Source organism: Pleurodeles waltl, chromosome 8, assembly GCF_031143425.1.
Source record: "Pleurodeles waltl isolate 20211129_DDA chromosome 8, aPleWal1.hap1.20221129, whole genome shotgun sequence".
NCBI classification, from domain to species: Eukaryota; Metazoa; Chordata; class Amphibia; order Caudata; family Salamandridae; genus Pleurodeles; species Pleurodeles waltl.
This window is the reverse complement of record NC_090447.1, coordinates 823,998,017-825,151,449: the sequence shown is the minus strand read 5'-3', so window position 1 is coordinate 825,151,449 and position 1,153,433 is coordinate 823,998,017. Positions and strand designations below refer to the sequence as shown.

The 1,153,433-nt window shown below is 45.3% G+C and overlaps 1 protein-coding gene across 4 annotated transcripts; it reads right to left on the bottom strand.

The window, feature by feature from the left end:
- Nucleotides 1-354,171: 354,171 nt before the first annotated feature.
- On the bottom strand, nt 354,172-834,927 carry LOC138250333 (acetylserotonin O-methyltransferase-like). 4 transcript variants are annotated; one of them, XM_069205104.1, is made up of 10 exons: nt 834,831-834,910; nt 771,854-771,956; nt 735,295-735,469; nt 691,929-692,058; nt 634,673-634,741; nt 525,369-525,487; nt 477,820-477,981; nt 472,704-472,826; nt 442,013-442,135; nt 354,172-354,787 (listed from the first exon to the last, which is right to left on the bottom strand). In XM_069205104.1, the coding sequence occupies exons 1-10, from the start codon at nt 834,848-834,850 to the stop codon at nt 354,576-354,578; spliced, it is 1,236 nt and encodes a 411-aa protein (XP_069061205.1). In that variant the 5' UTR covers nt 834,851-834,910; the 3' UTR covers nt 354,172-354,575. The 4 variants fall into 4 exon arrangements, with proteins under 4 accessions (XP_069061205.1, XP_069061206.1, XP_069061207.1 ...); XM_069205107.1 differs by lacking the exon at nt 354,172-354,787 and adding an exon at nt 414,145-418,414; XM_069205105.1 differs by lacking the exon at nt 771,854-771,956 and having other exon boundaries at nt 354,174-354,787; nt 834,831-834,927.
- Between the last annotated feature and the right edge of the window lie 318,506 nt (nt 834,928-1,153,433).

Genomic DNA, 1,153,433 nt, shown 5'->3' with positions numbered 1-1,153,433 from the left:
AGAAAAAACGAATACATTCATAAATGAAGATAAGACCTTGCTAATATTTAAACTACTTGAGCAAAAGGAGGGAGGTGGCAGGTGGTGGTGGGGGTGGCAAGATTTGTAAATGTGCCCAACTAATGCAATCAAAAAATGACTTAAATTGTTCCTGTATTTTTTTAAGTAAAAATAATCTTTTTATGTGCAAAATATCAAATACTGGATTTTTTCCATGTAAACATACTTCAAAGACAGTGGCTGGATTCAAACCCCCATCCAGGGGTAGCTTCCTGCACCAAAGGAACTAGACTTTGCCTCAGAGCTATAGGCTTTTGATGGGTTTCTGTTGTGCAAGAGACCCTATCAGTATCTGACAGGCCGTGGTGTCATTGCTAATGGCTGCCACTGCACAGGACACATCATAGCCATGATATAGGGAAGATTTGACAAGCTACATATAGGGAAGCCCGTCTGGTCCAGTGGGTAAGTTCTTGCCTTCCACCCAGACATGCAGGGTTCAATTCCAGTGCCTGACAGATGACACACTAAATCTCTCAGCAAGCATCTGTGCATTAACCACTTATTTTCTTGCAGTTTTCCTTCCAAATCCTGCAACCCCTTCACCACAAATACAGTCCAATCATTCCTCGATACTCATTCACTCAGTCATTCCACTCCGCCATGCTACAGGCTGAACAAAAACCAACAAGAACAAGAGCTAGTTCAGCAAGCAAATTTATAGCCTCTCTTTGGATTTATGTTGATGCTGCTGCCCTCTAGTAATGTTATATGTCAACTGCAGCATAATCAAAGGATTGAGAAAGGGGCAGTCCTATGCAAATAATCTCCTCCCATGATTACTTCTCTGAGCTTCCATAGTGGTACGATGATAGGACCTTCAACAAATGGTCTTCAGCAGATTTCTAAAGTTGCCAAATTGTCTTAGGCTAAGGATTGTTCCAGTCGAAGGCCTTCAGATAAGGACCCCACCCTCACTTAGCAGGGTCCAAAATTACCTGCAGTAATCCTCTATACAGAACATGGGCGTTTGTGGGCCTACTGTTAAAGCTATATGTTAAAACTGGGATGTCTAAAGTCCCAGTCCTGGTTTCACTGTCAGAGGCACAGCATAACACAGCCTGCCAGACATGACCGTGCAATGCCATGCCAAACCAACTGCTCCTTCCCCACACTTGCTGCATCACGCATTTACAAGACATAATTAATCAGAGGCCTGACTTTGTCCTTTCCTACCATTTCAACATTCAACATTCTACCTTCTGACTGCAGCTAGTAAGGACTCTTTCACCTGCACAAAATTTTACCCTGCATTAAGTCAACACCATTCAACCTATTTTATTATCTGTATGGCACCTTCCTCACATAATACAGCTCAATTTTGGCCCCCCTTGGGCCGTATTTGTGCTCTCCAGAACACCAATTTGAAGAAAAAACAAATACATTCATAAATGAAGATAAGACCTTGCTAATATTTAAACTACTTGAGCAAAAGGAGGGAGGTGGCAGGTGGTGGTGGTGGTGGCAAGATTTGTAAATGTGCCCAACTAATGCAATCAAAAAATGACTTAAATTGTTCCTGTATTTTTTTAAGTAAAAATAATCTTTTTATGTGCAAAAAATCAAATCCTGGATTTTTTTTCCATGTAAACATCTTTCAAAGTCAGTGGCTGGATTCAAACCCCCATCCAGGGGTAGCTTCCTGCACCAAAGGCACTAGACTTTGCCTATGCACTATAGGCTTTTGATGGGTTTTAGTTGTGCAAGAGACCCTATCAGCATCTGACAGGCCGTGGTGTCATTGCTAATGGCTGCCACTGCACAGGACACATCATAACCATGATATAGGGAAGATTTCACAAGCTACATAAAAGGAAGCCTGTCTGGTCAGGTGGGTAAGTTCCTGCCTTCCACCCAGACATGCAGGGTTCAATTCCTGGGCCCAACAGATGACACACTGAATCTCTCAGCAAGCATCTGTGCATTAACTACTTATTTTCTTGCAGTTTTCCTTCCAAATCCTGCAACCCCTTCACCACAAATACAGTCCAATCATTCCTCGATACTCATTCACTCAGTCATTCCACTCCGCCATGCTACAGGGTGAACAAAAACCAACAAGAACAAGAGCTAGTTCAGCAAGCACATTTATAGCCTCTCTTTGGATTTATGTTGATGCTGCTGCCCTCTAGTAATGTTATATGTCAACTGCAGCATAATCAAAGGATTGAGAAAGGGGCAGTCCTATGCAAATAATCTCCTCCCATGATTACTTCTCTGAGCTTCCGTAGTGGTACGATGATAGGACCTTCAACAAATGGTCTTCAGCAGATTTCTAAAGATGCCAAATTGTCTTAGGCTAAGGATTGTTCCAGTCGAAGGCCTTCAGATAAGGACCCCACCCTCACTTAGCAGGGTCCAGAATTACCTGCAGTAATCCTCTATAGAGAATATGGGCGTTCGTGGGTGTTTGTGGGCCTACTGTAAAGGCTATATGCTAAAACTGGGATGTCTAAAGTCCCAGTCCTGGTCTCACTGTCAGAGGCACAGCATAACACAGCCTGCCAGACATGGCTTGCAATGCCATGCTAAACCAAAAGCTCCTTCCCCACACTTGCTGCATCATGCATTTTCAAGACATAATCAATCAGAGGTCTGACTTTGTCCTTTCCTACCATTTCAACATTCAACATACTACCTTCTGACTGCAGCTAGTAAGGACTCTTTCACCTGCACAACATTTTACCCTGCATTAAGTCAACACCATTCAACCTATTTTACTGTCTGTATGGCACCTTCCTCACATAATACAGCTCAATTCTGGCCCCCCTTGGGCCATATTTGTGCTCTCCAGAACACCAATTTGAAGAAAAAACAAATACATTCATAAATGAAGATAAGACCTTGCTAATGTTTAAACTACTTGAGCAAAAGGAGGGAGGTGGCAGGTGGTGGTGGGGGTGGCAAGATTTGTAAATGTGCCCAACTAATGCAATCAAAAAATGACTTAAATTGTTCCTGTATTTTTTTAAGTAAAAATAATCTTTTTATGTGCAAAAAATCAAATACTGGATTTTTTTTCCATGTAAACATCCTTCAAAGTCAGTGGCTGGATATAAACCCCCATCCAGGGGTAGCTTCCTGCACCAAAGGCACTAGACTTTGCCTATGCGCTATATGTTTTTGATGGGTTTCAGTTGTGCAAGAGACCCTATCAGCATCTGACAGGCCGTGGTGTCATTGCCAATGGCTGCCACTGCACAGGACACATCATTGCCATGATATAGGGAAGATTTGACAAGCTACATATAGGGAAGCCCGTCTGGTCCAGTGGGTAAGTTCCTGCCTTCCACCAAGACATGCAGGGTTCAATTCCAGGGCCTGACAGATGACACACTAAATCTCTCAGCAAGCATCTGTGCATTAACCACTTAATTTCTTGCAGTTTTCCTTCCAAATCCTGCAACCCCTTCACCACAAATACAGTCCAATCATTCCTCGATACTCATTCACTCAGTCATTCCACTCCGCCATTCTACAGGCTGAACAAAAACCAACAAGAACAAGAGCTAGTTCAGCAAGCAAATTTATAGCCTCTCTTTGGATTTATGTTGATGCTGCTGCCCTCTAGTAATGTTATATGTCAACTGCAGCATAATCAAAGGATTGAGAAAGGGGCAGTCCTATGCAAATAATCTCCTCCCATGATTACTTCTCTGAGCTTCCATAGTGGTACGATGATAGGACCTTCAACAAATGGTCTTCAGCAGATTTCTAAAGTTGCCAAATTGTCTTAGGCTAAGGATTGTTCCAGTCGAAGGCCTTCAGATAAGGACCCCACCCTCACTTAGCAGGGTCCAAAATTACCTGCAGTAATCCTCTATACAGAACATGGGCGTTTGTGGGCCTACTGTAAAGGCTATATGCTAAAACTGGGATGTCTAAAGTCCCAGTCCTGGTCTCACTGTCAGAGGCACAGCATAACACAGCCTGCCAGACATGACCGTGCAATGCCATGCCAAACCAAATGCTCCTTCCCCACACTTGCTGCATCACGCATTTACAAGACATAATTAATCAGAGGCCTGACTTTGTCCTTTCCTACCATTTCAACATTCAACATACTACCTTCTGACTGCAGCTAGTAAGGACTTTTTCACCTGCACAAAATTTTACCCTGCATTAAGTCAACACCATTCAACCTATTTTATTATCTGTATGGCACCTTCCTCACATAATACAGCTCAATTCTGGCCCCCTTGGGCCATATTTGTGCTCTCCAGAACACCAATTTGAAGAAAAAACAAATACATTCATAAATGAAGATAAGACCTTGCTAATATTTAAACTACTTGAGCAAAAGGAGGGAGGTGGCAGGTGGTGGTGGTGGTGGCAAGATTTGTAAATGTGCCCAACTAATGCAATCAAAAAATGACTTAAATTGTTCCTGTATTTTTTTAAGTAAAAATAATCTTTTTATGTGCAAAAAATCAAATACTGGATTTTTTTTCCATGTAAACATCTTTCAAAGTCAGTGGCTGGATTCAAAACCCCATCCAGGGGTAGCTTCCTGCACCAAAGGCACTAGACTTTGCCTATGCACTACAGGCTTTTGATGGGTTTCAGTTGTGCAAGAGACCCTATCAGCATCTGACAGGCCATGGTGTCATTGCTAATGGCTGCCACTGCACAGGACACATCATAGCCATGATATAGGGAAGATTTCACAAGCTACATTAAGGGAAGCCTGTCTGGTCAGGTGGGTAAGTTCCTGCCTTCCACCCAGACATGCAGGGTTCAATTCCTGGGCCCAACAGATGACACATTGAATCTCTCAGCAAGCATCTGTGCATTAACCACTTATTTTCTTGCAGTTTTCCTTCCAAATCCTGCAACCCCTTCACCACAAATACAGTCCAATCATTCCTCGATACTCATTCACTCAGTCATTCCACTCCGCCATGCTACAGGCTGAACAAAAACCAACAAGAACAAGAGCTAGTTCAGCAAGCAAATTTATAGCCTCTCTTTGGATTTATGTTGATGCTGCTGCCCTCTAGTAATGTTATATGTCAACTGCAGCATAATCAAAGGATTGAGAAAGGGGCAGTCCTATGCAAATAATCTCCTCCCATGATTACTTCTCTGAGCTTCCATAGTGGTACGATGATAGGACCTTCAACAAATGGTCTTCAGCAGATTTCTAAAGTTGCCAAATTGTCTTAGGCTAAGGATTGTTCCAGTCGAAGGCCTTCAGATAAGGACCCCACCCTCACTTAGCAGGGTCCAAAATTACCTGCAGTAATCCTCTATACAGAACATGGGCGTTTGTGGTCCTACTGTAAAGGCTATATGCTAAAACTGGGATGTCTAAAGTCCTAGTCCTGGTTTCACTGTCAGAGGCACAGCATAACACAGCCTGCCAGACATGACCGTGCAATGCCATGCCAAACCAAATGCTCCTTCCCCACACTTGCTGCATCACGCATTTACAAGACATAATTAATCAGAGGCCTGACTTTGTCCTTTCCTACCATTTCAACATTCAACATACTACCTTCTGACTGCAGCTAGTAAGGACTCTTTCACCTGCACAAAATTTTACCCTGCATTAAGTCAACACCATTCAACCTATTTTATTATCTGTATGGCACCTTCCTCACATAATACAGCTCAATTCTGGCCCCCCTTGGGCCATATTTGTGCTCTCCAGAACACCAATTTGAAGAAAAAACAAATACATTCATAAATGAAGATAAGACCTTGCTAATATTTAAACTACTTGAGAAAAAGGAGGGAGGTGGTGGTGAGGGTGGCAAGATTTGTAAATGTGCCCAACTAATGCAATCAAAAAATGACTTAAATTGTTGCTGTATTTTTTTAAGTAAAAATAATCTTTTTATGTGCAAAAAATCAAATACTGGATTTTTTTTCCATGTAAACATCCTTCAAAGTCAGTGGCTGGATTTAAACCCCCATCCAGGGGTAGCTTCCTGCACCAAAGGTACCAGACTTTGCCTATGCGCTATAGGTTTTTGATGGGTTTCAGTTGTGCAAGAGACCCTATCAGCATCTGACAGGCCGTGGTGTCATTGCTAATGGCTGCCACTGCACAGGACACATCATAGCCATGATATAGGGAAGATTTGACAAGCTACATATAGGGAAGCCTGTCTGGTCCAGTGGGTAAGTTCCTGCCTTCCACCCAGACATGCAGGGTTCAATTCCAGTGCCTGACAGATGACACACTAAATCTCTCAGCAAGCATCTGTGCATTAACCACTTATTTTCTTGCAGTTTTCCTTCCAAATCCTGCAACCCCTTCACCACAAATACAGTCCAATCATTCCTCGATACTCATTCACTCAGTCATTCCACTCCGCCATGCTACAGGCTGAACAAAAACCAACAAGAACAAGAGCTAGTTCTGCAAGCAAATTTGTAGCCTCTCTTTGGATTTATGTTGATGCTGCTGCCCTCTAGTAATGTTATATGTCAACTGCAGCATAATCAAAGGATTGAGAAAGGGGCAGTCCTATGCAAATAATCTCCTCCCATGATTACTTCTCTGAGCTTCCGTAGTGGTACGATGATAGGACCTTCAACAAATGGTCTTCAGCAGATTTCTAAAGATGCCAAATTGTCTTAGGCTAAGGATTGTTCCAGTCGAAGGCCTTCAGATAAGGACCCCACCCTCACTTAGCAGGGTCCAGAATTACCTGCAGTAATCCTCTATACAGAACATGGGCGTTTGTGGGTGTTTGTGGGCCTACTGTAAAGGCTATATGCTAAAACTGGGATGTCTAAAGTCCCAGTCCTGGTTTCACTGTCAGAGGCACAGCATAACACAGCCTGCCAGACATGGCTTGCAATGCCATGCCAAACCAAACGCTCCTTCCCCACACTTGCCGCATCATGCATTTTCAAGACATAATCAATCAGAGGTCTGACTTTGTCCTTTCCTACCATTTCAACATTCAACATACTACCTTCTGACTGCAGCTAGTAAGGACTCTTTCACCTGCACAACATTTTACCCTGCATTAAGTCAACACCATTCAACCTATTTTACTGTCTGTATGGCACCTTCCTCACATAATACAGCTCAATTCTGGCCCCCGTTGGGCCATATTTGTGCTCTCCAGAACACCAATTTGAAGAAAAAACAAATACATTCATAAATGAAGATAAGACCTTGCTAATGTTTAAACTACTTGAGCAAAAGGAGGGAGGTGGCAGGTGGTGGTGGGGGTGGCAAGATTTGTAAATGTGCCCAACTAATGCAATCAAAAAATGACTTAAATTGTTCCTGTATTTTTTTAAGTAAAAATAATATTTTTATGTGCAAAAAATCAAATACTGGATTTTTTTTCCATGTAAATATCCTTCAAAGTCAGTGGCTGGATTTAAACCCCCATCCAGGGGTAGCTTCCTGCACCAAAGGCACTAGACTTTGCCTATGCACTATATGTTTTTGATGGGTTTCAGTTGTGCAAGAGACCCTATCAGCATCTGACAGGCCGTGGTGTCATTGCTAATGGCTGCCTCTGCACAGGACACATCATTGCCATGATATAGGGAAGATTTGACAAGCTACATATAGGGAAGCCCGTCTGGTCCAGTGGGTGAGTTCCTGCCTTCCACCAAGACATGCAGGGTTCAATTCCAGGGCCTGACAGATGACACACTAAATCTCTCAGCAAGCATCTGTGCATTAACCACTTAATTTCTTGCAGTTTTCCTTCCAAATCCTGCAACCCCTTCACCACAAATACAGTCCAATCATTCCTCTATACTCATTCACTCAGTCATTCCACTCCGCCATGCTACAGGCTGAACAAAAACCAACAAGAACAAGAGCTAGTTCAGCAAGCAAATTTATAGCCTCTCTTTGGATTTATGTTGATGCTGCTGCCCTCTAGTAATGTTATATGTCAACTGCAGCATAATCAAAGGATTGAGAAAGGGGCAGTCCTATGCAAATAATCTCCTCCCATGATTACTTCTCTGAGCTTCCATAGTGGTACGATGATAGGACCTTCAACAAATGGTCTTCAGCAGATTTCTAAAGTTGCCAAATTGTCTTAGGCTAAGGATTGTTCCAGTCGAAGGCCTTCAGATAAGGACCCCACCCTCACTTAGCAGGGTCCAAAATTACCTGCAGTAATCCTCTATACAGAACATGGGCGTTTGTGGGCCTACTGTAAAGGCTATATGCTAAAACTGGGATGTCTAAAGTCCCAGTCCTGGTCTCACTGTCAGAGGCACAGCATAACACAGCCTGCCAGACATGACCGTGCAATGCCATGCCAAACCAAATGTTCCTTCCCCACACTTGCTGCATCACGCATTTACAAGACATAATTAATCAGAGGCCTGACTTTGTCCTTTCCTACCATTTCAACATTCAACATACTACCTTCTGACTGCAGCTAGTAAGGACTCTTTCACCTGCACAAAATTTTACCCTGCATTAAGTCAACACCATTCAACCTATTTTATTATCTGTATGGCACCTTCCTCACATAATACAGCTCAATTCTGGCCCCCCTTGGGCCATATTTGTGCTCTCCAGAACACCAATTTGAAGAAAAAACAAATACATTCATAAATGAAGATAAGACCTTGCTAATATTTAAACTACTTGAGCAAAAGGAGGGAGGTGGCAGGTGGTGGTGGTGGTGGCAAGATTTGTAAATGTGCCCAACTAATGCAATCAAAAAATGACTTAAATTGTTCCTGTATTTTTTTAAGTAAAAATAATCTTTTTATGTGCAAAAAATCAAATACTGGATTTTTTTTCCATGTAAACATCTTTCAAAGTCAGTGGCTGGATTCAAACCCCCATCCAGGGGTAGCTTCCTGCACCAAAGGCACTAGACTTTGCCTATGCACTATAGGCTTTTGATGGGTTTCAGCTGTGCAAGAGACCCTATCAGCATCTGACAGGCCGTGGTGTCATTGCTAATGGCTGCCACTGCACAGGACACATCATAACCATGATATAGGGAAGATTTCACAAGCTTCATAAAGGGAAGCCTGTCTGGTCAGGTGGGTAAGTTCCTGCCTTCCACCAGACATGCAGGGTTCAATTCCTGGGCCCAACAGATGACACACTGAATCTCTCAGCAAGCATCTGTGCATTAACCACTTATTTTCTTGCAGTTTTCCTTCCAAATCCTGCAACCCCTTCACCACAAATACAGTCCAATCATTCCTCGATACTCATTCACTCAGTCATTCCACTCCGCCATGCTACAGGGTGAACAAAAACCAACAAGAACAAGAGCTAGTTCAGCAAGCAAATTTATAGCCTCTCTTTGGATTTATGTTGATGCTGCTGCCCTCTAGTAATGTTATATGTCAACTGCAGCATAATCAAAGGATTGAGAAAGGGGCAGTCCTATGCAAATAATCTCCTCCCATGATTACTTCTCTGAGCTTCCGTAGTGGTACGATGATAGGGCCTTCAACAAATGGTCTTCAGCAGATTTCTAAAGTTGCCAAATTGTCTTAGGCTAAGGATTGTTCCAGTCGAAGGACTTCAGATAAGGACCCCACTCTCACTTAGCAGGGTCCAGAATTACCTGCAGTAATCCTCTATACAGAACATGGGCGTTTGTGGGCCTACTGTAAAGGCTATATGCTAAAACTGGGATGTTTAAAGTCCCAGTCCTGGTCTCACTGTCAGAGGCACAGCATAACACAGCCTGCTAGACATGACCGTGCAATGCCATGCCAAACCAAATGCTCCTTCCCCACACTTGCTGCATCATGCATTTTCAAGACATAATCAATCAGAGGCCTGACTTTGTCCTTTCCTACCATTTCAACATTCAACATACTACCTTCTAACTGCAGCTAGTAAGGGCTCTTTCACCTGCACAAAATTTTACCCTGCATTAAGTCAACACCATTCAACCTATTTTATTATCTGTATGGCACCTTCCTCACATAATACAGCTCAATTCTGGCCCCCCTTGGGCCATATTTGTGCTCTCCAGAACACCAATTTGAAGAAAAAACAAATACATTCATAAATGAAGATAAGACCTTGCTAATATTTAAACTACTTGAGCAAAAGGAGGGAGGTGGCAGGTGGTGGTGGGGGTGGCAAGATTTGTAAATGTGCCCAACTAATGCAATCAAAAAATGACTTAAATTGTTCCTGTATTTTTTTAAGTAAAAATAATCTTTTTATGTGCAAAAAATCAAATACTGGATTTTTTTTCCATGTAAACATCCTTCAAAGTCAGTGGCTGGATTTAAACCCCCATCCAGGGGTAGCTTCCTGCACCAAAGGCACTAGACTTTGCCTATGCGCTATAGGTTTTTGATGGGTTTCAGTTGTGCAAGAGACCCTATCAGCATCTGACAGGCCGTGGTGTCATTGCTAATGGCTGCCACTGCACAGGACACATCATAGCCATGATATAGGGAAGATTTGACAAGCTACAGATAGGGAAACCTGTCTGGTCCAGTGGGTAAGTTCCTGCCTTCCACCCAGACATGCAGGGTTCAATTCCAGGGCCTGACAGATGACACACTAAATCTCTCAGCAAGCCTCTGTGCATTAACCACTTATTTTCTTGCAGTTTTCCTTCCAAATCCTGCAACCCCTTCACCACAAATACAGTCCAATCATTCCTCGATACTCATTCACTCAGTCATTCCACTCCGCCATGCTACATGCTGAACAAAAACCAACAAGAACAAGAGCTAGTTCAGCAAGCAAATTTATAGTCTCTCTTTGGATTTATGTTGATGCTGCTGCCCTCTAGTAATGTTATATGTCAACTGCAGCATAATCAAAGGATTGAGAAAGGGGCAGTCCTATGCAAATAATCTCCTCCCATGATTACTTCTCTGAGCTTCCGTAGTGGTACGATGATAGGACCTTCAACAAATGGTCTTCAGCAGATTTCTAAAGATGCCAAATTGTCTTAGGCTAAGGATTGTTCCAGTCGAAGGCCTTCAGATAAGGACCCCACCCTCACTTAGCAGGGTCCAGAATTACCTGCAGTATACCTCTATACAGAACATGGGCGTTCGTGGTTGTTTGTGGGCCTACTGTAAAGGCTATATGCTAAAACTGGGATGTCTAAAGTCCCAGTCTTGGTCTCACTGTCAGAGGCACAGCATAACACAGCCTGCCAGACATGGCTTGCAATGCCATGCCAAACCAAACGCTCCTTCCCCATAACCACTTGAGCAAAAGGAGGGAGGTGGCAGGTGGTGGTGGGGGTGGCAAGATTTGTAAATGTGCCCAACTAATGCAATCAAAAAATGACTTAAATTGTTCCTGTATTTTTTTAAGTAAAAATAATCTTTTTATGTGCAAAAAATCAAATACTGGATTTTTTTCCATGTAAACATACTTCAAAGTCAGTGGCTGGATTCAAACCCCCAACCAGGGGTAGCTTCCTGCACCAAAGGCACTAGACTTTGCCTCTGAGCTATAGGCTTTTGATGGGTTTCTGTTGTGCAAGAGACCCTATCAGTATCTGACAGGCCGTGGTGTCATTGCTAATGGCTGCCACTGCACAGGACACATCATAGCCATGATATAGGGAAGATTTGACAAGCTACATAAAGGGAAGCCTGTCTGGTCCAGTGGGTAAATTCCTGCCTTCCACCCAGACATGCAGGGTTCAACTCCTGGGCCCGACAGATGACACACTCAATCTCTCAGCAAGCATCTGTGCATTAACCACTTATTTTCTTGCAGTTTTCCTTCCAAATCCTGCAACCCCTTCACCACAAATACAGTCCAATCATTCCTCGATACTCATTCACTCAGTCATTCCACTCCGCCATGCTACAGGCTGAACAAAAACCAACAAGAACAACAGCTAGTTCAGCAAGCAAATTTAAAGCCTCTCTTTGGATTAATGGTGATGCTGCTGCCCTCTAGTAATGTTATATGTCAACTGCAGCATAATCAAAGTATTGAGAAAGGGGCAGTCCTATGCAAATAATCCCCTCCCATGATTACTTCTCTGAGCTTCCGTAGTGGTACGATGATAGGACCTTCAACAAATGGTCTTCAGCAGATTTCTAAAGTTGCCAAATTGTCTTAGGCTAAGGATTGTTCCAGTCGAAGGCCTTCAGATAAGGACCCCACCCTCACTTAGCAGGGTCGAGAATTACCTGCAGTAATCCTCTATACAGAACATGGCCGTTTGTGGGCCTACTGTAAAAGCTATATGCTAAAACTGGGATGTCTAAAGTCCCAGTCCCAGTCCTGGTCTCACTGTCAGAGGCACAGCAGAACACAGCCTGCCAGACATGGCTGTGCAATGCCATGCCAAACCAAATGCTCCTTCCCCACACTTGCTGATTCATGCATTTTCAAGACGTAATCAATCAGAGGCCTGACTTTGTCCTTTCCTATCACTTCAACATTCAACATACTACCTTCTGACTGCAGCTAATAAGGGCTCTTTCACCTGCACAAAATTTTACTCTGCATTAAATCAACAACATTCAACCTATTTTATTATCTGCATGGCACCTTCCTCACATAATACAGCTCAATTCTGGCCCCACTTGGGCCATATTTGTGCTCTCCAGAACACCAATTTGAAATAAAAACGAATACATTCATAAATGAAGATAAGACCTTGCTAATATTTAAACTACTTGAGAAAAAGGAGGGAGGTGGCAGGTGGTGGTGAGGGTGGCAAGATTTGTAAATGTGCCCAACTAATGCAATCAAAAAATGACTTAAATTGTTGCTGTATTTTTTTAAGTAAAAATAATCTTTTTATGTGCAAAAAATCAAATACTAGATTTTTTTTCCATGTAAACATCCTTCAAAGTCAGTGGCTGGATTTAAACCCCCATCCAGGGGTAGCTTCCTGCACCAAAGGTACCAGACTTTGCCTATGCGCTATAGGTTTTTGATGGGTTTCAGTTGTGCAAGAGACCCTATCAGCATCTGACAGGCCGTGGTGTCATTGCTAATGGCTGCCACTGCACAGGACACATCATAGCCATGATATAGGGAAGATTTGACAAGCTACATATAGGGAAGCCCGTCTGGTCCAGTGGGTAAGTTCCTGCCTTCCACCCAGACATGCAGGGTTCAATTCCAGTGCCTGACAGATGACACACTAAATCTCTCAGCAAGCATCTGTGCATTAACCACTTATTTTCTTGCAGTTTTCCTTCCAAATCCTGCAACCCCTTCACCACAAATACAGTCCAATCATTCCTCGATACTCATTCACTCAGTCATTCCACTCCGCCATGCTACAGGCTGAACAAAAACCAACAAGAACAAGAGCTAGTTCTGCAAGCAAATTTGTAGCCTCTCTTTGGATTTATGTTGATGCTGCTGCCCTCTAGTAATGTTATATGTCAACTGCAGCATAATCAAAGGATTGAGAAAGGGGCAGTCCTATGCAAATAATCTCCTCCCATGATTACTTCTCTGAGCTTCCGTAGTGGTACGATGATAGGACCTTCAACAAATGGTCTTCAGCAGATTTCTAAAGTTGCCAAATTGTCTTAGGCTAAGGATTGTTCCAGTCGAAGGCCTTCAGATAAGGACCCCACCCTCACTTAGCAGGGTCCAAAATTACCTGCAGTAATCCTCTATACAGAACATGGGCGTTTGTGGGCCTACTGTAAAGGCTATATGCTAAAACTGGGATGTCTAAAGTCCCAGTCCTGGTCTCACTGTCAGAGGCACAGCATAACACAGCCTGCTAGAAATGACCGTGCAATGCTATGCCAAACCGAATGCTCCTTCCCCACACTTGCTGCATCATGCATTTACAAGACATAATCAATCAGAGGCCTGACTTTGTCCTTTCCGATCACTTCAAAATTCAACATACTACCTTCTGACTGCAGCTAGTAAGGACTCTTTCACCTGCACAAAATTTTACTCTGCATTAAGTCAACACCATTCAACCTATTTTATTATCTGTATGGCACCTTCCTCACATAATACAGCTCAATTCTGGCCCCTCTTGGGCCATATTTGTGCTCTCCAGAACACCAATTTGAAATAAAAACGAATACATTCATAAATGAAGATAAGACCTTGCTAATATTTAAACTACTTGAGCAAAAGGAGGGAGGTGACAGGTGGTGGTGGGGGTGGCAAGATTTGTAAATGTGCCCAACTAATGCAATCAAAAAATGACTTAAATTGTTGCTGTATTTTTTTAAGTAAAAATAATCTTTTTATGTGCAAAAAATCAAATACTGGATTTTTTCCATGTAAACATACTTCAAAGTCAGTGGCTGGATTCAAACCCCCAACCAGGGGTAGCTTCTTGCACCAAAGGCAGTAGACTTTGCCTCTGAGCTATAGGCTATTGATGGGTTTCTGTTGTGCAAGAGACCCTATCAGTATCTGACAGGCCGTGGTGTCATTGCTAATGGCTGCCACTGCACAGGACACATCATAGCCATGATATAGGGAAGATTTGAAACGCTACATAAAGGGAAGCCCGTCTGGTCCGGTGGGTAAGTTCCTGCCTTCCACCCAGACATGCAGGGTTCAATTCCAGGGCCAGACAAATAACACACTCAATCTCTCAGCAAGCATCTGTGCATTAACCACTTATTTTCTTGCATTTTTCCTTCCAAATCCTGCAACCCCTTCACCACAAATACAGTCCAATCATTCCTCGATACTCATTCACTCAGTCATTCCACTCCGCCATGCTACAGGCTGAACAAAAACCAACAAGAACAACAGCTAGTTCAGCAAGCAAATTTAAAGCCTCTCTTTGGATTTATGGTGATGCTGCTGCCCTCTAGTAATGTTATATGTCAACTGCAGCATAATCAAAGTATTGAGAAAGGGGCAGTCCTATGCAAATAATCCCCTCCCATGATTACTTCTCTGAGCTTCCGTAGTGGTACGATGATAGGACCTTCAACAAATGGTCTTCAGCAGATTTCTAAAGTTGCCAAATTGTCTTAGGCTAAGGATTGTTCCAGTCGAAGGCCTTCAGATAAGGACCCCACCCTCACTTAGCAGGGTCGAGAATTACCTGCAGTAATCCTCTATACAGAACATGGGCATTTGTGGGTCTACTGTAAAAGCTATATGATAAAACTGGGATGTCTAAAGTCCCAGTCCTGGTCTCACTGTCAGAGGCACAGCATAACACAGCCTGCCAGACATGGCCGTGCAATGCCATGCCAAACCAAATGCTACTTCCCCACACTTGATGCATCATGCATTTTCAAGACATAATCAATCAGAGGCCTGACTTTGTCCTTTCCTACCATTTCAACATTCAACATACTACCTTCTGACTGCAGCTAGTAAGGACTCTTTCACCTGCACAAAATTTTACTCTGCATTAAATCAACACCATTCAACCTATTTTATTATCTGCATGGCACCTTCCTCACATAATACAGCTGATTTCTGGCCCCCCTTGGGCCATATTTGTGCTCTCCAGAACACCAATTTGAAGAAAAAACAAATACATTCATAAATGAAGATAAGACCTTGCTAATATTTAAACTACTTGAGCAAAAGGAGGGAGGTGGCAGGTGGTGGTGGGGGTGGCAAGATTTGGAAATGTGCACAACTAATGCAATCAAAAAATGACTTAAATTGTTCCTGTTTTTTTTAAAGTAAAAATTATCTTTTTATGTGCAAAAAATCAAATACTGGATTTTTTTTCCATGTAAACATCCTTCAAAGTCAGTGGCTGGATTCAATCCCCCATCCAGGGGTAGCTTCCTGCACCAAAGGCACTAGACTTTGCCTATGAACTATAGGATTTTGATGGGTTTTAGTTGTGCAAGAGACCCTATCAGCATCTGACAGGCCATGGTGTCATTGCTAATGGCTGCCACTGCACAGGACACATCATAGCCATGATATAGGGAAGATTTGACAAGATGCATATAGGGAAGCCTGTCTTTCTAGTGGGTATGTTCCTGCCTTCCACCCAGACATGCAGGGTTCAATTCCAGGGCCTGACAGATGACACACTAAATCTCTCAGCAAGCATCTGTGCATTAACCTCTTATTTTCTTGCAGTTTTCCTTCCAAATCCTGCAACCCCTTCACCACAAATACAGTCCAATCATTCCTCGATACTCATTCACTCAGTCATTCCACTCCGCCATGCTACAGGCTGAACAAAAACCAAGAAGAACAAGAGCTAGTTCAGCAAGCAAATTTATAGCCTCTCTTTGGATTTATGTTGATGCTGCTGCCCTCTAGTAATGTTATATGTCAACTGCAGCAAAATCAAAGGATTGAGAAAGGGGCAGTCCTATGCAAATAATCTCCTCCCATGATTACTTTTCTGAGCTTCCGTAGTGGTACGATGATAGGACCTTCAACAAATGGTCTTCAGCAGATTTCTAAAGTTGCCAAATTGTCTTAGGCTAAGGATTGTTCCAGTCGAAGGCCTTCAGATAAGGACCCCACCCTCACTTAGCAGGGTCCAGAATTACCTGCAGTAATCCTCTATACAGAACATGGGCGTTTGTGGGCCTACTGTAAAGGCTATATGCTAAAAGTGGGATGTCTAAAGTCCGAGTTCTGGTCTCACTGTCAGAGGCACAGCATAAAACAGCCTGCCAGACATGACTGTGCAATGCCGTGCCAAACCAAATGCTCCTTCCCCACACTTGCTGCATCATGCATTTTCAAGACATAATCAATCAGAGGCTTGACTTTGTCTTTTCCTACCATTTCAACATTCAACATACTACCTTCTGACTGCAGCTAGTAAGGACTCTTTCACCTGCACAAAATTTTACACTGCATTAAGTCAACACCATTCAACCTATTTTATTATCTGTATGGCACCTTCCTCACATAATACAGCTCAATTCTGGCCCCCCTTGGGCCATATTTGTGCTCTCCAGAACACCAATTTGAAGAAAAAACAAATACATTCATAAATGAAGATAAGACCTTGCTAATATTTAAACTACTTGAGCAAAAGGAGGGAGGTGGCAGGTGGTGGTGGGGGTGGCAAGATTTGTAAATGTGCCCAACTAATGCAATCAAAAAATGACTTAAATTGTTCCTGTATTTTTTTAAGTAAAAATAATCTTTTTATGTGCAAAAAATCAAATACTGGATTTTTTTTCCATGTAAACATTCTTCAAAGTCAGTGGCTGGATTCAAACCCCCATCCAGGGGTAGCTTCCTGCACCAAAGGCACTAGACTTTGCCTATGCGCTATAGGTTTTTGATGGGTTTCAGTTGTGCAAGAGACGCTATCAGCATCTGACAGGCCGTGGTGTCATTGCTAATGGCTGCCACTGCACAGGACACATCATAGCCATGATATAGGGAAGATTTGACAAGCTGCATATAGGGAAGCCTGTCTGGTCCAGTGGGTATGTTCCTGCCTTCCACCCAGACATGCAGGGTTCAATTCCAGTGCCTGACAGATGACACACTAAATCTCTCAGCAAGCATCTGTGCATTAACCACTTATTTTCTTGCAGTTTTCCTTCCAAATCCTGCAACCCCTTCACCACAAATACAGTCCAATCATTCCTCGATACTCATTCACTCAGTCATTCCACTCCGCCATGCTACAGGCTGAACAAAAACCAACAAGAAATAGAGCTAGTTCAGCAAGCAAATTTGTAGCCTCTCTTTGGATTTATGTTGATGCTGCTGCCCTCTAGTAATGTTATATGTCAACTGCAGCATAATCAAAGGATTGAGAAAGGGGCAGTCCTATGCAAATAATCTCGTCCCATGATTACTTCTCTGAGCTTCCGTAGTGGTACGATGATAGGACCTTCAACAAATGGTCTTCAGCAGATTTCTAAAGTTGCCAAATTGTCTTAGGCTAAGGATTGTTCCAGTCGAAGGCCTTCAGATAAGGACCCCACCCACACTTAGCAGGGTCCAAAATTACCTGCAGTAATCCTCTATACAGAACATGGGCGTTTGTGGGCCTACTGTAAAGGCTATATGCTAAAACTGGGATGTCTAAAGTCCCAGTCCTGGTCTCACTGTCAGAGGCACAGCATAACACAGCCTGCCAGACATGACCGTGCAATGCCATGCCAAACCAAATGCTCCTTCCCCACACTTGCTGCATCATGCATTTTCAAGACATAATCAATCAGAGGCCTGACTTTGTCCTTTCCTACCATTTCAACATTCAACATACTACCTTCTGACTGCAGCTAGTAAGGACTCTTTCACCTGCACAAAATTTTACCCTGCATTAAGTCAACACCATTCAACCTATTTTATTATCTGTATGGCACCTTCCTCACATAATACAGCTCAATTCTGGCCCCCCTTGGCCCATATTTGTGCTCTCCAGAACACCAATTTGAAGAAAAAACAAATACATTCATAAATGAAGATAAGACCTTGCTAATATTTAAACTACTTGAGCAAAAGGAGGGAGGTGGCAGGTGGTGGTGGGGGTGGCAAGATTTGTAAATGTGCCCAACTAATGCAATCAAAAAATGACTTAAATTGTTCCTGTATTTTTTTAAGTAAAAATAATCTTTTTATGTGCAAAAAATCAAATACTGGATTTGTTTTTCCATGTAAACATCCTTCAAAGTCAGTGGCTGGATTCAAACCCCCATCCAGGGGTGGCTTCCTGCACCAAAGGCACTAGACTTTGCCTATGCGCTATAGGCTTTTGATGGGTTTCAGCTGTGCAAGAGACCCTATCAGCATCTGACAGGCCGTGATGTCATTGCTAATGGCTGCCACTGCACAGGACACATCATAGCCATGATATAGGGAAGATTTGACAAGCTACTTATAGGGAAGCCCGTCTGGTCCGGTGGGTAAGTTCCTGCCTTCCACCCAGACAGGCAGGGTTCAATTCCAGGTCCCAACAGATGACTCACTCAATCTCTCAGCAAGCATCTGTGCATTAACCACTTATTTTCTTGCAGTTTTCCTTCCAAATCCTGCAACCCCTTCACCACAAATACAGTCCAATCATTCCTCGATACTCATTCACTCAGTCATTCCACTCCGCCATGCTACAGGCTGAACAAAAACCAACAAGAACAAGAGCTAGTTCAGCAAGCAAATTTATAGCCTCTCTTTGGATTTATGTTGATGCTGCTGCCCTCTAGTAATGTTATATGCCAACTGCAGCATAATCAAAGGATTGAGAAAGGGGCAGTCCTATGCAAATAATCTCCTCCCATGATTACTTCTCTGAGCTTCCGTAGTGGTACGATGATAGGACCTTCAACAAATGGTCTTCAGCAGATTTCTAAAGTTGCCAAATTGTCTTAGGCTAAGGATTGTTCCAGTCGAAGGCCTTCAGATAAGGACCCCACCCTCACTTAGCAGGGTCCAAAATTACCTGCAGTAATCCTCTATACAGAACATGGGCGTTTGTGGGCCTACTGTAAAGGCTATATGCTAAAACTGGGATGTCTAAAGTCCCAGTCCTGGTCTCACTGTCAGAGGCACAGCATAACACAGCCTGCTAGACATGACCGTGCAATGCTATGCCAAACCAAATGCTCCTTCCCCACACTTGCTGCATCATGCATTTACAAGACATAATCAATCAGAGGCCTGACTTTGTCCTTTCCGATCACTTCAAAATTCAACATACTACCTTCTGACTGCAGCTAGTAAGGACTCTTTCACCTGCACAAAATTTTACTCTGCATTAAGTCAACACCATTCAACCTATTTTATTATCTGTATGGCACCTTCCTCACATAATACAGCTCAATTCTGGCCCCTCTTGGGCCATATTTGTGCTCTCCAGAACACCAATTTGAAATAAAAACGAATACATTCATAAATGAAGATAAGACCTTGCTAATATTTAAACTACTTGAGCAAAAGGAGGGAGGTGACAGGTGGTGGTGGGGGTGGCAAGATTTGTAAATGTGCCCAACTAATGCAATCAAAAAATGACTTACATTGTTGCTGTATTTTTTTAAGTAAAAATAATCTTTTTATGTGCAAAAAATCAAATACTGGATTTTTTTCCATGTAAACATACTTCAAAGTCAGGGGCTGGATTCAAACCCCCATCCAGGGGTAGCTTACTGCACCAAAGGCACTAGACTTTGCCTCTGCGCTATAGGCTTTTGACGGGTTTCAGTTGTGCAAGAGACCCTATCAGCATCTGACAGGCCGTGGTGTCATTGCTAATGGCTGCCACTGCACAGGACACATCACAGCCATGAAATAGGGAAGATTTGACAAGCTACATAAAGGGAAGCCCGTCTGGTCCGGTGGGTAAGTTCCTGCCTTCCACCCAGACAGGCAGGGTTCAATTCCTGGTCCCAACAGATGACTCACTCAATCTCTCAGCAAGCATCTGTGCATTAACCACTTATTTTCTTGCAGTTTTCCTTCCAAATCCTGCAACCCCTTCACCACAAATACAGTCCAATCATTCCTCGATACTCATTCACTCAGTCATTCCACTCCGCCATGCTACAGGGTGAACAAAAACCAACAAGAACAAGAGCTAGTTCAGCAAGCAAATTTATAGCCTCTCTTTGGATTTATGTTGATGCTGCTGCCCTCTAGTAATGTTATATGTCAACTGCAGCATAATCAAAGGATTGAGAAAGGGGCAGTCCTATGCAAATAATCTCCTCCCATGATTACTTCTCTGAGCTTCCGTAGTGGTACGATGATAGGACCTTCAACAAATGGTCTTCAGCAGATTTCTAAAGTTGCCAAATTGTCTTAGGCTAAGGATTGTTCCAGTCGAAGGCCTTCAGATAAGGACCCCACCCTCACTTAGCAGGGTCCAGAATTACCTGCAGTAATCCTCTATACAGAACATGGGCGTTTGTGGGCCTACTGTAAAGGCTATATATTAAAACTGGGATGTCGAAAGTCCCAGTCCTGGTCTCACTGTCAGAGGCACAGCATAACACAGCCTGCCAGACCAAATGTTCCTTCCCCACACTTGCTGCATCATGCATTTTCAAGACATAATCAATCAGAGGCCTGACTTTGTCCTTTCCTATCACTTCAACATTCAACATACTACCTTCTGACTGCAGCTAATAAGGGCTCTTTCACCTGCACAAAATTTTACTCTGCATTAAATCAACACCATTCAACCTATTTTATTATCTGCATGGCACCTTCCTCACATAATACAGCTCAATTCTGGCCCCCTTTTGGCCATATTTGTGCTCTCCAGAACACCAATTTGAAGAAAAAACGAATACATTCATAAATGAAGATAAGACCTTGCTAATATTTAAACTACTTGAGCAAAAGGAGGGAGGTGGCAGGTGGTGGTGGGGGTGGCAAGATTTGTAAATGTGCCCAACTAATGCAATCAAAAAATGACTTAAATTGTTCCTGTATTTTTTTAAGTAAAAAGAATCTTTTTATGTGCAAAAAATCAAATACTGGATTTTTTCCATGTAAACATACTTCAAAGTCAGTGGCTGGATTCAAACCCCCAACCAGGGGTAGCTTCTTGCACCAAAGGCAGTAGACTTTGCCTCTGAGCTATAGACTATTGATGGGTTTCTGTTGTGCAAGAGACCCTATCAGTATCTGACAGGCCGTGGTGTCATTGCTAATGGCTGCCACTGCACAGGACACATCATAGCCATGATATAGGGAAGATTTGACAAGCTACATAAAGGGAAGCCGGTCTGGTCCAGTGGGTAAATTCCTGCCTTCCACCCAGACATGCAGGGTTCAACTCCTGGGCCCGACAGATGACACACTCAATCTCTCAGCAAGCATCTGTGCATTAACCACTTATTTTCTTGCAGTTTTCCTTCCAAATCCTGCAACCCCTTCACCACAAATACAGTCCAATCATTCCTCGATACTCATTCACTCAGTCATTCCACTCCGCCATGCTACAGGCTGAACAAAAACCAACAAGAACAAGAGCTAGTTCAGCAAGCAAATTTAAAGCCTCTCTTTGGATTTATGTTGATGCTGCTGCCCTCTAGTAATGTTATATGTCAACTGCAGCATAATCAAAGTATTGAGAAAGGGGCAGTCCTATGCAAATAATCCCCTCCCATGATTACTTCTCTGAGCTTCCGTAGTGGTACGATGATAGGACCTTCAACAAATGGTCTTCAGCAGATTTCTAAAGTTGCCAAATTGTCTTAGGCTAAGGATTGTTCCAGTCGAAGGCCTTCAGATAAGGACCCCACCCTCACTTAGCAGGGTCGAGAATTACCTGCAGTAATCCTCTATACAGAACATGGGCATTTGTGGGTCTACTGTAAAAGCTATATGATAAAACTGGGATGTTTAAAGTCCCAGTCCTGGTCTCACTGTCAGAGGCACAGCATAACACAGCCTGCCAGACATGGCCGTGCAATGCCATGCCAAACCAAATGCTACTTCCCCACACTTGATGCATCATGCATTTTTAAGACATAATCAATCAGAGGCCTGACTTTGTCCTTTCCTACCATTTCAACATTCAACATACTACCTTCTGACTGCAGCTAGTAAGGACTCTTTCACCTGCACCAAATTTTACCCTGCATTAAGTCAACACCATTCAACCTATTTTATTATCTGTATGGCACCTTCCTCACATAATACAGCTCAATTCTGGCCCCCCTTGGGCCATATTTGTGCTCTCCAGAACACCAATTTGAAGAAAAAACAAATACATTCATAAATGAAGATAAGACCTTGCTAATATTTAAACTACTTGAGCAAAAGGAGGGAGGTGGCAGGTGGTGGTGGGGGTGGCAAGATTTGTAAATGTGCCCAACTAATGCAATCAAAAAATGACTTAAATTGTTCCTGTATTTTTTTAAGTAAAAATAATCTTTTTATGTGCAAAAAATCAAATACTGGATTTTTTTTCCATGTAAACATCCTTCAAAGCCAGTCGCTGGATTTAAACCCCCATCCGGGGGTAGCTTCCTGCACCAAAGGTACTAGACTTTGCCTATGCGCTATAGGTTTTTGATGGGTTTCAGTTGTGCAAGAGACCCTATCAGCATCTGATAGGCCGTGGTGTCATTGCTAATGGCTGCCACTGCACAGGACACATCATAGCCATGATATAGGGAAGATTTGACAAGCTACATATAGGGAAGCCTGTCTGGTCCAGTGGGTAAGTTCCTGCCTTCCACCCAGACATGCAGGGTTCAATTCCAGGGCCTGACAGATGACACTCTAAATCTCTCAGCAAGCATCTGTGCATTAACCACTTATTTTCTTGCAGTTTTCCTTCCAAATCCTGCAACCCCTTCACCACAAATACAGTCCAATCATTCCTCGATACTCATTCACTCAGTCATTCCACTCCGCCATGCTACAGGCTGAACAAAAACCAACAAGAACAAGAGCTAGTTCAGCAAGCAAATTTATAGCCTCTCTTTGGATTTATGTTGATGCTGCTGCCCTCTAGTAATGTTATATGTCAACTGCAGCATAATCAAAGGATTGAGAAAGGGGCAGTCCTATGCAAATAATCTCCTCCCATGATTACTTCTCTGAGCTTCCGTAGTGGTACAATGATAGGACCTTCAACAAATGGTCTTCAGCAGATTTCTAAAGTTGCCAAATTGTCTTAGGCTAAGGATTGTTCCAGTCGAAGGCCTTCAGATAAGGACCCCACCCTCACTTAGCAGGGTCCAGAATTACCTGCAGTAATCCTCTATACAGAACATGGGCGTTTGTGGGCCTACTGTAAAGGCTATATGCTAAAACTGGGATGTCTAAAGTCCTAGTTCTGGTCTCACTTTCAGAGGCACAGCATAACACAGCCTGCCAGACATGGCCGTGCAATGCCATGCCAAACCAAATGCTCCTTCCCCACACTTGCTGCATCATGCATTTTCAAGACATAATCAATCAGAGGCCTGACTTTGTACTTTCCTATCACTTCAACATTCAACATACTACCTTCTGACTGCAGCTAATAAGGGCTCTTTCACCTGCACAAAATTTTACTCTGCATTAAATCAACACCATTCAACCTATTTTATTATCTGCATGGCACCTTCCTCACATAATACAGCTGAATTCTGGCCCCCCTTGGGCCATATTTGTGCTCTCCAGAACACCAATTTGAAGAAAAAACAAATACATTCATAAATGAAGATAAGACCTTGCTAATATTTAAACTACTTGAGTGAGCAAAAGGAGGGAGGTGGCAGGTGGTGGTGGGGGTGGCAAGATTTGGAAATGTGCACAACTAATGCAATCAAAAAATGACTTAAATTGTTCCTGTTTTTTTTAAAGTAAAAATTATCTTTTTATGTGCAAAAAATCAAATACTGGATTTTTTTTCCATGTAAACATCCTTCAAAGTCAGTGGCTGGATTCAATCCCCCATCCAGGGGTAGCTTCCTGCACCAAAGGCACTAGACTTTGCCTATGAACTATAGGATTTTGATGGGTTTTAGTTGTGCAAGAGACCCTATCAGCATCTGACAGGCCATGGTGTCATTGCTAATGGCTGCCACTGCACAGGACACATCATAGCCATGATATAGGGAAGATTTGACAAAATGCATATAGGGAAGCCTGTCTGGTCCAGTGGGTATGTTCCTGCCTTCCACCCAGACATGCAGGGTTCAATTCCAGGGCCTGACAGATGACATACTAAATCTCTCAGCAAGCATCTGTGCATTAACCACTTATTTTCTTGCAGTTTTCCTTCTAAATCCTGCAACCCCTTCACCACAAATACAGTCCAATCATTCCTCGATACTCATTCACTCAGTCATTCCACTCCGCCATGCTACAGGCTGAACAAAAACCAACAAGAACAAGAGCTAGTTCAGCAAGCAAATTTATAGCCTCTCTTTGGATTTATGTTGATGCTGCTGCCCTCTAGTAATGTTATATGTCAACTGCAGCAAAATCAAAGGATTGAGAAAGGGGCAGTCCTATGCAAATAATCTCCTCCCATGATTACTTTTCTGAGCTTCCGTAGTGGTACGATGATAGGACCTTCAACAAATGGTCTTCAGCAGATTTCTAAAGTTGCCAAATTGTCTTAGGCTAAGGATTGTTCCAGTCTAAGGCCTTCAGATAAGGACCCCACCCTCACTTAGCAGGGTCCAGAATTACCTGCAGTTATCCTCTATACAGAACATGGGCGTTTGTGGGCTTACTGTAAAGGCTATATGCTAAAAGTGGGATGTCTAAAGTCCCAGTTCTGGTCTCACTGTCAGAGACACAGCATAACACAGCCTGCCAGACATGGCCGTGCAATGCCATGCCAAACCAAATGCTCTTTCCCCACACTTGCTGCATCATGCATTTTCAAGACATAATCAATCAGAGGCCTGACTTTGTCCTTTCCTATCACTTCAACATTCAACATACTACCTTCTGACTGCAGCTAATAAGGACTCTTTCACCTGCACAAAATTTTACTCTGCATTAAATCTACACCATTCAACCTATTTTATTATCTGCATGGCACCTTCCTCACATAATACAGCTCAATTCTGGCCCCCCTTGGGCCATATTTGTGCTCTCCAGAACACCAATTTGAAGAAAAAACGAATACATTCATAAATGAAGATAAGACCTTGCTAATATTTAAACTACTTGAGCAAAAGGAGGGAGGTGGCAGGTGGTGGTGGGGGTGGCAAGATTTGGAAATGTGCACAACTAATGCAATCAAAAAATGACTTAAATTGTTCCTGTATTTTTTTAAGTAAAAATAATCTTTTTATGTGCAAAAAATCAAATACTGGATTTGTTTTTCCATGTAAACATCCTTCAAAGTCAGTGGCTGGATTCAAACCCCCATCCAGGGGTGGCTTCCTGCACCAAAGGCACTAGACTTTGCCTATGCGCTATAGGCTTTTGATGGGTTTCAGCTGTGCAAGAGACCCTATCAGCATCTGACAGGCCGTGATGTCATTGCTAATGGCTGCCACTGCACAGGACACATCATAGCCATGATATAGGGAAGATTTGACAAGCTACTTATAGGGAAGCCCGTCTGGTCCGGTGGGTAAGTTCCTGCCTTCCACCCAGACAGGCAGGGTTCAATTCCAGGTCCCAACAGATGACTCACTCAATCTCTCAGCAAGCATCTGTGCATTAACCACTTATTTTCTTGCAGTTTTCCTTCCAAATCCTGCAACCCCTTCACCACAAATACAGTCCAATCATTCCTCGATACTCATTCACTCAGTCATTCCACTCCGCCATGCTACAGGCTGAACAAAAACCAACAAGAACAAGAGCTAGTTCAGCAAGCAAATTTATAGCCTCTCTTTGGATTTATGTTGATGCTGCTGCCCTCTAGTAATGTTATATGCCAACTGCAGCATAATCAAAGGATTGAGAAAGGGGCAGTCCTATGCAAATAATCTCCTCCCATGATTACTTCTCTGAGCTTCCGTAGTGGTACGATGATAGGACCTTCAACAAATGGTCTTCAGCAGATTTCTAAAGTTGCCAAATTGTCTTAGGCTAAGGATTGTTCCAGTCGAAGGCCTTCTGATAAGGACCCCACCCTCACTTAGCAGGGTCCAAAATTACCTGCAGTAATCCTCTATACAGAACATGGGCGTTTGTGGGCCTACTGTAAAGGCTATATGCTAAAACTGGGATGTCTAAAGTCCCAGTCCCAGTCCTGGTCTCACTGTCAGAGGCACAGCATAACACAGCCTGCTAGACATGACCGTGCAATGCTATGCCAAACCAAATGCTCCTTCCCCACACTTGCTGCATCATGCATTTACAAGACATAATCAATCAGAGGCCTGACTTTGTCCTTTCCGATCACTTCAAAATTCAACATACTACCTTCTGACTGCAGCTAGTAAGGACTCTTTCACCTGCACAAAATTTTACTCTGCATTAAGTCAACACCATTCAACCTATTTTATTATCTGTATGGCACCTTCCTCACATAATACAGCTCAATTCTGGCCCCTCTTGGGCCATATTTGTGCTCTCCAGAACACCAATTTGAAATAAAAACGAATACATTCATAAATGAAGATAAGACCTTGCTAATATTTAAACTACTTGAGCAAAAGGAGGGAGGTGACAGGTGGTGGTGGCAAGATTTGTAAATGTGCCCAACTAATGCAATCAAAAAATGACTTAAATTGTTGCTGTATTTTTTTAAGTAAAAATAATCTTTTTATGTGCAAAAAATCAAATACTGGATTTTTTTCCATGTAAACATACTTCAAAGTCAGGGGCTGGATTCAAACCCCCATCCAGGGGTAGCTTACTGCACCAAAGGCACTAGACTTTGCCTCTGCGCTATAGGCTTTTGACGGGTTTCAGTTGTGCAGGAGACCCTATCAGCATCTGACAGGCCGTGGTGTCATTGCTAATGGCTGCCACTGCACAGGACACATCACAGCCATGATATAGGGAAGATTTGACAAGCTACATAAAGGGAAGCCCGTCTGGTCCGGTGGGTAAGTTCCTGCCTTCCACCCAGACAGGCAGGGTTCAATTCCTGGTCCCAACAGATGACTCACTCAATCTCTCAGCAAGCATCTGTGCATTAACCACTTATTTTCTTGCAGTTTTCCTTCCAAATCCTGCAACCCCTTCACCACAAATACAGTCCAATCATTCCTCGATACTCATTCACTCAGTCATTCCACTCCGCCATGCTACAGGGTGAACAAAAACCAACAAGAACAAGAGCTAGTTCAGCAAGCAAATTTATAGCCTCTCTTTGGATTTATGTTGATGCTGCTGCCCTCTAGTAATGTTATATGTCAACTGCAGCATAATCAAAGGATTGAGAAAGGGGCAGTCCTATGCAAATAATCTCCTCCCATGATTACTTCTCTGAGCTTCCGTAGTGGTACGATGATAGGACCTTCAACAAATGGTCTTCAGCAGATTTCTAAAGTTGCCAAATTGTCTTAGGCTAAGGATTGTTCCAGTCGAAGGCCTTCAGATAAGGACCCCACCCTCACTTAGCAGGGTCCAGAATTACCTGCAGTAATCCTCTATACAGAACATGGGCGTTTGTGGGCCTACTGTAAAGGCTATATATTAAAACTGGGATGTCGAAAGTCCCAGTCCTGGTCTCACTGTCAGAGACACAGCATAACACAGCCTGCCAGACCAAATGTTCCTTCCCCACACTTGCTGCATCATGCATTTTCAAGACATAATCAATCAGAGGCCTGACTTTGTCCTTTCCTATCACTTCAACATTCAACATACTACCTTCTGACTGCAGCTAATAAGGGCTCTTTCACCTGCACAAAATTTTACTCTGCATTAAATCAACACCATTCAACCTATTTTATTATCTGCATGGCACCTTCCTCACATAATACAGCTCAATTCTGGCCCCCTTTTGGCCATATTTGTGCTCTCCAGAACACCAATTTGAAGAAAAAACGAATACATTCATAAATGAAGATAAGACCTTGCTAATATTTAAACTACTTGAGCAAAAGGAGGGAGGTGGCAGGTGGTGGTGGGGGTGGCAAGATTTGTAAATGTGCCCAACTAATGCAATCAAAAAATGACTTAAATTGTTCCTGTATTTTTTTAAGTAAAAAGAATCTTTTTATGTGCAAAAAATCAAATACTGGATTTTTTCCATGTAAACATACTTCAAAGTCAGTGGCTGGATTCAAACCCCCAACCAGGGGTAGCTTCTTGCACCAAAGGCAGTAGACTTTGCCTCTGAGCTATAGGCTATTGATGGGTTTCTGTTCTGCAAGAGACCCTATCAGTATCTGACAGGCCGTGGTGTCATTGCTAATGGCTGCCACTGCACAGGACACATCATAGCCATGATAGAGGGAAGATTTGACAAGCTACATAAAGGGAAGCCGGTCTGGTCCAGTGGGTAAATTCCTGCCTTCCACCCAGACATGCAGGGTTCAACTCCTGGGCCCGACAGATGACACACTCAATCTCTCAGCAAGCATCTGTGCATTAACCACTTATTTTCTTGCAGTTTTCCTTCCAAATCCTGCAACCCCTTCACCACAAATACAGTCCAATCATTCCTCGATACTCATTCACTCAGTCATTCCACTCCGCCATGCTACAGGCTGAACAAAAACCAACAAGAACAAGAGCTAGTTCAGCAAGCAAATTTAAAGCCTCTCTTTGGATTTATGTTGATGCTGCTGCCCTCTAGTAATGTTATATGTCAACTGCAGCATAATCAAAGTATTGAGAAAGGGGCAGTCCTATGCAAATAATCCCCTCCCATGATTACTTCTCTGAGCTTCCGTAGTGGTACGATGATAGGACCTTCAACAAATGGTCTTCAGCAGATTTCTAAAGTTGCCAAATTGTCTTAGGCTAAGGATTGTTCCAGTCGAAGGCCTTCAGATAAGGACCCCACCCTCACTTAGCAGGGTCGAGAATTACCTGCAGTAATCCTCTATACAGAACATGGGCATTTGTGGGTCTACTGTAAAAGCTATATGATAAAACTGGGATGTTTAAAGTCCCAGTCCTGGTCTCACTGTCAGAGGCACAGCATAACACAGCCTGCCAGACATGGCCGTGCAATGCCATGCCAAACCAAATGCTACTTCCCCACACTTGATGCATCATGCATTTTTAAGACATAATCAATCAGAGGCCTGACTTTGTCCTTTCCTACCATTTCAACATTCAACATACTACCTTCTGACTGCAGCTAGTAAGGACTCTTTCACCTGCACCAAATTTTACCCTGCATTAAGTCAACACCATTCAACCTATTTTATTATCTGTATGGCACCTTCCTCACATAATACAGCTCAATTCTGGCCCCCCTTGGGCCATATTTGTGCTCTCCAGAACACCAATTTGAAGAAAAAACAAATACATTCATAAATGAAGATAAGACCTTGCTAATATTTAAACTACTTGAGCAAAAGGAGGGAGGTGGCAGGTGGTGGTGGGGGTGGCAAGATTTGTAAATGTGCCCAACTAATGCAATCAAAAAATGACTTAAATTGTTCCTGTATTTTTTTAAGTAAAAATAATCTTTTTATGTGCAAAAAATCAAATACTGGATTTTTTTTCCATGTAAACATCCTTCAAAGCCAGTCGCTGGATTTAAACCCCCATCCGGGGGTAGCTTCCTGCACCAAAGGTACTAGACTTTGCCTATGCGCTATAGGTTTTTGATGGGTTTCAGTTGTGCAAGAGACCCTATCAGCATCTGATAGGCCGTGGTGTCATTGCTAATGGCTGCCACTGCACAGGACACATCATAGCCATGATATAGGGAAGATTTGACAAGCTACATATAGGGAAGCCTGTCTGGTCCAGTGGGTAAGTTCCTGCCTTCCACCCAGACATGCAGGGTTCAATTCCAGGGCCTGACAGATGACACACTAAATCTCTCAGCAAGCATCTGTGCATTAACCACTTATTTTCTTGCAGTTTTCCTTCCAAATCCTGCAACCCCTTCACCACAAATACAGTCCAATCATTCCTCGATACTCATTCACTCAGTCATTCCACTCCGCCATGCTACAGGCTGAACAAAAACCAACAAGAACAAGAGCTAGTTCAGCAAGCAAATTTATAGCCTCTCTTTGGATTTATGTTGATGCTGCTGCCCTCTAGTAATGTTATATGTCAACTGCAGCATAATCAAAGGATTGAGAAAGGGGCAGTCCTATGCAAATAATCTCCTCCCATGATTACTTCTCTGAGCTTCCGTAGTGGTACAATGATAGGACCTTCAACAAATGGTCTTCAGCAGATTTCTAAAGTTGCCAAATTGTCTTAGGCTAAGGATTGTTCCAGTCGAAGGCCTTCAGATAAGGACCCCACCCTCACTTAGCAGGGTCCAGAATTACCTGCAGTAATCCTCTATACAGAACATGGGCGTTTGTGGGCCTACTGTAAAGGCTATATGCTAAAACTGGGATGTCTAAAGTCCTAGTTCTGGTCTCACTTTCAGAGGCACAGCATAACACAGTCTGCCAGACATGGCCGTGCAATGCCATGCCAAACCAAATGCTCCTTCCCCACACTTGCTGCATCATGCATTTTCAAGACATAATCAATCAGAGGCCTGACTTTGTACTTTCCTATCACTTCAACATTCAACATACTACCTTCTGACTGCAGCTAATAAGGGCTCTTTCACCTGCACAAAATTTTACTCTGCATTAAATCAACACCATTCAACCTATTTTATTATCTGCATGGCACCTTCCTCACATAATACAGCTGAATTCTGGCCCCCCTTGGGCCATATTTGTGCTCTCCAGAACACCAATTTGAAGAAAAAACAAATACATTCATAAATGAAGATAAGACCTTGCTAATATTTAAACTACTTGAGTGAGCAAAAGGAGGGAGGTGGCAGGTGGTGGTGGGGGTGGCAAGATTTGGAAATGTGCACAACTAATGCAATCAAAAAATGACTTAAATTGTTCCTGTTTTTTTTAAAGTAAAAATTATCTTTTTATGTGCAAAAAATCAAATACTGGATTTTTTTTCCATGTAAACATCCTTCAAAGTCAGTGGCTGGATTCAATCCCCCATCCAGGGGTAGCTTCCTGCACCAAAGGCACTAGACTTTGCCTATGAACTATAGGATTTTGATGGGTTTTAGTTGTGCAAGAGACCCTATCAGCATCTGACAGGCCATGGTGTCATTGCTAATGGCTGCCACTGCACAGGACACATCATAGCCATGATATAGGGAAGATTTGACAAAATGCATATAGGGAAGCCTGTCTGGTCCAGTGGGTATGTTCCTGCCTTCCACCCAGACATGCAGGGTTCAATTCCAGGGCCTGACAGATGACATACTAAATCTCTCAGCAAGCATCTGTGCATTAACCACTTATTTTCTTGCAGTTTTCCTTCCAAATCCTGCAACCCCTTCACCACAAATACAGTCCAATCATTCCTCGATACTCATTCACTCAGTCATTCCACTCCGCCATGCTACAGGCTGAACAAAAACCAACAAGAACAAGAGCTAGTTCAGCAAGCAAATTTATAGCCTCTCTTTGGATTTATGTTGATGCTGCTGCCCTCTAGTAATGTTATATGTCAACTGCAGCAAAATCAAAGGATTGAGAAAGGGGCAGTCCTATGCAAATAATCTCCTCCCATGATTACTTTTCTGAGCTTCCGTAGTGGTACGATGATAGGACCTTCAACAAATGGTCTTCAGCAGATTTCTAAAGTTGCCAAATTGCCTTAGGCTAAGGATTGTTCCAGTCTAAGGCCTTCAGATAAGGACCCCACCCTCACTTAGCAGGGTCCAGAATTACCTGCAGTTATCCTCTATACAGAACATGGGCGTTTGTGGGCTTACTGTAAAGGCTATATGCTAAAAGTGGGATGTCTAAAGTCCCAGTTCTGGTCTCACTGTCAGAGACACAGCATAACACAGCCTGCCAGACATGGCCGTGCAATGCCATGCCAAACCAAATGCTCTTTCCCCACACTTGCTGCATCATGCATTTTCAAGACATAATCAATCAGAGGCCTGACTTTGTCCTTTCCTATCACTTCAACATTCAACATACTACCTTCTGACTGCAGCTAATAAGGACTCTTTCACCTGCACAAAATTTTACTCTGCATTAAATCTACACCATTCAACCTATTTTATTATCTGCATGGCACCTTCCTCACATAATACAGCTCAATTCTGGCCCCCCTTGGGCCATATTTGTGCTCTCCAGAACACCAATTTGAAGAAAAAACGAATACATTCATAAATGAAGATAAGACCTTGCTAATATTTAAACTACTTGAGCAAAAGGAGGGAGGTGGCAGGTGGTGGTGGGGGTGGCAAGATTTGGAAATGTGCACAACTAATGCAATCAAAAAATGACTTAAATTGTTCCTGTATTTTTTTAAGTAAAAATAATCTTTTTATGTGCAAAAAATCAAATACTGGATTTGTTTTTCCATGTAAACATCCTTCAAAGTCAGTGGCTGGATTCAAACCCCCATCCAGGGGTGGCTTCCTGCACCAAAGGCACTAGACTTTGCCTATGCGCTATAGGCTTTTGATGGGTTTCAGCTGTGCAAGAGACCCTATCAGCATCTGACAGGCCGTGATGTCATTGCTAATGGCTGCCACTGCACAGGACACATCATAGCCATGATATAGGGAAGATTTGACAAGCTACTTATAGGGAAGCCCGTCTGGTCCGGTGGGTAAGTTCCTGCCTTCCACCCAGACAGGCAGGGTTCAATTCCAGGTCCCAACAGATGACTCACTCAATCTCTCAGCAAGCATCTGTGCATTAACCACTTATTTTCTTGCAGTTTTCCTTCCAAATCCTGCAACCCCTTCACCACAAATACAGTCCAATCATTCCTCGATACTCATTCACTCAGTCATTCCACTCCGCCATGCTACAGGCTGAACAAAAACCAACAAGAACAAGAGCTAGTTCAGCAAGCAAATTTATAGCCTCTCTTTGGATTTATGTTGATGCTGCTGCCCTCTAGTAATGTTATATGCCAACTGCAGCATAATCAAAGGATTGAGAAAGGGGCAGTCCTATGCAAATAATCTCCTCCCATGATTACTTCTCTGAGCTTCCGTAGTGGTACGATGATAGGACCTTCAACAAATGGTCTTCAGCAGATTTCTAAAGTTGCCAAATTGTCTTAGGCTAAGGATTGTTCCAGTCGAAGGCCTTCAGATAAGGACCCCACCCTCACTTAGCAGGGTCCAAAATTACCTGCAGTAATCCTCTATACAGAACATGGGCGTTTGTGGGCCTACTGTAAAGGCTATATGCTAAAACTGGGATGTCTAAAGTCCCAGTCCTGGTCTCACTGTCAGAGGCACAGCATAACACAGCCTGCTAGACATGACCGTGCAATGCTATGCCAAACCAAATGCTCCTTCCCCACACTTGCTGCATCATGCATTTACAAGACATAATCAATCAGAGGCCTGACTTTGTCCTTTCCGATCACTTCAAAATTCAACATACTAGTAAGGACTCTTTCACCTGCACAAAATTTTACTCTGCATTAAGTCAACACCATTCAACCTATTTTATTATCTGTATGGCACCTTCCTCACATAATACAGCTTAATTCTGGCCCCTCTTGGGCCATATTTGTGCTCTCCAGAACACCAATTTGAAATAAAAACGAATACATTCATAAATGAAGATAAGACCTTGCTAATATTTAAACTACTTGAGCAAAAGGAGGGAGGTGACAGGTGGTGGTGGGGGTGGCAAGATTTGTAAATGTGCCCAACTAATGCAATCAAAAAATGACTTAAATTGTTGCTGTATTTTTTTAAGTAAAAATAATCTTTTTATGTGCAAAAAATCAAATACTGGATTTTTTTCCATGTAAACATACTTCAAAGTCAGGGGCTGGATTCAAACCCCCATCCAGGGGTAGCTTACTGCACCAAAGGCACTAGACTTTGCCTCTGCGCTATAGGCTTTTGACGGGTTTCAGTTGTGCAAGAGACCCTATCAGCATCTGACAGGCCGTGGTGTCATTGCTAATGGCTGCCACTGCACAGGACACATCACAGCCATGATATAGGGAAGATTTGACAAGCTACATAAAGGGAAGCCCGTCTGGTCCGGTGGGTAAGTTCCTGCCTTCCACCCAGACAGGCAGGGTTCAATTCCTGGTCCCAACAGATGACTCACTCAATCTCTCAGCAAGCATCTGTGCATTAACCACTTATTTTCTTGCAGTTTTCCTTCCAAATCCTGCAACCCCTTCACCACAAATACAGTCCAATCATTCCTCGATACTCATTCACTCAGTCATTCCACTCCGCCATGCTACAGGGTGAACAAAAACCAACAAGAACAAGAGCTAGTTCAGCAAGCAAATTTATAGCCTCTCTTTGGATTTATGTTGATGCTGCTGCCCTCTAGTAATGTTATATGTCAACTGCAGCATAATCAAAGGATTGAGAAAGGGGCAGTCCTATGCAAATAATCTCCTCCCATGATTACTTCTCTGAGCTTCCGTAGTGGTACGATGATAGGACCTTCAACAAATGGTCTTCAGCAGATTTCTAAAGTTGCCAAATTGTCTTAGGCTAAGGATTGTTCCAGTCGAAGGCCTTCAGATAAGGACCCCACCCTCACTTAGCAGGGTCCAGAATTACCTGCAGTAATCCTCTATACAGAACATGGGCGTTTGTGGGCCTACTGTAAAGGCTATATATTAAAACTGGGATGTCGAAAGTCCCAGTCCTGGTCTCACTGTCAGAGGCACAGCATAACACAGCCTGCCAGACCAAATGTTCCTTCCCCACACTTGCTGCATCATGCATTTTCAAGACATAATCTATCAGAGGCCTGACTTTGTCCTTTCCTATCACTTCAACATTCAACATACTACCTTCTGACTGCAGCTAATAAGGGCTCTTTCACCTGCACAAAATTTTACTCTGCATTAAATCAACACCATTCAACCTATTTTATTATCTGCATGGCACCTTCCTCACATAATACAGCTCAATTCTGGCCCCCTTTTGGCCATATTTGTGCTCTCCAGAACACCAATTTGAAGAAAAAACGAATACATTCATAAATGAAGATAAGACCTTGCTAATATTTAAACTACTTGAGCAAAAGGAGGGAGGTGGCAGGTGGTGGTGGGGGTGGCAAGATTTGTAAATGTGCCCAACTAATGCAATCAAAAAATGACTTAAATTGTTCCTGTATTTTTTTAAGTAAAAAGAATCTTTTTATGTGCAAAAAATCAAATACTGGATTTTTTCCATGTAAACATACTTCAAAGTCAGTGGCTGGATTCAAACCCCCAACCAGGGGTAGCTTCTTGCACCAAAGGCAGTAGACTTTGCCTCTGAGCTATAGGCTATTGATGGGTTTCTGTTGTGCAAGAGACCCTATCAGTATCTGACAGGCCGTGGTGTCATTGCTAATGGCTGCCACTGCACAGGACACATCATAGCCATGATATAGGGAAGATTTGACAAGCTACATAAAGGGAAGCCGGTCTGGTCCAGTGGGTAAATTCCTGCCTTCCACCCAGACATGCAGGGTTCAACTCCTGGGCCCGACAGATGACACACTCAATCTCTCAGCAAGCATCTGTCCATTAACCACTTATTTTCTTGCAGTTTTCCTTCCAAATCCTGCAAGCCCTTCACCACAAATACAGTCCAATCATTCCTCGATACTCATTCACTCAGTCATTCCACTCCGCCATGCTACAGGCTGAACAAAAACCAACAAGAACAAGAGCTAGTTCAGCAAGCAAATTTATAGCCTCTCTTTGGATTTATGTTGATGCTGCTGCCCTCTAGTAATGTTATATGACAACTGCAGCAAAATCAAAGGATTGAGAAAGGGGCAGTCCTATGCAAATAATCTCCTCCCATGATTACTTCTCTGAGCTTCCGTAGTGGTACGATGATAGGACCTTCAACAAATGGTCTTCACCAGATTTCTAAAGTTGCCAAATTGTCTTAGGCTAAGGATTGTTCCAGTCAAAGGCCTTCAGATAAGGACCCCACCCTCACTTAGCAGGGTCTAGAATTACCTGCAGTAATCCTCTATATAGAACATGGGCGTTTGTGGGCTTACTGTAAAGGCTATATGCTAAAACTGGGATGTCTAAAGTCCCAGTTCTGGTCTCATTGTCAGAGGCACAGCATAACACAGCCTGCCAGACATGGCCGTGCAATGCCATGCCAAACCAAATGCTCTTTCCCCACACTTGCTGCATCATGCATTTTCAAGACATAATCAATCAGAGGCCTGACTTTGTCCTTTCCCATCACTTCAACATTCAACACACTACCTTCTGACTGCAGCCAATAAGGGCTCTTTCACCTGCACAAAATTTTATTCTGCATTAAATCAACACCATTCAACCTATTTTATTATCTGCATGGCACCTTCCTCACATAATACAGCTCAATTCTGGCCCCCCTTGGGCCATATTTGTGCTCTCCAGAACACCAATTTGAAGAAAAAACAAATACATTCATAAATGAAGATAAGACCTTGCTAATATGTAAACTACTTGAGCAAAAGGAGGGAGGTGGCAGGTGGTGGTGGGGGTGGCAAGATTTCTAAATGTGCCCAACTAATGCAATCAAAAAATGACTTAAATTGTTCCTGTATTTTTTTAAGTAAAAATAATCTTTTTATGTGCAAAAAATCAAATACTGGATTTTTTTTCCATGTAAACATCCTTCAAAGTCAGTGGCTGGATTCAAACCCCCATCCAGGGGTAGCTTCCTGCACCAAAGGCACTAGACTTTGCCTATGCGCTATAGGCTTTTGATGGGTTTTAGTTGTGCAAGAGACCCTATCAGCATCTGACAGGCCATGGTGTCATTGCTAATGGCTGCCACTGCACAGGACACATCATAGCCATGATATAGGGAAGATTTGACAAGCTACATATAGGGAAGCCCGTCTGGTCCAGTGGGTAAGTTCCTGCCTTCCACCCAGACATGCAGGGTTCAACTCCAGGGCCCGACAGATGACACACTAAATCTCTCAGCAAGCATCTGTGCATTAACCACTTATTTTCTTGCAGTTTTCCTTCCAAATCCTGCATCCCCTTCACCACAAATACAGTCCAATCATTCCTCGATACTCATTCACTCAGTCATTCCACTCCGCCATGCTACAGGGTGAACAAAAACCAACAAGAACAAGAGCTAGTTCAGCAAGCAAATTTATAGCCTCTCTTTGGATTTATGTTGATGCTGCTGCCCTCTAGTAATGTTATATGTCAACTGCAGCATAATCAAAGGATTGAGAAAGGGGGGGTCCTATGCAAATAATCTCCTCCCATGATTACTTCTCTGAGCTTCCGTAGTGGTACGATGATAGGACCTTCAACAAATGGTCTTCAGCAGATTTCTAAAGTTGCCAAATTGTCTTAGGCTAAGGATTGTTCCAGTCAAAGGCCGTCAGATAAGGACCCCACCCTCACTTAGCAGGGTCGAGAATTACCTGCAGTAATCCTCTATACAGAACATGGGCGTTTGTGGGCCTATTGTAAAGGCTATGGGGCATATTTATACTCCGTTTGCGCCGAATTTGCGTTGTTTTTTTCGACGCAAAATCAGCGCAAAACTAACGCCATATTTATACTTTGGCGTTAGACGCGTCTAGCGCCAAAGTATGGGCAAATAGCGTCATTTTTGAGCGTGAACGCCTTCCTTGCATTAATGAGATGCAAGGAAGGCGTTCCCGTCTAAAAACAGACGCACATAGCGGTGCGTGGTATTTATGCTCCAGGGCAAAAATCACTCCCGCGCGGCAGGTGGCGCAAAAAAATGGCGCAAAGCACGAATAGCGTGAAATTTTAACGCCTGGGTCAGGGCAGGCGTTAAAATGGGGCAAACACACCTGTACTTAATCAGAACACACAGAACAAACAACAGAGCAGCAGAGCAGCAGAGCAGCAACAGGGATACATGGAGGTGCTTTTTCTTCAACGTGCACGTAGACGCAGAACCCTGCAGCAACAACAGCAGCCACAACAACAACAGCAGGGACCCCAAAGACAGCGCAGAAGGCAGGAGAGGATATTCCGCCCACGAACAACCCTGCATGGCCTCAGGGAACGAGACATCATCCAGAGGTACCGGTTGAACTGGCAGGCCATTCAGCAGCTGCTGACAAATATTGAACAGCAATTGGCCCCCACTTTAGTGACTCCACGCACTATCCCAACCGAAACAAAGCTGCTTGCCGTACTTCACCTGCTGGCAAGTGGCTCCTTTCAGACAACTGGTGCCCTGGTTGGTGGAATCTCACAACCATCTTTCTCCGCATTCCTGCCTAAAGTACTGGATGCCATCATTGGACTGACACCCCGCCACATCTGCTTCCCTAACACAGTGCAGAAGCAGCAGGAAACAAAACAGGGGTTCTACGCCATCAGTGGCTTTCCGCACGTCCTTGGTGCAATCGACTGCACACACGTACGCCTTGTGCCACCTGCTGCGAGTGAACACCTCTACCACAACAGGAAGCACACACATTCCATCAACGTGCAGGCCATAGTCGATCACCAAGGACTGATCAGCAACATTGTGGCTAAATATCCTGGGAGTGTACATGACGCATTCATCTTCCGTCACTCCACCATCAACCAACACTTCCAGGATGGACGGTATGGCAATGGACTACTTGTTGGTAAGGACAAAAATCTACTTATATACTCACTGCACAGAAACCCTCTAGGATAAACAACCCATACACCACAATAGCAACACCAAGACAGGAACACACTGAGGTACTCACATCACTAGCCATGTGTCACAAGTCACCATTGAACCTCTCACACATTAGAATTTACTCCACAGCTTAGTGTGAAGACATTCATGACTGTGGTTGCCTAAATGTCACCTTGCAAATTGGAAGTCTCACAATAACCTGTACACTAATACAATGCATAACTTTTAAGGGATGGGATGGCCTGGCTATGTTCATATGAACGTTTCTAATACCCTTTCATGTTTCAACTCTGCATGGAACTATCATCACACCCCCAGTGAGGACACACGGACACCTGTGTCACAAGTCACAATGCAAGGGAGGGCTCACTGTACTTGAGAAACCAATTCCTCCTGCTGACAAACAGTTAGCCAACATACACTTGCTCAGCCAAGGAAAAAAAACAATGCCAAAGTTTCCACCAACAACCATAGGTTGTCACATTAGTACACAAAATAGTCACAGACAACACAACACAACTACTGCCATCAAAGATACGTACAACAGTACCTCCTACATCTAATTGATACCATTCTGTGTTTCTCTTTCAGCTGATCAGGGGTATGGCATCCAGCCTTGGCTAATGACACCATATGGGAACCCAAATACTGCTGCTGAGCGGGCATACAATGACGCCCACAAGAGGACCCGCAGCATTGTGGAGAGGACCTTTGGGATCCTAAAGTCAAGGTTCCGCTGCCTTGACATCACTGGTGGAAGCCTCCTATACTCCCCAGAGATGGTATGCAAAATCATACTCACTTGTGCCATATTACACAATATTTGTGTACAAAGGAACATTCCCCTCCTTGAACCGGACCCAGACATGCCTGAGGATGATGATGAGGAGGATGCTGGCCTGCAACAGGAGGGGGAACAACCTGACACCGCAGCAGGAGTGCGTAGGCGCCAACAGCTTGTGAACAATTTTTTTACTTAACTTATTATAATCACTTGTATTCCACACTTGTAAATAAACACAGATCACAAACACCACATCATGCTTTGGCCTATTCATTTCTGACCACCTTTAGTTTGAAATAGCTGAACATGAATGTCGTCTCATTGATCAAGAATGCCATTAAAATTCATCACACCAAAAATAAACATCACAACTGTATGCACAGAGGGTAGGATGTGACATGTTACATTACCATACACAGAGCCCAACAAGAGTACAAATGTGACAATTACACATGCCGGATCCAAACAACTGAAACAGTCTCTCATCCAGCCCAAAATTGGAGATCCTTTGAAAGTCACATCACACGTGTTCAGAGACAGGGTGGGACCATCCATGTGTACGTGAACATGTCATCAATGGCTTCTCTCAAGTGTATGATGTGAGCAATACACAATTGCAACAACATCAGCTGCCACTAACTCAGGAGGAGACCTTGAAGTTACAGTGACAACATACACACAGACAGGTCATACTGGATCCACATTCCCACACACATGTACACATATGTCATACAACCAACCTAATATTTGAAAGTAGACCATCACAGTTGTGTCCCAGTTTGAACCTAGCAGGAAGATTGTAACATGACACTAAACCAGTTTATGCAGAAAGGGACACAGACAAGCAAAACAATCTTCGCATTATCACATCGTGAATGCTGAGAGTCTTGCAAACTTAGGGGGTCATTCTGACCCTGGAGGTAATTACCGCCATGGCGGAGGTCGGCGGTAGCACCGCCAACAGGCTGGCGGTGCACCGATGGGCATTCTGACCGCGGCGGTTCAGCCGCGGCCAGAAACGGGAAGTTGGCGGTGTACCGCCGACTTCCCGCTGCCCTTGCGAATCCGCCATGGCGGCGTAGCGCGCTCCGCCGCCATGGGGATTCTGACACCCCCTACCGCCATCCTGTTCCTGGCGGGTCTCCCGCCAGGAACAGGATGGCAGTAGGGGGTACCGCGGGGCCCCTGGGGGCCCCTGCAGTGCCCATGCCAATGGCATGGGCACTGCAGGGGCCCCCGTAAGAGGGCCCCACAAAGCATTTCAGTGTCTGCTTTGCAGACACTGAAATTCGCGACGGGTGCAACTGCACCCGTCGCACCTTCCCACTCCGCCGGCTCCATTCTGAGCCGGCGTCCTCGTGGGAAGGGTGTTTCCCACTGGGCTGGCGGGCAGACTTTTGGCGGTCGCCCGCCAGCCCAGTGGGAAAGCCCGAATGACCGCCGCGGTCTTTCGGCGGGAACCGCTTGGCGGGCGGCGCCCGCCGACCGCCGCTATCAGAATGACCCCCTTAGTCATATGAAAATGGTATGCAACTTAGCTCCAAATCATCATTACTGCAAACGTCAAATGGGCTAATGAGATGAATGAATGGTCAACAGTCATTCATACCATATGGCCTTACATTCGCCCGCTGCTGCAGGTTTGCCAGGATATGATAAAAATACTCCATGGATACAGTAGCTATTCTGGATGGCCAAATCCTAGGGTGCTGGGGGCCTAACCCCACCTCTACCACCCCCAAAACATACAAGAATCATGTACTTGTGAACTAAACACATGCATAAGGCACATGTGTGGCCTCCATGTCACAAGTCCTACACAAATATGAAACTCAAAATCATAATGGGACATGGTCAGCCCCATAAAAACTGAAAGTGACTTTCCCACTCCCTGTTAGGACTACAGATAAAAGCATCCCCATCATAAAGGTGGGGACATTTTGGAGACGGAATACATAATGGTATCAAAAACATCATTTCAAAATAGCCATCAGCAATTACACCAAATATGTTGTCAAATATGGTCAATATATTAGTTAACGTATCCCAAACATCACAGTGTGAAGGCCGTCTATACATAAAAGTACGGACATTTGTCATATACAAACACAAATGTGTCTCACATTGCACCGTTTTACCATGACAAATCACCTTTCAAAAGATAAACACATGAAGACATTTTGATAAATTTGCTCCATATTCTACGCATACAGCATGGCCGTCATAATTTGTTCACGTACATGAGTGCACACAATGCAGAGTCAGATACAAATGTATCCAAAAGTGTCTTGATATTTCACCTTCAAATTATTATTTACATCCACAATATTTTTGACTCTGCATCATGTGCACTACTGTACGTGTAAAAAAAAACACGCCCATGATGTATGCGTGGTGAAATTGACGCTACATGCACAATATATTGGTCATCTCATGTACAATTTGAAATATTAATATTCATATCATATTTTTTCACTCAGCATCATGTGCACCACTGTACGTGTAAAAAAAATGACGCCCATGATGTATGCGTGCTAAAAATGACGCTACATGGACAATATGTTGGTCATTTCATGTACAGTATTAATTATTAATATTCATATCATATTTTTTCACTCAGCATCATGTGCACCACTGTACGTGTAAAAAAAACGACGCCCATGATGTATGCGTGGTGAAATTGACGCTACATGCACAATATATTGGTCATCTCATGTACAATTTGAAATATTAATATTCATATCATATTTTTTCACTCCGCATCATGTGCACTACTGTACATGTAAAAAAAATGACGCCCATGATGTATGCGTGTTAAAAATGACGCTACATGGACAATATGTTGGTCATCTCATGTACAATTTTAAAAAATGATATTCATATCATATTTTTACACTCCGCATCATGTGCACTGTAATGCGTCAAAAAAATATGACGCACATCTGTGTATGCGTGAAAATATGACGCATTACGCGAAAAGAAAAACGGCGGCCATTTTATGCAGGAAGTGATGTAATAGGATATCCTGTTTACCAAATCTGTACTGGGAGTTGACTTTCACTTTCACTTTGCAGTCTCAGAGTTATCTAGACTGTGTGGTTGTGTGAAAGGTGTTGTCCTGTGTTTTACTGCTTTAGTGTCCTGTGTGCCTTGTATTTTGTCTTTGTGTCAATCTTTTATTGTTGTATAACATTGTCTCAGTCTGTTTAGTGTTATTTTGTCTATACCTGTGATAGTTTGTATTGTCTGTGGGAGTCTGTTGTGGGTAGCATAGTTTGGGGGGTTAGTTGGGCTATTTTTCTCCTTCTTCTTTTTCTTTCACACCTCTACCTTTCCCCATTTCCCACTTTTTCTTTCATTTTTCGTTTGTACTTTTTTACACCTCTCATCATGTCAGGTAGGCCTCGCCTGTCCAGGATGGGTGAGGACGAATTGGGGGGCTTCATATGGCTCGTAAGCCATTTCCTCCCACTGATGCTGGAGGCTGGGGGCCGTGTGATACAGGGGTATCACACGGAGGCGAGGAAAATCCGTTGGGAGAAGGTGCGCCATCACCTGGTCCGGGTCTACGGGAGTCTGAGGAATATCCATCAACTCAAGCACCGCTGGGCAGATCTGATCAGCAGGGAACAGGACCTGCTGGACCACCTGGGACTCCGGATTGGTGGCTATGTTGGTGAGTACTAATCAATTACATGGGAATAATAGGAATGTGTGCGTGAACATGTGATGATTGGTAGCCAATCTGCAAAATAAGTAGCTGACTGCGTGTCATGCTAGGGAAACCTAGGCCCATGGGTATACACATAAATCCCCATTTTTGCTACACATGTACACCCAATAACAGCAGTAAAATGCAACATCTATTTGTATTTTGCTAAGTAGCCCCCTCTCTGCGTCACAAAATGATGCAAATGCTGCGCTACAAAGGTATACATATGTGTCCAAATGTGTATTTGTTGCAGGATGTGTATGAAGACCTATGCTACCAGGCCGATCCCTCATTTTTGCAACACATACCAGATGGCTGTAGCTGCATGGAATGTACTGTTGCATTTGTGTCTGAAAAGCAACACATGAACTGCTCTATTTGTACTCTACTGGTCATAATGGCCAGTGAGTACGTCATGTAGAAACAACATACCTACATATGTAGACGCCATAGCTAGACCGAAAATTCCAAACACATGATGATGCTACACATGTGTGTTGCCTTCACGTCACATGAAGTTAGTCATGTTGTCCACACATATGTCACATGTGTGTCTGGTTGCTGTGTGTTGAACCTGTCCACATAGCCTGTTTGATTGTGAGTGGTCATGCAGTTCTCATGGAACCAGTTGTGGAATGTTTCTCTCTGGGATGCACATGCTGAGATGTATGGATCACATGATTGTTGGGGCCTACTAATGGAGGATTAACTTGGACGACACATGACTGTCCTGGCCACTGCATGAGTGTAGTAGGGTGTGTCACTGGAGCAGGAGACTCATCCAATGAGAATCTAGAATACAAAGTCAGCCAGGCAGGATGAGCATGTGTGAAAGTGTATCATTACCATGTAATATTCACACAGTGTCATTGTAACAGAAATTATTTGTCTGTTCACCCAGTCTGAGTATAATCTTCCTTTCATGCTTTACAGGTGGACCAGCCCCGTACACCGTTGGTGAGGTGGCCCATTTTGACGACCCCGATACCTACAGTGAGTGTTGCCTAAGTGCTATTTACATTGTTTGGAAATGAAGCATGATGGATTACTGTGTGTTCAGGATAATTCATGATTTGATGTGCTGGCCGTTCATTGGCTTTGTTGTTTTGGTGTGATATCAAATAGGAATAATGTTTCTGTAAAGCAATACGTAGTCATCTCTCAGATTGAGGGGCAGTAGGTCATTCAATTAGTGCGACAATTGGGAATGGCATGACTCATTTTGAATACACTGGTCAATGTTAGACTTGGTCAGGAACTTGCCATTAACTGAGTCCGCATATCAGACTGACAGTCTCCCAGATAGCTTAGGCACATGGCTTCGATGACAAGTGCTTCTTCCTAGTTGAGGATGGACTGTGTACACTGTAGGTCGGATCTTCCGGGGGCATGTACTTCCACAAGGTGACCTCGAAGTGTGTGTGACTTGAGTGCAATGGCCTAGGTGTTCTGTTGAATCATGTGAATGGGTGTTCTACCTCCTCTGTGTGTGTTGTAAAACATGCCTCACTAATAGTATGTTATGTTGGGCTAAGTCATATCATTTTGACATGTGTGGACCTGGGATGTGACAAGGTTGGGCTGACTCCAACGTGTTGCAAGCCCTTCATAGGTGTTGTGTGTGAAGGCACATGCTTGTTGAACTTTCTGTACACTCCTGGTTGTGCATTGATCATGGGATTGTTGTTTGTTCTTCCCACACCACCCACAAAGACTGGGATGTTACTGTGAAACAGGGTACCTAGGACTGTAGCAACCAGTATGTTACACGTACTTAACACCTTTTGTGACTTGAGTTTGTACCTAGGTCCAGATGTAGCAAAATGTCTACACATTGCAAATAGCATAATATGATGTTAGTGAGTTGCAAACGTCTGTTTCCTAATCCGAAATGTTTTTGGTGGTCATGTACATATTTGCAAAATGCTTTTCTAAATGAAAAAAAAAAAAGAGTTTACCAGCCCTACTTGCAAATCACAGTGGTAGACAATCCCATTTGCTAACGAGTACGTGGTTGCAAAGTGAGTAGCTGTTATCATCCACTTGAAGTGGATGCTAACCAACTTGCTGACTGGAAGGGGTCCTCATTGTGAACCTTCACCTTTGTGAGTGGACCAAAATACTCCTGCACAAAACAGCCAGTGGTCTAGGGGAGCAATAATTATTGTGTAAATTAAGAAAAATCAATTGTTGTGAATTTAAACAAATCGCAGCTCATTTCCCTTTCAGATAAAGGGCCTACACTTGGTGAAAAATAACTTGCTTCATTTAAAAGCAGTCACGTCTATGGAGTTCTGCTGTTCCCAGCAGGCCTCCATCCCCGTGAGTGCCCATAGTTGCTAAGGTGGTGCAAGTTGGAACCCACATCATTGATGTTCATGAGGTGGGATTTAGGGACCCCACAGTGACTCGCAGACGGTGTCAGAGACACCGTTCAGCTTTGCAATTTGCTAGTTGATTTCCCATCAATTCCTACATCTGGCCCATAGTGTCGACATATGATTCATGGCCAGGGGTTCAATCTTAGCACACAACTATTTCGAAATGCCATTGAGTGAGGAGTGTGATTCTTATCACATAGAATGACATATGTAGTGAAGTCAGTATGCGGACGAGCTGGTGCCATAATGTATAATGCCTTAGGTATGAATTGTATGAGTAGTTTAGGGTGATGTCATCCATCATGTAGAGACATGGATATGCTATATGTGATATGCCCTTCAGTATGCATGATTCACATGTACTTCCTCTGAGCCTTCCCGTGAACTATGTTGTAACAATTGCTGCAACCAATACATTGCTAGTAATGGACAAATTACCCATTGTGGTATTCAACCCACTGTAAATTCTATGCTCAATATTTGCCTTTTCTCTTCACAGCTGCAAACCTGAGTGCCGCAGCTCGCAACAAGTTTGAGCGCCGGGCAATGAGGTACAGCCACATCCTGCAGGTGCAGTGTGGGTATCGGAGGATGGCCCGCAGATACAATTCGGAACGGGCCTCCGGGGCGTGGTATGCCACACCACAGGCTCCCCCAACGGTGCCCCCAACAACCCCCGCCACAACATCCACCAGGTCTGGCCAAGTGGACCCAGCAACAGACCAGGCATCCTCATCCAGACCTGGACCCAGCCGTGTGGTGGGAGCAGGGCAGTCCCGTGCCCACACCACTCCACCAACACAATCCACCTCCACCGGCACCCAGACCTGCACTGACCCTCCGATCAACCCAGCGGACTTCCACGCATTGTCAAGGAAATTGGACAGGTTGATTGCAAAAGTTGACACCCTGACGGAGGACATGGCTGGGGTGAAGAGGAAGGTGCGCTCCATCCGGCGAACACTACGGAGGCCAAATCAGTAGACATTTTGCCCTCCAGAACTTTTACCCCTCCCCTCTCACCTCTTTCCTATTTCATACTGTTAGTTGGGTTTGGGGGGTTAGTTATAGGATAAGTGTAGGAAATTAGCTTAGTTAGTGTTAGGTAAGAGGGTGGGGGGTTCTTCTTCTTTATATCTTATCTTTTTGTGTGGGTGGGTGGGTGGGGGGCAATGTTGGGATTCCTGTTTAAAAAAAAAAAAAAAATATCTATTAAAAAAAAAAAATATGTTTGTTTAGGATAGTGTAGTATGTGTGTAGGTTAGTAAGTGTTGTCCTGCATGTGTCTTGTCTCATAATGGTGGGTGGGGGGTTGATGTTTAGATCTTTTCGTTACATGTGTAGAGTAAGTTTAGCTTAGGTTAGTTAGGGACAGTTGTGGGTTAGTAGTAGTCAGGTTAGATTAGTGTAGGTTTATCTTTCCCTTAGTTGCCTCTTTTATTACTTATTGGAAATAAAAAATTTGTTAACCCTTTACCTGATGCGTTAGGTGCTACCTTTTCATGGCCTTGACATCAGTGTAGCAGAAAGTTTTAGTATGACATTTGTGTCCTATGCTCGCTATCCCCAGGCTATTGAGGTTTAACATGCCAGCTACCCGTGTGCTAACTTGGTAAGTATCCACCATGTGGGAGAGCCACCATTGGTAGTGTGCATAGATCATCAAGATTTGGGGTTGGTATGTATCCTACTTCACAAGAGTGCTTCCAGAGTTGATTTTGTAGGTAAATCGATAGGTCGGACAGCATTGTGAAGTTCAGGGAGAGCTTTGTAGATGAGTATTTGTTCACACTCTTGTCTTGTTGCTGTCATTGCTGACCTACATCATGTGTGTACTGCTTGAGCATGACTTTCCTTCATGGTAGTATACGCTGTAAGGGTGATTGATGCAGTGTAATTTGGTTATCATTCCTTTCATTTTACAGCATAATTTCTTGTTTTAGGATTGCAAGGTGCCTACATTTCTCAGCCACCATTAGTTGTCTAGAATAGCTATGGATGGGGCCTCATTCTGTCCAACACAGCATGATTGTGTGTGCTTAGTCCCTACATCAGTTATTTTCCTCAGTCTAGTAAAGCTATGATGCAATCCTGGCCACTGCACAGATGTTTCAGTATACATGAAATCAGGACAGTAGTATAGAGAATCGACATGGTTGCCACACAGCCACTTTGGAGTTATGTACTGCACAGTTGAAGTGTGAAATGACACAGAGACACAATAGGTGTGCAAGTGATATTTATTTTTAGGTGGAGTAGTGCAAAAAGTCCATTAACAATGTTAGGTGAGTCCGTTCTGGTGCATTCTTAAATGGTGATCCTATTTACAGGGTGTGGATGATGCTCCTGACATGCTGGGGTGATGTCACAGACGGTGCAGAGGAACAGGAATTGCCAAATGGTAGGAGAGAAACATTTACAGCCAATGTGGACAAGTTAAACAGTGAATTGCCGAACAGTCATTGAGGGTAGTTGGAGTGAGGCTGGCATGTGTCAAAACGTAGGACCTTGGTCAGAGTAGGGCATGGTGCAGGGACTAGGGCTTCCGGGTACTCTTGCGAGTGAATGTTATCTGTTCCATGTCTTCTTCTTCTGATGTGTGTGTTGCCTGGTGTGTCCTTGTTGTTGTTGGTTGTGAAGGGGCAACACACACCTCAGTATCAGAAGACATGGAGGCAGACATCCCGGGGGCTGATCCCTGTCCAGTTATGAAGGGCAGTACTGCAGCAAGGAGGGCGTGCTGGTTTTTCAGAATGGCAGCCACATCCCGATGGTAGGCAGCCAGGTCGGCCCTGAGGGGTTCGATGTTGCATTCGTGCACACGCTGACTGGCTTGCTGTTGGAGTTGTTTGGTCAACTGGATGACAGCTGTGCAGATTGCCTTCTGTGTTACTAAAAGTTCCTCCAACAGCGATGTTCTGGCTTGCATTGCAGCTGCCTGATCAGCAGTTGACAGCATGCACGAACGCACCCCCTCAAGGCTGGCTGCCATAGTTTGCATCCCCACCCGCACCTCCTTGGCCAGCTCCCGCTGGACCCCAACGACTGTTCTTTCGAAGCTGGTGCCAGTGTCGTCAGAGTCCTCAGCTGTGTTGGAGCTGGCAGGTCTTACAATTGGGGTGGCGGGTGGTTCTACTGTGGTGGCTGCTTCTTCTTAGCTCCTCCTTGTTACTGAAGGGGGGGTTTGGAGGCTTTCGAGGACCATGTCAATGGTCTCTTGTGTGAGGTTGATGGTCTCGTCATCCATGTCATCAGGGAACTCATGGACAGGCATATCGGCAGGAGATCCGTGTTCCTCTGCAAAGAAACAGGGTACAATTAGTGTGTCTGTGTTGAGATCATTTTGCACGAAGATACAAGCCTTTGGATGCCTTAACTTTGTACTCTGATTTTGTCTTGGTATCTGCTGTCCATCATAGGGCATTGTTGTAGGCCTATGGCCCACCTGTGTGTCACATGTATGATATGGAGCTATCAGACATGCCTGCCAGGTCATCTCTAGGTGTTGATTTGTAATTATTTCGGAATATGCATTTTTTTGTCCTACTCCTCCCTCGTTGTTTCACTATTGTTATGGAGGGACATTTGTTTGGGTGGGCTCTCATTATCCTACATGTGATTCTTGGCTTTCTAGGCAGCAGGATAGCTAATGGTGTGGGGGACTAAGTTTGACCCACTTGTAAATAACTCTGTCACCCAGATATTCTATTTAGCTCAAACAGACTAGCAGTGCCTCTGGTCTCCCACAACAGAGGAATGTTTAGAAGTCCAAGGCCATGACATCTTTGGGACTTCTCAGGGAAGTGGTGGTCATTCAGGTCCTACACATTTCTATCTTTTCCGGTATGTTCCCATACACAAATGACACAGACAGTATTTGTTTGATATGAAGTTTCATTGTACAACTGACTTGTAGGAATTTAGGTGTGAGCCCCAATAACCAAAACAATACACACAGTTAGAACTGAAATAGTCCGCAGGAGAGTAATACATTGGTACACAGCTATCATGGTGCCTAACAGTTTCTACTCTCCCTCTGCTTGTTCTATATATAGCACAGCGTGTTAAGTTTGGAGCTTGGCTGTCTGAATCACAGGGGAGACATCATCCCTCATATCAGAGGAATGGGCTGGGATCTGGTTGTGCATCAGCAGCAAGGCAGCCAGCATCTAGATGTGATTTTCTGTTTGTAAACTCCCCCATGCGTGTCTTGGGACGAGGAAGTGAATTTAAAAGACATATGTCATTGTGATGACAAAGTTTCCCTACGCAGGAGTGGCAAACCTTAACCCCTACCACATCTATCATCAACGAACCAGACGGTATCCTTGACTGGGGCACAGAGTGAATATGTTCTGGCAAACTCCAGTGCAGAAGTAGGCAAAACAGGGTGATTTGACTATTTGCCAACACCTTAGGACTGACTATTTGCTACATTAACTGATAGGAAGGGCAATGAGATTCATTTAGTGCAAAGTGCTCTGAGGCACTTAGATGTCAGCAAATGAGTATAAGTACATTCAGGGTAAGATGCACAAAGGCCTCCAGCCTGAGGCTATTGCGCAAAGTATACGTTTCACTTGCCACGCTACACTTTGACTGACTGTGGGTGTTGTGACTGCCCTGCCAGCACACTTGCCTCACAGGCCCTGCACCATACACTTTTTACTCACATTGCATGATCTGTACATGTTAGGTGGCATGACCTATGTATGTCAATGTTAGGATGTGGTATGGATGTAAACATTGTTGATGTTTGTATCTGATGGGGTCTCATGTGTGTCTTACTGGATTGGCCTGTTTATCGTATGAATGTCCTATTTTTTGGTTAGACTGTGCAGATGTGTTTCATTGACCAGTTGCCTGTGTCCCCTCGTCAATGTTGTTGTCTGAGCAGTATGACATTTGTGATGTAGCATTGTTAGGCAGGCACGTGAGGGACCCTGACGTATGCAGCATGTGTGTGTCGTTAGTGCTGTGTGGCTCCTATTGCTGTTTACTTAGGTTTATGTATGTGTCAGTTATGGACATTCGGCATTTAAGTGTACTGGTACCTTTGTCTTATTTCTAGGAGTAGTTGCAGATGTCATCCTCACCCCCTAATTTAGGTATGTATGTTCCAGGGTGGGGTTCCTGCCATTTGGTACTATAGCTGCCCAGAGATGAGAGGTGTTATTGTCAACTGTGGTGGCAGTTAAGTTGCAGTTGGTGTATTTGCTACTGCATTACAGGTAGGGACCTAGTTGATGGGGAATAGTTTGTGCAAAACAAGTGCCTGGATGTGGATTCAGGGTAGTGTCCTTCCCACCTGTCACTGGTTTCCCTTGGCTCTCTTGTTGTAATTACAGGATGTCCCCGTGGGACTGTAGTGGTGGCAGTATTTTGTCGTGCCCCGGCTATGGTCAGTACTGGCCATTCCCCCCTGCCGTGCCCCTTTCCCCATGCCACTTCATATATGTGCTAAGTTACATGCATTGTGTAGTAGGTATCCCCCCCCTGCTTACAGTCCCCATTATTGCATTGTAATTCCCCATGCGACTTACCCTGCATGTGCGTAGTGTCGTGGTAGTCTGCGCTGTCCAGTCCTTGTATCCCTGTGACGATCTCCTCCGGGATGACGGCTGCGACCATCTCCTCCATGTGGTCCAGGGCCTCCTGTTGTGCTGGACTCCCCCCTCCAGTCTGCATTGCTGCCTTCCTGTTCCTGGCCATTTTCTCTTTGGTCCTACGTTTACAGTCATGCCAGCGTTTCTTACACTCGGTGACTGTCCGGCGTTCTTCAGCCACACTGTTTATCTTGTCCACAATTTGTTTCCATATGGCCTCTCTCCTACTGAGTGGCAATTTTGAGGTTATGAAAAGTTGGTGCTGGTGGTCCGTCACCTCTTTCACCAGGATTTCCTGCTCCTCTGCACTGAAGCGACACTTTCTTTTTTTCTTTAACATGTCCTGGTTCCTGTATGCTTCCTCCTGGCTGGTTCCTGGTCTGCTCTCATCCTCCTGGGGTCTGTTGGGGCATCTAGGATCCATTTTGGGTCTCCTCTCCTGTAAGTGCAGTTTTCGCGCAAAAATTTCACGCAATAGCGTGAAAAAAACCGGCGTTTTCACGATGGCGCTGTCGTAAATCGACCCACAGTGATTTGCGTCACTTTTACGTGGGTTTCCCTTACGACAGACCGACGCTGTGTGCGTCACGAAATAATGACTCCCACCTGTTGGTTGCGCCGCCGTACGTCAAAGTATAAATTTGACGCCCGAATGGCGCATCCAAATGGCGGTAGACGGCGCAAATTTTTTTGACGCAAAACTGCGATAGCGCAGTTTTGCTTCAAAAGGTATAAATATGGCGCTATATGCTAAAACTGGGATGGCTAAAGTCCCAGTCCTGGTCTCACTGTCAGAGGCACAGCATAACACAGCCTGCCAGACATGGCCGTGCAATGCCATGCCAAACCAAATGCTCCTTCCCCACACTTGCTGCATCATGCATTTTCAAGACATAATCAATCAGAGGCCTGACTTTGTCCTTTCCTATCACTTCAACATTCAACATACTACCTTCTGACTGCAGCTAATAAGGGCTCTTTCACCTGCACAAAATTTTACTCTGCTTTAAATCAACACCATTCAACCTATTTTATTATCTGCATGGCACCTTCCTCACATAATACAGCTCAATTCTGGCCCCCCTTGGGCCATATTTGTGCTCTCCAGAACACCAATTTGAAGAAAAAACGAATACATTCATAAATGAAGATAAGACCTTGCTAATATTTAAACTACTTGAGCAAAAGGAGGGAGGTGGCAGGTGGTGGTGGCAAGATTTGTAAATGTGCCCAACTAATGCAATCAAAAAATGACTTAAATTGTTGCTGTATTTTTTTAAGTAAAAATAATCTTTTTATGTGCAAAAAATCAAATACTGGATTTTTTTCCATGAAAACATACTTTAAAGTCAGTGGCTGGATTCAAACCCCAATCCAGGGGAAGCTTCCTGCACCAAAGGCACTAGACTTTGCCTCTGCGCTATAGGCTTTTGATGGGTTTCAGTTGTGCAAGAGACCCTATCAGCATCTGAGAGGCCGTGGTGTCATTGCTAATGGCTGCCACTGCACAGAACACATCACAGCCATGATATAGGGAAGATTTGACAAGTTACATAAAGGGAAGCCCGTCTGGTCCGGTGGGTAAGTTCCTACCTTCCAACCAGACATGCAGGGTTCAATTCCAGGGCCCGACTGATGACACACCAAATCTCTCAGCAAGCATCTGTGCATTAACCACTTATTTTCTTGCAGTTTTCCTTCCAAATCCTGCAACCCCTTCACCACAAATACAGTCCAATCATTCCTCGATACTCATTCACTCAGTCATTCCACTCCGCCATGCTACAGGGTGAACAAAAACCAACAAGAACAAGAGCTAGTTCAGCAAGCAAATTTATAGCCATTCTTTGGATTTATGTTGATGCTGCTGCCCTCTAGTAATGTTATATGTCAACTGCAGCATAATCAAAGGATTGAGAAAGGGGCAGTCCTATGCAAATAATCTCCTCCCATGATTACTTCTCTGAGCTTCCGTAGTGGTACGATGATAGGACCTTCAACAAATGGTCTTCAGCAGATTTCTAAAGTTGCCAAATTGTCTTAGGCTAAGGATTGTTCCAGTCGAAGGCCTTCAGATAAGGACCCCACCCTCACTTAGCAGGGTCCAGAATTACCTGCAGTAATCCTCTATACAGAACATGGGCGTTTGTGGGCCTACTGTGAAGGCTATATGCTAAAACTGGGATGTCTAAAGTCCCAGTCCTGGTCTCACTGTCAGAGGCATAGCATAACACAGCCTGCCAGACATGACTGTGCAATGCCATGCCAAACCAAATGCTCCTTCTGCACACTTGCTGCATCATGCATTTTCAAGACATAATCAATCAGAGGCCTGACTTTGTCCTTTCCTACCATTTCAACATTCAACATACTACCTTCTGACTGCAGCTAGTAAGGACTCTTTCACCTGCACAAAATTTTACTCTGCATTAAGTCAACACCATTCAACCTATTTTATTATCTGTATGGCACCTTCCTCACATAATACAGCTCAATTCTGGCCCCCCTTGGGCCATATTTGTGCTCTCCAGAACACCAATTTGAAGAAAAAACAAATACATTCATAAATGAAGATAAGACCTTGATAATATTTAAACTACTTGAGCAAAAGGAGGGAGGTGGCAGGTGGTGGTGGGGGTGCAAGATTTGTAAATGTGCCCAACTAATGCAATCAAAAAATGACTTAAATTGTTCCTGTATTTTTTTAAGTAAAAATAATCTTTTTATGTGCAAAAAATCAAATACTGGATTTTTTTTCCATGTAAACATACTTCAAAGTCAGTGGCTGGATTCAAACCCCCATCCAGGGGTAGCTTCCTGCACCAAAGGCACTAGACTTTGCCTATGCGCTATAGGCTTTTATAAGGTTTCAGTTGTGCAAGAGACCCTATCAGCATCTGATAGGCCGTGGTGGCATTGCTAATGGCTGCCACTGCACAGGACACATCATAGCCATGATATAGGGAAGATTTGACAAGCTACATATAGGGAAGCCCGTCTGGTCCAGTGGGTAAGTTCCTGCCTTCCACCCAGACATGCAGGGTTGAATTCCAGGGCCTGACAGATGACACACTAAATCTCTCAGCAAGCATCTGTGCATTAACCACTTATTTTCTTGCAGTTTTCCTTCCAAATCCTGCAACCCCTTCACCGCAAATACAGTCCAATCATTCCTCGATACTCATTCACTCAGTCATTCCACTCCGCCATGCTACAGGCTGAACAAAAACCAACAAGAACAAGAGCTAGTTCAGCAAGCAAATTTATAGCCTCTCTTTGGATTTATTTTGATGCTGCTGCCCTCTAGTTATGTTATATGTCAACTGCAGCATAATCAAAGGATTGAGAAAGGGGCAGTCCTATGCAAATAATCTCCTCCCATGATTACTTCTCTGAGCTTCCGTAGTGGTACGATGATAGGACCTTCAACAAATGGTCTTCAGCAGATTTCTAAAGTTGCCAAATTGTCTTAGGCTAAGGATTGTTACAGTCGAAGGCCTTCAGATAAGGACCCCACCCTCACTTAGCAGGGTCCAGAATTACCTGCAGTAATCCTCTATACTGAACATGGGCGTTTGTGGGCCTACTGTAAAGGCTATATGCTAAAATTGGGATGTTTAAAGTCTGAGTCCTTGTCTCACTGTCAGAGGCACAGCATAACACAACCTGCCAGACATGACTGTGCAATGCCATGCCAAACCAAATGTTCCTTCCCCACACTTACTGCATCATGCATTTTCAAGACATAATCAATCAGAGGCCTGACTTTGTCCTTTCCTACCATTTCAACATTCAACATACTACCTTCTGACTGCAGCTAGTAAGGACTCTTTCAACTGCTCAAAATTTTACCCTGCATTAAGTCAACACCATTCAACCTATTTTATTATCTGTATGGCACCTTCCTCACATAATACAGCTCAATTCTGGCCCCCCTTGGGCCATATTTGTGCTCTCCAGAACACCAATTTGAAGAAAAAACAAATACATTCATAAATGAAGATAAGACCTTGCTAATATTTAAACTACTTGAGCAAAAGGAGGGAGGTGGCAGGTGGTGGTGGGGGTGCAAGATTTGTAAATGTGCCCAACTAATGCAATCAAAAAATGACTTAAATTGTTCCTGTATTTTTTTAAGTAAAAATAATCTTTTTATGTGCAAAAAATCAAATACTGGATTTTTTTTCCATGTAAACATACTTCAAAGTCAGTGGCTGGATTCAAACCCCCATCCAGGGGTAGCTTCCTGCACCAAAGGCACTAGACTTTGCCTATGCGCTATAGGCTTTTATAAGGTTTCAGTTGTGCAAGAGACCCTATCAGCATCTGATAGGCCGTGGTGGCATTGCTAATGGCTGCCACTGCACAGGACACATCATAGCCATGATATAGGGAAGATTTGACAAGCTACATATAGGGAAGCCCGTCTGGTCCAGTGGGTAAGTTTCTGCCTTCCACCCAGACATGCAGGGTTAAATTCCAGGGCCTAACAGATGACACACTAAATCTCTCAGCAATATCTGTGCATTAACCACTTATTTTCTTGCAGTTTTCCTTCCAAATCCTGCAACCCCTTCACCACAAATACAGTCCAATCATTCCTCGATACTCATTCACTCAGTCATTCCACTCCGCCATGCTACAGGCTGAACAAAAACCAACAAGAACAAGAGCTAGTTCAGCAAGCAAATTTATAGCCTCTCTTTGGATTTATGTTGATGCTGCTGCCCTCTAGTAATGTTATATGTCAACTGCAGCAAAATCAAAGGATTGAGAAAGGGGCAGTCCTATGCAAATAATCTCCTCCCATGATTACTTCTCTGAGCTTCCGTAGTGGTACGATGATAGGACCTTCAACAAATGGTCTTCAGCAGATTTCTAAAGTTGCCAAATTGTCTTAGGCTAAGGATTGTTCCAGTCAAAGGCCTTCAGATAAGGACCCCACACTCACTTAGCAGGGTCCAGAATTACCTGCAGTAATCCTCTATACAGAACATGGGCGTTCGTGGGCCTACTGTAAAAGCTATATGCTAAAACTGGGATGTCTAAAGTCCCAGTTCTAGTCTCACTGTCAGAGGCACAGCATAACACAGCCTGCTAGACATGGCCGTGCAATGCCATGCCAAACCAAATGCTCCTTCCCCACACTTGCTGATTCATGCATTTTCAAGACATAATCAATCAGAGGCCTGACTTTGTCCTTTCCTATCACTTCAACATTCAACATACTACCTTCTGACTGCAGCTAATAAGGGCTTTTTCACCTGCACAAAATTTTACTCTGCATTAAATCAACACCATTCAACCTATTTTATTATCTGCATGGCACCTTCCTCACATAATACAGCTCAATTCTGGCCCCCCTTGGGCCATATTTGTGCTCTCTAGAACACCAATTTGAAATAAAAACGAATACATTCATAAATGAAGATAAGACCTTGCTAATATTTAAACTACTTGAGCAAAAGGAGAGAGGTGGCAGGTGGTGGTGAGGGTGGCAAGATTTGTAAATGTGCCCAACTAATGCAATCAAAAAATGACTTAAATTGTTGCTGTATTTGTTTAAGTAAAAATAATCTTTTTATGTGCAAAAAATCAAATACTGGATTTTTTTCCATGTAAACATACTTCAAAGTCAGTGGCTGGATTCAAACCCCCATCCAGGGTTATCTTGCTGCACCAAAGGCACTAGACTTTGCCTCTGTGCTATAGGCTTTTGATGGGTTTTAGGTGTGCAAGAGACCCTATCAGCATCTGACAGGCCGTGGTGTCATTGCTAATGGCTGCCACTGCACAGGACACATCACAGCCATGATATAGGGAAGATTTGACACGCTACATAAAGGGAAGCCCGTCTGGTCCGGTGGGTAAGTTCCTGCCCTCCACCCAGACATGCAGGGGTCAATTCCTGGGCCCGACAGATGACACACTCAATCTCTCAGCAAGCATCTGTGCATTAACCACTTATTTTCTTGCAGTTTTCCTTCCAAATCCTGCAACCCCTTCACCACAAATACAGTCCAATCATTCCTCGATACTCATTCACTCATTCATTCCACTCCGCCATGCTACAGGGTGAACAAAAACTAACAAGAACAAGAGCTAGTTCAGCAAGCAAATTTATAGCCTCTCTTTGGATTTATGTTGATGCTGCTGCCCTCTAGTAATGTTATATGTCAACTGCAGCATAATCAAAGGATTGAGAAAGGGGCAGTCCTATGCAAATAATCTCCTCCCATGATTACTTCTCTGAGCTTCCGTAGTGGTACGATGATAGGACCTTCAACAAATGGTCTTCAGCAGATTTCTAAAGTTGCCAAATTGTCTTAGGCTAAGGATTGTTCCAGTCGAAGGCCTTCAGATAAGGACCCCACCCTCACTTAGCAGGGTCGAGAATTACCTGCAGTAATCCTCTATACAGAACATGGGCGTTTGTGGGCCTACTGTAAAGGCTATATGCTAAATCTGCGATGTCTAAAGTCCCAGTCCTGGTCTCACTGTCAGAGGCACAGCATAACACAGCCTGCCAGACATGACCGTGCAATGCCGTGCCAAACCAAATGCTTCTTCCCCACACTTGCTGCATCATGCATTTTCAAGACATAATCAATCAGAGGCCTGACTTTGTCCTTTCCTACCATTTCAACATTCAACATACTACCTTCTGACTGCAGCTAGTAAGGACTCTTTCACCTGCACAAAATTTTACCCTGCATTAAGTCAACACCATTCAACCTATTTTATTATCTGTATGGCACCTTCCTCACATAATACAGCTCAATTCTGGCCCCCCTTGGGCCATATTTGCACTCTCCAGAACACCAATTTGAAGAAAAAAAAAATACATTCATAAATGAAGATAAGACCTTGCTAATATTTAAACTACTTGAGCAAAAGGAGGGAGGTGGCAGGTGGTGGTGGGGGTGGCAAGATTTGTAAATGTGCCCAACTAATGCAATCAAAAAATGACTTAAATTGTTCCTGTATTTTTATAAGTAAAAATAATCTTTTTATGTGCAAAAAATCAAATTCTGGATTTTTTTTTCCATGTAAACATCCTTCAAAGTCAGTGGCTGGATTCAAACCCACATCCAAGGGTAGCTTCCTGCACCAAAGGCACTAGACTTTGCCTATGCTCTATAGGCTTTTGATGGGTTTCAGCTGTGCAAGAGACCCTATCAGCATCTGACAGGCCGTGGTGTCATTGCTAATGGCTGCCACTGCACAGGACACATGATAGCCATGATATAGGGAAGATTTGACAAGCTACATATAGGGAAGCCCGTCTGGTCCAGTGGGTAAGTTCCTGCCTTCCACCCAGACATGCAGAGTTCAATTTCAGGTCCCGACAGATGACACACTAAATCTCTCAGCAACATCTGTGCATTAACCACTTATTTTCTTGCAGTTTTACTTCCAAATCCTGCAACCCCTTCACCACAAATACAGTCCAATCATTCCTCGATACTCATTCACTCAGTCATTCCACTCCGCCATGCTACAGGCTGAACAAAAACCAACAAGAACAAGAGCTAGTTCAGCAAGCAAATTTATAGCCTCTCTTTGGATTTATGTTGATGCTGCTGCCCTCTAGTAATGTTATATGTCAACTGCAGCATAATCAAAGGATTGAGAAAGGGGCAGTCCTATGCAAATAATCTCCTCCCATGATTACTTCTCTGAGCTTCCGTAGTGGTACGATGATAGGACCTTCAACAAATGGTCTTCAGCAGATTTCTAAAGTTGCCAAATTGTCTTAGGCTAAGGATTGTTCCAGTCGAAGGCCTTCAGATAAGGACCCCACCCTCACTTAGCAGGGTCCAAAATTACCTGCAGTAATCCTCTATACAGAACATGGGCGTTCGTGGGCCTACTGTATAGGCTATATGCTAAAACTGGGATGTCTAAAGTCCCAGTCCTGGTCTCACTGTCAGAGGCACAGCCTGCCAGACATGACCGTGCAATGCCATGCCAAACCAAATGCTCCTTCCCCACACTTGCTGCATCATGCATTTTCAAGACATAATCAATCAGAAGCCTGACTTTGTCCTTTCCTACCATTTCAACATTCAACATACTACCTTCTGACTGCAGCTAGTAAGGACCCTTTCACCTGCACAAAATTTTACCCTGCATTAAGTCAACACCATTCAACCTATTTTATTATCTGTATGGCACCTTCCTCACATAATACAGCTCAATTCTGGCCCCCCTTGGGCCATATTTGTGCTCTCCAGAACACCAATTTGAAGAAAAAACAAATACATTCATAAGTAAGAACTTGCTAATATTTAAACTACTTGAGCAAAAGGAGGGAGATGGCAGGTGGTGGTGGGGGTGGCAAGATTTGTAAATGTGGCCAACTAATGCAATCAAAAAATGACTTAAATTGTTCCTGTATTTTTTTAAGTAAAAATAATCTTTTTATGTGCAAAAAATCAAATACTGGATTTTTTTTCCATGTAAACATCCGTCAAAGTCAGTGGCTAGATTCAAACCCCCATCCAGGGGTAGCTTCCTGCACCAAAGGCACTAGACTTTGCCTATGCGCTATGGGGTTTTGATGGGTTTCAGTTGTGCAAGAGACCCTATCAGCATCTGACAGGCCGTTGTGTCATTGCTAATGGCTGCCACTGCACAGGACACATCATAGCCATGATATAGGGAAGATTTGACAAGCTACATATAGGGAAGCCTGTCTGGTCCAGTGGGTAAGTTCCTGCCTTCCACCCAGACATGCAGGGTTCAATTCCAGGGCCCAACAGATGACACTCTAAATCTCTCAGCAAGCATCTGTGCATGAACCACTTATTTTCTTGCAGTTTTCCTTCCAAATCCTGCAACCCCTTCACCACAAATACAGTCCAATCATTCCTCGATACTCATTCACTCAGTCATTCCACTCCGCCATCCTACAGGCTGAACAAAAACCAACAAGAACAAGAGCTAGTTCAGCAAGCAAATTTAAAGCCTCTCTTTGGATTTATGTTGATGCTGCTGCCCTCTAGTAATGTTATATGTCAACTGCAGCAAAATCAAAGGATTGAGAAAGGGGCAGTCCTATGCAAATAATCTCCTCCCATGATTACTTCTCTGAGCTTTCGTAGTGGTACGATGATAGGACCTTCAACAAATAGTCTTCAGCAGATTTCTAAAGTTGCCAAATTGTCTCAGGCTAAGGATTGTTCCAGTCAAAGGCCTTCAGATAAGGACCCCACCCTCACTTAGCAGGGTCCAGAATTACCTGCAGTAATCCTCTATACTGAACATGGGCGTTTGTGGGCCTACTGTAAAGGCTATATGCTAGAATTGGGATGTTTAAAGTCTGAGTCCTTGTCTCACTGTCAGAGGCACAGCATAACACAACCTGCCAGACATGACTGTGCAATGCCATGCCAAACCAAATGCTCCTTCCCCACACTTACTGCATCATGCATTTTCAAGACATAATCAATCAGAGGCCTGACTTTGTCCTTTCCTACCATTTCAACATTCAACATACTACCTTCTGACTGCAGCTAGTAAGGACTCTTTCAACTGCTCAAAATTTTACCCTGCATTAAGTCAACACCATTCAACCTATTTTATTATCTGTATGGCACCTTCCTCCCATAATACAGCTCAATTCTGGCCCCCCTTGGGCCATATTTGTGCTCTCCACAACACCAATTTGAAGAAAAAACAAATACATTCATAAATGAAGATAAGACCTTGCTAATATTTAAACTACTTGAGCAAAAGGAGGGAGGTGGCAGGTGGTGGTGGGGGTGCAAGATTTGTAAATGTGCCCAACTAATGCAATCAAAAAATGACTTAAATTGTTCCTGTATTTTTTTAAGTAAAAATAATCTTTTTATGTGCAAAAAATCAAATACTGGATTTTTTTTCCATGTAAACATACTTCAAAGTCAGTGGCTGGATTCAAACCCCCATCCAGGGGTAGCTTCCTGCACCAAAGGCACTAGACTTTGCCTATGCGATATAGGCTTTTATAAGGTTTCAGTTGTGCAAGAGACCCTATCAGCATCTGATAGGCCGTGGTGGCATTGCTAATGGCTGCCACTGCACAGGACACATCACAGCCATGATATAGGGAAGATTTGACACGCTACATAAAGGGAAGCCTGTCTGGTCCGCTGGGTAAGTTCCTGCCTTCCACCCAGACATGCAGGGTTCTATTCCAGGGCCTGACAGATAACACACTCAATCTCTCAGCAAGCATCTGTGCATTAACCACTTATTTTCTTGCAGTTTTCCTTCCAAATCCTGCAACCCCTTCACCACAAATACAGTCCAATCATTCCTCGATACTCATTCACTCAGTCATTCCACTCCGCCATGCTACAGGGTGAACAAAAACTAACAAGAACAAGAGCTAGTTCAGCAAGCAAATTTATAGCCTCTCTTTGGATTTATGTTGATGCTGCTGCCCTCTAGTAATGTTATATGTCAACTGCAGCATAATCAAAGGATTGAGAAAGGGGCAGTCCTATGCAAATAATCTCCTCCCATGATTACTTCTCTGAGCTTCCGTAGTGGTACGATGATAGGACCTTCAACAAATGGTCTTCAGCAGATTTCTAAAGTTGCCAAATTGTCTTAGGCTAAGGATTGTTCCAGTCAAAGGCCTTCAGATAAGGACCCCACCCTCACTTAGCAGGGTCTAGAATTACCTGCAGTGATCCTCTATACAGAACATGGGCGTTTGTGGGCCTACTGTAAAGACTATATGCTAAAACTGGGATGTTTAAAGTCCCAGTCCTGGTCTCACTGTCAGAGGCACAGCATAACACAGCCTGCCAGACATGACTGTGCAATGCCATGCCAAACCAAATGCTCCTTCCCCACACTTGCTGCATCATGCATTTTCAAGACATAATCAATCAGAGGCCTGACTTTGTCCTTTCCTACCATTTCAACATTCAACATACTACCTTCTGACTGCAGCTAATAAGGACTCTTTCACCTGCACAAAATTTTACCCTGCATTAAGTCAACACCATTCAACCTATTTTATTATCTGTATGGCACCTTCCTCACATAATACAGCTCAATTCTGCCCCCCCTTGGGCCATATTTGCACTCTCCAGAACACCAATTTGAAGAAAAAACAAATACATTCATAAATGAAGATAAGACCTTGCTAATATTTAAACTACTTGAGCAAAAGGAGGGAGGTGGCAGGTGGTGGTGGGGGTGGCAAGATTTGTAAATGTGCCCAACTAATGCAATCAAAAAATGACTTAAATTGTTGCTGTATTTTTTTAAGTAAAAATAATCTTTTTATGTGCAAAAAATCAAATACTGGATTTTTTTTTCCATGTAAACATCCTTCAAAGTCAGTGGTTGGATTTAAACCCCCATCCAGTGGTAGCTTCCTGCACCAAAGGCACTAGACTTTGCCTATGCGCTATAGGCTTTTGATGGGTTTTAGCTGTGCAAGAGACCCTATCAGCATCTGACAGGCCGTGGTGTCATGGCTAATGGCTGCCACTGCACAGGACACATCATAGCCATGATATAGGGAAGATTTGACGAGCTACATATAGGGAAGCCCGTCTGGTCCAGTGGGTAAGTTCTTGCCTTCCACCCAGACATGCAGGGTTCAATTTCAGGGCCCGACAGATGACACACTAAATCTCTCAGCAAGCATCTGTGCATAAACCACTTATTTTCTTGCAGTTTTCCTTCCAAATCCTGCAACCCCTTCACCACAAATACAGTCCAATCATTCCTTCGATACTCATTCACTCAGTCATTCCACTCCGCCATGCTACAGGCTGAACAAAAACCAACAAGAACAAGAGCTAGTTCAGCAAGCAAATTTAAAGCCTCTCTTTGGATTTATGTTGATGCTGCTGCCCTCTAGTAATGTTACATGTCAACTGCAGCAAAATCAAAGGATTGAGAAAGGGGCAGTCCTATGCAAATAATCTCCTCCCATGATTACTTCTCTGAGCTTCCGTAGTGGTACGATGATAGGACCTTCAACAAATGGTCTTCAGCAGATTTCTAAAGTTGCCAAATTGTCTTAGGCTAAGGATTGTTCCTGTCAAAGGCCTTCAGATAAGGACCCCACCCTCACTTAGCAGGGTCGAGAATTACCTGCAGTAATCCTCTATACAGAACATCGGCGTTCGTGGGCCTACTGTAAAAGCTATATGCTAAAACTGGGATGTCTAAAGTCCCAGTTCTAGTCTCACTGTCAGAGGCACAGCATAACACAGCCTGCCAGACATGGCCGTGCAATGCCATGCCGAACCAAATGCTTCTTCCCCACACTTGCTGATTCATGCATTTTCAAGACATAATCAATCAGAGGCCTGACTTTGTCCTTTCCTATCACTTCAACATTCAACATACTACCTTCTGACTGCAGCTAATAAGGGCTCTTTCACCTGCAGAAAATTTTACTCTGCATTAAATCAACACCATTCAACCTATTTTATTATCTGCATGGCACCTTCCTCACATAATACAGCTCAATTCTGGCCCCCCTTGGGCCATATTTGTGCTCTCTAGAACACCAATTTGAAATAAAAACGAATACATTCATAAATGAAGATGAGACCTTGCTAATATTTAAACTACTTGAGCAAAAGGAGAGAGGTGGCAGGTGGTGGTGAGGGTGGCAAGATTTGTAAATGTGCCCAACTAATGCAATCAAAAAATGACTTAAATTGTTGCTGTATTTGTTTAAGTAAAAATAATCTTTTTATGTGCAAAAAATCAAATACTGGATTTTTTTCCATGTAAACATACTTCAAAGTCAGTGGCTGGATTCAAACCCCCATCCAGGGGTAGCTTCCTGCACCAAAGGCACTAGACTTTGCCTCTGCGCTAAAACTTTTGATGGGTTTCAGTTGTGCAAGAGACCCTATCAGCATCTGACAGGCCGTGGTGTCATTGCTAATGGCTGCCACTGCACAGGACACATCACAGCCATGACATAGGGAAGATTTGACACGCTACATAAAGGGAAGCCCGTCTGGTCCGGTGGGTAAGTTCCTGCCTTCCACCCAGACATGCAGGGTTCAATTCCAGGGCCTGACAAATAACACACTCAATCTCTCAGCAAGCATCTGTGCATTAACCACTTATTTTCTTGCATTTTTCCTTCCAAATCCTGCAACCCCTTCACCACAAATACAGTCTAATCATTCCTCGATACTCATTCACTCAGTCATTCCACTCCGCCATGCTACAGGGTGAACAAAAACTAACAAGAACAAGAGCTAGTTCAGCAAGCAAATTTATAGCCTCTCTTTGGATTTATGTTGATGCTGCTGCCCTCTAGTAATGTTATATGTCAACTGCAGCATAATCAAAGGATTGAGAAAGGGGCAGTCCTATGCAAATAATCTCCTCCCATGATTACTTCTCTGAGCTTCCGTAGTGGTACGATGATAGGACCTTCAACAAATGGTCTTCAGCAGATTTCTAAAGTTGCCAAATTGTCTTAGGCTAAGGATTGTTCCAGTCGAAGGCCTTCAGATAAGGACCCCACCCTCACTTAGCAGGGTCCAGAATTACCTGCAGTAATCCTCTATACAGAACATGGGCGTTTGTGCGCCTACTGTAAGGGCTATATGCTAAAACTGGGATGTCTAAAGTCCCAGTCCTGGTCTCACTGTCAGAGGCACAGCATAACACAGCCTGCCAGACATGACCGTGCAATGCCATGCCAAACCAAATGCTCCTTCCCCACACTTGCTGCATCATGCATTTTCAAGACATAATCAATCAGAGGCCTGACTTTGTCCTTTCCTACCATTTCAACATTCAACATACTACCTTCTGACTGCAGCTAGTAAGGACTCTTTCACCTGCACAAAATTTTACCCTGCATTAAGTCAACACCATTCAACCTATATTATTATCTGTATGGCACCTTCCTCACATAATACAGCTCAATTCTGGCCCCCTTTGGGCCATATTTGCGCTCTCCAGAACACCAATTTGAAGAAAAAACAAATACATTCATAAATGAAGATAAGACCTTGCTAATATTTAAACTACTTGAGCAAAAGTAGGGAGGTGGTAGGTGGTGGTGGGGGTGGCAAGATTTGTAAATGTGCCCAACTAATGCAATCAAAAAATGACTTAAATTGTTCCTGTATTTTTTTAAGTAAAAATAATCTTTTTATGTGCAAAAAATCAAATACTGGATTTTTTTTTCCATGTAAACATCCTTCAAAGTCAGTGGCTGGATTCAAACCCCCATCCAGGGGTAGCTTCCTGCACCAAAGGCACTAGACTTTGCCTCTGCGCTATAGGCTTTTGATGGGTTTTAGGTGTGCAAGAGACCCTATCAGCATCTGACAGGCCGTGGTGTCATTGCTAATGGCTGCCACTGCACAGGACACATCATAGCCATGATATAGGGAAGATTTGACAAGCTACATATAGGGAAGCCCGTCTGGTCCAGTGGGTAAGTTCCTGCCTTCCACCCAGACATGCAGGGTTCAAATTCAGGGCCTGACAGATGACACACTAAATCTCTCAGCAAGCATCTGTGCATAAACCACTTATTTTCTTGCAGTTTTCCTTCCAAATCCTGCAACCCCTTCACCACAAATACAGTCCAATCATTCCTTCGATACTCATTCACTCATTCCACTCCGCCATGCTACAGGCTGAACAAAAACCAACAAGAGCTAGTTCAGCAAGCAAATTTAAAGCCTCTCTTTGGATTTATGTTGATGCTGCTGCCCTCTAGTAATGTTACATGTCAACTGCAGCAAAATCAAAGGATTGAGAAAGGGGCAGTCCTATGCAAATAATCTCCTCCCATGATTACTTCTCTGAGCTTCCGTAGTGGTACGATGATAGGACCTTCAACAAATGGTCTTCAGCAGATTTCTAAAGTTGCCAAATTGTCTTAGGCTAAGGATTGTTCCTGTCAAAGGCCTTCAGATAAGGACCCCACCCTCACTTAGCAGGGTCGAGAATTACCTGCAGTAATCCTCTATACAGAACATGGGCGTTCGTGGGCCTACTGTAAAATCTATATGCTAAAACTGGGATGTCTAAAGTCCCAGTTCTAGTCTCACTGTCAGAGGCACAGCATAACACAGCCTGCCAGACATGGCCGTGCAATGCCATGCCAAACCAAATGCTCCTTCCTCACACTTGCTGATTCATGCATTTTCAAGACATAATCAATCAGAGGCCTGACTTTGTCCTTTCCTAACACTTCAACATTCAACATACTACCTTCTGACTGCAGCTAATAAGGGCTCTTTCACCTGCACAAAATTTTACTCTGCATTAAATCAACACCATTCAACCTATTTTATTATCTGCATGGCACCTTCCTCACATAATACAGCTCAATTCTGGCCCCCCTTGGGCCATATTTGTGCTCTTTAGAACACCAATTTGAAATAAAAACGAATACATTCATAAATGAAGATGAGACCTTGCTAATATTTAAACTACTTGAGCAAAAGGAGAGAGGTGGCAGGTGGTGGTGAGGGTGGCAAGATTTGTAAATGTGCCCAACTAATGCAATAAAAAAATGACTTAAATTGTTGCTGTATTTGTTTAAGTAAAAATAATCTTTTTATGTGCAAAAAATCAAATACTGGATTTTTTTCCATGTAAACATACTTCAAAGTCAGTGGCTGGATTCAAACCCCCATCCACGGGTAGCTTCCTGCACCAAAGGCACTAGATTTTGCCTCTGCGCTATAGGCTTTTGATGGGTTTTAGTTGTGCAAGAGACCCTATCAGCATCTGACAGGCCGTGGTGTCATTGCTAATGGCTGCCACTGCACAGGACACATCACAGCCATGATATAGGGAAGATTTGACACGCTACATAAAGGGAAGCCCGTCTGGTCCGCTGGGTAAGTTCCTGCCTTCCACCCAGACATGCAGGGCTCTATTCCAGGGCCTGACAGATGACACACTCAATCTCTCAGCAAGCATCTGTGCATTAACCACTTATTTTCTTGCAGTTTTCCTTCCAAATCCTGCAACCCCTTCACCACAAATACAGTCCAATCATTCCTCGATACTCATTCACTCAGTCATTCCACTCCGCCATGCTACAGGGTGAACAAAAACTAACAAGAACAAGAGCTAGTTCAGCAAGCAAATTTATAGCCTCTCTTTGGATTTATGTTGATGCTGCTGCCCTCTAGTAATGTTATATGTCAACTGCAGCATAATCAAAGGATTGAGAAAGGGGCAGTCCTATGCAAATAATCTCCTCCCATGATTACTTCTCTGAGCTTCCGTAGTGGTACGATGATAGGACCTTCAACAAATGGTCTTCAGCAGATTTCTAAAGTTGCCAAATTGTCTTAGGCTAAGGATTGTTCCAGTCGAAGGCCTTCAGATAAGGACCCCACCCTCACTTAGCAGGGTCTAGAATTACCTGCAGTAATCCTCTATACGGAACATGGGCGTTTGTGGGCCTACTGTAAAGGCTATATGCTAAAACTGGGATGTTTAAAGTCCCAGTCCTGGTCTCACTGTCAGAGGCACAGCATAACACAGCCTGCCAGACATGACCGTGCAATGCCATGCCAAACCAAATGCTCCTTCCCCACACTTGCTGCATCATGCATTTTCAAGACATAATCAATCAGAGGCCTGACTTTGTCCTTTCCTACCATTTCAACATTCAACATACTACCTTCTGACTGCAGCTAGTAAGGACTCTTTCACCTGCACAAAATTTTACCCTGCATTAAGTCAACACCATTCAACCTATTTTTTAATCTGTATGGCACCTTCCTCACATAATACAGCTCAATTCTGGCCCCCCTTGGGCCATATTTGCACTCTCCAGAACACTAATTTGAAGAAAAAACAAATACATTCATAAATGAAGATAAGACCTTGCTAATATTTAAACTACTTGAGCAAAAGGAGGGAGGTGGCAGGTGGTGGTGGGGGTGGCAAGATTTGTAAATGTGCCCAACTAATGCAATCAAAAAATGACTTAAATTGTTGCTGTATTTTTTTAAGTAAAAATAATCTTTTTATGTGCAAAAAATCAAATACTGGATTTTTTTTTCCATGTAAACATCCTTCAAAGTCAGTGGTTGGATTGAAACCCCCATCCAGGGGTAGCTTCCTGCACCAAAGGCACTAGACTTTGCCTATGCGCTATAGGCTTTTGATGGGTTTCAGCTGTGCAAGAGACCCTATCAGCATCTGACAGGCCGTGGTGTCATTGCTAATGGCTGCCACTGCACAGGACACATCATAGCCATGATATAGGGAAGATTTGACGAGCTACATATAGGGAAGCCTGTCTGGTCCAGTGGGTAAGTTCTTGCCTTCCACCCAGACATGCAGGGTTCAATTTCAGGGCCCAACAGATGACACACTAAATCTCTCAGCAAGCATCTGTGCATAAACCACTTATTTTCTTGCAGTTTTCCTTCCAAATCCTGCAACCCCTTCACCACAAATACAGTCCAATCATTCCTTCGATACTCATTCACTCAGTCATTCCACTCCGCCATGCTACAGGCTGAACAAAAACCAACAAGAACAAGAGCTAGTTCAGCAAGCAAATTTAAAGCCTCTCTTTGGATTTATGTTGATGCTGCTGCCCTCTAGTAATGTTACATGTCAACTGCAGCAAAATCAAAGGATTGAGAAAGGGGCAGTCCTATGCAAATAATCTCCTCCCATGATTACTTCTCTGAGCTTCCGTAGTGGTACGATGATAGGACCTTCAACAAATGGTCTTCAGCAGATTTCTAAAGTTGCCAAATTGTCTTAGGCTAAGGATTGTTCCTGTCAAAGGCCTTCAGATAAGGACCCCACCCTCACTTAGCAGGGTCGAGAATTACCTGCAGTAATCCTCTATACAGAACATCGGCGTTCGTGGGCCTACTGTAAAAGCTATATGCTAAAACTGGGATGTCTAAAGTCCCAGTTCTAGTCTCACTGTCAGAGGCACAGCATAACACAGCCTGCCAGACATGGCCGTGCAATGCCATGCCGAACCAAATGCTCCTTCCCCACACTTGCTGATTCATGCATTTTCAAGACATAATCAATCAGAGGCCTGACTTTGTCCTTTCCTATCACTTCAACATTCAACATACTACCTTCTGACTGCAGCTAATAAGGGCTCTTTCACCTGCACAAAATTTTACTCTGCATTAAATCAACACCATTCAACCTATTTTATTATCTGCATGGCACCTTCCTCACATAATACAGCTCAATTCTGGCCCCCCTTGGGCCATATTTGTGCTCTCTAGAACACCAATTTGAAATAAAAACGAATACATTCATAAATGAAGATGAGACCTTGCTAATATTTAAACTACTTGAGCAAAAGGAGAGAGGTGGCAGGTGGTGGTGAGGGTGGCAAGATTTGTAAATGTGCCCAACTAATGCAATCAAAAAATGACTTAAATTGTTGCTGTATTTGTTTAAGTAAAAATAATCTTTTTATGTGCAAAAAATCAAATACTGGATTTTTTTCCATGTAAACATACTTCAAAGTCAGTGGCTGGATTCAAACCCCCATCCAGGGGTAGCTTCCTGCACCAAAGGCACTAGACTTTGCCTCTGCGCTAAAACTTTTGATGGGTTTCAGTTGTGCAAGAGACCCTATCAGCATCTGACAGGCCGTGGTGTCATTGCTAATGGCTGCCACTGCACAGGACACATCACAGCCATGATATAGGGAAGATTTGAAACGCTACATAAAGGGAAGCCCGTCTGGTCCGGTGGGTAAGTTCCTGCCTTCCACCCAGACATGCAGGGTTCAATTCCAGGGCCAGACAAATAACACACTCAATCTCTCAGCAAGCATCTGTGCATTAACCACTTATTTTCTTGCATTTTTCCTTCCAAATCCTGCAACCCCTTCACCACAAATACAGTCCAATCATTCCTCGATACTCATTCACTCAGTCATTCCACTCCGCCATGCTACAGGGTGAACAAAAACTAACAAGAACAAGAGCTAGTTCAGCAAGCAAATTTATAGCCTCTCTTTGGATTTATGTTGATGCTGCTGCCCTCTAGTAATGTTATATGTCAACTGCAGCATAATCAAAGGATTGAGAAAGGGGCAGTCCTATGCAAATAATCTCCTCCCATGATTACTTCTCTGAGCTTCCGTAGTGGTACGATGATAGGACCTTCAACAAATGGTCTTCAGCAGATTTCTAAAGTTGCCAAATTGTCTTAGGCTAAGGATTGTTCCAGTCGAAGGCCTTCAGATAAGGACCCCACCCTCATTTAGCAGGGTCCAGAATTACCTGCAGTAATCCTCTATACAGAACATGGGCGTTTGTGGGCCTACTGTAAAGGCTATATGCTAAAACTGGCATGTCTAAAGTCCCAGTCCTGGTCTCACTGTCAGAGGCACAGCATAACACAGCCTGCCAGACATGACCGTGCAATGCCATGCCAAACCAAATGCTCCTTCCCCACACTTGCTGCATCATGCATTTTCAAGACATAATCAATCAGAGGCCTGACTTTGTCCTTTCCTACCATTTCAACATTCAACATACTACCTTCTGACTGCAGCTAGTAAGGACTCTTTCACCTGCACAAAATTTTACCCTGCATTAAGTCAACACCATTCAACCTATTTTATTATCTGTATGGCACCTTCCTCACATAATACAGCTCAATTCTGGCCCCCCTTGGGCCATATTTGCGCTCTCCAGAACACCAATTTGAAGAAAAAACAAATACATTCATAAATGAAGATAAGACCTTGCTAATATTTAAACTACTTGAGCAAAAGGAGGGAGGTGGCAGGTGGTGGTGGGGGTGGCAAGATTTGTAAATGTGCCCAACTAATGCAATCAAAAAATGACTTAAATTGTTCCTGTATTTTTTTAAGTAAAAATTATCTTTTTATGTGCAAAAAATCAAATACTGGTTTTTTTTTTCCATGTAAATATCCTTCAAAGTCAGTGGCTGGATTCAAACCCCCATCCAGGGGTAGCTTCCTGCACCAAAGGCACTAGACTTTGCCTATGCGCTATAGGCTTTTGATGGGTTTCAGCTGTGCAAGAGACCCTATCAGCATCTGACAGGCCGTGGTGTCATTGCTAATGGCTGCCACTGCACAGGACACATCATAGCCATGATAAAGGGAAGATTTGACAAGCTACATATAGGGAAGCCCGTCTGGTCCAGTGGGTAAGTTCCTTCCTTCCACCCAGACATGCAGGGTTCAATTTCAGGGCCCGACGGATGACACACTAAATCTCTCAGCAAGCATCTGTGTATAAACCACTTATTTTCTTGCAGTTTTCCTTCCAAATCCTGCAACCCCTTCACCACAAATACAGTCCAATCATTCCTTCGATACTCATTCACTCAGTCATTCCACTCCGCCATGCTACAGGCTGAACAAAAACCAACAAGAACAAGAGCTAGTTCAGCAAGCAAATTTAAAGCCTCTCTTTGGATTTATGTTGATGCTGCTGCCCTCTAGTAATGTTACATGTCAACTGCAGCAAAATCAAAGGATTGAGAAAGGGGCAGTCCTATGCAAATAATCTCCTCCCATGATTACTTCTCTGAGCTTCCGTAGTGGTACGATGATAGGACCTTCAACAAATGGTCTTCAGCAGATTTCTAAAGTTGCCAAATTGTCTTAGGCTAAGGATTGTTCCTGTCAAAGGCCTTCAGATAAGGACCCCACCCTCACTTAGCAGGGTCGAGAATTACCTGCAGTAATCCTCTATACAGAACATGGGCGTTCGTGGGCCTATTGTAAAAGCTATATGCTAAAACTGGGATGTCTAAAGTCACAGTTCTAGTCTCACTGTCAGAGGCACAGCATAACACAGCCTGCCAGACATGGCCGTGCAATGCCATGCCAAACCAAATGCTCCTTCCCCACACTTGCTGATTCATGCATTTTCAAGACATAATCAATCAGAGGCCTGACTTTGTCCTTTCCTATCACTTCAACATTCAACATACTACCTTCTGACTGCAGCTAATAAGGGCTCTTTCACCTGCAGAAAATTTTACTCTGCATTAAATCAACACCATTCAACCTATTTTATTATCTGCATGGCACCTTCCTCACATAATACAGCTCAATTCTGGCCCCCCTTGGGCCATATTTGTGCTCTTTAGAACACCAATTTGAAATAAAAACGAATACATTCATAAATGAAGATGAGACCTTGCTAATATTTAAACTACTTGAGCAAAAGGAGAGAGGTGGCAGGTGGTGGTGAGGGTGGCAAGCTTTGTAAATGTGCCCAACTAATGCAATAAAAAAATGACTTAAATTGTTGCTGTATTTGTTTAAGTAAAAATAATCTTTTTATGTGCAAAAAATCAAATACTAGATTTTTTTCCATGTAAACATACTTCAAAGTCAGTGGCTGGATTCAAACCCCCATCCAAGGGTAGCTTCCTGCACCAAAGGCACTATATTTTGCCTCTGCGCTATAGGCTTTTGATGGGTTTTAGTTGTGCAAGAGACCCTATCAGCATCTGACAGGCCGTGGTGTCATTGCTAATGGCTGCCACTGCACAGGACACATCACAGCCATGATATAGGGAAGATTTGACACTCTACATAAAGGGAAGCCCGTCTGGTCCGCTGGGTAAGTTCCTGCCTTCCACCCAGACATGCAGGGTTCTATTCCAGGGCCTGACAGATGACACACTCAATCTCTCAGCAAGCATCTGTGCATTAACCACTTATTTTCTTGCAGTTTTCCTTCCAAATCCTGCAACCCCTTCACCACAAATACAGTCCAATCATTCCTCGATACTCATTCACTCAGTCATTCCACTCCGCCATGCTACAGGGTGAACAAAAACTAACAAGAACAAGAGCTAGTTCAGCAAGCAAATTGATAGCCTCTCTTTGGATTTATGTTGATGCTGCTGCCCTCTAGTAATGTTATATGTCAACTGCAGCATAATCAAAGGATTGAGAAAGGGGCAGTCCTATGCAAATAATCTCCTCCCATGATTACTTCTCTGAGCTTCCGTAGTGGTACGATGATAGGACCTTCAACAAATGGTCTTCAGCAGATTTCTAAAGTTGCCAAATTGTCTTAGGCTAAGGATTGTTCCAGTCGAAGGCCTTCAGATAAGGACCCCACCCTCACTTAGCAGGGTCTAGAATTACCTGCAGTAATCCTCTTTACGGAACATGGGCGTTTGTGGGCCTACTGTAAAGGCTATATGCTAAAACTGGGATGTTTAAAGTCCCAGTCCTGGTCTCACTGTCAGAGGCACAGCATAACACAGCCTACCAGACATGACCGTGCAATGCCATGCCAAACCAAATGCTTCTTCCCCACACTTGCTGCATCATGCATTTTCAAGACATAATCAATCAGAGGCCTGACTTTGTCCTTTCCTACCATTTCAACATTCAACATACTACCTTCTGACTGCAGCTAGTAAGGACTCTTTCACCTGCACAAAATTTTACCCTGCATTAAGTCAACACCATTCAACCTATTTTATTATCTGTATGGCACCTTCCTCACATAATACAGCTCAATTCTGGCCCCCCTTGGGCCATATTTGCACTCTCCAGAACACCAATTTGAAGAAAAAACAAATACATTCATAAATGAAGATAAGACCTTGCTAATATTTAAACTACTTGAGCAAAAGGAGGGAGGTGGCAGGTGGTGGTGGGGGTGGCAAGATTTGTAAATGTGCCCAACTAATGCAATCAAAAAATGTCTTAAATTGTTGCTGTATTTTTTTAAGTAAAAATAATCTTTTTATGTGCAAAAAATCAAATACTGGATTTTTTTTTCCATGTAAACATCCTTCAAAGTCAGTGGTTGGATTCAAACCCCCATCCAGGGGTAGCTTCCTGCACCAAAGGCACTAGACTTTGCCTATGCGCTATAGGCTTTTGATGGGTTTTAGCTGTGCAAGAGACCCTATCAGCATCTGCTGACAGGCCGTGGTGTCATTGCTAATGGCTGCCACTGCACAGGACACATCATAGCCATGATATAGGGAAGATTTGACGAGCTACATATAGGGAAGCCCGTCTGGTCCAGTGGGTAAGTTCTTGCCTTCCACCCAGACATGCAGGGTTCAATTTCAGGGCCCGACAGATGACACACTAAATCTCTCAGCAAGCATCTGTGCATAAACCACTTATTTTCTTGCAGTTTTCCTTCCAAATCCTGCAACCCCTTCACCACAAATACAGTCCAATCATTCCTTCGATACTCATTCACTCAGTCATTCCACTCCGCCATGCTACAGGCTGAACAAAAACCAACAAGAACAAGAGCTAGTTCAGCAAGCAAATTTAAAGCCTCTCTTTGGATTTATGTTGATGCTGCTGCCCTCTAGTAATGTTACATGTCAACTGCAGCAAAATCAAAGGATTGAGAAAGGTGCAGTCCTATGCAAATAATCTCCTCCCATGATTACTTCTCTGAGCTTCCGTAGTGGTACGATGATAGGACCTTCAACAAATGGTCTTCAGCAGATTTCTAAAGTTGCCAAATTGTCTTAGGCTAAGGATTGTTCCTGTCAAAGGCCTTCAGATAAGGACCCCACCCTCACTTAGCAGGGTCGAGAATTACCTGCAGTAATCCTCTAAACAGAACATCGGCGTTCGTGGGCCTACTGTAAAAGCTATATGCTAAAACTGGGATGTCTAAAGTCCCAGTTCTAGTCTCACTGTCAGAGGCACAGCATAACACAGCCTGCCAGACATGGCCGTGCAATGCCATGCCGAACCAAATGCTCCTTCCCCACACTTGCTGATTCATGCATTTTCAAGACATAATCAATCAGAGGCCTGACTTTGTCCTTTCCTATCACTTCAACATTCAACATACTACCTTCTGACTGCAGCTAATAAGGGCTCTTTCACCTGCACAAAATTTTACTCTGCATTAAATCAACACCATTCAACCTATTTTATTATCTGCATGGCACCTTCCTCACATAATACAGCTCAATTCTGGCCCCCCTTGGGCCATATTTGTGCTCTCTAGAACACCAATTTGAAATAAAAACGAATACATTCATAAATGAAGATGAGACCTTGCTAATATTTAAACTACTTGAGCAAAAGGAGAGAGGTGGCAGGTGGTGGTGAGGGTGGCAAGATTTGTAAATGTGCCCAACTAATGCAATCAAAAAATGACTTAAATTGTTGCTGTATTTGTTTAAGTAAAAATAATCTTTTTATGTGCAAAAAATCAAATACTGGATTTTTTTCCATGTAAACATACTTCAAAGTCAGTGGCTGGATTCAAACCCCCATCCAGGGGTAGCTTCCTGCACCAAAGGCACTAGACTTTGCCTCTGCGCTAAAACTTTTGATGGGTTTCAGTTGTGCAAGAGACCCTATCAGCATCTGACAGGCCGTGGTGTCATTGCTAATGGCTGCCACTGCACAGGACACATCACAGCCATGATATAGGGAAGATTTGACACGCTACATAAAGGGAAGCCCGTCTGGTCCGGTGGGTAAGTTCCTGCCTTCCACCCAGACATGCAGGGTTCAATTCCAGGGCCCGACAAATAACACACTCAATCTCTCAGCAAGCATCTGTGCATTAACCACTTATTTTCTTGCATTTTTCCTTCCAAATCCTGCAACCCCTTCACCACAAATACAGTCCAATCATTCCTCGATACTCATTCACTCAGTCATTCCACTCCGCCATGCTACAGGGTGAACAAAAACTAACAAGAACAAGAGCTAGTTCAGCAAGCAAATTTATAGCCTCTCTTTGGATTTATGTTGATGCTGCTGCCCTCTAGTAATGTTATATGTCAACTGCAGCATAATCAAAGGATTGAGAAAGGGGCAGTCCTATGCAAATAATCTCCTCCCATGACTACTTCTCTGAGCTTCCGTAGTGGTACGATGAAAGGACCTTCAACAAATGGTCTTCAGCAGATTTCGAAAGTTGCCAAATTGTCTTAGGCTAAGGATTGTTCCAGTCGAAGGCCTTCAGATAAGGACCCCACCCTCACTTAGCAGGGTCCAGAATTACCTGCAGTAATCCTCTATACAGAACATGGGCGTTTGTGGGCCTACTGTAAAGGCTATATGCTAAAACTGGCATGTCTAAAGTCTCAGTCCTGGTCTCACTGTCAGAGGCACAGCATAACACAGCCTGCCAGACATGACCGTGCAATGCCATGCCAAACCAAATGCTCCTTCCCCACACTTGCTGCACCATGCATTTTCAAGACATAATCAATCAGAGGCCTGACTTTGTCCTTTCCTACCATTTCAACATTCAACATACTATCTTCTGACTGCAGCTAGTAAGGACTCTTTCACCTGCACAAAATTTTACCCTACATTAAGTCAACACCATTCAACCTATTTTATTATCTGTATGGCACCTTCCTCACATAATACAGCTCAATTCTGGCCCCCCTTGGGCCATATTTGCGCTCTCCAGAACACCAATTTGAAGAAAAAACAAATACATTCATAAATGAAGATAAGACCTTGCTAATATTTAAACTACTTGAGCAAGAGGAGGGAGGTGGCAGGTGGTGGTGGGGGTGGCAAGATTTGTAAATGTGCCCAACTAATGCAATCAAAAAATGACTTAAATTGTTCCTGGATTTTTTTAAGTAAAAATAATCTTTTTATGTGCAAAAAATCAAATACTGTTTTTTTTTTTCCATGTAAACATCCTTCAAAGTCAGTGGCTGGATTCAAACCCCCATCCAGGGGTAGCTTCCTGCACCAAAGGCACTAGACTTTGCCTATGCGCTATAGGCTTTTGATGGGTTTCAGCTGTGCAAGAGACCCTATCAGCATCTGACAGGCCGTGGTGTCATTGCTAATGGCTGCCACTGCACAGGACACATCATAGCCATGATATAGGGAAGATTTGACAAGCTACATATAGGGAAGCCCGTCTGTTCCAGTGGGTAAGTTCCTGCCTTCCACCCAGACATGCAGGGTTCAATTTCAGGGCCCGACAGATGACACTCTAAATCTCTCAGCAAGCATCTGTGCATAAACTGCTTATTTTCTTGCAGTTTTCCTTCCAAATCCTGCAACCCCTTCACCACAAATACAGTCCAATCATTCCTTCGATACTCATTCACTCAGTCATTCCACTCCGCCATGCTACAGGCTGAACAAAAACCAACAAGAACAAGAGCTAGTTCAGCAAGCAAATTTAAAGCCTCTCTTTGGATTTATGTTGATGCTGCTGCCCTCTAGTAATGTTATATGTCAACTGCAGCAAAATCAAAGGATTGAGAAAGGGGCAGTCCTATGCAAATAATCTCCTCCCATGATTACTTCTCTGAGCTTCCGTAGTGGTACGATGATAGGACCTTCAACAAATGGTCTTCAGCAGATTTCTAAAGTTGCCAAATTGTCTTAGGCTAAGGATTGTTCCAGTCAAAGGCCTTCAGATAAGGACCCCACCCTCACTTAGCAGGGTCGAGAATTACCTGCAGTAATCCTCTATACAGAACATGGGCGTTCGTGGGCTTACTGTAAAAGCTATATGCTAAAACTGGGATGTCTAAAGTCCCAGTTCTAGTCTCACTGTCAGAGGCACAGCATAACACAGCCTGCCAGACATGGCCGTGCAATGCCATGCCAAACCAAATGCTCCTTCCCCACACTTGCTGATTCATGCATTTTCAAGACATAATCAATCAGAGGCCTGACTTTGTCCTTTCCTATCACTTCAACATTCAACATACTACTTTCTGACTGCAGCTAATAAGGGCTTTTTCACCTGCAGAAAATTTTACTCTGCATTAAATCAACACCATTCAACCTATTTTATTATCTGCATGGCACCTTCCTCACATAATACAGCTCAATTCTGGCCCCCCTTGGGCCATATTTGTGCTCTTTAGAACACCAATTTGAAATAAAAACGAATACATTCATAAATGAAGATGAGACCTTGCTAATATTTAAACTACTTGAGCAAAAGGAGAGAGGTGGCAGGTGGTGGTGAGGGTGGCAAGATTTGTAAATGTGCCCAACTAATGCAATAAAAAAATGACTTAAATTGTTGCTGTATTTGTTTAAGTAAAAATAATCTTTTTATGTGCAAAAAATCAAATACTGGATTTTTTTCCATGTAAACATACTTCAAAGTCAGTAGCTGGATTCAAACCCCCATCCAGGGGTAGCTTCCTGCACCAAAGGCACTAGATTTTGCCTCTGCGCTATAGGCTTTTGATGGGTTTTAGTTGTGCAAGAAACCCTATCAGCATCTGACAGGCCGTGGTGTCATTGCTAATGGCTGCCACTGCACAGAACACATCACAGCCATGATATAGGGAAGATTTGACACACTACATAAAGGGAAGCCCGTCTGGTCCGCTGGGTAAGTTCCTGCCTTCCACCCAGACATGCAGGGTTCTATTCCAGGGCCTGACAGATGACACACTCAATCTCTCAGCAAGCATCTGTGCATTAACCACTTATTTTCTTGCAGTTTTCCTTCCAAATCCTGCAACCCCTTCACCACAAATACAGTCCAATCATTCCTCGATACTCATTCACTCAGTCATTCCACTCCGCCATGCTACAGGGTGAACAAAAACTAACAAGAACAAGAGCTAGTTCAGCAAGCAAATTTATAGCCTCTCTTTGGATTTATGTTGATGCTGCTGCCCTCTAGTAATGTTATATGTCAACTGCAGCATAATCAAAGGATTGAGAAAGGGGCAGTCCTATGCAAATAATCTCCTCAAATGATTACTTCTCTGAGCTTCCGTAGTGGTACGATGATAGGACCTTCAACAAATGGTCTTCAGCAGATTTCTAAAGTTGCCAAATTGTCTTAGGCTAAGGATTGTTCCAGTCGAAGGCCTTCAGATAAGGACCCCACCCTCACTTAGCAGGGTCCAGAATTACCTGCAGTAATCCTCTATACAGAACATGGGCGTTTGTGGGCCTACTGTAAAGGCTATATGCTAAAACTGGGATGTCTAAAGTCCCAGTCCTGGTCTCACTGTCAGAGGCACAGCATAACACAGCCTGCCAGACATGACCGTGCAATGCCATGCCAAACCAAATGCTCCTTCCCCACACTTGCTGCATCATGCATTTTCAAGACATAATCAATCAGAGGCCTGACTTTGTCCTTTCCTACCATTTCAACATTCAACATACTACCTTCTGACTGCAGCTAGTAAGGACTCTTTCACCTGCACAAAATTTTACCCTGCATTAAGTCAACACCATTCAACCTATTTTATTATCTGTATGGCACCTTCCTCACATAATACAGCTCAGTTCTGGCCCCCCTTGGGCCATATTTGCGCTCTCCAGAACACCAATTTGAAGAAAAAACAAATACATTCATAAATGAAGATAAGACCTTGCTAATATTTAAACTACTTGAGCAAAAGGAGGGAGGTGGCAGGTGGTGGTGGGGGTGGCAAGATTTGTAAATGTGCCCAACTAATGCAATCAAAAAATGACTTAAATTGTTCCTGTATTTTTTTAAGTAAAAATAATCTTTTTATGTGCAAAAAATCAAATACTGGATTTTTTTTCTCCATGTAAACATCCTTCAGAGTCAGTGGCTGGATTCAAACCCCCATCCAGGGGTAGCTTCCTGCACCAAAGGCACTAGACTTTGCCTATGCGCTATAGGCTTTTGATGGGTTTCAGCTGTGCAAGAGACCCTATCAGCATCTGACAGGCCGTGGTGTCATTGCTAATGGCTGCCACTGCACAGGACACATCATAGCCATGATATAGGGAAGATTTGACAAGCTACATATAGGGAAGCCCGTCTGGTCCAGTGGGTAAGTTCCTGCCTTCCACCCAGACATGCAGGGTTCAATTTCAGGGCCCAACAGATGACACACTAAATCTCTCAGCAAGCATCTGTGCATAAACCACTTATTTTCTTGCAGTTTTCCTTCCAAATCCTGCAACCCCTTCACCACAAATACAGTCCAATCATTCCTTCGATACTCATTCACTCAGTCATTCCACTCCGCCATGCTACAGGCTGAACAAAAACCAACAAGAACAAGAGCTAGTTCAGCAAGCAAATTTAAAGCCTCTCTTTGGATTTATGTTGATGCTGCTGCCCTCTAGTAATGTTATATGTCAACTGCAGCAAAATCAAAGGATTGAGAAAGGGGCAGTCCTATGCAAATAATCTCCTCCCATGATTACTTCTCTGAGCTTCCGTAGTGGTACGATGATAGGACCTTCAACAAATGGTCTTCAGCAGATTTCTAAAGTTGCCAAATTGTCTTAGGCTAAGGATTGTTCCAGTCAAAGGCCTTCAGATAAGGACCCCACCCTCACTTAGCAGGGTCGAGAATTACCTGTAGTAATCCTCTATTCAGAACATGGGCGTTCGTGGGCCTACTGTAAAAGCTATATACTAAAACTGGGATGTCTAAAGTCCCAGTTCTAGTCTCACTGTCAGAGGCACAGCATAACACAGCCTGCCATACATGGCCGTGCAATGCCATGCCGAACCAAATGCTCCTTCCCCACACTTGCTGATTCATGCATTTTCAAGACATAATCAATCAGAGGCCTGACTTTGTCCTTTCCTATCACTTCAACATTCAACATACTACCTTCTGACTGCAGCTAATATGGGCTCTTTCACCTGCACAAAATTTTACTCTGCATTAAATCAACACCATTCAACCTATTTTATTATCTGCATAGCACCTTCCTCACATAATACAGCTCAATTCTGGCCCCCCTTGGGCCATATTTGTGCTCCCTAGAACACCAATTTGAAATAAAAACGAATACATTCATAAATGAAGATGAGACCTTGCTAATATTTAAACTACTTGAGCAAAAGGAGAGAGGTGGCAGGTGGTGGTGAGGGTGGCAAGATTTGTAAATGTGCCCAACTAATGCAATCAAAAAATGACTTAAATTGTTGCTGTATTTGTTTAAGTAAAAATAATCTTTTTATGTGCAAAAAATCAAATACTGGATTTTTTTCCATGTAAACATACTTCAAAGTCAGTGGCTGGATTAAACCCCCATCCAGGAGTAGCTTCCTGCACCAAAGGCACTAGACTTTGCCTCTGCGCTAATACTTTTGATGGGTTTCAGTTGTGCAAGAGACCCTATCAGCATCTGACAGGCCGTGGTGTCATTGCTAATGGCTGCCACTGCACAGGACACATCACAGCCATGATATAGGGAAGATTTGACACGCTACATAAAGGGAAGCCCGTCTGGTCCGGTGGGTAAGTTCCTGCCTTCCACCCAGACATGCAGGGTTCAATTCCAGGGCCCGACAAATGACACACTCAATTTCTCAGCAAGCATCTGTGCATTAACCACTTATTTTCTTGCATTTTTCCTTCCAAATCCTGCAACCCCTTCACCACAAATACAGTCCAATCATTCCTCGATACTCATTCACTCAGTCATTCCACTCCGCCATGCTACAGGGTGAACAAAAACTAACAAGAACAAGAGCTAGTTCAGCAAGCAAATTTATAGCCTCTCTTTGGATTTATGTTGATGCTGCTGCCCTCTAGTAATGTTATATGTCAACTGCAGCATAATCAAAGGATTGAGAAAGGGGCAGTCCTATGCAAATAATCTCCTCCCATGATTACTTCTCTGAGCTTCCGTAGTGGTACGATGATAGGACCTTCAACAAATGGTCTTCAGCAGATTTCTAAAGTTGCCAAATTGTCTTAGGCTAAGGATTGTTCCAGTCGAAGGCCTTCAGATAAGGACCCCACCCTCACTTAGCAGGGTCGAGAATTACCTGCAGTAATCCTCTATACAGAACATGGGCGTTTGTGGGCCTACTGTAAAGGCTATATGCTAAAACTGGGATGTCTAAAGTCCCAGTCCTGGTCTCACTGTCAGAGGCACAGCATAACACAGCCTGCCAGACATGACCGTGCAATGCCATGCCAAACCAAATGCTCCTTCCTCACACTTGCTGCATCATGCATTTTCAAGACATAATCAATCAGAGGCCTGACTTTGTCCTTTCCTACCATTTCAACATTCAACATACTACCTTCTGACTGCAGCTAGTAAGGACTCTTTCACCTGCACAAAATTTTACCCCGCATTAAGTCAACACCATTCAACCTATTTTATTATCTGTATGGCACCTTCCTCACATAATACAGCTCAATTCTGGCCCCCCTTGGGCCATATTTGCGCTCTCCAGAACACCAATTTGAAGAAAAAACAAATACATTCATAAATGAAGATAAGACCTTGCTAATATTTAAACTACTTGAGCAAAAGGAGGGAGGTGGCAGGTGGTGGTGGGGGTGGCAAGATTTGTAAATGTGCCCAACTAATGCAATCAAAAAATGACTTAAATTGTTCCTGTATTTTTTTAAGTAAAAATAATCTTTTTATGAGCAAAAAATCAAATACTGGATTTGTTTTTCCATGTAAACATCCTTCAAAGTCAGTGGCTGGATTCAAACCCCCATCCAGGGGTAGCTTCCTGCACCAAAGGCACTAGACTTTGCCTATGCGCTATAGGCTTTTGATGGGTTTCAGCTGTGCAAGAGACCCTATCAGCATCTGACAGGCCGTGGTGTCATTGCTAATGGCTGCCACTGCACAGGACACATCATAGCCATGATATAGGGAAGATTTGACAAGCTACATATAGGGAAGCACGTCTGGTCCAGTGGGTAAGTTCCTGCCTTCCACCCAGACAAGCAGGGTTCAATTTCAGGGCCCGACAGATGACACACTAAATCTCTCAGCAAGCATCTGTGCATAAACCACTTATTTTCTTGCAGTTTTCCTTCCAAATCCTGCAACCCCTTCACCACAAATACAGTCCAATCATTCCTTCGATACTCATTCACTCAGTCATTCCACTCCGCCATGCTACAGGCTGTACAAAAACCAACAAGAACAAGAGCTAGTTCAGCAAGCAAATTTAAAGCCTCTCTTTGGATTTATGTTGATGCTGCTGCCCTCTAGTAATGTTATATGTCAACTGCAGCAAAATCAAAGGATTGAGATAGGGGCAGTCCTATGCAAATAATCTCCTCCCATGATTACTTCTCTGAGCTTCCGTAGTGGTCCGATGATAGGACCTTCAACAAATGGTCTTCAGCAGATTTCTAAAGTTGCCAAATTGTCTTAGACTAAGGATTGTTCCAGTCAAAGGCCTTCAGATAAGGATCCCACCCTCACTTAGCAGGGTCGAGAATTACCTGCAGTAATCCTCTATACAGAACATGTGAGTTTGTGGGCCTACTGTAAAAGCTATATGTTAAAACTGGGATGTCTAAAGTCCCAGTTCTAGTCTCACTGTCAGAGGCAAAGCATAACACAGCCTGCCAGAGATGGCCGTGCAATGCCATGCCAAACCAAATGCTTCTTTCCCTATCTTGCTGATTCATGCATTTTCAAGACATAATCAATCAGAGGCCTGACTTTGTCCTTTCCTATCACTTCAACATTCAACATACTACCTTCTGACTGCAGCTAATATGGGCTCTTTCACCTGCACAAAATTTTACTCTGCATTAAATCAACACCATTCAACCTATTTTATTATCTGCATGGCGCCTTCCTCACATAATACAGCTCAATTCTGGCCCCCCTTGGGCCATATTTGTGCTCTTTAGAACACCAATTTGAAATATAAATGAATACATTCATAAATGAAGATGAGACCTTGCTAATATTTAAACTACTTGAGCAAAAGGAGAGAGGTTGCAGGTGGTGGTGAGGGTGGCAAGATTTGTAAATGTGCCCAACTAATGCAATCAAAAAATGACTTAAATTGTTGCTGTATTTGTTTAAGTAAAAATAATCTTTTTATGTGCAAAAAATCAAATACTGTATTTTTTTCCATGTAAACATACTTCAAAGTCAGTGGCTGGATTCAAACCCCCATCCAGGTGTAACTTCCTGCACCAAAGGCACTAGACTTTCCCTCTGCGCTATAGGCTTTTGATGGGTTTCAGTTGTGCAAGAGACCCTATCAGCATCTGACAGGCCGTGGTGTCATTGCTAATGGCTGCCACTGCACAGGACACATCACAGCCATGATATAGGGAAGATTTGACACCCTACATAAAGGGAAGCCCGTCTGGTCCGGTGGGTAAGTTCCTGCCTTCCACCCAGAAATGCAGGGTTCAATTCCTGGGCCCGACAGATGACACACTCAATCTCTCAGCAAGCATCTGTGCATTAGCCACTTATTTTCTTGCAGTTTTCCTTCCAAATCCTTGCAACCCCTTCACCACAAATACAGTCCAATCATTCCTCGATACTCATTCACTCAGTCATTCCACTCCGCCATGCTACAGGGTGAACAAAAACTAACAAGAGCTAGTTCAGCAAGCAAATTTATAGCCTCTCTTTGGATTTATGTTGATGCTGCTGCCCTCTAGTAATGTTATATGTCAACTGCAGCATAATCGAAGGATTGAGAAAGGGGCAGTCCTATGCAAATAATCTCCTCCCATGATTACTTCTCTGAGCTTCCGTAGTGGTACGATGATAGGACCTTCAACAAATGGTCTTCAGCAGATTTCTAAAGTTGCCAAATTGTCTTAGGCTAAGGATTGTTCCAGTCGAAGGCCTTCAGATAAGGACCCCACCCTCACTTAGCAGGGTCCAGAATTACCTGCAGTAATCCTCTATACAGAACATGGGCGTTTGTGGGCCTACTGTAAAGGCTATATGCTAAAACTGGGATGTCTAAAGTCCCAGTCCTGGTCTCACTGTCAGAGGCACAGCATAACACAGCCTGCCAGACATGACCGTGCAATGCCATGCCAAACCAAATGCTCCTTCCCCACACTTGCTGCATCATGCATTTTCAAGACATAATCAATCAGAGGCCTGACTTTGTCCTTTCCTACCATTTCAACATTCAACATACTACCTTCTGACTGCAGCTAGTAAGGACTCTTTCACCTGCACAAAATTTTACCCTGCATTAAGTCAACACCATTCAACCTATTTTATTATCTGTATGGCACCTTCCTCACATAATACAGCTCAATTCTGGCCCCCCTTGGGCCATATTTGCGCTCTCCAGAACACCAATTTGAAGAAAAAACAAATACATTCATAAATGAAGATAAGACCTTGCTAATATTTAAACTACTTGAGCAAAAGGAGGGAGGTGGCAGGTGGTGGTGGGGGTGGCAAGATTTGTAAATGTGCCCAACTAATGCAATCAAAAAATGACTTAAATTGTTCCTGTATTTTATTAAGTAAAAATTATCTTTTTATGTGCAAAAAATCCAATACTGGATTTTTTTTTCCATGTAAACATCCTTCAAAGTCAGTGGCTGGATTCAAACCCCCATCCAGGGGTAGCTTCCTGCACCAAAGGCACTAGACTTTGCCTATGCGCTATAGGCTTTTGATGGGTTTCAGCTGTGCAAGAGACCCTATCAGCATCTGACAGGCCGTGGTGTCATTGCTAATGGCTGCCACTGCACAGGACACATCATAGCCATGATATAGGGAAGATTTGACAAGCTACATATAGGGAAGCCCTTCTGGTCCAGTGGGTAAGTTCCTGCCTTCCACCCAGACATGCAGGGTTCAATTTCAGGGCCCGACAGATGACACACTAAATCTCTCAGCAAGCATCTGTGCATAAACCACTTATTTTCTTGCAGTTTTCCTTCCAAATCCTGCAACCCCTTCACCACAAATACAGTCCAATCATTCCTTCGATACTCATTCACTCAGTCATTCCACTCCGCCATGCTACAGGCTGAACAAAAACCAACAAGAACAAGAGCTAGTTCAGCAAGCAAATTTAAAGCCTCTCTTTGGATTTATGTTGATGCTGCTGCCCTCTAGTAATGTTATATGTCAACTGCAGCAAAATCAAAGGATTGAGAAAGGGGCAGTCCTATGCAAATAATCTCCTCCCATGATTACTTCTCTGAGCTTCCGTAGTGGTACGATGATAGGACCTTCAACAAATGGTCTTCAGCAGATTTCTAAAGTTGCCAAATTGTCTTAGGCTAAGGATTGTTCCAGTCAAAGGCCTTCAGATAAGGACCCCACCCTCACTTAGCAGGGTCGAGAATTACCTGCAGTAATCCTCTATACAGAACATGGGCGTTCGTGGGCCTACTGTAAAAGCTATATGCTAAAACTGGGATGTCTAAAGTCCCAGTTCTAGTCTCACTGTCAGAGGCACAGCATAACACAGCCTGCCAGACATGGCCGTGCAATGCCATGCCAAACCAAATGTTCCTTCCCCACACTTGCAGATTCATGCATTTTCAAGACATAATCAATCAGAGGCCTGACTTTGTCCTTTCCTATCACTTCAACATTCAACATACTACCTTCTGACTGCAGCTAATAAGGGCTCTTTCACCTGCACAAAATTTTACTCTGCATTAAATCAACACCATTCAACCTATTTTATTATCTGCATGGCACCTTCCTCACATAATACAGCTCAATTCTGGCCCCCCTTGGGCCATATTTGTGCTCTCTAGAACACCAATTTGAAATAAAAACGAATACATTCATAAATGAAGATGAGACCTTGCTAATATTTAAACTACTTGAGCAAAAGGAGAGAGGTGGCAGGTGGTGGTGAGGGTGGCAAGATTTGTAAATGTGCCCAACTAATGCAATCAAAAAATGACTTAAATTGTTGCTGTATTTTTTTAAATAAAAATAATCTTTTTATGAGCAAAAAATCATATACTGAATTTTTTTCCATGTAAACATAATTCAAAGTCAGTAGCTGGATTCAAACCCCCATCCAGGGGTAGCTTCCTGCACCAAAGGCACTAGACTTTGCCTCTGCACTATAGGCTTTCGATGGGTTTCAGTTGTGCAAGAGACCCTATCAGCATCTGACAGGCCGTGGTGTCATTGCTAATGGCTGCCACTGCACAGGACACATCACAGCCATGATATAGGGAAGATTTGACACACTACATAAAGGGAAGCCCGTCTGGTCCGGTGGGTAAGTTCCCACCTTCCACCCAGACATGCAGGGTTTAATTCCTGGGCCCGACAGATGACACACTCAATCTCTCAGCAAACATCTGTGCATTAACCACTTATTTTCTTGCAGTTTTCCTTCCAAATCCTGCAACCCCTTCACCACAAATACAGTCCAATCATTCCTCGATACTCATTCACTCAGTCATTCCACTCCGCCATGCTAGAGGGTGAACAAAAACTAACAAGAACAAGAGCTAGTTCAGCAAGCAAATTTATAGCCTCTCTTTGGATTTATGTTGATGCTGCTGCCCTCTAGTAATGTTATATGTCAACTGCAGCATAATCAAAGGATTGAGAAAGGGGCAGTCCTATGCAAATAATCTCCTCCCATGATTACTTCTCTGAGCTTCCGTAGTGGTACGATGATAGGACCTTCAACAAATGGTCTTCAGCAGATTTCTAAAGTTGCCAAATTGTCTTAGGCTAAGGATTGTTCCAGTCGAAGGCCTTCAGATAAGGACCCCACCCTCACTTAGCAGGGTCCAGAATTACCTGCAGTAATCCTCTATACAGAACATGGGCATTTGTGGGCCTACTGTAAAGGTTATATGCTAAAACTGGGATGTCTAAAGTCCCAGTCCTGGTCTCACTGTCAGAGGCACAGCATAACACAGCCTGCCAGACATGACCGTGCAATGCCATGCCAAACCAAATGCTCCTTCCCCACACTTGCTGCATCATGCATTTTCAAGACATAATCAATCAGAGGACTGACTTTGTCCTTTCCTACCATTTCAACATTCAACATACTACCTTCTGACTGCAGCTAGTAAGGACTCTTTCACCTGCACAAAATTTTACCCTGCATTAAGTCAACACCATTCAACCTATTTTATTATCTGTATGGCACCTTCCTCACATAATACAGCTCAATTCTGGCCCCCCTTGGGCCATATTTGCGCTCTCCAGAACACCAATTTGAAGAAAAAACAAATACATTCATAAATGAAGATAAGACCTTGCTAATATTTAAACTACTTGAGCAAAAGGAGGGAGGTGGCAGGTGGTGGTGGGGGTGGCAAGATTTGTAAATGTGCCCAACTAATGCAATCAAAAAATGACTTAAATTGTTCCTGTATTTTTTTAAGTAAAAATAATCTTTTTATGTGCAAAAAATCAAATACTGGATTTTTTTTTCCATGTAAACATCCTTCAAAGTCAGTGGCTGGATTCAAACCCCCATCCAGGGGTAGCTTCCTGCACCAAAGGTACTAGACTTTGCCTATGCGCTATAGGCTTTTGATGGGTTTCAGCTGTGCAAGAGACCCTATCAGCATCTGACAGGCCGTGGTGTCATTGCTAATGGCTGCTACTGCACAGGACACATCATAGCCATGATATAGGGAAGATTTGACAAGCTACATATAGGGAAGCCCGTCTGGTCCAGTGGGTAAGTTCCTGCCTTCCACCCAGACATGCAGGGTTCAATTTCAGGGCCCGACAGATGACACACTAAATCTCTCAGCAAGCATCTGTGTATAAACCACTTATTTTCTTGCAGTTTTCCTTCCAAATCCTGCAACCCCTTCACCACAAATACAGTCCAATCATTCCTTCGATACTCATTCACTCAGTCATTCCACTCCGCCATGCTACAGGCTGAACAAAAACCAACAAGAACAAGAGCTAGTTCAGCAAGCAAATTTAAAGCCTCTCTTTGGATTTATGTTGATGCTGCTGCCCTCTAGTAATGTTATATGTCAACTGCAGCAAAATCAAAGGATTGAGAAAGGGGCAGTCCTATGCAAATAATCTCCTCCCATGATTACTTCTCTGAGCTTCCGTAGTGGTACGATGATAAGACCTTCAACAAATGGTCTTCAGCAGATTTCTAAAGTGGCCAAATTGTCTTAGGCTAAGGATTGTTCCAGTCAAAGGCCTTCAGATAAGGACCCCACACTCACTTAGCAGGGTCGAGAATTACCTGCAGTAATCCTCTATACAGAACATGGGTGTTCGTGGGCCTACTGTAAAAGCTATATGCTAAAACTAGGATGTCTAAAGTCCCAGTTCTAGTCTCACTGTCAGAGGCACAGCATAACACAGCCTGCCAGACATGGCCGTGCAATGCCATGCCAAACCAAATGCTCCTTCCCCACACTTGCTGATTCATGCATTTTCAAGACATAATCAATCAGAGGCCTGACTTTGTCCTTTCCTATCACTTCAACATTCAACATACTACCTTCTGACTGCAGCTAATAAGGGCTCTTTCACCTGCACAAAATTTTACTCTGCATTAAATCAACACCATTCAACCTATTTTATTATCTGCATGGCACCTTCCTCACATAATACAGCTCAATTCTGGCCCCCCTTGGGCCATATTTGTGCTCTCTAGAACACCAATTTGAAATAAAAACGAATACATTCATAAATGAAGATGAGACCTTGCTAATATTTAAACTACTTGAGCAAAAGGAGAGAGGTGGCAGGTGGTGGTGAGGGTGGCAAGATTTGTAAATGTGCCCAACTAATGCAATCAAAAAATGACTTAAATTGTTGCTGTATTTTTTTAAGTAAAAATAATCTTTTTATGTGCAAAAAATCAAATACTGGATTTTTTTCCATGTAAACATACTTCAAAGTCAGTGGCTGGATTCAAACCCCCATCCAGGGGTAGCTTCCTGCACCAAAGGCACTAGACTTTGCCTCTGCGCTATAGGCTTTTGATGGGTTTCAGTTGTGCAAGAGACCCTATCAGCATCTGACAGGCCGTGGTGTCAGTGCTAATGGCTGCCACTGCACAGGACACATCACAGCCATGATATAGGGAAGATTTGACACGCTACATAAAGGGAAGCCCGCCTGGTCCGGTGGGTAAGTTCTTGCCTTCCACCCAGACATGCAGGGTTTAATTCCTGGGCCCGACAGATGACACACTCAATCTCTCAGCAAGCATCTGTGCATTAACCACTTATTTTCTTGCAGTTTTCCTTCCAAATCCTGCAACCCCTTCACCACAAATACAGTCCAATCATTCCTCGATACTCATTCACTCAGTCATTCCACTCCGCCATGCTAGAGGGTGAACAAAAACTAACAAGAACAAGAGCTAGTTCAGCAAGCAAATTTATAGCCTCTCTTTGGATTTATGTTGATGCTGCTGCCCTCTAGTAATGTTATATGTCAACTGCAGCATAATCAAAGGATTGAGAAAGGGGCAGTCCTATGCAAATAATCTCCTCCCATGATTACTTCTCTGAGCTTCCGTAGTGGTACGATGATAGGACCTTCAACAAATGGTCTTCAGCAGATTTCTAAAGTTGCCAAATTGTCTTAGGCTAAGGATTGTTCCAGTCGAAGGCCTTCAGATAAGGACCCCACCCTCACTTAGCAGGGTCCAGAATTACCTGCAGTAATCCTCTATACAGAACATGGGCGTTTGTGGGCTTACTGTAAAGGCTATATGTTAAAACTGGGACGTCTAAAGTCCCAGTCCTGGTCTCACTGTCAGAGGCACAGCATAACACAGCCTGCCAGACATGACCGTGCAATGCCATGCCAAACCAAATGCTCCTTCCCCACACTTGCTGCATCATGCATTTTCAAGACATAATCAATCAGAGGCCTGACTTTGTCCTTTCCTACCATTTCAACATTCAACATACTACCTTCTGACTGCAGCTAGTAAGGGCTCTTTCACCTGCACAAAATTTTACCCTGCATTAAGTCAACACCATTCAACCTATTTTATTATCTGTATGGCACCTTCCTCACATAATACAGCTCAATTCTGGCCCCCCTTGGGCCATATTTGCGCTCTCCAGAACACCAATTTGAAGAAAAAACAAATACATTCATAAATGAAGATAAGACCTTGCCAATATTTAAACTACTTGAGCAAAAGGAGGGAGGTGGCAGGTGGTGGTGGGGGTGGCAAGATTTGTAAATGTGCCCAACTAATGCAATCAAAAAATGACTTAAATTGTTCCTGTATTTTTTTAAGTAAAAATAATCTTTTTATGTGCAAAAAATCAAAACTGGATTTTTTTTCCATGTAAACATCCTTCAAAGTCAGTGGCTGGATTCAAACCCCCATCCAGGGGTAGCTTCCTGGACCAAAAGCACTAGACTTTGCCTATGCGCTATAGGCTTTTGATGGGTTTCAGCTGTGCAAGAGACCCTATCAGCATCTCACAGGCCGTGGTGTCATTGCTAATGGCTGCCACTGCACAGGACACATCACAGCCATGATATAGGGAAGATTTGACACGCTACATAAAGGGAAGCCCGTCTGGTCCGGTGGGTAAGTTCCTGCCTTCCACCCAGACATGCAGGGGTCAATTTCAGGGCCCGACAGATGACACACTAAATCTCTCAGCAAGCATCTGTGCATAAACCACTTATTTTCTTGCAGTTTTCCTTCCAAATCCTGCAACCCCTTCACCACAAATACAGTCCAATCATTCCTTCGATACTCATTCACTCAGTCATTCCACTCCACCATGCTACAGGCTGAACAAAAACCAACAAGAACAAGAGCTAGTTCAGCAAGCAAATTTAAAGCCTCTCTTTGGATTTATGTTGATGCTGCTGCCCTCTAGTAATGTAACATGTCAACTGCAGCAAAATCAAAGGATTGAGAAAGGGGCAGTCCTATGCAAATAATCTCCTCCCATGATTACTTCTCTGAGCTTCCGTAGTGGTACGATGATAGGACCTTCAACAAATGGTCTTCAGCAGATTTCTAAAGTTGCCAAATTGTCTTAGGCTAAGGATTTTTCCAGTCGAAGGCCTTTAGATAAGGACCCCACCCTCACTTAGCAGGGTCGAGAATTACCTGCAGTAATCCTCTATACAGAACATGGGCGTTCGTGGGCCTACTGTAAAAGCTATATGCTAAAACTGGGATGTCTAAAGTCCCAGTTCTAGTCTCACTGTCAGAGGCACAGCATAACACAGCCTGCCAGACATGGCCGTGCAATGCCATGCCAAACCAAATGCTCCTTCCCCACACTTGCTGATTCATGCATTTTCAAGACATAATCAATCAGAGGCCTGACTTTGTTCTTTCCTATCACTTCAACATTCAACATACTACTTTCTGACTGCAGCTAATAAGGGCTCTTTCACCTGCACAAAATTTTACTCTGCATTAAATCAACACCATTCAACCTATTTTATTATCTGCATTTCACCTTCCTCACATAATACAGCTCAATTCTGGCCCCCCTTGGGCCATATTTGTGCTCTCTAGAACACCAATTTGAAATAAAAACGAATACATTCATAAATGAAGATGAGACCTTGCTAATATTTAAACTACTTGAGCAAAAGGAGAGAGGTGGCAGGTGGTGGTGAGGGTGGCAAGATTTGTAAATGTGCCCAACTAATGCAATCAAAAAATGACTTAAATTGTTGCTGTATTTGTTTAAGTAAAAATAATCTTTTTATGTGCAAAAAATCAAATACTGGATTTTTTTTTCCATGTAAACATCCTTCAAAGTCAGTGGCTGGATTCAAACCCCCATCCAGGGGTAGCTTCCTGCACCAAAGGCACTAGACTTTGCCTATGCACTATAGGCTTTTGATGGGTTTCAGCTGTGCAAGAGACCCTATCAGCATCTGACAGGCCGTGGTGTCATTGCTAATGGCTGCCACTGCACAGGACACATCACAGCCATGATATAGGGAAGATTTGACAAGCTACATAAAGGGAAGCCCTTTTTGGTCCGGTGGGTAAGTTCCTGCCTTCCACCCAGACATGCAGGGTTCAATTCCTGGGCCCGACAGATGACACACTCAATCTCTCAGCAAGCATCTGTGCATTAACCACTTATTTTCTTGCATTTTTCCTTCCAAATCCTGCAACCCCTTCACCACAAATACAGTCCAATCATTCCTCGATACTCATTCACTCAGTCATTCCACTCCGCCATGCTACAGGGTGAACAAAAACTAACAAGAACAAGAGCTAGTTCAGCAAGCAAATTTATAGCCTCTCTTTGAATTTATGTTGATGCTGCTGCCCTCTAGTAATGTTATATGTCAACTGCAGCATAATCAAAGGATTGAGAAAGGGGCAGTCCTATGCAAATAATCTCCTCCCATGATTACTTCTCTGAGCTTCCGTAGTGGTACGATGATAGGACCTTCAACAAATGGTCTTCAGCAGATTTCTAAAGTTGCCAAATTGTCTTAGGCTAAGGATTGTTCCAGTCGAAGGCCTTCAGATAAGGACCCCACCCTCACTTAGCAGGGTCCAGAATTACCTGCAGTAATCCTCTATACAGAACATGGGCGTTTGTGGGCCTACTGTAAAGGCTATATGCTAAAACTGGGATGTCTAAAGTCCCAGTCCTGGTCTCACTGTCAGAGGCACAGCATAACACAGCCTGCCAGACATGACCGTGCAATGCCATGCCAAACCAAATGCTCCTTCCCCACACTTGCTGCATCATGCATTTTCAAGACATAATCAATCAGAGGACTGACTTTGTCCTTTCCTACCATTTCAACATTCAACATACTACTTTCTGACTGCAGCTAGTAAGGACTCTTTCACCTGCACAAAATTTTACCCTGCATTAAGTCAACACCATTCAACCTATTTTATTATCTGTATGGCACCTTCCTCACATAATACAGCTCAATTCTGGCCCCCCTTGGGCCATATTTGCGCTCTCCAGAACACCAATTTGAAGAAAAAACAAATACATTCATAAATGAAGATAAGACCTTGCTAATATTTAAACTACTTGAGCAAAAGGAGGGAGGTGGCAGGTGGTGGTGGGGGTGGCAAGATTTGTAAATGTGCCCAACTAATGCAATCAAAAAATGACTTAAATTGTTCCTGTATTTTTTTAAGTAAAAATAATCTTTTTATGTGCAAAAAATCAATTACTGGATTTTTTTTTCCATGTAAACATCCTTCAAAGTCAGTGGCTGGATTCAAACCCCCATCCAGGGGTAGCTTCCTGCACCAAAGGCACTAGACTTTGCCTATGCGCTATAGGCTTTTGATGGGTTTCAGCTGTGCAAGAGACCCTATCAGCATCTGACAGGCCGTGGTGTCATTGCTAATGGCTGCCACTGCACAGGACACATCATAGCCATGATATAGGGAAGATTTGACAAGCTACATATAGGGAAGCCCGTCTGGTCCAGTGGGTAAGTTCCTGCCTTCCACCCAGACATGCAGGGTTCAATTTCAGGGCCCGACAGATGACACACTAAATCTCTCAGCAAGCATCTGTGTATAAACCACTTATTTTCTTGCAGTTTTCCTTCCAAATCCTGCAACCCCTTCACCACAAATACAGTCCAATCATTCCTTCGATACTCATTCACTCAGTCATTCCACTCCGCCATGCTACAGGCTGAACAAAAACCAACAAGAACAAGAGCTAGTTCAGCAAGCAAATTTAAAGCCTCTCTTTGGATTTATGTTGATGCTGCTGCCCTCTAGTAATGTTATATGTCAACTGCAGCAAAATCAAAGGATTGAGAAAGGGGCAGTTCTATGCAAATAATCTCCTCCCATGATTACTTCTCTGAGCTTCCGTAGTGGTACGATGATAGGACCTTCAACAAATGGTCTTCAGCAGATTTCTACAGTGGCCAAATTGTCTTAGGCTAAGGATTGTTCCAGTCTAAGGCCTTCAGATAAGGACCCCACACTCACTTAGCAGGGTCGAGAATTACCTGCAGTAATCCTCTATACAGAACATGGGCGTTTGTGGGCCTACTGTAAAAGCTATATGCTAAAACTGGGATGTCTAAAGTCCGAGTTCTAGTCTCACTGTCAGAGGCACAGCATAACACAGCCTGCCAGACATGGCCGTGCAATGCCATGCCAAACCAAATGCTCCTTCCCCACACTTGCTGATTCATGCATTTTCAAGACATAATCAATCAGAGGCCTGACTTTGTCCTTTCCTATCACTTCAACATTCAACATACTACCTTCTGACTGCAGCTAGTAAGGACTCTTTCACCTGCACAAAATTTTACCCTGCATTAAGTCAACACCATTCAACCTATTTTATTATCTGTATGGCACCTTCCTCACATAATATAGCTCAATTCTGGCCCCCCTTGGGCCATATTTGCGCTCTCCAGAACACCAATTTGAAGAAAAAACAAATACATTCATAAATGAAGATAAGACCTTGCTAATATTTAAACTACTTGAGCAAAAGGAGGGAGGTGGCAGGTGGTGGTGGGGGTGGCAAGATTTGTAAATGTGCCCAACTAATGCAATCAAAAAATGACTTAAATTGTTCCTGTATTTTTTTAAGTAAAAATAATCTTTTTATGTGCAAAAAATCCAATACTGGATTTTTTTTTCCATGTAAACATCCTTCAAAGTCAGTGGCTGGATTAAAACCCCCATCCAGGGGTAGCTTCCTGCACCAAAGGCACTAGACTTTGCCTCTGCGCTATAGGCTTTTGATGGGTTTCAGTTGTGCAAGAGACCCTATCAGCATCTGACAGGCCGTGGTGTCATTGCTAATGGCTGCCACTGCACAGGACACATCACAGCCATGATATAGGGAAGATTTGACACGCTACATAAAGGGAAGCCCGTCTGGTCCGGTAGGTAAGTTCCTGCCTTCCACCCAGACATGCAGCGTTCAATTCCTGGGCCCAACAGATGACACACTCAGGCCCGTATTTATACTTTTTTTTGCGCAGCTTTTTGACGCAAAACGACGCAAACCTACAAAATACAATGGCATTTTGCAAGTTTGCGCCATTTTTGCGTCAAAAAAAGTATAAATACGGGCCTCAATCTCTCAGCAAGCATCTGTGCATTAACCACTTATTTTCTTACAGTTTTCCTTCCAAATCCTGCAACCCCTTCACCACAAATACAGTCCAATCATTCCTCGATACTCATTCACTCAGTCATTCCACTCCGCCATGCTACAGGGTGAACAAAAACTAACAAGAACAAGAGCTAGTTCAGCAAGCAAATTTATAGCCTCTCTTTGGATTTATGTTGATGCTGCTGCCCTCTAGTAATGTTATATGTCAACTGCAGCATAATCAAAGGATTGAGAAAGGGGCAGTCCTATGCAAATAATCTCCTCCCATGATTACTTCTCTGAGCTTCCGTAGTGGTACGATGATAGGACCTTCAACAAATGGTCTTCAGCAGATTTCTAAAGTTGCCAAATTGTCTTAGGCTAAGGATTGTTCCAGTCGAAGGCCTTCAGATAAGGACCCCACCCTCACTTAGCAGGGTCCAGAATTACCTGCAGTAATCCTCTATACAGAACATGGGCGTTTGTGGGCCTACTGTAAAGGCTATATGCTAAAACTGGGATGTCTAAAGTCCCAGTCCTGGTCTCACTGTCAGAGGCACAGCATAACACAGCCTGCCAGACATGACCGTGCAATGCCATGCCAAACCAAATGCTCCTTCCCCACACTTGCTGCATCATGCATTTTCAAGACATAATCAATCAGAGGCCTGATTTTGTCCTTTCCTACCATTTCAACATTCAACATACTATCTTCTGACTGCAGCTAGTAAGGACTCTTTCACCTGCACAAAATTTTACCCTGCATTAAGTCAACACCATTCAACCTATTTTATTATCTGTATGGCACCTTCCTCACATAATACAGCTCAATTCTGGCCCCCCTTGGGCCATATTTGCGCTCTCCAGAACACCAATTTGAAGAAAAAACAAATACATTCATAAATGAAGATAAGACCTTGCTAATATTTAAACTACTTGAGCAAAAGGAGGGAGGTGGCAGGTGGTGGTGGGGGTGGCAAGATTTGTAAATGTGCCCAACTAATGCAATCAAAAAATGACTTAAATTGTTCCTGTATTTTTTTAAGTAAAAATAATCTTTTTATGTGCAAAAAATCAAATACTGGATTTTTTTTTCCATGTAAACATCCTTCAAAGTCAGTGGCTGGATTCAAACCCCCATCCAGGGGTAGCTTCCTGCACCAAAGGCACTAGACTTTGCCTATGCGCTATAGGCTTTTGATGGGTTTCAGCTGTGCAAGAGACCCTATCAGCATCCGACAGGCCGTGGTGTCATTGCTAATGGCTGCCACTGCACAGGACACATCATAGCCATGATATAGGGAAGATTTGACAAGCTACATATAGGGAAGCCCGTCTGATCCAGTGGGTAAGTTCCTGCCTTCCACCCAGACATGCAGGGTTCAATTTCAGGGCCCGACAGATGACACACTAAATCTCTCAGCAAGCATCTGTGCATAAACCACTTATTTTCTTGCAGTTTTCCTTCCAAATCCTGCAACCCCTTCACCACAAATACAGTGCAATCATTCCTTCGATACTCATTCACTCAGTCATTCCACTCCGCCATGCTACAGGCTGAACAAAAACCAACAAGAACAAGAGCTAGTTCAGCAAGCAAATTTAAAGCCTCTCTTTGGATTTATGTTGATGCTGCTGCCCTCTAGTAATGTTATATGTCAACTCCAGCAAAATCAAAGGATTGAGAAAGGGGCAGTCCTATGCAAATAATCTCCTCCCATGATTACTTCTCTGAGCTTCCGTAGTGGTACGATGATAGGACCTTCAACAAATGGTCTTCAGCAGATTTCTAAAGTTGCCAAATTGTCTTAGGCTAAGGATTGTTCCAGTCAAAGGCCTTCAGATAAGGACCCCACCCTCACTTAGCAGGGTCGAGAATTACCTGCAGTAATCCTCTATACAGAACATGGGCGTTTGTAGGCCTACTGTAAAAGCTATATGCTAAAACTGCGATGTCTAAAGTCACAGTTCTAGTCTCACTGTCAGAGGCACAGCATAACACAGCCTGCCAGACATGGCCGTGCAATGCCATGCCAAACCAAATGCTCCTTCCCCACACTTGCTGATTCATGCATTTTCAAGACATAATCAATCAGAGGCCTGACTTTGTCCTTTCCTATCACTTCAACATTCAACATACTACCTTCTGACTGCAGCTAATAAGGGCTCTTTCACCTGCACAAAATTTTACTCTGCATTAAATCAACACCATTCAACCTATTTTATTATCTGCATGGCACCTTCCTCACATAATACAGCTCAATTCTGGCCCCCCTTGGGCCATATTTGTGCTCTCTAGAACACCAATTTGAAATAAAAACGAATACATTCATAAATGAAGATGAGACCTTGCTAATATTTAAACTACTTGAGCAAAAGGAGAGAGGTGGCAGGTGGTGGTGAGGGTGGCAAGATTTGTAAATGTGCCCAACTAATGCAATCAAAAAATGACTTAAATTGTTGCTGTATTTTTTTAAGTAAAAATAATCTTTTTATGTGCAAAAAATCAAATACTGGATTTTTTTCCATGTAAACATACTTCAAAGTCAGTGGCTGGATTCAAACCCCCATCCAGGGGTAGCTTCCTGCACCAAAGGCACTAGACTTTGCCTCTGCGCTATAGGCTTTTGATGGGTTTCAGTTGTGCAAGAGACCCTATCAGCATCTGACAGGCCGTGGTGTCATTGCTAATGGCTGCCACTGCACAGGACACATCACAGCCATGATATAGGGAAGATTTGACACGCTACATAAAGGGAAGCCCGTCTGGTCCGGTGGGTAAGTTCTTGCCTTCCACCCAGACATGCAGGGTTTAATTCCTGGGCCCGACAGATGACACACTCAATCTCTCAGCAAGCATCTGTGCATTAACCACTTATTTTCTTGCAGTTTTCCTTCCAAATCCTGCAACCCCTTCACCACAAATACAGTCCAATCATTCCTCGATACTCATTCACTCAGTCATTCCACTCCGCCATGCTAGAGGGTGAACAAAAACTAACAAGAACAAGAGCTAGTTCAGCAAGCAAATTTATAGCCTCTCTTTGGATTTATGTTGATGCTGCTGCCCTCTAGTAATGTTATATGTCAACTGCAGCATAATCAAAGGATTGAGAAAGGGGCAGTCCTATGCAAATAATCTCCTCCCATGATTACTTCTCTGAGCTTCCGTAGTGGTACGATGATAGGACCTTCAACAAATGGTCTTCAGCAGATTTCTAAAGTTGCCAAATTGTCTTAGGCTAAGGATTGTTCCAGTCGAAGGCCTTCAGATAAGGACCCCACCCTCACTTAGCAGGGTCCAGAATTACCTGCAGTAATCCTCTATACAGAACATGGGCGTTTGTGGGCTTACTGTAAAGGCTATATGTTAAAACTGGGACGTCTAAAGTCCCAGTCCTGGTCTCACTGTCAGAGGCACAGCATAACACAGCCTGCCAGACATGACCGTGCAATGCCATGCCAAACCAAATGCTCCTTCCCCACACTTGCTGCATCATGCATTTTCAAGACATAATCAATCAGAGGCCTGACTTTGTCCTTTCCTACCATTTCAACATTCAACATACTACCTTCTGACTGCAGCTAGTAAGGGCTCTTTCACCTGCACAAAATTTTACCCTGCATTAAGTCAACACCATTCAACCTATTTTATTATCTGTATGGCACCTTCCTCACATAATACAGCTCAATTCTGGCCCCCCTTGGGCCATATTTGCGCTCTCCAGAACACCAATTTGAAGAAAAAACAAATACATTCATAAATGAAGATAAGACCTTGCCAATATTTAAACTACTTGAGCAAAAGGAGGGAGGTGGCAGGTGGTGGTGGGGGTGGCAAGATTTGTAAATGTGCCCAACTAATGCAATCAAAAAATGACTTAAATTGTTCCTGTATTTTTTTAAGTAAAAATAATCTTTTTATGTGCAAAAAATCAAAACTGGATTTTTTTTCCATGTAAACATCCTTCAAAGTCAGTGGCTGGATTCAAACCCCCATCCAGGGGTAGCTTCCTGGACCAAAAGCACTAGACTTTGCCTATGCGCTATAGGCTTTTGATGGGTTTCAGCTGTGCAAGAGACCCTATCAGCATCTCACAGGCCGTGGTGTCATTGCTAATGGCTGCCACTGCACAGGACACATCACAGCCATGATATAGGGAAGATTTGACACGCTACATAAAGGGAAGCCCGTCTGGTCCGGTGGGTAAGTTCCTGCCTTCCACCCAGACATGCAGGGGTCAATTTCAGGGCCCGACAGATGACACACTAAATCTCTCAGCAAGCATCTGTGCATAAACCACTTATTTTCTTGCAGTTTTCCTTCCAAATCCTGCAACCCCTTCACCACAAATACAGTCCAATCATTCCTTCGATACTCATTCACTCAGTCATTCCACTCCACCATGCTACAGGCTGAACAAAAACCAACAAGAACAAGAGCTAGTTCAGCAAGCAAATTTAAAGCCTCTCTTTGGATTTATGTTGATGCTGCTGCCCTCTAGTAATGTTACATGTCAACTGCAGCAAAATCAAAGGATTGAGAAAGGGGCAGTCCTATGCAAATAATCTCCTCCCATGATTACTTCTCTGAGCTTCCGTAGTGGTACGATGATAGGACCTTCAACAAATGGTCTTCAGCAGATTTCTAAAGTTGCCAAATTGTCTTAGGCTAAGGATTTTTCCAGTCGAAGGCCTTTAGATAAGGACCCCACCCTCACTTAGCAGGGTCGAGAATTACCTGCAGTAATCCTCTATACAGAACATGGGCGTTCGTGGGCCTACTGTAAAAGCTATATGCTAAAACTGGGATGTCTAAAGTCCCAGTTCTAGTCTCACTGTCAGAGGCACAGCATAACACAGCCTGCCAGACATGGCCGTGCAATGCCATGCCAAACCAAATGCTCCTTCCCCACACTTGCTGATTCATGCATTTTCAAGACATAATCAATCAGAGGCCTGACTTTGTTCTTTCCTATCACTTCAACATTCAACATACTACTTTCTGACTGCAGCTAATAAGGGCTCTTTCACCTGCACAAAATTTTACTCTGCATTAAATCAACACCATTCAACCTATTTTATTATCTGCATGGCACCTTCATCACATAATACAGCTCAATTCTGGCCCCCCTTGGGCCATATTTGTGCTCTCTAGAACACCAATTTGAAATAAAAACGAATACATTCATAAATGAAGATGAGACCTTGCTAATATTTAAACTACTTGAGCAAAAGGAGAGAGGTGGCAGGTGGTGGTGAGGGTGGCAAGATTTGTAAATGTGCCCAACTAATGCAATCAAAAAATGACTTAAATTGTTGCTGTATTTGTTTAAGTAAAAATAATCTTTTTATGTGCAAAAAATCAAATACTGGATTTTTTTTTCCATGTAAACATCCTTCAAAGTCAGTGGCTGGATTCAAACCCCCATCCAGGGGTAGCTTCCTGCACCAAAGGCACTAGACTTTGCCTATGCACTATAGGCTTTTGATGGGTTTCAGCTGTGCAAGAGACCCTATCAGCATCTGACAGGCCGTGGTGTCATTGCTAATGGCTGCCACTGCACAGGACACATCATAGCCATGATATAGGGAAGATTTGACAAGCTACATATAGGGAAGCCCGTCTGGTCCAGTGGGTAAGTTCCTGCCTTCCACCCAGACATGCAGGGTTCAATTTCAGGGCCCGACAGATGACACACTAAATCTCTCAGCAAGCATCTGTGTATAAACCACTTATTTTCTTGCAGTTTTCCTTCCAAATCCTGCAACCCCTTCACCACAAATACAGTCCAATCATTCCTTCGATACTCATTCACTCAGTCATTCCACTCCGCCATGCTACAGGCTGAACAAAAACCAACAAGAACAAGAGCTAGTTCAGCAAGCAAATTTAAAGCCTCTCTTTGGATTTATGTTGATGCTGCTGCCCTCTAGTAATGTTACATGTCAACTGCAGCAAAATCAAAGGATTGAGAAAGGGGCAGTCCTATGCAAATAATCTCCTCCCATGATTACTTCTCTGAGCTTCCGTAGTGGTACGATGATAGGACCTTCAACAAATGGTCTTCAGCAGATTTCTAAAGTTGCCAAATTGTCTTAGGCTAAGGATTGTTCCAGTCAAAGGCCTTCAGATAAGGACCCCACCCTCACTTAGCAGGGTCGAGAATTACCTGCAGTAATCCTCTATACAGAACATGGGCGTTCGTAGGCCTACTGTAAAAGCTATATGCTAAAACTGCGATGTCTAAAGTCACAGTTCTAGTCTCACTGTCAGAGGCACAGCATAACACAGCCTGCCAGACATGGCCGTGCAATGCCATGCCAAACCAAATGCTCCTTCCCCACACTTGCTGATTCATGCATTTTCAAGACATAATCAATCAGAGGCCTGACTTTGTCCTTTCCTATCACTTCAACATTCAACATACTACCTTCTGACGGCAGCTAATAAGGGCTCTTTCACCTGCACAAAATTTTACTCTGCATTAAATCAACACCATTCAACCTATTTTATTATCTGCATGGCACCTTCCTCACATAATACAGCTCAATTCTGGCCCCCCTTGGGCCATATTTGTGCTCTCTAGAACACCAATTTGAAATAAAAACGAATACATTCATAAATGAAGATGAGACCTTGCTAATATTTAAACTACTTGAGCAAAAGGAGAGAGGTGGCAGGTGGTGGTGAGGGTGGCAAGATTTGTAAATGTGCCCAACTAATGCAATCAAAAAATGACTTAAATTGTTGCTGTATTTGTTTAAGTAAAAATAATCTTTTTATGTGCAAAAAATCAAATACTGGACTTTTTTCCATGTAAACATCCTTCAAAGTCATTGGCTGGATTCAAACCCCCATCCAGGGGTAGCTTCCTACACCAAAGGCACTAGACTTTGCCTCTGCGCTATAGGCTTTTGATGGGTCTCAATTGTGCAAGAGACCCTATCAGCATCTGACAGGCCGTGGTGTCATTGCTAATGGCTGCCACTGCACAGGACACATCACAGCCATGATATAGGGAAGATTTGACAAGCTACATAAAGGGAAGCCCTTTTTGGTCCGGTGGGTAAGTTCCTGCCTTCCACCCAGACATGCAGGGTTCAATTCCTGGGCCCGACAGATGACACACTCAATCTCTCAGCAAGCATCTGTGCATTAACCACTTATTTTCTTGCATTTTTCCTTCCAAATCCTGCAACCCCTTCACCACAAATACAGTCCAATCATTCCTCGATACTCATTCACTCAGTCATTCCACTCCGCCATGCTACAGGGTGAACAAAAACTAACAAGAACAAGAGCTAGTTCAGCAAGCAAATTTATAGCCTCTCTTTGAATTTATGTTGATGCTGCTGCCCTCTAGTAATGTTATATGTCAACTGCAGCATAATCAAAGGATTGAGAAAGGGGCAGTCCTATGCAAATAATCTCCTCCCATGATTACTTCTCTGAGCTTCCGTAGTGGTACGATGATAGGACCTTCAACAAATGGTCTTCAGCAGATTTCTAAAGTTGCCAAATTGTCTTAGGCTAAGGATTGTTCCAGTCGAAGGCCTTCAGATAAGGACCCCACCCTCACTTAGCAGGGTCCAGAATTACCTGCAGTAATCCTCTATACAGAACATGGGCGTTTGTGGGCCTACTGTAAAGGCTATATGCTAAAACTGGGATGTCTAAAGTCCCAGTCCTGGTCTCACTGTCAGAGGCACAGCATAACACAGCCTGCCAGACATGACCGTGCAATGCCATGCCAAACCAAATGCTCCTTCCCCACACTTGCTGCATCATGCATTTTCAAGACATAATCAATCAGAGGACTGACTTTGTCCTTTCCTACCATTTCAACATTCAACATACTACTTTCTGACTGCAGCTAGTAAGGACTCTTTCACCTGCACAAAATTTTACCCTGCATTAAGTCAACACCATTCAACCTATTTTATTATCTGTATGGCACCTTCCTCACATAATACAGCTCAATTCTGGCCCCCCTTGGGCCATATTTGCGCTCTCCAGAACACCAATTTGAAGAAAAAACAAATACATTCATAAATGAAGATAAGACCTTGCTAATATTTAAACTACTTGAGCAAAAGGAGGGAGGTGGCAGGTGGTGGTGGGGGTGGCAAGATTTGTAAATGTGCCCAACTAATGCAATCAAAAAATGACTTAAATTGTTCCTGTATTTTTTTAAGTAAAAATAATCTTTTTATGTGCAAAAAATCAATTACTGGATTTTTTTTTCCATGTAAACATCCTTCAAAGTCAGTGGCTGGATTCAAACCCCCATCCAGGGGTAGCTTCCTGCACCAAAGGCACTAGACTTTGCCTATGCACTATAGGCTTTTGATGGGTTTCAGCTGTGCAAGAGACCCTATCAGCATCTGACAGGCCGTGGTGTCATTGCTAATGGCTGCCACTGCACAGGACACATCATAGCCATGATATAGGGAAGATTTGACAAGCTACATATAGGGAAGCCCGTCTGGTCCAGTGGGTAAGTTCCTGCCTTCCACCCAGACATGCAGGGTTCAATTTCAGGGCCCGACAGATGACACACTAAATCTCTCAGCAAGCATCTGTGTATAAACCACTTATTTTCTTGCAGTTTTCCTTCCAAATCCTGCAACCCCTTCACCACAAATACAGTCCAATCATTCCTTCGATACTCATTCACTCAGTCATTCCACTCCGCCATGCTACAGGCTGAACAAAAACCAACAAGAACAAGAGCTAGTTCAGCAAGCAAATTTAAAGCCTCTCTTTGGATTTATGTTGATGCTGCTGCCCTCTAGTAATGTTATATGTCAACTGCAGCAAAATCAAAGGATTGAGAAAGGGGCAGTCCTATGCAAATAATCTCCTCCCATGATTACTTCTCTGAGCTTCCGTAGTGGTACGATGATAGGACCTTCAACAAATGGTCTTCAGCAGATTTCTAAAGTGGCCAAATTGTCTTAGGCTAAGGATTGTTCCAGTCTAAGGCCTTCAGATAAGGACCCCACACTCACTTAGCAGGGTCGAGAATTACCTGCAGTAATCCTCTATACAGAACATGGGCGTTTGTGGGCCTACTGTAAAAGCTATATGCTAAAACTGGGATGTCTAAAGTCCGAGTTCTAGTCTCACTGTCAGAGGCACAGCATAACACAGCCTGCCAGACATGGCCGTGCAATGCCATGCCAAACCAAATGCTCCTTCCCCACACTTGCTGATTCATGCATTTTCAAGACATAATCAATCAGAGGCCTGACTTTGTCCTTTCCTATCACTTCAACATTCAACATACTACCTTCTGACTGCAGCTAGTAAGGACTCTTTCACCTGCACAAAATTTTACCCTGCATTAAGTCAACACCATTCAACCTATTTTATTATCTGTATGGCACCTTCCTCACATAATATAGCTCAATTCTGGCCCCCCTTGGGCCATATTTGCGCTCTCCAGAACACCAATTTGAAGAAAAAACAAATACATTCATAAATGAAGATAAGACCTTGCTAATATTTAAACTACTTGAGCAAAAGGAGGGAGGTGGCAGGTGGTGGTGGGGGTGGCAAGATTTGTAAATGTGCCCAACTAATGCAACCAAAAAATGACTTAAATTGTTCCTGTATTTTTTTAAGTAAAAATAATCTTTTTATGTGCAAAAAATCCAATACTGGATTTTTTTTTCCATGTAAACATCCTTCAAAGTCAGTGGCTGGATTAAAACCCCCATCCAGGGGTAGCTTCCTGCACCAAAGGCACTAGACTTTGCCTCTGCGCTATAGGCTTTTGATGGGTTTCAGTTGTGCAAGAGACCCTATCAGCATCTGACAGGCCGTGGTGTCATTGCTAATGGCTGCCACTGCACAGGACACATCACAGCCATGATATAGGGAAGATTTGACACGCTACATAAAGGGAAGCCCGTCTGGTCCGGTAGGTAAGTTCCTGCCTTCCACCCAGACATGCAGCGTTCAATTCCTGGGCCCAACAGATGACACACTCAGGCCCGTATTTATACTTTTTTTTGCGCAGCTTTTTGACGCAAAACGACGCAAACCTACAAAATACAATGGCATTTTGCAAGTTTGCGCCATTTTTGCGTCAAAAAAAGTATAAATACGGGCCTCAATCTCTCAGCAAGCATCTGTGCATTAACCACTTATTTTCTTACAGTTTTCCTTCCAAATCCTGCAACCCCTTCACCACAAATACAGTCCAATCATTCCTCGATACTCATTCACTCAGTCATTCCACTCCGCCATGCTACAGGGTGAACAAAAACTAACAAGAACAAGAGCTAGTTCAGCAAGCAAATTTATAGCCTCTCTTTGGATTTATGTTGATGCTGCTGCCCTCTAGTAATGTTATATGTCAACTGCAGCATAATCAAAGGATTGAGAAAGGGGCAGTCCTATGCAAATAATCTCCTCCCATGATTACTTCTCTGAGCTTCCGTAGTGGTACGATGATAGGACCTTCAACAAATGGTCTTCAGCAGATTTCTAAAGTTGCCAAATTGTCTTAGGCTAAGGATTGTTCCAGTCGAAGGCCTTCAGATAAGGACCCCACCCTCACTTAGCAGGGTCCAGAATTACCTGCAGTAATCCTCTATACAGAACATGGGCGTTTGTGGGCCTACTGTAAAGGCTATATGCTAAAACTGGGATGTCTAAAGTCCCAGTCCTGGTCTCACTGTCAGAGGCACAGCATAACACAGCCTGCCAGACATGACCGTGCAATGCCATGCCAAACCAAATGCTCCTTCCCCACACTTGCTGCATCATGCATTTTCAAGACATTATCAATCAGAGGCCTGATTTTGTCCTTTCCTACCATTTCAACATTCAACATACTATCTTCTGACTGCAGCTAGTAAGGACTCTTTCACCTGCACAAAATTTTACCCTGCATTAAGTCAACACCATTCAACCTATTTTATTATCTGTATGGCACCTTCCTCACATAATACAGCTCAATTCTGGCCCCCCTTGGGCCATATTTGCGCTCTCCAGAACACCAATTTGAAGAAAAAACAAATACATTCATAAATGAAGATAAGACCTTGCTAATATTTAAACTACTTGAGCAAAAGGAGGGAGGTGGCAGGTGGTGGTGGGGGTGGCAAGATTTGTAAATGTGCCCAACTAATGCAATCAAAAAATGACTTAAATTGTTCCTGTATTTTTTTAAGTAAAAATAATCTTTTTATGTGCAAAAAATCAAATACTGGATTTTTTTTTCCATGTAAACATCCTTCAAAGTCAGTGGCTGGATTCAAACCCCCATCCAGGGGTAGCTTCCTGCACCAAAGGCACTAGACTTTGCCTATGCGCTATAGGCTTTTGATGGGTTTCAGCTGTGCAAGAGACCCTATCAGCATCCGACAGGCAGTGGTGTCATTGCTAATGGCTGCCACTGCACAGGACACATCATAGCCATGATATAGGGAAGATTTGACAAGCTACATATAGGGAAGCCCGTCTGATCCAGTGGGTAAGTTCCTGCCTTCCACCCAGACATGCAGGGTTCAATTTCAGGGCCCGACAGATGACACACTAAATCTCTCAGCAAGCATCTGTGCATAAACCACTTATTTTCTTGCAGTTTTCCTTCCAAATCCTGCAACCCCTTCACCACAAATACAGTGCAATCATTCCTTCGATACTCATTCACTCAGTCATTCCACTCCGCCATGCTACAGGCTGAACAAAAACCAACAAGAACAAGAGCTAGTTCAGCAAGCAAATTTAAAGCCTCTCTTTGGATTTATGTTGATGCTGCTGCCCTCTAGTAATGTTATATGTCAACTCCAGCAAAATCAAAGGATTGAGAAAGGGGCAGTCCTATGCAAATAATCTCCTCCCATGATTACTTCTCTGAGCTTCCGTAGTGGTACGATGATAGGACCTTCAACAAATGGTCTTCAGCAGATTTCTAAAGTTGCCAAATTGTCTTAGGCTAAGGATTGTTCCAGTCAAAGGCCTTCAGATAAGGACCCCACCCTCACTTAGCAGGGTCGAGAATTACCTGCAGTAATCCTCTATACAGAACATGGGCGTTTGTAGGCCTACTGTAAAAGCTATATGCTAAAACTGCGATGTCTAAAGTCACAGTTCTAGTCTCACTGTCAGAGGCACAGCATAACACAGCCTGCCAGACATGGCCGTGCAATGCCATGCCAAACCAAATGCTCCTTCCCCACACTTGCTGATTCATGCATTTTCAAGACATAATCAATCAGAGGCCTGACTTTGTCCTTTCCTATCACTTCAACATTCAACATACTACCTTCTGACTGCAGCTAATAAGGGCTCTTTCACCTGCACAAAATTTTACTCTGCATTAAATCAACACCATTCAACCTATTTTATTATCTGCATGGCACCTTCCTCACATAATACAGCTCAATTCTGGCCCCCCTTGGGCCATATTTGTGCTCTCTAGAACACCAATTTGAAATAAAAACGAATACATTCATAAATGAAGATGAGACCTTGCTAATATTTAAACTACTTGAGCAAAAGGAGAGAGGTGGCAGGTGGTGGTGAGGGTGGCAAGATTTGTAAATGTGCCCAACTAATGCAATCAAAAAATGACTTAAATTGTTGCTGTATTTTTTTAAGTAAAAATAATCTTTTTATGTGCAAAAAATCAAATACTGGATTTTTTTCCATGTAAACATACTTCAAAGTCAGTGGCTGGATTCAAACCCCCATCCAGGGGTAGCTTCCTGCACCAAAGGCACTAGACTTTGCCTCTGCGCTATAGGCTTTTGATGGGTTTCAGTTGTGCAAGAGACCCTATCAGCATCTGACAGGCCGTGGTGTCATTGCTAATGGCTGCCACTGCACAGGACACATCACAGCCATGATATAGGGAAGATTTGACAAGCTACATAAAGGGAAGCCCTTTTTGGTCCGGTGGGTAAGTTCCTGCCTTCCACCCAGACATGCAGGGTTCAATTCCTGGGCCCGACAGATGACACACTCAATCTCTCAGCAAGCATCTGTGCATTAACCACTTATTTTCTTGCATTTTTCCTTCCAAATCCTGCAACCCCTTCACCACAAATACAGTCCAATCATTCCTCGATACTCATTCACTCAGTCATTCCACTCCGCCATGCTACAGGGTGAACAAAAACTAACAAGAACAAGAGCTAGTTCAGCAAGCAAATTTATAGCCTCTCTTTGAATTTATGTTGATGCTGCTGCCCTCTAGTAATGTTATATGTCAACTGCAGCATAATCAAAGGATTGAGAAAGGGGCAGTCCTATGCAAATAATCTCCTCCCATGATTACTTCTCTGAGCTTCCGTAGTGGTACGATGATAGGACCTTCAACAAATGGTCTTCAGCAGATTTCTAAAGTTGCCAAATTGTCTTAGGCTAAGGATTGTTCCAGTCGAAGGCCTTCAGATAAGGACCCCACCCTCACTTAGCAGGGTCCAGAATTACCTGCAGTAATCCTCTATACAGAACATGGGCGTTTGTGGGCCTACTGTAAAGGCTATATGCTAAAACTGGGATGTCTAAAGTCCCAGTCCTGGTCTCACTGTCAGAGGCACAGCATAACACAGCCTGCCAGACATGACCGTGCAATGCCATGCCAAACCAAATGCTCCTTCCCCACACTTGCTGCATCATGCATTTTCAAGACATAATCAATCAGAGGACTGACTTTGTCCTTTCCTACCATTTCAACATTCAACATACTACTTTCTGACTGCAGCTAGTAAGGACTCTTTCACCTGCACAAAATTTTACCCTGCATTAAGTCAACACCATTCAACCTATTTTATTATCTGTATGGCACCTTCCTCACATAATACAGCTCAATTCTGGCCCCCCTTGGGCCATATTTGCGCTCTCCAGAACACCAATTTGAAGAAAAAACAAATACATTCATAAATGAAGATAAGACCTTGCTAATATTTAAACTACTTGAGCAAAAGGAGGGAGGTGGCAGGTGGTGGTGGGGGTGGCAAGATTTGTAAATGTGCCCAACTAATGCAATCAAAAAATGACTTAAATTGTTCCTGTATTTTTTTAAGTAAAAATAATCTTTTTATGTGCAAAAAATCAATTACTGGATTTTTTTTTCCATGTAAACATCCTTCAAAGTCAGTGGCTGGATTCAAACCCCCATCCAGGGGTAGCTTCCTGCACCAAAGGCACTAGACTTTGCCTATGCACTATAGGCTTTTGATGGGTTTCAGCTGTGCAAGAGACCCTATCAGCATCTGACAGGCCGTGGTGTCATTGCTAATGGCTGCCACTGCACAGGACACATCATAGCCATGATATAGGGAAGATTTGACAAGCTACATATAGGGAAGCCCGTCTGGTCCAGTGGGTAAGTTCCTGCCTTCCACCCAGACATGCAGGGTTCAATTTCAGGGCCCGACAGATGACACACTAAATCTCTCAGCAAGCATCTGTGTATAAACCACTTATTTTCTTGCAGTTTTCCTTCCAAATCCTGCAACCCCTTCACCACAAATACAGTCCAATCATTCCTTCGATACTCATTCACTCAGTCATTCCACTCCGCCATGCTACAGGCTGAACAAAAACCAACAAGAACAAGAGCTAGTTCAGCAAGCAAATTTAAAGCCTCTCTTTGGATTTATGTTGATGCTGCTGCCCACTAGTAATGTTATATGTCAACTGCAGCAAAATCAAAGGATTGAGAAAGGGGCAGTCCTATGCAAATAATCTCCTCCCATGATTACTTCTCTGAGCTTCCGTAGTGGTACGATGATAGGACCTTCAACAAATGGTCTTCAGCAGATTTCTAAAGTGGCCAAATTGTCTTAGGCTAAGGATTGTTCCAGTCTAAGGCCTTCAGATAAGGACCCCACACTCACTTAGCAGGGTCGAGAATTACCTGCAGTAATCCTCTATACAGAACATGGGCGTTTGTGGGCCTACTGTAAAAGCTATATGCTAAAACTGGGATGTCTAAAGTCCGAGTTCTAGTCTCACTGTCAGAGGCACAGCATAACACAGCCTGCCAGACATGGCCGTGCAATGCCATGCCAAACCAAATGCTCCTTCCCCACACTTGCTGATTCATGCATTTTCAAGACATAATCAATCAGAGGCCTGACTTTGTCCTTTCCTATCACTTCAACATTCAACATACTACCTTCTGACTGCAGCTAGTAAGGACTCTTTCACCTGCACAAAATTTTACCCTGCATTAAGTCAACACCATTCAACCTATTTTATTATCTGTATGGCACCTTCCTCACATAATATAGCTCAATTCTGGCCCCCCTTGGGCCATATTTGCGCTCTCCAGAACACCAATTTGAAGAAAAAACAAATACATTCATAAATGAAGATAAGACCTTGCTAATATTTAAACTACTTGAGCAAAAGGAGGGAGGTGGCAGGTGGTGGTGGGGGTGGCAAGATTTGTAAATGTGCCCAACTAATGCAATCAAAAAATGACTTAAATTGTTCCTGTATTTTTTTAAGTAAAAATAATCTTTTTATGTGCAAAAAATCCAATACTGGATTTTTTTTTCCATGTAAACATCCTTCAAAGTCAGTGGCTGGATTAAAACCCCCATCCAGGGGTAGCTTCCTGCACCAAAGGCACTAGACTTTGCCTCTGCGCTATAGGCTTTTGATGGGTTTCAGTTGTGCAAGAGACCCTATCAGCATCTGACAGGCCGTGGTGTCATTGCTAATGGCTGCCACTGCACAGGACACATCACAGCCATGATATAGGGAAGATTTGACACGCTACATAAAGGGAAGCCCGTCTGGTCCGGTAGGTAAGTTCCTGCCTTCCACCCAGACATGCAGCGTTCAATTCCTGGGCCCAACAGATGACACACTCAGGCCCGTATTTATACTTTTTTTTGCGCAGCTTTTTGACGCAAAACGACGCAAACCTACAAAATACAATGGCATTTTGCAAGTTTGCGCCATTTTTGCGTCAAAAAAAGTATAAATACGGGCCTCAATCTCTCAGCAAGCATCTGTGCATTAACCACTTATTTTCTTACAGTTTTCCTTCCAAATCCTGCAACCCCTTCACCACAAATACAGTCCAATCATTCCTCGATACTCATTCACTCAGTCATTCCACTCCGCCATGCTACAGGGTGAACAAAAACTAACAAGAACAAGAGCTAGTTCAGCAAGCAAATTTATAGCCTCTCTTTGGATTTATGTTGATGCTGCTGCCCTCTAGTAATGTTATATGTCAACTGCAGCATAATCAAAGGATTGAGAAAGGGGCAGTCCTATGCAAATAATCTCCTCCCATGATTACTTCTCTGAGCTTCCGTAGTGGTACGATGATAGGACCTTCAACAAATGGTCTTCAGCAGATTTCTAAAGTTGCCAAATTGTCTTAGGCTAAGGATTGTTCCAGTCGAAGGCCTTCAGATAAGGACCCCCCCCTCACTTAGCAGGGTCCAGAATTACCTGCAGTAATCCTCTATACAGAACATGGGCGTTTGTGGGCCTACTGTAAAGGCTATATGCTAAAACTGGGATGTCTAAAGTCCCAGTCCTGGTCTCACTGTCAGAGGCACAGCATAACACAGCCTGCCAGACATGACCGTGCAATGCCATGCCAAACCAAATGCTCCTTCCCCACACTTGCTGCATCATGCATTTTCAAGACATAATCAATCAGAGGCCTGATTTTGTCCTTTCCTACCATTTCAACATTCAACATACTATCTTCTGACTGCAGCTAGTAAGGACTCTTTCACCTGCACAAAATTTTACCCTGCATTAAGTCAACACCATTCAACCTATTTTATTATCTGTATGGCACCTTCCTCACATAATACAGCTCAATTCTGGCCCCCCTTGGGCCATATTTGCGCTCTCCAGAACACCAATTTGAAGAAAAAACAAATACATTCATAAATGAAGATAAGACCTTGCTAATATTTAAACTACTTGAGCAAAAGGAGGGAGGTGGCAGGTGGTGGTGGGGGTGGCAAGATTTGTAAATGTGCCCAACTAATGCAATCAAAAAATGACTTAAATTGTTCCTGTATTTTTTTAAGTAAAAATAATCTTTTTATGTGCAAAAAATCAAATACTGGATTTTTTTTTCCATGTAAACATCCTTCAAAGTCAGTGGCTGGATTCAAACCCCCATCCAGGGGTAGCTTCCTGCACCAAAGGCACTAGACTTTGCCTATGCGCTATAGGCTTTTGATGGGTTTCAGCTGTGCAAGAGACCCTATCAGCATCCGACAGGCCGTGGTGTCATTGCTAATGGCTGCCACTGCACAGGACACATCATAGCCATGATATAGGGAAGATTTGACAAGCTACATATAGGGAAGCCCGTCTGATCCAGTGGGTAAGTTCCTGCCTTCCACCCAGACATGCAGGGTTCAATTTCAGGGCCCGACAGATGACACACTAAATCTCTCAGCAAGCATCTGTGCATAAACCACTTATTTTCTTGCAGTTTTCCTTCCAAATCCTGCAACCCCTTCACCACAAATACAGTGCAATCATTCCTTCGATACTCATTCACTCAGTCATTCCACTCCGCCATGCTACAGGCTGAACAAAAACCAACAAGAACAAGAGCTAGTTCAGCAAGCAAATTTAAAGCCTCTCTTTGGATTTATGTTGATGCTGCTGCCCTCTAGTAATGTTATATGTCAACTCCAGCAAAATCAAAGGATTGAGAAAGGGGCAGTCCTATGCAAATAATCTCCTCCCATGATTACTTCTCTGAGCTTCCGTAGTGGTACGATGATAGGACCTTCAACAAATGGTCTTCAGCAGATTTCTAAAGTTGCCAAATTGTCTTAGGCTAAGGATTGTTCCAGTCAAAGGCCTTCAGATAAGGACCCCACCCTCACTTAGCAGGGTCGAGAATTACCTGCAGTAATCCTCTATACAGAACATGGGCGTTTGTAGGCCTACTGTAAAAGCTATATGCTAAAACTGCGATGTCTAAAGTCACAGTTCTAGTCTCACTGTCAGAGGCACAGCATAACACAGCCTGCCAGACATGGCCGTGCAATGCCATGCCAAACCAAATGCTCCTTCCCCACACTTGCTGATTCATGCATTTTCAAGACATAATCAATCAGAGGCCTGACTTTGTCCTTTCCTATCACTTCAACATTCAACATACTACCTTCTGACTGCAGCTAATAAGGGCTCTTTCACCTGCACAAAATTTTACTCTGCATTAAATCAACACCATTCAACCTATTTTATTATCTGCATGGCACCTTCCTCACATAATACAGCTCAATTCTGGCCCCCCTTGGGCCATATTTGTGCTCTCTAGAACACCAATTTGAAATAAAAACGAATACATTCATAAATGAAGATGAGACCTTGCTAATATTTAAACTACTTGAGCAAAAGGAGAGAGGTGGCAGGTGGTGGTGAGGGTGGCAAGATTTGTAAATGTGCCCAACTAATGCAATCAAAAAATGACTTAAATTGTTGCTGTATTTTTTTAAGTAAAAATAATCTTTTTATGTGCAAAAAATCAAATACTGGATTTTTTTCCATGTAAACATACTTCAAAGTCAGTGGCTGGATTCAAACCCCCATCCAGGGGTAGCTTCCTGCACCAAAGGCACTAGACTTTGCCTCTGCGCTATAGGCTTTTGATGGGTTTCAGTTGTGCAAGAGACCCTATCAGCATCTGACAGGCCGTGGTGTCATTGCTAATGGCTGCCACTGCACAGGACACATCACAGCCATGATATAGGGAAGATTTGACAAGCTACATAAAGGGAAGCCCTTTTTGGTCCGGTGGGTAAGTTCCTGCCTTCCACCCAGACATGCAGGGTTCAATTCCTGGGCCCGACAGATGACACACTCAATCTCTCAGCAAGCATCTGTGCATTAACCACTTATTTTCTTGCATTTTTCCTTCCAAATCCTGCAACCCCTTCACCACAAATACAGTCCAATCATTCCTCGATACTCATTCACTCAGTCATTCCACTCCGCCATGCTACAGGGTGAACAAAAACTAACAAGAACAAGAGCTAGTTCAGCAAGCAAATTTATAGCCTCTCTTTGAATTTATGTTGATGCTGCTGCCCTCTAGTAATGTTATATGTCAACTGCAGCATAATCAAAGGATTGAGAAAGGGGCAGTCCTATGCAAATAATCTCCTCCCATGATTACTTCTCTGAGCTTCCGTAGTGGTACGATGATAGGACCTTCAACAAATGGTCTTCAGCAGATTTCTAAAGTTGCCAAATTGTCTTAGGCTAAGGATTGTTCCAGTCGAAGGCCTTCAGATAAGGACCCCACCCTCACTTAGCAGGGTCCAGAATTACCTGCAGTAATCCTCTATACAGAACATGGGCGTTTGTGGGCCTACTGTAAAGGCTATATGCTAAAACTGGGATGTCTAAAGTCCCTGTCCTGGTCTCACTGTCAGAGGCACAGCATAACACAGCCTGCCAGACATGACCGTGCAATGCCATGCCAAACCAAATGCTCCTTCCCCACACTTGCTGCATCATGCATTTTCAAGACATAATCAATCAGAGGACTGACTTTGTCCTTTCCTACCATTTCAACATTCAACATACTACTTTCTGACTGCAGCTAGTAAGGACTCTTTCACCTGCACAAAATTTTACCCTGCATTAAGTCAACACCATTCAACCTATTTTATTATCTGTATGGCACCTTCCTCACATAATACAGCTCAATTCTGGCCCCCCTTGGGCCATATTTGCGCTCTCCAGAACACCAATTTGAAGAAAAAACAAATACATTCATAAATGAAGATAAGACCTTGCTAATATTTAAACTACTTGAGCAAAAGGAGGGAGGTGGCAGGTGGTGGTGGGGGTGGCAAGATTTGTAAATGTGCCCAACTAATGCAATCAAAAAATGACTTAAATTGTTCCTGTATTTTTTTAAGTAAAAATAATCTTTTTATGTGCAAAAAATCAATTACTGGATTTTTTTTTCCATGTAAACATCCTTCAAAGTCAGTGGCTGGATTCAAACCCCCATCCAGGGGTAGCTTCCTGCACCAAAGGCACTAGACTTTGCCTATGCGCTATAGGCTTTTGATGGGTTTCAGCTGTGCAAGAGACCCTATCAGCATCTGACAGGCCGTGGTGTCATTGCTAATGGCTGCCACTGCACAGGACACATCATAGCCATGATATAGGGAAGATTTGACAAGCTACATATAGGGAAGCCCGTCTGGTCCAGTGGGTAAGTTCCTGCCTTCCACCCAGACATGCAGGGTTCAATTTCAGGGCCCGACAGATGACACACTAAATCTCTCAGCAAGCATCTGTGTATAAACCACTTATTTTCTTGCAGTTTTCCTTCCAAATCCTGCAACCCCTTCACCACAAATACAGTCCAATCATTCCTTCGATACTCATTCACTCAGTCATTCCACTCCGCCATGCTACAGGCTGAACAAAAACCAACAAGAACAAGAGTTAGTTCAGCAAGCAAATTTAAAGCCTCTCTTTGGATTTATGTTGATGCTGCTGCCCTCTAGTAATGTTATATGTCAACTGCAGCAAAATCAAAGGATTGAGAAAGGGGCAGTCCTATGCAAATAATCTCCTCCCATGATTACTTCTCTGAGCTTCCGTAGTGGTACGATGATAGGACCTTCAACAAATGGTCTTCAGCAGATTTCTAAAGTGGCCAAATTGTCTTAGGCTAAGGATTGTTCCAGTCTAAGGCCTTCAGATAAGGACCCCACACTCACTTAGCAGGGTCGAGAATTACCTGCAGTAATCCTCTATACAGAACATGGGCGTTTGTGGGCCTACTGTAAAAGCTATATGCTAAAACTGGGATGTCTAAAGTCCGAGTTCTAGTCTCACTGTCAGAGGCACAGCATAACACAGCCTGCCAGACATGGCCGTGCAATGCCATGCCAAACCAAATGCTCCTTCCCCACACTTGCTGATTCATGCATTTTCAAGACATAATCAATCAGAGGCCTGACTTTGTCCTTTCCTATCACTTCAACATTCAACATACTACCTTCTGACTGCAGCTAGTAAGGACTCTTTCACCTGCACAAAATTTTACCCTGCATTAAGTCAACACCATTCAACCTATTTTATTATCTGTATGGCACCTTCCTCACATAATATAGCTCAATTCTGGCCCCCCTTGGGCCATATTTGCGCTCTCCAGAACACCAATTTGAAGAAAAAACAAATACATTCATAAATGAAGATAAGACCTTGCTAATATTTAAACTACTTGAGCAAAAGGAGGGAGGTGGCAGGTGGTGGTGGGGGTGGCAAGATTTGTAAATGTGCCCAACTAATGCAACCAAAAAATGACTTAAATTGTTCCTGTATTTTTTTAAGTAAAAATAATCTTTTTATGTGCAAAAAATCCAATACTGGATTTTTTTTTCCATGTAAACATCCTTCAAAGTCAGTGGCTGGATTAAAACCCCCATCCAGGGGTAGCTTCCTGCACCAAAGGCACTAGACTTTGCCTCTGCGCTATAGGCTTTTGATGGGTTTCAGTTGTGCAAGAGACCCTATCAGCATCTGACAGGCCGTGGTGTCATTGCTAATGGCTGCCACTGCACAGGACACATCACAGCCATGATATAGGGAAGATTTGACACGCTACATAAAGGGAAGCCCGTCTGGTCCGGTAGGTAAGTTCCTGCCTTCCACCCAGACATGCAGCGTTCAATTCCTGGGCCCAACAGATGACACACTCAGGCCCGTATTTATACTTTTTTTTGCGCAGCTTTTTGACGCAAAACGACGCAAACCTACAAAATACAATGGCATTTTGCAAGTTTGCGCCATTTTTGCGTCAAAAAAAGTATAAATACGGGCCTCAATCTCTCAGCAAGCATCTGTGCATTAACCACTTATTTTCTTACAGTTTTCCTTCCAAATCCTGCAACCCCTTCACCACAAATACAGTCCAATCATTCCTCGATACTCATTCACTCAGTCATTCCACTCCGCCATGCTACAGGGTGAACAAAAACTAACAAGAACAAGAGCTAGTTCAGCAAGCAAATTTATAGCCTCTCTTTGGATTTATGTTGATGCTGCTGCCCTCTAGTAATGTTATATGTCAACTGCAGCATAATCAAAGGATTGAGAAAGGGGCAGTCCTATGCAAATAATCTCCTCCCATGATTACTTCTCTGAGCTTCCGTAGTGGTACGATGATAGGACCTTCAACAAATGGTCTTCAGCAGATTTCTAAAGTTGCCAAATTGTCTTAGGCTAAGGATTGTTCCAGTCGAAGGCCTTCAGATAAGGACCCCCCCCTCACTTAGCAGGGTCCAGAATTACCTGCAGTAATCCTCTATACAGAACATGGGCGTTTGTGGGCCTACTGTAAAGGCTATATGCTAAAACTGGGATGTCTAAAGTCCCAGTCCTGGTCTCACTGTCAGAGGCACAGCATAACACAGCCTGCCAGACATGACCGTGCAATGCCATGCCAAACCAAATGCTCCTTCCCCACACTTGCTGCATCATGCATTTTCAAGACATAATCAATCAGAGGCCTGATTTTGTCCTTTCCTACCATTTCAACATTCAACATACTATCTTCTGACTGCAGCTAGTAAGGACTCTTTCACCTGCACAAAATTTTACCCTGCATTAAGTCAACACCATTCAACCTATTTTATTATCTGTATGGCACCTTCCTCACATAATATAGCTCAATTCTGGCCCCCCTTGGGCCATATTTGCGCTCTCCAGAACACCAATTTGAAGAAAAAACAAATACATTCATAAATGAAGATAAGACCTTGCTAATATTTAAACTACTTGAGCAAAAGGAGGGAGGTGGCAGGTGGTGGTGGGGGTGGGAAGATTTGTAAATGTGCCCAACTAATGCAATCAAAAAATGACTTAAATTGTTCCTGTATTTTTTTAAGTAAAAATAATCTTTTTATGTGCAAAAAATCCAATACTGGATTTTTTTTTCCATGTAAACATCCTTCAAAGTCAGTGGCTGGATTAAAACCCCCATCCAGGGGTAGCTTCCTGCACCAAAGGCACTAGACTTTGCCTCTGCGCTATAGGCTTTTGATGGGTTTCAGTTGTGCAAGAGACCCTATCAGCATCTGACAGGCCGTGGTGTCATTGCTAATGGCTGCCACTGCACAGGACACATCACAGCCATGATATAGGGAAGATTTGACACGCTACATAAAGGGAAGCCCGTCTGGTCCGGTAGGTAAGTTCCTGCCTTCCACCCAGACATGCAGCGTTCAATTCCTGGGCCCAACAGATGACACACTCAGGCCCGTATTTATACTTTTTTTTGCGCAGCTTTTTGACGCAAAACGACGCAAACCTACAAAATACAATGGCATTTTGCAAGTTTGCGCCATTTTTGCGTCAAAAAAAGTATAAATACGGGCCTCAATCTCTCAGCAAGCATCTGTGCATTAACCACTTATTTTCTTACAGTTTTCCTTCCAAATCCTGCAACCCCTTCACCACAAATACAGTCCAATCATTCCTCGATACTCATTCACTCAGTCATTCCACTCCGCCATGCTACAGGGTGAACAAAAACTAACAAGAACAAGAGCTAGTTCAGCAAGCAAATTTATAGCCTCTCTTTGGATTTATGTTGATGCTGCTGCCCTCTAGTAATGTTATATGTCAACTGCAGCATAATCAAAGGATTGAGAAAGGGGCAGTCCTATGCAAATAATCTCCTCCCATGATTACTTCTCTGAGCTTCCGTAGTGGTACGATGATAGGACCTTCAACAAATGGTCTTCAGCAGATTTCTAAAGTTGCCAAATTGTCTTAGGCTAAGGATTGTTCCAGTCGAAGGCCTTCAGATAAGGACCCCCCCCTCACTTAGCAGGGTCCAGAATTACCTGCAGTAATCCTCTATACAGAACATGGGCGTTTGTGGGCCTACTGTAAAGGCTATATGCTAAAACTGGGATGTCTAAAGTCCCAGTCCTGGTCTCACTGTCAGAGGCACAGCATAACACAGCCTGCCAGACATGACCGTGCAATGCCATGCCAAACCAAATGCTCCTTCCCCACACTTGCTGCATCATGCATTTTCAAGACATTATCAATCAGAGGCCTGATTTTGTCCTTTCCTACCATTTCAACATTCAACATACTATCTTCTGACTGCAGCTAGTAAGGACTCTTTCACCTGCACAAAATTTTACCCTGCATTAAGTCAACACCATTCAACCTATTTTATTATCTGTATGGCACCTTCCTCACATAATACAGCTCAATTCTGGCCCCCCTTGGGCCATATTTGCGCTCTCCAGAACACCAATTTGAAGAAAAAACAAATACATTCTTAAATGAAGATAAGACCTTGCTAATATTTAAACTACTTGAGCAAAAGGAGGGAGGTGGCAGGTGGTGGTGGGGGTGGCAAGATTTGTAAATGTGCCCAACTAATGCAATCAAAAAATGACTTAAATTGTTCCTGTATTTTTTTAAGTAAAAATAATCTTTTTATGTGCAAAAAATCAAATACTGGATTTTTTTTTCCATGTAAACATCCTTCAAAGTCAGTGGCTGGATTCAAACCCCCATCCAGGGGTAGCTTCCTGCACCAAAGGCACTAGACTTTGCCTATGCGCTATAGGCTTTTGATGGGTTTCAGCTGTGCAAGAGACCCTATCAGCATCCGACAGGCCGTGGTGTCATTGCTAATGGCTGCCACTGCACAGGACACATCATAGCCATGATATAGGGAAGATTTGACAAGCTACATATAGGGAAGCCCGTCTGATCCAGTGGGTAAGTTCCTGCCTTCCACCCAGACATGCAGGGTTCAATTTCAGGGCCCGACAGATGACACACTAAATCTCTCAGCAAGCATCTGTGCATAAACCACTTATTTTCTTGCAGTTTTCCTTCCAAATCCTGCAACCCCTTCACCACAAATACAGTGCAATCATTCCTTCGATACTCATTCACTCAGTCATTCCACTCCGCCATGCTACAGGCTGAACAAAAACCAACAAGAACAAGAGCTAGTTCAGCAAGCAAATTTAAAGCCTCTCTTTGGATTTATGTTGATGCTGCTGCCCTCTAGTAATGTTATATGTCAACTCCAGCAAAATCAAAGGATTGAGAAAGGGGCAGTCCTATGCAAATAATCTCCTCCCATGATTACTTCTCTGAGCTTCCGTAGTGGTACGATGATAGGACCTTCAACAAATGGTCTTCAGCAGATTTCTAAAGTTGCCAAATTGTCTTAGGCTAAGGATTGTTCCAGTCAAAGGCCTTCAGATAAGGACCCCACCCTCACTTAGCAGGGTCGAGAATTACCTGCAGTAATCCTCTATACAGAACATGGGCGTTTGTAGGCCTACTGTAAAAGCTATATGCTAAAACTGCGATGTCTAAAGTCACAGTTCTAGTCTCACTGTCAGAGGCACAGCATAACACAGCCTGCCAGACATGGCCGTGCAATGCCATGCCAAACCAAATGCTCCTTCCCCACACTTGCTGATTCATGCATTTTCAAGACATAATCAATCAGAGGCCTGACTTTGTCCTTTCCTATCACTTCAACATTCAACATACTGCCTTCTGACTGCAGCTAATAAGGGCTCTTTCACCTGCACAAAATTTTACTCTGCATTAAATCAACACCATTCAACCTATTTTATTATCTGCATGGCACCTTCCTCACATAATACAGCTCAATTCTGGCCCCCCTTGGGCCATATTTGTGCTCTCTAGAACACCAATTTGAAATAAAAACGAATACATTCATAAATGAAGATGAGACCTTGCTAATATTTAAACTACTTGAGCAAAAGGAGAGAGGTGGCAGGTGGTGGTGAGGGTGGCAAGATTTGTAAATGTGCCCAACTAATGCAATCAAAAAATGACTTAAATTGTTGCTGTATTTTTTTAAGTAAAAATAATCTTTTTATGTGCAAAAAATCAAATACTGGATTTTTTTCCATGTAAACATACTTCAAAGTCAGTGGCTGGATTCAAACCCCCATCCAGGGGTAGCTTCCTGCACCAAAGGCACTAGACTTTGCCTCTGCGCTATAGGCTTTTGATGGGTTTCAGTTGTGCAAGAGACCCTATCAGCATCTGACAGGCCGTGGTGTCATTGCTAATGGCTGCCACTGCACAGGACACATCACAGCCATGATATAGGGAAGATTTGACAAGCTACATAAAGGGAAGCCCTTTTTGGTCCGGTGGGTAAGTTCCTGCCTTCCACCCAGACATGCAGGGTTCAATTCCTGGGCCCGACAGATGACACACTCAATCTCTCAGCAAGCATCTGTGCATTAACCACTTATTTTCTTGCATTTTTCCTTCCAAATCCTGCAACCCCTTCACCACAAATACAGTCCAATCATTCCTCGATACTCATTCACTCAGTCATTCCACTCCGCCATGCTACAGGGTGAACAAAAACTAACAAGAACAAGAGCTAGTTCAGCAAGCAAATTTATAGCCTCTCTTTGAATTTATGTTGATGCTGCTGCCCTCTAGTAATGTTATATGTCAACTGCAGCATAATCAAAGGATTGAGAAAGGGGCAGTCCTATGCAAATAATCTCCTCCCATGATTACTTCTCTGAGCTTCCGTAGTGGTACGATGATAGGACCTTCAACAAATGGTCTTCAGCAGATTTCTAAAGTTGCCAAATTGTCTTAGGCTAAGGATTGTTCCAGTCGAAGGCCTTCAGATAAGGACCCCACCCTCACTTAGCAGGGTCCAGAATTACCTGCAGTAATCCTCTATACAGAACATGGGCGTTTGTGGGCCTACTGTAAAGGCTATATGCTAAAACTGGGATGTCTAAAGTCCCAGTCCTGGTCTCACTGTCAGAGGCACAGCATAACACAGCCTGCCAGACATGACCGTGCAATGCCATGCCAAACCAAATGCTCCTTCCCCACACTTGCTGCATCATGCATTTTCAAGACATAATCAATCAGAGGACTGACTTTGTCCTTTCCTACCATTTCAACATTCAACATACTACTTTCTGACTGCAGCTAGTAAGGACTCTTTCACCTGCACAAAATTTTACCCTGCATTAAGTCAACACCATTCAACCTATTTTATTATCTGTATGGCACCTTCCTCACATAATACAGCTCAATTCTGGCCCCCCTTGGGCCATATTTGCGCTCTCCAGAACACCAATTTGAAGAAAAAACAAATACATTCATAAATGAAGATAAGACCTTGCTAATATTTAAACTACTTGAGCAAAAGGAGGGAGGTGGCAGGTGGTGGTGGGGGTGGCAAGATTTGTAAATGTGCCCAACTAATGCAATCAAAAAATGACTTAAATTGTTCCTGTATTTTTTTAAGTAAAAATAATCTTTTTATGTGCAAAAAATCAATTACTGGATTTTTTTTTCCATGTAAACATCCTTCAAAGTCAGTGGCTGGATTCAAACCCCCATCCAGGGGTAGCTTCCTGCACCAAAGGCACTAGACTTTGCCTATGCGCTATAGGCTTTTGATGGGTTTCAGCTGTGCAAGAGACCCTATCAGCATCTGACAGGCCGTGGTGTCATTGCTAATGGCTGCCACTGCACAGGACACATCATAGCCATGATATAGGGAAGATTTGACAAGCTACATATAGGGAAGCCCGTCTGGTCCAGTGGGTAAGTTCCTGCCTTCCACCCAGACATGCAGGGTTCAATTTCAGGGCCCGACAGATGACACACTAAATCTCTCAGCAAGCATCTGTGTATAAACCACTTATTTTCTTGCAGTTTTCCTTCCAAATCCTGCAACCCCTTCACCACAAATACAGTCCAATCATTCCTTCGATACTCATTCACTCAGTCATTCCACTCCGCCATGCTACAGGCTGAACAAAAACCAACAAGAACAAGAGTTAGTTCAGCAAGCAAATTTAAAGCCTCTCTTTGGATTTATGTTGATGCTGCTGCCCTCTAGTAATGTTATATGTCAACTGCAGCAAAATCAAAGGATTGAGAAAGGGGCAGTCCTATGCAAATAATCTCCTCCCATGATTACTTCTCTGAGCTTCCGTAGTGGTACGATGATAGGACCTTCAACAAATGGTCTTCAGCAGATTTCTAAAGTGGCCAAATTGTCTTAGGCTAAGGATTGTTCCAGTCTAAGGCCTTCAGATAAGGACCCCACACTCACTTAGCAGGGTCGAGAATTACCTGCAGTAATCCTCTATACAGAACATGGGCGTTTGTGGGCCTACTGTAAAAGCTATATGCTAAAACTGGGATGTCTAAAGTCCGAGTTCTAGTCTCACTGTCAGAGGCACAGCATAACACAGCCTGCCAGACATGGCCGTGCAATGCCATGCCAAACCAAATGCTCCTTCCCCACACTTGCTGATTCATGCATTTTCAAGACATAATCAATCAGAGGCCTGACTTTGTCCTTTCCTATCACTTCAACATTCAACATACTACCTTCTGACTGCAGCTAGTAAGGACTCTTTCACCTGCACAAAATTTTACCCTGCATTAAGTCAACACCATTCAACCTATTTTATTATCTGTATGGCACCTTCCTCACATAATATAGCTCAATTCTGGCCCCCCTTGGGCCATATTTGCGCTCTCCAGAACACCAATTTGAAGAAAAAACAAATACATTCATAAATGAAGATAAGACCTTGCTAATATTTAAACTACTTGAGCAAAAGGAGGGAGGTGGCAGGTGGTGGTGGGGGTGGCAAGATTTGTAAATGTGCCCAACTAATGCAATCAAAAAATGACTTAAATTGTTCCTGTATTTTTTTAAGTAAAAATAATCTTTTTATGTGCAAAAAATCCAATACTGGATTTTTTTTTCCATGTAAACATCCTTCAAAGTCAGTGGCTGGATTAAAACCCCCATCCAGGGGTAGCTTCCTGCACCAAAGGCACTAGACTTTGCCTCTGCGCTATAGGCTTTTGATGGGTTTCAGTTGTGCAAGAGACCCTATCAGCATCTGACAGGCCGTGGTGTCATTGCTAATGGCTGCCACTGCACAGGACACATCACAGCCATGATATAGGGAAGATTTGACACGCTACATAAAGGGAAGCCCGTCTGGTCCGGTAGGTAAGTTCCTGCCTTCCACCCAGACATGCAGCGTTCAATTCCTGGGCCCAACAGATGACACACTCAGGCCCGTATTTATACTTTTTTTTGCGCAGCTTTTTGACGCAAAACGACGCAAACCTACAAAATACAATGGCATTTTGCAAGTTTGCGCCATTTTTGCGTCAAAAAAAGTATAAATACGGGCCTCAATCTCTCAGCAAGCATCTGTGCATTAACCACTTATTTTCTTACAGTTTTCCTTCCAAATCCTGCAACCCCTTCACCACAAATACAGTCCAATCATTCCTCGATACTCATTCACTCAGTCATTCCACTCCGCCATGCTACAGGGTGAACAAAAACTAACAAGAACAAGAGCTAGTTCAGCAAGCAAATTTATAGCCTCTCTTTGGATTTATGTTGATGCTGCTGCCCTCTAGTAATGTTATATGTCAACTGCAGCATAATCAAAGGATTGAGAAAGGGGCAGTCCTATGCAAATAATCTCCTCCCATGATTACTTCTCTGAGCTTCCGTAGTGGTACGATGATAGGACCTTCAACAAATGGTCTTCAGCAGATTTCTAAAGTTGCCAAATTGTCTTAGGCTAAGGATTGTTCCAGTCGAAGGCCTTCAGATAAGGACCCCCCCCTCACTTAGCAGGGTCCAGAATTACCTGCAGTAATCCTCTATACAGAACATGGGCGTTTGTGGGCCTACTGTAAAGGCTATATGCTAAAACTGGGATGTCTAAAGTCCCAGTCCTGGTCTCACTGTCAGAGGCACAGCATAACACAGCCTGCCAGACATGACCGTGCAATGCCATGCCAAACCAAATGCTCCTTCCCCACACTTGCTGCATCATGCATTTTCAAGACATAATCAATCAGAGGCCTGATTTTGTCCTTTCCTACCATTTCAACATTCAACATACTATCTTCTGACTGCAGCTAGTAAGGACTCTTTCACCTGCACAAAATTTTACCCTGCATTAAGTCAACACCATTCAACCTATTTTATTATCTGTATGGCACCTTCCTCACATAATACAGCTCAATTCTGGCCCCCCTTGGGCCATATTTGCGCTCTCCAGAACACCAATTTGAAGAAAAAACAAATACATTCATAAATGAAGATAAGACCTTGCTAATATTTAAACTACTTGAGCAAAAGGAGGGAGGTGGCAGGTGGTGGTGGGGGTGGCAAGATTTGTAAATGTGCCCAACTAATGCAATCAAAAAATGACTTAAATTGTTCCTGTATTTTTTTAAGTAAAAATAATCTTTTTATGTGCAAAAAATCAAATACTGGATTTTTTTTTCCATGTAAACATCCTTCAAAGTCAGTGGCTGGATTCAAACCCCCATCCAGGGGTAGCTTCCTGCACCAAAGGCACTAGACTTTGCCTATGCGCTATAGGCTTTTGATGGGTTTCAGCTGTGCAAGAGACCCTATCAGCATCCGACAGGCCGTGGTGTCATTGCTAATGGCTGCCACTGCACAGGACACATCATAGCCATGATATAGGGAAGATTTGACAAGCTACATATAGGGAAGCCCGTCTGATCCAGTGGGTAAGTTCCTGCCTTCCACCCAGACATGCAGGGTTCAATTTCAGGGCCCGACAGATGACACACTAAATCTCTCAGCAAGCATCTGTGCATAAACCACTTATTTTCTTGCAGTTTTCCTTCCAAATCCTGCAACCCCTTCACCACAAATACAGTGCAATCATTCCTTCGATACTCATTCACTCAGTCATTCCACTCCGCCATGCTACAGGCTGAACAAAAACCAACAAGAACAAGAGCTAGTTCAGCAAGCAAATTTAAAGCCTCTCTTTGGATTTATGTTGATGCTGCTGCCCTCTAGTAATGTTATATGTCAACTCCAGCAAAATCAAAGGATTGAGAAAGGGGCAGTCCTATGCAAATAATCTCCTCCCATGATTACTTCTCTGAGCTTCCGTAGTGGTACGATGATAGGACCTTCAACAAATGGTCTTCAGCAGATTTCTAAAGTTGCCAAATTGTCTTAGGCTAAGGATTGTTCCAGTCAAAGGCCTTCAGATAAGGACCCCACCCTCACTTAGCAGGGTCGAGAATTACCTGCAGTAATCCTCTATACAGAACATGGGCGTTTGTAGGCCTACTGTAAAAGCTATATGCTAAAACTGCGATGTCTAAAGTCACAGTTCTAGTCTCACTGTCAGAGGCACAGCATAACACAGCCTGCCAGACATGGCCGTGCAATGCCATGCCAAACCAAATGCTCCTTCCCCACACTTGCTGATTCATGCATTTTCAAGACATAATCAATCAGAGGCCTGACTTTGTCCTTTCCTATCACTTCAACATTCAACATACTACCTTCTGACTGCAGCTAATAAGGGCTCTTTCACCTGCACAAAATTTTACTCTGCATTAAATCAACACCATTCAACCTATTTTATTATCTGCATGGCACCTTCCTCACATAATACAGCTCAATTCTGGCCCCCCTTGGGCCATATTTGTGCTCTCTAGAACACCAATTTGAAATAAAAACGAATACATTCATAAATGAAGATGAGACCTTGCTAATATTTAAACTACTTGAGCAAAAGGAGAGAGGTGGCAGGTGGTGGTGAGGGTGGCAAGATTTGTAAATGTGCCCAACTAATGCAATCAAAAAATGACTTAAATTGTTGCTGTATTTTTTTAAGTAAAAATAATCTTTTTATGTGCAAAAAATCAAATACTGGATTTTTTTCCATGTAAACATACTTCAAAGTCAGTGGCTGGATTCAAACCCCCATCCAGGGGTAGCTTCCTGCACCAAAGGCACTAGACTTTGCCTCTGCGCTATAGGCTTTTGATGGGTTTCAGTTGTGCAAGAGACCCTATCAGCATCTGACAGGCCGTGGTGTCATTGCTAATGGCTGCCACTGCACAGGACACATCACAGCCATGATATAGGGAAGATTTGACACGCTACATAAAGGGAAGCCCGTCTGGTCCGGTGGGTAAGTTCTTGCCTTCCACCCAGACATGCAGGGTTTAATTCCTGGGCCCGACAGATGACACACTCAATCTCTCAGCAAGCATCTGTGCATTAACCACTTATTTTCTTGCAGTTTTCCTTCCAAATCCTGCAACCCCTTCACCACAAATACAGTCCAATCATTCCTCGATACTCATTCACTCAGTCATTCCACTCCGCCATGCTAGAGGGTGAACAAAAACTAACAAGAACAAGAGCTAGTTCAGCAAGCAAATTTATAGCCTCTCTTTGGATTTATGTTGATGCTGCTGCCCTCTAGTAATGTTATATGTCAACTGCAGCATAATCAAAGGATTGAGAAAGGGGCAGTCCTATGCAAATAATCTCCTCCCATGATTACTTCTCTGAGCTTCCGTAGTGGTACGATGATAGGACCTTCAACAAATGGTCTTCAGCAGATTTCTAAAGTTGCCAAATTGTCTTAGGCTAAGGATTGTTCCAGTCGAAGGCCTTCAGATAAGGACCCCACCCTCACTTAGCAGGGTCCAGAATTACCTGCAGTAATCCTCTATACAGAACATGGGCGTTTGTGGGCTTACTGTAAAGGCTATATGTTAAAACTGGGACGTCTAAAGTCCCAGTCCTGGTCTCACTGTCAGAGGCACAGCATAACACAGCCTGCCAGACATGACCGTGCAATGCCATGCCAAACCAAATGCTCCTTCCCCACACTTGCTGCATCATGCATTTTCAAGACATAATCAATCAGAGGCCTGACTTTGTCCTTTCCTACCATTTCAACATTCAACATACTACCTTCTGACTGCAGCTAGTAAGGGCTCTTTCACCTGCACAAAATTTTACCCTGCATTAAGTCAACACCATTCAACCTATTTTATTATCTGTATGGCACCTTCCTCACATAATACAGCTCAATTCTGGCCCCCCTTGGGCCATATTTGCGCTCTCCAGAACACCAATTTGAAGAAAAAACAAATACATTCATAAATGAAGATAAGACCTTGCCAATATTTAAACTACTTGAGCAAAAGGAGGGAGGTGGCAGGTGGTGGTGGGGGTGGCAAGATTTGTAAATGTGCCCAACTAATGCAATCAAAAAATGACTTAAATTGTTCCTGTATTTTTTTAAGTAAAAATAATCTTTTTATGTGCAAAAAATCAAAACTGGATTTTTTTTCCATGTAAACATCCTTCAAAGTCAGTGGCTGGATTCAAACCCCCATCCAGGGGTAGCTTCCTGGACCAAAAGCACTAGACTTTGCCTATGCGCTATAGGCTTTTGATGGGTTTCAGCTGTGCAAGAGACCCTATCAGCATCTCACAGGCCGTGGTGTCATTGCTAATGGCTGCCACTGCACAGGACACATCACAGCCATGATATAGGGAAGATTTGACACGCTACATAAAGGGAAGCCCGTCTGGTCCGGTGGGTAAGTTCCTGCCTTCCACCCAGACATGCAGGGGTCAATTTCAGGGCCCGACAGATGACACACTAAATCTCTCAGCAAGCATCTGTGCATAAACCACTTATTTTCTTGCAGTTTTCCTTCCAAATCCTGCAACCCCTTCACCACAAATACAGTCCAATCATTCCTTCGATACTCATTCACTCAGTCATTCCACTCCACCATGCTACAGGCTGAACAAAAACCAACAAGAACAAGAGCTAGTTCAGCAAGCAAATTTAAAGCCTCTCTTTGGATTTATGTTGATGCTGCTGCCCTCTAGTAATGTTACATGTCAACTGCAGCAAAATCAAAGGATTGAGAAAGGGGCAGTCCTATGCAAATAATCTCCTCCCATGATTACTTCTCTGAGCTTCCGTAGTGGTACGATGATAGGACCTTCAACAAATGGTCTTCAGCAGATTTCTAAAGTTGCCAAATTGTCTTAGGCTAAGGATTTTTCCAGTCGAAGGCCTTTAGATAAGGACCCCACCCTCACTTAGCAGGGTCGAGAATTACCTGCAGTAATCCTCTATACAGAACATGGGCGTTCGTGGGCCTACTGTAAAAGCTATATGCTAAAACTGGGATGTCTAAAGTCCCAGTTCTAGTCTCACTGTCAGAGGCACAGCATAACACAGCCTGCCAGACATGGCCGTGCAATGCCATGCCAAACCAAATGCTCCTTCCCCACACTTGCTGATTCATGCATTTTCAAGACATAATCAATCAGAGGCCTGACTTTGTCCTTTCCTATCACTTCAACATTCAACATACTACCTTCTGACGGCAGCTAATAAGGGCTCTTTCACCTGCACAAAATTTTACTCTGCATTAAATCAACACCATTCAACCTATTTTATTATCTGCATGGCACCTTCCTCACATAATACAGCTCAATTCTGGCCCCCCTTGGGCCATATTTGTGCTCTCTAGAACACCAATTTGAAATAAAAACGAATACATTCATAAATGAAGATGAGACCTTGCTAATATTTAAACTACTTGAGCAAAAGGAGAGAGGTGGCAGGTGGTGGTGAGGGTGGCAAGATTTGTAAATGTGCCCAACTAATGCAATCAAAAAATGACTTAAATTGTTGCTGTATTTGTTTAAGTAAAAATAATCTTTTTATGTGCAAAAAATCAAATACTGGACTTTTTTCCATGTAAACACCCTTCAAAGTCATTGGCTGGATTCAAACCCCCATCCAGGGGAAGCTTCCTACACCAAAGGCACTAGACTTTGCCTCTGCGCTATAGGCTTTTGATGGGTCTCAATTGTGCAAGAGACCCTATCAGCATCTGACAGGCCGTGGTGTCATTGCTAATGGCTGCCACTGCACAGGACACATCACAGCCATGATATAGGGAAGATTTGACAAGCTACATAAAGGGAAGCCCTTTTTGGTCCGGTGGGTAAGTTCCTGCCTTCCACCCAGACATGCAGGGTTCAATTCCTGGGCCCGACAGATGACACACTCAATCTCTCAGCAAGCATCTGTGCATTAACCACTTATTTTCTTGCATTTTTCCTTCCAAATCCTGCAACCCCTTCACCACAAATACAGTCCAATCATTCCTCGATACTCATTCACTCAGTCATTCCACTCCGCCATGCTACAGGGTGAACAAAAACTAACAAGAACAAGAGCTAGTTCAGCAAGCAAATTTATAGCCTCTCTTTGAATTTATGTTGATGCTGCTGCCCTCTAGTAATGTTATATGTCAACTGCAGCATAATCAAAGGATTGAGAAAGGGGCAGTCCTATGCAAATAATCTCCTCCCATGATTACTTCTCTGAGCTTCCGTAGTGGTACGATGATAGGACCTTCAACAAATGGTCTTCAGCAGATTTCTAAAGTTGCCAAATTGTCTTAGGCTAAGGATTGTTCCAGTCGAAGGCCTTCAGATAAGGACCCCACCCTCACTTAGCAGGGTCCAGAATTACCTGCAGTAATCCTCTATACAGAACATGGGCGTTTGTGGGCCTACTGTAAAGGCTATATGCTAAAACTGGGATGTCTAAAGTCCCAGTCCTGGTCTCACTGTCAGAGGCACAGCATAACACAGCCTGCCAGACATGACCGTGCAATGCCATGCCAAACCAAATGCTCCTTCCCCACACTTGCTGCATCATGCATTTTCAAGACATAATCAATCAGAGGACTGACTTTGTCCTTTCCTACCATTTCAACATTCAACATACTACTTTCTGACTGCAGCTAGTAAGGACTCTTTCACCTGCACAAAATTTTACCCTGCATTAAGTCAACACCATTCAACCTATTTTATTATCTGTATGGCACCTTCCTCACATAATACAGCTCAATTCTGGCCCCCCTTGGGCCATATTTGCGCTCTCCAGAACACCAATTTGAAGAAAAAACAAATACATTCATAAATGAAGATAAGACCTTGCTAATATTTAAACTACTTGAGCAAAAGGAGGGAGGTGGCAGGTGGTGGTGGGGGTGGCAAGATTTGTAAATGTGCCCAACTAATGCAATCAAAAAATGACTTAAATTGTTCCTGTATTTTTTTAAGTAAAAATAATCTTTTTATGTGCAAAAAATCAATTACTGGATTTTTTTTTCCATGTAAACATCCTTCAAAGTCAGTGGCTGGATTCAAACCCCCATCCAGGGGTAGCTTCCTGCACCAAAGGCACTAGACTTTGCCTATGCGCTATAGGCTTTTGATGGGTTTCAGCTGTGCAAGAGACCCTATCAGCATCTGACAGGCCGTGGTGTCATTGCTAATGGCTGCCACTGCACAGGACACATCATAGCCATGATATAGGGAAGATTTGACAAGCTACATATAGGGAAGCCCGTCTGGTCCAGTGGGTAAGTTCCTGCCTTCCACCCAGACATGCAGGGTTCAATTTCAGGGCCCGACAGATGACACACTAAATCTCTCAGCAAGCATCTGTGTATAAACCACTTATTTTCTTGCAGTTTTCCTTCCAAATCCTGCAACCCCTTCACCACAAATACAGTCCAATCATTCCTTCGATACTCATTCACTCAGTCATTCCACTCCGCCATGCTACAGGCTGAACAAAAACCAACAAGAACAAGAGCTAGTTCAGCAAGCAAATTTAAAGCCTCTCTTTGGATTTATGTTGATGCTGCTGCCCTCTAGTAATGTTATATGTCAACTGCAGCAAAATCAAAGGATTGAGAAAGGGGCAGTCCTATGCAAATAATCTCCTCCCATGATTACTTCTCTGAGCTTCCGTAGTGGTACGATGATAGGACCTTCAACAAATGGTCTTCAGCAGATTTCTAAAGTGGCCAAATTGTCTTAGGCTAAGGATTGTTCCAGTCTAAGGCCTTCAGATAAGGACCCCACACTCACTTAGCAGGGTCGAGAATTACCTGCAGTAATCCTCTATACAGAACATGGGCGTTTGTGGGCCTACTGTAAAAGCTATATGCTAAAACTGGGATGTCTAAAGTCCGAGTTCTAGTCTCACTGTCAGAGGCACAGCATAACACAGCCTGCCAGACATGGCCGTGCAATGCCATGCCAAACCAAATGCTCCTTCCCCACACTTGCTGATTCATGCATTTTCAAGACATAATCAATCAGAGGCCTGACTTTGTCCTTTCCTATCACTTCAACATTCAACATACTACCTTCTGACTGCAGCTAGTAAGGACTCTTTCACCTGCACAAAATTTTACCCTGCATTAAGTCAACACCATTCAACCTATTTTATTATCTGTATGGCACCTTCCTCACATAATATAGCTCAATTCTGGCCCCCCTTGGGCCATATTTGCGCTCTCCAGAACACCAATTTGAAGAAAAAACAAATACATTCATAAATGAAGATAAGACCTTGCTAATATTTAAACTACTTGAGCAAAAGGAGGGAGGTGGCAGGTGGTGGTGGGGGTGGCAAGATTTGTAAATGTGCCCAACTAATGCAACCAAAAAATGACTTAAATTGTTCCTGTATTTTTTTAAGTAAAAATAATCTTTTTATGTGCAAAAAATCCAATACTGGATTTTTTTTTCCATGTAAACATCCTTCAAAGTCAGTGGCTGGATTAAAACCCCCATCCAGGGGTAGCTTCCTGCACCAAAGGCACTAGACTTTGCCTCTGCGCTATAGGCTTTTGATGGGTTTCAGTTGTGCAAGAGACCCTATCAGCATCTGACAGGCCGTGGTGTCATTGCTAATGGCTGCCACTGCACAGGACACATCACAGCCATGATATAGGGAAGATTTGACACGCTACATAAAGGGAAGCCCGTCTGGTCCGGTAGGTAAGTTCCTGCCTTCCACCCAGACATGCAGCGTTCAATTCCTGGGCCCAACAGATGACACACTCAGGCCCGTATTTATACTTTTTTTTGCGCAGCTTTTTGACGCAAAACGACGCAAACCTACAAAATACAATGGCATTTTGCAAGTTTGCGCCATTTTTGCGTCAAAAAAAGTATAAATACGGGCCTCAATCTCTCAGCAAGCATCTGTGCATTAACCACTTATTTTCTTACAGTTTTCCTTCCAAATCCTGCAACCCCTTCACCACAAATACAGTCCAATCATTCCTCGATACTCATTCACTCAGTCATTCCACTCCGCCATGCTACAGGGTGAACAAAAACTAACAAGAACAAGAGCTAGTTCAGCAAGCAAATTTATAGCCTCTCTTTGGATTTATGTTGATGCTGCTGCCCTCTAGTAATGTTATATGTCAACTGCAGCATAATCAAAGGATTGAGAAAGGGGCAGTCCTATGCAAATAATCTCCTCCCATGATTACTTCTCTGAGCTTCCGTAGTGGTACGATGATAGGACCTTCAACAAATGGTCTTCAGCAGATTTCTAAAGTTGCCAAATTGTCTTAGGCTAAGGATTGTTCCAGTCGAAGGCCTTCAGATAAGGACCCCACCCTCACTTAGCAGGGTCCAGAATTACCTGCAGTAATCCTCTATACAGAACATGGGCGTTTGTGGGCCTACTGTAAAGGCTATATGCTAAAACTGGGATGTCTAAAGTCCCAGTCCTGGTCTCACTGTCAGAGGCACAGCATAACACAGCCTGCCAGACATGACCGTGCAATGCCATGCCAAACCAAATGCTCCTTCCCCACACTTGCTGCATCATGCATTTTCAAGACATTATCAATCAGAGGCCTGATTTTGTCCTTTCCTACCATTTCAACATTCAACATACTATCTTCTGACTGCAGCTAGTAAGGACTCTTTCACCTGCACAAAATTTTACCCTGCATTAAGTCAACACCATTCAACCTATTTTATTATCTGTATGGCACCTTCCTCACATAATACAGCTCAATTCTGGCCCCCCTTGGGCCATATTTGCGCTCTCCAGAACACCAATTTGAAGAAAAAACAAATACATTCATAAATGAAGATAAGACCTTGCTAATATTTAAACTACTTGAGCAAAAGGAGGGAGGTGGCAGGTGGTGGTGGGGGTGGCAAGATTTGTAAATGTGCCCAACTAATGCAATCAAAAAATGACTTAAATTGTTCCTGTATTTTTTTAAGTAAAAATAATCTTTTTATGTGCAAAAAATCAAATACTGGATTTTTTTTTCCATGTAAACATCCTTCAAAGTCAGTGGCTGGATTCAAACCCCCATCCAGGGGTAGCTTCCTGCACCAAAGGCACTAGACTTTGCCTATGCGCTATAGGCTTTTGATGGGTTTCAGCTGTGCAAGAGACCCTATCAGCATCCGACAGGCCGTGGTGTCATTGCTAATGGCTGCCACTGCACAGGACACATCATAGCCATGATATAGGGAAGATTTGACAAGCTACATATAGGGAAGCCCGTCTGATCCAGTGGGTAAGTTCCTGCCTTCCACCCAGACATGCAGGGTTCAATTTCAGGGCCCGACAGATGACACACTAAATCTCTCAGCAAGCATCTGTGCATAAACCACTTATTTTCTTGCAGTTTTCCTTCCAAATCCTGCAACCCCTTCACCACAAATACAGTGCAATCATTCCTTCGATACTCATTCACTCAGTCATTCCACTCCGCCATGCTACAGGCTGAACAAAAACCAACAAGAACAAGAGCTAGTTCAGCAAGCAAATTTAAAGCCTCTCTTTGGATTTATGTTGATGCTGCTGCCCTCTAGTAATGTTATATGTCAACTCCAGCAAAATCAAAGGATTGAGAAAGGGGCAGTCCTATGCAAATAATCTCCTCCCATGATTACTTCTCTGAGCTTCCGTAGTGGTACGATGATAGGACCTTCAACAAATGGTCTTCAGCAGATTTCTAAAGTTGCCAAATTGTCTTAGGCTAAGGATTGTTCCAGTCAAAGGCCTTCAGATAAGGACCCCACCCTCACTTAGCAGGGTCGAGAATTACCTGCAGTAATCCTCTATACAGAACATGGGCGTTTGTAGGCCTACTGTAAAAGCTATATGCTAAAACTGCGATGTCTAAAGTCACAGTTCTAGTCTCACTGTCAGAGGCACAGCATAACACAGCCTGCCAGACATGGCCGTGCAATGCCATGCCAAACCAAATGCTCCTTCCCCACACTTGCTGATTCATGCATTTTCAAGACATAATCAATCAGAGGCCTGACTTTGTCCTTTCCTATCACTTCAACATTCAACATACTACCTTCTGACTGCAGCTAATAAGGGCTCTTTCACCTGCACAAAATTTTACTCTGCATTAAATCAACACCATTCAACCTATTTTATTATCTGCATGGCACCTTCCTCACATAATACAGCTCAATTCTGGCCCCCCTTGGGCCATATTTGTGCTCTCTAGAACACCAATTTGAAATAAAAACGAATACATTCATAAATGAAGATGAGACCTTGCTAATATTTAAACTACTTGAGCAAAAGGAGAGAGGTGGCAGGTGGTGGTGAGGGTGGCAAGATTTGTAAATGTGCCCAACTAATGCAATCAAAAAATGACTTAAATTGTTGCTGTATTTTTTTAAGTAAAAATAATCTTTTTATGTGCAAAAAATCAAATACTGGATTTTTTTCCATGTAAACATACTTCAAAGTCAGTGGCTGGATTCAAACCCCCATCCAGGGGTAGCTTCCTGCACCAAAGGCACTAGACTTTGCCTCTGCGCTATAGGCTTTTGATGGGTTTCAGTTGTGCAAGAGACCCTATCAGCATCTGACAGGCCGTGGTGTCATTGCTAATGGCTGCCACTGCACAGGACACATCACAGCCATGATATAGGGAAGATTTGACAAGCTACATAAAGGGAAGCCCTTTTTGGTCCGGTGGGTAAGTTCCTGCCTTCCACCCAGACATGCAGGGTTCAATTCCTGGGCCCGACAGATGACACACTCAATCTCTCAGCAAGCATCTGTGCATTAACCACTTATTTTCTTGCATTTTTCCTTCCAAATCCTGCAACCCCTTCACCACAAATACAGTCCAATCATTCCTCGATACTCATTCACTCAGTCATTCCACTCCGCCATGCTACAGGGTGAACAAAAACTAACAAGAACAAGAGCTAGTTCAGCAAGCAAATTTATAGCCTCTCTTTGAATTTATGTTGATGCTGCTGCCCTCTAGTAATGTTATATGTCAACTGCAGCATAATCAAAGGATTGAGAAAGGGGCAGTCCTATGCAAATAATCTCCTCCCATGATTACTTCTCTGAGCTTCCGTAGTGGTACGATGATAGGACCTTCAACAAATGGTCTTCAGCAGATTTCTAAAGTTGCCAAATTGTCTTAGGCTAAGGATTGTTCCAGTCGAAGGCCTTCAGATAAGGACCCCACCCTCACTTAGCAGGGTCCAGAATTACCTGCAGTAATCCTCTATACAGAACATGGGCGTTTGTGGGCCTACTGTAAAGGCTATATGCTAAAACTGGGATGTCTAAAGTCCCTGTCCTGGTCTCACTGTCAGAGGCACAGTATAACACAGCCTGCCAGACATGACCGTGCAATGCCATGCCAAACCAAATGCTCCTTCCCCACACTTGCTGCATCATGCATTTTCAAGACATAATCAATCAGAGGACTGACTTTGTCCTTTCCTACCATTTCAACATTCAACATACTACTTTCTGACTGCAGCTAGTAAGGACTCTTTCACCTGCACAAAATTTTACCCTGCATTAAGTCAACACCATTCAACCTATTTTATTATCTGTATGGCACCTTCCTCACATAATATAGCTCAATTCTGGCCCCCCTTGGGCCATATTTGCGCTCTCCAGAACACCAATTTGAAGAAAAAACAAATACATTCATAAATGAAGATAAGACCTTGCTAATATTTAAACTACTTGAGCAAAAGGAGGGAGGTGGCAGGTGGTGGTGGGGGTGGCAAGATTTGTAAATGTGCCCAACTAATGCAATCAAAAAATGACTTAAATTGTTCCTGTATTTTTTTAAGTAAAAATAATCTTTTTATGTGCAAAAAATCAATTACTGGATTTTTTTTTCCATGTAAACATCCTTCAAAGTCAGTGGCTGGATTCAAACCCCCATCCAGGGGTAGCTTCCTGCACCAAAGGCACTAGACTTTGCCTATGCGCTATAGGCTTTTGATGGGTTTCAGCTGTGCAAGAGACCCTATCAGCATCTGACAGGCCGTGGTGTCATTGCTAATGGCTGCCACTGCACAGGACACATCATAGCCATGATATAGGGAAGATTTGACAAGCTACATATAGGGAAGCCCGTCTGGTCCAGTGGGTAAGTTCCTGCCTTCCACCCAGACATGCAGGGTTCAATTTCAGGGCCCGACAGATGACACACTAAATCTCTCAGCAAGCATCTGTGTATAAACCACTTATTTTCTTGCAGTTTTCCTTCCAAATCCTGCAACCCCTTCACCACAAATACAGTCCAATCATTCCTTCGATACTCATTCACTCAGTCATTCCACTCCGCCATGCTACAGGCTGAACAAAAACCAACAAGAACAAGAGCTAGTTCAGCAAGCAAATTTAAAGCCTCTCTTTGGATTTATGTTGATGCTGCTGCCCTCTAGTAATGTTATATGTCAACTGCAGCAAAATCAAAGGATTGAGAAAGGGGCAGTCCTATGCAAATAATCTCCTCCCATGATTACTTCTCTGAGCTTCCGTAGTGGTACGATGATAGGACCTTCAACAAATGGTCTTCAGCAGATTTCTACAGTGGCCAAATTGTCTTAGGCTAAGGATTGTTCCAGTCTAAGGCCTTCAGATAAGGACCCCACACTCACTTAGCAGGGTCGAGAATTACCTGCAGTAATCCTCTATACAGAACATGGGCGTTTGTGGGCCTAATGTAAAAGCTATATGCTAAAACTGGGATGTCTAAAGTCCGAGTTCTAGTCTCACTGTCAGAGGCACAGCATAACACAGCCTGCCAGACATGGCCGTGCAATGCCATGCCAAACCAAATGCTCCTTCCCCACACTTGCTGATTCATGCATTTTCAAGACATAATCAATCAGAGGCCTGACTTTGTCCTTTCCTATCACTTCAACATTCAACATACTACCTTCTGACTGCAGCTAGTAAGGACTCTTTCACCTGCACAAAATTTTACCCTGCATTAAGTCAACACCATTCAACCTATTTTATTATCTGTATGGCACCTTCCTCACATAATATAGCTCAATTCTGGCCCCCCTTGGGCCATATTTGCGCTCTCCAGAACACCAATTTGAAGAAAAAACAAATACATTCATAAATGAAGATAAGACCTTGCTAATATTTAAACTACTTGAGCAAAAGGAGGGAGGTGGCAGGTGGTGGTGGGGGTGGCAAGATTTGTAAATGTGCCCAACTAATGCAATCAAAAAATGACTTAAATTGTTCCTGTATTTTTTTAAGTAAAAATAATCTTTTTATGTGCAAAAAATCCAATACTGGATTTTTTTTTCCATGTAAACATCCTTCAAAGTCAGTGGCTGGATTAAAACCCCCATCCAGGGGTAGCTTCCTGCACCAAAGGCACTAGACTTTGCCTCTGCGCTATAGGCTTTTGATGGGTTTCAGTTGTGCAAGAGACCCTATCAGCATCTGACAGGCCGTGGTGTCATTGCTAATGGCTGCCACTGCACAGGACACATCACAGCCATGATATAGGGAAGATTTGACACGCTACATAAAGGGAAGCCCGTCTGGTCCGGTAGGTAAGTTCCTGCCTTCCACCCAGACATGCAGCGTTCAATTCCTGGGCCCAACAGATGACACACTCAGGCCCGTATTTATACTTTTTTTTGCGCAGCTTTTTGACGCAAAACGACGCAAACCTACAAAATACAATGGCATTTTGCAAGTTTGCGCCATTTTTGCGTCAAAAAAAGTATAAATACGGGCCTCAATCTCTCAGCAAGCATCTGTGCATTAACCACTTATTTTCTTACAGTTTTCCTTCCAAATCCTGCAACCCCTTCACCACAAATACAGTCCAATCATTCCTCGATACTCATTCACTCAGTCATTCCACTCCGCCATGCTACAGGGTGAACAAAAACTAACAAGAACAAGAGCTAGTTCAGCAAGCAAATTTATAGCCTCTCTTTGGATTTATGTTGATGCTGCTGCCCTCTAGTAATGTTATATGTCAACTGCAGCATAATCAAAGGATTGAGAAAGGGGCAGTCCTATGCAAATAATCTCCTCCCATGATTACTTCTCTGAGCTTCCGTAGTGGTACGATGATAGGACCTTCAACAAATGGTCTTCAGCAGATTTCTAAAGTTGCCAAATTGTCTTAGGCTAAGGATTGTTCCAGTCGAAGGCCTTCAGATAAGGACCCCCCCCTCACTTAGCAGGGTCCAGAATTACCTGCAGTAATCCTCTATACAGAACATGGGCGTTTGTGGGCCTACTGTAAAGGCTATATGCTAAAACTGGGATGTCTAAAGTCCCAGTCCTGGTCTCACTGTCAGAGGCACAGCATAACACAGCCTGCCAGACATGACCGTGCAATGCCATGCCAAACCAAATGCTCCTTCCCCACACTTGCTGCATCATGCATTTTCAAGACATTATCAATCAGAGGCCTGATTTTGTCCTTTCCTACCATTTCAACATTCAACATACTATCTTCTGACTGCAGCTAGTAAGGACTCTTTCACCTGCACAAAATTTTACCCTGCATTAAGTCAACACCATTCAACCTATTTTATTATCTGTATGGCACCTTCCTCACATAATACAGCTCAATTCTGGCCCCCCTTGGGCCATATTTGCGCTCTCCAGAACACCAATTTGAAGAAAAAACAAATACATTCTTAAATGAAGATAAGACCTTGCTAATATTTAAACTACTTGAGCAAAAGGAGGGAGGTGGCAGGTGGTGGTGGGGGTGGCAAGATTTGTAAATGTGCCCAACTAATGCAATCAAAAAATGACTTAAATTGTTCCTGTATTTTTTTAAGTAAAAATAATCTTTTTATGTGCAAAAAATCAAATACTGGATTTTTTTTTCCATGTAAACATCCTTCAAAGTCAGTGGCTGGATTCAAACCCCCATCCAGGGGTAGCTTCCTGCACCAAAGGCACTAGACTTTGCCTATGCGCTATAGGCTTTTGATGGGTTTCAGCTGTGCAAGAGACCCTATCAGCATCCGACAGGCCGTGGTGTCATTGCTAATGGCTGCCACTGCACAGGACACATCATAGCCATGATATAGGGAAGATTTGACAAGCTACATATAGGGAAGCCCGTCTGATCCAGTGGGTAAGTTCCTGCCTTCCACCCAGACATGCAGGGTTCAATTTCAGGGCCCGACAGATGACACACTAAATCTCTCAGCAAGCATCTGTGCATAAACCACTTATTTTCTTGCAGTTTTCCTTCCAAATCCTGCAACCCCTTCACCACAAATACAGTGCAATCATTCCTTCGATACTCATTCACTCAGTCATTCCACTCCGCCATGCTACAGGCTGAACAAAAACCAACAAGAACAAGAGCTAGTTCAGCAAGCAAATTTAAAGCCTCTCTTTGGATTTATGTTGATGCTGCTGCCCTCTAGTAATGTTATATGTCAACTCCAGCAAAATCAAAGGATTGAGAAAGGGGCAGTCCTATGCAAATAATCTCCTCCCATGATTACTTCTCTGAGCTTCCGTAGTGGTACGATGATAGGACCTTCAACAAATGGTCTTCAGCAGATTTCTAAAGTTGCCAAATTGTCTTAGGCTAAGGATTGTTCCAGTCAAAGGCCTTCAGATAAGGACCCCACCCTCACTTAGCAGGGTCGAGAATTACCTGCAGTAATCCTCTATACAGAACATGGGCGTTTGTAGGCCTACTGTAAAAGCTATATGCTAAAACTGCGATGTCTAAAGTCACAGTTCTAGTCTCACTGTCAGAGGCACAGCATAACACAGCCTGCCAGACATGGCCGTGCAATGCCATGCCAAACCAAATGCTCCTTCCCCACACTTGCTGATTCATGCATTTTCAAGACATAATCAATCAGAGGCCTGACTTTGTCCTTTCCTATCACTTCAACATTCAACATACTACCTTCTGACTGCAGCTAATAAGGGCTCTTTCACCTGCACAAAATTTTACTCTGCATTAAATCAACACCATTCAACCTATTTTATTATCTGCATGGCACCTTCCTCACATAATACAGCTCAATTCTGGCCCCCCTTGGGCCATATTTGTGCTCTCTAGAACACCAATTTGAAATAAAAACGAATACATTCATAAATGAAGATGAGACCTTGCTAATATTTAAACTACTTGAGCAAAAGGAGAGAGGTGGCAGGTGGTGGTGAGGGTGGCAAGATTTGTAAATGTGCCCAACTAATGCAATCAAAAAATGACTTAAATTGTTGCTGTATTTTTTTAAGTAAAAATAATCTTTTTATGTGCAAAAAATCAAATACTGGATTTTTTTCCATGTAAACATACTTCAAAGTCAGTGGCTGGATTCAAACCCCCATCCAGGGGTAGCTTCCTGCACCAAAGGCACTAGACTTTGCCTCTGCGCTATAGGCTTTTGATGGGTTTCAGTTGTGCAAGAGACCCTATCAGCATCTGACAGGCCGTGGTGTCATTGCTAATGGCTGCCACTGCACAGGACACATCACAGCCATGATATAGGGAAGATTTGACAAGCTACATAAAGGGAAGCCCTTTTTGGTCCGGTGGGTAAGTTCCTGCCTTCCACCCAGACATGCAGGGTTCAATTCCTGGGCCCGACAGATGACACACTCAATCTCTCAGCAAGCATCTGTGCATTAACCACTTATTTTCTTGCATTTTTCCTTCCAAATCCTGCAACCCCTTCACCACAAATACAGTCCAATCATTCCTCGATACTCATTCACTCAGTCATTCCACTCCGCCATGCTACAGGGTGAACAAAAACTAACAAGAACAAGAGCTAGTTCAGCAAGCAAATTTATAGCCTCTCTTTGAATTTATGTTGATGCTGCTGCCCTCTAGTAATGTTATATGTCAACTGCAGCATAATCAAAGGATTGAGAAAGGGGCAGTCCTATGCAAATAATCTCCTCCCATGATTACTTCTCTGAGCTTCCGTAGTGGTACGATGATAGGACCTTCAACAAATGGTCTTCAGCAGATTTCTAAAGTTGCCAAATTGTCTTAGGCTAAGGATTGTTCCAGTCGAAGGCCTTCAGATAAGGACCCCACCCTCACTTAGCAGGGTCCAGAATTACCTGCAGTAATCCTCTATACAGAACATGGGCGTTTGTGGGCCTACTGTAAAGGCTATATGCTAAAACTGGGATGTCTAAAGTCCCAGTCCTGGTCTCACTGTCAGAGGCACAGCATAACACAGCCTGCCAGACATGACCGTGCAATGCCATGCCAAACCAAATGCTCCTTCCCCACACTTGCTGCATCATGCATTTTCAAGACATAATCAATCAGAGGACTGACTTTGTCCTTTCCTACCATTTCAACATTCAACATACTACTTTCTGACTGCAGCTAGTAAGGACTCTTTCACCTGCACAAAATTTTACCCTGCATTAAGTCAACACCATTCAACCTATTTTATTATCTGTATGGCACCTTCCTCACATAATACAGCTCAATTCTGGCCCCCCTTGGGCCATATTTGCACTCTCCAGAACACCAATTTGAAGAAAAAACAAATACATTCATAAATGAAGATAAGACCTTGCTAATATTTAAACTACTTGAGCAAAAGGAGGGAGGTGGCAGGTGGTGGTGGGGGTGGCAAGATTTGTAAATGTGCCCAACTAATGCAATCAAAAAATGACTTAAATTGTTCCTGTATTTTTTTAAGTAAAAATAATCTTTTTATGTGCAAAAAATCAATTACTGGATTTTTTTTTCCATGTAAACATCCTTCAAAGTCAGTGGCTGGATTCAAACCCCCATCCAGGGGTAGCTTCCTGCACCAAAGGCACTAGACTTTGCCTATGCGCTATAGGCTTTTGATGGGTTTCAGCTGTGCAAGAGACCCTATCAGCATCTGACAGGCCGTGGTGTCATTGCTAATGGCTGCCACTGCACAGGACACATCATAGCCATGATATAGGGAAGATTTGACAAGCTACATATAGGGAAGCCCGTCTGGTCCAGTGGGTAAGTTCCTGACTTCCACCCAGACATGCAGGGTTCAATTTCAGGGCCCGACAGATGACACACTAAATCTCTCAGCAAGCATCTGTGTATAAACCACTTATTTTCTTGCAGTTTTCCTTCCAAATCCTGCAACCCCTTCACCACAAATACAGTCCAATCATTCCTTCGATACTCATTCACTCAGTCATTCCACTCCGCCATGCTACAGGCTGAACAAAAACCAACAAGAACAAGAGTTAGTTCAGCAAGCAAATTTAAAGCCTCTCTTTGGATTTATGTTGATGCTGCTGCCCTCTAGTAATGTTATATGTCAACTGCAGCAAAATCAAAGGATTGAGAAAGGGGCAGTCCTATGCAAATAATCTCCTCCCATGATTACTTCTCTGAGCTTCCGTAGTGGTACGATGATAGGACCTTCAACAAATGGTCTTCAGCAGATTTCTAAAGTGGCCAAATTGTCTTAGGCTAAGGATTGTTCCAGTCTAAGGCCTTCAGATAAGGACCCCACACTCACTTAGCAGGGTCGAGAATTACCTGCAGTAATCCTCTATACAGAACATGGGCGTTTGTGGGCCTACTGTAAAAGCTATATGCTAAAACTGGGATGTCTAAAGTCCGAGTTCTAGTCTCACTGTCAGAGGCACAGCATAACACAGCCTGCCAGACATGGCCGTGCAATGCCATGCCAAACCAAATGCTCCTTCCCCACACTTGCTGATTCATGCATTTTCAAGACATAATCAATCAGAGGCCTGACTTTGTCCTTTCCTATCACTTCAACATTCAACATACTACCTTCTGACTGCAGCTAGTAAGGACTCTTTCACCTGCACAAAATTTTACCCTGCATTAAGTCAACACCATTCAACCTATTTTATTATCTGTATGGCACCTTCCTCACATAATATAGCTCAATTCTGGCCCCCCTTGGGCCATATTTGCGCTCTCCAGAACACCAATTTGAAGAAAAAACAAATACATTCATAAATGAAGATAAGACCTTGCTAATATTTAAACTACTTGAGCAAAAGGAGGGAGGTGGCAGGTGGTGGTGGGGGTGGCAAGATTTGTAAATGTGCCCAACTAATGCAATCAAAAAATGACTTAAATTGTTCCTGTATTTTTTTAAGTAAAAATAATCTTTTTATGTGCAAAAAATCCAATACTGGATTTTTTTTTCCATGTAAACATCCTTCAAAGTCAGTGGCTGGATTAAAACCCCCATCCAGGGGTAGCTTCCTGCACCAAAGGCACTAGACTTTGCCTCTGCGCTATAGGCTTTTGATGGGTTTCAGTTGTGCAAGAGACCCTATCAGCATCTGACAGGCCGTGGTGTCATTGCTAATGGCTGCCACTGCACAGGACACATCACAGCCATGATATAGGGAAGATTTGACACGCTACATAAAGGGAAGCCCGTCTGGTCCGGTAGGTAAGTTCCTGCCTTCCACCCAGACATGCAGCGTTCAATTCCTGGGCCCAACAGATGACACACTCAGGCCCGTATTTATACTTTTTTTTGCGCAGCTTTTTGACGCAAAACGACGCAAACCTACAAAATACAATGGCATTTTGCAAGTTTGCGCCATTTTTGCGTCAAAAAAAGTATAAATACGGGCCTCAATCTCTCAGCAAGCATCTGTGCATTAACCACTTATTTTCTTACAGTTTTCCTTCCAAATCCTGCAACCCCTTCACCACAAATACAGTCCAATCATTCCTCGATACTCATTCACTCAGTCATTCCACTCCGCCATGCTACAGGGTGAACAAAAACTAACAAGAACAAGAGCTAGTTCAGCAAGCAAATTTATAGCCTCTCTTTGGATTTATGTTGATGCTGCTGCCCTCTAGTAATGTTATATGTCAACTGCAGCATAATCAAAGGATTGAGAAAGGGGCAGTCCTATGCAAATAATCTCCTCCCATGATTACTTCTCTGAGCTTCCGTAGTGGTACGATGATAGGACCTTCAACAAATGGTCTTCAGCAGATTTCTAAAGTTGCCAAATTGTCTTAGGCTAAGGATTGTTCCAGTCGAAGGCCTTCAGATAAGGACCCCCCCCTCACTTAGCAGGGTCCAGAATTACCTGCAGTAATCCTCTATACAGAACATGGGCGTTTGTGGGCCTACTGTAAAGGCTATATGCTAAAACTGGGATGTCTAAAGTCCCAGTCCTGGTCTCACTGTCAGAGGCACAGCATAACACAGCCTGCCAGACATGACCGTGCAATGCCATGCCAAACCAAATGCTCCTTCCCCACACTTGCTGCATCATGCATTTTCAAGACATAATCAATCAGAGGCCTGATTTTGTCCTTTCCTACCATTTCAACATTCAACATACTATCTTCTGACTGCAGCTAGTAAGGACTCTTTCACCTGCACAAAATTTTACCCTGCATTAAGTCAACACCATTCAACCTATTTTATTATCTGTATGGCACCTTCCTCACATAATACAGCTCAATTCTGGCCCCCCTTGGGCCATATTTGCGCTCTCCAGAACACCAATTTGAAGAAAAAACAAATACATTCATAAATGAAGATAAGACCTTGCTAATATTTAAACTACTTGAGCAAAAGGAGGGAGGTGGCAGGTGGTGGTGGGGGTGGCAAGATTTGTAAATGTGCCCAACTAATGCAATCAAAAAATGACTTAAATTGTTCCTGTATTTTTTTAAGTAAAAATAATCTTTTTATGTGCAAAAAATCAAATACTGGATTTTTTTTTCCATGTAAACATCCTTCAAAGTCAGTGGCTGGATTCAAACCCCCATCCAGGGGTAGCTTCCTGCACCAAAGGCACTAGACTTTGCCTATGCGCTATAGGCTTTTGATGGGTTTCAGCTGTGCAAGAGACCCTATCAGCATCCGACAGGCCGTGGTGTCATTGCTAATGGCTGCCACTGCACAGGACACATCATAGCCATGATATAGGGAAGATTTGACAAGCTACATATAGGGAAGCCCGTCTGATCCAGTGGGTAAGTTCCTGCCTTCCACCCAGACATGCAGGGTTCAATTTCAGGGCCCGACAGATGACACACTAAATCTCTCAGCAAGCATCTGTGCATAAACCACTTATTTTCTTGCAGTTTTCCTTCCAAATCCTGCAACCCCTTCACCACAAATACAGTGCAATCATTCCTTCGATACTCATTCACTCAGTCATTCCACTCCGCCATGCTACAGGCTGAACAAAAACCAACAAGAACAAGAGCTAGTTCAGCAAGCAAATTTAAAGCCTCTCTTTGGATTTATGTTGATGCTGCTGCCCTCTAGTAATGTTATATGTCAACTCCAGCAAAATCAAAGGATTGAGAAAGGGGCAGTCCTATGCAAATAATCTCCTCCCATGATTACTTCTCTGAGCTTCCGTAGTGGTACGATGATAGGACCTTCAACAAATGGTCTTCAGCAGATTTCTAAAGTTGCCAAATTGTCTTAGGCTAAGGATTGTTCCAGTCAAAGGCCTTCAGATAAGGACCCCACCCTCACTTAGCAGGGTCGAGAATTACCTGCAGTAATCCTCTATACAGAACATGGGCGTTTGTAGGCCTACTGTAAAAGCTATATGCTAAAACTGCGATGTCTAAAGTCACAGTTCTAGTCTCACTGTCAGAGGCACAGCATAACACAGCCTGCCAGACATGGCCGTGCAATGCCATGCCAAACCAAATGCTCCTTCCCCACACTTGCTGATTCATGCATTTTCAAGACATAATCAATCAGAGGCCTGACTTTGTCCTTTCCTATCACTTCAACATTCAACATACTACCTTCTGACTGCAGCTAATAAGGGCTCTTTCACCTGCACAAAATTTTACTCTGCATTAAATCAACACCATTCAACCTATTTTATTATCTGCATGGCACCTTCCTCACATAATACAGCTCAATTCTGGCCCCCCTTGGGCCATATTTGTGCTCTCTAGAACACCAATTTGAAATAAAAACGAATACATTCATAAATGAAGATGAGACCTTGCTAATATTTAAACTACTTGAGCAAAAGGAGAGAGGTGGCAGGTGGTGGTGAGGGTGGCAAGATTTGTAAATGTGCCCAACTAATGCAATCAAAAAATGACTTAAATTGTTGCTGTATTTTTTTAAGTAAAAATAATCTTTTTATGTGCAAAAAATCAAATACTGGATTTTTTTCCATGTAAACATACTTCAAAGTCAGTGGCTGGATTCAAACCCCCATCCAGGGGTAGCTTCCTGCACCAAAGGCACTAGACTTTGCCTCTGCGCTATAGGCTTTTGATGGGTTTCAGTTGTGCAAGAGACCCTATCAGCATCTGACAGGCCGTGGTGTCATTGCTAATGGCTGCCACTGCACAGGACACATCACAGCCATGATATAGGGAAGATTTGACACGCTACATAAAGGGAAGCCCGTCTGGTCCGGTGGGTAAGTTCTTGCCTTCCACCCAGACATGCAGGGTTTAATTCCTGGGCCCGACAGATGACACACTCAATCTCTCAGCAAGCATCTGTGCATTAACCACTTATTTTCTTGCAGTTTTCCTTCCAAATCCTGCAACCCCTTCACCACAAATACAGTCCAATCATTCCTCGATACTCATTCACTCAGTCATTCCACTCCGCCATGCTAGAGGGTGAACAAAAACTAACAAGAACAAGAGCTAGTTCAGCAAGCAAATTTATAGCCTCTCTTTGGATTTATGTTGATGCTGCTGCCCTCTAGTAATGTTATATGTCAACTGCAGCATAATCAAAGGATTGAGAAAGGGGCAGTCCTATGCAAATAATCTCCTCCCATGATTACTTCTCTGAGCTTCCGTAGTGGTACGATGATAGGACCTTCAACAAATGGTCTTCAGCAGATTTCTAAAGTTGCCAAATTGTCTTAGGCTAAGGATTGTTCCAGTCGAAGGCCTTCAGATAAGGACCCCACCCTCACTTAGCAGGGTCCAGAATTACCTGCAGTAATCCTCTATACAGAACATGGGCGTTTGTGGGCTTACTGTAAAGGCTATATGTTAAAACTGGGACGTCTAAAGTCCCAGTCCTGGTCTCACTGTCAGAGGCACAGCATAACACAGCCTGCCAGACATGACCGTGCAATGCCATGCCAAACCAAATGCTCCTTCCCCACACTTGCTGCATCATGCATTTTCAAGACATAATCAATCAGAGGCCTGACTTTGTCCTTTCCTACCATTTCAACATTCAACATACTACCTTCTGACTGCAGCTAGTAAGGGCTCTTTCACCTGCACAAAATTTTACCCTGCATTAAGTCAACACCATTCAACCTATTTTATTATCTGTATGGCACCTTCCTCACATAATACAGCTCAATTCTGGCCCCCCTTGGGCCATATTTGCGCTCTCCAGAACACCAATTTGAAGAAAAAACAAATACATTCATAAATGAAGATAAGACCTTGCCAATATTTAAACTACTTGAGCAAAAGGAGGGAGGTGGCAGGTGGTGGTGGGGGTGGCAAGATTTGTAAATGTGCCCAACTAATGCAATCAAAAAATGACTTAAATTGTTCCTGTATTTTTTTAAGTAAAAATAATCTTTTTATGTGCAAAAAATCAAAACTGGATTTTTTTTCCATGTAAACATCCTTCAAAGTCAGTGGCTGGATTCAAACCCCCATCCAGGGGTAGCTTCCTGGACCAAAAGCACTAGACTTTGCCTATGCGCTATAGGCTTTTGATGGGTTTCAGCTGTGCAAGAGACCCTATCAGCATCTCACAGGCCGTGGTGTCATTGCTAATGGCTGCCACTGCACAGGACACATCACAGCCATGATATAGGGAAGATTTGACACGCTACATAAAGGGAAGCCCGTCTGGTCCGGTGGGTAAGTTCCTGCCTTCCACCCAGACATGCAGGGGTCAATTTCAGGGCCCGACAGATGACACACTAAATCTCTCAGCAAGCATCTGTGCATAAACCACTTATTTTCTTGCAGTTTTCCTTCCAAATCCTGCAACCCCTTCACCACAAATACAGTCCAATCATTCCTTCGATACTCATTCACTCAGTCATTCCACTCCACCATGCTACAGGCTGAACAAAAACCAACAAGAACAAGAGCTAGTTCAGCAAGCAAATTTAAAGCCTCTCTTTGGATTTATGTTGATGCTGCTGCCCTCTAGTAATGTTACATGTCAACTGCAGCAAAATCAAAGGATTGAGAAAGGGGCAGTCCTATGCAAATAATCTCCTCCCATGATTACTTCTCTGAGCTTCCGTAGTGGTACGATGATAGGACCTTCAACAAATGGTCTTCAGCAGATTTCTAAAGTTGCCAAATTGTCTTAGGCTAAGGATTTTTCCAGTCGAAGGCCTTTAGATAAGGACCCCACCCTCACTTAGCAGGGTCGAGAATTACCTGCAGTAATCCTCTATACAGAACATGGGCGTTCGTGGGCCTACTGTAAAAGCTATATGCTAAAACTGGGATGTCTAAAGTCCCAGTTCTAGTCTCACTGTCAGAGGCACAGCATAACACAGCCTGCCAGACATGGCCGTGCAATGCCATGCCAAACCAAATGCTTCTTCCCCACACTTGCTGATTCATGCATTTTCAAGACATAATCAATCAGAGGCCTGACTTTGTTCTTTCCTATCACTTCAACATTCAACATACTACTTTCTGACTGCAGCTAATAAGGGCTCTTTCACCTGCACAAAATTTTACTCTGCATTAAATCAACACCATTCAACCTATTTTATTATCTGCATGGCACCTTCATCACATAATACAGCTCAATTCTGGCCCCCCTTGGGCCATATTTGTGCTCTCTAGAACACCAATTTGAAATAAAAACGAATACATTCATAAATGAAGATGAGACCTTGCTAATATTTAAACTACTTGAGCAAAAGGAGAGAGGTGCAGGTGGTGGTGAGGGTGGCAAGATTTGTAAATGTGCCCAACTAATGCAATCAAAAAATGACTTAAATTGTTGCTGTATTTGTTTAAGTAAAAATAATCTTTTTATGTGCAAAAAATCAAATACTGGATTTTTTTTTCCATGTAAACATCCTTCAAAGTCAGTGGCTGGATTCAAACCCCCATCCAGGGGTAGCTTCCTGCACCAAAGGCACTAGACTTTGCCTATGCACTATAGGCTTTTGATGGGTTTCAGCTGTGCAAGAGACCCTATCAGCATCTGACAGGCCGTGGTGTCATTGCTAATGGCTGCCACTGCACAGGACACATCATAGCCATGATATAGGGAAGATTTGACAAGCTACATATAGGGAAGCCCGTCTGGTCCAGTGGGTAAGTTCCTGCCTTCCACCCAGACATGCAGGGTTCAATTTCAGGGCCCGACAGATGACACACTAAATCTCTCAGCAAGCATCTGTGTATAAACCACTTATTTTCTTGCAGTTTTCCTTCCAAATCCTGCAACCCCTTCACCACAAATACAGTCCAATCATTCCTTCGATACTCATTCACTCAGTCATTCCACTCCGCCATGCTACAGGCTGAACAAAAACCAACAAGAACAAGAGCTAGTTCAGCAAGCAAATTTAAAGCCTCTCTTTGGATTTATGTTGATGCTGCTGCCCTCTAGTAATGTTACATGTCAACTGCAGCAAAATCAAAGGATTGAGAAAGGGGCAGTCCTATGCAAATAATCTCCTCCCATGATTACTTCTCTGAGCTTCCGTAGTGGTATGATGATAGGACCTTCAACAAATGGTCTTCAGCAGATTTCTAAAGTTGCCAAATTGTCTTAGGCTAAGGATTGTTCCAGTCAAAGGCCTTCAGATAAGGACCCCACCCTCACTTAGCAGGGTCGAGAATTACCTGCAGTAATCCTCTATACAGAACATGGGCGTTCGTAGGCCTACTGTAAAAGCTATATGCTAAAACTGCGATGTCTAAAGTCACAGTTCTAGTCTCACTGTCAGAGGCACAGCATAACACAGCCTGCCAGACATGGCCGTGCAATGCCATGCCAAACCAAATGCTCCTTCCCCACACTTGCTGATTCATGCATTTTCAAGACATAATCAATCAGAGGCCTGACTTTGTCCTTTCCTATCACTTCAACATTCAACATACTACCTTCTGACGGCAGCTAATAAGGGCTCTTTCACCTGCACAAAATTTTACTCTGCATTAAATCAACACCATTCAACCTATTTTATTATCTGCATGGCACCTTCCTCACATAATACAGCTCAATTCTGGCCCCCCTTGGGCCATATTTGTGCTCTCTAGAACACCAATTTGAAATAAAAACGAATACATTCATAAATGAAGATGAGACCTTGCTAATATTTAAACTACTTGAGCAAAAGGAGAGAGGTGGCAGGTGGTGGTGAGGGTGGCAAGATTTGTAAATGTGCCCAACTAATGCAATCAAAAAATGACTTAAATTGTTGCTGTATTTGTTTAAGTAAAAATAATCTTTTTATGTGCAAAAAATCAAATACTGGACTTTTTTCCATGTAAACACCCTTCAAAGTCATTGGCTGGATTCAAACCCCCATCCAGGGGTAGCTTCCTACACCAAAGGCACTAGACTTTGCCTCTGCGCTATAGGCTTTTGATGGGTCTCAATTGTGCAAGAGACCCTATCAGCATCTGACAGGCCGTGGTGTCATTGCTAATGGCTGCCACTGCACAGGACACATCACAGCCATGATATAGGGAAGATTTGACAAGCTACATAAAGGGAAGCCCTTTTTGGTCCGGTGGGTAAGTTCCTGCCTTCCACCCAGACATGCAGGGTTCAATTCCTGGGCCCGACAGATGACACACTCAATCTCTCAGCAAGCATCTGTGCATTAACCACTTATTTTCTTGCATTTTTCCTTCCAAATCCTGCAACCCCTTCACCACAAATACAGTCCAATCATTCCTCGATACTCATTCACTCAGTCATTCCACTCCGCCATGCTACAGGGTGAACAAAAACTAACAAGAACAAGAGCTAGTTCAGCAAGCAAATTTATAGCCTCTCTTTGAATTTATGTTGATGCTGCTGCCCTCTAGTAATGTTATATGTCAACTGCAGCATAATCAAAGGATTGAGAAAGGGGCAGTCCTATGCAAATAATCTCCTCCCATGATTACTTCTCTGAGCTTCCGTAGTGGTACGATGATAGGACCTTCAACAAATGGTCTTCAGCAGATTTCTAAAGTTGCCAAATTGTCTTAGGCTAAGGATTGTTCCAGTCGAAGGCCTTCAGATAAGGACCCCACCCTCACTTAGCAGGGTCCAGAATTACCTGCAGTAATCCTCTATACAGAACATGGGCGTTTGTGGGCCTACTGTAAAGGCTATATGCTCAAACTGGGATGTCTAAAGTCCCAGTCCTGGTCTCACTGTCAGAGGCACAGCATAACACAGCCTGCCAGACATGACCGTGCAATGCCATGCCAAACCAAATGCTCCTTCCCCACACTTGCTGCATCATGCATTTTCAAGACATAATCAATCAGAGGACTGACTTTGTCCTTTCCTACCATTTCAACATTCAACATACTACTTTCTGACTGCAGCTAGTAAGGACTCTTTCACCTGCACAAAATTTTACCCTGCATTAAGTCAACACCATTCAACCTATTTTATTATCTGTATGGCACCTTCCTCACATAATACAGCTCAATTCTGGCCCCCCTTGGGCCATATTTGCGCTCTCCAGAACACCAATTTGAAGAAAAAACAAATACATTCATAAATGAAGATAAGACCTTGCTAATATTTAAACTACTTGAGCAAAAGGAGGGAGGTGGCAGGTGGTGGTGGGGGTGGCAAGATTTGTAAATGTGCCCAACTAATGCAATCAAAAAATGACTTAAATTGTTCCTGTATTTTTTTAAGTAAAAATAATCTTTTTATGTGCAAAAAATCAATTACTGGATTTTTTTTTCCATGTAAACATCCTTCAAAGTCAGTGGCTGGATTCAAACCCCCATCCAGGGGTAGCTTCCTGCACCAAAGGCACTAGACTTTGCCTATGCGCTATAGGCTTTTGATGGGTTTCAGCTGTGCAAGAGACCCTATCAGCATCTGACAGGCCGTGGTGTCATTGCTAATGGCTGCCACTGCACAGGACACATCATAGCCATGATATAGGGAAGATTTGACAAGCTACATATAGGGAAGCCCGTCTGGTCCAGTGGGTAAGTTCCTGCCTTCCACCCAGACATGCAGGGTTCAATTTCAGGGCCCGACAGATGACACACTAAATCTCTCAGCAAGCATCTGTGTATAAACCACTTATTTTCTTGCAGTTTTCCTTCCAAATCCTGCAACCCCTTCACCACAAATACAGTCCAATCATTCCTTCGATACTCATTCACTCAGTCATTCCACTCCGCCATGCTACAGGCTGAACAAAAACCAACAAGAACAAGAGCTAGTTCAGCAAGCAAATTTAAAGCCTCTCTTTGGATTTATGTTGATGCTGCTGCCCTCTAGTAATGTTATATGTCAACTGCAGCAAAATCAAAGGATTTAGAAAGGGGCAGTCCTATGCAAATAATCTCCTCCCATGATTACTTCTCTGAGCTTCCGTAGTGGTACGATGATAGGACCTTCAACAAATGGTCTTCAGCAGATTTCTAAAGTGGCCAAATTGTCTTAGGCTAAGGATTGTTCCAGTCTAAGGCCTTCAGATAAGGACCCCACACTCACTTAGCAGGGTCGAGAATTACCTGCAGTAATCCTCTATACAGAACATGGGCGTTTGTGGGCCTACTGTAAAAGCTATATGCTAAAACTGGGATGTCTAAAGTCCGAGTTCTAGTCTCACTGTCAGAGGCACAGCATAACACAGCCTGCCAGACATGGCCGTGCAATGCCATGCCAAACCAAATGCTCCTTCCCCACACTTGCTGATTCATGCATTTTCAAGACATAATCAATCAGAGGCCTGACTTTGTCCTTTCCTATCACTTCAACATTCAACATACTACCTTCTGACTGCAGCTAGTAAGGACTCTTTCACCTGCACAAAATTTTACCCTGCATTAAGTCAACACCATTCAACCTATTTTATTATCTGTATGGCACCTTCCTCACATAATATAGCTCAATTCTGGCCCCCCTTGGGCCATATTTGCGCTCTCCAGAACACTAATTTGAAGAAAAAACAAATACATTCATAAATGAAGATAAGACCTTGCTAATATTTAAACTACTTGAGCAAAAGGAGGGAGGTGGCAGGTGGTGGTGGGGGTGGCAAGATTTGTAAATGTGCCCAACTAATGCAATCAAAAAATGACTTAAATTGTTCCTGTATTTTTTTAAGTAAAAATAATCTTTTTATGTGCAAAAAATCCAATACTGGATTTTTTTTTCCATGTAAACATCCTTCAAAGTCAGTGGCTGGATTAAAACCCCCATCCAGGGGTAGCTTCCTGCACCAAAGGCACTAGACTTTGCCTCTGCGCTATAGGCTTTTGATGGGTTTCAGTTGTGCAAGAGACCCTATCAGCATCTGACAGGCCGTGGTGTCATTGCTAATGGCTGCCACTGCACAGGACACATCACAGCCATGATATAGGGAAGATTTGACACGCTACATAAAGGGAAGCCCGTCTGGTCCGGTAGGTAAGTTCCTGCCTTCCACCCAGACATGCAGCGTTCAATTCCTGGGCCCAACAGATGACACACTCAGGCCCGTATTTATACTTTTTTTTGCGCAGCTTTTTGACGCAAAACGACGCAAACCTACAAAATACAATGGCATTTTGCAAGTTTGCGCCATTTTTGCGTCAAAAAAAGTATAAATACGGGCCTCAATCTCTCAGCAAGCATCTGTGCATTAACCACTTATTTTCTTACAGTTTTCCTTCCAAATCCTGCAACCCCTTCACCACAAATACAGTCCAATCATTCCTCGATACTCATTCACTCAGTCATTCCACTCCGCCATGCTACAGGGTGAACAAAAACTAACAAGAACAAGAGCTAGTTCAGCAAGCAAATTTATAGCCTCTCTTTGGATTTATGTTGATGCTGCTGCCCTCTAGTAATGTTATATGTCAACTGCAGCATAATCAAAGGATTGAGAAAGGGGCAGTCCTATGCAAATAATCTCCTCCCATAATTACTTCTCTGAGCTTCCGTAGTGGTACGATGATAGGACCTTCAACAAATGGTCTTCAGCAGATTTCTAAAGTTGCCAAATTGTCTTAGGCTAAGGATTGTTCCAGTCGAAGGCCTTCAGATAAGGACCCCACCCTCACTTAGCAGGGTCCACAATTACCTGCAGTAATCCTCTATACAGAACATGGGCGTTTGTGGGCCTACTGTAAAGGCTATATGCTAAAACTGGGATGTCTAAAGTCCCAGTCCTGGTCTCACTGTCAGAGGCACAGCATAACACAGCCTGCCAGACATGACCGTGCAATGCCATGCCAAACCAAATGCTCCTTCCCCACACTTGCTGCATCATGCATTTTCAAGACATAATCAATCAGAGGCCTGATTTTGTCCTTTCCTACCATTTCAACATTCAACATACTATCTTCTGACTGCAGCTAGTAAGGACTCTTTCACCTGCACAAAATTTTACCCTGCATTAAGTCAACACCATTCAACCTATTTTATTATCTGTATGGCACCTTCCTCACATAATACAGCTCAATTCTGGCCCCCCTTGGGCCATATTTGCGCTCTCCAGAACACCAATTTGAAGAAAAAACAAATACATTCATAAATGAAGATAAGACCTTGCTAATATTTAAACTACTTGAGCAAAAGGAGGGAGGTGGCAGGTGGTGGTGGGGGTGGCAAGATTTGTAAATGTGCCCAACTAATGCAATCAAAAAATGACTTAAATTGTTCCTGTATTTTTTTAAGTAAAAATAATCTTTTTATGTGCAAAAAATCAAATACTGGATTTTTTTTCCATGTAAACATCCTTCAAAGTCAGTGGCTGGATTCAAACCCCCATCCAGGGGTAGCTTCCTGCACCAAAGGCACTAGACTTTGCCTATGCGCTATAGGCTTTTGATGGGTTTCAGCTGTGCAAGAGACCCTATCAGCATCCGACAGGCCGTGGTGTCATTGCTAATGGCTGCCACTGCACAGGACACATCATAGCCATGATATAGGGAAGATTTGACAAGCTACATATAGGGAAGCCCGTCTGATCCAGTGGGTAAGTTCCTGCCTTCCACCCAGACATGCAGGGTTCAATTTCAGGGCCCGACAGATGACACACTAAATCTCTCAGCAAGCATCTGTGCATAAACCACTTATTTTCTTGCAGTTTTCCTTCCAAATCCTGCAACCCCTTCACCACAAATACAGTGCAATCATTCCTTCGATACTCATTCACTCAGTCATTCCACTCCGCCATGCTACAGGCTGAACAAAAACCAACAAGAACAAGAGCTAGTTCAGCAAGCAAATTTAAAGCCTCTCTTTGGATTTATGTTGATGCTGCTGCCCTCTAGTAATGTTATATGTCAACTCCAGCAAAATCAAAGGATTGAGAAAGGGGCAGTCCTATGCAAATAATCTCCTCCCATGATTACTTCTCTGAGCTTCCGTAGTGGTACGATGATAGGACCTTCAACAAATGGTCTTCAGCAGATTTCTAAAGTTGCCAAATTGTCTTAGGCTAAGGATTGTTCCAGTCAAAGGCCTTCAGATAAGGACCCCACCCTCACTTAGCAGGGTCGAGAATTACCTGCAGTAATCCTCTATACAGAACATGGGCGTTCGTGGGCCTACTGTAAAAGCTATATGCTAAAACTGGGATGTCTATAGTCCCAGTTCTAGTCTCACTGTCAGAGGCACAGCATAACACAGCCTGCCAGACATGGCCGTGCAATGCCATGCCAAACCAAATGCTCCTTCCCCACACTTGCTGCATCATGCATTTTCAAGACATAATCAATCAGAGGCCTGACTTTGTCCTTTCCGATCACTTCAACATTCAACATACTACCTTCTGACTGCAGCTAATAAGGGCTCTTTCACCTGCACAAAATTTTACTCTGCATTAAATCAACACCATTCAACCTATTTTATTATCTGCATGGCACCTTCCTCACATAATACAGCTCAATTCTGGCCCCCCTTGGGCCATATTTGTGCTCTTTAGAATAGCAATTTGAAATAAAAACGAATACATTCATAAATGAAGATGAGACCTTGCTAATATTTAAACTACTTGAGCAAAAGGAGAGAGGTGGCAGGTGGTGGTGAGGGTGGCAAGATTTGTAAATGTGCCCAACTAATGCAATCAAAAAATGACTTAAATTGTTGCTGTATTTGTTTAAGTAAAAATAATCTTTTTATGTGCAAAAAATCAAATACTGGATTTTTTTCCATGTAAACATACTTCAAAGTCAGTGGCTGGATTCAAACCCCCATCCAGGGGTAGCTTCCTGCAACAAAGGCACTAGACTTTGCCTCTGCGCTATAGGCTTTTGATGGGTTTCAGTTGTGCAAGAGACCCTATCAGCATCTGACAGGCCGTGGTGTCATTGCTAATGGCTGCCACTGCACAGGACACATCACAGCCATGATATAGGGAAGATTTGACACGCTACATAAAGGGAAGCCCGTCTGGTCCGGTGTGTAAGTTCCTGCCTTCCACCCAGACATGCAGCGTTCAATTCCTGGGCCCGACAGATGACACACTCAATCTCTCAGCAAGCATCTGTGCATTAACCACTTATTTTCTTGCAGTTTTCCTTCCAAATCCTGCAACCCCTTCACCACAAATACAGTCCAATCATTCCTCGATACTCATTCACTCAGTCATTCCACTCCGCCATGCTACAGGGTGAACAAAAACTAACAAGAACAAGAGCTAGTTCAGCAAGCAAATTTATAGCCTCTCTTTGGATTTATGTTGATGCTGCTGCCCTCTAGTAATGTTATATGTCAACTGCAGCATAATCAAAGGATTGAGAAAGGGGCAGTCCTATACAAATAATCTCCTCCCATGATTACTTCTCTGAGCTTCCGTAGTGGTACGATGATAGGACCTTCAACAAATGGTCTTCAGCAGATTTCTAAAGTTGCCAAATTGTCTTAGGCTAAGGATTGTTCCAGTCGAAGGCCTTCAGATAAGGACCCCACCCTCACTTAGCAGGGTCCAGAATTACCTGCATTAATCCTCTATACAGAACATGGGCGTTTGTGGGCCTACTGTAAAGGCTATATGCTAAAACTGGGATGTTTAAAGTCCCAGTCGTGGTCTCACTGTCAGAGGCACAGCATAACACAGCCTGCCAGACATGACCGTGCAATGCCATGCCAAACCAAATGCTCCTTCCCCACACTTGCTGCATCATGCATTTTCAAGACATAATCAATCAGAAGCCTGACTTTGTCCTTTCCTACCATTTCAACATTCAACATACTACCTTCTGACTGCAGCTAGTAAGGACTCTTTCACCTGCACAAAATTTTACACTGCATTAAGTCAACACCATTCAACCTATTTTATTATCTGTATGGCACCTTCCTCACGTAATACAGCTCAATTCTGGCCCCCCTTGGGCCATATTTGCGCTCTCCAGAACACCAATTTGAAGAAAAAACAAATACATTCATAAATGAAGATAAGACCTTGCTAATATTTAAACTACTTGAGCAAAAGGAGGGAGGTGGCAGGTGATGGTGGGGGTGGCAAGATTTGTAAATGTGCCCAACTAATGCAATCAAAAAATGACTTAAATTGTTCCTGTATTTTTTTAAGTAAAAATAATCTTTTTATGTGCAAAAAATCAAATACTGGATTTTTTTTTCCATGTAAACATCCTTCAAAGTCAGTGGCTGGATTCAAACCCCCATCCAGGGGTAGCTTTCTGCACCAAAAGTTTCAGCAGTGCAAGAGACCCTATCAGCATCTGACAGGCCGTGGTGTCATTGCTAATGGCTGCCACTGCACAGGACACATCATAGCCATGATATAGGGAAGATTTGACAAGCTACATATAGGGAAGCCAGTCTGGTCCAGTGGGTAAGTTCCTGCCTTCCACCCAGACCTGCAGGGTTCAATTTCAGGGCCTGACAGATGACACACTAAATCTCTCAGCAAGCATCTCTGCATAAACCACTTATTTTCTTGCAGTTTTCCTTCCAAATCCTGCAACCCCTTCACCACAAATACAGTCCAATCATTCCTTCGATACTCATTCACTCAGTCATTCCACTCCGCCATGCTACAGGCTGAACAAAAACCAACAAGAACAAGAGCTAGTTCAGCAAGCAAATTTAAAGCCTCTCTTTGGATTTATGTTGATGCTGCTGCCCTCTAGTAATGTTATATGTCAACTGCAGCAAAATCAAAGGATTGAGAAAGGGGCAGTCCTATGCAAATAATCTCCTCCCATGATTACTTCTCTGAGCTTCCGTAGTGGTACGATGATAGGACCTTCAACAAATGGTCTTCAGCAGATTTCTAAAGTTGCCAAATTGTCTTAGACTAAGGATTGTTCCAGTCAAAGGCCTTCAGATAAGGACCCCACCCTCACTTAGCAGGGTCGAGAATTACCTGCAGTAATCCTCTATACAGAACATGGGTGTTCGTGGGCCTACTGTAAAAGCTATATGCTAAAACTGGGATGTCTAAAGTCCCAGTTCTAGTCTCACTGTCAGAGGCACAGCATAACACAGCCTGCCAGACATGGCCGTGCAATGCCATGCCAAACCAAATGCTCCTTCCCCACACTTGCTGATTCATGCATTTTCAAGACATAATCAATCAGAGGTCTGATTTTGTCTTTTCCTATCACTTCAACATTCAACATACTACCTTCTGATTGCAGCTAATAAGGGCTCTTTCACCTGCACAAAATTTTACTCTGCATTAAATCAACACCATTCAACCTATTTTATTATCTGCATGGCACCTTCCTCACATAATACAGCTCAATACTGGCCCCCCTAGGGCCATATTTGTGCTCTTTAGAACACCAATTTGAAATAAAAACGAATACATTCATAAATGAAGATGAGACCTTGCTAATATTTAAACTATTTGAGCAAAAGGAGAGAGGTGGCAGGTGGTGGTGAGGGTGGCAAGATTTGTAAATGTGCCCAACTAATGCAATCAAAAAATGACTTAAATTGTTGCTGTATTTGTTTAAGTAAAAATAATCTTTTTATGTGCAAAAAATCAAATACTGGATTTTTTTCCATGTAAACATACTTCAAAGTCAGTGGCTGGATTCAAACCCCCATCCAGGGGTAGCTTCCTGCACCAAAGGCACTAGACTTTGCCTCTGCGCTATAGGCTTTTGATGGGTTTCAGTTGTGCAAGAGACCCTATCAGCATCTGACAGGCCGTGGTGTCATTGCTAATGGATGCCACTGCACAGGACACATCACAGCCATGATATAGGGAAGATTTGACACACTACATAAAGGGAAGCCCGTCTGGTCCGGTGGGTAAGTTCCTGCCTTCCACCCAGAAATGCAGCGTTCAATTCCTGGGCCCGACAGATGACACACTCAATCTCTCAGCAAGCATCTGTGCATTAACCACTTATTTTCTTGCAGTTTTCCTTCCAAATCCTGCAACCCCTTCACCACAAATACAGTCCAATCATTCCTCGATACTCATTCACTCAGTCATTCCACTCCGCCATGCTACAGGGTGAACAAAAACTAACAAGAACAAGAGCTAGTTCAGCAAGCAAATTTATAGCCTCTCTTTGGATTTATGTTGATGCTGCTGCCCTCTAGTAATGTTATATGTCAACTGCAGCATAATCAAAGGATTGAGAAAGGGGCAGTCCTATGCAAATAATCTCCTCCCATGATTACTTCTCTGAGCTTCCGTAGTGGTACGATGATAGGACCTTCAACAAATGGTCTTCAGCAGATTTCTAAAGTTGCCAAATTGTCTTAGGCTAAGGATTGTTCCAGTCGAAGGCCTTCAGATAAGGACCCCACCCTCACTTAGCAGGGTCCAGAATTACCTGCAGTAATCCTCTATACAGAACATGGGCGTTTGTGGGCCTAATGTAAAGGCTATATGCTAAAACTGGGATGTCTAAAGTCCCAGTACTGGTCTCACTGTCAGAGGCACAGTATAACACAGCCTGTCAGACATGACTGTGCAATGCCATGCCAAACCAAATACTTCTTCCCCACACTTGCTGCATCATGCATTTTCAAGACATAATCAATCAGAGGCCTGACTTTGTCCTTTCCTACCATTTCAACATTCAACATACTACCTTCTGACTGCAGCTAGTAAGGACTCTTTCACCTGCACAAAATTTTACCCTGCATTAAGTCAACACCATTCAACCTATTTTATTATCTGTATGGCACCTTCCTCATATAATACAGCTCAATTCTGGCCCCCCTTGGGCCATATTTGCACTCTCCAGAACACCAATTTGAAGAAAAAACAAATACATTCATAAATGAAGATAAGACCTTGCTAATATTTAAACTACTTGAGCAAAAGGAGGGAGGTGGCAGGTGGTGGTGGGGGTGGCAAGATTTGTAAATGTGCCCAACTAATGCAATCAAAAAATGACTTAAATTGTTGCTGTATTTTTTTAAGTAAAAATAATCTTTTTATGTGCAAAAAATCAAATACTGGATTTTTTTTTCCATGTAAACATCCTTCAAAGTCAGTGGCTGGATTCAAACCCCCATCCAGGGGTAGCTTCCTGCACCAAAGGCACTAGACTTTGCCTATGCGCTATAGGCTTTTGATGGGTTTCAGCTGTGCAAGAGACCCTATCAGCATCTGACAGGCCGTGGTGTCATTGCTAATGGCTGCCACTGCACAGGACACATCATAGCCATGATATAGGGAAGATTTGACAAGCTACATATAGGGAAGCCCGTCTGGTCCAGTGGGTAAGTTCCTGCCTTCCACCCAGACATGCAGGGTTCAATTTCAGGGCCCGACAGATGACACACTAAATCTCTCAGCAAGCATCTGTGCATAAACCACTTATTTTCTTGCAGTTTTCCTTCCAAATCCTGCAACCCCTTCACCACAAATACAGTCCAATCATTCCTTCGATACTCATTCACTCAGTCATTCTACTCCGCCATTCTACAGGCTGAACAAAAACCAACAAGAACAAGAGCTAGTTCAGCAAGCAAATTTAAAGCCTCTCTTTGGATTTATGTTGATGCTGCTGCCCTCTAGTAATGTTATATGTCAACTGCAGCAAAATCAAAGGATTGAGAAAGGGGCAGTCCTATGCAAATAATCTCCTCCCATGATTACTTCTCTGAGCTTCCGTAGTGGTACGATGATAGGACCTTCAACAAATGGTCTTCAGCAGATTTCTAAAGTGGACAAATTGTCTTAGGCTAAGGATTGTTCCAGTCAAAGGCCTTCAGATAAGGACCCCACACTCACTTAGCAGGGTCCAGAATTACCTGCAGTAATCCTCTATACAGAACATGGGCATTTGTGGGCCTACTGTAAAAGCTATATGCTAAAACTGGGATGTCTAAAGTCCCAGTCCCAGTCCCAGTCCCAGTTCTAGTCTCACTGTCAGAGGCACAGCATAACACAGCCTGCCAGACATGGCCGTGTAATGCCATGCCAAACCAAATGCTCCTTCCCCACACTTGCTGATTCATGCATTTTCAAGACATAATCAATCAGAGGCCTGACTTTGTCCTTTCCTATCACTTCAACATTCAACATACTACCTTCTGACTGCAGCTAATAAGGGCTCTTTCACCTGCACAAAATTTTACTCTGCATTGAATCAACACCATTCAACCTATTTTATTATCTGCATGGCACCTTCCTCACATAATACAGCTCAATTCTGGCCCCCCTTGGGCCATATTTGTGCTCTCTAGAACACCAATTTGAAATAAAAACGAATACATTCATAAATGAAGATAAGACCTTGCTAATATTTAAACTACTTGAGCAAAAGGAGAGAGGTGGCAGGTGGTGGTGAGGGTGGCAAGATTTGTAAATGTGCCCAACTAATGCAATCAAAAAATGACTTAAATTGTTCCTGTATTTTTTTAAGTAAAAATAATCTTTTTATGTGCAAAAAATCAAATACTGGATTTTTTTTTCCATGTAAACATCCTTCAAAGTCAGTGGCTGGATTCAAACCCCCATCCAGGGGTAGCTTTCTGCACCAAAAGTTTCAGCAGTGCAAGAGACCCTATCAGCATCTGACAGGCCGTGGTGTCATTGCTAATGGCTGCCACTGCACAGGACACATCATAGCCATGATATAGGGAAGATTTGACAAGCTACATATAGGGAAGCCAGTCTGGTCCAGTGGGTAAGTTCCTGCCTTCCACCCAGACCTGCAGGGTTCAATTTCAGGGCCTGACAGATGACACACTAAATCTCTCAGCAAGCATCTCTGCATAAACCACTTATTTTCTTGCAGTTTTCCTTCCAAATCCTGCAACCCCTTCACCACAAATACAGTCCAATCATTCCTTCGATACTCATTCACTCAGTCATTCCACTCCGCCATGCTACAGGCTGAACAAAAACCAACAAGAACAAGAGCTAGTTCAGCAAGCAAATTTAAAGCCTCTCTTTGGATTTATGTTGATGCTGCTGCCCTCTAGTAATGTTATATGTCAACTGCAGCAAAATCAAAGGATTGAGAAAGGGGCAGTCCTATGCAAATAATCTCCTCCCATGATTACTTCTCTGAGCTTCCGTAGTGGTACGATGATAGGACCTTCAACAAATGGTCTTCAGCAGATTTCTAAAGTTGCCAAATTGTCTTAGACTAAGGATTGTTCCAGTCAAAGGCCTTCAGATAAGGACCCCACCCTCACTTAGCAGGGTCGAGAATTACCTGCAGTAATCCTCTATACAGAACATGGGTGTTCGTGGGCCTACTGTAAAAGCTATATGCTAAAACTGGGATGTCTAAAGTCCCAGTTCTAGTCTCACTGTCAGAGGCACAGCATAACACAGCCTGCCAGACATGGCCGTGCAATGCCATGCCAAACCAAATGCTCCTTCCCCACACTTGCTGATTCATGCATTTTCAAGACATAATCAATCAGAGGTCTGATTTTGTCTTTTCCTATCACTTCAACATTCAACATACTACCTTCTGATTGCAGCTAATAAGGGCTCTTTCACCTGCACAAAATTTTACTCTGCATTAAATCAACACCATTCAACCTATTTTATTATCTGCATGGCACCTTCCTCACATAATACAGCTCAATTCTGGCCCCCCTAGGGCCATATTTGTGCTCTTTAGAACACCAATTTGAAATAAAAACGAATACATTCATAAATGAAGATGAGACCTTGCTAATATTTAAACTATTTGAGCAAAAGGAGAGAGGTGGCAGGTGGTGGTGAGGGTGGCAAGATTTGTAAATGTGCCCAACTAATGCAATCAAAAAATGACTTAAATTGTTGCTGTATTTGTTTAAGTAAAAATAATCTTTTTATGTGCAAAAAATCAAATACTGGATTTTTTTCCATGTAAACATACTTCAAAGTCAGTGGCTGGATTCAAACCCCCATCCAGGGGTAGCTTCCTGCACCAAAGGCACTAGACTTTGCCTCTGCGCTATAGGCTTTTGATGGGTTTCAGTTGTGCAAGAGACCCTATCAGCATCTGACAGGCCGTGGTGTCATTGCTAATGGATGCCACTGCACAGGACACATCACAGCCATGATATAGGGAAGATTTGACACACTACATAAAGGGAAGCCCGTCTGGTCCGGTGGGTAAGTTCCTGCCTTCCACCCAGAAATGCAGCGTTCAATTCCTGGGCCCGACAGATGACACACTCAATCTCTCAGCAAGCATCTGTGCATTAACCACTTATTTTCTTGCAGTTTTCCTTCCAAATCCTGCAACCCCTTCACCACAAATACAGTCCAATCATTCCTCGATACTCATTCACTCAGTCATTCCACTCCGCCATGCTACAGGGTGAACAAAAACTAACAAGAACAAGAGCTAGTTCAGCAAGCAAATTTATAGCCTCTCTTTGGATTTATGTTGATGCTGCTGCCCTCTAGTAATGTTATATGTCAACTGCAGCATAATCAAAGGATTGAGAAAGGGGCAGTCCTATGCAAATAATCTCCTCCCATGATTACTTCTCTGAGCTTCCGTAGTGGTACGATGATAGGACCTTCAACAAATGGTCTTCAGCAGATTTCTAAAGTTGCCAAATTGTCTTAGGCTAAGGATTGTTCCAGTCGAAGGCCTTCAGATAAGGACCCCACCCTCACTTAGCAGGGTCCAGAATTACCTGCAGTAATCCTCTATACAGAACATGGGCGTTTGTGGGCCTAATGTAAAGGCTATATGCTAAAACTGGGATGTCTAAAGTCCCAGTACTGGTCTCACTGTCAGAGGCACAGTATAACACAGCCTGTCAGACATGACTGTGCAATGCCATGCCAAACCAAATACTTCTTCCCCACACTTGCTGCATCATGCATTTTCAAGACATAATCAATCAGAGGCCTGACTTTGTCCTTTCCTACCATTTCAACATTCAACATACTACCTTCTGACTGCAGCTAGTAAGGACTCTTTCACCTGCACAAAATTTTACCCTGCATTAAGTCAACACCATTCAACCTATTTTATTATCTGTATGGCACCTTCCTCATATAATACAGCTCAATTCTGGCCCCCCTTGGGCCATATTTGCACTCTCCAGAACACCAATTTGAAGAAAAAACAAATACATTCATAAATGAAGATAAGACCTTGCTAATATTTAAACTACTTGAGCAAAAGGAGGGAGGTGGCAGGTGGTGGTGGGGGTGGCAAGATTTGTAAATGTGCCCAACTAATGCAATCAAAAAATGACTTAAATTGTTGCTGTATTTTTTTAAGTAAAAATAATCTTTTTATGTGCAAAAAATCAAATACTGGATTTTTTTTTCCATGTAAACATCCTTCAAAGTCAGTGGCTGGATTCAAACCCCCATCCAGGGGTAGCTTCCTGCACCAAAGGCACTAGACTTTGCCTATGCGCTATAGGCTTTTGATGGGTTTCAGCTGTGCAAGAGACCCTATCAGCATCTGACAGGCCGTGGTGTCATTGCTAATGGCTGCCACTGCACAGGACACATCATAGCCATGATATAGGGAAGATTTGACAAGCTACATATAGGGAAGCCCGTCTGGTCCAGTGGGTAAGTTCCTGCCTTCCACCCAGACATGCAGGGTTCAATTTCAGGGCCCGACAGATGACACACTAAATCTCTCAGCAAGCATCTGTGCATAAACCACTTATTTTCTTGCAGTTTTCCTTCCAAATCCTGCAACCCCTTCACCACAAATACAGTCCAATCATTCCTTCGATACTCATTCACTCAGTCATTCTACTCCGCCATTCTACAGGCTGAACAAAAACCAACAAGAACAAGAGCTAGTTCAGCAAGCAAATTTAAAGCCTCTCTTTGGATTTATGTTGATGCTGCTGCCCTCTAGTAATGTTATATGTCAACTGCAGCAAAATCAAAGGATTGAGAAAGGGGCAGTCCTATGCAAATAATCTCCTCCCATGATTACTTCTCTGAGCTTCCGTAGTGGTACGATGATAGGACCTTCAACAAATGGTCTTCAGCAGATTTCTAAAGTGGACAAATTGTCTTAGGCTAAGGATTGTTCCAGTCAAAGGCCTTCAGATAAGGACCCCACACTCACTTAGCAGGGTCCAGAATTACCTGCAGTAATCCTCTATACAGAACATGGGCATTTGTGGGCCTACTGTAAAAGCTATATGCTAAAACTGGGATGTCTAAAGTCCCAGTCCCAGTCCCAGTCCCAGTTCTAGTCTCACTGTCAGAGGCACAGCATAACACAGCCTGCCAGACATGGCCGTGTAATGCCATGCCAAACCAAATGCTCCTTCCCCACACTTGCTGATTCATGCATTTTCAAGACATAATCAATCAGAGGCCTGACTTTGTCCTTTCCTATCACTTCAACATTCAACATACTACCTTCTGACTGCAGCTAATAAGGGCTCTTTCACCTGCACAAAATTTTACTCTGCATTGAATCAACACCATTCAACCTATTTTATTATCTGCATGGCACCTTCCTCACATAATACAGCTCAATTCTGGCCCCCCTTGGGCCATATTTGTGCTCTCTAGAACACCAATTTGAAATAAAAACGAATACATTCATAAATGAAGATAAGACCTTGCTAATATTTAAACTACTTGAGCAAAAGGAGAGAGGTGGCAGGTGGTGGTGAGGGTGGCAAGATTTGTAAATGTGCCCAACTAATGCAATCAAAAAATGACTTAAATTGTTCCTGTATTTTTTTAAGTAAAAATAATCTTTTTATGTGCAAAAAATCAAATACTGGATTTTTTTTTCCATGTAAACATCCTTCAAAGTCAGTGGCTGGATTCAAACCCCCATCCAGGGGTAGCTTTCTGCACCAAAAGTTTCAGCAGTGCAAGAGACCCTATCAGCATCTGACAGGCCGTGGTGTCATTGCTAATGGCTGCCACTGCACAGGACACATCATAGCCATGATATAGGGAAGATTTGACAAGCTACATATAGGGAAGCCAGTCTGGTCCAGTGGGTAAGTTCCTGCCTTCCACCCAGACATGCAGGGTTCAATTTCAGGGCCTGACAGATGACACACTAAATCTCTCAGCAAGCATCTCTGCATAAACCACTTATTTTCTTGCAGTTTTCCTTCCAAATCCTGCAACCCCTTCACCACAAATACAGTCCAATCATTCCTTCGATACTCATTCACTCAGTCATTCCACTCCGCCATGCTACAGGCTGAACAAAAACCAACAAGAACAAGAGCTAGTTCAGCAAGCAAATTTAAAGCCTCTCTTTGGATTTATGTTGATGCTGATGCCCTCTAGTAATGTTATATGTCAACTGCAGCAAAATCAAAGGATTGAGAAAGGGGCAGTCCTATGCAAATAATCTCCTCCCATGATTACTTCTCTGAGCTTCCGTAGTGGTACGATGATAGGACCTTCAACAAATGGTCTTCAGCAGATTTCTAAAGTTGCCAAACTGTCTTAGACTAAGGATTGTTCCAGTCAAAGGCCTTCAGATAAGGACCCCACCCTCACTTAGCAGGGTCGAGAATTACCTGCAGTAATCCTCTATACAGAACATGGGTGTTCGTGGGCCTACTGTAAAAGCTATATGCTAAAACTGGGATGTCTAAAGTCCCAGTTCTAGTCTCACTGTCAGAGGCACAGCATAACACAGCCTGCCAGACATGGCCGTGCAATGCCATGCCAAACCAAATGCTCCTTCCCCACACTTGCTGATTCATGCATTTTCAAGACATAATCAATCAGAGGTCTGATTTTGTCTTTTCCTATCACTTCAACATTCAACATACTACCTTCTGATTGCAGCTAATAAGGGCTCTTTCACCTGCACAAAATTTTACTCTGCATTAAATCAACACCATTCAACCTATTTTATTATCTGCATGGCACCTTCCTCACATAATACAGCTCAATTCTGGCCCCCCTAGGGCCATATTTGTGCTCTTTAGAACACCAATTTGAAATAAAAACGAATACATTCATAAATGAAGATGAGACCTTGCTAATATTTAAACTATTTGAGCAAAAGGAGAGAGGTGGCAGGTGGTGGTGAGGGTGGCAAGATTTGTAAATGTGCCCAACTAATGCAATCAAAAAATGACTTAAATTGTTGCTGTATTTGTTTAAGTAAAAATAATCTTTTTATGTGCAAAAAATCAAATACTGGATTTTTTTCCATGTAAACATACTTCAAAGTCAGTGGCTGGATTCAAACCCCCATCCAGGGGTAGCTTCCTGCACCAAAGGCACTAGACTTTGCCTCTGCGCTATAGGCTTTTGATGGGTTTCAGTTGTGCAAGAGACCCTATCAGCATCTGACAGGCCGTGGTGTCATTGCTAATGGATGCCACTGCACAGGACACATCACAGCCATGATATAGGGAAGATTTGACACACTACATAAAGGGAAGCCCGTCTGGTCCGGTGGGTAAGTTCCTGCCTTCCACCCAGAAATGCAGCGTTCAATTCCTGGGCCCGACAGATGACACACTCAATCTCTCAGCAAGCATCTGTGCATTAACCACTTATTTTCTTGCAGTTTTCCTTCCAAATCCTGCAACCCCTTCACCACAAATACAGTCCAATCATTCCTCGATACTCATTCACTCAGTCATTCCACTCCGCCATGCTACAGGGTGAACAAAAACTAACAAGAACAAGAGCTAGTTCAGCAAGCAAATTTATAGCCTCTCTTTGGATTTATGTTGATGCTGCTGCCCTCTAGTAATGTTATATGTCAACTGCAGCATAATCAAAGGATTGAGAAAGGGGCAGTCCTATGCAAATAATCTCCTCCCATGATTACTTCTCTGAGCTTCCGTAGTGGTACGATGATAGGACCTTCAACAAATGGTCTTCAGCAGATTTCTAAAGTTGCCAAATTGTCTTAGGCTAAGGATTGTTCCAGTCGAAGGCCTTCAGATAAGGACCCCACCCTCACTTAGCAGGGTCCAGAATTACCTGCAGTAATCCTCTATACAGAACATGGGCGTTTGTGGGCCTAATGTAAAGGCTATATGCTAAAACTGGGATGTCTAAAGTCCCAGTACTGGTCTCACTGTCAGAGGCACAGTATAACACAGCCTGTCAGACATGACTGTGCAATGCCATGCCAAACCAAATACTTCTTCCCCACACTTGCTGCATCATGCATTTTCAAGACATAATCAATCAGAGGCCTGACTTTGTCCTTTCCTACCATTTCAACATTCAACATACTACCTTCTGACTGCAGCTAGTAAGGACTCTTTCACCTGCACAAAATTTTACCCTGCATTAAGTCAACACCATTCAACCTATTTTATTATCTGTATGGCACCTTCCTCATATAATACAGCTCAATTCTGGCCCCCCTTGGGCCATATTTGCACTCTCCAGAACACCAATTTGAAGAAAAAACAAATACATTCATAAATGAAGATAAGACCTTGCTAATATTTAAACTACTTGAGCAAAAGGAGGGAGGTGGCAGGTGGTGGTGGGGGTGGCAAGATTTGTAAATGTGCCCAACTAATGCAATCAAAAAATGACTTAAATTGTTGCTGTATTTTTTTAAGTAAAAATAATCTTTTTATGTGCAAAAAATCAAATACTGGATTTTTTTTTCCATGTAAACATCCTTCAAAGTCAGTGGCTGGATTCAAACCCCCATCCAGGGGTAGCTTCCTGCACCAAAGGCACTAGACTTTGCCTATGCGCTATAGGCTTTTGATGGGTTTCAGCTGTGCAATAGACCCTATCAGCATCTGACAGGCCGTGGTGTCATTGCTAATGGCTGCCACTGCACAGGACACATCATAGCCATGATATAGGGAAGATTTGACAAGCTACATATAGGGAAGCCCGTCTGGTCCAGTGGGTAAGTTCCTGCCTTCCACCCAGACATGCAGGGTTCAATTTCAGGGCCCGACAGATGACACACTAAATCTCTCAGCAAGCATCTGTGCATAAACCACTTATTTTCTTGCAGTTTTCCTTCCAAATCCTGCAACCCCTTCACCACAAATACAGTCCAATCATTCCTTCGATACTCATTCACTCAGTCATTCTACTCCGCCATTCTACAGGCTGAACAAAAACCAACAAGAACAAGAGCTAGTTCAGCAAGCAAATTTAAAGCCTCTCTTTGGATTTATGTTGATGCTGCTGCCCTCTAGTAATGTTATATGTCAACTGCAGCAAAATCAAAGGATTGAGAAAGGGGCAGTCCTATGCAAATAATCTCCTCCCATGATTACTTCTCTGAGCTTCCGTAGTGGTACGATGATAGGACCTTCAACAAATGGTCTTCAGCAGATTTCTAAAGTGGACAAATTGTCTTAGGCTAAGGATTGTTCCAGTCAAAGGCCTTCAGATAAGGACCCCACACTCACTTAGCAGGGTCCAGAATTACCTGCAGTAATCCTCTATACAGAACATGGGCATTTGTGGGCCTACTGTAAAAGCTATATGCTAAAACTGGGATGTCTAAAGTCCCAGTCCCAGTCCCAGTTCTAGTCTCACTGTCAGAGGCACAGCATAACACAGCCTGCCAGACATGGCCGTGTAATGCCATGCCAAACCAAATGCTCCTTCCCCACACTTGCTGATTCATGCATTTTCAAGACATAATCAATCAGAGGCCTGACTTTGTCCTTTCCTATCACTTCAACATTCAACATACTACCTTCTGACTGCAGCTAATAAGGGCTCTTTCACCTGCACAAAATTTTACTCTGCATTGAATCAACACCATTCAACCTATTTTATTATCTGCATGGCACCTTCCTCACATAATACAGCTCAATTCTGGCCCCCCTTGGGCCATATTTGTGCTCTCTAGAACACCAATTTGAAATAAAAACGAATACATTCATAAATGAAGATAAGACCTTGCTAATATTTAAACTACTTGAGCAAAAGGAGAGAGGTGGCAGGTGGTGGTGAGGGTGGCAAGATTTGTAAATGTGCCCAACTAATGCAAACAAAAAATGACTTAAATTGTTGCTGTATTTTTTTAAGCCAAAATAATCTTTTTATGTGCAAAAAATCAAATACTGGGTTTTTTTCCATGTAAACTTACTTCAAAGTCAGTGGCTGGATTCAAACCCCCATCCAGGGGTAGCTTCCTGCACCAAATGCACTAGACTTTGCCTCTGCGCTATAGGCTTTTGATGGGTTTCAGTTGTGCAAGAGACCCTATCAGCATCTGACAGGCCGTGGTGTCATTGCTAATGGCTGCCACTGCACAGGACACATCACAGCCATGATATAGGGAAGATTTGACACGCTACATAAAGGGAAGCCTCTGGTCCGGTGGGTAAGTTTCTGCCTTCCACCCAGACATGCAGGGTTCAATTCCTGGGCCCGACAGATGACACACTCAATCTCTCAGCAAGCATCTGTGCATTAACCACTTATTTTCTTGCAGTTTTCCTTCCAAATCCTGCAACCCCTTCACCACAAATACAGTCCAATCATTCCTCGATACTCATTCACTCAGTCATTCCACTCCGCCATGCTACAGGGTGAACAAAAACTAACAAGAACAAGAGCTAGTTCAGCAAGCAAATTTATAGCCTCTCTTTGGATTTATGTTGATGCTGCTGCCCTCTAGTAATGTTATATGTCAACTGCAGCATAATCAAAGGATTGAGAAAGGGGCAGTCCTATGCAAATAATCTCCTCCCATGATTACTTCTCTGAGCTTCCGTAGTGGTACGATGATAGGACCTTCAACAAATGGTCTTCAGCAGATTTCTAAAGTTGCCAAATTGTCTTAGGCTAAGGATTGTTCCAGTCGAAGGCCTTCAGATAAGGACCCCACCCTCACTTAGCAGGGTCCAGAATTACCTGCAGTAATCCTCTATACAGAACATGGGCGTTTGATGGCCTACTGTAAAGGCTATATGCTAAAACTGGGATGTCTAAAGTCCCAGTCCTGGTCTCACTGTCAGAGGCACAGCATAACACAGCCTGCCAGACATGACCGTGAAATGCCATGCCAAACCAAATGCTCCTTCCCCACACTTGCTGCATCATGCATTTTCAAGACATAATCAATCAGAGGCCTGACTTTGTACTTTCCTACCATTTCAACATTCAACATACTACCTTCTGACTGCAGCTAGTAAGGGCTCTTTCACCTGCACAAAATTTTACCCTGCATTAAGTCAACACCATTCAACCTATTTTATTATCTGTATGGCACCTTCCTCACATAATACAGCTCAATTCTGGCCCCCCTTGGGCCATATTTGCGCTCTCCAGAACACCAATTTGAAGAAAAAACAAAAATACATTCATAAATGAAGATAAGACCTTGCTAATATTTAAACTACTTGAGCAAAAGGAGAGAGGTGGCAGGTGGTGGTGAGGGTGGCAAGATTTGTAAATGTGCCCAACTAATGCAATCAAAAAATGACTTAAATTGTTGCTGTATTTTTTTAAGCCAAAATAATCTTTTTATGTGCAAAAAATCAAATACTGGATTTTTTTCCATGTAAACTTACTTCAAAGTCAGTGGCTGGATTCAAACCCCCATCCAGGGGAAGCTTCCTGCACCAAATGCACTAGACTTTGCCTCTGCGCTATAGGCTTTTGATGGGTTTCAGTTGTGCAAGAGACCCTATCAGCATCTGACAGGCCGTGGTGTCATTGCTAATGGCTGCCACTGCACAGGACACATCACAGCCATGATATAGGGAAGATTTGACACACTACATAAAGGGAAGCCTCTGGTCCGGTGGGTAAGTTCCTGCCTTCCACCCAGACATGCAGGGTTAAATTCCTGGGCCCGACAGATGACACACTCAATCTCTCAGCAAGCATCTGTGCATTAACCACTTATTTTCTTGCAGTTTTCCTTCCAAATCCTGCAACCCCTTCACCACAAATACAGTCCAATCATTCCTCGATACTCATTCACTCAGTCATTCCACTCCGCCATGCTACAGGGTGAACAAAAACTAACAAGAACAAGAGCTAGTTCAGCAAGCAAATTTATAGCCTCTCTTTGGATTTATGTTGATGCTGCTGCCCTCTAGTAATGTTATATGTCAACTGCAGCATAATCAAAGGATTGAGAAAGGGGCAGTCCTATGCAAATAATCTCCTCCCATGATTACTTCTCTGAGCTTCCGTAGTGGTACGATGATAGGACCTTCAACAAATGGTCTTCAGCAGATTTCTAAAGTTGCCAAATTGTCTTAGGCTAAGGATTGTTCCAGTCGAAGGCCTTCAGATAAGGACCCCACCCTCACTTAGCAGGGTCCAGAATTACCTGCAGTAATCCTCTATACAGAACATGGGCGTTTGTGGGCCTACTGTAAAGGCTATATGCTAAAACTGGGATGTCTAAAGTCCCAGTCCTGGTCTCACTGTCAGAGACACAGCATAACACAGCCTGCCAGACATGACCGTGCAATGCCATGCCAAACCAAATGCTCCTTCCCCACACTTGCTGCATCATGCATTTTCAAGACATAATCAATCAGAGGCCTGACTTTGTCCTTTCCTACCATTTCAACATTCAACATACTACCTTCTGACTGCAGCTAGTAAGGGCTCTTTCACCTGCACAAAATTTTACCCTGCATTAAGTCAACACCATTCAACCTATTTTATTATCTGTATGGCACCTTCCTCACATAATACAGCTCAATTCTGGCCCCCCTTGGGCCATATTTGCGCTCTCCAGAACACCAATTTGAAGAAAAAACAAATACATTCATAAATGAAGATAAGACCTTGCCAATATTTAAACTACTTGAGCAAAAGGATGGAGGTGGCAGGTGGTGGTGGGGGTGGCAAGATTTGTAAATGAGCCCAACTAATGCAATCAAAAAATGACTTAAATTGTTCCTGTATTTTTTTAAGTAAAAACAATCTTTTTATGTGCAAAAAATCAAAACTGGATTTTTTTTCTCCATGTAAACATCCTTCAAAGTCAGTGGCTGGATTCAAACCCCCATCCAGGGGTAGCTTCCTGCACCAAAGGCACTAGACTTTGCCTATGCGCTATAGGCTTTTGATGGGTTTCAGCTGTGCAAGAGACCCTATCAGCATCTCACAGGCCGTGGTGTCATTGCTAATGGCTGCCACTGCACAGGACACATCATAGCCATGATATAGGGAAGATTTGACAAGCTACATATAGGGAAGCCCGTCTGGTCCAGTGGGTAAGTTCCTGCCTTCCACCCAGACCTGCAGGGTTCAATTTCAGGGCCCGACAGATGACACACTAAATCTCTCAGCAAGCATCTGTGCATAAACCACTTATTTTCTTGCAGTTTTCCTTCCAAATCCTGCAACCCCTTAACCACAAATACAGTCCAATCATTCCTTCGATACTCATTCACTCAGTCATTCCACTCCACCATGCTACAGGCTGAACAAAAACCAACAAGAACAAGAGCTAGTTCAGCAAGCACATTTAAAGCCTCTCTTTGGATTTCTGTTGATGCTGCTGCCCTCTAGTAATGTTACATGTCAACTGCAGCAAAATCAAAGGATTGAGAAAGGGGCAGTCCTATGCAAATAATCTCCTCCCATGATTACTTCTCTGAGCTTCCGTAGTGGTACGATGATAGGACCTTCAACAAATGGTCTTCAGCAGATTTCTAAAGTTGCCAAATTGTCTTAGGCTAAGGATTGTTCCAGTCGAAGGCCTTCAGATAAGGACCCCACCCTCACTTAGCAGGGTCGAGAATTACCTGCAGTAATCCTCTATACAGAACATGGGCGTTCGTGGGCCTACTGTCAAAGCTATATGCTAAAACTGGGATGTCTAAAGTCCCAGTTCTAGTCTCACTGTCAGAGGCACAGCATAACACAGCCTGTCAGACATGGCCGTGCAATGCCATGCCAAACCAAATGCTCCTTCCCCACACTTGCTGATTCATGCATTTTCAAGACATAATCAATCAGAGGCCTGACTTTGTCCTTTCCTATCACTTCAACATTCAACATACTACCTTCTGACTGCAGCTAATAAGGGCTCTTTCACCTGCACAAAATTTTACTCTGCATTAAATCAACACCATTCAACCTATTTTATTATCTGCATGGCACCTTCCTCACATAATACAACTCAATTCTGGCCCCCCTTGGGCCATATTTGTGCTCTCTAGAACACCAATTTGAAATAAAAACGAATACATTCATAAATGAAGATGAGACCTTGCTAATATTTAAACTAATTGAGCAAAAGGAGAGAGGTGGCAGGTGGTGGTGAGGGTGGCAAGATTTGTAAATGTGCCCAACTAATGCAATCAAAAAATGACTTAAATTGTTGCTGTATTTGTTTAAGTAAAAATAATCTTTTTATGTGCAAAAATTCAAATACTGGATTTTTTTCCATGTAAACATACTTCAAAGTCAGTGGCTGGATTCAAACCCCCATCCAGGGGTAGTTTCCTGTACCAAAGGCACTAGACTTTGCCTCTGCGCTATAGGCTTTTGATGGGTTTTAGTTGTGCAAGAGACCCTATCAGCATCTGACAGGCCGTGGTGTCATTGCTAATGGCTGCCACTGCACAGGACACATCACAGCCATGATATAGGGAAGATTTGACACGCTACAGAAAGGGAAGACCGTCTGGTCCGGTGGGTAAGTTCCTGCCCTCCACCCAGACATGCAGGGTTCAATTCCTGGGCCCGACAGATGACACACTCAATCTCTCAGCAAGCATCTGTGCATTAACCACTTATTTTCTTGCAGTTTTCCTTCCAAATCCTGCAACCCTTTCACCACAAATACAGTCCAATCATTCCTCGATACTCATTCACTCAGTCATTCCACTCCGCCATGCTACAGGGTGAACAAAAACTAACAAGAACAAGAGCTAGTTCAGCAAGCAAATTTATAGCCTCTCTTTGGATTTATGTTGATGCTGCTGCCCTCTAGTAATGTTACATGTCAACTGCAGCATAATCAAAGGATTGAGAAAGGGGCAGTCCTATGCAAATAATCTCCTCCCATGATTACTTCTCTGAGCTTCCGTAGTGGTACGATGATAGGACCTTCAACAAATGGTCTTCAGCAGATTTCTAAAGTTGCCAAATTGTCTTAGGCTAAGGATTGTTCCAGTCGAAGGCCTTCAGATAAGGACCCCACCCTCACTTAGCAGGGTCCAGAATTACCTGCAGTAATCCTCTATACAGAACATGGGCGTTTGTGGGCCTACTGTAAAGGCTATATGCTAAAACTGGGATGACTGAAGTCCCAGTCCTGGTCTCACTGTCAGAGGCACAGCATAACACAGCCTGCCAGACATGACCGTGCAATGCCATGCCAAACCAAATGCTCCTTCCCCACACTTGCTGCATCATGCATTTTCAAGACATAATCAATCAGAGGCCTGACTTTGTTCTTTCCTACCATTTCAGCATTCAACATACTACCTTCTGACTGCAGCTAGTAAGGACTCTTTCACCTGCACAAAATTTTACCCTGCATTAAGTCAACACCATTCAACCTATTTTATTATCTGTATGGCACCTTCCTCACATAATACAGCTCAATTCTGGCCCCCTTGGGCCATATTTGCGCTCTCCAGAACACCAATTTGAAGAAAAAACAAATACATTCATAAATGAAGATAAGACCTTGCTAATATTTAAACTACTTGAGCAAAAGGAGGGAGGTGGCAGGTGGTGGTGGGGGTGGCAAGATTTGTAAATGTGCCCAACTAATGCAATCAAAAAATGACTTAAATTGTTCCTGTATTTTTTTAAGTAAAAATAATCTTTTTATGTGCAAAAAATCAAATACTGGATTATTTTTTCCATGTAAACATCCTTCAAAGTCAGTGGCTGGATTCAAACCCCCATCCAGGGGTAGCTTCCTGCACCAAAGGCACTAGACTTTGCCTATGCGCTATAGGCTTTTGATGGGTTTCAGCTGTGCAAGAGACCCTATCAGCATCTGACAGGCCGTGGTGTCATTGCTAATGGCTGCCACTGCACAGGACACATCATAGCCATGATATAGGGAAGATTTGACAAGCTACATATAGGGAAGCCCGTCTGGTCCATTGGGTAAGTTCCTGCCTTCCACCCAGACCTGCAGGGTTCAATTTCAGGGCCCGACAGATGACACACTAAATCTCTCAGCAAGCATCTGTGCATAAACCACTTATTTTCTTGCAGTTTTCCTTCCAAATCCTGCAACCCCTTCACCACAAATACAGTCCAATCATTCCTTCGATACTCATTCACTCAGTCATTCCACTCCGCCATGCTACAGGCTGAACAAAAACCAACAAGAACAAGAGCTAGTTCAGCAAGCAAATTTAAAGCCTCTCTTTGGATTTATGTTGATGCTGCTGCCCTCTAGTAATGTTATATGTCAACTGCAGCAAAATCAAAGGATTGAGAAAGGGGCAGTCCTATGCAAATAATCTCCTCCCATGATTACTTCTCTGAGCTTCCGTAGTGGTACGATGATAGGACCTTCAACAAATGGTCTTCAGCAGATTTCTAAAGTTGCCAAATTGTCTTAGGCTAAGGATTGTTCCAGTCAAAGGCCTTCAGATAAGGACCCCACCCTCACTTAGCAGGGTCGAGAATTACCTGCAGTAATCCTCTATACAGAACATGGGCGTTCGTGGGCCTACTGTAAAAGCTATATGCTAAAACTGGGATGTCTATAGTCCCAGTTCTAGTCTCACTGTCAGAGGCACAGCATAACACAGCCTGCCAGACATGGCCGTGCAATGCCATGCCAAACCAAATGCTCCTTCCCCACACTTGCTGCATCATGCATTTTCAAGACATAATCAATCAGAGGCCTGACTTTGTCCTTTCCGATCACTTCAACATTCAACATACTACCTTCTGACTGCAGCTAATAAGGGCTCTTTCACCTGCACAAAATTTTACTCTGCATTAAATCAACACCATTCAACCTATTTTATTATCTGCATGGCACCTTCCTCACATAATACAGCTCAATTCTGGCCCCCCTTGGGCCATATTTGTGCTCTTTAGAATAGCAATTTGAAATAAAAACGAATACATTCATAAATGAAGATGAGACCTTGCTAATATTTAAACTACTTGAGCAAAAGGAGAGAGGTGGCAGGTGGTGGTGAGGGTGGCAAGATTTGTAAATGTGCCCAACTAATGCAATCAAAAAATGACTTAAATTGTTGCTGTATTTGTTTAAGTAAAAATAATCTTTTTATGTGCAAAAAATCAAATACTGGATTTTTTTCCATGTAAACATACTTCAAAGTCAGTGGCTGGATTCAAACCCCCATCCAGGGGTAGCTTCCTGCAACAAAGGCACTAGACTTTGCCTCTGCGCTATAGGCTTTTGATGGGTTTCAGTTGTGCAAGAGACCCTATCAGCATCTGACAGGCCGTGGTGTCATTGCTAATGGCTGCCACTGCACAGGACACATCACAGCCATGATATAGGGAAGATTTGACACGCTACATAAAGGGAAGCCCGTCTGGTCCGGTGTGTAAGTTCCTGCCTTCCACCCAGACATGCAGCGTTCAATTCCTGGGCCCGACAGATGACACACTCAATCTCTCAGCAAGCATCTGTGCATTAACCACTTATTTTCTTGCAGTTTTCCTTCCAAATCCTGCAACCCCTTCACCACAAATACAGTCCAATCATTCCTCGATACTCATTCACTCAGTCATTCCACTCCGCCATGCTACAGGGTGAACAAAAACTAACAAGAACAAGAGCTAGTTCAGCAAGCAAATTTATAGCCTCTCTTTGGATTTATGTTGATGCTGCTGCCCTCTAGTAATGTTATATGTCAACTGCAGCATAATCAAAGGATTGAGAAAGGGGCAGTCCTATACAAATAATCTCCTCCCATGATTACTTCTCTGAGCTTCCGTAGTGGTACGATGATAGGACCTTCAACAAATGGTCTTCAGCAGATTTCTAAAGTTGCCAAATTGTCTTAGGCTAAGGATTGTTCCAGTCGAAGGCCTTCAGATAAGGACCCCACCCTCACTTAGCAGGGTCCAGAATTACCTGCATTAATCCTCTATACAGAACATGGGCGTTTGTGGGCCTACTGTAAAGGCTATATGCTAAAACTGGGATGTTTAAAGTCCCAGTCGTGGTCTCACTGTCAGAGGCACAGCATAACACAGCCTGCCAGACATGACCGTGCAATGCCATGCCAAACCAAATGCTCCTTCCCCACACTTGCTGCATCATGCATTTTCAAGACATAATCAATCAGAAGCCTGACTTTGTCCTTTCCTACCATTTCAACATTCAACATACTACCTTCTGACTGCAGCTAGTAAGGACTCTTTCACCTGCACAAAATTTTACACTGCATTAAGTCAACACCATTCAACCTATTTTATTATCTGTATGGCACCTTCCTCACGTAATACAGCTCAATTCTGGCCCCCCTTGGGCCATATTTGCGCTCTCCAGAACACCAATTTGAAGAAAAAACAAATACATTCATAAATGAAGATAAGACCTTGCTAATATTTAAACTACTTGAGCAAAAGGAGGGAGGTGGCAGGTGATGGTGGGGGTGGCAAGATTTGTAAATGTGCCCAACTAATGCAATCAAAAAATGACTTAAATTGTTCCTGTATTTTTTTAAGTAAAAATAATCTTTTTATGTGCAAAAAATCAAATACTGGATTTTTTTTTCCATGTAAACATCCTTCAAAGTCAGTGGCTGGATTCAAACCCCCATCCAGGGGTAGCTTCCTGCACCAAAGGCACTAGACTTTGCCTATGCGCTATAGGCTTTTGATGGGTTTCAGCTGTGCAAGAGACCCTATCAGCATCTCACAGGCCGTGGTGTCATTGCTAATGGCTGCCACTGCACAGGACACATCATAGCCATGATATAGGGAAGATTTGACAAGCTACATATAGGGAAGCCCGTCTGGTCCAGTGGGTAAGATCCTGCCTTCCACCCAGACATGCAAGGTTCAATTTCAGGGCCCGACAGATGACACACTCAATCTCTCAGCAAGCATCTGTGCATTAACCACTTATTTTCTTGCAGTTTTCCTTCCAAATCCTGCAACCCCTTCACCACAAATACAGTCCAATCATTCCTCGATACTCATTCACTCAGTCATTCCACTCCGCCATGCTACAGGGTGAACAAAAACTAACAAGAACAAGAGCTAGTTCAGCAAGCAAATTTATAGCCTCTCTTTGGATTTATGTTGATGCTGCTGCCCTCTAGTAATGTTATATGTCAACTGCAGCATAATCAAAGGATTGAGAAAGGGGCAGTCCTATGCAAATAATCTCCTCCCATGATTACTTCTCTGAGCTTCCGTAGTGGTACGATGATAGGACCTTCAACAAATGGTCTTCAGCAGATTTCTAAAGTTGCCAAATTGTCTTAGGCTAAGGATTGTTCCAGTCGAAGGCCTTCAGATAAGGACCCCACCCTCACTTAGCAGGGTCCAGAATTACCTGCAGTAATCCTCTATACAGAACATTGGCGTTTGTGGGCCTACTGTAAAAGCTATATGCTAAAACTGGGATGTCTAAAGTCCCAGTTCTAGTCTCACTGTCAGAGGCACAGCATAACACAGCCTGCCAGACATGGCCGTGCAATGCCATGCCAAACCAAATGCTCCTTCCCCACACTTGCTGATTCATGCATTTTCAAGACATAATCAATCAGAGGCCTGACTTTGTCCTTTCCTATCACTGTAACATTCAACATACTACCTTCTGACTGCAGCTAATAAGGGCTCTTTCACCTGCACACAATTTTACTCTGCATTAAATCAACACCATTCAACCTATTTTATTATCTGCATGGCACCTTCCTCACATAATACAGCTCAATTCTGGCCCCCCTTGGGCCATATTTGTGCTCTTTAGAACAGCAATTTGAAATAAAAACGAATACATTCATAAATGAAGATGAGACCTTGCTAATATTTAAACTACTTGAGCAAAAGGAGAGAGGTGGCAGGTGGTGGTGAGGGTGGCAAGATTTGTAAATGTGCCCAACTAATGCAATCAAAAAATGACTTAAATTGTTGCTGTATTTGTTTAAGTAAAAATAATCTTTTTATGTGCAAAAAATCAAATACTGGATTTTTTTCCATGTAAACATACTTCAAAGTCAGTGGCTGGATTCAAACCCCCATCCAGGGGTAGCTTCCTGCACCAAAGGCACTAGACTTTGCCTCTGCGCTATAGGCTTTTGATGGGTTTTAGTTGTGCAAGAGACCCTATCAGCATCTGACAGGCCGTGGTGTCATTGCTAATGGCTGCCACTGCACAGGACACATCACAGCCATGATATAGGGAAGATTTGACACACTACATAAAGGGAAGCCCGTCTGGTCCGGTGGGTAAGTTCCTGCCATCCACCCAGACATGCAGGGTTCAATTCCTGGGCCCGACAGATGACACACTCAGTCTCTCAGCAAGCATCTGTGCATTAACCACTTATTTTCTTGCAGTTTTCCTTCCAAATCCTGCAACCCCTTCACCACAAATACAGTCCAATCATTCCTCGATACTCATTCACTCAGTCATTCCACTCTGCCATGCTACAGGGTGAACAAAAACTAACAAGAACAAGAGCTAGTTCAGCAAGCAAATTTATAGCCTCTCTTTGGATTTATGTTGATGCTGCTGCCCTCTAGTAATGTTATATGTCAACTGCAGCATAATCAAAGGATTGAGAAAGGGGCAGTCCTATGCAAATAATCTCCTCCCATGATTACTTCTCTGAGCTTCCGTAGTGGTACGATGATAGGACCTTCAACAAATGGTTTTCAGCAGATTTCTAAAGTTGCCAAATTGTCTTAGGCTAAGGACTGTTCCAGTCGAAGGCCTTCAGATAAGGACCCCACCCTCACTTAGCAGGGTCCAGAATTACCTGCAGTAATCCTCTATACAGAACATGGGCGTTTGTGGGCCTACTGTAAAGACTATATGCTAAAACTGGGATGTCTAAAGTCCCAGTCCTGGTCTCACTGTCAGAGGCACAGCATAACACAGCCTGCCAGACATGACCGTGCAATGCCATGCCAAACCAAATGCTCCTTCCCCACACGTGCTGCATCATGCATTTTCAAGACATAATCAATCAGAGGCCTGATTTTGTCCTTTCCTCCCATTTCAACATTCAACATACTACCTTCTGACTGCAGCTAGTAAGGACTCTTTCACCTGCACAAAATTTTACCCTGCATTAAGTCAACACCATTCAACCTATTTTATTATCTGTATGGCACCTTCCTCACATAATACAGCTCAATTCTGGCCCCCCTTGGGCCATATTTGCGCTCTCCAGAACACCAATTTGAAGAAAAAACAAATACATTCATAAATGAAGATAAGACCTTGCCAATATTTAAACTACTTGAGCAAAAGGAGGGAGGTGGCAGGTGGTGGTGGGGGTGGCAAGATTTGTAAATGAGCCCAACTAATGCAATCAAAAAATGACTTAAATTGTTCCTGTATTTTTTTAAGTAAAAACAATCTTTTTATGTGCAAAAAATCAAAACTGGATTTTATTTTCCACGTAAACATCCTTCAAATTCAGTGGCTGGATTCAAACCCCCATACAGGGGTAGCTTTCTGCACCAAAGGCACTAGACTTTGCCTATGCGCTATAGGCTTTTGATGGGTTTCAGCTGTGCAAGAGACCCTATCAGCATCTCACAGGCCGTGGTGTCATTGCTAATGGCTGCCACTGCACAGGACACATCATAGCCATGATATAGGGAAGATTTGACAAGCTACATATAGGGAAGCCCGTCTGGTCCAGTGGGTAAGTTCCTGCCTTCCACCCAGACCTGCAGGGTTCAATTTTAGGGCCCGACAGATGACACACTAAATCTCTCAGCAAGCATCTGTGCATAAACCACTTATTTTCTTGCAGTTTTCCTTCCAAATCCTGCAACCCCTTCACCACAAATACAGTCCAATCATTCCTTCGATACTCATTCACTCAGTCATTCCACACCACCATGCTACAGGCTGAACAAAAACCAACAAGAACAAGAGCTAGTTCAGCAAGCAAATTTAAAGCCTCTCTTTGGATTTATGTTGATGCTGCTGCCCTCTAGTAATGTTACATGTCAACTGCAGCAAAATCAAAGGATTGAGAAAGGGGCAGTCCTATGCAAATAATCTCCTCCCATGATTACTTCTCTGAGCTTCCGTAGTGGTACGATGATAGGACCTTCAACAAATGGTCTTCAGCAGATTTCTAAAGTTGCCAAATTTTCTTAGGCTAAGGATTGTTCCAGTCGAAGGCCTTCAGATAAGGACCCCACCCTCACTTAGCAGGGTCGAGAATTACCTGCAGTAATCCTCTATACAGAACATGGGCGTTCGTGGGCCTACTGTAAAAGCTATATGCTAAAACTGGGATGTCTAAAGTCCCAGTTCTAGTCTCACTGTCAGAGGCACAGCATAACACAGCCTGCCAGACATGGCCGTGCAATGCCATGCCAAACCAAATGCTCCTTCCCCACACTTGCTGATTCATGCATTTTCAAGACATAATCAATCAGAGGCCTGACTTTGTCCTTTCCTATCACTTCAACATTCAACATACTACCTTCTGACTGCAGCTAATAAGGGCTCTTTCACCTGCACAAAATTTTACTCTGCATTAAATCAACACCATTCAACCTATTTTATTATCTGCATGACACCTTCCTCACATAATACAGCTCAATTCTGGCCCCCCTTGGGCCATATTTGTGCTCTCTAGAACACCAATTTGAAATAAAAACGAATACATTCATAAATGAAGATGAGACCTTGCTAATATTTAAACTACTTGAGCAAAAGGAGAGAGGTGGCAGGTGGTGGTGAGGGTGGCAAGATTTGTAAATGTGCCCAACTAATGCAATCAAAAAATGACTTAAATTGTTGCTGTATTTGTTTAAGTAAAAATAATCTTTTTATGTGCAAAAAATCAAATACTGGATTTTTTTCCAAGTAAACATACTTCAAAGTCAGTGGCTGGATTCAAACCCCCATCCAGGGGAAGCTTCCTGCACCAAAGGCACTAGACTTTGCCTCTGCACTATAGGCTTTAGATGGGTTTTAGTTGTGCAAGAGACCCTATCAGCATCTGACAGGCCGTGGTGTCATTGCTAATGGCTGCCACTGCACAGGACACATCACAGCCATGATATAGGGAAGATTTGACACGCTACAGAAAGGGAAGCCCGTCTGGTCCGGTGGGTAAGTTCCTGCCCTCCACCCAGACAAGCAGGGTTCAATTCCTGTGCCCGACAGATGACACACTCAATCTCTCAGCAAGCATCTGTGCATTAACCACTTATTTTCTTGCAGTTTTCCTTCCAAATCCTGCAACCCCTTCACCACAAATACAGTCCAATCATTCCTCGATACTCATTCACTCAGTCATTCCACTCCGCCATGCTACAGGGTGAACAAAAACTAACAAGAACAAGAGCTAGTTCAGCAAGCAAATTTATAGCCTCTCTTTGGATTTATGTTGATGCTGCTGCCCTCTAGTAATGTTATATGTCAACTGCAGCATAATCAAAGGATTGAGAAAGGGGCAGTCCTATGCAAATAATCTCCTCCCATGATTACTTCTCTGAGCTTCCGTAGTGGTACGATGATAGGACCTTCAAGAAATGGTCTTCAGCAGATTTCTAAAGTTGCCAAATTGTCTTAGGCTAAGGATTGTTCCAGTCGAAGGCCTTCAGATAAGGACCCCACCCTCACTTAGCAGGGTCCAGAATTACCTGCAGTAATCCTCTATACAGAACATGGGCGTTTGTGGGCCTACTGTAAAGGCTATATGCTAAAACTGGGATGTCTAAAGTCCCAGTCCTGGTCTCACTGTCAGAGGCACAGCATAACACAGCCTGCCAGACATGACCGTGCAATGCCATGCCAAACCAAATGCTCCTTCCCCACACTTGCTGCATCATGCATTTTCAAGACATAATCAATCAGAGGCCTGACTTTGTCCTTTCCTACCATTTCAACATTCAACATACTACCTTCTGACTGCAGCTAGTAAGGACTCTTTCACCTGCACAAAATTTTACCCTGCATTAAGTCAACACCATTCAACCTATTTTATTATCTGTATGGCACCTTCCTCACATAATACAGCTCAATTCTGGCCCCCCTTGGGCCATATTTGCGCTCTCCAGAACACCAATTTGAAGAAAAAACAAATACATTCATAAATGAAGATAAGACCTTGCTAATATTTAAACTACTTGAGCAAAAGGAGGGAGGTGGCAGGTGGTGGTGGGGGTGGCAAGATTTGTAAATGTGCCCAACTAATGCAATCAAAAAATGACTTAAATTGTTCCTGTATTTTTTTAAGTAAAAATAATCTTTTTATGTGCAAAAAATCAAATACTTGATTTTTTTTTACATGTAAACATTCTTCAAAGTCAGTGGCTGGATTCAAACCCCCATCCAGGGGTATCTTCCTGCACCAAAGGCACTAGACTTTGCCTATGCGCTATAGGCTTTTGATGGGTTTCAGCTGTGCAAGAGACCCTATCAGCATCTGACAGGCCGTGGTGTCATTGCTAATGGCTGCCACTGCACAGGACACATCATAGCCATGATATAGGGAAGATTTGACAAGCTACATATAGGGAAGCCCGTCTGGTCCAGTGGGTAAGTTCCTGCCTTCCACCCAGACGTGCAGGGTTCAATTTCAGGGCCTGACAGATGACACACTAAATCTCTCAGCAAGCATCTGTGCATAAACCACTTATTTTCTTACAGTTTTCCTTCCAAATCCTGCAACCCCTTCACCACAAATACAGTCCAATCATTCCTTCGATACTCATTCACTCAGTCATTCCACTCCGCCATGCTACAGGCTGAACAAAAACCAACAAGAACAAGAGCTAGTTCAGCAAGCAAATTTAAAGCCTCTCTTTGGATTTATGTTGATGCTGCTGCCCTCTAGTAATGTTATATGTCAACTGCAGCAAAATCAAAGGATTGAGAAAGGGGCAGTCCTATGCAAATAATCTCCTCCCATGATTACTTCTCTGAGCTTCCGTAGTGGTACGATGATAGGACCTTCAACAAATGGTCTTCAGCAGATTTCTAAAGTGGCCAAATTGTCTTAGGCTAAGGATTGTTCCAGTCAAAGGCCTTCAGATAAGGACCCCACACTCACTTAGCAGGGTCCAGAATTACCTGCAGTAATCCTCTATACAGAACATGGGCGTGTGTGGGCCTACTGTAAAAGCTATATGCTAAAACTGGGATGTCTAAAGTCCCAGTTCTAGTCTCACTGTCAGAGGCACAGCATAACACAGCCTGCCAGACATGGCCGTGCAATGCCATGCCAAACCAAATGCTCCTTCCCCACACTTGCTGATTCATGCATTTTCAAGACATAATCAATAAGAGGCCTGACTTTGTCCTTTCCTATCACTTCAACATTCAACATACTACCTTCTGACTGCAGCTAATAAGGGCTCTTTCACCTGCACAACATTTTACTCTGCATTAAATCAACACCATTCAACCTATTTTATTATCTGCATGGCACCTTCCTCACATAATACAGCTCAATTCTGGCCCCCCTTGGGCCATATTTGTGCTCTCTAGAACACCAATTTAAAATAAAAACGAATACATTCATAAATGAAGATGAGACCTTGCTAATATTTAAACTACTTGAGCAAAAGGAGAGAGGTGGCAGGTGGTGGTGAGGGTGGCAAGATTTGTAAATGTGCCCAACTAATGCAATCAAAAAATGACTTAAATTGTCGCTGTATTTTTTTAAGTAAAAATAATCTTTTTATGTGCAAAAAATCAAATACTGGATTTTTTTCCATGTAAACATCCTTCAATGTCAGTGGCTGGATTCAAACCCCCATCCAGGGGTAGCTTTCTGCACCAAAGGCACTAGACTTTGCCTCTGCGCTATAGGCTTTTGATGGGTTTCAGTTGTGCAAGAGACCCTATCAGCATCTGACAGGCCGTGGTGTCATTGCTAATGGCTGCCACTGCACAGGACACATCACAGCCATGATATAGGGAAGATTTGACACACTACATAAAGGGAAGCCCGTCTGGTCCAGTGGGTAAGTTCCTGCCTTCCACCCAGACATGCAGGGTTCAATTCCTGGGCCCGACAGATGACACATTCAGCAAGCATCTGTGCATTAACCACTTATTTTCTTGCAGTTTTCCTTCCAAATCCTGCAACCCCTTCACCACAAATACAGTCCAATCATTCCTCGATACTCATTCACTCAGTCATTCCACTCCGCCATGCTACAGGGTGAACAAAAACTAACAAGAATAAGAGCTAGTTCAGCAAGCAAATTTATAGCCTCTCTTTGGATTTATGTTGATGCTGCTGCCCTCTAGTAATGTTATATGTCAACTGCAGCATAATCAAAGGATTGAGAAAGGGGCAGTCCTATGCAAATAATCTCCTCCCATGATTACTTCTCTGAGCTTCCGTAGTGGTACGATGATAGGACCTTCAACAAATAGTCTTCAGCAGATTTCTAAAGTTGCCAAATTGTCTTAGGCTAAGGATTGTTCCAGTCGAAGGCCTTCAGATAAGGACCCCACCCTCACTTAGCAGGGTCCAGAATTACCTGCAGTAATCCTCTATACAGAACATGGGCGTTTGTGGGCCTACTGTAAAGACTATATGCTAAAACTGGGATGTCTAAAGTCCCAGTCCTGGTCTCACTGTCAGAGGCACAGCATAACACAGCCTGCCAGACATGACCGTGCAATGCCATGCCAAACCAAATGCTCCTTCCCCACACTTGCTGCATCATGCATTTTCAAGACATAATCAATCAGAGGCCTGACTTTGTCCTTTCCTACCATTTCAACATTCAACATACTACCTTCTGACTGCAGTTAGTAAGGACTCTTTCACCTGCACAAAATTTTACCCTGCATTAAGTCAACACCATTCAACCTATTTTATTATCTGTATGGCACCTTCCTCACATAATACAGCTCAATTCTGGCCCCCCTTGGGCCATATTTGCGCTCTCCAGAACACCAATTTGAAGAAAAAACAAATACATTCATAAATGAAGATAAGACCTTGCTAATATTTAAACTACTTGAGCAAAAGGAGGGAGGTGGCAGGTGGTGGTGGGGGTGGCAAGATTTGTAAATGTGCCCAACTAATGCAATCAAAAAATGACTTAAATTGTTCCTGTATTTTTTTAAGTAAAAATAATCTTTTTATGTGCAAAAAATCAAATACTGGATTTTTTTTTCCCTGTAAACATCCTTCAAAATCAATGGCTGGATTCAAACCCCCATCCAGGGGTAGCTTCCTGCACCAAAGGCACTAGACTTTGCCTATGCGCTATAGGCTTTTGATGGGTTTCAGCTGTGCAAGAGACCCTATCAGCATCTGACAGGCCGTGGTGTCATTGCTAATGGCTGCCACTGCACAGGACACATCATAGCCATGATATAGGGAAGATTTGACAAGCTACATATAGGGAAGCCCGTCTGGTCCAGTGGGTAAGTTCCTGCCTTCCACCCAGACATGCAGGGTTCAATTTCAGGGCCCGACAGATGACACACTAAATCTCTCAGCAAGCATCTGTGCATAAACCACTTATTTTCTTGCAGTTTTCCTTCCAAATCCTGCAACCCCTTCACCACAAATACAGTCCAATCATTCCTTCGATACTCATTCACTCAGTCATTCCACTCCGCCATGCTACAGGCTGAGCAAAAACCAACAAGAACAAGAGCTAGTTCAGCAAGCAAATTTAAAGCCTCTCTTTGGATTTATGTTGATGCTGCTGCCCTCTAGTAATGTTATATGTCAACTGCAGCAAAATCAAAGGATTGAGAAAGGGGCAGTCCTATGCAAATAATCTCCTCCCATGATTACTTCTCTGAGCTTCCGTAGTGGTACGATGATAGGACCTTCAACAAATGGTCTTCAGCAGATTTCTAAAGTTGCCAAATTGTCTTAGGCTAAGGATTGTTCCAGTCAAAGGCCTTCAGATAAGGACCCCACCCTCACTTAGCAGGGTCGAGAATTACCTGCAGTAATCCTCTATACAGAACATGGGCGTTCGTGGGCCTACTGTAAAAGCTATATGCTAAAACTGGGATGTCTAAAGTTCCAGTTCTAGTCTCACTGTCAGAGGCACAGCATAACACAGCCTGCCAGACATGGCCGTGCAATGCCATGCCAAACCAAATGCTCCTTCTCCACACTTGCTGATTCATGCATTTTCAAGACATAATCAATCAGAGGCCTGACTTTGTCCTTTCCTATCACTTCAACATTCAACATACTACCTTCTGACTGCAGCTAATAAGGGCTCTTTCACCTGCACAAAATTTTACTCTGCATTGAATCAACACCATTCAACCTATTTTATTATCTGCATGGCACCTTCCTCACATAATACAGCTCAATTCTGGCCCCCCTTGGGCCATATTTGTGCTCTCTAGAACACCAATTTGAAATAAAAACGAATACATTCATAAATGAAGATAAGACCTTGCTAATATTTAAACTACTTGAGCAAAAGGAGAGAGGTGGCAGGTGGTGGTGAGGGTGGCAAGATTTGTAAATGTGCCCAACTAATGCAATCAAAAAATGACTTAAATTGTTGCTGTATTTTTTTAAGCCAAAATAATCTTTTTATGTGCAAAAAATCAAATACTGGATTTTTTTCCATGTAAACTTACTTCAAAGTCAGTGGCTGGATTCAAACCCCCATCCAGGGGTAGCTTCCTGCACCAAATGCACTAGACTTTGCCTCTGCGCTATAGGCTTTGGATGGGTTTCAGTTGTGCAAGAGACCCTATCAGCATCTGACAGGCCGTGGTGTCATTGCTAATGGCTGCCACTGCACAGGACACATCACAGCCATGATATAGGGAAGATTTGACATGCTACATAAAGGGAAGCCTCTGGTCCGGTGGGTAAGTTCCTGCCTTCCACCCAGACATGCAGGGTTCAATTCCTGGGCCCGACAGATGACACACTCAATCTCTCAGCAAGCATCTGTGCATTAACCACTTATTTTCTTGCAGTTTTCCTTCCAAATCCTGCAACCCCTTCACCACAAATACAGTCCAATCATTCCTCGATACTCATTCACTCAGTCATTCCACTCCGCCATGCTACAGGGTGAACAAAAACTAACAAGAACAAGAGCTAGTTCAGCAAGCAAATTTATAGCCTCTCTTTGGATTTATGTTGATGCTGCTGCCCTCTAGTAATGTTATATGTCAACTGCAGCATAATCAAAGGATTGAGAAAGGGGCAGTCCTATGCAAATAATCTCCTCCCATGATTACTTCTCTGAGCTTCCGTAGTGGTACGATGATAGGACCTTCAACAAATGGTCTTCAGCAGATTTCTAAAGTTGCCAAATTGTCTTAGGCTAAGGATTGTTCCAGTCGAAGGCCTTCAGATAAGGACCCCACCCTCACTTAGCAGGGTCCAGAATTACCTGCAGTAATCCTCTATACAGAACATGGGCGTTTGTGGGCCTACTGTAAAGGCTATATGCTAAAACTGGGATGTCTAAAGTCCCAGTCCTGGTCTCACTGTCAGAGGCACAGCATAACACAGCCTGCCAGACATGACCGTGCAATGCCATGCCAAACCAAATGCTCCTTCCCCACACTTGCTGCATCATGCATTTTCAAGACATAATCAATCAGAGGCCTGACTTTGTCCTTTCCTACCATTTCAACATTCAACATACTACCTTCTGACTGCAGCTAGTAAGGGCTCTTTCACCTGCACAAAATTTTACCCTGCATTAAGTCAACACCATTCAACCTATTTTATTATCTGTATGGCACCTTCCTCACATAATACAGCTCAATTCTGGCCCCCCTTGGGCCATATTTGCGCTCTCCAGAACACCAATTTGAAGAAAAAACAAATACATTCATAAATGAAGATAAGACCTTGCCAATATTTAAACTACTTGAGCAAAAGGAGGGAGGTGGCAGGTGGTGGTGGGGGTGGCAAGATTTGTAAATGAGCCCAACTAATGCAATCAAAAAATGACTTAAATTGTTCCTGTATTTTTTTAAGTAAAAACAATCTTTTTAAGTGCAAAAAATCAAAACTGGATTTTTTTTCTCCATGTAAACATCCTTCAAAGTCAGTGGCTGGATTCAAACCCCCACCCAGGGGTAGCTTCCTGCACCAAAGGCACTAGACTTTGCCTATGCGCTATAGGCTTTTGATGGGTTTCAGCTGTGCAAGAGACCCTATCAGCATCTGACAGGCCGTGGTGTCATTGCTAATGGCTGCCACTGCACAGGACACATCATAGCCATGATATAGGGAAGATTTGACAAGCTACATATAGGGAAGCCCGTCTGGTCCAGTGGGTAAGTTCCTGCCTTCCACCCAGACCTGCAGGGTTCAATTTCAGGGCCCGACAGATGACACACTAAATCTCTCAGCAAGCATCTGTGCATAAACCACTTATTTTCTTGCAGTTTTCCTTCCAAATCCTGCAACCCCTTCACCACAAATACAGTCCAATCACTCCTTCGATACTCATTCACTCAGTCATTCCACTCCACCATGCTACAGGCTGAACAAAAACCAACAAGAACAAGAGCTAGTTCAGCAAGCAAATTTAAAGCCTCTCTTTGGATTTATGTTGATGCTGCTGCCCTCTAGTAATGTTACATGTCAACTGCAGCAAAATCAAAGGATTGAGAAAGGGGCAGTCCTATGCAAATAATCTCCTCCCATGATTACTTCTCTGAGCTTCCGTAGTGGTACGATGATAGGACCTTCAAAAAATGGTCTTCAGCAGATTTCTAAAGTTGCCAAATTGTCTTAGGCTAAGGATTGTTCCAGTCAAAGGCCTTCAGATAAGGACCCCACCCTCACTTAGCAGGGTCGAGAATTACCTGCAGTAATCCTCTATACAGAACATGGGCGTTCGTGGGCCTACTGTAAAAGCTATATGCTAAAACTGGGATGTCTAAAGTCCCAGTTCTAGTCTCACTGTCAGAGGCACAGCTTAACACAGCCTGCCAGACATGGCTGTGCAATGCCATGCCAAACCAAATGCTCCTTCCCCACACTTGCTGATTCATGCATTTTCAAGACATAATCAATCAGAGGCCTGACTTTGTCCTTTTCTATCACTGTAACATTCAACATACTACCTTCTGACTGCAGCTAATAAGGTCTCTTTCACCTGCACACAATTTTACTCTGCATTAAATCAACACCATTCAACCTATTTTATTATCTGCATGGCACCTTCCTCACATAATACAGCTCAATTCTGGCCCCCCTTGGGCCATATTTGTGCTCTTTAGAACAGCAATTTGAAATAAAAACGAATACATTCATAAATGAAGATGAGACCTTGCTAATATTTAAACTACTTGAGCAAAAGGAGAGAGGTGGCAGGTGGTGGTGAGGGTGGCAAGATTTGTAAATGTGCCCAACTAATGCAATCAAAAAATGACTTAAATTGTTGCTGTATTTGTTTAAGTAAAAATAATCTTTTTATGTGCAAAAAATCCAATACTGGATTTTTTTTTCCATGTAAACATCCTTCAAAGTCAGTGGCTGGATTCAAACCCCCATCCAGGGGTAGCTTCCTGCACCAGAGGCACTAGACTTTGCCTCTGCGCTATAGGCTTTTGATGGGTTTTAGTTGTGCAAGAGACCCTATCAGCATCTGACAGGCCGTGGTGTCATTGCTAATGGCTGCCACTGCACAGGACACATCACAGCCATGATATAGGGAAGATTTGACACGCTACATGAAGGGAAGCCCGTCTGGTCCGGTGGGTAAGTTCCTGCCTTCCACCCAGACATGCAGGGTTCAATTCCTGGGCCCGACAGATGACTCACTCAATCTCTCAGCAAGCATCTGTGCATTAACCACTTATTTTCTTGCAGTTTTCCTTCCAAATCCTGCAACCCCTTCACCACAAATACAGTCCAATCATTCCTCGATACTCATTCACTCAGTCATTCCACTCCGCCATGCTACAGGGTGAACAAAAACTAACAAGAACAAGAGCTAGTTCAGCAAGCAAATTTATAGCCTCTCTTTGGATTTATGTTGATGCTGCTGCCCTCTAGTAATGTTATATGTCAACTGCAGCATAATCAAAGGATTGAGAAAGGGGCAGTCCTATGCAAATAATCTCCTCCCATGATTACTTCTCTGAGCTTCCGTAGTGGTACGATGATAGGACCTTCAACAAATGGTCTTCAGCAGATTTCTAAAGTTGCCAAATTGTCTTAGGCTAAGGACTGTTCCAGTCGAAGGCCTTCAGATAAGGACCCCACCCTCACTTAGCAGGGTCCAGAATTACCTGCAGTAATCCTCTATACAGAACATGGGCGTTTGTGGGCCTACTGTAAAGGCTATATGCTAAAACTGGGATGTCTAAAGTCCCAGTCCTGGTCTCACTGTCAGAGGCACAGCATAACACAGCCTGCCAGACATGACCGTGCAATGCCATGCCAAACCAAATGCTCCTTCCCCACACTTGCTGCATCATGCATTTTCAAGACATAATCAATCAGACGCCTGATTTTGTCATTTCCTACCATTTCAACATTCAACATACTACCTTCTGACTGCAGCTAGTAAGGACTCTTTCACCTGCACAAAATTTTACCCTGCATTAAGTCAACACCATTCAACCTATTTTATTATCTGTATGGCACCTTCCTCACATAATACAGCTCAATTCTGGCCCCCCTTGGGCCATATTTGCGCTCTCCAGAACACCAATTTGAAGAAAAAACAAATACATTCATAAATGAAGATAAGACCTTGCTAATATTTAAACTACTTGAGCAAAAGGAGGGAGGTGGCAGGTGGTGGTGGGGGTGGCAAGATTTGTAAATGTGCCCAACTAATGCAATCAAAAAATGACTTAAATTGTTCCTGTATTTTTTTAAGTAAAAATAATCTTTTTATGAGCAAAAAATCAAATACTGGATTTTTTTTTCCATGTAAACAACCTTCAAAGTCAGTGGCTGGATTCAAACCCCCATCCAGGGGTAGCTTCCTGCACCAAAGGCACTACACTTTGCCTATGCGCTATAGGCTTTTGATGGGTTTCAGCTGTGCAAGAGACCCTATCAGCGTCTGACAGGCCGTGGTGTCATTGCTAATGGCTGCCACTGCACAGGACACATCATAGCCATGATATAGGGAAGATTTGACAAGCTACATATAGGGAAGCCTGTCTGGTCCAGTGGGTAAGTTCCAGCCTTCCACCCAGACATGCAGGGTTCAATTTCAGGGCCCGACAGATGACACACTAAATCTCTCTGCAAGCATCTGTGCATAAACCACTTATTTTCTTGCAGTTTTCCTCCCAAATCCTGCAACCCCTTCACCACAAATACAGTCCAATCATTCCTTCGATACTCATTCACTCAGTCATTCCACTCCGCCATGCTACAGGCTGAACAAAAACCAACAAGAACAAGAGCTAGTTCAGCAAGCAAATTTAAAGCCTCTCTTTGGATTTATGTTGATGCTGCTGCCCTCTAGTAATGTTATATGTCAACTGCAGCAAAATCAAAGGATTGAGAAAGGGGCAGTCCTATGCAAATAATCTCCTCCCATGATTACTTCTCTGAGCTTCCGTAGTGGTACGATGATAGGACCTTCAACAAATGGTCTTCAGCAGATTTCTAAAGTTGCCAAATTGTCTTAGGCTAAGGATTGTTCCAGTCAAAGGCCTTCAGATAAGGACCCCACCCTCACTTAGCAGGGTCGAGAATTACCTGCAGTAATCCTCTATACAGAACATGGGCGTTCGTGGGCCTACTGTAAAAGCTATATGCTAAAACTGGGATGTCTAAAGTCCCAGTTCTAGTCTCTGTTAGAGGCACAGCATAACACAGCCTGCCAGACATGGCCGTGCAATGCCATGCCAAACCAAATGCTCCTTCCCCACACTTGCTGATTCATGCATTTTCAAGACATAATTAATCAGAGGCCTGACTTTGTCCTTTCCTATCACTGTAACATTCAACATACTACCTTCTGACTGCAGCTAATAAGGTCTCTTTCACCTGCACACAATTTTACTCTGCATTAAATCAACACCATTCAACCTATTTTATTATCTGCATGGCACCTTCCTCACATAATACAGCTCAATTCTGGCCCCCCTTGGGCCATATTTGTGCTCTTTAGAACAGCAATTTGAAATAAAAACGAATACATTCATAAATGAAGATGAGACCTTGCTAATATTTAAACTACTTGAGCAAAAGGAGAGAGGTGGCAGGTGGTGGTGAGGGTGGCGAGATTTGTAAATGTGCCCAACTAATGCAATCAAAAAATGACTTAAATTGTTGCTGTATTTGTTTAAGTAAAAATAATCTTTTTATGTGCAAAAAATCAAACACTGGATTTTTTTCCATGTAAACATACTTCAAAGTCAGTGGCTGGATTCAAACCCCCATCCAGGGGTAGCTTCCTGCACCAAAGGCACTAGACTTTGCCTCTGCGCTATAGGCATTTGATGGGTTTTAGTTGTGCAAGAGACCCTATCAGCATCTGACAGGTCGTGGTGTCATTGCTAATGGCTGCCACTGCACAGGACACATCACAGCCATGATATAGGGAAGATTTGACACACTACATAAAGGGAAGCCCGTCTTGTCCGGTGGGTAAGTTCCTGCCTTCCACCCAGACATGCAGGGTTCAATTCCTGGGCCCGACAGATGACACACTCAATCTCTCAGCAAGCATCTGTGCATTAACCACTTATTTTCTTGCAGTTTTCCTTCCAAATCCTGCAACCCCTTCACCACAAATACAGTCCAATCATTCCTCGATACTCATTCACTCAGTCATTCCACTCCGCCATGCTACAGGGTGAACAAAAACTAACAAGAACAAGAGCTAGTTCAGCAAGCAAATTTATAGCCTCTCTTTGGATTTATGTTGATGCTGCTGCCCTCTAGTAATGTTATATGTCAACTGCAGCATAATCAAAGGATTGAGAAAGGGGCAGTCCTATGTAAATAATCTCCTCCCATGATTACTTCTCTGAGCTTCCGTAGTGGTACGATGATAGGACCTTCAACAAATGGTCTTCAGCAGATTTCTAAAGTTGCCAAATTGTCTTAGGCTAAGGATTGTTCCAGTCGAAGGCCTTCAGATAAGGACCCCACCCTCACTTAGCAGGGTCCAGAATTACCTGCAGTAATCCTCTATACAGAACATGTGCGTTTGTGGGCCTACTGTAAAGGCTATATGCTAGAACTGGGATGTCTAAAGTCCCAGTCCTGGTCTCACTGTCAGAGGCACAGCATAACACAGCCTGCCAGACATGACCATGCAATGCCATGCCAAACCAAATGCTCTTTCCCCACACTTGCTGCATCATGCATTTTCAAGACATAATCAATCAGAGGCCTGACTTTGTCCTTTCCTACCATATCAACATTCAACATACTACCTTCTGACTGCAGCTAGTAAGGACTCTTTCACCTGCACAAAATTTTACCCTGCATTAAGTCAACACCATTCAACCTATTTTATTATCTGTATGGCACCTTCCTCACATAATACAGCTCAATTCTGGCCCCCCTTGGGCCATATTTGCGCTCTCCAGAACACCAATTTGAAGAAAAAACTAATACATTCATAAATGAAGATAAGACCTTGCTAATATTTAAACTACTTGAGCAAAAGGAGGGAGGTGGCAGGTGGTGGTGGGGGTGGCAAGATTTGTAAATGTGCCCAACTAATGCAATCAAAAAATGACTTAAATTGTTCCTGTATTTTTTTAAGTAAAAACAATCTTTTTATGTGCAAAAATTCAAATACTTGATTTTTTTTTGTATGTAAACATCCTTCAAAGTCAGTGGCTGGATTCAAACCCCCATCCAGGGGTATCTTCCTGCACCAAAGGCACTAGACTTTGCCTATGCGCTATAGGCTTTTGATGGGTTTCAGCTGTGCAAGAGACCCTATCAGCATCTGACAGGCCGTGGTGTCATTGCTAATGGCTGCCACTGCACAGGACACATCATAGCCATGATATAGGGAAGATTTGACAAGCTACATATAGGGAAGCCCGTCTGGTCCAGTGGGTAAGTTCCTGCCTTCCACCCAGACATGCAGGGTTCAATTTCAGGGCCCAACAGATGACACACTAAATCTCTCAGCAAGCATCTGTGCATAAACCACTTATTTTCTTGCAGTTTTCCTTCCAAATCCTGCAACCCCTTCACCACAAATACAGTCCAATCATTCCTTTGATACTCATTCACTCAGTCATTCCACTCCGCCATGCTACAGGCTGAACAAAAACCAACAAGAACAAGAGCTAGTTCAGCAAGCAAATTTAGAGCCTCTCTTTGGATTTATGTTGATGCTGCTGCCCTCTAGTAATGTTATATGTCAACTGCAGCAAAATCAAAGGATTGAGAAAGGGGCAGTCCTATGCAAATAATCTCCTCCCATGATTACTTCTCTGAGCTTCCGTAGTGGTACGATGATAGGACCTTCAACAAATGGTCTTCAGCAGATTTCTAAAGTTGCCAAATTGTCTTAGGCTAAGGATTGTTCCAGTCAAAGGCCTTCAGATAAGGACCCCACCCTCACTTAGCAGGGTCGAGAATTACCTGCAGTAATCCTCTATACAGAACATGGGCATTCGTGGGCCTACTGTAAAAGCTATATGCTAAAACTGGGATGTCTAAAGTCCCAGTTCTAGTCTCACTGTCAGAGGTACAGCATAACACAGCCTGCCAGACATGGCCGTGCAATGCTATGCCAAACCAAATGCTCCTTCCCCACACTTGCTGATTCATGCATTTTCAAGACATAATCAATCAGAGGCCTGACCTTGTCCTTTCCTATCACTTCAACATACTACCTTCTGACTGCAGCTAATAAGGGCTCTTTCACCTGCACAAAATTTTACTCTGCATTAAATCAACACCATTCAACCTATTTTATTATCTGCATGGCACCTTCCTCACATAATACAGCTCAATTCTGGCCCCCCTTGGGCCATATTTGTGCTCTCTAGAACACCAATTTGAAATAAAAACGAATACATTCATAAATGAAGATAAGACCTTGCTAATATTTAAACTACTTGAGCAAAAGGAGAGAGGTGGCAGGTGGTGGTGAGGGTGGCAAGATTTGTAAATGTGCCCAACTAATGCAATCAAAAAATGACTTAAATTGTTGCTGTATTTTTTTAAGTAAAAATAATCTTTTTATGTGCAAAAAATCAAACACTGGATTTTTTTCCATGTAAACATACTTCAAAGTCAGTGGCTGGATTCAAACCCCCATCCAGGGGTAGCTTCCTGCACCAAAGGCACTGGACTTTGCCTCTGCGCTATAGGCTTTTGATGTGTTTCAGTTGTGCAAGAGACCCTATCAGCATCTGACAGGCAGTGGTGTCATTGCTAATGGCTGCCACTGCACAGGACACATCACAGCCATGATATAGGGAAGATTTGACACACTACATAAAGGGAAGCCCGTCTGGTCCGGTGGGTAAGTTCCTGTCTGACATGCAGGGTTCAATTCCTGGGCCCAACAGATGACACACTCAATCTCTCAGCAAGCATCTGTGCATTAACCACTTATTTTGTTGCAGTTTTCCTTCCAAATCCTGCAACCCCTTCACCACAAATACAGTCCAATCATTCCTCGATACTCATTCACTCAGTCATTCCACTCCGCCATGCTACAGGGTGAACAAAAACTAACAAGAACAAGAGCTAGTTCAGCAAGCAAATTTATAGCCTCTCTTTGGATTTATGTTGATGCTGCTGCCCTCTAGTAATGTTATATGTCAACTGCAGCATAATCAAAGGATTGAGAAAGGGGCAGTCCTATGCAAATAATCTCCTCCCATGATTACTTCTCTGAGCTTCTGTAGTGGTACGATGATAGGACCTTCAACAAATGGTCTTCAGCAGATTTCTAAAGTTGCCAAATTGTCTTAGGCTAAGGATTGTTCCAGTCAAAGGCCTTCAGATAAGGACCCCACCCTCACTTAGCAGGGTCCAGAATTACCTGCAGTAATCCTCTATACAGAACATGGGCGTTCGTGGGCCTACTGTAAAAGCTATATGCTAAAACTGGGATGTCTAAAGTCCCAGTTCTAGTCTCACTGTCAGAGGCACAGCATAACACAGCCTGCCAGACATGGCCGTGCAATGCCATGCCAAACCAAATGCTCCTTCCCCACACTTGCTGATTCATGCATTTTCAAGACATAATCAATCAGAGGCCTGACTTTGTCCTTTCCTATCACTTCAACATTCAACATACTACCTTCTGACTGCAGCTAATAAAGGCTCTTTCACCTGCACAAAATTTTACTCTGCATTAAATCAACACCATTCAACCTATTTTATTATCTGCATGGCACCTTCCTCACATAATACAGCTCAATTCTGGCCCCCCTTGGGCCATATTTGTGCTCTCCAGAACACCAATTTGAAATAAAAACGAATACATTCATAAAAGAAGATGAGACCTTGCTAATATTTAAACTACTTGAGCAAAAGGAGAGAGGTGGCAGGTGGTGGTGAGGGTGGCAAGATTTGTAAATGTGCCCAACTAATGCAATCAAAAAATGACTTAAATTGTTGCTGTATTTGTTTAAGTAAAAATAATCTTTTTATGTGCAAAAAATCAAATACTGGATTTTTTTCCATGTAAACATACTTCAAAGTCAGTGGCTGGATTCAAACCCCCATCCAGGGGTAGCTTCCTGCACCAAAGGCACTAGACTTTGCCTCTGCGCTATAGGCTTTTGATGGGTTTCAGTTGTGCAAGAGACCCTATCAGCATCTGACAGGCCGTGGTGTCATTGCTAATGGCTGCCACTGCACAGGACACATCACAGCCATGATAGAGGGAAGATTTGACACGCTACATAAAGGGAAGCCTGTCTGGTCCGGTGGGTAAGTTCCTGCCTTCCACCCAGACATGCAGGGTTCAATTCCTGGGCCCGACAGATGACACACTCAATCTCTCAGCAAGCATCTGAGCATTAACCACTTATTTTCTTGCAGTTTTCCTTCCAAATCCTGCAACCCCTTCACCACAAATACAGTCCAATCATTCCTCGATACTCATTCACTCAGTCATTCCACTCCGCCATGCTACAGGGTGAACAAAAACTAACAAGAACAAGAGCTAGTTCAGCAAGCAAATTTATAGCCTCTCTTTGGATTTATGTTGATGCTGCTGCCCTCTAGTAATGTTATATGTCAACTGCAGCATAATCAAAGGATTGAGAAAGGGGCAGTCCTATGCAAATAATCTCCTCCCATGATTACTTCTCTGAGCTTCCGTAGTGGTACGATGATAGGACCTTCAACAAATGGTCTTCAGCAGATTTCTAAAGTTGCCAAATTGTCTTAGGCTAAGGATTGTTCCAGTCGAAGGCCTTCAGATAAGGACCCCACCCTCACTTAGCAGGGTCCAGAATTACCTGCAGTAATCCTCTATACAGAACATGGGCGTTTGTGGGCCTACTGTAAAGGATATATGCTAAAACTGGGATGTCTAAAATCCCAGTCCTGGTCTCACTGTCAGAAGCACAGCATAACACAGCCTGCCAGACATGACCGTGCTATGCCATACCAAACCAAATGCTTCTTCCCCACACTTGCTGCATCATGCATTTTCAAGACATAATCAATCAGAGGTCTGACTTTGTCCTTTCCTACCATTTCAACATTCAACATACTACCTTCTGACTGCAGCTAGTAAGGACTCTTTCACCTGCACAAAATTTTACCCTGCATTAAGTCAACACCATTCAACCTATTTTATTATCTGTATGGCACCTTCCTCACATAATACAGCTCAATTCTGGCCCCCCTTGGGCCATATTTGCGCTCTCCAGAACACCAATTTGAAGAAAAAACAAATACATTCATAAATGAAGATAAGACCTTGCTAATATTTAAACTACTTGAGCAAAAGGAGGGAGGTGGCAGGTGGTGGTGGGGGTGGCAAGATTTGTAAATGTGCCCAACTAATGCAATCAAAAAATGACTTAAATTGTTCCTGTATTTTTTTAAGTAAAAATAATCTTTTTATGTGCAAAAAATGAAATACTGGATTTTTTTTTCCATGTAAACATCCTTCAAAGTCAGTGGCTGGATTCAAACCCCCATCCAGGGGTAGCTTTCTGCACCAAAGGAACTAGACTTTGCCTATGCGCTATAGGCTTTTGATGGGTTTCAGCAGTGCAAGAGACCCTATCAGCATCTGACAGGCCGTGGTGTCATTGCTAATGGCTGCCACTGCACAGGACACATCATAGCCATGATATAGGGAAGATTTGACAAACTACATATAGGGAAGCCCGTCTGGTCCAGTGGGTAAGTTCCTGCCTTCCACCCAGACATGCAACGTTCAATTTCAGGGCCCGACAGATGACACACTAAATCTCTCAGCAAGCATCTGTGCATAAACCACTTATTTTCTTGCAGTTTTCCTTCCAAATCCTGCAACCCCTTCACCACAAATACAGTCCAATCATTCCTTCGATACTCATTCACTCAGTCATTCCACTCCGCCATGCTACAGGCTGAACAAAAACCAACAAGAACAAGAGCTAGTTCAGCAAGCAAATTTATAGCCTCTCTTTGGATTTATGTTGATGCTGCTGCCCTCTAGTAATGTTATATGTCAACTGCAGCAAAATCAAAGGATTGAGAAAGGGGCAGTCCTATGCAAATAATCTCCTCCCATGATTACTTCTCTGAGCTTCCGTAGTGGTACGATGATAGGACCTTCAACAAATGGTCTTCAGCAGATTTCTAAAGTTGCCAAATTGTCTTAGGCTAAGGATTGTTCCAGTCAAAGGCCTTCAGATAAGGACCCCACCCTCACTTAGCAGGGTCGAGAATTACCTGCAGTAATCCTCTATACAGAACATGGGCGTTTGTGGGCCTACTGTAAAAGCTATATTCTAAAACTGGGATGTCTAAAGTCCCAGTTCTAGTCTCACTGTCAGAGGCACAGCATAACACAACCTGCCAGACATGGCCGTGCAATGCCATGCCAAACCAAATGCTCCTTCCCCACACTTGCTGATTCATGCATTTTCAAGACATAATCAATCAGAGGCCTGACTTTGTCCTTTCCTACCATTTCAACATTCAACATACTACCTTCTGACTGCAGCTAGTAAGGACTCTTTCACCTGCACAAAATTTTACCCTGCATTAAGTCAACACCATTCAACCTATTTTATTATCTGTATGGCACCTTCCTCACATAATACAGCTCAATTCTGGCCCCCCTTGGGCCATATTTGCGCTCTCCAGAACACCAATTTGAAGAAAAAACAAATACATTCATAAATGAAGATAAGACCTTGCTAATATTTAAACTACTTGAGCAAAAGGAGGGAGGTGGCAGGTGGTGGTGAGGGTGGCAAGATTTGTAAATGTGCCCAACTAATGCAATCAAAAAATGACTTAAATTGTTCCTGTATTTTTTTAAGTAAAAATAATCTTTTTATGTGCAAAAAATCAAATACTGGATTTTTTTCCATGTAAACATACTTCAAAGTCAGGGGCTGGATTCAAACCCCCATCCAGGGGTAGCTTCCTGCACCAAAGGCACTAGACTTTGCCTCTGCACTATAGGCTTTTGATGGGTTTCAGTTGTGCAAGAGACCCTATCAGCATCTGACAGGCCGTGGTGTCATTGCTAATGGCTGCCACTGCACAGGACACATCACAGCCATGATATAGGGAAGATTTGACACACTACATAAAGGGATGCCCGTCTGGTCCGGTGGGTAAGTTCCTGCTTTCCACCCAGACATGCAGGGTTCAATTCCTGGGCCCGACAGATGACACACTCAATCTCTCAGCAAGCATCTGTGCATTAACCACTTATTTTCTTGCAGTTTTCCTTCTAAATCCTGCAACCCATTCACCACAAACACAGTCCAATCATTCCTCAATACTCATTCACTCAGTCATTCCACTCCGCCATGCTACAGGGTGAACAAAAACTAACAAGAACAAGAGCTAGTTCAGCAAGCAAATTTATAGCCTCTCTTTGGATTTATGTTGATGCTGCTGCCCTCTAGTAATGTTATATGTCAACTGCAGCATAATCAAAGGATTGAGAAAGGGGCAGTCCTATGCAAATAATCTCCTCCCATGATTACTTCTCTGAGCTTCCGTAGTGGTACGATGATAGGACCTTCAACAAATGGTCTTCAGCAGATTTCTAAAGTTGCCAAATTGTCTTAGGCTTAGGATTGTTCCAGTCGAAGGCCTTCAGATAAGGACCCCACCCTCACTTAGCAGGGTCCAGAATTACCTGCAGTAATCCTCTATACAGAACATGGGCGTTTGTGGGCCTATTGTAAAGGCTATATGCTAAAACGGGGATGTCTAAAGTCCCAGTCCTGGTCTCACTGTCAGACATGACCGTGCAATGCCATGCCAAACCAAATGCTCCTTCCCCACACTTGCTGCATCATGCATTTTCAAGACATAATCAATCAGAGGCCTGATTTTGTCCTTTCCTACCATTTCAACATTCAACATACTACCTTCTGACTGCAGCTAGTAAGGACTCTTTCACCTGCACAAAATGTTACCCTGCATTAAGTCAACACCATTCAACCTATTTTATTATCTGTATGGCACCTTCCTCAAATAATACAGCTCAATTCTGGCCCCCCTTGGGCCATATTTGCGCTCTCCAGAACACCAATTTGAAGAAAAAACAAATACATTCATAAATGAAGATAAGACCTTGCTAATATTTAAACTACTTGAGCAAAAGGAGGGAGGTGGCAGGTGGTGGTGGGGGTGGCAAGATTTGTAAATGTGCCCAACTAATGCAATCAAAAAATGACAAATTGTTCCTGTATTTTTTTAAGTAAAAATAATCTTTTTATGTGCAAAAATCAAATACTGGATTTTTTTTCTCCATGTAAACATCCTTCAAAGTCAGTGGCTGGATTCAAACCCCCATCCGGGGGTAGCTTCCTGCACCAAAGGCACTAGACTTTGCCTATGCGCTATAGGCTTTTGATGGGTTTCAGCTGTGCAAGAGACCCTATCAGCATCTGACAGGCCGTGGTGTCATTGCTAATGGCTGCCACTGCACAGGACACATCATAGCCATGATATAGGGAAGATTTGACAAGCTACATATAGGGAAGCCCGTCTGGTCCAGTGGGTAAGTTCCTGCATTCCACCCAGACATGCAGGGTTCAATTTCAGGGCCCGACAGATGACACACTAAATCTCTCAGCAAGCATCTCTGCATAAACCACTTATTTTCTTGCAGTTTTCCTTCCAAATCCTGCAACCCCTTCACCACAAATACAGTCCAATCATTCCTTCGATACTCATTCACTCAGTCATTCCACTCCGCCATGCTACAGGCTGAACAAAAACCAACAAGATCAAGAGCTAGTTCAGCAAGCAAATTTAAAGCCTCTCTTTGGATTTATGTTGATGCTGCTGCCCTCTAGTAATGTTATATGTCAACTGCAGCAAAATCAAAGGATTGAGAAAGGGGCAGTCCTATGCAAATAATCTCCTCCCATGATTACTTCTCTGAGCTTCCGTAGTGGTACGATGATAGGACCTTCAACAAATGGTCTTCAGCAGATTTCTAAAGTTGCCAAATTGTCTTAGGCTAAGGATTGTTCCAGTCAAAGGCCTTCAGATAAGGACCCCACCCTCACTTAGCAGGGTCGAGAATTACCTGCAGTAATCCTCTATACAGAACATGGGTGTTCGTGGGCCTACTGTAAAAGCTATATGCTAAAACTGGGATGTCTAAAGTCCCAGTTCTAGTCTCACTGTCAGAGGCACAGCATAACACAGCCTGCCAGACATGGCCGTGCAATGCCATGCCAAACCAAATGCTCCTTCCCCACACTTGCTGATTCATGCATTTTCAAGACATAATCAATCAGAGGGCTGACTTTGTCCTTTCCTATCACTTCAACATTCAACATACTACCTTCTGACTGCAGCTAATAAAGGCTCTTTCACCTGCACAAAATTTTACTCTGCATTAAATCAACAGCATTCAACCTATTTTATTATCTGCATGGCACCTTCCTCACATAATACAGCTCAATTCTGGCCCCCCTTGGGCCATATTTGTGCTCTCCAGAACACCAATTTGAAATAAAAACGAATACATTCATAAAAGAAGATGAGACCTTGCTAATATTTAAACTACTTGAGCAAAAGGAGAGAGGTGGCAGGTGGTGGTGAGGGTGGCAAGATTTGTAAATGTGCCCAACTAATGCAATCAAAAAATGACTTAAATTGTTGCTGTATTTGTTTAATTAAAAATAATCTTTTTATGTGCAAAAAATCAAATACTGGATTTTTTTCCATGTAAACATACTTCAAAGTCAGTGGCTGGATTCAAACCCCCATCCAGGTGTAGCTTCCTGCACCAAAGGCACTAGACTTTGCCTCTGTGCTATAGGCTTTTGATGGGTTTCAGTTGTGCAAGAGACCCTATCAGCATCTGACAGGCCGTGGTGTCATTGCTAATGGCTGCCACTGCACAGGACAAATCATAGCCATGATATAGGGAAGATTTGACAAGCTACATAAAGGGAAGCCCGTCTGGTCTAGTGGGTAAGTTCCTGCCTTCCACCCAGACATGCAGGCTTCAATTCCAGGGCCTGACAGATGACACACTAAATCTCTCAACAAGCATCTGTGCATTAACCACTTATTTTCTTGCAGTTTTCCTTCCAAATCCTGCAACCCCTTCACCACAAATACAGTCCAATCATTCCTCAATACTCATTCACTCAGTCATTCCACTCCGCCATGCTACAGGGTGAACAAAAACTAACAAGAACAAGAGCTAGTTCAGCAAGCAAATTTATAGCCTCTCTTTGGATTTATGTTGATGCTGCTGCCCTCTAGTAATGTTATATGTCAACTGCAGCATAATCAAAGGATTGAGAAAGGGGCAGTCCTATGCAAATAATCTCCTCCCATGATTACTTCTCTGAGCTTCCGTAGTGGTACGATGATAGGACCTTCAACAAATGGTCTTCAGCAGATTTCTAAAGTTGCCAAATTGTCTTAGGCTAAGGATTGTTCCAGTCGAAGGCCTTCAGATAAGGACCCCACCCTCACTTAGCAGGGTCCAGAATTACCTGCAGTAATCCTCTATACAGAACATGGGCGTTTGTGGGCCTACTGTAAAGGATATATGCTAAAACTGGGATGTCTAAAGTCCCAGTCCTGGTCTCACTGTCAGAGGCACAGCATAACACAGCCTGCCAGACATGACCATGCAATGCCATGCCAAACCAAATGCTCTTTCCCCACACTTGCTGCATCATGCTTTTTCAAGACATAATCAATCAGAGGCCTGACTTTGTCCTTTCCTACCATATCAACATTCAACATACTACCTTCTGACTGCAGCTAGTAAGGACTCTTTCACCTGCACAAAATTTTACCCTGCATTAAGTCAACACCATTCAACCTATTTTATTATCTGTATGGCACCTTCCTCACATAATACAGCTCAATTCTGGCCCCCCTTGGGCCATATTTGCGCTCTTCAGAACACCAATTTGAAGAAAAAACTAATACATTCATAAATGAAGATAAGACCTTGCTAATATTTAAACTACTTGAGCAAAAGGAGGGAGGTGGCAGGTGGTGGTGGGGGTGGCAAGATTTGTAAATGTGCCCAACTAATGCAATCAAAAAATGACTTAAATTGTTCCTGTATTTTTTTAAGTAAAAACAATCTTTTTATGTGCAAAAATTCAAATACTTGATTTTTTTTTGTATGTAAACATCCTTCAAAGTCAGTGGCTGGATTCAAACCCCCATCCAGGGGTATCTTCCTGCACCAAAGGCACTAGACTTTGCCTATGCGCTATAGGCTTTTGATGGGTTTCAGCTGTGCAAGAGACCCTATCAGCATCTGACAGGCCGTGGTGTCATTGCTAATGGCTGCCACTGCACAGGACACATCATAGCCATGATATAGGGAAGATTTGACAAGCTACATATAGGGAAGCCCGTCTGGTCCAGTGGGTAAGTTCCTGCCTTCCACCCAGACATGCAGGGTTCAATTTCAGGGCCCAACAGATGACACACTAAATCTCTCAGCAAGCATCTGTGCATAAACCACTTATTTTCTTGCAGTTTTCCTTCCAAATCCTGCAACCCCTTCACCACAAATACAGTCCAATCATTCCTTTGATACTCATTCACTCAGTCATTCCACTCCGCCATGCTACAGGCTGAACAAAAACCAACAAGAACAAGAGCTAGTTCAGCAAGCAAATTTAGAGCCTCTCTTTGGATTTATGTTGATGCTGCTGCCCTCTAGTAATGTTATATGTCAACTGCAGCAAAATCAAAGGATTGAGAAAGGGGCAGTCCTATGCAAATAATCTCCTCCCATGATTACTTCTCTGAGCTTCCGTAGTGGTACGATGATAGGACCTTCAACAAATGGTCTTCAGCAGATTTCTAAAGTTGCCAAATTGTCTTAGGCTAAGGATTGTTCCAGTCAAAGGCCTTCAGATAAGGACCCCACCCTCACTTAGCAGGGTCGAGAATTACCTGCAGTAATCCTCTATACAGAACATGGGCATTCGTGGGCCTACTGTAAAAGCTATATGCTAAAACTGGGATGTCTAAAGTCCCAGTTCTAGTCTCACTGTCAGAGGTACAGCATAACACAGCCTGCCAGACATGGCCGTGCAATGCTATGCCAAACCAAATGCTCCTTCCCCACACTTGCTGATTCATGCATTTTCAAGACATAATCAATCAGAGGCCTGACCTTGTCCTTTCCTATCACTTCAACATTCAACATACTACCTTCTGACTGCAGCTAATAAGGGCTCTTTCACCTGCACAAAATTTTACTCTGCATTAAATCAACACCATTCAACCTATTTTATTATCTGCATGGCACCTTCCTCACATAATACAGCTCAATTCTGGCCCCCCTTGGGCCATATTTGTGCTCTCTAGAACACCAATTTGAAATAAAAACGAATACATTCATAAATGAAGATAAGACCTTGCTAATATTTAAACTACTTGAGCAAAAGGAGAGAGGTGGCAGGTGGTGGTGAGGGTGGCAAGATTTGTAAATGTGCCCAACTAATGCAATCAAAAAATGACTTAAATTGTTGCTGTATTTTTTTAAGTAAAAATAATCTTTTTATGTGCAAAAAATCAAACACTGGATTTTTTTCCATGTAAACATACTTCAAAGTCAGTGGCTGGATTCAAACCCCCATCCAGGGGTAGCTTCCTGCACCAAAGGCACTGGACTTTGCCTCTGCGCTATAGGCTTTTGATGTGTTTCAGTTGTGCAAGAGACCCTATCAGCATCTGACAGGCAGTGGTGTCATTGCTAATGGCTGCCACTGCACAGGACACATCACAGCCATGATATAGGGAAGATTTGACACACTACATAAAGGGAAGCCCGTCTGGTCCGGTGGGTAAGTTCCTGTCTGACATGCAGGGTTCAATTCCTGGGCCCAACAGATGACACACTCAATCTCTCAGCAAGCATCTGTGCATTAACCACTTATTTTGTTGCAGTTTTCCTTCCAAATCCTGCAACCCCTTCACCACAAATACAGTCCAATCATTCCTCGATACTCATTCACTCAGTCATTCCACTCCGCCATGCTACAGGGTGAACAAAAACTAACAAGAACAAGAGCTAGTTCAGCAAGCAAATTTATAGCCTCTCTTTGGATTTATGTTGATGCTGCTGCCCTCTAGTAATGTTATATGTAAACTGCAGCATAATCAAAGGATTGAGAAAGGGGCAGTCCTATGCAAATAATCTCCTCCCATGATTACTTCTCTGAGCTTCTGTAGTGGTACGATGATAGGACCTTCAACAAATGGTCTTCAGCAGATTTCTAAAGTTGCCAAATTGTCTTAGGCTAAGGATTGTTCCAGTCAAAGGCCTTCAGATAAGGACCCCACCCTCACTTAGCAGGGTCCAGAATTACCTGCAGTAATCCTCTATACAGAACATGGGCGTTCGTGGCCTACTGTAAAAGCTAAATGCTAAAACTGGGATGTCTAAAGTCCCAGTTCTAGTCTCACTGTCAGAGGCACAGCATAACACAGCCTGCCAGACATGGCCGTGCAATGCCATGCCAAACCAAATGCTCCTTCCCCACACTTGCTGATTCATGCATTTTCAAGACATAATCAATCAGAGGCCTGACTTTGTCCTTTCCTATCACTTCAACATTCAACATACTACCTTCTGACTGCAGCTAATAAAGGCTCTTTCACCTGCACAAAATTTTACTCTGCATTAAATCAACACCATTCAACCTATTTTATTATCTGCATGGCACCTTCCTCACATAATACAGCTCAATTCTGGCCCCCCTTGGGCCATATTTGTGCTCTCCAGAACACCAATTTGAAATAAAAACGAATACATTCATAAAAGAAGATGAGACCTTGCTAATATTTAAACTACTTGAGCAAAAGGAGAGAGGTGGCAGGTGGTGGTGAGGGTGGCAAGATTTGTAAATGTGCCCAACTAATGCAATCAAAAAATGACTTAAATTGTTGCTGTATTTGTTTAAGTAAAAATAATCTTTTTATGTGCAAAAAATCAAATACTGGATTTTTTTCCATGTAAACATACTTCAAAGTCAGTGGCTGGATTCAAACCCCCATCCAGGGGTAGCTTCCTGCACCAAAGGCACTAGACTTTGCCTCTGCGCTATAGGCCTTTGATGGGTTTCAGTTGTGCAAGAGACCCTATCAGCATCTGACAGGCCGTGGTGTCATTGCTAATGGCTGCCACTGCACAGGACACATCACAGCCATGATAGAGGGAAGATTTGACACGCTACATAAAGGGAAGCCTGTCTGGTCCGGTGGGTAAGTTCCTGCCTTCCACCCAGACATGCAGGGTTCAATTCCTGGGCCCGACAGATGACACACTCAATCTCTCAGCAAGCATCTGAGCATTAACCACTTATTTTCTTGCAGTTTTCCTTCCAAATCCTGCAACCCCTTCACCACAAATACAGTCCAATCATTCCTCGATACTCATTCACTCAGTCATTCCACTCCGCCATGCTACAGGGTGAACAAAAACTAACAAGAACAAGAGCTAGTTCAGCAAGCAAATTTATAGCCTCTCTTTGGATTTATGTTGATGCTGCTGCCCTCTAGTAATGTTATATGTCAACTGCAGCATAATCAAAGGATTGAGAAAGGGGCAGTCCTATGCAAATAATCTCCTCCCATGATTACTTCTCTGAGCTTCCGTAGTGGTACGATGATAGGACCTTCAACAAATGGTCTTCAGCAGATTTCTAAAGTTGCCAAATTGTCTTAGGCTAAGGATTGTTCCAGTCGAAGGCCTTCAGATAAGGACCCCACCCTCACTTAGCAGGGTCCAGAATTACCTGCAGTAATCCTCTATACAGAACATGGGCGTTTGTGGGCCTACTGTAAAGGATATATGCTAAAACTGGGATGTCTAAAGTCCCAGTCCTGGTCTCACTGTCAGAAGCACAGCATAACACAGCCTGCCAGACATGACCGTGCTATGCCATACCAAACCAAATGCTTCTTCCCCACACTTGCTGCATCATGCATTTTCAAGACATAATCAATCAGAGGTCTGACTTTGTCCTTTCCTACCATTTCAACATTCAACATACTACCTTCTGACTGCAGCTAGTAAGGACTCTTTCACCTGCACAAAATTTTACCCTGCATTAAGTCAACACCATTCAACCTATTTTATTATCTGTATGGCACCTTCCTCACATAATACAGCTCAATTCTGGCCCCCCTTGGGCCATATTTGCGCTCTCCAGAACACCAATTTGAAGAAAAAACAAATACATTCATAAATGAAGATAAGACCTTGCTAATATTTAAACTACTTGAGCAAAAGGAGGGAGGTGGCAGGTGGTGGTGGGGGTGGCAAGATTTGTAAATGTGCCCAACTAATGCAATCAAAAAATGACTTAAATTGTTCCTGTATTTTTTTAAGTAAAAATAATCTTTTTATGTGCAAAAAATCAAATACTGGATTTTTTTCCATGTAAACATACTTCAAAGTCAGTGGCTGGATTCAAACCCCCATCCACGGGTAGCTTCCTGCACCAAAGGCACTAGACTTTGCCTCTGCGCTATAAGCTTTTGATGGGTTTCCGTTGTGCAAGAGACCCTATCAGCATCTGACAGGCCGTGGTGTCATTGCTAATGGCTGCCACTGCACAGGACACATCACAGCCATGATATAGGGAAGATTTGACCCGCTAAATTAAAGGAAGCCCGTCTGGTCCGGAGGGTAAGTTCCTGCCTTCCACCCAGACATGCAGGGTTCAATTCCTGGGCCCGACAGATGACACACTCAATCTCTCAGCAAGCATCTGTGCATTAACCACTTATTTTCTTGCAGTTTTCCTTCCAAATCCTGCAACCCCTTCACCACAAATACAGTCCAATCATTCCTCAATACTCATTCACTCAGTCATTCCACTCCGCCATGCTACAGGGTGAACAAAAACTAACAACAACAAGAGCTAGTTCAGCAAGAAAATTTATAGCCTCTCTTTGGATTTATGTTGATGCTGCTTCCCTCTAGTAATGTTATATGTCAACTGCAGCATAATCAAAGGATTGAGAAAGGGGGGGTCCTATGCAAATAATCTCCTCCCATGATTACTTCTCTGAGCTTCCGTAGTGGTACGATGATAGGACCTTCAACAAATGGTCTTCAGCAGATTTCTAAAGTTGCCAAATTGTCTTAGGCTAAGGATTGTTCCAGTCGAAGGCCTTCAGATAAGGACCCCACCCTCACTTAGCAGGGTCCAGAATTACCTGCAGTAATCCTCTATACAGAACATGGGCGTTTGTGGGCCTACTGTAAAGGATATATGCTAAAACTGGGATGTCTAAAGTCCCAGTCCTGGTCTCACTGTCAGAAGCACAGCATAACACAGCCTGCCAGACATGACCGTGCTATGCCATACCAAACCAAATGCTTCTTCCCCACACTTGCTGCATCATGCATTTTCAAGACATAATCAATCAGAGGTCTGACTTTGTCCTTTCCTACCATTTCAACATTCAACATACTACCTTCTGACTGCAGCTAGTAAGGACTCTTTCACCTGCACAAAATTTTACCCTGCATTAAGTCAACACCATTCAACCTATTTTATTATCTGTATGGCACCTTCCTCACATAATACAGCTCAATTCTGGCCCCCCTTGGGCCATATTTGCGCTCTCCAGAACACCAATTTGAAGAAAAAACAAATACATTCATAAATGAAGATAAGACCTTGCTAATATTTAAACTACTTGAGCAAAAGGAGGGAGGTGGCAGGTGGTGGTGGGGGTGGCAAGATTTGTAAATGTGCCCAACTAATGCAATCAAAAAATGACTTAAATTGTTCCTGTATTTTTTTAAGTAAAAATAATCTTTTTATGTGCAAAAAATCAAATACTGGATTTTTTTCCATGTAAACATACTTCAAAGTCAGTGGCTGGATTCAAACCCCCATCCACGGGTAGCTTCCTGCACCAAAGGCACTAGACTTTGCCTCTGCGCTATAAGCTTTTGATGGGTTTCCGTTGTGCAAGAGACCCTATCAGCATCTGACAGGCCGTGGTGTCATTGCTAATGGCTGCCACTGCACAGGACACATCACAGCCATGATATAGGGAAGATTTGACCCACTAAATTAAGGGAAGCCCGTCTGGTCCGGAGGGTAAGTTCCTGCCTTCCACCCAGACATGCAGGGTTCAATTCCTGGGCCCGACAGATGACACACTCAATCTCTCAGCAAGCATCTGTGCATTAACCACTTATTTTCTTGCAGTTTTCCTTCCAAATCCTGCAACCCCTTCACCACAAATACAGTCCAATCATTCCTCAATACTCATTCACTCAGTCATTCCACTCCGCCATGCTACAGGGTGAACAAAAACTAACAACAACAAGAGCTAGTTCAGCAAGAAAATTTATAGCCTCTCTTTGGATTTATGTTGATGCTGCTTCCCTCTAGTAATGTTATATGTCAACTGCAGCATAATCAAAGGATTGAGAAAGGGGGGGTCCTATGCAAATAATCTCCTCCCATGATTACTTCTCTGAGCTTCCGTAGTGGTACGATGATAGGACCTTCAACAAATGGTCTTCAGCAGATTTCTAAAGTTGCCAAATTGTCTTAGGCTAAGGATTGTTCCAGTCGAAGGCCTTCAGATAAGGACCCCACCCTCACTTAGCAGGGTCCAGAATTACCTGCAGTAATCCTCTATACAGAACATGGGCGTTTGTGGGCCTACTGTAAAGGCTATATGCTAAAACTGGGATGTCTAAAGTCCCAGTCCTGGTCTCACTGTCAGAAGCACAGCATAACACAGCCTGCCAGACATGGCCGTGCAATGCCATGCCAAACCAAATGCTCCTTCCCCACACTTGCTGCATCATGCATTTTCAAGACATAATCAATCAGAGGCCTGACTTTGTCCTTTCCTATCACTTCAACATTCAACATACTACCTTCTGACTGCAGCTAATAAGGGTTCTTTCACCCGCACAAAATTTTACTCTGCATTAAATCAACACCATTCAACCTATTTTATTATCTGCATGGCACCTTCCTCACATAATACAGCTCAATTCTGGCACCCCTTGGGCCATATTTGTGCTCTCCAGAACACCAATTTGAAGAAAAAACAAATACATTCATAAATGAAGATAAGACCTTGCTAATATTTAAACTACTTGAGCAAAAGGAGGGAGGTGGCAGGTGGTGGTGGGGGTGGCAAGATTTGTAAATGTGCCCAACTAATGCAATCAAAAAATGACTTAAATTGTTCCTGTATTTTTTTAAGTAAAAATAATCTTTTTATGTGCAAAAAATCAAATACAGGATTTTTTTCCATGTAAACATACTTCAAAGTCAGTGGCTGGATTCAAACCCCCATCCAGGGGAAGCTTCCTGCACCAAAGGCACTAGACTTTGCCTCTGAGCTACAGGCTTTTGATGGGTTTCTGTTGTGCAAGAGACCCTATCAGTATCTGACAGGCCGTGGTGTCAGTGCTAATGGCTGCCACTGCACAGGACACATCATAGCCATGATATAGGGAAGATTTGACAAGCAACATAGAGGAAAGCCCGTCTGGTCCAGTGGGTAAGTTCCTGCCTTCCACCCAGACATGCAGCGTTCAATTCCTGGGCCCGACAGATGACACACTCAATCTCTCAGCAAGCATCTGTGCATTAACCACTTATTTTCTTGCAGTTTTCCTTCCAAATCCTGCAACCCCTTCACCACAAATACAGTCCAATCATTCCTCAATACTCATTCACTCAGTCATTCCACTCTGCCATGCTACAGGCTGAACAAAAACCAACAAGAACAAGAGCTAGTTCAGCAAGCAAATTTAAAGCCTCTCTTTGGATTTATGTTGATGCTGCTGCCCTCTAGTAATGTTATATGTCAACTGCAGCATAATCAAAGTATTGAGAAAGGGGCAGTCCTATGCAAATAATCTCCTCCCATGATTACTTCTCTGAGCTTCCGTAGTGGTACGATGATGGGACCTTCAACAAATGGTCTTCAGCAGATTTCTAAAGTTGCCAAATTGTCTTAGGCTAAGGATTGTTCCAGTCAAAGGCCTTCAGATAAGGACCCCACCCTCACTTAGCAGGGTCGAGAATTACCTGCAGTAATCCTCTATACAGAACATGGGTGTTCGTGGGCCTACTGTAAAAGCTATATGCTAAAACTGGGATGTCTAAAGTCCCAGTCCTGGTCTCACTGTCAGAGGCACAGCATAACACAGCCTGCCAGACATGGCCGTGCAATGCCATGCCAAACCAAATGCTCCTTCCCCACAATTGCTGCATCATGCATTTTCAAGACATAATCAATCAGAGGCCTGACTTTGTCCTTTCTTATCACTTCAACATTCAACATACTACCTTCTGACTGCAGCTAATAAGGGCACTTTCACCTGCACAAAATGTTACTCTGCATTAAATCAACACCATTATACCTATTTTATTATCTGCATGTCACCTTCCTCACATAATACAGTTCAATTCTGGCCCCCCTTGGGCCATATTTGTGCTCTCCAGAACACCAATTTGAAATAAAAACGAATACATTCATAAATGAAGATAAGACCTTGCTAATATTTAAACTACTTGAGCAAAAGGAGGGAGGTGGCAGGTGGTGGTGAGGGTGGCAAGATTTGTAAATGTGCCCAAGTAATGCAATCAAAAAATGACTGAAATTGTTGCTGTATTTGTTTAAGTAAAAATAATCTTTTTATGTGCAAAAAATGAAATACTGGATTTTTTTCCATGTAAACATACTTCAAAGTCAGTGGCTGGATTCAAACCCCCAACCAGGGGTAGCTTCATGCACCAAAGGAACTAGACTTTGCCTCTGAGCTATAGGCTTTTGATGGGTTTCTGTTGTGCAAGAGACCCTATCAGTATCTGACAGGCCGTGGTGTCATTGCTAATGGCTGCCACTGCACAGGACACCTCATAGCCATGATAAAGGGAAGATTTGACAAGATACATAAAGGGAAGCCTGTCAGGACCAGTTGGTAAATTCCTGCCTTCCACCCAGACAGGCAGGGTTCAACTCCTGGGCCCGACAGATGACACACTCAATCTCTCAGCAAGCATCTGTGCATTAACCTCTTATTTTCTTGCAGTTTTCCTTCCAAATCCTGCAACCCCTTCACCACAAATACAGTCCAATCATTCCTCGATACTCATTCACTCAGTCATTCCACTCCGCCATGCTACAGGCTGAACAAAAACCAACAAGAACAAGAGCTAGTTCAGCAAGCAAATTTAAAGCCTCTCTTTGGATTTATGTTGATGCTGCTGCCCTCTAATAATGTTATATGTCAACTGCAGCATAATCAAAGTATTGAGAAAGGGGCAGTCCTATGCAAATAATCTCCTCCCATGATTATTTCTCTGAGCTTCCGTAGTGGTACGATGATAGGACCTTCAACAAATGGTCTTCAGCAGATTTCTAAAGTTGCCAAATTGTCTTAGGCTAAGGATTGTTTCAGTCGAAGGCCTTCAGATAAGGACCCCACCCTCACTTAGCAGGGTCGAGAATTACCTGCAGTAATCCTCTATACAGAACATGGGCGTTCGTGGGCCTACTGTAAAAGCTATATCCTAAAACTGGGATGTCTAAAGTCCCAGTCCTGGTCTCACTGTCAGAGGCACAGCATAACACAGCCTGCCACACATGGCCGTGCAATGCCATGCCAAACCAAATGCTCCTTCCCCACAATTGCTGCATCATGCATTTTCAAGACATAATCAATCAGAGGCCTTACTTTGTCCTTTCTTATCACTTCAACATTCAACATACTACCTTCTGACTGCAGCTAATAAGGGCACTTTCACCTGCACAAAATTTTACTCTGCATTAAATCAACACCATTCAACCTATTTTATTATCTGCATGTCACCTTCCTCACATAATACAGTTCAATTCTGGCCCCCCTTGGGCCATATTTGTGCTCTCCAGAACACCAATTTGAAATAAAAACGAATACATTCATAAATGAAGATAAGACCTTGCTAATATTTAAACTACTTGAGCAAAAGGAGGGAGGTGGCAGGTGGTGGTGAGGGTGGCAAGATTTGTAAATGTGCCCAAGTAATGCAATCAAAAAATGACTTAAATTGTTGCTGTATTTGTTTAAGTAAAAATAATCTTTTTATGTGCAAAAAATGAAATACTGGATTTTTTTCCATGTAAACATACTTCAAAGTCAGTGGCTGGATTCAAACCCCCAACCAGGGGTAGCTTCATGCACCAAATGCACTAGACTTTGCCTCTGAGCTATAGGCTTTTGATGGGTTTCTGTTGTGCAAGAGACCCTATCAGTATCTGACAGGCCGTGGTGTCATTGCTAATGGCTGCCACTGCACAGGACACCTCATAGCCATGATATAGGGAAGATTTCACAAGATACATAAAGGGAAGCCCGTCTGGTCCAGTTGGTAAATTCTTGCCTTCCACCCAGACATGCAGGGTTCAACTCCTGGGCCTGACAGATGACACACTCAATCTCTCAGCAAGCATCTGTGCATTAACCACTTATTTTCTTGCAGTTTTCCTTCCAAATCCAGCAACCCCTTCACCACAAATACAGTCCAATCATTCCTCGATACTCATTCACTCAGTCATTCCACTCCGCCATGCTACAGGCTGAACAAAAACCAACAAGAACAAGAGCTAGTTCAGCAAGCAAATTTAAAGCCTCTCTTTGGATTTATGTTGATGCTGCTGCCCTCTAGTAATGTTATATGTCAACTGCAGCATAATCAAAGTATTGAGAAAGGGGCAGTCCTATGCAAATAATCTCCTCCCATGATTACTTCTCTGAGCTTCCGTAGTGGTAAGATGATAGGACCTTCAACAAATGGTCTTCAGCAGATTTCTAAAGTTGCCAAATTGTCTTAGGCTAAGGATTGTTCCAGTCAAAGGCCTTCAGATAAGGACCCCACCCTCACTTAGCAGGGTCGAGAATTACCTGCAGTAATCCTCTATACAGAACATGGGTGTTCGTGGGCCTACTGTAAAAGCTATATGCTAAAACTGGGATGTCTAAAGTCCCAGTCCTGGTCTCACTGTCAGAGGCACAGCATAACACAGCCTGCCAGACATGGCCGTGCAATGCCATGCCAAACCAAATGCTCCTTCCCCACAATTGCTGCATCATGCATTTTCAAGACATAATCAATCAGAGGCCTGACTTTGTCCTTTCTTATCACTTCAACATTCAACATACTACCTTCTGACTGCAGCTAATAAGGGCACTTTCACCTGCACAAAATGTTACTCTGCATTAAATCAACACCATTCAACCTATTTTATTATCTGCATGTCACCTTCCTCACATAATACAGTTCAATTCTGGCCCCCCTTGGGCCATATTTGTGCTCTCCAGAACACCAATTTGAAATAAAAACGAATACATTCATAAATGAAGATAAGACCTTGCTAATATTTAAACTACTTGAGCAAAAGGAGGGAGGTGGCAGGTGGTGGTGAGGGTGGCAAGATTTGTAAATGTGCCCAAGTAATGCAATCAAAAAATGACTGAAATTGTTGCTGTATTTGTTTAAGTAAAAATAATCTTTTTATGTGCAAAAAATGAAATACTGGATTTTTTTCCATGTAAACATACTTCAAAGTCAGTGGCTGGATTCAAACCCCCAACCAGGGGTAGCTTCATGCACCAAAGGAACTAGACTTTGCCTCTGAGCTATAGGCTTTTGATGGGTTTCTGTTGTGCAAGAGACCCTATCAGTATCTGACAGGCCGTGGTGTCATTGCTAATGGCTGCCACTGCACAGGACACCTCATAGCCATGATAAAGGGAAGATTTGACAAGATACATAAAGGGAAGCCTGTCAGGACCAGTTGGTAAATTCCTGCCTTCCACCCAGACAGGCAGGGTTCAACTCCTTGGCCCGACAGATGACACACTCAATCTCTCAGCAAGCATCTGTGCATTAACCTCTTATTTTCTTGCAGTTTTCCTTCCAAATCCTGCAACCCCTTCACCACAAATACAGTCCAATCATTCCTCGATACTCATTCACTCAGTCATTCCACTCCGCCATGCTACAGGCTGAACAAAAACCAACAAGAACAAGAGCTAGTTCAGCAAGCAAATTTAAAGCCTCTCTTTGGATTTATGTTGATGCTGCTGCCCTCTAATAATGTTATATGTCAACTGCAGCATAATCAAAGTATTGAGAAAGGGGCAGTCCTATGCAAATAATCTCCTCCCATGATTATTTCTCTGAGCTTCCGTAGTGGTACGATGATAGGACCTTCAACAAATGGTCTTCAGCAGATTTCTAAAGTTGCCAAATTGTCTTAGGCTAAGGATTGTTTCAGTCGAAGGCCTTCAGATAAGGACCCCACCCTCACTTAGCAGGGTCGAGAATTACCTGCAGTAATCCTCTATACAGAACATGGGCGTTCGTGGGCCTACTGTAAAAGCTATATCCTAAAACTGGGATGTCTAAAGTCCCAGTCCTGGTCTCACTGTCAGAGGCACAGCATAACACAGCCTGCCACACATGGCCGTGCAATGCCATGCCAAACCAAATGCTCCTTCCCCACAATTGCTGCATCATGCATTTTCAAGACATAATCAATCAGAGGCCTTACTTTGTCCTTTCTTATCACTTCAACATTCAACATACTACCTTCTGACTGCAGCTAATAAGGGCACTTTCACCTGCACAAAATTTTACTCTGCATTAAATCAACACCATTCAACCTATTTTATTATCTGCATGTCACCTTCCTCACATAATACAGTTCAATTCTGGCCCCCCTTGGGCCATATTTGTGCTCTCCAGAACACCAATTTGAAATAAAAACGAATACATTCATAAATGAAGATAAGACCTTGCTAATATTTAAACTACTTGAGCAAAAGGAGGGAGGTGGCAGGTGGTGGTGAGGGTGGCAAGATTTGTAAATGTGCCCAAGTAATGCAATCAAAAAATGACTTAAATTGTTGCTGTATTTGTTTAAGTAAAAATAATCTTTTTATGTGCAAAAAATGAAATACTGGATTTTTTTCCATGTAAACATACTTCAAAGTCAGTGGCTGGATTCAAACCCCCAACCAGGGGTAGCTTCATGCACCAAATGCACTAGACTTTGCCTCTGAGCTATAGGCTTTTGATGGGTTTCTGTTGTGCAAGAGACCCTATCAGTATCTGACAGGCCGTGGTGTCATTGCTAATGGCTGCCACTGCACAGGACACCTCATAGCCATGATATAGGGAAGATTTGACAAGATACATAAAGGGAAGCCCGTCTGGTCCAGTTGGTAAATTCTTGCCTTCCACCCAGACATGCAGGGTTCAACTCCTGGGCCCGACAGATGACACACTCAATCTCTCAGCAAGCATCTGTGCATTAACCACTTATTTTCTTGCAGTTTTCCTTCCAAATCCTGCAACCCCTTCACCACAAATACAGTCCAATCATTCCTCGATACTCATTCACTCAGTCATTCCACTCCGCCATGCTACAGGCTGAACAAAAACCAACAAGAACAAGAGCTAGTTCAGCAAGCAAATTTAAAGCCTCTCTTTGGATTTATGTTGATGCTGCTGCCCTCTAGTAATGTTATATGTCAACTGCAGCATAATCAAAGTATTGAGAAAGGGGCAGTCCTATGCAAATAATCTCCTCCCATGATTACTTCTCTGAGCTTCCGTAGTGGTAAGATGATAGGACCTTCAACAAATGGTCTTCAGCAGATTTCTAAAGTTGCCAAATTGTCTTAGGCTAAGGATTGTTCCAGTCGAAGGCCTTCAGATAAGGACCCCACCCTCACTTAGCAGGGTCGAGAATTACCTGCAGTAATCCTCTATACAGAACATGGGCGTTCGTGGGCCTACTGTAAAAGCTATATGCTAAAACTGGGATGTCTAAAGTCCCAGTCCCAGTCCTAGTCTCACTGTCAGAGGCACAGCATAACACAGCCTGCCAGACATGGCCGTGCAATGCCATGCCAAACCGAATGCTGTTTCCCCACACTTGCTGATTCATGCATTTTCAAGACATAATCAATCAGAGGCCTGACTTTGTCCTTTCCTACCATTTCAATATTCAACATACTACCTTCTGACTGCAGCTAGTAAGGACTCTTTCACCTGCACAAAATTTTACCCTGCATTAAGTCAACACCATTCAACCTATTTTATTATCTGTATGGCACCTTCCTCACATAATACAGCTCAATTCTGGCCCCCCTTGGGCCATATTTGCGCTCTCCAGAACACCAATTTGAAGAAAAAACAAATACATTCATAAATGAAGATAAGACCTTGCTAATATTTAAACTACTTGAGCAAAAGGAGGGAGGTGGCAGGTGGTGGTGGGGGTGGCAAGATTTGTAAATGTGCCCAACTAATGCAATCAAAAAATGACTTAAATTGTTCCTGTATTTTTTTAAGTAAAAATAATCTTTTTATGTGCAAAAAATCAAATACTGGATTTTTTTCCATGTAAACATACTTCAAAGTCAGTGGCTGGATTCAAACCCCCATCCACGGGTAGCTTCCTGCACCAAAGGCACTAGACTTTGCCTCTGCGCTATAAGCTTTTGATGGGTTTCCGTTGTGCAAGAGACCCTATCAGCATCTGACAGGCCGTGGTGTCATTGCTAATGGCTGCCACTGCACAGGACACATCACAGCCATGATATAGGGAAGATTTGACCCACTAAATTAAGGGAAGCCCGTCTGGTCCGGAGGGTAAGTTCCTGCCTTCCACCCAGACATGCAGGGTTCAATTCCTGGGCCCGACAGATGACACACTCAATCTCTCAGCAAGCATCTGTGCATTAACCACTTATTTTCTTGCAGTTTTCCTTCCAAATCCTGCAACCCCTTCACCACAAATACAGTCCAATCATTCCTCAATACTCATTCACTCAGTCATTCCACTCCGCCATGCTACAGGGTGAACAAAAACTAACAACAACAAGAGCTAGTTCAGCAAGAAAATTTATAGCCTCTCTTTGGATTTATGTTGATGCTGCTTCCCTCTAGTAATGTTATATGTCAACTGCAGCATAATCAAAGGATTGAGAAAGGGGGGGTCCTATGCAAATAATCTCCTCCCATGATTACTTCTCTGAGCTTCCGTAGTGGTACGATGATAGGACCTTCAACAAATGGTCTTCAGCAGATTTCTAAAGTTGCCAAATTGTCTTAGGCTAAGGATTGTTCCAGTCGAAGGCCTTCAGATAAGGACCCCACCCTCACTTAGCAGGGTCCAGAATTACCTGCAGTAATCCTCTATACAGAACATGGGCGTTTGTGGGCCTACTGTAAAGGCTATATGCTAAAACTGGGATGTCTAAAGTCCCAGTCCTGGTCTCACTGTCAGAAGCACAGCATAACACAGCCTGCCAGACATGGCCGTGCAATGCCATGCCAAACCAAATGCTCCTTCCCCACACTTGCTGCATCATGCATTTTCAAGACATAATCAATCAGAGGCCTGACTTTGTCCTTTCCTATCACTTCAACATTCAACATACTACCTTCTGACTGCAGCTAATAAGGGTTCTTTCACCCGCACAAAATTTTACTCTGCATTAAATCAACACCATTCAACCTATTTTATTATCTGCATGGCACCTTCCTCACATAATACAGCTCAATTCTGGCACCCCTTGGGCCATATTTGTGCTCTCCAGAACACCAATTTGAAGAAAAAACAAATACATTCATAAATGAAGATAAGACCTTGCTAATATTTAAACTACTTGAGCAAAAGGAGGGAGGTGGCAGGTGGTGGTGGGGGTGGCAAGATTTGTAAATGTGCCCAACTAATGCAATCAAAAAATGACTTAAATTGTTCCTGTATTTTTTTAAGTAAAAATAATCTTTTTATGTGCAAAAAATCAAATACAGGATTTTTTTCCATGTAAACATACTTCAAAGTCAGTGGCTGGATTCAAACCCCCATCCAGGGGAAGCTTCCTGCACCAAAGGCACTAGACTTTGCCTCTGAGCTACAGGCTTTTGATGGGTTTCTGTTGTGCAAGAGACCCTATCAGTATCTGACAGGCCGTGGTGTCAGTGCTAATGGCTGCCACTGCACAGGACACATCATAGCCATGATATAGGGAAGATTTGACAAGCAACATAGAGGAAAGCCCGTCTGGTCCAGTGGGTAAGTTCCTGCCTTCCACCCAGACATGCAGCGTTCAATTCCTGGGCCCGACAGATGACACACTCAATCTCTCAGCAAGCATCTGTGCATTAACCACTTATTTTCTTGCAGTTTTCCTTCCAAATCCTGCAACCCCTTCACCACAAATACAGTCCAATCATTCCTCAATACTCATTCACTCAGTCATTCCACTCTGCCATGCTACAGGCTGAACAAAAACCAACAAGAACAAGAGCTAGTTCAGCAAGCAAATTTAAAGCCTCTCTTTGGATTTATGTTGATGCTGCTGCCCTCTAGTAATGTTATATGTCAACTGCAGCATAATCAAAGTATTGAGAAAGGGGCAGTCCTATGCAAATAATCTCCTCCCATGATTACTTCTCTGAGCTTCCGTAGTGGTACGATGATGGGACCTTCAACAAATGGTCTTCAGCAGATTTCTAAAGTTGCCAAATTGTCTTAGGCTAAGGATTGTTCCAGTCAAAGGCCTTCAGATAAGGACCCCACCCTCACTTAGCAGGGTCGAGAATTACCTGCAGTAATCCTCTATACAGAACATGGGTGTTCGTGGGCCTACTGTAAAAGCTATATGCTAAAACTGGGATGTCTAAAGTCCCAGTCCTGGTCTCACTGTCAGAGGCACAGCATAACACAGCCTGCCAGACATGGCCGTGCAATGCCATGCCAAACCAAATGCTCCTTCCCCACAATTGCTGCATCATGCATTTTCAAGACATAATCAATCAGAGGCCTGACTTTGTCCTTTCTTATCACTTCAACATTCAACATACTACCTTCTGACTGCAGCTAATAAGGGCACTTTCACCTGCACAAAATGTTACTCTGCATTAAATCAACACCATTCAACCTATTTTATTATCTGCATGTCACCTTCCTCACATAATACAGTTCAATTCTGGCCCCCCTTGGGCCATATTTGTGCTCTCCAGAACACCAATTTGAAATAAAAACGAATACATTCATAAATGAAGATAAGACCTTGCTAATATTTAAACTACTTGAGCAAAAGGAGGGAGGTGGCAGGTGGTGGTGAGGGTGGCAAGATTTGTAAATGTGCCCAAGTAATGCAATCAAAAAATGACTGAAATTGTTGCTGTATTTGTTTAAGTAAAAATAATCTTTTTATGTGCAAAAAATGAAATACTGGATTTTTTTCCATGTAAACATACTTCAAAGTCAGTGGCTGGATTCAAACCCCCAACCAGGGGTAGCTTCATGCACCAAAGGAACTAGACTTTGCCTCTGAGCTATAGGCTTTTGATGGGTTTCTGTTGTGCAAGAGACCCTATCAGTATCTGACAGGCCGTGGTGTCATTGCTAATGGCTGCCACTGCACAGGACACCTCATAGCCATGATAAAGGGAAGATTTGACAAGATACATAAAGGGAAGCCTGTCAGGACCAGTTGGTAAATTCCTGCCTTCCACCCAGACAGGCAGGGTTCAACTCCTGGGCCCGACAGATGACACACTCAATCTCTCAGCAAGCATCTGTGCATTAACCTCTTATTTTCTTGCAGTTTTCCTTCCAAATCCTGCAACCCCTTCACCACAAATACAGTCCAATCATTCCTCGATACTCATTCACTCAGTCATTCCACTCCGCCATGCTACAGGCTGAACAAAAACCAACAAGAACAAGAGCTAGTTCAGCAAGCAAATTTAAAGCCTCTCTTTGGATTTATGTTGATGCTGCTGCCCTCTAATAATGTTATATGTCAACTGCAGCATAATCAAAGTATTGAGAAAGGGGCAGTCCTATGCAAATAATCTCCTCCCATGATTATTTCTCTGAGCTTCCGTAGTGGTACGATGATAGGACCTTCAACAAATGGTCTTCAGCAGATTTCTAAAGTTGCCAAATTGTCTTAGGCTAAGGATTGTTTCAGTCGAAGGCCTTCAGATAAGGACCCCACCCTCACTTAGCAGGGTCGAGAATTACCTGCAGTAATCCTCTATACAGAACATGGGCGTTCGTGGGCCTACTGTAAAAGCTATATCCTAAAACTGGGATGTCTAAAGTCCCAGTCCTGGTCTCACTGTCAGAGGCACAGCATAACACAGCCTGCCACACATGGCCGTGCAATGCCATGCCAAACCAAATGCTCCTTCCCCACAATTGCTGCATCATGCATTTTCAAGACATAATCAATCAGAGGCCTTACTTTGTCCTTTCTTATCACTTCAACATTCAACATACTACCTTCTGACTGCAGCTAATAAGGGCACTTTCACCTGCAAGAAATTTTACTCTGCATTAAATCAACACCATTCAACCTATTTTATTATCTGCATGTCACCTTCCTCACATAATACAGTTCAATTCTGGCCCCCCTTGGGCCATATTTGTGCTCTCCAGAACACCAATTTGAAATAAAAACGAATACATTCATAAATGAAGATAAGACCTTGCTAATATTTAAACTACTTGAGCAAAAGGAGGGAGGTGGCAGGTGGTGGTGAGGGTGGCAAGATTTGTAAATGTGCCCAAGTAATGCAATCAAAAAATGACTTAAATTGTTGCTGTATTTGTTTAAGTAAAAATAATCTTTTTATGTGCAAAAAATGAAATACTGGATTTTTTTCCATGTAAACATACTTCAAAGTCAGTGGCTGGATTCAAACCCCCAACCAGGGGTAGCTTCATGCACCAAATGCACTAGACTTTGCCTCTGAGCTATAGGCTTTTGATGGGTTTCTGTTGTGCAAGAGACCCTATCAGTATCTGACAGGCCGTGGTGTCATTGCTAATGGCTGCCACTGCACAGGACACCTCATAGCCATGATATAGGGAAGATTTCACAAGATACATAAAGGGAAGCCCGTCTGGTCCAGTTGGTAAATTCTTGCCTTCCACCCAGACATGCAGGGTTCAACTCCTGGGCCTGACAGATGACACACTCAATCTCTCAGCAAGCATCTGTGCATTAACCACTTATTTTCTTGCAGTTTTCCTTCCAAATCCAGCAACCCCTTCACCACAAATACAGTCCAATCATTCCTCGATACTCATTCACTCAGTCATTCCACTCCGCCATGCTACAGGCTGAACAAAAACCAACAAGAACAAGAGCTAGTTCAGCAAGCAAATTTAAAGCCTCTCTTTGGATTTATGTTGATGCTGCTGCCCTCTAGTAATGTTATATGTCAACTGCAGCATAATCAAAGTATTGAGAAAGGGGCAGTCCTATGCAAATAATCTCCTCCCATGATTACTTCTCTGAGCTTCCGTAGTGGTAAGATGATAGGACCTTCAACAAATGGTCTTCAGCAGATTTCTAAAGTTGCCAAATTGTCTTAGGCTAAGGATTGTTCCAGTCAAAGGCCTTCAGATAAGGACCCCACCCTCACTTAGCAGGGTCGAGAATTACCTGCAGTAATCCTCTATACAGAACATGGGTGTTCGTGGGCCTACTGTAAAAGCTATATGCTAAAACTGGGATGTCTAAAGTCCCAGTCCTGGTCTCACTGTCAGAGGCACAGCATAACACAGCCTGCCAGACATGGCCGTGCAATGCCATGCCAAACCAAATGCTCCTTCCCCACAATTGCTGCATCATGCATTTTCAAGACATAATCAATCAGAGGCCTGACTTTGTCCTTTCTTATCACTTCAACATTCAACATACTACCTTCTGACTGCAGCTAATAAGGGCACTTTCACCTGCACAAAATGTTACTCTGCATTAAATCAACACCATTCAACCTATTTTATTATCTGCATGTCACCTTCCTCACATAATACAGTTCAATTCTGGCCCCCCTTGGGCCATATTTGTGCTCTCCAGAACACCAATTTGAAATAAAAACGAATACATTCATAAATGAAGATAAGACCTTGCTAATATTTAAACTACTTGAGCAAAAGGAGGGAGGTGGCAGGTGGTGGTGAGGGTGGCAAGATTTGTAAATGTGCCCAAGTAATGCAATCAAAAAATGACTGAAATTGTTGCTGTATTTGTTTAAGTAAAAATAATCTTTTTATGTGCAAAAAATGAAATACTGGATTTTTTTCCATGTAAACATACTTCAAAGTCAGTGGCTGGATTCAAACCCCCAACCAGGGGTAGCTTCATGCACCAAAGGAACTAGACTTTGCCTCTGAGCTATAGGCTTTTGATGGGTTTCTGTTGTGCAAGAGACCCTATCAGTATCTGACAGGCCGTGGTGTCATTGCTAATGGCTGCCACTGCACAGGACACCTCATAGCCATGATAAAGGGAAGATTTGACAAGATACATAAAGGGAAGCCTGTCAGGACCAGTTGGTAAATTCCTGCCTTCCACCCAGACAGGCAGGGTTCAACTCCTTGGCCCGACAGATGACACACTCAATCTCTCAGCAAGCATCTGTGCATTAACCTCTTATTTTCTTGCAGTTTTCCTTCCAAATCCTGCAACCCCTTCACCACAAATACAGTCCAATCATTCCTCGATACTCATTCACTCAGTCATTCCACTCCGCCATGCTACAGGCTGAACAAAAACCAACAAGAACAAGAGCTAGTTCAGCAAGCAAATTTAAAGCCTCTCTTTGGATTTATGTTGATGCTGCTGCCCTCTAATAATGTTATATGTCAACTGCAGCATAATCAAAGTATTGAGAAAGGGGCAGTCCTATGCAAATAATCTCCTCCCATGATTATTTCTCTGAGCTTCCGTAGTGGTACGATGATAGGACCTTCAACAAATGGTCTTCAGCAGATTTCTAAAGTTGCCAAATTGTCTTAGGCTAAGGATTGTTTCAGTCGAAGGCCTTCAGATAAGGACCCCACCCTCACTTAGCAGGGTCGAGAATTACCTGCAGTAATCCTCTATACAGAACATGGGCGTTCGTGGGCCTACTGTAAAAGCTATATCCTAAAACTGGGATGTCTAAAGTCCCAGTCCTGGTCTCACTGTCAGAGGCACAGCATAACACAGCCTGCCACACATGGCCGTGCAATGCCATGCCAAACCAAATGCTCCTTCCCCACAATTGCTGCATCATGCATTTTCAAGACATAATCAATCAGAGGCCTTACTTTGTCCTTTCTTATCACTTCAACATTCAACATACTACCTTCTGACTGCAGCTAATAAGGGCACTTTCACCTGCACAAAATTTTACTCTGCATTAAATCAACACCATTCAACCTATTTTATTATCTGCATGTCACCTTCCTCACATAATACAGTTCAATTCTGGCCCCCCTTGGGCCATATTTGTGCTCTCCAGAACACCAATTTGAAATAAAAACGAATACATTCATAAATGAAGATAAGACCTTGCTAATATTTAAACTACTTGAGCAAAAGGAGGGAGGTGGCAGGTGGTGGTGAGGGTGGCAAGATTTGTAAATGTGCCCAAGTAATGCAATCAAAAAATGACTTAAATTGTTGCTGTATTTGTTTAAGTAAAAATAATCTTTTTATGTGCAAAAAATGAAATACTGGATTTTTTTCCATGTAAACATACTTCAAAGTCAGTGGCTGGATTCAAACCCCCAACCAGGGGTAGCTTCATGCACCAAATGCACTAGACTTTGCCTCTGAGCTATAGGCTTTTGATGGGTTTCTGTTGTGCAAGAGACCCTATCAGTATCTGACAGGCCGTGGTGTCATTGCTAATGGCTGCCACTGCACAGGACACCTCATAGCCATGATATAGGGAAGATTTGACAAGATACATAAAGGGAAGCCCGTCTGGTCCAGTTGGTAAATTCTTGCCTTCCACCCAGACATGCAGGGTTCAACTCCTGGGCCCGACAGATGACACACTCAATCTCTCAGCAAGCATCTGTGCATTAACCACTTATTTTCTTGCAGTTTTCCTTCCAAATCCTGCAACCCCTTCACCACAAATACAGTCCAATCATTCCTCGATACTCATTCACTCAGTCATTCCACTCCGCCATGCTACAGGCTGAACAAAAACCAACAAGAACAAGAGCTAGTTCAGCAAGCAAATTTAAAGCCTCTCTTTGGATTTATGTTGATGCTGCTGCCCTCTAGTAATGTTATATGTCAACTGCAGCATAATCAAAGTATTGAGAAAGGGGCAGTCCTATGCAAATAATCTCCTCCCATGATTACTTCTCTGAGCTTCCGTAGTGGTAAGATGATAGGACCTTCAACAAATGGTCTTCAGCAGATTTCTAAAGTTGCCAAATTGTCTTAGGCTAAGGATTGTTCCAGTCGAAGGCCTTCAGATAAGGACCCCACCCTCACTTAGCAGGGTCGAGAATTACCTGCAGTAATCCTCTATACAGAACATGGGCGTTCGTGGGCCTACTGTAAAAGCTATATGCTAAAACTGGGATGTCTAAAGTCCCAGTCCCAGTCCTAGTCTCACTGTCAGAGGCACAGCATAACACAGCCTGCCAGACATGGCCGTGCAATGCCATGCCAAACCGAATGCTGTTTCCCCACACTTGCTGATTCATGCATTTTCAAGACATAATCAATCAGAGGCCTGACTTTGTCCTTTCCTACCATTTCAATATTCAACATACTACCTTCTGACTGCAGCTAGTAAGGACTCTTTCACCTGCACAAAATTTTACCCTGCATTAAGTCAACACCATTCAACCTATTTTATTATCTGTATGGCACCTTCCTCACATAATACAGCTCAATTCTGGCCCCCCTTGGGCCATATTTGTGCTCTCCAGAACACCAATTTGAAGAAAAAACAAATACATTCATAAATGAAGATAAGACCTTGCTAATATTTAAACTACTTGAGCAAAAGGAGGGAGGTGGCAGGTGGTGGTGGGGGTGGCAAGATTTGTAAATGTGCCCAACTAATGGAATCAAAAAATGACTTAAATTGTTCCTGTATTTTTTTAAGTAAAAATTATCTTTTTATGTGCAAAAAATCAAATACTGGATTTTTTTTCCATGTAAACATCCTTCAAAGTCAGTGGCTGGATTCAAACCCCCATCCAGGGGTAGCTTCCTGCACCAAAGGCAGAATACTTTGTCTCTAAGCTATAGGCTCTTGATGGGTTTCAGTTGTGCAAGAGACCCTATCAGCATCTGACAGGCCGTGGTGTCATTGCTAATGGCTGCCACTGCACAGGACACATCATAGCCATGATATAGGGAAGATTTGACAAGCTACATTTAGGGAAGCCCGTCTGGTCCAGTGGGTGCGTTCCTGCCTTCCACCCAGCCATGCAGGGTTCAATTCCAGGGCCCGACAGATGACACACTAAATCTCTCAGCAAGCATCTGTGCATTAACCACTTATTTTCTTGCAGTTTTCCTTCCAAATCCTGCAACCCCTTCACCACAAATACAGTCCAATCATTCCTCGATACTCATTCACTCAGTCATTCCACTCCGCCATGCTACAGGCTGAACAAAAACCAACAAGAACAAGAGCTAGTTCAGCAAGCAAATTTATAGCCTCTCTTTGGATTTATGTTGATGCTGTTGCCCTCTAGTAATGTTATATGTCAACTGCAGCATAATCAAAGGATTGAGAAAGGGGCAGTCCTATGCAAATAATCTCCTCCCATGATTACTTCTCTGAGCTTCCGTAGTGGTACGATGATAGGACCTTCAACAAATGGCCTTCAGCAGATTTCTAAAGTTGCCAAATTGTCTTAGGCTAAGTATTGTTCCAGTCGAAGGCCTTCAGATAAGGACCCCACCCACACTTAGCAGGGTGCAGAATTACCTGCAGTAATCCTCTATACAGAACATGGGCGTTCGTGGGCCTACTGTAAAGGCTATATGCAAAAACTGGGATGTCTAAAGTCCCAGTCCTGGTCTCACTGTCAGAGGCACAGCATAACACAGCCTGCCAGACATGGCCGTGCAATGCCAAACCAAATGCTCCTTCCCCACACTTGCGGCATCATGCATTTTCAAGACATAATCAATCAGAGGCCTGACATTGTCCTTTCCTACCATTTCAACATTCAACATACTACCTTCTGACTGCAGCTAGTAAGGACTCTTTCACCTGCACAAAATTTTAGCCTGCATTAAGTCAACACCATTCAACCTATTTTATTATCTGTATGGCACCTTCCTCACATAATACAGCTCAATTCTGGCCCCCCTTGGGCCATATTTGTGCTCTCCAGAACACCAATTTGAAGAAAAAACAAATACTTTCATAAATGAAGATAAGACCTTGCTAATATTTAAACTCCTTGAGCAAAAGGAGGGAGGTGGCAGGTGGTGGTGGGGGTGGCAAGATTTGTAAATGTGCCCAACTAATGGAATCAAAAAATGATTTAAATTGTTCCTGTATTTTTTTAAGTAAAAATAATCTTTTTATGTGCAAAAAATCAAATACTGGATTTTTTTTCCATGTAAACATCCTTCAAAGTCAGTGGCTGGATTCAAACCCCCATCCAGGGGTTGCTTCCTGCACCAAAGGCACTAGACTTTGCCTATGCACTATAGGCTTTTGATGGGTTTCAGGTGTGCAAGAGACCCTATCAGCATCTGACAGGCCGTGGTGTCATTGCTAATGGCTGCCACTGCACAGGACACATCATAGCCATGATATAGGGAAGATTTGACAAACTACATATAGGGAAGCCCGTCTGGTCCAGTGGGTAAGTTCCTGCCTTCCACCCAGACATGCAGGGTTCAATTCCAGGGCCTGACAGATGACACACTAAATCTCTCAGCAAGCATCTGTGCATTAACCACTTATTTTCTTGCAGTTTTCCTTCCAAATCCTGCAACCCCTTCTCCACAAATACAGTCCAATCATTCCTCGATACTCATTCACTCAGTCATTCCACTCCGCCATGCTACAGGCTGAACAAAAACCAACAAGAACAAGAGCTAGTTCAGCAAGCAAATTTATAGCCTCTCTTTGGATTTATGTTGATGCTGTTGCCCTCTAGTAATGTTATATGTCAACTGCAGCATAATCAAAGGATTGAGAAAGGGGCAGTCCTATGCAAATAATCTCCTCCCATGATTACTTCTCTGAGCTTCCGTAGTGGTACGATGATAGGACCTTCAACAAATGGTCTTCAGCAGATTTCTAAAGTTGCCAAATTGTCTTAGGCTAAGGATTGTTCCAGTCGAAGGCCTTCAGATAAGGACCCCACCCTCACTTAGCAGGGTCCAGAATTACCTGCAGTAATCCTCTATACAGAACATGGGCGTTTGTGGGCCTACTGTAAAGGCTATATGCAAAAACTGGGATGTCTAAAGTCCCAGTCCTGGTCTCACTGTCAGAGGCACAGCATAACACAGCCTGCCAGACATGGTCGTGCAATGCCATGCCAAACCAAATGCACCTTCCCCACACTTGCTGCATCATGCATTTTCAAGACATAATCAATCAGAGGCCTGACTTTGTCCTTTCCTATCACTTCAACATTCAACATACTACCTTCTGACTGCAGCTAATAAGGGCTCTTTCACCCACACAAAATTTTACTCTGCATTAAATCAACACCATTCAACCTATTTTATTATCTGCATGGCACCTTCCTCACATAATACAGCTCAATTCTGGCCCCCCTTGGGCCATATTTGTGCTCTCCAGAACACCAATTTGAAATAAAAACGAATACATTCATAAAAGAAGATGAGACCTTGCTAATATTTAAACTACTTGAGCAAAAGGAGAGAGGTGGCAGGTGGTGGTGAGGGTGGCAAGATTTGTAAATGTGCCCAAGTAATGCAATCAAAAAATGACTTAAATTGTTGCTGTATTTGTTTAAGTAAAAATAATCTTTTTATGTGCAAAAAATGAAATACTGGATTTTTTTCCATGAAACATACTTCAAAGTCAGTGGCTGGATTCAAACCCCCATCCAGGGGTAGCTTCCTGCTCCAAAGGCACTGGACTTTGCCTCTGCGCTATAGGCTTTTGATGGGTTTCAGTTGTGCAAGAGACCCTATCAGCATCTGACAGGCAGTGGTGTCATTGCTAATGGCTGCCACTGCACAGGACACATCACAGCCATGATATAGGGAAGATTTGACACACTACATAAAGGGAAGCCCGTCTGGTCCGGTGGGTAAGTTCCTGCCTCACATGCAGGTTTCAATTCCTGGGCCCAACAGATGACACACTCAATCTCTCAGCAACCATCTGTGCATTAACCACTTATTTTGTTGCAGTTTTCCTTCCAAATCCTGCAACCCCTTCACCACAAATACAGTCCAATCATTCCTCGATACTCATTCACTCAGTCATTCCACTCCGCCATGCTACAGGGTGAACAAAAACTAACAAGAACAAGAGCTAGTTCAGCAAGCAAATTTATAGCCTCTCTTTGGATTTATGTTGATGCTGCTGCCCTCTAGTAATGTTATATGTCAACTGCAGCATAATCAAAGGATTGAGAAAGGGGCAGTCCTATGCAAATAATCTCCTCCCATGATTACTTCTCTGAGCTTCCGTAGTGGTACGATGATAGGACCTTCAACAAATGGTCTTCAGCAGATTTCTAAAGTTGCCAAATTGTCTAAGGCTAAGGATTGTTCCAGTCGAAGGCCTTCAGATAAGGACCCCACCCTCACTTAGCAGGGTCCAGAATTACCTGCAGTAATCCTCTATACAGAACATGGGCGTTTGTGGGCCTACTGTAAAGGCTATATGCTAAAACTGGGATGTCTAAAGTCCCAGTCCTGGTCTCACTGTCAGAGGCACAGCATAACACAGCCTGCCAGACATGACCGTGCAATGCCATGCCAAACCAAATGCTTCTTCCCCGCACTTGCTGCATCATGCATTTTCAAGACATAATCAATCAGAGGCCTGACTTTGTCCTTTCCTACCATTTCAACATTCAACATACTATCTTCTGACTGCAGCTAGTAAGGACTCTTTCACCTGCACAAAATTTTACCCTGCATTAAGTCAACACCATTCAACCTATTTTATTATCTCTATGGCACCTTCCTCACATAATACAGCTCAATTCTGGCCCCCCTTGGGCCATATTTGCGCTCTCCAGAACACCAATTTGAAGAAAAAACAAATACATTCATAAATGAAGATAAGACCTTGCTAATATTTAAACTACTTGAGCAAAAGGAGGGAGGTGGCAGGTGGTGGTGAGGGTGGCAAGATTTGTAAATGTGCCCAACTAATGCAATCAAAAAATGACTTAAATTGTTCCTGTATTTTTTTAAGTAAAAATAATCTTTTTATGTGCAAAAAATCAAATACTGGATTTTTTTCCATGTAAACATCCTTCAAAGTCAGTGGCTGGATTCAAACCCCCATCCAGGGGTAGCTTCCTGCACCAAAGGCACTAGACTTTGCCTCTGCACTATAGGCTTTTGATGGGTTTCAGTTGTGCAAGAGACCCTATCAGCATCTGACAGGCCGTGGTGTCATTGCTAATGGCTGCCACTGCACAGGACACATCACAGCCATGATATAGGGAAGATTTGACACACTACATAAAGGGATGCCCGTCTGGTCCGGTGGGTAAGTTCCTGCCTTCCACCCAGACATGCAGGGTTCAATTCCTGGGCCCGACAGATGACACACTCAATCTCTCAGCAAGCATCTGTGCATTAACCACTTATTTTCTTGCAGTTTTCCTTCCAAATCCTGCAACCCCTTCACCACAAACACAGTCCAATCATTCCTCAATACTCATTCACTCAGTCATTCCACTCCGCCATGCTACAGGGTGAACAAAAACTAACAAGAACAAGAGCTAGTTCAGCAAGCAAATTTATAGCCTCTCTTTGGATTTATGTTGATGCTGCTGCCCTCTAGTAATGTTATATGTCAACTGCAGCATAATCAAAGGATTGAGAAAGGGGCAGTCCTATGCAAATAATCTCCTCCCATGATTACTTCTCTGAGCTTCCGTAGTGGTACGATGATAGGACCTTCAACAAATGGTCTTCAGCAGATTTCTAAAGTTGCCAAATTGTCTTAGGCTAAGGATTGTTCCAGTCAAAGGCCTTCAGATAAGGACCCCACCCTCACTTAGCAGGGTCGAGAATTACCTGCAGTAATCCTCTATACAGAACATGGGCGTTCGTGGGCCTACTGTAAAAGCTATATTCTAAAACTGGGATGTCTAAAGTCCCAGTTCTAGTCTCACTGTCAGAGGCACAGCATAACACAACCTGCCAGACATGGCCGTGCAATGCCATGCCAAACCAAATGCTCCTTCCCCACACTTGCTGATTCATGCATTTTCAAGACATAATCAATCAGAGGCCTGACTTTGTTCTTTCCTATCACTTTAACATTCAACATACTACCTTCTGACTGCAGCTAATAAGGGCTCTTTCACCTGCACAAAATTTTACTCTGCATTAAATCAACACCATTCAACCTATTTTATTATCTGCATGGCACCTTCCTCACATAATACAGCTCAATTCTGGCCCCCCTTGGGCCATATTTGTGCTCTCCAGAACACCAATTTGAAATAAAAACGAATACATTCATAAAAGAAGATGAGACCTTGCTAATATTTAAACTACTTGAGCAAAAGGAGAGAGGTGGCAGGTGGTGGTGAGGGTGGCAAGATTTGTAAATGTGCCCAACTAATGCAATCAAAAAATGACTTAAATTGTTGCTGTATTTGTTTAAGTAAAAATAATCTTTTTATGTGCAAAAAATCAAATACTGGATTTTTTTCCATGTAAACATACTTCAAAGTCAGTGGCTGGATTCAAACCCCCATCCAGGGGTAGCTTCCTGCACCAAAGGCACTGGACTTTGCCTCTGCGCTATAGGCTTTTGATGGGTTTCAGTTGTGCAAGAGACCCTATCAGCATCTGACAGGCAGTGGTGTCATTGCTAATGGCTGCCACTGCACAGGACACATCACAGCCATGATATAGGGAAGATTTGACACACTACATAAAGGGAAGCCCGTCTGGTCCGGTGGGTAAGTTCCTGCCTGACATGCAGGGTTCAATTCCTGGGCCCAACAGATGACACACTCAATCTCTCAGCAAGCATCTGTGCATTAACCACTTATTTTGTTGCAGTTTTCCTTCCAAATCCTGCAACCCCTTCACCACAAATACAGTCCAATCATTCCTCGATACTCATTCACTCAGTCATTCCACTCCGCCATGCTACAGGGTGAACAAAAACTAACAAGAACAAGAGCTAGTTCAGCAAGCAAATTTATAGCCTCTCTTTGGATTTATGTTGATGCTGCTGCCCTCTAGTAATGTTATATGTCAACTGCAGCATAATCAAAGGATTGAGAAAGGGGCAGTCCTATGCAAATAATCTCCTCCCATGATTACTTCTCTGAGCTTCCGTAGTGGTACGATGATAGGACCTTCAACAAATGGTCTTCAGCAGATTTCTAAAGTTGCCAAATTGTCTAAGGCTAAGGATTGTTCCAGTCGAAGGCCTTCAGATAAGGACCCCACCCTCACTTAGCAGGGTCCAGAATTACCTGCAGTAATCCTCTATACAGAAAATGGGCGTTTGTGGGCCTACTGTAAAGGCTATATGCTAAAACTGGGATGTCTAAAGTCCCAGTCCTGGTCTCACTGTCAGAGGCACAGCATAACACAGCCTGCCAGACATGACCGTGCAATGCCATGCCAAACCAAATGCTCCTTCCCCACACTTGCTGCATCATGCATTTTCAAGACATAATCAATCAGAGGCCTGACTTTGTCCTTTCCTACCATTTCAACATTCAACATACTACCTTCTGACTGCAGCTAGTAAGGACTCTTTCACCTGCACAAAATTTTACCCTGCATTAAGTCAACACCATTCAACCTATTTTATTATCTGTATGGCACCTTCCTCACATAATACAGCTCAATTCTGGCCCCCCTTGGGCCATATTTGCGCTCTCCAGAACACCAATTTGAAGAAAAAACAAATACATTCATAAATGAAGATAAGACCTTGCTAATATTTAAACTACTTGAGCAAAAGGAGGGAGGTGGCAGGTGGTGGTGAGGGTGGCAAGATTTGTAAATGTGCCCAACTAATGCAATCAAAAAATGACTTAAATTGTTCCTATATTTTTTTAAGTAAAAATAATCTTTTTATGTGCAAAAAATCAAATACTGGATTTTTTTCCATGTAAACATACTTCAAAGTCAGTGGCTGGATTCAAACCCCCATCCAGGGGTAGCTTCCTGCACCAAAGGCACTAGACTTTGCCTCTGCACTATAGGCTTTTGATGGGTTTCAGTTGTGCAAGAGACCCTATCAGCATCTGACAGGCCGTGGTGTCATTGCTAATGGCTGCCACTGCACAGGACACATCACAGCCATGATATAGGGAAGATTTGACACACTACATAAAGGGATGCCCGTCTGGTCCGGTGGGTAAGTTCCTGCCTTCCACCCAGACATGCAGGGTTCAATTCCTGGGCCCGACAGATGACACACTCAATCTCTCAGCAAGCATCTGTGCATTAACCACTTATTTTCTTGCAGTTTTCCTTCCAAATCCTGCAACCCCTTCACCACAAACACAGTCCAATCATTCCTCAATACTCATTCACTCAGTCATTCCACTCCGCCATGCTACAGGGTGAACAAAAACTAACAAGAACAAGAGCTAGTTCAGCAAGCAAATTTATAGCCTCTCTTTGGATTTATGTTGATGCTGCTGCCCTCTAGTAATGTTATATGTCAACTGCAGCATAATCAAAGGATTGAGAAAGGGGCAGTCCTATGCAAATAATCTCCTCCCATGATTACTTCTCTGAGCTTCCGTAGTGGTACGATGATAGGACCTTCAACAAATGGTCTTCAGCAGATTTCTAAAGTTGCCAAATTGTCTTAGGCTTAGGATTGTTCCAGTCGAAGGCCTTCAGATAAGGACCCCACCCTCACTTAGCAGGGTCCAGAATTACCTGCAGTAATCCTCTATACAGAACATGGGCGTTTGTGGGCCTATTGTAAAGGCTATATGCTAAAACGGGGATGTCTAAAGTCCCAGTCCTGGTCTCACTGTCAGACATGACCGTGCAATGCCATGCCAAACCAAATGCTCCTTCCCCACACTTGCTGCATCATGCATTTTCAAGACATAATCAATCAGAGGCCTGATTTTGTCCTTTCCTACCATTTCAACATTCAACATACTACCTTCTGACTGCAGCTAGTAAGGACTCTTTCACATGCACAAAATGTTACCCTGCATTAAGTCAACACCATTCAACCTATTTTATTATCTGTATGGCACCTTCCTCAAATAATACAGCTCAATTCTGGCCCCCCTTGGGCCATATTTGCGCTCTCCAGAACACCAATTTGAAGAAAAAACAAATACATTCATAAATGAAGATAAGACCTTGCTAATATTTAAACTACTTGAGCAAAAGGAGGGAGGTGGCAGGTGGTGGTGGGGGTGGCAAGATTTGTAAATGTGCCCAACTAATGCAATCAAAAAATGACAAATTGTTCCTGTATTATTTTAAGTAAAAATAATCTTTTTATGTGCAAAAAATCAAATACTGGATTTTTTTTCTCCATGTAAACATCCTTCAAAGTCAGTGGCTGGATTCAAACCCCCATCCGGGGGTAGCTTCCTGCACCAAAGGCACTAGACTTTGCCTTTGCGCTATAGGCTTTTGATGGGTTTCAGCTGTGCAAGAGACCCTATCAGCATCTGACAGGCCGTGGTGTCATTGCTAATGGCTGCCACTGCACAGGACACATCATAGCCATGATATAGGGAAGATTTGACAAGCTACATATAGGGAAGCCCGTCTGGTCCAGTGGGTAAGTTCCTGCCTTCCACCCAGACATGCAGGGTTCAATTTCAGGGCCTGACAGATGACACACTAAATCTCTCAGCAAGCATCTCTGCATAAACCACTTATTTTCTTGCAGTTTTCCTTCCAAATCCTGCAACCCCTTCACCACAAATACAGTCCAATCATTCCTTCGATACTCATTCACTCAGTCATTCCACTCCGCCATGCTACAGGCTGAACAAAAACCAACAAGAACAAGAGCTAGTTCAGCAAGCAAATTTAAAGCCTCTCTTTGGATTTATGTTGATGCTGCTGCCCTCTAGTAATGTTATATGTCAACTGCAGCAAAATCAAAGGATTGAGAAAGGGGCAGTCCTATGCAAATAATCTCCTCCCATGATTACTTCTCTGAGCTTCCGTAGTGGTACGATGATAGGACCTTCAACAAATGGTCTTCAGCAGATTTCTAAAGTTGCCAAATTGTCTTAGGCTAAGGATTGTTCCAGTCAAAGGCCTTCAGATAAGGACCCCACCCTCACTTAGCAGGGTCGAGAATTACCTGCAGTAATCCTCTATACAGAACATGGGCGTTCGTGGGCCTACTGTAAAAGCTATATGCTAAAACTGGGATGTCTAAAGTCCCAGTTCTAGTCTCACTGTCAGAGGCACAGCATAACACAGCCTGCCAGACATGGCCGTGCAATGCCATGCCAAACCAAATGCTCCTTCCCCACACTTGCTGATTCATGCATTTTCAAGACATAATCAATCAGAGGGCTGACTTTGTCCTTTTCTATCACTTCAACATTCAACATACTACCTTCTGACTGCAGCTAATAAAGGCTCTTTCACCTGCACAAAATTTTACTCTGCATTAAATCAACACCATTCAACCTATTTTATTATCTGCATGGCACCTTCCTCACATAATACAGCTCAATTCTGGCCCCCCTTGGGCCATATTTGTGCTCTCCAGAACACCAATTTGAAATAAAAACGAATACATTCATAAAAGAAGATGAGACCTTGCTAATATTTAAACTACTTGAGCAAAAGGAGAGAGGTGGCAGGTGGTGGTGAGGGTGGCAAGATTTGTAAATGTGCCCAACTAATGCAATCAAAAAATGACTTAAATTGTTGCTGTATTTGTTTAAGTAAAAATAATCTTTTTATGTGCAAAAAATCAAATACTGGATTTTTTTCCATGTAAACATACTTGAAAGTCAGTGGCTGGATTCAAACCCCCATCCAGGGGTAGCTTCCTGCACCAAAGGCACTAGACTTTGCCTCTGCGCTATAGGCTTTTGATGGGTTTCAGTTGTGCACGAGACCCTATCAGCATCTGACAGGCCGTGGTGTCATTGCTAATGGCTGCCACTGCACAGGACACATCACAGCCATGATATAGGGAAGATTTGACACGCTACATAAAGGGAAGCCTGTCTGGTCCGGTGGGTAAGTTCCTGCCTTCCACCCAGACATGCAGGGTTCAATTCCTGGGCCCGGCAGATGACACACTCAATCTCTCAGCAAGCATCTGAGCATTAACCACTTATTTTCTTGCAGTTTTCCTTCCAAATCCTGCAACCCCTTCACCACAAATACAGTCCAATCATTCCTCAATACTCATTCACTCAGTCATTCCACTCCGCCATGCTACAGGGTGAACAAAAACCAACAAGAACAAGAGCTAGTTCAGCAAGCAAATTTATAGCCTCTCTTTGGATTTATGTTGATGCTGCTGCCCTCTAGTAATGTTATATGTCAACTGCAGCATAATCAAAGGATTGAGAAAGGGGCAGTCCTATGCAAATAATCTCCTCCCATGATTACTTCTCTGAGCTTCCGTAGTGGTACGATGATAGGACCTTCAACAAATGGTCTTCAGCAGATTTCTAAAGTTGCCAAATTGTCTTAGGCTAAGGATTGTTCCAGTCGAAGGCCTTCAGATAAGGACCCCACCCTCACTTAGCAGGGTCCAGAATTACCTGCAGTAATCCTCTATACAGAACATGGGCGTTTGTGGGCCTACTGTAAAGGATATATGCTAAAACTGGGATGTCTAAAGTCCCAGTCCTGGTCTCACTGTCAGAAGCACAGCATAACACAGCCTGCCAGACATGACCGTGCTATGCCATACCAAACCAAATGCTTCTTCCCCACACTTGCTGCATCATGCATTTTCAAGACATAATCAATCAGAGGTCTGACTTTGTCCTTTCCTACCATTTCAACATTCAACATACTACCTTCTGACTGCAGCTAGTAAGGACTCTTTCACCTGCACAAAATTTTACCCTGCATTAAGTCAACACCATTCAACCTATTTTATTATCTGTATGGCACCTTCCTCACATAATACAGCTCAATTCTGGCCCCCCTTGGGCCATATTTGCGCTCTCCAGAACACCAATTTGAAGAAAAAACAAATACATTCATAAATGAAGATAAGACCTTGCTAATATTTAAACTACTTGAGCAAAAGGAGGGAGGTGGCAGGTGGTGGTGGGGGTGGCAAGATTTGTAAATGTGCCCAACTAATGCAATCAAAAAATGACTTAAATTGTTCCTGTATTTTTTTAAGTAAAAATAATCTTTTTATGTGCAAAAAATCAAATACTGGATTTTTTTTTCCATGTAAACATCCTTCAAAGTCAGTGGCTGGATTCAAACCCCCATCCAGGGGTAGCTTGCTGCACCAAAGGCACTAGACTTTGCCTATGCGCTATAGGCTTTTGATGGGTTTCAGCTGTGCAAGAGACCCTATCAGCATCTGACAGGCCGTGGTGTCATTGCTAATGGCTGCCACTGCACAGGACACATCATAGCCATGATAGGGAAGATTTGACAAGCTACATATAGGGAAGCCCGTCTGGTCCAGTGGGTAAGTTCCTGCCTTCCACCCAGACATGCAGGGTTCAATTTCAGGGCCTGACAGATGACACACTAAATCTCTCAGCAAGCATCTGTGCGTAAAACACTTATTTTCTTGCAGTTTTCCTTCCAAATCCTGCAACCCCTTCACCACAAATACAGTCCAATCATTCCTTCGATACTCATTCACTCAGTCATTCCACTCCGCCATGCTACAGGCCGAACAAAAACCAACAAGAACAAGAGCTAGTTCAGCAAGCAAATTTATAGCCTCTCTTTGGATTTATGTTGATGCTGCTGCCCTCTAGTAATGTTATATGTCAACTGCAGCAAAATCAAAGGATTGAGAAAGGGGCAGTCCTATGCAAATAATCTCCTCCCATGATTACTTCTCTGAGCTTCCGTAGTGGTACGATGATAGGACCTTCAACAAATGGTCTTCAGCAGATTTCTAAAGTTGCCAAATTGTCTTAGGCTAAGGATTGTTCCAGTCAAAGGCCTTCAGATAAGGACCCCACACTCACTTAGCAGGGTCCAGAATTACCTGCAGTAATCCTCTATACAGAACATGGGCGTTTGTGGGCCTACTGTAAAGGCTATATGCAAAAACTGGGATGTCTAAAGTCCCAGTCCTGGTCTCACTGTCAGAGGCACAGCATAACACAGCCTGCCAGACATGGCCGTGCAATGCCATGCCAAACCAAATGCTCCTTCCCCACACTTGCTGCATCATGCATTTTCAAGACATAATCAATCAGAGGCCTGACTTTGTCCTTTCCTATCACTTCAACATTCAACATACTACCTTCTGACTGCAGCTAATAAGGGCTCTTTCACCCGCACAAAATTTTACTCTGCATTAAATCAACACCATTCAACCTATTTTATTATCTGCATGGCACCTTCCTCACATAATACAGCTCAATTCTGGCCCCCCTTGGGCCATATTTGTGCTCTCCAGAACACCAATTTGAAGAAAAAACGAATACATTCATAAATGAAGATAAGACCTTGCTAATATTTAAACTACTTGAGCAAAAGGAGGGAGGTGGCAGGTGGTGGTGGGGGTGGCAAGATTTGTAAATGTGCCCAACTAATGCAATCAAAAAATGACTTAAATTGTTCCTGTATTTTTTTAAGTAAAAATAATATTTTTACTGCAAAAAATAAAATACTGGATTTTTTTCCATGTAAACATACTTCAAAGTCAGTGGCTGTATTTAAACCTTCATCCAGGGGTAGCTTCCTGCACCAAAGGTACTAGACTTTGCCTCTGAGCTATAGGCTTTTGATGGGTGTCTGTTGTGCAAGAGACCCTATCAGTATCTGACAGGCCGTGGTGTCATTGCTAATGGCTTCCACTGCACAGGACACATCATAGCCATGATATAGGGAAGATTTGACAAGCTACATAAAGGGAAGCCTGTCTGGTCCAGTGGGTAAATTCCTGTCTTCCACCCAGACATGCAGAGTTCAACTCCTGGGCCCGACAGATGACACACTCAATCTCTCAGCAAGCATCTGTGCATTAACCACTTATTTTCTTGCAGTTTTCCTTCCAAATCCTGCAACCCCTTCACCACAAATACAGTCCAATCATTCCTCGATACTGATTCACTCAGTCATTCCACTCCGCCATGCTACAGGCTGAACAAAAACCAACAAGAACAAGAGCTAGTTCAGCAAGCAAATTTAAAGCCTCTCTTTGGATTTATGTTGATGCTGCTGCCCTCTAGTAATGTTATATGTCAACTGCAGCATAATCAAAGTATTGAGAAAGGGGCAGTCCTATGCAAATAATCTCCTCCCATGATTACTTCTCTGAGCTTCCGTAGTGGTACGATGATAGGACCTTCAACAAATGGTCTTCAGCAGATTTCTAAAGTTGCCAAATTGTCTTAGGCTAAGCATTGTTCCAGTCGAAGGCCTTCAGATAAGGACCCCACCCTCACTTAGCAGGGTCCAGAATTACCTGCAGTAATCCTCTATACAGAACATGGGCGTTCGTGGGCCTACTGTGAAGGCTATATGCTAAAACTGGGATGTCTAAAGTCCCAGTCCTGGTCTCACTGTCAGAGGTACAGCATAACACAGCCTGCCAGACATGACCGTGCAATGCCATGCCAAACCAAATGCTCCTTCCCCACACTTGCTGCATCATGCATTTTCAAGACATAATCAATCAGAGGCCTGACTTTGTCCTTTCCTACCATTTCAACATTCAACATACTACCTTCTGACTGCAGCTAGTAAGGACTCTTTCACCTGCACAAAATTTTTCCCTGCATTAAGTCAACACCATTCAACCTATTTTATTATCTGTATGGCACCTTCCTCACATAATACAGCTCAATTCTGGCCCCCCTTGGGCCATATTTGTGCTCTCCAGAACACCAATTTGAAGAAAAAACAAAAAACATTCATAAATGAAGATAAGACCTTGCTAATATTTAAACTACTTGAGCAAAAGGAGGGAGGTGGCAGGTGGTGGTGGGGGTGGCAAGATTTGTAAATGTGCCCAACTAATGGAATCAAAAAATGACTTAAATTGTTCCTGTATTTTTTTAAGGAATAATAATATTTTTATGTGCAAAAAATCAAATACTGGATTTTTTTCCATGTAAACATACTTCAAAGTCAGTGGCTGGATTCAAACCCCCATCCAGGGGAAGCTTCGTGCACCAAAGGCACTAGACTTTGCCTCTGAGCTACAGGCTTTTGATGGGTTTCTGTTGTGCAAGAGACCCTATCAGTATCTGACAGGCCGTGGTGTCAGTGCTAATGGCTGCCACTGCACAGGACACATCATAGCCATGATATAGGGAAAATTTGACAAGCAACATAGAGGAAAGCCCGTCTGGTCCAGTGGGTAAGTTCCTGCCTTCCACCCAGACATGCAGCGTTCAATTCCTGGGCCCGACAGATGACACACTCAATCTCTCAGCAAGCATCTGTGCATTAACCACTTATTTTCTTGCAGTTTTCCTTCCAAATCCTGCAACCCCTTCACCACAAATACTGTCCAATCATTCCTCAATACTCATTCACTCAGTCATTCCACTCTGCCATGCTACAGGCTGAACAAAAACCAACAAGAACAAGAGCTAGTTCAGCAAGCAAATTTAAAGCCTCTCTTTGGATTTATGTTGATGCTGCTGCCCTCTAGTAATGTTATATGTCAACTGCAGCATAATCAAAGTATTGAGAACGGGGCAGTCCTATGCAAATAATCTCCTCCCATGATTACTTCTCTGAGCTTCCGTAGTGGTACGATGATAGGACCTTCAACAAATGGTCTTCAGCAGATTTCTAAAGTTGCCAAATTGTCTTAGGCTAAGGATTGTTCCAGTCAAAGGCCTTCAGATAAGGACCCCACCCTCACTTAGCAGGGTCGAGAATTACCTGCAGTAATCCTCTATACAGAACATGGGTGTTCGTGGGCCTACTGTAAAAGCTATATGCTAAAACTGGGATGTCTAAAGTCCCAGTCCTGGTCTCACTGTCAGAGGCACAGCATAACACAGCCTGCCAGACATGGCCGTGCAATGCCATGCCAAACCAAATGCTCCTTCCCCACAATTGCTGCATCATGCATTTTCAAGACATAATCAATCAGAGGCCTGACTTTGTCCTTTCTTATCACTTCAACATTCAACATACTACCTTCTGACTGCAGCTAATAAGGGCACTTTCACCTGCACAAAATGTTACTCTGCATTAAATCAACACCATTCAATCTATTTTATTATCTGCATGTCACCTTCCTCACATAATACAGTTCAATTCTGGCCCCCCTTGGGCCATATTTGTGCTCTCCAGAACACCAATTTGAAATAAAAACGAATACATTCATAAATGAAGATAAGACCTTGCTAATATTTAAACTACTTGAGCAAAAGGAGGGAGGTGGCAGGTGGTGGTGAGGGTGGCAAGATTTGTAAATGTGCCCAAGTAATGCAATCAAAAAATGACTTAAATTGTTGCTGTATTTGTTTAAGTAAAAATAATCTTTTTATGTGCAAAAAATGAAATACTGGATTTTTTTCCATGTAAACATACATCAAAGTCAGTGGCTGGATTCAAACCCCCAACCAGGGGTAGCTTCATGCACCGAAGGAACTAGACTTTGCCTCTGAGCTATAGGCTTTTGATGGGTTTCTGTTGTGCAAGAGACCCTATCAGTATCTGACAGGCCGTGGTGTCATTGCTAATGGCTGCCACTGCACAGGACACCTCATAGCCATGATAAAGGGAAGATTTGACAAGATACATAAAGGGAAGCCCGTCAGGACCAGTTGGTAAATTCCTGCCTTCCACCCAGACAGGCAGGGTTCAACTCCTGGGCCCGACAGATGACACACTCAATCTCTCAGCAAGCATCTGTGCATTAACCTCTTATTTTCTTGCAGTTTTCCTTCCAAATCCTGCAACCCCTTCACCACAAATACAGTCCAATCATTCCTCGATACTCATTCACTCAGTCATTCCACTCCGCCATGCTACAGGCTGAACAAAAACCAACAAGAACAAGAGCTAGTTCAGCAAGCAAATTTAAAGCCTCTCTTTGGATTTATGTTGATGCTGCTGCCCTCTAATAATGTTATATGTCAACTGCAGCATAATCAAAGTATTGAGAAAGGGGCAGTCCTATGCAAATAATCTCCTCCCATGATTACTTCTCTGAGCTTCCGTAGTGGTACGATGATAGGACCTTCAACAAATGGTCTTCAGCAGATTTCTAAAGTTGCCAAATTGTCTTAGGCTAAGGATTGTTTCAGTCGAAGGCCTTCAGATAAGGACCCCACCCTCACTTAGCAGGGTCGAGAATTACCTGCAGTAATCCTCTATACAGAACATGGGCGTTCGTGGGCCTACTGTAAAAGCTATATCCTAAAACTGGGATGTCTAAAGTCCCAGTCCTGGTCTCACTGTCAGAGGCACAGCATAACACAGCCTGCCAGACATGGCCGTGCAATGCCATACCAAACCAAATGCTCCTTCCCCACAATTGCTGCATCATGCATTTTCAAGACATAATCAATCAGAGGCCTTACTTTGTCCTTTCTTATCACTTCAACATTCAACATACTACCTTCTGACTGCAGCTAATAAGGGCTCTTTCACCCACACAAAATTTTACTCTGCATTAAATCAACACCATTCAACCTATTTTATTATCTGTATGGCACCTTCCTCACATAATACAGCTCAATTCTGGCCCCCCTTGGGCCATATTTGTGCTCTCCAGAACACCAATTTGAAATAAAAACGAATACATTCATAAATGAAGATAAGACCTTGCTAATATTTAAACTACTTGAGCAAAAGGAGGGAGGTGGCAGGTGGTGGTGGGGGTGGCAAGATTTGTAAATGTGCCCAACTAATGCAATCAAAAAATGACTTAAATTGTTCCTGTATTTTTTTAAGTAAAAATAATCTTTTTATGTTCAAAAAATCAAATACTGGATTTTTTTTCCATGTAAACATCCTTCAAAGTCAGTGGCTGGATTCAAACCCCCATCCAGGGGTTGCTTCCTGCACCAAAGGCACTAGACTTTGCCTATGCGCTATAAGCTATTGATGGGTTTCAGTTGTGCAAGAGACCCTATCAGCATCTGACAGGCCGTGGTGTCATTGCTAATGGCTGCCACTGCACAGGACACATCATAGCCATGATATAGGGAAGATTTGACAAGCTACATAGAGGGAAGCCTGTCTGGTCCAGTGGGTAAGTTCCTGCCTTCCACCCAGATATGCAGGGTTCAATTCCAGGGCCTGACAGATGACACACTAAATCTCTCAGCAACATCTGTGCATTAACCACTTTTTATCTTGCAGTTTTCCTTCCAAATCCTGCAACCCCTTCACCACAAATACAGTCCAATCATTCCTCGATACTCATTCACTCAGTCATTCCACTCCGCCATGCTACAGGCTGAACAAAAACCAACAAGAACAAGAGCTAGTTCAGCAAGCAAATTTAAAGCCTCTCTTTGGATTTATGTTGATGCTGCTGCCCTCTAGTAATGTTATATGTCAACTGCAGCATAATCAAAGTATTGAGAAAGGGGCAGTCCTATGCAAATAATCTCCTCCCATGATTACTTCTCTGAGCTTCCGTAGTGGTACGATGATAGGACCTTCAACAAATGGTCTTCAGCAGATTTCTAAAGTTGCCAAATTGTCTTAGGCTAAGGATTGTTCCAGTCGAAGGCCTTCAGATAAGGACCCCACCCTCACTTAGCAGGGTCCAAAATAACCTGCAGTAATCCTCTATACAGAACATGGGCGTTCGTGGGCCTTCTGTAAAGGCTATATGCTAAAACTGGGATGTCTAAAGTCCCAGTCCTGGTCTCACTGTCAGAGGCACAGCATAACACAACCTGCCAGACATGGCAGTGCAATGCCATGCCAAACCAAATGCTCCTTCCCCACACTTGCTGCATCATGCATTTTCAAGACATAATCAATCAGAGGCCTGACTTTGTCCTTTCCTATCACTTCAACATTCAACATACTACCTTCTGACTGCAGCTAGTAAGGACTCTTTCACCTGCACAAAATTTTACCCTGCATTAAGTCAACACCATTCAACCTATTTTATTATCTGTATGGCACCTTCCTCACATAATACAGCTCAATTCTGGCCCCCCTTGGGCCATATTTGTGCTCTCCAGAACACCAATTTGAAGAAAAAACAAATACATTCATAAATGAAGATAAGACCTTGCTAATATTTAAACTACTTGAGCAAAAGGAGGGAGGTGGCAGGTGGTGGTGGGGGTGGCAAGATTTGTAAATGTGCCCAACTAATGGAATCAAAAAATGACTTAAATTGTTCCTGTATTTTTTTAAGTAAAAATAATCTTTTTATGTGCAAAAAATCAAATACTGGATTTTTTTTCCCTGTAAACATCCTTCAAAGCCAGTGGCTGGATTCAAACCCCCATCCAGGGGTAGCTTCCTGCACCAAAGGAACTAGACTTTGCCTATGCGCTATAGGCTTTTGATGGGTTTCAGTTGTGCAAGAGACCCTATCAGCATCTGACAGGCCGTGGTGTCATTGCTAATGGCTGCCACTGCACAGGACACATCATAGCCATGATATAGGGAAGATTTGACAAACTACATATAGGGAAGCCTGTCTGGTCCAGTGGGTAAGTTCCTGCCTGACATGCAGGGTTCAATTCCAGGGCCCGACAGATGACACACTAAATCTCTCAGCAAGCACCTGTGCATTAACCACTTATTTTCTTGCAGTTTTCCTTCCAAATCCTGCAACCCCTTCACCACAAATACAGTCCAATCATTCCTCGATACTCATTTACTCAGTCATTCCACTCCGCCATGCTACAGGCTGAACAAAAACCAACAAGAACAAGAGCTAGTTCAGCAAGCAAATTTATAGCCTCTCTTTGGATTTATGTTGATGCTGTTGCCCTCTAGTAATGTTATATGTCAACTGCAGCATAATCAAAGGATTGAGAAAGGGGCAGTCCTATGCAAATAATCTCCTCCCATGATTACTTCTCTGAGCTTCCGTAGTGGTACGATGATAGGACCTTCAACAAATGGTCTTCAGCAGATTTCTAAAGTTGCCAAATTGTCTTAGGCTAAGGATTGTTCCAGTCGAAGGCCTTCAGATAAGGACCCCACCCTCACTTAGCAGGGTCCAGAATTGCCTGCAGTAATCCTCTATACAGAACATGGGCGTTTGTGGGCCTACTGTAAAGGCTATATGCAAAAACTGGGATGTCTAAAGTCCCAGTCCTGGTCTCACTGTCAGAGGCACAGCATTACACAGCCTGCCAGACATGGCCGTGCAATGCCATGCCAAACCAAATGCTCCTTCCCCACATTTCCTGCATCATGCATTTTCAAGACATAATCAATCAGAGGCCTGACTTTGTCCTTTCCTATCACTTCAACATTCAACATACTACCTTCTGACTGCAGCTAATAAGGGCTCTTTTACCCACACAAAGTTTTACTCTGCATTAAATCAACACCATTCAACCTATTTTATTATCTGCATGGCACCTTCCTCACATAATACAGCTCAATTCTGGCCCCCCTTGGGCCATATTTGTGCTCTCCAGAACACCAATTTGAAGAAAAAACAAATACATTCATAAATGAAGATAAGACCTTGCTAATATTTAAACTACTTGAGCAAAAGGAGGGAGGTGGCAGGTGGTGGTGGGGGTGGCAAGATTTGTAAATGTGCCCAACTAATGCAATCAAAAAATGACTTAAATTGTTCCTGTATTTTTTTAAGTAAAAATAATCTTTTTATGTGCAAAAAATCAAATACTGGATTTTTTTCCATGTAAACATACTTCAAAGTCAGTGGCTGGATTCAAACCCCCATCCAGGGGTAGCTTCCTGCACCAAAGGTACTAGACTTTGCCTCTGAGCTATAGGCTTTTGATGGGTGTCTGTTGTGCAAGAGACCCTATCAGTATCTGACAGGCCGTGGTGTCATTGCTAATGGCTTCCACTGCACAGGACAAATCATAGCCATGATATAGGGAAGATTTGACAAGCTACATAAAGGGAAGCCCGTCTGGTCCAGTGGGTAAGTTCCTGCCTTCCACCCAGACATGCAGGCTTCAATTCCAGGGCCTGACAGATGACACACTAAATCTCTCAACAAGCATCTGTGCATTAACCACTTATTTTCTTGCAGTTTTCCTTCCAAATCCTGCAACCCCTTCACCACAAATACAGTCCAATCATTCCTCGATACTCATTCACTCAGTCATTCCACTCCGCCATGCTACAGGCTGAACAAAAACCAACAAGAACAAGAGCTAGTTCAGCAAGCAAATTTATAGCCTCTCTTTGGATTTATGTTGATGCTGTTGCCCTCTAATAATGTTATATGTCAACTGCAGCATAATCAAAGGATTGAGAAAGGGGCAGTCCTATGCAAATAATCTCCTCCCATGATTACTTCTCTGAGCTTCCGTAGTGGTACGATGATAGGACCTTCAACAAATGGTCTTCAGCAGATTTCTAAAGTTGCAAAAACTGTCTTAGGCTAAGGATTGTTGCAGTCGAAGGCCTTAAGATAAGGACCCCACCCTCACTTAGCAGGGTCCAGAATTAGCTGCAGTAATCCTCTACACAAAACATGGGCATTTGTGGGCCTACTGTAAAGGCTATATGCTAAAACTGGGATGTCTAAAGTCCCAGTCCTGGTCTCACTGTCAGAGGCACAGCATAACACAGCCTGCCAGAAATGGCCGTGCAATGCCATGCCAAACCAAATGCTCCTTCCCCACACTTGCTGGATCATGCATTTTCAAGACATAATCAATCAGAGGCTTGACTTTGTCCTTTCCTACCATTTCAACATTCAACATACTACCTTCTGACTACAGCTAGTAAGGACTCTTTCACCTGCACAAAATTTTACCCTGCATTAAGTCAACACCATTCAACCTATTTTATTATCTGTATGGCACCTTTCTCACATAATACAGCTCAATTCTGGCCCCCCCTTGGGCCATATTTGTGCTCTCCAGAACACCAATTTGAAGAAAAAACAAATACATTCATAAATGAAGATAAGACCTTGCTAATATTTAAACTACTTGAGCAAAAGGAGGGAGGTGGCAGGTGGTGGTGGGGGTGGCAAGATTTGTAAATGTGCCCAACTAATGCAATCAAAAAATTACTTAAATTGTTCCTGTATTTTTTTAAGTAAAAATAATCTTTTTATGTGCAAAAAATCAAATACTGGATTTTTTTCCATGTAAACATACTTCAAAGTCAGTGGTTGAATTCAAACCCCCATCCAGGGGTAGCTTCCTGCACCAAAGGTACCAGACTTTGCCTCTGAGATATAGGCTTTTGATGGGTGTTTGTTGTGCAAGAGACCCTATCAGTATCTGACAGGCCGTGGTGTCATTGCTAATGGCTGCCACTGCACAGGACACATCATAGCCATGATATAGGGAAGTTTGACATGCTACATATAGGGAAGCTTGTCTGGTCCAGTGGGTAAGTTCCTGCCTTCCACCCAGACATGCAGGGTTCAATTCCAGGGCCTGACAGATGACACACTAAATCTCTCAGCAAGCATCTGTGCTTTAACCACTTATTTTCTTGCAGTTTTCCTTCCAAATCCTGCAACCCCTTCACCACAAATACAGTCCAATCATTCCTCGATACTCATTCACTCAGTCATTCCACTCCGCCATGCTACAGGCTGAACAAAAACCAACAAGAACAAGAGCTAGTTCAGCAAGCAAATTTATAGCCTCTCTTTGGATTTATGTTGATGCTGCTGCCCTCTAGTAATGTTATATGTCAACTGCAGCATAATAAAAGGATTGAGAAAGGGGCAGTCCTATGTAAATAATCTCCTCCCATGATTACTTCTCTGAGCTTCAGTAGTGGTACGATGATAGGACCTTCAACAAATGGTCTTCAGCAGATTTCTAAAGTTGCCAAATTGTCTTAGGCTAAGGATTGTTCCAGTCGAAGGCTTTCAGATAAGGACCCCACCCTCACTTAGCAGGGTCCAAAATTACCTGCAGTAATCCTCTATACAGAACATTGGCGTTCGTGGGCCTACTGTAAAGGCTATATGGTAAAACTGGGATGTTTAAAGTCCCAGTCCTGATCTCACTGTCAGAGCTACAGCATAACACAGCCTGCCAGACATGACTGTGCAATGCCATGCCAAACCAAATGCTCCTTCCCCACACTTGCTGCATCATGCATTTTCAAGACATAATCAATCAGAGGCCTGACTTTGTCCTTTCCTACCATTTCAACATTCAACATGCTACCTTCTGACTGCAGCTAGTAAGGACTCTTTCACCTGCACAAAATTTTACCCTGCATTAAGTCAACACCATTCAACCTATTTTATTATCTGTATGGCACCTTCCTCACATAATACAGCTCAATTCTGGCCCCCCTTGGGCCATATTTGTGCTCTCCAGAACACCAATTTGAAGAAAAAACAAATACATTCATAAATGAAGATAAGACCTTGCTAATATTTAAACTACTTGAGCAAAAGGAGGGAGGTGGCAGGTGGTGGTGGGGGTGGCAAGATTTGTAAATGTGCCCAACTAATGCAATCAAAAAATGACTTAAATTGTTCCTGTATTTTTTTAAGTAAAAATAATCTTTTTATGTGCAAAAAATCAAATACTGGATTTTTTTTCCATGTAAACATCCTTCAAAGTCAGTGGCTGGATTCAAACCCCCATCCAGGGGTAGCTTCCTGCACCAAAGGCACTAAACTTTGCCTATGCGCTATAGGCTTTTGACGGGTTTCAGTTGTGCAAGAGACCCTATCAGCATCTGACAGGCCGTGGTGTCATTGCAAATGGCTGCCACTGCACAGGACACATCATAGCCATGATATAGGGAAGATTTGACAAGCTACTTATAGGGAAGCCCGTCTGGTCCAGTGGGTAAGTTCCTGCCTTCCACCCAGACATGCAGGGTTCAATTCCAGGGCCTGACAGATGACACACTAAATCTCTCAGCAAGCATCTGTGCATTAACCACTTATTTTCTTGCAGTTTTCCTTCCAAATCCTGCAACCCCTTCACCACAAATACAGTCCAATCATTCCTCGATACTCATTCACTCAGTCATTCCATTCCGCCATGCTACAGGCTGAACAAAAACCAACAAGAACAAGAGCTAGTTCAGCAAGCAAATTTATAGCCTCTCTTTGGATTTATGTTGATGCTGTTGCCCTCTAGTAATGTTATATGTCAACTGCAGCATAATCAAAGGATTGAGAAAGGGGCAGTCCTATGCAAATAATCTCCTCCCATGATTACTTCTCTGAGCTTCCGTAGTGGTACGATGATAGGACCTTCAACAAATGGTCTTCAGCAGATTTCTAAAGTTGCCAAATTGTCTTAGGCTAAGGATTGTTCCAGTCAAAGGCCTTCAGATAAGGACCCCACCCTCACTTAGCAGGGTCCAGAATTACCTGCAGTAATCCTCTATACAGAACATGGGCGTTTGTGGGCCTACTGTAAAGGCTATATGCTAAAACTGGGATGTCTAAAGTCCCAGTCCTGGTCTCACTGTCAGAGGCACAGCATAACGCAGCCTGCCAGACATGGCCGTGCAATGCAATGCCAACCCAAATGCTCCTTCCCCAGACTTGCTGCATCATGCATTTTCAAGACGTAATCAATCAGAGGCCTGACTTTGTCCTTTCCTATCACTTCAACATTCAACATACTACCTTCTGACTGCAGCTAATAAGGGCCCTTTCACCTGCACAAAATTTTACTCTGCATTAAATCAACACCATTCAACCTATTTTATTATCGGCATGGCACCTTCCTCACATAATACAGCTCAATTCTGGCCCCCCTTGGGCCATATTTGTGCTCTCCAGAACACCAATTTGAAGAAAAAACGAATACATTCATAAATGAAGATAAGACCTTGCTAATATTTAAACTACTTGAGCAAAAGGAGGGAGGTGGCAGGTGGTGGTGGGGGTGGCAAGATTTGTAAATGTGCCCAACTAATGCAATCAAACAATGACTTAAATTGTTGCTGTATTTTTTTAAGTAAAAATAATCTTTTTATGTGTAAAAATTCAAATACTGGATTTTTTTCCATGTATACATACTTCAAAGTCAGTGGCTGGATTCAAACCCCCATCCAGGGGTAGCTTCCTGCACCAAAGGCACTAGACTTTGCCTCTGCTCTATAGGCTTTTGATGGGGTTCAGTTGTGCAAGAGGCACTATCAGCATCTGACAGGCCGTGGTGTCATTGCTAATGGCTGCCACTGCACAGGACACATCATAGCCATGATATAGGGAAGTTTGACAAGCTACATATAGGGAAGCTCGTCTGGTCCAGTGGGTAAGTTCCTGCCTTCCACCCAGACATGCAGGGTTCAATTCCAGGGCCTGACAGATGACACACTCAATCTCTCAGCAAGCATCTGTGCATTAACCACTTATTTTCTTGCAGTTTTCCTTCCAAACCCCTTCACCACAAATACAGTCCAATCATTCCTCGATACTCATTCACTCAGTCATTCCACTCCGCCATGCTACAGGCTGAACAAAAACCAACAAGAACAAGAGCTAGTTCAGCAAGCAAATTTAAAGCCTCTCTTTGGATTTATGTTGATGCTGCTGCCCTCTAGTAATGTTATATGTCAACTGCAGCATAATCAAAGTATTGAGAAAGGGGCAGTCCTATGCAAATAATCTCCTCCCGTGATTACTTCTCTGAGCTTCCGTAGTGGTAGGGTGATAGGACCTTCAACAAAGGGTCTTCAGCAGATTTGTAAAGTTGCCAAATTGTCTTAGGCTAAGGATTGTTCCAGTCGAAGGCCTTCAGATAAGGACCCCACCCTCACTTAGCAGGGTCCAGAATTACCTGCAGTAATCCTCTATACAGAACATGGGCGTTCGTGGGCCTACTGTAAAAGCTATATGCTAAAACTGGGATGTCTAAATTCCCAGTCCTGGTCTCACTGTCAGAGGCACAGCATAACACAGCCTGCCAGACATGGCCGTGCAATGCCATGCCAAACCAAATGCTCCTTCCCCACACTTGCTGCATCATGCATTTTCAAGACATAATCAATCAGAGGCCTGACTTTGTCCTTTCCTATCACTTCAACATTCAACATACTATCTTCTGACTGCAGCTAATAAGGGCTCTTTCACCTGCACAAAATTTTACTCTGCATTTAATCAACACCATTCAACCTATTTTATTATCTGCATGGCACCTTCCTCACATAATACAACTCAATTCTGGCAACCTTTGGGCCATATTTGTGCTCTCCAGAACACAAATTTGAAGAAAAAACGAATACATTCATAAATGAAGATAAGACCTTGCTAATATTTAAACTACTTGAGCAAAAGGAGGGAGGTGGCAGGTGGTGGTGGGGGTGGCAAGATTTGTAAATGTGCCCAACTAATGCAATAAAAAAATTACTTAAATTGTTCCTGTATTTTTTTAAGTAAAAATATCTTTTTATGTGCAAAAAATCAAATACTGGATTTTTTTCCATGTAAACATACTTCAAAGTCAGTGGCTGGATTCAAACCCCCATCCAGGGGTAGCTTCCTGCACCAATGGCACTAGACTTTGCCTCTGAGCTATAGACTTTTGATGGGTTTCAGTTGTGCAAGAGACCCTATCAGCATCTGACAGGCCGTGGTGTCATTGATAATGGCTGCCACTGCACAGGACACATCATAGCCATGATATAGGGAAGATTTGACAAGCTACATAAAGGGAATCATGTCTGGTCCAGTGGGTAAGTTCTTGCCTTCCACCCAGACATGCAGGGTTCAATTCCTGGGCCTGACAGATGACACACTCAATCTCCCAGCAAGCATCTGTGCATTAACCACTTATTTTCTTGCAGTTTTCCTTCCAAATCCTGCAACCCCTTCACCACAAATACAGTCCAATCATTCCTCGATACTCATTCACTCAGTCATTCCACTCCGCCATGCGACAGGCTGAACAAAAACCAACAAGAACAAGAGCTAGTTCAGCAAGCAAATTTAAAGCCTCTCTTTGGATTTATGTTGATGCTGCTGCCCTCTAGTAATGTTATATGTCAACTGCAGCATAATCAAAGGATTGAGAAAGGGGCAGTCCTATGCAACTAATCTCCTCCCATGATTACTTCTCTGAGCTTCTGTAGTGGTACGATGATAGGACCTTCAACAAATGGTCTTCAGCAGATTTCTAAAGTTGCCAAATTGTCTTAGGCTAAGGATTGTTCCAGTCGAAGGCCTTCAGATAAGGACCCCACCCTCACTTAGCAGGGTCCAGAATTACCTGCAGTAATCCTCTATACAGAACATGGGCGTTCGTGGGCATACTGTAAAAGCTATATGCTAAAACTGGGATGTCTAAAGTCCCAGTCCTGGTCTCACTGTCAGAGGCACAGCATAACATAGCCTGCCAGACATGGCCGTGCAATGCCATTCCAAACCAAATGCTCCTTCCCCACACTTGCTGCATCATGCATTTTCAAGACATAATCAATCAGAGGCCTGACTTTGTCCTTTCCTATCACTTCAACATTCAACATACTACCTTCTGACTGCAGCTAATAAGGGCTCTTTCACCTGCACAAAATTTTACTCTGCATTAAATCAACACCATTCAACCTATTTTATTATCTGCATGGCACCTTCCTCACATAATACAGCTCAATTCTGGCCCCCCTTGGGCCATATTTGTGCTCTCCAGAACACCAATTTGAAAAAAAAACGAATACATTCATAAATGAAGATAAGACCTTGCTAATATTTAAACTACTTGAGCAAAAGGAGGGAGGTGGCAGGTGGTGGTGGGGGTGGCAAGATTTGTAAATGTGCCCAACTAATGCAATCAAACAATGACTTAAATTGTTGCTGTATTTTTTTAAGTAAAAATAATCTTTTTATGTGTAAAAATTCAAATACTGGATTTTTTTCCAGGTAAACATACTTCAAAGTCAGTGGCTGGATTCAAACCCCCATCCAGGGGTAGCTTCCTGCACCAAAGGCACTAGACTTTGCCTCTGAGCTATAGGCTTCTGATGGGTTTCAGTTGTGCAAGAGACCCTATCAGCATCTGACAGGCCGTGGTGTCAATGCTAATGGGTGCCACTGCACAGGACGCATCATAGCCATGATATAGGGAAGATTTGACAAGCTACATAAAGGGAAGCCCGTCTGGGCCAGTGGGTAAGTTCCTGCCTTCCACCCAGACATGCAGGGTTCAATTCCTGGGCCCGTCAGATGACACACTCAATGTCTCAGCAAGCATCTGTGCATTAAACACTTATTTTCTTGCAGTTTTCCTTCCAAATCCTGCAACCCCTTCACCACAAATACAGTCCAATCATTCCTCGATACTCATTCACTCAGTCATTCCACTCCGCCATGCTGCAGGCTGAACAAAAACCAACAAGAACAAGAGCTAGTTCAGCAAGCAAATTTAAAGCCTCTCTTTGGATTTATGTTGATGCTGCTGCCCTCTAGTAATGTTATATGTCAAGTGCAGCATAATCAAAGGATTGAGAAAGGGGCACTCCTATGCAAATAATCTCCTCCCATGATTACTTCGCTGAGCTTCCGTAGTGGTACGATGATAGGACCTTCAACAAATGGTCTTCAGCAGATTTCTAAAGTTGCCAAATTGTCTTAGGCTAAGGATTGTTCCAGTCGAAGGCCTTCAGATAAGGACCCCACCCTCACTTAGCAAGGTCCAGAATTACCTGCAGTAATCCTCTATACAGAACATGGGCGTTTGTGGGCCTACTGTAAAGGCTATATGCTAAAACTGGGATGTCTAAAGTCCCAATCCTGGTCTTACTGTCAGAAGCAGAGCATAACACAGCCTGCCAGACATGGCCGTGCAATGCCATGCCAAACCAAATGCTCCTTCCCCACACTTGCTGCATCATGCATTTTCAAGATATAATCAATCAGAGACCTGACTTTGTCCTTTCCTATCACTTCAACATTCTACATACTACTTTCTGACTGCAGCTAATAAGGACTCTTTCACCTGCAAAATTTTTTACCCTGCATTAAATCAACACCATTCAACCTATTTTATTATCTGTATGGCACCTTCATCACATAATACAGCTCAATTCTGGCCCCCCTTGGGCCATATTTGTGCTCTCCAGAACACCAATTTGAAGAAAAAACAAATGCATTCATAAATGAAGATAAGACCTTGCTAATATTTAAACTACTTGAGCAAAAGGAGGGAGGTGGCAGGTGGTGGTGGGGGTGGCAAGATTTGTAAATGTGCCCAACTAATGCCATCAAAAAATGACTTAAATTGTTCCTGTGTTTTTTTTAGTAAAAATAATCTTTTTATGTGCAAGAAATCAAATACTGGATTTTTTTCCATGTAAACATACTTCAAAGTCAGTGGCTGGATTCAAACCCCCATCCAGGAGTAGCTTCCTCCACCAAAGACACTAGACTTTGCCTCTGAGCTATAGGCTCCTGAGGGGTTTCAGTTGTGCAAGAGACCCTATCAGCATCTGACAGGCCGTGGTGTCATTGCTAATGGCTGCCACTACACAGGACACATCATAGCCATGATATATGGAAGATTTCACAAATTGTATATAGGGAAGCTGGTCTGGTCCAGTGGGTAAGTTCCTGCTTGCCACCCAGACATGCAGAGTTCAATTCCTGGGCCCGACAGATGACACACTCAATCTCTCAGCAAGCATCTGTGCATTAACCACTTATTTTCTTGCAGTTTTCCTTCCAAATCCTGCCACTCCTTCACCACAAATACAGTCCAATCATTCCTCGATACTCATTCACTCAGTCATTCCACTCCGCCATGCTACAGGCTGAACAAAAACCAACAAGAACAAGAGCTTGTTCAGCAAGCAAATTTAAAGCCTCTCTTTGGATTTATGTTGATGCTGCTGCCCTCTAGTAATGTTATATGTCAACTGCAGCATAATCAAAGTATTGAGAAAGGGGCAGTCCTATGCAAATAATCTCCTCCCGTGATTACTTCTCTGAGCTTCCGTAGTGGTAGGGTGATAGGACCTTCAACAAAGGGTCTTCAGCAGATTTGTAAAGTTGCCAAATTGTCTTAGGCTAAGGATTGTTCCAGTCGAAGGCCTTCAGATAAGGACCCCACCCTCACTTAGCAGGGTCCAGAATTACCTGCAGTAATCCTCTATACAGAACATGGGCGTTCGTGGGCCTACTGTAAAAGCTACATGCTAAAACTGGGATGTCTAAATTCCCAGTCCTGGTCTCACTGTCAGAGGCACAGCATAACACAGCCTGCCAGACATGGCAGTGCAATGCTATGCCAAACCAAATGCTCCTTCCCCACACTTGCTGCATCATGCATTTTCAAGACATAATCAATCAGAGGCCTGACTTTGTCCTTTCCTATCACTTCAACATTCAACATACTACCTTCTGACTGCAGCTAATAAGGACTCTTTCACCTGCACAAAATTTTACCCTGCATTAAATCAACACCATTCAACCTATTTTATTATCTGCATGGCACCTTCCTCACATAATACAGCTCAATTCTGGCCCCCCTTGGGCCATATTTGTGCTCTCCAGAACACCAATTTGAAATAAAAACGAATACATTCATAAATGAAGATAAGACCTTGCTAATATTTAAACTACTTGAGCAAAAGGAGGGAGGTGGCAGGTGGTGGTGAGGGTGGCAAGATTTGTAAATGTGCCCAACTAATGCAATCAAAAAATGACTTAAATTGTTCCTGTATTTTTTTAAGTAAAAATAATCTTTTTATGTGCAAAAAATCAAATACTAGATTTTTGTTCCATGTAAACATACTTCAAAGTCAGTGGCTGGATTCAAACCCCCATCCAGGGGTAGCTTTCTGCACCAATGACACTAGACTTTGCCTCTGAGCTATAGACTTCTGATGGGTTTCAGTTGCGCAAGAGACCCTATCAGCATCTGACAGGCCGTGGTGTCATTGCTAATGGCTGCCACTGCACAGGACACATCATAGCCATGATATAGGGAAGATTTGACAAGCTACATATAGGGAAGCCCGTCTGGTCCAGTGGGTAAGTTCCTGCCTTCCACCCAGACATGCAGGGTTCAATTTCAGGGCCCGACAGATGACACACTAAATCTCTCAGCAAGCATCTGTGCATAAACCACTTATTTTCTTGCAGTTTTCCTTCCAAATCCTGCAACCCCTTCACCACAAATACAGTCCAATCATTCCTCGATACTCATTCACTCAGTCATTCCACTCCGCCATGCGACAGGCTGAACAAAAACCAACAAGAACAAGAGCTAGTTCAGCAAGCAAATTTTAAGCCTCTCTTTGGATTTATGTTGATGCTGCTGCCCTCTAGTAATGTTATATGTCAACTGCAGCATAATCAAAGGATTGAGAAAGGGGCAGTCCTATGCAAATAATCTCCTCCCATGATTACTTCTCTGAGCTTCTGTAGTGGTACGATGATAGGACCTTCAACAAATGGTCTTCTGCAGATTTCTAAAGTTGCCAATTGTCTTAGGCTAAGGATTGTTCCAGTCGAAGGCCTTCAGATAAGGACCCCACCCTCACTTAGCAGGGTCCAGAATTACCTGCAGTAATACTCTATACAGAACATGGGCGTTCGTGGGCATACTGTAAAAGCTATATGCTAAAACTGGGATGTCTAAAGTCCCAGTCCTGGTCTCACTGTCAGAGGCACAGCATAACATAGCCTCCCCAACATGGCTGTGCAATGCCATGCCAAACCAAATGCTCCTTCCCCACACTTGCTGCATCATGCATTTTCAAGACATAATCAATCAGAGGCCTGACTTTGTCCTTTCCTATCACTTCAACATTCTACATACTACTTTCTGACTGCAGCTAATAAGGACTCTTTCAAAAGCACAAAAATTTACCCTGCATTAAATCAACACCATTCAACCTATTTTATTATCTGTATGGCACCTTCCTCACATAATACAGCTCAATTCTGGCCCCCCTTGGGCCATATTTGTGCTCTCCAGAACACCAATTTGAAGAAAAAACGAATACATTCATAAATGAAGATAAGACCTTGCTAATATTTAAACTACTTGAGCAAAAGGAGGGAGGTGGCAGGTGGTGGTGGGGGTGGCAAGATTTGTAAATGTGCCCAACTAATGCCATCAAAAAATGACTTAAATTGTTCCTGTATTTTTTTAAGTAAAAATAATCTTTTTATGTGCAAGAAATCAAATACTGGATTTTTTTCCATGTAAACATACTTCAAAGTCAGTGGCTGGATTCAAACCCCCATCCAGGTGTAGCTTCCTCCACCAAAGGAACTAGATTTTGCCTCTGAGCTATAGGCTCTTGAGGGGTTTCAGGTGTGCAAGAGACCCTATCAGCATCTGACAGGACGTGGTGTCATTGCTAATGACTGCCACTGCACAGGACACATCATAGCCATGAAATAGGGAAGATTTGACAAGCTACATAAAGTGATGCCTGTCTGGTCCAGTGGGTAAATTCCTGCTTTCAACCCACACATGCAGGGTTCTATTCCTGGGCCTGACAGATGACACACTCAATCTCTCAGCAAGCATCTGTGCATTAACCACTTATTTTCTTGCAGTTTTCCTTCCAAACCCCTTCACCACAAATACAGTCCAATCATTCCTCGATACTCATTCACTCAGTCATTCCACTCCGCCATGCTACAGGCTGAACAAAAACCAACAAGAACAAGAGCTAGTTCAGCAAGCAAATTTAAAGCCTCTCTTTGGATTTATGTTGATGCTGCTGCCCTCTAGTAATGTTATATGTCAACTGCAGCATAATCAAAGGATTGAGAAAGGGGCAGTCCTATGCAAATAATCTCCTCCCATGATTACTTCTCTGAGCTTCCGTAGTGGTACGATGATAGGACCTTCAACAAATGGTCTTCAGCAGATTTCTAAAGCTGCCAAATTGTCTTAGGCTAAGGATGGTTCCAGTCGAAGGCCTTCAGATAAGGACCCCACCCTCACTTAGCAGGGTCCAGAATTACCTGCAGTAATCCTCTATACAGAACATGGGCGTTCGTGGGCCTACTGTAAAAGCTATATGCTAAAACTGGGATGTCTAAAGTCCCAGTCCTGGTTTCGCTGTCAGAGGCACAGCATAACACAGCCTGCCAGACATGGCGGTGCAATGCTATGCCAAACCAAATGTTCCTTCCCCACACTTGCTGCATCATGCATTTTCAAGACATAATCAATCAGAGGCCTGACTTTGTCCTTTTCTATCACTTCAACATTCAACATACTACCTTCTGACTGCAACTAATAAGGGCTCTTTCACCTGCACAAAATTTTACTCTGCATTAAATCAACACCATTCAACCTATTTTATTATCTGCATGGCACCTTCCTCACATAATACAGCTCAATTCTGGCAGCCCTTGGGCCATATTTGTGCTCTCCAGAACACCAATTTGAAATAAAAACGAATACATTCATAAATGAAGATAAGACCTTGCTAATATTTAAACTACTTGAGCAAAAGGAGGGAGGTGGCAGGTGGTGGTGAGGGTGGCAAGATTTGTAAATGTGCCCAACTAATGCAATCAAAAAATGACTCAAATTGTTCCTGTATTTTTTTAAGTAAAAATAATCTTTTTATGTGCAAAAAATAAAATACTGGATTTTTTTTCCAAATAAACATACTTCAAAGTCAGTGGCTGGATTCAAACCCCCATCCAGGGGTAGCTTTCTGCACCAATGGCACTAGACTTTGCCTCTGAGCTATAGACTTTTGATGGGTTTCAGTTGCGCAAGAGACCCTATCAGCATCTGACAGACCGTGGTGTCATTGATAATGGCTGCCACTGCACAGGACACATCATAGCCATGATATAGGGAAGATTTGACAAGCTACATAAAGGGAAACCCGTCTGGTCCAGTGGGTAAGTTCTTGCCTTCCACCCAGACATGCAGGGTTCAATTCCTGGGCCTGACAGATGACACTCTCAATCTCCCAGCAAGCATCTGTGCATTAACCACTTATTTTCTTGCAGTTTTCCTTCCAAATCCTGCAACCCCTTCACCACAAATACAGTCCAATCATTCCTCGATACGCATTCACTCAGTCATTCCACTCCGCCATGCGACAGGCTGAACAAAAACCAACAAGAACAAGAGCTAGTTCAGCAAGCAAATTTAAAGCCTCTCTTTGGATTTATGTTGATGCTGCTGCCCTCTAGTAATGTTATATGTCAACTGCAGCATAATCAAAGGATTGAGAAAGGGGCAGTCCTATGCAAATAATCTCCTCCCATGATTACTTCTCTGAGCTTCTGTAGTGGTACGATGATAGGACCTTCAACAAATGGTCTTCAGCAGATTTCTAAAGTTGCCAAATTGTCTTAGGCTAAGGATTGTTCCAGTCGAAGGCCTTCAGATAAGGACCCCACCCTCACTTAGCAGGGTCCAGAATTACCTGCAGTAATCCTCTATACAGAACATGGGCGTTCGTGGGCATACTGTAAAAGCTATATGCTAAAACTGGGATGTCTAAGGTCCCAGTCCTGGTCTCACTGTCAGAGGCAAAGCATAACATAGCCTGCCCGACATGGCCGTGCAATGCCATGCCAAACCAAATGCTCCTTCCCCACACTTGCTGCATCATGCATTTTCAAGACATAATCAATCAGTGGCCTGACTTTGTCATTTCCTATCACTTCAACATTCAACATACTACCTTCTGACTGCAGCTAATAAGGGCTCTTTCACCTGCACAAAATTTTACTCTGCATTAAATCAACACCATTCAACCTATTTTATTATCTGCATGGCACCTTCCTCACATAATACAGCTCAATTCTGGCCCCCCTTGGGCCATATGTGTGCTCTCCAGAACACCAATTTGAAATAAAAACGAATACATTCATAAATGAAGATAAGACCTTGCTAATATTTAAACTACTTGAGCAAAAGGAGGGAGGTGGCAGGTGGTGGTGAGGGTGGCAAGATTTGTAAATGTGCCCAACTAATGCAATCAAAAAATGACTTAAATTGTTGCTGTATTTTTTTAAGTAAAAATAATCTTTTTATGTGCAAAAAATCAAATACTGGATTTTTTTCCATGTAAACATACTTCAAAGTCAGTGGCTGGATTCAAACCCCATCCAGGGGTAGCTTCCTGCACCAAAAGCACTAGACTTTGCCTCTGAGCTATAGGCTTTTGATGGGTATCAGTTGTGCAAGAGACCCTATCAGCATCTGACAGGCCGTGGTGTCAATGCTAATGGCTGCCACTGCACAGGACACGTCATAGCCATGATATAGGGAAGATTTGACAAGCTACATAAAGGGAAGCCCGTCTGGTCCAGTGGGTAAGTTCCTGCCTTCCTCCCAGACATGCAGAGTTCAATTCCTGGGCCCGACAGAAGACACACACAATCTCTCAGCAAGCATCTGTGCATTAACCACTTATTTTCTTGCAGTTTTCCTTCCAAATCCTGCCACTCCTTCACCACAAATACAGTCCAATCATTCCTCGATACTCATTCACTCAGTCATTCCACTCCGCCATGCTACAGGCTGAACAAAAACCAACAAGAACAAGAGCTAGTTCAGCAAGCAAATTTAAAGCCTCTCTTTGGATTTATGTTGATGCTGCTGCCCTCTAGTAATGTTATATGTCAAGTGCAGCATAATCAAAGGATTGAGAAAGGGGCAGTCCTATGCAAATAATCTCCTCCCATGATTACTTCGCTGAGCTTCCGTAGTGGTACGATGATAGGACCTTCAACAAATGGTCTTCAGCAGATTTCTAAAGTTGCCAAATTGTCTTAGGCTAAGGATTGTTCCAGTCAAAGGCCTTCAGATAAGGACCCCACCCTCACTTAGCAAGGTCCAGAATTACCTGCAGTAATCCTCTATACAGAACATGGGCGTTCGTGGGCCTACTGTAAAGGCTATATGCTAAAACTGGGATGTCTAAAGTCCCAATCCTGGTCTTACTGTCAGAAGCAGAGCATACCACAGCCTGCCAGACATGGCCATGCAATGCCATGCCATGCCAAACCAAATGCTCCTTCCCCACACTTGCTGCATCATGCATTTTCAAGACATAATCAATCAGAGGCCTGACTTTGTCCTTTCCTATCACTTCAACATTCTACATATTACTTTCTGACTGCAGCTAATAATGACTCTTTCACCTGCACAAAATTTTACCCTGCATTAAATCAACACCATTCAACCTATTTTATTATCTGTATGGCACCTTCCTCACATAATACAGCTCAATTCTGGCCCCCCTTGGGCCATATTTGTGCTCTCCAGAACACCAATTTGAAGAAAAAACGAATACATTCATAAATGAAGATAAGACCTTGCTAATATTTAAACTACTTGAGCAAAAGGAGGGAGGTGGCAGGTGGTGGTGGGGGTGGCAAGATTTGTAAATGTGCCCAACTAATGCCATCAAAAAATGACTTAAATTGTTCCTGTATTTTTTTAAGTAAAAATAATCTTTTTATGTGCAAGAAATCAAATACTGGATTTTTTTCCATGTAAACATACTTCAAAGTCAGTGGCTGGATTCAAACCCCCATCCAGGAGTACCTTCCTCCACCAAAGACACTAGACTTTGCCTCTGAGCTATCGGCTCCTGAGCTGTTTCACTTGTGCAAGAGACCCTATCAGCATCTGACAGGCCGTGGTGTCAATGCTAATGGCTGACACTACACAGGACACATCATAACCATGATATATGGAAGATTTCACAAGTTGTATATAGGGAAGCCGGTCTGGTCCAGTGGGTAAGTTCCTGCCTGCCACCCAGACATGCTGAGATCAATTCCTGGGCCCGACAGAAGACACACTCAATCTCTCAGCAAGCATCTGTGCATTAACCACTTATTTTCTTGCAGTTTTCCTTCCAAATCCTGCCACTCCTTCACCACAAATACAGTCCAATCATTCCTCGATACTCATTCACTCAGTCATTCCACTCCGCCATGCTACAGGCTGAACAAAAACCAACAAGAACAAGAGCTGGTTCAGCAAGCAAATTTAAAGCCTCTCTTTGGATTTATGTTGATGCTGCTGCCCTCTAGTAATGTTATATGTCAACTGCAGCATAATCAAAGGATTGAGAAAGGGGCAGTCCTATGCAAATAATCTCCTCCCATGATTACTTCTCTGAGCTTCCGTAGTGGTACGATGATAGGACCTTCAACAAATGGTCTTCAGCAGATTTCTAAAGTTGCCAAATTGTCTTAGGCTAAGGATTGTTCCAGTCGAAGGCCTTCAGATAAGGACCCCACCCTCACTTAGCAGGGTCCAGAATTACCTGCAGTAATCCTCTATACAGAACATGGGCGTGCGTGGGCCTACTGTAAAAGCTATATGCTAAAACTGGGATGTCTAAAGTCCCAGTCCTGGTTTCAGTGTCAGAGGCACAGCATAACACAGCCTGCCAGACATGACTGTGCAATGCCATGCCAAACCAAATGCTCCTTCCCCACACTTGCTGCATCATGCATTTTCAAGACATAATCAATCAGAGGCCTGACTTTGTCTTTTCCTATCACTTCAACATTCAACATACTACCTTCTGACTGCAGCTAATAAGGGCTCTTTCACCTGCACAAAATTTTACTCTGCATTAAATCAACACCATTCAACCTATTTTATTATCTGCATGGCACCTTCCTCACATAATACAGCTCAATTCTGGCCCCCCTTGGGCCATATTTGTGCTCTCCAGAACACCAATTTGAAATAAAAATGAATACATTCATAAATGAAGATAAGACCTTGCTAATATTTAAACTACCTGAGCAAAAGGAGGGAGGTGGCAGGTGGTGGTGAGGGTGGCAAGATTTGTAAATGTGCCCAACTAATGCAATCAAAAAATGACTTAAATTGTTCCTGTATTTTTTTTAGTAAAAATAATCTTTTTATGTGCAAAAAATCAAATACTGGATTTTTTTCAATGTAAACATACTACAAAGTCAGTGGCTGGATTCAAACCCCCATCCAGGGGTAGCTTTCTGCACCAAAGGCACTAGACTTTGCCTCTGAGCTATAGGCTTTTGATGAGTTTCAGTTGTGCAAGAGACCCTATCAGCATCTGACAGGCCGTAGTGTCATTGCTAATGGCTGCCACTGCACAGGACACATCATAGCCATGATATAGGGAAGATTTGACAAACTACATAAAGGGAAGCCCGTCTGGTCCAGTGGGTAAGTTCCTACCTTCCACTCAGACATGCAGGGTTCAATTCCTGGGCCCGACAGATGACACACTCAATCTCTCAGCAAGCATCTGTGCATTAACCACTTATTTTCTTGCAGTTTTCCTTCCAAATCCTGCAACCCCTTCACCACAAATACAGTCCAATCATTCCTCGATACTCATTCACTCAGTCATTCCACTCCGCCATGCTACAGGCTGAACAAAAACCAACAAGAACAAGAGCTAGTTCAGCAAGCAAATTTAAAGCCTCTCTTTGGATTTATGTTGATGCTGCTGCCCTCTAGTAATGTTATATGTCAACTGCAGCATAATCAAAGGATTGAGAAAGGGGCAGTCCTATGCAAATAATCTCCTCCCATGATTACTTCTCTGAGCTTCCGTAGTGGTACGATGATAGGACCTTCAACAAATGGTCTTCAGCAGATTTCTAAAGTTGCCAAATAGTCTTAGGCTAAGGATTGTTCCAGTCGAAGGCCTTCAGATAAGGACCCCACCCTCACTTAGCAGGGTCCAGAATTACCTGCAGTAATCCTCTATACAGAACATGGGCGTTCGTGGGTGTTTGTGGGCTTAGTGTAAAGGCTAAGGGCCTTATTTATACTTTTTGGTGCAAAACTGCACTAAGGCAGTTTTGCCCCAAAAAGTTTTGCACCGGCTTGCACCATATTTTAGCACCAGCTGGGCACCATATTTATGGAATGGTGCAAGCCGGTGCAAAGGGTAGGCTAGCTTAAAAAAAAGAATACGTTAGGCAGTTTTGAGTCAAAATAAATGATTCTGACCAGATTAGCATCATTTTTTGACGCTAAGGCCCGTATTTATACTCCGTTTGCGCCGAATTAGCGTCGTTTTTTTCGACGCAAATTCGGCGCAAAACTAACGCCATATTTATACTTTGGCGTTAGACGCGTCTAGCGCCAAAGTATGGGCAAAGAGCGTCATTTTTTTGCGTGAACGCGTTCCTTGCGTTAATGAGATGCAAGGAAGGCGTTCCCGTCTAAAAAAATGACGGCGACGCAAATGCGTCGTATTTATACTCCCGGGCAAAAATCACGCCCGGGAGGTGGCGGGTCAAAAAACCCTGCATTTGCGCCACTTTTTAACGCCTGGGTCAGGGTAGGCGTTAAGGGGCCTGTGGGCTCAAAATGAGCCCACAGGTGCCCTCCCCTGCCCCCAGGGACCCCCCCTGCCACCCCTGCCCACCCCAGGAGGACACCCAAGGATGGAGGGACCCACCCCAGGGACATTCAGGTAAGTTCACGTAAGTATAATTTTTTATATTTTTCAAATGTTTTTGGGTGGCATAGGGGGGCCTTATTTGTGCCCCCCTACATGCCACTATGCCCAATGACCATGCCCAGGGGACATAAGTCCCCTGGGCATTGCCATTGGGCAAGGGGGCATGACTCCTGTCTTTACTAAGACAGGAGTCATTTAAATGGCGTCTGGGCGTCGAAAAAATGGCGCAAATCGGGTTAAGACGATTTTTTAGCGTCAACCCGACTTGCGCCATTTTAAGACGCCCTAGCGCCATTTTCCCCCTACGCCGGCGCTGCCTGGTCTACGTGGTTTTTTTCCACGCACACCAGGCAGCGCCAGTCTGCTTGCGCCGGCTAACGCCATTCCATAAATACGGCGCCCGCATGGCGCTTCGGAATGGCGTTAGACGGCGCTAAATTTTTTGACGCTAAACTGCGTTAGCGCAGTTTAGCGTCAAAAAGTATAAATATGGGCCTAAGTGGCGTATTTATACTCTGGCCCGTATTTATACTCCGTTTGCGCCGAATTAGCGTAGTTTTTTTCGACGCAAATTCGGCGCAAAACCAACGCCATATTTATACTTTGGCGTTAGACGCGTCTAGCGCCAAAGTATGGGCAAAGAGCGTCATTTTTTTGCGTGAACGCCTTCCTTGCGTTAATGAGATGCAAGGAAGGCGTTCCCGTCTAAAAAAATGACGGCGACGCAAATGCGTCGTATTTATACTCCCGGGCAAAAATCACGCCCGGGAGGTGGCGGGTCAAAAAACCCTGCATTTGCGCCACTTTTTAACGCCTGGGTCAGGGTAGGCGTTAAGGGGCCTGTGGGCTCAAAATGAGCCCACAGGTGCCCTCCCCTGCCCCCAGGGACCCCCCCTGCCACCCCTGCCCACCCCAGGAGGACACCCAAGGATGGAGGGACCCACCCCAGGGACATTCAGGTAAGTTCACGTAAGTATAATTTTTTATATTTTTCAAATTTTTTTGGGTGGCATAGGGGGGCCTTATTTGTGCCCCCCTACATGCCACTATGCCCAATGACCATGCCCAGGGGACATAAGTCCCCTGGGCATGGCCATTGGGCAAGGGGGCATGACTCCTGTCTTTACTAAGACAGGAGTCATTTAAATGGCGTCTGGGCGTCGAAAAAATGGCGCAAATCGGGTTAAGACGATTTTTTAGCGTCAACCCGACTTGCGCCATTTTAAGACGCCCTAGCGCCATTTTCCCCCTACGCCGGCGCTGCCTGGTCTACGTGGTTTTTTTCCACGCACACCAGGCAGCGCCGGTCTGCTTGCGCCGGCTAACGCCATTCCATAAATACGGCGCCCGCATGGCGCTTCGGAATGGCGTTAGACGGCGCTAAATTTTTTGACGCTAAACTGCGTTAGCGCAGTTTAGCGTCAAAAAGTATAAATATGGGCCTCTGTTTGCAATGAATTAGCGTCATTTTTTTTTTACTCTAATTCAGTGCAAAACTAACTCCATATTTATACTTTGGTGCTAGACCCGTCTAGCACCAAATTAATGGGGTTAAAGTCATTTTTTGGAAGTGGAAACCTACCTTGCCTTAATGAGATGCAAGGTAGGCGTTCCCGTGCAAAAAAATGACTCTATGGCCTTAACACCATGGCCCGTATTTATACTCCGTTTGCGCCGAATTTGCGTCGTTTTTTTCGACGCAAATTCGGCGCAAAACTAACGCCATATTTATACTTTGGCGTTAGACGCGTCTAGCGCCAAAGTATGAAGAAAGAGCGTCATTTTTTTGCGTGAACGCCTTCCTTGCGTTAATGAGATGGAAGGAAGGCGTTCCCGTCTAAAAAAATGACGGCGACGCAAATGCGTCGTATTTATACTCCCGGGCAAAAATCACGCCCGGGAGGTGGCGGGTCAAAAAAACACGCATTTGCGCCTGAATTTAACGCCTGGGTCAGGGTAGGCGTTAAGGGACCTGTGGGCTCAGAATGAGCCCACAGGTGCCCTCCCCTGCCCCCAGGGACATCCCCTGCCACCCCTGCCCACCCCAGGAGGACACCCAAGGATGGAGGGACCCATCCCAGTGAAGTACAGGTAAGTTCAGGTAAGTATAACTTTTTTATTTTTTTTATTTTTTTTGTGGCATAGGGGGGCCTTATTTGTGCCCCCCTACATGCCACTATGCCCAATGACCATGCCCAGGGGACACAAGTCCCCTGGGCATGGCCATTGGGCAAGGGGGCATGACTCCTGTCTTTACTAAGACAGGAGTCATGAAATGGCGTCTGGGCGTCGAAAAAATGGCGCAAATCGGGTTAAGACGATTTTTTAGCGTCAACCTGACTTGCGCCATTTTAAGACGCCCTAACGTCATTTTTTCCCAACGCCGGCGCTGCCTGGTCTACGTGGTTTTTTTCCACGCACACCAGGCAGCGCCGGTCTGATTGCGCCGTCTAACGCCATTCCATAAATACGGCGCCCGCATGGCGCTTCAGAATGGCGTTAGACGGCGCAAAATTTTTTGACGCTAAACTGCGTTAGCGCAGTTTAGCGTCAAAAAGTATAAATATGGGCCCATATTTATACTCCCATGTAAAAATGGTGCAAGGGAGGGAGGAAGGGTCAAAAAATGGGGCAAAGCTTGCTTTGCCCCATATTTTAAGACCTGGGTCAGGGCAGGTCTTAGGGGACCTGTGGCCCTATTTCCATGGTGGAACACCATGGAATAAGCCCAGAGGTGCCCTCCCTAGGCCCTAGGGGCACCCCCACCCACACTAGAGGGACTGCGAGGATGGGGGACCCCATCCCAGGTAAGTACAGGTAAGTGCATTTTATTTTTGAAAGTGCCATAGGGGGCCCTGAAATGGGCCCCCATATATGGCACCGGGTGCAATGGCCATGCCCAGGGGACCCCTGTCCTCTGTGCTGGCCACTGGGGTGGTGGGCATGACTACTGCCTTTCCTAAGGCAGGAGTCATGTGGCATGGTAGGTTTAGCACCATAAAATGACGCTAATCTGGTTAGAGTCATTTATTTTTACTCTAACCTGCCTAAAGCCATTTTTTGGTGCTAAACCCTCTTCTTCTATACTGCCAGCCCCACCCGACTAAAGTCATTTTTTTAAACTCTAGCCTACCCTTTGCACCGGCTTGCACCATTCCATAAATATGGTGCCCGGCTGGTGCACAGAAATGGTGCAAGCCGGTGCTCAACTTTTTGGTGCAAAACTGAGTTAGTGGAGTTTTGCAGCAAAAAGTATAAATAAGGGCCAATATTTTGTAAGTTTGCGCCACTTTTGGGCCATATTTATACTCCGTTTGCGCCGAAATTGCGTCGTTTTTTTTGACGCAATTTCGACGCAAAACTAACGCCAACTAACGCCATATTTATACTATGGCGTTAGAGGCGAATAGCGCCAAAGTTCCCGGAATGTGCGTCATTTTTTTGCGTGAACCCCTTCCTTGCGTTAATGATATGCAAGGGAGGCGTTCCCGTCTAAAAAATGACTCCCAGGCCTTTACGTGGTATTTATACTCCCGGGCAAAAGAGACGCCCGGGAGTTGGCGTGGCTAAAAACGGCGCATTTGCGCCACTTTTTAACGCCTGCTCAGGGCAGGCGTTAAGGGGCCTGTGGGCTCAAAATGAGCCCACAGGTGCCCTCCCATGCCCCCAGGGACCCCCCCTGCCACCCTTGCCCACCCCAGGAGGACCCCCAAGGATGGAGGGACCCACCCCAGGGACATTCAGGTAAGTTCAGGTAAGTATAATTTTTTATTTTTTATATTTTTTTTTGGTGGCATAGGGGGGCCTTATTTGTGCCCCCCTACATGCCACTATGCCCAATGACCATGCCCAGGGGACAGAAGTCCCCTGGGCATGGCCATTGGGCAAGGGGGCATGACTCCTATCTTTACAATGATAGGAGTCATGTTGATGGGGGATGGGCGTCGTTAAAAAATGGCGCAAGTCGGGTTAAGACGATTTTTTCGACGTAACCTGACTTGCCCCATTTTAAGACGCCCATGCGCCATTTTCCCCCTACGCCGGCGCTGTATGGTCTACGTGGTTTTTTCCCACGCAAACCAGGCAGCGCCGGTCTGATTGCGCCGTCTAACGCCATTCCATAAATACGGCGCCCGCTTGGCGCTTCAGAATGGCGTTACACGGCGCAAAACTTTTTGACGCTAAACTGCGTTAGCGCAGTTTAGCGTCAAAAAGTATAAATATGGGCCTTTGTGTCATAAAATGACGTTAATGCGGTGCAAAAAAAGTTTAAATCAGGGCCTTGGTGCTAGATGGGTCTAGCACCAAAGTATAAATATGGAGTTAGTTTTGCACCGAATTAGAGTAAAAAAAAATGACACTAATTCGGTGCAAACAGAGTATAAATACGCCGCAGAGTATAAATATGCCCCTAAATATGGTGTTAAGGCCATAGAGTCATTTTTTGCACGGGAACGCCTACCTTGCATCTCATTAAGGCAAAGTAGGACTCCACTTTCAAAAAATGACTTTAACTCCATAAATTTGGTGCTAGAGGGGTCTAGCACCAAAGTATAAATATGGAGTTAGTTTTGCACCGAATTAGAGTTTAAAAAAATGACACTAAGGCCCATATTTATACTTTTTGACGCTAAACTGCGCTAACGCAGTTTAGCGTCAAAAAGTTTTGCGCCGTCTAACGCCATTCTGAAGCGCCATGCGGGCGCCGTATTTATGGAATGGCGTTAGACGGCGCAATCAGACCGGCGCTGCCTGGTTTGCGTGGGAAAAAACCACGTAGACCAGACAGCGCCGGCGTAGGGGGAAAATGGCGCATGGGCGTCTTAAAATGGGGCAAGTCAGGTTACGTCGAAAAAATCGTCTTAACCCGACTTGCGCCATTTTTTAACGACGCCCATCCCCCATCAACATGACTCCTATCATTGTAAAGATAGGAGTCATGCCCCCTTGCCCAATGGCCATGCCCAGGGGACTTCTGTCCCCTGGGCATGGTCATTGGGCATAGTGGCATGTAGGGGGGCACAAATCAGGCCCCCCTATGCCACAAAATATTATTAAAAAAAAAAAAAAAAAAACTTACCTGAACTTACCTGAATGTCCCTGGGGTGGGTCCCTCCAGCCTTGGGTGTCCTCCTGGGTTGGGCAAGGGTGGCAGGGGGGGTCCCTGGGGGCAGGGGAGGGCACTCTGGGCTCATTTTGAGCCCACTTGTCCCTTAACGCCATGCCTGACCCAGGCGTTAAAAAGCGGCGCAAATGCGCCGTTTTTAGCCACGCCCACTCCCGGGCGTCACTTTTGCCCGGGAGTATAAATACCACGTAAAGGCCTGGGAGTCATTTTTTAGACGGGAACGCCTCCCTTGCATATCATTAACGCAAGGAAGGGGTTCACGCTAAAAAATGACGCACATTCCGGGAACTTTGGCGCTATTCGCCTCTAACGCCATAGTATAAATATGGCGTTAGTTGGCGTTAGTTTTGCGTCGAAATTGCGTCAAAAAAAACGACGCAATTTCGGCGCAAACGGAGTATAAATAGGCCCCTAAGGCCCATATTTATACTTTTTGACGCTAAACTGCGCTAACGCAGTTTAGCGTCAAAAAATTTAGCGCCGTCTAACGCCATTCTGAAGCGCCATGCGGGCGCCGTATTTATGGAATGGCGTTAGCCGGCGCAAGCAGACCGGCGCTGCCTGGTTTGCGTGGAAAAAAAACACGTACACCAGACAGCGCCGGCGTAGGGGGAAAATGGCGTATGGGCGTCTTAAAATGGGGCAAGTCAGGTTACGTCGAAAAAATCGTCGTAACCCGACTTGCGCCATTTTTTTTCGACGCCCATCCCCCATCAACATGACTCCTATCATTGTAAAGATAGGAGTCATGCCCCCTTGCCCAATGGCCATGCCCAGGGGACTTATGTCCCCTGGGCATGGTCATTGGGCATAGTGGCATGTAGGGGGGCACAAATCAGGCCCCCCTATGCCACAAAAAATAAAAAATAAAATACTTACCTGAACTTACCTTAATGTCCATGGGATGGGTCCCTCCGTCCTTGGGTGTCCTCCTGGGGTGGGCAAGGGTGGCAGAGGGGGTCCCTGGGGGCAGGGGAGGGCACTCTGGGCTCATTTTGAGCCCACTTGTCCCTTAACGCCATGCCTGACCCAGGCGTTAAAAAGCGGCGCAAATGCGCCGTTTTTGGCCACGCCCACTCCCGGGCGTCATTTTTGCCCGGGAGTATAAATACCACGTAAAGGCCTGGGAGTCATTTTTTAAGACGGGAACGCCTCCCTTGCATATCATTAACGCAAGGAAGGGGTTCACGCTAAAAAATGACGCACACTCCGGGCACTTTGGCGCCCGAAGCGTCTAACGCCATAGTATAAATATGGCGTTAGTTGGCGTTAGTTTAGCGTCGAATTTGCGTCGAAAAAAACGACGCAAATTCGGCGCAACCAGAGTATAAATACGGCCCTAATTTGGTGCAAACAGAGTATAAATATGCCCCTAAATGCTAAAACTGGGATGTCTAGGCCCGTATTTATACTTTTTGACGCTAAACTGCGCTAACGCAGTTTAGCGCCAAAAAATTTAGCGCCGTCTAACGCCATTCTGAAGCGCCATGCGGGCGCCGTATTTATGGAATGGCGTTAGCCGGCGCAAGCAGACCGGCGCTGCCTGGTTTGAGTGGAAAAAAACCACGTACACCAGACAGCGCCGGCGTAGGGGGAAAATGGCGTATGGGCGTCTTAAAATGGGGCAAGTCAGGTTACGTCGAAAAAATCGTCGTAACCCGACTTGCGCCATTTTTTTTCGACGCCCATCCCCCATCAACATGACTCCTATCATTGTAAAGATAGGAGTCATGCCCCCTTGCCCAATGGCCATGCCCAGGGGACTTATGTCCCCTGGGCATGGTCATTGGGCATAGTGGCATGTAGGGGGGCACAAATCAGGCCCCCCTATGCCACAAAAAATAAAATAAAAAATACTTACCTGAACTTACCTGAATGTCCATGGGATGGGTCCCTCCATCCTTGGGTGTCCTCCTGGGGTGGGCAAGGGTGGCAGGGGGGGTCCCTGGGGGCAGGGGAGGGCACTCTGGGCTCATTTTGAGCCCACTTGTCCCTTAACGCCATCCCTGACCCAGGCGTTAAAAAGCGGCGCAAATGCGCCGTTTTTGGCCACGCCCACTCCCGGGCGTCTCTTTTGCCCGGGAGTATAAATACCACGTAAAGGCCTGGGAGTCATTTTTTAAGACGGGAATGCCTCCCTTGCATATCATTAACGCAAGGAAGGGGTTCACGCTAAAAAATGACGCACATTCCGGGCACTTTGGCGCCCGAAGCGTCTAACGCCATAGTATAAATATGGCGTTAGTTGGCGTTAGTTTAGCGTCGAATTTGCGTCGAAAAGAACGACGCAAATTCGGCGCAACCAGAGTATAAATATGGCCCCTAAAGTCCCAGTCCTGGTCTCACTGTCAGAGGCACAGCATGCCAGACATGGTCATGCAATGCCATGCCAAACCAAGGCCCATATTTATACTTTTTGACGCTAAACTGCGCTAACGCAGTTTAGCGTCAAAAAATTTAGCGCCGTCTAACGCCATTCTGAAGCGCCATGCGGGCGCCGTATTTATGGAATGGCGTTAGCCGGCGCTAGCAGACCGGCGCTGCCTGGTGTGCGTGGAAAAAAAACACGTAGACCAGGCAGCGCCGGCGTAGGGGGAAAATGGCGTTAGGGCGTCTTAAAATGGGGCAAGTCAGGTTGAGGCAAAAAAATCGCCTCAACCCGATTTGCGCCATTATTTTCGACGCCCAGACGCCATTTAAATGACTCCTGTCTTAGTAAAGACAGGAGTCATGCCCCCTTGCCCAATGGCCATGCCCAGGGGACTTATGTCCCCTGGGCATGGTCATTGGGCATAGTGGCATGTAGGGGGGCACAAATAAGGCCCCCCTATGCCACCCAAAAAAAATAAAAAAATATAAAAAATTATACTTACCTGAACTTACCTGAATGTCCCTGGGGTGGGTCCCTCCATCCTTGGGTGTCCTCCTGGGGTGGGCAGGGGTGGCAGGGGGGGTCCCTGGGGGCAGGGGAGGGCACCTGTGGGCTCATTTTGAGCACACAGGCCCCTTAACGCCTACCCTGACCCAGGCTTTAAATAGTGGCGCAAATGCGGGTTTTTTTGACCCGCCACCTCCCGGGCGTGATTTTTGCCCGGGAGTATAAATACGACGCATTTGCGTCGCCGTCATTTTTTTAGAAGGGAACGCCTACCTTGCATCTCATTAACGCAAGGAAGGCGTTCACGCAAAAAAATTACGCTATTTGCCCATACTTTGGCGCTAGACGCGTCTAACGCCAAAGTATAAATATGGCGTTAGTTTTGCGCCGAATTTGCGTCGAAAAAAACGACGCTAATTCCGCGCAAACGGAGTATAAATACGGGCCCAAATGCCCCTTCCCCACACTTGCTGCATCATGCATTTTCTAGACATAATCAATCAGAGGCCTGATTTTGTCCTTTCCTACCACTTCAACATTCAACATACTACCTTCTGACTGCAGCTAATAAGGGCTCTTTCACCTGCACAAAATTTTACCCTGCATTAAATCAACACCATTCAACCTATTTTATCATCTGCATGGCACCTTCCTCACATAATACAGCTCAATTCTGGCCCCCCTTGGGCCATATTTGTGCTCTCCAGAACAGCAATTTGAAGAAAAAACGAATACATTCATAAATGAAGATAAGACCTTGCTCCTATTTAAACTACTTGAGCAAAAGGAGGGAGGTGGCAGGTGGTGGTGGGGGTGGCAAGATTTGTAAATGTGCCCAACTAATGCAATCAAAAAATGACTTAAATTGTTCCTGTATTATTTTTAAGTAAAAATAATCTTTTTACGTGCAAAAAATCTAAGACTGGATTTGTTTGCATGTAAACATACTTCTATGTTGGTGACAGGATTCAAACCTCTGTCCAGGGATAGCGTCCTGCACCAAAGGCAGAAGACATTGCCTCTGAGCTATAGGCTCTTGATGGGTTTCAGTTGTGCAAGAGACCCTATCAGCATCTGACAGGCCGTGGTGTCATTGCTAATGGCTGCCACTGCACAGGACACATCATAGCCATGATATAGGGAAGATTTGACAAACTACATACAGGGAAGCCTTTCTGGTCCAGTGGGTAAGTTCTTGCCTTCCACCCAGACAAGTATGGTTCACTTCTCAGGCCCGATAGATGACACACTCAATCTCTCAGCAAGCATCTGTGCATTAACCACTTATTTTCTTGCAGTTTTCCTTCCAAATCCTGCAACCCCTTCACCACAAATACAGTCCAATCATTCCTCGATACTCATTCACTCAGTCATTCCACTACTCCATTCTACAGGCTGAACAAACACCAACAAGAACAAGAGCTAGTTCAGCAAGCAAATTTAAAGCCTCTCTTTGGATTTATGTTGATGCTGCTGCCCTCTAGTAATGTTATATGTCAACTGCAGCATAATCACAGGATTGAGAAAGGGGCAGTCCTATGCAAATAATCTCCTCCCATGATTACTTCTCTGAGCTTCCGTAGTGGTACGATGATAGGACCTTCAACAAATGGTCTTCAGCAGATTTCTAAAGTTGCCAAATTGTCTTAGGCTAAGGATTGTTCCAGTCGAAGGCCTTCAGATAAGGACCCCACCCTCACTTAGCAGGGTCCAGAATTACCTGCAGTAATCCTCTATACAGAACATGGGCGTTCGTGGGTGTTTGTGGGCTTAGTGTAAAGTCTAAATGCTAAAACTGGGATGTCTAAAGTCCCATTCCTGGTCTCACTGTCAGAGGCACAGCATGCCAGACATGGCCATGCAATGCCATGCCAAACCAAATGTCCCTTCCCTACACTTGCTGCATCATGCATTTTCAAGACATAATCAATCAGAGGCCTGACTTTGTCCTTTCCTACCACTTCAACATTCAACATACTATCTTCTGACTGCAGCTAATAAGGGCTCTTTCACCTGCACAAAATATTACCCTGCATTAAATCAACACCATTCAACCTATTATATCATCTGCATGTCACCTTCCTCACATAATACAGCTCAATTCTGGCCCCCCTTGGGCCATATTTGTGCTCTCCAGAACACCAATTTGAAGAAAAAACGAATACATTCATAAATGAAGATAAGACCTTGCTCCTATTTAAACTACTTGAGCAAAAGAAGGGAGGTGGCAGGTGGTGGTGAGGGTGGCAAGATTTGTAAATGTGCCCAACTAATGCAATCAAAAAATGACTTAAATTGTTCCTGTATTATTTTTAAGTAAAAATAATCTTTTTACGTACAAAAAATCAAAGACTGGATTTGTTTGCATGTAAACATACTTCTATGTTGGTGGCAGGATTCGAACCTCTGTCCAGGGGTAGCTTTCTGCACCAAAAGCAGAATACTTTGCCTCTGAGCTATAGGCTCCTGATGGGTTTCAGTTGTGCAAGAGACCCTATCAGCATCTGACAGGCCGTGGTGTCATTGCTCATGGCTGCCACTGCACAGGACACATCATAGGCATGATATAGGGAAGATTTGACAGGCTAACTACAGGGAAGCCTGTCTGGTCCAGTGGGTAAGTTCTTGCCTTCCACCCAGACAAGCAGGGTTCAATTCCCACAGATGACACACTCAATCCTTCAGCAAGCATCTGTGCATTAACCACTTATTTTCTTGCAGTTTTCCTTCCAAATCCTGCAACCCCTTCACCACAAATACAGTCCAATCATTCCTCGATACTCATTCACTCAGTCATTCCACTACTCCATTCAACAGGCTGAACAAACACCAACAAGAACAAGAGCTAGTTCAGCAAGCAAATTTAAAGCCTCTCTTTGGATTTATGTTGATGCTGCTGCCCTCTAGTAATGTTATATGTCAACTGCAGCATAATCACAGGATTGAGAAAGGGGCAGTCCTATGCAAATAATCTCCTCCCTTGATTACTTCTCTGAGCTTCAGTAGTGGTACGATGATAGGACCTTCAACAAATGGTCTTCAGCAGATTTCTAAAGTTGCCAAATTGTCTTAGGCTAAGGATTGTTCCAGTCGAAGGCCTTCAGATAAGGACCCCACCCTCACTTAGCAGGGTCCAGAATTACCTGCAGTAATCCTCTATACAGAACATGGGTGTTTGTGGGCCTAGTGTAAAGGCTAAATGCTAAAACTGGGATATTTAAAGTCCCCAGTTCTGGTCTCACTGTCAGAGACACAGCATGCCAGACATGGCCATGCAATGCCATGCCAAACCAAATGCCCCTTCCCCACACTTGCTGCATCATGCATTTTCAAGACATAATCAATCAGAGGCCTGCCTTTGTCCTTTCCTATCATTTCAACATTCAGCATACTACCTTTTGACTGCAGCTAATAAGGGCTCTTTCACCTGCACAAAATTTTAACCTGCATTAAATCAACACCATTCAAACTATTTTATTATCTGCATGGCACCTTCCTCACATAATACAGCTCAATTCTGCCCCCCCCCCCTTGGGCCATATTTGTGCTCTCCAGAACACCAATTTGAAGAAAAAACGAATACATTCATAAATGAAGATAAGACCTTGCTCCTATTTAAACTACTTGAGCAAAAGGAGGGAGGTGGCAGGTGGTGGTGGGGGTGGCAAGATTTATAAATGTGCCCAACTAATGCAATCAAAAAATGACTTAAATTGTTCCTGTATTATTTTTAAGTAAAAATAATCTTTTTACGTGCAAAAAATCAAACACTGGATTTGTTTGCATGTAAGCATACTTCAGTGTTGGGATTCAAACCCCTGTCCAGGGGTAACTTCCTGCACCAAAGGCACAAGACTTTGCCTCTGACCTATAGGCTCTTGATGGGTTTCAGTTGTGCAAGAGACCCTATCAGCATCTGACAGGCCGTGGTGTCATTGCTAATGGCTGCAACTGCACAGCGCACATCATAGGCATGATATAGGGAAGATTTGACAAGCTATATACAGGGAAGCCTGTCAGGTCCAGTGGGTAAGTTCTTGCCTTCCACCCAGACAAGCAGGGTTCTATTCCCAGGCCAGACAGATGACACACTCAATCTCTCAGCAAGCATCTGTGCACTAACCACTTATTTTCTTGCAGTTTTCCTTCCAAATCCTGCAACCCCTTCACCACAAATACAGTCCAATCATTCCTCGATACTCATTCACTCAGTCATTCCACTACTCCATTCTACAGGCTGAACAAACACCAACAAGAACAAGAGCTAGTTCAGCAAGCAAATTTAAAGCCTCTCTTTGGATTTATGTTGATGCTGCTGCCCTCTAGTAATGTTATATGTCAACTGCAGCATAATCACAGGATTGAGAAAGGGGCTGTCCTATGCAAATAATCTCCTCCCATGATTACTTCTCTGAGCTTCCGTAGTGGTACGATGATAGGACCTTCAACAAATGGTCTTCAGCAGATTTCTAAAGTTGCCAAATTGTCTTAGGCTAAGGATTGTTCCAGTCGAAGGCCTTCAGATAAGGACCCCACCCTCACTTAGCAGGGTCCAGAATTACCTGCAGTAATCCTCTATACAGAACATGGGTGTTCGTTGGCCTAATGTCAAGTCTAAGGGGCATATTTATACTGTTTGTGCCAGGTTAGCCTCGTTTTTTTTAATGCAAATCCGACGCAAAACTAACTCCAGGGGGCATATTTATACTCCGTTTGCGCCGGAATTGCGTTGTTTTTTTTGCGCAATTCCGACGCAAAACTAACTTCATATTTATACTTTGGCGTTAGACGCGTCTAGTGCCAAAGTCCATGGAGTTAGCGTCATTTTTTTAGCGTGGACACCTACTTTGCGTTAATTATATGCAAGGTAGGCGTTCCCGTCTTAAAAATCGACTCAGAGGCATGTGTGTCGGATTTATACTCCTGGGCAAAATTCACGCCCGGGAGTGGGTGGGTCAAAAAAAATGACGTACGGCCGCTTTTGCGCCGTTTTTTAGCGCCTGGAAAAGGCAGGCGTTTAGGGACCTGTGGGCTCTGAAGGAGCCCAGAGGTGCCCTCCCATGCCCCCAGGGACCCCCCCTGTCACCCTTGCCCACCCCAGGAGGACACCCAAGGCTGGAGGGACCCATCCCAGGGACATTAAGGTAAGTTCAGGTAAGTTTAAAAAAAAAAAAAAAATGTGGCATGGGGGGCCTGATTTGTGCCCCCCTACATGCCACTATGCCCAATGACCATGCCCAGGGGACAGAAGTCCCCTGGGCATGGCCATTGGGCAAGGGGGCATGACTCCTGTCTTTGCTAAGACAGGGGTCATTTCTATGGAGGTTGGGAGTCGAAAAAAATGGCGCAAATCTGGTTGAGGCGAAAAATTTGCCTCAACCTGACTTGCCACATTTTTTGACGCCCAAGCCCCATATCCCCCTACGCCAGCGCTGCCTGGTGTACGTCGTTTTTTTCCACGCACACCAGGCTGCGCCGCCGGCTAACGTCATTGATTAAATACGGCGCCCGCATGGCGCTTCAGAATGGCGTTAGCCGGTGCTAATTTTTTTGACGCAAAACTGCGTTAGTGCAGTTTTGCGTCAAAAAGTATAAATATGGCCCTTTCTGCACAGTATGGGGAGAGGGAGGGGGCACCTCAGCCTGATGAACGCACAACGCCACTGCTGCACGAGGGGGCTCCATGCCCATTGATGTATCCTGGGCTCAAGTCACTCAAGTCTCTCCAGTGGGTGGTTTGCCCACTGCTTTTTCCTGGGGAGTGCAAAGCCACAGTGTCTCAAGTATCTCCAGTGGGTGGTTTGCCCACTGCTTTATCCTGGGGTTGCAAAGCCACAGTCTCTCAAATGGATGTCATTCTCCAATGGTTCTGGAGGGGGCCTGGTGCCCAGAGTGCTTCATCCTGCCAAGGACAGAGGTAGTGGATGTCAATCCCCACTGGGTCTGGAGGGGGCATGGTGCCCAGAGTGCTTCATCCTGCCAAGGACTGAGGTAGTGGATGTCAATCTACACTGGTTCTGGGGGGGACCTGGTGCCCAGAGTCCTTCATCCTGACAAGGACAGAGGTAGTGGATGTCAATCTCCACTGGTTCTGGAGGGGGCCCAGTGCCCAGAGTGCTTCATCCTGCCAAGGACTGAGGTAGTGGATGTCAATCTCCACTGGTTCTGGAGCGGGCCCGGTGCCCAGAGTGCTTCATCCTGCCAAAGATTGAGGTAGTGGATGACAATCTCCACTGGTTCTGGAGGGGGCCTGGTGCCCAGAGTGCTTCATCCTGCCAAGGACAAATGTAGTGGATGTATCTCTCCACTGGTTCTGGAGGGGGCCTGGTGCCCAGAGTGCTTCATCCTGCCAAGGACTGAGGTAGTGGATGTCAATCTCCACTGGTTCTGGAGGGGGCCTGGTGCCCAGAACGCTTCATCCTGCCAAGGACTGAGGTAGTGGATGTCAATCGCCACTGCTTCTGGAGGGGTCCTGGTGCCCAGAGTGTTTCATCCTGCCAAGGACAGAGGTAGTGGACGTATCTCTCCACTGCTTCTGGAGGGGGCCTGGTGCCCATAGTGCTCCACATGCAGTGTGGCCGGTAAAATTCCCTCACCTGGGTGTGCGTGCCACGAGATTTGCGACGTTCATGTAGCATGATACGCCATGGAGGCAGCAACATACCCCACACTGCTGCGGCTGCACCTTCCACCTGCAGGTGTAAACAGTGATGGAAGAAAAGCCTCATGGAAGCTGCCCAGGGTCCAATGACTCTCCTCTAGCCTCAGACGCTTGACCGGTGGGGATGGTAGCCATGTCAGTGGTGGTGCCTGTGTCCGAGGATGCCGCGGGCCGGTGACGGTGTTTGCAGTGATGTCTGACGCAGCGGTGCTGGCGGTGGTGGATGGGTCAGCACCTGTAGAGTGACACAGCAGGACATTTCCTGCAGCCTCGGACGGCTGCCCACTGGGGAAGATGCTGGGGGCTGTCGCTGAGGCTGTGGACGTGCCGGGGGCGGTGCAGGTGGCGGTGCTTGCGGCGGTGTCTGTCGCGGCGGTGCTTGCGGCGGTGTCTGTTGTGACAGTGCTTGCGGCGGTGCTTGTGGCGGTGCTTGCAGCGGTGCATGGGTCAGCACCTGCAGAGGGACACAGCAGGACGTTTCCTGCAGCCTCAGACGGCTGCCCACTGGGGAAGATGCTGGGGACTGTCGCTGAGGCTGCCGGGGGTGGTGCAGGTGATGGTGCAGGTTGCGTGGTGGTGGCAGTTGTGGTGGCGGGGCAGCTAGCGGTGTTCGCCGCCGTACAGGTTGGCGTGGTCCTGGACAGAAACTGTGACACTGGTCCCTCAGTCGGTGCCACCATGCCCTCTCCTGACCTGCTCTTCTGCTTTTGACCCTTCCCCAACTTTGATGGTGCCGCAGTTGTCTTGCCACTATCCCCTTTGGTTTTTGCAGATCCCATGGTGGCTGGTACTTTCGGCTTCTCCCTCCGGGATGTGGGCACCTTTTTCACCTTGGCAGGTGGCGGAATGTCCTTGCCCTTGCTATGTGGCACACTGGTAGCCCTGATGGGTGGCACATTCCATGACGCCGCAGTTGCTGGCACCACAGTGCCTGGGGATTTGGTGGCTGAGGTGCTGGGCTGGGATCTGGAAAGCCTGGCCCTAGGGGAAGGACGGGGGTGGAGGTGTAGGGAAGAGATCAATGTTAGCCAGGAAGAGTTTCTTAGACACACTTGGATGGGAAGATGGAGGGGGTTTGGGAGTGGAGGTAGAGGTAGTGGTTGTAGGAGGTGTACGTCTACTGAATTTGGATGAAGGTGCATGGGCCAGAGGCTGTTGTGAGGTGAATGGCTGTTGGGTGGGTGTGTGCCTGCGTTTGTGTACTTTGGGAGGAGGGCTCACAGACACACTGGGAGAGGACACTGGGGATGTGTGCACGGTAGTGGGGGTGGTGAGTCCACGTGAGCGGTTTGTGGTGATGGGCGTGCTGGTGATGGAGGCCGTGGCTGAGGATGTGGTGCATGCAGGTGTGAGTGAGACGAGACTGGGAGGGAGGAGGAGGATGTGGAGGAGGGTGACACAGTGGAAGCTGTGGATGTTGCTGTGTCTGCATGGGGATGGTGCTTGTGTGAGTGCCTGTGGGATGTGTGGTGCTTATGTTTGCCTGAGCCAATCTTGTGTGTTGATGAGTGTGCATGCTGGTCTGATGGTCTGCTTGGGATAGGCTGAGGTACAGGGGATTGGGTCTGGGTGGAGGAAGTTGGAGGGGGGAGGCTGGACACAGGGACAATGGCTGCCATCAGTGCTGAGGCTAGAGCCTGAAATGCTCTCTGTTGGGCTGCCTGGCCAGAATGAATGCCCTCCAGGTATGCATCTGTTTGTTGCAAATGCCTCTTGACACCCTGGATGGCATTCACGATGGTAGATTGCCAAACAGTGAGGGATCTCAGGAGGTCAATAGCCTCCTCACTGAGGGCAGCAGGGCTGAATGGGGCAGGGCCTGAGGTGCCTGGGGTCAAGGAGATGCCCACCCTCCTGGGTGAGCGGGCATGGGACATACGCTGAGGGGCTGCTGGGAGGGCGGTGCTGGTAGGGGGGTTGGCGGCTGTAACTGTTGATGCGGTGAGCACAGAGGTGCCCGCCACCGCAAGAGAGCTCCCATCAGAGGAGGAATCACTGTCACTGCTGTCTGCTCCTGTCCCTGCCGCAGAGCTCCCCTCGCCCTCCGTCCCACTGGTGGCTTCAGACTCCGTTGTTTCGCCCTCCAGGGCCAAGTGGGTTGCAGCTCCCTCCTGCTCCGGTGCCAATGATCCTCCGCCTCCAACACACATGGAGCAGCCCTCTGCACTACGCCATACACTGACAGGTCCTAGAAATTTCAGCTGCCATGGGGTACAAGGCCTAACACCAATTGCTGCACATCTGGAAGTCACAGGAGCCTGACTAGGTGTAGATGGCGCTTACCACTGGTGGGGTTGGGGTGCCACATAGCCTGCCTCACAAGGGACCTTGCCTTCCAAGTTCGCCCTGACCTAGGGACCCACTGCCCACCTCCCCCACCCAGACACCTCGTAATGCGCGCAGAGTCAGCTGAATGAGAGTGTACTCACCCCCTTGTGGCTGCTGTGATGCCCTCAAGCGCCCATCCGACTCCGGATAGGCAACGGCCAGGATACAGAACATCAGGGGGGTCATGGAGCGACGGGCACCCCTTCCACATTGGGAGGCCCAGCTGGGCCTCCGCCGTCTTCTTGCTCCAGCGGCGCAGGTCCTCCCATCTTTTACGGCAGTGGGTGCTCCGTCTGTGGCAGACCCCCAGGGTCCAGACGTCCTTGGCGATGGCACGCCAAATACCCTTCTTTTGGTGGGCGCTGACCTAGAGGAATGGTACGGGGGAAAGGAAATTACTTACCCGTCCGGACCGTCATATAGATTGCCCACCAGTTTCCACCCATGTCCTGACGCACATACATTCACCATCCGCACATGCAGGCCTCAGCCCTCCCCATGTATCTTCCATCCACCACACTCTAAACATGCATTGCCCATGCAACATGCTCACAGTGTACTCAGCTGTTTGTCTGGAGGACCGTACAGTTGCGTGTACTGGGGGAGGACCCCATCCACTAGTTTTTGAAACTCCTCAGAAGTGAAGGCAGGGGCCCTTTCCCCAGACACATGAGCCATTGTCGCTTCCAGACACAGGTCACAGCAACACTTGCAGTGTAGGTCCTCTCCTGTTGAAGGTCAGGTATCAAGTGAGGGAACAGATAGAAATTGGCGGTTACGTCCGCGGCGGTGTGTCCCGTCACCGCCGGTGTACATCAACATTGGCTCCTGGGACCCATAGGGCCCAATGTGAAAAAATGCAGAATTGCACCGCGGTCTTCTACCGCCCACCGCAACGGTGTTCAGCGCCTGCGCAGTTACCTCATATCCTCTTGTCCCACCTTACAGGTCAGGCATCTGCCATTTCAGGAGGCCACAAGGGATGAATGTTAACTGCGTCACACCTATCTGGGCCGGGAATAGAGACAGATACCGGCGCATTGCGGATTAATAACGTTTCTGCAAATAACCAATTGTGATACCTCAGTGTTTGATGACTCTCTGCTCGCTGTTCTCCTCCATAGGGCATGTCTGCTGAGGCAGGTGATGAGATGGTAGCATCCTCCGGTGTACAGACCCCTGGTGGACCTGTCGACAATGGAAGAGAGACACATCCTAGTCACATACAGGCTTGATCGTGCAGCAATCCAGTAACTGTGTGCCCAGTTGGAGCCAGACCTGATTTCATCTATCCACCATCCCACAGGAATCCCCCCTCTAGTGCAGTGTACTCCATTTCCTGGCCAGTGGGTCTTTTCAAAACAACAGTGGCCATGGCATCAGGGATGTCCCAGCCAATGTTCTCTAACGTGTTGTCCAGAGTGATATCTGCCCTGCTGAAACACATGTGCAGCTACATCATTTTCCCTCAGGTGGAGGATTTGCCCACAGTGAAAGATGACTTCTATGCCCTGGGACATATCCCCAACATCATTGGTGCAATTGATGGGACACATGTGGCATTTGTCTCCCCCTCCTCGCAGGAATGAACAGGTGTATAGAAATTGGAAGAGCTACCATTGGATGAATGTGCAGATGGTGTGTTTGGCAGACCAGTATATCTCCCATGTCAATGCCAAGTATCCTGGCTCTGTGCATGACGCTTACATTTTGAGAAATAGCAGCATCCCTTATGTAATGGGGCAACTCCAGAGGCACCGTGTGTGGCTAATAGGTGAGCCCAAGGTCCCAATACAGTTGACATAGGTGTATGGGTATGGGGCTGTCCCTAAGGGTTAGTGTGTGTCTAACCGATATCCATCGACATTTGCAGGTGACTCTGGTTACCCCAACCTGTCATGGCTACTGACCCCAGTGAGGAATCCCAGGACAAGGGCAGAGGAACGCTACAATGAGGCACATGTCCGAACTAGGAGGGTGATCGAATGCACCTTCGGCCTCCTGAAGACCAGATTCCAGTGCCTCCATTTGCCAGGTGGCTCCCTATACTACTCACTGAAGAAGGTGTGCCAGATAATCGTGGCCCGCTGTATGCTGCACAACCTGGCTTTGCGACGGCAGGTGCCTTTTCTGCAGGAGGATGGGCCAGATGGTGGTCTTGTGGCAGCTGTGGAGCCTATGGACAGTGAAGAAGAGGAGGCAGAAGAAGAGTATATCGACAACCGAAACAGCATCATTATGCAATACTTCCAGTGAGACACAGGTAAGAAGATGTAACTGCTTCCCACATATCATACTGTTGTTTGAGATAGCATAAGTCTGTCATTTTCACTCAGTGTATGGACCCTGACTTGTCACTTTGACTTTCCATTTCACAGATCTGGGCCCCACTTTGTGCCCTCCGCTCTGTTTACTCCTGGCCTACAGCTGTGTTACATTGGTATGTGAACAAGTACATTGATATTGCTATATTCCATAGTTGTTGCAATTACACATTTTTGAAAGCACAGACTGACTCCAGATTGTTTTGTGATTGAAGTGTGTTTATTCCTGTGCAAATAAGTGGAGGTGGGTTGTAAAATGGGCTGGGGTGATGGTGGAGGAATGTCCATGGCAGAGTCCAGTTTATTTGTTTCACCTCAGGGGGCGGGGTGCTGGTGTCCTGTTGTTCCTGTGGCAGTGCCTCCTGTCCACTAGCGCTGGCGGGGATGGAGGGCTGTTCATCGTCCCAGCTAGTGTCAGGGGCCCCTTGTTGTGCCACTGGGTCCCTCCTGATGTTGAGAAGGTCTGCCAGCACCCCTGCAATGGTGACCAGGGTGGTGTTAATGGACTTCAAGTCCTCCCTGATCCCAAGGTATTGTTCCTCCTGCAGCCACTGGTCTCCTGAAACTTGGCCAGTACCGTTGCCATGGTCTCCTGGGAATGATGGTGTGCTCCCATGATGTTGGAGAGTGCCTTGTGGAGTGTCGGTTCCCTGGGCCTGTCCCCCTGTCGCACAGCAGTCCTCCCAGTTCCCCTGTTATCCTGTGCCTCTCTGTCCCCTGAACCGTGTGCCCACTGCCACTGCCCCCAGGTCCCTGGTCGTCCTGTCTTAGTGGGTTTGCCTGGGTTCCCTGTAGTGATGGACACACTGCTGATTGACGTGTCCTGGGGACAGAGGGATGGGCCCGCAGGGTGGGTGCTGTGCTCGTGTTTCCTGAGGGGGGAGGCCCTGTGGTGGCTTGTGACAGTGGCAGGGGAACCGACTGTCCCGAGGTCCCAGATGGGCCGGGCTGGTCATCTTGATCCAGGTATTCAGAGCTGCTGTCATCACTGTGGGCCTCTTCTGTGGGGGGACTGGATATGTCTGGCACCTCCTGTCCGGAGACGTTGGGTAGGGGTCCTGTTGGGGTGTAAATGCATAGTTATTGTATATGTGTGTGCTATCGTGTGCAATGGATGAGTGACCCTCTACTCCAGTGCTTGCATTATTGGCTTGGCCCTTGTGTGACTGGTGATTTTGGGGCATGAGTGAGTCTCTGTACTGGACATGCTTGGGTGATGGGTGTCCATGCATTGGTGTTACATGCAGGGCTTGGTTTTGGGATGTGTGGGTTGTGTTGGTGGGGTATCTGTGGGTTATTGGGGTGATGGGTGTGAGGGTAAAGGTGGGAGTATGTGATGGCACGCAGGTGGGGTGGGGGGGATAAGGTAGTAAAGATTTGCCTTACCAGAGTCTAGTTCTCCTGCTACTCCTGTGATGCCCTCAGTATGCAGTATTGCCAAGACTTGTCCTCCCATGTTGTTAGTTGTGGGGGAGGAGGTGGGGGTCCACCGCCAGTCCTCTGTACAGCAATCTGGTGTCTTGAGACCATGGAACACACCTTCCCCCGTAGGTCGTTCCACCTCTTCCTGATGTCATCCCATGTTCTTGGATGCTGTCCCCCTGCGTTTACCCTGTCGACAATTCTTCGCCATAGCTCCATCTTCCTTGCAACGGAAGTCTGCTGCTCCTGTGATCCGAATAGCTGTGTCTCTACTCGGATGATTTACTCCACCATGACCCTGAGCTCCCCCTCAGAGAACCTGGGGTGTCTTTGAGGTGCCATGATGTGGTGTGGGTGATGTGTGAGGTGGTGTCTGTTGTGATGTGTGAGGGGATGTGTTGGTGTATTTTGTTTGAGGTGCGTGGATGTTTTGCAAGTGATGGTGTTGTGTGTCTGTGGATGCTGGTGTTGTTTTTGGTAGTGTCTCTCTCTGGCCTGCTTTCAAATTTCTGGTAGTAAGGGGTAATGTGGGTGTGTGTTTTATATTGGATTGGGTGTGTGGGAGTGGTTTGTATATGTGTATCAGGTGTGTGTATTTTGAATTGTCCAATGTGGTTGTGTTTTGTAAGTGTGTGTGTATTTTGAGCACGGCAGTGTGTACTGCCAATGGTTTACCGTGGTTGAAAGACCGCTGTGTTGATTCGTGGGTTGTGTTAAAGTAGGCATATTCTTGTTGGCGTGACAGTATTGGTTTTGTTATCGCCAGTTTATCACTGACCTTTGGTGTGGCGGACTTGTGTGGGTGTCTGTATTGTGGGGGATTCCAAGCTGGGGGTCGTAATACCTGTAGCGGAATTTCGCAGCCGCAGCGGTATGTTTGCGGTCTTCTGCATGGCGGTAAGCGGGATTTACCACCAGGGTTGTAATGAAGGCCAAAATCATGATTAGAATAGAAGTATTGGATCTCCATCTGGTTATAAAATCTTGTTAGTAGCAGACCACAACTTATCCCATGGGTTAACGGCAAGCTATGATAGGTAACCGCCTCTTGTACCGAAACAGGAATCTGTGTGCACACAAAGCAATCCTTCGCTTCCATTGTCTCAACATACTCACTCAACAAGCGATAGAAAACGTTAGTAGAAAGTTCCCCTTTTGCATAAGTTCCCTCATGCAAATATCTCTTATCCAGCTCAAACCTCTACCAAACTGTTAGTTCAGTGGTAATCTCAGGAACTGTAGCATTGTTAGTCCCACTCTTATCCATTAGTTTCATACCCACAATCACAACCACAATGTATATCACAAACACAATACTTAAACCAACACACAAATATTTACAACGCCTACTTCCTCCAATCTCCTGCCTAGTGTTAGCCATGATTTGTAAAGAATCAGAAAGTGAAGGATAGTTAATTCAAAACAACAACAACAGAGGATGGTTAATAATTCTCTCCTGCAGCAAAAGTCAGAATAAGCAAAATCTTCTTTCAGCGATTATTTACAGCTTTCAGTTTCACTCCTAGGATCCCTTTCACTTCAAGTTAGCAGCTTGTCAAAATCGTTTTTCAAAAGTCAACTCATGTTTTCAAAGTCTCATCCGGTAATTTCTCAGTCTCTTTTTATCAAGTTCGACCTTAGCTCAAATCTTTACACCCTTTCAGATCCTTCTACCAGGCTCGGATGCCAAAGTACTGACCTGGGATCTCTCGATCAAAACAGAACGCCAGGAACTCCTGTTGCCATTCAGCTGTCGTTGCATACGCCCATTAAGGACCTGCGTACCTTCTATTTGCTACTCTCTCCTTTTTCAATTTGTGATCACCTTGCAACTCTCCTTCACTTAGATCTTCTTTCCTTGTTGTGTCTATTTCTTCCTCTATTGCATCTTCGACAACCACTTCTCCCCTTTTCACTTGTAATTCTGGCCACTTTTCTCCTTTCTGTATTTTCTTAGTCTTTGATTTTTCCTGTGGCAACCCTTCTTCCTCTCTTTGCTCTAGGGTGTTTTCACTTGATGGACCTGCCAACTGCTCAGGATGAGTCTGGACCCTCTGACTCTCCTCCACCTCAGCTCCTTTGCCTTCTGGGCCTGTCAAGTGCTTTGGCTCATTCTCATAAACGTCTACTTCTGAGAGACCCTCACTTTGACTAGTCTCTCCTGTTGCCTCAGTTGAGATAGGCTCACCATCACCCCTCTGGATCTCTTCTCCTTCGTCTCTTACTGGAGTGACCAAGCCATCCTTAACGGGCTCTCCTTCTGTCTCAGTTCCCCTTCAATTACTCTTCGGCCCTGAGACTTCCTTTTCTGTTGTTGGTACTTTCAACAACTCACCTTCCTCATCAGTTGGACACGTCACCTTTTTTGTGTGACTGGCATGGATCCAGTTTGGAACTCCTGAACACTTCACAGCAGTGGTAGTCGTTAGTATCACTTGGTAGGGTCCCTTCCAACGCTGCTTCAAGCACGTCTTCCTTACGTGTTTCTTGATGACAACCCAGTCACCAGCTTTCAAATTGTGTCCTGGATCTCGAATCGGTGGCAGAGTGGTAGCTTCCACCTGGTGAGAAAAAGAGCGGACCACATCAGCCAGGCCCATGCAGTAGTCCAACACCATATCATCTGTGATATTCACAAGAGCATTTGCAGGCACTGCGGGCAGTCCCATAGCTCGACCCATGAGAATCTCATGCGGAGACAGTCCCGTCTTCTTGTTAGGGGTATTTCTCATTGACATTAACACTAAAGGTAATGCGTCGGGCCATTTCAAATTTGTGGCTGCACACATTTTTGCCATTCTCGATTTCAGGGTACCATTCATCTTATCCACTAGTCCTGATGCTTCAGGGCGGTAGCTACCATGCAACTTCTGCTCAATGTTCAATGCTGCACACAGTATCCTAACCACCTCATTGTTGAAGTGACTTCCCCTATATGATTCTAAAGAGATCGGAAAACCGAAACGTGGTATCAATTCACTAAGCAGCAGCTTCACAACTGTGAGGCTGTCATTTCTGCGTGTAGGATACGCTTCAATCCAATGACTAAAGATATACACAATCACCAACACATATCTCAAACCTCCACACACAGGCATCTGAATGAAATCCAATTGCATTCTGCTAAATGGACCTCCGGCTCTCCCAATGTGGCTCAAATTCACCACTGTCCCTTTCCCTGCGTTCATCTGTTGGCAGATGATACAACAATGGCATATCACCTCTGCAGCTTGTCTAAATTTTGGATTAAACCAGTCAATCTCGAACAACCTGATCATGGCATCCCTCCCAATGTGTGCTTGGCCATGGTAAAACCTTGCAAATTGTCACAAGACAGTTCGGCAAGACCATTTTCCCTTCGTCTGAAACCCACAAATCATCTGGTCTTTGTACGCATTGCATCCTAATCCAAGAACGCTTCTCATCTTTTCTGGCACAACCCTGCAACAATTTCAGCTCTTCTAACGTGTCAATCACCCTCAATGCATAACCTGTGCATGTCTCATTTTCTTTTTCAGGGAACAATTCCCATTGATCCCTAAATGAGAAACACTTCAATGCGCAAAACCTTGCGACTTGATCCGCATATCCATTTCCCAATGAAACAAAGTCTTGTGACTTCAGGTGTGCAATGCATTTCACCACGGCAATTTCGTGAGGTAACTGAATCGCATGCAACAACTCCTTAATTCTTTCACCATTTTTCACTGGCGAACCAGAAGAGGTCAAATAACTCCTCTGTGACCATAGTTGACAAAAATAATGAACAATTCCAAATCCATATCGACTATCAGTATAGATAGTCACTCTCATTTGAGCAGAGACATGGCAAGCTCTGGTAAGAGCTACCAGTTCAGCTACCTGAGCGGAATACACTCCTTGAAGCCAGGATGCTTCCAGGATACCAGAAATTGTGCATACAGCATATCCAGCTCTCAGCACGCCTACTGAGTCTCTCAAACATGAGCAATTGACAAAGATAATTTAGGGCCAGATGTATGAATCTGGCCCATTGCGATTCGGTAATCGTGATTTTTAAGAAATTGCAATTACCGACTCGCAAAGGGCCATGTATCACATTTGCGAGTCGGTAATTGTGATTTCTTAAAAATCGCAAATGCAATTACCGAATCGCAAATTGCGATACTGGCCCCATTCGCAGCTATGGGCCTATTGGCCCATAGCTGCAAATTTTTTGCATTTCGCAAATTGCGATTTCTGAAACAGAAATCGCAATTTGGGTAAAGCAAAGGGCCAGGGTGCTGGGGGCCTAAGGCCCCCTCTCCTGCACCCCATTTTTTTTTTTTTACACATGTAAAGTACACACACGCCAAAAGGGCATGTGTGCTTTACATTTCAAATTTAAAAATGCAGTTTTACTGCATTTTTAATTTTGCACCAGGTTACCACCTGGTTGCAGGTCATGGTATTTTGCACTTGCAAAATACCATTCTGCGAAAAATCGCAATATGCGATTTTTTGCAGAATTGCTTTACGACCTGGATTTTGCGAATCGCAAATTGCGATTTGCAAAATCCAGGTTGCAATGCAGAAAATCGCAATTTTTGCGATTTTCGGTTTTTGGTCTGCAAATGCAGTTGATGCATTGCAGACCCCGATTTTGCACTCGCAAACAGCCGATTTCGCTGTTTGCGAGTGCAAAATCAGATGATACATCTGGCCCTTGGTCATTTTCCTCTAATTGGGTATCTTTATTATCAGGTCTTGGTTTGGTGCACATTTCTGTTACCTCAAGACAATCATGTTCTACAACTTCCACATTTTCAACCTCTGTATTTTCACTTGGAAGCAAAGTTGCCGGGTTCAACACTGTACATCTCTTTAACGGTACACTTGGTGACTCCAATAAAATCGTTTCATATTTGGTCAGTCTTGCATTTGTCATGTGCTGCGTTTTCATTTGTGTTAGAAGGATCTCAATGCAGTGAGGGATCATGACTGTTAGAGGATGTCCCATCACTATGCCTTCACACTGTGTGAGGCTTTGTCCAACTGCTGCTACGGCACGCAGACAACCCGGTAAAGCTGCTGCAACTGGGTCCAAAGTAGCTGAAAAATATGCTACTGGTCGGTTTACACCTCCATGGACCTGTGTCAAGACAGACAAAGAACATGCATCACAGTCATGACAAAACAGAACAAAAGACTTTGGGGCATATTTATACTCCGTTTGCGCCGAATTTGCGTCGTTTTTTTCGACGCAAATTCAACGCAAAACTAACTCCATATTTATACTTTGGCGTTAGACGCGTCTAGCGCCAAAGTTCATGGAGTTAGCGTCATTTTTTGGCGTGAACACCTTTCTTGCGTTAATGAGATGCAAGGTAGGCGTTCCCGTCTTAAAAAATGACTCCCAGGCATGTGCGTGGTATTTATACTCCCGGGCAAAAATGACGCCCGGGAGTGGGCGGGGCAAAAAACCCCACATTTGCGCCTCTTTTTAATGCCTGGGTCAGGGCAGGCGTTAAGGGACCTGTGGGCTCAGAATGAGCCCAGAGGTGCCCACCCCTGCCCCCAGAGACACCCCCTGCCACCCTTGCTCACCCCAGGAGGACACCCAAGGATGGAGGGACCCATCCCAGGGAAGAAAAGGTAAGTTGTGGTAAGTATTTTTTTTTAATTTTTTTTGTGGCATAGGGGGGCCTGATTTGTGCCCCCCTACATGCCACTATGCCCAATGACCATGCCCAGGGGACATAAGTCCCCTGGGCATGGCCATTGGGCAAGGGGGCATGACTCCTGTCTTTGCTAAGACAGGAGTCATGTTAATGGCATCTGGGCGCCAAAAAAAAATGGCGCAATTCGGGTTAAGACAATTTTTTTTGCCTCAGCCTGACTTGCCCCATTTTTGGTCGCCCAAACGCCATTTTTCCCTACGCCGGCGCTGCCTGGTGTACGTGGTTTTTTTTCACGCACACCAGGCAGCGCCGGTCGGCTAACGCCGGCTAACGCCATTCAATAAATACGGCGCCCGCATGGTGCTTCAGAATGGCGTTAGCCGGCGCTAATTTTTTTGGCGCAAAACTGCGTTGGCGCAGTTTTGCATCAAAAAGTATAAATATGGCCCTTTGTGTAATCAGGCATACCTAAAGCTGGAGCCCTACACATGTTCTCCCTTAACTCAGTAAATGCTCTCATTTCCTTCTCTCCCAAAACTATGGCATCCTGATTCTCCTTGACCATCAGCCTCTGCAATGCCTTAGAAATGACTGACAAATTTGGGATCCACTGGCGACAGTAACCCACCACTCCCAGAAACATCCTAACATCGCTCCATGTCGTTGGGGGATTAATCTATAACACTGCTTTTATTCTCTCTCTGGACAACTTCCTTGACCGTTTCTCGATCTGATGACCCAAATACTTCACCTCTTTCTGACAATATTGCAATTTCTTTGGGGACACCTTGTGCCCATTCTTTCCCAAGTGATTTAGTAAGGCAATCGAATCGTACTTGCACTCGTCCCTTGTTTTAGATGCGATCAACATATCATCAATGTACTGCACTAGAGTCGACTGGAAAGGCAGCTCCAATTACTCCAAATTCTTCTTCAATATCTGATTGGATATGAAAGGTGATGCTGAAAACCCTTGAGGAATTCGACACCAATTGTAGACCTTGTCCAAGAATTTAAAACTGAAGAGAAATTGGCTGTCCTCATGAAAAGGCACAGAAAAGAATGCTTGGGACAGATCAATTACTGTGAACCATTCTGCATCGCATGGAATCTAAAACATAATCACAGCAGGATTTGGCACTACTGGGCAACACTTCACTACTATGTCATTGATGTTCCTCAAATCTTGGACAATCCAAACCTTCCCACAAGACTTTCTCAGTCACATTATTGGTGAATTACACAGACTACTCAACACTTCTTTCAGGACTCCCTGTTTCACAAAATCTGCAATGATTTGCGCAACCTTTTTCAGGACATCTTGCGGCATATGATACTGTGGTATCTGGGGGAACGCAGCTTAGGCTTCACACTGACTTTTACTGGTTCTACTCCTCTTATCAACCCTACTTCTTTCCCTGTCAAGTTCCACACCTTTTCTTGAACTGTTCCTTGTAAATCTGCTGGGAGATCAGCCACTGTGAACATCGGAAAGAAGTTAATCAAAGGATATTCCTCATCCGTTCTCTCAGTTTCAGGCTCTGAACACTGTTCTCCCCTTCACTTTTACTGGTTCTACTCCTCTTATCAACCCTACTTCTTTCCCTGTCAAGTCCCACACCTTTTCTTGAACTGTTCCTTGTAAATCTGCTGGGAGATCAGCGCTGTGAACATCGGAAAGAAGTTAATCAAAGGATATTCCTCATCCGTTCTCTCAGTTTCAGGCTCTAAACACTGTTCTCCCCTTCATCATCACTGTTTGTCTGGACCTCAATTCCCTCATTGGAATAGGTGATTGAACACCTCGTTTTGCACAATAAGTCTCTTCCCACTAAGGATACCGGGCTTGAATCGCAAACCACATATCTGTGCAATCCTTGGAGGAAAGTGCCAAGCTCAACCTGAACCGGATCTGTGATTGGGTTAGTCAGGAGTTGGTTTGCTACTCCCACTACCTTAACTGTCCATCCAGAAAGGGGCAGTTTCAGAACCTCTGCGCTTCTGACCACGGAGCGTGTAGCTCCTGTGTCAACCAAGAATGAAACCTTGTGACCCATTACCTTCCCTTGAACATAGGGTCCTCTCTGATCTACCTCTAAGGACGCTGCAAGCCTACACTCTTCACCGTCTGAACTCTCATCCGATCATTCATCATTTATTCCATTCTCACCACGCAATGGGTACTGTTGCATTGTGTGATTCTGACTCATTCTTTGACCTGTGACCTATTGAGGAAGCTTCACCTGTTGCTGTTCCATTGGCACTAGAGGCACTTGCATTTGCTGTCTAGATACCATGAGGACCTGCTGTTGTGCTTGTTGTAACTGTATTGGCTATATACGTGGCATCTGCACCTGCTGCATGGATTGAAAACCTTGCATCTGATTCACATTATCCCGAAAATTTGTATCTGGACATTTCAATCTTGGCCCTCTCACATTTTGGAATGAACTCACATCATTGCTTTGTTGAATAACACCACCCTGCACCATCATTGGGCACTCGCGCTTCTAGTTTCCAACGACCCTGCAAGCATAACAAGGTAATGTCTTCTTCATTCCCTGTGCATCGTTTTGAACTACTGCAGGTTCAAATCTGGACTGCGGTTCACAAAACCTCCTTGACCTCTACCTCTCACTTGTGCCTAAAACATCCTGTTTCCCTGCGGCTGCTGCACCATCTGCTGTAGACAACCTCCCCGCTTCCCTGTCTGTGTTGCCTTAATTTGCATCACCATCACTTTCTCCTTCAACTTTCTCTGTTTCAACTCATTCTCATCGCTGCAGTACTTCGCATACTGCAACACCTCGTCAATCGGCTTCGCTTGCCAGAAAATCAAGTGGTTCTTAGTCATATGGCCAATCTCAGGTCTCAACCCTTCCACAAACCTGAACACAAGGTGATTCATGTCCTTCGCCTCAATAACCTCTGTACAACTGTAATGCTTAAACGCCTTCAACAACCTCTTATAATAGGCATGTATCGACTCCTTGACTTCCTGAGCCGTTCGATCAATCCTTTGCCAATCAATATTCTTCGGCGAAACTCTTGTTTTCAGAAACTCAATCACCTTATAATAATACTTCATCACATCAGGAGACGGTGCCCCTGTGTTTCTGTCCCTTGCCGGTTCCTTGGTCGGCCAATCAACGCTCCTTTTGCACTCAATCCACAAATCAGCTGGAACTATGATCTCAAAGAGAGTATTCAGGACTTCTCAAAGACACTTCGCAAGTTTCACAAACCTGTCCGTCTGCTGATACCACTCTATTGGCTTCTCCCTTAGCCTGGGGAAATCATTTGTAAATGACAGATTATCCCCTCTAGTCCAAGGTACATGGACGAGAACCCCTCCGGCCATCTCTCTCATCGGTAACATCTTTACCGTACCTGTATCCGGTAATGCTTTAGCTGACTGCTCTATGCAATCACTCTTCCTCTTGTCTCTTTTCTTCGCCCATCTGCCTTCCCACTTCTCTAAGGCTCCCCAAACTTGTGCACTCTGCAGTATCTCCTTGAGGTGCGCCTTCATTCCAGTAGACCTCATGTGTTCGAAATCTTTGGGCTCAAAATCTAACCTGTAACTCCTCTTCAGATGGTTGGTATTTTCTAAATCTATGCCATATTTGTCTGCCAAATTTGCCAACCTCTGGTGCACCCTGCTCACTTCTCCAGTTATCTTTGGACACAAGTACCTCAATTCTGCTGCTGTGTATGACTCAAGCCTGTTTACACCCATGCTCCCTTCACCAAGTTCTTTGGCTTCCATACCCCACCTCACAACATTCAGGTTCACTTCTACTTCTGCTCTTTCTGCAGCTACAGGAGCAGTCTTATGAAGTATTAAGCTTGTCTAACCAATCGGTCAGCCGTTGTGCTGTTAAATCTTGTAATGAGATATTCCTAGCCTGCACTAAAGGTGTCTGTGGTACATTTGCACTCGAGATTTGCGGTGTCAGCAGGCTTGAACCTGTCTGTCTCATGGCCTCTGTAGGAGCCCCAATCGGACTGAAATCTAACAAAGACCTAGATCCTTCAAATGTCGGTTCCACTGGAGATGTTCCTTGGGAGCTTCCTACGAACCCTCCTCTTGTCATATTTTGTGTCATTACTCCTTGATCACATACACTAGGCCTCACCTGCGCATACAATGGCACTGGTGGACCAACCGTAATAGGCAAAGATATGACATCTGGTGTCTGTCTGTTCCCCAAAACCCGTGGAGGACTAACTCCCATATTCTGGCTCATCACTGGTGTCATGTCTGACTGCGGTCCTGCGACCAAAGTATATCTCGGAATCATTTGCGGTTGCACCTGGGGCAGTAAAGGTAGAGTTGGCTCAGTCTGTATCAACTTTGGTCTTCCATATACTGGCTCTGTCGGCACCATCAGATTAGTGGTAGTCTCTAAAATGGGTATATCAGGGTAAAGTCTCTGAACCTGTGGCGGTTGCAGCTGAGGTTGCATAACCTGGGCAGTGGACACGCTAAAACTACTCTGCACCAGGACTTGTGTTGAGACAGGACTAACCTGTGTCAGATTTATTGTCACCTTCTCTTGTGTCAAACCTGCAGGACATGCACTGATACTCGGTCTATTTTTGTCTATCGCATATGGTGGTGGTCAATCATTCAGTAACTGATTAAGGAACTCATCTTCATCTGAGTCATCTACCCCTGACCAGGGCTTCCTGGCCTCTTTGTCTTTGGAAGGACTTTTGTCAGTTTTACAAGTAACTTTCCTCCCTTTGTCTTCACCTTCTTGAGCTATAGCTGGAAACAGCCTAACTCCATCTATTGTTTCTCTCCTCCAAACTGTCTGTGCACTATCCCACCTAGCCTCCGCTAGTGTCTTTTATGCTTTCCTCATTCTCCTCTCAAATTTCTGTTGCTGTTGCCATATTGCCATTAGTTCCTAGATTGCTAACGCCTCAAACTGTGCTGGTCTCGGAGGCGGCTTCAGATCATTTAGCACCCTCCACAAATTTTCTAAAACTCTCAAATTGAACGTACCGTTTTCAGGAAACGCTAAGCACCCCTCTTTATCCGTGGCTTTGCACCATTACTTTAGCCAAAGACACGGCGCAACACCCTTTTCCTCCATTACAATGTAAGCCGGTGTACCCTCGGGCGGTGTAACCTCCCTTACACTTGCGGTAATATATACATCTCCCCTTAAAGTGCTTTTTAAAGCCTTGGAAAATTGCATCTTTATGTCTTTTATTTTGTTCACAATCAAATCAGGAAGTGACTTTAATTCCCAGAACCCTCTTCGCCTACCTTCTCAACCAATTGCCTCTCACGGATGGCTGCCAATCTGTGCACGACCCTTCTCACTAACCAACCTATCCCAGCTCGGCTCCAATGACGTCACACTCACACACACTGCAGCCGTCAAAGTCTTGCGGCTTGTCTTCCACTCTCGCTTCACACAAACTAATGCAATATATTGTGAGCACCAACCAAAATAAACTCAAAATTTACCGGTTTACTACAGGAAAGGGTAACACAATTGCTTCAGAACTTTACAGAGATTTTGCTTAGCCCCGACCGCTACTCTCTCGTTCTTGGATCCCGCACTCGCAAGCAAAATTTGACCCACAAATTCTACTCTCGACTTGTCAATAGATTATTGTTCTAGTGCACTTTAGAACTCACCAAATCTCCATCGAAGTTTTCATTCACTCACTTTGACTCAAACTCGACTCGTCGACTTCACTATCTACCTATTAAACCGCACAAATTACAACATAAACCAAGTGTCTCATACACTTATCAAATTACTCTGGAGTCTTAGATCACCCAGGGTCCGTACATCATCAACAACCACGTGGACAATTTTTGAGCACAAAGCGCCACACTCACATGAAGTTCGCCGACTTCCCTACTCTCACACTGCGGAGTACGCCCACTCCTACTAAAACATCATCATCTGGCCTAAAATCCTCACAAACATCACAATTCACCTGCAATATGCATAAACGGTGCAAACGCAAAACCCTACTTCATTCACACTGTCACTAGAACGCCGAGAACATACTCAAACTCCCTTCAGCAAGCTCCGAGATTACGGGAAAGTCATTTGGGACTTAGGGACACATCATCTCTCCAATTTGCATCCTTGAAAAAGAAACAAACCCACAAAACCCAATTTATTTGGTACCCTTGCCTACCTCCAAACCACACCCATCAATCTCTACCAAACTGTTGATCTTTCACATCGGGCTCCAAAGCCAAACCAACACCTCTACTACCAAAACTGTAATTTGCACCATCAACTCTATCAAACCATAATCCTTCTTACTGGGGCCCCAAAGGGCCAAACCATCACCTCTGCTACCAAAAACTGTTAGCACGTCAGAGCCTTAACAAGTAAACTTACAAGGAGACGCGTTTAGGTCAACAAACCTTTGGACCACGTTTGGGGACTTCCCAGCACAAAATATCTTCTTGACTTCACCAATCAATAAATCAATAAACAATCAGTAATAACAATTGCTAATCAATAAACATTTAATAACAATTAATCATCAAACTCACCATAACTTCTCAGTCACGAATAACCACACCAGTTTAGTCAAAAGTTAAGATAATTATTTCCCTACTGGGTACAATCTAACATCATGTCTGTTAATCTTATTAACAATAAACCACGCCAAACAATCTTAATTAGTACTCAAACACAACTTTGATTAGTGCATCAGTTATATTCATTCAGTATTTAGGCACATCATTTATATGAAGCAACTAAGCAGAGTCTCATTAGTACATGATTCAACAAAGCAAGAACTAATTCATTTGTCTATTTGGATAAGATATTTGTGAATGCCTTAACTAACCACGAATCAGCATTAGCATGTTGGGCTTCATGCAAAACATTTTAGTGAACACAAATTTAGAAAACATCTAAACTAAGGCCTCTATCAAAATTAGCAGTTGGCACCTAGAATGAAAAGGCAAACAGACAATCACAATTTTGCATCGGATAGTTACCAATCCAACAGGTCAGCAAACAGCGTCAATCTTCGTCCTCAGGAAATCAGTCGACTCACCATCAGTAGAAATAGGACGGGGTAAAGTATCAAGATTGCATAGCTAAGAAACAAATTACTTCCCTCGAATGGTGGGGAAGTAAGTATCAGGCAAGAATGGGGTAGAGGATGGTTTAATGTGGCAGGACAATTAAACTCTAAAGTATGGGGTTGGAGTGTCTGGAAGAATGGCACATGACAAAAGTCTTATGGCAAAAGAAAATGGCAAGTGTCCCGATTTCTTCTTGAGTCACGCCGTTAAATGAAAACTGTCTCACTATTCCCTAATTCCTCATTTGATAAAGTTTGGTGCATCATTATCTCTGTCCAATAATTCAGTAAACACCTTACTAGAATTTTCCACCGTTTACAGTTCCCATGTCGCGGACTGGTCCATGTTATTGACGTCTTCAACGGTTGGAATGTCAGGTTGAAAATGTTACACTTTACGCTCCAGTCAGTGTCTTCATTGTCTTCTCCTAATACGGTTAACCTTGCACCTGTTGCGAAATACACTGTTTCATCCAGCAAGAATGTCGCCTTGAGCAAGCCGGTTCTCATGAGAAAGAATTTAATACAGCTACACACACATATAGCTCCTGGAAAAGTACAGCTTGGTGTCCTTCAGGAAAACAGCACATTACATGTTAGAAAATACAATTCAATATGAGGCCAGGCAGCTAGGCCCAAATCCTTGCTAAGCTAAGGCATTCAGATTTAATAAAGCAAACTCTTAACACATAACTCTAATTATGATATACTAATACAAATTCAAAACATTATTGCATAATAATTCAGAATTAATGAGCCTTTCATCAGTCTTCGTATACATTGGTAGCCACTCCCCGTGGGCACATTTCAAACATGTGCATTATTTTCTATGTTAACACATTTTCTATGCAGCTTCATCACACAATATATTGCGAGATTACTTAATTAATATTGGTTTTAAAAGACACACTCCAACAAGCTCCAGTTCTGAATGTATTAATATATTATCATGAGCCTTATTTACCAAGTGAGAACACCATCCTCCCAATACATTTGCATGTTTCTGTGGGTGAACACTAGAAGCAGTACACAAACAATAAAACGGAAGTCCCTGAATTAGCGTTTCCTAACAACGGCTGCAGAGGGATCACCTGACACTTGTTTGGAACATTTCATTTTCCTGACTCCTGACAGGTCACATACCACGCTACATCAAGAACTATTCTCGGGGTAGCCCTTACCAATTAAGAGAAAATTGTGCTGATGTTGCACAGTTTTTACGAGTCCAAAAATACTTCATAGTGATGTCACAAATTCTGCCAGCACTACACCATACGAGGCAATGATGTGTATTTATACAACCACACTTGCAAAAAAAAGAGCTTTATGAATCACATGCTTGCATGCAAAGTTCCTTTACTTTCTCCATCTACAAGACTTATTTATACATAGGAACATTTTTGTCACTCAGTGTGAACAAGCGACATTATAATTTTTTTCCAGTGAGCTGGTGATAAAAGATGCCTGTTATCAAACCTGAGTCCTACTGTAATAAAATTGTCTTGTGGTCATGCCATGCAATCTTCTATTGCGAAATATATGGTCACATCGCACACAAAATACCTATGGTTATTTATACGTAGACAAATACACCTAGATGCTATTTATGTACACCATCACTCATACGTTTCTTTATCTAATGACATTCCCCATAGTCGTATATGCAGTCCAGTATATCTGCCGAACTTGTCGCAGGCTGGGTGCACACAGACATGGATCCTTGTTTAGGTGAACGCTCCTGACAAGTGATGTGTGTGGTGAGGCGAGGGCAGGGTTAAAACATGGAGCAACCTTGACTGAAGCTTATAGGTGAGGGATTGCCTTAGGCTGTTCAGACAAAATTAGGGCAGATTGCATGGCAGTTTTTTGTTGTTATTCTTTTTTTGTTTGTTTTTCTGAAACTCCTGTTCTCTCTCTGTTTTCTTCCTTGACAAAAACAGCCACAACAGCAGAGAACTCTTCAGCATCGTCAAAGAGTTCTCCAACCCCAGCGCCAGCGCCAACGCCGTCACGCCCTCACAGGATTTGTGCGAATCCCTCGCCACTTTCTTCCATCGCAAGATCAGCGACCTCCACGACAGCTTCGGACACCAGACCCAACCATACACCACTGAACCCGCTTCCCCGGACATCACCCTCAACAACTGGACCCACATCAACACGGAAGAAACCAAATCCATCATGAACTCTATCCACTCCGGCGCCCCTTCGGACCCCTGCCCGCACTTCATCTTTAACAAAGCCGACGACATCATCGCCCCGCACCTCCAGACCGTCATCAACTCTTCTTTTTCTTCTGCTACCTTCCCCGAATGCTGGAAGCACGCTGAAGTCAACGCCCTACTAAAGAAACCTACGGCTGACCCAAGCGACCTGAAAAACTTCCGCCCCATCTCTCTTCTACCTTTCCCAGCCAAGGTAATAGAAAAGACCGTCAACAAACAGCTGACCACCTTCCTGGAAGACAACAACCTGCTCGACCCTTCACAAACCGGATTCCGAACCAACCACAGCACGGAAACCGCCCTCATCTCAGTCACAGACGACATCAGAACCCTGATGGACAACGGTGAAACAGTCGCCCTCATTCTCCTCGACCTCTCGGCTGCCTTTGACACCGTCTGTCACCGCACCCTAATCACCCGCCTACGCTCCACCGGGATCCAAGGCCAGGCCCTGGACTGGATCGCCTCCTTCCTCGCTAACCGCTCCCAAAGAGTTTACCTCCCTCCGTTTCGCTCAGAACCCACCAAGATCATCTGCGGCGTACCTCAAGGCTCATCGCTCAGCCCGACACTCTTCAATGTCTACATGAGCCCCCTCGCCGACATCGTACGCAAGCACGACATCATCATCACCTCCTACGCCGACGACACCCAACTTGTACTCTCCCTCACCAAGGACCCCACCATCGCCAAGACCAACCTACAAGAGGGTATGAAGGACGTCGCAGATTGGATGAGGCTCAGCCGCCTAAAGCTGAACTCTGAAAAAACGGAAGTCCTCATCCTCGGCAACACCCCGTCCGCCTGGGACGACTCCTGGTGGCCCACGGCCCTCGGCACCGCACCGACCCCCGCAGACCACGCCCGCAACCTCGGCTTCATCTTGGACCCTCTTCTCACCATGACCAAGCAAGTCAACGCCGTGTCCTCCGCCTGCTTCCTCACTCTCCGCATGCTCCGTAAGATCTTCCGCTGGATCCCCGCCGACACCAGAAAAACCGTGACCCACGCCCTCGTCACGAGCCGCCTGGACTACGGCAACACCCTCTACGCCGGGACCACAGCCAAACTCCAAAACCACCTGCAACGCATCCAAAACGCCTCGGCCCGCCTCATCCTCGACGTACCCCGCAACAGCCACATCTCCGCACACCTGAGACACCTGCATTGGCTCCCAGTCAGCAAAAGGATCACCTTCCGTCTTCTCACCCACGCACACAAAGCCCTCCACAACAAGGGACCGGAATACCTCAACAGACGCCTCAGCTTCTACGTCCCCACCCGCCCCCTCCGCTCCGCTGGCCTCGCACTTGCTGCCGTCCCTCGCACCCGCCGCTCCATGGCGGGTGGGAGATCTTTCTCCTTCCTGGCGGCCAAGACCTGGAACTCCCTCCCCACCAGCCTCAGGACCACCCAGGACCACTCCGCTTTCCGGAGACTCCTAAAGACTTGGCTGTTCGAGCAGCGATAACCCCCCCTTTCCCCCCTAGCGCCTTGAGACCCGCACGGGTGAGTAGCGCGCTTTATAAATGTTAATGATTTGATTTGATTTGATTCCTTAATCGGAACCCAGAAAGACCAGCCGAAATTGCGTTGACACAAAGCCCCGCCAGATAGAGCCATCCATCTTTTTTTATTACAATGTAATGAGGCTGCTCGGAAATGGGCATTTGCCATCACTTTCTGTCCATGTTAATGTCATCATCTCAAGCTGACAGCTTGCCTCATCAAGGGAGCACTGGTGACAAAGTACATGCCTCAACATAATATTCCCATGGCTATGGGGACCAGCGCCGCAATGAACACACATTAAATCACTTATGGGGGGACAAAGATTGTTGTCAATTACAATGTTAGTGTGTGCGTGTCTGTGTTCGAACACACACGAGCCATGAGAATATGGCCACCTGTGGGCCTTGGAAAATGGGTGCAGGGGTTGACCTTCTTTCAAGCGCATTATCAGTAGTATAAGGGGATACCTTCCATCAAGATTTTGACAGGTACCACACCCTGTGGTGATGTAGCCAATGATGTAGGCAGTGACGTGGATGCCCCTGCCCCATGCTGACGTAGGCCCTGACATAGGTGTAGGTGTGTCACGTGGGTTGTGACATCATGGGGTCACGTGTTAGCCATGTACCAGGGTCCTAGCCCCTTGTGTCTAGGTCTATGGGCTGTGTAAAATCAGGGCCTTGGCGGTGTGCAACCTGTTTCAGAGCCTAAGAGGACAGGTCTGGACATATCAGACATTCAGGATCAAGTGGCTGTTGGGGGCCTCCTCACAGGGCGGAGCATTGAGAGTACAGGCCAAACCTCCACACTGCTGGCGAATCCAAAAATAGGGGTGGGCAAAACAAGGAGAGCATGTGACCACAATGTGTTGTAGAGGCATATGCCCTTTTTGAACAATATAATACATATAAGGAGTCGGTTAGAGCAGTATGCCAAACCGTGAACCACTGCTGAAATAGGTTGTCATGGCAATATGAAGAGATACAATCTGCTCACTAGAAAAGCTGCCTGCTCAGGTGCCCAGAACCTCATCAATAGATATTATCGGACCCTAACACCTCTGGTGTTGGATGAGAATGCACAGCAGACTGTCCCTAAAGATGGGGGTTCCGACGTTACGGGGTTTCAAGAGGAACTTTTCCAGTGGCTTGAAGAGCTCAGCCTCAAGGATTTGCCGCAACTGGTATCCCCGATCAAGTTTGACAGCAGCGGCAGTGAAGCCTCGAAAGACGAATTAAGCAATGCAACCAACTTCATCGACACTGAAGATGATGAAGAAGGTGTAGCACCGCCGAATTTGCCGATCTTTGGAGACATGGGCTTTCAGGAGGACCCTGATCCAGAGGAAGTCATGGTACAGTCGACAAATGTAAACTCCGAAGCCACCTATACACCAATGGACCTATGCGACTCGCAAGATTTCAGAACAGCCGCGGAGTGTAGCGAAAATACTGAGGTTAGTAAAAACTCTATAGACAATTATCGTGTATACGCCAATATAATACTTTTAACTAATAGTATGTGTTTTGCTTTCTGTTTGAACCGTAGACAACGACTGCAGAAAGAGATGCTCTAGGGGGGTCTACGCTAAAGGTTAACAATGTAAATCTTTACTATTTATGCTGTTCCAGACAGTCTGAAAGTATTACAAGCCAGTACAAAGAGCCGCGTACGAACTGTGTTTGCAGTTACAATAGCATCGATCCTGAAAAGGAAACTCCAGACGCACCCTATAACGCCATATGGCGTGTTAAAGTTTTGCGACCATTGTGAACACGTATGTTGAATGTGACTGTTATAACCTGTGTTACGAGCATGAAATTAATGGGCCTCAGTAGAAGGCCCACAACTGTCTATATGAGTCGTACACTGCAAGAACAATTCAACACATATGTAGCAGGTTAGACCCACAAAAGGTATATACGTTGTTAACAATGGTGTACGGGTTGTCAGCTGTGAAGAAGAAAGGTGTCCATGCCGATATGATTAAAGTCTTGGCAGCAGCGGTTAATGAGATCCGATACGCTGCTGAGCCCTTTCTAAAAAACTCTAATGTATGCGTGGGCACTGTACCTATTTTGACAAAAGCTTGATAGAAAGGGTCATAGAAAGAAGAATGTGTGATATTTATTATAAAAATAGAAGAATGAGGTCTTTAGCCCCAGGAATGTTGTTTTAAAAAAAAAAAAAAACACAGAGGTCGTGGATAGCAGACCATAACGGTGTTACTTAACGCTACATACTTACTCACTTTTAGGACGAGAATCACAGTGTCACGGTGCAAGATGTCTATGAGTTACAACCAGGCTACATCTGTATCGAGAACATTACGGAACCTCCGGCTGCGTTGCAGTGCGACAGACCTGTGTGTATCGCCAATTGGTGTATCAACGCATGGCTACTCGAAGCAGATAAATACTGGAGCTCGGACCAAGACCATGCGCATGAGTTAAGACTTTCACCACTGACTGGGCTACACCGTGCTTTGGAACAACTAACTGAAGATTATTTCACAAATAAAGGTCTTGTATTGCCCGACCTAGAACTGTATGAACTGTTGAATGCTGTCAGTATCCTGAGCGTCCAGAGTTATAGGCGGGGGAGTGGGAAGTCATGTCTAGAGCTATTGAGTGTACAGCTATAAAAGTATCAAAGCTTGTGACTCTTAGACCTAGTAAAATGAATGGCTCTGAGTAATATGTGTAACAGGTGTCGTACTATGTATACGTAGTCAAAAGGCCTCAAGGTGTCCAGCAGTGTCAACAGCTACAAGCTATGTACCAGGGAGTGTCAAGTACACTGTGTTTATGTTGTTCTGACACACTTTAAAAAAATATATATATTTTTATGTCTAATAAAATCACCTTACACAAAACAAACGTCTTTCATTTCTTGTCTGCGGGATGTGACAGCATGACGGGGGCTGGTTTAAGGAAGCTTTATTACAATGCACTTGGGGTTGGAAGCTTCCAAAATGCCGAAGCTCTGTTTAGAAGGGCTCGAGTTGAAAATTAATCTGTAAACCGATCAGGGGTGAAGACTTGGTTATCGGGGAAAGAGGCGTATTCACTCCACAAACCAGCCAGGAGACATTTTAAGAGGAGGGCCACAGTTGTTAACGCACAGCTGGATTATCAGTGGCAGGGTGACATAATCACTCTTCAAGATCTCGCAAAGCATAACAATGGTGCAATGTATATATTAACTGTCATAGACGTAATGTCCAAGTACGCCTATGCAAAAGCGTTGAACGCTAAAAGTGGTGCCAGCGTCACAGCCGCCTTTAAAGACATCTTTGCGAGAGGTCGAGTACCGCAAAAACTACAAACAGATGCTGGAAAGGAATTTTTAACCAAACCTTTTCAGAAATTATTAAAGTAGCACGCTCTTCAGTATTTTGTAACACACACCGAGGTAAAAGCGGCAGTTGTAGAACGTTTTAACAGAACTTTAAAATCAAAGATGTGGCGATTTTCCAAGCTAACAATACCTACAGATACATGGATGTTCTACAGGCTTTTATAGATGTTTATAATGCCAGTTACCATAGGACCATCAAAATGTCTCCCGTTGAGGTAAAGGCGGATAATTAATTAATGGTGTAGAGAACTGTGTAGGGGATTCGTCTTGAGGCGAAGGTCAAGAAATCATGTCCGCGTTTCAAAGTTGAAGGGCGTCTTCACCAAGGGCTACCAACAGACATTTAGCGATGAAATATTCATAGTGGAAAGTTTGGGGCTTAAAGAAGGGGTATATATTTAAAAGTTGAAGGACTACGACAGGGAAATGGTAACAGAAGTCTTTTGCAACAAAGAGTTACAAAAGGTGCCCTACGATCCGAACAGGGTGAACAGGGTTGAAAGTTTCTGAAAAGGAAAGGCAACGGAGCAATGAGGAAGGGGCTGGTCAAATGGTGGGGGTGGCCCGAGAAATGTAACAGTTGGGTTTTGGCCAGCTTGCTTCAAGATGTGTGAGGTCGTGCTGTAAGCGCTGAGATGGAGACCTCGCCTTTTGATATTACGCTACTGTCCAACGCCTTGAAGGACATGTTCCCGAAAAATCAGATTTCTAATTATACAGTGAAACTGGATTTCCACATGGCTATTACCCGACCGCTACATCGGTGGTCGACTCCATCAACAAATCTATCGGCAACATTGAAACATATATGAATATTCATTTAGTGGTGGATAACATTAGAAGAAAAGTGTTTCTTAAAGCCGCAGAGCTCATTACAGTGTTCAACTGTTCAAGTAAATTACAAAGGCTTTTAGGGACCGTACAACGTGAAAAGACAGGTGGATCCAGACCCTACGTATCACGATATTAATGGTGGATTTTCTACACTTTACATGTGTAACGACATCCTAGAACCTCAGAGGGTAGGGGATAGTTATTTGCTGTTGTTGAGATGGGTCCCGGTGAAGGGCGAAAATAACATGATGGTTAATTTACAACATCACAAACCCGACTACTTGACAATTTACAAAAAACATTATGACACTATAACCATCATGATCTACGACGATCAGTCAGAGCCGGTGGCCTTTCAATACGAGAAAGTTATTCACAGGCTTCATTTAAGGCCGCGCCGCAACAGTGACTATTAGGCAATTGCGATGGTCATTATGGAAACATACGGCGTGTGCAGGTGTGAAAAGGAAGCAAAGGGATTCGAGGCGTAGGGGTATGCCAATGCCCTATAAAAAATGGAGGACTTATTCAAAAGGCCCACACAAAAGAAGAGTCGTAAGACGGAGGAGATCGTCCAAGAAGAAGAAGAAGAGACCACGCTCAAGTGCGAATATTTTTTTAATCTGCTATCATGCCCTTCGTACACTGTGCCTCAGGTGAATGCGCCAAATGTGAGCTAGATTTGTTTTCTCTTAAACCCACACAGACCAGCATCGAGAACGTTTTTTTCATAGAAGTATCGCCTCTAGCTGCTCTGACGCCCCTGGCGCCGTTAGAGTTTTATGTGTCAGGGTCCACGGATATGTATTTGGATCTCAACAACACTCTGCTACACCTCGTCTGCAAAATAACCAAAGCGAACGGCACCAACATCGAGGCTGATGCTAAGGTGGCGCTGATTGCCTACCCCATCGCAACCATGTTTAATCAGGTGGACATTAACCTGGACGATCAACTCGTCTCACAGAGTGATAACATGTACGCCTACAGGGCCTACATAGAGAGTATTCTAAATTACAGTCGGAAAGCCCTGGACACACAGCTTTCAGTAGGACTCTTCTACAAAGATACTGAAGTGCATTTTCAGGACACGGCGCTGGACGGGGGCAACAATGTTTTTTAAAAAAGAGCCAGCTTCCCAGCTGGCAGTAGGCAGTTTGACCTCCTGAGGCGCACACATTCAGACCTTTTCTTCCAAGATAAGCTTCTAGTCAACGGTATAGATCTTAAGATCAAACTCAGCAGGAACAAGGATGCGTTCTGTCTCATCAGCGGTGATGCAGAGCAGTATAAACTGGTTATATTGTCCTCGAGCCTGTTTTTAAAGAGAGTGAAAGTGTCACTGAGCGTCAGACTGGCTCACGCTGAAGCTTTACAACTATTGAACGCCAAGTACGCTATTGAAGGATTGGCTCTGAAGATATTCAGCATCCCCGCCGGTATTGAATTAGCATAGCAGCAGAATCTATTTCTGGGGCAAATACCAAAACACATCATCATAGGGTTTGTGGACAATACAGCTTTTAGTGGGCTCTACACCTCTAACCCTTTCAACTTCAAACACTACAACATCAACTACACCTCTTTGGTCCATGTGGGAGCTGTTATCCCCGTGAAACTGTTCACTCAGAGTTTTGGAACATCCAATTTTGTCAAGGAATATCTCGGTCTGGTCTCGATAACGGGGAAACATTTGCATGACTCAGGAGTTGTTGTTTCCTGAGAGGGGTATGGGGCCGGCTACACGCTGTTTGCGTTCGACCTGACTCCTGATATGGAAGATGGTGACCACTACAAATTGATCAAAAACGGAAATCTAAAAGCTGAAATACGCTTTACACAGGCATTGGTTACCAACGTGAACATGGTTATATTCTCTGTATTTAACAGCTTTAGCCAGGTCAATCACGCCCAACAGCTTATGTTTGACTATCATTAAAAGATTGTAAAATGGACACTGCGGAGATACATGACTTCTTAAGTGGGCATAAATACACTAAGAAATACTTTTTAGGTGTATTTCCTAGCGCTGGGCTACCTGAAAAGATAGGCCCAGAAAGACCCCACACCCTAGTCTTTAACACTGACCCGCATTACAACAGTGGTACACATTGGGCAGGCATGTTTCTGGATGTAAACAAGGTTATAGGGTTTGACAGTTAGCAGAGGTCCCTGAGCATAACATTTATACAAAACCGATATTCGAATATGTAAAAAAAAGCATCTCCTGCGGTTGAGTATAACAAGCGGTCTGTACAGGATTCTCTAGCCATCACATGCAGGGAACATTGTATATATTTCATCAGTAAAATGTCTGATGGTATGACGTTTAAAAAATTGTTTTAATCAGTATTTACTGATCGAGTAAACAACAATGGTATTGTTATGAAATATGTGAATGAAAACACTAGGCCCATGTCGAGCGTTGTTAAAACAGAATACGGTGTTTGTCAAAAGTGTAAAGCCTTGTAAAGCCTCTATTTGTACTGATGGTTGTCCACAATAAAAAACTTTTTAAACACGAATTCAGACTATGCATTTTTATTCACCCACCACACATTTTTGAAACCGTTTTAAAAAAGATGACTGACGACTGTCGAAAAGGTAAAACGTGTTTATTACAAACAGTTTTCAGCACAAACATTTACACGGGTAAAAGAAATAAATGAAGTATAAATCTCTCTAGACGTGAACATTTTTAACAAAACTGTACAAGAGTTCAAATTTCGTAGTTACAATAGAGCGGTAACCATGTGTTCATTTTGAACAGTCTCTTTTTAGGCTCCATATGTAGAGCGTCGCTGCTCCAAGACGGTGTTAGCTGAGGAAAGAAAGGCGGCGTCTGCACGGTGGGACTCATGGTAAAAACATCAGGGGTCGTATCTTTCAAACTTTCAAGCCTTCGCTGGTGTTCTTCGTTCCCGACGATCGTGGAGGGGATGTTGAGTTCCGAGGCGGAGCATAGGAACTGCTCCCATCCTCTAGGAGCATTTCATGTTGATAGGGTTTTACTGTGCGTGAGACCTTTGACTGGATCGTACATGTGTGATCCAGCAACCAGTTGTCCCTTGTAAACAAATTCACCCCAGTTGTTCCAAGAGGTCAGATCTTTAGTGGCAGTCATTTTACCAAGCGCCATCTGTGCAACCCCTCTAAACCTCTGACTTATATTTCTTAAAAGATCTTTCACAACAGCATCTGCAGGGACCGGGGGCCTGGGTCTTGAGGGGCCACGGGGTCTGCTGACAGCTGTTCCATGGCCGGGGTATACAGAGCCAATTTGTTTTTTTCAGATGCTATTTGTTTGTAATACTGTAAAAAGTTTTGAAGGGCTCCTGAGTGAAGCCCTGCTTAGTCGTCTGGTTTTAAATCGGTTTGGTTAAAAATGGCATTGATCTCAGCATCTAGATGCTGTGTCTTGTTTCTGCTTATTTCCCAGATGTCGGCAGGAGAAGGGCCCAACTGTTCCAGCTGGTGGCGAGGCACAAGGTACATTTTTTTGGAGTGCTCCATCATGCCCTCGACAGGAGACCTGTTATTAGGGGTATAGCTATACCCAGCAGCGCTCCTATAAAACCTCCAGACTGTTTGACCAGTTTTCTTTTAGAAAGGAGCGACTCCCTTTTATTGCTGAGCTTCTTAATACTGTGGTGCTTCTTCTTCAGCACACGGATCCGGCTCATTGATATTGGGACATTGGGGGTCATTACGACCTCGGCGGGCGGCTACTGCCGCCCGCCAGGCGGTAACCGCCGTGCGGCCGCCAATGCAGCCGCACTCATGCGGCCCCCATTATGACATTCCCGCTGGGCCGGCGGGCGCAAACCAAGTTTGCGCCTACCGGCCCAGCGGGAATGAGGCCGCAACATAGGAGCCAGCTCCTAATGGAGCCGGCGGTGTTGCGGCCGTGCGACGGGTGCAGTTGCACCCCTCACGCTTTTCACTGTCTGCTATGCAGACAGTGAAAAGCTGGCCGGGGCCCTGTTAGGGGGCCCCTGCACTGCCCATGCCAGTGGAATGGGCGGTGCAGGGGCCCCCAGGGGCCCCAGGACACCCCTTACCGCCAGCCTCTTCCTGGCGGTGCAAACCGCCAGAAACAGGCTGGCGGTGGGGGGGGTCATAATCCCCAGGGCAGCGCTGCTTGCAGCGCTGCCCTGGTGGATTATCACCGCCGGGGCTAAAACGGCGGTAAACCGCCGGCCCCGGTGGTGCAACCGCGGCGCTACCGCTGCGGTCGTAATAAGGGCGTCCGTACCGCCAGCCTGTTGGCGGTACGGACGCCACATTAACCCTGGCGGTCTCTGACCGCCAGGGTCGTAATGACCACCATTATCTTTTAGGGTGTTTAGGGCTATTTCTGAAATGGCCGCCACTAAATCATCTGAAGCAGCACACAGGATAGCCTTTCTTGTCAGGGGGCTGGATGTGACCAGCATTTTTAGGAGGTCTAAATTACTTTGTAGCCGCGCAGACATGGTAGTGACCTTATATTACAAGGTTTAGATTGTAAATGTTATAAATGTCTTTTTAAGGGGTCTTTTTATAGGCTTTGGGGACTGTTTTAGGCCTGTAAGCGACTGGGAAGTTGGGTGGAAAAATACCGGAACGTAGTCTGTAGTCTTTTAGAGAATTGGGTTTTAAATCTACCAGTAAGTAGATGTGGGGTTTTGCCATAGCATTGTTAAATGCTTCTATGAAAAACTGAGTGTTTCCGGTGTACATCTGTTTAGCTATAATTGATATCTGCAGCTTGTCGCTGTGGTTTTTAAATAAGACCAGGTATGAAGCATTGAGAGTTATAGAACAACTACTTTTACCCTTGTAAAACAAGTTCTGCACGATGTAGCATATGCTAAGATTACAATGATGTGAATATTGAGTAAAAGCCCTCTCAATCTCAGGGTGGTGTCCACCTTCACGTATGAGATCGTCCACAACGACCATGTTTACAAGGTGTTTAGGTAACAAGTCATGGTCGTTGAGATTACTGGGGATGCCTTATATAAATCGCATGTGTGGGAACTTTAGGGAGAGTTCAGTGTAAAGGTCTTGCCAGCAAGACTAAAGCCCTACAATGTTGTTGGGGGTCTGAGATAAAAGACTGAGAGCGTTTTCTAACAGTTTCTTTAAAAATAACTTTTACCACTATTTGAGGAACCTGCTAATACGCAGGAGAATAGGTGTTGCAGCCTGGTGTCCATAGCAGCTGGGGTTCACCACTCTAATGTATTTTAATAACCATACTGCAGTGCTTTGTAGTCCTCGGTGAGGACCCATTTATTAAACAATATGCGCAGTGTTTTATACAACGGCAGTGTTGTAATTTCCCACCTTTTTTTGTAGCTGACTATGCTAGGGTGGTTTACGACTATTGCTTTGCTATTTCCATGATTGTTCTATGCATAGAACCATGCACCAGATCCTTCAGACTGTCAACATTTATTTTAAACCTGTTGTTGACATTTAAAGGTATACCTTTGACTCTCATGCAAACCCTGCTATTAGAGGTTTTGTAACTATAGGTCTTCGGTCTGGAGGAATTATATTCGATTATGTACTCATCCTTTTCAAGCTTGCTGGTCAAATCCCCTAGATAATCAGCCAGCGGAGGATCTTCATCACTGTAGGAGGCTGGCCTGGCTTATAGTGGGTACACTGTGGTACTTACACCTTGTGCCAGGTCCAGTTATCCCTTATTAGTAGATTAGAAGTGTTCTAGCAGCTTAGGCTGATAGGGGTAGCTATAGCAGAGCAGCTTAGGCTGAACTAGGAGACATGCAAAGCTCCTACTATACCACTTATATCACTTAGCACTATATCATAAGAAACACAATACTCAGAGTTATTAAAAATAAAGGTACTTTATTTTAGTGACAATATGCCAAAAGTATCTCAGAGGATATATTCCCTTTGGAGGTAAGTAATATACACAAAACATACACACAAACCAAAATCAGGTAGGAAAAACACAATAGAATGCAATAGGAGGCAAGAGGCCTAGGGGCAACACAAACCATATACTCCAAGAGTGGAATGCGAACCACGAATGGACGCCAGGCCTAATGTAGTGTGCAGAGGGTCGCTGGGAGTGTAATAAAACACTAGGGGTGTCCAAGATACAACATCACAAGACCCTGAAAAGTAGGAGTAAAGTTACCCTCTTACCCCAGAGAGACAATAAAGTCGAGATAGGGGATTCTGCAAAGACAACAACTGACTGCAAAGCACTGAAAATGGATTCCTGGACCTGAGGACCTGCAAAGGAAGAGGACCAAGTCCAAGAGTCACGCAAGCGTCCGTGGGGGCAGGAGCCCACTAAACCCCAGATGAAGGTGCAAAAGGGCTGCCCCTGGGAGAAGAAGCTGAAGATTCTGCAACAACTGAGGGTGCCAGGAACTTCTCCTTTGGTCAGAAGATGTCTCACGGCGTGCTGGAGGATGCAGAGTTGTTTTCACACTGAAATACCCCAAACAAGCTTTGCTAGCTGCAAGAGTTGCTGTTGAGGATTTTGGGTGCTGCCAGGGCCCAGCAAGGACCAGGAAGTCACCCCTTGGAGGAGGAGAAGACAGAGGGGGCGCTCAGTAGCACAGAGAGCCCATGCAGAAGCAGGCAGCACCCACAGAAGCACCTGAACAGGCATTCAGAAGATCTGAGCATGACGGTCGTCTCAGCACAACAAAAGAGGGTCCCACAAAGTTGGCGTCAGCTCACTGAGTTGGGCAATGCAGAAGGGAGTGCTGCAGACCTGGGCTGTGCTGTGCATGAAGGAAGTCTTGCAAATGTGCACAGAAGCCCTAGCAGCTGCAGTTCACGCAGTACACAGGATTACTGTCTGGCCTGGGGAGGAAAGGACTTACCTCCACAAAATTTAGACAGAAGGACCACTGGACTGTCGGGGTCACTTGGATCCAGCTCCTGTGTTCCAGGGACCACGCTCATCAAGATGAGAGGGGACCCAGAGGACCGGTGATGCAGAAGTTTGGTGCCTGCATTGGCAGGGGGAAGATTCCGTCGACCCACAGGAGATTTCTTCTTGGCTTCCAGTGCAGGGTGAAGGCAGACAGCCCTCGGAGCATGCACCACCAGGAAACAGTTGAGAAAGCCAGCAGGATGAGGTGCTACAATGTTGCTGATAGCCTTCTAGCTACTTTGTTGCGGTTTTGCAGGCGTCCTGGAGCAGTCAGTGGTCGATCCTGGGCAGAAGTCGAAGAGGGAAGTGCAGAGGAACTCTGGTGAGCTTTTGCATTCATTATCTGATGAGAAACCCACAGGAGAGACCCTAAATAGCCCTCAGAGAAGGATTGGCTACAGAGAAAGGTAAGCACCTGTCAGGAGGGGTTTCTGACATCACCTGCTGGCACTGCCCACTCAGAGGTGTCCATTGTGCCCTCACACCTTTGCATCCAAGATGGCAGATATCTGGGACACACTGGAGGAGCTCTGGGCACCTCCCCTTGGGAGGTGCTGGTCAGGGGAGTGGTCACTCCCCTTTCCTTTGTCCAGTTTTGTGCCAGAGCAGGGCTGGGGGATCCCTGAACTGGTGTAGACTGTCTTATGCAAGTAAGGCACCATCTGTGCCCTTCAAAGCATTTCCAGAGGCCAGGAGAGGCTACTCCTCTCAGGCCCTTCACACCTATTTCCAAAGGGAGAGGGTGTAACACCCTCTCTTAGAGGAAATCCTTTGTTCTGCCTTCCTGGGACTGGGCTGCCCAGGCCCCAGGGGAGCAGAAACCTGTCTGAGGGTTGGCAGCAGCGGTAGCTGCACAGAAAACCCTGGAGAGTTGGTTTGGCAGCACCCTGGCTCTATGCTAGAGCCCCGGGGATGCATGGAATTGTCCCCCCAATACCAGAATGGCATTGGGCTGACAATTCCATGATCCTAGACATGTTACATCGCCATGTTCGGAGTTACTATTGTGATGCTACATATAGGTATTGACCTATATGTAGTGCACGCATGTAATGGTGTCCCCACACTCACAAAGTCCGGGGAAAGTGCCCTGAACATTGTGGGGGTACCTTGGCTAGTGCCAGGGTGCCCTCACACTAAGTAACTTTGCATATAACCTTCACTAAGTGAAGGTTAGACATATAGGTGACTTATAAGTTACTTAAGCGCAGTGTAAAATGGCTGTGAAATAACGTGGAAGTTATTTAACTCACGCAGCAGTGGCAGTCCTGTGTAAGAATTGTCTGAGCTCCCTATGGGTGGCAAAATAAATGCTGCAGCCCATAGGGATCTCCTGGAACCCCAATTCCCTAGGTACCTAGGTACCATATACTAGGGAATTATATGGGTGTTCCAGTGTGCCAATCAGCATGGGTAAAATTAGTCACTAGCCTGCAGTGACAATCTTAAAAGCAGAGAGAGCAGAAACACTGAGGTTCTGGTTAGAAGAGCCTCATTGATACAGTTAGGCACCACACAAGGAACACACACAGGGCACACTTTATAAGCACTGGGGTCCTGGCTAGCAGGATCCCAGTGTCACTGGCAAAAACAAACATACATACAAGTAAAAAATGGGCGTAACATGTCAGGCAAGATGCTACTTTTGTACCCAACCCCCCCCCCCCCAAACGATGGACAATAAGGCTAACCTTGCCCAGATGAGTCTTCATTGTCTAAGTGGAAATATCTGGAGAGTCTATCTGCATTGGAGTGGGTACTCCCAGATCTATGTTCCACTGTATAGTCCATTCCCTGTAGGGAGATGGACCACCTCAACAACTTAGGGTTTTCACCTTTCATTTGTTTTAGCCAAAGTAGAGGTTTGTGGTCTGTCTGAACAATAAAGTGAGTACCAAACAGGTATGGTCTCAACTTTTTCAGTGCCCAGACTAGAGTAAAGGCCTCCCTCTCTATGGCAGACCATCAATTTTCTCTAGGGGTCAACCTCCTGCTGATAAACGCAACAGGTTGACCCTGGCCCTCAGTATTAAGCTGTGATAGCACTGCCCCAACTCAGAAGCATCAGTCTGGACTATGAACTTTTTGGAGTAGCAAGGGCTTTTTAGGACAGCTGCAGAGCACATGGCCTGTTTGAGCTCATAAAAAGCTTTTTGACAGCTAGCTGTCCACAATATATTTTTAGGCATCTTTTTACTAGTGAGGTCATTAAGAGGAGGTGCAATGGAGCCATCATTCTTAATAAACCTCCTATAGTACCCTGTGAGGCCTAAAAAGGCTCTCACCTGGGTTTGAGTTGTAGGGGGAGCCCATTCCATAATGGTCTGGATCTTCCCCTGCAGTGGTGCAATCTGTTCCCCACTTACCAGGTGGCCCTGATAAACCACTTTCCCCTGCCGTATCTGTCATTCTGAGGCCTTGATAGTGAGGCCTGCCTTCTGCAGGTGGACCAGATGATCATCCCAGGTGGAGCTAAAGACAGCTATATCATCTAGATATGCTGCACTAAAAGCTTCCAACCCTTGCAGGACTGTGTTTGCCAACCTTTGAAAAGTGGCAGGTGTATTCTTCAGACCAAATGGCTTCACAGTGAATTGATAGTGCCCCCTAATGGTTGAGAATGCAGTTTTAGGTTTTGCATCTTCTGATAACTTAATCTGCCAATACCCTGCAGTTAAATCAAAAATGCTTAGATACTTGGCAGAAGCCAGGGTATCTATGAGCTCATCTGCCTGGGTATAGGGTGAGCATCTGTCTTGGTTACTTGGTTGAGCCCTCTGTAGTCAACACAAAGCCTCATCTCTCTTTTACCATCCTTACTGTGAGGGTCTGGAACCAGTACCACTGGGCTAGACCATGGGCTTTCTGAAGGCTCAATCTCTTCTAAGTCTAACATTTCCTGAACTTCTTGTTTAACCCCTTCGCTGCCAGGCCTTTTCCCCCTCCTGTGCCAGGCCTTTATTTGCCTATTTGGAATAGTTCTTGCTTAGGCCCTCATAACTTTTTGTCCACATAAGCTACCCACGCCAAATTTGCGTCCTTTTTTTCCAACATCCTAAGGATTCTAGAGGTGCCCAGACGCTGTGTGTTCCCCTGAAGGAGGCCAAGAAATTAGCCAAAATACTGTGAAAATGTAGTTTTTTTTTTTTAAATGGGAAAAAGGGCTGCAGAAGAAGGCTTGTGGTTTTTTCCCTGAAAATGGCATCAACAAAAGGTTTGCGGTGCTAAAATCACCAGCTTCCCAGCTTTCAGGAACAGGCAGACTTGAATCAGAAAACCCAAATTTTCAACATGATTGTGGCATTTTACTGGGACATACCCCATTTTTATGATTTTTTGTGCCTTTCGCCTCCTTCCAGTCAGTGACAGAAATATGTGTGAAACCTATACTGGATCCGAGAAACCTAAACATTTCTGAAAAGTAGACAAAATTCTGAATTCAGCAATGGGTAATTTGTGTAGATCCTACAAGGGTTTCCTGCAGAAAATAACAACTGAAATAAAAACAATATTGAAATTGAGGTGAAACAAACAGCCATTTTTCTCTATGTTTTACTCTGTAACTTTTTCCTGCAATGTCAGATTTTTGAAAGCAATATACTGTTACGTCCGCTAGACTCTTCTTTTTGCGGGAGTATGTAGGTTCATCAAGAACCCTAGGTACCCAGAATCAATAAATGAGCTGCACCTTGCAGTGGGTTTTCATTCTATATTGGGTATACAGCAATTCATTTGCTAAAATATAAAGAGTCAAAAATAGCTATCATGAAAACCTTTGTATTTCCAAAATGGGCACAAGATAAGGTGTTGAGGAGCAGTGGTTATTTGCACATCTCTGAATTCTCTGGTGCCCATGCTAGCATGTGAATTACAGGGCATTTCTCAAATAGACGTCTTTTTTTACACACTGTCTTATATTTGGAAGTAAAAAATGTAGAGAAAGACAATTCTATGTTCCCCCAAGTCTCCTGATAAAAATGGTACCTCACTTATGTGGGTAGGCCTAGTGCCCACAACAGGAAATGCCCCAAAACACAACGTGGACACATCACATTTTTCTACAGAAAACAGAGGTGTTTTTTGCTAAGTGCCTACTTGTGGATTTGGCCTCTAGCTCAGCCGGCACCTAGAGAAACCTACCAAATCTGTGCATTTCTGAGAACTAGAGACCTAGGGGAATCCAGGACGGGGTGACTTGTGGGGCTCTCACCAGGTTCTGTTACCCAGAATCCTTTGCAAACCTCAAAATATGGCTAAAAAAACACCTTTTCCTCACATTTCGGTGGCAGAGAGTTCTGGAATCTGAGAGGAGCCACAAATTTCCTTCCACCCAGGATTCCCCCAAGTCCCCCGATAAAAATGGTACCTCACCTGTGTGGGTAGACATAGTGGCCGCGATAGGAAATGCTCCAAAACACAACGTGGACACATCACATTTTTCTACAGAAAACAGAGGTGTTTTTTGCAAAGTGCCTACCCGTGGATTTAGGCCTCTAGCTCAGCCGTCACCAAGGGAAACCTACCAAACCTGTGCAGTTTTAAAAAATAGGGACCTAGGGGAATCCAAGACGGGGTGACTTGTGGGGCTCTCACCAGGTTCTGTTACCCAGAATCCTTTCAAACATCAAAATTTGGCCAAAAAAACACGTTTTCCTCACATTTCGGTGACAGAAAGTTCTGGAATCTGAGAGGATCCACAAATTTTCATTCCACCCAGTGTTCCCCCAAGTCTTCCGGAAAAAATAGTACCTCAATTGTGTGGGTAGGCCCAGTGCCCGCGAAAGGAAATGCCTCAAAACACTATCTGGACACACCAAAATTATCAAATACAAAACTACCTGTTTTTGTGGGGGGCCACCTGCGTTTTTGGTCCTGGGCTCAGCAGCCATACAGGGAAACCTACCAAACCCAGACATTTCTGAAAAACAGACACCCGAGGGAGTCCCGGGAAGTGTGACTTGCGTGGATACCCTAGTGTTTTCTTACCCAGAATCCTCAGCAAACCTCAAATTTAGCTAAAATTCACATTTTCCCCACATTTCTGTGTGGGATCACCGCACCGGGACGAATTTCCTACCACCCAACATTCCCCTTTGTGTCCCGGTAAAAATGATACCTCACTTGTATAGGTGGGCCAAGTGCCTGTGACAGGGAAGAGACAAAAACATTTCAAAATTGAGGGGGAACCAAAGCGGGTCCAAAAGGGCACTTTGGAAAAAAACATTTTTAGGCTGACAAGTGGGGCAGAATTTCTATAGGTATAGATGAGACAATGCTGGGTGGTAGGAATTTTGTGGATTCCTGCAGATTCCGGTAGGTTCCATCACAAAAATGTTGGGGAAAAATGTGTGATGTCCAGCAAAGTTGGAGGTTTTCAGGGCATTGTGTGTAAGAAAATGGTGAGGGGTGCATTTGAAGCACACCACTCTGGACTCACCCAGATGTTTAGTTTTCAGATGTGTCTAGGTCTTGTGGATTTTTCTACATGGCAGCGTCCCAAAGTCCAAAAAGTGCAGCCTTACGATTCCAAGTGGGACGATTTTGAGAGTTAGCCAAGCTCTCATGGCCCAAATGTAAAACCAAAACCCCAAATAATCAAATGTCCACTTGCTTGCCGTGGGATAAGATGTTTTAGGGTGCGGGGGAGAGCTGAAAGACTGTTACCCCCTTCAGTTGGGGTAGGGGCATAACCATGCCCATACTGGTTGGTAGCCACCACCCCACTATTTTTTTATTTTTAATTCCCTGGCATTTAGTAGACTTCATGCCCCCCGAGCTGTGGATCGTGGGTAATTGCCCTATTTGCCCACTGGTGGGCAGAACAATCTGGGCCCCATTTATTTGCGGTGGGGTTATGGCCATACCCCCACCCTCTTATACTGAAGAAAAAAAAAATCCCTGGTCTCCGGTGGGCTTTCTGCCCCCCTTGGGGGCAGATGGGCCTTCCAAAAATAAGATCTGCCCCCAAGTGGGGCAGATATGGCCAACAGTAATGTGCCCCCATGGGGAGCGACCCTTGCCCAAGGGGCTGCTCCCCCAAACAAAACACACACACCAATCCCTGGTGCCTAAGTGGTTTCGCCCCCCCCCCCCCCGGGGCAGATCGGCCTAATAGAAATACGCTGATCTGCCCCCAAGAGGAGCAGAAATTACCTAAAATAAATTTTCCCCCAAGAGGAGCGACCGTTGCCTAAGGGGACACTCCCCTTGCGTGAAATCGGTGCAAAAAAAAATCCCTGGTGCCTAGTGGATTCTGTCCCCCTTGGAGGCAGATCGGCCTAATAGAAATAGGCTGATCTGCCCCCAAGGGGATCAGAAATGGGCTAAAATAAATTTGCCCCCCAGGGGAACAACCCTTGCCTAAGAAGTCGCCCTCCTTGCGTGAAATTTTCACCCCAAAAAAAAAATCCCTGGTGTCTAGTGGTTTCTGCCCCCCGGGGGGCAGATTGGCGTAATACAAATAGGCCGATGGGGCAGAAATGGCCCAAAGATAATTTTTCCCCCCCAGGAGAGCACCCCTTGCCTAAGGGGTCGCACCCCACATATAAAAAAATAAAACAAAACAGAAAAAAAATCCCTGGTGCCTAGAGGTTTCTGCCCCCTCTGGGGGTAGATCAGCCTAATTACAATAGGCCGATCTGCCTCCAATGGGGGCAGAAATGGCCTAAAACAAATCCCACCCCCCCAGGAGAGCGCACCTTGCCTAAGGGGTCGCTCCCTTCAAGAGAAACTGACAAAAAAGAAATCCCTGGTGTCTAGTGGTTACTGCCCCCCTTGGGGGCAGATTAGCCTAATAGAAATAGGCCGATCTGCCCCCAAGGGGGGCAGAAATGGCCTAGAATTAATTTTGCCCCCAGGGAAGCGCCTCTTGCCTAAGGGGTCGCTCCCCACAAATAAAAAACAGAAAAAATAAAACAAAAAATAAATCCCTGGTGTCCAGGGGGGGTTTCTGCCCCCAGGGGGGGCAGAAACAGCCAAAAAACTAATTGCCCCCCTGGAGAGCGACCCTTGCCCAAGGGGCTGCTCTCCTTATCAAATAAATAAAAAATACAAAATTTCCCTGGTGTCTAGTGCCATTTCTGCTGCCCGATCGCATCGCGATCAGGCAGCAGAAATGCTCAGAGAAGACTGAAAAGAGAGGAAAGGCCTTTCCTCTCCTTTCAGGCTTCTCTGCCCCCTCCACGTGATCGGAGGAGAAATGCTTTGCATTTCTCCTCCGATCGGGCGCTGGAAGCTGAGCTTCCAGCGCCGGAGGGAAGGCCTCTGATGAGGTCAGTGCACAAAAGCATGCTGACGTCATCAGATGCCACAGGGGGATCACGGGGAGCGGGGTGGAAGGGGAAGCGATTCCCCTTCCATCCCTGCCTAGGGGAGGGGTGTGCCTGGCTATTGGGGGGAGCGTTAGCGCTCCCACCGGGGGCCCATAGCAGGACGAGGTGATCTCATCCAGGCACCGGGGAACCGACGCCTTGGACAAGATCACCTCGTCCAGGGCACAGTACGGGTTAATGCAGTTCCTGACATGGTCAGGCTGCCTATAAATCTTACTTTTGACAGGTAAACTGTCTCCAGTATTGATTGTATACTCACAGCAAGTAGTGGTACCTGGTATCAGTGAGAAGAGTTTAGAAAACTGATGTAAAAGATTTACACAATTATCTTTCTGCTCAGCAGTAAGACAATCTGCAAGTACTACTCTCTCCACTAAGCCATCAGCTTTAGTGGGGGAGAAGAGATCAGGGAGAGGGTCACTCTCTTCTTCCTGTAGCTCATCAGTTGCCATGAGCAGGGTGAGATCAGCTCTGTCATAGTAGGGTTTTAGGCAGTTGACATGGAGCACCCTAAGGGGACTCCTGGCAGTACCCCGGTCTACCAAGTAGGTAACCTCACCCTTTTTCTCTACAATTAGATGGGGTCCACTGCATTTGTCCTGGAGTGCTCTTCGGGGCCACAGGCTCCAATACCCACACCTTCTATCCTGGGTGGTAATGGGTCAGGACAACCTTCTAGTCATGCCATTGCTTTTGCAGCTCCTGGCTGGCCTAAAGGTTTTTACTGGCCTTTTTCATGTACTCAGCCATTCTTGATCTTAGGCCACGTACATAATCCACAATGTCTTCTTTAGGAGCTTTTAAAGGTTGTTCCCAACCCTCCTTAACAAGTGCAAGGGGACCCCTCACAGGGTGCCCAAAGAGGAGTTCAAAGGGGCTAAAGCCCACTTCTTTATGGGGTACCTCCCTATAAGCAAAGGAGAGGCAAGGTAACAGGACATCCCATCGCCTTCTGAGTTTTTCAGGGAGTCCCATTATCATACCTTTGAGAGTTTTATTAAACCTCTCAACCAGACCATTTGTCTGTGGATGATAAGGAGTAGTGAACTTGTATGTTACAGCACACTCCTTTCACATTGCTTTGAGGTATGCAGACATGAAGTTATTATCTCTGTCTGACACCACTTCCTTAGGGAAACCCACCCTGGAAAAGATTCCCAAGAGGGCCTTTACCACTGCAGTAGCTGTAGTGGTCCTTAATGGGATGGCTTCAGGATACCTAGTGGCATGGTCTACTACAACCAGGATAAACCTATTGCCTGAAGCTTTTGGAAGGTCAAGAGGCGCAACTATGTCAACCCCGACCCTTTCAAAGGGCACCCCAACCACAGGAAGTGGATTTAAGGGGGCCTTTGGTGTGCCACCAGTCTTGCCACTGGCTTGGCAGGTCACACAAGAGCGACAAAACTCTTTGGTGTCCTCAGACATATGAGGCCAGTGAAACAGGGGAACAAGCCTGTCCCAAGTTTTACTTTGGCCCAAATGCCCAGCCAAAGGAATGTCATGTGCCAAGGTAAGAAGAAACTCTCTGTATTGCAAAGGAATGACCAATCTCCTGGCAGCTCCAGGTTTAGGGTCCCTTGATTCAGTATACGGGAGGTTGTCTTCCCAATACACCTTATGGCTATCACTGACATCCCCATTCTGCTGTTTGACAGCTTGCTGTCTCAAACCCTCTAGTGTGGGACAGGTCTGATGTGCCATACTCAGCTCTTCCCTAGCAGGCCCCCCTGCACCCAAAAGCTCAGCAGTGTCTGCTGCCAGCTCATCTGGTGTAGGGTCCTCTTCCTCGAAAGGGGAATCTTCTAGTGAGGGAGGGATAGTGAGCAAGGATTTACCCTTGCTATCCCTAGCTTATGGGAGCACTTGGTCCATTGTTCCAGGATCCAAGTTTCCCTGTCCTTTTTGCTTTTTGGCCTGAGCCCTGGTTAAAGCAAAATATGCCCAGGAATGCCCAGCATTGCTGCATGAGCCTCCAACTCCACTTCAGCCCAAGCTGATGTCTCCAAATCATTGCCTAGAAAGCAATCTACAGGTAATTCAGTCGCTACCACAACTTTCTTGGGACCAGTAACCCCCCCCAGTTGAAATTCACAACAGCCATGGGGTAGCTAAGTGTGTTATTGTAAGCATCAGTCACTTGGTACTGCTGACCAAGTAGGTGTTGATAAGGGTGAACGGGTTTCTCTATAACCATAGTTACACTGGCTCCTGTGTCCCTGTAGGCCTCAACACCATTAATTACGGGTAGTTGCTTGTACTTTCCCATACTAAGGGGACAAGCAACCAAGGTGGCAAAGTCAATGCCACCATCATAGACTAAAACAGCCTCTGTGGTCTCCCTAATAAGACCAACCCCAGCTACACCCTTGGATTGGCTATTTTTCGTAGACTTCCCACCACCACTACTATTACTAGGGGCACTAGATGTTGCAGTTGGGGTTGGGGTAGTGGGAGCCTTGGTGTTTTTTCTTTGGACAATTGGCATCACTTGCCCAATGGCCTTTTACTTTACATGAATAACACCATGGCTTTTTCTGATTGCGAGAAGAGGATTTGGACCCACCACCACCAGAGGATTTTGGTGGGTTTGATGAAGACTCAGAATGTTTTTTATCTTTGTCAGAAGACTTACTATCCTTCGTCTTGCCATCCTTGTCACCCCCTGTATGAACTTTTCTGTTCACTCTTGTTCTGACCCATTTGTCTGCCTTCTTTCACAGTTCTTGGGGAGAGGTCAGATCTGAGTCTACCAAGTACTGGTGCAACAAATCAGACACACAGTTGTTCAAAATATGCTCTCTCAGGATTAGATTATACAGGCTTTCATAGTCAGTCACCTTACTGCCATGTAACCAACCATCCAAGGCCTTCACTGAACAGTCTACAAAGTCTGTCCAGTCTTGAGAGGACTCTTTTCTGGTGTCTCTGAACTTAATCCTGTATTGTTCAGTGGTTAAGCCAAATCTTTCCAAAAGTGCATCCTTCAAAACTTTGTAGTTATTAGCATCAGTTTCTCTGTCAATAAGGAACCTATCCCTACCCTTACCCGTGAAAGATAGCCACAAGATAGCAGCCCACTGCCTTTGAGGGACCAACTGTACCATACAGGCCCTCACAAGTGCAGCAAACCACTTGTTAATGTCATCCCCCTACTTGTAAGTGGGGACTATCCTATGCAGGTTTCTGGAATCTTGCTCTCTAACAGGATTACTATCAAAAACACTGCTGTTGCCACCATGGGGAACTAACCCAAACCTCTGCCTTTCCCTTTCCACACCCAGAGATTCCCTGTCTAAGGCCAGCTGCTGCTGTTTAAGCGTCAGCCTGGCCTCTTCCAAACTCAGATTTCTGAGTTCCCTTTCCATTAAATGATCCTCAGGGTGGGAGGCTTGGGAATTGTGAGACACAGAAGAAATGTGTGAATTGGCAGAGAAAGACCTGACCCTAACTGGCTGGACTCTAGTAACCTGGCCTTTAGGAGTGAAAGGTGCCCTACTAGTGTGTGACCCCCTCCCACTACCAATGTCACTAGATGTCCTGTTAGCTGACAGGTCCTCGGAAGAACCCTCCCCAGCAACCTCAGGGGAATCCTCTGAGTCTAGCTAGACTGGTTCTGGTCACTTTCTAGGAGAAGGCTAAGGAGAAGATCTTTTGTAGGATTCTTACCAATTGCTAAACCTCTTTCAGTGCAGAGACCCCTCAAACTTTTAAAGTTTAGATTCCCATATGTTGCCTGGACAACTGTGGGAGTAAGCTCTACTGCAGACATGACAGAAAAGGTTTAGGACAGAGAGAGAAAAAAGTTTTTAGAACTTTTAAAAGAACAGAGAAAAACTTTTTCAAACTTGAAAACTTGTGAAAGTTTTCAGAAACGTTTTGGAAAGTTTTAGAGAAGGAAAGTTAAACTATTTAGGTTACTGTGTATATTCTGAAGTATTTGGTATATGTTTTTCTTATGAAAAGCACCAAGACAAAGTGGTAAAGCAGTTACAAGTACTTATCCCACCACTGCACCACCAATGTAGGAGGCTGGCCTGGCTTATAGTGGGTACCTTGTGGTACCCACACCTTGTGCCAGGTCCAGTTATCCCTTATTAGAAGATTAGAAGTGTTCTAGCAGTTTAGGCAGATAGAGGTAGCTATAGCAGAGCAGCTTAGGCTGAACTAGGAGACATGCAAAGCTCCTACTATACCACTTATATCACTTAGCACTATATCATAAGAAACACAATACTCAGAGTTACTAAAATTAAAGGCACTTTATTTTAGTGACAATATGCCAAAAGTATCTCAGAGGATATACACCCTTAGGAGGTAAGTAATATACACAAAATATACACACAAACCAAAATCAGGTTAGAAAACAGTTAGCAAAGTAGTGCAAACACTGTAGAACACAATAGAATGCAATAGGAGAAAATAGGCCTAGGGGCAACACAAACCATATACTCCAAAAGTGGAGTGCGAACCACAAATGGACCCCATGTCTAGTGTAGTTTGTAGAGGGTCGCTGGAAGTGTAAGAAAACACTAAGGGTGTCCAAGATACCCCACCCCAAGACCCTGAAATGTAGGAGTAAAGTTACCCTACTACCCCAGAAAGACAGTAAAGTCGAGATATGGGATTCTGCAGAGACAACTGACTGCAAAGCACTGAAGACGTATTCCTGGACCTGAGGACCTGTAAAGGAAGGGGACCAAGTCCAAGAGTCATGCAAGTGTCCGGGGGGAAAGGGCCCACTAAACCCGGGATAAAGTTACAAAAGGGCTGCCTCCGGGTGGAAGAAGCCGAAGATTCTGAAACACCGGAAGGTGCCAGGTTCCTGTCCTTTGGTCAAAGGATGTCCCATAGCGTGCTGGAGGACACAGAGTTGTTTCCATGCAGAAAGACTATATTCAAGCCTTGCTAGCTGCAAGAGTCGCGGTAAAGGATTTTGGGTGCTGCCAGGGCCCAGGAAGGACCAGGAGGTCGCCCCTTGGAGGAGGAGACACAGGGGTGCTCAGCAACACGGAAAGCCCATGCAGAAGCAGGCAGCACCCGCAGAAGCACCTGAACAGGCGTCCAGATGACTTGAGCACGGTGGTTGTCTCAGCACAACAAAAGGGAGTTCTACGAAGTCGGAGTCCAACTCGGCAAGTTGGGCAATGCAGGATGGAGTGCTGGGGACCTGGGCTAGGCTGTGCACAAAGGAAGTCTTGCAAAAGTGCACAGAAGTCCTAGCAGCTGCAGTTCACACTGTGCACAGGATTACTGTCTGGCATGGGGAAGCAAGGGCTTAATTCCACCAAATTTGGACAGAAGGGCCACTAGACTGTCGGGACACTTGGATCCAGCTCCTGTGTTCCAGGAACCACGCTCGTCAAGATGAGAGGGGACCAAGAGGACGGTGATGCAGAGGTTTGGTGCCTGCGTTGGCAGGGGGAAGATTCCGTTGACCCACAGGAGATTTCTTCTTGGCTTCCAGTGTAGGGTGAAGGCAGACAGCCCTCAGAGCATGCACCACCTGGAAACAGTCGAGAAACCCAGCAGGATGAGGCACTACAATGTTGCTGGCAGTCTTCTTGCTACTTTGTTGCGGTTTAGTAGGCGTCCTGGGGCAGTCAGCGGTCGATCCTTGCCAGAAGTTGAAAAGGGAAGTGCAGAGGAACTCTGGTGAGCTCTCACATTTGTTATCTGATGAGAAACCCACAGGAGAGACCCTAAATAGCCCTCATAGGAGGATTGGCTACAGAGAAAGGTAAGCACCTATCAGGAGGGGTCTCTGACATCACCTGCTGGCACTGGCCACTCAGAGGTGTCCATTGTGTCCTCACACCTCTGCATTCAAGATGGCAGAGGTCTGGGACACACTGGAGGAGCTCTGGGCACCTCCCCACGGGAGGTGCTGGTCAGGGGAGTGGTCACTCCCCTTTCCTTTGTCCAGTTTCGCACCAGAGCAGGGCTGGGGGTATCCCTGAACCGGTGTAGACTGGCTTATGCAAGGAGGGCACCATCTGTGCCCTCCATAGCTTATCCAGAGGCCAGGAGAGGCTACTCCTCTCAGGCCCTTAACACCTATTTCCAAAGGGAGAGGGTGTAAACACCCTCTCTCAGAGGAAATCCTTTGTTCTGCCTTCCTGGGACTGGGATGCCCAGGCCCCAGGGGGGCAGAAACCTGTCTGAGGGTTGGTAGCAGCGGTAGCTGCCGAGAAAATCCCGGAGATTTCGTTTGGCAGTACCTGGGCTCTATGTTGGAGCCCCGGGATGCATGGAATTGTCCCCTAAATACCAGAATAGTATTGGGGTGACAATTCTATGATCCTAGACATGTTACATGGCCATGTTCGGAGTTACTATTGTGACGCTACATATAGGTGTTGACCTATATATATTGCACGCGTGTAATGGCGTCCCCGCACTCACAAAGTCCGGGAAATTCGCCCTGAACAATGTGGGGGTACCTTGGCTAGTGCCAGGGTGACCTCACACTAAGTAACTTTGCAGCTAACCTTCACTAAGTGAATGTTAGACATATAGGTGACTTATAAGTTACTTAAGCGCAGTGTAAAATGGCTATGAAATAACGTGGACGTTATTTCACTCAGGCTGCAGTGGCAGTCCTGTGTAAGAATTGTCTGAGCTCCCTATGGGAGGCAAAAGAAATGCTGCAGCCCATAGGGATCTCTTGGAACCCCAATTGCCTGGGTACCTAGGTACCATATACTAGGGAATTATATGGGTGTTCCAGTGTGCCAATCAGAATTGGTAAAATTAGTCACTAGCCTGCTGTGACAATTATAAAAGCAGAGAGAGCATAAACACTGAGGTTCTGGTTAGCAGAGCCTCAGTGATGCAGTTAGGCACCACACAGGGAAAACATACAGGGCACACTGTATGAGCACTGGGGTCCTGGCTAGCAGGATCCCAGTGACACAGGCAAAAACAAACATACATACAAGTAAAAAATGGGGATTAACATGCCTGGCAAGATGGTACTTTCCTACAATCACCCTCTTTACTCACAAAATTAACAGAGTCGGTGTTGTGGTACAAACAACGATCCTGAAGCTTATCCAACAGCCTGTAAAGCTCTGGACGAGAGTGAGCGGTTGTGAAGCATACTATAAAGATGTTTATTTGTTACACATTGTGGGGTACTCTTTGGCGTATTTAAAGCATAGAACAGCTGTCTCATCGTCTATAAATTCACAATTGGACACATCGTAAGATGGGGAAAATAGATACTGAAAAACGTTGTCTGGATCTGTGACTATGGATGTGTTTGACAAATAGGTACGCTGTGCGAATTTTCCCCACAAGGAATTGAGACAGAGCTTAGCTAACTGACATCTGGCGGGGTTAACCTTAATGAACTCAGGTCTCAGTGTAATACTCTTGTGAGCTTGGTAGTCAGCGATGTACTTTTACTTTGAGGGCTCATCAACGGACCAGCCAGGATACCCTGATGCCTCCTGTCTGTCTCTGAGAAACAAGTTGATGTACTCAGAAAAGAGTTGCGGTGTGGTGTGGGGAAAGTGCCAAATTTCCTGTATTTTACTGAGACAGTACCCTTTCTCGAGGGCTGTCTGCACCTCGATGGTACACCATGTCCCCTCCAGAAGCCTTTGCTCATCACTATGTCTACACTCACTAGTCTGTTTACTTTCAGCACATGTTCAACATAGAGGGAACATTAGTTTGTTGTCGATTGTACTGAAGCACTGGGAAGTAAAGCTTTCGCGGAGGGTGAATTTGACACTTAACAAACCCAAAGTACTCATTGAGGGGCTTAAAGTTCCTACATATGATCCTAGGATGCACCACTGGGTACAACTTCACCTTGTTCACAAATTGATACAGACTGGTGAAGTCGTAGTAGTGTATTTTTTCACCCTCACCAGTGACCCGGTACAGTTGTATGGCGTTTATACGACCGCCGAATAAGGTGTTGCAGGGTTCCAACTGGGATGGTAACTGCTGGCTCTTAATAAAAGTGCTCAGTTCCACATCTTTTTTTAGCTCGACTAACCACTCGTGTTCCGAGAGGGTTCTCAAAACAAAACCGCAGCTTTCAATACACTGCGGCTTTGCCAGAGTACGAAGATGCAGATGTTCAAACGTGGTGCTCTGCAGTCTTTTAAACTTGTGGGGTTTGAATACGCCCGTGGTAAAAGCAACCATTGAACTCAAAGGCAGTTGGTAGCCCGTTAATTAACGCATACCCATCTAGGTAGTAGCGACCCAGGTGGTATTAGCCACCCTGCCATGCCTGTTGAATGAAGATGTTCTCTTTTTCCGAGACGTGCATGAGCCACTGAATAGACGGGGTGGTGTAACGCTTCTGTTTACCTTTATAGAGGTCAGACAGTAATAGAGCTATGGTTTCAGGTTTTAAAACATGCGCTGATAAATAGGCATGCACATTGAAGCCAGAGTAATGTTCTTAAATGGGTCTAGGTAGTCCACGATTTCTTTCCTCTTACGGGATTTGGTTTTGATAATCCTGACCTGTTTTGTCACCTCCACCATAACATCTCTGAAAAGGTTGCATGCTTTTCGCATGATCATGACATCTGCCTGACAGTGAGCTTTCAACTCCGTTTGAAAATGAAACCAGTTTTCACGGTTTTCATTGTACCACTGTAGAAAGCTCTCTTTTTCAGACAGCATCATGTACTCAACTCCATAACTGTCAGGTGGAGGCATAGGACTGCTGTAATTGTGATTAGCCCATGTGTTAAAAAAGTGAGGGAAATAACCTTTGCATCCTTCAAAACTAAAGGTTTTTGGCAACTTGCTCATCTTCATGGGCAGAAAATTCAAGGTGTCTATGAACCTAGGGGCATATTTATACTCCGTTTGTGCCGGAATTGCGTCTTTTTTTTGACGCAATTTCGACGCTAAACTAACTCCATATTTATACTTTGGCGTTAGACGCGTCTAGCGCCAAAGTCCATGGAGTTTGCGTCATTTTTTAGCGTGGACACCTACTTTGCGTTAATGAGATGCAAGGTAGGCGTTCACGTCTAAAAAATCGACTCCGAGGCATGTGCGTCGGATTTATACTCCCGGGCAAAATTCACGCCCGGGAGTGGGCGGGTCAAAAAAAATGACGTATGGCCGCTTTTGCGCCGTTTTTTAGCGCCTGCAAAAGGCAGGCGTTAAGGGACCTGTGGGCTCTGAAGGAGCCCAGAGGTGCCCTCCCATGCCCCCAGGGACCCCCCTGTCACCCTTGCCCACCCCAGGAGGACACCCAAGGCTGGAGGGACCCATCCCAGGGACATTAAGGTAAGTTCAGGTAAGTGTTTTTTTTTTTTGTGTGGCATAGGGGGGCCTGATTTGTGCCCCCCTACATGCCACTATGCCCAATGACCATTCCCAGGGGCCAGAAGTCCCCTGGGCATGGCCATTGGGCAAGGGGGCATGACTCCTGTCTTTGCTAAGACAGGAGTCATTTCTATGGGGGTTGGGAGTGAAAAACAATGGCGCAAATCGGGTTGAGGCGAAAAAATTGCCTCAACCTGACTTGCCCCATTTCTTGACGCCCAAGCGCCATATCCCCCTACGCCGGCGCTGCCTGGTGTACGTCGTTTTTTTCCACGCACACCAGGCAGCGCTGGCGGCTAACGGCGGCTAACGTCATTGCTTAAATACGGCGCCCGCATGGTGCTTCAGAATGGCGTTAGCCGGCGCTAATTGTTTTGACGCAAAACTGCGTTAGTGCAGTTTTGCGTCAAAAAGTATAAATATGGGCCCTAATTTCAAAAGGCACAACCTTTAACAGCCTCAGTTTGGAATCCTGGGTGATGAGCTCCACAGCCAGCTTTTCAAGAATCAGGTCCCGGAGAGTAAAGAACGAGTCGTATGCTTTCGAGTTGTGTGCCAGCATTGTATACTCGTGGTATTTCGGTTGCAGGAACGTGTTCAAATCATTCACGCACGACCGGCCTCCAAACTCCCAGTTTTCATTGGCTGTTAGATGATGAGCGTAAATGTAGTTAGGCTGGTGCACACCCTTCTCCTTCATACACTCTATATCGAATACGATATAGTCTTCTGTTCTTTTCTGGGGGAAGCCATAGAACATCTAACACTTGTGTGCTATTCTGGCTCTAAAATACGCTTCACACCTGGGACATTGCATACCTTTACATTCGTCGTCGGCCTTGTAGTGCCTGCAAGCCCTAAAGTCTGATTTACGGATGCACTGTGCAAGGTTGGTGTGTACGTTCAAGTAGTCTTTCGACCAACAAAACATCTTACACGTCGAGCAGTGCACCTCTGACACATTTTACAGTGCATTTCACACTGATGTCTGGTTCGGTTGTTGTATATGTGGTCGCAATGTTCTCACACATACTTTGCTCCTAGAAAACCCTTCAGGTTCAAGATACCGTAAAATAGGTTTTCATGATGTAGCACATAAACGGTCTTGTTTTTCACATGCTTGTTGGTAGTGAAGTACTTCCAAGAACCGCTGTGGTACAGAACTTTTACCGTAGCGGCAAAATGGCTCTCAAAAAGGCCCAGTTCCCAAAACCAATTAGTTTGTCGGGCTCTAGTTGGAACACCTCATGGGCTGCCACTGCCATAGACATAATGACGTTGTCTGGGTAGCTCGGTCCACCAACAACCCCGCGCTGCTCGCCCCCAAACACATATTGGTAGCTCTGGTGTGAAAGTTGAGCAACCATTGATATTTTTTGCCGATGATTTTACTGTACATGACACTCTTTAAGGTTCTGGAAGCACTGCCCTCACGACCCCTAACAACGAGGGCAATGATTCTAAAGGTCCCGTACCACAGTAATTCAGCCTTGCTCTGTAAAAGCTTAGACTGGCTTTCTAGAAACTTCACAGAGTCAAACACATCTCGAGATGACGGTCTGTTGAACAGAGGACTATTGAGACCCTGCCCCTGAAAATGCATCTGAAAGAAATCGTTAGGCCCCACATTGTGTAACAATTGTTCTATGAGCGTTTACACAGCCTGGTGTATAGCTATAACACCATGATAGAAGGAGATTAGACGGTCTAGGTTAACAAACCTAAACTCATAGTGCTCTGTAGCACTAAACCTCTCTATAGTAAGACTGTACCTTCCTACACTTTCCAAAAACACTGGTTCTGAATCCTCATCTTGAGGACCGTCGGAGTTTGGAGGGCTCCCCGGGCTATCATCCGACAGTAGTTGACTACGGTTCGTTGTTGGTGCATTTTTATGTAACGCTTAGTCTGCCTTTCTTTAATTTTCTTATTAAAAGCTTACGGATTCTAGCGCTACTAGCCCACTTCTGTTTCTCACAAACCCAGCTGGTTTTTGGTAACTGACCACAGCCTATTTGAACAATAGTTGGGGTATTTACAAGAGGTGACCTTGACATTTCACCTTATACGGGTGGGGATCGTTCAGAGTGTTTTGGGTTGATCCTGCTCTGCACTTTACCCCTTGAGGCCCTATAAATGCCTATATTCTCTCGTAACTTTATATTTTGAGGCCTCATGGGGAGTGTTTTAGGTGTTGAGGGTTCTGCTTTTAGGACTTTTAAACAGTTAGGGGCAGGCTCTCATGGCTTTTGGGTTTTGAGGGCTCGTAAAACATGTAGAGCTTTACTGAGTACATCCTGGGTCTTCTTTTTATATTTAGACCTAAGGACACCAGTATTAATAAATGTGGCTCCTAAATTCCCTAGGTCGGCCTGCATGCATAGTCACGCGGATATGTTACTTATGCCTACAACTGCTGAATCGCAAGATTGGACCACCTCGTTTCTACACTGTGCCAACCTCTGTATTAAAGCCCTCACTGTAGCTCTGGAGGACGCAGAATTGTGTCAGTTCTTACCCAGTTTTAAAGTCTTTGGGCGTAGTCTGAATTTTAGCTGTCTAACAGATTGATGTATTTCTTTTATATATGTGTCCAGGACTCTGGTATGGTCCGAAGCGCCATTTTCTGGGTCGTTACTTGAGACATTCAGTCAATCAATCAATCAATGAGAAATTTGTAGAGTGCACTACTCACCCGTGAGGGTCTCAAGGTGCTTAGGAGGGGAGGAGAAGGAGGGGGGGTGCTGCTACTGCTCGAACAGCCAGGTCTTGAGAAGTTTCCTGAAGATAAGGAGGTCTTTGGTCTGGCGCAGGTGGGTGGGAAGAGTGTTCCACGTTTTGGCGATGAGGTGCAAGAATGATTTACTACCGGTTGTGGTTATGCGGACACATGGGACGGTTGCGAGGGCGAGCTCGGCGGAGTGGAGATGCTAATTATGAAAATATAACTCAACACAATTTAAAAACATTACAGTTCCTTGAACTTATACATGTACAATAGACTGGAAGCCGGATCCTAGGATCCATGCCATGTTTTCACCCTAGCTCTCCAATGCTCTGAACCATGTGTGGGGGTGCAGCTCAATCTAAACTCCAGCCTCCAGGTTGGAGCAGATGGGCTGAGCAAGCTCCAACACCCTAGACACAGTCTTTTTGAAATTGAAAAAATTGCAGTATGTGGAGGCAGCATGTGGTGGCCCTGCGTCTTTCTCAGTATCACCCCGGTGAACAGGACCCTGACCTAAGGTGAGTGACTGAGAATTTGTGGGGCATGAGCCTGCTTCTCAATGCCCCCACCACTGATAAGCTGTATGGTTGGGGTTGGGGGTTACAGGGCAGATGATACAGAGCACACATAGAGACACACACACACACGTGGAAACACACACACTCATAGTGTGCTCTGTGTCCTCTGCCCTGTAGCCCCCCAGTAATTGTCTGCTTAGTTTTTTTTTTTATTTACTTCACATTTTTTTAAAAATGCCGCCATGTGGGCCCCAGGGGGCCCCAAGACTCATGCTCGGGCGCCAAGGGTTCCAACCTTATTTGTTGCTGTAAGGGCCTGGGGGACCAAGCATGCGATGCTCGGGCCCTCCGGCCCGCACCTCGCGCCATCTGTGTCTTCTCAGCCACCACATGGTGACAGGAGTCTCCGGACCGCGCTAGACCCCCTCTAAGTCCATGGGGGCTGGAGGGGGTCTAACGCAGTGCAAGACTTCCTGCCACCATATGGTGGCAAGAAGCTTGCTCTCAGAGCCTGACGGGAACACCGCACGGCTTCTGAGAGCAATTTGGAAGGGTCAATAACAGAAACTGCTGAGCTGCAACAATCTCTGCAGTCTCTGTTATTAAAACATCTGACTTGTTCTCCGAAGCCGTGGGGTGTCCCCGGCAGCCTCTGAGAGCAGAGATGATGTAAATAGCTGGAGGTCCCGAGAGCTGTGCGGCTCTGGGGACCTCCGTTATCAGCAGAGCAGATCTGTTCTCAGAGGCCGCGCAATCTGTGCTCGGAGACCCTCGTTATTAACCTAACATCTCTACTCTCAGAGACCACGTGTTCTCTGAGAGCGGGGCTGTTAAGTTAATAACTGGGGTATCCGAGCCGCACATCCGTCGGGGGGACCCCTCCTTATTAACTCAGCAGACATGCTTTCAGAGACCACGTGGTCTCTGAGAGTGGATATGTTAAGTTAATAATGGGGGCCCCCAAGCGCTATGCGGTTCGGGGACCCCGGTGTTTAATTTGTAAATAAAAACGCGACAGTGCCCAAAACCCTCCTCTTAAACATGGCTGCTGCAATTAAATGTGCGAACACTGAGGTAGCATAATCCTAACGCCATCTCAGACCTCTTCAATCCACTCAAAGCCACTCCCAGTCCCTACAGCTCACTCTTGCAGCTTTCTACTTTCTCCCATTGTAACGCTTTTTCGTTTTTCTCTTACCTTGTCTTTCGTTTATGTGTCTTTTGCTCGCAGTAAATGTTTGGGGCATTAGAATAAGTGCAGACCCTAAAAAATAAAAAATAAATAGGTGCAAATGCTCAGCACCAGAAACAGCAAGTACAAATTAAGCATGGACTCCACCCTCCAAAATAAGTGCAAATGCTCAGCACCGGAACCAGCAAGTACAAATTAAGCATTGCCTCCACCCTCCAGAATAAGTGCAGACCCTCAAAAATAGGTGTAAATGCTTAGCACCTGAACTAACAAGTACAAATGAAGCAATGCCTCCACCCTCCAAAATAAGTGCAAATGCTCAGCACCAAAACCAATAAGTACAAATTAAGCATTGCCGCCACCCTCCAGAATAAGTGCAGACCCTCAAAAATAGGTGTAAAGGCTTAGCACCTGAACCAACAAGTATAAATTAAGCAATGCTTCCACCCTCCAGAATAAGTGCAGACCCTCAAAAATACATGCAAATGCTCAGCACCAGAACCAGCAAGTACAAATTAAGCATTGCCTCCACCCTCCAAAATAAGTGCAAATGCTCAGCACCAGAACCAACAAGTACAAATTAAGCAATGCCTCTACCTGCCAGAATAAGTGCAGACCCTCAAAAAATAGGTGTAAATGCTTAGCACCTGAACCAACAAGCAAAAATTAAACATTGCACCCCCACATCTCGCAACAAGCCTCCTCCAACATACATTAATATCATTTTAAAAAGTGTTTGTAAAGGTAGGCTTTACCTAGCCGCTCAACTATCGGCATACAGTCCTGTTGTTTGCAGCCTGCAACTTAACACTCTGCGCTACTTTACAATTTATCACCACATCCTCTAAACAAAAGTCAGGCTTGAATGTTAATTACAGGCTGTATCTTAACATTATAAATGCATCCTAAAGACATTTTATAGTATGTTTTTTTACATTGTTAGCTTCATCAGTTATTGCTAAACACAGCAATCCCTGAGACCTTTGCCACCCTATCCACATCACCACCAACCCTAACGTAGACACTGCTAAGAACCTTTTTAAAACATACAGGCCCTCATTACAACCCTGGTGGTTGGTGTTAAAGCGGCGGTAATAGGTCGGTATGGAATCATGACCACAGCAGAAACCACCAACATAGACAGACACTTTAACACTCCGACCGCCACGGCGGTAGCAACAAACACCGTGGCGGTAACGGGCACAGCCAGGTAGAAGACAAGGTTCCGCCCACTGTATTACTAGAGGCCTATCCGTCAGCTTTACCGGGGCGGTACCAACACCATCAAAAGCACGACAGAAACAGTGTTCTGAAGGGAAACGACTCACCACTCGACACTCAAGGAAGAACCAGGACACCATGGAGCCTGAGCTGCAGGTCTTCCCCATGCTGGTGTATCTGCTCATATACCAGGAGCACCAACGCCGGCGACGACGACCACAGTGAGTACTGCATCTACCATACAAGGGAGGAGGGAGGAAAAAGAGAGTGATAGACACACTCAACACGCAACATCCCAACCCCCACCCTCACCCCCAACACCATACACACAAACACATACAACAATTACATATATCCCCGTAACCCTTTGGAATAACCGAAGGACAATAGGAATGGAGTCAAATGAGTGTAATGTTAGAAATACTTAGAAATACGTTTAGAAAGCAAAAACAGTATTTACAATATATACAATATATACAAAAGGCAGGACAATGTCCATTCAAAATGTCTGTGGCCCACTGGGCCAAAACACATAGGCCAAGCCCACACTTGACTCCTGCCTCAATATGGAGAGAACACTGCAGGTGCATCAGGTCAAAAACACACAGGCACCTCAGGGGGATGGGGAAGGGGGGCACCTCAGCTGGAAGACGGTACAACGCCACTGCTCCTGGAGGGGGTTCCATGCCCACTGCTTGGTACTGGGGAGTGCAAAGCCATAGTCTCTCAAGTGGATGGCTACTCCACTGCTTGGTCCTGGGAAGTGCAAAGCCACAGTCCCTCAAGTGGGTGGTTTGCCCACTGCTTGGTCCTGGGGAGTGCAAAGCCACAGTCTCTAAAGTGGGTGGTTTGCCCACTGCTTGTTCCTGGGGTGTGTAAAGTCACAGTCTCTCTAGTGGGTGGTTTGCCCACTGCTTGGTCCTGGGGAGTGCAAGGCCAAAGTCTCTCTAGTGGATGCTTTGCCCACTACTTGGTCCTGGGGAGTGCAAGACCAAAGTCTCTCTAGTGAATGCCTTCTTCCACTGGCTCTGGAGGGGGCTTTGTGCCCAGTGTGCTTCATCCTGCCAAGGATAGGGTGAGCGGATTCCTTCTTTCACTGGTTCTGGAGGGTGCATTGTGCCCTGTGATGCAGATCTTGGGGAGTGCAAGGTCAGAGTTACTCACCTCGGTGTCAGACCCACACGATTTTCTGTGGACAGGATGCATGACACTCCATGGAGGCAGGACTACAGTCGATCCGCCAGCGAGGACGACTGCACAGTGGTGGCAGTGCCGGTGCTGGTGTCGGTGCTGCCAGTGGTGGGGGAGGCTCCAACCCTTCCCCTGCAGCCTCGGACAGCTGCCCACTGGGGCTGCTGCTGCTGGAAGTGGTGCTACTTGCGGCGGTACAGGTGGCAGTGCTGGACATTGTGCAGGTGGTGGTGCTGGCCGCGGTGCAGGTGGCGGTGCTGCCAGTGGTGGGGGAAGGTTCCAGCCCTTCCCCTTCAGCCTCAGACATCTGCCCACTCGGGCTGTTGCTGCTGGCAGTGGTGCTACATGCAGTGGTGCAGGTGGTAATAGCCTCCAGGCCTTCACCTGCAGCCTCGGATGACTGAAGTGCCCTGGCTGGTCGTCTGTGCCCTTTTCTGCCCTTGGCAGATGGTGGTGCCTCCTTGCTTCTGCCAGCTGGAGTCTTTGACTTGGCCTTACTGGCTTGTTGTGGCTCCTTCTCCTTGCTGGATGTTGTCCCCTTCTTACCCTTGCCATGTGGCAGAAACTTTCTGGCCTTGGCAGGTGTTGGTGGCACACTGGCTGGGTTGACGGGTGCCTCCTTAGAGCCTCTAACAGCTGCAGAAACCACAGTGGATGTGGACTTGGTGGCTGAGGTCCTGGGCTGGGTTCTGGCCACCCTGGCCCGAGGTGAAGGACGGTGGGGAGGGGTAGGGAATAGGTCAATGTTGGCTAGGCAAAGCTTCTTAGGGACAATGGGGCGGGAAGAGGGTGAAGGTTTGGGAGTGGAGGAAGAGGGAGTGCTTGTAGGCAGTGTCAGTCTGCTGTGTTTGGGTGCAGGTGCATGAGCTGGATGCTGTTGTGAGGTGGATGGCTGTTGGGTGGGTCTGTGCTTGCATTTGTGTACTTTGGGAGGAGGGGTCACAGACACAGTGGGAGAGGACACAGGGGACGTGTGCATGGATGTGGGGGTGGTGACTGCCAGTGAGTGGCATGTAGTGATAGGCATAATGGTGATGGAGGTAGTGGATGAGGATGTAGTGCATGCAGGTGTGAGTGGAGACGCAACTGAGAGGGAGGTGGACGATGACGAGGAGGGGGACACAGTGGAGGCAGTGGATGTTGGTGCGTCTGCATGGGGATGGTGCTTGTGTGAGTGCCTGTGAGATGGAGTGTGGTGCTTCTGTTTGCCTGAGCCACTTCTGTGTGTTGATTTGGGTGAATGCTGGTCTGAAGGTGTGCTTATGATAGGTTGGGGTTGAGGGGATTGGGACTGGGTAGAGGAAGTTGGGGGGGAGGCTGGATACAGGGACAATGGCTGCCAGCAGTAAGGAGGCCAGAGCCTGAAATGCTCTCTGTTGGGCCACCATGCCAGAGTGAATGCCCTCCAGGTATGCATTTGTTTGTTGCAAATGCCTTTCAACACCCTGGATGGCATTCAGTATGGTTGACTGCCCAACAGTGAGGGATCTCAGGAGGTCAATAGCCTCCTCACTGAGGGCAGCAAGGCTGACTGGGGCAGGGCCTGAGGTGCCTGGGGTGAAGGAGGTGCCCACCCTCCTGGGTGAACGGGCCCTTGAAACACGCTGAGGGGCTGCTGGGAGGGTGGTGCTGGTACGGGGGTGGCGGCTGTACCTGTTGTTGGGGTGGGCACAGAGGTGTCCGCCACTGCCAGGGAGCTTCCATCGGAGGAGGAGTCACTGTCTTTAGTGTCCCCTCCTGTCTCCATCGTGGTGCTCCCCTCGCCCTCCATCCCACAGGTGCCCTCACAGTAGGTGGATTGGGCCTCCAGGCCCATGTGGGATGCAGCTCCCTCCATTGCCGGTGCCTCTACTCCTCCGCCAGATGATGCTAATGCACACAAGAACAAGGTGACAAAACAAAAAGGGGAGAGAGACAGAGGATACACTTGGTCAATGCCAGCAACAACACTACCATTGGTGTACACAACACACAGGGATCAGCCCTATGCACTAGGCCATGCACTACCAGTTACAAAGCTAGTCACCAGCCCATGGGGTATAATGCCTAACGCCATTAGCTGGACACCTGAAACCAGCAGGACCCGGCCCAGCAGTAGATGCCCACTAACACTATTGGGGTTGGAGTGCTTCAGAGCCTGACCAACAAGGGACCTACCCTGCCATTTCGCCCTGGCCTACGGGGACACACAGCCCACATCCCCCACCCAGGTACAACCTTAATGCACGCAAAGTCATGCTTCAGACTCTGTACTCACCCCCTTGTGGATGCTGTGATGCCTTCAGGTGCACATCCAACTCCGGATAGGCCACCGCTAGGATGCAGAACATCAGGGAGATCAGGGTACGATGGGTACCCTTTCCTCGTTGGGAGGCTAGCCCCAGCTGGGCCTCTGCCATCTTCCTTGCCCAGTGGCGCAGGTCCTCCCACCGTTTGCAGCAGTGGGTGCTCTGCCTGCCAAAGACCCCCAGGGTTCTCATCTCCTTGACAATGGCACAACAAATACCCTTTTTCTGATGGGTGCTTACCTGCAGGAAACAAACTGCAGAAAAGGGATTAGTCATACCGTCTGGACGGTCATACTCATGGCCCACCATATCCCTCCCATCCCCTTACACACAGACAGTGACCACCAGACATGCATCACTCTGCCCAGGACCCCTCAGCCCCTCCTTGCACAAGGCTTACACACATGACACTCCATACAATCATGGCCCACACATCATGCTCACAGTGTACTCACCTGTTTGTCTGGAGGACCATAGAGTAAAGTGTACTGGGGGAGGACCCCATCCACCAGTCTCTCCAACTCCTCCGAAGTGAAGGCGGGGGCCCTTTCCCCAGACACCAGAGCCATCGTCGCTTCCAGACACAGGTCACAGCAGCACTTGCAGTGAAGGTCCTCTCCAGTTGAAGGTCAAGTAGTAAATGAGTGAACAGATATAAAATGGTAGTCATGTCCGCGGCGGTGCGTACCGTCACCACCAGCGTACATCGCCATTGGCTCCTGGAACCCATAGGGTCCAATGATAAGCAATGCGAAGTTGCGTGGCAGTCGTCGACCGCTGACTGCAACGGCACACAACGCCATCGGAATTACCTCATTTCCACTTGTCTCTCCTCACAGGTCAGGCAGCGGCCATTTCAGGGGGGCACAGGCCACGGCACCTAACTGCGTCACAGCAGACATTGGCACATCAACTGACTCTCAAATTCACATACTGCTTCTGTAAAGGAAGAAATGCATTTTTATTTTCACTTATGTGTGAATATGAACCTCTGCTCACCATTTTCCACCCTAGAGTTCAACCGGTGAGGATGAATATGAGATAGAAACATCCCCCTTTGTACAGACCCCTGGTGGACCTGGCGACAATAGAGGACAGACACATTATCCTGACCTACAGACTTGATAGGGCCATAATCCAAGAACTGTGTGCCCAACTGGAGCCAGACCTGATTTCAGCTATCTGCCAGCCCACAGGTATCCCCCTCTAGTGCAGGTCCTGTCAGTGCTCCATTTCCTGGCAAGTGGTTCATTCCAAGCAACAGTGGCATTGCCATCAGGGATGTCTCAGCCAATGTTCTCCAACGTGTTGACCAGATACATATGTTTCTCCTTGAGGTGCTCTGGAAGCCCAAGTTATCTGTAAACCTCCAGTATGTAGTTCAGAAAAGAGCCCTATGAAAGTGGGGGTGTTTTATATGGCCCACACTGTGTTGATTATGCATAGGTTTTAGTGGGGGGCTGGACTTAGAAATAGACATCTGTTTTAGGGGCGACATTGCTTGTCTTCTGTCTATTTGAAAACATTTTTAAATTGCCTGGTCACTTTAGACTATGCCATCTGCTAAACACCTTTGGACCAGGACCTGGGAACACTTAGGGTTACATCTGTTTTAGGTTTGCAGTGCCTGTCTTCTGTTTATTTCAAAACATTTTTAATTGCCTGGTCATCTTATACCCTGACAAATGCTGAGCACCTTTAAACCATGGCCTGGAAACACTTAAGGCTACATCTGTTTTAGGTTTGCAGTGTCTGTCTTCTGTCTATTTCAAAACTTTTTTAATTGCCTGGTCACTTTAGACTATGCAAGCTGCTCAGCACCTTTGAACCCACGTCTGGGAACTCTTAGGGCTACATCTGTTTTAGGCCTGCATTTCTAAATTGATTGGCTGGCTCTACCACAATCATATTTGCCTACCCCCCTTTTTGGACTAGCCAGCAGTGTGGAGGTTTGGCCTGTACTCCCAATGCTCTGCCCTGTGAGGAGGCCCCCAAGCAGCCACTTGGTCTTGAATGTCTGACATGTCCAGACCTGTCCTCCTAGGCTCTTAAACAGGTTGCACACCACCAAGGCCCTCATTTTACACAGCCCATAGATCTAGACGCAAGGGGCTAGAACCCTGGTAGATGGCTAACACGTGACCCAATGATGTTGCATCCCACGTGACACATCTACACCTACATCAGGGCCTACGTCAGTACGAGCGGGGACACCAACATCACTGCCTATGTCATTGCCTACATCACCACGGGGTGAGGTACCTGTCAAAAGCTTGATGGAAGGCATCCCCTTATACTACTAGTATCCTTTCCCTGACATTTATAAGGAGCTATTTGGAACAGCAGCGAATAAAATTAGAACATAATTAGAAATGTATCTTGTAGTTACATAGTTCATAGTACAAATACAGCTACTGATGTGATGCCACTTAAATCTCCACCTACCTAAGCTTTTACCATCTTCATAAATGAGGGCATGATGATCGGGGACCCAGCGGCATCGCAAGGAGAGTCACTACTCACTGTTTTCAGCATATGAGAGAAGTGTCAGAGCAGGATTACCTCTGAGAGAGGTAAGATGGTCTTCAGCAGTACTGTTAGATTCTGCAGTAAGGCATTTTTACCTGAAATGTTTCAAATGTCTAGGTGAAAGCTAACAGCACAGTCGTACAGAGTATATGGGTATATAATGGTCTCTTCTTCTGCCTCAGACATGGCTGGACAGGCTTATACTGGAAACAGATCCTAATTTTCAAGCCCAGATCTTCCAGGCCTTCAATGGGGATTAGAATACTACACAAAGGTATGTAATTCCAGATTAAATGCACATTAGAACATTGGAATGTTGCGAGCTCCATTGGAGACAATGGAGTGCTCAGGGCTTTTACTGCCTGGTAAAAGCCCGGAGAGTCAACAATCCAATGTTCATTATTGACAGCAACTGCTGTGAACAAAGGCCTCATGGAGCCCGAGTGAGGACCTGGTTTTATTTATTTATTAGAACATTCTGGCCTCTAGTGGCAGAATGTTCTAATAGCCTATAGGAAGGTAGCCTCTTTCTTGCCTTGTTACCCCAACTTTTGGCCTGTTTATGAGTATATGTCAGTGTGTTTGATATGTGTCACTGGGATCCTGCTAGCCAGGACTCCAGTGCTCTTACGTTTGTGGCCTATATGTGTTCCCTGTGTGTTGCCTAACTGTACCACTGAGGCTCTGCTAACCAGAACCTCAGTGTTTATGCTCTTTCTGCTTTTAAAATTGTCACTGCAGGCTAGTGACTAATTTTACCAATTCTGATTGGCACACTGGAACACCCTTATAATTCCCTAGTATATGGTACCTAGGCACCCAGGGTATTGGGGCTCAAGGAGATCTCTATGGGCTGCAGCATTTCTTTTGCCACCCATAGGGAGCTCAGACAATTCTTACACAGGACTGCCACTGCAGCCTGAGTGAAATAACGTCCACATTATTTCACAGCCATTTTACACTGCACTTAAGTAACTTATAAGTCACCTATATGTCTAACCTTTGCTTAGTGAAGGTTAGATGCAAAGTTACTTAGTGTGAGGGCACCCTGGCACTATCCAAGGTGACCCCACATTGTTTAGGGCAATTTCCCTGGACTTTGTGAATGCGGGGACACCATTACAAGCGTGCACTACATATAGGTCAATACCTATATGTAGCGTCACCATTGTAACTCTGAACATGGCCATGTAACATGTCTAGGATTATTGAAATGTCACCCCAATACCATTCTAGTATTGGTGGGACAATTCCATGCATTCCCGGGTCTCAAGCATAGAGCCCGGGTACTGCTAAACTAACTTTCCGGGGTTTTCTCTGCAGCTACCGTTGCTGCCAACCCTCAGAGAGGTTTCTGCCCCCCCTGGGGCCTGGGCAGCCCAGTCCCAGGAAGGCAGAACAAAGGATTTCCTCTGAGAGAGGGTGTTACACCGTCTCCCTTTGGAAATAGGTGTGAAGGGCCTGAGAGGAGTAGCCTCTCCTGACGTCTGGAAATGCTTTGAAGGGCACAGAGGATGCCCTCCTTGCATAAGCCAGTCTACACCGGTTGAGGGATCCCCCCAGCCCTGCTCTGGCGCGAAACTGGACAAAGGAAAGGGGAGTGACCACTCCCCTGACCAGCTCCTCCCAGGGGAAGTGCCCAGAGCTCCTCCATTGTGCCCCAGACCTCTGCCATCTTGGATGCAGAGGTGTGATGGCACAATGGCCACCTCTGAGTGGCCAGTGCCAGCAGGTGACCCCTCCTGATAGGTACTTACCTTTCTCTGTAGGCAATCCTCCTCTGAGGGTATTTAGGGTCTCTCCTATGGGTTTCTCATCAGATAACGAATGCAAAAGCTCACCAGAGTTCCTCTGCACTTACCTCTTCGACTTCTGCCAAGGATCGACCGCTGACTGCTCCAGGACGCCTGCAAAAAAGTAGCAAGAAGACTACCAGCAACATTGTAGCGCCTCATCCTGCCGGCTTTCTCGACTGTTTCCTGGTGGTGCATGATCTGAGGGATGTCTGCCTTCACCCTGCACTGGAAGCCAAGAAGAAATCTCCTGCGGGCCGACAAAATCTTCCCCCTGCCAACGCAGGCACCAAACTTCTGCATCACCGGTCCTCTGGGTCCTCTCTCATCCTAACGATCGTGGTCCCTGGAACACAGGAGCTGGGTCCAAGTGTCCCTGACAGTCCAGTGGCCCTTTTGTCCAAATTTGGTGGAGGTAAGTCCTTGCCTCCCCACGCCAGACAGTAATCCTGTGTACTGCGTGAACTGCAGCTGCTAGGTCATCTGTGCACTTTTGCAAGACTTCCTTCATGCACAGCCTAGCCCAGATCCCCAGCACTCCGTCCTGCATTGTCCAACTCACTGACTTGGACTCCGACTTTGTGGGACTCCCTTTTGTTGTGCTGAATCGACCGTCGTGCTCAGATCTTCTGAACGCCTGTTCAGGTGCTTCTGCTTGGGCTCTCCGTGTTGCTGAGCTCCTCGTCTGTCTCCTCCTCCAAGGGGCGACCTCCTGGTCCTTCCTGGGCCCTGGGAGCACCCAAAACCTTCAACTGCAACTCTTGCAGCTAGCAAGGCTTGTTTGCGGTCTTTCTGTGTGGAAACAACTCTGCATCCTCCAGCACGCTTCTGACCAAAGGAGAAGTTCTTGGCACCTTCCATTGTTGCAGAATCTTTGGCTTTTTCCACCCGAGGCAGCCCTTTTGCACCTTCATCTGGGGTTTAGTGGGCTCCTGCCCCCCCTGGACACTTGCATGACTCTTGGACTTGGTTCCCTTCCTTTAAAGATCCTACGGTCAAGGAATCAGTCCTCAGTGCTTTGCAGTCAGTTGTTGTCCTTGCAGAATCCCCTATCTCGACTTTACTGTCTTTCTGGTGTAGTAAGGTAACTTTACTCCTTCTTTTCAGAGTCTTGGGGTGGGGTATCTTGGACACCCTGAGTGATTTCTTACACTCCCAGCGACCCTCTACACACTACACTAGGCCTGGGGTCCATTTGTGGTTCGCATTCCACTTTTGGAGTACATCGTTTGTGTTGCCCCTAGGCCTATGTTCTCCTATTGCATTCTATTGTTTTCTGCAGTATTTGCAGTACTTTGCTAACTGTTTACTTACCTGATTATGGTGTGTGTGTATATTTTGTGTATATTACTTACCTCCTAAGGGAGTATATCCTGTGAGATACTTTAGGCATATTGCCACTAAAATAAAGTACCTTTATTTTTGGTAACTCTGAGTATTGTGTTTTCTTGTGATATAGTGCTAAGTGATATAAGTGGTATAGTAGGAGCTTTGCATGTCTCCTAGTTCAGCCTAAGCTGCTCTGCTATAGCTACCTCTATCAGCCTAAGCTGCTAGAACACCTCTAATTTACTAATAAGGGATAACTGGACCTGGCACAAGGTGTAAGTACCACAAGGTACCCACTATAAGCCAGGCCAGCCTCCTACATAGCATTATAGCCCTTCGCAGCTGGGCTATATTGGCAATTAAAGTCCTGCTCCCTTGTAAAAGGCCCTCGACTTCGGTTCAGGCCTTTAAGGCTGGAGCAGGCCTTTAACAGCCTGTATAGCCCAGTATGGTGGGCTCTAAGGCTATATTAGGCCACTCTGTACTGAGAACCGCACGAATGAAACAGCACTGGATGTGTTTACTAAGCAATGCATAGGCTCATACATTTTGCTTGTATGAGACATTGTACTGTTAGCAGATCATGCTAGGCTGTGAAAACAATGTTAATGCACAGACTTAACACCCTCAATAAGGAATTGCTACTGTCCATTGCTGGCAGACTTTAGTATTTGTCAAATGCACTACCTAGTATCCACCATTTTCCTAATTAAAACAAACCTCACTTCTGGTTTCCCTTGCACCTTTACAGTCAATTAGGATTCACAATTGTTTACAAGATTGTTTGGGAATTCACTTACAAAACCTTAAATTGGGTATTGACTACCATTCAACCTATTACTGTTGTCCCTGTGATAGGAAATTCCTTTCAAAATTATTACTGGCTAGATCACATTGAATCTTAATTCATACAACTCTTTGTCACACCTGCAGATGAGATTTACACTAAGCTGCCATGTATAGACCACATTGATCAGGTTCTGGGAAAAAGCTGTCAGAGTAGATGTTGAAGACCGTGGTGCACACTTGAACTTTAGTATAGGCTTCAGTAACATTATCTCTTCATTGTTTTGGAGATTATCTATCAGCACTGACCATTTTACTACAATAAGTGGCATAAAGTCAAGTTGGTATATCTCAGACCATGTCACAGTCTCATATTGTGTCACACAATGATCACCTAACTTACCTGCATTTTCCAATGTATACCTACCCCATATTGTATTTACTTGAAACCTGCCATGTAATGTATTAATATGCTGATGATATCTAGGATCCTGGAGAATGGGGACTCCTCCTCCTATGTGCAACACTTTTAACTATCCAAGACTGGATGTACGCCATCTGTCTCCAATTTTGCTGAAAGAATTTAGAACTCAAGAATAGGTTTCATCACAAGAACAGAAGCAGGCTTACAAAGATGTGTCCCCTTCTGCCACTGAAGCCGTTCCTAGATTAATCTGAGAATGCATTTATATGTTGGCTCTACTTGTTATCACTATTGCAAAAAATTGCTTTTTGCAAGTACAGAGGTTAAAAAAAATTATGACATTGAATGCATGTCTATAAAATCTAATTGGGATCACACAATGCACTGCAGACAGGACAACTCTCCACTCAAATGTACCTGCTATTGCTGGACCAAAATGATGTTCACTTGGCTGGGGATTTATACACATATGATGATATTGCTCAGGTATTCACCTCCTTCTTATTTAATTGAACATCTGGTTTCACTTCCTTGCGCCAACCCCCACCCCCATGGTTTGTGCCAACAGCATCTGTCTCCTCCCCATTTCAAAATAACATCTAGAAAGGGAATCCATCTCTTGATGCAGGGTTTGGAATGAGGCAAAGACCCAAGCACTGGTGAGTATTCAGTTGCAGGTCCTTGGAATTAATAGCACCTGCACAGTTATCATTGCTTATGTTTGCTTAATATACACACATTGCTTAATATACTTAGACTGCAATTTTTGCAAAAAAAGAAATCAGTGTAAAATAATCCAAATACCATATAAATTATCCCAGTAACTACCATGGCTGGGCTTAGTCCTGTCTCCTAATTGTTGGATCAGCTGCATTCATTGTGGTAAGCATGCATACTCCACCCCCCACCCTCATGTTTTATAACGCTGCTGAAGATTTGTGAAGGGTAATTAGTGAAAAGCTGTGCTTAATAATTGAAAGACATATCTTATTTTCCCTTACCCTAAGTTTTTTTAATGATGGAGTAATGCTCCTCAAAGTAGGCGAAGCTCAAGAAGAGACTAGTAAATTTGGTACTTTTCAAGGCATGAAAGACTCTGGCTCATATTTATACCCTGTTTACGCCGGATTTGCGTCATTTCTTTTGGCGTAAATTTGGCACAAACTTAACTCCATATTTATACTTTGACACTAGACCCGTCTAGCGCCAAAGTTATGGAGTTTGAGTCATTTTTTGTATGTGAAAACCTACCTTGCACTAATGACATGCAAGGTAGGAGTTCCTGTGCAAAAAATGACTCTAAGGCATGTGCGCCTTATTTAGCCCCTGGTGTCAAAATGATGCACAGGAGGAGGCGGGTATAAAAAACATGGCGCCCATCCGAATTTGCGCCCTTTTAAACGCCTAGGTAAGGGAATGCGTTAGGGGACCTGGGGGCTCAGTTCCATGGTGGGAGACCATGGAAGCAGTCCACAGGTGCCCTTTCCTGCACCCAGGAACACCCCCTGCCACCTTAGCCCACCCCTGGAGGACACCCATGGATGGGGGGGGACCCATCCATGGTGAGTGCAGGAAGGTGCAGGTAAGTAATTGTTTTTTTTTTGAAGTGGCATAGAGGGGCCTAACTAGGGCCCCCTTACATGCCACTGTGAACAATGGCCATGCCCAGGGGACAGAAGTCCCCTGGGCATGGCCATTGGGCAGGGGGGCATGACTCATGTCTTTGCTAAGACAGGAGTCATTTCCATTGGGGTTGTGCGTCAAAAAATGGCGCAAGTCAGGTTAGAGCTAATATTTTAAACTCTAACCTGACTTGCACCATTCTTTGGCACACAACCCCCAGTCTTACCTTCGTCTCCGCTGCCTGGTGATGCTAACCAGGCCGCAGCGCCGGCTAACGTAATTCCATAAACAAGGCGCCCGGGATAGTACACTGTCAGAAAAAAAAAATTCAATTTTTAATAGACTGTGATAAAAAGAATTGCTTGTGGTCTTACTTTAAAATGACATGTTATTAAAAAATTATATGGCTGGGCATCCGCCCTGGAGATGGGATTCTTGTGGAGAGGGAAACACAATGTACAATGCTGAAAGTTGAACTCAAGTCATATTGGGCCGTACCTCATAAAGTCAGCCTTATGATTATATGCATATTTATGCTATGGCAACTGTAATGTTTTTGTACTATACTACTTATAGTTCGCTGCAATAAGTCTCCAATAACCAGGTACAGGCCCAGATTTACTAAGGTTTTGTGCTGTCACCGTCATGAGAGAAATATTTTGTGCTGGAAAGATGTGTTTTTCTCTAAGCAAAAACAGCTCTCCATCATGGAGGCATTAAAGGGGGCAAATCAGTGCAACACACTTTTTTTAAATGCAAATGCTGATCTAAAATTGCAAGAGAAGGCTTGTGCATCAAAAACCAATACCAACTGGAAGTGGAGGTAGGCAAGGGGGAATGTGCTTATATTTGCAGTAAGACAGTGCATGGCATCAGGCTAGTCTTTATAGATGTGGTGCTGTGTGTGTTTACCCTTTCACTTACCTTAGAGCAGCACTTTTTAGTTTTTTGATGCTGCACTACATTGTTTGAACTATTAGTAAACCCAGGCTATTGTCTCATTTCATAAAACGTCTTTCTTCCCCAATGCATAATGTCAGTGCACTCCTTGAGAGCATTACTGCATATTAAATTATATTTAGTTTTTCATGTTTGGTTGTTCGTAGGAGCCTTTATTTTTAACATTAAGTTTAAGCTAAACACACACACACACATACACAAACAACATGACATACCTATAATTATGAGGACCGGCCATTGACCTTAATGAAGTGTGTATTTACTATTCCAACTCCAAACACTTTAATAGCAAGGAAGATTATAAAGCGGACCAAGGCAAATATAACTGCACTTTTAGTTTTTTGATGCACTTGCTCAAAACTACCTAAACACACTACGGGGTTCGGTCCTCAAAACGCACTGGTCCTCACAAGGACAGTGTTTGTCTGGAACTGACAGTGTTTACCCACACTATGAGGACTGAACAGGTCCTCACAGCATGGGTTATACATACATACATACATACCTGCACACACACACATGCACACACACACACTCTCTCTCTCACACATATCAGACAGCAGACCTGATGCCTTATTACAAATGGAGGCATTAAAGGGGCAGATCAGTGCAAACACATTTTTTTTATGCAAATCCCGATCTAAAATTGCAAGAGTAGGCCTATGCATCCAAAACTAATATCAGCTTGAAGTGGAGATATACAAAGGGGTGTGTGCTTATTTGTGTAGCAAAGCAGTGCATGGCATCAGGCTAGTCTTCGTAGACATGATGCTGTGTTGTGTTTTCCCTTTCACTTAACTTATAGCTGCAAAATTGTTTTGATGTTACACTACATTGTGTGAAATATTAGTAAATCCAGGCTAAGGTTTCATTTCATAAAAAAGTCCGTCTTCCCCAAAGCATAATGTCAGTGCACAGTGATAGCATCGATGCATACAAAATTACATTTAGCTTTTCATGTTTGGTCGTTCGAAGAAGCCTTTATTTTTAACATTAATAATAAGCTCAATTTCACAAATTAACAACGGGCAATACGGGAAAGAATTAAGTCTGCTCACACACACACTGACATAACAGACAGTATGCCTGATCTCTCATTACACCTAAAGTGATACAAAGAAATTACAGATCATGCTACTTTCTAGCTAATATTGCATCAAATAACTTTCCAGTTATCTTGACTTCAATGTCCCTAAACCCAGCTGTTTTCAGGAGCTTGATGTATTCTGATGAAGTTTTCTCTTTGCCTTCGGTTCGTAACAACATAATGAAGTTCATGAACTGGGTTGTCGAAGGTCCACTTTTGTCTTCCTTCAGAAAACTTTCCACCAGGAGCACGCCACCACCTAGCAAGAACAAGGACAGCATTCTTTGGATTTCCTCGTAAACCATGTTTTGCACAGCTCAGAAGTGCATGAACTATGAATCATTTCGGATATATCGGTGATAGGGATAACTAATTCGAAAAATAAGTTACATTTCTTGAATGATTTAACTACTCTGTGACTTTTAAAATTGGATCCCTGTCAGAACACTAGGTGCTACCACGATTACTTTGAAAAAGGCTTTTAATTATTGATCTGTTCTAATTACTTGTGCAAAAAAAAAAAGACTTGTGCATGTAAATGTAGAATAAATACGCTAAGGTGGCCCATGTTACATGGAGGATTTTGAAGACGTCATTGCATCTCTTGCATTACAAGTTTCATATATCCAATTTCAGGAGGAGCGAGAATGCAATACTGGGCAATCAATTGACATTTTTGCGTTGAAGCTTCAGAGTGAAACATGAATAGAAAATAGGCTCAGGCACCAAAAGAAAAGTGGCACCATTAGCTAATCCGATAGCTAAAAACTGGCACACATTTACAGATCAGGGCTTCTTTTGAACTTGTAAATACAAGCTGTATATGTTTATTGCACGATATGGGTGACTTTGCATTTGTCAATGCTCCAGGCAATGTTTGTGGTAATACTGGAGAGAATAACAGCCCAACAGACCATAAAACCGGTCAAAACACTGACCTGTCAGACCAGTCCTTCGGGCAACTACTTAGCCAAATAGTATCTCTTGTACCCCACAACATAATTTCTGAATTGAGGCTTTCATACTAATACATGGATATAAAGGATGTCATTACAAGTCTCTGGAATACTCCTCATTATTTGCCCACCTCCGAAATTACAGTTATTAGCCTCATTGGTATTACTGGTGGCAATCCTGAAAAGACCCAAAATGAGACAAAGGCATCAAAGGAGCCTTACAAGACAGTAAGTGCCCAGGTTACATTGAGATAGACATTAACTAGCAAGTAATGTTTCAAATGTAGAGCACAGAAACACAATTAGTTTAGGTATCTTTGAGTTGAAAATGCTACTTTGTTTAAAAAAAACATAAAGTTCACAGGAAATTATACCACTGGGTGTACAACACACAATCCACAAGTTAGGGTTTCATTAACCTGGAAGTCGATTTACTATTCTGGCATGCCAAACAACTTCAAGATGCGAAAAGAACACATGATGGACGGAAAGCTGAACAATGTCAAACATTCACCCGCTATCACAGATCTGGGTCCAAACTGGGGTGCCAGGGTGGGCAAAAAAATGATGGATTGGGGTGAGGCACAAGCGATTACCAGTGGCTGAGATTAATTCAAGCATTTCACCCTTCACCTTGTTGTTTTTCCATTTGCCACCCTAAGTTTGTCGGGTATGCCCAGACGTTGGTCTTAAGCTCACTGTGCCACTTGATTAAAGCTAGCCTGGCTGATGAAGGATGATACCCTGAAACCGGTCCCAGGATGCTTGTTTCCGGTCCAGGGAGGACCTGGCCTTGCAGTTCGTGCTGGACTGTTCCCATGAGGAACAGGGTCAAGACTGATTTGCATATGGCAGGGTCCAAACTGGGGTAGCATGGTGAGCAAAAGAACGATGGATTAAACCCAGATCTGTGACTGGGGGTGAGTATTTGCATTGTTCAGCACTCCATCCATCATCCTTTTGTGTTGCTGAGATTAATTCAAGCATTCCATCCATCACCTTGTTTTTCTTGAAACAACTTCAAGATGGCATACCATCAGGGTCGTCAGTTCTAGGAACCCACTGTATCTCCGTCAGTGCTATTCGTGTTTAAAGGAGGGGGCACCAAGAGCAGTTATACACACCTTATTCAGTCTGAAGTTATACCACAAATTCCTCAATCCATCATAAACAAAAGGCTGTGGAATTAACCCATCACCTCAGATGGTATGCTCCAGAATAAATAATTGAATACACTCCAGAATAAGTAATTTAATAAATAGATAGGACCTAAATCACAAAAGTATTTGGGAATTTGACATACAAATGAAAATAGTAATTTTGTAAGTGTCAATCTATTTTTGCTTAATTCTCAAAAGTTGATTTTGTATTTGTAAGGGGATTTACTCAAAGAGTTTTGTGTGTGCTAACTACTTAGTCGGGGAGTGCCAGGAGGAGGCTGGGATTTGAAAGGCTGCAGTTTATTTTAATTTACATTTTATACATTTATAAGCACACCTGAACACTGTTGATGGGAGAACACTTTACATTCTGAGGGGCATATTTATACTCTGTTTGCGCAGGATTTGCGTCATTTTTTTAAACGCAAATCCAGTGCAAACTTAACTCCATATTTATACTTTGTCGCTAGACCCGTCTAGCATCAAAGTTATGGAGTGTGCGTCATTTCTTGTACGTTAAAACCTACCTTGCGCTAATGACATGCAAGGTAGGCCTTTCCGTGAAAAAAATGACTCTAAGGCATTTGCACCTTATTTGTACTCCCGCACCAAAATGACACACAGGAAGAGGTGGGTCCTATAAAATGGCGCTAATCCTGATTAGCGCCATTTTTTAACGCCTGGGTCAGGGCAGGCGTTAGGGGACCTGTGGGCTCATTTCCATGGTGGGAGACCATGTGAGCAGTCCACAGGTGCCCTTCCCTGCACCCAGGGTCACCCCCTGCCACCCTAGCCCGCCCCTGGAGGGCACCCATGGATGGGGGGTCCCATCCATGTTGAGTGCAGGTAAGTGCAGGTATTTTTTTTTTGAAGTGGCATAGTGGTGCCTATCTTGGGCTCCCCTACATGCCACTGTGCCCAGTGACCATGCCCAGGGGACAGAAGTCCCCTGGGCATGGCCGTTGGGCAGGGGGGGCATGACTCCTGTCTTTTTTAAGACAGGAGTCATTTCCATGGGGGTTGTGCATCATAAAATGATGCTAGTCAGGTTAGCGTCAATATTTTTGACGCTAACCTGACTTGCACCATTCTTACACGCACAACCCCCAGTCTTCCCTACGCCTCGGCTGCCCGGTGCGCGGCATTTATTTTGACGCTAACCAGGCAGCTGTGCCGGCTAGCTTCATTCCATAAATATGACCCCCGGCTGGCGTGTAGGAATGGCGGTAGCTGCCGTTAATCTTTTTGACGCAAGCCTGCGCTAGCGCAGGTTTGCATCAAAAAGTATAAATATGGGCCTAAATGTGTTAACATGTTAGATGCTACTTTGATATAGGGGCAGGATCAGCAAACTCTGAAACGTGTATTTGGCCCAGTAAAGGCTAGCATTAAGTTTGAAGGTTGTTTTGGAGGCTTTAGTCTAGGAAATTGCTGAAAAAAGTGAACCTTAAGTTATTTGAGAAAGATTGAGTGAGTAGTTGATATTCTGAATTTAGGAAGTTCAAGGAAAGGGGTTTTGTGACTTCCGAGATCATTTGATCCACATGAGTCACCGAGGGCCATATTTATACTTTTTGACGCAAAACTGGGCGAATGCAGTTTTGCGTCAAAAAAGTTAACACGGGCAAACGCCATGTCTTTGCGCCACCTGTGCGTCAAATTTATACTTTGACACACGGTGCCGCAAAGCACAGGTTTAGAATCATTTTTTTTTACTCTGACCGATGTCGCAAACCGGATATGCGCCATTTTCCACCGCATTAGCGTAAAAAAGTGGTGCAAACGCATCAAACAGTGCTAAGGAGCCCCAAAACGGATCCCAGAAGCCAGGAGAGACCCCAGGGAGACCCCAATCTACCAGGAACCAGCCAGGGTGACACAGACAAGACCCAGGAGAGAGACAAGAAGAAAAGGAAGTGTTGTTTCAGTGCAGAGGAGCATGAAATACTGGTCAGAGAGGTGGCGGAGCACCAGCATCAACTTTTCATCACCTCAAAATTGCCATTTGGGAGGAGAGAGGCAATTTGGCAACAAATTCTCGACAAGATAAACAGTTTGGCAGAGGAATGGAGAACTGTCACGGAGTGCAAGAAACGCTGGCATGACTGCAAGCGCAGGACAAAGGAAAAAATGGCAAAGAACAGGAAGGCAGCACTGCAGATTGGAGATGAGAGTCCAGCACCGCAGGAGGCCCTGGACGAGATGGAGGAGATGGTGGCAGCAGTCATCCCAGAGGAGATTGTCACAGGAATCGCAGGACAGGACAGCGCAGACTACCAGGAACCAACACATATGCAGGGTAAGTTGCATGGGGGACAAAAATGCCTAAATGTTAACTGCAAGCAGGGGGAGGGACATACCTACTACACAATGCATGTCAGCCATGGAAATCAGGCAGTGGAAAGGGCAAAGGGGCACGGCACAGGTGCATGGGTTGTGCAGGGGAAACCATGGGCACAGCACAACACAACAACAACAACCTTTGCATGGGTGTAATCCGCCATGCCAAGGCTGTTGGAAAGGCAAAACCAGTCCAGGAGGGTAGGGTAGAAAGTAAAACTGGGCTGCTGTCACAGGACAGCTGGTGTTGTCAGAATGTGAACTAGGGGACAATGTCCAGTTTCAGGCCATTTCTGCAAGTAGCATTTACCACTGACAACAGTTGCCGCTACCACCTTTGCTGTGTGTGCTGGTCAAGTAGCAAATGGCAGTTAGGTGCCCATGGAACAAACACACCCAAAGTAGAGGGTTCAAGATGACGACGTGATCAATCCCCTTCAATTCCTAACAAAGTGTAACTCCTGTCAAGTGCTCATGTCTATAGGCGCAATAAACATCATGTATTGTTACTTACATTATGAAGTACACAGCAGTAATGTCATACCCATGCTGCCCATTCCAGGGTCTATCCACTGCCTGCGTTATAATAGTTGAAATGCCATCTTGCAACATCTCAACTGTCATACTGCTAAGACAACAGCATTGAGGGGGAGGACATATGTGTCTAGCTAGTGAAACACACCCACACAGTCATAAGAGGAAATGGAACACTGCCATGCCAATCAGTGCAATTCAATGTAGCACACATTAGCAAACATCAACATGACACACTACCAATGCTGACACCAGTATCGTGTCATGCCAATGCAATACATGGTATGTGCTAGGTCTCAGCAATGTATAGGTGTATGAGAAATATCATAGACTGGGTCAGTCCCAAATTGTTATGTATGGTGCAAGTGGCATCAGAAAACCCACAGGCATTGCAAGGCCTCACCATGCTAATGGAAGTAGAGGGAGGGTTGAGTAGGACAAGAAGGTGGCAACACACAATTTGGACAGAACCTACATCTAGAGGATGTGACGTAGACAATTCCCCAAAATGCCCACACCACATTTGACATGCAGGCGGGGCATAGGCGTGTGAGAATGCTAATATTAATGACAGGAACAATGAACAGGAACCAAGATTACAATGTCCCACTAATAGGAAGTCAGTGACGTCACATTACAACTGCCACAACACAGACACACTAATTGTATAATATCTCATTGCAGAGGACGATGGCTCTCCTGTGGATATGCCTGTCCTGGACTACCCTGATGACATGGATGACAAGCTGACAGCCATTAGCCAGGAAACCCTCCAAGATGTCCTTGGAACCCTCCAGACCCCACCTTCAGTCGCAAGGAGGAGCACAGATGTAGCAGCCAACACAAAGGACCCACCCACCACCCCAATAGTATGACCTACCAGCTCAAACACAGCTGATGACTCTGATGACACTGGTACTACCTTTGAGAGGACAGTAGTGGGAGTACAGTGGGAGCTGGCCAAGAAGGTGCGGGTGGGGATGCAAAATATGGCAGCCAGCTTTGAGGGGATGTGCATGTGCATGAGGACATTCTCAGAACAGTCAGCAGCCATGCAAGTCCAACAATCCCCACTGCAAGGACTACAAGAGTGTGTGAGGGATTTCACCACAGCAGTTAGGGAGTTGCCACAACACCTGGCATCCCAAACATTTCACTACATGCACAACTACAATCATGACCCCCTCAGGGCCAACTTGGCTGCCTACCACAGTGATGTAGCTGCTATACTCAATAACCAGCAGCTCCTCCCTGCTGCAGTTATACCCTTAATAGCCCCCAGTTGGCAGCTACCGGGAATTCAGAGTCCACTTCTTCAAACACTGAAGTGTGTGTTGCCCCCTCAAACACACAACCACCAAGGGAAGAGGAGACGACCCACACATCAGAAGATGAGGACGTGGAACAGATCACCTTCAGCCGTAGGAGTACCCGGTAGCACCAGTCCATGCCACATGGGCAGTGATTTTCCTATGTCCTGTGCTTGATAACATGCCAGTCTTTCTTCAGTTGGTAACATGCACTGATCTCCAACACACTGTTTAACTTATGTAGGAGGCTGGCCTGGCTCATAGTGGGTACCTGATGGTACTTACACCTTGTGCCAGGTCCAGTTATCCCTTATTAGTAGACTAGTAGTGTTCTAGCAACTTAGGCTGATAGAGGTAGCTATGGCAGAGCAGCTTAGGCTGAACTAGGAGACATGCAAAGCTCCTACCATACCACTTATATCATATAGGTACTATATCATAAGAAAGACAATACTCAGTGTTACTAAAAGGGGCAACACAAACCATATACTAAGAAAGTGAAATGCAAACCATGAATGGACCCCTAGGCTAGTGTAGTGTGTAGAGGGTCACTGGGAGTGTAAGAAAACGCAAAGGGTGTCCAAGATACCCTACCCCAAGACCCTGGCAAGTAGGAGTAAAGTACTACTATTTCCCCAGAAATACACTAAACTTGTGATAGAGGATTTTGCAAAGACCACAACAGACTGCAAAGCACTGAAGACTGATTCCTGGACCTGAGGACCTGCAAAGGAAGGGGTACAGTCCAAGAGTTGTGAAAGTGTCCAAGGGGGCAGGAGCCCACTAAACCCTGGATGAAGGTGCAAAATGGCTGCCTCTGGATGTAAGAAGCTGAAGATTCTGCAACAACGGAAGGTGCTAGGAACTTCTCCTTCATGCAGAAGATGTCCCACGGAGTGCTGGAGGATGCAGAGTTGTTTCTTTGGCAAAAGATTGTAAACAAGCCATGCTAGCTACAAGAGTTGTGGGTGAATAAAAAGGGTGCTGCCTGTGCCCAGGAAGGTCCAGGATGTCATCACTTGGGAGAGGAGACAGAAGGGGCCCTCATCAATGCAGAGAGCCCATGCACAAGAAGGTAGCACCCACAGAAGCACTTGAACATGGGTTCAAGAATTCTGAACATGGCAGTCATCTCAACACTGCAAAAGAGGGTCCCATGAAGCTGGAGTTCAACTCAGGGACCTGAGCATTGCAGAACAGAGTGCTGGGGACCTGAGCTTGGCTGTGTACAAAGGATGCCTTGAAAATATGCACAGAAGCACTAGCAGCTGTAGTTCATGTGGTGCACAGGATTACTGTCTGGAGAGGAGAGGCAAGGACTTACCTCCTCCAAATTTAAACAGTTGGACCACTGAACAGTCTAGGTCTCTTGGGTATACCACCTGTGTTCCAGCGGCCACGCTCGTCAGGATGAGAGGTGCCTCAGAGTACCAGTGACACTGAAGTTTGGTGCCTGCTGGAGCAGGGGGAAGATTCCTACAACCCACGGGAGATTTCTTCATGGCTTCCAGTGCAGGATGAAGGCAGGCAGCCCCCAAAGCATGCACCACCAGGAAACAGTTGAGAAAGCTGGCAGGAATTGGCACTACAATGTCGCAGGTGCTGGTGCTGTGGTTGGAGGTGGTGGTCAATCATACAACAGCTGCAAACACAACACAGGACAAACATTTTAACACTTATTGGAAATGCCTGGGTCCTCAAATCTAGCCACTTCACCTATGGTGTAGGGGTCTGGTCTGCCTGTAAAACATGGAAGGGTGATATGAGCTCAATGTCTGCTCACTGTACAAAAGCTGTAACAACAAATCACTGTGTATGACATTTTATATGATAGAGCTGCACATCAGGCATGTAGACACCGCAACGGACATACCACTGCAAACATGCATTGACACTGTCACTGCAGTGAGTGATAGACACACATGTGCACACATGCACTGGCCCTAACAATTTTGTGGTGCCAAACATGATTACTCAAATTTGGGCTTAATACATTCCAGATCGTACCCCATTTTATCTTTCGTATGGGGAGACACATGAAAAGCCACATTCCTGGTGCACTGCAATACCAGTGACTCAGGAATTGTGGCTTGTACATCAAGGGACAATGAGTAACTGCTCTCTGTCCACCAGGTCAGCCCAGCAATGCTTCAGCTGGTGATCATTGCGCTGGGTGTTGAAAATGCGCCTTTGGTGGAACAGCACCTTTGCCCAGCTCAGCTGTCTTGCCTCAGTGTGATACCCCTGTATCACACGGCCCCTAGCCTCCAACATCAGGGGGAGGAAGTGGCACACCAGCCACACAAGTGCCCCTAGCCCCTCCTCACCCATGGGCCCCAGACGTGGCCTTCCCGAATTCACACAAAAACAAAAAATTGAAAGTAAAGAGGGAAAAACAGGGAAAGGAGGTAGAAAAAGGAAACGTATCTAATCTAAAGACAGCCTGCAAGGAAATGCCTCCTTGGTATGGTTACCCCTGACTTTTTGCCTTTTGCTGATACCAGTTATGATTGAAAGTGTGCTGGGATCCTGCTAACCAGGCCCCAGCACCAGTGTTCTTTCACTAAACTGTACCTTTAATTCCACAATTGGCATAGCCCTGGCACTCAGATAAGTCCCTTGTAAATGGTACCCCTGGTACCAAGGGCCCTGATGCCAGGGAAGGTCTCTAAGGGCTGCAGCATGTCTTATGCCACCCTAGGGACCCCTCACTCAGCACATGCACACTGCCTCATAGCTTGTGTGTGCTGGTGGGGAGAAAAAGACTAAGTCGACATGGCACACCCCTCAGAGTGTCATGCCAACCTAACACTCCCTGCGGCATAGGTAAGTCACCCCTTTAGCAGGCCTTACAGCCCTAAGGCAGGGTGCACTATACCACAGGTGAGGGCATATGTGCATGAGCACAGTGCCCCTACAGTGTCTAAGCCAAACCTTAGACATTGTAAGTGCAGGGTAGCGATAAAGAGTATGTGGTCTAGGAGTTTGTCAAACACAAACTCCACAGTTCCATAATGGCTACACTGAAATCTGGGAAGTTTGGTATCAAACTTCTCAGCACAATAAATGCACACTGATGCCAGTGTGAAATGTATTGTAAAATGCACCTAGAGGGTATCTTAGAGATTCCCCCTGAATACCAGTCCAACTCCTAGTGCTAGGCTGACCAGTTTCTGCCAGCCTGCCACAACGACGAGTTGCTGGCCACATGGGGAGAGTGCCTCTGTCACTCTGTGGCCAGGAACAAAGCCTGTACTTGGTGGAAGTGCTTCTCACCTCCCCCTGCAGGAACTGTAACACCTGGCGGGGAGCCTCAAAGGCTCACCCCGTTTGTTACAGCACCCCAGCGCATCCCAGCTAGTGGAGAGGCCCACCCCTCCGGCCACTGCCCCCACTTTTGGCGGCAAGGCTGGAGGAGATAATGAGAAAAACAAGGAGGAGCCACCCACCAGTCAGGACAGCCCCTAAGATGTCCTGAGCTGAGGTTACCCCTGCCTTTAGAAATCCTCCATCTTAAGTTTGGAGGATTCCCCCAATCAGGATTAGGGCTGTGCCCCCTCCCCTCAGGGAGGAGGCACAAAGAGGGTGTAGCCACCCTCCAGGACAGTAGCCATTGGCTACTGCCCCTAGACCTAAACACCCCCCTAAATTTTGTACTTAGGTGTACCCCAGAACCCAGGAAATCAGATTCCTGCAACCTGAAACCAGAAGAAAGACAGCTGACATGAAAGTCCTGCAGAGACAACGGAGACGACAACTGCTTTGGCCCCAGCCCAGCAACCTGTCTCCTGGCTCGAAGAAAACTGCAACAGCGACGCATCTGACAAGGACCAGTGACCTCTGAAGCCTCAGAGGACTCCCCTGAACCAAAGGACTAAGAAACTCCCATGAGCAGTGGCTCTGCTCAATAACAGCAACAATATTGCAACTTTCTTGCAACTTTCAAAGACCTCACGTTTCCCACCAGAAGCGTGAGACTTCACCCTCTGCACCCGATGCCCCCGGCTCGAGCTCCAGAGAGCTAACACCACAGGGAGGACTCCCCGGCGACTGCAACCTAGTGAGAAGCCCGAGACGACCCCCCTGGACCCCCACAGCGATGCATGCAGAGAGAATCCAGAGGCTCCCCCTGACCGCGACTGCCTGTAACGAGAAACTTGAAACCTGGACCAAGCACTGCACCCGCAGCCCCCAGGACCAGAAGGAACCGAACCTCAGTGCAGGAGTGACCCCCAGGCAATCCTCTGCCTAGCCCGTTCAGTGCCTGGCCCGAGAAGCCCCCCTGTGCCCTGCCTGCACCGTTAGAGTGACCCCCGGGTTCCTCCATTGAATCCAATACAAAACCAGACGCCTGCTTTGCACACTACACCAGGCCAACCCTGTACCGCTGAGGGTGTGTTTTTTGTGCCTACTTGTGTCCCCCCCCAGTGCTCTACAAAACCCCGTGGTCTGCCCTCCATGGGCGCGGGTAAGTAACTGCTGGCAGTCTGGAACCGGAGCACCCCTGTTCTTCATAGGCACCTATGTGTTTTGGGCACCTCTTTGACCTCTGCACCCGACCGGCCCTGAGCTGCTGGTGTGGTAACTTTGGGGTTGCCTTAAACCCCAACGGTGGGCTGCCTATGCCCAGGAACTTAGATTTGTAAGGGTCTTACTTACCTGACAAACTAACCAATACTTACCTCCCCCAGGAACTGTTGATTTGTGCACTGTGTCCACTTTTAAAATAGCTTATTGCCATTTTTACTAAAACTGTGTATGCTATTGCTCTAACTCAAAGTTCCTAACTTACCTGTGTGGAGTACCTTGCATTTTATGTATTTACTTCAAATCTTGAATTTGTGATTCTAAAAATAAATTAAGAAAATATATTTTCTATATATAAACTATTGGCCTGGAGTTAACTCTTTGAGTGTGTGTTCCTCATTTATTGCCTGTGTGTGTACAAGAAATACTTAACACTACCCTCTGATAAGCCTACTGCTCGACCATACTACCACAAAATAGAGCATTAGACTTATCTAATTTTGCCACTATCTTACCTCTAAGGGGAACCCTTGGACTCTGTGCCCACTATCTCTTACTTTGAGGTAGTATATACAGAGCCAACTTCCTACACAGCCCAAAACTACCCTAACTAATACTACCCACCAACAGACTCCCAACAGTACAAATACAAATCTAAATACAATTATTGACACAAATACACTTACACAGGATACAAAAGACACTTACCAAACACGAAAAGACAATATAAAGAGCACATAGGAGACAAAATCACAATATTCACAGAGACAATCCAAAACACCGTCTAGAATAATCACAGCCTGCAAAGTGAAAGTGAAAGTACACCCACTGTACCATTTCTGCAAACAGGATATCCTATTACATCACTTCCTGTCTCATTTGCATGAACATTTTTGATGCTTACAGGTTTGCGTCAATATTTTTTGACGTATATGTGTTAAAATTCCATGCATTCATGGATCAATACATATTCAATGGATGTCCGCATGCCTGGTGTCTACTAGTGGAATTAATGCTAGGGATCAATTGATGTATAATGTGTGTGAGCGTAATTTTTTTAAGCATATGCGTCATTTTTTACGCTTATGCATCAAAAATTCTGTCTTAAACTGTGTTTGAGTCATTTTTCTAATTTTAAAATGCATGCAGCCTATAACTAGACAAAGATAGGATGGTATGACCTGCAGTGTGTGTTCTAGTGTTTGCGCACATGCGGCAGGCAATACTACTGTGGCCCATAATACTCATGTTGTTGTACAGGATTAGCTCTCTTACCCGACGCGCAAGTTTGCGCAGGGGTTGCATCAATAGAGGACAGCAAGACTAGGCTACTGAAAATGAATCATGGGCTGTGTGTTTTGTGTGTGAATTGTCTGTTAAAATTATTTGTGTGCATCTGTGGGAACGGCATGCAAAACATTTGGCGTAATGTTCATGTATGTATGTGTTACAAATGGGTATAACCATCAAATGCCAATCAATGAGGTACATCAGTCATGATATGTGTTGGTAATATCTGTTGCCTTTTATTCTGTGTGTACTTGCTTGACATTGGGGACAATACATTTCCCATGACTAACTATACACAGGACAGATCGAGGACGGTTGATGAGGGCTATGTCAGATATGTTACCCCTCACATGTCATGAAATGTTGGCTACAACTTCATGATCATTTGTGTGTACACTACCCATAGTTCAGGCATCTAAACATGCTAGGTAGGTACAGTGTTTGTGACACAGAGTCTCAAATCCAATCATAACATTTTTCTGTACACCACAGTTTGACTAATGTAAATGACCTATGTTTCTCCTGTGGCTGTGGTGGACCAGCAGCCCATCCTGCATGTGTTCACATATTTCCAGTGGTTCATTGCACAAAAGTGTCCAGTTCAAGTGTGTGGCCATGTGTACCCCGTGTCAGTATTGACCTCCATGGTGTAACAGTTATGTGTGGGTTTAGTCAAGAGTCTGTGGAGCCAACCCTTGAATTAACTGAGTATCCTTCGAAGCAGATTTGACCTAAAGCCAAAGATCAGGTAATGGTATACAAGGGGATAGGGCAGCTATGTTACAGCAGAAATTTCAGAAGGCTGATGACAGAGCAATCTTGGTGTGCTCAAATACGTTATGGATCAGTAATAGAAAAACAGGCAGGTTTCATCACTACATCTGTACACAGGGTAGGGCTCTAAAATTCCCACCGCAACAGGGAGCAACAGGGAACATCAGTGCATCTGTGCTGATTAATCTCACAGCTAGTCACCACGCAAGCCCCATCAAAAGGTGGCGGCAGAAGTGAATCTGTGCCTGGACCGTCAGGGCACAAACATGTATTGATCTTACATACACATTAGCAGCCCTTGCTTGTTGGGCTGGAGGCACAGTACCAAATCCAGGCATACAGCCATAGCACACTGTGGGCCATATTTATACTTTTCGACGCACAACTGCGCCAATGCAGTTGTGCGTCAAAAAATTTAACGCCGGCTAACGCCATTCTGAAGCGCCATGCGGGCGCCGTATTTATTCAATGACGTTAGCCGGCGTTAGCCGGCGGAGCTGCCTGGTGTGCGTAAAAAAAAATGACTTACACCAGGCAGCGCCGGCGTAGGGGAATATGGAGCTTGGGCGTCAAAAAATGGGGCAAGTCAGGCTGAGGCAAAATTTTCGCCTCAACCCGATTTGCACCGTTTTTTTTTACTCCCAACCCCCATTGAAATGACTCCTGTCTTAGCAAAGACAGGAGTCATGCCCCCTTGCCCAATGGCCATGCCCAGGGGACTTATGTCCCCTGGGCATGGTCATTGGGCATAGTGGCATGTAGGGGGGCACAAATCAGGCCCCCCTATGCCACAAAAAAAAGAAATACTTACCTGAACTTACCTTAAGTTCCCTGGGATGGGTCCCTCCATCCTTGGGCGTCCTCCTTGGGTGGGCAATGGTGGCAGGGGGTGTCCCTGGGGGCATGGGAGGGCACCTCTGGGCTCCTTCCGAGCCCACAGGTCCCTTAACGCCTGCCCTGGCCAGGCGTTAAAAAATTACGCTAAAGCGGCTGGACGTCATTTTTTTGACCCGCCCACTCCCGGGCGTCATTTTTGCCCGGGAGTGTAAATACGGCACACAGGCCTCGGAGTCATTTTTTAGAAGGGAACGTCTACCTTGCATATCATTAGCGCAAAGTAGATGTCCACGCAAAAAAATTACGCAAACTCTAGACGCGTCTAACGCCAGAGTATAAATATGGAGTTCGTTTTGCGTCGAATTTGCGTCAAAACAAAACGACGCAAATCCGGCGCAAACAGAGTATAAATATGGCCCTGTTACTGTTTAGCACTAATGAATACATGCAAAACCAGACAAGGGATGGAGGCTGGATTTGCACCTTTTAAAACATGTCCCATAACAAAATAAGATAAGAAAACAAATTAAACTATTCCAAACCTACCAGACACAATACCCCAAGAGGATATGGAGAGCATGGAAACCAACTATGAGGCAAATGTAGCCACAGGGAATGTCTCTGGTTAACACAAAGACTGCAACCAGTCTGGCTAACAGGATGCAGGCTCTGTCAGGAACAAACATGAACCAGGGAAATATACAGTGAGCAGAGTCTGACTGGGACAAGCAGGAACATCACTGTGGAAACAAAGAGCAGTTTCTGGTGTACTCTGGACTGTTACACAATCCCGCAAGGGCTCTGGTACACAAATACATTTTACTCCAATGCACAACAAGGAGATTCAAGAAATGGCAGCTTCTAAGCAGTTCCAGGCAGCAGCAAGGGCAGGGTAGAGTAAAATGGCTGGGCTGCATGGGAATGCTCACAGGTGTGAGCACCTTCAGTCTCTCACAAGTCCTGGAGATGAGAATCCAGTCTAAGGGGCCAACTGGACCTTTCACATGGGAAGCAATAGAGAGCAGATTACAGGTCTTACCAACTACTAGGCAGTGCATTATGGGACCTGAACTTCATGCAGACTGATGAACTAAAACTATGGCATGCCATACTGAAGAGGGAAGCACACAGGAGTCAGAATGGGAGTCTGGGTGAGTGTAGATGATGATTCCCAGGGTACAGATAGTCCATTTACAGTGCCCCCTAGAGATGGGTGGGCAGAGACTTAAAACATGGCAGTGGCAGGACTTATTACCTGGGATGGACTGCGCAGGGAATGTCTTGTGAGCAATGCTTGTCATACCTGGGGCACTCGTGATATCCATTTTCAGGTTTGATGCACTTCTTGTCACACATGCTCCTTGCAGAGATAGCTGATGTCACACTTACCTCTGTCAAGGGTCTGGTCATACATTCCTGTTACCAATGCAATTGCACATCCACTGCCTCATGTATGATGCACTTTTTTTTACCTTATGATTGATGGTGTCTTAGTTGGGTGTCATATGCTGCAATGGACCATGTTGGCAACATGGATGTGTCTCATAACTGTGGTCCTATGAAATTGCCCTTCAAATGTGAAATAGACAGGATATATTTCATAAAAACTGTGTGTGATGTTTGCTGTACATTCATACCCATCAAATGTGATGTGGCATATGAAGTATGCAAATTTGACTTTTAGCAATGCTCCATGAGGCAATACTCTAATTAGGTTTCCTAGAGATCATGTGATGCATAAATAATTACCCAGAGCATGATTGAGTGATGAAGTGAGGTGTTTAATTCCATATCATAACAAAGTGGTGATAGTGACTATAGTTGGAAAAAATTATGTATGATCTGTTGTTTGCGACGCATTCCTGCAGCTGTGTTAGGATGTTCCCCCTCATTTTCCCGGACAGCATCCTCCTTCTCCTCCCCTTCAGGCAGTTGTTGTTCAGGTTCATATAGGGGAATGTTCCTCCTAACACAAATGTTGTGTAGGATGGCACAGGTCAAAATGATCTTGCAGACCATTTCTGGGGAATATAGGAGGCTGCCTCCGGTGATGTCCAGTCACCTGAATCTGGACTTAAGGATGCCAAAAGTCCGCTCAACTATGGTGCATGTCCTACGATGTGCTTCATTATAGGCACGCTCTGCTGCTGTGCTTAGGTTGGCAAATGGGGTCATGATCCATGGCTGGATCCCGTAACCCTGATCAGCTGAAAGAGAAAATAGGGGTAAGTATTTTGTTGTTGGTTGCACCAGGAATGTCACTTTGCATGGCAGTTGTTATCTTGTGTCGTCTGTGACTCATATGTGTTTGTGGTATTGTGTGGGATCCTAGGCTTCTGTGATGTTCTTTCTGCTTTGGGTTGTTTGACTAGCAAAACCTGTGTTTGGCTAATTGACCTGCTATCTCTGGTATATTTAGAAACTTGCAGTTCAGTGTGTATCTCCCATGCATTTTGTAGTGAGAAAGATGTGTCCATGTGCATTCACTGGAGGAGACATGATACATCCACACACACAATAGATTCCACTGTGGTGGTAACATGGTTGCACTACATGGCCTGGACATCCCATCCAATTAGACATTGAATTGCAGGTGAAATGCAACAGTGAGGCCCTTTGATTTGCCTAGGTGACAATGCACAACACATCTCCATAAGGTGGCAGCACTGAAGTGTTCAGTGTTGACAATGCACAATTATCCCATGTGTGACAAGTTCTATGCAAACCTGTTTTTGTTCCCTCACCCAGTTGGCTCCTGTGCAACCGTGCACCTACACTCCTGAACTTTCTCCAGGTGAGCTGGCTAACCTGGTTGTGGGGGTGAAGGTTTTAGCGAAGGAAGGTCCATCTCCCTGTACATCTGTTATGTAAATGGGGAATTGTCTCATTTAGTATGTGTAGCAGTGTGCACTTTGCATTAGTGTCACATCAACATGTTTTCATAGCACAGTCCACTTCCTTATTGCTAGCTGGCAATGTCACCAGGAGTGATGTGAGATGTTGGTACTGCCTCAATAATTCCATGTCACCTTCATTTGAGTCCACGTCATCATGCTATGTGTCTCATGGTGTTTGACCTGGTGCAACACACATTACACACCCCTTACATAGGATGTATTGCTTGGAAGGGTGTGGGATTGACTGGGGCCTTATGTGATAGTGAATGGTTCATCTTCCAAGTTGTACTGCCAGTGAAGGCCATGTCATTGTCACTGTGTGGTTTTAAATTGGTCCTGTGTGGCTCTAGAGTAGCATCTATTGTTATTTGCAGCCGTCATTTGTCCATAGGTGTGTATCCCATTGGGTCAGGATATCAAACATGACTACCAGTGTCACACCTCAGTGTCTTCCTGGCCACATGTCAATGTAGTGGTGTATGCCTTGTGTGTCCTAAAGGGTTGCTGTGCTGTGTATAAATTACTAGGTTTCTGGCCTTACCAACAAGAAGGCCATTGCCATATTGTCCATCCTGGAAGTGCCGATTGATGGTGCTGTGGTGGAAGATGAAAAAATCATGTACACTCCCAGGATACTTTGCCATGATGTTGGTGAACAATCCCTGGTGATCAGCAATGGCCTGCACATTGATGGAGTGGGTGTGCTTCCTGTTGCGGTATAGGTGCTCGGTTGCAGCAGGGGGCACAATCCGGACATGTGTGCAGTCAATGGCACTATGACCGAATGGTAGGGGATGAACAACTCTGACAGAGTTCCAAGTGTGACAACAAAGAAGTTTTATTGGAATAATATAGGTGAACAAGTGCAGGTACGTATTTATTGTCTTTAACGGTGGTAGGGTGTTGTCCGTGGTCTGGTCTTCACTCTCCTCTTTTCTGTTCTTCTTCCGTAGGGGTTCCCCGGGAGGTACATGCAGAAAGAGGAGAACAGTAGCGGTAAGTGGACTAGGCTCTTCTGTCTTACGGTAAGTATTTCTTTTGTTTTCATCTTACCCTCACTATTCTTTTCAAGATACTAGTCCTATCAGTGATTTTTATGATTAACATCTATGCTTTCTGTGTTCCCCCCCTTCTACAGTGCTCGTTATCCTGTGCGCGATGGCTTCGGTGATCAAGCCTATTGTTGTGTTCTACAGTATGCAGTGGTAAGTGTTACCAGCCCTCCCCCTCTCTTCCTTTCCCTCCCTATCCCCTTGGTTGTGCTGTGCTGTGCTTGTGCCCTTGTTTGATTCTCTCGCTTTCTCTCCCCTCTTTCACTCAGTTTCAGGGTCGCGGTCCCACGCACCTGTACTGCCACGCTTCTCCAGAAGCGTGGCGGGATGCAGTGGCTCGTCCTCCCGGTCACTGGATTGCAGGGCATCCGATGTTCGTCTCCAGCCGTCTCCTCCAGGATACAAGTGCTTCAACTGCCTCCGTGTAGTCCTTTGGCTCCGTCCTCTGCTCTCGGCGTCTGCACTGTTTCCTTCCAGCTCCTCCTTTGGATAGTAGGTCACGGTTCCTCGATCGCCTCCAACTCCTTCCTTACAAACCCCAGATGCCGTAAACCCCGGTAGCAGTGATTTTAACTTCCTGACATCCGCCGCTCCAAAACGTCCAGCCAATCACGTGAAGGTAAACTGGGCTGTCTGGGCCCACCAGTGGCAGTGTCAGCACAAGCGAAGTCCGAGTGCGGGCGAACAGGTTCCAGCCCGTCACATACACTCCCCCTAGAGAGTGGCCTGTCGAGACGCTCAGAGACCGGATAGCGGGAAAGAAAATCAGCAGTCACCATTTGTTTTCCAAGATGATGTTGAATCTGAGATGAGAAAGGCTGTAGGGAAAGAAACCACCGGAGAACGCGGGAGTTAGTGTCCTTATTATGGGCGAGCCAGGTAAGAGGAGCGTGATCAGTGATGAGGGTAAAGGTTCTGCCAGATAGATAGTATCGGAGAGATTCAATTGCCCACTTAATCCCCAGCACTCTTTCTCAATAATCGGATAACGTGTTTCACGTGGCAGTAATTTTCTGCTGATGTAGAGAATGGGATGGGGTGTCCCATCGTCCTGTGGTTGGGACAACACAGCCCCAAGACCCACGTCGGAGGCATCAGTTAGTAACACAAAGGGCTTTTTGAAATCTGGACAACATAACACAGGTTCAGAAATGAGAGCGGTTTTGAGACGGTTAAAGCTATGTAGCGCAGTCACTGAAGGAGAACCCAGGGTGTTGGGATAGGACTTTTTAAGCAATTCAGTAAGGGGTGCTGCCACTGTTGAGAAATGGGGAATGAAGCGTCTATAATAACCCACTAATCCTAGAAAAGCCCTAACATCTTTCTTCCTTTTAGGGAATGTCATATTGGAGATAGCATCTATCTTTTCGACTTGGGGATAAATCTTACCACCCCCTACCACGTAACCCAGGTAACTGATGCTAGTTTGACCTAGTCGACATTTCTCAGGATTGGCAGTTAACCTGGGCATGTCGTAAGGCTTGTAAAATGGTGTTTAGATGGGCCATGTGTTCTTCCCAGGTATTGCTATAGATAACAATGTCATCCAGATAGGCAGCGGCATATTGTCTAAAGGGTCGTAAGATTTCGTCCATGAGTCTTTGGAAGGTGGCGGGAGCCCCGTGGAGCCCAAAAGGAAGGACAGTAAAGTGATACAACCCCGAAGGGATAGCAAATGTGTTTTTTTCTTTATCTTCTTTTCTTAAGGGGATCTGCCAGTACCCCTTCGTGAGATCTAGGGTGGATAAGTATTTGGCCTGGCCCAATCTCTCAATGAGCTCATCGATTCTCTGCATTGGATAGGCATCAAAATAGGTTACATTATTTACCCCCCTATAGTTTACGCAAAACCTAGTACTGCCGTCTGGCTTAGGTACCAAGACGACGGGCGAGCACCAAGGACTGGTAGAAGGTTCTATAATTCCTGCTGTTAACATGGCTTGGACTTCTTTTTCGATAATCATCTGTTTGGCTTCAGGGATGCGGTATGGTCTCTGGCGGTGAACAGTATTTGTTTTAAGGCGAATGGGATGCTGGACTAGGGGGGTTCTCCCTGGATATTTGGAGAAGACATCATGATTGTGATGTACTAGGTGAGTTAGTTGGTTGTGATAGGATCCAGTAAGTTCAGGATTGATCCATGGTAATGACCGGTTAGGTAGTTCAGGCTTAGTTAGCGTGGGATATGGGATATCTTCATTAACTTCAGTATTGATATACCGAATATTATTGTCCTCTGTAGGGTCTAACCATTTTTTAAATAGGTTGATATGATAAATCTGTTCCCTGCCACTTCCTTGGGGTATGGCCAATCTGTAGGTGGTGGGGTTAATCTGAGCTGTCACTTCAAACGGTCCTTGCCATCGGGCCAACAACTTATTATCTGTACTAGGGAGTAACAGCAGTGCTTTATCTCCCACTGTCAAAGTCTGCACTATGCTTCGGGTATCATATAACCGCTTCTGTTTATGCTGGGCTTCACGTAAAGCAGTATGGGCTTCTTCTCATACTGTATGTAAATTCTCTATTGACTCCCGGGTATAGGTTAACAAATCTTTTACTTCTTCCTCCGTATCCTCCCATTGTTCAGCTAACATATCCAACAATGTACAAGGTTGTCGGCCGAACAGTAATTCGAATGGGCTGTGATCTAAGGTCGCCTGTACATGTGTACGGATGGCATATAAGACTAACGGTAACTTCTTCTCCCAATCCTTGCCAGCGTCTGATATGCTTTTTCTTAGGAGGGATTTAACGGTTTTATTATATCGTTCGACCAGCCCATCGGTTTGCGGATGGTATACTGAGGTACGAATTTGTTTGACCCCTAATAAGCGGCATACTTCAGCCATCAGTCGGGACATAAACGGGGTCCCTTGATCAGTCAATATTTCTTTCGGGAAACCCACCCTCGAAAAAAACTCGATCATTGCTTGGGAAATAGCTTTAGTGTGTATACTGGGAAGAGCTATGGCCTCTGGATACCGTGTAGCATAGTCTACCAACACAAGGACATTTTGTCTACCCCGAATGGAGGGCGTGAGGGGACCAATGAGATCCATCCCAACTCGGGTAAAGGGGATATCAATGATTGGAAGGGGTTGAAGTGGAGCAGGGATTTGTGAAGAAGGGTTATTCAATTGACATTTGGGACATTCAGCACAATGTCTACGTATTTCACCATAAACCCCCAGCCAATAAAACCGTCTAAGTACTGCTTCTTCAGTTTTCTCCCTTCCCAAGTGTCCTTCACCATTATCCCCATGTGCTAGTTGTAACACTTGTTGACGATGACTTCTGGGTACCACTAACTGAAGGTCATTTCCCCGGTTGGGTGTGGGATTGCGATACAATAGCTGGTTACGAATTATAAACCTGGGACCTACCCCTTGTATTGCCCCAGACTGCGCCTGCTGCCATACGTGTTTTAAGGAGGGATCCTCATTCTGATTCTGCCGGAAATCTCCAGTAATTGTGCAAATTCTCCCCGACAGAGTACAACCCTCAGTGGACGGAAAGTGTTGCGAATATGAGTGTCTTTGCTCTTTTTTTTGTTTTATACTGAGGGTAACTCGTATCCTCCCTGGTTCCTTTGTAGTTTCTCCTTCGGGTGCTTCTGCCCACCAAGAACTCAGAGTGTGTTCTTGCCCTGCCCGCTCCAATAATAAGGAAAAATCCTCAGAGTCTGTACCAAGGATTACGTCCTCATCAAGGTTGGAGAGTACCCCGACTCTGAGATTCTCAGGCTGCTCTCTCCACTGCGACCTTATTTTAGCTATGGGATAGTACCGCTGATCTCCATGTACACATGTGATTGGGACTTGTTGTCTGTTATCTATTTGTCCTGGCAATACCAGATTTCCCCTTATCACGCTTTGACTACAACCGGAATCAATGAGGGCTGTTCTTTCCACATTATTGATGACAATGGGAAGGATATATTTGGGTTTTCCTCCTCCAGACCAGAATACCCTTCCTTTGGTCAGCCCTATCTCCATGGGTTCCTCGGTTTCTTTCTTATGCGGACAATGTCGGGCAATATGACCCCACTCTGAGCAATTGTAGCATTGGGGTCCAGGGCCCGCGTATCCGGATGGCCCTGGGCCTGCTGCTGGTGATCTGTCCGTACCGTGATTTAATACAGGTCGCTGGAGAGTATTTCTCGATATGGGTGGCCGGATAGGAGGGGGGAGAGCCCGACTGGCGGTAGCACGGAAATCTGAACCTCTATGATAGGCACAGGCAAGATCTACAGCAGTTTCGTTAGTTAGCCCAGGATGCTGTCTTACCCAGTTCCGGGTGGTGGGTGGTAAAGCATCCAAGTACTGTTCTAGTACTATGACATTGAACATGTCTTCTTTTGTGTTTTCTGTGGGTTGCAACCACCTCCCGGCAGCATGTTGAACTCTGTAATATAAGGTGCAGGGGTTCTCCTGATGCTGCCATTTCGTCTGTCTAAATCTGGTGCGATAACTTTCAGTATCCAAGCCCACTCGTTCTAAAATAGTCTTTTTAATGTCCTTGTACGGCAATTTACCACTTGGATTAATGGCTTGGTATGTGGTTTGTAAGTGTCCAGTGAGCTGGGGGACGATATACTGACCCCATTTGTCCTCAGGCCAGTTAGCGGTGCTGGCCACTCTTTCAAAGTTTATGAAAAAAAAGTCCGGATCTTCCTGCTCCTGATACTTTTGTAACACACTACTTGGTACTGTAGGATGTACTTTGGTATGAGCAATGGTATCAGTGAGCTTGCCTAATGCTGTTTTATGTACCAGCTGATTATTAGCCATGATTGTTGCCTGGCTTTTAAGTGCAGTCTGCAACGCCTCTCTTCTTTGGCTTCTTTCATTTGTTGCTCCCATATCGATTGGAGATGTCGTTGCCCCTCAGCCAACTGGGCGATAACATCGGCCATTGTCGCCTTCTTTTCCATGGTGGCGGTTTCCTTCAAATCCCATTTCTGACACCACTTGTGACCGAATGGTAGGGGATGAACTACTCTGACAGAGTCCCAAGTGTGACAACAAAGAAGTTTTATTGGAATAATATAGGTGAACAAGTGCAGGTACGTATTTATTGTCTTTAACGGTGGTAGGATGTTGTCCGTGGTCTGGTCTTCACTCTCCTCTTTTCTGTTCCTCTTCCGTAGGGGTTCCCCGGGAGGTACATGCAGAAAGAAGAGAACAGTAGCGGTGAGTGGACTAGGCTCTTCTGTCTTACGGTAAGTATTTCTTTTGTTTTCGTCTTACCCTCACTATTCTTTTCAAGATACTAGTCCTATCAGTGATTTTTATGATTAAAATCTCTGCTTTCTGTGTTCCCCCCCTTCTACAGTGCTCGTTATCCTGTGCGCGATGGCTTCGGTGATCAAGGCTTTTGTTGTGTTCTACAGTATGCAGTGGTAAGTGTTACCAGCCCTCCCCCTCCCTTCCTTTCCCTCCCTATCCCCTTGGTTGTGCTGTGCTTGTGCCCTTGTTTGATTCTCTTGCTCTCTCTCCCCTCTTTCACTCAGTTTCAGGGTCACGGTCCCACGCACCTGTACTGCCACGCTTCTCTGGAAGTGTGGCGGGATGCAGCGGCTCGTCCTCCCGGTCACTGGATTGCAGGGCATCCGATGTTCGTCTCCAGCCGTCTCCTCCAGGATACGAGTGCTTCAGCTGCCTCTGTGTAGTCCTTTGGCTCTGTCCTCTGCTCTCGGCGTCCGCACTGTTTCCTTCCGACTCCTCCTTTGGATAGTAGGTCACGGTTCCTCGATCGCCTCCAACTCCTTCCTTACAAACCCCAGATGCCGTAAACCCCGGTAGCAGCGATTTTAACTTCCTGACATCCCGCCGCTCCAAAACGTCCAGCCAATCAAGTGAAGGTAAACTGGGCTGCCTGGGCCCACCAGTGGCAGTGGCAGCACAAGCGACGTCCGAGTGCGGGCGAACAGGTTCCAGCCCGTCACAGGCACCAAGCACGTGCGGGAAGCCATTAATTTGATAAAAACCCCTGTTTGGTCTCCTGCTGCTTCTGCTGGGTGTTGGGGAAGCTGATGTGGCTGGGTGTGAGGGAGATGATGGAATCAAGTACTTTGTGAAGGAAGGCGGAGAATGAGGGCTGTGAGACCACGGCAACCAGGGCACCAGTGGTTTGAAATGAGCCACTTGCCAACATGTGTAGGACAGCTAGCAGCTTGTTCTCCGGTGGAATAATGTGGGGTGTCTGCAAGCTGGCTGTTAACTGTGGCTCAATTTGGCGCAGCAGCTGGTGTATGGCTTGCCAGTTGACTCTACCTCTGGATAACATCATGTTCCCTGAGGCCCAGAAGGGTTGTCCTGGTCCTGAATAGCTTCTTTTGCCTTCTGCGTTGTCTTTGGTGTCCATGTTGGTGTGGTGGTAGCTGCTGCTGTTGGTCCTGTGCTCTGCGTCTTCTGGCATGCTGCATGAGTAGCACCTCCATGTCGTCCTTCTTGAGCAATGATGTCGCTTTTGTGAGTTTTCCTTAAGTAGTGGTGTGTTTGCCCCATTTTAACACCTGCCCTGACCCAGGTGTTTAAATTTGACGCAAATAGGGATTTGCGTCATTTTCTGGCTCTGCCTCCCATCTGTGCGTCCTTTTTTGCCTGGTTGGATAAATATGGCACACAGGTGTTTGAGTCATGTTTTAGACGGGAACGCCAACTTGCATCTCATTGACGCCAGGTGGTTTCACGCCTCCAGAAAATGACGCACACTCTGATATTTTGAGGCTCGACGGTTTTAGCGTCAAAATATAAATATGGTGTAAAGTTTGCACCGAATTAGCGTAAAAAAAAATGATGCTAATCTGGCGCAAAGGGAGTATAAATATGGGCCTGAGTGACTTTGCTTGGTAGGAAGTTTTTTCGTGTATAGATCTGTGCATGAGGCAACATCTTTAGAAGGTACTCCCACTGTGATGAATCTGACTGCAGAGTTTATCAGCCTAGCAGCAGAGTTTAAGATGACTCAGCATGGAGCAAATTAGGTTTGGGGGCATCTGTTAAAATGTAATATCTGGATTCTAGTGAGGAGACAACTAGAGAATGGACCCCTGTTTAACAATAATCAGTGGAGATGCGGTGATGAAGTTTCTTCAATGTGTCCAGGTGGAAGTTGGCAGATTTTAGACAAGTCTAAGTGAAGCCTAACGATTTAGCTGGTGGAATCGGAGTTGGTGAGAAGCCATCCAGTTTCAAGTATTTCAGAAGAATAAGATTGAATGTACTTTTGAAATGGAGAGGGGGGAATTCTGCTTTCTGTGGGTTTAGCTGTGGGACATTCTCTCTCTCTCCCATCTAGGTTTACAACTGAGATAGGCAGCATCTTAGAATGAACATTTCATTGATTATTGAGGTTTTAAATATAGGTGGGTGTAATGTGTACTGGTGCAGGGCTATGCCTATGTTTTAGGATTAGTCTTAGTGGCTTCATGCAAAGAGTGAATAACGTTTACATCAGACTTGTGTTCTTCTGGGCTTCACATGACATACTGTTGATGCTAGAACTGTGTTCTCCAGTCTTCACTAATTGGTATTTGTGAGCCAGGAAGGATTTGAACCATCTTAGGACTTCACCTTCCTAGCCATGTTATACTCAAGAATTCCTCATTAATTGACTAGATAGAAGGTTTCCAACAGGTTTAGCATGACTAGAAGCCACAAGTCACATTTGTTCCAATATGCCGTCCAGCAATTTTGTAGTAGCAGTTTCAATGCTAAAACCTGCTCTGAAACCTGCTCTTTTGAGATTGTGTTGTTTAGCTAATTAGCCATTTTTTTCTGTGGACTTACAAAGCCATCACAGGTTGCACATTGGAAAACAATTAGTAGTGCACATAATTTGTGTACATTGCTGTAGCGTAATTGCACATAAGTATGCAAGATTATGCAGAGTTACGGAATGAGTGCAACCCTGCTTTTAGAGCTATTTCCATAACACAACCTGTCCTTGCATCTAAAATTAAACAGATAATTCATTATGCACTGACGAAATAAAGCTCTGTTCCTGTGCTCATGAGAAGGCATTTTTGCTCCAATTTACTGCAAAGTACACAAACAGGCATATGCAAATTTTTGGAAGTTTTGCATCACAAGAGTAACACAAAATTACCAAAATAACTCTGATTACTCTGGCTTAAGTAGAATTTCGCCCCAGACCTAAAGATAGTTTGATCCTCGCCAGGAATCAAGCTTGAGCTTATACGGTGATGCATTGGCTGGTCCTCAGAACGGTCTGAAATATACTTTGATAAAGAGACGCTGATCAATCTGCCCTATATATCTTGAAAGATGTGAAAATTAGCATTAGCATTTGTGCATTCCCACAGACATACACACCTCGGATTTTCACAAATGGCTCTCTGACCCTTACCCACCCTGGAAGAGATGTATAGTCCTGACAAGGTCAAAGGTAAATTTCCTTTGGGGGGGAAAGAAAGAGGATCAGCAGGCTTTCACAGTTGTGTGGATGTAAGCAGAGAAATTGGATTCCTTGTGGAAAAAGGAATTACAAATAAATGACTGCACAAAAATGCTGTTTTTCCCTTTACTCGGTTCTGCACTGTGGGCAAATATTTGACTGCTGTAACACCTCTGTTTTGCTCAATTTGCCCCTTTTCAAAGGTTTTCAGGAGTACACAAGCACGTGAGACTGTAGCAGGTTTCCAAGAAACACCTTCGAAATGTTTGTAAAATCCGCAAATGAGTAAGCCTAGACTTATATGAGGTCATAATTCTCTAAGTATAAATTTACTAGTATCATTGAAAATGAGACCCATGGAATTACAAAGGGAACAGGTGAATTATTTGATTCAAATAATGTTTCCTAATTATTTGGTTTGATAAACAACTAACTAGCAAGAACATAAATATGATACAAGTAAATATAGAAAAGAAAACAAAATAAGCAAAGGAAAATAGATTAAAATGTAAATATACACAAATGAAAGGGTTAAAGGCCGTGGTTGAAGGGCAATGTTAAGGAAGAGAAAGTAGGGGTAACGTGCAATGTTGCAAAGTAATCAGTTGTAACTTTAGTTGTGAAATGAAACTGGCAAATCGTACAGAAAGTGACAGAGGGCTAGAGGCAGCCAGGAAGGGATATGTAGGCATTGAGAGAGCGTAGTTTAAAATATTACATGTTATAGACGTGAAATGTTTATGTTTAACAATGCTGCCTTAATAATTTAATAAACGTGGAGAATTATTCACCTGTGTAAACTAATGTCAACTAGAAGAAATAATCATTTATAATTGTGTGCATTATTACGTATAAAACCGCATTCATTAGAACTCGTACATCTTAAGTTAGCATGAGTCGCAAATTAGCTGTGTAACTCGCATATTAAAGCGTATTTTTCTGTTTCTCCAGTGTGCTGACTTGCAAAAGACCATGACCCAGCGATTGTTCTTTTCTTTACTTATTCGCAACATTTGAGAACTCTCCCATACGCATGCTAGTAGCTTTTAGTATAAATTATAAAACTTCGAAACAAACATGGACACTTTCAAGGACAATAAAGCGAGGAGAAGAGAACTCTTGACCCGAGATGTGTGCCAGGGAGATGAAATAACCCCGGATATGCCACCTACGAAAAAAACGTCAATTACGAAGACCAATTAGGATTTAGACAGATATCATGAAATGACAAATGCATTACTTAATGAATAATTTGATTGGTTACCAATAGTGGGGTGTAGTGACTGACCAATAGAATTTCGGGGGAATGTATTTTGGAAAAAGGGATATAAACCCATGACACAAGAGACAGATGGCATTAGGTAGAGAATGATATTGATTGCATCCAGAAACTCTGTCACTCTATTTGGTGACTTGAGACTTAGACAACCATCCTTGCCCATAGACTGCCCCGTTAACTTTTCCCCTTAAGGGGAGAGTGTCCCTTGCCTTTACTTAGATAGACTGACGGTGATCTAACTGATGTCCTGAAGACGAAGACTGATCCTGTATGCTGACCTATCCAGAGGAGGGTAATAACATTACTAATGAAATCTATTTTGCCTTTTCTTTCTAGGTACCAACTGCTGTATGTTTTGATTAGAGATCTTAGTTAGACGTTTTCCAAATTGATGTTCTAAATTGTTTTACATGAAGTCCCACATGTTAATGCTAATTCGAGGTTAGATGAGGTATTCATTAGACTGACGGAATTGAAGTGACTGACGAGGAGCTATGCTGAACTGAGACCTCTAGGAGGTATTATGTACCGCGATCTGTTCTTATCGACATAACTATCTTATGTTCCTGATCTTTGCATTACTGGAAGCTTATCGTAGTTGTCACCTTGTGATTATGTTCATATGTTTCTTGGTTTTGAGACTAATGCATTTACTATTAGATTGTAGTCAATAGGGAATAAAATTCACTAAAATCTCTATTAAGGTGTGGTTATTCGTGACTGAAAGGTCATGATTGCGCCGAAGGTTTATTAATGACTGAAGTGAAATATATTTTGATGCTAACTTTTGACAATGTTATTGACATATTGATTGACTTATTGATTGGTTATCTCGTCTTACTGAGTCTCACCACTGGGCCCAAAGATTCATCGACCTAAAACGAGTCCTGATGTGTATAAATTAACATAGACGGACGCGTTAACAGTTCTGGTAGCAGAGCGATGGTTTGGCCCTTGGGGGCCCTAGGACGGTGTTTTCATTGTTAAATTTGTTTTCTGTGATAATGAAATTTGGTGAGACGATGAGTGGCTAGGTTCGCCATGGCTTTCCTGGGATCTCGGAGCCTGCCTGAATGAGTTGGGAATGTTCTCGGCGCCATAGTATGTGTGGTTAGGGTCTTTGGGCTTATTAAATCTTATGCATCTTGCAGTTGGTTGTCAAAATTTGCGTGTGTCTAGGACAAATTAAGTGTTAATTAGAAGGAGTGGGTGTACTCCACAGTATGAGAGTAGGGAAGTCGGCGTACTTCATGTGAATGTAGTGCTTATTGCTCAAAATTATCCACGTGGTTGGTTGTTGTATACGGACCTATTGAGGTCTAAGACTCCGGAGTATGATGGTAAATATGGTTTATGTTGTAATCTGTGCGGTTTAATATGTCAATCGGGCGTGGTTGACAAGCCAAGTTTCGAGTTATGATGCATGTGTGAAACCTTCGATGGAGATTTGACAAGTTCTAAAGTGCACTAGAAGGAGTCATTGACAAGTCGAGAGTAGGATTTGCAGGTCGAATTCTGCTTGCGTATGTGGGAACTGAGAAGGAGAGAGTAGCGGCCGAGGCTTCAAGTAAAATCTCTGTAAAGTTCTGAAGCGAATATGTTACCCTCCTGTAGTAAACCGGCAGATTTGTGTTGTTATTTTAAGGTGCTTGCAATAATTCGCATTAGTTTGTATGAATTGTAAGGAGTTAGTGAGGTGTGGACAAGCCACAAGACTTTGTCAACTGCAGTGTGTGTGAGTGTGACGTCAGTGGTGCCGCGCTGAGATAGGTCAGATGCCGAGAGGGGTCGCGCACGGATTGGCTGCCGTCCGTGAGAGGCAATAGGTTGAGAAAAGGGTAGGTGAAGAGTGTCCTGGGAATTAAGCCGTTTTCTGATCAAATACGAAATAAAAGAATTTCAAAAATGAATTTTGTTAAGGCATTCAAAAGCGCTTTGAAAGGAGATGTATAAATTGTTGCAACCGATGGGGAACCTACACCACCTGAGGGTACTCCAGCTTATACAGTTATGGAGGAAAAGGGTGTTGCACCTTGTTTATGGATGAAACAATGGTGCAAATTAACAGAGAAAGAGGGGTGTCTAGTGTTTCCAGAACATGGGACATTCAATCCAAAGGTATTCGAAAATTTGAGGTGGATGTTAAGTACGCAGAAACCACCTCCGAGACCAGCACAATACGAGGCTTTGGCGATTTGGGACCTGATGGCTCTTAAACATAGGCAAGAAAGGTTCCACAGGAGATTGACAAGAGCCGAGAAATCCTATGCAGAAGCTAGATGAGACAGTGAGAATAAAATGTGGAGACGAGGAATAGTAGATGGGTTAAAGCTGTTTCCAGCAATAACACAGGAAGAAGAGACACAGGGAAAGAAAGCTTCTTGTAAAACCGACAAAGATTCAGGAAAAATTAAAGAGAACAAAAGGTCCTGGGAAGAAGAGGATGATTCAGATGATGAGGTGTTTATGGATAGACTGTTGCATGATCGTCCACCACCGTATGCGGTGAGCGACAGTGTTCCGAGTACTAGCTTAACTCATGGGAAGCAGGCGCAGCAGAAGGGAGTTACTGATACGGTACAGACTAGCGATACAGCCTTGATACAGAATGGTGACAGTGTACCCACTGCACCAGACTCACCGATACAGTTGCAGCCTCCACCGCAGATAAAAAGAATTTATCCTGACGTTCCAGTGCTTGAGACTACTACAAACTTGGTGGTGCCGCCAGACCCGATATATACAAAACCAAGGCTGATTCAGATTGAGTAAACCCCAAAGCTAGCGTCTCAACCGCCACAGCTGATACCTGGGTATAACCCTGTAGCAGGACCTCCGTTAGTACCTGTACCAGGTACATTAGAACAGACCTATGGTGTTGCAGCTCCCAGAAGCTTGGGACCAGGTCAGACACCTGCCGCTATATCACTACCTATTACTGTCGGTCCCCCGGTGCCGTTATATGCACAAGAGAAAACAGGGACATGTGAACAGGGAATTATGACTCATGAAGCGATAAGAGGAGGGCCTATTAGAACTCCACAGATAATGGCCCAAGAAGGACAGGTATGTGAACAACAGAGACCCTTAATGGACCTTAGTCCAATAGGGGCACCTCTTGAAGCAATGCGGCAAGCAGGGTTGGGAGTCTTGACTCCCCAAACTATGAGCACGAATACCTCTCACACTCCAATGATACATGCAGGGAACATTTCACTGCAGGGGTTTACAGTACAACAGTTAAATGAGTGGTTAGAGAAAACTTGTGCTTCACAAAAGACTACAGTGACCACAATCGATCCTGAAAAAGAAAGACAAGATGAATATCTGAATATCGTACGACTAGGGACAGAAGCTGCTGAATTGGTGGAAGGAACTATGGGAGTGAATAGGTTGGAATCATATACTGAGGCAGAATTGAGGTACTTATGCCCTAAGATTACCAAAGAGGTAGGAAAAGTACACCAGAGATTAACGAATTTGGCAGACAAATACAATATTGATATTGGCAACACGAAACATTTGAAAAGAAGCTACAGGTTAGATTTTGACACTAAAGATTTTGAACACATGAGATCCGCAGGCATGAAGACACACCTGAAAGAATTGTTGCAAAGTGCACAAATTTGGGGAGCACTAGAGAAATGGGAAGGCCGGTGGGTAAAGAAAAGAGATAAGGGAAAAAGAGATAGCCCAGGGTCTAAAGAAGTAACAGCTACACCCAATCTGGACACAGTAAAAATCCTTCCCATGAGAGAAACAGCTGGTGGTATCTTAGTGCATGTGCCTTGGTCAAGGGGAGACATTTTGTCCTTTACGAATGATTACCCTAGGTTAAGAGAGAAACCGATTGAGTGGTATCAACAGACAGATAGATTCGTGAAGCTTGCGAAGTGTCTTTGGGAAGACTTGAATAACTTATTTGAGATCATTGTTCCGCCAGACTTGTGGCTCGAGTGCAAGAGAGGGGTAGATTGGCCCACGAAGGAGCCGGCAAGGGATAAGGTGACTGGAGCACCTTCTGAAGAGGTGATGAAATATTATCATAAAGTTATTGAGTTTTTGAAACAAAAGGTGTCGCCGAAGGTGACTGATTGGCAGAAATTCGACCGGACTTCGCAAGAGGTCAAAGAATCAATACATGCATATTATGAGAGATTGTTGAAAGCATTCAAACATTACAGTGGTACTGAGACAATCGAACCGAAGGACATGAATAATCTTGTGTTTAGGTTTGTCGAAGGGCTGAGACCGGAGGTCAGCCAGATGATTAAGAATCATTTGATCTGTTGGCAAGCTAAACCGATTGATGAGGTGTTACAGTATGCGAAATACTGTAGTGATTAAATTGAGTTGAAGCAGAAAAAGTTGAAGGAGAAAGTGATGGTGATGCAGATAAGAGCTGCACAAGCTGGAATTCAGGGAAGTGGTGTTCAGCAGATGATACAACAACAACCGCAAATGAACGGTGTGTTTCAGGCACAGCCGAGAGGTAGAGGTCGAGGTTTTGTGAGCCGTAATTCGGATATGAATAATGTTGTCGTTTAAAATGAGGGCAGGTAATGAAAAGGATGTTACCATGTCATGCGTGCGGGGGCATGGGACATTGGAAGCGGGATTGTCCGAATGTGGTACAGGATGGTACAGTTCAGCAGAGCATTAATGTCGGTATACTACAAAATCCACGAGGTCCAAGAATGAGACACCAGAACCCGAACTTCCAGAATAATTTGGTGCAAATGCCAGGGGTACAACACATGCAGCAAATGCAAATGCCGCGTTTCCAAACCGTGTCAGTACAACCAATGCAACAGCAGATCCCTATGGTGCCTAGACAGCAAATGCAGTTACCCCTAGCTCCGATGGTACAGCAACAGGTGACGCTTCTTCAGCAGGTCACAGGCCAGGTAACAAACCAAAACAACACTGTACAACAATTCCCATTACGAGGTGAAAATGATATGAATGAAGAATGGTCAGACGACAGCTCAGACAGTGAAGAGTGCAGGCTTGCAGCCTCCTTAGAGGTAGATCAGAGAGGCCCATATGTAGAGGGAAAGGTAATGGGCTATAAGGTTTCATTCTTAGTTGACACAGGAGCTACACGCTCTACAGTTCGCAGTGTAGAAGTACCGAGACTACCTCTATCAGGGCGCACCATACGAGTGGTTGGTGTGGCTAATCAGTATCTGACAAATCCAATCACTGACCAAGTACAGGTTGAAATTGGAAATTTCCAAGGCCTGCATAGGTTTGTTGTATGCGATTCAAGTCCAGTGTCCTTACTAGGAAGGGACTTACTATGTAAGACCAAATGTTCAATTACCTGTTCCAACGATGGAATAGAAGTTCAGACAAACAGTGATGATGAAGGAGATGAGGGTCAATTCATAGAAGGAGGAGAGACGAATGAAGATTACCCTCTAATTACTCTATTCCCCTGTTCACCCTGATCGATCTACCTGCTGATCTACAAGGGTCCGTAACAGAGAAAGTGTGGGATTTGACTGGGAAAGAGGTCGGATTAATCAAGGGGGTAGAACCAGTCAAGGTGCAAATAAAGCCAAATGCAGTGTTCCCACAAGTACCACAATACCACATGACTCAAGATGTCCTCATTGAAGTGACATAGATAATTGCAGATTTTCTCAGACAGGGAGTTTTGAAAGAAGTTCTGAGCAATCCGTGTAATTCACCTATTACGGGTTTAAGGAAGCCCTGTGGAAAGGTTCGAATTGTGCAGGATTTGAGAAAAATAAACGAAATTGTGATAAAATGCTGCCCTGTGGTACCTAACCCGGCGGTAATAATGTTCCAGGTTCCTTGTGATGCTGAATGGTTTACGGTAGTAGACCTATCACAAGCATTTTTCTCAATACCTCTGCACGAAGACAGCCCATTTTTGTTCAGCTTCAAATTCCTGGATAAGGTGTACAGCTGGTGCAGAATTCCTCAGGGGTTTTCTGAGTCACCATCCATCTTCAATCAGATATTGAAGAAGGATTTGGAACCTCTCGTGCTGCCTTTTAATTCGACTCTTGTGCAGTACATTGATGATTTGTTGATTGCATCCAAGACCAGAGACAGCTGTAAATACGATACCATTGCATTGCTGAATCATTTGGGAAAGAATGGACATAAGGTGTCACCTAAGAAGTTGCAATACTGTCAAAAAGAAGTGAAATATTTGGGGCATCTGATTGAGAAAGGGTCCCGAAGAATATCAAAAGAAAGAATAACAGCTGTTTTACAAATGAATCCCCCAACAACAAAGAGAGATGTCAGGATGTTTTTGGGAATGGTGGGTTATTGCCGCCAGTGGATACCCAATTTCTCGATCATTTCAAAACCCTTAATAAAAATTGACAGGGAAAGAGGTGAAGGATGAACCATACACAATCACTTTGACAAAAGAAGAGCTTGAGTCATTTTTAGAGCTGAAGGAGTGCATGTGCAGGGCTCCAGCTTTAGGAATGCCCGATTATGAGAAACCTTTTCTGTTGTTCTGTCATGAACGTGATGCTTGTTCTTTGTCTGTTTTAACACAGGTCCACGGAGATGCAAATCGCCCTGTAGCGTATTTTTCAGCTACTTTGGACCCTGTTGCAGCAGCCTTACCGGGTTGTTTGCGAGCAGTCGCAGCAGTTGGTCAAAGCCTTTCACAATGTGAGGGCATAGTCATGGGATACCCTTTGACAGTATTGGTCCCACATTCTGTTGAAATTTTGTTGACAAGAACTAAGACGCAACACATGACAAATGCACGACTTACCAAATATGAGACGATTATTCTGGGGTCACCAAATGTTACACTAAAAAGGTGCACTGTGCTGAACCCGGCAACTCTACTTCCCAATGAGAATACAGAAATCAAAGATGGGGAAGAATTTGAGCATGACTGTCTTGAGGTGACTGAGCTCTGTACCAAACCTCGCCCAGACGTACAGGATACCCAGTTAAAAGAAAACGACTGCATTATGTTCGTTGATGGGTCCTGTCTAAGAGATTCAACAGGAACATTGAGAGCTGGTTACGCAGTATGTACTATATCTGTCATAGTCGAGGCCTCCTGGCTTGAGAAAGTGTTTTCTGCACAGGTGGCAGAATTAATAGCTCTTACAAAAGCCTGCCACGCTGCTGTGAATTTGAAAGTCACAATCTATACTGACAGCAGATACGGATTTGGAATTGTACATGATTTTGGCCAACTCTGGTCGCAGAGGGGTTTCATGACTTCCTCTGGTTCACCAGTGAAAAATGGAGAACAAATAAGAGATTTGTTACATGCGATTCAGTTACCTCTTGAAATTGCCGTGGTGAAGTGCAGTGCTCACACCAGATCACAAGACTTTGTGTCAATGGGAAATGGTTACGCAGATCAAGTTGCAAGATTTTGTGCATTAAACTGTATATCATTTAAAGAGCAGTGGGAATTGTTACCACAACCTGAGAACGACACAACCTTAAGCCTAGCATTACGAGTGGTTGATACCTTAGACGAATTAAAGACATTACAAAGTCGTGCTAGCAAAGAAGAAAAACGTTCCTGGCAGAAAATGCAGTGTGTACAAAGAGCAGATGATATGTGGGTCTCAGAGGAAGGAAAGCTGGTTTTGCCAAATAGTCTTCTGTCACAATTTGCCCGATTATATCATGGGCAGGCACATTTAGGAAGAGATGCCATGATCAGATCTTTTAAAATTGATTGGTTCAATCCAAAATTCAGACATGCCGCATAAATTACTTGTCACAGGTGCGTCATCTGTCAGCAGATGAACGCTGGAAAAGGAACAGTGGTAACTTTGAGCCACATTGGAAGAGCTGGAGGCCCATTTAACAAAATGCAAATGGATTTCATTGAAATGCCTGTTTGTGGAGGATTGAAGTACGTGTTAGTGATTGTATGTGTATTCAGTCATTGGATTGAGGCATACCCTACACGTAGGAATGACAGTCTCACAGTTGCAAAACTACTACTCAGAGAGTTAATACCAAGATTCGGGTTTCCGGTTTCTATAGAATCAGATAGGGGAAGACACTTCGACAATGAGGTGATCAAACTTCTGTGTGCAGCACTCAACATTGAGCAGAAGTTGCACTGTAGCTATCGCCCTGAAGCATCAGGACAAGTTGAACAGATGAATGGTACCTTAAAATCAAGAATAGCAACAATGTGTGCAGCAACAAACATGAAGTGGCCAGATGCGTTACCTCTAGTACTGATGTCTATGAGAAACACGCCAGATAAGAAAACGGGACTGTCCCCCCATGAAATCCTCATGGGTAGAGCAATGAGGTTACCAGTGGTACCTGCAAATGCACTAGTGAATATTACAGATGATATGGTGTTGGATTACTGCAAAGGTTTGGCTGACGTGATTCGCTCTTTCTCTCACCAGGTGGAAGCTAACACATTGCTGCCAATCGGCGAACCAGGACATTCTTTGCAAGCTGGCGATTGGGTGGTTGTCAAGAAGCACATGAGGAAATCGTGTCTTGAGCTACGTTGGAAGGGGCCATATCAAGTAATACTGACTACCACTACTGCTGTGAAGTGTGCCGGGGTTCCCAACTGGATACATGCCAGTCACACAAAGAGGGTAACGTGTCCTGTTGAAGAGGAACTTGAAGATTCCAGTACAGCAACTTCAGGAAGAGAGGTCTCGGAGACAGAAATCAGTCAAGAAAGATCTGAGACTGCGGGAGAGCCCACTGAGGACAGCCTTGTCCCTCAAGCTGACAGTGAGTTCGAAAGAGGTGACAGAGAGCCTATCTCAGTTGGGTCAGCAGGAGAACTAAGACAAGGAGAGGTTCTCCCAGAAGTAGACGAATACAATTCGGAGCCTGAGTACAGTGTAGAATTGGAAGACGGCAGAGAGAGAGCAGTTGAACCAGTTGCAAGTCCGTCAAGAGAAAACACCATATCAGAAGAGGAGGGTGCTGTTCAGCGTCCTGAAGGAAAACACCGAAACAAAACACACAGAGGTGATGATTGGCCAGACAAGCCACATTTCAGAATAAGGGAAATAGCAAACGAGACAATAATAGAAGAAAGCGATACTTCACAGGCAGATGATCTGAGTGAAGGAGAGCAACAAGGAGAGCGAAGATTAAAAAGAAAGAGAATAGCGAACCGAAGATACACAGGTCCTGAATGGGCATATGCTACAACCTCTGAATGGCAACAAGAATTCTTAGCATTCTGCTTTGATCGAGAAGTGCCAGGCCAATACTACGGTACCTGAAGGTAATCTACGAGGAAATTTGGAGAAAATTGAAATAATAAAAGCTGAAAAGAGAAAAGAGACTTTAGAAACTACCGGAGAGAGACATTAAACCTGGATTTGACTTCAAGAAAACCTAATTACGACAAGCTGCTAACCTAAATTGACGAAAAGGGTCCTGGAGTGAGTGAAGACGCTGTAAAATTACGCAGAAAGAGTTCGCCTTCTTGAGTTGATTGTTGATCTGCTATTCTGATTCTATACAGACATGGCTTATAGTAGCAAAGGAAGTAAGGTGTGTGGTTGGTTAGGACTTATGGTGAGTGTTATATGTGCAATAATGATTGTGGGAGTGATTGTAGGAATGCCGTGGAGAGAGAGAGAAACTATTAATGCAACTTCAAAACCTGAGACTACTACTGCTAGTAAACTATCACCATGGGAGAAATTTGAGCAAGATGCCAGACATCTGCATGAGGGAACTAATGCAAAAGGGGAACTTTCTACTAATGTCTTCTATCGCTTACTAAACGAGTATGTGGAAACTATGGATGCAAAAGATTGTTATGTGTGCACTAAAATGCCTTCATCTGTGCAGGAGGGAATTACTTATCATAGCCTCCCTCTTACTTCTGGGATTAGCTGTAGCTTGCTATTAACGAGATTTTATAATCAAGAGCATGTGCAATACTTTCATTCAAATTTGGATGTTGTGTTTTCTTTTGTGCCTGTGATTGAATTTTTAAATAAGTTAGCTAAAGAGCATGATATTAAAATAGTTAGAGGATTCTTTGAGCCAACACTTACATTTGGAACTGCTTATGCACATCGCAATAATCTGACTTGCTTACTGTCTTCTGTAGAGAAAAGCTTTTTAGATCACACAGATGATAGACGCAAAGCATTAAAGGAAAGGTTAGAAAAAGGATTAGAAAAACGTACTTACGCAAATGATTATGCTTACACGGCAATTAAAACACAAGGCAAATTAGCTTTAGATGCATTACATGTAGGTAGACTGTGTATATATAGGCCTAAGTCCGATCAAGACAATCTATTTGTAGGTACGAGTGAATGTAGACATGTGTTTCTGTTTCAGAGTAAATGGACCTTTATGTTAAATGGACAAGACCCAGCGATTCCTGGAATCTATTACATCTGTGGGTTAAATGCATATTACCGTCTCCCAAAGGGATGGTATGGGACATGATATTTGGGAATAGTATTCCCAAAGATATACCAGATTGATGACTTGAAACAAATACCTAAAACGTCTGAAATACAACATACTAGACAAAAGTGAGAATCAGTGGCGGCTGTCATTGGTGACATATTTGGAGCTATAATCCCATCAGTTGGGGTTATCTTAAATTCCATGAAAATTCAAAAGTTGTCTACTATTGTGGATAACATGCTGACAAATTTTACAGGAGACATACTTCTGATGGATACTGAACTTGCTGCAGAAAGAGCTATGACTCTTCAAAATCGGCTTGCTTTAGACATTCTTTTAACAAAGAATGGAGGTGTGTGCAAAATGCTTAATGAACGTCATTGCTGTTCATTCATACCTGACAACAGTAAGAAAATTAGAAGCATGCTTACTAACCTTACTAGAGATAGCACAGATTTGAAGGATCTAAAAGAACCTGGTGTTTGGGAAAAATTTGGAAAAGGAATTGCCCGAGTGGGAAGCTGGTTTACCAACATTTGGAATGGGGTACTTGCAAAAATTATGATAGGTCTATTAATTGTTTTGATTTGCCTATTAGGATTATGGGGGGCATGCAAAATTAATGACAAAATAAAAAGAAATTTGTCAAAAAGAGCCAGACAAAATGAAGAAAGTGAAAGAGAGAAAATGTTCAATGAAATATGGGAAAGCTCACATAAAGGGCAAGATGTTGAAATGCGTATCATGCGCAAGGTGAAAAATTAGAAGATCAAAAGATTGTGTGATGACGAGCGTCATCAGAGGAGGGACTGAGAGAGCGTAGTTTAAAATATTACATGTTATAGACGTGAAATGCTTATGTTTAACAATGCTGCATTAATAATTTAATAAACGTGGAGACATATTCACCTGTGTAAACTAATGTCAAATAGAAGAAATAATCATTTATAATTGTGTGCATTATTACGTATAAAACCGCATTCATTAGAACTCGTACATCTTAAGTTAGCATGAGTCACGAATTAGCTGTGTAACTCTCATATTAAAGTGTATTTTTCTGTTTCCCCAGTGTGCTGACTTGCAAAAGACCATGACCCAGCATTTGTTCTTTTCTTTACTTATTCGCAACATTTGAGAACTCTCCCATACGCATGCTAGTAGCTTTTAGTATAAATTATAAAACTTCGAAACAAACATGGGCACTTTCAAGGACAATAAAGCGAGGAGAAGAGAACTCTTGACCCGAGATGTGTGCCAAGGAGATGAAATAACCCCGGATATGCCACCTACGAAAAACGTCAATTACGAAGACCAATTAGGATTTAGACAGATATCATGAAATGACAAATGCATTACTTAATGAATAATTTGATTGGTTACCAATAGTGGGGTGTAGTGACTGACCAATAGAATTTCGGGGGAATGTATTTTGGAAAAAGGATATAAACCCATGACACGAGAGACAGACGGCATTAGGTAGGGAATGATATCGATTGCATCCAGAAACTCTGTCACTCTATTTGGTGACTTGAGACTTAGACAACCATCCTTGCCCATCGACTGCCCCGTTAACTTTTCCCCTTAAGGGGAGAGTGTCCCTTGCCTTTACTTAGATAGACTGACGGTGATCTAACTGATGTCCTGAAGACGAAGACTGATCCTGTATGCTGACCTATCCAGAGGAGGGTAATAACATTACTAATGAAATCTATTTTGCCTTTTCTTTCTAGGTACCAACTGCTGTATGTTTTGATTAGAGATCTTAGTTAGACGTTTTCCAAATTGATGTTCTAAATTGTTTTACATGAAGCCCCACATGTTAATGCTAATTCGAGGTTAGATGAGGTATTCATTAGACTGACGGAATTGACGTGACTGACGAGGAGCTATGCTGAACTGAGACCTCTAGGAGGTATTTTGTACCGCGATCTGTTCTTATCGACATAACTATCTTATGTTCCTGATCTTTGCATTATTGGAAGCTTATCGTAGTTGTCACCTTGTGATTATGCAAAAACAACAAGTGATGGACGGAATGCTGAACATTGTCAAACATTCACCCCCAGTCACAGATCTGGGTTTAATCCATCGTTTTTTTGCTGCCCATGCCATTCCAGTTTGGACCCAGCCATATGCAAATCAGTCTTGACCCTGTTCCCCATGGGAACAGTCCAGCCCGAACTGCTAGGCCAGGTCTTCCCTGGACTGGAAACAAGCATCCTGGGACCGGTTTCGGGGTTTCACCCCTCATCAGCCAGGCTAGCTTGAATCCAGTGGCATGGGAAGCACCTTGTGATTATGTTCATATGTTTCTTGGTTTTGAGACTAATGCATTTACTATTAGATTGTAGTCAATAGGGAATAAAATTCACTAAAATCTCTATTAAGGTGTGGTTATTCGTGACTGAAAGGTCATGATTGCGCCGAAGGTTTATTAATGACTGAAGTGAAATATATTTTGATGCTAACTTTTGACAATGTTATTGACATATTGATTGACTTATTGATAGGTTATCTTGTCTTACGGAGTCTCACCACTGGGCCCAAAGATTCATCGACCTAAAACGAGTCCTGATGTGTATAAATTAACATAGACGGACGCGTTAACAGCATTACTCCTTTTAAACAAATGTTGGCAAAGTCAATAGTTCTAACTTTAATGTGCCAAGGCGTGTAAGCGTAGATATTCACAAATGCTGTTTAAATGTGTTGGTTGCACAAGTGCTGTAAAGCCTAAATTGTTTATTACATTAAAGCCTACATTGTTGACTTTGACAATACTGTGGAAAAGTAGCAAAAAAGGATTGCTTTCGGTATAGAATACATGTATTCATTAAAGAGCTGAATGTAGTGCATTTTGAGAGGACAAAGGTCACACATGCATTTCAATGGAAGCACTTGGTGGAAAGAAGTATGATATATCAAAGAGGAAGTGGCATTAGATACATCAGCAATACTCCTCTGAGTGGAGCCAATGTAGATTCTCTATTTATTTCAAGGAATTGATAACTACATGTCATGAAGACAGTTGCGCTGTCAAGCCAGATCTAAAAAACAATGGTGGGCACTCAGACACCAAGTAGGTATTGCATTTTCTCTTCTATTTACCTGTCCTCAAGTTAAATAGGAGAGATTTAGCCAGGTTGCTGTGCAAATAGTATAAAAACTCTAAAACCGGTTAAGCCACATACTAAATCACAGTAATTCTATACCATTGTTCTAGTCGCTTTACGTATAGCAATCAACTTTATTGCTCACCAGGTTGCGGGCAAAACAGTAGCGATTATGTACTATTTCACCTACAACTGTGTAAATTGAGATCATGTACTATTCAGTTAGTAGCTAGTAAAAATATCCTGGGGCATATTTACAAGCTGGTTGAGCCGGAGGTGCATCACTTTTTTTGATGCTCCGTGGTGCTTAATGCAGACCCATATCTACGAGGCCACGCAAAGCTACTTTGCGTGGCTTTTCAGGGCCTTGTAGATTTGGTGTAAGGCAGAGCAGAGCAAGTTGCTGCGTTGCCTTACACTGCATCAGGAGGGCATTCCATGGGCATTGCAGTGGGTTTCCCACACAACACCCATAGGTTTTGACGCATTTCCAGATCTACAAGGCAATGGAAACCAGGGAATGCGTCAAAATCTTATGCCTCCCAAGGACAGGCACAGCAAGGAGAGATATCTTTATTTCTTCTTGTTTTTTCCTCTTTCTATGTGTGCTGCAGAAAGAGGAACGCACCTTCATGGATTGTTTTTATGGAGGAATGTGCCCCTTCCGGCACAAAAACAATCCCGCCAACCACGCTGGCACGCTTGCACCATGGTGAAAGGGTGCCTGCATTGGCAGAAAAGTGTGCACCAATACGGTGCATTTCTGCCCTTTCAAATTGGTGTAGGGCAGCACCGCAAGTATTTTTGGTGTGCTGCGCTACACCAATTTGTTGTAAATATGCCTCCCCAGTGTCAGACCAAATAAGAAGAGGATATGCTGGATCCTCAGAAGACCTAAAAACATTAGTGTCTTACCCTCTAATACCATACGCTTTATTTTTAGAAAAACCAGTTGCTCAGATCCAATTTATTTTTACAAAGACTAGTTCTTGATATGGACAAGTTCCAATTGAGGAAGAATCAAAATATTCTCCAAGGTAAAAAGCTGATGCACTTTATTCAATAACAAAGGAAAATGTGTCAAGAATTTTCACGGGACAACACTTTTCCAACTTGGAAGTGATTTACAATGTGTCACTTCTTGAGGGCCTACTCATAATTAAATGTATAAAAACTGCTGAGGGTATATATCTACATACAGTTAACAACAGAGACACCACAACGGAACAGGTTATAAATAGAAAAGACAAAATAAAAATAGTTCACCATAAATCAAAAGTAAATTCATAAAAAGTACTGAAGGTATATATTTATATCGACTAAACCAAGAAAGAGTCCACGATGCAATGGGTTACATATAGAAGAGATAAAGCACATAATAAATGCAGAGAAGGAAAAAACTCAAAATTTAGATTGATATTGAAATGTTTTGATAGTGTACGAATGCCAGAGGCATCTTGACGCTGGTGTCTGCTAATCAAAACCAAGAATTCACCACCAGAAGGGACCTATACCTGATCACAACGAATTGGGGGAAAAAAATGGTTTTCAGATGTTTTCTGAAACTTTAAAGGTTAGACTGGGCTCTGAGCTGGTAAGGAATGTTATTCCATAATTTGACATGTCACGTGGATAAAGCTCCTTCCACCCATCTCTCCGTTCTGATTTTAGAAACATTGACTATCCTAGCAGTTGCTAAGCAAAGGGTTATGCTAAGGTGTACCAGGAAAGATTTATTTTCAGGTATGCAGGATCTTTTCTATAAAGAGATTTATGTGCCAGACAAAGGGCTATTGATGCCATTTGTTTTGTGAATGATGAGCAGATTGTGCAATATCTAGCTTCCTCTTTTTTTAAATGTTTATTTATAAAACAGGGTGGAGACCTTGGACAAAGTAAATAAACAGAAAGAAAACAGCAATGGAGTATAAACTTACATTCTAAAAAATGGCTTAAAGTGAACTCGAATTGGCTCTTCATCATAGAGCCTAACCAGTATTAAGGTACGTTGATTCTCTGATTTTAGACATAACGTCACCTGCAAACAACTTGATCGTGGACATACCTGCCAGTGGAGGGACAATGAAGTTATTTTTTTGTATCTTAATGGCTGGAGGCTCAATAAAAAAGTAAACAAGATCGGGGACAGAGGACATCTTTGTCTGGTACCATGTCTAATCTTAACTCGCCCTACCTCTTTAGAGTTGACGATCACCTTCGCCTCTGCCCCAAAATACAAATTCTTGAACATGATTAAAAATTGAGCCAGACACCCAGATCGCTCAAAGTTAAAAAACACAGCCCCTGCCAATTCACCAAATCGAATGCCTTTTCAGCATTCATCATTAAGATTATGGCTCTGTGTTGGCTAACTGAAAAACAATCTATTGCATGTGATAAAAATTGTGTATTTGTTGCCATCGATCTTTGATGGAGAAGCCCGCTCTGGTCTTTATATATAACTGCCTGGGCCCCCACCAACACTTGATCTGCCCAAATTTTCATCAACAATTTCTAATCTGAACTAAACAAGATTGCTGGGCAGTATGCATTGGGATCCAGCACATTTTTGCCTTTTTTTCAGGAAGCTAAATATTATGGATTCCTTGAAAGAATTAGGAACCTCTATTCCTTCTCTGATTTGGCTGAATAATTTTGTTCAAAATGAAAGAAGATCCTTAATGAAGACTTTATATACTTCCAATTGTATACCACAACTTCCTTTGGCATTTGGCATCTTTTTTAGGGCATTAGCTATTCAAAAGAGCTTCTGCTCACGATCTTGGAATTTGAGACAGTTGAAGCACATTGAATTATTCTTCCAACTTTAACTATCATCTGCCGGTTCTTTTAAATTTTTGTTGACCAGATACTTTCTAATTTCCTGGCTTTCTTCGTATACCTTCTGCTGAAAGGCCTTATCCCCAGATACCTCCTAAACCCAAAACAGATCCCTAAGATCTTGTTTTGTGTTTCTAGCATTGTAGGAAAGTACCATCTTTCTTGGCATGTTACCCCCAATTTTACCTGTATGTCAGCATGTTTTTGCCTGTCTCACTGGGATCCTGCTGGTCAGGACCCCAGTGCTCATAATGTTTGACCTGATGTGTGTGTTGTCAGTTGTGCTGAACTGTGTCACTGAGGCTCTGCTAACCAGAACCTCAGTGCTTATGCTCTCTCTGCTTTTACATTTGTCACTATAGGGTAGTGACTTCATTTACCAATTTCAATTGGCACACTGGACCCCCCTTATAAGTCCCTAGTATATGGTACCTAGGTACCCAGGGTATTGGGGCTCCAGGAGATCCTTATGGGCTGCAGCATTTCTTTTGCCACCCATAAGGAGCTCAGACACCCCTTTCACAGGCCTGCAATGCAGCCTGCGTGAAATAGTGCACACTCTATTTCACAGCCATTATCACTGCACTTAAGTAACTTATAAGTCAACTATATGTCTAACCTTCATTTACTGAAGGTTAGGTGCAAAGTTACTAAGTGTGAGGGCAGCCTTGCATTAGCAAAGGTGCCCCCACATAGTTCAGGGCCAATTCCCAGACTTTGTGAGTGCGGGGACACCATTACACACGCGCACTACATATAGGTCAATACTTATATGTAGCTTCACAATGGTAACTCTGAATATGGCCATGTAAGGTGACTAAGATCATGGAATTGTCCCCTATTCCAAATCTGGTATTGGGGAGACAATTCCATGCATCCTGGGGGCTCCACCATGGACACCCAGTACTGCCAAACCAGCTCTCTGAGGCTTGCAATGCAGCTACAGTTGCTGCCACCTCATAGACAGGGTTCTGCCCGCCTGGGATCTGAGTAGCTCAGTCCCAGGAAGGCAGAACAAAGCATTTCCTTTGGTAGGAGGGTGTTACACCCCCTCCCTTTGGAAATAGGTGTTACAGGCTCGGGAGGGGTAGCCTCCCAGAGCCTCTGGAAATGTTTTGAAGGGCACAAATGGTACCCTCCTTGCATAAACCTGTCTATACCGGTTCGGGGACCCCAGTCCCTGCTCTGGCGTGAAAATGGACAAAGGAAAGGGGGGTGACTACTCCCCTGTCCATCACCACCCCAGGGTTGGTGCCCAGAGCTCCTCTAGTGTGTCCCAGACTTCAGCCATCTTGCTTTGCAAGGTGTGGGGACACTCTGGAGGCCTCTGAGTGGCTAGTGCCAGCAGGCGACATCAGAGACACCTCCTGATAGGTCCATACCTGACAAGGTAGCCAATCTCCCTCTCAGGGCTATTTAGGGTCTCTTCTGTGGGTTTCTCTTCAGATTCTGCTTTCAGGTTTCCTTCAGGAATTCTCTGCAACTACTTCTTCATCCGCTGACCTCGGATCGACTGCAGACTGCTCCTGGAACCGCTATAACAGCAAGAAAGTATCCAGAAGGGCTACTTTTCCTTTGCAACTTCAGCTCCAGCCAACAACTGCAACAGTGTCCATGGTGTGCACGCTCTGGGGACTCCCTGTCTTCACCCTGCACCAGAAGGACCGAAGAAATCTCCTGTGGTGTGACGGAGTCACTTCCCTGCTCACGCAGGCACATTCTAAGTCGATGACTGGTTCTCTTGGACTCTTCTGCTGGCAACGAGCGTGCTCTTTGGAACACAGGTGATGGATTCCTTTGACACAGACTGCCCTGAGGTCCTGCTGTCCCAATTTGGAGGAGGTAAGTGCTTGCCTTCCCCGAGTACAACAGTATCCCTGTGCACCGAGTCTTCTTCACCTCCTGAGGCCTCTGTGCACTATTCACAAAATTTCTTCATGCACAGCCTGGCCCAGTTCCCCAGCACTCGCTGAGTTGACCTCTGGCGGCAGAGGACCTTCCTTTGTAGTGCTGCACCAACCGCATTTTGCACCTTCTTTGTCCCCGTGTCCTGGGACTCCTGTGGGTGCTGTCCGGTCGTCTGAGGGCTCTCTAAAGTGCTGAGAGCCTCCTCTTCCTCAGCTGTAGTCCATGAGGTAACATAGCAGAGGTCACACAGTGGGACTTACATCTGTGAAATTGAATAGCAAAGTGACAAAACAGGGTCCATACACTGGATGAAAGTGACAGACAGATGATAGGTCTAACAATTTTAGCAGATGTAGGAGGCAGTGATGTCGTCTTACCTGTGTCTCACTGGAAGTATTGCTGGATCACGGTGGTTCTGTTGTCTATGTCCTCTTCTTCTGCCTCCTCTTATTCACTGTCCACAGGCTCCACAGCTGCCACAAGACCTTTTTCTTGACCATCCTCCTGCAGAAAAGGAACCTGTCGTTGCAAAGCCAAGTTGAGCAGCATACAGCAGGCCACGATGATCTGGCACACCTTCTTTGGTGAGTAGAATAGGGAACCACCTGTCATATGGAGGTACTGGAACCTGGCCTTCAGGATGCCAAAGGTCCTTTCTATCACTGTCCTAGTTCGTCCATGTGCCTCATTGTAGCGGTCCTCTGCCCTTGTCCTGGGATTTCTCACTGGGGTCAGTAGCCATGACAGGTTGGGGTACCCAGAGTCACCTGGAAATGTCAAGGGACAACTGTTAGACACACACTAACCCTTAGGGACAACCCCAGACAACTATTCACAAGGTATAGGGTCCATGTCCTCACCTAATAGCCACACGCAGTGCCTCTGGAGTTGCGCCATCACATAAAGGATGCTGCTATTCCTCAGAATGTAAGCGTCATGCACTGAGCCAGGAAACTTGCCGTTCACATGGGAGATATACTGGTCGGCCAAACACACCATCTGCACATTCATTGAACGGTAGCTCTTCCAGTTTCTGTACACCTGTTCACTCCTGCGGGGAGACCAAGGCCACATGTGTCCCATCAATGGCACCTATGATGTTGGGGATATGTCCCAGGGAATAGAAGTCACCTTTCACTGTAGGCAATCCTCCACCTGAGGGATAACGATGTAGCTCCGCATGTGTTTCAGCAGGGCAGACAACACTCTGGACAACACGTTGGAAAACATAGGCTGGGACATCCCTGATGCTATGGCCACTGTTGTTTGAAATAACCCACTTGCCAGGAAATGGAGCACAGAGGGCACCTGCACTAGAGGGGGGATTCCTGTGGGATGGTGGATAGCTTACATCAGATCTGGCTCCAACTGGGCACACAGTTCCTGGATTGTGGCACGATCAAGTCTGTAGGTGAGTATAACATGTCGCTCTTCCATTGTCGACAGGTCCACCAGCGGTCTGTACACCGGAGGATGCGGCCATCTCCTCACCTGCCTCAGCGGACGTGCCCTATGGATGAGAACAGCGAGCACAAAGTCAGCCAACACTGAGGTAGGAAAAAAACACCATTATTGCACACATTTGTCAATACGCTATGTGCCTGTCTCTGTGTATATGCAAGGCCTATATATGTGTGACGCATTAAAAAATAATGCCATGTGGCCACCTGAAATGGCATCTGCCTGACCTGTAATGTGGGACAAGGGGATATGAGGTAACTGCGCTGGTGCTGTACACTGTCGCGGTAGGCGGTCGAAGACCGCGGCGCAATCCTGCATTGGTTAACATTGGGCCCTATGGGTCCCAGGAGCCAATGACGATGTACGCCGACGATGACAGTACGCACCGCCATGGACGTGACCACCATTTTCTCTCTGTTCACTCACTTGATACCTGATCTTCGACAGGAGAGGACCTACACTGCAAGTGCTGCTGTGACCTCAGTCTGGAAGCGACGATGGCTCATGTGTCTGAGGAAAGGGCCGCTGCCTTCACATCGGAGGAGTTGGAAAAATTAGTGGATGGGGTCCTCCCCCAGTATACGCTACTCTACGGTCCTCCAGACAAACAGGTGAGTACACTGTGAGCATGTTGTATGGGCAATGCCTGTTTTGAGTGGTGTAGATGGAGGATAAACGGGGGTGAGGTCTGCATGATCTGACGGTGAGTGTATGTGCGTCAGGGCAAGGGTGGGAATGTGGGACAATGACTCTGGCAGTCCGGATGGTTAAAGTTTTTCCTTTTCCCCTGTACTATTCCTGTAGGTCAGCACCCACCAGAAGAAAGATATTTGGCGTGCCATCGCCAAGGACGTCTGGACCCTGGGGGTCCACCACAGACGGAGCACCCACTGCCGTAAAAGATGGGAGGACATTCGCCGCTGGAGCAAGAAGACGGCGGAGGCCCAGCTGGGGATGGCCTCCCAACGTGGGAGGGGTGCCCATCGCACGATGACCCCCCTGATGTTCCGGATCCTGGCGGTGGCATATCCGAAGTTGGATGGGCTCTTGAGGGCATCACAGCAGCCACAAGGGGGTGAGTACCGTCACATCTATCTGACTCTGCGCGCATTGGAGGTGTCTGGGTGTGGTAGGTGGGCAGTGGGTACACCTAGGCTAGGGCGAGCCTTGTAGGCAAGGACCCTTTGTGAGGCAGGCTAAGTGGCCCCCAAACCCCACCAGTGGTTAGAGCCATCTACACCTAGTAAGGCTCCTGTCACTGCCATGCGTGCAGCAATTGGGCAAAGGCCATGTACCCCATGTCCCTGTGATGAATTAGGGAAGTCTAAGTGCATGACGTAGTGCAGAGGGCTGCTGTGTCTGTAGTGTCCGCCAACATAGCGGTATTGCATGCACTGAACATGTCTTTCTATTTTCTTTACCCCACTTTTTGTGGTCTCCCTGTTCCTGTGTGCATCAGCATCATCAGACGGAGGAGCTCTGCCACCGGAGCAGGAGGGAGCTGCATCCCACATGGCCCTGGAGGGTGAGAAAACGAGTCAGAATTCACCAGTGGGACGGAGGGCAAGGGGAGCTCCACAGCGGGGACAGGAGCAGAGACCAGCAACACCGACTCCTCCTCTGATGGGAGCTCCCTTGTGGTGGCGGGCCCCTCTGTGCCCCCGCATTTACAGGTACTGCCGGCACCTCCCCTACCAGCACCGCCCTCCCAGCAGCCCCTCAGCATGTGTCCCGTGGCTGCTCACCCAGGAGGGTGGGCATCTCCTTCGCCCCAGGCACCTCAGGCCCTGCCCCAGTCAGCCCTGCTGCCCTCAGTGAGGAGGCTATTGACCTCCTGAGATCCCTCACTGTTGGGCAGTCTACCATTTTGAATGCCATCCAGGGTGTAGAGAGGCAGTTGCAACAGACAAATGCATACCTGGAGGGCATTCACTTTGGCCAGGCAGCCCAACAGCGAGCAGTTCATACTCTGGCCTCAGCACTGATGGCAGCCATTGTCCCTGTGTCCAGCCTCCCCCCTCCAACCTCCTCCACCCAGACCCAATCCCCTGTACCTCAGCCTATTCCAAGCACACCATCAGACCAGCATGCACACACCTCAACACACAAGGGTGGCTCTGGCAAACATAAGCACCACACATCCCACAGGCACTCACACAAGCATCATACCCATGCACACATACCAACATCCACTGCCTCAACTGTGTCCCCCTCCTCCACGTCTCCCCCTCCCTCCCTGTCACGTCTCCACCCACACCTGCATGCACTACATCCTCAGCCACTACCCCCATCACCAGCATGCCCATCACCACACTCCGCACACGTGCACTCACCACCCCCACTACCATTCACACATCCCCTGTGTCCTCTCCCACTGTGTCTGTGAGCCCTCCTCCCAATGGTACACAAACGCAGTCACACACCCACACAACAGCCACCCACCTCACGACAGCCTCCAGCCTATGCACCTTCACCCAAAGTCCTACAACCACTACCTCTTCCTCCACTCCCAAACCCCCTCCATCTTCCCGTCCCAGTGTGTCTAAAAAACTTTTCCTGTCAAACCTTGACCTCTTCCCTTCACCTCCCCCACCCCTTCCGTCCCCTAGCGCCCACCTTTCCAGGTCCCAACCCAGCACCTCAGCCACCACATCACCGGGCACAGTGGTGCCAGCAATACCCGGCTTTTGGAGTGCGCCAGGCAGCAGGGCTGCCATTGTCCCATGGAGCGAGGCCAAGGACATTCCCCCATCTCCAAAACAGAAGAAGTTGCCCACATCCCGGAGGGAGAAGGCCAAAACACCTGCCAACAAGGGCTCAGCAAAGTCAACAGTTGGGAGTGGTAAGACAGCTGCGGCACCATCCAAGGTTGGGAAGGGCCTGAAAAAGAAAGGCAAGTCAACGTCGCCGCCAACCTGCAAGGCAGACAAGACCGCCACCGGCCCCGCCACATGCACCGCCGCCACGGACAGCGCCGCAAGCACCCCAGATACTGAGCCCTTCACCAGCACCGCCGACACTGCCACCTCTGCCAGCACTCCAGATACTGAGCCCTTCACCAGCACCGCCGCTACTGCCACCACCGCCAGCACGTTACATTACGGAGACAGCATCGGCGAACGGGTTTCGTTTCCTCCTAAGCCTCATCCAGTATGTATTAAATCCTATCGGAGACCATACATCTTAGGACAAGTTCTTGCAACTTTTTCTAGCCCCGTTAGATCGTCCTTCCTGTCCAATTGATGTTATCATGTCCATCTCAAAGATTGGACATACCATGAGCTCTGAACATTGCTCGATTTACTACTATATATTACTTCAATGACATGACTACAAGATTCCAGCGTACCAAGTATTTAATGAAAAAATAATTAGAACATTGGTTGCTGAAATGAACTTTGTTGTTTGTTATTAAGGGGATTGGCCCTGAAGAAGGGGACCTATAACCAATAGGAACACCGAAACGCGCGTAGGCCTTTGGTTCCCTAAGAGTATCCCTGTCTCAACACCACTCTAATTTAATTTTTTCTAAACATCAATCTATATATATATATATATTTATTTATCAGTATGATATCAATGTACATTTATGTATTGTTGGAAACAATCTTTACATGTTTGTATGTACTGTATTTCAGACACGTTAGTTTATTTATGTAGATTTATATGTTAATTGTTTTTTCATTTACCTCATATGTCTTTCTTATCCATTCTTTGTCGTCTAGTTTGATTGTGGTGTGCCTGATTTAGAAGTTTAACGTTATATATATTTCCATACATGTTTTATATTTCTTGATTCCTTGTGTTTTGTTATATTGCTTCATTAAAATGTGTTCAGTTGAGATTTAGTTCCCTGTTATCTTTTGTCATTCCTTTAATTCTTTCAGCAGCTGCATATTGTTTTCTCATACGACTTTGAATTATCAATGGATATTTATCAGTCCTTATAAGGCTTTTTCTCTGAAGTGTATCTGTTACTTCAGATATTATATTATTTAGGTAGCTCACGTTGTAGTTTCTCTTAACTGTATTTTTCCCTGATTGAGCTACTGTTACTCTATTAGGGCATCCCCATATAGTTTTTCTCTCACCACCGCCAGCACCCCAGATACTGAGCCTTCACCAGCACCACCGCTACTGCCACCGCCGCCAGCACCGCTGTCAGTGAGGCCGCCACCAGCACCGCCGCTACTGCCACTGCAGCCAATACCGCTGTCAGTGTGCCGGCCCCCAGCACGGCAGTCAGTGTGCCAGCCACCAGCACTGCCGCCCCAATGTCCGCCGCAAGCACCGCCGCTAGTGACCCCGCCGCCAGCACCGCCAGCGGCCCCGCGACAACCTGAGCCAGTGGCCCCACCGCTGACATGGCTGCAATTCCCAGTGGTCTTACGTACGAGGCTGGTGGTCATTTACAGGGGCCTAGGCAGCTTCCATGTTGCCCCACTGTCAGTGGAGAAAGGCATCCACTACCTCAGTCCTTGTTAGGATGAAGCACTCTGGGCACAAGCCCCCTCCAGAACCAGTGGAGAAAGGCATCCACTACCTCAGTCCTTGGCAGGATGAAGCACTCTGGGCACCAAGCACCCTCCAGAACCAATAGAGAAAGGCATCCACTACCTCAGTCCTTGGCAGGATGAAGCACTCTGGGCACCAAGCCCCCTCCAGAACCAGTGGAGAAAGGCATCCACTTGAGAGACTGTGGCTTTGCACTCTCCAGGATAGAGCAGTGGGGAACCCACCCACTGGAGGGACTTGAGAGACTGTGGCTTTGCACTCCCCAGGGTAAAGCAGTGGGCAAACCACCCACTGGAGAGACTTGAGAGACTGTGGCTTTGCACTCCCCAGGATGAAGCAGTGCGCAAACCACCCACTGGAGAGACTTGAGGGACTGTGGCTTTGCACTCCCCAGGGTAAAGCAGTGGGCAACCCACCCACTGGAGAGACTTGAGAGACTGTGGCTTTGCACTCCCCAGGATAAAGCAGTGGGCAAACCACCCACTGGAGAGACTTGAGAGACTGTGGCTTTCCACTCCCCAGGATACTTCAATGGGCATGGAGCCCCCTCGTGGAGCTGGCGACGTGCACTCATCCGGCTGAGGTGCCCCCCCTTCCCTTCCCCCTGAGGTGCCTGTTTTATTTTGTTCAGATGCCCCTGCAGTGTTCTCTCTGTTTTGATTGGGTATCGAGTGTGGGCCTTGCCCATGCATTTTGGGCCCAGTGGCCCACGGACAATGTAGGTGCAATACCTGGACTTGAAATCTTGTTGAACATAATTGTTTGATGTGTATATATATATTTCTGGCTAATGGATTTTGCATGATTACAATGGTTACACTCATTTCATGTTGTCCTTGCGTTCTTCCAGGGGGGATTGGAGGTGTAAATGTAATGTTTCAACATGTATTGGTGTGTGTGTTGTTGTGGGTGGGGGTGTTACATGTGTGTGTCACTCTCTTTTCCCTCCCCACTCCCCTGTGTTGTAGGTGCAGTACTCACCGTGGCCGTCACCGCCGTCGGTCGTGCTCCTGGTAGAGGAGCGGCAAGACTATTGCAGGGAGTATTTGGAGTTCAGGCTCCATGGCATTGTGGTTCCTCGTGGGGTGTGTGAAGGTGAGTCTTTTCCCTTCCAAGTCCTGTTTCCGCCGTGTTTTTGTTCGCGTTGAATCCACCACGGAAAAGGTGGCGGATTGGCCTGTCATAATAGTGTGGGCGGTACATTGTCTTCCGCCTGTCTATGGGTGGTGACCTCCATTCTGTTTGTTTGTACCGCCGTGGCGGTCGGAGTGTTAAAGTGGCTGTCTATGTTGGCAGTTTCCGCCACAGTCATAATCCCATTTTTTTTACCGACGACCTGTTGGCGGTCTTACCGCCGCTTTAACACCGACCGCCAGGGTTGTAATGAGGGCCAGAGTCATTTCTCTTATGGCCCTTACTCGGTCCGGCCATTGGAGAGGTTTGGCTATGGTGATGACACAATAGTCTGTCTGCATCTAAATTGCATGGTCGGACCATGATTTTGGCAGTATGTATACTCCGTTGCCGTTGCAATGGCTTATACATACTACCAACATATACATTTGGCTCCAAGTCTTTATTCATGTGCCACTGTTAATAGGCTAGAATACAAGCATGATCAAAGTGACCTTTTGTATCATGATATACCAACAGTTTGCTTGATATCTGAACACTACATTCAAGAGTCCAAAGGGCTCTGAAGCTTAAGAAAAATACACTTAATAGGGGTGGGTGGAGAGAAAAGCAATGTAGAACTCAACAAGAGAGAACACAAAGGGTTAAGTTGGATGGCCAAAGAACAGTAAGCCAAAAAAATGATGAAATCAGGGAAGACCATTACTTTGTATTCTGGTGGAATACAGACAATGGATTAGGATGCCAGAGAAAGCAGTACCAAATGCCCCAGACAGATCTAAAAGGATCAGTGTAGACTTCCTCCCTTGACCAAAATGAGACTTAGAATTTGTGCCACAGGAAAAAATGTATTATCCTACCATGTGACAGGTAAAAACGTGACTGGGCTGAACCAGCAAACCTATGTTTCCCTAAAAATGAAGATAGTTGGCAATTTGCCTGTCTAAACGGTTTTGGATTGTTGTGGGAGCAAAGAAAACAGCCTGACACTTCTTGATACTTCACGGATGGCCATAGCTTTTTATAGAAAAGGTCTTACTGAGGCTTGTTTTTTCCAAGAGTGTGGTCCAGGTCCTTTGGATACCGAAATTTTGCAAAGATTGGTAAGTAAATGAGTTATCCCAGGTGCAGTTTTGGAACAAATGATACCAGGCAACGATCAAAAGACAAGCTCAGTTTGAGGTGTGTGGCTAGTGATTTTGTAGGAATAGGCAGGAGGAAGAAAACTTCTGGGAGTAATATTGTTTCTTTCTGGCATCCATATCAAAGAGTTTTGTTAATACTTATAAGAATTTACTAGTGGAGTTATTTGGAGTCAATTCTAGATGAATAGTAGTTTTCTCTAGCAATTTGACATGTTTTTGTAGGTTCTGCTCACAATTCAGATAACGCTTTGGCAGAAGTTGTGTCTCCAAATACATTCTCATCATTTACTCATGCATTTTAAGGACAAAGGGCCTCTGTATTTGAAGGAAAGGAAAGTGTGGCTCTTATTTGAGTTTTAGGGTCTCATTACGAGTTTGGTGGTTGGACGAGCCGACTGCCAAACTCGTGGCTATGAGATGGCCGTCAACCCAGCGGCCTCACCCCCTGTCGTATTACAATGTTCCCACCGGGCTGACTGGTGGGAACTTTGTATTACCACATTCCTGCGGGTCAGCGTTACAATATTGGTCTCAGCTCACTTAAGCCTATCCAGCATGTTTTGTCCAACCATGGCCTTCATCAGGGTTAGTATTTTGACCTTCTCATATCGATGGCAGTCATTACTCAAATCTATTTTATCACAACCCAATGTGTAGGAGTATCAAAACTTACCCTGTGCGGCTGTGAACCTGTTGACACAAATCCAAGAATCATGTACATGATTGGGTTGTGAAAAAATGGATTTAAGTAAAGGTTGCAATCAATATGAGAAAGTCAAAATACTAATCCTGATGAAGTCCATGTTTTGACAAAACCCTTTTGCTGGGCTGAATGGTGTTCCAAGGAAATGGAATAAAGTTTTGAAGTGACATTATCAAAAAGGTTTTGATAATATGATCTTTTTGATTGGACTATTAACACTTGTTTGAGAGGACTTGTATATACCTGGATGCTCTTCTTCATTACCTTGGTTTCTAAAGTAGTGGTTCTGGAGCAGTGGATCACTGAGGATACCTAGTGAGAGTATCAATTTGGATTGGACCCACCATGGTGCAAGTAGAAGTGACACACTGCTTATTATATTTGTGACAATTTCTTCAGATGTTCATCAGGTTTACTTCAAGAATCCCTGTGTATCTCTTATCTGTTCCTCAGAATTTCACCCTGTTATCCCTAAAAGAGGCCCATAAACTGCTTCTGCCAGCCTTTAGCAGGCTCATTACTATCCTTCAGCGATCCAGAACCCCCCGCACACACTCAATAGCTTATATAGACCTTACACTACCATCTAAACCTGTCAAGCAGCCATCAGAGTCCTTTAGATTGCTCAGCTGGAACTCATCACCTCCTAGCTGACTTTGCTATCTACTCATAACCACTATTTCACCACTTATTGGCCTTTACATCCCAAGAACTTATATTCCGCCTTGCGACCTATGAATCCATCAGTTTCACCTTCTGTCACTGTTCAGACCCTCGCCTCTAGTGCTCAAATCCTTTACATCAGCTCTCGGTGAATGTTACCAGAGCTTTAGGATCTCTTTCAACTTTCGAAGAAATGCATTGACTCTCCTGACCATCTACTTTACCAACATTCAGCTGGCCCTCAAACCTATTTAGATATTCTTTCTCAAACCGTACTGCTGGCCATCAAATCTCTCCACTGGAAACCATAGGATCCTTAAACAACCTTCACTACACCAACAGCTAGTCCTGAAAGATCCCCTCCTACAATATGCTCACTGCTCAATGTTTCCCATTTCCATGTGTGAGTAGCTTATCAACTTCAAGTGTTTCTTCTTTGCAAGTCAAGCTACTCCCTAAGCAATTGGGAAACCTGAAAGCTCTTTCTTTACAGACCTCACAACCAATCATGCTCTTTGTTAATTAGCCATCCACACATCATTCCACTGAGTCTCTGAGAGCTAGCACTCATTCATTTATACCTTTCATTGTGCTCCTTGCCTCTGCTGAGATATCCCTTCTGGCAGAGCCTTTCACAGGTCACTGATGGCCAATCTGTTCATCAGCAAACAACTGGCCTAGCATCTTAACAACAATCACTTCCTGGACCGCAACCAATAGAGATTCGGGCACAACCACAGTACCAAGACTGTCTTAATTGCTGCCACAGATGACATCCCACTGATCACGGACAAAGAAGATATCGCAACTCTCATTCTACTACACTTGTCTTCCGCCTTCAACATTGTTTCCCATCCCATTCTCATTTGAAATCTTGACAAATCCAGCATAAGAGAACCCACTCTCCACTGGATCTGTTCCTTCCTCCTCCTTCCTCACCGGACACACCCAGCCTGTCAGATGGGTACCCGACACCTTGGCTGCCACCAACCTAATTCATGGAGTACTTCAAGGATCATTTTGCACACCCACACAATTCGACACCAACATTGTGCCTCTTGCCCCCATTATAAAATCGAATGGAATCCATATCTCTTAGGCCAATGACACCCAACTCATCCTTTCCCGTCCTGATGAAACATCGAACACCCTGACCAACTTCACCTCCTGTATGTCAGATATTGCCAGCTGGAGAAAGACCAACAGTCAGAAACTCAACACAGACAAAACACAGTTGCACCCTTCTGCAAGAACATATATATAGATATATATGGGACTCTACCTGGTGGCCAACAGACCTTGGAACTACACCTGGCCCAGCCAACCAAGCCAAAAATTAGGCCTAATGGTAGACAGCCAACCCTTAGTCAAAAACTAAGTTAATGCAGTAGCCTCTTCCTGTTTCTTCACCATAAAGATCCTTAAAAAGAATCTTCAAAGGTCTCCCAACCAACACAGAGAAGAGTCACCCAGGTCCTTTTCACCAGCAAACTGTACTATACCACTACACTGTACGTGAGCACTACTCCCCAACTGACCATAAGAATTCAGGTCATATAATATGCAGGGTCCGGGCACACACTCAAGCACCCATCCCATACATACACTGCCCAACTCAAAGATCTCCATTGTATCTCCATCAGCAAATGCACACTCTTCAAGCTCCTCACACAAATGTACAAAGCATTACATGATATAGGTCCCTCTTACCGCAACAGCCTGGATCAATTTTCACACCCAACCAGAATCCTCCACTTGGCCTACCTCCTGCTTGCACTCGTTGCCCGCAGTCGCTGAGCTGGTGGTCCCTCATCGAACACTTGCACTCATCGCCCACATTCGCTGAGCTGGTGGTCAACTTTCTCGTACTTCTGCGCTAAAGCCTATAATTACATCCTTGTACATCAGAGCCACCTCCTCGGGCCTTGAGTTCTACAAAAAACTGAAGATGAGGCTCATCTCCTAGACCACAGACTTGGTCAGCAGAGTCAGCTCCTTTGCTAGTACCTGAATGTTAGACCTGGTAGCCTTAGAGTGCTCATTCCCCAACTTTTTGCCTGCCTCCAGCCACATTTCTGACACTGTTTTGCTGATTTTAGGACTCTGCATACTTTACCACTGCTAACCAGTGCTAAAGTGCATATGCTCTCTTCGTTAAATATGGTAACATTGGTTCATCCCCAATAGGCATACTTAATTTACTTATAAGTCCCTAGTAAAGTGCACTACATGTGCCCAGGGCCTGTAAATTAAACTCTACTAGTGGGCCTGGGGCACTGATTGTACCACCCACATATTAGCCCGATTGCCATGTCTCATAACTGCCATTCACTGCCACTTTAACTTGCCATTTAAAAGTACTTGCCAATCCTTTTTCTACATATAAGTCACCCCTAGGTAACCCATAGGGCAGGGTGCTATGTAGGTAAAAAGCAGAACATGCATATATGTGTTTTATATGTCCTGGTGGTGAAAAACTCGTTTTCCACTACTATGAGGCCTGCTCCTTTCATAGGCTAGCATTAGGACTGCCCTTATATACTGTTTGAGTGGTAGATGCTGGTCATATTTTGTATGGCCTGAATGATAATAGAAAATCCTACTTTTTGGTGAGGCTGGATTTTATACAACTATTTTAGAAATGCCACTTTTAGAAAGTGAACATTTCTCTGCTCTTAAAAACCATCTGTGCCTTACAGCCTGTCTCCAATCAATGTCTGGGTTGGACTGGCTGACAGCTTCCTTGTGCATTTCACCCAGACAACCCCAAACACAGGATACTCAGTAATACCTGCACTCATCTGCATACTGAATGGGTCTTCTTGGGTTGGAAGGGTGGAGGGTCTGACACTTATATTTCAAAGGCTAGTGGCCTGCCCTCATAAAATGACTGTCAAACCTCCTACAGGGACCCTAGCAGATAGACCTGTACTGAAAGGGGAACTTGTGCACTTCAAAACCACTCTGAAGTCTCCCCCACTTCAAATGCATTTTGGGGTATCTAAACTGGGTCTCTGACCCCACCAATTCAGACACTTCTGGACCTAAACCTGCAACCTGTCAAGAGGAACTGCCTGGCTGCCTAAAGGACTCATCTGGACTGCTTTGCTGAGAAGGGCTGTTGCCCTGCTACCCTGCTTACCTCTGACTTTGCTGAGTAGTGCTCTCGAAAGGCATGGATTGAGCTTGCCTCCTGTTTTCGGAAGTCTCAGGGCCAAAAAGACTTCATCTCTTCAGGAAATGCCTTATGTGCCAAAGACCGGCCTGCAGGCCTGCCTTGCAACCGAGAAATCGTTGCACAGCTGAACCGGAATGATGTAGCCCGACTTCCTGAGTGGAAACTCGAGTCAGTTCCTGCCTTGCAACCGAACATTTGATGCATCACCTACCAAATCGACGCACTGCCGGCTGGAAACAATGCACCGCTGAACTGGAATGACACAGCCCAACTCCCAGTTGGAAATTCGCCTTGCAACGGAATATTCAATGCATCGCCCAGCTGGATCGATGCAATGCTTGTAACTTCTTCCAGAGCACCCAGGAATTCCCTGCGTAATCCCTGGGAGTCAAAAAGATCCCTGCATCGCAGTGAGGAACCAAGACTGCGTGCCAGAAAATTACACAAACACCTTGCTGCATGAAAAGAAACAACGCAACGTCTGTGACACGTCAGAAAATTCAATCCACACCTTATTTTTCCACGCATCTCCTCCTCTGCGATCTCTGTGCGTGATATTTTTTACACATACCAGGTACTTTGTGGAATCGAGAGACAACTGTTGATTTCTAAGATTTAAGACTCTTTTTAACTTGCAAACGTGATATTTCAACTTGTGTTGAATCTCTGTCATTTTGACCTTATTTTATTCAGATAAATATTATCTATCTTTCTAAATCTGTGTGGTGTATTTTTAGTGGTGTTTTCACTGTGTTACTGTATGATTTATTGCACAAATACTTTACACATTGTCTTCTAAGTTAAGCCTGACTGCTCAGTGCCAAGCTACCAGAGGGTGGGCACAGGATAATTTGGATTGTGTGTGATTTACCCTGACTAGGGTTAAGGTCCCTACTTGGACAAGGGTGTACATCTCTGCCAACTAGATACCCAATTTCTAACATTGACTACCCTCCCGGGTGAGATGTGGTCTCTACAAGTATTTGTAAGGTAATATACCATAAATCTATGGCCCTCAGTCAAGAGTCCATTTTCTACCTTATCTGTTTATGCAGTTAAATCTGAGCAGTACAGTGGCAATATGGAAAATACTTTCATTTAATGTAGGTACTGTTGCATCCTCCCCAGCCCGGAAGCATGCACAAGGAGACACCACACATGGAGCTGGTAGTCAACATCTTTATTCATCAGCGTAGTACATTCAATCCACTTCTCATTATCTCATAGATGTTAATGACCACATCCTAAACTCATCCCAGAATTATTGCATAATCCCTTCATTGAGTCTGTCCTGGCCCCGTGATCTTAATGCTCACAGTCTTAAGACACTGCATCTCCCCCTTTGTTAAATAAAAACACATAAATAAAGATATGAACAAATAGCAGCATTACATTTCTTTGATTAGCCATCTAGTGGTCGCACAGTTCGGCGAGACAGTGTGATATGAAGTAGTTGAACTGTGCCGAGGTGTACCCCGAGGGTACAGAGTCTAGTGTCTGATCAGGACTTTCAGTGGAACAGCCTCTTCAGGGGCTGCATGGACCAATGACTTGCTAGACAGATGTTTGAAATATGACAAGTCTCTTGTAACAGATTTGCCAGGACGGTGCATCACTATAATGTGCTCCTTGTGCTGCACAACTTTCAAAGGTTCAACATCAAAGGAAGTTCTGTCTTTCATTTTCATTTTTTCTTGACTAGAACCCAGTCACCCTTAATGAACATGATCTCCTGAGTTTGATGACACTGTGCAGCATATGTCTTCATCTGATGTTTTTGAGCAGTGTCAGTAGCACAAACCTCAGCAACACAAAAGGATGATGAACAGAGTGCTGAAACGTTTCAAACACTTACCCCCATTCACAGATTTGGGTTAAATCCATCGTTCTTTTGCTCATCATGCCACCCCAGTTTGGACCCAGCCAAATGCAAATCAGTCTTGACTGTTACCCAAAGGAACAGTCTAGCCCAAACTGCCAGGTCCTCCCTGGACTGGAAACAAGCATCCTGGGACCAGTTTTGGGGTATCACCCATCATCAGCCAAGCTCGCTTGAATCCAGTGACACAGTGAGCAAGGGACCCACGTCTGGCGTTAACCTGGCAAACTTACGGCCACTTTAGCAAATGAGAAAGATAATGGACAGAGTGCTGAAAAGTTTCAAACACTCATCCTCAGTCACAAACCTGGGTTAAATCCATCATTCTTTTGCTCACCATGCCACCCCAGTTTGGACCCAGCCAAATCAGTCTTGGCCTTGCCCCCCATGGGAACAGTCCAACCCAAACTGCCAGCCCAGGTCCTCCCTGGACTGTAAACAAACATCCTGGGACCAATTTCCAGGTATCACCCCTCATCAGCCAGGATAGCTTGCATCCGTGGCACAGCGAGGAAGGGACCCACGCCTGTGCATGCCCTGGCCAACTTACTGTGGCAAAGTCATGAACGTACCCTGAACAATAGCTAGACATGCCCAAGAAGGATTGTACCAAGGTGCCATGGTGACATCTTGTCGGAGACTGGTGGCTGATAGTGCTTGCACTTTATCAGGACCCAGGTTATCCCTCCATCAGAAAATACATGCCCAAAGAACTTGAGTTTTGTTTTGTGAAATTCACACTTTTCGGCATTCAATCAGAGACCTGCCGCTGTAAGCAACTGACACACCTGTTTGAGAGCCTTATCATGTTACTTCCGTGTTTTCCCAAGCACCAGTATATCATCACTATAATTGAAGGCATATGTAACAGGTTCAATAATTTTACGTTAACAACTTGAAACGTTTCTGCAGCAGACAACACTCTAAAGCTCAATCTCAAACAAGCCAAGATTGCGACCCCGCATTGCAAAGGCTGTGAAGGGACACCTGTTTGCAAATCAGCGAATGACTAACACTAGTCTCACATTCGCTTCCACTGAGAAAGACCTTTATTTCGCCATTCAGACATTTATATTTAAAGAGCAACTCTCACTCTTCTTTAAAACAGCTATCTCCTAGTTGCTCGTATCTGCCCACGGCAAGAAGTTTCAATCATTTCGTGAAACGAAAGGTGGGAATGGGCAGATTTATAATGCCATGTACAAGCCATACTGTGGATGGACTTTCTGCAACCATGAAAGGCAGCTTTTCTATCTTTTCTAAATGAAGCATTGTGAAACTCGCTTCCCTTTTAGCCAATATCTGTTATTCTCTGGATAAACTGAAAACAGTAAACAGGTCACTACTGTTAATGTATTTCCATGGAACGCGGCCATCTTTCGGGTTCTGTAACGTTCAACCTAACCGCATGATGGAACGTACCTGATTTTGTCCATGATGTAGAAGGAAAATATCATTCTGAATGATGTCAATTGTAGATGACACTATATTATTCAGGGTGTACATTCTGTTGGACAGAGTATTCATGCCGTTATCGACACATTTTCGTTATCTATCTGTCTTAAACATGCAGCTGCTTCCATTTGAGAAATCTTCCAGATCTCATTGTATACAGCATATAGAAATCGTTTAGAGCGTGGGTTTCCCGGACCTAACAAGAAATCTTGTGAGTCCATGTCTTCAGATAGCTTATTGAGATGTTCTTTAACTGCTGCGAAGGTGGTAGTCTGGAACCATTGTTGGCACAGTTTACCAACACTGTATGTGGTAACTATACCCGAGTGTTGACCTGAGACAAAGCGAGGCTAGCCCTGAAACCCCCTGAGGAATGAACAAAACGGACCTGACACCCATTTGTGTCAATTGGCAACAATAACCACGCACCAGGACTGGAAAGTGAAGAATTATAGGTACCATCCTGAACCTTTGCATTTAATTCTTCCACTGTGATATTTAGGAAGGATTGCCAGTTGCTAAATTTGTCCGGTGTGGAGATACTGGGCACATTCATTTCCTTCATTTTTGCTAACCCTAGTCAGGATGCCTGCTGAATTGTCTCATTTAGAAATATCATTTGAACAGAAATAAGGCATACTCTGAATAAAGCTTCCCTACCCTGAATTTGCTAATCTTGTGTTTCCCATACAGTTTTTACACCAATAGTGTTCATCAAGTATTCGTATCCTTCAACTGAAAGTCGGGAAACAAAGGCATCTGAATAGATCAATTTAGTGTTTGTTAGAAAAATCTTCCTAAGGTGGTAACTTGAAGTAGTATGACTCTGCATTTTTAATGGCATGCCCAGAAAAATATGTAGATTTGTCTAAATAATGCTTTGGGCTCCCCACAGATGGAGCTGAGCACTGTTCCCACTGTGTGTATTAAATACTGATCTATGTCTTGTTGCTCGGTGCAGGTAGTAATGTCCCCAATTGTAATAACAGAACATTTACCCATAATTCTTTGTGTTAGTGTACACATCATCACTTTCAAATACAGTATACTCCTGCAGCTCAGCAAACATTGAATCAACTGTTGGAACATCCCAGTCATCAGAAACAACACCAGGTGTAATTACAACAGTCATTGAAACACATATGGAATTTATATGAACTCAGTAGGCCCCTATATATCAAAGGGAACTTTATCCCACATAATGCCATCTGGAATTGGTACTGCTGAAATGTTCACAAGGGAGAAATCTCTTCAGACCTTATGTGAGGAAAGATATGGAGTTAGAACTTCATCCACTGGCTCGACAGAAGAGCATTCAGGAAGATAATGACTATTTATAAGGAGAAAGAAAAGTCACAAAACAAATCCATAACAGAAAGGCAAGCAATGTCAGAAATATCCACAGATAGTTATTTTTAAGCCATATGTACAGCTTACATGTTTTGAAACAGCCTCAGTTGCAGGCTCAGATGAAGTTGAAGAAATGTCATCAAGGTTGATTAAATAACTGGAAGCAGTCTCTGCAAACACAGGATCCGGTGCATTACTGGTGGATGGATCCACTTTGAGTGAAGGTTTATAGAAGACAGTATTGTCGTCTTTTTGGGTTGAATTGGAGTGGGAAACAGCCACATCTTGGACAGTCGGTGAAGTGGTAAAAGAATTCTGCAAAAGCTCATTTTCCACCCTCCCCATGCTCAAAGAGACATTTGTAGCATCATTGTACATGGTGGTTTAGTAAGAATTGTTGCTGTTTCTTCTTTGAAGAGGTATGTCCTGTTCGGTAGTGAGAGGGGACCGGGAACTACCCAATGGACCTCTGGGTCTACTGTGCAGGATCGGCCACATGGTGCAATTTGATATTGTCGATGGAGACAAATTTGTTTACTTTAGAGCCCGGCAGCGGTGGTTAGATGACTGTTCTGGTACCTTGTATTCCCAGGACTGGGACCGGTGCTCTGTAGGATGGGCCAAATTTCTTCTTCACAGCAATCTTCTCACAAACCAGAACTCAAACTTTAGAAATCCAGCCTGTATAAGTTGTTTGCAAATCCCTTATTCCTAAGGTGGCTGCACTGGTGGATGAATTATCATCATAAAATTGCTGAAGCTGCTGTAAGACAGTAAGACATTCATTTATATCAAAAAGTCTGTCTGCTGCCACCAAACAAGGGCTATCTAGATCTAGGACATACATAGGTATCCCAAAAAGAACCTCAAAAGGAGTGCATCCTCCCCAGCCCGGGAGCTTGCACAAGGACATGCCACACACAGAGCTTGTAGTCACTGTCTTTAATCATCTGTGTACAATATTCATCTGTCAGTCAGTCAAGAATACTTTATTCGGTTATTTAAAGCCAAAAAAGCCAAGTAGAAAAGCCAATACAGTATTAAAACAGTTAAAACCTTTGAAGATCCCCTACAATTTTTAAATAAATTCAATAAAATCACACATTTGAAAAAGACAAAATACAATTTATCTAAAAACTACGCATAGAACCAAAGTCAGCATCATTCATATTCAGTGCAAGCTATGATCACAGTAAACGGCAACAGCTCTTTTAGCCAAATAACATTCAACTGACTTCTCATTAACTCATAACCGTTAATGACCACACCTTAAAACCTCACAGAATGACTGCCTAATCCCTTCATTGAGTTGGCGCCAGGGCCGCAGGCTCCTAATGCTCACAGTCCTAAGACAATACAAGAACCATTTCGAAGGCATGTTTTCTTTAATAGAAGCTAATCAATTTCCACTAAAAAACAGTTTAATTAAAATTAAAAGATTGATGTTATTTTACTGGCGGCCTGTTAGAAAGGTTCATGGAACGAACATTAGCATTGACCTAATAGACAGATTAAGGGCCAGATTTACATGAAACTAGTGCAGCCCGGTACTGCGCCAAAATCTGAAGTTTTGAAATGCAGGGCTGTGCCCTAGTCATAAGAATACGGCGCAGCCCTGCATTTTCCCCTGCGCCGGGGCTAAGTTAGGCTGCCTGCACCATAGTGAAAGGGTGTCTGCGTTGAGGGGAGCGATTGTTTATGTGCAGGAAGAGACATCTATGGCATTTTGCTTCTTCTATGTGTGCTGCATTATGCAGCACACATAGAAAAAGCAAAAACCGAGGATGAATAAAAGTATTCCTCCTCGTTTTGCCATGTCCAGAGGTAGCGTTAGTTTTTGGTGCTGCCACAGATTTAGGATTACTCATAAATCTGGGGCAGCGTCAAAAGCAATGGGTATTGCAATGGAATGCCTACTGCACCACTCATTGCACACCCCTCTGACACAGAAAATTACATCGAAGGGCCCACAAAAAGTGGCATTATACCTCCTTGTAAATATAGAGCAGTGATAAGCGCCACATGAGCATCACAAAAAGTGATGATCCGGTGGCGATAGGACCTTGTAAATCTGGCCCTAAGTTTTGGAACAAAATGGGAGGAGTGAAAATGTCAAGTGAAAAGACTCAGAGGCTGCGGAAAATGGAGGAGTGATAAACAAGAAGAGGTTACATGTCAATAACAGTAACTAGTGCAGACTAGAATCAAGAACAATTTTAGAAGTGTGGGAGGAAAACACTGAAAAGTTCACACGATATCAGAGCCCTTCACACAACCACCATGTTCAGGACCAATATAAAACAGGTAACACTGAGTGAGCAAGAAACTCCTGCTCAGAGGGGATGTCCAGCTCATGTGTTAAGGCTGTCATAGTTGAACTCTTGCTCTAGGCAAGACTGCTGGTTTAGGGATGACAGCACTTTTGTTTGTAGGTAACTAAGCCAATCGAACAAAAGGTTGCAACTGTCGGTCCAAACCTCCCGGCTCACAAGCAGTACCTCACCAAAAACCCAAACAGTAAAAGGTGATTTCTGGAAGCCTTTACGCATGGACTCAAGAGTGATACATCTCAGGGGAGTAGTGGTTAAAAAGAGATTACCCTTTTCTCACATGTGAAATAGGTCTCAGTCATACACGGGCAAAGAAAGAGATGCAGTAAAGTAGGTTTTATTCACAATACTGCAATGTACTGTAAAATGCATAAGCTGCAATGATTAGGAAATGAACAATGCAAGAAGCAGAATGGTAAAGATGAGAGACATGAATACAAAGACTCCCACCATCTTGCAATAACATGGAATGTGAAATATCCCTGAAACCCTAGCATGAAGAACCTAGGGGCATATTTATACTCTGCGCTGAATTTGTGTCATTTTATTTACACAAATTCAGCTCAAACCTAACTCCATATTTATATTTTGAAAGTAGACCCATCTAGCGTCAAAATACTGGAGTTAACATAATTTTTTGGATGCGTGAAACCACCTTGCGTCAATGAGATGCAAGGTAGGAGTTCCCGTCCAAAAAATGACTCTAAATCCCTAGCGCCTTATTTATCCTCCTGTGCTAAAAAGGTGCACAGGTGGGAGGCGGATCTAAATAATGGCGCTAGGCCTGCTGAGCACCATTATCTAACGTCTGGGTCAGAGCTGGCATTAGGGGACCTGTGGACCCATTTCTATGGTCAAACACTATGGAAAGGGCCCAGAGGTGCCCACCCCAAACCCCAGGAACACCCCCACCCACATCAGAGGGACACCAGATGTTGGGGGGCCCCATCCCAGGTAAGTATAGGTAAGTATTTCAAAACATTTTTTTAAGTGCCATTGGGGGCCCTGAAATGGGCCCTCCTACATGACACTCGGTGCAATGGCCATGCCCAGGGGACACTGGTCCCCTGTGCTGGCCACTGGGGTGGTGGGCATAACTCCTGTCTTTTACAAGGAAGGAGTCAAGTGATATGGATGGATGAGCGTCAGGAAATGATGATAGGCTGGTTAGAGGCATTTTTTTTGCCTCACACAGCAAAGCTTTACTGGTTGACGCTCAACCTCCATCTCCTCTTAAGCCACCCCCACCCGGCTAATGTCTTTTTTTTTTTTGTTAGCCCATGCTTAGCACCGGATTGTGCCATTCCTTAAATATGGAGCCCGGCTGGCGCTTTGGAATGGCGCAAGCCGGTGCTTATCTTTTTGCCACAAAACTGCGTTATCGCAGTTTTGTGGCAAAAACTATAAATATGGGTCCTAGTCTCTAAACTAAAGAGAGCTAGGTGTGACAAACCTAATCTGCCTGTACCATGTCCATGAGAAGCACCCCCTAACCCTCATTACCATGGAATGAGGGCTCTAGATCAGACCCCGTGGGGACACGAAGGCTGGGTCTGCATCAAGGCGACGTGCGGCATAGATAGCATTGATGGCATACGGTAGGAATCCCTCTGATAACCTTGTGTGTGTGAGATGTATTTATACAGATCTTGCGGGACCCCTGACACAGGCATGTTCCCAAACAATTGATGAGAAGGCATACTTGGGGAGGCAATCACATAAACAATTCCTCCCAAAGGTACATTATGTTCCTGTTACATGTAAGTGGGAAATGGACATGATGTGAATACCTACATATATCACTTGTCTTTGACGCTGGTAGTGACGCCTTCTCAGAGTGGCACTAATAATGTGAAATCAAAACATCTTCCTAACTATAAACATAGCAGCCATCTCGGAAGAAATAATGAAATGAATGTGCTAAAACAGAGCAGGCTAAGTAAGTTATAAGTTACTAGGTGTCGGGGCACAGGTCTGCAAGCCAGGAGGCTAAGTGCACTCCTGATTCCTAATAAAACTAAATAGGATCTACTACAAGACTCTACAGTGAACATACACAATCCATTACGGCTCCTGCAGCCGCCTCTAATTTCACAGAGACATATAAGACTGTTTCAGAAACCTTTGTTTCTGCTTTAGTGGCTGCTGGCAAGAGGTTCTAAGGTTGTCTCTGACAAAAAACTCTGCCCCTCTTCCTGCCCCATCCCATTCATGGCTGCGATGGGCCTAGGGCTTGCCCTCTTCTTTACACATGCCCCCTCTACCAGCCCTCATCCTCATCCTCACTCACACAAATACATTTATTTAAAGTTGTCAGGCATGGTTATTGTGGCATTGGAACTATGGTGGAGAGATAAAATGAGGAGACACAAACATGCATATTTCGAGGGACATAAAGAACATAGGTTTAATGTTGCACTACAGGTTTTTCCAAAGAAATATAAATCGCTCTTGATTAATTGCTTGGAAGGAGTGAAATATGAGCAACGAATATATAGTTACGTGATGATTTGTACATATTTAAGGAGAATGGATAAATGAATAGAAAAAGGTGTATCTATACTTTCTTGTTCTTCACTCAACCCCATAGTGGCTGGAAGCTGGCAGAAATATTATCTACCACTGATGAGAGAAAATCCTGACTGCAAAATGCAACAGGTGTAGTTACTCCGCCATATAGCTTTTAGGAGAGTCCCAGTGGCAGACTTGGTGATATTCCCCTTTACTTCAGTTTCTACCTTACTGCGCATAAATTACACAGGAATACACCATGAAAAGAAGACAGATTTCTCATTTATATCAGCTTCTTTTATTAGGTTGTTGGTTAGGTCCTGACCGAGTGGTATGAACATATCTATGGCCACAATGTTGAACATGGCTCTGCTGTCAAGAAGTCCCACTCTTCCACCCCATGTATCTTCACTTCGCACTTAATGTTGTTTTTTTTACTCTAATGTGGCTCAACGAAGCATAAATCGCTGCGCCATATTTACAAAGTGGCGCAATGCATGTATTGTGCCACTTTGTGACCCCTTGTGCCACATTATTACTGCGTCAGGCATAATGTATGTAAGGGGGGCATTCAGGCATTAGGAGGCCCGCAAAAATGGCGAAATGAAATCTGCAAGATTCCTACAAGATTTCATTTTGCCATTTTTGGCATAATTTTAACGCCTGCTTATAGCAGGCGTTAAAAGGATGCACCCATTGTAATCAATAGGCCTCCTTGCACTTTGCTCCACTAGCGTCAACATTTTTGATGCTAGTAGAGCAAGGCTCCACAACAGCATCAACATTTTTAACTCTATTGACCCAACGTCGCATTGGTGTGCTGTATTAAAACGGCACATTCATGATGTTGTTAGTTGGCGGTGGGGGGACCCAAGATATCTGGCGCATTAGTATTGATGTTCCAGAATCTTGTAAATCCGAGACTGTGTGCGTTTGTATCATTTGGGAATTGTTGTGCATCAGCAATATAGCGCTAGCTTTCTTATATAAGGTCTGTGGAAAGACGTGCATGGGCCGCTTGAGTGTCTCAAATCTGTGCCAGTTGCTTTTCTTGTGCACCGGTCTACTGAGCAGCAAACCTTTCCATTGTGATTTAGTTTGTGCATGCATCTTCCTCTTGGGGTGCTTCCCTGATGCAATAGCCAAGTTCCGTCCAATTTTAAGTATGTTGTTTTTTTAGATCGTGTTGATCTGCACAACTGCTCACACCCACCACGTTCACACGCTCCAGGGGTCTGTCTTTACTTTTTCACTCCAAAGACGACTTGTAAATGAATCGTCCAAGGCCTCAGGAGTTCCACAGATCCACTGAGCTCAACATCACTTTAGAGAGGCATGTGTTGCTCCCTGAATATGAACTGTCTGAATTTGGGGGAATCACAGGCTTTTGTAATCTGAGGCCAAAGCTAAATGATTTTAGGGGTTAGTGAGCTTCTTGACATTTCTTCCTCAGGAGGAGTCTTTCATTGTCTGTGTTTATCTGAGTGTTGAAAAACATGTTGTCTTGACCACCACAGTAAAATCATCTTTCGAACGGGTGGTTATTCAGCAGTGTCAGAAAGCTTGGTTGCACCTCTTCACTAGAAAATGAAGCAGTGTCATTCTCACTGTAGCGTAATCTGTGACTTTCAATTGCTTCAAGTATAGCCATGTCAACAATAGTTTTTGTCTACTACATTTGTTGCAGGCGTATGAATGAATGAATTAATACATATATTTATTGTGCAGTTAATTAAAACCATAACAATGTTACATTTAAAAAGAAGAAAAAAATAACAAAACAGTTAAAACATTGTTAAACCTTCGTGGTAGCAATAGGTGGTATGAAAGTGATGGTTACATACTGAGCTCAGTCTGGCAGAGCATATTATAATGGGGCCGGACGCAAGCATGATGCAGAGACCATTACCCCGGCTGGAGTGCCAGGTTTATCCAAGAGAGGCCTTGGGACATCTGGGCTTAGTGTTGTCATTGACCCTAAAGTAGACACTTATCAGTTTTTGAGAGAAAAAGTTCAAATTGGGCACTACTATATTGGGTCGAAGGTGGTCTTCAAGCAGTTTGACATACTGGCTCCACCTCTTTAAAGATCTTGGCCCATATTTATGCTTTCTGACGCAAAACTGCGCTAGCGCAGTTTTGCGTCAAAAAGTTCAGCGATGGTTAGTGTCATTCTAGAGTGCCAGCCTGGTGCCATATTTAAGGTATGGTGCAAGACAGCACTAAGCTTGGGCTAGCATAAAGAAAAAAGATGCTAGCCGGGTGGGGGTGGCGGTATGGGAAAAGGAGGTTGTGCGTCAGAAAATGACACTAGGCTGGTTAGAGGCAAAAATGATGTCACTAAAATGCCTATCGTCATTTCCTGACGGACAACCACCCAAAATTGACTCCTGTTTTAGTAAAGACAGGAGTCATGTCCACCACTCCAATGGCCACTCCACTGGCCATGCCCAGGCGACCAGTGTCCCCTGGGCATGGGCATTAGACCATGTAAGGGGCCCCTAACGGCACAGAAAAAAACATATTTAATACTTACCTATACTTACCCAGGATGGGGTTTTCCATCCTCTGGTGTCCCTCCGGTGTGGGTGGGGGTGTTGCTGGGGGTTGGGGTGGGCATCTGTGGGCCGATCCCATGGTGACTGGCCATGGAAATGGGTCCACAGGTCCCCTAAAGCCTGGTCTGACCCAGGCAGTAAATAATGACACTAATCAGGCTTAGCACCATTATTTAACTCTTCTACTACGTGCATGTCTTTTTAGCGCCGGAGTGTAACTATGGTGGTAGGGGGTTAGCGTCATTTTTAGGATGGGAACACCTACCTTAAATCTCATTGATGCAAGGTGGGTTCACACATCCTAGAAATGACGTTAACGCCTATATTTTGACACTAGCCGAGTCTAGCGTCAAAATATAAATGAAGAGTTAATTTAACGCTGTGTTAGCATAAAAAATTGTGACACTAACACAGCACTAACAAAGTATAAATATGCACCCTTGTGTCTGTGTGGGAAAAGCACAGTGACGAGGCCTCCAAGCAAGAACAGATTCCTTTCTGTAGATATACCAGTCTCAGGAGGTATCTCCTGGAAACATGTAGATCAGGGCAACAGCAGAGAAGATGTAACCAGGATTTGCTCTTCTAGTTTCAAAGTCTGTAGGCCCTCTCCTCATCTGGGTGGACCCAGGAGTTGAAACCCGCTACCTGAAGACCCATTAGTCACCTAAATAGGATGTTAATGCAAACTAGTCTATTTAAGGCATCAAATAGGTATGGTTGTGGTTTCCCCATAAGATATGAATTGTTCAGTGTAGACAACAAATATGAAGACTTTAAAGTGCAGCAGTCCAATAAATAAGTGATTGAAGTCAGCTGCCTGTTAATAGTCCTATTCCAGACTAAGTAGGGGATTTCCTCTGACTTCAGTGCAAGGCATTCTATTTTCAGGGATGTTAGCGCCCTTTGCACTTGTCGGTGCCAGGGGTTCCCTGGGGTCTCAAGTGTCTCACTTAAGCAAGCTTTTAAAGAGTTTGAAGGGGCTTTGAGAACCCTTTTGTAAAATTTTAAAGTATCGGCCTCACATGTAAGTGATTGGCTTGAGAGCGGGCACAGGCCTTGGCCTCTTAGTCCAAAAGGGCTATAAGCTGGCAGTTTGATGGTATTGTCTGATCCCTTTTTTTTGAAGATCAGGCACAGGATGGAACCTCTCCAGGAGTTTCGGATAAGCCAGACACTGTAAGCGTGTTTAAAAAGGGGTGTTAGCACCTTTGCCCATTCCTCCAGGGCACATTTATATATGCTAGCTGGGAGGCCAACGGGGCCTGGTGCTCCATTGGTTTTCATGGCTTTTATCAGTTTGCTTACATATGGCTCTGTAGCCAGGGCTTGGGAGTCTGCCAGGATTTGATATTCTGCCTCCCAATCCGGTGCGTCACTTAGGCCACTTGTCGAGGTGCATATAATGCTTTGATGTGATGTACAGAGGCTGCTTCTGAGACCACGTTGAGTCTGTTATGAGTAATGGACCTGAATTTAACATAGTTCCAAAAGTGGACTAGTCCTATTCCAGTGGCATTTTGTGGATTTTAAGCCATTCATTTTGCTCAAAATTTTTCTATTCCTCTCAAACTGCTTGTTTATATTTTTTGCTCAAGTTAGTTATGGACTTCGCAGAATTTGTGGTGTGTTTTGGCTTGTGAGCGCGCAGAGCTCTTCTTAGCACTCTTCGGGCTAAAATGATGACACTATTGTGTAGCTGTTGGTGCTGCCCCTTCGCAGACGACTTTGGTCAATGTTGGAAAGATTCAGGATACAACAGATGGCTCCTTAGTTTGTTGATTAGGCCATCCCAGGTGCGGAGGAGGGCTCCCTAAGGGTTGGCATTAATTGCTATGATAACCTGTTCTAATCAATCGCCCACCTTGATGGTGTCCAACTGTCACTATTGAATTCTTCTGATCAACATAGCTGCTTCAGCTTGCGTGGAGCTATCCACCTCTTGGCTATTAGCAATTTTGACTGCATTTAAATCCAGCATTATGGTCAGGGGATTATGATCACTTTCTGGCAATCAGGTATCTCCAGATTGACCTGATGGCTAGCTAAAGTAGTAGCTGATAAGAAGATGTAGTCAATGGTTGAAATCCCTGTATAAGTAGCAGGAAACTGTGTGGGACTTGTGCTTGGGATTTGTCTTCTGCAGAGACAAGGTTATAGTTGAGCAGCAAGTTGTTCATTGTCTCCTGCTCTTTTGTTTTACATGATAAAATGTTAGAGGTCCTATTAGACCTGGCATCCCTGGTGTGATCTCCCCTAACCCTTTGCCTCCACTTCTCAGGTTGTTGATGTGTGCTGGACTATGTTTTTGCTGTTTTTGTTACTCTGGGCACTTTACCACTGCTGACCAGTGTTAAAGTGCAAGTGCTCCACATGTGAAATTGTATGTGCGATTGGCATATAATTATTGGCATATTCGATTTACTAGTGAGTCCCTAGTAAAGTGCACTAGAGGTGCCTAGGGCCTGTAAATCAAATGCTGCTAGTGGACCTTCAGCACTGATTGTGCCACCCATATGAGTAGCCCTGAAAACATGGCTCAGACCTGCCACTGCAGCATCTGTGTGTGCAGTTTTTAAACTTACAATTCAACTTGGCAAGTGTACCCACTTGCCAAGCTCAAACCTTCCCTTTGTATATATGTAAGGCACCCCTAAGGTAGGTAGCTGCATGGGCAGGGTGCAATGTATGTTAAAGGTAGGGCATGTAATTGTGGGTCACATATCCTAACAGTGAAATACTGCCAAATTCAGTTTTTCACTGTTGCAAGGCCTATCTCTATCATAGGTTAACATGGGGGCTGCCTTTAAATATCCTTAAAGTGTAGTTTCCCTTTGAGAGCAGATAGAAATGTAGAGTGTGGGGTCACTGAACTCACAATTTAAAAATGCATCTTTTAGTGAAAGTGATTTTTAGATTGTTAGTTTGAAAATGCCACTTTTAGAAAGCACTTGACCATGTAGTAATGGTAGCCTCCGAAGCTCCTTTGTCTGGAGTTGGAGTGAACTTTATCAATGTCAAATCAGCTGAGGTCAGTCTATGCAGGGCTGGAATGTGCTTGAATAAACATAGCAGATTGCTCCTATTGAGTGTTTTCTATGAGCCCCTGGAGAGGTAGTGTGGGATGAAAGCCAGTTCCTGCAGACCCAGAGAGCTTTTGCTACAGAACTTGCTGGGAACTGTGGGTAGAAACTGTGAAGGATATAAAGGTTGGCAGTGTTGGGGCCGTTGGACTCCAGTAGGTTAGATCGTTGGATCAAGGGAAATAAACTGTGAGGGTTTAAGAGTTGAGGAGATTGTGGGCTATGGTCCCCGACAGGATTAGTCATCAATTTAGTGGAAGATGAAGATGCAACACTAGACCGGCTTGGAATATTGACTGACTGCACGTTGTTGTAAATCGAGGGCATTAGTTGAAGCCTTTCCAACATTTCACTCACTCACAAGATGTTCTCCCTGTTTCGGATTAGAGCACAATAGGTGGTATTGGAGAAGGGGTAGGCGGTTGTGATTGGCGCTGTTGGGATGGTTTTTATCCAACAGTGCGTAGGTGAAATCCATGTGAAACAATTCTGTGTTAATGCTTGTGCCAGTTTTTTTTAATCTTCTGTGGTCGCACTAGGGGGGATCTCAGAGCCCAGAACCATCAGGTTAGCTCATGTGGGGGCGGCAGATTACCCCTCATGCCCTCCTTCCCACCTGAGAAATTTAGCCTGGGCCGACGGTCCTCGTGTGTTAAACATCTTGCTGTGGCAGGTAATGCGGACCCAGCTACCTCTGATCCCAGGGCACCTAGCTTAGGCGGGAGATGTGCGATGGCGGTTGCTTCTTTTGTGATGGGCGGTAAGCTGCCATGATTTTCCTTGTGATCCGGGCTCTCTGTTCTAGACTGCTGGTTTCGACGGCCCCAAAGATCAAGGTTCTCCTAGGCCTTGTATTTTTTTGTAGGTTTTCTTTTTTGCTCTTCTATTAGAGGGGTTTGTAGTGGGTGAGAGACCCTGGATAGTCTTGGTCGACCCATCCTTGTTCTAAACAAAAAGGGGGGCTGATCGACTTTGGTCCGGCTGTTGCTCCTGCTGGTGGCAGGATATTGGTGATGCCACTTGGGGTGCTTGTGGTGTGTATGCCACTTGCAGTATTTATGTGTTTATTTATTTTCGAAAAGATCAATTGGGAATGCAGAATCAATGTCTGCCGTTCCTGCAGTGGAGCTTTACCAAATAGATGCTGTTCAGCCCCTACAGGAGCTGGGGCACGTGATCTCCTATAGAGGACGGGCTGAGGGCTGTGGGCTCAGACATGTTGGTGGTGCAATGTAGTGACTGTGGTGATGGCAATGGCGGTGCAAGAGGAGCAGCTGAGATAGTGACCTCCTTCCTCCAGGAGAGTGTCTTCTTTTTAGACATGAGTACGTGCTTGGTTGCTTTCAATTGGTCTAGCTCCAGCAGGGTCGTTCGCAATACTCAGTGCCCCCCCACCCCCAGCACTACCCACACGCCTAGCGTTGTGTCCTTGTGTCCTTATTGAATGGATACTGGAAGGGCTGTAGGGGGTCTCCAAACCTCCTCATCTGCAACCGTCTTCTGCCTGAGGTCACAAGGTGCTACAGAACATCAATGCAGGAGGGGAGGAGGCAGCACTGAGCAGGGCACTACAGCCTACCCTGCAAGCTGCACCCAGTCCTAGCTGGGCCGCTTCAGCTGGGTCCCTGGGCACACACTCTGTGAAGCGACCCACAACCTTGCTCTCATTAACCACCCCTAAACAGAAGCAAAGGTGGTTTATTGGATGAAATGGTAGTGGGCAAGCAGGCGAACAAGCAGGTAGGCAGGCAGGCTGGTAGGCGAGTATGCAGTAGGGAAATCTTGATGATCCTGATGATCCCAACCTGACACTCAGTGGGAATTTTGGAGTTTTAAAGTCTGTTGCCCCAAGTGCATGGAATCTGCTATGCCCCTCCATTAGCCCCTGGTCATTACTCTTGCACCTTTGGACCTTGGGTCTTGGCGCAACCCCTGGGTTGGAGTTTAAAATGTCTCCACCCTGAGTCTTCACAGTCTCTCACTGTCTCTCTCACTGGCCAGTGCAGGGCTGAAGCTTTTCAAGGGCTTAAAAAGTGCACCTCACCTGAGCAGAGCAAAGGCTCCTTGCCTCGTCCTCATCTGACTCCTGATGCCTGGCTCCCGCTCTGAGCCTCCTACCCTCAGCGAGGGCCACAGTGACCCAAGGCTGGCCCCCCCTCCATGCTCCATTCACCACGCCAGCCCTGACTGCTTTTCCATGCCGCTTCAGCTCTACAGCTCAGCTACCGCCCCTGTTACACCACACATCACTCCAAGCTCCACCACATAGTGGTAGGGATTCAATTACTTACCAGCAGGCCACTGGAATCATGTCATTGTGTGGCCATGGCTATTTTTGCATAGATTAAGTTTTGCCGCATTTGCCACAAACTCCATCATCTGATGCATAAACTGCAGATTTTAACCCAAAAAATGGTTTCTAGTTCAAACGGTTCAAACGTTACTAAAAATGCAGTGACACACGTTGTTGTGTGGTGGAAGGCCTTTTGCAAAGCTGGACTGATCACCTTTCTATTTCTTATTGCTAAACTTGGGCATTACAGTGGAAATAATGAGGTACAGCCAAGGCCCAGACAGTGTTACTAAGTTTTAAAATTAACAAATAATACTATGATAAAATGTACCACATTATGCAACATAATTTGACTTTTCTTGCCGCATAATTTACTAAAATCCGCCTCAAAATTTGGCCCTCTTCTGCTGCATAATTCCAGTGACCCTGCTTACCTGTAATCTTCATTACTCCGAGTACCCTTCTCCTCGTACCAATGCATACGATATGAGGTGTTTTAGCCTCAGATAGTAAGTAGTGGTACGAGAAGAGGGATGAGTAAGTAATGGCTCAATTGCTTACTAGTAATCTTCATTACTCAGTGTGAGCTTCTTCTCATAACAATACTTACTATATGGGGCTAAAACACCTCATATCGTAAGTATTGATATGAGAAGAGGGTTGAGGGGGTAATGTGAGAGTAATAGAGAGAATGCAGTAGCTACTGGGCCCTACATGAACACAGCACTCATGTACCCTTCTTTATCTGGCATTTTGTCACAGCACCAAGAAAAGTTACTAGAGGGCAGGGGTACCTATGTAAGACACTACAGAATTATTTTGCCATATACAGATATCTGTGTGGGTAATATATATCTATAAATATAATACACAGTGACAGTCGCTACTGTGTAGTTCTAGTTAGGACCTTGTTACCATAAGAACATTTTTTGGTTTGCTAATAAGTTTGACGCCGTTTGACAAGTATTCAAAAATCTTTCTAAAAAAGTTCATTTGAAAAAGCTCCTTGTTTGAAACTTTCCGATGGAGCTGTCAAACGGCAGCCAAGAAAAAAAGGAGGGGGCAAAACGTAATTTCTTTATGGAATTTCTTAGGGACTTTTGAACAGCCCTACAGCCCAAACTGCTAAAATGAATTAGACCAAGCTTTGCGGAAAGCTAGATCTTTTCCCCGAAAATCAGCTTTTTATGATTTGGTATGAATATGTTTAGTACTTTTTAGAAATTAAGGTTCAATATTTATATATAACTATATGGTTGGATTCACAGGTACCTTGACCCCCTGGGCCTTGGTGGAGGACCCCCAGAGCCCAAGCCAAATTTAAGAAACATTCTTTTGGCCAGTTCACAAACCTGAAAGACTCCTGTAGGAGCAAGCGTGACCCCTTGCAAGAGTCTTGCTGGATTGGAAAGCTAGTAAAAAAAACACAAATGGGGGCTTGAGTGTCTGTTGGTGGGTTGGCAGCATATGGGCAGTTGGCTCTGCAGTTATCCTGCAACACACACGGTACAAGATGTGCATAGTAGGGGAACAGTGGAGGGCATGGCTAACCCCAAGTTGCACATGATTGAAGGCATATGTAACAGGATGTTGGCTGCTCAAGGGGGATTATGCACAGGCAGGAGGTTGCTATTGTTATTGTTAATGTTGCTATTGTCAACTATGGAAATAAAATATTACTTTACATTAAAAATAAAACCTGGACATTCAGTGACAAAAAACAAGGTTAAAATGAAGTAATAATTAGGAATTGTTATGAACTGTATTAATATATTACTTTTTTTTAAAGAAATTAAGTGAAAAATTAAGTTTATACAGATGTTAGGTGAAAATGCCACTCAAAATATACCTTTGAAAATCACCAATTATAACTATCTCAAGTAACTGTAATCTGTGTCAAGAAAATTACTATAACTCAAGTCCTAGCCATGCACTGTTATTTACCTCAAAATTTATATCAGTCATGACAAGTTCTATGACCTCATTGATAACAAACCTGCAACATATGAAATTACATTGATTACAACACTGTGCATGGCAGGGACGAGAGGTTTAGTTACTTGAGGGCGCTAGTCATAGTTACTTGAGATAACTATAACTGGTGAATTTATTGCACTGGCAGTGATAGCACCAATGTAGTTAAAGTTAGGTCAGACTTTCCATAGGGAAGGCATTTCTTGTTTTCTTAATAATCTTAGCACTTTTTAACAAATCTGCACAAATATTTCCAAAAGCTTTGGCTCCTTCATGGAAAGTTTTGTGTTGATCTGTCAAGTGGGGAACAAGAAATAGGTGGGGTCTCAAGAGAGTGATTGCACATTTTATTTTCTATAGGGAAGTTTTCCTCTCTAATATAGAAAAAAAATTCGGAATTGAATTAAACCAAATTTGGCAAAAGGTTGAACTTTACTTAGAAAGCATGCTATGTTATGAATCTGTTCAGTAGTTTTCATTTAATTGTTTAGCATTATAAAATCTGCATAGATAGGTGTGGAGGGGTTACAAGTTAGGGATATCTAGCCCCATCGTAACTCTATGGTACCAAAAATCAAAATACAAATATCTGATTGGCCAGTACCATGGAGACAGAGAAGGATACAGAGAAGAAAACAATTAGATTGGTTGTCTGCAACATTATAAGAATGTTTTCCCCTTCCAAGGAAACAAGTCATCTATGGTGGTTGGGGGGGCATAAAGGAACTCTTCCTGAGGTAACAGTTAAGAAATATATATTTTTGTCACCGAAACATGGTTCCACTGGCTGGATCTGCAGTACCTAGAGAGGATCTCCTGTGTGGTACTGCAGGTCCAACCTGAAGGCTATCTGCCATGGGGAGGTGGGTTGACCATTCACAGAATGATAAGTGTAGGTTATCTGCAAGTCACTTAGAGGCAGGTGCTGTACCCAACCCTTGCTATGCATGTCCAAAGGCAGTATGCAGTGGAGGGTTAGCTGGTCAATGATGGGTTGGGCACATGTTGCCCATGGGGTTGAGCATAGGGACTGGCAGGGAGTCAGGCCCAGCAGCCAAATTCTGCTGTGCATATTCAACATTTGGGCACAGTGAAGGTTGGCTACCCATGGGGGTAGGATGCAGAACCTGACTGGAGGCCAGGCCAGACAGCCAACCCCCGTATGCACACACCCAAAGGCTGTGTGCAAGTGAAATTTCACCTGTCCACCATGGGGTTGAGCGCAGGCCACACCCAGGGGTTTGGTGCAGGGCCTGGCTTGAACCTGCAGTCATGCACTATATGTGGTTGATCATCCATGGGGATTGGGTGAAGGGCCTAGCCTGGTAAGCACACTCTGACCCCAGGACCATATGTGAAGGCACCCAATCTTAAGATTAGTTTTGGAATCTGCAGAACCTAAATGAGATTCACCCATCCAAAAATACAGTTACAAAAAGAGAGAAGCATGTATACTGAGGGGGTGACCATCCATTACAGGAGGGCACAGGACCTACAGCTAATGCTTTCCGTGCATGGTCTTTGACTATGTGCAGCCTGTATAGGCCAACTGCAGAGGGTTGGGTGCAGAGTGTGGTCCGTGGATAGCCCCTGCATCTAACAAACCCCTTTTGCACATTACCATGTGTACCAGGGTTTGGCCACCTAAGAAGGACTAAGTATACTGCCCAGCCTCCTGCCAGCCTCTCCAGCCCACACCTATAAACGATTGGGTACACAGATCTTTTAGATATAGTATATAATAATAAAAAAGTTAAAGTCACTTAAAACCAAAGTGAAGTTATGGTTGCTTTTGGAATGTTCAGAACAAACCAGAAATTCACAAAAAATACAGTTAAAATGCAGTTATGGTTTCAGATTGAAACTGAATACCAACAAAACACAACACCAAAAGGAAAGTGTAATTAATTTACAGCACATATGTAAATCAATAAAAATACTACATTCACAGTCATTCATTTTTAAGTGGCAAGTGTACTGTGAAATCTAATTTACTAAATACGCTTTTTTAGAATGTTTGTAATTTATCTGTCACTTTAGGGGTGAAGATATGAGCTGTTTTGTGAGTTACAGATTGTGGTCCTAGCTTGCACTTTTTCAGCAATGTCCCAAAAAGTGCAAGAAACACCAGGAACGCTATTCTGACTTTTATCAAAGCCTCCATGGGGAGTCGGATAAGGATGTGTTACATATTTGAGAAGTGATTACATTATTTTAGGCTCACAACTTCCATAATAACTGTGCTATGTGCAACTTGCTTCTGGGAGTTAATGATAAACATATCTTACAACAATGGGTGAACTAGCTAACAAGTATCTATAAATGGGTGGGACAATACTGAACATTTTTTTTAAGATCAAACCAGACCACCATAACCATGTCAGTTATGTACGCTGAGGAAAACAAAAAGTTGAAGAGTACACTGCTTTAATTGATCTCTGCCCTGGTATTTACTATGGTGCACATTTCAGTCTTGACAACCAGGTGTGACAATTCAGGTTGGACAGTTCCTATTGTAATAAGGCCAAGACAGAATTGCACATAGATAGTCTCTATTCTATTTTAAGTGCTAAATCGGCTAAGAACAATGGACTGCAGTGCTGTCTGAGCAATTGCTAGAAGCTCAGATTAATTCTAGCATTGCCTCCATCACCTTGTTGTTTGCTGGAGTAGGATGGTCATGCCTAGACATGGTTCCTATGCTCACTGTGCTGCAGGACTCAAGCTTTACATCGCTGACTAGGCTTATGTAGGCCACAATGCGGTCTGAGTTGCTTGTGTGCCTTGTCGGAGAGAATTATCCTGGTAGTTTTGGCTGATCTAGACTTGTCCTATTGATGCAAGAACAAGACTGAATTGCACATGACTGATCTTTGTCTAAAGCAACATAGTGGGTGAAAATGATGGACTGAAATGAAACCCAAGTGATTACCAATGAATTGCTTTTATTCAGTTGATGCTAGGCCAGACCATTTGACTGTAAGAACTTGCCTTGCCCTGCTCCAAATGATAGTTCAACACTATCCATAGCTACCTGAGGCCTCCAAGCCCCTGCCCTAAGCCCCCAGCTTAAAAGTAAGGATCAAGTCGACAACCTGAAGACAGGGTCTGTCATTAATTTTCCCCCTGTACATAGTGATTTTGGGAAATGTACCTCCTCTAAAAGGATTTATGTCAGAATCATTTCTTGAACTAAAGAACAAAGAGGCATATTTATACTTGGTTTGCGCTGAATTTGCATAATTTTGTTTACGCAAATTCAGTGCAAACTTAACTCCATATTTATATTTTGACACTAGACCAGTCTAGCGTCAAAATACTGGAGTTAACTTCATTTTTTTCATGCGTGAAAGCACCTTGCATCAATGAAATGCAAGGTAGGTGTTCCTGTCTACAAAATTACTCTAAGCCCCTAGCGCTTTATTTATCCTCTCATGCAAAAAAGGGTCACGATTGGGAGGCAGGCCTAAATAAAGGGGTTTAGCGCTATTGCTTAGTGCCATTATTCAATACCTGGGTCAGAGTAGGCATTAGGGGGCCTGTGAACCCATTTCTATGGTCAAATACCATGTAAAGGGCCCACAGGTGCCCACCCTAAGCCCCAGGAACACCCCTACCCACTCCAGAGGGACACCGGAGGATGGGGGACCCCATCCTAGGTAAGTAGGGTAAGTATAGGTAAGTATTTCAAAACATTTTTTTAAGTGCCTTTGGGGGCCCTGAAATGGGCCCCCCTACATGGCCCTAGGTGAAATGGCCATGCATAGGGAACACTGGTCCCCTGTGCTGGCCATTGGGGAGGTGGGCATGACTCCTATCTTTTTCAGGCGTCATGTGATATGGATGGTTGAGCGTCAGGAAATGACGCTAGGCTGGCTAGAGACATTTTTTTGCCTCAAACAGCTTATTGTCATTGGTAGACGCTCAACCTCCATGTCCTCTAATGCCACCCCCACCCTGCTAACGTCTTTTTTGTTTTTTTTACATTAGCTCCTGCTAAGCGCCGGCTTGCACCATTCCTTAAATATGGTGCCCAGCTGGTGCTGTGGAATGGCGCAAGCAGGTGCTTATCTTTTTGCTGCACAACTGCATTAGCACAGTTTTGCTGCAAAAACTATAAATATCGGCCAAAGTGATCCATTGATTAGGTATCCATTCCAAGTTGGGATCTTGTATTTATGGGACAAATAACAAGGTAAGAAGAGTGAGCTGGGTGGGCAGTGACATGAAGAAATAGGCAAGTGTTTGTGTGGTGGTCATTTTTTTTTTAAGGCCTACCATCGCAGCACAGGCCCTGGCTACCATAGGTACACTCAGATCTAGTAGGTCTTCAACAATACATGCTCTCCTTCTTGGGTTTTTTATATGCCCAAAGTGGTATAGTCTGCCTCTTGGAATCATGTTCTGTGCCATTCATTTATTCAACACAGGCAGCCTTCTGTACCCCCGTGCCCCAACTCTTGCTAATAGATATGCTCACTTGAGCAACCTGGATTAGTGTGATTGGCTTGTCCAGTCTGTTCCTGTTTCCCCCTTGATTCGTGATTCCCCATTGCCTAAAAGCTCCCCTGTTGGCAAGCCGGATTTCAACCCCCTCTCTGGACTTGCATCCCAGTTCAATCATTTAAATTGGTTACAGGTCATAAGGCGTTTTGAGGTCATTTGTTTGCCGGAGATGTGGGAAAGTCAAACTGTTTCTTTCTTGAAGGTTATAAAACATATTTTACTCCAGTGGTGGCTTCGGCAGTGGGGAGGGCTAAGGGAGATTTAGTCACCTTTATCTTCTTAGATTTTGGGGGCAAGGTCAAGGAGGTTGGTGTGGGTTCAAGTACATTACAAGTTTTGAACGTACTATTCCGGGTTTTACTATTGTTGCTCTAATTAATTTCTACAATGTCAAGGCCTGGCTAAATGAATCCTCTAACCTTATCTTATCTTATTTATACTCTGTTTTAAGCGAAATGTTGATCAATAGACAAGGTCCTGCAAATCTAATTTTAGTGGATGATTTTAATATCCATCTTTGCAAGACAATCTTGTCATTGCACTGGACAAATTGAGTAGCTCTGCAAGACCTTGCATATTACCAACCTTTACTGATAGAGGTTGCTTGTCAATAATAGAGTTTATTTTTGTATCAGCATCCCTCCGTATGATGATTTTCAAGGTTAGTGTCTTGCCTAGTTCATTTAGCGACAATAATCCACCTTCTGTTTAATTTAGAGAGCTGTGCTCACGTGCTAGGAGGCTCCCTGGGCCCTGGGTGGTGTTTTTTCCTATGGACCAAGGCAGGAAATTAAGGTGGTTTCAAGTAGAACCTAGGCACTTTAAAAAATCTCTTTATAGCCTATCTTTAAGAGTTCTTTTCATGCCTTGATCTATGCTCCTCTAGTTAGGCGGTTTTAACTGCCTTTGAAGGCATCTCTTATGGTGATAGCTTACTTAACACTCCCGCTGTTAATAATGTGTCTTCTGTTCCAAAATGGTTTGATCACAATTGCTCTAATGAATTATGAAGTTTAGAGCAGATGTTAAAATGTCTTCCCAGAGACTAGGAATAGAAGGTGTTGTTGAACGATACTCGAAAAACGCAAAAGCACTTTAAAAGAACTAGCCTGGGACGACCTAGTGAAAGCATGTGCCAGTAAAAAAAGATTTCTCTCTTTTGGCCCTGTATTAATCAGTCGTGTTTTGCGAATGATAACTGCCCTGCCTTACGCCACTATATTACGGCTAGCCAGTGGGTTACACATTTTGAAGAGGATTATAACTGCTATTCTTTTCTAATAGATAATGATTTGCATATGCCCATGCTTGGGAGGTCTAACCTCATCTTTTCTCTTGAAGAAGTAAAGAAGGACATTTTAGCTCTATCAAAAAATTAGGCTCCCAAGCCTGATGGTATTTCCCTAGATATGTTTATTGAAGCTATTGAGATTTGGGGCCGAACTCTAAAGGTAGTTTTGAATGCAGCAGTTAGAGGAGGCCCGCTGCCCTCGTGGTCCACCTCAGTCATTGTGCCTCTTTTTAAGAAGGGTGTCATAGATAATCCCCAAATTTTCAGCCTGATTTCTTTGATAGACTATGTGGTGAGGGGTCTGGGGAGGGTGCTTTTGGATAGGTTAATGTTGTGGGTGGATGAGAATAGTGTAATCTCTGAGGTCCAATATGGCTTCAGGCCAGGTAGATCTACACCAGATAAATGTCTATACTTGTATATGCTTTTCAACAAGTATACAGTAGCTTGACATGAATTGATCCATTTAGCTTTTGTGTACCTGACATTCACTTTTGACAGGTTTAAATGGGCTAAACTATGGGGTATGCTTATCTCTATGGGGGTGGATCCTGACATTGTTCAATTACACAATGATTTATATGTGAACACTACAGCATTAGTTCGGTATACCCAGGACTCCGCCTGCACCCGTCCATTCAGAACGAGTAAAAGCGTGCGACTGGGGTGTATTCTTGCCCCATTCTTATTCTCCCTATATATAAATACTATATGCAGAGGATGCAGTCCTAATGGCCTGGGCCGCGCTGGGTCTCCAAGTTCTAATGAATACATTGATAGAATTCATAGATAGCCTGGATCTCTTTGTTAATTTTAGTAAGGGCCTAATTTAGATCTCGGCAGAGGGAATACGCCATCACAAATGTGACAGATATTTAATCCACCATATTACGATCCCCATAGGAAATATTGGAACTGTGTATTTCTCTCTTCCAAGACCTAAATCAGGCCCAAAGACCTATGTCATGTTTGTGGGCCCAGATTCAACCAGAACACAAATATTCAGCGTCAGCTTTCTCTTATCTTGGGGTGTTATTCGACTCCAGTATGCTTGGAAACCATGATTTGAAAAAGAGGGAGGTGTTTATAAAGGCTAACGCTGCTGTGACCAGCTTTGCCCACAGATTAGGGGGTAGGCCACCTCTGGCTGTAACAAAGGTTTACCAGGCTAAGTGCGTCTCTAAGGTCATGTATGGCAGTAATATATGGGGATAAGTAAAGGCACTTCATTTAAAGATTATTGAAAATGGGTTTCAAGGCATTTGTTGGGTGTTCCTCAAAGTACCCCAGCAGTTTGCCGACATGAGGAGCTAGGTGTAAAGTACATTAGGGACCATACTGCCTTGAGGCCTTTTTTATGCTGGATCGAGGTTTGGAGAACGGCTGAATCCCATCTAAATATCCTGATTGTCAAGGATTGTTTGTCTCTTGGCCATGCTGCTAGATCCCTTTGTTTGCATATATCAAGGAGTCTTTTAAAAGCTTGGGAAAGATAACTTATTTCTCAGCTCATGGTCCATGGTCAAATTTGAGTTGAATTGGGTGAGTGATCATTTCATTGAATGTAGAATGTTTCATAGAGAGCAGGTTAAAATGTTGAAACACTCTGTATGTAGTCAAATGCTCCTAAAATAAGGTTCAGTTCATGGAACCTTACTTATTGATTGTGAGAAGTTACAGGGATAGGTTCTTGTTCACCAGATTCAGATTGAATATGTTGCACCATCTACTGACTTTTCCCAGTGGATGGAATACCCCTGGTTCACTGGGTCCCAGTGGTTGTGACAGTACATCGCCACAAGATATCCTACGCTCAATCATGTTCTGTGAATATTTTAAGCTGCCTAGGACATTGTTATCATTCCTTTGTTGAAATCCGTAAACATTGTGCAGGTTCGTCCAGCTCCATTGTTTTTACAGCTTTTGCCTGAGAAGCACACTATTATCAAAGTAACCTGCTTTTTAAGAGTGGCAATGCAACTGAAGTCTACCAGGATTGATTAATTGTAGTGTATTTGATTGTTGCACGTCTTAAGTCGTCTTACCCATATGTTTTTGTTTAATTTTTGTTATAATTGCTTTATTTTTTAACACTTCTTGTATTTTATATTGCATGTATTTTTATTGATGTATTTCACTGATGTTTGTATATGTAGTGTGATGTTTTATTTACTTGTACTTTGATAAGTATAACTATGTAACTGAATAGAGTTTATGTAGTAATAATAAAATTCAGTTCTTCCTTTCAACCCTTTTTTGCTTGATCCTGTAGATACTTTAGAAGCAACTGCTATTCTCAGACAAGTGTTTCATGCTCATTGCACCACAAGATGTAAGTTTTACTTCACTAATAGAGCCAAAGTAGTCCAAAACCAGCCTGAGGTTGCTTTTATTCCTGTCTGGAGGAGACCTGACCTTTCAGTTGTGGCTGGGCTATTCATGTTGGTGCACAAGAAAGACTGGTTTGCATAGAGACTGTCTTTAACTAAGGAATACAGGTAGCATGTCAAAATGAGTAAACCTTTTCTAGTCTGTGCTAAAAGTATATCATACAAGTAAGAGGGACTATGAATAATACTCATTCCAAAAATTATTAAGGAATCGTTGCACCATACAAGAAAAAAAACCAGTCAAGATACCTACAGATTTCTGATGAATACTAAGTCCGGGTTTGCAGAAGTAAATGTGTTTGGATGGCACATAATTTGGAAAAAGTCTTATTAGTTTATAAAAATTAGGCTTAGGTTGGTGGGTCCTCTTCTGTGTCAATGCCAACCCTGAGGTTTTTCATTATCATCAGACTGCTGGTGCTCAAAACAGTCACTATCATAAACTCTTTCAAAGGAATTACCTGTGACAACATCATTTTAATATCCCTCAATCCTTAAGATCAACTACAATATGCAGGTGAATTTCAATGCTTGATGCTATGGACTTTGAGTGGACAGTGAAAGGTACGGTTGTCACTAATAAAGACTTGGGGAGCAGGCTCACTAGTCTAGGTGAAAAAATGATACAGGGTACCAAGGAATTGTCTGTTGAAGAAGAAAAAAAATTGTAAACCAACCTCCTATATTCAAGCTGCAAATGTTTGCTAATGCACTTCAAAGTTAAAAGCCATCTTTCATAATCTTAACTAAAACAAGTATTTGTTTTATAATTTGGCAATGTTCGTAAACAAATGAAATGTAAACAAAAAATGTAAAATGTTGGTACCACTACAACAAGTATTTCAAGGTCACATTTTGGGTATGCAATGTGCTTTAGAAATGTTTCATCAAAAAAGTTATTGAATTTCCACACCTAAACAAATGTTTCTGTCAGAGGAGTGGCTTAAGAACAAAAAGGGTATCTCATCTAATTAAGGAACTTGAAATATTACACAGGAATTTTGTAACTCCTTAAATTTCATAGTAGAGTTATAGAAAGTGTTGGAAGCAAAATGGACAACTTGAAGTGATTTGGACAGTTAATGGGATTACAAATTCTATAAATTAATTGAAAGTGTTAGCTAAAACCTTTGAGAATTGCCAGCCCCACTGTATACGGTATGCATCAAATCCACTATAGATATGGTATAACCATGTTTTGAACACTTGATTAGACTAAAGTCACATTTTAGTCAGTGTTAGTTATCTATGACAATAAATACTGAATTTATTTTTCAAAATATCATAGTGACTCAATAAAGCAATCACTTAATTCTTATGGTTGCAGCACTTAGGTCTTGCTTTCATTCATTTTGGTAATGATTTTTATTTCAGTAATAAACATTAAATTTGAATTGGTTTGAATTGAAGAGAAACGCATGGTACCTGGCATGCAGGAATTGTAAACTTTTGATAACAGTTTCATGCACGCCTCATGGTTAAAACAATGCAAGATCTGGGATATGATGTATAAGTCAGCTTCTGGAACTGGATCTTCAAAGAAGTCACCTAGAAGGAAGGTAAGGCAACAGTACACACTTCTGTTAATACGCCTGCTGAAGTTAACATTGAAAATCAAATCCTATTTTCCCACTTTTGTAAATAGGTGTGATATTTCTATTGGGCATTGTTACAGTTATAAAACTCTAACAAACAAACAGGATTATGGCTACACTTAAATACAATATCAGAGCTCTACTGTAGGGTCATGGGAGAGAAATCAATTTCCTGTAGTAAATACTGCAATCTTTACCTTGTCAAGAGAACCTACACACACCTTTTGCCTCACTGCACTTCACATAGGCTGCTTGACCTAGGTGGGATGATTTTCCAAGCCATCTAAAAGCTGCAATAAGAATCGAAGATTTTAAATATCTCCTGATGATCATTCTATCGAGCTTGAAAGATGTCATTTGACCACCTCCCTCAATTCATCCTTAAAATGGGCAACCTCACTGCTTCTACTCTTGGTCTCCACTCGCACAACATTTTGTTAGAAATCACATACTTACTGTGCAACTTTATTAAATTTCTTTTTAAGTTGTTGAATAGCTAATTTTGTACTTATTTCTTTTTAATACATTGTACTTTTTCTCCAGAATATTTTTGCCTCACTGAAACATGTGCTTATCAATGTCTGCATTCCCTTGGTCAAACTCATATATATGTCATAATTCTGGAAAACTATCTAATCTGAATTTAACTTATAATAATCTTTTTTTGAACAATGGAATCTTGACCGGTGCATTGAAGACAGTGGAGAAGGATTGGCATATAAATGTTATCTACATTTCAATACCCTAAATTAAAGACCAAATGCCACACTCTCCTGCTTCGTGAATTGCAGAGGAAGAGAGAGGGGCAGAGTCTGTGGGAAAAGGAATACATCACGCTCTCCCTTCTTCATTTTCCTGTGCTTCACAGTGGCATTGTAGCTGTGGAACTATGAAGTAAGGAATTTCTTTAGCTCCTGTGTCTGTTTCGGCTCTGCCAATTGAATAAACACAGTTTTTCACAGCTGGGGGAGTACTAGCCACTGACTTCAGCCCATTTCTTGGCACCTTCTGTTACTGTTTGCTGTTTGTCGATTGCAGACATGGTCTTGTATGTGGTTGCAACTGTCAGACATACACAGCAAGAGATGTGAAACGCCCACAAGTTTCTGAGCTGCTTGGGAGTTTTAAAACCCTATTTCTCCCGGGAACCTAATATTTTTAATTAGGGCACTCTGTCTTATGGAAAGAATATTCTCATAAATTTAACAAGCTATATTTTCATTAAAGTCTTGCTCTCTTGTAATCGGTTTGAGTCAAACAGGGCTTAAAAAGCTGTGATAACCCTCTTTGGCAGGGTGTAAGATTATTAGAACATTCTACACAACAGCAGGCTATAAGAGTATATTAGAAGTGTTTCCAGTCTTGAGAGATACAAATACAAATCTGCAGTCAAACTAAGACACAGCTACCTACATGTAGGAGGTTGGCTCTGTATATACTATCTCAAAGTGAGAGATAGTGTGCACAGAGTCCAAGGGTTCCCCTTAGAGTTAAGATAGGGGCAAAATTAGATAATTCTAATGCTCTATTTTGTGGTTGTCTGGTCGAGCAGTAGGCTTATCAGAGGGTAGTGTTAAGCATTTGTTGTACACACACAGGCAGTCAATGAGGTACACAAACTCAAAGACCTAACTCCAGGCCAATAGTTTTTATATAGAAAAATATCTATTCTTAATTTATTTTTAAAACCACAAATTCAAGATTTGAAGTAAATACATAAAATGCAAGGTACTCCACACAGGTAAGTTTGGAACTTTGAATTAGAGCAGTAACATACACAGTTTTATTTAAAATGGCAATAAGCTATTTTAAAAGTGGACACCGCACAAATGAACAGTTCCTGGGGGAGGTAAGTAATGGTTAATTTGTCAGGTAAGTAAGGCACTTACAAGTTCAAGTTCCTGGGCGTAGACAGCCCACCTTTGGGGGTTCAAGGAAACCCCAAAATTACCATACCAGCAGCTCAGGGCAGGTCAGGTGCAGAGGTCAAAGAGGTGCCCAAAACACTTTGGCGCCTATGGAGAACAGGGGTGCTCTGGTTCCAGTCTGCCAGCAGGTAAGTACCCACACCCTAGGGGGGCAGATGGGGGGATTTTGTAGAGCACTGGGGGGGACACAAGTGGGCACACAAACCACACTCTCAGTGGCACAGGGGCGACCGGGTGCAGTGTGCAAAGCAGACATCGGGTTTTGTATTGGATTCAATGGAGGGACCTGGGGGTCACTCTAGCGATGCAGGCTAGGGCACAGGGGGGTTTCTCGGGCCAGCCACCGACTGGGCTAGGCAGAGGGTTGCCTGGGGGTCACTCCTGGGCTGAGGTTCGGTTCCTTCTGGTCCTGGGGGCTGCGGGTGCAGTGCTTGGTCCAGCTGTCGGGTCCCTTAGTACAGGCAGTCGCGGTCAAGGGGAGCCTCTGGATTCTCTCTCCATGCATCATTGTGGGGGCCCAGGGGCGTCGTCTCGGGCCACTCACGGGGTCGCAGTCACCTGGGAGTCCTCTGTGTTGTGTTGGTTCTCTGGATCTCGAGCCGGGGGCGTCGGGTGCAGAGGGTGAAGTCTCACGCTTCCGGCGGGAAGAGTGAAGTCATTTAAAAGTTGCAAGAAGTTGCAATATTGTAGCTGTTGTTGTGTAGCAGAGCCGCTGCTCACTGGAGTTTCTTGGTCCTGAGGTTCAGGGCAGTCCTCTGAGGCTTCAGAGGTTGCTGGTCACTGTTGGATGCTTCGCTGTTGCAGGTTTTCGAGTCAGGAGACAGGCCGGTAGGGCTGGGGCCAAAGCAGTTGTCGTGTCCGTCGTCTCTGCAGGGCTTTCAGGCCAGCAGTCCTTCTTCTTGGTTCAGGTTGCAGGAATCTGATTTACTGGGTTCTGGGGTGCCCTTAAATACTAAAGTTAGGGGTGTGTTTAGGTCTGGGGGGCAGTAGCCAATGGCTACTATCCTGGAGGGTGGCTATACCCTCTTTGTGCCTCCTCCCTGAGGGGAGGGGGGCACATCCCTAATTCTATTGAGGGAATCCTCCAAAACTAAGATGGAGGATTTCTAAAGGCAGGGGTCACCTCAGCTCAGGAAACCTTAGAGGCTGTTCTGACTGGTAGGTGACTCCTCCTTGTTTTCCTCATTATCTCCTCCAGGCTTGCCGCCAAAAGTGGGGGCAGTGGCTGGAGGGGCGGGCACCTCCACTAGCTGGGATGTCCTGTGGCGCTGCAACAAAAGGAGTGAGCCTTTGAGGCTCACAGCCAGGTGTTACATTTCCTGCAGGGGGAGGTGAGAAGCACCTCCACCCACTACAGGCTTTGTTTCTGGCCACAGAGTGACAAAGACACTCTCCCCATGTGGCCAGCAACATGTCTGGTTATGGCAGGCTGGCAGAAACTGATCAGCCTACACTAGAAGTCGGAGTGGTATTGGGCATCTCTAAGATGGGAGATGCCCTCTGGGTGTATTTTACAATAAATTCCACACTGGCATCAGTGTGCATTTGTTGTGCTGAGACGTTTGATACCGAACTTCCCAGACTTCAGTGTAGCCATTATGGAACTGTGGAGTTCGTGTTTGATAGACTCCCAGACCATAATCTCTTATGGCTACCCTGCACTTACAATGTCTAAGGTTTTGCTTAGACACTGTAGGGGCATAGTGCTCATGCACATATGCCCTCACCTGTGTTATAGTACACCCTGCCTTAGGGTTGTGAGGCCTGCTAGAGGGGTGACTTACCTATGCCACAGGCAGTGTGAGGTTGGCATGGCACTCTGAGGGGAGTGCCATGTCAACTTAGTCATTTTCTCCTCACCAGCAAACACAAGCTGTGAGGCTGTGTGCATGTGATGAGTGAAGGGTCCCCAGAGTGGCATAAGACATGCTGCAGCCCTTAGAGACCTTCCCTGGCATCAGGGCCCTTGGTACTAGGGATACCATTTACAAGGGACTTATCTGAGTGCCAAGGCTGTGCCAATTGTGGAAGCAAAGGTCCAGTTTATGGAAAGAACACAGTTCTGGGGCCTGGTTAGCAGGGTCCCAGCACACTTTCAATCATAACTTGGCATCAGCAAAAGGCAAAATGTCAGGGGGTAACCATACCAAGGAGGCATTTCATTACAGAACCCCCCCCCCCAATTGAAAGAGGATGAGACTAACCTTTCCCAAGAGAGTCTTCATTGTCTAAGTCGAAGAACCTGGAAAGGCCATCAGCATTGGCACGGGCAGTCCCTGGTCTGTGTTCCACTACAAAGTCCCTTCCCTGTAGGGATATGGACCACCTCAACAGTTTAGGGTTTTCTCCTTTCATTTGCATTAGCCATCTGAGACGTCTGTGGTCAGCTTGAACTATGAAGTGAGTACCAAAAAGGTATGGTCTCAACTTCTTCAGGGACCATACCACAGCAAAGGCCTCCCTCTCAATGGCACTCCAACGTTGTTCCCTGGGGAGTAACCTCCTGCTAATAAAAGCAACAGGCTGGTCAAGGCCATCATCATTTGTTTGGGACAGGCATTCTTCTATCCCATGCTCAGAGGCATCTGTCTGCACAATGAACTGCTTAGAGTAATCTGGAACTTTCAAAACTAGTGCTGTACACATAGCTTGCTTCAGGGTGTCAAAGGCCTTTTGACGGTCCACGTTCCAGTTCACTTTCTTGGTCATTTTCTTGTAGGTCAGTTCTGTGAGGGGTGTCACTATTGATCCATATCCCTTCACAAACCTCCTGGGTTTTTGGAGCTACCCAGTCCAGAATAGTCTGTCTCTTGGGTTACAGTGGCTGAACTTGGCCTCCACCGACAAGGTGACCCAAGTAAACCACAGTACCCGCCCTATCTGACATTCAGATGTCTTGATAGAGAGGCCTGCTGCTTGCAGGGCCTGCAAAACCTTCTTCATGTGGACCAGGTGATCCTGCCAGTTGGAGATACAGTCAGCAATATCATCAAGATAAGCTGCACTAAAGGACTCCAAGCCAGCAAGGACTTGATTCACCAACCTTTGGAAGGTGGCAGGGGCATTCTTTAAGCCAAAGGGCATCACAGTCAACTGGTAGTGCCCATCAGGTGTAGTGAATGCTGTTTTCTCTTTTGCTCCAGGTGCCATTTTTATTTGCCAGTACCCTGCTGTTAAATCAAAGGTAATTAAGTATTTGGCAGCACCTAATTTATCTATGAGCTCATCTGCCCTTGGAATGGGGTGAGCATCTGTCTTGGTGACAGAATTAAGCCCTCTGTAGTCCACACAAAACCTCATCTCTCTCTTGCCATCTTTTGTGTGAGGTTTGGGGACCAAGACCACTGGGCTAGCCCAGGGACCGTCAGAGTACTCAATCACTCCCAACTCCAGCATCTTGTGGACTTCCACTTTGATGATTTCATTACCTTGGTCAGACTGTCTGCGCTTTTGAGGGCGGCGGCAGGCGGGGACAGCAGCTGACAGGGCAGGAGCCCTTTAAATCTAACTTTGCGCTCCCTGCTCGCGGGACGCGCTTTTGAGAGCGGCGGCAGGCGGAGACAGCAGCTGACAGGGCAGGAGCCCTTTAAATACAACTTTGTGCTCCCGCCTCGCGGGACGCGTGCGGGCGGCGCCCGGGTGAAGCCCGGGCCAAGGGCGGGCTCGTCCTTCGCCCGTCATCGACCAGAAGAGGCTGGGCTGGGCCCCCCCCCTAACGCCTCTTCCTCCCGCCTGCAGTATTTTCTTCCGGAAGCTGTGAAAGGTACTGCATGAGTCCATTATCTATAATGGGGAAAAGAAAGAACAATGTGCAAAGGGAGAAAGCGGGCCCAGCTCTCTTCAGTCCTCCATTACTAGTTATTTATCCTCTGTGATGGGGGCTATTGAATCTGAATTAGAACAAGTAGAAGAAAGGATTGGGGCTGTCCAAAGCACTATACAGCACCCCCCTTTGGAACCTATTGTTCACATTACCACTACTCAAAGAACTGGTCCTTTACCACCGATCCTGCCTTCGAGCATTAGACAATTGGGCCACGATATACTCCCACCCACTGACCGAATTAATTCTTCTACTCCACCAGTTATTCCACCTCTGGAAAGCTCCTGTTCTCAGGCCGATTCTCCTCCTTCGAATAAGAGGAGAGCCGGGAAAAAGCCCAAAAATATCAAAATGGGCTTGGGCCCCAAAAAGAGTTTATCCACCCTCCCGGCTTTAAGTGTCAAAGCCCCAGTCTCCTTGGTTTCCTCCCCTGATCGTCTTCTGAACAAGCATGCCCCTGAAGACTTTTCTAGCATTATAGACTTGACACTCAAATCTTTTTGTGCAACTTTAGAGGCAAAACTTATTACTTTGATCACTAGGAAGCTTGATGGCTTTTGTAATGATGTGACCAGCAGTTTATCTAATTTTTCCAAGCCAGGATTATTAAGTACGGGAATATCTCATAGTCAAGTACCAGCTTATCAAACCATCCCTCCTTCTACCCTGGTATCTCAAGGAGCAAGCAATCCTTTGCTTGACTTACAGGTCGTTCCTGGCCAAGAAATTTCAGCTGCCGACCCTTTACAGGGGTTGTCAAGGGAAGTTCACTCCTCTAGGTTGCAAGACATGGGACCAATTAAATTTACAAGTCACGCAGATTCTTTACATCTACCTCCTGATTGCAATCCGTATGTTTTGGTTCTCTCAAATGTTCCCCCTTTGGAGAGCTCCAAGCAAGAAGATACCCAATCCCTAATTAGGAAAGCTGGTCACTGGTTGAAATCCAACATTAAATCAAATTTTTACCATAATGACAAGATTCTTATGGCCTGTAGAGTGAGGAGGGTTGGATATTCAAAGAAAATGGAGGAGGGAGATTATGTTGTTATAAATTTTGCAAATCCTCGTTCAGTGGACCATCTTTTGACCAACTCGGAACAATGTAATAGGTCATGTAATAGGATTCAAATACATTCCCTGTGTCAATTTTATGACCCTGCACTCCTAACAAAACCCATTGTTACTAATCGAAGTACCCTTAGACCTGACCCAGAAAGGTCCCATTTACAGGTAAAAGTACCCATTAGCAACCGGTTTTCGGCTCTTAACCACCTTGACGAAAACGATTGACTGACGGCTTTGGTCTACCCTTGTTCCTCTAATACGGAGAGACCAAAAGCAGGGAATGTTCATAATGAACGTATTTGGGACACAGAAATGCCTGTATTGGACTCACTAACTCTTATAAATACTAGAGTTCTAACTCCATGTTCTGGGTCTAGACCACTAACCCTGCTTAGCTGTAATATAGCAGGATTGCGACCCTAAACTGACAATTTGGATTGGAGGAGCTTTATTTCTTCTTATGACATAGTTTGTCTACAGAAGACCTGGTCTAAGGATATGTTCCTTCTGAACGGTTTTACTTCTTTGTGTCAGCCGGCAATAACTTCCCAAATAGGGAGAGCACGTGGTCTTAGTTCTTGTTTCCTTACATCTTCCGCTTTTAAATGTGTCCTTAATTTGGTCTTCCCCTACTTCATGGTTGTTTTAGTTTCTATTAGCGGACAAAAATATATCTTAATTTAAAAATGTTATAATAATATCCCTCATGGCCTCCTTATGGGTCACTTGGAGGAGATAACGGACCTTATAGATTCATCAAATGTTTTGCAGATTAGTGATCTAACTACTGTATGAGTGGGCGATTTCAATACTCCTCTGTGTAGCAAGGAACACATGGACTTGTGTGCTTTCCCTGCTGAGGGTAGAGAGTCATTAATTCATTTTAATCATACTACTGGAGGAGATGCTCTAAATCTTTTCATTTGTAAGTTTGAGCTGGTTCACGTTACAGAGAAACTGACTGCTGATGCCTGTAAAATACCAACTTTCACAGGGAATTTGAAGGGGAGTATTATTGATTTTATATTTATTGGCTCCTCTGATTATTATTTAATTCAAGAATTTAAGATCATGCCTCACTGTGCCAGGGACCATAATCCCCTTAGTATTAACTTGGATTTAAAAATCAACCAGGTTCCTAAGAATAAAAGTTTGAGAGCTACTACTGTTTATAATCCAAATTGTGGTTTACGCTTAAAATGGGACAAAATAGATCCTAACATTTTTAATCATGAAATTGTAAAAAGTAGGTCAGACTCTATTCACATGTGTTTGTCCCAGCAGTTAGATTCTGAATGTATAGTTCGTGAATTTGAATCTCTAAGTACTGATATTTCGCAAGCTTTGGTGGCGGACAGGCCCTTGAAGCGGCCAGTGGCCTACAGATGGTTTGACTCAGAGTGCTCATCTGCCCATAAAAAACGTAAAGCTGCTCTCAAAGCAGTTCCCTTCTCCCACCAACTAGTTAAACTAGCTAGAGCCGATTACAAGGCCGCCCTTGAAAAAAGGAAACTGGAAATTAGGTCTAAGGCATGGGACAAACTTTTGACTGCCTCTGAGCTGAAGGATTCGTCCAAATTTTGGAAAGTGATGAATCACTCTTACTTTTCAGATAATAATACTAAGGTTGATGATTGCCTTATTGCCGAGGACGTCTGGGTAACCGATTTTAGGAAAGTTTTTTTGTCCAGAAAATAATGCGAACCTGTACATAGAAGATAATCCTATAGCACATTCTATTTTAGACCCTAATACTAAGGCCCTAGATATTACCTTTGATCTCCATGAGGTCTTAAGTGCCATCAATCGATCAAGGCAGGGAAAGGCTCCTGGCCCTGATGGGGTTCCCACTGATCTTTTTAAATCTGAAATTGACCTTTGGGGTCCGCTAGTTACAAATGTGCTGAATAGTGTGGTAAATAGTAATGTACCCATCTCATGGAAATCGGCTATTATTGTTCCCATTTTCAAAAAAGGAAACAGACAAGATCCTTCCTGTTACAGACCAATTTCCCTTATTGATTCGACGGCAAAGATTTTAGGAAGCCCCATGATCATGCCCTTCAACGTCTTGTTGAACCTCTCAACAAGGCCATTGGTTTGTGGATGGGATGATGTGGTGAATTTGTAAGTCACCCCACACTCATTCCAAATATGTTTCAGGTAAGCTGACATGAAGTTGGTACCTCTGTCAGAAACCACCTCCTTAGGAAATCCCACTCTGATAATTCTTTGGGACAGGCATTCTTCTATCCCATGCTCAGAGGCATCTGTCTCCACAATGAACTGCTTAGAGTAATCTGGAACTTTCAAAACTGGTGCTGTACACATAGCTTGCTTCAGGGTGTCAAAGGCCTTTTGACGGTCCACGTTCCAGTTCACTTTCTTGGGCATTTTCTTGGAGGTCAGTTCTGTGAGGGGTGTCACTATTGATCCATATCCCTTCACAAACCTCCTGGGTTTTTGGAGCTACCCAGTCCAGAATAGTCTGTCTCTTGGGTTAGAGTGGCTGAACTTGGCCTCCACCTACAAGGTGACCCAAGTAAACCACAGTACCCGCCCTATCTGACATTTAGATGTCTTGATAGAGAGGCCAGCTGCTTGCAGGGCCTGCAAAATCTTTTTCAGGTGGACCAGGTGATCCTGCCAGTTGGAGCTACAGACAGCAATATCATCAAGATAAGATGCACTAAAGGACTCCAGGCCAGCAAGGACTTGATTCACCAACCTTTGGAAGGTGGCAGGGGCATTCTTTAAACCAAAGGACATCACAGTCAACTGGTAGTGCCCATCAGGTGTAGTGAATGCTGTTTTCTCTTTTGCTCCAGGTGCCATTTTTATTTGCCAGTACCCTGCTGTTAAATCAAAGGTACTTAAGTATTTGGCAGCACATAATTTATCTATGAGCTTATCTGCCCTTGGAATGGGGTGAGCATCTGTCTTGGTGACAGAATTAAGCCCTCTGTAGTCCACACAAAACCTCATCTCTCTCTTGCCATCTTTTGTGTGAGGTTTGGGGACCAAGACCACTGGGCTAGCCCAGGGACTGTCAGAGAACTCAATCACTCCCAACTCCATCATCTTGTGGACTCCCACTTCGATGATTTCATTAACTTGGTCAGACTGTCTGTGCTTTTGAGGGCGGCGGCAGGCGGAGACAGCAGCTGACAGGGCAGGAGCCCTTTAAATCTAACTTTGCGCTCCTGCCTCGTGGGACGCGCTTTTGAGGGCGGCGGCAGGCGGAGACAGCAGCTGACAGGGCAGGAGCCCTTTAAATCCAACTTTGCGATCCCTGCTCGTGGGACGCGCTTTTGAGAGCGGCGGCAGGTGGAGACAGCAGCTGACAGGGCAAGAGCCCTTTAAATCCAACTTTGTGCTCCCGCCTCGCGGGACGCGTGCCGGAGGTGCCCGGGCCAAGCCCAGGCCAAGGGCGGGCCCGTCCTTCGCCCGTCATCGACCGGAAGAGGCTGGGCTGGGCCCCCCCCTAACGCCTCTTCCTCCCGCCTGCAGTATTTTCTTCCAGAAGCTGTGAAAGGTACTGCGTGAGTCCATTATCTATAATGGGGAAAAGAAAGAACAATATGCAAAAGGGGGAAAGCGGGCCCAGCTCTCTTCAGTCCTCCATTACTAGTTATTTATCCTCTGTGATGGGGGCTATTGAATCTGAATTAGAACAAGTAGAAGAAAGGATTGGGGCTGTCCAAAGCACTATACAGCACCCCCCTTTAGAACCTATTGTTCACATAACCACTACTCAAAGAACTGGTCCTTTACCACCGATCCTGCCTTCGAGCATTAGACAATTGGGCCACGATATACTCCCACCCACTGACCAAATTAATTCTTCTACTCCACCAGTTATTCCACCTCTGGAAAGCTCCTGTTCTCAGGCCGATTCTCCTCCTTCGAATAAGAGGAGAGATGGGAAAAAGCCCAAAAATATCAAAAAGGGCTTGGGTCCCAAAAAGAGTTTATCCACCCTCCCGGCTTTAAGTGTCAAAGCCCCAGTCTCCTTGGTTTCCTCCCCTGATCATCTTCTGAACAAGTATGCCCCTGAAGACTTTTCTAGCATTATAGACTTGACAATCAAATATTTTTGTGCAACTTTAGAGGCAAAACTTATTACTTTGATCACTAGGAAGCTTGATGGCTTTTCTAATGATGTGACCAGCATTTTATCTAATTTTTCCAAGCCAGGATTATTAAGTACAGGAATATCTCATAGTCAAGTACCGGCTTATCAAACCATCCCTCCTTCTACCCTGGTATCTCAAGGAGCAAGCAATCCTTTGCTTGACTTACAGGTCGTTCCTGGCCAAGAAATTTCAGCTGCCGACCCTTTACAGGGGTTGTCAAGGGAAGTTCACTCCTCTAGGTTGCAAGACATGGGACCAATTAAATTTACAAGTCACGCAGATTCTTTACATCTACCTCCTGATTGCAATCCGTATGTTTTGGTTCTCTCAAATGTTCCCCCTTTGGAGAGCTCCAAGCAAGAAGATACCCAATCCCTAATTAGGAAAGCTGGTTGAAATCCAACATTAAATCTAATTTTTACCATAATGACAAGATTCTTATGGCCTGTAGAGTGAGGAGGGTTGGATATTCAAAGAAAATGGAGGAGGGAGGGAGATTATGTTGTTCTAAATTTTGCAAATCCTCGTTCAGTGGACCATCTTTTGACTAACTCAGAACAATGTAATAGGTCATGTAATAGGATTCAAATACATTCCTTGTGTCAATTTTATGACCCTGCACTCCTAACAAAACGCATTGTTACTAATCGAAGTACCCATAGACCTGACCCAGAAAGGTCCCATTTACAGGTAAAAGTACTCATTAGCAACCGGTTTTCGGCTCTTAACCACCTCGACGAAAACGATTGACTGACGGCTTTGGTCTACCCTTGTTCCTCTAATACGGAGAGACCAAAAGCAGGGAATGTTCATAATGAACGTATTTGGGACACAGAAATGCCTGTATTGGACTCACTAACTCTTATAAATACTAGAGTTCTAACTCCATGTTCTGGGTCTAGACCACTAACCCTGCTTAGCTGTAATATAGCAGGGTTGCGATACTAAACTGACAATTTGGATTGGAGGAGCTTTATTTCTTCTTATGACATAGTTTGTCTACAGGAGACCTGGTCTAAGGATATGTTCCTTCTGAACGGTTTTACTTCTTTGTGTCAGCCGGCAATAACTTCCCAAATAGGGAGAGCACGTGGTCTTAGTTCTTGTTTCCTTACATCTTCCGCTTTTAAATGTGTCCTTAATTTGGTCTTCCCCTTACTTCATGGTTGTTTTAGTTTCTATTAGCGGACAAAAATATATCTTAATTTTAAATTTTTATAATAATATCCCTTATGGCCTCCTTATGGGTCACTTGGAGGAGATAACGGACCTTATAGATTCATCAAATGTTTTGCAGATTAGTGATCTAACTACTGTATGGGTGGGCGATTTCAATACTCCTCTGTGTAGCAAGGAACACATGGACTTGTGTGCTTTCCCTGCTGAGGGTAGAGAGTCATTAATTCATTTTAATCATACTACTGAAGGAGATGCTCTAAATCTTTTCATTTGTAAGTTTGAGCTGGTTCACGTTACAGAGAAACTGACTGCTGACGCCTGTCAAATACCAACTTTCACAGGAATTTGAAGGGGAGTATTATTGATTTTATACTTATTGGCTCCTCTGATTATTATTTAATTCAAGAATTTAAGATCAAGCCTCACTGTGCCAGTGACCATAATCCCCTTAGTATTAACTTGGATTTAAAAATCAACCAGGTTCCTAAGAATAAAAGTTTGAGAGCTACTACTGTTTATAATCCAAATTGTGGGTTACGCTTAAAATGGGACAAAATAGATCCTAAAATTTGTAATCATGAAATTGTAAAAAGTAGGTCAGACTCTATTCACATGTGTTTGTCCCAGCAGTTAGATTCTGAATGTATAGTTCGTGAATTTGAATCTCTAAGTACTGATATTTCGCAAGCTTTGGTGGCGGACAGGCCCTTGAAGGGGCCAGTGGCCTACAGATGGTTTGACTCAGAGTGCTCATCTGCCCATAAAAAACTTAAAGCTGCTCTCAAATCAGTTCCCTTCTCCCACCAACTAGTTAGACTAGCTAGAGCCGATTACAAGGCCGCCCTTGAAAAAAGGAAACTGGAAATTAGGTCTAAGGCATGGGACGAACTTTTGACTGCCTCTGAGCTGAAGGGTTCGTCCAAATTTTGGAATGTGATGAATCACTCTTACTTTTCAGATAATAATACTAAGGTTGATGATTGCCTTATTGCCGAGGACGTCTGGGTAACCGATTTTAGGAAAGTTTTTTTGTCCAGAAAATAATGCGAACCTGTACATAGAAGATAATCCTATAGCACATTCTATTTTAGACCCTAATACTAAGGCCCTAGATATTACCTTTGATCTCCATGAGGTCTTAGGTGCCATCAATCGATCAAGGCAGGGAAAGGCTCCTGGCCCTGATGGGGTTCCCACTGATCTTTTTAAATCTAAAATTGACCTTTGGGGTCCGCTAGTTACAAATGTGCTGAATAGTGTGGTAAATAGTAATGTACCCATCTCATGGAAATCGGCTATTATTGTTCCCATTTTCAAAAAAGGAAACAGACAAGATACTTCCTGTTACAGACCAATTTCCCTTATTGATTCGACGGCAAAGATTTTAGGAAGCGCGATCTTATCCCGTTTAGAAGATTGGGTGACTGAGGCCCAGATTTTATCCCCTATTCAATTTGGTCTTAGACCCGGTGTAGGTACAGTTGATCAAGTTTTAAATCTGCATCTGATACTCAGTAAATATGTGATAGTCAAAAAAGAGTCCATTCATTTGGCATTTATTGATCTAACTAGTGCCTTTGATATGGTTAATAGGTCGAAGCTATGGCAAATCTTAGGAGCATTGGGCTGCGATACGTCCCTTTTGGAGCTTATTAAACGGCTACACACAGATTTTACGGTTTCTGTTCAGACTGGTTTACATGGGCAGAGAACTTCTCCCATTCCGTCAACAAGGGGCGTAAGACAGGGATGTATCTTAGCGCCCTTTCTTTTTTTGATCTACATATGACTAGCTGGTAAAACATGCAAAGGATGTACCAAAGATGGGCCAGAGATCACTCCCAGTTTTATAATATGCTGATGATGAAGTTTTAATTGCTCGCACCGCAAATGGTTTACCGGGACTTTTGGACCTATTTCACAATTTTATGTTGAACCTTGATTAGAAAGTAAATTATCCCAAGACTTTTGTTATGACATGTGGCCCACGTAACACAGGGGGTCATTCTGACCCCGGCCGGCGGCGGATGCCGCCGGCCTGGCTGGGACCGCCGGAATACCGCTGCGCGGTCAAAAGACCGCCGCGGTTATTCTGGGTTTCCCGCTGGGCTGGCGGGCGACCGCCAAAAGGCCGCCCGCCAGCCCAGCGGGAAACACCCTTCCACGAGGAGTGGAAGGGGTGCGACGGGTGCAGTAGCACCCGTCGCGAATTTCAGTGTCTGCTAAGCAGACACTGAAATTCACAGTGGGGCTCTCTTACGGGGGCCCCTGCAGTGCCCATGCCATTGGCATGGGCACTGCAGGGGCCCCCAGGGGCCCCACAACACCCCATACCGCCATCCTGTTCCTGGCGGCCGAAACCGCCAGGAACAGGATGGCGGTATGGGGGTCAGAATCCCCAATGGCGGCGCAGCAAGCTGCGCCGCCATGGAGGATTCCCCTGGGCAGCGGAAAGTCGGCGGTACACCGCCGACTTTCCGTTTCTGGCCGCGGCTGTACCGCCGCGGTCAGAATGCCCAAAGGAGCACCGCCAGCCTCTTGGCGGTGCTCCAGCGGACCACGGCCCTGGCGGTTTTTACCGCCAGGGTCGGAATCAGGCCCACAGAGTCTAAACAATTTATTATGGGAGGACATATTTTAAATAAGGTGAATCATTTTTGTTATTTAGGTTTGCATATGAGTTCCTCTCTGTCCTGGAAGACACATATTAACTTCAAGCTGCAACAGCTGACAAGGAATAACAAAGCGATTTTTCGCTTTACTAGTAAACTAGGCCACAGTCCCCCTGCACAGATGAAAACATTCTATAACTCCAAGTGCGCTGCAGCAGTCCTATACGGGGCAGGAGTTTGGGGCTATAACAAAATTCCCTCTCTCCAGAGTGTTGAAAATAAATTCCTTTGTAGATTACTAATGGTTCCAAAATGTATAGCAAATATCATCTGCCACGAAGAAATGGGTCAGCGTTTTTTGGAGGACAGGGTCTCTATTGCTCCCCTACTACTCTGGATTAGATGCTGTTTAAACCCTGCGGCAAAACTTGTTCAAGACTGCATTTCTGATTGCCTAAAATTAGACAATTCAAATAGGATTACCTGGCTTAAGTTTCTGCGAAACTCCTTTGAGAAGCTAGGGCTCAGGTATATGTTTGACGAACCCCATTTGTTAACTATAAATTCTAGGACTGTCTTGAAGTCAACTTATTCTGAACACGTTTTAGAGTTGAGATTTATAGTTCCCTGAAACTGAAATCATTCGATCCCTATACTTGGATTGTGACTGCTCCATGCCTTGAACCCTATTTGACCTGGTTTTCAAGTTTCAGAACAATTTCTCTTTTAACACTTTTTAGATTTAATCTAATTCATTTTAAGGTAGCCTTCCCCGAACCATGTTTCCGGAAAAAGGATTTACCATTTTGTCCTTGTGATTCCAAGTCAAATCAGAGTACCTCGCATTTTCTTCTTTTTTGCCCTCTATACGCTGCTCCCAGAAAGGCTTTTATCCTACCGATTTTATGTCACCTTAGACCTATCCACTACAAGGAAGCTTTATTATATTTCCAGAGACTGTCAGATATTCAAACCTGTCATCATGTACTAGATTTTGTTATAGCTTCTTTAAGTATTAGGAAAAGGTCTACTGTATTTTAAATCTGTATATCTTGGTGAAAGTCTACTATTTAAGATAATATCTGTACTTTTGAGCTTTTGTTATTTCTTAATCATGTTTAGTATATTTATCTGCTATTTGTCTAGGGGTTTTAGATTGGATGTTTATATGGTGTTTTTAGAAACCGTTTTATAGTTTTAAACATGTTCTACATTATTATTTATAGATCAGTAATATGTGTTCTGGTTTGCACTTTTATGGCAATTGCCGAATAAAGTTATTTGACTGACTGACTGACTGACAGGCATGCTGTCTCCTGGGTCCACATCATGGGTACACAGGTGTGTCAGACCAGGGGTTAAAGAAAAGAGCTCAGCAAACTGCTGGAGGACTTGCCTACAGTCATTCTGCTGGTGGCCAGAGAGGGTGTCTGAATAAATCACTCCATCTACTGAGCCATCTTTAGGGTAAGTGGAGAGGAGATCAGGGAGAGGTTCACTCTCTGCTTCCTGGTCCTCATCTGTAACCATTAACATGTTACATCTGCCCTATCTTGAAAGAGTGTAAGGCGGTTCACATGGATCACCCTCTTGGAGGTCCTGCTAGTGCCTAGGTCCACCAGGTAGGTGACCTGACTCTTTTTCTCAAGAATTGGGTAAGGGCCACTCCATCTGTCCTGAAGTGCACTTGGAGCCATAGGCTCCAGAACCCAGACTTCCTGGACTGGCTGAAACTCAACCATAGCAGCCTTTTGGTCATACCACATCTTCTGGAGCTGGTGGCTTGCCTTAGGTTTTTGCTTGCCTTCTCCATGTACTCTGCCACCCTTGAACGTAGGCCTGGTATATAGTCTACCACATCTTGTTTAGGCTCATGAAGAGGTCTCTCCCAGCCTTCTTTTACAAGGGCTAGAGGTCCCCTAACAGGATGGCCAAACAAAAGTTCAAAGGGGGAAAACCCTACTCCCTTCTGAGGCACCTCTCTGTAGGCGAAAAGCAGGCATGGCAAGAGGACATCCCATCTCCTTTTGAGTTTTTCAGGGAGTCCCATGATCATGCCCTTCATCGTCTTGTTGAACCTCTCAACAAGGCCATTGGTTTGTGGATGGGATGATGTGGTGAATTTGTAAGTCACCCCACACTCATTCCAAAAATGTTTCAGGTAAGCTGACATGAAGTTGGTACCTCTGTCAGAAACCACCTCCTTAGGAAATCCAACTCTGATAAAAATACCTATGAGTGCTTTGGCTACTGCAGGGGCAATAGTGGACCTAAAGGGAATTGCCTCAGGGTACCTAGTAGCATGATCCACTACTAATAGGATATAGGGGTTCCCTGATGCTGTGGGAGGTTCAAGTGGACCCACTATATCCACTCCCACTCTCTCAAAGGGGACCCCCACCACTGGAAGTGGAATGAGGGGGGCATTTGGATGGCCACCTGTCTTACCACTGGCTTGACAGGTGACACAGGAGGTACAAAACACCTATACCTTCTGGGACATATTGGGCCAATAGAAATGGTTGACTAACCTCTCCCATGTCTTGGTTTGTCCCAAATGCCCAGCAAGGGGAATGTCATGGGCTAAGATCAGAATGAACTCCCTAAACTCCCGAGGCACTACCACTCTCCTAGTGGCACCAGGTTTGGGATCTCTTGCCTCAGTGTAAAGGAGTCCATCTTCCCAATAGACCCTGTATGTTCCACTGACATTTCCTTTTTCTTGCTCAGCTGCTTGCTGTCTTAGGCCTTCAAGAGAGGGACACGTGTCTTGCCCCTCACACAGCTGTTCCCTTGAGGGTTCCCTTGGGCCCAAGAGCTCAACCTGGTAAGGTCCAAGCTCCATGGACTCAGTTCCCTCAGAGGATAGACCATCTTCCTGGGAAGAGAGGTTCTGTTTCTTTTGCTGTGTTGAAGCTGGCTCCCCAGTCTTCTTTCCTTTTCTCTTGGAGGTTTGGGCCATTATTCCAGACTCCAGCACTTCTTTTTCACACTGAGCCCTGCCCTGGGCCCTTGTCTTGACACACACCAGTTCAGGGATACCCAGCATGGCTGCATGGGTTTTGAGTTCTACCTCAGCCCATGCCGAGGACTCCAGATCATTTTCAAGCAGACATTCTACTGGAATAGCAGAAGAGACTACCACCTGTTTCTGGCCAGTGACCCCTCTCCATTCTAAAGTTACAATTCCATGGGATGGACTTTAGTCTGATTGTCAGCAATGGTGAGTGGATATGTCTGTCCATCCAGGTACTGTCCTGGGAAAACCATGTTGTCTGTCACCATAGTGGCACTGGCACATGTATCCCTCAGGGCTTCTACTCTAGTCCCATTAATTAAGAGCTGCTGCCTGTATTTTTGCATGTTAGGTGGCCAGGCAGCAAGTGTGGCTAGGTCCACCCCACCCTCAGAGACTAATGTAGCTTCAGCTTGAACCCTGATTTGCTCTGGGCACACTGTTGATCCCATTTGGAGACTGGCTATTCGAGTGCTAACTGGAGTAGAAGTTGTGGGACTTTTCTTGGGACAGGCCTTGTCTCCAGTTTGGTGTCCATGCTGAGTACAGATGCGACACCAGCCCTTTTTTGGATCAAAGTTTTTATCCTTATACCCAAATTGAGGATTGTGAAGAGGTTTTGGACCCACCCTCCTGATAAGGTTTTTGGGGCCCTGTAGAAGTCTCTTTACTTTTTCCCTTGGATGTCTCAACACTCTTCCCCTGAGGAGGCTTTGTGACCCCTTTCTTTTGGTCACTCCCTGTGGAATTCTTGGTCACCCTAGTCTTGACCTAATGGTCTGGCTTCTTTCCTAATTCTTGGGGAGAAATTGGACCTAGGTCTACCAGATGCTGATGCAGGTTGTCATTGAAACAATTACTTAAAGATGTTCTTTCGTAAACAAGTTATACAGCCCATCATAATCATTTACACCACTGCCATTTATCCAAAAATCTAGTGTTTTGACTGAGAAGTCAACAAAATCAACCCAGGTCTGGCTCGAGGATTTTTGAGCCCCCTGAACCTAATTCTGTACTCCTCAGTTGAGAATCCAAAGCCCTCAATCAGGGTAACCTTCTTAAGGTCATAGGATTCTGTTTCTTTATCACAGAGCATGAGAAGTCTATCCCTACACTTTTCATTGAATATTTCCCAAAGGAGAGCACCCCAGTGAGATTTGTTTACTTTTCTGGTTGCACACGCCCTCTCAAAAGCTGTGAACCACTTGGTGATATCATCACCATCTTCATATTTTGTTACAATCCCTTTGGGGATTTTTAGGATGCCAGTATTCTCTCTGACCCTATGTATGTTGCTGCCACCATTGATGGGAACTATACCCATCTCTTGTCTTTCCCGCTCTATGGCTAGGAACTTTCTCTCCAAAGCCAATCTTTTGGCCATCCTGGCTAACAGGAGGTCATCTTCATTGAGGCTGCCCTCAATGCTTTCAGAGTTACTGGTCTCCCCAGTGGAAGAACCAGTTTCTCTATCACTTGTGGAGTCAGTGTTTGAGGGACCCTGGGCTCCCTAATTAGGACAGGAGGGAGGGGATCATCCTCCTGTCACTTATTCCCTCCTCTGTAGGGTTATTATCAGAGGGGTGGTCCTTTGCAAACTCTGCCAAAAGCTCCTGGGGCTTTACTTTGGTAGGGTTGGACCGAGTTTTTATCTTTTTTAACTTACAGAGAGTCCTTAACTCTGACATCCCTAGATGCAGGTAAGGGGTGAGGTTGAGCTCCACCGCCATCTCATCTGAGCTAGATATTATCACTCTAAAAGTTGGGGTTACTTTTTAAGAATCTAAAAAGCACTTCTGGAACTTAAATACAAACTTTTTACAAACGTTTAAACTCTAAAAGAAATGCTAACAGGGACTTACACAGGCCCTAGTATGACTTTTAAAAATTTAGAAAAATAGCTCAAATTTCAAAAATCTGCTTCTAATGACAATTTTTGGAATTTAGTCGTGTGATCAGGTATTGGCTGAGTAGTCCAGCAAATGCAAAGTCTTAGACCCCACCGCTGATCCACCAATGTAGGAAGTTGGCTCTGTATATACTATCTCAAAGTAAGAGATAGTGTGCACAGAGTCCAAGGGTTCCCCTTAGAGGTAAGATAGTAGCAAAATTAGATAATTATAATGCTCTATTTTGTGGTAGTGAGGTCAAGCAGTAGGCTTATCAGAGGGTAGTGTTAAGCATTTGTTGTACACACACAGGCAATAAATGAGGAACACACACTCAAAGACTTAACTCCATGCCATATTTTGTTAATTTATTTTAAGATTTGAAGTAAATACATAAAATGCAAGGTACTCCACGCAGGTAAGTTAGGAACTTTGAATTAGAGCAGTAACATACACAGCAATTTTAGTTAAAATGGCAATAAGCTATTTTAAAAGTGGACACAGTGCAAAAATCAACAGTTCCTGTGAGAGGTAAGTAATGGTTAGTTTGTCAGGTAAGTAAGGCACTTACAAGTTCAAGTTCCTGGGCATAGGCAGCCCACTGTTGGGGGTACAAGGCAACCACAAAGTTACCACACCAGCAGCTCAAGTCCAGTCAGATGCAGAGGTCAAAGAGGTGCCCAAAACACATTGGCGCCTATGGAGAACAGGGGTGCTCCGGTTCCTGTCTGCCAGCAGGTAAGTACCCACGTCCTCAGGGGGGCGGACCAGGGGGTTTTGTAGAGCACTGGGGGGACACAATTAGGCACACAAAACACACCCTCAGCGGCAGAGGGGCGACCGGGTACAGTGTGCAAAGCAGGCATCGGGTTTTGTATTGGATTCAATGGAGGGACCTGGGGGTCACTCTAGCGGTACAGGAAGGGCACAGGGGGGGCTTCTCGGGCCAGCCACTGACTGGGCTAGGCAGAGGGTCGTCTGGGGGTCACTCCTGCACTGAGGTTCGGTTCCTTCTGGTCCTGGGGGCTGCGGGTGCAGTGCTTGGTCCAGGCGTCAGGTCCCTTGTTACAGGCAGTCGCGGTCAGGGGCGTCTCTGGATTTTATCTGCATGTGTCACTGTGAGGGTCCAGGGTGGTCGTCTCGGGCCACTCATGGGGTCGCAGTCGTCTGGGAGTCCTCCCTGTGGTGTTGGTTCTATGGATCTCGAGCCGGGGGCGTCATGTGCAGAGGGTGAAGTCTCACATTTCCAGCGGGAAGAGTGAAGCCCTTTAAAAGTTTCTAGAAGTTGCAATATTGTTGCTGTTGTTGAACAGAGCAGCTGCTCACAGGAGTTTCTTGGTCCTTGGGTTCAGGGCAGTATTCTGAGGCTTCAGAGGTTGCTGGTCCCTGTCAGATGCGTCGCTGTTGCAGGTTTTCGAGTCGGGAGACAGGCCGGTAGGGCTGGGGCCAAAGCAGTTGTCGTCTCCGTCGTTTCGGCAGGGCTTTCAGGTCAGCATTCCTTCTTCTTGGTTCAGGTTGCAGGAATCTGATTTCCTGGGTTCTGGGGTGCCCCTAAGTACTAAATTTAGGGGGGTGTTTAGGTCTAGGGGCAGTAGCCAATGGATGCTGTCCTGGAGGGTGGCTACACCCTCTTTGTGCCTCCTCCCTGAGGGGAGGGGGGCACATCCCTAATGCGATTGGGGGAATCCTCCAAAACTAAGGTAGGTCTCCTCCTTGTTTTTCTCATTATCTCCTCTAGCCTTGCCGCCAAAAGTGGGGGCAGTGGCCAGAGGAGCGGGCATCTCCACTAGCTGGGATGCCCTGTGGTGAAGGGGTGAGCCTTTGAGGCTCACTGCCAGATGCTACAGTTCCTGCAGGGGGAGGTGAGAAGCACCTCCACCCAGTACAGGCTTTGTTCCTGGCCACAGAGTGACAAAGGCACTCTCCCCATGTGGCCAGCAACTTGTCTGGTTGTGGCAGGCTGGCAGAAATTGGTCAGCCCCACACTAGAAGTTGGATTGAGGGGGCATCTCTAAGATGCCCTCTGGGTGTATTTTACAATCAATTCCACATTAGTGTGCATTTATTGTGTGAGAAGTTTGAAACCAAACTTCCTAGTTTCATTGTAGCCATTATGGAACTGTAGAGATTGTGTTTGACAAACTCCTAGACCATATACTCTTATGGCTACCCTGCACTTACAATGTCTAAGGTTTTGCTTAGACACTGTAGGGGTATAGTGCTCATGCACATATGCCCTCACCTGTAGTATAGTGCACCCTGCCTTAGTGCTGTGAGGCCTGCTAGAGGGGTGACTTACCTATGCCACAGGCAGTCTGAGGTTGGCATAGCACTCTGAGGGGAGTGCCATGTCTACTTAGTCATTTTCTCCCCACCACCACACACAAGCTGTGAGGCAGTGTGCATGTGCTGAGTGAGGGGTGCCCAGAGTGGCAATAGACATGCTGCAGCCCTTAGAGACCTTTCCTGGCATCAGGGCCCTTGGTACCAGGAGTGTCATCTACAAGGGATTTTTCTGAGTGCGAGGGCTGTGCCAATTGTGGAACCAAATGTACAGTTTAGGGTAAGAACACTGGTTCTGGGGCATGGTTTGCAGGGTCCCAGCACACTTTCAATCATAACTTGGCATCAGCAAAAGGCAAAAAGTCAGGGGGTAACCATGACAAGGAGGCATTTCCTTACACTTCACAAATCAAGTATGCTAAGTAACAATGTATGTTTGTAATTGTAAATGTATTTATATAGCGCCTACGACTCCTGACAAGGCATTGAAGTGCTTTTTCAGTGAGTAGCACACTGCTCCGGAACCCTACATTAGTAGTTAGTATTTTGTTCATTGTTTTTTCTTGTGCATTGATTGTGTTAGGTTCGGTGCATTGTCTTGATGTCACGTGTGTTTAGTGGAGTTTAGAGTATGGATAGAATGACCGTTGATGTGAAGCTGAACATTAAACAGTGTTAGGACAACTTGAGCTCTATGGGCCTGAATCATAAACGTGAATATACACTTTTGTGCAAGTTCATATTTTTTTGTATTCACAAACTGCAAGTTAATAGATGGTTTACAATTACAGAGACCTCGCAGTCAGGGTGGAGAACTCTGTCCAAAAAACATAGACATTAGGGCCCATATTTATACTTTTTTAGTGCTGCATTTGCGTCATTTTCTGATGCAAAGTGGCGCAAACTTACAAAATACAATTCGATCTTGTAAGTTTGCGCCACTTTTGCGTCAAAAAATTATGCACATGGGGTGCTAAAAAAGTCTAAATATGGGCCTAGTTCTTTAGTTGGCAGAGATATGCACCCTGTCCAAGTAGGGGCCACAATCCTAGTCAGGGTAAGTCATGACACAACCTAAATTAACCTGTGCTCACCCTCCGGTAGCTTGGCAGAGAGCAGGCAGGCTTAACTTAGAAGGCAATGTGTAAAGGATTTGTGCAATAACTCATGGAGTAACAGTGAAAACACCACAATATATACTCCACACCAGTTTAAGAAAATAGATAATTTTTATCTGAATAAAATAAGATCAAAAATCTAATATGCATAAGTAGAGATATCACTTTTAGAAGGTTTAAACGGGTCTCAATCTTTAAGAATCAGTGGTTGTATCCTTTTAGCACACAGTACCTGGGATGACTAAAAAATAATGATGTAGAGGGGTCACAGAGGAGGAGATGCATCAAAAAGCAAAGCGGTTTGTCGATTTTTCCGGCGTGGCAAAGGCAATGCTTCATCCCTTTCCACGTTGCAAGGCAATGCGCAGCCTTAGTTCCTCACTGCGATACCCAGGGGCAATGAATAGAAACCCTAGAATGAATTGATCAGAGGCAACAGGCACTGTATCGATACAGCAGGTGATGCATCAACTTTTGAAGGCTTTACGTCGATTTTCTGATGTACTAGATTTTCTCTTCTTTGGTGAAGTTTTTGATAGCCTTATGTAGTGAAGTTGTCATCCAAGAAGAGATTCAAGTTGACACAAGTAGATTGATTTGATGTAGGTTTATTTCCAGTTAGATGCATAAAAGAAACTTCATCCACCACCAAGTACAGATCCTTCCTTCACCACCACTCTCTGCTTTCCTGACTCTCCCACATTCCAAATTCCAGAGAGTCTAAGAACATTAAGGAGAGCAGGGGGAGCAGTGGGAGAAACCAACTAAGATAAATACATAACTAAAAGAAACACTATACATATAAAGGAAAACCATGCTGAGATAAATACAATAAATAAATATAGAGAACACCACACTATCTTCCTCCTAAATTATAAAAGAAAACATATATTTTTACACCTTCACAACTCTATTCAAATTCCAAATACGCCCATCATCCACTTTTATAGCACCTTTGAACACCTTGGTAACTTTAAAGATTTTACTGTAATGAGAAAAAGTTGCACAATTTCTTTTTGGTAACTTGATTTTAACAGAATCACCGACTGCAACAACAAGAGGTTTGACTGCTTTACGAAGATCATATGTCAATTTCCTTTTTTCCTGTAAAATCTTATCATTGGTTACAGCTAGTTCCTTAATTTTCTTGTGGTCCAACTCTTTACCAACATATTCATTCACCCATGAAGGATTTATGCTTGTATTAGGCACTCTTTTCTTGAACAATACAAATGGAGATTGGCCAGTACTGGAATGCGGCGTATATCTATAACTCTCAACTTTAGATTTAACAGCTTCTATCCAACTACGCCCTGTTAATCTTGCCACTTGAATAGTTTCCTTCAGCGTCCTGTTAAAGCGCTCAACCATACCATTAGTTTCAGGATGATATAGGGCACTTTTCTTATGTAATATACCTCTAGATGCTAAAAACTCGTACATGTGCTTAGAGGTGAATTGAACACCATTATCCGTAATAATGCATTTGGGATATCCTTCTCTAGAAAATACTCCTGAAAGAAAATTAGTAATTGACTGAGAAGTTATGTCTGAGGTAATCAAAATTTCCGGCCAACGAGACAACATGTCCATTATAACAACAATGTACTTGGAAACTGAACCGCACACAACAGGACCCATAATATCCATTGCAACATCCTCCCACACTTCATTAGGAATTTTCCTGATTTCTAATGGACGTGACCTACATTTGAGAGTTTTATCAGCATATTTGCATTCCACACAATCGCGAACAACTCTTTCCATCGCTAAATCCATTCTCGGCCACCAATAAAATTCTCTCAATCTTTCTTTTGTCTTGCAAATACCATGATGACCCAAATGAGCTAGATGTAACAACCTTTCTCGTAAACCAGATGGAGGTACTAATCTTCCACTCCTAAAAACCAAACCATTCTCAACTGAAAGTTCATTCCAAATTTTTTTATACACATTCTCTTCATCACAGTCAGCAGGAACACGATTAGATTCAATCAAATCCTTTACCCGTTTTAAACTGGTATCATTACTAAACTCCGTTAACCACTCATCTTCCGTGATACAACCATCAGTCAAGATACATACTTTCACATTCTCATCCACCCACCATGTGCTACAATCTGTATCTTGGTCCCAACCAAAAGATCTTAGCCTTGATAAACAGTCGGCTGTGCGATTCTTGCATCCCGGGACATATTTGACAGAAAACTGAAAGTCTTGTAGACCAACAATCCACTTGCAAATACGTGAAGAGATACAGTCTAGCCCCTTCTTATCAAAAATTTCTTGTAGAGGTTTATGATCAGATTGCACAACAAATCTAGATCCCCACAAAAACTGTTTAAATTTCTTTATAGCCCAGTATATAGCTAGTGCTTCTTTTTCAATGGTGGAATACCTTGACTCCGCACCCCTTAATGACCTGGAAGCAAATGCAATCGTAACATCCTTACCATCATACTTTTGCTTGAGAACACTTCCTAAACCCTTATCCGAAGCGTCAGTTATAATCCAACAGGGAAACCCTGGGCGAAAACTGTTGAGAGATTGAGCAGAGGATAGCGCATTCTTTAAATCCTCAAATTCTTTCTTGCAGGTATCAGACCATACAAAATCAACACCTTTCTTAAGCAATTCTCTAATGCAGCAAGACCTACTGGCAAAATTGGAAATAAATTCGGAATAAAATTCCGCCATGCCTAAAAAGACTTGCACATCTTCTCTTTTAACAGGATCCGCAAAATTAACAACAGTCTTAACTAAATCCTCTTTAGGTTTAACACCTTGAGAAGAAATCACATGCCCCAAATACGTGATATCTGAACATGCAAACTTAAATTTTTCTCCTTTGAGTGTGATTCCCTTACTACGAAAAATTTTCAGGACTTCCCTAACTTTGGAAAGATGTTGCTCAAGAGTATTAGAAAAAACAAGAACATCATCTTGAAAAAATCTAACACCATCAATTTTCCCAAGAATATGATACATTAGTCTTTGGAATACAGAAGCAGCAGAGCACAACCCAAATGGCATCCTATTAAACTTGAACACACCAAAGGGAGTGATGAATGATGTCAGCAATTTTGATTCTTCACACAATTGAACTTGGTGATAGGCTGAACTCAAATCTAATGTTGTAAAATATTTAGCCTCTCCTAAAAGACAGACCATTTCATTGATGTTAGGTAATGGAAATCTGTCCTCAATCACAGCTTTATTGAGCTGTCTAAGGTCCACACAAAGTCTAATATCCCCCGATTTCTTCACCGCAACAACAATGGGGGCAACCCATTGTGCAGCCTCAACTTCTTCAATGATGCCTTCAGATTGTAACCTTTGCAATTCAGACTTAACCTTATCTTGCAGGGTGAAAGGAATTTTCCTTACTTTGCACGCTACAGGCCTGACACCTTCCTTAAGACAAATGCGATGTTTGTATCCTGTAATGCACCCCACTTTAGATGTAAATACATCAGAGAATTCACCAATGATGTCGTCTTTGATACTGCAAACATTTTGAACTAACACCTGAGGAATAGAATTGGGATTTAATATAATCCCAAGCATTTTCTGATGTGGCCAACTCAGAATTGTGTCACCAATAATTGGAACATATATTTTCCCTGTAATTGTGTTTCCTTTAAAGGTTATGGTGGCTTCAAAGTAACCCTTGAGCTCAATAGGTTTTCCGCCATAACTGTAAGGGATGATATCAGGATCCAGTAGAGAAACCTTTCCCATAAAATGCTTATTGAAATCCGAAACTGATACTAAGGAAAGTTTCGCGCCTGAATCCATCATCATAGAAATAGATGTTCCATTGACATCCACAAAATCCGAAGGGTACTGACAAATATCATTTGCTACACAATTAACATCATAAATAATCTGAAGAACAAAATCTCGATCGTCATTGCAATCAATTTCCTGCACTTTAACTTTAGACTTATAAGATGATTTGCAATACTTAGCAAAATGTCCCTTCTTGGAACATTTGTTACAAGTAACTTGAATAGCAGGACAGTCTTTACTATTAGCTAAGTGAGCTGTAGAACCACACCTAAAACACATAAGTTTTGCTCTAATGTTTGCTTGAAACTTGTTATTAATTTTTGTATCTAGAGCTTGAACTTCCATAGAAACGCCTTTGGATTTCCTCAAATTTTCAATACAGGACATTGAGTGTTCAACTTGCTTAGCAATGAATAACACTTCATCTAGTGATGGATCATTTTTGACCCATAATGCTTCCCTTATTTTGTCACATTTACACTCAAGCATAAATTGATCTCTAATACGCTCTTCTAAATTTTCTCCGAAGTTACATGATGAGGCTAGTTTGCGTAGAGCTGTGACGAAAACTTCAATTGATTCCTCATCCATCTGCTTACGTTTCCCAAAATAGTAACGTTGTAAAATAATTGAAACTTTAGGAAGAAAGTGATTGTCCAGTCTAAGAATAGTAGAATCAAATTCATTCAGAGAGTTGTCACCTTCCGCACCATCAGATGTTGTTATTGCAGGTAAAGTTTCCAATATTTCCTGACCCTCTGCACCAAGACAATGTTGTAAAACAGAAGTCTTTCTTTCAGAGGAAAGGTTGCTGCCACAGACGCGCATGTAAGTTAGAAAAACCTTTTTCCATTTTTGCCACGGTATAGGAGGTTCTCCAGGAAGAACAAGAAAAAATGGTGGAGGTGTAATGTTCTGCATTACAAAATAATAATATAACACAAAAAAAAAAAAAATGAAGTGCCACCTAAATTACATAAAATATCCTCGAAACATTAAATCGTAACAATGACCAAAGTAGACCAGACCAACATTGTTTCCAAGAAAATAAACATTGTAAAATAGAAATTTTAACAGACAGGTTAAAACTATACTCTTTGTATAATAGATCGCATTAAGAAGAAAAAAAAAATATACAAATGTGCGTGTCAACAATACATTTTCATATTCTCCTTTTTGAGCGTAATTCCCTTGAGTGAGGCCCGGTAAACAGACAGCATGTGTTCCTTTGAGCGCGGCAGGAAACGAAAACGAAAAGCAGCAGAGCGCGCGTTTCCAATTCTCTTGAGTGCGGCCGGGTAGACACACAGCGTGCGTTCCTTTGAGCGCGGCTGGGAGCGAAAAGCACGCGTTCACGTTGCTGTGGCAACACTGTCAAAGCAGCAGAGCGCGCGTCTCCAGACAGTTGGCAAACGCACTTGTTTATAAATAAACACGATCACGAACAAAAAACTATGTGGCTCAAAACTGGTTGGAAAAAATATATGAGCCACAGAAAATGAAAGAAAAAAAAAATGACAGTACCTTTTTTTTTTCTTTAACGCTCGAAACCGAATAAATAAAGGTGTTGAAGTTTCCAAGGTAACAGTTTCAGTTTTCAGAAGTCACTATCCCACCTTCGTCGCCAAAAATGTAGTGAAGTTGTCATCCAAGAAGAGATTTAAGTTGACACAAGTAGATTGATTTGATGTAGGTTTATTTCCAGTTAGATGCATAAAAGAAACTTCATCCACCACCAAGTACAGATCCTTCCTTCACCACCACTCTCTGCTTTCCTGACTCTCCCACATTCCAAATTCCAGAGAGTCTAAGAACATTAAGGAGAGCAGGGGGAGCAGTGGGAGAAACCAACTAAGATAAATACATAACTAAAAGAAACACTATACATATAAAGGAAAACCATGCTGAGATAAATACAATAAATAAATATAGAGAACACCACATCTTAAGACCTCAGAACACGAGGCAAGCTCAATCCAAGTTCTTGGAGAGCACTTGAGGAATAAGGCAGAGTCCTTCTGGCAGAGTCAGGGGTCACCAGGCAGCAGCACAACTGTCAGGCCAGATGTCCTTCCAAGATAGCAGTACTGATGAGCCCTTTGGGCAGTCAATCAGTTCCTCTGACAATGTCCACTTAGAGGTCCAGAAGTGACTGATTTGGTGGGGTCAGCCACCCATTTTGTATACCCAAAAATGCTTTTGAAGTGGAAGAAACTTCAAAGAGTGGTTTCAAAGTGCACAATTTCTCCTTTCAACCCAGCCCTGTCTGCCAGGAGCCCTGTGGTGGGCTATCAGTCCTTTGTGTAAGGACAGACCACTGGCCTTTGAAGTGTAAGAGAGAGCCCCTCCACCCTTCCTGCCCAGGGAAACCCATGTGTATGCAGATGAATGCAGATGCAGCTGGTTGTGCTGTGTTTATGGTTGTCTGGGTGGAATGCACAAGAGGAGCTGTCAACCAGCTCAGACCAGACATGGATTGGAGACGGGTTGTATGGCACAGAAGGCAGTAAGTGCAGAGAAATGTCTAGTTTCTAAAGGTGGCATTTCTGAAATGGTAATGTAGAATCCAACTTCGTCAATAAGTAGGATTTCTCACTACCATTCCAACCATACCAAATATGATCAGTCTATTCCTCTCAGATCAGAAATTACACTTAAAACCATATAATGGAATATCTAATGCTAGAGGAGCAGGCTTCCCAGTAGTGAAAAACGACTTTGGGAGTTTTTCACTACCAGGATATGTACAGCGTATAAGTACATGTCCTGCCTTTTACATACATAGCACCCTGCCCTATGGGTTACCTAGGGCTTCCTTAGGGGTGACATATGTGTAAGAAAAGAAGAATTTAAGGTTTGGCAAGTACTTTTAAATGCCAAGTGGAAGTGGCAGTGAAACTGCACACATAGGCATGGCATGGCAGACCTGAGACATGGTTATGGGGCTACTTATGTGGGTGGTACAATCAGTGCTTCAAGCCCACTAGTAGCATTACATTTACAGGCCCTGAGCATATCTAGTGTACTTTACTAGGGACCTATCGGTAATTTAAATAAGCCAGTTGGGTATGAGCCAATGTTAACATGTTTAGGCGAGAGAACACAAGCACTTTAGCAATGGTCAGCAGTGGTAAAGTGTGCAGAGTCCTAACACCAGCAAAAAGGAGATCAGAAATAAGAGGGAGGCAGGCTAAAAGTTGGGGGAAGACCACCCTAAGGCTGTCAGGTCTAACAACTGCCCTATGTTTTTATGTTCAGAGTTGTACTCCCCAACTACAGCATCTCCGCAGACATAAACTTGCTATTAATTTGTAGTTTGTGAATACAAAAAACCCATAAGCTTATCCAGAAGCACAATTTGACCTTTGCTAATCAGGCTCCTTTAGTGATCTGGAAGCATCAGAGAAAGTGAATAAAACAATGGACAAGGTAAGTGTTTTTTTATTTTTTTAATATTTAAACGTTTCCTAGAGCTTTGCAAATATTCATAAAATATCCAGCTCATTGTCATAAAACTATTTCCTCAAACAATTGGTTCTACTTATTTAAAACCATATCAATACTGTATCTGCTGAAAAAGCCCTCAGCAAAATTTGAAAAATAAAATGATACTCGTGATTTGTTACATTTTTCTTTTGGCATGCAAACAGCAGAATTACAATTGTACATTGTATTACCTCCTTCACAATTATTGATTTGGTGTCTGCCCTTAGTACTGCAGTGAAACAGAAACTCTTTAGGTGGGAGACGGTGTGTGTTCTTTATGGTAGGAGGTGGCATTTTGCTTGTAGTTCTACACCCTGCAGTTGTTGAGGACAATGCACAACAAAGCAGTTATATATACACATTGCATTGGCTCTTCATTGATCAATAATTAGTAACCTGATGAATGTCTATAACATTCACCTTCCAGTGTAATTTTTTTTAGCTATCTGTGCACATATGTGTTTTATTGTCAGATTAGAGGTAAAATCCTTAGCGCCAAAATTTGGCCTGTCTCAGCATAGGGTACTACATTTTGTACTGTGAAAAGACCTATGGAATAACACACATCTCTCATCCATTTATCAGAGGCCGTACATGAGTTACAATCTCATTTAATATCATTAGTATTTTTTAATACCTAATAATTAATTGTTCGGCCAAATGTTTATGAACAAATGTTAGGGAAGATAAAAATTGTTTTCCATTTCACAAGATCAAAAACCATGGAAGTCATTCCATTGATTTTCCATGTTCAACTGTCAAATTGTCAGGGCTCGCTTCATGCCACAGATAGAATATTTGTAATAAGAATCAACTGTAGTAATCCAATTGACTGAGAGTAGACTAGATAATCTCAAGATAAAAACTCAAAAAACAAAAAGGATACCCACGTTTTTTAATTCCTTGACTATCCTTTTAATGGAACTTCATTTCCAGAAGTTGCCCATATTGTTCAGTAGGTGTAGCGAGGTAGCAGACCTAGTAACGTTCCGGATTCTCAGAATTCCGAGCTTCCATGGGTCATATTCAGTGAATGTGTCCAGCTGCTTTCTCACTCCTGTTGGAATTCTGATTGCACCCATTCTATTAACATGTAGGGGCATATTTATACTCCGTTTGCGCCGAATTTGCATCGTTTTTTTCGACGCAAATTCGACGCAAAGCTAACTCCATATTTATACTTTGGCGTTAGACGCGTCTAGCGCCAAAGTTCATGGAGTTAGCGTCATTTTTTTGCGTGAACACCTTCCTTGCGTTAATGATATGCAAGGTAGGCGTTCCCGTCTTAAAAAATGACTGCGATGCATATGCGTCGTATTTATACTCCCGGGCAAAAATGACACCCGGGAGTGGGCGGGACTAAAAAACACGCATTTGCGCCGGATTTTAGCGCCTGGGTCAGGGCAGGCGTTAAGGGACCTGTGGGCTCAGAATGAGCCCAGAGGTGCCCTCCCAAGCCCCCAGGGACATCCCCTGCCACCCTTGCCCACCCCAGGAGGACACCCAAGGATGGAGGGACCCATCCCAGGGAAGAAAAGGTAAGTTATGGTAAGTATTTTTTTTTACTTTTTTTGTGGCATAGGGGGGCCTGATTTGTGCCCCCCTACATGCCACTATGCCCAATGACCATGCCCAGGGGACAGATGTCCCCTGGGCATGGCCATTGGGCAAGGGGGCATGACTCCTGTCTTTGCTAAGACAGGAGTCATGTTAATGGCGTCTGGGCGCCAAAATAAAATGGCACAAATCGGGTTAAGACGATTTTTTTGCCTCAGCCTGACTTGCCCCATTTTTGGACGCCCAAACGCCATTTTTCCCTACGCCGGCGCTGCCTGGTGTACGTGGTTTTTTTTCACGCACACCAGGCAGCGCCGGTCGGCTAACGCCGGCTAACGCCATTCAATAAATACGGCGCCCGCATGGTGCTTCAGAATGGCGTTAGCCGGCGCTAATTTTTTTGGCGCAAAACTGCGTTAGCGCAGTTTTGCGTCAAAAAGTATAAATATGGCCTGTAATCTCCTAAATTAGACTTCTGAGGGGGTGATTCTGACCCCGGCGGGCGGCGGTTGCCGCCCGCCTGACGGGAACCGCCATTTGGCCGCTCCGCGGTCAAAAGACCGCTGGGGCCATTCCAACTTTCCCACTGCGCCGGCGGGAAGGGGGCCTGCAACACTGGAGCCGGCGGTGTTGCAGGTGTGCGACGGGTGCAGATGCACCCGTCGCGCTTTTCACTGTCTGCTAGGCAGACAGTGAAAAGCAGGCTGGGGCCCTGTTAGGGGGCCCCTGCACTGCCCATGCCAGTGGCATGGGCAGTGCAGGGGCCCCCAGGGGCCCCAGGACACCCGTTCCCGCCAGCCTCTTCCTGGCGGTGAAAACCGCCTGAAACAGGCTGGCGGGAAGGGGGTCAGAATCCCCTGGGCAGCGCTGCTTGCAGCGCTGCCCTGGCGGATTTGCCCAGCCGGGGGAAATCCGGCGGGAAACCGCCGGACCCGGTTTTCTGACCGTGGCTTTACCGCCGCGGTCAGAATGGGCTGGGAAGCACCGCCAGCCTGTTGGCGGTGCTTCCGTCATTCGCGGCCCTGGCGGTCTTTGACCGCCAGGGTCGGAATGACCCCCTGAGTGTTTTAGGAGAAGATTACAAGGGTGTTTGAATAAGGAATTCATTAAAAATACTGTGAATCAAAAATATTGTGTCAAGAATATTGGAATGTACAAAATATCATGGTGCTTTAAGTGTCTTTAATATCATTGTAAAACATATTATTTTCTAAAATAGTGTAAATAATCTTGTTTTAAGGTTATTGTATCAGGTTTCTGTGGTATATAAGACGTGTTGTAGGTTAATGTTTGTATTTTTTATAACATTCATTATGTAATAGGAGTGAGAAGTTGGGTTTATAGGGGAAAACAGTGGTAGGATTTTTTACAAAACGTTTGCTATAATTTTTTTGTAAACTTTGCTGTACTAATAGTAGTACATAAATGTTATTGTGTTAATCATGTGGGTTACAATAAAAAAAATAGGCATTTCACAATCCTCATAATAAACATGTACAAACAGAATTATAAAAAGAAAACCTTTAATTGTCATATAATAATTATAGAATCTTAACATTTTATAAGTGAAGTCTAAAAATGTCATTAATTTAATAATAAAATCATGATTTTTAATAGTAATACAGTACCTAACCAGTTTTGAAATTGATCTTATGCTGACGCCATTAAAAAGATCCTGCTAATAAAATCTTCGTTGAGGCAACAGTTTTGGAAAAATGCATAATAAAATGACTCAGGGTTTTCTCTTTGTAGTTACAGAGTCAATATTTACTTTTGCCTTGTAGAAGTGGGTCCAAGACCCCTCAAATTCATAGACAGGTATATATAACAATTAGAATCTTAAGTATTTACATTTGGTTGCATCTTGCAGAGTTGAGTTGATACATTCCTGATGCAACAATAGATAAGATTCATATACTAAATAGGCCTTTCCCCCTTTGACCACTAGATAGGGTCCTTCCTAAAATACTCTTCCATGCTGCTCAACTTAATTTGGCCAGAGTCTCAAAGTCTGATACATAATGTGCTTTAATTACCTTTTTTAATGATGAGGTCTCTGATTCAGAGACCTCATTCCAAGGTAAAGAGATTTGGGGGCACCTTTTATGGACATGGTGCTGGCAGATTAGGTTTATCCCACCTAGCTCTCATTAGGGTAGGCATTAGGTTCTCTTTTGTCAGGGATTTTATAGCTCATGTTTTTTTAAATAATGGGGGTATTTATATTCACAACTCTCATCTTCTGCTTCTTTTATTGTTCATTATTATGATCATTGCAGCTTGTGCATTTTATCATAGATTGTAGTCTTTTCAATAAATATATTTAAAACTCTGCTGCATCTCCTTTATTGCCTGTGTGTGACTGAGACTTGTTGCTAACCAGAGAAAAGGATAACTTCTGTTCCATCATGATTTCCCTGAGAGTTCTTATCTAGAGTCCATGCGTAAGGTTGCCAGAAATCACCTTTTACTGTTTGGGTTTTTGGTGAGGTACTGCTTGTAAGCCGGGAGGGTTGGGCCGACAGTTATGACTTGTTGTAGGAGTGGCTCAGTTGCCTACAAACAAAAGTGCTGTCACCCCCAATTCAGCAGTCTCGCCTAGGAGTGAAAGTCCAACTATGACAGCACAATTACTGATTATGATATATATTTTATCACAGTATTGCTTACTTAGTTTGTTGAGGTAATAAGAAGGGGTCTATCCAATGTAATAGAGTGGTTCCTAGACACATTAATGATTAAGGGCCTACACGTCTCTGACTGATATGTCAATGACGTTGAATAAAGTGAGGGAATGGTTTGACATGTCATCATTGATAGAGGTAAGCATACCAATGTAGCCAGGTTTGGAAATCATCCAATGCCTGATTTCGAATTTAGAAAATAGGGCACTATGTAGCGAACACAACAGACAACCCTGGCCCCCAAAGTCTAGGTCTGTCTGCCTTATTTACAGACCTGTTGACCTTGAAGTTTTCTCTGACTGAGTATGGGCAATTTTAGGAAGGGTGTTACATCACCTACTCTATTTTAGGTGGACAGTGCAATATCTTTTTTCTGTCTGTCAGTCACCAGGACAAACTTGGCATTGAAGGATAGGAAAATAACAATAATACTCCTCATACCCTGGAAGAAAACTTCCAGAGAGTGGGGGTCATTTTTTGTTTCAGAAACTTACTCCTGCTTCTGGAGTTTGTTTCTGAAACACAACATTTATTGAAATGTTTGCTGAACTGCTGTCAAAACTGATGGCGGCCGCTTACGAGTCTTTTTGTTTATTGAAAGGAACCACTGTGACAGCAGAAATTACCACTGGACAGGTAGGTATCCCTAAATTTGGCAGATGGAAGTAGTCCATCAGGGTGGCAGAGCTAATGTCTTCCACCACCATGACGGATGGAGTACTGTGCATTAATCCTTAAATCAGACCCTAAGTCTAGGGTGGCACGTTTGGCTTGATAGAAGCCTTATAATGTTTATCATTATCTTGTCAGAATAGTTCAGTCCCTGGCCAAATGACCATGTTTATACCTCATCATAATTTCAAAAATGGTGTCTTCTAACTTTGAGCTATTGAATCATAGTTAAATCATGTCATGTTGATTACATGTGTAATCAGATCCTAATTCTATTTAGTGGCTGGTGTCTTGTCCTGTTCATTTGCTTGTTGTCATCTATGTGCTTTTGCTTTTGAGAAAAGGCTGCAAATACATTTTGATCTACTTCACCCCAGATATAAAATAAACCTACCTGCAAGGAACTGGATATGATGTTCAAGGAACTGGATATGATGTTCATCTGGAGATATGAAGTGTTTCTTTGCAGTTTGTACAACTTTAGGCAAATCATAGATGATTGCTGTAGAATTTGGATGTTCCAAAAGATATTGCTTAGCTAGTGCTCCGGTGCTGCCTTATAGAGGAAAACAAAATCCAAAAGAAAAGTTAGCATTTGCCTTGCATAAGTCTTTAAAGAATGTCCTATTGTCTGTTAGTAAGAAACCTAAATGAAGTGATTTTTGATGTGTGGGATGATACGCAATGACCAGGGAAGCTGTCATCCGTGAGGCGGGATTGAAATTGAAACAACAGTTTTGCATTGATGTGTAAGGATATATTAGGAGTGTTTCAACCATTAACTGTTCCAAATACATGAATATTATTTGTGGATACTTCGTTTCCTCCTTTATACAAGCTGGTAATCCCTGATATGTGGTTCTCTGTTTATTTAGTAATAGTGTATAAATTAGTCACATATTGGAGTTTTAGCACTCCCTGTGAATTGTCTGGGTAAGAGGTGAAGGCATGCTTTAAAAGTGATGTTCCTCAACCAGGGGGCATTATGGTCAGTAGCTGTGCTGAAAAGGATCATTCAGTTTTCATTATTCTCATTGCCATTGCAAATGTTCTCCTTTGTGTGAGTTATCTTTAGGTGGTTAGGAATATCTATATCCTAAAATAAAATACTCTTGGACTCCTTGTAGCTTACCTTATGTTTCTTCTAGTTCTAGTAATTAGATTTTTTAAGTTTGGAATTTAGAGAAATTGTTCTGTTACTTCCAACTGAACATTAGGGATATGGGCCTGAGTCACAAACTGCATTTTGGAGTATCTACAGTATTGCTCCAATGGTACAATTGACTTACTTTAAAGTACATTTCACTTTGGCTGCACAACTGAGCCTCTTCTACCTATCCTATTATTTCTATATGGACATCTCCACCACATAGGTCGAGATCTCTACCCACATAGTCATACCTGCTTGTAGTAAGGGAGGGACCATGGAGAGTGGCTGGAAAATGGGGAAAAATTGCTACAAACTATGTGTACTTTATGGAAATTAAATCACTAATACAAAAACACAATCATCAAAGACAAAGACAATTTCAATTAAAAAATACAAATCTAACTCCACTACAGTTCTAGTAGAGACAAAACAAACTCAAATGCACTCTAGTCATACCTGTCTGTAAAGCAAGCACCTTACAGGGACAACCAATGGTACTGCAACACAGAATACAATGAGGCACCAACTTACATTAATATATTAACAGAAAAATAGGAAAAGTCAAGGATTTTTATGACTTTATTATTTTTTTAATTCATGATGTAATTTAGAAAATTTTACCAATTTAGTTAAAATAAAAATTCCTTTAAAAGGTATTACATTGAGGCTCCCAATACACAGAGTACACTTGCTAATGCTAATGTTGAGTCAGAACTCCACCATCCAGTTGCAGGTGATATTCATTATAACACAAACCATTCACATGCAGGCTGGCCACATAAGAAATAAACTCGAGCACTCAGCTACTTTTGTGTTTACTTTGTCAGTGAATGTTTTTGCAGTTTTTTCCATTCTTTGGAATGACTATTATTTGAAGATGAGAACTAGGATTTACAGGCAAAGGAGCAACATCTTAGCCATTTCAGGGAAGCAATCATTGCCAGGCATTTCTCCTACCCAGAAGTGAAACATGACATAGTTGCAGACTGGGCGCAGGAAATGTCCTGCCTATCCTTGCCCCTGTCAAACCATAACTGCAGTCCATTTCATGTTTTATGAGCCTTCTAGAGGGTTAAGTCTGACAATGTAGACACCTCACAGGCAAGCTGATCCGAATGCTTGCGTCAAGTACTGAGATGCATCACTAGCAGATAGTATCAGTGTACCACCATTCCACAGTCATAGGAGCTAAGGTAAAGGGTGGCAGGGGAATTCTATGTTTTTATGTTCCTCCTTTGTTTTCTAGATACATTTGGTGTACCCATATGGCACTTACTGGGATACAGCTGGCACTCCTTCAATGTACAAGCTACCTGTAATGCCAGGGGTAAATTCACTGATGTGTGTACTACCTTTCCTGGAAGCACACACAATACTAATCTATTTCTTCAGTCACCTCTTTCACATCAGTGTCTTTCTGATAATGTAAGTAACGTGGCTTGTAGCTATATTATGTGATCTCACACTGGGGTTGCATTTGCATCTCTGGGATGGCATCTCAAACACTCACTTATTACCCATTCCTATAAACCCTAAATACATTAGTGAAACGGTCACTGTATGCATGTGCAGATGATGTAGTACATTTACTATAGAACTACATCTTAAAATATATCACATCCTTGTAGGTGGTTCTGGATATGCACTTTCTCCCCATTCCTTCATACCCTTCTGACATCTAACCATACAGCATCAACAGACGTATAACATGGCACAGACTCATAAACAAGCTACCACTGAACACACTTTTGACATCCTTATGTCATGCTTCAGATGTCTTGACAATTTGGAAAGGGTGCTGCCGTACTTTCCGGATGTTGTGTGCATGACAGGAGTAGCGTTTTGCATGTTGCACAACCTTGCATTTGACAGACCTTACATATAGACATTACCCCTGAACTACAGACCCATCCAGATTCACAGGGCTGGGCACAGCACAGAGGTCAAGGTATGTACCTTAGTTTTTAGTTTGCTTGCTGCATGATTGTGGTTGGACAATGTACTCTCAATGATGGAGCATTGTTACATCACAATATCAAACATGCTATGCTTTATTTATTAATACATTTCACTTCACTTTTACATATTTATTTATATATTTACACAAAACTGAAATCATATATATACTTTACACAAAACAGTTAATCGTGGTTTCACATCATAATATTCAACTCCCTTTAACAATAAACCTCCTCTCCCTAGGTTTTTGGAGCGCTCTACATGCAAGGTAGAGACGTGTTTAGAGCAGGGACATCTGCATATGGCACATACCTCCATACCCAGCAAAAAGACCTCTGCCTACAGCTGCGAACAGGAAGTTAAATTACACACTGCAAAAGGAAGTCTCATACTGCAGTGCAGGCGGTGTCCTCGTGTGCAACTATAAGGAGCCTATCAAACGTGAGAGGCTTTTCGGCATGTATCAAGGTACATGGTGTGCTTTCTAATCTTTGCATATCCAAATGCAATTTAATAGTCTAAATTATAAATAAAGACACTCTCCCAAGTCAGAGAAGGTATCAGAGCACAGCTTCTGCTTTGGGGGTAAAAGTTCTTTACCAATCTCCAGGTCACTTTGCACTACCACAACATTAAAATCCTCCTCAGACACAGATATGATGTGCTGTCTGTGGCACGATCCAATGCCCCTTGATAAATATGATACAAAGTATTTCATCTAAAAATTCAAATTATGAATTTGTCCATATATTATTGGACTGCTTAGAGTGGACTATGTTTTTGATATTGTTTCTATAAGTAAGCTCTTTTGTAAAAAGACTTGGACCTTGATATTCCTGATTGTGAACTGTGTAGGGATGGTATCACTCTTCATACATGTTAACATTATAAAAACCTGATGCAGTCACAGACATATGTAAAATAGCATGACTTTATGTTAGGTTTCATAACGTTTTGTTTTTAAGGCTGTTCTTAGAGTTTATCAAATGTAGATTTGCAAATGGTGATTGAGAAATATATTTAAATGTGTGTTTGAGTGAGTGAGATGGTAAGAGAGTAGTGAAATGAATCAGTGAATGGTTTTAATGACCTGTGTCGAAGGAGTTGTTCATATTTCTAGCTATGCAATATGTGTTGTGAATTTGATTGCAATGGTGCATCTGGGGCTGTGTGTGCTGTTGTTTGTGGTTTCTGAAATAGTCCTTGAGGTGGCCCTTGAGGTGGTACTTAAGGTGGTGGTTGTAAAGGTTGAGAGGAGAGGTGGCACATCTGTGGGTATTACAGTGAGATTCACTCAGTAAAAATCCTGTGTGTGCCTTGATTCTGCAGATTCACACTGACACTTATATGTTAATGCCCTGTCATCTTCATTCTTAAGACATGTGGCCTTACATTCACTTAATCACTGTGCATCTTTGCCATGTCTTGGTAACAATTCACAATATTATCGCGTAGTTTTACTTGTCAACCATCAGAGATAGTCCATTATGATGGTTCATAAATTCTCACAGTCTCCCCATGCCACAAATATCCCATCTTAAAATGGTCTCCTAGGGAAAAGCGGAATTTGGCTAGGGAAAACCCGCTGGTGGTCATCTGACATAGCTGTTTTTTCACCATGGAGAGGGCTGCTATCAAGTTGATGAAAGGGAAGAACTCCCCATTATTAGTGGATTCCCCACCCTCAAATGAATGGGAGAAGACTTCTCCTACATGGGAACAGTGTGCAGGCTTGTCAGGTGAGCTACCTGAAGTTTAAGGACTGTGTGGAAGGACATGTAACGTGGCTACTTAGCTGGTGGCTAGGGACTAACAATCATCACGAGAGACCTTAGACTATGGGGGTCATTCCGACCCCGGCGGGCCGCCTGCCGGGCGGAGACCGCCAAAAGACCGCACCGCGGTCAAATGACCGCGGCGGTCATTTTGACTTTCCCGCTGGGCGGGCGGGCGACCGCCAAAAGGCCGCCCGCCCGCCCAGCGGGAAAGCCCCAGCAACGATGAAGCCGGCTCCGAATGGAGCCGGCGGAGTTGCTGTTGTGCGACGGGTGCAGTGGCACCCGTCGCGATTTTCAGTGTCTGCTTTGCAGGCACTGAAAATCTTAATGGGGTCCTGTTAGGGGGCCCCTGCAGTGCCCATGCCAGTCTCTTGGGCACCCGTTCCCGCCAGCCTCTTCCCGCGACACCCGTTCCCGCAAGCCTCTTCCTGGCGGTGTAAACCGCCAGGAACAGGCTGGCGGGAAGGGGGTCGGAATCCCCATGGCGGCGCTGCTAGCAGCGCCGCTGTGGAGGATTCCCTGGGGCAGGGGAAAACCGGCGGGAAACCGCTGGTTTCCCTTTTCTGACCGCAGGTTTACCGCCGCGGTCAGAATTGCCCCTGAAGCACCGCCAGCATGTTGGCGGTGCTTCCTCCGTCCCCGGCCCTGGCGGTCCATGACCGCCAGGGTCGGAATGACCCCCTATGTTTGCTGTCCGACTGTGAGGGGATCTTGGCTGATGGTTTCTGTTTCAATTTCAGTTTAATTTATTATGCACAATTAATTAAAATCATTACATATGAGTAAGAAAAAAATCAAGAGAAAAGCAATACATTAAAGGTGTACAGTTATTCATTTTGTGCTCAACCCATAGGGAAAATTAAAACAACAGTTCAAAATGAGGTCAGTTCGATTAAAGCATGCAAGGATTGCTTGACTGCATGGGTAAATTCCACGTTGGTTAAAGGCCATCCTCAAGAGTTTCCTTTTGCCCTGCATGAAAGCTGGGCATATGCAGACCAGGTGTACTATGTAATTTTTACAATCCCTACATAAAGAGAAACTGATTTATTCACTGTTCCTTTGCCATCAGAGTCTATGCAGGAGCGATTATAAGAAGTCAGGGTGAACGAGCATTGACGTGTTTTAAGAACATAGAGTAACCGGACTGAAAATTGGCTGATATTTTAGGATCTTGTAGGTCAGTAACAACATCCAAAATGTTTTGGAAAGTATGAACTTGTCTGCAACTACGTGAGGCTTCTTCATTGAAGAACTGATAATTTTTTTAGGGTGGTCTATGATATATTTAATTACCAAACGGAATCTAGTCCAAAGGTTTGCAAGGCTGAGTCCAAATAGAATCTGAAACGTGCTGAGGAACAGTTAGCTAGCACAGACCATATTATTGTGCTAATGGAGTAGCCAGCTTTAGTTTTTAGCTTGAAGCAGTGTTTAATATAGGTGCCGTGTCCTAGCTAATGATTGTTTAATAATCCCAAATTCAAGACATATTTGTGCTGGTGAGGCATTTTTAGGCAGACTAAGGCCCATATTTATACTTTTTAAGCGCCACATTTGCGCCGCTTTCTGAAGCAAAAGTGGCGCAAACCTACAAAATACAATTGTGGGCCATATTTATACTTTTTGACGCTAAACTGCGCTAACGCAGTTTAGCGTCAAAAAATTTTGCGCCGGCTAACGTCATTCTGAAGCGCCATGCGGGCGCCGTATTTATTGAATGGCGTTAGCCGGCGCAAGCAGACCGGCGCTGCCTGGTGTGCGTGGAAAAAAACCACGTAGACCAGGCAGCGCCGGCGTTGGGAAAAAATGACGTTAGGGCGTCTTAAAATGGCGCAAGTCCGGTTGACGCTAAAAAATCGTCTTAACCCGACTTGCGCCATTTTTTAACGACGCCCATCCCCCATCAACATGACTCCTATCATTGTAAAGATAGGAGTCATGCCCCCTTGCCCAATGGCCATGCCCAGGGGACTTCTGTCCCCTGGGCATGGTCATTGGGCATAGTGGCATGTAGGGGGGCACAAATCAGGCCCCCCTATGCCACAAAAAAAAACAAAAAAAAACTTACCTGAACTTACCTTAATGTCCATGGGATGGGTCCCTCCGTCCTTGGGTGTCCTCCTGGGGTGGGCAAGGGTGGCAGGGGGGGTCCCTGGGGGCAGGGGAGGGCACTCTGGGCTCATTTTGAGCCCACTTGTCTCTTAACGCCATGCCTGACCCAGGCGTTAAAAAGCGGCGCAAATGCGCCGTTTTTGGCCACGCCCACTCCCGGGCGTCATTTGTGCCCGGGAGTATAAATACCACGTAAAGGCCTGGGAGTCATTTTTTAAGACGGGAACGCCTCCCTTGCATATCATTAACGCAAGGAAGGGGTTCACGCTAAAAAATGACGCACACTCCGGGCACTTTGGCGCCCGAAGCGTCTAACGCCATAGTATAAATATGGCGTTAGTTGGCGTTAGTTTAGCGTCGAATTTGCGTCCAAAAAAACGACGCAAATTCGGCGCAACCAGAGTATAAATACGGCCCTGTATTTTGTAAGTTTGCACCGCTTTTGCATCAAAAAATGACGCAAATGCGGCGCTAAAAAAGTATAGATATGCGCCTAAAGGTTCTCCTGTACACTTTTAAGATTGCAGTATCCAGAAGTGAAGCATCACAGCCACTCAGTATCTCACTGCCATAGGTCAAGGCTGGTGGAAGCTTGCCAACAATTATCTTTCAAAGTGGGACAAGGAATAACCCTCTTAATATGCTATACAGGGAACAACACACTATTTGTGAGACTGAAAGGAACCTTTTTCATCTGAAAAACCCTAAGTATGTGTATTCTTCCACCATTTCCAGTGGCTGCCCTTGCAGGTACCATCTGAGGGGAATATTGATTTAATTAATCAAGTAAATGTTAGAGGTCAATTTTTATTTGACTTAGTAGAATTACACTGTCCACATATAATTGATCTGGAAACTGATAATCACAAAGCTTCTGAGCATGTGAGTTGACATGGTGTAGGGCGGTGGTTATGTCGGCCAGAAAAAGATTGAAAAGGGTTGAATAACTGGATACCAATACGTATCCCTGGTTTATACCTTAATGTGTGGCGATTATCTTTGAAAGTCGGGTGTTGTCACCAATCTTAATTCTTAACCAGGTGTCTGTGCATAGTAGTTGCATCACTCACAGTAAATGTTGCAGTATTCCCTAGTTTGGACCAAACAAGATTTTGCAGTACAGTCAAATGTGGCCTTAACGTCAATAAAGGATAAACACAGCAGCTGTTGTTTGGATAGCATATGGTCAATGATTAGAGCCAATGCCATGATGTTGGTGGAGGTCCCAGTTCCTCTAGTGAACCCAGTTTAGTTTAATGGTATTTGATCCAAGGACCTAGTGTAGCGATCCTTAAGAAGCTGTAAGGCAAAGTACTTTGGTCGATATCTAAAAGAAAATGACAGAGCATGACGCTGCACCAAAATTGGCAACGCAGCGCTCCGTCATTTTCACAACACAGGAATGCACCATATTTAATTTAGTACAGCGCACCCCTGTGTTGTCCCATGAGCTGGCGCTAAATTGAGCTGCCTAGCGCCAACGCAGGTATCCTTGCACCATCGTGCAAGGATGTCTGCGTTGTGGGATGTGCATTCTGCAGCATGCATAGAAAGAGCAAATGTCAGAAATGATTGTTTATGTGCAGGAAGCACATCACTAATGGCAATTTGGCACTTGTGTGTGTGCTGCAGAGTGCAAAAGAGTCATTTTGAAATTATTGTTTATGTGCAGGAAGGGTCACAATCATATCTGGCATTTTGCTCTTTCTATGCAGAATGCAGCACACATACAAAAAGCAAAAAACAAGGAGGAATAAAAGTAATCCTCCTTGTTGCACCTTGCTAACGCCCCCCCTAGGGTGGCATTAGATTTTGGTGCTGCCTCAGGTTTACAAAATCTTGTGAATCTGGGGCAGAGGCAACATGCAATGGGTGTTGCTGTGGCATGCCCACAGCAACACCCAGTGCACGCCCCTTCAACGCAAAGTGTTGCATGTGAAGGAGCTGTATTTACAAGGTGCAGTTAAGCCACAAAAAGTGGTTTAAATAAATGCCATCTTGTAAATACGTCGCAGGGCATAGCGCCACCAGAGCATCACGTAAAGTGACGCTCCGGTGGTGCTAGGGGCTCATAAATATGTCCTGTTGCCCCCTACCCCCTGCTTTAAGATTAGATTGACTATCAAGCATCTCGGGAGTCAGGGATGGTCTGGGTCTGTAGGAGACTATAGTCACTTCTTCTGCCCAATCTCCAATATTGATTTTATAAATTCCCTCCATCCCAACATGTGATTATTATCTAAATTTAGGATGAGGTTATCCCTATTGTTCTATTTGTGTGGGTATTGGCAACATCCATTGTCATAGACAATGATTTGTTAGCATGTACACCTATTTCTTCTAGTTCATCCTTTGTGGGGTTAGTACTGTGAGCCCAGCCATGATATTCAAGCTGGTCTCCTGTTGGGGGGTAAAATGAGTTGGAAGATATGCTGCTCATATGGCCTCAGAGATGTTGGAGTTATTGATTGCAAAGGACGCTTTATTGAAGAAGTTCACTTCTCTCCAAAAGCTTTTTAAGTTTGGTTTCTTGCTTAGAAATAGTTTTGCTGGAAAAGCTTCATCAGTTTTCCTCTTCTCATTCCAGAGTAAACTTCTGTATTATTTACTAAGATGCCTGATGTGTGAGTACTGCTCAGGGCTGGTTGGTGATTTCCTTAGTGTTCTCAGTGCTTGATTACACTTCATTTTTCCAGTTTGAAAGCTGGTGACAGCTTCCTAGCTCTTGATTTTGGCTAGCCTGTTCTTGGTCTGCGTTTCTGGGCTAGTTCAATGAAGAGTTGGTTTACCCGTGTAATAGTAATTCCGCAAACAGTATCCAGATTTTAATGGCATTAAAGTCTGCTCTTTACCAGAATTCAAACACTTGCGCTGCAGTGGCCTCAATAGATTTGATTGACATATCTGACCAAATTATTTTCTTAAAAGTGACCATATGCAGGGTACCAGGTATCCCATTTGCTAAGCACTGTAGTGAAGGAATAGCGCCTAATTCAAGTGTGTTTGGGACATGATTACGTTCCAGCGTTTCTTCTTTGTTAAAGGAAGTGACACATGGAAATAATGATAGACTGACTAGCATGTAATCGAGGGAAGTGTGAGGTGCATGTTTGTTGAATAAAAGCGACCAGCGTATTTGGCTCAAATCTGCCATTTAGAATGCTGAGGTCAAGCTGTTCTATTTCTGAGACTATGGCCCATATTTCTACTTTTTGACGCAGTTTTGTACCAAAAAGTGCAGCGCCGGCTTGCAGCATTCCAGAGTGCCAGCCGGGCGTAAACAGTGGGCTAGCATCTGGGAAAATGACGTTAGCCGGGTGGGTGTGGCGGTATGGGGGGAGCACCAAAAAATGACGTTAGGCTGGTTAGAGGCAAAAAAACACCTTTAACCAGCCTAGTATGATTCATGACGCAAAACCATCAATACCACATGACTCCTGTCTAATAAAATACAGGAGTCATGCCCACCACCCCAATGGCCAGTGCAGGGGACAAGGGTCCCCTGAGCATAACCATTGCACCCAGCGCCATGTGAGGTGGTTGGGGGGTGGGGGGGGGGCTGGCATTTCAGGGCCCCCAATGGCACTTTATAATAATTTAAAAAATACTTACCTCTACTTACCTGGGATGGGGCCCCCGATCCTGTGGTGTGCCTCTGGTGTGGGTGGGAGTATTCCTGGGGTTTGGGGTGGGCACCTGTGGGCTCTTTCCATGGTGTTTGACCATGGAAATAGGTCCACAGGTCCCCTAACACCTTCTCTAACCCAGGCGTTAAATAATGGCGCTAAGCAAGCTTAGCACCATTATTTAGACCCGCATCCCCCCATGCACCTTTTTTGCATGGGAGGATAAATGAGCCGCTAGGGGCTTTGAGTAATTTTTTGGACGGGCACGCCTACCTTGCATCTCATTGATGCAAGGCGGTTTCAGGCATCCAAAAAATTACTTTAACTCCAATATTTTTGAGCTAGATGGGTCTAGCGTCAAAATATAAATATGGAGTTAAGTTTGCGCTTAATTAGCGTAAAAAAAATGTTGCTCATTCAGCACAAAGAAAGTATAAATATGTCCCTAAGTATTTACCTTTCTTATCCAGACATTTTTAATACCAAATTCTCCACTGCTTGCTCTAATACACAGTCTTGTTGTTAAGGCCCAGGACAAAAATTAGTTTAATGTTAAAATCCCCCATGATTAGGGCTTCCTGTTAGTTCTGTTTTTAGAAGACAATTCCTTAATGAAGCACAGTATATTTGTGTTGTCATGGGTCAAACCTTTGCTGCGGCAGTTGAGAGTGGCTGAAAATAGACAGCGAACTAGGCCCTCCCCTAGGCATCCATACTTAAGCTATTTCATTACAGGACAAGCGATTTCTAAGAATCCTGGCAGAGGATTTGGCAACATAGACAATGTTTCTTGCAGACTTACTAAATGAAAATGTTTCCACTAAAGTATTAAATCATTATCATGCAACTTACAGGGGAGGCTACCAATGTTCCAAGTGCAAATGCTGAGATGAATCCAGTTATTGACATTTGTTGCTAGAGAGGAGCCTCCAGGTCATTGTGTAATCTTTTTGTACAGTGCCAATGGTAGCCACACCCAGTTGACCATTTGTGGCAGGACCTTGTGCTTTATATGACCTTGAGTAATTGTCATGCCTCTGGTTGTATCAGGTGAGTCCCTGCCCATGGCATTCTTTACTTCAGAGTAGACTCCGTTCCTTTCATTTGAAGGACTATTAGTGCAATTTGTGTCTGCTGGGGCTAGCACATGGGAATAGCGCTAAAGGGTGTACAGTGAGAAGTCTATGCCTAAACTAAATTTGATTCTTTGTTGTGGAAACAAACTTGCTGCTGCCTGTGAGGACCAGGTAACAAGAGCTGCCTCATTAGAATAATTGACCTGAGGTGGGAGAAATTCCACTGACTCAATGTCCAAGGAGGATAACTGTAGGGGTGGGCAGAATTTGTAATTCTGCTGGCGAAATAACTAATTAATTCAGCCATTTCCCTAGCCGAATTAAATTAGCACGGTAATGGTTTTAAACAGGGCTGGAAGAGGGAGCAGTCCCTTGAAGGTTGAAAACCACTGGAGATTATACTTTAATCTGCATTGATTTTTTAACATAGTGGGACTGCTCCCTCTTCCAGCCCTGTAAAGTACCACTGCAGTGCAGTGCATACCCCTCAAAGCCATTTACATAACTATGTAAGGGAGCTCAGTGGTATGCATTGGAGTGGATACCCCTTGGTGCCCTTAGCTACTTACGTAAAGGCAGCAAGGGGTATGCACTGCATTGGTGTGCAGCGTATACCTCTCGATGCCTTCAAATAAGTATATAGGGGCACTGAGGAGTATGCACTGGAGTGGATACCCCTCAGTGCCCTTACATACTTATCTAAGGGTATCAAAGTGTATGCATTGAACATTACGGTGCCTGCTCTGCCCCTTCACAGGATTCCACAGAATTCTGCTGAATATTAATGCAATTCCATGGAATTCCATGGAATGAAACTCCACCACTTCAGCCTACCCTAGTTCATTCTGTCAGGGTGGGAGGAGTGTGACGTACTTTCAAAATGTGGCTCCTCACTTTTTACTCCATTCCTCTGGACAGCCACCAACCAAAAGAAATTGCCAAGCCTCCAAAACTGCCTGCTAAACCACGTCACAGCAGCCACTGAGCAAACAATCTCCTAAGTTAAAAGCTATAATATATAGAATACTGTTTTTGCTCAATAATTTACCATACTTTTTCAGACAAAAACTCAAACCTTAATTCAGTGATAAACAAAATAGATGTCAAGACGATGGCCCTGTGGGACCGCAATTGTAAAAAATGTGGCCTTCTAATTGGCCCAGGGAGTTTTTAATTCCTTGTGCTGATTTCTGAAATGAAATTTCTATACTGGTTTCTTGGTAAAAAGGAATTTGTTTGGCTGACCACAGCAAAAAGCAAAATGTTGTGGCAACCATTACATGAAAAAGAATTGTAAATAGCCTGTAAGGGGAAAGGGTGGGTACACCTTGACCTCTAGGGCAACAGGGGAGGAGGGTCGAAAGGGATCCCCCCACCATAGTTAAAAATAAACAAAAAAAAGAAAGCTTTACTGAAAAATCCACACATCATTGATCAAGAAACTATGAACTAATACATACAAAAAGGTACTGCATTACTACACAATATAAAGCTATGAAGTGCATGGAGTGATAATGCTAAAAGAGGCCAAACACAGGTACACAAAAAAGTGCAAACTGACAGAATGATTGGTAGTAAAGCACATAGTAGTCACAATCACCTGAGTCTTGAAAAGAAGAGCTTTACAGCCTCAGCATCGGGAGAGGCAACCCAATAAGAAGCACAGGGGTTGTGCTTCTGGAGCTGTCTGATACCTGAAGCAGCACACCACCAGAGCTGGGGGGGAGTGGAGGCTGAGCACAACTATAAATGTCTTCACAAAGTGAACTGCTCTAATGGAGACCAAGAAAGAAGCCACAGCTCCACAGACTGTTAAAGAAGATCCAGAGGCCAGCATCAACAAGACGTCAGAGATGGTGTGCACAAACCAATTCACCAAGATCACGAGGTGGAGTCGGAGAGATCTACAGCCACATTATTCACCAATCCTGTGAACAAATACAATGCTGCCATCTTACTGAAACCACCACCACCCTTCAATACTGCCAAAAAGCAGAATATTGGAGAAATATGGACTACTTGGATAGAGACATTTAATGATTTCATTGATGCGCTAGAAGGAACAGCTGATTAAAAGATTATCAAATACCTCAAGAATCTCGTTAGTGATGATGTAAAAGAAGTCATAAAGAAAATGCTGCAAACTGATGAAGTTACGCACTGTCAAATTAAAAACGCCTTGAATCTCAAGTTCAATCGAGTGCTGAATGTAGATTATGAAAGGTATATTTTCTGTCAAGAATGACAAAGATTTGGTGAAACCATAGATGACTTTGTCGAGAGATAGTATAAGCTTATAAAACATTGTCGATTTAATTAGTTTAATGACAAAGTGCTTCACAGAGCAAAGACAAAATGGGTGACTGAATGTTCCAGAAGTGATGTTTGACGCATGCCCACAAGGCCAAGCGACAGCATCAGTTGAGACAAATCAACACCCAACAAAGTGGATTGTCTTCTAAATCATCAATGAATAGCTAGTCAGCACTAATATTGAGTGAAAGTCAAGAAGATGATTGCATAATGTTGATGTTTTCCTCAGAAAGGTGTGCACATGGTGGAATGGCCGCATGTGAGGAGAAATACCAGTCATAGTAAAGTCAACATGAAAATGCACCCATCTCATTCAAACATTACCCAAAAATTACACTGAAAATAAATGCTTGTGAAATACCTTTTGTCACTGACAGTGGTGTGTCAATAAATATTTTGCCTGAGGAGAAATACAATGAACTATCTCCCTGGCCACAATTGACGCCACCAAAGACAAAAGTGTACACTTGGGCTGCATCAACACCTTTGAAAAGTAAAGGTTCATTTGTAGCGAATATGAAGCACAAGAAGGCAAGGGTGGAAATGTCCATTCAGGTACCTCAAGGTACAGTGTCAAGTGCCTGTCTACGCAGTATCAGCACAGCTGCTGACATGGGACTGATCTCTGTGAACTACAACATGAATGCTCATCACAAAGTAGTAAATCATTTCATTATTTCAGGGCTAGGAAAACTTAAAACTGTGAAGTACAATTGCAAATCAATGGTGATGTTTGTCCTCTTGCTCAGAGACATAAAAGAATTGCATTTCATTTACAAGAAGCTGTTGAAAAGGAACTTAAATTATTGCTGAAACATGATATCACTGAGCTTCTCCTGGCCCAACGCCGTGGGTTTCTCTCACAGTGGTAGTACCCAAAAAAGGCAGTGAAGGAGCTGCATGCATATGCATGGATATGTGTCAAGCGAACAAGGCTATTAAAAGAGGAGGACATACAGGTCCAAACGCTGTTGACATGATAATGTGTAATCCAATTGAATGGTGCAAAAGTCTTCTCTGACCTGAATAAATAATATCATCAGTTAGAATTTAATGAGAATTGCAGGTACATTACAAGCTTTTCTACACATATTGTACTATTCAGATACAGAAGACTAAAGTTTGGTGTGTCATCAGCTGCCGGAATTTTTCAAGATGTCATTAAACGTATTATACAATGCTTTCAACTATAGCGATGACACATTGGTTTTCAGAGCAACACAAAAAAAGAACATGACAGAGTGCTAAGACAACTGACTCGTTTACTTGATGTAGGTTAAACGCTAAATGCTGGGAAATGTGAATTCAACAAGATAAAAACTAATGTTCTTCTGTCATATCATTTCAGAAGGTGACGTGACACCCAATTTAGCTAAGGAAAAGACGATGTCAACTGCCAGTCCCCCACAAGATGTTTCTATGTTTACGTTCAATCCTTGGCATGGCCAGCTACTGTTCTAGATACATAAGAGACTTTGCCAATGTGAGTGCTCAATTGAGAGAGTTGATGAAAAAGAATGTTTCATTTCACTGGTCACAGGTATGGGAACAAAGTTTTAAAAGAATTAAACAAGCTATTGAAAATGCTACTGAAATGGCACATTTTGATCCAAAGTTACATACTGAAGTTGTTGATGCTAGCCCACTTGGGTTAGGTGCTATCCTCACACAACATAGCATATAGCCAAATGTTTGAAGACATATTGTTAATTATGCAATTAAAAGTTAGTCACAGACTGAACTGCACACTCCCAACCCGTAAAACAAAGAGCCAGATATACAAGGCCCTAGCGCCTCCTTGCGTCACACTAGCTGCATTTTTTTACGCTAATGCGGCTCAAGGAGGCAATTTTCGCTGTACCATATTTACAATGTGGTGCAATGCATGCATTGTGCCACTTTGTGACCCCTTGCACCACATTATGCCTGCGTCAGGCTTAATGTATGCAAGGGGGCGTTCGGGTGTTAGGAGGCCCGCAAAAGTGGCACAGTGAAATTTACAAGATTTCACTGTGCCATTTTTGGCATAATTTTTAACGCCTGCTCAGAGCAGACATTAAAATGACACACCTGTTGAAATCAATGGACCTCCTTGCACTTTGCTACACTTACGTCAACAATAGCATAAACATTTTTGATGCTATTGTTCTAACAACCGCTATGGTGCACCATATTATAAATACGGAGCACACATGGTGTCGTTAGGTGGGGCAAGGGTGTACCTAAAAAAGTGGCGCATCAGTATAGATGCAATACTTTCTTGTAATTCTGTTCCAAAGTTTATTAGTGGTGTGGGCTTGTGAACATTTCCAGGTGTTCCTTTACGGAAAACCTTTCATGCTTGTGCAAAATCAACAAGCATTGCTGACTATCTTTGGCAATCCAAAGGCCAAGATGACTCCATGAATTGAACTTTGGGGTCTACAACTGCAAGAGTAAAATACAATATTTTGCATCATCCAGAGAAAGATCAAACCCCTGCTGACCACTTCTCGAGAGTGCCTATACAATGTTAAGGTGTTCTATCTAAGATTGCTGAAGCCTAAATAAACTTCATTGTGAAATCAAACACACCAGCTGCCATTTTATTGGAATAGATTGTCACTGAAATACGTCAAGATGGTGAAATGCAAAGTTTAAAAGACATTATTGCCCATCAGTTATTGAATCAACATACTCGATCTCTCACCAATCATAGCAAGAATCATACATATAAAAATGTCAAAGATGAACTGTCTGTGATCCAAGAAAGAATTATCTTGAGAAGTTCAAGAATTGTCATTCTGGAGGGTATGTGACAGCAAGTGATTGAAGTCATTGTGGAATCATTGCCACTATTCAATCTCTGTGAGATTGAGTCTGGTTTCTTCATCTTGATGAACGAGTTGAACAAGAATAGAAAAACTGTCACCTATGTAACTGCCTCTGAGTGAAAACTACTCAACATCCGTTGAACATGCCAGAGTTATAAAAGCATGCCTGGAAAAAAAATGCTATTTAACTTTTTTGGTCAACTAGACGATGGACATCACTTAATGGTAATTGTGGACAAATACTCTTGCTTCGTAGGAATTGAAGATCTTTAATGTATCACTCAGAATCATTGAGAGATTAGATGGCATCTTTGCAACATGGGTTATTCCTACAATTTTGAAGAGTGACAATGGCCCACCATTTAATAGCAGAGAATTCAGAGAATTCCTCATTTGCTTAATAAGAAGCATCAGAAGAGCATACCTTTTTGGCCTCAGGCTAACAGCCTAGTTGAACATTTCATGAGTACACTGAAGAAAGCTGTTCAGCGTGCTATGTTAGAGAAGCTCAACCTCAAGACTGTCTTTAATTCCACGTTACGCGCTTACCGTTCGACTTCTCACTCGACTACAGGTAAAAGTCCTTCAAAATTGATGTTCAGGAGGGTCATAACCACCTAGGTGCCTCAGTGGAGCAACATCAGATCTAGAAGTGATACAGACACACATGCAACAGACTTGAGTTGTAAACAGAAAATGAAGGCCTATTCTGACAAACTGAGACATGCAAAGAACCCTATCTTTACCCAATGAGATTGAGTGCTTGTTCCTCGGCCACAATGAGTAAATCTGATGTTCCTTTTGATGCTGAGACATTTCACATTGTAACCATCAAAGGGCATATGGTGACTGCCCAAGGTCCAGTAAAATTTATCACTCAAGGTGCCTCACGCTTCAAACCTTTGGTTCAATGCTCCCAGACCCTAATGTCAATGTAGAGACTGGGTCAGAGTATCCCAGACTGCCATTGTTCCTACATCACAGAAGCAGATCATGGACTCTGACTACTGATTTCCAGTTTCCAAAGACATGATCTGGATGAGTCATGAAAGCACCAAGAAGGCTCATTGAATAGTTATAATGTGTATATGTTGCAAATAAAATGTATTTAACAGAGGGGGAGATGTGTCTTGTGAATATGTATGATGGGACCTTTTTGGACCCTGAAAGACTCTGTACAGTGATGATGCAAGTTTCAGAACATAGTGAAATGAATACAGGTTTAGAATGTTGAATTCATGATTACATACTGAAGAATAGATTTGATTAAATCATAACTCTGTGTGTGGCATATTCATTGGCGGATACCGAGGCTGGGAAAGATGCTACAGAAGGCAGGTGGCAGACGTACTGATTATGTAGGGCAGGAGGGAGGAACAGGGTCACCAGAAAGGACTACTGAGGTTAGAAGGGAGGGTAGCTGCAGTAAGCTGACCATGGAGGGCAGGTGGGACTGGCAGGTACAGGAAGCTGGCTATAGTAGCAGGGGGAAGAGGCAAGACAGAGCAACTGTCCAGAGAGAGAAGGAGGTAGGGGCAGGTTTGAGAGGATGACCATGAATGACAGGTAGAAGGGGCAGGGGCAGCAAAACATACCATGGAGTGAAGTGTGGAGGGGGCAAGGACAACAGGCTGACCATGAAGGGCTGGCGGGAGGAGCTGAGGCATCATAACAGACCTCAGAGGACAGGAGGGAGGGACAGCAAGCAAACCATCGAGATCAGGAGGAAGGGCAGTGGCAACAAGCTGACAGCAGAGGACTGGAGGGAGGAGCAAGAATGCACTATGAAAAGGCATGAAGGAGAATGAGAAGCAGCACAATGGTCTACTGAGGGCAAGCAGAAGGGGCACAGGCAGTACAACCAACCACATGAGATGGGGCTACTTTGCTGACTACAAAGGGCATGTGGAAGGCGCAGCCCATTGACAAAGAGGGCCAAGAGGGGCGGGGCAGTAGCAGCACAATTAACTACAGAGAGCAGGAGAGCAGAACTGGTGAAGCAAGCTGACAACAGAGGGCAGGAGAGAGGGGCAGTTGCAGCACAATGGACCACAGTTGGTTAGAAGGGGCACAAGAAGCCCACAGGATATAGAGTACAGAGGTAAGGGCAGCCCACAGACAATGAAGAGCAGGGTGAAGGGGCAGCACAACAGATCACAAACAGCAGGAGAGAGGGGCAGGGGCAGCCCACACACAATGGAGGGAAGTGCCAGCAAAACACTCCATGAAGGGCAGAAGGGAGGGGCAGTGTAGCACACCAAATCATGGAGGCCAGGAGGGAATAGCAGGGGCAGCAGGAAGACCACAGAGGACCAACAGGATGATCAGTGGCAGCACAACAAACCATGGAGGGCAAGAAGGAGGAGATGCAAGCTGATCATAGGGGGCAGGTATGAGGGGACCATGGAGGAAAGACGAGAGGGGTGGCAAGATGACCATGGAGGGAAAGTGGTAGGGGCAGAAGCAGCCCACGGAGCACAGAGAGCATGGGGAGGGGCAGGGGCAACGCAACAGAGCTTGGGAGTAGGATGTTGTGTGTTGTGTTATGTAGCTTTGTAAAGCGCATCACCACCGGGAGGGTATCCTGGTGCTAGTACCTGCCAGAGAAAGAAGTTAAAAGTTAAAAGAAGTTAAAAGTTTGAATATATAGAATATAGAATATATAGAATAATGTTTCTGCTCAAAAATGTACCATACTTTTTCAGAAAAAAATTAAACTTTAATTTAGTGACAGGAGAGTAATTTAGAGCTGTTCCATGAAAACTCTGTAGTTAGAGTGTAGTTATAGTTATGTCAAAGTTTCCATAGGAAGAAAATGTTTTTCTTTGCATGTGGAGTTGCAGGGGCAACACAACAGACTTTCAGCATAGGACGTTATGTTACGTTACGCAGATATGTAGAACACACTATCACCTGGGAGCACATCCTGGCACTGAGCTGTGAGTCCATCCACAACTAGGGCCTTATGGGACCACTCGGAAAGCCCGGTCTTCAGCTTCTTAGGTCCTAAGTGTGGTGGCAGATACTTTCATTGTTTAGGAGCAATGTAGGAGAAGGCTCAACTACTGAATCTGGTTTTCCGAATGTGTGGGATTTGTGCAAGTAGGAGTCGATACAAGTGGAGGTATCTGGAAAGTTTGTGAAAGCAAATGTAATTGTTGAGGTATGCTGTGCCAGTGTTAAGTAGTGCCTTGAAAATATGGGTGAGGAGTTTAATTTATGATCATTTGTGAATGGGGAGCTAGTGGAGCTCCTTCAGTTGTTGTGTGATGTGAGTACAGTAAGGGAGATTGAAAGTGATTCTAGTCACCAACTTCTGAATGGTCTGCAGCCTTGTGATGGGATTTTTGTTTGTTCCAGCATAGAGGATGTTTACGAAGTGCAACTTGCTTGTAACCAGAGCATGCATGAGGGTTTCCAGGTGATGACTGGGACCCATTTGAAAATCTTTCTCAGCATCTTCAGTGTATGAAAGCATGAGGCAGTGATGGCATTCAGGTGGGTGGTCATGTCAAGTTTGCTGTTGATGATGATCCAAAGGTTCCTGGCGTACGTGGTGAGGTGGGTGTTCATCCTAACTCTTTTGGCCACCAGGTGTAGTCCCACAGTGATGTGCTCTTCCCAAAGATCATGATTTCAGACTTGTCAGTGTTCAGCTTTAGACAGTTAGGCCCATATTTATTCTTTTTTAGCTCCGCATTTGAGTCATTTTTTGATGCAAAAGCGGCGCAAACTTACAAAGTATAATTGAATTTTGTACATTTGCGCTGCTTTTGCGTGAATAAATGACGCAAGTGTGGTGCTAAAAAAGTATAAATATGGGCCTTAGTCTTCATCCAGTAGTCAATTTCAGTTACACAGGCATTGAACCTGATCCGTCTACTGGGTGTTTTGTGAATGAGGGAAAGAATCAGTTGTATGCCATCGGCGTAGGAGAGGACATGGATGTTGTGAGAGAAGATGATGTTGGCTAGAGGGATCATGTGTGCACGTGAAGAGGGTCAGGCTCAGGGAGGATGCTTGCTGAACTCCGCAGAGGAGGTCACAGGCATCCAAGGTGCAGATGAACAATGCTAGGCTGACTGACTGGGTCCTTCCCGCCAAGAAGGAGCTTGCTTATTCATTGGAGTGTCTGTCCTTGGATTCTGATGTCATATGAGCATTGAAGGAGTATGGGGTGGAAGACTGTGTCAAATGCCAAGGTGAGGTTCCAGGATGCTAAGGCTGTTGTTTGCCACCCCACCCAAAGTTATGTGGATTTCATCCGTGGAGGCGATGAGGGCAGTTTCCATGCTGTTGCTAGGTTTGAAACCAGACTGAGTTGTGTTGAGAAGTTGATGGTCGTTGAGGTAGCCGATGAGGTGTCTGTTAATGATTTTGAGACCTTGGACAGGAATGGTAGAAGGGACACCGGTCTGTAGTTGGCGAGTCTTAAAGGGTCTGCAGAGGGTTTCTTCAGCAATGGGATAAAAGGTGTGTGTTTCCAAGCATCTCAGAAAATTGCAGTGGAGACAGAGGCAATCAGAATTGGTGTTAGGCATGAAGCTGATGGCTTGCAATCATCTGATTGGAGGGAGCAGGGGTCGGGTCGAACCCCTGAATGGATGGACATCATGGTGGTGGTGGTTTCTTCTGGAGTGATGTTGTGCCATGTGGTTAACATTCATTCTTTGGATATGACTGGATGGTGTTATGGGAGGTCGGTCAGGTTAGGTTTTGGGCTGAAGTTGCTGAAAATGGAGGTGATTTTGTTACTGAAGAATATAGAGAGAGTGCTGCAGAGGTCCTGCGAAGGGGTGATCAAATTAGAGGTGGCCAATGGTGATGTGAAAGCTTTCATAATGAGACAGATTTCCATGCTTCTGTTGGTGCTAGCATTGATGCAGTCCACCAGAACAGCTTGCATGGTGGCCTGAATCATTTGGTGGTAGCGTGTTAGGGCGGATTTGAACATGTTTCTCTCTGTATTACCCTGGCTCATTCTCCATTTGTGCTCCATTTGATTCCAGTGGCATTTCATCAATCTAGGTTCCTTCATGTACCAACTGGCCAGGAGTGTGGTTCTTGTATTTCTTTGGTTAACGGGAGCAGGGAGTGGCCCAGGAGGTGGATGATCCTACTTATCAAAAATGTTTATTGCTTTGGGGAGGCGGTTGTTTTGTGCAGGTCAGTGGTTGTTGAGAGTGGTGTTCCAGTCATGTCAATGATGCTGTTCCACTTTTGGCGGGCTGGTCTGGCAGTAGTGTATGCATTGGACCCGGGTAGGGATGCTTTTCTTGGTGTAGCTATGGTTTGTCCAGGAGACTGGTGTTGGCTTGTTGTTTTGGTTGTTGTAGAAGTTGGTGAAAATAGGATCCAGGATGTGTCCAGCAATGTGGGCAGATCCCTTTATGTGTTGAGTGAGGCCTAGGCTTTAAAGTTCTTCAGTCAGTGCTCTTGAGTTGGGGTTGGTTTGGTCTTCCTGGTGGACGTTTAAGTCTCAGGGTGGAGGGATTGGGCAGAAAATGGCCATGTGTCCAGGAAGGAGGGGCATGGACACAAAACTAACCTCAGAGGGTAGACAGGAGTAGCAAGGGCATCACAGTAACTCATGGAATACTTAATTGAGGAGCAGAAGAAGTAAATTGACTGTGGAGGGAAGGTGGGATAGGAACAGTCAGCCCACTGAAAATGAAGGGCCCTGGGTGGGCCAGTTGCAGCATGTTGGATCATAGAGAGCAGGCGAGAGGGACAGGAAAGGCAGAATGGACCACAGAGGGCAGGAAGGAGGGGCATCCTATAAACAATGAAGTGCAGGGGGAAGGGCTGGGGCAACAAATGGGACCACGGAGGGCACGAGGGAGGGACAAGAAGAGTAATTGAACCACGAATGGCAGACAAGAGGAGGTGCAAAGGTAACAAGCTGACCATGGAGGCCAGGTGGGAGGGTCAAGAGCAGCACATTACACCAATTAGGGCAAGCAGACAGAGACAGGGGCAGCAAGATTGCCATGGAGGGTAGAATGAGGGGCAAGGGCAACCCATGCATAACGGAATGTGGAAGAGGGCCGGCACAGAAGACAATTGAGGCAAGAGGGAGGGACAGGGGAAAAACAACTGACCATGAAATGAAGGCAGGAGAAGCATGGGCAGCAAGTTGACTACAGAGTGTGGGTGGTGGGGTCACAGGCAACACAAATGACTGCAGAGGCAGGAGGGATGGGTGAGGGTAGCAAGCTAACCATAAAGGGAAAGAAGGAGAGGATGAGGCAGCTTAACATACCACAGATGGTAGGCCGGTAGGCAGAGACAGCAAGCTGATCATAGAGAGCTAGAAGGAAGGCAAGGGAAGCATAATGGAACATGAAGAGTAAGAGCAAGAGGTTGAAGTAACAAACTGACCATGGAGGGCAGGTGAGAGGAGTGGGGAGGCCCACGGACAATGGAGTGCAAGGAAATGGGCAGGGGCAGCACAATAGACCACGGAGGCCAGGAGAAGAGACCATGGAAGTCGGGATGAAGGGCAGCAAGCTGCCATGGATGGCATGTGGGAGGGCCAGGGGCAGCACAATGAACTACAGAGGGTAGGAGGGAAGGGCAGAGGTGGCACAATGGACCACAGAAGGCATGAGAGATAGGCAGGAGCAGAAAGCTCACCCTGGGTGGCAGGCAAACAGGGCAGGGGTAGGTCAACAGATCACTGAGATGAAGATGGATGTCCAGAGGCAGCACAATGTTCCACGGAGGACAGGAAAAAGGGTCAAATTCAGCAGAACAGACCCACGGAATGCAGAAGGGAGGGGTGTGGGCAGCAAGATGACCATGAAGGGCAGGCAGTAGGGGCATGAGCAGTACAATGGGCCACAGAGGGCAGGAGGAATGAACAAAAGCAGCACAACAGACCACAGAGGGCATGGGAAAGTGGCAGAAAGAGAAAGGTGATCAAGGAGGGCATGCGGGAAGGGCAGTGGCAGCACAACAGATTATGGTGGGCAGAAGGGAACAGGAGGGTTTTTTAGGAAAGTACCATCTTGCCTGGCATGTTCCCCCATTTTTACACGTATGTCAGTTTGTTTTTGCCTGTCTCACTGGGATCCTGCTAGCCAGGACCCCAGTGCTCATAGTTTGTGGCCTGAATGTGTGTACCTGTGTAGTGACTAACGGTGTCACTGAGGCTCTGCTAATCAGAACCTCAGTGCTTATGCTCTCTCTGCCTTTAAAATTGTCACTATAGGCTAGTTACCATTTTCACCAATTCTAATTGGCACACTGGAACACCCTTATAATTCCCTAGTATATGGTACCTAGGTACCCAGGGTATTGGGGTTCCAGGAGATCCCTATGGGCTGCACCAATTATTTTTCCACCCATAGGGAGCTCAGACAAATCTTACACAGGACTGCCACTACAGCCAGAGTGAAATAACGCACACCTTATTTCACAGCCATTTTACACTGCACTTAAGTAACTTATAAGTCACCTATGTGTCTAACCTTCACTTAGTAAAGGTTAGGTGCAAAGTTACTAAGTGTGAGGACACCCTGGCTGTAGCCAAGGTGCCCCCACATAGTTCAGGGCAATTTCCCGGGACTTTGTGATTGCGGGGACACCATCACACGTGTGCACTACATATACGTCAATACCTATATGGAGCTTCACAATGGTAACTCCGAATATGGCCATGTAACATGTCTAAGATCATGGAATTGTCCCTGTTGGAGGCTGGCCTGGCTTGTAGTGGGTACCGAGGGGTACTTACACTCTGCACCAGGTCCAGTTATCCCTTATTAGTGTAGAAGAGGTGTTTCTAGCAGCTTAGGCTGATAGAAGGTAGCTATAGCAGAGCAGCTTAGGCTGAACTAGGAGACATGCAAAGCTCCTACTATACCACTGGTGTCATATGCACAATATCATAAGAAAACACAATACACAGATATACTAAAAATAAAGGTACTTTATTTTTATGACAATATGCCAAAAGTATCTCAGTGAGTACACTCAGTATGAGGATGCCAAATATACACAAGATATATGTACACAATACCAAAATTATGCAGTAATAGCAAAAGGAAGTAATGCAAGCAGTGTAAAGTTACAATAGATTGCAATAGGAGCACATAGGTATAGGGGCAACACAAAGCATATTCTCCAAAAGTGGAATGCGAACCACGAATGGACCCCAAACCTATGTGAGCTTGTAGAGGGTCGCTGGGACTGTAAGAAAACAGTGAGGGTTAACAAAATAGCCCACCACAAGACCCTGAAAAGTAGGTGTAAAGTGCACCTATGTTCCCCAGAGAACACAGAAGTCGTGATAGGGGAATTCTGCAAGGAAGACCAATGCCAGCAATGCAACCAAAGTGGATTTCCGGAAGAGAGTACCTGTGGAACAAGGTGACCAAGTCCAAGAGTCGCGACAAAGTCGAGAGTGGGCAGATGCCCAGGAAATGCCAACTGAGGATGCAAAGAAGCTGCCACCGGATGGTAGAAGCTGTGGGTTCTGCAAGAACGAAGAGGGATAGAAACTTCCCCTTTGGAGGATGGATGTCCCACGTCGTGAAGAAGCTTGCAGAGGTGTTCCCATGCAGAAAGACCGCAAACAAGCCTTGCTAACTGCAAGGATCGCGGTTAGGATTTTTGGATGCTGCTGTGGCCCAGGAGGGACCAGGATGTTGCCACTTGGATGAGGAGACAGAGGGGGCGCCCAGCACATCAGGGAGCCCTCACAGAAGCAAGCAGCACCCGCAGAAGTAACGGAACAGGCACTTCGAAAAGGAGTGAACCGGAGCTCACCCGAAGACACAAAAGGGAGTCCCACGACGCCGGAGGACAACTCAGGAGGTTGTGCACTGCAGGTTAGAGTGTCGGGGACCCAGGCTTGGCTGTGCACGAAGGAAATCCTGGAAGAATGCACAGGAGCCGGAGCAGCTGCAAATCATGCAGTACCCAGCAATGCAGTCTAGCGTGGGTAGGCAAGGACTTACCTCCACCAAACTTGGACTGAAGAGTCACTGGACTGTGGGAGTCACTTAGACAAAGTTGCTGAGTTCCAGGGACCACGCTCGTCGTGCTGAGAGGGGACCCAGAGGACCAGTGATGCAGTCTTTTGTTGCCTGCGGTTGCAGGGGGAAGATTCTGTCAACCCACGGGAGATTTCTTCAGAGCTCCTGGTGCAGAAAGGAGGCAGGCTACCCCCAGAGCATGCACCACCAGGAAACAGGCGAGAAAGCGGCCAGATCAGCGATACAAGGTTGCAGTAGTCATCTTTGCTACTTTGTTGCGGTTTTGCAGGCGTCCTGAGCAGTCAGCGGCCGATCCTTTGGCAGAAGGTGAAGAGAGAGATGCAGAGGAACTCTGATGAGCTCTTGCATTCGTTATCTAAAGAATTCCCCAAAGCAGAGACCCTAAATAGCCAGAAAAGGAGGTTTGGCTACCTAGGAAGGAGGATAGGCTAGCAACACAGGTAAGAGCCTATCAGAAGGAGTCTCTGACGTCACCTGCTGGCACTGGCCACTCAGAGCAGTCCAGTGTGCCAGCAGCACCTGTTTCCAAGATGGCAGAGGTCTGGAGCACACTGGAGGAGCTCTGGGCACCTCCCCTGGGAGGTGCAGGTCAGGGGAGTGGTCACTCCCCTTTCCTTTGGCCAGTTTCACGCCAGAGCAGGGCTGGGGGATCCCTGAACCGGTGTAGACTGGCTTATGCAGAGATTGGCACCATCTGTGCCCATCAAAGCATTTCCAGAGGCTGGGGGAGGCTACTCCTCCCCAGTTCTGACACTATTTTCCAAAGGGAGAGGGTGTAACACCCTCTCTCTGAGGAAGTCCTTTGTTCCGCCTTCCTGGGCCAAGCCTGGCTGGACCCCAGGAGGGCAGAAACCTGTTTGAGGGGTTGTCAGCAGCAGCAGCTGCAGTGAAACCCCGGGAAAGGCAGTTTGGCAGTACCCGGGTCTGTGCTAGAGACTCGGGGGATCATGGAATTGTCTCCCCAATGCCAGAATGGCATTGGGGTGACAATTCCATGATCTTAGACATGTTACATGGCCATGTTCGGAGTTACCATTGTGACGCTATACATAGGTAGTGACCTATGTATAGTGCACGCGTGAAATGGTGTCCCCGCACTCACAAAGTCCGGGGAATTTGCCCTGAACGAAGTGGGGGCACCTTGGCTAGTGCCAGGGTGCCCACACACTAAGTAACTTAGCACCCAACCTTTACCAGGTAAAGGTTAGACATATAGGTGACTTATAAGTTACTTAAGTGCAGTGGTAAATGGCCGTGAAATAACGTGGACGTTATTTCACTCAGGCTGCAGTGGCAGGCCTGTGTAAGAATTGTCAGAGCTCCCTATGGGTGGCAAAAGAAATGCTGCAGCCCATAGGGATCTCCTGGAACCCCAATACCCTGGGTACCTCAGTACCATATACTAGGGAATTATAAGGGTGTTCCAGTATGCCAATGTGAATTTGTGAAATTGGTCACTAGCCTGTTAGTGACAATTTGGAAAGCAGAGAGAGCCTAACCACTGAGGTTCTGGTTAGCAGAGCCTCAGTGAGACAGTTAGTCATCACACAGGGAACACATACAGGGCACACTTATGAGCACTGGGGCCCTGGCTGGCAGGGTCCCAGTGACACATACACTAAAACAACATATATACAGTGAAATATGGGGGTAACATGCCAGGCAAGATGGTACTTTCCTACAACCGTTGGACATCTTCTGTGCAAAGGAAAAGCTCATGGCACCTTCTGTTGTTGCAGAATCTTCAGCTTCTTCCACCCAGAGGCAGCCATTTTGCACCTTCATCCGGGGTTTAGTGGGCTCCTGCCCCCCCCCCCCCGGACAATTTCGTGACTCTTGGACTTGGTCCCCTTCCTTTACAGGTCCTCAGGTCCAGGAATCCATCTTCGGTGCTTTGCAGTCTGTTGTGGTCTTTGCAGAATCTCCTATCACAACTTTAGTGTGTTTCTGAGGAAGTAGGGTCACTTTTTTTCTACCTTTCAGAGTCTTGGGATGGGGTATCTTGGACACCCTTAGTGTTTTCTTACATTCCCAGCGACCCTCTACACACAACACTATGCCAGGGATCCCTAAGTGGTTTGCATTCCACTTTCTTAGTATATGGTTTGTGTTGCCCCTAGGCCTATTGCATCCTATTGTATTCTACAGTGTTTTCGCTGATTTTCTAACTGTTCACTTACCTGATTTTGGTTTGTGTGTATATTTTGTGTATTTTGCTTACCTCCTAAGGGAGAATATCCTCTGAGATATTTTTGGCACATTGTCACTAAAATAAAGTACCTTTATTTTTAGTAACTCTGAGTATTGTGATTCTTATGATATAGTGCTATATGATATAAGTGGTATGGTAGGAGCGTTGCTTGTCTCCTAGTTCAGCCTAAGCTGCTCTGCTATAGCTACCTCTATCAGCCTAAGCTGCTAGAACACTACTAAGCTACTAATAATAAGGGATAACTGGATGTGGCACAAGGTGTAAGTACCATCAGGTACCCACTATAAGCCAGGCCAGCCTCCTACACTCCCCTCTCCAAACAGTAATCCTATGCACCGGGTGAACTGCAGCTACAAGGGCTTCTGTGCACATTTGCACGAAATCCTGCATGCACAGCCAAGTCTAGGTCCCCAGCACTCTGTCCTGCTATGCTCAGCTCCCTGAGCTGTTCTCCAGCTTTGTGGGACCCTCTTTTGCAGTGTTGAGACGACTGCCGTGTTCATACTTCTTGAACCTGTGTTCAAGGACTTCTGTGGGTGCTACAACCTTCTGCATGGGCTCTCTATGTTGCTGAGGGCCCCCTCTGTCTCCTCTCCCAAGTGGTGACATCCTGGTCCTACCTGGGCCCCGGCAGCACCCCTTTTCTTCAGTAGCAACTCTTGCAGCTAGCAAGGCTTGTTTACGGTATTTTGCCAAGGAAACAGCTCTGCATCCTTCAGCACTCCGTGGGACACCTTCTGCATGAAGGAGAAGTTCCTAGCATCTTTCATTGTTGCAGATTCTTTAGCTTCTTTCATCCAAAAGAAGCCATTTTGCACCTTCATCCAGGGTTTAGTGGGCTTCTGCCCCCCAGATACTTTTACAGGTCCTCCATCTTCAGTGCTTTGCAGTCTGTTGTGGTCTTTGCAAAATCCTCTATCACAACTTTAGTGTGTTTCTGGGGAAATGGTAGTACTTTACTCCTACTTTCCAGGGTCTTGGGGTGGGGTATCTTGGACACCCTTAGTGTTTCCTTACACTCTCAGTGACCCTCTACACACTACACTAGCCTAGGGGTCCATTCGTGGTTCGCATTCCACTTTCTTAGTATATGGTTTGTGTTGCCCCTAGGCCTATTGCATCCTATTGTATTCTACAGTGTTTGTACTACTTTCTGACTGTGTTACTTACCTGATTTTGGTTTGTGTGTATATTTTGTGTATTTTACTTATCTCCTAAGGGAGTATATCCTCTGAGATATTTTGGCACATTCTCACTAAACTAAAGTACTTTTATTTCTAGTAACGCTGAGTATTGTCTTTCTTATGAAATAGTACCTATATGATATAAGTGGTATAGTAGGAGCTTTGCATGTCTCTTAGTTCAGCCTAAACTGCTCTGCTATAGCTATCTCTATCAGCCTAAGCTGCTAGAACACTACTAATATGCTAATAAGGGATAACGGGACCTGGCACAACGTATAAGTACCATTGGTACCCACTATAAGCCATGCCGGCCTCCTACAGTACAGTGGTCAAGCAGTTAGGCTTATCAGAGGGTACTGCAAAGCATTTGTTGCACACGCACAGAAAATAGAAGAAGAACACACTCAATGACTTAACTCTAGACCAATGGTTTTTATACTGTAAAAATATATTTTCTTCATTTATTTTTAGAACCTCAAGATTCAAGTTGCTGGTAAGTACCTTAAAAGTTTTGAATTTCACACAGGTATCAACAGTACCTTGTTTGAAATAGGTTAAGTAATACAGTTTTGAATAATTGGCAAAAAGTTATTTTAAAAATGGACACTGCAATTTTCAGAAACAGTTCCTGGGGGGAAGAAATGTTAGATCGTTTTGCAGGTAAGTACAACCCTTACAGTTTCAGTCTCCGGGTTTTAGGAAGTCCACCGGTTAGGGTTCAAGTTACCCCCATGCACCCACCACCAGCAACACGGGACCAGTCGGGTACAGAGGTCAAAGTAGAGCAAATTTAACGTGGGCTCCTATGGAGATAGGGGGTACTCGGAATCAGGCCTGCCTGCAGGTAAATACCCGCGGCTTGGAGGGCAGACCAGGGGGGATTAGAAGAGCACTGTAGGGGCCACAAGTAGGCACCAAACACACACCCTCAGCGGCACAGGGGCAGGAGAGTGCAGAGTGCAAACAGGTCGTCTGGTTTCTGATGCTGGTCTATGAGGGCACCCCGGGGGTCACTCAGAGGCTGCAGGCGAGGTCCAGGCGGGTGTGTCGGGCACACCACCGGTCGGACAGGGAGGAGGGCTGCATGCTGGACATTGATGCACAGGGGGTCAGTTTTTCCAAGGCCTGGGGCTGCAGGTGCAGTGTGTTCTTAGGTGTCGGATATCTTCGTCCTGAAGTTAGCGGTCATGGGAGACCTTCGGATTCCCTCTGCAGGTGTCATCGTGGAGGGGTGGAGAGGTCAAACCAAGCAGGGCACTTTCTTGCAATCGCCTGGGGACCCTCTCTTGCTGGGGGGACCACCTGGACACGGGCCGTGGGCGTCGGGTGCAGAATGGTCAGGACTCACGCTTCTGGAGTGAGGTGGGATTCCTTAGAAGTGGTTTCTTCTTCTTTTATTTTCTTCTTTAGACAGGGCCGCTGTCCACTGGACTTCTTGATCCTCTGTGATGCAGGCAGTCCAATGGAGGTTTTTCAGATGTCTCTGGATCTGAAGTATGCGTCACTTATCTATTGCAAGTTTTTTGAAGCAGGAGACAGGCCGGAAGGTCCAATGGTCGATTCAGTTGTTGTCTCCTTTCCTTCTCTGCAGGGCTTTCAGCTAAGCAGTTCTTCTTCTTCCTTCTTGTGAGGTCATCAGGAATCTAGTCAGCTGGGTTCAGGGAAGCTCTTAAATATAAGATTTGGGAGCGTTACAAGGATCAGAGGGCAGTAGCCAATGGCTATTGTCCCTGAGGGTGGCTACACCCTCCTTGTGTGCACTCCTTTTGGGGAGGGGGGCACATTCCTATCCCTATTGGTCCCTGTCCTCCAAGCCAAGATGGAGGATTCTGCAGGGAGGGGGTCACATCAGCTCTGGACACCTCAGGGGTGGCCCCAGCTGAAGTTGTCACTCCTCCTTGTTTTTGTTATTTTTCCTTCCGAACTGGCTGCCAAAAGTGGGGGCTTGTCGGGGCGGGCATCTCCTGGGGCACTGTAACAAGAGGCCTGAGCCTTTGAGGCTCACCGCCAGGTGTTGCAGTTCCTGCAGGGGGCAGGTGTGAAGCACCTCCATCCAGAGCACGCTTTGTTTCTGGCCTCAAAGAGCACAAAGGCCCTCACCCCATGGGGTCAGAAACTCGTCTGCTAGTGGCAGGCTTGCACAGACCAGTCAGTCCTACACCAGAGGACTTGATAAAATACAGGGTGCATCTCTAAGATGGTCTCTGTGTGCATTATTTAATAAATTCCACACTGGCATCAGTGGGGGTTTATTGTGCTGAGAATTTTGATACCAAACTTACCAGTATTCAGTGTAGCCATTATGGAACTTTGGAGTTCATTTCGACAAACTCCCAGACCATATACTTAATATGGCCACACTGCACTTACAATGTCTAAGAATGGACTTAGTCACTGTAGGGGCATATTGCTCATGCAGCTATGCCCTCACCTGTGGTATAGTGCACCCTGCCTTAGGGCTGTAAGGCCTGCTAGAGGGGTGACTTACCTATGCAACAGGCAGTGTTTTGTGGGCATGACACCCTGAAGGGGGTGCCATGTCGACTTTGCCTTTTTCTCCCCACCAACACACACAATCTGTAATGGCAGTGTGCACGTGTTAGGTGAGGGGTCCCTTAGGGTGGCTTGTATGTGTGCCGGAGATGTGCCAATTGTGGGAACAATGATACATTTTCAGGGAAAGAACACTGGTGCTGGGGCCTGGTCAGCAGGGTCCCAGCACATTCTCAGTCAAGTCAGTATCAATATCAGGCAAAAGGTGGGAGGGGTAACTGCAACAAGTGTCAGTTTCTTACAGTTATGGAACAGGAAAGGGAATTGTCTGCAGTTGAGGTAATGTTTAGACCTGCAAGGTAATGCTGTTTGAACTTGTATCATGGTTCACTAGCTCAAAGCCTTTATTATTAGGGGTGAGTGATCTAAATACATGCTATAAGCTCGGACTAAACTACTGACAGTGGTTCCAGTAAAAAAACAATGTGTAAACACGCTTGCAAGGTTTAAAAATATGAGGCTATGTATAATGCTCCCAGAATGCTCTCTGATTGGATGCAAATATTTGCAAAAACTTGAAAGCAAGATTGATAATTCTTTGCTTTCAATATAAAATGTTCACAAAAAATGAAAGTAGGAAAACAAAAGGCTTTGCTAAACTACTGTGAAATTGTAGTTACCATTTCTTTGAAGCATCATTTAGTAAAATGTCTTGATGCATGTGACTATAATGGAAAATCAGTGTAACCCTTTCCACAAGATTATGGGAAACATTAAATTAAACAAGCATTAGCATCTGACATTGGTGGTCAGTTGTTTGGTTTTGGCAATGCATGTCTTGTTTTGACTTGGCTTTTTTAAAACTTTGTTCTTGTGGGAGTTACCAGGCCCTCACCATTATAATAAACATTGGCAAAAAGCAAAAATATTTTTTGGTCTCAAAAAGCATACATTGCTGCAATGGTTCCTGGCACTGCACAAAACTACTTTGTATGCTAAAATGCTCCTTGTAAAAGAGCAGAATGCTTTCACTCACTGTGAAGCCAGCCTATAGATGGATAGAGAGAGAGAGACAGGATTTTAATAAAAACAAAAGGTCTTGGTTAAAGCAATACCTAATAAGGAGCCCAGTTCTCAAATAATTCACAAATGTGCATCCATGATATGTCTTTGCATTATTGCAGATTTACGTATTTCATTAATTCACAAGATTTCAAAGACGTAGAGCTGGAAAATGCGCTCCTAGAAAATGTTTGTGAACTGTATTTTAGCATGAGCAAACGTGCATGTGTAGATTTGCTCATCCGAAAATCTGTAGAGCATTTACAAGTTCACCTTTCCCTTCAACTACTTTTTTTCACAACCCTGGAAGAAGTTTTACTTCTGCCCTTGTCAGGAGTAGATTTTGAACCTTTCTTAGCATAGGAAAAAATTTGAGAAGAGCTACTGAAAACTCTTAAAACATTTAAGTTAGTAGGTTTGCACAGACTCAAAAGGGCATTCTAAGGCTGCAAATATTGCTTACCTCTACCTCCAGTCCTAGTATGTAGAGCTGCAGAAAGGTTTCAAAATAAAGAAATTGCTAGTATTACTATAGCCTTACTATAGTAATAGTCCTGGCACAATCAGAGAGGCTATTATCAGCGCTCTTATATAATAATACTGTTGCCATTTTGGTATCTATGCATGATATAGATGTGTGAAATATAAATTTCACATATTTGATATTTGTATAGGGTTATGAGATTAAAAGTTGAAATTGTTAACATTCTGCATTTTAAAGTAAAAAAAGTGTATTCTTTTCTGGCTTGCTCTTGGTTGCTACAATATTTCACCATTTGTTTTACCTTTGGTTGATTTTTAAGGTTTCATATGCTCAGTTATGCATTGCAAATATTTAAAAAATAAATTGTACTTCATTTGTTTTGGTGGAAATTATTTTCGATTTTGGAAGTGAACAGTGCTTTAGATTTTTTTATGAACACAATGTTTGTGAGCTTATGTTTTTAGAAGGTGCAATTCTTTTTTCATGTACATTGAACAGAAATGTACTTGAGGGCGTCCACTCAGGCAGAGTGATGGGTGGTCTCCTTTACTGTGAGACAGCTGTGGAGCAGTTTGTTTCTTTCTTGTGTTCTTTATTTATACTCTTTTAAAATGATTTCTCTTTTCCCAATTATTAACTATTTTGCCTTTGATTTTTTTTTAAAGTAGGTGTTACATTTTTTGATATTAGGCTACCTACAGTATTTGTATATGTTCCATTTATTACGTATTATTGATATATTTACTTATCTGTTGTAGTATGTCATTTGTTGTTTTAATGTATTTTCATTCTTTTCAACAATATTTTAATACAACACATGTTGGTAATCAATGTTTATGTTGTTTTACATTTTTTAATATGCTATTAATATTTTGATATGCTATACTTTTTGTTTTTTGGTATTATTTGTTTCTGCTGCATTGATTGACAATATTTTCATATTCAACATTTCTGTTATTTAAATAAGGATTTAAAAAAGTCTGTGTAATAGTATTGATGCTTTCATCAGTTATTTTTGTATCATAGTATTTTTGTATGTGATATTGTGTCATACAACCAGAGAAGATTTGTAACAGGAATGGGGATCAAACATCACTTTTCCATTGCTTATATCTGGGTATACTACAGAAACTGCATTACAGTAAGTGGATAGATGATTATCTTAAATGCATATCATTTTCTTTTTCTGTGTAGGCTTTTATTTATTTTTTGAGCAAAGGAAACTATTTTGTTATTTTTGTGGTCTGCTTTTCACAGGCCACCCTTCCTCTCCAATTTGTCAGAGCAATTTTAATAAATGAGTCATAAGTGCTATCATACAAATTTTAAAATATAATGGTTTGAATACTAATTGCCGGTAAAGCTTGCTTACTTATTATACTGGATCATTAACATATCACAGAAAGACTGCCTTATACTTTAGCATGGTAATTCTTGTGAACACAATCTCATAATGATAAAAGTCTCTGACATTTTCCCATGTCAGATGTAGTCACACAAATATGCTCTATAACATAATATCTATAATACAGAGGTAACATTCATGTATTTGGTTTCCATTTAACCATTTTGCTTCAAACTCATGAAAAACACTCTTCAAAATTCAGGCTTTGTCCATGCCAGATTTGGTGTAAATTGGTCCAAGGAAATAAAATCAATAAGTTAGAATATAAAAGAAGATCTTTCATAATTTCAAACTGGAATCCTAAGAGGCCACCCGCAATACAATAGAAATGGATTGGCAAAGCCAATAAGTAAGGTTTCTATTTCTTAGGTAAAAATATTCTTTTATAATGGCTCTATTGGAGTCATGTTGTGTGTTATATGTGGATGCATACATAAGGCAACTCATTTGAGAGTATGAGGCTTTGGATAGGGTCTATCTTCAATGAGGCTTTGGATAGGGTCTATCTTCAAGACATGGAGAGGAGTAGGCATCACACATTGATAAGAGAGACATTCATCATGGGATAATGAATCATCATTGTTGGCTGAGTCCTCACATGATTGAGGTATGGACATTTCTCAGGTTTCAACTCTAGAATAGTAATATGTCCCAGCACCCCCAAACAACATAAATTAAGGAGGCACATTCAAGATCCAGGCAAGCACAATAGGTTAGGTCATAGGCCTGACTCAAAGTGAGTGGCGATGTAAGCATGCTGGCTAAGTGAAAAGGGCCAAAGCAGCATATAGTTGATGGGGTCAATGTGTAGTAAGGTTAGTGGGTAAGATGTATTATGATGTAGACATTGGTGTTGTGAGTGAGAGGTATTCCACAAAACTGATAAAGAGAGAAAACCATGTCAATTGCTTTTGGTGTGTAGAGATACTGATGTGATTGGAGGGGTGAGTGGAACCTGGCTATACTGTATCTGAAGAATTTGATATACAATTTGTCAGAAAGCTTATTGCATTAAGAAGAAAGAGAGAGAGGAATTGATTTCATACACATGTAGGTCTTTACAGGCTTAGTGTTAGTTGTGGCATTGTTTACTTTCTGTGATTTTTGCTACATAATGGGATTAGGAGTGAATAGCGAAAAGTCCCCCTAAGTTATGTCTGAGCCCTTGGAAACAAAGCCAGAGTCAGCTACTACACGCCTGGAGCACAGATGCATATGGGCATGGAAAACACAGGCAATTCTCTGCATTCTTTACAAGTATTAGGTGGGGAGTTTCTTATCAGGTGTAGTGATGATGTTGTTTCTTTGGATACATGCAGTAGATCAAATTGCTGCTTGTAAGCAGTGTATTAAGACAGTGCCTATTTGGGCCAGTGTTTGGCTCTGTGTTTATTTCTTGACCCTGGCACATATTCATGACAGTCTACTACATGGTAGCCATATATGTCTACTTTTAGGCATCAAAAGACAATTACAAACTAAAAAAAATACATAGAAAATAATGAAACCGGCACCTCCAAGCCATATGTCCACACCTGCAAGACTGAGATGGTAAGTAGGTAGCACTGGTACAGGCATTTGGCAGTGCAAGCAGGGAGAGTGAGTAGTGAAAGCTGTAGTGGCCTCTGAGAAATATCCTGGACCATGGGACTTAATTTTCCATAAATTAACAGTGTATTCTAGCCTAAGCTAAGTTAATAAACAGAAACACGCTGCCACCCCCTGTAATTAGTTTAGATGTGCTATAAGTTTGCAATTGTGCCTGGAGACTTAGGAGGTCATTACAACCCTGACAGTCGGCGATAATGTGGTGGTAGTACTGCCAATGGGCTGGCAGTACTTACCGCCACATTATGACATTGGCGAGTTGGCTGAAGCCAATCTGCCAATGTACCACTCCGACTGCCTCTGGAGTGGGGCAGGAGATATCCATCTCCAGCCCGGCGGCCGCAATTGAGCCACCTGTGGGATTATTACCCCGCATACTGCCATGGTTTTGGTGGCGTTCGTAACGCCACGAAAACCATGGCGGTAGGCCATATCAGTGACAGTGATTTCCTTCCCTGTCACTGATAAGGGTCCCCCCTTCCTCTCCAGATACCTCACATCTCTCCAAACCACCCCTACATCCACATCCCCCTTTCATACACACACTCATACACACACTCATTCATACATACAGACATGCATGCATACATCGAATCACACACACATCCGCACACACTTCCAAACATACACGCAGAAACGCATTCACATTTCACAACATACATGCACTCACATGTCTGTACATGCACACACGCATTCAACACTCAAGACAAACCTGCATTCACGCACACAGATACATTCACACACACGCCCACACACACACAACACCCCTCTCCCCTGTCGGAAACCCAACTTACCTGGATGCAGGGGGTCCTCCGGCAGGAGACGGGACGGGCGCTGCTACTGACAGCAGCACCCACCAGCAGAACGCCGCCAGGCCATATCATGTGTCATGATACGGCTGGCGGGGGTCTTCTGGCATGGCGCTGCTGGTGGTAGCAACGCCACCTTACCGCCATCCGCCGGTATGGCCACAGCCGGATTTCCGCCATTCTTGTGGCGGGAATCCACTGTGGTCATAATATGGGGGACAGCTGGTAGCTGTGGTGACGGTCTTTTGGTGGCCGTCACCGCAGAGGTAGGCGTTTTTTACCACCGTTCTTAAAATGAGGACCTTAACGTTTTGCACAGCTCTTATTCTTGTGGTCATAGTCTCATAAAAAAACAGAAAGAGACCCTACAATGATTGATGAGAAGGACTGCATGGACTCGATTGCCCTTTTAAAAACTAATTGTGCATACTTTGACTCATCAGTTGCGTTGTTCAAGCAGTGAAGCATGTTCCATAAGCACAGTCTCAAAACAATTCAGGAAGAATACAGCAAAGCTATCTCTAGACATTTTCCATAACAGCAGCATGCATTTATTGTGAAACTTCTTGCTGTAGTACACAAGTGTGAGTTGTACTGGAAAGAGGCTGAGGCAATGTGAAGTATGATAGTGGACTTCTCTGCAAAGTTGTTCATCGGGATGGAGCAATGATGTTGGGCAGATCTCAGTGTAAGCTCAGACATATGTACCTTGATGGCTAAGATGACTGGCTGCAGCATCATTCCTTGTCAAAAGTTTATGACAAGAGCTCCAGAAACGGCTATTCAGATGACCCAAAAAATAATAGCTCTGATACACATGACTCAACAAGTGCTGAGTTAGCTGGTGTGGAGAAAGAAGGACTACTGAGCATAAGAGTGGAAGAGAGAGCGGGAAAAATATGAAGAGTTGGAATAACTGGTAAAACAAGAAAAGAGAGGGGACCAAGTACAGTGGAACACCTTGATGGAAGAGAGAGGATGAGAGCAAGAGGCAACAGAGGTGAGAACACGAAAAGGGAGTGGTGGTAGGAAGGCTTCAAGCTGCATTGGAGGTCTAGGGGGTGAGAAGAAGAAAAAATTAACAGTGGTAGACAACAAAGTCCCTCATGCTTTGCATTGCAAAAGCTCCACTTGCTGCTGAAGGATAGATATAAACAGCCACTAGCATTATTTTAGAGAAGAATACTCCTTTAGGCGAACCAAGGCCCAGATTTATACCTTTTCACACAAAACTGCGCTAACGCATGAGAAGTATACCGCCGGCTAGCGCCATTCCAAAATGCCGCCCGGGCGTCATATTTATGGAATGACGGTAGCCGGTGGTAAGGCCTGGCCAGCGTCATGAAAACGGATGCTAGCCAGGTGGGGGAGGCGTAGGGGGAACAGGAGATTGTGCGTCAATGGATGATGGTAGTCTGGTTAGAGGCATAAAAATGCCTCTAACCAGACTAGTGTCATTTTTTGACATACAACCCCCATGGACATGACTCCTGTCTTAGTAAAGACGGGAGTCATGCCCACCACCCCAATGGTCATGCCCAGGGGACATATGTTTCCTGCTTATGACCATTGGGCCCAGTGCCATGTAGGGGGGCCCAAGTTAGGCCCCCATGGCACTTTTAAAAATAATTGAAAATACCTACCTGACTTACCTTACTTACCTGGGATGGGGTCCCCCCCATCCTCTGGTGTCCCTCTGGTATGGGTGGAGGTGTCTCAGGGGCTAGGGTAGGGCCCATTCCATGGTTTCTGATGCTGGAAATAGGCCCACAGGTCCCATAACGCATGCCCTGACCCAGGTGTTAAATAATGGCGCTAAGCAGGCTTAGTGCCATTATTTAAGGCCCCTTCCCTGTGTGTGATTTTAGCATGGGGGGGATAAATATGGCTCTGAGGCCATAGCGTCATTTTTTGCACTGAAACGCCTATCTTGCATATCATTGAAAAGGTAGTTTTCTGCAAGAAAAAAATGACTTCAACACCAAAACGTTGGTGCTAAACTGGTTTAGGGCCAACGTATTAATATAGAGTTAGGTTTATGCTGAATTTACGTAAATAAAATGGTGCAAAATTGGCAGGAACGGAGTATAAATCTTGACCCAAGTTTTGATTACAAAGTCAAAAGAGTGGCTGAAAGAAGCTGGTCAATAAAGCAAATGTTTGATCAAGATTGGTCTTATTATAATAGGATTTTTTATGATTTTAAAAGAACAACAATGGTTTTCAAATTAGATTGAACAAATAGCAACTAAGCTGCTTGTTTGTTCGCAAAGAACATTATTTGGACTGTTTTTTTTTTTTTTTCTCAGTTACTAGATTATCATTTGTACGTGGGGTGTCACCCTGCTGCATCCAGTGGGACAGCGGATACTCAATGGAGTTAACCCGGTTGACTGCAATGGCATAGAAATACCTGAAGATCCACAGGATTTGGCAATGAGCAGACTAGATCCGCCAGATAGATCAGGACATCATCTGTGTACAAAGAAATCACACCCTCTCAGTTCTCATCCCAGGAAACTCCCTGCAACTGTACATAGTGCTGAACCAAGGCAGACAACAGCTCCTTCGCTACCAGGAAGAGCATCAGGGAAAGGGGGCACCTCTGCCGGGTGCCACAACCCAAGTAGGATTCCTCTGACAATACCCCATTCAGCCTCAGTCTCACTGTTGGCCTATAATACAGGAGCAGCCCCCCATGCACGGAACCCCAGGCCAAAGCCCATGTGCTCAAGATGGGCCCACAGGTAGGGCATCTCCACAGAGTCAAACACCATCTTGGCATCCAACACCAAGTGGAGGGTTGGTTCTCAAATACTACCTGTGCCTAGACCTTTGCAGCATGAGCCACAACAGTTATGAAGCCACCATCCTCCCTTCCACCTGGGACAAGTTATTTTCCAAGACTTTAGTGAGCTGCTTAGCCTCCACATTCAGTAAAGGAATCGGTCAATTCAAGACTCAGTTCTCCAAGGGCTTCCCAGGTTTATGTATCAAATTGACCTGCACCTGCTGTTGACCCTCCTCCTTCCTGGTCAGCCAGGCCAGCATCTTATCCGCCTTGTTCCCCACCTTATAAAGCCTGATGTGTTGCAGCCATTAGAGGGTTTTTGCCTCCTGCTGAACCAGCCGCCTATATTCCACCCGCAACTGGGCCAGAGATCTCGCCCTTTCCGGATCTGGGTGCATCACATATTCACCCTCCCCATCCAACAGCTCCCTCTCCAGCACCTTATGATGTCTCTCCCTGTCCTTCCCTGCCTCATGCGCAAACAACTGACCCCAGACAAGTGTCTTATATCCCTCACAAATTACGACACCCAAGGACACAGACTCCACATTCTCCCAGAAGTAATGGCCCAACACCATTGAAACATGGAGGTGAGTATAGCAGTCCGGCAGCTCCCACAGGTCCAGCCGCCAACCCACACCAGGACAGGGCACAGGGACTCACACCTCTGCAACAATTAGGGAGTGATACAGAATACCGCTGGTTAAGTAGATGGTGTTCCTGTACCTAAAATTCTGTGACATAGGCAGCAGAAAATATTCTGAGTGGGCCAGCGAGCATGAAGTGTCAGCATTATACGAGAATTGCTGCTACACTGGGTAGGTCTCCCGCCACAGATACTCTAACCCCATGGTCCCCAGAAAGGAGAAAATATTGGGTCATCCCTGGGTACCCTCCATCCTTACCATGGGTGACATTGAGGACCCCTCCACCAGCAACACAGCTTCTGGGCATTTTGCTATCGATTTCCCCATACTCACCAGAGCAGGTCATTGGAGATTGGGAGCAAAATACCAGGAAGCCAGTATCAGGCGCTCCTCCTTCCACAAGCCACCTACCACCACCCAACAGCCCAATAAATCAGACCATGTGTGTTATTTTGGAATGACGCAGCCCGAAAGACCAAGATTCTGACCCCAAAGACCCCAGCCGAGTAGCCCTCATGGACCAAAGACTTAAAACTACCCCTTCACAGGAAATTACAGTGGAAACCCTTGATGTGCATTTCCTGTAACAGGATCAGGTCTACAGCCTGTTGCTCCAGATATTGCTTCTGCCCAAACCTATTAAATTTCCAGTAGAGGATCCTGAGGGTTCTACATGTGGCTACATATTGTGAACCTATCCTTGTCAATGTCTGTATACTCTCCATGCTCTCCCTCTACCCCACATCTGCCACCATGTCTCCAGTGCAATTAAAACCGCTGTAGCCCCCTGGAACATTACCCCCACTCCCCTCCCTGCCACCTCAATATGCGGGTACAGAACAACCCACCCCCCAATGCTTGAGGTACCTGTTGCCTCCCCCAACTGTAGGTACTGTTTAACACTGTGTCAACATGTCCATGTGGGGCAATACATGGCCAGCGGTACTAGTTCAAGGTCATCCAGAAACTGTTTGCTCCACCCCAACCACACCCTGTGATCCCCAAACCTCCTGAAGGTCCATCAGTGCTGCTCCATTGGCATGGCCCCTCAGCCAACCTCATGCGCAGGCAGTAGGATGACCCTTGGAAGGTCTACATCCACTTCTTCCTCACCGGAGCCCATTAATCCATCCTCTGGCATTTCTCAGGCAGGAGGAAGGACCTATGGTCTCCCAATGATTCACCAAGGGCTTCAGGAGTACACACGGTATCTCCACAACCACCATTGCCTCTTTCCGAATGTGCCTTCTGTTACCCTGGGCACTCTCTCTACCTAGAACAGTGGTATCACATTCCTTCCAGCACCTTAGAAGCCACTGCTCAATAAACAGTTCCATTGAGGGGCCCTCTGCCTTCTCTCCAACCCCCACTAGTCACACATTGTTCTGGCAGGAGCACCCCTCAGCATCCTCCACCCTTGCTGAGAAGAACTTCACCTCCTTCTGCAGCCGGGACAACCTTCCCTCATGTTCTGTCATAGGTGGGTGCGGCTGGGCAGTAGTCTGTTCCACATAGGTGACCCTCTCTGGCAGTTTAGTGTAGACTGCCCTCAGAAGGCCCACGTCAATCACCACCAGCTCAATCATGTGCTCCAATGCATACTAAGTGCCTCAAATAGTTGCCAGTATCGTGGCCATGTGGGTCTCCAGATCCATGGCTGAGCTGGGCTGGCCAATTAGTGGTACTTTGTTGCTACCATCTCCTTCACTGATGCAGTGGCCCCCTTCTCAGTCGCAGTCCAAAGACATCTACCTTTTCTCCCAGGAGCAATCCACGTACCCACCAACCGACTCCACAACAGGTCCCTCTCTCCAGGTCAGAACAAGGGAAAGGGACAGATCAACACCATCACTGGGCACCTCCTCAAGGGCTCACCCCTCCTCTGAGGGAGGTAACCAGTCCTGTCTAGGGAGCCCCCATGAAATGCCTTCTCTGAGCCCTCTCCTGGGCCCCTACACTCAGATTATCCAGCACCTCCAGACACACAGGCCGCAGCAATGGCACTCTAAGGCCTGCACATACCGCGAGGATCCTCTCTGGCTACTCATGGTACACCCCAGGCCCGCCAGAACCACTGCACCTCGGACCGCCGCTCCACAAGGCCCCTCAGCCATCTCTGTGCATGTCACGTTCTTGTTTGGCCCTCACTAGAATGCCAACCTCCACTCCTGGGGCCTTGCTGGGTGGGTCCACAATGCTGCACCACTCAGGGCAGAGCATAAACCCAGAGTGGGGTCCCACGGTGCTCCACACGGTGTTCCACAAATTTTCCAGGACCCCCCAAGTGAGGAAGGCACAGCGCAGCAACCATCAGGAGCAGACCACAACACACCCAGTCAGCGTCTCTCTTTACATAACGCTGATGGCTGCAGCACAAAATGGCAAACGCTGCTGTCTTCTTACGTGGCACCTCTCGGTCTCTCCCAGTGCTCTGGCCGCCAACCTTGCTCCATGGGTTTCTTCCAGTCCTCCTGGCCTCTCCCAGCTCCCCAGGTACGCACAGAGTCCAGCCTCTGCAGCTGTCGTACGAAGGCCACAGTTGTGACCCAGGTCTAGGCGCTGGCCTTCACTTCATCAGGCCCCAGCCTGCGCTCGATCCGCATTTTGAGGCCAGTAAAGGGTGCCATTAGCCCTACAGCCCTGCAAAAGCCACACCCACTTCCCCTGACAGCCAGGCAGTGATGGGGGGGCAGGGCTGGGGTGGATTGCTCAGGAAACAGGCACCAGCAGGCAGGGGGTGTCGGATCTCCAGGATAATCATCCGTCTTCATTGACCCCTTGGCCATGCCCTCTGATATTCCTCTATTGCCAGAAATGCAGCTTATAGGGCCATATTTATACTCCGTTTGCGCCGAAATTGCGTCGTTTCTTTTGACGCAATTTCGACGCAAAACTAACGCCAACTAACGCCATATTTATACTATGGCGTTAGAGGCGAATAGCGCCAAAGTTCCCGGAATGTGCGTCATTTTTTAGCGTGAACCCCTTCCTTGCGTTAATGATATGCAAGGGAGGCGTTCCCGTCTAAAAAATGACTCCCAGGCCTTTACGTGGTATTTATACTCCCGGGCAAAAGAGACGCCCGGGAGTTGGCGTGGCTAAAAACGGCGCATTTGCGCCACTTTTTAACGCCTGCTCAGGGCAGGCGTTAAGGGGCCTGTGGGCTCAAAATGAGCCCACAGGTGCCCTCCCATGCCCCCAGGGACCCCCCCTGCCACCCTTGCCCACCCCAGGAGGACCCCCAAGGATGGAGGGACCCACCCCAGGGACATTCAGGTAAGTTCAGGTAAGTATAATTTTTTATTTTTTATATTTTTTTTTGGTGGCATAGGGGGGCCTTATTTGTGCCCCCCTACATGCCACTATGCCCAATGACCATGCCCAGGGGACAGAAGTCCCCTGGGCATGGCCATTGGGCAAGGGGGCATGACTCCTATCTTTACAATGATAGGAGTCATGTTGATGGGGGATGGGCGTCGTTAAAAAATGGCGCAAGTCGGGTTAAGACGATTTTTTCGACGTAACCTGACTTGCCCCATTTTAAGACGCCCATGCGCCATTTTCCCCCTACGCCGGCGCTGTCTGGTCTACGTGGTTTTTTCCCACGCAAACCAGGCAGCGCCGGTCTGATTGCGCCGTCTAACGCCATTCCATAAATACGGCGCCCGCTTGGCGCTTCAGAATGGCGTTAGACGGCGCAAAACTTTTTGACGCTAAACTGCGTTAGCGCAGTTTAGCGTCAAAAAGTATAAATATGGGCCATAATTTGTTAGAAAGCTGGTAAAAATATTTGTATTTCTTGTTAAAACACAATGCTGAGATATCTCCGTGTGTTTTTAAAACACAGAGGGGACTGTATTCGAAAAAAACGCTTACGGATTTTGATCGAAATATGAAGTTGAACAATGTTTCATTGTCCTTTGCCGGGAAATAATATAAACATGGAATTTTGTGGAACTTGTTTACCCTTGCATCATTTCAAAGTATGGGACAACTCATGAAGTGCCTTTGGTTCTTGCCCACAGAAGGGCCATTTGGCTTTTATAAATCTTTGGACCATAAATATTATTATTGGGCTGTTATATATTTTCACTAAGTGAGAAGGTGGCTCCGATTTGTGCTGTGAAAGGTTATAGGTGTGAAATGCATGTTCTATTTTAATGTGCTGAGGGGCGAAATACAAATTATGTAATGACGTGCTTAAATATTTCATGTAGTCCTTTTTAGTTGTGTATGATTTATTCTTTGAATTTTTCGTAATATATATGAAAACAGGTGCCACGAAAATGTAACTGGCTGTGGTGATGAAAGGGGCTAAAAATAATAAAAAGTCCTGAAACGTCAATTGCGGAACTCCGAGGGACGATTAATAATTGGCTGAATTTCCAAATGATTTTCCGATTGAAAATGGGAGATACGTGAGAGCTTATCGCATGTGCCTTCCGTTTAAGCCCTTCACATGTGTACGTGGCCATATGATTTCTGAAATGTGGTATGACATTAATTGTTTTACCTTTTCAAGCACAATGTTCTGGTTCATTGTAATATGATTTACTAATTGTCTTGGGTATTCCAATATATGAATCCCTTTTGGGGTATCACTATTCTTTAATATCAAATGATGACAAAAGAGGTCCCTTTTTTCTCTTTATCCTCTCCCTCGCCTTTGGCAGAATTAGACTTCCAGTATATGATACTAATGGTATTAACAGGTTTATGTATTTCACTGCTTGTATATAGCTTATTCATTTAGATTCCAGGAGACTTCCTAGCTAGGGGCTGGAGCTTCTGAAAGCAGTAATGACAGAGGCAAATATAGGCACCTGTCAAGTGATTTACAGAAAGAGCATTGCATTTTAGAGGATTGTATTACTGAATGTCAACACCAACAATACAGTGACATACTAATATAGAGGAGAGCATACTAAGGGACAAAATATAAAAAGGTAAGTGCATATGAGGAATGTGAGAAAGTCATCCTTTTAGCATGTTCCCCCAATGTTTCTTCCTGATACTGGTAACAACTGACCCTGACAGCCACGGGCATTGCTGAACAGGCATTTGGCCAGTGCTCTTGATAAAAGGTGTATGGCAAAATGGTAGAATTACAATTGGCAATGACAGACTCATGTAAGCCCCTAGTAGATAATAGGGCAAGGGGGATTCAAACTACCTATCAGACCCTAGTATATAATAAGGTAGGGAAGTTTAGAAGCCCCCAAGCTTTCCTGCACTGGAGTGTGTGCTGCTGTGTTGCCTGCCGTCTTTTTTAAAGGCAGCCCTGCCTTGCAGACTGTCTTTAAAAAGTACAGAGTGTGCAAATTTGACTTTGGAAATAAAGGTACTTCCAAAATACAAATTACCTTATTGTTACATATACGTCACTCCTAAGGTCTCCCCTAGGTTCCCCAGGGTTGGGGTGCCCTGTAACTATAAGCAGAGACATTATAAAATATGTTTTATATGTCCTGGTGAGGGAAAAACTGCACCTTTCATTTTCCTCTTCGTAGCTACTTAGCTTCATCGACTAACATGGGAATATTTTTAATAAGCCTAAGTATTGCTTGGAAGGAGCTCAATGTTTCATGAAAGGACTCAAAAGACTGTCAATGATAAATCCAACAACTTTTCTTTGTTAAATTTACTAATAAATGATACAGAAAATAAGGTATAAGACTTTCCTTTCTGTATGCAAAATTCCAGCATGATAGTAGTCTCTCCTGGTTGCCAGGCTGTTTTGATGCTGTGATGAGTGGCCTACACTCAGCAGATGTTATCTGATGGGGGGATCTGCAGCTGTAGAAGCCAGGCAAGGAAGGGGGCTGAGTAATTCAAACTGGGCTTCAAATGAAGTAGGACAGAAAGGAATGCCAGCTAATCCTTCCCTCTCACCCTGTAACCCACAGATTGGTATCAGGCCAAGGAAATGAATTTGCAGCTGTCCAGATAGGGAGTGCTAATGGAAATGAGCCACACCAGCAGGTTGGTTTAACTAGGTCTTGCTCCTCTGGAGGACAATCGTCCATCTTGGAATTTTAAACTTCAGTACTTTATGAGACAAGAAATTGACACACGTTGGAGGAAGTTGTCATGCTTTTGGGTGGCATCCTGAAGCTCATTAGACAGGGGGGACCCCCTGCATGTCCCCCAATGTCCCCAAAAATGATTGAGTAAATGTGGCTGAGCTGCATTACAATGAAGATCTGCTGCCTGAAACCACAAGAAGAAGAAGGGCTGCCCTGTTGGAACCCTTGTCTGCAACCTAAAGACTGCACACTGAAGTACTGCTCCTGCGGCACATTTGAACAACAGCCCTAAGGACTTTGCGTTGCTTAAAAAAGGACTCAGGAGTGGAGCCCCTGAAAGCAACAGCCTGCCTGCACCATCTATCACAAAAGTTCCCAGCCTGGAGTGCATCCAGTTGACTTTTAAGGATTTGGCTAGATGCCTTCTGGGAGTTGTAGTCCTAAACTTCCAAGGACTATCTCAGAGCTTCTAGACCCTTGGAAATGTGTTTTGGAATCTTTGAACCAACAAAAGGAACTTCAGGAAGAAGTTCCAGAAGTTAGGAGGAGTTTTTACTAACTTATGGAAAACGTTCCATAAGTGGACTGACTCGCCATCGTGAGTCAAGCCGACTATCTTCAACTGTAATGCAGCCAGGATTTCAGAGTTGTCCCGCTGAAACTTCGGAGCTCCAGACTTCCAGGATTTAACCAGGGCCTGGCAGAAAAGCAGTCCAATGATGTCACATCAAAATCAGCTTGCTGAGGAAGCCCACATGATGCAGAGAGAGAAAAGCTCCAGAAATGTTTTTAAGTGTGAAGGTAACATTTTGACCGAGGCCTTCTGTGCAGTGATTCTGAGCAGGGCTCCATTGCGGTCAGCCTCAAACTTTGTCTCTGTCCGGGTCAAACATGACCAGATGTCCCCAATTGACGCTATTGATTTCTAAGCACTGCTGAACTCGTGGGTGTTGGTTGTGACTGGATTTGTCATCTAAGATGGATACCAGCCTCCACCAAATATTTGCATAGTGACCGCTGTGTTGCAAAGGTGCAAGGTCTGCATCGGCAGCCCTTGGAATCCTGCAAAGAAGACTTTGTGGGACCGCAAGATCCATGGACAGTATTCCCCACTCACCTCTGGACTGAGAACTCGACCTGACTTTTAAGCATATAAAACAAGGGCTGGTCAGAGATGCATGGAGCATCGGTATGTGTGTCACGTGGGCAGCACGAGGGAAGTTCTGCATTTGTAGATAAAAATGTTGTTTGATGTATGCATCAAAGATTTTAAGAATTATTTAACTGGAAATCTGAGCAATCTGTAAAATATATACTTTATCTGTAGATGATCTGAAGCAAACTCACTTAAATATATTCCTAGGTTCCTCATCACATGTAGTTTACTTACCGCCTATGTCACAGACTTTGGAGAAAGGCGAAAGATCAAATGCTGTTATCACATCTCTACCACAAAGAACCCAAAAGGAATTCATGACGTGCATGAACTTTAATAATTCCTCATCTGACCTGAAAATGACAAAAAATATACATTAAAAAAAATATTTAATGTAAAAAAATACATGTTCACAAATCACAATGAGAATATGCCAAGTTTGTAATAATCTCAAAAGCATATTTATTATTGTATCTAACCTGCATATCAGGAAATGACACAACGGCTCAGAACAACATGTTTTAGGTAATTCCCATGTTCGATGAGCCTTTTCAGTGTTCTCTTGTGGATCTTTCAGCTCTGAGTGCTATGAGATGCCATTATGAAAGCAATTCAGAACAATAGGTGGAAAGTTGGGTTTTAAAGTTGCAGTCAACTTGAACCAAAGCAATGTTTTTCTTCCCTACAACTTGCTGAGAACTCTCATAAAACTGGAGTAGCATTTAATGTATGGGATCTCTGTAGATTACAAGAATATATTTGGGAGGCTGCAAATTGAGTGCCATGAAAAGTAGATCAGAGGGAAATCAAAGAAGGGCCAACTCTCCACCCAAATGTATTACACAGCAAAAAGAGCCCCAATCAATAGCTGGATAGCTACCAAGAAAGGGAAATCCACCTTTGTTGTGATGTGGTACACCAGCTATTTGTCACACTGCAACCAAGCAAGAAAGCATGTGTTAGAAAAGGATCAGTTGATCCTAATGGAGTAGAGAGGAAACACATCCATTACAGGAATGGCAAAGTGTATTCCAGATATACAGAGAAGCTCATCATCGGTGCCCAGTCACAGTAAGAGGGGAAACAACCTGAACAACTACGTTTGAATTACTATTTGCTTTAACAACGAATCTTGAAGAACTACTGGGTATTAACAACGAAGTTTTGAACAACTACTGGTTTAACAACGATTTTACCTTAGCAACTAATGCCAGAACAACGAATTTTAAGGTAAGTGAATTATTTTTTGATTAATTTTAAGGTGAGTTTTATGTTTTGTTTTTTATTTGTTTAGGGTTTAATTATTATATGATTAATTTTTTTAAGTATATTGTGTGAATTAACTAATGGATTCTATGGGTTGTGGGTGTTATGGGTGGGGTATTGTATTAATACTCAGGTATTATTTTAAGTACTTTTGTTTTTTTATATGTTGTAATTTATGTTGTGGGTTTAGGGGTGGGATATATGGGATGTAGGGGTTATGGGTGGGGAAGTGTATTAATACTCAGGTATTAATTTAAGTACTTGTGTTTTTTATATCTTGTAACTTATGTTGTGGGTTTAGGGGCGGGATATATGGGTTGTAGGGGTTATGGGTGGGGAAGTGTATTAATAGTCAGGTATTATTTTAAGTACTTGTGTTTTTTATATGTTGTAATTTATGTTGTGGGTTTAGGGGTGGAATATATGGTATGTAGGGGTTAACGGTGGGTCAGTGTATTAATACTCAGGTATTAATTTGAGTAGTTGTGTTTTTTGATATGTTGTAATTTATGTTGTGGGTTTAGGGGCGGGATATGTGGTATGTAGGGGTTATGGGTGGGGAAGTGTATTAATAGTCAGGTATTGATTTAAGTACTTGTGTTTTTTTATATCTTGTAATTTATGTTGTGGTTTTAGGGGCGGGATATGTGGGATGTAGGGGTTATGGGTGGGGGAGTGTATTAATACTCAGGTATTAATTTAAGTACTTGTGTTTTTTATATGTTGTAATTTATGTTGTGGGTTTAGGGGCGGGGTATGTGGGATGTAGGGGTTATGGGTGGGGAAGTGTATTAATACTCAGGTATTAATTTAAGTACTTGTGTTTTTTTATATGTTGTAATTTATGTTGTGGGTTTAGGTGCAGGATATATGGGATGTTGGGTTTAAGGTGGTGAAGTGTATTAATACTTAGGTATTATTTTAATTAGCTGTGTTTTTTTATATGTTGTAATTTATGTTGTGGGTTTAGGGGCGGGATATATGGGATGTAGGGGTTATGGGTGGGGCAATGTATTAATAATTAGGTATTATTTTAAGTAATTGTATTTTTTTATATGTTGTAATTTATTTTGTAGGTTTAGGGGCGGGATATATATGGGATGTAGGGGTTATGGGTGGGAACTGTATTAATACTCAGGTATTAATTTAAGTACTTGTGTTTTTTATATGTTGTAATTTATGTTTTGGGTTTGGGGGCGGGATATATGGGATGTAGGGGTTATGGGTGGGGAAGTGTATTAATACTCAGGTATTAATTTAAGTTATTGTATTTTATAAAAATTTGGTATTTATGTTGTGGGTTTAGGGGTGGGATATATGGGTTCTAGGAGTTATGGGTGGGAAGTATATTAGTAGTCTGGTATTATTTATTGTATTTGGTTATTTGTTTATTTTTTTAATTGAAAGTATATTTAGAAATAGGGGTGGGATATAGGGGATGTAGGGTTTATGGTTGAGGTTTTGTTTTTATGATTAGGTTTTTTTTTCTAAGTTTGAGTTTTTTTAAATTTATTTTACTTATTTTTTTGGGATGCAATTTGGTTTATTGGTGGTTTATGATTTTGAAATGTATTGATAGTTTAAATTTTGTTATTATGGGTGAATTATTTTTTTGTGTTATATTTTTAGGTTTTGTATTTTTCTTTTGTTGTTATTGAAGGTCTAAAAATATATTTTTGTTAAAAATAGTTATTTTTAAGAATGAATATTTGATTTTTTAATAGTATAGTAGTTGGTATAGTAGATTTTGGAATATAATAATGTTATTTTTGTAATGTAAATATTTATTGGATTTTTTTTTTTTGTGATTTTAAAAATGTGTTACATTTTTTTATAATTTTTTTTTTTTTTTTTTTGATGTGATGTAATTAATATTATTAATATTTTTAATTCTTTTTGGGATGTATAATTTAATATATAAATAAATTTGTTTTAATATTATTTCTAAAAGTTAATTAATTAAATAATTATTTGTAGATTATTTATAGTTATTTTTTTTTTTAGGTGTTAGAAATTTTTGTATGTGCAATAATGTATTTTCATGCAAATTTAATTTATAAAAAATAAAAATACCATTCATTTTTTAAAAATATTTTTTATTTTGAACATAATCACGTTTAAAAAATGCAAAAAAAAATGTTTTAATTGTAATTTTATATTTACAGATTTATAGAAATTTTTACCTTATTTATTTATATTTCTTTATCTATTTTCTGTAGCATTTTCTTATTTTCCCTATTGTAGTCTATGAGTGAATTAGTCCGTTTTCTATTTTTAGTGCTCTTCCATGTTTACGTTGTTTGACGTCTTCTGTATTCATTGGGAGGAGCGTCGCGGTCAAGATAGGATGGAAGCGGAGACCTCGTTCAGGTAAGTTGGATTATAATTTTTTTTACAGTATGTAGTAGGGTATTTTTATCACGGAAATAGTTGTCGGAGGTAGTTATAAGGTAGGTAGTAGATTTTCGGTGTTTGTTATGTTTCTTCTGTTTAATTATTTGGTTTCGTATATTTTTGTATACGATAGGGGTTTCGTAAAAGTAAACAAATTTGTTTAGCAGTGTTATATCTTACAAATGGTTATACTGCTTTTGTAGTAGTTGGGAAGAATTGTATATTTTTTGGATAAATTTAGTTTTGGGATTTTTGATCGAGTCAGTTGTTCGGTTGATGAAAAAAAAATTAGTTCATTGTAATAGGTTATGTGATTAATTTTTCTTTTGTGTTAGTAGTATCCTTTATATCGTTTTCATGTCTTTTTCTTGATAGTTAATGTTTTAATTAATGATGTAGCTTTGGTTAGTATGTGATTACTTTTTTTACTTTTTTTTGGTAAAAAAAAATATATTTGGTATTTTACGTTTTTTAGATATTTTTCGAATTTCTGGTTTGGTTAAGTATTATATTTTATTTTTTTATTGTCTGTATAGTATATAGAGTTGTTTTTTTTTATCATCCATTTAATATGAATAATGTTTAATTGGTTTTGGATGATTAATGTTTTTTTTTTTCTTTTCTAAGTATGAGATGCTGTTTTCTATATTAATGAAGAAGATTATTCAGCATCAATGTGTTTGGATAAAGACATGAAAACGTCAAAGGTAGGAACAATTTTTGTTGTGTACATTTAGTGTAAAAAAGTTTGAAAAATGGCAATTTAATTGATGGTGTTTGGTTTTTTAGAACTGGCAAGTAATTTTTTAGTAAGTTAGTGGTTGTTAGTAATGTAGAATTTATGCTAGACTGTTGAGGTAGTCTGATGGTGTTATTGTATCAAATTGTTGTATTTTTGCCAAAATTCTTTCAGTCATTTCTTTGCTTTTTTTACTTGTGCGTGGGTGGGTTGAGGCTACCTGACAGTGATTAAGCAAGTCTCATTTCTTGGAAACTTTGTTCCTTTTTCAAAATTTCTATGAAATTATACAGGTTTGGGTGGGGTTTACCTATTACTTTATTGAAGGCGTTGTGCCATCCTTCTATGGCATTATTAGTATTTGCACCACCTTCTAAACAGGTTTGATAGCAGTTCCACCATTCTTTTGGAAATCTTGGCTTTCGTCTGCGACCAGATCTGTTTAGGTGTCCAATCCAGGTTTGTTCGAAGTAATTTAGTAAGGGTTCTAATTGGTCTTCATTTTGTGTATAATAGTTAGATTCTGTTATTGTGTTGTAACACTCATCTACTTTTGTAGGTGGTACAAAGCATAATGGTGTGAGTTTTTTTAATTCAAATTGTAGTATGCAATCTGAAAAATATTCTCTACTTAGGGATTATTTTTGTATTCTATGCCAATATGCTTGTGAAAAGTGGAAAAAGCATCCTTGAATTTGGGTTTGTGGATATATTTTTAGTATTGTATTTATCATTGATAATTCAAAATCTAGAATTACTTTTCTAGGTGTTTTATTTGATGTTTTGTTTTTGATTGTTGATAAAAATTCATTATCAGTAGAGGAATGTTTATCAGGCAGTAATGCATACACTAGGGGGATTGTAGTGTTGTTTTTTGTGGCATGTATGGTGTAAATTTGAGTGAATGGATGGGGTGTAGATTTAAAGGTTCCATCCATCATCCAAATTTCACTATTTTGTAGGATTAGTAAGTTGCATGTTGTGCTGAATATTAAAATTCTTTTTAGAGGATTTTCGTTGTCGTGAATGAGGAAAGTTTCTTTGGAGAAGGTAATTGTTAGTTCTGGGGGGATGTTAATGTCTTCATAGGTTTGTGGTGTTATATGTTGGGGATTACTTGCCAGTCTTTGTCGTTGAAATATTCTCCTAAGGTTTGGTACAGAAGGCATGCTACCGGATATCTGTATTGGAATATCTTTTACTACCTCCCTTACGAGTCAATGGAGGTGTGTGCAATGTTTTTTATTTTTTGTATGTTTTCTCTTATCTCAATTTCTATTGCAGAGGCAGAGTGGTTGTGATCTGTTGTTTTAACAACGGTGTTTTCTAGAGTAACAGCTCTGCCTCTACAATGTGAAGAGTAGAATTGTACACATCTCCAATGGCTCCTGAGGTTGACAACTTTGTCTCTGCAATAAAGATAACCTTCATACTTTAGTAGCTGGTTTCCAGTTCTTGAGGTTATGTAACTTGCTTACCCTTGCAATGCCATTTGTGAAATATCTGTAAATAATATAAAATAAATAGGTTCAAATAAGTTTGCAGTTTTTATTTTTAAATTTGTGGTGGATTTAGTTTACCACTTAGTAAGTTAATTAATATATAATGTATCCTATTTGTAAGTGTTTGGTGTAGGTGGTTTGTTATATTTTATATTTGGTGATTGTGTGTTATTTATTGAGGTAAGTAATTTTTGCTTTTAGATTTGTATTTGTGGGTCTATTGTGTTCCTAGTTTTTGTTATGAGGTAAGTAGTTAGTGGAGTTGTAATAGTATATTATTTGATAATTATTCTGCAGCACCTATGTTAATGTAAGTATCTAGTGAAGTTGCTTTGATTATTTTTTATGTTTTGAGTATTTTAATATGATATGAGGTAAGTAGTTGGTGGAGTAGGAATAGTAATTTTTGTACTATTTATTGTGTAGCAGGTGATGTGATGTAAGTATGTGGTGGAGTTGTTATAGTAAATTTTGGGAAACAGCCTTTATTATGATGTTTTATTTACGAAGTCGTGGTTAATTAAAGTGTAGCAATGCTTTTCTTAAAAATGAATATGTTATTTTGTGAGTTAATTATGTATGTTCTGAATAATGAACATGTGTGGTTAAGGTACAAAGAAGGGAGTTGGTGAAGGAGAATTATGCAGTTGACAAGGGTTTTAATTAGGTTAGTGGGGGGGTTTAGGTTTTGGGGAGGGGGTGGGGGTTAGGGGGTTTTAGGTTTTGGGGTGGGGTTGGGGGGTGGGGGTAAGGGGGTTTTATGTTTTGGGGTGGCTTTGGGGGGTTGGTCTGTTTTTGGTTTTGGGGAGGGGGTGGAGGGTCAGGGGGTTTTAGGTTTTGGGGTGGGTTTGGGGGGGTGGGGCGTTTTTGGTTTTGGGGAAGTGGTGGAGGGTGAGGGGTTTTAGGTTTTGGGGTGGGGTGGGAGGGTGGGGTGTTTTTGGTTTTGAGGAAGTGGTGGAGTGTGAGGGGGTTTTAGGTTTTGGGGTGGAGTTAGGGGGGTGGGGTGTTTTTGGTTTTGGGGAGTGGGTGTGGGGTTAGGGGGTTTTAGGTTTTGGGGTGGGGTTGGGGGTGGGGCGTTTTTAGTTTTGGGGAGGCAGTGGAGGGGTAGTGGGTTTTCGGTTTTGGGGTGGGTTTGGGGGGTGGGGCATTTTTGGTTTTGGGGAGGGTGTTGGGGTGAGGGGGTTTTAGGTTTTGGGGTGGGGTTGGGGGGGTGGGGCGATTTTGGTTTTGGGGAGGGGGTGGGGGGTTGGGGGGTTTTAGGTTTTGGGGTGGGGTTTGGGGGGTGGGGCGTTTTTGGTTTTGGGGAGGGGTGGGGGTAAGGGGGTTTTAGGTTTTTGGGCGGGTTTGGGGGGTGGGGTGTTTTTGGTTTTGGGGAGGAGGTGGGGGGTTAGCGGGTTTTAGGGTGGGGTGTTTTTGGTTTTGGGGAGGAGGTGTGGGGTGAGGGGGTTTTAGGTTTTGGGGTGGGGTTGGGGTGGTGGGGCGTTTTTGGTTTTGGGGAGGGGGTGGGGGTCAGGGGGTTTTAGGTTTTGGGGTGTGTTTGGGGTGGCGGGGTGAGGGATGTAGGGTGAATGGTGCCTATTAGTAATGCTTTTATCAAGAATGCTTTTAGAATGAAATATTGTTGTTAAGGCATTTGTGGAAAAATTATTAGTAGTAAGAACAAGGTTGGTGTTCTGTCTTTATTGTTAAGGCACTAGTTGTTTTGGAAGTTGGTGTTTTGTTGTAAAATGTATTTATGTTTATTGTTTAGCAGCTGTTTAGAGGTAAGTGTTTGGTGGCGTTGTAATAGTTATTTTTGGGATATAATATATGTAGTGTGTTTGCGAAGTGTTTTTAATTTTATTGAATTTATGTGTGTTTGGTGTTAAGTTAAGGGGTATTTAAATAAGAATGTTTGTTTAGTTTTATTTAACTAGAAAATGTGGTTGTATGTTATAATGAAAATATTATACCTACTTTGAGTTTTTATTTTAGATGTTGTATTTTTTTTAATTGATTTATTTCACTTTTTTATGTCTTCTGGTGTTTTTTTGTGTTCTTGGAGTCTGTAAGAAATAAGAGAGAGTGTATTATTTAGTTTATTCTTTTTTTTTTATTAATTATTTAGTTTTTTTTGATTTAGAAGTATTTTTTTTTAGTAGGTTTGAAATTTGGTGAATAATATTTGGTTTTTGGTTACATTTTTTAGGTGAATTAATTCCTTTTTTTAATTAATTTGTAGTTTTAATATTTAATATATCTTTTTTAATTATATTATGGTATTCATTATTTAACACATTTGTTAATGCAATTGTTTGTGGTTTAGTGAAATTGTTTTTGTATAATGGTAATGGTTTACCTTTGATGGTGAAGGTGTGGTGTTAATCCTTTTGGTCAGATTCTTGATATTTATGCCTGTAACAAAATAGTTGAAAGGTATATTAATTATATATTATTTTAGCTGTGGTATAGGTTAGTAAATGTCTTTATATTTATTTATGGATATTTTACCTTGTTATCTCAGTAGATGGCGGTGTTGGATAAATTATATTTTAATTATTTTCCGTAGTGATATGCTCGTCTTCTCTGTAAGTTGTTTGGTGTAGTAATGAGTAGAAAATGGAGGTCGTTGGTATTTATATGTGTTTTTGTAAGTATTGTTTTATTTGTAAATTGAATGTGTTTTGGATGTGTTTTTTTATTGTGAATTCGTTTGTGATGTTAGATATATATAATTGTGGAGTGTATTTGTTTTGTAGTTTGTATTTTTTTTTATGTTCGTTCTCATTTGTTCAGTAGAGGAAGTACTTCCTGGGTCATGTAGAAAGTGTTGTAGGACTATCTTTTTATATAGTTTTTTTTTTTGTGTTGTGTTTGTTTTATAATTATTTAAGTATTATTTATTTTGATTTAAAACGGTGTTTATATGTTTTGGATTTTTGTGATGTTTTATTTTTTGTATGTAGGAAATATATTGTTATTTTCGATTTCGTTTTTTTTTTACGTAGTATTGTAGTTCTTTTAATAATTTATTTATTAATCGTTACTGTTTAGTTGTGATATAAATTATTAATATTTTCGTTGTTTGGTTTTTTAAAAAATATATTAGGTGTTTAGGCGTTTTCGGTGTTCGGTAGTGTTTCTTTGGGTATTCGTTGATTGGCTAGTCGTTTGTTTGGGTAGTAGTTGTTTTAGGATTCGTTGTTTAAGTATTCGTTGTTTGGGTAGTAGTTTGTTTGGGTATTAGTTATTTGGGGAGTCGTTATTTAGGTAATCATTTTTTTGGGTAGTCGTTGTTTAGGTAGTAGTTATTTGGGGAGTCGTTGTTTAGGTAGTCGTGGTTTACATAGTAGTCGTTTAGTGGAATGTTCGTTATTTAGTGGTTTTCGTAGTCGTTAAATAGGTGTTCGTTGTTCAGGAATCATTTAGATAATGTTTTTTTTCGTTGTTTAGACTTTGTTGTAAAATAATTTGTTTTATAGGTTTTTTCGATGTTGGGAAGTCATTGTTTAAGTAGTAGTTGTTTAGGTTGTAGTGGTTTAGTGTCATATTCCAGTAAGAGACTTAAAACTACAGGAGATATCGCTTGACTCAAGAGGCCACTTAATAAATTACGTATGTCAGGATTTGGGTGTACGATATGATATGGCTGGGTAGCCTTACCGTGCAGTACACTCTTGGGTCCAGTCAGGTACGTTTAATTAACCTTAAGCTCAGTCCTAGGTAGCTGTGGCTGCAAGCATTAATGCTTAGCAAAGGAACAATGTGTAAAGTATTTAAAAGCACCAAACAACAAATTAAGAAATCCACACAACGCAAAAGAAACAAGACACCAATTTTATAAAAATATAACTTATTTTTATCATTTATTTGGAGATCTTAATCATTAAAATCTACCAGAGGGTTCCGGGGATGCAGATTGTAGAAGCAATTAAAAATGTTTTAATCTGCCACAGACTAGCATTGGCGAACAAAAAGTTTGGAAACTTTTTTAAATTTTTAAACAGTTAGTTTGCTAACTCTGACCCGAATTGAGTTACCACATCTGGCAGGACAGAGGTCTATGGGCCAGAATGAACACTTTGAACAGTTGCCAAGTGTCTTTAAAGCAAGATCCAAACTTTACAGGATGACTGCCGTAGATGACAATTGAGTAGTCCTGAGGCTGAGGGATGCAGACTTAAAGATGCTCAAGGATGCTCCTGATGCTGTGCGGTCCATGGAGGTGAAGTCAGGTCGGTGCTCGGTCCAGAGGTGAATGGGGATGACTGTCCATGGATCTTGGGGTCCCACAAAGTCCTCTTTGCATGACTCCAAGGGCTGCCGATGTATACCTTGCACTTTTGCAACATAGCGGTCACTATGCAAATATTTGGTGGAGGCTGGTGTCCACCTTAGATGACGAATCCGGTCACAACCAACACCCAGAGTTCAGCAGACAGGGTGGACCTTTTGGCTACCTCTGAATTGTCCTTTGGGGTGCCTTGCATCCGGTAGTGGCAAAACGTCTGCATGGCTACCAGAGATGCAACTTGGGCTCTTTCAGCTGTAATGTCCCAAGTGCCATTCTGGGGGCCAGCCAACTGACCCTTTGAGTCTCTGCTACGGACTGGGACTGGCAATCAACTATTCCCCAAGCCAGGTTTGTACAACATGGTCCAAACTCTGCTAGCCCAAAGTGCAGCTGGTGCAGTCGCTCCAGCATCAAAGCCTCTCTTGGTGAGTTTCCAAAGGGTGCAAAGTGGTCTTCTTGTTCTCCTTCCAAGTCCAGTGAGTACTGAGAGTCAACAGGCCAGGGGTGCCATATTTATCGCTGGAAGGTGCGCTCAGGGGACCACATGGTCAGTAGCCAATGGGCTACTGTTCCCCTCCTACATAGTGATGAAGTTCCTATGGTTTATGTCAACTGGCTTTGCCAGAAGGCCACATTCTTGTCTCTTTGGAGATGGTCGCACTCTTCCTTGGTCGTGAGGAGAAAACTTAGCCCACCCTGAAGGTGTGGCTACCTGAGGCCCACACACCCATGGTAAAACATGTTTGGGGTGAGTTTTCCCTCTCTGGCTCTGTCTCCATGCTGTCTACAGGACCAGAAGGCATCCTGCTCAGGGGTGTTGGGCTAGGCATTCCATCCCCCTAAAGTGTGCCTCTGGGCTGACACCCTGAGTGGCCATCGGGGCAGAGGAAATGCACTTCTCTTTGTTCCCAATCCTGGGAGTCCTTCACAGATCTCACCAGGAGGTCAGAAACCTGTCTGAGTAAATATATGCCTTTGATAGGCTGCTGGACATGCAGATTACAGTGGGCAAGTTTCTGAAAGCTGCCCACCATTAATAGTGACATTACTTTCAACCCGGGCATCAGGTCAATGCCACGCTTGATTTGATATCTTACATGACCCATTTTGGTAGTCCCAGTCAAATGTTAGCTGGGTGGGGATGCCTTGGGGTGACCCTTTAATAGCAAATGGGGTTACCAACTTTTCCCACAGCAAGATGACAATTTGGAAGTGTTGCTGCTAAGACATATCATAAAACATATGTCTTCCTTAGCAAAATGTTGCTCCCTGCCATTGGACTTGAAAGGCCTTCCTTGTGGGGGGCTTACATATCATTTTAAGGGATAGGGTTACTTGGTCATAGTTTTAAATGGCAAGCATTGCCCTTCCAACCTTCAGTTGCAAGCTGTAAGCCATTTTATATGTTGTCACAAGAAGTGTGGCACAAACAATACTTCAGCCCTGAGTGAACACTCTGCCGTACATGCTCGAGGTACGCCGGTTACAATGTACTAGGGACGGTAAGTCAGGCCTTGCCAGTTGGGTGTATCCAATTTGACATGTAATCTGTATGGGGTTAAGACACTGGCACTGAGGTCTGGTTAGCAGGCCTCAGTGCACTCTCAGAGTTGAAAAAACAGTTGCATCAGTCCACAAATGTGAGTGTGAACATGCAAAAAGAGGCATTTCTTTACAACGTACATCGTAGAGAGTTTCATAATCAGTGCTAAGGGTCAGCCATTGACTAGCCATATTGTCTCTACTAAAGGAGTGTTAGAAAAGGAAAAGTGAAACCCGTTGGAGATGTGTTCACTCAGAAAGCTGAATGGAATGAATTAAAATGTGTCTTGTAATGTACTTACAAGTTCACATTCAGTAGCCATTCCCTGCACATGTAAAAAAACTGTACATTTAGAACCATAGTTATGAAAAATGGTTCGCATGTATTACTGTCAACAAACTTACGGCAAATAAATCAGGGCCAAAAGTTAAAGTTATCTGGCAGATGGTTCTGTGTAAATTGTAAGACTTCAAATTGAAACAAGTTGATGCCTAACCCCAGGCAAGTCACATGTATGTTTTATGCTAAGTGGGTTTGAGTGTCTTCCAAAATTTTAAGTGAATGTATCCCCTCTGTGGCAGCCCTCATTTTATAAGTAGGGATATTCACCTAATGTATCATCCGTACATCACAAAATTGAGCAAAGCTTTTGTAGCTTGATGTTTTTGCACATGCATCCTTTCAGTAGGCACCTTTTCTTCACCCATTTAAATCTGTCATTAGCTGTCAGACAGGGGATCTGAAATATGTGATTTCCGTGAATGCACTTTATTGATCATTAAACTGCATTTGGATTCTATCTACTTATTATGTTGCTCTGTTGAATGCACCTTGTATCTTACTATATGTTTTGGCGCATTATGTATCTTTTATGGCTATTTTCGAGCTGAATAAAGTATATTGACTTTTTTGATGTGGTGTCCAGCTAGTCTCTTTTCAGGACATGAATGTGGTCTTCCAGATTTTATGGTCCTAAGAGTCAGATATTGTTAAGGTATCAGATTCATTGTACTTGTGCTACAACACACCAGAAATTGTAAGAAGGGATTTCAGGCTTCTCTAACTGCAAATCACTCAACTATTGAAAGAGGTAGTAGGAAGATATTCCCTATGTTTATGCATAATGCTCAGATTTCAAAATGCTCTCAGTACGCGCTTTGCAACTTGCTGTACACTGACCAGAGAATAAGAAAATGTGAAAGGGATTGTTCGACCAGGCAATTTTTGCAGGGTCATCCCCAAACTTTTTGCCTCCTTCCTCCTATTTTTTCTGACCTGTTTTTGTTGGCTTTAGGACTCTGGGCACTTTGTCACTACTAACTAGTGCTAGAGTGAATATACTCTCTGTCTTAATTGCATTGGTGATTGGTTTATCCATGATTGGCATAGCTGATTTACTAGTAAGTCCCTAGTAAAGAGCTCTATGTGTCCCCAGGGCCTGTAAATCAAATATTACTAGTGGGCCTGCAGCACTGATTGTGCCACCCTCACAAGTAGCCCTGTAAACCTCTTAGACCTGCCATTGCAGTGTCTGTGTGTGCAGTTTTAAACTGCCATGTCGACCTGGCAAGTACACCCACTTGCCAGGCCAAACCTTCCCTTCTAGTACATGTAAGGCACCCCTACGGTAGGCCATAGGTAGCCCCATGAGCAGGGTGCAGTGTATTTAAAAGATAGGGCATGTATTGATATGTTTTACATGTCCTGATAGTGAAATACTGCCAAATTCGTTTTTTTACTATTGCAAGGCCTATTTCTTGCATAGGTTAACATGGGGATTGCCTTTAAATACCTTTTAACTGTGAATTCCCATTGGGAGCAGATCGGGATTTGGAGTGTGGGGTCTCTGAACTCACAATGTAAAAATACGTTTTTGGTAAAGTTTGTTTTTAGATTGTAAGTTTGAAAATGCGCTTATAGAAATTGGTTTTTTTCTTGCGTAAACATTCTGTGCCTCTTCCTGGCTGCTGAATACATGTCTGGGTCAGACTGACAGTTGGGCTGTTTGTAAATTTACTGTAAACAGTCAAACAAACGAAGCTGAGGTGTGTTCTACATATCCTAATGGGTATTCTTGGGCTAGAGTGGATGGATGAGCTGACACTTGCAACTGAATAGAGTTGTGCCTGTCCTTACACAATACAGTCTCCTACCCCTTGGAGTGTGTTTGGGCCCAGGACAGGGAGAAGCAGGGTCTTGTGCACTACAAATACTTTCCTTTGAAGTTTACCTACTTCAAATGCAGAAATTAGTATAAGTATTGAACTGCTGAGCCCACAACGTTAGAACACTTCTAGAGGAACCTCTGCCAAGCTCAAGAGCTGTGAGGAGGAGTACTGCCCCTTTGCTGTGTGTGCTTTGCTGAGTTGGCCTTCAGTTGGTACTGTTGCACCTGCTTTGGAGAGGACAAAGACTTGACTTTGCTGTGTATCATACTTGTGAAGTTTCTCCAAGGGATTGGACTGAGCTTGCCTCCTGTTATGAAGTTTCAGAGACAGCAAAGACTTCACCTGCCAGCCTCTGGGTTTTCGTGTTGAGGACCCTGCCTTGCCATGTGGTGCCCATTCCAGTTCCTGGGACCTTGGGATTGAAAGCTGGCCTAAAAACAAGAGGAACCAGGCACATCGACTCCAGATGACTCCATAAGCGGCGCCGTTGCACAACTCTGCCTGCACCAAAACAGTGGTCCCCACTGGAGTACGATGACTGTGACTGACCCCACAGGCCTGATGCTACTGCAGTGCCTCTGAAGTCCCACGACATTGTGAGTACCGAGTGCCGTGTCACCGACGTCCGTGATACCTGACTCCGCCATAGCGCCTGTGGCCCCGTGTTGTTACCACGAACCTGAGAGGTCGTCCCATCGTGCCTTGACCCCCCGGATTCATCAATCCCGCTGGATCGTAAGGAACCAACGCTTCATCACCTCCCTTGCAACTGTAAAGAACCAACATCTCCCCTCTCCTGCCTTGCAGTAAGGAGCCGATGCCTCACCTCCCTGGTATCAGTAAGGAACTGATGTTGCACCGACTTCAGCAATGGTTCACCTCGCTGACTCCGTGCAACGTCTTTGTTTCATCATTTTCAAAGGTACTGTACCTGGGGTTCGTGTGACTCCATGACCGGTGTCGCACTCCCTTGCGAGTGGCGTTGGACTGTCGGGAAGGACTCCGTCAATGGCATAGTGATAGTCCACGTTGGAGCTATTGTGTTTCTAAGCACTTAATTGGGATTTAACTTTTAAAAATTCATATCTTTGCCTGTGTATGTTAGGTTTTTGTTGTTTTGGTCTTGTTTTACTTAGATAAATATTGACTATTTTCTAAACTGGTGTGGTGTGCATTTGTAGTGTTTTTACTGTGTTGCACTGTGTGTGTGGGTACAAATACTTAACATATTGCCTCTGAGATAAGCCTGGTGGCTTGTGCCAAGTTACCAAGTGGGTGAGCAGGGATTGTCTTCGGTGTATGACTCCCGTACCTTGACTAGATTGAGGGTCCCTACTTGGACAGGGTGCAAAGCACTGCCAACTAGAGACCCCATTTCTAACAGGGATCAATACCACTTATGCACAAAGAAGATTAGAAGGGCTACCCCACAGAACTCTTCAACGTATTCCCCAATCCTCATCTGTTTCCCTTGACCACAATAGCACATTTTCTATCAACCTGTAGTCCGAGAAAAAAATAAAAAATCTTACATATGTGCATTTGAAGTTCACCAAGCACATCATTATTGCAGCCTGTGAAAGGCGGTTTATATTTAAAGCTAAATACTTTCAACTATTTCTCTTACTCCAATGTTTCATGCACAATGCAGTTACATTCTGCTATAATGACAAATCAATATAGCCATTTATTATTACCCCACAATTAACAAGCATTTGCATAGCCAATAGGTCTCACCTTTGGGACCGCATAAGTGTTTAGCCATGCAGCACCTGGGTGCTGTGTCACTGGGGATTGAAGAGCTATACTGGCTCACTGGAGCTTATTGCTAGAAGTTCTTGTTTGTAGTTAACCAAGTGAAGTTCTGTTTTCACAAAATTTTGCATTCATGTGAAAAGTGTAAATTATGACACAAATGCAGAGACCAGATAGATAACCAGTTGAAAAAGATCAATAACTTTCTACATGAACCTCTTCAAAGAGCTAGTTTATGAGAACAGCAAGACACAATCTAACACAGAGGTTGGTTGTAGGAGGCTGGCCTGGCTAATAGTGGGTACCTGATGGTACTTACACCTTGTGTCAGGTCCAGTTATCCCTTATTAGTAGATTAGTAGGGTTCTAGCAGCTTAGGCTGATAGAGGTAGCTATAGCAGAGCAGCTTAGGCTGAACTAGGAGACATGCAAAGCTCCTACTATACCACTTATATCACTTAGCACTATATCATAAGAAACACAATACTCAGAGTTACTAAAACTAATGGTACTTTATTTTAGTCACAATATGCCAAAAATATCTCAGAGGATATACTCCCTTAGGAGGTAAGTAAAATACACAAAATATACACACAAACCAAAATCAGGTAAGTAAATAGTTAGAAAAGTAGTGCAAACATTGTAGAATACAATAGGATGCAGTAGGCCTGGGGGCAAAACATACCATATACTATGAAAGTGGAATGCGAACAACTTAGGGACCCCAAGCCTAGTGTAGTGTGTAGAGGGTCGCTGGGAGTGTAAGAAAACACTAAGGGTGTTCAAGATACCCCACCTCAAGACCCTGAAAAGTAGGAGTAAAGTGACCCTACTTCCCCAGAAACACACTAAAGTCGTGATAGGAGATTCTGCAAAGACCACAACAGACTGCAAAGCACTGAAGATGGATTCCTGGACCTGAGGACCTGTAAAGGAAGGGGACCAAGTCCAAGAGTCACAATAGTGTCCAGGGGGGGCAGGAGCCCACTAAACCACAGATGAAGGTGCAAAATGGCTGTCTCGGGGTGGAAGAAGCTGAAGATTCTGCAACAACGAAAGGTGCCGGGAACTTCTCCTTTGCACAGAAGATGTCCCGCGGTGTGCTGGAGGATGCAGAGTTGTTTCTTTGGAGAAAGGCCACAAACAAGCCTTGCTAGCTGCAAAGTTTACGTTTGAAGAAAATAGGTGCTGCCCAGGCCCAGGAAGGACCAGGAGGTCGCCATTTGGAAGAGGAGACCGAGGGGGCCCTCAGCAATACAGAGAGCCCACGCAGAAGAAGGCAGCCCCAAAGAAGTACTTGAACACAGATTCAAGAAAACTGAGCACTGCGTTCACCTCAACACCACAAAGGAGGGTCCCACGAAGCTGGTAGTCAACTCAGCGAGTTGAGCAATGCAGGATGGAGTGCTGGGGTCCTGGGCTAGGCTGTGCATGAGGATTCCTTGCAAAAGTGCACAGAAGGCCTAGCAGCTGCAGTTCACGCAGTACACAGGATTACTGTCTGGAGAGGGGAGGCAAGGACTTACCTCCTCCAAATTTGGACAGATGGACCACCAGACTGTCGGGGTCACTTGGGTCCAGCACCTGTGTTCCCGGGACCACGCTTGTCACAATGAGAGGGAACCCAGAGGACCAGTGAAGCTGACGTTTGGTGCCTTTAGTAGCAGGGGAAGATTCTGTCGACCCACGGGAGATTTCTTCTTGGCTTCCAGTGCAGGGTGATGGCAGACAGACCCCAGAGCATGCACTACCAGGAAACAGTTGAGAAAGCTGGCAGGATTAGGCGCTACAATGTCGCTGGTAGTCTTCTTGCTACTTTGTTGCAGTTTTGCAGGCGATCCTTGGCAAGTCGAAGAGGGAGATGCAGGTAAACTCTGGTGAATTCTTGCAAGTCATTATCTGAGGAAAAGCCCACAGGAGAGACCCTAAATAGCCATCAGAGGAGGATTAGCCACCTAGTGAGGTAAGCACCTATCAGGAGGGGTCTCTGATATCACATGCTGGCACTGGCCACTCAGAGGCCTCCATTGTGCCCTCACACCTCTGGATTCAAGATGGCAGAGGTCTGGGAAACACTGGAGGAGCTCTGGGCACCACCCCTGGGGTGGTGATGGACAGGGGAGTGGTCACTCCCCTTTCCTTTGTCCAGTTTCGCGCCAGAGCAGGGGCTGGGGGTTCTCTGAACCAGTGTAGACTTGTGTATGCAAGGAGGGCACCATCTGTGCCCTTCAAAGTAATTCCAGAGGCCTGGAGAGGCTACTCCTCTCAGGCCCTTAACACCTATTTACAAAGGGAGAGGGTGTAACACCCTCTCTCAGAGGAAATCCTTTGTTCTGCCTTCCTGGGATTGGGCTGCCCAGACCCCAGGAGGACAGAAGCCTGTCTGTGGGTTGGCAGCAGCAGTAGCCGCAGTGAAAACGCCAGAGAGCTGGTTTGGCAGTACCTGGGGTCCATGCTGGAGACCCGGGGATGCATGGGATTGGCACCCCAATACCAGATTTGGCATAGGGGGCAATTCCATGATCTTAGCCATGTTAGATGGCCATATTCAGAGTTACCGTTGTGAAGTTACATATAGGTATTGACCTATATGTAGTGCACGCATGTAATGGTGTCCCCGCAATCACAAGGTCTGGGGAAATTGCCCTGAACTATGTGGGGGCACCTTGGCTTGTGCCAGGGTGCCCTCACTCTTAGTAACTTTGCACCTAACCTTCACCAAGTGAGGGTTAGACATATAAGTGACTTGTAAGTTACTTAAGTGTAGTGTAAAATGGCTGTGAAATAACGTGGACGTTATTTCACTCAGGCTGCAGTGGTAGTCCTGTGTAAGAATTGTCTGAGCTCCCTATGGGTGGAAAAAGAAATGCTGCAGCCCATAGGGATCTCCTGGAACTCCAATACCCTAGGTACCTAGGTACCATATACTAGGGAATTATAAGGGTGTTCCAGTGTGCCAATTAGAATTGTTGAAAATTGTCACTAGCCTATAGTGACAATTATAAAGACAGAGAGAGCATAAGCACTGAGGTTCTGGTTAGCACAGCCTGAGTGACACAGTTAGGCACTACACAGTGATACACATACAGGCCACAAACTATGAGCACTGGTGTCCTAGCTAGCAGGGTCCCAGTGAGACATATAAAACACACTGACAAATATGGTTTTCACTATGAGCACTGGGGTCCTGGCTAGTCTTGTTCACCGTAATGTGGAAGAATAGGAGTAAGTTAATGGCACAACAGCAATGTGATGTGTGTATGGATGTATTTTGGTCTGTACTTATACATAATGATTCCTGTCTGTTTGACATTCAGTGTGATATTCCTGTGCTGCAAAGGAGATTCCCGATGACCTTTGGCTGCTGCGAGGAAGATCTTCTCCTTGCCTGAAACCTGGAGCTATAGGACGGGTCCTACTCATGGAAAAAGGGCTAATGGGTGATGAAATGAATGGAGTACAATACACTTTAGTAAACTGGAGATGTGCTTTGTAACACTGGATAAACATGTTGTGCCATAAAATGTGTATTAAACTACAATTTTTCATCATTAGTTTATGGGCAAATATAAGTAGCCGCTACTGTGGCAGCGTTAAAGTGATCTTCACTTGAAAAAAAAAGTCCTTGTTTTTCTGGATATTATGGTACCATCCATTCTACTTCATGTTGGCGGTTCATACAGCTCAGGAAAAGATGGAGTGCTAGTTAATAAAAGTAACAAGCAGCCACGGCAGGAGATGGGGGCATGACAGAGGAAGCAGCCATGGGTGCTGCAAAGGAGATTAAAGATGTTAAAAATTATAATGGTGGTGCACCACTCATGAACAGTAATCAGGTTATATGTAAAGAAAGTCCAATTCTCTTGTAGTGTGAATACATCAAGTCTTCTCTTTACTTTCTTCCATTATTTTCTTCCATATTGGTCTTGGTACAACATAATGTACAAAAAATTAAAACAGCCAACGCGTTTCGCCCTTTAACCTAGGGCTTCTTCAGGACTATTCAGTTTCCGATTGATCATGAGTTAGAAATTCTTCAAATCTATATTCCTAATACATCCGGTCAAAGGAGAATCCCAGTGACGAACAGGTGTAGGCATAGGTCCTAACTGTAATCAAGCCGTTCGTCACTCGAAGGAACCAGCAGCATTTCGCTGGTGTTAAATCGAATAAACGCTATCATCCTATCCCCTTTGACCATGCGTTTCTTATGAGCCTGCTGCGCCTTGTTGTTATATATTGAGATTAAAGATGTTGTTAAGCTACCAGGAGAAGCCCACTAAAAGGGAAGCTTCAACAAAGACAAGCAGGAGTGGAAGGAAAGAAAGAAAAAATAGTTCCAGACAACAATAGATAAGCAAAAAAGAACCAAAGTGGAAGGATATCAGTAGTTAGGCCTTGCTCCAATGGAAGGAACAGTTGACAACAGAGAAGGACAAAAGGAAAGATTGACTACTACCTGGCAAGCCTTTTTAAAGGAGAATCGAAGTAATGAATAAAAAGGCAGTGGCAGGTTATAAGCTCACAGAGTGAATACTGCACATCTCAAAGAGACAGCAGATGAGCTGCCTAGACGCAACCTAAATATATTATGCATGCTAATTCATAATGTAAATGCAGTAAGGGACAGCCATGTCATGTGTCCCTTTCCTCTGGCCAATAGTTTGGTCAGGAATCATTAGTTTTCATACCAGCATGCAATATTCCAAGTCAAAAGAACCAAATCATCTTTGAGCATCATGTCTAAGAACCACATGTTGCTCAAACCCAGTTTTCAGGAACTCCAAAAGTAGAAAAACAACTTTGTAACTTTAGAGATGTGTCCTTTTCCATTAAGAAATCTGCAAACCTGTCTGGTCAACTTCCTTTGGCCTTGTCATTTTGGGAGCCAAATGATTTGCAAGATTCCTATCTGAAATCTTTTTACAAGCATTTATCACTGAAAGTGGTCAATTTTTGCTATTTTCCTTGTTAGGTTGAAGCTTCAGTGTAGGAAAGAGTCCCATTATGTCACCCCCCCCCATTTTTTGCCCCAGTACTGATGTGTATGGCTCTGTTACCAGGCCCTAGAGTTTGTACTCTCTCCCTAAATTGTTATTTTGACATGGTGATTCCCTGATTGGAAATAATTTACCTCTTTAAAAGCCCCTAGTAAATGGTACTCAGACATAGGTGGTAAAGGGGTCCCCAGGGCTGCAGCACAAGTTTCTGCCACCCTGGTTGACCAATACAAAATGCAGATGGCAGGCCTGCTATTGCAGACGGACAGAAGCAGTGCAATCTGATTGTGTTCAACTGTACCCACACCATGAGTGGCACAGCCCCATGCACTTCCTTACATGTATGTCATACACCCCTAAGGTAGGCCTCTGCAACCCAGGAGTCAAGGTGCATTATATTTAAGGTGCAAACATATAAGCATGAGCTTCTAAGTCTCCATAGTGTCCTTTCCATTAAGGTACACTATAAGTGCAAGCTGGTCCAAAGGATAACAATGGGACTTAAGCCTGGGAAGACCCGGACTGCTAACTCCATTAAGGTACCGCCTATATATGGTGGGTTTGGTGTCAAGCAACTTGCTTTCTCTCTCCCAACACGAATCTCATGTGGAGGGACAGCTGACATGCACCCAGGTGGCACACTCGAGGTTGCCGATCAGTTTGCCACCCTTTTTTTTGCAGTGCTGCGCAGCCTGCATGCTTGCTGCCACCAAGATAGTTTTCTGACTTCCTGCCAGGCAGCCTGGGTATTTCCAGGAGTCAGGAACAAAGGCTAAGGCAGGAAGGAGGTCACGCTTCCCGCCCCCCAGCCAGACTAGTGAATAGAGCCATCTGGGCGGTGAGCTTCAAAGGTTTCACTACCCCTGATAGCCATCTGTGCTGTCCCCCAGTGGAGGAAACAATCTTCCCCATCCCAGACACATCTGCTTGTGGACAGGTGGGAAATAAGGTATGCAGAACTGTGCACACACCCAGCAGGCTGACCACACCTCTAGGGTGAGCAGCTCGGTCTGTGTTCTAAATTTTGATTTCTGCCGTCTTAGGAGTGGCAGGAAAGAGGATTCTGGGTAGCAAAAGGTGATGTGTCCTATCAGATGTGGTCACCTCAGGGACAGATTAGCTGTAGGCGCTAGCTGCCTATTGGCCACTAGTCTTCATATCCCAACTCCCCTAAATCTAATATTTAAGGAACACCAAAACTTCAGATCTGATCGACCAATTTCTAAGAAGGGGCAAGAGGAGTTCTGCATCACCGACAACTGGACTCTGCCCACATTATCAAAGCAAAAGAGGGAAACTCTGTCCCCGAGGCAACAGACTGGAACTGCGTGATCGACCCTCGTCCTTGGCTGAAAATCGACACTCCCGACCAGAGGGACCCCTGTGGAAACCAGAAGCACCTTCAGTCTCCCTTGGACTAATGCCACTAGTCCCCCGCAAACTGCAAGTAAAAACACCTGCATATTCTGAATCTTCACCGGCCATCGTTCCTGCCATGGGATAGTTGACAACCAGGTGGTCAAGTGTATTCTGGGGGCTATAGTCCAGCCTGCCTCCAAGTTTCAGGTTGCTACACTGCTCCTGCGGACCCCAGGAAGTTCCTAAAAGATTTCTTCACTGTTACCGCTGTTGGTTACCAGTCTGTTAACTAACCTCCCCACACATTCGATGCTGCAGGTGCAGAGCACAGAGTACGTCCTGCATCAGACATCTGAAACCCAGCCCTGGTGAAATTTTGCAGCCCTTTGTCAGCGACATTGTGTAGGAGGTAAGATCAGCACTAGTGTGAGTCCTGTTCAGCAGCACAGACAGCCAGGACAACTCTACACCTGGACCCCAAGGAGCCAGGTAGAATTGAACTGACTGCTGTGGTCTAGTCCGAGGACCCGCAGAACCATAACCCAGCAAGGGTTTCCTGCAGCCCACCTTCCATGTGGTCATTTGTCAACAGTGGTTTCCTGTCAAAGACTTCAATGTGAGTCCTGTTCAGCACCACGGGCAGCCAGGTCCACTCAGCACCCTGACGCCAAGGGCCAGGAAAATTGAACTGACTGTTGTGACTTGGTACTGGGGACTGCCCAGCCTTAACCCTGTAAGGGTTCCTCACACTTCCCTCTCTAAGTATGTTTTTTGCAGCTACTGATATTTCTCACATAGACTTCAATGGAACGTTTCAATGCCAGTTTTGTTATGATTTAATATTGCTTCTAAAATCTGTACCTCCGGTGAAACTAATTCCATTCTGTTTGTTTTGGTGTCTATATTTATATAAAAATAAGCTATATTTTTATAAATTGGTGTTGAATGTCTTTCCAGTCATGTCAATTACTTATGGTCCATGTTGATACTCTGAAATGCTTAACTCCTGTCCTCTTAAGTAAAGGCTGACTGCTCTTTGTCATGCTTCCAACACTGAGATAAGGATTACTAGTGTGAATCCAAGGACCCTCTTTGGCTATTGGGAGAGTATTACATGATGAGGACCAGCCCCCTCTCCATACAACACCCCCCCATCCTACATACAGTATTATATTTGCATATCTGATTGAATGTGGAAGTGTAACCAGTCAGAGCCGGCAGAAGGCAGGTTTACTAATTTTTCATGCAGCACAACAGCTCTATTTGCTGTGCTGTGTTGCATGAAGTGGAAAAATAGCTCAGAGCCCTTCCTACTAAGACTGACCTGCAGCAGCTTTCACCCAACATGCTGGTGCTCTATTAGGCTGCCTTGTGCAGATACACAGCATTGCACAATTGTACAGAGATAAGTATGCACTAATGTCTAGGTAGGATTTGTACTGGATACACACCTATCCAGAACAAATTTAAATGTCTAGACAAACTCAGAAATGTTCCATACATTGTATGCTGTGCTTTCCAGAACACGTGCAATGCCTGGATTTTTTTAGAAATTAAAACGTTTCCCATTCGCAGATCTGGGTTTAATCCATCAGTTTTCTTGCTTGCCATGCCATTCCGGTTTAGACCCAGCCATATGCAAATCGGTCTTGACCCTGTTCATACCAAATGTATGCAAAAGCCTTAAAACGTAACTTTGCAAGGTTCCTACTTTTGTGGTTGCTACATTTTCAATGATCCCCAACTATTTCTCTAATAATCACAACCACTCTCCTCCAGGGATGCAACTTTTAATGGCCATGCTGGAAGGCAAGCTCACTGTTCTTCCAAAAGCAATATCATTTTATAAGTTTAAGACCGAAATTTAGAGACAACAGCAAGTTGGATCTTCTGATGTTAAAAAACAATGCACAGAGGGGCATATTTATGACAAAGTGATGCAGTGCAGCACAACAAAGGGCAATAATGTGCTGAATTTAAGGCAATATGCTGCATTCCTGTCTTTTCCTCTGCGCTGGTGCACAATGGGCTGCGTAGCACCAACGCAGACAACCTTGTACCATGGTGCGTGCATTGTATGCAGGATTGTTTTTCTGCAGGAAGGAGCACCTTCCTGCACAAGGACAACCTTGAGAGTCTTTTTCCTCTTTCTAAGTGTGCTGCAAAATGTAGGTCACATAGAAAGAGGAAATAACGAGGAGAAATAAAGATATTTCTCCTTTTAACGCCTCTCCTGGGAAGGTGTAAAAGTTTGGTGCATTCCCACGTTTACAAGTCCTTGTAAATCTGTGACTGCGCCACAATCCATGAGAGTTGCCTGGAAACACCGACTACAACACCAGGGGTATGCCTGCCCAGGCAGAGTAAAGCAAAGCAGCAATTTGAGTACTCCAGATTCATGAGGCCACTCAGAGCCACTCAAAGTGTCTTTGCATGGCTTCATAAACCTGTCTTAGAGGTTGGTGTTGCGCATGTACCACATTGCGTGGTGCACACTCGACCCAAACCTCTTATAAATATGCCCCTTAGTTTTCCATCAACACGTGAATATGGGTCATTCATTTAGCCCTTCTGTCCTTTTTTAACATATGCAAAGGATACACGTAATGTGTCCGACAGAGCAGGAAATGGTTAGCACCAACCCCAATCAGCCTATCCATCACAGAGAAGAGTTTAATTTACATTGGATGTAATGTATCTTTGAATATACCTCAAAATCTGGGTTGTTAATATGTGTGGCAATCAGCTAGGTGGAATCCCAGAGAAGGAGTGCAATCTATCAATAGTGCAGCAGGTGCAGTGGAACCATGGAAAGCGGTCTGATGGGCCCTCTTCCCCCCAATTACTGACTGTTTTTCACAAACAAATGAAGGGTAGAGGGTCCATATTACTTACTTGCATAAGGGAAAACAATGCCCTTGCTATACTGTTGAGTGCGATGAGCTTTCTCTAACAATTTCCCATGGTTCATCATTGTCAAAATAAAGTTAGTATAATAAACTCTTCATAAACACTTCTTTTGCCACTCTCTTCTTCCAATCTGACAGGCTATGGAGTTATACTTTGCTACAATGTTCTAAAATCATAGATCCTTTCACCACTTTTTTAAGGTGTTCAATAACCACTTTCTTCATACCTGAATCAGTAACAATTTACACGTTAAGTTCAATGTGTATTAATCTCTCTGGCATGCTGGAGGAGATCCATTTTTGTTATGCAGTAGTAAAGCAATTTTCTCTCCAGTACGCATATTCTCATACATTATTAAACACTTAGGTGGTCATTATGACCCTGGCGGTATTACAACCGCAGGGCCGAAACGACGGGAGCACCGCCAACAGGCTGGCGGTGCCTCCTGGCGTATTTTGACCGCAGCGGTAGCTTCGCAGTCGCATCACCGGGGCCGGCGGTTTTCCGCCACAATGGCCCCGGCGGATGTAATCCGCCAGGGCAGCGCTGCTTGCAGCGCTGCCCAGAGGATTACGAGTCCCCGATCGCCAGCCTTTTTCTGGCGGTCTGAACCGCCAGGAAAAGGCTGGCGGTACGGGGAGTCGTGGGGCCCCTGGGGGCCCCTGCAGTGCCCTTGCCACTGGCATGGGCCCCCTGACAGGGCTCCATGCGGCTTTTCACTATCTGCTGTGCAGACAGTGAAAAGGGCGACGGGTGCAACTGCACCCGTCGCACGGCCAAAATACCACCGGCTCCATTTGGAGGCGGCTCCTATATTGCGGCCGTGATCCCCGCTGGGCCGGCGGGGATCTCCAAATGGCTGCGGCGGGGGTGCGGCCGCATTGGCGGCCGCATGGCGGTCAGATCTTGGCGGGCGGCTGGTGCCGCCCGCCAAGGTTGTAATGACCCCCTTAATCTCATTGGTGAGGGTGGCTCTTTCTCAACCAAGTTTGCAAAACTTTTTGACATTCTTTGAGTTTTTTACATGGTTGTTAATTTCTTCGTTCTACTCATCATGTCCATGAGCATTTCGCAGGAGGCCAATCCTCAAAGTATGTGTCGCAATGTGGCAAATACATATACTGAAGGTGAATAAACAAGGTTTGTCAGAGTCTTAGATCCATGAACTTTCCAGATAGTTTCCAATTTGTGGAAGTTAAATGCATCAAAAATAGAAACTGTTCAGGTGAGGTACATGTTAAATAATATCAATGTTTATTAACATTCACCCACCACGGTCATAGAACTGGGAGTTACAAGAAGTCCACCACATTGTGCCATATAATCTTTTCATGTTTACGCAATGTTAGTGACATTTATGTGACATCCAGTTCATGATTAGTAAGCCTTCTGAGAGCTGTTCGTTATCTAAGGGTGTGCTCTTCTACAAAATTCTTTAGATAGTTATTTAGACACTCCTTGACGTTTCAGTGTTTCTTAACTAAATGACAGAGGAATAGAGAGAGCGAGAAACAGAAAGTGTGCATGTGTTGTATTTCATGCTTCCCTGTGACATATGGATTTCATTCTCATCATGGAGGCCTCCAAACCACTCCGAAGTGGTTTTACATTAACCGAGCCACCAGAATGATCTGGTAAATGCCACAGCTACAGAATCACATAATACCAATGAGACTGACTAACGACCTTTGTTTCATCAACAATCTACTCATGAAAGCGAACCATACCTAAATATTCTAGTCACAATCAGTGCTGCCCATTTTTAATTACACTTTGAAGAGAACATCTTCAACAATCTTTCGCCTACAATGAAATAATGTTTTTTTCACAAAGGGAAGGGTGACTCGTTCTACCTTTCTACAATCATGCTGCATAATTAAGGATTATTCTCTTCTTTTTGCTGCTCTTCAGTTTACTGCAAAAACAACCAGTAAACAGTAAAGGTCAGTATTTTGCTTACTATTTTAGCAAACTTTCCCTCATGTAATATAGAAAAATGCTTAATGGGCAACATGAGCAATATGGTCCAATACTATATAACCTCCACAGACAGAATTTAAGCAGGGAGAAGGCTTGGTTATGAGGAGATAGCGACATGGTGATCTGGTTCCTCATTAACAGATTGGACGGCAGTGCACTTAGGGTGCAGGAAGTATTCTCCATCTGCTCCATCCAGGATCATAGGTTGACACTGGTGTGCTTGCAGCCATGGTTGTTCTGCAGATTTTCTGTTTGTGATGATCTGCTCTTCAACTACTCCAGGATGTCTGCTGAGAATTCAGAGGAAGGAGTATGGTGGTAAAGAGGATCACAAAAGTCAGGTGGATAAGGGACACATTATCAGGCTGCTCTCCTTGCATCTGTCACGCAGGGACAATGTCATTTTACCTATGTCAGAGGATGCGTATAATGTTATATTCAATTCTAACTAAAATGGTCGTCTTCTTAGTGTGGACTGCCAGAGATTTCCTATCCAAGGTGATGTTCATCCACGTAACAGAGGGTTACAGTGGAGACAACAAGAAAGACAACAAGGGAATAGTTTTCTCCATGAGTTTCCGACCACAGGTCCATGGGTTGCTCTCATCTGTCATTTACCTGCTTGAGGATGCGATCTCAGCTCATGTGGCAAACATCTGAGAATTCATGTCAGACCAGAACCAATGACATGAGATAGTTGTTTCCCAAATGGATGCATTTGAAAGGTGAAAATCAACTCCCTAGCCTAAGGCGAAGATGCCCTGTGGGAAGCCACACTTGGAGAGATTCGAGCTGAAAATGCCAATAACACAGCCATATTCCCTTTGACCACCATACCTGAGAGGCAAGCCCCATTTTGGAAATGGGCAGAAAAGCTGGGACCACAGAATGGGCCAATTAGGGGCAAGTCGAAAGGAGGGAAACGAAGGAGAAATGGAATAGCCAACACTGTGTTAAAGGGTGTACTATAGGAGGTACCAGACTCTGGGATTCGCTGTAAAAGCATAGGAAAGGAGAAGGCAACAGAGAAGTCATGCCAGGGAGAGGTGAGATGAGCTCTGTTTTCTCTTCTTGCCAAGTTAGCTATGGACAAGAGCAGCCAACCCAGCGGAGTCACGAGTGAGAAGTTTGACCCTCAACTGTTAAAAGCTGTCTTATAGAGGACTTAAGGCCTGATTTAGAGTTTGGTCGACAGAGTATCAGGGTAGTCCTCCAAAATTGTGGTGGAGTGTGCTGTCAGCCAAACAAAGCACATGCCTGCTCTTTTGTGACTTGGGTGGATTGTCATGTTTCTGATGGCAGCGCCTCCAATGATTCCACCACCAAAACCCTACCCCATTGGCCAGCTGGAGTTGGGATCATTGGTGTAGGATTATCAGACCATCTGCCCTATTTAGAGTAGACATACTGATGTATTTTCCTTTGGGAGTGCCAGGAAAACCCTGGCAGTCCAGAACTGAAAGAATAAAAAACAAAACCATCTCCACACCATGGGAGAGAACACCCGGATGTTAGGGTAATTTTTTTATTTTGTTTTTTCAAAACAAACTCCTGCTTTGTGAATTTGTTTTTGGAAGACAAAATATGTCATGGGCGGGCTCTGGAAATATAGCAGCTGCACACCAAACTGCTGTGGCAGCTGCTCACTAAACGTGCATTGCCTTCAGATGACCTCTGAAGGGACAGAGATCCCCCAGGTCTGGCAGAGATTTCAGACTATAGCAGGTAGTTGTTTAGCCAAGGTGGTAGAGGAAATTACCTCCAAACACCCTGATGAATAGCAGGCGACCTGCGAGTAGCCTTTCTGAATGAATCAGGATATGAAGCATTATCCTTGAAAAGTCCTCAAAGAGACCAGTGATTGACTTTGATTGGGTATTGTTTTTGAGAAACCAGAAAGATGCATTTTTACTTAGTTGTTGCATAGTAAACGAGATATTCTGTTGAAACTGCAAAAGGTCACTGAGAATCCTTTCCTTTACCAGCAGTATCACAGAACCTTTTCCTGTGACATAATTTACTTGCTATTCATACGTAAGTGGATTTGGAGCTGGGATGAATATGGCACAACTTTTGTGTTTTTCCTATTTGTTGTCACATTCATTGACTACCTTAGGTAGGGGTTTGTCTCTTCTTTTTGCACCTGTCCTACCCTATTAGATAGTTCAACATGGATGATTAGGCTAATTTCTTTGTACTGCTCTATATCAAGTTAGTTTTGATGTTTTGCCTCTCAAACCTTATAAAACCTTTTGAGTCGAATCACAAACATAAGCTTACACTTTTGTGTTAGTTTCCATGTTTTTTTTTGGTATTCACAAACTACTGGTTAATAGTAAGTTTATGTAAGGAAATGCCTCCTTAGCATGGTTACCCCCTGACATTTTTCCTTTTGTTGATGGCAGTTATGATTGAAAGTGTGCTGGGACCCTGCTAACCACGCCCCAGCACCAGTGTTAGTTCCCTAAACTGTACCTTTGTTCCCACAATTGGCACAGCCCTGGCACTCAGATAAGTCCCTTGTAAATGGTACCCCTGGTACCAAGGGCCCTGATGCCAGGGAAGGTCTCTAAGGGCTGCAGCATGTATTATGCCACCCTGGGGACCCCTCACTCAGCACATGCACACTGCCTCACAGCTTGTGTGTGCTGGTGGGGAGAAAATTACTAAGTTGACATGGCACTCCCTTCAGAGTGCCATGCCAACCTCACACTGCCTGAGTCATAGGTAAGTCACCCTTCTAGCAGGCCTTACAGCCCTAAGGCAGGGTGCACTATACCACAGGTGAGGGCATATATGCATGACCACTATGCCCCTACAGTGTCTAAGCAAAACCTTAGACATTGTAAGTGCAGGGTAGCCATAAAGACTATATGGTCTAGGAGTTTGTCAAACACGAACTCCACAGTTCCATAATGGCTACACTGAAATCTGGACAGTTTGGTATCAAACTTCTCAGCACAATAAATACACACTGATGCCAGTGTGGAATTTATTGTAAAATGCACCCAGAGAGCATCTTAGAGATGCCCCTTGAATACCAGTCCGATTCCTAGTGCTAGGCTGACCAGTTTCTGCCAGCGTGCCACAACCAGATGAGTTGCTGGCAACATTGGGAGAGTGTCTTTTTCACTCTGTGGCCAGGAACAAAGCCTGCACTGGGTGGAGGTGCTTCTCACCTCCCCCTGCAGGAACTGTAACACCTGGCGGTGAGCCTCAAAGGCTCATGCCTTTTGTTACAGCACCCAAGGGCATCCCAGCTAGTGGAGATGCCCATCCCTTCGGCCACTGCCCCTACTTTTGGCGGCAAGGCAGGAGAGGATAATAAGAAAAACAAGGAGGAGTCACCCACCAGTCAGGACTTCCCCTAAGGTGCCCTGAGCTGAGGTGACCCCTGCCTTTAGAAATCCTCCATATTGAGATTGGAGGATTCCTCCAATACGATTAGGGATGTTCTCCCACCCCTCAGGGAGGAGGCACAAAGAGGGTGGAGCCGCTCTCTGGAACAGTAGCCATTGGCTACTGCCCTCCTGACCTAAACACACCCCATAATCTAGTATTTAGGGGCACCCCAGAATCCAGGAAATCAGATTCCTGCAACCTACACAATGAAGAAGGAATGCTGACCTGAAAGCCCTGCAAAGGCGATGGAGACAACAACTGCTTTGGCCCCAGCCATACCAGCATGTCTCCAGACTCAAAGAACCTGCACAGCAACGCATCCGACAGGGGCCAGCGACCTCTGAAGCCTCAAAGGACTGCCCTGCACCCAAAGGACCAAGAAACTCCAGTGAACAGCGGTACTGTTCAAAAACAGCAGCAACTTTGCAACTTTCTTGCAACTTTTAAAGAACTCAATCTTCCTGCCGGAAGCGTGAGACTTCACCCTCTGCACTTGACGCCCCCCAGCTCAAGCTCCAGAGAATGAACACTACAGGGAGGACTCCCAGGTGACTGAGACCTCTTGAGTAGCCCAAGACGCCCCCCTGTACTCCCACGGCGACGCATGCAGAGAGAATCCAGAGGCTCCCCCTGACCGCGACTGTGTGAAACAAGGAACCCGACGCCTGGACCAAGCACTACACCCGCAGCCCTCAGGACCAGAAGGAACCGAACTCCAGTGCAGGAGTGACCACCAGATGACCCTCTGCCTAGCCAGTTGGTGGCTGGCCCGAGAAGCCCCCCTGTGCCCTGCCTGCACCGCTAGAGTGACCCCTGGGTCCCTCCTTTGATTCCTATTACAAACCTGATGCCTGCTTTGCACACTGCACCCGGCCGTCCCGTGCCGCTGAAGGTGTGTTTTGTGTGCCTACGTGTGTCCCCCCCAGTGCTCTACAAAACCCCCCTGGTCTGCCCTCCGAAGACGTAGGTACCTACCTGTTGGCAGATTGGAACCGGTGCACCCCTGTTCTTCATAGGCACCTATGTGTTTTGGGCCCTCCTTTGACCTCTGCACCTGACAGGCCCTGTGTTGCTGTTGCAGTGACTTTGTGGTTGCCTTGAACCCCCTACGTTGGGCTGCCTATGCCCAAGAACTTAAACTTGTAAGTACCTTACTTCCCTGAAAAACTAACCATTACTTACCTCCCCCAGGAACTGTTGATTTTTGCACTGTTTCCACTTTTAAAATAGCTTATTGCCATTTTTACTAAAACTGTGTATGTTACTGCTGTAATTCAAAGTTCCTAACTTACCTGTGTGGAGTACCTTGCATTTTATGTATTCACTTCAAATCTTGAATCTTGTGGTTCTAAAATAAACTAAGAAAATATATTTTACTATATAAAAACTATTGGCCTGGAGTTAAGTCTTTGAGTGTGTGTTCCTCATTTATTGCCTGTGTGTGTACAACAAATGCTTAACACTACCCTCTGATAAGCCTTCTGCTTGACCACACTACCACAAAATAGAGCATTAGTATTATCTAATTTTGCCACTATCCTACCTTTAAGGGGAACCCTTGGACTCCGTGCACACTATCTCTTACTTTGAGATAGTATATACAAAGCCAACTTCCTACAGTTTATGACTGTGGGAATTCCGCAGTCAGGGTGGAGGACAACACTGCACTTATATAGTGGTGATGAGGCCTGCACTGGGTTCCTACACTAGTGAAGAAAAAGACAAGAGCAGAGTTTTAGACAGAGAGTAGCCCCAATTGATCAGACTGAGGAGGAGTTATATTCCAGATGCAGACTGAAAAATGCAGTCTTGCTTGACTTATATAACGAATTGGAGCCTATGTTAGGGAGGCAGTCTGGACATTATCAAACCAGCTCTGTACATGATCAGGTTTTATGCTCCTTACATCTCCTGGCACAGGCCACTATTAAGGCACTATTTCATTAACAGGAACCATAAAATAAATCACTCTTTTAAGGTTTAGACGTTTTTAGACATTTCCTTGATGCAATGTTGACTAGCATACCTTTTCCAAGTAGCACTGGTGTTTTGCATACACACAATTTTACTAAATTGCACTTTTCTCTAACATCTTCAGGATTAGTAGGTGGCACACACGCATAATTCGGCAGTACCAGTGTGTACGTTTGTCTCCAGTGCACGAAAACCCCCAAATACAAAGTCCATAAAACCACAGGGAAGTTCAAAGCAACAGTTAAATGCATGGCTTCTGAGCCTGTTGTGTGAAATGTAACTATACCCAGATGATTTTATCTTCTTTGACCTCCCAGAAAGTGTGGATGTTCTGTAAAGTATTGTGCTGCAGGATATGTCAAATAGAGACTGGTAGCAGGAGACATACGGCCCGATTACGAGGCTGGCAGTCTCATGACCTCCACATTACAAGGTTGGCGGGCAGACCCACTAACCTACTGCTGTCCCGTCCAGGATCAGTGATCCTGACAGGCTGACAGCAGTCCTTATTGTAATCAGCCAGGGCACTGCCCTGCTGATTACTTCCTTGTTCTCCATTAGCCTGACCTCATGAAAATGCTGGTGGAGAACAAGTGCAGGGGGCACTGAGGGACCACTGCACTGCGCATGGCATGGGCAGTGCAGGGGTCTCCATGGCAGGCACCCTTAAAATTCTCACTGCCTGCTGTGCAGACAATGTGCATTTCACGGGTGCTGGTTCACCCTGCATGCAGCAGGATTGCCGCTGAATCAATTATGAACCAGGAACAATGCTGCTGCAGCTTTCCCACTGGGCTGATGGGTAGGAATCTTGATTCCCACCTGTCATCCCAGTGGGAAAGTTGTAATAGGACCAGTGGGACGAACGCCACTTTGACGGCGGTCACCTCACCACAGGTCTGTTGGTCGGGTTTTCTGACTGCCAAACTCTTAATCAGGCCCAAAATATTATATTAAAAATTATCTATTAAGATGACGTATGAATCTAAAACATGAACAAACACCGTTGAAAGCAATAGTTAAAACCTTAGTGGAATGTAATGTCTGGCTACAATTGAAAAAGTTCGAAAATCTGAAAGCCTCACATGTGGCAATAAGAAAATCACTTCTCATGACATCACATTTGACATCTTGTTGACATTACCAACACATCAAGTGATTTCCTTCTCTTTCAGTTACCGTAATCACCAGGAGAAACCTTTCATTGAAAAATTAAAATATCTTTACATTTGTTTCCTTTTTTGAAACTACGCAAGGGAAGCCAGGCCCCCATGCAGTCATTTTATCATGTACAATAGGTTAATTCTCAGAATATTACTTAATTTATTATACACACCGACTGGGTCTGGCAGGGCTCCAAACAGCATTATAATTTCCTTCATAAATGTGCAGGCACTCAATTATATTGTTTTATATTTTTCCTTTATGAGAAAGGACACACTCTTTTTAATCAAAGGGTTAAACGTATTGCGGTATGTGTTATCTTTCCACTTTGTTTATTAAGCTATCCTGGATTAGTAAATGTACAAACTTAAAGTCCAAGTCATTCGCCCAATCATGCTCATACCTTCGCTCTGATAACTAGTGAGGTATTCACTACTTCTTCTACATCATGTATGTGTTTGTGCTTACGTGCATTCACTCTTCATGGAACACACACAAAGACAAGCCTGTATGCATGCTTACTGCATAGACATGGACTTTACATTCACCCACACCCCAAAATGCTTACACACTACTATACAGTTTCTCACATACTCATTGCCACATACCAACCCGACTGGGCAGATAGAAAGAGTTTGGCAAAAGTGTCCAGGCATAGCACCCATGGGGTAGTTTTCTCGCCCCTGTGATATATTTCTGACTCCCACGGTGACTGAGATGTTAGTGAACTTGGAGAAGAGAAGAAACTCTGGTTTACTTGCCCTTCTTCCCAGGTATATGAGGCATTTGTGGGTGTGAGTAAGCATGTCTATCAGCAACCAGGAAAGTGTGAGATTTCTTTCCTTCTCCCCAGGTCCTTGGGCTATCTAGAGACCTTTTACTTTTACTCACCTTCTTCATAGGCAGTTTTGGGGGAATAATGAGCTTATCCTTTTTCTGGACTACCATTTTACAGCCATAGGAGGTTTTCTGGTGGGCAGATTGATTTTCTTCTTCATTAACACTGGTGAAGAATAGGAAGAGAATGTTAGCACCCCTTGTCTCTTGGCCTAGACTAATAAAGGAGCTAACGGTATGCCCAGCTTTGTTTTAACTTTACTTACCAGCCTCCAAGGCAGACCAGCAAAGCTAGAAATGCAAAAGCTGGTAGGTCCTGAACATGTCAGGATTTACTCTATTGTGCTGTCCTATTTTTTATACTTCTTTTCACATTTTCAGCCACAACAAATATTTTATTGATAGCACAATGCACCTGTTTTGGCAGAAACTTAATTTTAGAGAATCTAAGGTTCTGAGGACCCCTCTGAAAGTCATGTGATTATGTTAATAGAGTAATTGATGGACAGCAATTCTTGTCTTCAATAAGCGGTCACTGAGAAAGAAATCTTCACACTTTAGAATACAAAATATCAAGATAGAAAGCATGCTGCAAAAGCAGTAACAGCTGAACCAGAATCGACTACTGAACCAGTGGATTCCAAAAGAACTGTACCATGATTTAAGATTGCAGGAAAAGGAATTAATGTGCAAGAAGCGAATGAGCAAGAATCAGCAAGTGCTTGAGAAAGGTATTAGCCGAAATAGGTCAAAGATGCTTGGCGTATTGTGGACCATCAGCACTTCAGTCAATGCCGGCTCTATAGGCCTAGGAATACTGTGAGAAAGTAGCCTCTTTCTAGCATGGTTACCCCCACTTTTGGCCTGTTTGTGAGTGTATTTCAGTGTGTTTTGACTGTGTCACTGGGATCCTCCTAGCCAGGACCCCAGTGCTCATAGTGAAAAACGTATATGTCAGTATGTCTTTGCCTGTCTCACTGGGATCCTGCTAGCCATGACCCCAGTGCTCATAGTTTGTGGCATTATGTGTATGCCAGTGTAGTGCCTAACTGTGTCAATGAGCCTCTGCTAATCAGAACCTCAGTGCTTATGCTCTCTCTGCCTTTAAATTTGTCACTATAGGCTAGTGACTACATTTACCAATTCTTATTCCAACACAAACCATATTCTAAGAAAGTGGAATGTGAACCACTTAGGGACCCCAGGCCTAGTGTAGTGTGTAGAGGGTCGCTGGGAGTGTAAGGAACCACTAAGGGTGTCCACGATGCCCCACCCCAAGACCCTGAAAAGTAGGAGTAAAGTCACCCTACTTCCCCAGAAACACACTAATGTCGGGATAGGAGATTCTGCAAAGACCACTACAGACTGCAAAGCACTGAAGATGGATTCCTGGACCTGAGGACCTGCAAAGGAAGGGGACCAAGTCCAAGATTCACGAAAGTTTCCGGGGGGGGCAGGAGCCCACTAAACTCCGGATTAAGGTGCGAAATGGCTGCCTCCGGTGGAAGAAGCTGAAGATTCTGCAACAACGGAAGATGTTTGGAGCTTCTCCTTTGCACAGAAGATGTCCCAGGGCGTGCTGGAGGATGCAGAGTTGTTTCCATGCAGAAACACCGCAAACAAGCCTTGCTAGTTGCAAAGGTTACAGTTAAAGAAAATGGGTGCTGCCCGGGCTCAGGAAGGACCAGAAGGTCACCCCTTGGAATAGGAGACAGAGGAGGCACACAGTAGCACAGATAGCCCATGCAGAAGCAGGCAGCACCCGCAGAAGCACTTGAACAGGGGTTCAAGAGAACTAAGCATGGCGGTCGTCTCAACACTACAAAGGAGGGTCCCATGAAGCCGGAGGTCAACTCAGCGAGTTGAGCAATGCAGGATGGAGGGCTGGGGACCTGTGCTGTGCTGTGCACAAAGGATTCCTTGCAAAAGTGTACAGAAGCCCTAGCAGCTGCAGTTCACATAGTACACAGGATTACTGCCTGGCGTGGGGAGGCAAGGACTTACCTCCACCAAATTTGGACAGATGGACCACTGGACTGTTGGGGTTACTTGGATCCAGCTCCTGTGTTCCAGGGACCACGCTCGTCAAGATGAGAGGGGAACCAGAGGACCAGTGAAGCAGCAGGTTGGTGCCTGTGTTAGCAGGGGGAAGACTCCATCGACCCACGGGGGATTTCTACTTGGCTTCCAGTGCAGGGTGAAGGCAGACAGACCTCAGAGCTTGCATCACAAGGAAACAGTCGAGAAAGCCAGCAGGACTAGGTGCTACAATGTTGCTGGTAGTCTTCTTGCTACTTTGTTGCAGTTTTGCAGGTGTCCTGGAGCAGTCAGCGGTCGATCCTTGGCAGAAGTCAAAGAGGGAGATGCAGAGGAACTCTGGTGAGCTCTTGCATTCGTTATCTGATGAGAAACCCACAGGAGTGACCCTAAATAGCTCTCAGAGGAGGACTGGCCACCTAGTCAGGTAGGCACCTATCAGGAGGGGTCTCTGATGTCACCTGCTGGCACTGGCCACTCAGAGGCCTCCACTGTGCCCTCACACCTCTGCATTCAAGATGGCAGGGGTCTGGGACACACTGGAGGAGCTCTGGGCACCAACCCTGGGGTGGTGATGGACAGGCGAGTGTTCACTCTCCTTTCCTTTATCCAGTTTCACGCCAGAGCAGGGGCTGGGAGATCCCTGAACTGTTGTAGAATGGTTTATGCAAGGAGGGCACCATCGGTGCCCTTCAAAGCATTTCCAGAGGACAGGAGAGGCTACTCCTCTCAGGCCCTTAACACATATTTCCAAAGGGAGAGGGTGTAACACCCTCTCTCAGAGGGAATCCTTTGTTCTGCGTTCCTGGGACTGGGCTGCCCAGACCCCAGGAGGGCAGAAGCCTGTCTATGGGTTGGCAGCAGCGGTAGCTGCAGAGAAAACCCCTGAGAGCTAGTTTGGCAGTACCCGTGGTCCATGCTGGAGCCCCGGGGATGTATGGGATTGGCACCCCAATACCAGATTTGGCATGGGGGGACAATTCCATGATCTTAGACATGTTACATGGCCATATTCGAGTTACCATTGTGAAGCTACATATAGGTATTGACCTATATGTAGTGCACATGTGTAATGGTGTCCCTGCACTAACAAAGTCCGGGGAAATTGCCTGAACTATGTGGGGGCACCTTGGCTAGTGCCAGGGTGCCCTCACACTTAGTAACTTTGCACCTAGCCTTCACCAAGTGAGGGTTAGACATATAGGTGGCTTATAAGTTACTTAAGTGCAGTGTAAAATGGCTGTGAAACAACGTTATTTAACTCCGGCTGCAGTGGCAGTCCTGTATAATATTGGTCTGAGCTCCCTATTGATGGCAAAAGAAATGATACAGCCTATAGGGATCTCCTGGAACCGCAATACCCTGGGTACCTGACTAGCAGGACCCCAGTGACACATAGGCAAAAACAAACATACATACATTAAAAATGGGAGTAACATGCTAGGCAAGATGGTACTTTCCTGCAATGGTTGTTTCAATTTGAGCTCCTTAGGAACTCATTCTAAAGCTTAAAAGAGTGTTGCTCCTTAAGGTTATGCTTGCTCTAGTGTGAGTTGAGCATTGCTTGTTGCCATTACAGTACATTGTCAGGCATTGAGCTGTGAGCTAACCTCCTGTGGATCACAGGGGCGGCAGTGCTGATTAATTTAATCTTGCTCTTGTGACACCTGCATTAGAAACTTCACCAAACACAATTCAACTGCAGGTCCCCAGGTGCAAAGCACTCCATAACTGCTTGTCTCCCTGTCCGTATACCTTTTTCATTAAATTTGATTTTTAGCTGGGCTTTTTGTTCTGGTGCAAGATGGATGCATGAGCAGAGGACATGAAGGAGGTCTTCCGTGTCCTCACCACACAGGCGGCAGATAGAGTTGGTTATGTCCCTAAGCCAGGGGGCCGCATTTAAAGCAAGTGGTAGGGGACCTAGTTGATACCTTAAGAATGCGTCCGTTGTAGTCTCAAGAAGCCCTGGCTTAGGTATGACTGTGGTGTCAAGAACGTATAGGTGTGCACAGGCATCCATGCATGAGACCTCCGTGAGAAAGCTGCTTTGTCTTCCAGTAGCGACTGAAGCCTAAGTGATTTCCCAGCTGCTTTCTTGAAGGCATTGTGCGGGATTGGTGTCCTCCACAAGTCGGTGAGCCCCGTCTTCTTAAGTGAATCATCTAAATGGATTCTGAACGGGGAGATGTTCTTGCGTTCAAGCTCTTGCCACATATGATAGTTAAGAGTGCCCTGAGAGGCACCATGTGCTTTGCTCCAGAAGTTTATGTTGGCAACGTGTTGAGCCAGGAATGGGTTCAGCAGACCAAACTCCAGTCTCAGTTGGGCAGGTGAGGTGTATCTGGGGATGTTAAAGATCGTCCGGTAAACTTTGCTCACTGCATGGTTTAAGATGTCAGAGTCCCTGCCTCTTTGTACTTCACTCTTGTATGTTATTGTGGGGAGGAGCTTGGCTTTTAGCACTTTTAAGAGGTGGGTGTACGAGGGCCCATTCAGGAGGGTTTTTAGTCTTTTTGGAGATAGCACCATGGCTATGCTTTTTCTTTAGTGCGCGTAGTTCCCCGATTTGTCAACAACGACTCCAAGATATTTATACTTGTCTGTTTGAACAAGTTGTGTCTCACCCCAATACCAGGCTTTTAAGGGTGCCTTTGGTCTAATTGACAGTATGCAAGTTTTAGTAAAGTTTGCTGTCAAGGCATTAGTGGCTGAATAGTGCTGAGTGGCGTTTAGTAATCTCTGAAGGCCTATTTTGGTGTGGCTGATCAGTATGAGGTCGCCGCCGTACATGAGGCATGGTAGTTCAAGGTCCCCAATTTTTTAAGGTGCGAGTAAGTGAGGGTGAGTGCACTTGCTAAATCTGCTAGGTATAGATTAAACCGTGTGGGGGCCAGAACACAGCCCTGTTTTAGGTCTTTGGTAGTAGGGATCCGCCTTGAGAGATGAGTGCCTGCGCCAGTCTTATCTGTACCCATGTGTCTGTGTGATGGGCTATTATCAGGCTTAGGAGTGGCTATGGAAGCCCCAAGGTTTCAAGCTTTATCCCCATTAAATTCCTGTCCACATGGTCAAATGCGGACCTGAAATCGACAAAGAATAGGTTTGAGCTGACGTTTCAGTGTTACAGCTTTGTCAGTTAACAGGGCAATGGCCATGATGTTTGTGATAGTGTCGGTGTGTTTGGAGAATCCTGTTGGAGTTGTAGGGATTATTCCCTTTTCAGTAGACCATGTAAGCAGATGTTCCAATAATAGGCCTGCAAAGTACTTTGCATTGTTGTCAATTAAGTCAATCAGACGATAGTTGTCCGGGAGCGACCTGTCCCATGTTTTAAAGATGAAGGAGATTACAGACCCCTTCCAGGACTGCGGAATCATTCCTGTCAGACCTATTTCAAGGTAGAGGGTTTTCAGAGTCTTTTCCCAGAAGGGACTATTGTGCTTGAAGAATGTGGGTGTGAGGCCATTAGGTCCCAGGGCGCCTTCTCTCCGGCCCTTGGCTATCTGATTTTTTTATAGTGACCGAGTCAGTGAGTAATGTGAGCATAGTCTTTAGTGAGGGCCTGTGTGGGCGAAGACTTCCTGGCGAAAGCGTGCTTTGTGTGATCATGCTAAATGATATCAGTCCGTTGAAATGCACTCCAAGATGTTTGGCCCAGACAGCTTCTAGTATATGCGATGTAATGGCACCATGATGTGGACGTGTGAGGTTGCATATTGTACACCAGAAGTGTGCGCTGTTGTTACTCCTTGCATCCAAGTGTAGCCTGGCCCACAAGTCTTCATTGTGGCTCCTATTGACAGTCCATTTTAGCTTCTTCAGTGCCTGTTTGTGGTGCCTTAGGATTGTCAGAAGGCCCGGATTGCCCGGGCTGCCTCGAAGTCACCTTGTACTGGAATTTATTTTTCTCTTTACATCTCGTAGTGCTGTTCTGTTGGCTTGTGCCAGGTGAGTTGCAGCAGCAGGAGGTGGCAGTCGCCTGTTAGTGATTGGTTCCGCAAAAATTCCACTAAGCCTGGTTGTGAGTTGTGCCCATTTCTGCACTTCGCTGTCATTATTTGTGTCTAGTTCGAGTGCCAAATCCATTGCTGCTTCAATGACTTGATCAATGTTCGATTGCCCACATTTGACATATTTACAGTCTGTGGTGAAAGTGGTAATGTGCGCAATATTTGTTTTCTTTATTTTGGTATCCCCAAGATGAAGGATAGTTCCTGTGGGCAGTGATCACTTTCGCTCCTGTTGCCCAGCTGGAAAGAGGCTACATGCTTGAATAATGGAAGGGAAACAAAACTTTAGTTAATTGTGGTAGAGGCTGTGGTTTAAAAATATGATGCAGCCGGAGGCGAGTCGTCAGTAAATCTGCCGTTCAGGACTCTTACATGTAATGATTCTAAGCCATTGAGCAAAGTCCTTCTGATCTTTGTGGGACGGCCGTGTTTATTGGCTCCTTATAAGGGAAGGTCCCAAGCGCTTGAAAGAGCAATTGTGCTTTCATCTGTTGCGGATCCTAGTAAACATAAATTGAAGTCGCCTGAGACGATGATGTTGGCTGCGTCGGCTATAATGCAGCTGCTTATGAAGTTCTCGAGTAAAGCCACTAGATTGTTGGCGTCACTAAGTTTGAGTTTGGGGTGAAGGTATGTGTTTACAAGACTATCTCTGATGTAGGTGCACTCGTCTTAGTGGCGATTGACACAATATTGATGGAGGAGGAGGTGGGGTGCAATGGGGTGACTCTAGCCGAGAGTGCTAAAGGGACATAAGTGGCCAGGTCGCCTTGTGGGTGTCCGTACTTGGTCTTCCTGGTTGCTGGAGTGATGAAGCACATATAGCCCTGCAAGTGATAAGGTTCTTCCAGCCAGGCTTCGGGCATTAATATAATGTCAAAAGTGCTGATGTATTGGATGAATTCAGAGTCCCGAGCTTTAGAGAGGATTCCGTTTACATTCCATGAGCACAGGTGGAGGGTCTCCTTTGTCAATATAGAGCCCATCTTTTTGTCTGAGGTTTGTCACCCTTGCCTATTACAGTTGTTGATTGTTTTTGAAAACCACCTTGAATCATTGTTGTTTGAAGAAAGGTTGGTTGAGGAGATGGATTTTTGGGGCCGAGATGTGCCCCTTGCAGGAGTGGAAAACTTGAGAGCACCGGAAAGCAGCCTTGAGCGCTCCTGAGTACGGAGCATGTTTCCCTGCACTGGGGGCCCAAATCAAGGGATGGATCCGGTGATAGCAGAGGAGTTGGGTAGCCAACCTTACAGTGCACGGTGATACTGATACCCAGTGTTCGAAGGTTGTGCTTTCTCCTATAATTATTTTGGCAATTAGGCTTGCCTTCCATGTGGCTTTAGTAGATTCAGGAGCAGTGGTGTTAGTTGGGTGGAGAAATTCTACTACTAGGAGATCTGTTGAGTTGAGGCCGCTGTGGAGGGAATATGTGAAAGTAGCTTAAGAATATTCCCCCAGTTTAAAATATCACCAGATCCCATGGATTTGTAGTGAGGATAAAAGATTAGTGAGTTGGTAGCTGAGGGATCTGGTCGAGTTTTGGATTTCTGCGGTGGGTGTAGAGAGTTTCTTGGGGGGGAAGTATCCTCCCTGATTCCTGCTATTGTTTGACCAGCGGGTTGTGGAGCTTCCCACTTGTGCGTGATGTGTGGGGGTAGGAGGTATAATAGTTGCTCCCAGGGCCTCCGGAGGAGGGTCCGGGGAGGGATTGAGGGGAAGATACTTGTGTAGGTTGTCCGTGACTTCCAGAAAATGAAGTTTGGGGTTGCCCGGTGATGTCCGTCCTTTCAACAGACCAGGGGTGGTCACTTTTGGCAGCGCTCATCTGCTTGGTGGCCAAACTCGAGGATGGAACCAGTGCGATTGTTGTTGGGGCAGGTGGCCTGGGAGACAGAGCTTCGTTGGTGCCCCAGATGTCAGGTATTGTTAGTTTCGCGGCTGTGTCTGGGATCGCTCCATTCCCTGCGAGTCGTTTGTTGCGACCTTTCTTTCGCTGAGTGCATCTCTGTTTTGCATTGAGTTTCACCATGGCGTTGCCGTCCACAGGGCTGCCAATTAAGGGTATATCCCTTAAAGGTACGGGTACAGTTACTATTGGGGTCAGATTGCAAGAGTTTGCTATCGCTGGAATCTCCTGGGTGTGGCCGTTTGCTCTGTCATCGCTTTTTGATCCCAAACCGATGGTGGTGGTCTCGAGTGGATCCAAGTGAATCTTTCCCAGGACTTGTGTGGAAAGGCCAGGTGAGGGATGCAAGTGTGGGTGCTGGCTGGAGGCTCCCATCTTTAGAGATTCACAGAGGTTGGTTAGCGTCAAAGGTAGTGTGGCTAGTTTGACTATTATTGGGCCACATGAGCAACTTGTGGGAAGGCTCATGGAGTTTTCATGTGACGTCACGTACAGGGATTTGAGGCCGCCTAGTTTCTCATCAATGTCTGCTACAAATACTGCCAAGGTGTTGAGCAGGGTTAGCTGTACGTCCATTTTGTCCGATAGATAATGGAGTGCTTCAACTAGGAGCTGCATGGTGTTAATCAGGGAAGCCCAGGCGCCATCCGTATGCGGATTGAGACGGTTTGAGGCAAGGTCCTGTCCAGTTGTTGATGTGGCGCTTGTGACCGAGCTTGTTCTGGTCCTTGCTCCGTCATGTCATTGGGAGGCGGTTTACTAAGAAGTGGAGTGACCACATTATTCCTTGCTTCGTCATTTGGGGACTGCTGGCTGGGCTCTGAGGTGAATTGAGTGGTTGAAGGGGAGGGTTGAGATTATGCAACAAGCATATCTTCCCACTCCTGGGTGTTTAGGTAGGATAGAGTTTCTACGTCCGTCCCTTTGTTGAGATCCTCTGCTTTCATAATTGCTGAAGGAGATGAAGGGGTGGGGGGCCGGAGGGCCATCATTTGTTGCACTTTCCAGACCAGCATCATCAGGGGCCATTGAAGGTGTGGCCAGAGCATCTGTGGGCAGCTGTCCCACCTTGTTGACTAAGTCAGGCTGCGACACCTTCAGTCCACGGAGCGCTAGGTGACTTTGATAGGCCGCACTCTGTTGAGGGGAAGTCCACCATAAATTCACTGGAGTCCATCTGGACTCTTCATGCACCTCTGCCCTGAGAATTTTGCAGAGTGCCCCAAAGGCGTCAAGATTGTGCTAGCTGCGGGAGGCTGAGCAGGGGTTGGGCTTGAAGAAGCCCCCATTGTCGCAGAGTCATTTTTTGATGGATGGCTATCTGCCGTATATGTGAGGATCGATGGGATTAGTGGTGACTGTAACCTCAGCATGTCATGGCTATTGGAGGGGAGGGCAAGTCTCTTATTTTTTTCAAAAGGAGCACTGGATGTAGATTTTTGGTTCGGAGTTGGAGGTGCAGTGTTTTTTGGATTGCACCAGGCTGATTTTTGGTTCCAGACTGTGCCCAGCTTGGGATCTGAAGATGGATTGCTCATCTGTTCCTCCCTGGAGTAATTCTGACTCGATTTCAATTAGGAGTGAGGCATTCTGTGCCTTGTGTTGGCAGTCCTGAGCTTGAGGTATCCTCTTTCTTTTTCCCATTGGGATTTTGTTGGGGGGTGTCTCAGCTGTTTTGCTTGACCGCATGTCATATGCTTTCCTTCCAACAATTCCTTTGCTTTTTACCCCTCCTATGGAGCCCAGTTGGTGGGGTGATTGTGGTGGTGATTGCAGTAGTGGAAGTGGAAGTGGAAGTGGAAGTAGTGCCGCAGCGGAATTGACGGTCGGCAGTTAAACTGTCACTCGTGAGTGCACTGGGATCTGCTGAGATAGAGTCAGATAAACGGTAAAGAGTATGGAGATCTCGATGCTGGTCAAGTGGGGCTCACCGGTGGTCCACAAGCCACAACCACCCTGGCTAGGCCGCTTCCACAGATGCTGGGGCACACCCTTGGTGTGACTGGTTACGGTCACCGCACTTGCCTGTTGCCTGACGCCAGCACACAGTGGGGTCTGGCCAGCGTGACCCTCCTTGGTGCCCTCTGCCTGGCCCTGCCTGCTTATCGGTGCCACCCGTGTCCTGACCGGGGCTCAGGAGGAGGGTCGGCAAGTCAGGTGCTCAGGAGCTATGGCTCTGGGACATGAGGGGATGCAGGTGGCAAGGTGCAAGGCAAGTTACAGTAGGGGTGGGTGGGAGGAGGGCCCCAACTGCAAGGAGGTGGGAGGAGGGGTGGGGGAGAGCCTGTGAAGGGGTACAGGGGAGGGCAGAGCCAGGAGGGGGAAGCCAGGAGGTGGGAACCGAGGGTGGGCATGGATGGGTGCGGATGCCGATGGCAGCAGGACAGCAAGCCATGAGATGAGGCAAGTAAGTGGGGCCACCACCTAGCCGGTCCCGCCGTCCCTGCAACTGCAACTGCAAGCCACAAGCACCCCCGTGTCCAGAGTAACAGCCCAGCCCGGCCTGTCCCAACCAGCCTGACCCAGACACTACACCAGCCCCTCCACACCACACTGTACATCACTGCTTGAGTCCATCTCCGCCTCCTCCCCTCTCGCACTACCTCACACACTCATGCGCACTCCCTCGGCACCCAGCCCAGCTTTACCTCCCCTCCTCTCAGGTCCCTCTTATCCTGGCCGCCCGTCCGCGGCACTCCTGCAGGGCACAGAGGCGGGCACGGGTGTGCGCAGATATGGATGGCAGGTAGATGGCAGTGAACCGCAGTGCTGACTTGGCTTGTGCTGCGGCCACGGCTCGGTTGCAGCTCTTGTTGCTGCTTCCGGGACACATCACCCATGACAATGCACATTTCCCACTTACAAAGGGAAAGTAGCATGTTACAGCTGCCAAGATATTGCCATGTAAGTCATATCACATGTATGATGGACACCCATGCATCACAGACTGCCTTGAGGCACCAGCACCCAACACATAAAGGAGAAAACTTGCACATGGTTTGCAGATGTCAACCTACACATATTCCCAGACACATGGCAGTGAACTTTTAGCCACATCCTACCTACCTTTGGACTGTGATATTTGGGAGAAGTGATCTGTTGTTGGAAACTTACATCCACCAGAGTAGGACAATAAGACGATATGTACACTAAACACAGTCATATGTGCTCTCTACTGTGTAATTGGACTGAGGGTGCTCCTCAGTTTAGTCCCACGTCTCAGCTCCAAAAGGTTGAGCACATCAGTTGGAAACACATGGCCCCTCTACATCAATTTGAACCCAGATGAACTGTGACACATTCCACATTGTCAGGGGGAGCAGTCCATCCCTCACTCACTCACCTGGCAAAAGGTCAGGCATGAATTTGTATTGTACTCACCCCCTTGTGGCTGCTGTGCTGCCCTCAAATGCTCACCCGACTCCAGGTTGGCCACCGCCAAAATGCGGGCCATTAGGGTGGTAATGCTCAGATGTGCACCCGGTCCTTGCTGGGAGGACAGCCCTAGCTGGGCCTCTGTGGTCTGCCAGGCCCAGCGTCTCAGGTCCTCCCACCTCTTCTTACAGTGTGCGCTCCACCGGCTGTGGACCCCTAGGGTCTGCACCTTCTTGGTGAGGGCTCTCCACGTCCGCTTCTTCTGATGGCCGTTGACCTGAATGGATGTAAAGGACAAGACAGCATCTTGGCTCTCATTATGACCCTGGTGGTCAGCGGTAATTTGGGGAAAGGTACTGCCAACAGGCTGGCGGTACCTTTTCCCAAATTATGACTTTGGCGGTTTGGCTCAAGCCAAACCGTCAATGTACCACTCCAGCCATCAGGGTGGTAATGGCTGCTGGGCTGGACACCTCGGTCTCCAGCCAGGCGGCCATCACAATCCCACCCTCGAGATTATGTACCCGCCTAATGCCATGATTTTTGTGGGAAGCATACCACCACAAAAACCATGGCGAGAGGCACTATCAGTGCCAGGGAATTCCTTCCCTGGCACTGATAGGGCTCTCCCCCACCCCCCTCCTCCCTCTTCTGCCCCAGCACACATTTACACACCCACACGCGCACACATACACAATCATACACACACCCACATCCACCCACGCATGCACTCATACACACCCACACACCGCAACACACACTAACATACATTGTCGCACACACACATTCACAACACATAACATACACGTACACTCACATTCAGTCATTCACGCATGCATGCAACGCGACTCACACCAGCATGCACGCATACAAAACCAGACACACACCCCCACACATGCACACACCAGCCCCCAAACTCCTTTCCCATCGATGGGGGTAACTAGCACATAGAAAATTTGTTAGTGATCTCCCTCTGCTGTATGTTAGCTCTAGCCTGCTTGTTATATAGTCTGCCAATGTCTCATCCTGCCTTAGGCTATCCCAATGACGGGTCAGTATCCTTCTCAACATATTGGAGGATTCAGTGAAACCCATAACCATGGTAATCCTGTCCCGGTGTCTATCCTTAGTTCTCCGTGATAGTAATATCTTATCCCTACTTATTTGTCTGGCTTTTACTTTAGCTCTCTCAATCACCTGAGTATGGTAGCCTCTTTGTGCAAAACGTTGTCCCATATCATGTATACATATGTCAAAGTCTTCAGTTCTGCTACAGTTCTGTCTTGCTACTACCATTTCCCCATATGGGATTGCATTTATTTGGTGTTTGGGATCTGCTCTCGAGGCATGTAGTATAGCATTGCACGAGGTCGTTTTTTTGTATAATTTACTGTGGATTTTGTTATCTAGAATGAACAATTCCACATCCAGAAATTCTATTTTCTCCATACTGAACTGGTAAGTGAATTTAATATGGGCATCATTAGCATTGAGGTAGTTACAGGATTCCTCCAATTGCACCGTAGTTCCTGTCCATATCATGAGGCAATCATCTATGTATCTACCCCAATACAAAATGTATGTCTGCCATTTTGCTGCCCCTGGTCCCCAGACACACTTTTCCTTGAGCCATCCCAGGAAGAGATTTGCGCACGAGGGAGAGAACCTGGAGCCCATGGCTTCCCCCTGCTTCTGTCTACACCACGTATTGTTAAATAAGAAAACATTATGATTCAAAATCATATCAGTCATATTCAGAATAATGTCTGTGAGTTCTAGCAAGCTCGCCGATCTTCTGTAAAGCATTTGTTTTAATGCTCGCATACCCACTTCGTGTTCTATACTAGTGTATAAGGCTACCACATCCAGGGTGACCAAAATCATGCCACATTCCCATTGAATATCCATCAACAAGCTCAAGATGTGTTTTATATCTTTAATGAATGATGGCAAATTATTCACCCAGGGCTGTAAGAAAGTATCTACACATTCTGATAACTTTTCTGTTGGTCCTCCTATCCCAGAAACTGTCGGTCTACCCGTGGGAAAATCAAGGTTTTTATGTATTTTTGGAAGTATATATAGGCATGGCAATCTTGGTCAGTCCACTCTTAAGTATGTATATTCATCATCATCCAGCAAGCCTTCTCGGTGCCACACTTTTAAGCGGTTATTGATCTTATTAGTTAGATCCTTGATAGGATTCCATGTAAGGTTCTCATAACAGTCCTCATCTCTTAGTTGTCTATACACTTCATTGTCATAATCTTGTTTGTTCATTATCATTATCACATTATTACCACCCAATATCTTAAAAGCAGTACTCCTTCAGGAGGTAAGTATTATACACAATATATACACTAGACACCAAAATAAGGTAAGTAATTAGACATAGGATAGTGCAAACTATAGGAAATGCTATAGAATGCAATGGGGAAAAAAGGTCTAGGGGCAACACAAACCATATACTAAGAAAGTGTAATATGAACCACAAATGGACCCCAGGCCTAGTGTAGTGTGTAGAGGGTCGCTGGGAGTGTAAGAAAACACTAAGGGTGTCCAAGATACCCCACCCCAAGACCCTGAAAAGTAGGAGTAAATTTACCCTACTTTCCCTGAAAGATAGTAAAGTCAAGAGGGGATTCTGCAAAGGCAACAACTGGGGGATATGACACCGGTCAGTCTAAGCCTGACCACACCGACTCCTCCCAGCCCCGTGGCCTCAGTATTGCAGCCAGCAAGTCAACCCCAGACCTGCATCCCTACAACAGTCTCCTACATCTTGTGCCCCCCCAGACTAGGTTCCTGGGTCTCAGCCAGCCGACTCTGACAATGACATACCTGGTGTAGGAAAGTACCATCTTTCTTGGCATGCTACCCCCAATTTTACCTGTATGTCAGTATGTTTTTGCCTGTCTCATTGGGATCCTGCTGGTCAGGACCCCAGTGCTCCTAATTTAAGGCCTAATGTGTGTGTTGTCAGTAGTGCTTGACTGTGTTACTAAGACTTTGCTAACCAGAACCTCAGTGCTTATGCTCTCACTGCTTTTAAATTTCTCACTATAGGCTAGTGACTTAATTTACAAATTTCAATTGGCACACTGGACCCCCCTTATGAGTCCCTATTATACAGAACCTAGGTACCCAGGGCATTGGAGTTCCAGGAGATCCTTATGGGCTGCAGCATTTCTTTTGCCACCTATAAGGAGCTCAGACAAACCCTTCTTCAGGACTGCCACTGCAGCCTGTGTGAAATAGTGCACACACTATTTCACAGCCATTTTCACTGCACATAAGTAACTTATAAGTTACATATATGTCTAACCTTCATTTACTGAAGGCTAGGTGAAAAGCTACTAAGTGTGAGGGCACTCTTGCACTAGCAAGGGTGCCCCCATGCTGTCCAGGGCCAATTCCCCGGACTTCGTGAGTGCAGGGATACCATTACACATGTGCACTACATATAGGTCAACACCTATAAGATAGCTTCAACATGGTAACTCTGAATGTGGCCATGTAAGGTGTCTAAGATCATGCAATTGTCCCCCCATTTCAAATCTGGTATTGGGGGGCCACTCCCATGTATCCTGGAGGCTCCACCATGGACCCCCATTACTTCCAAACCAGCTCTCTGAAGCTTGCACTGCAGCTATAGCTTCTGCCACCTCACAGACAGGGTTCGGCCCTCCTGGGGTCTGAGCAGCTCAGTCCCAGGAAGGTAGAACAAAGCATTTCCTTTGGGAGGAGGGTGTTACACCCTTCCCCTTTGGAAATAGGTGTCACAGGCTGGGGAGAGGTAGCCTCCCAGAGCCTCTGTAAATGTTTTGAAGGGCACAGATGGTGCCCTCCTTGCTTAAGTCAGTCTGCACCGGTTCAGGGACCTCCAGTCCCTGCTCTGGTGTGAAACTGGACAAAGGAAAGGGGAGTGACCACTCCCCTGTCTATCACTACCCTAGGGGTATAGCTGTCCAAATTTGGCGGAGGTAAGAGCTTGCCTTTCTGGTTTGTGACAGTACCACTGTGCACTGTGTCATCTCTAGCTCCTGGGGCCTCTGTGCACTTTTTGCAGGAAATCTTCGTGCACAGTGTGACCCAGATCCCGAGCACTCCATCCTGCGATGCACAACTCGCTGAGTTGTTTTCCGGCAGTGTGGGACCTTCGTTTGTTGTACTGCACCAACTGCAATTTGCACCTTCTTCCTCCCTGTGTCCTGGGCCTCCTGTGGGTACTGCCTGGTAGTCTGTGGGCTCTCTCTCCAGTGTTTGGAGCCCCCTCTTCCTCCTCAGTCTGAGTTGAGGCCCCCAGGTCCCTCCTGGGTCCACGCAGTGCCATTTTGACGCAAACTTGCTTGAACCAAGGCTTGTTGGATGAATCCAGCAAAGCAAACTGCCTGCATCCAACTTCTCGATGTGGGACATCTCTTGCATCATGCAGGAACCCGCAGCCATTTCCTTTGGTGCTCTTCTGCAGCCTTTTTCTAACCAGAGAATCCTATTTTGCACCATCTTCTAGGATGGGCGGGGCTCTTGTCCTTCCTGGAATCTTCTGCGGCTTCTGGACTTGGTCTCCTCTCTTCACAGGTCTTCAGGTCCAGGAATCCACCTTTTTTTGGCTTACAGTCTTGCTTGGTTCTTGCAATAACTCTAATCATGACTTGTAGTGTGTCCTGAGAAAGCTTGCAGTACTTTACTCCTTCTTTCCTGGGCTCCCAGCACCCCTCTACACACTACACTTGCCTCAGGGGGAATGCGTGATTCGCATTCCACTTTCTTAAAAAATGGTTTGAGTTGCCCCTAGGCCTATTGCATTCTGTTGTATTTTCTACTGTTTGCCCTATTCTCTGACTATTTACTTACCTGAATTTGATCTTTAGTGTATATATTGTGTATAATACTTACCTCCAGAAGGAGTATTGCCTCCTAGATATTTTTGGCCTTGTGTCACTAAAATAAAGTAACTTTATTTTTGGTAACACAGAGTATTGTCTTTTATTGTGTTTAAGTACTGTGTGACTATAAGGGTATTGCAAGAACTTTGCATGTCTCCTAGTTCAGCCTTGGCTGCTCTGCTACAGCTACCTCTAGACAGCCTAAGCTGCTAGACACTGCCTACATTTCACTAATAAGGGATAACTGGACCTGGTATAAGGTGTAAGCACCTCAGGTACCCACCACAAACCAGGCCAGCATCCTACAATTCACAACTGTATTTTCATAATCTTTGTAATCATAGTCCCTATTGTTCAGTTCGAGGAGGCATCTTGGCTTTTGGATTGCCATAGGTGGTCGGCAAAGGTGGATGATCAGTCACCTGTATAAAAGTTTTTCCATGCAGGAATACATGGAAATGTTCACAAGCCCATTCCACAGCCAAACCTTCTTTTACAGGCTGTGAGTAAGCACGTTCCGTTTGAGACAAACTTTTACTTGCATATGCCATGATATGTCATCTAGCATTTGGGTGTCCACTATGCTGTGCAAGGCAGAGCCTACCCAAGCGGGCTAGCATTGACCACAACCTCTGAATGAAGCTTTGGAATGAAGTACACCCTTTCCATAGTATTTTCAATGCCGTGTTTTATTCCCTTGAAACTTTTCTCACATTCTTGCGACCATTGAAAACACATATTTTTCTTCATTAACTCTCATAATGGAGTACTAACAGTGACAAAGCCTTGTACAGTAACTGGTCATGCCAAGAAAAGAACGTACCATTGAAACATCTTGTGGAGGTGCAGCATTTGACAGAGCTTGTAATTTTGCAGGATCAAGTGTCATAAACCCATCAGAAAAGTTATGACCAATTAATTTCAGTGTTGTCTTGTTAAACTCACACTTGTCCGCATTTAAGGACAAACATGTATCACTGAGTAATTGACATACTTGTGTGATAGCTCCTTCATGCTCCTTCTGTTTAGCTCCAAAAACTAATATGCCATCCCTATAATTAAAGGCATTAACAACTGGTTGTATGATGTATCATACAATGTCTTGGAAAAGTTCTGCAGCCAATGACACAACAAACTAAGGGCTAATTAAGAGTTTGGTGGTCGAACCGCCAGACCACCATGTTGGTGAGCCTTAGTAGACCTCCATGTTGGTGGTCTTTCAGACCGCCCTATTAGGAGTTATACAGGCAGATCTGCCGACCACCAACCAAAAAAGACAGACTGCCAGTGGCCTGGAAATAGGTGGTCTGACCTCCAGCGCCAATAATACAGCCACCAACCACTGACCTTACTACAAGCATACAGTCGCTGTAGCGCACCCCAATGCAGTCAGCCAATGGCGGTCCGAACCTCAGTGGTCCGCGGTCCCCAAAGTAATACACAACAGCACATTGGATGAATTTGAAACACATTTCAGAGTTGAGCATGATCTGAATCATGGTCACTTCCAGGTGAGTAAACTTCAATTGAGAGTTAACAAGCAAGGGTATTTGGACAAGTAGTCACTGGTCTGATGTTTAAAGTGATAGAAACAGTGCTTCCTGGGAGATGCAGTCCTTTCACTCTCCATACTACACACACACTTGACAAATGTTATCCTCCCAGGAGAGTAAATGTCATTTGAGAGTTCACAAATAGATGGATTTGGGCAAGTGAACATTGGTTTTGTGGTTGGAGTTGGAGAAACAGGGCCACTGGGGCTGCTCCTGACCAGGACACCATCAGCCATGTCTTGAGGGGCTATCAGGAGACCCAAGGTGTGATGGCCAGGTTTTGACAGAACTCCGGGAAATCAAGCAGCCACAGAGGGGGAGGCCCTGCAAGTGGATGAACCTATCCCAAACACCCCTACCTCTGCAACAGCAGATTTCTCCCTCCACCCCCTGCAAGCGGGGATGTCCAGCAAAGAATCCAGGAGGTGCGGATGGCAAGACACCCACCACTGCCAGCAGGTGGCCTCTTCCTAAAGGAACTCCTTTGTGTGCCACATATTCACTCTGTTGCCCAATCCTCAACCACCTACCAGTTCCAATGGGGGAGTACTTTGGACTCCCAGTGGTGTGGCATCTACTCCACTGATTTCATTCACCATGATTGACACCTTCACTTTACTTCTTTGTACTTTTATGTCCAAATTTTATTTTCTGCATCAGCATTGTAATACATTTACCCTTCACAAACTCATTGTCTGCTGGTGTTATTTCAACCTTTTGCTAGGTAGAGATGTAAGACCATGTGCACCATACGTTGAAGATCTACTTGTGCAAGGAGGGATATTTTATAGGTACACAGTGTCCTGCTCAGGATTACAACCATTACACACAAACATATATGTACAAATGTCTGGTCACACCAAACATTTTATTCCAGTGTACAGCACATACATAGGCTGTCCATATGTCTGGACTTTTTGAAACAAGAATGTGTGACTCATACTGAATCAAAGTAAATATTCCAAGGTACAGCCCCCAAGACCAGGGAAGGAAGGGATTTGTCAGACATTATCCTGTAGAATAGGCAAACATTAAAGTAGATGATGTCACCAGCTTGAGCCTTATCACATACCACACCAAAATAATCCAACGTCACATAATCCAAGATACAGACAGATGGCAGTACAACAGTCCCTGATCACACACCCATCATAATCCAATGACCATGCATCTGGTGGTATGACATAAACATATGTCAGTGTTGTGGAACAGGCACTCTGGCCTACAATGATGAAACACATCTACAGCAACATACAGGTCATACAAGTAGAGTGTTTAGCCAATGTGAACGGAAGATGACTTGGTTGCAATCTATGACTAGATATTTCATGCCCACATGATGACACACATAATGCAATCAGCCCACCACTGCACACAAAACATGTCCAATGCGCACTTCTGACCTTCCACCAAAACACTGTACTAGCTGTCTTGCCACAAGTTGTATACATCCCAAATCTTTGAGCTACATTATCTAGTACAATCCATGGCCACTTTGTACGTCAGAAAAGTATCAGATACCTGCCAATGCCACATCTCTAAAGTGCCCACATGAGGATGCATGACGAAGGTACCTGTACAAAGACAAAACAAGGAGTATAGGCTAGAACACATACCTATTACACAAACACCACAGCAACCATTTGGAAATCAAATTACATTGCAAGGAAACTGACACAACATCATCAAAGCGGAGATATGTCACAAGCTAACTTGTGAAGCAGCCTTTGGCTGAATATTGCAGAGTATCTGCTCCCTAATTGTTTCTAAAACACTCAACTCTAAACATTCTGACATCTACAGTTCATTGTGTAGCCACAGTCATGACATCACATGACATACTTACAGTCATGAAAAGTAGCTGTCCATTAGATCTTCCCGCAAGTCAGCTGATTCCTCTTTACCACTGTCATCCTCACTTGACATTTCAGGTTTCTCATCCGATGGCACAGCAGGCTCCCCCTCCTCTGGGATGTACGGATATTCCAAAGCAGGGCGATGTTTTGGAGCATGCAGCATGCCACAGTGGTCTGACACACTTTTCCAGGTGAATAGAGGAGGGCTCAAGCGGTCCTGTCCAGATACCTAAACCTGGCATTCAGGAGCTCAAAAGCCTGCTCCACTACCTGCCATGTTCTTCTATGGGCCTCATTGAAGCAGACTTCCCCAACGTAGTTAGATTCTTTAATGGCATCAACAACCAAGCATGGTTTGGATATGCGGAGTCTACTGTTAAGGAATGGGACATATGTGCAACAGTGAGGCACTCAGCTCATGATTGTAGCTCCTGACATTGCACACACACAATCAGGACAGATGTGACTTACCAACCAGCCAGGCACTCTCTGTGTACAATTGTGGCATCAGCTGTGATATGGTGCTGTTATGCATTATGAAGGAATAATGGGCTGAACCCGGATAACAGGCACACACATGGGAAATATAGAGATCCTCCTAAAAGACAACATGCACATTGATGGAATGGAAGTTCTTTCTGTTACAATAGACTTGTTCATCGGCCTGGGTTGGGACTAAGCCAACATGTGTGCTATCAATGGCCCTCACTGCATATAGGAAGCATGCAAAACCATAAAAGTCAGCCTTCAAATGCTCTAAATCCTCACATCAGGGAAACCGGATCTAGCTGTCAAGGTATTTCAACATTGCTGAGAGGACATCCTTCAACACCAGTCTAAACATAGGTTTGGACATACCAGCAGATAGGGCAAGTGTATTTTGGAAGGACTCTGTGGCTAGAAAGTGCAATACTGGCATGACGTACAATGGGTGGTATGCTGGTTGGATAACTAATAGAAGGCATCAAATTTAGCTCCAACTGACGATATAAGTCAATTATTGTTTACCTATCAAGGCAGTAATACATTATTATGTGACATTGCTCCATGGTCTGAAGCTCTGGCAGTGGATGGTTGACAGGAGGTTGTCACATCCTCCCTCTCTCTGGGTACCTATACATGGCAAGGCATGATGTATAACATTAGTAAATGTGTTCACAGCAACATACATGATGCATGTCAATGATATCATGTTGTAGGAGGCTGGCCTGGCTTATAGTGGGTACCTGATGGTACTTACACCTTGTGCCAGGTCCATTTATCTCTTATTAGTAGATTAGTAGTGTTCTAGCAGCTTAGGCTGATAGAGGTAGCTATAGCAGAGCAGCTTAGGCTGAACTAGGAGACATGCAAAGCTCCTACTATACCACTTATATCATATAGCACTATATCATAAGAATCACAATACTCAGAGTTCCTAAAACTAAAGGTACTTTATTTTAGTGACAATGTGTCAGAAATATCTCAGAGGATATACTCCCTTAGGAGGTAAGTAAAATACACAAAATATACACACAAACGAAAATCAGGTAAGTAAACAGTTAGAAAAGTAGTGCAAACACTGTAGAATACAATAGGATGTAATAGGCCTAGGGGTAACACAAACCATATACTAAGAAAGGGGAATGTGAACCACTTAGGGACCCCAGGCCTAGTGTAGTGTGTAGAGGGTCACTGGGAGTGTAAGAAAACACTAAGGGTGTCCGAGATACCCCACCCCAAGACCCTGAAAATGAGTAAAGTTACCCTACTTCCCCAGAAACACAGTAAAGTCATGATAGGAGATTCTGCAAAGACCACAACTGACTGCAAAGCACTGAAGAAAGATTCCTGGACCTGAGGGCCTGCAAAGGAAGAGGACCAAGTCCAAGAGTCACGAAAGTGTCCGGGGGGGCAGAAGCTTACTAAACCCCAGATGAAGGTACAAAATGGCTGCCTCTGCATGGAAGAAGCTGAAGATCCTGCAACAATGAAAGATGCTAGGAACTTCTCCTTTGTGCATAAGATGTCCCACGGAGTGCTGGAGGATGCAGCATTGTTTCTTTGGAGAAAGACTGTAAACAAGCCTTGCTAGCTGCAAAGGTTCCAGTTAAAGTAAAAGGGTGCTGTCTGGGCCCAAGAAGTACCAGGAGGTCACCACTTGGAAGAGGAGACAGAGGGGCCCCTCAGCAACAAAGAGAGCCCATGCACAAGAGGGCAGCATCCGCAGAAGTACTTGAACATGGGTTCAAGAAAACTGCGCATGACGGTCATCTCAACAATACAAATGAGGGTCCCATGAAGCCGGTGGTCAACTCAGCGAGTTGAGCAATGCAGGACTGAGTGTTGGGGACCTGGGCTAGGCTGTCCACAAAGGAAGTCTTGCAAAAGTGCACAGAAGTCCTAGCAGCTGTAGTTCCTGCAGTAAACAGGATTACTGTCTGGCGTGGGGAGGCAAAGACTTACCTCCACCAAATTTGGACAAAAGGGCCACTGGGCTGTCGGAGACACTTGAATCCAGCTCCTGTGTTCCAGGGACCATGCTTGTCAAGATGAGAGGGGACCCAGAGGACCAGTGATGCAGACGTTTGGTGTCTGCGTTAGCAGGGGGGAGATTCCGTCGACCCACAGGAGATTTCTTCTTGGCTTCCATTTCAGGGTGAAGGCAGACAGCCCTCTGAGCATGCACCACCAGGAAACAGTCGAGAAAACCGGCAGGATTAGGCGCTACAATGTTGCTGGTAGTCTTCTTGCTACTTTGTTGAGGTTTTGCAGGCGTCCTGGAGCAGTCAGCGGTCGATCCTTGGCAGAAGTCGAAGAGAGAAGTGCAGAGGAAATATGGTGGGCTCTTGCATTCGTTATCTGAAGCCTACAGGAGAGACCCTAAATAGCCATCAGAGGAGGATTGGCTACAGAGAAAGGTAAGCACCTATCAGGAGGGGTCTCTGAAGTCACCTGCTGGCACTGGCCACTCAGAGGTCTCCATTGTGCCCTCACACCTATGCATTCAAGATGGCAGAGGTCTGGGACACACTGGAGGAGCTCTGGGCACCTCCCTGGGGAGGTGCTAGTCAGGGTAGTGGTCACTCCCCTTTCCTTCGTCCAGTTTCGTGCCAGAGCAGGGCTGGGGTGATCCCTGAAATGGAGTAGACTGGCTTATGCAAGGAGCCATCTGTGCCCTTCAAAGCATTTCCAGAGGCCAGGAGAGGCTATTCCTCTTAGGCCCTTTACACATATTTCCAAAGGGAGAGGGTGTAACACCCTCTCTCAGATGAAATCTTTTGTTCTGCCTTCCTGGGACTGGGCTGCTCAGTCCCCAGGGGGGCAGAAACTTGTCTGAGGGTTGGCAGCAGCGGTAGTTGCAGAGAAAACCCCAGGGACTTAGTTTGGCAGTACTGGGGCTCTATGCTGGAGCCCCGGGGATGCATGGAATTGTCCCCCCAATACCAGAATGGTATTGGGGTGACAATTCCATGATCCTAGACATGTTACATTGCCACGTTCGGAGTTACCATTGTGACGCTACATATAGGTATTGACCTATATGTAGTGCACGTGTGTAATGGTGTCCCCGCACTCACAAAGTTCAGGGAAATGGCCCTGAACAATGTGGGGGCACCTTGGCTAGTGCCAGGGCACCCTCACACTTAGTAACGTGGCACCTAACCTTCACCAGGTGAGGGTTAGGCATATAGGTGACTTATAAGTTACTTAAGTGCAGCGAAAATGGCTGTGAAATAACGTGGACATTATTTTACTCAGGCTACAGTGGCAGTCCTTTGTAAGAATTGTCTGAGCTCCCTATGGGTGGCAAAAGAAATTCTGCAGCCCATAGGGATCTCCTGGAACTCCAATACCCTGGGCACCTACCTAGGTACCATATACTAGGGAATTATAAGGGTGTTCCAGTGTGCCAATGTGAATTGGTAAAATTAGTCACTAGCTTGCAATGACAATTTTAAAAGCAGAGAGAGCCTAAGCACTGAGGTCCTGGTTATCAGAGCCTCAGTGATACAGTTAGGCACAACACAGGGAACACATACAGGGCACACTTTATGAGCACTGGGGTCCTGGCTAGCAGGATCCCAGTGAGACAGTAAAAACACACTGACATATACTCACAAACAGGCCCAAAGTAGGGGTAACTAGGCTAGAAAGAGGCTACCTTTCTACACAACCCCCCCCCAAACGAAGGACAGAAAGGCTAACCTTGGCCAGTTGAGTCTTTATTGTCTAAGTGATGATAAGTGAAGAGCAGCTCTGTAATAGATTGGTTACTCCCTTTATTATCCACTGTATGGTTACTTCCCTGTGGGGATGTTAACCACCCTGTTTGAAGTTTTTTAGCAAGCCAGCAATGTGAAGTTATATTCCCAGAGTTCCTACTAGTATGTTTAAGTCTAGAGCAGTGGGAATTGTCCACTGGACCAATATCAAGTGATGAGAATGCCAGACAGGGATGCTGTCTCAATAAAGCCATAGCTGGGCAAAAGCTTTGTCCATGTAAGAGAGAACAGGGATGCTGTTTCTCTTGAGTTGGAGCATGTAGGAGGCTGACCTGGCTTATAGTGGGTACCCTTTGGTACTTACACCCTGTGCCAGGTCCAGTGATCCCTTTTTAGTAGAATAGAGGTGTTTCTAGCAGCTTAGGCTGATAGAAGGTAGCTATGGCAAAGCAGCTTAGGCTAAACTAGGAGACATGCAAAGCTCCTACTATACCACTTACATCATACGCACAATATCATAAGAACACACAATACTCAGAGTTACTAAAAATAAAGGTACTTTATTCTTATGACAATATGCCACAAGTATCTCAGTGAGTACCCTCAGTAAGAAGGTAAGTAATATACAAAAGTTATATGTACACCAACCCAAAACAGGTAAGTAAGAGTCAGAAAAGTAATGCAAACAGTGTAGAATTACAATAGGTTGCAACAGGTGAACATATGTCTAGGGGCAACACAAACCACATACTCCAAAAGTGGAATGCGAATCGAGAATGGACCACAGACCTATGGGAGCTTGTAGAGGGTCGCTGGGACTGTAAGAAAACAGTCAGGGTGTCCAACATACCCCACCCTAAGACCCTGAAAAGTAGGAGTAAAGTACACCTACTACCGCAAAAGAACACAATAGTCATGATAGGGGGATTCTGCAAGAACCACAAACACCAGCAAAGCACTGAAGACAGATTCCTGGACCTGAGGACCTGCAAGGCAAGGGGACCAAGTCCAAGAGTCGTGATAGTATCCAGGGGGGCAGGAAACCAGGAAACCCCGGATGGAGGAGTAAGGAAGCTGCCTCCGGATGGAAGAAGCTTGGAATTCTGCAACAATGAAGAGGACTAGGAACTTCTCCTTTGGATGGAAGATGTCCCACGTCGCGATGAAGGTTGCAGAGGTGTTCCCACGCAGAAATACCGCAAACAAGCCTTGCTAGCTGCAAGGGTCGTGGTAGAGGTTTTCGGGTGTTGCTGGGGACCAGGTAGGACCAGGATGTCGCCCCTTGGAGAAGGAGACAGAGGGGGCGCTCAGCAACTCAGAGAGCCCCACAGAAGCAGGCACCACCTGCAGAAGTACCCGAAGAGGCACTTGGAAGATTTGTGAACCGGGGCTGGCTCAGAGTCACAAAGGAGGGTCCCACGATGCCAGAGGCCAACTCAGAGGGTTGAGCACTGCAGAACGGAGTGCTGGAGACCCAGGCTAGGCTGTGCACGAAGGAAATCCTTGAAGAGTGCACAGGAGCAGGAGCAGCTGCAAATCACGCAGTACACAGGTTTGCAGTCTAGCGTGGGGAGGCAAGCACTTACCTCCACCAAACTTGGACTGAAGAGTCACTGGACTGTGGGAGTCACTTGGATAGAGTTCCTGTGTTGCATGGACCACGCTCGTCAGGAGGACCCAGGGGACCGGTGACGCAGTCTTTTGGTGCCTGCGTTAGCAGGGGGAAGATTCCGTCGACCCACGGGAGATTTCTTCTTGGCTTCCAGTGCAGGGTGAAGGCAGATGACCCCCAGAGCATGCTCCACCTGGAAACAGTTGAGAAAGGTGGCAAGATGAGGCGCTACAATGTTGCTGGTAGTCGTTTTGCTACTTTGTTGCGGTTTTGCAGGCGTCCTGGGGCAGTCAGCAGTCGATCCTTGGTAGAAGTCGAAGAGGGAGATGCAGAGGAATTCTGGTGAGCTCTTGCATTCGTTATCTGAAGAATTCCCCAGAGGAGAGACCCTAAATAGCCAGAAAAGGAGGTTTGGCTACCAAGAAAGGAGGATTGGCTACCAAGAAAGGTAAGAGCCTATCAGAGGGGTTCTCTGACGTCATCTGCTGGCACTGGCCACTCAGAGCAGTCCAGTCTGCCCCCAACACCTCTGTTTCCAAGATGGCAGAGGTCTGGGACACACTGGAGGAGCTCTCGGCACCTCCCCTGGGAGGTACTGGTCAGGGGAGTAGTCACTCCCCTTTCCTTTGTCCAGTTTCACGCCAGAGCAGGGCTGGGGGATCCCTGAACCGGTGTAGACTGGCTTATGCAGAGAAGGCCACCATCTGTGCCCATCAAAGCATTTCCAGAGGCTGGGGGAGGCTATGCCTCCCCAGCCCTTCACACCTATTTCCAAAGGGAGAGGGTGTAACAACCTCTCTCAGAGGAAATCCTTTGTTCTGCCTTCCTGGGCCAGGGCTGCCTGGACCCCAGGAGGGCAGAATCCTGTCTGAGGGGTTGGCAGCAGCAGCAGCTGCAGTGGAAACCCTGGAAAGGCAGTTTGGCAGAACCCGGGTTCTGTGCTAGAGACCCAGGGGTTCATGTTACATGACTATGTTTGGAGTTACCATTGTGACACTATACATAGGTAGTGACCTATGTATAGTGCACGCGTGTAATGGTGTCCCTGCACTCACAAAGTCCGGGGAATTTGCCCTGAACAATGTGGGGGCAACTTGGCTAGTACCAGGGTGCCCACACACTTAGTAACTTGGCACCCAACCTTCTCCAGGTGAAGGTTAGACATATAGGTGACTTATAAGTTACTTATGTGCAGTGAAAAATGGCTGTGAAATAACGTGGACGTTATTTCACTCAGGCTGCAGTGGCAGGCCTGTGTAAGAATTGTCTGAGCTCCCTGTGGGTGGCAAAAGAAATGCTACAGCCCATAGGGATCTCCTGGAACCCCAATACCCTTGGTACCTAAGTACCATATACAAGGAGATTATATGGGTGTACCAGTGTGCCAATGAGAATTGGTAAATTTAGTCACTAGCCTGCAGTGACAAATTTAGAAAGCAGAGAGAGCATAAACACTGAGGTTCTGGTTAGCAGAGCCTCACTGATACAGTTAGGCACCACACAGGGAACACATACAGGGCACATACTATGAGCACTGGGGTCCTGCCTAGCAGGATCCCAGTGACACAGGGGCTGAAACATACATACATACAGTGAAAATGGGGGTAACATGCCAGGCAAGATGGTACTTTCCCACAGAGCAGGGCAGGGATGCTGTCCTATGAGGTTCACACTAGGGCAGGGCTGCTGTCCTAAGTCTTGTGAGGCAGTGCAGGGTTGCTGCACGAAAGATTCTCTGGGAGGGTTGGAGAGATGCTCCATGTTAACTAAAGTGGTGTACATGTTCTCACCAATATTAGTTATCCCACAGAGAGGTACTTCTACCTCAGGGAGTACAGCTGTGTTAGCTGGTGGTTCCCTTGGTACAGGTGCCACCCCAGGAGAGGTGTCTCCCACCACAGGAATGGTATCCTAAACGGCAGGGTGGGTAGGGGATACTTTAATGTCTTTTTTACTTGTTGTTGAAGAAGGATCCTGAGTTTTCAGGCTTTTTTCTCTCCTTTGCTTTTTCATTTTAACTCAAATGAGAGGCAGCAATTCCTCAGGGATACCCAGCATGGCTGCATGGGTATTGAACTCTACCTCAGCCCAACCTGAGGCCTCTAGTTCATTACGTAAGAGACAGTCTACAGGTAAGCTAAATGATACTACCACCTGCTTAGGGCCAGTAACTCCACCCCAACTAAACTGAATTATAGCTAAGGGAAGGAACTTAGTGGCATTTTGGACATCAATAATCTTGTACTGTTGTCCAATGATGTGTTGTGTAGGAGACACTAGGTTCTCAGTCACCAAAGTGATACTGGCACCTGTGTCCCTGTAGGTCCGAGCCTCAACACCATTTATTGAAACTGTCTGCCTGTACTTATCCATTGTAAGGGGACAAGCAGCCAGTGTGGCAAGGCCAATGCCACTAGGTGTGACAGAAACTGTCTTGGGACTGACTACCCCAGTGTCTATGATGAACCCAAAAGTGAACCCAGCTACACCCTTGTTTTTACTGTTGCCAGCAGTCCCACCACTATTACCACTACTGCTAGGGGCACTAGAGTTTGATGTATTAGTGGTGGTAGGCTCAGGGGGTTTACCTGGGCAGGACTTATCCCCTGGCCTATGGCCTCTATTTTTACACACATAGCACCAAGGCTTTTTAAAGTGTGTGGGTTGTGAAGAAGAGGAAGAAGATGATTTATCCCCACCCGCTGAAGAGTGTTTAGGATTTGAAGAAGGATCTTTAGTTTTACCGTTATCCCCATGCTTATCCTGAGATTTGTCACCATCTTTCTTCTTGCCATCCTAGTCACCTCCTGTATGAACTTTTCTATTCACTCTTGTTCTGACCCATTTGTCTGCCTTCTTTCCTAATTCTTGGGGAGAGGTCAGAACTGAGTCTACCAAGTACTAGTGCAACAAATCAGACACACAATTTTTCAAAATATGCTCTCTCAGGATTCGATTATAGAGTTTTTCATAGTCAGTCACCTTACTGACATGTAACCAACCCTCCAAGGCCTTCACTGAACAGCCTACAAAGTCTGTCCAGTCTTGAGAGGACTCTTTTCTGGTGTCTCTGAACTGAATCCTGTATTGTTCAGTGGTTAAGCCAAATCCATCCAAGAGTGCATCCTTCAAAACTTTGTAGTTATCAGTAGCACTTTCTCTGACAGTAAGGAGCCTATCCCTACCCTTACCAGTGTAAGATAGCCACAAGATAGCAGCCCACTGCCTTTGAGGAACCAACTGTACCATACAGGCCCTCTCAAGTGCAGCAAACCACTTGTTAATGTCATCCCCCTCCTTGTAAGGGGGGACTATCTTATGCAGGTTTCTGGAATCTTGCTCTCTAACAGGATGGCTATAAAAAACACTGCTGCTGCCACCACGGGAAACTAACCCCAACCTCTGCCTTTCCCTTTCCACATCCAGAGATTCCCTGTCTAAGGCCAGCTGCTGCTGTTTAAGCTTCAGCCTGGCCTCTTCCAACCTCAGCTTTCTGAGTTCCCTTTCCATTAAGTTAACCTCAGGGTGGGAGGCTTGGGAATTGTGAGACACAGAAGAAATGTGGGAATTGGCAGAGAGAGACCTGTCCCTAACTGGCTGGGCTCTAGTAACCTGTCCTTTAGGAGTGAAAGGTGTCCTACTAGTGTGTGACCCCCTCCCACTACCAGTGTCACTAGGTGGCCTGCTAGCTGACAGGTCCTTGGAAGAACCCTCCCCAGCAACCTCATGGGACTCCTCTGAGTCTGACTCGGTACCCCCCTCCTTTATCTCCTGTTCCTGGGATGGGCCAGACTGGTTCTGGTCATTTTTTAGGAGAAGGCTAAAGAGAAAGTCTTTGGTAGGATTCTTGCCAATGCTTAAACCTCTTTCTATGCAGAGACCCCTCAAACTTTTAAAGTTTAAACTCTCATATGTTGCCTGAACAACTGTGGGAGTAAGCTCTACTGCAGACATGATAGAAAAGGTTTAGGACAGAGAGAGAAAACGTTTTTCGAACTTTTAAAAGAACAGAGAAAAAACCTTTTTCAAAATTTTTTAAACTTTAAAAGGTTTTCAGAAACCTTTCAGAAACTTTGTAGAAAGTTTTTGAGAAGGAAAGTTAAACTGTTTAGGTCAATGTGTATATTCTGAAGTATTTGGTATATGTTTTTCTTATGAAAAGCACCAATGACAAAGTGGTAAAGTACAAGTACTTATCCCACCACTGCACCACCAATGTAGGAGGCTGGCCTGGCTTATAGTGGGTACCTTGTGCCAGGTCAAGTTATCCCTTATTAGTAGATTAGAGGTGTTCTAGCAGCTTAGGCTGATAGATGAAGCTATAGCAGAGCAGCTTAGGCTGAACTAGGAGACATGCAACGCTCCTACTTTACCACTTATATCACTTAGCACTATATCATAAGAAAACAGAATACTCAGAGTTACTAAAAACAAAGGTACTTTATTTTAGTGACAATATGCCAAATATATCTCAGAGGATATACTCCCTTAGGAGGTAAGTAATATACCCAAAATATACATACACAGCCAAAATCAGGTAGGTAAACAGTTAGAAAAGTAGTGCAAACACTGTAGGACACAATAGAATGCAATAGGAGACAATAGGCCTAGGGGCAACACAAACCATATACTCCAAAAGTGGAATGCGAACCACGAATGGACCCCAGGCCTAGTGTAGTGTGTAGAGGGTCGCTGGGAGTGTAAGAAAACACTAAGGGTGTCCAAGATACCCCACACCAAGACCCTGAAAAGTAGGAGTAAAGTTACCCTACCTTCCCAGAAAGACAGTAAAGTCGAGATAGGGGATTCTGCAAGGACAACTGACTGCAAAGCACTGAAGATGGATTCCTGGACCTGAAGACCTGTAAAGGAAGGGAACGAAGTCCAAGAGTCACACAAGTGCCCGGGGGGGAGGGTGGGGGGAGGAGGAGCCCACTCAACCCTGGATTAAGGTGCAAAAGCGCTGCCTCCGGGTGGAAGAAGCCAAAGATTCTGCAACAACGGAAGGTGCCAGGAACTTCTCCTTTGGTCAGAAGACGTCCCACGGCATGCTGGAAGATGCAGAGTTGTTTCTTTGCAGAAACACCGCAAACAAGCCTTGCTAGCTGCAAGAGTCGCCGTTGAAGGTTTTGGGTGCTGCCAGGGCCCAGGAAGGACCAGGAGGTCGCCCCTTGGAGGAGGAGACAGAGGGGGCGCTCAGCAACACGGAGAGCCCACACGGAAGCAGGCAGCACCCGCAGAAGCACCTGAACAGGCATTCAGAAGATCTGAGCACAACGGTTGTCTCAGCACAATAAAAGGGAGTCCCACAAAGTCGGAGTCCAACTCAGCGAGTTGGGTAAAGCAGGACGGAGTGCCGGGGACCTGGGCTAGGCTGTGCACAAAGGAAGTCTTGCAAAAGTGCACAGAAGCCCTAGCAGCTGCAGTTCACGCAGTACACAGGATTACTGTCTGGCGTGGGGAGGCAAGGACTTACATCCACCAAATGTGGACAGAAGGGCCACTGGACTGTTGGGGACACTTGGACCCAGCTCCTGTGTTCCAGGGACCACGCTCATCAGGATGAGAGGGGACCCAGAGGACCGGTGATGTAGACGTTTGGTGCCTGCATTGACAGGGGGAAGATTCCCCCCGGGAGATTTCTTCTTGGCTTCCAGTGCAGGGTGAAGGCAGACAGCCCTCAAAGCATGCACCACCAGGAAACAGTCGAGAAAGCCGTCAGGATGAGGTGCTACAATGTTGCTGGTAGTCTTCTTGCTACTTTGTTGCGGTTTTGCAGGCGTCCTGGAGCAGTCAGCGTCGATCCTTTGCAGAAGTCGAAGAGGGAAGTGCAGAGGAACTCTGGTGAGCTTTTGCATTTGTTATCTGGTGAGATACCCACAAGAGAGACCCTAAATAGCCCTCCGAGGAGGATTGGCTACAGAGAAAGGTAAGCACCTATCAGGAGGGGTCTCTGACGTCACCTGCTGGCACTGGCCACTCAGAGCTGTCACAAAGTCAGGGAAATTGCCCTGAACGATGTGGGGGCATCTTGGCTAGTGCCAGGGTGCCCTCACACTATGTAACTTTTCACCACACCTTCACTAAGTGAGGGTTAGACATGTAGGTGACTTATAAGTTACTTAAGTGCAGTGTAAAATGGCTGTGAAATAACGCAGACGTTATTACACTCAGGCTTCAGTGGCAGTCCTGTGTAAGAATTGTCTGAGCTCCCTATGGGTGGCAAAAGAAAAGCTGCAGCCCATAGGGATCTCACGGAACCCCAATACCCTGGGTACCCAGGTACCATATACTAGGGAATTAAAAGGGTGTTCCAGTGTGCCAATAAGAATTGGTAAAATTAGTCACTAGCCTGCAGTGACAATTTTAAAAGCAGAGAGAGCATAAACACTGAGGTTCTGTTTATACAGTTAGGCACCACACAGGGAACACATGTAGGCTAGCAGGATCCCAGTGACACATATCCAACACACTGACAACATAGGGTTTCCACTATGAGCACTGGGCCCTGGCTAGCAGGATCCCAGTGAGACAGTAAAAACACCCAGACATATGCTCACAAACAGGCCAAAAGTGGGGGTAACTAGGCTAGAAAGAGGCTACCTTCCTACAGGGGATCAATGCATTTTTGTGCCGGGGAGGGGAACTCATATGAACATCCAGCGCTTATCGCATATACTTCCCAAGACTCAAGGCTCTATGTTTCCTGCAGCACTAGTGGTTCTAGAAATGGAAAAAGCGTTCGACACCCTGTCATGGGACTACCTGTGGGAGGTGATGCGCAGGATGGGCATTGGTCCTGTCTTCTTATCCTGGGTGCGTCTTTTGTACTCGGTGCACCAGGCGAGAGTGCGTACAGGAGCGGTTGTGTCAGACTCCTTTATGATCGAACGCGGCACACAGCAGGGATGCCACCTGTCACCGACGCTGTTCGCGTTGGCCATGGAGCCACTAGCTATTCAACTACGGACTGGCTTGGATGGTTGGGGTATCCAGGTGCAGGCGAGAATGCACATAATCTCATTGTATGCAGATGATGCTCTAGTGTAATTATGAGAGCCTGAACAGGCGGTCCCCCTCTTGCTGGGAATGATGGATGATTTCGGGCAGGTGTCGGGTTTACACGTTAACAGACAGAAAAAGGTGTTGTTCCCGATGGCAGATCTGTCTGTGATAGAGGTTTCGGAGTTGCCCCAATTGGGCTTAACCTGGAGGACTGAGTCCTTTTCATATTTAGGCATCCGAGTTGCTCATTCGCCTCAATTGCAATTCAATTTAAACCTGGGAAGAGTACTGGAGGGCCTCCGTGCATCTGTTCAGTTTTGGACCTCTCCCCCACTATCAGTTATGGGCAGAGTCGCGCTCAGTAAAATGATCTTGCTTCCTCGCTGCCTATATGTTATGCAGAATTCACTCTGTGAGCTCCTTCTTTCGCTATTTCGTCAACTAGATAAACTGCTCTTATCCTTAGTCTGGGCAGGCAAACGATGCCGAGTTCGCATGGGAATCCTGAAATTGGACCTGGCTGATGGTGGCTTTGGACTGCCAGACTTATATTTATATTCTTGGCTAGGTTGCTACAGTGCGCAGTCCGATGGTGTAAGGATGCGCCCAATTGGGAAAAGGATTTGTTAGCCGGGTCGGTCTGTGTGGAGCGCCTCTTGCATATACTAATGGGCAGCTTAGGGTTCCACAGGGCACCCCCTACCTGGTGGAGCAGGTGTCGAGGGATTGGGAGAGTGTGGTGATGCGGGTCCTACTTAAGGCCCCATATGCTCGCCTGCTCCCCCTGTGGTGGATCCGGCCTTTGACTAAAGTTGCTGAGGTTATGGATTTTGCACAGTGGCCTGCAGGGGGTTGTAACAATGCTGGTGACTTATATCATAATGGCACGTTCATTACGAGGGAGGAGGCAGACTCCATGTTTGATATAGGTCCAAGACAGCTCTTACAATATGCGAACATCTTGCAGACGGCCAGAGACATTTGGACGTCCTTCCCGGAGGAGCCCGTTGAATCTCGCCTCCTGGCGTCATTGCTTGATCCCGGAGGTGATCAGGGCCTGCTATCCCGGACTTACAAAGCTCTCAAGGGTAACAGACTGACTGACCTTCAGGGGATTATAGACCAATGGGACACTAGTCTCGGAATGGTGCTCACAGATAGGGAATAGAATAGGACCCGCTCTTTGGTGCAGGATGCGACCACCAAAGCTAGGTTTAAGTTGACGCACTTTTATTACTTACATAGAGCATACCTGACATCTCAACGATTAAATAGGATATTTCCTTCAAGGCCTGATAGTTGTAAGCGTTGTGGAGAGCAGTCGGCTACATTTGATCACATGGCATGGGTCTGTGGCTCTGTCCAACCTTATTGGTATCAAGTGGTGAAGACGCTACAGAAGAATGCCGTTTGCGGAGGGTTCGATTAGATGAGTATGCTGACCGAGATTTGGAACTCTGGCGTGCCATGATTAATGAGCTAACTGGTATGCAGGAGAGCGAGGGTGAGAGTCCTTTGACTGATGCGTCTGCCCATTGAGCCATGGTCGTGGTTGAGCCTTGGGGTGCTGGACCCGGGGATTCCCGCAGCACCAATGTGTGTCTTGGTGTGCCCAGGAGGACATGCTTCCAGTCTTGCTACTTGAGGGGGGTCGCCGTGGGTGGCTCCATCCTTGCTCCCTCGACCTGGCTACTGTGTCACTTTGGGATGCTGCTGTGTTCCCTTGCTGGGTCTCCCCCTTCCCCCGACCATGCCTGTTGCACCAGATGAATGATGATCATTTGTAGCGCTGTATGTTGTTCTGTCGATGCTTACTATACTTACAGTGTACTGTTGTTGGTTAATATATTATAGTGTACTGCATTGTCTCTGAAGGGGTGGGCTCTGCTCTGTCGGGCCGCTGTGGAAGTCATGTTGGTTGGGTTCCTTAATCTAACAACACGGATGACTTATCTCTCCATGCTTGCTCAGTCAGAGCAGTTAAGTGGACCTGCATCTGAACTCTTCAAAATGTTATGAACATAAAAGGTGCGATTCGTCTGATCTTCCCCTCTCCTGAAAGCACTATATAATAATGTAGTACACAGTTGTATGTGTTTATCTTATGCATAAATAAACACGTTAAAACAAGAATTGTCTGAGGTCCCTATGGGTGGCAAAAACAATGCTGAGCCCATAGGGATCTCCTGGAACCCCAATACCCTGGGTAGCTAGGTACCATAACTAGGTGTAAGAAGTTGGCTCTATATATACGATTTCAAAGTAAGAAATAGCGTGCCCAGAGTCCAAGGGTTCACCTTAGAGGTAAGATAGTGGCAAAAGTAGATAATTCTAATGCTCTATTTTGTGGTAGTGTGGTCGAGCAGTAGGCTTATCAGAGCGTAGTGTTAAGCATTTGTTGTACACACACAGGCAATAAATGAGGAACACACACTTAAAGACTTACTCCAGGCCAATAGGTTTTACATAGAAAAATATATTTTCTTAGTTTATTTTAAGAACCACAGGTTCAAGAATTACAGTAAACACTTTAAATGTAAGGTACTTCACTTAGATACTTTAGGAACTTTGAATAAAAGCAATATCACATACAGTCTTTGCAAAAAATGTCAATAAGGTATTTTCAAAGTGGACACACGGCAAAAATCAACAGTTCCTGGGGAGGTAAGTAAAGGTTAGATTAGGAGGTAAGTAAAACACTTGCAAGTCTCAGTTCTGGGGCATAGGCAACCCACCGTTGGCGGTTCAAGGCAACCCCAAAGTTACCACACCAGCAGCTCAGGGCCGGTCGGGTGCAGAGGTCAAAGAGGTGCCCAAAACACATAGGCGCCTATGGAGAACAGGGGTGCTCTGGTTCCAGTCTGCCAGCAGGTAAGTGCCTGTGTCCTCGGGGGCAGACTAGGGGGGTTTTGTAGAGCACTGGGGGGACACAAGTAGGCACCCAAAACACACCCTCAGCATCACAGAGGCGGCCGGGTGCAGTGTGCAAAGCAGGCGTCGGGTTTTAGTTAGGAAACAATGGAGGGACCCGGGGGTCACTCTAGCGGTGCAGGCAAGCACAGGGGGGCTTCTCGGGACAACCACCACCTGGGCTAGGCAGGGGGTTGCCTGAGGGTCACTCCTGCATCGAAGTTCAGTTTCTTCAGGTCCTGGGGGCTGCGGGTGCAGTGTTGGTTCCAGGCGTCGGATCCCTTGTTACAGGCAGTCGCGTTCAGGGGGAGCCTCTGGATTCTCTCTGCTGGCGTAACTGTGGAGGGTCAGGGGGGCCGTCTCTGGTTACTCACGGGCTCGCAGTCACAGGGGAGTCCTCCCTGAGGTGTTTTTTCTCCGGATCTCAAGCCGAGGGCGTCCGGTGCAGAGTGTGAAGTCTCACGCTTCCGGCGGGAAACGTGTAGTCTTTGAAAGTTGATTTGTTGTTGCAAAGAAGTAGCTGGTTTTGAACAGGACCGCTGTTCAAGGGATTTTCTTGGTCCTTTAGTCCAGGGCAGTCCTCTGAGGCTTCAGAGGTCGCTGGTCCCTGTCGGATGCGTCGCTGGTGCAGGTTGTTGAAGTTGGAGACAGGCCCATAGGGCTGGGGCCAAAGCAGTTGCCATCTTCCTCCTTCTCTGCAGGCTTGTAGGTCAGCAGTCCTTCTTGTTTCTTCAGGTTACAGGAATCTAGTTTCCTAGGTTCTGGGGTGCCCCTAAATACTGAATATAGGGGTGTGTTTAGGTCTGGGAGGGCAGTAGCCAATGGCTACTGTCCTTGAGGGTGGCTACACCCTCTTTGTGCCTCCTCCATGAGGAGAGGGGGGCACATCCCTGATCCTATTGGGGGAATCCTCCAAAATCAAGATGGAGGATTACTAAAGGCAGGGGTAACCTCAGCTCAGGACACCTTAGGGGCTGTTCTGACTGGTGGGTGGCTGCTTTTTGTTTTTCTCAATAGCTCCCATGGTTTTGTCGCCAAAAGTGGGGGCTGTGTCCAGGGGGCAGGCATCTCCACTAGCTGGAGTGCCCTGGGGCATTGTAACACGAAGATTGAGCCTTGAGGCTCACTGCTAGGTGTTACAGTTCCTGCAGGGGGGAGGTGTTAAGCATCTCCACCCAGTGCAGGCTTTGTTTCTGGCCTCAGAGTGCACAAAGGCCCTCACCCCAGGGGGTCAGAAACTCATCTCTCAGCAGCAGGCTGGCACAGACCAGTCAGTCCAGTACTGAAGGATTAGGTAAAATACAGGGGGCATCTCTGAGATGCCCTCTGTGTGCATTTTTTAATAAATCCAACACTGGCATCAGTGTGAGTTTTTTATTCTGAGAAGTTTGATACCAAACTTCCTAGTATTCAGTGTAGCCATTATGGAGCTGTAGAGTTTGTTTTGACAAACTCCCAGACCATATACTTAATATGGCCACACTGTACATACAATGTCTAAGAATAGATTTAGACACTGTAGGGGCATATTGCTCATGCAGCTATGCCCTCACCTGTGGTATAGTGCACCCTGCCTTAGGGCTGTAAGGCCTGCTAGAGGGGTGACCTGCCTATGTCACAGGCAGTATTTTGTAGGCATTGTATCCCGAGGAGGATGCCATGTCGACTTTGCCTTTTTCTCTTCACCAACACACACAATCTACAATGGCAGTGTGCATGTGTTAGGTGAGGGGTCTCTTAGGGTGGCACAACATATGCTGCAGCCCTTAGGGACCTTCCCTGGTCACAGGGCCCTTGGTACCACTGGTACCTTTTACAAGGGACTTATCTGTGTGACAGGGGCATATCAATTGAGGAAACAATGGTACATTTTAGGTGAAAGAACACTGGTGCTGGGGCCTGGTTAGTAGGGTCCCAGCATACTTCCCAGTCAAGTCAGCATCAGTATCAGGCAAAAAGTGGGTGGTAACTGCAACTGGGAGCCATTTTCCTACACTAGGGAAATATAAGGGTGTTCCACTGTGCCAATTAGAATTGGTGAAAATTGTCACTAGCTAATAGTGACAATTTTAAAGGCAGAGAGAGCATAAGCACTGTGGTTCTGATTAGCAGAGCCTCAGTGACACAGTTAGTCACTACACAGGTACACACATTCAGGCCACAAACTATGAGCACTGGAAGGGGGGGTCCTAGCTAGCAGGATCCCAGTGAGACAGGCAAAAACAAACTGACATTCATGTAAAAATGGGGGTAACATGCCAGGCAAAATGGTATTTTCCTACACAAAACACCCCCCAAACGAGGGACAATAAGGCTAACCTTGCCCAGATGAGTCTTCATTGTCCAAGTGGAAATATCTGGAGAATCCATCTGCATTGGAATGGGTACTCCCAGGTCTATGTTCCACTGTATAGTCCATTCCCTGTAGGGAGAAGGACCACCTCAACAGTTTAGGGTTTTCACCTTTCATTTGTTTAAGCCATAATAGAGGTTTGTGGTCCATCTGAACAATAAAGTGAGTGCCAAAGAAGTATGGCCTCAACTTTTTTAGTGCCCAGACCACAGCAAAGGCTTCCCTCTCTATGACAGACCAACGCTTTTCTCTAGGGGTCAACCTTCTGCTGATAAAAACAAGAGGTTGAACCTGGCCCTCAGTATTAAGCTGTGATAGAACTGCCCCCACCCCTAATTCAGAAGCATCAGTCTGGACTATGAATTTCCTGGAGTAGCAAGGCCTTTTTAGGACAGGTGCAGAACTGGGGGCTACGAGGCTTGGGGACATGCACCACTGGGCCAGCCACTGGGCTTTCAGAACGCTCAATCACTCCCAGATCTAACATTTTCTGTACCTCTTGGTTTATGCAATCCCTGACATGGTCAGGCTGCCTATAAATCTTACTTTTGACAAGTAAACTGTCTCCAGTGTCAATTGTGTGCTCACACCAGGTAGTTGTACCTGGGATCAGTGAGAAAAGGTCAGAAAACTGATCTAAGAGATTTATACAGTTGTCCTTCTGCTCACCAGTAAGGCAATCTGCAGGTACCACTCCCTCCACTAAGCCATCAGCTTCAGTGGTGGAGAAGAGGTCAGGGAGAGGGTCACTCTCTTCTTCCTGCCCCTCATCAGTTGCCATGAGCAGGGTTAAGTCAGCACAGTCATAGTAAGGTTTCAGGAAATTGACATGGAACACCCTAAGGGAAATCCTGGCAGTGCCCAGGTCTACCAGATAGTTGACCTAACCTTTCTTTTCAACAATGAGATGGGGTCCACTCCATTTGTCCTGGAGTGTTCTTGGGGCCACATGCTCCAAAACCCACACCTTCTGTCCTGGGTGGTACTGAGTCAGGGCAGCATTCTGGTCATGCCATTGCTTTTGGAGCTCTTGGCTGGCCTGAATGTTTTTACTGGCCTTTTTCATGTACTCAGCCATGCTAGATCTCAGGCCAAGTACATAATCCACAATATCTTGTTTTGGAGATTTTAAAGGTTGTTCCCAACCCTCCTTCACAAGAGCAAGGGGGCCTCTTACAGGGTGCCCAAAGAGGAGTTCAAAGAGCTAAAGCCCACTCCTTTTTGGGGTACCTCCCTCTAAGCAAATAGGAGGCATGGCAACAGGACATCCCATCTGCTCCTGAGATTTTCAGGGAGTCCCATGATCATACGTTTGAGAGTTTTATTAAACCTCTCAACCAGACCATTTGTCTGTGGATGATAAGGAGCAGTGAACTTGTAAGTTATACCTCACTCCTTCCACATAGCTTTGAGGTATGCAGACATGAAGTTACCACCTCAGTCTGACACCACTTCCTTAGGGAAACCCACTCTGGAAAAGATTCCCAGAAGGGGTTTTGCCACTACAGGAGTTGTAGTGGTCCTTAAGGGAATAGCTTCAGGATACCTAGTGGCATGGTCCACTACCACAAGGATAAACCTATTGCCTGAACCTATTGGAGGGTCAAGGGGGCCAACTATGTCAACCCCTACCCTTTCAAAGGGCACCCCAACCACTGGGGGTGGAATTAAGGGGGCCTTAGGTGTGCCACCAGTCTTGCCACTGGCTTGGCATGTCACACAGGAGCGACAAAACTCCTTAGTGTCCTCTGACATGTGAGGAAAGTGAAACAATGGAACAAGCCTGTCCCAAGTATTACTTTGGCCCAAATGTCCAGCCAAAGGAATATCATGTGCTAAGGTCAGAAGAAACTCCCTATATTGCAAAGGGATGACCAATCTCCTGGCAGCTCCAAGTTTAGGGTCCCTTGACTCAGTGTAGAGGAGGTTATCTTCCCAATAGACCTTATGGCTGTCATTGATATCCCCACTCTGCTGTTTGACGGCTTGCAGTCTTAAACCCTCTTGTGTGGGACAGGTCTGCTGTGCCACTCTCAGCTCTATTCTAGTAGCCTCCCCCTCTGCACCCAAAAGCTCAGCAGTATCTGCTGTCAGCTCATCCGGTGTAGGTTCTGCACAGGGAGAGGATTCCTCTTCCTCAAAAGGGGAATCTTCTGGAGAGGGAGGGATAGTGGGCAAGGATTTACCCTCTCTACCCCTAGCTTTTGGGAGCACTTGGTCCATTTCTCCATGATCCAAGATTCCCTGTCCTCTTTGCTTCTGGGCCTGAGCCCTTGTGAGAGCAAATATATGCCCTGGAATGGCCAGCATTGCTGCATGAGCCTCCAACTCCACTTCAGCCCAAGCTGATGTCTCCAAATCATTGCCTAGTAAGCAGTCTACATGTAAACCAGTGGCTACCACAACTTTCTTTGGACCAGGAACCCCCTCCCCCCCCTCCAGTTGAGATTCACAATAGCCCTGGGGTTGCTAAGAGTGTTGTTATGAGCATCAGTCACTTGGTACTGCTGACCAAGTAGGTGTTGATCAGGGTGAACCAGTTTCTCAATCACCATAGTGACACTGGCTCCTGTAGGCCTCAACCTCAACACCATTTATTAGGGGAAGTTGCTTGTACTTACCCATATTAGTGGGACAGGCAACCAAGGTGGCAAAGTCAATACCACCATCAGGGACTAAAACAGCCTCTGTGGTCTCCCTAACAAGACCAACCCGAACTACATTACCAGTGGTAAGCCCAGCTACACCCTTTGATTGGCTATTTGTAGTATTCTTCCCACCACAACTGCTATTACTAGGGGCACTACAGGATGCAGTTGGGGTTGTGGTAGTGGAAGCCTTGGTGTTTTTCTCCGTACAAGTGGACTCACTTGCCCAATGGCCTTTACTCTTACATAAATAACACCATGGCTTCTTTTGGTTGTTAGAAGAGGATTTGGACCTACCTCCCCCAAAGGATTGTTGTGGGCCTGATGAAGACTCAGTATGCTTTTTATCCTTGTCCCCACCCTTGTCAGAAGACTTACCATCCTTCTCACCACTTGTATGAACTTTATTGTTCACTCTTGTTCTGACCCATTTGTCTGCCATCTTCCCAATTCTTGGGGAGAGGTCAGATCTGAGTCTACCAAGTACTGATGCAACAAGTCAGACACACAATTATTCAAAATATGGTCTCTCAAAAGAAGATTATATAGGCTTTCATACTCAGTCACCTTACTGCCATGTAACCAACCCTCCAAGGCCTTCACTGAACAGTCTACAAAGTCTGTCCAGTCTTGAGAGAACTCTTTTCTGGTATCTTTGAACTTTATCCTGAATTGTTCATTGGTTAAGCCAAATCCATCTAAGAGTGCATCTTTCAAAACTTTGAAGTTGTTGGCATCACTTTCTCTGACAGTAAGGAACCTATCCCTACCCTTACCAGTGAAAGATAGCAACAAGATAACAGCCCATTGCCTTTGAGGGACCAACTGTACCATACTGGCCCTCTCAAGCACAGCAAACCACTTGTTTATGTCATCCCTCTCCTTGTAAAGGGGGACAACCTTGTGCAGTTTTCTTTAATATTGTTCTCTTACAGGATTACTATCAAGCACACTGCTGCCACCACCATGGGGAACTAACCCCAACTTCGGTCTTTTCCTCTCTACATCTAGAGACTCCCTGTCTAAGGCCAACTGCTGCTGTCTCAGCTTCAGTCTGGCCTCTTCCAACCTCAGCTTTCTGAGTTCCCGGTTTAGGGTGTTATTCTCAGGGTGGGAGGCTTGGCAATTCTGACACAGAGGTAATGAGGGAATTGGCAGAAGTGGATCTGTCTCAAACTACTTGGTCTCTAGTTACCTGGCATTTTGGAGTGAAAGGTGCCCTACTGATGTGTGACCCCCTGCCACTACCAGCTTCACTAGATGGCATGTTAGCTGACAGGTCTTTGGAGGAAACCTCCCCAGAGTCCTCAGGGCCCTCACCTGATTCTTCCTGGCTACCCTCCTCCTGATCCTGGGATGGGCCAGACTGGTTCTGGTCACTTTCTAGGAGAAGGCTAAGGAGAAGATCTTTGGTAAGGTTCTTACCAATGCTTAAACCTCTTTCTATGCAGAGACCCCTCAAACTTTTAAAGTTTAAACTACCATAGGTTGCCTGGACAACTTTGGAAGTGGTGTCTACTACAGACATAGTTGCAAGAAAGAGTTTAGGACAGAGAGAAAAAAGTTTGGAAACGTTAAAAGAAAAGAGAAAAACTTTTTCAAACTTATCAAAACTTTTTAGACATTTTTTAGAAAGAGTTAAACTGCTTAGGTTAACTGTGTATATTTTTAAGTATTTGGAATATGGTTTTCATAGGAAAAGCACCAATGACAAAGGGGCAAAGCAGTTACAAGTACTTATCCCACCGCTGCACCACCAATGTAGGAGGCTGGCCTGGCTTATATTGGGTACCTGATGGTACTTCCACCTTGTGCCAGGTGCAGTTATCCCTCATTAGTAGATTAGTAGTGTTCTAGCAGCTTAGGCTGATACAGGCAGCTATAGCAGAGCAGCTTAGGCTGAACTAGGAGACATGCAAAGCTCCTACCATACCACTTATATCATGTAGGTACTATATCACAAGAAACACAATACTCAGAGTTACCAAAAATAAAGGTACTTTATTTTAGTGACAATGTGCCAAAAATATCTCAGAGGATATACTCCCTTAGGAGGTAAGTAAAATACACAAAATATACACACAAACCAAAATCAGGTAAGTTAACAGTTTGAAAAGTAGTGCAAACACTATAGAATACAATAGGATGCAATAGGCCTAGGGGCAACACAAACCATATACTCTAAAAGTGGAATGCGAACCAAGAATGGACCCCTAGGCTAGTGTAGTGTGTAGAGGGTCGCTGGGAGTGTAAGAAAACACTAAAGATGACCAACATACCACACCCCAAGACCCTGAAAAGTAGGAGTAAAGTGATACTACTACTCCCCAGAAACACACTAAACTTGTGATAGGAGATTCTGCAAAGACCACAGCAGACTGAAACGAACTGAAGACAGATTCCTTGACCTGAGGACCTGTAAAGGAAGGTGACCCAGTCCAAGAGTCACAAAAGTATCCAGGGGGGGGCAGGAGCTGCCCACTAAACCCGGGATGAAGGTGCAAAATGGCTGGCTCCAGATGGAAGAACCTGAAGATTCTGCCACAAAAAAATGTGCTAGGAACTTCTCCTTTGTTCAGAAGATGTCCCATGGAGTGCTGGAGGAGGCAGCATTGTTCCTTTGGAGAAAGACCCCAAACAAGCCTTGCTAGCTGTAAAGAGTGCAATTAAAGAAAACAGGTGCTGCCCGGGCCCAGGAAGGAGCAGGAGGTTGCCACTTGGAGGAGGAGACAGAGGGGGCCCTCAGCAACACAAAGAGCCCATGCACAAGAAGGCAGCTCCCACAGAACTACTTAAACATGGGCTCAGGAAAACTGAGCATGGCGGTCATCTCAACAATACAAATAAGGGTCCCACGAAGCCGGTGCTCAACTCAGTGAGTTGAGCAATGCAGGACTGAATGCTGGGGACCTGGGCTAGGCTGTGCACAAAGGATTCCTTGCAAAAGTGCACGGAAGCCCTAGCAATTGCAGTTTAAGTGGTGCACAGGATTACTGTCTGGAGAGGGGAGGCAAGGACTTACCTCCTTCAAATTTAGACAGTTGGAACACTGGACAGTCTGGGTCACTTGGGTATACCACCTGTGTTCCAGGGGCCACGCTCGTCAGGATGAGAGGTGTCCCAGAGTAGCGGGTATGCTGAAGTTTGGTGCCCGCTGGAGCAGGGGGACGATTCTGTCAACCCACTGGAGATTTCTTTTTGGCTTCCAGTGCAGAGTGAAGTCAGACAGCCCCAAGAGCATGCACAATCAGGAAACAGTCAAGAAAGCCAGCAGGATTGGGCGTTACAATGTCGCTGGTAGTCTTCTTGCTACTTTGTTGAAGTTTTGCAGGCGTCCTGGAGCAGTCAGTGGTCGATCCTTGGCAGAAGTCGAAGAGGGAGATGCAGAGGAACTCTGGTGAGCTCTTGCATTCGTTATCTGAAGAGAAGCCCACAGGAGAGACCCTAAATAGCCCTCAGAGGAGGATTGGCCTCCTAGTCAGGTAAGCACCTATCAGGAGGGGTCTCTGACTTCACCTGCTGGCACTGGCCACTCAGAGGCCTCCATTGTGCCCTCACACCTCTGCATTCAAGATGACAGAGGTCTGGGACACACTGGAAGAGCTCTGAGCACCACCCCTGGGGTGGTGAGGGACAGGGGAGTGGTCACTCCCCTTTCTTTTTTCCAATGTCGCGCCAGAGCAGGGGCTGAGCGATCCCTGAACCGGTGTAGACTGGTTTATGCAAGGAGGGCACCATCTGTGCCCTTCAAAGCATTTCTAGAGGCCAGGAGAGGCTACTCCTCTCAGGCCCTTAACACCTATTTTCAAAGGGAGAGGGTGTACCACCCTCTCTCAGAGGAAATCCTTTGTTCTGCCTTCCTGGGACTGGGCTGCCCAAACCCCAGGAGGGCAGAAGCATGCGGTAGCTGTAGTGAAAACCCCAGAGAGCTGGTTTGGCAGTACTCAGTGTCCATTCTGGAGCCCTGGGGATGCATGGGATTGGCACCCCAATATCATATTTGGCATAGGGGTGTCAATTCCATGATCCCAGACATGTTACATGGCCATATTCAGAGTTACCATTGTGAAGCTACATATAGGTATTGACCTATATGTAGTGCACGCATGTAATGGTGCTCCCCCACTCACAAAGTCCGGGGAAATTGCCCTGAAGTATGTGGGGGCACCTTGGCTAGTGCCAGGGTATCCTCACACTTAGTAACTTTGCACCTAACCTTCACCAAATGAGGGTTAGACATATAGGTGACTTATAAGTTACTTAAGTGTAGTGTAAAATGGCTGTGAAATAACTTGGACATTATTTCACTCAGGTTGCAGTGGCAGTCCTGTGTAAGAATTGTCTGAGCTCCCTATGGGTGGCAAAAGAAATGCTGCAGCCCATAGAGTTTTCCTGGAACCACAATACCCTGGGTATCTAGGTACCATATACTAGGGAATTGTAAGGGTGTTCCATTGTGCCAATCAGAATTGGTAAAAATGGTCACTAGCCTGCAGTGACAATTGTAAAGGCAGTGAGAGCATAAGCACTGAGTTTGTGGTTAGCAGAGCCTCAGTGACACAGTTAGGCACTACACAGGGATACACATGCAGGCCACAAACTATGAGCACTGGGGCCCTGGCTAGCGGGGTCCCAGTGAGACATATAAAGCAAGCAAGGCCTGATATAATGGTTCAAGAAGTGAACAAGTCCATACATGAAATAACAGAAAACAGCCAACACGTGTTTCGTCCTATTGGACTGTGTTTAAATCAGTAGGGGTTACTGCACTTATTACGAGCGTTACCATGCGCTGCATAAACTACGCAATCTAGGATTTCCCACTTCCTTCATTTAGGACGGATTTAAACACAGGGGCAATTGAACCCTTGCCGTTTTGACGACATATTTTACCCCCATACGGCAACTTTTCTAACCTGGAATTTTCTCATAGACATAGGATAACATGTTGTGCTATCCCAACAGGAATAGTTTATATGGTCAGCATCTTTCCTCTACCATTATTTCTGAGCCTTGAAAAAGTCCAATAGGACGAAACACGTGTTGGCTGTTTTCTGTTGTTTCATGTATGGACTTATTCACTTCTTGAACCATTATATCAGGCCTTGCTTGCAAAATAATACATTTTCTCCGACAACTGGACTTCTATGGACATTTTATTGACTTTGGAGTGCCCTGGTTGTGCTTTTTTCCTTTGCATCTTGTATCTACAGCACATGCCATAGATGGTTCCTTGTTTTGGTCCACCTGTGGTCTTGTGTACCTATAAAACCCGTGGTGGTTGGGTTTTTCAACCAGGATTGCACCATTCGCTATTTGCTTTCTGCTACTATAAGACTGTCAAGTGTGTTGTTTCAGATGTGCAACGCTAGCATCAACCACCTTCCCTTTTTCTAATACAACACTTATTTGACTCAATTCCTTTTGTCCTTGCGTTGTTCCTGAGGATTACGGGGAGTATATGTAATTTTGTTGCATGTGTTTGTGTGTATGGGGTTGGGGGTGAGGGTGGGGGTGGGGGTGTTGCGGGTTGCATGTGTGTGTCACTCTCTTTTTCCTCCCCCTTCCCCTGTGTGCTAGGTGCAGTACTCACCGTGGTTGTCGTCACCGGAGTTGGTACTCCTGGTATATGAGCAGATACACCAGCATGGGAAAGACGTGCAGCTTGGGCTTCATGGCCTCCTGGTTCTTCCTTGAGTGTCGAGAAGTGAGTCGATTCCCTTCAGAAACCTGTTTCCGTTGTGCTTTTGATGGCGTTGGTCCTGCCCCGGAAAAGGTGACGAATTGGCCTCTCATAATACAGTGGGCGAAACATTGTCTTCCGCCTGGCTGTTGGCGATTACCGCTACGGTGTTTGTTGCTACCGCCATGGTGTTTGGAGTGTTAAGGTAGCTCTCTGTGTTGGGGGTTTCCGCCGTGGTCATGATTCTATTTTTTTTACCACCGGCCTGTTGGCGGTGGTACTGCCGCTTTACCACCGACCGCCAGGGTTGTAATGAGAGCCTAAGTATCCTTGTAGAAGATAAGGACAGAGAGAGACACTCAACAGATAAATCATACCTAGATTGTACATGAAGTAGAATAATATCCAACCAGACATATGGTATGGAGCAACTGTAACGGAAATAGGAAAAAAGACCAAATGAGGATCTAAATTTGAGATAAGCGTGATTCTGGTAAGACTCAGAGAAATCGATAACTCCTTGTGTAAGTACCTGTTTCACAATTTATGCAGCCACGGAAGTGTGATGTATACGTAGTCAGGGAAATAAATTTAATAATAGATACGTAAACCCGTTAGGGATGTGGAGAGTCATCGAAGAAGAGAAGAAAGAAATCAAAGGACCCTGGTAAATCCTAAAATCAAAAACAAAAACAAAAAAAGGGGGAGGGGGAGGGGAGACCAGTTGGTGCTGGAGAAATGTTATCAAGGAGATAGGAATACATAGGTGTGGGCTACGGAGTTGCCATGATAATAAGTGAGGTCCAACATGAAGTGATCTAGATACTCTAAAATTCAGGATAAATACAGTGGGAAGTTTGAGTGCAAAGCTGGCACACCAAGTAAAGCTATTAAGTAGTGTTGTATCTGCAGTACTCCAAAATTTAGGATAAATGTAATCCTACGTAGAGGGACCCCGGATCAGCATAATAAAGCATGGTTGAATGTCAGTCAAACTACTACAACTAGTTCAAATCTACTGTAACTAAGCACCCTTCAATGTTTAGAGTTGTAGTACTATATTAAATAAATCGGGGAAATAAAGTGCATTATTCTGAAAGAGGGCTATGAACTGAAAAAAGAGTGGGAAATAAGGGCACAGGCCGGCACACCAAGTAAAGCTACTTGATAGTCTCATAACATGTGACGCTCATCTTAGGATAACCTTGGGTATGTACAGACTGGTATAGCAGAAACTGATTACTGAAAACCAGTGAGCGATTAGGTCTAAGATTGAGTGAGGCTATCAGTTAAAGTGTTATGCAGTTTTTTACCTGCGGCGCCCCGATGAGTGAGCCCTTCGGTACGTAGATTTCGGAATCAGTGTTTGTAGCGCGAGGGCTACGCGATGCATATAAATCACCCATAGGGCAAATAGAGAAAGGACTCATTGTGGTTGACTTCCTGTCCCAGTGGTGACATCGGTAATTGGGACACTGGTATGGACATAGAAATAGGACTAAGCCGAGAGAAGATAGCTAGTTGGAAAGAAAAAAGGGGGCGGCCATGTTATAATAGAATGAAACATATTAACCGATATACAATAGATACTGGAACACTTAGTATATGGTGAACCGGCCTATTTAGGAGTAGAATGGGTATGTAAGTGGTCAAGACAGTAGTTAAGTAATGTAAAAATGTCGAAAAGCTAGATAAGACAAAACATAGGAAACGGCAACGCCTACCTCAAACCTGTGAAGTCTATTGGTAATGAAGTCTGTAATGGACTACAGCTCCTAGTCAAAGAAAGAGAAACGTGTTTCCTAAAACGGAATAGGTAATGGGTGACACTGGGGAGTAGGTGGAGCTAGTTACACATTGACAAGAAGGTGAGCATGGAGCAATACTCGTGAAAGTGTACTAAATAAGGAAATCCTGGGTTGGATAGATTCAGAGAAGTGATATATGTGGGTGATAACAGGTACATTGTGAGTAGTATGTATATGGTGAGTATAAGTAAAAAATATCTAAGCAAACAGTATTAGAGAATTACAGAAGTAATTTCAGTCTTTGATGATCACCATTATTAAATTGCCTGGATGGTATATAACAGCATAATCCATTTAGTATAAATATTGTTACAATTTTGCAATCCTGCTATCCTAATCATAGGTAAACAATTACTAGGATATCGTCATTGTGTACAATACATTAGTAGTTCTTAATAATATTTGGTTACAGAGTTTAAAGTAACTAAAATGTAATATTAACTAAATGGCAGTCTTGAAAAAGGCATCTATATTAAGAGACAATGGGCCAGATGTAGAAAGATTCTAAATTGCGATTTGCAATTTGCGAGTCCCTGCGACTCGCAAATTGCAAGTCGCAATTTGGAATGCAGAAAGGTGTCTCAGACACCTTCTGCAACTCGCTATGGGGTCGCAAAGACCCACCTCATAAATATTTATGAGGTGGGTCGCAGTTTGCGACCCCATAGCGAGTCTAGGCACTCACGGGGATGGTGGCCTGCTGGAGACAGCAGACCACCATCTCCGTGACTGCTTTTAAATAAAGCAGTTTTTTTTTTTCTCTTTGCAGCCCGTTTTCCTTAAGGGAAAACGAGCTGCAAATAGAAAAAAATACCGAAACCTTTTGTTTCGGGTTTTTTCAGAGTAGGCTGTGGTCCATAGGACCACTGCCTGCTCTGAAAAAATAATTTTGTGAGCATTCACAAAGGGGAAGGGGTCCCGTGGGGACCCCTTCCCCTTTGCGAATGAGTTACCATCCACTTCAAGTGGATGGTAACTGCGAGTTGATTTGTGACCGCTTTCGCGGTCACAAATCAACTTAAATCGCGGTGCGAGTCGCAAATAGGAAGGGAACATCCCTTCCTATTTGCGAATCGGAAACACATTTTGCGAGTCGGTTCCGACTCGCAAAATGTGTTTCTGCATCGCTTGAGGGCTTTTGCACCTCGCAAACGGCGTTTTTCGCCGTTTGCGAGGTGCAAAAGCCTACCTACATCTGGCCCAATGTTCGCAGCCCATACTTGCGAAATGTTTTAGGATGTCTATTACATGTAATAATGTTCGTGACATTCCATTTGGGAACAATATTATGTCAGAAACACATGTAGGTCCCTGTTGATATTTAAACGCTTTTCCACATCCCGTAATTTCAGTATCCAGATAGCTTCACACTTTCTTAGTTCTTTAGTTCTGTCACCTAGTCTTGGGTGGCAAGTAACTTGGGTTATACCATGGAATCTGATATTTAGAATGTCTGATTCATCATGATGTAAATTGAAGTGTACAGCAAGAGGATAGTTGGAAATGTAGTTCCAGATAGATCTGATATGTTCCTGAATACGTTCCTTTAAAGGGCAGATAGTACTATCGACATATATTGGTCCTCAAACACATGTTATGCAATAGACTGTATATCTAGTATTGCAATTGATGAATTGCCTAATGTGATGAGTTTCACACGTGTTATATGAAAAAGTCAGAGTCTTGTTGAGTGCAAATTGACATGTAATGCAGCAGCCGCATTTGTAAAAACCTACAGGTTTGGTAGGTAACCACATTTGAGAATCAGTTTGTGTGGAAAGTGCAATGTAACTAGGGCATAGGATATTCCTCAGTGTGCGACCTCTACTGTGAGTTATAGATGGTGTTCTGCCTAGTATTGTATCCAGACCCATATCCAAAAGTAACAAATGCCAATGTTTCTTGAGTATTCGGTAGACTAGTGTACTGGCAGGGCTAAATTTGGTGATAAGGGATTTGTTCTTCCTTTTGCTAGTTTTGGATTTTTTAATCCCCCTGAGAAGTAGAGTACTGCGTTGCTTGGAGCTATGCGTTTCCTTACCTCAGAGATTATTTGATCTGAGTATCCCCTGTTGTGGAAACGTTGTGCCAATTAATCAATTTCTTGTTAGAAAATGTGATTGTCACTACAATTGCGCCTGGTTCTTATCATTTCACCATGTGGGATGACCTTGATCTGAGCACTTGGGTGTGTACTACAAACATGTAGAATGGAATTGCACGCTGTGGGTTCCCTGTATAATCTTGAAGACATCTTGTTGTTGGCTGCATACAGTAAGACATCTAGGAATTCAATTTGGTCATTACCCACCTTATATGAAAAAAGAAAATTTAGTTATTTGTGTTTAGGTGGTCAAAAAGGCAACCCAAGTCTTTTCTATTAGTAGTCCAAATGACAAGTATGTCATCAATGTATCTCCCCCAAAAAAGAATATGTTGTGTAATAGTGGCTGGACAAACCCCCCCCAAAGATGTTATTTTCCAAACTGTCCCATGTAGAGATTTGCATACAAAGGTGAAAATGTTGCTCCCATTGCAAGCCCCTGGGCTTGTTTGTACCAGTTGCCGTCATGTAGAAATACATTGTTTTCTAGGACTAGTTGTGTAAGATCTAATAGCATTTTGGTGTGTTCATACAGCATCGCATCACTGTTAGACAATGCAATAGAGAGTGCTTCTAAGCCCAGTTCTAGTGGGATGGACGTGTACAGTGAGTTTAAGTCTAGGCTCACAAAACAGCAGTCAACAGTCCAGTGAATATCCTCGAGTTGGCATAGTAGGTCTCTCGTGTCCTGGATGAACGAAGGTAGGTTCCGTACCAAAGTTTGTAAAAAGGAGTCTATGTATTCAGAGATGTGTTCTGTGGGTGACCCGATGCCTGAGATAATCAGTCTACCTGGAGAAAAAGTCCCTGGTTTGTGGACTTTGGGACTAATGGCATTTACTGATGCACTCAGGGTATGTAATTCTAAGGGGTACAAGATATTAGTGGTGATTTCCCTGGGGCTTGTGGATTCATTGTGTTGTGGAATTTAGAGACAAATCTTCCTGACATATTGCGCATGATGTCTACAGCGTCCATTTCCATGACAAATGTGTGGCCTATCTGAGCAGCATTAGTATTACTTCCTTGACTCCACTGAGACAATAATAACTTGGTGAAGTGTGCATTGTGGAACTGCTTCCAGTGTGACATGTGAATTTCCATGACAGCTTCTCCAGCTATTGTACTGTTGTCAGCAACATGGCATGTTTTGGGAGTATCATTTATCATTGTTGGGTCATTATGTATGTGAGAAATAGATGTGGACATGACCTTGTGTCAGATCTGTGGGAATGGACGTGGCATTGGCCTACTATTGTATGACAACAGGTAACTCAGGTATGCTCCAAGGGGCAAAGCTTTTAAGGTGATGAGGTCTCCTACTTGTAGAATGGTTACTGGGATTGCACAACTTCAGCCATGCAATTGTAGTTGTCTTATTTTCCTGTGGGCAACTGTGACAGTTCTGATGGCATTCAAGCTTATGGTATCGTACATGTATGGGCCAATTAGGTGGAGTTTGTTGCTGGCTACTTGACATAATGGTAATGTTTGCTAATCACATCTGTTGTTCAGGTGTGATCATGGACATGTGATGACCCTATTTCTCTTTGTATTTGTAGCACCAGTCCAGGGAAGCAAAGGAGACAGGGCACAGCCGGGTGGGGAAGCATCTGTCCATAGGACCTTGGGTCAAAGCACCACTGACACAGAGGGACACACTGTCAGACAGGATCTACATCCTCGTCATAATTGGATTTGTCCTCCAGTAGCGAGACCCTAGTGGTGGTGGACCCATTGGGACATGCCCCTGTACCATCTTTATCCTTTACCCCACTTCTATCACCACCCTCACTGTTGTTCGCAACCCAGTTGGCCATACCCACTCACCCAGGAGGGTGGGCGCCTCCTTTGCCGCAGGCACCTCCACCCCAGCCACTGTTACCCCTGCTGCCCTTAGTGAGGAGATGATTGACCTCCTGAGGATTATCTCTGTAGGTCAGACAGCCATTGTGAATGCCATGCAGGGGTTGTCCACCCAATGGCAGCAGACTAATGCATTCCTGGAAGGCATTCATAGTGCAGTGTCTGGCCTACAGAGATCTTTTCAGGCTCTGGCTTCCACGCTGACGGTAGCCAGTCACCCACCACCTTCCATCCTCCCTCCATCCCCCTCTTCCCAATCCAAATCCCCATTCCCCTACCTACCCCAAGCACATAGACCAATCTGCATGTACCCATCCCAACACACAAGAGCTGCACACATAGACACAAACATCACAAAACACACTGGCACACAAGCACTCAACAGACATCCACAGTGTTAGACTTTTCATCCTTGGCGTGGTCTCCGTTAACTTTTTGCCACTGTTCCCCAGGTTGTTGATGTGTGCTGGATTCTGATTTGACTGTTTTTGTTGCTCTGGGCACTTTACCAAAGCTAACCAGTGCTAAAGTGCAAGTGCTCCTTTACAAAATGTGTATGTAATTGGTTTATCCATGATTGGCATATTTGGTTTACTAGTAAGTCCCTAGTAAAGTGCACTAGAGGTGCCAGGGCCTGTAAATCAAATGCTGCTAGTGGACTTGCAGCACTGGTTGTGCCACTCACATAAGTAGCTCTGTAATCATGTCTCAGACCTGCCACCTCAGTGTCTGTGTGTGCAGTTTTAACTGTAAATTCGACTTGGCAACTGTACCCACTTGCCAGGCCTAAACCTTCCCTTTTCTTCACGTCAGACACCACTAAGGTAGGCCCTACATAGCCCAGAGGGCAGGGTGCAGTATACGGTTAAGGTAGGACATATAGGCCCTCATTACAACAATGGTGGTAAAAGCCGCTTACCGCCATGCAGAAGACCGCCAACATACCGCAGCGGAATTTTGCCACAGCTAATATGACCCACAGTTCGGAATCCATCAAAATTCAGACACCCACACAAGTCCGCCACACCAAAGGTCAGCGATAAACTGGCGATAACAAAACCTCCACCGTCACACCAACAGAAATACGCCCACACTATCACGACCCACAAATCCACGCGGCAGTCTTTCAACCGCAGTATTCCATTGGCGGTACACACCACCGCGCTCAAAATACACACACATGTACAAAACACAGCCAAATTGGCCAATTTGAAATACACACACCTGATACACATACACACACCACTCCCACACACCCAATACAATATAAAACACACACCCACATCACCCACAAACCCCTACTACCAAAAATTCCGAAAGAAGGCCAGAGAGAGACAGCACCAGCAAGAACCACAGCATCCACAGGCACACAACACCATCACCCACAGAACTTCCACGCACCTCACACAACACACCACTACATATCAGCACACTTATTACCACACACTCCACCCCACACATCACCAACACCACCCCATGGCACGGCAAAGACACCCCAGGTTCTCGGAGGAGAAGCTCAGGGTCATGGTGGAGGAAATCGTCCGGGTAGAGCCACAGCTATTCGGATCACAGGTGCAGCACACCTCATTTGCAAGGAAGATGGAGCTATGGCGAAGAATCGTGGACAGGGTAAACGCAGTGGGACAGCACCCAAGAAATCGGGATGACATCAGGAAGAGGTGGAACGACCTACGGGGGAAGGTGCGTTCCGTGGTCTCAAGACACCACCTGGCGGTTCAGTGGACTGGCGGCGGACCCCCACCTCCTCACCCACAACTAACAACATGGGAGGAGCAGGTCTTGGCGATTCTGCATCCTGAGGGCCTCGCAGGAGTCGGTGGAGGAATGGACTCTGGTAAGTCAAATCTTAACTATTACATCCCCCACCCCACCTGCATGCCAGCACATACCCCCACCCTCCCCTTCACCCCATCACTCTAACTCCTCACAAATGTCCCAACATCACAAACCACACATCCTAACACCAAGACCTGCATGCAACAACAAAGCATGGACACCCATCACCAAAGCATGCCCACTGCACATACCCATACAACCCCCTAAACCATCATCACACAAGGTCCCACACAGGAATGCAAGCACTGAGGTACATGGTCACCCACCTATTGCACACCATGGCACACACAGATGTAATAACCATCCTTTTATATCCCTGCAGGACCCCTACCCAACGTCACCGGACAGGAGGGTCCACACATGTCCACACCAGCAACAGAAGAGGGCCACAGTGATGACAGCAGCTCTGTCCAACTGGATCTAGATGACCAGCCCGGCCCATTAGGGAACTCTGGACAGTCGGTTCCCCTGACACAGTCACAGGCCACTACAGACCTTCCCCCTTCTGGAAACACCAGCACAGCACCCACCCAGCGGGCCCACACCTCCGTCCCCAGGACACGTCAATCAGCTGTGTGTCCACTACTACAGGGAACCCAGGCTAACCCACCACCCCAACAACAACAGGGAACTGAGGGCAGTGGCAGTGGGCACACGGTCCAGGGGACGGAGGCCCAGAAACGCAGGGGAACTGGGAGGGCTGCTGTGCGACAGGGGGCGGACAGGCCAAGGAAACCCACTCTCCACAAGACCCTCTCCTCCATCATGGGAGCCTACCACAACTCCCAGGAGACGATGGCAACGGTACTGGCCAAGTTTCAGGAGACCCAGCGCCTGCAGGAGGAACAGTGTATGGGCTTCAGGGAGGAACTCAGAACCATCAGCTCCACCCTGGGGACCATCGTAGGGGTTCTGAAGGAACTCGTGAACACCAGGAGGGACACTGTGGCACTACAAGGGGCCCCTGACACAAGCATGGACAATGAACTGCCCACCACCTCCGCCGGTGCTAGTGGACAAGACGCCCCGCCACAGGACCACCACACCAGCACCCCACTCCCTGCAGAGGGAGAACCACCCCGCAAATGGTCCCTGAGATCCAGGACAAAGACAGAGAACGATGCCAAGACCCCCGCCAAGAAATGAGACCACCCTGATTGTCATCCTATTGTCCCACTTTGTCACCCTGTCCATACTTAAACTGCCCCAGTTCCACTTCCTATGTCCATATGGGCAATGCACCTGTGAGACTAATAGACTGGACTCTGCCATGGACATTCCTCCGCCATCACCCCTCACCATTTTACTACCCCCTCCAATATTGAGCACTTAAATAAACACCCTTAAAGCACAAAACAATCTGGAGTCTCTCTGTGATTTTGAAATAGTGTATTAGCAATTACAGTGACAAAATGCTCTTACAATTGTAATGTCAACATACCTATGTCACACAGCTCTAGTCCATGAGGAATCTAAGCAGATGTCACACAGTGGGACCCACATCTGTGAAATCGTAAGGGAAAGTGACAACTCAGTGCCAACACACTGGGTGAAAAGGACAGACAGTAGAGAGGTAGTAGTGTTAAAGTACATGTAGTAGGCAGGTCTGTACTCTTACCTGTGTCTCACTGGAAATATTGCTGGATCACTGAGTCCCTGTTGTTCATGTCTTCTTCCTCTGCTTCCTCGTCTTCACTGTCCACAGGCTCCACAGCTGCCACAACACCGCCATCTGGACCATCCTCCTGCAGAAAAGGCACCTGTCGTCGCAAAGCCAAGTTGTGAAGCATACAGCAGGCCACGATGATCTGGCACACCTTCTTTGGTGAGTAGAATAGGGATCCACCCGTCATATGGAGGCACCGGAACCTGGCCTTCAGGAGGCCGAAGGTCCGCTCGATCACCCTCCTAGTTCTCCCATGGGCCTCATTGTAGCGTTCCTCTGCCCTTGTCCTGGGATTCCTCACTGGGATCAGTAGCCATGACAGGTTGGGGTTACCAGAGTCACCTGCAAATGACGAGGGACAACTGTTAGACACGCACTAACCTGTAGGGATATCCCCAGACACAGACAACCATTCCCACTGTCTTGCTCCCAGGTTCTCACCTAATAGCCACACACAGTGCCTCTGGAGTTGCCCCATCACATAAGGGATGCTGCTATTGCACAGGATGTAGGCATCATGCACTGAGCCAGGGAACATGGCATTCACATGGGAGATGTACTGGTCGGCCAAACATACCATCTGTACATTCATTGAATGATAACTCTTCCTGTTTCTGTACACCTGTTCACTCCTGTGGGGGGGACCAAAGCCACATGTGTCCCATCAATGGCACCTATGATGTTGGGGATATGTCCCAGGGCATAGAAATCACCTTTCACTGTAGGCAAATCCTCCACCTGAGGGAAAAAGATGTAGCTCCGCATGTGTTTCAGAAGGGCAGACAACACTCTGGACAACACGTTGGAAAACATAGGCTGAGACATCCCTGATGCTATGGCCACTGTTGTTTGAAATTACCCACTTGCAAGGAAATGGAGCACTGACAGCCCTGCACTTGAGGGGGGATTCCTGTGGGATGGCGGATTGCTGACATCAGGTCTGGGTCCAACTGGGTACACAGTTCCTGGATTGTGGCACGGTCAAGCCTGTATATGATAATTACATGTCGCTCCTCCATTGTCAACAGGTCCACCAACGGTCGGTACACCGGAGGATGCCGCCATCTCCTCACATGTCCCAGCGGACAGTGCCTATGAAGGACAACAGCGAGCACAGAGTCAAACAACTCAGAGGTACGTACCCACATTTACACAGAACACCATTCATACACAAAAGGTGGCCTGTATGTGTGTTGAGTCTAGGCCTAGGTATGTGTGACGCAATTAAGCCATGTGGGCCCCTGAAATGGCGGCTGCCTGACCTCTAAAGTGGGACAATTGGATGTGAGGTAACTGCACTGGCATTGTACACCGTTGCGGTAGGCGGTCAAAGACCGCGGCGCAATGCTGCATTGGTTAGCATTGGACCCTATGGGTCCCAGGAGCCAATGGCGATGTACGCCGGCGGTGACTGCCATTTTCTATCTGTTCAATCACTCGATACCTGATCTTCGACAGGAGAGGACCTACACTGCAAGTATTGCTGTGTCTGGAAGCGGCAATGGCTCGAGTGTCTGGGGAAAGGCCCTGCCTTCACATCGGAGGAGTTGGAGAAACTCGTGGATGGGGCCCTCCCCCAGTACACGCTACTCTACAGTCCTCCAGACAAACAGGTAAGTACACTGGGAGCATGCTGTATGGGCTATGCCTGTGTGGAGAGGACTGCATGTAAGAAGGAAGGGGGGAGAGTGCGCCGTGCATGAAACAACGGTGAATGCATGTGCCACATGGCAAGGGTAGGGATGGGGGCCAATCACTTTGACGGTGCAGTTGGTAATAACTTACTCTTCCCCCTGTACATTTCATGTAGGTCAGCGCCCACCAGAAAAAACATATTTGGCGTGCCATCGCCAAGGACGTCTGGACCCTGGGGGTCTACCACAGACGGAGCACCCACTGCTGGAAAAGATGGGAGGACATTCGCCGCTGGAGCAAGAAGACGGCGGAGGCTCAGCTGGGGATGGCCTCCCAATGTGGGAAGGTTGCCCATCGCACCATGACCCCCCTGATGTTCCGGATCCTGGCGGTGGCCTACCCGGAGTTGGATGGGCGCTTGAGGGCATCACAGCAGACACAAGGGGGTGAGTACACTCTCATTCTGCTGACTTTGCGTTCAGTGGAGGGGTCTGGGTGGGGGAGGTGGGCTGTGTGTTTCCCTAGGCCAGGGCGAGTTCCGTAGGCAAGGTCCCTCTGTAAGGCAGGCCATGTGGCACCCCACCCCACCTCTGTAGAGTGGCAAGTACACCTAGTCATGCCCCTGTGTCATCTATGTGGGCAGATGTCGTCCATACCCTTGTATGGCATTTCCCAGGAATTGAACAGTGGAGCCCAAGAGCACGGCGTAGTGCACGGGGCTTCTGTGTCTGTTGTGTCCGCCAGCGGTAGTGGTAATGCATGCACTCAACATGTCTTTCTTCTGTCGCCCCCCCCCCTTTTTGTGGTCTCCCTGTTCTTGAGTGCATTAGCATCATCAGGCGGAGGAGCAGTGGCACCGGAGCACCAGGGGGATGCATCCCACATGGCCATGGAGGGCCACAATACGGACTCGGACTTCACTAGTGGGATGGAGGGTGAGGGGAGATCCACGGCGGGGACAGGAGCTGAGACCAGTGACACGGACTCGTCCTCTGATGGGAGCTCCCTTGTGGTGGCGGCAACATCTGTGCCACCCCCATCTGCAGGTACAGCCACCACCCCCCCTTCCAGCACCGCCCTCCCAGCAGCCCCTCAGCCTTCGCCTGTGCCCGCTCAGCTGGGAGGGTGGGCATCACCTTCTCCCCAGGCACCTCAGGCCCTGCCCCAGTCACCCCTGCTGCCCTCAGTGATGAGGCCATTGACCTCCTCAGGTCCCTCACTGTTGGGCAGTCTACCATTTTGAATGCCATCCAGGGTGTGGAAAGGCAGTTGCAAAAAACAAATGCATTCCTGGAGGGCATTCATTGTAGTCAGGCGGCCCTTCAGCGAGCTTTTCAGACTCTGGCCTCAGCACTGATGGCAGCCATTGTCCCTGTGTCTAGCCTCCCCTCTCCAACTTCCTCCACCCCGACCCAATCCCCTGTACCTCAGCCTATCCCAAGCACACCTACAGACCAGCATGCACACACCTCAACACACAAGGGAAGCTCAGGCAAACATAAGCACCACACATCCCACAGGCACTCATGCAAGCATCACACACATGCAGACACACCAACATCCACTGCCTCCATTGTGTCCCCCTCCTCCTCGTCTCCCTCCTCCCTCCCAGTCTCGTCTACACTCACACCTGCATGCACTACCTCTACAGCACAGCCACCACCACACCCCGCTCATGTGCAGTCACCACCCCCACTACCATTCACACATCCCCTGTGTCCTCTCCCAGTGTGTCTGTGACGCCCCCTCCGAAGATACACAAATGCAGGCACACACCCACCCAACAGCCATCCACCTCACGACAGCCTCCAGCGCATGCACCTTCACCCAAAGTCACCAAACGAACACCTCCTACAACCACCACCTCTTCCTCAACTCCCAAACCCCCTCCAGCTACCCGTCCCAGTGTGTCCAAAAAACTTTTCCTGTCCAACCTTGACCTCTTTCCCACACCTCCCCCACCCTGTCCGTCTCCTAGGTCCCGAACTAGCACCTCAGCCACAACATCTCCGGGACCAGTGGTGCCTGTAGTCACCGGAATCTGGAGTGCACTGGTCACCAGGGCAGGCAGTGTGGCACAGAGCCACAGCACAGACAGTCCCCCACCTGTGAAGCATCAGAAGTTGGCCAGTGCCCGGTGGGAGAGGAGGAAGACTCCAGCCACCAAAGCCGCTCCCAGGGGTCCCGTTGGGAGTGTGGAGTCAGCTGTGACACCTTCCAAGGTGGGGAAGGGCCACAAGAAACCCTGCAAGTCTGGGAAGAGCTGCACGGTGGAGAAGACCGCCATCATCCCCGCTGCCCAGGAGGCCACCTCCAGCACCAGCCCAGCTGCCCAGGACAGGTCTGCCAGCACAAGCCCAGCTGCCCAGGACAGGACCGCCAGCACAAGCCCAGCTGCCCAGGACAGGACTGCCAGTACAAGCCCACCTGCCCAGGACAGGACCGCCAGCACAAGCTCAGCTGCCCAGGAGGCCACCACCAGCAAAAACCGACCTGCCCAGGACAGGACCGCCAGCACAAGCCCAGCTGCCCAGGAGGCCACCGCCAGCAAAAACCCAGCTGGGCCATGAAGGACCGCCAGCAAAAGCCCCGCTGGGCCATGAAGGACCGCCAGCAAAAGCCCCGCTTGGCCATGAAGGACCGCCAGCAAAAGCCCCGCTGGGCCATGAAGGACCGCCAGCAGCTGAGTCCCTGCAATGGAGACCGCCGTCTCAAGCACTGCTGAACAGGGCACCGCCGTCTCAAGCACCGCTGAACAGGGCACCCCTGTCTCAAGCAACGCTGAACAGGGCACCGCCGTCTCAAGCACCGCTGAACAGGGCACCACCGTCTCAAGCACCGCTGAACAGGGCACTGCTGTCTCAAGCACTGCTGGCCCATGAGCGGCAAGGGCACTGACGTAACTGAGTCCGTCACGGGGTGAATGATGCTCTCTGGGCACCATGCCCCCTCCAGAACCAGTGGAGACTGTCATCCACTACCTCTGTCCTTAGCAGGATGAAGTACTCTGGGCACAAAGCCCCCTCCAGAACCAGTGGAGACTGTCATCCACTACCTCTGTCCTTAGCAGGATGAAGCACTCTGGGCACAAAGCCCCCTCCAGAACCAGTGGAGACTATCCACTACCTCAGTCCTTAGCAGGATGAAGCACTCTGGGCACAAAGCCCCCTCCAGAACCAGTGGAGTATCACATCCACTACCTCAGTCCTTGGCAAGATGAAGCACTCTGGGCACAAAGCCCCCTCCGGAACCAGTAGAGACTGTCATCCACTACCTCAGTCCTTAGCAGGATGAAGCACTCTGGGCACAAAGCCCCCTCCAGAACCAGTGGAGTATCACATGCACTACCTCAGTCCTTAGCAGGATGAAGCCCTCTAGGCACAAAGCCCCCACCAGAACCAGTGGAGTATCACATCCACTACCTCAGTCCTTGGCAGGATGAAGCACTCTGGGCACAAAGCCCCCTCCAGAACCAGTGGAGTATCACATCCACTACCTCAGTCCTTGGCAGGATGAAGCACTCTGGGCACAAAGCCCCCTCCAAAACCAGTGGAGACTGTCATCCACTTGAGAGACTGTGGCTTTGCACTCCCCAGGATTGAACAGTGGGCAAACCACCCACTGTAGAGACTTGTGAGACAGTGGCTTTGCACTCCCCAAGATTGAACAGTGGGCAAACCACCCCCTGGATAGACTTGTGAGACTGTGGCTTTGCACTCCCCAGGATTGAACAGTGGGCAACCCACCCACTGGAGAGACTTGTGAGACTGAGGCTTTGCACTCCCCAGGATTGAACAGTGGGCAAACCACCCATTGGAGAGACTTGTGAGACTGTGACTTTGCACTCCCCAGGATTGAACAGTGGGCAAACCACCCACTGGAGAGACTTGTGAGACTGTGGCTTTGCACTCCCCAGGATTGAACAGTGGGCATGTGGCCCCCTCGTGGATTTGGCGTTGTGCAGTCAAGCGGCTGAGGTTCCCCCCCCTTTCCCTCCCCCTGAGGTGCCTGTTTAGTTGCTCTCTGATGCCCCTGCAGTGTTCTCTCCGTCATGGTCGGGGATCTTGTGTGGGCCTCGCCCATACCATGTGGTCCCAGTGTTCCACTGACTTTATTAGAGCACTACCTGGACTACTATGCTTGGTATATATTTTGTACATGGTGTATATATCTGTTTCTGCCTACTTGCTTTTAATATATTACAATGGTTACACTCATTTTCTATTGTCTTTGCATTCTTCCAGGGGGTCTGGGGGGTATAACAGTGATGTATTGATATGCATTAGTGTGTGTGTTGTGGTGGGTGAAGGTGGGGGTGTTGCGTGCCCCTGTTTTTTCCCTCCCCCCTCCCCTGTGTCGTAGGTGCAGTACTCACCGTGGTCTTCGCCGCCAGCGTTCGTGCTCCTGGTATAGGAGCAGGAAGACTATTGCAGGTAGAATTTGGAGTTCCAGATCCATAGAGCCCTAGTTCCTCGTGGGGTGTGTAGAGGTGAGCGTTTTTCCTTCGGGATTCCTGTTTCTGCCGTGTTTTTATCCGCGGTGAATCCGCCCCAGAAAAGGTGGTGGATTGGCCTGTCATAATAGTGTGGGCGGTACATTGTCTCCTGCCTGTCTGTTGGCGGTGACCGCCGCGCTGTTTGTTTGTACCGCTGTGGCGATCGGAGTGTTAAAGTGGCTGTCTTTGTTGGGGGTTTCCGCCACAGTCGTAATTGCAAATTTTTTACCGCTGGCCTGTTGCCGGTCTTACCGCCGCTTTAACACCGACCGCCAGGGTTGTAATGACCACCATAGTAATGAGTTTTATGTGTCCTGACAGTGAAATATTGCTAAATTCGTTTTTCACTCTTGCAAGGCCTGTCCCTCTCATAGGTTAACATGGGGGCTACCCTTAAATCTGATTAAAGTGTAGATTCCCTTTGGGAGTGGATGGACATGTGGAGTTTGGGGTCTCTGAGCTCACAATTTAAAAATACATCTTTTAGTAAAATTAATTTTACGATTGTGTGTTTGAAAATGCCACTTTTAGAAAGTAGATTCCCTGTCTGGGTCAGTTTGACAGTTGGGCTAGTTGCACCTCACACTAGACAGTGACACAAAGAGAGCTGTGGTGTAGCCTGCATATCCTGATGAGGTATCTGTGCTAGGAGGAAGGGGAGGAGTATTCACTCACACCTGAAAGGGCTGTGCCTGCCCTCACACAATGCAGTCTTCAACCCCCTGGTGAGTGTCTGGGGCCTGGTCTGGGCTAGGCAGGATTACACATTCAAAAGAGACTTTATTTGAAGTAGGCCTACTTCAAAGGAGAAATTTGGTATAAGAAGGGCAGCCAAAACCACAGACTTTAGAAACCCTTCTGGAAACAAGAGGAACTGCTGATTTGAGAAGAGCTGAAGAGCTGAGGAAGAAGAGCTGCCTGTGACTGTGCTTTGTGGAGCTATCCTGCAGTTGCTGCTTCTGCCAGAGTAAGAGGGCAAAGCCTGGACTTTGTGTGCCTTCCATCTTGAGAAGAAATCTCCAAGGGGTTGATTTAGAGCTTGCCTTCTGTTGTTTGAAGTCTCTGGGACAGCAAAGACTTCTCTCTGCCAGCACCTGGAGTCTCTGGAGAGACTCCTACTTTGCCCTGTGGTGCCCATCCAGTTCCTGGGTCCCTGAAAGGAGAAGCTGGCAGCCTAAGACAAGGAAATTCAGGCACAGAGTGCTGTGCATGGAAAAGATTGACACGATTCCGATCCAGGGCTGAAGAAATGACGCGCCGCCCGCTACCTGGCTGAGAAATGACGCTCACAGGAAACGCGACTGCAAAATCGATGCACGGAGCAGGAGAAATGACGCACAGCATTGCTGACGGAGGCTGGAAATCACAACCCGCGCTGCGGGTTTTCGGATCATCATGCGGCTGGATTTCCGACTCAAGTACTGCTGTGCATGGAAAAACAATGCAAGGCCTGCCCGGACCCGAGAGTGCTGACAGGATCGACGCATCACTCTCCTGCGGAGAGAAGAAACGACGCACCCGACCCGTCGAAAGGAGAAACGACACACAGTCCTGCTCGTGAGTGGAATCAATGCATCACAAGCCCTTTTTGACGCACACTCGCCCATGCAGGATTATTTTTGATGCACCCAAGGTACTTTTTCAAGTTGACAGCGTTAGTGTGTTTTTAAAACTACTTAAAGACTCTTTTTGTATTTTTATTGATAACTTGACTTGTGTATTGTGGATTTTTGTCGTTTTGGTCTTGTTTTGTTTAGATAAATATTTCCTATTTTTCTAAACTGGTGTTGTGTCATTTTGTAGTGTTTTCATTAAGTTACTGTGTGTGTTGGTACAAATACTTTACACCGAGCACTCTGAAGTGAAGCCTACTGCTCTGCCAAGCTACCATGGGGGTAAGCAGGGGTTAGCTGAGGGTGATTCTCTTTTACCCTGACTAGAGTGAGGGTCCTTGCTTGAACAGGGGATAACCTGACTGTCAACCGAAGACCCAATTTCTAACACACACACAACATCGGTTACCACTTCCCCAGACACCCTCACCACCCTCATTGTACCACACACAACTTCAAGCATACCCACAGGCACCACCACAACAGTCAGTGACACCCCCACAACATACACACAGACATCCACCACATCCACCATACTTGCAGCCACCACCCCAAAAGACACACACATATCCTCCACTACCAGCTTACCCTAAGACACCACCCCAACAGACAACCCACATCCACCACTCCCACATCACCCAGAACCTCCTCCTCCCAGTCCCCAAGACACGCAAATACCCACACTCAACAGATGCTACCTAAATACAATCATTCCTCACACACACACACCCAAGACATCCACACTGACACAGCAGACAACCACTCCCTTTATCTCCAAAACCCCAGCTCTTCCGAAGGCCCTCCCTGTGTTCCTAAGTCTGATTTTATTTTTAGCTTACCCTTTCCCCTGTTCCTTCCACCCCAGCCCCTCACCCAAGAGACCCTTACCCACCATCCAATCCATCCCTTAGACCTCCAAGTCCTTCTCTGTCACACCTGCCCTCATGCATACACCCAGACCCCTCCTCCCAAGAAGCAGCCCACCCCTCCTATGAAGCAGTCCATTCCTCCCAAACCACTCATTCCAAATCCTCTCTCCCCAAGGATGATCCCTTAGGTGCCTTCTGCCTGCCCACTTGATGCCCCTTTCTGTGAAGGTTCTCTGGCAGTAAAGGAGTCAATTATGTGCCTGGGCAATACCATATGGGCTGGCCAATTGCCTTGGATTATTGAAATTTGGTTTCAAATAAACCCAAACAGTTTTTTGTGTATACATTTGTCCTGCAATTCCTCTATTGCCATTATGTTGTTCCTGAGAAATGTGTGTTGTCTGCCTACAGTTGTGTGTGTTTTAGCCTGCTTGCTGATCCATTTGCTGTTGTTTACAGTATCTGACTTAGTGGGCAGTTCCTGTGTCCCCCAAAACAAGGGTATATGTTGACTGTGTGGATATGTGGGTGTAAGTGCAATTGTGGTGTCATAGCATTGTTCTGTGTTTAGTATGGTAAGTATTTCATCTTGTGTTGTCCAATGTGAGCATGTATGGTGTTAAACATGTCTCCTGATATGGATTATAGATTCACCTGATCTGTGGCAGCTTGAGTTTTTGAAGACATGAAGAGTGTTCAATTGTGCTTCCTTTTGCATTTGACTGTGTATGTGTCCATTTAGCTGAGTGTATCTTGCAGCTACTTCATAGAGATGTATGCCCCATGCAGTTGGGGTTGTTTGTGCTTTCTTGACTTGCACTTCCATATTGTGCACATAGGCATATTATTTGGCTCTAGTATTGTTTGTCCCTGAGATAGATGTAGGGCCAGTTAGTGCAAATGTTGTTTTAGGGGCATGTGCAAAATGTTATGTGTCCCAGTGCAGCCTCCTTTCCCGAGTGACCCTAATGCCCCCATCCCTATTGTTTAGGTATTGCTTGCATAGTGAGCTTGTATATTTGTCTCTCTGTCTGTTGTGCATCCCATTCTTTTTCCATTGTGTTTGCAATGTGGGTGATATCTGTGTGTCCATTGCAGGGCAATTTAACGGGAGTGATGTTTGTGTTCAATGCCACATCCATGCATCTATGAGTTGAATGTGGAGACACTCAAGGGCATGTATGCAATTTGAGCGTGTGAGTTGAATTTATAGATGTGATGTTGCCGTGCTGTTGGTGTTGTGTGAGACAATGTTGTGTACACGTCACTGTCCCTGTGCCTGAGATGAGTAGACATGTGTATTTGTGTAGTGTTGCAGTGCAGTTTGAGTGACCTGCCCAAAGGGGGCATTTTATGACTGTGAATGTGTCCTTCTTGGTATATGATTCTGACTCAGGGCACAATTACGTGTACTTGGTGCCCATAGCTTGAGCCTCACATAATGTGGCTGTTGGCTCAACGATCTATTGTTGAGCGTAATTACAGAGGTAGGTAGGTGTATTTAGGGTCGGTTGCATCAATGGCAGCATGGATTTTGTGTACCTTTGATGATCAGCAGCAGTGGCAGTGCATGTGTGATCGGTTCTATGGCGGCACCGGATGTGTAAGGCTGGCTGCTTTTGAGTGTCTTCCTTTATACTCCGCATTTCCACCTGTTGAGACATGGTGGTCGGACCACCATGGCCACATTAGCGGTGTGCAACCTCATAATGTGGCAGGCGAAAACACTGTCCCTGTTGGCCTTGCGGCCAGTCTGACGTGCACATTTTACAGAGGTAAACATCAACATGGCACAATCACTTTCTTCACTTTCACTTATTATTGAGGTGAAAGAACTGTTTGAAGATGATTAAGATGACCATCAACTTCGTTTAGTATTTGCTTGCCTCAACTGAAGGTCACTGCTTGGCCTTATGGGTGCACCAATATGGGTCAGAGGCTGTTTCTGGAACTTTCTAGCGGCCATTTTGTCTTTGTGCCGAGACACAATTACTTTTTCCATTGCTTTATAAATCATCCTAAATGGTTCTATTTACCACAGCCTTTTCATATCTGTCCAATGGCAGGATACTTTCTTTCATGTGGAAACAAAAAATCTATTTCTGAAAAACAGCTTCTTTTTGCATGTGGACAGCACCTTGTGTCCTTCAGTCTTTTGTTTCGAATTACTTTTCACGCTCATGATAGACTCACTCTAGGTACCTCCGGCCTCCAAGTCTGCAGCTTATCTCCCAGCACGTTCCTCAGCTCTGACAGCCATCAACATTCATTACAGAATCAGAGTTTCTTTCAGCATTCCTCATCTGAATGAATCAAACAAGCATCCATCAATAACTCTAAGCCGCATGACTTCTTCATCATTAAATTAATTGAACTTACAGTGTTTGATGAGTATGTTGAGTCTTTCTACAAATTCATTGATTGTGTCACCAAATCTTTGACATTCTTGACTGAAAACATATTGTTCATAATCAACATTTGGTACTGGATTGAACTTGAGATTCAACACATCCTTAATCTGATGGTATGTGACTTCTTCATCACTTCTCTGTAATTTCTTTATGACTTCTTTCACACCATTATCTGCAAGATGTTTGAGATATTTGATAATCTTCCTTTTATCAGACACATCACACATCTTTATTCCTCAGCATGTATCTAAAATCTAACATTTTAAACCAAGCTCACATTACAGTCTATTCAACCAATTACGTCACACTGATACAAGTCCACTGATAGCCCGAAAGGTTCCATTATAAATGTTCCAAGATATTACAATGTGCCTATTTCTGCCCATTGGCAGAACTTTGGGAATCTTGCAGGGCTGTAATGCCACTTCAATATCATTTATTACCTCACTATGGTTTATCAATGCATTTCTTGTTGCGCTGTACACTACGGAAACTATTAAATCATTATAGCTTGAGAGATAAAAGTTTGGGTTCCAAGTGCTGTTCTAGTTTCTACGCTCTATATCCTCGACACACAAACACATTAAATAACCTTTTCTGAATTAAAAATTTATGTAACATGGCATTTTATTAATACATAAGTAAATACCTTTTGTATTCTATTCATCACTTTTAATCATTTTGAATACAAAAAATATGTTGTCTTCTTTAGGGGGGAATTGTTTCTTATTTCAAACTTCAGAAAAATCCTTTTAATTTAATGTAACATATTCAAAATAAAGTTCAAATTTAAATAAGTTAATTGTGCTGCAGCATATTTTCTGTTTTGTTCAACATTTAAAATAAGTATGCAAACCTCTATTCAACAGTTGTCTCCCTATGGTAAACTATAGGGAAAAGTAAAAAAGATTATTAAACCAGAAAACATGGTCAAATATCTTAATATGGATATTAATGTAAATTAATATTATAGATTTCTTTTAAATGTAAAACATGAAAAACAAAACAATAAAATACTACAATATTATTAACCCAATATGGAATTAAATATTGTAAATATGTAGTTAATTTAAATGTATTATATTAAATTAATGGTATGTTTTGTTAGAATTTTCATTCATTATGTTAAATGGCCTTGCGAATCGCAAATAGCGATTTTTAAGAAATCGCTATTTCCGAGTCGTAATTGGCCATGTAACAAAATTGCGATTCGGAATTAGCGATTTCTTAAAAATTGCTATTTGCAATTTGCAAGGCCCATTTACCAAATCGCAATTTGCATTTTCGCAAATTGCGATTTTTTTGCGATTCAGTAAAAAAATTGCAAATTGCGAGAAGTTTCCAGAAAGCACACCTGGAGGAGCCTCATGACATCACCAGCAGGAAATGAGTCATCCCAGGCAGTTTCAGGTGCCACACCCAAACCAGCATCCTGAGAGAGAGCAGCCCAGCCACACAGAGCAGCAATCTGAAGGAGGCAGCACACCTGAGCAAGGATGGACACCTCAGCCCAAGCACAGGAGAAGGGAGAAAGAAAGTGCAAGCTAAAATTCAGCGAGCAGGAGCTTGAGGTGCTGACAGAGGAGGTGGTCAGGAGCCATGACCGCCTTTTTGGAAAAAGCTCACTCCAGGTGCCTGAGAGTGAGAAAAGGAGACTATGGGCGGATATCCAAACAAAAATCTGCGCAATTGGAGTGGCACAGCGCTCCGTAGAAGAAATTAGGAAGAGGTGGTATGACCTGCGGTCCCGTGCAAAGGAGAGGGTGGCCAGGAGACTGCAGGAGGCCAGGGGCACAGGAGGCGGTCCACCCACAGAGGCACCATCCACCCCATTAGAGGACCTAGTGGAGTCCACACTCCTCCCTGAAGCTGTGACAGGGGTCATAGAGATAGACACCTCCGGCACACCAAGTACCAGCCAAGGTAAGTGCAATATTGATTTGTAACCCCATATTGTATGCACAAAAGCCCCTTAGGAATTAGCAAGTAATGTTTAACATTGTGAGAAGTAGTCAAGTCCACATCTTAGAAGCAGCACAACAATGCATTATGGGAGTGGCAGTCCACAACCCAGAGCTGAAAGTAGCACATACAATGTATTTAAGTAGAGTGACACTCAGAGGAACACAGCACAGTGTAGAGAAGTACCTGTACCTTTATTACCACTGTCTGACCGTAAATGTAACATATATAACTGACATGCTGCCTATTGTCGTTGCAGGTGTGTCAGGCCCAGCAGCCACAGTATCAGCATGGGTAGGCGAGACTGACACCCATCCGGTCTCTGATTCCAACACCAGTGGGTCTCTCACCATTGCGCCAGTCCGATGCAGGCCCAGGGCACTGCCACTGCCAGAGCTCAGCCAAGACTCAGATGAGCAGCAGAAAGGGCTGATGTCCCCATCACCAACAGGCAGGCGCAGCCAGATGCAGAAGGTCAGGTGTCAGCAGACCACAGCACCACGCAGGATGGCGACAAATTCCGGGGCACAGCAGCATGAGGCAGGTGAGGGTCCCTCCTTATTTGGTGGGCTGGAAGCTGCTATGTTGCAGCAGCAGCGCCTACAAAATAAGAGGATCCTGGGATTAGAAAATAATTTGCGCAAACATAAGAGCAACATGGTGGGCCTGCATCACCAACTTGAGTTCCTCAATGCCAACATAGAACAGCTGCGTGAGGGACAGGTGCAGGCATCATAGGACACCAGAGAACTCACAAGTGCTGTCCGTGAACTCTGCCAGGAGCTGCGCCATGAGAGGGTGAGCCAGCGCAGACAGGAGCGCAGATTTAGGAACATGTTTGGCAGCTTCTGTCGTTCTTCTTACAGGGTTGCAAATGCAACTGCACTGATTGCCCATCGTGCAGTGGCTGCGCAAGTGGAGGCAGCACACAGCAGCAGGGATGTTGTGAACGGACTGGTGCAGATCACCAATGTGATCGACCACATAATGGGACAGAGGTCAGCCACACCGAGTGAGCTTGCACTGGGGGACACTGAGGACAGTTCCAGCCTCAGCAGTGTAGCAGTGTAGCTGTACCAGCATTGGACACCAGACGGCGCAGTGCCAGGCACAGAACTGCCACTGAGGCGGACAATAGAGGTGCCAGTGAGGTAACTGGGCACCCGAGTGGTGTGCATGGCCGCAAAAAATGACTGTAGCTGCCAGTAATAGTGCATTCCTCAGGTCCTTCATTGTTTTGAGTTCATCACTTAACCTTTTTTTGTTATTCCTCACACAAACATTACCTGACTTAAGGTAATACATTTATTTCACTACAGGTACAGTTGTCAGAGGATTTGTGTCATTTATACTTACATCTGAAATGATTGTGTGTGATGTCGGCACGCCTTTGCCTTCCCTCTGCTGCACTGGTCCTGTCTGCTGGATGTAGGGGTGGTATGGGATCATCATCCTCATCAGATTCAGTATCACATATTTCTACAGGTATGCCCCTGGTGGTAGCTATATTGTGCAAGATAGCACAAGTAGCCACTATTCTATATGTCCTCTCTGGACTGTACTGTAGTGCCCCTACACTTTTGTGGAGGCACCGGAAGTGACTCTTCAGAAGTCCAAAGGTGCGCTCCACCACATTGCGGGTTGCCATGTGTGCTGCATTGTATCTCCGTTCAGCAGGTGTTGCAGGATTGAGGTAGGGCGTCATCATGTAGGTGCGCACTGCGTAGGCACTGTCTCCTGGAAGGGATAGAGGGTATGATAAGAAGTGGACCATCTGACATCACATGCCATCAATGAGCCATTGTATAGAGGGACAATACCTAGTAGATATCAGTCACCACACTCCCCAGCTAGCAGTCTAGTGTGAATCCCGCTGTGGCGAAAGATGTACGAATCATGTGTGCACCCTGGGTACCTGGCCACGAGATCAGTAATGATGTAGGAGGCATTGCATGTCACCTGTACATTCATTGAATGTTGGTATTTCCGGTTGCAGTACACATACTCTGTGGCGGATGGTGGACAGATTGCCACATGTGTCCCATCTATGGCACCTAGGAAGTGGGTGAACTGTGCTACCTGGTAAAAATCTATTTTTGTCTGCTGTATTTCCTGTGGGGTGTGTGAGAATCTGATGTACTGGTGTAGTTTGCTCAGCACGGCGTTGATAAATGCACTGAAAAATCTGGAGAGGGTACTCTGTGATACCCCTCCAGCTGCTGCTATGACCCCTTGATAGCTCCCTGAGGCGAGTAGGTCGAGGGAGCATAATACCTGCACATGGGTGGGTATGCCTTGAGTCCTTAGTGTTCTGCGCTGCAGTATGGGTTGTAGCTCAGCTATTGGATCAAGTATCATGGCTGGGTTCAACCTATACCTCTCATATATTTCCTCCTCTGTCAGGTTCAAAAGTGTAATGCGCACTCTGAAAATGCACTCCTGTCTCCTCCTCACTCTCCTCAAACCTGCCAAGATCCTCCTCCTCCTCGCCATGACGTTGAGTGCAGCCATTGTGGAAAAGAGTCTGAGGCATTCTGGGCCTCTTTATATAGGTTGCACCTGGTTACCTCCTGGTTTCAGTTAGTGGTATTTTGCATGTGCAAAATGCCATTCTGCGAAAAATCGCAATTTGCGATTTTTTGATGCATCTCTTTGCGACTTGGATTTTGTGAATTGCATTTTGCGCCTCGCAATTTGCACCTCCCAATTTCCTACTGGAAATACCGAATCGCAAATTGTGACTCGCAAAACCAGGTCGCGACGCAAAAAATCGAAATTTTTGTGATTTCTTATTTTTGCTCTGCGAATGCAATGGACCACTTTTTTGCACTTGCAAACCGCCGATTTTTGTGATTCGCACCGTTTGCGAGTGCAAAAAAGTTTCATACATCTGGCCCAAAATTTCAAGAAGTTAAGCATAGAACTAATTTAAAATAATGCTGGAATTATTGCTATCATTAATAATAGCATTATTACTTACATTTAGTTTTTTTAATTAAAACATGCTTTTAATATATATTATCATTAAATAATATTTTATGTTTACATTTTCCTACATTAAAATTACGTTATATAGTTATTCAAATAATCAAAATAAATTCATTGAAATTATCTTCCTTTCCTGTGGGGTTTCTTGTTTACGCCCCTGACCCCTGCATTACTAGAGGTTGGCCATGTAAAGTGCTGCACTTTCTACTGCTCCTTTTGGCATTAGTAACTTACTCTTGCTATTTGTCTCCATGCCCTGTTTCAGGGGAAGGAAATATGTAAGTGTTCACTTTTGAATAACTTGACACTTGTAAATGGGGAACTCCTCACATACTCTGAACTTCATGTTAGATAGCCTAAGTCCACCTCTGAAAGATGAGGGCAAAAGATGTTAAGGACAACTGCAGAATGGGCAGGACTTGATACAGTGGTACAGTGTAGTAAAGGATAAAAAAAGAACAGTATCAAGATTTAAGTACCTTTCATTCACATCATGATGCGCATTGAGACATTTGAATGGGGGAAAGGTTGGGATTATGAGGAGTTAGGGCCAGACATTGAGGGACATATTTATATTCTGTTTGTGCCAGATTTGCATCATTTTTTATAACGTAAATCTGGTGCAAACTTAACTCCATATTTATACTTTGGCGCTAGACCTGTCTAGCACCAAAATCCATGGAGTTTGCATCTTTTTTAGCCTGGACACCTACCTTGCGCTAATGCTATGCCAGGTAGGTGTTCCCATCCATAAAATGACTCTAAGGCATTTGCGCCTTATTTATTCTCTCGCGTCAAAATGACGCACAGGAAGAGGCAGGCCTTAAAAAATAGCGCTATGCCGGAATAGTGTCATTTTTTAACGCTAGGTCAGGGCAGACGTTAAGGGACCTTTGGGCTCATTTCCATGGTGGGAGACCATGGAAGCAGTCCACAGGTGCCCTTCCCGGCACCCTGGGACATCCCCTGCCACCCTCCCCCACCCCTGGAGGACACCTATGGATGGGGGACCCCTCCCAGGTAAGTCTAGGTACGTATTTCATTTTTTTTTTTAAACTTGCATGGCGGGGGCTAACTTGGGCCCCCCTACATGCCACTGTGCCCAGTGATCATGACTGAAGTCCCCTGGGCATGGCCATTGGGAAGGGGGGCATGGCCCCTGTCTATTTTTAAGACAGGAGTCATTTCCATGGGGGTTGTGTGTCATAAAATGACGCTAGTCAGGTTAGCGTCCATATTTTTGCTGCTAATCTGACTTGCACCATTCTTTGACGCACAACTCCCTTTCTTCCCTACGCCTCCGCTGCCCGGTTTGCGTCATTTGTTTTTATGCTAACCAGGCTGCAGCGCTGGCTAGTGTCATTCCATAAATAGCCGGCTCTAATCTTTTTGATGCACATCTGCGCTAGCGCAGGTTTGCGTCAAAAAGTAAAAATATGGGCCTCAGTTCTTAAACAGAGAAGTCTTAAACTGGTATTGGGAGGTACTAAAGGCAGTAGATAAGAAGATGAAGAAGACCTATCAGACCTAGGAAGGATACTTCCCTGCACCAGAGTTAGAGAATACTTGGCAAGTATCTTTGAGACTTCTTCATTCTACAGTTAAAGCTGCTTCCATAAAGAAAATACACTTCTATACCCTATACAAGTTTACTGGACCCCACAGACACAGAATTTGTGATAAATCAAAGACTCCACCTCAGATGATGTGGAAGAGGCGATGCTGATGTCAAACACATGGTTGGAACCTGCCAATCACTCAAGTGGTTTTGAGATCACGTAAATACTATTGTATCTGACATCCTGACAGTGGAAGTTGAGGTAAGTCACAATTCAATAATTTTTGGACCGCACGTCCAGTTGAAACTTCATACTCAAATGTTACAGGGGAAACCTTCTTTTCGATATGATTCTCTAGGCCAGTAGGGAAATATATATAAACTGCCTCCAAACACACCCACCATCAGTCAACAAATGGCTAGTGCTGGTAGCCTATACCTAAAAAACAGACATTGACTGTAGCAGTAATAACAACATTAATATAGATATTTTGTGGTTATGGTATATCAAAGGGCTAAACAGTACAATAAATTAGGATGTGTCAAATGATTACACTATGCTGTGATGGTTTTGATGAGTTTGACTGATACTAATCGACGTTTGGTGAGATTTTCAGCAACTTAAGATGGAGAGTTAGGTACAGGCCCCAGTACAACTCATCCGCTTCTGATGCGGAAAAAGTAAATGTTGTCATCAATTATTACTCTTATTAATGTTTCCTACTTTTTCATAACTTGTTGATTTTAACAGTTGCGTTCTTAGATAAAACCATGTGCAATCAATGCAAATGACCACTTGCTGAATTCAGAGTTTTGCCTAGTATCCCCAAAAATGCAGCTTTCCAGATTCATCCATAATTCTTTTCACACCTGTTCCCACCACAATCTGCAAGTAGATTGAAACCACAAAAAATAGTAAATAATGCACTGCTACTTAGAAAAATGTACAAAGAAATAGCTTCCTTTTACAAGTCAGGCAGTTCCTGATAGCTGAGAGGATGGTGATGTTAGTACATGAAACATTTTGTTGATGCCAAGTTTACTAAAAAAATATATACCTTATTGCAGAATCTTTTTTCCAATCTCTCCCAAAAATAGTTTTGCTATATTTTGGTTATTTTCTCATTTCCCTCCAGAGGACTCCACAAAATCTGTGTACCTTTAAAATTCCCAGAATGTGGGAGAAAAGGACACACATTTTGCTTGGATACCTTTTGTGGGGCACAAAAGATTTAAGTGAGAAGAGTTTAAACACCAAATGAAGGGGTCAGCCCCTGGGAGGAACTGAAGAGGAGATCCGCTTGCAGTGAATGGGTTAAGATAAACCTTTAGAAGTTTCCTAAACAACTGCTTGTCACCACCAGCATATACTTATAGCACTCTAGATACCATTGTCATTAAGATAGTTGCACTTCATCCCCTTAAATACCTTTCTCTTTGTCGATGAACATATGATTTAGTGGAATGAGAAACTACCTTATTAGGATAAATTGTAAATGTCTTTCATGCTATAAATTTATCAATGTTTTTTCCGCCTCCTCTACAAAGCATCTGCCTGATTCACAAAAATCATAAATTTACTCCTGTACTTTTACTCTCACGTTTGAAATATATTTAGTATTCTGCTTTTATTTGATGAAAGATTATATTCATACTCCTGGAAAGTTGTGACTATTGTAGCTTCCCAAGAGTACTTACATTGACACACATTTTAAGGTACATGGTGCACATTTAAATATTTGCATTTGTGATCGGTTACGTGTTTACCTTTTGTCGATCCTGTGAAAAAAAACCTTTTTTTGCCACCCTACCAAATCTTCCTCCCCATTCTCATCTGGCATAGGGATTTACTCCTACCATCCCAGGAGAAAGATCTTCAACCATTTCCAGAGCTTGACTGAATTAAGAATTAGGATACTCGCAAACTGAGTCTGCAGTTGTTCACTAACGTTTGAAAGCATAGCCACATGGGAACCATCATTCCTTTACACGGTAGCAAATGTGCTCTATTTAAATTTACACTATACTTCTGTAACAATATATGTGAGTACATTCCAGAATGAGTGCCAATGCTCTTTTAGTGACTACAAGTGTGAAGGTAAAATTGAAAAACCTAGCATTTAAACACCGAGTTTCAATTTAGATTTTTAAATGGCCATGTAAATCCGACCATCATAGCATAACCAATACGAAGAAGCTGTAACAGGCAGATAGATAATTGGCATTTGTGTTAAACCACACAGCAATATGATTACTGAAATAAAATATACACACTTGATATAAAGGACATCAAGAGAAACACAATTATGCATATGTTACATGTTACAGATGTTTGAGAACACTTTTAGTGCTATTCCTTTTCATTCCACTACAAACAAAATGCAATTGACATTACCTGTAAATCCCCTCATATACAGTTTCTGTTGATATTCCAAATGCTCTTTCATTCTGAGTTGTCCCCTCCCTGTGAGACAAAAATAACCAGAGGTTTACACAGTTATTTTTATATAGACTTCAGTTTCTTCACATGCTTGTTTGCAGTCAAATTAAATAAAGCAAAAGGTTAGGATGAAACATCGTACATAGTTACCGGTCATTGACATGCTAAATGACGGTACTGTGTCTAAGTAAATTAGCTAAGTATATATTTGATTTTCATTGAATAAATCCACCAAACACTTGACTAGTCACTAACAAACTGTAGTACTGGCTAGTTGAATAACAACTGTAATTCTTCTAATGAATGATGATTTTTAAGACGGTGCCTTGCCTGCCTTAGAGCAGCTGTTTTTAACTATGGGCTTTAACTACAAATATTACATTCACAAAAAGTGGTCACAAATTGGTCATCAGCTTTGTGTGAATGGAGTCTAATATTGTAAACCAACCTGTGTATTAAAAGATCAATAACAAACAGTAAAGAATCACATGCAGTGACAAAACAACTTGCCTAATTAATGTTCATTCAGCGGGTTGCAGTTCTCAAACCCTTGTGATCGGCTACAATCACAGGGACAGTGGCCCACAAAGGACAGCTGACCAGCATCCTTATGAATATTTCTGAAAATGGAAAACGCATTTTTTTAAACAGTTTGACTGTCTTATAGGAAGTGGAGCTGATTTAAAAAATGTTTTCTGTTCTATAAAACTGTAGTGGGAGCAGGCATGATTCTCAAATGGAAAAGGTTCCAATGGGAACATCTTCCCCTTGTTTCCACTCCAATTTGGAAATCAGTAATAGATCCCTGGTTTGTTACCAGAATACCAGTTGCAAACCATGGATAAATCAGGATCCATACAGGTATTCAGAAACCATTTCCAAACCCATTGAACAGCTATTCAAAAAAACATTTCTGAATCACTAAATGAGTTTAGTACTTTACAAAAAAATCTGTTATTGATTCTAGACCCTCGGATTTAGTGAATCAGAGGGTTTGTGGTTGGTAAACAAAAAACTTTACACATCGGGCCCTGCAATTAATTAGTTCCGGAAGATGATTTTCCAATCTATGGTCTAGCTTGAAGTGCTGTGATTTGACAGTAACTCTGCCAATCTATGTGGCCTTCTGGACCTCAGATATAAATAGCACAGGCATCAAGTAGATAGGCATGTAACAGAGAATGAGGTATTTATAAGTCAGCATGTACATCAAGGAAAAGGTGCAGGGCAATATGCTGTCAAAGACAAAATATTTTACTTTAAAACCTCCCTTTCAATGGGCATTATAGAACAATAATAGATTTTACCTTTAATTTAGAACTATACATGGAAAAAAACAAATGTTTATGTGATATCGATCTAAGAATTCCATAATCCACATGACTTTCACTAAAGTACACTGCGCTGCAACCCCACGACATGTTGTCAAAAATCATGCTGATTTTCGACAGGTCCATTGGAATATTAACTAAGAATTCCTCAGCAGGAAATTAGGAGATGCATGTCACTATCTACACCAGCTTCAGCATAATGCGTTCACAAATGTTTGCACTGGAAAATATGATGCGGCACCCATTTTCATGGGCACACACAGTGCAAAACGTCAACTCCCAGTTGAGCTGTGTCCAGCCAACACACCAAATAAACATGTTTCTCTGGTCAGCCTGGAGATAAGGAATATCATTAAATGGCATTCTTCAATAACGAACAATCACCACAGCTATATTATTATTATTATTAGAGTGGTAAAGGGTGAAGTTAACATCCAGGCAGATTCCCCCCACCCCATCCACTATTCAAGAGTTATAAGATCTGTGGAATCAAAAAGCAAGATGGCATTACTTCAACATTAAAAGTGAGAGCTTGAAATAATCAATTGACAAGTGTGTTAAAATAAGCCCCTCTTTAATGAGTAATATTTCTAAGAAGGCAGAAGTGGACTAGCTAACCTCATTTGCAAAAACAAATCCAAAAGTTTACTATAGGTATAATGCCCTCAGCTCTTCACTCAACAGACAATTATAATCTGACTGAATATATCACTGTTGCAAACATAATACTAGTGGAGGCTGAAATTCATTTGTCAAAGATGATAACCTAGACACCTCAATCCACTGTAAGCATATTCTAATCATTTGGGTAATTTAGGTAACTGAAATCCTGTTAAATTAATCACCAGAAGGGGAGATAGACGAAGTCAATAAAAGGGAAAACATTCTCCCAGTGATAATACTATTGTGTAGAGAAAGGGGATCTTTATATGAGCCAAAGACCATGTTACCAGTCGCAAAGTACAGTTTTTATCAGGGACCCTTCATAGCCCTTAGTACAGATAAGTAATGAAGACCCAGACCCTCAAGTTACCATTGATGCAGATATAGGCGACTCAGAGTCTTTTCCCAATCTAGAAACAGTAAAGCTGGAGGAACAAGAAAGCCCTGGGTAAAGGAAAGAAAACATGTAGAGCAGTTTCGAGGTCAACTGGGATCTGATTCAATTTATTATATATTAGACTCAGTGCCAGCCTTGATGGAAGTCTTTTTCAATGATCTACAGTTTCAAACAATCTAAATGGAGTTTCCAATCAGAATTATACAGAACTTAGACACCAAGGTATTGTTAAATGATTAATGTTAAATCTGCATAGAAAATGAGTTAACATAGAAAATTAATACACAATTTTGATAATGTGCCTACTTGTGTGACCACCAATATTCACGAAGTATACCCATTCACAGCTTATTAATGTAAAATGTTGAGCTCATGTTTGGATTAATGTAGTAGTATGTCATGTCAATGGTTATGTATTATGTACTTGCTTTATTTATCATGGGCCTTTATTTAGCTAGGTCTTGGGCGTAGTTGCACGTCCTCATGTCATGTTGCATTGCTTAGACGAATCATAAAATGGCTGCTTAGAGAATTAAATTGTAATTTTCCATTGCGTTGACCAAATGTTAGTAGGAGAAATTCTTTCCCATGAGAACTGCTTGCTAGAAAATGTTGTACTAGCTAAGGATACTTTGTAAAACTTAGTGTGTGTGAAGGCGACGCTCCCAGGAGCTGACAATGAATGCACTTACTGGAGCATAAGATGATACGAAATTGTTACCTGACAAGCCTAATGACAGGAGCAGGAGAAGCGGAGCCAATCATCAACATGTGAACAACAGTTTAATAAATTCTTAGATTTGAGGTTCTACTTTCATTGGACTAAATGTAAACGTACAATTCTTTGACCAATAGCAATGTGGGAAGTAGTTTTAGGGAATCTAACTTAGCCAGACTGCAACGAGAGGAGATACGCCATTATTTTTCCTGACCATCCCGAGAGGTGCCGTGCTTTACTTATTCCTAACTTTGTTGCCGAGAAGCGACATTCTATTAGGTCCATTCCTGAGACTTTTCCATCTTGAACTTTAATGTTGAGTTCCGACGCTTTGCTGACCGAAGAGGTGTCCAATTCACGAAGACAGTCACAGTTTGCTGAACCATACTGAGGCAAGGTATAAGACGATGTTACTGATTGCTATGTCTATTTGCTTTGGTCCTTAGGTACCAACCACTAATTGTGAAAGAGCCCTAGTTAGATGTTTTCTAAATTTCTGTTGACTAAATTGTTTTGCATGAAGCCCAAACATGCTATTCTAATCCGAAGGCTAGTTAGGATACTCACTGATTGATGCCTGCTAAATAATAACAACTGTTGATGTCATTTCTTTGCTGAATCTAAATATGTGCAATTTCTATTGTGCAGTTATTCTTGCTATTGATTTTTACTGTAACTGTAGAATGTGTAGTGATCCAAGCTTTGATTAAATTGAGATTCTTTAGAAGATTTGGTAAACCAATATTGTTTCTGTATGCTTATCATTTGATTTTGAGACTAAGTTACGTAATATTAGCATTGTTAATAGAGGGAAATAAACATTCAAACTTTTACATAAAAGTGTGATTATTCATGGCCAAGGGGTCATGGTGTGCGGAAATTACTGACTCCCAAGATTATTGACTAACTAATTAATTATAAATAACCAAATAAAGTCAGACGAGCTAACAGTATCTAGTGTCAATGCAAGATGTGAATGCTTGACTGGTTTATATAACGACATTCCAAATAACCACAATTTAAGGGCATACACAGAGCACTCATTTTGTTTTAACATCATTGTGAAATATTCAGCTATAATCCTAATGATGGGTGGTTGCCAAAAAATCAATACAGCTTCTGAAGCGCTACTCACTCCATTTTCAGCCAGGTCACCAAAACGGGACAATTGTTTAACATCAGTTTGTGACAACCAAAAATATGTTTTGACATGAGGGAAAGCTGAAGAAGGAGTGTCTAAGTTTAATAGGTTAAAGAAAGAGGAGCTTCTTTTGAACGGGTAAACGCCAAGAAAAAATAAATAGAAGGTGAGTAAGTTAATCAATGCAGTGAAATTAGCACTGTGTCAGAGGCAGATAATTATGTAATGAGTACTGTTGATTAAATGATTTTTAGTATTAAATAATAAAAGAGAATACCCATGTGCTGGATGACCCTTTACAAAGGAGGGAGGAGAGAAAGGAGAAGTGACCTAGAGAAAGTCCTAACAAACTTGTCAACTGCATTAACAATCATTGGGAAGTCACTATCCAGTCAGTATTACTATATTAGTCAATTTTAGGATAGAGACCCAAGCGCACAGAAGCATATTCATCAACAATGGATATAAAAAGACTTAGAACCACTTAACTACAATCTAACCTCGGTTAACATAATGGGTTAGAACTCAAGGAACAATGGACAATGGAAAAGATACCCTGTAACTATAAGCCAAATACAATAAATGGAAAACAAGTAATAGCAGAGTTCTAAATGTGGAGGGCCCTGTACAAAGACCTATTCTACTAGACAATGTAACAAATGAAAAAGCCTGTAATGCATGTATCAATTCTATACCCACAGTCAGGATAGAAGGAGAGAAGACAACAAAGGTTAGATCATTCTGTAAGATGGAGAAAAACTTCCTCTTACTTGCACTGTCCTCTTTTGAAAAGGCCTGGGTAACTATGAACAGCAGGTTAACAATTAAAAACAATCAAGTGAAAGGCGGAAAATGTTGGAAGAGCATGCTCGGAAATGGCCAATAGAGAGAGTGAGCATGTGAAACTAAAAATCCTGCTAAATGAAACTAGTAGAGCCCAGGAAGGTATTACAAAGATTGTGAATCGGCCAACCCGAGATATAAATCGAGAAAAGATGTAGTTAATAGCTCTAATCTATACAAAATCGCATTTATAGGCCATAAATTCAATTAATTCATTAATTTGAATTAATTACCTTCATAGGTCATTCATTCAAACACAGCACACAATGTTTTAATATTTGCTCCCAATTAAATAGCTGAAGGTTTGCATGACATTTTGAAAAGAGAGATACTATTTTAAGACTGCTGCTGGCCATATCGTTCCTTTCTGATGTGACTAGCTATGAGATATTGTCAAGGAAGGATGCTTTGACCAAGTGCAGAAGGAAAGGACATGATTATTTGGAGATCTAAAGAGACAAGTAACCTAGCCTGGGGACAGGGAGCTCAGTTTTTCCGTCTGTAGAATAGATATCTCCCAGGCAATTAAACCAAGCTATAAGTTTACCAGGGGATGAGCACAAAAATAAAGGCCTGATTTAGATATTGACGGACGAGTTACTCCAATTCAATTATAACCTATGTGATTTAGATTTTGGAGAACGGATACCCATCACCGTTGTGACAGAGAACTCATCCGCCAATATCTAAATCAGGCCCTAAGGTAGGAATATTCACAGAAGAGATCAATGCTGAGGATACAGTAGATTATCACATAACATACCTCAGTATAAAAATATAACAATACAATTAATTGCAGGTCAACAGAGAATATGCAATACAGTGAATGAAAACTATCTTGCATATGTAGGAGGCTAGCCTGGCTTATAGTGGGTACCTTTTGGTACTTACACCTTGTGCCAGGTCGAGTTATCCCTTATTAGTAGATTAGTAGTGTTCTAGCAGCTTAGGCTGATAGAGGTAGCTATAGCAGAGCAGCTTAGGCTGAACTAGGAGACATGCAAAGCTCCTACTATACCACTTATATCACTTTAGCACTATATCATAAGAAAACACAATACTCAGAGTTATTAAAAATAAACGTACTTTATTTTAGTGACAATATGTCAAAGGTATCTCAGAGGATATACTCCCTTAGGAGGTAAGTAATATACACAAATATACACAAACAAACTAAAATCAGGTAAGTAACAGTTAGAAAAGTAGTGCAAACACTGTAGAACACAATAGAATGCAATAGGAGACAATAGGCCTAGGGGCAACACAAACCATATACTCCAAAAGTGGAATGCGAACCACAAATGGACCCCAGGACTAGTGTAGTGTGTAGAGGGTGGCTGGGGGTGTAAGAAAACACTAAGGGTGTCTAAGATGCTCCACCCCAAGACCCTGAAAAGTAGGAGTAAAGTTACCCTACTACCCCAGAAAGACAGTAAAGTCGAGATAGGGGATTCTGCAAGAACAACAACTGACTGCAAAGCACTGAAGATGGATTCTTGGACCTGAGGACCTGTAAAGGAAGGGGACCAAGTCCAAAAGTCACAAAAGTGTCCAGGGGGGGCAGGAGCCCACTAAACCCCAGATGAAAGTGCAAAAGGGCTGACTCCGGGTGGACGAAGCTGAAGATTCTGCAACAACGGAAGGTGCCAGGAACTTCTCCTTTGGTCAGAAGATGTGCCACGAAGTGCTGGAGGATGCAGAGTTATTTCCACGCAGAAAGACCGCAAACAAGCCTTGCTAGCTGCAAGAGTCACGTTTGAAGATTTTGGATGTTGCCAGGAGCCCAGGAAGGACCAGGAGGTCGCCCCTTGGAGGAGGAGACAGAGGGGGCGCTCAGCAACAAGGAGAGCCCATGCAGAAGCATGCAGCACCCACAGAAGCACCTGAACAGGCACTTAGAAGATCTGAGGCTGACAGTCGACTCAGAACAACAAAAGAGGATCCCACGACGCTGGAGTCCAACTCAGCGAGTTGGGTAATGCAGGACGGAGTGCTGGGGACCTGGGCTAGGCTGTGCATGAAGGAATCCTTGCAAGAGTGCACAGAAGCCCTAGCAGCTGCAGATCACGCAGTACACAGGATTACTGTCTGGCGTGGGGAGGCAAGGACTTACCTCCACCAAACTTGGACTGAAGGACCACTGCACTGTCGGGGTCACTTGGATCCAGCTCCTGTGTTCTAGGGACCTCGCTCATCAGGATGAGTGGGGATCTAGAGGACCAGTGAGGCAGAAGTTTGGTGTCTGCGTTAGCAGGGGGAAGACTCCGTCAACCCACTGGAGATTTCTTTGGGATTTCCAGTGCAGGGTGAAGGCAGACAGCCCTCAGAGCATGTACCACCAGGAAGCAGTTGAGAAAGCCGGCAGGATTAGGCACTACAATGTTGCTGGCAGTCATCTTGCTATTTCTTTGCTGTTTTGCAGGCGTCCTGGAGCAGTCAGAGGTCGATCATTGGCAGAAGTCGAAGAGGGCAGTGCAGAGGAACTCTGGTGAGCTCTTGCATTCGTTATCTGAAGAATACCCCAGAGGAGAGACCCTAAATAGCCAGAAAAGGAGGTTTGGCTACCAAGAAAGGAGGTTTGGCTACCAAGAGAGGTAAGAACCCATCAGAGGGGGTCTCTGACGTCACCTGCTGGCACTGGCCACTCAGAGCAGTCAATTGTGCCTCCAACACCTCTGAATCCAAGATGGCAGAGGTCTGGGGCACACTTGAGGAGCTCTGGACACCTCCCCTGGGAGGTGTAGGTCAGGGGAGTAGTCACTCCCCTTTCCTTTGTCCAGTTTCGCGCCAGAGCAGGGCTGGGGGATCCCTGAACCGGTGTAGACTGGCTTATGCAGAGATGGGCACCATCTGTGCCCATCAAAGCATTTTCAGAGGCTGGGGGAGGCTACTCCTCCCCAGCCCTTTACTCCTATTTCCAGAGGAAGTCCTTTGTTCTGCCTTCCTGGGCCTGGGCTGCCCAGATCCCAGGGGGACAGAAACCTGTCTGAGGGATTGGCAGCAGCAGCAGCTGCAGTGGAAACCCTGGAAAGGCAGTTTGGTAGTACCCGGGTTCTGTGCTAGAGACCCGGGGGATCATGGAATTGTCCCCCCAATACCAGAATGGTATTGGGGTGACAATTCCATGATCTTAGACATGTTACATGGCCATGTTCGGAGTTACAATTGTGACGTGTGTAATGGTGTCCCCTGCCAAGCCAGTGGCAAGACTGGTGGCACTCCAAAGCCCGCTCTAATTCCACTTCAAGTGGTTGTGGTGCCCTTTGAAATGGTAGGGGTTGACATAGTTGGCCCCCTTGAGCCTCCAACTGCTTCAGGCAATAGATTTATCTTGGTGGTAGTAGACCATGCCACAAGATATCCTGAAGCCATACCCTTAAGGACCACTACAGCTCCTGCAGTGGCAAAGGCCCTCCTGGGAATCTTTTCCAGGGTGGGTTTTCCTAAAGAGGTGGTGTTAGACAGAGGTAGCAACTTCATGTCTGCATACCTAAAAGCAATGTGGAAAGAGTCTGGTGTTACCTACAAATTCACCACCCCTTACCATCCACAAACAAATGGTCTGGTTGAGAGGTTTAATAAAACTCTCAAAGGTATGATAATGGGACTCCCTGAAAAACTCAGAAGGAGATGGGATGTCCTACCTTGCCTCCTTTTTGCTTACAGGGCGGTACCCCAAAAAGGAGTGTACTTCAGCCCCTTTGAACTCCTCTTTGGGCACCCTGTGAGAGGTCCACTTGCTCTTATGAAGGAGAGTTGGGAACAACCTTTAAAAGCTCCTAAACAGGACATAGTAGACTATGTACTTGTCCTAAGATCCAGAATGGCTGAGTATATGAAAAAGGCTAGCAAAAACCTTCAGGCCAGCCAGGAGCTGCAAAAGCAATGGCATGACCAGAAGGCTGTCCTGACTCAGTACCACCCAGGACAGAAGGTGTGGATATTGGAGCCTGTGGCCCCAAGAGCACTCCAAGACAAATGGAGTGGACCCCATCTAATTGTTGAAAAGAAGGGTGAAGTAACCTACTTGGTAGACCTTGGCACTGCCAGGAGTCCCCTTAGGTTGATTCATGTCAACCGCCTAAAACCCTACTATGACACGGCTGATCTCACCCTGCTCATGGCAACAGATGAGGGACAGGAAGAAGAGAGTGACCCTCTCCCTGATCTCTACTCCACCACTGAAGCTGATGCCTTAGTGGAGGGAGTAGTCTTAGCAGATTGTCTGACTGCAGACCAGAAAGACAACTGCATCAATCTCTTAAGTCATTTTCCAGACCTCTTTTCACTTGTACCAGGTATAACATCCTGGTGTGAACATAGAATTGACACTGGAGACAGCCTGCCTGTCAAAAGTAAAATTTATAGGCAGCCTGACCATGTCAGGGACTGCATTAAACAAGAGGTGCAGAAAATGCTGGAGTTAGGGGTGATTGAACCTTCTGAAAGCTCCTGGGCTAGCCCAGTTGTGCTTGAACCTAAACCTCACATAAAAAATGGAGAGAGATGAGGTTTTGTGTAGATTACAGAGGGCTCAATCAAGTAACCAAAACTGATGCTCACCTATACCCTGGGCAGATGAGCTCATTGATACACTGTCTTCTGCCAAGTATCTTAGCACTTTTAATCTGACTGCAGGGTATTGGCAGATTAGATTGGCAGAGGATGCTAAACCCAAGACTGCTTTTTCTATCATTGGAGGGCACTACCAATTCACAGTAATGCCCTTTGGTTTGAAAAATGCACCTGCCACTTTTCAGAGGTTGGTGAACACAGTCCTGCAAGGGTTGGAGGCTTTCAGTTCAGCATATCTAGATGATATTGCTGTCTTTAGCTCAACCTGGGATGATCACCTGGCCCACCTATGGAATGTTTTGGAGGCCCTGCAAAAGGCAGGCCTCACTCTCAAGGCCTCAAAGTGCCAGATAGGGCAGGGGAAGGTGGTTTATCTGGGACACCTGGTTGGTGGAGAACAGATTGCACCACTACAGGGGAAAATCCAAACTATCATGGATTGGGTTCCCCCTACAACTCAAACCCAGGTGAGAGCCTTTTTAGGCCTCACAGGGTACTATGGGAGATTTATCAAGAATTATGGCTCCATAGCAGTCCCTCTTAATGATCTAAATAGCAAGAAAATGCCTAAGAAGGTGTTATGGACAGCCAGCTGTCAGAAAGCTTTTGAGGAGCTCAAACAGGCCATGTGCTCTGCACCTGTCCTAAAAAGCCCATGTTACTCCAAGAAATTCATTGTTCAGACTGATGCATCTGAATTAGGGGTAGGGGCAGTACCATCACAACTGAATTCTGAGGGCAACCAGTTGCTTTTATCAGCAGAAGGTTGACCCCTAGAGAAAAGCATTGGTCTGCCATAGAGAGGGAGGCCTTTGCTGTGGTCTGGGCACTGAAAACGTTTAGGCCATACCTGTTTGGTACTCACTTTATTGTTCAGACAGTCCACAAACCTCTGCTTTGGCTAAAACAAATGAAAGGTGAAAACCCTAAATTGTTGAGGTGGTCCATATCTCTACAGGGAATGGACTATACAGTGGAACATAGACCTGGGAGTACCCACTCCAATGCAGATGGACTCTCCAGAAATTTCCACTTAGACAATGAAGACTCATCTGGACAAGGCTAGTCTTATTGTCCTTCGTTTTTGGGGGGGGGGGGGATATGGAAAGTATCATCTTGCCTGGCATGTTACCACCATTTCACTGTGTGTATGTTTGTTTTTGCCCTTGCCGTGCTAGGCAGGACCCCAGTGCTCATAATGTATGCCCTGTATGTGTTCCCTGTGTGGTGCCTAACTGTATCACTGACGCTCTGCTAACCAGAACCTCAGTGTTTATGCTCTCTCTGCTTTCTAAAATTGTCACTGCAGGCTAGTGACTAATTTTACCAATTCTCATTGGCACATTGGTACACCCACATAATTCCCTTGTATATGGTACTTAGGTACCCAGGGTATTGGGGTTCCAGAAGATCCCTATGGGCTGCAGCATTTCTTTTGCCACCCATAGGGAGCTCAGGCAATTCTTACACAGGACTGCCACTGCAGCCTGAGTGAAATAACGTCCACGTTATTTCACAGCCATTTTTCACTACACATAAGCAACTTATAAGTCACCTATATGTCTAACCCTCACTTGGTGAAGGTTGGGTGCCAAGTTACTTAGTGTGTGGGCACCCTGGCACTAGCCAAGGTGCCCCCACATTGTTCAGGGCAAATTCCCCGGACTTTGTGAGTGCGGGGACACAATTACACGCGTGTACTACACATAGGTCACTACCTATGTGTAGCGTCACAATGGTAACTCCGAACATGGCCATGTAACATTTCTAAGATCATGGAATTGTCCCCCCAAGACAATTCCATGATCTCCCCGGTCTCTAGCACAGAACCCGGGTACTGCCAAACTGCCTTTCCGGGGCTTCCACTGCAGCTGCTGCTGCCGCCAATCCCTCAGACAGGTTTCTGCCCCCCTGGGATCTGGGCAGCCCAGGCCCAGGAAGGCAGAACAAAGGACTTCCTCTGAGAGAGGGTGTTACACCCTCTCCCTTTGGAAATAGGTGTGAAGGGCTGGGGAGGAGTAGCCGCCCTCAGCCTCTGGAAACGCTTTGATGGGCAGAGATGGTGACCATCTCTGCATAAGCTAGTCTACACTAGTTCAGGGATCCCCCCGCCCTGCTCTGGCGCGAAACTGGACAAAGGAAAGGGGAGTGACCTCTCCCCTGACCTACACCTCCCAGGGGAGGTGCCCAGAGCTTCTCCAGTGTGCCTCAGACCTCTGCCATCTTGGATTCAGAGGTGTTGGAGGCACAATGGACTGCTCCGAGTGGCCAGTGCCAGCACGTGACGTCAGAGACCCCCTCTGATAGGTTCTTACCTATCTTGGTAGCCAAACCTCCTTTCTTGGTAGCCAAACCTCCTTTTCTGGCTATTTAGGGTCTCTCCTCTGGGGTATTCTTCAGCTACCGAAGGCAAGAGCTCACCAGAGTTCCTCTGCACTTCCCTCTTCGACTTCTGCCAAGTTTCGACCGCTGACTGCTCCAGGACGCCTGCAAAACCGCAACAAAGTAGCAAGACGATTACCAGCAACATTGTAGCGCCTTATCCTGCCGGCTTTCTTGACTGCTTCCTGGTGGTGCATGCTCTGAGGGCTGTCTGCTTTACCCTGCACTGGAAATCCCGAAGAAATCTCCCATGGGTTGACGGAGTCTTCCTTCTGCTAACGAAGTCAACAAACTTCTGCCTCACCGGTCCTCTAGGTCCGCTCTCATCCTGACGAGCGTAGTCCCTGGAACACAGGAGCTGGATCCAAGTGACCCTCACAGTCCAGTGGTCCTTCAGTCCAAGTTTGGTGGAGGTAAGTCCTTGCTTCCCCACGCTAGATGCCAAACCTGTGTACTGTGTGATCTGCAGCAGCTCCGGCTTCTGTGCACAGCCTAGCCTGGGACTCACTTCCGGGTTCAGACAGACCACAGGCCCCTCAGATGGCTTATGCAGATGAGGGGTAAGAATCCAAAAATCTTGAGGTGGTCCATTTCCCTACAGGGGATGGACTTTACGGTGGAGCATCGCCCAGGGGTGGACCCCGCCAATGCTGATGGTCTCTCCAGATACTTCCGCCTTAGCGATGAGAGCTCCCAGGAGGTCGGGTAGCTCTCCCCACTTTCAGCTTGGGGGACACATGTTAGACCTGACAGCCTTAGGGTGATCACCCCTAACTTTTTGCCTGCCTCCCTCCACTTTTTAGACACTGTTTTTGCTGGCTTTTAGACTCTGCACACTTTATCACTGCTAACCAGTTCTAAAGTGCATGCGCTCTCTCCCTTTAAACATGGTAACCTTGGATCATACCTGATTGGACTATTTAATTTACTTATAAGTCCCCAGTAATGTGCACTATATGTGCATAGGGCCTGTAGATTAAATGCTACTAGTGGGCCTGCAGCACTGGTTGTGCCACCCACTTAAGTAGCCCCTTTACCTTGTCTCAGGCCTGCCATTGCAAGGCCTGTGGGTGCAGTTTCACTGTCACCTCGAATTGGCATTTAAAAGTACTTGCCAAGCCTAAACCCCCCCTTTCTCCACATATAAGTCACCTCTAATGTGTGCCCTAGGTAACCCCTAGAGCAGGGTGCTGTGTGGGTGAAAGGCAGGACATGTACCTGTGTAGGTTACATGACCTGGTAGTGTAAAACTCCTAAATTCGTTTTTGCACTACTGTGAGGCCTGCTCCCTTCATAGTCTAACATTGGGGCTGCCCTCATACAGTATTGGAGTGGTAGCTGCTGATCTGAAACGAGTAGGAAGGTCATATTTAGTATGGCCAGAATGGTAATACCAAATCCTGCTGACTGGTGAAGTTGGATTTAATATTACTATTCTAGAAATGCCACTTTTAGAAAGTGATCATTTCTTTGCACTTAAGTCTTTCTGTTCTTTATAATCCACGTCTGGCTGGGCTTAGTTGACAGCTCCTTGTGCATTCACTCAGACACACCCCAAACACAGGGTACTCAGCCTCACTTGCATACATCTGCATTTTGAATGGGTCTTCCTGGGCAGGGAGGGTGGAGGGCCTGCTCTCACACAAAGGACTGCCACACCCCCTGCTGTGACCCTGGCATTCAGGATTGAACTGAACTGAAAGGGGACCTGGTACACTTCCTAGCCACTCTTTGAAGTCTCCCCCACTTCAAAGGCACATTTGGTATAAAACAGGGCCTCAACCCTACCTCATCAGACACTTGCTGGAGAAGAAACCTGAACCAGAAACTACATCCTGCCAAGAAGAACTGCCTTGCTGCTCAAAGGACTCACCTGTCTGCTTTTCTACAAAGGACTACTGCCTTGCTGTTGGCCTGCTGCCTTGCTGAACTCTTTTCTGGTTGTGAAAGTGCTCTCCAAGGGCTTGGATAGAGCTTGCCTCCTGTTCCCTGAAGTCTCAGGACCAAAAAGACTTCTCTTTTTTCACTTGGACATTTCGTGCGCTGCAATTTTCGACGCACAGCTTGTTCCCCGGCGAGAAAATCGGCGCACACCGACGCTGATCGACGCAACCCTTCGGGACGACCAGAACTTCGACGCATGGCCTCACAAGGACAACGGCGCCCGACTTCCAGAGGAGAAATCGACGCGACGGCTGCCGTGATATCAAAACTTCAACGCACAGTCTCGCAGAACGACGCGCAGCCGGAAAACAAGCAGGAGAATCCACGTACAGACCTGGGACATCTGGTAATCCCTGCGATCCACAGAAAGAGACTGTCCGCGGGCCGGAAAAACGACGGACGACTTCCCTGCGTGAAAAATAACGACGCAAGTTCGTGTGTGCTGGGGAGAAATCAACGCATACACCATTTTTCCACGTATCTCTTCTTCTGCGGCCCTCTGAGGAGATTTTCCTCTCCAAACCAGGTACTTTGTGCTTGAAAGAGACTATGGGCCTGATTACAACTTTGGAGGAGGTGTTAATCCGTCCCAAAAGTGACGGTAAAGTGACGGATATACCACCAGCCGTATTACGAGTCCATTATATCCTATGGAACTCGTAATACGGCTGGTGGTATACCCGTCACTTTACCGTCACTTTTGGGACGGATTAACACCTCCTCCAAAGTTGTAATCAGGCCCTATGTTTGCTTTTTAAGGACTAAAGACACTTTATATCACTTTTCAGTGATATCTTTACAAATTCACATTGCAACTTTATTCGTTTTGACCTACAATTATCCTGATAAATATTATATATTTTTCTAAACACTCTGTACTGTATTTTTGAGGTGCTATATGGTGGTATTGTATGATTTATTGCACAAATACTTTACACATTGCCATCTAAGTTAAGCCTGACTGTTCGTGCCAAGCTACCAGAGGGTGGGCACAGGCTAATTTTGGATTGTGTGTGACTTATTTCTTGCTTGGACAGAGGGTAACCTGACTGCCAGCCAAAAACCCAATTTCTAACACTGGTGATCAGCGGTGAGGATAGGACTTGTATTTGTGCAGTGACATACAGTAGCTAAGTATTTCACTACCTACCCACAGTTGAAGATCAACCTGATTTTTATCTCTTTTTGCAAATTCGTTTTTTTTCCTGACAATTTTAAAAAACTAAATCCTCACTCAACATGTCTCTGACTGGGTCTCAAATGGGAGACTTTGACCTAGTCCTGTTGGATACATATACGGTCAAACAGCTAAGAGGGTTCTGCAGGGCAATGAGGGTACCCACCCAAGGGGCCTCCAAAAAAGAGGACTTTCAAGTGGCGCTGAGGGACTGGGCAGAAGCCCATTTAGAAGAGGATGATGAGGAAGAGGAGCCAGAAAATGGCCCCTCAAGAGGATTTGTTGCTATCTGTGGATGATGTTACCACTGCAATTGTGCCCCCTTCCAGACCAGGGAGCAGTGTCTCTGTGCAAAGCCTGACCGCAGACGAAAGGAGAGAGGAAAGGGAGTTCCAATTGCAAATGGCAAAACTGAAAATTGAGGCTCAACAGGAGGAAAGAAGGGCAGAGAGAGAAGCCAGGCAAGCTGAGGCTGAAAGAGCAGCCAAACAGATTGAAGCTGAAAGGGCAGCATACAGACAGGACCTGCTGGAGAAAAGAAGGTTTGTATACCCAAAAATATGGAGATGACATAGATAAATGGTTAGCTGCGTATGAAGTTGCACTAAGGGCTCATGAGGTTCCTGAAGGGCAATGGGGGGTAGCTATGTGGGGTTATGTGCCGCCATTGGGGAGGGACACACTTCTCACATTGGATCAACCTGATCAAAACACATACCCACTTCAGAAAGCCACTTGCCAAGTTTGGGCTGACCCCTGAGGGATACCGTCAGAGGTTCAGGGACGGCACCAAACAAACCACACAAACATGGGTAGATTTCTTTGACTTTTCCAGTAAGGCACTGAATGGATGGGTGCAGGGCAACAAAGTAGATAATTATAAAGGGCTATATGACTTGATTCTGAGAGAGCATATACTCAATGTTACCTATACAGAGTTGTGCCAGCACTTGGTAGATAGTAAGATGACTGATGCCAGGAAGCTTGCTGAGGAGGCGGACCTCTGGGTTAGCACCAGAGTGTCCAAAAAGGTACCTGGGGGAGACACCCACAAAGGTTGTCAGGGTTCCCAACAGAAGAAAGAGGGGGGAGATAAACTTACAGATAAGGAACTCTCAAAAGGCCCCCAAAAGAATTCCCAGGGAGGGGGTGGCAACCATTCCTTTTCCAGATTTGGGAAAAAGCCAGGGACATATGATAGGTCAGGGAAATCCAACCCCAAATGCATGGAGTGTTACCAGTATGGTCACTATAAAGGCGACCCCCAGTGCTCCAAGAGGGCACCGTCCACTACCGGACAGACACCTGGGTTGACTAGTGTAGCGCTTGGAGGGGAGATGGACCCAGATAGCTTTGGGGAGCAGGTAGAGATTTCCCTAGTTCCCTAGAGAAGGAGAAATGGTGCCCAAAGCCCACATGCCCCAAAATACTTCCAAATACAGGCAGTGGGTCACCATTGATGGGCAGAAGGTGGAGGCTCTGCGTGACACAGGAGCCAGTATGACTACTCTCAAGAGTCAGCTGGTGTCAACAGAGCAGATAGTCCCTAATACATTCCACCAGGTCATAGTCGCTGACAATCGTGAGAGTCTCCTACCGGTGGCTCTGGTTTCCTTTGAGTGGGGGGAGTCTTTGGTACTCTGAAAGTAGCTGTGAGTCCTGCCATGCCTTTAGATTGTCTGTTAGGCAATGATCTTGAGCATACTGCTTGGAAAGAACTAGAGCTCAGATCTCACCTGGAGAGGTTAGGGTTACCTGAGTGGGTCTGCATGACCACACGGTCCATGGCTGACCGAGAGGGAAGTCAAGGGCGTCTGGAGCCTGGAACAGTGGCCCAGAGAACTGCCAAGAGGAGGGGCACGGGGCGCGGGAAACCGGTCCCAGAAGTTCCCGCAGTGGTTGACGGGGCTCCTGAGGAGGAGGCTCCCGAGCCAACTGGGGAAGACATTGCCACCCTAGGTGACCTACCTGAGCTTGCTGGCTGGCAAGTTGAGGGTGGACCCAGCAGGGAGAAATTCTGCAAGGCGCAGAAAGAATGTCCCACTCTAGAGGGTCTGAGGAAGCAAGCCTCAGATCAGGCAGCAGGTGAAGCCTCTGGCGATCACCACCTATATTGGGAGAATGATCTCCTCTACAGTGAGCCTAAGGTTCCGGCCATTGGGTCAGCGCGTGCGCTGGTTATCCCCAGTGTTACCGAACCTTCCTACTGGGTCTGGCTCACGACATTCCCCTGGAAGGACATTTGGGGCAAGGCAAGACCTTCGACAGGCTTGTCACCCACTTTTATTGGCCCAGAATGAAGACAAACTCAGATACGTTCTGTAGATCTTGTCCTACCTGCCAGGCCAGTGTTAAAGCAGGGAAAAGGGTTAAAACCCTCCTGATTCCACTTCCTGTCGTTGGCACCCCCTTTGAAAGGGTGGGCATCAACATTGTTGGTCCATTGGACCCCAAAACTGCCCTAGGCAACAGGTTCATCCTGGTTTTGGTGGACCATGCCACCCGTTACCCAGGGGCAATCCCTCTGAGGACCGTAACTGCACCGGTGGTGGCCAGAACTCTGATGGGAATATTTAACCGTGTGGGATTTCCAAAGGAGATAGTGTCTGACAGAGGCACTAACTTCATGTCTGCATACATGAAGTCTCTGTGGGATGCGTGTGGTGTAACCTACAAGTTCAGCACACCCTATCACCCCCAATCTAATGGTCTTGTGGAGAGATTCAACAAGACCTTGAAAGGCATGATTGGTGGCCTCCCTGAGGCCATGAGGCGTAAGTGGGACGTCCTCTTACCATGCCTTCTCTTTGCTTACAGAGAGGTCCCCCAGAGGAGGGTGGGGATCAGTCCCTTTGAACTTCTCTATGGGTACCCTGTTAGGGGACCCTTAAGCATTGTCAAGGAGGGGTTGGAGAGAGCTCCAAAGGCAACCCCTCAGGATGTTGTCAGATACATGTTGACCCTCCGCAACCAGATGACCTGCTTCTGGAAAGAGGCCCAAAATAACCTTGAGGCCAGTCAAGAGGTAATGAAACGCTGGTATGACCAGAAGGCCACCCTGGTAGAGTTTCAACTTGGAGACAAAGTGTGTGTAATAGAGCCAGTAGAGCCTAGAGCTCTCCAGGACTGCTGGACTGGCCCATTTGAAGTAAAGGAGTGGAAAGGGGAGGCCACTTACCTAGTGAACCTCCAAACCCCTAGGAACCACCTAAGGGTGCTCCATGTCAACCGACTAAAGGCTCATTTTGAGAGGTCTGAGGTGAACATGCTTCTGGTCACAGATAAAGGAATGGAAGAGGAGAGTGAACCTCTCCCCGACATCCTCTCTGCCCAAGAAGGTGATGGGTCCATGAAAGGGGTCATTCTCTCTGACTCTCTGACTCTAAACCAGAAAGGAGACTGCTATGAGCTGTTGGAGCAGTTCTCCCCCCTGTTCTCCCTTACTCCTGGACTGACCCACCTCTGTGTTCATGACATTGACACAGGTGACAGTCTCCCTGTGAAGAACAAAATTTACAAGTTATCGGATAAGGTGAAGGCCAGCATCAAGGAGGAGGTCTCCAAGATGTTAGCTTTAAGGGTTATCGAGAAATCCAGTAGTCCCTGGGCCAGCCCGGTGGTGTTGGTCCCTAAGCCTACTGCCCCAGGTGCGAAGCCAGAACTCCGGTTCTGTGTGGACTACCGGGGTCTCAACTCAGTCACATGGACTGATGCTCACCCCATCCCCCGAGCTGATGAGCTCGTTGACAGACTTGGCGCTGCCAAGTTCCTGAGTACGTTTGATATTACTTCAGGGTACTGGCAGATCGCCCTGAGTGATGGGGATAAAGAGAGATCTGCATTTTCAACCCCTGATGGCCATTACCAGTTCCGGGTGATGCCATTTGGATTGAAAAATGCCCCTGCTACCTTCCAACGGTTGGTTAACGGGGTCCTAGCTGGCAAGGATGCCTTCTGTGCAGCCTACCTGGATGACATAGCTGTCTACAGTTCCAGCTGGGAGGAACACCTGCTCTGCCTCAAGGAGGTTCTTCAGGCCCTGCAACAGGCAGGCCTGACCATCAAGGCAAGTAAGTGCCAGATTGGGCAGGGTTCCGTGGTGTACTTGGGACACCTAGTGGGTGGTGGCAAGGTGCGGCCACTCCAGGCCAAGATTGAAACTATCAAGGCCTGGCAACCACCTAGAACACAGACTGAGGTGAGAGTCTTTTTAGGCCTCACAGGATACTACCGCAGATTTGTCAAGGGCTATGGTACGATTTTGTCACCCTTGACAGAACTCACTTCCAAGAAACAACCTAGGTTGGTGAATTGAACAGAGGCTTGTCAGAAAGCCTTTGACTCTCTGAAGGAAGCCATGTGCACGGCCCCTAAATTTATCGTGCAGACAGACGCTTCAGAGCATGGCATAGGGGCGGTCCTAGCACAGCTATATGAGGAGGGCCTAGACCAACCAGTAGTCTTTATTAGCAGAAGGCTATTACCACGGGAACAGAGGTGGATGCTATTGAGAGAGAAGCTTTTGCTGTGGTCTGGGCACTGAAGAAGCTAAGACCCTACCTGTTTGGGACTCACTTCCGGGTTCAGACAGACCACAGGCCCCTCAGATGGCTCATGCAGATGAGGTGTGAGAATCCAAAACTGTTGAAGTGGTCCATTTCCCTACAGGGGATGGACTTTACGGTGAAGCATCGCCCAGGGGTTGACCACGCCAATGCTGATGGTCTCTCCAGATACTTCCGCCTTAGCGAGGAGAGCTCCCAGGAGGTTGGGTAGCTCTCCCCACTTTCAGCTGGGGGGACACATGTTAGACCTGACAGCCTTAGGGTGATCACCCCTAACTTTTTGCCTGCCTCCCTCCACTTTTTAGACACTGTTTTTGCTGGCTTTTAGACTCTGCACACATAACTGCTAAAGTGCATACGCTCTCTCCCTTTAAACATGGTAACCTAGGAGCATACCTGATTGGACTATTTAATTTACTTATAAGTCCCTAGTAATGTGCACTATATGTCACCTCGACTTGGCATTTAAAAGTACTTGCCAAGCCTAAACCTCCCCTTTCTCCACATATAAGTCACCTCTAATGTGTGCCCTAGGTAACCCCTAGAGCAGGGTGCTGTGTGGGTGAAAGGCAGGACATGTACCTGTGTAGTTTACATGTCCTGGTAGTGTAAAACTCCTAAATTAGTTTTTGCACTACTGTGAGGCCTGCTCCCTTCATAGCCTAACATTGGGGCTGCCCTCATACAGTATTGGAGTGGTAGCTGCTGATCTGAAACGAGTAGGAAGGTCATATTTAGTATGGCCAGTATGGTAATACCAAATCCTGCTGACTGGTGAAGTTGGATTTAATATTACTATTCTAGAAATGCCACATTTATAAAGTGATCATTTCTTTGCACTTGAGTCTTTCTGTGCCTTACAATCCACGTCTGGCTGGGCATAGTTGACAGCTCCTTTGCATTCACTCAGACACACCCCAAACACAGGGTACTCAGCCTCACTTGCATACATCTGCATTTTGAATGGGTTTTCCTGGGCTGGGAGGGTGGAGGGCCTGCTCTCACACACAGGACTGCCACACCCCCTACTGGGACCCTGGCACACAGGATTGAACTGAAAGGGGACCTGGTGCACTTCTTAGCCACTCTTTGAAGTCTCCCCCACTTCAAAGGCACATTTGGGTATAAAACAGGGCCTCTGCCCTACCTCATCAGACACTTGCTAGAGAAGAAACCTGAACCAGAAACTACATCCTGCCAAGAAGAACTGCCTGGCTGCTCAAAGGACTCACCTGTCTGCTTTCTACAAAGGGCTACTGCCTTGCTGTTGGCCTGCTGCCTTGCTGAACTCTTGTCTGGCTGTGAAAGTCTCTCCAAGGGCTTGGATAGAGCTTGCCTCCTGTTCCCTGAAGTCTCAGGACCAAAAAGACTTCTCTTTTTCACTTGGACGCTTCGTGCGCCGAAATTTTCGATGCAAAGCTAGTTCCGTGGCGAGAAAAACGCTGCACACCGACGCTGATCAACGCAACGCCTTCGGGACAACTGGAACTTCGACGCAAGGACAACGCCACCCGACTTCCAGAGGAGAAATCGACGCAATGCCTGCTGTGAGATCGAAACTTCGACGCACAGCCCCGCAGAACGACGTGCAGCCGGAAAACAAGCAGGAGAATCCATGCACAGACCCAGGTCATCTGGTAATCCCCGCGATCCTCAGAAAGAGACTGTCCGCGCGCCGGAAAACGACACACAACTTCCCCGTGTGAAAAATAACAACACAAGTCCATGTGTGCTGGGGAGAAATCGACGCACACACCATTTTTCCACGTATCTCTTCTTTTGCGGCCCTCTGCAGAGATTTTCCACTCCAAACCAGGTACTTTGTGCTTGAAAGAGACTTTGTTTGCTTTTTAAGGACTAAAGACACTTTATATCACTTTTCAGTGATATCTTTACAAATTCACATTGCAACTTATTAGTTTTGACCTACAATTATCCTGATAAAATTGTTATATATTTTTTCTAAACACTGTGTGGTTTATTTTTGTGGTGTTATATGGAGGTATTGTATGATTTATTGCACAAATACTTTACACATTGCCTTCTAAGTTAAGCCTGACTGTTCGTGCCAAGCTACCAGAGGGTGGGCACAGGCTAATTTTGAATTGTGTGTGACTTACCCTGACTAGAGTGAGGGTTCTTGCTTGGACAGAGGGTAACCTGACTGCCAACCAAAAACCCCATTTCTAACATCCCCTACCCCTAAAAATTAGCTATTTCCAAGTAAAATGCCAAAACTGTTGTAAAAAAGTGGTTTTCTCAATCAAGTATTTCTTTTTCCTGTTCCTCATACCAGTGAAGAGGTGATGTTAGCACTGTAAACCTTTTGTTGATGCCATTTGCAGGGAAGAAAACCCTTTCTGCTGCAGCACTTTTGTCTCATTTGTCCGCCCCCCCAAAAAAAAGATATAGCTGTATGTAGGATAATTTCTCAGTCCCTCAACAGTGGCATCCACACACTCTGTGTAGCTTTAATATCCCCTGGATGTTGGAAAAGAAGGTCACATATTTGGTGTGGATAGCTTATCTGGACAGAAAGTTATGGAGGCCTAAGCGTGAACTACCACAAATAGCCAAAAAGAGGCTTAGCACGGGGGAGGCCTAGAAGCAAAAGGGTTAAACAGGCACATTGAAATGAAAGTTACAAATTGATAATATCTTATCAAACAATAATCTTTCCAAGAAATAAAGACAGAAAATGCATCTCTGGATAAAAATAGGGCAATACTAGACGAAGGATGCAGAAAAGTCTCCTGTCCACCACAATGTGATGAGATGCTGAAGCTTGGATAAAGTACAATAAAGCAAAAGTTATCTCGGACTGAGAAAACAGAAAAACTGAAATCTAACATCTGAGTAAAAACAGGGGTCTAACAAAATAACAGCCTAAGCTGTTACAACTTCCTCTCAAAAGTGGGCTAACAAGAAAGCACACACCTAAGTCCCACATCAGAGAAACCTGCATCCAATTCTGTACCTGACAGAAAGAGGCATACTGTTAGGATACACATACACAGGGTCAGATTTACTAAGAAGTCAACTTATTGCACTGGATTGCATGACATGGAGAGAGCAGGAATGCACCATGTCTACTAAGATATGGTGCATTCCTGCTTCCTCCATGCGCTGGTGCACTGTGTACAACCTAGAGTGAATGCAGGCACCCTTGCGCCATGGTGCAAGGGTGCCTGCAGTTACAGAGTAGGATTGTTTTTGTGCAGGGACACCTTCCTACACAAAAATAATCCTTAAAGGTCTCAAGACCTGGCTGTTCGAGCAGTGCAAGCCCCCCCCCCCCATCTCAGCACCTTGAGACCCTCACGGGTGAGTAGTGAGCTTTACAAATTCCTGATTGATTGATTGAGAGGCATTTCCTCTGCAGCACACGTAGCACTTAGAAAGAGACAATAATGAGGAGGAATAAAGATATTTGTCCTCGTTGTGCATCTATTGGGAGGGCATACCATTTAGATATGTTCCCAGGTTTATGAGTCGTTGTAAAACTGGGAATGATTCAAAATCCATGGTTAGAAGTATGGGAACCATGGATCGCCTTCTCAGTCAGAATAACGTAAAATATCAACTTGTGCTGCATTGTATCACTTTTGGTGTGACTTAGTAAATCTTACTAATCCAATTCCTGTGGCATTGAAAGGGATAAATAAGGGATAAATAAGCATGAAGAGTTACATGTGCATTTAAAATAAGAATTGTCATGATTGTTAGGCACATTATGTTAGCTCATTACATATGTAGCCAACGTAGCTAGCAGCAATAATGTATTCTGTTTATTACAGTTGGAGTAGTGCAAAAGTTATTCTTTCAGTCATTAGGATTTCTTGAGATCTATAGGGCTATATTTTGATTGATGTACTACCTACCTTTATACCTCTGGTGGGATGTGATTTATTAAAATGTTTTTTTTTCCTTTTTTGCTGATCTACGAATATGTTTTCTGTAGCTGTTTTGATTATATGGATTTAGCTACATTGGTATTTGTGAACCTTGTTACACACTGCGTAGAATTATACTTGAGCAGTATTACAAGGTATGATGGCTAAGAAAGTCTTATGCGATGAATGAAGATGTAGGTTCAAGACTGACAATTGCTTTGTTTTTCATTTTACTTTTGTTTTGGCATGATTTTCACTTGAATTTAGATGTTAGATTTGAGCTCCCTATTTATTATGTGTCATGAAGGTCTAGTTATTTACTGTGTTTGTGGTTGAATTTTATCATTCTTCTGCTTATGTAGCTACACACTTTTTTTGCATGATTTAAATCTGAGCGGTTTCATGGATTCCCTTTTCTTTACAAAAGAGCGCTAGGACACTGATATGTAAGTGCTGGCCCCATTTTGGCAGAGTCAGACTCCTTGAAGTGGCCATTTTGCAAGGTATTCCTTAACTGACACACTGATCGCTGCACGGCTCTATGCCAGTTACTCTTCGTGTTATATTAAGTGAGGAGCGGCCTCATGGGGAAAAAGTGTAGTGTTACTTGATATGTACATTTCTTTTATTCAGCACTTAGACTAGTTTTGGTTACTATTTATTTAATGTTCTGATTTTTACTGGAACTACCTTTAAATTGAAGCTTCAGTATTTCCCTACAAATAGGAAAACTTTTGAAAATACAAACTGAGGTAATTATTGTATCATACATAGTGATGTATTTGAGTGATATGTGATAGAATGTAAAAAGTTATATTGGCTCTACTATGGTTCTTCACCATGGCAAGTGTGTATCTACACACCTTTCTTTAGAAGAAGAATAATTGAGCATTGCTATATATATATAAATGTGCTGAGTGTTACTTTACATTTGACTATGACTCATACTGTGATATTTGATTGACATTAAGACATTTCTTTAGAGATTGTTTTGAAAGAAATAAATTGGACTGTGATACCAGATGAAAGTAAATGAAATTAATAAAAATAACATTCTAAATGAAAATTGAGATGGCTGAATTTGTTGTGAGGTATATTATTATATGTATGCAAATACTTGCTCAGATAGGAGAGAATTATTTAGTTTTTCAATTTTCTGTTTATTTCTTTTTAGCAGTCTTGATGAACTGATTAGCTTTCCTGTGCTGTGACTGTATACATTGCACTGTTTACGTTTTCGATGGGTACTTAGGGATTATTGATTATTGTACGTGTTTTGATTGGTGATACTTTTTTTCATTTTGTCTTGAAGTAATCTACTGGACTATTGGAGATGTTAAATAGACCCTGATGAAGCAATTTTTATCGTGGCACACATGTTGGCCAAATCATGTTTGAACAATAAATTTATTAGAAATACATTGTCTTTGTGTCCCTCACAATCCTTTTTGTAGATGAAATATTGTTGCAGTGTTCCTGTTGTAGCAGACAAGCAAATCATGAGTGAGCATTTGCTGCCGCTCTAAGTAAACCTGCCCCAGATGTGATTCAGTCTAGAGAGCTGTTCAGGTCCTTCAGGGTGCACTGAAGTTCTGGCATCAGACGTCCAGTATGTATACCCAGTCATGCCTTTCAAATGAGGGAGACTTCAAAGAAGGGTCTTTGAAGTGCACAGATGTCCTTTCTTCTCAGCCCTGGCTCCAGACTCACTAAAGGGGGTATGCTGCTCTTTGTGTGGGGAGAGGCCCAGCCCTTATGTAATTTCCAGCTCCTCCATCCCAGCCAGCCCAGGAAGACCCAACAGCCTGGTGATGGACTATCAGGAAGTGAATGACTCATTAGGCACACCTAAGCTCCCTTTGTGTGTGGCTGTCAGGAGGGAATGCAAAAAGCCCATCTGCCACCGACTCTAGACATGTATTGGAGAGAAGCAGAAGGCACAGAATGGCTTAAGTAAGGAAAATGCCCACTTTCTATAAGTGCAAAAGCAACAGATGATGGACGGAATGCAGAGCAAATCAAACATTCACCCGAGTCACAGATCTGTGATACCCTGAAACCGGTCCCAGGATGCTTGTTTCTGGTCCAGGTAGGACCTGGCCTGGCAGTTCAGGCTGGAATGTTCCCCTGGAGAACTGGGTCAAGGCTGATTTGCATGCGGCTGGGTCCAAACTGGAATGGCCCGGCAAGCAAACAAACTGATGGATTAAACCCAGATCTGTGACTGGGGGTGAATGGTTGATTTGTTTTGCATTCCGTCCATCATCTGTTGTTTTTGCACTTTCTAAAAGTGCCATTTTCAGAACTGCAATTGAAAATCTGACTTCAGCCTAAATTGGGATTTTGCATTGTGAGTTCAGAGACACCAAACTTGACAAATGTATCTCTTCCAGATTGGAAATTACACTTAGAAGATATAACAAGGTAATCCTGATGTTACCCTATGGGACAGATAGGCTTTGCAGTAGTGAAAAACAAATTTGGGAGTTTTTCAGTACCAGGGCATATAAAATGTAGAAGTGCCTGTTCTGCCTTATAAATACATTGTACCACACCCTGCCGGTCATAGAGCGCCTACCTTAGGGGTGACATATATGTATAACAAACAAAAAAAAAGCTGTTGGCCAAGCAAGAGGATTGCCTTGCCATGTCGACATGGCAGTGTAGGACTGCACACAGAGGCATGTCAATTGCAGGCCTGGGGCATGGTTAGAGGGCTACTAAAATGTGTGGCACAATCAGTGCTGCTGGCCCAATAGTACAATTTAATGTAAAGGCCCTGGGCACAGGTAGTGCACTTTAATAGGGGCTTACAAGTAAATTAAATATGGTAATTGGGGTTAAGTTAATATTACCATGATTTAGGGGAGAGATTACAAGCACTTTAGCACTGGTCAGCAGTGGTAAGGGCACAGAGTCCTAAAACCGGTAAAAACTAGGTCCGAAAATGGAGAAAGGTATGCAAAATGTTGGAGAAAGCCCACCCTAAGGCTGTCAGGTTTAACATTATGTAACCCCCCTCACACCCCCCCCCCCCCCAATCTCAAGATTTTTTAGGAAAATGTTGTTTTAAGATTGGGTCCTCAGTTTATTCCAAAGATTAATTACTTATTCCTCAGATCACAAAAAAAAAAAATTCTGCCTTCATTTCAGATCAAGATTGTCTGCTTTATGTGGTCAAAGCTGTTACATTATATTTGTCTTCATTAGCTGATATATCAAGAAATGGGATTCTCTGTGAACTTTGGTGAAGCATAAGTTTGGAAAAAATCCACCTCCTCTCCCTTAAATCATTGTGTAAATCAAGTAATTTTAATTTCCTATTTGAATTCTGAACAGGAGCTTCAAGTACCTATTCAAGCTTGTTTGACAGGAGAGAGGGCTACCACATGGGCAGAGTGTGGATTTTTTTTTTATCAATTATATATTTGCAACAGCTACCTGGTCAACACAATCTAACTTTGGCAATCATTACAAGTTGAATTTGGATCTAAGTTACATTGTGGTACAAAGAGTTTCAGTTCATAAGCAGTGCCATATGTGATATGGGAGTAATTGCTGCACAACCAGTTATTCTGAAGGCATTAGGAACCCTACCTAGCAGTTGGTGATCTCCTAATTTGGCGCAGAACTCTCCACTAGTGGAGCAGAGCCAGAGTTCCAGTGACCCCTCAGTATTAGGACAAAGGTTTACACTCAAACAAAAGTAGAATTTGCTAGACATTCCTGATACATTCTTTCTATAGGCTACACATGAAATGCAGTAACATGCTGTGGTGGGCTCCTGGGGCAGGGGGAAGTTTAATTAAATGGAAGACACAAAAACGGGTTAGATTCTGAATTAATCTCTCAGATTTCTTTATTTTTAATTGCTCTACTGGTGGGAGAGAAAACATTCTTATTTAATTGTCATTTATCTTTTATATTCCTTCTGTTCACTTTCTTTTGTTCTCTTCTGTTGTTCATGTCCAGTTCTATTTCTATTCACTGTTGTTTTCTTTCATTCCTAATGTCTCTTAACTCATAACTTCCCTTAATTGTCCATTTTTCTTCTTTTCTTTCTTATGCATTTACTCGTCAGGGTTTCATTCCCAGATGATGCAGTGTCATGTGGAGAGAGAAAGAACTGTGAAAAAAAGAAAGGTAAGTGGATCTTGTTTATGTTTGGCGTCTCTTGAAATTATAGTGTAGGGAGAAAGGGAGGGCAGTCAGAGGAGTGCAAGGGGAGTGCATAGAAAGAAGGAAAAGGAAAATGTCCCATGAGAATAGCGAGGGGTCCGTGTACAACACCCCACAACACTCCTGTGTGAGCCGGCCTCTGAGGCACAACAGTCCCAACTCCTGGGGAACCGGAGCCCTTTCCCTTTTGTTATCCCTCTGTCACCCTTCCCTTACCCCTCTGTTGTCCCACGTCCTTCCTCCCACCTCCCCACTTACACCAAAACCCCTGAGTGCTAAGGATATGCGCACACACCTGCATAAGCCATGTCCCTCCAGGGACATGGCTGGGTTCTCTGGTCTGTCCTTCATCTGTACGGCATCTCTGCACACCTCTGGTAGGACGCCTTCCTTTTTGTTTTCCCCTGTGGCAGCCTCTATCTCCTCCAATCCTGTCCTGAGTCCTTCGGTCTCCTTCCTGCTCGTTCCTCCAGTCACTGGCATTTCTTCCTCCTTTCTCTCTTCCCAGTCTTCCTGATTTTCTTTTATCAACATATTCTGGATATCTGGGTTTCTGGTCCATTCTTTGATTCCCCTGCTCGGACCCCCAGGGTACAACCACATCGGCCCCATCATGTCATTCGGAGACAGGGGCACCGCAACCCTGTCACACATGCCCGACATGTATTGCAGCTACTTCTGTTAACCCTTACCTTTACTTGCACTATGGAAATGCATATTTTTCTTTATGTTGGCACTGGAAACCTATTTTTACTTTTTTTTCTTTCTCAAAAAGGTTCTGAAGGAAGAAATGCACTCAGGTTGCAATTTAACATTTTGGCCCTCATTATGACCCTGGCAGTCTTCTGACCGTCAGGGCCACTGTGGCGGTTTCACCGCCAATGGGCTGGCGGTTAAGACCGGCACATTATGAGTGTGTCAGGTTGGCCTCTCCCAACCCACCACATCCGGGCTGGAGATTAGCATCTCTAACCCGGTGGTCCAATGAAGACCACCGGTGGTATTAGGAGTCGGCTTTTCACCAGGGTTTCCGCAGCGGTAGCACTGCCATGAAAACCCTGGCAGGAAGGCTACCGGTGGCAGGAAATTTCTTTCCTGTCACCAGCAGATGACTCCCCTCCCAGTGAGCCCAATACCCCCATTCCCTCTCCCCCGCCCCACCCCACCTTCTACTACAGCGTCCCCCTCCCCACACCCCTACCACAACAGCATCCCATCCCTCCTTCTGATACAGTGCCCCCACACCCCCACCAGAACAGCACCCCTCCACCCCCTCCCCGCATACACACACAGACACCCACATGCACGCACTCTGCATACACTCATTCACCAACACTGACATATACGCATTCACTCACATGCATACATACATGCTTTCACTCACATGCATCCATACATGCACTCACTCACATTCATCCATATACGCACTCACTAACATGCATCCATACATGCACTCACTTCAACATTCATACACGCCTTCACTTCAACTTTCATAGACGCATTCACTTCAATATTCATACACGCTTTCACTTCAACATTCATACATTCACTTCAACATTAAGACATGCATTCACTTCAACATTCATACACACATTCAACCACGCATGCACACACCCATACACACATGCATACAAACACCTATGAACACATGCATACAGTCACCCATACACAAACACATACACACTTACATTCACACATGCAGACAACACCCACTCACACACGCACACACAGCAACCCCCCACTCTCCCATTCCCCTCCCCTATCGGACGCCCGACTTACCTTGTCCGGCGAGGAAGTCGTCCGGCAGTGAACGGGCGCTTCCATCGCCGGCAGCGCCCCGTCAACAGGACACCGCCCGGCCTTATTACAGGTCATAATACGGGTGGTGGAGACCTTTTGGCCTGGCAGGGTCGATGGTGGAAACGCCCCTGTGCCTCCGACCGCCAGCATGACTACTGGAGGATTTTTGCCCAAAATGTGGTGGAAATCCTTCAGTACTCATGATATGTTGGGCAGAAGACTGCCAGCACTGGTGGTCTTCTAGCACCCGTGGTTTTGGCGGTCTTGTGAAAAGACCGCCAAAGTCGTAATTAGGGCCTTTGTAGTTATTGCTGAGCCCTCAGGTTTTAGTTGAAGGAAAATGAAAGAATATTTACACCAGCTAGAATATAATTCACGATTGTAATTGAAAATTTGTATTTATTGTTTAGCCCTCAAGTTTTGGTTGAAAAGGACAATGAAAGAATATTTAAACTAGTTAAAGTTGCTTCTGCTTTCAACAGAGCTTTGAGGAGGGTTTTGTAAAAAAGCCAAGACGAACAATAATGAATATGAAAGGACTTACAGAGATGACTCTGAGGCTGATAGCAAAGTGCCATTTGTAATTTGTCAGCCTATCGAATGGTACTACTTTTTTGGTTGAATATTTACTTCCCTGTAAGCGTACACCTAAATTGGGTTGTTACTTTCTTTTTCTATTAATTTTTACCTAGTTCCTTTGTTTATAATGTTATATCTAGTCAATCAGAAAATCCCTATTCTCCTTTTTGCGGAGGATTCTCTATTGATTTCAAAAACCCCTATGGGTTTGCAAATTCTTGTGGACAGATTTAAATCATTCTGCTGGAATTTTGGTCTAGAGCTGAACTCGAAGAAAACGAAACTGATGGTGCTTCGCTCTGGCCCTCGTAAGAAATGTACTATTAGGTTAGATGGAGCTATTTTGGACCAGGTTAGCTCCATTGACAACTTGGGTGTGACACTTACAGATTCACTCCTTTGGGAGGAACAAGTTGGCAAGAGTGCTGGGCTTTTGCAACATCGGGCAGCATCCATATTGCGCCTTTATAGGAATACAATCGCTAAAGTTGTGTCTCCAGCAGTAAAGATTTACGTGGCTAAGGCACAGGGTGCTGCTGTTTACGGCACAGAGATTTGGGGCATGTCAGATAGCAGCAGGATAACCAAAATTGAGAATAGCTTTGCATGGGCTTTATGTGCTTGCCCTACTAGCACCCAATGAACCCCCCTATTTTTAGACCTAGGGTTTAAACGAATGGCTGACCTAATTATCTTACGGCCCCTATTATATTGGGTGAGGCTTTGGATAGTCCCCGAACTGGCCATATATAAGTCTTCTTTATTAGAATTGTTAAAAAGCCCTAACTCTATGTCCATCCCATGGATTAAACACGTATCCAGTTGGTTCTGTACGCTGGGATTGAGGAACTTTTGGGAGAATCCCCAGCAACTTGTGAAGTCCCATGTAAAAGCACTGAAAGGAGCTTACTGGTCCCACATACGTAATAATTACATTTCCCAAAAATCGAATGGTCATTTAACTAATTTGTTTATTGATTTCAAATGGTACCCAGAGTTCGAACTATGTCTAGATATAATACCTGATTTACTAGGCAAAAGTTTGTATGCCAGATTTCGATTCAGAACATTACCTTTGAAGGCCCTGACGAGCAGATGGGGACCTAAGTTAAGCTCTGATATTTGTCCTGCATGTGGCACTTCTTCCGAAACAGTAGAACATTTTATGTTTTTTTGTCCCGCTTACTCAACCCCAAGGTTAAAATGGATTCGCAAAATCTGTCGGGAATTGAACTTAAGGAAATATGTTTTAGCTTTGAGGATTTTAAAAAGCCATAATTCAAATGTGACAATTTATGCAGTAAGCATGTTTTTAGTAACGGCATGGCGCATACGCATCTTTTATTTACAATGATTTGAAATTGTTCTAAGTCGGGCAAACATGGATTTTATTCTTTTTTAAATTTTGTATGATATTATGATGTTTATTTATATTTATATTGTATTGTATCGCTTTGATGGTCTCTTTGCCGAATAAAGCTTATGTGTGATTTAATGTTATGGATGCCTCAGTATTATCCTCTGTACACAGCATTCAAAGTTCTATATGTAGGAAAAGCTTAATCATTAATGAAGGATTCTATTTGTAATTTTTATTTTAAAAAATGTATTTACGTTGTTAATTCATAAATGTTTTAAAATCAAGCCTGCTATGTTTTCCTTTTTACTGAATGCATTTCACACCATGCTAAGTGCTTCATTAGGTGTTGATGTCTGATGAGGAAATCTGTAACAAATCACTCTAAATTCATATTTCAAAAACTTAAATTGAAAAGATACAAGGGTCATTGCTAAGACTTTCAGACAAATACATATTTTGAGAATATGACTGGTAATTACATTCAATTTTCCATGGTACACTCTACATTCTGGCTATCTCATCAGTCAGCCAAAATACCGTTATTGTGTCTCAATTAGACCATAAAAGTGCATAAATAACAATGTTACATTCATCAATTAGTAAAAACGGAATACATCAATAATTATAAAATAAATCAGTAAGAAAAAGCTAAGTGCAGGCTGAACATGGATAAAAACAGAACAATCATACTGTGCAAATTGGCAAATAGGCTGAACCATTACAGGTGTTTCATGACCAACACAGTATATACTTAATCAAGACCCTTAAGATCACAAACATTAGCAGAAGCAGATCACGATAAGGTGCAATCTAATTAGATCCACATAGGATGCATTATAAATTTGGTTTGAACATTTTCTTAAAAATATATTATGATAAAACAATATGAAAATTCAAAATTTAAAACAGAACAGTCTTATTGTGCAAAATGGCAAAGACCGCCCCAGTATTTCATGAGCAAGCCAGTATATTCTTAATCAGGAGCCTTAGAAACACAATCTTAAGAACAAATCATGATAGAATGCATTCCAAATATATCCACATGAGGTACATTGCACATTTGGTTTAAACAATGTCACAGACATGTTATAATAAAACAATCTTGAGATTCAGATCCCAGTACCTTATGACTTCTGTAACTTTGTGGTGGACCTCACAAAGCACACAGCAGCATGACAAACTTTTGGTGAAGCAGTGGATTTCAAATATCTCAGACCATATTTATATGATGTGAAATGCTTATTTTTAAAAATAGGGTGAAGAAAACAAGCCAGAAACACAGAATACAATCTACAAAAAAGCATGAAATGCAGTGTGGATTGGATGAAACATTGTCACATGGACAACAAGAACAAGTAGTTATTCTCGGCCTGGCCACTGGAAAGGCTACTAGATGATGAATTAAGATAAGCCTCAGCCTTGTCATATAGAACCTATGCTGTGGGTTAGTTAACCATAACAGATATGTATTCAACCCTGAAATAATATCAAGCTGCACAAAATTCAGCAAGGAAACCATGTTAAGGGCCATTACAATGTGACCTTCCTCACTATGAGACAAATACCCCTTTTTAACACATTCTTTAATAGGGGGGCGAATCACATCGGGGGAATCAAAAAGTGCGTTCAGGCCAAGATCGTAAAAGTTACATTTGACATATGTCAGCCATGGAAGGGCATGCCAAGTGTCCAGCTTTAAGCAATCTGCTAAAACTAGGTGGGAAAATTCAGCCTTTGGGGTTCCCCAAATGTTTATCCATAACAACAGGGGGTGCATACCCACAAAGTCCTCAATATAGTCTACTCCTAATTCAAGGTAGATAATAAAACTTGCTATACTTTGAGGTAATGCTAGCAAGCGATATAGAAATTTATTCTCCACAGTTTGCAGTCACCCTGGGGAAGTACAGCCCCACACACCAGCACCATACATCCCAAGTAAAAAGCATGTATTCCCATACAGTTCAATCAAATCTCTAATTGGTTTCCAGCCAACTTGGTTAACAACTCAGAATATAGCATCAGATACTGCCCCCAATTTAAATGCTTGTTAGTGAATAAGCCTCTCCCAGGACCCACGTATATAAAAAAAAAAAAATATCCAGATGACAGACGAAAGCTACTTTCATTAATTGGGTCCCTCTATTTAAAACACCCTTGCTTTTGTAACTTTGAACCCACAGGTCAATATAAATGTTTTTTTAAAGTTGACCTTAAGCTTTAATTTGTACATAAAGTCATAGGATACATTCAGTTTTGTAGACCATTAGCGGTTAATGCCAAAAGAACTGCATCGTCTGCATAGAGAAGAACCGGGACTGCTTGTGCACCAACAAGGAGAATGTCCAGACTATATTATTCTAGGAAAGTACCTAGAGGAATTGATGTGCAATAAAAATAAAAAAGGAGCAAGAATACATTCCTGTCTCACACCTCTAGATACCCTAATTGATTTCGAACATTCCCCAGAAAGTATATAGTGCATCTTTGTGGTTGTATCTGTATGCAAACGTTGCACCAGATCCACTAATGTGTTATCAATAGCTGCCTGGTCCATTAAGACCCCTAAAATTGCCTAGTCCACTAGGTCAATAGCACACGAGAGGTCCATAAATGCCATGTGAAGGGCAACTTTCCTGCCTTCGTCGTACTTCCCCCAAATGAGAGTTAGATTTAGAGCCTTCTCTACTATCCCCAAACTAGATCTAAAGTCATTTTGTAGCGGTGAGAAAAAGGCAGAGGCCTCAGCCTAGGTTTCTAATTTGTCTACAATTACCCAACCAAGAATCTTCACTGTGGAATCTGGTAAGGAGATTGGACAGTAGCACGTAGACAAGCTCCAATCTCCCTTTTCAAAAATGGGGACAATAATGGCCTCTTTCGATGAGCCTTTCATATTGCCTTTTAATAGCCGCCCTAAGGATGTTGGTCAAATGGGGGGGGGGCAAAAATCAATATTATGTTTGTATAAGTCAATTGTGATCCCATCTGGGCCTGGGGCCTTACCATTAGCTGTGCTCTGAATCACATTGACTACAGAGGCATGGTTAATGAGATCAGCTAACCACTCCCCACTAATTATAAAAGATGAAAAGACTGAAGCTTCCTGTTGAGTGGGTAAAACCTCCCCGGGATTGAAAATAGCAGAAAAATGATCAATCCAATCCTGATTGTTGATGTGACACTCAATTACGGAGGTGCTCAGCTCATGCTTCCATTTTGATAAGACTTGTTATAGGCCCTTCTGGGGCTGATTATAACCTCCGGATTAAGTGGCATGTGAGCAGTAGCCTTTTTAGGCACTTTAAGTGCCATGGTACACTCATGTTAAACTAGATTTTCGTTGGGCGCTCATTTATAGTTTTTTTGGAAATTACTTTACTAATTACCTCGCCACTGATAATGCTAAAACTCTGAAGAATGTCTTCTGAGGACCTGTCTAGAGACAGATAACAGAAAAAAACATTTGCCACATTTTTAATTAAGAGATTTAAAAAAGTGTCTGGGTTAACATTATTTCCATTTAGATGGGCCCCTTTATGTGCTGTGTGGTTAATAGGGAGACAAGAGGTTCTTGGCGGAGTCACACAATAATTACCAGACAAACAAATGCAGATAGGATTATGATCACTAAAAGGTAAATAGTGCACTTTAAAATATCTCAGGTTATGCACTAAATTAGAGGATATCAGGACAAAATCAATCATGCTACCCCTACCCCTCCCTGTAGATGTGGGGGGCCTATTGTGATTTTCATCAAATATGTTTGAAGTGTCAACCAGACTATAAGACAGAATTCATTTATTTATACCTTCACCATACGCAGAAAGTAAAAAGTGGCCACTAATGTTCTCCTGTAGATTAGAGAACCCACAAATGCATTTCCCGCTAAACCGGCTATCTCGTCAATAATAATTGATAAAGAATAGAGGCTATTTGGTGTATGTAGCCTGAACACTATGGAACAGACATTACAACCTCGGCGGTCTTTTTACAAGACCGCTGAGGGACCTCCGTGCTAAAGACCGCCAGTGCAGGCGGTTTTCCGCTCGGCGCATTATGACCGCTGGCAGCCCTCCGTCCTTTTCCGTCCTGTGATTCGGCGTGACGGTGTTCTGTTGACGGGGTGCTGGCGGCGGAGCTGCCCCCATGGATCCCATCCCCTCCAGGAGGATCAACGGACCAGGTAAGTTGATCGTCCGTTAGGGGAGGCGGGTGGGGGGGTGTTGTGTGATGTGTGGGTGCATGGGAGTGTGTGTGTGTAGGTAGAGGGGGTGTGTGAGTGCGTTTATGCATGCGGGGTGTTGTGTGTTTGGAAATGAGTGCGTGTCTGTATGTATGTATGTCTGTATGGATGTGTGCGTGTATGTCTGAATGTGGGTGTGTGCGTATGACTGTGTGTGTGGCTGTTGGCATGTATGTTGGTGTGTGTGCGGGTATGTGTGTTGGTGGTGCCTGCGCGCGTTTCGGGTGTGAATGTGTAATGTAATGTTGGGGGTAGGGGTGGGGAGGGGGGTCCTGCCACCTTTGGGGGTGGCAGGGATGGTGGGGGGTGTAGGGGAAGGACTCGGTGGGGGTGGGGGGTGGGGGAGACCCCTATCAGTGCCAGGGAAGGAATTCCCTGGCACTGATAGTGCTCACCGCCATGGATTTCATGGCGGTTCCTAACCCCATGAGATCCACGGTGGTCAGCCAGGTCATGATACCGCCAGCGGTATTGTGACGACTGCCGGGCTGGAGACCCTGGTCTCCAGCCCAGACGTCGTCTCCGCCCTGGCGGTCGGATCGGAGAAGTGGCGGATGACCATGGCGGTAACCGCCGTGGTCATAATTCCCAAATTTTTACCGCCAGCCTGTTGGCGGTAAGACCGCCGCTTCTCCGCCAACCGCCAGGGTTGTAATGAGGGCCATAGTTTTTAAGAATGTAATTTCATCACTATCATACCTCAAAAATATATTCTTTCATTGCATTGAGCAAAGTCTTCCCTCTTACAGGACTCTTGACCAAATGATCCCAAGTAGAGTCGCCAGCATACACAGGTTTTTCCTATTGACTAAAATTTCTAGTCAGTCAAACAGATTTTTATTCGGATAAAAATATGCATAAAAGAGACACACAAATGAAATTAACGCGAATAAATCACCAAAAATATTCACAGATTTACAATAAGAATACATTTCATACATATTAATGACAGAACATTCATAATTTAGATGAACAAACACAAAACGAAAAAATAATGATCAATGGCCTGCAAAAGAAAACAAATTATTGTACAATTTCAAATAATAATGAAGATTATTTAACATGTGTTTTCCCCATGTATCAAAAGGACCCTTCTGTGAATAATAACCAGTAATGTTAATTTGTTTAAAGATCTAGTAAACTTGTTATTCAACTTCATATGTTAAAACATCTAGACGTGAAAGCTTTTTTCTTCTATGGATAGCTTGCAAGATGTATACATATACTGTATGACATAGAGCCACATTACAGAGATTTCTGATACAATTAAATACATCTTAATAATAAATAGGTCTTTCCTCTAATAACATTGGTCCCACTATTTGTTACCTCAAGTCCCTGTAAAAATTACAAAAAAATAAATAAAGTGCTCTGTAGACAGATTTGACTTGCAATCACAATGGCATTTGGATAGCTTTTGGGAACAGAGACCCATTTTGGGAAAGGCAGCCATAAAGTGCAAAGTGCCAATTCACAACCTAGTAAGATAAAATCTATCTTGGGTGTTTGAAACTAGAATAAGATAACTCTGAACACGTAGCTGCACAGGACCTGAGAGATATGTTGCCACTGTAGATTTAAGGCACTCTCTAGATTCCCTTTTGGTTGTCCTTTACCCCATGAGGATCATTTTTAGATCTTTCTTACTATATTGTAACACAGTGACAGAGTCCGCAATGCTTATGTTCCCACACACTAACTTTAAAAGACTGTCCACATAAGCCAGCCATGGAATTCTTGTTCAGTTCCCCCGAGTTAGGCAATCTGCTATCACTCCTCTAGGGAATTTAGTGCCAGCTTTACCCCAAATGCTATGTTACAGGGTGATGGTACTTATCTGCAATGCATCCTCTAAATAAGGGACCATCAGTTCTTTGTGGACTATGTAGGAGGGGGTTTAAATGGGCACTGCCAGTAATCTACATAAAAAGAGATTCTTTTGTGTCTGTAAAAGGGTGCACATTGTCGAGCCCCATAAAGAGGTCCCTTAGGTCAAACTGGATATACATTTACTTTTATATAAGGTCAGGAGCTCCCTAATAGGCTTATTCCCAATTTTAGCTGAAAATCTGAATAGGGCTTCTGATGATCTTATAAGCACTCTTGACAAATCCCTCTTGTTACTTTGAAACATGGAGAAACATCTCCTCTTAGCCCATAACGTACATGCATATAATTGTGACAGAAAAGTCACAATCTCAATAGGGGCTCCCATCTTGGTCAATGACTGCCACAAATTAGTGTGGTTTACTAGATGGAAAGTGCTTCTCAAGTGACCCTCTTTAGCTAAGGTGTATTACTGATGAGTACATGGAGATTAACGCAATGTTCCATCATGCCCACATCCTTTCTAAACCCATATTGGGAATCTGTTAAGAGATGATTTTCTGTCACCCAAGATTCCAACCTCTCTAACAGGACTCTGCCCATTAATTAACCTGAAGAGGCAAGGAGGGATATTGGGCGATAACACATTGCATCCTCCCTGTTCCCTTTTGAAAAAATCGGGACTATGATGCTCTCCATTCAAGAGAAAGTCAGCTGTCCTCTAGCAGCCGCATTTCACACCTCTGTCAATATGGGAGCTGACAGGTTAATACCTGATTTAAATGTGTCTATTTAAACCCTATCTGGGCCTAGGGCAAAAGTCACCTCCTCTAAACCGGTGGATTTTATATATGATGGTAATACATAGCATATTACACCAGGAAAAGAGTCCAGGACTTGATTATCTGAGTTAAAGATTCTGCCATAATGTCTTACCCAATCAGCCTGCTGTACAAGCACCTCTACCATGGGGGGTGATGAATCCTTAAGAAATGACTGGTTGATGGTTCTCCAAAAGAGAGTGGCACCCCTAGTTTCAGCTGCCTGTTATAAATTAGCCCACCATTTCTTTTGCAATTCCACTCTTTTTTCTTAGTGCATGCTTACAGAGGGATCTCAAAGCTGAGATTGACTCACTATTTCTAGGAAGGATTTGGAGGGCCTTCTTCAGGTTCTGATTTGCTCGTGAGCGATCTTGATCAAAACACTTAGTGGGTGTGCTGTCAGTTCTCCTCTTCCCAGCTAATCCTAATTTACCCACAACTGCTGTTTTGGTGATGCCCGCTACCTTGGAAGGTGGAGATTATTTTTCCTTCATTGACCTGAGTGTGTTCCGTGAAGCGTAGGTTATATTTAAAAATGAGTTGGTTAATGGCCTCACCATATAGATTATGTGAAAAGTGTGTTTGGTTACCCCCATGGATATTTGTGTAACCACAGATCCTAATATTGGGCTTATCGCAGGAGTTAATATTAAAGTACCCAAACCATATATAAATACAATTGTCTTTGGCAGAGGTCTCAAATAATTACAGTTCTCTCCCTAGGTCGTCAATGACCTTATTCCTTATTCCTCATATTGTCAAAGAGATTGTTTTAAAAGTTAATCAGGAAAAAATCAATTTCTCTATGGTCTGAAGATATAATATCTGAAAATAGGGTGAACTGGAAAATAATGTTTTTGCTGGTAATGGGGTAGAAGTAGATGTTAATAAAGCTAAACCTCCCTTAGCTCATCAATGGCTGTAGAGAAAAGCTGGGGTGCTAAACGTCTGATACCCATCTAGGTGGAAATCTCCCTGTCTGCCAGGTTTCCTGTAGGCAAATCAGTTGGGACGAATTGATCAGGGTAACCCAATCCTTGTTGGCCAAATTTTTTTTAACACCTGCAATATTCCATAACCTGATATTTACTTTAGTACCCTCACTATACAGGTTTGGGGGCTCTGGCCTAATCAGAGAGGTAAGGGAACATACATTTGGTTTACCCGTCCAACCCCACGTAGCCCTGGCATCAAAGTAATAAATAGCAATAAGAGTAGGCAATCTGGGGACTGGTCAACAAACAAATTCACCCAGTGAAAACTTGAATTAATCATCAGTATAATGAAGATATAAATCTTCAAGCAAATTTATTTTCCATTTCCAATACACAAGATCAAAACCCGGTGCTCTAGTTACCATTATCAATGAAGGCACCATGTGTTTGCACTTTACAAAAAACATTAAAAAACAAAGACACCACAACATAATTGAAATCATACATAACCAAATAAATAAAAGGCATATCTGCTGTCTTCCATTCTTTCGTGTACATGTGGCTTAGACAATCCTTTAAAAAAAAAGTCCACAATCAGAGGTAATCTGAGTTATAGCACATACATGGAAAGCTTGTTGCCTTCAGTTTCTTTGCTTAGTGTACTTTAATGGTTTCCAATATTTTTTACAACTTGGTGTAGACTCCTCCACAAGAAGTCCTGAGAGGTAAGATCAGCTGTATTTCTATAGGTTACGACTTGCCCGACCGTATTCCAGCTATTAATGTTATTCTCATTTTCACTGTGGTCAGGTGAAACCTGGCACTGAGCTTTTAAAGTACTTGCGTCCCCCCTGGTGATTATGACAGTCATCAAGGAAGGTCAGACAGGCATATCTGTTAGATAGAGCCACCTCCCTCAGTGCTGAGTGTGGCCCACCTCCAGCTTGGGCTGGATGCCTAGGTATCTGCCAATGGTTTGATTGTGGGGCCTGAACCATGGGCCGTGGTCTATAGAAACAATCCAATGGAAGGGTCCTGATAGAAGATGAAAGACTATTACTGTCCTGGTGTCTGAGTGAAGTAAAGATTCCCTCCACCACAAGTGGACTCCTCAAAGATTCTCCACCTTTGCCTATACAATATACTTGTTGAACCATATTAATCCATCTTCCAACGTAGACCACCATCGTACAATTGGACTCTAGTCAGTGTATAACCTTGTTCTTCAGTTGGACAAAGCTTTCTTTTGAACCAACCTTAAGCAGGAGAATGCTTCTCAACACCACAACATAAGGGGTAGCTTCCGGTGGCAGATTTGGTATAACGTTTGCCTTTCGAGGTAACATGTGGCCGGTCACAATTCCTACTGATCGCTCCTGCCCACACTGTGTACCCAGGGGCTGTTGTGGCTTCTAAAACATGAGTGACCGTACACACTCTCGTGTTAGGGACCTGTAGCATGAAAGGTAAAATAGGAGGCTCATCATCCTGATCACTATGTGACTCCCTAATTCTTCCCTCTACTGGGTCATAAACACATTAGAGGGGCAAGATGGGACTGGATTCTGACCTTATTACTTGCTGACTCATTGAGGTCAGACAGTGCCATTTGGATTGGTGCTAGATGCATAGAAATTGGTTCCAATTTAGTGTCCAAACCACCAATAAGTCTATTGTACAATTATTCCATTAGGGTTTAGAACTTGTCCTTCTTCCTGGGCACCGTTGCGTTACTCCTGGAGGACTGGGTGGTGTTGATCCATGGGTGTTTAGATTTACTACCCATCTCCACTGTCTTTCTCTTTCCTACCACTCCATGTCTCCCATTTGTGCCCACCAAAACTTCGGGTTCTAAAGGAATAGGAGCCTTGTGGGGCCAAAGTGACAAAGGTTCTTTGAGCACTGCAGAAACGTTTGAAGTTAATATGGGACCCTCCATGTCCGCAGCCGGCTGAGAGGAAGAAACATCCACAGACACATCCCCAAAATCACAAGCCTGAGGAGTAAGAGTCTCCAGGGATGGAGAGATGGATGAGGAAAGAGATAAACAGTGTTTAGTCAGCTCGATCTCTTTGCTGATGGCACCTATGGCATGTTGCAAAAATGTACCTATAGTAGTGCTGGAGTGAGGTATAGGTGTGCTGACCTGTGGCTTTCATTTATCTCATACTTCAAGTCTCTTTTTAAAAAGCCCAGGGCAAGGTGGGCACTACAGATCTGTGAGTTCTAACTAGGCAGCCAAGTTAGCCCTTGTACTCTTTGGTGCCCTTGCCATTAACAAACCAATAGGTCAGGAATGGCTAAAAACTGCACCGCTGTAGCCATGTTAAAAAATTGAGGTCTCACCACTCGATAAATGTTTTGACAAACTCAGGAGGCAGAGATCCAACGCCTGTTAGCTAGTGTACTGTATGGCTACTTACATACGGCTGTAGAGATAGTTTATAATTGAAGGAAGGTAAAAACCTGGCCTACCTATTGGTGAGCGGATGCAGACTGGATCGCAAGACAAACTCCAAGGAAGGTAAACACAACTCCTACGGGCCTTCCTGAGTCCAACAGGAGGATAAAGAATCAATGTCTGGACCAAACCCAAGAGATGGGGCCCAGCCCAGCTTCCTCCGGTCTCCGTCGCATGCATCCCACGCCGTGGTAGGGTGATTAAGAGCCAGCGGGGAAAACAAGCACTATCCCTTCTCAGGCAGCACAGTAGTAGGGGCACCGAGGCCCCAGGACCAGCCAAAGCCTCCTTTTGTACACACTGTGATGAAGCAGAAAATGAAGGTTTTGATTTATTAACGCTTAAACGTAGTGCTGAAATAATCATGTGTGACTTTAACCGAACTAATAAAGATTGTACGGGGACAAAATGTGCCCTCAGAGTAGTTTGCCATCATTTATACGCGAGCTTTATATAACGTGGTGTATTAGAATTGCACTAATCCGACATAATCATAAACGTGTGCTACGATTTGCTTGTTTGAATTGCTTTAGCTTAGCATGACTTTAGCGGAGGCTTTGGCCTAGTTGCCCGGTCTCACGGTTTAGGTGCTCGTATTTTTCCACTGTGCTAATAAACGTGTATTTGTGCTTGAAGCTGTACTTTTCCACAGAAACTGTTCACATGCTTATCTTAAAGTTTCGTGCCAGCCTGGCATATTTTCTCTTTAATTCAAGGTCGACTTGCAGGTGTGGACAATGGAGGCTCTGAAAGTGAGCTAATTGGTAGACAATGTTACAACTTGCGTACCCATCTCCAAGGATAATGTATGCTTAAGTAAAAGCTTGAGAACTGTCGTTTTTGATTGGACAATTTGAAGCTAACCTATGAACCCTCCAATGGAAGACCCTACTGGACTTGAACTGTTGTCTATAAAAACCAGGTGCACGAGAGGAAACTGGCTCTCTCTATCATCGGACATCCCGCCATTTTGACTTCGTAGCTATTATGGCCCATTTTGCTGCGACGCCATTTTGAAAGAGACTTTGATTCTTTCTCTGATCGAGAGAAAGAGACTTTAAATGATTCTTGCCCTAGAGACTGTAACTTTGATTTGATCCCTTTGCATGAAGTAGTAGTTTTACCTTGCCGCCGTGAGGCAATTGCCCCGTCCACCCCTGCCCCTTTGTCCCGTCCCATGCTGATCGAAAATGGTACCCATGCTGACCGAAGAACGGTACCTGTGAGACGAAGACTTCCTTGTATGCTGATCGTAATTGGTAAATATGAAAGGAAATTGTAAAATTGCATTGTGTTTCTTTTAGGTAACCAACTGCTGATTTTGACAAGGTCCTAAGCTAGGAGTTTTCTAAATTAATGTTGCTAAATTGTTTTCGCATGAAGCCCCACATGCCGATGCTAATTTGAGGTTAGACGAGGATTCCATATGTCGCACGATGCAATTTGAGATCTTGTTATGCTGACTAAATGTATGCGATTAGTTCATTACAGATTATCGTATTAGTGATTTGCATTGCTATTATCGAATGCCTTGTGATTCAAATGCTACATAGATTGCATCTGTTTCATCGTTATGGACAGCTATTAATGTTCATTTATGTTTATCATTTGGTGTTGAGACACATTTATATTGTGCTAGCTCTGCTAATATAGGGAAATAAAATTCACTAACTTTGCAATAAACTGGTGTGGTTATTCCTGACTAAAGGGTCAGGGTTCGCCGAAATGTATTCTGGATTAATTGTCAAGTGTTATGTCGATCAAGGTATTGCCTATGTTCGTTATTGATTATTGATTTTGAATGCAAGTCGATCGATTAAGAGTACAGAGAGTTCCCACTTAGTCAAAAGATTCATCGGCCTAAAGAGCGTCCGAACACAGGTAAAATTATCAGTACGGACCGCTCTATCAGTAGATGGTAGCAGAGGATGGTTACGTCTTTTGGGACCCTGTACTCTTAGAGTACATGGTGTTGAATTAACGGTTACGCATTTTGAGACCCCATTCGAGAAGTTGAATTAGATTTTTCTTGGGTAAAACAGATTGACAGAATGATGATGGGCTAGGTCCACCGCGACTTTCCCGGGATCTCGGAGCTTGCGAATGGAGAGAACGGAGGTGTGGAATCAGCGTTGGCGGTACTAGTGATGGTATGAGTGAAGTTAGGGTCTTGCGCTTGCACAGCTTATTGCCGCAGGGTGTGTGAAAAGGTTGCGAGGATTTTTTTTCTTTTAGAGGACAGCGGAGGTGCGACTCCGAGTGTAGAAGTAGTGAAGTCGTCGAACTTCATAGAGATAGCGGAGGTGCGGCTCCGAGTGTGAGAGTAGGGAACTCGTCGAACTTCATGTGCGTGTGGCGCTTTGTGCATAAAAAGGTCCACGTGGTTGTTGTTGTTGAGATGGGCCCTGCAAGGTCAAGAGACTCCGGAGTATGTTGTTCCATGTTGTGGTCTGGGCGGTTTAGTAGGTTGATCGGGCGTGGTCAACGAGTCGGTACGTGTGTTAGGGAGTGAAAGAAACTTCGACTTCGGGCTTTGACAAGATTCTAAGTGCACTAGAATAGATCATTGACAAGTTGAGAGTAGGTCTGCGGGTTAGATTTGCTTGCGAATGTGGGGACCGAGAAAGACGGAATAGCGGCCGAGGCTAGTGAAAAGTCCCTAAGGTCCTGAAGCGACTGTGTTACCCTTCCTGTAGTAAACCGACAGATCTGTTTTATTTTTGGTAGCTCGCGATACATGCAAGAAGTTGTTACGAGAGGAGGTGAGTGAAGGAAGACTAGCCGCGAGGCTTTGTCAGCCGCAGTGTGTTTGAGTGTGACGTCACTAGGAGCCGCGCTGGGATAGGTTGGTTGCAGAGAAGGGTCGCGCACGGATTGGACGCAGTCCGTGGGACCCGATTGGAAGGGGAAAGGCAGGTGAAGAGTATTCCGGGAATTAAAGTCACCTATTGATTACAAACTTTGTGAAATAAAAGACGAGAAAATGAAATTCTTTAAAGCATTCAGGAGTGCGATGAAGGGGGAGTCTTATATTAAAGCGAGCGTAGGAGAGGAGACGCCGCCCGAGGGTACACCAGCTTACATTGTAATGGAAGAGAAGGGGGTAGCTCCGTGCCTTTGGCTAAAGCAATGGCACAAGTTGACAGAGAAACATGGGAGCGTAGCATTCCCGATACATGGGACATTCAATATAAGGATTCTAGAGAATTTGAGATTCACGATGTATGACATGAAGGTGCCTCCAAGGCCAGCCCAGTTTGAGGCTCTAGCGATTTGGGAACTAATGGCCAGACAGCAACAGCAGAAGAAGTTTGAGACCAGGATGAGAAAGGTAGAAAAGACACTAGCGGATGCTAGGTGGGATAATGCACAAAAGGTGTGGAGGTCAGATGTATTGCAGGGGATAAAATTGTTTCCAGCAATCACTAAGGAAGAAGAGGAGACAGGTAAGAAAGCTACCTGTAAGACGGACAGGAAGTGTTCCAAGGATAGAGAGGACGAGGAAAAGTTGAGAAGAGAAGAGGAATTAGAGGATGAGGAGTTAATAATGCAATTGCTGAATGACCGTCCACCGCCTTATGCGGAGGATGGACAAGGTCCAAGTACCAGTTCTGCCCCTCCGGCACCGGTACAGAACAATGAAACACAGAGTTCAGGAGCGTCATCGGGATCTAAGGACCCGAGTCTGCTGTTCACCCCGCAGATACCGCAGGTTAGGAGAATATATCCAGATGTGCCCGTGTTGAAACCAGCAGAAAATGATCAGCCGCAGATGCCAGGGTATTACAGCAGCGACAATAGTACAGGAATGATTATGGACCCAACCGTAAGGGGAGGACAGAATGGTTACAACCAAACAATGGGGCAAGCTGAATCAACTCAGTTTATGCTGCCCCAGAAGCAGGTGCAGGGAGGAAACGCACATGCTCAGATGACGGGGAGTCAGATGGGCATGCCGGCAATGATGACCCATGGTGTGGGCATGAACATGCCACAGAACATGGGAAATGGACAGAACCCAGACGCGATATCACTACCCATTACTGTAGGTCCACCGGTACCTTTGTATAGTCAGCCTAACTTGGGTCTGAGCGGTCAGGGATCCATGCTGCAGAATGGGACCGAAAGGAGGTGCATAGAAAACACTCCAGGGATAACTCCGATAGCGGCTCAACCCAATGGACCCGGATCCTTGATGGAGTTTAGTCCCGTATGTGCTCAGTCAACGTTGGTGAGGTCGAGCCCCCCACTAATAATACCTTTAACATCGAATACTGAAAAGTTGCCACAACCATCGATGGCAGTCGATGTGAATGCCACGCTGATGGGGGTGAATGCGCAACAGTTGACACAATGGTTCAACAGTCTAAATTCCACACAAAATTCAGCCAGTGGGAAAGGAGAAGACTATATGAATAGGGTCAGGTTGAACATGGAAGCACAAGAATTGGTGGAAGGGACCATGGGTGTGAACAGGTTAGAGTCCTACACGGAAGAAGAGCTGAGGTATCTATGTCCCAGGATTACGAAGGAAGTGAACAAGGTACATAAGAGTCTGCAAGAAGCAGCTGACAGAAACGGGGTTGACATAGACAAGATGAAACACTTGAGCAGGAGCTACAGGTTAGATTTTGGGACCACAGATTTTGAACACATGAGGTCAGCAGGCATGAGGACACACCTTAGGGAATTGCTACAGAGTGCAAAAGTGTGGAGGTGCTTAGACAAATGGGAAAGCAGGTGGGTAAAGAGAAAGGAAAAGAGGAGGGACAGTGCTACAGAGCACAATGAGAAAAGACCGCAGAGTAGTGATACAGTAACAATGTTACCAATGAGGGAGACAGCAGGGGGAAAATTAGTACATGTACCATGGCACAGAAGTGACATTCAGTCTTTTACGGACGATTTTCCCAAACTGAGAGAGAAACCGATTGAATGATAGGTTTGTGAAGCTTGCAAAATGTCTCTGGGAAGACCTGAATACTCTCTTTGAGATTGTGGTTCCGGCAGATTTGTGGGAGGATTGCAAAAGAGCTGTAGGTTGGCCGACAAGTGAACCAGAGAGAGACAGGGAGACGGGTGCACCATCACCTATGGTGATGAGCTTGTACTATAAGGTGATTGAGCATTTGAAGACGAAGGTTGCCGGGAAAAATGTGGATTGGCAGAAGATTGATCGAACTGCCCAAGAGGCTAAAGAATTCATTCATAGTTACTATGAGAGGTTGTTGAAGCCGTTTAAGAACTACAGTGGCACGGAAACAATAGAGGCGAAGGACATGCTCCATTTTGTGTTTAGATTTGTGGAAGGGCTGAGACCAGAAATAAGTCAGATGATAAAGTCGCATTTGATTTGTTGGCAATCGAAACCGATTGATGAGGTGTTGAATTATGCGAAATACTGTAGCGACAAAATCGAAGTGAAACAGAAAAAGTTGAAAGAGAAGGTGATGATGATGCAGCTTAAGGCAGCTCAAACAGGTTTGCAAGGTTTGCAGGGTTTGCAAGGGATGCAAGGGTTCCAACAGCAGGTACCGCAACCGCAGCTGCAGTTGCAGGGAAACATGGCGTTTCAGTCACAGCCTAGAGGCAGAGGCAGAGGAGGTTTTGTGAATAATGGTCCGGATTTGAACACTGTTGTGACGGGTGTGCAGGCAATGAAGAAGGTGATGCCGTGTCACGTGTGCGGAATTGTAGGTCATTGGAAACGCGAGTGCCCGATGGTGGTACAGGAAGGTGCAGGTGCAGGTACAGGTGCAGGTGTTGGTCAGCAAATCAATGATGTCAATGCATTTCAGACAATGAGGGGACCGAAATTGAGAGGTTCAAACCCAAATTTTCAGACCATAAATCAATTGCAGGGATTACAACCTATGCAGCCGCAGCAGATGCAGATGCCTCGTATGCAGATGACGCAAATGCAGCCAATGCAACAGCAGTTACCTATGGTACCTAATCAGCAAATGCAAATACCCTTGGCACCAATGAGTCAGCAGCAAGTGATGGTTCCTCCACAGGTCTCGGGTCAGGTAATGAGTACAAATGGCACCGTACAACAGTTCCCATTACACAGTGAGAGTGGAATAAACAACGTATGGGAGAGTGAAAGTTCAGGAGAAGAAGGAGATTGTGTGCTTGCGGCATCCTTGGAAGTTGATCAAAGGGGTCCGTACGTAGAAGGAAGAGTAATGGGTCATCGTGTCTCGTTCTTGGTTGACACGGGAGCCACCCGTTCAACTGTTAAGAGTAGTGAAGTACCAAATTTGCCACTCTCAGGGAGGACAGTTCAAGTGGTGGGAGTAGCAAACAGACATCTGACGAACCCAATTACAGATCCGGTACCAGTCAGCATCGGTAACTATCAAGGGGTACATCAGTTTGTGGTATGTGACTCAAGCCCGATAGCACTGTTAGGGAGAGACCTATTGTGCAAATTGGGTTGTTCAATCATGTGTTCGAACGAAGGAATAACAATCCAGACGAGCAGTGATGGGGAAGAAGAGGACAGTGTAGAGGGGGATGAGATGGAAACTGTCGATGAAGAGTATCCTCTGATTTGTCTTTTCCCGATGATAACTGAAGAAGATATTCCAGCCGAATTACGGGAAACAGTCGGAAAGGAAGTGTGGGACATGACAGGGAAAGAGGTGGGATTGATGAAAGGAGTGGAACCAGTGAAAGTGACTGTAAAGCCCAATGCAATCTTTCCCCAGACCCCACAATACCACATGCCACAAGACACCCTCATGAAAGTTGCTCAACTTATTGACGAATTTGTAAAACAGGGGGTACTGAAAGAAGTGTTAAGCAGTCCATGTAATTCACCAATAATGGGACTAATAAAGCCGAGTGGGAAGGTCCGACTCGTGCAGGACTTGAGGAAAATAAATGACATCATAGTCAAATGCTGCCCAGTAGTACCAAATCCAGCTGTGATAATGTTTCAAGTCCCTTGCGATGCCGAATGGTTCTCAGTCATCGACTTGTCACAAGCATTCTTCTCGGTGCCTCTTCATGAGGACAGCCAATTTCTCTTTTGTTTCAAATTCCTAGACAGAGTGTACAGTTGGTGTCGAATTCCTCAAGGGTTTTCTGAGTCACCGTCAATATTCAATCAGATTCTAAAGAAAGATTTGGAAGCATTAGAATTGCCATTCGAGTCAACCCTAGTACAGTACATTGATGACTTACTGGTTGCATCAAAGACAGAAAGTGGCTGCACAGCTGATACCATTGCTCTGTTGAATCATTTGGGAAGGAATGGACATAAAGTGTCCCCTTCCAAGTTGCAGTTCTGTCAGAAGAAAGTGAAATACTTGGGTCACCAGATAGAGAAAGGGTCACGGAGAATAATGAAGGAAAGAATAAGAAGCGTACTCCAACTGAGTCCACCAAAGACAAGGAGGGAGGTGAGGAAGTTTTTGGGAATGGTGGGTTATTGTCGCCAGTGGATTCCCAACTTCTCGACTCTAGCAAAGCCTTTACTGAAACTGACCCAGAAGGATGCCTTGGATCAAATTGAACTGAAAGGAGATGAGATGGATGCTTTTGTTGAATTAAAGGAATGCATGTGCAGGGCTCCAGCTTTAGGTATGCCTGATTACACAAAGCCTTTCACATTGTTTTGTCATGAACGTGATGCATGTTCTTTGTCTGTCTTGACTCAAGCCCATGGTGGCGTAAACAGACCAGTAGCGTATTTTTCAGCTACTTTGGATCCGGTCGCAGCAGCACTCCCAGGGTGTTTGCGCGCCGTAGCAGCAGTTGGTATCAGCCTCACTCAGAGTGAAGGAATAGTGATGGGACACCCAGTAACAGTCATGGTCCCTCACTCAGTCGAGATACTTTTGACCCGCTCCCGAACGCAACACATGACTGGAGCAAGACTCACAAGGTATGAAACGATAATTCTGGGCTCACCGAATGTGCAGCTGAAAAGGTGCACTACGTTGAATCCAGCAACCTTGCTTCCTGGAAAAAATGCTGAAATTGAGAACGCTGAAGACGTCGAGCATGACTGCCTTCAGGTGACTGAATTTTGCACAAAACCTCGACCGGACATTAAAGATACTAAACTTGATGAAAATGACCAAATTCTTTTTGTTGATGGTTCATGTCTAAGGGACGGGATGGGGATTTTGAAAGCAGGATATGCTGTATGTACTGTAACAGGGGTCTTGGAAGCGGGATGGCTGCAAGGAGTCTATTCTGCACAAGTAGCAGAACTTGTAGCCCTTACAAGAGCATGTCAACTATCTGCATTGATGAAAGTCACCATTTACACTGATAGTCAATACGGGTTTGGAATTGTGCATGACTTTGGACAACTATGGTCACAGAGAGGTTTCCTGACTTCTTCAGGATCCCCAGTGAAGAACGGGGAGAGGATAAGGGAATTGTTACACGCCATTCAAGTGCCAGCCGAAGTTGCAGTAGTAAAGTGCAGTGCTCACACGAAAGGACAGGACTATGTTTCTCTGGGAAACGCATATGCGGATCAAGTCGCAAGATTTTGTGCCTTGAACTGTATATTACTCAGGGACGAATGGAATTCAATAAATGAACCAGAACTCGAACCAGCTGAAGCCTTTGCCTTGAAGGTCGTAGATACAATAGATGAATTAAAAGCATTACAAAATAATGTCAGGGAGGATGAAAGAGATTCCTGGATTAAATCACAATGTATAAAGAGACAAGACGAGTTATGGGTTTCACATGAGGGAAAATTTGTTTTGCCAAACAGTCTCTTATCACAGCTTGCGCGGTTCTATCATGGGCAGGCTCACCTAGGGAGAGATGCCATGATAAGATTGTTCAAAACTGATTGGTTTAACCCCAGATTTCGTCAAGCTGCAGAAGCAGTTTGCCATCGATGTGTCACTTGCCAGCAGATGAACCCAGGAAAGGGAACGGTTGTGAACGCGAGTCACATTGGTAGGGCAAGCGGGCCTTTTAGTCGAATGCAGATGGACTTCATTGAGATGCCTGTGCATGGAGGTCTGAAATATGTGTTGGTGATTGTGTGCATTTTTAGTCACTGGATTGAGGCATACCCCACACGTAGAAATGACAGCCTTACAGTTGCGAAGCTATTGTTGAGGGAGTTGATACCACGTTTCGGATTCCCGATCTCTTTAGAATCAGATAGGGGAAGTCACTTCAATAACGAGGTGATAAAGTTACTTTGCGAAGCGCTGAACATTGAGCAAAAGCTGCACTGTAGCTATCGCCCTGAAGCATCAGGACTGGTGGAGCAGATGAATGGTACACTGAAATCGAGAATGGCGAAAATATGTGCATCGACAAATTTGAAATGGCCTGACGCATTGCCCTTAGTACTAATGTCAATGAGAAATACTCCCGATAGAAAGACTGGATTGTCTCCGCACGAAATTCTCATGGGCAGGGCTATGAGACTTCCTGCAGTTCCTGCAAATGCGCTTTTGAATATTACAGATGATATGGTGTTAGACTACTGCAAAGGACTGGCTGACGTGGTTCGCTCTTTCTCTCACCAGGTGGAAGCGACCACCTTGCCACCGATCCAAGGTCCAGGACACGCACTGAAAGCAGGTGACTGGGTCGTGGTAAAGAAGCACGTGAGAAAGTCGTGTCTGGAACCCCGTTGGAAAGGCCCTTTCCAAGTGATCCTGACGACAACTACCGCTGTGAAGTGTGCGGGGGTTCCCAACTGGATTCACGCCAGTCACACAAAGATGGTGTTGTGTCCCACAGATGAGGAAGTTGAAGCGCTGAAACTACCAGTGCCTGATAAAACAGTGCTGAGTGCTGAGACAGAACAGAACCGAACTGAAAGCGAACAGGCAGAAACGGGAGAGAAAGAGATATTCTCTGGGGACGAAGACACCAACTCGCTTGGGGGAGACCAAGGAGAAAGTTCAGACAGCGACGCAGAAGCTAAAGGTGACAAACAACCTGAAGCAGCTGAGGGTAGCAAAAAGCCTGAAGCAGCTGAAGGTGACAAGGAACCTGAAGCAGCTGAAAGTGATAAAGAGCCTGAAGAAAGTAACGGTGACGAAGGGCTCGAAAAAGGTGGAAAAGCAGGAGAGCCTGATCAGAGGAGGGCTTTCCCAGAAGCAGACGATAGAGAAAAAGAAAAAGAGAACGTGATTGATTCCCCGGAAGAAGGGGACAAGGCAGAACAGAACTAAAAAGTTCAAGCTTCCACAGAAAAGATAGCAGGTCCATCGAATGGACATGGTGCAAAGAGAAGACTAAGTATCTCACCAATAAAAGAAAGGGGTAAAGAAAGTTTGAACGAAGGAGGAAGGCCGAAAGTGAAAGAGAAAAGAAAGGAAGTGACTGTTGTGGAACAATCGTCAAGTGAAGAAAAAGACTTGACAAAAGAGGAAAGTACCAGCGAGGCAGAGTCGAAAAGAGAAGCAAAAGTGAAAAGGAAAAGGATACCAAACAGGAGATATTCCGGTCCTGAATGGGCCTATGCAGTCAATGACGATTGGACTGACGAGTTTGTATCTCTAAGCATCGAGAACGAAGAAGAAGAAGAGATACCAATAGAAAAGAAAAGTTTCATACACTCTGTCGATTGAAAGAATAGTAAATGATATTGCCTGCTACAATCTAAAGTGATAAAACCAGCTGAGACATTGCTAAACCGGATGAGACATTTGCTGAACTGATAAAGACTGTGTTATTGCCGAATTGAGACAAATGCTGCTAACCGATAAGTGACCGGCCTCTTGAAGAAGACGGTGTGAACATTGCGCTCGTTCAGCTTTGTAACTGAATTGCTAAATCGTTTCTTTTATAGGTGCTTCTAGCTCTCTGATTCTATACAGATCATGACTAGGTACGCTACGCAAAATAATAGAAAGAAATATTGTAAATATGTGTGTATAGGCTTAGTAATTGCATGTGTACTAATAATAATGGCAATTGTGCTTGGAATGCATGGAAAGGGTGAGAATGAGACTATTGCTGCTTCTACTTTTGCTCCTGTTACTGTCACTGAACTAACCCCATTGAAAAGACTAGCATTGGATGAGAGGCTCTTGCACGATAAGAAAGAGCTTTCGTATAACGTTTTCTATCACTTGCTAACAGAGTATGTTGAGACTATGGATGCGAAAGATTGTTATGTGTGTACACAGATACCGACATCAGTAAAGGAAGGGGTGACTTATCACCACATGCCTCTTACATACGGGATTACATGTAGTATAGTAATGTCTAGATTTTATGGTCAAACTAACATACAGTATTTTTACTCAAATTATGATGTTACCTTTGCATATGTTCCTATAATAGCGCAGCTAAGCCAGATTGCTAAAGATTGGGATGCTAAAATAATGAGGGAATTTTTCGAGCCAATGCAACCTTTTGAAACGGCTCATGCTCATAGGGAGAACCTTACTTGCTCAGTTTCTGCTGTAGAAATAAGCTTTTTAGATCGCACAGATGATAGAAGGGCACAAATGAAGGCGAAATTAGAAAAAGAGCTACATAAGAGGACTTCAGTAGATAATTATGATTTTGCTGCTATAAAGACACAAGGGAAAATAGCTTTAGATGCTTGGCATGTAGGGAAATTTTGTATATATCGAGGAGAATCCTATTATGACAATATTTTTGTAGGAGCGAGTGAGTGTAAACATACGTTTATTTTTAAGGCCAAATGGACATTCATGATGAACGGACTTGACCCTGTCATTCCAGGTGTATATTACATTTGTGGGTATAATGCCTATTATCGTCTTCCAAAGGGATGGTGGGGGAGATGTTATTTGGGTATAGTATTCCCAAAGGTTTATCAACTGGATGACGTATCGATGATTCAAAAGACGTCTGGATCCCATCGTATCCAGAAAAGAGAGACCGCAGCTGCTGTGGTAGGAGATATATTTGGAGCCATGATTCCTTCATTGGGAGTTGTGCTGAATTCCATCAAGATAAGAAAGTTGTCTACTATAGTGGATAACATGTTGACAAAGTTTTCAGGTGCTATAATACTGATAGATGCAGAACTTGCAGCGGAAAGAGCTATGACTCTTCAAAATAGGCTTGCTTTAGACATTCTTTTAGCAAAGGATGGAGGTGTTTGCAAAATGCTTGGTGCACGACACTGTTGTACCTATATACCTGACAATAGTGTGAAAATTAAAACTATGCTTGCTAATCTAACAAAAGAAAGTGCAGATTTGAAGGAATTGAAAGAACCAGGAGTGTGGGAGAAGGTTGGAAAGGGACTTGCTTCAGTGGGACATTGGATTGGGGGAATTTGGAATGGGATACTATTGAAAATAATAGAAGGAATATTAATAGTAATAATTTGTGTGTTTGGAATTTGGGGAATAAAAAGGGGAATAATAATGATTATGGAAAGAATTAAAAGAAGAAAAGAAGAGAAAATTATGAAAAGAATGGCAGAAGAATACAAAGCGCAAACTAGGGGAACTAAAAGGAAAAGAGAACTGACAGAATTTTAATGGAATAAAATTTGTGGGCTTAATTTGTGTGATGACAAGTAGTCATCAGAGGAGGGATTGATGAAGCAGAAAATGAAGGTTTTGATTTATTAACGCTTAAACGTAGTGCTGAAATAATCATGTGTGACTTTAACCGAACTAATAAAGATTGTACGGGGACAAAATGTGCCCTCAGAGTAGTTTGCCATCATTTATACGCGAGCTTTATATAACGTGGTGTATTAGAATTGCACTAATCCGACATAATCATAAACGTGTGCTACGATTTGCTTGTTTGAATTGCTTTAGCTTAGCATGACTTTAGCGGAGGCTTTGGCCTAGTTGCCCGGTCTCACGGTTTAGGTGCTCGTATTTTTCCACTGTGCTAATAAACGTGTATTTGTGCTTGAAGCTGTACTTTTCCACAGAAACTGTTCACATGCTTATCTTAAAGTTTCGTGCCAGCCTGGCATATTTTCTCTTTAATTCAAGGTCGACTTGCAGGTGCGGACAATGGAGGCTCTGAAAGTGAGCTAATTGGTAGACAATGTTACAACTTGCGTACCCATCTCCAAGGATAATGTATGCTTAAGTAAAAGCTTGAGAACTGTCGTTTTTGATTGGACAATTTGAAGCTAACCTATGAACCCTCCAATGGAAGACCCTACTGGACTTGAACTGTTGTCTATAAAAACCAGGTGCACGAGAGGAAACTGGCTCTCTCTATCATCGGACATCCCGCCATTTTGACTTCGTAGCTATTATGGCCCATTTTGCTGCGACGCCATTTTGAAAGAGACTTTGATTCTTTCTCTGATCGAGAGAAAGAGACTTTAAATGATTCTTGCCCTAGAGACTGTAACTTTGATTTGATCCCTTTGCATGAAGTAGTAGTTTTACCTTGCCGCCGTGAGGCAATTGCCCCGTCCACCCCTGCCCCTTTGTCCCGTCCCATGCTGATCAAAAATGGTACCCATGCTGACCGAAGAACGGTACCTGTGAGACGAAGACTTCCTTGTATGCTGATCGTAATTGGTAAATATGAAAGGAAATTGTAAAATTGCATTGTGTTTCTTTTAGGTAACCAACTGCTGATTTTGACAAGGTCCCTAGCTAGGAGTTTTCTAAATTAATGTTGCTAAATTGTTTTCGCATGAAGCCCCACATGCCGATGCTAATTTGAGGTTAGACGAGGATTCCATATGTCGCACGATGCAATTTGAGATCTTGTTATGCTGACTAAATGTATGCGATTAGTTCATTACAGATTATCGTATTAGTGATTTGCATTGCTATTATCGAATGCCTTGTGATTCAAATGCTCCATAGATTGCATCTGTTTCGTCGTTATGGACAGCTATTAATGTTCATTTATGTTTATCATTTGGTGTTGAGACACATGTATATTGTGCTAGCTCTGCTAATATAGGGAAATAAAATTCACTAACTTTGCAATAAACTGGTGTGGTTATTCCTGACTAAAGGGTCAGGGTTCGCCGAAATGTATTCTGGATTAATTGTCAAGTGTTATGTCGATCAAGGTATTGCCTATGTTTGTTATTGATTATTGATTTTGAATGCAAGTCGATCGTTTAAGAGTACAGAGAGTTCCCACTTAGTCAAAAGATTCATCGGCCTAAAGAGCGTCCGAACACAGGTAAAATTATCAGTACGGACCGCTCTATCAACTGCACCGTAGGCGGTGGTAGGGCGTTTAAGAGCACACGGCACGGGAAAAACAGGCACGCTCCCGCCTCACACAGCACAGCAGTATGGGACACCGTGTTCCTAGGACCAGCCAAAGCCTCCTCCTGTACGTCCCAGTCTCCAATATACTTTCTGCTCCCTTGCAGAATTTCACATCAAATCAGAAAAAGAACAGTACGATCCCTGTTAGGAAATCAGGACTGGGGCAAGTAACTCACAATGATCAGCTCCGGTCCCAGAATTCCAAAGAATCCGTCATATAAATAGACTGCTTCCTATGAGTAGACGAACGAGTCGTGGGAAACAAACTGAAAGTGGAAACAAACCGTAAACAATAGATGCTTGCTGAAAGGCATACAGACGTCTGCATTATGGACATTTCTAAAGAAGGAAAGGAAGAACAGCAACAAAACTAATTGGAAAATGGATCACTTTACGGACTTCAGCCTGCTCCCCCATTTTAGTCCATTTAATTTTTTTAACTGTCTCTCATCTCCTTTACGAATTCGTCTCGCCCCTCAATCTTCACTTCCTTTTGAGCACCCATGTATTATTTTTTACAGTTTTCTAATTTCCCGCACTACATATCATTATATACTCCTTCTTTACACCTGGAAAGGCCAACGGCGGAAAGTTCATAAAAAGAAACTGAAGAATTTGTATTTCTAAGTTCCAATTTCCTCTTTTCAGTTCTGTCATTATACCAGTTGTTGATCTCTTTGATGTTAGATTTTGCTTTTAGAGTAGACGAATACTATTTATCAACTCTATATAAAATCATGTTGTGGAAAGCAGTGGTAAGGCACAGGGTCAGAAAAGGTAAAATTTTAGGACTGATGTTTATAAAGATAATTAAACTCGCATTCCTAAATGGTGTTCAGTTGCATAAATGGAGAGGGCAATATCCATGTCTTGGTGCCAAGACAACACTGAAATTTGAAGTTTGTGAGCAGTAGGGTGATTCAAAAAGGGCTAAGTCTTGGCCTCATGCATTATTCAGCACTTCCACAACAGCATAATGAAGTGAATTCAACTTATCTCAATTCATTCTAGTCTTTTTTCAAAGAAATGTAAATGAAATCAGAAAGTAATGAGAATTCTGGTGAAATCATACGCATTTATTGACAACTTGATGAATCTGATTCAGCAAGAGCCGAGCTACTTAGCTCTATATGCAGAAGACAGGAGGGAAATGAAGGCCAGCCATTCTTTGCTTACCTCACAGCATCTGCCAAATATTCAGAATACTTGTATACAGTATCAGAAAAGTACATCATCATGGTATGCAAGGACTTTGGGCTGGACTTGGTAAGATAAATAGCTGATAGGTCCGTGTTCTTGTAAAATTCTGAAGAGAAAAATTGGAATCAAATCAGCAAAAGAAAACGGCATCTCATGTATGATACATAATGGCAAACGGCAATACGATATAGAATGTCACAGTAGGGTTTTCTACTACAGTGATAATTACAGAAGTGATGATTCATATATGCTACTGATACGAAATAACTTCAGTGATAGATGGCCTGGTAGTTTTGGCTGAAATATTCCTATTATGGCAGGGTCAACACTACTTTGCAAAACATTTTCCACCTTTCGAAATGGTAAATCTGAACTAAAAATAGAGGAATATAATGCTACACAGAAGATTTTCAATATGTTAGGACTGAGTCACACATTTAGATCCATCACATTTTTGGATTTTGAGCAAGAACGTATAAAAAGAGGGCTGTGGGCTGACATGCTGCCTGAGCTGCTGTGCCAATAAACCCCAGCATTCACCTTACTGACCAAGTCCCAGGAGGCTGAAATCCGTCTAGGGTGCCAAGACTGATGTGTATATGGTTGATACATATGCAGTGGCATAGTATGATGGAATGGAATGGTGCTCAGAGACATCCATTGTAGTTGAGACTGGTTGAAGCATTTCCAGAACTTTGTTTGCTGCCAGACATCAGTATTAGTATTTTGACACAACTCCATGATATGAACAAAATACAGTTGGTTTGACAACCTTTACATGCCATTTTTTGTCTAGCTTGATGATAGGATATCACATACCTGCCAGCTACTTTTGACATCCAGCTATGTTCCTTTAGTACAATGCATAGTTGTTGTTACTTTTTCATGGGAATTTTTTTCCTTTGAAATTGCACATAATATTTGTATTTGAGATTTCAGTATTATGAATAGAGCAGGCGAAAATAACTTTTTTTTGGTTCAAGTTATATCATCAATGATGTCATTTCACGTCATGAGTGATGTAATATGGGAGGTTATAAGCAGTGCATTGTTTGGGTGCAAGTTATAGTTAGCTTAGTGAATGATAACTGGTGACTACCAATGTTTTTTGGTTTTCAAACTTTAGTTTTTCTGTAATTTCTGCACCTAACAATAACCTCACTTTAACCTTTGTTTTTTTGTGAATTTCAAGGGATTTGTAATGTAACCTAAAAAATTCACTACGTACCCAACTATATGGTTACTTTAATGTTTGTTTTTTTCAGCAAATGTCTGAGTTTTTTTATGCAAGCTAAGATCTTATTACCGTACCTGATTGAAGCATCACTTTATCCTTTGTTTTTTCATTGAAATTATAGTTTTTTTTGTAGTCATATTCACCCAAGTTCCCCGCTGAGCAAAGCTTTAGGCCATGCAGAATGGTGGGTTGCAGGCAGAACCAGAAAAAAATGAAAACAAAATACGCACAGGCCTAATTGAACACATCTCTTCCCTCTTATGAATCCACACACTGACTTACGCCCCAAAGCAGCATATGCTTTAAAGCTAATGTGATCACCTACAACACTATCCACATTGAATCCTACCTTCCTTACATCAAAATTTAGTTGCGACAAAAAAAATGTGAAAACTCCCCCTGGTTGGTAACTGGCACTTTTTTATGTATAAGAATAAAACAATCAATTTTAGAAATCGAATATTCATTGTGGCTGTAGTTAAGGCCTGCAATTCTCTGCTCCTCTACCGCTTCACTGATACCTCCTTGGTAATTTTAGGAATTTGCAGAAGACATAGGGCCTGTTTATGACCCTGGCAGATGGATACTCGGTTTACTGACAAATAATGTTATGTTTAGAGATAGGAATATGATTTGTGGGAGCATGAGATTAAGAATTAGGGTTTGGGAAGTTATGGTGTAATTGCTCATTTTAACTAGTGAACATCAGCTTTATTAGATACTGAATCATGACCATAATATCCCTTCAGCCAATGTTTTAAAAAGAATGTACAAATGTATGTTGGGCCTGGCTGTGTCTGCAGGATCACTTTTTGCCTTCACACATCCTTTTTTCTGAATTTGTTTTTGTTGGCATTAAGACTCTATGACCTTTACCACTGCTAACAAGTGCTTAAGCACTTGTGCTCACTCTCTAAAACATGGTACAATTGGCTTACACCTGATTTCCACATTTAATTTCCTCATACGTCCCTAATATATATGCTACTACATGGTACCAAAGGCCTGTAAATTAAATGCTACTAGTGGGTCTGCAGCACTCATAGTGCCATCCACAAAAGTAGCAATTTAAAAATTGTCTCAGGCCTGTCACTGCACCCTGTAGTGCAGTTTTATTCTACCAATTCGACCTGGCAAAATAAACCTTCTGGCAGGCATACACTTTCCTTTTTTATATATATAATTCACCATTAAAGTAGGTCTGAAATGTGCATACCATAGGGGAGGGTGCATTATCCTTAAATAATAAGACTTGTTGATTACGGACTATTTGGGAGTGCTGAGGTATCCTTAGGAACATACTTCAGGTGCCACTTTGTGGACACCACTTCATGCTTTTGGGTAGTGAAACATACATTACCACTCAGCCCCGTGCTGTATCTTACTTTGGACTATCTTCAACTTGAACTTTAATGTGTTTATAACTCATAGGAAGTGCACCCATTTGACCACCACTTCCCATTTTCTTCTATTTATATATGAAAGGAGAAGAAACAAATGTCAGTTTGCATTCTGCAGCACACATAGAGGAAAAAGCCTCTCAGAAATGCTTTTGTACAACAAGGAATCCCTTCTTGCACAAAAACAGTCCTCTATGCAATGCAGGCACCCTTGCACCATGGTGCAAGGGTGCCTGCATCAGCGTTTGCGTGTCAAAAGAGCACCCACGCAATGGGAAAGGAAAAGAACATGCTGTATGGGTCAAATATGGTGCATTCCTGCCCTTTCCCTGTGATGCAGGGCAGTGCAGCAAGGTGATTTGCTGCACTGCCCTGCACCACAAAGCCATAAATATAGGGCTCCATATTTTGTCCAAACTCCACATAGAGAGGCCTTTGGTAAGCAGGCTTCCTCCATTGGTTGCTAAACTGTCATTTGCTTCTGCTCACCACAATGTATAGCATGACCAACAGGTTTTCCCATTGGTTCCCGCCATCTTGAGTGAAAGCAGTGTCATTAGATGCACTACATTGCTGACATCTACCTAAAAATGGTTGTTTTCTCTTCAGAGAAAAAGTTAATGCAAATTATGCCTTTTTCTTTATATTTTTTAGTAACATTAAACACTGGTTGTTTATTTTGCCTGCACTTCTGCTGCCTAGTTAGTTGGAGATTTATTTTGTGTCTGCTTTTTACCTTGCTGTGATAAAGTATTTATGTGACATTGTAACATTGTAGCTGGCTGAAGTTCAGGTGCTTTGTTGCATTGTGGGTTATGGTTGCCTCTCTTACTAGCAATAATATACATGTATAGATCAGTAGAAGAGTTGTTTAAAAAACATCACTAGCAAAACAGTCAAGTGATTGAACGTTTTTAAATTTAAGGGGGTTATTACAAGTTCAGCAGTGTCATGATCGCCATGTTGGCGGTGGCGATTGTACTGCCAATAGACTGGTGGTGAAGACTGCCAAATTATGACCATGGCAGTATTTCCAATGGAGTACAGCCAATCCACTGCCAGCACCGCCAGTGTGGTCTGGCCACCACGGACGACGGTAGCCACCTGCAGGCGGTGGAGACCATTTTCCCGTCTGACATATTACAAGGTTGCACATCGCCAAGGTTTCTGCCTGGTTGCACCCCCACGGAAACACTGGCCGAAACCAACACTATAAAAGGAGACACTCACCTTCAGGAAGACATACCCGTCTGGAGCCACCACGGCCGCTGGTGGGTCTTGTGGTGCTTGTGTTTGTCAGAGGTACCCTTGGATGCTTAGGTGGATGCATGCTTGTCTGTCTATGTGCTTTGGCTGGGTCGGGGAAGAGGGGTTTGGGATTGGGAAGAGGAAGGTGGAGGGGTGACGGAAGACAAAGGGTGACTGGCTGCCATCAGTGTGGAGACAAAAGCCTTAAAGGATCTTTGCAGGCCAGCCAGTGCATTGTGTATGCCCTCCAGGAACGCATTGCTCTGCTGGACTTGAATTGCCAATCCCTGGATGGCTTTCACGATGGTTGACTGACCCACAGCAATGGACCTCAGGAGGTCAATACCCTCCTCACTGAGGGCAACAGGGCTGACGGGCAGGGGCAGAGGTGCCTGAAGCGAAGGAGATGCCCACACTTCTAGGTGAGCGGGCACAGACAACTGGGTGGGGAGCCACAGGGAGGACGGTGGTAGTAAGGGGGGTGGTGGACAAAGATGGTGATGGGCTGGTCCCGGATGGGTCCGCTAGGGAGTGTCCACTGGAGGACGGTTCTGAGGATGATGATCCTCTCTCCCCCGTGGCACTCCTCTTGCCTTCTGGGCCACTGGGTCCCTCAATGTCGGTGGAATCAGCACTCCGGGTCCCATGACCAGCAGTGTCCCTACTCGCCTGTGCCCCATCTTCTTCACCTGCCGATGCTGATGCACACAAATGGAGAGGGAGTGAGGGATGGAGAGGGAGAGAGAGGGTCATCACATTCTTCACATACACACATTACAACATGCACAACTGTAGGTATACATCTCCTGGCTAGGCAATCCCATATAAAAAACACACATCCTACATCCTGTCACAACATGTTACTTCTATTCACCTCTTAATGTCATCTCTCTCACCAACATCATAATCCATGTAACGTAGCACAACTGGAGCATTCCATCCAGTCTCCAGTAAAGCTATGTCAGCATGCTCATCATGACCTGGCTTAAGCTGGAATTCTGTCCTAATCCTGGTCATAACTCTCCATACTCCTATCACCTTTAGGAAAAGAAGTTGACTGATCACAGCATATCATGCATGTTCTGATTCAACACCTGACCAGTCCATGTCAGTTAGACTTTTCATCCTTGGCATGGTCTCCCTTAACGTTTTGCCTCTGTTTCCCAGGTTGTTCATGTGTGTTTGACTCTGTTTTTGCGGTTAGTGTTACTCTGGGCACTTTACCAATGCCAAGCAGTGCTAAAGTGCAAGTGCTCCTATACAAAATGTGTATGTAATTGGTTCATCTATGTGAGAAAGTAGCCTCTTTCTAGCATGGTTACCCCCACTTTTGGCCTGTTTGTGAGTGTGTGTCAGTATGTTTTTACTGTGTCACTGGGATCCTGCTAGCCAAGATCCCAGTGATAAAGACCTATATGTCAGTGTGTTTTGCCTGTCTCACTGGGATCCTGCTAGCCAGGATCCCAGTGCTCATAGTTTGTGGCCTAATGTATGTGTTGTCAGTAGTGCTTGACTGTGTCACTGAGGCTCTGCTAACCAGGACCTCAGTGCTTATGCTCTCTCTGCTTTTAAATTTGTCACTGTAGGCTAATGAATTCATTTACCAATTTCAATTGGCACACTGGACCCCCTTATAAGTCCCTAGTATATGGTACCTAGGTACCCAGGGCATTAGGGTTCCAGGAGATCCATATGGGATGCAGCATTTCTTTTGCCACCCATAGGGAGTTCAGACAAACCTTTCCACAGGCCTGCCATTGCAGCCTGGGTGAAATAGTGCACATGCTATTTCACAGCCATTTTCACTGCACTTAAGTAACTTATAAGCCACCTATATGTCTAACCTTCACTTGCTGAAGGTTAGGTGCAAAGTTACTAAGTGTGAGGGCACCCTTGCACTAGCAAAGGTGTCCCCACATAGTTCAGGGCCATTTCCCGGGACTTTGGGAGTGCGGGGACGCCATTACACGAAAGCACTACATTTAGGTCAATACCTATATGTGGCTTCACATTGGTAACTCCGAATATGGCATGGAACCTGTCTAAGATCATGAAATTGTCCCCCCATGCCAAATCTGGTATTCGGGAGCCAATTCCATGCATCCTGGGGGCTCCACTATGGACCCCCCAGTACTGTCAAAACAGCTCTCTGAGGCTTGCACTGCAGCTACAGCTGCTGCCACTTCACAGACAGGGTTCTGCCCTCATGGGGTCTGAGCAGCTCAGATCCAGGAAGGCAGAACAAAGCATTTCCTCTGAGAGCAGGGTGTTACACCCTCTCCCTTTGGAAAAAGGTGTTACAGGCTGGGGAGGGGTAGCCTCCCCCAGCCTCTGGAAATGCTTTGAAGGGCACAGATGGTGCCCTCCTTGCATAAGCCAGTCTACACCGGTTCAGGGACCCCTTGTCCCCTGCTCTGGCACGAAACTGGACAAAGGAAGGGGGAGTGACCACTCCCCTGTCAATCACCACCGTAGGGGTGGTGCCCAGAGCTCCAGCAGTGTGTCCCAGACTTGAGCCACCTTGCTTTGCAAGGTGTAGGGGCACTCTGGAGAGCTCTGAGTGGCAAGTGCCAGCAGGTGACGTCAGAGACCCCACCTGATAGGTCCTTACATGAATAAGGTAGCCAATACCCATCTCAGGGCTATATAGGGTCCCTCCTGTGGGTTCTCTTCAGAATCTTCTTGCAAGTTTCCTTCAGAAATCCTCTGCAAATACTACTTCATCCTCTGACCTCAGATCAACCGCAGCCTGCTACAGGAACCACTGTAACAGCAACAAAGTATCTACAAGGGATACTTTTCCTCTGCAACTTCAGCTCCAGCCAGCAACTGCAACAGTTTCCATGGTGTGCACGCTCTGAGGACTCCCTGTCTTTACTCTGCACCAGAAGGACCACCAGTGGGGTGACGGAGTCACTCCCCTGCTCAAGCAGGCACCTTCCAAGGTAACGACCGCTACGCTTGGACTTCTCTCACAGCGACGAGCATGTTCCTAAGGACACAGAGGGTGGACCCTACCGACCTAGACTGTCCTGAGGTCCTACTGACGCAATTTGGAGGAGGTAAGACCTTGCCTTCCCTGAGAGCGATGGTACCCCGGTGTACTGCGTCTTCTTCATGTCCTGAGGCCTCTGTGCACTATTTGCTAAATTCCTTCATGCACAGCCTGGCCCAGGTCCTGAGCACTCCATCCTGCAATGCTCAGCTTGCTGAGTTGTTCTCTGACGGCGTGTGACCTTCCTTTGTTGCGCTGCACCAACTGTGTTTTGCACCTCCTTTGTCGCCATGTCCCCATGTCCTGGGGCTTCCGTGGGTGCTGCCTGGCATCCTCAGGGGTCTCTAAAGTGCTGAAAGCACCCTCTTCCTCCTCACATAGAGTTGAGGCCGAAATGTCCCTCCTGCGTCCATCCAATGCCATTTTGACACAAAATGCGTATTTGTCGTAACCAAGGCTTGTTGGCGACTTCGAACACAAAATCACATTTGCATCCATTTTCACTTTGTGGGACATCTTCGGCATCATGCAAGAACCCACTGGCATCTTCCTAGGGTGCATTCCTGTAGTCCTTGTCCAACCAGGTACTCTACTTTTGCACCCTCCTCTGGGTTGGCAGGCGCTTCTGCCCTTCCTAGAACTTCTTACCTTATTTTGGTGTCTAGTGTATATATTGTGTATAATAATTACCTCCAGAAGGAGTATTGCCTCTAAGATATTTTTTTGTACTGTGTCACCCAAATAAACTACCTTTATTTTTGGTAACACTGAGTATTGTCTTTACTTGTGTATAAGTACTGTGTAACTATACGTGGTATTGCATGAGCTTTGCATGTCTCCTAGTTCAACCTAAGCTGCTCTGCTATAGCTACCTCTATCAGCCTAAGCTGCTAGAACACTACTACTTCACTAATAAGGGATAACTGGACCTGGTATAAGGTGTAAGTACCCAAGGTACCCACTACAAACCAGGCCAGCCTCTTACATTGGCAGCAGCAATGGGATAAGTACTTTCAATTGCTTTACCACTTTTTTACCTATGCCTTTTACAATGTGCTCCAATACTTAGAGCATATATAATATATACCTAGAAGTAATTTTCTAACTTTCTAAAAGTTCTGTTTAACTTTGCACAAGTTTTTACAAAGTTCTGAAAAGTTTTCTTCTTTTCTCTAAAAAGTTAGCTCTGTTATTCTATCAACTTTTTACTCACTTTCCCAAACCTTTTCTTCTCTTTCAACATGTCTTCCATAGATGCTACCCCTAGAGTTGTGAAAACAATATATGAAAATCTTAACTTTAAAAGTTTGAGGTGTCTCTGTATTGAAATAAGTTTTGGGATTGGGAAGAATCCCAATAAGGAGTTCCTCTTAAATCTTCTGCTCCAAGATGACCAGGGATTCAGCACTGGTCTAGATCACACAGGGGAAGAGGTAGAGGAGGATTCCAACCAGGAAGGCTCAGAGGAGCAAACTTACAATCCTGGGGATGGTACTTCCACAGATCTATCTGTCAATAAGCCACTTAGTACAACTGGTAGTGGGAAGGGTTCATACACAAGTAGGGCTCCCTTTACCCCTAGAGGCCAGGTGTAAGGAAATGCCTCCTTGGCATGGTGACCACCTAACGTTTTGCCTTTGCTGATGCTAAGTTATGATTTGAAAGTGTGCTGGGACCCTGCTAACCAGGCCCCAGCACCAGTGTTCTTTCCCTAAACTGTACCTTTGTCTCCACAATTGGCAATTGACTCAGGTAAGTCCCTTGTAAATGGTACCCCTGGTACCAAGGGCCCTGATGCCAGGGAAGGTCTCTCAGGGCTGCAGCATGTCTTATGCCATCCTGGGGACCCCTCACTCAGCACATGCACACTGCCACACACCTTGTGTGTGCTGGTGGGGAGAAAATGACTAAGTTGACATGGCACTCCCCTCAGAGTGCCATGCCAACCTCACACTGCCTGTGGCATAGGTAAGTCACCCCTTTAGCAGGCCTTACAGCCCTAAGGCAGGGTGCAGTATACCACAGGTGAGGGCATAAGTGCATGAGCCCTATGCCCCTACAGTGTCTAATCAAAACCTTAGACATTGTAAGTGCAGGGCAGCCATAAGAGTATATGGTCTGGGAGTTTGTCAAACACAAACTCCACAGTTCCATAATGGCTACACTGAAAACTGGGAAGTTTGGTATCAAACTTCTCTGCACAATAAATGCACACTGATGCCAGTGTGCAATTTATTGTAACATACACCCAGAGGGCATCTTAGAGATGCCCCTGAATACCTACCCAACTTCTAGTGTAGGCTGACCAGTTTCTGCCAGCCTGCCACACACCAGACATGTTGCTGGCCACATGGGGAGAGTGCCTTTGTCACTCTGTGGCCAGGAACAAAGCCTGTACTGGGTGGAGGTGCTTCTCACCTCCCCCTGCAGCAACTGTAACACCTGGCGGAGAGCCTCAAAGGCTCACCCTTTATGTTACAGCGCCCCAGGGCATCCCAGCTAGTGGAGATGCCCGCCCATCCGGCCACTGCCCCCACTTTTGGCAGCAAGGCTGGAGGAGATAATGAGAAAAACAAGGAGGAGCCACCCACCAGTCAGGACAGCCCCTAAGGTGTCCTGAGCTGAGGTGACCCCTGCCTTGAGAAATCCTCCATCTTGAGTTTGGAGAATTCCCCAATATGATTAGGGATGTGCCCCCCTTCCCACAGGGAGGAGGCACAAAGAGGGTGTAGCCACCCTCCAGGACAGTAGCCATTGGCTACTGCCTTCACAGACCTAAACACACCCCTAAATTCAGTAGATTCCTGCAACCTGAAGAAAGAAGGACTGCTGACCTACAAGCCTGCAGAGGAGGAGGAAGACGACAACTGACTTGGCCCCAGCCCTACCGGCCTGTCTTCAACTTCGAAAACCTGCTCCAGCAACGCATCCGACAGGGACCAGCGACCTCTGAAGCCTCAGAGGACTCCCCTGGACTACAGGACCAAGAAACAGCGGTCCTGTTAAAAACCAGCTACTTCTTTGCAACAAAGAAGCAACTTCCAAGGACTTCACGTTTCCTGCCAGAAGTGTGAGACTCTACACTCTGCACCCGACTCCCCCAGCTCAACCTGCAGAAAACCAACACCTCAGGGAGGACTCCCCGGCAACTGAGAGCCCGTGAGTAACCAGAGACGACCCCTCTGACCCCCCACAGCGACGCCTGCAGAGAGAATCCAGAGGCTCCCCTGACCGCGACTGCCTGTGACAAGGGACCTGACGCCTGGAACCAACACTGCACCTGCAGCCCCAGGACCTGAAGGAACCAAACTTCGATGCAGGAGTGACCCCCAGGTGACCCTCTGCCTTGCCCAGGTGGTGGCTATCCCGAGAAGCCCCCCGTGTGCCTGCCTGCACCGCTACAGTGACCCCCGGGACCCACCATTGAAACCTATACAAAACCCGACACCTGCTTTGCTCACTGCACCAGGCCGCCCCTGTGCTGCTGAGGGTGTACTTTGTGTGCCTTCTCGTGTCCCCCCCGGTGCTCTACAGAACCCCCCTGCTCTTCCCCCCCCCCCGAGGACACGGGTACTTACCTGCTGGCAGACTGGAACAGAGCACCCCTGTTCTCCATAGGCGCATATGTGTTTTGGGCACCTCTTTGACCTCTGCACCTGACCGGCCCTGAGCTGCTGGTGTGGTAACTTTAGGGTTGCCTTGAACCCCCAACTGTGGGCTGCCAATGCCCCAGGACTGAGACTTGTAAGTGTTTTACTTACCTCCAAAACTAACCTTTACTTACCTCCCCCAGGAACTGTTGATTTTTGCACGGTGTCCACTTTGAAAATAGCTTATTGCCATTTTTACAAAGACTGTACAGGATATTGTTTTCATTCAAAGTTCCTAAAGTATCTAAGTGAATTACCTTGCATTTAAAGTATTAATTGTAAATCTTGAACCTGTGGTTCTTAAAATAAACTAAGAAAATATATTTTTCAATATAAAAACCTATTGGCCTGGAGTAAGTCTTTCAGTGTGTGTTCCTCATTTATTGCCTATGTGTGTACAACAAATGCTTAACACTACCCTCTGATAAGCCTACTGCTCGATCACACTGCCACAAAATAGAGCATTATAATTATCTGCTTTTGCCACTATTTTGCCTGTAAGGGGAACCATTGGACTCTGTGCACACTATTTCTCACTTTGAAATAGTATATACAGAGCCAACTTCCTACATTGGTGGATCAGTGGTGGGGTCTAAGACTTGCATTTGCTGGACTACTCAGCCAATACCTGATCACACAACTAAATTAAAAAAATTGTCATTAGAAACTGATTTTTGCAACTTGAACTATTTTTCTAAATTTTTAAAAGTCCTGCTAGGGTCTTGTGTAAGTCCCTGTCAGCATTTCTTTTAGAGTTTAAAAGTTTTGTAAAATTTTGGATTAAGTTCTAGAGATAGTTTTAGATTATTAAAAAGTATCCCAACTTTTAGAAAAATAATGTCTAGCACAGAAGAGATGGTGGTGGAACTCAACCTCTCCCCTTACCTTCTTCTCAGGATGTCAGAGTTAAGGACTCTGTAAAATAAAAAATATAAAAACTGGATCAAACCCTACCAAAGTACAGCTCCAGGAGCTTTTGGCAGAGTTTGCTAGAGACCACCCCTCTGACGACAACCTTACAGAGGTGGAAACTAGTGACCTGGAGAATAATTCCCTCCCTCCTGTCCTAGTTAGGGAGACCAGGGTCCTTCAAACCCTGGCTCCACAAGTGATAGTCAGAGATGCTGCTTCTCCCACAGGGGAGTCCAGCAACTCTGGAAGCATTGAGGGCAGCCTCAATGAAGATGTCCTCCTGTTAGCCAGGATGGCCAAAAGATTGGCTTTGGAGAGACAGCTCCTAGCCATAGACAGGGAAAACCAAGAGATGGGTTTAGCTCCCATCAATGGTGGCAGCAACTTAAATAGGGTCAGAGAGAATACTGACATGCTAAAAATCCCCAAAGGGATTGTAACAAAATATGAAGATAGTGATGACGTCACCAAATGGTTCACAGCTTTTGAGAGGGCTTGTGCAAGCAGAAAAGTAAACAGATCTCACTGGGGTGCTCTCCTTTGGGAAATATTCACTGGAAAGTGTAGAGATAGACTCCTCACACTCTCTAGAAAAGATGCAGAATCCTATGACCTCATGAAGGCTACCCTGATTGAGGGCTTTGGATTCTCAACTGAGGAGTATAGGATTAGGTTCAGGGGGGCTCAAAAATCCTTGAGCCAGACCTGGGTTGATTTTGTTGACTTCCCAGTCAAAACACTAGATGGTTGGATTAATGGCAGTGGTGTAAATGATTATGAAGGGCTGTATAATTTGTTCATGAAGGAACACCTTATAAGTAATTGTTTCAATGATAAACTGCATCAGCATCTGGTAGACCTAGGTCCAATTTCTCCCCAAGAATTGGGAAAGAAGGCAGACCACTGGGTCAAGACAGGGGTGACCAAAACGTCCACAGGGGGTGTCCAAAAGAAAGGGGTCACAAAGCCTCCCAGGGGAAGAGTGTTGAGACATCCAAGGGACAAAGTAAAGTCTCTTCTACAGGGCCCCAAAAACCTGCACAGGAGGGTGGGTCCAAAGCCTCTTCACAATCCTCATTTGGGTACAAGGGTAAAAACATTGATCCCAAAAAGGCCTTATGTCGCAGCTGTAGTCAGCATGGACACCAAACTGGAGACAAGGCCTGTCCCAAGAAAGGTTCCACTTCAACTACTATTCCAGTTAGCACTGGAATAGCCAGTCTCCAGGTGGGATCAACAGTGTGCCCAGAGCAAATCAGGGTCCACACTGAAGCTACATTAGTCTCTGAGGGTGGAGTGGACTTAGCCACACTAGCTGCCTGGCCGCGTAACATGCAAAAATACAGGCAGCAGCTCTTTATTAATGGTACTGGAGTAGAGGCCCTGAGGGATACAGTTGCCAGTGTCACTATGGTGACAGACAATCTGGTTTCCCCAGGACAATACCTGCCTGGACAAACTTATGCAGTCACCAATGCTGACAATCAGACTAAAGTACATCCCATGGCTATGGTAACTTTAGAATGGGGAGGGGTCACTGGCCTGAAACAGGTGGTAGTCTCTTCTGCTATACCAGTTGAATGTCTGCTTGGAAATGATCTGGAGTCCTCAGCATGGGCTAAGGTAGAACTCAAAACCCATTCAGCCATGCTGGGTATCCCTGAACTAGTGTGTGTCAAGACTAGGGCACAGTACAGAGCTCAGGGTGAAAAAGAGGTGTTGGAGTCTGGAATAATGGCCCAACCCTCCAAGAGAAAAAGAAAGAAGACTGATGAACCAGCTTCAGCACATAAAAAGAAACAGAACCTATCTTCTCAGGAAGAAGTTCTATCCCCTGAGGGAACTGAGCCTATGGAGTTAGAACCTTATCAGGTCGAGCTCTTGGGCCCATGGGGGACCCTCAAGGGAACAGCTGTGCAAGGGGCAAGAAACTTGTCCCTCTCTTGAAGGCCTAAGGCAGCAAGCTGCTGAACAAGAACAAGGAAATGTCAGTGGAACACACAGGGTCTATTGGGAAGATGGACTCCTTTACACTGAGGCAAAAGATCCCAAACCTGGTGCCACTAGGAGAGTGGTAGTGCCTCAGGAGTTTAGGGAGTTCATTCTGACCTTAGCCCATGACATTCCCCTTGCTTGGCATTTGGGACAAACCAAGACATGGGAGAGGTTAGTCAACCATTTCAATTGGCCCAATATGTCCCAGAAAGTAAAGGAGTTTTGTGCCTCCTGTGCCGCCTGTCAAGCCAGTGGTAAGACAGGTGGCCATCCAAAGGCCCCCTCATTCCACTTCCAGTGGTGGGGGTCCCCTTTGAAAGAGTGGGAGTGGATATAGTGGGTCCACTTGAACCTCCCACAGCATCAGGGAATCAGTATATCCTAGTAGTAGTGGATCATGCTACTTGGTACCCTGAGGCAATTCCCCTTAGGTCCAAAACTGCCCCTGCAGTAGTCAAAGCATTCATTGGTATTTTTACCAGAGTGGGATTTCCTAAGGATGTGGTTTCTGACAGAGGTACCAACTTCATGTCAGCTTACCTAAAACACATGTGGAATGAGTGTGGGGTGACTTACAAATTCACCACACCATACCATCCACAAACCAATGGTCTTGTTGAGAGATTTAAAAAGACATTGAAGGGCATGATCATGGGGCTCCCTGAAAGAAATTCAAAAGGAGATGGGATGTCCTCTTGCCATGCCTGCTTTTTGCCTACAGAGAGGTGCCTCAGAAGGGAGTAGGATTTTCCCCCTTTGAACTTCTGTTTGGCCATCCTGTTAGGGGACCACTAGCTCTTGTGAAAAAAGGATGGAAGAGACCTCTACATGAGCCTAAACAAGATATAGTGGACTATGTACTAGGCCTACGTTCAAGGATTGCAGAGTACATGGAAAAGACAAGTAAAAACCTTGAGGCCAGCCAGCAACTCCAGAAGATGTGGTATGACCAAAAGGCTGCTATGGTTGAGTTTCAGCCAGGGCAGTAAGTCTGGTTCTGGAGCCTGTGGCTCCCAGGGCACCTCAGGACAAATGGGGTGGCCCTTACCCAGTGGTAGAGAAAAAGAGTCAGGTCACCTACCTGGTGGACCTAGGCACTAGCAGGACCCCTAGAAGGGTGATCCATGTTAACCGCCTAAAACTTTTCCATGACAGGGCAGATGTAAACATGTTAATGGTTACATTTGAGGACCAGAAAGCAGAGAGTGAACCTTTCCTTGATCTCCTCTCCACTGACCCTAAAGATGGCACAGTAGATGGAGTGATCTATTCAGACACCCTCTCTGGCCAACAGAAAGCTGACTGCAGGCAAGTCCTCCAGCAGTTTGATGAGCTCTTTTCCCTAACCCCTGCTCAGACACACCTGTGTACCCATAATGTGGACACAGGAGACAGCATGCCTGTCAAAAATAAATATTCAGACAGTCTGACCAAGTTAAGGAAAGCATCAAAGTGGAAGTCCACACGATGCTGGAGTGATTGAGCACTATGAGAGTCCCTGGGCTAGCCCAGTGGTCTTGGTCCCCAAACCCCACACAAAAGATGGAAAGAGAGAGATGAGGTTCCGTGTGGACTACAGAGGGCTTAGTTCTGTCACCAAGACAGATGCTCACCCAATTCCAAGGGCAGATGAGCTGATTGATGAATTGGATGCTGCCAAATACCTGAGTACCTTTGACTTGACAGCAGGGTACTGGCAAAGAAGAATGGCACCAGAAGCAAAAGAGAAAACAGCATTCTCTACACCTGATGGGCACTATCAGTTTACTGTGATGCCATTTGGCTTAAAGAATGCCCCTGCCACCTTCCAAAGGTTGGTGAATCAAGTCCTTGCTGGCTTGGAGCCCTTTAGTGCAGCTTATCTTGATGATATTGCTGTCTTTAGCTCCAGCTGGCAGGATCACCTGGTCCACCTGAAGAAGGTTTTGAAGGCCCTGCAAGCAGCAGGCCTCTCTACCAAGGCATCTAAATGTCTGATAGGGCAGGGTACTGTGGTTTACTTGGGACACCTTGTAGGTGGAGGCCACGTTCAGCCACTCTAACCCAAGATCCAGACCATTCTGGACTGGGTAGCTCCAAAAACCTAGACTCATGTCAGGGCATTCCTTGGCTTGACTGGTTACTCTAGGAGGTTTGTGAAGGATTATGGATCAATGGTGACCCCCTCACAGAACTTACCTCCAAGAAAATGCCCAAGAAAGTTAACTGGACCGTGGACTGTCAAAAGGCTTTTGACACCCTGAAGCAAGCAATGTGCACAGCACCAGTTTTGAAAGCTCCAGATTACTCTAAGCAGTTCATAGTGCAGACAGATGCCTCTGAACATGGGATAGGAGCAGTCCTGTCCCAAACAAATGAGGATGGCCTTGACCAGCCTGTTGCTTTTATTATCAGGAGGTTACGCCCCAGGGAGTAGCGTTGGAGTGCCGTTGAGAGGGAGGCCTTTGCTGCGGTCTGGTCCTTGAAGAAGTTGAGACCATACCTTTTTGGTACTCACTTCACAGTTCAAACTGACCACAGACCTCTCAGATGGCTCATACAAATGAAAGGAGAAACCCCTAAACTGTTGAGGTGGTCCATATCCCTACAGGGAATGGACTTTATAGTGGAACACAGACCTGGGACTGCCCATGCCAATGCAGATGGCCTTTCCAGGTTTTTCCACTTAGAAAATGAAGACTCTCTTGGGAAAGGTTAGTCTCATACTCTTTCGTTGGGGGGGGGTTGTGTAAGGAAATGCCTCCTTGGCATGGTTACCCCTTAACCTTTTGCCTTTGCTGATGCTAAGTTATGATATGAAAGTGTGCTGGGACCCTGCTAACCAGGCCCCAGCACCAGTGTTCTTTCCCTAAACTGTATCTTTGTCTCCACAATTGGCACAACCCTGGCACTCAGGTAAGTCCCTTGTAACTGGTACCCCTGGTACCAAGGGCCCTGATGCCAGGGAAGGTCTCTAAGGGCTGCAGCATGTCTTATGCCATCCTTGGGACACCTCACTCAGCACATGCACACTGCCACACAGCTTGTGTGTGCTGGTGGGGAGAAAATGACTAAGTCGACAGGGCACTCCCCTCAGAGTGCAATGCCAACCTCACCCTGCCTGTGGCATAGGTAAGTCACCCCGCTAGCAGGCCTTACAGCCCTAAGGCAGGGTACACTATACCACAGGTGGGGGCATAAGTGCATGAGCACTATGCCCCTACAGTGTGTAAGCAAAACCTTAGACATTGTAAGTCAGGGTAGCCATAAGAGAATTTGGTCTGGGAGTTTGTCAAACACAAACTCCACAGTTCCATAATGGCTACACTGAAAACTGGGAAGTTTGGTATCAAACTTCTCAGCACAATAAATGCACACTGATGCCAGTGTGCAATTTATTGTAACATACACACAGAGGGCATCTTAGAGATGCCCCTGAATACCTACCCGACTTCTAATGTAGGCTGACCAGTTTCTGCCAGCCTGCCACACACCAGACATGTTGCTGGCCACATGGGGAGAGTGCCTTTCTCACTCTGTGGCCAAGAACAAAGCCTGTACTGGGTGGAGGTGCTTCTCACCTCCCCCTGCAGGAACTGTAACACCTGGCGGAGAGCCTCAAAGGCTCACCCTTTTTGTTACAGCGCCCCAGGGCATCCCAGCTAGTGGAGATGCCCGCCCCTCTGGCCACTGCCCCCACTTTTGGCAGCAAGGCTGGAGGAGATAATGAGAAAAACAAGGAGGAGCCACCCACCAGTCAGGACAGCCCCTAAGGTGTCCTGAGCTGAGGTGACCCCTGCCTTGAGAAATCCTCCATCTTGAGTTTGGAGGATTCCCTCAATAGGATTAGGGATGTGCCCCCCTCCCCACAGAGAGGAGGCACAAAGAGGGTGTAGCCACCCTCAAGGACAGTAGCCATTGGCTACTGCCCTCCCAGACCTAAACACCCCCCTAAATTCAGTATTTAGGGTCTTCCCAGATCCCAGGAAATCAGATTCCTGCAACCTGAAAAAAGAAGGACTGCTGACCTACAAGTCTGCAGAGAAGGAGGAAGACGACAACTGATTTGGCCCCAGCCCTACCGGCCTGTCTCCAACTTCGAAAACCTGCTCCAGCGATGCATCCGCACAGGTACCAGCGACCTCTGAAGCCTCAGAGGACTGCCCTGGACTACAGGACCAAGAAACTCCTGTGAACAGCGGCCCTGTTCAAAACCAGCTACTTCTTTGCAACAAAGAAGCAACTTCCAAGAACTTCATGTTTCCTGCCGGAAGCGTGAGACTCTACACTCTGCACCCGACGACCCCAGCTCGACCTGCAGAAAACGAACACCTCAGGGAGGACTCCCCGGCGACTGCGAGCCCGTGAGTAACCAGAGACGACCCCCCTGAGCCCCTATAGTGACGCCTGCAGAGAGAATCCAGAGGCTCCCCTGTTGCGACTGCCTGTAACAAGGGACCCGACGCCTGGAACCAACACTGCACCTGCAGCCCCCAGGACCTGAAGGAACCGAACTTCTATGCAGGATTGACCCCCAGGCAACCCTCTGTCTTGCCCACATGGTGGCTGTCCCGAGAAGCCCCCCCTGTGCCTGCCTGCACCGCTAGAGTGACCCCCAGGGTCCTCCATTGAAACCTATACAAAACCCGACGCCTGCTTTGCTCACTGCACCCGGCTGCCCCTGTGCCGCTGAGGGTGTAATTTGTGTGCCTTCTCATGTCCCCCCCGGTGCTCTACAAAACCCGCCTGGTCTGCCCCCCCGAGGACGCGGGTACTTACCTGCTGGCAGACTGGAACCAGAGCACCCCTGTTCTCCATAGGTGCCTATGTGTTTTGGGCACCTCTTTGACCTCTGCACCTGACCGGCCTTGAGCTGCCGGTGTGGTAACTTTGGGGTTGCCTTGAACCCTCAATGGTGGGCTGCCTATGCCCCAGGACTGAGACTTGTAAGTGTTTTACTTACCTTCAAAACTAACCTTTACTTACCTCCCCCAGGAACTGTTGATTTTTGCGCTGTGTCCACTTTGAAAATAGCTCATTGCCATTTTTACAAAGACTGTACAGGATATTGTTTTCATTCAATGTTCCTAAACTATCTAAGTGAAGCACCTTGCATTTAAAGTATTAATTGTAAATCTTGAACCTGTGGTTCTTAAAATAAACTAAGAAAATATATTTTTCAATATAAAAACCTATTGGCCTGGAGTAAGTCTTTGAGTGTGTGTTCCTCATTTATTGCCTGTGTGTGTACAACAAATGCTTAACACTACCCTCTGATAAGTCTATAGCTCGACCACACTAACACAAAATAGAGCATTAGAATTATCTACTTTTGCCACTATCTTACCTCTAAGGGTAACCCTTGGACTCTGCGCACACTATTTCTCACTTTGAAATAGTATATACAGAGCCAACTTCCTACACCAGGTCACTAGAGTGGCCCCTGTTAGAGATAGATCTACCTCTGCACACTCTCATGTTACCTCTGTTTCAGAGGCATCCCACAATTCTAACCCTGAGGACCATTCCCTAGATAGGTAACTCAGAAAGCTGAGGTTAGAGGAGGCCCGACTGAGGCTAATGCAGCAACAGTTGGCCTTAGACATGGAATCCCTGGCTGTGGAGAAAGAGAGGCAGGGTTTGGGGTTAGTTCCCCATGGTAGCAGCAGCAGTTTTAGAAATTCAAATTTTAGGGAACCTTCATTTGATTCTAGAAATCTGCACAAAGTTGTTCCTCCTTACAAGGATGGTGATGACATCTACAAGTGGTTTGCTGCACTTGAGAGGGCTTGTAAAGTTCAGAGGGTCCCTCATGTACAGTGGGCTGCTATCCTTTGGTTATCCTTCTCTGGCAAAGGGAGAGACAGAATTTTTCTTGTCAGAGAAGATGATGTGGATAACTATCAAATTCTCAAAGGTGCACTCCTGGATGGTCTGGGCCTAACCACTGAACAGTACAGACTTAAGTTCAGAGAGACCAGAAAGGAGTCATCAAAGGACTGGACAGACTTTGTAACCTTTTATTTGAATGCCCAAGAAGGTTTGTTAAATGGAAGTAAGGTGACTGACTATGAAAGCCTATATAACATGATTCTGATAGAGCGTATCTTGAATAATTGTGTGTCTGACAGTATCTTGTGAACTCAGATCTGACCTCTCCCCAAAAATTGGAAATAACAAGGGTGAGCAGAACAGCTTATACAGGGGGTGACAAAGACATAAAAAAGGAAGATGGTGGAAAATCTCAGGACAAGCATGGGGATAAAAGTAAACAGAAAGATCTTTCTTCAGGCCCAAACACACCCATCTAGGGGTGGGGATAAAACGTCTTCCGTTTCTTCAAACTCTTCACATAATCAGAAAAGGCCTTGGTGCTATGTGTGTAGAGGTAAAGGTCATTGGCCAGGGGATAAGTCCTGCACAGGTAAAGCCCCTGAGCCTTACACCACTAAGACATCAGACTCTAGTGCACCAAGCAGTAGTGGTAATAGTGGTGGCACTACTGGCAATAGTCAAACTAAAGGTGTAGTTGGGTTCACTTTTGGTACCATAATAGAAACTGAGTAGACAGTCCCGAGACAGTTTCTGTCACACCTGGTGGCATTGGCCTTGCCACCTTGGCTGCTTGTCCCCTTAACATGGATAAGTACAGGCAGTCAATCTTAATAAATGGTGTTGAGGCCAAGGCCTACAGGGACACAGGTGCCAGTATCACTTTGGTGACTGAAAACCTGTTGTCACCTGCACAACACCTCCTTGGACAGAAGTACCAAGTTACTAATGTCAATAACTCCACTCAGTCTCTCCCCTTAGCTGTAGTTCAACTTAGTTGGGGTGGAGTTACTGGTCCAAAGAAGGTGGTAGTATTACCTAGCTTACCTGTAGATTGTCTCTTAGGGAATGACTTAGAGGCCTCAAGTTGGGCTGAGGTAGAGTTTAGGACCCATGCATCTATGCTGGGTATCCCTGAGGAATTGCTTTCTCTAGTTTCTAGTGAAATGAAAAAGCAAAGGAGAGAAAAAAGGCCTAAAATCTCAGGATCCCTCTCCACCAACAGGTAAGAAGGGTATCAAAGTATCCCTTCCCCACCCTGCCACTGAGGATACCATTCCTGTGGTGGGAGAAACCTCTCCTGCTATGGAACCTGTACCAAGGGAGCCATCAGCTATCACAGCTGGACTCCCAGAGGTAAAAGTACCTCTCTGTGGAACTACTAATCCAGATGTGCAAAATTGCACCGTTTTAGTAAATATGGAGCATCCCTCTAGCCCTCCCAGAGAAACTTTAGTGCAGCAGTCTTGCACTGCCTCTAAACACTTAGGACAGCAGCCCTGTCCTGGTGTGGAGCATATAGGACAGCAGCCCTGCCCTGCTCCAAATCAAGAGAAACAACAACCCTGTTCTCTCTTACAGCCCTATGGACAAAGTTTTTGCCCAGCTGTGGCTTTATTGAGACAGCATCCCTGTCTAGCACTTCCTGCATTGGACATAGGCCCAGTGGACCAATCCCACTGCCCAACTTTAAAACATGCTCACAGGAACTCTGAGAATTTACATTCACGCTGTGGGTTAGGTAAAAATCTCCAAACAGGGTGGTGTACATCCCCACAGGGAAGTAATCATATAGTGGATGATAAAGGGAGTAACCACTCTATTGTAGATCTCCTCTCCACTGATCACCACTTAGACAATAAAGTCTCAACTGGCCAAGGATAGCCTTATTGTCCTTCAGTTGGGGGTGGGTTGTGTGAGAAAGTAGCCTCTTTGTAGCATTGTTACCCCTACTTTTGGCCTGTTTGTGAGTGTGTGTCAGTGTGTTTTTATTGTGTCACTGGGATCCTGCTAGCCAAGACCCCAGTGCTTATAGATAAAAACCTATATATCAGCGTGTTTTTTCTGTCTCACTGGGATCCTGCTAGCCAGGACCCCAGTGCTCATTGTTTGTTGCCTAATGTATGTGTTGTCAGTAGTGCTTGACTGTGTCACTGAGTCCCTACTAACCAGAACCTCAGTGCTTATGCTCTTTCTGCTTTTAAATTTGTCACTGTAGGCTAATGAATTCATTTACCAATTTCACTTGGCATACTGGACCTCCCTTATAAGTCCCTAGTATATGGTGCCTAGGTGCCCAGGGCATTGGGGTTCCAGGAGATCCATATGGGCTGCAGCATTTCTTTTGCCACCCATAGGGAGCTCAGACAAACCTTTCCACAGGCCTGCCATTGCAGCCTGCGTGAAATAGTGCACACACTATTTCACAGCCATTTTCACTGAACTTAAGTAACTTATAAGTCACCTATATGTCTAACCTTCACTGGCTGAAGGTTAGGTGCAAAGTTACTAAGTGTGAGGGCACCCTTGCACTAGCAAAGGTGCCCCCACAAAGTTCAGGGCCATTTCCCAGGACTTTGTGAGTGCAGGACGCCATTACATGCGTGCACTACATATAGGTCAATGCCTACATGTGGCTTCATAATGGTAACTCCGAATATGGCCATGTAACCTGTCTAAGATCATGGAATTGTCCCCCTATGCCCAATCTTGTATTGTGGAGCCAATTCCATGCATCCAGGGGCTCCACTATGGAAACCCAGTACTTGCAAACCAGCTCTCTGAGGCTTGCACTGCAGCTACAGCTGCTGCCAACTCACAGACAGGGTTCTGCCCTCCTGGGGTCTGAGCGTCTCAGTCCCAGGAAGGCAGAACAAAGCATTTCCTCTGAGAGCAGGTTGTTACACCCTCTCCCTTTGGTAATAGGTCTTACAGGCTGGGGAGGGGTAGCCTCCCCCAGCCTCTCGAAATGCTTTGAAGGGCACAGATGGTGCCCTCCTTGCATAAGCCACTATACACCGGTTCAGGGACCCCTTGTCCCCTCCTCTGGCACGAAACTGGACAAAGGAAAGGGGAGTGACCACTCCCCTGTCCATCACCACCCTAGGGGTGGTGCCCAGAGCTCCACTAGTGTGTCCCATACTTGAGCCATCTTGCTTTGCAAGGCGTGGGGGCACTCTGGAGGGCTCTGAGTGGCAAGTGCCAGCAGGTGACATCAGAGACCCCTTCTGATAGGTCCTTACCTGATAAAGTAGCATATACCCCTCTCAGGGCTATTTAGGGTCTCTCCTGTGGGTTTGCTTCAGATTCTGTTTGCAAGTTTCCTTCAGGAATCCTCTGCAAATACTACTTCATCCTCTGACCTCAGATCAACTGCAGCCTGCTCCAGGAACTGCTGTAACAGCAACAAAGTATCCACAAGGGACACTTTTCCTCTACAACTTCAGCTCCAGCCAGCAACTGCAACAGTTTCCACAGTGTGCACGCTCTGGGGACACCCTGTCTTCACCCTGCACCAGAAGGACCGAAGAAATCTCCCTTGGGGTGACGGAGTCACTACCCTGCTCAAGCAGGCACCTTCCAAGATGACGACCGGTACCCTTGGACTCCTCTCACAGGGACGAGCGTGCTCCTAAGGACAGAGAGGGTCGACCCCATTGACATAGACTGTCCTGTGGTCCTGCTGATGCAATTTGGAGGAGGTAAGACCTTGCCTTCCCTGAGAGCGATGGTACCCCTGTGTACTGCGTCTTCTTCACCTCCTGAGGCATCTGTGCACTGTTTGCTAAATTCTTTCATGCACATCCTGGCCCAGGTCCCCAGCACTCCGTCCTGTGACACTCAACTCACTGAGTTGTTCTCCGGCAGTGTGGGACCTTCCTTTGTTGTGCTGCACCAACTGTGTTTTACACCTCCTTTGTCCCCATGTCCTGGGACTCCCGTGGGTGATGTCTGGCTTCCTGAGGGGTCTCTAAAGTGCTGAGAGCCCCCTCTTCCTCCTCCCACAGAGTTGAGACCTTCAGGTTTCTCCTGGGTCCATCAAGCGCCATTTTGATGCAAAAAGCATATTTGTCGTAACCAAGGCTTGTCGGTGATTTCGAACACAAAATCATGTCTGCATCCATCTTCACTTTGTGCGACATCTTCTGCATCATGCAGCAACCCGCTGGAATCTTCATAGGGTGCATTACTGCAGTCTTCGTTCAACAGGGGACTCTTCTTTTGCACCCTCTTCTCGGTTGGCAGGGGCTCCTGCCCTTCCTGGAACTTCTTTCGACTTCTGGACTTGGTCCCCTTCCTTTGCAGGTCTTCAGGTCTAGGAATCCACCTTTTTTGTTTGCAGACGTGGTTGGTTACTGCAAAATCTCAATCACGAGGTGTAGTGTGTCTTATGGAAACTTGCTGCACTTTATTCCTGCTTTTCTGGGCTCTGAGGTAGGGTAATTTACTTACCTTTACTGCGATACTACACTTGTCTAGGGGGGAAATCGTGATTCGCATTCCACTTTCTTTGTATATGGTTTGTGTTGCCCCTAGACCTATTTTCTCCATTGCATTCTATAGCATTTCCTATTGTTTGCACTATCCTATGTCTAATTATTTACCTTATTTTGGTGTCTAGTGTATATATTGTGTATAATACTTACCTCCAGAAGGAGTATTGCATCTAACATATTTTTGGTACTCTGTCACCCAAATAAACTACCTTTATTTTTGGCAACACTGAGTCTTGTCTTTACTTGTGTATAAGTACTGTGGAACTATAAGTAGTATTGTATGAGCTTTGCATGTCTCCTAGTTCAGCCTAAGTTGCTGTACTATAGCTACCTCTACCAGTCTAAGCTGCTAGAACACTACTACTTCACTAATAAGGGATAACAGGATCTGGTATAGGGTGTAAGTACCCAAGGTATCCACTACAAGCCAGGCCAACTTCCTACAATCCATGATTGGCATATTTGATTTACTAGTAAGTCTCTAGTACAGTGCACTAGAGGTGCTCAGGGCCTGTAAATCAAATGCTACTAGTGGGCCTGCAGCACTGGTTGTGCCACCCACATTAGTAGCTCTGTAAACATGGTTCAGACCTGCGACTGCAGTGTCTGTGTGTGCAGTTTTAAACTGTAAATTCGACTTGGCAAGTGTACCCACTTGCCAGGCCTAAACCTTCCCTCTTCTCACATGTAAGGCACCCCTAGGTTAGGCCCTAGGTAGCCCCAAGGGCAGGGTGCAGTCTATGGTTAAGGTAGGACATAAAGTAATGTGTTTTATATGTCCTGGCAGTGAATACTGCCAAGTTCGTTTTTAACTGTTGCAAGGCCTGTCCCTCTCGTAGGTTAACATGGGGGCTACCTTTAAATATGATTAAAGTTTAGATTCCCTTTGGGAGCAGAAAGACATGTGGAGTTTGGGGTCTCTGAGCTCACAATTTAAAAATACATCTTTTAGTAAAAGTGGATTTTAAGATTGTGTGTTTGAAAATGCGACTTTTAGAAAGTGGGCATTTTTATTGCTTAAACCATTTTTGTGACTCTGCCTGTTTGTGGTTACCCTGTCTGGGTCAGTTTGACAGTTGGGCTGTTTGCTCCTCTCACTAGACAGTAACACAAAGGGATCTGGGGTGTAGTCTGCATTTCCTGATGTGTCATCTGTGCAAGGAGGGAGGGAAGAAGTGGTCACTCACACCTGACAGGGCTGTGCCTGAGTCGCACAATGTAGTTTCCAACCCCCTGGTGTGTGTCTGGGGCCTGGCCTGGGCAAGGCAGGATTTCACAAACAAGAGAGACTTTTCTTTGAAGGAAGCCTACTTCAAAAGGCAAAATGGATATAAGAAGGGCACCACAAACTACAGAGTTTAGAACACTTTTGGAAACCAAGAGGAACCTTTGCCTGGAGAAGAGCTGAAGAGCTGAGGAAGAAGAGCTGCCCTGCCTGTGACTGTGCTTTGTGGAGCATTCCTGCAGTTGCTGCTTCTGCCTGTGTTAGAGGACAAAGACTGGACTTTGTGTTGCCTTCCTTCTTGTGAAGAACTCTCCAAGGGCTTTATTTAGAGCTTGCCTCCTGTTGTTTGAAGTCTCAGGGACAGTAAACACTTCCCTCTGCCAGCACCTGGAGCCTCTGTTAAGACTCCCACTCTGCCAAGTGGTGCCCATACAGTTCCTGGGACCCTGAAAGGAGAAGCTGGCAGGCCAAAAGTGAGAAATCCACACACCGACTGCCATGCGGGGAAAAGATCGACGCAACTACAATCTGCGCCTGAAAAATCGACACGCCGCCGGCTTCGCGGCTGAAAAATTACGCTGGCCTGCAACGCGAACCAAAGATCATCACCCGCGGCTGGAGAAACGACACGCAGCATCGCTGAAGGAGGCTGGTGAGATCGCAGCCCGCGCTGTGTGGTTTTCAGATCGTGCGGCAGGATTTCTGACGCAAACATTGCTGGGCATGCAAAAACGACACAAGGCCTGCCTGGACCCAAGAGTGCGGTTCGAACCGACGCATTGCTCTCCTGCGGAGCGAAGAAACGATGCACGACTGAAGGAGAAACGACGCACAGCCACGCTCGTGAGTGATATAGACGCATTGCAAGCCCTTTTTGATGCAGACTCGCCTGTGTGGGGTTATTTTTGACGCACCCAGGTACATTTCCATGCTAACAGCATTAGCGTTGTGTTTAAAATTACATGAAGAATCTTTTGGGTTTTTAATTGATAACTTGACTTGTCTAGAGTGGATTTATGTTGTTTTGGTCTTGTTTTGTTTAGATAAATATGTTCTATTTTTCTAAACCTGTGTTGTGTTATTTTGTAGTGCTTTCATTAAGTTACTGTGTGTGTTGGTACAAATACTTTACACCTAGCACTCTGAAATTAAGCCCACTGCTCCTGCCAAGCTACCCAGGGGGTGAGCAGGGGTTAGCTGAGGGTGACTCTCTTTTACCCTGACTAGAGTGAGGGTCCTTGCTTGGACAGGGGTAACCTGACTGCCAACCAAAGACCCCATTTCTAACAATGTCCATAAGTAATGTCCCATGCAAGTAAAGACAACTCTATTCACAGATGCCACAGCACCTGCCATTCCAATTACATGCCTAGCTGAACCCTCTGTACGTATGTGCCATAACGGATACAATCTCTGATGAAGCCACAACAAGTGGCAGTCCCATACAGGTGTCACCTAATGTTTAGAATCCATGTCTGGAGAATAGCCATGTCACTACATGTACCAAATCCCAGTGGACTAGCTGCAGTCACTATACATAGATTCACCACATCACATCATACATGCATGTACAGCTATATTGGCCTTCATAGCACACATGAGACATCCACTGACAATCGCAGAGAGCTCGGTAAGAACAACTGAACAAATGCCAGTCAACATAATCATTATAGGGCACATAACATTCCACCTAACATCCAGATACAGTTCCACTAAATGACAACATGAGTAAACCAACATCACTCACACCATTCCTTACATGTGATTACCTGTACCTAAGTCCAGACAACACACATATCCCACTGAAAGGACATGTACACATGATGTACACGTGGACCTACATATGTGCCATTGTACTGACAACATATCCCACAACAACACCTGTATGAGAAATAGTAGTACAGCTAAACCATTACATCTTGAATTATGAGGTGAGACACTACCAATCCCTGTCCAAACTGCCCAAATCAGCTAGGCTAAGGGTAGGAATGATTGTCCCACTCTATAAGATTTGCCCCCAAGTAACCATTGTGACATGATGTAGGCAGCTACTACCATGTGTTGCACTCTTATTGGTAGGGCATTGACACATATGGCATGGACATTGCATATTGTCAAAGGGTAGGGCAGCCTAGCCACTTACCTCCTCTACAAAAAAGCCATTGGGACAAAAGTGATTTGCCCACATGTCAATGGCATGGAAATGCATAGTAAGGGCAAATAGACAAAATCTGACACCAATAGTTGGATGTCCTACTGTTACAAACTTCGCATACCCCATAGTATGAATATCAAGGGACAATGGGGATACCTCTACAAACCCATATGTACAGTCCTATAGTGGCCACATCTGTTGACTGATTGAGATGCTATCCTCACATGGAGTCAATATCTGTACCAGGACAAAAGGTAACTAGCCCCTGTACCAAATATGCCACACACTCAGTACCAAATACAGGTGATCTACACAGATGGGAGTAGTCTGACTCCTTAGAGCTATATATTCACATATTCTGATATGGAGACCTATAAATACTCAATGGGTAGGATGACACAGCAGCTTACATCCATATATATGGCTGAGTCATTCATGTGGCAATGTCATTTGTGCATCTCCACAAGTAGTCATAGATATACCTTGACACAGGTGATCTCAACGTACACATGGCCAACTCTAAAGCCAGATCTCCATCTATTAGTCAGGCAATGTGAGTACTATGTATTCCCACTACTCTACATACATGTAGCACCTACTACATTGTCACAGCTACTAAAGTATGACAACAAACACTATACTACCATAGCCAAGTGCAAGGATGAAGTCAGTACTTACCCCCTTGTGGCTGCTGTGCTGCTCTCAAATGCCCATCCACCTCAGGGTAGGCCACTGCCAAAATATGGGCCATTAGGGGGGTCAGGGTCCAACAGGCACCCTTCACTATTTGGGAGGGCACCCCCAGCAGGGCCTCAGCAGTCTTGTGGACCCAGTGTCTCATGTCCTCCCACCGCTTTCTGCAATGGGTGCTCTGCCGGCTGTGGACCCCCAGGGTCCGCACTTGATTGGCGATGGCACGCCAAACTTCCTTCTTCTGATGGTCGTTGACCTGCATGGATGACACAGACAAAAGTAGAAAGTCATGTAAACATGCACCATACCAATAGGAGTGGTCAGTACACATCAGTCACAGCACGTAGGGACACATACCCATCCTCTCAGCTCACACGCCTTCAAATTATGCCATCTGCATGCACCTACAACCTCATAAGTTCACATGCTCGATGCAGTGTCACAAACAACAACTACCACACATGGCTAGGGCATTGGATTCACCTGGATTCACCTGCTCCTCTGGTGTCCCATATAGCTGTTCATATAGGGGTAGGACCTCCTCCACTAGCTTCTTTAGCTCTTTGGGGGTGACGGCAGGGGCCCTATCACCTGCAGGATGTGGCAAGATGGCTCCCAGAGGCAGTACACAGCAGCTCACGTCATAGAGGTCGTCCTGGCAACAGTGTCAGGAGTCAAGTGAGCAATACTGCAGAAAATTGTAGTCACAGCTGCCACACACAGAAACGTCACCGCCGGCAGTCATGGCCATTGGCCAAAGTCAGCCAAAGTCAGCAATATTAACCAATGGCAGGTTGCATGGCGGTTGCGACCTCCTACCACCATGATGACTTCCACCTGCAAACTTAGGTCACTTCCAACTAACTACTACGGTAGGTCAGGCACCTGCCATTTTGAGCACATGTAATCGATGGATGTGCCTAATTATCTGAGTCAGTCACTTACTCCCCCAAAATGCTGCATACATATGTAGTGCTATCATGGTTGCCCAACACATTGTGCCAATTTTAACACAATGACGTGTTGAGGGAGTGTATATGGTGAGATTTATGTAAAGCTACACTGAGGTACATAGGCCACGGGCAGATTTTGGTAGAATCCAAAACAAATGTGTGATTAGTGCAGGACAGCTAAGTCTTACACACATGTACAATAACATTAGTTTCATATGTACAATCTCTTTTACATGTTAGCCAATGTTCAGTAATGAGGGTGAACTATGTGCATAGCTATGGGCTGTACTGTATATGTCAAAAGTGCTGAAGATCCTCTACAGATGTTAGTTGTCAGGTAATATACAATGTGTTAATGATGTGTGCATACTGCATAACTCAGAGTATATCCTCTGTTCTCAACATAGTTATCCTGCCATGAGCAGAGTGAGACAACCACCAGAGTAGCGTCCACTAGTAGACCTGGAAATCATGGAGGAAAAGCATGTCATACAGACATATTGTGTGAATCGTCATACCATCAGGGATTTTGTACACAGGTGGAGCCAGATCTGATGCCTGCCATTCGCAATCCCTACGGCATACCTCCCATCGTTAAAATATTGTCAGTGCTACACTTCCTGGTCACGGAGTCATTTCAGAATACTTGTGCCTTAACAACAGGGATGTCTAGGCCCATGTTCAGTCTGGTGTTGAATGATGTACTGTGTGCATTGTTGAAACACCTAGACAGCTACATAAGGTTTCCCGAATGAGCAGATTTGGCCTATGTGAAGGCAGACTTTTATGAGATGGGACACATTCCTCATGTGGTAGGAGCCATTATGGCACCCATGTAGCCTTGGTACCTCCCAGTGCCAATGAACAGGTGTATAGGAACAGGAAGAACTACCACTCAATCAACGTATAGGTGGTGTGTCTGGCAGACTAGTACATCTCACAAGTCACATCCAAGTTTCCTGATCTGTGCATGATTCCCACATCATGCGAAATAGCTAAGTCCCACATCTGATGGCACGACTACAAACAGAGCGGGCCTAGCTGCTTGGTAAGTTTGCATTGTAGTGTGTGTTTGTGTGTTATGCCATCTGTTATCACAATATAGCCAGTCGCAGGACCTATTTATGAGTTGTTCTACCATTGTGTTCATAGATAACTCAGGCTATCCAAACCATCCTTGGCTGTTGACACCAGTGAGGTACCCAGCCATGCCAGTGGAATCGGTTATAATGAGGCCCACGGGAGGACAAGGCAATGCAAATGAGTGAACATTCAGGCTTCTGAAGGCAAGATTCAGGTGCCTGGACTGATCTGGAGGAGCCCATCTCTACTTGTCCCAAAAGGTATGCCAAATAAGCGTTGCTTGCTGCATGTTCCACAATTTAGCACTGAGACGTCAGATACCATTGACAGCAGATGAGGGGGAGGCAGCTGGACCAATGGCTGGAAATGCTGATATGGCAAGTGATGAAGAGCCAGAGTAAGAAGGAGCAGGTGACTCTAGGATGGATCTCATCAATCAGTACTTCCACCGACATACAGGTATGTGAAACAGGACCTTTTGAAGTGTTGAATGTGCACAACTTGAAGTAGATGGCTAACATTACACCTCCTGACTTGATTCATCAGTGGGGGTGTAATGTGCTCCAGTGCCTATGTATACGTGTGGCTGAAAGAAATGTTCTGTGTACAGTACAAAATGATCTGCTCTATCATGTATTGTTACAGCTGATCCGAACATACACTTCTGTAATGGACAACTCAGTATTAAGGTATGTTTCTTGCATTCTCCTATCCTCTTTTCCTTCCACTCACTAAAATTGCTATTTTGTGTTTTTCTCTGCAACCTATGACTTGAGTTTTTCATTGCCAGTAACGAATGATAATTGCTGACAGACATGAGAGGTGTGCATGACAGAAATCTGGTAAAACTGGTGTGGTTACAGTGGGATGGTACCTTGTTTGTACCACCTTCATACAAGTGGGGTTCTGACTGCTTCATCCTTTCCTATTGCCTGTGGGGTTGAGGGGATGTGAAATGGTGTATTATGTGTTAGTTGAAGTTTGTGACCCATGTGTGATGATTGGATCATGGCCTCTGGCTACACAACGGGTGGGTACTTTGTGATGACCATGGGACCTGGCTGTGTTTGTATTCTGACGTTACTGTCCAAGGTGCAGGTAATTTTATAGTGACAAAGGTTAGTAACATCCCTACAGGTATGGGGCCTATGTCAGTGTATGGTTAATGTACTCGGTTCCTCAGCAATTTTCTATGTGTGTTCCATGGGATATGTGCTCATGTAGCTATGGTATGTGTTAGAAATGGGATATTTGGTCGGCAGTCAGGTTACCCCCTCTCCAAGCAAGGACCCTCACACTAGTCAAGGTAAAGGAGAATCACCCTCCATTAACCCCCGCTCACCCCCTTGGTAGCTTGGCACAAGCAGGCTGGCTCAACTTCAGAGTCTAGGTGTAAAGTATTTGTACCAACACACACACAGTAAAACAAGACCAAAATGACAAAAATCCAACATTCACAAGTCAAGTTAATAATTTAACAGAAAAAGAGTCTTAAAACATTTAGTAACCAGGAAAAACACTGTTAGCGTTGAAAAGTACCTGGGTAGCGTCAAAATAACATGCACGGCGGAGTGTGCGCCGAAAAAGGCTAGCGATGTGCTGATTTCTCACCCGTAAGCGAGACCAAGCGTTGTTTCTCCTTCTCTCATCAGGTCAGGCGTGAGTCGTTCTTCCTCCCCCCAGGGGAGCGATACGTCGATCAGGGCCGCACTCGGGTCTGGGCAGATGTTGCATAAATTTCGTCATTTTTCCGCACCCAGCAAGGTTTGCGTCGAAAATCCTGCCGCACGGTATCACCAAAACCGCGCAATGTGGGTTGCGACTTTATCAGCCTCCATCAGCGGGTGTTGCGTGTCATTTCTCCAGCTGCGTGTGTCAATCTTCCAGCTGCGATGCAGGTGGAGTGTCAATTTCTGCCACAAAGCCAGCAGCTCGTCATTTTTCAGCCGAGTCTCAAAAGGTGCGTCAATATTTTCCCCGCACTGCGGTCTGTGCGTGGATTTTCAATCTTGGTCTGCCAGCTTCACCTGTCAAGGCCACAGAGATTTCTTCACAAGCAGGAATGCACAACAAAGTCCAGTCTTTGTCCTTTTGCACAGGCAGAAGCAGCAACTGCAGGATAGCTCCACAAAGCGCAGTCTCAGGCAGGGCAGCACTTCTCCTCAGCTCTTCATCTCTTCTCCAGGCGGAGGTTTCTCTTGATGTCCAGAAGTGATCTAAAGTATGTGTTTTTGGGTGCCCTTCTTATACCCAGTTTTGTCTTTGAAGTTGGCTTACTTCAAAGGAAATTATCTCTTGTTTTCAAATCCTGCCTTCCCCAGGCCAGTCCCAGACACACACCAGGGGGTTGGAGACTGAATTGTGTGAGGGCAGGCACCTCACAGGTGTGAGGGACGACTCCTCCCCTCCCTCCTAGCACAGGTGGCTCATCAGGATATGCAGGCTACACCCCAGCTCCCTTTGTGTCACTATCTAGAGAGAGGTGCAAACAGCCCAACTGTCAAACTGACCCAGACACGGAATCCACAAACAGCCAGAGTCACAGAATGGTTTAAGCAAGAAAATGCCCACTCTGTAAAAGTGGCATTTTCAAACACACAATCTTAAAACCAACTTTACTAAAAGATGTATTTTAAGTTGTGAGCTCAGAGACCCCAAACTCCACATGTCTATCTGCTACCAAAGGGAATCTACGCTTTAATCATATTTAAAGTTAGCCCCCATGATAACCTATGAGAGAGATAGGCCTTGCAACAGTGAAAACCGAATTTGGCAGTATTTCACTGTCAGGACATCTAAAAACACATTAGTATATTTCCTACCTTAAACATACACTGCACCCTGCCCATGGGGCTACCTAGAGCCTACCTTAGGGATGTCTTACGTGTAAGAAAAGGGAAGGTTTAGGCCTGGCAAATTGTTAGTTTAAAACTGCACAAACAGACACTGCGGTGGCAGGTCTGAGCCATGTTTACAGAGCTACTAATGTGGGTGGCACAACCAGTGCTGCAGGTCCACTATTGGCATTTGATTTACAGGCCCTGGGTATCTCTAGTGCACTGTACTAGGGAGGGACTTACCAGTAAACCAAATATGCCAGACATGGAAAGCCAATTACATACACATTTTATACAGGAGCACTTGCACTTTAGCACTGGATAGCAGTGGTAAAGTGCCCAGAGTGACAAAAACAGCAAAAACAGAGTCCAGCACACATCAAAAACCTGGGAAACAGAGGCAAAAAGTTAGGGGAGACCACGCCAAGGATGTGAGGAGCCTGTACCTCGTGATATATAGGTCCAATCTGGGAACCCTGCTTTGTAGGTGGTTTACCATGGGCATGGCTTCTATTGCCTGTATTTGTGCATTGTCTGCGAACATGCGTTCCACCCTGATACTACTCTCTGCCATGCTTTATTTGCAGATTGGAATACTGACTATTCTATGGTGTTGCCCTGGAGCTCAACCTCTATGACATCTGACCTGTGACATTTCTTTTGTCATGTGTCTCCTGCTGAGGAAGCCTTAGTCTGATGACTATTACACTGGCTGTTCGATGCAGGTTGCATGACCAGGCCACAGTTGGCAAGCATGGCAATAGTTGATGTATTATAAAAGATACATATTCAATAGCTGTGTTCAATTGTGATTTATTGTGCATATCAGAATACAAAAGGTCAAAATAAAAGTACTCAAATGAATATTAAGGTAATGAGTGAGGTCGTGGTAGATGAATTAATTAGAGTAGCTGCTTCACCAGTTGGTTACACAGGTCCAGTGTCCTTGTACCATGGGAAAATTGAGTCATATCTCAGGACAGTCTACATGGTGTCTCAGTGGCACACAAGGGTAACAAATCAGGAGAGGTTCACTACCTGGCAGTGGGTTTGGTCTTGGCATCTGCTCCAGCCGGATGTCTGAGTGGAGGTCCACATTTGCAGGGACTCTTTAGCTACAGAGGGAAGGGTTCAGAGCCATGTGGTTTCCCTAGCAGGGCCTCCATTCCACTAGCTGCCACAGTTGTAGATGGGACAGATGTAACATTGTTAGTGGAAGGGGCCTGATGGTATGTGGAGGAACCGATCAGGGTGGTATTGATGTCCCTCAACACCCCTGCAATGGTAGTCTTGGAAGCATTATGTGCCTGCCACTGCTGCATGACTTCCTGGTGGTATTCACTCTGCAGCCTTTGTCTTTCCCCCAACATGTGTGTAAGTTGGCCCATCCTATTCTGGGAACTTTGGTATGCCCCCAGGACTTGGAAAATGGTTTCCTTGTCAGTGGAGTCCCTTTGAGGCCCCATGTTCAGGCCCACAGCATCCCTCCCATACACCCACCTCCGATGCATGTGCCCCTGATACAGTGTGCCCACTCCCAATGGTAGCAGGTCCTTCATTGTCAGGGATGTCAAGGTTCCACTCAGGTCCCTGTACTGTGGGGCACACCATTGATTGAACAGTCCTTGTGAAACAGGCATGGGGGCAAATAATTGCTTGTTATGTGGATGCACCAGACACCCAGGCATGTTGTCCTCACTTGGGCCTTCGTCCTGAGGGGGACTGGCAGTCTCAGGTCTCCCCTACATGATGGCAATGGCAGGGTTACCTGTGGAGGGAGTGAGACACAGAGTTCAGGTTAGAATTTGTGATTGGTTACCTCTTTGTGAGATGCAGAGAGTGGCTTTACATGATTCCCTGCAATGACATTGACAGATGCTACACAGCATACCTTTGTTGTACATACAACTCTGTGATTTAATGTTCATACTCCATTTTGGGATCTGTCATACAAGTTTGGTACAGTTTGCACTGCAGATGAGTTCTGGTTCTGTCTGATAATTGACATGACTGTTCACCTCTGTTAGCTAGTGAATGGTGAGGCTTGCTAGATGTCACACATTAAAGCTGAACAATGCACAATGGTGGGAACACAGTATGTGAGTATGCAAAAGTAATAGTCCCGTATCTAGATGTTGTGCATGTACATCGACTCAGCCATCTTACTTTCCAACCCAGGTCAGTCTATTTCTGGCTTGGGATATTTGATCTGTTGCCATTAAGAATTGACACTCAGCTGTAGCTGTCTTTTGCTTTGTTTGCTATTGCGAGTGTGCCACTGCATTGCAGTCATTGCCATGTACTGGTCCTCACTGGAACGATCTAGATGGTGTAGCTAGTACTTTAGTTGTATATGCATCACATGTGATGTGTTGTGTATATTCCAGGTTTTCACAATAAAGGGTTAGTGCATTCTGAGAGTCGTAGTGATATGATTAGCCAGTAGTTAACGTGTCATTGCCAAGGGTTGTGAGGGCAGTTGGGCTGAGTGGGGTGGTGGCATGCAGGAGAGGGGCATTAGATGATTAGGTGGGAGGTGCAGTTGGGTATTTAGTTATCTAGGGAGTATTAGTGTGGTGAGAAAGCATGCAGGACAATACAGATGTGTTACATGACTGTTAGGGGTACTTACCAGACTCCAGTCCCTCAGCTATTCCAGTCAGGCCCTCAGTGTGCAATATGTTCATGAGCTTCTTCTCCCATGTTGCAAACTGTGGGGGAGGAGGTGGGGGCCCACCATCAGTCGTCTGCATGCCTCTCTGGTGGTGTGATGCCATGGAACACACCTTCCCCAATAGGTCGTTTCACCTCTTCCAGATGTCCTCGCTTGTGAATGGATGGCTACCTACTGAACTAATCCTGTCAACTATCCTTTGCCACAGTTCCATTTTTCTGGCAGTCGCTGTTTGTTGGACCTGTGCTCCAAACAGTTGTGGCTCTATCCTGACAATGTCATCCACCATGACCCTCAACTCGTTGTCAGTGAAACGTGGGTGTTTTTGTGGGGACCTGGTAGTGGTTGTTTAGAAGGTGTGTAGGGGTGTTGTGAGAGTAAGGGTGCAGTGTTGGGTAATTGGTGACGTGAGGGGGGCGCCGTTGTGAGGGTGAGACAGTTGTAACAAATTTTGTGTGCTAGTGATGCGTATGTTGTGTTAGTTATCTGTATGGCATCATTGTTGCAAAGGATTGTGGGTTGTGTAGGGGTATGTTATATAGTGCTATGAGTAGGTGAGTCGGATGTGTGGATGTGTGTCAGGTGGGGGGTATTCAAACTATCCAATGTGGTGTGGTGCTCTGACTGATGTGAGTTCTGATTGCAGCAGTTTGCAGCCCAATGGTTTTCCACCATGGAAGAACTGCTGTGGTGATTTGTGGCTTGTAATCTGGTAGATGGATTTGTGTTAGGCTGGTGGTGCTGTTGGTGGGACTGCCTCTTTCCCACCCTTCAGTCTCCTGGAGGTTTTGGATTTTTGGATGAATTTTGGCAGTCTTCACAGTGTGACTCTTAATACGGCGGTCCGATTACCACCAACATGGTGGTCTTTTTTTGCGGCCGCCACCACGGCGGTCTTCCCAAAAGACCTCCATACCCGAAGTGAGGCCCTAAGGGGCATATTTATACTCTGTTTGCGCCGGATTTGCGTTGTTGTTTTTGACGCAAATCCGACACAAAACTAACTCCATATTTATACTTTGGCGTTAGACGCGTCGAGCGCCAAAGATCTTGGAGTTTGCGTAATTTTTTAGCGTGGACACCTTCCTTGCGTTAATGATATGCAAGGGAGGCCTTCCCTACTAAAAAATGACTCCGAAGCATGTGCGTCGTATTTATACTCCCGGGCAAAAATTACGCCCGGGAGTGGGCGGGTCAAAAAAAATGACGTCTACCCTCGTTAGCGTCATTTTTTAACGCCTGCTCAGGGCAGGCGTTAAGGGACCTGTGGGCTCGGAAGGAGCCCAGAGGTGCCCTCCCATGCCCCCAGGGACACCCCCTGCCACCCTTGCCCACCCCAGGAGGACGCCCAAGGATGGAGGGACCCATCCCAGGGAACTTAAGGTAAGTTCAGGTAAGTATTTTTTAAAAATATTTTTTGTGGCATAGGGGGGCCTGATTTTTGCCCCCCTACATGCCACTATGCCCAATGACCATGCCCAGGGGACATAAGTACCCTGGGCATGGCCATTGGGCAAGGGGGCATGACACCTGTCTGTGCTAAGACAGGAGTCATTTCAATGGGGGTTGGGAGTCCAAAAAAACGGCGCAATTCGGGTTGAGGCGAAAATTTTGCCTCAGCCTGAGTTGCCCCATTTTTTGACGCCCAAGCTCCATATTCCCCTACGCCGGTGCTGCCTGGTGTAAGTCATTTTTTTTGACGCACACCAGGCAGCTCCGCCGGCTAACGCTGGCTAACGTCATTGAATAAATACGGCGCCCCATGGCGCTTCAGAATGGCGTTAGCCAGCGTTAAACTTTTTGACGCACAACTGCGTTAGCGCAGTTGTGCGTCGAAAAAGTATAAATATGGCCCTAAGTGTTTATTGCTAGCATATGGCATTCATGTTTAGGAGGCAGCATATTTTTTCTTTTGTGGAAATTGCTTGCAAGAATTAAAAGAAAACTGCACCAGCCTGCCAATGTAAAATCTATTGACTGCAAAACTTTTCGGTTTTGATAGAAATTTTTCATCTTTTACCACATGGAGTTCGGCGTTCTGACCGTCAACGCGAATGTGGCGGTCCTCTTTACAGGGTGTCAGAGTTGGTACTGGGAGCCAGAACACCACTCACCTATCCGCTGCATAACTTTTGTCATTTGGCCTACATGGATCAAATGCAAAGTGGTTCAAGTGATAATTTAGTAACACTCCTAGAACTCGGGAGTCAGTTTTATACTTCATCATATTACCATCATACCTACCATATTAAAGGAACGTCATTTGTGGGAGCCCATCACATCCGTAGGTAGGTTAGTATGTGGTCTGTGCAGGGTGGCACAAATACAACCCAGCTGATAGAAGTTACAGTTACTACAATGGAATGGATTAATGAAGAGCTGAATTGGCAGGTAGCCAGTAATTAATTTGAGGCTGGCTACTGGACTGACAGATCAACAGATTGTTAATGTTGAGGGAGTATTACAAGAGATGGAATGAGAGGTTTAGAGATGCAGATGGATGGAAGGGGTTGTAATGTGAGCTTCTAGGCAATTCTTTGAGGGTCTCCCCATAAAAGGGTCTTTGGGATTTTGGGATTCCATTGCTCCTGAAGAGAGGTATAACCAATATGTCACGACATAGGACCTGATTTAGATCTCAGGTGACTGGTTACTCTGTCACAACAGTGACAGATATCCCATCCCAGCCTATGCGCCATAGCATTACAGCCGACTCAATTATGAGCCGTGTCAATGTTGTGGGCTGTTTCCCGCTGGGCCAGCGGGCATAAACAAAGTTTCCGCCCGCAGACCCAGTGGGAAACTTGGACTGGTGCCCGCTGGAACATGGCCACTCTGTCAGCAACCTGACTGCGGGAATTTGACGGACGGGCTTTTCCATCTACCGAAGTCATAATAAGGCCCAAGGTCTTCAAGGATGATGGCTTAGGACCGATCACAGTGGTCAAGGCAACATAGCCAACCAAGAGGCCTTTCTTGTACTCATCTGGGGGCTAGAGCCCTCAGAATAGCATGAATTATTAAACAGAGTGTAACTGTGGAGGGACATGGTGTCTTCCCAAATCTCAGCTATACAACACAACAGCAGCTTGAGGATCTTCTATTGGTCAAGAATGAACTGCATTTTATGCTAATGAACCCACATGGCGAGCCCCTTCCATTGAAAGGTGAACGTACCAAGTGACAATCAACCCCACTTGATGTCTTTTCCTCTAAAGAGTCAGGTTAGGGGGTGGTTGATTTATGTTCATGGAGTTTTCACATTGTTAATATTTCAGTGTTGGTACATTTATGGCAAGGCTAATTCATTTTTCTAAGGTTGCACAGAGACCCTGGACATTGGGATGTGTACAAAATAGAAAAGGATGACTCCTTTTTCACAAACATTTTTGCTGATGAGCAGCTACAGAATGAAGTGTTGTTTTGTGTTGATTTGACACTTCCTCTTTGATTACTCCAATAAAGAATATTTAAAGTAAAATTTGCAGCACATGAATTCGCTCCTTTAACTTGCTGCCTTATGATTTCTCAATATATGTAAACATGATCCAACAGGGCCATTGGCAGGTGAATTCGTTTGTTACCTTGCACAGTCAGAATTGCATCTAAGAAGTTTCCTTTTTTAGATAAGTCAATAAACGTATACAAACGTCGCGAGCTTTACAAACTCTATGTTTTTTTTATCTTGTGAAGTTGTGCAAACCTGAAATTCTTCAATAAAATGGGCACTAAATGGCATACTGTTCTGTAGTATTGGCAGAAATGCCATGAATATGCTGAATACTCTGCGGGAATTTTACACCAAATTCAGGAACAGTCAGTACTTCCCTTAGTCTCAACTTCCTGGAGATTTCTTAGGAAGCATGAAAAGACAAAAGGTGGTGGGCTAGGCACCCTACAGTTACGAGATGGAAAAACTGATTTGCTTCACCCTTCATGCTGTTGATGAATAAAGAAAAGATCTGACGTACTACTTCTAGTGGAGCACAGCACACTTTTTGAAGAAGAAAGCAAAATGAATTTAAACTGTAAATACCATTTTTTTGTTCACTATGAACTTTTATACCTGCATTTGGGAAATAATTGCTTATAAAGTTCAGCGTGCAACTAGAACTTCCAGGTTTATTGCTCTGGGTTATTATTTGACAAATCGGGGCATTCTAGGAATTGTATTGTTTGATTCATTTTATCTAATATGATTAACAAACTTGAGAACAATTATTAACTAAATAAGTGTATGAGTAAACAAATATACTACAATATTGAAACAGCAAATATAATCTTTCCTCCTTAGATTTATGATAATGGGGGTAATGGTAACTCTGGAAGTGGGCAAAATATGGTCCACAGCAAGTTGTACACTGAGGACCTATTGCAAAATAATGCATTCCTGAGGTAATTAGTAGTTGCAAGTCTGGTTCTCCTGGTATTTTCCTATTTTGCCCTGGACTTTTACCCAGCATTCTAATTCTTGGGATGGAAGTGAACAGATAGATTGTAGCGTTCCTACAAATCTCTTAATTCCGAATGAGTCAATAACTATTGTCTCCTGGCCCACAAGAATTAAGTGCCCACTTGTGATGATAGAATAATTGTGGCATATGTAAGTCCCAGAGAGGAAGGTGCTGAATGACAGTGTAGTGCATGTATGAATATGCTAAGGAAGACAAGGACAGAATTGGCATACCAATGTGTTAGTTATTTATATATCAATGTTCACTGAAAAGCGTGCAAAGATTGGATGGGCATTGAAACTGCAGCTTACCATCACAAAACGTACATGGTATTTTTCAAGAAGAGACCACATCCCACCAGTTGTTGCTCCTCAAATATAACCTCATCTGAAAATGGCCTAATATTAAAAACATGATGTTTAAATCTTCCCAGCATCAATTAGGCATCCATCCATCTGTCTTGTCATTTATCTATCCCTCAGTCTAACTCCACCTTTGTAAGTGTGCCTTTTTGTGAGTTGTCTGAATGAATGTGTGTGTTGTGGTGCTATACCATATGTATGTGGTACATTTGGTTGTGAGCTTGTGTGTTCTATGTGCATGGATGCCTTTGTATTTGTTGGTATGTGGGTTATTGTGGCTACATGTCTGAAGGTCTGCGTCAAGGGGTGAATGCATGTAAGACTGGTGGTCACTGTGCATGAACACCTGTTGGGAAATGTGCATGGTTTACTGTGTATTACCTGGTCTGTTGCTGTATATCTCCTGGTATTTGAACATGGATGCATATGAGTATGATGGGTGTGTAAATATGTGACTGTTAATGTGTTTATGTGGACTTTTTTTGTAATGTCTAATTTTGGATGACAGTTTATTTGTGCAAATTAATAATTTTTGTGATGATATAATCGTAACCGATGAATAAATAATAATTCACTTGAAACTTGATGACTATTTGGTTTAGACATATGCTATTTGGCAAAATAGTTATGCTACATTTTCAATGGAGACACCATTTATTTTCAAATGAATGTGGTTCATTTTGCTCCCGTCTCTTTCTCCCCTCCCAATCAGCAACCTGCCGAAAATCATCTCTCCCCACAGTTTCCATGGAGCATAGAAATGTTATGATGTCAACGGGCTAACTGAATGCAAACCCTGTGTGAATGAAGCTTTGTATTGTGTACCTAATGTATCAATTTGAAGGATTTCGGCGGGAAGTTCCGATGAAGGTGTGAAAGAGAACATAATTCTAAGAGCTATTGTTTGACAAATGTTTCATATTAAGTTGTACATGCCTGAAGTGTAGTTGTTGAGGAAGGTTGTGGTAGATTTCTCTTACCTTAAGGAATGTGTCAATAATAGGAACTTTATTTGCTGTTGTTGATTTTCCAATGCAACCTAACCATCATCTTGCCATGCTGAATCTGCGGTTTTGTTTGTATGCGTAAAATGTGTATAAAAACCTCTGGTTTTGAGGGTTCATCTGTGAATTTCCATGTTCCTCCAGAGACTCTGTCTGATTATTGTGAGGGTTTCTTCCTCTTATAGAATGCTGTCAGTACTCTTCATGAGTCCTACAATCAAAATCTCCTTAGTTTTATATGCTTAAATAGAAATTTTGTTATGCTGTTTCACTGCATTTTTCTGTAACTGAGCCTTTCTGGCAGATTTACATATTCTTTAGTTGTTCCCATTAATAATTATATAATACAACAATTTTTCCTATACTGATTTAGAACTGAATCACTAAGGGCCAGATGTAGGAAAATGCCAATTTGCGACTTGCAAATTGCGAGTCCCTGCGACTCGCAATTTGCAACTCGCAAATTGGTATGCAGAACGGTGTCTCAGACACCGTCTGCGAGTCGCTATGGGGTCGCAATGACCTACCTCATTAATATTAATGAGGTGGGTCGCAAATTGCGGCCCCATAGCGAGTCTAGGCACTCGCAAACATGGAGGCCTGCTGTCGTCAGCAGACCTCCATGTTCGTGACTGCTTTATCAATAAAGCAGTTTTTTTTTTTTTTAAGTGTAGCCCGTTTTCCTTAAAGGAAAACGAGCTGCACTTAAAAAAAAAAAAAAACCTTTAGTTTCGGTTTTTTTTCAGGGCAGGTAGTGGTCCCTTGGACCACTACCTGCCATGAAAAAATTGTTTTGGGTCCATTCGCAAAGGGGAAGGGGTCCCATGGGGACCCCTTCCAATTTGCGAGTGGGTTACCATCCACTTGAAGTGGATGGTAACTGCGATACCATTTGCGACCGCATGTGCGGTTGCAAATGGTATTGCATGCCACTCCGAATCGCAAATAGGAAGGGAACACCCCTTCCTATTTGCGATTCTGAAATGCAATATGCATTTCTGCATAGGAAAATGTTTCCTGCATTTGGCCCTTAGAGATTTAAGTTTTATTTCCCCTTTAATTCTTCTAAACTGATAATCCACGGATGGGGATTGTAGTCTCTTACCTATAGATCAACAAGAGAATCAAATCCGTATTTCCAAATGTAAAAATTGGGGTACATGAATTATTAGGTTCAGTTATTATTCGGGTGCGGCTTCAACATTAGTGTATCCCTAGTTGTTTTGCTCTGTCGACATTTGTGTAAGTATGTGTGGCCTATGGTATTGTGTGCACAAATATTGTCTACCTCTTTGAGAATGCATCATACAAAAATCAAAACTTTTGGCTTCTTCCAGACTTCTTTACTAAATGTGCTCTCTTGTCTTCCGAATGCAAACATTATTTGTGGGACACTTACTAGGCTATATTATGAAACACTTACTAAAGTTTTCTCTAGGTTTGCAACATAACTATGTTTTTTTGCCCTGTTTTCAAAACAGAAAGAGGATTTAGCAAATCATCGAACTGGCCAATACACTTTGGTCCTAACACCTCCTCAGGTGCATTATCTATTGACATCAACTTCCAAATAAATAGTAAAAAGCATTTACAATGCAACTGATCTCGTGTTTGCTCATGTTAGAGCTGATCGCGTTGTAAACTCTTAACCCGACTTTTCACCTATCGGGCAAAAGTGCATTTATGTACATAACCCGAAAAAGTGAAATCAAGTATGTAAAGTGCTTGACTTCTGCCAAGCAGATCGCGCTCGTAAATTAGAGGAAAAAAAAGTCTACAAGCCCGATGGAAAACAGTGAGCCTCGTATGTTTTCTGTACTTGCCCGCTGCGCTCGCGGAGGGCTAGCCACCGGAAAAGGCATGACATATGCGTGCCTTCAACTAATGAAAGCAAGCAGATTTTATTAGGGAAGCCCACGAACCAATAAAAAACACTGACGTGAAGTTGACAGGGCTCCGAGCCCTTTTCTAAATACAAAAGAGTCTCTCTGTGATACGCATGCAACGCAGGCTCGACCCTAAAAATCACAGCGAGACTTTAGAGCATTTTACATGATTAGGTGCCTTATGTATTTTCTGATATGACAATTTAAATATGGTTAATGAAATCTGCTTGCACTGCATGGTTTTGCTAATGGGTGTAACATTATGGCATTACCTTCTGAATTATTCTTCTCGATTTCCAGGAGCTTTAATCCCACGCATGCACATAGTAATCTTTCTATCCCATCCGCACTGGCATGCAGATGCTCTGCAATGGTGACAGATGACAGGGGGGTACCAGAGTCATGTAGCAGGTCAAACACTCCAAGTTCACATGCAGCAAACATTGCCTGAGGATCAATAACAATACAATACATTCTTTAAATTATAGAACGCTTTCTAAATCAGTTTAACGCATTTACCATTCATTGAAAACTTCAACTGCTACTAAATATGTTTGTTGCATAATAATTCTAAGGAACAAATTGAATTATATAATATGTGCATCTATTTTGGAAATGTACTTTCAGGAGATGGGGAGAATAACTCCTTCTCTTCACGATTTAGTGCTTTGATAGTCCTCTGCGATAATTGGTATTAGACTGAAAGGGCAACTTTCAGATGGATCAGGACATTGAAATGTGTCATTTGTTGTGACTCTATCCAGCTGTCTTATGATTCTGATGGTTTTATTTCAGCCTTCCTTTTCTTCCTCTTCATTGAGTTGCTTGACTTGAATATCATTTGTACTATGTTGTTGCATATCTAGAGCCCCAAACATTACATTTTCTTTTAGAGCAATTTTTGACTAGTTAGCAAACAAGTTATTAGGTAATGTACCTACCTTGAAGTTCTCTTAAATAATTAAGAAAGCCTACTAAAAATATGAACCCGTTGGGTTTCATCTGATGTACAGGATGCAATACCACTAGGATGTAAAATTATCACGAGAAACCGTGGAGGAATTGTAATTGTGCATGCTGATTACATACACATACTGCACCTCCCTCATTCTCAGCATGCAAGTTCCTCCTAGTTAAACACAGCCCATGTCCTTAATGCCTCAGCAGTGTTCCTACTATTTTAGAGCCCTGTCTACCGGAAAGCCTGTTTTGCAACAGCCTTCTGCACCTAGAAACAAGAAAATATAGCTATAATAATTAACAATACGGTGTACAAAGTGTAATAAATTGATTATCTTGCTGGTCATCCGCCAGAGACACGTAACAGATGAACGAATGGAAAAACTGATATTTTCACAAGATGAAGCAAAGAGATTATGGGGGTCATTATGACCCCGGCGGTCAACGGTAATATGGAGGAAAGTACTGCCAACAGGCTGGCGGTACGTTCCTCCATATTATGACCTTGGCTGTTTGGCTGAAGCCAAACCGCCAATATACAACACCCACCGACATGGCGGTAACGGCCGTCAGGCTGGAGACATCAATCGCCAGCCCCGCGGCCATCACTGTACCGCCTGCGGGATCATGACCCCACCTACCGCCATGGTTTTCGTGGCTTCCTTACTGCCACGAAAACCATGGTGGTAGGCACTATCAATGACAGGGAATCCCTTCCCTGTCACTGACAGGGTCTTCTCCACCCCCCTCTCCTTCACCCCCTGTCCTCTCCAGACCCCTCCTTCATACACACCCCTCCCTTCACACAGGCACACATGCATACACACACCCATTCCCACATTCATCCATGCATGCATACATCCATTCATACACACATCCACACATACTTACATACATACACGCAGACACGCATTCACACAACTCAACATACACGCACTCACACCCCCAGACATGCACACACATACAACACATAACACACACCTGCATACACACACGCACAGAGATATACACAACACCCCCCCCTCCCCTGTCGAAGCACCCACTTACCTGTGTCCAGGGGGTCCTGCGGCAGGAGACGGGATGGGGAGCTGCTGCCAGCAGCAGCGTCTGCCAGCAGAACACAGCCAGGCCTTATTATTTCTCATAATATGGCCGGCGGTGGTCTAATGGCATGGCTCTGCTGGTGGCAGCAGCTTCACCTTACCACCATCCGCTGGCATGGCCACAGCTGGATTTCCCTCATCCTTCTGCTGGAAATCTGGCTGTGGTCACATTATGGTGGATGGCTGTTAGCCGCGGCGATGGTCTTTTGGCGGCCGTCACTGCGGCGGTAGGTGGTTTTACCGCCAGGGTCCAAATGAGGGCCTATATCTGCAAATAATAATAAAGGCACATATTTATGGATGGTTAGCATCACTTTAGCGCCATTTATTTTGGTGCTAAAGCAGGGCTAACCTATCTCCATATTTTTATTTTGACGCTGGAACCGTCTACCGTCAAAATGTAGGAGTTAGCGCCATGTCTAGGATGCTTAAAATCACCTTGCATCAATGAGATGCAAGGTAGGCGTTCCCGTTCTAAACACGATGCTTCGCGCCATTATTTAATGCCTGGGTCAGACCAGGCATCAGGGTGCAAGAAGGCCCATTTCCATGGCTAAACACTCTGGAATGGGCACAAAGATGCCCACCACAAGCCCCAGGAACATCACCACGCACACCACAGGGACACTACAGGAGGGGGACCTCCTCCCAGGTAAGTTTAGATAAGTATATATATTTTGTTTGTAAGTGCCATTCGGGGCCCCTTACATGGGGACTCCTGCCTGGCACTGGGACTGTTGGGCTTGCCCAGGTGACCCTAGTCCCCAGAGGTGGACATTGGGGTGGTGGGCATGACTCCTGTCTACACTCAGTTAGTTTTTGGCTGCTTGGGCTTTAAAAAAATGACATTAGGCTGGTTAGCGGCATATTTGTTTGCCTCTAACCAGCCTAACCTCATTTCAGACCCACTAGCGCCATTTTTCCTTATGCTACCCCTGACTGGCTAGTGTCTTTTTTAGACACTAGCCACTCCTTAGCACCATCTTGTGCCATTTGATAAATATGGCACAAAGATGGCTCTAAGGAATGGTGTTAGCCAGCGCTAAGAAAACTGATGCAAAACTGCATTAGATATGGGCCAAAGTGTCTCTGGCATGCATAAAACATCAAGCAGCTTAAATATTTACTCTGTGAAGAAAAAATAATAAAAAAGCCTTACTCCAGCACTTTGCTTCAGGATGATGGAAGCATTTATATGCTAAGAAGACTCAATCTATCTTTAACCTATATTGTGCTCGGAAAATACATTTTTTATAGATAAATGGTAGAAAATATTAAAATTAACATCTTTATATATTGCTCAATTGATTTAACAAAATTGAGAAGATCAAAAATTCTAATTAAAAATTAAAAAACTGTTCCAGGGCGAACCAGAAAAAGTCACTAATTTAACCTGTGCTTAACCCTGAGTAGTACAAAATGAAGTCAGATTTAACTTCGAGACACTGAGTGAAGTAATTATGCAGTACACAAACAGTAACAAAATAAAAACACAGCACAAGAAAAACCCCAAACCAATTTAAGAAAATGGAGAAAACTTTAATATATTTTATCACACCTAAACAACAAAAATCAAATCAGTAGAACCAGAGTTATGGATTTTCAATGTTTAAGGTTCAATATAGTACCTAAAAGATCAAAGTGCCAACTGCTGACATCTGCTCATGGGAGACCCGGTCAAAGTCAAAAGTTATGGCTAATTGCGATGGATACAATTAGGCCCAGTCAGCACTCACTTTCAGACTTTAAAAATGTTCAGAACAAAAATGTCTGAGAAGGTAGAAGTTCAACGAGGCAAGGCTGCAGGACTGACTGAGGAGGGAGCATCATTGTTGGATGGCCGTGGAGCAAAGCTGCTGTGAATATTTTTACCTTTAGGCTTAGTCGTTGAAATAGAAGTCAAAAACCTCCAGTGGGATGAAGCAGAAAGCTGTAGCCAAAGGCAGTTCCACAAGGTTGGATACCCCTTTGGCGAAGGCCTACTAAAATGGATTTGCTGCTGTGGAGAAGAACAGAGGAGGAAATTCCACAAAGTCCCTCTGACTAGCAATGCAACTCGGGCAGATAGGCGAGCTGGTTGGTCTCAGTCTTCTCCTGGTTCTCAGAGCCCTTGGTTTTGGAAAATGGCCATCTGGGAACTTTTAGCACCACAGCCAAGGGTCCAGGAGTGGATGGAGACCTCTTGGGCATTCAGGACTCACTCAGGCAGGTTCCAGGTTCAGGTTTAAGATGGTGGTAACCTGTATGGCCATGTGGCAGGAACAGAAGGCCAGCAAACTAGCCCTTAGAATCACTTTTGTCAGTCCTGGGTACAGGTGTAGTTGCAGGGCTGGGAAGCAGGGCTGGCCTCTGAGGGTTCATGGCAAGCTCTAGGCACCAAAGCAGTCCTTCCAGGTACAGCAACAGTCTGGCACTGTGCACAGCAGGTCACTTCAGCAGGCAGTCCTCTGAGACTCCTTCTGCAGATCCAGTAGTGAACTGAAGAGTAGGCCTGATGGTCCTATTTTTATTCTCTGGCTCCCTTCTACTGGAAAGCGGGATAAGCTTCTGAAAAGGTTCTTTGAAGTACGTGGAATTTCCTGATTCCCCTGCCCTGGCTCCAAGCTGGCTGCAGTGACAATACAGGTTTGTTAAGCCTTTTTGTGTGCAGAAAGGACACATCCTTTCAAGTGCAAGTGGGCTGTGCTCAGCTCTACCCCACCCCATCCTGGCAGATGGTGGCCCATTGAGGCATACCTAATCCCTCTATGGTGTAACTGTGTCGGAGGCATTTACAAAGTCTAACTGTCAGCTGCACAGAGTCATGTGGCCCAAGATAACCTGCAGGCACAAAGGGCTAAGAGTTCCTTTTTCAAAATTGTAATTAAAACCCAACTTTCCCACTAAAGGCGGTTTATCATTACATTTCCATAGGTACAAAGCATGTCATATCTACCTCCTCTCATTTAGGAATTACGGCTTTTTACGTGTACTAAGGAATCCCCAATGTTATTCTATTGGTGGGGTAGGCCTTACAGTAGTGAAAACGAAATTTGAGAGTTTTTCACTGCCACAACATGTAAAACTTAAAAGTTTATGTCCAACCTTTCATTTACACAGCACCCTGCCCTATGTGCCAACTAGGATCAAGCTTAGGGGTGACATATGTAATAAAAGGGGAATTTAAGGCTTTGCAAGGGGAAGGGTTTAAATACCAAGTCGACATGGCAGTGGAACACTGTATTCAGGCTGTAATGGCATGCCTGGGACATGTTTTGAAGTGCTACTTCAGTGGGTGGCACAATATGCCGAGGTCAACTGGTAGCATTTAATTTATAGGTCCTGGGTGTATAGTATACCACTCCACAGGGGGCTTATTAGTAAAGTAAAAATGCAATTGGGTTTAAACCAATGTAATCATGTTTTGGGGGATAGCATTAGCACTTTAGCACTGGTTAGCAGTGGTAAAGTGCACAGAATACTAAGGTGAGCAAAAACAAATTCATCAAAAAGTGCAGTGTAAAGGCAAAAGATTTGGGGTTGACCCTGCAGAAAGGACGAGGTCAGACAGATTCTTATCATCTCTACAGGTGCCCAATTATGTAAAAAAAAAACTCATAGATCTTGTATGCAAAAAATGCTCACAGGCACGTGTCCCAAATTCATGGTCTATACAAGTGTATAATGACACCACATCCAATGTTATCATCAGGAATGTGTCCTCACAATCAATATCATCCATTTTGGTTAAAACATCACTACTATCTCGACAATACAATGGTAAGGCTTTGGCAAGAGGGGACAAAAAATGGTCAGTACACGTAACTGTATTCTCTAAGAGACTTTAATTTGAGGAAACAATGGGGAGCCCAGGGTGGTCTACTAAACTCCTATAAACCTTGGGTAGGACATAAAATGCTGGCAACCCAGGGTAGTCCTTCCCAAGGAAAGCATATTCATCATCCTCCAAAATACCCTGATCTCTCCAATCTATAAGTAATTCATAATAAGCAGATATTCCCTGCTTGTATCTAGCATAAGACACAATTTTATAACATATTGTCTGGTTCAGTTTTCTCAAAACCTCCCTCTCATACATCTGTACATCCATCACAACTACATTACCCCCCTTATGCAAGGGTTTGATTACAATACTTGATTCTAATTGCAAGATCTTGAGGGCTTCCCTCAGAGGGACTGTTAAAATATCCTGACGCTTCTGAGAAGTGTTCCGTAATGCAACTAACTCCTTGACTATAATGAAATACTGCTATAATGTCATGTGAGAGAGAGGAAATCAAGTACGATCTGGGTTTAAATGCACTCCCATTTGGCACACTCATGTCTACACCCAAATTTTCTTGGACATTCAAACGTTCTCTATCACTTGCCTCCCCACTGGCTTCTCTATGTAAAAATCCCAATGCCATCAAGCCCTTCACATCTTCTATTGATAATTCAGAAAGGATGACCCAAGGACTACTCTGTGTCATTTTATTTTTTAAAAGCTCATGCAATTTCTTCAATTTCAATTTTCTTATAAACAAATACACATCAATCTTGGTTTGTGCATAACCCCAAGACATAGTAGGGCAAAAAGACATCTCCAGTTCAAGGAGTGAGGTCTCTGCTTCTGTTAATTCACGATGTGACAAATTCAAAACTGTAAATTTGGATGTTATTTCTTCCTGCTTCGGTGGGAAGGTCTGCTTCAATGCCTGTCCCCTCTCCCCTTCTCCTTTGTTTCTACCTTTTACTTCTCCTCTTCCTCTGCCCCTCGAGGAAACATTGTTGGGTTTTACTCTTTCCGCCTGTCGCAGCAAGCAGTACTCATCTTGAAACCCCAATCTTTCTCCAATTGTGTGGGTCATCATCACTGTCAATCTTAAATCTGAACTAGATCCCATCGAATCAAATCAGAAACATTTATAAAGCGCGCTACTCACCCGTGCGGGTCTCAAGGCGCTAGGGGGAAGGGGTTACTGCTGCTCGAAAAGCCAGGTCTTGAGTAGTCTCCGGAATGCGGAGTGGTCCTGAGGATGGTGGGGAGGGTGTTCCAAGTCTTGGCCGCCAGGTAGGAGAAGGACATCCCACCCGCCATGGAGCGGCGGATGCGAGGGACGGCGGCGAGAGCGAGGCTGGTGGAGCGGAGAAGACGGGTGGGAGCGTAGAAGCTGAGGCGGCGGTTGAGGTATTCTGGTCCCTTGTTGTGGAGGGCTTTGTGTGCGTGGGTGAGGAGTCGGAAGGTGATCCTTTTGCTGACGGGAAGCCAGTGCAGGTGTCTCAGGTGTGCAGAGATGTGGCTGTTGCGCGGTATGTTGAGTATGAGGCGGGCGGAGGCATTTTGAATACGTTGCAGACGTTTCTGGAGTTTAGCGGTGGTTCCTGCATATAGTGTGTTGCTGTAGTCCAGGCGGCTCATGACGAGGGCGTGGGTCACGGTCTTTCTGGTGTCGGCGGGGATCCAACTGAAGATCTTCCGGAGCATGCGGAGGGTGAGGAAGCAGGAGGATGATACGGCATTGACTTGTTTGGTCATGGTGAGGAGTGGGTCCAGGATGAAACCAAGGTTGCGTGCGTGGTCTGAGGGGGTTGGTGCGGTGCCAAGGGCCGTGGGCCACCAGGAGTCGTCCCAGGCGGATGGGGTGTTCCCGAGGATGAGGACTTCCGTTTTGTCTGAGTTCAGTTTCAGACGGCTTAGTTTCATCCAGTCTGCGACGTCTTTCATTCCGTCTTGCAGGTTGGTCTTGGCGCTGGTGGGGTCCTTGGTGAGGGAAAGTATCAGCTGGGTGTCGTCGGCGTAGTAGGTGATGATGATGCTGTGTTTGCGTACGATGTCGGCAAGGGGGCTCATGTAGACATTGAAGAGAGTCGGGCTGAGCGAGGATTCTTGTGGGACGCCGCAGATGATCTCGGTAGGGTTAGAGCGGAAAGGTGGGAGGTAGACTCTTTGGGAGCGGTTGGAAAGGAAAGAGGTGATCTAGTCTAGGGCCTGTCCTTGGATCCTGGTGGAGCGGAGGACGGTTATTAGGGTGCGGTGGCAGACGGTGTCGAAGGCAGCCGAGAGGTCGAGGAGGATGAGGGCGACTGTTTCTCCGTTGTCCATCAGGGTTCTGATGTCGTCTATGACTGAGATGAGGGCGGTTTCTGTGCTGTGGTTGGCTCGGAATCCGGACTGAGAGGGGTCGAGAAGGTTGTTGTCTTCAAGGAAGTTGGTAAGATGCTTGTTGACGGTCTTCTCTATCACTTTGGCAGGGAAGTGGAGGAGCGAGATAGGGCGGAAGTTCTTCAGGTCACTTGGGTCAGCCGTAGGTTTCTTTAGTAGGGCGTTGACTTCAGCGTGTTTCAAGCTCTCCGGGAAGGTAGCAGATGAAAAGAGCTGTTGATGATGGTCTGGAGGTGCGGGGCGATGATGTCGTCTGCTTTGTTGAAGGTAAAGTGTGGGCAGGGGTCCGAGGGGGCACCGGAGTCGATGGAGTTCCTGGTGGCTTTGGTCTCTTCTGTGTTGATGTGGGTCCAGGCGTTGAGGATGATGGCTGGGGTTGTGGGTTCTATGGTGGTCGGCTGGGTCTGGTGTCCGAAGCTGTCGTGTAGGTCGGTGATCTTACGATGGAAGAAGGTGGCGAGGGAGTTGCAAAGGTCTTATGAGGCTGTGATGGTGTTGGTGTTGGGGTTGGAGAGCTCTTTCACGATGTTGAAGAGTTCTCTGCTGTTGTGGCTGTTTTTGTCCAGTCTGTCTGTGAAGAAATTCCTTTTGGTGGCGCGGATCAGGTGGTGGTGTTCGCGGGTGGCGTTCTTGAGTGCAGTCATGTTATCAGCGGTGTGGTCCTTACCCCAGGCTTTCTCGAGAGTGCGGCAGGTTTTCTTTGATTCCTTAAGGGTATCAGTGAACCAGAGAGGTTTTTTGGTGTTGGTCTGTCTTGGGAGGCGTCTGAGGGGAGCGAGGTTGTCTGCGCAGTTGGTAATCCAGTTCGAAATTGCATTCAGTTTTTTCTGAGAATCTTCCTGTCTCATCTCCTTTCTCTAAACATCATATTTTCAGGCAAAGGCTAAAATGTTTCCTTCAGTGTAAACCTATTTATCACATTGAAACTTCTGTTGTTTTTTTAATTTAACTGCTTCCTAATGTTTCCCCAATCTCATCTGCATCCTCTCCATTAATTCATCGAATTGTTCCTGATCTGGATCATTCTCTAAACCCTTCTTTGTGTCCTCAATCTCTTTACGTATACACTGTCAGTCCAATTCTGCATATTTCACCAATATCTGTATTATGCGTTTACTAGATTTGGCAGTAAAATCCACTCACTCCTCCAAAAGCCCTGGAGGGGGTTGCTTATAAGTTGGCACTGTAAAAATGTGAAGTCCTCTAGGGACACTGATTGCTTCCAAACATTTTTTCAATGAGGCTAGCTCTCACCACTTGCTGATCTCCTTTTTCATTAATTTCTCCAGTTTAAAATTTTTTTGTTTAAGGGAAAAGTACCCATGCTGTCTGACGATATGTCATTCATATGGTCCCCACTTCTTTTGTCATCACTTTCATCAAAAATACGTTTTGCCCCCTCTAACCTCGCTGTGTCCCCATCGATCTGGTCAGTCGCCATTGTGCTCATTCGTTAATCTACAATCCACTCTCCCCGGTTCGTTCCAAACTGCAGTCTAATTTTTTATAATTGATATAAGTTATTTAACACTAAAAATCCCAAATAAACATATACCATTAAACATGAAATAATGTTTAAACTATAAATTCAATTTAAATACTTCCCACTCTCATACACTAAAATTCCAACATACAAAATATAAAATAAATTAACAGAAAAAAGTAATATGCATTAGTTACAACTATGATGAAATATACAATTATTAAACAAAAGGTAAATTTAATCTTGGGAATTAATATCTAAATTATTAAAAATAAATACCTAATTAGTACAATAATCTAATTAACCAATTTCCAAGTAAAGTATCCATTTAAAATGTAAAAACAATTATATATTTAATTATCTTGCCAAACAGAAAATGGCAGTTCCCAAACAAGGCTCCTGTTTGAGGATGGTGGTGGCTCAACATGAGCTCCTATCTTACTCGTGTTGCATTTTTAGGTAATAACACTGTCTGTTTCAAAAGGGAAGGACACACTCAAAGAGTCCATTTAAAAAAACTTGGCTTTATTCAGACAAAAGCTGACCTATGCATTTCGGCCCCTGCAGGCCTTGTTCATGCTAAGAAGCCATTTCTAATAGTGCTTTATATAAACATACAGTTAGGTGATCGCAACCAGAAAACAGAAGAGATAAAAAATACAGAGCCTGATTACGATTGTGTTGGTCTGACCGTCGTAACCCCACTACGACGGTCGAAAGGCTGCCGCCAAGTCGGAGACCTCCTGACTGCCATATTATGAGGCCCCCTGCTGGACTGGCTGGTGCACACAGTGCGGCGACAATGGCTTCGGTTCTCAGGAAGAGCCGAGGCAAATGCCTCTGCACTGTGTACGCCGGCAGCACACTCGGAATACACACTCTCTGGCATGACAGACAGTGCCCATTCTGAGTATGCTAATGGGGGGTGTACTGCCCGTGCCATGGGCAGTGCAGGGGACCCACTGTGACCCAATCTCAGCCTTTCAACCAGCCTTTTCAAGGTGGGGATCCCACCATGAAAAATTTGGTGGAAAGGCAAGTTGTAATCAACACAGTGTTTTCGAAATCAACACAGCCGTGGTTGACCACAACTTGCACTGCCGTCAACCTGTCAGGATCTCTGATCCTGGTGGTGGCGGTCGTGTGCTGTATGTCCCATCGCCAGCTTCTTAATGTGATGGTCAAACCCCCAAGGTTGCGGCGGTCTGACCGCCACCATGGATACGGCAGTCCAATGGACTGCTATACTTGTAATCAGGCCCATACTGCCTTACAGCTGAGGATAATATTTCTGATCAATTGATTTTATATTTTTGAATGTGATTGCACCATTTCCCCAATAATTTGCAAACAGATTATATACTTAAATATCACATTGACAACAAACTCATCAACCAATGTATTAGCATATAAGAAATCCTCAGTTTTCCATAATTGTTAAGCATGTTCATTCAAATTTTAATCATGTCTTAAGATGATCATTACATCTTGTATACAAATAAATCCTGTGTATTACTCCTAAATATTATCATGGTGCATTTACCCCCAGTATGTCTTGCATATTGCATCTTCATTATATCCGATATTTATGTCATGCATTGTGCACTTTGCTTACAATTCAAAAACCAACTGCAAACACAAAAAACTACAGTTCTCCATCAATACAGAGTCGAGGCAGAGGTGCCTGCTATTGCAGCTGTTTTTCTTGCTGAGTTTAGATTTTCTGGCCGCTGTGGCATGATAGTCCTCCAACATCACTGGCATCCGTACTCTGGCAGGCCCCTCCAAACTACTTTTGTATGATGACGATACTATCCACAAGCTTTATTATTTTCATGCCACAACCCCTGCTCTTATATTCATTGTAGAGGAATTCTCAACATTGGCAAAATTAACTGGGATAAGAGCAAACCAATTCCTATGTCCTGGGAAATGACAAAGACAGCTTCTAAGGGTTTTCACTTCCAATGCCGGTCTGACAAATTAAAGCACCTGGGTATATATGTTACAAATGGACAGGAAAATATGGTCCCGCTAATTTGAACTCCCTTACTGATAAGTCATGTGCAGACTTCCAGAAGTGATCCTTGTTGAATTTATCTCTGTGCAGTGGGACTGCAAGCTGATGCTTGCTCCCAGATATATATGTGTCTTTGAAAATGCTTTCACTACCTGTCCAGACTCCCTTGCTGCGGTTGGTTGATGGTGACATCAAGGCATTCATATGAAGTGATATGCACCCATGGTTATGCATTTCCAAGTTGATAGCACATAGAAAATGTGGAGTCCTCAGTCTAACCTGACTAGAACACCATTGTTTGGCACTCCATTTGACACAACTGGCCTGTATGTTGACTAGAACAAAGGACGCCCTAATCTACGTCACCATAAAACACTTACTCATGCACACTAAGCATTGCAAAGACTTTGGAAAGTGCTGGACTTCATTACCCTGGCCAGCTTCTATTGCTAGTCGAGATGAAATCATTTAGGTCACTCACACAACAGTGGTGACATCGAAAACTAGCCCACTGTCACATGAGCTCCCTGTGGTCCCAACCTTGGCATGCCCCATGCTTACTCTTTTTACAATATCTTAAGCACTGGGGCCTGCATAAGGGAATGATGTTGGTTTTTATATTACCTCTAGGTACACCAACTACACTCAAAACCTCTCCTTCTACATTTATAAACTAAATGCTTGCATCTACTGGGGTTCATCTATCATCCTAAATAATGGGAAGAAATTCTGGAACATAATGACGGAGGTGAGGGAATCCAAGATCAAATGCAGACTTTTCAGATCCCTACAGGACTGGTATTGAACCCTACACAAGTTCTTCACAAGTGGGGCATTGCAGCACTAGAACTATTGGAGGTGTGGGAAATCAGGCTGTGAGACATCCAACATTCTGGTTTACTGCCCTGGCCTGCTACGGTTCTGGTCACAGGTAGGCTGTACTGCTAGACGCAACAGTGTCCATTGCTAAATGACTAGTAGTGTTGCAAACATGACAGACACTCTCACACTGACAACACATGAACTTGCCTCAGTAGTTCCTGCAGCCAACATTTCTGTCCTGAGCCATTGGCAGACGGCTAGGGTGCATGTCAATGATGAATGTGTCACCAAGTTGTATAAAATAGCTTCGTAGGAGAAACGGGTCAACAGGGTCCAAAAGATCTTTCTGAACATTTGGTCCCCATTTCTTGACACCCCCAGGAAGTACTTTTCCCCGATGCCTTGAATGAAGAGAAGATGTCCTTTGCCTGACCACTTATTCTTGTAATGCACTAGGCCTAGGCTCCACCCCTGATTGTATGTTCCTCTTTGTACTTTCTTATGTTTTGCCCTACCTTGGTGACTGAGGATTCACCCCCAATGTAGCCACCCTTATCCCCCGACATTATGGATCCATGACTGTTTCTGTCAAATGGCCCTTCCCCCGACCTGTTCCCCTTACTCTTTAGTGCAGGATTGATGTAAACTCCCTATGGCCAGACTTTACCTTGAGCCCGCTGATACTCAGTTTTCTCTATTTTTGCCTGATCATCCGCAATCTGCAATTGAAGCTGATGCCGTCTGTCCTTATCATTCCAAGAACATACGAAAGTGTCAAGTCATTCAGACACCTGAGGGGCATTAGTCTGGGAAAAGTACCTTGTTATCTCTGTTTCAAAGTTAGATAATAATAGTAACAAAAACAATGTAGTTTGAATTGTCAAGCTTTTACCTTATTTGCTTATAAAAATGCATTGAAGACTAGCAAATTGATGCACAAAGGTTACGGCTGATGTTCCTAAAGTTATGTCAGAAATTTTCTATATCAGATAAGCCACAGTATAAAGGCCCATCAAGTGGCCACTTCGGAGGAGAGGTCCTTTGCCCCAGATAATTGTGCAAGATACTGCCAAAAGATCCTGACATTGATTGCAGGGCTGTCATACTGCTGCAGCATCTCATTCTGCACTGAAAGCTGATATTGAGGCAATTCTGAGAGGTGAGGAGTTGATGCTGATGCACGTTTTCCTTTTGAGGGATCACTCTCTCCTAGCTACTGATTATTATAGTCTCTTCTTGTAACCAGGTAAGCTGTGAGTTGATTCTCCCTAAGAAACTCTGGATGCAAATTACACTACTCTACCCTTGCATAGTGTAGTGCAAAGAAGTAAAGTTTAGGGTGCTAGGCTGCTAGATGACATTTCCATCGTGGTAGAAATGTTCATTTTGTTTTTGTCATTCACAACATGCATTAGTGCTGTTTTAATAATATTCTATGTGAGTATTTTGAATGTACTACGCAACAGGATGAGCTTGTTGAAATAAACATAAAGTGGCTTTTCTTAGTGGAGTACATATGTTTTACATTTTAAAGAACAAAGTTAAGGTTTCAAATTACCATTTCTTCCCTGAATCCATGTTTAGATACTGTTAGTAACCTAGAACGCACAGACAACACATCAACTGTGTATTGAGTAGGTTGAGGTGGGCTATTACAACCTTGTATTGCACATTCAATTAGTGGTACATTAAACTAAATTCATTTGTGATACCCAAGGGTGTGAAAGAAAACCTTGTAGAGCTAAACCAGTGGCTTAGTGTATGCTACAGCATAGGCATTCAAGGTCCTATCTTACTCAGTGGAAATGGGCAACTGCCTTAATAATACAGCTTCTAGATAGCATCCTTCTACTCCCTGTATGTTTTGGGGCCTTATTCTTAGCTGTTACCCTCACTGTGTGTCTGTGAGCCGAGTCTCTCCTGGGGTGGATTAGACATATTAGGTAGTAGCATCTTATCGCTTTGTGGGAGCCCTAGACCTGATCCTTGTTTTTTTCCACCAGTACATAGCCTGCCACATAACCAAGTCATAAGGTTTCACCCTTTCTGTTGAAGAAACTTGGGGAGTGTGCTCTACCCACTAGCTTCCTTCTGCCAAGGACTCTGTTGCATTTACAAGTACCTGGTTGTTGTGCTCCCCTATATTTCCTCCTGTGTTTTCTCTTATGCTTGCCCTTATGGCTCTACCAGTACTTGTGGATGGTTATCCACTAAATGTGTATCTGTATGCGTTTTTATTAATACAGTGATGTCTCCTGATTCTTTGTATCATTTCCTGAATTTATAAATAAAGAAAATTAAACATTTAAAAAAAAAACAACAGTTCACTATGTTGGCAGATAAATACAGAGCTTTGTAAGGCTCAAGTTGGCCCAATCATCATTAGCACAACTTTTCTAGTTAGATCTAAAATAAATATGTATTTAGCACTAAGTGGGCATCCTCAATTTTCATCATGCTAACGTACAACAATCACAGAGATTGATTATTAAAACTCCACAAGAATCTTCACATTCTATACAGGATAGTAAAGAAAAGACAAAGGAAAATAGACGTTAACAAGTATATAAATGTAGCCTCCTAAGAAGGATAACAGTGGTGAGTATACATTTCCTTACTAACATTCAATCCATTTGGCTGTTTTTTGTTCAATAGAATTAGATATTTCAACACTAATCCAATAAATTTATTTCTCATTGACAGAACAGATTAAAATGTTAAGCCACTGAGTAGATTCTATCACTCTTCTTAATTGCCGCTATAAGTTGTGAGATATGCTTATGCATCTTCAATTTAGTGCTCACAAAAGTTTGTTGCAAGGGCACGAGAGCTTGTGCATTGCATATTCTGTTCTGCAAGTTAGATTATGTCTGACCTATTTCACTTATTTCTGTCCCCAAATCATAATCGATTCACACTATTCATTGTAGTTGTATGTCAGATAACTATTGCAGCATCTGAAACCTTTCTTCCCTGTGAGTTTCTGGGTCTGAGATGTGGGAAATTCACTTCTGAACAAAAATTATTTCATTGAGGATGCTTTCAATTATGTGACTAATGGAGAGTTAAATCATTTCTTATTGGGTCACATCTCTTCCTCAAAATTGAACATAATTCTCTAAAGCATGTTTCCCTGGTACCCTTATTCACTCAGTCTCTGACAAATTACTTCTTGCTGCTTCTTGAATGAATCAGAACTATTGCATATACATTTAGCCCTCAAGAATTCACACTAACTAACATTTTGTTTTAGTGGTTTTGGGTGAAAGCTGCATAAATGTATTGTACTGTTCCCTGCTGTTGGTTTCCTAAAAAACAGGGTACAGGTCATTCTGTTCACAATCTGCACTCTCACATACAAAAACATTTCTTCAGTGTTACTCATTGTGGCTGTTAACTTCAAGTTCAGATCATTAACGTCTATATCCTTGTACAATGTTCTGCTTTGTTTTCAGTCCCACAATATTTTTGACATGATATTTGTGTCTTACTATATTTTTTACACACTATTTTGTCATAATTCCATTTCCAATACATCAGTAAAGGTCCTGCTTTCTGGTGTCGCAGAAGGCACTAAAATAAAAGACAAATACAAATGAAAAAACCCAAGGGGAAAAGTGAAGACCAAAGTCTACTCAAAAAGTTCAGTTGTCTCTTATGAGGGCTTCTGTTTCACTAGAGATAATCAATTGTCTTCCATCTTACACAACCAATACCATAGATGTCAAATATTTTATGTTCATACTAACCAGGGACATAAGAATTAAAGAGGTTTTCAATCAAAACATCACTGAACAACAGAATCATAATACAAGGAACTTAAACCATAATTATCTTTACAATATCCCTCATTGATAAATCGATTGAGCTTTTTACATGAGAGTACTGAAATATTTCAATAGGATTATGTTTTATGGGGGCAAAAATTTAAGAAGTAGTTGGGTGTCCATGATAAATTATAAAATGCCATGGACATACACTTCTTCCCAGCATATTTACATTGGCCGTTTGTGGCTATAGATCCCACAATGATTATAAAATTAAAGAACCTCCCTTAGACTAATCTGCTTACCGAAAACTACCTCATGGTCCAACAATCACATATTCTATAATCATTAACAATTAATTGAATACATAAGTGGAAAAGTGGGAAAGTAAAAGCACAAATGCATCTAACAACTCTACAAGTATATGTTGTTGGAGCAACAACTATAATTTAAGGAAGCCCTTAGAGTGTGCTAGTGGAGTGTCTGTGAGACAATCGATATATAACTTCCTGAATTCTATTTACTTTAGGTGGAAAGGCAAGTTTTTCTTACAAGAGGAAGGAACTATTATGGCAACCAATATGACTCCATTATTTGCAAATGTTTAAATCATTTGAAACAGGGCAAATTGTGTTCAACATAAATGACTACATATATATATATATATATATATATATATATATATGAAAATTTTAATAATATGAAAGGAAGCAGAGGCAAACTTAAAATAAACATACAGAATCCAAAATTAATTAAACTACTTTACACATAAAAGCAACAGATTGAAATTATATTCTACATGTTCAGTTTCCTTAACCATGCATCTACCAAATAATCAATTTGAGCAAAAAGGATATGTTCTGAGAATATCTATCATAAATCGATAAGCAACAAATTACCACAAAATTATTCTATTGAGTATATCATACTAATACCATATAGGAGGTGTGCCATAGTGCATTACTATGAGAAAATTAGTGCCCCACCTAAATGTCGACTCAGGAGTGTTAGTAGACCATTATACCGTGGTCTACATATTGTGATTAGAAAAATATTGTGGACCAAAATATCAAGTGTAATTGGATAGATAGGTGATTGAAATCCACCAATTTACCATTTGTGGGATATATGACCCGATGGGGATGGCCTAGAGATGTAATTTGTTTTATTGTAAGTACTTGCACAATGCAATTGTCTATAGGAACCTTAATTGTAATACCGAGAAGACATTTCTACTACAGCATTACAAGGGGGAAAACAAAGGTGATCAAGCAATTACAGATTTACTACAGATCCATGATATTAGTGATGCATGTATGATGATCTAGGATACACACTGTATTCACACCCACACAAGAAGTACAGGAGAATTGATTATTTTTTAATAGCTCATAATATTTAATGGATTCCCAAGTATATGAACACCTAAGAGCATTTCAGATCACTGTTGTTGCACTTGAGGTTGTGGACAGGAATCCTAGTAGAAAAAGAAGATGATGGACATTTGGGAGAAGCATACGTAAGGATATAGAATATATTCGGTTTACGGAGCAACAGATTTTGGAATTTATCAAAATGAAGATTGGCTAAGTCAAGTTGGTAATTATCTAGAATGCACTGCAGACTGAAGTCTAGGTTATTACACTTAGTTATACTATTAAAACAATATAAACAATTCAGATCGGTGTTGGAAACGTGCTATCAACAACAAGCAGATCTAGAATTGAAACACACGAAAGCAACAAATACAGGATGTGATTTCTATTCAAAAGCTAAAATACACAGGCATTATAGTAGGAAGGAAACCTGAAAATATATAGCTATCAAGAACATTTAATTACAAGTATAGTGACTAAGGGCCTGATTACGATCTTGGCGGTCTGACCACTGAGATCGCCAATACAATGGTGGGGAGGCGGCCGCCAAGCCTGCAACTTCCCCACAGCTGTATTACTATGTTTCTGCCGGGCTGACCAGCGGAAACAGTGTGACGGCATTGGTCTTGGCTCTCAGAGCCAAAGCCTATGCCGTTGCACACAGCAGTGCGCATTGCGAGTGTGCTGGGGCCCCTACACTACCACAACATAGTTATGGGCAGTGCAGGCCCCCCTCGGTGGCCCTAACTCTGCCTTTTCACCAGCCTTTTCATGGAGGACCCGCTGTGAAAAGGCTGGCAGAGAGGAAAGTCATTCAAGCCATTGCTGACCACGACTTCACCGCCGCCACCCCATCGGGATCCATGATACTGGTAGTGGTGCTGTAGGTCAGACCTCCAAGGTTGTGGCCTCCATTATGGGTACGACAATCTTTGGACTGCCGTACTCATAGTCAGCCCCTAAATCAGTAAATTATTAAAGTAATGGCATCAAAAATTAGCCAAAGGGCACATTGAAATAATGTAATTGCCATACTGACGAAGGAGGGAGTCTGAAAAAAATATGGATGCCACTGTACTAAATTCTTGCTAAAATAAATACTGTGCAAGTATTTATTTTAGCAAGAAATGTTTACTGAAGATATACCACACAGTCACGATAAAGTTGATGGTCATCTATTGATCCTGGTGTGGCATCAGATGAGAAAGATGGCGTTGTTAAGTAAATATTGTTAGATGGGCTGCAACTGGCAATCTTCATTCTTGAAAGGTGGTAGACCCAGAAGGTATACCTTTAGAATTTTATCTGGTTTGCTTTAGGAGTGGGCATAACTCGTATCATTCAGTGTAGCATATTCATGTGGAATTATCTGAGCATTCAGCAAGATTATGCTTAATTACTCAAGAAGAGTAATTCTGTGTTTATTGCTATTTCTTAGCATAAAAACGCATCCTCATGTTCAGAAATGGCCACAAGAATGTATTTGGCACCAAGAAATAGTGCTAAATTCAATAGATCATGAATAGCAGGTGCAAAGATCCGTTCATGCTTGCTAAATGTTCTCTGAGGATGTAATTCTTCCCCCAATTTACACCTGGCATTTAGCTCTTTTTTGTAATGCAAAATGCCCCCTCGCATCCAAAATGAGTATGACAATTCATTTTGCACTAAAAAATACTGCTAAATGTGCTTTTGGATTTTACCCCAACATACTCTCAGCATTCAGCACTATTTGCTTCATACAAAGTGCACCCCTGCATGTAAAATGGACATAAGGATTCATTTTGCTGTAAAGAAATTGCAGTAGAATGTGCAAAATGTGCTTTGTGGTAGGATTTCATCCCCCAAATTACTCATAATTAGGTGAGCAATACTCATTGTGTAATCCTCTGTAACACTGCATGGAAAACTAACACAGACTTAGTGAAATTACTCCAGTGTAATTAAAATTATGCCCGGTCCTAGTTTCCTTCTCAAATGTATGTAAATGTAATGTTTTATATAATGTAAGAAGTCCAAAAGGGTCGTGGAGCGAAGCAAATAGTATAGTCATTCCACAAAAGGATAGAGGCCTGACTATTCCTGGATCATCTGGACACATATCATCAATCAACAGAGATTCCAAAACGTATTTAAAAAAAAAGGCTCAGCAGTATAGTAGAGTCATTCCCAAGGTGATGGCACCCTGGCAATAGGGGTTGATAGTGAGAATACAACAGTTCATAGCCCTGGAGCAATAGCTCTAATTGATATTGTGGACATTAAATAAACACCATTAGCAGTGATTGTGTTAGATGCAGAAAACACATTTGATCTCAGTTCTTGGATATATCTATGGAAGATTATGGAGGTCATTTGTTCTGGGTTACAATTTAATAATTCAATCAAAGTATTATATAAAAATGTGTTTGCAACATTTCAATTATGGGGGAGTCATTGAAAAATATTGTAGCAACACACAGGACTGGCAGGAGTGCTTGAGTTTGCTTCTGCTGTTTACCATGTATTTAGATCCCTTTAAAAAAACAGCATATTCCTGCAGTGTGGTGCAGTGGGCATTTACAAAATGTTTTAGCGTATGACAAGGACATTGCTATCATGTTGACTTCCCCACAAACTGCAGTGAGAGCCAGTGAAGAGGATACTATTAATTATGGTGTTTAATTGAGGTACCATATGAATAAAAATAGAACACAGATGTTCATTAATATCCACTCCACTCCACAAGAATCTTATAGTAAAAAATGCTGTGTATTTGGGTGTTTCATTGCCAGTGGATGTGGATAGGATCACAATATTGTATTATGAGCACTTGCTTTTCCAAATTAAAAAATAGTTTGAAAAAGTGGAAGAGTTTCCATCTCTCTTTAATTGAAAGGTGTAACATTGTAAAATGGTTATTTTACCTAAATACACTGTGAGCTTCATTCTAATGACCGCCAGGGTCGCAGTGGCAGTTGGACTGCCGCCAATGCGGTGGTCCGAGCGCCATATTATGACCGCAGCAGTAGCGTCATGGTGGAAGCGCCAGCAGCACCAGATTTCAACTACACATCGGCTTGGCATTGCTGGTGGTCCTAATCCACCAGGGCAGCGCTGTCCTGGGATTATGACCCCCCCCTTCTCTGCCAGTGGTTTCATGGTGGTAGCTCCGCCATAAAAAGGCTGGTGGAGATGGGGTGCAGGCCTGCACTGCCTATGGACTTCTCATGGGCAGTGCAGGAGCCCCCCTGGCCAGCCCTGTTGCAATGTTCATTGTCTGCTTTACAGACACTGAAAATTGCAACGGGTGCTGGGGCACCCTACGCACTACAGCATTGCCGTTGGCTCCATTACGAGCTGGAGCCAATGATGTAGGTTGTTTCCTGCTGGGCCAGCAGGTGGAAACTGAGTTTCTGCCCACTGACCCAGTGGGAAATTCGTAATGACCCCGTCAGAGAGGCTGCCACACTGTCAGCAACCTTCTCATCGGAACTTTGGCGTACGGGCTTTTCCATCCACCGAAGTCATAATCTGGGCCATAATCTTTTTCTTTCACTACCTCTTGATTTACATACCAAATGGTTCACACAAATTAATTCAATCTCCCTAAGTTTCATATGGGAATATAGACAGCCATTACATATCACACACCTTTTATCATTCCCAAACATTAATAATTAGAAACACTATGAATATTCATCAACTGAGGAAGAAAACTTAAATTTACAAACTAAGCTTAGGGAATATTGCTAAGAATTACTTGATTGGTTTTGCAGAGGCAAGCTACATCCAAAATGTTCATTTTAAAGTGGTCAGAAACACAATTAATCAATGGAAGACATGATGTAAAACAATTAGGGCCTCATTAAGAGTTTGGCGGACAGGAAAGCCCATCTGCCAAACTCACGATAGGGTGGCCGCCGCCTTTGTGGAGACCATCCTGCCAGAGTTATTAAGAGCTTCCCACTAGGTTGGCGGGCGAATATTTCAGTTTCCGTCCACTAGCCTAGCCAGAAACAGGCTACAGCATTGTCATCAGCTCGTAATGAAGCCGGTGGCAATGCGAACCCTCGCAATGTTCACTGTCTGCAAAGCAGACAGTGAACATTGCCACGGTGCTGGGCAGAGGGGCCCTGTACTGCCCATACCAAGTGCATGGGCAGTGCAGGGGCCCCTCTGTAGCACCCTGCACCTGTTCTCCGACAGCCTTTTCATGGCAGAAAACACAGTCGTAATCCGCAGGGCAGCACTGCATGCAGTGCTGGCCTGGCAAATTACAATCTCTGCCACTGCCAGGACTCCGGCATCATGGTTCCTGACAGTGATGTCAGTTCCCTGGCGGTCCTGACTACCACCACGAGTGTGGCGGTCTGAAGACTGCCACACTCATAATGTGGACCTTAATATTGCACCATTTCACTTCTAAACTCCATTGTGGGTAGCACAGGTTTTACCCCCAATTTTTCGTGATAGTTATGCATGTATATGGGAAAAAGCAGGTGTTAAGTAGCTTGGATAAATCTGTGAGAGAAATACTATTCACTCATTTTCACACTTACAGAATAAATAAGGGTACAGAGAGAGATTTTTTTTTAAACATCTTCAATTTAGAAATATTATACAGAAAATTGATTTAAAACATCTTAACATGAATAAAAGTCAATTTCCAATTCTTATGTACATATATGGCAGCAAAAAGATTAACAACTCAAAAAATATTCCTGCATTGTGATACAGAAGATTGAGGGGGTCATTATGATTTTGGCGGTCCCACCGCGGGACTGCCAAAACCGCAGGGAGGATCCTGCCATTATAGTCCCTCCATAGTATTACAATGTTCCCGCAAGGCTGACTGGCCGGAACATTGTACTACGATGTTCCCGCCGGGCTGACCAGCGGGAACATTGCTACCGTATTGGTCTGGGCTTCCTAAAGGAAGCTGATGCCAATACTGTAGCAGAACAGCACACTTGGAATGCGCACTGTCTGCAAAGTATACAATGCACATTCAGAGGGTGCTGGGCAGAAGGGCCCCTGCACTGCTCATGCCAGGGGCCCGCTGCACCGTGTTTCTGCCAGCCTTTTCATGGAGGAGTCCCCAGAGTCCCCCACAATGAAAAGGCTGGTGGAAACTGGACTCGTGATCAGGGCAGCAGTGCTGAACTCAGCACCGCCAAGGCTGACCACGACTCCGACCGCCGTCAGCCCGTCGGTAACCATGTTCTTGGCGAAACGGCAGTCTTCAGTTGGTCTCACTTGCCTGTGTTGTAATGTGGTGGTCAGGCCACCTGGAGTGAGGCAGTCAGAACGTCACCGCGAGGCTGGTGGTTTCATGACCACCAGCCTCATAATCAGGCCCTTAGATATCCAAGCAGTGAAATGGAGTAGCATTTTGGGAATAAATACTGAAGGACTGAATTTAAGCCAGGTTAATTGTATTAATATGTCTTTTACAAATGGGGATATCATCATAAAGACTGCTGATCAAGATGTTTGAGAGACGGAGCCAATATGCTGTATGTGTTTGTAGGATGCCCAATATTAAATGCTTTTTGGGAGCAGATTTTAAGACTTACGTGTTTGAGCAATTAGAGAACCTACTAGCTCCACAAAATTGAGACTGCTTGGATATGATAATTGTGAGAATATTGGTAACTCTGGGGAAGTAGATGATGAAATTTATTTTTTGCTATTGTAATTGCCCATATTTACATTTCATCCAGGTGGAAGGGATCAGTGTCACAAAAGAAAGGGGTTAGAGATTTGGAGCCCTTGCACACTGAATCCTCCAGTTGAGGACAATGACAAGGAGATCACATAACTGTTTAACATTCTACAAATGTAATGTATGTTTCAGCTTTTATATGCAATACTTGAATTTGAAACGGTTCTTTTAAAATCTTTTTTAAACATCCCCCCACCGCCACCATGTGTGCACCATATTTAAAATACGGCCTACCATGGCGCAGGGTAGGGGGCAATTGTGTCTTTTTTTTATGATGCTATTGATGTACTTTGTAAGAGCCAAGCCAAAATGTTGGCACTACTCCTGCAGAGTACATAGGGTCCCATTGTAAACAATGGTGTGCCCCTTTTTAACGCCTTCTCAGAGAAGATGTTCAAAGTGCTAAAAAGAATGACGCAAGGAAATCTGGAGCAGGCATATTGTGGCGCAAACGGGTACAAAGTGGCGCAGTGCATGTGTCATGACCACACAAACTTGCCAAGTCAAATCAAAGAAGTGCATGAGAAAAGCAAAGAGATATCCTCAGTGGAGACAGCAAAGCCCAAACTGAAAGAAGGTTTGCAGAGTAATCTTGCGCTTATTTCAAAGGAAGAATCAAGAAGAGAAGATCCAAGATGGCTGCTGTGAGTCCTGAAGGTTAGTTACAGTTCTAGTCTTGCAATCGGTTGGTTGCTAGGTTACGAGCTCTCCAGCTGGAAGCCTTGCACTTCAACTGAGGTCTGACAGGAATCAGCTGTATGGAGAGAGAGCGCGCTTCAGAACAGAAACTCCTGTGAGGTAAAATTACATTTGAAGATTATATTACAGAAAACGGATAAATATTGTCAAGGTTTATTCGAAGAGTTTGATAGTAGACCGTTCCCGTGGAAGTCGGCAAGGTCACAGAGTTAATGTATGAATTAACCTTATGTTTACAAGGTTCTTGTTTAAGATATTAAAGTCAAAGAAAAAACGAACTTTAAAAGAGCAAGTATCTACAAATGTCAAGGTTATAAACGAAGGCCAAGTTTAAAGGAGAACCGAACTGTTAACAAATAAGCATTTACAAATTCAATGGTAATAAACCAAAATAGAGTTTAAAAGAGAAACAAACTTAAATAAACAAGCATTTACAACTACAAGTTATCGACAGATGTCGAAGTAAGGAAGGAGAAACTAACTGTATTAAACAAGCATTTACAAATACAAGTTATCAACAAATGTCGAAGTAAAAAAGGAGAAACGAACTTTAATAAACAAGCATTTACAAATACAAGTATTGACAGAAGTCACAATAAGACAGGAGAAATTAAATAACATCAGCTGATTTGAAGAACGCATTATCACCAACTATATATATATAGCAACATAAAACCAATCTCTAACAAAGGTTGAGAAGTTCTTCCAGAATCAGTAATAAGCATTTTTTTTAAGAAGAGCTATCATTTATAGAGAGAAGCAAGGCTACAGAGAACTCAGGGTAAGTGAAGAAATAATAGAATTAAAGAGAATTAAGTGTTGAGAGTAGAAAGTGAAAAAACTGATGTTGTATGTCCCTAGTAATTGCGACTGTGACTCTTGCAGGTGCTGTATCCAATCTTAGATGTGAAGAGGCAGACTGAGTACTGGCGTTCATCATCTCTGTGGCAGTCTCTCTACCATCCCATTCCCCTTTCCCCCTCCGGGGTACTCAGCACGAAGGATTAATATTCATTGTGAGTAGCTCGGGTCGGGACTGAGGAGTTATCTTCTGCTTCTGAGGAAATCGAATTGAAGTATCCTGACAGATTGAAGTGCCATCACCCTAATTTTAGGGAAAAAAACAGATTTCCTCCTGAGCAGAATGGCAGAAGGAATTGATATAAAAGCATTAGCCACCGTTTTGGAAGGGTTACAGAAACAATTAAATAACACCATAGAAGAAACAGTCCAAATAAAACAGCGAATAAATGAATTAGGGAACACCGCTAAATCAAATGAATCTGTGTTTTCACAAATCCCTAGCCCTTCACAGTCTGCAGGTATATCCACTCAAGTAATTCATGCAGTTTCCCCTATTATTCCTTTGGCTCAACCCGAGCGCTTCAGTGGGGATCCAAATAAGGCGCAGATTTTTCTGACCCAATGCTCATTGCATTTTTTATGTAGACCAGTCATTTTTTCCGAAGACCAGTCCAAAGTGGCATTTATATTGTCTTATCTGAGAGGAGATGCGGCCGCATGGTCCATGCCAATAATTTCCAGAAATTATCCTGTTTTATATAATTTCCAAAATTTCAAGGACGAGTTCTTAAGAATATTTGATCGGCGAACTGCAGCTCAAGCCACTGATAATGAACTACTGGAAATCAGGCAAGGTAATAAAGATCTAGTAGCCTATCTGGCTCTTTTCAATAAACTCATTGTAGAGACTGCCTGGCCGGAGTCAAAAAGAGCCGCCATATTTTATCGTGGACTGAGAGATGAATTGAAAGATGCCTTAGCACAAGTTCCAAATAGACCCACCGAAATTTCGGAGTTAATTGATCTTGTGTTACAGATTGACCACCGGTTAACTGAACGAAGAGCAGAAAAGAGAAGAGAGTATCAACCATTTCCCCTGAGAATTGATTGTGTTAGAAATGATCATACGAGAGCCGGAGAAGGGATAACGATATAAGAACCAATGCAAATTGGTTCCATCCGAGGTCCTTTATCTAAGGAAGAAAAAGAGAAAAGAAGAGTGAATCAACTATGTTTATATTGCGGTGCATCTGGGCATTTTGTTAAAAACTGTCCCAAGAAATCCAAAGCTCTTCAGTCGGGAAAAGGCCAGCTTCATCAGTAGAGGGAGTTGCCCTGATGAAAGCAGAACCCAAGACAACTCCTTTAGATCAACGAGTGGCGAATACCTTACAAACCGCAGCGCCACATTTGGTACAAACAGTATCAGTTAAGACCCTTGAGAAGGAAATTCAAGGGATCTCAGTTATGATAGACTCTGGAGCTACGGGCAACTTCTGTGATATCAAATACGCTCGTAAAATGGGTATTCGATTTATCAAGAAATCTACTTTGGAAGTAGGAAGAGCTGTGGATGGAACCAATCTTTCTTCAGGACCCATTTCCCATGAGACCGAACCAATTCAGATGCAAGGTTTTGGTGGACATCAGGAGCAGATAAGCTTTAATTTGATAGATGCTCCACAATTTCAACTCATTTTGGGTCTGCCCTGGCTTACAGAACATAATCCACAACTTGATTGGAGCAAAAGAACGATCAAGATGAATTCCTCTTACTGCAAAGAGAATTGCTTTCATGATGGAGTGGAAGTGTCCACCAAGTCCCAAGCGGCCTGTTTATCATCACACTCTTCAGTGATCTATGCACTAAAGACAGCAGAAATCCCAAAAGAATATGAGGATTTAGTCGCCGTTTTTTGATGAAAAGGAGGCTGAGAAATTGCCACCACATCGACCCTACGAGTGCAAAATTGAACTGGAGCCAGGTGCGATATTGCCATCTAGCAGAATATACGCATTGACCGAAGCAGAGAATCAACATTTAAAGGAGTATTTGGATCAATATCTTGCTAATGGTTTTATTCGTCCTTCTGAATCTCCAGTGTCATCCCCACTATTTTTCATACCAAAGAAGGATGGGAGTCTTCGAACTTGCATTGATTATCGAGCCCTCAATCAGGTTACCATCAAGAATCTATACCCACTGTCTTTAGTGTCAGTTTTATTAGATCAAGTAAAGAATGCTAGAATCTACACCAAATTGGACCTGCGAGGAGCATATCATTTGATTCGAGTGGCTTCAGGGGATGAATGGAAAACCGCTTTTTGGACTTGATACAGATTATTTGAATATCAAGTGATGTCTTATGGGTTATGCAATGCTCCCGCTGCCTTCCAGCATTTCGTTAATGATATATTACGAGAATTCCTCGACTGGATTGCCGTGGTTTATATAGATGACATTTTAATCTTTTCGACAATCTACAGGAGCACATTTCCCATGTTCGATCCATCCTCACAAGGTTGCAAGAAAACCATCTCTATGTAAAATTGGAGAAGTGTGCATTTCATGTGGAACGAGTTGAGTTCTTAGGATTCATTTTGTCATCAAAAGGAGTTAGTATGGATCCTGCCAAGATAAAGACAGTGCAACATTGGCCTTCTCCTTGCAATGTCAAAGAGATCCAGAGTTTCTTGGGGTTTGCTAATTTTTATCGAAGAGTCATATCCAATTTTTCTCAAACAGTTACACCCATTACTCGATTGTTGAAGAAAGGAGTGAAATTTGAGTGGACAAAAGAAGCTGAAAACGCTTTTAATTTTTTTAAGAATTCCTTTGTCTCAGCTCCAATCTTGCTCCACCCCAATCCAGATGAGCCATATTATGTGGAGGCAGATGCTTCAGATGTTGCCATAGGAGGTATCCTTTCCCAGCGTCATAAAGATACAGGTCAATTACATCCAGTGGCCTATTTCTCTCGAAAATTAACACCACCAGAGATAAATTATTCAATTGCGGATAAGGAGCTATTGGCAGTCAAAGAAACTTTTCGTGAGTGAAGGCATTACATTTTGGGAGCTAAGCATAAAGTGACCGTTTACACGGACCACCGAAATTTACAGTTTTTAAAATCAGCTCGAACTCTAACAGCTAGACAACTGCGTTGGTCCCTATATTTTGCAGACTTTGATTTTGTTATCACTTTCAGACCAGGAAAAGTAAATGGGAAGGCAGATGCTCTATCTCGAACTGATACTGGTGCAGTTAAAGAGCCTCCAGAAAAAGAATTATTTATTCCACAAGAGAAGTTCATATCTTCCATATTGCATGAAAATTTAACCAAAGAAATTCAAGAAAACTTAACATTCGAAGGAATGCTGAAGTGGTCCAAAGAAGGCCAAGGAAGAGAAATCAAAAAAGGTTTGCCATACTTTAAAGGTGCACTGTATGTTCCGACTGTGGAGCTGCAAGAAAAAATTCTTCAGGCTTATCATGACGATCAATTGGCTGGACACAAAGGAATTCAAAAGACTCAAAATCTAATACAACGAAAATTTTGGTGGCCAAAAATGAAAACTCAGATAAGACAATATGGGGGTTATTACAACTTTGGAGGAGGTGTTAATCCGTCCCAAAAGTGACGGTAAAGTGACGGATATACCACCAGCCGTATTACGAGTTCCATAGGATATAATGGACTCGTAATACGGCTGGTGGTATATCCGTCACTTTACCGTCACTTTTAGGACGGATTAACACCTCCTCCAAAGTTGTAATAACCCCCTATGTGTCAACTTGTGACAAATGTCAAAGAGGGAAATCAAATAGAACAGCTTCACAAGGTCTGTTAAGACCTTTGCCCACTGCACCCCATGCCTGGCATACTGTTACTATGGATCTTATAGTGGACCTCCCTAGTAGCCAAAGTTTTAACACTATCCTAGTTTTTGTAGACACTTTCACTAAAATGGCGCATTTCATTCCTTTGAAAGAAATCCCTCGGGCCCCACAGGTTGCACAGTTGTTTACACAACACATAGTATCCCAAAAATTCTAGTTTCAGAGAGGGGGTCCCAATTTGTTTCTCGCTTTTGGAAGGCCTTTAGTAAAAGATTAGGAATTGATTCTTGTTACTCTACCAGTTACCATCCTGAAACCGATGGGCAAACAGAGAGAGTGAATCGAGAGTTAGAACAGTATTTAAGACTCAATTTATTCGATAAAGAGAAGGAATGGCCCGAGTTGATGTGGGCAGCTGAATTTGCTTACAATAATGCTGTTCATTCCACCACTGGGTTCACCCCCTTTTATCTGAACCATGGTAGACATACTAATGTAATGTTGGGTAAAGAAGATGATTCAGTGCCTGCAGTAGAAGAAATGGTGAGGGATTTGCAGACCACGTTAGTTAGGGCTAGAAAAAACATAATTCAAGCAAAAGACTCATATAAGACTTAGGCTGATAGAAAAAGAAGAGAGAGCCCCATTTATTCGAAAGGAGACAAAGTTTGGTTATCCACTCGTCATTTACGACTCAAAGGAAATCGCAAATTTCAGCCACGATTTATAGGCCCATTCAAAGTTGACAAGATGATCAATCCAGTGGCAGTTAAATTGCAGTTGCCAGCTCATCTAAAGATACATCCTGCTTTCCATGTCTCCTTGTTAAAGAAAAGTCCTCCAAATTTACATCAAAACTCCCCTCCAATTCCTATCCAGATTTGCTCTGCAGAAGAGTATGAGGTCAATCAATTCTTAGATTCAAAAATCCGTAATGGCCAGCTTTATTATCTAATTGATTGGAAAGGTTATGGTCCAGAGGAACGATCCTGGGAGCCGCACGAGTATGTACATGCTTCAAGATTAGTGAGAAACTTTCATAGAACCTACCCAAGCAAACCTAAATTGGAGAACTGTTCCTTGAGGGGGAGTACTGTCATGACCACACAAACTTGCCAAGTCAAATCAAAGAAGTGCATGAGAAAAGCAAAGAGATATCCTCAGTGGAGACAGCAAAGCCCAAACTGGAAGAAGGTTTGCAGAGTAATCTTGTGCTTATTTCAAAGGAAGAATCAAGAAGAGAAGATCTAAGGTGGCCGCTGTGAGTCCTGAAGGTTAGTTACAGTTCTAGTCTTGCAATTGGTTGGTTGCTAGGTTACGAGCTCTGCAGCAGGAAGCCTTGCACTTCAACTGAGGTCTGACAGGAATCAGCTGTGTGGAGAGAGAGCGCGCTTCAGAACAGAAACTCCTGTGAGGTAATATTACATTTGAAGATTATATTACAGAAAACGGATAAATATTGTCAAGGTTTATTCAAAGAGTTTGATAGTAGACCGTTCCCGTGGAAGTCGGCAAGGTTACAGACTTAATGTATGAATTAACCTTATGTTTACAAGGTTCTTGTTTAAGATATTAAAGTCAATGAAAAAACGAACTTTAAAAGAGCAAGTATCTACAAATGTCAAGGTTATAAACGAAGGCCAAGTTTAAAGGAGAACCGAACTGTTAACAAATAAGCACTTACAAATTCAATGGTAATAAACCAAAATAGAGTTTAAAAGAGAAACAAACTTAAATAAACAAGCATTTACAACTAAAAGTTATCGACAGATGTCGAAGTAAGGAAGGAGAAACTAACTGTATTAAACAAGCATTTACAAATACAAGTTATCAACAAATGTCGAAGTAAGAAAGGAGAAACGAACTTTAATAAACAAGTATTTACAAATACAAGTATTGACAGAAGTCACAATAAGACAGGAGAAATTAAATAACATCAGCTGATTTGAAGAACGCATTATCACCAACTATATATATATATATAGCAACATAAAACCAATCTCTAACAAAGGTTGAGAAGTTCTTCCAGAATCAGTAATAAGCAGTTTTTTTAAGAAGAGCTATCATTTATAGAGAAGCAAGGCTACAGAGAACTCAGGGTGAGTGAAGAAATAATAGAATTAAAGAGAATTAAGTGTTGAGAGTAGAAAGTGAAAAAACTGATGTTGTATGTCCCTAGTAATTGCGACTGTGACTCTTGCAGGTGCTGTATCCAATCTTAGATGTGAAGAGGCAGACTGAGTACTGGCGTTCATCATCTCTGTGGCAGTCTCTCTACCATCCCATTCCCCTTTCCCCCTCCGGGGTACTCAGCACGAAGGATTAATATTCGTTGTGAGTAGCTCGGGTCGGGACTGAGGAGTTATCTTCTGCTTCTGAGGAAATCAAATTGAAGTATCCTGACAGCATGCATTGCACCTCTTTCTAAATATGGTGAGGGGATTTTGGACATCTAACTAAACATTAGTTAGTATCAGATGCTCAAAATAGGACTCTAAAAAAGATGAAAAATAGGGAGAGAAAGGTAACCGTCTGCATATGGCCTCTAGGTAAAAAATGGATTTCTGAAGAGATAATGGATGCCACAAAATCAAAATTATTGATTGTTAAATCTAAATCACCTACTCATGCTAGGTAAATAATCATTGAAAAAAACTGCAAAAAATAAAGGGAAGAGAAAAATTGCAAAATAAACCAACTCAAGGGGAATTATCAGTAATACCTGTAAAAATCTAAAGGTATAGTGGAAAATCATTTAGAAAGAAAATTCCAAGGGATCTCATCATTCAAGCCATTCACATGGGTGCGTAATTTAAACACCCATCGTTGTTCTAACTCAAAAAGAGAGTTAGGTGTGTTGCATGAGTCAATTTGTAGCACGACCCACCACATGTCGTTAGGGCTATGTCTTTTGTCAAGGAAGTGTAAAGCCAGTTTAGTCGTGGCACGGCCACATCTGATGTTGCTGCGATGTTCGTTAATTCTAAGTTTCACTGCTCGTGTGGTCATACCTATATATTGTAAATTGCAGGGACAAGTAATCATGTAAACACAATTTTTTGTGTTGCAATTCGTGTGTCTCAGTAGATGCCACGGGCCTATGGAGTCAAATTCGATGGTTTTTAATCGTTTAGTAAGGGTGCATGTATTGCACGTACCGCAAGGGAAATGCCCAGCTACTGGTGGTATACCCCATAGTGTTTGTGAATAGGGGGGGGATACAGTAGGGCGGGGTCTAGTATGGACGACTAAATCCTTTACATTAGTGGTGCGTTTAAAGGCAAATAGAGGTTTTTGAATCTGAGCCCCACCACTACAGAGAATAGACCATCTCTTATTCACAATTTTTTTGATAGTTTTGGAAAGAGGAGTAAAGGTCGACACACACGTGAGTTTAGGGTCTGGGTCCTTTGAATTAGTAGATAGTAAATTGTCTCTGTTACAGGACTTGGCCCGTTTGTAGGCTGTCCTGACCACCTTCTCTGGATAGTGGCGATTACTCAGTCTAGTGGTCAAATCATCAGCTTGGGAGGAGAACATACGGGTGGTACTACAGTTCCGTCGGAGTCGGAGAAACTGACCATACGGAAGGTTATCTCTTAGTGCCTTAGGATGGTGACTCTCATACATAAGGAGACTATTACGGTCTGTGGTTTTATGGTAAGTATGAGTGTGTAATTTGCCATGTTCAATGCAGATCATGAGATCCAGGAAGGGTATCTCTGTATCCGAGACAGAAGATGTAAATTTCAAAAAAGGGTTCAATGTATTAACCCAGGTAGTAAAAGCTTGTACTCCAGAGAGGGCACCTTGCCACACGATCAAAATGTCATCGATATATCTACGCCAAAGTTTAATGTTGGTATGAAAGGGGTTGGTGTCAGGGAGTATAAACTTTGATTCATAGTCAGACATGTATAGACAAGCAAGGCTTGGTGCGAAGGTGCTACCCATCGATGTGCCACGAGTCTGAAGAAAGAGAAGATCCTCGAACTGGAAGAAATTTTCTTTCAGGGCTAGAGATGCACAGTGCATGATGAAATGTACAGGGGAAGTGAGTGTCTGGCTGACTGAGTGAAGAGCAGTTTCAACAACTTCCAAAGTGGCCTCTTGTGGAATATTTGTATACAAGGCTTCAACATCAAGAGTGATGAGAGCATGAACTTCAGTAGTTGAATTGATAGGTGAAATCAAGTTGAGGACATCTTTGGTGTCCTTCAAATAGGTGGTGGATGTCTGGACAATCGGTTGTAAAAATTTGTCACAAAAAGTGGAGAGGGGTTCAAGGATGGACCCTATCCCCGAGACAATTGGACGTCCCGGGGGAGGTATTTTGCCCTTGTGTATTTTGGGGAGGCAGTAGAAGTAGGGGATACGCGGGCTTGTAGTGTCCAGAAAAACGGCCTCATTGCGTGAGATCCAAGTGTTCGTTAAGGCTTCCTCAATCATACCTCGTATTTCGGTTTGTAACCTCTTCGTTGGATCTATGTTGGTCTGTGTGTAGTAGGTCGAATCCCCCAATAGACGTAAGCATTCTTGTCTGTAATCAGATGAATTCATTATCACCGTGGCTCCCCCTTTATCCGCAGGTTTGATGACAACACTCATGTCTGTAGATAGAGTTTTTAAGGCATCTCTCTCAGCATTGGAGATGTTGGAAAAACTCTGTTTGGGTTGTAAAGCAGATAAATCATTTAGTACTGCTTTTTCAAATGCTAGCACTTCGTGGGGCATAGAGAAGGTTGGGGGCATGAAAGTGGATGATTTTCGAAGGCCTGTGTCAGTGGGTTGGTCAATATGGGGGCGGTCCTCAAAGAAGAATTGCAGTCTAATCTTCCTAAAGAGATGAGACATTTCACAGTGGAGGCGGAACGGGTCTTCTCTGGGAGTAGGGACAAAGCCCAGTCCTTTATTCAAGACTTGTAGTTCAATGGGGGAAAGTGATCGGGATGATAAATTGATCACTAGATCCGATTTGGTGGGTTCTTCCCTTGACTGCGTGTCACCATTTGTGGTTCGTCCTGTGCCCAGTGTACCCTTCTGCCTCTTCCTCTCCTTCTGCCTCTTCCCCTGCCACGGCCGCGGCCTAAAAAAGGCATATATGGGAGCATGGGGCGTGGTTGATAGAAGGGAAATGGTTGTTGCCATGCTAAGGGTTGTCCAGGGGGATAGTGGGAGTGTCCGGGGTGATATTGGGGGTAGTGATAAAATTGATGGGTCCCATCATCATCAGTATTCCACCAGTCGGATGAGGAACTATTGCTATATTTCCGTGGTTGTTTTCTTGATGTGGAGGATTCATCAGAAGAGGAGGAAAGTGTCTCAGTAGTGAAGTCATCAGTGATGTAGGGGTAGACTTTTTCACGGTTAAATCTCGTGATGTCTTTTTGTAGTTTCGTGATTTTCTGTTGTGTTAAGAACTCCCTATTATCATTAAGTTCAGAGTTGATTTCTGCTAATCGGTTCTTGAAAGCGGCCAATGAAACTGTGGTTTTAAGAGCACCTTCCATGAGTGTAATCTGAACCGTGATGGAATCAGCCAAACGTTTGGAAGTGTTGATAATGAGAACCAACCAGTCTCTGGTGCATTTCCATGCTACTTGGGCCCAGTCTTTTCTGAAGGCTAAATCTTGCAGAAAAATCCTGGGCATATTTGAGACGAGTAGACCATTAGGGGCTATATTTGCCCTCAGGTATTCGGTCATAATGGTGCCGTGTAAGACGGTTTTAATCAAGTCTCTTTTGAGTGCAGACAACTTGTCCCACTCTTCTTTAGATGGACCCGAGGGTCCAGCGCCATCATTTCCCAAAATAGAAGGAGTCTGTAAAATAGTAGATACTATATCGTCATCAAAACTCAACCCTTGAAAATTATCCATATTGGGGGTGTTTTGAGAGGTAATGTTAATCCCACAGCTAAGCTGCTGTACTAATATACTGAGAATAAGGGAGGGATCAGGAGGAATTATGGTCCAGTGTATATCCTCCTTAAGTGAACATTGAAAATCAGCGATACACTGTTCCAATCATATAAAACAGAAAATATATAGTGACCGGGGTCCTAAATTCTAGGAGCAAGGGGCCTCACACACCCATGGGGTGTCATGCTTCATCATAGGCGCTGCTCCTCGTCAGACTGGCGCTGCAATGTCTGACGGGCACCACCCCTGATGGGGGGGCTCTTTGCCGGAGATCTTAATATGTGGTGGTGCCGTGACCCCAAAGGTGACTAAAGAATCAACGGAGATCAAAAACAGGTAAGTAGTTAAAATTGACTCTCAAAACTGCCACTGGGACTGTAGATTTTATTGGACCCAATGAACGGTCAGGGCCAAGGTTAAAAATTAGAATCAAAAGAGTGAATAAAGAAGTTAAGATCAATCACTCTTGTAATGTAGAACATATCAATGAGAGGAGTCTGGCAATTCTCCAAAGACTACCACCTCATGGGTCAACATGTTTCGCATCCTGGTGGTCCAAACGGATCCAGTGATGCTTCATCAGGACCTTATGTGACTATATGTATCTCCTGAATAATAAGGGCCACATATATTTATCAAGAAGTTAATACAAGTGTCTCTCAACCAGCAATTAGTAGGGAGGTGTAATAATCACTTACATAAATATGGAATAAATAATTCTAACTCGAGCCCTGCAAAAGAGAAGTACACAGGTTATACCACAGTAGGGGCGAGTCATAGCTTTACACATATCATAGGAAAGAAAGGGTGACCGTGATGTGCAGTGTAAGTATTACTTCGTGAACAACATACATGCAAGTGCTTGTGAATACAAGCTTACCGTCCTAAAATTGAAGGCGTGCATCCTAGGATTACACGGACCAATAGTCCAGCGCTAAACAACGTCTAAACAAGGGGGAATACGAAACAACAGAATCAGTTAAGGGAAAGGGAAAGTTTCCAATCAAGTAACTCATATGTGTTTTGTCATAGGGGTCTCAAATATAGTAATCATAGATTCATAATTAGTATCGTCACAGGAAGTATGGTAAACCAAACGAGATGAATGCGGCAATGAATATCTGTAAAGTAGCTGTGGGACAGAGTGGTCCATAGAAATCAATGAAGATAGCAGACTATGTTGCGTTACTAGACATAGATCCTGTCTAGAAGAGAAGGCTGGGCAATGCATAAAGTCTTGGGTATCAATATTTTCTGTTTTATATGATTGGAACAGTGTATCGCTGATTTTCGAAGTAAAAACTGCTACAGGGTGAGAGAAGTCAACACTGGTTCACCAAAGGGCTGCGGGAAATGAAGAAACAAATAGTTACAGAAACAAGATGATTAGTCTCAGAAGCAAAGAGTGTGAAAAAATGGATACATCGCAACTGAATACCATAAGGTCATCATACCATAAAGAACGCTGGAAGGCCAATATGCAATACTTCTAGGAAATTTGGACTAAGCTCCTCTGGTATGGTATACATCCAAGTGGAAAAGATTTCTGGGGTAAGATAAATAAGTTGGTAAAGGGGCAGGCTCAACAACAAAATGCGCAGATTTCAGAGGAACCCTGGATAGTACATATTCAAGAAATGTATGCCCAGCCTGCTAATTTTGGTAAGAACATAAGTCAAAGGAACCAGAAAACGTTGTCCCTAGAGCCCAGTGGGAGCACTATGGAAGTACCACAAGGAGGTCTATGTTCAGGCATGGAGCCCAGGAACATTGGACAGTAGAAGCCTACTAAGCTTACCGACCCAAAGTGACTAGGGGCAATCATAAAGAAACTGAAGTCAGAAGGAGCAGCAGGCCCGAACAGACTACCCAATGTTCTTTTCATGTATGACATGGTTTTTGGGCCAATTACGTAACTCCCCTTTTTTAATCAGATCTACAAGAGGCATGTTATTCCTCCATCAAGGAAGGGGAACATATTCCATCTGATCTATAAAAAAAGGCAGTCTTTCATCACCAAGCAATTATAGGTTAATAGCATTGATCGACATGGAAGCTAAACTGTACGCATCCTGCATTCTACAAGATCTGCAAGCTTGGGGTAATAGGAAACACCTCATTCCTAACACCCAGACGGTCTTTAGGCCGGGTATGGGAACAACAACAAGCCTACTGGCACTTACCATAAGGACCAAAAAGGACAAAAGGAGTAGAACACGTCTATTTGCATGTTTTATAGATGTCAAATCAGACTTCGACCATGTACCCTGTAATCCACTCTGGTGACTAGGAAAAACAGGGGAAAATGTTAAATGTAATTATGGCTCTTGACAACAACTTATTGCAAAGGTCAAATTAGGAGACAGTAGCAGGGTTACTTCAACAATTTACATGGCACACGGCCTGAAACAGGGATGTGTTCTCGTACGGTGTTTGTTTAATTTATACTTGGCCGACCTAAATAACTACTTGAGACAGACAAGACAGTGTGCCTACAGTACGTAGAACATATAGAGGTACTGAGCCAGACACCAATTGGCCTGCAGAGATCAATCAATATGCTAGTCACTCATATTAAACAGCAAGGACTGGAGTTGAATTTAGAGAAATTAAAAGTAGTGTATTTAATGGACTGCAAGTATATGTCATTCTCCTGGAATATAAGTGGCATGCAGTTAGAGGCTGTACTTGATTACAAGTATTTGTGCATTCACATTGGGCTCTCTTTTAAGAAATATCTAGCCACATTACAAGCAAAAGCTCACTCTTTAACATTTGCATTTAAACTCTTGAAAAAGAACTGAACTGTCCCTCACACAGCCATCTGCTGAAGGTAATGAAAGTTCACCTCATCACAACAGCGGCTTGTGGCCTGGAAATTATGCACGGTAAGGAAGCTGACTTTCGAAACCAGCTGCAAACAAATGTTTATAAAGCAGTCTTCACCTTGCTGAAATCAAACTCCCCAGCATAAGTATGGCTTAAGTTTGGGCTCAAAAATCAAAAGCAGCAAAGACTGAGCATCGTTATTAAGTTGTGCAGCAAACTCCAGTCACTGAGAGTGGGTCCCTGAATAATTGATGCTTGCGGAAAATAGAGGCGCAATTAAAGGACAAACAAGCAAATTCCTGGGGTGAATATTTATGCAAGGCTTTAGAAGAACTAGGTGTTCAGGACACATGGGAAAGCAACATACGTGGTTCGTGGTGACCTCCCCGCTGGTGTAATTATGAGTTTCTCACTAGGTAGGCGGGTGTAAACCTCAGTTTCTGCCCGCTGGCCTAGTGGGAAACAGACTACAGCATTGTCTCTGGCTGGTAGCCAGCAGGGTGTACTAGCCCCCGAGCAATATTTACTGTCTGCAAATGCATTGCGATGGTGCTGGGCAGGGGGACCCCTGCACTGCCCATGCCAAGTGCATGAACAATGCAGGGGCCCCCCTGCAGCCCCCTGTACCTGTTCTCCATGAGCCTTTTCATGGTGGTGTAACTGCCATTAAGAGGCTGGTGGAGAACAAGGTCCTAATCCACAGGACAGTGCTTCATGCAGCGTGCCCTGGTGGATTATGATCTCCGCCACCGCCAGGCCTCCAGGATCAAAGGTCCTGGCAGACCTACCGGTTTCCTGGTGGTCTGGCCACCAGGGTTTTAATGTGGCGGTCCAACTGCCTTAACACCAGTAGTCCTGACCGCCACCGCAAGTGTGGCTGTCTGAAAACCGCCACAATCATGATGAGGCCCTTTATTTGTATGTAATGGTTTTAATTAACTAAGCAATAAAAATTACATGTAAAACTTGAACTTGTATTCTGAATTTATGTTATCATTTGTGCTAAAGTGAAATTAATTCGATTTTTTTAACAAACATGTATTATAGTTTTTTTGGTATTGTTGCATTTTTTGGGGCTTCGGAGTGATCATTGTTTCATCTTTTTAATTTTTTGGGTTAATTTTTTAACTTATGCACTAAACTGTATGTTCAAATTGTGAGTTTTTTGGGGTATTGAATGGATAGCATTTAACATTCTACATCAGTCATAACTGATTGATATGTGAACTTTTAAAATGTTTAAGATGTTATTTTATTGCATAATTGTGTTGTAGTTTGTTGAGGTATGGATTAAATATTAAGCTTGAAAAGTGTATGCATACTTTTTTAATTATTGAAAAACTAATAGATCAAAGTTCATTTGTAGATTGGCAATTGATAAACAGTATTTGTAAATAATCTTTCAAATGATAATTATTATTTTACCTGATTTGAACATATATATTTGAAAGGGTTGTGCAGTAGTCTTTGGGTGATTGTTTAGGATGTATTTTATTATTACATTTATTCATTTTTCTTAAAATTTGAACAATTAGTTTTGTTTTGTAAATGTGTTTAGTGGTATACAAAGGTTGTTGAAATTGATTTGCTTTATTTGGGAGTTAAGGTATAGTGTTTATTGTAAGAATTGTTTCAGATATTTTTATTAAATATGTTATTAATTTATACATTTTTAAAACAGTATTTTTCATACAAAATCCTTTTATGATTTAAAAAAATGATATTCAAATAATTTTAAGCAGGAATCATACTACTTGAGTGTACTAAATATGCAGCCCAGATGTATGCTCTTTCCCCAATGTTTGTTGGAGGGATATTAGCATAGTAAATCTGACCTGCCATATGTTTGTAATTTTCTGGGATTGTTGTTAGAATATTAGAATAGCAAATCTGATCTCCCCTTGTATATGCAATTTCCGAGTGTTTGTTGGGCTGGAGTTAGAATAGTAAATATCAGCCCCCCTCTGTCCCCTAATGTATGTACTTTCCCAATGTTTGTCAAACTGGTGTTATAATAGTAAAGCCCCCCCTCATTTATGCACTTTCTTAATGTTTGTTGGACTGGAATTAGAGTAGTAAATCTGAACGCCACCATGTATGTACTTTCTGTAATGTTTGCAGGACTGGAGTTAAAAAGTTAATCTGACATACCCCGATATATGCACTTTACATACTGTTTGTTAGACTAAAGTTAGAATTTTAAGAGTCAGATCTATTAGGGATTTATATTGCTTTTATACTGCACAGATTATTTGCAGTGGTCAAAGTTGTATTTACAAAGTAACAGAATATAGGATAGGCTTATTTTTTTTTAGCCCTTTCATTGTGTAAAATCTGCAATGTTCTGTGATGCATGAAATCTATTTTAATGTTTGCACAGAGTGTGAAACAATGGATATCCAACACAAAACCTATGCAATACAATTTACTATTTTCACCCAGATTCATGCAGTGTAACACAAATGTTGAATTGCGTGGAAAATAATGTATGGTCAAAGACGAAGCAAAATTCAGTGCAAACACATCAGTATGTAAAATGGTATCACTGTATCCATTGAATATTGATCTGCAGTTATGAACATTGAAATGTTGTGCAACACTCTGTCACTTCAAAAACGGAACATGCAACAAAGAGAAATAAATTAGAGAATGTATTTACAAAAAGTCTTATTGATTGACTGATTGGAGGGAAGAGGATTTCATCAACTGCTTCAGACTCAACTGAAAAATTACTGTAGACCCTAGGAAGCCCATAGGGCAGGGTACGTGTACTTTTAAGTTTTGCATGTCCTGGTAGTGAAAATATCCAAAATTTAATTTTGACTATTACGAGGTTTGCCTCTTCCATAGGATAACTTTTAATATTCCTTACTACATTAAATAAGCTCCAATTTCAGATTGGGAACAGGTAACTATTTCATCTTTGGTGGCTTTGGAATTGTAATGAAAACCCATATTTAATGGCAAGTTGGGCTTTCAATTACAATTTTGAAAAGGCCACTTTTAGAAAGTTGACATTTATCTTCCCTTAGCCTTTTCATGCCTGAAACCTCTCTTGGATCACTTGACTGGGTGTAACCTACAGTAAGACTTTGTGAGTTCCTCCCAGGCAGTCACGCAATAGAGGGACTGGATGTGCCTGGATGGGTCATCTGCTGGCAGGATGAGAGGGCAGAGCTGAGCACAGCCCCACTTTCACTTCAATAGGGAGTTCTCTGTCCTCACACAAAGGATCTAACATCTCTACATTGTTGCTGTAGCCAGTTTGGAGCCAGGTTATGGGAGTTAGGAAATTCCATCCCCATCAAAGCCACTATCTAGAAGCTTCTTTCACCTTCAGAAGGAGAGCACTAGAAGCAAAAAGGGGACCTCAGAGACCAACTCTTCAGTACACTTCTGGACCTGTGGACTCTGCCAGGAAGAACTGTTGTGCTGCTGAAAGGACTGCTACTCTACTGGACTGCTGCCCTGTTGGACTGACGTTTTGCTGAGCTGCTGCTCTGCTGTCATCTTGCCTGGGTGAGGAAAGGTAGGCCTGTGACTTCATCTTGAACCCAGGGCTACAACAGTGACTCTAAGGGCTAGTCTTCTGGCCTCCTTGTCTGAGCCTCAGGGACATAAAAGGCTCATCAATATCCTAGACCAGCACCTGGACCTAGCAGAAGTGAATTCCTGACCTGCAAGTGGTGCCCCACGTCCTGGACCCTTAGTGTGGCTTCAGAAAGCTATATATGTAAGTTTCAGGGCTCTTTGTGACCTTACACAGACCCATTTGCACCCAGATATCACCGCCAGCACTGCCACTGAACATAAAGCTCAGTCAGCCGCCACTTCTCGCTGCATTATTGACTGCTTGCAGGAATTACCAACACAAAGCTATAACAACAACCATTTGCAATGCCTAGCCTGCTCTTCACGCTATTCCAGCAGCCTCCTGTGATGCTCTCCATGCTCATCGTGGCCCACCTCACCATGAGTGGGACTCTTGGTGGTGATTTGAGAAGGTAAAACTTTCTGCTGGACTAATGTGGTCACTGCAGCCAACCTACACTCCATTGTGGTCAGCCTGAACTTGTGAATTAGACCTAGTTTAGTGTGACCAGATATCTATAGTTTGAACTTTGTGCTTTTTGGCACCAGTTTCATTAACATTTTTAAAATGTATAACTCTGGTCCTATTTATTGTATTTTTGTTGCTTTGGTGTCAAATATTTTATTAAAATTTACTTTTTTCTGAATGGGCATGGGATTTCTTTGGATTGTGTTTTTTCTTTAAAACAGTTTGTGTAATGCACACATACTTTATACATTGACTCTAAGTTCAGCCTAATTGCTTTTTGTGCCAAGCTACCCAGGGCTAAGCACAGGTTAATTTAGTGACTTTTTGTGGTCCACCCTACAAGGATTAGCTGTTTCTTGATCAGGGTTCACACCCCAGTCAACCAACAACCTATTTCCCCACATGTCATACCATTGTATGTGAATCTCTTGATTGTAATCCGTGTCTGCGATCTGAATCGTTTCAGATTACATGTGTCTGAGTGACTGCGATTTCCTAGAGTGCCCTCTCATTGCTCCTAACAACTGTCCTCATTGCCATTCTGAAAATTAAGTTCATGAAATGTGCATATTCCACAAACTGTACAATAACAAATACAAGTGAAGCAAAGATTTTACCAGATTGCACAATTCCAGCATGTTCTTATTGCATTGGATTGTACATAAATTTCCAAGAAGTTCTCATGATTATTACATTTCAGGCATCATCATTTGAGAATGTCCTATCAGAACATTCGCTTTTACTTGTAATTGTTGTAAAAATTATTTCAATTTTTTTTATATTTCTTTAAGGTAATACTGCAATGCTATAGCTGTTTTAAAATGTAATGTTTGGTAATAATGGAAAATGTAATTTGTTTTATAATTTATTTTGTTGGACCTGCTAACTAATGTAATTGATGTACTTGTTACAAAAAATTTTAAGAAAGTATTAATGCTTTACAGTTTTTAATTTTAAAAAATATATAATTAAAAAGTACCTCCAATTTATTTTTAAGTAGCAAGGCTATGCTCTAGAGCAATGGTTTTTAATCAGGGGCCTCCGAACCCCTGGGGGTCCATGATGCCTATTCAGGGGGTCCACGACTGGCAATGAAATAAAATATTATTAGAAAATTATTAAAGTATACATACATAATAACTACAAATTCAAAGATTTAAAATACTGGAAGCTAAAGCTTGATTCATCACACCAGCCCAAATAGAGCAATCATAATCTAGTATGAATGACTGGTGACCTCAATTGAAGTAGCACTGCTATGCAATGACAAAACCAAGGTATGGATTTGGACAAAAAAAGACAGAGACATGATAGTATTCAGCATATCACTTTGCATTTATAAAATCAAACCACATTTTGAAATGCTCCAGTTTTCCCATTAAAATTTGATCTTATACATTTATTTGTTTGTGGATTAAGTAAAGTATTCCATAATTTGTGCATTTGTTTGATGAATATGTGTTATTGTGTTTGTTTTTGAATATGGTTTTGAGGGTCAGATCTGAGAATTTCCTTCAATGGCATGCATCAGTGGATTTTGTTGAGGGCCACAAAAGTCAAAGGTTTAAGAATTCTCTGTTGTGCTGGCATTCTTAATGATACTAATGGTAAATCCAAAATGTTTGGCTGAAAATAGAAACATTTCAGGGCTAAAAGCAAGAAGGGTAATAGAGCATACATTTTTAATTTAGAAATTGAGACTTGGAATAAATTGTAAGGAAAAAATTATGTGCTTTATGTGTGTTATTTAAGTCATCCTATATTACACACCTGTTGTTGCATCAATACGGTTCAATAAACAATCAAAAAATATTAACGAGGACATTTACTTTCAAATGATTTTGAAACATAGTAGGGTCGATTGAGAATAACGGATTTTTTTTAATAATTACAGGATTTTCATCTAAAAAAAGTATTGTAAAGTGGCAGTTTAAATAAAAATATTACCTTCATATTTTAAATTAACCACAAATGATTGTTTCAGGACTTATCAATTTAATAAATATATATGTGTATCATAGGTTATATTATGAGATAAACAAATTGTGTATGTTAAAATTAAGAATAATAAAAAATATTCATTTTTTCTTTTTTCTTTTATTATGTACTAAATGTTGCCATAAATCTCATTGCTTAAATTTTCAACAAGTTTTGCAAATAGTTTAGGTAAAATAGTTATTTTACACATTTTCATTTATCATATTATGAGCAACAACACACAATCAAAAAGTTTATTCAAAAATATGTTTTTAAATATTTATAATAATCAATCCACCATGCCCACTGGCTAAGTCTACAAACGATATGAAAAATCTACAATACATAGTAATCTACTTAATTTAACCTACACTGATACTATTCTAAACTTTCTAGAAATTAAGCCTCAATATAAATCTAATACTCTCCCTTAATTCAACAAAACATTTAACAATGGTAAAACAGTCTAACATACTAATCTACTTAATTGAACTTACACTAAAACAATTCAAATATTTCTAGAACCTAACTCACAATATATTGCTAACCCCCTTCATCATCACCAACAACAAATTTGTAACAAACAATATCAATTAATAAACAATCTTAAAAGTAAATTAATTTTGCAATTGTGTAAAGCCTCTCAGTTTAATGTATTACATTTATCAGTACATGCCTTATTTGTCTGTTTAAACTTTGGCAAATAATGTTCAATATTTTTGAATATGGGAGGAAGAAATAACTTTCTGGCAATTATTTGATTTTGTTTACAATTGATTATTAACACCTCCATATTCATTCTGTTTTTTTTTTTTATTACAAACCGGGGTTTTTCAAATTGCTAAATCACTTATATCAATTAATGAGTGGGTATTTCCAGGGAGCTCTACTTTAAACACTTCTGCTCTATGGATCCATGCTCATTCATTCACTCAATTTAACTATATTGTGTTTGGATGTAAAGAAGTGAAATTGTTTCCTCTGGAAGATTTATGCTCCCCATGCGCCATAATAGACAAATAGAATTTTCAAAAAGTATGTTTTGAATCAGTACAAAAAATAATTGGATGGAGAAAGCAAAAGAAATTGGACATTGCATTGGATCCCAATCAGCCTGCTCAGGTACTAGTGGCACAGCACTCCAAAACTGACATGATGAGATTGTAAATGTAATTTCCCCAATGTATTAATATGTGTTAAGATTTTTTAGGAGTTTTTCAAAAGATTGATCTGAAGGAGGTGTGCCACCATGTAACTTAAATTTTGAAATGCACCAATGACTGGGGACCAGAATTGCATGGGTCATGGAATAGCTTGAGTTAGGGTCTGATTACGAGGCTGGAGGTAGTTGGACCGCCATCCTCGTGTTGACGGTTTGACTGCCGCAACTGTGGTGGTCCGACCACCACATTACAACTTTGGTGGTAGGTCAGCCAGGGGACCACCGTCCCCACCAGGAACATGGTTCCCGATGGGCTAAAGGCGATTTGAGTTGTACTCAGGCAGAGTGGTGCTAAACTCAGAGCCGCCTAGCTGATTACAACTCAGCTTTCCACCAGACTTTCTATAGTGGGGGCCCTGCCATGGAAAGGCTGGTGGAAAGCCAGTGGCAAGTGCCACAGGGGGGCCTTGCCCTGCCCATGGCATAGGCAGTGCAAGTGCTGCACCTGCCCAGCACTATCGGAATGCGCCCTGTCTGCTTTGGAATACTATGCTTTGCAGACAGTCAGCATATCGTTGGTGCTGGTGTGCTACGGAATTTGCCTCGGCTCCCTTAAGGGTGGACGTGAATACTACTTCAATCCATTTAGATTTTACATCCACTAGTACTTCACCATAGCTTTTCTGCTCAGGCAACTGACATAATGCTCCAATGAAGTCCGGGCACAATTTCCCATACCTCATCCATGTCACATAAATTCTGATCATCTTTCACTACACCCACCTCTACTTTCAGTCGCTTCTTTGCATCTCTCAGTTTTGTTTCAGCCTGTAACGCCTTGAAATACATTTACAGGAAAGAGGAGCATCTTTAGTCCTACTCTTAATCTGCCCTTAACCCAGGTCTGACTGTCTGCAAAATTTAATATAGTCTAATACCTATTACTTTGTAAATTCTAGTAAAACTCACTGATCCATGTGGAATCTGATCCTGGTAGTTCTGAGCTCTCTTGTTGCACAATGAAAACCTTTTTTTGCTTGCTGTTGTCTTTAAAAGACCCTTGCTTTCTCAGTTTGTAGGCTCTACTTTTTCTGTTCATCACCCACTCTGTGCCCTTTCCTTCTGCTCCTTCTGCTTTACCCCCCTCTCCCCATGTGATCCCATTATGCCCCTCTCACCTCAACAACACGATTTATGGAATCTGCTCCCATTTCTTTGCTTTCTCTCTTTGCAGCCTATTTTTTTCCTTTATATGGCCAGCTCTGTGCCCCCTCTTTACTCTCTCTCCAATCTCAGTCTTCTTCCCTTTAAACACCATACTACTTACAGGTAATGCTCTGTTTTTCCTGTTTGAGCCTCTGTTTTTTTCTTCCCTCCCCTGTTCTCTCTGCCCCTCACCTCTCCACTCACTAGGCCTGCTGACTCTAAGAGCCTCATAACAAGTCTGGAGGTGCAAGGACCGCTGGACTCATGGAGACGTCGGACCACCTCATGCCAGGCGCTCTGACTGTCACAATATGATCTTAGTGGTCGGACCACCAGGGTACCACCATCCACCCCAAGAACATGGTTCCCGGTGGCATGACCGCAGTCGGAGTCGTGGTCAGCCACGGCAGCACTGAGTTCAGTGCTAATGCTCTGATCACAAGTCCTGTTTCTGCTAGCCTTTCCATGGTGGGTTCCCTGTCATGGAAAGGCTGGCTGAAACACAGTACAGGGGGCAACAGGGGGGCTCCTGCACTGCCCATGAATGCCTTAGAAATGCGCACTGTCTGCTTTGCACATTCTGAGGGTGCCAGAGGCCCCCTCTGTGGGACAGCATTGGCTTTGGATCCTTGTGGGGCAGAGGCGAATGCTACTGCACGGTTTCTGCCTGGCTGACCGGCGGTAACCTCTGATTTAAGAGGTTTCTGCGGGTCAGCCTAGTGGAAACATTGTAATGGGCCGGGGGCGAGGCCACCAGTTCCGCGGCGGTCTCCTCTCCACAAGTTTGGTGGTCAACTTGTCCGACCACCAAACTCGTAATGAGTCTCCTTATCAGACCAATAGCTTGGTACTTCATTGACTAAAGTCAAAGGGACTTTTCAGATATACAGTTTTTTGGTGATAAAATATTTTTAGATTAACTATAAAAGTTTGCGAATTTTGTGTGATTCTGTCCATCATTAATAAAAGCGTACATCCGGCAAGGCCTGGTTTCCTGCCCCCTCCTTTTTTCCTCCTCCATTCCCTCTCCCTACATATTTTTCTAGGCACAGCATTTGGATTAGAAAGTTTAACACATCACCATCCTATTTGCTCGTTGCTGGGCAACTACTTGGCTGGACATGCAGGTAAACGGACAAGGATGAGAGAAGGTCATGCAACCTCATGATCCACCTTTGTTAGCAGTCCTATAGGACTTCTCATCCTGGGTGTCAAGACTAAGTGCAGAGAGGACATGGGCAACTTCCCTGTTTGGGCCTGTACAGGTCTAGTAGGGCCTATGACCAGAAATTCTGCCCATATTTAGACCTATACACATTAAGCAGGAGACATCCATATCAACAAATATGTACACAAACTATAAACAAATGCACACTTATCACTCCCAACAAACAAAGCTACTCCACCATCCAGTCATCAAACGTTATCCAGCTCTACAAAACATTCCTACAACCCCTTTGACCCCAGCATCCACCAAGGACCCCTTCATTAATAGGCAAACCATACCTCTGTGGCAAACTACAATCCAAAACACAAATTGCCAATACACCACTAACCCACAATGCACACATCCATTATCACCTCAATCTCACAAACCCTTTCCTTTTTCTCCATAAATCCTTCCATTACTTTTTGCCTACTCCGAACATTGCTCAATCCAGCATTCTCAACCCTTTCTTCAACCCTCTATCATACCTTTCCCCTACAAAACCCTTCCCTTCCTTTCAGCCAAAGCGCATGACAACACACTTTCAATATTCCCCCAATCAACAGGCTAGCTCTTCCCTCTATTCAGCCTGAATCCAACCCCCACAAACCCCTGCTTATTCCCTCTCATACTCCAGAGGCTCTCTTCTAATACCCAACCATACCCTAGCTCTCCTTCACCAGCCACACCTTCAGAGTCATTCATATTCAGATCTTGCACCTCAAGTTCCAACACCAATATAAGGTAATAATACCCCACCAAAATAAAACCAAACACCCACACAACCTTCTTCAAGACAAATCAACAGACAATCAAAAAATCCCACCCATACCAAAATACCAGCAAACAGCCACTCTGCTCTTCATGCCCACACAAGTAAAATACATTCTAACCCAACTCTACCGAACAGTTTTCAAGCAACAAAGATAGTAAACACCCAAGCCACAAGTATACAACAACAACACTTCCTCACTCATCTATCACTCATTGCAGGATTCAGAGGCGTTAGAACCAGACCCCAATGCTCTACTGCTCTACCACCACCACCAATCCCTTCCTATGCAAATTCAACATATGTGAAAGCATGCAACTCTATCCACTCTTCATAACCTTGCATCATCTTATCTATTGTACAAGACTAATTTAAAAGAAAAACCTGTTTAGCTCATCAACTCATTTTAAACACACCTCCCCACCACCCACACACAAAGACCCAATAGAATGGCTTCTAAGCATGTTCAAAGAAGATAGCTACACCCACAAACAACACAGTTCCTGTCTTGCTAAAGTTAACACCATTAGTCATAGTATCTCCACCTTCAACTTCAAGGGACAATATTCACGCTCCTGCAGCACAAAATCACACCTCTTTCAAAACACATTTTTTAAACTGCCTGCTCATAAATTCTCATTCCATTGCCACATCTTCAACCTGTTGACAGACACAGAACTTGACTTACTCTTCATAACTGAATCATGGCTGGGGGAAGACAGGGCTCTAGTACTGCGTGAAGCTGTCCCACCAGGCTATCAAACATTGACATAAAGATGCATAGGCAAAATAGGAGGCAGGTTATTCATCATATTTAAGGAAACGATAAATCTCACTAGAGCTCAGGATGTTTGTTTGCATGGTTGTGAGGCCCTCCTTGTGAGGTCAACCTATCTCAAACTTCTCCTGTAACTCTCTCCTTCTTTACAGACCATTACCTAGAAAAAACAGCATTCCAAGTCACCTTTCTGGAAACAGTTTCAAACCTTCTTACCCAGTGTTCCAATCTATGCATTTTTGAGGATCTGAACATACGGTTTGACAAACTAAATATGCCTCACCCCAGAATCATCCCACACCAGTCTAGACATGCTCAACCTACAACAGATCACTCAAAGTGAACGGTCCTGCCGGTTGGCCCTCTGACTCTTCTCCATTACAAATCTTCAAATACATTCTTTTAGTAACCTCAGCTGCCATCCTAGTCTGAACATTAATCAACAACACCTTAACTACAGACTTTTTCCAGAAGACCTAAAAAAGGCACTCATACACCCATTAATAAAGAAAATAAACCTGGATCTACAAGGCTAAAGTCCTATAGCAAACGACCCATTCCTGGGCAAACTCATAGAAAGAGCAGCCTACACCCAGATGTCAAAGTTTGTTGAAGTTAACTTTCTACTTTTCAACTTCCAAACAGGATTGTGTCCAGTAAGAGGTACAGAATCCTTATCTCTATCTAGCACAACCTTAAAAACACAGTAGATCATAATTGGTTTGCTGCCCTACTTCTCTTGGACCTTTCGCTATCTTCGGCACTGTCGATCATGACACACTAATCCAAAGGCTCAAGGAAGTCAGCACAGAGGGTCCTTCCCTTGCATGAATCATGTCCTACCTACACAATAGAAGAAATGTTATCCATATTCCCACAGTCTCAACAAAACACTATTGCATAAAAGCAGAAGTCCCTCCAGGCTCTATCATCTCTGTCATGCTTTTCAACCACTACATGAAATCCTTACCAGAACTGATCACGTTTTTTTTCAGTTTGCCTGCTATAACTACACAGATGACATGTAGATGTTTCTTAAACTGGAAAGCCCAAGGACAATGGAAACATTAAAATCTTCAGTTGACACTGGGCCATTGAATGACATGGAGCCACCTCAAATTGAATTTGTTCAAACTAAAATACTCATCTGTGATGACTGGAAAACTGTTGATCCTCTCTGTGCCTGACTTGACGATCTAGGGCCACCACCAAAAATATACAAGGAGGTAATAAACCTCAGAATTTCCATGGACTTTAAGCTGTCAATGAATGCTCAAGTGGAGAAGGTAGCCAAAACAAGCTTTCTTACCATGAAAACTCTTCAACATATCTTACTGCATTTAGGCCCATATTTATACTTTTTTAGTGCCTCAGTTGCGTCATTTTGTTATGCAAAAGCGACGCAAACTTACAAAATACAATTGTATTTTGTAAGTTTGTGCCGCTTTTGTGTAAAAAAGCGGCACAAATGCAGCGCTAAAAAAGTGTAAATATGGGCGTAAGGGTTCCTCCACAAGGTCCAGGCAACAAAGGCTCTTGTCCTTTCAAAACTCGATTACACTAATGGTCTTTATCACAGCTCACCTTTATCAACCATGAGAAGATTACAGAGGATTCAGAACTCTGCTGCTAAACTTTTACATGTAAAGCCACAAGCTCAAATCTGCCCTGCCTTGAGGGACCTACACTGGTTACCAGTTGCCAGAAGATCAACCTTCAAGCTGCTTTCTACAAAGCAATAAAAGAAAAATGACACTTTTTCCTCAGAAAAGAAAGTCACAAAATATATACAACAAATAAATCTGTGGTCTATCCTGGTACTCCAATACAAAATCCCAGCACACAAGAAAATAAAGAGGGTGAAAATTTTTTCTCTTTTCAAGCAACCAGCTATGAAATTTTTTACCCCCAAATGTAAGATCCACTGAACACCATCTCAGCTTCTGACAATTTCCCAAGATCTGTCTCTTCCTGATATGACCACAATACACATAACATAACAATGTACAGCAATAGTATGTACAAGATATTACAATTATATATGACAGTGATAAGAAATCCCATTAAAATCTAATCTGAGTACCAACATTGATGTATGTTTATGTGTTACAATTAAAAGAATGTCATTGTATGTAGATAGATATGTGTAGATGAGTGTTTGTATTTGGCTTTGTTCTCCTTTCTATGATAAGACAGATGTGTTTAAGTATGCAAGTATATTTATAGGTAAGTTACCTGTAAGGGTATAACAATATATTTTAGGTATTAAAAAAAAAAAAAAAAAAATGAAAGTCTGTGTCCATTTATGAACAACATTTATGTGTATGTCTGACCATGTAAATATTACTGCATGTGTGTACTTATAGGTATAGATATATAGGGATCTATTTAGTGCCCACAAATATTACTAAGTAGAAGGCAAATATGTGGGTTTGTGTGTTGTTAGAAATGGGGTCTCTAGTGGGCAGTGGTTTACACCTGTCCAAGTAGGGACCCTCACTCTAGTCAGAGTAAGGGAGTCACACATCTAAGATTACCCATGCTCCCCCTCTGGGTAGCTTGGCATACGCAGTCAGGCTGACCTCAGAGGCAATGTGTAAAGTATTTGTATACACACAGTAACAAAGTGAAAACACCACAAAAGCACCCAACACAAGTTTAGAACACAATAGGCAATATTTATCTGACTAAAACAAGACCAAAATGACAAACATCCAACATACCCAAGCAAAGATAAGAATTTTTAAAGATTAGACTTCAGTATAACGCTTAGAAACACAATAGCTCCAACTGGGGCTATCACAACGTTGAATTACGATAAGGCGTCGTTCTTGGTCGTTGCACTTCAGTGGGGACCACGGCCTTGAATGCAGGCAGCGGCGCAGAGTCAGGCAGCAGCGCTGGCTCTAAAGTCGTCCGGAATCAGTGTGCCTTGTTCTTCCTGTTTTTAGGCCAGCCTTCACACCCAAGGGGCCAGGAACTGGAGTGGGCACCACTTGGCAAGTTAGGGTCCTCAGCAGGGGAACCTAGAGGCTGGCAGGTGAAGTTTTTGCTGTCCCTAAGATTTCTTAACAGGAGGCAAGTTCAGTCTAAGCCCCTAGAGAAACTTCACAGGCAGGATACACAGCAAAGTCCAGTCTTTGCCCTCTCCAAAGCAGAAGCAGCAACAGCAGACCAACCCAGCAAAGCACACACAGCAAAGGGACAGTATTCCTCCTCACACCTCCTTAGCCCTTCTTCTTGGCATAAGTTCCCCTTGATCCAGAAGTGTTCTAAAGTTGTGGGGTCAGCAGTCCAATACTTATACTCATTTCAGGCCAGGCCCTGCGCCCTACCGCCCCCAAGCACGGCCAAAGGCCGTTGTTGTTGGTGGTTGGATTAAGGTATAGGACTGAAATTTACTTTATATTAAAAAAGAAATAGAAATTCACTGACAAATCCAAAGTTAACAGGGACATTATAGTTAGGAAATAGAATTAAAACAACATAGAAATTCAATTAAAAACCAAAGAGTATAGGGACCTTATAGTTAGGCTCACATTTTAAACATACAAAACCATAGAAATTCACCTGCTATAGTTAAAGTTATTTCAATAATATTAAGGTAACTATAACTCACGCCCGCCATGCACTGTTAATTACCCTACAAATTACACCACTCATGACATATTTGTTAATATCAGTGATAATGTTAGTGTAATATCTGCAGTAAAATTATCGGGCACCTGCCATGATTAGATAACTGTGCATGGCAGGTGCCCGAGTTATAGTTACCTTTGGGGGTGAGTAGTGACAATTATGCAAATATCTTAAAAAATAACTAAATAAATAGATATTTTTTTAAATATTGTATCCTCCTCGCGAAAGCATGGGGCATCTAGATCCAAGGAGATGGGTTTCTTGTAATAAGACCACTGAAGGGGAATATCTGTGGAGGGTACTGAATACCGCAGATCTCTTGATCTTATCTAGCAGGCCATTTACATTCCATGAGATAACCTGAGTCAGTGGGTTGCGTGGTTGCTATGTTTTGTTGAGTGTCTGCCTGTGGATCTGGGGATGACCGTTTCAAGTGTAACAGTGAAATATTAAGGCAACAAAGTAAACTTATCAACACATTACTATCTAAACCCGTGCCAAACTCTTTACCCCCCAACCACCCCCCACCCCATACTCCCACCCCGGAAGCATCTGTCGCCCAATTACCCAACCAGAACAAAACAGCCAAAAGGACTGTTGTTGGAGTGGAGTGGTGGACCTCTCCCTTTAGTCGGATCAGATGCAGTTAGCAGACTTTAGTTAAGTCACACGAAACGTGCTTTAAGGAGGTGCTGAGCCATCCGTTTTGTTGCCACCAGGGCCCGCACGCACAAGGGGGGGTGGTGTCAGCCATCCCCGTCCGCCCCGTCGGGAGTTGCACATCTCACCTCAGCTAAGTACCTCAGGCGGGCGTCATCTGCAGCCCGGGCCGGATCCTGAGGCCCCGGCGACCCGCTGGGGGCCCCCTCTGCGTGTACTCCAGGACCCTGGGCTGCCTCACTGTTCGTGGGAGTGCCCGAGTCCTTCCGCCTCCCCTTTCTGGACCTGGTTCGTCGCCTGCTTTTCCGGGGTTCCCCCATTGGGGGGGGTCCATCACGGGAGGGGTTCCCCGCCGGTCCCCGGGGCCCCCGCCGAGCCCCAACGCCCTCGACGGTCAGCCAGTCCCACGCTTCCTCTGGGGACTCGAAGAAGTAGGCCTTTCCAGCCATACGGACCTTGAGTCTTGCAGGAAATAGGAGCATGTAAGAGAGTTGCATTGCTCCAAGTTTTTGTTTGACATGCTCATATGACCGCCGACGAATCTGAACTTCACGGGTGTAGTCTGGGAATATTAAGATCTTGTGGTTCTCCCATTGAAGGTCTTCAGAATGCCTAGCTTCCTTGAGGATATTGTCTCGGTCCTTGAAATTAAAGAAGCGCGCAATCATCGGGCGTTTTGGGCCGCCCGGCGGGGGGTGCGGAACAAGGGCCCTGTGGGCACGTTCGATCGCGAACCAAGGCGAGAGAGTTTAATCCGGCATCCAGGTCTTGATCCAGTGCTCTAGAAATTCGGAAGCTTTGTCCTCTTCCGCGCCTTCTGGGAATCCGATGAAGCGCAGGTTATTGCGTCTTGATCGATTTTCTGTGTCTTCCGCACGGCAGTGCAGCTCGCTAGTTCGAGTTTAGAGCTGGGCCACCTTGGTTCTGAGGTCGGATAGTTCGTCTTCGGTCTGAGAGACCCGGTTTTCTACCTCAGTGATTCGGCCTACTGTGTTTCTGAGGTCTTGCCTGATAAGGCCCATGTCCTCTCGAACTTCTCCAATCTTGGTCTCCATGGCTGACTGCGATGATTGGATTGCCTGGAGGATGGCATTCACTCCGTCAGGGGCCGGGTCTCCACCGGCCGTGTCTCCGTCCCTCCGCGGGCCCGCCGGCGTTGTGAACTGGTCAATCTTTTGCTGGGAGGCCGGAGGTTGTTTGTTCGCTTTGTCCCTTCCCATCTTGTCGCCAGGGGCAGGGGACGGATTATGTTGTCTCTTGTGAAGCTCTCTTCCGAGCCTCAGTGCACGTGACGCCCTCCGCCGCCGGGGACCGAGGGGGGGCACCCAAAGGGAGGACCGCAGGTGGGCCCCTGACGATGCGGGCACAGTTCTTTATTTGGGGCACAGCAGCCTCAGGTCCGCCCCCCCTTCCGGCCGGGCCACGCCATCAAGCGAAGAGGGGAAGTTCCGGGGAGTCACTCTCTATGTGGGGTCCCGGCGGGCTAATATCGGAGCTCTGTGAGGCCACGAGATCGGGATCTTCCTCCTGGCACAGCCGTGTCCCCTCAGGACTCAGGGGGACTCCCAGCACCCAGGGGTCCAGTCCCCTGTACTCCCGGAGTATCAGCGCCTCTCTTGTGGGTCTACGCTCACCCCAGCCAGGTCGCTGGCTTCTGCTGCTGGGGTCGGCGAGAGCGCGTCGCTTGTGCTGTAGCCCCGCGCTTTCGCAGGGGCCCGGGAGGCTCCCCCTCCATCCACCTGGTCCATGGCCGGCTCCAGGTCTTTGCGGAGGTCGATGATAGGTCCCACCGGCCTGGGGGCCCGGAGGGGGTGGCCTGAGCCGCCTGGCTCTTTTAAACTTGGGGGATTTCCTTTTCCCTTTTTTCTTTTCGGGGCGGGGCTGCCAGTCTCACATGCGTGTTCCTGGGGTCTATTTCACGGCGCAGTGGCCCTCGTCCGGGCCCACAGCGAAAGTCTCGTTATGTCGGGCCACCCTCTCGGAGGCTGCTTGCGCCACCGGCATTCCATGGAGTCTCGGAGCACCGCTCGCTCCAATCAGTGCGCCAGGGTCCACGACCGGCGGCGCACGCCCTCCTCACTTCGTGGGGCTGTCTCTCTGCGCAGCGCCTCCGCCTCTCTCAGTCCGGCCGCCGTAATCCTTTGCCGCCGTTACCTCCGGGCAGGAGCGCAGCGGTGATCCAGATCGCCCGGCGCCTTCCCCCTGGTCGATGCCTTGCTGTCCCTCGGAAGCCCACGTCTCGGAGCGCGGCTCCGGCCCCTTCACTGCTCTCACCGGGGGCTCCGGTTCAAAGCGGCCGCACCTGGGGTCCAGCGGTTCAGCCTCACCGAGGCGGTTTGGACCCGGCCGCCATTTTGTTTTTGGGTTGGACGGGCCGCAGGGCGGACGCGGGGCCATTTTCCGTCACCTCTTCGCCACACCTTGGTCCCCAAGGGGCAGGGAACCCACGGGAACGTTTAAAGCAGCGCCACTAATTCAGCAGACCGTGGCATATTCGGGCGGATGATGGAGGGGTCCAGAGCACTCTCAGAGTGCGACCGCCATCTTGACGCCCGAAGCCACGCCACATTATGCTACATATTTATATATGTAGGTCTGTTTCTATACATGTAGATGATCATTTTTAGCTATTGAAAGAAATATAGTTCCTTCAACCTCTGCCCATCCATCCACTCTTTGACTCATCTCAAAACTTCCTGGCTACTACGGACCCTCAAGCATCCTTTCAAAGCTCATCTCTCCTCTGCACAGTACTTCCAGATAACAGGCACACATGCCCACCACTCCCAATAACATCACATTTTTCCTTTGCACAGTACTTCCAGATAACAGGCACACATGCCCGCCACTCTCACTTCAATAAATCTATCCGTTTAAAAAAACTACAGTAAATGCCTAAATTCTCAAGTGCACCAACTTCACAAACAAGGAAAAAGAAAGCACATGTTACTGATTTTACTACCTATTTAATTCTAACCTTGGGTTCTCGTCAAAAAGCTCTTCAACACTTTGGCCTGGGTAGTAATCACTTTGTGAATAAAGGTACAATTCCAATTTGATTACAAAGGATTATACTGTTCATAAACTATGAATTAATGTATTGTGAGAAATTATGGATCAGAACATGAGAATGGATGTGAGCACATGAGCATGCCAGTCAAAAACAAAATTTACAGGCTGTCGTACAAGGTCAGGGCCCTTTTAGGCTTCACTGGATACTTCAAAAGGTTTGTGAAGGGGTTGGAACCATTGTTGCCCCCAATGACTGAGTTGTCTTTGAAAAAGCAGTCCAGAAATGTGATCTGGAGATAGATTTGTCAAATGGCCTTCCCCACTTTAAAGGAGGCTATGTGCACAGCACCTGACCTCAAGGCACCTGACTTCAGCAAAGAATTTGTGGTGCAGATAGATATTCAGAGAATGGTATTGGGACAGATCTCGCACGGTTTAATGAGGAGGGCCTAAAACAACCTGTAGCCTTCGTCAGAAGACAGCTCCTACACTTGGAGCCATATTACAGTAGAATAGCAACAGACTCATTTGTAATGGTTTGGGCACTTAAGTAACTGAAACCATACCTGCTTGGGTCACATTTCCAGGTTCTGACAAGCCACAGGTGTCTTATGTGGCCGATGCAAATGCAGGGTTAAAACTTTAAACTGTTGAGGTGGTCCATCTCCCTACGGGTAATGGACTTCACATTGGCACACCGTCCAGATTCTGACTACTTCAATACTAATGGTCTTTTGAGGTTTGTCCACCTTAGTGATAAGAACTCCCATGAGGTTGGTACTTCTTCCCACCTTCTACTAGGAGGTGTAGAAAATGACCAGCTCTTGTGTTGTATACCCCAAGATGTTTGCCCTGTCTGTTTTGCTGGCTGTACAACTATGAGCACTTTACCACTGCTAACCACCAGTAAAGTGCCTCTTCTCCCCTTTCAAACATGGTTGCATTTGTATGCTCCTAATTTTCATATTTATTTTGTCTATAAACCCCTTGTGTATGGCACAGCGTGCATCCAGGCAGGACCGGCTTTGGGGAAGTGTGACCTCACTGGGAGCTAACTTAGGGAGGAGACACTGCCCTCAGGGGGGATGTTGTGTTTAGCAATAACGTACGATTTAAAAACACCTGCTGCAGAGTTCCTTGTGCGTCCAGCTTTCAGGCAGCAATAAAAATGTCAAGATAACTCTTGTTTAATATACCTGCTAGAGAGTAAGAGACTGAAGTCTTGCCTAGTGGTAGTTTTCGACTTGCCAGAAATCAGCTCAGAGGGTTAATATGCCTGCTGCAAAGAATGGCTATGGTGCAAATCACAGATGTGTGTTTTATGTGGATAGCTGAGTAGAATATTGCTCCTGTAACAGTGATTCTTTTGTTACCACAGTTCTTAAGATAAAACCCTAATGTATAACACTGATTGTTACTAACTGTCATCCAAATTGCATAAAATAGTTTAGGATGTTATGTTTTTTCATAAAGTCTTTCATTATCTATTCCTAATGTTGTTTAAAAGGGTTTGTTTAGGTAGATAAACATTCCTATTAGTAAATCCATCCTTTACCAGTACTTTAAAAGAAATGAAATGTATGTGAGAGAGATGCTATTGAGAGATGAGGGGCAATTGTACTGGGTGGTGGTGAGGGAATCTGAGGAGGAGGTCATGGAGGAGGGCGGTACCAAAAATGATTGTCACACAGGGTCACCCAGGTCCTGTATGTTAAATCCCACAAGTGGACTGTAGCACCTAATGTGCCAACCAATATAGTGGCAGTACAAGCATGACCTCAGGTCTACCTTTGTAATCTGAATGTAGCACTGTAAAATTGGCAGTTCGACCTTTCAAATTAAGCCCTTTTTGACATGTCTGAACCTTCCTTTTAAATACTATCAAGCCATCCCTATGGAAATCTTATAGCCCATAAGGCATGGCGCTTGGAATGTAAACGTAAGTCATATAGATATTTAAGCCCATATTTATACTTTTTGACGCAAATCAGCGCTTGGGCAGATTTGCATCAAAAAGTTTACCGCCGGCTAATGCCATTCCGACGTGCCAGCCGGGCACCTTATTTAAGGAATGACGTTAGCCGGCGCTGCAGCCTGGTTAGCATCAAAGTAAATTACTCCAACCGGGCCGTGGAGTCAAAGGAAAGACCGGGAGTTGTGCGCCAAAGAGTGGTGCAAGTCAGGTCAGAGTAAAAAATATTGGCTCTAAACTGACTAGCGCCATTTTTTGACGCACAACCCCCATGGAAATGACTCCTGTCTTTTCAAAGCCAGGTCTCATGCCCCCATACCCAATGGCCATGCCCAGGGGACTTCTGTCCCCTAGGCATGGCCATTGGGCGCAGTGGCATGTAAGGGGGCCCAAGTTAGGCCCCCCCATGCCACAAAATAATAAATATATATACTTACCTGCACTTACCTGCACTCACCATGGATGGGTCCCCTCATCTATGGGTGTCCTCCAGGGGTGGGTGAGGGTAGCAGGGGGTGTCCCTGGGCACCTGTGGACTGCTTCCATGGTCTCCCACCGTGGAAATGAGCACACAGGTCCCTTAACACCTGCCCTGACCCAGGCGTTAAAAAACTGCGCAAATCCGGCTGGGCGCCATGTTTTAAGGCCCGCCTCCTCCTGTGTGTCATTTTGACGCCAGAGGATAAATAAGGTGCACATGCCTTAGAGTCCTTCTTTGCAGGGGAACGCCTACCTTGCATGTCATAGTTTTTCACATACAAAAAATGACTCAAACTCCATAACTTTGGCGCTAGTGGGGTCTAGCATCAAAGTATAAATATGGAGTTAAGTTTGCGCCGAATTTGCGTCACAATAAATTACGCAAATCCAACGTAAGCAGAGTATAAATATGGGCCTTAATATTTAAATGTCTTTACAGTGGCTACCTCCCGCTGTAGGAAAGCTGACTGCCTCACAGAAAAATGCTAGAAGCAATATTAAATATTAATTCCACCATCCTAGGGTATGGATCATCTAGAAGATTGATTAAACCTTTCAATATTGATTATATTTGTATTCATTTTTCTATTTGTATTTGAATTTGATACAGAAAACGGGAATTTAAGTTTTACCATTGGTTAGGTGGGTAGATATTGATATACAATTGCACAGACATCACTGCTTTACTACCATGTTGCCTTTTGGGTTTTGAGACTTGGGGAACCCAGATTCATGACTTGTTCCCTTTCTTCACTTATTTTTCCTTGTTTTTCTTTCCACAGTATTTTTGACATTAGGTAAGGTACTTTGTTCCTAATCTACCATGGCATTGCAGTTTTTGTACTTTTTCCATCAGTTTTCATGTATTTGACAGTCATATCTCTGAATGTCGATTGAGTTATCACCCTTTGAACTATGTCTAAAAAAACACCACAAATGTGGTGGCTGACCACTTCTGCTTCCTAGTGATTTTTTTCAAGTTTGATGCCAGTTTTTCTGAACTTGCCATTCTCTATTTATTTAAACTGGAAAGTAGTCATTTTTTGCTAACCATTTGAAGTTCAGACGGGTACCACGGTTGGTGAGGATTCTTTTAATATTCTCTTATTAGAATAGTGTCACAGGACTGGAAATAGTGGTTGTTAGAAAAAGGGTCTTTGGTTGGCAGTCAAATTACCCCCTGTCCAAGCAAGGACCCTAACTCTAGTCAGGGTAAAGGAAAATCACACTCAGTTAACCCTCGCTAAGCCCCTTGGTATCTTGGCATGAGCAGACAGACTAAACTTCAGAAGCAATGTGTAAAGTATTTGTACCAACACACACAGTATCACAGTGAAAACACTACAAAATGGACACCACACCAGTTTCGAAAAATAGGTAATATGTATCTAAATCAAACAAGAACAAATGACAAAAATCCAACATACACAAGTATATATATCAATTTTCAAAAGAATAAGAGTCTTACTTCATAGAAAACAATGGAAATGATGATTGTGCATGAAGTACCTGGTTAGCGTCAAAAATAAATCCTGCACACGTAATTCCTTACTCGCAAATGAAGCCATGCATTTCCTTCTCCAGTCAGGTTGACGATCCTTCGTTCTTTTCCCTCGCAAGAGAGTGATGCGTCGATTTCCGGACGGGCACCTCGGGTCCATGCAGAGTTGGGATGACTTTGACACCCAGGGACGATGCGTGGAAAATCCGGTCATACAGTGTTAGAAAACCGATCTGCATGGGGTTTGCATCATTATCAGCAGCAGCAAGAGGTGGTGCGCATCGTTTCTCCAGCTGCGATGTGTTGATCTTTTAGCCGCAATGCAGGTGAAGCATCGTTTTCAGCCGCGAAGCCAGCGGTGCGCCATTAATCAGCCACGTTGCAGATGGTGCATCGAAAATTTCCCTGTACAGCGTTCTGTGCGTGGATGTTCACCTCTTGTCTGCCAGCTTCACCTTTCAGGGGCCCAGGGACTGGGTAGGGCAGAACTTGGCTGGGCAGGTGTCTCAGCAGAGAGTCCAGGTGGTGGCAGGGGAAGTCTTTGATGGCCCTGAGACTTCAACAACAGGAGGCAGGCTCAGTTCAAGCCCTTGGAGATTCTTCTCAAGCAGGAATGCAAAACAAAGTCCAGTCTTTGTCCCCTTTCACAGGCAGAAGCAGCAACTGCAGGATAACCCAACAAAGCACAGTCACAGGCAGGGGCAGCACTTCTCCTCAGCTCTTCAGCTCTTCTCCTTGGCAGAGGTTCCTCTTGGTTCCAGAAGTGAACTAATTTGCAGGTGTTTTGGGTCCCCTACTTATATCCCTTTCTGCCTTTGAAGTTGGTAAACTTCAAAGCAAAGTCTCTCTTGTTTGCAAGATCCTGCCTTGCCCAGACCAGGCTCCAGACACACACCATGGGGTTGTAGACTGCATTGAGTGAGGTCAGCCACAGCCCTTTCAGGTGTGAGTGACCACTCCTCCCTTCCCTCCTAGCACAGATGGCTCATCAGAATATACAGGCTACACCCCAGCTACCTTTGTGTCACTGTCTGGAGGAGAGGTGCAAACAGCCAACTGTCAAACTGACCCAAACAGCAAAACTAAAAGATGTATTTTCAACTTGCGAGCTCAGAGACCCCCAAACTCCATATTTCTATCTGCTCTCAAAGGGAATCTGCACTTTAATAATATTTAAAGGCAGCCCCCATGTTAACCTATGAGAGAGATAGGCCTTGCACAGTGAAAACCGAATTTGGCAGTATTTCACTGTCAGGACATGTAAAACACATAAGTAAACGTCCCATCTTTAACATACACTGTATTTGCCCATGGAGCTACCTAGGACCTACCTTAGGGGTGCCTTACATGTATAGAAAGGTAAGGTTTAGGCCTGGCAAGTGGGTACACTTGGCAGGTCGGATTGGCAGTTTAAAACTGCACAAACAGACACTGCAGTAGCAAGCCTGAGTTATGTTTACAGGGCATCTAATGTGGGTGGCACAACTAGTGCTGCAGGCCCACTAGTTGCATTTGAATTACAGGCTCTGGGTACATCTAGTGCACTCTACTAGGGACTTATAGTAAGTCAAATATGTCAATTATGGATAGCCAACTATACATACATTTTACACAGGAGCACCCACACTTTAGCACTGGTTGGCAGTGGTAAAGTGCCCAGAGTATCAAAAACAGTAAAAACAGAGTCCAGCACACAACAACAACCTAGGAAACAGAGGCAGAAAGTTAAGGGAGACCACGCCAAGGATGCCAAGTCTATTAGTGGTTACATATTGTTATGTTTCGTGTTTCTCTTTTTTCTTTTTCAGACACTCATCGACTGTATCAGTGGTGTCTGCTTTATCAGAAAATAATTCAAGAATTCATTGTGTTTCTTTGACCTCAAAATTGAATAATATCTTGTTCTTGACAGAGAAGGAGAAGGCATATGCCTTTGGGAATGTAACAATTGTACACTGACATGGGGATAAAATCAATATATTTACCTATGTACGTTGTTTTCACTACAATCAGTATTACACCCAAGCATTGATGATCAGTGTTGTGTAATTAAGTGGTTTTGTTGAGAAAGACTGCATTTCTAGCCACTTTGCTATTGACCAATTTTTAAGTGTATAGTCAGGTTTTGAAGGGTTCTTATCAAATATGATGCCAATCTGTCAGTATATGGAATAATGTTCCCTTCATATGTATAGTGATATGTTGTTGATGTAATCCCTTGGACAGTGGAATATAGTGATATTTTAAGAGAAATGTTTGTGTATGAGGATAGATGAAGGATCTTTTTACAAAGGCTTTTTACTAATGTTTTTCTCTTATTGCATCTATCTTCTGGCAATCCATCCCCTAATTCTTTCCCTTTAGACTTGCCTGTCTAAAGAGGCTAGGGTTTCTTTTTGCTATCATAACCATTGTACACAAAAATATGATTGGATTAAGATGAATCTTTACATGAATTATTCTTAACCGTGATCAAGTGAATGGAGTTTAATTGTCTCATAGTTCCTCTTTTAACTATTGTATTTGCTTCCATTGGCTTTCAGTTCTATTATGTTGCCAGTGTTAGAGAGAGTCCCTATTTATTTATGCTGTAAACCAATATCATTTCATTTCAAAAAGATTTACGAGGATACTTGATCTCATTTGTGTTGCTTTGATGAAGGCAGCAATATTAGAAAATCTTCTTTTTAGTTGTCAGTTTTGTTATTTGAATTATATTTTGCACTGTTGTATTTTTCAGCCCTGAAAAAGTGACTCGGTTTCACAACAGAGGCCAGCTGAAATCATGCGCACTATTGACTTTGAATTTCTTCTGAATAAACTTCATTAAACAGAGGTCATTTTTTTCCAGTTTCATGGATATACTTGCTGAAAGTGTAAACAATGTTTAACATTAATGTCTGAATTTCATGTTTATAACCATAATTGCTGAATAAACCAAAACTATGGGCTCATTATGAGTGTGGCGGTCTATAGACTGCCACACTCGCATTGGCGGTCTGGATCGCTGCCAATGTGGCGGCCTGACCACCACACTAAAACCCTGGCAGTCTGACCGCCAGGGAACCGCCAGCTTCGCCTGGATCTTGGATCCCGGCAGTCTGGAGGTGGCAGAGATCCTAATCCACCAGGGCAGCCCTTGCAAGCAGTGCTGCCCAGGGGATTACGACCTCGTTTTCCGCCAGCCTTTTCATGGCGGTACCACCGCCATGAAAAGGCTGGCAGAGAAGAGGTGTAGGGGGCCACAGCGGGGCCCGTGCACTGCCCATGCACTTGGCATGGGCAGTGCAGGCCCCCCATGTCCAGCACCATCGCAATGTTCACTGTCTGATTTGCAGACAGTGAACATTGTGAGGGTGCTGGTGCACCCAGTGAGCTACAGCATTGCCTGTGGCTCGAGAACAAGCCGGTGACAATGCTGTGGTCTGTTTCCCACTAGGTTGGTGAGTGGAAACCGAGGTTTCCACCCTCCAGCCTAGCGGGAAATTCATAATGGCACCGGCGGCGAGGTATTCCTTGTGGAAGCATCATCCCTATCGGAACTTTGGTGGACGGTGAAAACCATCCACCGAACTCTTAATGACCCCCAATATGTACAACTGATGATGAACCTTATTTTTATACTTACGCTTTAATGAGAATCTGCATAAAAATACTCTTTCACATTTCATTGATGGTGCCTCAATCTTTGTATTTAATTTTGATTTAAAAGTAAGTCAGAGAGGTAACTGACTTTTAGTATGACACCAGGCACTGGACATTATAATCTCCTCAATCATCTTATGTTTATTAAATTGTATGTAAAGCATCACTTTTTATCGGGCCACTGGCTATACCGCAAATATTATGTACAAGTTAGCTCGTGGTTGTGTAAATAGCAAAGAAGCCTTACTGCTCACTCTATCTACATAGGCGTAATTATGTACAATTTGGCAGGTGGCAGGTCAGATAATAAAAAAGCTTCATCATTTACCCAATCACTGAATGATATAGCAGAAAACATGCTGGATGTAGTCCGCAGCCCTTAAAATAGCACATAACCTTCACTATTTACCCACTCACTAGAGACATAGCAGAGAGCATGCACTATTTGGCTGCCATAATGTCAAATAGCAAAGAACCTTCTCTATTTACCCAGACATCAGCTAAATAGCACAGATTATCCACTATGTGAGCATGTAGACAGATAAGAAGATTATTTGTTCAGGAGGCAGTCTAAGAGCCTGATTTGGAAGTCAGAAAAGGTAATACTCCATCACAAAAGAGACAGGTATCCCGTCCGCCGTATTACGATCCCGATAGGATAGAATGGGATTTCAAATTCCTTTCAGAGCCTCCTTGCAACTAACACTGACCTCAACCCTAAGTGCTCCATCTTGACCCTCTAGCCTCACCTTAGCCAGCCCTTACACTTACCAGCCTACCAAACCCATTCACACTGTTGGTCTACAGATATGCATCAATGTCAGCCTTCAGACCCTTCTGCTCCATCTTTCCTAGCCCTGCTTCCCCTCAAGGAATTTTTGCCAGCCCTCATGGAACTTCTATTCCCACTTTCAGCTCTCAGCAATCATAGAAGCCTTCGGTTGTCCCTCAAAATGCCACAGACTATTTCAAATCTTTTCCAAGTTTGAAAGGCCATCAAAGGCCTTGTTTGTCCACAGACCACCTGTCCATTATCAGAAATCCTCTAATGCCCCTCAAACCCTTTCTGTTGTCCTTTTTTGCAAACACTCCAAACCTTTATGTTGGCCCTTAGCATAATTGTCAAGTAGCTACATGTCATGCATTACACCATCACCCAGTTTTGATGTTTTTCTAACAGCATTTAACAGGCTGTGATTGTGAATCCATAATTTTAATTTGAAAGGAAAAGCTACAAGTCTCAGGATGCATTATGTGGTTGACTAGAATGCCATGATTATCTGAAAGCTTCACATATAACATATGGATATTTGTCAGCTTTACCTGAACTTGCTCCGTCAGCATTAGAGCCCCTGTCACTCTCAGAAGTGGCTGACATTCTGAGTCTTTCAAACAGCCAGTACAATCCCTAAATTGGCCCTCATATGCTCCGTATCAGCAGTCAGGGCAGCTCTTTAACCAGGATGAAAGAAGTGGGTCCATTTAAATAACAAACGGTAGATAGTACATAAGTAAGAGTCATTTACAAAATACTGGACCTCTGTGACTAAGGGCATGCCCAGATACACTGGGAGTAGAATCAATTATGCTCTTCCTCATGTTAGTGCACCTACAGACTCATGCCATCAGTTTGACATCAAACTTGCATCTGCTAGGCCCACTACTCAGCGATTAGACAGACGCTGAACTAGTATGAACTATGGCTGTGGCTATGTAACTGTGGCACTGTGCCCACTCTCTGTAGACCTGCAGATCCTGATATGTGGCAAATATGAGGCTCTATTGGCAAAACTTGCCCTGAATGCATCAGTCCATTGACTACATTAGAAATGGGTACTGAGGCAAATCCATGAACTAGTCCAAATGCGCATCATTGTCAATGTGTGTGTTTGACTTATGACAGGTCCCTTACTCCCTCAGCTCTATTATAACCTTCACAGAAGTTATATTTGTCCTGTACAACCATACTGCACAAATGACAAACCCACGGTGCAGACAGTGTGTAGATTCCTGGGAGGCTATGCCATGTGACTCCGTAACCTGGTTACATAGCAGAAATTGAACCAAACATATCTTTGCATGTTGGATGCCATCTCTTTTGCTTTGAAACATATGTTCAAAGGTGTGTTCTACAGTACAGGTGCATACCACAGAAACCCACCTTGAAGTGGCATGAGTCTGCATTTGGTAGGGCACATCTCCACACATGCACATGGAAGACACTTTCCATGCCCAAAACACCAGCCCTTTGATTGTCATTCAAGTGTAAGGGTTAAGTATGTACTATGGTAGTTGCCTTTAGGAAATGTATGCATTGACTCAATGTTGCAGAGTTTAAACATGTTTGTCCAGTCTGGTCTAAGGAGTTTACCCTTCAGAAGTCGCATTGGTGTGTAGTGTTTCATTCTGGCTCACATAAAAGTACATGTTGTTGGAGCATGGGCTACCTGATGTCAGTGGCTTGCTTAGCCATTGTAGGCTCGGAGCAGAGTAGTGGGTTAGTCTGCAGATGACTCCAAAAGTGTGTAGTCATGTCCCTGTATTTATCAGCATGTGTGCTTTACACTTGTGATGTGTTGACAAATTGCCCTTTTTGTCTGTTGTTTCTGACATGTGTGATTTAACCATGTGTGCAAAAACTTGTGTTTATAATCGTCTGATTTGTCTCTTGAATCCATATTGGTCAGCACCCATCAGAAGAAGGAGATTTGGAGAGCCATTTCCTGGAAGGTGCATACCCTAGGGGCCCACGGCCGGTGGAGCGCCCACTGTCGCAACAGGTGAGAGGACCTGCAATGCCGGGCCCAGAAGACTGCGGAGGGCCAGCTGTTGCTGTTCTCCCAACATGGGCAGAGAAGACGTCAGAGCATGACCTCCCTAATGACCTGCATTCTGGTAGTGGCCTACCCAGAGCTTGATGGGCATTTGAGGGGAGCACAGCAGCCACAAGGGTGTGAGTCCAGGGCATATTCCTGCCTGTCACATAGCCAAGTTGATGTGTTAGGTTCTGACATCTCCCCCTGACAATTGGGGGTGGACCATGTGTGACACACAAGATGAGTAACTGTGTGGCATTTAGTGCATACTGATGGGCCTATTAGCCCAGGGAGCTAGGACACAACCAAGAACACTCCACAATACATTTGCTCTCCAGGAACAACAAATGGCTGTGTACATGTATCAGTCAAGTAATGTTTCTTGTTGTAGTGGGGCTAAATTCGAAGCAACAGGCTACTAGTCCTCAGTGTTGTAGACCAGAGAAAAAGAAGTGATGGATCACTATCCTCAGCCATGAGTCTGGTCAAGTGAGTAAATTGGCATCTGTCCCCCAGAGGACACTTGCCTTAAGTGTGTGACGAGTGCTGGTGCCTCACTACTGTCGGTCATATGAAGGTGGCCATCATACATGTGACAGAGTATACACTGTACTTTGGGTGCAGCTACAGATCAATTCTTTTCCTTGGTAAATGTTGAATGTCTATTGACATGAGTTGTGTGATATCATTGTTGCCATCATTCCATGTGTCAACACGTTAGCATGTGTACCTCTCACTTTTGACAAAATATATACATTGCTAATGCATGCATGGTCTACCTATGTCCATGTTTCTGAATTCCCTCACATATATGTGCATGCCAACCTGTGTTTAGAATTGGACATTTGTAATGGGGCTAGCTGATTCATTCTATTGTGGATTTTAGGGATATGTCTCCCTGACAATTTTCACATTTTGACTACAGTGTACATTTCCATGCCAAATGCGTAGTATATCTTACCAACATTAGTATTACCTACATGGCTCCATTATGACAATTTACACATGGTGAAGTGTGCATTGTTGATGTTTTCTCAGCGTGACATGGGTATTTCCATGTCACCTTCTTCAGGCTATTGTACTGCTGTCAGCAGCATGTCAGGATTTTGGAGCATCATTTCTTATTGTTGTGGTAATGTGTATGTGACAAATAGATGTATACATGACCTTGTGTGAGATCTGAGGGAATGAACTTGACATTGTCCTACTATTGTATGTGTAGGAACAGGCCTGGCTTATAGTGGGTACTTGATGGTACTTACACCTTGTGCCAAGTCCAGTTATCCCTTATTAGTAGATTAGTAGTGTTCTAGCAGCTTAGGCTGATAGAGGTAGCTATAGCAGAGCAGCATAGGCTGAACTTGGAGACATGCAAACGCCTACTATACCACTTATATCATATAGCACTATACCATAAGAATCACAATACTCAGAGTTACTAAAAATAAAGGTACTTTATTTTAGTGACAATGTGCCAGAAAATATCTCAGAGGATATACTCCCTTAGGAGGTAAGTAAAATACACAAAATATACACACAAACCAAAATCAGGTAAGTAAACAGTTAGAAAAGTGGTGCAAACACTGTAGAATACAATAGGATGCAATAGGCATAGGGGCAACACAAACTATATAATAAGAAAGTGGAATGCGAACCACTTAGGGATCCCAGGCCTAGTGTAGTGTGTAGAGGGTCGCTGGGAGTGTAAGAAAACACTAAGGGTGACCAAGATACCCTACCCCAAGGCCCTGAAAAGTAGGAGTACAGTTACCGTACTTACCAAGAAACACACTAAAGTCATGATAGGAGATTCTGCAAAGACGACAACTGACTGCAAAGCACTGAAGAAGTATTCCAGGACCTGAGGACCTGCAAAGGAAGGGGACCAAGTCCAAGAGTTACGAAAGTGTCCCGCGGGGGCAGGAGCCCACTAAACCACGGATGAAGGTGCAAAATGTCTGCCTCTGGGTGGAAGAAGCTGAAGATTCTGCAACAACAGAAGATGCCAGGAACTTCTCATTTGCACAGAAAAAGTCCCACAGAATTCTGGAGGATGCAGAGTTGTTTCCTTGCAGAAAGACCAGAAACAAGCCTTGCTAGCTGCAAAGGTCGTGGTTGAAGAAAAAGGGTGTTCCCCGGTCCCAGGAAGGACCAGGAAGTCGCCACTTGAAAGACGAGACATAGGGGGCATCCAGCAATACAGAGAGCCAATGCAGAAGCAGACAGCACCCGTAGAAGTACTTGAACACGGGTTCAAGAAAACTGAGCATGGTGGTCATCTCAACACTACAAAGGAGGGTCCCATGAAGCCAGTGGTCAACTGAGCGATTTGAGCAATGCAGGACGGAGTGCTGGGGACCTGGGCTGTGCTGTGTATGAAAGATTTCTTGCAAAAGTGCACAGAAGCCCTAGCAGCTGCAGTTCACGCAGTACACAGGATTACTGTCTGGCGTGGGGAGGCAAGGATTATCTCCACCAAATTTGGACAGATGGACCACTGGACTGTTGGGGACACTTAAATCCAGCTCCTGTATTCCAGGGACCACGCTCGTCACAATGACGAGAGGACCGGTGAAGCAGTAGTTTTGTGCCTGCATTAGCAGGGGGAAGATTCAGTCGACCCACAGGAGATTTCTTCTTGGCTTCCAGTGCAGGGTGAAGGCAACACCAGGAAACAGTCGAGAAAGCCGGCAGGATTAGGCGCTACAATGTTGCTGGTAGACTTCTTGCTACTTTGTTGCAGTTCTGCAGGTGTCCTGGACCAGTCAGCGGTCGATCCTTGGCAGAAGTCGAAGAGGGAGATGCAGAGGAACTCTGGTGAGCTCTTGCATTCGTTATTAGAAGAGAAGCCCACAGGAGAGACCCTAAACAGCCCTCAGAGGAGGATTGGCCACCTAGTCAGGTAAGCACCTATCAGGAGGGGTCTCTGACATCACCTGCTGGCACTGGCCACTCAGAGGCCTCCATTGTGCCCTCACACCTCTACATTCAAGATAAAAGGGGTCTGGGACACCCTGGAGGAGCTCTGGGCACCACCCCTGGGATGGTGATTGACAGGGGAGTGGTCACTCCCCTTTCCTTTGTCCAGTTTCACGCCAGTACAGGGGCTGGGGAATCCCTGAAGCGGTGTAGACTGGTTTATGCAAGGAGGGCATCATCTGTGCCCTTCAAAGCATTCCTTGAGGGTAGGAGAGGCTACTCCTCTAAGGCCCTTAACACCTATTTCCAAAGGGAGAGGGTGTAACACCCTCTCTCAGAGGAAATCCTTTGTTCTGCTTTCCTGGGACTGGGCTGCCCAGACCCCAGGAGGGCAAAAGCCTGTCTGTGGGTTGGCAGCAGCGGTAGCTGCAGTGAAAACCCCAGAGAGCTGGTTTGGCAGTACCCGTGGTCCATGCTGGAGCCCCGGGGATGCATGCGATTGGCACCCCCATACCATATTTGGCATGGAGGGACAATTCCATGATCTTAGACATGTTACATAGCCATATTCGGAGTTACCATTGTGAAGCTACATATAGGTATTGACCTATATGTAGTGCATGCGTGTAATGGTGTCCCCGCACCCACAAAGTCCAGGGAAATTGCCCTGAACAATGTGGGAGCACCTTGGCTAGTGCCAGGGTGCCCTCACACTTAGCAACTTTGCACCTAACCTTCACTGAGTGAGGGTTAGACATATAGGTGGCTTATAAATTACTTAAGTGCAGTGTAAAACGGCTGTGAAATAACCTGGACGTTATTTCACTCAGGCTGCAGTGGTAGTCCTGTGTAAGAATTGTCTGAGCTCCCTACGGGTAACAAAAGAAATGCTACATCCCATAAGGATCTCCTGGAACCCCAATACCCTGGGTACCTAGGTACCATATACTAGGGAATTATAAGGGTGTTCCAGTGTGCCAATTAGAATTGGTAAAAATGGTCACTAGCCTGCAGTGACAATTTTAAAGGCAGAGAGAGCATAACCACTGAGGTTCTGATTAGCAGAGCCTCAGTGACACAGTTAGGGAACACACATTCAGGCCACAACTATGAGCACTGGGGTCCTGGCTAGCAGGATCCCAGTGACACAGGCAAAAACAAACTGACACACAAGTAAAAATTGGGGTAACATGCCAGACAAGATGGCACTTTCCCACACAACCTCCACCCAAACGAGGGACAATAAGGCTAACCTTGCCCAGATGAGTCTTCATTGTCTAAGTGGAAATATCTGGAGAGACCATCTGCATTGGAGTGGGTACTCCCAGGTCTATGTTCCACTGTATAGTCCATTCCCTGTAGGGAGATGGACCACCTCAACAATCTAGGGTTTTCACCTTTCATTTATTTAAGCCATAATAAAGGTTTGTGGTCTGTCTGAACAATAAAGTGAGTCCCAAACAGGTATGGTCTCAATGTTTTCATTGCCCAGACCACAGCAAAGGCCTTCCTCTCTATGGCAGACCAACAAATTTCTCTAGGGGTCAACCTCCTGCTGACAGGTTGATCCTGGCCCTCAGTGTTAAGCTGTGCTAGTACTGCCCCTACCCCTAATTCAAAAGCATCAGTCTGGACTATGAATTTCTTGGAGTAACAAGGGCTTTTTAGGACAGATGCAGAGCACATGGCCTGTTTTCTCTCACCAAAAGCCTTTTGACAGCTAGCTGTCCACAATACCTTTTTAGGCATCTTCTTACTAGTGAGGTCATTAAGAGGAGCTGCAATGGAGCCATAGTTCTTAATGAACCTCCTATAGTACCCTATGAGGCCTAAGAAGGCTCTCACCTGGGTTTGAGTTGTAGGGGAGCCCATTCCATAATGGTCTGGATCTTCCCCTGCAGTGATGCAATCTGTTCCCCACCTATCAGGTGGCCCAGATAAACCACTTTCCACTGCCCTATCTGGCACTTTGAAGCCTTGATAGTGAGGCCTGCCTTTTGCAGGGCCTCCAAAACTTTCCATAGGTGGACCAGGTGCTCATCCCAGGTGGAGCTAAAGACAACTATATCATCTAGACATGCTGCACAAAAAGCTTTCAAACCTTACAGGACTGTGTTCACCAACCTCTGAAAAGTGGCAGGTGCATTCTTCAAACCAAAGGGCATAACAGTGAACTGATAGTGCTCTCCACTGGTGGAGAATGCAGTTTTAGGTTTAGCATTGTCTGATAATTTAATCTGCCAATACCCTGCAGTTAAATTAAAAGTGCGTAGATACTTGGCAGAAGCCAGTGTATCTATTAGCTCATTTACCCTGGGTATAGGGTGAGCATCAGTTTTGGTTGCTTGATTGAGACCTCTGTAGTCAACACAAAACCTCATTTCTCTTTTACCATCTTTACTGTGAGGTTTTGGGACAAGCACCACTGAACTAGCCCATGGGCTTTCTGAAGGCTCAATCACTCCTAAGTCCAACATTTTCTGTTCCTCTTGTTTTATGCAGTCCCTGACATGGTCAGGCTGCCTATAAATCTTACTTTTGACAGGTAAACTATCTCCAGTGTTGATTGTGTGCTCACACCAGGTAGTTGTACCTGGTATCAGTGAGAAGAGGTCAGAGAATTGGCCTAAGAGATTTATACAGTTGTCCTTCTGCTCTGCAGTAAGGCAGTCTACAAGCACCACTCCCTCCACTAAGCCATCAGCTTCAGTGGTGGGGAAGAGGTCAGGGAGAGGGTCACTCTCTTCTTCCTGCCCCTCATCAGTTGCTATGAGCAGGGTTAAGTCAGCCCTGTCATAGTAATGTTTTAGATTATTGACATATAGCACCCTTAGGGGACTCCTGGCAGTGCCTAGGTTAACCTAATAAGTGACCTCACCCTTCTTTTCAACAATGAGATGGGGTCCACTCCATTTGTCCTGGAGTGCACTTGGGGCCACAGGCTCCAATACCCACACCTTCTGTCCTTGGTGGTACTGGGTCAGGACAGCCTTCTGGTAATGCATTGCTTTTGAAACTCTTGGCTGACCTGAAGGTTTTTACTGGCCTCCTTCATGTATCATTCTGGATCTTAGGCCAAGTACATAGTCCACAATGTCTTGCTTTGAGGCTTTTAAAGGTTGTTCGCAACCCTCCTTCACAAGTGCAAGGGGACCCCTTACAGGGTACCCAAAGAGAAGCTCAAAGGGGCTAAAGCCCACTCCTTTTTGGGGTACCTCCCTGTAAGCAAAAAGAAAGCATGGCAACAGGACATCCCATTTCCTTCTGAGTTTTTCAGGTAGTCCCTTAATCATACCTCTGTCAGACACCACTTCCTTAGGGAAACCGACTCTGGAAGAGATTCCCAGGAGGGCTTTTGTCACTGCAGGAGCTGAAGTGGTCCTTAAGGGAATTGCTTCAGGACAGCTAGTGGCATGGTCCACTACCACAAAGATGAATCTATTGCCTGAAGCTGTTCGAGGGTCAAGGGGGGCAACTATGTCAACCCCTACCCTTTCAAAGGGCACCCCAACCACTGGGAGTGGAATTAAGGGGGCTTTAGGTGTGCCACCAGTCTTGCCACTGGCTTGGCAGGTCACACAGGAGCGACAAAACTCTTTAGTGTCCTCTGACATATGAGGCCAGTGAAACAATGGAACACGTCTGTACCAAGTTTTGCTCTGGCACTAATGCCCAGCCAAAGGAATATCATGTGCTAAGGTCAGAAGAAACTCCCTATACTGCAAAGGGATGACCAATCTCCTGGCAGCTCCAGGTTTAGGGTCCCTTGACTCAGTATAAAGGAGGTTATCTTCCCAATAGACCTCATGGCTTATTAGTAATGTCCCCATTCTGCTGTTTGACAGCTTGCTGTCTTAAACCCTCTGGTGTGGGACAGGTCTGCTGTGCACCACTCAGCTCTTCCGTAGCAGGACCCCTTGCACCCAAAAGCTCAGCAGTGCCTGCTGCTAGCTCATCTGGTGTAGGTTCTGCACAGGGAGAGGATTCCTCTTCCTCAAAAGGGTAATCTTCTGGAGAGGGAGTGATAGTGGGCAAGGATTTACCCTTTCTACCCCTAGCTTTTGGGAGCACTTGGTCCATTGTTCCAGGATCCAAGCTTTCCTGTCCTCTTTGCTTCTGGGCCTGAGCCCTTCTCAAAGCAACGATATGCCCTGGAATGCCCAGCATTGCTGCATGAGCCTGCAACTCCACTTCAGCCCAAGCTGATGTCTCCAAATCATTGCCTAGTAAGCAGTCTACAGGTAATTCAGTGGCTACCACAACTTTCTTTAGACCAGTAACCCCCTCCCCAGTTGAGATTCACAACAGCCATGGGGGGGCTAAGAATGTTGTTATGAGCATCAGTCACTTGGTACTGCTGACCAAGTAGGTGTTGATCAGGGAGAACCGGTTTCTCAATCACCATGGTGACACTGGCTCCTGTATCCCTGTAGGCCTCAACCTCAACACCATTTATTAGGGGAAGTTGCTTGTACTTACCCATATTAAGGGGACAAGCAACCAAGGTGGCAAAGTCAATACCACCATCAGTGACTACAACAGCCTCTGTGGTCTCCCTAACAAGACCAACCCCAACTACACTACTAATGGTGAGCCCAGCTACACCCTTTGATTGGCTATTTGTAGTAGATTTCGTACCACCACTGCTATTACTAGGGACACTAGAGGACACAGTTGGGGTTTTGGTAGTGGGAGCCTTGGTGTTTTGCTTTGGACAAGTGGAATCACTTGCCCAATGGCCTTAACTCCTACATAAACAACACCATGGCTTATTTTGACTGTGGGAAGAGGATTTGGACCCACCACCCCCAGAGGATTTTTGTGGCCTGATGAAGACTCAGAATGTTTTTTATCTTTGTCCCCACCCTTGTCAGAAGACTTACCATCCTTCTTCTTGCCATCCTTGTCACCACCTGCATGAACTTTTCTGTTCACTCTTGTTCTGACCCATTTGTCTGCCTTCTTCCCCAATTCTTGGGGAGAGGTCAGATCTGAGTCTACCAAGTACTGATGCAACAAATCAGACACACAATTATTCAGAATATGCTCTCTCAGGATTAGATTATACAGGCTTTCATAGTCAGTCACCTTACTGCCATGTACCCATCCCTCCAAGGCCTTCACTGAACAGTCTACAAAGTCTGTATAGTCTAGAGAGGACTCTTTTCTGGTATCTCTGAACTTTATCCTGTATTGTTCAGTGGTTAAGCCAAATCCATGTAAGAGTGCATCCTTCAAAACTTTGTAGTTATTGGCATCACTTTCTTTAACAGTAAGGAGCCTATCCCTACCCTTACCAGTGACAGATAGCCACAAGATAGCAGCCCACTGCCTTTGAGGGACCAACTGTACCATACAGGCCCTCTCAAGTGCAGCAAACCACTTGCTAATGTCATCCCCCTCCTTGTAAGAGAGGACTATCTTATGCAGGTTCCTAGAATCGTGTTCTCTTACAGGATTACTATCAAGAACACTGCTGCTGCCACCATGGGGAACTATCCCCAACCTCTGCCTTTCCCTCTCTACATCTAGAGATTCCCTGTCTAAGGCCAACTGTTGCTGTCTCAGCTTCAGTCTGGCCTCTTCTAACCTCAGCTTTCTGAGTTCCCTATCTAGGGTATCATTCTCAGGGTGGGAGGCTTGGGGATTCTGAGACACAGAAGAAATGTGGGAATTGGCAGAAGTGGACCTGTCTCTAACTGTCTGGACTCTAGTTACCTGGGCTTTTGGAGTGAAAGGTGCCTTACTAGTGTGTTACCCCCTCCCACTACCAGTTTCACTAGATGACCTGTTAAGCTGACAGGTCTTTGGATGAATCCTCCCCTGAGTCCTCAGGGCCCTCCCCTGATTCTTGCTGGGTACCCCCCTCCTCTACCTCCTGATCCTGGGATGGGCCAGACTGGTTCTTGTCACTTTCTAGGAGGAGGCTAAGGAGAAGATCTTTGGTAGGGTTCTTACCAATGCTTAAACCTCTTTCTATGCAGAGACCCCTCAAACATTTAAAGAGTAAACTACCATAGGTTGCCTGAACGACTGTGGGAGTAAGTTCTACTGCAGACATAGTTGTGAGAAAGGGTTTAGGACAGAGAAAAAAAAGTTTTAGAAACTTTTAAAGAAAAGAGAAAAACCTTTCAAACTTTTTCAAAACGTTTGATAACTTTTTAGAAACCTTTTAGAATGTTTTTAGAAAGAGAGTTAAAGTGTTTAGGTTAACTGTGTATATTTTAAAGTATTTGGAATATGTTTTTCTAATGAAAAGCACCAATGACAAAGTGGCAAAGCAGTTACAAGTACTCATCCCACCACTGCACCACCAATGTAGGAGTCTGGCCTGGCTTATAGTGGGTACCTGATGGTCTGATGATCTGTCTCAAGCACACAGACACATCTACACACACCCACCTCAACACACACAAACAGCACATATAGACACGAGCACCACAAGACACACCAGAACGCAAGCTCTCAACCGTTACCCACAAACACCACAACAGACACCTTTTCCATAGAAACCACCACCATCCCACCGACATATACACCACAACCACCATACCCACAGACACCACCACTGTAGCCAGAGGCACATCCACCACACCCACCATAAACCCAGGCAACATCTCACAGCCCACAGACCTACACACCTCTGACGTCATACCCCTAGACAACACCACACCACCCACAGACATATCAACCATACCCCCAGATACCACCCCAACACACAGATACATCCACCATACCCACAGACACCACCCCAAAACACAGAAACACATCTACAACATCTACCATACCCACAGACACCACCCCAACAGACACACACACATCAACCACTCCTGCATCACCCAGCACCTCCACCTCACAGCCCCCCAAGAGACAAAAACACATGCAACAGACACCACCCAAACACAAGTATATCTTACACATGCACACACCCAAGGAATCAACACCCACAGACAAGACCACCACTCCCTGAACCTCCAAATCCCCAATCCCTTCCGATGACCCTACCCATTTCCTCAAGAAGAGTTTCCTTTTTGACCTTGTCCTTTCTCCTGTTCCCTCCACCCCCCTCCTAAACCCAACAGGCACCCACCCACATCTCAATCCATCCCTTCCACATCAAAGCACTCACCTGTCAGACCTGCCCCCCTGCAAGTACCCATGCCCCTCTCCCAAATGAGAAGCAAACACCTCTGAAGAAAAAGCCCTCCCTCCCAAACCCAAAACTACTCATCCCAAATATGACCCCACCCAAGGATGATCCCTGAGGTGCCTGCCTGCCCACTTGATGACCCTTCCTGTGGAGGTTCCCTGGCAGTGATTGGAGTCACAGCTGGAAACAGTCCTGTGCATGGACTCATATGAACTTGCCAATGACCTTTGACCTGCACCATTTGGTGTTAATAAATCCAAGTTTATGTTTTGTTGGGTACACATTTGCTCTGCCATTACTTTTCTACTTTTTTGTTGTTCCTGTGTAACTTGTGTTGTATGCCTACATTGTATGTGTTCCACCCTAATTGCTCATCCATTTGCTGTTGTTAGTCAAATCTGACTTTGTTGGCAGTGCTGGTGTCACCCAGGGCAAGGGTAGATGTTCACTGTATGGATATGTGTTTGTTCATCCAATTTGGGTGTCATTGCATTGTCTTATGTTTGCCATGGTAATTATTTCATCCTGTGTTGGCCAATGTCAGCATGTATGGTGTTAGAATTGTCCCTCTAGTATTGATTGTGTATTTTTCTCCTGTGTGGAAGCTAGAGTTTTGTTTGTCCGCAAATGGAAGGTGTTCAATTGTGCTATCTTCCTTTGCATGTGTTAACCATGTGTCCATTTTGATGTGTGTACCTTGCAGCTACTTCATCTTGATGTATGGCCCATGCTGTTGCTAGTGTATTTGCTTCCTTGAAGTGCACTTACACATTATGCAGATAGGTATGTCACTTGGCTTAAGTATTGTTTGTCCTTCAGATACATGACGGGCCAGTTCCTGTGCAAATGGTGTTTTAGGGCATGTACAATGTGTAATGATTCCTAGGGCAACATCCTTCCAAGAGTGGTCCTGATGCCCCCATCCCTATTGTGTACGTATTGTTTGCATTGTGAGCTTTGGATATTTGTCTCACAAACTATTGTGCATACCATTGACCTTCCATTGTTTTGCAATGTCGGTTTGATACAATGCTGTTTTATGGGAGGAGTATTTGTGTTCTATGACACAGCCATACATACGTGTCTTCAATCTGACGACAGTCCATGGCATGTGTGCAATGTGAGGGTGTCAGTTGAATTGGTAGATGTGATGTTGATGTGGTGTTGCTGTTGTGTGACACAGTGTTCTATAGACTCTGCTGTCCCTGTGCCTAAGATGAGCAGATGTGTGTTATTATGGAGTGGAGTGGTGCAGTGTCAGTGACCTGCCCAAAGTGGATGTTTAATGGCTGTAAATGTATCATTCTTTGTGAATGACTCAGACCCAGGACACAAAAACATGTGTACTTGGTGCCCATAGTGTGACCTCCATATCATGTGGACGATCTGTTGTTGAGCTTAATGACACAGGTAGGTGTCTTGCGTCCACGGCTGTTTGGATTTTGTGCTCCATCTATGAGCAGCAGCTGGATATGTGCGATGGACTCCATGGCAGCACAGGACGTGTGATGCTGCCTGCAGGTGAGTTGCTTCCTTTATAGTCTCCGTTTCGACCTGCTGGGACATGGTGGTTGGAGCATCACTGTCAAGCTGGTGGTAGGCAACTTCATAATTTGTCTGACGAAAACACTGGCTCTATCGGCCTGATTGGCCAGTCTCGACACCTCTATGGCAGTGGCTCCCAACCTGTGGGCCGGGGACCCCTGGGGGTCCGTGAAGCCTCCTCAGAGGGTCCGCGGCTGCTTAAAACATTTAATAATATTAGGTTCCAGCTATCAGTAATGACTCCTCGGGGGTCCCTGTGTTCCAATAATGATTCAGTGGGGGTCCCCGGGCTCCAGTATTGATAAAATGGGGGTCCACAGAAGTCAAAAGGTTGGGAACCACTGCTCTATGGGACTGCATACATGATAACATGGTGGTCCAACCGCCAAGCTTATGGCGATCGGACTGCCGCCCCAGCGGTGGTCCATGGACCACCAAAGTCATAATCAGCCCCTTAGTTTTTATACGTTTTTAAAAGTTTAAAAGTCCATTGTGTGTGCCACTGGCATCTTGTTTTGGCATTAGGTCAATGTAAAACAGCAAAGAGGTTTATTGGGCAAAAGAGGATCCTGCTTGAAAATACCAGCCTGCTTATAACTGCAGGAAACTGCCTCCAGTTCCCTACAGTTTAGAAATGGAAATTCAGTATTTGATAGTAGATGATGTCTGCTGCACTTATTCCATTTCTTGATAGCTTTTGATGTACACCCTGCACAGTAATTATCTTTGCTTACGGAGCCTCTTACCCATTTTGTTGGTGTTTCTAGTTCACAACATAAGACCACAAAATCTTGTTACTTATATTTTGAGGGTCGCGCCTAGTCTTGAGGGTTGGTCTTCATAGGTTATGTAGGAAGTTGGCTCTGTATATACTATTTCAAAGTAAGAAATAGTGTGCACAGAGTCCAAGGATTCCACTTAGAGGTAAGATAGTGGCAAAATTAGATAATTCTAATGCTCAATTTTGTGGTAGTGTGGTCGAGCAGTAGGCTTATCAGAGGGTAGTGTTAAGCATTTGTTGTAGACACAAAGGCAATAAATGAGGAACACACACTCAAAGACTTACACCAGGCCAATAGGTTTTATATAGAAAAATATATTTTCCTAAGAACCACAGGTTCAATATTTGCAGTAAACACTTTAAATGCAAGGTACTTCACTTAAATACTTCAGGAACTTTGCAATATCATACACAGTCTTTCTAAAAATGGCAATAAGCTATTTTCAAAGCGGACACTGCAAAAATCAACAGTTCGTGGGGGAGGTAAGTAAAGGTCAGTTTAGGAGGTAAGTAAAACACTTACAAGTCTCAGTCCTAGGGCATAGGCTGCCCACCGTTGGGGGTTCAAGGCAACCCCAAAGTTACCACACCAGCAGTTCAGGGCCGGTCAGGTGCAGAGGTCAAAGAGCAGCCCAAAACAAATAGGTGCCTATGGAGAACAGGGGTGCTCCAGTCTGCCAGCAGGTAAGTACCTGCGTCCTTGGGGGGCAGACCAGGAGGGTTTTGTAGAGCACTGGGGGGGACACAAGTAGACACACAAACCACACCCTCAGCGGCACAAGTGCGGCCGGGTGCAGTGTGCAAAGCAGGCGTCGGGTTTTGTATTGGTTTCAATGGAGGGACCCTGGGGTCACTCTAGCGGTGCAGGCAGGCACAGGGGGGGCTTCTCGGGACAGCCACCACCTGGGCTAGGCAGCGGGTCGCCTGGGGGTCACTCCTGCACTGAGGTTCGGTTCCTTCAGGTCCTGGGGGCTGCGGGTGCAGTGCAGGTTCCAGGCATCGGGTCCCTTGTTACAGGCAGTCTCGGTCAGGGGGAGTCTCTGGATTCTCTCTGCAGGTGTCGCTGTGGGGGCTCAGGGGGTCATCTCTGGCTACTCACAGGCTCGCATTCGCCGGGGAGTCCTCCCTGTGGTGTTTGTTCTCTGGATCTCGAGCCGGGGGTGTTGGGTGCAGAGTGTGAATTCTCACGCTTCCGGCGGGAAACGTGCAGTCTTTGAAAGTTGCTTCTTTGTTGCAAAGAAGTTGCTGGTTTTGAGCAGGGCCGCTGCTCACAGGAGTTTTCTTGGTCCTTTAGTCCAAGGCAGTCCTCTGAGGCTTCAGAGGTCACTGGCCCCTGTTGGATGCGTCGCTGGTTGCAGGTTTTCAAAGTTGGAGACAGGCCAGTAGGGCTGGGGCCAAAGCAGTTGTCGTCGTCCGTCTTCTCTGCAGGCTTGTAGGTCAGCAGTCCTTCTTGTCTCTTCAGGTTGAAGGAATCTAGTTTCCTAGGTTCTGGGGTGCTCCTAAATACTGAATTTAGGGGTGTGTTGAGGTCTGGGAGGGCAGTAGCCAATGGCTACTGTCCTTGAGGGTGGCTACCCCCTCTTTGTGCCTCCTCCCTGTGGGGAGGGGGGCACATACCTAATCCTATTGGGGGAATCCTCTAAACTCAAGATGGAGGATTTCTCAAGGCAGGGGTCACCTCAGCTCAGGACACCTTGGGGGCTGTCCTGACTGGTTGGTGACTCCTCCTTGTTTTTTTCATTATTTCCTCCAGCCTTGCCACCAAAAGTGGGGGCAGTGGCCGGAGGGGTGGGCATCTCCACTAGCTGGGACGTCCTGGGGCACTGTAACAAAAGGGGTGAGCCTTTGAGGTTCAATGCCAGGTTTTACAGTTCCTGCAGGGGGAGGTGAGAAGCACCTCCACCCAGTACAGGCTTTGTTCCTGGCCACAGAGTGACAAAGGTACTCTCCCCATGTGGCCAGCAACATGTCTGGTGTGTGGCAGGCTGGCAAAAGCTGGTCAGCCTACACTAGAAGTCGGATTGGTATTCAGAGGGCATCTCTAAGATGCCCCCTGGGTGTATGTTACAATAAATTCCACACTGGCATCAGTGTGCATTTATTGTGCTGAGAAGTTTGATTATGAGAAGATGTTTCAATCAGGTTGACAGAGCTCTCATGACCAAATTTACTTTACTTTATTCAGCTAAAAACAGCCTTAAAAGTTTTTACAGCAGAGAAAAATCATCATCTAACATTAACAGCCATAAAAGCAGATTATAAAAAGAAAGCATAATACAAAGTTCTTAATAAATAGACCGTATTCCGAAAATAGTTCAAATAAAATTCAGCACTGCCATAATCACCTCTTCATCTTACAACCCCCTGCAAATAATCAAAAACAGCAATGTATGATCCAATACTGGCTTTCCGCGGATGTAGACGCAAAAATCACATTCTCTCCCATAGCTAAAATGCACAGAATAAAGTAAGAGAAGTGTAGTTTGCTCAGCTGGAGCTTTGCAATGATAGGGGGGTAAACTTAAAAACCAAGTTCCTCTAAGCGGGAAAGCCAGTAAGAAACCTTCCCTCACAACCAGATCGCAAACAGGTCCTCTATATCATTTTTAGAAACAATTCTTTCACAGTACTCCAGGGGATACTCAATAAACTGACCGAGTTGTAATAAAAAACTGGGAACCACAGCCTCTTGAAGCTAGTCCAAATATAGTTCAACCATGGAATATCAAAGGCATTGTCTATTTTCATGTAGTCCTTCAGTATAAGTCTGCTTAGATGTGCCTCAGGGTTCTTCTAAATTCGTGCCCATAGTAATAGGGGTTGGAGTTTATTCAGACCCTCAAGATAAACCAACCCACCTCATCATGGCAAAAAGATGTTGCTGTGCACTGCAGCACTGCAGCACTGCCAATAACATTCGTATTAACTTATTCTGCAATGGTACACAGTTGGTACAGCCCAAAATACCTGCTCCAAACATAGCAATGGATACGCATTTGCTCTTGTATATACACAATAATTCTCTTACAGGTTTATGTCCCAACCTTTTTGAAAATCGAAAACCACTTCAATCAATCTTTGAAATTGCAGGACTCTAACATTCAATAAATATCCTCAATTAATGTCCACATCAAATGGAATACCTAAGTATGTACAGTAAGGGGTTTTCTTAATTTCCTCCCCTCCAAGTAAAAACTTCCTTTACTTAGTTAGTTTGTGTCCACATTTCATTATAAATGACTTATTACTGTTGATTGATAGGCCTAATTTACCCATAAATGAATAATAGGCATCCAGCAGATGCTGAAGACCATTCGCTGTCCAGGTTATCAAGACAGCATCATCGGTGTAGAGTGGGACTGGAATTTCCTGTGAACCAAGTTTAGGGATATCAGACCCCACCCTGATTAAATAATCTTCACGTCCAATTTTATAAATCAGGAAAAGAAATGGCACCAGTACACAGCCCCTGAAACTGTTGAAATGTCTTCAGAACGGTCACCCTGGCTTGAATAGTGAACTCTTGATGTGGTAGTTTCATGTAGCCTTTGGAGTAAGGAAACAATAGCGCGATGTATGCTCAATTGAAACATCATTCTCCATAGCTTGGAGCGGTCCACGCAATCAAAAGCTCAAGTCAAGTTCATAAAGGCAAGATGCACACTGCCTTTTTTTCCTTTGGTATACTTTTGCGCTATCAAGGACAAACTGAAGGCCTGTTTGACTGTGCCAAGCCCGAGGCGAAATCCAAACTAAAAGTCTGAAAGCCCACGGTTCTCAGCTGCTCAGCCTTCCAATTTTGCCACTATGACCCTTACCAGGATCTTAATCGTGCTATCCAAAAGTAACATTGGGCGATAGCATTAAGGGTGCCTCTTAACCCCCTTCTTAAAGATTGGGACAGTCGTGGTCTACTTCCATGTATGAACTAGTGGCCTACAGATAGCACAATTCAGCACCTTAGTAACTAAGGGTCCCCAAGACTGGACTTTGGATTGAAATACATCTATAGGAATCCAATCTGGACCAGGGGCGTTCTCAGCTAGAGAGCTATTAAGTGCTAAAAAACCATCTGCTACCTTAATTGAGTTACTTAAGTCAACATTAGCAGAATGATCCACAGCACCTATTACCTAGTCAGAAGAAATACCAGATTGGGCCTTAGGTCCAAAGATAGTTGAAAAATGAGCCACCCAGTCCTCTTTGGAAACCAGACATTCAGTCTTTGGAGCCAGATCTCCCAAAAGAGCCTGGGAGTTCATGACTTGCCAAAATGCCTGTGAATCTTTATTGTCACTAGATAGCCTTAGATCCTCCCAGGCCTTTTGCTTTATCTCAGATTTTCTTCTCCAAAAGGCTTCCTTATGGGTTTTCCTAGCCTCCTCTATGCCAGACCTCACTCAGGGACATTTATTTAATGCCAACTTCTACGTTTTCTAGTCTTTTGTACAGTTACTATTAAACCACTTAGGACTAGACCTCTCCTTCCGAAGAGTTCTAGTCAGTTTCTCAGCCATGAACTCCTTAGGGGTAGTAAAAGCCTCAATAACCTCATGGGGATCAGAGTCCTCTTGGAGAATCTGATTAATCTCACATTGCTTATACACAAATAATTCTATATTTAAAGCCTCCTTATCTATGTTCCCAAAGCAAATACTTAACCCTTTATTCCAAATGAACCTAATAGGAAATTCTTGGGTCTTTGATCAGCAGTAGCCATTATTAAGCTCCCAAGCTCTAGTATTAAGGGATCATGGGGCATATTTATACTTTGTTTGCAGTGAATTAGCATCATTTGTTTTCGCTCTAATTCAGTGCAAAACTAACTCCATAGTTATACTTTGACGCTAGACCCACCTAGTGCCAAATTTATGGAGTTAATGTCATTTTTTGGACGTAGAAACATACCTTGCCTTAATGAGATGCAAAGTAGACGTTCCTGTGCAAAAAAAGACTCTATGGCCTTAACGCCATAGTTATACTCCTGTGCAAAAACGATGCCCGGGAGGGAGGAGGGGTCAAAATATGGGGCAAAGCTTGCTTTGTCCCATTTTTTAATGCCTGGGTCAGGACAGGCGTTAGGGGACCTGTGGGCCTATTTCCATGGTGAAACACCATGGAATAAACCCACAGGTGCCCTCCCCAGGCCCCGGGGACACCCCCACCCACACCAGAGGGACAGCGGAGGATGGGCACCCCATCCCAGGTAAGTACAGGTAAGTATTTTATTTTATTAAGTGCCATAGGGGGTCCTGAAATGGGCCCCCATACATGGCACTGGGTGCCATGGCCATGCCCCAGGGTCCCTGGTTACCTGTGCTGGCCATTGGAGTGGTGAGCATCACTCCTGTCTTTTCTAAGACAGGAGTCATGTGGTATGGATTGTTTTGCGTCAGAAAATGACTCTAGGAAGGTTAGAGTCATTTTTTTTACTCTAACCTGCCTAAAGTAATTTTTTGCTGCAAAACCCCCTTCTTTCATACCGCCAGCCCCACCCGACTAACATCAGTTTTTTTACACTAGCCTACCCTTTGCACTGGCATGCACCATTCCATAAATATGGTGCCCGGCTGGTGCACAGAAATGGTGCAAGCCGGTGCTAAATTTTTAGGTGGAAAACTGCATTAGTGCAGTTTTATCCCAAAAAGTATAAATCAGGGCCTATGATTACTAATACATGAGGCTAAAGTTTCACACACTATCACATTTGATGACAGCTCCTTCAAAATTAATATATGATCTGTAAAGGAGCCCGCCCCTAACCCAGTAAGTGACAGGATATTAGAAAACCCTGACCCCTAAAATCTTGAGGAAATACCAAATTATTGGCCAGGAGTACTCTATTAAGTGCATCACTGTACGAGGTATGTTTAAAATATGTTAGCGGATTTTCAAACTCATCACAAATACCACATACGGTAGAGGAACAGAAGCCGCCGAGTTCAATATTAAAATCCTAAATAATAAAGCAGCGGAATGTTGTAAGAAAAACACAAAATGGCACCACACAATAAGCGACAATATCATTATGGCCTGTAGAGTAAGTTTGGTGGGCCCTAGATTAAAGTCTATTGAAGGGGACTGTATTGTGTTAAACTTTAAGAATTCCAATTGGGCTTGCTTCCTGAACTTTAAAAATTCCAATTGGGCTTGTTTCCTGTTATCTCGGTTGAGTCATATAGACAGAACACAAAGTTGGATAATGGTTAGACCTTTGGGTTTCTTTTACCCACCCCCTTCAGACCTACCCTGGAAGGTTGAGTTTAATGGGTCACGCAAATACACCAGGGCGCCTAGCCGGTCAGATTTTGTAGATCAATATGTCAATTCTAACCATTATGAAGCCCTCTCAGTCCTACTGGAAATTGACTGACGTTTGATTTTGTCATTATCCAGTGACCCTTGGGTTGTGACCAAATCATTAGAGACTGCTCTCAAAGTTAGTGACCCCCATCATGGTCCTGGCAAGTCGCCTTTAGGGATATACTTTGAAATGAATAGCTCAGGAAACATGTTGGGTCTGCAGTTTTGTATCCTGGAATGTGGCCAGGGTAAGAGATAAACTCGATAATGAGGATTGGCTGAAATATGTTGCCAACTATGATGTTATATACTGTCAGGAAACATAGGCTATTAATCATGTTCTGTAGAATGGGTATATGTCATATTGTTCACCCGGTACCCCCTCGTTGTTGGGAAGAGGAAATGGGGGTTTAGCAATTTTTTTTTCTTGTGCCTTAGATAACCCCAAAGTTACTGTGATGGCGTCCACTCATAACTTTCAATTGTGCATTTGCTAGTAGCTAAAATGTTAAACCTGCTTTTAGTAAATTACTATTATAACCAATTCTCATCTCAAACCACAGAGATTGTGGAGGATTTGGAGAAGCTCACAGCCTTCTGTGGTACACAAAATTTTCTGGCCATTTCGATTTTTTGGACAGGTGATTTTAACATTTTGAAATGTCGATTCAGTGGGAAGCGTGTTTATGAGTTTTCTAACGTACATTAGAACCTCAGTGGCCACATTTTGCATTCTGCATATGGTGAAGCTATAAATAGATTAATCTTGTTTCATAGCCTGGTAGGCACTTCAGATGTAATGGATAAAGATGACAATAGATCCCCTACTTTTACAGGGAGAGGTAGAGGCATTACGATCAACTTTGTTTTGATATCTTGTAACTTGGCTATTATTTGAGTTACTTCAAAGTTCATCCGCCTCCCTTTTTGTGATCATAACCCTATTCATATTGTTCTGACTGGAAATTCTGTAACTCCAGCAAGATCTATTTGTCCCCCAATTACCCATACAAAAAATAAACGGGTAAGTTTAAAATGGAATAACGTTAACCCAGTCACATTTTTTAATAATTTGATTACAAATGTGGAGTCAGATTTTCTATGCGGTCTATCATTAGATAGACTCCCAGAAGACATTCCTAAGAGTTTTTGCAACATCAGTGGTGAGGTAGTAAGCCAATTAACCTCTAAAAAGTAGATAAAAGAGCACCCAATTAAATCTTGGTTTAACAAGGAGTGTACTAAGGAGTTCAAAGAGCTAAAAAAGGCTACTGCGCATGTACCACGTAATCAAGAGGTCATAACTTGCTCCAGAAGGGCCTATAAACAGGCCTTATTAAAGAGGAAGTGTGAGCTGAGGAGCAAGGCTTGGGAAGATCTGGATAGAGCAGCCAATCTAAAAGATGGTACACTCTTTTGGGAGACTGTTAATCATCCATTTTTTACTAACAATTCATCCTCTGGAATTGAGTGTTACATTACTAGTCAGGAATGGACTGATCACTTCTCCGATATTTTTAAATCTGGGCAAGTATTTTTCTACTCAAAGGGAAGTTGCAGTCTTACCATCTATTTCGGCTGGGGGAGAATGGTTAGTTGATCTTATTAATCTAGCCTCTGTAATAAATGCAATTGAGGGCGCTGCTAGTGGCAAGGCCCAAAGCCCAGATCGGATCCCAATTGATGTATTTAAACATAACATTGAGTTCTGGGCCCCGTTACTGACTAACGTTTTAAGGGCAGCCATTAAAGGCAACCTGAGGGATTCATGGAAAGAGGTCATTATCGTCCTGACTTCTAAGAAATGAGATCGGAGCTCGCCTACCTGTTATCGTCCGATCTCCCTATTAGACTCCACAGTGAAGATTCTTGGCTGAGTAATTCTTGATAAATTTGAAATCTGGGCAGAGGCCACCGCTTTTTTCTCTCCGCTACAGTATGGCTTCAGACCCAGTCTCAGGACAGTAGAGCAGGCACTAAATCTAAATCTTATTTGGGGCAAGTATGTGAAAACCAGGAAAGATGCCTTTCAATGGCATTTATGGACCTCTCCTGTGCTTTTGCTTTAGTGGATCGTGCGATTTTATGGAACTTCAATGGATCATGGTGCACTATACACTTTCTGGAGAATGCACAACTCCAATTAGAGTGTCTAAATGGGTAAGACAAGGTTGTATCCTCGCCCCATTTTAATTTGTACAGTATATCAACTCACTAGGCACTTATTTAGATTCATATAGTTTAGAAATTCCATGTCTTGGCCCGCAAACAGTCCCGGTCCTCCATTACGCAGATGATGCTGTCCTTTTAGCATTAACTGCTAATGGACCTCAAAATTTGTTGAATGCATTTTATAATTTTATGACCAAATTAAAGCTCAAGTTTACTTCCAAAAATCATTTATATTAACTAGTGGCCCTAAATCCACAAAAACAAAGGCTTTGCAAATAGGAGGAACCAAGCTAATGAAAGTGCCTTTCTTTAACTATTTTGGTATCCTGTTTGATGCCTCTGGGTCTTGGGAGAGGCTTATTGGCCAAAGAGCACTTAAAATTGGGGCAACATCTGATGCTCTTTTCAGATCTGCTAACAAGCTTGGCCGTAAAACCTTTAGGAAATGTATCCAGTGGTATAAAAGAAAATGTATCTCTCTTGGGACAGGCATGTGGGGTTGCTCTTCCTCTGGTCGGCTCCAAGTTGTAGAAAATACATTTTTATCCAGCCTGCTGGCTTTATCTCAAAGTACAACTTGTCTGATTCTCCATTTTGAATCAGGAGCAGACTATATTGAAGATTTTGTGAGTTTGGCCCCTTTGTTGTTATGGATTAAGATTTGGGTCACACCCTGCATTCTCCGATTTAGCTTTAGCAGACTGCTTAAAAAGGGACTATTGGCAAGCCATCCTTTGGTTGGCATATGTTAAAAATAATTTTTATGACCTTGAATTAAATACCCTTTTTGAACGCCCTGGAGAGATTCGTACCCAAACTAAAGAGCATGTTAAAAAACGTTTTCTACTTCATAGGGACGAACGACGTATAGTAAGGGCCCTTAATATGGTCTCTGTGATGAATTTTATGCAATTGGACAACATTTCAGGGATGAACAAGTATTTGTTATGGTTAACCAATTCCCAGCACAGATTTCATATAACTAGGCTGAGGCTTAATTTAATCCTTCATTTGGTAGCTTTCCCAATGATTGGGACCAGAACACCCGTCAGTTCTCGTTGCCCATGTGATAACACTTCAGTTCAATCTATGGTACATTTTATGCTTTTCTGCAAATTATATTCTGTATGTCAGGCTTGTTTTCTTTGCCATATTTTTAAACAGATGCTTCTTTTAACATATAAAGATAGTCTGAAGTATTTGCAAACAGCTGCTCCACCGGAAACCTGTTATGCTGTTGTGAACTTTATTAGATCAGCCATAAAAATACAGAGGGCCTATGGCAACGTATGTGCTACTGTCTAACTATCTGCACACTTCACTTTATGTAGATGGAATTGGAACATATTTTATTCTGAATGGACTTTGCCTGAATCATGTTTTAATGTTACTTAAATAGTTTTTTTTTCTTTATGGAAGTAACATATTAGGAAGGCATTTAGCTATTTTGCACAATTATATTGGGAAACTGGGTGATGCAACTCATATTATTTGCAATTTTGCACATTTTGTATGTAATGTTTTTATTTTACTTTTATGGTCTAAATTTAGACCGAAGAAAGATATTTTGACTTGGCTTGAAGTCACCCACCCACATAATCAAAGCCTCCGTCCTTGTGTTGCTCATAACCATGAGAAAAGTATCCTCCATCTTGTCAACAATCTCTGTGACTACATGATCAAAGATATCATAATAGAAATTAATTAATAGTAAGTCCAGAGACTTAAAAGAAAATAAAAGGAACTGATAATAGGGGGAGGTAGCCAGTTCTTTTACCTTACATTCTACTAATATTGTTGTAGTAAAAATCACCGCCCTTCGCATGGTCAGATTTAGATGTGGTGGCCGCCACATGGTGCGTAATAAAACCATCCAAGAATATGGGGTCTTTCAGCCAAGCCTCTTGTCAACAAATGACTTGGAAGCAACCCACTAAGTTAATCCACCCATATGTTTCCAATTTCGTACACAATCCAGCGACGTTCTACAAAATTAAATCAAACGATCCCTCTCAGGGGGTGTCATTTACTAGTGGCAGGGAAGGTAGTGTTTCCTGTAATTGCTCCTCCCCCAAAAGCTGTACAAAGTGACCATCTAGAAGACCTTGTTACCCTTATGAGTAAGGCAGTCAATCTAACTGCTCCAAAGAAGCCAGAGGTGGGAATCTATTAAAAGTGGGGACTGCAATATTCAGATGATTTTCTGTCATATCCTGGTGTGGTCCATGATGCTTTGGATTTCTAACAACAAGACCCTTCCTCAGTATATTAAATGTATTAGGTGGGTACAAATAACCCAGAGTGAGTGATCTAATCCCCCCTCTCTTAAAAGAACCGGCTTAATAAATGTAGCAAATATCGAACTACACAAGGTGTTTTAAAATTCACAATGATACAATCGCCCTGTGAAGTTTTCTGTGTTGGTCCAATCCAAGAGACCATTTTAGTATAAATAATATGTTTAGTTAAGTCATTGTCTGCCCCGAATGTTTCCATGACCAGTGTAAGACCTTATTTGAGAGGGATATATGTGATTCAAAGTCAACACTAAGCAAGATGGAACATTTTCTAACACAGTAATGTAAGGAGTACACTCTGGAGGAACGTGGTGCCTAATGCCAGTTTGCTCAGAGATAGGGACCATATTCACTGAACCTCTTTCCTCAGTCCCTAAAGTCAAGCTGCCCTGAGCACTGCGGCCCACCCAGAGGAGCTACTTTTGAGAGGTGGTTATGCATCTGACGTTTAGGGAGCTCCTGGGTTCGAATATGGGGAGCTTTAACAACAACTTCAGAGTGAGTACATCTAGTGGTATGGCCTAGGGCGCCACAAAGTGGAGCTAATAGTACCTCAGTACCTTTATCCTAAGCCGAATTCAGACTGCCTGGAGTGACATCAGAGCATAAACCACCTTTTATCGCACCCACCCCACTACCCTGCCCCAGCCATGAATTTTTTTTATCTCCAATTCAATAGCACGTAGGCACTCTATGAGCCGTTTTAGTTTAATGTCCAAGGCCGAATTTACCATTTACTTTACCATATCCCTCAGAAAATCCTGTTAGACTTCTGGGACTTGATCATTTCCCATCACTAATTCTTTCTGATTTAGGGTCTGGGAGGTATTAACCCTTTGGCGCTTAGAGGTCTTAACCGCCTCCTTCCTCTTATTGTTCTCCCCAGTGTTATCCCCCACTTCACTCAGGGGAGTGACAATTACAATTTCAGGATCCAAAGAAACAGGGGGGTCTAGAAGCCAGTGAATATGTCATATTAACACTGCTAAGAGGCTGCTGAGCCCACAGATCATGGGCACAGTCCAACTCCAATGCAAATACATCATGCAAATCAACCAAATCTTTACGTGGGCTGGATGGATCATCAGCTGTTAGGCTAAGCGGGGAGGGAAACTGAGATGAAACTGAAAGGTGGCGGTCTGCCAGTTCAATCTCTTTGTTGATGATCCCAACCGCCTGAGAAAGAAAATCATCCATGGTCATTTTCTGTCAATGTGACCTAGTGACTGTAGCTGTTTATGCTTTACGGGTTGGACTTTTGGCACGATGTGATTGCAATCAAATTATAGCGCACAAAAAGAAAACAAAACCTTACTGTCATCAGCAGCTAAAATCGGGGTCGCCCAGCCCAGCCTCAGCCGGCAGCGGACGGCCACAGACGGGCCTGGTCTTGGGTCTGTGTTCGCCTGTGCACATCCATGTGTGTCCCGTGCAGTGTGAAGCGCTCCTCAGCGTAAGCGCCGCCAGGCGTGTCTAATGGCGAGGTGGCACTCCTGCTGCATTGGTAACTGGGGGGTGTAGTCAGGCCCCCTCCCGGTCCATTTGCTAAGGTTCTAACCACAGCGTGAAGTGCTACTCAGCTTAAGCGCCTTAGGGCATGTCTAATGGCGAGGTGGCCCTCCTCCCACGTTGGTAACTGGGAGATGTAGTCAGGCTCCTGCCTGGTCCCTTTGCAAATGTTCTCACGGCAGTGTGAAGCGCTGCTCAACTAAAGCACTTCTGGGATTGTCTAATAGCGAAGTGGCCCTGCTGCCATGTTGGTAACTGGGGGCTGTAGTCAAGCTCCGCCCGGTCTGTTTGCCAAGGTTCTCATCGCAGTGTGAAGCGCTGCTCAACTTAAGCACCTCCGGCTGCGTCTATTGGTGAGGTGGCCCTCCTGCCGCATTGGAAACTGGGGACTGTAGTCAGGGTCCCGCCCAGTCCCTTTGCCAAGGTTCTCAGGGTAGCGTGAAACGCTGCTCAACTTGAGGATCTCCAGGCACGTATAATGGTGAGGCGGTCCTCCTGCTACATTGGTAACCGGGGGTTCTAGTCAGGCTATTCCCCGGTTCATTTGCCAAAGTTCTCACCGCAGCGTGAAGCGCTGCTCAACTTAAGCACTCTAGGTGCGTTTAATGGCAGGTGGCCCTCCTGGTAACTGGGGACCGTAGTCAGGCTCACCCCCCAGTCTCTCCATGACCAATCACTGTATGGCTATATTATGAAGCCATGCAGTGATTGGCCCTTTCTGCCATTGCCATACTCGCAGTCTCTTTTGCCGCCATGGCTCCACTAGTGCCGCATTGGAGAGTAGAGACAGCAGTTGTTGCTGTGGAGGCTACTACAGCTACAGCCCATCATGAGAAAGCAAAGAGGTGCGGTCAGAGACAAGAGAGGAGGTATTATTAATATTATTCCTCCTTCTGACCACCACCTCGTCACCTCTTAGCCTCACATGTTATACATGGAACAGGACCGCTCTTTATCAGAAAGAAAATGACCAAATACATCCAACAAAGAACCCTCCGCTCAAGACTGGCTCCCCGCCTTAGAACACCACCATACAAGAAAAAGACTATAGGTGGTACATCCTTCTCTGTCCAAGCAGCCAAACTATGGAATTCATTTCCCCCAACTATAAGAGCCACAGATAACTTTCTTGTCTTCAGAAAACTACTCAACAGTTGGCTCTTTCCTTCATAACCACCTTTTTCAAACAACTATGAACTGCATATGCCTCTGTGGATAAATATTTTTTTCAGATTATATGTATATTTCTATTTATTTATAGTTTCTTTGGAAAATATGTATTGCTACTATGTCATAACAATAAAATACACACACACTCTTTAAACCTGTCTGACTAAGTATTTTTTTACCCATGATTCTATTTATGTATTGTATGTGCATATGTGTGTGTGTGTGTATATATATATATATATATATGTATATATATATATATATATATATATATATATATATATATGTATGTGTATGTGTATATGTTGTTTCTGTGCTTGGCATGTTCGTGGATCATTGCATGGCTCCTGGTTTTTTTGGGTTGTTATACTAGATATCTATGAATTCCTGCTCTCATCTTATCACACTTATCTACTCATCACTCTTATGTCATGTCTCTATCAAACTATCCTCCATTCTCACTCTGACTCATCCCAAATCCCTTCTACCACTTTCATCTCCTAAATATCTCTGCCTAAGCTCTTCCCTCCACATCTAACTCACCAAACCTCACTCTACCTCTGTGACCTCCCACACAACCCTACTAAATTCTCCTGCATTCATCTCACCCTGCTACTATGCTCTCCCTAACCCTTCCACATACTCTTCCCCCTCCACCCCCCTTTACTCATCCCAAGCCTTTGGGTTGAGTAAATGAAGGATATACTCCAAATTAACACCTCTGGATTTATTTCCTCCTCCACCCCTTCATAACTCCAGTCTAACTAACAAACTCTCATATCCGCGGCTCAAATTAACTCATAATAATACTAAAACTGTACTCATTATTTAACAATACTAATCCATCACTAATTCTTGTTGGGTTCCGGAGTAGCGTGCTATTCATCGAAAAGCGCTTCGACGCCTCGTCAGGGGTAGTAAGCGCTATATAAATACGATTACAATACATGTTCCGGCCCAGGCTGCCTGGTCTCTCACCGCAAATCTTCAAGGCAGCCCTTGGAGTCAGACTAGGACATGCTGCAGTGTAAAAAAAGAAAAAAGAGGTAAAATATAATTGATAAATTAACTTTGGTTTGTCAGTTGAGTATTGTATTATTTTAAGTTAGAGTTAGGATTATTTTGGAAAATGGCAAACGGGTGTCTCACAGTCACGGAGTCACCACCATGCAAACATGGTGATTTATTTGTTTGGCAAATTCAGTTTTCATTCTGGAATCTCCCGATCCATGGTTACTGATGGCTGTTTGGCTTTTAACAGCAGGTTTTGAAACAGGCAGCAGTGCTAGTTTCATTCTTGCATGTATTGGGCTGGGCCTGGCATGTATTGTGAGGGTTCCATGCGTGTGTAACTATGAGTGGCCATCCCATTGTGTACTACTGTCTGTGGATACAAGCTGTCCACTGCCCGCTAAATCATTCAGTGGAGAATCTTTAAATCGGTTGCTTGATAGGGAAATACTGAGGGAGACTGCTTGAAGGGGGTAGAGTGATTATAGGGCTTTTGGTGAACCTGTAGCAATGGGAAATGCTGCTTTTCCATCCCACTGGGAGTGAGTATCATTGTTCTAAAGAAGGAACTGGAACTCACACTCCCAGGGCACCATGCAGGTATTGGTAACTTAGGGCCAGATGTATCGAAATCCCATTTTGCATTCCCAAAATTGCTAATTTTAAGAAATCGCTAGTTAGAGAATGCAAAATGGTATGTAACAAACTAGCGAGTCCCTAATAGTGATTCATACAAAAGCACAATAACTATTAGGGAATCGTTATTTGGGAGAGCACCCCCATTCCTTCGTATGAGCCTGAAGGCTCATAGGTGCGAATGGTTTTACATTACCTAAATTGCGATTTCCTATTAGGAACCACAAAATTGTGAAATGCAAACCAAGGGTGTGGAGGGCCTAATGCCCCCTTTGATGAACCCCCCAAAAAATGTGTGAACATGCAAAGTGCACATATGCTTTAAAAAATCATTTTTTAATGCACTTTTTAAAATTGCACATGGTTACTACCAACTTGGAGTTAGTGGTAATAGCATTTGCCGACTTCGCATTTAGGAAATGCTAATCTAACTATTTGCGATTTCCTATTTAGGGAATCCTATCTGGAGTCACTATTTTAGGAAATCGCAAAAAAATGCAATTCCCTAAAATGAAACTACCAATGCCTTTCATACATTTGGAAAGGCACTTTTACATTTGCAAACGGTGTAATTTAGCGATTCACACCGTTTGCAAATGCAAAAACATTTGATACATGTGGCCCTTAGAGTAAAGAACACGTACCACATGACATTTAGCTCAGAGTCAGACTGCAAAAATCGAATGCACTTGGAGTCAGACTTGGAGTAGCTCATGCTGAAGCTGTGTAAAAATAAAAATAAGAGGTGAAATAAATTGAAACTAAAATTACGTTTTGTCTGTCAGTTGAGTTTTGTTTTAAGTTAGAGATATATGTCAGTACTTTTCCAGTGTTTAGCTCTCCCCGAGAGCACCAGCCAACCACAGTTAAGGTCCGCAGCGTCTATGTTTTTTTAGTCATTGTTTGGGACTGCTTTTTTATTTTGTTTTCAGTGGCTGACTAGTCCCGCCGCAAATTAGGAGAGCTATTGTTCCTGTCGCTCGTTTTTTTGTGTGGCTGCTTTCTTTTTTGTGTCTCTCTGCCTGTTTTCTGTTCGTTTCTTCTTGACCTGTTTTTGCCTTTCTGCTCTTTTCTTCCTCTATGTGCCTTTCTGGTTATGACAATCTGCCCGTTTATTGACTACTATTTCTGCCTTTATACTCGTAGTATGCTCCTTTGGTGCCATCTGTTTCTGCCTTTCTGCTCAATTCTTGACCTCTGGTTCTGCTCGTTTATTCCTCCGTGCCTTTATGCTTGTTTCTTGACCTCTGCCTTTCTGCTTGTTTTCCATGATCAGCCCTTGCACTGCAGGAAACATCCCCACCCGCCCTTCCGTTCACCAACTCCACCGCACTCCTGTTTACCACCATTACCCCCTTGCCAAATTCAATAGGTCGCCCATTGCCGAGGCATATTGGTTTGCCAATGCTTGTTTTGTTTGGCAGCAGGCATTGGTGGAGCTTCGGGTGTCCTGCACTTTTAATGCCACAGCCGTCCAACCACAGTTATTTATGCATTGTCTGGCGTAGAATTCAATGTTCAATTGACTCGCCCGACCCTTGGTTACGGATGGCTCTGAGGCTTTTTAAGGGCAGATTTAAAATCAGACAGCAGTACTTACACAGTCATTTATTTCCGTGAACATTTTTATCTTCGTCTCTCTACTCGGCCTGCTGTAAGTGTCTGCATCACACAGGTACACCCAGCCCACCCATGAGTCATTAGCCCATTATTCAGACAGCTTGCCTCAAAGACGGATCTGGTTATATTTATCAAATCTGCTGAAAGGATACATCAAAACAAAAATAGGGTTTAGTGTCTGCGGGAGGAGAAGACCACCTCAAAAGCGCTCTTTTACTGAAGGTAAACATCTGAGGCACATAAATAGACTGCTCTTCCCGCCAATGGCTGCCCTCGCCCGTTTGGGTAGAATTCAAGAGCGTGTGGGAGGTAGGGGGGGTCGCTAATAGTAGGAAAAAGCAATAAAGTTTTCCTTATGACACCAATTTGCACATTAACTGCTTTTTGGTATGTTAACTAGGTTTTGTCAAATGGGGCTCTTAGCCCTTAGGTCCTTAGGCACTGACAGTTCACCGCCACGACAGTGTCAAAACAGATTTTCCAATTCATCAGGTAACTTTGAGGGTAGCCTCTGTAAATCAGTGACATGCTCGGCGATCGTCAAAGGGATTTACATGGACTGTTAGTGGAACGCCAAATATGTCTGAATAACATTACTGTGGTGAGAGTGCATGGAAATAAATACAAGGAGGAGGCCACACTATACTCTAGGCGTGGTTCCGGGGTCTCATATGTTGTGCAGTGCACTGTTTTTGATTTTAGTTATGGTGGTCTAAGCTCTGAGGCAGGAGCCTCAGTAGGAAGGATTAATATGAGTAAGACTGCAATTTAGAGACAAGATTACTGAATATTATGGTAAGTAGTCCGAGTATCACTAATGGTTTGCACCCTTAGAAAAGAGACAGCTTCTCTAACATCATGATCCATCCCTTTGCACTGTGTCATATCTCCCGGGCACCCACATACTGGATACAACCAACTGGGGGGAGGGAGGAGAAGAGATTTTACCAAGAGTTTGCATCATCAGACCCAAAATGGCAACACTGAAACTGAGCGTTGTGTGACCTTAAGCAAGTCATTCCTATACATGGGTTAGGAACTGGATGATAAAGTGTCAGTTGTTACCCCACTATTGCATCTCAGCACTTTATCAATCAGTGGTTCCAAATTCTGCCTTGAGATGTCGGACGGTGTAATACCAGATTAGGGTATTTTAAAATAGGGCGGAGTGCAAAATGAACAATAGTCGTAATTGCTTTTATTAACCTGCTTGTTTTCTCAAATGTGCTTGAAAATGCTCTTTTTTGGAAATTTTCCTGGAGGAGAACCCCCCCAACCTCTTTATGACGCTTGGGCTCACCCGCTAAACTCACTCACCACAGGCCACTCATTACAAACATTTATGCCCCACTACTTTCAAATGTCACAAGCTGCCGCTGTATAGCTGTGAAGTGTAGACAGTAGCAGTCCTTTCCAAGTGGGTAAGCTATACCTCTTCCTTCTTGTGGCCTTAAGCAACTTTGTATTATATCTCCTGTAGACCAAGGCCCTCGGTCTGGGACAACATAGAGTGTGGGTACTTGAAAAACATCCCAAAACTTCTCTGATTACTAATGGAATTCCTACAAGATTGTGTAACATCTCAAGGAAAGTAATTGACCATCTACTCTGATTTAACCTGTCTACTCCATCCTCCTCACATGATGGAGTGCTGTCTTACAAGCTTAAAAGTATTTTATTTACAGAGCTTCTCATATTTTTGTCATGCAGGCCTCTGGAGGTTCCTGTCTTCACCAGATACAGTCAGATTCAGCAAAAGAAGGGACAAGACTGCTTTTCTAAAATGTTTTTTATGCAAATCAGTGTGTCTGATAAACATTGCTCAACTCAGAGTATGGCTCCTGTATAGTTCCTAAAAACATAAGTACCAAGGGTGCATTCTACGCGGATGAAAATCCAACATATAAGGTCCTTGGACATATTGCACAAGGTGGTAGGCTTGTATTCATGTTGCTGTAGTGAAAGTAGCTTTTGTACTTGGTAACAGCTATTCTGTGGTTTGATGCTAATTCTAGATTTAATAGGTTAGTGAGTCTAAATGTTCCATGCAAGATCTCTCCAACTGTATTATTTAGGAACTGGCAGAAATGACCCTAATGGCCCTAAACAATTAAAAGTAGCTAGAGCTAATGGGTAAGCCATAGGAAGTGAAACAGATGTCCGTTAAATATATGTTATCTAATTGAATCCCAAAGTGAGTGCATTACTTAGGGTCAGCATAAAAAAGAAAGTAGGGTATCCATACAGCCTAATAAGGCTAGATGTTACTTCTACTGGGATTTAAAAATCTGTTCTATATAGAATTTCACAAAGGCAAGATTTTGACATAGAGACACACGTGTGATGAATACTCGTTCAGAAGAAGGCTATATATATAAGTTGCTAACCTTTATGGGATCTCAATGGTTAATTCACCTAAAATATTACATGCCTTAGTACCAAACTTAGGCTTTTGTTTGTATCCTCTGAGGAATGTGATGACTAGGAAACTAGGAATAACATTTTATGACTGTATCCTTAGTTGTGTCGCTCTGAGGAAGCTTCTTCTGCAATCCTTTCTTCATGTTTACATCTGTCAGATGGCTGGTGCGGGCATGTTCTTCTGTGAGAGATGGAGTAGCAGCTGACAGTGAACGACCCAAAGAGGAGCACAGAGCCCGATGTCAGCCTCTCTGCATTGCCAGACACCCCATTCCCTCTAAGGTATGAAAATAACTCTACCAAGCAGTTACTGTAGCTACTCTTTTTCCCAGTAAAGCCCAGCTTTTTGGAGCACTTCAGGCTTGCCTCTTTTTGTACTCTGCAGAGACCTACCTCTCTTTCCAAGGACTGCGTGTGCATGTATTCTGAACACCTTTGTGCTCTGTCCAAATGACAGGCACTCTGAGATATTCATCCTACCTTTTATCCTCTGCTCTGGCAAATCTGCCTCATTATAAACAGCCACCAGTAACATGAACTTGCACAGACACTTAACGTGACCCAGTTCATTGTATGGAATATTGTATTTCTTATATTCTTTACTCCTTTTTCAAGTTCTCTTCTTGAGGTGGAGTGAGAGCATGTCACAGTTCTTTGCAAGTTTAGTTCATGAGCTTGCTCAAGTATGACATGCATATCAAACATGCTTGCCACCTGCGTGTTTTTTTTAATTCGTCCTCCACCATTTACCAAATCTCCCTGCATTAAATTACCACCAGTTACTGCACAATATACTGACTTTCTGAATAAGCAAGTCATAATACGTTTATGGAGCTTCAGTAACCTATATTGCACAACAGCTCATCAAGCTAAATTTTACAACAAAAAATAATATTAATCACATATGCGAAACCTGAAGCATTTACCAATGCTTGTTCTAGTCTGCCATTTCTCTCTCGTGTCTGCTCACTTCCTTCTTAGCTCGCCCACTTTCCTCTCAATGTCGCAGCGTTAAGACCAGTCCGTCTGTTCTCTGGTGTCCTCCAAGTGTGCCCAGTTTCCACTTAGCCTAACTAGCCTCTTTCTCTCATTCTAACCCACATCTGTCTACTCTCCCCTCACTATGCCCACTTTCTCTTCATTCTGTCCACTTTATCGCAGTCTGTGCCTTCTCCTCTCGAGTTTTCCCATCCTTCCCTGTTCTGCTTATAAGCCTAGGAATCACTGAGGATCCAAGCATAGATGTCATTTCAGTGTCGGTGTCTCAGTTCCGACCCCTGACCTACCCTTTGCGACTCCTGACCTCCGAGGGGGCAAAATCAGTGCCGGGAACATAGTGGGAGTTCGTCCTCTGTTTTCTCTCATTTTTTTAATGTTTCATTATTCACTGTTAGTGTAATAAAAAAATGGAGTAAAATCAGCTGGAATATAGCCTTACCTGGCAGCTGAGGTAAGTAAAACTAGTGCTTTTAATTGTATGTTGTGTGCCTGCTTGAAGGTGAGTCTGTGTGTATGTGTGAGAGAGAATGTGTGTAAGTGTAAATGTGTATATGTGTAAGAATGCGTGAGTGTGAAATTGAAGGTCAATGGGCCTGTGATGTCAGTTCCGCTACCCCTAGCATTTTGGTGAATTGACGTTCATGGATGCAAGGCGTAGACACATGCACAGTCTATTACTATACAAAGCAGGGTAAATGGTATGAGATTGTGTTAGTCGTTAGACTTCAGGACGAATAGACACTTCCTCTTTGTCTTTTGCTTCATACAGTTCAGCTACTGCTCCAAAAAGATATTGCCCTTTTTGCAATTTTTATCAATATCTCACATTCTGACAATATAGGTTGAGAGAAATCCTTTATAAAGTAAACAGCTATGTTAGATTTACTTCTGCAGAGTCTAGAGCTTCTTACCTTTGAGACAAGAAATCCATCTCTGTATTCAAGTAGTAGCCTGGGATATTGCAGATCTTCAGAAGAGCTCATGTTGTCCGTGACACACTGGCAAGTGTCTAACCTTTTTATGTCTGAAGAATTCATGTAGTGAGCAACCTGGTTTATCAATCATGGACGAGGAACTCGAGCGGAAAACTTATGTTACCTGCCTAATGACATATTCCAGGTGCCTGTGCCAAGCGCATTCTTTTTCTTTGAGCGAAGAGACTAAGGGCCAAATTTATTGAAATGTGTCACAGCGGGGTGCTGTGCCAAAATTGGCAGCGTTGCGCTGCGTCACTTTAGAAACGCAGGGATGCGCCGTATATAACTGAATATGGCGCACCACTGTGATTCCCCCTGCGCTGGCACTCAATTTAGCTGCCAATGCAGGCATCCTTGCACCATTGTGCAAGGATGTCTGTGTTGAGGGGTGTGATGGTTATGTGCAGAAAGGTGTCCCTTCCTGCACATAAACATTCATTCCGTCATTTTGCTCTTTCTATACGTGCTACAGAATGCAGCACACATAGAAAAAGCAAAAAACGATGAGGGATAAAAGTATTCCTCCTCATTGCGTCCAGCTAACGCCACCCCTGGGGGTGGCGTTAGATTTTACCACTGCCTCAGGTTTACGAAATTTCATAAATCTGAGGCAGCGTCAAAATGCAATGGGTGTTGCTGTGGCATGCCCACAGCAACACCCATTGCACTCCCCTTCCACGAACAGCGCTGCATGGAAAGGGGCCGTATTTACAAGGTGGTGTTAAGCCACAAAAAATGGCTCAACGCCACCTTGTAAATACGGTGCAGTGCTTAGCGCCACAGGAGCATCACAAAAAATGATGCTTCTGTGGCGCTAGGGGCCTATAAATACGGCCCTAAGCGCATTAAACAAATACAACTGAGCAATTTCATAGGGCCCACTGCACTGATTTTAATTGTCTAACTAGTGCTCATTGTACGGTTTACCGAAGGAAGGATGAAAGTACAAGCTCAGGAAAGACTGAGAGTTCTAATGCACATAGCGCACAACTCAACCTACCAAGCTATCTTAACTCGCTTTTAAAGAGGGTACAGTTTGTAGGATGTTCTTTTCCCAATGTTCCCTCCAATACAAAATAAGACTAATATATAGTTTGTCCCCCTGAGCCACTGTCTGCTTCTATGGTGGGAGGCCCTTGCCTCTGCATGAGTAAGGAGGATTGTGTGTCTCCATAGTTTGATCCAGGACAGAAATATAACACATACAAAACTGCAAACTGTACTTTTTGTAATCTGTTCAGTTAAAATGTAGCAACAACCGTAGGGTGCAAGTTTTTTCATGAATTAGGTGTTTCCAGGTAGAAGTTATGCAAAAATACCATGTACAAAGTGTGCCATTAGTTTTTCTTTCTGCCGCTGAGCCACTATTTAAATTAATTGAAATAGATGAGTGAATAAGTATTAAATCCCATGAGAACATCACTGATTGAATGACCTGCGGCTATGGTAGTGAGGATACTGCGAGATGCGGCAGGCACAGTTTCATCTCTATAACACACACAAGCCACACACTCTTCTGTCCAAAAGACATCAGTGCGTGATATTCTTTTTATTACGAGATTATGCCTGCAAGCTGTGTCTTTATGCAAGGTTGGTGCTATGAGCCTAGCAAAGGAGCATCACCTCCCTTCAATTGAGCAGCAGACATGCGCTACCAACAGATTATTTTATGGTGCAAGGCCTGAATCTCTTAGGGAGGGGCGACTGGTGAACAGTGTACTGATTCAATCCAGCTGGCAGCAAGAGGAAAACTTCAGAGATTTCATCATTGTAGGAGGCTGGCTTATAGTGGGTACCAGAGGTACTTACACCTTGTGCCAGGTCCAGTTATCCCTTATTAGTGTAGATGAGGTGTTTCTAGCAGCTTAGGCTGATAGAAGGTAGCTATGGCAAAGCAGCTTAGGCTGAACTAGGAGACATGTAAAGCTCCTACTATACCACTGGTGTCATATGCACAATATCATAAGAAAACACAATACACAGATATACTAAAAATAAAGGTACTTTATTTTTATGACAATATGCCAAAAGTATCTCAGTGAGTACCCTCAGTATGAGGATGACAAATATACACAAGATATATGTACACAATACCAAAATTATGCAGTAATAGCAAAAGGAAGTAATGCAAGCAGTGTAAAGTTACAATAGATTGCAATAGGAGCACATAGGTATAGGGGCAACACAAACCATATACTCCAAAAGTGGAATGCAAACCACAAATGGACCCCAAACCTATGTGAGCTTGTAGAGGGTCGCTGGGACTGTAAGAAAACAGTGAGGATTAGAAAAATAGGCCACCCCAAAACCCTGTAAGGTAGGTGTAAAGTGCACCTACAACCCCTAGAGAGCACAGAAGTCGTGATAGGGGGATTCTGCAAGGAAAACCAACACCAGCAATGCAACAACAGTGGATTTCCGGACCTGAGTACCTGTAAGACAAGGGGACCAAGTCCAAGAGTCGCGACAGTGTCGAGAGTGGGCAGGAGCCCAGGAAATGCCAGCTGAGGGTGCAAGGGAGCTGCCACTGGACGGAAGAAGCTTGGTGTTTTGCAAGAACGAAGAGGATTAGGAACTTCCCCTTTGGAGGATGGATGTCCATGTCGTGAAGAAGCTTGCAGAGGTGTTCCCACGCAGAAAGACCGCAAACAAGCCTTGCTAGCTGCAAGGGTTGCAGTTAGGGTTTTTGGATGCTGCTGTGGCCCAGGAGGGACTAAATAGCCAGAAAAGGAGGGTTGTCTACTTAAAAAGGAGGATTGGCTACTAAGAGAGGTAAGAGCCTATCAGAAGGAGTCTCTGATGTCACCTGCTGGCCCTGGCCACTCAGAGCAGTCCAGTGTACCAACACACCTCTGAATCCAAGATGGCAGAGGTCTGGGGCATGCTGGAGGAGCTCTGGGCACCTCACCTGGGAGGTGCAGGTCAGGGGAGTGGTCACTCCCCTTTCCTTTGTCCAGTTTCACGCAAGACCAGGGCTGGGGGATCCCTGAACTGGGGTAGACTGGCTTATGCAGAGATGGGCACCATCTGTGCCCATCAAAGCATTTCCAGAGGCTGGGGGAGGCTACTCCTCCCCAGCCCTGACACCTATTTCCAAAGGGAGAGGGTGTAACACCCTCTCTCAGAGGAAGTCCTTTGTTCTACCTTCCTGGGCCAGGGCTGCCTGGACCCCAGGAGGGCAGAAACCTGTCTGAGGGGTTGGCAGGAGCAGCAGCTGCAGTGTAAACCCCGGAAAGGCAGTTTGGCAGTACCCGGGTTCTGTGCTAGAGACCAGAGGGATCATGGAATTGTCTCCCCAATGCCAGAATGGCATTGGGGTGACAATTCCATGATCTTAGACATGTTACATGGCCATGTTCGGAGTTACCATTGTGACGCTATACATAGGTAGTGACCTATGTATAGTGCACGCGTGTAATGGTGTCCCCGCATTCACAAAGTCCAGGGAATTTTCCCTGAACGATGTGGGGGCACCTTGGCTAGTGCCAGGGTGCCCACACACTAAGTAACTTTGCACCCAACCTTCACCAGGTGAAGGTTAGACATAAAGGTGACTTATAAGTTACTGAAGTGCAGTTGTAAATAGCTGTGAAATAACGTGGACGTTATTTCACTCAGGCTGCAATGGCAGGCCTGTGTAAGAATTGTCAGATCTCCCTATGGGTGGCAAAAGAAATGCTGCAGCCCATAGGTATCTCCTGGAACCCCAATACCCTGGGTACCTCAGTACCATATACTAGGGAATTATAAGGGTGTTCCAGTATGCCAATGTGAATTGGTGAAATTGGTCACTAGCCTGTTAGTGACAATTTGGAAAGCAGAGAGAGCATAACCAATGAGGTTCTGGTTAGCAGAGCCTCAGTGAGACAGTTAGTCATCACACAGGGAACACATGCAGGGCACATTCTTATGAGCAATGGGGCCCTGCCTGGCAGGGTCCCAGTGACACATAGACTAAAACAACATATATATAGTGAAATATGGGGGTAACATGCCAGGCAAGATGGTACTTTCCTACACCCCCCCCAAACGAAGGACAATAAGACTAGCCATGACCTGATGAGTCTTCATCGTCTAAGTGGAAATATCTGGAGAGTCCATCTGCATTGGAGTGGGTACTCCCAGGTCTATGTTCCACTGTATAGTCCATTCCCTGTAGATATATGGACCACCTCAACAATTTAGGATTTTCACCTTTCATTTGTTTTAGCCAAAGTAGAGGTTTGTGGTCTGTCTGAACAATGAAGTGAGTGCCAAACAGGTATGGCCCAACTTCTTCAGTGCCCAGACCACAGCAAAGGCCTCCCTCTCAATGTCAGACCAACGCTTTTCTCTAGGGGTCAACCTTCTGCTGATAAAAGCTACTGGTTGATCCTGGCCCTCAGAGTTAAGTTGTGATAAGACTGCCCCTACCCCTAATTCAGATGCACCAGTTTGAATAATGAATTTCTTTGAGTAACATGGGCTTTTTAGGACAGGTGCAGTGCACATGGCCTGTTTGAGCTCCTCAAAAGCTTTCTGTCAGCTAGCTGTCCACAATACCTTTTTAGGCATCTTCTTACTAGTGAGATCATTAAGTGGGCTGCAATGGAGCCATAGTTTTTCATGAATCTCCTGTAATACCCAGTGAGGCCTAGGAAGGCTCTCACATGGGTCTGAGTTGTAGGGGGAACCCAATCCATGATTGTCTGGATTTTCCCCTGAAGTGGTGCAATCTGTTCTCCACCTACCAGGTGTCCCAGATAAACCACTTTCCCCTGCCCTATATCGTCCAGATATGCTGCACTAAAAGCCTCCAGCCCTTGCAGGACTGTATTCATCAACCTCTGAAAAGTGTCAGGTGCATTTTTCAACCCAAAGGGCATCAATGTATATTGGTAGTGCCCTCCTATAGTTGAAAATGCAGTTTTAGCTTTAGCATCCTCTGCCAATGTGATCTGCCAATACCCTGCAGTCAAATCAAAGGTGCTTAGATACTTGGCAGATGCCAGTGTATCTATGAGCTCATCTGCCCTGGGTATAGGGTGAGCATCAGTTTTTGTACCTGGTTCAGACCTCTGTAATCTACACAAAACCTCATCTCCCTTTTTCCATCTTTTGAGTGAGGCTTTGGTACAAGCACAACAGGAGAGGCCCATGGACTTTCAGAATGTTAAACCACTCCAAGATCAAGCATTTTCTGAACTTCTTGCTTTATGCAGTCCCTGACATGGTCAGGCTGCCTATAGATTTGACTTTTGACAGGCAAGCTGTCTCCAGTATCATTTGTATGTTGACACCAAGATGTGGTGCCAGGCACAGTTGAAAAGACTTCAGAAAACTGTCCAAGGAGATTTATGCAGTTGTCTTTCTGCTCAGCAGTAAGACAGTCTGCCAAAACTACTCCTTCCACTAAAGCATCATCTTCAGTGGAAGAGAAGAGATCAGGGAGAGGGTCACTCTCTTCTTCCTGTCCTTCATCTGTTTCCATGAGCAGCCCTGTCATAGTAGGGGTATAGGCGGTTGACATGGAGCACCCTAAGGGGACTCCTGGCAGTGCCCAGGTCAACCAAGTAGGTGACCTGGCCCTTCTTTTTAACAATTAGATGGGGTCCACTCCATTTGTCTTGGAGTGGTCTTGGGGCCACAGGCTCCAATACCCACACCTTCTGTCCTGGTTGGTACAGAATCAGAACAGTCTTCTGGTCATGCCATTGCTTTTGGAGCTCTTGGCTGGCCTGAAGGTTTTTACTGGCCTTTTTCATGTACTCAGCCATTCTGGATCTTAGGCCGAGTACATAGTCCACTATGTCTTGTTTGGGAGCTTTTAAAGGTTGTTCCCAACCCTCCTTCACAAGTGTTAGGGGACCTTTTAAAGGGGGCCCAAAGAGGAGTTCAAAGGGGCTGAAGCCCACTCCTTTCTGGGGTACCTCCCTGTAAGCAAAAAGGAGGCAAGGTAACAGGACATCCCATCTCCTCCTGAGTTTTTCAGGGAGTCCCATTATCATTCCTTTGAGAGTTGTATTAAACCTCTCTACCAGTCCATTTGTTTGTGGATGATAAGTTGTGTTGAATTTGTATGTTACACCACATTCCTTCCACATGGCCTTCAATTATGCAGACATAAAGTTGCTACCCCTGTCCGATACAACCTCTTTTGGAAAGCCTACCCTGGAAAAGATTCCCAGGAGGGCTTTTGCCACTGCAGGTGCTGTAGTGGTCCTTAGAGGAATTGCTTCAGGATATCTTGTGGCATGGTCCACTACCACCAAGATAAACCTATTGCCTGAAGCAGTAGGAGGGTCAAGGGGGCCAACTATGTCAACCCCTACCCTTTCAAAGGGAACCCCAACCACAGGTAGTGGAATAAGGGGAGCCTTTGGTGTGCCACCAGTCTTGCCACTGGCTTGGCAGGTCACGCAAGACTTACAAAAATCTTTTGTGTCCTCTGACATCCTAGGCCAGTGAAACAGGGGAACAAGCCTTTCCCATGTTTTGATCTGGCCCAAATGCCCAGCCAAAGGAATGACATGTGCCAGAGTTAGAGGAACTTTCTGTACTGCAGGGGAATGACCAATCTCCTGGCTGCTCCAGGTTTTGCGTCCCTTGCCTCTGTGTACAAGAGGCAAGTAAACTTTATGTGAGTCACTGACATCCCTATTTTGCTGTTTGACAGCTTGCTGTCTGAGACCCTCTAATGTGGGACAGGATTGCTGTGCCACACTCAGCTCTTCCCTGGCAGGCCCCCCTCAACCCAAAAGCTCAGCAGTGTCTGCTGCCAGCTCATCTGGTGAAGGTTCCACACAGGGAGGAAATTCTTCTTCCTCAGAAGGAGAATCATCTGTAGAGGGAGGGATAGTGGGTAGGGATTTACCCTTGCTACTAGCTTTAGGGAGCACTTGGTCCATTGTTCCAGGATCCAAGTCACCCTGTCCTTTTTGCTTTTTGGCCTGAGCCCTTGTCAAAGCAAAAGTATGCCCAGGAATGCCCAGCATTGCTGCATGAGCCTCCAACTCCACTTCTGCCCAAGCTGATGTCTCTAAATCATTTCCTAGTAGACAGTCTACAGGTAAATCTGAAGCAACCACAACTTTCTTTGGACCAGTAACCCCCCCAGTTGAGATTCACAACAGCCATGGGGTGGCTAAGGGTGTTGTTATAGAGTCTGTCACTTGGTACTGGTGACCAAGTAGGTGTTGTTCAGGGTGTACCAGTTTCTATATTACTATGGTAACACTGGCACCTGTGTCCCTGTAGGCCTGAACCTCAACACCATTTATTAGGGGAAGTTGCTTGAAGTTATCCATATTAAGGGGACAAGCAACCGAGGTGGCCAAATCAATGGCACCTTCAGAGACGAACACAGCCTCTGTGGTCTCCCTAACAAGACCAACCCCAACTAAATTACCCAAAGTGAGCCCAGCTACTCCCTTGGATTGGCTATTAGTAGGTTTGCTCCCACCACCCCTGCTATTACATTGGCACTAGAGTTTGCAGTAGGGGTTGTGGTAGTGGGAGGTTTGGTGTTTTTCTTTGGACAACTGGCATCAGTTGTCCAATGGCCTTTTACTTTACATAAATAACACCAAGGCTTTTTAATTTGATTTGAAGAGGATTTGGACCCACCACCCCACCAGAGTGTTTTTGTGGGCCTGATGAAGACTCAGTTTTACTTTTGTCCCCACCCTTGTCAGAAGACCTACCATCCTTCTTCTTGCCATCATTGTCGCCCCCTGTATGAACTTTTCTGTTCACTCTTGTTCTGACCCATTTGTCTGCCTTCTTTCCCAATTCTTGGGGAGAGGTCAGATCTGAGTCCACTAGATATTGGTGTAACAAGTCAGACACACAGTTATTCAGAATATGCTCTCTCAGAATAAGATTATACAGGCTTTCATAGTCAGAAACTTTACTGCCATGTAACCACCCCTCCAAGGCCTTCACTGAACAGTCAACAAAGTCTATCCAGTCTTGTGAGGACTCTTTTCTGGTGTCTCTGAACTTAATCCTGTATTTTTCAGTGGTTAAGCCAAATCCATCCAACAGTTCATCCTTCCAAACTGCAAAATTATTAGCATCACTTTCTCTAACAGTAAGGAGCCTATCCCTACCCTTTCCATTGAAAGATAGCCATAGGATAGCAGCCCGCTGCCTTTGAGGGACCCCCTGTACCATACAGGCCCTCTCAAGTGCAGCAACCACTTGTTAATGTCATCCCCCTCCTTGTAAGGGGGAACTATCTTGTGCAGATTCCTGGAATCATGCTCTCTCACAGGATTAATATCAGGAATACTGCTGCTGCCACCATGGGGTCCAAACCCCAATCTCTGTCGCTCCTTCTCCAGGTCTAGGAATTCCCTGTCTAGAGCCAGCTGTTGCTGTTTAAGCTTCAGCCTGGTCTCTTCCACTCTCAACTTTTTGAGCTCCCTTTCTAACATGTTGTCTTCAGGGTGGGTGGGTTGGGAATGCTTGGAAACTGAGGATATATTGGAACCAACAGAGGGAGATCTGTCCCTAACAGCTTGGACTCTAACAACCTGGCCTCCAGGAACAAAAGCATCCCTACTATGATGGGAGCTCCTATTACTACGAACATTGCAAGGTGGTCTACTAAGGGGCAGATTTGAAAGAGAACCCTGTACACCCCCTCAAGGGGTTCCCCTGAGTCAGAGTGTGAGCTATCTACTAACTTCTCAGTTGAAGTGCCACCTAGGGACTTATCATTCTCAATGAGCATGTTATACAGCAATTCTCCAGAAGAGTTCTTTCCTATCACTAAACCTCTATCAATGCAGAGACTCCTTAGGCTCTTGAAGTTTAAATTGTCATAAGTTGTATTGACTAATTTAAGAGCAGTACCTACATCAGACATGATAGAAGAAGGTTTAGAGACAGTGAGAAGAGAGAAAAAGTTTCAGGACTTGTTAAAGAACAGGAGAAAAAAAAAAACTTTTTCAAACTTTTTGGAAACTTTTAGAAGTTTAGAAGTACTTTTCAGCACTTAGCAGAAAGTGGAAGAGAAGAAAAGCAAAACGTTTTGGTTAGGTGTACATACAATGAACTTGTTTTGTATATTATTCTCTTATGAAAAGTACAAAATGACAAAGTGGTAAGTAGTTACAAGTACTTATCCCACTGCTGCACAACCAATGTAGGAGGCTGGCCTGGCTTGTAGTGGGTACCAGAGGTACTTACACCTTGTGCCAGGTCCAGTTATCCCTTATTAGTGTAGAAGAGGTACCTCTAGCAGCTTAGGCTGATAGAAGGTAGCTATGGCAAAGCAGCTTAGGCTGAACTAGGAGACATGTAAAGCTCCTACTATACCACTGGTGTCATATGCACAATATCATAAGAAAACAGGTACTTTATTTTTATGACAATATGCCAAAAGTATCTCAGTGAGTACCCTCAGTATGAGGATGACAAATATACACAAGATATATGTACACAATACCAAAATTATGCAGCAATAGCAAAAGGAAGTAATGCAAGTAGTGTAAAGTTACAATAGATTGCAATAGGAGCACATAGGTATAGGGGCAACACAAACCATATACTCCAAAAGTGGAATGCGAACCACGAATGGACCCCAAACCTATGTGAGCTTGTAGAGGGTCGCTGGGACTGTAAGAAAACAGTGAGGGTTAGAAAAATAGCCCACCCCAAGACCCTGTAAGGTAGGTGTAAAGTGCACCTACAACCCCTAGAGAGCACAGAAGTCGTGATAGGGGGATTCTGCAAGGAAAACCAACACCAGCAATGCAACAACAGTGGATTTCCGGACCTGAGTACCTGTAAGACAAGGGGCTCAAGTCCAAGAGTCGCGACAGTGTCGAGAGTGGGCAGGAGCCCAGGAAATGCCAGCTGAGGGTGTAAGGGAGCTGCCACCGATGGAAGAAGCTTGGTGTTTTGCAAGAACGAAGAGGACTAGGAATTTCCCCTTTGGAGGATAGATGTCCCACGTCGTGAAGAAGCTTGCAGAGGTATTCCCATGCAGAAAGACCACAAACAAGCCTTGCTAGCTGCAAGGGTTGCGGTTACGTTTTTTGGATGCTGCTGTGGCCCAGGAGGGACCAGGATGTCGCCACTTGGATGAGGAGACCGAGGAGGCACCCAGCAAGTCAGGAAGCCCTCACAGAAGCAGGCAGTCCCCGCAGAAGTACCAGAACAGGCACTTAGAAGAGGAGTGAACTGGAGTCTACCCGGAGTCACAAAAGGGAGTCCCACGACGCCGGAGGACAACTCAGAAGGTTGTGCACTGCAGGTTAGAGTGTCGGGGACCCAGGCTTGGCTGTGCATGAAGGAAATCCTGGAAGAGTGCACAGGAGCCGGAGCAGCTGCAAATCACGCAGTACCCAGCAATGCAGTCTAGCATGGGGAGACAAGGACTTACCTCCACCAAACGTGGTCTGAAGAGTCACTGGACTGTGGGAGTCACTTGGACAGAGTTGCTGAGTTCCAGGGACCACGCTCGTCGTGCTGAGAGGGGACCCAGAGGACCGGTGATGCAGTCTTTTGTTGCCTGCGGTTGCAGGGGGAAGATTCCGTCGACCCACGGGAGATTTCTTCAGAGCTCCTGGTGCAGAAAGGAGGCAGGCTACCCCCAGAGCATGCACCACCTGGAAACAGTCGAGAAAGCCGGCAGGATGAGCGATACAAGTTTGCTAGTAGTCATCTTTGCTACTTTGTTGCGGTTTTGCAGGCGTCCTGAGCAGTCAGCGGTCGATCCTTTGGCAGAAGGTGAAGAGGGAGATTCAGAGGAACTCTGGTGAGCTCTTGCATTCGGTATCTGAAGAATTCCCCAAAGCAGAGACCCTAAATAGCCAGAAAAGGAGGTTTGGCTACTTAGGAAGGAGGATTGGCTACTAAGAGAGGTAAGAGCATATCAGAAGGAGTCTCTGACGTCACCTGCTGGCCCTGGCCACTCAGAGCAGTCCAGTGTGCCAGCACACCTCTGAATCCAAGATGGCAGAGGTCTGGGGCACGCTGGAGGAGCTCTGGGCACCTCCCCTGGGAGGTGCAGGTCAGGGGAGTGGCCACTCCCCTTTCCTTTGTCCAGTTTCGTGCCAGAGCAGGGCTGGGGGATCCCTGAACCGGTGTAGACTGGCTTATGCAGAGATGGGCACCATCTGTGCCCATCAAAGCATTTCCAGAGGCTGGGGGAGGCTACTCCTCCCCAGCCCTGACACCTATTTCCAAAGGGAGAGGGTGTAACACCCTCTCTCAGAGGAAGTCCTTTGTTCTGCCTTCCTGGGCCAGGGCTGCCTGGACCCCAGGAGGGCAGAAACATGTCTGAGGGGTTGGCAGCAGCAGCAGCTGCAGTGGAAACCCCGAAAGGCAGTTTGGCAGTACCCGGGTTCTGTGCTAGAGACCTGGTGGATCATGGAATTGTCTCCCCAATGCCAGAATGGCATTGGTGTGACAAATCCATGATCTTAGACATGTTACATGGCCATGTTCGGAGTTACCATTGTGACGCTATACATGGGTAGTGACCTATGTATAGTGCACGCGTGTAATGGTGTCCCCGCACTCACAAAGTCTGGGGAATTTGCCTTGAACGATGTGGGGGCACCTTGGCTAGTGCCAGGGTGCCCACACACTAAGTAGCTTTGCACCCAACCTTCACCAGGTGAAAGTTAGACATATAGGTGACTTATAAGTTACTGAAGTGCAGTGGTAAATGGCTGTGAAATAACGTGGACGTTATTTCACTCAGGCTGCACTGGCAGGCCTGTGCAAGAATTGTCAGATCTCCCTATGGGAGGCAAAAGAAATGCTGCAGCCCATAGGGATCTCCTGGAACCCCAATACCCTGGGTACCACTGTACCATATACTAGGGAATTATAAGGGTGTTCCAGTATGCCAATGTGAATTGGTGAAATTGGCCACTAGCCTGTTAGTGACAATTTGGAATGCAGAGAGAGCATAACCACTGAGGTTCTGGTTAGCAGAGCCTCAGTGAGACAGTTAGTCATCACACAGGGAAGACATACAGGGCACATACTTATGAGCACTGGGGCCCTGCCTGGCAGGGTCCCAGTGACACATAGACTATGACAACATATATACAGTGAAATATGGGGGTAACATGCCAGGCAAGATGGTACTTTCCTACAATCATCTCAAGTGGAGGTTCTTTTATGACTGTATGGTCTAGAGAGCATAATTATGAACTGTTTATAGAAGGCATGGCCTCTGTAAAAATGGATTTGCCACAAGACATATAGGCCCTCATTCTGATTCTGGCGGGCGGCGGAGGCCGCCCGCCAGAATTCAGCCCTCCATAATACCGCTCCGCGGTCAAAAGACCGCGGAGGGTATTATGAGTTTTTCCCTGGGCTGGCGGGTGGTCTCCAAAACACCGCCCGACAGCCCAGGGAAAAACTCCCTTCCCACCATGAAGCCGGCTCGTAATCGAGCCGGCGGTGTGGGAAGGTGCGACGGGTGCTACTGCACCCGTCGCGTATTTCACTGTCTGCTATGCAGACAGTGAAATACTAGCGGGGCCCTCTTACGGGGGCCCCTGCAGTGCCCATGCCATTGGCATGGGCACTGCAGGGGCCCCCAGGGGCCCCACGACAATCCTTACCGCCATCCTGTTCCTGGCGGGCGAGCCGCCAGGAACAGGATGGCGGTAAGGATTGTCAGAATCCCCTCGGCGGCGCAGCGAGCTGCGCCGCCTTGGAGGATTCTTAGGGGCAGTGGAAAACCGGCGGGAGATCGCCGTTTTTCCCTTTCTGACCGCGGCCAAAGCGCCGCGGTCAGAATGACCAAGGGAGCACCGCCGGCCTGTCGGCGGTGCTCCCGCCCCCGTTGGCCCTGGCGGTTCTCTACTGCCAGGGTCATAATGAGGCCCATACTGTTTTCCTGGTTTTCCTCCTCTTGGTGATTCCGTTCCTCAGTTGGTTCTCCTCATCCATCTTGAAACTCATGAACCTCACTCCTTCACTTGGACCTCCTTTTCCTGGCTAACAGGTCCTGATTCTCTTGGTCTTCCTGGTTCTCAAGCTCGGTTTCTAACACTCCTAAGGCTGTTTTTCCTGCTGGTCATGGTCCTCCTGGTGGTGCTGCCCTTCTGCTCCTTTTGACCTTCTTTCTACTGCTGTTTTTTTCTGGTCTTCCTCTTCAACTTCTTTCGCCTTCTAGTCCTATACCTAATGGTCTTCCTCTCCATCCTAATAGCACTCTTCCTCCCAGCCTTTCTGGTCCACTGGGTGTTCCTGGTCATTAGGCCTCTAGTTGTCTTAGTGTTTCCTCTTCTCCTGATGCTGCTGATGTCCTCCTACTCTTTCTGGATTTCCTTCTCTTCTGCCTTGTATTCTTGATTCTTTTTCTTCAACTCCAAGTTCTCGTCTCCCAGTCTTGCTAATAACATCATACTTGTCATTGACCTACTTCTCGTCCTGGGAGCTTGTTGCTGTGAGAAAGTGGATTATTAGTTGGGGTACATAGTAGTGCACCACAAGTAACAAGGTCATTGCTCTAGATAGGTACAGTAAAAATGTCAATAATTCAAACCTAGGCTTAATCTCTTATAGCTATGACACAGAGCAGGCAGTCTTAACTTAACAAAATGTATCAATCATTTAGAAGTTTGAAACCACTTAAAAATTCCAAAAAACAATATAATAAAAATCCCATTCCAGTTTATAAAAATAGAGAATAATTTAATGAGTAAAAAAAACCTGAAGTAAAAATAACGGGAACTGGACGTGTGAATATTTAAAATGTTATATAAATGTAGTGCAAAAATGTGCAAAGCGCCAACCATGAACAACTGGTCCTGCTAGATTGGGACAAGGGTAAGATTTGAGACTGATCACAATCGGGCCTGGCCTGGACATGAGGTCAAGATAGCTCCCAGTCAAAGGGTTACCATCGAACTTAGAAATGTTACTGAAGAAAAGTTGGTCATCAATGACTCGTCATCTGGGCAAGCTGGATCTGAGTCAGTGGTCGAAGATGGTGGGTAGCTGAAGACAAGGGTCTCAGTGCAGCCTTCGATGAAAGTGGGGACGGTCAAAGTGGGTGAAGTCCAGTGTCTGTGCCCAGGAAGGTCTAAACCTCATTTTACTTCTTTAGATCCTTTACTCTCCTCTGCTGAGGTCCCAGGTCCACCCTAGAGATGTGGCCAGGGAATTGTGCAACCCCACCCGTATAGTCACTCAAAACTGGTTCTTGAAGCAGCTCATCTCCCACTGGAATTGGTGCCTGGCTTACTTAAAGGGCAAAAGATTGGGTATACACAAGTGTGATCCATATCTGCCTGTGACATGGAAGGCCTCTTTGAAAATAATTAAATTCCTGGGCACTGCCCAGAAGGTCATCCAGTTAGAGGAACAGGACACCTCCCCCAGCCAAGTCTTTTGTCTCAGCTCTGGGAGCTCTGAGAGGCAATTCACGCCTAATTAAAGAGCTATTCTGCACCTGGGAGAGAGATCGAACATCAGGCAAATGGGCTTCTAAAAGCTTTGGCCAATCTAGAGGTAACTTATTAAAAGTACCTTTTGTAAAATATTTGTTACAAATTAAACTTTACCAATGGATTTAGGGGTGTGGCCTGGAAAGATGGCCCACAGAGTATGCCACTTGGGAGCTCTGTCTCCCTGCTGTGGAATCCCACCTCGCAGAGCCGTTGATGGCGGCATCTACCTGCAACATTGCCCTTGCATGCCTGTTGATTACCTATGAGAGGTGTTCCATGGCCTGACAGCCGCTCCTGTGGGATCAGGAAGAGAGAGTTTCTGTGGGCCTGCCGGATGAGTCAGCTGGGGCCTGGTGGTGTGGCCACTCTCCGCACTTCAGCAGCCTATTGGAGGACACCTGCAGTGGATCTTGGTGGCTCTGTCAGCGGCCCGAGTGTTTGTGAATGCAGGCCCTGGACATGGTCGGAGGGGTCATCGTTGATATCCCACCTGGTCTCAGGGGTCCTAAGGTCCAAAAGCAAGACCCAGTAGTGGTCTGGGCAGTTTCACAGGCTGAGGCTCTCCCCCAAGCAACGCATTGGCCTGCTAAGTCTCCCCCTCTATGGTGATGAAAGTGGGGATGCCCAGACGGGTTGTGTATAGAGGGCTGGATGGAGGATCCACCGGACTGTCTCTTACATGCTCTGAGGCCTAGTGCCTGACCTCCAGGTGCTGTGTTGCGGCCTTTGTCGGCACCGGGCCTATTTGAAGCCTGTAATCTGCTGGAGCTGCAGTGGAGGTGGTGGGGCCCCAGATCACCACCATGCTAGTACTGTTGTGTGGCCATTTTGGTTATAATTTTAAACACTTTATTTTAGCATACTAGGCCTGTCGCTGTGCACTTTAAACTAGATATATTTTATTCAGCTTTGTTCTATTATTTTAACATTAGCCACATTTGCAGTCTTGTTTTATTTTTTCTATCTAGCTGTTCTTCGCCTAGGTCAGCACTATGTTCTTAAACAAGACATTTCTTTCTCTCTGTGCTTTTTTCAAGGAAGCAGTAAGATAGGTTGCCGGCAAAAGTGGTACGCTTTGTCTCCAATGTTCACAGAAACATACACACTCTTACGTGTGGATCCTTTCTTGGAACATCAGCTGTTTTAATATAAAAACACTACTTTGACCCTTGTATGTTAGAGGGAGATTCCAGCCAGATGTCCACGACTGTATGCTAATCGCTGATTGCTTTGCTACAGCGGCTTATGTAGACTACATGCCTCTTGCTCAGGTATGAGGGATGATGTCTCCTCAGGGGGAACCTGAAAGGCAGAATTAGAGCTTAACATGCTGTGCTCTAACATAGCCTAGGTAGAAACTATCCTTATAAACTCTAGTGCAGGATATGGTAGCGTTATTCTTGTGTTTTACTCTCCTAGTCACATTTTTAATCTTATTGTGCTTCATCGTCCTAGTTATTGCAATACATGCTTTATTATCTAAGATGCAGTTGCTTCAATAAAACCTAAATGAACTTTGCTCTGCCTCTGATTGTCCTTCCATATGTGAGACTAATCTAACTGAAAGAAACGGATGAGATCTGAGTGACCAAGATTCCCCTGAGGATTCATTTATGTCATGCTCCCTGTTGCCCTAGTCAGCTCTACTCTTCGGTGGAGATGAGGCACTGCTAGTTAGCCTGAACAAACCTGGATTAGGCTGACAGGTGTCACATGGTGCAGGATCAGACTCAGTCCCCCGCAGTACAGGTGATTCTACCGCCAGAATCCAGTAGTCTCAGTAGGATGATGAAAACCTATGCAACATGGCGCAGCCAAAGTTTGGTCAGGCACTAATTTTTGGGTCCTCCTGAGTATCGCTGTTTCACTACATGCAAAGACACCTCAGTACTATTTACTGAGACGTCCGTGGTATTGAAGATTTTCCTCCTCAGCTAAGTAGGGAGTACCTAACTAACGCTGTAGGTTGTTTAATCTTGAACTCTAAAAGGATAATACCCATTTAGTGTGCTTATCTCTGAACAAGACTTACCATTCACCATGGCGAACCCACAGCGGGTAGCAATTGCAGTTAATATGCGACCACCCCTTACTGCACATTTATTGGCACATGGCCTAACGGCCCAGGGGGGTCCAGTTATATTTGTAGTTGAAGCTCATGCAGCCTAGAGAACAGAAATTTTCTATTCTTGGGTCACATTTCCAGCAGCCGATGGGAACACAAATACATTTCACCACTATACATCTGCAAACATACCTGCACAATATAGAGCATATACCTATTTAGAAATACCTTTATCTTATCAAGACCATAATACCTGGTTTGATGGCGCCCTACCACATACAGTCCTACATGCTAGGTTATATCCTCTAAGTAATGATGGTCCTACCTGGCCTTTATTGGCCACATATACACCGCATCCTTATGCAGCAACCTTGACAGTAGCTGAGGATTGCCGCTTATTTGCTGAACTTACAGCAATGTACAGACTATTAGTACAGTTTGTAATGCAAACATAAAATAGAAACCCAGCACAAGCTGCCCCGGTCCAACCACATGCAGCAACGCCAGTTGTTAATCCTGCGACTGGACATCTGATTATGGGGAAGGTACCCGCCAAATGGGAAGACATTCCGTTTTGGTTAGCTCAAAAAATAAATGCACTAGAAGCAGTATTTTCCCATACGGGACCTCAGGATAAAAATAGAATATGAACTATGTCCTTGCCATTTGGGATGGTTCCCACAGTTGATAACTGCAATACTTGGGGTACAGTATTTGGCACACTCTATACTACCGCACACAGTACACCGACACTTGTCAATCTACCGGAAGTGTTAAAACAAATTCAAGATGAATACAGGGCTGCCCCGGTCCTAGACTTGGGGATGCAACTTATGGGCAATTTTGCCACTGTATCTTCAATTACATTAAGCAACCTTAAAGGGGAAGCAGTTGCACTAGCAGTGCGTATGCGGCTCCGGGACGTTCCTCCACAGGGTCAAGAATATCGCGGAGACCTACTCTAGTATTGGTCACGTAAGTCTGGTGGCCAGACACATGAAACCACAGTTTCTGGGTAAATCTTTTGAATATTCTACCAAGTAAGCACCCGAGGGTTCTAAAAAACTCTGGCATAAAAAACAACTAACACCTAAAAAAGAAAGGGGAGAATCTCTGCATACGGAGACCCCTCAGAATAGATATAATCTAAGAAATAGAGATAATATAAAAATACCTGACATATATCAATATACTGATACACGCCAATCTCATTCCTTTCAGGACTCACCGGAAAAATGCAGTGAGAGAGGTGCGCGGTCAGAGTGGAGAACTGTATTGAGACAGGAAACACAACGCTCTACAGAAGTTTCTGTTAAAAAAGAAGAGAAACTTCCCCAACACAAACCCCAATTTGAAAAGAATAAATTGGCAGCACTTACGATTCATCATGCCACGCAAGAAGAGGGCTTCATTGAAGAACACGACGTGGGTACTAGCACTGCTACACAGCGCAGCAGAGGTTACCATAGTTCGCCAGAATCTTCAAGAGCATCTGAAGGTGAAAACAACTGATGACTTCTTACAAGCTGAAACTGCGGACATGCGTTTCTCCATGTCTGACAGGGTGTACAAAGTAACCATACAGTTAGAAGGAGACATTGAGCGCACAATTGACGCAATCTTTGGGGACCGTGTCATTAACATTTATGATATTTTACTGGCCGAAAGGGATTGGCCACCTGAATTTGTCTGTACTTGCCCATATGGGGAAGAGGTTATCAAACCTTTCTCGCCTCTTGTTCCCGATGAGCTCACAAAATGCTACGCCATTGATTGGGCATTGGAGCAGGCACCCCCGTTATATCGCAACCAGGTAGGGTGGGATAAAGATTCCCCCATCATGTAATTTCAATTAAAAATCAACCCTTACCTCAACCCCAATGCCCAATAAAACATGATGCTAAAGCACCCTTGAGGGAAATCTTCACACAACCCTGTGTTTCACCAATTAATAATCCTCTATTCCCTGTAGCTAAACCGGACCATTCATGCAGAATAGTCTTATCCTACAGACATTTTTGCTATACAAAACTCTCATAGCACAGCACTTAAGAATAACATAGTCCGCAAAAAATATAAAACAACATTGGATATTTCCAATGGCTTCTGCCAAAATATAGCGCCTGAGAGTAGAGACTTAACAAGTTTCAGTGCACTAGGCTCACTGAAAAATTCTGTCGCTTACCACAGGGGTACAAGAACAGTCCAGGACTGTTCGCTGATCGTGTGACTTCAATATTGCACGACATGGACCCTGAAGCATTGTCCTATGTAGATGATATCTACCTTACAGGGAATGAATTACTGCAACAACTAAGGCGGGTAGCCCGCATTGTTGTAGGATTTGCCAAATTCAGCTATTAATTCAACTTCATAAAAACAAAAATACCCTTCCTTAGTGTCCTGTTTGTGGGGTACAAATTATCAATTGAAGGAAAGAGCCTAGCACCACAATTCTTAGAAAAATGTGCACAGTTACAACCTCCAAATACCGTTAAAAACTCTGATCACTGTTGGGTTTTCTACATTTTTACAGAACATATATTCCAGATTATGCATCATGCATCAAACCCTTACATGACTTGATCTATCCTGACTTTACCAGTAAATTCTTGACAGTCGAACATACACGCATTCTCAGAGCATTGCAACAAGACATGCTTGCAGCAGAACACCTACACACAAGGGACAATAAAAAACATCTGGTAAGCAATGTAGTTGCCGGTGCCATTGGTTTAATCTATGTAACATTCAATGAGGGTGAGACAGTCCCGATTGCATACAAATCACATTTGTACTCAACAGCAGAACAACGTTTTGCTCCCACTGAGAAAATTCTCACTGCTGTTCAGATGGTTGTCATTACAGAAAGACCACCTGCCCAGGGGAAACACATCATGGTTGTATCTTCAATCCCAGCCCTCGAGGCTGTTACCAAAGCCAGTGTTCCAAACGCTAAAGCATTACATCCACGTTGGATCCAATGGGCACCGTCTCTGACAGCCACTGATGTCGACTATATTTTTGACCCAAAGTTACAAACTCAAGAATTTTTGCATTATGAACTAGAATACCCAGTTCCGACAAATACATTGTCTATTGATCAATATCAATGAGTCATGTACACCGATGGCTCAGCACACCTGCTATAGGGACAAAGCATCAATACTCCGCTCCTTGCGCAGTCGTAAGTGGTTATATGGAAGGTAGTAAATTTGATCCACAACATACCTTTACGCAAACCCTAGGGAATTGCACTGCACAACGAGCAGAGCTAAAGGCTCTGGTGATGCCATTGGAACATACGGCTCCTGACCAGCTAACTCTGATTGTCTGTGATTCGTACTATTGTGTCCAGCTTCAATGAATTTCTGCATTATTGGTGCCAGAATGGGTTCAGAGATTTGAAAGGTAACCCATCAAACACAGACTTCTGTGGGGGAAAGTAGCGGATCTGAAGGAAACGCTACCAAATGTCCATGTTGTACATACACTTGCACACCAGCGTGTTGGAATACGTGTTGCTGGAAATACACTGCTGATGAAGCAGCCAAATCAGCAGTAGCTACGGCTTCTGTTGCTGCAGTAACTCGTTCTAGAACGAAACCGGACGATGAAATACTGGCTGCCATGACAGCTTCGGCTGACGGCACACCTTTACCTAAAGTATATCCCATTAAATATTCCTACCAGATAGGAGGCATGCTTGACGCAGAAGTAAAAATACCAGTCGTGGGAGTTCGAGTATATCCCAATAAAGACCCAAGACCAGAGTTGAGCAAAGCAGCACATGAGTGGGTTGCTTCTGCCCATGCGGGAGTAACAGCTACAATATCATTATTGCAGACTGGATATTGGTGGCCAGGTCTATACAAACAGACCAAGCAGTATGTCCTTTGTTGTGATATCTGCCAACAAATTAAGGGGTCAAACGGCCACCGCAGACACCCCTCCTAATTTCTAACAAACCATTACAATGTATGTACCTGGACCATTGCGGTCCTTTGACACCTGACAGTGCACATAAATACATGTTAGTCGCTATTGACTCCTGCTCCAGATTCCTATGGGTGTGGCCTCAACGCTCAGCTGATGCTAGAACTGTTATTAAAGATTTGCAAGTCTTTATCTGCACATATGCAGTTGCGGCTTTCCACTCGGACCAGGGCCCTGCTTTCGCCTCAAGGGCATTCAGCAATGCAATGGCTTTTTTTAGGGGTCCATCTCCATTACTAATCTCCATTTCATCGTGAGGGAAATAGTGTTGTGGAGTGAGGAAATCAAGATTTAAGGCAATCCTTAACAGCCAGAGTATTAGGTACGGGTCATACTTGACTTAATCACCTGTATGGAGTCCAGAGAGCACTTAATAATCTGCCTAGAAGGTCCCTGGGGTGTCATACTTCATACGAGTGCCTGTTTGGAACTCGAATGTATGTTCCAGATCTTGATGGTCCTGGCGTGGAGGTGGCAGAAACACCCTTTGACATAAAAATAACCTGTCACTGTCTTGCAGGAATTACAACAGTTCCGTGACGATAACGCTTCTGCCAGTGCTGCCTCCTTAGGAATTAAGGATGTACCAATAACATCTATCGGCTGGATTCCAAAGGTTGGGAATTTAGTATGTGAAAAAGTTGCTGTGAAAAAGGAGTTTGGTCCTTCCTATCGGGCACCGGTTCCAGTCCTGGGAATACACAGTACCAGAACTGTTATTCAACCACCGCTGCCTGGCTCTAAAGCAAACCACCCTGTTTCCATCAACAATGTCAAGCTACACCACGTGGCTGATCCTGCACAACAGACCAAGAGGAACAACCAGTAGTACCCGAATCCCACTCACTACTGGTCAAGATGTCCCTCTACAAGTTTTGAGCAGCAAAGCCGATACGTCTCCGAGCTTGGGGAGGGTGGAAAATGATCTTTCATTAGTTCCACTAGCATCTTTTACAACAAGCAACACAGAAAATGTAGACCGATCACTCTCAAATTCTACACAGACGAATGGCATTGCCTATTACGAACCACCGCGGAAGACCACTGATGGTTCTCCTCTTGAAAATACGACTCCAGTTTGCACGAACTGCTTCTGGATACTTTGCTGACATTAATGACACTTTCTCAGCATCATCTGCCTCTTCTGCATCTGAACTGTCAAAAACATGTAAGCTGATACTTTGGTTCAAAACAAATTGCTTTGTTCTACCATGGAGCTATCTGTGGCTTTTCTTGACTATATTAGCTTTCCTCCTTTGGTTTGACTTTGTAATTATTTTCTTTTTACTAATACATGGTCATTACCTTCCTGAACGATCAACAGTTTAACTGGTGGATGAAGTCCTAAAACCCCATTTTATTTCTCACAAGGTCCGCAGAGACTTGGCTTTCGTGAACATTTCTACTATACCAATTCCTGATGGGATGTGAAAACAGTTGATTCTATGATGACTAAGTTGCATTATTTTACTGTATTTGAAATTGAGGATGTTTAGCAATCCAAAGAAAATTATGGAGATATGTTCTGTTATAATTATTATGGATACCATTTAATTCACAGAGCAAGTACCCCAAAGACTATTTTTAATTACACACAATGAGAACATTGTCCAACTCCACCACAAGGGAGTTCTAAAATGTATTCTGAAAAATGTGCATATTTTTCTGGGCACAATATTATAAAATGCTGAGTCATATTATTTCAAATTGCCATTTATGGAAAATGTACATATATTATTGACAGATACAAAATTCATTTATTTGGATTCCTTTGTTTCCCGGTTGGCTATAGAAGGCTATGAATATTGGTTGAAGTCGATTGACTTAAAAAGTGTGTGCGAAACAAAAAAGCTTTGTTTAGAGCATGCCTGATACCTGTTCAATTGATATTTTTGAATTAAACTGTACAATAGACAAGTTGATTAGGCTTAGCAAAAATCAAAGATTTGAATGAGCCCAGTATTCCTGTCCCTGCAAAATTTTACAAATGGCAAAAGTTTATAAATGCAACTGAAGATCAGCTCGATGAATGGGTCCAAAACGGCAGGTTTAGTACTTCACTTTCATGTCCTGGTGGGTGGTTATTGTGGCCAACAGATACCAATGGGTGTCATAAACGTTTTGTAAACTCCACAGGGTTTTTTAGAACAAGTAGGCCTGACCCTCGCTATGTGTAGGGAAACTATGTCAGCAATGGTTGAAGAGTTCCTCACTAGATTCTGTAAAAGAACACCTTAGTCTCCTGTCTAATAATACTGACTTACAAGATTTCCTGTTAGGCCTCAGAAAGCAACGCAGCAAGCGTGTCTTATATGCAGTCTATAATGGAATTTGGAAGCTTTCTCAACAAGAAGCTGCTGCCCGGTTACGGCAAATAGATCAGGAACATTTACAGAAGGCCTTAGCTGTTGTGATAATGGGATTAATACCCTGTCTGACCGAATATACACTGTAAGCAACATTATTTCCTCTGCAATAGACATAGTACAGAGCGACATGTCCTCTTTACACCATGGACAGAGTCAACTAAGGTCCATTATGCAGTTAGGTTGGACAATACAATTACTGAAGGCAGGTCGCGCTCCCTTCGTAACACGTTAGTGTGCGGGACATATTTGCTATGTTTAATTTAACGCAACATCAACAACTAATGGCTAAGAAGGAAGCAACTTATGTCATGTTAAATATTGAGAAATTAGAAAAGTTGCCTTTTATTGTGGCTGAAATACCATCTACTGCGTGGTTAATACATGGGGTCATCAATCTGCCTATTTAAACACTTCAATTCACATCCTGATTAAAACACATTCCAATGGGCAGATATGAAATACTAGGAGATAGTTACATCCACGAGGTGTGGGAGCTACCATTCTCCTACAAATGTCTCAGTGGCATGAAAGAGGTCTTTCTTAGTGGTAGTGAATAGAAGACTTCTGTCAGCCATTTGATGGTTTGTAAACAGCGTCCTTGCATGGGGAGTGCAATGCTTCGGCAGCGAACATGCCTTGTTATCTGAAGGGAGCCCCAGTCCCTTTGATTAGACCTGCGTTCCAGGTGCTCTCAAATGGCAGCTATGTGCTCCTTAATAATTAGAGCTGTTGTGGGATGCGAGCCAAAATAGTTGATGTCTTTTCAGTTTCCAGGATTGTTACATTCTGCGAGAATGTACTTTTTCCTCCTACACGACAGAGGGAAGTAGCTGAGATTTGGCCACATATCGCTACTTCAAATGTGAATTTTGACAAGTTGAAACAAGGCTTTATTGTTTAAAAAACATGTGGCGCTTACATCTGCACGCGAGTCCTATGCCCTTCAGGTTGCGAAATGTTTCACAGATATCCAGTCCCTTTTAAGTACTAACTTTCCGAGACACTTTGGTGAGCTCGTGGGACGGATATTTAATGCGTGCAGTACTACTGGAATCGCACATTTCTTTAAGGCTGTTGGTTCTGGTTTCGTTCACACCTTCTCCTCTATAGTTGGCTTAATACCTTCAGCCATCCATTCAATATTTTCCAGTATTTTAAGAGGATTTCTGACAACTTTGGCCATAATACATGGCATCCTGCTATTGCTACTTTTTATGCACAATGGCTGTCCAGTTACAACAAGGAGGACTGAATTTGCGTCCACCAGCGCAGCTGTGTCATAAACGCATGATGCAGTACTTTGGAGCACCACTCCTAGAGATATTGAGGTGTGACTGGTCTCTGCCATTCAGACCGGTTTTGCATTGTGCGCAGTTGGTGCTTCGGTGCCTCTGGTGCCCTTTCTAATGTGCACTGAAAGTTGGCCTTTCTACGCAGTGCTTGCTTTCATTGGACCCTGATCTGTTGTTGGTCTCGCTGAGAGCTCATTGCCAGACATGCGCGTTGAGGGTGCGTTTGCTACGGGAAGCTGTTTATGAGTTGTCCTTTGTGGATCATGCAGCTATAAACTCACTGTTGGGCACACCACTGAATGCTGCTGCCTCAGCTGGAGCTAAGGCTTTGGAACACGAATGCTCCTTGGTTTTCCTTGGCGATGAACTTCCTACTTTACCACCTGCCGAAGTAGAAGATTTCCTATCTCCAATTGTCCCCGATTCAATTGGCGATTTTAAAATTGACTCTGACTTTTGAAATTCGGCTTTTCTTAATGCCACAATTAACATTTTAAATTGTCCTTTTAATACATGCTCAAGTGTCTTTTAACTTGTCATTATTGGCATTCCCATATATATATATATATGCCTTAGGATGAATTTTAGCAGCTATTACATTTATAATTAGGCTTTAAAACACTTTTGAACCGGCCAGGGGAGGGTGTTGTGTAGCCATTTTGGCTATAATTATCTACACGTTATTTTAGCATACTAGGCCTGTCACTGTGCGCTTTGACCTAGATATATCTTATTTGGCTTTGTTTTATTATTTTAACATTAGCCACATTTGCGGTCTTGTTTTATTTTTTCTATCTAGCTGTTCTTCACCTAGGTCAGCACTACGTTCTTAAACAAGATATTTCTTTCACTCTGTGCTTTTCTCAATGCTGCAGTAAGATAGGTTGCCGGTAAAAGTGGTACACTTTGGTGGTCATTCTGACCTCGGCGGTAAAAGGCGCCTACCGCCGGTCAGAAATCCTCCATAATCCCGCCGCGGTCGCGGAAACCCGCCACGGTCATTCTGACCCGCAGAAGGCAAACCTCCGAAAATCCGACAGCCACAACAGACCGCCAGACCAGCGGTCGGCGGAAAAGTGGAGGTGACAAAACCTCCACCGTCACGCCAACAGAAATACGCCCATGCCATTACGACCCACGAATCCACGCGGCGGTCATTCAAACGCGGTATTCCATTGGCGGGACACACCGCCGCGGTCAGAATACACACAAACGAACAAAACTCAGCCACATTGGACGATTTGAATCCCACACACCTGATACACATACACACACCACTCCCACACACACAATACAATATAAAACACACACCCACATCACCCACAAACCCCTACGCCAAAAAATTCTGAAAGAAGGCCAGAGCGAGACACCACCATCCACAAACTAGCAGCCACAGCCACTCCACACCATCACCCACACACTATCCACACACAAAACAACACACACCACCACACTCAACACACTTAACTACACATACTCCACCCCACACATCATACACACCACCCCATGGCACCCCAAAGACACCCCCGCTTCTCAGACGAAGAACTCAGGGTCATGGTGGAGGAAATCGTTCGGGTAGAGCCCCAGCTGTTCGGCACACAGATACAATACACCAGCATTGCCCGGAGGACGGAGCTATGGCAGAGGATTGTCGACAGGGTCAACGCTGTGGGACAGCACCCCAGAAATCGGGAAGACATCAGGAAGCGATGGAACGACCTACGGGGGAAGGTGCGTTCCATGGTATCCAGACACAACATCGCCGTGCAGAAGACTGGCGGAGGACCCCCACCTCAACCCCCACAATTTACATCATGGGAGGAGGAAGTCTTGAACATCCTGCATCCTGACGGCCTCGCAGGAGTCGGCGGAGGAATGGATACTGGTAAGTTGAAGCTTCACTACTGCTTCCCCCCCACCTGCATGCCAAATCATACCCCAACCCTCACCCCCATCCTCGAACCCCACCCTCACCCCCACCCCCATCCTCACCCCCACCCTCACCCCCACCCCCACCCTCACCCCCACCACCATCCTCACCCCCACCACCATCCTCACCCCCACCCCCAGCACACCTATTCCCTGCCAATGTCTCACCATCACAACCCACACATCCCAAAACCTAGGCCTGCATGCGTCCACTAAGCATGGACACCCATCACCAAAGCATGCCCAATGCATATACACATCCCCCCCACAAGCCACCCTCACCAAAACCCCCACACACGAATGCCAGCACTTGGGGACACAGGAACCCACAGATACACCCATATGCCACACATTGAAACTATAACCATACCTCTGTACCCCTGCAGGACCCGACCGTCAACACACCGCCGCGGAGGGCCCAGAATTCTCCACACCCCCCACCCAAGAGGCCGTCAGCGATGACAGCAGCTCTGTCGACCTGGACACCGATGACCAGCCCGGACCATAGGGGACCTCTGGACAGTCGGTTCCCCTCACACAGGCCCAGGCCACTACAGACCCAAACCCCTCTGGGAACACCAGCACAGCTCCCACCCAGCGGGCCCATGCCTCTGTCTCCAGGGCGCGTCAATCTGCGGTGTGTCTACCACTACAGGGCACCCAGGATAACCCACCACCCCAACAACAACAGGGACCTGGGGGCAGTGGTAGTGGGCACACCGGCCAGGGGGCAGAGGCCCAGGGAAACAGGGCAACTCGGAGGGCAGCTGTGCGACAGGGGGGGGACGGGCCCAGGGAACCCACTCTCCACGAGGCCCTCACCACCATCATGGGAGCATACAACCGCTCCCAGGAGACGATGGCGACGGTACTGGCCCGGTTCCAGGAGATCCAGGTACTGCAAGAGGAACACTATCGGGGGTACAGGGAGGACATCAGAGCCCTCACCTCCACCCTGGTTACCATGGTAGGGCTGCTGCAGGACCTCGTCAACACCAGGACGGACACTCAACAACACCCAAGGGCCCCTGCCACTAGCCTGGACCAAGAACAGCCAACCACCTCCGCCGGCGCTAGTGGACAGGAGGCCCCCGCACAGCAGCAGCCCACCAGACCCCCACCTCCTGCAGGAGAAGAACCACCCCGCAAGAGGGCCCTGAGATCTCACAAGAAGACAGAGTAGGATGTCAAGACCCCCGCCAGCAATGGATACCACCTGATGTCATCCCACTGTCCCACATTGTCACCCTGTCCATCCTTGAACTGCCCATGCTCCATCTCTCCACAGGCCTCTGGACAATGCACCTGTGTGACTGTTACTCTGGACTCTGCCATGGACATTCCTTCACCATAGCCCCCACCCACTTGAAACCACCCATCCCATTTTGAGCACTTAAATAAACACCTATTTTGCACAAAACTATCTGGAGTCTGGCTGTGATTTCAATATATTGTAATTGACATGACAGTGCAAATATGTCCTTGTACATGGTGAAGTCAACAAACAGCTGCCACAAAGCTGTAGTCCATGGGGAAACGAAGCACAGGACTCGTAGTGGGGACCCCAGATCTGAAATAGGGAGGGAAAAGCCACAACTCAGTCATCATACACTGGGGCAAATAGACAGGCAGCAGAGATGCAGGAGAGTAGTTCACATTTACTAAATTATCTTTGAATTGTTACCTGTGTCCTATTGGAAGTACTGTTCAATGATTCTGTCCCTGTTGTCTGTTTCAGCCCCGTCGTCTTCCTCCTCGTCACTCTCCTCAGGTTCCACCGCTGCCACAACACCACCGTCTCGACCATCCTCCTGCAGGAAAGGCACCTGGTGGCGCAAAGCCAGGTTGTGAAGCATGCAGCAGGCCACGATGATGTGACACACCTTCTTAGGTGAGTACATTAGGGATCCACCTGTCATATGCAGGCACCGAAACCTGGCCTTTAGGAGGCCAAAGGTGCGTTCGATCACCCTCCTAGTATGCCCATGGGCCTCATTGTACCGTTCCTCTGCCCTGGTCCGGGGATTCCTTACTGGGGTCAGTAGCCACGACAGGTTGGGGTACCCAGAGTCCCCCACTAGCCATACACGGTGTCTCTCTAGCTGTTCCATCACGTAAGGGATGCTGCTATTCCTCAGGATGTAGGCGTCATGCACTGACCCAGGGAATTTGGCATTTACATGCGAGATGTACTGGTCAGCCAAACACACCACCTGGATGTTCATTGAATGGTAACTTTTTCTGTTCCTGTACACCTGCTCCCTGTCTCTTGGGGGAACCAAAGCCACATGGGTCCCATCAATGGCACCAATGACGTTGGGAATATGTCCAAGGGCATAGAAATCACCCTTCACTGTAGCCAATTCGCCCACCTCAGGGAAAATGATGTAGCTCCTCACGTATTTCATCAGGGCAGACAACACTCTGGATAACACCTTCGAAAACATGGGCTGAGACATCCCAGAAGCAATTCCCACTGTTGTCTGAAATGAACCACTTGCCAAGAAATGGAGTACTGACATGACCTTCACCAGAGGGGGAATCCCTGTGGGTTGGCGGATAGGGGACATCAGGTCGGGCTCCAGCTGGGCACACAGTTCATGTATATTGGCACGGTTAAGACGGTAGGTCAGGATAATGTGGCGTTCTTCCATTGTCGACAGGTCCACCAGCGGTCGGTACACGGGAGGATTCATCCGTCTCCTCGCCAAACCCAGCGGACGGTGCCTAGGAAGGACAACATGGAGCACACAGTCAAGCAACCCACAGGTACGTACTCACAGCTAGCACAGTAAACGATTCTCTATGCAGTGAATGGCGTGTCTGAGTGGCTATGCAAGGCCTAGGCCTGTGTGACGCAGTTGAAATTGAGCCATGTGGGCCCTGGAAATGGCGGCTGCCTGACCTGTGAAGTGTGACAATGGGATGTGAGGTCAATGCGCTGGCGTGGCACACCGCGGCGGGCGGCGGGCGAAGACCGCGGCGCGAAGCCGCATTGGTTAACATTGAAGCCTATGGGTTTCAGGAGCCAATGGCGAAGGGCGCCGGCGGTGGCGGGACGCACCGCCGCGGTACGCACCGCCGCGGACGTGACCGCCATTTTCTATCTACTTATCCACTTGCGACTTGAACTTTCACAGGAGAGGACCTATACTGCAAGTGTTGCTGTGACCTCGGTCTGGAAGGGACAATGGCTGCTGCGCCTGGGGAAAGGGCCCCTGCCTTCACTGGAGAGGAGTTGGAGAAACTTGTGGATGGGGTCCTCCCCCAGTATGCGCTACTCTACGGTCCTCCAGACCAACAAGTGAGTTTAATTCAATCTGGATTTGGGGCCACTGGCTGGCTTGGGGGCCTGGCGGGGGGCCTGGCGGGGATGGGGGGCATGTTGGGCCTGGCGGGGGGCATGGCGGGGGGCATGGCGGGGATGGGGGGGCATGTTGGGGCTGGCGGGGGGCCTGGCGGGGATGGGGGGGCATGTTGGGCCTGGCGGGGGGCATGGCGGGGATGGGGGGGCATGTTGGGGCTGGCGGGGGGCCTGGCGGGGATGGGGGGGCATGTTGGGCCTGGCGGGGGGCATTGCGGGGATGGGGGGGCATGTTGGGCCTGGCGGGGGGCATGGCGGGGGGCATGGCGGGGATGGGGGGGCATGTTGGGGCTGGTGGGGGGCCTGGCGGGGATGGGGGGGCATGTTGGGCCTGGCGGGGGGCATGGCGGGGGGCATGGCGGGGATGGGGGGGCATGTTGGGGCTGGCGGGGGGCCTGGCGGGGATGGGGGGCGTTGGGCCACTGGCAAGGAAAATGCAGACAAACTTGAACGTGGTATTTCTCCCTCCCTGTACGTGTCACATAGGTCCGCGCCCATGAGAAGATCGGGATTTGGCGTGCCATCGCCAAGGAAGTCCGGACCCTGGGGGTCCACCATCGACGGGGCACCCACTGCCGCAAGAGGTGGGAGGACATCTGCCGCGGGACCAAGAAGACCGCCGAGTCTCTGCTGGGGATGGCCTCCCAACGTAGGCGGGGTGCCTGCCGTCAACTGACCCCCCTGATGTTCCGGATCCTGGCGGTGGCCTACCCTGATTTGGATGGGCGCGTGAGGGCAGCACAGCAGACACAAGGGGGTGAGTACAAGCATTATCTACTCTGTTGTCGCGCAGTGGAGGTGTCTGGGTGGGGGAGGAGGGCTGTGGGTCCCCCTAGGCCAGGGCGATATCTGTAGGCTGGGCACCCCCGTAAGCCCCTGTGTCCCCAGCCACCACCCTCAGTAGTTTGTCAGTACAGCCATCCCTGGGCCGTGTCATCCATGGGTGCAGTTGTCAACTCTAGGCGTGTAGGGCATGTTCCACGGAATGCGTAGCGGACCCCAAGTGCGCAACTTAGTGCAGGGGGCATCTGTGTCTGTCATGTCCGCTAACTGTACCGGAGATCCATGTACTCAATATCCCTTTATTTCTCTCTCCCCCCCCCTTTTTGTTTGTCTTTCTGTGCTTGTGTGCATCAGCATCATCAGGCGGAGGAGAAGTGGCATCGGGGCAGGAGGGAGCTGCATCTCACATGGCCCAGGAGGGCCATGCCACAGAGTCAGACTGGACCAGTGAGACGGAGGGCGAGGGGAGCTCCACGACGGGGACGACTGGACCCTGCAGCGACACGGACACGTCCTCGGAAGGGAGCTCCCTTGCGGGGGTGGCACCATCCGTGCCCCCCGCCATTACAGGTACAGCCGCCACCCAGCGCACCATCTCCGCCCTCCCAGCAGCCCCTCAGCGTTCGCCCGTGCCCGCTCTGCCAGGAAGCCGGGCATCTCCTTCGCCCCAGGCACCTCAGGCCCTGCCCCTGTTACCCCCGCTGCCCTCAGTGAGGAGGTCATTGACCTCCTCCGAACGCTCATTGTTGGGCAGACTACCCTTTTGAATGCCATCCAGGGGGTGGAGAGGGAGGTTCATCGCAGCAATGCGTACCTGGAGGGCATTCATTCGGGTCAGGCTGCCCATCAGCGATCGTTCCAGGCTCTGGCCTCAGCACTGACGGCAGCCATTGTCCCTGTCTCCTGCCTCCCTCTACTAACTCCCTCCTCCCAGTCTCCTGTTCCTCTGCCTGTCCCACCCACACCATCAGACCAGCCTGCACACACCTCAACACCCAAGAGAAGCTCATCCAAACATAAGCACCACAGATCACGCAGACATTCACACACGCAACATTCCGATGCAGACATGCCAACAGTCACTACCACCTCTGTGACCCCCACCTCCTCGTCTCCCTCCTCCCTCCCTGTGACGTCTACACTCACACCTCCATTCACCTCACCATCAGCCAGTGTTTCCATCACCAGCACACCCTCCACTCCAGTCCGCACACGTGCAGTCACCACCCCCACTGCCATTTACACGTCCCCTGTGTCCTCTCCCACTGTGTCTGTCACCCCCTCTTCCACACCACACAAACGCAGCCACCCACCCACCCAACAGCCATCCACCTCACGACAGCCTATCCCTCCTGCACCTGCACCCAAAGACAGCAAACGTGACTCACCTACAACCACATCCTCTCCCTCCACTCCCATTCCCACTGTACCTACCACTCTCCATTGTCCCAAGAAACTCTTCCTCGCCACTGCTAACTTCTTTCCTGACCCTGAGCCCCCCCCTCCTTCTCGTCGGGGTAAGAAGAGCACCTCAGCCACCACCAGCCCTGCAGCCCCCTTGACAAGGGTGCAGGGGTATTGGAGCCCACCAGCCCGCATGTCTGGATCTTCGCCCAGCAGCAAGGGGACAGCCAGCCCACCCCCTGGGAAGAGGAGCAGAAGGCGGAAGGGGCGCCGCAGGAGCCCGGCTTCTACATCCCCCCCGGACACCACCCAGAGACAGTCACCAGCCACAGCTCCAAAGGGAGGAAAGGGCCACAGACTCCCGACTAAGGAGGGCAAGGGCAGCAAGTCGGAGAGTTCAGGCAGCAGGCCTGCTGCCCAGGAGGAGCCCACCACCCCCATAGCCGCTGCCCAGGGAGGACCCAGCCCAGCTGGCCAGGAGGGCCCCACCACCCACAGCCCAGGTGGGCATTGAAGGAGCACCATCCCCGCTGCCCAGGAGGGCACCACCAGGCAATGAGCAGTTGGCCATAGACCGGCCGCCGTCTCAAGAACCGCTCCGCTGGGCCCCGCCGTCTCAAGAACCGCTGAACTGGGCCCCGCCGTCTCAAGAACCGCTGAACTGGGCCCTTCAAGGCAAGACCCGCTGAACTGGGCCCTTCAAGGCAAGAGGCGCTGAACTGGGCCCTTCCAGGCAAGAACCGCTGGCCCTTTGGCAGACGTGGCGGGGCAGGATCTATCTCGGGCAGGGCTGCAGGATGTCCTCTGGCCAACATGCCTCCTCCAGTGGCAGTGGGGTCTGTTATGGACTGTTTGGACTGTGGCTTTGCACTCCCCAGGATGGCCCAGTGGGCAGGCCACCCACTGTATGGACTGTATGGACTGTGGCTTTGCACTCCCCAGGATGGCCCAGTGGGCAGGCCACCCACTGTATGGACTGTATGGACTGTGGCTTTGCACTCCCCAGGATGGCCCAGTGGGCAGGCCACCCACTGTATGGACTGTATGGACTGTGGCTTTGCACTCCCCAGGATGGCCCAGTGGGCAGGCCACCCACTGTATGGACTGTATGGACTGTGGCTTTGCTCTCCCCAGGATGGCCCAGTGGGCAGGCCACCCACTGTATGGACTGTATGGACTGTGGCTTTGCACTCCCCAGGATGGCCCAGTGGTCATGGAGTCCCCTCGTGGATCTGGCGTCGTGTACTCAAGTGGCTGAGGTGCCCCCCCTTCCCTTCCCCCTGAGGTGCCTGTCCTATTTTCTTTCTGATGCCCCTGCAGTGTTCTCTCCGTGGAGTTCTTGTCGTGGGACTGGGCCTTGCCCCTTTGCACAGGACCCCTGTGGTCCACGGACAGTGGTTGGACTACATTTAGTAGCTGTATATATTTTGTACATAGTTTATTTATTTATTGGGATTACTGGTGTCCATATTTCAATATATCTGCCCGTTTATGATCTCTTCTTTTGGTCTTTGCATTATTTCGGAGGGGGGGGTTTGTGGGTTGTGACAGTGATCTGTGGGAATGCATTGATGTGTGTGTTGTAGTGGGTATGGGTGGGTGGGTGTGTGCCGGTAATCTTTTCCCTCCCCTGTGTCGTAGGTGCAGTACTCACCGATGTCTTCCGCGCCGCCGGGCGTGCTCCTGGTATATGAGCAGGTATAGGAGTGCGGGGATGACCTGCAACTCGGGTTCCATACTGCCGGAATCTCGCGTGGAGTGCGTAGAGGTGAGCGTTTTCCCGTTCGTAGTCTGTTTCCGCCGTGTTTTTATCGGCAGTGCTCCCGCCCCGGAAAAGGTGGCGGATTGGTGGGTCGTGATAGGGTGGGCGGTACATTGTCTGCCGCCTGGCTGTTGGTGGGGACCGCCGCGCTGTTTGTTTGTTCCGCCGTGGCGGGCGGAGTGTTAATGCGGCGGCCTGTGTTGGCGGTTCCCGCCAGGGTCAGAATTGCATATTTTGGACCGCCGGCCTGTTGGCGGCTTGGCCGCCGCATTATCACCGACCGCCAGGGTCAGAATGAGGGCCTTTGTCTCCAATGTTCACAGAAACATACACACTCTTATGTGGGGATCCTTTCTTGGAACATCAGCTGTTTTATTATAAAAACACTACTTTGACCCATGTATGTTAGAGGGAGATTCCAGCCAGATGACCACGACTGTATGCTGATGGCTGATTGCTTCGCTACAGCAGCTTATGTAGACTACGGGCCTCTTGCTCAGGTATGAGGGATGATGTCTCCCCAGGGGGAACCTGAAAGGCAGAATTAGAGCTTAACATGCTGTGCTCTAATGTAGCCTAGGTAGGAACTATCCTTATAAACTCTAGTGACAATATGATAGCTTTATTCTTGTGTTTTACTCTCCTTGTCACATTTTTTATCTTATTGTGCTTCATCGTCCTAGTTATTGCAATACATGCTTTATTATCTAAGATGCAGTTACTTCAATAAAACCTTATGAAACTTTGCTCTGCCTCTGATTGTCCTTCCATATGTGAGACTAATGTAACTGAGAGAAGCGGATAAGATCTGAGTGACCACGATTCCCCTAAGGATTCATTTATGTAATGCGCCCGGTTGCCCTGGTCAGCTCTACTCTTGGGTGGAGATGAGGCATTGTTAGTTAGCCAGAACAAACCTGGATTAGGCCGACAGGTGTCACATGGTGCAGGATCAGACTCAGTCCCCCGCAGTACAGGTGATTGGGCCACCCGAATCCAGTAGTCTCATTAGGATGATGAGAACTTACACGACAGTACGTGGTGGGTGATCCCAGTGGTGGAGGTGAGGAAGAGCTGTGTGGGGCTCACCTTGCCTTGGAGTGCAGGCCCCATTGACACCGGCCTTCTCACCCTGTGACTACAAAGCTTTTGTTAGATCCCAGGTGCCTGGCTGTGGAATACCTGAGCTAGTGCAGTGGTCCCTCCTTAGAGGAGTGGGACTCTTGAACAGCACCCATGCCCGGTAGGTCTCTCTTCAGGGTGACAGGAGCAGGGGTGTGCTGGGGGTGTCCAGGCCTTGTGCCTGACATGGGGCTCCCTCCTGATGGGACAGTGGGGTCTGATAGCCTGTGTGCCTGGGGTTTTTGGGGGTGAGGCGCATCTGGCGGCATTTGCCAGGTTGCGAGGTAGCAGAGCATTATAATAGCCCCTTCCTCCTCTGCACACCTGGTCATTCCCTGTGGAGTCAGGGAGACAGTTTCCATTATGAAACTGAGGCAGGGGGCTGGCACTTGGACTGTGGCTACCGATTCAGGCCCCCCCACTGCTTCTTCACAGCTTCTCTCTTTGATGGTTTCCATCCCATCCCCCACCTCAGATTTGGCTGGTCCTCATAGCTTTTAATGCAGGACCCTCATGCCTCTGCCCCCTTGAGCTGGTGTATCATCTTTGCAGTACCTTCCTGCTCGAGACTTCCTTGGACAGACTTTGTTGGGGGACCTGCAAGTGAGGATTGCTCTTCCTCAGCCCCATCACTGGGAAAAATAGACTTTAGCAGCACCAGCAGTGGAATACCACCCCGTAATATACTACCCCCCTCAACCCATCGATACACTCACCAGCCAGGAGAACTTGGGGACCCCACAGCATTCACCAGAGAGACAAGAGAAGCCTTCTTGTGCTGCCCTTCTGGAGGCTATACAGGGCTCCAGGGCAGCATTTGAGGGCCAAATAGTGGGAGTCACCTTTGAAGTGAACTTGCCATGCACTGAACTGAAGAATGGGGAAACCATTACATCGCATCACTGCAAGTGGATGTGCATCAGCTTAAACAACAAGTATCCCAATCATCTTTAACACCTTGGAAAATTGAGTGAAGGAGCTGAGGGCAGATCATACTGGAATAATGTACGCCTGTTGGGCTTCCCTGGGAAGGTGAAGGGCCAGTCAGCAGAGAGATTCTTGGAAAACTGGGGGAGGCACACACTGTGTCCTAGAGACTTGTCCAACTTCTTTGTTATTGAAAGAGTACACAAGGGACTGGCAACTAGCAACAAGGGCTTTTATCACTAAAATTCTAAATTATAGGGATAGAGATGTAATTTTGAGAGCTGCCAGAGAAACATCCATACCAAAATTTGAAAATGAAAATATTGAAATCTACCCTGGGTACACTCATAAAGTTCAGGAATGGCGTAAATCTTTCCTAGAGGTGAAGAAGAGGTTACGTGTGCTGTATATTAAGTATATGCTCCTCCACTCTTCAGACCACCCTGTCATAGCTGCAGGGAAATCACATTTCTTTGAGTGCCCTGAGGAGGTCTGGTCCTGGTTAGCTATGTTGGACAGGATTCCTGTGCACCTTTTAAGTGATATGGACCCCTTCTGCACATGCACTAGGTGGAGCAGGGGTAGATGCAACAGGTCTTGGTGGAGACCTGCCAGCTGCACAGAACACTGCACACATTGTGGTCAGAGACATTAGCACCATTGATTCTACTACTGCTGAGACTTCACTAGTGCCTGAGACACTGTTAACTGGAAATACCCCAGATGGAAAGGCTTCAGTCACTCCTTCCCAATGTAGCAACATTGTCCCTGGCACTGGGACTCCTTGAATGATGCTCACAGTGTTAGTGTCTCTGGAGGGCTCCTTGCTGTCTCCTCACCCACTTGAGGGTGGGTGGTCCATTGTTACTGATGCTGTTGGGATATTGGATGTGAGGGAGTGCTCACCATCTTTCACTACTGCAGGGTAAACTGTGTGGTTCTATAATAGTGCTAATTCTGAACGTCAAGATACTGTACATTAGCCACCTCTCTCTGAGGGAATGGGGGTCTCCTATGGGGCAGATGGTGGTTTCATTGTGGATGTGAACAGCTTGTGTATTTTGTGGTTTTCTTACACAATTGTGCTATGCATAGAGGTTTGTAGATGTGCTTCAGTAGGGTGTGGTTTGCATCTTTAGTTGACAATTGTTTATGTCCTGTGGGGGCTGAGTTGCGATGGTGTATGCCCTGACACATCAATTCTTTTGAACACGTATGATACTGTGGTTTAGTTATACTTGTCCGGGTTGAGGGGATATTAGTTATGTGGTTTATGTTGTTGACCTGTGGGTTGTTGCCATCTTGTCACACGGAGGGAGGCCTCGATCTCCATACGCACCTGCAGTAATGATGAGTATGTCTGGAATTTGTAAGCTTATCTCCTGGAAGGTGAAGGGACTGGGCACTTCCAAGAAACGTTACAGGGTTCTCTCCTTTCTTCAGAAACATGTGCTGATGTTGCCTGCTTGCAGGAAACATACCTCTCAGATGCACAGGCTAGTAAGTTGGCCAAGAAATGGAGGGTCAAGTCTGCTATGCTAACTATTTGATTTTTTATAGAGGTGTCCTTATCTGGACAGCACTAGGTGTTCCATTTACCCTTTCATCCATGGAGGCGGATATTAAGGGTCGTTACCTACTGATACAGGGTGGACTTTGTCATTGTTAATACCTATGGGCCTAACATTGCTGAACGGCAATTTTATCCGAAAGTGTAAGATGTACTTTCATCAGCGCTGGACTGCTGGGTTGTCAGAGGTAGTGACTTTTTCGGCATCCTGGATGGGGAACTTGATAGGTTCTCCCCATGCCACAACACCAAGCCTAGGATGATTTCTTTACTCCAAGAGATCATAGTCCACTTGGGTAGTGTGATATATGGAGGGATGCTCCTCAGATTTGAAGGACTGTACCTGCTTACATAATACCTACAGTAGACTGGATTGTATTTTTTTCAAATCTCACTTGGCGCAGGTATATTCCTATCCTCACCCTCCTGATGCAGAGTGCAGAGCTCATTTGTGGCCCCTGCACCACTCCTGTGGCTGGGGGAGTCTGCTGTCCTAGATACACAGGTGGATCTCAAAATAAAAGAGATTTGCATGGTGCTTTGGCAGTTCCCTAGGGAAAAGCAGCGGGCAGCAGTGGCATCCCTGCAGAGTTTTATCAAGCCTTCTCCCCCTCTATTACTCAACGCTTATTGAAGATTCATTTAGAGGCCAGATCTCTGGTATACTCCTGTGTTTATGCGGGAAGGTTGCATCTCTATGATGCTGAAGCCCAGTTTGGATGGCTCAGATCTGATCTAACATAGACCGCTCACGATGATCAGTACAGAAACGAAAGTGCGATGTAAGGTGTTGTCCCTCTGGTTATGTCTGGTGATTGCACAATTAATACATGAAGACCAATGCAGGTTCATTCCCGGTCATAACTGCACTACGAACCTACATAAAGTGGAGGGTAGGGAGGGAGGAGCTTGCCATTCTCTCCATAGATATTATTACCAAGGCCTTTGATATGGTCGACTGGCAGTACTTCAAGTGGATGCTAGAACTGATGGGGTTTGGCCCACAATTTCAAGCTTGGGTGAGGCTCCTATACACAAGTCCCATAACTAGGTCCTAGTTGGTATGGTATGCTATGATAGTTAGCCGGTTGGCAGGGGAACACATCTGGGTTATCCACTATCGCTACTCCTTTTCAGTGTTCCCCAGGAGCCACTGGCTATTAGAAAATGCAAGAGATACCATGCTGGGGATCAGGATGAGAGATGCTAACCACCTGATGTCTCCATATGCTGATGACACAGTTTTTTATATTACAGCTCCTATACGTTCTCTCCCATTTCTAGTGGGGCACCTTCATACTTTCAGTGAGCTTCCTGTCCTTCTTGTTAATTTCAAGAAATCTTTGGTGTTTTCCTTGGGGGTATTTTTCTCCTGAGATCCAGAGACTTTACTAGAATTGCCTCCCCGCTAGGAGACTGATGGATTCCATTACTTTGGGGTGGTGGTAGCCCATACGATACAGAAGCACCTACAGTATATTATTGGCAGAGTCACAGAGGGCCTTCAGTCCTCCTTTCAGTCCTCCTTTCAGTTCTGGAATACCTTATCTCTCTCTCCCTTATGGGCCATCTAAAAAATGGTATTTTTGCCATGGTGTCTGCACTCCATTCAATATTCATTTGACAGTCTTCCTTAGAAGGTGTTCAAGCGATTGCATTCCCTCCTTACTTCCTGGATCTGTGTGTGGTGGTGTAGACGGTAGCCAGGGACTTCCTCTTCCTACCACTGGAAGAAGGGGGACTGACAGTCGCAAATTTAGAACAATATCACCTGGCCTCCCACATACAACTGCAGATTGGTCAGAGGGGGGGCAACTAAGAAAAGTAATTCTTGCAGGGCACAGAAAGAGGCTTGAGCCTCTCTCAGATTCTGATGGCTGGAGGGGGCGTTCTCCAGGTATCGTATGTTATTAAAACAAACTGCGTCTTTGCAGGAGCATGCTGTCAAAGTGGTTTTAAAGAGGTCCCAATTTCAAGGGTATTTGCCTTGTGGGGCTTGACAGCTTTCATGGTTGCTCGCTGGTTCCATGGATGTGCCTGCCTGGTGGGAGTGTGAATATGAGAGGCTGGGGGATCTTTATCCCAATGAAGAGTTTATTTCATTTGAGGAGGTGCAGAGTAGTTTCCATCTGGCAGGTTATGCAGCATGCTAGTCCTACAGCTATAGTTAGGGACATATGGCCCTCCTTTCCTGCTGCTCTGAGCACGTCACTTACATTCCTGGGATTACTGGAACTGGGATTAGGGGCATTTAGGCCCACATTTATACTTTTTGACTCAAATCAGCGCCCTGGCGCTGATTTGTGTCAAAAAGTTTTACGCTGGCTAATGCCATTCGAAAGTGCCAGCCGGGCGCCTTATTTATGGAATGACGTTGGCCGGCGCTGCGGCCTGGTTAGCACCAAAATAAATGACTATAACCGGGAAGCGGAGGCGAAGGGAAGACTGGGGGTTGTGCGCCAAAGAATGGTGCAAGTCAGGTTACAGTCAAAAATATTGGCTCTAACCTGACTAGCGCCATTTTTTGATGCACAACCCCCATGGAAATGACTCCTGTCTTAGCAAAGCCAGGAGTCATGCCCCCCTGCCCAATGGCCATGCCCAGGGGACTTCTGTCCCCTTGGCACAGTAGTATGTAGGGGGGGCCCAAGTTAGGCCCCTCATGCTACTCTAAAAAGAAAAAGAAATTATACTTACCTGCACTCATCTGCACTCAGAATGGATGGGTCCCCCCATCCAAGGGTGTCCTCCAGGGGTGGGCTAGGGTGGCAGGGGATGTTCCTGGGGGCAGGCAAGGGCACCTGTGGACTGTTTTCATGGACTCCCACCATGGAAAAGAGCTCACAGGTCCCTTAATGCCTGACTTGACCCATGCGTTAATTTTTTACGCAAATCGGGATTTACGTCATTTTCTGGCTCCGCCTCCCAGCCGTGCGCCATTTTTGCCCGGTTGGATAAATATGCTGCATGGGTGTTTAAGTAATTTTTTGGAAGGGAACACCTACCTTGCATGTCATTAACGCAAGGCGGTTTCAGGCATCCAGAAAATGATGCACGCTGAGATATTTTGACGTTAGCGGGGTCTAGCGTCAAAGTATAAATATGGTCTTTGTTTTTTGCTAAATTTGCGTTAAAAAGAAATGACGCAAATCCGGCGCAAGCATAGTATAAATATGGGCCTTAGTCTCTCTACTATAAAGCTATTACAGCTGATCAGGCATGCACTCCACCCTCAGCTTGCACAACCTGGGATAGTGACCTGTGGGTACACATTGAAGATGTACAATGGGAGAGAATGTGTGTGTTGCTAAAATCCATTTCAAGTAATGCAGGCTCACTCACTTTCATTTCCTACACCACACATACATGACAACTGTACTCTTGCATAAAATGGATCCTGCAAAGCCTGTCAGATCCCCCGGTTGCCAGAGCCCTGTAGCTCTTTTTTTACACTTGTCACGGACTTCCCCACCTGTGCCGATATTCTGGGTGAGTGTGGTAGCTCCGGTAAAAGCAGTGGCACTGATTTCCTGTTCTGTGGAGCCCACCATTTGCCTGTTGGGGGATATCTACAGGAAAAAAGTCCAGAAAATGGCATTTAAGTTCTTGAATTAGTTTCTGTTCCTGGCTAAGCGCTATGTGGGAATCATCTGGATGGGTCAGGGGGGTCCTAGTTTGAAGCATTGGGTGGCTGATGTGAAGGAGTAGGCAATAGCTAAGGATTTGCAGCCAAAACAGTGTAGGCATGGGGATAAGGTCAGAGATGATTTTGAGTTTTGGGGGGAGCTCCTTGCTGATTTCCTGGACCCCTGCGGATCTTGATGGCACTCCTCAGTGGATGCTTGAATGTCAGATCTGAGGTGCAGCTATTTTCAACATGTTTTAGGGGTCAGAGCATGTTCACTTCGGCCTGGTTAGCAATAGCCCAGCACACAGAGTAAAAAAAACAGCAGCATCAATCTAAAAAAATTGGGATGATTATGCCAAACATAAGGCATTTTCCTACAGATCCCCCATCCCCAGATAAAAGGTGAGGAGCAACTCAGCCATTCTCGTGGCATGTCACCTAAGTGTAAGAACCCGTAAAGGCCATCTGTATTGACATGGTCAGTCTTAGGCTGCTGCTCCACTGTAAAGGTCATACCCTGTGGGGAGATAGACCGCCAGAACAGTTGGTGTTTTTCCCCTCTTATCTACATGATCAACTGAGAAGCCTGTGGTCAGACATAACCCTAAAGTGAGTCTCAAATAAGTGGGGTCTCAGCTTCTTCAGTGATCAAACCACAGCAAAGACTTCCCTTTCTATGGCTCTCCAACCCTGCTCTCTGAGGAAGAGCCTCCTGCTAATAAATGCAACTGGTTGATCCTGACCCTCATTATTTATCTGTGATAACACTGCCACACTCCAAAGTTCTCAAGCATATGTTTGCACCATAAATACCTTGCTGAAATCAGTTGTCTTTAGTACAGGTGCTGCCACTTGTGCCTCTTTCAGGATATCGAAGGACTTCTGACACATTTTCAGTTCATAGGACTTTCTGTGGCTTTTTTGCATGAGTTAGTTCCTTTGGGGGTGCCACAATGGTGTCCCACTCCTTGATAAACCTTCTGTAGTAGTCTGTCATACCTAGAAAAGCTATGACCTGAGTCTTGGTTTTGACTGCCTCCTGTGCCATGAATTTCTGGATCTTTGACTGGAGAGGCTGCACATGTCTCCTGCAAACATGGTGGCCCAGGTACACAACACGTCCCTGCCCTAACTAACACTTGTTGGCCTTGATAGTCAGGCCTGTCTGCTGCAGGCCTGAAGCAATTCTCTGAGGTGGGTCAATTGGTCCTACCAGGTACAGCTAAAGACAGCACTATCATTTAGATACGGTGCACTAGATGTCTCCAGCTCAGACAAGACCCTGTTTTCCAGACTCTGGAAGGTCATAGGGTCATAACTTTGAATTGGGAGTTGGCCTCAGGAGTGGAGAACGCTGATCTCTCCTTTTCTTCTTCCGTCAGAACAATCTGCCAGTATCCTGAAATCAGATCAAAGATACGGAGATACTTGGCAGCCCCTAACCGGTCAATGAGGTCATCAGCCATGGGAATGAGTTATGCATCAGTCTTGGTGATAGCATTAAACTCTCTGTAGTTCACAAAGAAGCTGAGTTCTGGGGTCCCCCTATGTTTGACATGACATCCTTGGTGTGGTTTCCCATAATTGTACACCTTCTAGCCTCCCATTTTTCCTTGCCTTAGGACACTATGCACTTTACCACTACTAACCAATGCTAAATTGTTTGTGCTCATTCCTTTAAACATGGTAGCATTGGCTTACACCCAATTGGCATATTTTATTAACTTGTAAGACCCTAGTAATCTGGTACTACATGTTCCCAGGGCTTGTAAATCGAATGCTACTAGTGGGACTGTTGCACTTTTTGTGCCACCCACCTAAGTAGCCATTAAAACATCTCAGGCCTGCCAGTGCAGCCTGTGAGTGCAAGTTTAAAGCTGGCATTACAAACTGGCAAGGTAAACCTCTTGTCAGGCCCAACCCTCCCTTTTTATTACATTTATATCACCCCTAAGGTAGGGCCTATACATCCCAGACGGCAAGGTACAATGTATTTAAAAAGTTGGTTATGCACTTTTATGTTTTACATGTCCTTGTAGTCAAAAACTACTGAATTTGTTTTTCACTACTCTCCCATAGGATGATATTGGGTTAGCTTATTTCATTTAATAGGTGATAACTTTAATTTAAGAGCAGATGGGAATCCCATGTTTTTGCCTGAGAAATTGTAATTAAAAATCTTGTTCAATAGTAAGGTCAGATTTTAAGTTACAATTTTGAAAATGCCAATTTTAGAAAGTTGGCATTCTCCTGCCCTAACTATTTGGTACCTGTAACCTGTTCCAGAGTCATATGACTGAGTGTAGCTGACAGGTGGGCTATGTTTTTTCCTCTGAGACAGCCATACAGTATAGGGACTAGGTGTGCCTGGGCGGATCAATCAACTGGCAGTATTGGAGCCGAGCTGGGCACAGCCCCACTTGCAGCTGAATAGTCCATGTCCTTGCCTCATACAAAGTACTTGTGACTACTGCATTGTTCATGTAGCCTGTTGGGAGCCAGCGCAGGGGGAGACAGGAAACTTCAAGGACTTCAAAGGGGAACATCGAGAACCTTCTCATACTTCAAAGTAGGCACCAGATATAACTATTGGACCCTCAGACCTAACTCTTTAGTGTGAGAAGCTGGCCTGGTTTGTAGTGGGTACCAGGGGACTTACACCTTATACAAGGTCCAGTGATCCACCTTAGTGAAATGTAGGCAGTGTCTAGCAGCTTAGGCTGTCTATAGGTAGCTGTAGGAGAGCAGCCAAGGCTGAACTAGGAGATATGCAAAGCTCTTGCAATATCACTATAGTGTCACAATACTTATACACAAGAAAGACAAATAATCAGTGTTATCAAAAATTAAGGTACTTTATTTTAGTGACACAAGGCCAAAAATATCTTAGAGGCAATACTCCTACTGGAGGTAACTATTATACACAACATATATACTAGTAACCAAAATCAGATAAGTACACAGTAAGAAAATAGTGCAAACAGTGAAAAACACAATAGGTTGCAATAGGACTAGGGGAAACACAAACCATATACTAAAATAGTGGAATGCGAAAGTCGAATTCCCCCCTAGGCAAGTGTAGTGTATTCGAGGGGTGCTGGGAGTGTGAGAAAACACCAAAGGTAAGTAAAATACCCACCCCAGAGCCCTGGAAAACAGGAGTAAAATACAGCAAGTTTCCTCAGAACACACTAGAAGTCGTGATAAAGGATTTTGCAAACACCAAGCAAGACTGCAAGAAACCAACAATGGATTCCTGGATCTGAAGACCTGTGGAGAGAGGAGACCAAGTCCAGAAGTCAATGAAGAGTCCAGTAAGAACAGGATCCCCTGCCAACCTGGATGAAGGTGCAAAAGTGGATTCTCCGGTTGGAAGAAAAGTACAGAGATGCACCAAAGAAGACAGCAGCGGGTTCCTACTTGATGGAAGAGAGTTACCACGTCGAGTCATTGGATGAAGGTTATTTTCGTTGCTGGATTCCACCAACAAGCCTTGGTTCGCACAAGAACGTGTTTTGCATCAAAGAGGCACTGCCCAGGCCCAGTAGGGACATTTGGTCTCAACCCAAACTGAGGAGACAGAGGGGGCTCTCAGCACTTTAGAGAGCCCTCAGAAGACCAGGCAGCATCCACGGGAGTCTGAGAACATGGGGACAAAGGAGTTGCAAAGTGCAGTCATTGCAGCACTACACAAAGGGATCCCATGCCGCCAGAGAGCAACTCAGGGAGCTAAGCGTCGCAGTGTAGAGTGCTGGGGACTTGGGCTATGCTGTGCACGAAGGACTTTTGGAAGAAGTGCACAGAAGGCCAAGGAGCTGCAGAGGACGTGATGCACAGGGGCACTGTCTGGCATGGGGAGGCAAGCCCTTACCTCCACCAAATTTGGACAGCTGGACCTTTGGACAGTGAGGATCACTTCGGTCCACCACCTGTGTTCCAGGAATCAAGCTTGTCAACAGGAGAGGAGTCTCAGAGTACTAGTTGTCATTGCAGAGAGGTGCCTGCTGAAGCAGGAAAGTGACTCTGTCACTCCACAGGACATTCCTGCAGTTCGTCTGGTGCAGGGTGAAGACAGGCAGTCCTCAGAGCGTGCACAACCTGGAAACTGTTGCAGTTGCTGGCTGGAGCTGAAGTTGCAGGTCACAGTAGCCTTCCTGGATACTTGTTGCAGTTACTGCGGTTCTTGGTTCTTGGAGCATTCTGTGGTTGCTCTGACGGTCAGAAACTGAAGCAGAGGATGCAGAGTAGTAGTTGTCATTGCAGAGAGGTGCCTGCTGAAGCAGGAAAGTGACTCCGTCACTCCACAGGACATTCCTGCGGTTCGTCTGGTGCAGGGTGAAGAGAGGCAGTCCTCAGAGCATGCACAACCTGGAAACTGTTGCAGTTGCTGGCTGGAGCTGAAGTTGCAGGTCACAGTAACCTTCCTGGGTACTTGTTGCAGTTACAGCGGTTGTTGGTTCTTGGAGCATTCTGTGGTTGCTCTGACGGTCAGAAACTGAAGCAGAGGATGCAGAGTAGTCCTGGTGGAGTCTTGCAATCTGAATCTGAGGAAACACCCAGAGGAGAGACCCTAAATAGCCATGAGAGGGGGATTGGCTACCTGACCAGGTATGCACCTATCAGGAGGGGTCTCTGACATCACCTGCTGGCACTGGACACTCAGATGCTCCCAGAGGGTCCCCGCACCTTGGAATCTAATATGGCTAATGCCAGGGACACTCTGGAGGAGCTCTGGGCACCAACCCTGGCTTGGTGATGGACAGGGGAGTGGTCACTCCCCTTTCCTTTGTCCAGTTTCGTGCCAGAGCAGAGACTGCAGGTCCCTGAACCGGTGTAGACTGGATTATGCAAGGAGGGCACCGTTTGTGCCCTTCAAAGCATTTCCAGAGGCTCTGGGAGGCTACCCCACCCATGCCTGTAACACCTATTTCCAATGGGAGAGGGTGTAACACCCCTCTCCTAAAGGAAATGCATTCTTCTGCCTTCCTGGGATTGAGCTGCCCAATCCCCAGGAGGGCAGAAACCTGTCTGTGAGGGGGCAGCAGATGGGGATGCAGTGGAAACCTCAGAGAGCTGGTTTGGTAGTACTGGGGTCCATGGTGGCGCCCCCAGAGTGCATGGAATTGGCCCCCCAATACCAGATTTGGATTGGGTGTTCACTTTCACAATCTTAGATACCTCACATGGCCATATTCTGGGTTGCCATTGTGAAGTTATTTATATGTATTGACATATATGAAGTGCATGCTTATAATGGTGTCCCCGCACTCACAAATTCTGGAAAATTGGTCCTGGACAATGAGGGGACACCTTTTCTAGTGCAACGGTGCTCTCACACACAGTAACTTTGCACCTAGCCTTCAGGAACTGAAGGTTAGACATACAGGTGACTTATAAGTTACCTAGTGCAGTGAAAAATGGCTGTGAAATAGTGTGTGCACTATTTCACTCAGGCTGCAGTGGCAGTCCTAAAGAAAGGTTTGTATGAGCTCCTTATGGGTGGCAAAAGAAATGCTGCACCCCATAAAGATCTCCTGGAACCCCAATGCCCTGGGTACCTAGGTACCATATACTAGGGACTTATAAGGGGGGTCCAGTGTGCCAATCTGGATTGTAATATGGAGTCACTAGACTATAGTGAAAAATTTGGTACACAGAGAGATCATGAGCACTGGAGTTCTGGTAAGCAGAACTCCAGTGACACAGTAAAGTATATTGACAACACAGCAACACAAATTGACATATAGGCCACAAACTGTGAGCACTGGGGTCCTGACTATCAGGATCCCAGTGAAACAGCAAAAACACACTGACAAACAGGCAGAAATTGGGATAACATGCCAAGAAAGATGGTACTTTCCTACAATGAGTAGACACCTTGACTTGTGAATACTACAGAAGAACTACTGTGCTGGTTTGCTGCCAGAAGCACTGCCACTCTGCTGGCCTACTGCCCTGCTTGTGAGAAGGAAGACTTGACCTGTGTCTTTAATTTCAGGCAACCAGCCCATCTCCTTTTTTGAGCTACAGGGACATATCAAGCTCCAGGGGCACCTGGCAACTTCCCAGCTGACCTACTGCCTGGTCTTGCAACTGAACCTACCTGAGTTCTGCTGGCCTCTGCTGGAGCGAGTTCCTGACCTCCATGTGGTAGAACCTTGCTGTGGCCTCAGTGGAGCTCTCCTGAAGTTTTAGGCTCTTTGCAAACGTGAACAGGCTAGTTTGTGCTGCAATCTTGTTGCCCATCCATTGTAAAGTTCCATTGAACCCGGCTCTTCATGTCACAGCGACCACCATTAGTGCCCGGCAACACAAGATCTGCACTTCAAGCGACAGCATCGACAACTCATGATGACTGCAAATGCCAAACTCCAGCACGACCACCTGCAACACCCAACAGGATATTTGCACTACAGCAATGACCATTTCCAATTCCAGGCCCGCTCTTTGCGCTACATCAATGACCATCCACCCTACCTACTTCCAGTGGCCCGTTCCACCAGAAACAGAACTCTTCACGCAGGACTGAGAAGGTAACTCCTTCAGTGGGACTAACCTAGTCTTTACATCCAGGGATCCAATGCAGTCGGTCTGAACTTGTGACTATCACCCAGCTTGCATCACCAGATAACCATAAGTGACAATTTGTGCTTTATGTTCTTTACTTACCTGAAATCTCTAAAATTGCATCTCTCCGGTTCTACTGATTGGATTTTTGTCATTTTGGTGTCAAATAATTTATTACATTTTGCTCCATTGTTCTAAATAGATGTGGGATTTTTCTTGTTTTGTGTTGCCACTTCATTACTGTTTGAAGTGCTGCATAAATACTTTACAAATTGCCTCTAAGTTAAGCCTGATTATGTTTGTGCCAAGCTACCAGAGGGTTAAGCAAAGGTCAATTTGGGGTTTGCTTGTGTTTCATCCTGGGAGAGATTGTAGCTCCTGCTTGAGTAGGGATTCACCCCACTTAATTATAAACAAAATTTCCAACAACTCCTTTTGGGTTGACTTACGTCGGGGACCAGTTCCAAAGGGTTGGCCCAGGGACTACTGGAGGGCTCAATCACCCCTCAGGGACAACAGTTAGGAGACTTCCACCTTAATGGTGGTCTCACTTTTTATGAAAACCTGTAGATTTTACTCTTGGCAGGTGAGCTGTCACCATTGTCAATGTTATGAACATACTGCTGGGTCAGTGCAAATGTCAGTGTCAGGGAGAATACAGCAGCAAACTACCCCAACAATTGTTGGCAGTCTTTTTGCTGATACTATGTCAGTGTAGTAGAGAGCATTACTCCCTCCGTTAACCCATCCTTAGCATTCTGGGACAAGGGTTTGAGTTCAATCTCCTCCTCTTCTCCTCCATTTGTGACCATGAGCATGGTCATTATCACCCTGTGAAAGTGGGGGTTCAGAGGGGTGACATCGATCACACAAGGAGGGTGTTGGAGGGGACAAAGGTTTATCGGGTAGGCAACTTCACTCATCTTCTCCAGTACCATGTAGGGCATAGTCCATTTGTCTTGGAGGGCCCTGGGAGCCACAGGCACAGGGTCCACAACGTACACTTTTTGACCTGGATGGTCTTTCACCAAGGTTGCCTCTCGGTCATACCACTGCTCAATAAACTCCTGGCTGGCCTCCAAGTTTTTATTAGTCCTCTTTATGTACTCAGCAATATGGATGTGGGAATGCAGGCCCAGAACATAGTCTGCAATGTCCTATGTGGGTTCCTTGAGAGTGTTTTACCACTCATCGAAGACCAGACTTAAGGGTCCCTTGACAGAATTCCCATACAAAAGCTCAAAGGGGCTGTAGCGCAATCCCCTTTGTGATACCTCCCTGTAGGCAAATAAAAGACATTGAGGAAGGACATCCCACTCTCTATGGAGGTATGTTATATTTTATGTTATGTTATGTTATGTAATGTGTAAGAGGCTGGCCTAGTTTGTAGTGGGTACCTAAAATTCTTACACCTTATTCCACCTCCAGTTATCCCTTATTAGTGAAATGTAGACAGTATCTAGAAGCAAGGTTCTCTAGGGGTAGTGTGGATGTACAGCTAAGGTCTAACTTGAAGACATGCAAAGCTCATGCGATACTCACTGTAGTCACACCGTACTCACACACATACCAGAAACTACTCAGTGTTACAAAAATAAAGGTACTTTATTTTGATGACACAAATGCCACAAATACCATAGGGACTATACACCGCTAAGAAATAAGCAATACACAAATTATATACACTAGTATGCAGAAATAGGTTTAAAAACAGTTAGAAAACAGTGCAAATAGCGAAAATCACAATAGCTAGAAATGGGCCTGGGGGAACACAAACCATATAATAAGAAAGTGGAATGCCAAAGTCGGTTTCCCACCTAGGCAAGTGTGGTGTGTAGAGGGGTGCAGGGAGTATTAGAAAACACCAAAGGTAAGTTATAGAACCCACCTCAGAGCCCAGGAAAGCAGGGGTAAATCATAGTAACTTTCCTAGAACACACCAGTACACGAGAAAGAAGATATTGCAAGAACCAGAAGAAACTGCAAGACACTAACAATCGATTCCTGGACCTGAAGACCTATGGAAGTAGGGGACCAAGTCCAAGAAGCACTGAAGAGTACAGAGAGAACAGGAGCCCATGCTAACCCGGATGAAGGTGCAAAGGAAGAACCCCCGGTGAATTAAAACAGTCAGTACTGCACACAAGAAGACAGATGCGGGTTCCTGGCTGGTGCAGAAGATGTCCCACCCTGGATGGTTGATTGCAGTCTGGTTTGCATTGCTGGATTCTGCCAACAAGTCTTGGCACAAGAAAAGCTTGCAGTTAGAAGAAAATGGCGCTGCCCAGAACCAGGAGGGACCTGGTGGACTCTACCCAGGAGAGGGAGTCAGAGGGGGCGCTCAGCAACTCAGAGAGCCCTCAGAAGACCAGGCAGCGTGCACAGGAGTCCCACAGCATGGGGACAAAGAAGGTGCAAAAGGAGGCCCATGCAGCACTACAACAAAGGGTCTCATGCCGCTGGAGAACCACGAAGGAAGCTGTGCATCACAGGATAGAGTGCTGGGGGCCAGAGCTCTACGGTGCATGAATAACTTTGTGGAAGGATGCCAACCAGCCTTGGCAACTACAAAACACACGGTGTATGGGGAAACTGTCTTGCGTGGGGAGGCAAGTTTTTAACTCCACCAAAGTTGGACAGTAGGACGCCAGGACCGTCTAGACCACTTCAGTCCTCCACCCGTGATGCTGGATCCATGCACTTTGTCAGGAAAGGGGACCCACGCCACTGGTTGTCACTGCAGAGGGGTGCCTGCTGAAGCAGGGGAGTGATTCCTTCACTCCAAAGGAGATTGCTTTGTTCTTCTGGTGCAAGCTGAAGACAGCCTGTCCTCGGAGGATGAACGACATGGAAACAGTTGCAGTTGCTGGCAGGATCTGAAGATACAATATTGCAGAAGTCGTCTTTGCCTCGTTGTTGCAGTTTGTAGAGTTCCTGGAGGGTCCAGATGCAGTTTCTTTGGTAAGAAGGTGAAGTAAAGGATGCAGAGGATTCCTGCTGGAGTCTTGCACTTTGAATCTAAAGAACCACCCAGGAGAGAGACCCTAAATAGCCCTGAAAGGGGGATTGGTCAGCTAACCAGGTAAACACCTATAAGGGGAGGGCTCTGACGTCACCTGCTGGCAGTCGCCACTCATATACTTCCAGAGTGCCCTGCCAACTTGGTATCTGAGATGGCAAAACCCAGGGACCGTCTGGAGGAGCTCTGAGCACCACCCCTGGGGTGGTGATGGAAAGGGGAGTGGTTGCTCCCCTTTCATTTGTCCAGTTTTGCACCAGAACAGGGACTGGGGATCCCTGAACTGGTGTATACTGGATTATGCAAGGAGGGCACCATCTGTGCCCTTCAAAGCAGTTCCAGAGGCTTGGCCCCTCCTGAGGCTGTAACACCTATTTCCAAAGGGAGAGGGTGTAACACCCCTCTCCCAAAGGAAATCCTTTGTTCTGCCTTCCTAGGCTTGAGCTGCTCAAGCAACAGGAGGGCTGAAACCTGTCTGAGAGGTGGCAGCAGCTGGGGCTGCCTGGAAAATTTCAGAAGGCTGTAATGACAATGCTGTGGGCCCTCTAAGGAGCCCGCAGCGTGCATGGAATCATACAACCAATACTTGCAAAAGCATTGGGGTATGATTCCAACATGTTTGATACTAAACATGCCTATGTTCGGAGTTACCATTATGTAGCTGGACATAGGTAGTGACCTATACATAGTACATGCCTAAAATGGCATCCCCGCACTCACGAAGTCTGGGAAAATGGTCCTGTGGGTAAAGGGGGCACCTCTGCTAGTGCAGGGGTGCCCTCACACACAGGTACTCTGCACCCCGCCCTCAGGGCTGAAGGGCCTGCTATAGGGTTGACATACAAGTGACCTGGTGCAGTGTGAATGGCAGTGGAAGGCTGTAATGGCAGTCCTGTAGAAGCCTTTGCATGGGCTCCCTATGGGTGGCAAAAGAAATGCTGCAACCCATAGGGATCCCCTGGAACCCCGATGCCCTGGGTACCTAGGTACAATATACTAGGGATTTATAAGGGGGGCATCACTATGCCAATTGTGGGTGAAATACTGTATTACCAGTATCTTACAACAATAATTTAAGGGAGAGAGCATAACTACTGGGGTCCTGATTAGCAGGATCCCAGTAGACACAGTCAAACACACTGACAAACAGGACAAAAGTGTGGGTAAGAACTCTAGAAAGAGGCCACTTTCCTACATTATGTATATTTATATAGTGCACAACTCACCCAGGAGGGTATCCTGGTGATGACGCAGGAGCTGTATGGGCTGAGCCAGGATTGAGGCTAGGTGAAGAGCCAGGTCTTCAGTTTCTTATGAAATACAAGAACTGAAGAGGAGGGGGCTAAGATGTGCAGGGGCAGGTCATTCCAGGCTTTAGAAGTGAGGTAGTAGGAAGAACAACTGCCAAATTCGGCTGGGAGGTGTGTGTGAGCAGGGGTATGGCTGAATGGAGTTGTCTGGTAGGTTTGCAGAAGTTTATGCAATTGCTGAAGCCCATGGGGGCCAACGTTGTGTAGGGTTTTGAATGTGTTTGTGAGGAGTTTGAAAAGTGTTCCAGATTGAGTGATGTCAAGGAGGTGGTTGTCAATGAGGTTGGTTGCTAAGAGTTTCTTTATCATCTTTTCAATGACTCTTGCTGGGTAGAGTAGCAGGGAGATAGTCTGGTAGTTGACAAGAGTCTTCAGTTCTGCTGAGGGCTTCTTGAGGAGGGGGGTGTACTGTGACATACAATCATCAGGGTAGGTGACTGTAATCATTGAGTCATTCAGGATTGAGGTGAGGGCTGTGCTGATGGGATCCAGTGCTTTGATGAAGATGTGATGAGGACAGATGTCTGAGGGTACTCTGTAGTGTATGAACTGTGTGGTTGTTGCTTTTTCTTAAATAATGATGGTGGGACAGGTGATTGGGTGATCCTCTGGGTGCGGGTATCGATGGGTGGGAGGGTTACGAGGATCCAGTTGGGACTGGAAGTTTTTGTAGGTACTGGTGATCTTGTTGCTAAAGAATAGGGACAGTGTTTGCAGAGATTCTTAGAGGGGTTACGCCGATGGAGCTTGCTACCAGTGATGTGAAATCTCTTACTGTGGGAAAGGTTTCCTTGGTGCCATTGGTGCTGCTTTTGATGCGGTCAGTAAGCGTGGAGCACTTGGTGCCTCTGAATTGCTGATGGTAGCATCTGAGGGTGAATTTGAAGGTGCACTTGTCAGTATCGTTCTGACAATGTCTCCATCTGCATTCAAAATGCTTGTAGTGGTGTTTGATGTGCATGAGCTCTTATCTGTATGAAGAGTTTCTCAGAGAATCCTAGTATTATACCTTTCAGGGTCTTGTTGAATCTCTACACAAGACCATTGGTTTGCGGGTGATAAGTGTATTAAACTTATAAGTTACCCACACTCATCCCACATAGCCTTTACGCTTTCATTATGTTTTTCCCCCTTTCTGAGATTATCTCTTTGGGCACCCATCTCTGTTAAAAATATCAGGCAGGGTCCTGGCCACCACCAGTGCAGTTACCAGCCTCAAAGGCATGGCTTCAGAATACCTAGTTGCATGGTCCACCCCCACAAAGATGAACCTATTTCCTGAAGCAGTTTCTAGTCCATGGGACCAACAATGTCAATCCCCACCCTTTCAAAAGGTGTCTCAACTAAAGATAGAGGAATTAAGGGAGGCTTGGGTTGCCCCGCTACCTTGCCACTGCTAAGACAAGTGGTGCAGGAACGACAGAACTCGTTCACCTCCATAGACATCTGGGGTCAGTAAAAGAAGATGACCAACAGTCCCAGGTTTTGGTCTCCCCCCAAATCCCAGCCAAGGGGAGGCCATGGGCTAAGTTTAAAAGGAAGGCCTGTACTGCCAGGGGGCAGCAATCTCTGGGTTACCCCAGATTCTGGCCCCTAGCCTCACTATATAGTACACCTTTCTCCTAGTATATACTATGGGTTTCACTGGTATCCCCCTGCTCCTGGACTTCAACTTGGTCCTGGAGGCCTTCAAGTGTTGGACATGCTCACTATACTTCACATGATTCTTCCCTAAATTGTCCTCTTACCCCTTGCAACTCAGAGAGTTCTGGCTGGTTTCTAAGAATAGGTTCTTCTTCCGCTAAGGGCTTCAGACCCTCCCCCTGGGGTTCAGATTCCTTCTGGGCCATGGGATACTTTGAGGCTAGCTTGCCCAGTTGTGACCCACATCTGCCTGTGATAGAGCAGGCCCCTATTAAGATATTTAAGTTCCTTGGTGTGTGACAGTCATCCTGTTCAAGGAACAGGTCACCTTCCAACTGTGAGAAAGTAGCTTCTTTCTAGCATGGTTACCCCCATGTTTGGCCTGTTTGTGAGTGTTTGTCAGTGTGTTTTTATTTTCTCACTGGTATCCTGCTAGCCAGGACCCCAGTTCTCATAGCTTAAAACCTATTTGTCAGTGTGTTTTGCCAGTCTCACTGGGATCCTGTTAGCAAGGACCCCATTGTTCATAGTTTGTGGCCTTTGTGTGTTGTCAGTATGCTTGACTGTGTCACGGACGTTCTGATACCCAGAACTCTAGTGCTTATGCTCTCTGTACTTACCAAATGTGTCACTCCAGTTTAGTGACTCCATATTCCAATTCTGATTGGCACACTGGACCCCCCCTTATAAGTCCCTAGTATATGGTACCTGGGTACCCAGGGCATTGAGATTCCAGGAGATCCTGATTGGCTGCAGCATATCTTTTGCCACCAATAAGGAGCTCCTATAAACCTTTCTTCAGGACTGCCACTGCAGACTGAGTGAAATAGTGACACTCTATTTCACAGCCATTTTCAGTGTACTAAAGTAACTTATAAGTCACCTATATGTCTAACCTTCATTTACTGATGGCTAGGTGCAAAGTAACTGTGTGTGAGGACACCCTTGCACTAGCAAAGGTGCCCCCATGGTGTCCAGGCCCAAATTCCTGGACTTCGTGAGTGCGGAGACACCATTATAAGTGTACAATACATATATGTCAATACATAGGTGCAGCTTCACAATGGTAACTACGAATATGGCCATGTGAAGTGTCTAAGATCATCGAATCGACCCCCTACCCAAATTTGGTATTGGGGGCAATTCCATGCACCCTGGGGGCTCCATCATAGACCCCCTGAACTGCCAAAACAGCTCTTTGAGGTTTCCACTGCAGCTCCAGCTGCTGCCACCTCACAGACAGGTTTCTGCCCTCCTGCGGATTGAGCAACTCAATTCCAGGAAGGCAGAACAATGCATTTCCTTTAGGAGAAGGGTGTTACACCCTCTCCCATTGGAAATAGGTGTTACGGCATGGGAGGGGTATCTTCCAAGAGCATCTGGAAATGCTTTGAAGGGCATAAACGGTGCCCTCCTTGCATAATCCAGTCTACACCCGTTCAGGGACCCCCAGTCCCTGCTCTGGCACAAAACTGGACAAAGTAAAGGGGAGTGACCACTCCCCTGTCCATCACCACCCCACCCCAGCCCAGAGCTCCTCCAGAGTGTCCCTGGTGTTAGCCATCTTGGTTTTCAAGGTGTGGGGACCCTCTGGAGACCCCTGAGGGGCCAGTGCCAGCAGGGGATGTCAGAGACCCTTCCTGATAGGTGCATACCTGGGTAGGTAGCCAATACCCCTCTCAGGGCTATTTAGGGTCTCTCCTCTGGGTATTTCCTCAGCTTTTGTTTGCAAGACTCCTCCAGGACTCCTCTGAATCCTCTGCTTCAGCTTTTGACCATCGGATAAATCACAGACTGCTCCAGGAACCGCTGTAACTCCAACAAAGTATTAGGGAAGGCTACTGTGACCAGCAACTTCCACTCCAGCCAGCAATTGCAACAGTTTCCAAGGTGTGTATGCTCTGAGGACTCCCTGTCTTCACCCTGCACCTGAAGAACCGAAGGAATCTCCTGTGGTGTGAAGGAGTCACTACCCTGCTTCAGCAGGCACCTTTCTGTGATGACAATCAGTACACTGGGACTCCTTTCCTGTCGATGAGCGTGATCCCTGGAACACAGGTGGTGGACTGGAGTGACTCAGATTGTCCAAAGGTCCAGCTGTCCAAATTTTCCAAAATTCCTCTGTGCAACACGTCTTCTGCAGCTCCTTTGGCTTCTATGCACTTCTTCCAAAAGTCCTTTGTGCACAGCATAGGCCAGGTCCCCAGCTTTCCATCCTGTGACGCACAGCTCTTTGAGTTGTTCTCTGGAGGTGTGGGATCCTCCAGTGTAGTCCTGTGACTACCACACTTTGCGTCTTTTTTATCCCCATGTTCTGGGACTCCCGTGGGTGCTGCCTGGTCTTCTGAGGGCTCTCTGGAGTGCTGCAAGCCCCCACTGTCTCATCAGTCTGAATTGAGACCCCCAGGTCCCTCCTGGGTCTAGACAGCTCCTTTTTGATGCAAACCACGTATTTGCTTGAACCAAGGCTTGTTAGTGGAATCCAGTGACACAAACAACCTGCATCCAACAATTTGACGTGGGAAATCTCCTGCACCAAGCAGGAACCAGCAGCTATCTTCTTCGGTGCATTTCTGTTCTTTTCTTTCAACTGGAGAATCCACTTTTGCACCTTCTTCCAGGTTGGCAGGGGCTCCTGTTCTTTCGGGACTCTTCTTTGACTTCTGGACTTGGTCTCCTCTCTCCACAGGTATCCAGGTCCAGGAATCCATCATTGGTTGCTTGCAGTCTTGCTTGGTTCTTGCATAATTCTTCATCACGACTTGTAGTGTGTCCTGAGGAAACTTGCAGTACTTTACTCCTACTGTCCTGGGCTCTGGGGTGGGGCATTTTGCTTACCTTTGGTGTCTTCTTACACTACCAACGCCGCTCTACGCACTACACTTGCCTGGGGGGAATTTGTTATTCACATTCCACTATTTTAGTATATGGTTTGTGTTGCCCCAGGCCTATTGCAATCTATTGTGTTTTTCACTGTTTGCACTATTTTTGTACTGTGTACTTAACTGAATTTGGTTACTAGTGTATATATTGTGTATAATACTTACCTACAGAAGGAGTATTGCCTCAAAGATATGTTTGGCCTTGTGTCACTAAAATAAAGTAACTTTATTTTTGGTAACACTGAGTATAATCTTTGATTGTGTATAAGTACTGTGTAACTATAGTGGTATTGCAGGAGCTTTGCATGTCTCCTAGTTCAGCCTTGGCTGCTCTGCTACAGCTATCCCTAGACAACCTAAGCTGCTAGAACACTGCCTACATTTCACTAGCAAGGGATAACTGGACCTGGTATAAGGTGCAAGTACCTTAGGTACCCACTACAAACCAGGCCAGCCTCCTACACCAACACTCAAGCCTTTTGTCTCAGCTCTGGGACCCAATTTGCATCTTATCAAATAATTATTCAGTGCCTTTGTGACAGTTGGAAGGTTGAGCAAATGGGCTTCTAGGTAGATCAAAGGTTACTTTTCAAAAGTACCTTTCATAAAAAATATTTGTCACAAATCCAGCTTCACCAATTAATTGGCTTTGTTATAACTATTTTGAAATGGAGTATAATTTCCAGGAGAACTAGTCAGTGTAGAACCCAAACAAGATGGACGATGATGCTCAGTGATAGGAGATCCAGAGTCAGAAGGACCAGAACTAGAAAGAAGAGGACTAAGGGATAGGCACAAGAAGGATATGGTCCAAGAGGACCAGTGGAGCAGGATACAGGCTTAGGCAAATAGAGCAATGCAATAAGGTCTAGGAAGATTAGGGTTAATCCAGGGTGAAGAGGACTAACAAGATGGCAATTAGGATGAAGAGCGTGGTAGTCAGGAGAAAGAGGATCAAAACAAGGGGAACAATGACTAGGAGTGCTAAGGCAAGAAGGTCCAAGGCTTGGAGTTCCTAGTGGGGCAGGGGCAGGCAATAAGAGCCAGGGTGACAAGGGTAGGAAGATCTGGGCTAGGATGAACAAAGGGACCAAAGAAACCAGGGCACAGCAGACCAAGGAGCTAGAACAAGGTAGAGATGATGGCAAGATCATTTGCTTAGAAGACTATTGGGTTTGATTGATTGCTAATTGTTTTAAAGGGGCGTGTTAGCTCTAACTTACATAAGGACATGGGTGCCAATTGTATTATCTTCTCATTTGCAGATCTGCCTGGTAGTAAATGCCTGCCGAAATCTTTGTTGTATATCATCAGTGACACATAATTGTTTTTTGACCAGTGGCCCTGTAAATAATGAACAATTTTTTATATTTACTCAGCTGACATCTAAATAGTACATAATGTCTGCTATTTAGCCTATGGCTAGGTAAATATTAGTTTCTTTGTTAATTGCATGCTCAGTGGCCGATTTGTGCATATGAAGGTCACGTAACCAGAGGCAAAGCAAACTGTGAAGTTTCATTGCTGTTTGCATGGCTGCCTGCTAAACAGTGCATAACCTCTAGCATTCAACAGCCAGAATAGTGTTGAAAAGCAAGGGAACACTTATTTGACTCCTAAAGCATCTCCAAAAGCTGCCAACCAGTTTCTACACTACAGAGGCCAAAAAGATTGTAACAGCTGTCCTTCTTTACCCCAGGACTCTAAGCACTTGATGAGTCTTTGAACAAGTGAGATCTATATATGTGGCAAAGGGCTGACAAGGACTATTCAAAAGATCTTAGTTACCCCTTAGCCTACATGCATCATTCATAATAGGTGTTCCAAAAACTTTCATTTGATTAGAGGACATTGACCTTTATTTTGTATTCTGTAAATTCTAGGAAATGTAATAGCTTGAAGATTTACAAAACCACTGTTAACATATTACATCATTAAAACAGGTTTGGAAACATGCAAAAGAACAACATGGTTAATTGTTCACTTAAAAAGTTAAGATTTCAACATTTTTTCTCACTTGACCACACTTTGAAAAAAGAACCATTGGCACCGTTCCTAGTACATTAACATTTTGGCTGCTAAGCCTTTAGCCTAAGGATCCTAATCACTTTTTTGCTATTTGGAATGCTTCAGGATTATATCACCATAACTTTTTTTCCTACATCGGGTATCCAGGCCAAATTTGCATTTCTTTTTCCAAAATTCCAAGAATCTAAAGGTACCCAGAGTTTGTGGATTCTTCTGAAGAGAACCAAGAAAATAGCCAAATTATTGCTGCGTTTTGAGTTTTTTTGGTTAAAAATTAGAAAAAATACTGCGCAAGAAAGCATATGATTTTTTCAAATATTGCATCAACAAAAGGTGTGCTGTGCTTGGGTCACCGTTTTCCAGCTTTCAGGAACACAGTTGTATCAAAAAAACTATTTTTAACATATGTTTGCATTTTTCTAAGAGTGCATTTTCCCTAATGTTTTGTAGTTTCAACCATGTGAAATGTCAGCTAACCGACCCCACTCCTTACCTGTAATGAGAGGTAGTCATTCACCCGAGAATCACCAGCAGACTCACCTAGAGGAAGAAAATAGAAGAAATAAGGTCAGGCAGAAGGAAAGAAAAAGCCAGAAGAAGAGTGGTTTGCGGTGGAGTGCCGACCAGAGATGACGACTTTCCCTGCCACAGCTCAGGAGAGCTGGCCCCGTGGCGGTGAGTGAGTGTTGTAGGGGCTCAAATAAGTAGACACACGTTTGAAGGGCATCACATTTGAAATGCTCAAAAGCACCAAGAGCTGTCTGGCCTCAGATTAAAAACGCACTCCAAGGCATGAATCAAGTGAAACCATAACCTGTATAATCCTGAGTTAAATTCCACGAGTTACTCTTAGGTTATATTTGGCTATTCATTTGTTTATTTACATTTTTTTGCATATGCTTAACAATTTTGTATTTATTTCACTTGTGTACTTATGTGAAAACCTACAGAAGAACTCCTAACCGAACCTGAAAAGAAAATAGAAATAATGTAATTCACTAGGAGGTGCTGGTGAAGGGTAGACTAGTACTTAGAAGTAATGACCACGTACTCACTGCTGGTGCTTTTGGAGAACTCTGGCTGTCGTCCGTTCCGATGCCAAGTCCCTAGAAAGAAGGAAAAACAAGGCAGAAAAGACTGATACACACACACCAACACATATATATATATATATATATATATATATATATATATATATATATATATATATATATATATATACTGCATATATATGTGTATATATATATATATATATATATATATATATATATATATACATATATATTATTTTTTTGGGGGGGGGGATTAATAAAAGGCACCAAGATTTCTCCACCAAATAAGACTCTTAAGCCATATTTCCGACCCTACATCCCGTAAACCTATTTTCATTTTGTGTTGAAAACAGGTGAAAACCTAGGGATCATCCCAGAAAGCTATGCTATTTTGCAAAAGTAGACAACAATCTGAATTCAGGAAGGGCTCATTTGTGTTGATCCCTCAAGGTTTTCCCAAAGAAACTAACTGTTGAAATAAATGAATAGTGAAAATGAGTAGGAAAAGCACGTATTTTTGTCAACATTTTCAACTGTAACTTCTTGTCACAATAGGTGATTTACAAAAGCAATAAACCTTTTAATCTAACAACATCTTTCGTGATATATAGGGTGTGAGACCTGGCATCCTTGTCATTGTTTCCCCTAACCTTTTGCCTCCTGAGCTCCTGTTTTACTGTCTTCATTTTGGCTGGCTTGGGATTCTGTGTACTTTATCACTACTGACCAGTGCTAAAGTACAGGTGCTCTGTACCCTAAAACATATTGAGATTGGTTTATCTACAACTGTCCTATTTAATATACTTGTAAGTCCCTAGTAAAATGTACTTTATGTGCCCAGGCCCTGTGAAATAAATACTGCTAGTGGGCCTACAGCACTGATTGTGCCACCAACTACAGTGGCCCTGAAAACATATCTTGGGCCTGCCACTGCAGAGCCTGTATGTGCAGTTTTCATCTGCTATTTTAACCTGGCAAGTGCATCCACTTTTTATGTTCCTGCTGTTAACCATAGGACCCCCAAAGCAGCCGAACACAATTTCATAGGGACTAAGTCCCACTCGCGAATGTCGTTCTTGTTGATAGGAGTGCTAAAGGCAGAGCGTCAGGCCATTTAAGACCAGACCTCGCTTGTATCTTTGCCATCTTCAGTTTTAGCGTGCCATTATAGCACTCTACTAGTCCAGCTGATTGGGGGTGATTTGCAGCGTGGAATTTTTGCTGGATACCTAGCCCCTCACATACTTTTTTCATCACTCGACCCACAAATTCACTCCCATTATCACTCCAGACCATTCTCGGCATTCCAAACCTAGGGAAGAATTCTTTGGCAAGGGCTTTAGCTGTGGATAAGGCAGTGTTGTCTTTTAAGGTATATGCTTCTACCCATCTTGAAAAGGCACAAACAACAACGAGTACGTATTTCAGATTGTTGCACCTTTCCATGTGGATGAAATCTAGCTGCAAAACCTCGAACGGATACGTTGGAGGCGCAAAATGACCAGCTGGAGTTGGGGTTCCCCTACCAGGATTGTATTTCAGACACACCATGCAATTCTTGACCACATTCTCTGCACATTTAGGAATTCCAGCATTTTGCCATACTGGAGCCAACAACTTACAAATCCCTTTCACACTGATGTGGGCCATTCCATGAGCCATTGTCACGACTGCAAGCACATACGCATCGGGTAACAACCATTGCTGATGTTCTGACAAGTCAACCCAACAACCATTTTCATCCAATTTACCCGTACTTTCTTTCCACACATTCAACTCTTTCTCTGAAGCTTCAGCTTGAAGAGACTTCACACCCTCTATCGTATCTTCACACATTCCAACGTCACCAACCCATCTTGCGGGGCCTGCAACATACATTCGATTCATCACATCTTTTGCTGTTTCTTTTGCGATTTCGTCAGCAAATGCATTGCCACGACCGACATCATCAGTAACCTTCTTGTGTGCACTGCATTTCACAATCGCAACTTGTAATGGCAAGGTCAGTGACTCAAGAAGCTCATTCACCAACTGACCATGCTGAATTTTAGCTCCATGCGAAGTCAGGAACCCACGTTCTTTCCACAATCGTCCAAAACTATGGGCCACACCAAACGCATACTGGCTGTCGGTATATATGGTCACTTTCATTCCTTTCGATAACGCACACGCTCTCGTAAGTGCAATCAGCTCTGCTGCTTGAGCTGAATTATGTGGTATACGTGCAGCTTCAACAATCGTATGCAAAGTTGTGACAGCATATGCTGCAGTCGTATCACCATTCGGAAGCTTGAAGCATGAACCATCCACCCATAAGGTACCATCACACTTTACAAGAGGAGTATCTTTAAGATCTACTCTTTCTTTCTTTTCTTCTTCTGTCCTAAGAAAACAATCATGTTGTTCAACATCATCTGTCTCTACTGAAATCGGCAATAACGTGGCTGGATTCAACGTATTGCACCTCTTTATGTGCACATGACTCGCTAACAGTGTCAACTCGTAACCTGACAATCGAGCACTAGTTAAATGCTGTGTCTTGGTCCTGTTTAACAACGTGTCCACTGCATGTGGAACCATCACAATCAACATATTATTCATCACTAACCCAGCAGACTGTCGAATAGAAACAGCTGCTGACGCTGTGGCTCTCAAGCAACTCGGCAATGCTTTAGCTACTGGATCCAAAGTCGATGATAAATATGCGCATGGGCGCTGCTTGTCTCCAAAAGACTGTGTCAGCACTGACAATGCACAACCCTCTCTCTCATGGACATACAGTGTAAAGGGCTTACTGTAGTCGGGGGTACCCAACACAGGAGCCGAACACAATGCATTACGCAATTCGGAAAAACTTTTCTGACAATCTTCAGACCACGGAACGGGATTCGGTGTATCTTTATAGGTCAATGCTACCAAAGGTTTGGCCAGCAAAGAAATATTCGGTATCCATTGTCTGCAGTATGATGTAATGCCCAAGAAAGCACGTACTTCTCTCTGCGTCCTTGGCACACTCAATTTGGCAATTGCCTGAATTCTTTCTGAGGTCAGTTTCCTTCCCTCCTTCGATAAGAGATGACCTAAGTAGGTCACTTCTTGTCGACAATATTGAAGTTTTGAAAGGGACACTTTGTGATGTAAATCAGACAAATGACGCAACAACAACAAGGTGGCTTCTTTACAAATCTCTTCAGCATCTGTAGCGACTAGAAAATCATCGACGTACTGAATAAGGGTAGCGCCGTCAGGTAAAACAATTGCATCAAGCTGTGTTTTTAAAGCCTGACTATGTATTGATGGACTTTCACAGTAGCCTTGAGGAGCGCGTTTGAAGCGGAAACTTCGGCCTCCTAAACTGAAGCCAAAAATATCCCTGCTCTCCTCGGCAATCGGGATGCTGAAGAAAGCATTCTTTAAGTCAATCACCGAGAACCAGGTGGCGGAAGCTGGAATCATAGTTAATATGGCAGTGATATCAGGAACAACTGGAAACTGTGGCACAACTATTTTATTTACCTCTCTAAGATCAATCACGAACCTGTAAACAGGTGGCTTAGAGGGGTCAGTACGTTTCAAAACAGGCAGAACAGGACTATTACAAACATTGCCTCTTGTCTCTTCAATTACATCTTTTTCAATTAAATCATAAATGATCGCTAGCAACGCCTTTTCACCTTCACTAGAGATATTGTATTGTTGAATGCGTGGTAATTTAACATTGGTTTTCAATGTCACAACATAAGGCGGTATTTCCAAAAGACCCACATCATTAGGACCAGTAGCCCAAATGATATCAGGAAGAAACGACAATTCGGTCGGAAGTTTATCCTTCGACAAATACATTGGAGAGACCATTTTCCTACCCAGTGTAAGTTGTACTCCCGAAGGAGAACAATATAATGTCGCATACAATCTTTTCAACAAATCCAATCGTAACAAGTTTTCACCACAACCTGTCGTCAGAATAAGGGGTGCTTCCAATTCACAAGGTCCAACAGAAAGGGACATAGGACTAGAAATCGGGTTCCTAACTGGGGCGCCAGAAAAACCTACTGAAACATTCATCTCGCCAGACAAAGGTGCGCCAGGGAGTTTTGAGTGCATAATAGAACTCTTTGTAGCACCAGTATCCAACAGAAAAGGCTCCGACACACCTGATGTAATCACCTTAACATAAGGTCCATTCTGATCTACTGGAACTAAAAAAACTCCCTCTCTCCGTCTATGGCTGTCTTAGCAATTATTACCTTCCAGGTTCTCATCTTCTGTATAGTAGTCGTCAGCATAGTACTGAGCCGTCCTACCAGACGCGTTATGTCGCTGGTCAAAGCTGTTCATTGAGTTTTGAGACGGAAAGGAACGCGTGTTCTTGGGGAAACTTCCACGTCCTCTACCTCTAGGAACTTGTTGAACACCTCGACCTTTTGCGCCAGAAGCATCATTCGTACGCTGTAACAAAATAGGACAACTATACTTGAAATGACCCTCTTCTTTACAATATGAACACTGATTGGGACCTACAGGAACACGTGGTTGAGAAAACTCGAACCTTTGCAAGTTTTTCTGGAACTGTTGAGGTTGCTGATAGTTACTCTGACCACCACGTGGCGGATACGCCTGTTGTAAAAGAACCTTCATCTTTAATTCTTTAGTTTTCTTGTCTGCTCTATCCTTCTCATCTTTATCCCTATTTTCGTAGTACTGTGCAGTAGCCAATATTTGTGCTGAAGAGGAAACGGCCCAAGAACTCTCTGAATCCTTCAATTTCTTACACAGCTCGGCAAGCAAATTGTGCACAAACTTGTCGACGAACAACCGTTGACCACCTTCTGTACTCATATCTTGACCACTGTGGTCGATAAACGTTTCCTCAAACCTGGTGAAGAAATCAGACACTGTTTCATCTTTCTTCTGCTTACACGCAGACAGTTTATCCCAATTCACACGCATCGCAGGCATTAAAGTCTTCATGTAAGTAATGATCCTAGCAGGCAGTTCTGCTACCAAAGGCTCAGGCTTGGCACCACCAACTTGTCTATCATTTGCAGCACTAATATTAGCCCATGAGTCACCTAACTCTTGCGCATGATCTGTATGGCGAATCAATCCCCACAAAGGCTGTGGAACAACATTCCCAAATAACATGTCTATGTCGGCTAAATTCATAATGCATGAGTCTGCAGTCTGTGATAATTCCTTATAATACCCTGCAGGGTTTTTACGGGGATCAGGCAAAGTCTGCTTAAGGGCTAAAACTTCAGCTCGCTTCCACGGAACATGTACCCAAACATGCTGAAAATGAGCTGGGACCGCATCAATTTGATTAGCAACATCAGCCTCAACGGCGTCCTTCCATACCGGAGGGACTTCTCTCATTGGGTACTGTTGCACCTTTTTTTTAACAAAGGAGTCATGTTCGAACAATGACTGAGAAGGATCCTTATTCCTAAAGGACAACAACGTCGCAACTGCTTTCTCAACATCGGAACCCACAATCGTGCCCTTTGCAAACTCAAACCGTACACGGCACAAATCAGGCGGATTTGTTTCCAAATCATTATCCTCCAATTCCTCACAAAGGAAAGCACACATTTTCTCAAAAACGTATCTTTGTTTCGGTGCTTCCCATTGACGGAAGACATCCATAACAGACTCTTCATCGTATCTTAAAGGGTAAACAACCCATTTACGCTCATACGGTCAAACATTTCTCTCTCTCGAGAATTAGGCAGTTGACTACGCGACTGCTTACGCTCCGAATCTGGGGTCACACCAGACGACCCAAAGAGAGGAAATTTAAGGCTGGCAACAGTATCTGTCATTCTCTGTCGGACAGAAGGAGAAGTTGATGAAAGAACAGGAGGAAAAACAGAGGGAGGCAAGGCAGATGCAGAGGCAGACTCAGAGGCAGTATCAGGAAGAACACCAGAAGAGGCAGTCGATGTAGTACATAAAGTTGTAGGAGGTACAGATGGAGCAGGTAGCGAAGTCGGCGGCCCTTGAAGGGGCTGCGCCATAGTAGTAGGAGCCAACTGAAGAGGAGCTGGCGGCTGTGGAAGAACCTGAGGCACAATAACCGGATTATCCAGAATCTCTGTGTCAAAACTACCATATTGGGGCCATTTTAAAACACCATCTTTCCTGGTGTATCGGATCCATACTTCATTATATATGATGGGGCCTATGCCATGTTTCACATATAGTTCATAGGTTGGAGTTCCAATCGGAGGAACCGGACACGAGTCCTCCAATCGGGAATCCCTATTATAACCAAGACAAAACAAATTTCCATGTCTGCTAAGACCAGGCATCTTCGCTCTCCAGTCTAGCTTCAAACTTCAAAGGATTATTGAATATAATAGTCTCGTGAATACACGAATCCCTCAGCTTTGGTACTTGCAAGTTCCAAATCAAAGATCCCAAGGGGATACCAAACTAAGAACCAAACTAAGGACTGGGAGACGCTCCACTTATACTTAACTGAGGTATCGATGACGTCACCAGAAGACTCGTTTATCGTTTCGCTCTACCAAATCATCAAGGGTCCAAAACAGGGCGATAGTCAGGGCAGCAGTCCTTCGTAGCCTTCGGAAAGCGGGGAACCTCGCAGCAAAGACTTTCGGACCACGTCGACATACAGGGGTCGATGAAGTGGCGGCCTCCCACCAGAATTTTCACACGAAGCTCCTCACGAACCTCTGGCTTTGACCGGTACCGCTAAAATCGCCCCACGTTGGGCGCCAACTGAAGTACTGAGTTTTTCAGAACCCAGTGGTGCCAGGGAACACACCCTAAGACTTCGAGTCCTTCCTGTTTCAGACTACAGAAACACAGAGTCTTCTTGGTGAAGTCAAAGATCTTGTTTATTGGCTGCAGCCAGTAACAGGTATCCTAGAAGTACAACACAGTGTATATTCTCAGGAGACTGCTCTCCTTGCAAAGCAAACCTTCTCTTTTTATACAAAATATTATGCTTTAGGCAAACATTCCTTATTTTACCGTTGACCATTCACATATTTTCACTACAAAGAAATAGCAGGGTTATGATGACAAGCCATATTTCAGTTTGCCCAGCCCTCAATCAATTACCCGGCAAGGCTCAGTACTTTCATCAGATATCGACGGACCCCCAATATAAACAGGCACCTCCTCCTTGTAAAGCAAGTCATAAAGAAAGAAACAGGGACAGGTGCGTGTAAGATTAGGCATGTTTTGTGTGTGATTAAAGGTTTTATGATGTGTTGTGCCTTGATACTAATCTCATTCGGCCACTGGGAATGAAACTGGCCGAACAGGTTTGGCTTCAGGCAGTGGAGTCAGCTTGCCCAGGTCACAGAGGAGTCAGCAAAGATGTACGTGTCCTTCAGACTCGTTTTCGGCATTAGTCATTGGCCTATGTGAGGGCAATCACAAAATGGCTGTCGTTTAAATGGAACCTCAGAGTTTCGGGACGGAAACTCTGATATTCGGGTGATTTTGTCACCCGAATATCAATACAATGCTTGTGCATACTATTCTAATCATTCTCGGTCTGCTGATACCAAAAATCGTTGTGATACGACGATGTTTAAAACACGGGTCCAGAATTTTCAGTACCACAGAGTCTAAGAAAGATTTCAGCCATATGTTGTTTGAACATATTGCTCCTACGAACTTTCTTTTAAGAACTTTTTTCTGTTAGGAGGCTTTGATTTTTACAGTGAAAACTCCCTTAAACCAGAGGTTACCGGTCTTTTTGATGACCTGGAATCTTAAAATCTGACTCAATGTATTACAGACCCCACACATATTGATCTGCCATACCTTGGGCTTGCTTTTTACTGATTCTTGACTCTTGGTTATGAGGGTCTCCTTCTCCTTACCGGGACAGACCAATATTTAAATTCCAAGTTGCTATGACTGATACGCCAAAGAAGACGGAAATAGTAGAAAAACAATCCCACTGAGTTTGTACAAGCATCACGCCAGAAAAACTTTCCAAAGTTGTGTGTGGGGAACGGTAACTCTGGATTCTGACTTCAATGTGGCAGTAGACAACTATCACCTTGCTTTATCAGTAACATTTGACAAAACTGCACCACTTAAGATTTCGAAACAGATTTCTTTTAGGCCCCCTGATTTACCAGTAATTTATGCATACTGAAGGCAGAGTATAGAAAACAGGAAAGACGCTGGTGAATTTCAAAGTATTTAAATGATAAAGTAGCTTTCAGATCTGCTATGACTAGCTATCATGCTCTAATCAGAAGGACTAGGCATGATTTTATCTGTAATCAAATAAATAATGTGGTTAACTCTTCAAAAGAATTGCTTAAGGTGCTTAATGACTTTATTCACCCCATTTGTGTGACTCTGATATCCCTGCCGCTCAACAACTCTGCAATTCTCTGGCAGACTTTTTTGAGGAAAAGTCAAAGAAAATGTATAAGAAATTTCCTATTAATCAGGAAATCCCCATTCCTACCATCTCGATATCATCTCACAATGATTCTTTTCCACTTTGGTATAAGTTTACACTCTTACAATAGAGCAAGTTTCAACTGTCTTGATTTAAACCTAAATTAGGCCCTCCAATGGAAGTTTGTCCTCCGAAGATTGTAGCCACTTTATCAGAAGAATAAGCCCCAGCAGTTCTGCCTTTATTCAACCTTTCTCTTGAATCTGCCAAGATGGCTTTGGTTGTTCCCATAGAGAAACAAAAACAATGTAGATCCTAAAAATGTGAGCAATTATTACCCTCTATCTCTTCTTCCTTTATTAGGAAGAATACTTGAAAGTCATGTTAACAAACAGCTTATGACGTTTCTGGAGGACCAGGCAATTCTGTACCCCTCTCAATGGGTTTGTATGAGATCGGTGTCAGAGGTGCCATCCTGCAGGGGCTAGCTGATAATTCAGAAGACTGGGCCCTAATCATCACACTTGGTTCCTTTAAATGTCAGCAGGACTCTTTCACTAAGGGAGCGCCTCAGGGCTCATCATTGAGCCCAACATTGTTTAATATCTATGTTGCTCCCTTGGCACAGATTATTTAAACCTATAGATTTTAAGTAATTTTGTATGCTGATGATATGCAGCTGATCATTTCTGTAGGACAGGACATTGTGGGTACTAGGCATCACTTCCAAAATTATATGAGAGACATTGCTGCTTGGAGGTCCTGGAACTGTCTTCAATTGAGAAGATGTTGCTGTTTGATAAGACGTGACATCTCTGGTCCCATGCTTGGTGGCCTGTAGAATTGGGAACTGCCAAAACGTGGAGGTGGGAATCGACCATGAGTAGACCATGAAAATTCATGTAGCCGCAACTAGAGGGATATATTTTGCTATTAAGCTTATCGTGAAAATGGTTTTTCCTTGGCTTCTTGGGTCGGCCAGTAAATCGCTGGTACAGACACTGATAATCAGCCACCTGGATTACAGCATTGCTTTGCTTATGGCAGCAAACAAATCTCTCTTAGCAAAACTTCAGGTCCTACACAATAAAGTTGCCTGACTAGTTTTTAACCTTCCAGCAGGTTCTCTTTCGGTCTCTATTCTCAGGTCCCTTCACTGGCTACCGGTCAGAAAGTTTATCTTCTTTAAGATATGCTGTCTTGTCTACAAAGCCCTATTCGGTAGATCTCCTTAGTATTTGAAGGACAAATTATGCTATTACTGCCCCATATGCACTTTGAGATCTAGTGACAAGGCTCTCTTGCCTAGGCCTCAGATTCATTCCTTAAGATATGGTGGGCAGAGCTTTTTCTTACACTACCCCAAGGGCATGGAATCAACTTCCTGATTATCTGTGTAACTGTGTGGATTTCACTCAATTCACTGAGATTATTTCACTGATGCGTTACCCGGACCGACTCACGTGGCTGGGTGGAGGTTGAGGGGGCGCGGGTGGGGGGGCGAGTGCGCGGAAAAAAATAATAATAAAATAATTTTAAAAAACGTACCTGCTTTTCTCCCGTGCCACGCTCCTCTCGTGTCGCTGCTGCAGGCACAGGATCCCAGCCTGCCCTGCGCCAATCCTGGTGCTGCTCAGAGCAGCATCAGGATTGGCTATGAGCACCCAGCCAGGGTGCTCTCAGGCAGACTGGGACCCTGTGCAGCCTCTCTCCAGCCCAGCAACCATGTTGCTGGGCTGGAGAGAGCCCTGTGCGCATGTGTGTGTAGCCGGCCCAAGACTGCCAGCCAAACAAACATGCGCTCTGAGAGGAGTGCACAGTGCACTCCCCTCAGCTTGTCACCCCAATGCCCCGCCCCTTTTACATGGAAAGGATAATAAACAGAGTTTATTATCCTTTCCATGTAAAAAGATTTGCAACGGTTTCTGTTGGCGGTGTGGCGACGCTCCTCCACCCATACGGAGGAGCTGCGCCTGTGCGTTACTTGAAGACTCCAAGGGCTGAAATGCACCTGCAGTGTGATTCGTTGTGCTTTACAAAAAGATACATCATTACATTTACTCCTGAGAGTAAAGGCCTTTTGAAGTAAATTAAGTTCCTTAGCCCAACCCATCAGTCAAACCTCCAAGGGAGGAAAACAACTCCTCATTCCCTGGCTTTTGACTTTGGTCTGTAAGCAGCTTTCACACCTCTTTCACACATAATTTTGTCCAAGTCTCAAATGTTCAGTTGCTGGATAGCTAATAAAAATTAGCCTCCAGCAGTTGCGGAATGGGTAAAGGTAATTTTCTAAACATTACATTTTCCTATTATTTATTACAAATTCTACTTTGCCAAAAGATTGTATTTTTATTAATTTTAAAAATGAATCTTTAGCAGGTACAGGTCAAGTGTTATAGAACATAATCTTTACAGCCTGACCAATGTTGTTTTGTAACTAATCACTGCGCGAACATGCCATATGCCATATATATTTTGCTCTCTACTGCGTGGGTAGCAAGGTGTGCTTAGGGGTGACATTAAAAAATCAGGTGTTCCTACCTGTCAAAAGGGTGAATTTGGGCCTGATTTAGATCTTGGCAGATGCACGCCCACCATCGCTTTTTCATCGGATTTCCTGCCTGCCAACTTGGCAGTCCACCTGTTGTATTTGAATGTTGGCATTCCCATAGACGATAGACTGCTCAAGTCCCGCCAACTGCCAGATCTTCAAATCCTCGTCAACGGCGCAATTAGATATAGTGGCTGGCGGCAGGACTCTAGCCACTTTTCCCACCAAGCAGATTACGATGTGCCTTCCCGCAAAGGCAACTGTGAAGGTATTACGTCCACAACTGAGCTGGCAGATTGGAAGGGATATTTTTTTCCCATTTCCATGTACGTTTCTGACTGGACCCGACTAGACAAGACCTGTTGTTGCTGCTGCCACTTGACCTCAAGGAAAATGACCCCAATGTTGTTGGACTTTAAAGTAGGCATTCCGTAGCTCTAGTGTATGTTGTATGGCACTGTACATTGGCTCAAAACCAGTGCAGTGCCATACATGTTACTATAACATAAATGTAAACAGCTTGTGACGTGCATATGTCTGTATAACATCTGTGTCAGATAATATTGGAGACACGTGTGTAATTAAATTGATGACATACACAATTATTATTTTTGTGTAAGTATTCATCACCAAAATAATGCTTGCACCAAAATAAAAAGAACATCACAATTGTAATCTGTGTCCATGTGTGTACTTTGCAATGGGAACTTTAAGTGAAATATAGTGCTTCCAGTTGTGAATGTGAGTCAGTACATGTCTATTACTGGAACAACAATTCTATTCCAATGACACAATGAATTGTACTGCAATACACAATGTGGGACACACTGAGTGACAGTTGGACTCTGGTCATCAGAAAGATACTCCTATTTTCATGTATGTTCTTTTGGCACTAAATACCATTCACAAAAATTTCTCCTTTGTACACTTAGCTAATAAAAACACAAATATGAATAACCAAAATATCACAGTTAAAATATCTATTATTTACTTATACTGATAATACAACTATTGTAAACAAAACTATTGTTACCTTTGAATAAACAGAAACATTGAAACAAACAATATCAAATACATTAATATTGCCAACAATAAGGCCATTTCATTACTAAACACTAAAAAACTGCTTTTTTCTTTCATTTAAAAAAATCAAAAATGAACTTAAAAAAATATAAATATTCTAACATTATAACAATTTCACATCACTAAAATAAATGTAAAGCACCACAAAAATTATACACTTTATATCAAAACATTATTTAAAATATATTTGCAATTAGTGGTAACATACAAAGATTAAACAAAAATAATTTTAAATCTGTACATAAAAAATACATCCAAAAAGCGCAATGGAAATATATATTCAACATTATAATATAATCAAAAAATTATGTTTACCATAAAAGGCAATAACATCAAAATATTCAAACTAGAGGAACACTAATCAATGAAAACAACCCATAAAGCAAAGAAACCAATGACATTATATTAACAATTAAACTAACAATACAAAAGGCACAAACATTGTGACTCCTTACTACACCAAAAACTATGAAACAGCAAGAAGACAATACTGTGCCTGATTTGCTGAAGCAATCCAAAAACAGGAGTAGAATAATACACAAAGCTACCTTCTTTAGTGAGTAAAACACTTACTTAAAGTAACATGTAAGCAAATTAATCAACAAAATGTGAAATAATAAATACCTAACAAAACACTCTACTTCTTTTATCTCTATTATCTCTTAAATTATAAATTCTACAGAGAAATTACTACACCACCAAGAAACTGCTAATCTACCAAAAAACTACAATCATATACCTTGAAAAAACACACTAAAAGTAAACAAAATTAAAATCCCTCATCCCCCACTAGCTACCAACAAAGATTTAAAGTAAAACTAGAGCAACGTTTTTCCCCAACAGAAAAGGGGCCATCTGACTCACATTGTAACACTACCAACAGAAAACCAGAAAATACGAGTACCAAAGCTTTCTATGCCAATACTAAATGAAATATAACTTTTTAAACTATTAACTATTTGTATCATTACACTATTTTCAAACATAATGAGAAAAAGAGCAGGATCACATCATGTAAAGGGCGGTTATTACTGTCTCACATGGGCTACACATAAAGCCAAGAAAGTACAAGCACAGAAACTATCAATTGGAAATGTATAAAATATACTTCAAATGGTTGCTATGGAGAGTAACTGCAAAAAATGATGCTGGTTTTAATATAAGAGAACACAACCGCCCCCCAAATGTCACCAAAATTGAAATAAGGCACATACTAAGCGAGGCAAGCATTAGCTCCCAAGTGTCCACAACTAAAAATGTAAGTAAGGCATGTACTAAAAGAGGCAAGCACTAGGTCCCAAGAGGCCACAACTAAAATTCTAAAAATATACGCCCTAAACTCTCTGTGCATATCACAGCCCATGTACTAGTCATACCCACTTTGAAACACTTCATAGCGCAAACTATAAAAGCCACCAGTAATACCCCTCATGCCCCTAGATGATACCAAGATATCCAAAGTTCTGAACACTTAGCCACCACACATAATGAAGAAGCTATTCTCTTCCAAGATAACCTTACATTATAATGTTTGCTACAGCAGATGACTTCTGAAATCAATGTCAAACATGGATGATGGATGGGCCAGTCAAAATGTGCCCCAAACCATTCACTCAGACATACACCATACACGGAGAATACCAAAACACTAATATATGATTCATATATGCCCATCTACCTATTAAACTAGGTAGCACTTACTAGGAACTACAAAATCATATTAAAATTAAAGCAAAAAAGCCCAAAAAACCAGCCCACCTCCTTTTTTGAGCTACAGGGACATATCAAGCTCCAGGGGCACCTGGCAACTTTCCAGCTGACCTGCTGCCTGGTCTTGCAACTGAACCCACCTGAGTTCTGCTGGCCTCTGCTGGAGCGAGTTCCTGACCTCCATGTGGTAGAACCTTGCTGTGGCCTCAGTGGAGCTCTCCTGAAGTGTTAGGCTCTTTGCAAACATGAACAGGCTAGTTTGTGCTGCAATCTTGTTGCCCGTCAATGTAAAGTTCCATTGAACCCGGCTCTTCATGTCACAGCGACCACCATCAGTGCCCGGAAGTGCAAGATCTGCACTTCAAGCTACAGCATCGACAGCTCATGGTGACTGCAAATGCCAAACTCCAGCACGCCCACCTGCAACATCCGACAGGATATTCGCACTACAGCAATGACCATTTCCAATGCCAGGCCCGCTCTTTGTGCTACATCAATGACCATCCACCTACCTACTTCCAGTGGCCCGTTCCACAAGAAACAGAGCTCTTCACGCAGGACTGAGAAGGTAACTCCTTCAGTGGGACTAACCTAGTCTCTGCATCCAGGGATCCAATGCAGTTGGTCTGAACTTGTGACTATCACCCAGCTTGCATCACCAGATAACCATAAGTGACAATTTGTGCTTTATGTTCTTTACTTACCTGAAATCACTAAAATTGCATCTCTCCGGTTCTACTGTTTGGATTTTTGTCATTTTGGTGTCAAATAATTTATTACGTTTTGCTCCATTGTTCTAAATAGATGTGGGATTTTTCTTGTTTTGTGTTTTCACTTCACTACTGTTTGAAGTGTTGCATAAATACTTTACAAATTGCCTCTAAGTTAAGCCTGATTATGTTTGTGCCAAGCTACCAGAGGGTTAAGCAAAGGTCAATTTGGGGTTTGCTTGTGTTTCATCCTGAGAGAGATTGTAGCTCCTGCTTGAGTAGGGATTCACCCCACTTAATTATAAACACGATTTCCAACAACTCCTTTCGGGTTGACTTACTTCGGGGACCAGTTCCAAAGGGTTGGCCCAGGGACTACTGGAGGGCTCAATCACCCCTCAGGGACAACAGTTAGGAGACTTCCACATTAATGGTGGTCTCACTTTTTATGAAAACCTGTAGATTTTACTCTTGGCAGGAGAGCTGTCACCACTGTCAATGTTATGAACATACTGCTGGGTCAGTGCAAGTGTTAGTGTCAGGGAGAATACAGCAGCAAACTACCCCAACAATTGTTGGCAGTCTTTTTGCTGATACTATGTCAGTGTAGTAGAGAGCATTACTCCCTCCGCTGACCCATCCTTAGCATTCTGGGACAAGGGTTTGAGTTCAATCTCCTCCTCTTCTCCTCCATTTGTGGCCATGAGCATGGTCATTATCACCCTGTGAAAGTGGGGGTTCAGAGGGGTGACATGGATCACACAACGAGGGTGTTGGAGGGGACAAAGGTTTATCGGGTAGGCAACTTCACTCATCTTCTCCAGTACCATGTAGGGCATAGCCCATTTGTCTTGGAGGGCCCTGGGAGCCGCAGGCACAGGGTCCACAACATACACTTTTTGACCTGGCTGGTCTTTCACCAAGGTTGCCTCTCGGTCATACCACCACTCAATAAACTCCTGACTGGCCTCCAAGTTTTTATTAGTCCTCTTTATGTAGTTAGCAAGATGGATGTGGGAATGCAGGCCCAGAACATAGTCTGCAATGTCCTATGTGGGTTCCTTGAGAGTGTTTTACCACTCATCGAAGAGCAGACTTAAGGGTCCTTTGACAGAATACCCATACAAAAGCTCAAAGGGGCTGTAGCGCAATCCCCTTTGTGATACTTCCCTGTCGGCAAATAAAAGACATTGAGGAAGGACATCCCACTCTCTATGGAGGTATGTTATATTTTATGTTATGTAATGTGTAAGAGGCTGGCCTAGTTTGTAGTGGGTACCTAAGATACTTACACCTTATTCCACCTCCAGTTATCCCTTATAAGTGAAATGTAGACAGTGTCTAGAAGCAAGGTTCTCTAGGGGTAGTGTGGATGCGCAGCCAAGGCCTAACTTGGAGACATGCAAAGCTCATGCGATACCACTGTAGTCACACCGTACTCATACACATGCCAGAAAATACTCAGTGTTACAAAAATAAAGGTACTTTATTTTGGTGATACAAATGCCAAAAATACCCTAGAGACTATACTCCATTAAGAAGTAAGTAATACACAAATTATATACACTAGTAAGCAGAAATAGCTTTAAAAACAGTTAGAAAACAGTGCAAATAGTGAAAATCACAATAGTTAGAAGTGGGCCTGGGGGAACACAAACCATATAATAAGAAACTGGAATGCCAAAGTCGGTTTCCCACCTAGGTAAGTGTGGTGTGTAGAGGGGTGCAGGGAGTATTAGAAAACACCAAAGGTAAGTAATAGAACCCACCTCAGAGCCCAGGAAAGCAGGAGTAAATCACAGTAACGTTCCTAGAACACACAAGTACACAAGAAAGACGATATTGAAGAACCAGAAGAAACTGCAAGACACTAACGATCGATTCCTGGACCTGAAGACCTGTGGAAGAAGGGGACCAAGTCCAAGAAGCACTGAAGAGTCCAGGGAGAACAGGAGCCCATGCTAACCCGGATGAAGGTGCAAAGGAAGAACCCCCGGTGAAGAAAAACAGTCAGTACTGCACACAAGAAGACAAATGCGGGTTCCTGGCTGATGCAGAAGATGTCCCACCCCGGATGGTTGACTGCAGTCTGGTTTGGGTTGCTGGATTCTGCCAACAAGCCTTGGCACACGAAAAGCTTGCAGTTAGAAGAAAATGGCGCTGCCCAAAACCAGGAGGGACCTGGTGGACTCTACCCAGGAGAGGAAGTCAGAGGGGGGCGCGCAGCAACTCAGAGAGCCCTCAGAAGACCAGGCAGCGTGCACAGGAGTCCCACAGCATGGGGACAAAGAAGGTGCAAAAGGAGGCCCATGCAGCACTACAACAAAGGGTCTCACGCCACTGGAGAACCACGAAGGAAGCTGTGCATCAGAGGAAAGAGTGAGGGGGGCCGGAGCTCTACGGTGCATGAAGAACTTTGTGGAAGGATGCCAACCAGCCTTGGCAACTACAAAACACACGGTGTATGGGGGTACTGTCTTACGTGGGAAGGCAAGCTTTTAACTCTACCAAAGTTGGACAGTAGGATGCCAGGACTGTCTAGACCACTTCAGTCCACCACCTGTGATGCTGGATCCATGCACTTTGTCAGGAAAGGGGACCCACGCCACCGGTTGTCACTGCAGAGGGGTGCCTGCTGAAGCAGGGGAGTGATTCCTGCACTCCAAAGGAGATTCCTTCGTTCTTCTGGTGCAAGCTGAAAACAGCCTGTCCTCGGAGGATGAACGACATGGAAACAGTTGCAGTTGCTGGCAGGATCTGAAGATACAATATTGCAGAAGACGTCTTTGCCTCGTTGTTGCAGTTTGTAGAGTTCCTGGAGGGTCCAGATGCAGTTTCTTTCGGTAAGAAGGTGAAGTAAAGGATGCAGAGGATTCCTGCTGGAGTTTTGCTCTTCGAATCTGAATAACCACCCAAGAAAGAGACCCTAAATAGCCCTGAAAGGGGGATTGGTCAGCTAAACAGGTATGCACCTATAAGGGGAGGGCTCTGACATCACCTGCTGGCAGTCTCCACTCAGATACTTCCAGAGTGCCCTGCCAACTTGGAATCCGGGATGGCAAAACCCAGGGACCCTCTGGAGGAGCTCTGAGCACCACCCCTGGGGTGGTGATGGAAAGGGGAGTGGTTGCTCCCCTTTCATTTGTCCAGTTTTGCGCCAGAACAGAGACTGGGGGTCCCTGAACCGGTGTATACTGGATTATGCAAGGAGGGCACCATCTGTGCCCTTCAAAGCAGTTCCAGAGGCTTGGCCCCTCCTGAGCCTGTAACACCTATTTCCAAAGGGAGAGGGTGTAACACCCCTCTCCCAAAGGAAATCCTTTGTTCTGCCTTCCTAGGCTTGAGCTGCTCAAGCAACAGGAGGGCAGAAACCTGTCTGAGAGGTGGCAGCAGCTGGGGCTGCCTGGTAAATCTCAGAAGGCTGTAATGGCAATGCTGTGGGCCCTCTAAGGGGCCCCCAGAGTGCATGGAATCATACAACCAATACTTGCAAAAGCATTGGGGTATGATTCCAACATGTTTGATACCAAACATGCCTATGTTCGGAGTTACCATTATGTAGCTGGACATAGGTAGTGACCTATACATAGTACATGCCTAAAATGGCATCCCCGCACTCACGAAGTCTGGGAAAATGGTCCTGGGGGTAAAGGGGGCACCTCTGCTAGTGCAGGGGTGCCCTCACACACAGGTACTCTGCACTCTGCCCTCAGGGCTGAAGGGCCTGCTATAGGGTTGACTTATAAGTGACCTGGTGCAGTGTGAATGGCAGTGGAATGGTGCATGTAGGCTGCAGCCATATAGGCTGCAATGGTAGTCCTGTAGAAGCCTTTGCATGGGCTCCCTATGAGTGGCAAAAGAAATGCTGCATCCCATAGGGATCCCCTGGAACCCCGATGCCCTGGGTACCTAGGTACCATATACTAGGGATTTCTAAGGGGGGCATCAGTATGCCAATTGTGGGTGAAATACCGTATTACCAGTATCTTACAACAATAATTTAAGGGAGAGAGTATAACTACTGGGGTCCTGATTAGCAGGATCCCAGTAGACACAGTCAAACACACTGACAAACAGGTCAAATGTGGGGGTAAGAACGCTAGAAAGAGGCCACTTTCCTACATTATGTATATTTATATAGTGCACAACTCACCCAGGAGGGTATCCTGGTGATGACGCAGGAGCTGTATGGGCTGAGCCAGGATTGAGTCTAGGTGAAGAGCCAGGTCTTCAGTTTCTTATGAAATACAAGAACTGAAGAGGAGGGGGCTAAGATGTGCAGGGGCAGGTCATTCCAGGCTTTAGAAGTGAGGTAGTAGGAAGCACAACTGCCACTTTCAGCTGGGAGGTGTGTGTGAGCAGGACTATGGCTGAATGGAGTTGTCTGATAGGTTTGCAGAGGTTTATGCAATTGCTGAGGTCCATGGGGGCCAACGTTGTGTAGGGTTTTGAATGGGTTTGTGAGGAGTTTGAAAAGTGCTCCAGATTGAGTGATGTCAAGGAGGTGGTTGTCAATGAGGTTGGTGGCTAAGATTTTCTTTATCATCTTTTCAATGACTCTTGCTGGGTAGAGTAGCAGGGAGATAGTCTGGTAGTTGGCAAGAGTCTTCAGTTCTGCTGAGGGCTTCTTGAGGAGGGGGGTGTACTGTGACATACAATCATCAGGGTAGGTGACTGTAATCATTGAGTCATTCAGGATTGAGGTGAGGGCTGTGCTGATGGGATCCAGTGCTTTGATGAAGATGTGATGAGGACAGGTACCTGAGGGTGCTCTGTAGTGTATGAACTGTGTGGTTGTTGCATTTTCTTAAATAATGATGGTGGGACAGGTGATAGGGTGATCCTCTGGTTGCTGGTATCGATGGGTAGGAGGGTTGCGAGGATCCAGTTGGGATTGGAAGTTTTTGTAGGTGCTCGTGATCTTGTTGCTAAAGAATAGGGACAGTGTTTGCAGAGATTCTTAGAGGGGTTACGCTGATGGAGCTTGCTACCAGTGATGTGAAATCTCTTACTGTGGGAAAGATTTCCTTGGTGCCATTGGTGCTGTTTTTGATGCGGTCAGTAAGTGTGGGGCACTTGGTGCCTCTGAATTGCTGATGGTAGCATCTGAGGGTGAATTTGACGGTGCACTTGTCAGTTTCGTTCTGTCATTGTCTCCATCTGCATTCAAATTGCTTGGAGTGGTGTTTGATGTACATGAGCTCTTATCTGTATGAAGAGTTTCTCAGAGAATCCCAGTATTATACCTTTCAGGGTCTTCTTGAATATCTACACAAGACCATTGGTTTGCGGGTGATAAGTGTATTAAACTTATAAGTTACCCCACACTCATCCCACATAGCCTTTACGCTTCCATTATGTTTTTCCCCCTATCTGAAATTATCTCTTTGGGCACCCATCCCTCTTAAAGATATCCGACAGGGTCCTGGCCACCACCAGTGCAGTTACCATCCTTAAAGGTATGGCTTCAGAATACCTAGTTGCATGGTCCACCACCACAAAGATGAACCTATTTCCTGAAGCAGTTTCTAGTCCATGGGACCAACAATGTCAATCCCCACCCTTTGAAAAGGTGTCTCAATAAAAGATAGTGGAATAAGCGAGGCTTGGGTTGCCCCGCTACCTTGCCACTGCTAAGACAAGTGGTGCAGGAACGACAGAACTCGCTCACCTCCTCAGACATCTGGGGTCAGTAAAAGAAGATGACCAACAGTCCCAGGTTTTGGTCTTCCCCAAATCCCAGCCAAGGGGAGGCCATGGGCTAAGTTTAAGAGGAAGGCCTGTACTGCCAGGGGGCCAGCAATGTCTGGGTTACCCCAGATTCTGGCCCCTAGCCTCGCTATATAGGACACCTTTCTGCTAGTAGATACTATGGGTTTCACTGGTATCCACCTGCTCCTGGACTTCAACTTGGTCCTGGAGGCCTTCAAGTGTTGGACATGCTCACTGTACTTCACATTATTCTTCCCAAAGTGGTCGTCTTACCCCTTGCAACCCAGAGAGTTCTGGCTGGTCTCTAAGACTATGTTCTTCGTCTGCTTAGTGCTTCAAACCCTCCACCTGGGGTTCAGATTCTGTCTGGGCCATGGGACACTTTGAGGCTAGCTTGCCTAGTTGTGACCCATATCTGCCTGTGATAGGGCAGGCCCCTATTAAGATATTTAAGTTCCTTGGTGTGGGACAGTCATCGTGTTCAAGGAACAGGTCACCTCCCAACTGTGAGAAAGTAGCTTCTTTCTAGCATGGTTACCCCCATTTTTGGCCTGTTTGTGAGTGTTTGTCAGTGTGTTTTTACTTTCTCACTGGGATCCTGCTAGCCAGGACCCCAGTGCTCATAGCTTAAAACCTATTTCCAGTGTGTTTTGCCAGTCTCACTGGGATCCTGTTAGCCAGGACCCCATTGTTCATAGTTTGTGGCCTTTGTGTGTTGTCAGTATGCTTGACTGTGTCACGGACGTTCTGATAACCAGAACTCTAGTGCTTATGCTCTCTGTACTTACCAAATTTGTCACTCCAGTTTAGTGACTCCATATTCCAATTCTGATTGGCACACTGGACCCCCCCTTATAAGTCCCTAGTATATGGTACCTGGGTACCCAGGGCATTGGGATTCCAGGAGATCCTGATTGGCTGCAGCATATCTTTTGCCACCCATAAGGAGCTCCTATAAACCTTTCTTCAGGACTGCCACTGCAGACTGAGTGAAATAGTGACACTCTATTTCACAGCCATTTTCAGTGTACTAAAGTAACTTATAAGTCACCTATATGTCTAACCTTCATTTACTGACGGCTAGGTGCAAAGTTACTGTGTGTGAGGGCACCCTTGCACTAGCAAAGGTGCCCCCATGTTGTCCAGGCCCAAATTCCTGGACTTCGTGAGTGCGGGGACACCATTATAAGTCTACAATACATATCTGTCAATACATATGTGCAGCTTCACAATGGTAACTACGCATATGGCCATGTGAAGTGTCTAAGATCATGGAATCGACCCCCTACCCAAATTTGGTATTGGGGGGCAATTCCATGCACCCTGGGGGCTCCATCATGGACACCCAGAACTGCCAAAACAGCTCTTTGAGGTTTCCACTGCAGCTCCAGCTGCTGACACCTCACAGACAGGTTTCTGCCCTCCTGCGGATTGAGCAGCTCAATTCCAGGAAGGCAGAACAATGCATATCCTTTAGGAGAAGGGTGTTACACCCTCTCCCATTGGAAATAGGTGTTACGGCATGGGAGTGGTATTTTCCAAGAGCCTCTGGAAATGCTTTGAAGGGCATAAACGGTGCCCTCCTTGCATAATCCAGTCTACACCAGTTCAGGGACCCCCAGTCCCTGCTCTGGGACAAAACTGGAAAAAGTAAAGGGGAGTGACCACTCCCCTGTCCATCACCACCCCACCCCCAGCCCAGAGCTCCTCCAGAGTGTCCCTGGTGTTAGCCATCTTGGATTCCAAGGTGTGGGGACCCTCTGGAGACCCCTGAGTGGCCAGTGCCAGCAGGTGACGTCAGAGACCCCTCCTGATAGGTGCATACCTGGGTAGGTAGCCAATCCCCCTCTCAGGGCTATTTAGGGTCTCTCCTCTGGGTATTTCCTCAGCTTTGGTTTGCAAGACTCCTCCAAGACTCCTCTGCATCCTCTGCTTCAGCTTCTGACCATCGGATCAACCACAGACTGCTCCAGGAACCGCTGTAACTCCAACAAAGTATTAAGGAAGGCTACTGTGACCAGCAACTTCAGCTCCAGCCAGCAATTGCAACAGTTTCCAAGGTGTGTATGCTCTGAGGACTCCCTGTCTTCACCCTGCACCTGAAGAACCGACGGAATCTCCCTGGAGTGAAGGCGTCACTACCCTGCTTCAGCAGGCACCTTTCTGTGATGACAATCAGTACACTGGGACTCCTCTCCTGTCGACGAGCGTGATCCCTGGAACACAGGTGGTGGACTGGAGTGACTCAGTTTGTCCAAAGGTCCAGCTGTCCAAATTTGGTGGAGGTAAGAGCTTGCCTCCCCGTGCTGCGGCAGTACCCCTGTGCAACACGTCTTCTGCAGCTCCTTGGACTTCTGTGCACTTCTTCCAAAAGTCCTTTGTGCACAGCATAGGCCAGGTCCCCAGCTTTCTATCCTGTGACGCACAGCTCTCTGAGTTGTTCTCTGGAGGTGTGGGATCCTCCAGTGTAGTCCTGTGACTACCACACATTGCATCTTTTTTGTCCCCATGTTCTGGGACTCCCGTGGGTGCTGCCTGGTTTTCTGAGGGCTCTCTGAAGTGCTGCAAGCCCCCTCTGTCTCATCAGTCTGAATTGAGACCCCCAGGTCCCTCCTGGGTTTAGGCAGCTCCTTTTTGATGCAAACCACGTATTTGCTTGAACCAAGGCTTGTTAGTGGAATCCAGTGACACAAACAACCTGCATCCAACAACTCGCCATGGGAAATCTCCTGCACCAAGCAGGAACCCGCAGCTATCTTCTTTGGTGCATTTCTGTTCTTTTCTTTCAACTGGAGAATCCACTTTTGCACCTTCTCCCAGGTTGGCAGGGGCTCCTGTTCTTCCTGGACTCTTCTTTGACTTCTGGACTTGGTCTCCTCTCTCCGCAGGTATTCAGGTCGAGGAATCCATCATTGGTTGCTTGCAGTCTTGCTTGGTTCTTGCATAATTCTTCATCACGACTTGTGGTGTGTCCTGAGGAAACTTGCAGTACTTTACTCCTACTTTCCTGGGCTCTGGGGTGGGGTATTTTGCTTACCTTTGGTGTCTTCTTACACTCCCGGTGCCCCTCTACACACTACACTTGCCTGGGGGGAATTTGTTATTCGCATTCCACTATTTTAGTATATGGTTTATGTTGCCCCTAGGCCTATTGCAATCTATTGTGTTTTTCACTGTTTGCACTATTTTCGTACTGTAAACTTAACTGAATTTGGTTACTAGTGTATATATTGTGTATAATAATACTTACCTACAGAAGGAGTATTGCCTCTAAGATATTTTTGGCCTTGTGTCACTAAAATAAAGTAACTTTATTTTTGGTAACACTGAGTATAATCTTTGATTGTGTATAAGTACTGTGTAACTATAGTGGTATTGCAGGAGCTTTGCATGTCTCCTAGTTCAGCCTTGGCTGCTCTGCTACAGCTATCCCTAGACAGCCTAAGATGCTAGAACACTGCCTACATTTCACTAGTAAGGGATAACTGGACCTGGTATAAGGGGCAAGTACCTTAGGTACCCACTACAAACCAGGCCAGCCTCCTACACCAACACTTAAGCCTTTTTTCTCAGCTCTGGGACCCAATTTGCATATTATCAAATAATTATTCAGTGCCTGTGTGACAGTTGGAAGGTTGAGCAAATGAGCTACTAGGTAGATCAAAGGTTACTTTTCAAAAGTACTTTTCATAAAAAATACTTGTCACAAATCCAGCTTTACCAATTAATTGGCTTTGTTATAACTATTTTGAAAAGGAGTATAATTTCCAGGAGAACTAGTCAGTGTAGAACCCAAACAAGATGGACGATGATGCTCAGTGATAGGAGATCCAGAGTCAGAAGGACCAGAACTAGAAAGAAGAGGACTAAGGGATAGGCACAAGAAGGATATGGTCCAAGAGGACCAGTGGAGCAGGATGCAGGCTTAGGCAGCTAGAGCGATGCAATAATGTGTGGAGGATTAGGGTTAATCCAGGGTGAAGAGGACTAAAAAGATGGCAATTAGGGTGAAGAGCGTGGTAGTCAGGAGAAAGAGGATCCAAACAAGGTGAAAAATGACTAGGAGTGCTAAGGCAAGAAGGTCCAAGGCTTGGAGTTCCTAGTGGGGCAGGGGCAGGCAATAAGAGCCAGGGTGACAAGGGTAGGAAGATCTGGGTTAGGATGAACAAAGGGACCAAATAAACCAGGGAACAGCAGACCAAGGAGCTAGAACAAGGTAGAGATGATGGCAAGATCATTTGCTTAGAAGACTATTGGGTTTGATTGATTACTTTTTGTTTTAAAGGGGCGTGTTAGCTCTAACTTACATAAGGACATGGGTGCCAATTGTATTATCTTCTTATTTGCAGATCTACCTGGTGGTAAATGCCTGCCGAAATCTTTGTTGTATATCATCAGTGACACATAATAGTTTTTTGACCAGTGGCCCTGTAAATAATGAACTATTTTTTATATTTACTTAGCTGACAACTAAACAGTACATAATGGGCCTGATTCTGACCCTGGCGGCCGGTGACCGCCAGGGTCACCGGCCACGGGAGCACCGCCGACAGACCGGCGGTGCTCCGAAGGGCATTCTGACCGCGCTGGTTCAGCCGCGGTCAGAAAGGGTAAACCGGCGGTCACCCGCCGGTTTACCGCTGCCCTTCTGAATCCTCCATGGCGGCGGAGCGCGCTCCGCCGCCATGGGGATTCAGACACCCCCTACCGCCATCCTGTTCATGGCGGGAAACCCGCCATGAACAGGATGGCGGTACGGGGTGCCGTGGGGCCCCTGGGGGCCCCTGCAGTGCCCATGCAAATGGCATGGGCACTGCAGGGGCCCCCGTAAGAGGGCCCCGCAAAGTATTTCAGTGTCTGCTATGCAGACACTGAAATACGCGACGGGTGCCACTGCACCCGTCGCACCTTCCCACTACGCCGGCTCAATTCTGAGCCGGCGTCCTCGTGGGAAGGTTGATTTGCCCTGGGCTGGCGGGCGGCCTTTTGGCGGCCGCCCGCCAGCCCAGGGCAAATCTCAGAATCACCGCAGCGGTCTTTCGACCGCGGTGCGGTGTTCTGACGGGGTTACTTTGGCGGGCGGCCTCCGCCGCCCGCCAAAGTAAGAATGACCCCCAATGTCTGCTATTTAGCCTATGGCTAGGTAAATATTAGTTTATTTGTTGATTGCATGCTAAGTGGTCGATTTGGGCAGATGAAGGTCACGTAACCAGAGGCAAAGCAAACTGTGAAGTTTCATTGCTGTTTGCATGGCTGCCTGCCAAACAGTGCATAATCTCTAGCATTCAACAGCCAGAATAGTGTTGAAAAGCAAGGGAACACGTATTTGACTCCTAACGCATCTCCAAACAGTGGCGTAGCGTGGGTTGTCAGCACCCGGGGCAAGGCAAGTAATTTGCGCCCCCTAACCCGTGGATTTTAGCACTGAGTCCCCCCCCAGATGTTGTGCCCGGTGCGGCCGGCCCCCCCTGCACCCCCCACGCTACTGTCTCCAAAAGCTGCCAACCAGTTTCTACACTACAGAGGCCAAATAAATTGTAACAGATGTCCTTCTTTACCCCAGGACTCTAAGCACTTGATGAGTCTTTGAACAAGTGAGATCTATATATGTGGCAAGGCGCTGACAAGGACTATTCAAAAGCTCTTAGTTACCCTTTAGTCTACATGCATCATTCATTATATGTGTTCCAAAAACTTTCATTTGATTAGAAGACTTTGACCTTTATTTTGTATTCTGTAAATCCTAAGAAATGTACTAGCTTGAAGATTCACAAAACCACTGTTAACATATTACATCATTAAAACGGGTTTGGAAACATGCAAAAGAACATGGTTAATTGTTCACTTAAAAGGTTAAGATTTCAACATTTGTTCTTACTTGACCACACTTTGAAGAAAGAACCGTTGGCACCGTTCCTAGTACATTAACATTTTGGCTGCTAAACCTTTAGCCTAAGGATCCTAATCCCTTTTTTGCTATTTGGAATGCTTCAGGATTATATCACCATAACTTTTTTTTCCTACATCGGGCATCCAGGCCAAATTTGCATTTCTTTTTCCAAAATTCCGAGAATCTAAAGGTACCCAGAGTTTGTGGATTCTTCTGAAGAGAACCAAGAAAATCGCCAAATTATTGCTACATTTTGTTTTTTTGTGTGAAAAATTAGAAAAAATAATGTGCAAGAAAGCATATGTTTTTCTCCAAATATTGCATGAACAAAATGTGTGCTGTGCTTGGGTCACCATTTTCCAGGAACAAGGACAGTTGTATCAAAAAACTATTTTTAACACAGTGCTTTTATTTTTCTGAGTCCATTTTCCCTAATGTTTTGTAGTTTCAACCATGTGAAATGTCAGCTAACCGACCCCAATCCTTACCTGTAATGAGAGGTAGTCATTCACCCGAGAATCACCAGCAGACTCACCTAGAGGAAGAAAATAGAAGAAATAGGGTCAGGCAGAAGGAAAGAAAAAGCCAGAAGAGTGGTTTGCGGTGGAGTGCCGACCAGAGATGACGACTTTCCCTGCCACAGCTCAGGAGAGCTGGCCCCGTGGCGGTGAGTGAGTGTTGTAGGGGCTCAAATAAGTAGACACACGTTTGAAGGGCATCACATTTGAAATGCTCAAAAGCACCAAGAGCTGTCTGGCCTCAGATTAAAAACGCACTCCATGGCATGAATCAAGTGAAACCATAATCTGTATAATCCTGAGTTAAATTCCACGAGTTACTCTTAGGTTATACTTGGCTATTCATTTGTTTATTTACATTTTTTTGCATATGCTTAACAATTTTGTATTTATTTCACTTGTGTACTTATGTGAAAACCTACAGAAGAACTCCTAACCGAACCTGAAAAGAAAATAGAAATAATTTGATTCACTAAGAGGTGCTTGTGAAGGCTAGACTAGTACTTAGAAGTAATGACCACGTACTCACTGCTGGTGCTTTTGGAGAACTCTGGCTGTCGTCCGTTCCGATGCCATGTCCCTAGAAAGAAGGAAAAACAAGGCAGAAAAGACCGATACACACACACATATATATATATATATATATATATATATATATATATATATATATATATACATATATATATATATATATTTTTTTTTTCTTTTTTTGGGGGGGGGGGGAGGGATTAATAAAATGCACCAAGATTTCTCTACCAAATAAGACTCTTAAGCCATATTTCCGACCCTACATCCCACAAACCTATTTTCATTTTGTGTTGAAAACAGGTGAAAACCCAGGGATCATCCCAGAAAGCTATGCTATTTTGCAAAAGTAGACAACAATCTGAATTCAGGAAGGGCTCATTTGTGTTGATCCCTCAAGGTTTTCCCAAAGAAACTAACTGTTGAAATAAATGAATAGTGAAAATGAGTAGGAAAAGCACATTTTTTGTCAACATTTTCAACTGTAACATCTTGTCACAATAGGTGATTTACAAAAGCAATAAACCTTTTCATTTAACAAAATCTTTGGTGATATATAGGGTGTGAGACCTGGCATCCTTGTCGTTGTTTCCCCTAACCTTTTGCCTCCTGAGCTCCTGTTTTACTGACTTCATTTTGGCTGGCTTGGGATTCTGTGTACTTTATCACTACTGACCAGTGCTAAAGTATAGGTGCTCTGTACCCTAAAACATGTTGAGATTGGTTTACCTACAACTGTCCTATTTAATATACTTGTAAGTCCCTAGTAAAATGTACTTTATGTGCCCAGGCCCTGTGAAATAAATGCTGCTAGTGGGCCTACAGCACTGATTGCGCCACCAACTACAGTGGCCCTGAAAACATATCTTGGGTCTGCCACTGCAGAGCCTGTTTGTGCAGTTTTCAACTGCTATTTTAACCTCGCAAGTGCATCCACTTGCCAGGTTCAAATCTTCCTTTTCATTACATATACGTCACCCCTCAGGTAGGCCCTAGTTAGTTGAGGGCACGGTACAGTGTGTTTAAGAAGTTGGACATGTACGTTTAAGTTTAACATATCTTGGTAGTGAAAAACTATTAAATTCATTTTCACTACTGCAAGGCCTATCTCTTCTATAGGTTACCATTGGGCTTACCTTGAAGTAACCTTTAAGTGCAACTTTCAATTGAGAAAAGACAGAAATTTGGAGTTTGGTGTCTCTGGACTCACAATTTAACATCACAACTTAGATAAAGTCAGATTTTAAATTGTATGTTTGAAAATACCCCTTTTAGGAAGTTGGTATTTTCTGACTTTAACCATTCTATGCCTCTGCCTGTCTTTGAATACACATCTTGAGCGGGTGACAGCTGGGCTTTGTGCATTCCCTCTAGACAGTCACACAAAAAGGGAGCTGGGGTGTGACATTTGCATCCTGATGGCTCATCACCAGGCTGATGAGTCTTCCTCGCTAGACGGGAGGGAGGAGCTGACACACCTGAATGGGACTGTGCCTCTATAGTGGGCTATGCAGCCCTTTGTGGGGAGAGTGTCTAGAGCCAGGGAAGGAAGGGCAGGGACCTTGTACACTTCAAAGGACTCTCTTTGTAGTCCCCCCTTCAAAGGCTCAACTGGGTATAAGTACTGGACCACAAACCTTACCAAAACAGTACACTTCTGAATCTGAAGGACATTCTGCCAGGAAAAAGGACTACCACTTAGTTCAACATCATTGCTCTGTTGGCCTACTGTCTGCTGCCTCTTGCCTGGGAGTCAGAAGGACTGGACTTTGCTCTCTACATCCTCTGCAGAACCAAGTGACTCCAAGGGCTTGCCTCCTGTTCTGGAAGTCTCAGGGCCATCAAAGACTTCCCCTCAACTCTGCTACAGCTACTAGACCCATCTTCAACCAGCTCCTGACACCCAAGAGGCTCCCCTCCAGTCCTGGGTCCTTGAAAGTAGTTTTTGGCTCCTGATTAAGCCAGATGATAGCACTGATATGCTGCCTTTCTCAGGTTCCCTCAACTAATTTTTAAAATCAGTGATTTTTAAGAGTTCCTGTTTAGTTGGAATCTTTGCTTAAAATTTTGCTTAACGAGTGAAGAACCCTCCGGTCTGCCTCAGCATGGTGACTATATACTGACTGAGCAGAGAGGATGGATTAGGCAGGTCACTCCCCATTGGATGCTGCATACTCCCCCATTGGTTAGCTGTCTAGCCCTCATCTTGGCTGCTCTATTAATCCAGATGATAGTGCAAGCACACAGTAGGCATGTGCAGCAGACGCACTGCAGGTGCACTATCAGCATGCCAAAGGCAAGCCCATCTGTGTCCATCCTTGGCTGACTGCCACCAGGACCCCTGACTCTCAGGTATCAGATAACAGAGGCAAGAATATGGTTTGTTACTCTGCTTCATATCTTTATAAAATTGGTAGCAGTTCCTCCAGACCTAGAAGTTTTAAACACACCTATGACATATTCTCTCCACAGGGACTGGAAGGTCCGGTTACTTGTAGGTCCTGTGGTTTCTGGTGCCTGCCACTAATCACCAACTCTGCTGAGTGCTCCCCTCCTTGCTGTCACCTTTGTGTAGATTGAATCCAGAGTGCTCTAATCACTCTCTACCACTGCCACACTTAGTGCCCCTGAAGGAGGTTCTGCAAGTACCGACCTAGCCTTCTCTTCTGGGTATTTATTGTAATATCAGATCACTTCCAAGGCTATGGAAGTTTGGCATTTATTAACATCCCTTTCCTGGTCTTCTGTTTATTTACAGAAACCTGGTTAAATGCCTTCGCCTTACCCTGTATTCCTTTGGCCCTGCCTGACAATTACCAGCTAGATCCTGTGGTGGAGCTGCTATTGCATTTCGCTACCCAGGTAAAGCACAAATTACTGAGCATTTATTGAGGATTGGGTGCCTATAAACTTGAACTAGGTACAAGTCCACATTGAAAGGACGCCTTAGTATATCGCCCACCAGGTGAAGTACTGGGTTTTTCAGAACCCAGTGGTGCCAGGGAACACACCCTAAGACTTCGAGTCCTTCCTGTTTCAGACTACAGAAACACAGAGTCTTCTTGGTGAAGTCAAAGATCTTGTTTATTGGCTGCAGCCAGTAACAGGTATCCTAGAAGTACAACACGGTGTATATTCTCAGGAGACTGCTCTCCTTGCAAAGCTAACCTTCTCTTTTTATACAAAGTATTATGCTTTAGGCAAACATTCCTTATTTTACAGTTGACCATTCACATATTTTCACTACAAAGAAATAGCAGGGTTATGATGACAAGCCATATTTCAGTTTGTCCAGCCCTCAATCAATTACCCGGCAAGGCTCAGTACTTTCATCAGATATCGACGGACCCCCAATATAAACAGGCACCTCCTCCTTGTAAAGCAAGTCATAAAGAAAGAAACAGGGACAGGTGGTTGTAAGATTAGGCATGGTTTGTGTGTGATTAAAGGTTTTATGATGTGTTGTGCCTTGATACTAATCTAATTCGGCCACTGGGAATGAAACAGGCCGAACAGGTTTGGCTTCAGGCAGTGGAGTCAGCTTGCCCAGGTCACAGAGGAGTCAGCAAAGATGTAGGTGTCCTTCAGACTTGTTTTCGGCATTAGTCATTGGCCTATGTGAACGCAATCACAAAATGGTTGTCGTTTAAATGGAACCTCAGAGTTTCAGGACGGAAACTCTGATATTCGGGTGATTTTGTCACCTGAATATGAATACAATGCTTGTGCATACTATTCTAATCATTCTCGGTCTGCTGATACCAAAAATCGTTGTGATACGACGATGTTTAAAACACGGGTCCAGAATTTTCAGTACCACAGACACTCCTTTTGCCCTTACATAGGCAATAACCTATACTCACGCTAATCTGAGTCCAGGTCTATATTCATAAAGTCGTTGAGATGTTGCTGTAGCATCATCCTATTACTTAGCTCGTCTTTTGATACAGGTTTCCTTACACACGATGTAGCACAGAGGCCACATATTGCAGGAGCACACTGTACACACAAACAGGACAGGAAAAGAATGGCTAAGATCATCCCAATGACTACCAGAGTCTTCCATCCCCAGGCGGATATCAGCTCCCAGAACCACCCCATCAATGACCAATCTCCTTTATCCACGTGAATAGATTCGGAGATCTTATGCAGTTTGGAAATGGCCTGGTAGACTGTCGGAGCGTTATCTGGGATGAAAACACAACAACTTGATTGGATCACTTTACATACCCCACCTCGATCTGCAAGTATGACGTCTAATGCGACCCTGTTCTGAAGAGTCATAAGGCGATCCGACTGGAGCTCAGCAGTCAAATTACTAAGGGCACCGGCAGTTTCAACTACCGTGGATTCAACCACCCTTGTCAATTGCCTTATGTTCCTGCTGTTAACCATAGGACCCCAAAACGGCAGAAAACCCTTTATGAAATCTCCAAATTCTTGTCCTGTAGTGTCTTCTTTACTTATGACACCTCTAACTATCCTTGTCTTATGGTAATCTGCTGCGGCCGTGTAGGTGGGAGGTAACAGGAACGAAACAAAATATATGCCTGAGAAGTCAGGGGGCAACCATGTATAGGCTCTATTATGGCAGATGAAATAGGTACCCTTAGCTGCTAATACGCAAAAACATATGTTTCAGTGCAGATACTTTTCCCTAACTGAGCTCTGGGATTCTTGCCATTACCTTGCAGACATAGGTGACCCTGATGGGGTACAATCCAAATCGGGGAGGATCTCTTTGCTCGCTGGTTCCCACTCAGAGTAACTCCATATCCTGTTATGTTCCATCCAATATATGCTAGTGTCTCATCTCTCGGGATAGTCTCATAGGAAATATCTTCCCTAATCATATCTACTATACCCTTAGCTAGAGCACTATTCTTAGGATTATCTTTCACAGAACGTAGGGGGTTGGCTTCATACGCGTATATGAACACCGTTCTATATGCCCACACAGAACCATTATGGCTGAAAGGCAGGACCAGATAAGGGATACCTTTATCAGTAGTATGAGGCATAAGACCACAAACCCAACAGTTAGTTGTGTTCACTACTAATTGGTGTTGGTGTAGAAGCTGAATGAATGAATTGTTGACAAATTCTAATCTTCTGGCAGACTCGTGTTCAGGCAGGGGGTGAAAAGAATGCAAGGAAACAGTAGAAGGAGGTATGGGCTGTGTAATGGGTGCAAATGTCACTTGAAAAGAGAATAACACATATCCTATTAAAAACGTCATTACACTAAGCAACATGAAAATACATAATATCAAAAATCGTTTCTTTGTCATTATTATACACATTCTGGCTTTAAAGTCCATCTGTTTGGCAGGTCTCTCATTCTTGAAAAACTCCATCCTCTCTAATTGCTGCTCGCGGTGGTAGGGTGTTCTATGCTAGGGAATGCTTCTGTCAGTCCAGGGCAACTCCCTTAGACCGACCAGAACTGTCGACCTAACGTCTTCAGCTGCACTCCAAAGACTTGGGCAACCACGACCCTACAGCTGAACCCGGATGGCGGTTCGAAAAGAAAAAATAAATAAAAATAAGAAAGTTTCTCAGACGAGAGAGCCGCACTTAAAAAAAAAAAATAGCAAAGGAACGGGCAAAAAAAATATTTGTCCTTAGTTCTTGGTCTCAAATTATAACGTCTTTTTCCAGGTACTGTCTGGTTCTGGAACAAGAGTTCAGGCTCTGTAGTGTTCAATCGAATTGACGGTGGCACAGCTTCTTGCAAATTATTGTCACTTTCTCGTTCAGAAATTGTTCCTTTTACACGTGCATCGCTAAATGGCAAAAAACGAGGCACAGTCTCAGTCTCAGAGTCAGCGATCCCCTCCTGGACCCACGGGTCGTACGGTAGAGGAAAAGGGACCCTCTTGCAGTGTACGCCGTGGATCCAGTTCTTTTTCCCTTCCACTCGAACAGCTGATCTTGTTGAGAGAAGGACGAGGTGGGGGCCGGTCCAACGGGGCTGGTCATTCTTTGTCCGCTGGAAGTTCTTGACCAGCACCCATGATCCAGGATCGATAAGATGTCCTGGAGCTTCAGAGACCTGAGGCAGAGTATCGTGAACCTGTTGGTGTAGAACACGCAATTTAGCCGTCAATTCATACAATAATCAAGCAGTACAGGGTGTTCGATCTCACTGAATTTTGTTGGTCTTGGCACTCCCCATATGTTGGCCGGGCGGCCGAACACAATTTCATAGGGACTAAGTCCCACTCGCTAATGCACAGTCATTCTTGTTGATAGGAGTGCTAAAGGCAGAGCGTCAGGCCATTTAAGACCAGAGCTCGCTTGTATCTTTGCCAACTTCAGTTTTAGCGTGCCATTATAGCACTCTACTAGTCCAGCTGATTGGGGGTGATTTGCAGCGTGGAATTTTTGCTGGATACCTAGCCCCTCACATACTTTTTTCATCACTCGACCCACAAATTCATTCCCATTATCACTCCAGACCATTCTCGGCATTCCAAACCTAGGGAAGAATACTTTGGCAAGGGCTTTAGCTGTGGATAAGGCAGTGTTGTCTTTTAAGGGATATGCTTTTACCCATCTTGAAAAGGCACAAACAACAACGAGTACGTATTTCAGATTGTTGCACCTTTCCATGTGGATGAAATCTAGCTGCAAAACCTCGAACGGATACGTTGGAGGCGCAAAATGACCAGCTGGAGTTGGGGTTCCCCTACCAGGATTGTATTTCCGACACACCATGCAATTCTTGACCACATTCTCTGCACATTTAGGAATTCCAGCATTTTGCCATACTGGAGCCAACAACTTACAAATCCCTTTCACACTGATATGGGCCATTCCATGAGCCATTGTCACCATTGCAAGCACATACGCATCTTGTAACAACCATCGCTGATGTTCTGACAAGTCAACCCAACAACCATTTTCATCCAATTTACCCGTACTTTCTTTCCACACATTCAACTCTTTCTCTGAAGCTTCAGCTTGAAGAGACTTCACACCCTCTATCGTATCTTCACACATTCCAACGTCACCAACCCATCTTGCGGGGCCTGCAACATACATTCGATTCATCACATCTTTTGCTGTTTCTTTTGCGATTTCGTCAGCAAATGCATTGCCACGACCGACATCATCAGTAACCTTCTTGTGTGCACTGCATTTCACAATCGCAACTTGTAATGGCAAGGTCAGTGACTCAAGAAGCTCATTCACCAACTGACAATGCTGAATTTTAGCTCCATGCGAAGTCAGGAACCCACGTTCTTTCCACAATTGTCCAAAACTATGGGCCACACCAAACGCATACTGGCTGTCGGTATATATGGTCACTTTCATTCCTTTCGATAACGCACACGCTCTCGTAAGTGCAATCAGCTCTGCTGCTTGAGCTGAATTATGTGGTATACGTGCAGCTTCAACAATCGTATGCAAAGTTGTGACAGCATATGCTGCAGTCGTATCACCCTTCGGAAGCTTGAAGCATTAACCATCCACCCATAAGGTACCATCACACTTTACAAGAGGAGTATCTTTAAGATCTACTCTTTCTTTAGTTTCTTCTTCTGTCCTAAGAAAACAATCATGTTGTTCAACAACATCTGTCTCTACTGAAATCGGCAATAACGTGGCTGGATTCAACGTATTGCACCTCTTTATGTGCACATGACTCGCTAACAGTGTCAACTCGTCACCTGACAATCGAGCACTAGTTAAATGCTGTGTCTTGGTCCTGTTTAACAACGTGTCCACTGCATGTGGAACCATCACAATCAACATATTATTCATCACTAACCCAGCAGACTGTCGCATAGAAACAGCTGCTGACGCTGTGGCTCTCAAGCAACTCGGCAATGCTTTAGCTACCGGATCCAAAGTCGACGAAAAATATGCGCATGGGCGCTGCTTGTCTCCAAAAGACTGTGTCAGCACTGACAATGCACAACCCTCTCTCTCATGGACATACAGTGTAAAGGGCTTACTGTAGTCGGGGGTACCCAACACAGGAGCCGAACACAATGCATTACGCAATTCGGAAAAACTTTTCTGACAATCTTCAGACCACGGAACGGGATTCGGTGTATCTTTATAGGTCAATGCTACCAAAGGTTTGGCCAGCAAAGAAAAATTTGGTATCCATTGTCTGCAATATGATGTAATGCCCAAGAAAGCACGTTCTTCTCTCTGTGTCCTTGGCACACTCAATTTTGCAATTGCCTGAATTCTTTCTCAGGTCAGTTTCCTTCCCTCCTTCGATAAGAGATGACCTAAGTAGGTCACTTCTTGTCGACAATATTGCAGTTTTGAAAGGGACACTTTGTGATGTAAATCAGACAAATGACGCAACAACAACAAGGTGGCTTCTTTACAAATCTCTTCAGTATCTGTAGCGACTAGCAAATCATCGACGTACTGAATAAGGGTAGCGCCGTCAGGTAAAATAATTGCATCAAGCTGTGTTTTTAAAGCCTGACTATATATTGATGGACTTTCACAGTAGCCTTGAGGAGCGAGTTTGAAGCGGAAACTTCGGCCTCCTAAACTGAAGCCAAAAATATCCATGCTCTCCTCGGCAATCGGGATGCTGAAGAAAGCATTCTTTAAGTCAATCACCGAGAACCAGGTGGCGGAAGCTGGAATCATAGTTAATATGGCAGTGATATCAGGAACAACTGGAAACTGTGGCACAACTATTTTATTTACCTCTCTAAGATCAATCACGAACCTGTAAACAGGTGGCTTAGAGGGGTCAGTACGTTTCAAAACAGGCAGAACAGGACTATTACAAACGTTGCCTCTTGTCTCTTCAATTACATCTTATTCAATTAAATCATAAATGATCGCTAGCAACGCCTTTTCACCTTCCCTAGAGATCTTGTATTGTTGAATGCGTGGTAATTTAACATTGGCTTTCAATGTCACAACATAAAGCGGTATTTCCAAAAGACCCACATCATTAGGACCAGTAGCCCAAATGATATCAGGAAGAAACGACAATTCGGTCGGAAGTTTATCCTTCGACAAATACATTTGAGAGAGACCATTTTCCTACCCAGTGTAAGTTGTACTCCCAAAGGAGAACAATATAATGTTGCATACAATCTTTTCAACAAATCCAATCCTAACAAGTTTTCACCACAACCTGTCGTCAGAATAAGGGGTGCTTCCAATTCACAAGGTCCAACAGAAAGGGACATAGGACTAGAAATCGGGTTCCTAACCGGGGCTCCAGAAAAACCTACTGAAACATTCATCTCGCCAGACAAAGGTGCACCAGGGAGTTTTGAGTGCATAATAGAACTCTTTGTAGCACCAGTATCCAACAGAAAAGGCTCCGACACACCTGATGTAATCACCTTAACATGAGGTCCATTCTGATCTACTGGAACTAAAAAAACTCCCTCTCTCCGTCTATGGGTGTCCTAGCAATTATTACCTTCCAGGTTCTCATCTTCTGTATAGTAGTCGTCAGCATAGTACTGAGCCGTCCTACCAGACGCGTTATGTTGCTGGTCAAAGCTGTTCATTGAGTTTTGAGACGGAAAGGAACGCGTGTTCTTGGGGAAACTTCCACGTCCTCTACCTCCAGGAACTTGTTGAACACCTCGACCTCTTGCGCCAGAAGCATCATTCGTACGCTGTAACAAAATAGGACAACTATACTTGAAATGACCCTCTTCTTTACAATATGAACACTGATTGGGACCTACAGGAACACGTGGCTGAGAAAACTCGAACCTTTGCGAGTTTCTCTGGAACTGTTGAGGTTGCTGATAGTTACTCTGACCACCACGTGGCGGATACACCTGTTGTAAAAGAACCTTCGTCTTTAATTCTTTAGTTTTCTTGTCTGCTCTATCCTTCTCATCTTTATCCCTATTTTCGTAGTACTGTGCAGTAGCCAATATTTGTGCTGAAGAGGAAACGGCCCAAGAACTCTCTGAATCCTTAAATTTCTTACACAGCTCGCCAAGCAAATTGTGCACAAACTTGTCGACGAACAACCATTGACCACCTTCTGTACTCATATCTTGACCACTGTGGTCGATAAACGTTTCCTCAAACCTGGTGAAGAAATCAGACACTGTTTCATCTTTCTTCTGCTTACACGCAGACAGTTTATCCCAATTCACACGCATCGCAGGCATTAAAGTCTTCATGTAAGTAATGATCCTAGCAGGCAGTTCTGCTACCAAAGGCTCAGGCTTGGCACCACCAACTTGTCTATCATTTGCAGCACTAATATTAGCCCATGAGTCACCTAACTCTTGCGCATGATCTGTATGGCGAATCAATCCCCACAAAGGCTGTGGAACAACATTCCCAAATAATATGTCTCTGTCGGCTAAATTCATAATGCATGAGTCTGCAGTCTGTGATAATTCCTTATAATACCCTGCAGGGTTTTTACGGGGATCAGGCAAAGTCTGCTTAAGGGCTAAAACTTCAGCTCGCTTCCACGGAACATGTACCCAAACACGCTGAAAATGAGCTGGGACAGCATCAATTTGATTAGCAACATCAGCCTCAACGGCGTCCTTCCATACCGGAGGGACTTCTCTCATTGGGTACTGTCGCACCTTTTTTTTAACAGAGGAGTCATGTTCGAACAATGACTGAGAAGGATCCTTATTCCTAAAGGACAACAACGTCGCAACTGCTTTCTCAACATCGGAACCCACAATCGTGCCCTTTGCAAACTCAAACCGTACACGGCACAAATCAGGCGGATTTGTTTCCAAATCATTATCCTCCAATTCCTCACAAAGGAAAGCACACATTTTCTCAAAAACGTATCTTTGTTTCGGTGCTTCCCATTGACGGAAGACATCCATAACAGACTCTACATCGTATCTTAAAGGGTAAACAACCCATTTACGCGCCATACGGTCAAACATTTCTCTCTCTCGAGAATTAGGCAGTTGACTACGCGACTTCTTACGCTCCGAATCTGGGGTCACACCAGACGACCCAAATAGAGGAAATTTAAGGCTGGCAACAGTATCTGTCATTCTCTATCGGACAGAAGGAGAAGTTGATGAAAGAACAGGAGGAAAAACAGAGGGAGGCAAGGCAGATGCAGAGGCAGACTCAGAGGCAGTATCAGGAAGAACACCAGAAGAGGCAGTTGATGTAGTACATAAAGTTGTAGGAATTACAGATGGAGCAGGTAGCGAAGTCGGCGGCCCTTGAAGGGGCTGCACCATAGTAGTAGGAGCCAACTGAAGAGGAGCTGGCGGCTGTGGAAGAACCTGAGGCACAATAACCGGAGGTTGCACAGCTAAAGGTTGCGGAGGTGCTGTAGCATTCTGCGCATAAGGGGGTGGCGACCTCAACAAGTGTGACATTAAAGGATCTTTCTCAAGTTCTTTTGCTGCATCTTGCTGAAGAAGCGGAAAAACTGGATAACATTTATCGGTCACCATTTTACGTTGCCTGTGCAACTGCTCATTTATCTGTTCTTCTTCATCATCTTTAAACTGTATGGCAGCTTGCATTATCGAGATACCCTCTTCCCTCTTATTTCTCTTTGCTAATTTAATTTCCTTCTGTTTGGCTTCCTTACGCCATAGGCGGAAAGAGTCAAACATCGCCGGCCGGGCTTTCTTCTTAAAAAGTTTAACCTCCAGATTATCCAGAATCTCTGTGTCAAAACTACCATATTGGGGCCATTTTAAAACACCATCTTTCCTGGTGTATCGGATCCATACTTCATTATATATGATGGGGCCTATGCCATGTTTCACATATAGTTCATAGGTTGGAGTTCCAATCGGAGGAACCGGACACGAGTCCTCCAATCGGGAATCCCTATTATAATCAAGACAAAACAAATTTCCATGTCTGCTAAGACCAGGCATCTTCGCTCTCCAGTCTAGCTTCAAACTTCAAAGGATTATTGAATATAATAGTCTCGTGAATACACGAATCCCTCGGCTTTGGTACTTGCAAGTTCCAAATCAAAGATCCCAAGGGGATACCAAACTAAGAACCAAACTAAGGACTGGGAGACACTCCACTTATACTTAACTGAGGTATCGATGACGTCACCAGAAAACTCGTTTATCGTTTCGCTCTACCAAATCATCAAGGGTCCAAAACAGGGCAATAGTCAGGGCAGCAGTCCTTCGGAGCCGTCGGACAGCGGGGAACCTCGCAGCAAAGACTTTCGGACCACGTCGACATACAGGGGTCGATGAAGTGGCGGCCTCCCTCCAAAATTTTCACACGAAGCTCCTCACGAACCTCTGGCTTGGACCGGTACCGCTGAAATCGCCCCGGGTTGGGCGCCAACTGAAGTACTGAGTTTTTCAAAACCCAGTGGTGCCAGGGAACACACCCTAAGACTTCGAGTCCTTCCTGTTTCAGACTACAGAAACACAGAGTCTTCTTGGTGAAGTCAAAGATCTTGTTTATTGGCTGCAGCCAGTAACAGGTATCCTAGAAGTACAACACGGTGTATATTCTCAGGAGACTGCTCTCCTTGCAAAGCTAACCTTCTCTTTTTATACAAAATATTATGCTTTAGGCAAACATTCCTTATTTTACAGTTGACCATTCACATATTTTCACTACAAAGAAATAGCAGGGTTATGATGACAAGCCATATTTCAGTTTGTCCAGCCCTCAATCAATTACCCGGCAAGGCTCAGTACTTTCATCAGATATCGACGGACCCCCAATATAAACAGGCACCTCCTCCTTGTAAAGCAAGTAATAAAGAAAGAAACAGGGACAGGTGCGTGTAAGGTTAGGCATGGTTTGTGTGTGATTAAAGGTTTTATGATGTGTTGTGCCTTGATACTAATCTCATTCGGCCACTGGGAATGAAACTGGCCGAACAGGTTTGGCTTCAGGCAGTGGAGTCAGTTTGCCCAGGTCACCGAGGAGTCAGCTAAGATGTACGTGTCCTTCAGACTCGTTTTCGGCATTAGTCATTGGCCTATGTGAGGGCAATCACAAAATGGCTGTCGTTTAAATGGAACCTCAGAGTTTCAGGACGGAAACTCTGATATTCGGGTGATTTTGTCACCTGAATATGAATACAATGCTTGTGCATACTATTCTAATCATTCTCGGTCTGCTGATACCAAAAATCGTTGTGATACGACGATGTTTAAAACACGGGTCCAGAATTTTCAGTACCACAGAGTCTAAGAAAGATTTCAGCCATATGTTGTTTGAACATATTGCTCCTATGAACTTTCTTTTAAGAACTTTTTTCTGTTCGGAGGCTTTGATTTTTACAGTGAAAACTCCCTTAAACCAGAGGTTACCGGTCTTTTTGATGACCTGGAATCTTAAAATCTGACTCAATGTATTACAGACCCCACACATATTGATCTGCCATACCTTGGGCTTGCTTTTTACTGATTCTTGACTCTTGGTTATGAGGGTCTCCTTCTCCTTACCGGGACAGACCAATATTTAAATTCCAAGTTGCTATGACTGATACGCCAAAGAAGACGGCAATAGTAGAAAAACAATCCCACTTAGTTTGTACAAGCATCACGCCAGAAAAACTTTCCAAAGTTGTGTGTGGGGAACGGTAACTCTGGATTCTGACTTCAATGTGGCAGTAGACAACTATCACCTTGCTTTATCAGTAACATTTGACAAAACTGCACCACTTAAGATTTCGAAACAGATTTCTTTTAGGCCCCCTGATTTACCAGTAATTTATGCATACTGAAGGCAGAGTATAGAAAACAGGAAAGACGCTGGTGAATTTCAAAGTATTTAAATGATAAAGTAGCTTTCAGATCTGCTATGACTAGCTATCATGCTCTAATCAGAAGGACTAGGCATGATTTTATCTGTAATCAAATAAATAATGTGGTTAACTCTTCAAAAGAATTGCTTAAGGTGCTTAATGACTTTATTCACCCCATTTGTGTGACTCTGATATCCCTGCCGCTCAACAACTCTGCAATTCTCTGGCAGACTTTTTTGAGGAAAAGTCAAAGAAAATGTATAAGAAATTTCCTATTAATCAGGAAATCCCCATTCCTACCATCTCGATATCATCTCACAATGATTCTTTTCCACTTTGGTATAAGTTTACACTCTTACATTAGAGCAAGTTTCAACTGTCTTGATTTAAACCTAAATTAGGCCCTCCAATGGAAGTTTGTCCTCCGAAGATTGTAGCCACTTTATCAGAAGAATAAGCCCCAGCAGTTCTGCCTTTATTCAACCTTTCTCTTGAATCTGCCAAGATGGCTTTGGTTGTTCCCATAGAGAAACAAAAACAATGTAGATCCTAAAAATGTGAGCAATGATTACCCTCTATCTCTTCTTCCTTTATTAGGAAGAATACTTGAAAGTCATGTTAACAAACAGCTTATGACGTTTCTGGAGGACCAGGCAATTCTGTACCCCTCTCAATGGGTTTGTATGAGATCGGTGTCAGAGGTGCCATCCTGCAGGGGCTAGCTGATAATTCAGAAGACTGGGCCCTAATCATCACACTTGGTTCCTTTAAATGTCAGCAGGACTCTTTCACTAAGGGAGCACCTCAGGGCTCATCATTGAGCCCAACATTGTTTAATATCTATGTTGCTCCCTTGGCACAGATTATTTAAACCTATGGATTTTAAGTAATTTTGTATGCTGATGATATGCAGCTGATCATTTCTGTAGGACAGGACATTGTGGGTACTAGGCATCACTTCCAAAATTATATGAGAGACATTGCTGCTTGGAGGTCCTGGAACTGTCTTCAATTGAGAAGATGTTGCTGTTTGGTAAGATGTGACATCTCTGGTCCCATGCTTGGTGGCCTGTAGAATTGGGAACTGACAAAACGTGGAGGTGGGAATCGACCATGAGTAGACCATGAAAATTCATGTAGCCGCAACTAGAGGGATATATTTTGCTATTAAGCTTATCGTGAAAATGGTTTTTCCTTGGCTTCCTGGGTCGGCCAGTAAATCACTGGTACAGACACTGATAATCATCCACCTGGATTACAGCATTGCTTTGCTTATGGCAGCAAACAAATCTCTCTTAGCAAAACTTCAGGTCCTACACAATAAAGTTGCCTGACTAGTTTTTAACCTTCCAGCAGGTTCTCTTTCGGTCTCTATTCTCAGGTCCCTTCACTGGCTACCGGTCAGAAAGTTTATCTTCTTTAAGATATGCTGTCTTGTCTACAAAGCCCTATTCGGTAGATCTCCTCAGTATTTGAAGGACAAATTATGCTATTACTGCCCCATATGCACTTTGAGATCTAGTGACAAGGCTCTCTTGCCTAGGCCTCAGATTCATTCCTTAAGATATGGTGGGCAGAGCTTTTTCTTACACTACCCCAAGGGCATGGAATCAACTTCCTGATTATCTGTGTAACTGTGTGGATTTCACTCAATTCACTGAGATTATTTCACTGGGCAGATGCGTTACCCGGACCGACTCACGTGGCTGGGTGGAGGTTGAGGGGGCGCGGGTGGGGGGGGGCGAGTGCGCAGAAAAAAATAATTTAAAAATAGTTTTAAAAAATGTACCTGCTTTTCTCCTGTGCCACGCTCCTCTCCTGTCGCTGCTGCAGGCACAGGATCCCAGCCTGCCCTGCGCCAATCCTGGTGCTGCTCAGAGCAGCATCAGGATTGGCTATGAGCACCCAGCCAGGGTGCTCTCAGGCAGACTGGGACCCTGTGCAGCCTCTCTCCAGCCCAGCAACCATGTTGCTGGGCTGGAGAGAGCCCTGTGCGCATGTGTGTGTAGCCGGCCCAAGACTGCCGGCCAAACAAACATGCGCTCTGAGAGGAGTGCACAGTGCACTCCCCTCAGCTTGTCACCCCCAATGCCCCGCCCCTTTTACATGGAAAGGATAATAAACAGAGTTTATTATCCTTTCCATGTAAAAAGATTTGCAACGGTTTCTGTTGGCGGTGTGGCGACGCTCCTCCACCTATACGGAGGAGCTGCGCCTGTGCGTTACTTGAAGACTCCAAGGGCTGAAATGCACCTGCAGTGTGATTCGTTGTGCTTTACAAAAAGATATATCATTACATTTACTCCTGAGAGTAAAGGCCTTTTGAAGTAAATTAAGTTCCTTAGCCCAACCCATCAGTCAAACCTCCAAGGGAGGAAAACAACTCCTCATTCCCTGGCTTTTGTCTTTGGTCTGTAAGCAGCTTTCACACCTCTTTCACACATAATTTAGTCCAAGTCTCAAATGGGCAGTTGCTGGATAGCTAATAAAAATTAGCCTCCAGCAGTTGCGGAATGGGTAAAGGTAATTTTCTAAACATTACATTTTCCTATTATTTATTACAAATTCTACTTTGCCAAAAGATTGTATTTTTATTAATTTTAAAAATGAATCTTTAGCAGGTACAGGTCAAGTGTTATAGAACATAATCTTTACAGCCTGACCAATGTTGTTTTGTAACTAATCACTGCGCGAACATGCCATATGCCATATATATTTTGCACTCTACTGCGTGGGTAGCAAGGTGTGCTTAGGGGTGACATTAAAAAATCATGTGTTCCTACCTGTCAAAAGGGTGAATTTGGGCCTGATTTAGATCTTGGCAGATGCACGCCCACCATCGCTTTTCCATCGGATTTCCTGCCTGCCGACTTGGCAGTCCACCTGTTGTATTTGAATGTTGGCAGTCCCATAGACGATAGACTGCTCAAGTCCTGCCAACTGCCAGATCTTCAAATCCTCGTCAACTGCGCAATTAGATATAGTGGCTGGCGGCAGGAATCTAGATACTTTTCCCACCAAGCAGATTACGATGTGCCTTCCCGCAAAGGCAACTGTGAAGGTATTACGTCCACAAGTGAGCTGGCAGATTGGAAGGGATATTTTTTTCCCATTTCCATGTACGTTTCTGACTGGACCCGACTAGACAAGACTTGTTGTTGCTGCTGCCACTTGACCTCAAGGAAAATGACCCCAATGTTGTTGGACTTTAAAGTAGGCATTCCGTAGCACTAGTGTATGTTGTATGGCACTGTACATTGGCTCAAAACCAGTGCAGTGCCATACATGTTACTATAACATAAATGTAAACAGCTTGCGACGTGCATATGTCTGTATAAGATCTGTGTCAGACAATATTGGAGACACGTGTGTAATTAAATTGATGACATACACAGTTATTATTTTTGTGTAAGTATTCATCACCAAAATAATACTTGCACCAAAATAAAAAGAACATCACAATTGTAATCTGTGTCCATGTGTGCACTTTGCAATGGGAACTTTAAGTGAAATATAGTGCTTCCAGTTGTGAATGTGAGTCAGTACATGTCTATTACTGGAACAACAATTCTATTCCAATGACACAATGAATTGTACTGCAATACACAATGTGGGACACACTGCGTGACAGTTGGACTCAGGTCATCAGACAGATACTCCTGTTTTCATGTATGTTCTCTTGGCACTGTAACTCATACATGACAGTAAAAATTTGGGGATGGTACAATTCCCCGTGTCTGTGTTGCCCTTCACTTGTGTCCTGCCTAAAGTCCAGGGGTGTACTTCTCATGAATGAGCATCTATTGGGCACAGATCTAGCACCTCAAAGCTTTCACTTAATAGAGGTTGGAGTGGATGGGCTGGTTGTGGTAAAGGGAGCTGAAGTGGGTATTGTGGTTGTGTCTGTATGTGTGACAAGCATGTGGGTCTAATGTTTGTTGCATATGTTTGGTTGTGTATTGTGGTGTTGTGTGCAACACCCAGGTGAGTGTTGTTGTTTGGTACTGGTTGTTGTTGAAATGTGTGTAGTTGTGCTTTTGTGTGAGTGTGCAAGTGCAGCTGGTTGTATCATTGTCTATGTAGTTATGGTTGTGTTGTATGTGGGGGTTACATCAATACTGTGTGTGTATGTTGTGTTTAGGATGTATGACATTGTGTGTTTCCTGCATGTATATGTTGTATTGTGGTGAAATGGCAAAGAATCAAGGTGGGCATGTAATGTGTTGTGTATTGTGTAATACAGATCGACACATATGGCTAGAGTACTTGCAGAGTGGCTTACTGGCCCCTTTTCTGTTGCCACTGCCATTTTACAATGTACACTGGCTCCCGTGATGGGCTCTCTCCGTCAGCAATCTGCCACCTGAACACCGCCTTCAGAACTGTGACATATAAATATGGTCGGCAGGAGCCTGCCAGCCTGTTGCTGGGAAGAGCACTCCATTGTGGCGGTCGCCAGTTCAGCTGCAATACATCTAAATATAACAGTTGAAACTCCATCAACTTGATGAAGTACATGGGTCCTCCGCCACTGCGGGATGGTTGTATTACCACCAAGATCTAAATCAAGCCCTCCGTCAGGCCTGAGCAGCTGATGCCAGGCTACACAGTATATGCCTGAAACCATGTTTTCAATGCCATGTAGTGGTTGGCACAATAGGTGCTGCAGTCCACTAGAGGTATTTACATTTCCAGGCCGTTGGTGGAATTCTGCATCATATACTTTGGCTTTAAAGGAAACTTGAATGTGCCAGTCTGGATGAAGACAATTTAACCATGTTTAAAGTGGGAGCACAGGCACATTACTCCTGGTTGGCAGGGATAAAGTGAATAGAGTTCTAAAACCAGAAAAAATAGGGATTAGAAGGTGGTGAGAAATCTGGGGTGACCATGCAAAAAAGCTGGATTTCATACAGTGCTGCTCTCACAAGCACACTGTGACTGTCCTGGCAAGGATTAATAGACTTTAACCATAAGACAGAGGAAGAAAGGCTGAAAAAGGAGTAAGACAGCAAAATATGTGAAACAGTTAAAAGGGGAGAAAGCAATAAATATTTCAACCTGCAAGAGTAAGATACAGAGACAGAAAGTGTTGGTTGGCAGAAGAAAGTGGCCTGAAGTGGAATCAAGACCAAAAATCATATTAGGTACTCTTGATATTCAGCAATGCAGCAGTTAGGGTTGCCACCTGGCCATTTTTTGTACTGGCATGTGTCGTATTTTAATGTCCCTGCTGGCACAAAAAACAGGAAAACTATTTAAAGCTGATATTTATTCCCCTTAGCAGTACAGGAAAACTACTTAAAGACAGTATTTATGTCCCTTATCAGTACATACTTTAAACAGTAAAAATGAGTAGAATACACTTTAAAATATGTACTAAAGCTGCTTTAATGTTCACTGATTGATAATTAAAGTAAACCAAGACAGAAAGACCATGTAAAAACTGAAAACAGCCAATTTTCTATAAAGTTCTATTTGAGTATCTTTTTATTTTAGTTCCTTAAAATGTGAAAAAATGGCTGGTATTTTTCTCTCAAAAAGGTGGCAACCCTATTAGTAGTGGGTGCCTGATTAAAGCTTCAGGCTTCTGTGCTTATGATTTTTTTTTAACAAATTATGCTCTCCTTCCTGGGTGTAAACCGTTTCTCACTGTCTGTAGATACATGGCTTTCCTATTACTCTGGAAATCCTATGAGAAACAGTGCTCACACCAGCAAACCATGAGAGTGAATTCCAGATTCATTGGTTGTCTAAACTGATTTGTGTTCCATGAGGGGTGTCACTACTCTCACCAGGACACTGTGATGTCCTAGGTTTGATTCTGTCAATCAATCAATCAATCAAACATTTATAGAACACAGCAAATCACCTGAGGCGCTGGAGCTGTATGATGCTGTGTGGAGGTATGATCATTCAAACATCCACGTCTTTAGTTCTCTTCTGAATCACTGGAGTAAAGGTGCAGTCCTGAGGTGTAGGGTGAGGTTGTTCCAAGTGCAAGAAGAAGCGTCCTCTGCGGTTGGCTCAACTGTGGGGTGTCTGTGAGGGAGAGGGAAGCTGATCAGAGGTGTCTGTTCAGTTGGTGGAAGGTCAGTTGTTTGTTGTTTTATGCTTTCCCGCATTATGCAGAGCCTTGTAGGCGTGGGTCAGCATCTTGAACTGGTATCTCCTCTGAATCGGGAGCCAGTGTAGTTTCTTGAGGTAGGGTGTTATGTGGGTCCTTCTGAGAAGGTGGAGTATGAGCCTTGCTGCTGAGTTCTGTATTGTCTGGAGTCTTTTTAAGAGGCATGCAGTGATCCCCATGTAGAGTGTGCTTCCATAGTCTAGTCTGCTGGTATGAAGGGCCTGTGTGATGGTCCTTCTGGTGTTTGCTGGGGTCCACCTGAAGATCTTGCTGCACATTCAAAGGGTGTGGAAGCAGGCGAATGAGACTGCATCAACTTGTTTCTTCATGGATAGCCTGCTATCCAGAATGATGCTGAGGTTGCAGGTGTGGGTTGTTGTGGCGGGGTGTGCGAAGCTCTGTGGGTCACCACATGTCAGTCTATGGCAAGATGTATTTCCCAAAGATGAGGACTTCCATTTTTTCAATGTTGAGTTTGAGATAGTAGTCCTTCATTCAGTCCGCTACATTCATCATACATCTGTAGAAGTTAGCTTAGTTGTACTGACGGTGATGGCCAGGGAGGTCATGTAGGTGTTGAAGAGGGTCGGACTGAGGGACCGTCCTTGAGGGGGCTCCACAGATGATCTTCTTGGGCTCTGAAATGAACGGTGGGAGGCAGATCCTTTGAGTTTCTCTAGATGAGGTATGAGCCGATCCATTTGACGGTGTTTCCTTGAATGTGGTGGAGTCTGTTGATCAGGATGTGGTGGGAGATGGTGTCAAAACATGGCAGACAGTTCCAGGAGGATGAGGGCTGCTGTGGGCCCACTGTCCAGAAGAGCTCTGATGTCATCTGTGGCTGAAATCACGGTTATCTCTGTGCTGTGGTTAGCTCCAAATCCCGATTGGGAGGGGTCCAGGATGCTGTGGTCTTCTAGGTGTTGGGTGAGTTGTTTGTTGATTCTGTGATAGAGTGAATGACCAAGGGGGTAGCTATCAGTTGTGCAGCCGGTGCAATTCACCAGGGCACAAAGGAGTGAGGGGCCCAGCTTGCTCTGTAACAATTATTTTTAAAATCCATCTGCTTCTATTTTCTTTACTTGTGTCAGTGTCTGACTGCAGCCTTTATCTCCTGCTGTTGAGAGGGGGAGGAACAGAGAGGAAAGCAAACCCCAGACCCCCGACAAACACTAGAGCCAAATTCAGACTATGGTATTTGCATTCTACTGAAGGCATTCATCCAACTAAAAAGCAGGTGAGCTGTAGCCAGTGTAGCCCATCAGTGCTGAGAGCATGGATCAATTACATAATATCGATTGCAACAATATTGATTCACAAAAATATCAGAAAATAAATACCATTCACAAAAATTTCTCCTTTGTACACTTAGCTAATAAAAACACAAATATGAATAACCAAAATATCACAGTTAAAATATCTATTATTTACTTATACTGATAATAAAACTATTGGAAACAAAACTATTGTTACCTTTGAATAAACAGAAACATTGCAACAAACAATATCAAATACATTAATATTGCCAACAATAAGGCCATTTCATTACTAAACACTAAAAAACAGCTTTTTACTTTAATTAAAAAACATCAAAAATGAACTTAAAAAAATATAAATATTCTAACATTATAACAATTTCACATCACTAAAATAAATGTAAACCACCACAAAAATTATACACTTTATATCAAAACATTATTTAAAATATATTTGCAATTAGTGCTAACATATAAAGATTAAACAAAAATAATTTTAAATCTGTACATAAAAAATACATTTAAAAAGCCCAATGGAAATATATATTCAATATTATAATATAATCAAATGATTATGTTTACCATAAAAGGCAATAACATCAAAATATTCAAACTAGAGGAACACTTATCAATGAAAACAACCCATAAAGCAAAGAAACCAATGACATTATATTAACAATTAAACGAACAATACAAAAGGCACAAACATTGTGACTCCTTACTACACCAAAAACTATGAAACAGCAAGAAGACAATACTGTGCCTGATTTGCTGAAGCAATCCAAAAACAGGAGTAGAATAATATACAAAGCTACCTTCTATAGTGAGTAAAACATTTTCTTAAAGTAACATGTAAGCATATTAATCAACAAAATGTGAAATAATAAGTACCTAACGAAACACTCCACTTCTTTTATCTCTTTTATCTCTTAAACTATAAATACTACAGACAAATTACTACACCACCAAGAAACTGCTAATCTACCAAAAAACTACAATCATATACCTTGAAAATAAAAACTAAAAGTAAACAAAATTAAAATCCCTCATCCCCCACTAGCTACCAACAAAGATTTAAAATAAAACTAGAGCAACATTTTTCCCCAACAGAAAAGGGGCCATCTGACTCACATTGTAACACTACCAACAGAAAACCAGAAAATACGAGTACCAAAGCTTTGTATGCCAATACTAAATGAAATATAACTTTTTAAACTATTAACTATTTGTATCATTACACTATTTTCAAACATAATGAGAAAAAGAGCAGGATCACATCATATAAAGGGTGGTTATTACTGTCTCACATGGGCTACACATACAGCCAAGAAAGTACAAGCACAGAAACTATCAATTGGAAATGTATAAAATATACTTCAAATGGTTGCTATGGAGGGTAACTGCAAAAAATGATGCTGGTTTTAATATAAGAGACCACAACCGCCCCCCAAATGTCACCAAAATTGAAATAAGGTACATACTAAGCGAGGCAAGCATTAGCTCCCAAGTGTCCACAACAAAAAATTGAAGTAAGGCATGTACTAAAAGAGGCAAGAACTAGGTCCCAAGAGGCCACAACTAAAATTCTAAAAATATATGCCCTAAACTCTGTGCATATCACAGCCCATGTACCAGTCATACCCACTTTGAAACACTTCATAGCGCAAACTATAAAAGCCACCAGTAATACCCCTCATGCCCCTAGATGATATCAAGATATCCAAAGTTCTGAACACTTAGCCACCACACATAATGAAAAAGCTATCCTCTTCCAAGATAACCTTACATTATAATGTTTGCTACAGCAGATGACTTCTGAAATCAATGTCAAACATGGATGATGGATGGGCCAGTCAAAATGTGCCCCAAACCATTCACTCAGACATACACCATACACGGTGAATACCAAAACACTAATATATGATTCATATATGCCCATCTACCTATTAAACTAGGTAGCACTTATTAGGAACTACTAAATCATTTTTAAATTAAAGCAAAAAACTAATCCCCACATAAAATATTAATTGATTTTGAACAAGAGGCATGATCCCAACTATCCTTACACTATACCCACACACTGCCATACAATGCCTTCACTGCCATTTTAACCAAAGAATTTGGAGACACCTCCAATGATATCCACTAGGTGTAGAATATGGGCAAACAGTCAATTTACCTTTGAAATTAATTTGCACTATCCAATGTCCCTGTAAGAGAGGTAGCTAACCCCTACACCTTACTTATAGAAAGTACATTCTACCAACAAAATCAAAACAAACTAGGACCACTGATGCACTACTTCGAAAAAACTTGGGAGCATATTTATAATGCCCTCACACCACCTTGTCCCACATTAAAGTAATTATTTATGATGTTAATGTGCCCCGCGCCGTATTTTCAGAGAAGCGCAATGCATGCATTGCACCACTCTGTAACCCTTTGCGCTACATTATGCCTGCTCATGGCATAATGTATGCAAAGGGGGCGTTTCCCCGTTAGGGGAGCCAGAAAAATGCCGCAAGGAAATCTATGAGATTTCCTTGCACCATTTTTTACTGCACTTTTAATGCCTGCTCAAATACAGGCGTTAAAAAGGGGCTTCTATTCCTTAGAATGGGCCCCTATGTACTCTGCAGGAGTAGCACCAACATTTTGGGGCTACTCCTGCAGAGTACATCAATGTCATCATGAAAAATTATGCTATTGCCCCTACCCTGCGCCTACACTGCATCATGGTGTGCCATATTTTAAATATGGCGCACACATGGTGGCGGTAGGGGGGTGCTAACGGGTGCAGGGAAAGTGGTGCTGCACTCAGTGAAGCGACACTTTCCATAAATCTGGCCCTTGGACTGGCAGAGTGCAATGCTCCGGACACAGATGCCTACCCTAATTCCAAATACCATGGTGGAATATCTATGACAGCACCATGGCTCAAGAAGCCAAAATCAACCATGCAGGTGAAAGATGGCTCAATGCCTCCCAATCGATAGAACTGAACTGACACTCTACAAATTCATAAAACCCCTACAAAATGAACAAAAGGTATCATTAGGAGGCTGGCGGTCTTGAGACTGCCACCCTCACAGTGGTGGTTGGACTGTCGCACTCCAGGAGGTGCGACTGTGACATTACAACCCTGGCTATCGGACCACCAGGGAACAGCCGTCTTCGCCAGGAACATGGTTCAGACAGGCTGATGGTGGATGGATTCTGTGGCTGACTACGAATACCCTTTCTGCAAGCCTTTTCATGGCTGTTTGTCTGACATGAAAAGGCTGGTGGAAAGGAAGTAATGGGGGCCACAGGGGGTCCCATGCACTACCCACGACCATGTTGTGGGCAGTGCAGAGCTCCACCCGCCCAGCACCCTTGGACTGCGCACTGTCTGCTTTGCTTTAAGGGAGACAATACCGTAGCACTGTTCCCTCTGGGCTGACTGGCTGAAATGTCGTAATACCATGTTCCAGCTGGTCAGCCCGGTGGGAACATTGTAATACGACTTGGGGTGAGGCAGTGGAGTTGACGGCGGTCTCATCCCCATAAGTTCAACGGTCAGCTCGTCTGACCGCCAAACTCCTAAGGAGGGCCAAAGATATCAACAGATACGAACGGGGCAATCAGTAACTCAAATTGAACCTAAAATTAGCAAACAAACCAATAGAATGTATGACATGCTACAATCTAACTTAAAGCTCTTTATTAATATCAAGGGAATACACTATGTAAAATCAATAGCCAAAGCTCTCTTATCACAAAAACAAGTTATCTTCAAAGTAACCAATAAACCTAAGGCAAAATACAAACCAGCATAATTCAAATGTTCCTAAAACACTAAATAAATTCTGATTATACCTCTGTCAAAAAACATTCAACTAACATAGGAAATAAGTCAGATTCATCTGTATTTATGAAGTCAAAAATTTAGGCCCTCATTATGACGTTGGCGGTAAATTCTGCTTACCGCCATGCCGACTGCCGCCAACATACCGCTGCGGATAACCAGCAAGTATATTATGACAAACACATACCAGTCCGTCACTATACAGCCACACATACAACTCTGCTAGCACAAAGGTCAGTGATAAACTGGCTGTATCAAAACCCACACTTTTATGCCAACAGAACTATGCCCGCAACATTATGACCCACGAATCACCGCTGTGGACATTCAATGGCGGTAGACCATTGGAGGTACATACCACCGTGCTAAAAATACACACACTGAAACAAAACAACACCACATTGGTCAATTCAAACTACACACACCTGACACACATACACACACCACACCCACACCACTTTAAAACACACATCCACAACACCCACATCCATTTACAACTAGAAAGAATTGCCACCAGAGAGAGATACTGCAATAGCACCCACACAACCAGAGCCACATACCACCATCCCCCATACACCATCCAGGCACCTTACATCACACACCCCAACACATCACCCCACACACCCTCACCCACACCACTCACACTACACCCATGGCACCACAACGACACCCCAGATTCTCTGAGGAGGAGCTAAGGGTAATGGTGGAGGAAATCATCTGGGTAGAGCCACAGCTATTTGGATCACAGGTGCAGCAGACATCCATTGCTAGGAAGATGGAGCTATGGCAGAGAATGGTGGACAGGGTCAACGCCGTGGGACAGCACCCCAGAACAAGGGATGACATCAGGAAGAGGTGGAACGACCTACGGGGGAAGGTGCATTCCATAGCAGCAAGACACCAACTAGCTGGACCCCCATCCCCTCCCCCACAACTAACAACATGGGAGGAGCATGTCTTGGCAATCATGCATCCTGAGGGCCTGGCAGGAGTAGGAGGAGAGCTGGACTCTGGTAAGTCAAAACTCTATTACTATCACCCCCCTAACTGCATGCCATCACAAACCCACACCCTTACCCTCACTCCCATCACATTACCCCCTCCCACATACCCCACCATCACAACCCACTCATCCCAATACCAAGCCTTGCATGCAACACCAATGCATGGACACCCCTCACAGACCTGCATGGACACCTATCACCACTGCATGCACACTAGAGAGAATCACCTAGCCCACCTAATAGCAACTCACACAAAGGCAAATCTGCCAGGGCAACAACAACCATAGAGGGCAACACACCCACACACACTATGTAACACGGAGAAACAATAACACTGCATTTACATCCACACAGGTCCCCCAGCCAATGTCACTGGAGAAGAGGTGCCAGCAACATCCAGTCCCCCCCTCAGAAGAGGCCCACAGTGATGACAGCAGCTCTGCTCGCCTGGATCAGGATGATCAACCTGCCCCATCAGGGATCTCCGGACAGTCGGTTACCCAGGCACACTCTCACTCCACCACAGAGCCTCCCCCCTCAGGAAACACCACCACAGCACCCACCCAGTGGGCCGATACCTCTGTCTCCAGGACATGTTAATCAACAGTGTGTCCACCACTACAGGGACCCCAGGCCACCCCACAAACACAGGACGATCAGGGACCTGGGGTCAGTGGCAGTGGGCACACAGTTCAGGTGTCAGAGGCACAGGACAACAGGGAAGGTGGGAGGACTGCTGTGCGACAGGGGGAGGACAGGCACAGGGAATCTACTCTCCAGGAGGCACTCACCGTGATCCAGGGAGCATACCAACATTCCCAGGATATGCTGGACCAGATCCTGGACAAGTTGCAGGAGAACATGCGACTGCAGGGGGGACAGTACCTGGGGATCAGGTAGGGCTTGAAGGACATCAACACCACCCTGGTCAGCACTGCAGGGGTGCTGGCAGACATGGCCAACACTATGAGGGAGGCAGTGGCACCTGACTAGGCCCCTGCCACTAGCCAAACCGATGAACAGCCCTCAACCTCCACTGCTGCTAGTGGACAGAAGGCCTCGCCACAGGATCAACAGCCCACCAGCACCCCTCCACCTGCAGAAGGAGAACCACCCCGCAAACATTCCCTGCAATCCAGGCAGAACCCAGAGACTATTGCGAAGACCCCCGCCAGGAAATGAGACTCTCCTGATTGTCACCCTTGTGTTCCACTCTGCCACCCTGTCCACCTTGAACTGCCATTGCTTCTCTTCCTATGCCCCTTTGGACAATGCACCTGTGATACAAATAGACTGGCCTCTAACCTGGACTTTCCCCCACCATCACCCCAGCCCATTGCACTTCCTCCTCTACTTCTTAGCACTTAAATAAACACCCTTTGAAAAAATACAAGTATGGGGTATGTCACATGATTTAAGTATGTATTCGTTTAACAATGTTTAAACATTGAAAATCAACTGTACAGTAATGTATACATAGGAATGACCTGTAGTTGGCTACAGTCAACACACCAGGAGCGATAGAGGGGCACAAATATCTGCAAATAGAGATGCCAAAGGCTGCAGTGAGTGGCCATAGAAGTGGGAAGCTCAACCTGCCAGTGACAATGTCAAACACAAAACTGTCAATTAAATGTGAAGTTACACTGTCTTACCTGTGTGTCATTGGAAGTATTGACAAATTATTGCACTTCTGTTGTCCTCATCCTCTGCCTCCTCTACTTCACCATCCACAGGGCCCACTGCTGCCACATGGCCACCTCCAGCCTCATCCTCCTGCAGAAAACCTGGCCACGTAAGGCAAGGTTGTGCAACATACAGCATGCCACGATGATCTGGCAGACCTTCTTGGGTGAGTAGTACAGGGATCCACCTGTTAGATGGAGGCAATGAAACCTGGCCTTCAAGAGGCCAAAGGTCCTCTCTATAATTTTTGTTGTTCGCCCATGAGCCTCATTGTAACATTCTTCTGCCCCTGTCCTGGGATTCCTCACAGGGGTCAGTAGCCATGAGAGGTTGGGGTAACCAGAGTCACCTGCAAATATCGAGGGACATCTGTTAGCCACACACCAACTCTTAGGGCCCACACCAACAAATACAGGGTGGGACCAGGGCTCACCTATTAGACACACCATGTGCCTCTGGAATTGTGCCATCACATATGGGATGCTGCTATTCCTCAGGATAAAGGCATCATGCACAGACCCTGGATATTTTGCATTGACGTGGGAGAAGTACTGGTCTGCCAGGCACATCATCTGCGCATTCATGGAGTAAAAGATCTTTCAATTTCTGAACACCTGTTCATTTCGCCAGGCGGGGGAGGCAAATGCAATATGTATACCATCAATTGCCCCAGTAATGTTGGGGATATGTCCCATTGCATAGAAATCAGCTTTCACTGTGGCCAAATCCTCCACCTGGGGGAAAACGATGTAGCTGCACGTGTGTTTAATCAGGGCAGACAACACTCTGGTCAGCACTATTGAGAACTTTGGCTGAGACATTCGTGCTGCCAAGCCTACTGTCACTTGGAAGGAGCCAGTTGTCAGGAAATGGAGCACTGATAGCACTTGCACAAGAGGGCGGATCCCGGTGGGGTGATGGATAGCAGAGATTAGGCCAGGTTCCAATTGGGAACACAGCTCTGTGATTTTGGCCCTGTCCAGTCTATAGGTGAGGATAATGTGTCTGTCCTCCATTGTTGCCAAGTCCACCAGGGGACTCTACATGGGGGTATGTCTCCATCTCCTATTCATCCACAGAGGTTGCAATCTATGGGGTAAAATGGTGAGCAGCTGGTCAGTATCTCTTATTTCCAATCACTACACTTCAATGCATGTTGTGAGTGTAACAGTATTTTGTTGGAGAGGTCCAAATGGTGCATATGTGTACTGTGACGCAGTTAGGAGCCATAACCTGCACCCCCATGAAAAGGCGTCTGCCTGTCCTGTTTGGAGGGACAGGTGAAAATGAGGTGATTCCGCTGACGTTGTGCGCCATTGCGGAGGCGGTCAAAAACCGCGGTGCAACTCCTCATTGGTTAACATTGGGCACTATGGGGTTCAGTGGCCAATGGTGATGTACGCCGGCGGTGATGGTATGCACCGCCGTGGACGTCACCGCCATTTTCTATCGGTTCACTCACTTGCTACCTGACTTTCAACAGGAGAGGACCTAACCTGCATGTGCTGCTGTGACCTGTGTCTGAAACTGACCATGGCTTGTGTCACTGCGGAAAGGGCCCCTGCCTTCACCTCAGGGGAGTTGGAGAGGCTGGTAGATGGGGTCCTATCCCAGTACCGAATGCTGTATGGGCCTCCAGACCAACAGGTGAGTACACCGTGAGTACAATGCATGGGGCGTGAATGCATGGAGTGCTGTGTGTGAAGGCCTAATGTAGGGGGTTTGTGGTGAATGGGCCCTGGGCAGCGTGCAGCATGTATGGTGGGCCATGTCTTTGCTAATCGGGATGGGAAGGGGCATGGTGGGCCATGAGTGTAACAGGCACGGTCAGACTAATACCTTTCCCTATGTCCAATTCTCTGCAGGTCAGTGCCCATCAGAAAAAGGATATGTGGCGTGCCATCGCCAAAGAGGTGCGGACCCTGGGGGTCTACGGCAGGCGGAGTACCCATTGTCGAAAACAGTGGGAGGACCTGAGACTCTGGGCACGGAAGAAGGCAGAGGCCCAGCTGAGAACGAGGAAGGGGTGCCCGTCGAACCCTGACCCCCCTGATGGCCCCCATACTGGCAGTGGCCTATCCGGAGTTGGATGGGCGATTGGGGGCATCACAGCAGCCACAAGGGGGTGAGTACAGTGCCGCAATATACAACTTCCGCCTGGTGGGATGGCATCCGGGTGGGGGATGTGAGCTTGTGGGTGCCCCTAGGCCAGGCCTGACATTGCAGTGGAGGTCCCATGTTGGGCAGGGTTCTGATGTATAATTCCTCCAACCAATCTAGTAGGCATCTACTACTGGGCAGGGGTCTATGGTTCCAGGTATGCTGCAATTGGCGTTAGGTGTCCCTATCCATGGCCTTGTGACTAGCATTGAGACTGGCAGTGCATTGCCTAGTGCATAGGGCTGTTCCCTGTGTGTGTGTGTGTCCTGTTGGTGCCATCATTGACCAAGTGTATCATTTGTCTCTTCCCTCCCTTTTTGTTTTGTCACCCTCTCCTTATGTGCATTAGCATCATCTGGCAGAGGAGCAGAGGCATCGGCGACAGAGGGAGCTGCATCCCACAGGACCCAGGATGCCGAATCCACCGATGGTGAGGGCACCAATGGGACGGAGGGCGAGGGGAGCACCACGGCGGAGGCTGGAGGGGACAGTTCTGACTGTGACACCTCCTCCGATTGAAGCTCCCTGGTGGTGGCTGACACCTCTGTGCCCACCCCAGCTACAGCCGCCACCCCCAGTACCTGCACCGCCCTCCAGGCAGCCCCTCAGCGAGTTTCCTGTGCCCGCCCACCCAGGAGGGTGGGCATCTCCTTTGCCCCAGGCACCTCAGGCCCTGCACCCAGTTAGCCCTGAGTGAGGAGGCTATTGACCTCCTGTGATCCATCTCTCTTTGGCAGTCAACCATTTTGAATGCCATCCAGGGGCTGGCAGCCCAAATGCAACAGAAAAATGCATTCCTTGAGGGCATTCACACTGGCATGGCGGTCCAACAGAGAACAATCCAGGCTCTGGCCTCCTTTCTGATGGCAGCCATTGTCCCTGTTTCTAGCCTCCCCCCTCCCCAACCTCCTCTATGCAATGGCAGACTGTGTGTGTTGGTGCTGGCTAAATTGAAACACAACCTGTCACACACCCCTGTGTGCCAGGTCCCCTATCACTGCATGTACCAGGTGTAAGTCACCTCTAGGGGAGGGTGTATCCAGACACATTTGAGAGTATAAATGCATGAGCAGATATGCCCCTGCTATGTCTCTGTCAATTCTGAGACACAGTAAGTGCACAGGGAAGCCATTTTAAATGCATGTGCTGGACACTGGTCATTACGAGTTCCCAAGCTCCATGATGGCTTCACTGAATCCTGGGATGTTTCTTAGCAAACATCTCAGAATAATACATACTCAATTACCACAGTGATGGATTTATTAAAAAAATGCACATAGAGGGCACCTTAAAGGTGCCCCTTGAAAACCTACCAGCAACTAATGTATTGACTGACTGGTCCTAACCAGTTCAACCACCACAGACACGTTTCTGGTTCCCCAGCGCTCTCGAGGGCCTGAGAAAAAGGCCTGCTCTTGGCAGCGGTGTGACCTCCTCTTCCAGGCATGATGAACATTCCAGGGTGGGGAGCTTTAAAGGCCTTGCCACCCTTGTAATGTGACCCAGGTCCCTCCGGATGGTGGAGATAACCAGCACTGTTGGGAAAATTAGTTAAAATAGGAGGAGTGCTCACTTCAAGCCAGTCCCACCTCTAAGGTGGACAAGCTGAAGTGGACACTACATTTTAAAAGCCCATTGGCTGCCACCTTGCACTCCCTGTAACTCCCATAAATTAAGCATTTAGGTGGCACCCCTAAACCCTAGACCTCAGATTAAGACAATCTAAAAAGACCCGGACATAGAAGAGTTGCACCCACAGAAGAGGAAAAGAAGAATAAGCTGACCTGGCATCAGATCTTCCAGCCTGCCAGCTGACCTCAAAAGATCCTGCAGAAGAAGCCAACTTGTCTAGCCTTCAATAAAGACTCAAGTCTCCCGTGGGCACTGGACTTGCCCTACAACAGGAAACTCTAAAGAAAAGACTCTGCAGGTGTTGAAAACCCAGAAACCCAACACAGAGAAGTGACCACTACACCCAATGTCCCAAGCTGAAGCCAACCAATGGTGCCAATGCGTTTACCCAGCTGCCCAGAGACTGAGTTCAGTGTGGTCTCACACATCTTGGACTCCCCCGAGACACCTGAACCTCTGCATTCAGGCCCCGTCTCCCACAGGCTTGTGTAGGGAGAAAATCAGACAGGTACAACAGCCACTGCACCCGTGATCCCTGACCTCAGCTGAGGTGGGTCGCCGGTGCAAATGACATCCCCCCTAAAAGCTTGAGTCCATCCTGGGTCCACCCCTGCTGGGACTCCCCACAACACCTGCAGCCTCAACACACAGAACCCCCTGACCACTGGGCACAGGAGAAGCGGACCAAATGTGCACTGACGTCCCCGAGCACCCCAAGTTTATTAACTACCTGTTTGTTGTCCCCGACTCATTTCCCAGCAAGAGCTTGCAGCCTGTTTGTAATGGGGTCAAACTCCTATAGGAAACCATTGGGCACTGGACGCCTTACTGCACCTCTGCATCCGGCCACCCCAGTGCAGCCCTGTGTGACCTGTTGGTGTGGTTCTGATCAGTGCTTAGTACTTACTTTAACTCCCTGAGATTGGCTTCGTAAGTTGTTGTTAATTCTGTGTTTGCTGAACATTGTTTTCCTTCATATGATAACATTGAGAGAACTCTGAAAATTGCACTGTCTCTTTTTGAAACTGCAAAGTATTTATGCTTAAAAATCTACTTACCTGATTACGAACTTCTTGGATTTTAAACATATATAAAAAGAATTGTTATTTTTCTAAACTGGTCTTGGATTTATTCTTTGAGTGTGTGTCTCATTTATTGCCTCTGTGAGTAAAACAAATGCTTCAACTACCCTTTAATAAGCCTGACTGCTCGCCCACGCTACCAAAAATAGAGCATTAGCCCTATCTTTTTTTGCCTCCGTGTTAGAAATGGGGTCTTTTGTTGGCAGTCAGGTTACTCACTGTCCAAGCAAGGACCCTCACTCTTGACAGGGTAATGGAGAAACACACTTAGATAACCTCTGCTTACCCCCCCTGATAGCTTGGCACAAGCAGATGGGCTTATCTCTGAAGCAATGTGTAAAGTATTTGTACCAACACACACAGTAATATAGTGAAAACACTACAAATTGAACACCACACCAGTTTAGAAAAATAGGTAATATTTATCTGAATCAAACAAGACCAAAATGGCAAAAATCCAACATACACAAGTTAAAATATGAATTTTCAAAAGAATAAGAGTCTTATTCCATAGAAAACAACGGAAATGTTGATTTTGCACATCGTAGCTGGTTAGCTTAAAAAATAAAGCCGCTCAGGCAAGCATGCATCAGAAAAGGCAGCAATGCATTGATTCCTTCCTCGCAAGGGTAGCCGTGCATCATTTCTTCTCCGGTCGGGTCGGCGATGTGTCGTTTTTCTCCCTCGCAAGAGAGCGATGGGTCGATTTTCAGATGGGGCACCTCAGATCCTTGCAGAGTTGGGTTGACTTTGACACTCAGGGATGATGCGTGGAAAATCCCATCGCACAGTGTTAGAAAACCACTCTGTGTGAGGTTTGCATCGTTATTAGCAGCCGCAAGTGGGTGTTGTGCATCGTTTCTCTAGACACGATGCCTCTATCTCTCAGCTGCAATGTAGGTGGAGCATTGATTTAAGCCACGAGGCCAGCAGCGCGTCATTTATCAACCGCTTTGCAGATAGTGCATCAAAATGTTTCCCACACTCTGTTTTCTGTGTGCATTTTCAGCACTTGTCTACCAACTTCACCTTTCAAGGGGCCAGGGACTGAATAGAACACCACTTGGCAGGGCAGGAGTCTCAGCAGAGAGTCCAGATGTTAGCAGAGGGCGTTTTTGATGGCCCTGAGATTTCAAAACAGGAGGCAAGCTCAGTTCAAGCCCTTGGAGATTCTCACAAGCAGGAATATACCACAAAGTCCTGTCTCTGTCCCCTTTTACAGGCAGAAGCAACAACTGCAGGATAGCCCAACAAAGAATAGTCACAGGCAGAGGCAGCACTCCTCCTCAGCTCCTCAGCTCTTCAGCTCTTCTCCTTGGCAGAGGTTCCTCTTGGTTCCAGAAGTGATCTTGAAGAAATCTAAAGTCTGGAGTTTTGGGTCCACTACTTATACCCCTTTCTGCCTTTGAAGTTGGGAAACCTCAAAGAAAAGTCTCTCTTGTTTAAAGGATCCTGACTTGCCCAGGCCAAGCCCCAGACACACACCAGGGGGTTGGAGACTGCATTGTGAGAGAACAGACACAGCCCATTCAGTTTTAAGTGACCACTCCACCCTCCGCTGTAGCACAGATAGCCCCCTCAGGTGATGCAGCCTACCCCCCAGCTCCCTTTGCATCACTGTCTAGAGGGGATTCACAAACAGCTCAACTGTCAAACTGACCCAGACAGGGAATCCCCACACAGACAGAGTCACCGAATGGTTTAAGCAAGAACATGCCTGTAGGAGGCTGGACTGGCTTGTAGTGAGTACCTAGGGGTACTTGCACCTTGCACCAGGCCCAGTTATCCCTTATTAGTGTATAGGGTGTCTAGCAGCATAGGCTGATAGATAATGGTAGCTTAGCAGAGCAGCTTAGGCTGAACTAGGAGACGAGTGAAGCTCCTACAGTACCACTTAGTGTCATATGCACAATATCACAAGAAAACACAATACACAGTTATACTAAAAATAAAGGTGCTTTATTTTTATGACAATATGCCAAAGTATCTCAGAGTGTACCCTCAGTGAGAGGATAGGAAATATACACAAGATATATACACACAATACCAAAAATATGCAGTAATAGTCTTAGAAAACAGTGCAAACAATGTATAGTTACAATAGGATGCAATGGGGACACATAGGGATAGGGGCAACACAAACCATATACTCCAAAAGTGGAATGCGAACCACGAATGGACCCCAAACCTATGTGACCTTGTAGAGGGTCGCTGGGACTATTAGAAAATAGTGAGGGTTAGTAAAATAGCCCACCCCAAGACCCTGAAAAGTGAGTGCAAAGAGCACTAAAGTTCCCCAAAGGACATAGAAGTCGTGATAGGGGAATTCTGCAGGAAAGACACAAACCAAAAATGCAACAACAATGGATTTCCAGTCGAGGGTACCTGTGGAACAAGGGGACCAAGTCCAAAAGTCACAAGCAAGTCGGAGATGGGCAGATGCCCAGGAAATGCCAGCTGTGGGTGCAAAGATGCTGCTACTGGACAGTAGAAGCATAGGTTTCTGCAAGAACGACAAGGGCTAGAGACTTCCCCTTTGGAGGACGGATCCCTCACGCCGTGGAGAGTCGTGCAGAAGTATTTTCCCGCCGAAAGACCGCCAACAAGCCTTGCTTGCTGCAAATCACGTGGTAAGAGTTTTTGGATGCTGCTGTGGCCCAGGAGGGACTAGGATGTCGCAAATTGCGTCAGGAGAGAGAGGGGACGTAGAGCAAGACAAGGAGCCCTCTCAGCAGCAGGTAGCATCCGGAGAAGTGCCAGAAACAGGCACTACGAGGATGCGTGAAACGGTGCTCACCCGAAGTCACACAAAGGAGTCCCACGTCGCCGGAGAACAACTTAGGAGGTTGTGCAATGCAGGTTAGAGTGCCGTGGACCCAGGCTGGACTGTGCACAAAGGATTTCCGCCAGAAGTGCACGGAGGCCGGAGTAGCTGCAAAAGTCGCGGTTTCCAACAATGCAGTCTGGCGTGGGGAGGCAAGGACTTACCTCCACCAAACTTGGACTAAAGAGTCACTGGACTGTGGGAGTCACTTGGACAGAGTTGCTGGATTCAAGGGACCTCGCTCGTCACGCTGAGAGGAGACCCAAGGTACCGGTGATGCAGTTCTTTGGTGCCTGCGGTTGCAGGGGGACGATTCCGTCGACCCACGGGAGATTTCTTCGGAGCTTCTAGTGCAGAGAGGAGGCAGACTACCCCCACAGCATGCACCACCAGGAAAACAGTCGAGAAGGCGTCAGGATCAGCGTTACAGAGTTGCAGTAGTCGTCTTTGCTATATGTTGCAGTTTTGCAGGCTTCCAGCGCGGTCAGCAGTCGATTCCTTGGCAGAAGGTGAAGAGAGAGATGCAGAGGAACTCGGATGAGCTCTTGCATTCGTTATCTAAGGAATCCCAAGAGACAGAGACCCTAAATAACCAGAAAAGAGGGTTTGGCTACCTAGGAGAGAGGAGAGGCTAGCAACACCTGAAGGAGCCTATCAGAAGGAGTCTCTGACGTCACCTGATGGCACTGGCCACTCAGAGCAGTCCAGTGTTCCAGCAGCACCTCTGTTTCCAAGATGGCAGAGGTCTGGAGCACACTGGAGGAGCTCTGGGCACCTCCCAGGGGAGGTACAGGTCAGGGGATTGGTCACTCCTCTTTCCTTTGTCCAGTTTCGCGCCAGAGCAGGGCTAAGGGGTCCCTGAACCGGTGTAGACTGGCTTATGCAGAAATGGGCACCAAACGTGCCCATGAAAGCATTTCCAGAGGCTTCACACCATTTTCCAAAGGGAGAGGGTGTAACACCCTCCCTCAGAGGAAGTCCTTTGTTCTGCCAGGCCTGGCTGGACCCCAGGAGGGCAGATGCCTGTCTGAGGGGTTGGCAGCAGCAGCAGCTGCAGTGAAACCCTGGGAAAGGCAGTTTGGCAGTACCAGGGTCTGTGCTACAGACCACTGGGATCATGGGATTGTGCCAACTATGCCAGGATGGTGTAGAGGGGGCAATTCCATGATCATAGACATATTACATGGCCATATTCGGAGTTACCATTGTGAAGCTACATATAGGTAGTGACCTATATGTAGTGCACGCGTGTAATGGTGTCCCCGCACTCACAAAGTCCGGGGAATTGGCCCTGAACAATGTGGGGGCACCTTGGCTAGTGCCAGGGTGCCCACACACTAAGTAACTTAGCACCCAACCTTTACCAGGTAAAGGTTAGACATATAGGTGACTTATAAGTTACTTAAGTGCAGTGTAAAATGGCTGTGAAATAACGTGGACGTTATTTCACTCAGGCTGCAGTGGCAGGCCTGTGTAAGAATTGTCAGAGCTCCCTATGGGTGGCAAAAGAAATGCTGCAGCCCATAGGGATCTCCTGGAACCCCAATACCCTGGGTACCTCAGTACCATATACTAGGGAATTATAAGGGTGTTCCAGTAAGCCAATGTAAATTGGTAAAATTGGTCACTAGCCTGTTAGTGACAATTTGAAAGAAATGAGAGAGCATAACCACTGAGGTTCTGGTTAGCAGAGCCTTAGTGAGACAGTTAGGCATCACACAGGGAACACATACCTTTAGGTCACAAACTTATGAGCACTGGGGTCCTGACTAGCAGGGTCCCAGTGACACATAACAAACATACTGAAAACATAGGGTTTTCACTATGAGCACCGGGCCCTGGCAAGCAGGATACCAGTGAGACAGTGAAAACACCCTGACATACACTCACAAACAGGCCCAAAGTGGGGGTAACAAGACTAGAAAGAGGCTACTTTCTCACACAACCCCCCCCCCCCAAACCAAGGACAATAAGGCTAACCTTGGCCAGTTGAGACTTTATTGTCTAAGTGGTGATAAGTAGAGAGTAGCTCTGCAATAGACTGGTTACTCCCTTTATCATCCACTATATGGTTACTTCCCTGTGGGGATGTAAACCACCCTGTTTGAAGTTTTTTAGCTAAGCAACAATGTGAAGATGTATTTTCAGAGTTTCTATCAGTAAGTTTTAGTTTAGAGCAGTGGGAATTGTCTACTGAACCTATTTGTAGTGATGGAAATGCCAGACAGGGATGCTGTCTCAGAAAAGCCATAGCTGGGCAAAAAAGTTTGTCCATATGGCTGGAAGAGAGAACAGGGATGCTGTTTCTCTTGGGTTGGAGCAGGGCAGGGATGCTGTCCTATCAGCTCCACACTAGGGCAGGGATGCTGTCCTAAGTGTTGTGAGGCAGTGCAGAGTTTCTGCACTAAAGTTTCTCTGGGAGGGTTGGAGGGATGCTCCATGTTAACTAAAATGGTGCTCTTTTTCTCACCAATGTTAGTTATCCCACAGAGAGGTACTTCTACCTCATGGAGTACAGCTTTGCCAGCTGATGCTTCCCTTGGAACAGGTGCCACCCCAGGAGAGGTTTCTCCCACCACAGGAATGGTATCCTGAATGGCACAGTGGTTAGGGGATACTGTGATACCCTTTTTACCTGTTGATGGAGAGGGATCCTGAGTTTTCAGGCCTTCTCTCCTTTGCTTTTTCATTTCAGTAGAAATGAGAGGGAACAATTCCTCTGGGATGCCCAGCATGGCTGCATGGGCATAAAACTCTACATCAGCCCAACCTGAGGCCTCTAGGTCATTACCTAAGAGACAGTCTACAGGTAAGCTAGGTGATACCACCACCTGCTTAGGGCCAGTAACTCCACCCCAACTAAACTGAATTATAGCTAAGGGAAGAAACTTAGTGGAGTTATGGACATCAATAATCTTATACTGTTGTCCAATGATGTGTTGTTCAGGAGGCACTAGGTTTTCAGTCACCAAAGTGATACTGGCACCTGTGTCCCTGTAGGCCAAGGCCTCAACACCATTTATTGAAACTGTCTGCCTGTACTTATCCATTGTAAGGGGACAAGCAGCCAGTGTGGCAAGGCCAATGCCACTAGGTGTGACAGAAACTGTCTTGGGACTGACTACCCCAGTTTCTATGATGGACCCATAAGTGAACCCAACTACACCCTTTGCTTGACTTGTTGCCAGCAGTCCCACCACTAGTACCACTATTGCTAGGGGCACTAGAGCTTGATGTATTAGTGGTGGTAGGCTCAGGGGGTTTACCTGGACAGGACTTATCCCCTGGCCTATCGCCTCTGTTTTTACACACAAAGCACCAAGGCTTTTTAATGTGTGCAGGTTGAGAAGAAGAGGAAGAATTAGTTTTATCCCCACCCTCTGAAGAGTGTTTAAGATTTGAAGTGGGATCTTTGGTTTTACCCTTATCCCCATGCTTATCTTGAGATTTTTCACCATCTTTCTTTTTATTGCCATCTTTGTCACCCCCTGTATGAACTTTTCTGTTCACCCTTGTTCTGACCCATTTGTCTGACTTCTTTCCCAATTCTTGGGGAGAGGTCAGATCAGAGTCTACCAGGTACTGGTGCAACAAATCAGACACACAATTATTAAGAATATGCTCTCTCAGGATCAAGTTATACAGGCTGTCATAATCAGTAACTTTACTGCCATGTAACCACCCCTCCAAGGCCTTCACTGAATGGTCAATGAAATCAACCCAGTCTTGTGAAGACTCCTTTTTGGTCTCTCTGAACTTTATCCTGTATTGTTCAGTGGTTAAGCCATAACCATCCAGGAGTGCATTCTTAAGAACTGTAAAATTATTGGCATCACTTTCTTTCACAGTAAGGAGCCTATCCCTACCCTTTCCACTAAATGATAGCCATAGGATAGCAGCCCACTGCCTTTGAGGGACATCCTGTACAACATAGGCCCTCTCAAGTGCAGCAAACCACTTGTTAATGTCATCCCCCTCCTTATAAGGGGGAACTATCTTGTGCAGATTCCTAGAATCATGCTCTTTTGCAGGATGGCTATTGGGAATACTGCTGCTGCCACCATGGGTTTCTAAACCCAATTTCTGTCTCTCCTTCTCTACTTCTAAGGACTGTCTATCCAAATCCAGCTGTTGCTTCTTGAGCTTCAGTCTGGTTTGTTCCACTCTCAATCTATTGAGCTCCCTTTCTAACAATCTGTCATCAGGATGGGTGGGAGGGACATGTCTTGAAACAGAAGTATGGTGAGAATGGACAGAAGGAGACCTGTCCCTTACAGAAGGCACCCTAACAGCTTGGTTAACAGAAACATCACTTCTACTGTGGTGAGAATGAATGCTCTTGCTATGATGTGAGACAACACTATCTGTATGGTGTGACTCAACATCAGTACCAACTATGCTAGACTGTCTAGTAATGGGCAGGCTAGGAATTTTCTTTCCTGAATCTTTTTCTAGGGGAGTCCCTAGATCAGATTGGGAACCATTAGCTACTTTTTCAACAGATGGGGCCCTTGTGGCCTTATCTTGTTCCCTAAGCATGTTAAGCAATAATTCCAAGGAAGGATTCTTCCCTACACTCAAACCTCTTTCTATACAGAGACTCCTTGCTCCTTTCCAGCTAAGGTGGTCATATGCAAGTTTGGACAGATCAACATTTTGGCCTGTGCCAGACATTTTAGAAAGAGTTTAAGTGACAGAAAAAGTGATAAAAAAGTTTTTAGAGCTTTTAGAAAGACAGAAAAAAACTGTTTAAACTTTTAAGAACTTTTAGAAAGTTTAGAAGTACTTTTCAGCACTTTAGAAAAGAGTGAAAAGAGGAAATGCAAAACTTTTTAGTTATGTGTAAACACACTGAACTTGTTTTGTATATTTTTCTCTTATGAAAAGTACAATGACAAGAGTGGTAAGTAGTCTCAAAGCACTTATCCCACCGCTGCACAACCAATGTAGGAGGCTGGACTGGCTTGTAGTGAGTACCTAGGGGTACTTGCACCTTGCACCAGGCCCAGTTATCCCTTATTAGTGTATAGGGTGTCTAGCAGCATAGGCTGATAGATAATGGTAGCTTAGCAGAGCAGCTTAGGCTGAACTAGGAGACGAGTGAAGCTCCTACAGTACCACTTAGTGTCATATGCACAATATCACAAGAAAACACAATACACAGTTATACTAAAAATAAAGGTGCTTTATTTTTATGACAATATGCCAAAGTATCTCAGAGTGTACCCTCAGTGAGAGGATAGGAAATATACACAAGATATATATACACAATACCAAAAATATGCAGTATTAGTCTTAGAAAACAGTGCAAACAATGTATAGTTACAATAGGATGCAATGGGGACACATAGGGATAGGGGCAACACAAACCATATACTCCAAAAGTGGAATGCGAACCACGAATGGACCCCAAACCTATGTGACCTTGTAGAGGGTCGCTGGGACTATTAGAAAATAGTGAGGGTTAGAAAAATAGCCCACCCCAAGACCCTGAAAAGTGAGTGCAAAGTGCACTAAAGTTCCCCAAAGGACATAGAAGTCGTGATAGGGGAATTCTGCAGGAAAGACACAAACCAAAAATGCACCAACAATGGATTTCCAGTCGAGGGTACCTGTGGAACAAGGGGACCAAGTCCAAAAGTCACAAGCAAGTCGGAGATGGGCAGATGCCCAGGAAATGCCAGCTGTGGGTGCAAAGATGCTGCTACTGGACAGTAGAAGCGTAGGTTTCTGCAAGAACGACAAGGGCTAGAGACTTCCCCTTTGGAGGACGGATCCCTCACGCCGTGTAGATTTGTGCAGAAGTATTTTCCCGCCGAAAGACCGCCAACAAGCCTTGCTAGCTGCAAATCGTGCAGTAAGCGTTTTTGGATGCTGCTGTGGCCCAGGAGGGACCAGGATGTCGCAAATTGCGTCAGGAGAGAGAGGGGATGTTGAGCAAGACAAGGAGCCCTCTCAGCAGCAGGTAGCACCCGGAGAAGTGCCAGAAACAGGCACTACGAGGATGCGTGAAACGGTGCTCACCCAAAGTCGCACAAAGGAGTCCCACGTCGCCGGAGAACAACTTAGGAGGTCGTGCAATGCAGGTTAGAGTGCCGTGGACCCAGGCTGGACTGTGCACAAAGGATTTCCGCCAGAAGTGCACGGAGGCCGGAGTAGCTGCAAAAGTCGCGGTTTCCAACAATGCAGTCTGGCGTGGGGAGGCAAGGACTTACCTCCACCAAACTTGGACTGAAGAGTCACTGGACTGTGGGAGTCACTTGGACAGAGTTGCTGGATTCAAGGGACCTCGCACGTCGCGCTGAGAGGAGACCCAAGGTACCGGTGATGCAGTTCTTTGGTGCCTGCGGTTGCAGGGGGACGATTCCGTCGACCCACAGGAGATTTCTTTGGAGCTTCTAGTGCAGAGAGGAGGCAGACTACCCCCACAGCATGCACCACCAGGAAAACAGTCGAGAAGGCGGCAGGATCAGCGTTACAGAGTTGCAGTAGTCGTCTTTGCTATATGTTGCAGTTTTGCAGGCTTCCAGCGCGGTCAGCAGTCGATTCCTTGGCAGAAGGTGAAGAGAGAGATGCAGAGGAACTCGGATGAGCTCTTGCATTCGTTATCTAAGGAATCCCAAGAGACAGAGACCCTAAATAGCCAGAAAAGAGGGTTTGGCTACCTAGGAGAGAGGATAGGCTAGCAACACCTGAAGGAGCCTATCAGAAGGAGTCTCTGACGTCACCTGATGGCACTTGCCACTCAGAGCAGTCCAGTGTTCCAGCAGCACCTCTGTTTCCAAGATGGCAGAGGTCTGGAGCACACTGGAGGAGCTCTGGGCACCTCCCAGGGGAGGTACAGGTCAGGGGATTGGTCACTCCTCTTTCCTTTGTCCAGTTTCGCGCCAGAGCAGGGCTAAGGGGTCCCTGAACCGGTGTAGACTGGCTTATGCAGAAATGGGCACCAAATGTGCCCATGAAAGCATTTCCAGAGGCTGGGGGAGGCTACTCCTCCCCTGCCTTCACACCATTTTCCAAAGGGAGAGGGTGTAACACCCTCCCTCAGAGGAAGTCCTTTGTTCTGCCATCCTGGGCCAGGCCTGGCTGGACCCCAGGAGGGCAGATGCCTGTCTGAGGGGTTGGCAGCAGCAGCAGCTGCAGTGAAACACCGGGAAAGGCAGTTTGGCAGTACCAGGGTCTGTGCTACAGACCACTGGGATCATGGGATTGTGCCAACTATGCCAGGATGGTAGGGAGGGGGCAATTCCATGATCATAGACATATTACATGGCCATATTCGGAGTTACCATTGTGAAGCTACATATCGGTAGTGACCTATATGTAGTGCATGCGTGTAATGGTGTCCCCGCACTCACAACGTCCGGGGAATTGGCCCTGAACAATGTGGGGGCACCTTGGCTAGTGCCAGGGTGCCCACACACTAAGTAACTTAGCACCCAACCTTTACCAGGTAAAGGTTAGACATATAGGTGACTTATAAGTTACTTAAGTGCAGTGTAAAATGGCTGTGAAATAACGTGGACGTTATTTCACTCAGGCTGCAGTGGCAGGCCTGTGTAAGAATTGTCAGAGCTCCCTATGGGTGGCAAAAGAAATGCTGCAGCCCATAGGGATCTCCTGGAACCCCAAAACCCTGGGTACCTCAGTACCATATACTAGGGAATTATAAGGGTGTTCCAGTAAGCCAATGTAAATTGGTAAAATTGGTCACTAGCCTGTTAGTGACAATTTGAAAGAAATGAGAGAGCATAACCACTGAGGTTCTGGTTAGCAGAGCCTTAGTGAGACAGTTAGGCATCACACAGGGAACACATACCTTTAGGTCACAAACTTATGAGCACTGGGGTCCTGACTAGCAGGGTCCCAGTGACACATAACAAACATACTGAAAACATAGGGTTTTCACTATGAGCACCGGGCCCTGGCAAGCAGGATACCAGTGAGACAGTGAAAACACCCTGACATACACTCACAAACAGGCCCAAAGTGGGGGTAACAAGGCTAGAAAGAGGCTACTTTCTCACAATGCCCACTTTCTAAAAGTGGCATTTTCTGGGGTTGGGTCCTGCATTGTGAGAGGGCAGACACAGCCCATCAGCTGTAAGTGACCACTCATCTCCCCACTTGAGCACCTATGGCCCATCAGGATATGCAGGCTATACCCCAGCTCCCTTTGTCTAACTGTCTAGAGGGGATTCACAAACAGCCCAACTGTCAAACTGACCCAGACAGGGAATACACAAACAGGCATAGTCACAAAACGGTTTTAGCAAGAAAATGCCTACTTTCTAAAATTGGCATTCTCAAACTAAAAACCAACTTCACTAAAATATGTATTTTTAAATTGTGAGTTCAGAGACCCCCAAACTCCACATTTCTATCTGCTCTCAAAGGGAATCTGCACTTTAATAATATTTAAAGGCAGTACCCATGTCAACCTATGAGAGAGATAGGCCTTGCAACAGTGAAGAATGAATTTAGAAGTATTTCACTGTTAGGACATGTAAGACACATCATTATATGTCCTACCTTTAACATACAGTGCACCCTACGAGCTACCTAGGGCCTACCTTAGGGCTGCCTTACATGTATAAAAAGGGAAGATTTAGGCCTTGCAAGTGGGTACACTTGCCCACTCGAATTAAGCAGTGCAAGACTGCACACACAGACATTGCAGTGGCAGGTCTGAGCCATGTAAACAGGGCTACTAAGGTGGGTGGCACAACCAATGCTGCAGGCCCACTAGTAGCATTTGATTTACAGGCCCAGGGCACCTCTAGTGCTATTTACAAGGGACTTACTAGTAAATCAAATAGGCCAATCATGGATAAACCAATCAAAAATACAATTTACACAGAGAGCTTATGCACTTTAGCACTGGTTAGCAGTGGTAAAGTTCCCATAGTCCTAAAGCCAACACAAATAGGTCAGAAAAAATGGGAGGAAGGAGGCAAAAGGTTTAGGGATTACCCTGCAAAAAGGGCCATTTCCAACACTCGGCAATACCAATTAGGAATCCAATGGACTCTCTGCCATGTGTAGTTCATTTCAGTGCACTATATAGAGAGACAGCTTCCTACAACATATCATAACATTATATAAAATAATGATACATTACTCCTAATTAGGCATAACACAGAATACTACTAAACAATATAACACAATCTACTTTAAAAAAACGAGAATGCAACACTATAACTCCCACTAATGTTCACTTTATACATTTCTCCCATCCCAAAAACCCTATAGAAAATCTCAAAAAAAGATCTTACCTGACCAGACTAAGCGCAGCACGTTCTCACAACTCACTTCCAGGAAGATGAATGAAAAATGACACAAAGAGACTACAAAAGCAAAGTTGGCAGTTAAAAAAAAAAAGGTTGATAAATGAAACTAAAAAAAGAATATCTCCCTATAGAAAAGAAAGGTGATTTAAAAATGTTACAAATATTTAAATAAAGTAAAACATGTAAATAAAAGTTATATGAAAATATGAATCACTTATGTAAAGTATAAAATCAATAATACTATAAAAAACATATGGCCTGATTATCAGTTGGTGGTCCGAGGACTGAAAAACTCATGATGGCGGTCAGACCACTGCACTCCCGGCGGTCCGACTGCAAGATTATGTTCAGGGATCCCAACGGGTTGGCAGTGGTCGAAGTCGTGGTCGGCCAAGGCGGTGCTGAGTTTGGCACCGCTGTTCTGATCACAACTTTCAGTTCCGCCAGCCTTTCCATGGCAGTTGCACCGCCATAGAAGGACTGTCGGAAAGGGAGTGCTGGGGGCCACAGGGGGGACCCTGCGCTGCCCACGACCATGTTGTGAGCAGTGCAGGGGCCCCCTTGCCAGCACCCTCGGAATACGCACTGTCTGCATTTCCTAAGGGAGCCTCACTGTTTCCACCGGGCTGACTGGCACAAATGTTGTAATATGACTGTTTTCACTTGTCAGCAGGGTAGACACATCATAACATGCCGATGATGAGGCCACTGGCTTGATGGCCGCCTCAGTACCGCCATATTGGAGTTGTGGTCATCTGAGCGCCCAACTCCTAATTGGCCCCATAATATTATTTAAGATATAATTTGAAAATATTTAAAAGTTTGCGTGAAACAAGTGTATATAAGTATAAAGAAAGAAATGAACCATACTTGAGCAAATAAATGAAACATTTAGTAATGTACAACACTGTTGAAAATTATCTACATACTTTCTTTAATGTTAAAGATTTACTAAAACATTGTTCAAATATAATAATTAAAATGTTTTGTATGTATATAAATATAAACGTAATTAAAATGTATTAATATGTATACATATACCTTAAACGATCAAAAATAAACAAAAATTACAAATTGTGTTATGTACCTGAAGTATTACAAAAATATCATTAATGTATGCAAGAGTTGCAATGCTAACTCTTATCTTAACCATTCAGGAGAAAGTGTTGTACTCTAAAGAGATTGCATTGATGTGAGAAAGTAGCCTCTTTCTAGCATGGTTACCCACATGTTTGTCATGTTTGTGAGTGTGTGTCAGTGTGCTTTTACTGTGTCACTGGGATCCTGCTAGCCAGGACCCCAGTGCTCATAGATAATAACCTATATGTCAGTGTGTTTTGCCTGTCTCACTGGGATCCTGCTAGCCAGGACCCCAGTGCTCATAGTTTGTGGCCTAATGTGTGTGTCTGTATAGTACTTGACTGTGTCACTGAGGCTCTGCTAATCAGAACCTCAGTGCTTATGCTCTCTCTGCTTTTAAATTTGTCACTATAGGCTCGTGACTTCATTTACCAATTTCAATTGGCACACTGGACCCCCCCTTATAAGTCCCTAGTATATGGTACCGAGGTACCCAGGGCAATGGGGTTCCAGGAGATCCATATGGACTGCAGCATTTCCTTTGCCACCCATAGGGAGCTCCGACAAACCCTCGCACAGGCCTGTCATTGCAGCCTGCGTGAAATAAAGCACACATTATTTCACAGCCATTTTCACTGCACTTAAGTAACTTATGAGTCACCTATATGTCTAACCTTCACTTGCTGAAGGGTAAATGCAAAGTTACTAAGTGTGAGGGCAAACCTTGTACTAGCAAAGGTCCCCCCACATAATTCAGGGCCATTTCCCGGGACTTTGTGAGTGCGGGGACGCCATTACACGCTTGCACTACATATAGGTCAATACCTATATGTAGCTTCACAATGGTAACTCCGAACATGGCCATGTAACATGTCTAAGATCATAGAATTGTCCCCCCATTACAAATCTGGTATTGGGGAGCCAATTCCAGGCATCCCGTGGCTCCATTTTGGACCCCCAGTACTGCCAAACCAGCTCTATGAGGCTTGTACAGCAGCTACAGCTGCTGCCACCTCACAGACAGGGTTCTGACCTCCTCGGGTCTGGGCAGCCCAGCCCCAGGAAGGCAGAACAAAGAATTCCCTGAGAGCAGAGGGTTACACCCTCTCCCTTTGGAAATAGGTGTTACAGGCTGGGGAGGGGTAACCTCCCCCAGCCTCTGGAAATGCTTTGAAGGGCACAGATGGTACCCTCCTTGCATAAGCCAGTCTACACCGGTACAGGGACCCCTTGTCCCCTGTTCTGGCATAAAACTGGACAAAGAAAAGGGGAGTGACCTCTCCCCTGTCCATCACCACCCTAGGGATGGTGCACAGAGCTCCTTCAGTGTGTCCCAGACTTAGGCCATGTTGCTTTGCAAGGTGTGGGGGCACTCTGGAGGGCTCTGAGTGGCCAGTGCCAGCAGGTGACCTCAGAGACCCCTCCTGATAGGTCCGTACCTGATAAGGTAGCCAATCCCCCTCTCAGGGCTATTTAGGATCTCTCCTGTGGGTTCTCTTCAGATTCTACTTGCAAGTTTCTAGCAGGAATCCTCTGCAACTACTACTTAATTTCTGACCTCGGATCAACCGCAGCCTGCTCCAGGAACCACTGTAACAGCAACAAAGTATCCAGAAGGGATACTTTTCCTCTGCAACTTCAGCTCCAGCCAGCAACTGCAACAGTTTTCACGGTGTGCACGCTCTGAGGACTCCCTGTCTTCATCCTGCACCAGATGGACCGAAGAAATCTCCTGTGGGGTGACAGAGTCACTCCCCTGCTCATGCGGGCACCTTCAAAGACAACGACCGGAACCTTTGGACTCCTCTCACAGAGACAAGCATACTCCTAAGGATACAGAGGGTGGAACCCATCGACATAGACTGTCCTGAGGTCCTGCTGATGCAATTTGGAGGAGGTAAGACCTTGCCTTCCCTAAGAGCTATGGTACCCCTGTGTACTGTGTCCTCTTCACCTCCTGGGGCCTCTGGCCCCATTTGCAAACTTCCTTCATGCACAGCCTGGCCCAGGTCCCCAGCACTCCATCCTGTGATGCTCAACTCACTGAGTTGTTCTCCGGCGGTGTGGGACCTTCCTTTGTTGTGCTGCACCAACCAGATTTTGCACCTCCTTTGTCCCCGTGTCCTGGGACCCCCGTGGGTGCTGTCTGATATCCTGAGGGCTCTCTAAAGTGCTGAGAGTCCCTTCTTCTGCCTCACACAGCGTTGAGGCCTCCAGGTCCCTCCTGGGTCCAGCCAGAGCCATTTTGATGCAAAATGCTCTTTTGTTGTAACCAAGGCTTGTTGGCGACTTCCAACACGAAATCATGTCTGCATCCATCTTCACGCTGTGGGACATCTTTTGCATCATGCAGGAACCTGCTGGCATCTTCCTAGGGTGCATTCCTGCAGTCTTCATCCAACTGGGGACTCTTCTTTTGCACACTTTTCTGGGTTGCAGGGGCTCCTGCCCTTCCTGGAACTTCTTTCGACTTCTGGACTTGGTCCCCTTCTTTTGCAGGTCTTCAGGTCCAGGAATCCAGCAGTTGTTGTTTGCAGGTTGGTTATTGCAATATCCCAAACACTAGGTGTAGTGTGTCCTAAGGAAACTTGCAGTACTTTACTCCTGCTTTTCTGGACTCTAGGGTGGGGTAATGTACTCACCTTTACTGTATTATCACTCTCTCAGCGATTCTGCACACACTACACTTATCTAGGGGGGAATTTGTGATTCTCATTCCACTTTCTTAGTATATGGTTTGTGTTGCCCCTAGACCTATTTTCTCCCATTGCATTCTATAGCATTTCCTATTGTTTGCACTGTTCTAGGACTACTTACTTGTCTAACTTTGGTGTCTAGTGTATATTTTGTGTATAATACCTTCAGAAAGAGATTGTCTTTACTTGTGTATAAGTACTGTGTAACTATAAGTGGTATCGCATGAGCTTTGCATGTCTCCTAGTTAAGCCTAAGCTGCTCTGCTATTTCTACCTGTTAAACCTGTCTGGACATTAGTTACACTTAATTAGTACCAGTTTAACACCTAAATATAGCAATAAGCTACACAAAGGTGACAAGCCAACCTTCGCAAAGGGCCTTCCACTGCACTGTTACTAAATGACTGCTAAAATCAATGCTGCTAAAACATGAAAAATATAAAATGAAGCTAAAATAGGTAACCAATGTGGGTCGCAGCGGGCCTAACTTCAGCACACAAGATTCCAGAGAACTAGAGGTCTTGGGGAGAGGTGGAAAAATCATTGCAGGTCCTGCCCTGAGTCATGCATGGCCTGCAGTTAATAGTATCCAGCAAGCAAAGGTCATTAGAAGTAGCGAATACAGAAAATTACAGATGATTGGTGTGCTCATCTCGTAAGAAGCCTACTGGAAAGCAGAAAAATGGGGGCAACTCAAGCTGAGTTTTTTTTAGTAACTTTTGAACCATTTGAGCTAGAAACAAAGGTTTTCTTTTGTTAAAATCTGCAAATTATGCAGCAGATGATGTATTAGGTGGCAAATGTGGCAAATCTACAATTATGCAAAAATCACCAGGCCCCCTGGCTGAATAAAACTCCCTGGCTGTTTCACTGACATGGAAAGGCTGGCAGTAAGGGTGTCTGGGGACCACAGGAGGACCCTGCACTGCCCGTGTCCATGGATTGGGCAGTGCAGGGGCTCCCTGGCCAGGACCATTGGAATGCGCACAGTCTGCTTTGCAGACAGTGCGCAGTCCGAGGGTGCTGGTTGGCCCTATCTGTGCTACGAGATAGCAGTTGGCTCCTTTAAGGGAGCTGAGTGCTTTCCCGTAGCACTGTTCCTGATGGTCCAACAGGCAGGAACACCCTATTCCAATATTCCTGCCAGTCAGACTGGCGGGACATTGTAATAGGGTGGGGGGAACGCCATCGTCATGTCGGTGGCATCCTCCCTGCGAGTTTGGCAGTCCCACGGTGTGGCTGCCAAACTCATAATGAGACTGATACATTTGAAATATACATTTCAATATTAGCAAATAATTGCATACAAATCACAATATTTTAAAACAAAAATATACACTTTTACATAAACAATTATTATTCAATAAAACATGTAAGAATATTTTTTTAAAATACTCAAAAAACATTGAATTATATACATTCAAATATAAATGTCTTATACAAATGTTACAGATAACTTGTATAAATACTACATTTTGATATCATTTATAAAAACTAAATCAAAATAAAATATGAAAATAATTAATATTTTAAAAATTTATTGAATCATTTTATATTTAAAAATCGTTTTTATGTTATAAATAAAATTTTCTATAAGAAACAAATAATATTCATATATTTTAATATCTCCCCACACTTTTCTCCTAAAAACGTCACATACCTCTCCTATAACATAATTACAAATTGAAGGAAAGTACCCTCTTTCTTGGCATGGTTTCCCACTTTTTCTGTCTGATGTCAGTGTGGTTGACTGTGTTCACTGGGATCCTGCTAACCAGGACCCCAATGAGTATGCTCTTTCTCCCATAGCTCTGTATTTCATCCCACAGTTGGCATACTGGTGCCTCCATGTAAGCCCCTAGTATGTGGTACCGAGGTACCAAAGGCATTGGGGTTCCAGGGCATCCTTACTGGCTGCAGCAGGTATTCTGCCACCCATAGGGAGACCATGCAAAGGGTTCTAGAGGCCTGCCATTGCAGTCTGCATGAACCGGGTGCATGCACCCGTTTCCACAACAGGTCACTGTACCAGGTCACTGTAAGTCACCCCTATGGTAGGCCCTTTCAGCCCAGAGGGCAGGGTGCTTATACCTGTGTGTGAGGTCACCCCTGCACTAGAATAGGTGCCCCCACAAACTCCAGATCCATTTTCCTGGACTTTGTGAGTGCGGGACGCCATTTTACGCGTGTACTGGACATAGGTCACTATCTATGTCCAGGTACAAAATGGTAACTCCGAACCTAGGCATGTTTGGTATCAAAAATGATGAAATCATACCCTAATACTTTTGCAAATATTAGTTGTATGATTCCATGCACTCTGGGGCTCCTTAGAGGGCCCTCAGCATTGCTCCTATAGCCTTCTGAGGTTTTCTAGGCAGCCCAAGCCACTGCCATCTCACAGACAGGTTTCTGCCCGTCTGTTGCTTGAGCAGCTCAAGCCCAGGAAGGCAGAACAAAGGAATTCTTTTGGGAGAGGGGTGTTACACCCTTTCCCTTTGGAAATAGGTGTTACTGGGCTTGGAAGAGGTAGCCTCCCCAAGCCACTGGTATGCTTTGAAGGGCACATTTGGTGCCCTCTGTGTATAACCCAGTCTACACCGGTACAGAGATCTCCAGTCCCTGCTCTGGTGTAAAATTGGACAATGGAAAGGGGAGTGATGACTCCCCTGTCCATGACCACTCCAGGGGTGGTGCTCAGAGCTTCTCCAGAAGGTCTCTGGGTTTTGCCATCTTGAATCCAAGTTTGGCAGGGAACTCTTGGAGCATCTGAGTGGCCAGGTCAGGCAGGTGACATGAGAGTCCCCTCCTGATAGGTGGTCACCCAGCTACCTGATCAATTTCCCTTTCAGGGCTATTTAGGGTCTCTCTTTTGGGTGGTTCCTCAGATTCAGCTTACAAGATTCCAGCAGGATACCTCTGCAACCTCCGCTTTGACTTCTGACCAAAGAAACTGCATCTGGACTCTTCATGACCTGACAATCTGCAACAAAGATGAAGACTTCGCCTGCAACATTGTTTCCACGGCTCCTTCCAGCTTCTGCAACATTTCCCTAGTCATGCATCCTCTGAGGACAGCTCGTCTTCAGTCTGCACAAGAAAGAAGAAGGAATCTCCCTTAGAGTGAAGGAGTCACTCCCCTGCATCTGCAGGCACCAACAGCAACAACAACCGGCTACATGGATCCCCTCTCCTGCTGAGCTGTGTGGATCCTGCATCACAGGTGGTGGCCAGAAGTGGTCCCGTCGGTCCTCTCTACCAGCTGTCCCATGTCGGTGGAGGTAAGCCCTTGGTTTCAAACGCAGGACAGTATCCCCATGCACTGCATTTTTTACAGGTGCCAAGGCTTGGTGGCACTTCATCCAAGTGAGTCTTCAGGCATCGTGTATCTCCAGCCCTCAGCACTTCTTCCTGCAATGCACAGCTCCCTGAGTGGCTCTCCTGCGGCGTGGGACTCCTTTTCTTAGTGCAGGGTGGGCTCCATTTACAACTTCTGTGTCCCTGTCCTGTGGGACTCCTGTGAGTGTTGCCTGTGCTTCTGTGGGCTCTCTGTGACGCTGAGGGCCCCCTCCTACTTCCCCTCCTGGGTTGAGTCCTCCTGGGTCTTGCTGGTCCGCTGCAGCACCACTTTCCGCCAACCATGAGTTTTGCCTGTGCCGAGGCTTGTTGGTGGAATCCGAACACACAAACTCAACTCCAATCTTCCTTCCGGTGTGGGATCACCTGCATCCTCCAGGAACTCGACTCCAACTCCAAGGCTGCAGTGCTGACTTTCCTTCCTCACCATCGACCAACTCTAGCGTCCTCAGATGGGTGGGTAGGGGCTCCTGCCCCCACTGGACTCTGCTGTGTCTTCTGGACTTGGTCCTCTCATTCAACAGGTCTTCCTCTTCAGGAATCCACCACTGGTTTCTTTCAGTCATCTCTGCGTTTTGCATTTCACTTCTTTTCTCCTTAGTGGGTGTTTTGGGGAAATTCTAGTGATTCACTCCTGCTTTCCTGGTCGCTGGGGGGTGTTGTGGTACTTATCTTTGTTCTTCCCTGGTACCCCCAGCACCCCTCTACACACTGCACTTACCTAGGTGGGGGTCCAACTCTTGCATTCCATTTTTTTAGTATATGGTTTGTGCACCCCCTAGGGGCACTATTCTTTTTGTGTTTTACACTGTTTTGCACTGTTTTCTAACTGTGTAAATATCTAGTGTAGTACTTACCTTCTAAGGGAGTATTGCCTCTATAGTATTTTATGTGCTGTGTACCAAAATAAAGTGCCTTTATTTTTTGTAACAGTGAGTGTTTTTTACATGTGTGTATGGGCTGTGGGACTACAGTGGTATTGCATGAGCTTTGCATGTCTCCTAGATAAGCCTTGGCTGCTCATCCACAGCTACCTCTAGAGAGCCTGGCTTCTAGACACGGCCTACACTACACTAATAGGGGATACCTGGACCTGGTAAAAGGTGTAAATAACTTAGGTGCCCACCACACATCAGGCAAGCTTCCTACATATATACATTAATTAAAAACATGAATCAAATGTATAAATAAATATTTACTTAAACATTTTTAACCCTGACCGCCAGACCCATGTGGAGGGCACCGCGGCGAGGCTGGTGATCTCCCCCTCAGCCCTATCATGAGGTTTCCACTGGGCTTAAGGGCAGAAACCTTTTTTAATCTGTGGTTTGCGCCAGTCAGCCCTGTGAAAACCATGCAGTGACATTGGCCAATGCCATCGCACAGAGGGTGCCGCCAGCACCTTCGGAATTCACAGTGTCTACCGTTAGACAGTGCACATTCTGAGGGTGCTGGGCTAGGTGGCCCCTGACCTGCCCACAACATGGATGTGGGCAGTGGAGGAACTCCCCCTGTGGTTCCCAGCACTGCCCTTCTGCCCGCCTTTTCATGACTCCCGCCAGACACACAGTGAGGCCCTAAATTACAAAACATACTAACACAAAAATCAACATATAACTAAAGTAAAACATAAAAAAATATATAAATTAATCCATAACATACTATGATATTTTTTTAACTATGGCCATATTTAAGAGGCCCTAGCGCCACCGAAGCACCACTTCTCGTGACACTCTGGTGGCACTATGCCCTGCGCCATATATACAAGGCAGCGTTAAGCCACTTTTTGAAGCATAACGCCACCTTATAAATAAGGCCCCTTCACACGCAGCACTTTGCATGGCAGGGGTGTTCAAGGGGTGTTGCTGTGGGTGTGCCACAGCAACACCTATTGCATTTGATGCTGCCCCAGATGTATGACTTTTCATGAACCTGAGGCAGTGCCAAGTCGCACAACGAGGAGAATTGCTTTCATTTCTCATCCTTTTTTGCTCTTTCTATGTCCGTGCTGAGCCAGTTTTTGGCTATTTGGGGTAGTTTGCACTCAGGCTTTTATAACTTTGTGTCCACATAAGCTATCCGTGCCAAATTTGCATCCTTTCTTCCCAACATCGTAGAGATTCAAAAGGTACCCAGAGTTTGTGGGTTTCCCTGGAGGAGACCAAGAAATTAGCCAAAATACAGCTAAAATTTTGTTTTTTTCCGGTGCTACAAAGTTCTGGAATCTGAGAGGAGCCGCAAACTTCCTTCCACCCAGCATTCCCACAAGTCTCCCGATAAATATGGTACCTCACTTGTGTGGGTAAGACTAGTGACCGTGACAGGAAATGCTCCAAAACACAACGTAGACACATCACAATTTTCCAATGAAAACGGACGTGTTTTTTGCAAAGTGCCTAGTTGTGGATTTTGGCCTCTAGCTCAGCCGGCACCTATGGAAACCAGCCAGCCTATATATTTTTGGAAACTAGAGACCTATGGGAATTCAGAATGGGGTGACTTGTTGGGCTTTCACTAGGTTCTTATACCCAGAATCCTTTGCAAACCTCAAAATTTGACCAACTAAACACTTTCCCTCAGATTTTGGTGCTGCAAAGTTCTGGAATCTGAGAGGAGCCACAAATTTCCTTCCACCCAGCATTCCCTCAAGTCTCCTGATAAAAACGGTACCTCACTTGTGTGGGTAGGCCTAGTGCCCACAACAGGAATAGATCACACAAAGATCAATGTTGGTCCTTACATGAGGGCAACTGTTGACCCTGGGGTGATCCATTCCTGACGCAGGCACCAGGTACAGGCACTCAAGTGGGGTAGTGTTTTTATCAGGACAGGTGGGGAAACACTGGGTGGTAGGAATTTTGTGGATCCCAGCATATTCCTGTAGTTTGTGTGACAGAAATGCAAAAATTTAGTTTTTATTCAACATTTCACCTTTGCAGGGTATTCTGGGTAAGAAAACTTTGGGGAATCTACATAAGTCACACCTCTGTGGACTCCCCCGGATGTCTAGTTTCCAGAAATGTCTGGGTTTGGTAGGTTTCCCTATATGGCCGCAGAGCCCAGGACCAAAAACGCAGGTGCCTGCCTTACAATTTAAAAAAAAATGTTTAAACCCCTGTGAGTCACGATCGGGCACGATCGCGCCCCTCCCAAGGGGTAAATCTACCTTTTTTTTAAAAAAAGTATCCTCTGGGGGGCGGCCTGTTTTCCGAGAGGGCTGACCCAAACAAGTGAAATCCCTGGTGTCTAGCGGGGTTTCCGTGGATCTTCCGAAGATCTTCCATGTCTCCCGGGGTTTTTTAAAATTAAAAAAAATCCTCGGTGTGATGCACCCAAGGCCATAGGTGCCCGCACTGAATCGGTTAAGATTGTTTTTTGTGCTGGAAGGTGTTCCTTCCTGTACAAAAACAATCTCCCCCTCACTGCAGTCATCCTTGCACCACAGTACAAGGGTGGCTGCATTGGCACACGGCAGCAAATTTAGCACTGGCATGGGGGAAACACAAGGGTGCGCCGTTTTCAATTAAGTACGGCGCATCCCTGCGTTGTGAAAATAACGGTACACTACGCTGCCAAATTAGGTGCAGCACAGTGCACCGTCATTTTCCATTAAATTTGGCCCTATATTTTTTGCAATGATATATATATATATATAGTTATAAAAATAGTCTCACCTGTTGATATTCCTGTCCATGATACTTTTGACATCACATTCACATGATATTTATGTGTCACAATTTTTAAAATTTGATATTTTGTCCAAACATCGAGAGAGTGAGGTGGAGCAGTGTCTGCTGCCATAAGAATTTTATTGTGGAATCCCCTGAACCAAGGCATAACCTGACATCTCTGTGAAAACCATGTTAATGGTACCGCATCGCTATACGAATCTCTTTAAAATAATTGTTGCTGATTAGGTCTTGCATGTTTTTTGATCAGGACTTGCCAAGTTTTTTTGCATGACTTCTGCAGAACAATAAAGGCTGAAGTCTCCTGACAATTGGTGGACTTTACCCTGGCTTCTTGCAGTTAACAGCTGCAGCCTTCCTGAGGCCGCTAGGCATCCAATGCACACTTGTTCAAGCAGAAGCTTGAGTTGCCCCCATTTTTCTGCTTTCCAGTAGGCTTCTTACGAGATGAGCACACCAATCATCTGTAATTTTCTGTATTCGCTACTTCTAATGACCTTTGCTTGCTGGATACTATTAACTGCAGGCCATGCATGACTCAGGGCAGGACCTGCAATGATTTTTCCACCTCTCCCCAAGACCTCTAGTTCTCTGGAATCTTGTGTGCTGAAGTTAGGCCCGCTGGGACCCACATTGGTTACCTATTTTAGCTTCATTTTATATTTTTCATGTTTTAGCAGCATTGATTTTAGCAGTCATTTTAGTAAAACTTTGCTTGCATGATATTATTTTAGGAATATATTGTATGAGTCGCTTTTTTTAGTTAGCCTTTTCTTGACATATAATCAGAAACATTCTGTTCAAGGCTAGGAACACAGTGCACTATATTCTAATGCTTGCATTACCAGTTCTGGAAACAATTTCTAACAAGTAGACATAGCATTGCATCAGAGCTGTGCTTCTACCACCGTGTGGTTTTATTACATAAAAACGGGGCACTGACTAAGAAAGGGGCAGAGGGGCACTGCAGCCATAACCGTGCCGGGAAGAAGGCTGTGTTCGACATGCAGATCTGCTGGTGCTAATCTTCCAGCTTCCTGAAAGGATTGTCATCCACACTACAGATTGACTCCTGATGCACTTTCCAGGAATAGGGCTAAGGCTAATCCCTTAGATTGGGCGAAGGCAGAGTACACCCACTGTGCTTCATCCAAACCCCTGACCTCACCCGGGTGGAAGTTGATTATGACAACCTAAACATGACACTCTGACTCACAAAAACATAGTGGAAACTTTTCTCACTCTTCCATTGTATTACTCATGCATGTCTAGACAATAACACAAGAGAGAGGTTTTCAATACATTTATTGAACAACTCGTAGTCTTGCATAGAGGGAATGAGTTGTGATGATTAGGAAGATAAAATGAAGAAACGTTATCAGCATTATGAACATGTTAAAGATAATGAACAATCCAACCATGGTGAATGATTTCTCAGTGTGGAAGGACTCAGTCCACTAAATGTTGAAGTTCTTTCACCCTAATACACAGTCCCATTATCTTAGTGGGAAGCTATCAACAGCTGTGACTTTCTGCCATCTCTACCTACCATGAGCCCTAGCTTCAAAGGAGTGCTTAAAAAGGAAACGTGGAAATACAGGGACTTAAGATATCAGAGTACTTGTTTGCTACTAAGACATGTTGGTACGCTCCCATTGAAATCATCTCCCTCCCACATTAAAGAAGGCCAGGCACTCAGAGCCTTACAGTAGCTGTCTGTTCAAAGCACTGTTTACAGAAGAATTAGCATATTTGTGCCTGCCATTTTTATACATTATCTGTTCAAATTCATAGTAGAAGGTTGATGTTTCCTTGTAGTACTTGTTGCAACTAATTGCAGGCTCTCAGAATTCTTTGACTGATATAAGCCAATAAAACCCACTGTGATTGATCTGTTGGTGCCAATAATGCTATGGACTGCTGGAAGCACATAACAATGACCCGCCTCACGTATGTCCCTGTAGGAGGCTGGCCTGGCTTATAGTGGGTACCTGATGGCACTTACACCTTGTGCCAGGTCTAGTTATCCCTTATCAGTAGATTAGTAGTGTTCTACCAGCTTAGGCTGATAGAGGTAGCTATAGCAGAGCAGCTTAGGCTGAACTAGGAGACATGCAAAGCTCCTACTATACCATTTATATCATAAAGCACTATATCATTAGAATCACAATACTTAGAGTTACTAAAAATAAAGGTACTTTATTTTAGTGACAATGTGGCAAAAATATCTCAGAGGATATACTTCCTCGGGAGGTAAGTAAAATACACAAAATATACACACAAACCAAAATCAGGTAAGTAAATAGTTAGAAAAGTAGTGCAAACATTGTAGAATACAACAGGATGCAATAGGCCTGAGGGCAACACAAACCATATACTAAAAAAGTGGAATGCGAACCACTTAGGGACCCCAGGCCTAGTGTTGTGTGTAGGGGGTCGCTGGGACTGCTAGAAAACACTAAGGGTGCCCAAGATACCCCACCCCAAGACCCTGAAAAGTAGGAATAAAGTTATACTACTTCCCCAGAAACACACTAAAGTCGTGATAGGAGATTCTGCAAAGACCACAACAGACTGCAAAGCACTGAAGACGGATTCCTGGACCTGAGGACCTGCAAAGGAAGGGGACCAAGTACAAGAGTCACGAAAGTGTCAGGGGGGGGCAGGAGCCCACTAAACCCCAGATGAAGGTGCAAAATGGCTTCCTCTGGGTGGAAGAAGCTGAAGATTCTGCAACAACGGAAGATAGCAGGAACTTCTCTTTTGCACAGAAGATGTCCGATGGCGTGCTGGAGGAAGCAGAGTTGTTTTCACACAGAAAGACTGCAAACAAGCCTTGATAGCTGCAAAGGTTGTGGTTAAAGAAAATTGAAGCTGCCCGGCACAGGAAGAACCAGGAGGTCGACCCTTGGAAGAGGAGGCAGAGGGGGCGCTCAGCAGCACAGAGAGCCCATGCAGAAGCTGGTAGCACCCAGAGAAGTAATGGAACAGACGTTCAAGAAATCTGAGCATGGCAGTCATCTCAACACTACAAAGGAGGGTCCCACGAAGCCGGTGATCAACTCAGCGAGTTGAGCAGTGCAGGACAGAGTACTGGGGACCTGGGCTATGCTGTGCATGAAGGATTCCTTGCAAAAGTGCACAGAAGCCCTAGCAGCTGAAGTTCATGTAGTACACAGGATTACTGTCTGGCTTGGGGAGGCAAGGACTTACCTCCACCAAATTTGTAAAGAAGGAACACTGGACTGTCGGGGTCACTAGGATCCAGCTCCTATGTTCCGGTGACTATGCTTGTCGAGATGAGAGGGGACCCAGAGGACCGGTGAAGCAGAAATTTGGTGCCTGCATTAGCAAGGGGAAGATTCCATCGACCCACGGGAGATTTCATCTTGGCTTCCAGTGCAGGGTGAACGCAGACAGCCCTCAGAGCATGCACCACCAGGAAACAGTCGAGAAAGCCGGCAGGGTTAGTGTAGGAGGCTGGCCTGGCTTGTAGCGGGTACCAAGGGGTACTTACACTCTGTACCAGGTCCAGTTATCCCTTATTAGTGTAGAAGAGGTGTTTCTAGCAGCTTAGGCTGATAGAAGGTAGCTATAGCAGAGCAGCTTAGGCTGAACTAGGAGACATGCAAAGCTCCTACTATACCACTGGTGTCATATGCACAATATCATAAGAAAACACAATACACAGATATACTAAAAATAAAGGTACTTTATTTTTATGACAATATGCCAAAAGTATCTCAGTGAGTACCCTCAGTATGAGGATGCCAAATATACACAAGATATATGTACACAATACCAAAAATATGCAGTAATAGCAAAAGGAATTAATGCAAGCAGTGTAAAGTTACAATAGATTGCAATAGGAGCACATAGGTATAGGGCCAACACAAACCATATACTCCAAAAGCGGAATGCGAACCACGAATGGACCCCAAACCTATGTGAGCTTGTAGAGGGTCGCTGGGACTGTAAGAAAACAGTGAGGGTTAGAAAAATAGCCCACCCCAAGACCCTGAAAGGTAGGTGTAAAGTGCACCTATAACCCCCAGAGAGCACAGCAGTCGCGATAGGGGGTTTCTGCAAGGAAGACCAATACCAGCAAAGCAACCAAAGGGGATTTCCGGACCTGAGTACCTGTGGAAAAAGGGGACCAAGTCCAAGAGTTGTGACAATGTCGAGAGTGGGCAGATGCCCAGGAAATGCCAGTTGAGGGTGCAAAGAAGCTGCCACCGGATGGTAGAAGCTCTGGATTTTGCAAGAACAAAGAGGGCTAGAAACTTCCCCTTTGGAGGATGGATGTTCCATGTTGTGAAGAAGCTTTCAGAGGTATTCCCATGCAGAAAGACTGCAAACAAGCCTTGCTAGCTGCAAGGGTCTTGGTTAGGGTTTTTGGGTGCTGCTGTGGCCCAGGAGGGACCAGGATGTCGCCACTTGAATGAGGAGACAGAGGGGGCACCCAGCAAGTCAGGGAGCCCTCACAGAAGCAGGCAGCACCCGCAGAAGTACCAGAACAGGCACTTGGAAGAGGAGTGAACCGGAGTCCACCCGAAGATACAAAAGGGAGTCCCACGACGCCGGAGGACAACTCGGAAGGTTGTGCACTGCAGGTTAGAGTGTCGGGGACCCAGGCTTGGCTGTGCATGAAGGAAATCCTGGAAGAGTGCACAGGAGCCGGAGCAGCTGCAAATCACACGGTACCCAGTAATGCAGTCTAGCGTGGGGAGGCAAGGACTTACCTCCATCAAACTTGGACTGAACAGTCACTGGACTGTGGGAGTCACTTGGACAGAGTTGCTGAGTTCCAGGGACCGCGCTCATCATGCTGAGAGGGGACTCAGAGGACCGGTGATGCAGTCTTTTCATTGCCTGCGGTTGCAGGGGGAGGATTCCGTCGTCCCACAGGAGATTTCTTCAGAGCTCCTGGTGCAGATAGGAGGCAGGCTACCTCCAGAGCATGCACCACCAGGAAACAGTCGAGAAGGCGGCAGGAGAAGCGATACAAGGTTGCAGTAGTCATCTTTGCTACTTTGTTGCAGTTTTGCTGGCGTCCTGAGCAGTCAGTGGTCGATCCTTTGGCAGAAGGTGAAGAGAGAGATGCAGAGGAACTCAGATGAGCACTTGCATTCGTTATCTCAAGAATTCCCTAAAGCAGAGACCCTAAATAGCCAGAAAAGGAGGTTTGGCTACCTAGGGAGGAGGATAGGCTAGTAACACAGGTAAGAGCCTATCAGAAGGAGTCTCTGACGTCACCTGATGGCACTGGCCACTCAGAGCAGTCCAGTGTGCCAGCAACACCTCTGTTTCCAAGATGGCAGAGATCTGGAGCACACTGGAGGAGCTCTGGGCACCTCCCCTGGGAGGTGCAGGTCAGGGGAATGGTAACTCCCCTCTCCTTTGTCCAGTTTCACGCCAGAGCAGGGCTGGGGGATCCCTGAAATGGTGTAGACTGGCTTATGCAGAGATGGGCACCATCTGTGCCCATCAAAGCATTTGGTAGAGGCTGGGGGAGGCTACTCCTCCCCAGCCCTGACACCTTTTTCCAAAAGGAGAGGGTGTAACACCCTCTCTCTGAGGAAGTCCTTTGTTCTGCCTTCCTGGGCCAGGCCTGGCTGGACCCCAGGAGGGCAGAAACCTGTCTGATGAGTCTTCATTGTCTAAGTGGAAATATCTGGAGAGTCCATCTGCATTGGAGTGGGAACTCCCAGGTCTATGTTCCATGTATAGTCCATTCCCTGTAGAGGTATGGACCACCTCAACAATTTAGGGTTTTCACTTTTCATTTGTTTTAGCCAAAGTAGAGGTTTGTGGTCTGTCTGAACAATGAAGTGAGTGCCAAACAGGTATGGCCTCAACTTCTTCAGTGCCCAGACCACAGCAAAGGCATCCCTCTCTATGGCAGACCAACACTTTTCTCTAGGGGTCAACCTCCTGCTGATAAAAGCAACAGGTTGATCCTGGCCCTCAGAATTGTGTTGTGATAAGACTGCCCCTACCCCTAATTCAGATGCATCAGTTTGAACAATGAATTTGTTAGAGTAACATGGGCTTTTTAGGACAGGTGCAGAGCACATGGCCTGTTTCAGCTCCTCAAAAGCTTTCTGACAGCTAGCTGTCCACAATACCTTTTTAGGCATTTTCTTGGAAGTGAGGTCATTACGTGGGGCTGCAATGGAGCCATAGTTCTGAATGAACCTCCTGTAATACCCAGTGAGGCCTAAGAAGGCTCTCACCTGGGTCTGAGTTGTAGGGGGAACCCAATCTATGATAGTTTGGATTTTCCCCTGAAGTGGTGCAATCTGTTCTCCACCTACCAGGTGTACCAGATAAACCACTTTCCCCTGTCCTATCTGGCACTTTGAAACCTTGATAGTGAGGCTTGCCTTCTGCAGGGCCTCCAAAACTTTCCACAGGTGGACCAGGTGATCATCCCACGTGGAGCTAAAGACAGCTATTTCGTCCAGATATGCTGCACTGAAAACCTCCAACCCTTGCAGGACTGTATTCACCAACCTCTGAAAAGTGGCAGGTGCATTTTTCAAACCAAAGGGCATTACTGTGAATTGGTAGTGCCCTCAAATAGTTGAAAATGCAGTTTTTGCTTTAGCATCCTCTGATAACTTGATCTGCCAATACCCTGCAGTCAAATCAAAGGTGCTTAGATGCTTGGCAGATGCCAGTGTATCTATGAGCTCATCTGCCATGGGAATAGTGTGAGCATCAGTTTTAGTTACCTGGTTGAGAGCTCTGTAATCTACACAAAACCTCATTTCTCTTTTCCCATCTTTTGAGTGAGGCTTTGGTACAAGCACCACAGGAGAGGCCCATGGGCTTTCAGAATGTTCAACCTCTCCCAGTTCAAGCATTTTCTGAACCTCTTGTTTTATGCAGTCCCTGACATGGTCAGGCTGCCCATAGATCTTACTTTTCACAGGCATGCTGTCTCCAGTATCTATAGTGTGCTGACACCAAGAAGTGGTGCCTGGCACAGTAGAAAAGAGTTCAGAAAACTGACCCAGGAGATTTATGCAGTGGTCTTTCTGCTCAGCAGTAAGACAGTCTGCCAAAACTACACCTTCCACTAGAGCATCTTGTTCTGTGGAAGAGAAGAGATCAGGGAGAGGGTCACTCTCTTATTCCTGTCCTTAATCTGTTGCCATGAGCAGGGTGAGATCAGCCCTGTCATAGTAGGGTTTTAGGCGATTGACATGGAGCGCCCTAAAGGGACTCCTGGCAGTCCCCAAGTCAACCAAGTAGGTGACTTCTCCCTTCTTTTCAACAATGATGTGGGGTCCACTCCATTGGTCTTGGAGTGCTCTTGGGGCCACAGGCTCCAATACCCACACCTTCTGTCCTGGTTGGTACTGAATCAGAACAGCCTTCTGGTCATGCCATTGCTTTTGGAGCTCTTGGCTGGCCTGAAGGTTTTTACTGGCCTTTTTCATGTACTCAGCCATTCTGGATCGTAGGCCGAGTACATAGTCCACTATGTCTTGCTTAGGAGCTTTTAAAGGTTGATCCCAACCCTCCTTTAGAAGTATTAGAGGACCTCTTATAGGGTGTCCAAATAGGAGTTTAAAGTTGCTGAAGCCCACTCCTTTTTGGGGTACCTCCCTGTAAGCAAAAAGGAGGCAAGGTAACAGGACATCCCATCTCCTCCTGAGTTTTTCAGGGAGTCCCATTATCATTCCTTTGAGAGTTTTATTAAACCTCTCTACCAGTCCATTTGTTTGTGGATGATAAGGTGTGGTGAATTTGTATGTTACACCACATTCCTTCCACATGGCCTTCAAGTATGCAGACATAAAGTTGCTACCCCTGTCTGATACCACCTCTTTTGGGAAACCCACCCTGGAAAAGATTCCCAGGAGGGCTTTTGCCACTGCAGGTGCTGTAGTGGTCCGTAGAGGAATTGCTTCAGGATATCTTGTGGCATGGTCCACTACCACCAAGATAAACCTATTGCCTGAAGCAGTAGGAGGGTCCAGGGGGCCAACTGTGTCAACCCCTACCCTTTCAAAGGGAACCCCAACCACAGGCAGTGGAATAAGGGGAGCCTTTGGAGTGCAACCAGTCTTGCCACTGGCTTGGCAGGTCACACAGGACTTACAAAAGTCTTTTGTGTCCTCTGACATCCTAGGCCAGTGAAACAGGGGGACAAGCCTTTCCCATGTTTTAATCTGACCCAAATGTCCAGCCAAGGGAATGTTGTGTGCCAGAGTTAGGAGGAACTCTCTGTACTGCAGGGGAATGACCAATCTCCTGGCTGCTCCAGGTTTTGGGTCCCTTGCCTCTGTGTACAAGAGGTTGTCCTCCCAGTGAACTCTATGTGAGTCACTGACATCCCCATGTTGCTGTTTGACAGCTTGCTGTCTTAGACCCTCTAATGTGGGACAGGTTTGCTGTGCCACACTCAGCTCCTCCCTGGCAGGCCCCCCTCCACCCAAAAGCTCAGCAGTGTCTGCTGCCAGCTCCTCTGGTGAAGGTTCTGCACAGGGGGGGGAATTCTTCTTCCTCAGAAGTTTAATCATCTGTAGAGGGAGGGATAGTGGGTAGGGATTTACCCTTACTAACCCTAGCTTTAGGGAGCACTTGGTCCATTGTTCCAGGATCCAAGTCACCGTGTCCTTTTTGCTTTTTGGCCTGAGCCCTTGTCAAAGCAAAAATATGCCCAGGAATGCCCAGCATTGCTGCATGAGCCTCCAACTCCACTTCTGCCCAAGCTTATGTCTCTAAATAATTCCCTAGTAGACAGTCTACAGGTAAATCTGAGGCAACCACAACTTTCTTTGGACCAGTAACCCCCCCCCCATTTGAGATTCACAACAGCCATGGGGTGGCTAAGGGTGTTGTTATGAGCGTCTGTCACTTGGTACTGGTGACCAAGTAGGTGTTGTTCAGGGTGTACCAGTTTCTCTATTACCATGGTAACACTGGCACCTGTGTCCCTGTAGGCCTGAACCTCAACACCATTGATTAGGGGAAGTTGCTTGTACTTATCCATATTAAGGGGACAAGCAACCAAGGTGGTCAAATCAATGGCACCTTCAGAGACTAGCACAGCCTCGGTGGTCTCCCTAACAAGACCAACCCCAACTCAATTACCAAAAGTGAGCCCAGCTACTCCCTTGGATTGGCTATTAGTAGGTTTGCTCCCACCACCACTGCTATTACTAGGGGCACTACAGGCTGCAGTAGGGGTTGTGGTAGTGGGAGGCTTGGTGCTTTTCTTTGGACAACTGGCATCAGTTGTCCAATGGCCTTTTACTTTACATAAATAGCACCATGGTTTCGTTACTTGATTAGAAGAGGATTTGGACCCAGCACCCCCACCAGAGTGTTTTTGTGGGCCTGATGAAGACTCATTTTTAGATTTGTCCCCACCTTTGTCTGAAGACTTACCATCCCTCTTCTTGCCATCCTTGTCACCCCCTGTATGAACTTTTCTGTTCACTCTTGTTCTGACCCATTTGTCTGCCTTCTTTCCCAATTCTTGGGGAGAGGTCAGATCTGAGTCCACTAGATATTGGTGTAACAAATCAGACACACAGTTATTCAGAATATGCTCTCTCAAGATTAGATTGTACAGGCTTTCATAGTCAGAAACTTCACTGCCATGTAACCACCCCTCCAAGGCCTTCACTGAATAATCAACAAAGTCTACCCAGTCTTGTGAGGACTCTTTTCTGGTTTCTCTGAACTTAATCCTGTATTGTTCAGTGCTTAAGCCAAATCCATCCAAGAGTGCATTCTTCAAAACTGTAAAATTATTGGCATCACTTTCCTTCACAGTAAGGAGCCTATCCCTACCCTTTCCACTGAAAGATAGCCATAGGATAGCAGCCCGCTGCCTTTGAGGGACCCCCTGTACCAGACAGGCCCTCTCAAGTGCAGCAAACCACTTGTTAATGTCATCCCCCTCATTGTAAGGGGGAACTATCTTATGCAGATTCCTAGAATCATGTTCTCTCACAGGATTGCTATCTGAAATACTGCTGCTGCCACCATGGGGTCCAAACCCCAACCTCTGTCTCTCTTTTTCTAAGTCTAGGGATTCCCTGTCTAGAGTCAGCTGTTGCTATTTAAGCTTCAGTCTGGACTGTTCCATTCTCAACTTATTGAGTTCCCTTTCTAACATCCTGTCATCAGGGTGGGTGGGTTGGGAATGTTTTGACACAGAAGAATGATGAGAATGAACAGAGGAAGACCTGTCCCTAACAGTTGGCACCCTAGCAACCTGGCCTACAGGAACAAAAACATCCCTACTGTAATGGGAGCTTCTATTACTACCAGCATTGCTAGGTGGTCTGCTAAGGGGCAGATTAGGAAGGGCACCCTCTAACACTTTTACTGGGGGCTTCCCTGAGTCAGAGTGTGAGCTATCTCATAACTTCTCAATTGAACTGCCAGCTAAGGTTTTATCATTTTCAATAAGCATGTTAGACAATAATTCTCTAAGGGGGTTCTTTCCTACCACTAAACCTCTATCAATGCAGAGACTCTTTAGGCCCTTAAAGTTAAGGTGTCATAAGCTATATTGACCAAATTAAGAGGATTTCCTACATCAGACATGATAGAAAAAGGTTTAGGGACAGATAAAAGAGAGAAAAAGTTTTAGGACGTTTTAAAGAACAGGAAGAAAAGCTTTTTCAACTTTTTGAAACTTTTTGAAAGTTTAAGAGTACTTTTCAGCACTTAGCAGATAGTGTAAGAGAAGAAAATCAAAACTTTTTGGTTAGGTGTACATACACTGAACTTGTTTTGTATATTATTCTCTTATGAAAATTACACAATAACAAAAGTGGTAAGTAGTTGCAAGTACTTATCCCACCACTGCCACCAATGTAGGAGGCTGGCCTGGCTTGTAGTGGGTACCAAGGGGTACTTACACTCTGTACCAGGTCCAGTTATCCCTTATTAGTGTAGAAGAGGTGTTTCTAGCAGCTTAGGCTGATAGAAGGTAGCTATAGCAGAGCAGCTTAGGCTGAACTAGGAGACATGCAAAGCTCCTACTATACCACTGGTGTCATATGCACAATATCATAAGAAAACACAATACACAGATATACTAAAAATAAATGTACTTTATTTTCATGACAATATGCCAAAAGTATCTCAGTGAGTACCCTCAGTATGAGGATGCCAAATATACACAAGATATATGTACACAATACCAAAAATATGCAGTAATAGCAAAAAGAAGTAATGCAAGCAGTGTAAAGTTACAATAGATTGCAATAGGAGCACATAGGTATAGGGCCAACACAAACCATATACTCCAAAAGTGGAATGCGAACCACGAATGGACCCCAAACCTATGTGAGCTTGTAGAGGGTCGCTGGGACTGTAAGAAAACAGTGAGGGTTAGAAAAATAGCCCACCCCAAGACCCTGAAAAGTAGGTGTAAAGTGCACCTATAACCCCCAGAGAGCACAGGCGTCGTGATAGGGGGTTTCTGCAAGGAAGACCAACACCAGCAAAGCAACCAAAGTGGATTTCCAGACCTGAGTACCTGTGGAACAAGGGGACCAAGTCCAAGAGTCGCGACAATGTCGAGAGTTGGCAGATGCCCAGGAAATGCCAGTTGAGGGTGCAAAGAAGCTGCCACAGGATGGTAGAAGCTGTGGATTCTGCAAGAACGAAGAGGGCTAGAAACTTCCCCTTTGGAGGATGGATGTCCCACGTCATGAAGAAGCTTGCAGAGGTATTCCCACGCACAACGACCGCAAACAAGCCTTGCTAGCTGCAAGGGTCTTGGTTAGAGTTTTTGGGTGCTGCTGTGGCCCAGGAGGGACCAGGATGTTGCCACTTGGATGAGGAGACAGAGGCGGCACCCAGCAGATCAGGGAGCCCTCACAGAAGCAGGCAGCACCCGCAGAAGTACCAGAACAGGCACTTGGAAGAGGAGTGAACTGGAGTCCACCCGAAGACACAAAAGGGAGTCCCACGACGCCGGAGGACAACTCAGAAGGTTGTGCATTGCTGGTTAGAGTGTCAGGGACCCAGGCTTGGATGTGCATGAAGGAAATCCTGGAAGAGTGCAAAGGAGCTGGAGCAGCTGCAAATCACACGGGACCCAGCAATGCAGTCTAGCGTGGGGAGGCAAGGACTTACCTCCACCAAACTTGGACTGAAGAGTCACTGGACTGTGGGAGTCACTTGGACAGAGTTGATGAGTTCCAGGGACCACGCTCGTCGTGCTGAGATGGGACCCAGAGGACCAGTGATGCAGTTTTTTTGTTGCCTGCGGTTGCAGACAGAGGATTCCGTCATCCCACGGGAGATTTCTTCAGAGCTCCTGGTGCAGAGAGGAGGCAGGCTACCCCCAGAGCATGCACCACCAGGAAACAGTCGAGAAGATGGCAGGAGAAGCGATACAAGGTTGCAGTAGTCGTCTTTGCTACTTTGTTGCGGTTTTGCTGGCGTCCTGAGCAGTCAGCGGTCGATCCTTTGGCAGAAGGTGAAGAGGGAGATGCAGAGGAACTCTGATGAGCACTTGCATTTGTTATCTCAAGAATTCCCCAAAGCAGAGACCCTAAATAGCCAGAAAAGGAGGTTTGGCTACCTAGGAAGGAGGATAGGCTAGTAACACAGGTAAGAGCCTATCAGAAGGAGTCTCTGACGTCACCTGATGGCACTGGCCACTCAGAGCAGTCCAGTGTGCCAGCAACACCTCTGTTTTCAAGATGGCAGAGGTCTGGAGCACACTGGAGGAGCTCTTGGCACCTCCCCTGGGAGGTGCAGGTCAGGGGAGTGGTCACTCCCCTTTCCTTTGTCCAGTTTCATGCCAGAGCAGGGCTGGGGGATCCCTGAACTGGTGTAGACTGGCTTATGCAGAGATGGGCACCATCTGTGCCAATCAAAGCATTTCCAGAGGCTGGGGGAGGCTACTCCTCCCCAGCCCTGACACCTTTTTCCAAAGGGAGAGGGTGTAACACCCTCTCTCTGAGGAAGTCCTTTGTTCTGCCTTCCTGGGCCAGGCTTGGCTGGACCCCAGGAGGGCAGAAACCTGTCTGAGGGGTTGGCAGCAGCAGCAGCTGCAGTGAAACCCTGAGACAGTCAGTTTGGCAGTACCCGGGTCTGTACTAGAGACTCGGGGGATCATGGAATTGTCTCCCCAATGCCAGAATGGCATTGGGGTGACAATTTCATGATCTTAGACACGTTACATGGCCATGCTCGGAGTTACCATTGTGACGCTATACATAGGTACTGACCTATGTATAGTGCACATGTGAAATGGTGTCCCCGCACTCACAAAGTCCGGGGAATTTGCCCTGAAGGATGTGGGGGCAGCTTGGCTAGTGCCAGGGTGCCCACACACTAGGGGCCATATTTATACTTCTAGACGCAAAGCTGCGCCGGCGCAGCTTTGCGTCAAAAATTTGAACGCCGGCTAACGCCATTTTGATGCGCCGTGCGGGCGTCAAATTTATACTTTGACGCACAGCGGCGCAACCAACAGGTGAGAGTCATTATTTCGTGACGCACACAGCGGCGTCAAGTCGTAAAGAAAACCAACGTTTACGCGACGCACATCACTGTGGGTCGATTTACGACATCGCAACCCGGAAAGCGCTGTTTTTTTTTACGCAATACCGTCAAATTTACCCGCGATCACTGCCCTTTCATTAGAGGAGAGCCAAAATGGATCCCAGATGCCACAACAGACCCCAGGAAGATGACAGCAGACCAGGAACCAGCCAGGAGGACCCATACCGGATCCAGGACATTTTCAGAAAAAAAAGAAAGTGTCTCTTCAGTGCAGAGGAGCAGGAAATCCTGGTTAAATAGGTGACGGAACACCAGCACCAATTGTTCATCACCTCTAAATTGCCAATCAGTAGGAGAGAGGACATATGGCAAAAAATTGTGGACAAGATCAACAGTGTGGCTGAAGAACGCAGGACAGTCACCGAGTGTAAGAAACGTTGGCATGACTGCAAACGTAGGACAATAGAAAAAATGGCCAGGAACAGGAAGGCAGCACTGCAGACTGGAGGGGGGAGTCCAGCACAACAGGAGGCCCTGGACCAAATGGAGGAGATGGTCGCAGCCGTCATCCCTGAGGAGATCGTCACAGGGATTCAAGGACAGGACAGCGCAGACTATCACGACACAACGCACATGCAGGGTAAGTCGCATGGGGAATTAAAATGCAATAATGATACATGCTACCGGAGGGGGGAATACCTACTACCCAATGCATGTAAGTCAGCATATATATGAAGTGGCATGGGTAAAGGGGCACGGCAGGGGGGCATGGCCAGCACAGACTGAAGCTGGGGCTCGACAAAATACAGCACCAACAACAGTCCCATGGGGCCATCCTGTAATTACAACAATAGAGCCAAGGGAAAGCAGCGACAGGTGGGAAGACCACTATGTCTAACTCACATCCAGGCACTCGTCTGTCAAAATGTATCCTACATCAACTAGGTCCCTATCAGTAATCCAGTAGCCAAAACAACAACTGCAATGTAACTGCGACAACAGTTGACAATAACACCTCTGATCTCTGTGCAGCTATAGTAGCAAATGGCAGGAACCTCCCCATGGAACATACATACCTAAATTAGGGGGTGAGGATGACATCTGCAACTATTTCTAGAAATAAGACAAATACACCAGTACACTCAAATGCCAATGCCCATACTTGACACATACATAAGCCAAAGTAAACAGCAATAGGAGCCACACAGCACCAAGGACACACACATGCTGCATACGTCAGGGTCCCTCACGTGCCTGGCTAACAAGGCAACATCACTAATGTCATACTGCTCAGACAACAACATTGAGGAGGGGACACATGCAACTGGTCACTGAAACACACCTGCACAGTCTGACAACCAAATAGGACTTTGATACGATAAACAGGGCAATCCAATTAAACACACATTACCCAACATCATCTCAAAACATCAACAATGTTTACATCCATACCACATCCTAACATTGCCATGCATAGGATATGCCACATTACATGTACATTTCGGTCAATGTGAATAAAAAGTGTTTGGGGCAGGTCCTGAGAGGCAAGTGTGCTGCCAGGGCATTCACAACACCCACAGCCAGTCAAAGTGTAGTGTGGTAAGTTTTACGTATACTTTGCGCATTAGCTTCAGGCTTTAGGCCTTTGTGCACCTTGCCCTGAATGTACTTTTACTCATTTGCTTACATCTAAGAGCCTCTGAGCACTTTGCACTAAATGCTTTTTATTAGGCTTCGTATCAGTTAATTTTGCAAATAGCCAGTTCTACGGTGTTGTTTATTAGTCAAATCACACTGTTTTGCCTACTTCAGCACTGGAGTTCACCAGAACATATTCACTCTGTGCCCCAGTCAAGGATACACTCTGGTACATTGCCGATAGACGTGGTAGGGGTTTAGATTTGGCATTCCTGCGTAGGGACACTTTGTCATCACGATGACATGTTACTTATAAAATCACTTCCTTGTCCCAAGACACGCAAGAGGGAGTTTCCGAACAGAGAACCACAACTAGACGCTGCCTGCCTTGCTGCAGATGCTGAACCAGATCACAGGCCATTGCTCAGATATGAGGGATGATGTCTCCCCAGTGATTCAGACAGGCAAGCTCGAAGCTTAACATGCTGTGCTCTGAATAGAACAAGCAGAGGGATAGTAGAAACAGTTAGGCACCATGATAGCTTTGTTCTAATGTTTTACTCTCCTGCTGACTATTTCAATTCTACCATGTTGTATTGTTTGGGTTATTGTGGCTCACACCTAAATATCTACAAGTCAGTTGTTCAATGAAATCATCATATAAAACAAATACTGTCTTTGTCATTTGTGTATGAGATCATACTGGAAAAGAGAGAATTGGTTTGGATCTGAGTGACCACGACTTCCCTGAGAAGTTCCAAAGATGTCATGCGCTCAGATGTCTAATCATTCCTTTGCCGTGGGAGACATGAGGCACTGCTAGTTAGCCAGAGCAAAAAGAAAGAATCAGGGTGACAGAGTTATTTACAAGTGGGTCAGACTCAGTCCCCCACACCATTAGCTATCCTGCTGCCTAGAAAGCCAGTAATCTCATGTAGGATAATGATAGCCGACGCAACAAAATGTCTCTCCATAAGAATAGATATACACGGAGGGACGAGTAGGACAAAAAGATGGCTATTCCTAAATTGTTACAAAGCAACACCTAGAGGCAATTAGGCAGACAAGTCTGATAACTCTATATCATACATGTGACACACAGGTGGGCCATAGGCCTATAACAATGCCCATATGAAGGACAGCAGATACCAAGACAAAAACAGAGCACAAAGTTAAGGCATCCAAAGGCTTGCATCTTATTGCAAAATTGTCACAACACAGACACACTAATTGTACCCTGTTTCATTGCAGAGGAACATGGATCTCCTGCCGATATGCCTGTCCCTGATTTCCCTGATGACATGGATGACGAGCCCATAAACATTCCACAGGAGACCATCCAAAAGGTCCTTGAAAGCCTCCAAACCCCACCTTCAGTCACAAGGAGGAGCACAGAAGAAGCAGCCATCACAGTAGAACCACCCGCCACCCCAATTGTAAGACCTGCCAGCTCCAACACAGCTGAGGACTCTGACGACACTGGCACCAGCTTTGAAAGAACCGTAGTTGGGGTACAGCGGGAGCTGGCCAAGGAGGTGCGGGTGGAGATGCAAAATATGGCAGCCAGCCTTGAGGGGGTGCGTTCGTGCATGATGTCTTCTGCAGATCAGGCAGCTGCTATGCAAGCCCTAACATCTCTCTTGCAGGAACTTGCCAAAACACAGAAGGAAATCAGCACAGCTGTCATCCAGTTGACACAACATCTACAACTGCAATCCAGTCAACGTGTGCACGAATGCAACATTGAACCCCTCAGGGCCGACCTGGCTGCCTACCATCGTGATGTGGCTGCCATTCTCAAAAACCAGCAGGCCCTCCTTGCTGCAGTACTGCCCTTAATAACTCCACAGGGAGCAGCCCCCGGGATGTCTGCCTCCACGTCTTCTAACACTGAGGTGTGTGTTGCCCCTTCACAACCAACAACAGCAAGGACAAACCAGGCAACACACACATCAGAAGAAGAAGACATGGAACAGATCACATTCTCACGGAAGAGTACCCGGAAGCACTAGTCCCTGCACCATGGCCTACTTTGACCAAGGTCCTACGTTTTGTCAAATGCCAGTCTCACTACAACTACACTCAATGACTGTTCTGCAATCCACTGTATGACTTGTCAGCATTGCCAGTGAATGTCTCTCTCCTACTATTTGCCAATTCCTGTCCCTCTGCACTGTCTGTGACATCACCCCAGCATGTCAGGAGCATCATCCACACCCCTTCTGTAGGATCACCATGTAAGAATGCACCAGAATGGACCCAGCAAACATGGACAATGGACATTTTGCACTACAGCGCCTATAAATAAATAGCACTTGCACACCTATTATGTCTCTGTGTTATTTCACACTTCAAATGTGCAGTACATAACTCCAAAGTGCCTGTGTGGCAACCATGTAGATTGTCAATACTGTCCTGACATCATGTAGTCTGAAACATCTGTGCAGTGGCCAGGATTGCATCATAGCCTTACCATACTGAGGAGAATAACTGATGAAGGGACTAACCACACACAATCATGCTGTGTTGGACAGAATGATGCACCATCTATAGCAATTCTAGTCAACTAATGGTGGCTGAGAAATGTAGGCACCATGCAATACTAAAACATGAAATTATACTGCAAATTGTAAGGAAACATTAACAAATAACACTGCATCAATCACCCTTTCTGAGTATACTTCCATGAAGGAAAGTCATGCTGAATTAGTACACACATGATGTAGGTCAGCAATGAAGGCAACAAGACAAGAGTGTTAACAACTCCTCATCTTCAAAGATCTCCCTGAACTTCACACTGCAGTCCGACCTATTAAATTACCCACAATAACAAGTCTGGAAGCACACTTTGTGAAGTAGAATACATACTCACCAACACAAAACCTTGGTGATCAATGCAAACTACCAATGGTGGGTCTCCCAAATGGTGGATACTTACCAAGTTATCACAAGGGTAGCTGGCATGTTAAACCTCCATTTCCTGGGGATGGCGAGCATAGGACACTAATGTCATACAAAAACATTCACCTACACTGATGTCAAGGCCATGATAAAGTAGCACCTAACGCATCATGTAAAGGGTTAACTATATATTTATTACTATTTATTAACACAAGAGGCAACTAAGGGAAAAGTAATACCTACACTAATCTAACCTGACTACTACTAACCCACAACTGTCCCTAACTAACCTAATCTAAACTTACTCCACACATGTAACGAAACGATCTAAACATCAACCCCCCACCCACCATTATGAGACAGGACACATGCAGGACAACACTTACTAACCTACACACATACTATACTATCCTAAACAAACATATATATATATATTTTTTTTTTTTTTTTTTTTTTTTAAACTAACAGGAATCCCAACATTGCCCCCCACCCACACAAAAAATAAAGATAGAAAGAATAAGGACCCCCCACCCTCTTCCCTAACACTAACTAAGATAATTACCTATACTAACCTAATACTAATCCCCAAAACCCAACTATCAGTAGAAAATAGGAAAGTTGAGAGAGGGGAGGGGTAAAAGTTCAACACAGCAAATGTCCTAGAGGTTCGCCCTCCATAGGGTCCGCCTGATGGAGTGAACCTTTTTTTTTATATAGGCCACATCCTGGCTCAGCTTGTCCACCTTATTGAACACCTTGTCCAATTTACGGCTCAATGCCAGAAATGCGGCTGGGTCCACAGGAGGGGCTGATGCAGTTTGTGTGCCGGCCGAGGTGAAGCTTGTGCCAGCAGTTGACTGCCCACTGGACTGTCCTGGTTGTAGAACATGGCTGGGTCCAGGTCTTGAGGATGAGCCAGGGTCTACTGTTCCCGACGTTGCTGGGGCCACTTGGGGAGACCTGGTGGATGTGGTGTTGGTGGCTGTTGTGGGCAATGTAGGCCGACCCTGTGGTGAGGCCCACCATGCCCCAGATGCCCGATCCGATTGATATTTGCGGGCCATCCTCCGGTACCCAGACTGCACCTGCAGGATGTGCCTGTATCGCATAGCACGCCTCTCAAATTGGTGTCTATCTGCGGCACTCATGTTTGCAGCTGTGAAGAGAAATGGCAAATCTTTACCTTTGGAATTGCATTGGGTGGAATAGCACAATGGGTTATCTGTACATTACTAGTAATGTATTTGTTGCAATAATTGTCACAACATAGTTCACTTAAAGGCTCAGAGGAAGTACATGTGAAGCCTGCATACATAAGGGCATCTCACACCTAGCATATCCATGTCTCCACATGATGGATGACATCACCCTAAACTACTCATCCAAATTATGCCTAAGGCATCTGACATTATGGCTGCACCTCTTCCGCATACTGACTTCACTACATATGTCCCTCTATGTGCTAACTATCACTACCCTCACTCAATGCCATTTGTAATTTGTTGTTTGCTAATATTGAACCCATGGGTCATAACCGAATGTGTACACTAGGGGCCAGATGTATGAAGATGGAAAATTGCGACTTGCAATTTGCTATGCAGAACGGTGTCTCCGACACCGTCTGCGAGTCGCTATGGGGTCGCAAAGACCCACCACATTAACATCAATGAGGTGGGTCCCAATTTACGCCCCCTTAGCGACTATGGGCACTCACGGGGATGGAGGCCTGCTGGGAACAGCAGACCTCCATGTCCGTGACTGCTTTTAAATAAAGCAGGTTTTTTTTTCCCAAGTGTAGCCCGTTTACCTTAAAGGAAAACGAGCTGCACTTAGAAAAAAAAAAAAAAACTTTAGTTTTGGATTTTTTCAGGGCAGGTAGTGGTCCCTTGGACCACTGCCTGCTTGGAAATTTTTTGGGGGGATCCACTCACAAAGGGGAAGGGTTCCTATGGGGACCCCTTCCAGTTTGCGAGTGGGTTACCATACACTTCAGGTGGATGGTAACTGCGACTCCCTTTGCAACCACGTACTCGGTCGCAAATGGAATTGCATACCACTGCGAGTCGCAATTAGGAAGGGAACACCCCTTCCTATTTGCGAGTCGGAAATGCATTTTGCGAGTATGTTCAGAATCACAAAATACATTTCTGCATAGCAAACAGACGTTTGCGACTCACAAAGGGCAATTTATGCCATTTGCAACTTGAAAACTGTTTGCTACATCTGGCCCTAGGTTCTAAACAAAGTTGCAAAAGGTCACAAGTACGTGTAACATACTGGTTGCTACAGTCCTAGGTACCCTGTTTGCCATTAACATGGCAGTCTTTGAGGGTGGGGTGGGAAGAACAACCAACAATCCCATGTACAATGCACACCCAGGAGTGTATAGAAAGGTCAACAAGTATGTGCCTTCACACACAACACCTATGAAGGGCTAGCAACACGTTGGAGTCAGCCAAACATTGTCATATCCAAGGTCCACACATGTCAAAATGCTCTGACTTAGGCCAACATCACATACTATCAGCGAGGCATGTTTAACAACACACACAGAGGAGCAAGAACACCCATGATCATGAGTCGACAGAACACCTAGGCCATTGCACTCTAGTCACACACACTTCTAGTTCAACTAGTGGAAGTACATGCCCCCGGAAAATCCAACCTACAGTGTACACAGTGCATCCTCAACTAGGAAGATGCACATTTCATCAAAGCCATTTGCCAAAGCTATCTGGGAGAATGTCAGTCTGATATGCAGACTCAGTTCAAGCCAAGTCCCAGAGCAACTCTTACATTAACCAGTGTATCCCACATGACTCATCCCATTCCCCATAGCGGCCCAACTGGAATGACCTACAGCCCCTAAATCTGAGAGATGGCTAAGTATTGGTCTACAGAAACAGAAGTGATATTTGAAATCCCACTAAAGCAACAATGCCAATGAACGGGCAGCGCATCAAATCATGAATTCTGTTGAACACACAGTAGTCCATCATGCATCGCTAGCAAAAAATAAATATAGCACTCAGGCCACACTCACTGTAGGTATCGGGGTCCTCAAAATGTGCCACCTCTCCCACGGTGTACGGTGCTGGTCCACCTGTAAAGCATGAAAGGAAGAATATACTCAGACTCGGTGCTCTGACAAATAATTGCAGTTACTATGACACTGTGTGAATATGACATGGTAATAATACACTTTACCACATGCTCATACTGCATGGATGATTTTTTAAACAACATTAACATTGGATGAGTCTCCTGCTACAGTTACAGACCCTACTACACACATGCAGTGGCCAGGACAGTCAGGTGTTGTCAAAGATACCCCTCCATTAGTATGCCCCAACAATAATGGCTTGCATACATCTCATCATGTGCATCCCAGAGAGACATCCAAAAGCTGGTTACTTGAGGACTGCATGACCCCTCACAATCAAACAGGCTAGGTGGACATTTTCAAAACACAGCATCCAGACACACATGTGACATATGTGTGGACAACATAGCTGAATTCATGTGACGTGAAGGCACCACACATTTATAGCATCATCATGGGTATACAATTTCTGTCTAGCTATGGCGTCAACATATGTAGGTATGTTGTTTCTACATGACTTTCTCACTGGCCAATATGACCTTTAGGTTTAAGATAGAGGCATTAACGTGTCACTTGTCTGACACAAAGGCAACACTACATTACATACAGCTACATGCATCCGGTTTGTGTTGAAAACATGAGCCATCTGACTGTTAGCATTGGTCTTCCTACACATTGTGCAACAAATACACATTAGCTTTCACTAGCATTATACACAGTCAGCTACTTATCTAGCAGATTGGGTAACAATCATCACATGTCCCCACACAGATTTCATTTATTCACATGTAATTGATTTGTACTCACCAACATGGCCACCAATCCTGATTCCCAGGTGGTCCAGCAGGTCCTGCTCCCTGGATATGAGATCAGCCCAGCGGTGCTTCAGTTGATGCTCATTCCTCATGCTCCCGTACACCCGGACCAGGTGATGGCGCACCTTCCCCCACCGGACTTTCCGTGCCTCCATGTGATACCCCTGTATCACACGGCCCCCAGCCTCCAGCATGAGTGGGAGGAAATGGCAAACGAGCCAAATGAATCCCCCCAATTCCTCCTCACCCATCCTGGCAAGCCGAGGCCTACCTGACATATTTACTAATTTAAAGGAGAAAAATGAGATAGACAAGTAAAAGTGGGAAATGGGGAAAGGTAGAGTAGTGAAGGAAAAATAAAACTTAAGAAAAATAGCCCAACTAACCCCAAAGTTAAACTACCCAGAACAGACTCCCACAGACAGTACAAACAAAAACAGGATTGGACAAAAGTACACTAAACAGACTAAGACAATATTACACAACAAGACTATGATCACAAAAAGACAAAATACAAGGTACACAGGACACAAAAGCAGTTAAACACAGGACTACACTTTTCACACAACCACACAGTCTAGATAAATCTGAGACTGCAAAGTGAAAGTGAAAGTTAACTCACAGTACAGATTTTGTAAACAGGATATCCTATTACATCACTTCCTGCATAAAATGGCCGCCGTTTTTATTTTCCCGTTATGCGTCATATTTAAACGCATACACATTGTGCGTCATATTTTTTGACGCATAACATTGCACATAATGCAGAGTCAAAATTAATTTCTTCATTGTTACCTTACATTATTGTGAGGCTGAGTTTACAGTTCTAGTGTAGAATTAATAAATTAATAAGGTACATGACATGTCCAACATATTGTCCATGTGCGTCAAATTTCCACGCATACAGCATGGGCGTCATAATTTTTCCACGTACAGGAGTGCACAGAATGCAGAGTCAAAAAATATGATATGAAAATTAATAATTTAATAAGGTACATGACATGTCCACCATATTGTCCATGTTGCGTCCAATTTCCACGCATACAGCATGGGCGTCATAATTTTTCCACGTACAGGAGTGCACAGAATGCAGAGTCAAATATACATTTTCAAATATGTTTCTCATATTTTGCCATGAAATCATAATTTTTATATCATAATTTTTGACTCTGCATTCTGTGCACTCCTGTACGTGAAATAATTATGACGCCCATGCTGTATGCGTGGAAATTGGACGCAACATGGACAATATAGTGGACATGTCATGTACCTTATTAAATTATTAATTTTTATATCATAATTTTTGACTCTGCATCCTGTGCACTCCTGTACGTGGAAAAATTGTGACGCCCATGCTGTATGCGTTGAAATTTTACGCAACATGGACAATATGGTGGACATGTCATGTACCTTATTAAATTATTAATTTTCAGATAATATTTTTTGACTCTGCATTCTGTGCACTCCTGTACGTGGAAAAATTATGACGCCCATGCTGTATGCGTGGGAATTTGACGCAACATGGACAATATGGTGGACATGTCATGTACCTTATTAAATTATTAATTTTCATATCATATTTTTTGACTCTGCATTCTGTGCACTCCTGTACGTGGAAAAATTATGACGCCCATGCTGTATGCGTGGAAATTTGACGCATTATTAAATGATGTCTTCATTTTTTAAAGTTGGGGAAGGAAATTTGTCATGGCCAAACAGTGCTATGTGATACACATTTGTGGTTAGCTATGACACATGTCCCTTATTGGATGTATAGATGGCATTCACACTGTAATAATTATGATACCTTCAAAAAAATTATTAACCATATTTGTACACATATTTTGGGTAATTGCTGATGGCTATTTTGAAATGATGAATGGGATACCATGATGTATTCCTTCTCTAAAATGTGCCCAGAATTATCATGGTAATGCATTTATCTATATTCCAAACAGGGAGTGCAATAGTCACTTACATTTTTTATGGGGCTAACCATGTCCTATTATGATATTGTGTATCTGATTTGTGTTTGACTTTTGACATGTAGGCCACACATGCGCCTTATGCATGTGTTTAGTTCACAAGTACATGATTCTTGTATATTTGGGGGGCGGTAGAGGTGGACTTAGGCCCCCAGCACCCTAGGCATTGACCTTCCAGATTTGCTGATTTATCCATGGCTTTCATTTATTCTGTTATGCAAAACCTGCAGCAGCAGGCTAATGTAAGGCCATAGGGTATGAATCACTGTTAGCCATTCATTCATCTCATTTGCCCATTTGACGTTTGCACTATTGTTGATTTGGAGCAATCTGACATACCATTTTGCAATGACTATGTTTGCAAACTCTCAGCGTTCCTCATGTGCTGATGACAAATAGGTTGTTGATGTATGTGGCCCTTTATGCATTACCTGGTTTAGTGGCATGTTACATTTTGCCTGCTAGGTTCGAACTGGGACACTACTGTGATGGGCAGCTTGCAAATATTTGGTTGATTGGATGACATATGTTTATATGTGTGTGGGAATGTGGATCCACTATCACCTGTCTGGGTGTATGTTGTCACTGTAACTTCAAGGTTTCCTCATGAGTTAGTGGCAGCTAATGTTGTTCCAATTGGGTATTGTTTATATCAAAAAGTTGAGAGAAGCCATTGAGGACATGGTCACGTACACATGGATGGTCCCACCCTGTCACTGAACACATGAAATGAGACTTTCAAATGATCTACATTTTTGGTCTGAGTGAGAGACTGTCTCAGGTGTCTGGATCAGGCATGTGTAATTGGCACATTTTGTACTCCTGTTGGCCTCGGTGGATGGTAATGTATCATGTAACATCCTACCCTCTGTGCATACATTTGTGATGTTTTCTTTTTTGTGTGATGAGTGTTATGTCATTATTGCTCAATGAGACGACATTCTTCTTCAGCAATTTCGAACTAAAGGTGGTCAGAAATGAATAGGCCAAAGCATGATGTGGTGTTTGTTATCTGTGTTTATTTACAATTGTGCAATAAGTGTTGATATAAGAAATTATGAAAAAAATTATTGACAAGCTGTTGGTGCCTACGCACTCCTGCTGCCGTGTTTTGTTGTTCCCCCTCCTGTTGCAGGCCAGCATCCTCCTCTTCGTCATCTTCAGGCATGTCTGTGTTTGGTTCAAGGAGGGGAATGTTCCTTTTTACACATATGTTGTGCAATATGGCACAAGTGACTATGATCTTACAGACCATCTCTGGGGAATAGAGTAGGCTCCCGCCAGTGATGTCAAGGCAGTGGAACCTTGACTTTAGGATCCCAAAGGTCCGCTCAACAATGCTGCGTGTCCTCTTATGGGCGTCGTTGTATGCCCGCTCTGCAGCAGTAGTGGGGTTCCCAAATGGTGTCATTAACCAAGGCTGGATGCCATGCCCCTGATCAGCTGAAATAGAAACACAGAATGGGATCAATTGGATGTAGAACGCACTCTTGTACAGACCTTTGATTGCAGTAGTTGTCTTGTGTTGTCTGTGACTCTTTTGTGTACTAATGTGACAACCTATACTTGTAGGGTAAAAGTTTTGCATTGGGTTTTTTCCTTGGCTGAGCAAGTGTTGGTTAGCTAGCCTTTTGTCAGCAGTCTGTATTTTATTTTTAATAACAGTGTGCCCTCCCTTGCATTGTGACTTGTGATACAGGTGTCCGTGTGTCTTCCCTGGGGGTGAGATGATAGTTCCATGCAGAGTTAAAACATGAAAGTGTAGTTGAAACGTTCATATGAAAGTACCCTGGACACCCCATACCTTAAGACTTATGCAATGTGTTAATGTACAGGTTATTGTGACACTTCCAATTTGCAAGGTGACATTTAGGCAACCACACTCATTAATGTCTTCACATTAAGCTGTGGAGTACATTCCAATGTGCAACAGGTTCAATGGTGACTTCTGACACATGGCTAGTGATGTGAGTACCTCAGTGTGTTCCTGGCTAGGTGTTGCTAATGTGGTGTATGTGTCGTTTGTCCTAGAGGGTTGCTGTGCAGTGTGTATATGAGTTAGATTTTTGTCCTTACCAACAAGTAGTCCATTGCCATACCGTCCATCCTGGAAGTGTTGGTTAATGGTGCTGTGACGGAAGATGAATGCGTCATGTACACTCCCAGGATATTTAGCCACGATGTTGCTGATCAATCCCTTGTGATCGACTATGGCCTGCACGTTGATTGAATGTGTGTGCTTCCTGTTGCGGTAGAGGTGTTCAGTCGCAGCAGGTGGCACAAGGCGTACGTGTGTGCAGTCGATTGCACCAAGGACGTGTGGGAAGCCACTGATGGCGTAGAACCCCTGTTTAGTTTCCTGCTGCTTCTGCTGTGTGTTAGGGAAGCAGATGTGGCGGGGTGTCAGGCGAATTATGGCATCCAGTACTTTTGGCAGGAATGCAGAGAAGGATGGTTGGGATATTCCACCAACCAGGGCACCAGTTGTCTGAAACAAGCCACTTGCCAGCAGGTGAAGTACGGCAAGCAGCTTTGTTTCTGTTGGTATGGTGCGGGGTATCACCAAAGTGGGGGCCAATTTCTGTTCGATATTTCTCAGCAGCTGCTGAATGGCCTGCCAGTTCAACCGGTACCTCTGGATGATGTTGTGTTCCCTGAGGCCATGCAGGGTTGTTCTTGGGCGGAATATCCTCTCCTGCCTTCTGCGCTGTCTTTGGGGTCCCTGCTGTTGTTGTTGTGGCTGCTGTTGTTGCTGCAGGGCTCTGCGTCTACGTGCACGCTGAAGTAAAATCACCTCCATGTCTCCCTGTTGCTGCTCTGCTGTTTGTTCTGTGTGTTCTGATTAAATACAGGTGTGTTTGCCCCATTTTAACGCCTGCCCTGACCCAGGCGTTAAATTTTGACGCACATCGGGTTTTGCGCCATTTTTTTGCTCCGCCTACCGGCCGGGAGTCATTTTTGCCCAGAAGCATAAATGCGACGCGCGGCCGTGTGCGTCGTTTTTTGGATGGGAACGCCTACCCTGCACATCATTAACGCAGGGCGGGGTGCCGCTTCCAGAAAATGGCGCACACTGCGGATTTTTCTTGTGCGCGGCCTCGGGCGTCAGGGTTTAAATATGGGGCAACGTTTGCGCTGATTGTGCGTCAAAATGTTTGACGCACATTCGGCGCAAACGGAGTATAAATATGCCCCCATGTAACTTAGCACCCAACCTTCACCAGGTGAAGGTTAGACATATAGGTGACTTATAAGTTACTTAAGTGCAGTGGTAAATGGCTGTGAAATAACGTGGAAGTTATTTCACTCATGCTGCAGTGGCAGGCCTGTGTAAGAATTGTCAGAGCTCCCTATGGGTGGCAAAAGAAATGCTGCAGCCCATAGGGATCTCCTGGAACCCCAATACCCTGGGTACCTCAGTACCATATACTAGGAAATTATAAGGGTGTTCCAGTATGCCAATGTGAATTGGTGAAATTGGTCACTAGCCTGTTAGTGACAATTTGGAAAGCAGAGAGAGAATAACCACTGAGGTTCTGGTTAGAAGAGCCTCAGTGAGACAGTTAGTCATCACACAGGGAACACATACAGGGCACACTTATGAGCACTGGGGCCCTGGCTGGCAGGGTCCCAGTGACACATACACTAAAATAACATATACAGTGAAATATGGGGGTAACATGCCAGGCAAGATGGTACTTTTCTACAATTAGGCACTACAATGTTGCTGGTAGTCTTCTTGCTACTTTGTTCCGGTTTAGCAGGTGTCCTGGAGCAGTCAGTGGTCGATCCTTGGCAGAAGTTAAAGAGAGAGATGCAGAGGAACTCTGGTGAGCTCTTGCATTCGTTATCTGATGAGAAACCCACAGGAGAGACCCTAAATAGCCCTCAGAGGAGGATTGGCCACCTAACCAGGTAAGCTCCTATCAGGAGGGGTCTCTGACGTCACCTGCAGGCACTAGCCACTCAGAGGCCTCCATTGTGCCCTCACACCTCTGCATTCAAGATGGCAGAGGTCTGGGACACACTGGAGGAGCTCTGGGCACCACCCCAGGGGTGGTGATGGACAGGGGAGTGGTCACTCCCCTTTCCTTTGTCCAGTTTCACACCAGAGCAGGGACTGGGGATCCCAAAACCGGTGTAGACTGGTTTATGCAACGAGGGCACCATCTGTGCCCTTCAAAGAATTCCCAGAGGCCAGGAGAGGCTACTCCTTTCAGGCCCTTAAAACCTATTTCCAAAGGGAGAGTGTGTACCACCCTCTCTTAGAAGAAATCCTTTGTTCTGCCTTCCTGGGACTGGGCTGCCCAGACCCCAGGAGGGCAGAAGCCTGTCTGTGGGTTGGCAGCAGCGGTAGCTGCAGTGAAAACCCCAGAGAACTAGTTTGGCAGTACCCAGGGTCCATGCTGGAGCCCCAGGGATGCATGGGATTGGCACCCCAATACCAGATTTGGCATGGGGGGACAATTCCATGATCTTAGACATGTTACATGGCCATGTTCGGAGTTACCATTGTGAAGCTACATATAGGTATTGACCTATATGTAGTGCACTCGTGTAATGGTGTCCCCGCACTCACAAAGTCCGGGGAAATTACCCTGAACAATGTGGGGACACCTTGGCTAGTGCCAGGGTACCCTCACACTTAGTAACTTTGCACCTAACCTTCACTAAGTGAGGGTTAGACATATAGGTGACTTATAAGTTACTTAATTGCAGTGTAAAATGGCTGTGAAATAACGTGGACATTATTTCACTCAGGCTGCAGCGGCAGTCCTGTGTAATATTGGTCTGAGCTCCCTATGGGTGGCAAAAGAAATGCTGCAGTCCATAGGGATCTCCTGGAACCCCAATACCCTGGGTACCTAGGTACCATATACTAGGGAATTTTAAGGGTGTTCCAGTGTGTAGGAGGCTGGCCTGGCTTATAGTGGGTACCTTGTGGTACTTACACCTTTTGCCAGGTCCAGTTATCCTTTATTAGTAGATTAGTAGTGTTCTAGCAGTTTAGGCTGATAGAGGTAGCTATAGCAGAGCAGCTTAGGCTGAACTAGGAGACATGCAAAGCTCCTACTATACCACTTATATCATATAGCACTATATCAATATGCCAAAAGTATCTCAGAGGATATACTCCCTTAAGAGGTAAGTAAAATACACAAAATATACACACAAACCAAAATCAGGTAAGTAAAACACTTAGAAAAGTAGTGCAAACAATGCAGTACATAATAGAATGCAATAGGAGAAAATAGGCCTCGGGGCAACATAAACCGTATACTCCAAAAGTAGAATGCAAACCACGAATGGACCCCAGGACTAGTGTAGTGTGTAGAGGGTTGCTGGGAGTGTAAGAAAACACTAAGGGTGTCCAAGATACCCCACCCCAAGACCCTGAAAAGTAAGAGCAAAGTTACCCTACTACCCCAGAAAGACAGTAAAGTAGATATAGGGGATTCTGCAAAGACGACAACTGACTGCAAAGAACTGAAGACGGATTCCTGGACCTGAGGACCTGCAAAGGAAGGGGACCAAGTCCAAGAGTCACGTAAGTGTCCGGGAGGGCAGAAGCCCACTAAACCCTGGATGAAGGTGCAAAAGGGCTGCCTCTGGGTGGAAGAAGCCAAAGATTCTGCAACAACGGAAGGTGCCAGGAACGTCTCCTTTGGTCAGAAGATCTCCCACGGTGTGCTGGAGGACGCAGAGTTGTTTCCACGTAAAAAAAAAGACTGCAAACAAGCCTTGCTAGCTGCAAGAGTCATGGTTTAAGGTTTTGGATACTGTGAGGGCCCAGGAAGGACCAGGAGGTTCCCCCTTGGAGGGGGAGACAGAGGGGGCACTCATCAACAAAGAGAGCCCACGCAGAAGCAGGCAGCACCCGCAGAAGCACTTGAACAGGCGTTCAGAAGATCTGAGCACGGCTGTCGTCTCAGCACAACAAAAGAGGGTCCCACGAAGTCGGATTCCAACTCAGCAAATTGGGCAATGCAGGACAGAGTGCTGGGGACGTGGGCTGTGCTGTGCATGAAGGAAGTCTTACAAAAGTGCACAAAAGCCCTAGCAGCTGCAGTTCATGCAGTACACAGGATTACTGTTTTGCGTGGGGAGGTAAGGACTTACCTCCAGCAAATTTGGACAGAAGGGCCACTGGACTGTCAGGGACACTAGGATCTGGCTCCTGTGTTCCAGGGACCACGCTTGTCAAGATGAGAGGGGATCCAGAGGACCAGTGATACAGAAGTTTGGTGCCTGCGTTAGCAGGGGGAAGATTCCGTCGTCCCATGGGAGATTTCCTCTTGGCTTCCAGTGCAGGGTGAAGGCAGACAGCCCTCAGAGCATGCACCACCAGGAAACAGTTGAGAAAGCCGGCAGGATTAGACGCTACAATGTTGCTGATAGTCTTCTTGCTACTTTGTTACGGTTTTGCAGGCGTCCTGGAGCACTCAGCGGTCAATACTTGGCAGAAGTCGAAGAGAGAAGTGCAGAGGAACTCTGGTGAGCTCTTGCATTCGTTATCTGGTGAGAAACCCACAGGAGAGACCCTAAATAGCCCTTAGAGGAGGATTGGCTACCTAACCAGGTAAGAGCCTATCAGGAGGGGTCTCTGACATCACCTGCTGGCACTGGCCACTCAGAGGTCTCCATTGTGCCCTCATACCTCTGCATTCTAAGATGGCAGAGGTCTGGAACACACTGGAGGAGCTCTGGGCACCACCCCTTGGGTGGTGATGGACAGGGGAGTGGTCACTCCCCTTCCTTTGTCCTGTTGCACGCCAGAGCAGGGGCTGGAGGCTCCCTTAACCGGTGTAGACTGGCTTATGCAAGGAGGGCACCATCTGTGCCCTTCAAACCATTTCCAGAGGCTGGGGGAGGCCGCTCCTCCCCAGCCCTTATCACCTATTTCCAAAGGGAGAGGGTGTAACACCCTCTCTCAGAGGAAATCCTTTGTTCTGCCTTCCTGGGACTGGGCTGCCCAGACCCCAGGAGGGCAGAAACCTGTCTGAGGGTTGGCAGCAGCGGTAGCTGCAGAGAAAACTACAGAGAGCTAGTTTGGCAGTACCCGGGGTCCATGCTGGAGCCCCGGGGATGCATGGAATTGCCTCCCCCAATACCAGAATGGTATTGTGGTGACAATTCCATGATCCTAGACATGTTACATGGCCATTTTCGGAGTAACCAATGTTACGCTACACATAGGTATTGACCTAAATGTAGTTTATGCGTGTAATGGTGTCCCCGCACTTACAAGGTACAGGGAATTTGCCCTGAACAATGTGGGGGCACTTTGGCTAGTGCCAGGGTGCCCTCACAGTAAGTAACTTTGCACCTAACCTTCACTAAGTGAGGGTTAGACATATAGGTGACTTACAAGTTACTTAAGTGCAGTGTACGTTATTTCACTCAGTCTGCAGTGGCAGTCCTGTGTATCAATTGTCTGAGCTCCCTATGGGTGGCAAAAGGATTGCTGCAGCCCATAGGGATCTCCTGGAACCACAATACCCTGGGTACCTAGGTACCATATACTAGAGACTTATAAAGGTGTTCCAGTGTGCCAATCAGAATTGGTCAAATTAGTCACTAGCCTGCAGTGACAATTTTAAAAGCAGAGAGAGCATAAACACTGAGGTTCTGGTTAGCAGAGCATCAGTGATACAGTAAGACACCACACAGGGAACACATACATGGCACACTTTATAAGCACTGGGGTCCTGGCTAGCAGGATCCCAGTGACACAGGCAAAAACAAACATACATACAAGTAAAAAGCGGGGTAACATGCCAGGCAAGATGGTACTTTCCTACACAACCCCCCCCCCAAACGAGGGACAATAAGGCTAACCTTGCCCAGATGAGTCTTCATTGTCCAAGTGGAAATATCTGGAGAGTCCATCTGCATTGGAGTGGGTACTCCCAGGTCTATGTTCCACTGTATAGTCCATTCCCTGTAGGGATATGGACCACCTCAACAATTTAGGATTTTCACCTTTCATTTGTTTTAGCCAAAGTAGAGGTTTGTGGTCTGTCTGAACAATAAAGTGAGTACCAAACAGGTATGGTCTCAACTTTTTCAGTGCCCAGACTACAGCAAAGGCCTCCCTCTCTATGGCAGACCAACGCTTTTCTCTAGCGGTCAACCTCCTGCTGATAAAAGCAACAGGTTGATCCTGGCCCTCAGTATTAAGCTGTGATAGCACTGCCCCAACCCCCAATTCAGAGGCATCAGTCTGGACTATGAACTTTTTGGAGTAGCAAGGGCTTTATAGGACAGGTGCAGAGCACATGGCCTGTTTGAGCTCATCAAAACCGTTTTGACAGCTAGCTGTCCACAATACCTTTTTAGGCATCTTTTTACTAGTGAGGTCATTAAGAGGAGCTGCAATGGAGCCACAATTCTTAATAAACCTCCTATAGTACCCTGCGAGGCCTAGAAAGGCTCTCACCTGGGTTTGAGTTGTAGGGGGAGCCCATTTCATAATGGTAGTGGTGTAATCTGTTCTCCACCTACCAGGTGGCCCAGATAAACCACTTCCCCCTGCCCTATCTGGCACTTTGAGGCCTTGATAGTGAGGCCTGCCTTTTGCAGGGCCTCCAAAACTTTCCACAGGTGGACCAGGTGATCATCCCAGGTGGAGATAAGGACAGCTATATCATATAGATATGCTGCACTAATAGCTTCCGACCCTTACAGGACTGTGTTCACCAACCTTTGAAAAGTGTCAGGTGCATTCTTCAGACCAAAGGGCATCACAGTGACTTGATAGTGCCCTCCAATGGTTGAAAATGCAGTTTGGGGTTTTGCATCTTCTGATAATTTAATCTGAAAATACCCTGCAGTTAAATCAAAAGTGCTTAGATTCTTGGCAGATGCCAGTGTATCTATCAGCTCATCTGCCCTGGGTATAGGGTGAGCATCTGTCTTGGTTACTTGGTTGAGCCCTCTATAGTCAACACAAAACCTCATCTCTCTTTTACCATCCTTACTGTGAGGTTTTGGGTCAAGCACCACTGGGCTAGCCCATGGGCTTTCTGAAGGCTCAATCACTCTTAAGTCTAGCACTTTCTGAACCTCTTGTTTAATGCAGTCCCTGAAGTGGTCAGGCTGCCTATACATCTTACTTTTGACAGGTAAACTGCCTCCAGTATTGATTGTATGCTCACACCAAGTAGTGGTACCTGGTATCAGTGAGAAGAGTTCAGAAAACTGACTTAAAAGATTAACACAGTTGTCTATCTGCTCAGCAGTAAGACAATCTGCAAGTACTACTCCCTCCAGTAAGCCATCAGCTTCAGTGGTGGAGAAGAGATCAGGGAGAGGGTCACTCTCTTCTTCCTGTCCCTCATCAGTTGCCATGAGCAGGGTGAGATCAGCCCTGTCATAGAAGGGTTTTAGGCGGTTGATATGGAGCACCCTAAGGGGACTCCTGTCAGTGCCCAGGTCTGCCAAGTAGGTAACCTCACCCTTTTTCTCAACAATTAGATGGGGTCAACTCCATTTCTCCTGGAGTTCTCTTGGGGGCCACAGGCTCCAATGCCCACACCTTCTGTCCTGGGTGGTACTGGGTCAGGACAGCCTTCTGGTCATGCCATTGCTTTTGCAGCTCCTGGTTGGCCTGAATGTTTTTATTGGTCTTTTTCAGGTACTCAGCCATTCTTGATCTGAAGCCAAGTACATAATCTACAATATCCTGTTTAGGAGCTTTTAAAGGTTGTTCCCAACCATCCTTAACAAGTGCAAGGGGACCTCTCACAGGGTTCCCAAAGAGGAGTTCGAAGGGGCTAAAGCCCACTCCTTTTTGAGGTACCTCCCTGTAAGCAAAAAGTAGGCAAAGTAAAGTACATCCCATCTCCTTCTGAGTTTTTCAGGGAGTCCCATAATCATACCTTTGAGAGTTTTATTAAACCTCTCAACCAGACCATTTGGTTGTGAATGATAAGGAGTAGTGAACTTGTATGTTACACTACACTCCTTCCACATAGCTTTGAGGTATGCAGACATAAAGTTACTACCTTTGTCTGACAACACTTCCTTAGGAAAGCCCACTCTGGAAAAGATTCCCAGGAGGGCCTTTGCCACTGCAGGAGCTGTAGTGGTCCTTAAGGGAATTGCTTCAGGATACCTAGTGCCATGGTCCACTATCACAAGGATAAACCTATTGCCTGAAGCTGTTGGAGGGTCAAGAGGGCCAACTATGTCAACCCCCACCCTTTCAAAGGGCACCACAACCACAGGAAGTGGAATTAAGGGGGCTTTTGGGGGGCCACCAGTCTTGCCACTGGCTTGGCTTGTCACACAAGAGCGACAAAACTCTTTAGTGTCCTCTGACATATGAGGCCAGTGAAAAAATGGAACAAGCCTGTCCCAAGTTTCACTCTGGCCCAAATGCCCAGCCAGAGGAATGTCATGTGCCAAGCTTAGAAGAAACTCCCTATACTGCAAAGGGATAACCAATCTCCTGGCAGCTCCAGGTTTAGGGTCCCTTGACCCAGTATAAAGGAGGTTGTCTTCCCAATACACCTTATGGCTATCAGTGACATCCCCATTCTGCTGTTTAACAGCTTGCTGTCTCAAACCCTCTAGTGTGGGACAGGTCTGCTGTGCCACACTCAGCTCTTCCCTAGCCACACCCCCTGCACCCAAAAGTTCAGCAGTGTCTGCTGCCAGCTTTTCTGGTGTAGGTTCTGCACAGGGAGAGGATTCCTCTTCCTCAAAAAGGGAATCTTCTGGTGAGGGAGGGATAGTGGGCAAGTATTTACCCTTACTACCCCTAGCTTTTGGGAACACTTGGTCCATTGTTCCAGGATCCAAGATTCCCTGTCCTTTTTGCTTTTTGGCCTGAGCCCTTGTTAAAGCAAAAATATGCCCAGGAATGCCCAGCATTGCTTCATGAGCCTCCAACTCCACTTCAGGCCAATCTGATGTCTCCAAATCATTGCCTAGTAAGCAATCTGCAGGTAATTCAGTGGCTACCACAACTGTCTTTGGACCAGCAACCCCCCTCCCCCCAGTTGAGTTTCACAACAGCCATGGGGTAGCTAAGTGTGTTATTGTGAGCATCAGTCACTTGGTACTGCTGACCAAGTAAGTGTTGATCAGGGTGAACCAGTTTCTCAATCACCATAGTGACACTGGCTCCTGTGTCCCTGTAGGCCTCAACCTCAAAACCATTTATTAGGGGAAGTTGCTTATACTTACCCATATTAAGGGGACAAGGAACCAAGGTGGCGACGCCAATGCCACCATCAGAGACTAAAACAGCCTCTGTGGTCTCCCTAACAAGACCAACCCCAACTACACCACCAAAGGTGAGCCCAGCTACACCGTTAGATTGGCTTTTTGTAGTAGACTTCCCACCACCACTGCTATTACTAGGGGCACTAGATGTTGCAGTTGGGGTTGCGGTAGTGGGAGCCTTGGTGTGCTGGAATCACTTGCCCAATGGCCTTTACTCTTACATAAATAACACCATGGCTTCTTTTGATTGTGGAAAGAGGATTTGGACCCAACGCCCCCAGAGGATTTTTGTGGGCCTGAAGAAGACTCAGAATGTTTTTTATCTTTGTCCCCAACCTTGAGAGAAGACTTACCATTCTTCTTCTTGCAATCCTTGTCACCACCTGTACGAACTTCTCTGTTCACACTTGTTCCGACCCATTTGTCTGCCTTCTTTCCCAATTCTTGGGGAAAGGTCAGATCTACATCTGCCAAGTACTGATGCAACAAGTCAGACACACAATGTTTGAAAATATGCTCTCTCAGGATTAGATTATACAGGCTTTCATAGTCAGTCACCTTGCTGCCATGTAACCATCCCTCCAAGGCCTTCACTGAACAGTCTACAAAGTCTGTCCAGTCATGAGAGGACTCTTTTCTGGTATCTCTGTACTTTCTCCTGTATTGTTCAGTGGTTAAGCCAAATCCATCTATGAGTGCATCCTTCAAAACTTTGTAATTATTAGCATCACTTTCTCTGACAATATGGAGCCTATCCCTACCCTTACCAGTGAAAGATAGCCACAAGATAGCAGCCCACTGCCTTTGAGGGACCAACTGTACCATACAGGCCCTCTCAAATGCAGCAAACCACTTGTCAATGTCATCCCCCTCCTTGTAAGGGGGGACTATCTTATGCAGGTTTCTGGAATCTTGTTCTCTTACAGGATTACTATCAAAAACACTGCTGCTGCCACCATGGGGAATTAACCCCAACCTCTGCCTTTCCCTCTCTACATCTAAAAATTCCCTATCTAAGGCCAGCTGCTCCTGTCTTAGCTTGGCCTCTTCCAACCTCAGCTTTCTGAGTTCCCTTTCCATAGTGTTATCCTTAGGGTGGGAGGTTTGGGAATTCTGAGACACTGAAGAAATGTGGGAATTGACAGAGTGTGACCTGTCTCTAACTGGCTGGACTCTAGTAACCTGGCCATTTGGAGTGAAAGGTGCCTTACTAGTCTGTGACCCCCTTCCACTACCAGTGTCACTAGATGGCCTGTTAGCTGGCAGGTCCTTGGATGAACCCTCCCCGGCATCCTCAGGGGACTCCTCGAGTATGGCTGGGTACCCACCTCCTCTACCTCCTGATCCTGGGATGGGCCAGACTGGTTCTGGTCACTTTCTAGAAGAAGGCTAAAGAGAAGATCTTTGGTAGGGTTCTTAGCAATGCTTAAACCTCTTTCAATGCAGAGACCACTCAAACTTTTTAAGTTTAAACTACCATAGGTTGCCTGGACAACTGTGGGAATAAGTTCTACTGCAGACATGATTATTATAAAGGGTTTAGGACAGAGAGAAAAAAGTTTAGAATCTTTTTAGAGAAAAGAGAAAAACTTTTGAAAACTTTTCTGAAACTTTTTAGAAAGTTTGTAGAAAGAAAGTTAAACGGTTTAGGTTAACTGTGTATATCCTGAAGTATTTGGTATATGTTTTTCTTATGAAAAACACCAATGACGAAGTGGTAAAGCAGTAACAAGTACTTATCCCACCGCTGCACCACCAATGTAGGAGGCTGGCCTGGCTTATAGTGGGTACCTGATGGTACTTACACCTTGTGCCAGGTCCAGTTATCCATTATCAGTAGATTAGTCGTGTTCTAGCAGTTTAGGCTGATAGAGGTAGCTATAGCAGAGCAGCTTAGGCTGAACTAGGAGACATGCAAAGCTCCTACTATACCACTTATGTCATATATCACTATATCATAAGAATCACAATACTCAGGGCCATATTTATACTTTTTGATGCAAAACTGCGCCAGCGCAGTTTTGCGTAAAAAATATTACCGCTGGCTAACGCCATTTCAGTGTGCGGTGCGGGCGTCAAATTTAGACTTTGACGCCCTGTGGCGCAAACCACAGGTTTAAGTCAATTTTTTGGGGGCGCACACCGCAGTGTCAAGTCATAAAGCAAAACGGCGTTAACACGGCAGAAATGACTGTGGGTCGATTTACGACACCGCAAACCGGATATGCAGCGTTTTTTTACACAACAGCGTCAAAATTCCCCGCAACCACGGCCATTTCAGCAGACGAGAGCCAACATGGATCCCAGATGCCTGTACAGACCCCAGGAAGATGACAACAGACCAGGAACCAGCCAGGAGGATCCACACAAGACCCAGGACAGTTTGAAGAAGAAAAGAAAGTGCACAGGAGCAGGAAATTCTGGTTAAAGAGGTGACGGAACACCAGCACCAACTGTTTGTCACCTCAAAGTTGCCAATCAGTACGAGAGAGGCAATATGGCAACAAATGGCTGACAAGATCAACAGTGTGGCAGAAGTACGCAGAACAGTCATCGAGTGCAAGAAACGCTGGCATGACTGTAAGCCCAGGACCAAGGAAAAGATGGCCAGGAACAGGAAGGCAGCACTGCAGACTGGAGGTGGGAGTCCAGCACACCAGGAGGCCCTGGAACACATGGAGGAGAAGGTCGCAGCCGTCATCCCTGAGGAGATCGTCACAGGGATTCAAGGACAGGACAACACACATGCAGGGTAAGTCGCTTGGGGTATTAAAATGCACTAATGTCAACTACAACCGGGGGGGAGATACCGACCACTAAATGTATGGAAGTCATCATATACACGGAGTGGCATAGGTAAAGGGGTATGGCATGGGGGCATGGCCTGTACAGAGAGAATCTGGGGCACACCATAACACAACACCAACAACAGTTCCATGGTGGTATGCTGCCATGCCAACGATGGAGCAAAGGTAAAGCCATGCCAGGAGGGAAGGGCACAATGTCAAACTGACATCCCGTCACACGTCAGCCACTATACCCCCTACATTAACTAGGGCCCAATTAACCCCTAGCCATATCGACAACTGGAATGTAACAGTGACAACAGTTGCCACCACCACCTCCGGTGTGTGTGCTGGTCAAGTAGCCAATGGCAGTAACGTCCCCATGGATCATACACACCTAAATTAGTGGGTTGAGGATGACAACTTTAACAATCCCCTGAAACAAGACAAATGTTCCAGTCCTGTCAATTGTGAATGCCCATAGTTCCCGCAAACATCAGCCAATGTCATCAACAGTAGGAGCTACACAGCACTAAGGTCACACCCATGCAGCATATGCCAGGGTCCATCCTGTGCCTGGGTCACAATGCAACATCCCAAATGTCATACTGCTCAGGCAACAGCATTGAGGGGGAGGACACATGTAACTGGTCACTGAAATACACCTGCACAGTCAGAGAAGGAAATAGGACACTGCTACGACTATCAGGGCAATCCAATGTCCACATATTCCCCAACATCAGCTGCACACATTACCAATGCTAACATCCATATCGTGCCATAACAATAATTTGCATAGGATATGCTACATTTCAACTACATATAAGTGGATGTGAAAGATCAGAGACTGGGGCAGGTCCAGATTGTTAAGTGTGCTGCTAGTGCCATCAGAGCACCCATAGCCAGTGAAAGGTCTCGCCATGAGAATGGATGAAGACGGAGGGTTGAGTAGGAAAAGAAGGTGGCAAATCACTATTTGGCCTAAACCAACACCTAGAGGAGATGATGCCGACAAGTCTAATAACTTACCACAATACATGTGACGTGTAGGTGGGGCATAAGCCTGGGAGAATGCCCATCTGAAAGACTGGAGCAATGAACAGGAACCCAGATCACAATGTGAAATCATCACAAGGCAGGCATGTCACATCACCAATGCCACAACACAGATACACTAATTGTACCCTATTTCATTGCAGAGGACGATGGATCTCCTGCAGATATTCCTGTCCAGGACTACCCTGATGACATGGATGACGAGCTGACAAACATCAGCAACCAGACCCTCCAAGATGTCCTTGGAACCCTCCAGACCCCACCTTCTGTCACAAGGAGGAGCACAGAACAAGCAGCCATCACAGATGACCCACCCACAACCCCAATTGTAAGACCTGCCAGCTCCAATACAGCTGAGGACTCAGATGACACAGGTACCAGCTTTGAGTGAACTGTATTCGGAGTACAGCGGGTGGGGTTGCAAACTATGCAGCCAGCCTAGATGGGGTGCGTTCGTGCATGATGTCATCTGGGGATCAGGCAGTAGCCATGCAGGTGCTAACATTCATCCTGCAAGGACTACAACAAACTGTAAAGAAATTCACCACTACAGTAAGGGAGTTGCCACAACACCTCGCACCCCAAACTTTCCACTGCATGCAGACATGCAATCATGACCCCCTCAGGGCTGACCTGGCTGCATACCATCGTGATGTGGCTGCTATTCTCTAGAGCCAACTGATCCTCCTTGCAGCAGTACTGCCCTTAAGACCTTCACAGGTAGCAGCGACCGGGATGTCTGACTCCACGTCTTCAAACACTGAGGTGTGTGTTGCCCCTTCACAACCACCACCACCAAGGACAGAAGAGGCAACACACACATCAGAAGAAGAAGACATGGAACAGATCACCTTCACACGTAAAAGTACCCGGAAGCACTAGTCCCTGCCACATGGCCACCTATTACCAAGGTCCAGCGCTTTGTAACATGTCAGTCTTGCAGCAACTGTACTCAATGACTGTTCTGCAAACCACTGTATATCTTGTCAGCCTGCCCAGTGATTGTCTCTCACTTACTTATTGGCAAATCCTGTCCCTCTGCACTGCCTGACACATCACCCCAGCATGTCAAATGCATTTTCCTTTAGCACTTGTGTGAGATCACAATGGAAGATGTCACTATAATGGACTCACAATCATGGACAATGTACATATAGCACTACATCACTTTTCAATAAATCGCACTTCCACAACCACTTTGTCTCTATGTAATGTGACACATCAACCGTGCAGTAGATCACTGAATTTTGCCTCCTGTCAAATTACATAGCTTGGCAATACAACTGTCCTGAAATAATCTAGTCTGCTAACTAAGCACAGTGGCCTGGATCGCACCATACTCTGCCCTTCCTGAGGGTAATATCTGATGAAAAGAGAAACCATACACCATAATGCTGTGTTGGACAGAATAATGCTTCCTCAAGGGATATCTAAGCCATTAAATAGTGGCAGCAAAATGTTGCCACCATGCAATACTAACACATATAACATTGCCCACAAATCTAAGCAAACAATCAACAAACTGCATGAATGAAGGTGTCTGAGTGTATATCCAAATAAGTAATCATGCTGAACAGTGTCACAAATGATCTATGTGAGTCATGAACACGATACTACAAGAGTGCTTACTACCACTCTGCTAAAAAGGGTTTCCTTGAACATCAGACTGCAGTCAGACATGTCACAGTGTCCCCAGTACCAAATCTGGAAGCACAGTATGTGACATTGAAAACATACTTATTGAAAAAAACACGTTGGGATCCATATTAACTGTGATTGGTGGTTGCAATTAATGGTCAAATCTTTGCAAGGTAGCTTTGGGGTAGCTGCCAATGTTACAGCTCAGTTGGGATTTGTTTGTAGCATAGGACACAAATGTAATACAAAATAAATCATGGACACTCATGCCAAGGCCCTGATCTACAAGCATTTCACACATACTGGAAAGGGTTTACTACATATTTATTAAAGAATAAAAACAGAAGAGAAAACTCGGGGAAAAGCCTTACCTACCCTAATCTACCCTAACTACTCATTACCCACAACTGTATCTAACTAACCTCAGCTAAACTTACTTATCACATGTAACAAAATGTTCTAAACATCAAGCCCCACCCCCTTATGAGACAGGACACATGGAGGACAACAGATACTAACCTAAACACATACTATCCTATACTAAACAAATATATATTTTTTGTAAATTTTTTATTTTATAATTTATTTATTTTTCAAAACACACAAGAACCCCAACATTGAACCCACACACTCAAAAATAAACATTTGAAATAATCAGGGCCCCCCACCCACTAACACTAACTAAACTAAAAGCCTATACTAACCTAACACTAAGCCCCCTAAACCCACAAAGTACAAGAATAAGGAAAGAGGAGGGCGGGTAGGGAATCATGTCCCTCAAAATGTCTAGAGGTTGGCCCTCCAGAGGGTTCGCTTCATGGACCGCACCCGCCGGATAATATGGCGAACATCCTGCCGCAGGCCACTCATTTTTCTGAGGACATGGTCCATTTTAAGCTGCATGTCCACAAAAGCAGCAGGGTCAATAGCTGCAGCTGGGGTGGTCTGTGTGCCAGCTGAGGAAGTGTGGGGCCGTGTAGGGTCAATGTCAGTGGGCTGCCCTGCAGGTGGTCCAGTGCTAGGGCCTGGAGCACTTCCTGATGTTGTTGCCACAATGGTCACAGCTGTTGGTAGTGCAACCTGGGTGGTAGTGGTGGTGGTGCTGGTGGTGGCTGTGGTGGGCAAAGAAGGGCCACTCTGTGGGAATGCCCTCCAGGCTCCAGAGGCCCGTTCGTTCCTGTATCTGCGGGCCATTCTTCGGTACCCCGACTCTACCTGCAGTATATGCTGGTACTGCATTGCCTGCCTCTGGAATTCACGCACCTAGATTGGTGTCATATTAGCAGCTGTGAAGACAAATGAAAAAAATTTCATTAGGAACTGCACTGTGTGAAATGGCACAAGAAGTAAATCGGACAATACATCTACAGTACTTGTAACAGCTCATATCATCATACAGATCATTGAATGTCCCTGAGGAAGTACATGGCAGGCCAGCCTACAAAGGTCGTATAACACATAGCACATCCAAACCCTACAAGATGGGTAACAACTGGCATGTTTTGGCATCAGAGTTCTGCCAGTTGTCAGCTAACAATCATGCAGCACATCCTCCGCCAATCCCAGGGCTACAAATGTCATTGTACGGGATGGAAATCTAGAGCCACATGATCTGCAAGTTGTAAATGGACTTGCTAGTATAGTACTCATGTGCTAAACCTGAGTGTGTATACTAGGTTCAGACAAAAGATTCACTGATATACATGTCTGTGTAACAAACTTGTATCATCAGTCCTAGGTACACTATTCACAAATCCAAACCTGTGTTTGAGGGTGGGGGGGTGGAGAAACAACCAACAATTTCAAACAACATGGACACCCAGGAAGCTTATGAAAGCAGGACATGTGTTTGGCTCAACACACACACCACAGGTAAGGTGTATCTACAAATAGGAGACAGCAAACCCTTGACCAATCCCAGCGCCACACATGTCTGGTAATGCAGACCTTTGTCCACATCATATACTTCCAGTAAGCCATGACTTACAACTAACACAGAGATGCAAGAACACCCCTGGCCATGATTTGCATGCACACCTAGGCCATTGCACTCAAGTGCCACATACTCGTAGCACTACATGTGGAGCTACATGCTGCTAGGAAGTTCAACCAACAGTTTAATCAGTACATTAGTGAACAGGGAAGCAGAAGTCTGTTTGTAAGCATTTTACAGCCCCATTCTGGGAGAATGTGGGTCTGACAGGCTGACTAAATCACAGATTAGGTCCAGTGCGACTCTTGCTGATACAAGTTTTATCCACATGACTCATCCCCATTCACATTGCAGGGCCTACAGGACTGACCTAGAATCCCTAAATAAGACAATAGGATAAGCATTGGCCAACTCTAAAATGGTGAGAAAATGAATTCCCACTCATGAAACAAGACAAATGATGGGCCAGCGCATCACACCTTGCTATTTGTTCAACACACAGGAGTCCATCACACATCACCAGCAAACACAACACATAACAGACATATCAACACTTACTGGAGTTGTCGGGGTCCTTGAATGTAGCCACCTCGCCTACGGTGTAGGGTGCGGGTCCACCTGTAAGGCATGGAAGGGAGAAATGTGCTCAAATTTTGTGCACTGACCAACAATTCCAAAGACAAATACTATGTGTAAGATTACATAAGTAAGTAAAGCCACTGAGACATGATGATACTGCATCCAATATAGCACGGCTAACATGTACATACCATGGGTCTCCAGTGAAATTTACACACATATCTGCACACATGCAGTGGCCCTAACTAACTATCATGTGGTGGCAAACATGCTCCTTCATTAGTGAGCAGACATAATAATGAAGTGTATTCATCTCATCATGTGTATCCAAGAGAGACAACCAAAGCCAGTTTCCTTGAGGAATGCATTACCATTCAACTAGCCATTGTGGCCATGACACATTTATGACACATAGGTACAATGTACAGGGGGGCAGGGACAGTTGTAAGCCCTCATGTTGTTACAGTTTCTTCATTTGATGTGGCCCAGCTATGATGAGTTGCACCAACCATAGAGATATGAACCCATGCGCATACCTTTGGCCAGCCATCCCTAAATGAAAGGTGGAACAACAAACACCAAATACCAGTGTAAGATGTTAGCTGAGGGCACCTTGTACTTTTTCCCTATGTCTCCAGATCCAGATCTGACATGTATCCGAAACGATGAAGGACCACAATAATCTCTAACATTTATAGAACTTCAGTGATCGCTTTCCTTACACACTCACCAGACACACATGAGACATATGTTTGGGCCACATTGTTATCATCAATTGACGTGAAGCCTGCACTCATTTTCTGCATCATGTAGTATTTCAAAAGTCAGTCTAGCTGTTGCGTCAACAAAGGTCGGTAATGATTTTGAAAATCTATACCTCACAGGCAAATGTGACCTATATATACATAACTGGCTCCTGATTTGTGTTGCTTTTGACACAAAGGCGGCACCAACTTACATTAAGCACAAGTATTCAGTAAGTTTGCAGAGCACTTGCTTCCTGACAGCTAGCAATTGTGGTCCTTAACATAGTCCATCAATGACCCTGTATGTTTCCAAAGCATTCCACACACTCAACAACATAGCCGGCAGATATTGTACAAATCATCTGATGTCACTACAGAGCATTTAATCATGCACATTTACATGATTTTTACTCACCAATAGGGCCACCAATCACAATTCCCAGGTGGTCCAGCAGATCTTGCTCCCTGGAGATGAGGTCAGCCCAGCGGTGCTTCAGCTGGTGGTCATTCCTCTGGCTCCGATATACATGTTGCAAGTGATGCAGAACCTTTCCCCACCGGATCCTCCGTGCCTCGGTGTGATACCCCTGTATCACCCGCCCACCTGCCTCAATCATAAGGGGGAGGAAATGGCACACCAGCCATATGAACCCCCAAGCTCCTCCTCACCCATCTTGCCAAGACGTGGCCTACCCAACATCTTAGCACAAAAAAAGGGGAATAGGGGATAAAGGAGAACTAAGGAGAATAGGGGAAAGTAGAAGAAGAAAAACGTAAACTAAACAACTAAAAGAGCCCAGCTATCCCCAAACTATCACTACCCACAACAGACTCCCAAAAACAACAAAGACAATACAATACTGGACAATAGTACACAATAAACACTCAGACAGGATAGAACAACAATCTTTTATTCACAAACTGACAAGTAATGGACCACACAGGAGACAAAAGCACAATTTGACTAGACAAAACTCTGAACACAGCCACACAGTCTAGAATAATCACAGACTGCAAAGTGAAAGTGAAAGTACACCCACTGTACATAATCTGTAAACAGGATATCTTATTACATCACTTCCTGCATAAAATGGCCGCATTTTTATCGTTATGCGTCAAAAACTTTGACGCATACAATCTGGGCGTCATTTTTTTCGACGCACAGGAGTAAAAATAAGCCGGCATCCATATATTTGGAAATAGGCTAATACTTGACCAATTTTCTGAGATACAGCGTGGAAGAGTCAATGGTGTTTTCAGGGCATTATGCGTCGTTTTTCGGGTATAAGGATCATTTTTTGACACATATGCGTCAAAATTTCAGGGCATTAACTGGGTTTGGGTCATTTTACCATTTTAATGTTATGTAACATTTGTGACACAACTGAGATAGGCTGATTGCACCCACTTTGGTCTTGACAGTGTATGGGCACATGTGAGACATCAAATTGCTGCGGACCATGATCCTCTACTTCCTTAACAGGATTTTCAATCTTGGCTGACGCACTAGATGGCCATGTGTGACCTACATATATGTATTGCACAAACTGGGCATGTTTGGTGTCAGGAGAGAATAGCAAGGTGACGCGCATAAGTACAGTACCTCAATGCCGATGGCTCAATGTGTGTGCATTGGCTACTAATGTAGTTGTTGACCCAGTGTGTGTGCATCATAAGATGCGTTATTGAAAATATGCTTGTATGAATGTGAAGTCAATGTGTCCAAACCTTAGATGCAAGTCAGTGTGGAAATGAGAGAGGACATGTGTTAGTCATACATGTAGGAACATCTGTTGTGTGCACTTCCAAGATTTTGGGTAACGTAGACACCACAAATGACAAAGCATGCACCGGATAGATGTCAGACGCTTGTTCATGTCAATGGTCCAAAAGTTGCCCATCCCATGTCCTGGAAATTTGGAAACTGCTTCCTAGGCACTTGTTGGTGAACCCACCGTGAGTCAGGCACATGTACAGACTAAGTGGGTACCATGTTATTGGCACAGACAGCCATAGGTGACCCACAACTGTAATATCACCCCACAGTTGTGGTCATATGACTGAGCCCCACTCTCCTGTGGCAGTGGTGGACCAGCATACGAGGCAGCACGTGGTCACATATTTCCAGTGATCAATTGCACAGAGGTGTCTGGTTCATCTGTGTGGTCCAATGTTGATCCTGTATATTTTTAGGGGTCTATGTTGTCACAGTTACATCCAGGTCACATCATGAGTCAGTGGCGGCTATTCCTGTATCTACTGAGTATCCTTCGGAAATCAATGGAAGTAAAGTCGATGAGGACATGAGAACCTACATGGGGATGGTCCCACCCTGTCACTGCAGACGTGTTATGAGACTGTCAACAGGGCAACCTTGGTGTGCTGAGTGAGATCATATCTCAGGAGTCATGTTCCGGCAGGTGTCATTACAACATTTGTACACAGGTTGGCCTGTAAAGTTCCCACTGCGTCTGGGAACATCATAGCCTCTGTGTTGATTAATCTTGCAGCTCTTCAGCACGCACAGGCCATCAATATGTTGTGAGCAGTCTGATTCAGCGTGTGAACTGTCAGGGTCCTAACATGTGTGAACTTTTCATGCACATTATCAGAGGTTGCTCGTTCTGCTGGAGGCACCATACACAATCCCTGCACACGGTCCTAGTACACTGTCACACTTTGTCGTTCATGCATACATGAGACCCAGACAAGGGATAGGCCATGATTTTGGTATTCAAAGACAATTTTACAATTATGGTACAATTGAAAAGCAGATGATGCTATACAATGTATTTGGGTATGCATTGAGGAAGCACCTGACAAAATACACCCTGAGGAATGTGAGGTTTGGTAAAGCAAGTGTGGTACCTTTGTAGCCACAAGGAACCTTTAGGGTAATGCACAGACAGGTGCCAGTCAGGCTGACATGATGCAGGGTCAATCAGGATCCAGCAATTTCACAAGGTACATCCTCAGTGGTCTGACTTACACTGGTCGGAGGAAGAACAAGACAGTTGACATGGGAAACTGTGTTTGTCCTGTGTTTTGGAAGGTGACACATAAACCCAAGGGCTGTGCTACACAGCTTAATTTCTAGCAATGCATAACAGTGTATTTGACAAAATGGCAACTTCTATGCTGTTCCAAGCATCTGCAGGGGCAGCGCATGTTCAAATGGGTGGTCTGCATGGAGGTGATCTCAGGTGTGTGCTGCATCCGTTTATCACAAGTCCTGTAGGTGAGATTCCAGTTCAAATGGGCAACAGTACATTTCACATGGGAAGCAATCTAAAGGTGATAACAGGGCTTAGAAACTACAAGCCAGTGTAATAAATGACCTGATGTCCATGCAGTCAGATGTACTATAACAATGGCATACCATAGAAAAGGGTGTAGCACACTGGATTACTATAGTTAGTCTGTGTGTGGAGGGGAGGGAATATCTGGGGACACATATTACCATTCCAGGGACCTCTTCAGACAGGTGGGATGAGACCAGGAGCATGGGTGTGTCAGGAGTTAGGAAAAGGGCTGACATGTACATGGAATGTCATGTGCGCAATGTTTGTCATAGGTGTGGCACTTGTGCTGTCTATGTTCTGCTTATATGGAACTCTAGTCACAGATCTTCCTTGCAAAGATAGGCACTGTACGACTTACTGCTGTCAAGGGTCTGGTCATACATTCCTGTTACCAATGCAATAGCACATCCACTGCCTCATGTATGAGGCATTTTCTTCCCTTATAGACTGATGGTGTCTTAGTTGTGTGCCTTATGCTGCGATGAACCATGTTGCCAACATGCATGTGTGAAATAGGTGTGGTCCTCTGCTATTGCCCTTCAAATATGAAATGTACAGGATATATGTCTATATGTGTTCCTGTCCACATGTTGCTTTCGTGGTGTATGTGTTGTTTGTCCTAGAGGGTTGCTGTGCAGTGTGTATATAAGTAGGTTTCTGTACTTACCAACAAGTAGTCCATTGCTATATCGTCCATCCTGGAAGTGTTGATTGATGGTAGAGTGACGGAAGATGAATGAGTCATGAGCACTCCCAGGATACTTTGCCACGATGTTGGTGATCAATCCTTGGTGATCAACAATGGCCTGCACATTGATGGAGTGTGTGTACTTCCTGTTGTGGTAGAGGTGTTCAGTTGCAGCAGGTGGCACAAGGCATACATGTGTGCAGTCAATGACACCAAGGACGTGTGGGAATCCATTAATGAGGTAAAACCTCTGTTTTGTCTCCTGCTGCTTCTGCTGTGTTTTGGAAGCAGATGTGGCGGGGTGTGAGTCTGATGATGGCATCCAGTACTTTAGGCAAGAAGGCAGAGAATGATGGCTGTGATATCCCTGCAACCAGGGTGCCAGTGCTTTGAAAGGAGCCACTTGCCAACATGTGAAGTACAGCTAGCAGCTTGGTTTCTGTTGGGATGGTGTGGGGTGTCAGCAAGTTGGGTGCCAACTGTGGCTCAATGTTGCGCAGCAGCTGCTGAATGGCCTGCCAATTCAAACTGTACCTCTGGATGATGTCATGTTCCCTGAGGCCATGAAGGGTTGTCCTTGTGTGGAATATCCTCTCCTGCCTTCTGCGCTGCCTTTGGGGTCCCTGCTGGTGTTGTGGTAGCTGCTGTTGTTGTTGCTGGGCTCTGCGTCTGCGTGCACGCTGGATGAGAAGCACCTCGATGTCTCCCTTTTGCTGCTCTGCTGTTGCTTCTGTGTGTTCTGATTAAATACAGGTGTGTTTGCCCCATTTTAATGCCTGCCCTGACCCAGGTGTTAATTTTTGACGTAAATTGGGCTCTGCGTCATTTTCCGCCTCCGCCTCCTGGCCGTGCGGGATTTTTACCCAGAAGCATAAATACGGCGCATGGCCGTTTAAGTCATTTTTTGGACAGGAACCCCTACCTTGCATACGATTAACGCAAGGCGGTTTCCCGCATCCAGAAAATGACGCACATGGCAGGATTTTGGCGTCCGCGGGCATCAAAGTTTAAATATGGGGGCAAGTTTTGTGCCAAATGTGGGTCAATATGTTTGACGCACATTCGGCGCAGACGGAGTATAAATATGCCCCTCAGAGTTACTAAAAATAAAGGTACTTTATTTTAGTGACAATATGCCGAAAGTATCTCAGATGATATACTCCCTTGGCAGGTAAGTAAAATACACAAAATATACACACAAACCAAAATCAGGTAAGTAAACAGTTAGGAAAATAGTGCAAACACTAGAGAACACAATAGGATGCAATAGGCCTGGGGGCAACACAAACCATATACTCCAAAAGTGGAATGCGAACCACGAATGGACCCCAGGCCTAGTGTAGTGTGTAGAGGGTCGCTGGGAGTGTAAGAAAACACTAAGGGTGTCCAAGATACCCCACCCCAAGACACTGAAAAGTAGGAGTAAAGTTACCCTACTACCCCAGAAAGACAGTAAAGTCGAGATGAGGGTTCTGCAAAGGCAACAACTGACTGCAAAGCACTGAAGATGGATTCCTGGACCTGAGGACCTGAAAAGGAAGGGGACCACGTCCAAGAGTCACGCAAGTGTCCAGGGAGGGCAGGAGCCCACTAAACCCCAGATTAAGGTGCAAAGGGGCTGCCTCAGGGTGGAAGAAGCCAAAGAATCTGCAACAACGGAAGGTGCCAGGAACTTCTCCTTTGGTCAGAAGATGTACCACGGTGCGCTGGAGGATGCAGAGTTGTTTCCACGCAGAAAGACCACAAACAAGCCTTGCTAGCTGCAAGAGTAGTGGTTAAACATTTTGGGTGCTGCCAGGGCCCAGGAAGGACCAGGAGGTCCTCCCTTGAAGGAGGAGACAGAGGGGTGTGAGAAAGTAGCCTCTTTCTAGCCTTGTTATCCCCACTTTTGGCCTGTTTGTGAGTATATGTCAGGGTGTTTTCACTGTCTCACTGGGATCCTGCTAGCCAGGGCCCAGTGCTCATAGTGAAAACCTATGTTGTCAGTATGTTTGTTATGTGTCACTGGGACCCTGCTAGCCAGGACCCCAGTGCTCATAAGTTTTTGGCCTATATGTATGTGTTCCCTGTGTGATGCCTAACTGTCTCACTGAGGTTCTGCTAACCAGAACCTCAGTGGTTATGCTCTGTCTTTACTTTATAAATTGTCACTAACAGGCTAGTGACCAATTTCACCAATTCACATTGGCATACTGGAACACCCTTATAATTTCCTAGTATATGGTACTGAGGTACCCAGGGTATTGGGGTTCCAGGAGATCCCTATGGGCTGCAGCATTTCTTTTGCCACCCATAGGGAGCTCTGACAATTCTTACACAGGCCTGCCACTGCAGCCTGAGTGAAATAACGTCCATGTTATTTCACAGCCATTTACCACTGCACTTAAGTAACTTATAAGTCACCTATATGTCTAACCTTTACCTGGTAAAGGTTGGGTGCTAAGTTACTTAGTGTGTGGGCACCCTGGCACTAGCCACGGTGCCCCCACATCGTTCAGGGCAAATTCCCCGGACTTTGTGAGTGCGGGGACACCATTTTCACGCGTGCACTATACATAGGTCACTACCTAAGTATAGCGTCACAATGGTAACTCTGAACATGGCCATGTAACATGTCTAAGATCATGGAATTGTCACCCCAATGCCATTCTGGCATTGGGGAGACAATTCCATGATCCCCCGAGTCTCTAGCACAGACCCGGGTACTGCCAAACTACCTTTCACTGGGTTTCACTGCAGCTGCCAACCCCTCAGACAGTTTTCTGCCCTCCTGGGGTCCAGCCAGGCTTGGCCCAGAAAGGCAGAACAAAGGACTTCCTCAGAGAGAGGGTGTTACACCCTCTCCCTTTGGAAAAAGTTGTCAGGGCTGGGGAGGAGTAGCCTCCCTCAGCCTCTGGAAATGCTTTGATGGGCACAGATGGTGCCCATCTCTGCATAAGCCAGTCTACACCGGTTCAGGGATCCCCCACCCCTGCTCTGGCGCGAAACTGGACAAAGGAAAGGGGAGTGACCACTCCCCTGACCTGCACCTCCCAGGGGAGGTGCCCAGAGCTCCTCAATTGTGCTCAAGACCTCTGCCATCTTGGAAATAGAGGTGTTGCTGGCACACTGGACTGCTCTGAGTGGCCAGTGCCAGCAAGTGACGTCAGAGACTCTTTCTGATAGGCTCTTACCTGTGTTGCTAGCCTATTCTCCTTCCTAGGTAGCCAAACCTCCTTTCCTGGCTATTTAGGGTCTCTGCTTTGGGGAATTCTTTAGAAAACGAGTGCAAGAGCTCATCAGAGTTCCTCTGCATCTCTCTCTTCACCTTCTGCCAAAGGATCCACCGCTGACTGCACAGGATGCCTGCAAAATCGTAACAAAGTAGCAAAGACGACTACTGCAACCTTGTATCGCAGATCCTGCTGCTTTCTCGCCTGTTTCTGGGTGGTGCATGCTCTGGAGGTAGCCTGCCTCCTCTTTGCACCAGGAGCTCTGAAGAAATCTCCCGTGGGATGATGGAATCCTCCCCCTGCAACCGCAGGCAACAAAAGACTGCATCAACTGTCCTCTGGGTCCCCTCTCAGCATGACGAGCGTGGTCCCTGGAACTCAGCAACTCTGTCCAAGTGACTCCCACAGTCCAGTGACTCTTCAGTCCAAATTTGGTGGAGGTAAGTCCTTGCCTCCCCACGCTGGACTGCATTGCTGGGTACGGCGTGATTTGCAGCTGCTCCGGCTCCTGTGCACTCTTCCAGGATTTCCTTTGTGCACAGCCAAGCCTGGGTCCCCGACACTCTAACCTGCAGTGCACAACCTTCTGAGTTGTCCTCCGGCGTAGTGGGACTCTCTTTTGTGTCTTTGGGTGAGCGCTCGTTCACTCCTCTTCCAAGTGCCTGTTCCGGTACTTCTGCGGGTGCTGCCTGCTTCTGTGAGGGCTCCCTGACTTGCTGGGTGCCCCCTCTGTCTCCTCATCCAAGTGGCGGCATCCTGGTCCCTTGTGGGCCACAGCAGCATCTAAAAACCCTAACCGCGACCCTTGCAGCTAGCAAGGCTTGTTTGCGGTCTTTCTGCGTGGGAACACCTCTGCAAGCTTCTTCACGGCGTGGGACATCCGTCCTCCAAAGCGGAAGTTTCTAGCCCTCTTTGTTCTTGCAGAATCCACAGGTTCTACCATCCGGTGGCAGCTTCTTTGCCCCCTCACCTGGCATTTCCTAGGCATCTGCCCTCTCTCGACATTGTCTTGGGGTGGGCTATTTATCTAACACTCACTGTTTTCTTACAGCCCCAGCGACCCTCTACAAGCTCACATAGGTTTGGGGTCCATTTGTGATTCGCATTCCACTTTTGGAGTATATGGTTTGTGTTGCCCCTATACCTATGTGCTCCTATTGCAATTCACTGTAACTATACATTGCTTGCATTACTTCCTTTTGCTATTACTGCATATTTTTGGTATTGTGTAAATATATCTTGTGTATATTTGGCATCCTCATACTGAGGGTACTCACTGAGATACTTTTGGCATATTGTCATAAAAATAAAGTACCTTTATTTTTGGTATATCTGTGTATTGTGTTTTCTTATGATATTGTGCATATGACACCAGTGGTATAGTAGGAGCTTTGCATGTCTCCTAGTTCAGCCTAAGCTGCTCTGCTACAGCTACCTTCTATCGGCCTAAGCTGCTAGAAACACCTCTTCTACACTAATAAGGGATAACTGGACCTGGTACAGAGTGTAAGTACCCCTTGGTACCCACTACAAGCCAGGCCAGCCTCCTACATTGGTTGTGCAGCGGTGGGATAAGTACTTGTAACTACTTACCACTTTGTCATTTTGTACTTTTCATAAGAGAGTAATATACAAAACAAGTTCAGTGTATGTACACCTAACCAAAAAGTTTTGCTTTTCTTCTCTTACACTATTTGCTAAGTGCTGAAAAGTACTCCTAAACTTTCAAAAAGTTTCTAAAAAGTTGAAAAAGTTTTTTTTTTCTGTTTCCTTAAAAGGTCCTGAAACTTTTTCTCTCTTTTATCTGTCCCTAAACCTTTTTCTATCATGTCTGATGTTGGAACTTCTACTAACTTGGTCAGCACAGCTTATGACCACCTTAACTGGAAGGGTTTAAGGAGTCTCCGCATTGATAGAGGTTTAGTGGTGGGAAAGAATCCCTCTAGAGAATTATTGTCTAACATGCTTATTGAAAATGATAAGGCCTTATCTGGCACTTCAATTGAGAAGTTAGGAGATAGCTCACACTCTGACTCAGGGGAGCCCCCAGTAAGAGTGCTAGAAGGTGACCTTCCTAACCTGCCCCTTAGCAGACCACCTAGCATAGCTGGTAGTAATAGAAGCTCCCATCACAGTAGGGATGTTTTTGTTCCTGCAGGCCAGGTTGCTAGGGTGCCAACTGTTAGGGACAGGTCTCCCTCTGTTCATTCTCATCCTTCTTCTGTGTTGAAGCATTCCCAACCCACCCACCCTGATGACAGGATGTTAGAAAGGGAACTCAATAAGTTGAGAGTGGAAGAGTCCAGGCTGAAGCTTAAGCAGCAACAGCTGGCTCTAGACAGGGAATCCCTAGACTTAGAAAAAGAAAGACAGATGTTGGGGTTAGGACCCCATGGTGGCAGCAGCAGTATTCCAGATAGCAATCCTGTGAGAGAACATGATTCTAGGAATCTGCATAAGATAGTTCCCCCTTACAAGGAGGGTGAAGACATTAACAAGTGGTTTGCTGCACTTGAGAGGGCCTGTATGGTACAGGGGGTCCCTCAAAGGCAGCGGGCTGCTATCCTATGGCTATCTTTCAGAGGAAAGGGTAGGGATAGGCTCCTTACTGTGAAGGAAAGTGATGCAAATAATTTTACAGTTTTGAAAAATACACTCTTGGATGGATTTGGCTTAACCACTGAACAATACAGGATTAAGTTCAGAGAAACCAGAAAAGAGTCCTCACAAGACTGGGTAGACTTTGTTGACTATTTAGTAAAGGCCTTGGAGGGGTGGTTACATGGCAGTAAAGTTTCTGACTATGAAAGCCTGTATAATCTTATTCTGAGGGGGCATATTCTGAATAACTGTGTGTCTGACTTGTTACACCAATATCTAGTGGACTCAGATCTGACCTCTCCCCAAGAATTGGGAAAGAAGGCAGACAAATGGGTCAGAACAAGAGTGAACAGAAAAGTTCATACAGGAGGTGACAAGGATGGCAAGAAGAAAGATGGTGAGAAATCTCAGGATAAGCATGGGGATAAGGGTAAAACCAAAGATCCTTCTTCAAATCCTAAACCCTCTTCAGGGGGTGGGGATAAATTAAATTCTTCCTCTTCTTCACAACATACACACATTAAAAAGCCATGGTGCTTTGTGTGTAAAAATAAAGGCCATAGGCTAGGGGATAAATCCTGTCCAGGTAAACCCTCTGAGCCTACCACCACTAATACATCAAACTCTAGTGCCCCTAGCAGTAGTGGTAATAGTGGTGGGACTGCTGGCAACAGTCAAGCTAAGGGTGTAGTTGGGTTCACTTATGGGTCCATCATAAAAACTGGGGTAGTCAGTCCCAAGACAGTTTCTGTCACACCTAGGGCCAGATGTAGTAACAAAGCAAATTGCGACTTGCAATTTGCGAGTCCCTGCGACTCGCAAATTGCAAGTCGCAATTTGCTATGCAGAAAGATGTCTCAGACACCTTCTGCGAGTCGCTATGGGGTCGCAAAGACCCACCTCATTAATATTAATGAGGTGGGTCGCAATTTGCGCCCCCATAGCGACTCTGGGCACTCACGGGGATGGAGGACTGCTGGGAACAGCAGACCTCCATGTCCGTAACTGCTTTTAAATAAAGCAGTTTTTTTTTTCCAAGTGTAGCCCGTTTTCCTTAAAGGAAAACGAGCTGCACTTGGAAAAAAAAACGAAACCTTTTGTTTCGGATTTTTTCAGGGCAGGCAGTGGTCCCTTGGACCACTGCCTGCTCTGAAAAAATATTTTTGGGTCCAGTCACAAAGGGGAAGGGGTCCCATGGGGACCCCTTCCCGTTTGCGAGTGGTTACCATCCACTTCAAGTGGATGGTAACTGCGACTCCATTTGCGACCGCGTATGCGGTCGCAAATGGAATTGTATACCATTGCGACTCGCAAATAGGAAGGGAACAACTCTTCCTATTTGCAACTCGGAAATGCATTTTGCGAGTCGGTTCCGAGTCGCAAAATGCATTTCTACATAGCAAACACGCATTTGCGAGTCGCAAACGGCAATTTTCGCCGTTTGCGAGTCGCAAACAGTTTGCTACATCTGGCCCCTAGTGGCATTGGCCTTGCCACACTGGCTGCTTGTCCCCTTACAATGGATAAGTACAGGCAGAAGGCAGACAGTTTCAATAAATGGTGTTGAGGCCCAGGCCTACAGGGACACAGGTGCCAGTATCACTTTGGTGACTGAAAACCTAGTGCCTCCTGAACAACACATCATTGGACAACAGTACAAGATTATTGATGTCCATAACTCCACTAAGTTTCTTCCCTTAGCTATAGTTCAGCTTAATTGGGGTGGAGTTACTGGCCCTAAGCAGGTGGTAGTATCACCTAGCTTACCTGTAGACTGTCTCTTAGGTAATGACCTAGAGGCCTCAGGTTGGGCTGAGGTAGAGTTTTATACCCATGCAGCCATGCTGGGTATCCCTGAGGAATTGTTCCCTCACATTTCTACCTAAATGAAAAAGCAAAGGAGAGAAAAAAGCCTGAAAATTCAGGATCCCTCTCCAACAACAGGTAAAAAGGGTATCACAGTATCCCCTAACCACCGTGCCATTCAGGATACCATTCCTGTGGTGGGAGAAACCTCTCCTGGGGTGGCACCTGTAAAAAGGGAATCATCAGCTGGCATAGCTGTACTCCCTGAGGTGGAAGTACCTCTCTGTGGGATAACTAACATTGGTGAGAAAAAGAGCACCATTTTAGTTAACATGGAGCATCCCTCCAACCCTCCCAGAGAAACTTTAGTGCAGAAACCCTGCACTGCCTCACAACACTTAGGACAGCAGCCCTGCCCTAGTGTGGAGCTCATAGGACAGCATCCCTGCCCTGCTCCAACTCAAGAGAAACAGCATCCCTGTTCTCTCTTCCAGCCATATGGACAAAGTTTTTGCCCAGCTATGGCTTTACTGAGACAGCATCCCTGTCTGGCATTCTCATCACTAGAAATAGGTCCAGTGGACGATTCCCACTGTTCTAAACTAAAACTTACTGATATAAACTCTGAAAATATATATTCACATTGTTGCTTAGCAAAAAAACTTCAAACAGAGTGGTTTACATCCCCACAGGGAAGTGACTATATTGTGGATGATAAAGGGAGTAACCAGTCTATTGCAGAGCTACTCTCCACTTATCACTACTTAGACAATAAAGTCTCAACTGGCCAAGGTTAGCCTTATTGTCCTTTGTTTTGTGGGGGGTTGTGTGAGAAAGTAGCCTCTTTCTAGCCTTGTTACCCCCACTCTTGGCCTGTTTGGGAGTATATGTCAGGGTGTTTTCACTGTCTCACTGGGATCCTGCTAGCCAGGGCCCAGTGCTCATAGTGAAAACCCTATGTTGTCAGTATGTTTGTTATGTGTCACTGGGACCCTGCTAGCCAGGACCCCAGTGCTCATAAGTTTGTGGCCTATATGTATGTGTTCCCTGTGTGATGCCTAACTGTCTCACTGAGGTTCTGCTAACCAGAACCTCAGTGGTTATGCTCTCTCTTTACTTTACAAATTGTCACTAACAGGCTAGTGACCAATTTCACCAATTCACATTGGCATACTGGAACACCCTTATAATTCCCTAGTATATGGTACTGAGGTACCCAGGGTATTGGGGTTTCAGGAGATCCCTATGGGCTGCAGCATTTCTTTTGCCACCCATAGGGAGCTCTGACAATTCTTACACAGGCCTGCCACTGCAGCCTGAGTGAAATAACGTCCACATTATTTCACAGCCATTTACCACTGCACTTAAGTAACTTATAAGTCACCTATTTGTCTAACCTTCAGCTGGTAAAGGTTGGGTGCTAAGTTACTTAGGGGGTCATTACAACATTGGCGGTAAAAGGTGCTTACCGCCGTGCAGTAGACCGCCAATACACCGCGGCGGCAGCGGCATTCCGCCACAGCTATTATGACACACATCTTGAAATCCGCCGAAATTCAGACACCCACACAACACCGCCACACCAAAGGTCAGTGATAAACTGGCGGAAACAAATCCTCCACCTCCATGCCAACAGAAACACGCCCATGCTATTACGACCCACGAATCCACATAGCGGCCTTTCAACCGCGGTATTCCTTTGGCGGTACACACCGCTGCGCTCAAAATACACACACATCTCCAAAATACCACCACATTGGACAATTACAAATACACACACCTGATACACATACAAACACCACTCCCACACACCCAATACAATATAAAACACACACCCACTTCACCCACAAACCCCTACGACCACAAATTAGAGACGAAGGCGACAGAGAGAGAGCACAGAATAGACAACCCCACTACACAGAGGCACACAACACCATCACCCACACAACATACACGCACAAAACACCACACACCACTACACTCACCACACTCATCACCACATACACCACCCCACAATTCACACACACCATCCCATGTCACGCCTAAGACACCCCCGCTTCTCCGAGGAGGAGCTCAGGGTCATGGTGGAGGAAATCGTCCGGGTAGAGCCACAGCTATTTGGCTCACAGGTACAGCACACATCAATAGCCAGGAAGATGGAGTTATGGCGCAGAATAGTGGACAGGGTCAACGCCGTGGGACAGCACCCAAGAAATAGGGAGGACATCAGGAAGAGGTGGAACGACCTATGGGGAAGGTGCGTTCAACGGTCTCCAGGCACAACATCGCGGTACAGCGGACTGGCGGCAGACCCCCACCTCCTCCCCCACAACTAACAACATGGGAGGAGCAAGTCTTGACCATTTTGCATCCTGAGGGCCTCGCAGGAGTCGGTGGAGGATGGGACACTGGTAAGTCAATTCTTAACTATCATATCCCCCACCCTACCTGCATGCTATCACACACCCCCTCTCTCACCCCCTCCCCTATCACTACAACTCCTCACATATGTACCCATGACACAAACCACCCATCCCAACACCAAGCCCTGCATGACACAACTAAGCATGGACATCCCTCACTAAAGCATGCCCACTGCACATACCCAGTACACCCCCCAAACCATAACCACACAACCCCACACATAGGAATGCTTGCACTGGGGTGCACAAACACCCACCCATTGCACAACATTACACACACACATGCAATAATCATGCTCTTATGCCTCTGCAGGAACACGAAGGACCGTCACCACACCAGAGGGTCCAGACAACACCACTCCACCCCCAGAAGAGGCCCACAGTGACGAGAGCAGCTCTGCCCTACTGGATCCTGATGACCAGCCCGGACCATCGTGGGGCTCGGGACAGTCGGTTCCCCTTGCACAGGCACAGCCCAACACCGACCTTCCACCCTCTGGTAACACAAGCACAGCACCCACCCAGCGGGCCCAAACCTCCCTACCCAGGACAGGTCAATCAGCGGTGTGTCCACCACTACAGGGCACCCAGGGTAACCCATCACCCTAACAACAACAGGGACCTGGGAGCAGTGGTAGTGGGCACACGGTCCAGGGGACGGAGGCACAGGAACACAGGGGAACTGGGAGGGCTGCTGTGCGACAGGGAGCGGACAGGCCAAGGGAACCCACTCTCCACGAGGCCCTCTCCTCCATCATGCGAGCATACCACCACTCCCAGGAGACGATGACGACGGTCCTGGACAAGTTGCAGGAGACCCTGCGCCTGCAGGACGAACTGTATTTGGGGTTCAGGGAGGAGCTCAGGACCATCAGCTCCGCCCTGGGCACCATCGTAGGGGTGCTGAAGGACATACAGCAGACCTTGAGGGACACTGTGGCACTCCAAGGGGCCCCTGACACTAGCTAGGACGATGAACTGCCCACCACCTCCGCCAGCACTAGTGGACTGGACGCCCTGCCACAGGACCAACACACCAGCACCCCACCCCCTGCAGACGGACAACCACCCCGCAAGCGGTCCCTGAGATCCAGGAACAGGACAGAGCAAGATGGCAAGATCCCCACCAGGAAATGAGACCACCCTGATTGTCATCCCACTGTCCCACTTTGTTACCCTGTCCAAACTTAAACTGCCCCAGCTCCACTTCCTATGCCCAGATGGGCAGTGCACCTGTGAGACTAATAGACTGGACTCTGCCATGGACATTTCTCCGCCATCATCCATCCACATTTTACAACCCCCTCCCATTTCTGAGCACTTCAATAAACACCCTTGAATCACAAAACAATCTGGAGTCAGTCTGTGATTTAGTAAAAATGTATTATCAATGACAGTGTCATAATGGTTGTACCATTCTAAAGCTAACATACCTATGTCACACATCACAAGCCCTTGAAGGATGCAAGCAGTTGACATGTAGGTAACCACACCTGTGAAACCGTAATGGAAGGGTACAACTCAGTTACCAAATAGTGATTTAAATCGAAAAACAGGATAGAGGTAGACCTGTGAAAGTTAATGTGATGCTAAAAATGAAAATGTTCTCACCTGTGTGTCACTGGAAATATTGCTGTATGACTGACTCCCTGTTGTCGTTGTCTTCTTCATCAGCTTCATCCTCATCACTGTCCACAGGCTCCACAGCTGCTACAACACCGTCATCAGGATCATCCTCCTGCAGAAAAGGCACCTGGCGTCGTAAAGCCAAATTATGGAGCATGGAGCAGGCGATGATGATGTTGCACACCTTCTTCGGTGAGTAGAATAGGGATCCACCTGTCATATGGAGGCACCTGAACCTGGCCTTCAGGAGGCCGAAGGTGCGTTCGATCACCCTCCTAGTCCACCCATGGGCCTCATTGTAGCGTTCCTCTGCCCTGGTCCTGGGATTCCTCACTGGGGTCAATAGCCACGAAAGGTTGGGGTAACCAGAGTCCCCCAATAGCCATACACGGTGCCTCTGGAGTTGACCCATCATATCAGGGATGCTGCTATTCTTCAGGATGTAGGCGTCATGCACTGAGCCAGGGAACATTGCATTTACCTGCGAGATGTACTGGTCTGCCAAATAGACCATCTGGACATTCATCAAATGATAACTCTTCCGGTTCCTGTACACCTGTTCACTCCTGTGGGGGGGGACCAGAGCTACATGGGTACCATCAATAGCACCTATGATGTTGGGGATATGTCCAAGGGCATAGAAGTCACCTTTCACTGTAGGCAAATCCTCCACCTGAGGGAAAATGATGTATCTCCTTACGTGTTTCAGCAGGGCAGACAACACTCTGGACAAGACGTTGGAAAACATAGGCTGGGACATCCCTGATGCCATGGCCACTGTTGTCTGAAAAGACCCACTTGCAAGGAAATGGAGCACTGACAGCACCTGCACGTCAGGGGGGATTCTAGTCGGATGGCGGATTGGTGACATCAGGTCTGGCTCCAACTGGGTACATAGTTCCTGGATTGTGGCACGGTCAAACCGATAGGTTACGATGACATGTCGCTCTTCCATTGTCAACAGGTCTACCAGTGGTCGGTACACCGGAGGATTCCGCCATCTTCTCATACGTCCCAGCAGACGGTTCCTACGAAGGACAACAGCGAAGAACCAGTCATTATTCATCCAGGTATGTACCCACAGTCACACACAAGACTACACCACTCACAAACCCCTTTCTGTATGTGTGTTGAGTGTAGGCCTAGCTATGTGTGACGCAGTAGTAAATGAAGCCATGTGGGCCCCTGAAATGGCGGCTGCCTGACCTCTAAAGTGGGACTGTGGGGTAACTGCGCTGGCGTTGCACACCGTCGCGGTAGGCGGTCGTAGTCCGCGGCTCAATGCTGCATTGGTTAACATTGGACCCTATGGGTCCCAGGAGCCACTGAACAGGTGCGCTGGCGGTGATGATGCGCACCGCCGCGGACGTCACCGCCGCAGACGTCACCACCATTTTCTATCTCTTCAATCACTAGATACCTGACCTTCGACAGGAGTGGACCTACACTGCAAGTGCTGCTGTGACCTCGGTCTGGAAGCGACGATGGCTGCTGCATCTGGGGAAAGGGCCCCTGCCTTCACTGCACAGGAGTTGGAGAAACTGGTAGACGGGGTCCTCCCCCAGTACACGCTACTCTACGGTCCTCCAGACCAACAGGTTAGTACACAGGGAGCACGTTGTATGGGCTAGGCCTGGGTGGAGAGGGCTGGTTGGAAGAGGGAAGGGGGCAGAGTTCATAGAACATTAATCCATGGGAATGAATGGGCCACATGGCCAGAGTAGGGAGGGGGCCACTCACAACGACGGTGCAGTTGGTAATGACTGGTCCTCTTTCCTTGTGCATGTCATGTAGGTCAGCGCCCACCAGAAGAGGGACATTTGGTGTGCCATTGCCAAAGAGGTCCGGAGCCTGGGGGCCCACCAGAGACGGGGCACCCACTGCCGTAAGAGATGGGAGGACATTCGCCGCTGCATCAAGAAGACGGTGGAGGCTCAGCTGGGGATGGCCTCCCAACGTGGGAGGGGTGCCTGTCGCACCATGACCCCCCTGATGTTCCGGATCCTGGCGGTGGCCTACCCATTGGATGGGCGCTTGAGGGCATCACAGCAGACACAAGGGGGTGAGTACACTATCATTCAGTGGACTTTGTGCGCAGTGAAGGTGTCTGGGTGGGGAGGAGGGCTGTGGGTTTCCCTAGGCCAGGGCGAGTTCCGTAGGCATGCCCCTCCATAATGTAGGCCATGTGGCACTCTACCTGACCTCAGCAGAGTGCAAAGTCGAGGTATAGTTGCCCCTGTGGCATCCATGTGCGCAGATGTCCACCATTGCCATATAGGCCATATTCCAAAATTGCATGTGCAGAGGGCAGGAGCACGGCGTAATGCAGTGGGCAGCTGCGTTTGTCTTGTCCGCCAACAGTAGCGGTATTCCATGCACTAAAACCCTCTTTCTTCTGTATCCCCCCCTTTTTCTGCTCTCCCTGTCCTTTCGTACATCAGCATCAATAGCCGGAGGTACAGTGGCACCGGAGCACGAGGGTGCTGCATCCCACATGGCCATGGAGGGCCACACCACCGACTCTGAATGCACCAGTGGGACGGAGGGCGAGGGGAGCTTCACGTCGGCCACCAGATCACCAAGCAGTGACACGGACTCGTCCGCCGATGGGAGCTTCCTTGTGGTGGCGGCAACATCTGTACCCCCCACTTCTACAGGTACAGCCGCCACCTCCCCTACCAGCATCGCCCTCCCAGCAGCCCCTCAGCGTTCGCCCCGTGCCCGCTCACCCAGGAGGGTGGGCATCACCTTCGCCCCAGGCACCTCAGGCCCTGCCCCAGTCACCCCTGCTGCCCTCAGTGAGGAGACCATTGACCTCCTCAGGTCACTCACTGTTGGGCAGTCTACCATTGTGAATGCCATCCATGGTGTAGAACGAGATTTGCAACACGGTAATGCATTCCTGGAGGGCATTCATTCTGGTCAGGCTTTCCTTCAGCGAACCCTGCAATCTTTGGCCTCAGCACTGATGGCAGCAATTGTCCCTGTGTCTAGCCTCCCCCCTCCAACTTCCTCCACCCAGACCTAATTTCCTGTACCCCAGCCCATCCCAAGCACACCTACAGACCAGCATGCACACAAGTCAACACACACAAGTAGCTCAAGCAAACATAGGCACCAGACACACCACAGGCACTCACACAAGCCTCACCCACATACAGACACAACAACATCCACTGCCTCCACTGTGTCCCCCTCCTCCTCTTCTCCCTCCTCCCTCCCAGTCTCGCCTACACACACACCTGCATGCACCACATCTACAGGCACCATGAATCGCACCAGGACACCCAGCACCACAAGCCGCTCACCTGCACTCACCACCTCCACTGCCATTTACACGTCCCCTGTGTCCTCTCCCAGTGTGTCTGTGACGCCCCCTCCCAAAGTATACAAACGCTGGCAATCACTCACCCAACATCCATCCACCTCACGACAGCCTCCAGTACCTGCACCTGCACCCAAAACAGCTAAAGTGACACCTCCGACAACCACCTCCTCTTCCTCCACTCCCAGAACCCCTCCAGCTACCCATCCCAGTGTTCGTCAGAAACTGTCCCTCTGTAAAGTTGACCTTTTTGCCCCCACCCTCACCTCCAATTCATCAGTCCCATCGTAGCGCCTCAGCCAAAAAGCCTCCAATACTAGTGGTGCCTGTTCAAGGTTTTTGGAGTGCACCGGCAACCAGGGCAGGCAGTAGGACCCGGAGCCAAGGCACTGGCAGCCCACCCCCTGTAAAGGCTCTAAAATTGGAGAGTGGACGACGGGACCGTGTTAAGACTCCTGGTGGGAAAACAACTGACATGGGTTCCAAGGGGATTGGAGAGTCAGCTGTGACTCCAGCAAAGGTGGGGAAGGGCCAGAGGAAGTCTGCCCAGCCTGTTGTGAGTGTCACAGCGGAGAAGTGTGCCATAATTTCCGGCGGTCGAGACACAACCGCCAGCACTGTCGTTACTGGTCCAGAGACCACCGCCGGAGACACAGCCCAGGAGGGCCCAAGTATTGTCACTGGTCCAGAGACCACCGCCGGAGTCACAGCCCAGGAGGGCCCAAGTATCGTCACTGGTCCAGAGACCACCGCCGGAGTCACAGCCCAGGAGGGCCCAAGTATCGTCACTGGTCCAGAGACCACCGCCAGAGTCACAGCCCAGGAGGGCCCAAGTATCGTCACTGGTCCAGAGATCACCACCGGAGTCACAGCCCAGGAGAGCCCAAGTATCGTCACTGGTCAGGAGACCACCGCCAGAGTCACAGCCCAGGAGGGCCCAAGTATCTTCACTGGTCCAGAGACCACCGCCAGAGTCACAGCCCAGGAGGGCCCAGTATTGTCACTGGTCCAGAGACCACCGCCAAAGTCACAGCCCAGGAGGGCCCAAGTATCGTCACTGGTCCAGAGACCACCGCCGGAGTCACAGCCCAGAAGGACCCAAGTATCGTCACTGGTCAGGAGACCACTGCCGGAGTCACAGCCCAGGAGGGCCCAAGTATTGTCACTGGTCAGGAGACCACCGCCGGAGTCAGTGCCCAGGAGGGCCCAAGTATCGTCACTGGTCGAAAGACCACCGCCAGAGTCACAGCCCAGGAGGGCCCAAGTATTGTCACTGGTCAGGAGACCACCGCCAGAGTCACAGCCCAGGAGGGCCCAAGTATCGTCACTGGTCAGGAGACCACCGTCACTGCTGGAGTCAGTGCCCTGGAGGGCCCCGGCTGCCCCAGCCCCGCTGGGCGATGATGAAAGTTCATGCCACACACCAATGTCCAGTGTAGAAGACGTCATGCCACACACCAATGTCCAGTGTAGAGAACATCATGCCACACACCAATGTCCTTATTAGAACCGCCATGGCAAAGCACCGCTGAACAGGTCAAAGACCGCCATGGCAAAACACTGCTGAGCAGTCCTGACCCGCCATGTCAAAGCACCGCTGAACAGGGCAAAGACCGCCATGGCAAAGCACCGCTGAACAGTCCTGACCCGCCATGTCAAAGCACCGCTGAACAGGGCAAAGACCGCCATGGCAAAGCACAGCTGAACCGGGCAAAGACCGCCATGGCAAAGCACCGCTGAACAGGGCAAAGACAGCCATGCAAAGCACCGCTGAACAGTCCTGAACCGCCATGGCAAAGCACCGCTGAACAGTCCTGACCCACCATGTCAAAGCACCACTGAACAGGGCAAAGACCGCCATGGCAAAGCACCGCCGAACAGTCCTGACCCGCCATGGCAAAGCACCGCTGAACAGGGCAAAGACCGCAATGGCAAAGCACCGCTGAACAGTCCTGAACCGCCATGGCAAAGCACCGCTGAACAGTCCTGACCCGCCATGTCAAAGCACCGCTGAACAGGGCAAAGACCGCCATGGCAAAGCACCGCTGAACAGTCCTGACCCGCCATGTCAAAGCACCGCTGAACAGGGCAAAGACCGCCATGGCAAAGCACCGCTGAACTGTCCTGAACTGCCATGGCTAAGCACCGCTGAACAGGGCAAAGACTGCCATGGCAAAGCACCGCTGAACAGGGCAAAGACCGCCATGGCAAAGCACCGCTGAACAGGGCAATGCACCGGGTAGGAATGAATGGACCGTCACATCAGGCATCCTTATCCCATGTGCAGCTGTGACAGTGTCAGGACACGACCTTTCACAGGGAGACTCATCCAGTCTGGGCACCAGTCCCCCTCAGTACCAGTAGAGACCTGCATCAACTTGAGAGACTGTGGCTTTGCACTCCCCAGGATGGCACAGTGGGCAAACCACCCACTGTAGAGACTTGAGAGACTGTGGCTTTGCACTCCCCAGGATGGCACAGTGGGCAATCCACCCACTGTAGAGACTTGAGAGACTGTGGCTTTGCACTCCCCAGGCTGGCATAAATGGGCATGGAGCTCCGTCGTGGATCTGGCTTTGCAGTCATCCGGCTGAGGTGCCCCCCCTTCCCTTCCCCCTGAGGTGCCTGTAGTATTTCTATCTGATGCCCCGGCAGTGTTCTCTCCGATTGTGGTCAGGTATCGTTTGTGGGATTCGCCCATGCATTTTTGGACTGTTGGTGCACGAACATTGTTATGTACATATCTGCACTACTTCTCGTATTGTATATAATTATGACTAACTTTCAAATATATATCTGTATATTTTTGTATGACATGTATATTGGCACATTACATTGTTTGACTGATTTTCGCTTTGTGTATTCATTCTTCCGGGGGGATTGTGGGTTGTTACTGTGATTTTTTGTGAATGCATTGGTGTGTATGTTGTAATATGCGAGGGTGGGGGTGTTTGGTGTGTGTGTCCCTAACTTTTGCCTCCCCCATGTCGTAGGTGCAGTACTCACCGTTGTCTGCGGCGCCTACGTAGCTGTTGGTCGTAGAGGAGCAGAAACACAAGGGCAGGGAGTATTTGTAATTCCGGCTCCATGGATTCCTCGTTACTCGTGGGATATGTTCAGGTGAGCGTTTTCCCATTGCAAAAGCTGTTTCCGCCGTGTTTTTATCCACGGTTAATCCGCCCCGGAAAAGGTGGCGGATTGGCGGGTTGTAATACTGTGGGCGGTACATTGTCTTCCGCTTGTCTGTTGGCGGTGACCGCCGCGCTGCTTGTCTGTACCGCCGTGGCGGGCGAAGTGTTAAAGTGGCTGTCTTTGTTGGCGGTTTCCGCCAGGGTCATAATTCCCTTTTTTTGTCCGCCGGCCTGTTTGCGGTATTTCCGCTGCTTTAACACCGTCCGCCAGAGTTGTAATGACACCTTAGTGTGTGGGCACCCTGACACTAGCCAAGGTGCCCCCACATCGTTCAGGGCAAATTCCCCAGACTTTGTAAATGTGCGGGGACACCATTTTCACGCGTGCACTATACATAGGTCACTACCTATGTATGGCGTCACAATGGTAACTCTGAACAGGGCCATGTAACATGTCTAAGATCATGGAATTGTCACCCCAATGCCATTCTGGCATTGGGGAGACAATTCCATGATCCCCCGAGTCTCTAGCACAGACCCGGGTACTGCCAAACTACCTTTCCCGGGTATTCACTGCAGCTGCTGCTGCTGCCAACCCCTCAGACAGGTTTCTGCCCTCCTGGGGTCCAGCCAGGCTTGGCCCAGGAAGGCAGAACAAAGGATTTCCTCAGAGAGAGGGTGTTACACCCTCTCCCTTTGGAAAAAGGTGTCAGGGCTGGGAAGGAGTAGCCTCCCCCAGCCTCTGGAAATGTTTGATGGGCACAGATGGTGCCCATCTCTGCATAAGCCAGTCTACACCGGTTCAGGGATCCCCCTGCCCTGCTCTGGTGCGAAACTAGACAAAGGAAAGGGGAGTGACCACTCCCCTGACCTGCACCTCCCAGAGGAGGTGCCCATAGCTGCTCCGGCTCCTGTGCACTCTTCCAGGATTTCCTTCATGCACAGCCAAGCCTGGGTCCCCGCCACTCTAACCTGCAGTGCACAACCTTCTGAGTTGTCCTCCGGCGTCCTGGGACTCCCTTTTGTGTCTTTGGGTGATCTCCGGTTCACTCCTCTTCCAAATGCCTGTTCTGGTACTTCTGCGGGTGCTGCCTGCTTCTGTGAAGGCTCCCTGACTTGCTGGGTGCCCCCTCTGTCTCCTCATCCAAGTGGCGACATCCTGGTCCCTTGTGGGCCACAGCAGCATCCAAAAACCCTAACCGCGACCCTTGCAGCTAGCAAGGCTTGTTTGCGGTCTTTCTGCGTGGGAACACCTCTGCAAGCTTCTTCACGACGTGGGACATCCATCCTCCAAAGGGGAAATTTCTAGCCCATCAGGTGGCAGCTTCTTTGCACCCTCAGCTGGCATTACTTGGGCATCTGCCCTCTCTCGACATTGTTGCGACTCTTGGACTTGGTCCCCTTGTTCCACAGGTACTCTCGTCCGGAAATCCACTTTGGTTGCATTCCTGGTGTTGGTCTTCCTTGCAGAATTCCCCTATCACGACTTCTGTGCTCTCTGGGGAATATAGGTGCACTTTACACCTGCTTTTGAAGGTCTTGGGGTGGGCTATTTTTCTAACCCTCACTGTTTTCTTACAGCCCCAACGACCCTCTACAAGCTCACATAGGTTTGGGGTCCAATCGTGATTCACATTCCACTTTTGGAGTATATGGTTTGTGTTGCCCCTATACCTATGTGCTCCTATTGCAATTCACTGTAACTATACATTGCTTGCATTACTTCCTTTTGCTATTACTGCATATTTTTGGTATTGTGTACATATATCTTGTGTATATTTGGCATCCTCATACTGAGGGTACTCACTGAGATACTTTTTGCATATTGTCATAAAAATAAAGTACCTTTATTTTTAGTATATCTGTGTATTGTGTTTTCTAACGATATTGTGCATACGACACCAGTGGTATAGTAGGAGCTTTGCATGTCTCCTAGTTCAGCCTAAGCTGCTCTGCTATAGCTACCTTCTATCGGCCTAAGCTGCTAGAAACACCTCTTCTACACTAATAAGGGATAACTGGACCTGGTACAGAGTGTAAGTACCCTTGGTACCCACTACAAGCCAGGCCAGCCTCCTACAAGGGGGCACTCAGCTACAGAAAGAGCCAATGCAGAAGCAGGCAGCACCCGCAGAACTACCTGAACAGGCGTTCAAGAAATCGGAGCACAGCAGTTGTCTCAGCACAACAAAAGAGGGTTCCACGAAGGTCAACTCAGCGAGTTGGGCAATGCAGGACAGAGTGCTGGGGACCTGGACTGTTCTGTGCACAAAGGAAGTCTTGCAAAAGTGCACAGAAGCCCTAGCATCTGCAGATCACGCAGTACATAGGATTACTGCCTGGCGTGGGGAGGCAAGGACTTACCTCCGCCAAATGTGGACAGAAGGACCACTGGACTGTCGGGGTCACTTGGATCTAGCTCCTGAGTTCCAGGGACCATGCTTGTCAAGATGAGATTGGACCCACAGGACCGGTGATGCAGATGTTTGGTGCCTGCATTGGCAGGGGGAAGATTCCATCGACCCACTGGAGATTTATTCTTGGCTTCCAGTGCAGGGTGAAGGCAGAGAGCCCTCAGAGCATGCACCACCAGAAAACAGTTGAGAAAGCCAGCAGGATTGGGCGCTACAATGTTGCTGGTATTCGTCTTGCTACTTTGTTGCGGTTTTGCAGGGGTCCTAGAGCAGTCGGCGGTTGATCCTTGGCAGAATCAAAGAGGGAAGTGAAGAGGAACTCTGGTGAGCTCTTGCATTCGTTAACTGGTGAGAAACCCACAGGTGATACCCTAAATAGCCCTCAGAGGAGGATTGGGTACCTAATCAGGTAAAAGCCTATCAGGAGGGGTCTCTGACATCACCTGCTGGCCTCTCAGAGTTCTCCATTGTGCCCTCACAACTCTGCATTCAAGATGGCAGAGGTCTGGGACACAATGGAGGAGCTCTGGGCACCACCCCTGAGGTGGTGATGGACAGGGGAGTGGTCACTCCCCTTTCCTTTGTCCAGTTTCGTGCCAGAGCAGGGGCTGGGGGATCCCTGAACTGGTGTAGAGTGGTTTATGCAAGGAGGGCACCATCTGTGCCCTTCTAAGCATTTCCAGAGGCCAGGAGAGGCTACTCCTCTCAGGCCCTTAACACCTATTTCCAAAGGGAGAGGGTGTAACACCCTCTCTCAGAGGAAATCCTTTGTTCTGCCTTCCTGGGACTTGGCTGCCCAGGCCCCAGGGGGGCAGAAACCTGTCTGAGGGTTGGCAGCAGCAGTAGCTGCAGAGAAAACCCCAGAGAGCTAGTTTGGCAGTTCCCTGGGTTCATGCTGGAGCCCCGGGAATGCATGGGATTGGCTCCCCAATACCAGATTTGGCTTGGGGGGTCAATTCCATGATCTTAGACATGTTACAGGGCCACATTCGGAGTTACCATTGTGAAGCTACACATAAGTATTGACCTATAAGTAGTTCACACGTGTAATGGTGTCCCCGCAATCACAGAGTCTGGGGAAATTGCCCTGAACTATGTGGGGGCACCTTGGCTAGTGCCAGGGTGCCCTCACACTTAGTAACTTTGCACTTAACCTTCACTAAGTGAGGGTTAGACATATAGGTGACTTATAAGTTACTTAAGTGCTGTGTAAAATGGCTGTGAAATAACATGAACGTTATTTCAGTCAGGCTGCAGTGGCAGTCCTGTGTAAGAATTCTCTGAGCTTCCTATGGGTGGCTAAATTAATGCTGCAGCCCATAGGGATCTCCTGGAACCCCAATACCCTGGGTACCTAGGTACCATATACTAGGGAATTAAAAGGGTGTTCCAGTCTGCCAATCAGAATTGGTGAAATTAGTTACTAGCCTGCAGTGACAATTTTAAAAGCAGAGGGAGCATAAACACTTAGGTTCTGGTTAGCTGAGCCTCAGTGATACAGTTAGGCACCACGCAGGGCACAACGTATGAGCACTGGGGTCCTGGCTAGCAGGATCCCAGTGACACAGGCAAAAACAAACATACATACAAGTAAAAATGGGGGTAACATGCCAGGCAAGATGGTACTTTCCTACACAAGCCCCCAAACGAGGGACAATAAGGCTAACCTTGCCCAGATGAGTCTTCATTGTCTAAGTGGAAATATCTGGTGAGTCCATCTGCATTGGAGTGGGTACTCCCAGGTCTATGTTCCACTGTATAGTCCATTCCCTGTAGGGATATGGACCACTCAAGAATTTAGGGTTTTCACCTTTCATTTGTTGTAGCCAAAGTAGAGGTTTGTGGTCTGTCTGAACAATAAAGTGAGTACCAAACAGGTATGGTCTCAACTTTTTCAGTGCCCAGACCACAGCAAATGCCTCCCTCTTTGTGGAAGATCAACGCTTTTCTCTAGGGGTCAACCTCCTGCTGATAAAAGCAACAGGTTGAACCTGGCCCTCAATATTAAACTGTGATAGCACTGCCCAAACCCCCAATTCAGAAGCATTAGTGTGGACTATGAACTTTTTGGAGAAGCAAGGGCTTTTTAGGACAGGTGAAGAGCACATGGCCTGTTTGAGCTCTTCAAATGCTTTTTGACAGCTAGTTGTCCACAATACCTTTTTAGGCATCTTCTTACTAGGGAGGTCATTAAGAGGAGCTGCAATTGAGCCATAATTCTTAATAAACGTCCTATAGTACCCTGTGAGGCCCAGAAAGGCTCTCACCTGGGTTGAAGTTGTAGGGTGAGCCCATTCCATAATGGGCTGGATCTTCCCCTGCAGTAGTGCAATCTGTTCTCCACCTACCAGGTGGCCCAGATAAACCACTTTCCCCTGGCCTATCTGGCACTTTGAGGCCTTGATAGTGAGGCCTGCCTTCTGCAGGGCCTCCAAAACTTTCCACAGGTGGATCAGGTGATCATCCCGGGTGGAGCTAAAGACAGCTATATCATCCATATATGCTGCACTAAAAGCTTCAAGCCCTTGCAGGACTGTGTTCACCAACCTTTGAAAAGTGGCATGTGCATTCTTCAGACCAAAGGGCATTACAGTGAACTGATAGTGCCCTCCAAAGGTTGAAAATGCAGTGTTGGGTTTAGCATCTTCTGATAATGTAATCTGCCAATACCCTGCAATTAAATCAAAAGTGATTAAATACTTGGCAGAAGCCAGTGTGTCTATCAGCTCATCTGCCCTGGGTATAGGGTAAGCATCTGTCTTGGTTACTTGGTTGAGCCCTCTATAGTCAACACAAAACCTCATCTCTCTTTTACCATCCATACTGTGAGGTTTTGGAACAAACACCACTGGGCTAGCCCATGGGCTTTGTGAAGGCTCAATCACTCCTAAGTCCAACATTTTCTGAAACTCTTGTTTAATGTAGTCCCTGACATGGTCAGGCTGCCTATAAATCTTACTTTAGACAGGTAAACTGTCTCCAATATTGATTGTATGCTCACACCAAGTAGTGGTACCTGGTATCAGTGAGAAGAGGTCAGAAAACTGACTTGAGAGATTGACACAGTTGTCCTTCTGCTCTGCAGTAAGGCAATCTGCAAGTACTACTCCCTCCACGAAGCCATCAGCTTCAGTGGTTCCGGGCTTGAAAGGAATAATATCCAATAAACCTAGGATCACCTACCGAAGAGGGCTAACTCTTAGAGATCATTTGTGTCCCAGTTACATTGCTTCCACATGTCCTGCCACTTGGCTTCCAATAAAACCAAAGGGTTTTTATACTTGTCATGGCTGTAATGTTTGTATCTTTGGTCGTGACAAAATCAAGGACTTCTGCTGTCACAATTTGAGGAGTTTTACTATTCACCAATTTATTAATTGTAACACCAAATTTGTTGTTTACATCTTGGGTTGTGCATGTAATAAGGTTTATGTGGACAGTACTATACGCCCCTTGAAACTCAGAATACAGGAACATTTGCGAGCCATAAAAAAACATGACTCCACATACCCATTTGCTACACACTTGACACTAACTCATCTTAATGATCCAACATTTTGGTTCCATGGCATCGAACACGTTCCTGCCCATCCCAGAGGGGGTAATAGAGAAATTATCCTGCGCCAGAAAGAGGCGGCCTGGATCTGTCGCTTACAAGCGGTAGACCGAGGCCAAAACACGGACCACGAATTTCATTATTTCTTATAACCTGTCAATTTCTTTTGAATATCATTACTCTTATGGCTATACAACAGTATCTTTCCGTTGTACTTGTTATGGATAGATTACTACTCATTTTGTTACATTTTACTGTTATTCGCTTTATTTGTACATTATGGCCCTCATTCTGACCTTGGCGGTCTTTTCGCAAGACTGCCGATTTACCGCCGCGGTAAAGACCGCCGACCGCGGCGGTATGCCGCTGCGCGTATTCTGACCGCTGGGAGCGTTCCGCCGGAAAACCGCCAGCAGCCACACTGGCGGTCGGCGGGAAAGTGGAGACTGGTCAACCTCCACCGCCACGCCAGCAGAAAACCGCCCCCAGAATTACGACCCACATGTCTGTGTGGCGGTCTTCTGTTGGCGGTCTTCTGTTGGCGGTCACGTCCCTATGGCTCCCGTCGCCTCCCGGAGGACCAACGCACAAGGTAAGTTGATCGTCCGTGAGGGGAGGGGGTGGGGGGGTGTTGTGTGATGTGTGCGTGCATGGGGGTGTGTAGAGGGGGTGTGTGAGTGCGTGCATGCGGGCGGGGGGTGCTGCTGTGCCTATGGGCAATGTGTGTAGGTCGGCGGGTGCGCATGTCGGCATTTATGGGTGCGGGTATGTGCCCCCGTTGTGTATGTGTGTGTGTAGGGGGTGTGCATATGTGCATGATGGGGGTGCGTGCATGTCGGGGTGCGTGTATGTGCATGTCGGGGTGGGGGGGGCAGGGGGTCCATACCACCTCTGGGGGGGTGGCAGGGGGGTGGAGGGTGTGGGGGGAGGACTCGTGGGGGGCAGTGGGGGGTGGGGGAGACCCCTATCAGTGCCAGGAAAGGAATTCCCTGGCCCCGATAGTGCCTACCGCCATGGTTCGCATGGCGGTTCCCGACCGCCAAAAACCGCGGCGGTAAGCAGGGTCATGATACGGTTGGCGGTCTTGGGTCGACCGCCGGGCCGGAGTGCGCACACTCCAGCCCGTCGGTCATGACCGCCGTGGCGGTCGGAGTGGGGAAGTGGCGGTCGATCGCGGCGGTGACCGCCGCGGTCAGAATGCCATTTTTTGGACCGCCGGTCTGTTCGCGGTCCGACCGCCGCCTCTCCGCCGACCGCCAAGGTCAGAATGAGGGCCTATGTTGTATTAATGTGGGTGCTCGGACTCATATTTTATCCCAAATGTTTTGCATCTATTTCTAGTATGTTCTATGTAATATGTTCACATAGTTTATCTACTGAATCATATATGTTTCAACTTGAGCCATATGGACACATCACTCTTGTTGGGGTCTTTCTATGGTTCCTTTTCTTCTTCGCTTTGATTTTTCTCCTTTGTTACTCCTTTTCTCATTATTATTATTATTATTTGTGGTTCATTTTCTTTCACTGTTACTCTCTGCTTCTCACTGTTTACATCCTACTATTATTTTCAATAACTTTGGCTTATTTTAGCCGCACTGCGATACACTAATCAGTCACTTTTCTCATTTTCCGGACACAATAATATTGGTATAATATTTCTTCCACATCTATACTCGGTAGATGCCCTTTCTTGATAACACCTTTCCCAATAGGGCGGCGGTTTTGGTCCGTCATTTTATTTTTATTTCATTTCTTTTCACGTCAGGGAGATCAGTACTCCCACTTCGGGATTCCGGGCACATATCTCGTGCCTTCGGGCCGGTTTTTTGCTCTGCGTTGTGTTTTCTGTAGCGCGGCTGGCCTCCCTGCAACTAGATTCAAGCGCCGGCCATACATGCGCGCTTTGGCGGCCATTCGGACTGCCTTTTTGACAGTGATTTACGTGGCAGCCGCCCCATACTTTACCTTTTCACGGACGGTAAGCCTTTGTGGAACCTTACACGGTTCCCACTCTTTACTGTTTCTCGGGCATTTTTTTCTCGTTACTTATTTTTATATATAATTCACAGGTTTGTTTTCTTGATTTTCAGACATATTTTTCCCTCTGTGTGCCACACTTTGGGCTGCCTACATGTTACTTTCCATGTTTTTTTCGGATCATCTATTTTTGCGGAGTTACTTTTTCGAAAGTACACATTGCGGTCAGCCTCTCTCTCCTCGTTTTCTCTCTCTCTTACTTTTTTATTGAACTATGAGAGTTTATTGATTCAACAGCCTATAAGTCCTGTTATTTTATTGATTTATTATATCCATTTTGGATTCTGCTTTTTAGGTAACTGATATACCAATATACATTGTGTTACTATTGACTGGATACGTTTTGGGGTATGTTTCCTCTAGATCTCTTCTTGCACAACCAGATAACTAGCTCCTTTACTGTTGGCATTTTGACTTTTTATTACACATATCACTAATTTGCTAAATATACACTATTAGAATTACCTTTCCTTTTCTTTATTATTGGTACATGCTGCACATTATGCTAATCCATGACCCAGAATTTGTCGTGCACGGGCTGGCTAACTCTAAATATTCGTCGGTATTCACATTTCTAACTGATCTTTTTGATTGGCTTTTTTGTAAACCTATTTTTATCTCTATCTTTTTTACTGGCTTTGGTACTTTTACTTCTATACCTCTACTCATTCACCTTGTACTAGAGTATAGAACATATATGTCTTCTCTGGTTATGTTACAGCCCTGAAGAAGCCCTATGTGGGGCGAAACGCGTTTGCTATTCATCGTGAATTTATCACCTGTTCATGAATTTGCTACGATTGCAAGGACATAAGGCTCTTTGTTTTCTGTTTGTATATCATTTGTTGTCACTATTTACATTGCCCATTTGGGTGGCAATAAGTCATTATTTTGGACTGTCAACGAAATATTAAACCTGAAACACTTTTTCTTTTACATTGTTACACTGGCTTTGTCCGTTTATATACTGTTTTCTGTACAGTTTGCAGTGCACCACCTTTTGGAAATTTTTTTAGTGGAGCTGTCCTTCAGCCCCGCCGAGTTCCTTATTGCAGTAGGAACTTTGGTGTAGTTGCACGCTCTTTGAAATTTTACTATACGTTTCATGTTTTCTACCTATGCTGATGTACTAAAGGGATATAAATAGGGATGGTGCGTTGCGAATGAGCTTACTGCATATCTTTTGTTTGATTGCTTAGAACCTCACCCTTTTTCTCAACAATTAGATGGGGTCCACTCCATTTGTCCTGGAGTGCTCTTGGGGCCACATGCTCCAATGCCCACACCTTCTGTCCTGGGTGGTACTGGGTCAGGACAGCCTTCTGGTCATGCAATTGCTTTTGCAGCTCCTGACTGGCCTGAAGGTTTTTACTGGCCTTTTTCATGTACTCATCCATTCTTGAGCTTAAGACAAGTACATAAACCACAGTGTCCTGTTTAGGAGCTTTTAAAGGTTGTTCCCAACCCTCCTTAACAAGTGCAAGGGGACCTCTCAAGGGTGCCTAAAGAGGAGTTCAAAGGCGCTAAAGCCCACTCCTTTTTGGGGTACCTCCCTGTAAGCAAAAAGGAGGCAAGGAAACAGGAAATCCCATCTGTTTCTGAGTTTCTTAGGGAGTCCCATTATCATGCCTTTGAGAGTTGTATTAAACCTCTCAACCAGACCATTTGTTTGTGGATGATAAGGAGTAGTGAACTTGAATGTTACACCACACTCCTTCCACATTGCTTTGAGGTATGCAGACATGAAGTTACTACCTTTGTATGACACACTTCCTTAGGGAAACCCACCCTGGAAAAGATTCCCAGGAGGGCCTTTGCCACTGCAGGAGCTGTAGTGGTCGTTAAGGGGATTGCTTCAGGGTACCTAGTGGCATGGACCACTACCACCAGGATAAACCTATTGCCTGAAGCTGTTGGAGGGTCACGGGGGCCAACTACATCAACCCCTACCATTTCAAAGGGCACCCCAACCACAAGAAGTGGAATTAAGGGGGCCTTAGGTGTGCCACCAGTCTCGCCACTGGCTTGGCAGGTCACACAAGAGTGACAAAACTCTTTGGTGTCCTCTGACATATGAGGCCAGTGAAACAGGGGAACAAGCCTGTCCCAAGTTTTACTGTGGCCCAAATGCCCAGCCAAAGGAATTCAAGTTGCAAGGTAAGAAGAAACTCCCTGTACTGCAAAGGGATGACCAATCTCCTGGCAGCTCCAGCTTTAGGGTCCCTTGATTCTGTATACAGGAGGTTGTCTTTCCAATACACCTTATGGCTATCACTGACATCCCATTCTGCTATTTGACAGCTTGCTGTCATAAACCCTCTAATGTGGGACAGGTCTGTTGTGCCACACTCAGCTCTTCCTTAGCAGGCCCCCCTGCACCAAAAAGCTCAGCAGTGACTGCTGCCAGCTAATCTGGTGTAGGTTCTGCACAGGGAGAGGATTCCTCTTCCTCAAAAGGGAAATCTTCTGGTGCGGGAGGGATAGTGGGCAAGGATTTACCCTTCCTACCCCTAGCTTTTGGGAGCACTTGGTACATTGTTCCAGGATCCAAGTTTCCCTGTCCTTTTTGCTTCTTGGCCTGAGCCCTTGTCAAAGCAAAAATATGCCCAAGAATGCCCAGCATTGCTGCATGAGTCTCCGACTCCACTTCAGCCCAAGCTGATGTCTCCAAATCATTGCCTAGTAAGCAATATACAGTTAATTCAGTGGCTACCACAACTTTCTTTGGACCAGTAACACCCCCAGTTAAGATTCACAACAGCCATGGGGTGGCTAAGTGCGTTATTGTGAGCATCAGTCACTTGGTACTGTTGACCAAGTAGGTGTTGATCAGGGTGAACCAGTTTCTCTATAACCATAGTTACACTGGCTCCTGTGTCCCTGTAGGCCTCCACCTCAACACCATTAATTAAGGGTAGTTGCTTGTACTTACCAATATTAAGAGGGCAAGCAACAAAGGTGGCAAAGTCAATGCCACCATCAGAGACTAAAACAGCCTCTGTAGTCTCCCTAGCAAGACCAACCCCAACTACACTACCAATAGTGAACCCAGCTTCATCCTTGGATTGGCTATTTATAGTAGACTTCCTACCACCACTGCTATTACTAGGGGCACTAGAGGTTGCAGTTGGGGTTGTGTTAGTGGGAGCCTTGGTGTTTTTCTTTGGAAAAGTGGCATCACTTGCCCAATGGCCTTTTACTTTACATAAATAACACTATGGCTTTTTCTGATTGTGAGAAGAGGATTTGGACCCACCACCCCCAGAGGATTTTTGTGGGCCCGATGAAGACTCAGAATGCTTTATATCTGTGTCCCCACCCTTGTCAGAAGACTTACCACCCTTCTTCTTGCCATCCTTGTCACCCCCTGTATGAACTTTTCTGTCCACTCTTGTTCTGACCCATTTGTCTGCCTTCTTTCCCAATTCTTGGGCAGAGGTCATATCTTAGTCTACCAAGTACTAGTGCAACAAATCAGACACACAATTGTTCAAAATATGCTCTCTCAGGATTAGATTACACAGGGTTTCATAGTCAGTCACCTTAATGTCATGTAACCAACCCTCCAAGACCTTCACTGAACAGTCTACAAAGTCTGTCTAGTCTTGAGAGGACTCTTTTCTGGTGTTTCTGAACTTAATCCTGTATTGTTCAGTGGTTAAGCCAGATCCATCCAAGAGTTCATCCTTCAAAACTATGTAATTGTTAGCATCACTTTCTCTGACAGTAAGGAGCCTATCCCTACCCTTACGAGTAAAAGATACCCACAAGATAGCAGCCCACTGCCTTTGAGGGACCAACTGTACCATACAGGCCCTCTCAAGTGCAGCAAACCACTTGTTAATGACATCCCCCTCCTTGTAAGGGAGGACTATCTTATGCAGGTTTCTGGAATCTTGCTCTCTAACAGGATTGCTTTCAATAACACTGCTGCTGCCACCATGGGGAACTAACCCCAACCTCTGCCTTTCCCTTTCCACATCCAGAGACTCCCCGTCTAAGGCCAGCTGCTGCTGTTTAAGCTTCAGCCTGGCCTCTTCCAATCTCAGTTTTCTGTGTTCCCTTTCAATTAAGTTATCCTCAGGGTGGGAGGCTTGGGAATTGTGAGACATAGCAAAAATAAGAATGGAGCACACTGAAAAATAGTTAATCACATGTAATAGCTAAGTCCATGGATCCTTTGATACCACTAAAACTTCTAAGAATGGATGTAGTGTAATCTAAGTAAATGTCAATAGTGTGTAATGGCTTCAAGATTACATTACTGAAAACACAAATTTAATACAAAACCAAAAATAACAGTATAACATAAATATGTACATAAAGTGACTAAAAACACAACAACATGTATATCACAATACTATTACATTACATATATAAATGACATAAATCTAACACAAATCATCTAATTAAATGACAAACAATTAATCTCCAAAGACTCAGAGTCCATGCACACAGGTCCAATCGGTCCATAGAACGTGCACTGTCCAATGTGTTTGACTTGAGGCAATGAAGGTTCTGTCATCCAATACAAGAACTTAATTGCAAACTCCGAACCAGATTCAGCTGACAAGTGTTTCGTCCCTTGAGGGACTTTATCAAGGCTTATCCTCCTATGTTTGATATGCACTGCTCAGGCTACATTCGTCCAATAGGGTGCAGGGGCACTGTCCATCCCATGAACAACGCAACCCATCGTTCCAATATCGCACTTTGGAAGGGAGTTTTTCTGTCTAAGCCATGGTGCCACTCGTTCTATGGACCGATTGGACCTGTGTGCATGGACTCTGAGACTCTGAGTCTTTGGAGATTAATTGTTACACTACATCCATTCTTAGAAGTTTTAGTAGTATCAAAGGATTCATGGACTTAGCTCTCACATGTGATTAACTATTTTTCAGTGTGCTCCATTCTTATTTTTGCTATAGTCCGGTGGCATAAGTTTTCTTGCCCCACAATACATGTTTGACAACAGGCATGTTTAGAATGTACTGAGCACCATCATCACACTTTATATCATAGGAAAGTGAGGCCTCGTGGTATGGTTTTCTGTTGTCGATCATTTTGTATAATGAAATAGGAATTGTGAGACATAGAAGAAATATGGGAATTAGCAGAGAGAGACCTGTCCCTAACTGGCTGGACTCTACTAACCTGGCCTTTAGGAGTGAAAGGTGCCCTACTAGTGTGTGACCCCCTCCCACTACCAGTGTCACTAGATGGCCTGTTAGCTGACAGGTCCTTGGAAGAACCCTCCCCTGCATCCTCAGGGGACTCCTCTGAGTCTGGCTGGGTACCCCCTCCTCTACCTCCTGATCCTGTGATGGGGCAGACTGGTTCTGGTCATTTTCTAGGAGAAGGCTAAGGAGAAGATCTTTTGTAGGATTCATACCAATTGCTAATCCTCTTTCAATGCAGAGACCCCTCAAACCTTTAAAGTTTAGATTCCCATATGTTGCCTGGACAACTGTGGGAGTAAGCTCTACTGCAGATATGACAGAAAGGGTTTAGGACAGAGAGAGAAAAAAGTTTTTAGAACTTTTTAAAGAACAGAGAAAAACTTTTGAAAACTTTTTAAAGTTTTCAGAAACTTTTTAGAATGTTTTAGAGAAGGAAAGTTTAACTGTTTAGGTTAACTGTGTATATTCTGAAGTATCTGGTATTTATTTTCCTTGTGAAAAACACCAATGACAAAGTGGTAAAGCAGTTACAAGTACTTATCCCACCGCTGCACCAGCAATGTAGGAGGCTGGCCTGGCTTATAGTGGGTACCTTGTGGTACATACACCTTGTGCCAGGTCCAGTTATCCCTTATTAGTAGATTAGTAGTGTTCTAGCAGCTTAGGCTGGTAGAGGTAGTTATAGCAGAGCAGCTTAAGCTGAACTAGGAGACATGCAAAGCTCCTACTATACCACTTATATCATTTAGCACTATATCATAAGAAACATAATACTCAGAGTTACTAAAAATAAAGGTACTTTATTTTAGTGACAGTATGCCAAAAGTATCTCAGAGGATGTACTCCCTTAGGAGGTAAGTAAAATACACAAAATATACACACAAGCCAAAATCAGGTAAGTAAACAGTTAGGAAAATAGTGCAAACACTATAGAACACAATAGGATGCAATAGGCCTAGGGGCAACACAAACCATATACTCCAAAAGTGGAATGCGAACCACAAATGGACCTCAGGCCTAGTGTAGTGTGTAGAGGGTTGCTGGGAGTGTAAGAAACCACTAAGGGTGTCCAAGATACCCCACCCCTGACCCTGAAAAGTAGGAGTAAAGTTACCCTACTACCCCAGAAAGACAATAAAGTCAAGATAGGGGATTCTGCAAAGACAACAACTAACTGCAAAGCACTGAAGCCGGATTCCTGGACCTGAGGACCTGCAAAGGAAGGGGACCAAGTCTAAGAGTCACACAAGTGTCCAGGGTGACAGGAGACCACTAAACCCCGGATGAAGGTGCAAAAGGGCTGCCTCTGGGTTGAGGAAGCCAAAAATTCTGCAACAATGGAAAGTGCCAGGAACTTTTCCTTTGGTCAGAACATGTCCCACGGAGTGCTGGAGGAAGCGGAGTTGTTTCCACGCAGAAAGACCGCAAACAAGCCTTGCTAGATGCAAGAGTCACGATTGAAGGTTTTGGGTGCTGCCAGGGCCCAGGAAGGATGAGGCCCTGCAAGGGGAGTTCCCGCCAAGGGGAGGTCGCCCTTTGGAGGAGGAGACAGAGGGGGCACTCAGCAACAGAGGGAGCCCACACAGAAGCAGGCAGCACCCGCAGAAGTACCCGAACAGGCGTTCAAGAAATCTGAGCATGGCAGTCGTCTCAGCACAACAAAAGAGGGTCCCACGAAGTCGGAGGTCAACGCAGCGAGTTGTGCAATGCAGGACGGAGTGCTGGGGACCTGGACTGTGCTGTGCACAAAGGAAGTCTTGCAAAAGTGCACAGAAGCCCTAGCATCTGCAGATCACGCAGTACACAGGATTACTGTCTGGCGTGGGGAGCCAAGGACTTACCTCCACCAATTTGGACAGAAGTACCACTGAACTGTCGGGGTCACTTGGATCAGGCTCCTGTGTTCCAGGGACCACGCTCGTCAAGATGAGAGGGGACCCAGAGGACCGGTGATGCAGAAGATTGGTGCCTGCGTTGGCAGGGGGAAGATTCCGTCGACCCACGGGAGATTTCTTCTTGGCTTCCAGTGCAGGATGAAGGCAGACAGCCCTCAGAGCATGCACCACGAGGAAACAGTCGAGAAAGCCAGCAGGATTAGGCACTACAATGTTGCTGGTAGTCTTCTTGCTACTTTGTTGTGATTTTGCAGGTGTCCAGGAGCAGTCAGCGGTCGATCCTTGGCAGAAGTGGAAGAGGGAAGTGCAGAGGAACTCTGGTGAGCTCTTGCATTCGTTACCTGATGAGAAACCCACAGGAGAGACCCTAAAAAACCCTCAGAGGAGGATTGGCTACCTAACCAGGTAAGAGCCTATCAGGATGGGTCTCTGATGTCACCTGCTGGCACTGGCCACTCAGAGTTCCCCATTGTGCCCTCACACCTCTGCATTCAAGATGGCAGAGGTCTGGGACACACTGGAGGAGCTCTGGGCACCATCCCTGGGGTGGTGATGGACATTGGAGTGGTCACTCCCCTTTCCTTTGTCCAGTTTCATGCCAGAGCAGGGGCTGGGGGATCCCTGAACCGGTGTAGACTGGTTTATGCAAGGAGGGCACCATCTGTGCCCTTCAAAGCATTTGCAGAGGCCAGGAGGCTACTCCTCTCAGGCCCTTAGCACCTATTTCCAAAGGGAGAGGGTGTAACACCCTCTCCCAGAGGAAATCCTTTGTTCTGCCTGTAGGAGGCTGGACTGGCTTGTAGTGAGTACCAAGGGGTACTTGCACCTTGCACCAGGCCCAGTTATCCCTTATTAGTGTATAGGGTGTCTAGCAGCTTAGGCTGATAGATAATGGTAGCTTAGCAAAGCAGCTCAGGCTGAACTAGGAGACGTGTGAAGCTACTACAGTACCACCTAGTGTCATATGCACAATATCATAAGAAAACACAATACACAGTTATACTAAAAATAAAGGTACTTTATTTTTATGACAATATGCCAAAGTATCTTAGAGTGTACCCTCAGTGAGAGGATAGGAAATATACACAAGATATATATACACAATAGCAAAAATATGCAGTATAGTCTTAGAAAACAGTGCAAACAATGTATAGTTACAATAGGATGCAATGGGGAAACATAGGGATAGGGGCAACACAAACCATATACTCTAGAAGTGGAATGCGAACCACGAATGGACCCCAAACCTATGTGACCTTGTAGAGGGTCGCTGGGACTATTAGAAAATAGTGAGAGTTAGAAAAATAACCCTCCCCAAGACCCTGAAAAGTGAGTGCAAAGTGCACTAAAGTTCCCCTAAGGACAAAATAGTCGTGTTAGAGGGAGAATGCAAGGAAAACACAAATCAGCAATGCAACAACAATGGATTCCTGTCTGAGGGTACCTGTGGAACAAGGGGACCAAGTCCAAAAGTCACAAGCAGCTCGTAGCTGGGCAGATGCCCAAGAAATGCCAGCTGTTGGTGCAAAGAAGCTCTTACTAGGCTGAAGAGCTGTGAATACTGCAGGAACGACAAGGGCTAGAGACTTCCCCTTTGGAGGATGGATCCCCCACGCCTTGGAGAGTCGTGCAGAAGTGTTTTCCCGCCGGATGGACGCCAACAAGCCTTGCTACACGCAAATCGTGCGTTTGGCGTTTTTGGACGCTGCTGGGGCCCAGGAGGGACCAGAAGGTCGCAAATTGGACCTGCAGAGAGAGGGGATGTCGAGCAAGACAAGGAGCCCTCACTGAAGCAGGTAGCACCCGGAGAAGTGCCAGAAACAGGCACTACGAGGATGCGTGAAACGGTGCTCGCCGAAGTTGCACAAAGGAGTCCCACGTCGCCGGAGACCAACTTAGAAAGTCGTGCAATGCAGGTTAGAGTGCCGTGGACCCAGGCTTGGCTGTGCACACAGGATTTCCGCCGGAAGTGCACAGGGACCGGAGAAGCTTGCAAAGTCGCGGTTCCCAGCAATGCAGCCCAGCGAGGTGAGGCAAGGACTTACCTCCACCAAACTTGGGCTGAAGAGTCACTGGACTGTGGGAGTCACTTGGACGGTGTCGCTGGATTCGAGGGACCTCGCTCGTCGTGCTGAGAGGAGACCCCAGGGACCGGTAATGCAGCTTTTTGGTGCCTGCGGTTGCAGGGGGAAGATTCCGTCAACCCACGGGAGATTTCTTCGGAGCTTCTGGTGCAGAGAGGAGGCAGACTACCCCCACAGCATGCACAAGCAGGAAAACAGTCGAGAAGGCGGCAGGATCAGCGTTACAGAGTTGCAGTAGTCGTCTTTGCTACTATGTTGCAGGTTTGCAGGCTTCCAGCGCGGTCAGCGGTCGATTCCTTATCAGAAGGTGAAGAGGGAGATGCAGAGGAACTCGGCTGAGCTCGTGCATTCGTTATCTCAAGTTTCCCCAGAGACAGAGACCCTAAATAGCCAGAAAAGAGGGTTTGGCTACCTAGGAGAGAGGAAAGGCTACTAACACCTGAAGGAGCCTATCACAAGGAGTCTCTGACGTCACCTGGTGGCACTGGCCACTCAGAGCAGTCCAGTGTGCCAGCAGCACCTCTGTTTCCAAGATGGCAGAGGTCTGGAGCACACTGGAGGAGCTCTGGACACCTCCCAGGGGAGGTGCAGGTCAGGGGAGTGGTCACTCCCCTTTCCTTTGTCCAGTTTCGCGCCAGAGCAGGGGCTAAGGGGTCCCTGAACCGGTGTAGACTGGCTTATGCAGAATTGGGCACATCTGTGCCCAACAAATCATTTCCAGAGGCTGGGGGAGGCTACTCCTCCCCTGCCTTCACACCATTTTCCAAAGGGAGAGGGTGTCACACCCTCTCTCAGAGGAAGTTCTTTGTTCTGCCATCCTGGGCCAGGCCTGGCTGGACCCCAGGAGGGCAGCTGCCTGTCTGAGGGGTTGGCAGCAGCAGCAGCTGCAGAGAAACCCCAGGAAGGGCAGTATGGCAGTACCAGGGTCTGTGCTACAGACCACTGGGATCATGGAATTGTACCAACAATGCCAGGATGGCATAGAGGGGGCAATTCCATGATCATAGACATGTTACATGGCCATATTCGGAGTTACCATGGTGAAGCTACATATAGGTAGTGACCTATATGTAGTGCACGCGTGTAATGGTGTCCCCGCACTCACAAAGTTCAGTGAATTGGCTCTGAACAATGTGGGGGCACCTTGGCTAGTGCCAGGGTGCCCTCACACTAAGTAACTTTGCACCTAACCTTTACCAGGTAAAGGTTAGACATATAGGTGACTTATAAGTTACTTAAGTGCAGTGTAAAATGGCTGTGAAATAACGTGGACGTTATTTCACTCAGGCTGCAGTGGCAGGCCTGTGTAAGAATTGTCAGAGCTCCCTATGGGTGGCAAAAGAAATGCTGCAGCCCATAGGGATCTCCTGGAACCCCAATACCCTGGGTACCTCAGTACCATATACTAGGGAATTATAAGGGTGTTCCAGTAAGCCAATGTAAATTGGTAAAAATGGTCACTAGCCTGTCAGTGACAATTTGGAAAGAAATGAGAGAGCATAACCACTGAGGTTCTGATTAGCAGAGCCTCAGTGAGACAGTTAGTCACTACACAGGTAACACATTCAGGCACACTTATGAGCACTGGGGCCCTGGGTTACCAGGGTCCCAGTGACCCATACAACTAAAACAACATATATACAGTGAAAAATGGGGGTAACATGCCAGGCAAGATGGTACTTTCCTACACAACCCCCCCCCCAAACGAAGGACAATAAGACTAGCCATTACCTGATGAGTCTTCATTGTCTAAGTGGAAATATCTGGAGAGTCCATCTGCATTGGAGTGGCTACTCCCAGGTCTATGTTCCACTGTATAGTCCATTCCCTGTAGGGATATGGACCACCTCAACAATTTAGGATTTTCACCTTTCATTTGTTTTAGCCAAAGTAGAGGTTTGTGGTCTGTCTGAACAATGAAGTGAGTGCCAAACAGGTATGGCCTCAACTTCTTCAGAGCCCAGACCACAGCAAAGGCCTCCCTCTCAATGGCAGACCAACGCTTTTCTCTAGGGGTCAACCTTCTACTAATAAAAGCAACAGGTTGATCCTGGCCCTCAGAATTAAGTTGTGATAGGACTGCCCCTACTCCTAATTCAGATGCATCAGTTTGGACATAGAATTTTTTAGAGTAACAAGGGCTTTTCAGGACAGGTGCAGAGCACATGGCCTGCTTCAGCTCCTCAAAAGCTTTCTGACAGTTTGCTGTCCATAATACCTTTTTAGGCATTTTCTTGGATGTGAGGTCATTAAGAGGGGCTGCAATGGAGCCATAGTTCTTAATGAACCTCCTGTAATACCCAGTGAGGCCTAGGAAGGCTCTCACCTGAGTCTGAGTGGTAGGGGGAATCCAATCAATGATAGTTTGGATTTTCCCCTGAAGTGGTGCAATCTGTTCCCCACCAACAAGGTGTCCCAGATAAACCACCTTACCCTGCCCTATCTGGCACTTTGAAGCCTTGATAGTGAGGCCTGCCTTTTGCAGGGCCTCCAAAACTTTCCAAAGGTGGACCAGGTGATCATCCCAGCTGGAGCTAAAGACAGCTATATCATCCAAATATGCTGCACTGAAAGCCTCCAGCCCTTGCAGGACTGTGTTCACCAACCTCTGAAAAGTGGCAGGTGCATTTTTCAAACCAAAAGGCATTACAGTAAACTGGTAATGTCCTCCAATGGTAGAAAATGCAGTCTTAGGTTTAGCATCTTCTGACATTTTGATCTGCCAATACCCTGCAGTCAAATCAAAAGTGCTTAGATACTTGGCAGATGCCAGTGTATCTATGAGCTCATCTGCCCTGGGTATAGGGTGAGCATCAGTTTTGGTTACCAAGTTGAGACCTCTATAGTCTACACAAAACCGCATTTCTTTCTTTCCATCTTTAGAATTGGGTTTTGGTACCAGTACCACAGGAGAAGCCCATGGACTGTCAGAGTGCTCAACCACTCCTAGTTCTAACATTTTCTGAACTTCTTGCTTTATGCAGTCCCTGACATGGTCAGGCTGCCTATAGATCTTACTTTTGACAGGTAAACTGTCTCCAGTATCTATAGTGTGCTCACACCAAGAAGTGGTGCCTGGCACAATGGAGAAGAGTTCTGAAAATTGTCCTAGGAGATTTATGCAATTATCTTTCTGCTCAGCAGTAAGACAATCAGCCAAAACTACACCTTCCACAAGAGCATCTTGCTCTGTGGAAGAGAAGAGATCAGGTAGAGGATCACTGTCTTCTTCCTGTCCCTCATCTGTTGCCATGAGCAGGGTGAGATCAGCCCTGTCATAGTAGGGTTTCAGGCGGTTGACATGGAGCACCCTAAGGGGACTCCTGGCAGTGCCTAAGTCAACCAAGTAGGTGACTTCACCCTTCTTTTCAACAATTGTGTGGGGTCCACTCCATTTATCTTGGAGTGCTCTTGGGGCCACAGGCTCCAAGACCCACACTTTCTGCCCTGGTTGGTACTGAACCAAAACAGCCTTCTGATCATGCCATTGCTTCTGGAGCTCTTGGCTGGCCTGAAGGTTTTTACTGGCCTTTTTCATGTACTCAGCCATCCTTGATCTGAGGCCAAGTACATAATCCACAATATCCTGCTTAGGAGCTTTTAAAGGTTGTTCCCAACCCTCCTTTACAAGTGTGAGTGGACCCCTAACAGGGTGTCCAAAAAGAAGTTCAAAGGGGCTGAAGCCCACTCCTTTCTGGGGTACCTCCCTGTAGGCAAAAAGGAGGCATGGTAGAAGGATATCCCATCTCCTGCGGAGTTTTTCAGGGAGTCCCATAATCATGCCTTTGAGAGTTTTATTAAATCTCTCCACCAGTCCATTTGTTTGTGGATGATAGGGTGTTGTGAACTTGTAAGTTACACCACACTCCTTCCACATGGCCTTTAAGTATGCAGACATGAAATTGCTTCCCCTGTCTGATACTACTTCCTTTGGGAAGCCCACCCTGGAAAATATTCCCAGGAGGGCCTTTGCCACTGCAGGAGCTGTAGTGGTCCTTAAAGGAATAGCTTCAGGATATCTTGTGGCATGGTCCACTACCACTAAGATAAACCTATTGCCTGAAGCAGTAGGAGGGTCAAGGGGGCCAACTATGTCAACCCCTACCCTTTCAAAGGGAACCCCAACCACAGGCAGTGGGATAAGGGGTGCCTTTGGAGTGCCACCTGTCTTGCCACTGGCTTGACAGGTTTCACAGGACTTACAAAATTCTTTTGTGTCCTCAGACATCCTAGGCCAATGAAACAGTGGTACCAATCTGTCCCAAGTTTTCATTTGACCCAGGTGCCCAGGTAAGGGAATGTCATGTGCCAGTGTTAGGAGGAACTTTCTGTACTCCTGAGGAATCACTAATCTCCTGGCAGCTCCAGGTTTAGGATCCCTATGCTCAGTGTACAAGAGGTTGTCCTCCCAGTAAACTCTGTGAGAGTCACTGACATCCCCATTAGCCTGTTTGACAGCTTGCTGTCTGAGACCCTCTAATGTGGGACAGGTTTGCTGTGCCACACTCAGCTCCTCTCTGGCAGGCCCCCCTTCACCCAAAAGCTCAGCAGTGTCTGCTTCCAGCTCCTCTGGTGTAAGTTCTGCACAGGGAGGGAATTCTTCTTCCTCAGAAGTAGAATCCACTGTAGAGGGAGGGATAGTAGGAAGTGGTTTGCTTCTACTAGCCCTAGCTTTAGGGAGCACTTGGTCCATTGTTCCAGGATCCAAGCTTCCCTGTCCTTTTTGCTTTTTGGCCTGAGCCCTTGTCAAAGCAAAAATATGCCCTGGGATGCCCAGCATTGCTGCATGGGCCTCCAACTCCACATCTGACCAAGCTGATGTCTCCAAATCGTTCCCTAATAGACAGTCTACAGGTAAATCTGAAGCTACCACAACTTTCTTTGGACCAGATACCCCCCCCCAGTTGAGATTTACAACAGCCATGGGGTGGCTTTGTGTTATGTTGTGAGCATCGGTTACTTGGTACTGGTGTCCAAGTATGTGTTGTTCAGGGTGCACCAGTTTCTCAATCACCATTGTGACACTGGCACCTGTGTCCCTGTAGGCCTGGACCTCAACACCATTTATTAGGGTTAGTTGCTTGTACTTCTCCAAGTTATGGGGGCAAGCAACCAAAGTGGCTAAGTCAATAGCCCCTTCAGAGACTAAAGTAGCCTCTGTGGTCTCCCTAATCAGACCAACCCCAACTAAATTACCAAAAGTGAGCCCAGCTACTCCCTTGGATTGGCTATTAGTAGGTTTGCTCCCACCACCACTGCTATTAGTAGGGACACTAGGTGTAGCAGTAGGGGTTGTAGTGGTAGGAGCTGTGGTGCCTTTCTTTGGACAACTGGGATCTGTTGTCCAATGGCCTTTTATCTTACATAAATAGCACCATGGTTTCTTTTCCTTGTTCTGATTAAAGGAGGATTTGGGCCCACCACCCCCCCCAGAGTGTTTTTGTGGGCCTGATGAAGACTCATTTTTAGATTTGTCCCCACCCTTGTCAGAAGACTTACCATCCTTCTTTTTGTTGCCATCTTTGTCACCCCCTGTATGAACTTTTCTGTTCACTCTTGTTCTGACCCATTTGTCTGCCTTCTTTCCCAATTCTTGGGGAGAGGTCAGATCAGAGTCCACCAAGTACTGGTGCAACAAATCAGACACACAATTATTAAGAATATGCTCTCTCAGGATCAAGTTATACAGGCTGTCATAATCAGTAACTTTACTGCCATGTAACCACCCCTCCAAGGCCTTCACTGCCTGGTCAATGAAATCAACCCAGTCTTGTGAAGACTCCTTTTTGGTATCTCTGAACTTTATCCTGTACTGTTCAGTGGTTAAGCCATAACCATCCAGGAGTGCATTCTTAAGAACTTTGAAATTGTTTGCATCATTTTCTTTTACAGTAAGGAGCCTATCCCTACCTTTTCCAGTAAATGATAGCCATAGGATAGCAGCCCACTGCTTTTGAGGGACATCCTGTACAACACAGGCCCTCTCAAGTGCAGCAAACCACTTGTTAATGTCATCCCCCTCCTTGTAAGGGGGAACTATCTTATGCAGATTCCTGGAATCATGCTCTTTTGCAGGATGACTATGGGGAATACTGCTGCTGCCACCATGGGTATCTAAACCCATCTTCTGTCTTTCCCTCTCTATTTCTAAAGACTGTCTATCCAAATCCAGCTGTTGCTTCTTGAGCTTCAGTCTGGTTTGCTCCACTCTCAATCTATTGAGCTCCCTTTCTAACAATCTGTCATCAGGGTGGGTGGGAGGGACATTTCTAGATACAGAGGTATGATGGGAATGAACAGAAGGAGACCTGTCCCTTACAGAGGGCACCCTAACAGCTTGGCTACCAGTATAATGTGAGAGCACATCATCAGTATGATGTGATTCAACCTCTGTACCAACTATGCTAGACTGTCTAGTAATGGGCAGGCTGAGAAGTTTCTTTCCTGAACCTTTTCCTGGGGGAGTCCCTGGATCAGATTGAGAACCATTAGCTACTTTTTCTACAGATTGGGCACTTATGGCCTTATCCTGTACTCTAAGCATATTAATTAACAGTTCTAAGGAAGGATTCATCCCTACACTCAAACCTCTCTCTATGCAGAGACTCCTTGCTCCTTTCCAGCTAAGGTGGTCATATGCAAGTTTGGACAGTTCAACTTTTTGGCCTGTGCCAGACATTTTTAGAGAGAGTTAAAGTGATAGACAAAGAGAAAAAAGTTTTCAGAACTTTTTGGAAAGACAGAAAAAAACTTTTTAAACTTTTAAGAACTTTTTGAAAGTTTAGAAGTACTTTTCAGCACTTAGAAAAGAGTGAAAAGAGGAAATGCAAAACTTTTTGGCTATGTGTATATACACTGACCTTGTTTTGTATATTTTTCTCTTATGAAAAGTACAATGACAAGAGTGGTAAGTAGTCTCAAAGCACTTATCCCACCGCTGCACAACCAATGTAGGAGGCTGGACTGGCTTGTAGTGAGTACCAAGGGGTACTTGCACCTTGCACCAGGCCCAGTTATCCCTTATTAGTGTATAGGGTGTCTAGCAGCTTAGGCTGATAGATAATGGTAGCTTAGCAAAGCAGCTCAGGCTGAACTAGGAGACGTGTGAAGCTACTACAGTACCACCTAGTGTCATATGCACAATATCATAAGAAAACACAATACACAGTTATACTAAAAATAAAGGTACTTTATTTTTATGACAATATGCCAAAGTATCTTAGAGTGTACCCTCAGTGAGAGGATAGGAAATATACACAAGATATATATACACAATAGCAAAAATATGCAGTATAGTCTTAGAAAACAGTGCAAACAATGTATAGTTACAATAGGATGCAATGGGGAAACATAGGGATAGGGGCAACACAAACCATATACTCTAGAAGTGGAATGCGAACCACGAATGGCCCCCAAACCTATGTGACCTTGTAGAGGGTCGCTGGGACTATTAGAAAATAGTGAGAGTTAGAAAAATAACCCTCCCCAAGACCCTGAAAAGTGAGTGCAAAGTGCACTAAAGTTCCCCTAAGGACAAAATAGTCGTGTTAGAGGGAGAATGCAAGGAAAACACAAATCAGCAATGCAACAATGATGGATTCCTGTCTGAGGGTACCTGTGGAACAAGGGGACCAAGTCCAAAAGTCACAAGCAGCTCGTAGCTGGGCAGATGCCCAAGAAATGCCAGCGGTTGGTGCAAAGAAGCTCTTACTAGGCTGAAGAGCTGTGAATACTGCAGGAACGACAAGGGCTAGAGACTTCCCCTTTGGAGGATGGATCCCCCACGCCTTGGAGAGTCGTGCAGAAGTGTTTTCCCGCCGGATGGACGCCAACAAGCCTTGCTACACGCAAATCGTGCGTTTGGCGTTTTTGGACGCTGCTGGGGCCCAGGAGGGACCAGAAGGTCGCAAATTGGACCTGCAGAGAGAGGGGACGTCGAGCAAGACAAGGAGCTCTCACTGAAGCAGGTAGCACCCGGAGAAGTGCCAGAAACAGGCACTACGAGGATGCGTGAAACGGTGCTTGCCGAAGTTGCACAAAGGAGTCCCACGTCGCCGGAGACCAACTTAGAAAGTCGTGCAATGCAGGTTAGAGTGCCGTGGACCCAGGCTTGGCTGTGCACACAGGATTTCCGCCGGAAGTGCACAGGGGCCGGAGAAGCTTGCAAAGTCGCGGTTCCCAGCAATGCAGCCCAGCGAGGTGAGGCAAGGACTTACGTCCACCAAACTTGGGCTGAAGAGTCACTGGACTGTGGGAGTCACTTGGACGGTGTCGCTGGATTCGAGGGACCTCGCTCGTCGTGCTGAGAGGAGACCCAAGGGACCGGTAATGCAGCTTTTTGGTGCCTGCGGTTGCAGGGGGAAGATCCCGTCGACCCACGGGAGATTTCTTCGGAGCTTCTGGTGCAGAGAGGAGGCAGACTACCCCCACAGCATGCACAAGCAGGAAAACAGTCGAGAAGGCGGCAGGATCAGCGTTACAGAGTTGCAGTAGTCGTCTTTGCTACTATGTTGCAGGTTTGCAGGCTTCCAGCGCGGTCAGCGGTCGATTCCTTATCAGAAGGTGAAGAGGGAGATGCAGAGGAACTCGGCTGAGCTCGTGCATTCGTTATCTCAAGTTTCCCCAGAGACAGAGACCCTAAATAGCCAGAAAAGAGGGTTTGGCTACCTAGGAGAGAGGAAAGGCTACTAACACCTGAAGGAGCCTATCACAAGGAGTCTCTGACGTCACCTGGTGGCACTGGCCACTCAGAGCAGTCCAGTGTGCCAGCAGCACCTCTGTTTCCAAGATGGCAGAGGTCTGGAGCACACTGGAGGAGCTCTGGACACCTCCCAGGGGAGGTGCAGGTCAGGGGAGTGGTCACTCCCCTTTCCTTTGTCCAGTTTCGCGCCAGAGCAGGGGCTAAGGGGTCCCTGAACCGGTGTAGACTGGCTTATGCAGAATTGGGCACATCTGTGCCCAACAAAGCATTTCCAGAGGCTGGGGGAGGCTACTCCTCCCCTGCCTTCACACCATTTTCCAAAGGGAGAGGGTGTCACACCCTCTCTCAGAGGAAGTTCTTTGTTCTGCCATCCTGGGCCAGGCCTGGCTGGACCCCAGGAGGGCAGCTGCCTGTCTGAGGGGTTGGCAGCAGCAGCAGCTGCAGAGAAACCCCAGGAAGGGCAGTATGGCAGTACCAGGGTCTGTGCTACAGACCACTGGGATCATGGAATTGTACCAACAATGCCAGGATGGCATAGAGGGGGCAATTCCATGATCATAGACATGTTACATGGCCATATTCGGAGTTACCATGGTGAAGCTACATATAGGTAGTGACCTATATGTAGTGCACGCGTGTAATGGTGTCCCCGCACTCACAAAGTTCAGTGAATTGGCTCTGAACAATGTGGGGGCACCTTGGCTAGTGCCAGGGTGCCCTCACACTAAGTAACTTTGCACCTAACCTTTACCAGGTAAAGGTTAGACATATAGGTGACTTATAAGTTACTTAAGTGCAGTGTAAAATGGCTGTGAAATAACGTGGACGTTATTTCACTCAGGCTGCAGTGGCAGGCCTGTGTAAGAATTGTCAGAGCTCCCTATGGGTGGCAAAAGAAATGCTGCAGCCCATAGGGATCTCCTGGAACCCCAATACCCTGGGTACCTCAGTACCATATACTAGGGAATTATAAGGGTGTTCCAGTAAGCCAATGTAAATTGGTAAAAATGGTCACTAGCCTGTCAGTGACAATTTGGAAAGAAATGAGAGAGCATAACCACTGAGGTTCTGATTAGCAGAGCCTCAGTGAGACAGTTAGTCACTACACAGGTAACACATTCAGGCACACTTATGAGCACTGGGGCCCTGGGTTACCAGGGTCTCAGTGACCCATACAACTAAAACAACATATATACAGTGAAAAATGGGGGTAACATGCCAGGCAAGATGGTACTTTCCTACACTGCCTTCCTGGGACTGGGCTGCCCAGGCCCCAGGGGGGCAGAAACCTGTCTGAGGGTTGGCAGCAGCGGTAGCTGCAGAGAAAACCACAGAGAGCTAGTTTGGCAGTACCCGGGGTCCATGCTGGAGCCTCTGGGATGCATGGGATTGGCACCCCAAAACCATATTTGGCTTGGGGGTTCAATTCCAAGATCTTAGACATGTTACATGGCCATGTTCGGAGTTACCATTGTGAAGCTACACATAAGTATTGACCCGTGTAATGGTATCCTCACACTCACAAAGTCCGGGGAAATTGCCCTGAACAATTTGGGGGCACCTTGGCTAGTGCCAGAGTGTGCCCACACTTAGTAACTTTGCAACTAACCTTCACTAAGTGAGGGTTAGACATATAGGTGACTTATCAGTTACTTAAGTGCAGTGTAACATGGCTGTGAAATAATGCTGGACGTTATTTCACTCAGGCTGCAGTGGCAGTCCTGTGTAAGAATTGTCTGAGCTCCCTATGGGTGGCAAAAGAAATGCTGCAGCCCATAGGGATCTCCTGGAACCCCAATACCCTGGGTACCTAGGTTCCATATACTAAGGAATTATAAGGGTGTTCCAGTGTGCCAATCAGAATTGGTAACATTAGTCACTAGCCTGCAGTGACAATTTTAAAAGCAGAGAGAGCATAAACACTGAGGTTCTGGTTAGCAAAGCCTCAGTGATACAGTTATGCACCACACAGGGAACACATACAGGGCACAACTTATGAGTACTGGGGTCCTGGCTAGCAGGATCCCAGTGACAGAGGCAAAAACAAACATACATACAAGTAAAAAATGGGGGTAACATGCCAGGCAAGATGGTACTTTCCTACACAGGTGGTGACAAAGATAGCAAGAAGAAGGATGGTAAGTCTTCTGACAAGGGTGGGGACAAAGATAAAAAACATTCTGAGTCTTCATCAGGCCCACAAAAATACTCTGGAAGTGGTGGGTCCAAATCCTCTTCCCAAAATCAAAAGAAGCCATGGTGTTATTTATGTAAAAGTAACGGCCATTGGGCAAGTGATTTCACTTGTCCAAAGAAAAACACCAAGGCTTCCACTACCACAACCCTAACTGCAACCTCTAGTGCCCCTAGTAATAGCAGTGGTGGTGGGAAGTCTACTACAAATAGCCAATCAAAGGGTGAAGCTGGGTTCACCATTGGTAGTGTAGTTGGGGTTGGTCTTGTTAGGGAGACCACAGAGGCTGTTTTAGTCTCTGAGGGTGGTATTGACTTTGCCATCTTGGTTGCTTGTCCGCTTAATATGGGTAAGTACAAGCAACTTCCCCTAATAAATGGTGTTGAAATCGAGGCCTACAGGGACACAGGAGCCAGTGTCACTATGGTGATTGAGAATCTGGTTCACCCTGATCAACACCTTCTTGGTCAGCAGTACAAAGTGACTGATGCTCACAATAACACACTTAGCCACCCCATGGTTGTTGTGAATCTCAACTGGGGGCGGGTTACTGGTCCAAAGAAAGTTGTGGTAGCCACTGAATTACCTGTATATTGCTTACTAGGCAATGATTTGGAGACATCAGCTTGGGCTGAAGTGGAGTTCAAGGCTCATGCAGCAATGCTGGGCATTCCTGGGCATATTTTTGCTTTGACAAGGGTTCAGGCCAAGAAGCAAAAAGGACAGGGAAACTTGGATCCTGGAACAATGGACCAAGTGCTCCCAAAAGCTAGAGGTAGGAAGGGTAAATCCTTGCCCACTATCCCTCCCTCACCAGAAGATTTCCCTTTTGAGGAAGAGGAATCCTCTCCCTGTGTAAAACCTACACCAGATTATCTGGCAGCAGACACTGCTGAGCTTTTTGGTGCAGGGGGGCCTGCTAGGTAAGAGGTGAATGTGGCACAGCAGACCTGTCCCACATTGAGGGTTTATGACAGCAAGCTGTCAAACAGCAGAATGGGGATGTCAGTGATAGCCATAAGGTGTATTGGGAAGACAACCTCCTTTATACTGGACCTGCCAGGATATTGGTTATCGCTTTGCAGTATAGGGAGTTTCTTCTAACCTTGGCACATGACATTCCTTTGGCTGGGCATTTGGTCCAGAGTAAAAATTGGGACAGGCTTGTACCATTGTTTCACTGGTCTCATATGTCAGAGGACACTAAAGAGTTTTGGCGCTCTTGTGTGACTTACCAAGCCAGTAGTAAGACTGGTGGCACACCTAAGGCCCCCTTAATTCCACTGCCTGTGGTTGGGGTGCCCTTTGAAAGGATAGGGGTTGACATAGTAGGCCCCCTTGACCCTCCAACAGCTTCAGGCAATAGGTTTATCCTGGTGGTAGTGGACCATGCCACTAGGCATCTGTAGGAAAGTACCATCTTGCCTGGCATGTTACCCCCATATTTCACTGTATATGTGTTGTTTTAGTTGTATGTGTCACTGGGACCCTGCCAGCCAGGGCCCCAGTGCTCATAAGTGTGCCCTGTATGTGTTACTTGTGTTATGACTAACTGTCTCACTGAGGCTCTGCTATCCAGAACCTCAGTGGTTATGCTCTCTCATTTCTTTCCAAATTGTCACTAACAGGCTAGTGACCAATTTCACTAATTTACATTGGCATACTGGAACACCCTTATAATCCCCTAGTATATGGTACTGAGGTACCCCGGGTATTGGGGTTCCAGGAGATCCCTATGGGCTGCAGCATTTCTTTTGCCACCCATAGGGAGCTCTGACAATTCTTACACAGGCCTGCCACTGCAGCCTGAGTGAAATAACGTCCACGTTATTTCACAGCCATTTACCAATGCACTTAAGTAACTTATAAGTCACCTATATGTCTAACCTTTACCTGGTAAAGGTTGGGTGCTAAGTTACTTAGAGTGTGGGCACCCTGGCACTAGCCAAGGTGCCCCCACATGGTTCAGGGCAAATTCCCCAGACTTTGTGAGTGCGGGGACACCATTACACGCGTGCACTACACATAGGTCACTACCTATGTGTAGCTTCACAATGGTAACTTTGAATATGGCCATGTAACATGTCTATGATCATGGAATTGCCCCCTCAATGCCATCCTCATGGAATTGTGCCCTCAATGCCCCTGAAAACCACCGCCGGCGGCAGATCCTTCACCTACCTCGCCGCCAAGACCTGGAACACTCTACCCACCATCCTACGACAGACCCAGGACCTGCTGGCCTTCAGAAGACTCCTCAAGACCTGGCTCTTCGACCAGTAGCACCCCCCCTACCCAGCGCCTTGAGACCCTTGCGGGTATGTAGCGCGCTTTACAAATGCAGTGATTGATTGATCCTGGCATTGTTGGCACAATCCCATGATCCCACGGGTCTCTAGCACAGACCCGGGTACTGCCAAACTGCCTTTTCAGGGGTTTCACTGCTGCTGCTGCCAACCCCTCAGACAGATTTCTGCCCTCCTGGGGTCCAGCCAGGCTTGGCCCAGGAAGGCAGAACAAAGGACTTCCTCAGAGAAAGGGTGTTACACCCTCTCCCTTTGGAAAAAGGTGTTAAGGCAGGGGAGGAGTAGCCTCCCCCAGCCTCTGGAAATGCTTTCATGGGCACAGATGGTGCCCATTTCTGCATAAGCCAGTCTACACCGGTTCAGGGACCCCTCAGCCCTGCTCTGGCGCGAAACTGGACAAAGGAAAGGGGAGTGACCACTCCCCTGACCTGCACCTCCCCTGGGAGGTGCCCAGAGCTCCTCCAGTGTGCTCCAGACCTCTGCCATCTCGGAAACAGAGGTGCTGCTGGCACACTGGACTGCTCTGAGTGGCCAGTGCCAGCAGGTGACGTCAGAGACTCCTTCTGATAGGCTCCTTCAGGTGTTGCTAGCCTATCCTCTCTCCTAAGTAGCCAAACCCTCTTTTCTGGCTATTTAGGGTCTCTGCTTTGGGGAATTCCTTAGATAACGAATGCAAGAGCTCATCAGAGTTCCTCTGCATCTCTCTCTTCACCTTCTGCCAAGGAATCGACTGCTGACTGTGCTGGAAGGCTGCAAAACTGCAACAAAGTAGCAAAGACGACTACTGCAACACTGTAACGCTGATCCTGCCGCCTTCTCGACTGTTTTCCTGGTGGTGCATGCTGTGGGGGTAGTCTGCCTCCTTTCTGCACTAGAAGCTCAGAAGAAATCTCCTGTGGGTCGACGGAATCTTCCCCCTGCAACCGCAGGCACCAAAGAACTCCATCACCGGTCCTCTGGGTCTCCTCTCAGCACAACGAGCGAGGTCCCTTGAACTCAGCAACTCTGTCCAAGTGACTCCCACAGTCCCACAGTCCAGTGACTCTTCGGTCCAAGTTTGGTGGAGGTAAGTCCTTGCCTCCCCACGCTAGACTGCATTGCTGGGAACCGCATGTTTTGCAGCTACTCCGGCTCCTGTGCACTTTTCCAGGATTTCCTTTGTGCACAGCCAAACCTGGGTCCACAGCACTCTAACCTGCATTGCACGACCTCCTGAGTTGTCCTCCGGCGGCGTGGGACTCTCTTCTGCAACTTCGGGTGAGCACCATTTCACTCCACTTTGTAGTGCCTGTTCTGGCACTTCTGTGGGTGCTGCCTGCTTCTGAGAGGGCTCCTTGTCTTGCTGGACGCCCCCTCTGTCTTCTCACGCAATTGGCGACATCCTTGTCCCTCCTGGGCCACAGCAGCATCCAAAAACCCCAACTGTGATCTTTGCAGCTAGCAAGGCTTGTTTGTGGTCTTTCTGCAGGAAAACACTTCTGCATGACTCTTCACAATGTGGGACATCCATCCTCCAAAGGGGAAGATTCTAGCCCTTGTCGTTCTTGCAGAATCCTCAGCTTCTACTGTCCAGTGGCAGCTTCTTTGCACCCACAGCTGGCATTTCCTGGGCATCTGCCCACTCTCTACTTGATCGTGACTTTTGGACTTGGTCCCCTTGTTCCACAGGTACTCTCATCTGGAAATCCATCGTTGTTGCATTGCTGGTTTTGGTCTTTCCTGCAGAATTCCCCTCTCACGACTTCTGTGCTCAGCGGGGAACTTCAGTGCACTTTGCACTCACTTTTCAGGGTCTTGGGGTGGGCTATGTTTCTAACCCTCACAGTTGTCTTACAGTCCCAGCGACCCTCTACAAGGTCACATAGGTTTGGGGTCCATTCATGGTTCGCATTCCACTTCTAGAGTATATGGTTTGTGTTGCCCCTATCCCTATGTGCCCCCATTGCATCCTATTGTAACTATACATTGTTTGCACTGTTTTCTATTACTATACTGCATATTTTTGGTATTGTGTACATATATCTTGTGTATATTTGCTATCCTCATACTGAGGGTACTCACTGAGATACTTTGGCATATTGTCATAAAAATAAAGTACCTTTATTTTTAGTATATCTGTGTATTGTGTTTTCTTATGATATTGTGCAAGTGACACTAGTGGTACTGTAGGAGCTTCACTCGTCTCCTAGTTCAGCCTAAGCTGCTCTTCTAAGCCACCATTTTCTATCAGCCTAAGCTGCTAGACACCCCTATACACTAATAAGGGATACCTGGGCCTGGAGCAAGGTGTAAGTACCCCTTGGTACTCACTACAAGCCAGTCCAGCCTCCTACAGCATCCTGAAGCAATTCCCTTAAGGACCACTACAGTTCCTGCAGTGGCAAAGGCCTTCATGGGAATCTTTTCCAGAGTGGGCTTCCCTAAGGAGGTAGTGTCAGACAGAAGTAGTAACTTCATGTCTGCATACCTCAAAGCTATGTGGAAGGAGTGTGGTGTAACTTACAAGTTCACTACTCCTTATCATCCACAAACAAATGGTCTGGTTGAGAGGTTTAATAAAACTCTCAAAGGTATGATTATGGGACTCCCTGAAAAACTCAGAAGGAGATGGGATGTCCTGTTGCCGTGCCTCCTTTTTGCTTACAGGGAGCTACCCCAAAAAGGCATGGGCTTTAGCCCCTTTGATCTCCTCTTTGGGCACCCTGTGAGAGGTCCCCCTTTCACTTGTGAAAGAGGGTTGGGAACAACCTTTAAAAGCTCTAAAGCAAGACATGGTGGACTATGTATTTGGCCTAAGATCCAGAATGGCTGAGTACATGAAAAAGGCCAGAAACACCCTACATGCCAGACAACAGCTCCAAAAGCGATGGCATGACCAGAAGGCTGTCCTGACCTAGTACCACCAAGGACAGAAGGTGTGGGTATTGGAGCCTGTGGCCCCAACAACACTCCAGGACAAATGGAGTGGACCCCATCTCATTGTTGAGAAAAAGGGTGAGGTTACCTACTTGGTAGACCTGGGCACTGCCAGGAGTCCCCTTAGGGTGCTCCATGTCAATCAGCTAAAACCCTACCATGACAGGGCTGATCTCCCCCTGCTCATGGCAACCGATGAGGGACAGGAAGAAGAGAGTGACCCTCTCCCTGATCTCTTCTCCACCACTGAAGCCGATGGCTTAGTGGAGGGAGTGGTGCTAGCAGATTGCCTTTCTGCTGAGCAGAAGGACAACTGCATTGATCTCCTGGGACAATTTTCTGACCTCTTCTCACTGATACCAGGTACAACTACCTGGTGTGAGCACACAATCAATACTGGAGACAGTTTACCTGTCAAAAGTAAGATCTGTAGGCAGCCTGACCATGTCAGGGATTGCATTAAACAAGAGGTACAGAAAATGCTGGACTTAGGAGTTATTGAACCTTGAGAAAGCCCATGGGCTAGCCCAGTGGTGCTTGTCCCAAAACCTCACAGTAAGGATGGTAAAAGAGAAATGAGGTTTTGTGTTGACTACAGAGGTCTCAATCAAGCAAGCAAAACTGATGCTCACCCTATACCCAGGGCAGATGAGCTAATAGATACACTGGCTTCTGCCAAGTATCTAAGCACTTTTGGTTTAACCTCAGGGTATTGGCAGATTACATTATCAGAAGATGCTAAACCTAAAACTGCATTTTCCCCCATTGTAGGGCACTATCAGTTCACTGTGATGCCCTTTGGTTTGAAGAATGCACGTGCCACTTTTCAAAGGTTGGTGAACACAGTCGTGCAAGGTTTGGAAGCTTTTAGTGCAACATATCTAGATGATATAGCTGTCTTTAGCTCCACCTAGGATGAGCATCTGGTCCACCTATGGAAAGTTTTGGAGGCCCTGCAAAAGGCAGGCCTCACTATCAAGGCTTCAAAGTGCCAGATAGGGCAGGGGAAATTGTTTTTTCTGGGCCACCAGGTAGGTGGGGAACAGATTGCACCACTGCAGGGGAAGATCCAGACCATTATGGAATGCCCCCCCCCCCCTACAACTCAAACCTAGGTGAGAGCCTTTCTGGGCCTCACAGGGCACTATAGGAGGTTCATCAAGAATTATGGTGCCATTGCAGATCCTCTTAATGACCTCACTAGTAAGAAGATGCCTAAAAAGGTATTGTGGACAGCTAGCTGTCAAAAAGCTTTTGATGAGCTCAAACAGGCCATGTGCTCTGCACCTGTCCTAAAAAGCCCTTGCAACTCCAAAACGTTCATAGTCCAGACTGATGCCTCTGAATTGGGGGTTGGGGCAGTGCTATCACAGCTTAACACTGAGGGCCAGGATCAACCTGTTGCTTTTATCAGCAGGAGGTTGATCCCTAGAGAAAAGCATTGGTCTGCCATAGAGAGGGGGGCCTTTGCTGTGGTCTGGGCACTGAAAAAGTTGAGACCATACCTGTTTGGTACTCACTTTATTGTTCAGACAGACTACAAACCTCTATTATGGCTTAAACAAATGAAAGGTGAAAACCCTAAATTGTTGAGGTGGTCCATCTCCCTACAGGGAATGGACTATACAGTAGAACATAGACATGGGAGTACCTACTAAAATGCACATGGACTCTCCAGATATTTCCATTTAGACAATGTAGACTCATCTGGGCAAGGTTAGCCTTATTGTCCCTCGTTTGGGGGGTGGTTGTGTAGGAAAGTACCATCTTGCCTGGCATGTTACCCCCATTTTTACTTGTGTGGCAGTTTATTTTTGCCTGTGTCACTGGGATCCTGCTAGCCAGTACCCCAGTGCTCATAGTTTGTGGCCTAAATGTGTTCCCTGTGTGGTGCCTAACTGTATCACTGTAGTCGCCGCCACCGACAACATCAGGGCCCTGCTTGACAATGGCGAAACCGCATCCCTCATCCTCCTGGACCTCTCGGCCGCCTTCGACACTCTCTGCCACTGCATCCTATGCACACGCCTCCACAATGCAGGGATCCGAGACAAAGCTCTGGAGTGGACCACCTCCTTCCTCTCCGGCAGAACCCAGAGCGTCCGCCTCATCCCTTTCCACTCCGAAGCCTCCAAGATAATCTGCGGCATTTCCCAAGGTTTGTCCCTCAGCCCTACACTTTTCAACGTCTACATGGCCCCGCTCGCCCTCTTCGCCTGGGTGAACGACCTCAACATCATCTCCTATGCCGACGACACCCAACTGATCCTCTCCCTCACTCCCAAATCAAACCTCCACGAAGGAATGAAGGATGTCGCCGAATGGATCAGGAACAGCAAACTGAAGTTAAACTCAGATAAGAGCGGTCCTCCTCCTCGGTGCCAACCCATCAGCCTGGGACAACACCTGGTGGCCGACCGCTCTGGGAGCAGCCCCAACACCCACCAACCACGCACGCAACCTGGGCATCATCCTCGACTCAACACTCTCCATGACCAAGCAAGTCAGCGCCATCTCCTCATCCTTCTTCAACACCCTCCCCATGCTCCGCAAGATCTACAGATGAATCCCCACGGATACAAGAAGAACAGTTACCCAAGCCCTCGTCAGCAGCAAACTTGACTACGGAAACACCCTCTACGCAGGAGCACCGGCCAAACTCCTCAAACGACTGCAACGCATACAAAACGCCTCCGCATGCCTGATCCTCGATGCCCCCTGCCACAGCCACATCACTCCCCTTGTGAGAGACCTACACTGGCTCCCTGTCAACAAAAGGATAACCTTCAAGCTCCTCACCCACGCACACAAGGTGCTCCACAACACCGGTCCAGCCTACCTCAACATACGACGCACCTTCTACACCCCGTTCCGCCAACTCCGCTCAGCCGACCTCGCCCTCTCCACAGTCCCCCGCATCGGAAGAGTGACTACTGGAGGCAGATCCTTCTCCCACCTCGCCGCCAATATCTGGAACACCCTTCCCTTGCCCCTACGACAGACCGAAGACCTGCTGACTTTCAGGAAGCGCTCAAAACCTGGCTATTTGAGCAGTAGCAGCACCCCCCTCACTTTCTTTATATATATTGTTTGTGTTGCCCCTAGGCCTATTGCATCCTATTGTATTCTGCAGTGTTTGCACTACTTTTCTAACTGTTTACTTACCTGATTTTGTTTTGTGTGTATATTTTGTGTATTTTACTTACCTCCTGAGGGAGTATATCCTCTGAGATAGTTTTGGCACATTGTCACTACAATAAAGTACCTTTATATTTAGTAACTCTGAGTATTGTGATTCTTATGATATAGTGCTATATGATATAAGTGGTATAGTAGGAGCTTTGCATGTCTCCTGGTTCAGCCTAAGCTGCTCTGCTATAGCTACCTCTGTCAGCCTAAGCTGCTAGAACACTACTAATCTATTAATAAGGGATAACTGGACCTGGCACAAGGTGTAAGTACCATCATGTACCCACTATAAGCCAAGCCTGCCTCCTACATTGGTGGTGCAGCGGTGGGATAAGTACATGTAACTGCTTTAGCACTTTGTCATTGGTGCTTTTCATAAGACAAACATATTCCAAATACTTAAAAATATACACAGTTAACCCAAACAGTTTAACTCTCTTTCTAAAAACTTTCTAAAAAATGTTCAACTGTTTTTAGTAACTCTGAGTATTGTGATTCTTATGATATAGTGCTATATGATATAAGTGGTATAGTAGGAGCTTTGCATGTCTCCTAGTTCAGCCTAAGCTGCTCTACTATAGCTACCCCTAAGCTGCCCTGCTATAGCTACCTCTATCAGCCTAAGCTGCTAGAACACTACTAATCTACTAATAAAGGATAACTGGACCTGGCACAAGGTGTAAGTACCATCAGGTACCCACTATAAGCCAGGCCAGCCTCCTACAACGTGTGTAATGATGTCCCCACAATCACAAAGTCCGGGGAAATTGCCCTAACACTTAGTAATTTTGCACCTAACCTTCACTAAGTGAGGGTTAGACATATAGGTGAATTATAAGTTACTTAAGTGCAGTGTAATATGGCTCTGAAAATAATGTGGACGTTATTTCACACAGGCTGCAGTGGCAGTCCTGTGTAATATTGGTCTGAGCTCCCTATGGGTGGCAACAGAAATTCTGCAGCCCATAGGGATCTCCTGGAACCCCAATACCCTGGGTACCTAGGTACCATATACTAGGGAATTATAAGGGTGTTCCAGTGTGCCAATCAGAATTGGTAAAAATGGTCACTCTGCCTTTAAAATTGTCACTGCAGTCTAGTGACCATTTTTACCAATTCTAATGGGCACTCTGAAAACCTGTGAAAGAAGGGGACCAAGTCCACGAAGCAGTGAAGAGTCCAGGAAGAACAGGAGCCCCTGCTAACTTGGATGAAGGGGCAAAAGAAATACCACCAGTGAGAAGACAAAGTTAGTTTTGCACCAAAGTTGATAGATGCAGGTTCCTGGTTAGTGCAGAAGATGTCCCACTCTAGATGGATGAATGCAGTCTGGTTTGCGTCACTGGATTCCACCAACAAGCCTTTTCACACGCAAAGCTCGCGGTTAGCAGAAAATGGCGCTGCCTGGGACCAGGGGAGACCAGGTTGCCTCTTCCTAGGAGGGGGAGGAACAGGGGGCTTTCAGCAACTCAGAGAGCCTTCAGAAGACCAGGCAGCGCACACAGAAGCCCGTCAGCCTGGGGACAAAGAAGGTGCAAATGGAGGCCCAATGCAGCACAACACAAAGAATTCCCACGCTGCCGGAGAACCACTAAGGAAGCTGTGCGTCACAGGATGGAGTGCTGGGGGTTTACGCTGTGCTGTGTACGAAGAACTTCTTGGAAGGTCACACACAAGACTCGGCAACTGCAAGTCACGCGGTGCACGGGAGTACTGTTTTGTGTGGAGAGGCAAGCTCTTACCTCGACCAAAGCTGGACAGCTGGACGTTGGTACTGGCGGAGTCACTTTAGTCCACCCCCGTGTTGCTGGATCATGCCTGCCATTTGGAGAGGGGACCCAAGCCACTGGTCGTCGCTGCAGAGATGGAGATTCCTTCGGTTCTTCTGGTGCAGGCTGAAGACAGGCAGTCTTTGGAGGATGCACGCCCTGGAAACTGCTGCAGTTGCTGGCAGGAGCTGAAATTACAATGTTGCAGAAGTCGTCTTTTCTTCTTTGTTGCAGTTTTGTAGAGTTCCTGGACCGGTCAGCGGTTTTTCAGTTGGTAGAAAATGGAGTAAAGGATGCAGAGGATTCCTGCTGGATTCTTGCAATCCAAATCTGAAGAATCTCCCAGAGGAGAGACCCTAAATAGCCCTGAGAGGGGGATTGGTCACCTAACCAGGAAAGCACCTATCAGGAGGGGTGTCTGACATCACCTGCTGGCACTGGCCACTCAGATGCTCCCAGAGTGCCCCACCACCTTGGAATCCAAGATGGCAAAACCCAGGGACGCTCTGGAGGAACTCTGGGCACCACCCCTGGGGTGGTAATGGACAGGGGAGTGGGCGCTCCCCTTTCCTTTGTCCAGTTTTGTGCTAGAGCAGGGACTGGGGGTCCCTGAATCGGTGTAGACTGGATTATGCGAGGAGGGCACCACCTGTGCCCTTCAAAGCATTTCCAGAGGTTATGGGAGGATACCCCTCCATGCCTGTAATACCTATTTCCAAAGGCAGAGGGTGTAACACCCCTCTCCCAAAGGAAATGCTTTGTTCTACCTGCTGGGATTAAGCTGCTCAAGCCCCAGGAGGGCAGAAGCCTGTCTGTGAGGTGGCAGCAGCTGGGGCTGCCTGGAAAACCTCAGAAGGCTGGTATGGCAGTACTGGAGGTCCACTGTGGAGCCCCCAGAGTGCATGGGATTGTGCCACCAATACTGGAATCAGTATTGGGGTACAATTCCCAGTTGTTAGACACCTTACATGGCCATATTCGTGGTTACCATTGTGAAGATTGACATAGGAATTGACCCTTGTCCAGTGCATGCGTAAAATGGAGTGTCCACACTCACGAAGTCCAGGAACATGGGCCTGGATGATGTGGGGGCACCTCTGCTAGTTCAGGGGTGCCCTCACACACAGGTACTTTGCATCCAGCCTTCAGGGTTGGAAGACCTGATATATAGGTGACCTATTAAGTGACCTGGTGTAGTGAAAATGGCTGTGAAATAGTGCATGCACTATTTCACACATGCTGCAATGGCAGTCCTGCAGAAGCCTTTGCATGGTCTCCCTATGGCTGGCAAAAGAAATGCTACAGCCCATAGGGATCCCCTGAAACCCCAATGTCCAGGGTGCCTAGATATCATATACTAGGGACTTATAAAGGGGAACCGGTATGCCAATTTGGAGGGAAATACTGGGTTATCAGTATGTAAGGACAAATTTGGGAACAGAGAGAACATAAGCATTGGGGTCCTGGTTAGCAGGATCCCAGTGACACAGTCAAGCATACTGACAAAAACTGTGAAACATACTGACAAGTAGGCCACAAACCATAAGCACTCGGGTCCTGACTAGCAGGATCCCAGTGACACAGTCAAAACACACTGACAAACAGGCCAAAAATGGGGGTAACCATGCTAAGAAGAGGCTACTTCCTCACAATTTCTCCCACCCTGGAAGCACTAATGCTTACCCATGGAATTCTTCCCTGGGGCAGGCTAACACAAGGCAGCACTCTATGGCATCCCCACAGTAGAATGCACACTCCACATTCATGAGAGCAGATTTACTCCAAGCTAATGTTACATAATACAGTTGTTATATGTGTGTAAATTGAGTTATAAGCTTAAATTCATATTCCATTTTTGTAAATCAGGCCATTTACAAAAGTAAGTTGAACTTATACATACAAATGACTTTGAATCAGCCAAGTAAATCTCATGACGGCCAATTAGGTGCTGGGAAAAGGTTTGCATTCAAAATATACCTGGAGACCAGGACGTGGACATTGATCCACCCAAGGGTGGCCACTGTCCACGTCACTGTTGTGGCACTGGATACCGCAATGGTGGTGCCTTGTGTTATACCATGCTAATGTTTGGTCCCCTTTCCAGTTTTGACATAGTTTGGTTGTGTGACACAGCCGTAAATGAGATATCACATAGACCTTTTCCAGCTGGCAAGAGGCGGTGTGTGAATTGTAATATTGAATTAAATATTCTGAGACATGGTGAGGCACATTATTCTCTATCATTTTTAGCTTCTCTGTGCTATTACAGACTGGGACAATTCATGTCAGAATTAATTTGGCCCAGTCATTCAATGGATGTTCTGTTGGAACAGCTGGGCCAGGGAGTAGTGTAATTTTCAGTTTCTCAGGCAAAAAAGGCTGTCTCTTCCATGCAGTGATGGTGTGATATATCATTCAAAGGCTCAGGTGGTATCACGCTGGATGATGAAAGGTCAAAAAAGCCCCTCTGGATATCAAACATTTAATTCTTGCTGCCACACTGATCTTTGCTGAGGACATATTAGGCCTGTGAGCTACCTTATCCCATATTCAGGCTACTTTCACTTAAATGCTGGGACCTCAAATTCAAATACTTGTAACATGAACAAAATGGATGATGCAATTCTGTGAAAAACCCACTTGATGTACACTATTTCAGTTGTCTAGGGTCTTTCCACCGTGGCTCTGTGCAAACATATTATAACCTCTCAATGTTGTCCCAGCAACAAATCTGGGCTCGTCATAATGTCTATTTGTAGTCCTTCTTTGTTGTTTTAAAACAAAAAAGACTTAACTCTCAACAACACATTTGGGTTACATAAGTACAAGCAGTGGCTGGTCCTGGTGGCCACAGTTTGTAAAATATCTCCTGCACACAGAGTCTTTACTGTTACTGTCCAGGATTGACTTTGAGATGTAGTCCTTTGGGTGTTTTACCGATATCACCCAACACACATATATTCCTATAGAAATAGGAGGCATCGTGAAGCACTTAGAGGAGCACCACTAGATGCAGGAGTCAGAAAAGGGCCACATGATGGGGTCAGAACTAAATTTTCTTGACATTGGTTTTCCACACACTTGGTCACCATGACAATCAGAAATAATGCATAGAGTTTACATCAAATGATGCATGGAAACTTAGTGGAGTGGTTACATGAAGCCTGGTGTTGGAAGAGAGGAGGGCAGGTTAAATATTACTGGACTGTGACAGACGATGTGTGGATCATTCTTCACAAGAATCCAGAGGGTGATGGGAAAGCACTCTGCGCCTGTGACAGCAACTATACGGGGTATTCGAGCCTACATCTTCAAACAGGAATCAGTGCTATTCGAGCACTTTTTTAGACAACACTTCCGGAAATGGCATCTGCAAGGTCATAGTAGCTGTGAGGAGACTGTCAAAGCTATGACACCAGTGAATTCTGAGAGGAGGAAGTGATGGAATTTGCTCCATTTTTGTGCCCTATGATACTCTGCTCCTCTCACGGGGGCACTCTTGTGTTTGCTCCTTTGCACTACATGGTTCGAAAAATGGCTGCCTCTACTAACTGAACTCTATTTGAAGAGGCCCAATTTCCATCCGCAGGATAGATGTTTTTTTGCTATTGAGCTCGAGGCAGTGAAGTGCTTGGGTCTGAAGTCACAATCCCTTTTCCAACATTTTGGATTCAACACCTTTCGGCATCTTTTTTGCCTAGAACTAACCTATGTTCTTGGTTGGTGACCCTCTGGAGGTTATCAAGAGCATGTGCTATTGCCTAGTGTTAAGCTCTACTCAAGTCAGATGGTTAATGCATCAAATCAAATCAAATCAAATCAAATCAAAAACATTTATAAAGCGCGCTACTCACCCGTGAGGGTCTCAAGGTGCTAGGGGAGGGGGGTTACTGCTGCTCGAAGAGCCAGGTTTTGAGCTGCCTCCGGAATGCAGTGTGGTCCTGGGTGGTCCTGAGGTTGCATCCACTACAGAGGTCTTGACAGAACGATAATGTCACAGATTACAATCCTGACATAGTTTTTTTTTACCTCTTTATCTCTACAAGGTTGATGCAAATGAATTATAGTGATTTTGTTAAGACTAGCACCTGCTTTGGAGCGCTATGAAATGGCAGAACCTGTATTACTAAGTGCTATATAAAAATTGAGTTATTCCCATACTGCCTCAACACTCACCAGACAGTGAACCCTAGGAGGAAGGATTTGGTGTAAGGGTCAGTGCTTTCGACTCTTGAGCTGGGGAACGCAGTTCAAGTCTTAGCACTGGCTCAACATCCTGTAATTATGGGCAAATCACGTAATCTCCACTTGCTTTCAAATATAAATGTGTTCTTGTGTAATGTAACTAGTGTTCATGTAAAACACTGTAATACCTTTTTATTGAGTTTTTGCTAACCAAACTCTATTTGAAGAGGCCCAATTAGCATCCAAGGGCTTGATGTTTTTGCTATCAAGCTTGAGGCCGTGAGGAGCTTCAGTCTGGAGTCACGACTCCTTTTCCACCGTTCTGGAGACACCTTTTGCCATCTTCTTGCCTAGAACTAGCATATGTGCTTGGTTGTTGACCCTCCGGAGACTATCAAGAGCACGTGCTACTGCCTAGTGTTAAGCTCTACTCAAGTCAGTTGGTTAATGCACCCACTACAGAGGTCTTAACAGTATGGGAATGTCACAGATTACAATACTAATATAGCTTTTTCACCTCTTTATCTCTGCAAGGTCAAAGCAGATGAAATACAGGGATTTTGTTGAATGGCACCTGCTTTGCAGCACTATAGAATGGCAGAGCCTGTATTACCTAGCGCTATATAAAAAAAACGAGTTATTGCCAGACTGTCCCAACACGTGCCAGACAAAGAACCTTATGGGAGAAGATATGGTGTAAGGGCCAGAGCTGGCAACCTTGGAGCTCTGGGAATACAGTTCAAGTCTGGGTGCCGGCTCAACATCCTGTGATTAAGAGCAAATCACTTAGGCCCTCATCATGACATTGGCGGTGAGTGATAAAATAGAGTAAATACCGCCAACAGGCCGGCTGTAATTACCGCCAAATAATGACCATGGCGGTGAGAACTCCCATAGACAGCCAATGCACCACACCATCCGCGAGGGTGTTAACACCACTTACGCCGGCGGTCGCCATTAACAGCCAGGTGGAAGACAAAATACCGCCCACCATATCACAAGACAATACACCGCCACGATTTCCGGGGTGGAACCAATGCAATAAAAAAGCCTGGCAGAAACACTGCACAGAAGAAGAAAAACTCACCAACAGAGACACAAAGAAGACCAACGCCGCCATGGAACCGGAACTGCAAGTCTTCCTGATGCTCTTCTATGCCATGCTCCACCTGGAACACCAACGCCGATGAAAACGACGACGGTGAGTACAGCTGCCTAGCACTCAAGGGAGGGAGGAAAGGGAGAGTGACACACGCACAGACGACACACACCAATCACACACACACCGTACACACAACCAGCTGCAGATGAAAAACAATGGTACACAACACACAGCAGAATAATGTCAGGACAACAAGAAGGCAATAATGAGAATGTATTGAATGGGAAGAGCTACTAAATGAACCGATTGGATAAAAAAGAGATATGTACAAATGTCCACAAAGGTCCAATGCCCAGTCCAAAGTACAAAGGTGTCGAAGTAAGCCTCAGCAAGGCCTACTAGTGCAAGGGGTTTGTCCTTCTCTGCACAAAGTCCTCAGACCATATAGGAAGAAGTTGGCACAGAAACTGAAATAAAAGACAAAGTTTATTAAACCTCATGAGGTGGTACTACAGTTCAAACAGCACCCTTCTGTAATGTTTGAAGTAGCACACTGAACTAAGAGAGCATGGTCCTTTTATACCCACACATGGGCTAAAAGAAGGTGGTACAATTATAGAAGCAAGACTTACATACATATAAGGTCATATGGAAATGCACAGTCGACAGGTAGGAGGGGCTAACAGTTTTCAAGGACTAGTTGACACATTACTGTCTGTTACTGATTACTAACAGCTGCAGATCTTACTGGGCATGTGCGAAAGTGGGAGATGCTAAATATAACTTGTCACTAGACAGATTTTCAAGCGTAGTTAACAGAAAGGTAGGACAGAGCAAATGGCGAGCACATGGCAGAGAAAATGGCTGCCATGAATACAAAATGGATTCCGTGAAATGTTCACAATAGTTGCTAAATACAAGATGTCTTCTGCTAATGCTTAATCTAATCGCTATTAAACTACAACAAAGGGCCCACATGGATACAGGGCACAGTCCAAGGCCCAACTTGTTTCCTGACATCATCCGCACAGAACTCTTCAGGGGCATCATTTAGCAAGTGGGCAGGCACCTGACGGGGATGGGAGGGGGGGCACCTCAGCCAAAGTTGGGAACTTGCCCACTGGTTCTGGATGGGGCTCCATGCCCATTTATCTGTGCTGGGGAGTGCAAGGTCACAGTCTCTCAGGTGGGGGACTTGCCCACTGGTTCTGGAGGGGGCTCCATGCCCATTACTCTGTGTTGGGGAGTGCAAGGTCACAGTCTCTCAGGTGGGTGACTTGCCCACTGGTCCTGGAGGGGGATCCACATACAGCAGTCCCAGGAGGGTGGCCTACATGCCCTCTGTTGGAGGTGAGGGCTGCACTGTCTCATCTGGAGGGGAGGGCTCCGTGGCCACTGGTGGTGGTGGTGGTGTCACCCTCCCAGCCTCTGCTGGAGGTGAGGGCTGCACTGTTTCAGCAGATGAAGGTGCAGCCTCTGCAGGAGGAGTGGGCTGCACTGCCTCAGCTGGAGGTGACGGCTCCGTGACCACTGGTGGTGGTGGTGTCCCTTTGCCAGCCTCTGCTGGAGTCGAGGGCTTCTTCCCCTTCATGGCAGGAGTCGAGGGCTTCTTCCCCTTCATGGCAGGAGTCGAGGACTTCTTCCCCTCATGGCAGGAGTCGAGGGCTTTTTTTCTTACATAGCAGGAGGTGGGGCCTTCTTCCCCTTCATAGCAGGAATCCAGGGCTTCTTTCCCTTCATGGCAGGAGGTGCAACCTCTTTCCCCTTCATGGCAGGAGATGAGGCCTCCTTCCCCTTCATGGCAGGAGTCGAGGGCTTCTTCCTCTTCATGGCAGGAGGTGTGGCCTCTTTCCCCTTCATGGCAGGAGTCGAGGGCTTCTTCCCCTTCATGGCAGGTGTTGAGAGCTTCTTCCTCTTCATTGCAGGGTGTGTGGGATCCTTACCCTTCCTGGCTGGTGGAGTGGGATCCATCACTGTCTTGCTTCCACAACTAGGAGGTGCCTCAACTGTCTGTGTGTACTGTTTGGCTGAGGTGCTGGGCTGGGTCGTTGGGGCCCTGCTCTTATGGGCAGGATGGGGGAAGGGGGAGGGGAAAAGTCAAATTGGGCAAGGAAAAGCTTATTAGGGATGGTGGGGCGGGAAGAGGGAGGAAGGATGGGAGTGTAGGTTGAGGGAGTAGTAGTTTGAGGTGTATGTTTGCTGGACTTGGGTGCAGGTGCATGGGCAGTGTGCGTGTATGAGGTGGATGGCTGTTGGGTGTCTGAGTGCTTGCTTTTGTGTCCTTTCAGATGGGGGGACAGACAGGGTGGGAGAGGACACAGGGGAAGCATGCATGGATGTTGTGGAGGTGTCTGCTAGTGAGATGTGTGTGCTGCTTGGTGTGGTGATGCTGGTGGTGGGTGTTGATGCAGTGCATGCAGCTGTGAGTGTGGACGTGACTGTGAGGGAGGTGGAGGGGAGGGCAAGACAGTGGAGGCAGTGGATATGGTTGTGTCTGGAACTGTCTGGTGTTTGCGTGAGTGCTTGTGGGCTGAAGTGTGGTGCCTGTGTTTGACTGTGCCACTCTTGTGTGATGTCTTGTGTGCATCTCCTCTGAATGTGTGCATGGGATGGGTTGGGGTTGAGGAGACTGGGAATGGGAAGTGGTAGTTGGAGGGAGGACAGTAGGAACAGAGACAATGGCTGCCAGCAGAGCGGGGCCAGAGCATGAATCGATCTCTGTTGGGCCTCCAATCCACCGTGGATGCCCTCCAGCAATCCATTGTGAGAAAGTAGCTTCTTTCTAGCATGGTTCCCCCACTTTTGCCCTGTTTGTGAGTGTGTGTCAGTGTATTTTTACTGTGTCACTGGGATGCTGCTAGCCAGGATCCCAGTGGCCATAGATAAAAACCTATATGTGAGTGTGTTTTGCCTGTCTCACTGGGATCCTGCTAGCCAGGACCCCGGTGCTCATAGTTTGTGGCCTAATGTGTGTGTTGTCAGTAGTTCTTGACTGTGTCACTGAGGCTCTGCTAACCAGAACCTCAGTGCTTATGCTCTCTCTGCTTTTAAATTTGTTACTGTAGGCTAGTAACTTCATTTACCAATTTCAGTTGGCACACTGGACCCCCCCTTACAAGTCCCTAATATATGGTACCTAGGTACCCAGGGCATTGGGGTTCCAGGAGATCATTATGGGATGTGCAGGAAGGTAGCCTTCTTCTAGCCTTGTTACCCCCACTTTTGGCCTGTTTGTGAGTATATGTCAGGGTGTTTTTACTGTCTCACTTGGATCCTGCTAGCCAGGGCCCATTGCTCATAGTGAAAACCCTATGTTGTCAGTGTGTTTGACAGGTGTCACGGGGATCCTCCTAGCCAGGACCCCAGTGCTCATAAGTTTGTGGCCTATATGTGTTCCCTGTGTGGTGCCTAACTGTATCACTGAGGCTCTGCTAACCAGAACTTCAGTGTTTATGCTCTCTCTGCTTTTAAAATTGTCACTGAAGGTTAGTGATTAATTTTACCAATTCTGATTGGCACACTGGAACACCCTTATAATTCCCTAGTATATGGTACCTAGGTACCCAGGGTATTGGGGTTCCAGGAGATCCCTATGGGTTGCAGCATTTCTTTTGCCACCCATAGGGAGCTCAGACAATTCTTACACAGGACTGCCACTGCAGCATAAGTGAAATAACGTCCACGTTATATCACAGCCATTTTATACTGCACTTAAGTAACTTATAAGTCACCTATATGTCTAACCCTCACTTAGTGAAGGTTAGGTGCAACGTTACTTAGTGTGAGGGCACCCTGGGACTAGCCAGGGTGTCTCCACATTGTTCAGGGCAATTTCCTCGGACTTTGTGAGTGCAAAGACACCATTAGACGCGTCAACTACATATAGGTCAATTCCTATATGTAGCGTCACAATGGTAACTCTGAACATGGCCATGTAACATGTCTAGGATCATGGAGTTGTCACCCCAATACCCTTCTGGTATTGGGGGGACAATTTCATGCATCCCTGGGGCTCCAGCATAGAGCCTGGGTACTGCCAAACTAACTCTCTGGGGTTTGCTCTCTAGATACAGCTGCTGCCAACCATCAGACAGGTTTCTGCCCCCCTGGGGCCTGGGCAGTCAAGTCCCAGGAAGGCAGAACAAAGGATTCCCTCTGAGAGAGGGTGTTACATCCTTTCCCTTTGGAAATAGGTGTTAAGGGCCTGAGAGGAGTAGCCTCTCCTGGCCTCTGGAAATGTTTTGAAGGGGACAGATGGTGCCCTCCTTGCATAAGCCAGTGTACACCGGTTCAGGGATCCCCCCAGCCCTGCTCTGGTGCAAAAATGGATAAAGGAAAGGGGAGTGACCACTCCCCTGACCAGCACCTCCCCAGGGGAGGTGCCCAGAGCTCCTACAGTGTGCCTGACATCTGCCATCTTGAATGCAGAGGTGTGAGGGCTCAATGGAGACCTCTGAGTGACCAGTGCCAGCAGGTGACGTCAGAGACCCCTCCTGATAGGTGCTTACCTTTCTCTGTAGCCAATTCTCCTCTGAGGGCTATTTAGGGTCTCTTCTGTGGGTTTCTCACCAGATAACGAATGCATGAGCTCACCAGAGCTCCTCTGCACTTCCCTCTTCGACTTCTGCCAAGGATCGACTGCTGACTGCTCCAGGACACCTGCGAAAACTGCAACAAAGTAGCAAGAGGACTACCAGCAACATTGTAGCGCCTCATCCTGCTGGCTTTCTCGACTGTTTCCTGGTGGTGCATGCTCTGAGGGCTGTCTGCCTTCACCCTGCACTGGAAGCCAAGAAGAAATCTCTCGTGGGTAGACGGAATCTTCCCCCTGCCAACACAGGCACTAAACTTCTGCATCACTGGTCCTCTGGGTTCCCTCTCCTCTTGACGAGCGTGGTCCCTGGAACACAGGAGCTAGATCAAAGTGTCCCCGACAGTCCAGTGGCCCTTCTGTCCAAATTTGGTGGAGGTAAATCATTGCCTTCCCTCGCCAGACAGTAATCGTGTGTACTGCGTGAACTGCAGCTGCTATGGCTTCTGTGCACTTTTGCAAGACTTCCTTTGTGCACAGCCTAACCCAGGTCCCCAGCACTCCGTCCTGCATTGCCCAACTCGCTGAGTTGGACTCCGACTTTGTGGGACTCCATTTTGTTGTGCTGAGACGACCGCCATGCTCAGATCTTCTGAACACCTGTTCAGGTGCTTTTGCGGGTGCTGCCTGCTTCTACATGGGCTCTCCGAGTTGCTGAGCGCCCCGTCTGTCTCCTCCTCCAAGGGGCGACCTCCTGGTCCTTCCTGGGCCCGGGCAGCACCCAAAATCCCCAACAGTGACTCTTGCAGCTAGCAAGGCTTGATTTCGGTATTTCTGCGTGGAAATAACTCTGCATCGTCCAGCTCGCCGTGGGACATCTTCTGACCAAAGGAGAAGTTCCTGGCATCTTCCGTTGTTACAGAATCTTTGGCTTCTTCCACCCGGAGGCAGCCCTTTTGCGCCTTCATCCGGGGTTTAGTGGGCTCCTGCCCCCCCTGGACACTTGCGTGACTCTTGGACTTGGTCCCCTTCCTTTGCAGCTCCTCAGGTCCAGGAATCTGTCTTCAGTGCTTTGCAGTCAGTTGTTGTCTTTGCAGAATCCCCTATCTCGACTTTACTGTCTTTCTGAGGTAGCAGGGTAACTTTACTCCTACTTTTCAGGGTCTTGGGGTGGAGTATCTTGGACACCCTTTGTGTTTTCTTACACTCCCAGTGACCCTCTACACACTACACTGGGCCTGGGTTCCATTCGTGGTTCGCATTCCACTTTTGGAGTATATGGTTTGTGTTGACCCTAGGCCTATTGTCTCCTATTGCATTCTATTGTGTTCTACAGTGTTTGCACTACTTTTCTAACTGTTTACTTACCTGATTTTGGTTTGCATGTATGTTTTGTGTATTTTACTTACCTCCTATTGGAGTATATCCTCTGAGATACTTTTGGCATATTGTCACTAAAATAAAGTACCTTTATTTTTAGTAACTCTTAGTATTCTGTTTCTCATGATATAGTGCTATATGAGATAAGTGGTACAGTAGGAGCTTTGCATGTCTCCTAGTTCAGCCTAAGCTGCTCTGCTATAGCTACCTCTATCAGCCTAAGCTTCTAGAACACTACTAACCTACTAGTAAGGGATATCTGGACCTGGCACAAGGTGTAAGTACCATCAGGTACCCACCATAAGCTAGGCCAGCCCCCTACAGCAAGTGTCTCTGGATTCTGTCTGGGTTACAGGGAACGTTTGCATGGTGGTTCACCTTCTGCAGCGGGAAGGATGCTGGTGGCCTGTGGGTCCTGTGGAGGAACCTCCTGTCCACCAGCTGCAGTGGATGTGGTGGGCTGGTCATTAGACTGGCTAGTGGTAGAGGCCCGTTGCAGTGTAGTCCATTCCTTCATGATGTTGGCTATATCTGCCAGCAACCCTGCTATGGAGATCATGGTGGTGTAGAGGGCCTGCAAGTCCCCCCTGATGGTGTTCCTCCTGCAGCCACTTGTTCTCCTGCATGTTGGTAAGGATCTGTTCCATTGTTTCCTGTGATTGTTGGCAGGCCCCCAGGACGTTAGTGAGTTCCTCCTGGAGAGTCGGTTCCCTGAGCCTGTCCTCCCCTGGCGCACGGCGGTCCTCCCAGTGTCCCTGTTGCCGTGTGCCCCTGTCCCCTGAACGGTGTGCCCACTGCCACTGACCCCTGGCCCCTGATTGTCTTGGGGGCGAGGTGTGGACTGGAGTCCCTGTACAGGTGGGCACACTGCTGATTGACGTGCCCTGGGGACAGAGGTGTGGGGACGCAGTGTGGGTGCTGTGGTGTTGGATACTGATGGGGGAGGCTCTGTGGTGGACTGTGTGTGGGATGGGGTGACCAACTGACCAGTAGTCCCTGATGGGCCAGGTTGTTGATCCAGATCCTGAAATCCAGAGTTACTGTCATCACTGGGGGCATCTTCTGTTGGGGGACTGGATAGTCGTGGCACCTCCTCTCCACTGAGATTGGCTGGGGCACCTGTGGGGATGTAATTGATGTATTATGCTTCATGCCTGTGGCATATTGTACATACCTCTCTTCCCCTCTGTCATTGCTGTTGCCCTGCCACCTTTGAATGTGTATGGTGATGTATTGTGGGATTGTTAGTGCCCCTATGCTGTGCATGCTTTGGTGATGGGTGTCCATGCAGGGCTGGGAGGGCTGTCCATGCATTGGTATGCTGTGCAGGGCTTGGCATTTGGGTTAGACATCTGCGTTGGTGCAATGTGTGTGATGGAGTGGAGTGATGGGAGTGAGGGTGTGAGATGACATGCAGGTATGGGGGATGATAAGTGGTAAATGTTGACTTACCAGTATCCAGTCCTCTGGCTACTCCAGTGAATCCCTCTAGATGCAGTAATGCCAAGACTTACTCCTCCCATGCTGTGAGCTGTGGGGGAGGAGGTGGGGGTCCACCTCCAGCCCTCTGTATGATGAGCTGATGTCTTGCTGCCAGGAAACGTACCTTCCCACGTAGGTCATTCCACCTCTTCCTGATGTCGTCCCTTGTTCTTGCATGCTGTGCCACGGCATTGACCCTGTCCACTATTCTCCGCCATAGATCCATCTTCCTTGCAATGGGTATCTGCTATACCTGTGCTCCAACACAGCTGTGGCTCTACCCTGACAATTTCCTCCACCATGACCCTCAACTCATCATCAGTGAATCGGGGGTGCCTTTGTGGGGCCATGGGTGTTGTGTGGTGTGTGTAAGTGTGTGGATGTTGGGTAGTGTGATTGTGTGTGTGTAGTAGAGTGCATGAGGGATGTATGGGTGTGTGTAGTTGTCACAGTGGCCTTGATGTCTGCCTGGTGGCAATGATTTGTATTTGTAAGGAGTTGTGGGTAATGTGGGTGTGTGTTTTATAGTGGTGTGAGTGGGGTGTGTGGTGTATGTATGGGTGTCAGGTGTGTGTTTTTTTAATTGGCCAATGTTGTGTAGTTTAGTATTTGGGTGTCCATTCTGAGCGCGGCGGTGTGTACCGCCAATGGTTTACTGCCGTTGAATGCCCGGCGTGGTGATTCGTGGGTCATGATGTGGTGGGCATTGTTTTGTTGGCGTAACAGTATGGGTGTTGGTACCGACACTTTAACACTGACCTTTGGGCTGGCAGATTTGTGTGTGTGGCTGTTTTCTGTCGGTTTGGTGTGTGTGTCATAATATGGCTAACGGATTTCCGCCACTGCAGCGGTATGTTGGTGGCCGTCTGCGTGGCGATAAGCTGGATCTACCGCCAATGTCATGATAAGGGCCTTAATCTCCCCTTGCTACCAAAAATGAATGTGTTCTTATGTAATTTAAACGGTGCGCATGTAAAGTGATGTAATACTTTTATATCGAGTTCGAGCTATATAAAATTGCAAAAAATGAAAGAAAGCACTCCATTACCTTCATGTCAAGTTTGCGCTACTTAGAACTGTAAATAAATAAATAAATAAATAAAACCCCGCAGACATAAAAAAGAAACAGCAGGATGCCTGAAAACAAGGAAGAGGATGAAACAACATACCACCATGGTGGCGAAGCAGCGAGGCAGAAGAAAAAATAGTGCACCACATTAAGGTACCTGTTCGATCATGCAATAATCCTTGTCACATGGTCACTCTCCAAGGTAGTAACAAAACAGCCACAAGGCAGGACAAATGTAAAGCATTTACCTATTACATCAAGGGATTTTTGAAAGGCAGGCCCAGAAACTAATGAAAGTGATGGGTGTGGTTAAAGCCAAAGAATAGATTACATGTCGAGAAGAGCAAGACTTGCATGCTGCTACGCTCGACCTAAAACGTTCTCCTGTCCAGCCCAGACATGCGCATTTTATGCAAGCTTTTTTACAACATTCGCAGGCTGAGAGTCTGAAGCAGTTTCAGAGGCAAAAACATACAGAACTTGTCCAGGCTGCCAAGTGTACCCTTCTGGTGAATGTAGGAGACTGGCCTAGTTTGTAGTGATACCTTGGGTACTTACACCTTATACCAGGTCCAGTTATCCCTTATTAGTGAAATGTAGTAGTGTTCTAGCAGCTTAGGCTGATAGAGGTAGCTGTAGCAGAACAGCTTAGGCTGAACTAGGAGATATGCAAAGTTCCAGCAATACCACTTATAGTTACACAGTACTTATACACAAGTAAAGACAATACTCAGTGTTACCAAAAATAAAGGTAGTTTATTTGGGTGACACAACACCAAAAATATCTTAGAGGCAATATTCTTTCTGGAGGTAAGTATTATACACAATATATACACTAGACACCAAAATAAGGTAAGTAATTAGGCATAGGATAGTGCAAACAATAGGAAATGCTACAGAATGCAATAGGAGAAAATAGGTCTAGGTCCAACACAAACCATATACTAATAAAGTGGAATGCGAATCATGAATTCCCCCCTAGACAAGTGTAGTGTATAGAGAATCGCTGGGAGAGTAGGAAAACCACAAAGGTGAGTGAAATACCCCACCCCAGAGCCCAGGAAAGTAGGAATAAAGTACTGCAAGTTTCCTTAGGACACACTACAAGTCGTGATTAGAGTTATTGTAAGAACCAAGCAAGACTGCAAACAACAAATGGTGGAATCCTGTACCTGAAGACCTGCAAAGGAAGGAGACCAAGTCTAGAAGCCGGAAGAAGTTCCAGGAAGGACAGGAGCCCCTGCCAACCCAGAAGAGGGTGCAAAAGAACAGTCCCCGGTTGGATGAAGACTGCAGAAATGCACCAAAGGAAGATGTCTGCAGGTTCCTGCATGATGCAATGGATGTCCCACGAAGAGATGTTGGATGCAGGTGAGTTTCGGCGCTGGATTCATCAAACAAGCCTTGGTTCCGGCAAAGTCGCGTTTTGCATCAAAGCGGCGGGTCTGGGCCCAGGAGGGACCTGGGGGCCTCAACTCAGCTTGAGGAGGAAGAGGGGGCTCTCAGTACTTGATGGAGCCCTCAGTAGACCATACAACACCCATGGGAGTTCCAGGAGATGGGGACAAAGGAGGTGCAAAATGTGGTTGGTGCAGCACTACAAAGGAAGGTCCCACGCCGCTGGAGGACAACTCAGCGAGTTGAGCATCACAGGAAAGAGTGCTGGAGACCTGGGCCAGGCTGTGCATGAGGGATTCTTGCAAATAGTGCACAGAGGCCTCCGGAGGTGATGATGACACAGTGCATAGGGGTACTGTCACTAACGGGGAAGGCAAGCTCTTACCTCCTCCAAATTTGGACAGCAGGACCTTAGGACAGTCTGTGTTGAAGGGGTCCACCACCTGTGTTCCAAGGAGCATGCTCGTTGCCAGGAGAGGAGTCCAAGAGAACCAGTCGTCGACTTAGAAGGTGCCTGCAAGAGCAGGGAAGTGACTCCGTCACTCCACGGGAGATTTCTTTGGTCCTTCTGGTGCAGAGTGGAGACAGGGAGTCCCCGGAGCATGCACACCATGGAAACTGTTGCAGTTGCTGGCTAGAGCTGAAGTTGCAGAGGAAAAGTAGCCCTTCCCAATACTTTGTTTGTGTTACAGCGGTTCCTGGAGCAGTCTGCGGTCGATCAGAGGTCAGAGAATGAAGTAGTAGTTGCAGAGGATTCCTGAAGGTAATTTGCAAGCAGAATCTGAAGAGAAACCCACAGGAGAGACCCTAAATAGCCCTGAGGGGGGATTGGCTACCTTATCAGGTATGGACCTATCAGGAGGGGTCTCTGATGTCTCCTGCTGGCGCTGGCCACTCAGAGGCCTCCAGAGTGTGCCCACACCTTGGAAAACAACATGGCTGAATTCTGGGACACACTGGAGGAGCTCTGGGCACCACCCCTGTGGTGCTGATGGAAAGGGAGTGTTCACCCCCTTTCCTTTGTCCAGTTTCATGCCAGAGCAGGGTCTGGGGGTCCCTGAACCAGTGTAGACTGGCTAATGCAAGGAGGGCACCATCTGTGCCCTTCAAAGCATTTCCAGAGGTTGGGGGACGCTACCCCCCCAGCCTGTTACACCTATTTCCAAAGGGAGGGGGTGTAACACTCTCCCCCTAAAGGAAATGCTGCTCAGACCCCGGAAGGGCAGAACCCTGCCTGTGAGGTGGCCCTGAAATATGGGGGGGGCACCTTTGCTAGTGCAAGGGTGCCCTCACACTTTGGCCCTCATTACAACCCTGGCAGTAAATGCCACCAACGGCCGTGCTGACGGCCGCCAACATACTGTGACGGCGACGGTATACCGTTACGGGTATTATGACCCACACAGAGAAATCCACCACTATAAAGACACCCACACAAGTCCACCAGACCAAATGTCAGTGATAAACTGGCGGTACCAAACCCCACACCGTTACGCCACGAATCACCACTGCGGACATTCAACCACAGTAAACCATTGGCCGAACACACAGCCTTGCTCAAAATACACACACACTAACAAAACTACAATACAGTGGAAAATTCAAACTACACACACCTGACACACATACATACACCACACCGACACCCCATCCAATATACAACACACACACACATTACCCACAACCCCTTACAACGAAACAAAATATTGCCAACTGCAAGAGAGACAAGCCAGGAGCACCCACTGAATCAGAGCCACAGAACACCATCACCGATACACCATCCACACACCTTACAGCACACACCCCAACACATCACCCCACACACCCTCACACATACCACTCACACTACACCCATGGCACCACAAAGACACCCCAGGTTCTCAGAGGAGGAGCTAAGGGTCACGGTGGAGGAAATCATCCGGGTAGAGCCACAGCTATTCGGGTCACAGGTGCAGCAGAAGTCCATTGCTAGGAAGATGGAGTTATGGCAGAGAGTCGTGGACAGGGTCAATGACGTGGGACAGCAACCCAGAACAAGGGATGACATCAGGAAGAGGTGGAACGACCTACGGGGGAAGATGCGTTCTGTGGTTGCAATACACCAGGTAGCCGTACAGAGGACAGGCGGTGGACCCCCACCTCCTCCCCCACAACTAACAACATGGGAGGAACAAGTGTTGACCATCATGCATCCAGAGGGCCTTGCAGGAGTAGCAGGAGGACTGGACTCTGGTACGTCAAATCTTTACAACTATATCCCCCACGCTACCTACATGCCATCACAAACTCCTACCCCTACCCTCACTGCCATCACTCCATCACCTCACATATACCCCACTATCACAAACCACCCATCCCAGTAGCAAGCCCTGCATGCAACACCAATGCATGGACACCCATCACAGACCTGCATGGACACCCATTTCCACACCATGCACACTAGTGACAATCACTTAGCCAAACCAATAACATCTTACACAACCGAAACGTGCCTTGCTAATAACAACCATAGAAGGAAACACATCCACGCACAAGATGGCACACGCAGATACAATAACACTGCATTTACATCCCCACAGGACCCCCACTCAACGTCACCGGAGAGGAGGTGCCACCAACATCCAGTCCCCCCACAGAAGAGGCCCACAGTGATGACAGCAGCTCTGCACGCCTGGATCACGATGACCAACCTGGCCCATCAGGGACCTCTGGACCATCGGTTACCCAGCCACAATTCCAAACCACCACAGAGCCTCCCCCTCAGGAAACACCAGCATAGCACCCACCCAGCGGGCCTATCCCTCTCTCCCCAGGACACATCAATCAGAAGTGTGTCAACCACTACAGGGACCCCAGGCAGCCCTACAAACCGAAGATAATCAGAGACATGGTGTCAGTGGCAGTGGGCACACTGTTCAGGGGACATAGGCACAGGACAACAGGTAAGCTGGGAGGACTGCTGTGCGACAGGGGGATGACAAGCCCATGGAACCCACTCTCCATGAGGCTCTTGCAGGGATCCTGGGAGCATACCACCGTTCCCAGGAGACCTTGGACCGGATACTGTACAAGTTGCAAGAAACCCAGCGGCTACAGGAGGGACAGTACCTGGGGATCAGGGAGGACCTCAAACACATCCACACAATCCTGGTCACCATAGCAGGGGTGTTGGCTGACATGGCCAACACCACGAGGGAGGCAGTGGCACACCAAAGGGCCCCTGACACTAGCACACCGAAGAACAGCCCTCCACCTTCGCTGGCGCTAGTGGACAGGAGGCTCCGCCACAGGACCATCAGGCCACAGGCACCCCACCCCCTGTAGAAGGAGAACCATCCTGCAAACGGTCCCTGCGATCCAGGCAGAAGCCAGAGAACATTGCCAAAACCCCGCCAGGAAATAAGACTTTCCTGAATGTCACCCTTCTGTCCCACTCTGTTACCCTGTCCACCTTGTACTGCCATTGCTCCCCTTCCAATGCCCCCTTGGACAATGCACCTGTGACACAAATAGACTGGACTGTATCCTGGACATTCCACCACCATCACCCCAGCCCATTGCACATCTCCCTCTACTTATTAGCACTTAAATAAACACCCTTGGAACAAATACAAGTATGGAGTCTGTCAAATGATTGAAATATGTATTAGTTTAACAAGCTGTTAACATTGCAATTCATATGTACAAATATATATGCATAGGTATGACCTGTAGTGGGTAGCAGTAAACACACCAGAAGCCAGAGTGGGGCACAGAGACCTGAAAATAAAGATGCCAAAGGGTACAGTAAGTGGCCATAGACATGGGGAAATCAGGCTGCCATGTCCAATGTCGAACACAAAACTGCAATGGAAAGTGAAGTTACAGTGTCTTACCTGTGTGTCTCTGGAAGTACTGTTGAATGAGTGAACTTCTGTTGTCCACATCTTCTTCCTCTGCCTCCTCTTCCTCACTGTCCTCAAGCTCTACCACTGCCACAAGACCATCTCCAGGCTCATCGCCCTGCAGAAAAGGCACCTGGCATCTCAAAGCCAGGTTGTGCAACATTCAATATGCAACGGTGATCTGGCACACCTTCTTGGGTGAGTAGTACAGGGATCCACCAGTCAGATGGAGGCACCGGAATCTGGCCTTCAGGAGGCCAAAGGTTCTTTCAATTATCCTGCTTGTTCACCCATGTGCCTCATTGTAACGTTCCTCTGCCCTTGTCCTGGCATTCCTCTCTGGGGTCAGTAGCCATGAGAGGTTGGGGTAACCAGAGTCACCTGCCAATACCGAGGGATACATGTTAGCCAGACACTAGCCCTTGGGGCCAAATCCATACACATACACCAACACATACTGGGTGGTGACCACTGGCTTATCTATTAGCCACACCTGGTGCCTCTGGAGTTGAGACATCACATATGGAATGCTGTTATTCCTCAAGATCAAGGCATCATGCACCAGGATACCTGGAATTCACATGGGAGATGTACGGGCCCACCAAGCACACCATCTGTACATTCAGAGAGTGAATGCTTTTTCTATTCCTGAACACTAGTTCATTTCTCCTTGGGGGGACAAATGCTACATGGGTACCATCAATGGCACCAATGATGTTGGGGATATTTCCCAGTGCATAAAAGTCAACCTTCACTGTGGTCAAATCCTCCACCTGGGGGAATACGATGTAGCTACGCATGTGTTTCATCAGGGCTGCCAACACTTTTGTCAACACGTTGGAGAACATTGGCTGAGACATCCTTGATGCCATGGCCACTGTCGCTTTGAAGGAACCACTTGCCAGGAAATGGAGCACTGACAGGACCTGCACTAGAGGGGGGGGATACCTGTGGGATGGCGGATAGCTGAAATCAGGTGTGGCTCCAATTGGGCACACAGTTCTTGGATTGTGGCCCTATCAAGTCTTTAGGATAAGGATAAGGTGTCTGTCCTCCATTGTCGCCAGGTCCACCAGGGGTCTGTACATGGGGGGATGTCTCCATCTCCTGTTCATCCTCAGCGGTTGAACTCTAGGGTGGAAAATGGTGAGCAGGGGGTCATATTCACATTTATGTGAAATTTAGAATGCATATTTTCCTTTACAGAAACAGTATGTGAATTCGAGAGTCAGTTGATGTGCCATTGTCTGCTGTGACGCAGTAAGGTGCCATGGCCTGTGCCCCCCTTAAATGGTGGCTGCCTGACCAGTGAGGAGAGACAAGTGGAAATTAGGTAATTCTGCTGATGTTGTGTGCTGTTGCGGTCGCTGCACAACTTCGCATTGGTTATCATTGGGCCCTATGGGTTCCAGGAGCCAATGGTGATGTACGCCGGCGGTGACGGTACGCACCGCCGCGGATGTGACCGCCATTTTCTATCTGTTCAATCACTTGCTACCTGACCTTCAACAGGAGAGGACCTACACTGCAAGTGCTGCTGTGACCTGTGTCTGGAAGCGACAATGGATTGAGCGTCTTGGTAAAGGGCACCCGCCTTCATTTCGGAGGAGTTGGAGAGACTGGTGGATGGGGTCCTACCCCAGTATACTTTACTCTATGGTCCTCCAGACAAACAGGTGAGTACACTGTGAGCATGATGCGTGGGCCATGAATGTATGGATTGCTCTGTGTGTAAGCCTCGTATAGGGGGGCTCAGGGGTCCTGGGCAGAGTGCTGCATGTCTGGTGCTCAATGTCTGTGCGTAAGGGGATGGGAGGGATATTGTGGTCCATGAGTGTAACAGTCCGGACGGTATGACAAATCCAATTTTTCTATGCATATTTTCCTTCAGGTCAGAGCCCATCAGAAAAAGGGTATTTGGTGTGCCATCGCCAAGGAGGTGCGGACCCTGGGGGTCTTTGACAGGCGGAGCACCCACTGCCGCAAACGATGGGAGGACCTGCGCACTGGGCAAGGAAGACAGTGGAGGCCCAGCTGGGTCTGGCCTCCCAACGAGGAAGGGGTGCCTGTCGTACCCTGTCCCCCCTGTTGTTCCGCATCCTGGCAGTGGCCTATCCGGAGTTGGATAGGCACTTGAATCTATCACAGCAGCCACAAGGGGGTGAGTACAGTTTCTGAATCATGACTTTGCGCATGTTAAGGTTGTACCTGGGTGGGGGATGTGGGTTGTGGGTGCCCCTAGGCCAAGGCAAACTGGCAGGGTAGGTCCCTTGTTGGGCATGCTCTGAAGCACTCCAACCCCAATAGTGTTAGTGGGCATCTTCTACTGGGCAGGGTCCTGTTGGTTTTAGGTGTGCAGCCAATGGTGTTCGGCAATATACCCCATGGGCTGGTGACTAGCTGTATACTCTGTCTCTCACCCTCCTTTTGTTTTGTCACCCTGTCCTTGTGTGCATTAGCATCATCTGGCGGAGGAGCAGAGGCACCGGCGACGGAGGGAGTTGCATCCCACATGGGCCTGGAGGCCGAATACAGTGAGGGTGAGGGCACCAGTGGAACGGAGGGCAAGGGGAGCACCATGACGGGGACATGAGGGGACACTACAGGCAGCGATTCCTCCTCCGATGAAAGCTCCCAGGAAGGAGATGCCCACCCCAACAACAGGTACAGCCGCCACTCCCATTACCAGCACCGTCCTCCCAGCAGCCCCTCAGCGTGTTTCCTGTGCCCGTTCACCCAGAAGGGCGGGCATCTCCTTCACCCCAGGCACCGCAGGCCCTGCCCCAGTCACCCCTGCTGCCCTCAGTGAGGAGGCTATTGACCTCCTGAGATCCCTCACTGTTGGGCAGTCAACCATACTGAATGCCATCCAGGGTGTCGTAAGGCATTTGTAAGGCATTTGCAACAAACAAATGCATGGCTGGAGGGCATTCAATCTGGCGTGGCAGCCCAACAGAGAGCATTTCGGGCTCTGGCCTCTGCACTGATGGCAGCCATTGTCCCTGTATGCAGCCTCCCCCCACCAACTTCCTCTACGCAGTCCCAGTCCCCTCAACCCCAACCTATCCCAAGCACACCTTCAGACCAGCATTCACCCAAATCAACACACAGACGTAGCTCAGGCAAACACAAGCACCACACTTCATCTCAAAGGCACTCCAACAAGCACCATCCCCATGCAGACACACCAACATCCACTGCCTCCACTGTATCCCCCTCCTCCTCCTCGTCCACCTCCTACCCAGTAGCGTCTCCACTCACACATGCATGCACTACATCCTCATCCACTACCTCCGTCACCAGCAAGCCTATCACTACACAACCCTCACTGCCAGTCACCACTCCCACATCCATGCACACATCCCCTGTGTCCTTTCCCACTGTGTCTGTGACCCCTCCTCCCAAAGTACACAAACGCAAGCACACACCCACCCAACAGCCATCCACCTCACAACAGCATCCAGCTCATGCACCTGCACCCAAACACAGCAGACTGATACCTCCTACAAGCACTGCCTCTTCCTCCACTCCCAAACCTTCACCCTCTTCCTGCCCCAATGTCCCTAAGAAGCTTTTCCTAGCCAACATTGGCCACTTCCCTACCTCCCCGTCCTTCACCTCAGGCTAGGGTGGCCTGAACCCAATCCAGCACCTCAGCCCCCAATTCCACGTCCGCTGTGGTTTCTGCAGCTCTGAGAGGCACCCGTCATCCCAGCCAGTGTGCCACCAACACCTGCCAAGGCCAAGAAGAATCCCCCACCTGGCAAGGGCAAAAAGGGGACAGTATCCAGCAAGGAGAAGGAGGCACAACCAGCCAGCAAGGCCAAGGCAAAGACTCCAGCTGGCAGAAGCAAGGAGGCACCACCATCTGCCAAGGGCAGGAAGGGGCACAGAACACCAGCCAGGGCACTTCAGCTGTCCGAGGCTGCGGGGGAAGGGCTGGGGCTGTCCCCCACCACTGGCAGCACCAACACCTGCACCGTGGCCAGCACCGCCACCAGCATTGGCACAAGCACCGCCACCAGCACCACCACAAGCACTGCCACCTGCACCGCCGCATGCAGCACCACTGCCAGCAGCAGCAGCCCCAGCGGGCAGCCATCTGAGGCTGCAGGGGAAGGGCTGGAGCCGCCCCCCACCACTGGCAGCACCGACACCTGCACCTCGGACAGCACCGCCACCAGCACCGCCGCAAGCACCGCCACCTGCACCGCCACGTGCACTGCCGCAAGCAGCACCACTGCCAGCAGCATGCCCAGTGGGCAGCTGGCCGAGCCTGCAGGGGAAGGGCTGGAGCCTCCCCCCACCACTGGCAGCACCGACACATGCACCGGCACTGCAACCACTGTACAGTCGTCCCCGCCAGCGGATGGACTGTAGTCCTGCCTCCATAGTGTGTCATGCATCCTGGCCACAGCACATCGTGTGGGTCTGACACCCAGGTGAGTTACTGTGACCTTGCACTCCCCATGTGCTCCATCCCTGGGCACAAAGCCCCCTCCAGAACCGGTGGAAGAAGGCATCCACTCACCCTATCCTTGGCAGGATGAAGCACACTGGGCACAAGGCCCCCTCCAGAACCAGTGGAAGAAGGTATCCACTCACCCTATCCTTGGCAGAATGAAGCACACTGCGCACAAGGCTCCCTCCAGAACCAGTGGAAGAAGGCATCCACTCACCATCTCCTTGGCAGGATGAAGCACAGTGGGCACAACGCCCCCTCCAGAACCAGTGGAAGAAGGCATCCACTTGAGGGACTGTGGCTTTGTACTACCAAGAACCAAGCAGTGGGCAAACCACCCACTTGAGAGACTTGAGAGACTGTGGCTTTGCACTCCCCAGGACCTAGCAGTAGGCAGACCACCCACTTCAGAGACTTGAGAGACTGTGGCCTTGAACTCCCCAGGACCTAGCAGTGGGCAAATCACCCACTTGAGAGACTTGAGAGACTGTAGCTTTGCACGCCCCAGTACATAGCAGTGGGCAAACCACCCACTTGAGAGACTGTGGCTTTGCACTCCCCAGAACCTAGCAGTGAGCAGACCACCCACTTGAGAGACTGTGGCTTTGCACTCCCCAGGGCATAGCAGTGGGCAAACCACCCACTTGAGAGACTTGAGAGACTATGGCTTTGCACTCCCCAGGACCCAGCAGTGGGCAAACCACCCACTTGAGAGACTGGGGCTTTGCACTCCCCATGACCTAGCAGTGGGCAAACCACCAACTTGAGAGACTTGAGAGACTGTGGCTTTGCACTCCCCAGGACCTAGCAGTGGGCAAACCACCCACTTGAGAGACTTCAGAGACTGTGGCTTTGCACTCCCCAGAACCTAGCAGTGGGTAAACCACCCACTTGAGAGACTGTGGCTTTGCACGCCCCAGGACCAAGCAGTGGGCATGGAGCCCCCTGAAGGAGCAGTGGTGTTGTACCATCTTCTGGCTGAGGTGCCCCACTCTTCCCCGTCCCCCTGAGGTGCCTGTGTGTTTTTGACCTGGTGCCCCTGCAGTGCTCTCTCCATATTGAGGCAGGAGTCAAGTGTGGGCTTGGCCTATATGTTTTGGCCCATTGGGCCATGGACATTTTGAGTGGGCATTGTCCCGCATTTTGTGTATATTGTATACATTGTAAATACTGTATTTGATTTCTGAACGTTTTTCTAAGTATTTTTAATATTACACTAAGTTGACTCCATTCCTTTTGTCCTTGCGTGATTCATAAGGGTTACGGGGTGTATATGTAATGTTGTTGCATGTGTTTGGGGTAAGGGTGGGGGTGTTGCGTGTTGCGTGTGTGTGTGTCACTATCTTTTTTCCTCCCCCCCACCCCGTGTGCTAGGTGCAGTACTCACCGTGGTCGTCGTCGCCGGAGTTGGTGCTCCTGGTGTATGAGCAGATACCCCAGCATGGGGAAGACCTGCAGGTCGGGCTCCATGGCATCCTGGTTCTTCCTTGAGTGTCGAGAGGTGAGTAGTTTCCCTTCAGAACATTTTTTCCGCTGTGCTTTTGATGGCGCTGGTACCGCCCCGGAAAAGGTGGTATATAGGCCTCTTGTAATACAGTGGGTGGAACATTGTCTTCCGCCTGGCTGTTAGTGGTTACCACCGCGGTGTTTGTTGCTACCGCCATGGCAGTCGGAGTGTCAAAGTGGCCGTATGTGTTGGCGGCTTCCGCATGGTCATGATTCCATTTTTGTTAACGCCGGCCTTGTTGGTGGTGTAACCGCCGCAACACCGACCGCCAGGGTTGTAATGAGGGCCTTAGTAACTTTGCACCTAACCTAAAGTAAATGAAGGTTAGACATAAAGGTGACTTCTAAGATACTGAAGTGCAGTGAAAATGACTGTGAAATAGTGTGTGCACTATTTCACGCAGGCTGCAATGGCAGGCCTGTGGAAGGGTTTCTCTGAGCTCCTTATGGGTGTCAAAAGAAATTCTGCAGCCCATAAGGCTCTCCTGGAACTCCAATGCCCTGGGTACCTAGGTACCATATACTAGGGACTTATAAAAGGGGTCCAGTGATCCAATTGAAATTGGTAAATGAAATCACTAGACTATAGTGAGAAATTTAAAAGCAGAGAGAGCATAAGCACTGAGGTTCTGGTTAGCAGAGCCTCAGTGACACAGTTAAGCACTACTGACAACACACACATTAGGCCATAAACTATGAGCACTGGCATCCTGACCAGCAGGATCCCAGTGAGACAGACAAAAACACACTGACATACAGGTAAAAATGGGGGTATCATGCCAAGAAAGATGGTACTTTCCTACACAACGCCCACGCCCTCAAACGAGGGACAATAAGGCAAACCTTACGCAGATGAGTCTTCATTGTCTAAGTGGAAATATCTGGAGAGTCCATCTGCATTGGAGAGGGTACTCCTAGGTCTATGTTCCACTGTAAAGTCCATCCCCTGTAGGGAAATGGACCACCTCAACAATTTAGGGTTTTCACCTTTCATTTGTTTAAGCTATAATAGAGGTTTGTGGTCTGTTTGAACAATGAAGTGAGTCCCAGACAAGTAGGATCTCAGCTTCTTCAAGACCCAGACCACATCAAAGGCCTTGCTCTCTATGCCAGACCAAAGCTTTTCTCTAGGGGTCAACCTTCTACTGATAAAAACAACAGGTTGATCCTGGCCCTCTGAGTTCAGTTGTGATAGCACTGCACCTACCCCTAATTGAGAAGCATCTGTTTGAACAATGAATTTTTGGGAGTAGTTTGGGCTTTTCAAGACAGGTGCAGAGCACATTGCCTGCTTAAGCTCCTCAAAAGCTTTCTGACAGCATGCTGTCCACAATACCTTTTTAGGCATTTTCTTTGAGGTGAGGTCATTAAGAGGTCCAACAATGGAGCCATAGTTCTTAATGAACCTCCTGACCTGAGTCTGTGAAGTAGGGAAGCCCAGTCCATAATGGTCTGAATCTTCCCCTGTAGTGGTTCAATCTGTCCTCCACCTACGAGGTGGCCCAGATAAACCACTTTCCCCTGCCCTATCTGACACTTTGTAGCCTTGATAGTTAGGCCTCCCTTTTGCAGGGCCTCCAAAACTTTCCTTATTTGCCTTCGGTTTGGGGACAAGCACCACTGGGCTGGCCCAGGGGCTATGAGAGGACTCAATAACTCTTAGATCCAATATTTTCTGTAGCTCAGTTTTAATGCAATGTCTGACATGGTCAGGCTGCCTGTAAATGTTACTCTTGACAGGTGAACTGTCTCCAGTGTCAATTGAATGTTCACACCAGGTAGTTGTACCAGGTATTAGTGAAAAGAGGTCAGAAAACTGTACTAGGAGATTTTTGTAGCCCTCCCTCTGCTCAGCAGTGAGGCAGTCTGTAAGCACCACACCTTCCACTAAGCCATCAGCTTCAGTGTTGGAGAAAAGGTCAGGGAGAGGGTCACTCTCTTCTTCCTGCCCCTCATCTGTGGCCATGAGCAGGGTTAAGTCAGCCCTGTCATAGTAAGGTTTGAAGCAATTGGGCACCCTAAGGCGGCTTCTGGCAGTGCCCAGGTCGACCAGATAGGTGACCTCACCTTTCTTCTCCACAATGAGATGGGGTCCACTCCTTTTGTCCTGGAGTGCTCTTGGGGCCACAGGATCCAATACCTACACCTTCTGTCCTGGTTGGTACTCTGCCACGACAGCCTTCTGGCCATGCCATTGCTTTTGGAGCTCTTGGGTGGCCTGAAGGTTTTTAGTGGCCTTTTTCATGTGTTCAGCCATTCTGGATCTTAGGCTACGTACATAGTCCACAATGTCTTGCTTTGGAGGTTTTAAAGGTTGTTCCCAACCCACCTTCACAAGAGCAAGGGGACCCCTAACAGAGTGACCAAAGAGGAGCTCAAAGGGGCTGTAGCCCACTCCTTTTTTGGGGTACCTCTCTGTAGGCGAAAAGGAGGTATGGCAAGAGGACATCCCATCTCCTTCTGAGTTTCTCAGAGAGTCTTATGATCATGCCTTTGAGAGTTTTATTACACCTCTCAACCAATCCATTTGTTTGTGGATGATAAGGTGTGGTGAACTTGTAGGTAACACCACACTCCTTCCACATTGCCTTGAGGTGTGCAGACATGAAGTTACTACCTCTGTCTGATACAACTTCCTTAGGGAAACACCGCCTGGAAAAGATTCCCAGGAGGGCTTTTGCCACTGGAGGTGCTTTAGTGGTCCTTAAAGGGATTTCATCTGGATACTTTGTGGCATGGTCCACTACCACAAGGATGAATCTATAGCTAGAGACTGTTGGAGGGCCAAGGGGGCAAACTATGTCAACCCATACCCCCTCAAAGGGCACCCCAACCACTGGCAGTGGGATTAAGGGGGCCTTTGGGGTGCCACCAGTCTTGTCACTGACTTGTCAGGTGACACAGGAGGAACAAAACTCCTTTGTGTCTTCTGATATATGGGGCCAGTGAAAATGGGGAACAAGTCCATCCCGTGTTTTGCTTTGGCCTAAAGGTACAGCCAAGGGAATGTCATGAGCTAGAGTTAGGAGGAATTCCCTATACAGGAGGGGGGTGACCAGTCTCGTCTCCTGGTGGCACCAGGTTTAGGGTACCTTGCTTCAGTATTGAGGAGATTATTCTCCCAGTAAACTCTGTGGCTGTCATTGACATCCCCATTCTGCTGTTTGGCAGCTTGATGTCTGAGACCCTCTAGTGTGGGAAAGGCCTAATGTGCCACACTCAGTTCCTTCCTGACAGGACCCCCTGCACCCAAAAAAGTCAGCTTAAAGCTCCTCTGGTGTAGGCTCTGCACAGGGAGATGACTCCTCCTCATCAAAAGGGGAATCATCTGGAGAGGAGGGGATAGTGGACAAGGGTTTGCCCTTTCTACCCCTAGTTTTTGAGAGCACTTGGTCCATTGTTCCTGGATCCAAGTTTTCCTGTCAGCTTTGCTTCTTGGCCTGAGCCCTAGTAAGTGCAAAGATATGCCCAGGAATGTCCAGCATTGCTGCATGGGCTTCCAACTCCACCTAAGACCAAGCTGAAGTCTCCAAATCATTTCCTAATAGATATTCTACGGGTAAATCAGTGGCTACTGCAACCTTTTAGGGACCAGTACCACCCCCGCCCCCCAGTTGAGATTCACAAAAGCCATGGGGTGGCTAACAGTGTTGTTATGAGCATCTGTCCCTTGGTACTGATGACCAAGTAGGTGTTGCTCAAGGGCAACCAGTTTCTCCATCACCATAGTGACACTGCCACTTGTGTCCCTGTAGGCGTCAACCTGAACACCATTTATTAGGGGTAGTTGCTTGTACTTATCCATATTAAGGGGACAAGCAACTAAGGTGACAAGGTCAATGCCATCATCAGAGACTAAAACAGCATCAGTGGTCTCCCTAATTAGACCAACCCCCAATACATCACCAAAAGTGAGACCAGCTGTAGGAGGCTGGCCTGGCTTATAGTGGGTACCTGATGGTACTTACACCTTGTGCCAGGTCCAGTTATCTCTTATTAGTAGATTAGTAGTGTTCTAGCAGCTTAGGCTGATAGAGATAGCTATAGCAGAGCAGCTTAGGCTGAACTAGGAGACATGCAAAGCTCCTACTATACCACTTATATCACTTAGCACTATATCATAGGAAACACAATACTCAGAGTTACTAAAAATAAAGGTACTTTATTTTAGTGACAATATGCCAAAAGTATCTCAGAGGATATGCTCCCTTAGGAGGTAAGTAAAATACACAAAATATACACACAAACCGAAATCAGGTAAGTAAACAGTTAGAGAAGTAGTGCAAACACTGTAGAATACAATAGGATGCAATAGGAAACAATAGGCCTAGGGGCAACACAAACCATATACTCCAAAAGTGGAATGCGAACCACAAATGGACCCCAGGCCTAGTGTAGTGTGTAGAGAGTTGCTGGGAGTGTAAGAAAACACTAAGGGCATCCAAGATATCCCACCCCAAGACCTTGAAAAGTAGGAGTAAAGTTACCCTACTTCCCTAGAAAGACAGTAAAGTCGAGATAGGGGATTCTGCATGGACAACAACTGACTGCAAAGCACTGAAGAAGGATTCCTGGACCTGAGGACTTGTAAAGGAAGGGGACCAAGTCCAAGAGTCACGCAAGTGTCCAGGGGGGGCAGGAGCCCACTAAACCCCGGATGAAGGTACAAAAGGGCAACCTCTGGGTGGAAGAAGCTGAAGATTCTACAACAACGGAAGGTGCCAGGAACTTCTCCTTTGGTCAGAAGATGTCCCACGGTGTACTGGAGGATGCAAAGTTGTTTCCATGCAGAAAGACCACAAACAAGCCTTGCTAGCTGCAAGAGTCACGGTTGAAGAAAATGGGTACTGCCCGGGCCCAGGAAGGACCAGGAGGTTGCCCCTTGGAGGAGGAGACAGAGGAGGTGCTCAGCAGCACAGAGAGCCCATGCAGAAGCAGGCAGCACCTGCAGAAGCACTTGAACAGGCATTCAAGAAATCTGAGCACGGCAGTTGTCTCAACACTACAAAAGAGGGTCCCACGAAGTCGGTGGTCAACTCAACGAGTTGAGCAATGCAGAACAGAGTACTGGGGACCTGGGCATTGCTGTGCACAAAGGATTCCTTGCAAAAGTGCACAGAAGCCCTAGCAGCTGTAGATCACATGGTACACAGGATTTCTGTCTGGCGTGGGGAGGCAAGGACTTACCTCAACCAAATTTGGACAGAAGGACCACTGAACTGTCGAGGTCACTTGGTCCAGCTCCTGTGTTCCAGGGACCAAGCTAGTCAAGATGAGAGGGGACCCAGAGGACTGGTGATGTAGAAGCTTGGTACCTGCATTAGCAGGAGGAAGATTCCATCGACCCACAGGAGATTTCTTCTTGGCTTCCAGTGCAGGGTGAAGGCAGACAGCCCTCAGAGCATGCACCACCAGGAAACAGTCGAGGAAGCCGGCAGGATTAGGCGCTACAATGTTGCTGGTAGTCTTCTTGCTACTTTGTTGCGGTTTTGGGGTTCCAGGAGATCCTTATGGGCTGCAGCATTTTTTTCGCCACCCATAAGGAGCTCATACAAACCTTTCTTTAGGACTGCCACTGCAGCCTGAGTGAAATAGTGCATACACTATTTCACAGCCATTTTCACTGCACTAAAGTAACTTATAAGTCACCTATAGGTCTAACCTTCATTTACTGAAGGCTAGGTGCAAAGTTACTGTGTGTGAGGGCACCATTGCACTAGCAAAAGTGCCCCCACATTATCCAGGGCCAAATTCCAGGACTTCGTGAGTGTGGGGACACCATTATAAAATCGTGCAGTACATATATCTCAATACATATATGTGGCTTCACAATAGTAACTCTGAATATCGTCATGTGAGATGTCTAAGATTGTGAAATTGAACCCTCAATCCAAATCCTGTATTTTGACGGCCAATTCCATGCACCCTGGGGGCTACATCATGGACCCCCAGTACTGCCAAACCAGCTCTATAAGGTTTCCACTGCAGCCCCAGCTGCTGCCACCTCACAGACAGGTTTCTGCCCTCCTGGGGATTGAGCAGCCCAATCCCAGGAAGGTAGAATAACGCATTTCCTTTAAGAGAGGGCTGTTACACCATCTTCCATTGGAAGTTGGTGTTACAGGCATGGGAGGGGTAGCGTCCCAGAGCCTCTAGAAATGTTTTGAAGGGCACAAACGTGCCCTCCTTGCATAATCCAGTCTACACCGGTTCAGGGACCCCCAGTTCCTGCTCTGGTGCAAAACTGGACAAAGGAATGGGGAGTGACCAAGCCAGAGGTGGTGCCCAGAGCTCCTCCAGAGTGTCCCAGGCATTAGCTATCTTGGATTCCAAGGTGTGGGGACCCTCTGGGAGCATCTGAGTGGCCAGTGCCAGCAGTTGATATCAGATACCCCTTCTGATAGGTGCATTCCTGGGTAGGTAGCCAATCCCCCTCTCAGGGCTATTTAGCGTCTCTCCTCTGGGTGTTTCCCCAGATTAAGTTTGCAAGACTCCTCCAGGACTCCTCTGCATCCTACAACTGCTGTAACTGCAACAAAGTATCCAGGAAGGCTACTGTGACCAGCAACTTCAGCTCCAGCCAGCAATTGCAACAGTTTCCAAGGTGTGCACGCTCTGAAGATTGCCTGTCTTCACCCTGCACCATGGACGACCGAAGGAATTCCCCTTGGAGTGATGAAGTCAGTTCCCTGCTTCAGCAGGCACCTCTCTGTAACTCTGGGACTCCTCTACTGTTGAGCATGATCCCTGGATTACAGGTGGTGGACTGACGTGATCCTGACTGTCCACAGGTCCAGCTGTCCAAATTTGGTGGAGGTGAGGGCTTTCCTCCCCGTGCCAGACAGTACACCTGAGCATCACGTCCTCTGCAGCTCCGTGGGCTTCTGTGCACTTCTTCCAAAGTCCTTTATGCACAGCATAGCCCAAGTACTCAGCACTCTCCTGTGATGCTCAGCTCCCTGAGTTGTTCTCCGTCAGGGTGGGATCCTTTTGTGTAGTGCTGCGATGACTACACTTTGCAACTCCTTTGTCCCTGTGTCCTGGGACTCCCGTGGCTGCTGCCTGGCCTTCTGAGGGCTCTCTGAAGTGCTGAGAGCCCTCTCTGTCTCCTCAGTACAAGTTGAGACCCTCAGGTCCCTCCTTGGTTCAGGTAGCTCCTCTTTGAAGCAAAACATGTTCTTGCGTGAACCAAGGCTTGTTGGCAGAATCCAGCAACGAAAACAGCCTGCATCCAACTACTTGACATAGGACATCTCTTGCACCAAACAGGAACCCTCAGCTATCTTCTTTGGTGCATTTCTGTACTTTTCTTCCAACTGGAGAATCCACTTTTCACACCTTCTTCCAGGTTGGCAGGGGCTCCTGTTCTTCCTGGACTCTTCATCGACTTATGGACTTTGTCTCCTTTCTCCACAGGTCTTCAGGTCCAGGAATCCATTTTGTTAGTTGGTTGCAGTCTTGGTTGGTCCTTGCATAATTCTTCAGCATGACTTGTAGTCTGTCCTGAGGAAACTTACTGTACTTTACTCCTGTTTTCCTGGGCTCTGGGGTGGGGTATTTTACTTTCCTTTGGTGTTTTCTCACACTCCCAGTGCCACTCTACACACTACAATTGCCTAGGGGGGAATTCGTTATTTGCATTCCACTATTTTAGTATATGGTTTGTTTTGCCCCTAGGCCTATTGTAACATATTGTGTTTTTCACTGTTTGCACTAGTTTCTTTCTGTGAACTTACCTGATTTTGGTTATTTGTGTGCATATTGTGTTTAATACTTACCTCCAGAAGGTGTATTGCCTCTAAAATATGTTTGGCCTTGTGTCACTCTGAGAAAGTAGCCTCTTTCTAGCATGGTTACCCTCACTTTTGGCCTGTTTGTGAGTGTGTGTCAGTGTGTTTTTACTGTGTCACTGGGATCGTGCTACCCAGGACCCCAGTGCTCATAGATAAAAACGTATATGTCAGTGTGTTTTGCCTGTCTCACTAGGATCCTGCTAGCCAGGACCCCAGTGTTCATAGTTTGTGGCCTAATGTGTGTGTTGTCAGTAGTGCTTGAGTGTGTCACTGAGGCTCTGCTAAACAGGACCTCCGTGCTTATGCTCTCTCTGCTTTACAATTTGTCACTGTAGGCTAGTGACTTCATTTACCAATTTCAATTGACACTCTGGACCCCCCTTATAAGTCCCTAATATATGGTACCTAGGTACCCAGGGCATTGGGGTTCCAGGAGATCCTTATGGGCTGCAGCATTTATTTTGCCACCCATAAGGAGCTCAGACAAACTCTTTCACAGGACTGCCAATGCAGCCTGAGTGAAATAGTGCACACACTATTTCACAGCCATTTTCGCTGCACTCAAGTAACTTATAAGTCACCTATGTGTCTAACTTTCGCTTGCTGAAGATTAGGTGCAAGGTTACTAAGTGTGAGGGTACCCTTGCACTAGCAAAGGTGCCCCCACATAGTTCAGGGCCATTTCCCAGGACTTTGTGAGTGCGGGGAGGCCATTACATGTGTGCACTACATATAGGTCAATACCTATATGTAGCTTCACTATGGTATCTCCAAAAATGGCCATGTAAGGTGTCTAAGATCATGGAATTGTCCCTCCATTCCAAATATGGGATTGGGGAGCCAATTCCATGCATCCTGTGGGCTCCACTATGGACTCCCAGTACTGCCAAACCAGCTCTCTGAGGCTTGCACTGCAGCTACAGCTGCTGCCACCTCACAGACAGGGTTCTGCCCTCCAGGGGTCTGAGCAGCTCAGTCCCAGGAAGGCAGAAAAAAGTATTTCCTCTGAGAGCAGGGTGTTACACCCTCTCCCTTTAGAAATAGGTGTTACAGGCTGGGGAGGGGTAGCCGCCCCCAGCCTCTGGAAATGCTTTGAAGGGCACAGATGGTGCCCTCCTTGCATAAGCCAGTCTACACCAGTTCAGGGACCCCTTGTCCCCTGCTCTTGCGTGAAACTGGTCAAAGGAAAGTGGAGTGACCACTTCCCTGTCCATAACCACCCTAGGGGTGGTGCCCAGAGCTCCTCCAGTGTGCCCCAGACTTCTGCCATCTTGCTTTGCAAGGTGTGGGGGCAGTCTTGAGGGCTCTGAGTGGCCAATGCCAGCAGGTGATATCAGAGACCCCTCCTGATAGGTCCTTCCCTGATAAGGTAGCCAATCCCCCTCTCAGGGCTATTTAGGGTATCTCCTGTGGGCTCTCTTCAGATTCTACTTGCAAGTTTCCAGCAGAAATACTTGGCAAATACTACTTCATCCTCTGACCTTGGATCAACCGCAGCCTGCTCCAGGAACCACTGTAACAGCAACAAAGTATCCAGAAGGGATACTTTTCCTCTGCAACTTCAGCTCCAGGCAGCAACTGCAATAGCTTCCACAGTGTGCACGCTCTGAGAACTCCCTGTCTTCATCCTGCACCAGAAGGACCGAAGAACTCTCCAGTGGGGTGACGGAGTCACTCCCCTGCTCACGCAGGCACCTTCTAAGACGACGACCAGTACTCCTGGACTCCTCTCACAGTGGCGAGCGTGCTCCTAGAAACACAGAAGGTGGACCCTATCGACACAGACTGTCCTGAGGTCCTAATGACGCAATTTGGAGGAGGTAATACCTTGCCTTCCCTGATAGGGACAGTACCCCTGTGCACCACGTCTTCTTCACCTCCTGAGGCCTCTGCACACTATTTGCAAACTTTCTTCGTGCACAGCCTGGCCCTGGTCCCCAGCACTCTACCCTGCGACGCTCAACTTGCTGAGTCAAACTCCGGTAGAGTTGGACCCTTCTTTGTAGTGCTGCTCCAACCACATTTTGCACCTCCTTTGTCCCCATATCCTGGGACTTTGGTGGGTGCTGTCTGGTGTACTAAGGGCTCTCTAAAGTGCTGAGAGCCCCCTCTTCCTCGTCACACAGAGTTGAGGCCCCCAGGTCTCTCCTGGGTCCAGCCAGTGCCATTTTGACGCAAAACACAATTTTTTTTCGGAAACAAGGCCTGTTGGTGACTTCCAAGGCGAAATCGCATCTGCAACCATCTTCACATCGTGGGACATCGGTTGCATAGTTCAGGAACCCGCTGGCATCTTCCTAGGGTACATTCCTGCAGCCTTCGTCCAAACAGGGACTCTTCTTTTGCACCCTTTTCTGGGTTGGCAGGGGCTCCTGTCCTTCCCGGAACTTCTTTCGACTTCTAGACTTGGTCCCCTTCTTTTGCAGGTCTTAAGGTCCAGGAATCCAGCCGTTGTTGTTTGCAGACTTGGTTGGTTATTGCAATAATCCATATCATGAGGTGTAGTGTGTCCTAAGGAAACTTGCAGTACTTTACTCCTGCTTTCCTGGGCTCTGGGGTGGGGTGATTTTCTTACCTTTACTGTATTCTTACTCTCCCAGCGATTCTGCACACACTGCACTTGTCTAGGGGGGAATTTGTGATTCGCATTCCACTTTCTTAGTATATGGTTTGTGTTGACCCTAGACCTATTTTCTCCCATTACATTCCATAGCATTTCCTATTGTTTGCACTATCCTATGTCTCATAATTACTTACCTTATTTTGATGTCTAGTGTATATATTGTGTATAATACTTACCTCCAGAAGGAGTATTGATTCTAAGATATTTTTGGTACTGTGTCACCCAAATAAACTACCTTTATTTTTGGTAACACTGAGTATTGTTTTACTTGTGTACAAGTACTGTGTAACTATGAGTGGTATTGCATGAGCTTTTCATGTCTCCTAGTTTAGCCTAAGCTGCTCTGCTATAGTCACATCTATCAGCCTAAGCTGCTAGAACATAACTACATTTCACTAATAAGGGATAACTGGACCTGGTATAAGGTGTAAGTACCCAAGGTACACACTACAAGCCAGCGAGCCTCCTACAGTCACTAAAATAAAGTACCCTTATTTTTGGTCACACCGAGTATTGTCTTTTATTGTGTATAAGTACTGTGTGACTATAGTGGTATTGCAAGAGCTTTCCATGTCTCCTAGTCCAGCCTTGGCTGCTCTGCTACAGCTATCCCTAGACAGCCTAGGCTGCTAGACACTGCCTGCCTTTCACTAAGAAGGGATAACTTGACATGGTATAAGGTGTAAGTACCTTAGCTACGCACTACAAACCAGGCCAGCCTCCTACATAGGTGGTGCAGCGATTGGATAAGTACTTGCAATTGCTTTACCCCTTTGTTATTAGTGCTTTTCACAAAAAAGTGTACTCCAGTACTTAGATCTATATACAGATGTACCTAGCAATAATTTTTTCACTTCCAAAAAGTTGTTCCAAACTTTTTTAACGTTTTCAAAGTTCTCAAAAGTGTATTCTTTTCTTCTAAAAAGTTAGGTAAAATAGTTTGCTAACTTCTTACTCTTCTCTCTAACTTTTTCTATTGCTATGTCTTCTATGGAAGCTACCCCCAGGGTAGTCAAGACCACTTATGAAAATCTTAATTTCAAAAGTCTGAGGGGTCTCTGTTTAGAAAGAAGCTTAGGGATTGGGAAGAACCCTAATAAGGATTTCCTCTTGAATCTCCTCTTACAAGATGACCAGGAGCATCCTGATGGTCATGTATGATCAGAAGGGGAGGTAGAGGAGATTCTGACCAGGTAGATTCAGGAGAGGGTCCTAAAGATCCAGGGGAGGGACCTTCCACAGATCTTTCCCTTAACAAACCTCTTATTGCAGCTGATAGTGGAGAGGAGTCACACAGAGATAGGGCACCCTTCACACCTAGAGGCCAGTTCACTAGAGTAATACAAGTTAGGGATAGGTCAACCTCTGCTCATTCCCATATCACTTCTGTGTCAGAAGTGTCCCACACATCCAACCCTGAGGATCAGTCCCTAGATAGGGAACTCAGAAAGCTGAGGTTGGAGTAAGTCAGACTGAGGCTACAGCAGCAACAGTTGGCCTTAGATGGGGAATCCCTAGCTGTGGAAATGGAAAGACAGGTATTGGGGTTAGTTCCCCATGGTGGGAGCAGCAACATCAGTTTTAGAAGTTTCAATGTTGAAGGGCATACATTTGATTCTAGAAACCTGCATAAGATTGTCCCCTCTTACAAGGAAGGGGAATACATTTACAAGTGGTCTGCTGCAGTTGAGAGAGCATGTAAAGCTCAGAGGGTCCCTCAGGTGCAGTAGGCTGCTATTCTGTGGTTGTCCTTTTCGGTCAAGGGGAGGGATATACTGCTTACTGTCAGAGAAAATGACTCAGATAACTACAAAGTTGCAGCCTGCACTCTTGGATGGGTTTGGCTTAACCACTGAAAAATATAGGATTAAGTTCAGAGAAACCAGAAAAGAGTCTTCACAAGATTGGAAAGACTGTGTGGACTGTTCATTGAAGGTCTTAGAAGGTTGGTTGTATGCCAGCAAGGTGTTTGATTATGAAAGCTTATGTAATCTAATCTTGAGAGAGCATATTCTTAAAAATTGTATGTCTGATTTGTTACACCAGTATCTTGTGGACTCAGATCTGATCTCTCTTCAAGAATTGGGAAAAAAGGGAGACAAATGGGTCACAACAAAGATGAGCAGAAAAACTCATACAGGGGGTGACAAGACAGCAAGAAGAAGGATGGTAAGTCACATGACAAGGGTGAGGACAAAGATAATAAGTCAGAGCCTTCATCAGGCCCATACAAATCCTATGGGGGTGGGGGGCCCAAATCTTCTTCTGTCAGAAAAATCCATGATGTTACCTCTATAATCACAAAGGCCATTGTGCAAGTGACCCCACTTGTCCCAAAAGGAACACCAAACCTCCCACCACCACAACCCCCACTGCTTCCACTAGTGCCCATAGTAATAGCAGTAGTGGTGGGAAAAACTCTACAAATAGCCAATCAAAGGGTGTAGCTGGTCTCACTTTTCGTAATGAAGTAGGGGTTGTTCTAGTTAGGGAGACCACTGAGGCTGTTTTAGTCTCTGATAGTGGCATTGACCTTGCTACCTTAGTTGCTTGCCCCCTTAATATGGATAAGTACAAGCAACTACCTCTAATAAATGGTGTTCAGGTTTAGGCCTACAGGGATACAGGTGCCAGTGTCACTATGTGTAGGAGGCTGGACTGGCTTGTAGTGGGTACCAAGAGGTACTTACACCTTGCACCAGGCCCAGGTATCCCTTATTAGTGTAGAAGGGTGTCTAGCAGCTTAGGCTGATAGAAAAGGTAGCTTAGCAGAGCAGCTTAGGCTGAACTAGGAGACGAGTGAAGCTCCTACAGTACCACTAGTGTCTCTTGCACAATAAGAAAACACAATACACAGATATACTAAAAATAAAGGTACTTTATTTTTATGACAATATGCCAAAGTATCTCAGTGAGTACCCTCAGTATGAGGATAGCAAATATACACACGATATATGTACACAATACCCAAAATATGCAGTAATAGCAATAGAAAACAGTGCAAACAATGTATAGTCACAATAGAATGCAATAGGGGCACATAGGGATGGCAGCAACACAAACCATATACTCTAGAAGTGGAATGAGAACCACGAATGGACCCCAAACCTATGTGACCTTGTAGAGGGTCGCTGGGACTGTAAGAAAACAGTGAGGGTTAGAAAAATAGCCCACCTCAAGACCCTGAAAAGTGGGTGCAAAGTGCACCTAAGTTCCCCAAAGAGCACAGAAGTCGTGATAGGGGAATTCTGCAGGAAAGACCAACATCAGCAATGCAACAACGATGGATTTCTAGACGAGAGTACCTGTGGAACAAGGGGACCAAGTCCAAAAGTCACGATCAAGTTGGGAGTGGGCAGATGCCCAGGAAATGCCAGCTGTGGGTGCAAAGAAGCTGCCACCGGATGGCAGAAGCTGTGGATTCTGCAAAAATGACAAGGGCTAGAAACTTCCCCTTTGGAGGAAGGGTGTCCCACGTCGTGAAGAGTTGTGCAGAGGTGTTTTCCTGAAGAAAGACCGCCAGCAAGCCTTGCTAGCTGCAAAGGTTGCGGTTAGGGTTTTTGGATGCTGCTGTGGCCCAGGAGGGACCAGGATGTCGCCAGTTGCATGAGGAGACAGAGGGTGTATCCAGCAAGACGAAGAGCCCACTCAGAAGCAAGCAGCACCTGCAGAAGTGCTGGAACAGGCACTATGAAGTGGAGTGAACCGGAGCTCACCCGAAGTTGCACAAGAGGGTCCCACGAAGCCGGAGGACAACTCAGGAGGTCGTGCAATGCAGGTTAGAGTGCCGGGGACCCAGGCTTGGCTGTGCACAAAGGAAATCCTCGAAGAGTGCACAGGAGCCGGAGTAGCTACAAAACACGCGGTTCCAAGCAATGCAGTCTAGCGTGGGGAGGCAAGGACTTACCTCCACCAAACTTGGACTGAGGAGTTACTGGACTGTGGGAGTCACTTGAACAGAGTTGCTGAGTTCAAGGGACCTCGCTCGTTGTGCTGAGAGGAGACCCAGAGGACCGGCGATGCAGTTCTTTGGTGCCTGCGGTTGCAGGGGGATGATTCCGTCGACCCACTGGAGATTTCTTCTGAGCTTCTAGTACAGAGAGGAGGCAGACTACCCCCACAGCATTCACCACCAGGAAAACAGTCGAGAAGGCGGCAGGATCAGCGTTACAAGGTTGCAGTAGTCGTCTTTGCTACTTTGTTGCAGTTTTGCAGTCTTCCAGCGCGGTCAGCAGTCGATTCCTTGGTAGAAGGTGAAGAGAGAGATGCAGAGGAACTCTGATGAGGTCTTGCATTCGTTATCTAAGGAATTCCCCAAAGCAGAGACCCTAAATAGCCAGAAAAGGAGGTTTGGCTACCTAGGAGTGAGGATAGGCTAGCAACACCTGAAGGAGCCTATCAGAAGGAGTCTCTGACGTCACCTGCTGGCACTGGCCACTCAGAGCAGTCCAGTGTGCCAGCCGCACCTCTGTTTCCAAGATGGCAGAGGTCTGGAGCACTCTGGAGGAGCTCTGGGCACCTCCCAGGGAAGGTGCAGGTCAGGGGAGTGGTCACTCCTTTGTCCAGTTTCGCTCCAGAGTAGGGCTGAGGGATCCCTGAACCGGTGCAGACTGGCTTATGCAGAGATGGGCACCATCTGTGCCCCTCAAAGCATTTCCAGAGGCTGGGGGAGGCTACTCCTCCCCAGCCCTGACACCTTTTTCCAAAGGGAGAGGGTGTAACACCCTCTCTCTGAGGAAGTCCTTTGTTCTGCCTTCCTGGGCCAAGCCTGGCTGGACCCCAGGAGGGCAGAATCCTGTCTGAGGGGTTGGCAGCAGCAGCAGCAGTGAAACCCCGGGAAAGGTAGTTTGGCAGAACCCGGGTCTGAGCTAGAGACTCGGGGATCATGGAATTGTCTCCGCAATGCCAGAATGGCATTGGGGTGACAATTCCATGATCTTAGACATGTTACATGGCCATGTTCGGAGGTACCATTGTGACACTATACATATGTTGTGACATATGTATAGTGCACGCGTGTAATGGTGTCCCCGCACTCACAAAGTTCGGGGAATTTGCCCTGAACTATATGGGAGCACCTTGGCTAGTGCCAGGGTGCCCACACACTAAGTAACTTAGCACCCAACCTTTACTAGGTAAAGGTTAGACATATAGGTGACTTATAAGTTACTTAAGTGCAGTGGTAAATGGCTGTGAAATAACGTGGACATTATTTCACTCAGGCTGCACTGGCAGGCCTGTGTAAAAATTGTCAGATCTCCCCATGGGTCGCACAAGAAATGCTGCAGCCCATAGGGATCTCCTGGAACCCCAATACCCTGGGTACCTCAGTACCATATACTAGGGAATTATAAGGGTGTTCCAGTATGCCAATGTAAATTGGTGAAATTGGTCACTAGCCTGTTAGTGACAATTTGGAAAGAAATGAGAGAGCATAACCACTGAGGTTCTGGATAGCAGAGCCTCAGTGAGACAGTTAGTCATAACACAGGTAACACATACAGGGCATACTTATGAGCACTTGGGCCCTGGCTGGCAGGGTCCCAGTGACACATACAACTAAAACAACATATATACAGTGAAATATGGGGGTAACATGCCAGGCAAGATGGTACTTTCCTACACAACCCCACCCCCCACCCAAACGAAGGACAATAAGACTAGCCATGACCTGATGAGTCTTCATTGTCTAAGTGGAAATATCTGGAGAGTCCATCTGCATTGGAGTGGGTACTCCCAGGTCTATGTTCCACTGTATAGTCCATTCCTTGTAGGGATATGGACCACCTCAACAATTTAGGATTTTCACCTTTCATTTGTTTTAGCCAAAGTAGAGGTATGTGGTCTGTCTGAACAATGAAGTGAGTGCCAAACAGCTATGGCCTCAACTTCTTCAGTGCCCAGACCACAGCAAAGGCCTCCCTCTCTATGGCAGACCAACACTTTTCTCTAGGGGTCAACCTCCTGCTAATAAAAGCAACAGGTTGATCCTGGCCCTCAGAATTAAGTTGTGATAAGACTGCCCCTACCCCCAATTCAGATGCATCAGTTTGGACAATGAATTTTTTGGAGTAACAGGGGCTTTTCAGGACAGGTGCAGAGCACATGGCCTGCTTCAGCTCCTCAAAAGCTTTCTGACAGTTTGCTGTCCATAATACCTTTTTAGGCATTTTTTTAGATGTGAGGTCATTAAGAGGGGCTGCAATGGAGCCATAGTTTTTTATGAACCTCCTGTAGTACCTAGTGAGGCCTAAAAAGGCTCTCACCTGAGTCTGAGTTGTAGGGGGAACCCAATCTATAATAGTTTGGATTTTCCCCTGAAGTGGTGCAATCTGTTCTCCACCTACCAGGTGTCTCAGATAAACCACTTTCCCCTGCCCTATCTGGCACTTTGAAGCCTTGATAGTGAGACCTGCCTTTTGCAGGGCCTCCAAAACTTTCCATAGGTGGACCAGGTGATCATCCCAGCTGGAGCTAAAGACAGCTATATCATCTAGATATGCTGCAGTAAAAGCTTCCAGCCCTTGCAGGACTGTATTCACCAACCTTTGAAAAGTGGCAGATGCATTTTTCAATCCAAAAGGCATTACTGTGAATTGGTAATGGCCTCCAATGGTTGAAAATGCAGTTTTTGCTTTTGCATCCTCTGATAATTTGATCTGCCTATACCCTGCAGTCAAATCAAAGGTGCTTAGATACTTGGCAGATGCCAGTGTATCTATTAGCTCATCTGCCCTGGGTATAGGGTGAGCATCAGTTTTGGTTACCTGGTTGAGACCTCTGTAGTCAACACAAAATCTCATTTCCCTTTTACCATCTTTGGAATGAGGTTCTGGTACAAGTACCACATGAGAGGCCCATGGACTTTCAGAGTGCTCAACCACTCCCAGTTCAAGCATTTTCTGTACCTCTTGCTTTATGCGGTCTCTGACATGGTCAGGCTGCCTATAGATCTTACACAATACCCAAAATATGCAGTAATAGCAATAGAAAACAGTGCAAACAATGTATAGTCACAATAGAATGCAATGGGGGCACATAGGGATAGGGGCAACACAAACCATATACTCTAGAAGTGGAATGCGAACCACGAATGGACCCCAAACCTATGTGACCTTGTAGAGGGTCGCTGGGACTGTAAGAAAACAGTGAGGGTTAGAAAAATAGCCCACCTCAAGACCCTGAAAAGTGGGTGCAAAGTGCACCTAAGTTCCCCAAAGAGCACAGAAGTCGTGATAGGGGAATTCTGCAGGAAAGACCAACACCAGCAATGCAACAACGATGGATTTCCAGGCGAGAGTACCTGTGGAACAAGGGGACCAAGTCCAAAAGTCACGATCAAGTCGGGAGTGGGCAGATGCCCAGGAAATGCCAGCTGTGGATGCAAAGAAGCTGCCACCGGATGGTAGAAGCTGTGGATTCTGCAAGAATGACAAGGGCTAGAAACTTCCCCTTTGGAGGATGGATGTCCCACGTCGTGAAGAGTTGTGCAGAGGTATTTTCCTGCAGAAAGACCACCAAGAAGCCTTGCTAGCTGCAAAGGTCGCAGTTAGGGTTTTTGGATGCTGCTGTGGCCCAGGAGGGACCAGGATGTCGCCAATAGCGTGAGGAGACAGAGGGGGCATCCAGCAAGACAAAGAGCCCACTCAGAAGCAAACAGCACCTGCAGAAGTGCCGGAACAGGCACTACGAAGTGGAGTGAACCAGAGCTCACCCGAAGTTGCACAAGAGGGTCCCACGAAGCCGGAGGACAACTCAGGAGGTCGTGCAATGCAGGTTAGAGTGCCAGGGACGCAGGCTAGGATGTGCACAAAGGAAATCCTCGAAGAGTGCACAGGAGCCGGAGTAGCTGCAAAACACGTGGTTCCCAGCAAAGCAGTCTAGCGTGGGGAGGCAAGGACTTACCTCCACCAAACTTGGACTGAGGAGTCACTGGACTGTGGGAGTCACTTGGACAGAGTTGCTGAGTTCAAGGGACCTCGTTCGTCGTGCTGAGAGGAGACCCAGAGGACCGGTGATGCAGTTCTTTGGTGCCTGCGGTTGCAGAGGGAAGATTCCGTTGACCCACAGGAGATTTCTTCGGAGCTTCTAGTGCAGAGAGGAGGCAGACTACCCCCACAGCATGCACCACCAGGAAAACAGTTGAGAAGGCGGCAGGATCAGCGTTACAAGGTTGCAGTAGTCGTCTTTGCTACTTTGTGGCAGTTTTGCAGGCTTCCAGCATGGTCAGCAGTCGATTCCTTGGCAGAAGGTGAAGAGAGAGATGCAGAGGAACTCTGATGAGCTCTTGCATTCGTTATCTAAGGAATTCCCCAAAGCAGAGACCCTAAATAGCCAGAAAAGGAGGTTTGGCTACCTAGGAGAGAGGATAGGCTAGCAACACCTGAAGGAGCCTATCAGAAGGAGTCTCTGATGTCAGCTGCTGGCACTGGCCACTCAGAGCAGTCCAGTGTGCCAGCAGCACCTATGTTTCCAAGATGGCAGAGGTCTGGAGCACACTGGAGGAGCTCTGGGCACCTCCCAGGGGAGGTGCAGGTCAGGGGAGTGGTCACTCCCCTTTCCTTTGTCCAGTTTCGAGCCAGAGTAGGGCTGAGGAATCCCTGAACCAGTGCAGACTGGCTTATGCAGAGATGGGCACCATCTGTGCCCATCAAAGCATTTCCAGAGGCTGGGGGAGGCTACTCCTCCCCAGCCCTGACAACTTTTTCCAAAGGGAGAGGGTGTAACACCCTCTCTCTGAGGAAGTCCTTTGTTCTGCCTTCCTGGGCCAAGCCTGGCTGGACCCCAGGAGGGCAGAAACCTGTCTGAGGGGTTGGCAGCAGCAGCAGCAGCAGCAGTGAAACCCCGGGAAAGGTAGTTTGGCAGTACCCGGGTCTGAGCTAGAGACTCGGGGGATCATGGAATTGTCTCCCCAATGCCAGAATGGCATTGGGGTGACAATTCCATGATCCTAGACATGTTACATGGCCATGTTCGGAGTTACCATTGTGACGCTATTCATATGTCGTGACATATGTATAGTGCATGCGTGTAATGGTGTCCCCGCGCTCACAAAGTTCGAGGAATTTGCCCTGAACAATGTGGGAGCACCTTGGCTAGTGCCAGGGTGCCCACACACTAAGTAACTTAGCACCCAACCTTTACTAGGTAAAGGTTAGACATATAGGTGACTTATAAGTTACTTAAGTGCAGTGGTAAATGGCTGTGAAATAACGTGGACGTTATTTCACTCAGGCTGCACTGGCAGGCCTGTGTAAGAATTGTCAGATCTCCCAATGGGTGGCACAAGAAATGCTGCAGCCCATAGGGATCTCCTGGAACCCCAATACCCTGGGTACCTCAGTACCATATACTAGGGAATTATAAGGGTGTTCCAGTATGCCAATGTAAATTGGTGAAATTGGTCACTAGCCTGTTAGTGACAATTTGGAAAGAAATGAGAGAGCATAACCACTGAGGTTCTGGATAGCAGAGCCTCAGTGAGACAGTTAGTCATAACACAGGTAACACATACAGGACTCACTTATGAGCACTGGGGCCCTGGCTGGCAGGGTCCCAGTGACACATACAACTAAAACAACATATATACAGTGAAATATGGGGGTAACATGCCAGGCAAGATGGTACTTTCCTACACTATGGTGATGGAGAAACTGGTTGTCCCTGAGCAACGCCTACTTGGTCATCAGTACCAAGTTATTGACACCCATAACAACACTGCTAGCCACCCATTAGCTGTTGTGAATCTCAACTGGGGGGTTTACTGGTCCTAAAAAGGTTGTAGTATCCACTGGCTTACCTGTAGAGTGTCTATTGGTCAATGATTTGGAAACTTCAGCTTGGGCTGAAGTGGAGTTGAAGGCCCATGCAGCAATGCTGGGCATTCCAGGGCATATATTTGTGCTTATCAGGGCTCAGGCCAAGAAGCAAAGAGGACAGGGAATCTTAGATCCTTGAACAATGGACCAAGTGCTCCCAAAAACTAGGGGTAGAAAGGGCTAATCCTTGTCCACTATCCCTCCCTCTCCAGAAGATTCCACTTTTGATGAGGAGGAGTCAACTCCTTGTGCAGAACCTTCACCAGAGGAGCTTCAGGCTGACACACCTGAGCTCTTGGGTGCAGGGGGGCCTGTCAGTGAAGAACTGAGTTTGGCACAGCAAACCTGTCTCACACTAGAGGGTCTAAGACAGCAAGCTGTCAACCAGCAAAATGGGGATATCAGTGACTCACATAGAGTTTATTGGGAAAACAATCTCCTTTATACTGAGGCAAGGGACCCAAAACTTGGTGCTACCAGGAGACTGGTCATTCCCTTGCAGTATAGGGAATTCCTCCCAACTCTGGCACATGATATTTCTTCGGATGGACATCTCGGGCAAAGTAAGACTTGGGACAGACTTGTCCCTCACTTTCACTGGCCTCATATGTCAGAGGACACAAACGAGTTGTGTCATTCTTGTGTCACTTGCCAGGCCAGTGGCAAGACTGGTGGCACCCCAAAGGCCCCCTTAATCCCACTGCCTGTGGTTGGGGTGCCCTTTGAAAGGGTTGGGATTGATATTGGTGGCCCTCCTGACCCTCCAACTGCTTCTGGTAACAGTTTCGTTATAGTGGTAGTAGACCATGCCACAAGATACACAGAAGCCATCCCCTTAAGGACCACTGCAGCTCCTGCAGTGGCAAAGGCCCTCCTCAGAATATTTTTCAGGGTGGGCTTTCTTTTAAAGAGGTGGTATCAAAGAGGGGTAGTAACTTCATATTTTCATACTTAAAAGCTATGTGGAAGGAGTGCGGTGTAACGTATAAATACACTATACCCTATCATCCACAAACAAATGGACTGGTTGAGAGATTTAACAAAACTCTCAAAGGCATGATCATGGGACTCTCTGAAAAACTCAGAAGGAGATTGGATGTCCTCCTGCCATGCCTTTTTTTTGCCTACAGGGAGGTACCCCAGAAGGGAGTGGGCTACAGCCCCTTTAAACTCCTTTTTGGTCACCCTGTAAGGGGTCCCCTTGCTCTTGTTAAAGGGGTGTGGGAACAACCATTGAAGCCCCCTAAACAAGACATTGTGGACTATGTGCTTGGCCTGAGATCAAGGATGGCTGAGTACGTGAAAAAGGCCACTAAGCCACTTCAGCCCAGCCAAGAGCTTCATAAGCAGTGGCATGACCAGAAGGCTGTCCTGACAGAGTACCACCCAGGACAGAAGGCTTGGGTTCTGGAGCCTGTGGCCCCAAGAGCCTTCCAGGACAAATGGAGTAGACCGCATCAAATGGTGGAAAAAAAGGGTGAGGTCCCTTATCTGGTGGACCTTGGCACTGCCAGAAGTCCCCTCGGGGTACTTCATGTCAACCGCCTTAAACCCTACTATCATAAGGCAGATATGACCCTACTTATGGCCACATAGGAGGGGCAGGAGGAAGTGAGTGACCCTCTCCCTAACCTCTTTTCCAACACTTAAGCTGATGGCTTAGTGGAAGGAGTTGTAATTGTAGACTCCCTCACAGCAGAACAGAGGGAGGACTGTTAATATTTACTAGGCCGATTTTCTGAACTCTTTTCACTCACACCTGTTACCACTACTTGGTGTGAACATACCATTGATACTGGAGACAGTTTACCTGTCAAAAGTAATATTTATAGGCAGCCTGACCATGTCAGGGACTGTATTAAATCTGAGGTTCAGAAAATGTTGGACCTAGGTGTTATTGAGCACTCAAACAGCCCCTGGGCCAGCCCAGTGGTGCTTGTTCCTAAACCTCATAGCAAAGATGGAAAACGAGAAATGGGGTTTTGTGTAGACTACAGAGGTCTCAATACAGTTACAAAAACAGATGAACACCCAATATCCAGGGCAGATGAGCTCATAGATACAATTTTCAACCATTGGAGGGCATTATCAATTCACAGTTATGTCCTTTGGTCTGAAAAACGCACCTGCCACTTTCCAGAGGCTGGTGAACACAGTCCTCCAAGGTCTGGAAGCATTCAGTGCAGCATATCTTGATGATATTGCTGTATTTAGCTCCACCTGGCATGACTACCTGGTCCACCTGTGGAAAGTTTTGGAGGCCCTGCAAAAGACAGGCCTCACTATCAAGGCTTCAAAATGCCAGATAGGGCAAGGGAAAGTGGTTTATCTGGGCCACCTGGTAGGTGGAGAACATATTGAACCACTACTGGGGAAGGCCCAGACTATTTTAGACTGGGCTCCCCATACCACTCCAACCTAGGTCAGAGCCTTCCTTGGCCTCACTGGGTATTACAGGAGGTTCATTAAGAACTATGGCTCCATTGTTGTTCGTTTTAATGACCTCATCTCTAAAAAGATGCCCTCAAGGGTATCATGGACAGCCAGCTGTCAAAAAGCTTTTCAGGGGCTTCAGCAGGCTATGTGTACTGCACCAGTCCTAAGAAGCCAAAATTACTCTAAAAAAATAATCATCCAGACAGATGCATTTGAACAGGGGGTTGGGGCAGTGCTTTCACAACTGAACTCGGAGGGCCAGGATCAACCTGTTGCTTTTATCAGTAGGAGGTTGACCCCTAGAGAAAAGTGTTGGTCAGCCATAGAGAGGGACGGCTTTGCTGTGGTCTGGGCCCTGAAGAAGTTGAGACCATACTTATTTGGGACTCACTTCATAGTTTCGACAGACCACAAACCTCTCTTATGGTTAAAACAGATGAAAGGAGAAAACCCTAAATTGTTGATATGGTCCAATTCCCTACAGGGGATGGACTTTACATTGGAACATAGACTTGGGAATTACCATTTCAATGCAGATGGACTCTCCAGATATTTCCACTTAGACAATGAAGACTCATCTGGGCAAGGTTAGCCTTATTGTCCCTCGTTTGGGGGGGATTGTGTAGGAAAGTACCATCTTTCTTGGTATGTTACCCCCAATTTCTTCCTGTTTGTCAGTGTGTTTTTACTGTCTCTCTGGGATCCTGCTAATCAGGACCCCAGTGCTCATAGTTATTGGCCTATATGTTTTGTCAGTATGCTTGACTGTGTCGCTAGAGTTCTGCTAACCAGAACTCCAGTGCTTATGCTCTCTCTGTGTACAAAATTTGTTACTGTAGTTCAGTGACTCCATATATAGATTCTGATTGGCACACTGGACCCCCCCCCCCTTATAAGTCTGTAGTATGTGGTACCTAGGCACCAAGGGCATTTAGGTTCCAGGAGATCCTTATGGGCTGCAGCATTTCTTTTGCCACCCATAAGGAGCTCAGACATACCTTTTTCAGGACTGCCACTGCAGCCTGAGTGAAATAGTGCACACACTACTTCACAACCATTTGCACTGCACTAAAGTAACTTATAAGTCACCTATATGTCTAACCTTAATTTACTGAAGGCTAGGTGCAAGGTTACTCTGTGTGAGGGCACCCTTGTACTAGCAAAGGTGCCCCCACATGGTCCAGGGCCAATTTTCCAGATTTGTGAGTGCGGGGACACCATTATAACCGTGCACTACATATATGTCAATACATATATGTAGATTCACAATAGTAACCCCGAATATAGCCATGAGGTGTCTGAGATTGTGAAATTAAACCCCCAGTCCAAATCCTGTACTGGGGGGGGGCAATTCCATGCACCCTGGGGGCTCCACCATGGACCCCCCAGTACTGTCAAACCAGTCTTCTGAGGTTTTCACTGCAGCCCCAACTGCTGCCACCTCACAGACAGGCTCCTGCCCTCCTGCGGCTTGAGCAACTCAATCCCAGGAAGGCAGACCAATGCATTTCCTTTAGGAGAGGGGTGTTGTACCCTCTCCCTTTGGAGATAGGTGTTACAGGTATGGGAGAGGTAGCCTCTGGAAATGTTTGAAGGGCACAAACGGTGCCCTCCTTGCATTATCCAGCCTACACCAGTTCAGGGACCACCAGTCCCTGCTCTGGCATGAAACTGGACAAAGGAAAGCAAGATGACCACTCCCATGTCCATCTCCACTCCAGGGGTGGTGCCCAGAGTTCCTCCAGAGTGTCCCTGGGTTCTGCCATCTTGTTTTCAGGATGGTCAGGGAACTCTGGGAGCATCTGAGTAGCCAGTGCCAGCAGGTGACATCGGAGACCCCTCCTGATAGGTGCTTACCTGGTTAGATGACCAATCCACTCTCAGGGCTCTTTAGGGTGTCTCCTCTGGGTGTTCCCTCAGATTTGGTTTTGCAAGACTCCAGCACGAATCCTCTGAAACTTCTGCTTCACTTTCTACCATTGGATCAACTACAGACCTGCTCCAGGAACTTTACAACTGCAACAAAGTATCCAAGAAGGCTACTGCAACTCTGTAACTTCAGCTTCTGCCAGCATTTGCAACAGTTTCCAAGGTGCGCACAGTCTGAGGACTCCCTGTCTTCATCCTGCACCAGAAGGACCGAAGGAATCCCCCGTAGAGTGACAGAGTCACTTCCCTGCTTCAGCAGGCACCTCTCTGCAGTGACGACTGGTACGGTGGGTCCCCCCTCCTGATGACAAGCGTGGATCCTGGAACACAGGTGGTAGACCGAAGTGACCCAGACTGTCCAAAAGTCCAACTGTCCAAATTTGGTGGAGGTAAGAGCTTCCCTCTCTGAGCCAGACAGTACCCCTGTGCGCAGCGTATTTTGCAGCTCTTAGGGCTTCTGTGTGCTTCTCTAAGGAATTCTTCATGCACAGCGTAGCACATATCCCTAATACTCTATCCTGCGGCGCTCACCTCTCTGAGTTGTCCTCTGGCGGCATGGGATCTCTTTGTGTAGTGCTGCGACAACCGCAATTTGAAACTCCTTTGTCCCCATGTTCTGGGACTCCTGTGGGTGCTGCCTGGTCTTCTGAGGGCTCTCTGAAGGGCTGAGAGCCCCCTCCATCTCCTCAGTCTGAGTTGAGACCCCCAGATCCCTCCTGAGTGTAGGTAGCGCCTTCCCCCACCAAATGCGTCTTTTGCGCTAGCCAAGGCTTGTTGGCAAAATTCAATGACGAAATCCATTCTGCATTCTTCTACTTGATGTGGGACATCTCTTGCACCAAGCAGGAACCCACAGTTGTCTTCTTTGGTGAATTCCTGACTTTTTCTTATAACCAGAGAATTCACTTTTGCACCTTCATCCGGGTTAGCAGGGGCTCCTGTTCTTCCTGTACTCTTCAGCTGTTCTTGGACTTGATCTCCTCTCTCCGCAGGTCTTTAGGTCCAGGAATCCATTCCTGGTGGACACAGAAGCCCTGGGAGGTGTCCCAAAAGCAAAGGGGGAGTGGAAGAGAAAGAGACAAATCACTGCCACGTCTTGCCGGTCCAGCCTGGCACCCTGTATCTTCGTGGGGACAGGTTGTTGTTGACAGAGTGATAGTAGAGTTAGGGCACTCAACTTCCTTGAAACTAAATCTCTTTCTGATGTGGGCACGGGAGATGTAGAGGAACACCGGGATGCTCCAGCACTTTTCTTGGATAATAATAACTGTTGGCACAATTACTAACACTGCATTACCAAAAACCCAAACTGAGTAACATAACAATAAGTACTGAGACACTAGGGCTGACTTCGAGAGATTCACTGTTGCACACTGCAATTAGAACTTTGGTTGCACTTATCATGCACAAGAAAGACAAGCAAGGGCATTAATTATATCACATATAACTTTCCTGCATGCATAGGGTTCAACTAAAAGGAACAAAAACAATCCAAGAAATACAAATGTCCACTCTGGGTTCAAACAGTTAGGGTGGCACAGTTTGGTTTGGTTTCACTGTGTGTGTGAAAAACCCTTCAAAAAGCAAATTCCTCAACCCTCAAACACAAGCATAAATGACACAATTTAAACCCAAGAGTTATAATATTAGAGAAAGAAAAGTCATTTAAATGGCCTTTTAAAATTGCATTGTCACTTTTTGTAGTACTTGAGCTCAAGCAGATTTCCTGAAGCACATTTAGGCAAGTAACTACAATAATAATGTAGAATGTTCAGAAATGCATTTGTCTCTTCAAGATAAGCACTCTGCCAAAATAAGAGGTCTGAAATACACAGCTGTTCTAGGAAAGCACGACGCACAAAGAACAAACTCCCTGGAGAATGCCAGTCACTTAGCTGCAGTCTTTTCTGGAGTGGTGGAGGAATGCCTGGTGTCAGCTGGTGCAGGAACAAAGAAAAGAATTGCCTCAAAGGTCCTGAATACGAGGATGACAGCAGGGGCTGGGCTGCCAAGTCAGATGCTGAGATCAGGAAGCAAAACAAAGCCAAGCAGGAAGGCGTGCTTCTTTCTGCTATTTATAGCCAATACGGAAAGCAGTTGAGTTTCCACGTGTGGATGAGTCACCACACCCAATTAGAAGCACATGTCTACACCACACCCAATTAGAAGTACATGTCTACACCTGCTCACATTAGCAAACAAGCATAGGTAAAACAAGCATTGATAAAACCAATTGTGTAACACAGCACATTTTGTTTACTTAGAAACATGAAGGTTTAACCAAGAACAGAGGTATGATTTAACACTAATCCCTGGGGATGCTGACAGATAATGCAGGAGGCACCTTGGGGATTCCTGGCAGACTGTGGGTCCTGTGGCAGGGCCTCATGTCCACTAGTTGCAGCAGATGTGGTGGGCTGGTCAGTACACTGGCTAATGAAAGGGGCCCGCTGGTGTGCTCTGTAGTCACTAATGATGTTGGCCATGTCACCTAGCACCCCTGCAATGGAGACCATGGTGGTATTCAGGGCCTGCAATTCTTGCTTGATCTCCTGTCGGTGTTCCCCCTGCAGCCGCTGGTTCTCCTGAGTGATATTTAACACCTGACCCATCTTGTCCCGGGAATGTTGGTAAGCCCCAGGAAATTAGTGAGTGCATCCTGGGCAGTCGGTTCCCTGGCCCTGTCTTCCCCCTGGTGCACTGCTGTCCTCTGACCATCCCTGGGCCCTTGTGCCTGTGTCCCCTGAATGACGTGCCCACTTCCACTGACCCCAGGACCCTCATTGTCTTGCCTGTGAGGTGTAGAATGGGGTTCCTGTACAGGTGGGCTCACTTTTGATTGATGTGTCCTTGGGACAGAGGTCTGGGGACGTTGAGTGCCTGCTGTGGTGTTGGATTCTGAGGGGGGAGGCTCTGTAGTGGACTGGGTGTGGGATTGGGTAGCCAACTGACCAGTGGTCCATGGTGGGCCAGGAAGCTCATCCAGATCCAGAGCTCCAGAGTTGCCGTCATCACTGGGGGCATCTTCTGGTAAGGGACTGGGAAGCTGTGGCACCTCCTTGCTGCTGAGATTGGCTGGGGCACCTGTGGGGATGTAAGTGGTGTAGTTATGCTAAATGTGTGTGACAGATTCTACATCACTAGCTTCCCCTATATTGTTGCTGTTGCCCTGCCACCTTTGGTAGTGTATGGTGATAGATTGTGGGATTGTTATTTCTCCATGCTGTGCATGCATTTGTGGTGGGTGTACATGCAGGACTGGAAGGGATGTGCATGCAGTGGGTATGGCATGTAGGGCTTGACATTTTGTTTTGCTAATTGTGGTGGCGTACTGTGTGGGATGGAGTGGGTGATTGGTGTCAGGGTAAGGGGTCGTGGTGGCATGCAGGTATGGGGGGGTGATGGGTAGTAAGTGTCCAGTCCTCCGGCTACTCCAGTGAGTCTCTCAGGATGCAGGATTGCCAAGACTTGCTTCTCCCATGCTGTCAGCTGTGGGGAAGGAGGTTGGGGTCCATGGCAAGTTCTCCTGATGGCGAGCTGGTGCCTTGCTGAAATGGAATGCACCTTCCCCTTAGGGCTCTACCTTGACTATTTTCTCAACCATGAACCGCAACTCCTCATCGGTGAAACGGGGATGCCTTTTTGGGGACCTGGGTGTTGTGTGTACGTTGTGCAGAGAGTGATGTATGAAGTGGTGGGGCGTGTGGTGTGTGGTGCGTGTCAGAAGAATTGATAGTTGTGATATGTGTGTGCAGTTCTCTTTTGGATTAGCGTTGCAAAATGTAGCCGTCTTGTCGTGTTGGCAAAGGATTGTGGGTGATGTGGATGTGTGTTTTATAGTTCTGTTGGTGACTGTGTGGGCTGTGTGTATTTGTGTCAGGTGTGGGTTTTTTGTTCTTCCCAATGTTGTATTGTTTTGTATTTGGGTGGCCATATCCGCCGTGGCGGTGTTCACCGCCAATGGTTTACCGCCATTGAATGTCCGCTGTGGTGATTCATGGGTTATTATTTGGAGGGTGTAGCACTGGTGGCGTGACGGTATGGGTGGTATTACCAATAGTTTATCATGTTCAGTGGGTCTGGCAGATTTGTGGTTGTGGCTGTTTTCTATCGGTTTTATATGTATGTGTCATGATCTGGTGAACGGATGACCGCCTCTGCGCCGGTATGCTGGCAGCAGTCAGCACAGCGATATTTGGTATTTACCGTCAAGGTCATAATGAGGGCCATTGTTTGGTGTAATTTTTTGTGGGTTTCTAGATCCTCCTTGTGTTGTAAGCACATAACTAGGTGAGGACACATTACTACCATCCACTGACATCTCTTTCCTCATGATTGTTCTAAATGTCAGACCACATGTATGTGCATGACCACATGAGCTGAGTATGCATGTTGTATGAGTTAGTGGAGAGAAATGTGAGCAGCGTGTATGGTGCCACAGAGATTTATTAACACATCTACCCTTGCTAAACTGTTGTTTGGAAGGCACATCATGACTCACTATGCCCTCCAGGTTGCCACGCACACCACATGCCAAATTGCCGTTGGCTACATGTTGTACTGTTATGCATGTAAGTGATGAGAATAGAATGTCCTGTAGGTTCTGTATGCTCAGCCTGCAGAGACCAGGGCCTGTCAAATGTATCTACCAGTATGGGTCCTAGTCTAGGCTGGGGTAGAGGCACTGTGGCTATGCAACTGTGCTCACTCCCTGTACCCCCAGCAGATCCTGACATGTGGCCAATATGAAGCTCTGGTGGCAGCTCCTGCCCAGAATGCCTCATTCATTTGATTAGATTAGGAACGGGTACAGAGGTAAGTTATTAATGGAAGCCATGTCTGCACTTAGCATCATTGTCAATGTGTGTCATTGACTCATCACAGGTCTCTTACTCCACAGCCCTGTTGTCACCTCCACACAGGTCATATTTGTCATGTACATGCTTATTGCATAAATGACAGACCCACAGCGCAGATATTGTGTTGATTCGAACAAGGCCATGATATGTGACTCAGTAGCTTGGTCACACTGCAGAAACTGTTCAATGCATGCCTTCATTTCTTGGATGCTATCTCTATAGGATGGACACATATGTTTAAAAGAGTGTTCTGTGGTACTGGTACAAACCACAGAACCCCACCCCCTGAAGTGGCATGGATCCGTAGTTGTTATGGCACATGTCCACACATGGACAGGGACGTCACTTTCTGTACCCACCATGCCAGTCCCTTTATTGTTACCTTTGTGTAATGTTTGAGTTTGCACTCTGGCAATTGCTTGTAGGGCCCATATGCAGAAATTCATTTTCACAGAATGTGAATGCATTGATCCATTCATGCCTAAGGAGTTTACACTTCAGAAGCCACATAGGTGTGTGGTGTTTCATAGTGGCTCACTTCACAGTCAGGTTGCTGGAGCATGGGGTACATGATGTCAGTAAGCTTGCTTAGTCATTGTAGTGCTTGAGCAGGGTAGTGTGTTAGTCTGCAGAAGGAAAAATGTATGTCTGTAGTCATGTCTCTGTACTTATTGGCTTGTATGTGTCAGACTTGAGTAGTATTGACAAATAGGAAAGTCTTAGCTTGATGCTACTGACGTCTGTGTGACTCAACCATTTGTGATGAAACTTGTGATTGTGATTTCTTGATTTCTCTTTTGCATCTATGCAGGTCAACATCCATCAAAAGAATGGATAGAGAGCCATCGCCAAGAAGGTGTGGATCCTGGGGGTCCGCAGCTGGCAGAGCACCCACTGCAGGAAAATGTGGGAGGACCTGAGACGGGCCCAGAAGATCACTGAGGTCCAGCTGGGGATGTCCTCCCGGTGAGTGTGGGGTGCCCATTGGACCATGACCCCCCTAATGGCTCCTATTCTGGTGGTGGCCTATCCAGAGCTTGATGGGCATTTGTGGGCAGCACAGCAGCCACAAGGGGATGATTACAGGGCATATTCCTGCCTGTCACATTGGCAAGTAAATGAGTTAGGTTCCGAATGGTCCCCCTGACTAATATGTTTAAGCTATGTGTCACACAGAAGATGAGGGATTGTTTGTGTAGACATGTCATGTGGTACATACTGATGTGCCTTGCATATTGGCCCAGGGATCTGGGACACAACTGGGGAGTATTCACAAACCGCTTGCTCTGCAGGGACGACATATGGCTGGGTACATTGATCAAACAACTACCGTTGGTTATTGTAATGTGTGTAATTGCTATGCAACAGACCACTATTCCTAAATGTTACAGGGCAAACGTAAGTAGGTGATGGATCACTGTCTTCAGTCGTGTCTGGGTAAATGTGTGTATAGGCATCTGCCACCCAGAGGCTAGTTGTCTTCAGTATATGATGGGTGCTGCTGCCTCACTGCAGTCTGTAATGTGAAGATGTCCAACATACATGTGATAGAGCTTAAATTGTTCTTTGGATGCAGCTATAGGTCAATACTTTCACTTGGTAAGTGGGTGTTGCCAACATTCCTTGAACCTAAATGTCAGCCTGTGTCCCTTTCTCTTTTGAAAAACAATTGTTAGCTGCTGTTTTATGCATGGTCCACCTATGTTGATAGGATGATGTCTGTATTCTCTCATATAGATGTGCATGGCGAGCTGTTTGTGGAATAGTACATTTACAATGGGGGTACATTTCATGGTGTGCCACAGACAGGAATGTGTCACCATTGTTTATTGGTTGACACATACCATCACCCGTCACGTCATAACATGTCATTTGGCATGCACAACTGTAGTAGCAATGAGGGACATGACAGGTAGCCCTAAAGTTTAGAGTTACAATGTGAATATTATGCCCTTGATGTGGCATCATGTAGAATAGTGCACAGCACATGTGTAACGGGTAAGGTGTTTCCCCTGACTATTGGCTAGCATCATGGAGTGACTTGCAGTTATGCTGAAATCACATGTTTTTGGGTAGAAGCATTCATCCACAGACTGACATATGGGTGTGCATGATCATAATGGAGACAATGATATAGCCTCCAATTGTGCAACATGTTGAGGGCCTTCAACAAGTACTTGAAAATCTCAGGGCCTCTCCAACGTCTAAGGGACTAATGGTGTCTACTGATGCACTCAGAGTATGTCATTGTAAGGGGTGCCTGACATTAGTGGTGATTATCCTGGGTCTAGCTGATTAATTGTGTTGTACATTTTGAGGGCATCTCTCCCTGACATGTTGCACATGATAACTACAGTGTCCATTTCCATGCTACATATGTGACCTTTCTGAGCAACATTACATGGGTACCTTCTCAAGGTCATTGCACTTTCGTCATCAACATAGCAGGATTTTCTATCATTGTTTCTTACTGTTGGGTCATTATGTATGTGACAAATAGATGTGTGCATAACCTTGTGACGGATCTGTGGAAATGCATTTGGCATTGGCCTACTATTGTATGCCAATAGTTAACTGAGGTCTGCTCCATGGGGCAAAAGTTTGAGGGTGATGGTGTCTCCTGCTTGTTGAATGGCTATTGTGATTGCACAACTTCAGCCATGTAATTGTAGTCATCTGAGATCATGAATTTCATCTGGGCAACTGTTGACAGTTCATATAGCATGCATGCATATGGTATGGTACATGATGGGCAACTTAGGTGGAGTTTGTTGCTTGGGCCTACTTGATATCCTGGCAATGTTTGCTAATCACAACTGGTGTTCAAGTGTGATCATGGGCATGTGATGAACCTCTCTCGTTTTGTATTTGCAGTATCAGTACTGGTGAGCAAAAGAAATGGTGCACAGCTGAGTGTGGGAAGCATCTGGCAATGGGACCTGGGGTCAAGACACCACCGACACAGAGGGACCCAGTAGCCTGGTGTGTGTGGCGAGTGCCACGGGGGAGATCGGTACATCCTCATCATTGGATTATTCCTCCAATGGACACTCCTTAGTGGTGGCAGAGATATCAGGGCATCCCCCTATACCATTTTTGTCCACCACCCCCGTTCTACCCCATCCTCCCTTTCGCTTCCCACCCAGTTGGCCATGCTGACTCACCCAAGAGAGTGGGCGTCTCCTTTGGTACAGGCACCTCTGCCGCAGCCCGTGTGACCCCTGCTGCCCTCAGTGAGGAGACTATTAACCTCCTAAGAAGTATCTCTGTGGGTCAGTCAGCCATTGTGAATGTCATCCAGGGATTGGCAACTCAGCTACAATACACAAATGCATTCCTGAAAGGCATTCATGGTGCTATGGCTGACCTAGAGAGATCTTTTCATGCTCTGGCCTCCCCACTGCCAGCAGCCTGTCCCCCCTCACCTTCTGTCACCCCTCTGCCTCCCTCTTTCCATTCCAAATCCCCTCTTCCCCTACCTACCCAAATCACACAGACAGGTCTGCACGCATCCACCTCAACACACAAGAGCAGGTCACACAGACACAAGCACCACAAAATATACCGGCACGCAAGCAAATATCAGCCACCCACAGACACAACAACAGTCACCACTTTCACAGACACCCAAACCACCCGCACACACAACATCCAGCATACCCACAGATACCACACCAACAGTCAGTGACACACCCACCACACCCAACATACCCGCAGACATCACCCCAACAGACACACATACATCCACCACTCCATCCCCCAGCACCCCCACCTCCCAGGACACTAAGACACACAAACACACTCACCCACCCAACATACACCCACCAAACATAAGCATACCATCCAGAAGCACGTACCCACAAAACTCACACCAACACAGCAGACAACCACTCCCTTGAAATTTTTCATGTTTGGCCTTAACATTTCCTCTGTTCCCACTAGCCCCATCTCAAACTCAAGAGGCCCCCACCCACCTCCTAGCCCATCCCTTCTACCTCCATGGCCTCCCCTCCTGAAAGCACCCATACCTCTCCCCACAAGAAGAAGCCTACCCCGCACAAAAAGCAGACTACCCCTTCCAAACCCAAGACCAAACCCCCCTCACAAATCTGACCCATCCCACCCCCGTCAAGGGTGATCCCTGAAGTGCCTGCCTGACCACCTGATACCCCTTCCTGTTGAGGCTCCCTGGAAGTTAGGAGTCAAGTGTTGCCACAATGCTGTGTTATTATGGACAAATACATAGGCTGGCCAATGGCCGTGAACTATGTGAATTTGGATGTCAGAATAAATCCAAATAGCTGTCTTTTTTGGTGTACACATTTGTCCTGCAATTCCTTTTCTACCTTAATGATGTTTCTGAGTAACTTGTGTTGTCTGCATACTGTTGTGTGTGTTTCAGCCTGCTTGCTGTTCCCTTTGCTGTTGTTTGCAGTATCTGACTTTGTAGGCAGTGCCGGTGTCCCCAAGGCAAGGGTATGTATTGACTGTATGGATTTGTGGGTGTAAATGCAATGGTGGTGTCATGTCATTGTGTACTGTTTGGTATGGTAAGTATTTCATCTTGTGTTGTCCAATGTGAGCATGTATGGTGTTAGACCTGTCTCCCCTGATATGGATCAAGTATTCAACTGTTGTATGTCAGCTTGAGTTTTGTTTGTGAAGACATGCAATGTGTTCAATTGTGCTACCTTTTTTTGCAATTGATGGTGCATGTGTCTTTTTAGCTGTGTGTGCCTTGCAGCTAGTTCCTGTAGATGTATGTCCCATGCAGTTGGAGTTGCATGTGCTTTGTTGACTTGCCCTTCCACATTGTGTAGATACGCATGTCATTTAGGTCTAGTATTGTTTGGCCTTGAGATACATGTAAGGCCATTTCCTTTTGCAAATGTTGTTTAAGGGGCATGTGAGAAGTGATATGTGTCCCAGTGCAGCCTCCTTCCCTGAGTGTTCCTGATGGGCCAATCCCAATTGTGCATGTATTGGTTGCATAGTAAGAGCTGTCTATTTGTCTCTCTATCTATTGTGCATGCCATTGTCCTTCCATTGTGCTGTAATTTGTGTGATGTGTGTCCATTGCAGGGCTATTTAAAGAGAGGGTTGTTTGTGTTCCATGCCACATCCATACATATGTGTGTTGAATGTGATGGCAATTCATGGCCTGTGAGTGTGTGAGTTGTATATGTGTATGTGATGTTGGTGTTGTGTGAGACAATATTGTGTACCCTTCAATGTCCCTGCGCCTAAGATGGTCAGACGTCTGTTTTTGTGTAGAGTTGTGGTGCAGTGTGTCTGACCTGCCCAAAGAGAGTGTACTGTGACTGTGAATGTGTACATTTTTATTTATGATTCTGACTGTGTACACAATTACACGTGTACTTTGTGCTCATAGCGTGAGCCCCATATCATGTGGATGATGGTGCAATGATCTTTTGTGATGGTTGATGAAACTGGTAGGTGTGTGTACTTACAGTCGGTTGAGCCCACGACGGTGTCAATTTTGTGCACCTTGATGAGCAGCAGCAGCACGTGCGTGATGGGCTCTATGGCGGCGTCAAATGTTCAAGGCTGACTGCATGTGAGAGTCTCCCTTTATAGTCTGTGTTCCACGTGCTGGGACATGGTGGTTGGACCACCACAGTCACACTGGTGGTGTGCAACCTCATAATATGTCTGGTGGCAACACAGGCTCCGCGGGCCTGTTTGTGCTGCCTGGTGACCATGGCGGTCTGTGCCAGGGAGACAGCAGCGGTCTTTGCTCTATAGGCCCGCATGACTTGTAATCTGGCAGTTAGACCGCCCACGCCACCATGGCGGTCAACCGACTGCTAAACTCATAATAGGACTGTATGTTTCTTCCTTTTTTGAAATTTCTTCTTTTTCTTTGTAGGTTGTAGGTTTGCCTGGAGTTAGGAGTAGAGACCCTAGTCCGATTAAGTTGCTTTAAGGGATAATGTTTGTAAAGTTTTGGGTTGATGGAGGCCTGGTGTTATAAGCACATTTTCTCCATTTCCTTGTTTCTTCGTGAATTGTATACGGATCTCTTCTTAATTTTACTGTTTGTGGCCTAGTCTTCCCTGCAGTAGGCTTTGGGTGTATATTCTAGTGCTTTCTTGACATTTTCACTGCTGCTGTGCAATATGATTCTTTATTAATTTTAGGAAATTATGAATGGCCTTGCATTAAATGCAAAATGTAAGTTAGTTTTTCCTTGCATGTGTCTGTTGGTATTTAAGGTTGAGGTAGCTCTTGGAATCCAGGTCCATGTAGCCAGGCTTTACCTTTTGTTCTTACCTATCTTCTTGCCCACCATTCGTTTGTGAGTTTGAGTGTGTGTGATATAGCTGAAAATGTCTTACTGCAACTTTAAAAACATATTTTGGAGGGGTAGTTGCTGTTGCCTCAGGCTGCTTGTGGCTGGCTAATTTGTAAAGTGTATTTTATTTTCATACATTGCTGATTTACAGATGTGGGTAAAAAGGGCAGTCCTATGTGTGGGCACAGATCAATTTTGGGTACATCTCTGCAATTCTTTCTCTGTAATGCTAGAGAGGTGGGAAGCTGCTTGAGGCAGAATATGACAACATATTTTTTGTTCTCCATGCTTCCTTCTTTGCTGGCCATGCAGTGGTGGACATTTTGTGTTTGTGTGTGTGGTGGCCACCCTGTCTTTGTTCATGTTGCCTCCTGCTTTGTTTGGTATGTGGAGGCCATAGGTTTCTGGAACAAGTGAGTGTGTGTTATTTCTGGTCATGTGATGACCACGGGCCAAAGATAGGGTGAGTGGATGCCTTCTTCCACTGGTTCTGTAGGGGGCTTTGTGCCCAGTGTGCTTCATCCTGCCAAGGATAGGGTGAGGTAGAGTGGATGCCTTCTTCCACTGGTTCTGGAGGGGGCTTTGTGCCCAGTTTGCTTCATCCTGCCAAGGACAGGGTGGGTGGATGCCTTCTTCCATTGGCTCTGGAGGGGGTTTTGTGCCCAGTGTGCTACATCCTGCCAAGGATAGGGTGAGTGGATGCTTCCCTCTACTGGTTCTGGAGGGGGCTATGTGCCCAGTGTGGGTCATCCTGCCAAGGATAGGGTGAGTGGATGCCTTCTTCCACTGGTTCTGGAGGGGGCTTTGTGCCCAGTGATGCAGCACATGGGGTGTTCAAGGTCACAGTCACTCACCTGGATGTCAGATCCACATGATTTTCAATGTGGGCAGGATGCATGACACACCATGGATGCAGGACTACAGTCCATTTGTCGGTGGGGATGGCTGTACAGCGGTTGCAGTGCCAATGCAGGTGTTGGTGCTACCAGTGGAGGGTGGAGGCTCCAGCCCTTTCCCTGCAGCCTCGAACGGCTGCCCACTGGGGCTGTTGCTGCTGGTGGTGGCGGTGCTTGCGGCGGTGTTTGCAGCGCTGCTGGCCGTGGTGCAGGTGGCGGTGCGGGGCACGGTGCAGGTGGCGGGGCTGCCAGTGGAGGGGGGAGGCTCCAGCCCTTTCCCTGCAGCCTCAGACGGCTGAAGTACCCTGGCTGATGTACTGTGCCCCTTCCTGCCCTTGGCAGATGGGGGTGCCTCTTTGCTTCTGCCAGTTGGAGTCTTTGCCTTGGCCTTGTTGGTTGGTGGTGCCTCATTTTCCTTGCTGGATGCTCTCCCCTTTTTGCCCTTTCCTGGTGGCGGAACCTTCTTGGCCTTGGCAGGTGTTGGTGGCACACTGGCTGGCCTCACGGGTGCCTCCTTAGAGCCTCTCTGAGCTGCAGAACCCACAGCGGACGGGGACTTGGTGGCTGAGGTGCTGGGCTGGATCTGGCAACCCTAGCCCGAGGTGAGGGACGTGGGGGAGGGATAGGGAAGAGGTCAAGGGTGGCGAGGAAAAGCTTCTTAGGGACACTGGGGCGGGAAGAGGGTGAAGGTTTGGGAGTGGAAGAAGAGGGAGTGGTTGTAGGAGGGGTCAGTCTGCTGTGTTTGGGTCCAGTTGCAGGTGTATGAGCTAGATGCTGTTGTGAGGTGGATGGCTGTTGGGTGTGTGTGTGCTTGTGTTTCTGTACTATGGGAGGAGGGGTCACAGACACAGTGGAAGAGGACACAGGGGACTTGTGCATGGATGTGGGGGTGGTGATTGCCAGTGAGGGGTGTGTAGTGATAGGCTTGCTGGTGATGGAGGTAGTGGATGAGGATGTAGTGCATGCAGGTGTGACTGGAGAAGCTACTGGGAGGGAGGTCGACGACGAGGAGGAGGGGGACACAGTGGAGGCAGTGGATGTTGGTGTGTCTACTTCTGGATGTTGTTTGGGTGAGTGCCTGTGGGATGATGTGTGGTGCTTGTGTTTGCCTTAGCCACTTCTGTGTGTTGATTTGGGTGAATGCTGGTCTGAAGGTATGCTTGGAATAGGTTGGGGTTGAGGGGATTGAGACTGGGTAGAGGAAGTGGGAGGGGGGAGGCTTGATACAGGGACAATGGTTGCCATCAGTGCGGAGGCCAGGGCCTGAAATGCTCTCTGTTGGGCTGCCACGCCAGAGTGAATGCCCTCCAGGTATACATTGTTTGTTGCAAATGCCCCTTGACACCCTGGATGGCATTCAGTATGGTTGACTGCCCAACAGTGAGGGATCGCAGGAGGTCAATAGCCTCCTCACTCAGGGCAGCAGGGCTGACTGGGGCAGGGCCTGAGGTGCCTGGGGCGAAGGAGATGCCCACCCTCCTGGGTGAGCGGGAACGGGAAACACGCTGAAGGGCTGCTGGGAGGGCAGTGCTGGTACGGGGGTGGTGGCTGTATCTGTTGTTGGGATGGGCACAGAGTTGTTCGCCACCCCCAGGGAGCTTCCATCGGAAGAGGAGTCGCTGTCTGTAGTGTCCCCTCCTGTCTCCGTCGTGGTGCTCCCCTCACCCTCAATCCCACTGGTGCCCTCACCATCGGTGGATTCGGCCTCCAGGCCCATGTGGGATGCAGCTCCCTCCATCGCCGGTGCCTCTGCTCCTCCACCAGATGATGCTAATGCACACAAGGACAGGGTGACAAAACAAAAAGGGGGGAGAGACAGAGGATACACTTGGTCAATGCCAGCAACAATACTACCGTTGGCGTACACAACACACAGGGAGCAGCCCTATGCACTAGGCCATGCACTACCAGTTACAATGCTAGTCACCAGCCCATGGGGTACATTGCCGATCGCCATTGGCTGCACACCTGAAACCAACAGGACCCTGCCCAGTAGTAGATGCCCACTAACACTATTCGGGTTGGAGTGCTTCAGAGCCTGACCAACAAGGGACCTAACCTTGCCAGTTCGCCCTTGCCTAGAGGCACCCACAGCTCACATCCCTAACCCAGGTACAACCTTAACGCGTGCATAGTAATGATTCAGAATCTGTACTCACCCCCTTGTGGCTGCTGTGATGCCTTCAAGTGCCCATCCAACTCCGGATAGGCCACCGCCAGGATTTGGAACATCAGGGGGGTCAGGGTACGACAGGCACCCCATCCTAGTTTGGAGGCCAGCCCCAGCTGGGCCTCTGCCGTCTTCCCTGCCCAGCGGCGCAGGTTCTCTCACCGTTTGCTGCAGTGGGTGCTCTGCCTGTCAAAGACCCCGAGGGTCCGCACCTCCTTGGTGATGGCACGCCAAATACCCTTTTTCTGATGGGCTCTGACCGCAGGAAAATATGCATGGAAAAAGGGAATTAGCTATACCATCCGCACTGTTACACTCATGTCCCACAATATCCCTCCCATCCCCTTACACACAGACATTGACCACCAGACATGCAGTACTCTGCCCAGTACCCCTCAACCCCCCTACATGAGGCTCACACACACAGCAATCCATATATTCATGGCCCACGCATCATGCTCACAGTGTTCTTACCTGTTTGTCTGGAGGACCATAGAGTAAAGTATACTGGGGTAGGACCCCATCCACCAGGCTCTCCAACTCCTCCGAAGTGAAGGCTGGGGCCCTTTCTCCAGACACTTGAGCCTTTGTCGCTTTCAGACACAGGTCACAGCAGCACTTGCAGTATAGGTCCTCTCCTGTCGAAGGTTAGGTAGCAAGTGATTGAACAGATAGAAAATGGAGGTCACGGTGAGTATCGTCACTGCCGGCGTACATCGCCATTGGCTCCAGGAACCCATAGGCCTCAATGATAACCAATGCAAAGTTGCGTGGCGGCTGGCGACCGCAACGGCGCACAACGCCAGCAGAATTACCTCATTTCCACTTGTCTCTCCTCACAGGTCAGGCCACCGCCATTTCAGGGAGGCACAGGGCATGGCACCTAACTGCGTCACAGCAGACATTGGCACATCAACTGACTTTCGACTTCACATACTGTTTCTGTAAAGGCAGAAAAGCATTTTTATTGTCACGTATGTGTGAATATAACCCTCTGCTCAACGTTTTCCACCCTAGTGCTCAACCGCTGAGAATGAATAGGAGATGGAGACATCCCCCCCTGTACAGACCCCTGGTGGACCTGGCGACTATGGAGGACAGGCACATTATCCTTACCTACAGACTTGATCGGGCCACAATCCAAGAACTGTGTGCCCAATTGGAGCCAGACCTGATTTCAGCTATCCACCACCCCACAGGAATCTCCTCTCTAGTGCAGGTCCTGTCAGTGCTCCATTTCCTGGCAAGTGGTTCCTTCCAAGCAACAGTGGCCATGGCATCAGGGATGTCTCAGCCAATGTTCTCCAACGTATTGACCAGAGTGTTGTCTGCCCTGCTGAAACACATGCACAGCTACATCCTATTCCCCCAGGTGGAGGATTTGGCCACAGTGAAGGCTGACTTTTATGCCCTGGGACATGTCCCCAACATCATTATGTGCCATTGATGGTACACATGTAGCATGTGTCCCCCCCCCCCCCCGGGAGAAATGAACAAGTGTTCAGGAATAGAAAAAGCTTTCACTCCTTGAATGTGCAGATGGTGTGTTTGGCGGACCAGTTCATCTCCCATGTGAATGCCAAGTAAACTGGCACTGTGCATGATGCCTTTATGTTGAGGAATAGCAGCATTCCATATGTGATGTCTCAACTCCAGAGGCACCGGGAGTGGCTAATAGGTGAGCCCGTGGTCCCCACCCAGTATATGTTGGTGTATGGGTATGGGGTTGTCCCTACGGGTAAGTGTGTGGCTCACAGGTATCCCTCGATTTTTGCAGGTGACTCTGGTTACCCCAACATCTCACGGCTATTGACCCCAGTGAGGAATTCCAGGACAAGGGCAAAGGAACGTTACAATGAGGCACATGGGCGAACAAGGAGGATCATTGAGATGACCTTCGGCCTCCTGAAGGCCAGGTTCAGGTGCCTCCATCTGACAGGTGGATTCCTGTACTACTCACTCAAGAAGGTCTGCCAGATAATCGTTGCATGTTGCATGTTGCACAACCTGGCCTTGAGATGCCAGGTGCCTTTTCTGCAGGAGGATGAGCCTGGAGATGGTCTTGTGGCAGTGGTGGAGACTGTGGACATTGACGAAGAGGAGGAGAGGATGAAGATGTGGACAACAGATGTTCTCTCATTCAACAGTACTTCCAGTGACACACAGGTAAGACACTGTAACTTCACTTTCCATTGCAGTTTTGTGTTAGACATTAGGGCCCATATTTATACTTTTTGACGCAAAACTGCGCTAACGCAGTTTTGCGTCAAAAAAATTAGCGACGGCTAACGCCATTCTGAAGCGCCATGCGGGCGCCGTATTTATTGAATGACGTTAGCCGGCGTTAGCCGCCGGCGCCGTCTGGTGTGCGTTAAAAAAAACGGCGTACACCAGGCAGCGCCGGCGTAGGGGGATATGGGGCTTGGGCGTCAAGAAATGGGGCAAGTCAGGTTGAGGCAATTTTTTCGCCTCAACCCTATTTGCGCCATTTTTTTTTCACTCCCAACCCCCATAGAAATGACTCCTGTCTTAGCAAAGACAGGAGTCATGCCCCCTTGCCCAATGGCCATGCCCAGGGGACTTCTGTCCCCTGGGCATGGTCATTGGGCATAGTGGCATGTAGGGGGGCACAAATCAGGCCCCCCTATGCCACAAAAAAAAAATTCAAAAAACACTTACCTGAACTTACCTTAATGTCCCTGGGATGGGTCCCTCCAGCCTTGGGTGTCCTCCTGGGGTGGCCAAGGGTGACAGGGGGTGTCCCTGGGGGTTTGGGAGGGCACCTCTGGGCTCCTTCAGAGCCCACAGGTCCCTTAACGCCTGCCTTTTGCAGGCGCTAAAAAAACGGCGCAAAAGCGGCCGTACGTCATTTTTTTTGACCCGCCCACTCCCGGCCGTGATTTTTGCCCGGGAGTATAAATCCGACGCACATGCCTCGGAGTCGATTTTTTAGACGGGAACGCCTACCTTGCATATAATTAACGCAAAGTAGGTGTCCACGCTAAAAAATGACGCTAACTCCATGGACTTTGGCGCTAGACGCGTCTAACGCCAAAGTATAAATATGGAGTTAGTTTTGCGTCGAAATTGCGTAAAAAAAAAACGACGCAATTCTGGCGCAAACGGAGTATAAATATGCCCCTAGATATGGCAGCCTGATTTCCCTATGTCTATGGCCACTTACTGTACCCTTTGGCATCTCTATTTTCAGATCTCTGTGTCCCACTCTGGCTCCTGGTGTGTTTACTGCTGCACACTGCAGGTCATACCAATGTATATATAACTGTACATATGGATTGAAATGTTTACAGCTTGTTAAACTAATACATATTTGAATCAATTGACAGACTCCATATTTGTTCCAAGGGTGTTTATTTAAGTGCTAAGAGGTGGGGGGGTGTGCAATGGGCTGGGGTGATGGTGGAGGAATGTCCAGATAGAGCCCAGTATCTTTGTTTCACAGGTGCATTGTCCAAGGGGGCATAGGAATGGAAAAATGGCAGTTCAAGGTGGACAGGGTGACATAGTGGGACACAAGGGTGACATTCAGGAGAGTCTTATTTCCTTGGGGGGGGGTCTTGGCAATGTTCTCTGTCTTCGGCCTGGATCGCAGGGACCATTTGTGGGGTGGTTCTCCTTCTGCAGGGGGTGGGGTACTGGTGGCCTGTTGGTACTGCGGCAGGGCCTCCTGTCCACTAGCGCCGGCAGAGTTGGAGGGCTGATCTTCGATGTGGCTAGTGTCAGGGGCTCGTTGGTGTGCCACTGCCTCCCTCATGGTGTTGACCATTTCAGCCAGCACCCCAGCAATGGTGACCAGGATGGTGTGGATGTGTTTGAGGTCCTCCCTGATCCCCAGGTACTGTCCCCTGCAACTTGGCCAGTATCTGTCCAAGGGTCTCCTGGAAATGGTGGCATGCTCCCAGAATCCCTGCAAGTGCCTTGTGGAGAGTGGGTTCCCTGGGCCTGTCCTCCTCCTGTCGCACAGCAGTCCTCCCAACTTTCCTGTTGTCCTGTGCCTCTGTCCCCTGAACCGTGTGCCCACTGCCACTGACCCCAGGTCCCTGATCGGCCTGTGTTTGTGGGGTTGCCTGGGGTCACTGTAGTGGTGGACACACTGCTAATTGACGTGTCCTGAGAACAGAGGTATAGGCTCGCTGGGTGGGTGCTGTGCTGGTGTTTCCTGAGGGGGGAGGCTCTGTGGTGGTATGGGACTGTGGCAGGGTAGACGACTGTCCAGAGGTCCCTGATGGGCCAGGTTGGTCATCGTGATCCAGGCGTGCAGAGCTGCTGTCAACACTGTGCGCCTCTTCTGTGGGGGACTGGATGTTGGTGGCACCTCCTCTCCAGTGACGTTGAGGGTGGGTCCTGTGGGGATGTAAATGCAGTGTTATTGTATCTGCGTGTGCCATCTTGTGCATGGGTGTGTTTCCATGTATGTTTGGGATTGCCCTGTCAGCTTTGGCTTGTGTGAGTGGTGATTTTGTGGGCTAGATGATTGTCTCTAATGTGCATGCTTTAGTGATGGGTGTCCATGCAGGTCTGTGATGGTGTCCATGCATTGGTGTGGGATGCAGGGCTTGGTTTTGGGATGGGTGGGTTGTGATAGTGGGGTATATGTGAGGTGGTGGAGTGATGGGGGTGAGGGTAGGGGTGTGAGTTTGTGATGGCATGCAGGTAGGGTGGGGGATATAATAGTAAGGATTTGACATACCAGAGTCCAGTGCTCCTGCTATTCCTGCGAGGCCCTCAGGATGCATTATCCCCAAGACTTGCTCCTCCCATGTTGTTAGTTTTGGGGGAGGAGGTAGGGGTCCACCGCCAATCCGTTGTACGGCTACCTGGTGCCTTGCAACCATGGAACGCACCTTCCCCGTAGGTCAATCCACCTCTTCCTAATGTCATCCCTTGTTCTGGGGTGCTGTCCCACGGAATTGACTCTATCCACGACTCTCCGCCATAGCTCCAGCTTCCTACCAATGGATGTCTGCTGCACCTGTGAGATGAATAGCTGTGGCTCTACCCGGATGATTTCCTCCCCATGACCCTTAGCTCTTCCTCTGAAAACCTGGGGTGTCTTTGGGGTGTCATGGATGTGGTGTGCGTGGTAGGTGTGAGGGTGTATGGGGTGATGTGATGTGGTGTGTACTGTGAGGTGCGTGGATGGTGTATGGGTGATAGTGTTCTGTGGCTCAGATTGAGTGGGTGCTCCTGGCTTGTCTCTCTCTCAGTTAGCAATCTTTATTTTGTTGAAAGGGTTGTGGGTTATGTGGGTGTGTGTTTTATAGTGTCTGACATTGTGTGAGTATTTTGAGCGCGACGGTGTGTACCGCCAATGGTTTACCGCGGCTGAAAGACCACTGTGGTGTTTCTTTGGTCCTGAAACTGGGGGTGTATTTTTGATTGCGTCAGTGTGGGTTTTGGTACCGCCTGTTTATCACTGACATTTGGTCCGGCGGACTTGCTTGGGTATCTATATAGTGGCGGATTTCTCTGTGTGGGTCATAATACCCATGGCAGTATACCGCCGCGGTCATGGTATGTTGGCCGCCGTCAGCATGGCAGTAAGCAGCATTTACCGCCAACGTTGTAATGAGGGTCTTTGTCTTTGGTTTCAATGCTTTTGCTTACTATGTGGTGGATGAGCTTGTTTCCGGCATTTTGTTCAGCCAGTGTGTGTTTCAATCATTTTATTCTACTTTTGATAGCTATTTTCTAGAAACAGTGATAGAAGCCAATTAACATTTTTGTTCTTCTTGCTTTTTTTGCCAGCCCATCTCCATCCCTCATGGGCACCAGAGGGGCACAAGGAATAATTGCGTTAACATTAAAATTATTTATTTATTCAATTTTCTCCCCCACAATAGGGTTCCCATTGGCCCCAGAGGGTCATCAGCAATACTTCTATGCACTTATTAAAATTTTGACTGCCCTCACTGCTTCCTAGATGGTCCCCATGTGCCCTTAAGGGTGAACAGCCATAAATGTATTCATTTATTCAATTTTGCCTGCTTCTCACAGGGTCCCCTTTTGACCCGGAAGGGGCACCAGCAATAATTTTCTGCACTATTAAATTTTTGTCTGCCACCCACAGAGTACCCATGAGCCTTGGAATGGAACCATCAATAATTGTATTCATATATTTGATATTTACCTCACACAGGGTTCCGATGAGCATTGGAGTACCGCCAGCAATTATTTTATTCAGTTATTCAATTTTACCTGCCTCCAATAGGGTTCAAATGGGCCCTGGAGGGAAATCAGTAAATATTGTTTTCCTTTATTTGATTTTTGTCTGCCCATCCTATTGGGTACCCATGGGCCCTGGACAACATTAGCAACAATTTTATTCATGTATTTGAGTTTTGCATGTTCCCCCCTCTACTGCCCATAGTGTCCCTAAGGGTCCTGGAGGACCACCAGAGTTTATTGTATTTATTTATTTGACTTTTGTCTGCCCTCAACTACCTCGGTCCCTACAGACCCTGGAGGGACACCATGTTAGCTTTTCCTGTGGAAGGTCTAGCAAAAAATGGTTAGTTTATTTATGACAACACTACTCTTAAGCATTGATGGTGATGACTTGTATTGCATTGGCTAGATTGTCCAAGTCTCACTCTCTTCCTGCTTCACTTTTTTTGCTTGCAGGTGCAAGACGTTAATAGGTCATGCACAATACTTAGACAGAGAGATTCTGAGAACTAGCTGACAGCAACAACAGAATACTATAATAAGGTCTTCTACTTGTGCTAAATGTTAACCTATAAAACAAGATGACCCTAAAAAAGAGCTTCCTGTCAAGAAAGTGGCCAATAAGGAGCAGGAGAACTCTATTGCCAGTCTCTCATTGTTCTGGAAATGTGATGCCACCTCCCCGATTAGAAGGAGGATCATCTCTACATCAACAGCACTATCAGAAACAAATTCAGCCCATGTCTCTCAGCACTGCAGTTACTGCAGTCCTAGAGAACAGTGAGTTTGAAACAGAATTTACCCAGCAGCCAATCAAATCTTCACAGGAAAATCGACAGCAGGAATCACAGCCTGCAACATCTGATGGACTGGGTTAGGGAAAAGGAAAGTTCTCAAAAGCCTTGGAAGTGGACAGTTTTACCCGTATGATCAACGTTTTAATGTCCATGCTGGCACAAAAAATAGGAAGAATACTCATCTACTTAAAGCTGGTACTTATTCTTATTTTGAGGACATATTTAAACTGTAAATATGAGTAAAATACCATTTAAAATGTATTCTAAAGCTTTTTCAATAATTCCTGATTGATCGATAATGAAATTAAACCAAGACAAAAAGGCCATGTGAAAACTGAATACAGACAATATTCTATGGCGTTCTATTTAACTATCATGTCTGGACCTTTGTACTATCCTAAAATGTGCACACACGGCCAGTATTTCCCTCTGTAAAAGGTGGCCGCCACACTGGCAGTAGCGGATCCTAGATTAAAACTTCATGCTCCTGCGCCTATAATTTATTTTTTTACAAATTCTCACTTCTCACTGGATGTAAAAGTTTTCTCACAGACACTTTGAAAAACAAATCTGGGATTCACAGGGAGTACATATGTTTTTACCCAGTAAACTAGGGTAAGCAAGTCTGTGGATAAACTAGGGTAAGTCAGTCTGTGGATAAATGGCTTTCCAATTACTTTGGATATCCTAGGAAACGTTGCTCATACCAGCAAACAATGATAGAGAATTCCAGATTCATTGCCTGTCTAAATCTCACAAGGAGGGCACTCCTCCCACCAGCACACTGTGACACCCTAGGTTGGATTCTGTAATAGGGTGACTGAGCAGGATTGTAGCAATCAGTAGTGCAGTTGGTGCAGTGCACCTGGGCCCAGCTCGCTCAGCAAGAGATATTTTTAAAAGCCATCTGCTTCTGTTTTTGCTTTTTGAGCAAGTGTCTGACTGCAGATTCTCTGCCTCACTGTTGGGAGGCGGCAGATGCCAAAAGAAGAGGAAAGCAAAAGACAGGCCCCAGGCAGGCAGTAGAGCCACATTCAGAGGTTTTGTACTCCAAGGAGGGCATTGATCCAGTTACAAAGAAGAGCGAAGCTATCATTCTTTAAAAAATAATAACTTCAACTCTGATAATCCCTCCAGGTTTTTTGTTCCTCACAGAAGTCAACCCATTATTTGGATGAAAAGGCTCACCCACTGTGAGGAAATGCCTCCTTAGCATGGTTACCCCCTAACTTTTTGCCTTTGCTGATGCTAAGTTATGATTTGAAAGTGTGCTGGGACCCTGCTAACCAGGCCCCAGCACCAGTGTTCTTTCCCTAAACTGTACCTTAGGCTCCACAACTTGCACACCCCTGGCACTAAGGTAAGTCCCTTGAAACTGGTAACTGGTGACTTTTTTAAAGAAAAAAATTGAAATTTGATTTTTTCACTTTTGGGACAAAAAAAGATGAAATTTAGATTTTTTCACTTTTTGGATGAAAAAAGTTGAAAACATTTTAAGTGCCCTTTCAGAATGGGAATTTTTTCACATTTTTGAAGAACAAAATTGAAATTTTATTTTTTCGCTTTTGGGACTAAAAAAGATGAAATTTGTATTTTTTCGCTTTTTGGATGAGAAAAGTTGAAATTTTTTCCAAGTGCCCACTCAGAATGTGACTTTGTCCCTTTTTTGAAGAAAAAAAATGAAATTAGATTTTTTTCAATTTTAGGACTAAACAAGTTCAAATTTGGAGTTTTTCACTTTTTGGATGAAAAAAGTTGAAATATTTTCTAAGTGCCCACTCAGAACAGGACTTTGTCACTT

Bases quoted from the DNA above. Each gene is read 5' to 3' on its own strand.
- LOC138250333 (XM_069205104.1), bottom strand. From the start codon at position 834,850: ATGGATTTCTTGTCTCAAAG. The intron at 634,742-691,928 runs GTAAGCAAAGAA...TTTGTCTCACAG, and splicing joins TATTTGGCAGATGCTGTGAG to GGAGGGGACAACTCAGAATG. The intron at 472,827-477,819 runs GTAGGTTTATTT...CAACAACTGCAG, and splicing joins TCATATCCAGTTCCTTGCAG to GGTGTAGAACTACAAGCAAA.